We start from the raw sequence: 1,153,433 nt of genomic DNA on the forward strand, positions 1-1,153,433 counted from the left end.
AAATGCTACCGGACAGCAAAGTGCCGATAACATTTTTTACTCCAAATGTGCTAAGGAATAGCTGGTTAAAGTTTGTCGGGTTAGTGCCGATACACCCTGTATATATATTTTTAAACATGGTGCAGATTGAAAGCAATGTTTGTAAAATATAATTTTCCAATCCTATTTTAAGAATTTGATAAATACATAAACCAAAATGAACTGACAACTATTTTCTCTATCACATTGTAAAATCTGTAGGACTCTTGTAACTTCATACTTTGGTTATTAACAGAAGAAAGTATAAATTAACAAGCTAAACATTTCGTTCTAAACAAACAGATTTTAAACATTTATAAATTCAAAAAAGTAAAATTAGATTAAAAAAATAAAATAACCCACTTATTCGTATATAAGGCTTCAGAAACAGCAGTTTTCAAATTTGGCTTAAACCTAATTCTTATCTAAAATCACTTTTCTTTGTTGAGGGCGGCAATGAATTCTTCGAGCTTTTCTTGAATCTGCCTAACTCGTTCTGGAAAGAATGAACAAATTAAAATCATTATGGAATAAATAATATTGTTATCACAATAAAGTAAAACTCTCACGGTTGCTTCGCTTCACATACATACAACATACAACAAGCCTGACAATATATGTGCCTACAAATTATCTAATTACAGTGAAATCTCGACCAACCATTCCTCGTGTAATTGTTATCTCGCATGTGTCGTTTGTTTCTTCCAGTCTGAATTCATTTCATACAAAACCCACAAAAATAGATTTTATGCGTTCCTCTGTTCATCATTTTACCTGCATTAATTGTTTAAAGTATGCAGTTTTTATTAATTGTTTAGAGATGCCCGAAGAGTGAAGACTAGGAATTGTTTGTCCACTACACAAGAAGGGCGACCAACTCGAGTGCTGTAATTATAGGGGAATAACTTTGTTAAATACCGGCTATAAAATTATGTCTAACATCTTGTACAAAAGATTGCTCCCAATGTCCGAGGAAATTATTGGCAACTACCAATGTGGCTTCAGGCAAGGCAAATCATGCATTGATCAAATTTTCTCCTTGAGACAGATCTTAGAAAAAACGTTAGAATACAATGTCGAGACTCATCACCTCTTTGTAGACTTCAAGGCCGCGTATGATAGTATTAATAGGAACGCATTGTATAATGCAATGAGTGAGTTTGGAATACCGCGTAAGCTGATCAATCTGGTGAAACTGACAATGTCCCCAGTAACGTGTAGAGTCAGGGTTGGCAGTGATCTGTCCGAATCATTTGAAGCGCTCTATGGGGTGAGACAAGGAGATGGATTGGCCTGCCTCTTATTTAACATAGCCTTAGAAAAAGTTATTCGTGACTCAGGCATTGAGAAAAGAGGAACGATATTTGACAACTCTGTGCAACTATTGGCTTACGCTGATGATATCGACATAATTGCGAAAAATCCCGATGATTTACAAGACGCCTTCATAAATCTTGAAAGTTCTGCCAAAAATATGGGTCTTGTAGTAAACCAGCAGAAGACCAAATACATGGCCGTAGGATGTACCCAACAAACCCCATCTCTCGCATGTGGAAGCCAAAATTTTGCAGTTTTTGTACTATTTTACTTGACCGATCACTGACGGCAGCCGCTTCTGACATTTGTTGTAGTTAAGAATTCAAACACAGCACTGTGCGCGAGCGGTTATCTTTTTACTATCTAGGTTTTGAGGGTTTTAACCTTAAAAAAGAACAATATGGTGAAAAAAATGCGTACACTTCAAGAAAGATTAAAACTTGTCAAAGAAGTTTGCTGAAAAAAATATTTTTTTAGAATATTAAACATTTAAGTATGAGTGTAGCTTTTTTCTATATTCTAGCATTAATTGTTTTGCCGCATTCATAGTTTATTTCAATAGATCCCTTCAAAAACAATAGATAATGGTTTTACCTTACTCTGCTTGTACATATTGTAATTTTATCTATAATTTGTAAGTGAAAACTTACTTAAATCTTCTGCTAGGACCACACGGCGCCCGGTGAGGAGTTGCTTCTTCTTATCAGGATCCTGTCCAAACTCATCCAGGACATCTTTCAGTTCTTTATCCAGGCGGTGAGCTGCAAACATTAAACGATATCACAATTCCATGAATATCATGATTACCACTTTGTTTACTTCTTTTATCTCCATATTATTCTACCTAACAAAATTCCAACTATAATGGGAGCCATAGTTCCACTGGCTTTGGGCTACATAACATATGTACGACCCTAGTGTAATAAATGTGTTTTTTTGTTGTAAAATTCTTGACAAAGTACCTTCTCTATTCATGATCTGTTGTCTCAAAGCGTTTGCAGTCATCTTCAACATCTTCTGGATGCGGAAGAAGAGTATCACATCGCAGCACTCCATCTGGAACATAACAGAACAATAAGAGACCTACCAATTGCCATTATCACATCAATAAATAAAAAGTCTTAAGTGCGGCCCCAGAATCGCCAACCTTATGAAATACACAACAGGGGGCTTACGTACTGCAAACATGACGACGTACATAACAGGAGGAAGGTCAGGCAGGAATACTTACGTCCCCGTCGCAGCCCTGCTGGGTGTAAAGGTAGTAGCCGCGCCGGCACTCGTATGCTCGAGCTAATGCTTGCTTCAGGAAATGCCTGAAAATTACAGCATAAATTAATTTACAGACTAATTCAGGTGATTCTAACTACAAAGTTTCCAGTTCTATTTGGCCACTTACAAAAAAGAAATGTTGGACATAAATTGAAAGTGAACCATAATGAAAGAAAATGGAAATTGCAGTACAAATAGAGGAAATTTAGCGTGGCATGGGTGTTTTGTTTTAAAAATTACAAATAATTTAATTGGGAATGACTAGTAGACTGACATTGATACAGTAAAGGCGGTAACTTGGCAATATCTTTATTTCACAAATTGAAGTATCACAGAGCAAGAACAAGAATAAAAATACAAATGAAATCCCTGAGGTCAAGGCAAATTATTGATTATATGAAGTATTTTCTAATTTTCTCGATTGTTTGCTTTATACTAGCATTCATGATGGACATTACATTGATTAAACATCAGAAAGTTGTAGAACCTCCTAAATTGGTGTAGAGAAACTGAGGTTACTCACAAATGAGATGGACTAATGACCTGAAGAGAACTACCAATCTCGAATGAAGGATGGTCTCATTCCAAAAGTGGACACATTAGAAGCATACATTCAAAGTTGGACACTTTGTGCAGAAAATTCACCAGAATAATGCCTTACTTCCTGTAGACAGGGTGCCAGGTATCCCTGATGTAGTCAGGGTCCACCTCAACGTCCTTGTGCTGCAGGTTCTTCCTGATGGCGGCGAGTTCCTCGTAGGTCAGTCCTGGGGCTCGGCGCCCATTGCCGGTCCTCAGCAGACCTTCGAGCTCCGCACGCACCGACTGTCGGCGGAGCTGCTCGTCTGTGGTGCCCTGCCAGTACATCCACCTACAAAGAACATTCACTGGTTAGGACTAGTCAATACAGTTGGGAATGATGAAAGGATGAGTTTATGTATTTGGGAAGTATGTTTATGAGAGATGATAAGGATAATGAAAGAAGGATAAATTCAGGAAACTCCTTTAACGGTGGATTAACGAAAAAAAAATGTCCAAAGAAGCGAAGCTAGCTTCAGATGGAATGCTGAAGTGCTGATGACAATGGTAGAAGAAGTAGGGAACATCCGAGGATGACATCAAGTGAATCAAATACTTGAGTCGGATCATTTCAACAGTCATAGTAACAGAAGAGTATGTACAACACAATATGTTAATGTGAAAAAAGCAAAGAGTGTACGCCGAGTGATGGTTAGCTAGTTAGTTAGTTTTTAGAACTAGTCAACTGCTTGAAGAAAGTGGGAATAAGAAAAAAAAACAGTAAAAATGCCACCTTTCTTTGAAGGACGGTCCCATCATGATCTTCAGGGTGTCCTCAGTCTTCTTGAGCGTGTTACGCACAGAGTCCTCGAGGAAGGCCACCGCCTTGTCCCAGTCCTTCTTGTTACACACGGTGCGGTCGGCCAGTGCGTTGAGTTGTAAAATCCGCACCATTTCCTGGGCTTTGGACTCCCAGCTGTGCCTGAGAAGAGAAGAATGATTATTAACATATATTTTACATATTGATTCAAAACAATGGCAAGTAATCAGCCGTTGGCGCTGGTTTTGTCGGATTGGCTACCCATATTTATGTTTCATCGAATTTATTTAGAAATTCCTGCAAACAGCTCAGTTATAAAACATACAAATGTGGGATAAACGATGCAATATAGGTGGTTTAATTAGATATAAACCACAATAAGCAGTTTATGTTTCCGTATTAATATTCGGAGGTATGATTTTTTTAATGAGTGCGGCCAAACCCAAAACTGAATGCCTAGAAATCTCCATCGCTCAAGACATTTATTTTGTAAGTACCTCATCGCTTGAGTGGTTATGCTCCTCCAGAATGTCTGGATAGGTTTCCAGGTGGTGAATAGTTAAGAAAATTATATACATATATATTAACCAATACAAATTATAATATTTGCAACAAACATTTTATTCTATCAGTGATGTCTCTGGAATCTGTTATAATTGTAAGCATGGTATCATTTGAGCAAAAAGCTATTTTAATTGGAATATTAATAAAAGCATATAATATAAATATAAAACAAAAGAACTATTTCAAAACGTGAGTTAATCTCGCTTTTCAACATTTTGGCTCAGAAAATCATTTTAAAATTATTATTTCTGTCGTAAGGCGCCAATCCGAAATTAAACAGCAAAACTTATTTTTCATCGGATCAAAGTATGTGTAGATACATATGTTCATAGGTAAACAATCTGATATCGGTTGCGGTTACAAAACAAACCAAGTCTTCTTTTTTCCTAATTACCATTTCTCAATTTATATCTTTTAAACCGAATCACCTAGCTGTCATATGATGCAAAAGACATCCAACCACACCAGCGCCATCTGCTTCGAGCTTTCCAGATTACCTGCCTTTGCAAATGACCTGAATCTTAAATCAATAACAATGGTCTGGTCATCTTATAGAACTGGATCGTAAGTTGCCCTTAAGTCTAAATGTTTCGGAAGCACACACAAAAGACGAGATTTCTAAATATATAGTTTTCCGTGGAGGTACAAAACATAACATCTCCTGTCAATATTACCGAGTTAACAATTTATTATTGTGTGACTTCAATTTTGGTGATATATGCTTTCTTTCACATGTAATTTAAGTCCTAATTACTAACAGAAAAACTTATAATTGTAAGCTACATACTTGCGGAGAGCTTCTTCCACCACAGCGGTCTTCAGATTGTCGAAGATGTCGTCATGGTCCGACGTGAGTTTGGCTTTGTTCACAAAGTCCTTGAACTCAGCCTGGAAGGTCTCCCATCCAATCTCCACAGACCTGGAAAAACACCATTAATCTAGAGAAACTGCAGTCTGCATAAATAGTGGAAAAAAAACATTATTTTTGAATGAAAAAACATACACTTAGTAAGACACCACTTTATTTTTGAATTAATAACAATAGCCAACCGGGTTTCGCTTGTCCCAAGCTTCATCAGGACTAAATATCAACTGATATTTAGTTGATATTTAGTCCTGATGAAGCTTGGGACAAGCGAAACCCGGTTGGCTATTGTTATTAATTCAAAAATAAAGTGGTGTCTTACTAAGTGTATGTTTTTTCATTCAATATGTCACACCCCAAAGTATTTGCTTCCTTCGAAAATATTATTTTTGAGTAATGTGGCTGTGAACATAACTTGAATCACTTCACTGACGAGTAAAAATTGTCAATAATGACATTTTATTTCCGGCAACTGCACATACAACAATATTTCTTTGCTTAGCAAAACAAATACATTAAAAAAATGATTTCTTTATGCCTTGTAAAATTTAATATCATTTTACAGGTCAGTTGAATAGTCATTTAATTTAGTTTAAAATTACATATTATACTTACTTCAGGGGAAGGGCATCTTCTGCCCACCGTTTCAATTTGATATCACAGGTTGTGTTGAAGGTACCTGCAAAATAAACAAAGGTAATTTAAAATATATGGATATGAACCATCAATCATTTATCAAGTCAATTATTATGTTTGTGAAGTCTCAAAAGTTCATGAATACTTGGTGTATTGGTGTCACTTTGCCAAGATACCCTCCCTTATTTAAAATACTATTTACTTCTAAACAAAGATAAAAAGAAGTGAAACAATAGTAAAAAGCATACATAATGAACATCCCTGCTGCCTCAGGTTTAATTGAACAAATAATAGATGACTTACTATTGTTGGGGGTCATGGCAGCGGGCAGATAGACATTCTCAAAGACGTGCGTGCTGGTGGTCTCCCACAGGGCATGCTCGAGACGCTCTTCCCATAGACGCGGCGGCACCATCGACAGGTTGATGCTCTGGTCCAGGATCTCACAGCGGGCACGCTCAAACAGCTCATCGCGGTCCATCTCCCGAATCCTGTATATACAATATATTATTTATTAATTGAAGTCATTTTTACCTCTAAGCGCCTGGCAACTCCCACAACAGCAAGCTTGCGAATTCTGGGACCGTAAGTCAATTTCTAGGCTGACATGTTTCCACCGTGTAGTCCATGTAGTCCACCGAGGCAATCCGAAGTGCCGGCGACGTTGTCAAACTTAACCGCACATATGTGATGAGGGGTTAAAAGTAAATTGACTAAGAAATTCAAAAAACATATTCTATAGTCATCTTGTTTACTTCTTACCAGTATGTACTCTAGGTATGTTCAAAGGTATTAGGAACTAACACGAAAAACTCTGCCTCAACACAGGCTAGCCTAGTGAGGCGGTATTTGAGAAGCCTCAACTGTACTTTTATATTCTTTTTACCTTCACAATATTATGTTTGTATTTTTCTGTTAATTTTATAACCTTAAATATAAAAGTTACAAATCAATGTACACCATAATATGTATGTATAGTTGTAATGTGTAAACTTTCCTAAATAAAGATATTATTATTATTAGTGATGGAAGAATTTGATTACCTGGGGAAGCAGTTCTTCCATTCAGTCTCCAAGTTGAAACGGGTGGCTTTGAATGCATCAGCTTGCTGCTCCACAGAGGCGTGAACCATTTTCCAGAAGCACTCTGCAACGGCCAGAGACAGGTTCCTCGTTGTGACCTGACTTGACATGATAAGTCCATCCCTGGAAAGAAAAAAACAGCTTTTATAAAACGGCTAACACTAAACGAGTCAGATATGCACTACCTACAAAAAGTGAAAACACGCCATATTCTTTCGAGTGTCGGAGATTTTAGCTATACAATGGATGAAATGATTTACAATTACTTGAATTTTTAAGCTTACTTGAACATTTTGGATTGGCGGAAGAACTTTTCTTCGTAATCCTTTATGGTCTGAATGGAGTCATCCTTATGTCCACGGCCTGTCACAACAGCGAAATATCCCAAGGCTTTCATTGGGAACAGTTTTCCCGATAGGATCTTCCTGATCTGTAACCAAATTACATATTTAAGTATTCTATTCTTACATAAATACTTCTTTGCAAGCTTTGAAGTTATATACATAGACTTAAGTTACATAATATTTTACCTTATTTCCGTCACCCATGTTGTTCTCTTCTGCCAAATCCACCTTAGTGAGAACAAAGATAGTTCTCTTGCCTGACGGATCACACTGAGCGACTAGGTCTGTCACATTACTTCTTTCTGCATCTACTGAGCCGTCCTGAAGAGAGACAAGTTGACATGCTTTTAATGAAATGATACACAGTAAACAATATGTGTATATTGTCAGCATTCAGGCAAAAGTCACCAATCCACAACTTTTGAGATATCTATTTATGTATATGTATTTGATTGTTAGAGAAATAATTTATTTGAATGCTTTTCATTTTTTTTCTGTTATTATACGGGTAGATAAAACTTTGAAATTTTTCTTACATAAACTTTAAAACTGTATTTTAATGTTTATGTAACATATTATAGCTTTCAAATTTTCAGTATCTCAAACATGTGTTGTGATTTGGTGACTTTTTACCGAATTTTAACATTTAGAGGGTATAATACACTCAATATGGTCGGCACTATAAGTGAAATATTCATGGGAAAGTGATATTATTGATAAGGAGACGGTCTGCATAGCTACCATAAGCACTCAGGCCTTTACCCAGATTATTTGACAATAATCTAGACCCTTTAATAAAGTTCACCAAGGTTGACATTTGGCAATGTCTCCTGTTTTCACAACATGACTCCATAGGTCTGGACCTTTCTATTTTGGACATTGGTACCATAGAATGGGTGGTCTTCGCCCTCTTGCTAGCTATCTGCTTTCCACTTCCAACAGTGTCTCCTGAGGTGGCAGTGTCATGTTAGTAGTCCTACTAGTTCTTTCAGTAAATATAAATATCCATAGTTGTCTGGCTTGTTTGGTTAGGACTTTATGTTGTAATAAGATAAATACCTGGATGCAAAGGATGATCGCGTTAGGATTGTTCATGTAGGACTGGGTCATTTCACGGATGGCATCTCGAGTATCGGAAGCCATGTCCACTGTCTGCGTCTGTAACAAACCAATAATTTCAGGTTAATTTTAAGTATTCAGATTTCCTGCACAATCTTGCTTAATTTGAGAATGACAGTGACAATTAATATAATATCGCCGCCGCATTAGACATAGTTTGCATACATGAAACAACATAATAGCAAATGCAAATACGCAATACAGATCATAAAAAACTAAAAGAGAGATGCATAAAGTAAATTAATCTAAAGTAACAGAAGCATTTATTAAATTTCTTCTGTCTAATGATTCTATGTACCTAATGAAATTTAGTTAAAGTTATATTATAAATTCATTTTAATGATAATCAAAAATAGTATGAACATGTTTTTAGCAGCTAAACTGAAAATACATTCATAAAGATTTATAATTGTGTTTTTTGCTTTAGTGAAATGCTTATTCATAATTTGAAAGGGTTGATGATTATCATCAAAAAACAAAAATGAATCAATAATGCCTGTGACAGACCATGCTACAAGCGCATTATATTTTCGTGGCTTGGCCTATTTCAGCATATCGATCGCCATACATTCCCATTGGAAGTGAATGGCGAGCAATATACTGAAATAGGCCAAGCCATGATGCGTATAGCGTAATGTGTCGCCCACCTTATACTCATCCAAAACTTTGTTGAAATCACTTTACATATAAGCTTATTGCCAGCTCTAGTTTTAGTTGTTAACCCTTGAGACGTTGTTGATTTGCACGGATCGAACCTTCTACAAGCTTCCATTTTTTCAAAGACAATAACAAGCACTATTTCGTTCTCTTTCTGACATAAAAGAAATAATTAATTTTTAGATGAGAGGAAGAGAGATATATGCATTTTAATAATGTGCGGTCGTTCTGGGACAAATATGGTCTTAGGAGAGTATAATGCGCGCACGGCATTTGGGACTGTTTGGGTCTTAGAAGGTCCCAAGGGTTAAGTTCTTATCATGAAACTAGCAAAACTTTTTGGCAAATTGCGAATGAATAAATCTGTTATATATAATCGTCAATGCATCAGTTGTATGAAATAATGTAATACGAATTGGCAATAGAGTAAAGGTAAAGAAGGATCCTTACGGAGATGATGCCGGGCAGATCCACGAGCACCATCCGGTGCAGGCCAGGTCCGCGCACCGACATGGAGATGACATCACGGGATACGGTGCGCCCTCCGCGCACGCTGTTGCGCATGCGCAGCTCTACTTCCCTGCACACACACACACACACTCATTACACATTATTTTATTATATTTGGGAAACAAACATACAGATTGTATCATGATTCATGTGCAATTTTTTTGCAAATACAGTCATTGCAATTTTTACGCGTCTCTAAAGAAGATTAGTAAATAAATGCTTCATGTTAATAAGATTTTATATAAGTTCCATTTGCTAAAAACTGAATGTCACCCTATCTGTCTTTATTATCTACTTGTTTCTTGTTGAGAATAATGAATGATGATTAGATATGGTTCAAATATTGTTACAATATACTGTCTAATTACCCATCTGGTAACTCATGAAAAACTCTTTTATTTTAAATAATTTATGTTTGTATGTAGTATTACTTTATGTTTGTGATTACTCTATGTTTGCTTCACTCAAATGTAAATTGTTAACCTCGATACAGGCTTAGTCCTAGTGAGGTTATTTTTTATAAGAAAAAATTTGATTTATGTATATTTTGTAGATGCAATACATAAATGTTAAATTTACAATACGATTCACTAATGCATCAACGTCAACAATACGCCCTAGGAGGTTTTTACATGAAATGAATATGAGTGATATGTGCATTTATGTTCACTGTTTGTTGTACATAGTAACAATGGTAAAGCAAGTACATAGTACTGATTTATAAAATAAATAAAGTTAAGCACAGGTGAAATAATATGGAAAATTCACTTCTTTAAAATGAGAAATTAATTAGATTAAAAATTAATTTATAAAGTTAAATGCATTGATGTATTGTTAAATGTAATAAAAAAATACAAATAAGGAAAGTGTAAAAAGAATTTATGAAGATTTCATTTCATCACTAATACGGAATCTTTAAACATGTCTACACGGTTCCATGATAACTCAACACAATGACAATTCAACACACAAAGTGATATAGTCATTAAAACCGATGAAAAAAAAAAATTAAACCTAACCTAACCTTTTTTAATTGAATATAATACATGTCTTCTTATTTACAAAATAAATAATAAACTCATACATACTAATACAGAACTCATTAAAACGTCCCAAGTACACACACACTTTACACGGCAACACGATAAAATACATTTAAACACCATATATACTCATTATGGCAAGCAATCCATTGGTTACGAGGGAAGCAACATATACAATTGCCTCCCAGACGAAATTAAAAATGAAAAAAGTATAGGTACATTTAAAAAAAATTGTTCAGTTTTATGCTCAATCAACAAAACAATGAAAGTGAATAATATCAGTGTGTAATATATTTATGTGTAATATATATGTTATTTCTAGTTAAATAAGTGAAAAATGTAATTTTCTTTTATCTAGAATAAAAATGAAAAAAAAATAAAATAAAAAATAAAATAAAAAAATTAAAAAAAAATAAAAAAATAAATCTACTTAACCCATTTAATAAAGTTTTTGTTTCATCACTTTCCATGACTTTATATAACTTTTCAAAGATGTGATGAATTATCATTTTGATGATTTATCCGGTCACCGTCTACACATATGTTTGTTTTAATCCTTATACTCAAAGAATAAAAAAGAATGCAAGTCAGACCGATCAGACATAAATTTCAAGTTCAGAAATTCAGTCGCTCAGTACAAATTCAAAATCAAATGAAATGGCGATGTAAAATATCAGGCAGTGGAAGAGAGACAGAATACACAATGTTGATTGGCTGTCTCGATCTAATAGTCAAAAGGTACTAAATCAGTGGTTTCATTAAAATTTACATGGACGGCATTTCTATTTGATGGTGTGTATTTTCTATTCAGTGCTTATATTAAACTTGAATCCTTAAAGCTTTATTTTCACATCGCACTTAAAACATTTGTGTACTTTATCATTGATACTGACACCTTACTGTAAAGATCTCCTCAGTCTGTTTAGGAAAATTTTTGAGGGGAAAAAGTGTTACGAGGATTAAAAATCTCAATTTCTTTTTCAAACCGACCTAAATAGTAAGGTGACAATATCGAATTAATAATACATACAATAGAAAACTAAATATCATTATAGGTTTTCCACTAACACCGTAGCCAATGTCAGATTTATCAATAAGCTAAGTTTTCTGCATTTTGAAATAGGTTCCATCTTACAGGCAAGTTGACGCATATAAGCCCCTTCAATAAATGAATCTGAATGTAAAATCTGTCACTGGCCATTGTTTGTGGAGGCAAAACGCTGTTATCATGTTAAAGAGGTTGTTTACTATATTATGTAAAAGAAATCCGAGCAAACAAAAAAAAATTGATTAAATTTTAATTTACAATTTCAGTCCAAATTTGAGATTGGAAAACTTTTGCTAGAATTCTGGAAGAAATTATAAATAATTTATAGAGATGGTGTCTCTTAGAAATATCTTTCACACAATTTAATCCTTTCTTTCAACAGTCCTACTTGTGAACGCTTCACCATTAGGACTGAAGGTATTATTTAAAATAAAACAATAACTTAGTAAACACCACTTTTATTTTTTATAATTAATGTCGACCGGGTTTCGCTACAACCGTAGCTTCATCACGGCTGTTGAAAAAGAACACCCTACGCATAACATTAAAATGATTGTCGCTAATGCATATACATACAAAGGATAAAAGCTTCTTCAGAAAGTCAAAATAAGTGAAGTCCACAAATATAATGCATGAAAATCATAAAAAAATTAGACTAAAGGTTGGTATTGCAAAAAAGTTAAATTGACTGAACATATCCAATGACAAAATTATTGATCATTTCAACGATCAATATTTTTAATCAATGGGATGTGAAATATATGTGTTTGAATCATTAATTTGGTTTGAAAAAGAAATATCGTAAAAGTGGCAATTTATGAACGAAAAAGCTTTATAATTTTATTTTATTTTTTGAGAAATGAATAAAGTCAACTAAAAGAGGAAATATTTTTATGTCAAAGTTCCAATCTTTTTACCTTCTAAGTTCGGCGAGGTCAGATTCTTTAGTAAGGTCGAATTCCCTGTTGGAGTCTCTGAATTGGGCCACATGGTACGGGCCCTCTGACAGAGTCACCTTTACGGGAGCCCTGAAAGTTATAAAAATGCAAATGGTAAGTTTTAAATACATAATGGATAGTTATAGACAATAGAGTAAAATTTCAAATCAAACCAGGTATTCTACAGGGAAGAAGAGATATTTCTTGACAGCTATTAGCGTATAGTATCTGTACCTGGTCATCATCTCGCCGGCGCCGCGGGGAAAGATGCGCGCCTGCGCCACCATCTCCAATACACTGGTTTTACCGGCGCTCTGGTCGCCCACCACCACCACGCGAGGTAGGTGGTCACTGCCCGCCCACCCGCCGCCTCCCCCGCTGTAGCCCGACAACTCGTCCAGTACATCCGAATACATGTCGATCAGAGACTTCTGCAAAGTGAATATACTCGTGAAATAACCAGGCAACACTACTCAATGGACAATAGGACTACTAACGTGACACTGCCCCACCTCAGGATATACATGCACTTGTTGGGAGTGGAAAACACCAATAGATGCAGAAAATGTGAAGAGACTCTAATTCTCGCCCTGATGGGAACAAGGCTCAGCTACCTGGGAAGACACATTATGGCACCAGGATGCATCCAAATATCTACTGACAACCCTGGTCAGAGGGACAGGGTTATGTGAAAGGAATGAGATGAAATGGGAGACAGCACAATGGGCCCTTGGTTTGAGTGCTCAGATAAGCTTTCGCTAAGGTTTTATAATGTCCAAATAATATAGATATATTGCAAAAATTCCCAACAAAATGTTCTAATCTTTGAGTGGGTTGAATTATGAATACAGTCGTTTTATATATCTTGATTTGATGTGAGGCGAATACATCAAAAGGTTGGGTAGTACAGTTTACATAAATTTTCCTGGGAAACTGTGTTTACACTGTCAATCTGCAATAATATTCCTCAAAATTTTTCTCAAGGGTGCTAGTGGATATTGTTTGAGAACAGCTGAATGCTGATACAGAAAACTTATTGTAAATACAAAGAATCATGTTTCCACTTGATCATTTTATGAAAAAAAATTACTGACAATAATTATCATTTGTACCTTTGTCTTCTTCAGGGAAGCAATGTCCCTCCCCCCGCGCAGAAGGATGTTCTGTTTCCTCAATTCCCTGTTTTCCTTTTCTAGTTTGTCAAATTCCCTCTGGTATCTCGCCTGCAGCGCTATTATCTCATCCTGGAGGGAGTTTACCAACTGCTCGGGCGAATTACCAAATGTTTTGGGCGGGGGACTTTCTTTTGCATACGCTGTGTTTAGGTTCACTATTTCGTCTTTGGTTTCTGAAATATAAAAGATGATCAATCGGCAGCCATGCAATTAGCGCTAGTGCAGCCTAACTGAATTTATAAATATATTTGTAAATCATTCAATTTAGTCTTTAGATCTTGTGTGATCCAACCTAAAACTTTTTCGTGTAAATCTTAAAGACCTATTTAAAAAAATTTGAGTGGTTCAAATCATTATTGAGACAATTCACAGAAAGTCCCACAATGGCTACGCTGCAAACTGTAATGAACTTTACTTCTCTGCGCAGGCCTCCGGTTTTTGTCAATTCGGTACAGATACCATCCCAAGGGGACAACGGGCTTAAAGATAACATGAATAATAAAACAAGGATTTGGTGTTATCATAATAAGTCTTCAGAGACATTGCCTCCCAGACATAATTTAATCACACTTTATATACACCAAGTTTTACCTAACTACAGAGCAATAATGATAATTTTCAGATTACATACTTTGAGCCCAACACTTAACAAACAAAGCATGTTACTTACAGCGCTACAGTTTGATTGTAAATACTTTATACTAAATTAAGGAATGGGGCTACTGTTTAAATAACTTAAAGATTACATTTTATGGATGATTTAATAGAGATAATTTACCTGCAGATATTTTCTTAATATAGACTATCCCGTCGTTGACACCTATTGAACAAAAGGACAAATCTTACAGAAAACAGAATGAAACTTATTAAAAACATCAGTGTATATGGATCAGGTTAACGCTATTCATTCAAGTTTTAATTCAAATCATTCCATAAAAGGCAATCTTTAATCTCTCTTAGAGGCGGGATATTTTCAAGCCGGGAATTATTAATTTCAAGATTTATTAAAAAGCATGAACACGAAACGTTCGGCAATGTAAAAAAATGTGGATTAAATGATTCCCTCTACAGTTCAGAAATAAAACATGTGAAATAATGTTACACTCAAAAACCAAATGATCTAATGAGAAAATTGTTTTGAAAGAATTCAATAATCAGATATTTTAATTATGGTGGTTTATTTTGGGTTATCATGCCGTGTTGCGCTACTTACTTATTTTATGTTTTTCTTTTAAAGAAAGACAAACATTTCCAGGTTACGAATAACCTGACAATATTTGAAAAACTCCTACTAACACCATAGTAAGCGGAAAATGTTGCTTGTGTGGTAATGGAGGACACAGCCAGTTGAGGAATTATACGCACAACTCTTCGGTGGGACCCAAACGCGGTGCCAACTCAGCCAACGTTTCGGACAGTTTTACAGTGTCCTTCATCAGGGCAGTAATGGGACACTGCAATGCTTCTTTAGCCAATGTTTCGGTCATTCGTTGTCCCATTACTGCCCTGATGATGGATACTGTAATGTTGTCCAAAACTTTGGTTAAAGAAGGAGGTAGCGCAACACGGCATAAAACCCCAAAAATAAACCTACATAATACTTTGGCTGTGAAAATCTCAAATCATGTAAGATATTTTAATAATCGAAATAGAAAGGGTGCAAAGGTTAATAATTGTACTCGAAGAGTTCTTCAATAGCCTCGTTCAAATCAAAACAAAATATTTGAAATTACAAAGTTAAGCCATGAATCACACCGTCATATTTAGCTGCATTCAGATTATGTAGATACTTTTCTATAGAAAACCCAAACAATTACTGTATTTTTCAGGAATAATTTGGATCTTGATTGCAAAATTAATTTTGGATAGATTTTCTTTCCATTTAGCTTCTAAAAATAAATACATGCCAAAAAACATCTGGTTTGCCTATTGACTCCACAGGACAAAAGATTAATTTATCATAGACCTATTGAAGTGCTTATTAATTTGCCACCAAGGTATCAAATATATACATGTATCCATACACCCAAAAGGAAGATGGTGTCGAGAAGCAATGTTAGATGCTTTTTAAAAATTGATGAACTAAATGAATGTAGATTTCCAATAACTCATTTCTCATAACGAAAATATAAAAAACTTGAAATGCTTACGTAATGCTCCATCGTAAATTTGTTTTCCTGCTCGTATAATAGAAAAAAAAGAAAAAAAAGGTTTGTACAACAAATCAGAAAGAACAATAACTACAGTAAGTAAAAAAAACTCTAGATAGACAGCATTAAGCGTTGTACCGTGTTGCTGTTCTTTAGAAAAACAGGTGTATGGCGTACTGTTCTTAAGGGCCTTCTTCCTAAGGGATATGCAAGTAATTGATACTTGATGGGTTAAGTATCTTGGCGACCACCGCAGCAGCTACATCTGCACAGAGGTTCTTCCACAGGCACATATTGTCAACATTCTGTAAACTCATTGGCGATGCCAGTATCCCACGACCAGCCGGGTGAAGTTGTTCCCACTCTCGTCGTGGAGACTTTAAACATTTTGTAACAATGTGTGTGCTTTAGATCAATGCAAGGAACAAAACAGTCAACAAAGAATGACAGGATATTATAATGACAGCTAGTAAGTGAGCCATAAAAGCTAGTTTTGATGTTTCCAAAGGTGGTGGCGACCCAGGTCTCGCTATTTCAGTAGCAACTGTATGGACCGTGCACGCCAATTTGTACACATCATGTATATCGGATACTTGCACATCTCTGTGAAAGAAGCGCCTAACAGTTTTAAAGCAATTCCATAAATAAACACGGCAAGTGCAAGAAGTTAAATATTTTGTGTTTACATTAAAATATAGTTGCTGAAATGTATCTGTAGATAATAGATATTTATGATAATAAACGTTGCATATAAAAAAAGATCATTTGAATGCGAGTTGAATGGCTGAACTTAGTAATGTTCAAGTGCTGTAACAATGTGAGGAAATACTTACGGTGGTTGGCGTTGGCTGCCTCGATGGCATTCTCCCACCGGTCCCCAAACCACTGCCTCACTTCAGTGTATTTGGCCTCGGACAACATTTTTAACCTAGGATCTACATTACAAGCCATTACAAAAGGACCCAGTTTATGTTAAATATTTTTAACTGACATATTCAACACTAGCACTGTGATCAAGATTGAAACAAATAAAAGACAGATATTCTGATATATTATATCTACGTCTCGGTTTGTATTGATCGACGTATTTGATTTTCGAGTCGGGAGGTTGCTGGGTCAATACCCATGCATATTGAGTTTAGTTTTTCATTTACGATCTGCTTATTTGTCTAATATTATTAAAGAGCTTACAAAAATGGCCGGACAATTAATGTGTTGATATTGTCAATTATAAATAAATAAAATAAAGGTTAATTGTGATTCAGCAATAGATTCTAGGTTTCAATACAAATAATGGTACAATAGTAAAATACAGTTGATTGATTTGATAGAAAGGGTTTAGTATGTAAAGTATTTCAGCAATCAATATTCAGACGGAATACTTTTGCTGAAGGAATTGAATAGAGCTCAATAGAGGGTTTTTGTTATAAAATACAACAATTCTAAAATATAAATTAAATAGATGTGCATATTTCAAATCGTTAGTTTACAAGAATCTAAGCTCATTAGCAGTTAGTTACATTACAATAATTAAGGTGGGAACGTATTCTCAAAAATGAAATAGGCATAATTACTATTGATAAACTGATAATGATAATATTTTATAAAAACTTTACTTTGAGGATTTTATTAAATCTTTGAAGTATTAATGTAAGTTGGTAGATTGTAATCATGATTGATTCTGCTCACCTATTTTGATGTTATCGGTGACGTTATCTTTGATGGAGATCAAACTGCCGGTGAACTTCTTCCACTGGTCAGCGTCTGGGATGACTCCGTTAACCCAGCCCATGTCTGGAAGACCATCGCGCCACTCTGCATATTTCTGCAACACAACCAAGTATGTCTTCAACCACAGCACAACAAATATCTGCTTCGGCAGATAAACTCTATCAACAAATCTTCTTCTAGAGTTATTCCTATTTGCAAAAGATTGTGATCATTCTAGTCAGTTGTGGACACCAGTGAATGATGATCAATCTTCCTCTGATTCTTTTGTCTTCCTCTTTGCAAGTCTTAATTTTCTCCAGGTTTGAGTTTTTATTTTGGCAAGCAACACATCACAGGTTAATATATGATACACAATACAAGTATACAATGCGATATAGGTAAACAGTCAGTGCCTAGCTCTTCTAGAAAGCTGGATTTCCACTCTGTCCTGAGCATTAATCGTGAACACCAACTCACGTGGGTGTCATTTCCTTTTCAATGATTGAGATTGTTCTACACCGGACCGAAGTACCGAGAAGACCAATGTTTGTAAGAACCTCATCTTTCTATACAAAGTCATCTTATGAAGTTATCATGGCAGTTACACAGATGGCATTTAAAATCGATTAATTTATTTGTAAAAGCCTTTTTTTTATTTATACGGAAAGAGTCCACGTTTTATTCAGAGTGAAAATAAACATTGTTTACCACAAATAGAATTATCTTCAGAAGGCGATAATTTTATTTCTGCAATATATTACACAAAACAGCAAGAGACAATTTTATTATTTTGGTGATCCAAGAAATACAATCTGGGTGCAACATAATTAGCCTGATATTACAAACATGTCCGCATTTCAGAACAGAACTGTAAACACAGTCAAAGTCACAGATTTTTATTTCACAACACAAATATTTTCAGCAGACGGTGGATTATCTTTGGACGAAGATGCAATTCATTGCAGAAGAAATTAGCTTCATTGAATGAACACTATGTTTTCATATTGTGTACTTATCCAATATAAAACAAATTAACATAACAGCGTCTCCGTGTAGGCAAAAGTCACCAAACCACTACACACAGATTTGAGATACCTATTTGAGAGTTAGAATATGAAGATATGAATTCTTTTTATATTTAATGTAATGAACTTTCATCTACCTGCAAAACAATAGAAAAAAAAACAAAAGAGTTTATCGTACATGAAAATTACGGTATGTTTTTGGTGACTTTTGCCTTAGCGAGGACAATTTTCTCTTTCTATAATATATTAACGTACTATCCATTCTATTAGAAACCAATATGAAGTTTCCATGTAATAAATAAGCTGAATGAATACTTTCGACCTGCATAAGTATTGGTATGAATTCATTGGTTAACTGTCAAAATGGGTGCTGTGTACAACTGTTATTCAATCAACATCAGGAATACGGCTAAGAAATGAAAGATCGACAAACTAAGAAATGTTGCATCACAGATAAAAATTGCAATTCCCGATGCGTGGATGTTCAATGTTCCAGTTACCTTGTTTAGGGTGACCCCTCCGCTGACAGCGCCCCCCAACACCAGGTACCTGATCTTCAGGGCCCCTCTCAGCACCCGCGCTATTATCATTCCATAGTTGCGGACCTGGAGGTCTCTGGAGAAGGCATGCTGCTTCAGCAGGGGCCTGGCCCGCTCCAAGCTTCTGAATGTCCAAATGGACAAATTCCTTCTGTGCACAGTTGAGATCACCTTCCTCGAATTCTTGTACGAGACCGTCAAGTTACTGAAATCACAGAACATTTCATTATTTACTACGAATACACCTTGTCATGCTCATTTCTGTAGCACGCTGCTAAAAAATGACATTTCACGTAATACTGTACATTAGCGAATGATGAATTATTTAACAATAACCTCAAAGACTCACCCAAAATTTCCTCGCAGTATTTGTGACATTTTTCAGAATTGATCAACTAATTTAACATATTTAACCCAAACAATTTTCGATGATGAAAGCTGGTTTCAGTAGTTGGTTAAAACGTCTGCTAGTTGCTGGATGCCACCAAGAGCATTACAAAAATAACAATTTGATTGTTGAATAAGACTAGAGCCGCTCGGGCAGTTCTTGGTTTTCGGTTTTTCGGCTGTCGCTGTCGGCACGGTTCGGCAGTCAAATGGAGTTGTCAGCCTATAAATTTATAATAATGATCATATTATAATGTTGTCAAGATTAAAATATTAAATATTGCAACAACGGGGTAAAACTGAATTCAAAAAAAATCGAAATTAATGAAATTGAAAATTTTTCGGCGTATATGTAATTTCAAAAGAGTTATGCAGTGTATTTCTTACAGTAGAAAAGGAGTAGTATTTGGATATTCCAGCAGAATTTTTTTTACTAAATTACTAACTAGATTTTGGTTTCAAAAATAGAAATTAATACATAAAACTTGAAGTTTTTGTACACATTCAATTGCATATAAGCAGACACCGTCATAATATTGTGATATAAACAAACTCATTTAATCTGATTTGTCTCTTTTATTCTTCAGGTGGACATAATGATACGATTGCTTCTATTTAAATTTTTTAGGTGCTAGCTTACTATTTTAAGTTTTGAATGGATTGTTGATTCAATCAGACGTTTTAGCAATTCAAGATTAATATTTTATACAGTTTGTTCGATGAAAATGCAATGTTAAAAGAAAATCGTAATATTTCACATAATAATGTGTAATGCAGCAAAACTGCTTTTAAAGTTATTTCATATTCTATTTTGTCTCTGAAATAGATAACCAGAAAGGAAATCGTAATAGCCTGTTCCCATTTTTTGTGTTCTAATTTTACCTTCTATCATTCGTAGATTGAATATTTATCAATCCCGTCTAACGAAAAACTTGGAATTATACACATTCAAATATTTTAAGCAGATCATCTCTACATTGAAACATAAAAATCAATGGGCTTTATTTTATTTTCTTTTTTAGAGTCACACAAAACAACGAATTAATGGCATCAGTCCCCTTATATTGTCAGGGCTCCTACCAGATAGCAGCTTGACAAAAGTAAATATCCCTCTTTTAGTGGATTCAGACGATTCAATTTTAGTTTTAATTTTAGTCAAATTTTTGACGTCAAAATTTCTAAATATAAATTTAATTTAGATTTCTATGAATCATACTATTGACTATCGATTTTCGCAGATACGAGCAAGAAATTCATAAGTATTTAAAAAAATATTATTATGGTTATCGAATAAATATAATAAAATCAAATAGAATTAAAAATGAATTTATTTAGAATCAACGAAAACTGAAAACCTTGCAGGATAGACCGTTGCGAATGTAGGAACGAGGCGTTCTGACAACATTTTTTAACCTAAATCCGTTTTTCTTTGAATATATAAAATTCACTGTATGAAAAATGTATCCTCTGTTCATACTAAAGAAGCTAAAATTAATTTCTAATAAGCAATCATTTAATTATAAACATAATTATAGATAATGGTCTCCCACAGCCAAACTGAATGCTAGTTCGTTGTGAGTATAGTAACAAGGCTTTCTCTGAACTAAAATTGTGTTGTGAGTACGATTTGTGTACGTATTTATAAGATGTAAGGTATCAAAGCTAATAAATTATCAATTTTGAATCTCAATGTTAAAATTGACGCCTAATAGTCACTAATTAGTAAACATTGTTTATGATGAAAATATTTCGCCTTCAAATCGACCGGTCGCGTTTGGTTAGGTTGGCACGCATGGTTTACGCCCTTCTCATGTCGCACAGTTGGCTGCGTTTCTTGCAGTGCTCACCTGGTGCAACGTCAGTGCAGTTAGTCTTGCCGTACACAAAAAGGTGAAGCCTGTGTTTTTCGCGTTCTGAAGTATTGAATAGTTAGTGGTATTGAAAATGGGTGAATGATAGTGAAAATGTGTTTCCGCACTGGATTAACAACTAAGTGCAACTCGGTTCGCGCAGCCTGTGCCGTGTAAGGAGTGGTTTGGAGTTTCCCAGCCGCGGAACCCAGGGCTGGGTGTTTCTCTGCAAGTGCTCACTGCTCGCCAGACGGCTGACCCAGGGACGACATCAACCAAAGGTTTTTTTACTTGTGTATGTTTTGTTTTTGAAGGATGGACAAACCAGATCGCTTTCGAGACGTTTTTTCAGCACTCCCCATGTTTTGAGATTGATATTTACCTCGGGCACAAAGCGAATCAGTATTTTTCATTGTCCGAATGCACGTAAGGTAGGCCATTTCGTGTTTTGTTCCTGGCCATTCTTGCATTCAACACATCTTCATAATGACACCTATTGTTTATGGTTCTTATCAGCATTTGTTTAAGTGATCATTTTGGGATGTTTTTAAAAATGATACATCCGATTATAAATCTGCAAATATTGTGATAATTTTTAACCTCAGAAGTAATAAAGTGGTGGTACCCCGCAGATACCACACACATACACACCAAAATAAATGGTTCTGTTTGCTCGGAATCGATTTTATATTTCGGTTACCTAGGCTTTTAGTTATTGCTTTTGACGGAAATGACTCTTTGTGGCACAATGATTGATCGAAACAATACGATTCTATTTCATTAACATATTTTGATGAAATGATTTGACCAAATTATTTTTTCAAGTGTCACACTGATAAAAGAACATACTTATGGCGTCTTCAAAACTATGTTTTTATGCTAAACTTGACTTAAAAAATATTGTATCATATTTATGTAAATGTGTAAACATTCTTTCAATAATATTGAGACATTGCTGTTAATATTGATGAAACAAAGGATTTATAAAAATATTGATAAAGTTTCAATTTCAATGTAATTTTCATACATCTAGTCAATCTAATTAATTCGATAGTAGTATGGTGTTGTTTGGATTGATTGGCTCTGAATTTGGTTGTCTGGGTGTTGGTTGGTGCACCCGCGCCCGGTGCATGCACCTGCCTGCTGTGTGGTAGGGGTGGGTGGCAGCGGGTGGCCTGGTTGGGGGAGTGCCGCCCGCTGTAGCTCGCTTTTCTTTGTTTCCTTGCTGAGATTCGCCTATTTTGCATACAAGCTCCTTACTTACGCACGGAAGCTCCAAATACTTCCTACAATGCAGCTGAGAACAGAGGATTGAACGTTATACACCCCAAAGTTTAGAAGTACTTTGCAATTTATTCCTGTCTCTAGCGACGTTTTCAGCTATTTAACAATGGTCCTGCACTGAGAGTTCAGTTGCAACCAACATCCAGCCAACCAAATCCAGAACCAATCCACCAAAACCACTACCAAACAATTACACCAAAAGATGCACGACGGTATCCGTGTTCGAAGGGTGAGGCTCTCGACTAGCAATTCGAAGGTCGCGGGTCAAAATCCCGGCGTGCGATAGTAAATTTTATTTGATGTATTTCACAATTTATTAAATTAATATTTATATTTTTTACAATGTTTACTTGTCATACAGTATTATAATGTAATACAAAAATAGAATTTCCTCACCATAAAGTGACAAAGCTTTTGTATTTAGTGAAAAAATTATATATAGTATATTTGCGGCACGTTCCAGGGTGGAAGATTTTTCAGTGTCGCCCGGGGTGTAAAACCGCTATTCAAAATTGAAATGTTGCTTCATATGGCTTTAGACTTGTTTGTGACGAGATCTGAATAGCCAGGTTCCTCTTTCCCGTGTCCTTCCCCTCCCCACTACATTTAGCCTCACAACATACCCCGATTGGGGATGCCATAGGATTGGTTGGAAGAAGCTGGGACTCTGGTGCGGTATTCACATTAAAAATAAATAAATGCTTCAAACTTTCCTTACCGATATATTCGTCGTTTATGAGAAAGATGGAGCGGTTTCAAGTTGCAATGGAGTTATATTATGCCTCTACATTGTAACAATAAGCGGATAGGACAGAACGTTATCAAAACCTAGCCTAAATTTTTATTATGCCTTTATATTGTAGAAATAAGCGGAGAGGACAGAACATTATCAAAATCTAGCCTAAATTATGTTAATCAAAATCAATGTTGGACATAAGCAGACGTAAATTTCTCCCAAATCGTTTCAGCCTTGGTTGTACCAGCTGTAGCTTTAATGTCATCAATCCGTCTTGTTCGATATCCCCCTCTTTTGTAGGTACCGATAATTCTTAACCAACCTCAAGTATTTCATTGACTAGATCATTCCATGTCTTCCTGGAGCGTCACTGACTTATTTAATCTATTTCCTCGTCCTTCCAAACCTAGCACTTTCTTCATACAAACGTTGTCTTGTGTGGACCGAGGATCGAACGGCACACCTCTCCGTCTTGTCGTATATGTACTTATTTCATCCCTCTCCTTGCTGCTTCAATATTCATGAACTTTTCTACTGCACCAACTTCTAATTTAGACGCCGTCCCCAAATTTAATAAAATAATATCATCCAAAATTAAAATCAACGACATCCAGCAATTCATTTCAACCTTATTTTATTGCACTACCGCAAAAGCCAGTGGGAGCAGAGCACCCCTGTTTTTTTTGGTATTTTGCTACCCCACCCGATTAATGTTCGTATTTCCCAAATGTTGATAATTTAATTATTATTTTCCATAATAATCTTCACGACAAAACTGTGAAAGCCATTTTTGTGAGTTCTGAAGAACTTTCTTTTTTACAACATTGTTAGCACTCGTCTCAAGACAACGTTCGAATATTTAATGAACTATATATATTCTTTGCACGCCCGCCAACAATATTCACTTTGTGGTGTGTTAGTATAGTCATTAAATAAATGCTTTATTCACCGTTTTCTTGGCAATTTGGGAAGCGAGACATAAACCCCCTGAATCCTATATTTGAAACGTAACGTTGTAGCTGATACATTCTGGAAGTTTCTAACGTTCAAAGCAGCATTGTGTTAGATATCAAAGTTTCTCTTTTAAAATCAACCACCAATCCTAGAAACCATTAAATTCTTATTTTGAAACCAATTCATATTCATTCTATTTTATTAAGTACAAAACAACTATGTATATAACGATCTATTTTTTGTGTTTTTTCTTCTGAATTTTTACACATACCAAAAATTTCCACCATATTTTTCGAAAAAAGTATTAATTCTTCCCGGGAAGGCGATACCCAATTTGGAGAATCAAGGAAATAATTAGTTTAGAAATAATATCAGATAATACAAGATTTACTTGAAATGTTAATTTTTGTAATCTGTTTTTTGTGGCCACACTGTTATCCTGACTGCCGCTTACCTGTACGGTCAGATAAAAGTCGATTACGAGTGGTGTGTGAAATTGCACTTTATTTGTTCACGTTTTCATTTTTTACATGAGAACGGGTCGTTTCTACGAATCATTCTTGAGTTCGGCTTTGGAACTATTTGACGGCAGCTGCGTTTCCTCCCCCCCTACAACATGCGTCTCTTCAAGACTCATGTTCACTCCTACCTCTACCAAACCCTAGAGTTAATGTATACACCTGTTGGGTGTCAAATTGATATAGGGTATTTAGAGTAATATTTTCGTAACACGGTCGCTTTCTTCTCTCAAAATTGAGCGAACGCTAAATAAAGTTTAAAAAATGCAGTATTTTGTTTGTTTTTACTTAGAGTTAGATATTCATACTTTTAAATATTTTATTGTCTGAAATAAGTTCACTATAATGTTGAATGGATAACGCGAGGGAGTTCCCGATTTTAAACTTAGCGATTGCTCAATTCAATCGTGAAAGTGGCCACTAGCCTCAGTCTGATTTCATCTATAAAATGCTAACCAATGTTCCCCCCACACTTCATTACCTAAACCTAAAATTAGTTTTTTTTTATCTGAGATCCTTCCGACTAACCAAACACGTTGAAAACGTATAAAGTTTGGCGATTCCCTTTTTCTTTCCCTTCCCCCCATCTATTCTGCTTCACACATTTCCCATACTGTATCCATGGTTCCAACATTGAATCTGGGCAGACAGCACAAAAACATCGTCACAGTTAAAAATTAAAACAGAACGTAGTGGTATATCTGTCACCAGTCACAGTTATTAAAATAGAAAACAGTTAACCACACGGGCCACGTAGTGCTGTGTCACCAAATGACACGTCCTCATAAAACTCGTTCTATCTCCTAATAGAAAAGTTTTCTATAGGACATAAAATATAAACACATTTAGAAAAATAGAACACAGCTTTCTCTTTGCATTTAAAAGTTTATCATAGACATCCCCGTACAATAAAAAAAAAACACTGTAGAACAGAAAACCGCCGCAGTTCACCCGGTAAAGGTACGCCAATTGTTTTAACCCTTAAATGCATGATTTATTTATTTTTCTGGAAAAAAAATATATTTTGTAGATATTTACATGCATATGCAAGGAAATATAAGGAATTTTATTTTTTTGTAATTTTTTAATGATATTTGATTAAAAAAAATTGTTGCAGGTTTACAACACCATGTATTAAATAAAAATTAATATGAATAATTTACGTATGAAAAAAAAATAAAAAACCTAAAAAAATTTCTCAAAACTAATAACTAATAAGTGAACCGGAAAAATACGAGTTATTACATATAAGTATTGTATTATTGTATCTACTTACCTAAGAAAATCAAAATAATAACAGCAAAACAAAACTGTAATTCTAACCTCCAACCAATTTTCGAGAATCTTCACTTTGTTAAAGAAAAAGTGACATTTGACATTCGCGAAAGAAAAAAAAGGTGATGCCACTCGATAAAATATATTACCGTGAACTTGATAATTCTAAAACGGCATGCATTAAATATACACCAAAGAGTTAAAGGTGGTTTGAACGGTATGTTGCAGTTTTGCAACAGTATGCATTTAAGGGTTAATAATTATTTTTATATAAAACGATAAAAAAAATTTAAGTGAAAATGACTTCTATAATACGTTCGTCTAATTAAGTGTATTCGTTTCGTTTAAAGTGAAAAACCAGTTTACAAAAAAAACATAGGTAAGCAATTTAAAAAATCTTAGCTATGTTTGAGTTAAAAATTTTAATATTTTTAATTGTAAATGTCCATTCGTAATATCAACCTCTGAGAGAGTCTTTCATCTGCTCACAAAAGCAGCGTTTTTGGATTCGTTCAAGAACACCTAATTTGAAATATAATTGTAGCGTCGAGAATAATCCATTGAATAATTAATAATAAACCGCTCGACCTACTTAGGTACCTACTCCCGAATTATGTACCTGCATCGCATCGTAAACAAAGTAATCTACGTACTACAAGACCTACTTGTCTAACGACAACAATAATATTGCAAGCCGGTCTTAAACATTACGAGAACTCGCCAGAAGGTTCGAGTCTACGGCCTATGCATAATCGCCGCAATGTCGAAGGTTCCCGAAACACACAGTCCGAGCGAGTGGTCTCGATTTGATTGCAATTTACTACCTACTGTCGCCATCGGCCGTGTAGTATAAATATGCCCGACGCAGCGAGTCAGTCAGTCAGTCATCATTCCGCCGTCAGTCTACAAGGATCAACGAGTGTTAACCCGCGCTACTCTTACTAGCGCAAAGGACGATATTCCCGGCTTCGCCCGTACCATCATGGACTCCATCGGGACACCATCATAGCGCCTCGGCCACGTCCATGGCCAGCGCTACTCGGATTACAAGCGCCCTGGTTCCAGTGTCTCTGACCAGCGCTTCTTCCACGCTACCATGACCACCACAAGGACACGCAGCATCCTCACTGGTCTACATCGTTCCCGCTCAACCGCCTACACGGTCCGCCGCACCTTCGGCCGTCTCGTCAGCACTGGAGTGCCTGAAGACCTACGTTCTTCGCCAGTGCCTGACCTTCATCGAGTCCCGGTCACCAGCGCCCGGCGTCGACTCACTGACCCGCGCTTGACCTGCCATCACAGCCAGCATCCGGTGTATTCTTCTGTCCAGCGTCAACTCTCGTTACGGCTACACTGACTCACCAATAAACACATGTGACCCACACGCCTTTCATTCCGTGCCTCTCTCACCTGGTCCCCAAATAATGATAAAAACTAACTAACCATCACGCCGTTTCCCCGCTGGGGTAGGCAGAGAGGACGGACCGCCAAACAACTCGGTCTTAGCACACACACCTTACCTCATTCACATTATAATGATAAGCTGGAATATTTGATGACGTGATATTATTTTGTCTAGTCCCGATGGGTTTCGGTAAATAATCGCTTCCAATAACTGCAAATATTGGAAGCGGAAATTAAAGGACTCTCCGACATCCGATCGAGCTGAAACTCAGCAGTCAGACTCGCTGTCGATGATAACGTATTCTATCAACTTGTTGGCAATTACGCACTCACGCGGACAAATACTAATTTCTCTAAAATTCGACGACATTACAGCAATTAATATACGAAATAAATGTCGTACCTACCCAATTGGGATTTGGTTCAGTCGTTAGCGCGAGTGACTCAAGTCCCTGGAGAGGAAAGTTCAATCCTCAGTCAAACCGATTTTGTTTTTTAAGTTTTAAAAGTTCACAACAGTTTAAGAGCCAGTCCCTGTGGAGGAAGGTTCTACTTCTCAGCCAAACCAAAAAAAAAGCTTTGAATTTATTTATTTACTTTTTCTTTAAACAAAACCGTACCATTCAAAAACAAAGCAAATATCAGGCAAAAATACATGTTACCAATTCCGATATATAAAAAAAACTTTGGGTCAGCAATACTACAAATACTTAGGAACAAATTTCTTCAATAAATTGCCAGAAAATATAAGATCACTAAATTAAAGTTTCAAAGAATTCAAAACATAATTAAAAAAAATATACTGAAAACCTAAACTAAATAAAAAAACGCAAATAAATAAAAGAAAAACAAAAATTTACAAAATAAAATAAAAATCTAAGAAACTAAACAAATAATACCTCATCCCATACACACAAGCAATTGCATATTATGGGAGAACATTGAAAAATAATAAATATTAATCATATCATAATATCTTTTATCTTATTACTAGTGAAATATATATATGTATATCACACATTGTAAATTTTTTTATTGAATAAAAATAAAAATAAATTTTGGCTATTGGCCGGCCCAAGAGATGGCGCAACTAGGTCGAAAATTGAAAATAGATGTATTATAGCAAAAAAGCTTTGTTTGTTACGGGTTGATTTTTTGTTGCTATTCATGCATTCATCGGTACAGGTCTATCAGCCAGACAAAGAAAACCCTTCAAATGTTTTGTTAAAAAAACATAGTGATCTTCATGATCCGTCGCCATTTGAAAGACCCATATTTACGTCATAATTAAATTAACATTGGTATCAAATATACATACTGCATCTGTGAGTTGACACCCAAAGGCTGAAAGAAATAAATCGTATGGTTGATTTTACCTCTATCGGGCAAATATTTATTTTATTATTATAATATATTTTTTTAATTATTAAAAATTCAATTTTGGTGACTTTCTTAACTATCAGACTAGACTCATGCCCGTATTATGGCTGTCGCACATGATTCATGTACGAATAACAATAAAAAAAACATAACGGAAAAGAAAATTCTTATGGTAAAACAAAAACTAAAATGCATATCATTAAAGAAACCTCATTAGAAATATAAATAAATGAAAGAGTTAAAACCTTTTTTAAACAGTGTTAACAACTCATGTATTATTTAAAGAAAGCTCGTCTCCTTTCTAATAGCTAATGTTGAACACGGATAGTAAAAAGGGATATAGAATTAATTGACTTTATATCGGTGTTTAAGGCATTGTATATTAGGATCGATTAACCTGAATTGTCGTTTAGCGAATGTGGTTCTATTTTTAGGGAGCACGAATCCCGTTTTATTTATTTAGTGTTTATTTGCTTCACATTTGCCATAGATTTTTTGTAATGAGATATTTGAAACCGAGTTTCTGTAATCAGATTTCATATAAAGTTTATATGTATTATAATACTTGTGAGTCGGGGGGTGACTTTGAGCATCGCAAATATCTTTATAATTCTCGCTGCCACTCGAAATTACTCGCTTCTTTAAATAAGTGCCAAATTAGTTGGTTTCCTGTTATATTCAAACATTACATTGATGGTTGAATTGTGAAGCTGTTTTTTCTTAGATATTTTTGAGAAGAAAAATATAAATACATTTTGTAAATTCATTCATTTTATTACGGATCCATTCAAATTATTCATAATCCGGTTAAAAACGGGACTGCAGGCCGTCGCATTTCGTCAGTGTATATTATCAGGACTAATGCTGGCACATTTATATGTATTCCGATATATTATGAATGTACTTAAAGTTTTTAGGAAACGGCCTGCAATCTTGTTTTAACAATATTATGAATAATTTAAATTTTTTATTACATATTGTATTTTTAACATATAAAATTTTATGCTTCCGTAGTTTTAGTATGTGCAGTAAATATATGACTTACAATTTTAGAATTAAAAGTTATTTAGATTTAATGTTGAAAATTGATCAAAGTCACCCCATTTTGCGACCTTCAAAAAAGGTGTAAAGAGCAAGGAAAACTTCGGCATTAAAATTTGGGAATTTTGATCCCTTAATTCTTATTTTAAACATTTCAATTCTTAAAATTTTGTTAACATTTCGTTTGATAGCTGGTTTAAACTGATTAATTCAAATTCAATACATCTTTTTAGGGAATAGGTGGTGTAGTCTCGTTTCTTTTATTGGGAAAATGTTACGTCTTATAAAATTGTCGTTCGAGAAGTCGTCCTTGGCCCCGTTCGCGATCAATTAATTCGAATAATAATTCGATTATGCCCATCAAAACTCCCAACTGAGTTGTTCCACTATAATGGAATATTTCGTTGGTATCTTATTAATTCATCATGACTCTGGCATCCCCGTGCTAATGGACCGTCTTAAACTAAGCAATCATATGAATAATTCTATAAATATACTCGCCCGGTATGACGAAAGTGTCCGTACAAAGCGTATTAAACTGAAACTAACCCTCTGAAAAGATCAGAAAGCAGGAACACCGAATTTTTTAATTAAAGAAGATGTTGTTGAACCAATTAAAAACTGGGTTTTCAGGCCCATAACGAATGAATTGATAGTTTTCCTTTTAGTAAAATACCAATGTATTATCACATGTGGTTCATAAAAATCCTGACATTTTCGCTTTTCGTCATTATATATTATGAAGACAAACGCAGGTGCATGAACACATATTCCGATATCATTACAAAATTACTAAAAGTTTACCAGGAAATGGCCTACAATCCTGCTTTTAACCGGATTACCAATAATTTGAAGAGATTCTTTATAAATAGCAATACTCATTTTTTCCGTGTACCCATCATTATCAATGACAAAGTCGTATCATATTCAAGCCATGATTTCTACATCGTTTTGGTAATACATACGAGGTTGGGGATGCTTTTCTATCACATCAAATCGACGCTCATCAGCATATTTGAACCGTCTCCGTTAAACCTAGATTCTCAGACGGTTTTAGCCTTTGATCAGTTTAGAATTACAATTTGACCAAAAGCTGAGACGGGCCTAGAACTGGCGTTTAACGAGAACGGTACGATTGGCAAGCATTAAAACATGACCGTTGTTACGCTTGTCATCTGATCACGATTTGATCAAAAGCAGATCTCTCTCTGGTTTCAATCCTGGGATTGGTTTGCAGCAATTTCATTTAATCTCCTCTTCCATTCTTCCCTGTCTTGTGCGGCTCTTTTGACTTCTGCATATGATGAGCAGCGCACGTCCACCAGGAGGTCCTCCAGGTACTCTCGGCGTGGGCGTCCCCTAGAGTTGGTCCCCTCGGTCATACCCTCTATTATGACATGCAAGAGGCCTTCTTGTCGTATAACATGGCCGATCCATCTTGCACGCCTTTCGAACAAGGTCCTGAGCAGGTGCCTTCCTCCTTCGATTCTTTAGGTGCCTTCCTCCTTCGATTTTTTAGGTGCCTTCCTCCTTCGATTCTTTGGAGAACCTCCTCATTTGTAATATGGTCTCTCCAGGAAATTCCTAACAGTCTTCTATAGGACCACATCTCAAAAGCCTCTAGTCTCCGTTTTTCTCTTTCGGATAGGCACCATGTTTCGCAGCCGTACATCAAGATACTCCATACATAGGTCTTGATGAGGAGTATTCTCAGTTTTAGGTCTATATTATTCGATTCTATTATTTTCGACCATTTATTGAATGCAAGCCTAGCCTGATGTATACGGCTGTCAACCTCGCTCTTACACCGACCGTCCCATGTTATTTTGCTCCCGAGGTAGACAAACTCCTTGGTGTTCTTTAGTGGAACTCCTGCCATCTCTACTCTCATCTGATGTTGCGTTCGGCCTACAGTCAGCAGCTTTGTTTTGTCTTTATTGCAGATACGGGCCGAGAATCAGATTTTTAACAGGGTCCGTTCAAAATCCGTTGTTAAATTGCTAAATGTCATGCTGATTGTAAATTCTTATGGTAATACATTTATTGTTTCCTTGATTTGGATATTTATTAATTTTGTTCGATTGTTCCCATATCTACAAAAATACCTGTTCAGTCCCGTCGCGAAACTTCGATTGTCCGCAGCAAACACCTTCGACGTCGTTCATCCGTTTTTTTAAATACCTAACCTTGCCCCCCTTTGAACACCGGTCAAACCGGCCATCACTGGGTGTATGCTATAGTGTATGCGACAAACAAACTAAAACACGTTGGACAAACAGTTACATGGAATAAGATGGCGTGGTGATGTGATTTATTCTACACTAGACGATAAAAGTATCGATCACTGAACAAATAATCGTTATAGAAGTGTGCGTAGCAAAGTCCTGTTTTATATGTTTTATATGAATTAATCTTAAGAATAATTCATCTCAATTAGTTTCCTTAAGTATCATTCCATTCTTCAAATAAGTTTAAAATCATTTTATTTTTAATTACCTACATACTGTAATAAAACAATGTACACTCCATTTCCAGCCACAAGCTAATGCTTCTATGGAAGAGGGGTCTTGAAATATTTGATCATATATTGTAACAAATAAACAAAAATGTACTCATATAATAAAAAAATAAAAAAAATATCAACCGCTTTGCATTTTGTCTGACTCTAAATTTGTTTGTTTCGTTTCAGTATCGTGGACGTTCAAATGAGAAATGTTCGTGTTTATTTAAACTTTCTTATCCGCATTTTTTCAATGCTGTGGTCTGTCACCTGCCTGCAGAAAGTTTGAAAAAAATTATCATTCATATTGTAACGTTTCTTTGGAAAATTGTTCATTTCCTTATTTGAAATTAAAAAAAAAAACGTTGCTTAAAATGTATGGTTAACAATTGAATAGGTAGGTATTTAAGAATCTACTACTTAGAAATCTTACGATTTCACAGGTTTTGATTTATTAAAAAAATAACTTTTTTCAGCGTGAGGTCTACTGTTCACAGAACTATGTGTTTAAACCGATTTGAAATAAAACTAATGTCGCCATTTCAGAGATTCGAATTGATTATAGAAATAATTTTAATATTTGAAATAAGGTGCATCAATTTCAGCAGAAGTATGGGAAAATTGAGCTTTACTAGGGCACACAAACACGTTCTCGAGCCACTACTACCGGTATCGATCTTCTCGGCAATAAAGGCTCTCCGTCTCTTGGAATCGCAAGGTTATTTTCTTAATAGTGCTCAAAGCTCTGATCTGATATTGGGGGTTATTCTCTTAATAGTGCTCCGATCAGATAGGACCATAGACAACCAAATTGATGGACCAGCCTATCCGGGGAAGGGGAACAAACCAAGTTTCGCGGAGCAGGGAGCCGGCGTCACTGTCTCCTTTTCTGTAATTCTTCAATAGATGTATCTGGCAGTATACAGCAACTCGAATTGTAATATCACTATTTGGTCTTCTGAAATTAAATCTGCTTACGAATTACTAGTCCTTTTTAACAATCGTGCGCAAATTGATGTGTGCGTAAATAACTTAACTGCAAATCGGGTAAACAAAAGTTCAGGCTTGTTTCCAAAATCTAATATTTTGTTACACTATTTAGTGACACACTTTTACTTTAAGTTCGTTATAATTTACCCAACTCACTCAGCTGCGCAGAAAATATTTTTGATGCACACTACATAAGGTATACCAACTTCATAGCCTACAGGTCTTAGTCAACACGCGGAGCCAATTGGTATGAGTTGTGTAAACGAAGTAAAATACCCCATTAGACGTGTAGTACATCACAGGCATACAATTCTTATCTACAAAGCAGAAAATCTGTGTGCAAGCATTAAAAACTCTCTTACGATAAGCTCTTACGTAATGAAATTTGTGCTTCTTTCCACTCTAGTATTACTAGGACAATGCAACTGATACACGCGCATCTGATAGATATTGTAATATCAAATGAGATAATAGAGGTTTCGAATAAGAAGATTCGAAGAGAAACGTTATTAATTAGTAAAATTAGGCAAGAAAAGCCAATGTTGGACTTTAAAACCGATGATGTATATAATAGTATTAGTAGAACACTTGACCCGCAAGCGAATGAAAGAAGCAGTCGAAGAAGACATTGTACGATCGAGTGAATTAAATTTTTAAGTCGTGTAGCGTTAATGACACATGGATTGTGTGCAAAGTATGGTGGTCCATCATCTTTGCCAACCTTTGTTGAGAATTGATATAATGCTTATTAAAGGATAGAGAGTTGATATATTTAGTTATTTTGAAGAGTTTGAGTCAGTTCATTGGAACTACCCAAGTCGTATTTTATCGATTTTCTAACCCAAGGTTTTTCTGCGTAAATTCTACCTGTTTTTCGAACTTTACAATATTTCCTAATTCGTTATATTTTTTCGCCGCAAGACAGTAACGCTCTTTTCACCCGTACGGCTTTTTGCCGCACGACAGAAAAACCGTACGGGCACATTAGGCTCTGCCACACGTACACTTACCGTACCGCTTACCGGCACGGCGCGCCGCTCCATGCCGCCGCACGGTAAAGTCTCACAATGGACTGCGCTGTAAACCATTTCCTTACTTTCGGACTTGACTTTTCTGCGCGGCGGCCTGGAGTGGCGCGTGGTACTGCCGCTCCGAAGTGTAGGTGTGGCAGAGCCTATTCTTTTAGTGGAGTGTAAAAGATCATGGATTTTCACATAACACGGTCACGATACAGCACCGTGCCGTGTAGCACCCGTCCATTGCCACTGGAATCGACGGTTTCCGCGCCGTGATTTAACCCAGTGGCCTACGTGATTAAATGCATGCTTTAGTATTATATTGCACGTTTTTAGTCATACGGCAGATCATTCAATTCGAGCTTGCAGCGGAAAAAAGCGTGACCAGTTTGAAAATATCACACATGCACAGTTAGCAAACAGCCGTACGGTTTTTTATTGCCGTGCGATGACCACGGATGAAAGACCTTTCTCACATGGTCTCGGGACTACAGTGTGAAAACATCGTCGCACAATTTGAATGACTGTTTTATGTCTAACAAAAAACATGGAATGTTAAGTAACCCAGCATTCATATTCATTTTTAAACATCAGGCCAAAATAACAGGCTGGATTGACTTAAAACATATCGGGATATACTTACACAGGTGACCGGATAACTCATCAAAATGATAATTCATCATATTTTTAAAAAGTTATATGAAGTCATGGAAAGTGACTTAATTAACTGGGTTAAGTAGGTTAGGTTAGGTTTGGTTTAAAAAAAATAATTTTTCACGTTTTTAATGACTTCATATCACTTTTTAAAAGTGTGTTGAATTGTCACTGTGTTGAGTAATCATGGAACCACTTACACATTTGGAAACATTGAATATTTTTTCCTGCCTGATTCTCTTCAAATTATTCGTAATATGGTTAAAAACGAAATTGCAGACCTTTAACGAATGAATTGATCGGTTTCCTAATAAACTTTCAGCAAAACACCAATGTGTTATTGCGATGTCAATGCACGTGTTTATAAAAACACTAATATTTTCGCATTTCGTCATCGTATATTATCAGACAAACGCAGGTGCATACACATGTGTTCCGATATATTCTGACTGTACTAAAAGTTTATAAGGAAACGGCCTGAATCCCGTTCTTAACAGGATTTTAATAAATCCGCAAATCTCATTTTTCTCCACTTTCATTTTATATAAATATAATGTATATAGCAACTTTCCAATGACAATCAGATTACCAATGATGAATTAATTATAAAAATTTGGAAACAATATTTTCCCACAAAAAAAGTTCACCACATTTTGAAGATTCCAAGTCCACGATCAAGTTTTATCTTCGGCAGAATATGTTTAAAAAAAATGAAAAATTGGTTGGCTGAGCGTATCGAAGTCCTATTTTGACTCTATTACGTTTCATTTCATCTGTCTGTAAAACGGCCGCTACACTACTCGCTTCGACGCTTCGACGAAGTCCTCGACGAAGTTAGCCGAAGTTCGAAGTGCGTGCCCACACACTCGTGCAACTTCGCGAGTAACTCAGTCCAACCAGTCAGTGATTGGTTTATTTATGCCGTGACGCTTCGAGTCCTTTGACTCGGGCGCATTTACCGACAACAATCGGAAGTCGGGCGAAGCGAAGCGAAGTTGCCCGAAGCGAAGTGAAGTTCGTGCCCACACTATCATATTCGGTCAACTTCGATCAACTTCACGAGTAGTGTAGCTGTGCTTTAAATTTGTATGTGTGTTCCGTGTCCGGTATGTCACGATGGTACCCGTGTTTGATAGCATGTTTTTATTCCTCGAGAGCGCGTGAGTGTTGCGACTGTTGCGAGCTGTCAAGTAGTAGTAATCATTATTGCTGTTTACTATTCTACTGTTTACAGAACTGTTGCATCATGGATCATGAATATTTGCATTTATTTTTTAAAGAAAATATCTAATATCTGTATTGTCACAGATAAAAATTGTAAGCACTTTTAAGATTCCCTCAAAATCCAGTATCCATCAAGATATTTTCACCTGCGAAATTCGTTCCTTCAAATTAATATTCACGCCATTTTTCCCGAAGTGGTAGAGGGAAAGGAAAGACCGCCACACAACTCTATCCTGTCGGCAGTGCCATTGTTTCATTTACGTTCATATGGTATTATTATTATTATTGTCTCGTACACGTTGTATTGTTGTGCACTATTCTGTTGTACCGACTCGCGACATGACTGTTTCTGACAAATATTTGCCTCAGGATCATTGCCTTTCAAAAACAAATATTTTTTTGTTGATGACAAATTAGAGAGACGTCAGAAATTTACCTTTCGAATGATCACCGTTAGTAAACTTTTGAACAATTTATTTATTTATTGCATCTCACTATACATAAATCGTCTTTTTTCTCATAAAATCATCCTCACAGGACAAAGCCTATACATATATCTTTCTAAAATTTACACAAAAGAAATACGCAGTTCTAATTTAGAATAATAATTATTAAAACAAATTTTTTATTAACCTGCTTTACCGCTTGGTTGTCACAATCAGTTCCAATTTTGAAAATTATAAGTTTATTGAACTTGAATAATATTACGCATTACGCAGGCATACGCAAAAATATTTCACATATCTTCACGCGTGCATCGCTGCACCGACAAGCGAAATTAGTATTTTAATAGGTAGGTACTTTATATATTGCTAAAATCTTGACACATCAGTCCAATGTTTTAAATGACACTTAAATTCAAAACAAATCCAAGTTCATTGAATCAGAGTTACAGTCACAGAAATACCCACAACCTAAAATAGTATTTTTTATCATGATACCTAATACAGTTTGATTCCTTTGTTGTTATTGTTTGCACCTACCTATACGGTTAATTGGATCAGACCGAGTATGGCCCGGTACATCAGTTGATCTTCGCGATATATGACATTCTTCGATCAAATTTAACCGGGCTAAATCGGCCGCTCAACTCTTGATAATCCAAAATGGTTTTAGACGCCGAGGCTACAGCGGTGACACACAATAAGTCAAATTTGACATTTACGTAAATAACAGCATGAAATTTACGTAAATTGCCTAATTTCACCAGTATCAATTATATTCATGTGGAATATCGGTGATATTAATTGATAATTAATTTAAAATAGTCAGGTGAGGGATTTAAAAAAAATCGATTAGCGATTCCTATAATTTCACCGACTCCAGCAAAACAAACACTATTTACAATTAGTATTCTAGCATATTTATTTCCATGCTTATTGAAGTGGGGAACTTTATAAAAAATCAAGACGCAAATAAAACCGCGTAAAAATATACTGCGGTCTATAAAAAGGGTCTATGAAGTATAAACAAGTTTAGTGTAAGAGTAATAAGAAGGTTTGTAGGTAGTGAGCAGAGGCGGGCAGCGCACGGGAGCGCGGTGGTCCGGGGGACGCAGCGCTGGCGATCAATAAAGCGATGACATGTTCCGTGGGAACTCGACTGGCCGCGCCGGGGCGAAGAGCGACAGAGCTCAAACCACAAATCTAAACTCAACAAATATGGCGTCATTCGTTGTTTATAATCATTCATTTTTATTGGACTAGTTACTTTTTGTTGTTAGACAACTGAAATTGCGTAAAAATCACCAAAATTGTGGTGTTGCCTTACGAACAATTTTAAATTTTGAGAGCGCAGCATCACATACTCAGACACTGAGAAGTTACGACTTTCTATCAGCAAAATGCCTATGTTATTATGATGACCAGCACAGAGTCGAAAAAATCACGGGATATTATAGATAATTTTAGGATGTTTTGAAGCTGAACGTTCATGAATACGCCAATTGCTGCGGAGAGTTATAGAAAAAAATGTACTAATTTATAGGTACTTCTTCGCATGTTTGAATTCTTCACACAATCCGTGCCAATTTGAAAATGAAACTATTAAAAGCAAATTCGAGTTCCAGAGTTCATTGATCCAGAGTTACATATGACAGGCATACAACCGAAATGAGTATTTTTTATTGTAAAATCAGATCTTATCTCTATAGTCAGAATTGGCATTACTCGTGAAGAACGGAGAGCTTTGGCGTCGTGAAATTAGTGCTGCTCTTTCTGTCAGGATTTTCTAGGTTTACTTAACTATTTTCCGATTGCAACTTCATTGCCGCCAATTTTCCATTTGTATTTAAAAATGTGACTCTAACGGGGAGCTCTCATTACAAAGGCGTGTATAATTACATACACAATACCTTGATGTCGTGCCGTAATATAGATGATGATGCATGAGTACAGAGTTAATTAATCGCACTTCCAGATTATAGGCTGAAATAAACTTTGACCGGACAGGAGAACGCTAGATTGGATTGTGTCCATTATCAAACATAACCTCATTTCTATTGGTGTGACAAATGGAAATCAGGCCAAAGCGATACGAGTGGCTATTCGTCATTTGAAGAAAGAGTGAGTGCGTGAGTGTTCACTGGAAATATTAAACCAATGAATTAATAGTGACGTAAAACGTTCTTTGAGATGGCTGTAGCCATATTTAGTGAAAAGGTCTGAATATCCAGTATTCCTATACGCCATATACTCCCCCTCCCCACTATCACCAGCCTTACAAGATACCCTAATTGGACATCGATTAATGACGCCAAGATGGGGAGTTTTACATACATTTTTTGAAAATATGCAGTTTTTTTAAGCTTCACATAGGAGGCTCTGCGGAAAAAAATCCCTCAGGGCCTATACCATCTTTGAGGACGCCGTGTGGATGGTCTTTTTAGGGAAAGAAGGAGAATTTCTGGGAAAGAAAAAGGTATGAGAGGTGGGTAGGAATCTGGGGGTTAATGTGTCCAGGAAAGACGGACGTATGAATCTGTCTCTCCAGATTCAACCCATCACGCAGCAGGTGGGCAAACGCATTCGCTGCCAAGACCTCGACAAACCTCACCCCACTTACCCTGGAACCCCTGCTAGCGTAACAAACCACTTGGGGTGACCCATGGCAGGGGTGTTGGTTATACAATAAATTGTTCCCGGGGCGGCGGTTCCCAAACCCGCCTCCCAAATTGTGACACCACTCTTCATCAAATTCTATCGGTAGCGGTGCTAAACATTTTTTTAGAGCGTCGACATACTAACGAGTTAGTAATTATTTGTCGAAACTGACCTACTATAACACAAAGGCTAAGGGTTGCATACGGGTATGTTTGTTTAAATTATGAAATGAATCCAATTTACTAGCAAAGCCGGGTAGTAAAACTAGATAAAAACTAAATTTATTCATAGACTTCATAGAAATGCCTCCTACAAAACTACCCTTTGACATTGGTTATGGAAAAGCGTTGCATCACATATTATTGAGAGATAAATTGATGGAAGTTTGCTGTAAGCACGTATCACACTTCTATTCATTTTATGTTCTGAAGATTTCGGGTTGTTTGGATAAATTCGTCTTATATTTTGGATAAATTCGCGTTAGCAACAAAACGCGAAATGCTAAAATGACCTTGTTTTTGAGGTTTCGAACAAAGATTAAATTAAACACGATTAAATTCCAGTGAAATTGTTCCTTGGTGAGTCCACTTAGCTCGAGTCCTGTGCAGTAGCTTGATACTGACCGGCATAGCGCAGTCATTCGGCGCGCCCTTGTGATCCATTGTGATCTCTTCCTGGTTCTCATAAACACGATATTATTTTTTAATTTTATTTTATTTTTTATTTATTATTTATAAAATGTTTACATGTTACATTTTTTGGCATTTTTTTAACTACCATACTAGGATAATGCCCGTGTTGTGGTGAAAAATACTATTTTATAGAAACATAAGTATGCAAGTATGAATCATACATGAAATAATAATAAAAATAACATAAAAAAACTAAAAAATACTATTTTATAGAAAAAAATAAGTATGCAAGTATGAATCATATATGAAATAAAACTAAAAACAAATATATTAAAATTAATAGTAAACTGAAAAATAAAGAAAGAGTATATGTATATTTAAAAAGATACAAATAAAAATTAAAAGTATTAAACATTAAGATTAAAATATAAACATAATTATTATAGATTGTTTAATGCATATAATTGTTTATGTGCATGTTTATTTATCGTAGGTATTATCTATAAGACAACATGTTTATGTTCAACACTTAATTTTAATTTTCGTGATATGAGACAAGTTGGACAGAAGTTTTTATAATTTTTTTTTTGTGTTAGGAAGTCATATAATCTTTAAAGAAAGGTCGTCCCCTTTCAAATATCCATTGATGTACACGGGCAGTAAATATGGATATAGAATTACTTGACTTTAAGTCGGTACTCAATGCATTGTATATTTTAGGCGCGATGAACCAGAATTGCCGTTGAGCGAATGAGGTTTTAGTTTGAGGAACCACGCAACCCAGGTTTGATGAAAAGCGGGTGTGAGCTTGGTGTTGTGAAGCCACCAGTAGGTTATTTTTTCGTATATAACAAATGCTTACCTTAGTAAATAACTTTAATTAATTATGTAACTGTAATTATGTTAATTAACTGTAATTATGTAAGGCACTTCAATCGGCGCGCCCTCTGTTTTGCGGCCGGTGATAGCCGATCATATTATTCCTCGTCCGATTGTGCACCACATACTACTCGGACAAACGCTGAATTTAATAAGATTAGCCGCACTTAGATCCGATTGTCCTGGACTAGAATATTTCCACTTAGTCGTGTGGTTCTGCCGCTGATAGATCCATTGTGACCTCACCCTGGTTCAGCGCTTCAATTGGAGTGTTCTGGACTCGAGGGGACTCGTACACTTTAGTACAGAAAAATAGTACCAAAATCCACAAAAAGAATTACGAAATTGGCGGTTATATGAAACTTAGCTCGTTCATTATTCTTGGAAGTATAATGAAGTTCTGCCGAGTCCGCTCATAACTACAAACCAGGTCGAGTGAGGTATCGTTTATTATGTTTCGTGCTGAATCGAATGAGATCACTCTAAAGTCGATAAAATCAATATTTGATAGGATAAGACAGATTTTTAAAGAAACAAAGATTCACCTCCTATCACTTTACTTTGGACGGACTCTGCACATTTCTTCATGTATACTGTCAAGTTAACGTATGACCAAAGTTTCATGAATGCACGAATTTTGTAATATCAAAACCTATTTTACCTGAAGTTAATTCCCACCAGTTCTAAGTAACTGTGGCTCTCCTACCCGAGAGTTCTAATGACCCTATTTATTTATTTTAAATAAACGAAGCTGCATTCAGAAAACAAAATGTAACGGAAAAAGAGGTTCCAACCGCACACTCAGCGGTAGGGTCTGGTATAGTTTTTTTTACATATCGATTTTTTTTCTCGAACACAATATCAGCTGGCTTGCCTGTGTTGAAATATGTTCGTACCGACATCAGTTTTCTTTCAAATCGGTATAGGTGATCCTACTAGGGATTATTTGTTTAGCGCATAAATCCTTGTGATATCCTTTTACACTTCAAGCCGAAAAGGTCGTGCATATTTCTTGTTTACCTGGTAGAATTTATGGACACCCATTAAATAAATGCATTCAAAATTTATGTTTTATTTAGGTACATATATTCGCGAATCATCAACGGTTTAGCAGTTAGTTATATTAGTTGTTTTATAACAGGTTAGCTGTGGATAGGTGATCCAAGCTCCAAGGGCACCATCAGCCGGACCCGAACCGATGTGCTCAATACTCGAACCTGTCTGCCGATGTGGTCGGAGATTCATTTTTTTAAGTCGCAGATCGCTTTTAATTCTTCGTTGTTTTTTTTTTTAATAAGAGGAATTTAATACTGTTAAATATTTTGATTTGGTAATTTTTTTTGTTGAAACGAGTAAATCGAAAAAGAAAACGGAGTTTCCCCGCAAGGGTAGACATTGAGCACAGATGTTGGACATATCGGTCTTGGCACACACTCCTCGCTTTAGTCAAATTCATGCATCTTCTCATACACCCTTCTTTTGTTCTGACCCTTGACGTATCCCGAAAAGAGTATTTGGTCGAGTGGTGAGGCTTTCGACTAGCAAGCTAGAGGTTCAAAACACGACCTGCGCAAGTCAATTTTATTTTATTAATTTGTGTTATTCACAATTTTATCATTTAAAATAGTATATAGTGTACTTGCGGTACGTTCAGGGTATATATTCCAGAGTCTCTACCACGAATTACTCGCTATGCGCCATCTACGAACGAAAATCTCTACGACTTTTGTCATAAGTTCTATATTTATACATTCTTGAGTGTCGCACGGTTGAAGAGATGACTGTGTTGGCAACCCTGTGAATATTGTCTATGTTTCTGATGTGTTTGAGGTTTCTATGGAGTTAATTTGAAATGTCAAAAACAAACCGTTGCCGCGTCGTTCTGTCAACGTTTTTATTTGCTACCGCACTTTTTCTGAAATGAATGGCAATGGTGGATACATATCGAAATGCCAGAAAAATGGTTAAAACAACTTTGCAGAACTAAACGAATCCGATTCCAACTTCGAAAATCGCGCGGGAAACGATCTTTTTTTTGTATAAGGATGCAATGAGATTTTGACAGTTTTGCCGATCTCTACTGCTTCGACCCACTCGTTGTTTAAGTCGAATGAATTTAATTGAATGACGTATGGCGTGTAGTATGTACTTTCGGTGAGACTCAAGAATAACAAACTCTACCAGTGTATGTACTTTCGGCGGAAATTTCGAGCGATCGAGACTGGGGAATAGATACCCTGGAGTGGAAGATGCTCTCAGTATCGCTAACAGTATTGTGTAATAACACCATTCATAATTGAAAAGTTACTTGAAACGGTTTTGGCTCTGTTTTGTGACCAGATCTGAATAGCCAGATATTTCCCCACCTTCCCATTACCTTCAGTCTTACAACATTCCCCGATTGGGGGATGCCATAGTCTCACTGGTTCTATACGGTTGGGTGCAGTTGGGACTCTTATGCGGTTTCACATAAAAATTAAATTCTACCATTCATTCGTGGTATATATTCTCTTTAATAATAATAATATTTGGATGATAAAGCTGCTGCCACACGCAAAGCTCACATCAACAGATAATATAAAGCACAATAGCGCTCGCCATACAATCCCATACAGACCCGACACACGTAAAAAGATAACGCGCTATAAGTGTGGTTCTGAACTTCGCTAACCGAATTTATTTTACGTAACCGCTCCCGACACGATATTTGAAAAGTTATGCGTCCCCCTCTCCGCCGTAAAAAGGAGAGGGGGTCATTTTAATTGCGGAGCTACCGACTAAGTTCCGTGTTCCCTTTGACAGCCATGACATAAGCAGCCTAATAATGCATTTCTTCTTTATTATGCTAGCTCATATCGCCATGTGTGCTAGTAAATTTAGAAACATAAAAAAAAACTTTATTTGGCAAACATACTTAACATATATTTAAAATATAAATATAATCAATATTTGAATTTGAAGTAAACAAATTTTCGCCCTTTCAAAATTAATCATATTTTTAACTCAGTATGTTTATATGGTATCTAATATCATTCGGTTTTTTGATAAAGTTGGACGGCCTGGGACTCTATTCCTGAATCGAGGGCGCTCGTAATCGCCGTCGAAAGTACGTACGTTGGTCGTCGTTGCTATTCCCGAAATTGGTCGAAGGTACATACTTCGACGCCAAACGTCAAAAGTCATTCCACAAAACAACTACTGGGTATAACCAGTAGAAACAGGGCAGCGAGTGGTAGGTTGTTGGCGTTTCTATGGAATTGGCTGTCAAAATCTAGTCTAGCTGTCAATTTTTGTTTTACCGCGCGGATTCCGCAAATATAAAAGTGGGTGAAAATTTCCCCCTTACTAAGTCTTTATCGGAGCTTACAAGCTCAATTAAGAGTTGCTTTTGGCAATTTGTAATATGTCCCGCAGACATTTCTGTTTTGAATAGCGAATAACTGTTGTCTGTTTGACAGTCACACCATAGAAATCCCAAAAACATCAGGAACATAGACAATATTCACAGGGGTGCCAATATAATCATCTCTTCTACCAACTTCGACCGTTCGACGCTCAAGAATACGTAAAATTGAAACATTCGAAAAAGTTAGTCGCGACGACTAGTAGTTTTTCACTCGAAGACGGCGCATACGAAAACGATTGATCGTTTAACTCCAGAATCGCAGGCCTGATACCTACATAGAGAAGCTTCTAGTTTGTTCGTTTGTTGATTGTTTTCAATTGTTTTCCTGGGTAATCTGGTTTGCTATCGTCAGCTCTCGTGCTCTCTTCTCGTTCCCTGCCCTGGTGTTGGTCCTTGCCGCCTTTGCCTTCGACATTTGTGGAAATCGACTTGAGCTTATTTTACAATAATTTATTATATGTCGCTTTCGTCGATCGGCGTGCGAACTGCGAATTTCCTGATTCGACGGAGAGGTTATGTCAGGTTATGTGAAAATGCGCTATTTACGCGCAGATTGTTTAAAATCTAAAAAGTTTATAAATAGCATTTATAATTATATAGTTGGCGGCATCATCATCTGAGGATGAGCTGTCCAACAGATCCAGCAATAGGCGACAAGTATCATCCATTTCGAAAACGTGCTCAAGCTGTCAGTAAGTAAAGTTGTCACTTTGACAGATGAAATTATGTTCCTCGGCCGCTCTCGAATTCAACTGACCCCCTCTCCTACCATAGGAAGAAATATTTGATAGCGTCGTGTGTCGGTAGAAAAGATGATGCGCTGTACATTAACTTTTGATGTGAGCTTTGCGTGTGGCACCCGCATTAGTGTAGCGCAGCTTTTGTGCACAATCACCTCAACTCTTCATTCAAATCACTCCTTCCTTCGTCCATTTGTTCTACATGCCCAAACTATTTTAACGTCCCTTTCTTATGCATTACGCTTACATCAGCTTTACATTATTTGCGAATCACCACATTTTTCAGAAGGTTTTACTACGCCAACACCTCAGGTATCTTATTTCTTCAGCATAGTGGGATTATGATAGGCTAAATGAAATGGCTATTCAGTGATGGCCATTTCAAGCAAAGTTTTGATTCCGAGCGGTGTCCGTCACCAGGGTGATACTGAAAGCAAAAATTACGATGCCTAAAAAGATTATTTTAAGAGATTTTTCTACTTCGGTTTTCCACTCAAATAGGTTTTCCACTCAAATAGGTTTTCTGCTCATAATTTGGTTAGGCAACCTATTTTATAAATATTGACATCTCAGGAAATTGGGTCATTGACTGGTACGCACGTGTTTTTATGCAGAGTGTCCCCGGGGCAAAGTGCGCAAGCTTCGGGGATGATTCTAAATTATTTTATAATTAAAAAAGCAACATAACTTTTTTCGATATTCAAATGTTTTAATTTGAATATGAATTTCAAAAAACTTATTTTAAAGTAATCTTTTTTACTTCTATCATGTAGAATCACCTCCCGTTGTTAGCGAAGTTTCAACCTGTATAAAACAGCTAAACAAAATTATTACCTATTGTTATTTTATACCCACCCGCCTACTAAAGCTCCCCTAATCCACACTTCTTTACTACGTTTATACCCGCCCGCCTACTAAAGCTCCCCTATTGTATACCACACTTCTTTACCACGTTTATACCCGCCCGCCTACTAAAGCTCACCTATTGTATACCACAGACCTTTACCACGTTTGTTTTTGGTCTCAGAAAAAATCATATTGTGTTTATAAAGTTACAACATTGACTTTAAATATAGCTCAACAAGGGTTCAGAATGAAAGGGGAGTACCGTTTTACGAGTTTTTAACGTCGGTACGTTGGTCGGTTAATCCGAGAATGCCCTATTTTCGGATAAGCCGACGGAACAATCGATACAAGCGAACTGGGTCAAAAGTATAAAATTCGGAATCGCTCAATTAGCTGCCATTGTTTGCACGCACACCAATTTAATGTATTTTCTGTACAACTTTTCAACTCGTTTTGGAACAAGGTTTTCAAGATCGCCCACGTATCTTAATTTTTCCCGTGAGTTGATGCGAGAAAGCCATTCCCGTAAATTGCCAATTACGATCGGTGGACAATAACACTTTTGTTTGTATTACGTTTTCAAGTTGTGGTGATCTGGAAACAGTTGAATGACATCGATTGGCGTCAAATCGCGATTTCATTTATTGAAATTGCATTCGAATAGTCAACGGAATTACTCTACGCAATAACTGTCATTTATTCGTTGTTCGATGGAGTCATGAAAGGCATTAAAGGTCAATAGGAAATTGTTATGTGAGTCATCTAAAATATTAATTCATTATTTTTCAATAATTGCATAATTAATTTTTAACTTGAAAATTCTGATATGAACGTTAAATTTTTTTTACATTAATCCCACATAGAAAATAAATACATGGAAAATAATTTCCCTGGGTCTTTTTAAAGAGAAGAAGTTTTAGGAAGCAAAAGGGTATGAGGGGTGGGTAGGAATCTAGGGATCAGTGTGACTAGGAAAGACGTATAAATATATCCCTCGCACTGCGGCGCTTGGCGATGGGTCGAGAGACCAGTTGGAGAGGTCAAAAGGTCTCAACAAACCGGCCTCTCCTGATCTGGCAAGCCACGCAGCTGGTGCGCAAGCGCATCCCGAACACACCTCACCCGATGAACCCGGGGACTATCACCGGCTGTAGCGAACCACTCGGGGTGACCCGTGGCTGATGTGTTGATTATCCAATAAATGGTTCCCAGGGCGGCGGTACCCAAACCCGCCTCCCAAATTACATTACATCCATTGTCACAAGTATTCTTACCAATTATCAGTTTCTATATTTCAACTTACTTTATTAAGCGAACGGGTGAAATGTATATTACATTCCGACCTCTCTATTTTTACGATGTACGTTTTTAGCAATTAAACAAATGCTCATTTGGATGAAGCGATAGTTTTCCTAAAAGGGAGATGGATATGTAATATACATTTATACGTCACTCCTAGTCACACTGATAGGAGTGACGTATAAATGTATATTACATTCCAACCTCTCTATTTTCAAGATGTACGTTTTTAGCAATTAAACAAATGCTCATTTTGATAAAGCGATAGTTTTCCTAAAAGGGAGATGGATATTTATGTAATATACATTTATACGTCACTCCTAGTCACGCTGATAGGAGTGACGAATAAATGTATATTACATTCCAACCTCTCTATTTTTACGATGTACGTTTTTAGCAATTAAACAAATGCTCATTTGGATGAAGCGATAGTTTTCCTAAAAGGGAGATGGATATGTAATATACATTTATACGTCACTCCTAGTCACACTGATAGGAGTGACGTATAAATGTATATTACATTCCAACCTCTCTATTTTCAAGATGTACGTTTTTAGCAATTAAACAAATGCTCATTTTTATAAAGTGATAGTTTTCCTAAAAGGGAGATGGATATGTAATATACATTTATACGTCACTCCTAGTCACGCTGATAGGAGTGACGAATAAATGTATATTACATTCCAACCTCTCTATTTTCAAGATGTACGTTTTTAGCAATTAAACAAATGCTCATTTTGATAAAGCGATAGTTTTCCTAAAAGGGAGATGGATATTTATGTAATATACATTTATACGTCACTCCTAGTCACACTGATAGGAGTGACGAATAAATGTATATTACATTCCAACCTCTCTATTTTCAAGATGTACGTTTTTAGCAATTAAACAAATGCTCATTTTGATAAAGCGATAGTTTTCCTAAAAGGGAGATGGATATTTATGTAATATACATTTATACGTCACTCCTAGTCACGCTGATAGGAGTGACGAATAAATGTATATTACATTCCAACCTCTCTATTTTTACGATGTACGTTTTTAGCAATTAAACAAATGCTCATTTGGATGAAGCGATAGTTTTCCTAAAAGGGAGATGGATATGTAATATACATTTATACGTCACTCCTAGTCACACTGATAGGAGTGACGTATAAATGTATATTACATTCCAACCTCTCTATTTTCAAGATGTACGTTTTTAGCAATTAAACAAATGCTCATTTTGATAAAGCGATAGTTTTCCTAAAAGGGAGATGGATATTTATGTAATATACATTTATACGTCACTCCTAGTCACGCTGATAGGAGTGACGAATAAATGTATATTACATTCCAACCTCTCTATTTTTACGATGTACGTTTTTAGCAATTAAACAAATGCTCATTTGGATGAAGCGATAGTTTTCCTAAAAGGGAGATGGATATGTAATATACATTTATACGTCACTCCTAGTCACACTGATAGGAGTGACGTATAAATGTATATTACATTCCAACCTCTCTATTTTCAAGATGTACGTTTTTAGCAATTAAACAAATGCTCATTTTTATAAAGTGATAGTTTTCCTAAAAGGGAGATGGATATGTAATATACATTTATACGTCACTCCTAGTCACGCTGATAGGAGTGACGAATAAATGTATATTACATTCCAACCTCTCTATTTTCAAGATGTACGTTTTTAGCAATTAAACAAATGCTCATTTTGATAAAGCGATAGTTTTCCTAAAAGGGAGATGGATATTTATGTAATATACATTTATACGTCACTCCTAGTCACACTGATAGGAGTGACGAATAAATGTATATTACATTCCAACCTCTCTATTTTCAAGATGTACGTTTTTAGCAATTAAACAAATGCTCATTTTGATAAAGCGATAGTTTTCCTAAAAGGGAGATGGATATTTATGTAATATACATTTATACGTCACTCCTAGTCACACTGATAGGAGTGACAAATAAAAGTATATTAAATTCCAACCTCTCTATTTTCAAGATGTACGTTTTTAACAATTAAACAAATGCTCATTTTGATAAAGCGATAGTTTTCCTAAAAGGGAGATGGATAGCTTAGAAAAGGAGCGACGAGTCACAAACTCGGTTACCAAAATTCTCTTCTGTTTATGACATTTATTTTTTTAATGTGCTTCACTTACAACCTTTTTTATTAGGCTTTAAAAGGGTCTTCGGTGTCCCTTTTTACAAGTCAATATAAAGTAGTCATTCCAGTACATAAATTTACAATTTATTTTATTTATCGTCTATTTTCAATATGGCGCTTTTGTGGAAACACAATGACATCAATAATATTGGCAATAACCATATAACTTCATGCACTAACCGTCACAACTTATTGCACGCATTTTAGTTCATTACTTTATTGCAAGTTTTCTTTTTTAAGACAACGATTTTTATCTTTTATGAAGTTTTTTATACAAGTTTCTACCATAAGGCTGAAGAATTTATCATTCATTATCTTAAGCTGTTGAATTATTCTCCTTTCGTAATATTATGCTGGAATAAAGTGTCCTATTCTCCGTTCCAGTGTTTCCGCCACATTTGATTAAGGCGATGCACTACGTCGTGTAATATTTTTAATTGAGCCGCTATCAATAACAACCAAGAAAAAAACATGGTAAAAAAGTGCCTTTTATTTTATTTTGTGGATGTTCAGGCAAATTTTTTTTTTTTTCTGATCATTTTATAAATAAGTTAATTTGCCACATTATACAATAAAATCATAACCGAAAATGGGTTCGTAAGTAGGAGATTTTGAACTTTAAAGCAGTTTTCTTAGGCCTATACATTATTTTTTTCTGGGCTTATAAAAAGACTTATATAAAAAAACTCGATTATTTCAAAGGTCAAGATGTATTCTACTCGCAGTATTTCATTAAAGCATCTGAAACATTTCTAGGCGACCAAATTTTCAAACCAAAAACACATGATTTTGCACTACTACGTATGGCATCGCCTTAATTATTTATTTCACACGGAACCAAGACATGCGTTGATGTGATACACTTTACCTTGAACACAGTTTGAAAATAAGCGATTATCGATAATGTGACTGAAAAAACATAATACAAACAAAATATGACATTTAATAAGTAAAGTCTTGATTTGAAACCGATTTGAAAAAGCATAGCAAATTAGATTTTTTCGAAAGCAATGTTTACAGCTTTCGCACTGCATTATGGGCACGTACAACATTTTGTTTAGATAAAAAATATCTTAAATGTGCATAACTTTGTACCTCTGTAGTGATTTACTGCTCTCTTGTTTTCAATGCATTGATAAGAAAGGCTAAACATATAATTATTATTGGCGTCACGATTGACACTTCGCTATCGCCAGTAAGCGTTAATGCGAAAATAGTGCAATAGTTTATACCAATACGCCGAAATCTCTCCGGGGTGGTGGATACTTTCAGTATCTCCCTGGTGAGACAACCTATTTAGAACCGGAACGTTGCTTGAATTTTTTTTGCTATATTTGGTAACTATTTGAATAGCCATGTACTTGCACGGAGAGAAATGACTTATCCTAATTTATTAAGAATCTCTTTAAATCATTGGTAATTACGGTTAAAAGTGGGATTGCAGGCCTTACGAATGGATTAAGAGGTTTCCTGATAAACTGTGAGTAAAGTACGAATATATTATCGTGATGTCGGAACAAGTGTTCGAAAATCAGAATATTTTTGCATTACAACGGAAAAAAATAGTGTCGTCATGATATATTATATAAGGCAAATCGATGAAAATATTGTATCGTCATGATATATTATATGTGTAAGGCAAATCGATGAAAAAATTGTATCGTCATGATATATTATATGTATAAGGCAAATCGATGAAAAAATTGTATCGTCGTGATATATTATATAAGGCAAATCGATGAAAAAATTGTATCGTCGTGATATATTATATAAGGCAAATCGATGAAAAAATTGTATCGTCATTATATATTATATAAGGCAAGTCGATGAAAAAATTGTATCGTCATGATATATTATATAAGGCAAATCGATGAAAAAATTGTATCGTCATGATATATTATATGTATAAGGCAAATCAATGAAAAATTAAAGTCCCTAATAGACATAATTTAAGGAGCCAAAATATATTTAATAACAATATTGCATATTTCAATCCACTATCTAGAATGTGTCGTCTGTACAATACAGTTGAATGCGACCTTATAGATATATTCGCAAACAGTCTCGCATATTTTAAAAAACAAATCAACCATCTTCTACCATGATATGTTATGGAGAACAGTTAAGAGACATAATTGCTTCATTATTTTCTTTACTTTTCTTCCTTATCCTTTCTCTGTACATTTACTATATTTTATATTTCATACTTATATTAATGTTTTATATTTCTTTTTAATTATTATTATATTTGTATTTTTTTTTTCTTTCACTACTAGCATCTCCGCCTAATATCAACTAAACCTTGTTTACGCATGCTGTGAACATTTTTAATTGGGGTGTTAATATCTGTGCACATTCCCACCGAAATAATATAAATGTAATAATTGTTAACACTCTGTAAATGTTTCAAACAATAAATAAATAAATAATAAAAATTGTATCGTCATGATATATTATATGTATAAGGCAAATCGATGAAAAAATTGTATCGTCGTGATATATTATATAAGGCAAATCGATGAAAAAATTGTATCGTCATGATATATTATATAAGGCAAATCGATGAAAAAATTGTATCCTCATGATATGTTATATAAGGCAAATCGATGAAAAAATTGTATCCTCATGATATGTTATATAAGGCAAATCGATGAAACATTCTTGAATTGATAGTTTAATTTTATATTAAAAAGGCCTGTTAATTTATCGTTAGGGCCAAAATTGATTTCTCTCCGTGTACTTAGTAACCCTCCTTTTCTCATCTTATTTCTCTTCATTACCCTCTTCAACCTCACAACATTCCTCAAATGGGGATAAATCGATAATCGACGGGTCGACTTTTCTCTGCTGTCTATAAACATAATATTATAAACATAAACTTTCCAGAAGACATTCTCCAAATGATATTGAATACCGTATGAAAATCCGTAGTTTAGAAGAACTAAGCGCACAAACAGGCAGACGCGGATAGCGACTTTAGTTTATACTATTTAGACGTTTCCGCTAACAGTTCCAACAAAAGAAATTGCCACTTGGCAATAAACCCACTTATATTCTACTTTGTTAAGTGCTAATAAATCAAATAAATGTCTCTCCACTGACGAGTCTCGATGCTGTCCGCCGCCAGACTAAATAGTTCATAGCGTTGAAAATTGAAAGAGTAAAGGGCACTAATTAATGACTCGTTAAAGTACAAATATGCAGTCTGGGAGGTCAGTAGAACTAGTGTTTATATCTCAGTTTCAGCTTCTCCTAAAATTACCATTTGCAACTCGGACTTTGTTCGTACACGAAACCTATTGAATGCAGTGCGGGTAGGTACTGTCGTAAAATATTATTTCTTAGAAATTATTTATTTGCATTGTCTTATGCAGCTCGACGAGCAACGTACAAATGACATAAAACCATATTATGTTATTATTCGTTCGTTCGTTTTACTGTTGGAAAATAGGTACCTGCCTACAAATGAATGTTATTTTGGAATGTTCTAGCCTTTACTGCTTGCTAGTGTGCATACAATAACATTGTACAAGATTTGAATTGCAAAGTAAACTGATGTTTATTTTATATCAGGTCTCTCAGGTATATTTTGTTTTACTTTGGCTGAAATTGGTTAAATATTCTTTCTAAACTAACTACCATCACGCCGTTTCTCAAGAGGATAGACTGCCGTACTACTCTATTCATCCACATTTATGTGTAGTCTTATCGGTTATTTTGACTTTTTCCTTGACCTGTCTCAAGTACTTGATTAAAGTAAGTAACTTGATTGAGATTGCTCTAATGCTAGGGCTATCCTTCGGTAGTAGGGGAGACCAAAATGCGTAGCTGTGTGAGATGTTTAATGGTACGTATAACTTTGTGAACCGAAACGCGAACCGCACCATGAATTACGGGAAAGGAACAAATCAACTGCAAGCGGCGTTTCGCGCCATTTGCGGTTGCTTCGTTTCTTTCCCACAAGTTGAAGATCAATTCGGCAGTTTGGCTCGCGGATGTATACGTAGCATAAGGCTCCGTTATAAGTAATCAAAATAAACTGAAGATGGTTTGAAAGGTAGATATGACAGTACGAATGAAACACTGTTGTGAAAATGTTCGATTAAACAATTACTTTTTCAATTCGGCATCGGCAACTAAGGATTATCTCCAAAAATAATTTACAATTAATTTTTTTTTTAAAAGCTTGAAAACTTAAAGTGTTCAAGGGAAATGGTTGGTAGAAATTCGGAATGCGGGGTCTTAAAGTGCCCTTAATGTGAATTTTCTCTAGAATGGCGCTATGTAAAATCTACTTCTTATATGTACTAGTAAATGCATCTGATAATATTAATACTCCAGCGTCTGGACGGTGTAGGCCCTCTGATTGGTCAAATTTAAATTGTCTGTTTCGGTTAAATTCCGCTAACTTGAAAATTAAGACACGATTTCATACTAAAATAGGATCGCCTCATAATAATACGAGATTTCTTCAAAAGCAACGTTTCTACTCATATAATTTTTGGATAATATCGAAGAAAATATGTTTTAGAAAGTTCATAATCCATTGGATTAATTACATTACAATGAAAATTATCCACAGTTACGTGATTATGCTTGACGTTTATAAAAAAAAATCACGCGTCCCTTCAATGGCCGATACGCACGGCTATAGATGGCCGACAGAGAGCGCACCTCTGGCGGTTTAAAAACGAACCAAATGAATGGCGCGAATATTTAAATATGCAGCTCACAATATTTGACTACTTACGATTAACAAGCGTTTACTAAGAAGATTTCTTCTGGAAGCTTATCACTTTGTAATGGCATTTATCATTATTATTTATATTTTTTTTGTTTATTAATTATAACTGATTTTATATTGACATGTTTTCTAATTTCTAAAATTTCAAAATTATTTATTTGCGGTGCTTTATATCCTGAGTGAAGTATTTTAAGACCTGATTTTTTTTATCGAAAGTGTGATCATTATTCAAAAGATGATTTGCAAACTCAGATTCACTATTTCAAAGACCGTTTGAAGAGAATATGTTTAATTTTTTTATTTAGTATTTCAACTATCAATTTATTAGAATAACCGTTATTAAATGCTATTTGTCTTATGAATATATTGTTTTATGGTTATATGCTATTTGTTTTTTTCAGGTCTTAAAATACTTCACTATAAATAATTTTGAAATTTTAGAAATGAGGAAACATGTTAATATAAAAGCAGATATAATTAACAAGAATTTTTTTATAAACTCTCTTTTAAATATTTTCCCACTCAACTGGTCTTTCCCGTCTAACGATATTGTAATTCCTAATTATTATAAACCCAGCCTACTGTTACCCCTCCCCCTCCTTCCACTTCTTCTTTCCCAATTGCAATCTATATTTAATTTTTGACTTCGGTGTATACACAATAAAATGTAAACATTATATTTTTTCATTTATTGGACAATTTGCATAGCGCCGCTTTTGTGAGATATCACCTCAGGGGCGCTATATTGTAATAATCTACCTTTATATATACATTTTTACTCTCCTGATGAAGGTGTATATATAATCTAACTTTAAACTTTATTAGATACAGTAACAGTTGTAGAGGTAAAGAATTACCACCAGTTGGAGTAAAATTAACACCTTTTAATTAAACCGACTGCTAATCTCATCGCACAATTCCCCTCCTTTTATTCATAAACACTGGTACAATTAATAAATATGTAATAATCTATTATTTAAGTCAACTTTTTTATAACTATCTTTAATGGTGACAAACTAAACGATATTGATTCAACTTATAGACATTGACGGTTGTAACACATATTTAAGCACTGCAAGTCTCCTATGAGCTAATTATATTAGGTACCTAAGATAACAGTTAATATCAGTTGTAGGCATGTAGTCAATAATAGTGTTTCATTTGAAATAATCCATCACAAATACGTAAAATTTCATTTATTCAAACAACTGTCATTCTTATTATGCGTAAATTTTGCATATTATTATTAATTAACTCCTTCCTGTTCCGTGTTTTAACAATATATATACTCACCCTCTCTATGTGAATGTCCTAATATCTATCTATTAAATGTAACTGTTGTTAATATCACTTAAAATGGGCGAAGCCCAACCAAGTGCCGCCCGCAGGGCCTAGCAGAAAAAAACCCGCGGAGCGGGTTTTTAACTGCTAGTATCGAATGATTGTAACTCCGTTCTCTTCTTCCAAGCGTCCTTATTACGCAAGTCATCATTCTAATCGGTTAGACTCAACTAATCCTCGCTCGGGTACAGGTAGGTGTAGGTACCGGGAGACTTTCAGTCATATCCAAGATATCATTACGCAAGGCACATTGCTCAACTGTTAGACGGACTTGGAGCTTGCTTGCTGTTGGCTGGCTGGCTGGCCTTAGGTATGTGGTTTTATTGGTTTGTGACTCTCCTGCATCAATCTTCTGCATCCCGCGTCTCACGTGCTGCGGCCGCTACTCGTGAGCCCCCCTCGCCCCTCACTTCACATCTCGCCCCTTATCCCTGCCACTAACTCCTCACTCCTCATCACTATCTATTATCAACCTACTGCCCGCTAGGAGCACTAAAGTAATCCCCTTTGTTACGTACAGTGGCTCATCTGGTATTACAGAATACAGAACCCTCTGCTGCCTCGGGGCAGACCACAGACATAGGAATTAATAGACGAGAAGCTAATGGCGAGGGGTAAAATCAACTGTTGAAGAACGAAGGGAGTAAGGCTGACTGTGATTCGTCAATAAATCAATCTGACAGTAAATAGGCATCTCGCATTATAATTTCACCATTTAGTTCTTAAAAGTAAAATCTGCTTTTGAATGAATAGACATTTCTACATGGGAGCGCAAATTACTCGCCACGTTATGAACTAATTTGCGAAGTCCAAATTCGGCAAAGTAAGGCAGCTTCTATTTTCAGAGTCGTAGTTAGTTTCAGAGTATTTAGTTAAGACACTTTTACAAATGTCTCATAATTTACTTACCCCAGTAAACAACGATGAGCACACTTGAGAATCGCTACATTGAGATGTGATAGTATATGTTTCTAAAACTGATCCATATAATACGGTGTGAATAAGCTTAAAATAAAGTAAAATAATGCTTACTTATGGAATGTAATACGACAATTGGGTTTATTCTCTTTTTCACATCTATTTTTACAAGTTTTCATATCACAAGTCAACATTTTGCCGTTTTATTTCGTAAAATGAACCGATGATGCCTCGACCATAGTTCGCACAAGAATGATGACGTCACGTTTTCAAATTTCAATTGAGGCCATATGCGAGCCCAGCCGGCTCAATGGAACCGGTATGGGGAGTGGGGATAATACGCTTTTAATCACTTAGGGCAGGTCTACTAATATTCATATGTCTATGGGGCAGACACATTTTTAACATACTGACTTAGAAATAAGTCAGGATAATTATTATTTGTGGGTCAGGTTATAAACTCAGATCTTCAATAAAACCGTTAGTATTTATACATCACTCTTGCGTAAGTAGGTACTCACTAAAACACTGTCGAACGGTGAGCTCTGGCGTCATAATTCGAGGAGCTTTTCTGTCTGAAATTTATTGGTCAGCGCAATTAATTGCTCTTTGAGCTTTCAAATTGACCTGCCCTAAAAACATTTTTCAATGTTTGTAAATGTAAATAAAAATTAATATATTGAAACATTAGCTTTTAGTAAAATCCTAAAATATCGGAATACGTGTCCACGCACCTGCATTTGCCATGATAATATATAATGACGAAATGCGAAAATATTAGAATTGTTATGAACACTTGTTGTTCCGACGTCATGAAAATATATTCGTATTTTACAAAAAGCTTAGTGGTAAACTTATTTATTCATTCGTTAAGGGTCTGCAATGTTTTTAACAGATTTACCAATTATTTTGAACAGATTATATCAATTAGCAATACTCATTATATCTCTAAAAGCTGATTTAGGAGTTACCTAGTTGTATTTCCCCGCAAAATGTAGGTGTTAGTTATTTGTTGGTTGGCCTGTCGCGGAATGGCCGCGTGCTGCCGGCTACCGGCTACCAGCTACCGGCTACCAGCTACCGGCGCAGTCGATGGATGACCACAAGCACGCGCGACCCACTTCGGCCTCGGCAGCATTTAGGCTTTAGGCTCTCAGAGCTCTAGCGCACCGCTAGGCCAGGTCGACGACCCGCCCGTTCCCTGCTCCTGGGGGCTGGAGCTGCCTTCTGGACCGTCCACCGCAACCAACCAACCTACCTGGCATTCCTATTATGCTAAACAAACAATCAAGCAACCAACCAACCAACCCACAAGACTAGCAATGTATTATAATCGTACATTTATTTTATGCTATAATAATAATAAAGATGCAAAAGTCGGTCATTTTGAATACATGTAGGACAGGGGTGCTCAAACGGTCGATCGCGAGTGCTTTTTGAGTCGATCTCGAGAAAAATTTTCCATTTTTCATGCCTTCTGTTTTATTATTTATTTGTAGCTTGTAGCGGACTGAGTTAGTTTCTGGGGTGTTCTGGAACATTGCAGATAATATCAGATATACATCTCATAGCCACAGCATCTGTCACAAAATTCTGGTATTTTATATCTGAAGATAAATATCCGAATCTAAGGCAAATCGCCCTTCAGTTGACGGCAATGTTTGGGTCAACTTACTTGTGCGAGTCTGCATTTTCTGAAATGAAGATAATTATGTCGAAATATCGCAATCGACTAACTGACGAACATATGTCATCGTGCTTGCGATTAGCACGCGATAATTACGTACCATCGTATGAAAAGTATGCTGAGGACATGTAGTGCCACGCTTCAACATCCAAAGTCATTATTTAGTTAAGTTTAGAAACTAGAACTCGTTTGTTTTTTGTAAGAACCAATAAACTTGCAATTTTGAATAAATATAAGTTTTTTTATTGACTTTTTAGTGCAGACCTCCACCTACCTTGACTAAAAAAAATGCATATTGCGAACTAATTTCTGTCGTTCCTCCAAATTCTATGTGGATTCGTGGCCATGCAATTATACCTGCGCCACGATACACCCTATAGACGACAATCCTGCATCACACATACTTGCAGCCTCTCAGAGTCGATCGATCGGAATCTAATAATATTGAGGTAGATCGCCAGTAGTTAAAGTTTGAGCACCCCTGATGTAGGATAACAAAAGATTTTTTAAATATTTATGTTGAGGGATCAGTAGGATTTATAGGCCCTGTTAGGAGTTCTACCGAGCCGAATTCTCTGATATGAAAATATCTGGAGTCGGTGAATTATTTTCCTATTTGATCTCTGGTGAGTTGACGTGTTGTTCTTGTATTGTTTTGTATTCATTTTGCTTATATAATGCACTTACATAATGTTGATTGACTATATGATCATTTGTGGAAAAGTGTGTGGAAGGTTTTAGTTTTTCCTATGGGGAAGATTTAACCCGGACAATAAAATCGAAAGTTTTATTATATTTTTTTTTTAACAAATCGATATAATGATATCCTCACTGGGATCTCCCGTGCTGAGGATTTCATTTACATATTATGTATAATTTAATTATAAGAAAATTAATATTTGATCAAAGTTACATAATATGAATTTAATTATGAACATATATCATGTAGTATAATTTTTTTTTTAAATAATTTTAAAATAAGTAAGTTAGTGTTTTTTGGTATAGTTCATTTGATTCTGTTTTAGTCTGTGTTTGATTTCAGTAAATTTTCTATTTCAGATCTCCCTATTTTAAGTATCCAGCTTTTTATATGAGATTTAAATGTTAAAGTGTTGAGGTTTTTGAGTGAGAGTGGTATTTTATTGTAGAGTTTAATACTATGATATAAGAAGCTTTTTTGCCCAAAAGTTGTATTAGTAGTTATTTGTTGGATAAGTTTTTGACCATAAGATCTAGTGTTTCTATTGTACGTGTTTGTTGTTATTTCTTGGGTTTTGTACTTATGAATGTAAATGAGTATAGTTTGAGAATATAGTTGTTTAATTGACGTGATGTTAAGATTGGTGAAGATTTCGTCAGTGCTGGTTCTTACAGGAACTTTCAGTATATTTTTCACTATGGCTTTTTGAGTTTTAATTAGTGGATTTAGTATATTCTTATTTGCACTGTCCCATCCGATAATGCCGTATTCTAACAGTGATTGGCAGAGAGCCATGTAGATTTTGATTAAGTCTTTTTTAATGAGTACATTCCTGATAGTTTTGAAAAAATAACTTAGTTTTTTTTAATTTTATTATCTAAATAGCTAATGTGATTGGTCCTTTTTAAATTTTGTGCCGCCGTTGCTAAAAATCATCTATATGGAGGAATACGAATACAATAATTGTCCCAATGAAACTCAAAATCTGAATTCAATCTTATAACTATGTATGTAGTAGGTATTCACTCTCAGGATCAAGCGAAGCTTGAAATGGCTATAAATATATATGCATGATCCTGTAAATAAATTGACAGCATCCTAACTTCCTTATAAAATGTTAGTCATTCAGAATATATCGGAAGCACGTGTTCTTTTCCTTAAATATATCATGACAGAATGCGACAATATCAGTATATCAATATTTGTATGAACACGTGTTCCGCCATCCTCTTAAAAAATTCGCTGTTTACTGATACTTTGTTAGGAAGTCTTTCAATTCATTCGTTATCGGCCTGCAGTCCCATTTTCAGGAGAACGCATAATTTTTTAATAAATGAACAATATTTCATTTCAATAAATGTTCTCCTTGTGTGCATAATCATTAAAGTGTAGCTTGAAATGAATATATAATATAATATAATCATACATATTTTATTTATCACGAGTGGTTATTTTTTATAACTATTTTACGTGAACTATAAATTTTGTGCATTATTATATTAATTTTTCAAAAGAAGCAAACACATTGTGACTTGACATTTTAAATAATAAAAAGGAAAACACTTCGTTTAAAGTCACTTTATTGGAATTTTTGAAAACCTATCTCATTTTTGTGTAATGTAAGTGTAATAATCAATTAAATTTAACATTCAGCCCTATAATACATATGTTTCCTGTTATAATAATAATAATAATAATATTTGGCTAATTTATATAGCGCCGTTTTCGTGAGAAATCACCTCAAGGGCGCTGTACAAATATATTTCTTAAATATTTAATACTAGAACTACTGACTTATCTCTAAGACTTATATCTAGTGACTTACGACTAAGGCCTATAACTACTATCTTAACGACATATACACGAGTATTTACATATTTGGCAACTTACAACTAAAATTAAAATTAACAATTTAATCTTACTAACGCCAGAAGAAGAAGGAAGTTCTATTATATTAGGGTGGATTTATTGTTAGCTGGATATATTATATGTTAAATGAATTAAATTAATGAATAAAATCAATCAATCGCCAATCTTAAACGCATTTAGATGATTCATCTGCCAACAATTAAACCGATTAACTTGTTATGTTCCCGCTGATATTGTCCATTGTCCACTGGTAGGCAAGTCAATAGCAAAATTGAATGAACGGAATCGCTAGATAATGTAACAATTACGGTATAAAAAAATGAAAAAAAATAAATATTTGGATAGAATGACGGATTTATGGAAATGAGTGTCTGAAAAAGTGAGTTTTTAGTTTGGATCTAAATTCTGTTGGGCTGGTTATACATCTCAATTCCATAGGAAGTTTATTCCAAGCCTTGGGGCCGGATACTCCGAATGCACGATCACCAAACTTAGTGTTCGGATTTCGCTTAGGCTCTTTCAACCTTCCAATTGCAGATGATGTCGCTGATCTAAGAGTTGACTGCCTTAGACCAGTATTTTCCGGAATGCATAGCTCAGTAATATACGGTGGCGCCATTTCGTTGATAGCTTTAAACACCATCCAGCATAGCTTGTACTGGATCCTTTCAGGACACTTCAGCCAGTGAAGATTTCGGAGGTGTTCCGAAATGTGCGAAAACTTGGGTACCCCGGTGATAAGCCTTGCTGCGGCGTTGAACACTGATTGTAGTTTATCAGTTTCGCATTTAGGAAGATTTGCATAAATGCCGTTGCAATAGTCAAGACGTGATACTATATATGAGTTCACAAGTAATTTAGTTGCCTCTGTTGAAAGGTTTCTACGAACTGACTTAAGTTGTCTAAGGTAGAAGAACCCCGTGCTAACGGTCTTATTTACCTGACTTTTTAAAGAAAGGTCTGAATCCAGATAAACTCCCAGAAGTTTGACGGTTGTTTTAGCAGTTACGTCGTTGCCGGAAATAGCGATTGGTGAGTTTTCTATTAAATGTTGGCGTCTATGTGTGGCTGCCCAGAGAAACTCCGTTTTTGAAGGATTTAGCTTAAGTTTATTTGAGGACATCCAGAGATTGATTGCTTCTAGACACTCAGCTGTGCGAATTTTTAGGCCGTCGATCTCATTTGGTGAGCAGTAAAAGTATATTTGCTGATCGTCAGCATAACAGTGAGATAAAAGGCCAAATGACTCGATAATTTTTGCGACGTCATTTGTAAAAAGAATGAAGAGAAGTGGACCCAAAACGGATCCCTGGGGTACCCCTGAAGAGAGTTTTGAGAAGTTGGACTGTTTATTTCCAACCTTTACTGCTTGCGAGCGATTGGATAGATAGGATTCTAGCCAATATTTGATGTTAGAATGTAAGCCAAACGTTACTTCTAGTCTCTTAATGAGAAAGTCGTGGTCAATGGTATCAAATGCAGCGCTCATATCCAAAAGTGAAATAAGTGCTAACTTACCTGACTCTATGGCAAGGGTTATATCTGACAGGACACGAAGTAATCCGGTTTCTGTTGAGTGGAACCTCCTATATGCAGATTGATGATTTGTGATTAATTTATTAAGATTTAAGTGGGAGATTATTTGAGAAGCCACAATTTTTTCTAGTAGTTTAGCTACGAAAGGCAGATTTGATACAGGTCGATAATTACCCAGGTTGTCGGCATCAAGCTGTGGTTTTTTAATAATTGGGGTAACTACAGCAGACTTAAGTGGCTCCGGGAAGTCACCTGTGCTTAGGGACTTATTAAACACGTGAACCAGGAAAGGGGATAACACGTTGCAACATTTCTTGAGAAGCCACGTTGGGATAGGGTCAAGAGTACATTGTTTGTTTGGCGAACTAAGGATCAACTTTCCTACTTCTTCCAGCGTTGTAGGTTCAAAAGATGACAGTATCCTTGTGGAATTGGCTGTAAATCTTGGCGGAGGGGCAGAAGATGTGGAGGCGCGTATGGTTTCTATTTTTTCACAGAAAAACTTAGAAAAGGCCTGCGGTGTAATTTCTGTAGCAGTTGGAACAGTATTACCAGCGATGATAGTTTTGACCGAGTTCCAGAGACGTCGTGGATTTTTCCGCTCAGAGTCAATTTTATTGATCCAATAATCGGATCTTTTGGCACTTATTTTGCTTCTGTACTCATTTTGAGCATTTATCCACTGATCTCGTGTAGTAACATCTGGGTTTCTTCTATATGACCTCTCTAGTTTCCTCATTCGCCTTTTCTGGCTTCGGCACTCTTCGTCGAACCAGCCATCAGACTTTCGAACTTTCCGCGTTTTCGAGGTGGTTGGAGCATATTTTATTAATAAGTTTGAAAGAGTGGTGTTATACTCCTCGATTAGATCTGTCGTCGTCTTAATTTCCCAGTTGCTTTCTATGCATAGAGAAGAATTGTCCCTAACTCCCCACCCCCACTTCCCTCCCGCAACTGATACTGTCTCTCTCTGTTTTTCTATCTCTTTCTCTCTCAACTATTTGTTTATATATATGTGTATTATTATGTATTTGTTAGTATTTTTATAACAGTCCTGATGATGGTACGGAGGTACCGAAACCGGTAGACTTTAAAAATTCCATTAAAGTGACTTTAAACAAAGTGTTTTCCTTTTTATTATTTTCATTATTTTCATTATTATATTCTTTCCTCATATGGGCCGGTGCTTGTGTTAAGGAAAATAGTGCTCGTTAATGTGATAAAACTGTACTTAGTTTGTAAAGAACAGATCTGTATAGCTAAGAACTTCCAATTGGGGATGCCATATTTCCACTTTCTCCGGGCATTTGACCACCATCAACACTAGAACTAAGTAGGGATCTGAAAAATTTGCGTTATATTTTGTAAATACAAGTGAACTTTATGTACAACTTTTGGTATATTGCAGCTTTTTTTTTCTTTCTACAAAATCGAACAATGATTGATGTACGTAAAGTGTGCTGCGTTCCATTTTATTATCTTATTTAACTCGTCTGAACCATAATACACATGGACATATTTTGAGTTGTTCCATTACGTTCTAATTTTGGAATACTAATTGGATGAATTGGCGAATTCACGTTATTTTAGCAAAAATGGAAAAATTAGCAAAACACGCAAAAAAATCCCAAGTTATTATATCATAACAAGTTGAAACTCCTTACCTTAATCAACATTGTTTCACGGTTAACAAAGGTTTTTCATACTTGTTGGCTTAATAATATCTTATTTATAAAGCCGGCCTTGAGTATTGTTTAAGACCGCTTTAACCAAACAAACGCCATCGTAATAAGTCAAGTTTTTCAGTGTTTTGACCTTACGCGCCGCGTAATATTTACACCACGTTTTAGTAAGGCTGATATTAGATAACCTTTATCACATTATGCAGATAATTCATGTTTCTTGCAACTGAAGCGCAGATTAATTATTTTTCGTGATCATTTTCTAATAACAAAATATTTATAGTAAAGCTTACACGTTTCGTGTAACAATTTTGATGGATGTAGTGTTGAAAAGGGACGGAAATAAATGAACCTAATCCTAATTTATTATTTTCTGCAGCTAATTGAACCGGTGCTGGATATTACGACATATCCATATCATTTGGTACAATTGGTTTTAATATGTGAAAAACATTCGTAAGTCCAATTTATTAAGTATAATCATTTTATTTTACGATAGTTAAAAAATAACCACACGGGAAATGGTTTTTCGATTTCCGACCCTTTTATTTACGTATCTGCACAACGTCAACGTGTATTTTCTTTATTAGGAAAAAGTTTGACCAAGAAGTAACTTATCTTTTACAATATCAGCTTCGCGTCCAAGTTTGCAGCTCCTCAAATTTAACTTTTATATTTGAATAGGTGCTACGAAACATAAGTGATTTGTAAGGCAGCATCGAGCGTCTTTTTTCTCACCAATGACAATAGCATTTCCAGTTAACCTAAAACATAATAGATCTATATAATAAACTGCAACGACCAATATAGCAACAACAATTTGAAGAAGATGCGACGGGAATCTGTCGGTAACAAACCTCGCTGCAAATAATATCTTAAAAAAATAAATCTTTACTGCTTGTCATCTCTTTGACAGTTAAAATAATTCCTGATGTTTTCTCAATTCCCATCGAAATCGGAATAAAGGGCTCTCTAATCTTCCAAAACAAACTTGTTGAATACACGTTAGACCGCCAAGCAAATTAAACATGAATATCCTTCAACTTTCACTTGGCGAGATTACATACCGTTTCGTGCATCGGCAGTCAATCAACTGAGCATGCAGCGACTTCTGCCAGGTAGGCTAGGTTGACTAGCTTGTTAGTAGTTTGGTAGGCGACTCGTTATACCTGCAATTTGGTTACATAATGCAACCTGCTGCACGTGACGAACAGAGCGTGAGGCTAAACTGACTACCAACTTTCAAACGTTCGTTATCAAATTTTGTTGTGGTGTGTCGATTATTGGTAGTAGTGATGTGCACACGGGAATATTCCAGACAACATATTAATAAAACACCTTTTGCGTCCAATTCCAGGAAACAGTTACTTGCAAATAGAGTAGTGGATGCATGTAACAAACTACAACAACATGTAATCGATTCTACTAATATAAACAATCATTATTATATTATATTTAGATGAGACATAAAGCGAAAAAAATGTTCCGCTTTTTGAAGCCCAACGCTAACTAAAACTACCGATTCCGGTCGACGCTCACCGCGAGACGAGATATTAGTACCTCTAATTATAGCTCTATGAATAAAGCTCGATTTGATTCTTATTTGGAGAGAAGAAAGGATTAACTTTTTTTTAATTTAAAATATCTCAATTAATTTTAAACTTATTGTGAAATCAGATATGCTGCCTGCTCATTCAATAATAATAGTAATAAAAGTAAAAGTTACACGAGTAAAAATTCAGTAAAATTCGTAATTCGAAGGGCAGTGCTGCAGAACTGCTGCGCCATTCATTTTGTATGCACCCTAACATCACGCGTTTATCAGCTGGCCACAAATAAACATATGTAGACTATTTGTGTCTTCGGTATATTTTGTATTTTACAAAAATTCTAAAAGTTCTGACCTCAGCAGGAATGAAACTTCATTAAAATGAAACATTTGTAAATGATATTAAATTTGTAGTGGAAGACAACCTCAGGTTAACTAGGGTTTTCCCGCAATATTCCCTTTTCGGGAATTTTCTCCGAAATATTCGGCAAATATAAATTCCTCGGAATTTATCCATCACTAATTGGACAGTAAGGACGAAATGATTATTTTTCGATAATCCTAAAATAACAATATTTAATCTGACCAGTAGGCATAAGAATATATTTTTTAAATCCTATCAGTTTTCATAAGTCTAGTTGCCGGAGTGTGAAATGTTGTAGTGATTATTGATCATTTGTGTAGGAGTGATACAGCTTTTCGTATCCGTAAAAAATCACGTCATGTAACATGACTTGCCAAGGAGAAAACTGAGAAATTTTGTTTATACAGAAGCATATTTCAAATATAGAATTAAACTAATCGCCTCATGAAATATTTTAGAGGTACGTATCTACCTACCAACTTTATCACTTTTCTGGATCTGGGAAGCTTCTTTTTATAATCTGAAATTATTCTTAACACATACATCAGTTCTAATTTTGAAAATGTCACACTTATATGCCCAAGAAAATTATGTTGTTTAATGTGAACGGGTGAAGAATTTATAAATATGTGAGTTCGCCAAAATGTGGATATAGAAGATTGAGTTTGTTGACTAGCACCAATCGTGTTAATTGAAAAAGCACACATCACGTGATCCCGACTCCCATGAGTAAGCACTGTAAGCTGGAGGCGGTGAAATCGTGAACTATAAACGAGAATGTAAATTTTTATTTTTTGTCATGTTTTTTTTTTAATACGAAAACTTATTTTTTTTATTTTTTTTTTTTTATAGTGAATACCTCACAAGAGTCCCAACTGCTCCCGTCTGGAGCCAGTGAGACTATGGCATCCCCAATTGGGGGATGTTGTGAGGCTGAAGGTAAGTGGGGAAGGGAAAGAGGAAGGTGGGGAAGTACCTGGCTATTCAGATCTAGTCACTAAACACGGCTAAAGCCATTTGGAGCAACGTTTCGATTCTGAATGGTGGTCTTACACCAGGGCGATACTGGTAGTATCTTCCACTCTGTATGCAATATATAAAGATATATCGAACGTTCTACAAAGGTTTTGACAAGTGTATTATAGTAATATAATAACGAACTTTGTTATTATAATTATAAAAATAAAAACATGAACAGTATGTTGTAAAGCACGTTTGTAATTAACAAACCTTTATTAATAAATGTTAAGGGCGTAATAAAAGTATTGTACCTGCTTATATTGTCCGTACTCGGCCTATTATGTTACGTAATATACACACATTATTATATTCCTGATCAGCTTACCTTAAGGCGATGCACTACGTCGTGTAATATTTTAAATCGAGCCGCTATCAATAACAACCCTTACGTAGATGGCGATAAGGTTTAAATTCCCGCTTAACACCATCCGCCTGTTTTGATTTATGCAAGAAAAAAAACATGACCAAAAAATGCCTTTTATTTTATTTTATGGATTTTCATGCATAAATATTAAATTTCATTATCATTTTATAAATAACTTAATTTGCTACATTATTCAATAAAATCATAACTGAAAATGGGTTTGTAAGTAGGTGATTTTTGAACTTTAAGGCAGTTTTCATAGGCCTTTACATATTTTTTTCCTGGGCTTATAAAAAGACTTATCTAAAAAATACTCGATTATTTCAAAGGCCAAGATGTATTCTACTCGCAGTATTTAATTAAAGCATCTGAAACATTTCTAGGCGACCAAATTTTCAAACCAAAAACACATGATTTTGCATTACTACGTATGGCATCGCCTTAAACATTATTATATACATAGCGTGAATAAAAAAAAATACTCCCGATTAGGTGTTTTACAGAACTAAGAAAAATAAATATAAGGAAAAGGTTGTTAATAGACTGATTTGGGCACACTGAGTGGTGGCGGTAAACATCAATTGTCCTATACTTACGGCCGTTGTTCCCAACATTTCGAACGATCAATCTCAGGGTAGGGATCAGCCAAGTGATTTATTCAGTAACGTTCGATTCACCTGTTTCCAAACATCTTTACTGTTGATTATCTTAAGTGGCCATGCCCACTTTCATAGACAATAAAATGACATCAAAGTTAAAACTTTCAATGCTAAATTAAAATTGGCGAATTAATTATTGTATTTATTATTACTGCATATATTTTTAAGTACTGTAATACGTTAACCGATATTTAATATTTAAGCGTATGAAATATGTTAAAAATAAAGTATTAGCTTGACTTTAATGCCACCGTGCCTTGGCCTCGCAAATATGTTTCACTCTGTTGACACTTTTTATAAGTAGTCATTTACTAAGGCAAGCTTAATCCAGTAGTTTGGCTTCCTTAAATTAGTTGATCACTCAGTTGTCACTTTTCCGTTGGAAAGAGCATAGTTGTGCGTTTGAGCAGTGTTGGGCCAAAATTTCGGCTCAGCAGTTGATCAGTAGGATTGGGAAGAACGGCCGTTAGTACCAAGTCTGTGTAGCCTTTAAATTTGTGAATTTTCGAAATAATTACTTGCAGACTTTGGAAAATTGTACAGACCAGTCAGTCGTGTGTCACGCGCAGGTACACGCAAGATAATACGATTCAATCCGTGGCGTCCAACTGGATAGCCAATCGCTATTTTGAAAATTCGATTACTGCAATCATCATCCACATTTTTTTTTCATAACAATACAGGGTGTATCGGCACGTACCCGACAAACTTTAACCAGCTATTCCTTAGCATATTTGGAGTAAAAAATCTTATGTGCACTTTGCTGTCCGGTAACGTTTTTTTTTTAATAAAAAAATTATTATTCATATTTTCACCACATGTCACCACTGTTTTATCCTTTGTCAAAGTTTGAAAACCCATCTGGCAAATATTTTATTCGAATTCCGTTGAATAATGCACGTGTGTACCTATATTGGCGCACTTTAACAATCACAACGAAATGGCACGGCACCATTCGTCTCATTTTTAACTATTACTATTTAGTGTGTGCGAAAGAGCGAAGACGCTTTTTGACATACTTGCTTTTAACAGCTGTTGAACACGAAACGCAATGCCAATGACAGTGATGTAGTGTGGAAATTTTTTTTTTTTTTGTTTTTAATTGAAAAAAAAATGCTACCGGACAGCAAAGTGCCCATAACATTTTTTACTCCAAATGTGCTAAGGAATAGCTGGTTAAAGTTTGTCGGGTTAGTGCCGATACACCCTGTATATTTGAATACAGTTTTTTACATGCTTTTGGACTACAACACTAGACACATGTCCGTATTATGGTAGTCGACAGCGACAATGTCCAGGATTTACGACCCTGGGAAAATCGAGGAGTTGGCACAAACTTGTATTCCTAATATTGATGTATGTTCACCCCGGAGTATTCCCTGACGTAGTATAAATTCCCCAATACCGGTTTTATTTTATTTTTTGCTAAGATAGTTGTTCTGAATGCAGTTTTCTTTATTTGTTGAATGAGTTAATAACGACAGTAAATTTTTTTTCCGAAATCTCCAGAAATGACGAAGCTTTCAAAGTGAACTTGGGAACAGCTTATGCATTCATGTCTCGTGACATCGCATGAGACACAATTCATAATTCGAATGGCAGTGCTGCAGTATTCTGCGTGTGTATGTAGTGTATGCTTGACATCATAAGCTTGTGGGACGGCCGCAAATAATATCAACATTTTGACGGCTTACTCGTATTAATTATCTTCGGTAACATTCGGTGTTTTCCTCAGCATGCTCTAAATAATGTGATGCATTCCTGCGATATTCCCCGTTTCGGGAATTTTCTCGGGCATTTTTCCCAAAAATAAATCCTGGGATTTACCCTTCTCCGTGTACAAATTAATGTACCTACGTGTTGCTAATGTATATGTTAGAGAATTTCTTTAAAACATAATTCCCACATATTATGTCAAAAACCGGTGTATTTTTGTTTAAAAAGTAAGTTCAACAGGTTAGATTTTTTCGTCGCTGATTCTCGTTCTGAGTAGCCTAAATAGCGATAAATCGCCTTCGTTGGCAACACTGGTGACCGCGCGCAAGCTGCATTGTTTGTTTTACCGCGGGCCCGCGACACTTTTTCAAAGTGGCGGATTGGCGGGTTTTTTGAAAATGGTTCACGCGGGCCACTTATAATTCGTTCGCGGGCCACATTGTGGCCCGCGGGCCTGGGGTTGGGCAGCCTTGCTTTAGACTAAGTCAACAAAAATTCCGTCTGAGAGCCATTGCCATTACGATTTGCAGTGGAATTACTGCTCGACTACAAAGTCGCGCAATGAGCGTGCGCTCGACATCACCGAAGGAGCGAGCGTCGTCTGGGACGTTTCCCGCTTTTAACAAAATCGGTTCGGGTCAGCAAGCAACACAACATCAGTAACGGGAGCCGTTAAGAGTAGAGTTGTTAAAGTGGAGTTGCAACTCGAATACAAAGTCACGCAATCTACGATCACCAAAAGAGTGAGCACTCCAGCTTGATCCGGATATTTCCAGTACTTAAATGAAGTAAATGCTAAATCATGTGTTTTTTCTATGAAAAATTGATCGCCGAGAAATATAGAATTATAGATGGTTTAATTAAATACGGCGAGTAAAAATCATCATGACCTTTGCTTTAATCAAGCATTTTTAATGACTGTTTTTATGAGCCTAGAAAAAAATAAAGTATGAGGACTATGAAAAATGCTTTGATGTATAAATTCTCCTACTTATGAACCCCTTTTCAGATATTATTTTATTTTATAATGTGGCAAAATAATGACCGTAACATGTTTTAATTGAACTGAACTTAACAAAATAAAATATTAATTTTGGCGATTTTTTTTTGCATAAATCAATACAGGCGGCTGTTGAAGCGGGAATTTCAACCTTATCGCCATCTGCGTAATGAGAGCGTGATTTCGCCCAATTCCGAATGTTACACGCCGAGATGGGTCGCCTTTATATGTTGCTACACCACTAATTATTAATTGTACCATTGGATTTTACTTGATATTAGTATTATTCTTTGATAACGAATCCTTGACCTTAACCCAAACCTTCAACTAAATGAGGATGAAATTTGTTTTTCCCTTTTTGTGATTTTTCGTTTTGACTATCTTTAATCCAATTGTGTAAAAGCGTTTTCACAAATTTTTAAATTTGAACGAGATTCAAAAAAAAAAATTTATAGATGAACAAATATTTTACTGCTTCAAAAACAGATCCATGAAGCGTACATGTGTTAAAACCATGTATGATCGTGTGAAAAATGCTGAGATTCGTAAATAATGCAAGGCTGATGTAAGCGTAATGAGCAAGATTAAGAAAGGGACGCTTAGATGGTTTGGGCATGCAGAGCGAATGAACGAAGTAAGGCGTCTAAGGAATGTGAATGCTAGATGAAGTCGGGGACCCCCGAGGAAGACATGGCACGGTCAAGTGAACCAAATACTTAGTCGGGCCATCTAGTCAGAATTACAGTATGTATGCGATAATGTATGAATGTGAATGAGGCAAGGAGTGCATGCCAAGAGCGAGTTGTTTGGCGGTCTGAATTCTCTTACCTTTTTTAACCCCTGTGGCTTGATGGTTAGTTATTTTTTTTAAACAGATTTTCTGAATTTTAATTAAGATTATTACGGAGAAGCTGATTTTCATAAACACAGAGAGTAGGCACTGCAACTCCAAAAAATGTTATCTCGAAATGACTGTCACCTGTAATTTATGTAAACAGCCTGTTATTTGTAGATAATAATAACCAAGGGGGAAGAGGTAAATAAGTTTAGTAGGTACCTACTGTGGAAGACATAATCCGGAAATACCACTTATGTATGATATTGAATTGAATATATTCAATAGAAGTGAATGTGGACAAGTCTTGTCTTCTCTTCATGATATTATATAAAGTGAATGGTAGAAAAGGTTGGGGATGCGTGAGGAAGACATGAATCAAATAATTATTTGTGGTAAAATGAGTCGTAAGTGAAGAACGAAGAAAGTGGTGTAAGGAGAATGTATGCCTTGGAAGTGAATGGTTGAAGAGTTTGAGGACGCCAGAGGAAGACATGGCACAATCAAGTGAAAAAAATTACTTATTACAATACAATAATATTATTTCCACGAAGCAACTCCAAATGACGCGAAACGCCGCTTGCAGTTCCTTTTCCGTAATTCGTGGCTCGGTTCGCGTTTAAGTTCACAAATGTATACGTACCATTATACAGATGTTAAGTAGGTACCTACTTTTTACTGCCAAATGAAATTGATTCTCTATTCTGAATAAGCTAATTATTATGTTATCATTTCAAGGGCGCATAATAAGATAAATAAAACTTTATCGCAATTTGAGTGGGTAGACCACGCCATCTTTGTAAACATATGGATCGAAAGTTTTATTCTTACTAACTAACCATCACGCCGCTTCTCCGCAGGGGTTAGGAAGAGAGACGCCCCCGACTTCTTCTAGCATTCACATTGGTTACATATGTTCTCCTTACACGCAGTTTTTCGTTCATTCGCTCTACATCGAAAATTCAACATCTCTTTCTGTAACATGCGTACTATGATAATAAGTGGGAGAGTTCGCTATACAGTTTTGAATCTTGAACTCGTAGAAGAACTCGAAGTAGGAACTTATTCCAAATTTACTTAAAAGCAATGACAATAACACCGCTGGCGCGAACCCGCCGTGCTGCCGCGACGTGAGCTACTTAGGTACATCAATGATACCGTGTAGACTTCAGTGTACGGGCTTTGTCTAGCGATGTTTTGGCGAGAATAACAAATTCAGTTAACAATTAATTTCAGTGTGATATTTTGATTTTAAACAAAAAAAATCCTTAATTTAGTAAAGGCTGATAAAAAATGTACTGGAATAAGGAAGTTGAGAATTAATTTAATTATGAAACGAAATTAAAATAAAACTTACTGGTATTTAAGTTTGAATGTAAACATTCATAAGTTTTTAAAAAAATGTACTTAAATTCCTTATTTTGCGGGTATTTCACGAGCGAACTAATGAAATGAAGAAAAAATGCATCGTAAAAGTGCAAAACAATGTATGGTTAGTTTATTTGGAAACATCAAACACACTTGGTGTTTTGTAGGTACCTTACTGCGGTGATAAGATAAGGTTACATGCTACTTACTGTATGGACTATGGAGCTAGTTGTAGATATACAAATCGACGTTTTTGTCATGACATGTATATTGTGTAAGACGAACCTGCTTTGGAAAGTCAACATTGCGAATGCGATTAATTAGACTACACGTGTAATGTTGTTTATTGCGGCGTCACTAGAAGCTTTTTCTTCACCTACCCCTGAAGAACATTGTTATTAAATTTTTGCACTCCGCCAAGCGTTGCTGTGGCTCAGTTTGTGTGTGCAGATACAGAAACAATAGCGCCTCTTGCTATTACGTCTAACAGCGCAGTTTTTAAAAAAGCATTTTGTCCAACAGATGGCGCTGTTTTTCACAAAAAAGCATGTTTTTACCTGCCATAGAAGACATTTAGAATTGAAACGTTGTTTTAATTGCCTTTAATATTATATTAATATTCGATTCTAGCATCTAAGTACGGAACCTATTTGTTTCTCTAAATCTTAGGGCTTAGAAACTGATCACGAACCGCTTTAGAGGCAGCTGTTTTCGCGGTGCCGTGGCACGTTTCCTCATCTGCTACAGTTGATCGTTCATTATACCAATCTAGGAGAAAAGAGCACGGAGATGCATTTATTTAAACCATTGTAAATTGTGTATTTCAGTAATGTTAAATTATGAAGCACCAAATAAATAAATAATTTATTGCAAATCCCCTGAATACGCCCACTTTCTTATTGTATTTTTATTCCTTTAATTATCGTTTTTGTTAATTCAAGATTAGTTGAATGACCACTCAATTAATTTACCACCTACTTTTTTTATTACAATTTTTGACACGTTCGGCCAGCTTGTGCGTTATATTTGCTTCTATTCTCACTAAAATTGGCAATGGATCTGTTCTAAATAATGAAGATTTTTAAATATATATTTTAATTTAGTGTATATTTTAATAACAATAAAATAATTGTTTTATTATCACAAATATAAAGACTAGTTTACTTTAATTTTCACTTCCTTCGATTAAAATCAATTTCGATGTTTCACATTTGCCAAGCGTCCGTGACGGCCATTTTATTTTATTTTAAAGACCGACAAACGATGTTACGAATAACGGAAATATTTGAAAAATTCCTACTACCATCATTCACGAAGAAAACATTATGATATATAATTTTGCTAATTTATTAGTAATCTAGTATTAAAAAAAATGTCACCGACAGCAAAGTGCCCATAACATTTTTTACTCCAAATGTGCTAAGGAATATCTGGTTAAAGTTTGTCGGGTACGTGCCAATACACACTGTATATTACTCTGCTTTCGTACTCCCTCTTTCTCTCTCTGTTGTGGAAAATTCCGGAAACTGAAATTCACCTCGTACAAACTCATTCTGTAATCTAGGGAAATTTTTACCTGAAATATGGAGAAAAAATTTGGGCATACTATCACAGAATAACGTCATGCCACGGCGTCATGCTCATCGATTCCAAATAAGGTCGTGCTCGGCGAGCCGATCTGTTACGTACATTCACACATGGATCGGCTCGTGACAGACAGATGGACAGCGTGGACCGATGGACCGAGCCGATCTGTCCGTCGCAGGAAAACACGGGCAGACTGTCCTATCGAACAGATCCGTGTGTGAGTTTGGCGCATTTGTATTTTATCGCTTGTACAAACAATATCTTTTACTTTGTTCAAATCGTTTTACTTATCGTAATATATTACCTCCCTGTAAATGCCAACCGTAACCAATATTTGGGCTTGAACTTCAAAGACTCTCAAACAGTCTGGAATTTTCTGGTGTCTGAAATTTATCGGTCAACGTAACTTTTCTGTCATTCCTGTCAACCTTAAATCACCGATTACTATCGACCGACTAAGCACAATCCCTTTTTGGAGTCGAAACTTATTCTAAGGATTTCTTTTCTTCAGTTTCGTATTATCCAGTTATTATTATCTAAGTACACCATGTCTTTTGGTGATGATTCTGAGCACGAGGTTCTATCGGTTAACACCAACATACACGCTTGGATAAAACCCACTTTGCATTCAATTATTTCAAGTTGTCATATATGTTTTACGTCTCTCTTATCGATGGTCTACGACTTGGTGCAGAACCACCAGTGCTACAGACATCGCAGCTACTATATATTTATCTGAATATAGTGAAACACCTTGAAAAGATGAAATAATCGATAGTGTATTTTCGATCCGTGTAAATCTGTAATGCAAAACAACTACTCCTCGTGTGAGATGATGTTTATATTCAAATTTTACATTTGCTCTTGGCGTTGATGTATTCAAATACCCTTTTCCAACTTTGGAATTCAAATGGTATTTTTAATACCAGCGGTTTCTCGAATAAATCATGAATACATTATACCGCAAAAATGGAGGACCATACACTTCTCGGATGGTGGGTACATAATGCAGTTTCATGCCTTATTTTCTCTATTTTAAAAATGTTAAGTAAGAGCTTTTACGATATTCGTTATGGGACAATGCATTTGCTGACCATTATTATGCCGACTATATTTTTTTTTGTAATTTTTAATATCGCTTTTCTAATGTATTGGTTTTTTACTATTTTGCAAAAAAATTAAAAACAATTTTTTATATAACTTCACCCTTAAAGTTGGATAGTATTAGTTGAAACTATTAATGAAACTTTTCAATGATACATTACATTGATGGTTATAATCTTAAAAAGTTATTCCAATAAAAATTATTAATGTCATCTTGTGACTATGTTCGCTTTTCTTACGTAATATTCTGAAATCACGGTGGTTCGATTTTGAATAGCATCCATATTATAAACCCTTTAAACTTTTTTTTATTTGAAAATTCTGTATCTTTTAAAATATATCATTTCGGGTTCCAGATAAATTTTATCTTAAATATTATTTTTTTGGAATAACAGAGTGAGTAAAACATCAAATTATAATATTTAATTATTGAAGATAATATTAGCGATTCCTAAACGAAAATCTGAAACAGAAAATCAGAAAAGGATACGGTCTCACCTAGGACTAGATTTTGTTGTCTTCAATAGTTAAATTTTATTTTAAATGATTAAATCCGGCATTTCAAATGATTAAAATGTTGCCGAAGAAATGGGGCGTAAGAAATAGTTATAATATAAAGTAGACTTAATTTATATTATTTACGAATCTGACTAAAATCACATAAGTATTTTTCCCTTCCTAAAATTGAAAAGCAAGTGGTGAGTACACGACACGATTACGCTTTGCAGTAATTTAAAACAATATTTCTTGAATTCTTGCGCATTATAATACTAAACGAATCGATTGATTTTATGCTTTACTTATTCTAATTGAAGACAGTGGCGGTTTTCTGTGAAGTGCGTTTGTGCAGTGAACTTCCATTAAAACATATAAGGATATAAGACAAGCTTGAATTATAATTTTACCAACAGTGCACTATTCAAATTCCGTGCTAAAATTTCATCCTTCTGAATGAGACTTGTACTTGTACTGCCCGAATCCGAAATGAATCCAAAATCTTATATGTGCGTTATGAATATCAGCACCTATGGGACCTTTCGTCACATTTCTTAGATTCATGCAAGATATAGGGCGGTAGACCTACAAACTTTGGGAAATTCTATTTGAGTGCGCATCACATATGAGACGGAATAATATTTTGCAAGAATCGACAGATTTTTTTTGTGATGATCGTGTTTTTGGTTGAGGTAAAAAAAAATTGTGAAGATGATAGTTTTTATATGAAAAACGAACGGTTTCTTGAGTAAACCTGTGATTTTCATTTAGTGCGTTTTATGAATGACATTGAAAAATTAAATCACATGGTAACCATCTTGTATAACAAACTTTTGAAACGATTGAGAGTGGGTGTAAAATGTAACATTTTATATGGTGTTGCATGCATTACTAGATTACCACCATAGTTGAATGGATGTTTCTTCGTCCTGCAGGCTTATAATGAAGTAGTCTTTGTGGAGACTAACTGTATGCTATAATTGCTACACCAGACTACTGGAGACGAATTTGTATAAAATTGTGTCACTCAACCTATACACCAGATTGCCCAAAGATTCTTGCTAGGATCTTACTCTTAAAAATTAAAATTAAAAATTCTTCTTCATTTTTCTGTGCGTCTTGCATAACTCTGGTTCAATCAATTCAATTAATTTTAATTATTGTGATCACAATTTTAAGTGATTTTTAGGAATTCATATTATCCCATGATTTTTCAATATACAATAATTTCGTGAGGGCTCAACTCTTTGAGCTACAGCTTTGCCCTGGTATACTAAGAATGAAATAGCAGTGGCGTACAGTTAGCTTTTATTTTGTAATCTATTCTAACCTCGTATACATGAACTACAACACAAATGAATCTGCTTAAATTGTCTTGGCAGATGGATTTTCTCTGACTTGGTATTTGTATATAAAATTTTAAATGATTCATTTAATAGTCCAGAATTGCTTGCGTCGATAAGCTTTCGAATTCCACTACGTAATTCTAGAAGCCGATTGCAGAAATTTTGGTACTAACTACTATATGTATTCCTCATTGCCCAGAATACTTATGGAGGGAAATAATTTACTTAACAAATACAACAGATTGTTAATGATACAGTTTCGTTATATGTAATAAATATGTACTGTATTAATATATAGTTTTAATTTTTCGAAGAAAACTTCTTCTAACTGCTTTTCACTTTGTGATGGCATTATTTATTTTTTAATTAAAACACAAATAACATTGTTTACATCACTTTATTTCGATACAAAATCTCAACATGTTTCATGAACCAAGTTCACTTCATCAGGAGCACAAGTTGCTCCTGATGAAGTGAACTTGGTTCATGAAACATGTTGAGATTTTGTATCGAAATAAAGTGATGTAAACAATGTTATTTGTGTTTTAATTTTAAAAAAAATATAGTTTTAACTATTAATATGTAAAAGCCCCTAAAAAGGGCGTTAGTAAAGTACTAAATAAATAAAAAGCTGGAAACATGTAGTTTTTCAGGAACCACTTTTCTGTACGAAAGTTAAAATTTGAACATACACAAAAATGGATGTTTGGCTGTGAGGCATGGAACTGTCAGAAAGTAGACAGTAGAAAGTGACGAAAGTAGAGTGAATGCAGTAGAATTACCCTTCGAAGTTAGCCCACCCCGGACACTTGTATAATAACAGAAAAGTTACTCTAGAAATATCATAAAATACCGTTTTGTATACTTTTTAAATACATCTATTTTAATTTCGATTTTTTTTCTTGGTTGACAAATAAATGAAATAACGAATGAAATGGAATCTTGGAAGTGGAAATTAACCCACTTCCTGACATCCGGTCGAGCTCAAACTCGGCAGATAGTTGTTGTCGATGACAACGCATTATATCACTCAAGCACACACACATTTTTTTTGAAATTTGGATTACATAATATTACACTGCAGTTAATATACAAAATAAATGTCGGTACTATCCAATTAGGATTTGGCTTAGAAGTTAGCGGTGTTGACTCAAGTTCCTGGGGACGAAGGTTCAATCCTCAACAAAAAAAAATGTTTTTGAAATATGCTGCTACCGGCCCAAAAGTTGACGCAACTAGTTCGAAAATTGAAAATAGGTGAATTATAGTGAAAACAATTTGTTTTATGATTTGAAAATGTTCACTTTTGATATTATGTTATTGAAATTATGACACAGTCTTTTTAAGCAAGAATTTTGTCTTGAATTTTAATATTTATTATTGAACAGGGCGGAAAAGCGTGTGGAGCGCGCAGGTACATAGAATATTATTTTAAAAAAATGTAATTAATATGATACGCAAGGCGCCCGCAATGCCGCGAGTGGAATATGTCCATCGGGACGGAGTTGGCCGAGGTTATGAACCCCCCACATAGTTGCTATTTGCGTAGCCGGCGAATCGCTGGGTCAGCAAGCACTCACTCCACTCTCAAGATAACGTTTGTTTTGAATTTATTGCGCATTTGTGATATTTCTTATTTCTTATCAATCAATTATAATACAATAATTATATATCACTTTTCGTAAATGCCTGCTTTTGTTCTGTTGAAATGAAGAATTGAAGACGGTTTCCGGTTTGCAGATAACTGTTTAATTCCTCATCAACTTTAATCATATTTTGTTGAAATTAAAGAGTTGCTAAAACATTGTGACTATTGGCGTTCTCTTTGTTGTGTCTCAGTTTATTTTAAACAAAAAGCTGATTACATTTACTTAGAAATGTTCTTTGTAGAATAATACTAATTAGATTGGTTAAATTGAACGTTTTGGGTCTGAACTTTTCTGAAGTGTGATGGCTTGAACGCGTGTAGCGAATGGAAGGAGAATGTACTGTCGGAAGAATAATATACAACGCACAAGTAGTAATGGGTAAATTCCCGAAACTGGGAATATTGCGGGAATTTTCATATTAATGGCGAAATCCCCATGTGGTTGTCTCCTACAACGAAATTTTATATTTTTTACAAATGTATCATCTTAATTAGAGCATGCTGAGGACAGAACTTTTGGAATGTGAAAATATAAGCCGTCAAAATGTAAATATTTGCGTCCGACCGATGCGCGTGTGAAGTCACGGTACATACAATGACTCGTGCAGCGGTATCGCAGCACTGCATTGGGTGTCTGTGACGTCACTAGACACGTTTGTGTACGTTTTACCCAAGTTCACTTTGAAAGCTCATAATTTTTGAGAAATCTATAAAATAATTTTACAAACAAAAATTTTACAAACATAGTACATGTATTACAAATATACATATATTATACAATCTCTTTCCCAATAGTTTGTACTTGTTTTTTAATGTGTACTTTTAAGTTAAGGAAGTGAAATGTGTATATTTTATTTAACCTAAAATAAAAAATTAAATTAATCGTTATTTACTCTTTAAATAAAATATGCGAAAGTGAACATAGAGAATGGAAAAGTCAGGGACGTCGAATTAAGGCTTTACACAACCTTGGCGCTCGGAAAAATAAGTATAAAAATAAATTTTGAAGCCACTATTAAATATATATATAATAATTTTAATTTACCACATATACATGGTAGTTTATGAATAATTTGAAATGACAACAAATAAAAAAAAAACAACGTAGATATGAGCCATCAAATAGGACCCTTCTTTTGAAAATCCTTGGTGATGGTGTATTTATTTTCTTAGCCAGGCCATCCTCTGAAACATATTTTTTTCTTATTTAGAAAGCTAATAACTAAGATGTTGCAAAGGAAATTTTTTAATAGAAATGACAGCTCTTTGAAAAAAAAAACTCAAATTATTATCGAATTTTGTAGTTTAAATAATTTATAACTATGGACGAGTCATCCAATAAAAAAACCCTACACCTTAAATAATATTATAATATATAAACAATATGTGTTGTCAATTTTAACAAAAAGTAAATCTTGAGATATCTTGTATACCAGTTTGAAAAAAGTAGTTTCGAATAAAATGCAAGAGGAAAAACAGTACGGCGTCAGCGTCCAAATATTTTTTTAATCATCTTCTGCGATTCCTGGACCATACATGAGGTCTCCCATTGTTGCCTGATGTCCTCCGACTCCTTTTGAACAGGTCTTTTCAATTTCCTGACCTCTTTGGTCTCCTGTGTTGGCTTTAGATATTCGTCCTATCGCTACCCGAGTTTCGTGCAGACTTCTCCACGCTCACTTCTAATTGCTACTTCAGAACTTCATAAATAATTAGAATTTTTTAAATGGTTAAGTGTTTAAAATATTCTTGAAATTATAAACGACTTATCTAGCTTGACTGTACTCGATGTACTTGACTTATTGAAGTGAAACTTCTTTAGGCGCGTAATGGATTTTCGGGGACGGAGTAAAACCGAGTCAGGATCGACACGAAAATGCGGGTACCCCCACCACCGCTCACCGTTCACTGTCCCTCTCTCACCATATGCGCTTGTTGAGGTGGGGGAGCCGCTCACGAACGTTTTGCTTTGAGTTACGAGCGAGATACGAGTTCGGTTTAGCAGGTCGGCCGGTAGCGCACTTGCGCGGCCACGCCCACCACGGCCAGTGAATCAGTTAGCAGCGTGCTCCCGCTGTGATAAGTTGTGTTCGCGTTTTGTGTTGCGTTTACATTTACATTTATAGTTGTAGTTCATTTAATTAATTCATTTAATTTTTGATGAAATGAAAATAGAGAGAGAGGAATACTAGAAGTTTCACTTCTGTCTTGCGTAGGCTTGACACACCCACTTTTTTTTTTATAAACCAGAGTTCACTAATAGATAGTTGGTGTTTCTTCGTACAAACAGTTAGAATCTATGTTACGTCGATCTATCTGGGTCTATTTTATTTTTTATTTTTTTTTTATTTCTTACTAAGCAATCCCGCTTTCCCTCGTTTGGCAATATTGATTTTAAAGTAAGTTTACAAGTAATCTATTAAAAACGGTATTTAGTACGTTCGTATGCCCATTGGTTTATTCGTACCCGTAGTAAAGTGTTGGGCCGCGTAATGATTGGTTCTTTATAAACAATGATATTATTTCTTGCTAGAGCAATCCCGATTTCTCTCTTACGGCAATATTGATTTTACACGTAATGTAAGTTATCATGTAATGTCTATGTATATTATATAATTCAATATGTTAAGGGAATATGTTTGTTACTAGATTAGATAGATGTCAATGCTAACGCCACGGTGTTATCGTAATCTATCAAGATAAAATTACACATACTGATGGTACCTTAGCTTGACCGTGTTGAATTGTATTTATATTGTGGCCGATAGCAAATTCTTGTTTTTCGTCAATCGCATTGTCGAAGGTAAACCAGGTTATTAAAAATGTGCATATTTTTCACTCATAATTAAAAGCAATTACAGGCAATACAAAATTAAACTATTGTTGAGTAACTGATGCAGGAAATATCCAAAACTGAATAAATATTTGAATTTTTAAATTTGTAAAAATGTATAAAAAATACTTTGTTTCACAAAAATAAGATGAGAACAAATACTGAGTCAACTTAATACTCACACATACAACAAATACAAAAAAAGAGAATAAATGGTGTAAATATTACCATAATAGTAAGTTGAAGATTATTATAATACTAACGAAACAACATTTTATATATTTCTGATTTCAATTTTAGTAAGTAATAAATGAAATTATCAAAGGTACTAAATTTATTTCTAAGCCTAATATGAAATAAAATTATATAATATTAAACTTTATGATTGATGCGATTTCATCGAGAAAAGTGTGAAAGGGAAACCATACTTATTTAAATGCAATTTGAAACTATAAGTTTGATTTCATGCTTTGAGTTCAGGTCTAAATTAAAACTTATTCATGTAACTAACTTTGCTAATAACTAAGCTTTAACTTCAGGAATAAGAAGATAAGCATATGTTCTGATAGCCAGGCAGCCCTAATTGCACTGGGAAGTTACCGATTTGACTCCAGACTGGTGATGGAATGCAGGACTGTTCTTACAGAACTCGCTACCATCAATAAAATAACGCTAATCTGGGTACCAGGACATAAAGGTATTGAGGGCAACGAGCGGGCTGACGAACTAGCAAGGAAAGGGGCGAAAGCACCACTTGTAGGATCCGAGCCGGCCGTACGAGTAGCAGCTTGCCACACAAAATTACATATTGATAGGTGGGTCAAATCTCAGCACCGCAAAGAATGGGAGAGGGCACCTGGGATGAGACAATCCAAAGTACTATTAAAAGGAACAGACCCTAGACGAACCAAGAAACTAATCGATATGGACAGAAACTCACTGAGGGAACTGGTAGGACTACTAAAGGGACACTGCCATCTCAGGAGACACATGCAGATATTGGGAGTGGAAAACACCAACAGATGCAGGAAATGTGAAGAGGACGAAGAAACTCCAATTCACCTATGGTGCCAATGTCTTGCCCTGGTGAGAACTAGGCTCAGATACCTGGGGAGACATACAGTAGAACCAAAAGACATAGCCACATACCCAATAACAACCCTGGTGAACTTTATCAAAGGGACTGGGTTGTTGTTAAAGGATTGAGGTAAAATGGGAGATAGCACGATGTGCCTCTGGCCTAAGTGCTCACAGGAACTACGTGTAAAACATGTAAAGCTTTAACTTTAAAAGCTTTTTTAAGCTTTCACTCCTGTGTACTGTGTTGAAACATCTCTCTCTGTTACACGCGTAGTTTATGAGAAAGCAGGGAGTGGGTGTTACTATAAGAAGTATGTCTTTATTATATTTGTGTTGCACCCGAAACTGTTTACGAATCACAACAAAGTGAAATGAATTGGTGTTTGCTGGAATGGGTTATAGTATGTGTAGAATTGAACAATGTATGGAAGGAAGGAAAAACAGGATGACAAATGAATCTCTGCGAAGGAGCACAGAACACAATCACAATATAGTTAGTTCCACCGCGATACCTCGAGGTAATTATCGCCACCGCATTATGCACTTTCAAGATAGTCAACTTCCTTCTTTTTACCTTTCACCGAGATTATGTACACGAAAAACACCAACAATTTGCTTTCGAGGTAGTCCCAATCCTTCTTTTGTTTTTCAAAACAAATGCATTCGAATTTGCACCATGTTCTTCCAAATTTGAAATACTTCCCCAGCAAGGTTATGGTTAGGGATAAATGATATCCCGGAAGGAACTAAGCATTTCAAAACCAAACATTAGATATGTTTTTTATGAAAAATATGTTCACTCGACTTTCTAGTAAAATTACAGTTATTAATGTATGTGTTTCTTTTGTTACAGGAGGATGTAAAGTGTCCAAAAGGGCGTCCAGTGCACTTCAAGTTCCCACCAAGTCCTTTGCGGATAAGGCCTAATATTTACGGTGCCATCTATCTACTAGATTAATAATTCTACCCCTACTTCAGTGTTAACCGTTTTAATAATAAGATCGTAAGCGTAATTATCACAAATATAATCATATTGTTAAGAGAAAATATTACATTTTACGATTTAAATTGTATAATTGCAAAAGAAAATGTATTCAGAAGATTAACATTCGCAAACGGGATAATAGCACCGCAGCAAAACAAGATTATATGAAAATAGTTTTGTTTTTTCATCAAACTTAATTCAATAAATGTTAGCCGTAACTGCATATTAACCAATTAGTGTAATAATAATTCTTCATCGCATCGTAAATCTATAAGTGTATATCTTAATCACGTCGTAATCAATAATAGCGTAGTGTAAGTTTTAATCTCATCACTGTCAAGAATTTAAAAGTATTTGTATAATAATAAATTTAAAGTAAGTTTCGATCTCTTATTGCGGAGCGTTGCAAGTGTACTTTTTCGCAACTTATTAGTGCATATTGTGACACTTGTTGGGGCATGCGTTCCTCGACAGGGGAAGCGAAGGCAGCGCTCCAGTGAGTTGTCGAGCTTTGCGCTGTGAGCTGTGAGCAGCGAGCTACGGGCGTCCGTCAGCGACAGTGTGCAGTGTTTGCTTGCGCCGCTCGCGCTCAGTGCATCCCGGACTCCCGCGCGAGCCGGACCATGTGCTACGAGGGTCTTCTGGCCCCCGTGTAGTCGCCCGTTAGTGCATTGCCATCACTGACAGGGTGTGCGCGCCACGGCCGCGGCGAGCCCCCTTGGGGGGCCCACCCCCCGACCCACGGTAAGTCACCGCGCGCATACTATTTACTAATTATTATTGCACTTCTCATGAAATGGTCCCCCCTTGTTTTCCACGTTGGGGGTACCATCCCCACCCACCTCGCAAAAATCTACCTAAATAGCACGGTCCATTTTACATAATTGAGAAATATTGAAATGACTACTAGGGAAATGGGCTAGGCTCACCGTAGCGTAGTCTACGCATTAAACCGATCCACCTCGAAGTGTAATGTTCGAAATCACGCATTCATGTCGGTAAGGTTGAAATTCTTGTATAATAACACCGGCCGCCTGATTTGATTTATGCAAAAAAAAACACGGCCAAACTACTTTGGTTTTATTTTACTTTGTGAAGTTCAGACACAAATATTAAAATGTTTTATGATTGTAATCTAAAGAACTTGATTTGGAACATTATACAATAAAACCATATCCGAATAAAGGGTTCGTTGGTAGTAGATTTTGCACTTTAAAGCATTAGGCTAATATAAAGACTTTAAAAAGCTCGATTTTAGAAAATGATTTGCGTTCTACTAGCAGTATTCAATTAAATGATATAGAATATTAGAAAATGCTGTGCCTTCTACTAGCAATATTTAATTAAATTATCTGGATTCTACGCGATCAAATTTTCAAACCAAAACACATAATTCTCCAATTCGCATTGCATCGTCTTAAGGATGAAGGGTTCCATTCTCACAACAGCAGGTTAAACATAATATATTTATTTTAATTGTTTGTTTTCTGTAAAAGAAAATGTTATCTATAGAAAAACGAGATTTGAAAACGAGAACTTTACCTATTAGGGGAAATAAACTAAGTACTATGTAATGTTTTATAACTTTTCCAGGGTTTGAGTTGCATTTGCCCTTTGATCTAATATATTTACTGGATCACATTTATCGTACTTGCATCATCGTATCAGATAAATGAATTCGTCAGAAACGGGACTTAGCTAACACGGATCATTTTCTATCTACCATTTGTTAAATGGGCTCGGAAGCTACGACCACCGTAGCGTGGTGGCCTACGCGTTTGTCGTTGAGTCATGGGCCCGAGGATCTCATCCATAAAGCAAAAATATTATTTAACACGCAAAAAACCCGTGAAATATGACGGTATATTATAATTGTAGGTTTTTTGAAGCGAAAATTATTAAAAAATGTTTGATAATATGGTCGTGTCTGAGTTACGAAACTACCTTTTATATTAATGCATTTATCAGTATTTGGTAATTTGGACCTCTGCTGAGACCCCACATGAAAATATTATGTGCCCAATAGCACGATGCAGGATCGACCCTTAAAAATCGTTTGTATTATATTCACCTATTTTTTTCCCTTTTCGCTAATAACGTACAAGTAGGCGAAAGCAAGACAAAGGGCAGTTTATCAGTGACGTCCCGCAAGGATATGAATGTCGTAAAACTATACATATTCACCAATAGACACATTCCTAAGTTTGTGTTGTTTGGGCCAACTATTTGCGTAACATACGATAGATAAGAAATCTGGAGTTCAGCTCACCGTAGAAGGCTGAGTTCTCTGTAGCGTTATATCTACGCGTTTGCACCTTCTACCCCATCACTCAAAATCGATCTAGCAGAACCGGTTCTCTATTTCCGGAACAAAGACTATCCGGGCGAATAGGCAACGGCTCTTCGGTCTTCTTTTGTCTTTGACTCCTGAAGTTGTGAGTGCCATTCCAACATCTGTAGAAGAAAACGCGTTTTATTTTTGTGAATATCATCATACGAGAGTCTCAATTGTCCGCAGTCAGTGAAACTATGGCACCCCAGTTAGGATATGTCTTGTGACTGAAAGGAATATATAGGAAGAAGAGGATGTTGGGAAAGTACGGCTATTCAGATTTGATCGCCAAACACAACTGTATGAATCTACCGAACACATTATCTACCTGTCTGGAAATTTTCGCAGTTATACCATGTTTTATTTTCTTATATTGAATGTGAAAAAACACATTAATTTGCCTACGCCTGGGTTTGAACCAACAACCCTCTGGGTCCTTATCGAATCACAGAAGCAACCGCTACCATCTACTAATCTTATTATTATTAAATACTCCAAATAATATAAATATAATGCGTTGAACCGCTCCCTTTAATATGAGCGCCGTCAATCTGGTTTTTAACATAATTTTATGAACTTTAACAATATGAAGAGTGAGGAGGGTGAAAGATTGTTGTCGTTTTAAGATTGTTTTGAGAAACAAACTTCCTACTCTTTGGTATTGAAAGTTTTATCGTATTAAAACTTTAAAATATTACAATTTTGTAACCAGTCACAGTCGAAAAATTGTCATCGTTTATTAAAAAAAAAATATTTTAGAAATTTTTTATACGATGTTTTAAATTATTATACAAACTTAAGATTCTTTGAGCGCAACATTTTTAAGGTCATTTTTCAAAAAAATATTTTTTTTAAGTAAAAAATATTTTTCTGTGGACTGTGTTCTTTTTTTGCCAAACATTTTCGGCCTGACTTGATCTTTATTTCCCATGTCCTTAACATGACCATTTGACCAATAGGAAGAACAAATTTTAACATTTATTATTATTGAAGTGAAACTTCTTTAGGCGCGTAATGAATTTTCGGGGACGGAGTAAAACCGAGTCACGATCGAAACGAAAATGCGGGTACCCCCACCACCGATTAAAGTTCATTTGATCTAGTCAAAGTTTTGAAGTAACATATAAATGCTTCTTAGCTCATCCCGACAACTGGCGTTGGTGGTGTAATGGTCAGCATAGCTGCCTTCCAAGCAGTTGATCCGAGTTCGATTCTCGGCCATCGCACATTATTTTTTTTGTTTTTAACGCCTTTTTCATTCAATATCTTATTTTTTAGTAGGTCAGAACATTTTTTAAAAGAAAATAATATTGCAAAATAATAAAAACACTTATCTCACTGTGATAAAACATTACTCCGCTAGAGCGCGCTTTGCGTTATTGTGTTGGATTAAAATTATTATCTAATCCGTATATTATGATAATTGTATTACATTTATTTAATTAATTTATTTATTTTGATAATATGTAATAATTTACAGAAAAAAAAATTAAAACTATCTCCCTCTGATAAAATATCCGTTCGCTAGAGCGCACTACGCGATCTTGTGTGGGATTCTATTTCTGTACATTGTACATTATTTTTAAAAATATATTATATTTTATTTTGAAAATTTTTGGAACTATACATTAATCGAACGTCATTCATCTATAAGAAAATATTAGAAAAAGCAAATCCATGCTTCGTCGTTGAATTATTTAACCTCTAATTTTCAAACTAACCTAAGAGAGAAAATAGAGATGATGAAATGAAAATAGAGAGAGAGGAATACTAGAAGTTTCACTTCTGTCTTGCGTAGGCTTGACACACCCAGTTTTTTTTATTATCATTTTCCCATCTTCATAATTTTTTAATTTCGATTGTCTGTGTGTCCTGCGCAACTCTGGTTCGATGAACTCAAATTTTCTTTGAATTTAAGTGTCATTTTCAAAATTGGTACTGGTTGTGTAAAGAATTCAGACAAGCGATAAAGTATTAAGTTTCCATAATCTGTGCCTGCTATTAGTGAGACGGTTAGGTAAATATTTACCTATAGTGTAGTTAAATTGTTGCACGTTCCAGAGTGGTGGGTACTTGGTACTCGCGGCATCGCCCTCATGAAAGACAGAAATGATGTATGATGGAAACATTGCTTGAAATGGCATTAGCGTGTTTAGCGACCAGACCAAAATAACCAGATGCTTCTTAACCTTCCTCCTTACCATCTCCGTCTTCTACCCACTTCTTTCAAGCTCATAAATTTATAACATATCGAGGATCCCTTTGTCCCACCGTCTCTGGGTGGTTGTGAATCTTTGTTTCGGAAAATGAGGGTGTCCTTTCCTTGTAGTGATAAATTCAAATTGTTTTTTCTTAAGCCACATAAACCTACCAACTTTCAAAACTATCCCTTTACAAATCGATGTTTCCTTTTAATTAAAACATAAAAAAATGAGCAGGAAACTTATTCTAGGGAAGACATCTTATGAAATGTGCCACTATTTCTCGATATCTTTGACAGCGATGTCAGCTGAAGGCCATCATATTTCAACCAATTCATACATTTCGGGCAGCAAATAAAGAATTGACATATAACATTTCTGTCGACTATTAGTACGAAAGGGGGAAAGATTTTTTGAAAGGGAATGATAATAGTTTTTTCCTGGAATATTATTAATTTATTTATACTGACTTGTCCTATTTATTCATATTAAATGAATCTTAATTTAAGACCACAAAGAAAACATTTATATTAGAAACGTTCAATAGCAATACAGCATTTTCAACCCTCTCTCGCCTGTCTGTAACGAACATGGTATGATCAATTAAATTGATGTATTCTCCAGCTCACATATTAAGATCAAACCAAAACTTAAGGTCATTGCGCCACGATAAATAATAATAATAATAGTTGGATGATTTGTATAGCGCCATTTTTGTACAAAATCACCTCAAGGGCAACTGTAACTTTTGGAATCTGGCCGCAAACAATAACACTCCTTTTGTAGCTGGCGGTAAGGTTTAAATTCCCGCTTAACACCAGCCACCTGTTTTAATGTATACAAGAAAAAAACATCGCCATAAGATCACACAAAAATATTTAAATGTTTTACGATTATTTTTTAAAGAACTTAAAATCTTTTTAAATATGATTTTAAGATTTTCACGGCCAAAAGTATTTTTGTTATTTGTTTTTGTATACCCCAAAAACAAATAACAAAAATTAAAATCTTTTTTTTTAAGAATTACTGATAATGAACTGACTTTAAAAAAAAGTTATATGAAAAAAAGAAAGCTAACGGTAAAATGTAACAACATAACCAGCGAGTTTATTGATGTCAAAGTCGGGGTGCCTCAAGGAAGTATTCTGGGTCCAATCCTCATTTTGATTTACATTAATGACCTTTGCCGCATAGAATGTGAATGCGAAATATGTTTTGCGGATGATACAGTTCTTCTAATAAATGGGAATAATTGGGCAGAAACATCCAATAAATCAGAAGACACACTAAACATAATAGAAAATGGCTAGACTACCACTCACTTACACTTAATGCTAATAAAACCAAATTCATCACTTTCAAAATACAAATAACTCGGAAGGAAACCTGGACTTAAAAATTCATTGCTCTTATCACTTAATTGGGAAAATGGGCTGAGCTTATTAACTATATATTTAAAAAATGGAATTTAAAAAACTAAATTATTTCTTCAAAACCATCGTGAAAATCATCAAAGATCTACATGGATCCCTGCCAATCGCTCTTAGAATACGGTATTACCAGATGGGGCACTGCAAATGACAATATCCTAAAATCACTCATTAAAACCCAAAAAAGCCACAGTGAAAATTATTCTGAAAATCCCTGTAAGAACTAACACTGTAAAAACCTTCAACAAACTAAACATCATGTCACTCCTTTATATCCGTAAATACAAAACACAAGAAATAACAACTAACACGTATATTAGAAACATAGAGCTCTTATTTTTTCTGAATTTATAAAAAAGACTTAAAAATTATCGATTTTTTCGAAAGATGTGTTTAAATCGCAGTATAAAAATCTTAAATATTTCTAAGTGATCAAATTTTCAAACCAAAAACACGATTTTGTATCACTTCTTAGTGCTTCGCCTGAAATGATTTGTTATTCTTGTTTTTGCACTTGTAACTGTGGTTTTTCTTTTCTTCTCTATTTATAAACATGATATCGTTACTTTATAAAAAAACATGTAGGTATATTGGAAGAAAATCTTATTGCCACAGGGCAAGGCGCTTATCGTTACAGCATTACCGTGTTACGGACATTTACGACCGAGTTTTGTTTACATACATCCGACGCTCGAAGTAAGCTCTGCTTACTCTGCTTACTGCTCGAAGTAAGCTCTGCTTACTGTTACTGTACCCATCCTGCCGATCTTATTTGAATCACAATGACAATATCAATAAATCACTAAATTAAAAACCAAAAAGCCATTATGAAAATTATTCTAAAAGTCCCTCTAAGAATAGCACTGACGAAATTTTTATCCTAATAAGAAAATCCCACTCTCATTCAAAACTCACAACAATATTATAACATTTAAATCTCAAATAAAAAAGCTGGATACATAACATAGAGAGATCAAAAATAGAAAATATACTCACACCAAATACAGACTGAATCTGAAACCACTAACTGCATTAAAAAACACTATAATTATTATAATTATTATTTTAAAAAAACACACAACATAATATAATATTAAAAATTACTTCATACTATCCATACTACTAAATTTTAATAATATGTCAACTAAATCCTCACCACGGGAGATCCCAGTGAGATTATCATTATCTCTATTGTAAATAGAGATAATAAAAATAATTTATTATTATTAAAAATAATATTTCTTCAATCTTCTCTTCTTGTTCCTCTCTTGAATACTTAATAGTTTTGTGCTGCGTACACATTTGCAAACGGAAAGGCGAGCCGAGGCACGAATTATGGGAAAGGAACTAAGCAACAGCAAATGGCGCTAAACGCTGCTCGCGATTTCTTCGTTCCTTTCCCGTCATTCGTGGCTTGGCTCGCTTTTCGGTTCGCAAATGTATACGTACCATTAAGCAGGGTACTCACCCTAACCGTGTAACATGTAACGTATCTGATACTGTATCAAGTGAGTACGTAGGCGCGAGCCGCTCGCGGGTGGAGTGCAGTGTGCTCGCAGCGACCCGCCGACGGCGGTTTCACTGCGAGCACCATAGCGAGCACTAAAGGCGGATCCGGGAGGTCGTAGCTGGATACGCGGTTACCGTGGACGAGCCTTACCCACTTGCAGATTGATACAGTATCAGATACGTTACATGCTACACTCTTGGTGAGTACCCTGCTTTATATGTCTCGGGCTGCCTCCACCCGCCCACGTGCCGCGCCTCCTGCCGAATCATCTCAGAGGTTTGCGTCGCGTTATCCGTTTTTTCGCGCGAGATGAACGGCAACAGTCCTTCTCGGCGCCCTTGGCACGTACGCCGCTCGCCCGTCTTACTGGCTCTCTCGTTCGCCGCTAGCCGCTTGTCGGCGGTGATACGTGATAGCAATAAGGAATTTGAGTAAAAAATATTTAGACTTTTAGTTAGTTTTAACTTACATCGTAGTATCTCCTGACATTTCAGAAAGTTTTGTTAAATTCAAAACGGTAAAACTGAAGCTATTTCATAATATAATGCAACTCAAACAGCTAGCGCGACTGCGACTAAAATCGCCTACATGCAAATTTAACGTTTTTGTAAAAATGACTAAATAGTAACTCATTTCAAATTTACGTGAAAGCAATGACGATAAAAACCCGCTGGCTAGAGCCCGCCGTACTGCCTACGTAGGTACATCGATGATACCGTGTAGACTTCAGTGTATGGACTTTTTCTAGCGATACTTTGGGCGAGAATCACAAATTCTAACGTTAACAATTAATTTCAGTATGATATTTTAAAAAATACCCTTACCCTTTAGTTAACCCCTCCGACTTTTCGCGAACTTGAAGCTAAAATGTCTTTATCGAAATGTCAATTTCACGAAAACGTTGTGTTATTACCGCCTCACAATCAAAGCTCTATAAATGAAACATTACTGAACGGAGCCGAATAGTAAAAACTGTTTTAGAAAGGTTACAAAATAGGCTTTCAAATTGTTGTATCATAAATAAATATTAACATTTGTAAATATTTAAATTTAGAATGGAAACATGAAAAAATTTTAAAAATGACTCACCTGTAATGTTTTATGTAAAAACGATACTAAAATCACGGATAATGTAAAAAAAAAACACTTATTTCATCGTACAAATGTACAATAAACAATTCTGTCACTTCACTTTTTGACCATTTCATACAAAATATATTTTTAAAAAAATAATTAAACTTGCGAGGCGGGTCGGCACGTCAAACGGCTTTCTTGGCGTCGTTTTACGATTTGGCGGGTAAAATTTGCTTCCACTGAGTAGGTCTTTTTACGGGTTTCTATGGATAACTTTGAATAGAGATGTGAAGCTTCATTCAATACGAATATTCTACTTTTTGTTTAGGGATGTCACTAGAAGAATAACGGAGTTATGACGATTTTTGTGGAAACACACGCGTTGACGTGTAAACACGCTTATTGTACTTGACTGCTATCGTTATTTTATCGTGTATATCTGCTTACGTTGCTGACCGGTTAAGACAGCAAAAATTTATAAAAAAATATACTGGAATTACTTAAAGAATAAAAAAAATCTACAATACAAAATACACTAACCACACGACGTCACGCACCCTCCCGCTTCTTGCCGCTCGGATTGCGATCGTTTTGCGGAAAGTAATAAAATAGGGCTCCAAACTTGGAGATTTTGATAAAATATAATTATAAAAATGGACTAAAATTCACTATTTTTGCTATATCTTTCAGACCGATTATTCGACGATTTCCGTTACTTTAGTTCATTTTTGGTACAAGTTTGTTAAGTTGTATCACAATACATATCGTCGGCTTAATTCGTTGGTAGTTACTACCATTTGTCAAATTTTAAAAGAGGCGCAATTAACCAAGGTTATTATTTTTATTTTCGTTCAGAATAAACCGTGTTTTTCTGTACTTATTTTCGACGATAAAACATTTTTAATGTAATGCTTTACATTTTAAAACGGAGTTAAAAAGTTTACTTAATTCTGCAAAATGGCGCCATGGACATTTTACTAATTTATGTTTAAAAACTAAGCGGATTTTTTGAAGTATTTAGGACTTTTGGCTATTCGAACAAATTTTTACAACAAATAGTATTATAACCATGTTTTAGAGAAAAACGGAATTCCGCAGTTTTCGAATTAAGCTGACGATATATGGTTTCTAGAACCGTTACAACATGTGTGCTGAATGCAGATGGCAAAGAATTAAATCAAATTTGTTTTCTAATTTGAGTAACACTGTTAAATTATACAAAAAGATTAATTTACCTTTGACGATTTGTTAAAAACAAGTTGAATTCTTATATTTTTGATATTATACAGATTAGCATATTTGGAAGCAACCGATTGGTCATTTCATTTTCTCCGCAATAATCCATACGGTATTGAAATTAATGAAACGTTTTTTAAAATATCGATCTTTGAAGTATTATCCCGTTAAACTACAATTAAACAGTTTGTCAACATGTTCAATTACAATGTAAATATGTTTACATAATACAGGGTTTTCCAATAAGAGGTGTTATTTTGATATTCAATCGTAAAAGATCAATGGTTTCGTTGCTTGTGTGGCACGTAGCGCCGTCTTGTTGAAAGTAAACGTTGTCCAGATCAATACCATCCAATTCCGGCCATAGGTGATCCGTTGTACGTACAAGTCACGACACATGTGACGTCAGAATTCTTTCGACCAATCGTGGAGCGTATACAGTCTATTGCTATTGAATGCTTTTTCAAGAACGTTTAACTAATTCTAAGAATAATAATATAGAAATATATTTATATATTTAGAATCGATATTTTTTGATCTACATGAACATATTTTTTATAAGTGAAAATATTTTTCACTCAACTTCCTTATTAATCAATCGTCAGCCACCGGTATGTTAAAATATACAAAAAACAGAAAGAAGTTCGGAGAATGCTTTTGTACAGGGTTTCCCAATAAGAGGTGTTATTTCGATATTCAATCGTAAAAGCTCAATGGTTTCGTTGCATGTGTGGCACGTAGCGCCGTCTTGTTGAAAGTAAACGTTGTCCAGATCAATACCATCCAATTCCGGCCATAAAAATCATTAATCATCTCTCGATAGCGATCCATTCACCGTAACTGTTGCTCCAGCCTCATTTTCGAAAAATTAAGGTCCAATGACTCCGCCGGACCATAAACCGCACCAAACACTCACACTTTGAGGATATAGAGGCTTTTCAACAATAACTCTTGGGTTTTCCGAGCCCCAGATGCGACAATTTTGCTTGTTGACGAAGCCACCGAGGTGGAAATGGGCCTCATCACTCAAGATGATTTGCATTTGATTCACTCAAGTGAATTTTAATAATTTCAATGCGTTGTTGAAGCGTGTATCGTTCCATTTTTATTAATGGCGTAGTTTCTACTTGTCAAATGTCAAAAATGACAGCTTCAAAACTAACATCTACCGAAATAACGGGCTATTCAAAATAACACCTCTTATTGGAAAACCCTGTACTATAACTAATTATCAATATACATAATATTGTTAGTATTTTAAGATATTCAGATTATTATTATTGTCACACATAATCTAAAATAACACTAAATCTATTGATTGATAGTGATGACTAGCATGAAGTATTTCTACTTATGAGCCATGCTTTCAGCATATATCTGAATCTGCTACTTGGCAACATGTTGGAACATTTTGGACACGTTATATTGTAGGGTTCGCTGCCCGTATTTCTTGCTATATTTTGGAACAAGCATGCCTCCATTCTTTGTGAACCTAGTGTTGTGTTCATGTTCCGAATTTTTTTTATATTCAGAATCAATATTTTGTCCCGTAGTAAGGCCTGCACAGGCAAGATATTTATGTTTCGAATAACAATGAAATGTTACATCTCTGTGCCTGCACAGGCAAGATATTTATGTTTCGAATAACAATGAAATGTTACATCTCTGTGAATTATTATTTTTTTAGTATAGTAATTTAACCATAAATTTTGTACTGATTGTAGGTAATTCAAATTAGTTTATATAATCTACCCACTATCGCTCTCAGTCTTTTACAAATATTGTTTGTTTGAATGTACCATTTCAATTGTGCATCATCAATTCTCAGTCCCATGATTTTAACTCAAAAACTATTGCTAAGGATAATATTCAAATGTCACCCATCAGAGCCACTTTTCAAAAAATTTTAAATCCTAGATATTCGTCAATTATACAATAAGACACTTAGGACGGGTTGTTTCGGTGAATTTGAACAATTCATCAAATTTCAACGTTCATTTTCGGGTTCTGTGAAAGACTTATTCAAGTTCTGTTTTTATATCATTGTAGGGTAGTTGCTTGAAAAAACTGAAATAAAAACAGAACTTGAAAAAATCTTTCACAGAACTTGAAAATGAACGTTGAAATTTGATGAATTGTTCAGATTCTCCGAAACAACCCGTCCTTATATACACATGGAACAAAAAATTATGAAAAAAACACAACAAAATATTCAAATCCGTTACTCGTCACACCTAAAATGTTTAATTCCTCCAACAAAAACAGCATTCGCCCAGCGACAATACTCTTATATTGTTCCCAAGATATTCAATTCGCTCAATATAGATACCAGAAAATCGGAAACTGATCATATTTATATAAAAATATTCAGAATTGGCTATTGGTAAAGGGAAGGAACCATTTCAATGAATGTCTCGTGTCATTAAATTAACTACTCTTTTATTCTTTCTATTCATATGTTCTTTATTCCTTTTTCTTCTCTCTCTTATTTCTGTACATCTCAACATTGTAATCTAAAACATTATGACTACTATAATACGGGCATGAGCCTAGTATGGTGGTTGTAGACAACAAAATAATTGTAATCATTAAAAATTTTATGAATAAAAAAAAAATTATGTCGGATACGCAGTGCTGCAAAATTTTTATGAATACATGTAAAGTTCTGATATATTATTTCAGGTGTAATCGAAATCGAAGCATGTTTAGATAATATGTTCATCAATATGTTGTTTTTTTTTAAATATTTATGATTGAACGGCAGAGGTTGAAACTGACCACTTTCTGGTGGTGTCGAGAGTAAACCTCTTTCGCGGTTGGCGCTCTAAAGTGAAAACGGTACTAACTCCAACAAGAATCAAAATAGAAAAACTACAAAACGATAATGAGAGAAGTAAGTATGTGAATTGTGCAGAGATGAGATTGAATGAGAAAAAAATGGATGGTCTAAGCATAGACGAAACATGGAACCACATAAAAGTGAGTCTTTGTGAATCTGCTAGAGAGGTGTGTGGAATAAGTACGCAAGGTAGAAAGAAAGGTGATGCATGGTGGGATGATGATATTAAAGCACTGGTCTCAGAGAAGAAGAAAGCATGGTTATGTCTGATTGCGGCTGGCAGTGCTTCCAGCGAAGAGAAGGATCGAGCGAAAGAAGTATATAAGGAATGTAAGAAAAAAGTAAGAGTTGGAGTGAAAGAACGAAAGAAACGCCTGGAAGAGGAAGAAGGAATGAAAATGACAAACCATTTCCAAGAAAACATTAAGTTGTTTTGGAAGGAAGTCAAAAGGTCCCGGTGTGGCCCTGAAACCGGAAGCATGAAAGTAATAAAATCGAAAGATGGAAAAATGTTGACGAATGAGGAAAAAATAAAAGAGAGATGGATGAAGTATTTCGAGGAAGTCTTTGAAAGCGAAGTGAGTGACAGTGATTCTAGCGGCGAATCAGATATGAACGATGATGGACTGAATGTTACCGAAATTAGCATGGATGAGATAGAAAGATCAATTAAGTGCATGAAGAATGGTAAGGCTGTCGGTTTCGACAATATTGCTGCTGAATATTTTAAAGGAGGTAGCCGTATAATTCTCACATGGTTGTGCAATCTTTTTAACCAATGTTTAAAGGAAGGTTACACGCCTTTAGATTGGAGAAGGGCAGTGATCATGCCATTATACAAAGGTAAAGGGTCACGTATGGAATGTGGGAATCATAGGGCTATTAGCCTGCTAAGTTCAGTTGGCAAGCTGTATGGTAGAATTTTGATTGAAAGGGTAAGAAAGGAAACAAAGGATAAAATATGGGATGTGCAAGGTGCTTTTATGAGTGGAAGGGGGTGCATGGACCAGATCTTCTCATTGCGTATGCTCACCGAAAAGTTTCTGGCAAAAAACCAGAAACTTTTCTGTGCCTTTGTAGATCTACAAAAAGCATACGACCGAGTCGACAGGAAAAAGCTATGGAAGGTGTTGTCCAAGTATGGAGTGAATGCGAATCTGACTCAGGCAATTGCGTCTCTATATGAGGGAAGCGTTGCATGTGTTAGGGTGAACGGTGGTTTTACGGGGTGGTTTGATATCACAAAAGGTGTTAAACAAGGCTGCGTAATGTCACCGTGGTTATTCAATCTATACATGGATAATTGTATGCAAGAATTGAAAGATGTGGGATTGGGCGCGAATTTGAGTAATCTGAAAGTATGTTGCCTGTTGTATGCTGATGATGCGGTGCTGATTGCTAATAGTATGGATGATCTGCAGTCTCTCGTGTCTAGGATGAACGAAGTATGCGTGAAGAATGAGTTAATGATGAATGTAAGTAAGTCTAAAGTAATGGTGTTTGAAAGAGAAAGTACGAAAACAGTGTGCAATATAGTTGTGAATGAGGAATACTTGGAGCAGGTGGATGAATTTGTGTATTTAGGAAGCATGTTTACGAGAGATGGGAAGGCTGACAGAGATATTGAAAGAAGAGTAAATGCAGGTAACTCCATTAATGGAGGACTGAACGCAGTTGGCGCTAACAAAAAATTGTCCAAAGAAGCGAAGTTAGCAGTCCACAATGGAGTGCTGGTACCTACCCTGATGTATGGAAGTGAGGCATGGAACTGGCAAAGAAAGGATGAAAGTAGATTGAATGCTGTTGAAATGAGATCCCTGAGGCGTATGTGTGGTAAAACCATGTATGATCGTGTGAGGAATGTGGATATCCGCAAAGAGTGCAAGGCTGATGTAAGCGTAATGAGTAAGATCAAGAAAGGGACGCTTAGATGGTTTGGGCATGTAGAGCGAATGAGCGAAGAAAGGAGTGTAAGGAGAATATACGATGCAAATGTGAATGGTAGCAGAAGTCGGGGACGCCCGAGGAAGACATGGCACGACCAAGTGAATCAGATACTTGAGTCGGGCCATGTCAAGAGTCAGAACAATAGAAGAGTATGTATGAGACGATGTATGAATGTGAATGAGGCAAGGAGTGTGTGCCAAGACCGAGTTGTTTGGCGGTCCGTCCTCTCTGCCTACCCCTGCGGGGAAACGGCGTGATGGTTAGTTAGTTAGTTAGTTAGTTGTTTGATTAATCTAGCTTTAAGCTCGGTTATCCTCTACTAATTTTCCATGTATTTTACGTCGTCACCGATTTTTTAGATATTATCGAGTTTATGCGGTTAGGTTTATCCAGGTGTTGGCTACAGATGCGTCTGCCCTATTACCCTACTGCATGGCGGGCCGGATCGGAATGGGCCGGTTGAGGGAGACGCTTTGACCTCTCCAGCCAAACTGTCTCAACCCATCAATATCATAAAATAAAATATGAAGATTTGTTTAATACATTTTGACTTCAATCAATTTAAAAAAAACAATTTCGATGTTTCACATCTGCCAGGCGTCCCGTGACAGCTATTATGCATACACTGGACTTTTTGTTTTATTGATACATCCGTATCAATAAAACAAAATGTCTAGTAAAATGTCTAAAGTAACTTTTTGTTTGATCAACCGGACTGCAAATAATATTGGTATGTTGAATGATGATAGTAATTCGTCAGTATGGAAGATTCCATTTCATTGAGCTTCAGTCTTATCCGCTGCGACCGGGATCCCCTTTTTAGTCTGAAGTTCTCTGGGTTGGAGGTGGGACAGTCAACTCTGCTATCGGAGCGTTGAACGTTGAACATTATTGGATAAAACATACCGATTTTGCAATGGTTTAAATATAATTTCGAGTGTGCCACAACGCACTATTTTTAGGCACCTATTCGATTTTATGTCCGCATTTTTAGGGCGGCTTGCACCATAAGTTAAATTTGGTTTAAATATCATTTTAAACACATTATTTGATTTAAGTCGACTTGGCGTCTTGCACCACAAAGTTTAATTCGTTAAATGCGTTTAAAGAACTGTAAAAGTTAAATACCCAAAATGGGCTGTTTCTACCCATTACTCATAAAGCAGTAATGTAATTTTTTTTTAGTTTATCCCTTCGATTTCTGATTGTGGTTAAAATCTATCTCATTTTAATTTGTGTTCACAATGAACATTTGGGATTTGTTTTCTCACGATGATGGAGAAATTATAAAATTATGGAAATTATAAATAAATTATACTTATATATATATATATAAGTAGACCATTTATAGTCAGAGAAGTAAACACAAGAACAAATTTATTTGAAACACTCAGTGCCAAGAAGTTTCAAAGAAGATTTCGTCTCAATAAAGAAACGACATCATTATTAGTGCAAGAAATTGAACCTCAGTTAAAATTCAACACCAATTAAAACGTCAGCGAGGTGCTCGTAACTTGGAGCTAACATTCTTTATCTAGGAGTACTTTGCAAGGTTGTAAACTTCTAATAATACCTCATTTTTATAATACTTTAAAACAATATTATATGTAAAAGAAATAAAAAAACAAAATTACTCGGATAATTATTTTATTTTTAATTCCAACAACAGAAGCTCTTTTTGTCTTATTTCATCATTATGTCTATTTGTTTTAACTTTTTCTTCATAAAATAAATGAACACATTATTAAAACACAACAACAATCACAAAATATTTTCACACTTCAAGTAAAATGAAAGATCGTAGCTGTTTTATTTACGCGTTAATGGCGGTAACCACGCGGTAACTGTTTTACCGACGCGTTAATGACGTTTAACTAAAATCGCCACCCAACTGCGTGGTGCAGGACGCAACTAAACGCATTTAAGTTAAATGTATTTAGGGTCTTAAATTCGTTTAGTTAAATATAATTTAAGATTAAATTTGCGATAGTTGGTGCAAGTCGCCCTTAGTGTTGTCATAATTAACCAAGTTGCTTAACAAATGCACATCACATTAACAATGTCGCTTTATTAAACACAACTTCAATTAAAGACTTAGGCGTGACATTTGACTCGTTACATAGCTTCAATAAACTTTTAGATACAATTTTAAAAAGCGCATCACAAATTTTAGCGTTAGTAAGTGCATCATTATTACATAAATCAATGGTGTGAAGTATTCTGGAATAGGCATCCACTATTTGATTTCCCAATTATGAGATTCATTATTATAGGTTCGTTCCACACAAAGAAAATTAACCCGTATCTGATCAATTTGGAACGCATAGTTACCGAATTTTGCACTATAAACTACACTATCTGACAACCAGACGTAAACTTTCTGATTTATTGCTACTACATGTAATAGTATTACTACATCAAGAAAAAACAGACATTTTCAGTACTAACCCTTTCAATAACAGAGTTCCTCCTGAGGAACATGAACAATATTAAAAAAAAACTCTTGATTTTGCCAAACAAATCAACCCGTGTTTTGCGTATGATTTTTGAAGGATATTCCTCGCGGCGTCTATTTTTTATGCTAGGCTGCAACATTATTTATTCCAGCAATAAATACAGATCCTGTTTTGGACTGGGATCCATTATTACTTTTATCTTTTTTAATGTTATCTTTATATTTATGCATGCTACTGCGTAAATTAATATATTTTTAAAATTAAACAATAGTTTGTGTGATAGGTTTTTTTCCTTACTAATAAAAAATAATAATTAAGACCTAAAAATAACGAAAATCTATATTAGTGAACAAAAAAAATTACAATATTGTACCGCATCAGTGTCTCATCAGTATATCGTCGCATTAATTCGTAGAATGCGTAACCACCAAATGTAAAATTTTACAGGAGGCACAAAAAACCTCGTAGTGAAAAAAAATTAAAGACGGCTCATTCTTTTTATTTATGTATCGAACATATAATATATTTCGAAATTTATTTTCAATCATTAAACTTTTGTAAGTTAAGGCTTTCTATTTCAAATCGGAGTTAAGAAGTTTACATAAAAACCGAGAATGGAGATACGTATTTTACAAAAGATACATACTTTTCTGCGAACAGTTTTATGAACAACCTAGCGGAAAATTTGGGAGATAGGAATTTTACATTCACAAAATAAAACACAACAATGTATGTATATGTCGAGGCAGTCTATTTAGATGCATTTTAATGATTTTAATGATGCGGAAGGTTATCGTAAAAGGAGTGGTAATCCTTTTCTAATGTCTGTTTTAAGTCTTGTAAATGCTGGTACTTTTCCTTCCTTAATGGATTAAATCTGACTCTCAAGTGAAATCTTCAAACTCTGAAGATCATTACAGATTCGGCGACGGTTTTGTGCTGGGTGAGATCTACACTGACCGGGAGTAGTCGTGTCAGAGATGCTCGTAAAGTGACGCTTGGGGTTGATGAAGGAGATTTGAGTTGAGGAGAAGAATTTGATCTGACATTATCGATCACCCTTTTTGTCCTGTAGAAATAAAACTGATGTACTTACTAGGGTTTGCAAGACCCGGGCAAAGAGTAGCCATGACAGGAAACGTTGTGAAAGAGACTCCTCAGAGTGTGAAGATAGGTGGGAGAGACTTGAAAGTGGAACTGGTGAGCAAACATGTGCTTTAAGCGTAGAAACTCTTCATGCTCAGCATCACTTTGGAGTAAAGTGAACGCTTCATCTTGCCCGGCTGGTCGATCCCGAGGCGAGAAGAAAGGACGTTGATAGATGCATGCGTTCCTGCGTACAATGCAGGACAATTGACCCTCCGCCATCATCCCATGAGGCGGGTAATCTTAATGTTGTGACAACCTGGAGTCGCTTGGCAGTTGATGTTACTCATTTCGGTAGGAAATGTTTACTCACATTTATCGATTGCGGTCCAAGTAGATTTGCCGTGTGGCGTGAAATCGAGTCAGATAATGCAGCTTCGATTATCAGACATTTGGAAGAAGTGTTTCGGGAAAGAGGCCCGCCCAAAGTAGTTCTCATGGACAATGGTAATAATAATAATATTTGGCTAATTTATATAGCGCCGTTTTCGTGAGAAATCACCTCAAGGGTACTGCATTTTGTTCCTACAGTGTTACAGATGTAATGTAAGTGTAAGAGATGGAATGTTCGTCAAAGATTTCGCGCGGCATACCGACCATCTGGAAACGGTATAGTTGAACGACATCATCAAACAATAAAGAGAACTGCAGCCAGAAGTAGAAGCGATCCCCTGCAGGCAGTGTTTTGGTACAATCTTTGGCTGCAAAAAGCCAGGATGATCAAGGTGTTGCGCTGTCTAGTATAGTTCACACTTACTCGTGGAGACACCTTTCTGCGCAAGTGAATATAGAAGAGGAAGTATTGAATGAGTTCTAAGTGGGCGATCTTCTTGCGTTTAAGCCAGTAGATGGGAGATGCACATCGTGCATGGAAGGGTGACAGGACTTACTTCAGTCAACAACATCGAAATAGATGGCATACCAAGATATGTGCTTGACCCGCGGAAGATGCCTGACAGAGAACGGACTGTGTCTGAGGAGAGACGAGATGGAATTGCCGCACGTTCCACCGTCAATATTTTGGGTTTGTTTGAAGAGGACAGTGAAGAACCGGATCCGGATATGAATCAGAAGGAAATCCACTTGCAAAGAGATCGTGACCTTGAAGAAGAGATAATCACAGAACAACAACCTATTAGGTAGGACGCGAAGGGCTCCGGGTTGGTTAAATCAATTCGTGCAGTGATGATGACATCAGGAGGGCGTGTGGTGATAAGCAGGTACCACTGTAAAAGCGGTGAACCCAACCGCAGAGGCACATAAAACAAGAGAGCTACGGCAGAGCGTCACACGATGCAGAAGACGTCAGTTTAGACTACAGATACAAAACACTATTCGTGACTTCACAATTAAAATTAAGGTTATAAAATGTTCAAAATTGATTAATCAACTTATCTCAGTTAATTTCACGGTAAAACTATTACACCGTAAATAAATTTCCTCAGTCAAAAACACAACAAGCGTGCACGGCTCACCGGCCAATACTGAATTAAGGAGTTACGAAGTATTCGCGAGTAAAAATGGCACCATGATTTTACGCAGTTTCCTAATTTGTGTTTATCTAAAAGGTTAATTTTTTTATAAATTTTCGAGTTTTACTAGTCGATGCGGGACTAATTTTAACACCAGATGGCATTAAAAACGTATTTTCGAAAAATTTGGAGTTACGCAGTCTACGAATTAATGCGACGATATGTGACAATATTGTATCTACCGCATCAGTGTCTCACCAGTATAGATTACAATATTGTATCTACCGCATCAGTGTCTCATCAGTATAGATGACAATATTGTATCTACCGCATCAGTGTCTCATTAGTATAGATGACAATATTGTATCTACCGCATCAGTGTCTCATCAGTATAGGTGACAATAATAAATTGTTAATGTACATATTCGTGTTCTACCATTTACCCACTCTTATTTGTCAGTTACTTTTGCATACTTAACTAATTATTTTTCTTACTATTTGTGTTATTACTATGTTTTAAAACATCCATTCGTGTACATTATTGGGCATCAAATCTGTTATATGTACTGAAATAAAATATAAATAACTACTTTTTATGGGCAGATTTAGTGGTCGTTTTTGAATATGGTATCGAAATTTGTGTATATGTACACTTTTTTATTTAATATCCCTTTTGAATATTTACAACTACAATACCCATTCATTCTACACTCTATCAATTTAATCACCTTTCAGACAAAACATAATATTATATCTTTATTCCCTAACTTAGCGGTATAGTATGTACACAATTAATTAGTGTGATCCATTTAATAATAATTTTTCATTTTCTTATAATTCTCTAACTTCTCCATTCTCTTCTTGCAACCCAAACTAGCTTTACATCATTTTTCTTATTTTTCTTTTTCACACTATAATAATGTATAGATTATGTACAAACTGTAAAATTCACCCGCCATAACACAGGGTCACCCCTAGCATGGAGGGTGAAATATCACAAAAACCATATGTACCCTCTAAGTCTTGTCTTAATAAAATAAATAAATAAATGTGTTATATTTAATTTATTGAGTAAGATGTATGTGCCAAAGAAAACTATTTATTTCATTTGCGTTTTTAAGTCAGTAGGTCAGTCTTACATAATTATATAAAGTCACAACACGCAGACTAGACGCGTTACTTATAATGGACATTTGAAAATGAAAAGTTCACTACAAAGATATTTTATATACTTTTGTATCAAACACATGTATGTCTAATATTATGATTATGACCCTCGTCAATATTAGATGCAATAAATATGATTTTGGTTTATTTATTGCGCCTCAGTTAGGTAAACATTTTTGATTCGAGTAAATTTCTCAATTTCTTCTTTTTTTAATCATCAGGTTCTTAAAAAAATATATATTAATCCTCGTCCACTTCAATTTTTTTCCAATTATTGGACAACCCTATGTCACTCTTATTGATTCGATACGTTTGGTGATTTGCTTGGTGAGAATTTGCTCCTATTCTTGGTATAAATAAAGCTAACATCGAGATGAAAATATATTTATTTATTTATTTATTTATTTATTTTAGGAACATTAACAGTCTTAGTAATATAATATACATAAGAGAATAACAAAAAACAGACCAATTATTAATGTTCACAGATATATATAGAAACATAAAACTAACCTGCAAACGATAAACCTATAATATGCCTACCATAAACAGCAATAAATAAAAGTGATTTTAACTATACTTAAATAGACTTGGGTTGGAACGGGAAAGGGGAGGAGAGGGATGAGGAAAAGTTGCCACGCAGGTAATATTAAAATATTAGGTACAATCATTTATATATGCTTCGAACCCCCGGGTTCGATTTTACCTTGTTATTGCCGTTACCCGCTCTCTTGACAAAATATTCCGTAACTTACCAGTCATAACATCCATGTCGCATTCTGCGAAAATCGCTATTAACTGGGCTTTGCATAAACATTTCTACTTTGGTTTAGAATATTTCGTTTCCCACAAGTCGGAAGTAATTCAAGCAATGTTTTTAATCTTGTATGTTTATACACGTGTATAACTGGGTTGTCACAGATGAGGAAACTGGTAAGTATCGAGGTAATGGCAGGGATTTTAAAAAAAGAACTCAACGTCGATAATCACGGTTTCTTCCCATTTGGTACAGAAAAAACGGTTCCATGATAACTCAACACAGCGACAATTCAATACACCTTTAAAAAGTGATATAAAGTCATTAGAAACGATGAAAAAAAAATTTAAACCTGACGTAACCTACTTAACCCAGTTAGTAAAGTTTTTGTTTCATCACTTTCCATGACTTTATATCATTTTTTAAAGATGTGATGAATTATCATTTTGATGATTTAACCGGTCACCGAAAAAACATATTCAATATATTAGGAATGAAACTTATGAACCTCATTGTAATATTTAATAGTTCCATGATAACTGCTCAAAATGACAATTCAACACACCTTTAAAAGGTGAGATAAAGTCATTAAAAGTAATGAAACAAAAACTTTGTTAAATAGTTACCTATGTAAGCTTTTTAACATTGTTTTTGTTTCATCAATTTTCATGACTTTATATCACTTTTGTTGGTGTGTTGAATTTTCATTTTGATGAGTTATCCGGTCACCGATTAGAGGATCTGCTCGGAGAAAAATGAGTATTGCAAATTTATTAAGAATCTCTTCAAATTATTGGTAAACCGGTTAAAAATGGGATTGCGGGCTTTACCAATGAATTGAACAGGTTTCCTGATAATCTTTAAGTAATTTACGAATATATTATATGTATCATAATATATATTATTATCGCGATGTCGGAACACGTGTTCATGAAAATCCGAATATTTTCGCATTTCATCGTGATATATTATCAAGGCACGTGCATTTTCTTTGATAATGTTGACAATCATTCGCAATCATTTTAACCGGATTTACCAATAATTTGAAGAGATTCTTAATAAATTACCAATATTAATTTTTCTCCATGTGGATTCAATTCCCAGTTGGGACCTTACTCTTCTTTATTTTCTGCGTTTCTTTGTTCGGTTTCACATTTATTGAAAGTTATAACGCCCCCGCATTCCGAATTTATACTGATTTATAACATACTTGTCTTGAACACTTATCAACAAAGGAATCTACTGATATACGCCGTCGTTGCGAGGGTGTGTGAGAGAGAGAGAGAGAGAGAGAGAGAGAGAGAGAGAGAGAGAGAGAGAGCTTCGTACACAACGGTTGATTGCTTAGCAAAGCTTTTTTAGTGCAGTTGTTTTCTGGCTTGATTAATTAAAATGACCCAAAATAATGATCTTTAACGAAATTTTTTGAACAGATATTAACCCTTAAATGCATGATTAATTAATTTTTCTGGAAAAAAAAAATATTTTGTAGATATTTACATGCATATATATGCAAGGAAATATAAAGAATTTATTTTTTTTGTAATTTTTTAATGATATTTAAAAAAAAATATTGTTGCAGATTTACAACACCATGTATTTAATATAAAAATAATATGAACAATTTACGTATGAAAAAAAAAATTCTCAAAACTAATAAGTGTACCGGAAAAATACGAGTTATTACACATAAGTATTGTATTATTGTATCTACTTACCTAAGAAAATCAAAATAATAACAGCAAAACCAAACTGTAATTCTAACCTCCAACCAATTTTCGAGAATCTTCACTTTGTTAAAGAAAAAGTGACATTTGACATTCGCGAAAGAAAAAAAAGGTGATGCCACTCGATAAAATATATTACCGTGAACTTGATAATTCTAAAACGGCATGCATTAAGTATACACCAAAGAGTTAAAGGTGGTTTGAATGGTATGTTGCAGTTTTGCAACAGTATGCATTTAAGGGTTAACAATATTTGAATACTCCATAGTTGAGAATTGAAAACACGTTTGGAGTTGATAATATGTTAACCTGGAAATTATGAATGAAAACATACTGGTAATTATCACGAAAACAGAGCACTTCCTTCGAGATACATCTACCTATGTGTATATATAGTTGCTTCAGACAGTCGAATTTCTGTTTTACAGTTAAGATTAGATTCTATTTTTGATGAAACAATGACAACCATATTGATGTTATGTCACTAATAATAAAGTGATGGGAATAGAATATTACCCCATCGCATCCTATTCGTTTGTGGTCGGCATCTTTAAGCCCCCGCATACCAAATTTCTACCGGATTTATAACAACTTTCCCGTTAACTCGTTAATTTTTAAGATACTAAAAATATATATGTTATTTTTGAAGATAATATATATTCATTTGTAATTCTGAAACGATAATTATATGAAATTCCCTAAAAAATTATTGAAAACACATTTAGTTCTGTTGTTTAATATGTTATTGGTCGAAAAAACGAGTCTTGTTTAATTAGATATTTTCACCATATTCTTTTTTTTTTATTATTATTTATTAACCAATAAATTAACATACATTTTTTTTGGTATAATCCACCTCACTAGGCTGAGCCTGTTCTGAGGTGGCGGGAGTTTGATTTAATTTTAGATAATGCGAATTTACATAGAATCAAAGATGTAGATAAAAAGATATACATAAAATATAAATAAAAAAAGATATATAATAATTAGAAAGATAAGAATTTTAAAAAGAAAAAGAAAAACATAAGAAATAATGAAAATACATATAAATGAGTGAGAACAGAAGAGAAAAATTCAGGCGTGGAGTGCCACAATTTATGGTATTGTAGATGTTATCTGTCCGCAGTATACAATGCCTTTGTTGACTATCCATGTGTGGATTTTGTGTCTTATATTTACACTTGTTGCCAGGTCTTTAATATCTTTTTCCATTAAATTGAAAATTTTTGGGGCCAGATTATGAAAATGTCTTTGTCCATAGGTGGTATTTATCTTCGGGGTCATGTGTTGATGTCTGTTTCTTGTTTCGTAATTGTGTTGTATAGTATGATGGTTAAGTTTGTCTTTTTGGTAATATAGAGTTATAATTTTTATGTATAGTTGCTGTATGTTCAGTACGGTGAAGTCCTTAAATAACTGTATTGTCGAGAATCTGTAAGGTTTTTTTGTGATAACTTTAATTAAGGCTTTTTGCGCTTTGACAAGAGGGTCCATATTAGTTTTAGCAGCACCACCCCAACCAATCATACCGTGAGTGATAATTGATTGGGCTAGTGCGTAATATATTGTTTTTAGAGTCTTCGTTTGCATTATGTTTCGTATGTTCTTAAAGAAATATATCAGTTTTCTAACTTTGCCCGCTGTTTTATTTATTTGTTCTGTCCATCTGAAATAGTTGTCAATGTAAATGCCTAAGTATTTAATTACCTGGGTTCGTGTTAATGGGTTGCATAGGCAGTTGTTTTTAGATGTGCAGTCATGAATGGTTAAGTTTTCATCGAGTCTTGATTGTCGTCTGGGATCTATGCTAAATGTCATGTACTTTGTTTTATCTATATTTAGTGTCAGCAGATTATTGTCCAACCAATATTTAATCTTGTTTATTCCTTCAGTTGCATTTTTATATACACTTGTCCAAGAATCCGAAGTAAAAACAAGAACAGTGTCATCCGCAAAGCATATAATATCTCCACTTATGTCAAGCTGACATAAGGAATTAATATATAGTAAGAACAGGATGGGTCCTAATGTACTTCCTTGGGGAACTCCGTAAGTTATGTATCTATTTTGGCTTGTTATATTGTCTACTTTTAGTGAGTGGCTGCGGTCAGTTATATATGATTTGAACCAGTTATAAGCTGAATTTTTAATACCTATGTTTTCCAGTTTTTTAAGGAGGATTTTGTGGGACACTGTATCAAAAGCTTTGCTCAGATCCAGAAATACCGCAATGCAACTTTTTTTTTTGGTCAACATTTTTTAGAATGGTCTCTGTTACTTTTAATATTGCATCTTGTGCTCCCATATTCTTTCGAAAACCATACTGGTTTTCTGATAAGATTTTATGTTTGTCTAAGTAGTCTACAAGTTGGATTTTTACTAGATTTTCGAGTACTTTAGTGAGCACATTTAAAAGTGAGATAGGCCTGTAGTTTGTGGGATTATTTTTGTCTCCAGATTTAAAAATAGGCACTATGTTTGCACTTTTAAAATGGCTGGGGAATATACCGTTAGTGATACTGAGATTACAGATGTATGTGAAGGGAAGAGCAATTTGATATTTTATTTCTTTTATAAGTTTCGTGTCAAGTTTGTCGAGTCCAGTCGCACAATCGTAACTCAGTTTGTTTATATGATGTATTATGTCTTTGGTTTGTAATGTTTTAATTCTAAATGTATTGATATCTGGGGCAATCGTGTTGTATTTGTCAGCAAGTGTATGTTCATCAGTGTTCATTTTATTCAATAGTTTTCGGGCTAATGTTTGACCAATGTCTGCAAAGTAATTATTTAATGTGTTAGCAATATCAGTCTGGTTATTTATTATTGTATCATTAACTTTTATTTATTTGATTTGTTCTGCTGGTTTCCTATTTGTGTTGTTAATTTCCTTTACAGCGTTCCATAATACCTTCGGGTCTTCTTTGTTTTCTTCAATTTTTCGTCTATAATATTCTTCTTTGGTTCGTTTTACTATCGATCGGCAGATATTCCAGTATTTTTTGTAGTAATTTTGGAGCCTTATGTTATTCGGCGAGTTTGATGCCTGTTTATGTAGTTTATCGCGCTTATGTAAACATTTCACCAGGTTGTCGTTGATCCAAGGTTTAATTTTTTTATTTTTGTGGACCAGCGTTCGGAAGGTTGTGTATTTTATCACATTCACATTTATTTGTTCGGTGAAAATCTTCATTGCTACATTAACATCTGTTTCATTTAAAATATTTTCCCAGGTTATGGAATCAAGAGATGATCTGATAGAGTCATAATCTGTGTATTTCAGTTGCCTTTTCTTTTGTTGATTTTCGTTTTTGTCGTTATTTTTCTTGGAAAAGGCTATCATTGTAGCAAAGTGGTCAGTTACTGTTGTATTTATTATAGTTGCAAAGATATTAAATTTTGTCCTGACATAAATATGGTCTATACATGTTTGCGATATAGGCGTGACTCTGGTAGGCAAGTTGATAGCAGAACGAAGACCGTAGCTTGCAAGAAGACATTCATAGTCGTCAGCTTGGTGGTGCCTGTCTCCAATTATATTAATGTTCAGATCTCCAGCTATGATGCAGTTAGTGAATTTGTTATGTTTTTGAAGGTTTTCGTTCAGTGAAATAAGGAATTTTGATATGTTACTATATGAAGGAGACCGATAGATAGCGATGATGACAACAGAATCAAGACATTGTATGCACACACTGTTTGCTTCTAATATAGTAGTGGGAATCATTGAGCCAAAAATAGAATATTTTGTGTAAACTATCACTCCATCACTACGGTTTTTGTGGTTTTTGATGAGAAAACATCGTAGCCTTGTATGTTGGGCGCAATGAAGTCGTCATTAATCCAGCATTCGGTAAGAATGATGACATCAAAATTTATTTTTATTTGTTCTAAGGCAACTAATAAATTATCAATATTTTTGGTAACACTTCTGATATTTTGATTTAGTATTTTCAAGCAGTAATTGCCTTTAAAATGCGTGGATACTTTTGAGGCGTCGAGAAAATTAAGTGTGTCTATGTCAATAATATTTTGCATTTCATTTTCGATTCGTTCATGTATATTACACCCCATAGTTTATTGTAGCAAGGTCTTTCTTGAGGGCCGCTATGTACGCCGGGCAGTTATCCCTGTCACCAGTTGAGTGATCAGCAGGTCTACCAAATTTAGTGCATGTCGCGCAAACTGGTTTTGCGGTGGCATTTGGGCAAGACTCACGGGTGTGGTTTTGTTGAGCACAGTGACCACATGTAGATTTCGTATCTTTACAATATTTGTAAAAGTGCCCTATCATGTGGCACTTAGTACAGACAGTAAGTCCAATAAAATCCCTGACGCGACACACAGTCCAGTTTACGAAGACTTTCTCTTGTTCCACCAGCATTTTCCTTAATGTTGCGGGCATCTCGTAAACACGATGACAGGTAGTTCCAGTGCGAGCGCCGGCTTCGGCTTGCGAGGCAATTCTATTAGTTATTATCGTTTTTTTAATATTAGCTTGCTCCCTCTAACATTCGCATTTACATATCTCGCATTTACATATCTCCCTTTCAAACCACCTTATTTACTATGGAGCCTTAATATCATATTTTAAAAATATTAATAAAATTTGAATTAGATAAATATGTTAATTTTATCGATTCTAAGGTTCACCGTTCCAATTCAAGGTAACGGCCATCTGAGCATATCCACCTTTTTTTAATCAATTGACTTGATCTTGTCGACTTTTTTTCCACCAATAATTCAGCACGTTGGTGTTTACATCAGAGTGACCTCGCATACTCTTAAAGCATTTTACGCACTTTATTGACGAAACGTTTTCGTAGTTATGTCTAGGTACAGGAAAATTAAAATCATAATTAACTATAGGTAGATACTATCACTGTTGTGTATTTGTTTTTATATTTTTAAAACAAATTGTTATTTTTTATTGTTATCACTGTTGTCATTAAGTAAAATAAGTTTTTATCTTTTTTTAATATTTTTTATGTGGAAAGTTGCCATCGACAAACTACTGAAAAGTAGTTTATTGGAACTTTTCTGTTTTTTCTGTACTTTATTTTATTATTTTACTGTAATATATATTTTTGTCGTGCTTTCTTTAAATAAAAAAAAATAAATAAAAAAATGTAATCTACCAATTGAGAAAAGTATCAAGCATATGAAAACTATAAAAAAAACAATATTTTTAATATGAGGTTGATTAGAATTTATTTGTTTAGAATATTTGCTCGGGATATGTTTGTAATTTTGTATAATATGTTATTATTAGACATCGGATTATATGCACTAACAAAGTGCCAAAATATGCATGCAAATATGCACTAAAAAAGGCCGAAATATGCACTAAAAACTCTTGATTTGCCCAAAATATGTACAATACAAAATCAAAAAACCATTTATATTTTTATATATTTTAATTAAAGACCTACAAAAACAGCGAAATATTCTTAAAATTATGCATAGTTTTTGTGACAATATACAACTAAGTATTTATCCAAATTTTCGAGCTCAAATTTGTGACGTTCGTCACCCAGTATTAATTTGTACGCCAAAAACGACCTATCTACGTCAACTGACGTCATTGGACAAAATTTAAAATTTGGCGCCATTTCTGGAGATATCTGTTTAGGCAGGGTATGACCTGTGCCGTTGATGTAGGCATTAATGTTCTTCATATCTTCAAGACTAGGGTTTTTAAGCAAAATAGAGTCTAACTGTTTATGAATCTTTTCTGATATTGAATTAGGAAGGGTGTTGGCGAGTTCGATCATTGTTTCCAGTATTTCTATTGCTTTAATTAGAGGAAGGTTTTTTGTTTCAAATTTTTTTATGATATCTGGTAACTTGTGGAAATGTGTTGAAATGAGGGCGATATTCTGTTTAATGGATGCGTCTTCAAATGCTAGCTTGCTTGAATGAATTGCAATGGCCTCAGAACTGTCAAAATGCCCAACTACTTGTTTTACGGCCTCAAAATTTTCAGCATAGAATAATACTGCCTTTAGCCAAGTACCCCATCGAGTAATTATGGGTTCTGGCGGCAATGCTAGATTTGGCAATTGCTCTTTATAAGACTGCACACGCGACGGTGCTTTTAAAAACACTTTTTTTTGTGGAGGAAATCAATTTATTAATATTCCCATACTCTTGCCGTATCTCTTCTGCAAGGCGATGAAACCCGTGAGCTAAGCAGGTAATGTGTAGTAAATTTGGATAAAAAGTTTGCAAGGCTTGGCCAGCTTTCACCATGTATGGCGCAGCATCAGAAACAAACATGCAGATTTTCTCATCCACAGAACAATCGGGAAACAAAGATCTTATGGAATCATTTATGAAACGAGCAACAGTTGAATGATTTGTTTTTTCTAGGATTTTACAGGCAACCAAGTCACCTAGCTCCCTATACGTAGATGATACCTCCCGCTATTAAACGAAATATGCACGATTTGGGAAAAAAGGATGAAATATGCATTAACGTCGTAATTAGAGAGTTATATGCATTTGCATATGCAAATATGCAAATGCATATAATCCGATGTCTAGTTATTATTAAGTAGATCAGGTTAGAGGCCAAGTACGGACTATCGTTTACCGGCAATTTCTTGATACTAAAGCTAGTATTTTTTTTAAATGTTGTGATTTTTATGAATTCATCCCTAAAACTGAAAAGGTGGATTTGTCGACAATTAATCAATCGTCAGCTACCGGTATGTTAAAATATACAAAAACAGAAAGAAGTTCGGAGAATGCTTTTGTACAGGGTTTCCCAATAAGACGTGTTATTTCGATATTCAATCGTAAAAGATCAATGGTTTCGTTGCTTGTGTGGCACGTAGCGCCGTCTTATTTATTTATTTATTTCACGCCTATTAAGGCTTTTACAAACATATATATATAAAAAAATATTAACGATTTTATACATGAAAATAGTGCAGACTACTATTTAAAACAATTGCAGAAAAATAACCATAAAGTCAAAATATCACTGAATTTGATCTACACAATTTGCAGGCACAAAATATAAAAAATCCAAAATATTTTTTTCTGTTTCAGTTTACAAAATTATTATTGTCTTGTTGATAGTAAACGTTGTCCAGATCAATTCCATCCAATTCCGGCCATAAAAAAATATTGATCATCTCTCGATAGCGATCCATTCACCGTAACTGTTGCACCAGCCTCATTTTCGAAAAAGTAAGGTCCAATTACTCCGCCGGACCATAAACCGCACCAAACAGTCACACGTTGAGGATAGAGAGGCTTTTCAACAAAAACTCCTGGGTTTTCCGAGCCACAGATGCGACAATTTTGCTTGTTGACGAAGCCACCGAGGTGGAAATGGACCTTATCACTCAAGATGATTTGCATTTGATTCACTCAAGTGAATTTTATTAATTTAAATGCGTTGTTGAAGCGTGTATCGTTCCATTTTTATTAATGGCGTAGTTTCTACTTGTCAAATGTAAAAAATGACAACTTCAAAAGTAACATCGAAATAGCGGGCTATTCAAAATAACACCTCTTATTGGAAAACCCTGTAGTATAGTATCATGGCAGCTTGGAGTATACTACCATATGAATTAAGACTTACATTTATAACGAAAATCATCTTTTCAGAAATTAATAAAGTTCAGAACATAGAAGCATATTTGAATCTTCTGTAGCTTTTTAATACTTTCATTCGTAAAAGTCTGATTTCACAAATCTGTCGTTTCTCAACCCGCGTACACGGTAACCGGAAACTAGCAGTACTTGCGGGAAACTGGAGAATCTGCTGCACATAGAGCACCCAAAAATATATTTTTTTAATCTGAGAAATAAGATTTTTAAATTTTTTTTCGGCCACTAGAGGTTTAAAAAAACTTTCGGAGCTTGGTATACGCTTCGCAGGAATATAAAAGATAAACAACTGATATTAAACTCCTAGCAAATGTTTTTTTTTTTCAAATTTCTCAAAAAAATTCCAGCTCCATACTTGACTTACTCGAAAATCAAAGTTCGAATCAAACAAGTTATTTCACAAAATAGTAGATTTACTAGTTTCCCGATTGTACTACGAGTTTCCGGACTGTGTGTATAAATAGTAAATCACAAGTGTGTGTTTATTTCATTAAAAAGCTTTAATTATCTAAGTTGTTTTCTAGATTCGTAAATCTTCATTGGGTTTACTTTAACTCCGCTTTGAAAATAACCTCTGTCAGAATACTCATAGTAAACTATCAATCTATGCGTTATTAGTTATTTCGTTATATTTTAGCCAAGCAATAGTTGGTTGGTTGGTTGGTTACCTTGCGGTATCATTTGACAAACAAAATTAAGATATGGATTAAAGAACAAAAGAGGAGAGTGTGATGAACACAAACATCTAATTTTAGTTGGGTTTTTAGGGAACAATTTTTTTCCCTACCTAGAAAATGCAAGGCCTCTAACTCTATAATAACCTCGTAATTTTAAACACCCAAATGAGGTAAAAATTGTAAGGCGCAATGACGCAGTTTTACTTGTATGAAGAAAATTAACATTAAATTCAGTAAATTTAAATGATTCACCACTTCATGGCAAAATTAATTAATTAATTAATCTAGAAAAAATGACCAAAAGAGACAAAAAATGAGAAATGACAAAAGTAACAAAAAAAATTAACTTAAAAGAATAAAAAATATTCCTACAAGTTCACTTACTATACACAACCGGACCAATAATCACGTACAAATTACTTAGTTTACTTTCATTATTTTATTTTCACTTCTTTACTTTATTTTCTTTAGTTATTTCTTTTATTTTATTTTATATCTTAATATTTACAATACTTTATATAACTTTTCAAACGCGTTTTGTTTTGTCGCTGTTCTTTTGAGTCATGGAACCGTGTAGACTAAGTGTAGAGTCCCAGGCTAAAAGCCCGAGACGTATCCTTGGCGCAAATCGCATTGGGCCCGACTCGCGACCGTCTCGCGAAATATGGTAACGTCTGCATACAATCGCGAGATGATGTCCCCTAAATAGGACATTCGCCTAATAGGACAATTGATCAATCTCTGGTGCTCGCTCTATCGCCCTATACAGGCCTTATTTACTGACAAAGTGCACTGATTGCGGCAATGCATTGACAATGCCACCGCCCGCTACTATCTACCTCGCCCAGGCACCTCGTAGCCCTTGGTATCCACTATCCAGTCTAGTATGGTACAGTGCCTACCACGGCAGCGTTGTCCTTCTGTTCATGACGTATTCACCGAAGATGACACCGATTCAGATATCATATACCAAAGTTTTTGGATACTGACACTACAACCCTTGTGATAAACTAACTTTCGCTGTGTTTGCTACCAGGTTGGATTAGCCACGTACAACCTACCTCTTCCCATCTCCTTCTCCTCACATACCCCAATTAGGGATGCCGATTCCTCCACTGGCTTAGGGCAGTCGGGCAGTTTAGTCTTTGCCCAGCGTGTTAGATTTTGAAAATAGGACTATCCAATACCGAATGCATTTATTTCTGCTGCATACGTCCTGCATTCTGCACTAGAAAACTGGTATGAATTCTGTAAATGTATTAATCTATTATATTAATCAGTTAATATTTTTAATTTTCCCGTTTAAAACGGGACTGCAGGCCTTTGACGAATGAAATAACACACTTCCTAACAGTATCAGTGAAGAGCGAATATCGCAAAGAGCGAGGACTATGTAACAAATATTTGTACAAATACTGACATTGTCGCATTCCGTCATGAAATTTATTAGGAAAATAACACGTGTTCTCCATATATTCTTAATTAATAATATTTTAAAAGAAAATTGATGATATACTTTACTGATACTGTGCATCTGTGCTTATTTTTTACTACTGATAAACAATCATTTACCATATAATATGAATAGTGGTTTTTCAGTTGTGTAACATTTAAAACACGTTTATTGGTAAGGCCCTAACTAGATTAGGCGTTAGGCAATCGGTTCCTCGTAAATTGATAGCTTATTAGATTTGCTTTTTCACCTCAATCGAGGTGTAAAATGTTGCTTCTCTTTTCCTTAAAACGTAAAATAAATAACATAACAAAAAAAAACAGGAGTTAAAACAATAGCAACCGCAATAACATGAAGTGTATTGGATCTTCCCAGAACTTCGGGAACAAATCCTAAGTAATGGCTGGTTTCAATTAAGTGCTCGGCAATTGCCGATTTGTCAGGATGGCCAAGTTTACACACTCAAAAATGTTCTGATATCATTTTGGAGATGGTCCGTTCTGACTAGCCTAAATACAGCTTGTCACATCCGAAACAGCTGAGTTTCAACTCCGTCTCAAGAGGAAACTTGGTTTTTGCAACCCTCAGAAGGTCTTGAAGACAGTCTCAGATGCTTACTCAACACATAAATAACCGGAAACTGAGAAATGTGGGGATTATTTTACGTTTTTCTTTCTTAAACCAACGTTCGTCGTAGAAGTAAGCTTTCACTCAAAAATTAACCATACTCGGTAGTAATATTTTTCCCGAAAGATAGTTGTGAAATATTTTTTAAGATATTTACTCGAGCGATTGGTTGAACCAACTCGAAACATATTTGCAGAGATGTGCAAAATGGGTGGGTACCCAAAACCATTTGAAATGCAAAATGGAAATGGGTCAAAACTTTTCCATTTGAAAATGCAAAATGGTTTTTAGAAAAGCATTTCAAATGCAAAATACCTATTTTCAAAATGCATTGAAAATGCAAAATGGTTTCTCAGGTCAAACAATTAAAATAATTATAGAATTTTTAAACAATTTTGTCATTTAATAATGGACATCAATCTAGAACAAACATATTACATAATGGTAAATCCAAAAACACCACGACTACAGATTATGAAACCACAAAAAATTTGCGCGGGACTAATGTTGCCGACGTAAAAACATAGAAACTGCTATCTAACATTTAATATTACAGCGTCGGCCATGTTCAGTATTTGAATCAGTATTTTTTGTAATGGTATCACTCAATTGTCAGGGCTCCTACCAGGGAGCAACTTGACAAATGTAAATTATCTCTTATAGCGAGGTTGAGGACTGACTGATATTTGGGGCTTATGAAAAAAAGATGAGTGGAGATAGTAGGAAGAATGTTGCAAAAAAAGCATTTAAAATGGAAAATGCACTGAGAAAAGCACTTAAAATGCAAAATGGTTTTTAGAAAAGCATTTAAAATGCAAAATGGTTTTTAGAAAAACATTTAAAATGCAAAATGGAAAATACCCATTTTGCATTTCCATTTGAAATGGATTTATTTGAAATAAAGCACATCTCTGCATATTTGTATGTATATATACAGACCATTATTCACATGGAAACGTATGAACTGCTCACTGCGGTTTAAAGGCATTGAATCCACCTAGATTTTGTCATTTTTCTCATATTTTTAGGTTCTATAAATTTGGCACATTATTACAAGCGATCGCTCAAAATGTTTTTGCAAATTTGCCATAATATGCCAAAAATCGCTCGACAAAATATACATCGATAGAAATGCTTTATGGGCGTGCACGTGTGCTCTCGCTCAGTGTTGGTGCGGTATCTATGCGTTTGAAATAATCTAAAGTTTCGTTAATCTCAGGCGAAGGGGTAAAGGAAACAAACTTGGAATTCTCGAGGAATTCGGCTTAGCGCGGCTACTCTGCAGCTGAAGTAGCTCTCCCAGCACAGTAAAGGCGTGCAGTAGAGTTATTCCAGTTTCGTGCTATTCTTGCACGGTTACATAGTCGCCGGCTCAGAAATTAATGTTCGCTTCCGATATTGAGCGCGTCAAAGCCAAGAGGTCTATTTTTAGTTGCATTGCTTGTGCATGTGCAGTGAACACCGTAGGACATTAAATAATGTATGGACACTATGCCAGTGTATTATCTTTTGTCATTTAGAGAGCGGCTTTCAAAGAACTGCACTGTTTACATTAAATTTCTCAGTATCATTGAACTGTCGCTTATTTCCATCAACGTCAGTTGGAAGCTTATAAATAAAGTTTTTTGTTTGGCGATCTAGGCTCGTAATCAACTTTTGGTTGCAACCACGTACATACTAATTTATTTATTTAAAAAAAACGTACGGCACAACATGTGCCATTAACATAGGTATAAAGTTACAAGTTCAAAGTGTAAGAAAATATAAAAATACAAAAGGTTAGAGAAAAAAAAGTTAAAATGACGTATTAATGAAATATAATAAATTATTTTCCATTGATACCAATCTGTACAAACCCTTAAATAACCGTTATTATCAAATAACAAGTGACTTAAGTACCGTAACTATCTGTTTGTTGTCAGATTAACCACTTATTTTTATCGTTCAAGAAAAGACAAAAATAAATAAAATATGTAATTGTAAGAAAATCAATAATCTCTTAGGTGAGAACTTTAATAAGCGATAATATAAATGTAACACTATCAGATAATAAACAGGCAGTTAAATACCTTGATCAAAAACAAGAAATACCAAAGGCTTCACAAACATTGTCATATCAAATAACTGGTGACCGGATAACTCATCAAAATGATAATTCATCACATCTTGGAAAGTTATATAAAGTCATGGACAGTGATGAAACAAAAACTTTATTAACTGGGTTAAGTAGGTTATTATACAGGAATTGTCATTGTGTTGATTTATCATGGAACCCAAATAACTACTTTGCATATGCATGAATTAAAAGTTTGCATCGACTTTGTGGGTTTCAGTTATCATTACATATTATTAAATAATATCATATATTATATAAATAAAATGGATTCTAATTAGAAAGAAAATCGTGAAATACATTTCTTACAAATCGCACAATCGATCTTATAATTTATTATCTTGTTGAAACTCTGTTTTTCAAAATGTGATTCATTGAGTGTACGTTATCGGTTTGCAGGTATTATTATATAAAATCGTAAACAACTTTACCTTACTGAATGTTATGAATTATTAAATGGAATTGAATTGAAAATATCCACGCGGCACACGCATTTGTGATTTATTTTTAATGAAAAACATTGTAGACGAATTCGAATAAAATTCTTAGATTGTGTTCAACATAGTATAATATATACGCGGACATACGGTTTTATGAAAATAAGTGTGCGAAATAACAAGATCCTGCACAGAAAAGTAAAGTTCGCTAAAGTTAAGGCAAATGTTTACAGCGCAGTATATTGTGGGACTTTTCTGCGCAGGATCGGAATCTTCGTAAAAACGGTTAACAAACCGAACCGTCTTCAAATCGAATTGCGTAGCGATGCTAAAAATGAGTGAGGTGGTTAAATAATAACACACTTCTAAAAGTATCTCAACCAATAAATAGTGTAACATTATATTTAGTTTTGGAAACAAGCCCGATTTGGGATTTGTTGTTAAGTTTTTTACGCAGCCAATAATTTGCGCGCCATTGTAAAAGGACTAGTAATTCGTAAACAGATTTTATTTTCGCCTAATAAATGGTGATATTAAAATGCGAATTGCCTGTATACTGTCAGATTCGTTTATTGACAAATTACAGGATCACGCCCCCTCCGCGCGACTTGGTTTGTTCCCCTTTCCCCGGGCTCTCCTTTAAATTTGGATGTCTATGAAATATATGTATTTATATCTTTTCCTTAATTACCAAAATAAATACTTTTATATATATTTTTTAATAATTATTGCACCTTTACACCGACCGTCAATACACATAATCAATTCTAATTTCACGACGCCGTTTTTTCTGCATTTAGTTTTTCAGATTTTAAGTACACACTAATTTTGAAATAGATTGTAAATTGGTTCGCATTTGAACTAGTCGACAATTTAGGTAGAATTAGAAGGGGTGGGTCGGGTCGATTCTCAAGGGGGCCTCTTTAAGGCAGGTAGGTACCGACCAACTGATTTTGTCATATTATATGCCAACCCTTTCACCTGTCTTGAATGAGACATGTTCATTGTTCATTCATTAGACGTAATTATTATGATTTTAGATCGGAATTGCCAAAAGTATTACGGCAATTGATTTTTAAGGCATTATGCCGTGTCGCGCTTCCTCCCGCTTTAGACAACGTTTCAGACAGCCAGACATCACCATCACCGGAGTAGATTTGTAGATTTTGGTGAAAAATGGTGAGGTGCGGTTATCAAAAAACATTCACCAACATCTCAAAAGAACAATTGGCTCAGAAGAGAAAGCCTAATACCCATAGACATATGAATATTAGTAGACCTGCCCTAAGTGATTAAAAGCATATTATCCCCACTCCCCATACCGGTTCCATTGGAGCCGGCTGTGCTCGCGTATGGCCTCAAGTGAAATTTGAAAACGTGACGTCATCATTCTTGTGCGAACTATGGTCGAGGCATCATCGGTTCATTTTACGAAATAACACGGCAAAATGTTGACTTGTACTATGAAAACTTGTAAAAATAGACGTGAAAAAGAGAATAAACCCAATTGTCGTATTACATTCCATATATAAGCATTATTTTACTTTATTTTAAGCATATTCACATCGTATAATATGAATCAGTTGTTACTATCACATCGAGAAACGTCTGGACGCGAAACACAAAGCTGGTTGGTTGCTGGGAAGTAAATTATGAACATTTATAAAAGTGTCTTAACTAAATACTTAAACGAAATATTCGACTCTTAAAATAGAACCGAATTTTTTTGCCGAATTTGGACTTCGCAAATTTGTTCATAACGTGGCGAGTAATTTGCGCTCCCATGTAAAAACGTCTATTCATTCAAAAGCAGATTTTACTTTTAAGAAGTAAATGGTGATATTATAATGCGAGATGCCTATTTACTGTCAGATTGATTTATTGACGAATCACAGTCAGCCTTACGCCCTTCGTTCTTCAACAGTTGATTTTACCCCTCGCCATTATTTTCTCGTCTATTAATTCCTATGTCTGTGCTAATACCAATAAAATCAAACATCATAACTACCACATAACTACTACTAAAAAATATTTTTATATAAAATCCCCGCAATGCTTTGCTATTGCTGATGTCTTTCTCGGGCGCCTTCGACTTCTTCCACTATTCACTACTGTATACCTCAATGTTACTGTTTAAAAACTACATTACATCGACTATAATTCGACTCTGTATCTCATTACGATGCAGAGATATTGCGTTAAGTATTCCCCGGGCGTCTCCCTTCTACCACAACTCTAAACACTCAAACAAACTGACCTTAATAACAACAAACTTTGAAATTTTTTAGCGATATCGGTTGACTACTTTTCGAATTTTGCGAGAACAAACATGCGCATGCTGAATAGAAACTAGTAATAATTTAATTCAACCATTTGGAATGCATTTTATAATATAAGACGTTGTCCTAACACAGACCGCCTTTTATGGAAGGGAATAATATTTGTGGTTGTATGTATTTTTGGATGAAAATTCTGAAAAAATAAAATATCTCCAGTTTTTATTTTTTATTATACATCTCGGCAGAGGGCCACCTATCGAAAACTATCCTATATTTCAAGCTGGAACCAACCATACACATTCACAAAATTTCATTGAAATCGTTTGGGCTGTTTCGGAGATTAGCGTGTACGAACAAAGTGACTCATGATTTTTATATATTAAGGCGATGCCATACTTAGTAATGCAAAATCATGTGTTTTTGGTTTGAAAATTTGGTCGCCTAGAAATGTTTCAGATGCTTTAATCAAATACTGCGAGTAGAATACATCTTGAACTTTGAAATAATCGAGTATTTTTTATATAAGTATTTTTATAAGCCCAGAAAAAAATAATGTATAGGCCTATGAAAACTGCTTTAAAGTTCAAAATCTCCTACTTACGAACCCATTTTCGGTTATGATTTTATTGTATAATGTGGCAAATTAAGTTATTTATAAAATGATCGAAAAAAAAAATTTATGCCTGAACATCCACAAAATAAAATAAATGGCACTTTTAACCATGTTTTTTTCTTGCATAAATTAAAACAGGCGGATGGTACGAGGATTTTAACGGACGGATGGACGGGAATTTAAACCTTATCGCCATCTACGTAAGGGTTGTTATTGATAGCGGCTCAATTTAAAATATTACACGACGTAGATGCATCGCCTTAAGATAAAGCATATAGAATATAACAAAACACCAATATACGCACTCAATAGAATCATTTTATGTTAAAAAATAAGGTTCACCCAAAAAACCAAAGTGATTTATTTGGGAAAATATGTTTATTTCGCACGGTTTGAAACTTGAGCACACTCTTAAAAAAAAACAAAGTAAATAATTCAAATTGGATCTGGGACACACGTGACACACATACATTATGAAATGGACAGCTTGATAGACAGTGAGAAGGGTTGATAACATTGAAATAATATTTATTTTACTAACCACACCTACTAAATTACAATCAATTATCTATTAATTTAGAGAAAATATTGTGTTTTTATTGATATAATATTCTAATTACTTGGGTACTTACTCCAAAACATCACCCCGATGATCCCACTATTCAAATTCGAAACATTGCTTGAATTGGCTTTATCCATTGGTAGGAATCTTGAATTGTGCGGCGATCTATCCTCTCTACCTACCCCTGCAGGGAAATGGCGTTATAGTCAATTAGTTAATTTGTTAAAAAATGAGGACAGTTCATTCATCGCCTTACATTTCCCGGAAAACATGAATTCAATTGAATAAAGTGCAAAGTCTCGCTCGATAGTATATAGTAGATGGTAACACCACTTCCCAGCGGAGTACAGAATGTCGCCTCGACACGTGGACTATACATAATATAATAATACAGTTGGTTGGTCTCGAAAGGCGCGTACACGCCGATCCGGCGCCCCCCGGCCCGCCGCGCCCGGTGCGCCGACCTAACTATAACTTTATATTATTTGTGTGACGGAAAATTCCCGCCGAAGAGACAATCTCTCCCCGGCCCGATCAATAGTCCGCACTCGCGACTAATTGGACACTGCTGCTACACTTCTCCCAGCAATTCAGACAAACCCATTTTATTTCTTATTTTTGTAATAAAATTCAAATGGTTCAAACTGTAGCTGAGATTCAAAGGCTTTATAAGAAAAGTGAAGAAAACCTAATCTAACCTTTTTTATGTTTATTCCGCACAAGAGTCCCAACTGCTTCCAACCGTCTTGAGCCAGTGGGACTAACTAACTAACCATCACGCCGTTTCCCCGCAGGGGTAAGCAGAGGGGACGGACCGCCAAACAACTCGGTCTTGGCACACACTCCTTGCCTCATTCACATTCATACATCGTCTCATACATAATCTTCTATTGTTCTGACTCTCGACATGGCCCGACTCAAGTATCTGATTCACTTGGTCGTGCCATGTCTTCCTGCCATGTCGACTTCTGCTACCATTCACATTTGCATCGTATATTCTCCTTACACTCCTTTCTTAGCTCATTCGCTCTACATGCCCAAACCATCTAAGCGTCCCTTTCTTGATCTTACTCATTACGGGACTATAGCATCTCAAATTGGGCTATGTTGTTGTTGTTGTTGGATGGCATGGAGATGGGGGAGGGAAAGAGATGGGGAAGGGAAGGAGATGGGGAAAAAGGAAGGTAAGGGAGTACCTAACTATTCAGATCTGGTAACCAAACACGGCTAAGGTCATTTTAAGCAACGTTTCAATTCTTCATGGTAGTATCTTCCAATCTAAACGTCCCGCAAGTTTGCTAGTCGAGAGCCTTACAATATAAAAATGGGTCAAACCTAATAATAATTAATCTATACTAACCTAACCTATCCTATTTTATCATGTTCTGTTTTGGAAGCGTGCCGAGCTACGTACGAATTGCACCGACTGACTGAGGGATAAGCCAATGAAAGTTATGCGTTGTTGTGTATACATATAAGTAGAAATGATAAGATGCGATTTGCATTATATGCACGATGTTGACGACAAGCTTTGTGCTCGATGTTTCATACTAATTTCATGGCCTATCTCCCTTGTTTGTATTTTTATGTTGTCCAAATCCCCCGAGTTTCCCTCGAGGATATATAGCTCGCGCAATTAGAGTTGATACAAACAACACAACAATTGGAATAAGTATTGGTGAATATTAGTACACGCTTGTACAAATATTAGAAAGTGATGACCTCACAAAACGTCACTGAGAAACAGCCTTCTGTCTTAATTTTTATTGTTTTTAGCGAGAAAGGACAACAGTATATTATGCGCTCGAAGAATTTGAGTGTTGCTTTTGCAGCTTTTGAGCGTTTTGCAGTTTGTTCGTCTAGTTATGTAATTAAAAGTGTTATTTTTTTTATTTTCACTGTAATTTACTTTCTGAAGTGCGTAAATGGAATTTACCGAAATCGATCAACTCTTGGGGTACCTCCGTAAAATTTTCGCACATTTTCCATCTGATTCTATTATCATCGTAACTTATCTGCTTGTGTTTTTTTGTTGCAAGATGATGTTTTTGTAAATAGTAAAAAACATATAGGTAATGTCTTTACAAATTTATAAATATAGTATGTAATCTGCCATGATATTTAGTTTCCCCAGAATAGCTAGTTATATTCGGAGAAATGTTTTTATTTTTTTATTTATCGAATTAAGACAAAACATTGTTGCTTGACATTATTCAAATGAAATTTTTTTTGTTTAAATCTACTTTATTTGAGTTATGCATGTCGACCGGTTTCGGTTGATCTTAACCTTCATCAGAACAATAAACATAAAAACTTGATATATTAAATCAAGTAAAACACTTTGTTTATTAACCACGACTTTTTTATTATTACATCTACCGGTTTCGCTACGATCGAGCTTCATCAGGATGTGAAATATAACTAAAAACTAAGAACTAAAACATCGCGCAATGTAAACACCAGAGTGAAGGAACATGTACGGTGTTTAAATGGTAAAGGTTTTTCGGAACTCGCCAACCATTTAATATCAGCAGACCATAGATTTAATAAAATAACAGGTACTAGCCTCTTACATAAAAATAGTATAGGCATTAGGTTAGACAATTTAGAATCACTAGAAATCAGGAAATCTATAAACAGTAACTTGTCAGACCATTTATTAAATACACAAATTAACTTATCTAATCAAAAAAACACATTCTATAGTCCTATATTTAACTTGTTTCCCACAATCCATTCCACTCCTTAATAATATGTTTATGTTTTTTCTTATGTCTTTAAAATGTATTATTATATGTATAATTCATGTAAAATTGCTTTTTTGTACTTTGTTATTATATATCTTTAATTCACTATGCCTATGTAATATTTGACTCCTCCCATTTTTATAATGTGTTATTTTCTGTCTCCCTCTGCTTTCTTATAAATATGCATGACCTCTGTCTTAGTTTTTAGTTATATTTCACATCCTGATGAAGCTCGACTGTAGCGAAACCGGTAGATGTAATAATAAAAAAGTCGTGGTTAATAAACAAAGTGTTTTATTTGATTTAATATATAATGTCTAACCACAAAGTGATTGCTTCCTATGAAAAAATAAAAACTTGATTTTTTATCGTATCCATATGGTGGTCAATAAATTCCCATCCTGAAAACACGTGATCCGATTCCTAACAAATCTGTGCCTCCTGGTGTACCGGTCGTACCGGGACCGGAATGCTCCTGGCTGAGGTGGTACAATCGTATCGAATCCACATGGATTCGCTGGCGTTTAAGAGGTTAAGAATCTCATAATTTATAAGGGTGCGTATAAACACGCAAGCCGAACTGCAGAACTGAACCACAACTAATGGGAAAGAAACGAAGCAACCGCAATTGCGCGAAATGCCGTTTGCGGTTGCTTCGTTGCTTTCCCGTTATTGTGGCTGGGCTCGCGCGTTTTTGTCATGTCTATACGCAGACTTATATATATATGATAAATATCAATATTCATTAAAGACCCGCAAAACACTAAAAAAAAATCTGTACCTATTTTTGACAACTTTTTAAGCTTTTTAAACTTTTTAAGCAGCCCGCAGGTGAAAGACTTTGAGACGTTAGAACAACTATTTCCATAAACTGGGTAGTCATGTAGGTAACTGGGTACGCATGGGTAGTAAGTACTATGTGTAAAGGAAATATGGTAGTATGTGTAAAAATTGAATTCGGAACAGTCTTCGAAGACTTCAAATGTAATCGGTTGCCGGAAGCCGCAACTAAAAAGTCTTCGAACTAAAAAATCTCTCGTGTGCGCACTTCAATGGCAACTGTTGGAAACGCAACGGTCTCTGCAACTAAAGTCTCTCGCCTGCCAGGGCTCTATCGAAATCACAGTAATATTTATGCACGTACGCAAAATTCAGCCTGAAATAACTTTTTAAAGAATAAAAGTTACCTACCTACGTAATTTATTGTACGCTGGCTAAATCTGGGTCATGAAGAATTCCACGCTGTAGGAGGGAGAAAACACAGAAGCCAGCAAACTATTTCGCAGTGGTATTCTTTACACTATTTTGGTTTTGACCTACGAAACTTTCCAGCCAAGCGACGGACTGCAATACAAGACGATCAAATATTTCCACTGTCTACTTGCTTATCATGTAATCATTTTGCGGTCGATATGGCAGCTTAAGAAATGCTAGGTGCACGAGGCGCTTCCTAGACCGCCCCGTGGTTACCATTAGTCGGGCAATCACTATTCCGGGTGCGTTCCCTCATCAGCGCTATTCAAAAGCATAATTGAACCTCAAATGAGGGGTATTAAGTTACAGATACTCATTATAAGTACAGCAACACTGGAATCATTCTCCACCTAATAATTGGAAGGTGGAATGTATTACTGTGAATGAGTTAGTATTCGTTTCTCTGTCATGAATGCTTGATTAATTAATTTAGATATTACTAGCTGACGTGTATCCGGCGTTACTCGATTATCTCTACTTTATGTAGATATAATATGCATGTATTATACATATAAACCTTCCGGAAGAAATTATCTAAATGATAGTAAAAACCGTATCAAAATCTGTTGTGTAATTTAGAAGAACTAACCGCACAAACAAACGCTGATAGCGACCTTATTTTATACTATTTAGAGATAATAGAGATTTTTTTTACAAGTTGTTCTAGGGTTCTTTGAAGGTTGACAATTTGATCTTATTTTGAGTATGTTTCTCTCTTATTTTTACAACTTTGTGGGAAGAACAGTATCTTTGGCGGCGGTGCTTTGTTTTTTTTATAGAACTCTACAGTTTTATTCCGAGATTGTTAAAGTTTTGCAAACTTGACCTTTAAAATAGGAATGTCGCTGTCTACACGAGCTTTTGAAAAACTTTTTCCACCCCCTAAAAAGTAGAATTTTGATACTTCGGATAAAATTTTGCATCAAATAAATAGCAAAAAAAATATTACTGCCTATCTCTGCGTAAAGCCCGGGCAACGCCGGGGACTTTAGCTGGTTAAATGTTACACATAAAGTAGTGGATTTAAAAAAAAGATGAATATGGGATAGTTTTTGCAGATTTTGCTTCTCATTGCTTTTATAGCTCTCAAATTGATAGTAAAATTTAAGTACGATTCAATAATTCGCAAATTACATGGACAGTAATTTTAACTACCTTTGCTAACCGGTTTCTCCCATGATTTCGATATATTTTTTTAAAATTATTGAACTTTCGAAAAATATGGAACTCACAATATTATTGTATATTGTGACAAAAAGACAATAATGATTATTAAGGAGCTCATAAAAGCAGAATTTTGCCAGCTGATAATAGTTTCGTTGACCTACAAATTTACGAGTAAAGTTGTTGAAATTTTATGACGCCAGAGGGAGAGAGAGTTTTCAGAAAGAAAATTTAAATTAAATTATTATTTCATGGTTAGGAAATGAAATCATAAAAACTAATTAAGTTTTTCTTGACAAATTTGAATGGCGAGTGTACATTAATAAACGCGTCTTTATGGTAGCAAAACCACCTAAACACAGACCAGGGCGCTGAATCAAGGCGGCCTCATAGGGAGGTTCAAGTTATAATAAACTAGAACCAATCATTAAAGCCCATAAAACCATAATCATAATAATCCTTAGGCTACCTCTAACTACAGACTCGAACTTATTCTTTAATATTATGAATGTGTTTGACGTTCGCCAGATATACGCAAAAACAATCCTCACGCACCTTTATACAAAAGTACATAAATACCGCACAAAAAGTTTAAATACTCGCTGTACTCGAAACAATAACAAAGATTTACTCCAAATTCTTGTAATTCAGATTACTTTCGGACAAAGAAATTATATGTACTCGTACATTGCAACAAGGTTGTACAATATTGTTCCAGAGAACATAAAAAATGTGATACTCAATCAAATTTCAAAAAGAACATTATAATTTGGATAAAAAGTAATAATAGGGCCTTTACCGGTTCTCTCACCCAAATTCGAAACTATTGATGCAACAAAAATATTGAGTGTTTATATTATTATATAAGTGTAGGTATACTCACAAGTATTTAAACTAACTATTAAACTGACTGCCTCAACACAGGCTAGCCTTACTAGCCTAGTGAGGCAGGTTATGAGAATCCTCAACTTTATCTAATTGTTATGTATTCTATCTATTCACATGTTTATAGTTGCAAATTTATTAAATAAAGATATTATTATTATAAGGAGGTAAATTTAAATAAAATATTTTCATCTGGGAACAGTATCTTACTCAACTGCAAAATTATGAAATGAACCGCAAATATTTATACATGATTACATACAAAATAAAAATTACAGATTGGCGGGATTTTTTCTTTACTTTTGATTTTTTTTGTACAATCGGAATAAAAAGTGAATGACAGTTTTCTTACTAACTCCCCAAATACACAAAAGGAATTGAAATTTTATCTAAATATCAAATTCACTCAAAATTATAAACGTTTCGAGGAAAAAATTCCCGTTATATTTTTTTGTAACCTTATGTGTTTGATATTAAAATGTTATATTTTAGATATACCAATGTTTATCTATCTATATAAATAAAAATGTAAATGTTAATTTGTTCAAAATCTTAAAACTCCGAACATTCTTCACCGATTGCTTTGAAATTTTGATACTACGTTGCATTCAATATATCATACGCGTGTGTTTTAGAATGCCTATATTATATATGTCACCTGTGACAGGTGAAAACATGTTTTTTTAATACAGCGCCGTCTGGTGGACGTAAAAGCAACACGCGTTATTGTTTCTATAGACAGAAAGACTTAGCCACAGCAGCCCGCTATTTCGGTAGATGTTACTTTTGAAGCTGTCATTTTTTGACATTTGACAAGTATCGTTCCATTAATAAAAATGGAACGATACACGCTTAAAATTCACTTGAGTGAATCAAATGCAAATCATCTTGAGTGATGAGGCCCATTTCCACCTCGGTGGCTTCGTCAACAAGCAAAATTGTCGCATCTGGGGCTCGGAAAACCCAATAGTTGTTGAAAAGCTTCTCTATCCTCAACGTGTGACTGTTTGGTGCGGTTTATGGTCCGGCGGAGTCATTAGTTGAAGTTGAAAAAAAATAGCATATTTTGAAAATCGGATTGCCTGCGAACGCAATATTATATTGAGACACGAAAAAAATGTTCAAAACGGCAATGTATCGTAAAATAGTTGCGAATTTGTAAATGCTATCAGTATCGCCCCGCTGAAAGATCACCATTCAAAATCGAAACGTAGGTATTTTACAACTTTCATCTTTCCCATCTCCTTTCCCCTTTCTATCACAAACCTCACAAATATCAAGTATCACAATTCGGAGTGTAATGGCTCCAATGTTTAACAGATTTAAATAGCTTTTTGTCTTCACAGTTATCCGTACGGTGTGGTTGTATAGCGACCCTTCCCTCTTTGTCGTAAACAAAGCATATAACAGAGAGTGGTTACCACTGAACTCTGGGAGGCAGGACCGTAATGCAATATTGTTAAACTACCATTTCGGCCTGAGTGCTCGTTCCGCATCGCATCCCGGAATTTTAATTCCCCATATTCACGGTTCCAAACTTATGGCCAAACCAGTTGTTTTTTCTAACTTCCTTCGTGCCTGTGATCTAACTGCCAACCCTTGACGCATAAGAAGGATACGAATAGTTGAAATGAATGTAATAAAATATTTTTTATTAGGTGATTTAAATCTCCCACCTTATAGTTCCGGTGTCGTAACTTAGCACTACATACTCACTAACGTGTATTAACAGTTTCTTTACTCTTACAATGAATTAGATAAGATATAAGACTATTTTTAATGTTGTAATTAACTCCGATAGCATAAGGCAATAGGTTTAATAGTGCGTTATGCATATACGTAGACGTTGTCGTGAAATCAATTTTAACTGAATTTACCCTTGCGTTCCCTGCTTTGAGGGACTTCTTTTTTGGTGCGATTATTATAATATCTATTTTTTTAAATAAATATAATGAAAAAAATGTGCACGAACAAAATAATATCTATAGTCTTGCGATTTGGCAGAAATAGGCGAAATGAGGCATACCGCTGACAAATCAGTTGAAAACTCTCCCTGGTTTTTATAAACGGCTCGTGCATTAGAAATACTGATCTCTCAGTGGCAGGTTCGTAAGTTTAATAATTTTGCATCATAGTGCGTCATCTGAAGCTCGCATTCACCGCGGGGGGAGCGGTGAGGTGGGTGGTTTTGGGTGGCGGGTGGCAGCCCGGGCGCGACCGGCCGCGATGGTCCGCGCGCGCTCCGAAACGCGCCGTCGGGAAAATAAAATGAAAAGAACCGCTGCGGGAAAAAGCGGGCCGGGGTCGGCGCGTTGCTAGGAGGAGGGTCCGTTGCTGGGAGACGGCTATCGATCCACGGTCCGGCGCGTGCGCGTTCCCGCCGCCCCTTTCCGCACATGCCCCCTCCCGCCGCTCCCCACAACCAGGTTCATTATTCATCGCAAATACTGAACTAGCGGGAGGTCATTTCTTACCCGATCCGTTGGAAAGATTCTAAATTATGAAACACAACTCTTGAGCTGATGAGTTCGGGTTATACTATATTCAAACTTTTTGTTCTTCTATATTTGATTTTATACTTCCTTTGAGAAAATCGTTTATAAATTTTTTTAAAGAGTTAATTTGTAATAATATTGATTGAATTCATAACTTCTCCCTTTCTTCAGCCTCACAACATACATCAATTAAGGAAGCCATAGTCTCACTGGCTCCAGATGGTTCGGAGCAGATGTGTTTCTTCTGCTGTAGGTACTCACATAAAAATATATAAATTTAAAAAAAAAAATTGTGTGTGGAGCGAATGAACGAAGAAATGAATGTAAGGAGAATATATGACACAAGTGTGAATAGTAGAATAAGTTGGGGACGTCCCAGGAAGACATGGCAAGATCAGTGGACCTATGTGAAATGAAGATCACTGTCTACCCCCTTTGATGATTAGTTTTAAAAAAACTTTCCATTGCAAGCCCCTACTTGGCTGGCACAAGCACATCGATATACTTTTTATTGACAATTTCAGTTATCTGTCAACCAATTCTCGTAGACTAAGTTGAGCAGATTTAGTTGTCGTGTTATATTGTAACAAATTACTGATATATTGTCCGTGAAGCTTTTATCGATTTCGTTGAGCAGAAACAGAATGATGAAACTATTGATTTCGGACCAGTACGGAAAGGCTTTAGCAAAACTTTTTGTCACCAGATTTAAATAGCAATCTTCTTCTTTACTTCCTCTGTCCAGAGAGGAAGACACTCATATTATTTTTTTTTACATTAACCGCACACTGGCTCTGAGGAAAATAATTTTCCTCAGGGGGGCTCGTCGTCTTTGGATATGCTGTGAGGAGGGTCTTTTGAGGAGAGGGAGGACTGAACAAGGGTCTTGAAGATACCCATATTGTAGGAGGGATGAAACTCAGAGGCCGGCAAATCGTAGAAACGACACGTTTTATGTGACAAATGTCAACCGTGTACAGTTTTGGCGCGCGCGTTTTGCGTGTTTGTGACTATGCAACAATGACGCTAGTTTTACGGAGCATCTTCCATTGAAATAGTGGTAGAACAAGGACAGTATTTCCACCTGACGCCGATGCTCTATAGAATGCAAACCGTTAAAGTAGGGGAATCTGCCTGCGCCCCAGAACCATATATCAGATACCACAATATCATTCTGGTGAGCTACAGTACAGGTTGTTTCAGAGAATTTGAACAATTTTCATTACAAAGTTAATTTTCAAGTTCTGTGAAAGTTCTTTTCAAGTTCTGTTAGTACTTGAGTTCTGTCAAATAACTGGCCTATTATGATATAATACCAGAAGTTGAATAGGACTTTCACAGAACCCTAAAATGAACGTTTAAATTTGATGAATTGTTCAAATTCTATGAAACAACTAGATAATCCTAGTGTCTAGTGTCTGAATAACCAGTTACTTCCCAAAGTACGCCTCCCCATTATTTGTTCACAGCATATTAAAATGAATATGCCACTATTTTCTGACTCCCGGCAATTGGGACTTTAGTGCGGTATCACTATAATTTCTTTATTCTTTCTATCGGCACGAAATTATCCAATATTGGGTGATATATGGTTACTGTGATGTTCCACTCATGATCTATTCCACTTGGGATCTCTCTTCTTACGTGAAAATGATATCTATTTGTCATGTGAAGAAAATTAAGCCGTTTTTCTTAAAATCTCATCTCAAGGGCTCTGTACAATATGTTTAAAGCCTCTTTATCTCTTTTTAATGTGACACCACGCGAGAGTCCCAACCGTTTGGAGCCAGACATCCCCAATCTCCTACTAAGTATTATAGATAACATTTAAATAGTAATTTCTTTCTTCATAATTAATCGATGACGCTTTGGAAGTCCACGCTATTTTTTTTCGAAAAATCTTTTGAAAAAAAATCTCTTGATCTGACTGCCTACGTATTCCAACGTGCGCAAGAAATCATTTGATCTGACTGCCTACGTATTCCAATGTGCGCAAGAAATCATTTGATCTGACTGCCTACGTATTCCAACGTGCGCAAAAAATCAGTTGATTTGACTGCCTACGTATCTCAACGTGTGCATGAAAACATTCAATCTGACTGCGTATCCCAAGATTTGTGTACGTGCGCAAGATTTTTTTATTTAATTATTTGTAATTTCACATTTAATTAAAATAAAATAATACACAGTTTTCGGCACGTTCCAGAGTGATATACTATCAGTATTAACCTTGTGGAAGACCATAATTCAGAATTGAAAAGTTTCTCGAAATGGCTTTAGCCGTTTTTGGCGACCAGATATGAATAGCTAGGTACTTCACCTTCGGTGGTATGCACACAAAATAATGACATAATTTTTTTTTAGATCGCGCAATTAGAGTTGACCTAAACGACTGAAATTTATTTAGTGTATATGTATCCACATCCGACATTGCTTTCCTTGCCAAAAGTCACTGAGAAACAGCCTTTATTTTATTTTTTTATTATGCCTCTTTATTTTTTTTAGCGAAAAAGGCACAAGTGTATTTAAAAATTTTTTTGATAATATTTACGAGCTATTTCACAATCCTATCGATAACTATCCATTATAATAAATAAATAGTCGCGATAGGTACAAAACTTGGCTACATTATCCGATATATAGCTACGAATCATGGGTTCGTGTACCCAATTATAAACTCGGTCTTTATAAATAAATAGGTCTTTAAATCATTAATCGTATTTAATAATGTTCGAAGAAATGTTCTTCCTACCGGTTGTCACTTTGTGATAGCATTATTTATTTTATTAACAAGCAAATAACTTAGTTTACATCAATTTAATTTTATATACACTAGCTTTTTGTCTGCGAACAAACTTGTATATTGTGTGTATAAAATAAAGTGATGTAAACAAAGTAATTTGTCTTGTTAATAATAAACATGATGTGTGCAAACAATGCATCTGTGCGAATGCTGTGTTCGAGTCAACTCTGGTTGCGCTATCTAGATATACAGATAAATTAACTCGGATGATTAAAATGAATTATTTGAACAAGGCCGACTTCGAGAAGACGTTTTATTACCTGTAAAAAACATTAAATAGTTCCCTCCGATACCTGATATTGTTGTTCAAAACTAACTATGAGGTTCGTTTCCGGCAGTTCCCAATTAACCACCATTTAATGTTAATACGAAGGTACAAACTTGGGAAGAATATTGTGTTTAGATTTTGTATCGAATGTGTCGCGGTTTTCCTGCGAAATCAAACCAGTCTTAAAGCCTATCAAGTTCAGTGAATCCTTTATCTCATTGATACTCTGAACTTGGCTCCTTACTTTTCATGTAGGACCTCGGATAGCAAAAATAGTTACGCAAAGCTCGCACAAGGCAGCTTGTTCTTTTTATACAATAATATGCATACATTTTTTTTATAATTTATTAATTCAAAATTACGAATCAAACAATATAAAATGGCTTATTATCTCATTTTTTTGACGGCTAAAATAATGTTACGAGCATCTTGTTTGTTGCCAAATGGTAGCTAAAAGTGTATTGCTCCACTCGTGATGAAAATGTCAACGGCCGACTCGTAATGGGTATTGCACTGACTTAAAATTCCCAAGCTGTAAAAGTTGTCCAATTTTCATGAAGTCGGTACTCACCGATATTGTGTAGGTAACTGCGTATTTTGCCCTATTCGAAATTCGAACAAATCAGAGTTCTTCCCTTCGTTCCTGACTTCCACTTTGAATAATTATTCAACTGTAGTATTTTACTGCCAAGTGACACGGTCTAAAAAGTTTTTTCCTCAAAATCTAACTAACTAACCCATACGCCATTTCCCCGTAGGGGTAGGAAGAGAGGATAGACGACCACACGTTTTTCTTATCGTCACACACATACCCTTCTGATATTCTGACTCTTGACATGACCCCGCTCAAGTATTTGAATCACTTGATAGTGTCATATCATCCTCTGACGTCCCAGACTTTTTTTACCGTCACATTTTTTCTGCGTCACATTTTCTTCTTACACTCCTTTCTTCGTATATCCTCTCTCCATCCACAAACCATTTAAGAGTCACTTAATCTTAACCATTAAAGCAACAAACGGGGGTTCGCTGGAGGCTCACGTTTTAATTAATTCCAACGACTTCGTAACGATAATATATTTTTAGAGCGATCCCCACGGATAGACGCTATTTATATTTAAGATTAATAAAATCAGTACCTTACTAAATATTTTATGTAAAACGGTTTGAAAATCAAAGTATAAAATCGGCGGTAAGCATAAGATTTTATTTTTTTAGACGGTGAATTGGTAACTTCCCTCTAGAAAGATTTGAGGTTTTAGTAACACGTTCATCAGAAATAATTAAAATAAACCCCACGGAAAGATTGATTTTTTAGGACTGCTAGGGCAAATTTGACCTTTCTTTTTTGTGTAGATAATTCCATTGGCCTTTTTGAGAATACCCCACAAGCACGACAGTCCCGACTTCTAACCGTCTGGCATGTTGTGATGCTGGTAGTGGAAAGAGGAAGGTTAGAAAGTGCCTGCCTATTCATATCTGGTCACCAAATCACAGCTAAAGCCATTTCAAACTAGGTTTCAATTCTGATTGGTGGTTTTTCACTAGGGCGATACTGATAGTATCTTCCACTCTAGTATGTGCCGCTTAATATATATAATATGTATTCTTTTTTAATTAGTTTGTTGTCTATTTATTTAGATGTATGCTAATTTTTTCATACATCTAGTACAATAAATACCTTAGTACAAATATCTTTTTTTCTTACATTTCATAGCACATATCCAATAAAATTTGCAAAAACAAAAATTAACTAAAACACATTAAAACACATTAAAACTTTACCACAATCTACAAATCTGCCCTGATGATGATTACTGTAACGCTGTCCGTATTCTTGGCTAAAGGAGGAGAAAGCGCAACACAGCATAAAACCCTCAAAATAAATCACGATAGTAATTTTGGCCGTGTAAATTCCAAATCGTATCTGAGAGAGTTAGGTACTAAATTCACTGATTTTATATTTACATTTCCCTTCTATTTTAAATAAATCAGGTTTAATTAAATATTTACATTTCCCTTCGATTTTAAATGAGTCGTGTTATATTTAATATTTATATTCCCCTTCTATTTTAAATGAGTCATGTTTTAGTAAACATTTATATCCCTTTATTTTTAAATAAGTAGTGTTTTCTTAAATAGCCAATCATTCGTATTTAGACAACTCGTTTATAACGCCGCCGCTGTAGAGCTTTGAACATTATATATGAATATAATATTTATTCCATATTCAATAGTTAACTAACTGGCCATCACGCCGTTTCCCCGCAAGGAAAAGTAGGCAGAGAGGATGGACCGCCAAACAACTCGGTATAAATTCGTCGCTAAATTCACATTTACTTGATTACTTCAAGTGCGCTTAATAACACATCCTTCTTTCCAATAACGTCCAAAAATACCTCCAAGCCACCAACACAAGAATCACACGACATTTTTGTATTATTTTCAGCGACCTAGTCAGTTGCATAATTATTTTGAACTGATTCAAGTTTAAACTGATCTACTGATAAATAAAAGACATATCTTTAAAACCACCCACAGGGCATATCTTTATTATTATTATTTTTTATTCTATGGTACGAACGCATAAATACCGGAAAGTCAAATTATGTCCTGTGCGTGCGAACCGTATCTAAATTTTTTTAATAACAGTAAACAGTTTTAATCTCAAGTGACCTACCAAATTAATATGGTACTTTATTTACTTTATCTGCCTGACAAAATATAAATAAATAAGAATAATAACTTTTTTTTCTTCTTCATATGAAGCGGTTACTTTGTGATGTGACATTATAATTTAAAATTAAACAATAACTTTGTAAACATCACTTATAGGTAAATACTTAATGTCGACCGGGTTTCGCTACAACCGTAGCTTCATCAGGACAGTATAATACTATAATTAATAGTATAATACTATACTGTCCTGATGAAGCTACGGTTGTAGCGAAACCCGGTCGACATTAAGTATTTACCTATAAGTGATGTTTACAAAGTTATTGTTTAATTTTAAAAGAATAATAACAAATGGACATTTGTTGAAATGTATTACATATTTGTACGGCGCCCTTGAGGTGATTTTGCACAAAAACGGTGCTATACAAATCATCCAAATATTATTATTATTTACCCATTATTTATTGGATGAAAATAATACAAAATCTATCCACAGATTATTTTTTTTATAGTCAGGTTAAGTTGTTTTCAATTGTTTGTTTAAAATAACTATAATGGACATAATTATGCCGAATCAGTGAATATCTTAATTAATTTATCACAAAATAAACACAAAAAATTGTTACTGGGGCTTTTCAGTTATGTGTAAAAAGAAATATACTTTTTACTATTCCTATGTTTTGTGAAAAATCACCTCAAGGGCGATGTTTGGCTTTGAAGGCACAATCGTGCCTCAATCTAGTTTTTTATAATCTCAATTAAAAAGGTTTATTGTGTATTTATACATTCTGTGTTGGTATATAGGTACAGCCAGTCAAAGCGAACTTGCAATTTTTGCCAAACGGCTGCAGGTTGTTTACTTTCGTTAGTAATTTATAAACGTGGAACTAGTATTTTAGGTACATGTAAAGGTAAGCCATTACCGGGAACACGTCATGTTGTGTACACGGTGCTCAAAGAAGCACAGCTGTGTGCTGTGCCTCCAATACTCACTCGCCTTTGAGGTGCCGCTCGGAAAACTTCCACCCTTCTAGGTGCGTCTATAAATACACTCCATTTCCTATTAAATATCGCCAATCGGCGCCCCGCTTGCAGTCTGCAGCTTTCCGCCGGCCGGGACGCCGGAACATCGGAACGCCGGCTGCCTTATATACGGAGAGTAATGTCGGACCGACCGCGACCTACCAAACAAAGTATCTACCGTATGGTTGGCTATATCTTGTCACCACTAACTTAACCGAGGACCTACTGTTACTCGATATCCGATCGTTTAATGTATGTTGACGAGACATGACTATCGCCCCTCACGATGGTGTGCCTGCTGTACCCAACTGCGAACATTCCCAGAAGTACAGTACATCGTATCGATTTACTGGGGTATGTATGATAGCTTCTTTTGACCTCCAATCTCTCGTGTTTGCTTCTTATGTGGTGGTACTCGGTCAATAATTGAATACGCTCTGCTTAGATATTGGAAGGTGCTTGCTTGTACTATACACCACTGTACAGTGTACATACGCATTAGTGCACACACCTGTTAACTGTTACGCGTCGCAATATTTCATTATTAGATACACACCCTCGTTATATCAGTTTTTACTAAAGCTTTTCGGATTTTCCTATCTATTTATCCATATTTGCAATTTGACGTATTCTTTTAATTTTCCAGCGAGTACATTTCGATATTATTTATTACTGCCAACTTATGTTTTATCAACTACTATTCCATTGATCTCTCGACGATATATATATATATATATATATATATATATATATATATATATATATATATATATATTAGGCAAACTCCGAGAGTCGCAAGATCAGTGATTACGAGACTCATTATATTTGGCTGAAGGATTGAATCTGCCAAATCCATCTGGACTATTCTGCACGTGTACTCATTTTAAGTGCACCATTTTCTATTCATAAAGTATTTCACTTATATTATACTTATAGCTGTACCCCGTCACGCGTTGCTTTGGCTTTTTCTGTTTGTGCAGATAGAGGAACAATAGCGCGTGTTGCTTTTACTTCCGAAAAAACAATTGTCCAACAGATGGCGTTGTTTGTTGAGATCTATATAATATAGGTATATAAAAACACCCGTGTATCCAAATGCAACGTTGTGTCAAAATTTCAAACCAATCGGCGAAGAACTTTCGGAGATTTAAGATTTTGAACAAACGAACATTTCACAGACATAGGAATTAATAGACGAGAAGATAATGGCGAGGGGTAAAATCAACTGTTGAAGAACGAAGGGGGTGAAGCGGACTGTGATTCGTCAATAAATCAATCTGACAGTAAATAGGCATCTCGCATTATAATATCACCATTTACTTCTTAAAAGTAAAATCTGCTTTTGAATGAATAGACATTTTTACATGGGAGCGCAAATTACTCGCCACGTTATGAACAAATTTGCGAAGTCCAAATTCGGCAAAAAAATTCGGTTCTATTTTCAGAGTCGAATATTTCGTTCAAGTATTTAGTTAAGACACTTTTATAAATGTTCATAATTTACTTCCCAGCAACCAACCAGCTTTGTGTTTCGCGTCCAGACGTTTCTCGATGTGATAGTAACAACTGATTCATATTATACGATGTGAATATGCTTAAAATAAAGTAAAATAATGCTTATATATGGAATGTAATACGACAATTGGGTTTATTCTCTTTTTCACTTCTATTTTTACAAGTTTTCATAGTACAAGTCAACATTTTGCCGTGTTATTTCGTAAAATGAACTGATGATGCCTCGACCATAGTTCGCACAAGAATGATGACGTCACGTTTTCAAATTTCACTTGAGGCCATACGCGAGCACAGCCGGCTCCAATGGAACCGGTATGGGGAGTGGGGATAATACGCTTTTAATCACTTAGGGCAGGTCTACTAATATTCATATGTCTATGGAACATTTACATTTTTATTTATATAGATGTACAAGTAGGTCTTAGGTAGTAGAATAACTATTTGCTAAGTTATTGTATTTATATAGATGTACATGTAGGTCTTATTTAGTGCTAGAATAACTATTTGCTAAGTATTTTTATTAATATAGATGTACAGGTAGGTCTTTTTGAAATAAATGCATCGATTCTTCGTTCATATGAATGCAAATGGAATGTAATATGAAATCAATTAACCGTCTAAATTTTAACCTTTGTGATGAAGATGTTTGTGACAACCTTTCACCTACGCCGCATACTGCAGGTCTCGCCGCGCTGCCAATGCGGGCATACTGCCCGGATTGAAACATATGAAACAAACATTATTTTTACACTTTAATGAATATCTATTATGCATTAAACTGTACAAAGATAGTAAAAACGGAATTAAATTCTCATGACGCCTGGGCTCAACGTTCCAAGGACTTTATATAGGTAAATTAGTTTACTTTATTGTTTTGTTTCATTTGTAATGTACACAACAGACAGGGGTTAACATAAAATATTACAAAGAATAAATACCAAACATTCAATAATGCTACTGACAGATCATACAGATTATATGTTGTGGTGTCACACTACGCGATAATCTTCCTCTCCCTACGGCAGGAGACGGGGTCAGATCAATTGGGGAGCTACCACGGAATACAATTTATTTATACGGGATCTGTCACCTTGACAGCTGACAGCCGCGTGATCACGGCAGCTCCCTAAATTGATCTGACTCCTGCCGTAGGTAGGAGAGGGGTTTCTTACCTTTTTTGTCTGGCTAGCAGATCACGGTATATCATCATCGCCACGGCCACACTTGTAACACATTGTCTGTCAGGTGTGACAGGCCTGTATGGGATTGTATAGCGAGCGATATGGTGAAATAGGCCACCCCCAAACACGCTTTGATGCGTATAGCGTAATGTGTCAGCACCATAAAGGTGTACAGCAATATGTAAGCATAAAACAATATTGCCCATACTAATAAACATCTGTTTAATTTTACACAACTGTCGTGCAACCGTTTACCATACATAAACAGGTTGTTTATAAGATGTGTAAAATTTAACACTTTTATTAGTAAGGCTGTAAGTATGTAAAGCAACAACACCATAAACAAAAGACATGAAATTTTGGCCAAGTGAAGTCTGAAGAAATGAATCTTGCCACCACAGTGGGTGTTATTTATTTATATATACGCCTAAAAAGGCTTTTACATAGAAGTGATACATGATGCAGTGTACATAGGAGAATATCTGTATTATGCAGGAGATACTGACAGTAAATAGATGTAATCCATTGTTAAGAAGGTACAAAATACACAATTGTAAAATTGTGATTACTAGTATAATGAGAAAATATTAAGAAATAATTTTAAAAAAGAAAACTAAATATGAAGCAATATTGCAGAAAAATGTTATATTTTGTCTTGTAGAACTATCAATTAAGTTGTTAATGACTGTGTAACACAACCAGGTCTGAAATAATTCTCCTGTCAGACAGTGTTATTAGATGCAATTGATTCATCAGTATTTTCGGAATTCCATTAAATTTCACCCTTTTCTTTCTCTCCTCCATTTCCTTCCAGAGGTCAGTAAAATGTTCTCGTTGTTGGAGGGTCCTCTCCGGTTTCATTTTTATTCCATTAGGCAAAGTATTTTTATTAAAAAGAATAAGTTTTCCCAGGTTAGGGTATTCAAATTCGACTTTAATGGGCCTGATTTTGTTTGAAAATTTACTACCAAGCCTGTAAATTTTAACTTCTTCCGGTTTGAACTCGCTATTTATTTCACTAACGATAGTTAAAACTTTTTTTTATTTTCCTAGATAAATCTTCTCCATGCTTGAGTTGGAACTAGACTCGGGAACGTTAAGTAAAATCACGTTCTTGGTGCGGATCTTGCGTTGCTCTATCTCAGCGAGCAAGTCACAAATTGGTGTTGTTTCTTGGGGTAATACTTTCTTTTCTATGATCTTTTCAAATGTCATAACTTTCCCCTCGAGGACTCCTACATTTACTCCTAGGTCCTGCATGGTTCCAGATAGGTTAGATAGTTTGGTGAGTATTTTTGCCATTTGATCTTTAGTGATTTTTTAAGAGGGATCGGTAATGACACTATGGATGCCAGTAATCTCTTCCGTGGCTTTATCATTCGTATTCATTTTGAAAACGTTATTCGGCGGAATTTGGCACTATACTTATTAAGAAGAAACAGATTCACTGCACACAGAAGTTTAAATAATAGTTTTAAGAATGTTGGCTTGTTTGCAAACACTATTTATTTGTTTATATAAATTTTTATTTATTTGGTTTTGTAGATTTTGATATATTTTAGCTCAATACTTGTTAAAAAAACATTAATTATTAAAAGCAAAACAAAAACTCGACAACTGTCATTGACATGTTATTGTTACAATATTATTATAGTCGATACATTCGTACTAGGGGTTAAGAAAAGGTTAAATTGGTTATTTAGAAAGGAATACGGAAAGTTTCGAGATTACTTAGTGGATCTTCCTTCTTCCTGAATGAATCTTCCCCTTAGTGAATCTTCCTTCTTGGTTCCAATTTTGAAAATTTCACTCGCACGCCTAAAGAAAATATATATTTTGTATAATTTAGAGATATTATATACTAGCGCAGACCCTAAAAAAATCACGGTATAGTCTGACCAGCTATTGTAAAAAATATTGTATTAATGGGTAGGTTCTCTATCGCTTCTCTGATTTTTTTCACACAATCAGTTTCAAATGACACTTAAATCCTAAGCAAATTTAAGTGCATTGATTCAGATTTTACGCAGAACTAACACACATACATCCTAAATTAGTATTAGGAATAACGTAATGAGTTAAACCTCAAATTGTAATATTTAATTATTGAAGACAATATTAGCGATTCCTAAACGAAAATATGAAACAGAAAAAGATACAGTCACTTCTAGGACTTGAACCCAGGACTCTTGCCTTGCCGGGGCAACTGAGCTAATGGGACCCTACCTCCTTCGGTCATATTCAACTGTATCATATTTCGAAGAAGAACTACCAACATTGTCTTCATTTTCTCACCGCACATTTTTATTGGCTGCTACCTTTAAGTAGGAAGAATACTTGAATTTATTTATTGATTTACGCCCTAATGGGCTTTTACAAAAGTAGTTAACAAGTAGTACAGTTGTGTTACATAGTTTACAATAAATAATGATTTTTGATTAAATTAAGGTAAATTCAAATTAATAGTGTGGATTACGGAAAGCTAAATATGTATTAAGGAACATATAAATATAAAAACAAAAGTGTATTCACTACGGAATTGTGAATTCATACATCTCAGTAAAATGATTAAAAAGATTTCGTTTTATAACTAATACGGAATCATTAAACATGTCTACAATATTCCCAAATTTATTGCCAAAATGATGTAGTCTATTTATAGGTGTATGAGCTTCATAGTTGGTTTTAAAATTTTCACAGAAAAATGTAGCACTTTGCCTCGTATTTCTAGTCGGTACGTAAAAAATTATTTTGGCGAGAATTTCGGGGTTGTCAATGGAATTATTAATAATTTTATTTAAAAGTACAAGGTCAGAGATGATCCGCCTATCTGATAGCGTTATTAAGTTAAGTTGTTTCATCAAAAGAACATAGTTAATATTTTGAATTGGAATATTCAGATTAAAGTTAATAAATCTTATAAATTTGTGCTGTACCCTTTCAATATTGTCAGAATGCGTTTTATACAATGGGGACCAAATAGGCGAATTATACTCTATCTGGCTTCTTACTAAAGAAGTGTGCAATGTTTTCAAACATTCAAGTGACTTGAAATCACTCGCCGTTCTGCATATGAAACCAAGCATTTTTATAGCTCTCTTTATTATTATTCCTATTATTCTTTAATATTATTCTCCCTACTGCCGTAATATTATTCTTCCTACTGCCGTAATTATGCTGCTTATGCAATAATAGAGGACTTAGCTAGGAGAGGATTGAACCCGGGACGCCTGAACATTTGTCCACTCGGTAACCAACCCAACCCGTAGTCTGTACTGACCAATTCTGTCATGGGCCAATTCAGCCTTGTACACGTTCGCCCAATGCAGCCACCGTAATTATAAGCGAAAATGTTGCATGTGCCATAATAGAGGACTAGAAGAGGATTAAACCCGGGAAGCTTTTGGGGAGACCACATTATAATTTTTTTTTAAATAAATGGACGGCGCACATACAACGAGCGCAATATCTACATACGTAATATCGGGAGATGATTCTACTTTCGTACAATGTTCGAAAAAAGTTATTTATCTTTTCTACTTCTACCTGAGTATAATCACCTCCCGAAATGAATCACTTTACCCCCGAAAACCTGTATACAGGGTGTATCGGCACGTACCCGACAAACTTTAACCAGCTATTCCTTAGCACATTTGGAGTAAAAAATGTTATGGGCACTTTGCTGTCCGGTAACATTTTTTTTCTTTTAAAAACAAAAAATAAATAAAATTTCCACACTCCGTTACTGCCCCAGTATAGGGGTAAAGTACTTGGCAACGCCGCGCTACTGTCATCTCTTTCACACGTATTCTGTCTCAAGTCCCGTGTGGGCTTTTATAAGCAAGTGTGTCGAAAACCATCTTCGCTCTTTCCTACACACTAAATAATAATAGTTAAAAATGAGACGAATGATGCCATACCATTGTTATTGTAAAAGCGCGCCAATACGTAAGTATACAACGAAACTCGAATAAGAATTGCCAGGTGGGTTTTTTAATCGCTTTAATCTGACTTCAAACAATAATTAAACACGTAAAAATTATTTAATATAATATTACAGTACAGTACTTTGAACCTTCGCAATAAATTTATTTGATTTTAAGTTTAGTTTGTAGAACTCCATTTCAATTTAGAGATTTTTTAAAATTTTTAACAGTCTTATTATTAAATTTATAAAAACAGTGTGTTTATAAACAAGTTCTGCTAGTTGTAATTATTATTACGCGTGACAGCTGTTTCACCTTCTGACGGCATTATCAAACTGTGGTGAAGCCACTTAAGACGACGTAAGTGATAACTTTCTATTTTTATTATCCTGGCTTTATTGATTTCCGAGTAAATTGTCGTAAATTATTATTTGCTAATTCCTATTATTGCATTGTTTAAAATTTCACTTAATGTCGTTGGTATTTCCAACTGATGACTCAGGGGTTTATTTCCCTGAATAATTAAGTATTTTGGGGTCTAATTATCATGCATTTCATAACATCCGATATATCTACATAATTTTTATGTTGAATTGGGGAAAGTTTTATGGCTAAGGGAAGGAGTGGAAGGTGAGGAAGTACCTGGATATTCAGATCTGGTCACCAAATACGGCTAGTCATTTCAAGCAACGTTTAAATTCTGAACCTGGATATTCAGATCTGGTCACCAAATACGGCTAGTTATTTCAAGCATTGTTTAAATTCTGAACCTGGATATTCAGATCTGGTCACCAAATACGGCTAGTTATTTAAAGCATTGTTTAAATTCTAAACCTGGATATTCAGATCTGGTCACCAAATACGGCTAGTTATTTCAAGCATTGTTTAAATTCTAAACCTGGATATTCAGATCTAGTCACCAAATACGGCTAGTTATTTCAAGCATTGCTTAAATTCTAAACCTGGATATTCAGATTTGGTCACCAAATACGGCTAGTTATTTCAAGCAACGTTTAAATTCTGAATTAATTAATCAATTACGAAAAAGCGTGGGGTTAAGAATATTTTTTTAAATTATAGTTGTAATTTATTGTCGATTTTTTAAAAAATTTGCGATATTTTAAATAAAATTTAATAATTATTATGTAAATAAATTAGCAATCTGGCAGCATTCATTTGCAGGTGGTCAGTCCAATGCAGTCATGACGTTTGTGTGAGTGCTTTCCTTTGTGTGAGTGTGTTGCGCAGCAGTTTTATATGAACCGTTTTTTGATTCATCGGGATTGTTTTTAAAACTATACATTCTTTGTACCTTCAAATTAGTGGAAATAAACTTAAGTGTGTCAAGCTGCTCGTTATATTCCGGTAATTCTGGAAGGCTTTTAACATAAGCAATAATATTCATAAATCACATTCCGCGAAGTTGTAAATAACTAAATTTATTAAAAAATATACGTTGTAGGATAGCCTAGCAAGTAACATTTTGACAGAGCACTTACGGTGATTTAAAAAACAACGGCGCTGTTCAAATAATCCAATTATTATTATTGATAAGTACCTAAGTGAGGAAAATTGTTTTTAAAAGTTCTCAAAATTATTGGACTTCGATTATAAATTCAGGAAATCTACTAATTAGTTTCTTAGTTTCAAAATTAGACTATTTAATACGTGAAACGCGTAAGAGGTGAAACCAGAGCATTCCAGAGGTGAAACAATTTAGATACAAAAATAAAACTGATGTGTACAATACAAGAAGACAATCAGTGATTCGCATACGAAAAATGTGAATAATCATTATTGTTAAATAAAATATTTATTTTCTGGTACTGGATTATGTAATACGGGCTTCGTTCGCAGCGACACGCGAGTTAAGTTGCGATGTTGCTTTCAAATTTTGACAAAGGATAAAACAGTGGTGACATGTGGTGAAAATATGTTTAATTAATTTTTTATTAAAAAAAAACGTTACCGGACAGCAAAGTGCACATAACATTTTTTACTCCAAATGTGCTAAGGAATAGCTGGTTAAAGTTTGTCGGGTTAGTGCCGATACACCCTGTATTTAAATAAAATGTTTTTTCTGCAATCAGTATACATGTGGTATTGTGGTATTGTTCTGGTATTGTTTCCACCAAGTTGTCATATTATAGTTGCAATACAATATTGATGTTGTTAATTTTTTGTAATAAGGAATAAATGAATATCTAATATAAATCCACAATCAGAATCAGCCAAAACTTGTCAATATTTGTCTCAAGATGTATGTAGGACGGTGTACAAATCCCGGTCGAATGCCAAGTACAAACTGGTTAATAACTCTCTTACGAGTGAGCAACAGACAAAGTATGATTTTTTTCGAATAAATGTGTCATTAAAGATGGGTAATTTGCATTTCTGAGAATTTTGCACACCCGGTATAATCATAATATAGGGATAATTTACTCCAGATTTCTCAGAAAATGTATTCAAACAACCTGGACATTGTCACACATTCTGACTAAATATGCTTCCCGCACCGTGTGCGGGATTCGTCCGGAAAGGGTTAAAACGTTTAGGTAACTGGATTTGTGCATTTGTGAAAAATGTTTACGAAAGACTGAAAGGCCGAAATAGTACTTTATCGCTTGTCTGAATTCTTCTAACAATCAGTTCCAATTTAGAAAAAAGACATACATTCAAAGCAAATTCGAGTTCATTGAACCGTATTTCACACAGGACTAACTAACGCACAGCACAGACAACCGTCCTCTTTGCGGGGAAACGGCGATGTTTAGATAGTTAGTGAGCTGTTTCTGAATGACCCACGTACTCCCTCAACTTCCTATTCCCCTCTTACCTTCAGCCTCACACTCTTCTTTTTTGTCAATCGAGTGAATATTACAAAAACGCCAATGTATGTAATTAATTTGCCGGTACCCACCTATTGTGAAAGTACAATATTGTTTAATTTGAGATTATTTATTTACACAAATAATTTTTTTTTTCTATTTCTATTAAAAGTTTTAATTTTAATTTGTTTTAACTCCAAACTCAGTCCATTGTTTATCAGTAGACTTAAAAAGTAAACAATGAAAGCAAAAGTACCTATACGTTAATTTTATTGCACCCGCAAACGCACTGATAAAAATGATATTTTTTTAACCTCTTTATTTTTCTCTCTCGTCACATAAACTAATTGTCAGTTTATTTGAATACGATTGTCACGATTCAATGAATTGTCTGCGATTTCTTTCAAAATGACATCCACAGAATTATTATTCCATGCAAATTACGTCAACAATGGATTCACAATTTCGCGAACTAATATTCAAGTTCAAGATGGCTATCATTTATAACACAAAAAAACTTACGACTGACATTTTTTCACATCCCCCTCTAATACCTTAATAATCTTAGGTCGTAAATATCTCTATCTCGCCGCGGTCATGTCCGAAAATCCCTTTAAAATAAATTTTGTAAGCTACGTCAGACATGATAGTGTTTACCTCCTTTATCTGTGAAAGAAAGGAGATAGCTTGGGGACAAAACTTGATGTGACCCACGCTAGGTACATGCAGTAGCTTCTCATTTGGACGCTAGATGGCACTGGAACTCTATTACCATACGAACATTAAAAGTAAATTAATAATCGGGTATTTTGTTAAATCCTTTTTTATATACTATTGCAGCATATTTTGGGAGGTCATTAACCAAAATACCTACGTAGACGAGCCGCCACTGGATGGTACTTATACATTTGCGAACCGAAACGCGAACCGAGCCACGAATTACGGGAAAGCAACTGCAATATTGAATGCAATATGAGAAGCAACTGCATGCGGCGTTTCACGCCATTTGTGGTTGCTTCGTTCCTTTCACATAAGTTTTGCAAAATTTTTGCTTTGCTAAAAACATTTGCTAAATTCCAATAAAATAAAGCCAGTTTTATCAGCAATTAAAAAAGGAAAAAATATTAAATTACAATTTTGGATTTCCGCCGCCCCGGAAATCATTTATTGGATAACCGACACCTCTCCACACAGGTCACCCCAAGTGGTCGCTACGTTTGGTGAATGAGTAGGGATGTCCGGATTCATCGGGTGAGGTGTGCTCAGGATGCGCCCGCCCACCAGCTGCGTGGCCTGCCAGACCGGGAGAAGCTCGTTTGGAGAGACCCTTTGACTTCTCCAACTGGTTTCTCTTGACCCATCGCCTTGCATAGCAGAGTGAGGGATAGATTCACAAATCCGTCACGCCTGGACACACTGATCCCTAGATTTCTAACCACCCCTCATTCAATTTTTCTTCCCAAAACTTCCTTTCCTTAAAAAGACCCTCCACACAGCATCCCCAAAGATGACACAGGCCTTGAGGGAAATTATTTTCCTTATCCTGTGTGTGGGGGTAATGTACATACCTTCCGAAAAGGTTAAAATAAAAATTATATTTTTGTCTGATTACTAAAACAAAGTTTTAGTTTCGAATTCTGTTTTAAAGTAATGGCAAAAGGATGACTCGGAAACCTGGAAATATTACGATTTTTTTAAAAACTTGTATCTGGCAAAGAATTTTGCTTCTATATCATATAAGCACGTACAGTTTGTACAGGAACATGAATTAAAATATACCCTTGCTTGTGTAGTGGTGTATTGGAGGGATCCAGACTGGAAGATACTCTTAATGATACTCACCCTGATGAAAGACCACCAGTTTGGTTTTCAGATCTGATTTGCCAGGTACTTCCCCACCTTCCTCCACCCATCTCCTTCCCCTCCCCATACTTTCAGCCTCACAACTTACCCCGATTGGGGATGCCAGAGTCTCACTGGCTCCATACGGTTGGGACCAGTTGGAATTCATACCAGCACAAACCTGAAGTGTATTATTAGTTATTTTTAAATACACCTATTATAATTAAACTTTTGTTTTCGGTAGTGAATGAATGCAAATCTTGGAAGCGAAAATTAACCCACTTTCCTACATCCGATTGAGCTGAAACTCAGCAGATAGACTTGTTGTCGATAACATTATTTTTGTGGCAATCACATATACGTAGCGGACATAAACGCATTTCTCTGAAATCGGATGACATAACATTAGTTATTATTCGAAATAAATGTCAGTCCTACCCGATTGGTATTTGGCGAGGTTGGCAGAGTTGACGACTCCACTTCCTGGGTAGGAAGGTTGAATCCTAAGTCAAATCATTTTTTTTTTAAATTTTGTACAAATATTTATTAGATAGTAAAAAATACAATTACAAAATAATGAAGCTTAGGCTGTCCAACCGGGAAGGTTTCCCGTATCAGGACAGTCAAATTGATATGTATACTTCATATTAATAGGTAATGTAACACAAATACATAACAATATTGGAGAAATTACTATTTACATAACATTAAAATCATAACATTGTGGAAATTACTTTATGTAGGTGAGGTAAGTTAAGGTAAGCATCTTCATTTGTTTAATTGTTTCTATGATATTATATATGTGTAAAAATTATTATTTTAATAATTGAAGTGTGATTGAACGTATTAAACATTTCTTGTTTATCTGTAAGTTAACATTTGTTCGCTCACAACAAGTTCAGAAGCCAATTGTTAACCTATTTACGCAGAATGCGTGCATTTTAGATTTCCATGTATCGAGTATGAGGTTAAACACTTGTCGCGCGTCGGACCTGGGGGGGCCCTGACTTTCCCTCGGCCAGCTCAGATGCGGGGGCATGAGACGTCTCTCTCATAGTCAGGGTTCGGGGTCAGCGCGAGGCTCAAGAATCCATATCCCACCGTCTACACAAAACACTCCCATACAACCGCTATCCCCAAATGAAAGAGGTTAGGTTTTTATAAATCAACATTGTATTTGAGCGGCAAAATGGACATTACATGGGTGAATGACAATAGAATACAGGTTGTTACATCCTAACTAGAATTATCATCAAAGGGTTCCCTAATCTCTCTCTGGGAAATAATTAACAGCTCTCTAGACCGACAGGCAGCGTGGACGAATTTAGGTTATTAGCGGACACATTCAAGGGTAATAGGAAATGTAAGAGACTCACAGCATGGTGTTGTCGGGGTATCCTGTTGATTGCAGGACTGTGCGCCGTGTTTCAAACAAACGGTGCCAGCCTGTCGATGTTCAAAGCGCGACATTGTCGTACATTTGGCTTCTCGACCGAGCGGTGCGAATTGGAACGCGGGCGCCGAAACGAACACACGTCCAGCTAGGTCAGAGGTCGGCGCGTAAGAAGGAGGAACGAGGAGCTCGGTCGCCGGGGGTGGGGGGAACTGTAGCGGATCTTTTGCGCGTTACGTTTGACCCAGCAACTAGCCTGATAATTCCCGCTACTCAAGTTGGCAACTGTAGGATCTTTGCGCCTAAAATCTGTTATATGACACACTTTTGGCCCTAAGTAAGAGTAAGTCAGACAAATAGGCGTTATCTATTCCAAAAGCGAAAAACACATATTAAAGTAATTTTAAATAAATTCTTAAAAATCCCAAGTGCTGACACTATTATTATAATAATTTATTATTTGACGGTATAACAACAGTGGAATTTGGACTAGAGGCGAACGCGTTAGCGCCGAGTTTCGAAGAACGACAGTTCGAACCCCATTTATTCCAAATAAATAATTACCGTTTTATATCTATTTTTTTTCCATAAATATTAGTAAATATAAAAATAAATATACAAGTGAAAAAAAAAAACAGGACATTACAATAAATACAATACAACTCTTAGTGACATGTAAACATTAAAATAAACTTTAAATGGCAGATCCCCCGTGTACCCCCCCAGGGGCTAAAGATCCATTTAAAAAATCGGGAACCACGCCGAGGTCACCGATAATCCGGAGCATTAGCAGTCCAGAACTAGTTAAGTCCCCAAGACAAACCCGAGCCGAAAGCAGAAAAGTTATGGACAAACGACAAAAGAAGGAAATTAAGACTAATAAACAAGCGTCAATCCCCACTAACACCAACTCTGCTCTTTCTACCACCACCGCAACAACATTCTCCTCTACTACAAGATCCTCACCAATAACACACGAGTCCAGTCCAGCGCTTCCATCTATCAACGAAGACAAAATTCCTCCTCTCAAAACCAAACCGATTCTGCCTTCTGTTAAAATCCCCCAATATATTTCTCTCCAGAAAACGAAACAGTCCGAGACAGCCATGAATATTGTTCAAATTGCCACTCTGGCACTGAAAGCAGCCGAGCCTCTCAAAAATAACATAACCAAAGAAGTCCGCGACACAATAATCTCATCTTTGCTGGAGATAATTGAGAAAGGAGCCACACTGGGAAAACAACTTCATGCTCTGGAAGTCGAATTACTTGAAACCAAGGTGCAGAATGCAGAATGTCAACTGAAGATGGAAGAAAGACACTGTAGGGAAATGTCAGCTTTCTGCGCCAACTCTCAAAAAGAGCCCGTACTCAGTTACGCCTCGGCAGTAGGGAATCGAGGAGATCGCACCAGACATGCCGTAATAGTGTCGTCATCAGACCAAGAAGCGACGTCAGAATCCATCACCTCAACAATAAAGGATACTATCAAGCCAGCCGACCTCAGAGTGGGTGTCAGTGGTATGTCAAAGGCCAAAAATAACAAGGTCATAATTACCTGCCCTAAAAAGTCAGATGCACAGAAGATCCTAACAGCAATTCCAGGGCTGACCAATGGTAACTTGGTTGCTCATGAGGGCAAACGTCTTAGACCTAATGTTATCTTGAAGGGGATCGAAAAAGAAACACAAGATTCCGAAATATTAGACATGATTGTGCAACAAAATGATACTATCTACGAAGCCACTGGAAATGATAAGGAAGCTATTAAAATTCTAAGATTCACAAACAACAGGAAAAATGATAGGCTACGAAACGTTATTCTGATCGTCAAAAAAGAAGTACACTCAGCTATGTTAAAACAAGAAAGAATAAATATAGGTTTCCAACGAGTCCGAGTCGAAGACAGCTGCCCAATCATGCAGTGCTATAAATGCATGGGATACGGTCACTCCGCCGCGAGATGTACTGAATCAAAAGATCGTTGTCTACACTGTGCTGGTGAACACAAATCATCTGAATGCTCAAAAAAGGAACAAAAAGAAGAATTCCGTTGCTGGAACTGCTTTAAAATGGCCAAAGGCAAAATTGAGGCACCAAAACACAGATCAAACGATAGGGACTGCCCCTACCGTGCCATAATGATGTCACGCACAATGGAGAGAGTTGACTATGGCTAACTCAACTGTAACTACAGCATCCGGGACCCAGGCCAGTATAAATGAATACAAATATGAGAAAATTGAAGACTATAAGCCAATAAAAAATAGCCTTCGAATAATGTATCTTAACGCGAGAAGTATCAGAAATAAAATTGACGAGATTGAAGAAACTTTAAAGAGCATCAAACCCACTGTACACGTACTTGCAATATCCGAAACCTGGTTGGAAGATGGTGAGGAGTGCTTCTTCAACATCGACGGCTACCAAAGTACATTCGCGTCTCGCACCAATGAAAGAGGAGGAGGGGTGATTCTCTACACACACCATTCACTAAATGCTACAACTATCGAAAAACATTGTAGTGAAAATTCTTTCTTAGGAATTAATATCCGTAATAGAAATTTTAAACCGTTAAATATTTATGTTATATACAGAAAGCCTACCTCAAACATTAACGAATTCTTAATGTATCTTGAATCTATTTTAAATAACTGTAGAAATGATACCCTTATCTTTGGTGACTTCAACATTGACATTCTTCAAAAAAATAATACATCTCTTAAGTACATCAACACGCTAGACTCATACAACTGTTTCATATGTAACACATCCTATCCTACACGAGTAACAGATACCTCTACTTCTCTAATAGACCATATCATCTCAAACAGACAAAATATTTCCTCAACTACTGCAAATATAGATGCCTACCTAAGTGATCATAACATTTTGATATTAGATTACCAAAACAGCTTGAAACATCACACTAATAATAGAATACATTCTTTTTCAAACAACACCAAAACCGATAAAAACATGTTAAAAACATATTTAGAATCCCACAACTTTCCACACGAAACCACCAGTAATGCCAATGAAAACTATAATAATTTTAATGAATACATCAAAACAGCAATAAAATCATCCCAACATAAATCTGAGTTACGCATAGGAGACCAACGGAGGGGTAATACTCCATGGTTTGATGCAAAATTAAATGCACTTATCAAACAGCGCAACAATGCGTTTAAACTCTGGAAAAAAAATCAGCAAAGTGATATATTCACAGCACTGAGAAATAAAACAAGAAATCAAGTTACCAACTATAGAAGATATGCTAAAACCAAATACTACACGACTATATTTAAAGAAAACCTGCGTAATCCGCGACAGACATGGAAAATAATAAATGCAATTCTAACAAATAGCTCGACACCCCAGAAAGATGAAATTGAATGTCTTCTCATTAAGAATGAAGAAATAACATGCCCAACACAGATAGCTTCAACTTTTAACAACTTCTTTATATCAGTTGGGGAAAACTTAGCAGCCACAATTGCATCATATCCAGATGATTCTATCACTATAAACACGGATCAAAAAGCAATCCAGTCCTTATACATGGCCAAAACAAATAAAACAGAAGTTCTCAGTATCATCTCTCAACTAAAGTCTAATGCATCTCCAGGTTTAGATGGAATTACACCAGTGTACCTGAACTTTTGCAAAGATATATTAGCTGACCACCTTGTTTTTCTTATTAATCAATCCCTGGATAGTGGAATCTTCCCAGATCAACTAAAGATAGCAAAAATAATTCCGATTTACAAAGATGATTGCAAAAAAAATCCTTCTAATTATCGTCCTATATCCATCCTATCTGTCGTCTCTAAAGTTTTTGAAAAGGTTATTAAGCTTAGGCTCACTAAATATCTCTTATCAAACAATTTACTCGCATCCCAACAGTATGGATTCAGAAACCAATCTAACACAAAATGTGCTGCCTTCGATTTTGTATACGCCCTCCAAAAGCATATAGACCAGGGTAAGCATGCTGCAGGCTTATTTATAGATTTAAAAAAGGCATTCGATACGGTTGACCATGGGATACTACTAAAGAAGCTAGAACACCTAGGCATAGTAGGCACTCCCCTGAAGTTACTGTGTAGCTACCTCTCTAATCGACACTGTCAGACCTTTGTTGGAAAAGGGACAAGCAACATGGGAACGATAAAATGTGGCGTGCCTCAGGGCTCCGTACTTGGACCATTGCTATTTTTAATATACATTAATGATATTGCTAAATGGGGACTTAAGGGTACAATACAACTCTATGCAGATGACACAGTGATTCTTTATCACAATAATGATTTAAACGAACTTGAAAAGGAAATGGAAAGGGATATAGCTTGCCTGGCAAACTGGCTGCGATTAAACAAACTTAGCCTAAACATAAAAAAAACACATTACATACTGTTTGCAAATAAAAAAAATGTAAGTCTTAATATAAGTCTTGATAATAACCGCCTTGAAAGGGTTGATGTTACAAAATATCTTGGCCTTTTCATTGATTCACAACTCACATGGAATCACCAATTTAAACATGTTCTATCCAAAATTACTCCTATAACTGGTGTTTTATATAGACTTCGCGGGTTACTTCCTCCCTCTCTATTAAAATCGATTTACCATGCTATGATTCACTCACATCTAATATATCTCGCCGGAATCTGGGGATTTGCTACAAAAAAAATGATTTCAGAAATCCAAGTCGTCCAAAATAGAGCCCTGCGAAATATTTTCAGTCTACCTTGGGACACACATGTCAAAGACATCTACAGAAACACCCAAATACTTCCTTTTAATACCATTCCCACTTTTGAAATAACGAAAACTATATTACAAGTAATTCAACACTCGGCACATTCCAACACTACACTCTATTACAATTGCGACGTACACCAACACAACACAAGAAATCACAACAAACTTCATATACCAAAAATCAAATCAACAAAATATGGACTAAGATCCCTAGAATACATAGCTCACACAAAATATAATCAACTACCCAACGAGATCAAATGTGCAAGTCAATGTAAAAAGATCCAAACTAACATGCTCAAACTTCAACTTATTAATGACTATCTGAAATAATAATGTTGTGTATGTCCCATCATATGTCCATTTAATACATACAACTATATGTTTCATGTAATGCGTATCATTCCCGCAATGAGTTTATTAACTCCTGGGAGTACGATGCTTTATATAATATACTATATTCTGTATTGTATACTTTTAATAAATAAAAAAAATAAATAAAAAGTCTTTGAGCAAGGGATGTCTTAGTAGAAGGAGGAACTACTGGATTCCCCCCTGCATGACGGGTGTTGTAAAGATGGTCGATGGAAGGGTAGTGGCGACAGTGTTTTTGTGAATGTAATTTGGTTTTTCTTATGAATAATTGCCTTACATCAAGAACTCGTATCTCTTGGAATAATACATCACTGGAGTACCTAAATAGTATTGTTAAGGAAAACCCTTAGAAGTGATTATTGAGCTTTTGCTAGGGGATTTAGTATTGTTTTGGTACATCCGCCCCAACCTAAGGATCCATATTCTAGTAAAGAGTTGCACATGGCATAGTATATTTGTTTCAGATCTTTTACGCAGAGAATATTTCTAGTATCCAGGAATAGTTGTGGTTCAATATTCTATGGTACATATTTTTTGTATCCGCTTCATTAGACTGTAAAGTTTTAACTATAAAATATATTATTATAATATTACAAAAATCTAAATTTACTATTCTAATATGGATAAAGAGCTCATAAAAAATACTAAGTAACATAAAAAGACAGATACATAATTTTCACAACATATAAATAAAATTGGTTAATTGAGAATTGGACCAATACATATGGGGTTATTTTGAATGCCAATTATCTGCCCTATCACCCCACTTCGTTTGAGCCATAGCTTACGAGTACACCTGTGTAATAATCAGAGATGTGCAAAATGGGTACCCAAAACCATTTGAAATGCAAAATGGAAATGGGTCAAAAATTTTCCATTTGAAAATGCAAAATGGTTTTTAGAAAAGCATTTGAAATGCAAAATGCAAAATACCTATTTTCAAAATGCATTGAAAATGCAAAATGGTTTCTCAGGTTCAAAATAATTATTGAATTTTTAAACAACTTTGTCATTTAATAATGGACATCAATGTAGAACAACTTGTGGAATAACAAATCATACATACTGATATGTCATGTGTAAAAAACAATTGTATTTGAGTGGAATATAATAGAATCTATTATTAAATATTGTCATTTTTAATGATTTTTTCTTAGGGCCATCATCATTTGTGTAGTAACTCTCTAGTGAGGGGACATCCACCAGTGAACAATAAAAAAATACAGGACAGTGAGAATCAGACAATATAAAATGTTGTTTTCTATTGCGCACCCATTATTTGACCATAGATTGTCACAAAAAACTCCAAGCAGGCGCACTAGAAAACCCACAGATAATATAATACAACTTTGAGAAAACCAATATATATTCTATATTATATAGGTGTTATGTAGCCTTAGCCATTATTAGATTTTAGAATAACGAGCTTCTCAAAAACATCATCACTCATCTTTCTTCTATGAGGTCTCATGATTATACCTCCATTTGAAAAGAGACATTCAACTGGTGCTGAACTCGGAAGACAAGTATTGCATTTGATGAACATGTGCCTAACAGTAGGGTAAAAAATTTGCTCGGGACTAATATTGGCAACGTAAAAAAAAGAAACTGCTATCTAAAATTTAATAATACAGCATCATGGCCCCGTGTTCACTATTTGAATCTGTATTTTTTAATGGTATCACTCAATTGCCAGGGCTCCTACCAAGTAGCAACTTGACAGACGTAAATTATCTCTCATAGCGAGGTTGAGGACTGACTGATATACGGGGCCTATGATAAAAAGATGAGTGGAGATAACAGGGAGAATCTTGCAAAAAAGCATTTAAAATGGAAAATGCATTGAGAAAAGCATTTAAAATGCAAAATGCAAAATGGTTTTTAGAAAAGCATTTAAAATGCAAAATGCAAAATACCCATTTTGCATTTTGCATTTCCATTTGAAATGGATTTATTTGAAATAAAGCACATCTCTGGTAATAATGCAATGACTAGTTAGTTAACCTTCACCTTTTCGTTAACTGTAAGTTGTTGTTTGTTTCAGGATGAAGAGAGATGGTGGTGGTGCCGGCGGCGTGCCGTGCAAGCTGCCGCTGGCCCGGCTGGGCGCGCTGCTGCCGCGCCTGGCGCCCGCGGCCCCTTCGCCCGCCCCCATGCTGCCGCCGCCCGTGCGCGCGCTCTGTCTGTACTGCGAGCGCACCTTCACCAGCGCGCAGCTGCTGTACAAGCACGCAGCGCGTGTGCATCAGTTGCCGCCCAACCGCCGGCAGAGCTCGCGTCACTCGCCGGCGCCGGACTCCTTCCACCCCGGCTGCAACCTCTGCGCCAAAAATAGCGGCATTCAGACCGCCTCCGATCTCCCCGCTCTCTTCCACCACTTCATCGACAAACACCCCGCACACTACTTCGCTTGCGCAACGTGCACCCTGAGGTTTACCACACACAATATCCTCATATCCCACCATAAAGATATCCATGGAAACACCCACCCTCCCTTGGAATTTAGAGTTAACGACACTTTTGTCAGAAAAGACAGTAGCGTTTCTGAAGATAATATCTGCTTAGAGAATGACATCTCTTCTAAAGGATCTGGGGTTAGTGATCAACTTACCTGCGAAGTTGTGCGATACGATGGAGATAATATAAATGTGAAAAGTTTGACCAAAAATGTTACATTAAATATACCTAGAGAAGTTTCAGTAGCGCCCATAGAAGATGTCGCTGGCAAAAAAAATATCAAGGGAAAGGCTTTAAAGAAAACAAAGAGTCAAACTCTGAAAAATGTTTCAGAGTCAAATAGTTTTTTAAATGATGTCGGCAATCATTCGGATGCTAGCCAACGCTTGGAAATTAATACTCCTAACACCGAAGGCATGGAAGACTTTGAGGAAAATATTGTCGCTAATTTGATCATGCCTAGAGGAGTGACTGAATTAGATCAATTAGAGAAACATGCTAACAAAAAGAAGTTATTGCCGGACAGCAATGGAAAGAAGAACGTGCGAGCAAGTGAACCGTCTGTGTCATTAGCTCGTTTACAGTTTAAATCCGACTCTAAAGACTCGCCGATGCTATCACGGCTTGGGCTGACGCAGAATCGATCTCCGCGAGCACAGAGCCTGCGGCGCTGCCGTAAAGCTCCTGTCACTGAAAATAGATCTGCATCCGAAATGTCACGGAAGGATAAATTAAAAGCTAAGAATAACGACGATTTCATCATCAATAAAAGTAAGAATGATCCTAGCACTAAATTCGATCCAGATTTTTATTGCAACGTTAGTGCTAATGTCCGAGAAAACATCCTCGAGCACTTGGATGGGAAGTTGGGCAAAGCAAATGCAATCGGAGATGTTCCTGATATTATTGATCCAAAGATAAAGAGCACACATGCTGTCATGCCTTCCCCTCAAGAGCAACCCGCTGAAATACACGGAAGTGATATTAGGTTGAATGCCATCACTGTGTTTCCCACTCTTCTGACCTCCGACCAGTACGGCTCGGACAAAATCCCCCACTACTCGTACGGTGCTAAGGTACAGACTTTCAAAAAAATCATTACAAAGAATAGCTGGAAATGGAAATGGGATCCCATCAAAAAATATAAATACTGTAACGAAGATGGTAAAATTGTTAGAAAAATCAAACCTCTCCTACACATGAGCCCGAGAGATCTCTCAAAATTGGATATTTGGACCCAATTGTCAATGCGAGAAAAATATGACAAGTGTGTTGAGAGCAAAGCTCCAGATATCAATGAAGGGGGTAAATGTGAAAGACAAAAACAGATCAACGAACTCAACACGATATTAGATAGTAGAGTATTTCCAGAAATAGAATGCTCAGAGATCAGTAGCAATGAAAGAGAAAAGGAGGAAGAAGTGGAGGAAAGGGAGGCGATAGAGGAGAAGGAAAAGGAGGAGTGCAACCCGGTGCTAGCGGGGCTGGGCCTGATAAGGAGTGGAGGGGGGGCCGGGAGCTCGGCGGGCCCCGTGCTGACAGGCGAGTGGGCGCGGCCGCGCTGCTACGTGTGTTGCGTGTGCGGCCGGCGCGCACCCTGCCTGCGTTTGCTGCAGGCGCACCAAGCCTCGCAGCACCCACACGTGCACGCCACGCACTACGAGCTCGTGGGCCAGGAGCTGCTGCAGACGCAGCTCTACAAGCATCTCTACCTGCCCGGCATCCGCAAAGGCCCAAACCAACTGGATAAAACCAAACTGAGGAAGCAATCCATCGCCAGGCAGATCAAGAGTGCAACCAATCCTCGCAATACCAGAATACTTCGCACTACCACAAGAACAATCAAGTCCTTGGAGCGGGAGTGCACCAAGTGCAACAAGTCCCTTCTGCCCTCGGAACTTTACAGACATATTTTAGAGTGCGCGGGGGATTATGGGTGGATTATGGCCAAGAAGAAGTGCAAGTATAAGCCATTTGGAGCAAGAAGGAGGAAATTGAAAGGTCTTTACAAAAGAGAGAGACCTGAAGACGATGAAGACAAATCTGAAATTAAAGAAAGAGTTACCAGGCCCAAGTTACCATCTAGACCCCGAACCAAGCCCAGTGACGGTAGGTTTTTTTTTTCCTCAACAATAATGCCGCCATATTTTTTTTTTTTTTTTTTTTTTTTAATATTTGAAAAAATATATTTTTACATAGATAAGTATACAGGATAAAATAAGATATAAAACAATAGAAATTAAAGTAGCCTTTCCTCACCATAAAGAGACAATATTTTATATTAATTTATCATAACCTTTCTAGAATTTATTTATAAATTATACTGTTTAATATTTGGATTGTTCTTAATTTCAGCTGAAACAATACAGCGAATGCTCGCCAATCTCCCTGCCAAAAGAGCATCTAGACAAATTATGAATATTCCGTCACCAAAAATCAGACCATTCTTAAATGACAATAAAAAACAAGGGCACATTGTGCGCCACATGGTATCAACCAAAACTAGAATACAAAGAAGTAAAATGATGTGCACATCTTCCGTAATCACTGTGACTGAAGGACTTGGTAAGAAAATACGGCGTGTGACGAGGTCTGTGGCTAACACCGTCCAAGGCCTGCAGCAGAGGAACTATCTACGCAACAGAAAGAATCTAACTTGTAAGACAGGCGATAAAGAGCAGACGCCGGCCAGCCACAAGTCTCTGCCCACTGTCCCACTGAGTCCCGCTGAGGAGATCCTTGTGCCAACTTCCCTTGTACCAACTAAAACCAATAAAACGTCAACAATTAAGAAAAAATCTGCAATTGTTTCAACTTCAAAGTCTGATCTTAACATCTCTTCTAAATGCAAAAAGGAAGAATCACTTCCTAGACTGTCAGAAGAGAAGAAGTCCAAGCATTGTAATAGAGTTCCCAGAAACTTAATTTCTACAGTTGATGTTGCAGAAACCAACAATGAAGAAATCAAGACTAAGAAGAATAAATTACAAAGAATACTTCGAAGAAGGCCAGTTCTCAGTAGTAAGATTATTGATTCTTCTAAATCTCTAAAGAAAAGGACTCTTAGGAAAAGTCCCGTAGAACATGAACTGATTGAAGAGTCCTCTGGGCTAGATGACGACATAGTGCTAGCCAAAATAGATAAGGAGTCATTTTCTTCAGAAAGACAGCCCTTGAAGGCAAAGAAATCCATTCTGTCTATGGATAAGTCGTCTATCTCACCTACTCGAAAAACTAAAAAGAATGCTAGAAAGTCTTTAGGATTCCCACTGAAATTGCTCAGTAGCAAGAAAACCCGGGGTGGAAAACCTAAAGATGACCAAGTGAACCAAGAATTAGAGAAAATAACGGATGACGTTCCCGAAACTGAAGGAATCGTGGAACAAAATAGTCCACAAGTATCCGTTGTTATTGAAGAAATCTCAACTGCTGAGGTTGACTCTGATAAATTGCGTAGGGAAATGTCTGAGATCCTTGATTCGGAGCCTTTAAGTAATCTGAAATGTAATATGCAAACAATTGTAAATGAGGTGACTTCAGACCCTTCTGTGATACCAGACAAATTAAATGATATGCTAAATGAAATTGTAAAAGTTTCACCAAACACAAGCACTATAGAACCAGAAAAATCATCAGATCTGATAATTGTGGCGAGTTGTGGAAATTGGTCTAATCCTGGATTTCCTCAACCACGAAATACATCAAATAATACAGATAAGGAGCTTCCACTTCAGCCTGAACGTGACTTGTTCACCAACAAGGGACAAACAGCAAGTATAGTGAATAAAGAGATCTTAACCAATTACAACCAGGGAAAATATTCTTTCCAAGAGTCTGTAGAAATTATAAACAAAATTAACTCTAAAATTACTATTGAACCCGTTCGTCCATTGAATAATGCAGAAGAATTTGAAATTGACAATATTGACAAACCACCTTTGTTCAGTCATGTGAGCAGCATTCAATCTAAGCTAAATAGCATGCATCAACTGAATCCATTTGCTAATTACGAGCAATATGTTTACAGCGCATATGAACTTCAACACGCTAACTCAAGTGTGCAGCCAAGTCTCGAATCAGATACCTCCTCAAAGCATTCGGCTAAGATGAAAGCAGCCAAATCTCGGCGTGGACTCAATGACTGCATTGCCATGCTGAAGGGAAAGCTGAATGATAAATCTGATGTGGTCGAAGAACCCTCGGTGGTTAACTCAACAAACACAGCAAGTACTATTGAAAAGATACAAGTTTTGCCATTGACAACTACCATCACAAATTGTTCTCCATTAATGGACATGAAAACTCTTAAGGAAAATGATTCTGCACCCTTTACAAAGGCAGTTTTCCCAGTTGATTCACCAAATACAGCCACTGTATTGTCAGTTGAGAGTACCAGCTATTTCCCAGCTACAAACACATTACATCCTACAGAAAATACTAATTATTATCCAGCTCTGAATTCAGGTTTGCCCACCGAAAAGATTAATTATTTCCCAACAGCAAATACCATATTGCAGAGTGAAAAGAAAAATTATTTCCCTGTTGCAAATACCAAAATGGCAACAGAAAAGTTAACTTATTTCCCTGTTATAAATACAGAATGTCCAACTGAGAAGGTCAATTATTTCCCAGATATAAATGTAATAATGCCTACAGAAAAGAAAAAATATTTTCCAGTTACAAATACCGTTTCGCCAAGTGAAAAGAATCATTGTTTCCCTGTGTCAAGTGCAGTGATGCCGCTTGAAAATAAGAACAATGTAACATCAAAAAATGCAGTCATTCCATCGGAAAATAAAAACCATACAATCCTTCCAAATGCAGTGTCTCCAACTGAAAAGGCAAATTATTTACCAATTACAACTACAGTTTTGTCAACTGAAAAGATTAATTATTCACTGATTCCAAACACGGTTTTGTCAACAGAAAATATTAAATATTTACCCACTACAAATACAGTTTCGCCACCTGAAAATATTAATTATTCGACGATTACAAATACAGTTTCGCCACCTGAAAATATTAATTATTCAACGATTACAAATACAGTGTTGACACCTGAAAATATTAATTATTCAACTATTACAAATACAGATTTGCCAAATGAAAAGATTATACATTCAACGGTTACAAATTCAGTTTTGCCAATGGAGAAAATTGATTACTTACCAATTGCAAATACAGTTTTGACAACTGAAAAGATGAAGTATTCACTGATATCAAATACAGTTTTGCCAACTGAAAAGATTAATTATCCACAAATCAAAAATCATGAATTGCCAAAGGATAAAAATAATGAGTCACCTTTTTTAAAGAATACTGTTTTCCCAGCTGAAAATAGTAATTATTCACCAGCTATAAAAAAAGTACTACCAACTGTCAAGAAAAATGATTTACTTGCTCATGATACAATTACAAGGCAAAATGATGTTGAAAACAATGAGAAGAGTGAAAGTGAATCTGAAGATGATGATAACCTTCAGCCATTAGACTTATCTGGACGTGTTTCAAAAGCAGAAGACTTGTCTTTTAAATCAAATATGGAAAAGGAATTGAAGTGTTCTTTATCAAAAGTACTTTCACGTAAAGCTGTTTACGATCCAACTTTACGCATTCCTCAGTATTCCTTAGGACAAGGGAAAAGTAAAGCAAGTCATACATCGCGACCAAAGAAGAAAGCAGACGGTTTACAATACTATACGGGTGTATCGGAGAAGAAGTCAAGTCCCCCCCCGCACAAGGCTTACCGGTGTACCTCACCACCAGACCACCCCAAGTGTCCGTCGCCTCTGAGGGAACATAAAATACAGAATCTGACAAGCACTGAATTAGAACTTTTACCAAAAGCATTTCTGGATAAGATAGAGAGTCTGCCAATCCATCATCGAAACGAAATATTCAGAGCATTACCTAATGCTTTCGCTGAGGCTATAGAAAATATGCAAATGAAAAAGATAGCAGAGCTTTCACACTGCAAAACTGCCAAAGAAGTTCCCAGTCGTAAAACTGAACCTGATGGCAATAGGCGCTCGGCTTCTCCTACAGTCAGAAATTCTGAACCGAGCCAAACCTCTGGCCGCCTGACATCTGAAATCTCCACACAGACTCTGTCATCTGCCCAACCTGCTAAGGCATCTCAACACTCTTCGGAATTCACCAATTTGGATACAGACCACTTTTTGATAGATCCCGTAACGGGAAGTATTATTGAAAGGACCAACATTGAAGAACCACCAGTGTCAATTGATCCTCAAATTGATTTACTTGGCCAGCCTGACAACAATTCTCTAGTGATTTTGTCTCTTCCTACAGCCAATACTAATGAAGATAATGTCATAGATCTGACCAATGAAAATCATGATATTGACTTCCCGGGGAACAGTAAGATTGAAGATACTCAGACAATACCTCCCCAAACTATTGAGCAAGGGATAGATTCGAGGAACAATGAGTCACCACACAAGACCGCAGTTCTAGCCAAGGAGGCCTCACCAACAGATTCTCATGATGTCCAAAAGGCCTCTCCCGACAAGGGCACCTTAAGTCTGAGGTCTGTAAGAATTAAAACCACAACTGAAAAACTTAAACAGAAATCCTTTGATCTACAAAAGGAAGAAAGTAAAGGGAATGCTATTTTAGGATTGCGTCCAGAAGTTTCTATCGAGATATCTAATCCAACACCCCAAGCTGAAACCTGCAGTGCTGGTGACCACACTGACAATGTCAATATTCCTACCGAGAATACTATATCCTCTTCAAAAGATTTAGGACTGGACAACAGTGTGTCGGATTGCCTAGTAAATGTGGCTCTGAAATTAAGCGAACCAGCTATCCAACAAGATGAGGTGAGCAGCACGCAGCACTCGGTGGCAGAAGACAGCTCAGACTTTTCACCCACGGAATGTGTAATTAACAAGGATTCTACTTTGCCCAACAATAAACTGATTCTACCTTCTGTAGACTTTCTGAATTTTGAATCTAATGATGATGTCATGACTGACAAATTAAATATGGGTTCTGAAAAACAATCTGAGAATGTGTCCATCTTATTAACACCCACTAGAACTTTCCAAAATTCCTTCAAAAACCTTGTCATGGACAAAGAAGTTATTGAAACAGACAATACAGGTGACTCAACGTTTAGTGAAAAAAGTCGAAAGAAAACAGCGACTAAAAGAAAAAAAGGAATTAAACTAACTCCAAATTCGGAAAGCAAAGAGCACTCTATACAAACATCCGAGGTGAAAGACTCTGATATTATTCCAGTGGTTCCTGAATATTTGGAAAAATCTAACGAATTTGATGCCAAACCGGAAACTGTGACATGTGAACAACAAAAAACATCATTCAACAAACTATTGTTGATTGAAAGCAATATATTGTCAGAAACTGCTTTAACACCCTCTAATGTCATAGATTTCCACCCAGTTAGCTCAGAAAAATGTGAAAGCTCGCAAATAAACGACTTGGATAAAAGTGAAGTTAAGGATGAGTCTATCGTTCGACGCAGTTCAAGGAAGAGCAAAAGCAAATTGCCCATAAAGGAAGATGAAAAAATTAGTGATGAGAAATCAGAAACCCTTCAAAATGTAGAAAATTGTAATGATGTTTTGAATCCTGATATGTCTGGTGCAGCGATCATACCCGGAGAATCCTGCCAGGCCAACCTCGGAGAGGCGGGAGTTAGTCCGAGCCGCGACCAGAAACCAGATTCAGATGACGAAGACGACATCTGTCTTGCTGTCGTTGCCAAGAAGAAAGCCATCATAGTCCCAACAGCGGAGTCGAGCACTGAAATCACAATAAAGGAATCCACTTGTACAGATCTCACAACCAGTGAGGAAACTACTTCTAAGGTTGATAAAGTCACTGCCAAAAGAAAGAATAAAACTATAAAAAGGAAAATAATAAAGAAATCTAAACACAAAGTACAATGCAGAGTTACCCGATCCCGTTTTGTGGAGGCGGCCCTCGACGGTACCGGAGAACCCGTCGCTTCAGTCACCCAGAGGCCCTCGCCTGTGGATAGGAAGGCAGGGACTGACAGTACGACTTTGAAAAGTGTAATTCCTCTGAAGAAACGCAAAATAAAGGCTTTTGAAGATAATGCCATTCCATCAAGTACAGATGTTAGTGTGGTAACTGAGGAAGAGCAAGAGCAAGATGAATCTTCACTATTCAGCAAGCATTCTGACAAGCAGACTAATGAAGAATCCAGCCAGAACAGTGACCAAATTGCATCAGTGAACTATGTGAAACTCAATGAAAACGGGCATCTTATTTTTAAGATGTTCAAGAAAGTTAAGAAAACCAGGCAAATGGATTCATCTAAACTCATTAATAAAATTAAGGACAATGCTAAGAAATTGTTTGGATCAACTAAAAATAGTAACAAAATTAAAAAAAATGAAAGCAACAAGTACACGTTTGATGAAACTCAGCAACCTGATAATTCGTCCTCAATTATCGGAAGTAGTCCTGTAAGTATTCCTGTAGACAGCCAAAATATAAATATGCCACCGACGAGTGAATCCTCAAAGCAGCTTTCCCTACAAGGAAAGTGTGAAAAAACTGTCACCAGAAAACGTATTTCAAATCGACACTCAGAAAATGATAAGAATGAAGAAAAAAAAGAAGTTACCACTGACAGAGTATCGAATTCAGATTCTCGTACACCGCCTGACGATCAACCTCTAACAGCTTTTTCTAAAATCATTAAAAGCACAAAGAAGAAATCCTCTAAAATTGGATTGGAACTCTTGGAAAGCCTTATTCCCAATGATTCGGAACCCTTGAGTGAGAGAATCACAGTAGTGGACATGATTTCATCTGCTCTAGAAAAGATGATAACGCGAGAAGCTGAGGCACTCAAAATAAAACGTGAGAATGAGATCAAATCTAAAGCGGGGAAACGCAAAAAGAAATCGACTAATATGACTGATGATCTCAAACAGGATGAACAGGTTTTGTCTGAATCAGCAAAAGTGAATTCATGTGAAATTGACAAAGAAAGCGAACAAAATAATTGTAAAGTTTTACAAACAATTAGTAAGGGGGTATGTGAAACAACCACTAGTATGAAAATGTGCCATGTCGAATTAAATTCCATTATACACCCCGATGTTTATGGGGATGTCAATAAAACTCCCGTTAAATCAACAGTAAAAGAAGACAAAACTGTCTCTGACTTATCGAATACTATTAATGATTCCCAGGAAAGTCCGAACACCAAAAAATCTAGAAGGAAGTCTCCAAGAGATCTACGAAAAAATGGAGAAACACTGTTAAATTGCTCTACTTTGACAGATAGTCAACCGTTTATTATCAATAAATGTCCAGAAACTCTTAAAAGCAATGTCAAATCTAGTATGGATGATATCAACCCACCGACAGTTGTTAAAATTAACAAACAATCAATGCCTGAAGGAACTGTAAACGGAAAAAAATCGCTGGAAATCAGTGTTGATAAAGATACCACAGTGGAGTCTGCTGCAGATCAGCCTGAGATGAAAGAGGTGCCACAATTCGCACCCGTCACCGGCACCGGCAAGAAGGACAAGTCTTTGGCTCAATACATTGGAAGAGAAGACAAAACTGTAAAAAAACTGAAGAAATCTTTGAATCGTGAAAAGTTATCTGATGTTATTATTCCAGAAACTAAAGCTAAGAAAGTAAGCAAGAAAATAAATAAACCTGGCAATGAAAACTCACCTAAAAAGCCCAAGGTAAACCTGAAAGTGGCTGATAATGGAAATTCACTCGAGTCACCTGTTGATGAAAACCAACCACTATCCAATTCAATCAAATCTTCAGACTTAAGAGGCTCCCAATACGTTTTTGAAGACAGTGATTTTGAAAATCTATCTGATATTGCATTTTCTTATAAAAAATTAAAAGAGAAGAAAAAGACTGAGAAGATTCAATTAAAAGACTCTAAAATTGAGTCACTAAATTCAAATTCTGACATCTTGGATTTAAACATTTCTGACCAGCTTTCGGACTCTAAAAATGAAATTTCGGAAAAAGATAAAACCAGGAAAATAAAATCTACCCTTCTTTCAGAGTCCAAAAATGAAGTGATGAAAAGAGATAATACTCAAAAAATAAATTTAATTGAGTTGGCCCCTCTTTCTGACTCCAAAAATGAATTGGTGAAAAAAGATAAAATCCAAAAAACAAAATCAATTGAACTGGTTCCTCTATCCGATTCAAACAAAGAAATTATGAAGAAAGATAAAAACCTGAAAATGAAACCATTTGAGTTGGCCCCTCTTTCCAACTCCAGAAGTGAAATGATGAAAAAAGATAAAATCCCGAAAACTAAATCAATTGAGTTGGATCCCCTTCCCGACACCAACAATGAAATGATGAAAAAAGACGAAAGCCAGAACACAAAATCAATTGAGTTGGCCCCTCTTTCTGACTTCAACAATGAAATGACGAAAAAAGATAAAATCCAGAAAACAAAATCAATTGAGTTAACCCCTCTTTCCGACTCCAACAATGAAATTATGAAAAAAGACAAAATCCAGAAAACAAAATCAATTGAGTTAACCCCTCTTTCCGACTCCAACAATGAAATGATGAAAAAAGATAAAATGCTGAAAACAAAATCAATTGAGATGGCCCCTCTTTCCGAATCCAACAATGAAATGATGAAAAAAGATAAAATGCAGAAAACAAAATCAATTGAGATGGCCCCTCTTTCCGAATCCAACAATGAAATGATGAAAAAAGATACAATACAAAAAACCACATCAATTGAGTTTCTTGCTGACTCCAACAATGAAATTATGAAAAAAGATAAAACCCAGAAAACAAAATCATTGGAGTTGACTCCTCTTTCCAACTCCAACAATGAATTGATGAAAAAAGATAAAGTTCAGAAACCAACATCAATTGAGTTGTCCCTTCTTTTAGACTCCAACAAAGAAACAATTAAAAAAGATGACATCCTGAAAACTAAATCAATTGAGTTGGCCCCTCTTTCCGACTCCACCAATGAAATGATGAAGAAAGATAAAATCCATAAAACAAAATCAATTGAAATGGCCCCTCTCTTCGACTCCACCAATGAAATGATGAAAAAAGATGAAACCCAGAAAACAAAATCAATTGAACTGGCCCCTCTTTCCGACTCCAAAAGTAAAACCCAGAAAACAAAATCAATTGAGCTGACCCCTCTTTCTGACTCCAAAAGTAAAACCCAGAAAACTAAATTAATTGAGCTGGGTCCTTTTTCCGACAGCAAAAATGAAATGATAAAAAAAGATAAAACTCAGAAAACAAAATCAATTGAGTTGACCCCTATTGCCGACTCTCAAAACGAAATGTTGAAAAAAGATAAGTCCCAGAAATTAAAGTCAATTGGGGAAACAAAACATTTGCTTAATGAAGTACTTATAAATAATTTACATAAATCTAGCAATATCATTCCTGATTTTATTATAAAAACTTCAGATTCAGAGAACAACGATAATTCATTAAAAAAGAAAGCGTTAAGAAAGAAGTTGCTTTTAGAGACTGATCCAGTGCCTAAAGCTAGCGAACAAGCATTTGCTTCTGCACCTGCACCCCCAGCTTCACCAGTTACTGGAGAACAGTTGCTCCTGGAGAAGTCCAACGCAAGACGGAATAAACAAACCATGACAACTCGCGCTAAGCGTATTAGTCAACGTAGAAGTACATTAGCAACCTGTGAATCTATAAACATTAACGAACCTGTTTCAAGTGATGATGAGTCTATTATTCAGGACAAATATTTAGCAAACTTCGGTATGTTTACAGAAAAAAGGCCCAGAAAATCCACTATCTTGGCTATAAAGAAAATATCACAGACATTTAGGCCCGAAACAAGCGACACAGATGAGTTGGAACCAAATGGTAGTAGCCAGCCCCTTCGCCGTAGTGAAAGACCACAGAAAAAGAAAACGAGGAAAGTGTCTACAAACCAAGACAATGTTGGCAGCGACACGTCTGCTGTAGCAGTGGACCCCACCAGTGATGCTCTCAAGCCATCGCCAGAGTCCATACCCAAAGAGGCTGTGTGTCAATCCACACAATATACGGACGATGGCTTGTCAACTGATGACACTTTGGTATTTTCCAAAGAAGACAATGGAAAAGAAGCTGACAATTATTGTTCTATTTGCAACAGGAAATTTAGGCGAGCTGAAAATCTGGTTAAACATAAAATGACATTAATGCATATTTCTAAATTGTCTGAAATAGAAGCGAAGACCCTCAAAACTGATAATGATAAACCCATTGAAGAAGTGATTGATGATGGCATTCCTTCTAAAAAGCCTGTTATAGAACCCATGTTTGATTCCACAGTCAAGAATATTTCCACAAGAGCTTATAAGAGTTTAGCTGAAAGAAAAAGCTTTAATAATGATGACACCTCCTTGGAGTGCGCTTTGTCTCCTGATAAACAACAGACAACACCTCAGGAAAATTTGATTACTTCCAAGGATCTTCTTGAACAGTCTGTGTCGGAGGTAAATTCCAGTCCTAATCATGATCCATCTAGAAAAACTTTAAGTTGTGACGAAGCATTATTCTTTGAATGCTGTAGTCTCCTAAAAGAATCTAAGTCAACTCGAAAGGATGTTAAAACAGTTGAACCATTCAAATCCTCAGAAAAATTCTCCAAAGCTTATCCCAATACCACTGACGCTCCAGTTATAATTTCCCATGTAGAATCTGCTAATACTTACGAGTTAAATTTACGTTATGCAAAGGAATTTGAGCCAAGAATGAAAGACTTTGATCTTGCTGATATTTCTATACCTGTAGGTGTTGAGGAAGTCTTTTATGATTGCACCGATCAGATCGAACAATTTGAACTATCAACAAGCAAGTCAATGGAATATGATTTTGATGCTTTGAACAAGGACTCGGCCAAAATACACAATATTGATCAAGAGAGTACTCCTGTTGAGACTACTAAGTCAACTGTTGAGGAAATGGATGAGAAGTCGTGTGGAGCTGAGTTTGACCCATATTCTGCTGAGTCGCTCATGGTGAGATCGAATTCTGATGACTTCTCAGACAACGGCGATAGTATGCTATCTACTCATGACACTGAACATCATACGCCACAAAGATCTTCAAAACGGCGGTGCGAGCCAGAGCCCTTTAATCCTTTAATGGAGTTTGAAGACAAGTTTGACAAGATCAAGCGCAAAGCACGAGAGAAAGCGCAGGCAGCGCAGGAGGCCATCACGGCGGCCATCACTCCCCGCGGATCCAAAAGGACTATGAAGAAGAATCGCTCCAAGTCCAGGTATGCCCTTCACCATAAGAACTGATCTAGAACTTATACAGTGTCATAAGCTTTCCAAAGTGTCGCAAGCTTTGAAAATGAGTTAAGTGATTTTTTAATCATAGTGGCTCTCAGTTATTCCATTCTACTCCATTGAATATTTTCTGTGAAAGCCTGCTTTTCATATCTTCCCTATTGTACTAATATGTATATTTTATGTGCATATTTCAGGAAATCTAAGGGAACACACGAAGAACATTCAAAATCTGGAAAGTCCTTAACCAAAGATAACAGCAACAGAAAGAGAAGTCATGGATCCCTTGGCCAAAAGGCCAATTCCAAAAAGGTTCTGACTAAAGGTGCTTTAAAAGGCTTTGACGGTGTTAAAGTATCCATATTGACAAATGAAATTAATCTGCACAGTATTCTCGATAATAACAAGTCAAATACTCATGTAGTTCATGAACATTCCTCTAAGAACTTCAACTCCTTTGATGAGAAGAGTGACCGAGCCGAATCCAACATTAGTGATATGGACAAGGGTACCAATGACTCTGATGAAACCATCAACTCTAAGATACCCAAGAAACAGCGTACAAAGAAATTAAGCAGTAAACAAAAACGCAACAAGGTTCATCAGGAAAGTGACAGAAGTGCTGTGAACAATGTAGAACCCGTCATTCCTACTAATGTGGATAAGCAGCATTTGGATGTTTATGACTTCTTCGATGAAGATGAAGACGATGTGTCTGACAAATTTAAATTCCGTACTCCCGCTACCTTATGCAGCAGCAAGGATAGAGTCAACACTAACAAGAAGAATGATAACTTAGGTATGTCTGTGTTGACAACCAATAAGAATAATTTAGAAGCTCTAAATGAAGACTCACAAATCTCAAGTCTAAGTTTTTCCGATCGAGATGACTTTACTTACATGTCTGATGATTATAGAGCAAACGAAAGCGAAGATGAAACCAATCACAGCTCTGTAGACATGTCAGTCAATGCGTGCAAATCTAATAAAAAACATAAACGAGCTTCCAAAAGTCAGACAAACACAAAAAAGAGTGCTATTATGGGAAAAATCTTTAAAAATAATGCTATCAGGAATGATCAGAAAAATGCCAACCACAATGCTAATGAGACAGAATCTGATGATATTGTAACTGGGCAAACAGATATGGACCAATTGTTTGATAGTCTCCTCGAGCAAACCATTGCCAACAATAACGAAAGTAAGTTAACAAATAAGAAATCTTCTGTTATGAACGAGGATGCAGACAGTGCTAGCCAAGATGCAGTTGCCACAGATCTACCTGAAGATACAGATGTCAGAAGTCCCAGTGCCGATGAGTACTCTGATAATGATGAGTCCATTGATAAGGATATTCCTCCCTATCCTCGAGTTAGTAAACGCAAGATTGTTCCTCGACTCAAAGCCAGGTCTTCAGATGATGAACTTCCCAGGAATCCATCTCCCGCCAAACAGCCGGTCCTTAAAGTAACAGAAGAAGACACAGGTGATGGCGATATCGGTGTGGCAAGTCACAAATCCCAGAGGAAATGTACAACTGGAAAACAAAATGTTTTGGTTGAAAGCTGGAGTTCCGAGTCGGACTACGAAGACTTCCGACAGTTTGAGGAGTATTCCTCCATCCCCCGCACCCAAGGCCATCACCGGAAACCGAGAAGAAGTGGACGTAATCGACATAGTGAAGATGGGAAAAATTCAGCCAGTGATCAAAACACCAAATCTGATTTGGGTGACCAACGTGACCAAAGTTCTACAAGTGAGAAAAGTCAAAAAATCCAATTCACACCGGATGATGAAAAGAATCACAAAAATTTCCAGGATAGTGCCGACACAAATTCAGATTCCTTTAGAAACCAATCTCCTTGTGAAGAAAACTACCCAGAAAAATCATCCGAAAGACAGTCTAGTAATTCTGGTAGGAGAGTGTCTTTCAACACATCCAACCCCAACCCTGTTTCAAGCAAAGGTAGGAGCTCTAGACGCAAACGCAGGCAATCCCAAAAACCTTTTGACTATGACGATGAGTTTAAGCCCACCAGAATAGCGGAGCCCCCGTCCACACAGCGGAGGAACAAGCGTGCCGCGTCAGAGATGCTATACTATTGGTCCTCGTCCAGCGAAGACGATGCGCAGAGTGCTTCGGTGGACAACAACAGCCGCGACACGGAGCCCATCGAGCAGCATGGCTGGATAGTGGGAGACTCCCACAAGAAGTTGGTCACCATGTTGGCTCATGCCAAGGGACGCAAGATAGACGACAACGCTACCGTCAAGGAGAAAAGATCTCGTCCATCTACATAAATTTCTGTAAGTATTTTTTCGATGGAAATTCTTACATACTTTAACAATAATTATTTAAATTAATTTGCTTGTACCTATCATTATTATGAATTGCGTTTTGTCTACCGTTCATCTGATTATCCAATGCGATTGTATATTATGCGTAGTTTAACTCGGCACAAGTGGGCAAGTTGCGCCATGAAATTCAATTACTTACAAGTTCCTTTCAAGGTCGAAAGACAGGGATTGATTGCCTTCATTGATTAGAAGTTATTGTGAACCCTTATTATGTCACCTTAAATCTGGGCTTACACACACAGTGAAGTCTTGAGTCAGTGAAAAACTGAGTTGGTTCATTTGTAAATGATTAAGCATCTATGTATTTATCCCTTATTGCCCACACCATCTTTGAAGGTAGAGTTCTTCTAATAATATTAGTGTTTCAGCTATGAAGTTTATTATCACAAGTGTATTTTGCTAATTATTAAATGCTCTTTCTAGGTTCTGCGAATTCTCCTGAAATGAAAAATGTTTTGATAATTTGGATATCAGGATTTAAAGGCCCATTATTTGATGTTCTCTAATTTGTGTATTTTTTTTTTTACTTCAACCTGAAATAATAATTGTGAAATATATATATATATATAGTATTGAAAACTTTGAATATCCATAGAATTATGCACACGCCATCATTTAAGAATTGATGTGGTAATATTCTGATAGGTCTTGTCTAGGAATATAGGATGAAAATATTTTTCTGTAATTTATAAAGTTATTTTTTACAATTAAATTTTTTTGTGATGTTTACAAAAGTACGAGAAAAAAGCAAATTTAACTATTAATATCATCTCATTGTAAATACGAATTATTGGTGATTTATTTAGAATTAATTTAGGAAGATATTGTTAGGAAATATATTATATCTGTCTTCATTTTGATTTAATTATTTCTTCTCAATTAAAAACACATTGTTTTAGAAATCTATTATCTAATAACATGTTCAGTGCTTTCGCATTAATCATTCTGAATTTGATAAGTTGGTTTTCAAATTAATGAAGATTTTATGTTCTGATAACAAATGTTTTAAAACTAAATCTACAAGTTTCAAGAATAAGGATTATTTAATGTAATATTTCAACAAATATGTAATATTATTTAAATCTGTAAGATGTAATAACAGTTTGTGTTTAAATTTAGTCAGATTGATGTAATCTAGATTATGGTTATAGCATATAATATTATTGAATAGGATCTGTGCATAACATGTATCAAGCTGGACATCACTCTTTATTTAGTATACTTTCAGATTGTTCACACTATGGTTTATGGTTTCCTATGATAAGTTACATCCTCGATTCACTTAAAGACAGCTCAAAATGCTATCTCTAGGCGTCCTGAATTCTCCGTGAATGTTGTACATCAATGTACACATTTTATGCTAATAGACTCTTGAATTGATTCTACAATGGAATAGTTGAGGAAATAAATCCCACTTTTATTATTATTTGCAATCCAGTTCTGTATTATTGAGTACTTTAGTGATATATTTGTTATTTCTAACATGTTGTATTGACTATCAATTTGATGATGTGACAAATCCATTCACATAAATTACAATTACAATTATTGCATTACTCTTGCATTCAATAGATGAGTGAACTGTGAAGAATCATTGATTTGAAAAGCTTTGGTGCCTTGTTTTCCATACGTATGTATCACATACCAACTTTGGTACCTTGTTTTCCATAGTATCACATACCAACTTTGGTACCTTGTTTTCCATAGTATCACATACCAACTTTCTTTTCAAATAAATCAGTGGTCATTTACTTCCTCACTTAACCTTTCTATGAATATTTTTGCCGGTATTACAATTTGAGTTACAATCGGTTGCCAAGGTTGATGATTGCGAAAAATGTACATGTGTATTATTACATTATTATATATGTATTTATTTAATTTTTTTACTATTTTATCATGCATCTCTAACTATTTATAATTTTTATAAGCTTCCCATCGCATGGAGCGATCTATCATTTATTTTAATTACGTTTGCTTTTTGATTTATATTGCTAGCCTATTCCACTTGTACATTTATTTGTTGGTATAAAATTCCGGTCACTTGGAGGACAGTAGGAATGTCGCAAGTAATTTCATCACTCTATTTCCATTGTTTGTTTTACCACATTATGCTTCAGAGAGTTTTATGTTTTCCTTTGTGGTAGGAACATCTGCTTTAAGCGGAGGAATAATAGAATGCACCCCTTGCAACGCATCTCCTATTATCCTTTCATATACATATTTCTATGTACATATTTATAATGTACTACTAAACTAAACTAAACTTGTAGAAGTGAAGAAACATTTATTGTATGCAAAGTTATTTGGCTGATAGAATATTTGTCATTTCATGTATAACTAAAACATTATGAATCTAAATAAAATGAATTTAAAAATACTAAATTTGTTATTAATTTTTAGATTAGTATTCAACTTATTCATTAGCGATTTTGGCCAATTACAAGATACCAATTTAATAGACAATAGCGAATTTCGAATAACCCAATGCAGAGTTCTATAAGTTCAAAGTTATTTGAAGTTATTTGCAGTATTAGGAATAATTGTCAATTCGGATTGAGAACAAGGAGTAATGTTTTCCCTCACCTATACCTATGAAGAAAAACTGGTTTAAAGAAAACATCACGTTGATTCATTGCATTTAATTTGTTTTTGAAGTTATTTGCAGTATTAGGAATAATTGTCAATTCGGATTGAGAACAAGGAGTAATGTTTTCCCTCACCTATACCTATGAAGAAAAACTGGTTTAAAGAAAACATCACGTTGATTCATTGCATTTAATTTGTTTTTATGGGAATTATTTTTGTAAATTTCTTCCAACAAACTAGCATTAAACTTATACATAAAGCTTATTCACAGAATTCTGACCATATGCTCTTAGATAAACACAAATGTTTTTCAGCAAAATATAATGGAACCCAAATATAAAGTTCCCACATAAGAGGTTTTGTTTTTTCGGTCCCTTTAAATTTTTTTTTAAATGGCATTATATTTTCCATATGTAAGGTTTTTTCCACAAGAGGTTTTTTTTTTATCCGATCCGTTGAAGAATCTTATAAGATAGTTTCACTGTAGCATTATGTTGTGCCTTGCTCTTATTTATATACAAAGAGTGTGAAAGTCAGTTATGAATTGCAGTTATTTTACAATTCCATTCATCAACCATCTAGACGCAGTGTATGAATCTGAAATTTTACCCAAAAACCAAATAATTTTGATTTATGAAAAACTTATCAAAACCGAAGTGCATTGTTTCAATAAATTAAAATTTTACAATAAATTTTTAATTTGATTCCAGCCAGCAAATCCTGCATTTTGGGCCAGCGTTTTCAAAAACTAACATTCGACTTAACAAGTTAACAAATGTTAATTTCTTTCAAGCAAACAGAAGACTTTAATGTATGCGGATGTATGGGTTCGTGATGTGTGAATGTATTCAAGTTACATCAGTAGTTTATACTTAACAATATCTTTGCGTACGGTGCAGCGACATTATTGTACACAAAGTTCTTAAGTTTCAACTTCAAATTTGGTGACATTTGGAGGCGTATGTTAATGCTTGCATTTCTGGCTTCCCATTGGAGTACCAAATGAACATCAACTTGACCAAATTAGATCATGCGATTAGCAGTTAACTTAGTTGTGTTATGTTAAAATTATTTGTACGACATACCGTATCTAGTAGTTCATATTATATTGAAGGTTCCATTTCAATAATTTCATCAAAAACACTACAGATATCAGTCCATTAAATTTTACAATTCACTTCTTACACAATTCAAAACTTCTACACCTGCACAATACGTAATATGTTATGAAACTTGTTGCAATTCTCCCAATTGAATGTATTTTTTTCTCTCCATATTATTTTGAATATTTTTTTTTTTTTAAATTGCTGTTTTTTAAAATTTGAATTGTTTATACCTGTATTCCTTTTTAAAATTAATTAACTCTTACCCTTGCAACATGTCCCCCACAACACAGGTGAATTCCTATAATTTGAAATCCATAACTTTATGACGTTTAATAGCTTAAAAAAATGCATAGGTACACAAAATTTCAGTATCTCAAAAATAATTTATTTATCTTAATGCTTTTTTGCATTTCATGTGATATGTATTTTTACATTTCACTATTGAAATAACAAGTACCACATACGAGCACTACAGTACTCTCAGTAATCCGTCGCTCAATTATCCGACAACTGTTATTTTTACTAGTCGAAAGCACAAAATCATGGTCTATAATTTGGCTACAACTCGCAGGTGGAAATTACTTAACAGCCTTACTAAATAAAAACCACTTCATATACGTTAAACCGTGTTTTTGTTACACATTGTATAAAAGCTGAAAACGTTTAGATTCACTAATAAAAGTGGCAATGACTTGATTCTTTAAGCGCCAAACCAGTGCAAACCCGCGATTGACAGCTTCTTTTATGTCTCCTTTGTTAATCATATTTTGTTCATAAAATGGTCAATTTTACTGTTATATTCGTGTAACATATTTACAACTTATTTGTGTTATTTTTCGTCAGTTTTAGACAAGTAATTACATAATAATAGCATTTGTAAAATCTACTTCCAGGTTATGTAAAAAATTAGGTAAAACACTTACGCTAGAATTCAAATTGAATTTTATGGTCTATATTTTACAAGAAATTCTTTAAAGTGATGCTTTTTAATACCTTAAATTCCCAATGCATGTATCAAAGAAATAAATGTTTTGAAATGTGTAAGCAATGCGTTAAACGTTTCAGTTTTTTTATTGTTGTTTCCTTGAAATAAAAAGCAATTTCAAAAGTTTTTAATATTTTTTTTGTATGAACGATATAAAAAGTGAGTCAATTTTTGTTTAGTAAGTTTACAAAATGGAGCCTTCTCACAAGCATAAACACGACAGCTTAACTTAAAAAAATGGGAATTTTACGAAAGATCGATAGGGGTGTTGTTTCTTTGTTTGTATGAAATACTTGTTTTAATTTTTAGCAGATTTTGTATGTACGCACTATAATCCACCACTTTCACTAATTGGACACTTGCCCAGTTTTTGGGGTGACGAATTAGTGAGAGAGTACAGTAAATAATTATTTATGTTTATGTGCCATTGGCATGAAAAAAATAACTACTGGATGGAACGCCTTTATTTTGTGTGTGTGCTAATTTTACTGTGACAAATGGCGAATTGCGGTTGTTTTACATAATTTTATTTCGATTAAAAGTAGATGTGTTCTCCTGTTCTCTCCATTTGTTATTTTATTCATAAATATATGTACTTTTCATATTATAAATCTTCAGATAATTTAATGAAAATCCTTGCCCAAAATCATCAAAGGAATGGTGACTGCTGAGACCACCCGGTAAGTAGATTGCCCATTCCAGCATTTCCTTAAAGCGCCCTAGCGATATAAATTACTGTTCATAACTAACAAAATGAGTTCACTCAAGTGTTTATCCTTTTTCAGCTGTTGAGTAGTGTTCTTTTGTCCTTTGCTTCAATTAAATAAATTATTTTTATTCTACGCAGCAAGATATCTAACTACGAGGAGACTTATCATACTTCATCAATACTTACCTCCTGGCACATACAGATTTACTTACATGGAGATGTTGTTAACTAACACTCGCTAAATATAACTTGCCTTTTGTAAAACATAGCTCTTTACCCACAACAGTTTTGAAAGCAGTTGAACAGCTAAGATTATAATATTGCCAATTGCTACGGTCACATTGCCATCTTTATTATAAGTGTTTAATGCGAGAACATACCTGAAGAAATAATTATTGTGAATGCCATATGCAAGGGTTTTAAAAAAGTTGAATTTGTCTGAAAGACTACTTTAGTGACACGAGGGTTCTGGTAACCATTCTAATAACCATTTGCGTCCTCACAACATCTTCCCGTCAGGTGGATGGCGGCGATCATTTCTTACAAACCTCTTTGTTGTCTGTCAGTCCAGCTAACTTAATTAGAAATTTCAAAATACCCATAGATTGAAAAGTGTTGAATTTGTCTGTAAGTCTACTTTAGTGACACGAGGGTTCTGGTAACCATTCTTATAACCATTTGCGTCTTCACAACATCTTCCCGTCAGGTGGATGGCGGCGATCATTTCTTACAAACCTCTTTGTTGTCTGTCAGTCCAGCTAACTTAATTAGAAATTTCAAAATACCCATAAATTGAAAAGTGTTGAATTTGTCTGTAAGTCTACTTTAGTGACACGAGGGTTCTGGTAACCATTCTTATAACCATTTGCGTCTTCACAACATCTTCCCGTCAGGTGGATGGCAGCGATCATTTCTTACCAACCTCTTTGGTGTCTGTCAGTCCAGCTAACTTAATTAGAAATTTCAAAATACCCATAAATTGAAAAGTGTTGAATTTGTCTGTAAGTCTACTTTAGTGACACGAGGGTTCTGGTAACCATTCTTATAACCATTTGCGTCCTCACAACATCTTCCCGTCAGGTGTATGGCAGCGATCATTTCTTACCAACCTCTTTGGTGTCTGTCAGTCCAGCTAATGTAATTAGAAATTTCAAACATACCGATAAATTGATGATATTTTACAGACATTAATTTAACTAATGACACACAAATCTCTTACCTGGCACACACTCATAGCTGCATACACATTCATACATAGTATAGTATTTGTAGTTTGTTTCTTTGGAACGTTGCCGACTCCCCTTTTCTACCAGTTTAACGCCTTACCGTCACTGCCATTTACAAAGGACCATGTATTATTATTAATCGCAAGTAATTTAGTTACACAACATTCTGCCACATTATGGTTGCTAGTGCTTTTTGTGTTAATAACTGACTTCTTTTGATAATTTACCTGAGCCCAATTCTTTAGAATGCTTGATGCTCAGCGAATGCGTCATTTTGTAATAATATGGCGACAATAGAATAATATGAGTATGCAATTTTAATTTGAGTATTTACTTTGTTGCAGGTGTAAAACGACATTCATTTCATACATTTGTTTCAAATTCCAGAACTGTTAAATTAATATAGATGTAAATATTTTGTACATATGAACTAATAGATTGAACCTATTTATCTGTATATTTGTGTCTTTTAAAGAAACATAGAAATTATCTAAAATAAATTACTTTATAAAATAATACCTACTTTGTTTTTAATTATCCTATCTTTAATTTAAATTTTTCCTATCCAATATCTAATGTTTTATTTTTCCGCTCTCAAATTAAAAGGGACACGAATCTATTTATTTTCTAAAATCAAGTTCTTGGGAGAATGAACTTAGTTCACATTGGTTTTTATGGTTCCTTTGGTCAGGAGTCGATCTGTAAAAATATGTAGCATTGAAGAAAAAAATTGAAAGTAAGAGAAAACGAAGAATAACTGATTTAATGCGAGATAAAACAATTTCTGGAATCTAAAACAAAAACAATAATCTTTGAAAGCAACGATAGTAATGTCCTTGATTGTATTTTGGATGGATTTAAAACATATTACATTAAAACAACAAAAGCAGTCCACGGAAGGGTGTTTCATTAGAATTACTGGTTTGAAGAAATAAAGTGAAATCAAATTTCAATGTGACAATTTATATTTTTAAACAAAACTGTATTCACAACACAATAGGCACTAATGACGCAATAGATTAGAATATGCAATCATGTATACAATACAATATGTCTAGATGACTTTTTTGATTTCGTCGTAGAAAACCAGTACAAGAGCGCCCCCGGTGCCGCGGAGCACGTTGGAGAAGGCACCCTTGAAGAAGGCCCCCATACCCTCCGTGGCCAAGATTTTCCTCCAGCAGTCCAGCGTGTTCCGGTACTGCATTTCCTCCTTCTTCTTGCCTGACTGCATCATCATCCTTCTCCGCACCGTGTCAAATGGATACGATATGATGCCAGACATTGTGGTTACAGCCTGCAACCAAATATTCATTTAACCTACTTAGTCTAAACCTCGACTGAGAAACAAACAAACGTTCATTGGAGGAATTTTATCAATCAAATAATTTCATTTGTGAAACATTATTCTTAAATCTATTTATACACACACGCTTATACTACGAAACTTTGGGGGGTGATTATTGATGATAATAAGAAAAAAAAAACCAAAGCAGTTCTAATTAATAAAAATTGACTTTACTTTTGCTAGTCGTGATGCACGTGTTCGGATAACATCTGAGAGGTGTTAGGATCTACACGTCTAGTAAGAGCGGTTATTTGGAATCACGTAATTTATAGGATAGCTGACCGAGTGTGGAGAAATCATAATTAATATAAAGGTGTGTTTATATGAATGTTTTATAAATCGCACAAAAATAAGAGATTACGATTAGATTTTTTTTTTTTGTTATATAATTATTTTTGTAAAATTTTTCATGAATTACTTATTTATAATTATTATTTCATGAATCGCCCCCAAAGTTTGGTGATATGAGCGTGAAACATGGTGTAATAATACATAAAGAAAAATATCTGTGTTGATTTGGTTTTTAAACAAATTTACAATTTAATTCAGAGATTGATAAAATTTTACAGACTTGACCTTCAAAACAGGAGAAAGATCACTGTCTTCATGAGATTTCGAAAAACCACCTCCACCTCTTTTTCCAATCCCTTAAAGCAGATACTTTAATAATAAAATATTTATTTATTAACTAGGCAAAGTGCCCGACGTTGAATGGGCTTTGCACAGAGTTTTTTAAAATCAGATGTAGACAGAGGAGTGCACTCCATATAGGCACATAAGCACTGCCTACCCTATCGTACTCACATAAAAATATTGAAATTCATAAAATTACTTGTTGACCCTGCAACGCTTCGCTATTGTTAGTGTCTTTCTCAGGCGACTCTGACTTCTTCCACCATTCACTACTCTATACCACAATGTAACTGTTAAAAACTACATTACACCGATTTTAATTCAACTCCATATCTGATTCCGGTGCAGAGGTATTGCGTTAAGTATTCATCGGGCATCCCCGACTTCTACAATTGAAACCACTCTCTAAAGCACTAATAAGAACAACCTTTAAAAGTTTCAGTGTTATTGTTCGACTTCTTTCCGAGTTTTGCGAGCACAAACATACAGTAGGCTGAATTTTTAAATATTAAGATTGTAAGAAATCAATCTACCCTTTCAATATTACATGTCGAATCGCATCGCCGTACGCGTCTTGCCGACCGCCCTACTATAATAGGTCAAGAGAAGGAACTAAGTATGCAAAATGTGTCAAAAACATGTCATTCAAATTTTGGCTATATTCTACATAAAAAAGTACCCGCTTGCGTAATTATATATCCAGTAATTGGCTTGTAGTATGCATAAATGAAGAGGATATTTGATGTGGAAGGTAATCTCAATCAACGTGGGCTAAAGCCAGCAACTTGGTAGATCATCAGTGCAAAATTTCATCAATATTGCAATAAAATTATAGATTTATATAAAAAATAAATCCTCGCCGCCTGCCACTAACACACAGACACTCTCCTTTATATAGATAGATAGATCATTAGTTTGTTACACATCACAATATTGACTAAAATGTCACTGCTCATGTACATTTTGGGACCCGGAATGCAGCTGGTTTTCAGCAGTGCCTCTAATATACGCTGAAAAGATGGATACGATATGATGTCAGACATTGTGGTGACAGCCTGCAACCAAATATTCATTTAACCTTCTTAGTCTATACCTCGATTGAGAAACAAACGAGCGTTCCTTGGAGGAACCTTTTATCAATCAAATAAATTCATTTGTGAAACATTATTCTTAAATCTATCTATACATACACGCTTATACTCCAAAGCTTTGGGGAGTGATTATTGATGATAATAAGAAAAAAACAAAGCAGTTCTAATTAGCAAAAAATGTAATATGCTGAAAACCAGCTGCATTCCTTTTCACATTTAATTTTGGATAAAAATACCCAAAAAAACAGTTTTTTTTTTTAAATCAAAATGTATAGGAATTATCTAGTGCTTACTCGAAAAATTTTCAATGTATTTAATTTTTCGGCAAGAAAGTCTTTAGCTTTTAGGAAAAATTTATTTCTCAACAATATTTAGGTGGAAATCCTTTAACTTTTTATTAAATGGAAATCTTTTAGTATTGTTGAAAATGAAAACATTTAAAACACATCAGCTTAGTAGCCGAGTGGACAAATGTGGACAATCCAATGCTAGCTAAGTCCTCCATCATTGCACAAGCAACATTTTCCGCTTAAATAAAAATGTGAAATATATTTTTCCAAGTCCTGGGTCCTCAACGTGTATCATTTTGGCACTTAGCCGGGGCTCCTTCCTAGGTTGGGCCCTGGTGAAAAATTTGATGTATTATTTTCTGAATCCTGTGTCCTCAGTGAGTACCATTTTCACAGCATCCCAAAGATGATATGTTATGCCCTAAGGAGCCTATTTCCTATCGGGGCCTCGCATGTGACGTTAATGTTAAAAATAAACTTAAAGTACAGTTGTGCATGATAACAATATTATTGACCTGTTATGTTACAAGTTCGTATCTTAATAATATCAGCATTTGCTGAAATGTTAACTGTTAGATCCACCCTCTGACCGCCGAGAGATTGCCTGCAGTAAAATCAGGACATAATAATTTATGTAGCTTCCATATTGGTGTAATCCAATCATTTATTCCACAATCGATGGCTTACCCACTACCAATAAATTAAAGATGATAACATTTGTGAACTGCATAGCCTAATAGATTACTTGTGTAACTTGAGTATGCAGATTGCAGTATTTTATTTTTTGCTACAAATGAGTAGAATTGGAACAAGGTATTGAAAATAACATAAACACCTGAGCTATGCCCCATGACACAAAAAAGCTAGTATTTTTGGGGTCTGGCAGCAGGCCCTTTACTGTGTCAAAGCAGCCGAAGTAAGACGCTCTGTAGATGACGATGCCCTGCACGGAGACACTAAAGCCGCGGTACAGTCCCACCGGGCCGTCGCTTTTTACCGTCTTAACGAGGCAATCCACGAGCCCCTGATACTCCCTTTCCTTGCCACTTTTCCCGACATCCGCACCCAACCTGTAAGCAATGGTAAATACAACAAAGATTATTTGACAGCTGTAGTGGCTTAGTTTTACATTAGCTCCACCAGGCCTTGAGGAACATAATTTCCCTCAGGGCGTATGTGATCTGGAATGATGAAGATCTGGGAAGGAAAAAGGTATGATGGTGGGTAGGAATCTGGAGGTCAGTGTGTTTAGAAGTGACGGATGTATTTAGCTTAGTGCTTCAATTTAATAATCTTCAATCCAGAAAAACATATAATTGGTAGCATATGTTTTTTTAATATTTTTAAGGGACAGAAACTTGTTCAGACATTTCATCTTTACCAGTTTGTTACTTTACGTAAGGCCAGTACTGAAACTATAAAAAATAATCGTTGGCTTAAATATAATAAAATTTAACAAAAAGAGTAAATGCGCTTAAAGTTTTTCCTGTGGTTCATCACCCAACAACAAGTCTTATAAGTGACTATCATCAAAAACAGTAAAAGATGAAATAAAGAAACCATTCGTTATTTTCTATGATGTTAACTTTGTTTCATTGAAAAACAGTTTGGGGTGCTGATAAAACCTTTAGAGTGTTTTCTACATCATTATTATTTTGTCTTTGTGGTTATGCGTTTTTTACACTAACTTCACATAGGAGGTCCTGAGGAAAATAATTCCCCTCAAGCTTACGTCATCTTTGGTGTGCTATGTCTTCTGGTTCCACAATGTGTCTTTCCAGGTCTCAACTCTCCTTTCCACTCCTCTTTGGTTCCCTAAAGGCCCCACGACTGAAGAGTCCACTCCCCCTTGGTTCCCTGAAGGCCCCACGAGGGAAGAGGGCCTCATCTCTCCTCTCCACGCCTGCTTGGTTCCCTAAAGGCCCCACGATTGAAGAGTCCAGTCCCCCTTGGTTCCCTGAAGGCCCCACGAGGGAAGAGGGAGTTTTTGAATGGTCCAATTTTTGTCCCACGAGTATTTAGGTCAAAAGAAGTTCCACTACAGAAGATCCCTGATTGCGGGGTAAGATCTAAATTCTCCGAGATGCGACCCTGTTTCTCGGAGGCACCATTCATGAATTATAAATTTATTTTTAATTAAATTTATTTTATTTAATTATCACACATTACCAAATAATGCTTTTAAAAAAATACTGCTAAAGTATTAATAAAAATAAAAACAAAATAATTCACCTTGTCCTCGCGTAATCCAAAGGATAAACGAATAACAAAGATGTTGCTCCAGCTGCCCCTCCAGAAGCCAAATTTCCAGCAAAATATCTCCAAAATTGTGTGTTTTTATTCACTCCTTCCAAGAACATCGATTTATAAATGTCCTTGAATGCAAAGTTCAATGCTTGGGTAGGAAAGTATCTTATAACGTTTGCTAGGTTCCCCCTCCAAAATGCTGCAAAACCCTGTTCTTGTGGGATACGTCTAAAGCAATCAATCATTCCTGTAATAAATAAAAAAAAAACACAGAATTATTAACTTTTTGAAAAACTTTTTTATGTAATATATTGCACAAATTAATCACCTTTATATCGCTGATCTGCTGATATTTGTTTTGAGACATGCTGTACTTGGAGTAGTAGTTTGACTCTTTCAATGGGTGCCACAGCCGTTTTAGAAACTGCGGCAGAAACGCCTCCAGCCATGAAGTCCTTTGCAAACGACAAGGCATCTTTGGAGCCCTTTCCTCCTCCTCCGGATGATTCACCGTCCCCCATGATTATTTTGAGATTTCAATATTATACTTAAAACACAAACAACATAATCAATTTTAAAAGTAAGACAGATTGCACGCTTGAATTAGGGCAATGGCCGAAAAAATCACGAAATAACAATCATAGTGTTAGAACTTTTGTTTTAAAAAATTGTCAAATGGAACGATATTTATTTATGCTTTACATACCTACCTTCAAAATTCATGGCTTACAAATATTTATTTTACAACTTGCCCCATTTTCGTTCATTTAATTTTTTATTAATGGGACTTGGACACGGTCAAGCGGCTTGATCGCAAGCACGTAGTTTATTGTCTATGGCACTTTGTGTCAAGCATTTTGACCGTGTACCGAAGCTGGCTTGCAAGCATTGCGCAATTCTACGTGCTTGCGGCGAGGCTTGATGCGAATTTATATTTTTGTGGGAATAGACAAACGACAATAGACAAATAAATATCACGTATCATAAACAATGATATAAATTGAATAAAATTGTTGTAAAATAGGTACTTAGTTATTGTTTTGTGTTCAATTTGTAGAAATCCATCTAATTTAAAAATTTTGGAAGTATTTTAGTATTTTTTAATAATTATGACAGCGGTTTTCAAGGTCATTAATAATCAAACTGTAGAATAAATAATTTTCTGAATTTTCAATGGAGAAAACATATTTTTTGTATGAATACCGCACAAGATATTCATACAAAAAATAGCTGTAGCCTGTAATACACTTTGCAAATGCTCATGGGTAAAGCGGTACCTTAACTTGTACCATTCTTGACACCAAATTCGTTTCTTTTTATTATTTTATTCAAACATAAAGCTAACGTAAGAGCCAAGAACGCTTTGTCTTTGACAGATTCCATTTTGCCGCGAGTCACGAAATGACAGGAAGGCATAGAAGTACATATACATAGACCACCACGAAATCACAGGAAGGCGTGGCCATGCTTGACGGAGAGGCTTGATGCGGGCTGTCAAGCCGCTAAGCATAGACAATAATAGACAACAATAGACAACAATAGACAAAAAAACTACGTGCTTGCGATCAAGCCGCTTGACCGTGTCCCAGTCCCTGATATATTCCATAGACAAATAAACCGGGTATTGGAATATCTATGGTATTGAATAGAGAATGTCAGAATCAGAAACCGTGAGTGTTATTTATGCGTGAGTGGTTCATTTATGCAGAAACCTAAAGACAGTGAGAATTGACTACGAATTTGGTTAACAATATTAACATATTATTAGTTTATTTTAGGTGTGATTTTTGTCTCATAATAAAAAGGACATTGTTGTTCGTCATAGGGTAAATATTCAACAATTTCGTCCAAATAAGGGTACACATCGAAATATGTTTGTAATACAGTTTGCAGTAAACTAATCAGTAATAATAATCAATCAGTTCTCATTCGACAATACATCGTTCCTTGTGTAAATATTTAACGTTATTTGTTATTAAGTTACGATATATTATTTAAGGGTTTTCTAATGCCCACTAGTATTTAGGTTCATTTGTCGTCTCCGAACCTTCCACTTTTTAAATGACTCAATTCCTCCATCTATCTTCACGAAATTCATTTCTAGATCCCCAGAAAGTTGCTTCAAAATGAAATGTAACAGTACCATTAGTAGCATTTTGATAAATATTGGTAATTTCTATTATATTGGTTTCGATATCTTTGGATGGTTTGCAAAATCAGATATATTACCTACATTAAATTCTTACTAATATTAATGTCAGCATACCCTGAGCAAATGATAGTCATGCAGTAGCCAGATTGCAGAGCAAATAATACAAGCCACGTAAATTGAAAGAATAGCAATAATTAATTGTCTTTTTATAATATTTCAAGTGTGATTGGATAACAATCAGGACAGAAGAACTGGCCAGTTTCACTATACGTGCAGTGGCGTAGCTAGGTAACCAAGGGCCCTGGGGCAAATTAAAAAATGGGGCCCCACTGCTATGTAAACTGATTAGGTTTTATCAAATAAAATTATGAAATATACAAACACTTTAAAAATGCTAAGCTACTTAAGCTCTTTTTTGTGCACTACAGACTGCAGGGCAGGTAGTAAAAATATTAAACAGTAACAACATAAATTACAATTAATACTTGGTGTAGGTTTGGCTAATAAAACGAAATAGAGAAGATTAAAGGGTTTATTATATAAAGGTCGTGCCTACCAACTGACTAAATAACAATTATATTTACAATTTTTTCCTAGCTTTAGTTTTCGCAAAAGTATCAATGACTTCGTTTAAATCCAGGCTTGATGCGGTTTTGTTTTCAATTGCTATTAGCGATAAATGTGTTTGGCCCATCTTATTTCTTAAATATTTTTTTTATTATTTTTAATTTGCTAAATGACCTTTCAGCTGCTGCAGAAGTGACAGGAATTGTAAAGAATAATAACATTGCTGTAAATACTTCCGTTAGGTCGCATTCTAGCACTCCATATTTACTCATTATTTCCTTACATAATTGGTGAACAGTCCATGCATGAGTTATTTGAGGTAAAACTAGATGGTAAATATTAATAAATTGAAGTGAAAAACAAGGGCCTATTATATCTGAATATTTTGAACACAACCAAAAACGTTTAACTGGCCCATATTTAGAACACGAAAAGTAGTACGATTTTGAAAAACACCTATTGTTCTGGTTGATGTCTGTTGGAAAAGGTCCTGAAGGCTGTAAAGGCCCCATATCAAGAATTTAACGTTTTTCGTTATCACTTAATATTTGGTTCGTGAAGTTTCCCAAGTCATAAGAAGATTTGTCGTACACATTTTCGAAAAATGTAGAGGTCTGTGGTTCTTCCAAACCCTCCGATCTTATGTGTGTCATGCAAACATCATCCACGTTCACATGATCGGCGGCGGAGGTATCTCCAACTGCAATAATTGTCGAATCTTCTTCAGTAGGCTTCTCAACCAACACTGCAGTTACCACATTATTTGAGTCACTATCAATAGAAATATTTTGGCCAGATGTACTTGCAGAAGGCTGACTAAAAAACTTGTCAATTTTGGGCAATTTTTGTTTACTATCTTCTCTTTCTTGGCGTTGTTTGCGTTTAAATGCACCACTGGGTTTCTTCTTTTATCCATATTTTAATGCGCTACAAATGTCGTTGGGGAATGAGGCACATATCACTATCACTGCCAACCTACAGAAAGAATTTAAGGGAATTCCCAAGGCATAACTTTTGAATTTCTCTCTACTAAGTTGTCATGATTAAAGTGGGGTTGCAAGTTGCAACCTGTCATTTATTTTGAAAATGGGAGAAATTTCCAAAAGTTCAGTTCGATCGAGATTTCTGGTAAGGATTCGAGGGCCCCCTGAGCTTGAGGGCCCCGGGGCACTGCCCCGCGTAGCCCCTAGGTAGCTACGCCGCTGTATACGTGTAGACTATGGTTGTGGCTCCATACACAGCTAAAGAGAGTATTATTGACAGAATAATATTAACTGAATTACATGAACTAAATTAAAGCATATAAAAAAATTCGTCATCACACCACTGTAGTGTTTGGCATTTGTTGAACTCCACTTATTCCAACAGTCCAAACTCCAACGCTTTTTGGAAAATTCCTCCATCCAGGAGATGACAGCCGTCGGTAGGTACCCAGTGAATTCTGTGGATCAACATTGGCTTCTTGACTTCGATGACTTCAGTGTAGCGCTTCACGTAAGGCAGATGCACCGATTCTCGTTTATTGGCCCCTTGCACGTCTTGAACAATATCAGTATTATGTTTAAAACGTCACTCCATCTTAGCATTCGGTTAAACTAACTGATGTAGATACTGTCATGTCATTTTAAATCAATGAAAATATTATGTATGGTGGTATAAAATGTCACTTCACCAATTTCATTACACTTTTTTCTGGTCCTTAGCCGGCAAAATTACAATTAATGTATTTTACAAATTAGCCTGTATATTTACACAAATAATAAAATGTGTTAACTTATTTTAGGAATTCATTGTAAATGGAGAATGTAACTACATAAATCAATCCAACATAATATAATCCACTACTGATATCCACCAGAACACAGGAACATATTATAGCAGTTAAGATATCTTGCTTTCGCCACCAGGATAAGAAGCCAACACCACTGAGGCAGTCCAATGTCCTATAAAATGGGAGAGTAAGTTTGACAAAAGACTGTTTAGTATCATGTTATTTATTTTGGTCACTCTTCTTTTATTTCCAGCACAAAAGAAATAATTTTAAATTGGACATTTTTTATTTTATTAAATCACTCTAAAACAACAAAGTTTTTGTTCAACGAAAACTTTTCTAGCAACAATTTTAATATTTAGGGTTTTTTTTCCAATCTGCAACGTTTCACTAGTTTATACATGATATTATTATTATTATAATGAACTCATCTAATTTCATAATAAGTTTAACAATAAGGGCCCGTTCCCACTTCCTTTTAAAAATCGGACATCTGTTCTGTTTAAAAATCAGATTCCCTAATAATAATAATATATTTTTATTTGAAAAATTTTGCAACTATAACTAAGAATACATGTTAAGTGTTCATAGTGTACATTTGTTCATAAATCAGGTATTAAATAGAACAAACAACAGAAAATTATAATATAAAATATAGGTAGTATGTAACAAATAGAAAAAGTTGAGGTTTCTCATAACCTGTTTGACTAGGTTATGAGAATGGCTGTAGAGTTTACACCGAGCTGTTCACTGTTATCCAATATGATTAAAAGTCATCTCCGTCACTTTTCATTGGATGGATGGTTAGCACAGTGCATAGTTTAAAAATCGTGTCAGAACCCGCTCACCCATATGTTTGTATGGTGCTGTTCAGACTTGTCGTTCCAACATGCGCCCCGCTACAAAACCCCGACCCCGCAACCCACCCGCTCTCCAACCGCGGGAAGAGGGCTTTTTAGATCTTAACGAGTTGATCTGAAATTTAAAAAAAATAAGTCAATCCTCTCTCACACGTCATTAACTCGTCGAGGTTGGTCCGACTAACGTTGTTGAGACTTTAAACATGGCGTCACTTGTGTTAGACATTTTGTAACAATTAGATCAAAATAGTCAACAAAGAATGACAGGATGTAAAAATGACAGCTACAGTAACTGTTTAGATGTGAATGTACATGTAAGTGTATTTGCGTCATGAGTACACAACAAGATTTGGATACTTTTGTTTTCCTGTGGAAGAATTGAATTGGTGTATTAACATTAACACATTCAATGTAATGTTTGATTTTTCAGCATCAAAGAGGAACCTATGGAAACAGCATCAATCAAGATTGAGGTAGTCGATGACAGTGAAGAAGAACCAGATGACCCTTGGTCGTTTTTGACTGGAAAGATCAAAGTATGTCCTTTGTTTTGTTTACATGTTCAGATTATTAGCAATATTGTGTAGGTACTAGAAGAGAATAGGGGAAGTACGAGGATTGTAAAGCCATTCCAAGCAACATCTTCTATTTATATAATAGAAACAAAACAGTGATACAATATTACAAATATTTCATAGTGGGTACCAAAAATATTCTTAAGTGGGAACAAATTAGGCCATTTAAAAAAATAATAATTTCATATAACCGAAAAAACTAAACTTTTGCATGAAAACATCACACCTGGCAATATTATATTTGGATTTCACTGCACATTTTGGGCCTTACTAATGATGTGTTTGGTGTAAAATTTAAAACACATTTATTAGTATTGAATATATGGATATTATTTTTGCATGTAATTTAACTGTAATATGTATAAATATTCTGCATTGTTTTCTAACGGGAAAAATCTGTTTAAAGCAGGTTTATTTGCGAATTTGCGACAGTAATAACCAAGCATTGCCGTTTACTTCAAACATTTTCCCTATAAAACAGAGGTGTACTGTGATTCAGATCAATGATGGAATTTTTATAGCCAAATTGAGATTGAACAAGTTGCTAAATTAATAAAAAAAGTCTAAACACACATCCATATTAATATAATATTACAAGTCAGGACCGAGCTGTTGATAAATAATGGTATTACAGAAAGACTTAACGTAGGAGGTTTTTTATAACTAAAGTGATGATATGTTAGCAGCTCAATGCACTTGACTCGATTTTATGGTATTTTGAACCTAAAAAAATGCTCCTAGCATATATATATCCTGTATTTATCTATGTAAAAAAAATATTTTTTCTAATATTAAATAAAAAAAAAATAAAAAAAATATATATATATATAAATATATATATATGTATATATTTTTTTTCTATTAGTTTGGCAAGGAAATAATTTTTCCTAATATGTATTATTCCAGCTTGTACTAGATGCAATAAAGGTGGAAATACCCCAGTTGGTAGAGAGTCAGTCCCAGTAAGACTAGAGAGGATCTGGGTTCAAATCCCAGTTGCGACCGTTACCTTTTTTATTTTCTGTGTCTGTCTGTTCCGTATTTTGTCCATTGTTTTCGTCAACGATTAAATATTACAAAAAATGTATCCCTAATAAAATTGTATGTAAAACTGAATGTAAAAATCATTTCTCTGAATATAAGTAGCTATTCTTGGAAAACTACTTTTGCAATTTTGCAATTGTGCAAATTTTGTTAAATACATGCAACACATTATTTGGTGCGTCAGTATCATTTACAAAACAATAATTTTACAAAATAAAAGTAAATAATATGTGATTAGTGTCAGCTAGCACACTAAATTTTACCGGCGTCACACAAAGCGGTTTTATGGGAGCTCTGCTTCCCAGTACTTTTAAGTCCTAAACTTTGTAGTATTAGTCCTTTTGATAAAGTAAAACTTAAGATAAGAATAAGACTAAACCTTCAGATATTTGGCTTTTAAAACAAAATATACTAACCTGAAATACATGTTTTTAAAGTTTTTTTACTTATGCATTTAAAAATAATATTATTTTACCATAAAGGTTGGCTCTGACCTTGCGATAACTCGTCTAGGTCCAAATAAAACTTTAATTGACCTCACACTTTTTATATGTACATATTACAATTATTGCGATTTTTTATTGTTTTAGCCATGCAATGCGAATGTTATCTTGTCAAATCTTTTGTTGATTTTAGCAATCCAACCTGTGATTTTATTCCCTTGCAGTCTTGTCAATCTTATGTTGATTTTAGCAATCCAACCTGTGATTTTATTCCCTTGCAGTCTTGTCAATCTTATGTTGATTTTAGCAATCCAACCTGTGATTTTATTCCCGTGCAGTCTTGTCAATCTTATGTTGATTTTAGCAAATCAACCTGTGATTTTAAGGCGAAGAACTACGAAGTAATGCAAAATGTTTTTTGATGGATTGATGCTAATTCGCCATTGTTTAAAAATGGATTCTAGTTCTGAGGCGTGGTCTTGGACGCGTCGTGTAGCGGTAATTTCGCTTACTGAAATCGACATGACTTCAGTGTCGTCTGCAAATTTTCCTATTTTAGTTTTTTTGGTGCGATGGTTATAGATACTGGGGCGGGGGATATTGCTTAGGTAGATATTGAAGAGAGAATAGAGCCTTGAGGGACACCTGCTCACTTTAATAAAATTCGCTATGAGTTGAAGCATTGAAAGGGGGATACCGAGGAGGTACATTTTATAAATGATACCTCTGTGCCAGACTTTATTGAATGCTTTGCAGACGTCTAGGGAGAGGACTACACTGTGTTGGCGAGAGTTGAAACCCCTTGTTATTTGTTCGACCACCCGCAGAAGTTGATGGAGAGTTGAGTGGCCTGATCGAAAGCCGTGTTGGAAGTCTGGATGAGTTTTAATTTTTCAAGTATTTTACCTAGCTTTTACCAAGTAATCGGTCAGTGGTTTATGGCCTGAAGGGGGTCTTTACCAGGTTTTGGGATGAGAATAACGTCCGCAGTTTTGTAGTCTTGTGGGAATAAACGAAGTCTAAAGGATGCGTTGCTGACGGCTGTGAAGGCGCAAATGGCTTTGGAGGGGAGGCATTTTAAAATTTTATTTGAGATTAAGTCGGGACCGTGAGATTTTTTATGATTTTGGAAATTTTCTGAGGGGTTGTGAACAGAATTGGATTGTCTGTAGGGATTTCTGTCAGAATGGATGAGACTTTTGAATCTACGGTTGAAACGAATTGGGGGTCATCGTAGGTCGTGGTCGGGGAAAATTGTTCTTCGAGACTGTCAGCAAAAGTCTCGGCTTTGTCTCTAGTGGAAAATAGACTGTGCCTTTTGGGACCGTAAGGGGACTTATTCTGGTCGGGGGTTTTCTAAGGGTTTTATAGAGTTTCCAAAAGGCTGTTCTGTCTAGATATATTTTTGATGCTTTAATTATATACCGTGAGTAGAACACATTAATATTATATTTTGATTCATAAATCCAGAAAAAAATAAAGTATAAAAACTGCTTTAAAGTTAAAAATGTCCTACTTACGAACCCATTTTCGGTTATATTTTTATTGTATAATGTGGAAAATTAAGTTCTTTAGAAAATGATTGTAAAACATTTAAATATTTGTGTTTGAACTTTGCAAAATAAAATAAAACAAACTTTTTTGCAAGGTTTTTTTCTTGCATAAATCAAAACAGGCGGCTTGCATTAAGTAGGAATTTAAACCATATCACCATCTACATAAGGAATGTTATTGTTAGCGGCCCGATTCCAAATGTTGCATGAGACGGTGCATCGCCATGATTTTTTTCTGGCCGATGTTAGTTTTCAACCTTTTAGCAACCTATTCTTGTTCACCATCAGAAGCATGGATTTCTTTATTAATCATTACCTGTCACTTTCATTAGCTTTGCTGTTTACTACCAGTCACCTTGTATCCATTTAATTTCAGCTGGAGCCTCTTGATTCCTTCCCAAGTCCCATCGTAGCCAGCGACAGTCATGAAGATTTGAAGCCAATATTGGATGTGAAGCAGGAGGTGTTGTCTTCTGGATGTATTCTTAAGCATCTTTTGACAAAGAAAAAACAAACAACATTCCAAACCACTATAAAAGAAGAAATAGATAAATCTCCCACTAAAACGATTAAACACGAGATTCTGGAAATTGACGATATTTATTCAAATAATTCTGAAGCCAAAATCAAACCAAATTATTCTTCACCTAAAAACAAACAGAAAACTGTTATTACTAGGCCTTTGATATCTAACGTCAAAACTATCAGAATCTTAAACACAGAACTTTTGAAGAAAGAAAAGTATGAAGAGCCTGAACTTTTTGAACCCATCATCACTACAAATAAAAAGGGTAATGAACGCCAAGAATCAGGTGAACTTGAAATCTTCAAACCTGCCGTTACTATGAACGAAAAAATTAAGGCCCCGCAAAAGGCTATGAAAACATACAAAAGCCACAAATTATGCAACACTTTGTTGAAAGAATATTTGTGTAGCGTTTGCAAAAAACCATATGGAAACATTGTATCTCTAAATGAACACGAGCTAACGCATACAAAAAGCGCAAAAACTTATACCTGCAATTTGTGCAGTTACAACAGCAGCAATGAGAGAAGCATAATCAAACACTCGGTTGTCCATCGGAAGGGACAGCAGCTATACCAGTGCCCGGGCTGCCGATTTAACACCCCGGTGTTTCGGCAATACAAGCTGCACAAGGCGTCCCACATGGCCAACAACATGTTCAAGTGCAATGACTGCCCGTACATGTGCTCGGACTACGAGAACCTGTCCCGGCACAAGCTGAAGCATAAGAACCAGATGTTCCAATGCGACAAGTGCGTGTTCACCTCGCGCCGCCTCTACTACCTTGACATGCATAAGCTCATCCACATGGGCAGCGACCAGGCCAACAAGTGCGACAGCTGCGACTATGTTGGCTCGCACCCGCGCTACCTTCGCCTGCACAAGAAATTGAATTCCCATTAGCATCCAAGTCACACATATTTACTTTTTTTTTTAGTTATGCACACTATTTAATTATTATAAGTATCTTTTATTTTTTAAGATAATTTTCTTTTTACATAATTTAACCCTGTAACAAAAACGTTTTCCTCCCCAATATAAAAATTGCTGCACTGAAAAAAGCATTTTGCTACAATAAATCTAGACCTTATATGTTAACTGACATTATGTGTAATGATCATAGACATATGAATATTAATAGACGAGAACTTAAAGGCGAGGAGTCAAACCAACAGTTGCGGGACGCAGAGGGGAAAGCTGACTGTGATTCGTCACTAAATCAATCTGACAGTATATAGGCATCTCGCATTATAATATCACCATTTAATTCTTAAAAGTAAAATCTGCTTTTGAAAGAATAGACATTTTTACATGGGAGCGGAAATTACTCGCCACGTTATGAACAAATTTGCGAAGTCCAAATTCGGCAAAGTGAATTTCTTCTATTTTCAGAGTCGAATATTTGGTTTCCGTATTTAGTTTAGACACTTTTATAAATGTTTCATAATTTACTTCCCAATAAACAACGATGAGCACACTTGAGAATCGCTACATTCGAGCAATATTGGAGGGTTGTCACAACCGCTCTGTTCCTATTAATAATAAAATAATGAAATCTTTAATAAAATATATAACATTTCACTTTTAAGAAGATAATAAAAAAGGAAAACAACTAAAAAAACAAATGAAATTATATACACACAGCTTTTACCAGCGATTCCTAAGAGTATTTGGAGTAAAAATTTGGACATCATTTTGCCGTCCGATGACACTTATTCAATTAAAAACAAAAACATGTTTTTATATCACACATCGCCACTCTGTATAACCTAGCGCATTACGTGATATGCACTCCTTCTCGTTCCAGCAGTACCGGACATGCGAAATAACGCGCGTACCTAACACGTGATCCGTTGCGACGTGTGATAGAATGATCCAAAGATAATATATGATCGGTGGCGACGTGCAATAGAAAAATATAATATTTTTAATTTTAATATATAAAAAATATTATCGGACAGCAAAATGACACATACATTTTTCATTCCAAACATGCTCACTGTATCTACATTTTACTTCCAAACATACCAATTATTCACAATTGATAACCAACCATTTATCCTATATTAAGTGTTGTTTATGAATTGTGTAAAATACAAAACTCGTTTAGTAATAACGCCATTAAAGTGGAATAAATTTAAAAATGATTGGTTTATTATCCTTTATTAATACGACGGAGTTCCAGCAAGATATAACAGATGAAAAAATAGACGTTCCAAATGATACGATTATGTATTTTATCAAAGCGCAAAAGGCGAAGGCACATCCCTGATTCTTATGCAAACGGCTTTGTGTTTCGCGTCCAGACGTAACTCGATGTGATAGTATATGTTTCTACAACTGATCCCCATATTATACGATATGAATAAGCTTAAAATAAAGTAAAATAATGCTTACATATGGAATGTAATACGACAATTGGGTTTATTCTCTTTTTCACATCTATTTTTACAAGTTTTCATAGCTCAAGCCACAATTTTGCCGTGTTATTTCGTAAAATGAACCGATGAAGTTCGATCATAGCTCGACGCTAGTTCGCACAAGAATGATGACGTCACATTTTCTAGATTAACGGGAGGCCATACGCGAGCCCAGCTGGCTCCAATGGAACCGGTATGGGGAGTGGGGAATAATACGCTTTTATCACTTAGGGCAGGTCTACTAATATTCATATGTCTATGGTAATGATAATATAAAAGTCGATTTTGGTATTTGGAAAAAATCGTGCTACATACTATTCTCTGTCCAAGTTAAGAACAACCTGCTGTAGTACCAAATTAGGTGTGTTCTGCGCATACCACCCCCCCCCGCTCCTTTCCTTCACCATCGCTCGGCTGCAATCCCTATCTCGCTCACAATTCAGTATATCCTTGGCTTTCGTTCTGAGTGCCCGCGCTTAGAGAAATTAACCCTGCGATAAAATGGATGTTCAGCCGATATGTCCAAATTCATTATCACCAATTACGAAAAACAAAAAATGACAGGTACACATTATTTATGTGTTATTTGTATGAGTATTCGATTTGCAACAATGCATTTTTATAATTCATGGATATAGATAGGTAATTTATGTATAAAATTTATGAATGTTGGTGTTGATCGGTATTATTTACGATGTGGTCAATGGTTAAACAGCATGTCAAAGTAAACAATACCTCCTTCAAAATAAGTGACGTAAGACGACTCATGCAAGAAGATATCGAAAAAGTTACGCCAGAGCATTGGAGTAACTTTGTTCGATATATTATTGGTATCGAAAAAAAATTTTGGAATATCTATCACATTGTTGATGAACTCGAGGACAATAATAATAGTATGTTAGCTTTTGAAATTTCAAATGAATCAATCATCTGAGGAAAATTTATATATTTTTTTGTAATGGAAATGATATTTTATTGAAATGATATTTTCAACTTTGGATTGATTTCTTAGCCGATTTAATAAATCTGATGCCAAATAAAGTAAAATATATATTGTAATACTACCATCATCATTATTTGAACATATAAAATGTTTTAATTTTTTTGTTTTATATGTCGGTAGACAAATAAAATAAAATAATTAATTTATTAAAATAGTGTGTCTGAATGTGTTAACGCTCGTTCTTGTAGAAGTGGGGATAAGGGGCGGAGACATGCGCATCCACGGGTTGTTCTAATGTTGGACCGAGAATATGTAATAATGATGTTATGTAATGAGCGGAATAGCACTGTGTTTTAGTTATATTTTGTATTTAGTTTATTTGATATAACTTTTAAAGTTGAGGTGCATAATATCGACTTAGGGCCTGACACATTTATTAGTGAGGGGATAACTCTGTGTAAAGCAAGAGTTACAAATTATTTTGGGGTTCTTACTTTAAAATGCCGTTATTATACGAAACAAGAACACACCTCCCATGATAATAAAGGACTCCGTTCATTGCCTTCTGCACGAAAGACATTAATTAAACTATCCTCTTCTCTGCAACACGTTAGCATTAATACAGAGAAACTCATCGCTGCTAATCACACCGTAATGTTAGACTTTTGGGGTTATAAGCCATCTTGCACTTCCTCCTCCTTAAGACAAGGTTTTGGGCTACCCTCACAGTATCCATCTTCCATGGCTCATTGAATCAACAACTTTTCTCTAAACTGCACATTTATGTATTTCTGTCTTGATGACACTGCAAGATTGTCTAGTGGCATAACGCAGCTATTGACTTTGGGAATCTTAAAACATCTCTGTTGCTTAAATGTCAACCTGAAATGCCATTTGACGGTGACAATAAACCTTCATCTGTACAGTCTCAAAATGATTATCATATCACAGACCCTTCAAATGCATTAAAACCCAGCTCATCACTGTTCCCAACTATAATCGCAGCAAAACAACCCTAACAATAACTTCTACTCGGCCTACTTCTCACCTCTTAAGTAATACTTTATTTTACCCGGCTCAGAACAGATATTGTCTAGTGAGTCGGGTAGCACACATGAATTTGTTAATAACCTTAAATAAATATAAAATTTCATAATATATGAGCGATAAGTCTGTTAAAAATACGGAAAAAAGATTAATCTAATATTTTGTCTTGCTAACTGTACATGAGTATATCATTATCAAGTATTTTTAAAATATGTACCTAGTTATTTTCTCTCCTGGAAAGTGACCAAAGATATGGTGAGCTTCATTGACAGTTCATTATTACATATTTTGGCTATCTGTCTATTTCTATTTTGTATAAAGAAAATTATAGGCCACTTTCATCAAATTTTAAATTTTTTGTTTTCAATTCAGTCATATCATAATTTTTTTTAAGTGTAATTGGTCGCTTTTTTATGAATTTATTTTACTTTAACTTTTGTGCTTGAACAAACATAACAGTTTTTATTCCCAATATTTTCTCAAATTCGTAGTTAAGATCGAGAAACAATTCTCCCAAAAAAACACTTTTAGAACCAATTAAATATCAAGTACAATAAGACACCACATGTCGCTTAACACTGAACGCACGCGAGAAATTCGAACTACTGAGCTGGGAATTATGGTAGTCCTCATACTGATTTGTAACATACATAAAATAATTAGGTCACATCTTTTTAGAGATGTCGCTAGAGGTAAAGGTTCACATTATTTTTTAAGCTTGAGTTTTGAGCCATCAGAGAGTCGAGATATCATAAGACAAATTTGAAATCAAGCATGCTTGGCAAGGGTTAAAAATGGATTCATTAACTACTGCAGGGCGGAGATTGTAAAAATAAGTTAAGATATTATAATAATTTCTTTGTTCAAAAGTACTTTTACTATAATAAAAAGATTTTTCATTGGCAGAAATGCAAAATGTCAAAATTAACGGAACTCTCAGTGTTACTACAAAAAAAAATATATACATAGAAAATTAATTATGAAAATCGTAGACTTAAAGAAATGTATATAGTGGTGTCACAAGCTAAAAAAACGGATTTGTGTTTTTTGTTAAAACTATGTTTCAAATTTTCATAATCTTAGTAGAATTGTGAAGTCATAAAATGCATGTAAGTGGGCTATGTATTGTGTGTACAATATTGTTTGCGTATGTACAAATATTTATTTATTTGCATATGGATTATACCTAATTTATAATAATTAGGTACCAATTTCCAATTGATATTTCCTCTCTAAGAAGAGTGCCGAAACACTACTTGATAATGTGAAGGCATTTTTATTATTTCTTTGTAAATATTTTGTGATAACAAATACATATTTGATAAACAGAGAAGGGTTTTTTTGTTGTTCTAAATTTTAATAAAATATTTGTCAGTTATATTATACATAACATAAATCGCACATCACACAAGACAAGACTCTTCCCCCATGGGGCCTTCAGGGAACCAAGGAGGAGTGGAGAGGAGACATGAGACCCTCTTCCCTCGTGGGACCTTTAGGGAATCAAAGAGGAGTGGAGAGGAGAGACGAGGCCACCTCCGTGAACTCTTCCCTTGTGGGGCCTTCAGAGAACCAAAGGGGAATGGAGAGGAGAGATGAGGCTCTCTTCCCTCGTGGGGCCTTCAGGAAACCAAAGGGGATTGGAGAGGAGAGATGAGACCTGGGAAGACACATTGTGGAACCAGAAGACAATAATAATAATAATAATAATTGGATAATTTGTAGAGCGCCGTTTTTGTGAAAAATCACCTCAAGGGCGCTGTACAATTTATTTCCTAGGATCTACATTTGTTATTTAGAAAAGATACCAAAACATACTTACCTGGCAAGTCACTTCCAACAAACACACTTATATTAAAAAGTTTATGCTTATAAAAGATAGAACTGCACGCAGAGGACACTATATCAAAAAACACTGGTCGTCGCATGATCTTAAGTCTGCTATTGTTTTTATTTTAATTTAAATGTATTTTAACTGTCTTAAAAGCCTACAAATTGTTAGTTGTTATCATTTTTATTTATTTATTTTTAATTTTTATTTTTATTTATTTTATTTTATTTTTAGTATTTTTTACATTTTGTTAATTTAAATTTAAATTGCCGTCAACTGTGAAAGTGGAGGTTTCTGAAATTATGGATACGACTGTCTGAAAAGGTGCGTTTTAAGTTTAGACCTAAATTCTGTCGAGTCTGCGATCATTCTCAAATCATGTGGCAGTCCATTCCAGGCTTTAGGTCCTGACACGGCAAAAGCACGCTCACCGAACTTAGTATCTGGCGTGCGCTTTGGTTCCTTCAACCTTCCGATAGCTGATGACGTTGCTGACCTAAGGGTTGACTGTCGGGAATTGGAATCTTCTGGAATACACAATTCTGATAAATAAGCCGGAGCCATTCCGTTAAGTGACTTAAATACCATCCAGCATACCTTGAACTGGATTCTTTCAGGACATTTGAGCCAGTGCAGATTTTTGAGATGCTCTGAAATGTGGGAGTATTTAGATACTCCGGTGATAAGCCTTGCCGCGGCGTTGAAAACGGATTGTAATTTGTTGATTTGACATTTAGGGAGACTTGCATATATTCCGTTGCAATAATCTAGACGTGAAACAACATAGGAATTGACTAGCAATTTAGTCGCCTCTGTTGGCAGGTTTCTCCGCACTGCTTTAATTTGCCTTAATTGAAAGAACCCCGTGCTTACAGTTCTGTTCACCTGAGTTTTAAGGGAAAAATTAGCGTCCAGATTGACACCCAGTAATTTGATGCACGTTTTTGGAGTGATGTCACTTCCGGAAATGGTTATTGGGGAGTTTTCAATGTTATGCTGACGTCTGCTTGTAGCAGTCCACAGAAACTCAGTCTTTGTGGGATTCAGTTTCAATCTATTTGAGGTCATCCAGCGAGTAATTGCTTCTATACACTCAGTTATACGAATTTTTAGACTGTTTATTTCTTCTGGTAAGCAGTAAAAATAAACTTGCTGGTCATCAGCGTAGCAGTGAGATAGAAGGCCGAATGATTCTATTATTTTAGCGACATCATTTGTGAAGAGGATGAAGAGTAGTGGGCCCAGAACGGACCCTTGGGGTACTCCAGATGAAAGGGTTGCATAATTTGATTGACATAGCCACATATCCAATGACAACCCTGGTGAACTTTATAAAAGGGACCTGGTGACTGTTAAAGGAATGAGGTAAAATGGGAGATAGCACAATGGTGCTACTATTTATACTATTTTACTTATGGCCTATGGCCTAAGTGCTCACGGGAACTACATTTATTTATTGTTTTTATTTATTGTTTGTTTGTAAATATTACATAATACAATTAATGAACTTAAAATGTCCAACTAGGCGATTGCCCGTTTTAGGACATTCCAATATGATAATGTTTTTACATGTAAATTATAGTAAATTATAGTGTTGACTATTCTGTTGTTAAAAAAATACATATGTATATTCATATTCTAGAATACTTTCAGTTATATCACGACATATTTTACTATTGTTTAGCTGACATAATAAACTAAAGAAATATTAATAGATAAAAACAAGAAAATGAATTTGAAAATGAAACTGAATTGAAGAAATTCTGTTGGTAAAGTAATACAAATGTATATTCATAATCTAGTATACTTTCAGTTATACCACGACATTTTTTTTTTTTTTTTACTATTGTTTAGCTGATATAATAAACTAAAGAAATATTAATAGATAAAACAAGGAAATGAAAAATAACAAAAAATAAAAAATGAAAGTAAAGAAGGAACTTTTCCTTTAAGGAAAAATATCACGAAGAATTGAACAATTTTCGAACTTTCTTTATGTAAAAATACAGTTCCTGTAATGCTAATATAATACCAATATAAGTTAAAATGTAAAGAAGAATGTAAAGAAAAACAAAATTTACAATTTAATTACTGTTTTTTAGCATATTCTCGCATTCAGCTCTCCCCAAGACCAGAAGCCAATTGTTTACCTGCATACGCAGAATATTGTGTAAACCGTCTCCGCTCTATAAATAAATCGCACATCCCATGGAAAAGGTTTGCAAGTCAAAACAAAACTATTACCATAGTAACTTCGAAAAACTACACTTTTCAATGGGAAAGACATCACTTTGGTGCAATCACAAATATGTACTATTGTTTTCTGCGTAGAATGATGACACTAGCAACCTCTTGTGGAGACTCAGTGACCTACTTACGGTTTTCTTGGGGCCCAAATAATCAAAATCACTTTACTGATCAGAGATGAAACGTAATACAGATAATTTTGACTTACAACCCATGTGGTGTGAGAAATATGTATACATATTATAATATAGAAAAACATAAGGTTACATCTACCATCTTAAATGCTCATTGTTTGCAAATATATAAACAGAATGCATAAAAATGAGATGGTCGATAGTGTAATACCTATTTGAAAAGGTTTTTAAAATTTTCATCCAAAGTAAGGAAAAGTTGAACTTAGTTTGGTGACACAGATATGCCCACAATACACTTTATCTCTTCTGTGAGTATGAAGAACTTTGTTAGTGCCTCTGATTTCATTCTTCTTTAATCGTTTTCTCATTGCTGGCTCACACTGCAATACTTACCAAAATAACAGGATCCCAATTTCGAATGAAAAGTACATATGTTTTTGGGGTTTTTTATTTAGTAATTGTTTATGTTTTGAAAGTACCCACCTAGGAAGTTTATCTTTCAATTTGATTTTTTTAAACTTCTAAAATACCAATTATTTTGTGAAATGACAAGTCACCTTTTTTTGTTTTTGGTCATTTTTTTTCAGTCTGGGGCAGTCTGGGGTATGGGGTGTGATATTAAAATTATAAAGTTTAAAAATTACAGTACATGTTAAGTAAATTCATAGATTGCATTTTGAGGAGAAATATTATTCTTGATCTTTTCAAGAACAGAAGTGTAAAAAGTAACAAAGTTTGGATCTTTTCACCTAAAGTAATTATGTATTACAAAATGAATTATGTAGTAATTTTTGTAGATTTTAAAACATGTAGGCAGTATAACGTTATTGGTGGTATCTGTTTATTTACTATATTAAATATTTTAGTTTTTTTTAGACAACAGACAATCTTCCTATTAAATAATCTACCCACTTCTGAATAATGGATGGGGGCATGCCAAGCACTGATTTAGTAGAAAAATTAAAAGAAATTTCTGCAATGGTTGAAAAAAACGAATCAACTATAAATAGAATTAAAAAAAACCTTGAAGAAATAAAAAAAGTAAGGATCAGTAAACATATAATAAGTGTATAATTAATTTGAACTGGGGGTAAGTAACAAAGGTGTGTGAAAACACAATGCCCCGTGACACAATATTGGTTATCTGAACCCAAGCGATCATAAGGTGTACATTGTTGTGGTGCAGCTGATAGTTCTTTTGATATCTGTGGCAGATATTATCTACACAGCACCCTTGAGTGTGCAAGTGTCTTCAACGGAATTAATGAATCGGGGTGAGGGGGAAGATCTATGAAAAATAAATTAACCTACTTAATTTCATCATGACATGTCACATTCCCTGTCACATCAAATACCCTAAAAAAATCATAAGCTGTTAAGGTCCGTTTGCTAATGTATGTCATTGCCGTGTGGACGCTGAACAGTGTACCGTGTTTTTTGCACAAACTGATTGCGCATGCAAGTCGCTGCATGTAGACGGACCTTTATATGCGTTAACAATGTAAAATAGTATTTATTTATAGCATTTCTCTTACAAATCATTTCAAAAGTTTGCCATTTAAGATGGCTGCCCGGCGATTTCCCCTCATCCTGTTGAGGGATATGTATATATTTTATGAATGCATCCAGAAATGGACCATTATTGACATTTGATGTTACAAAAGTAGTAACTGCTTATTTCAGAAAGCAGGTCTCGTTTTACCGTAGCCAACTCTTCTACCTCTGCAGAAGTTAATGGAATTTATGTAACAGCTCTATTTAAAGATCAATAACCATATTTTAATTTGTGCATTTGAATTTTCTTATATGTATTGTTGCAGATCTTCCAAGAATACTTAGAAGAATAAATGAGCACTGTAACAATAGTCAGGGGTGCTCCAATGTTTGCTTTCAATCTCCAATATATAATTGGTAGAAAAACAAAACACACCATTGTTTCTAGAATGGGTTCACAAAGTGTGGCACTACTGCAATCAGGAATGCGACAGTGTGATGTTGCTCGGTAACTAAACATAAGCCGTTTTGCTGTTCAACGGGTTTTCCAATGGTTTCGAGGATTGGCTACGTCTAGAGGTGTGGTTCAGGGCGACGACGATCTTTATTGTCTCATAAGAGTTTGATTTTTTGGCGATTTTTGTGATGCCGACTGTAGTTGATGTAATGGGAAATTTATTAAAAATGATGATGTCTTCCTTTCACAATAAAAAAGAATAATGATTGTACTGCTATACACGGTATCCGAAAACTCGTGGTACAAGCAGAAAACTGTTGAATCTACATCTACTACATTTGGAGTCTATGTTAAGTTAAAAAATCGACCGCTACGGTGTTACTAAAATACATTGAAGCGAAGATCCGGCTTCAAAAGTTTTTTTAACCCTTTAGTCGCCGATTGCTGTTAAATCGAAAAAAAAAAAATTTTGTGTTCTCTATTTGAAGTAGATTTATTAGTTTCCCGCTTTAACACGAGTTTCCGGATACCGTGAATAAGAAAAAAAAAACTATTTAAGTATTTAAATTGCACCTTTTTGAACACTGCCCACCCTGTTGTTGCACCCCTGACAAATTTAACCAATGTTATTATGAATCTAAATTATTAAATAGTACAGTCCCTATAATCTGAATTAAAAAACGAGCCTGTTCGGTGTAACGAATTTTCAGATTACTGGAATCTTTTTGAAACAACTGGACTTTCTTTCTGTTTGATGTTTTCTGGGATCTTTTAACGTAGATGCCACATAGCCGAAAATTTTAGTCCTTTTACCATTCAAATCTGATACTCAAGATTAACCAATGTTAATTTCGGGAGGAATGTTGTTGTTTACAACAACAAACGTCAACCGAATCATGACCAAGTGAACTGATTGCACTGACCAAGGAGAGCCAGTGAAGCGCCAAGTTGAGTACGCAGGTGGAGGGGGTACTTACTCGAGTGAGTCATTGCTTCTATCCAATGTCTCGCCTGAATCACTCGCCCGCTACTAGGCCGAGTACTGACTGTACTGATCACATCAGCCGAGCACTCGGTCGAAGGCACTGTTTTGGCCAAGTACTCGGCAGGTGTAATTCATGCATAAGTTCGTAGAACTCTCCATTTTCAAGTCTCTTTAGAATTATACTTTTTTCTTTAATGTTTTCCACACACCCACCCACCCCCGCCACCCGATGGTTCGGATTAATGGAGGTTTAATTTATAGTGGGTTTGGATTACAGATCATGGTAGTAGAATATGCTATATTGTATTATCAATTTCTCATATTCTGACTACTACCTACTGTAATCTGAAAACACACCTAGTAAAATGTTACATATTTTGAGATGAGTAGGGATTATAAATATATTATGTATTTCAGAAAACAAATGTAACAGATGAAGACGGTAGGGAATTACATAAGAATTATGAACTGTTGAAACAGGAGTTATTGAATCAAAACAATTTAACACGTCAGTTGCAAATCCTAACAAGTGGTACACCGTGTGGCAATGATCCCAAATCAAGTATGACCGTGTTTTAATTTGTTTTCCCAAAGAATGCAGCATGAATAATTTTATTATAAATCTCTTAATTGAAATATTTTATTTCAGCCTGTCCACACGCTTGTAACAAGGATCAGTTATTCTTACCCCAGGTATTGGTGTGCGGAGACCCAGATGACATTCTGCCAAAAGTTATAATTTGGTAGGAAGTAGAGAAACAAATTGAATTAATGAAAATCATAATTTTTTTCATCTTTATAAAAAAAATGTATAATATAATACTGCTTTAACGATTTTAATTGTATAATTTATTTAATTAATATCTAAATACATACTAATGATGGATTGTATCACAGAATTTGAACAATTCATTAAATTTCAAAGTTGATTTTCAAGTTCCGTGAAGGTTCTATTCAAGTTTTTATTTAATATATATACATGGGTACAGTGATGTTATATAAGTACATATGGTTACAAAATACATTTATAATCGCAATCTCACCAAAGAAGAAACTGGTTATTGTGCTTGGTGAGCGAGTTTCACTAATCATAAGGAAAATAGAATAACATTATGCAATAGGTAAGTATTTATAATAGGAACAATTGAAACAAATGGGAAAAAAGATATTTGTATAAACTAGTGGGACCGGGCAGACGTCGACCTGCCACAGATCACCATCTATGTAGGGAAGTTAAAATGTGTGGTTGTGTGTATATTTGAATGATATACCTGAAAAATAAACTTTTTTTTCGTTGAAAAATTTTTTTTGGGTCTCGACAACAGTGACGACACATATTGAGTCCAAAACTATCCTATATTTCAAACTGGAACCAAAATTTTTTTATTGAAATCGGTTGTGCGGTTTCGGATATTGGCGTGTACGAACACAGTGACACGTGATTTTTATATATTACTAGCTGAATGTGTTTTTATGTGTGTAAAGATGAAATATTTTCATTATTCTATTGGATAGTGATTTCATGGAATAATGAGTAATGTGAGGAATATTTCGATCATGTAAATGTTTCGATCCTGCCCATCACTAGTTCCCATTTCTCGTGTCAAGACTCTACATAATGCTCTACATTGTCTACGAAATCTTTTTGTTGTCTATAGTATAATTATTAGTTGTGAAATGTGAAAGAAAGGTTTTTTGTCAGTTTTCATCACATTTTCTTTACTTTTATGCGGATTTCGTGAGTGTCTGAAAGTAATAATTTATAATTCCTAGTGTTTTTCGTAACTTACATTTAAATTTCTACTGCTGTTAATATTGATTGATCACTGTAATGAGTTTGTTGGACGCTCGTTCACAAGCTAAATGGTAAATATTCTGTTGATATATGTTGCATGTCGAAATGTCATCCTCGGTCATCCATGTTTTGACGGACGATGGGTTCTTAATCTCGGGTTCCCATGACGCGAGAGGTGATTTTGTTGTTTACCTTATAGAAACAGAGCTTTTTGCCCCCAATTTGCATCGCTACGCCCGATTCTCTGTCGCCTTATGGCAGCTCTGGAGAAGTGCACCTTCTTTCGAATTTTTATCTTCAATAAATTTCATAATATTTTATCGGCAAGCTTGCATATTCCCTATGTTTGTGGTTACTATATGTATTGCCTCAAATTACTTTATAAGGTAGCCCTAATATAAGGTAAGTTACTAATATCTTGCTTTATTTCGTGAAGCAGTTTGTCACTACGTTTATTGTAATGTTTAAATAATTAAATGTACTTCATACTAAGTATCTCTAGTCCACACTTCAAGAGTGATTATTGTATTCAATGCTTTATTTGTATGATTGACCGAGAATAAGATTTCACCCACAATATGTGCCATTCAACCTTAATTATAATTGGAAAAGTTTTTTTTTACTTCGCTTACTGCTTCAATTTATTGAAGTAATACCTTTTCAAGTTCATTAATACAAAATATTAAGTCGGGGGAGATGGAAAAACTTGCCGAAAATAGGTTATTAGATTGTGTTATTTAAATAAATTGTGCAAATTTAGATTAACTGATTTCAGCAAACGTCACTTAAAACTAACACAATCCAATATAGCGGTAAAACTTTTTTTGACTATAAATTTTGAACTTTGAAAAATATTTAACTTTTATGCTTCTTTTACCATCCCCCCCTATGTTAATATTTGTTTCTCGTAATAAATAGTTCAAATGATGTATTATTTAAGTAATGTGTGCGTAAAGAAGTAAGTGACTTATAAAACTCTAAACTTTTACCATCTCCCCCTACCTTATAGTTGTTTCTCGTAGTAAATACAGGGTTTTCCAATAAGAGGTGTTATTTTGAATAGCCCGCTATTTCGGTAGATGTTACTTTTGAAGCTGTCATTTTTTGACATTTGACAAATAGAAACTATGCCACTAATAAAAATGGAACGATACACGCTTCAAAAACGCATTGAAATTATTAAAATTCACTTGAGTGAATCAAATGCATATCATCTTGAGTGATGAGGCCCATTTCCACCTCGGTGGCTTCATCAACAAGCAAAATTGTCGCATCTGAGGCTTGGAAAACCCAAGAGTTATTGTTGAAAAGCCTCTCTATCCTCAACGTGTGACTGTTTGGTGTGGTTTATGGTCCGGCGGAGTCAGTGGATCTTACTTTTTCGAAAATGAGGCTGGAGTAACAGTTACGGTGAATGGATTGCGCTATCGAGAGATGATTAATGATTTTTTATGGCCGTAATTGGATGGTATTGTTCTGGACAACGTTTACTTTCAACAAGACGGCGCTACGTACCACACAAGCAACGAAACCATTGATCTTTTACAATTGAATATCAAAATAGGTAACACCTCTTATTGGAAAACCGAACTCTTATTGTAGTTGAAATGAAGTATTATTTAAGTAATGTGTGCGTAAATAAGTAAGTGACTTATATAACTGTAAACTTTTACCATCTCCCCCTACGTTAATAGTTGTTTCTCGTAGTAAATAGTTGAAAGGAAGTATTATTTATGTAATGTGTGCGTAAAGAAGTAAGTGACTTATAAAACTGTAAACTTTTCCCTCTATTGTTGTTTCACTCTATTGGTCATAGACTTGCTTATTTCATATCCTAATTATAATTTATTCATTGTTTGTTTTCAGATATAAGATGGGGCTTTTGATATCAAAAATCTGGAGCTTATTTGGGAATGAAGGTAACACAATACATTATTGATTTTATATTAAATTTACCACAACTAAATTAGGAATGTTAAAATGGCTTCTATTATGTGTTTTTAAATTACGCTATATAATTACGGTGATTTATTTTTAATATTATTATTATTATTAGGCCGTGTTGGACTAACTCCTTCTATAGCCAACTTTTCGGACAGCATTACTGTGTCCATCATCATCAGGGCAGATGTGATGTCTGAAATGTTGGCTAAAGGAGGAGGTAGTGCAATACTGCATAATATCCTAAAAATAAATCAGTATAATACTTTGGGCCGCGAAAATCTCAAATCATATCTGATGCAGTACATTTTATGTTTGTGCAGACAACACATCAATCAGTTTTATTCCAATAACCAGGGTTTTCAACTAGAGATTTGTCATAATAAAAGTCATAAATAACCCAATTGCATATGAAAACATAATAATAAGTAATCTGCTCAATTGTTTCTCCAAGTATTTAAACACTGATTGCTGATGTATTATTGGCTGTGTTTATTTTATGTCATATTGACTTTATTCAACGTCTAAAATTGTCAGCATTTGCATCGAACTGCTTTGGTGTAATTATCTCTGAATACATATTGAATATAGTTGGTGCCAATGAATACAAATGATATCTTGGAATTTCTTGATTTCAGTGTTTCTTTCTGGATGTTATATCATTCTATTCATTGTCTACACCCTTCTGAGATTTGCATGCTTAAACACAGTTAAAGCGTTCTCATATTCATTGAAACAATTTTCGATACCGAATGATGCCTCCCTTGTTTCAAATCCAAAGTGCGAGTCACTCACCCTTTATTTGGAGTTTCTGTATTTTCATTGTTAACACTTCCAGAAATATTTTGAAGACTTTAGCCGACATCTTGGAAGTCTGACATTGAAACCTATATCTATCTTTTTTGAAGAGTCATTTTGAAAAAAACTATGAATGGACGTGGATTATAGAAAAAAGCTATGCTTAAATGTTTAATATTTAAAAAATATTTTTAACCCCTATGAGACAGATGAAATTTAGTAAATTTCTCAAATCATTGAAAATTTTAATAGAAATAATAGACACACTTCAATGTCAACTTTTTTAGTTTGGAATTTTCATTGGCAGTAAAGAAATACATTCAAAACATTTAAAACTTAGCTTAACACACTGCACCCTGCAGTGCACCTCAAGGTAGTCATCATTTCACTGGACTGCAAATGCAGCCAGCCGCACTATAGGGGTTAAATAAAAATGCTGCGATTTCTAAACACTTGGCTACATCACCCCGTTTTTCAACCAGTTTTTTTTCCACTTCAATAATTTCTTCACTTCACCGGACGGTTCATTTTTAAGGTTAAAACATAATCTTGCCAGTTCATACATGTTTGTCACATATTCTAGCGAAGTTTTACTGCTGAATGAAGCCAATAAAACTAAGCACAACTTCTTTATTTCAGAGCATAAGTTGGTATTAGTGGGACTTGACAATGCAGGAAAAACCACAATCCTGTACCAACTTCTGTTGGGGGAAGCTGTTCATACGAGTCCAACCATCGGATCCAATGTGGAAGAGGTTCAATGGAGAAATCTGCGCTTCGTCATGTGGGACCTCGGTGGCCAACAAAGTCTTAGGGCTGCCTGGAACACTTATTATACTAACAGTGAGGTATGTATGTTTTTTAATACATTGTTAACTCCCAGATCATTCCACAGCCGAGCTGTTGAACTCAAGAACAAGTTGTAGAAACGACATGTTCTTTTGTAACAAATGTCAACCGTGTAAGAATGTTAGGCATGCATTGGGCATGTTTTCCGACTATGCACTTGTGCCGAAAGGATCAATGACAAGCAAGTTCTTCCAATGAAAAACCGGTAGAACAAGGACAGCATTCGCACCTGACACCTGTGTTCTAAAGATTGCAATCCGTGTTAAAATAGAGGAATCTATCAAACTGACCAGAGGTTGCTGCCTAATTTAATAGAAGGGCGCACTCGCGATTTGTTTACTGCAGCAGAAGTGAACTTCTAAAATACTTTATTGTTAGACTATACCAGCACTGGACTAGAGAACATTAACTAATTAGAGAGAAATACTGTTGCAGTTCATCATCATGGTGATTGATTCCACGGACCGCGCGCGCCTAGCTGTGTCCCGCGAGGAGCTGCACCGAATGCTGGCGCACGAAGAACTCAGCCATGCTTGCCTCCTGGTGTTTGCCAACAAACAGGTTACTACTATATATTATAAGATGCGATCTCATTATTTCCCTTGGCTATATTCTCTGACTTGGAATGGCTTATGATAGCTGCGATTAATCTGCTATGTGTGTAGTGCTACCAGAACTACTAGAACTCCCTAAATCTACTAGTTCTGGCGAGACTATAGTCTGCGATACTTTGCTGTTTGTCACTTTTGTAGAGTTTATGTTCTAGCGTTTTTGATTCCATATTATGTGAAATGATAATTCTGTCAACCTAATAAGAGGAATGCATTTGCACCGCTTGTCTGCGATTCTAAAATTCGTTTCACCTGCATCTCTCTTTAACTTTTACGTTCTGGAAGGTAAATATCACTTATCACCCAATGGGGGGGTCACTTGGTTTCCCCACATATATTGCGAAGCAGTTATGTCTCTTTTAGCCCTTTTCAGTAAAATGCAGATATTAGTTGCTATTTTTTACATACCTACTGTTTTAGCCGGACATTCCCCAAAATTATTATTTTAAACTGTTTGGAATGTTTAACAAATCCTTGGTTTAAACCTCTGCTAAAATTGGGGAGGTGCAACACTATCGGCCATGGCTTCACCTTCGAGAGCACACAAATTAATGACTAGAGAGTCACTTTGAACAAGCTATGTAGATAAAAGTGAATTCTGCAATTTTCAAGTATGCACTAGAGGTTTTTAACCCCTACGAGGCAGATAAAATTTTGTAAATATCCCAAAACAAATTAAATATTTTTTATTTTTTTTTTATTATTTTTTTTTTTTTTAATTATTTATACCCGCTAAACTGCCAAAGCAGTTTGTCAGCAGGTCAGTTTAACAATATTAATATATTACTAAAGCATTCAAATAACGAGAAATCACAATATTTAAAATAGATACAGAAGAATTTAAATAAGAACTTAAATAACTACAAAACAGAGACATATATAAAAAAGAAACAATAGAATAACTTATAACGTACTACAATACAAAAAATTTAAATATAAAGACAGTCAGTTGTAACACAGGCAAATTACTCATATTCATATATATACACATGCATAAGATTATAAACAATATCGGTATAAAAAAGCTTGATCTATTAACCATTTTTGAATTTTATTTTTCAATTCGGTGGTGTAATTTGATTGAATTTTTATGGCCATTGGAATCTTATTATGTAAATATGGTAGGCACAAGATAAGAGAAAGTCCGCTGTCCGTATTTATTTATAATTTTCGCAATGGACATACCTTCATTTCTATTGAATCTTATGTCATATGCATGATCTACTTTTTCTTTGTATATTGAATCTGACGTTATGTTTTGACATATAATTTTAAACCATAATATTCCTCGAACAGATAATACGTCAACTGACTCATATAATAATTTTATATCTCTTCTTTGTGCATAAATACGTTTGTTTACCAAAAGCTTAGTCATGGAGTTTTTAATTGATTGGATGTAACCTATATTTGTCTTGCAGCAGTTTCCCAAGGACGTTATTCCGTATCTGATTGTAGATTCCGCTAGTGACAAATAGATTATTTTTAACGTACTTATAGGCATAAAATATTTAATTTTGTAAATTCGCCCCGCATTAGCTCGTAGGCGTTTGCAGATGTTGCTAACGTGTGTATCCCATTTCATATGCGCATCTACAGTTATCCCCAAATATACATACGTTTGTACCAGTTCAATGGTTCCACATTTACAGGACTGTGAAGAATTGTGTATACACTCAAATGTATGCGACTTTATTATAGGCGTGATGGTGTATTTGGCATGTGGAGATCGTATGCATCAATTTAGTCTTTTTGGAATTTACTATTAGGCTGGCATCATGTGACCATTTCTGTAAAGAAAAGAAATCATGCTGCATGAGTTTTATTGCAATAGATAAATCTTCATGCGAAATGACTAGCGCCGTATCATCAGCATAAACGTAATGCTTAACAAAGGTGAAAATTTTATTCATGAGTGAAACAAATATTATGTATAATGTTGGCCCGAGAATTGACCCCTGCGGGACTCCTGTTGACATATATTTAGCTTTGCTGTATGTTTGAAAGAGTTTCACTTTAATTTGTCGATTGGTTAAATAGTTTTTGAGTAAGTTTTAATAATTTTCCCCTAATTCCTATCGCCTCCAATATCTGTAATAGTTTATTCGGATCAATAGTATCAAACGCTTTGGAGTTGTCTATGAATAATACAAGAATATGTTTTTTATCATTGAGTTCTTGATTTACGTAATTGGAAAAGTCCTGTAGTAAAATTTCTGTGCTTTTATTTTTTTGAAATCCGTATTGGTTGCGATCAATAATGGAGAAACTTTCTAGGTATTTTATTAAATTTACGGAGATGTATTTTTCTAGAATTTTTTCAATTGCTGGCAATATACTGATAGGTCTATAATTTTCCATTTCAGTGTGCTTTCCCCCTTTGTATATTGGCCTAATAATGCTACATTTAAGCTCATTCGGTATAACTGCTTGAGATAAGATTTTATTAATTAAATGAGTAATTACCGGACATAGAACAGTTATTTGTTTTTTAATGTCGAACATTCTAATATTATCAATCCCTGGAATTGGACTTGGAATTATTTAGTTGACTGACTATCCTGCGTATATCTTCACAGGTCGCTCTGGACCGGTACATGCTATGCGGTAAATCAACGGGGGCTATGTTAGATGCTTTGTAGTCACATTTGTGTAACATCGAGCTGATACTATTGGTAAACTGCTCAGCGAATCTATTTACAATGATTTCCTCTGTTTGCCCGCTATTATTAAACATATACTTTGAAATAATTTCATCGCAGTTTGTTTTTGTTTTACTTCCCAATAATTTATTAATTTGATCCCAAGTTTTTTTAGAATTGCTGAAATAGCTTTTAAATGTTTCATTAGAATACGTAGTTTTACTTTTTATGATTAATTTGGAAACAGTATTTAGGGTTGATTTGTAATGTTTTTCGTAGGTTTTATTAGTAGGTGAATTTTTCCATCTTCTGTACATCGAGTCTCTTATTTTAATTTTTTCTAAAATATCATCCGTTATCCATAATTTTATTGCATGTGGTCTTTTTTTGGGTTTTGGAAATTGAAAATTAGATTTGAAATAATGCACGCTTCTACAAAATTCACTTTTTTATTTTGGAATTTTCATGCACAGTAATGAAATGTGTTCAAAACATTAGAGGTTAAAGACAAAACCACTAAATATTAGAAAAATACACAAAACACAAGGAACATGCAGCATGAAGCCATAGACACATTACGCTATATATGCATGTATAATTTGGGCGTGGCACACTACGCTATAATCGTAGTCAGGTCAATTGGGGAACTGCTACGAAATATCATTTCTTTGTTGATTGGGATCTGTCACTTTGACAGATGACAGCCACGTAATTAACCGCATAATTTTCAAATATAGCCTGGCTAGTAGATCACGGCGCATATCGTCGCCACGCCCACACTTATAACACATCATGTTTTTAGTTGTGACAGGTCTGTATGGGATTGTATGGCGAGCAATATATAAAAACGCTTTGAACTTATAGCGTAATCTGGCACCCCCTTAAAACCAAATAATTCTCACTCACATCTAAAACAATATCAAGTTTTGAACAAAGAAACTCCAAATACTTGAGACATAGACGGATAGTTGATGAATTTGTTTGGCCGGTATCCTAGCCGATAGCGATCCTCTCTCTACTTCCCACCAATATAAATTATGATAACGTACTTTGTTCATTAAGGCGAAATAGGTAGACTTGACCTGAAATTTGGCATTTTTGAGGCCACTTTTAGACGTATGGACACTTTTCTAGAAAAAAACACAAATTGATTTCGAAAGATCGTTATTTTATCTAGTAAAGTAAGATGTTAAATTTTGAAAAATAATATTATTTTCATATTATAATAAAGTGTTGCCGTTGGACGATGCGCAGATTTGTTGCATTTTTAAAGGTGAATTTGTATTATACAACAAATATTTCAAATCATATAATAATTCAGTATAAACAATCAATAAATTATCTATCATAAGTATGTATAAGAATTTTGTTTTTATTTCAAATAAAATTACTAATAAATAAATCCGAGCACGCGTTTTGTGACGAAAATCCCTCAATTGGACTATTTATTTATGGTTTTACAAATTGGTATAGTTCAGATTTTTTTACAAAAATAATTTACCAAGACATTATTGAAACATTAGAAATAATTTATGACCAAAAAATATATTCTTAAAGTATATAATCGTAATTAATTTCGATTCGCGTTTGTGCATCTTTATTAACTCGGCACAAGACAAAATTTTGTCAGTTTCCGCCGCGACCGGGCGGCAAGCGGACGTATAGTCCACGCCAGTCTAGTTAATGACATTTTAAAGAAATTCCTCGCTTAAAAATGGGGAGCCAAATACCCTTGGAAAAAAGTTTTATTATAAAACACAAATTACGACATCAAAAACGTACGTGGGAGATATATTTTCAGAAAAAACAAAGGTTAGTGATATTTAATTATCCGTGTACATTGTACGTACTTATATGCTACAGGGTCGTTCGAAAGAATCAGTCAGAATAAGCGCATATTTTTTATAACATTTGGCGATAATTTTGTGTTATTTAATTTCCAGGGAAAAGAATCAACTATGGACTATCAGGAGTTTATGTCTGACATCGATGTTTCGTGTATAAATGTTAAAACTTATGCCAAAGTACGTGAAACTGTTTGTGATTGGTGGTCAAAAAGTGCCACGAACCAAATGAATTTTGATTCGTGATGTGCGATTCAAATAATTTTTTTGATCATAATTTATATTTTATTGTCCAATTCACTATTACATTGGTATAATTCAACATGTTTAATATTTTTTGTGTTACTTTTTGTCAGTTTCATAATGTCATATTGTGAATTGAGCTTCTTGTTTTAGGAAAAAACACGAGGTTATTTTTGACATACTAACCTATGATTTTTCAATCGAAATTTACCTCGTGAATTTAATAACATTTCAACATTAGACGAGTCAGGTCGCTCTGTTAACCATGAAAACAAGTAAATGAAAGCGATACAATATTATGCAATCGCATAACTACATATGTAGGTAGGTACCGTAGAAAATAGTTGGAAATAAAACCTAGTTTTAATATATATACTACTTCAGTTGTAAGGAATAAACCCTATTTTCAATGTCATACATTTCAAATCAAGTAATACTAGATAAGTATTAAAAATAAAACTTTCCGGTAATACCTTTCGGACAAACGAATAAATAAATATGTAAAACAAAAGATTTTTACTCACCTTTGGAAAACCTTTTTTTTTTATTATTTTTTTTATTATTTTAATATACATCATATGGGTTACATTAATAAATACATATTTTGCAAAATACAATATTAAGGTTCATAATTGGTCATGTATACCTTATCAGAAAAGAGGAGCTCTTGTGCCTGATAAGGGATACCTATGTAAAATAAATTAAAAAAAAAAACAAATTAAACAAATATTTGAAATTTTTTAAAATGTATATTCATATATCTACCATGTCAACAAACTGCATTTGTATTTATTTATGTTTACGCACTCCGACGTATAATTTACAAATATGTATGTAACTACTTATTAGGAAGAAATCTACAACTGAGAACTCAACAACAATAATTGTTATTTCATCGGAACCATGCTGTAGTTTTCGTCAGCCGCCCGAGTGTACGGCTCGCCGTGGAATGAATTCGGTATTTCTGTCTCGTTCTAAAAAAACGTCCAATCGCGAGACCGTCTTTTAACGAAATTTGATCTATCTTCCGCTGGTTAAGACGCCTTAAATTTAATAAAATTATCTGATCGTAGAATTATTTCCGATTTAACCTGTTTGTATAAAATCATTAATTCAATGTTTGATACCCCTGATTTATTATATGTAATCTCTTTTCATACTCCAAGCAGGTCGGTTACAAGACAGTACCTACCATATTATTGTAGCGATTCTATATCAACGTCCCAATATCACACTCCTATGCGACGGATTCAACGGCTAGGAAACAAATACTACGATGTTGTTGATATATTTAGTACATAAATTTCAATATATAAGCATACCCTATGGAAGTTTTTTTCATCAAGTAGTGGAATAATTTAATAAAGGTATTTAATTTGACTGGCACATAATAATTTTGTCAACTGAAACAGAAAAAAATATTTTGTATCATTTATGTTTTGTGCCTACATACTGTGTAGATCAAGTTCAGTGATATTTTGACTTTATTTTTTTTGCAATTGTTTTAAATAGTCGTTTCCTGAACTATTTTCGTGTATAATTTCGTAAATATTTTTTATATATATGTATGTAAAAGCCTTAATAGGCGTGAAATAAATAAATATCCGTCCCCGCGAGCGATGTGCAAAAGCGATGCCTACAAAAAAAATGGAAGAAATCAATGAAAAAATCTTATTGGTTCGTGTCATTATTTTATTTTATACATCATCGTATTCCTAAGGCAGTTTCAACAATTTTTTTTCAAAAATAACTTTCATTTTAAAAAAATATTTGCTAAAATTTTCTAAAATCAAATCATTGTTAATAGACCACGAACTGCCACTGTTAAAATACAAAACAGGCACCGCTTACTTTCCTCTTGAGGCGATGCACCACGTCGTATAACGTTTGGAATCGGGCCGCTAACAACAACACTCTTATGTAGACAGCGATAAAATTCCGATTTAAATTCCCTCTTAACACAAGCCGTCTCTTTTAAAGTTTGCCATAGAGTGTATTATTGTTCAGGTACAAATATTTAAATGTGTTATGATCGTTTTCTAAAGAACTTAATTTGCCACTTTATACAATAAAACCTTAACCAAAAATGGGTTCATAATAGGAGATTTTGAACTTTAAAGCAGTTTTAATAGGCCTGATTCTTTAATTTTTTCTGTGATAGTAAAAAAAAATGCTCGATCGTTTCAAAGACCAAGACGTTTTCTACTACCAGTATTTAATTAAAGCACCTAAAATGTTTCGAAGCGATCAAATTTTCAAACCAAAAACATATGAGTTTGCGTTACTACTTAGTGCAAAATAATGGCAAATATGACCTTTAATGGCAAAGTAAAATCATTTTTTATTTTTTTATTATCAATATAAAGTTTCTTTTACAGGTTTTTTTTTTTCGATGTCTGTCTCACTAGGATAAACCTGTGTCGAGACAGACGTATTTGATACATTAAAAATGTTTACATATTTTTTGATACATTAAATATTTCACTACATTAAATGACATTGTGAAAAAGATAGAAAATAATAAATAATAATAATAAATGATACATTTGTTAATCAGCATCTAGTTGGAGTACATACTTATGTAGGGATTTTTATTAAAAAAAATATCATGGATCTGTCTTGGCTGATGATCCAAGATTTGATGTCTGTTTTATATTTCAGAAAGAAATCGTTCAGTCTAATGGCTAGTGGGAGAGCATTATATAGCCTTGTTGCAAAATATCTAAAGTTTCTCTGGCCAAAAGTTGTTTTAGCGAAAGGGATTTGTAAGAAATTATGTCCTTTTGTTCTAGTATCACGAGCAGTTTGGATATTGTCAAAAGTAGTTTTGTGTTTGAAGAGGTATGTTAGTATGTTTTTGGCATAAAGTTGCCTAATGTCCATAACACAGATTTTCCTAAAGATTTCATCCGAACTGCTTGTGATTGGTAGTTTGAGGATAATCTTTATTATAAGTTTCTGAGCTTTAGATATTGGATCAATGGCGGCAGCGTTTGCTCCTCCCCATGCTATGATACCATACTCTATTAAAGATTGACAAAGTGCATAGTAGATTGTTTTGAGCTGGCTTAGGTTGAGAAAGTTGCGAGTTTGTCTAAAAAAATAAATGAATTTTCTAAGTTTGTTTGCTGTAGAGGTTATATGTTCTTTCCACTTTAAATTGCTATCAAAAATAATACCTAAGTATTTAATTTTAGTTACCTGTTCTAAATAAGGGCAATCACATATTATCGGATTTGTCAGGTTGCAAGCACAAATTTTAATTTGATTTTCTGGGTTTCTTAAGGAAGGATTAATACTAAATTCAATGTATTTAGTTTTGGTCACATTCATTGTTAGTGTATTATTGTTTAACCATCTTTTAACCACAGTTATGCCCCTGTTAGCTTTTATGTATACATCATTCCAATTGCTTGATTTGAAGAGGAGAATCGTATCATCAGCGAAACTTACAATTTTGGCATCTATTTGAAGATTACATAATTCATTTATGTATATTAAGAACAGGGTAGGACCTAAAACACTTCCTTGAGGCACGCCGTAGCTAATTGGTAATTGATTGCTATTGCAGTTGTTGATTTTCACACTTTGCTTTCGGTTTGACAGGTAATCGCTAATAATAGTAAGTTCATCACCATTTATACCAATATTAGATAGTTTTTGTAAAAGTTTAGAGTGAGAGATAGTATCGAATGCTTTGCACAGGTCTAAGAATATTGATATGCATTTTGATCCCTTGTCTAAGTTTTCATTTAGAAAATCGGTAACTGTTGCCAGGGCTTCGGAGGTGCCTTTATTTTTCCTGAATCCAAACTGGTTGAGTGATAGTATGTTATTTTGTTCAAGGTATTCAATTAGTTGATTATTAATAGTTTTTTCAAAGACTTTAGATAGTGAATTTAGTAATGTAATTGGACGATAGTTCGTTATGTCCGCTCTAGAGCCTCCTTTATGTATTGGGATTATGATTCCGTGTTTTAGATTGTCGGGGAATCGGCCTTTTAGGATGCTTAGGTTAATAAGATTTGTTAAGGGAGTGGTTATTTCTGATACAAGTTTTTTTAAGGCAATATTTGATATATCGTCCAAGCCAGTTGAAGACGAGTTTTTTAATGAGTTTATGATCAATCTAGTATCTTCATTTGAAATTTGTTTTAGACTAAAATGCAAGTTGTTGGGCAAATTTGTATTACAGCTTAGTGAACTGGAGTTGGTATGGTTTACATCGATATTTTTTGCGAGTTGTTCACCTATTTTTGAGAAGTATTTATTTGCATGATTAACAATAATATCGGGATTACTAGAAAAACTAAATATTTTATCATTTACTTTTAGTTGTTTTAAGTCATTCGTAGGATTAGGTTGAGAGTGGGTGGCTTCTTTAAGTGTTTTCCAAAGTTTTTTAGGATCATTATTACAGTTTTCTATTTTCTGTTTGTAATATATCTCTTTAGCCTTTTTTATTATTTGGGTACAAATGTTTCTATATCTTTTATAAAAGTTTCGAAGTTGTATATCATAAGGATTGTTAATAACGTTTTTGTGGAGTTTGTTACGTTTACGGATAGATTTAATAATAGTGTGGTTAATTCATGGCTTAATTGGTAAAATATTATTTGGTATATGTTTTATAATTATGTTTGTATGTTCGTTAATGGTAGTCTGTAAGTAATTGATAAAGTACGTCCAGGCGTCTTCTGGATTTATAATGTTAAGTAATTCTGACCATGATTTACTCATCAGAGATTGACGAACACAATCATAATAGATTTGAATGATTTTTTTCTTATTTGTTGTGTTTTTATGTTTGTCTTTTCTGTTGCATGTTTGTATGGAAAGAATAGTGGTGTAGTGGTCGGTAAGTGTAGATTCATATACAATAGATATTACTGGGCAGTTGGATTTGACCATGATGTGGTCGATGCATGAAATGGAGTCTAATGTAGCACGTGTGGGAGTGTTTATGGTGCTTTGGAATCCATGGTAAGTGAGCGTATTTAAGTATTCTTGGCACTGAGGATGTTCGTTTGTGGGCAGAATATTTATGTTGAGGTCACCAGCAATAATACAATTTTTAATATTACATAATTCAGTTAAACAGTTATTAATTGATTTTAGGAATGGTGAAATATTATAAGAGGATGGAGAACGGTATATTGCTAAGATACATGTGTCATTTTTGAGAGTTATTTGCAAACAGTTTGCACCGCTGACTTGGATTTCCTTGACAGATAAACCAATCAGGTCAGTTCTGGTATAGACAACAACTCCATCATTTTGTTTAGTATGTATTGAAGTGCTGTAGTGATCATACCCTTTCATTATCATTGTAGTGTTCAGAATTGTTCATTGTATGTATTTGTTTCAGGACATTAAAGGTTCGATGACGGCCGCGGAGATTTCGCAGCAGCTGCAGTTGACTGCCATCAAAAGGCAGCCGTGGCACATACAGCCGTGCTGTGCGTTGACTGGCGAAGGGTATGCTGTTATTCTCTATTAACCTCCCGTTCGCCAGCGTGTATCCTTAAAGATACTATTAAAAAATAATTTCTCTGAATATATCTAGTATGTATATCTATATATCTATTCTGGGGAAACTCCTTATAGTAGATTATATTACTGTTTTCATAAATATACAAGCACATTATCTGGTAAGACGGTACAAATTACAAAAACATAATTTTTGCATAAAAAAAAGTAAATTATTACAAAAATAGAATCAGCTGGCGTATAGCGAAAATTTAGCATCAGCCATCAAGAAGTTACATAATTTTATAAAATTTTACCATACCTATTTACTTCTATATTTCATCATTAACTTATTTTACTGGCTAAATTTGAAAGAGCATTGTAGTGTGTTTGTCCAAACTAGGGTGATAACAAAGCCCAGTCGGCAATTAGTATAAAATAAAAAATGATAGTCTTGAAGAGACCCATGTTGTAGGAAGAAGGAAACTCAGAGGCCTGCAAATCTTTCCACAGCCGAGCTGAACTCAAGAACGAGTCGTAGAAATGACCCATTCTCACGTGACAAATCTTAACCGCGGCATGTTTTACCTGACTATGCACCGGTGCCGAATGGATCAATGATGTTAGAGTCTAGAGCATCTTCGAATGAAATACTAGTAGACCGTCTGTGCTTTAAAGATTGCAGTCCGTTTGTTAAGATAAGGGAATCTAGCAAATGGACCGCCGCGTCAGAGTCTCATAGAGCCAAGGGTTTTATTTTAAATAGTATAAATCTTCATATAACAGTCACTAATAATGAATTTCATATGTTTTAGATTACTTCTCGGATTGGAATGGATCGCCAATAGGATAAAGAAGAAGTAGACTGTTGACACGGCAACAACAAGTGAGGTCATCCTCCACTTATCTGCTGAATAAAGGACTGGGGTGTGTTCACCACTGATGGAAGAGAACTTCTCACTGTAAATAATAGATTGCTCCATCCAGTGTTCACCTAACAATTTAATCTGGTAAAATATATTCTAAAACTATGTTTAACACTGATATACTCCTCTTACCTCTAACTACATATATATGAAATAATATCATTTAGCCAGTATGTTATTGTAAATTCCTAACCATATTTGTTATTTTTCTAATCACCTTAAAAAGAATGGCTTAATTTTGTATTTCATCAATGACCTGGATAAGTTAGTCTGTAGAATTTATAAATATTTTATAAACTCATCGCTTATATCACACACCAAGCAAATGAGAAAGTGATGGCAAAGACTTTGCTTGAAAATATGTAAATATTTTATTTAACATAGTAAAAAAATATATTGTTCAAGAACAATAATAATGACATATTTGATTCTGCTCATTAAACGAGGTGTATTTTAAGTAATTTTTTGAATGATCGCATTAATTTATTTATTAACGTGTAGGTAGGTATATGTAATATAAAATAAGTATGTTAATTTCAATGTGTAGTTACTTGTTGAATAATATAACATTAAGGGCTGGTACACATGAAGCGCTTTACGCTGCTAGATAATCTGTAGATTACCTAATTACTCAAAGTGCTTTGTGTGTGAGAGCTCTAACTGTCCATCGAACCCGGTGAAGGGATTTCGTTGCAAAGGGTATGGATCTTTTTTATCATCAGTGTCATACATATGATGAGAAGTTGAATTTCAAATAATTTCTGTAATAAATAATAAACAGTAAATATTTTATTGAAGAAGATAATACTAATAAATCCAAACGAAACATGAAACAGAACAAGACACAGAATATCAAAAAGGTAACGTCTCAACTGGGAATCGAACCCAGGATCTGTCTCTTACTGGTACAACGTCTCTAACTACTCGGCCATTGGGACCTAATTATATATCATTTTTGTCAATCTCATATTTCAAATTCAAAGCTTTATAGTGTTCCATCGGGACAGATGTACAGTAATAAAAATAAATCACATAATTTAATATTTTATTGTGATTTATTTTTGGGGTATTATGCCATGTTGCGCTTCCTCGTTCTTTTATTTTTTTTATGAATGTATTTTTAAATTCTTCTTTAGCAAACGTTCGTGTCCATCATCAGAACAGATGTACACTGACAACAATAAATCAATTAATCGCAGATCAGTTAATATTTTCTTTATTTATCAATTTTTCTTATGGCAGCTTTTGTAAGTTTTAAAGTAAAATCAATAGAACAGCACCCAGCTCGTGCAGCACCCCTGTATTTATTTATTATATTAATATGAACGATGCTGACGTACTGCCCATCTCACCAGGCATAAAATGTATTTTTTACACAGATATTTGTGAAACCCGTTTATGAATGTTCAAATTAAAAGAATCTCGCTGAAGTATTTTACCTAAAAATCTAATTCACATTATAATAAGCACGTCAGATTTTATATTCGGTTAGTATAATGAAAAACGTGTAGTATTTATTTTATAAAATAAAGATCTTAAATAAAATACCTTCCAAAAGGTGCTCTTTCATTATTCAAGATTATGGGTCTTGTGATTGGTAGACACATGAAATAAAAGTGCAGAGAAACATCCGGAGAAATTCACTAACATTACAAAGTATGATGACTAGTGATCGGTATTATTCCCGAAACGGTGAATATTGCGGGATTTTTCATCTAAACCATCATTATTAGCTCCACATACATTATAATACATGTCGCAAGTAGCAGGTCGTAAGTAGCTGACAGAGAGAGTGATTGGCAGATGGCTGATGCGGCGTTTATATGGCCGCCATGGCAGACCCTATGTGGCCACAATTGGAGCAGTCGGCTTCAGGTGCCAAATAATACCTAACACATCGCCCTTGAGATTTTCATAAAAACCACTCTACAGAAATATACAAATCATCAAAATAATATTGATTACAATGATCACCCAGCCGTCTACTAGTGTTTGCTAGGGGTGCCAAAATTTAAATTGCGCCAGGCGCCGTTTGGCTCATATCAGGGATGACAACGGTTCTGTAAGCTGTGGAAGCCTGGCGTGTTTTTGCCATACATCTCGAAGCTTCTACTCTTCGTAGATTGTCATAGTGCTGCTAGTCAGTAGCAGGGCCCACAGGATTAAATAATTAACCCCATTTTATTTAAAATACTTAAGTCGTTGTGATGAACATTTTGTGTGATGACTACCACCCCCACTCCAATAGCCCTGATTAACTAGGCTCCTCTACTTCTCACGGTCCTGTGCTGCATTCGGGCTTCGAAACCGTTTTGAAGATTACTAGTTCCTATGAGGAACGACTATTCTTCTGGCACTTTTTCTGTTTCCCTTGATTTACGTGTCAAAGGCATCTTAGCACTGGTTCCTCAAATAGCACAGGCTCCTCTGGAGTGGCTACCGTCATCAAATCAATATCTTTGCGAACATACATCTCTTCATTTTGTAATTCCATTCGCCGAGTGCCAATGCACCGCAAACACCACGTCTTATGAAACTGACATGAATGTCTTACAGTCTCAGTGTACCACGGGGTCTCCACTGTATCTCATATTCTTTGAAATTAAACTGCATCCGAGTATAGCAAAGGCGAGCGGTTCATCGGGCACATAAAAATCCCAATTAAACTAGATACAATGTCAACGTCTGCACTTGGGAGTGGTTTGACTTTTGGAATTTGGTCATTTGACATTCTGACATTTGTCTTTTTTCATATTTTCTTCTATTGGCTATTCAACTAAACAATGTTTGTATTTCTAGATTACAATGTATCAGTAAATAAAAACAAATACAAAATTGGATGCCTGAAATACGTAGTGATTGGAAATGTTAAGTTTTACTTTTATTATGTCGACTATTATTCTCCTTTATTAACAAACTATTTTTAAAACTATGTAGAAGATAAATACTCTTCCAATTTACAAAATAATCTTAAATAATGATAGGTACTCTATTGACAATAGAAATCAATGTGTTTTGATGATTATTGTTATTAACTCCTTGGGTATTTTGAGATATTGTCTTCAAGTTACTTTAAATTACCTGTCAGATTCATGATTTATTTAGAAATTTTACCGGATGAACGTATACCAAAATGAAATGCGGATTATGCAAGTAGATGAAAGACCTTTTTTTCATTTTAATATTACAAATGGACCGAGCAATCAAAAATAATAAAATTTGATTTGAGAAATTGCACAGTTTTTTACTATTGTTTTGTCGCTTACTTATTGTCACTTCGTTATTGCACTTTTTTTTTCATTTCATATTTCACTTACTCCTGTAAATTGTAACCTCAACACAGGCTTTTCACACCTGGTGACGTGGGCAGTACATCAGCACCGTTTACAAATGTTTATATAAATATAAAAAAATAATTACTGATAAATAATTCACCAACATTGACAAATCTTTTACAAACGTATGCAATGGCGGTCAATGACTTTTTGAAATATGTATATTACAAGTATTGGAAGTGTCTATCATAAACTTTTATTTGAAAATACAAAGCGTGGTGTTGCCTCTTTCTAACACTGCTTAAAGCATATATCTCACCCTAATAAAAAAAGGAGATATAAGGACTTTTATGAGTCCGTTTCATTTTGTGCAGTAAAAGGCACAAAAATACCCAAGGGTTTAAAGTATAAAAATAGTGAAGAATTCGTTACACATAAATATAAATATGTTGAATGTGCTAAAACATAAGTTATAAACTGAAGAAACGCAAGAATTTCATTATGGTATAACCATATTATTGAAAGCCTTTACAGATATTTAGAAACAAAATAAATTCTTATTACCTCATGAATGTGGTGTCTAATTTTTCCAGTTGACTTCCAGCCATTATTGATAAATATGTGTGTTATATTGTATTAATATTAAAACTGCGTATAACATGTTACATATATAAATAATGTAACATAGTTATTCAGTGTATGGGTCCTCTGGTAAAATCAATTACCTATAGGTTACCTTTAGGTGGTATCTTGGAATAGATAGCTCGGAATTATTATATTGGTAAAATTTATATTTTTCGCCGCACAGTTGGTTAGGCTGACCATCTGTGGAGAGGGGTTCAGAAAGGCGAGGTGTTGTCTTGGAGCTTATCATTCTTTGACGAGCCACGGGTGACCTTGTCCACCGTCCCTGTGACTCTTCACTAATATTTGTTATTTTGTGATTATCATTCGAGCCATCAGCATGGAGGATTTTATTTGTGGATAAATATTCTTGGATTGGGTTGGGTAACCATCTTTGAAGAAGTTGGAGCTGCGCAGCGTCATTTTGATAATACTCTGTGGCCTACAGAAGACCCTGCGCGAGAACTGATGGCCTCTGAAGCTCTGGTAACTGCTCCAGACCGCCATTTCAGCATCCGGCAGCAGCATAGGTGAGGGTCAACAAAGGTCCACACTTGAGATATAATTTAAATAAATACACAATCTACGTAATCCAACCTCATGCTCCTAACCCTTAACATTTTCCTTACAAATATTTTTAGGCACTCGTAAAATGGTGTTACCATACACATTAGCGGGGTAGCCAGTTGAAAATAGAACTAAGAACCTTTTCAAATGTAAAACTAAATATATTTTAATTTTATTGGTATTTTATAAAATAAAAATTATGTTCATGTTATGAGATGGACGTGGGTTGAGAATGCCATCGGAAGATGAAGCAGATATCACTTGTAATAAAAATACATGAAATAACTTAACCTCTTCCCGCATGACGACATCACCCATTGTCGGTAAAGTACACGGTACCTACATACAATTTAAAAAGATTTTGTTTTGCTAATCAAATAAATTTGAACTTTTGATGAAAAATATTTATCATGGGTAAGAATTTTTCAAATATCATTGAGACCTTTCTTTTTTAAAACCATCTATTTGAATTTCGACTTTGTTTTCGTGAATGAATGAATGCAAATATTGGAAGTGGAAATTAACCCACTTCCTGACACCTGATCGCACTGAAACTCGACAAACAGACTCATTGTCAATGACAAAGCATTCTATCAACTTTTGGTGGCCATAACACATACACCCACAGAGATGCAAGCATTTCTCTAAAATTGTATGACACTACAGCAGTTAATGAAATAAATGTCGGTCCTACCCAATCAGGATTTGGATCAGTTGATACCTCGGTTGACTACAGATCCTGGGGAGGAAGGTTCAATCCTCAGTCAAACCAAAAAAATTCTATCCAAGGTAATGAAATGTGTCATCAACGACAAACATACCTCGAGAAGAACAAAATTATTAACGACCGTCAATACAGATTCTGGAGGAACCGCTCGTGCGGTGAACTTCTTGCGTATGTGACGCATGTTTGGGGGCGGTGTCTGGAACGTTATGGTGAGATCCAAATGGTTGCACTGTACATTTCCAAGGCCTTTGACCGTGTTTGGCACCGAGGAGTCAACAAACTGCCTTCTTACGGACTTCCCGCATCCTCGTGTACGTGGATTGTTGACTTTTTGAGGGAATGGTCGATTCAGACGGTTGCCGATAGTTTCACCTCTTCCTCACACTCAATAAATGCTATCATCCCACAGGGATCGGTTTTGTCTCCAACTTTGTTTTTGTTGCACATCAATGACCTTTTGTCGTGTGCGCCAATACACTGTTACTCGGATGACAGGACAGTCCATGAAAGCTTTTTGTTTGACAAGCCCCCAAAGGATACACAAACTGCAACAGCTCGGAGGGCTTTGAAGCAGAGAATGGACAACCGTTACCTCGAGAGGGTTTGCTCTTGGGGTCTCAACTTCATTAGTCGAATTTAATATTTCAAAGACCAATCATGTCTGATTACGTCTAAATGGGATTGAAATGACTATCTAGTCTCCTTCAACGGAAGCAATCTTCCGAACAGGCCTTCCATTGATATGCTTGGTATAACTATAAGTGACCAGCTCAGGCACGGAGGTTCCATTGAAGCCAGAGTCAAGCTAGCCGCACAGAAGCTGGGTGTACTGTACAGGGCCCGCAGATACTGCAGATAGTACACAACTGCTGACCCTGTACAAATCTCAAGTACGCTCTGCTGTTGAATTTGGCAGCCACCTCTGGTCCGGAGCCCCAAAATACCTGAAAAAACCCTAGACTCTGTTCAGTAACGGGGGGTCCGTTTGATAAATCCCCCTATCTTGACAGACGGATTGCACAACTTTAGATCACGGGCGTCAGGAAGGTATGTTGTCCTTGTTCTACCGGTATGGCAATGGAAGATGCTCCGAGGAACTAGTGTCATTGATCCCTTCAGCACTGGTGCATAATCGGGAAACATGCCAAACGCGTCCCCAACGAGAATAGGTCGCTTATACGACTCGTTCTTGAGTTCAACAGCTCGGCTGTGCAATGATTTGCCGGCCTCTGTGTGTCCTCTCTCATCTACAAATATGGGTCTCTTTAAGATCCGTGTTGACTCCTTCCTCTCCTTAAAAAGACCCTCCATACAGCATCCCCAGAGATGACATAGGCCCTAAGGGACATTATTTTTCTCAGGGCCTCCCAAGACATCTAAGTTTTATCTAGGCTCTATGTGCAAACAGATATAGAATCGTACTTACCTGACAAGTCACTTCAGATAAACACCAGTGGCGGTGCGCGACTTTTCAGTGAGCAAGGATGGGAAGATTGAAAAATTCAACATTAATACACTTCCGGTGGGAAGGGTAGTGTCAGGGCCGGCCCTACGCGGGCGCAATTGGAGTGGTCCGCTCTGGGCGCCGAATTGCCAAGGTGCCAAGCCGCTGATAATACCTCACCTAACACATCGCCCTTAAGATTATTTTTCATAAAAAACGGCGCTACACAAATCATTCAAATATTATTGATTACAGTAATCTGCTACGAAACCTAAACCTATACAATGGGTAATAAATCCTCAAACTTATGTCACATCAGAAGCTAAAACCATTTTTTTTTTAATATAATAAAATGCATACATTTTTTACACATAAAACATCACTAAATGGCCCAAAACTAACTTTAACTTCAATTATTGAGTAATATTACAAAGTATGACATTAATTTCTGAATTCTGTTGCGATGTGGTGACAAATTTATTCAAAAATGTGTATTATTTTCAAGCAAAGCAAAACCACTTTTCTCAAATGGGACCCTATTTTTGCCCACTTGATAGTGTGTTAGTAGCTGAAAATAGTAAAATATAATTTTTCTTTTGAATATTAAATTTTTTGTATGAAGTTTTTAATCAAAAAATTGAAACAAAAGTATGTATAAATAAAATATAATAGTATAAAAATTTTTCAGCTACAATAACATCATTAAAGTCATATTTTTCAATATTACCACTCCAGCTCTGACCGCCACTGATAAACACATTACATATATATTAGAAAGTTGTAATGTAAATCGGTATAGATTATCTGTTTAGTGATTTTGATAAACACAATTTAGGGCTATCGCAATTTGAAAGACAACCACTCACAAATTTGGGCAGCATTATGAGGGGAAGGAGAAATTACATGATTGGGATCTATTTACTAAAATAGCCAATTAAAATTCCTATATATATAATATTGTACTGCTTGCTGACTGCTATAATTTGAAATATATCATATTTAATAGTGTTATTATGAAGTTCTGCGAGTTTTTTTAATTATTTATATTGTTCACAATTAAAATTAAGTAAAAATAAACACAATATGTAACAATAAAATCAAAGGAGATGATAGTTGATACACAATATATTTTCAGTTGAATTACAATAATGATTGAAAGTGCAACTGTAATTGCCATTAAACACTGTGTATAATTTTATTATACCAACTACGTGCACTTGAGATGAAATATCACTCAAAGCTACAAAAATGCAATGTATAATTTTAATTTTTACTATGTACTTGTTTATTAGAAACTAAAAAAAAAATTTGTAGTTTTTTTTTATCTAAACGTTTTTCCAATTCTTTGAGAATTTATGACAATTGATGACCGGTGTACCGTCATGTATGACATGTCATTGTCATGTCCCCTGCTGTTTCGTTGCTTAGACTTTAACTTGGGAATGTAATACGCAATACAGAAGGAGTCAATATTAAATGAGACGGGCTGTTGAAGATCGAATAGCTGATATGCTTATAAAATATGGTTTAAGAATGACGTCTGTTCCTAAATCCCGTGGCGCTAGTAACACTCGAATTTCTCCTAAACCAAGCCCAAAGACAGGAAGTGCCATTTTGGCAGATTTAATATTCAATGCAAGGATGCGTACTTAGTATTATTCTGTGATACATACTACTTCAACCGATTTCAATGGAAGTTGCTCCCTTTAAAGAACGGTGCACAGCCGTAAAACACACCAATCATGCACTCAATGTTGCAGTTGACGTTCACCACAGCATCCCCGACCTATTTGCAGTTATTATTCCCACTGTGGCGTCGCGGGTTCAATCTTCTGCTAGCTAATTCAACATTGCACAAGCAACAGTTTACCACTATGCACATATAATGTTAGAAGTAGGAGGAACTCAAATAATGACAGGTTATTCGTTATCTGGGAATCTCTTTATAATAAATTGAACCAAAAATTGGAAGTGCCTAAATGTTCAAACGAACACTTAAAATAATTAAATTCGAAACCAAAATAGTATGCAAATTAGTGTTGGGAGGACACAATATCAGAATGAGGTCAGGTGTGAGGTGAAATATTTCCTGCATAAACTCATCTGAAATCTGAGCGTCAAACACAATGTGTGTATTACTGCAGTGACTACAGTCACCTCATGCAATGTATTAAAACACCTTATCAAAATGTGTGTTACTGTTGTGTACGAGTAGTGTTGAGTACCTCCACTGGCTTCAAACAGTTGAGGCTTGTGCGGTATTCACATAATAAATTACCCCCCACCTCATTACCCGTCAACCCCTCCCATGTATTGTACTGTTTCAGGACTACAGTGTTACAAGAGCAATACATTTTGCATGAGGTGTTTGAGGTTTCTCATACAAAATGCACTGCAATTATCCCATTATATTAGCTCACCTCACGGCAAATCATGTACTGTTAAAATCTAATACAAAGAAAAATAATTGGAACTAATATATTTAGTGAGGTGGCGGGACATTTTATGTTTGTGTATGAGACATTTGCAGTGCATCTTGTATGACGTAGTCAACACTAATGCAAGTCATATATCATCTCTTTTGCAGTAGAATTATGGTTTCTTCTCCACAGGGTATAAGTAGGCCCTCGATTATCAGAATCACGTATATCCTTGAGAAAAAATTCCATGTCCCAACAAGCATCCACCAAATAATGATCTTGTCCAGAAACAACTCATGTAAACATATTTATTGTACATTCAGAGTTTTTATAGCTTTAGTTGTTTTTAAATAAATGTTTTTACTGATACCGCTTGTGCTTTCTTTTAATACCCTAGATCTATTATTTTTCTAGATACTAGTAAATCTAAAAATGACTAATTATGTCGGTCGTGGTCTTGAGTGAGCTCGGGCCCAGGTGCTGGTATGATGCGGTCACCACCATGTTTTCGGAGGCCATTAGCCGCGTCCTAGTGACCCGGTGCTCATCAGGCCGGTGAATCCATTCAGTCCTAGTTCCGTAAACATTGTCGATGCACTGCAGTATCTTCTGTATCCAAATATAGTCCACAGTACATCTTAAGATAACGCTCAACTGAGCTATGTTAGTTTCGTCAGCAGATTCGTCGATAGCAACAGAGTAGAACTGTATATATTTCAGATCCTTCATAAGTAAATTGTCCCCAATAGTTCAACATGGTCGGGGCGCGTAGTTGTATCTGCTTGAAGAAAGTGTCAAAGCTAGTTTTCAGTTTTGGGTAGCTTACCATCTCTTCCAAAGCTGCTTGCACGCATTCCAAGATCGTTTCTGAGTCATGGAATGACTGTTGTGGCCCCCAAAACTAATTACCGACCGCTGGTTTAGATTACATCTCTCACTATGACATTATTGTAGGAGATACAATGATTTCTATAAGACCTGTGAGCTGTTCCCAAAAGTGAAAAAATTAGTCTGTGGGGTTAAGAACAACTTTGTCAGCAAATAGTTAAATAAAGAGGATGACCAGAACATTCTACTTGAAGGGACGGCATCTGTGGTCCAGGGGTAAGGCTCTTGACTAGCAAGGTTCAAAGCAAATTTTATTTGATTAATTTGTGTTATTTCACAATTTAATCATTTAAAAATAATAAATACTATATTTGTGGCACATTCCAGAGTGGACAATACTCTCAGTATCGCCCTGGTATAAGACCACCATTCAGAATTGAAACGTTGCTCGAAATGGCTTTAGCCGTGGTTGGTGACCAGATCTGAATAGTCAGGTATTTCCCAATCTCCTTCCCCACCCCACTACCTTCAGCCCCATAAAATACATTCCCAAATTGGGACGCCGTAGTTTCACTGGCTGAAGACGGTTGGGAACAGTAGACTCTTGTGCAGTTTCACAATAAAACAAAAAATTAATGGGCGATGATTGCATCGCTCCAGTAAATATTATTATATTGTAAATATTATTATTCGGATGGTATCTGGAGACTTTTAACCCTTTACAGGACAACTTGTTTTTCAACGATAGGCCCTTAACTCTTAAACCCTACCTGGGGTACTGGAGTACCCCTCTGGTGTTTAAAATATCAACAATTTTAACAATATTGCACCGTTGCAAAAATCGCTCTAGCTAATCTACTCTCGATAATTAGCGCGTAAGTACGTCAGTAAGCCGTGACCGCCCGGCAAGTGCAGTCCCGTCCACAGGTGTTCCGGGGTACCCCTGTACCCCGTGGTAGGAATAGTGTTAGTTCTTCCTTACAGTTTTACTTGAATTGCTGAAGTTGTTTTTCGACATCTCTCTGGTAAGTTTACGCATTTTTTTATGATTTACTTTACTTTGTGATAATGGTTAGAGTACAGTGTTGATAGCGAAGGCCTGCGCCCAATAACGAGACATTCATGGACTAATAATGTGTTATTAATGTAATGACAGTGTATGCAGTGAAATGAGATGTCTGTATTGTTTTCAGATATGGCATCCCAGACGGTTCAGGTCTATACCCACAGCCAAGAAGTAACTGGAAAAAGGGATAACATTAGTTGGAACTGTAAAGAAGAATAAACGTGAAATTCCTCTTGTTTTCTTAAACACTAAAAATCGAGAGAGATGCACATTAATGTTTGCCTACGACGGACCTCTCACACTTTTATCGTGTTGTCCTCTGAAGTCAGCTAAGAATGTAATCATGCTGTCCACCATGAATGACAGCAGTAACAAGGATAATGAAGTGTACCTTCCAGAAATAATAATTTCTATAATAAAACCAAATGCGGGGTGGATGTGTTCGACCAACTTTGTAAGAAGTACTCGACTTCCAGGAAGATCAAAAGGTGGCCCATGTGTCTCTTCTACGGGTTGCTAAATGCCATCGATGTCAACTCTTGGGTCCTATTCAAGCTGTCAACTAACATTGATAACAAGAAAATAACCAAGCGGCGTGAATTTATTAAGAGTTTGTCAATGGCACTCATCAAGCCTCATATGAGAGCAAAATTACAATAGCCAAGTTTACCCCGGGATATCAGAGAAACTATACATGCAGTCTTGAATATTCATAGTGAAGATCATAGACCGGTCCTTGATAATCCCAAACCTGGTCGCTGCTGCTTTTGTCCGCGCACAAAGGATAGAAAATCTCGATCTGTCTGTAACACATGTCGCCGCCATATTTGTGTTGACCATCAATACAAAATCTGTCTTTCATGTAGCGACAAAAATGTCAATTAGTTTTTATTAATAAATTTTATTGTCTTTTCTTATTACCTTCCCATAATAAAAATAATATTTAAAAATATATCAAACACGTTTATTTTATTAATTTTTTTTGCGCGGGGTACTTCAGTACCCCGTGGTAGGAATAATTACATTCCCAGAGTGGTAGGGTTTAAGAGTTAATGGTTTTATTTATGTATTATATATTCATTTTGATGAACAGAAAAAACCTTTTTTTTTTTTTGCTTAGTCTTTATTTTTTTATGTTTAGAACAAAGAAAACAAAACAACTGATAACAGCCAAATGTTATTAGTTAAAAGTCATCAGCTAATTCTTGTGTTTCGCCATTCTGTAATCATACTTCAGGCACACATAAATTATAGTTTTAACTGAACATGAATTATCTGTTTCATAAGGCAGAATGGGATCATCTATGTCTACAAATAAAATGACAATTTACAATAATAATATATATTCTGGTAACTGAATTCATACAAAAGTGATATTAACTGTGTGTAATTCCATGGGTTGAAGTTGGATATCACGTAAGGATTGGAGGGATTGCAGAATGTGAAGGCCAGTGAGAGAGGTAGTTGTCAGGGATTGTATCTTGAGCCCAGTGAAGGGCGCAGTCTCACTGAGCCTGCCTTTGGGACTGCTGCTGTTGGTGCACCTGGAACCCATCCGATGAAGGACTAGCAGAGCGTCGCGGGAAGGAAACTGCGGGAACTGACTGTCGGTCAAAGTACGAAGTGTCATTATATGAATATCATCAGGCAGGGGTGCTTGTAGTAAATGTATTGGATCGTTGCTGATGTCCAGTTTCTCAGAGTTATCTATCGTGAAGATGTTCACGGGGTAGTTGAGTTCCAGGCTTAAGTGAACGGCAACTGAACTCGGCAGTTCATAAACCTTTTTGGAATCTGTAAATGAGAATCTGCGCAAGTTTTCCTTTGATTTTTGAGCAGGAGCCTCTTCAAAGATTGCTCGCTTAGATTGTGAATGTGGGTTTGGATAAACAAAGCTCACAGAATTCTCAGCGAGCGATCGCTTTAATCTCTTTGGAAGCTTGTCAGGTGAGAGAGATTCAGACAAGAGCCAGGAGCGGAATCTGGTTTTGCGATTGTCCACCAAACCTTCTCCCATTCCCCGGGAATCATCGTACAGGGTGCGACGGTCCAACATGACTTCCAGCCTCCCCGGTTCGAATGACGAGGCTCCCTGAGCATGGGTGGTTAAGTATGTCAGCCTCCAATCCCTGTCTTGGAGAAAAGCCATTGTAGTTATAGGATAGTAATTTCCTTCAATTTCTATCTTGGCCACTTTTACCCGCTTTTGGTACTGAAAGCCATTCTGATCTGTGTAGAATTCTGGAGGGTCACCATTTTGTATGTCCGTTTGCATTCGCATGTACAGCTCAGTTTCTCTGTTTTTAGGGGGATTTTCAAAGTCCACTTCATTTTCTATATAAATAGCATCTGATAATGAACCATTTTCCATATTGTAGATTTTTAATGTGTGTGTTAGGAAGGGTCCGTATATACTCGTTACTTGGGTAGAAATGGGACCGGATGTTATAAAAATTAAATTTGTTTTTGATCCATCGCCACCTTCTGATTTCCTCGAATACTCTTCTAGAACATCCTTTTCTGGAGTGTTGATATCTGGCTTGAATAGATAAGCACCCGAGTGCAACTGGGCACTTTGGTAGGCAGCAAATTCAATGGCACATTGTCTTATCTTCCCGGACTGCTTCTTAGTGATTGTTTTCAAGAAGCCAGTGATTCCATCAATGAGAAGTTTCATTTTGTGATTTTCTAACTGGATATCTCCCGGGAGGATATTCTTTATGTGAAAATTGTTCTGAGCCGCCTCCAGTTCGTCCTTGAACAGTGGCTGCTTGGTGTTGGGGAGTTGTCCAGGGCTCGAGGTGGCGTGCTCGAGCACATCGAACACGCAGCTGTCACAGTACACCGTGGTCACCTTGTCATTGGCCTCGTGTGCCGGCCTCTCCACCACGTGGTACGTCATGATGCTGAGGGGAGGCAGCTCAGCCACAAACATTACTTCAAACTCTTTAGTCGATATTTCTACATTATTTAAAGGATTCCAGCTCCAGACCGGGTTTATTTGGAATATTATATTTTCATTCAAATGATTGACAATCTTTATGTTTGTAGAGTTAACACGAATAATAGTGATTTCAGTACGACTCTGCACCAAGGAATTCAGTAATATGATTTTTCTGTCCTTATCGACGAGAATCGGCAATTTCCTCGGCAGTTTATCGTAACTGTCCCTCTCCATGTCATTAAGGATAAAGCTTTGTAACTGGTTATTGGACTTATCACTGGTTGAATTGGTGAGAAGAGATTCTAGGCAAGATTCTTGCAGCTTGGTCATGTCTTGAATACTTTCAAACAGTTTCAGTCCATAGTCCCTCATGACGGCAGATCTAGAAGTTCCAGTTATCGCATCATGGTGCTGGAATAGCCCAAGGTTGCGCCTAGCTTTTACAATGGATTCATATTTTTTTTCCAAGACTCTTAATATATTTTTATACCCATATTGGCGAGCCGTATTTAACGTAATTGTGAATAAGATTTCTGCGTTCCTCAGATTATGTTCCAGCTCACGATCCATGATCTTTAAAAATGGCCTGGTGGTATAGTAACCGGACCAATAGGCTGGCCGGCCTTCTGTGAAAATATCAGAATAAACAAAGAAGTCCCCTTTTAGAGTGGGAAAGCGGTCATATCTTTCTTTGATAGCCTTGAAGTAATCCTTCGGGGTCCCAAAAACTACTTCCGCATTGTATTTGTCCTTATTTAGATTGATGTAGTCAGCCAGCTTCTGATAGTTGAGGTATTGCTGATCAAACTCGACTTGGTGATTGTACCGGAAGTCATCCCCCAGAGGGATGAGCGCGACGTTGTGCGGCAGCAGCGAGCCTGTTCGCGCGTACTGTTCCAACAACAGCTCCGCCTTGGCCTTCAGGTTTCGGTCGTTGATGAATTCTGACTTGAGGGAGTATTCTGTGTATTCTCCTCTGATCTTTCTGAAATCGAAGTTTAGGCAGATGTAGGGGTGGGGGCCGCACGAGTGTTTGATGGAGTATATGTCGAAGGGCTGGTTGTGAGTGAGGTAGGGGGTGGCAGAGCTGGCCTCCCAGGGAGGCAACCACATGAAGTCTCCCCACTGGTGGTGCGCCAGCCACTGCTTCCAGGCGTAGTGAAGGCGCTGAACAACGCCACTGGTGACCCCCGACCTCGCCAATAGGTAGGGTACAGTGGCGCCGTGGCCAAAGGGGTCGATGGACCAGCCCGTCTCGGGGTTCACCCCAATGTTGTTCTTTATCCACTGATGTCCTTCGATGTACTGGTCCAGTAAGGCATACACATGTGTTGTAGCTTCATCGGGCATGACCCATCCTCCCGTGGTGATTTCTAAACGGCCCGACTGAATTAGACTCTTCAAGGCCTAAAATAAATTTATTATTATTGAAACAGAAACAAATTAAATAGAAAGACACAGAAAAGAAAGATAAGGTTAGGACTGAGACTCAAACATATTTCAATATGTCCTTGATATTTCACAAAAAGGCTAGTATTAGTAATAGCCAGAAGAAAGCACACAGGGCAGTGCGATGTTTATGTGCTAACCTTTTGTTTGATGGGGTGCGCTGAGTCCCACCATGCCGTGAGAAATGATATTTCACTCCAAATGAAAGTCATTCCAGGATACTGTTGTAATTTGGCAACAATATTGTTGATTATCTTTTTGGTGTCGAATTGAAAGTAATGCTCAAAAGTATGAAGCCATCCCGGGTCATTGTGAGAGTGGGGAACAATGATAACCTAATGGTGAATAAAAACATTCTTTAATTAACACATTAATTCTTGAAGTTTATTCATATAGTCATGGATACTACATATACAGTGAAACTCATTTACGAAGTTTCCATTCAAAAGTTTGGTTTTTTCAGTCCATTGAAGACAAAATTTAAAAAATGGTCCAATTTATCCCACATAAGGTTTCCTGCTAAAGAAGTTTATATTCAGATCCTTGGAAAATATTATAATTTATTTCGATTTAAAGAAAATAAATACCTATAGGTACAGACTTTTAACAATTTGTTAATAATTTGCTGCAGGTGCTAAATAAATTTACTAACCTTGAGAGGAGGCCTGTTCTTATCTCCCTTCTGCTGTTCATACCGCTCCTCGAAAGCACTGTCCCAATACTCGGTGCTCCGCATCCATTCTGGCTACAGAAAAACATATAAAGAGAGATTAATTAATACACTTCTGTCATTTTAGTCAATTAAAATTATTGTAAGACAGATTAATCACCTTAACACGGAATTACATAATTTTTTTTAAAGATTATTTAAAGAGTGATTAGTATATATGCTAGAAAATCTGTTCTGCCATGTGGTATCTTGAACAAGTTGTTGTAAAATTTTTTAGGTATGCTGTGGCATTCCAAGAGAATGAAACTATCGATAAAGTGATGCACTATATTAAAACTAAGTATTGCCTCATGTAAGTCCATATGGTGTACAAACCATGGATAAGTTCCAAGCGTCTGCATATAAATACACCAGAGGAATTATTTATTATATTTTTCCAGCATATTTATGTATTTAAGTTGGTGCGGAGTTCATACACCACCAGCATACTCCAGTTTGCTTTTTATAATTCCATTTAATGGCTATCATTGTATTTGGGTCAGTAAATTAGTTAAGGTGTCATAGTTTAAGTTTTGTTGTAACATATATTAAGTTTATTTACCTGGAATTCGAAATTGGGGAATTCCTTCAAAGTGTCAATATGCGTTTTCTGTATTCGTATCACAGGACATACATCATCCAAATGTTGAGTATCAAAAAAATAGCTACCATTTGCATTATTTCTATTAGAGGGATTAATCTAAAAGAAGAAATATCACCAATTATATCAATTACATATGTATAATAATGCACTGTAAATAATATAAGTGCACAGTATTACCATACTTATATCTTACCAATTGATTCTTTCCTAGTTGCTCATTATATAGAATATTTGAATCATCGTTGTCATGGACATCTGAAATTAAATCAACAATAAATTTATGACATGCTTATATCGCGCCAGCGAACATTTGCTAAAGGAATAGCGGGCAAACAAAATGCGTTCAAAGGGTGATATCAATCTGAAAGGCATATTTATGTTAACAACTTTAAAAACATCTTATGTACATAAATGTCAAAATAAACTGAGATTTTTTTTCACATCCAAATACACATACAATCGCGGGAATAATAATAATTCCTATAATTGCCACAGTTATGGACGTTTCACACTATGCTTTTTTCATATCTATCCCTATATGGAAATAGTATCGGGATTCATATGAAAAATCTTTATTTGACACAATCATTATTTTTATGCTGATAGTTGCCATTAGAAGATATAATATTTTTGGACAGTACTAAATTTGCCAAAAAATTGCAACACCTTGAATATAACCATAAATCACACGAAAGCATCCATTATTTGTCTTTGCTGTGAAAAAAAACAGTAATACAAATTCAAAAGTAATAATAAAGAAATTATAGTCTTTTTGTCAATATTTTAAATATAAAACGAAATAAATATGCAACATAATATAGTTGCGAAAAACACTGACACATGTCAAATAATGACCACCATCTTAAACTGTATGAAAATCGATACTAAAATAGAACACATCCTTTTTTACATCCCGAATCCATAAGGATAAACCACATGGAAACTGGGTGAAAAAATGCATTGTGTAAAACGCCCATTAGTATTATTAACTGTGCAATGATATAATAATAAAACATTTATTTGCCAATAGATTAATTTTACATATTTTTCAACAAAATTCTATTGACAAAAAGGTCACTGCTCGGCTATGCATTCCGTATCTCTTCGGGAATACAGCTGGTTTTCAGCAGTGCCTCCAATATAATAATAATATATACATATTTAGGTATAATAATGAATGAAATAATATTAATAATATAAAATCAAATCAACACAAACAAATTAAAAAATAAAAATTTCATGATATAATACAATAACTATTATATCATGAAAATAACAACCAGTCTCATTGTCTCATGGCAATGAAATTGAATTGAATATAATTTTCAAATATACAATAAGATTTTTTTAATATTGATTTTAAGAGATGGCAGTTACTGTAAAGTTGAGTTCCTACTCAATTTGTAAGATAAATGTTATATACATATAATGTTAACATAAACAAAACCATTTCTTTTATATTCAAAATAATTTTCAGAGCCGTCTACGTTGTTAAGATTCTTGTATGGCGAAGTTCTAACATCAAACTTTTAAAGCTTCCATTTATTTTACAAGGCTCTAACATCACTTTCAACCTTTTGCAATCGCCATTTTGTGTGAATCTGACAGTTGGTCGTTGTTACGAGGCGCAGTGCGTTCCCTAATGCCCTTCCAAGATATGGCCATATATTTTAAATACGATAAAATAAAATACATTCAACCACAAAATGAGAAATCGTCTATGGAAACTTTGACATCTCATATCTCAGTTTCTCACACAAATGATCGTATGAGAAACTGAGTTTATGAATATGGTTTTACCATACATACACCTCAGGGATCTCATTTCTACAGCATTCAGTCTCAGAAAAAATAAGGTAATGAGTTTTATAACTCATCGGGATTGCTACTTAGCAAGATACAAAATTTGTAATAATTTATAATAACTTATAAACTAAATAATTTTTTTTTTAATGTAAGTTTAAAGTCCCACCAAAAAAAACTACTATTATTTTTAAATAGGTTAAATCTGTTTCCATCTTTTTTCCTGCGTTTAAAATGGTACATGATTTAAATCATTATTGTTGTGGAAACAATTATGTGCAAACAAGCTATCTAATTAATTTAATCTGTTATATCTGCATCATCCTATGCAACACAACAATTAAAATATACAATTATTACAACTATCATGGTATTCACTGATATGGACACTTATTTTAACTGACATTGCATGTGTGAAAATAATATATTTTTTTACAAATAACGAAATGACCAACCAACTGAGATTTAGTGGCACTGCTGAGATCATCATACCACAATATCCAACAGCAACAATTGCAAAGACATTTTGAAAGAATTGATACAATTTACCCCATCCTATAGCATATTCTATCGGAAAGTCAAGAGTATTTCCACTTAAAAAAAAATCAAATGAATGGAATATTAATGTATCTGAAATCTAAATTCTATTTTTAATACAAACAAATAAAAAGTTTAAAAATGCGTTTTTTCTACCTAAAATTATGATAATGAAAAAAAAAATACAAACATACGTGCACACTTCAACTTTCAGATTTGAATATAAAGTGTTGTGTTTTATCTCTTTCTAGCACCATTTAGATCATACTTCTCACCATGCTAGTAAGGGAGACACACCGATTTCTATGAGATCATATGAGCTGTTCTGAAAAGCGAACAAATTGACTACGGTTAATAGCTGTTTGTTCGCATAACTGAACAAATTATCCTGAAGGGTTAAACCTTGGAAAATTAACTATAATATGACACGGACTATATTTAAATTGGATACATTTTTGAAGTGTGTTAAATAGTATCAGAGTGAAGACTGACTATGTACTGAACTTATACCCTATTATACCCTAGAAATGAGATCTTTGAAGCATGTTTTACAAAACTTTTTATGACCTTGTTAAAAATGCAAGGCTGATTTAAGCATAATTATAAAGGTTACGATTAAGAAAGAAACGCTTAAACGGTTTGGGCATGAAGATCGGATGAACGAAACGATGTGATGAGAATATATAATGCGGAAGTTAATGGTAAAAGACGTCAGTGACACCTGAGAAAGACATGTCACAATCAAGAGAATCATATACTTGAGTCGAATCATGTCAAGAGTCAGAATAATAGAAGAGTATGTATCAGATGATATATGAATGTAAATGAAGCAACCTTTAGATTAAAATGAAATAAAAAATGTTGTTTATTTATTTTGGTTGCAATTTTTTTTAAATTTGTCTTTATTAACCTTCATAAGATACAATTGAGAGATAAAATCCAAGTTTTTTTATAAAATATATTTTGAGAGCAATGCTTATGTAAAATGGGTGGAGAAACATAGTAAAACTGAGATTTTATATTAAAGTTAAAAAAATATTTCATTTACACAATATATTTTATTTACTGAAGTGAAGAATTAATGAATTTTTTTTAAGGTTTTAACTCTTGAGGAGTGTGCTCTGGCATTATGAAATGTGAACAGCAAAGCTTTTCTGACTGGACTGGATTTTTTTACATTTCCACGCAAATGTAAAAAAATAAGACAAAACACACTATTCATTAAATATAGAAGAATTTTTAAAGTCAGATAAACCCTACGAGACCATAAGAATAATTTTCCACAAGACAGCTGCAAAAGCATTATCGCATGTTCCATCAAAACTAACAATCAACCTCACAGCACCCAAACTATCATCGCCCATGATTTTTGCACACGAATTTACTTCAGGATAGCTTTAGTTCACCTTTCACCCCATGAACCAATTAAAAACTTAGTATTAATTAATTATCTCTATTGAACTCATTGACCCTACTAGATAGGCTATATTATGTACTAGGCCGGTATGACATTGACTCAAGGATTTTGTTCGGCAGAAATGAAAACTTCCATCATTTGGCTTTATTATACAAAACATACTTTCTACTGATGTATTTCAAGAGATTTTTCTATGCAGTATAAAGGAAAATTAATGTTCCAAAACCATGAACAAATTATTTATTTTCTTTCCCAGACGGCATGTCAAAAACTTCAAGTTATAAAGTTCTGTTTGAATAACTTTAATTGCTTTCAGTTTTATAATATGTACATAGAAACAGTGTGTGAAACATAGCAAAAGTGATGTGCAAAAATAAAGTAGAGCAATAGAGACATGACGCACAACGCAGATTCTTCCCAGATAAGAACACAAATAAAGAGTCGCTGATGCCAGTAGCAGTAAGAGATAGAAAGAGAACTCACCTTTGTAGAGAGCTGGGCGGAGAGCGAGTTTAGTAGATAATCCAGAATAGTAATATAATAGCAGTAAGGTGACAGCTATGGCGCCTCCCGCTACCCACTTTGGTCTTATCAAGCACATCATAATACCATTTTTTATGCCTAATATCATTAAATACCCTTTTCCAAAATACTAAAATTATTGACCTACGTAATTAAAATGCGTGTCAGCAGTTGCGCTCTAAACTATGGATCTTAACAACTATACTTATGTAGTGCACCACTCAAGCTTGCTACAGCTTAATTATTGATGTTGAAACAATCAGGAATGTAAATTACAACTTTGTGATGTGTACAGTCAGAAATGATCCACATTTCTTTAAAAAATATATATTTTCATAATAATTGTATATGTTTTTAAAGCTAAATAAAAATGAGATAGTTAGATCTGTTCAGATCAGATTAGCTGCAATAGCAGTACACTAAGCGAGCGGTCGTCTTATGTCATGTTCGATTCGGGTCAGTGAGTCAACTGCTCGAGTGGGGACTATGTCTCCATCTGTGATACATCTTTCATTTTCAAACTTTGTTCAAGTGCAAGTATTGGACATTTTACTAAAAACTATAAATGTTAATAGTTTTATGTTGTGTGATGCGATTGTTAATTTTAGTCCAGGTGTAGATGCATCTGGAAATAAATAAATCATAAATGTACAAATTAGTAAATTTTGTACATCTGCCATTATAGTAAAATATTTTGGAGTTTTCTTATGAATGCTGTGCTTTTTGAACTGTGGAACTGAATCGGCCATTGTACAATTCCATTCTTACACATCTTCAGGACTTTGTAGATATTGAATAAACGGCAATGCAAAATTTTAACAAAAATTTTAATTTTCATGTTAACTCTTTTTTAAACATGTTTGAACATCGCTGTTGTCTTTGAACTTAAGACCTATACACCAATTAATTTACGATAAGATTATGGAATAATATTATCTAACACTTGTTTTCTTCTGAACAAAAGTGGGCGGATAAGAAATAGTGATAGATACTAATTTAATTTTGAAACTCAATGTTTAATTAAAATGGTTTCTTTATTTAATAAAAATTTATTTTTAGATTACGGAAATGAATGAATTTTTCACTGATTATATTTTTTGTAGCTATGAAATATAAAAAATGCGAAGAGACATGAAACACATCACTGTATGAAATAAAATTGACTGAATATTACAATAATTCATCCCGGCATGGCATGCCGTGTCCGAGTACCGCAGGAAACCCATTGTTACCAGGTCACATGAAACATTTAATACGCATCATTGTAGCCTTTACGAATTAGCATGACCGGACGGATCGGACCCGGTTATAATACGACGGTTTCAAAGAAAACTCAGAATGTGGTAAAACAACATTCCATTCAGGCTTAGACCAGACAGCACGTAATTGCATTAGTCCCAAACTAGTATACTGTTACGGCTAACCTTAGATGGCGCAGACTATACATTGTAAGTAAATAAAATATCAGCGAACCAACATCTATTCCATTCATGATATTAACATACCAGTCAAAAGTCAATCAAACCTACTGTTTCAAACGTAGACATGTTATTTGGAGACGTCAAACGACGAAACAGACGCAGCCATTTTGACAGTGTGAAATTCAAAGAAGCTGTAAGATTTAGATGCTCTTTTTATTCACGGTCCAAAGAAATCCAAGCCGGGGCTTGTTCTGTTTTCTCGCGGTTAGCGTATATCAGGTGTGGCGAACCTTTTTGGGTCCGCGTGCCAAAAATCCTCAAACATTATTTCTAGATTGTGTGGCGTGCCCAAGCTGTTAAAAAAAATTAACCAAATAGATAAAATAAAAATGATTTTTTTTTTTAAATTTTATTCATAAGCTTAAAAATTACAGATTATAGAGCTTTGTAGAAAACAGTGCGCACGGCGAAAAATAAAAACCGGTAAAATTTGACAGGCAGCGAACTCCATAAACAACTTGTGAGTGTTGCAAGCATAAATAAACCAATCATATTGCAAGCGTAAAAAAAATATTCCTATCGATTTCTCTGGAAAAATTGTCAGTTTCGGCGGGAACATTGAATGAAATTTCCAAATGTAACGTAAGTTAAATTTGAGTTGAAACAACTCAATTCTGGTTTGAAAAAAATCAACAGAGTGACTGTTAAATTTGAAAAGAAAAGAAGAATATGAACCTTTGTTCAGATATTTTTGAAACAACTGGTCAAATCAAAAAAAAAAATTTAACTTGGAAATCGTTAGTGTGCCATCCAAATGATCAAACGTGCCACCTCGGGCACGCGTGCCCTAGGTTCGCCATACCTGGCGTATATTACCTATTACCGGTTCTAGGAGGTATTGCTATTACACGTCTACTTTGGAGCGATGGTACAGAAAAATAAAGTAGGAAAGAAAGGTAACGGTTTACAGCGCAGTTCATTGAGAGTGTCCTGAAGTGGCGCGCTGGACCGTCACCGGCATAAATAAACCAATGACAAACTTTCCCCATAAAAAAGCCCGAAGATTTCGATGTATTAAAGACAGGTGCAAATCTCCCTTTGCTTGTCCTTAGTGTTCGGCTCGCAGTCTTGGTACACATTTAAAACGTGTTTCCTTCTCATAAATTTATTTTTGTTTCCTGTTTCTGTTATCTTAGTGAAATAAAAAAAAAATACTTCACTAAATGTAACCAAGTTTTAAATTTTTCTAATAAGCAGAGAAATGTCAAATAAATACTCTCGTAGAAAAGCACAATCATTTGTGAAAATGTTTTCCAACATACAATTTTAACATTATTTTATGAATATTACTTTTATAATAATATTTTAGGCTGATGAATGCGTACGCTCTGAGATAAGATTATATTGTCTATGGTCCTCTAGTGTGCTTGATATGTCCCTAGGTATACATGACTTGAATTCACAGAAAGGCCAAAGCAAACACGTGCGCCTGCATCTGTGACTGTGATTTTACACGCAGACGGAGGCGGCAGTTCGAATTATTAGACCTTAAGTATTTACTGAATAGTTTCACCGGTCCCGCAATAAAAAAAAAAAATAGAAAGCCAACTTGGAAATACACCCATTAGTCGGCAGATTTAGCTCTAGACCCTCATCAAGTCGTAATCCGAAATGGGTGTATCGTTAAGCCAGCGACCCGGCAATAAAAAAAAACCTTCGCCCAAGGCTAGGCTAAATTGTAATTGTTTGAAGGTCTTTTGTACAAATGTCATTTTAGCATCTTTTAAAATAATAATAACGACTACGGTGAGAATGTCGATGCCAGCGCCACGGACTCAAACAACGTACCGAAGTGGTGTAAAGCGGAACCACTTTAGTTACAGCACCCCACGACAGGCGCGCTACGGTCGCTGGATTGCGCAGCTGAAGACAGTCCCGACCAAAAACAGTATCCAGTACCCAGTCAGAGAGTGATCATCTCGCCTCCCCTTGGGGCGGCCGCCGAGGCGCCTCCGCCCAGGAGGCTGCCCTCTCGGCGGTCACGATCTCGCCTCAACATTTTGGAGGAGGCCCACCACTTCCCCGCCCTGTTTTAGGTACTGATGGTACCCCTTCAGAGCTCTCGCAAGGACGCTAATTTTTTAAAAAAAACGAATCTACATTTAAAATTTCAAAACAAGACCTCCAAAATGTCCATGCATACGATGTTATTCGCAGTATGCAAGTGCTGTGTTTTAATAATTTTAGTAAGTTCTATTCTACTTGGTTAATATAATAAAAACACATTTACAAAATGTCAACAATAGGTAGAGAAGAATTAAAATAATACACAGCCACCTACAAAGAGAACAAAAAAGAAAAATGGTAAAGTATGCGCCTCTTTCTGTGGTGAAGGGGGTGTCGATACCCACTAACAGGCAGACCTAGGGAGAGAAAGCTGGGCGTTGGATTGGCTTCACGAGAATCAGGTTCCGCGCCCCTAAGCCAGGAAACCGGTTGTGCCTCGACGAGAAGTGTGAGTTGGGGTTGGGAATATCCCGAAGACCATGAGGAGAAAGCGTCGGAATACCTGGAGGCAGGGCGGAAGGTTGCCGATCCACGTTCGGCCCATCCTCAGTCCAGTTCCTGACCTCAGGGGAGGCGCTGCGAGCAGACGATGACACAGATCCCTCATCGTGATTTGATCTTGAAGTTTGATATGCACGGACGAGGTCTTCTGTCACCCCAGAGTTGGGGTACGCCGGACTGACACAAGAAAAATATAAGTTCAGTGCTACTACCAGCAAGCAGGTCACTCTATAGTAGAAAAGAAAGAACAAGATACAAAGCAGTGTATAAAAATAAAAGAAAATCTTAAAAAAATTATAAGCAGAATCAGTCTGTTACAAAATATCCAAAATAACCTGCAATAAGAGATAGAAAGTAAACATTAGATGCAAATAATAAACATTAGTATAATCAGGAACAGAAAATTTGTAGAATGCTAATTAATACAGTAAATAAACAGAAAGAAAAAGAAAAAAAAACAGTTATAAATATGTACATGAAAACAATTGTCTCGTAGTCCATTGTGTCCAGGAGCAACACCTGGCGTTAAAGCTATCGATTTTAGTCTAGTACTCGACTCTAAGATCAGACCATCTCTCAACCCAGATCTTTGTATACTTCCTCAGACACTCGAAATTCACTTTGTTCGAGACGAGATCGGAGTTCCAAACCGGTCTCGTTGTTACTTCCAAACCGGCCAATAATTCATCTCTTGCATCCATCATAATCTCACAGTGCCACAAAATGTGCTCAGCGGTTTGATCAGAACTACCACACGCGCAGTTTGGATGTGGGGACAGGGAGAGTCTATGTAGTCTCCCCCTGAACTCACCATGTCCTGACAAAATTTGGGTCATGTGATGATCCAATTTAATGTGGGCTCCTTCCATTCTGATTTTAACTGATGGGAAGAAGGAGAAAGTCCATCTTCCCATATTCGACCTATCCCAGCGAGATTGCCACTCGTTGAGTGACAAATCACTCATTTGTCTAAGCAGTCCAGGAAGAGTCCCGACACCGCCTGGCGTAAGAGTTACGCCGAGATGGGTAGCGGGGAGTCCCCTGGTCAACTTTTTCTTCGTTAAAACCTCCCTAATTTCTAGATCGATTGGCAAAATACCGGCCAACACGGGCAAAGCGTCTGAAGCAACGGTTCTATAAGCACCGGAGAGCGCCAGCAAGGGGGTTCGCTGACCCCTCTTGAGAGCCGAGAGTATAAGCGAATTCCCCAAACGGTGCTCCCACACAGAGGCAGCATACGAGACTTGCGCCACGTATGTACCCCTATAAAGTAGTCGCAGCGCTGGGGATCGCAACCCCCACTCAGCTGTAGAGATTCTTCTCAGTTTCAAGAAGAGGGCCTGGGCCTTGCTGGAGACCTCTTTAACATGAGTTAAAAAGGAAGACGATCGATCTAGTGTTACACCAAGATATTTGACAGAGTCTGCAAATTGAATAGTGGAGGCTCCCATTCTGATGAAAGGATTTCTTCCTCTACTGAGGGTGCCTTTCATCAAGAGTCCCACGGTCTTTTGGGGGGCAAAGTTCAACTTGTTCCTCTCACCCCAACTGAGGATTGCTCGCAAACCTTCTTCAGCCTTTCTTTCCACTTCCCTTCTGCTGTCCCCCGAGACCAGATACAACTTATCATCAGCGTAGTCGACCGATGTGCATCCTTCAGGAAAGGGTAACCTGGAGGAGTCATCAAAATTTATATTCCAATATTTAGGTGCCAATATGGAGCCTTGTGGGCATCCCTTATCAACCTTACGCACTATTTTCTGATCACCATAAACGATCTCTATTGTGCGATCATTTAAGTAATCGCAGTTGATTTTAAAAAGGTCTGGTGGGCAGCCTCTATTTTTAATTTTGGTGATCAACATCGGCCACCACGCGTGATCGAAGGCACCAGTTATATCTAAGAAGATTCCAATGACATACTTCTTTGGACAGACCTTCACCCATTCAAGCGCATACATAATGGCGTGCTCGGTAGATTTCCCAGGGACGAAGCCAAATTGTCGCTCACATGCTGGTGAAAGATATTGCTGCAACCTGTTATTTATTAGTGTTTCCAAAATTTTGCTGAAAACAGGCAAAAGGGTGATTGGACGGTAGGCCTTCACGTCCGTCCTGAGTTTGTCGTTTCCCTTTGGGATAATCTTGAGCACACCTCTCTTCCATTCCGTAGGGAAAACTCCTCTACGCAGACATGTTTCCATAACCTGGAACAACTCTTCCTTGGCATGGATCCAGACGTTCTTCGCTATTATACCATTAAGACGATCGTGCCCTGGTGCCTTCTTCGGACCCAAACCCTTAATTATAACATCAATTTCAGCCTTAGTTACTTTTAGCGTTCTATCCTCACTGGCGAGGATCCTAGGTTGAAGCCGTGACAGAGCTCTTATCTGTTTGTGGTGGTCGTTTTCCCCGATTACTGAGTCTAATGGAACTAATTTATCCAACAAGGTGTTTAGTGTGCTGGTCACATCGGTACTCTCAGAGTTCCCAGAGGGATTATCCGATATGACGCTAGTCAAATACCGGTCAGAACCTTTTCCCGTTTTTTCGATTGCGCTGTGGATTTCCCACGGGTTGGCGTTACCCACTTGTTTTACCCAATTGTGCCATGCAGTTCGTTTTGCCGAGAGGATAGATAATTTGAAAGCTTTCCTGGCCCTACTGACACGAGTCTTAAGAGATGTGAGCATCTCTTGCGTGCCACCAGTCCTCTTTAGGGATCCAAGTGCCCTAAAAGCCCTCTTATAGTCCCCCTTCAGCAAAGTCAACTCACTCGACCACCACGGCGTTCTAATAGCGGTTTTTGGGTTTGATCTTCCCAAAGACCGTTCAGCAGCTGACACAACGGCTGCGTTAAAGTAATTCCCCAAATTATCCGGATCGTTTGCTGCTACGTTGTGAAATCCCCTTAGAGTGTCACGTAGAGCCTCCCCAAAGTTATCCCAATTCGCCCCTGTGGTTTTGAAGTTCCAGGAGGTTTTCGGAGCATGGGTCTTCTGGACCCCCACAGCAAAAGTAATTAATCTATGATCGGAGACAATTGCGCTATCATGGACCTTCCAGTTTGACATCCTGGTCGCAACTGATCCAGAGCAAAGAGTTAGATCTATGTTGCTCTCCCCATGTATGTTTGCGAATGTGGTTAAGTGACAGTTTTCATTTAATAGTAATAGACCTTGCGCAGCAATTAGATCCTCAACGGCGTCTGATCGTTCCGTTCTATGATTATTATTGTCAAACCACATTGGGGAGCGAGCATTAAAGTCACCTCCAATAACTATGTTACGGCCTTTAAGCGCGTTAAGGGCGCGCGTCAAGCTCAGAATGTGTGGTCCGACAGGGTTGCTATATTTAAAGTAGACTGAGATTAAAATAATCTCTATCTGGCCAAAATTAATAGATACACAGGTTTGGTATTCGTTCGACAGGCCAACCAGGAGGAGGGGGCTGATCAATGTGGTATTGACCAGGACACCCGCCCCCGGTGATCTGCCTACTTCAAGCACCGCCCCTGGATGACTTACTGGTGTTCTCCCTTGCCAGGTGTATTGCTCCTGGATGAGCATAAGGTCGATTTTCAGGTCGGACATGACCTTCAGCGCCTCGAGCGTAGCTGCCCGAGATCTCTGGAGGTTGATCTGACCTATGGTAAAGAGAGGGTTAACGGCCATAATCAGTCATTCTGACCTGAGCGTTTATGGCAGCCAACTGGGCCGGGCATTGTCTGTCACCTGTTGTGTGGTTGGACGGCTTCTTGAAACGGCTACAAGTAGCACAGACAGCCGCTTTGCCTTTGTTGGGGCAGACTTCGAAATCATGTCCAGTTGTTGCACAATGTCTGCAGATGGCGGCTTCCTGTGTACAAACCTTCGAAATATGACCATACAAATGGCATTTGAAGCATCTAGTGGCTCCAACGAAATCTCTAACCCTACAAGAATTCCAACCAAGGAAACAATGGCCACTGTCGATTAGAATTTTCCTGGCCTCGGGATGGCAGGTTAAGATCATGTTCATATACGGCCCGTCCCTCTTTCCGAAGAGCGAGACTCGTCGCATGGTCCTTATGTGATCTTCCTTGGTGAGGCTACCTTTATCTGAAATGTTATTAGTATAAATTTCCTCAAAAAGGGCCACGTCTGAGCTTGCTTCTCCTCTTGGGACGTCATACAAAACGATTTTGGGTAATCTGCCTTGGGGGGAGATCATCTTAATTCCTTGGGCGCTTAGTTTTTCTTCAGCCTTTTTGATGTTATCTAGACCTCCAAGAGAGGTGGTCTGTAAGGCCAGGCCAGCTCCCTTTATCTTACGAGTGCGCACCACTTGAAAGCCGTCCTTTTTAGGATCTAGAATTTCTGTGAGCGCTTTCTGTAGTTGTTCAGAAGTTTTACCCTCCGCGATCGAAGGGTAAAACAGCACCGTAGGTTGTTTTTGAGGTGTTGGTCGCTCTAACCCATTAAGTACAATGGTCTGTGATGCTGGGGCTCCCGAGGCTACACTGACATAACTCCTTCTTTGTGGTACAGTGACAGGCGGTTGTACTATGATTTTGTCCATTTTATCTGACATCTTTTGTTGAGCTTCCAAAAGTTCCTCAATGGTTGCACCTCTCGTTTTTACTTTTGTAAGTTCAATCGTCATGGAGGTCAAATCCGTCATGAGTGCATCTACCAAGGTGGTAATTTCCGTTTTGTCGGTTTTATTTAATCTATTGCTGCCATCATTAATAATTCTAACAATCCTCATCAGTTTTTCCATAGAGGGGATAATCCGTTCTTGTTCGCTATTAGGTGAATCATTAATTCTGGCACGTTTCCTATTTTCCTGGTTAGGTGAGTTTTCGATCGAAACTATGGTAGGGTTTGGTTGGTCATCAAGTAGCACGACTTGCTTGTCGCCTTTGTCTCTTTTATCACTCTTATTTTTTTTTCGTGGTTTCTTGTTTTTTTTATTGACAAATTCCATGAATTCTTTGATATTGTGAGTGGATATGGTTCCAGTAGACGTACCAGGTTGTTCTGAACCTGCGACATGCTTGTCACCATTGTCTTTATCATCCATTTTGTTCTTTCCAGAAATGAATTCCATAAACTGACTCAAACTGAGCTCCGCTTCTTCATCGCTTGAAATTTCATTCGTTGAGGACATTGTTTTCGAAAATTTGGGGAAAAATTTCCCTAAAAAAGGGAGAAATTTTTTCACTAGAAATCACATAAAATGTTCAAATACTTAATATCATTAAGCGAAAATATATTTACTAAATATGATAAATGGAAGCACCAAAAAAAATATATATATATTTATTAAAATTAATTAAATAACTAAAGAGAGCCTGTCTAGTTCACTGGTTTCTGTGGAGAAAAAAAAACATGGCCGGCGCCAAAAATGTCGAGTAATTAAAATCTTAAAAATAAGATTAAGTGTACAATCACAACACCGAACTGGGTATGGGGGGTGTCAAACGACGCAGGAAAATTTCCCGGGTCCGGATGACCGTAGTCACAAGTTAAAAAGAGCACTTAAAGGTAATTAAATTATTTTGAAAAAAACAGTTTTAACACAAGTGTGATGAATTGTCATTGTGATGAATTGTCTGAAACACTCAACACAATAAAAACAACACTGAAATTGTATTAAGAGGATCACACGCAGATTCTACCTGCGTAGATTTTGACGGCGCACTTTTTAGTGTTATATTTGTCTCTCTAACACTATTATTACTAAAGTTATTACACTATTTATATTCGTATATCACAAGGATTATATTAGGCCCTCTATTTTTGAGGACTTAAATTGTTGATAAAATGCACAATTGTTGAATCGGTTTTCAAATAATTTTTTCCTATGCGTACCCGGGAAAAACGCGCACACAAGGGTTACCCTTAGGGGAACCTAAGGGATACGGGGGCACTTGGATGGCACCCAAACGGGAAGTTTGAATGCCAAATTGTTACTTTGAAAACTAAAAATACTAAAAAAGCACGGTTTATACACTTAAGAGAACTGAAAAAAAGCACAAGGCTTTAAGCCCGTCACTTATAATCCCGGTAACACACTTTTTTGTTCGATTTGCACGATATTAATGTTTTTTATGAGAAATATGGCGCTGAGCGAGAGAAAGTTTGACAGATCTGCTCAAAGGCGAGAACTGAACTGGAACTCTCGCCTCAACAGCTGAAGACAGAGTCCGCAACCAACAGTCCCGAGTCAAGAGTACCCAGTCAGACAGTCATCATCTCGCCCCCCCTTGGAGCGGTCGCCGAGGGGCCTCCGCCCAGGAGGCTGCCCTCTCGACAGTCACAATCTCGCCTTTCGAGAGTCATCATCTCGCCCCCCCCTTGGGGCGGTCGCCGAGGCGCCTCCGCCCAGGAGGCTGCCCTCTTGGCGGTCACGATCTCGCCTAGTTCTCGACACTTCACATTTCCGCACTCGACAGTCATCATCTTGGGAGTCATCAACCTGCTCTCCCTCTTGGAGCGGCGCCGAGGCAGCTGCCGACCAAGGAACTGCCCTAGCAGAAGTTACCGTCTCGCCTCCGCCGAGAAACTTCCTGCTCTCCCCCTTTGGAGGGCACCGAGGCTCTTCCGACCAGGGAGCTGCCCTAGCAGAAGTTACCGTCTCGCCTCCGCCGAGAAACTTCCTGCTCTCCCCCTTGGAGCGGTGCCGAGGATTTTCCTACCCAGAAGCTGCCCACTCAGAATTCGCTGCCTGCCGACTCCGCCCTTCGGAGCCTTGGCCCAGGTTGAACAACTTCCGCCCTTCGGATCCAACCCAAGTTGCCGCTTGTGTTGTCGGTGATAAGTGCGAACGTGGAGATCCGTGATTCCAGAATCATCGTAAAGGGAAGTGTCTGCACAATTTTTGCATAATTATCTCGTAACGTGACCCAACTTTTAAGACAGTGAATGAAGATAATTTAGGATTAAGAAAAAGGACAATTAGTTTTAAGAATTAATTTTAAGAACTATCATTAAGCCTAGATTAAGACTAACCCTTCTTAATACATTTTATTAAATAAATTTTTAAGAGTGTTTTGTAACTAAGTAATTTCTTTTTTTACTCGTTCCTCCTTTTCTTTTACATGAATAATATTAATTATTAACATCCCTTAAGTAGAGTTGTAACATGCTGTGTCTGGGAGTCGCTATATGCACAGCGACTAGTCGACAGGGGCGTGGCCAACATATCCGAGCATACCCGAGTGTGTTCCGAGTAAATTGTTTCTCACTGCCTGTAATGCAAAATCAGTGAAACGCGGTGGGCAGTGAAACGAAACGTCAGAAATCATCAGAAATGGCGTCTTTGTGTGCCGGTTTATACCGTCTTTTAGAAGTTTCGTTAAGTAATTTCAAAAAGAATTCAAAGACGGGTGTTATCAGTAGATACATTGACAATAAAGTAAATTATGAAGCATGTCTGTGTTCTGTGAACGCGTTGGGGCACTCTTTTTCAACGAGAGACAGTATGAAAAAGAAGTTGGGAGGTAAGTTCTAAACCTTAGGGCCTAGGTCTATGGTAGGCCTTCCCATTTCTTCAGTTCATAAGCAGCTGCTGATATTTACGAGTTATTCGAAATTAACATTTCCAATCTTTCAGATGCAGTATACACGTTCTGCCCGCCTACAGTGGAGTTCTTTGGGATTCCATTTTTTTGGGCTGCCATTTACATTCGGTATGAATGCGTACAGAGAGTGCGCCCAAGGCCCCCGACTACACCGCCCAAATAAAAAGAAGAAAAGGGAGTTGAATTGGTATGTTAATACACCCTTGAACCACATCAGCTAGGCCTACTTCCGCTCGTCTTTCAATAGTAGCATTGACAGAGCACCGAGGACTCTCTGGTCCAAGATTAATGTCTATAACCCCAAAATGATCACCGTATCGTCGGTGATGTGTTTAAAATAAAAAAAAGCGATGGGCCTGGGCCTAGGTAATCTAGGACTAGATTACACCAGGGGCCTTCCTAATATGGCAGTTGGAGCTCCGTCTCATTTAGATTAACACGACAATCACACCAATCACAATTCATCTTTGTGTGTTTAAAAGTGTGCCGTGGCTCGTAACACATCCTCATGTCGTGTTAGTCTAAAGAAGACCATGCTCAAAGTGCCAAATTAATTAAAGCCCCTGCAGCTATATCTCATTTCAAAATTTTGATTCATATCACACTGGATTATAACCACACTTGTAATTTTATACTAATGTCAACATTGCATAGGCCCTAACAACTTTTGTAAAAGTTAATCGTCTGCGTCAAATAAATTAACTATGGGCAATTTATTTGCCACATAAATAATAGGCGACTTATGCGTATAAGCCTATTAGACCATATACCTTGAATTGTTCTTTCAGGTTGATCACCCAAACCATAAGAAGAAGAGGTTCCGGGTTTTGGACTCCAAGAAGCTTGGTTGTCCCGCAATGATGAGTGTGAAACAAATAAAATATTTTCCAGAATTTCCTGTTCCACCTCAAATTGCAGAAAGAGCAAAAACGAAGGTATGATAGTTTCTTTCCTCTGCTTATCCCTACATGGGCAATCACTTTATTACATTATTTTAATGTTTTCACTATAGTTAGATGCAGTGTTGTGTCAAGATACTTTTTAAAAGTATCTAGATACAGATACAGATACTTGGCAAAATTTGTAGCTAGATACAGATACAAGATACATTGTAAAATTGTATCTGTATGTAGATACATATACTTTTTAAAAGTAACTCACAGATACTCGGATACTTTTCTTCTTTTTTGGGGAAAACCTAAAAATATATATATATATTATCGAAAACAGCGATTACTTTAATTTCTTAAAGACGGTAGACGTAAACGCTTGTGATTATTTTACATATTTACACTTGCTTGTTTTATTCGTTGCCCAAAAAGATATTGGCAATTTGGCCTGCAAGCGGTGATAACATAAATGCATTAGGGGTCCTCGCGAGTACCCGGGTAGTAATATGCTACGACGCCCCTTGGATAAATAAAAAATATGTGAACTCTGTGCAACTTGATTACTTTGGGTTATGGAAATTTAAAAAAAAAATTAATTATTCATTATTTTTATTTTATTTTTTAAATTCATTTTTTTTATATGCGGGGGTACCCGGGTACTCGGTTACTCGGGTTAGGACCCCTAAAATGTATGTATATAAACTGCTTTAAAATATTATACACTAGATGGACAAAGGTACCCACTAGCTGAATCTGTGAGAAAACTTTAAAATTAACTAGAGAAAATCGGTAAAGAAGTTCACTTCGAAAATAAAGTATCTGAAAGTATCTGAGTATCTGAGGTGTCAAATACTAGTAAAAATGTATCTAGATACAGATACAGTTATAGAAATATAGCTAGATACAGATACACAAAAATGTATCTAGATACTACACAACACTAGTTAGATGCAAGGTTATACAAATAACCACATTTGTTTAGAAGGAAATGTGGTGGGAATACGCAACTTCCCATCGCTTACTTAAACACATTTTCAACATTCTTATCTATTGAATTTGACTGTGCTGCCATGGTAGATGTCAGCACAGTACCATGGCCGGAAATATGATTCCCAAGGCCTCAACACTGCAAAATAGAAGGTGTGAAGCATACTTTCCTGTGCCCTTCAGGAAATCAGATATTTTTTTATTCAAAATATTATTTTATATTTTTTACTGCCTACCAAACCAATAATTACTGTTTTTGTAGGGTTCTGTTATTTTTATTTATAGTAAAACATTGTGGCTTGTTTTCAGATTCTGAAACAAGTGAAGACAGCCCTTCAATCCACCAGCCCACCTAAATGTGTGCTACGTTATTACGTCTCGGCAACCGGAGAAGCGAGCCACAACCACAGCAGAGACGCGGCCAAGATGACCCAACAAATTCATCCTGACCTGATACAGGAGATCAACAGGCTTGTTGAAGCTGGAGTTTCCTCAGTACACGAAATGTGTCTCTATTGTTGGAGCAATTTATTAAACATAAATTTCAGGATGGGGCAGAACCTGATCGGCTCAATTCAGGATTTATCTGTCATGTTTTTAAAGGGGTTTGTTCCCTCAATGTTTATATTTTCTTTGTGTGGTGTAATGTATTATTTTCCATTAATAAAATAATATAATTTTTTTAATTTTTTTATTGGTTTTCAAGCTACAATCCCGTTAAACTGCAATAAAGCAGTTTGTCAACAGGATGTTAATGATCAATTACATACATACACACATACTATTATTACTATAACTATACAATTAACACACCTTAATTAATATAAACTATCTCTATTTAGTAACCATTGTTTCAGCATATATCTCAATCTATTTGTAGAATCGCAATTTTTTATATTAATGGGTAACATGTTAAGCATTTTTGGCACGTTAAATTCTAGGGTTCGCCGTCCGTATTTATTATTATATTTTGGAACAAGCATTCCTTCATTCTTTGTAAACCTTGTATTATATTCATGTTCCACTTTCTTTTTATAATCAAATTCAGATATATGTTGAATCAATATTTTGTACCATAATAAGGCCTGCACCGGTAATATTGTTAAATTCCGATACAACAATGGTATGTTTCGTCTCTGTGAAAAAATATGTTTTTGAGCTAATAACTTAACCATAGAATTTTGTACTGATTGCAGGTGGTTTAAATTAGTTTTACAAGAGTGACCCCAAGTAGTTAAACCATACCGTAAAGTTGATTCTGCGAGTGATAGGTAAATAATTTTTAAAATATTCACCGGAACGAAACATTTCAGTTTGTATATCCTACCCACTATCGCTCTCAGCCGCTTGCAAGTTTTGTTTATTTGTGTATCCCATTTGAAATGACAATCAACAGTCACCCCCAAATAAACGTATTCATTTACCAGTTCAATACTTTCACACATACAGGGCTGTAAAATGTTTTGATGACTACATATAAAGTTATGTGAAATTATTTTAGGCATGATCTGAAATGAAGCATGTGGAGACCGTATGTACATCAATTTAGTTTTCTTGGTATTAATGATTAGACCTGCGTCATGTGACCATTTTATCAGGGACGTAAAGTCATGTTGCATATATTTAATCGCAATGGATAATTGTTCATCGGATATGACAAGAGCAGTGTCGTCAGCATATACAAAGTGTCTCACATATTTAAATATTTTTTTCATTATTGATACAAATATAATATAAAGGGTTGGACCCAAAATCGACCCCTGCGGGACTACAGCATAGATTTTTTTCCTCCTGCTAATTTTTTCTAATATTTTTACACAGATATGTCTATTAAATAAATAATTTTTAAACAAATTAAGTAGGTTACCTCTAATTCCAAATTGCTTCTAAGATTTTTAATAATTTCTGTGGGTCAATTGTATCAAACGCTTTGGAGTTATCTATAAATAGTACTAAAACATGTCTTTTATGGTTTAATTCATTATTAATATAATTTTAAAAATCCTGTAATAAATTCTCTGTGCTTTTTTTCTTTTGAAAGCCATATTGTTTTTGGTCTATAATGCTAAATTTTTCTAAGTATATGAATCAATGAATTGCCCAACTTCCTTTATTGCTTCCTTCTTCCTTCCAACTCACTTATCCTCCAACATACTATATGGCATCCAAATTTTCACATAGACTCCAAATAATGCTAGTTTTACTTTCCCATAGGTGTACTGTTTTGTAATGTAAAAAGATTAGATACTTTGAGTATATATAGGCCTAGTACGAATCTGTACAAAAGTTGAACATAGGGCCTACCACAAGTCTTTATTGTCCAAAAGTTAATTATATTTGCAGGAATTAAAATGTGGTTGCCATACCAAACAGTCTTTATTAAGGCTTTGGAATTGACTGTATGATATTGGCCCTATAGTAATGTAATCTAACCAAATGAAATCAAGGTGCAAGAATTGTATGAAACTAAAGATGAAAATTAGCTATCGGCTGTTCGGAAATATTCGGAAATGCTCGGCCGTGACGTCACAAAAAAAATCTGAGCGGAAAACCAATTTCAAATAAAGCGCCGAAACACTTCACTTCGGGTATGCTCGGATATGTTGGCCACGCCCCCTGTCGACTAGTCGCTGTGCATATAGCGACTCCCGCTGTGTCTACGTCATAATTAAAATTTGTCTAAATGAGTGGTTTATTTACGGTCCAAATATTAAAATATTTTTTATTTTTATTTTATAAATTTAAATAAATTCAATTTTTGTGATTTTCTCAACTACAACATACTATGCTCAGGACCGTATTATGATAGTCGTACATGATTTCAGTAAGAATAACAATAATAAAACACAAGGGAAAAGGAAATTGTTATGATAGTCGTATTATGATAGTCGTACATGATTTCAGTAAGAATAACAATAATAAAACACAAGGGAAAAGGAAATTGTTATGGTAAAACAAAAATTAAAAAATGTATATTATCATATTAGAAATAAAGATAAAACTTCTTTTAGTTACTTATGGTTATTTATGTAGCACAAGTAAGCCGAAGGAAATTGCTGTGATAGAAAATATTAATAAGTTCAAAAATGAATTAAGAAAATATGTCTATCTCAATTAAATGTTTCTTTTTTTTGTGACTTTATTGAAATATTTAAAGAAAGATTATGTTTGCCAAACAATGTACATGTTTATATGTTTATAAAACTATTAGCACACACGAAGATGTGAGCTAACTTAAGATTAATAAATAAATAAACAAGTAGGGCTGCCACCTTTCAAAAACAGTAGACACAGAGATTTTAGAAATATATATTTAACATTACCAATGGTAAATTACCATTGGTAATGTTTTAAATATAAATGACCTAGCTAGTGCTAAGCTGACTTGACACTCAAAACTATATTTTTCATTCTGAAGGGATTGTTTGCATCTTTTCTTGCTCAGGTTTCTTCAAAAATTCTTGGCAATTCATATTGTAATTAATCTTCACAATTCTATTAACTCTGCCTTCACCATGTCCACTGACAAGCTGTTTCCACTCGTCTGTCCACAATTTTCCCATTAAATAAAAGACGCGTTCAACAAAAGCATTGCTTATAGGGATTGAATTTTTTTTCCAATTATTTTTGGCAGTTCGGTGAAGGTTGAGGTGACTTTGAATAACTGAACACATCGTACCTAAATCAACAAGCAATGTTGAATTTACGAACTGAGGAAATACTTCGTTTAATTTTCGGGTCATAAAGTTTATCTTAGTCGACATTTTTCAAACCAAGTGATACGACAGCTTTCACAGTATCTTCGTAACTTACTGCACTTGTTAGATCGAATTTGGAAAAGATTTTGAATACAGAATCCTCTAAATCATAATATTTCTGTATGTATTCGAGAGTCTCCTGTAAACCTCATTGGCTGTTTTTTTTCGTTAATTGATTCTGATCAGAAGGCCTAAAAAACTTTATGTTTCTCATTATTTTGGCACCGTAAAAAAGAAGTTTAAGTCTATTATAAGATAATAATTTACTGTACTATTTTATTTGGAGAAAATGAAGGAGGAAAAACAGATGCCGGTAGTTCGTTTCACATACGAGCCGTCATACACAAAAACGAGTCGAAGAAGCGGCCGGTTCTCATGAAGCCAACATCAACTGTGAACGGATGTTCCGCTTGTGTACGTCGAGTTTCAGACACGTGCAATGTGCATCGGTGTACAGGGGATCAATGCTGCTAGCTCCTTGGGGCAGGCTCCATTAAAATACCTGTAGAACAGACTCAGCCAATTGGTCTGTTGATAATGCATTGTCAATCAGATCGACCGCCACACAAAATCAAGAAGGTTTATCAAGTATTGTGGGGCTCCAGCCCAAAGGTGGCTCCCAAATTCAATTGATGAGCATACTTGAGATTTGTATTGGGTTAGCAGCTGGTCACTATTACTGAAGAATCTGCTGGGCCTATACAAGATGATCATTTTCTTGGGATTCAGATTTATTCTGGCTTCTATAGAGCCCGATACTTGAGAATAATAATATTTGGATGATTTTTATTGTGCCTTTTTTGTGCTAAATCACCCCAAGGGCGCTGTACAAATGTAAAATACATTTCTACAAATGTATATATATGTTATTATTCTTATTTATTTATATTTTTTACAGGCAGATTATATACAGTACCATACTTGAATATTAGCGGTACATTGCAGAGTGGTAGATACTCTTATTATAACCCGGTAAAAGACCACCACTGATCTGATACACTTAATCCAAGCATTTCAATAATAATAAAAATAAAATGGCTTTTATAAAAATTTTACTATCAAAAACAGTTTTACAGGTGTTTTTCGATATCTGTCTTACTAGGATATACCTGTGTCGAGACAGACGTATCGTATACATAAATAAGTATTTACATATTATTTGATACATGCACAACTATAACTAAAATAATTATTTTTAACTTCCCTGAAAGCTCAGCCAGTTCCCATATAGAAAAAAATACTGATGATACAACGAGAATCTTAACCAGACTAACAACTCTTAACTCATCCATCACCCGAGCCAACATAACAACTTTTCGTCTGGGAATCACAAAACCTGACAAACCTCGACCTCTTAAAGTCATCCTTGACAGTTCCATCCAAGCCATAGACATACTGAAGAAAAAGAACAACATAACCGAATACCCCGGTATTAAAATTTATTCAGACCAAACCCCAGCTCAAAGAAACTATCTCACCAAGCTACGTTTAACACTAGACCAAAGAACCAAAGACGGTGAGATTGGACTCACAATAAAATACAAAAATAATAAACCTGTTATTGTAAATAGTAACCCAAAAAACTAAAACCTATCATGGCTTACTATCAGAATATCAGAGGCTGCCGCACAAAACTTAATGAGCTAAGATCATCGATTCCAATTCATCCCTTTCATATATATTTCCTGACTGAAACTTGGTTGGATCCGTCCTTTAACACAGAAGAACTAGGCTTCACTTCACACAACACCTACCGCTTAGATAGAAGTACCGCCACCAGCACCAAATCAAGAGGAGGAGGTGTATTAATATCAGTCACCAAATCTATAACTTCATCCAGGCTAAAATGCAAACACTATATTTTTATAGAACAAATTTTCCTACTACTCAAGACGAACCTAGGAAAAATCATTCTTGGATGTGTTTATATTCCTCCCGGATCAATTACACAAATTTACGTAAACCACATTGAAGATGTAGAGGCCCTCAAGCTCAAATATCCGGAAGCTAGAATGCTGCTAATCGGCGACTACAATACTCCCAATATAGACTGGATTACCCATAGTGATAACTCAACAACTCATTTTAATACATCTGCTAATGCTTGTGAAATTATAAATATGTCAAATTTCCTAGGTCTTAAACAAATTAATAACGTATACAATTCTAATCACCACTTACTAGATCTTGCATTTAGTAGCGATCCTTCAGTAGAATTATGTAAATCCATAGACCCCCTTCTTCCCGAAGATTCCCACCATCCTCCCTTAAACATCACCATTACTAACAACTTCCTAAACATTTACTCTAATAGTGTTCCTAAATATTCATACAATTTTGCAAGGGCAAATTATCCACTGATAACAAAATACTTAGAAAGTACAGACTGGTCCTTTTTAGACAAAAACACAAATGTTAACCAAAATCTTGAATCTTTTTACTCCATCATCAACACGGCTATTGAAAAATATGTTCCCTTAATTCAATTCAAACCATCAAAGTTCCCCAAATGGTTTAATAATGACTTAAACACTTAATAATTAACAAAAAAATCTGGCACAAAAATTTCAAAGAGAGCAACTCTATCTCAGACTACAAAATATTTCATAAATATAGAACTGACTGTAAAAAGCTCTCCAAAAAATTATATCAAACATACATACTCAACACAGAAAAGTCTATTCCTTCAAATACCAAAAACTTTTTTACACATGTAAACTCACTAAGAAAAAACAAACCTAGCCTACCAACATACATGTATTTCGAAGGGAAAAGTAGTAGTGATACTAATGATATCGTTAATTTGTTTGCCGACTTCTTCAAAAATGTTTACGATAATGATATCCCAAATGTTCAACTTCCACCCTTTCATCCAAAGGAATCGGTCCACATTCCCGCTTTACATATAAATGTTCCTGATGTTATACGCAAAATAAAAACACTCGACTTAAAGAAAAATGCGGGTCCTGACAAAATTAGTCCTGCCTTTCTAATTAACTGTGCATCAATAATAGCCAATCCACTATGTCATATATTTAACCAATCATTAAATTCTGGCTGCTTCCCCGACCTATGGAAAAATTGCTATCTAACACCTGTATTTAAGAAAGGCGATATTCATGATGTCACTAATTACCGACCCATTTGCATGCTCTCAACTATCCCCAAACTGTTTGAAAAACTTATCCTCGATAAAATCTCCATACATATTAACAACATCATTGTAACTAATCAACATGGATTTATGCCAGGCAGATCCACACTAACAAATCTCTCCTTATATGAAAATTTTATAGCATGTTCACTCGAAAACAAAACCCAAGTCGACTCAATATATACAGACTTTGTAAAAGCGTTTGACAAAGTTAACCACAAAATTCTTCTCTATAAACTTAGTCAAATCGGAATTGAGGGTAAACTATTGGAATGGTTAAATAGCTACTTAACAAATAGATATCTTCAAGTAAAAAATAATTCTAACCTTTCACACAAATTCATAGCTACTAGCGGTGTACCCCAAGGGTCACATTTAGGCCCAATACTGTTTCTCCTTTTCATAAACGATATTGTTACTGTATTTGATAAAAATGTCGAAGTGCTACTTTTTGCCGATGACCTTAAACTATTTAAAATTATAAAAACAATAAATGACTATATTCACATTCAAATAAATTTAAATAAACTTCAAGATTGGTGCAAAACTAACAAACTTTATCTCAATATTAGTAAATGCCATATTATAAGATTTTTCAGAACAAAACAACCCCTTAACTATCAATACAAAATTAACAATGTTTCTCTCGCCTCTGTAAGTGAAATTAACGATCTCGGCATTATTTTCGATTCAAAATTTAACTTTCTTTCACATGTAGAAACAGTCACCAACAAAGGATTAAAAATGCTCGGCTTCATTCTCCGAAATGGCAGAGACTTTAAAAATATTTCAACACTAAAAATCTTATATTCCTCACTTGTTCGAAGTCAAATCGAATATAATTCTCCTATTTGGTGTCCTTACTTTAAAATCCACTCCGATTCTATTGAAAAAAATCAGCATAAATTCCTAAGATACATTAACTATAAACTCGGTCTACCTATAGAATCAATAAATTACAATCACTTGATGAAAGAATTAAACTTACTTAAACTCTCAGATAGAAGACTTATTTCCGATTTGACTTTTATTTTTAAAATTGTCAATGGTATTATAGACAGCCCTGATATATTAAGCCTAATTACCTTCCATATACCCACTAGAACCACTCGATCCAAAATTCTTTTTAATTTCAATAACAATATCAGGACTGAGTCATTTAGAAACTCGCTTATACCTAGATTGCATGCAGTTGGCAATGCTTTCTCAGAAGTAGTAGATGTGTTCAACTGCACGGAATATAGTTATAAGAAGGCTATAATAACATACCTCTGTCGTAATTATCAATGTTATTAGGCATAATACCATTCTATTCATAAGTTATCACAGAACCTAAACTATGCACTTACATCAGATATCAGACAGAAGAGTGTTATCTAATAATTTTATATACTTAATCAAAACTATAATTTTTCCCAAAATTGTTATGAGATGTCTTACTGACAGCCCTCATTCAATAGAGCTAACTCTTAGTTCTCAGCAAATTCAACCAAATTCAATTTTGAAGGTAACAATAACCTCAATACTAAACTACTGTACGGATTGAAAATAAAAATGCTAATGTACCTATGTATACCAGATTTTATTTTTGTTTAATTTTCAACATAATTTCTCAGTAATTATTCTGTTTAACATAATACTGTTTCGCTCCTGTGAACCACTGTAAACATAAATCATGTATATTGTAAAAGCCTTTTACGGCGTCTAAATAAATAAATAAATAAATAAATAAAATATAAATTATAAAGTTGCATACATTTTAAACCGTGAAGACATAATAAAGTGAAGGTTGTCCTACAGGGATAACAATATTATAAATGTTTATGGAAAAGTTAAGATAAAATAGTTAATGGAAGTTAATATAAGCAGTATAACCTAAGATAACATATTATATAGCAATATTTCATTACATTAGATGACAGAGGTCAATCGGCATATAGTTGGACTACATACTTATAAAAGAGTTTTTATAAATTTTTTGATATTGGATCTGTCTTGGCTGAAGATCCAAGACTTGGTGTCTGTTTTATATTAAAAAAAAGAAATAGCATTTATATAGCGCAGTTTGGTGTCATTTCACTTCAAGTGCGCTTTCAATGAAGTCTTTATTGGGGAGGGTGCTTCCATCAAATTGCACCAGACAGTAATTAATCTCCCTCTTTGCCGAAATTAGACATGCTTGGGTTTTTGAGATATTGAAACTGCCCAAATTTGCCTTGGCCCAGGCACGAACCTTCTAGAGGTGGTGGTAAACTTTTTGTCTCAAAATTTCCCGAGCTGTTCGGATATCATAAGTGAACATTGTAATCAATGTAGCAATAAATTGGTGCACATTCATCGAGATCGTTGATGTGTAACAAAAACAGTGTTGGTGACAGCACAGATCCTTGTGCTACTCCCGCATTAATTTGAGCTGTCAATTACGGTTTGAATTGTTCTTCCCTTGAGAAAGTCCGCAATCCAACTATGTAGGGTTCGATGGATCCCGTACTATGGTAAGATACCAACAAGCGCCCGGTGGCAGACCCTATTAATGGCTTTAGAGATATTCATCCCGACGGTTTGAGATTCCCTAAAACGTTCCAAGTACCTCCTCCAAATACGTGTTACATACCCGAGCAGATCGCCACTCGATCGGTTTTGACGAAATCCATATTGCTGATCGCTTCGGATGTTGTTATTCTCGAGGTATGTGAGCAACTTGTTATTAACTACCCCTCCCAATACCTTTAAGAGTATGGAAGTGATGGCAATGGGGAGGTAGTTGGAAGGATTGGTGCGGTCCCCCTTCTTAGGAATTGGGTGAAGGATTACACTTTTCCACCTTTGGCACCTTTCCACTTTTGAGTGAGAGTTTAAATAATGATGAGAGCACCAGGGTTAATTCTGCAGAACACTTTAAGGACCAGGGCAGGTATTCCGTCTGGCCCGCTGGCTTTATCGATTTTCGATTCGTTCAAGACCCTGAGAACTTCCTTGCTCTGGATTTTTGGTACCTTCATTTGGAAACCGCAGTGCAGAATGGAAGGGGGGTCTCTCCTTTATCTTGAAGAGTCATTTAAAGAGAAATTTGGTCTAGTAATTCAGCTTTCTTGTTGACTCAGTTAGCCAGCCGGCCATCGGTCAGAGGCGGAAAAGTGGTTCTGCAGAAATGTCTCCCAATTTTTAAATTAAATTTTTTTTTTATTTTGACTTAGTTCGTATGACATTTTATGTATATAAACTAACATGTACATGGTTACATTTCGTTATTTATAAAATTATGTTTTTGAAGTAAATATAACAATTTTTTTAAATACATTAATTCTTCCTTCATTATTAGGAAGTTAAATTAATTGAACCAGCGAGTGACCAGAAAGAAATTCATCGCAGATGTGATAACCTCTCCCACCTCGAGTGCACAGATTGATAGGTCCTCTGAGCTAAAGCAGACATCACGCCAAGGAAAGGTGCTGAAGAATGACCGAATGCCTTCCCATTTTGATGCTCTGTAGTGCCATACCTTACTCTTTACATGATTGTCAGGTTGACTGTCGATGGAGGATGGGACAGAGGTGGTAATCAGGCAGTGGTCGGAGGATCCTAAAGGCTCTGTAACCTCCACTCTGTACACGAGTGGCTCACTGGTGAGAAACAGATCGAGCATGTTGGCTTGATGTAACGGGACGTCAGGTATTCTGGTGGAAGATTCTACAAGTTGGCTTAATCCATGGATAAGAGCAAAGGATTCCGCCAATCTACAGGCTGAGCTTGTTCGGCCCGAGAACTTCTGCCATTTTTATTATGAACATTGAAGTCACCCAGAATCAGAAACGAGCCGATGGGTAGCAGGCAAGAGAATGTCTAAGGTGTTGCTCAGGCATTTAAACAACTCTACAGTGTCTGATTCGGCACGGTTTGGTGAGTGATATAGGTGAGATCTACAGCTACCAATAACACTTTGTGTTTAGCGTTCTCGACGTTTGCAAGAAGAGCGCAGCTGATGTCAGCATGGCTGTAAAGGCAGACACCTTCCTTTGGCCTGAAAAGGCTTTCCAGGATATAGCCTGGACAGTTCAGATTTGAGGTGTCCGGGGGCTCGGTAATCTGGGTCTCCGTAAGGAATAGGAGATGGGGATTTGGGGAAAAAAGTTGGTGGTGGATGGGAATTAGTTTTGTGTGCAGACTGCAAATGTTGGCGAAATTCATCTTCATCCGAGGTCCGCACCGAGGACGCCGGCTGTTTAGTGAAATAAGGTTTATGTTTTTTTGTTGTGAATTCATAACTTTTTCATAACAAAGTGTTTTGTTTGGGGGGTTTAAGGAGAGGTTGGTTATCAAATTAATGGTTCCTGGGGAAGGGGTACTCATACCCGTCTCTCAAAATGTACCTACAAGAAACGTAGATATTGCTTGCCAACAAACAAAAGTGAGTTTGTGAATAATTATAAGTTTTTCGGTGCGGCTGGCCGAATTTTATTGTCATTTGGGAGAAACAAAATAAAATAATTTTTTCAAAAGCAGTAGATTTATTTATACAAAATTGTTCATTTACATGGAAAGAAAATACATAGTCTACAATCATACGGAACAACTACAAATACTTCTGTATTTATTTTTTCTATGATTTAACTTATAATATTATATTATACAATCATACATAATGTATATTATAATGTATGATAAAATGTAATATTATGAATTCATGTTAATATACAAATTTACAAAATAATCGATATGTGTCGTGTGTAAACATTATCAAACTGAAGATATTCTGTTGTGATAAATCATATAAACCCCTCCCAAACTCCCCATTGTGAGTGAACTGACAGAGCAGTGGCCAGTGATTGTTTTCATATTTTAGTACATATTTGGGTGCCTGGCAAATGTTTATATACTAAAGTAGGTAACACGATGTGAGATCCAAATACATACATTGGATTAGATTTTCCAATTTGAAAGTGTTGTTATGAAGGAGGTTAGCAGATCATTATTGAATACTGTGATAATGAAATACATACAATTTAATACTATGACTAGTTTCTAAGTGCTAAATATTATTACATATTAAAATGCTTAAATATTAATTCAAATAATTGTTTTTGAACAAATATCTCATACATAAAATGATTTAGGTTTTGTAGATACATTTTTTCACTATTAGGTATGTCCGCATGTCGTATAACCAAGTCAACATCATTTCAAAGGTAATTACATACTCATAAAGAAAATCTGAAACCAAATAAACATATGTTACTTTGTAATATCCAGTAAAATAACCTGAAACCCTCAAACTTCGCTGGCAACATAACATATGCACTTGCCACCTTAATTTGGTAAATTCAAACAAAAAGCAAGGCAGTAAGGTAGTGATTATGTCATAGACATAAGAAACTAAGCAAATTATGTAAAAGCTAAATTAAAATTGCTAAGAATTATATTCTCCACTAACTTATAACAGCACAATATATTTTGTTTAGCATTACATTCGCGGTCAAGGTGTTAACTATAGTGATGGGTCAAGACTCTTTTTATTAGGAGCGAGAGCAACTCAAAGAGTTCATTTAATTGAAAGACTGCTCAATTGACCGAGAGCCGTGAGCTCAAAGCGTATGTGCAATGAGAATAGTGCGCTTGCCCGATACGGCTCCAAGCTCCCGGCTCCCAGCTCTCAGCGTAAGCAAATGAATTGTCGTACGACTCTTAGTACCGGTATGCCGTCATGTAACACGAGACAAATACGATGCTAAGTAGATAGAGTAGGTATAGGTACATATATATGTCAGACGCCATTCACGTCTCTGCGTATGTAATAAAAAATAAGATACTAGGTAGTTAGTAGGTGTAGGTACATGTATCCAATTCTAGATGTCGGACTGTCAGACGTTATTCACGTCTCTGAGTATATAATAACAATTAATTCTAGGATTATTTTATTGGCGCTGTTTTACCAAAATATCTCCACATAAAAAAAAAGTAACCATTCATTTGAGCCATGGTACGGTGTACTGGGAGTTCATGAATATGGCTCATCAAAAAGAGCTAGCTCAATTGTTGTAACGACTCATTGCTGGTTAACTAACACAACGTGAATTAAAATGAACTGCTGTCTGCCAATATCAAACAGCATCCCTAGACTTAAAACATAATATGGTCACACATATGGTAAGAATTTAGGTAAATAAAATTATTAAAAACATTTTGAATTTATTGTGTTAGTTATGATACCTTCGTAAGATGTTAGACCAGCACTGTTATCTCTGGGTGCAGATTAGATTAAAATAACAAGAGCGTGAAATGATAATTACAAAAACTTAATTATTATTTATAATATCGTCGGTGTAAGTCCAATACTGCGAAAGAACCGCTCGTAAAAAAGGTTCAAGAGGGACATAAAAATATCCAAGGTATACATGCTCTTGCTTGGTTATGTACTGGTGATGGATCATTTGCGGTTTTCTTTTTAACCGAGTACAAGCAGACTATTAGCCAATTTCTAAATTTGAAAGCACCAACCAATGCTCGTTCAACTGAAAGCGTATTTTGAAATTATTTTGACTCATACGCATTATTGAACTTACATAGATGATATTGGTATCAGAAAGTAAGTATTTAACTGACTTTATAGCTATTTTTAATTGCTAAGCTTACATTTATCTACAGCACAATATATTTTACAACCAATATATTCATGAAAAAGTATTGTTAAAAATAATAAGAAATGTATTTTGTTACAAATATCTTATCATTAAACTTATCTACTATCTTCGTTTAATAAATATTTCTGTAATTGAACAATAATTTATTTAATAGTTTATGACAACGTAAACAAATATCACAATAGTTATTCGATTAAATTTAAAGAAAACTGTAAATATAATTAATTTATCAACAATAGAAGGCAGTTTCTTTGATAATCTATCTTTCAATCCCTAGAAGCTAAAATCTATGAACCAAGAGAATAAAAGCAAAATCCCATTCCTTATTTTATCTAAATAAGAGGAAACGTACCAAGCAACGTATAAGTATATTTATATATTGAAATACTGCAGGTTTTTTTTCGAAAATTATGTAAGAAGTTTAAATTTTATGTATAAGGATTTCAATTAAAATTAATATTTAATTAAAACCGGTTTTAAACTTTATTCCACTTTTATTATTAGATGGTACCGCCTTTGACCTGTCACGGCTATCTTCAAACTGGCTAATAGTTAAAAGTGACTTTATTTAAGGTATTTAAACATTTTTGCTGGATGAATTTTAAGTATGTATTATTATATCATAATTGTACATAATACAGAGTTCAAGATGTTTTAAAATTTACTGATAATACAGCATAATAATTGATATTACAACCACATATTATCTATTTTTAGACATATAGAAGATTAAGATTATTATTGAGACCGGCGGGGGTGCGGCATATGTTTGATTTTTATACAAATTTACAGTTATTTTCCGAGATGATGAAATTTTGCAAAATTGACCTTCAAACAAGAGAAGTCACTGTTGTCTAATTTTGAGAACTCTGTATAAAGCCCAGGCAACCCCGGGGACTTCGGTTGTTACGTTTATGAAGTTGTAATATAATAATAATCCTTATCATTAAATTTTATATACTAATTGTTATCCACCTCTGTTTTTTGGCATCAGAGGTGGATAACTAATATAACTAATTGTTATCCACCTCTGACGCCAAAAGTGAATAAATACCCTAGTTTAACACATTGACCGCCAATATGGTTTTTATTTAAATGTAAAAAAAATGTTTTTGCTATTTATTTAATAGAATGGATATAAATAGCATTTTGTACGGAGAGCGCTGCCGACAGCGCAAAACGGCAAGTCGAAGTGAGGTTGTCGCGTTAGCCACCGGTGGCACGACGTGATTGTAATGACTCAGTGTCGGCCACCGGTGGCTAACATGGCGGTTGACGTGATAAATAACCAATGTATCAGTCTGAAGATGGCCGTGCCGTAATAGGCTGAAACAAAGTTTTAAAATTTGTTTTATTCAAAACATCACAATTGAATTCCAACCGTAAAAAATAATAATATTACGATTTTGCTTAAGTAATATCTATAATTTTATGAACTTAATTCAACAATAAGAAAATTTTTTACTTTTCCTCCGCTACATAAATAAGCAAATTTTATAGTACTTACACAAGTAAAATAATTATTAAAGGCTCTGGTAAATGAGCAAATTTTTATGAAATTTTCATGGCTATGTATTTTTGTTGAAGTTTGCAAATTGAGGATTCTATTCATGTTGACTTATTGCCCTATCTTGAAGGTGAGATCGCTTGGCTACCGACATTACGACAATATTGCCGAATCAAATCTATTTCTTTCTCGCTCTGTTACATCTGTTCATCTCAGTTCGGCACCTACTCGCTACTGAAAGTGTTATAATTTCGAACGCATAATAAACAAGTCTGAAGGTGATGGTTTTTTGTGGTCTTAATTTGTCTTTAACATTACGGTAGACAATATTGACAACCAACTCCTTGCCCAGCAGAGCCTATTAATGGCCAATTATTGTTCGACAATAATAGGTAATTCATCTTGCTCGTTTACCAGCACTTTTACAAAATAAATGAAGTAACAATTGAATTTTGGAAAAAGCAGCTTTATGATGTGATTATTGATCCCTTTAACCGCATTATATGAACAAGCTAGGTATCAGTATAAGAGACCACAAAGTATACTTTCTTTTGCACAGTTTGTTGTACAATATATTTAATCAGCTATGCACGACAGCGAACAACTCCACACAGACCAATAATGCAGACTCATATACATAATACCTATGTACAATTTGGTGCTCGCCACTGCAATGACGCCGTATTCTCAAGCCAGAATAGTTATTACATCTTAATAATTTACGAATCTATTAATTAATATTGTCTTCTAGTTTATTATATACAAAGTGGTGGGTGGTCATAATAGTTTTATGCATATGTATTACCTTAGTATAAACATACTGAATACCCAAAGGCACCAGCCACAAATACATGTTATATTAGAGTACAATAGAGTTCTGATGATGAAAGATTTGCTATTTCTGTTAGCTATATTACATAATTATACACCTCGTTTCAGGGTGGTACCGCGTGGTGATTATTCATGGAAATCTATTCATGGCCCAAATAAAGTGCTTGTGAACCAATCCTATATTAAACATAATACTGCCTGTTACAAACTGATACGGAATCGCTAAATCTGTTTGACAGACCATTATCTAACGACTGATTAGCTTTGCTCGTACCTACCATGAATATATAGGCACGTAAAGCGGTCACAAAGCAAGTATAGTAAAGCGATGAGCATAGTACAAATTATTAAAAATATGAAAAAAATATAAACCTAATTTCTTTTTGTAAAGTAAAAGAAAATCGGTCTGTTTGAAAAACTACATTAGTATTTTTGTCTGGAATATGGCGATTAATCACCTCCTGAAGTTTGGCAGTACCTACCATCCTGATAATCAATAATATTCTTACAGCACAGCTCCGACAGCCTAAACAGAGTCATCTCAGGCACTAATACCTCAGAGAAGTCATTGTTGGCCATGCGATACATTTTAACCAAAACTGTTATATCTGCCTCCTTATAAACCGGGTAAGTGTCCAATTAGTGAAAGCGGCGGATTATAGTGCATACATACTAAATATGCTCAAAATTAAAACAGGTATTTAGTAAAAACAAAAAAAGATGGATCTTTCGTAAAATTTTCACATTTTGGTTTAAAGTCAAGGTGTCATGTTTGCGCTTGCGAAAAGACTCCATTTTTAAAATTATTCAAACAAAAAGTGGAACAACAAAACAAACAGAAACACATACGACAGTTGCTAGATATATATGTATAACTGAAATGTCTTAAAACAACAATAGTGAACCCTGGTGTCTGGTAAAATGGTCAGCTCTAGCAAACTAAACAGCGGTGTAGTAACCGAGTGTATAAGAGTAAGATAAGCCAACATCGTCTGTGTACAAAACTCGGTGCTCGAGTCTAGACATGTGGCGAACCAATGAATTAGACATACGAATACCAGCCAATTATAGAGAATGATTTTGTTCTTTCAACTAGTAAAAAAATCGGCATGTTTTAATAGTGGTCGGATAATCAAGCGGCAGATTACTGAGAGAGTATTATATTGCCTTTTGAGGATATTTATTTAGAGTATAACAAGAGCTTATTTGTTACAAGGCTATTTATTTGTGTGTTTCTTTCAAAAACGATGGAAGGAACCACAAAATAGTTTGGATGTCATATTAGGAGCTGGTACATAAGATTGTATGTATGAGATGTATATGATTGTATGAGATGTATATCCACTCAAGCCATTTTTGGCATATTATGTCATGTTTGCAAAAACATTTTGAGCGATTGCTTGTCATAACGTGCCAAATTTATAGAATGAATGAAAAAAATATAGGGTAGACGAGAAATCTAGGTGGATTCATTGGCTTTACACCACAATAAGCAGTTCACATGTTTCCAGACTAATGTATATACATATATATACAACCAATCGCTCGGTATATATGTACATACATAATATAATTCTGTATGTGAGAGATGGAACAGCCTCACAACAATTTCACATTCTGTTAAATGACGCTTTATTTAATTCCTACCAAATTGTTATCAGTAAGTTATTTATAATGCAACAGTGGCGGCTCGTGACTTTTAAGCGAGGAAGAGTGATAAGATTGAACTTTTTTGAAGTTGTCAGAAGCTGAAAATGATTTATATTTTTATTTCAATTTTTTATTTTTTATTTCAGTTAAGTTTCAGTTATCCTCACCTAATTCACTTCAAAGTCATGAGCAGCCACTGTAATATACAGTTATAAAATGAATGGAATTAAATGCACATCTGAAAATAGCAGACTAACAAAGTTAGTACCTACACCCACCATTAAAAACATATTTAAAACATTGAAGTTCATTAAGATGTACAATCAACAACTTTTATTTGAATACATGAATTTCAATTTTTGATAATATTCCAACCAATTACATATAATACGTAATTATGTCGTCGTATTACATTATGTAATACGTGTAGTGTATAGGCAAGTAAATACGTATGCTATGATGATTTCATTCTCAGAGGAATATTCCTCCAAGATTTCAACAATTTATTTCAAAATATTCCACTAAGAAATTTATAGTTTAAATGTACATATTATATTCCAAAAAATACAGAAATCATATTTAAGAGGAATTTTGATTACGCAGAATTAACAGAATGTTTAAAAATGCGATTTTCCTTGAAACCTAAAATCATGCCGAACAGCCTTTTTAATACCAAACGACACTGGTAATTTGTTAAAAATAATCTTTTCAATGAAAAAATAGTATCAAAATAAAAGTCTTTCGAATGGATCAACGATTTATAATATTAAGATTCTTATGTATTACCAAGCTATTGATTCAAAGACCATGATAACATCCGGGTAAACACATATATATACAAATCGCAACTTCAACACCAGACTTGATCTGCAGTGGTTGCTTGTGGTTTTTAGATAAAAAATAAAGTTGGTGAGGTGGTTGATTGTCTCATATTATGCCAATTGAAAACTTATCATTCTTATAATGCTACGAGAAGGTAAAAACAATAAAAAGGTGTAGACAAAACATGTAACACCTGTCCCGCCTAACCCTGTAGAAGGTATACACATTGTAATGACTACAATAATATTCTAGAGATTTCTCCTTAATTATATCGAAAATATTATAAAAAAAACATTAAATTACAAAATCAATTGAAAAATAGCCATATTCACAATTAATTTAAAGAATCAGTAAAAAAACATTGGTCCTAGACATACACAGATTTATGGCTCTTGATTCTATCCCAAACAAAGTGGCAAGCACTCATCGTGTCATCGCACTGTCACGCTGGTAAGTAGCCAAGATTCTTTCTTTGAAGGAACAGGTGAATTTCAGTGAATGCTGGCCGTTCCCTCTGGTCCCTTCGCCAGCATTCACGCATTAGATCATAGATGTCCCTCGGGCACGAAGAGGCACGCGCCAGCGGCCGGAAGCGCCCGTTGTCTCGCCGCAGGTGCGCCAGGTTCTCCAGCACCTGCGTGTCAGAGAGGTGCTCGTAGGGTGCCTGCCGGCACGACGTGAGGATCTCATCTAGCGTCACGGCGAAAGACCATACATCGGTCTTAGTGGTGTACTTGCCCAGAAAAACTGACTCCCAAGCCATCCAACGGATCGGCAGAGGAAGGTTCCCATCCACCTTGTAATAGTCCGCAACATACAGTTCACTGTCAGTGCCGAAATCCGATATCTTGATCTGATACGCTTGTCCCATAAGACAATTTCTGAAAGGAGTAAATAAATATATAAAATTATGATGAATGGCATGTGGAAATCTACCTTAAACCAATTAAAAAAAATCATAAAAAGGCCATGGTCACAAGATGGAAGGCCCCAGGCTGCGACCTAACAGGAAATGCCGGTCTCCAAGTTACAAGGATGATTAACTTGTAAAAGTCTTATAAAGGAGCATAATCACCTAGCTGCCAGGTCTCGGTGCACAAAGTTGAGCGACTCGAGGTACTTCATACCGGCCGCCACCTGCTCAGCCAGGAACAGCAGTGTGGAGGGCTCTAGGCTGCGGCCGGCCAGGAATTGGCGCAGATCTCCAGGCTCCAGGTATTCCAGCACGGCGGCCAGGGGCTCGTTGGGCTCCCCCCTCCGGCAAGCGCCCAGGACACGTGCCAGCCGCTCGTCCTCCAGGGCTGCTAGGATGCGCAGGTCGCGAGAGAACTCCTCCCTGACAAAACACACACACGCACATTTATTTTATTCTAGACCAATCATATATTACTGTTGCTAGGACTTAGGCGTGTCGAAAACCACTGCGATAATCTGGCAAGGAATTTAGATAAAGATGACAAAATACCAACAGGTTCATTATTTTTCTTAGCTTCCATCGATGATTAAGGACACGTTGTTTCACAGAATTTGAACATTTAAAAATATCAACGTAGTTTTTAATATCTGCGAAAGACCTATTCAAGTTCTGTTATTATTCGTTAGGGGCCAGTTGCTTCGCAGAACTTGAATAGTTCAAAAATTAACTTTTAAGTTTGATGAATTGTTCAATTTCTGTGAAACAACCGTCCTAACTGTTAGGCAATCATGGGCAGAAATTAAACAATTTTAAAATTAATTTCGTCAGTCTGTTTTGTTGTAGAATCTTTTGATTAAATACGCTTTTATAGTAACGTACTGTTAATACCTACATAGAAAATATCGATAACTATTTACATTAAAAAAATAAATTATAATCTTACTTTTGCTTTTCCGATGCGTCCTGGGTCAAAAATTTCACAGCCACCAATCGTTTTTCCAGGCAAACGTTGGATCCATATTCTGGTATCCCATCAGCTTCTGCCACGTAAACCTGAAAGGTAATTTCCACCAATATAATAGGATCATTTAGTAAATAATGGGAAAGAGCAACCAATACATATTACAATAATTATCAATTTCGCATATACATGCTCATTTACCATCTATAAAGCTTACCATCATAAGTACTTCAGGTATCTAGTTAGGCATGGTGACAATATAACACAAGTTACAAATACATATTATGGTGAATACGTAATTTACTGCTTACCGTTCCAAAAGCACCCTCGGAAAGTTTTGAAAGCATGCGCAGACGATGCCTCGGGAACTCCGGCACCGATGTTTGTTCCAGTCTTCGTTTCAATGAAGCTAGAATCTCAGATTGAATGGGCGACTGAAATAGAAGAGAAAAGGATTTATTTTTATTTACAATGTATATCGAGCAATTTTTGGCATATTATGTCAAGTTTAGAAAAACGTTATGAGCGATCGCTTCTCATAATGTGCCAAATATATAGAACCTAAAAATATGGGATGGAAGGGTAAAATCTAGGAGGATTCATTGGCTTTAATCTGCAGTAAGCAGTTCATGTGTTTCCATTTTAATATTTTGAAGCAAGATCTTAATTAAATAATATGATAAATGTATATATTATTGAAGTTTATAAACCTATTAGTAATAATTAATCAACGAAGTAGATAATATTAACAACTCAAAGGCACAGAAAATAAAAAGTTATAGGTCACAACTGGGACTCAAACCCGGATCCTCTAGTCTTACCCAAATTCTCTAATGCCTCTATCAATTGAGCTATTGAGACTTATTACATTCGGTCATTTTTATCAATCTAATACTTTGTACTTTGCTTTGAAAATTATTATTTAGGTACATTATTATGGCTGACATCTTTTAATTTTATTACAAAGTTCTACCTGAATAATTACCATCTAGAGATGGTGTTCAAACACACTATTTTAAGTCAAGTTGTGGAAAGTTATTAGTCTATTTAATAATATTATCTTTTCTTTTCATTTCTTTTGGCAGACAATGCTTTCAGAACTTTTCTAAAACTTTACTTTATTTCTTATTTTAAAAAGTAATTTAAATCAAATTGTGGTACGGTTAATACTATTTAATGAAAAAGTTTTTCACTTTATTAATTAATAATAATAATTTCTTTCGGAATTAATATTTATAATGTTCTTATAATTGTTTATTCCTTCTTTTGTGTTAATGCACTATGTGTAAACTACTTCAAGTCCCAGCGAGAGATCATACATGAACTCATTGTTCTAGTATCTTCTGTCTTTTTCGTTTTCAAACAATATGCATCAGAAGGAAGAGAATGAACGTCGAAGACGTCCGTACGAGCTCTCACTTGGACTAGTTTAATTAATTGGTTTATATTATGTTATTTAACAATATAATCATCATATTTATTAAATAATTGTCCGTTTCCTTAAAATAATAAAATATATCATAGCTGCGCTTACAAAAACAAAAACAAAAACAGACGCTCGGGAAATACTCATCAGAGTCATCAGTTACAAAATTATACTACATAGATGAATGAAAAAAGAAGAAAGTAGTTAGTATGTTTGTTAACCTTAGTGATGGAGCGTGACCTTCCAGAGTGCTGGCTCTCGCGGTCTGAAGTGGGAGCGGGCGGCGGGGGAGGTACCAGTGGCAGCAAAGGGGCTGCCCCTATCTCCGGCACAGCATAGTCGTAGGTGGAGCCATCTAGCGTACAACATCAGAAAAGTACATATAACTGACACGGGAAGATCTTTAGTTCTATTAAAACATTCATTTGCATTCGCTGAACCCGAACTAACAACAGAGTCAACTCTTAGGTATTTATTATAAAACATTGATATTAAAATAAGCACTCACCCGACATACAAGCGTTAGAGTCATCGGCACCCATGTCTCTCATCTCCATGACGACCGAGCTATAGCTGTAGTAAGGGGCATATTTCAGCGCCTGGTATGGCTCTCGGTAGTCGTCCATTTTCACGTCTATCCCATAGTCATTCTTCGCCTTCTTAATGAGAGGGACAGGCAGAGTAGACATGTCACCTGAGTTTCCGCACCGTGAGTCTCTGGTGTAATCCTCCATGTCGTCGATCCTGCAAAGCCTTGTTCAATGAGATATATTGTTTTGAAAGAACTAAAACTACAACCTATATTCAGAGGTGTTTGACTACTTGGCGGTGAGACAGTCTGAAAAGGGGAGCTATTCTTAGACTGTCACATTTGTCATCATCACAAATTAGTCACCTACGTACCTATAAGATATATTGTTCTTCTCGGCACTCAGGTGTTGCGCCGCAGCAGGGATGGTGGCCTTGGAGGCGAGTGGACTGGCGAAGCACTTCCTCCGGCGATGGCGGTTGACGATGAGGAAGATGGCGAAGGCGAGCAGTAGGATGACGGCCATGAGCACGCAGATGACCACGGCCAGGTAGGTGGAGTCCTGTTGCTTGACCGTGGACACGGGCGGACTGGGGCGGCCGGTGGTCTCCTCACCGGTGGGGGCCGGCAGCACTGCGCCTGACTCCACCGAGAAGTTGCCATGCGCCACATCTGCACACAACCATTCCACATTAATGTTACACTAACCCACTAAACAAATAATACTCAAATGGCAAATATTAAAAAGAGCTTTGATATTCTTGTGATTGAAAGATGTTTCCTAGGTTAACAAATGAAATTATTTCATTCATTGTAAGTTATAAGTTTTAGAAATAAATAAATTAATATTATGATTATAGAAACATAAAAACCGTGCTATACCGAGCGCAATTGGAGGAGGTCGCTCCGGGCGCCGAATTGTCAAGAAAAATTAAATAAGATATGCTTATGTATGGCAAAGATAAACACTAAAAAAATGTATGTGTAATGACTGGGCGCCTGAATTTTGAGTTATCAAGTGATTAAAGTCAGTGCTGTGCCATAATAGAGCAACGATACATAACAAATGGTGGCGATTTTGGTTGATACTCTTTGTTACTGCTGATTTGTACATTATTTTACCGCAAACATATAAATAAACAGAGTGATTTAACGGTGAAGTTTAGTTGACGACAGACTGACTCTACTCTAGTCGGCCTTGCATTTTCAAACAACTATATTATTTATAATAATCGAAAAAAAAGTTATTTGCATGTATTTACAAATAAAATGTTTCTTGCTTAGTTTTTACTATTGTTTGCCGAGTAGGGTCATAGGGGGCACAGTGGAACGCGGGGCAGAGTGAAACACCAACAATAACTCTGTCCCCGTCTTACATTTCGATTGTTTTTATTAACAGCAAAATTAAGAGCACAAGCGGCCATTTTTATTCAGTTTTCAAAGTAAAGTTGTTTGGGCCGCGCGTTAAATATTTTGGGAAATCGGTTTTTCGGCATTCATTTCTTATAAATTATTGTGTATTCTTTTTCGATCTACTCAAAATATCGTAGCTACTGGTAAGTGACATTTAAATTGTATATTAGGTATGAAATTTGTGATGTATTTTACAACAAAACATAACCTTAAAGTTAACCTAAAAATTTTGATAATTTTTGTTTTCATGAAATCGGGTGTGGGGCACGGTGGAACGGGGCACAGTGGAACATGTTCCACTGTGCCCCGCTGTGTTCCAGTGTGCCCCTAACCATATTTGCTTTTTCAGAAAACGCTTCAAAATGGTTAGAAACCGCATAAGGAAGACTGAAATAGGTCTACACGAGCTATGAGAGAGGCTATTGAGCTGGTTGAAAAAGGAATGAGCTTCAGAAAAGCGGCCGAAATGAAGAATGTGAAACTTGCCACACTCCATAGATAGGTCAAGAAGAAAACAGAGTCTGGAGTTGAAAACATGGAAGATATGCGTGTTACTCCGAAATACGCTTCGCGCGTAGTGTTTTCAACGGAATTAGAAGGTGCTCTTAAAATATATTTGATCACTTGTTCGAAAATGTGCTATGGACTAGACACTCTGTAAACAAGAAAACTAGCATACGAGCTAGCCAAGCATCACAAACTGACTATGCCTCAAAGCTGGATACATCACAAAATGGCTGACATTGATTGGGTCTACAACTTATACGAAACTGGCACTACTACTGTGCAGAATCCAAAGAAAGTCATAGCAGCTAAAGGCTCAAAGCAACTAAATAGAGTCACGAGTGGTGAGCGAGGGACCCTTGTAACGACTTGTTGTATAGTATCAGCTACGGGAGCATCATTGCCACCAGCAATGGTATTTCCTCGAAAGAAATTTCAGCCACACATGCTTAACAAAGCTCCTGCAGGTACATTGGGCCTCGGCCAGCCCACGGGCTGGATGAATACCGAATTGTTCCCACATGTTGTAACACACTTTGAAAAAGTCACTGGATCATCAAAGGAAAATCCTTGTTTATTGATTTTGGATAATCATGAGAGTCATTTGGATCCACTAGCATTGAACATTGCCAAGGATAATAGTGTCACTATTTTGACAATCCCACCGCATACAAGCTCAAAGCTACAACCGCTGGATGTTTCCGTCTATGGACCCCTAATGACATTTTACAATGGAGAAGCAGATTCATGGATGTTAAGAAACTACGGAGTTCCACTGACTATTTACAACATATCGGAAATACTGGGAGTGGCATTTGAGAAAGCAATGACACCAGCAAACATAAAATCGGGGTTCCAAAATACTGGGATATTCCCTTTTGACCGAAATATTTTCACCGAAGAAGATTTTATGCCGTGCGAAGTCACAAACCGGCCCATGCCTGAACCAATTGTAGGACAGCAACAAAATATAGTAGAAGACGATGATGAAGCATATGTTGACCGGACAGCACAACCTTCAACAAGCTCAGCAGCCCAGATACAAACACAGGATCACACGGTTCAAGAACCATCAATCGACCTGACTCATGAACAACCATCCACAAAGGCACCAACTCAGATGCAACATGTCGTGGAGGGAAATTTGACCAAGTCCCATAGCATGTAGAGGATACCCAAAGGCTAAAGAAAGAAAGAACACGAGGAAAGGTAGAAAACGAGGTAAATCTTGCATCGCCACTGATACACCTGTTAAAGAAGAATTTGAAAGAAATGCTGAAACTAAAAGTAAACGTAAAATAGCAAAAATATCTAAGGAAAGAAAATACCTTGACAAAGTGCAACAAATCACAAAGAATATTTTTGATGACTCTGAAGAAAATATGAGCTCTTCTGAATCAAATGATTCAACAGACGCAGACCAGGACATCCCACTATCCTGTTACGAGGCACCGAAAAAAGATGATTTTATGGTGGTCCAATTTCGAGGGAAACATATCAAATATTTTATTGGACAACTGCTAACTGACTGTGAAAAAGAAAATGATGAATATGATATCAGCTACCTCAGGAAAAGTGGCAAGATTGACGGATTTTACTTTCCTCTTGAACCTGACATGGCAGGTGTGTCAAAAAATGACATAGTTCTCAAATTATTGCCACGGATAAGACAAACATCAACAAAACGACAGGCCAACATTTTGTACTTTCCACAACGCATCTTAAGAATGTATAATTTCCTGGATAATTCCTGAGTTTCTGAATAATTATGTAGGTATGTTCCACTGTGCCCCTATGGGTGTTCCACTCTACCCCAGACCTGGGGCACAGTGGAACAAAATTCTGATCTCGGAAAAATGCCTGTAATTATTTTACTATGAACTTTTTTTCATATTTTTTGTTTTGTAATGATAAATCAAAGACTACTTAAAATTTTATAAAAGATTTTAAACTAATTGAATAAAGGTTTATTTTTCTAAAAATCGAAATACGTTTTTCGTTCCACTGTGCCCCCTCCTACCCTAAGTAAAACACTTTCTCATCACACACAAGGGCATTTTGTCACTTTTTAAAGGCGATTTACTTAGAGTTAGCGCACCACCTTACGCGACGCTTGACAGTTTAGTACTAAAACTACGAAAATCGAAAGTACTCCAATTGACGAACTTTTTCCTTGCTATTTTGAGATTTCTACAGCGCGTCTATTATATTTTGTAACGTCATTGGTGGTCATTGGACTGAATAAATAAATGATTCACCTTTCATAAATAAACGGTTGCTAAGAAACAGAATGTCATTGCAAAAAACATATTTAAATATTTGGCAGACAGCGAATAGAAACCATTATATTTGTATTTAAAATGAAATATAATTTGGTTATTTATTAAAAAAAACTCTATTTTCATGTAGGTTACTAAATTAGTAATGTTCCAGTGCACAAATTTGGGAATGCCACCAAGAAGATATGGAAAGAAAACACACAAAAGAAAAACGAAGGTATTGTTTATTACTTTTAAATTGTTTTAATTTGAAATGAAATAACTGAAATACATAATGACATGTTTACAAAAGTGTAGTAATAAATGAGTCGTCGAGTTGCAAAAGCCGCTCTGGAAATTTTCTGGAGATGGTCATTAAAACTGTTTGAATTTAATAATGATACATTACGAGCTGACGTGTACCGGCGTTGTTGGAGATAGACATATACTAACGCAGACTTTTCTGTAGGCCCTTTTCAGATTAACATATGATGTATCTCATAAGGTTTAGCAATGTAAGCGCCCGAAATTATATTTTTTACGACTGGATTACAAACATTCACTTTTCTCCTAATTTCTGTAAAAATAAAATGCATTTATTATACCTATAAACCTTTCGGAAGAAAAACCCTAATTGATAGTGAAAATGTTATCAAAATCCATTGCTTAGTTTAGAAAAACTAAGCGCACCAACAGACAGCCACGAACAGCGACTTTGTTTTGTATAATTTATATTAGAAATTAATTCATAAAGATAAAGATTCATTTAATATTTCGCGAAAAGTATAATTATTATATTCATTTTCAATATACTTAAAGTATTTTTTGAGAATGTATCTAAACCAGCAGAAGTTTCTAGAGCGGGTTTTGTATCTCCACGACTCAAATATTAATCAATGTTTTTTTTAGCCGTGTACCAAAACATTGAAACGAAGAAAAAACAAGAAATACAGGAAACGTGTGAAACGCGAAGCCAATGATGTGATTGCCAAGAAAATGGTTGACAATTTATTATCCAAAATGCTGGTGACATTACGCGGTAAAAATTAAAATGATATTTATTTTCCACAATTAAAATAGATCCCAAGATGCTGTGATTATGGGTATTTGCGGAGTTGAAGAAAATTATCGAATCAGTTTAATCTTTTTCTTTTAGCTTGAGGTAGTTTTATGTGACACTCCTCATATTATTGTTGTAGAGCAAGGAAAACTACCAGTTGATGTAATTCTGCCGTCGTCAACTATGAAGGTTGTTCCTCGTTTGTGGCTTTTCATCACATAATCTGATTGCAGATTCTTCCGATTCCTCTGCAACAAGTTCTTCTACTAGTAGTAAGGGCAGACCGCCACCTGAGGGTTTCAGTGACTAAAGTTCTAGGATTTTCCAAATATATTTTTCCATTTCAAATTAAATGTTGTAGACAAAAAATAAGTTTTAATAAAATGAATGAAAGCACTAAACAAAACCCTATTATTCAATATACATCGTGCTCCATTGCTGCATGGTATTGTGTGGGATGATTTGTTTAGAATTAAAACTGGAAAATTACAAATAACTGTAGAAACAGAAGAATTTACCATTGAATTCTGCAAATGGACAGAAACAAGTAGCAGGTGTCTCGTGAAGACACGATCAAATAAATCAGATACTTAATCAAATGATATTTAATGGATTGTATACCAAAAAGCAGGTTTCATGTTTGTTTTTCTAACAACTGGTTGAACGATAGTGGCATGGTGGTTGCTGTTTATTAGTCCTACTACTGTAGCTCTATTAGAGCTATGAGATACAGAAAAAAATGATAATTCAACTTACCAGAGTCGAACACCACTTCGCTGATCATTATCCAGCGCGAAGCGAATGTGAGTTGCAGTTTGACGAATCGGCCGACCCTGTGGTGGAGCTTGATGGATACGTTTCTGGACGTCTCGAAGATCCTGTCTTCGACGTAGCTGTATGTGATCGGTTCTCCGGGGAACACTTTCCCTCCGACCGAGAAGAGGACGCTGGCCTCTGCAAACACCTGCAAAACGTGTGTCGTTTAAACTATGTGCCGGTATTTCAGTAATTTTTGGTAATGGTATCAGTCGGCTTAACTTGTCACAGCTCCTACCTAAATACCTCTCTTAAGCGGCTCCCTCATGGGCCGGTAAGGAATCCACATAAACCGAGTGCCATAAGACCACAGAAAAGTAAGGTAATGGTTTGCAGCGCAGTCTATGTGGTAGCCGCCTTAGCGAGCTTAAAGAGTTTCGGGCCTATGGCTCGGTATATCAGTATTTTTTAGTGATGATACCATTGCGCTTATCTTGCCAGGGTAAATAGTAATCTTAACAGACGTAAGCTCAGTAGAAGTAAAAGAATCTATTCCCTAGATTTCCAATTTTTTGGAAAATAAATTGTATCGAATCAATAATATAAATAAATATAACCATGAAATAATAATATTATTCACTGAGGTAATTTAAACAAATACAAAATTAGATGATTAGAGCAACCATGAGCATCAGAGAAGGTCTGGTAGGAGTGGCAGGCCCATACTACTGCCACCAGTGCCCAACTGCTAACCAAGTAATGCATTCTGCTAGCAGCTAGGAAACCCTTCTCGGGGTATTTCAGCAACTTTACGGTCCAAGGAGAAGGCTCGGCGTGAAATTGCCAGGTAAATAATAAATAAGTCCACTGATAAAAGGTGGGGCTCACCAGTAGTACCTACCTACTAGGTATCTACATGTGAACGGTGAACGTTGAAACACTACAAACGTTAATACATAATATAGGAATAGACAGGATCTAATAATACATTGGCGGAGTCATATAGGGTTAAAGACTGGGGTGTTACATCGGCCAATGATTAGTCGAAAATTGCATTCGCTAGAGGCGAATTATTATTAAGCAATAAAAATGTACGCAAATGATTCACTGTTGCTTTGGCTCACCCCTTCGACAACATGGGTCTCTTAAAGATAATACATTCATTCATTTCTTATTTAAATCTTATCTAACGCTCATTTCTTTCATTATCGAAACCCTCCATATAGTGATACAGCATCAGCATCCCCGAAGACAAAATGCAGGGTTTTCCAATAAAGGTGTTATTTTGATATTCAATCGTAAAAGATCAATGGTTTCGTTGCTTGTGTGACACGTAGCGCCGTCTTGAAAGTAAACGTTGTCCAGATTAATAACATCTAATTCCGGCCATAAAAAATCATTAATCATCTCTCGATAGCGATTCATTCACCGTAACTGTTGCTCCAAACTCATTTTCGAAAAAAGTAAGGTCCAATGACTCCGCCGGACCTTAAACCGCACCAATCAGTCACACGTTGAGGATAGAGAGGCTTTTCAACAATAACTCTTGGGTTTTCTGAGCCCCAGATGCGACAATTTTGCTTGTTGACGTAGCCACCGAGGTGGAAATGGGCCTCATCACTCAAGATGATTTGTATTTGATTCACTCTAGTGAATTTTAATAATTAAAATGCGTTGTTGAAGCGTGTATTGTTCCATTTTTATTAATGACGTAGTTTCTACTTGTCAAATGTTAAAAAATGACAGCTTCAAAAGTAACATCTACCGAAATAGCGGGCTATTCAAAATAACACCTCTTATTGGAAAACCCTATACAAAGATGATACGATTGTATTCAAAAGGAAACGTATTCAAGGGGACCATAAATATTACGCACTCCTTAAATACATTTTCCACAATTTTAATTTCACTGATTTGGTAGTTTTTAGGGAGAACCTTAATGTGGGTAAAGTGGAGGAGATCAATAAAAAGATTCGACCATACCTGAACGTCCTTCGTGAACTGGTTGTTGCAGAATATGTGCACCGCCGTGAATTCTCTGACGGTGTCGAACTCGAAGGTGATGTGCACGCGGTTGTTGCGCGTGTCATTGCGCCAACCGACCCAGCCCGCTCCGCCCGCCGCTCCGCTCGCCGCGCCGCCCACCACGCCGCTCGCCGCGCCGTCCGCCGGGAAGCGCCCGTCCGTCAGCAGGCCCAGTCCGCGGCGCAGCTCCTTTTCCCAGTGACCGTCGTACGTGGCGTCGAACATCTCCCTCCCGCTGGTGCGCTTGTCGCCCTGCGGCATTGAGTAGCTGATGACCCCGTCTGGACAATCGATTTCACATATTATAATAACAGCATTTTATATACTTAGGTACTTTTAAATTTTAACTTAGTCGTTAATATATGTTCAATTACATTATTATTTAGTTTATAAAAAAAAACGGTTTGTATATAAAAATGAATAAAAATTAACAAAAAAAAAATATGTAAAAAAATCATCATTTTATAAATTGAAAATTAAATTTCCCGCTAGAATACATGAATTGTACATAAATAATATAATTAGAGACGTAAAATAAACAATTTAACTTTAAACTAAATTCGACTGATCCAAATTGAATCCTGAACCTCATAAATCAATTTCAAATTCAAAAAAATATTTATTGCACAAAAAGAGTACAAAGGGTATAACTTATAGGTTACATCCTATTTCTTCCAGCTCACCCAACAAATACACATTATATCACATAACCCAACAATTACATGTTAACAAATAAATAACAGTAAATAAAAAATAAAAAAAGGTATTTATTCATGTAAGGTATTCATTCAAGGTGTAGTGACATTTGTTTAAAATAAATGTTTTTAGTGTTGATTTAAATTTAAGTGTGTCGGTCATTTGTTTGATGCTACGTGGAAGGTTGTTATATATTTTAATGGCCATGTAGTGTGGTCCTTTTTGAAAAATAGTTTTGGTTGCTTTTGGGATTAATAGGTTTTCTGTGAACCTCGTAATAAATAATAAATAATCTACGCGTACCCAAAAGAAGAACACGACAAAATACACTTCTACCTCATCATACATAAGCACATGTTTAATGTTAATTTGGTGAATATTGTAGAACGAAATATTCAATTCTAACCCTATTTTTAAGGTTCTTCTCCAGTTTTAAACCTGACCACTACATTTTTATTTGTGGTTTTGTAATTTTATTATTTCTTCATAACGTTAAAAATGATTTCTTTGGTTAAAGTTGTAATAAATGATAAAAAAGTAAGGAAAGCTTCCTTTGTGAGAAAGAGACAAATTTATCTCACGGCTTTAAGTTAGAAAGTAATGTTAGAGAACATTGTAAGTACAACTTGACAATCGTAACTTTTCATTCAATAAAGTATCCAGTGAGGCCCACATTATCAAATAATGTTTTAAAATACACAAAGTGTGTGTAATAAAAAAAATAATAGAAAAAAGTGGCGTCGCTACCATATATTCTGAAGATTCCACTCATGCCAGTATACAAAATAGAAAATACCACTTCTGTACTTTGATAGCTTTGCACGTCCAATGAATTATTAGTCAAATGGTGAATAGAAAATCATTTTATTGTTACATTATAACATTATCTACATTGTCATTCACCAGCCCAAATCCACCACACTGAGAACAATTCAGTTGACTCGCGGTAATCCGGACCCTGTCTAATCCGGCACCCCATATGATCCCACGTGCTTATTACCGTACATAAAAAAGCACATTTATTATGGCAAATCTTCTTCAATGCATGCTTAAACGTGTTGTAACTTGTTCGTGGCACCGTGAGTTTTTATAAGTATTTGTCGGATTACAAGGTACTCCTTTTCAGTTCCGGACTACAAGGGGTCGCCGGTCGATGACAGTACTCTATAGTCCGACAAATTCGATCAACCGACACCGCCTTGCAAGACGTTTCTCGGATTACCGCGGGTCAACTGCAAATCAAAGATTTTATAGATTATAGAGAAGATCATACCATTTCTGAAACACCCGTAGAGCTCCACTCTCATGCAGACAGTCCTGCGGTGGTAACTATAGGGCAGGAACCTGACTTTCGAGGCCCAAAATGGGGGCTCGAGTTCCTTCTTGGATTCCAGGTAAGTGTTTGTGTTCCCGGTGATAACCTGCAACAAACAAACAAATAAATATAAATAGTAAGCAATCACTCATCAATTCTAGATAACACTGTAGTTTTCAAGTAAGCTGGTAGATAACAGAGTAAGGACGGGTTGTTTCGGAGTATTTGAACAATTCATCAAATTTCAACGTTCATTTCTGGGATCTGTGAAAGTCCAATTCAAGTTCTGTTATTATATCATTATGGGCTAATTGCTTGACAAAACTGAAATAAAAAACAGAACTTGAAAAAATCTTTCACAGAACTTGAAAATGAACGTTGAAATTTGATGAATTGTTCAAATACTCCGAAACAACCCGTCCTTGGAGTTCCACCTAAACCCTACGTTGCTCGAAAGCTCAGACCCTTTAGGGCCGGGATTTCGATTGCTTTTTAAGCACGACTTGAGAGATTTTCAAGTTCGTCAAGAAGCTTTCTGATAGGAACCCTGACAAGATGAGCCGAACATTCTGAGTGCAATGAAATACCGACCCTTAGTGCCACATTCGTAGTGAAACTCCAGAATTTGAGTATGTTTACCAACAATGTGAAAAAACATAAACTTATCCTTTTTTATGTTAAAAAAACATGGACGGCCCGTTGGACTACTTATTGTTTAGCCTTGTGAATGTTTTAAATTGATATCCCTTTCGTAAGTGCCTGACGATTTGTATAAAGGCCTAATATTTTGGTTTAAAGGGATATCCAATTTGACCTCATTAGTACATCGGAAAAACAAAATCACACACTCCTTGTGCTGATGTAATACTGTTCAAATTGCCTCTCAACTTAGGCAGTCTCATTTTTATATATTTATTTAATTGAATAATTAAACGTGAATACGTTCTCCATAAAACGGTTATGCACCTATACACTATGGACAAGATTTTGAGATACGTGTAAGTATAAAAGGTTATGGAGGCAGTTTTACTATTTTATGACATGCGTCAAAAGATAGTTTCTAATCTATCTGTAAGTGACGTTAAAAATGTCGATGGTCAGTGCTCTATCAATTCTATATTGCTCAAGCGGTTAGTATTTAGTAGCTATAATATTATTTTGATCTGTTTGTAAAGTTGGACCTATGCTTTTGTTGTGCTTACGAATGATTGAATGTTGCACCAGAATGGATAGTAAAATCCATCAACTATTTGGAAGTGCCTCTATACTTTCCGTGTCATATTAGGATGGCGGGAGGAATTTATTTTTTTACACCGCGCCCCCAGATTGGTCGCTTTACCAGTGCCCGGTGTCTGTATTGATCGCATAGCCTAAAAAGGCTACGATTCGGGGCCTGCGATACGTGATTCACCTGTTACTGCACATGCCTGTAGCCTGCACACACTGAAGAAATATACCGACCTTAGTACTTTGTGGGTGTATCCGTGTACAGGAAGTAAGTATTCCATTATTTCTAATAAACGAACTTATAATGTGTCTAATCACCTTCAAAATATCAACTAAAACTATTCGATCGAAAATAATTTTTGATTGCAACAATAATATCAGGATACTCGCTTGTGTAATACTTTCGCAGAAATAGTAGATGTGTTAAACTGCACTGAATATAGTTGCAAAGAAGCTATAATTACAATTAAGGTTAGCATAATACTATTCTTAAGCATCGGTTCTATTTAATTTATAAAAGAAATTTTTATTTGTTTTTTTTTTCATTAGTTTCCGGACACTGTGTATAGATATAAAAATTAAATTCTGAAATGTAGAAACGAACAGTGTTATCCGGCCCTCCTAACATAACATACCCGATACCATTCGATACAAATGAACCATCCTAGCCAGGAGCACCCCAGTTCCGGTAAGACCAGTACACCAGGGGCACTGATTTGTTGAGACTTGGAACACGTGCTCTAAGGATGGGAATGAAGTTGTAGTTTAATCGACCGGTATACATGACAACCGAATAAGCCAACTTTGGAATTTAGGAAGGGCAGTAAAAAGTAAAATGAGCGTTGTTTTTTTCTCCATATATCTTCCTGATTTTTTACTCCTCTTGGCTCGTCTTGGCTCGCCTTGACTCTTCTTGCATCGTGATATAGCAGGATTTAATAATCCCAGCAAGGCAAATCCATTCTAACGAAATGTCAGTTCTTATTTACCGCAAGCAGTTTAAATAATACATAGGTGGGTGCATTCATCTAAATCCAGAAAAGGTAAAACCCCACTTTTATCATTTATTACGTTTTGGATTAACCCTCCTTATGCACCTATATACCCAAACGCTATTTACAATAACCCCCCTATTATTTTGAGTAAAGTAAAATAAGTATGTGTGATCGTGGATATTATTTACTGTGTGATTACAAACACGCAGTCGAAGAGAGTCCCAAATATCTCACATGACTTAACAATATAAGTTTTCGTCGCCGTGCGTTTAATTAAAACATCTCTGCATATTTTAATTAAAAAAATTCCTTGCCCGCCCGAGCGCTCCGCCCCGCTATCTCGAGCTACCAACTCCAACCTCCCTCCGGTGACTCGTGTTTTCCGGACAAATTTATATACGCTTTTATACCTTGGCGCTCAAAAGAAGAAAGAAACATATGCGCCCCGCGAGAGGAAGCTCGGAACCTCTCCCTCAACACCTTCCGCACACTTTCTCTTCCCTCCCCTCGTTGTAATCCTCAGCCTTTTCTAAACGCCTTCAAGAATCTGAAAAATGTGTCGATATGATTTTATGGTTGAAAGTGTCGAGTGATTTTTGGAAACAAACTTTATTTTTACCGTTAAGTTTTTAAGATGAGCAAAGCACTTCGAAAATTTTCCATTTTTCCAAGGCTTTTTGCGATAAAAGTGATATTATTGAAATTTTCTTTCGATAAATAATACTTAGGGGGGAAGATTAATGTCTATTTTGTGAAGCGCGGCTCAATCACCTGTTGGACGGGCGTTGTTCTGGAAGAGCTTATTTATTCATAAAGCTGGAGCCTGAAGAAACCAACACAAGCACAGACCCCCGGCGCGCACATTTAAATCGCACATCTTCGAAAATAAGTTATAAATCGTAAGTTTCTCGAGTCAATACAACTAATCTAAACATTATTGATATAAATTGAAAATCAATTTAACCACCTCCTATAAGACAATAGTTTCATTTTATAAAAGCTACAAATTTTCCGAGCATGGGACATTGAAAAAATGTTGCATTTCATTGAATAAATACTCGAAACAGGTGCCTCAACTTTTGTCATCTTCCAGGACTAAAAGGATCAGTTTAAGTCAAATGTAGGTCACTCACTATCCAAACGTTGAAGGACACGTGAATAATTAGCGCTAGAAAACAATCCCTTTAAAATGGAAATTACTGCTGACGAAGCCCTGGTATTACTGAAATCAGGGATGCGACAGTGTTTTGTTGCTCGGCAACTAAACATAAATCTTTTGACGTGTTTTCGCATAAGAATTTAATTTTTCGCTTTATTGTTTAATAGGATTTCGCAATAGGTGCATTTTTGTGACGCCGAGTCTAGACAACTATGCATCATTTTACATCAACCATCAGGTACGCATTCTCGATGAATGATAATAGAAAGGTACGGTGTCTGGATTGATATTGTGTACTCTGAACGGGCAGGCTAGCCTCAACGCACCTTAGTCACGCGAGTTCTTCATTGATTTTCAAAGCACGTATGTTTCGGGCCGTGTGTTATTTTCCATGTTCAGGCACTCCCGCGAATGAAATGAACTTTAAAGTTAATTTACACATTTTTGGTACTAACTCTTTTGCGGCGTTAATCACTTTGAATTAAATCTAGATAGATTACGATGCCGAGAGTTTTAATATTACACTACTATTGTATCCACAGAGTCACTTTGGGAATCCCTTTTAGAAATACACGTCCTGGATGCTAAAGTTTGGTTTGAATATTAATTTTATTAACGATCTAGCTGACGTGTAACTGGCGTTGCTCGGGGACTTAAAAATAGTTTAGGGTAAGGTTTGAGGTAGTGAATTCTAGAGTACCTGTCAACTGGGTGCATTTTTAATGTGGACATAATATTGTTTTCTAATCTAAAGTATTTGTTTCACTTGATTGTGTCATGTCTTCCACGTGTGTTCTCGACCAATTCATCCATTCACTTACAATTCTTTCTTTGTTCATCACTTACGTCTCATTTTACAACAAAAACTATTTGAATCGTATCTTCCTCAGGCATCCACGACCCTACGTCTTCTACCATTTAAACCACTCTCTAAACACTCCTGGCACTAATAAGAACAAACTTGGAAAACTAATGAATGGTATTCGAACGCGTACGGGACAAACAAAGACAGATTCATTTAGAGATTTTGTGCTTCGGAAGGCGAAACTGCATGACTTTACGAAATCATGCAGAATTATTTTATTTTAATTGGAAGGATTACTTGCTTTTCAAAGGGCCCGCTATTAGATACAGTAAGCTTAAATCTCATTGCACAGGTAAAACGTTTCCCTTCAATAATTTATTTACTGCATCTCATATAATATATAGAAAATCAAGTACGTCTAGTCTAGAAGTAGTTAGATTTAATATTACTGCTAAATACGATAAGACGGGACCCTTCAATCAGTGAACCAATAATGGCCGTTAAATGTGTGGTAGTCAAATAAAGATGTAATAGGGGAAGATAATGACAGCTCGAGTGTTGGTACAAGTCACAGTCACAAACCGCTGACAGATCCGTTGCAGTCACATCTACTTTCTAAACTGACTTATTAACCATCACGCCATTTCCCGCAGGGAAAGGCAGACCGACGTACCACCAAAGAACTCAGCCTTGGCACACACTTTTTGCTTAATTCACATTCATCCATCGACTCTTATAAACCCTTCTGATATTCTGACTCCAGTATTTAGTTCACTTGATTGTGCTGTGCACGGAGAAAAATGAGTATTGCCTATTTATTAAAATCCTGTTAAAAACGGGACTGCAGGAAATTTCCTATTCAAATATACTAAAGTACATTAATATATCGGAACACTTGTTCATGCACCTGCGTTTGTCCTGATAGTATACAATAAACAAATGGGAGAATATGAAAATTTTTATGAAAACGTCTTCCGACGTCACAATAACACATTCGTGTTTAACTGAAAGTTTATTAGAAATCATGTCAATTCATTCGTTAAAGGCCTGGAATCATATTTTATATATAATTTGAAGAGATCAGTAAGTTTTCACATTCGCCTCATGTATACACTCCATTCTTCGTTCGTCCGCTCTACATGCCCAAACCATGTAAGCGTCCCTTTCTTAATATTATATACTCAATACAGTCACTACGCTGACATTATTTGCGAATCTCCATTTTTCAAGAGGTATTATTTATATTTTTACTGGGTTTTTACATACTACGCGAGAACATTCAAGTTATAAAAACTCACTTAGCCTTATTACACTTAGAATTACAAAAATCTACTCTATTAATTTGCATAAATTTAAATGAAGATTAAAAAAAAAACATATAAACACAAAATTATGTAAAAGCTCACTCAAATTACAATACAATTACTCATATAATATATCATAAAGACAGGACACTCAGAATACGAGGAGCGACCGGTACATCAAGTGACACTGTTTTGATAGGAATTGGAACTGGAATGGAAATTGGAACACGTGATCTGATGATGTATGTTTATATATGTAAAACTGAAGAAGAAATTTTTTTTATAAATTAGTTAGTTATTTTTAGTTCATAAATAATGCGTGGGTTTATCAGGAGGGACAGCGTTTGTGAGAAAATACATTTCGAGACTTAAATAATTTACATCTTCAAACAGCACTTTCGATTGAGAATACCATGTGTTCAATAGGAATAATAATTGCTGGTTTGAATAATAATGACCATTGCATTCAGAATGAACTCCAGGGGTTCTCCTGGATCTTGGAAACAGACAGAGCTGGCTACATTAATGGACCTTTATCACGAAGGGTAAGCAAAAGGAATACTACTCCGTTGATAAATTTAAAACCCATCAATATTTATGGGTACAGTACGCTACACGAGTTTACGGAATAAGATAAAACGAAATGTAAAAGTAAAAACTAACCACTGTTCATTTTCTTTAAGCCCATCCGGACTCACTCAGGCATATCAGGTCGGAGTATTTCCGGAGTATTTAGTTAAAATACAAATAAATTGAATATTTCTGAACGTTTCCTATAACTAAAAACTGAGCCTAAAAGGAAATCAAATATGCTTTTATGTTTTTTTTTTAGAAAAAAAAATTATGAAGTATTTAAACTTTTAATACAAACATAGAAAAAGTAAAAATGGCTCTTTTTATGTTTTTTTCTGACGAAAAGTACTGAAAATGAAAAAAATAAAACAAATGTATCATAAACGTTATAACAAAAAATTTAGAACGCATTTTTATTTTAAACTGCGGTCTAAAGCTTTGGTTTCATAGAGTTGTACATTTTAATACTTTTGTTGTTAACTTCTAGATTAAAATACAAAGCGTGGTGTTTTCACTTTCTAACACCGTTTAGATCATGTTTCTCACAACGACAGGGAGACATAATGATTTCTAATAGTTCGTATGAGCTGTTCCCAAAAGCGAACAACTTAGCCTGAGGGTTTAAAATATTGTATTATAAGTATCTGATTTCTTTACACAAACAGTACCAATTTTGAAAACGAAACATTTATTAAAAAAAATTAAGTTCTGAACTAGAGTTACAATTACAGAACCGAAATTAGTATGTTTGATGATGAAACCATGAGCGTTATTACGTTGGAAGGTCCGAACCTAAAAAAATATTATTGGAAAGTCGGGCAGAAAATGCATGCAGTCTGTGCAATACCTTTGACGATACCATTACTACCTGTTGTGGTAAGTGACAGGATCCGTTGTTCGTGGCTTGCCTTCATAATCAATAATCTATTAACCATAGTGGTTTAATTGTTACGAATGACACAATATTCTTCATTTGGTTGTATTACAATGCTAAGCGTTTGTGAGTAGGCTTACATGGTATTTTAGAATTAGTGTCGACGAGCTGCGAATCACTGTATAAGTTGGTGTTATGTAAAAGGTACTGCCGGGATGATCCCTTTGCAACACACTCGAAGGACCAGTCCCAAAACTATGTGAAATGCCATTATCCTGCTATATTATATGGGACAATTAATTTCTGCGCATCCGCTAAACCTGATATTTTGAATTATTTGGACAGTATTTCTCAATATTCTAAATCTGGGCTTCTGGAACATAAGGTAAGCCCAGATTGGAATGTAGAAGCAACATGACTCACCCGTCGCAGTTGGGCCCAGAAAGTATACCAGCTTCAACCGCGGTTTCCTTTATATCACACATCAATCCTTCTTATTCGAGGTATTAATTTACACTGTGAGCATACTGTGAGCATACTGTGAGCGTACTGTGAGCGTACTGTGAGCATACTGTGAGTTTGAAAAATAGGTTTTGAAGTCTTCTTATTCTTGCAACAATTGTTCCGCTCATGGTGACATTTTTGGATGGGTAGGTGGGACGAATGCAGGATTTAATAAGAGGTTTTCTATCCATAAAGTCTTTGCGAATACATACGTAGCTACTTCTATGTACAACTGCGCGAACAAGAATGTATAAACTATTAGTTAAAATGAAATTTGTTGGTATTGAGTCCCAACTGTCACTTCGTAATTCGGTCGGTATAATTCTGGCTATTTCTATGAAATTCACGCCTGTGTAATTTCGTCATGTAAACGTTTTAAAGCTGAAGAGAGTGGAGAGTAAGCTTGCGAAGTACATATCTGGCTATTCACATCTTGTCACCAAATACGGCTAATGCCATAATAAGCACCGTATCTATTCTGCATGGTGGTCTTTCTCCAAGGCGATACTGAGAGCATTTAGCATTGTGGTGTTTGCAAATATTAGATATAAATAATTTCAGATATATTTCGCAAGTTCGCCAGTTGTGCTCTTCTCTTGGGTAATGATTCAAACAGCAATATAAAAAATAGTATTGTTACTAGCGAAGACCCCTGAAAAATCACGGGATATTATAATTATTGTGGGATTTGTGGAACATTAAGTATTTAAATATATGCATATTTGCTTCAGGATCATTGCCTTTCAAAATAAGAAATCTACCTTTTGAATGATAGCAAAACTATGACATCTTCTATCTATTCGATACATTTATTTTTCTGTATCTGTTTGTAAATAATATGTATGTTTTTCTGAATCTGTTTGTAAATAATAAAATTAAATAGAGTCTAGGAATTCTCAACAAATTGTACAGCGCCCTTGAGTTGATTTTTCACAAAAACGGCACTGTACAAGTTATCCCATTATCATTATTATTATTTGTCAAAAATTTAAACAATTAAAAAATACAAAAATGATACCTAATTTATCGCTTGTCTAATATGATTTAATACTTATCAGGTCCAATTTTGAAAAGTAGAAGTTCTTTGAATCATTTTACACACTAGATATGTAGAAATAAGTAGTACCTAATATTTCACATCACACACGCACCTACAACCGAAATTACATGTTTAATTACAGCGTATTACTGTCATCTTTGTTGGTAAACCACTAAGCTAAATTCCAAATCATAACTTATAAGTTTCTAAAAATCCTGTTATTTTTATACAAGAGTCTTAATTAATTCCAACTGGAAAACGATAATTTCCACGTAAACTTAAAAAAAATAATCATCAAAGTTGAAAAAAAGCATTAACATAATTCCTCAGCAGTTCCGCTCTCGCTCCTGCTCCTCGTAGGGGGGTTCAAAACATAAAGCATTTTTTTCTTATTAAAGGTAAAAGGTAGTTATATAAACTTTTTTTGATTAATTGCTTCCAAACGCTGAAAGCTTTTCTGGAAAATGAACAATTTTCAAAGAATTACAAAAAATTAGCTTACGGCATTGATTTTTTGTTCGCATAAAGTTGTCTATTTTTACCGTTGTTCAATTTTTAAGCTTAAGAAACTGTTAACCTTAAACAGCTAATTGTCTAACAAAAAAATTTGGGTGTATAGTATCTCTATACTACTGTTACATTTTGCGTGAAAACGTCTTTCGTTCGTCACTGAGCATAGTTAATGTTGTTTTTTATACATCACTTTTTAGAACACCTCAAGATTTACCCGACGATGCACGAATAACTGTATAATAAAAGTTATGACCAATTCTTTGGTCGCACAGCGTGAACTTCGAACCTCTTTTATCTGAACCATCTCCCTGCTTTATGACGTAAGTGCACTAACTATCAGTCTAACAATTGGTTATTAGAATATATATGCCACTTGGCACCCCAACCCTTGGGCCACGAGATATATTTAAATATAGGCTTAATTGATATTGAAATATTTGACAAAGCGCAAAAGCACTTTATCGCTAACTCTGGCTTAGTAAGAAAGCCTCATTAAAAACAATTTCTCGTTAAAAGCTGTGTTAATTTTACGTTGGTTTCACATAATTTGTTTTCGTTTTTTGTTGTTTTCAGCTGTAATTTTAATGTTGAAAATAATTGAATAAGTTGCGTAAACGCAACTAGTCAGTTCATTGAACACGGAAAACATTACGTGGTATTTAATAACGAACCTTCGTGCCGGAAACAAAATGGCGTCCAGTTTTTTTTTTAAATTCGAACATGATCGACGTTAAACAAGGTAGTCACAAGTGTACGAGTAACGGCTACATGCCCGCCTTCAACAAAGCTGCAGAAGTTCGTTCACACAGAAAAAAACTACTCAATACGTACCTACTTCCCACCAGGGTGCAAAGTGCCTAACTGGGAGGCAAGATGAAAAGTGGTATTATAAGAACACAAGCAAGATTTGTTACTTTCTCTGTCGGAGCCACTGAACATACATAATAATGATATATTATAATACCCAGAAATAATATTTTCCCTACTAATTTAAAAGAAAATTGTTGTCTCCACTTAACAGTTGACATTTACACTTCTAGGCCTTAGACGTCGCCTAGTTGTTCAGGAAATATTTTTCAATAATTTTTATTAATTATTTTATTTTTTAAACACGATGTCTGGAAAAATGTGGTACAAGCAGGAAACTGGTGTATTTACATCATATTTGGAGTCGATTTTGGTATTTACGTATGTTATATGTTTTACACACGATGTCTGGAAAACTTTGGTACAAGTGGTATTATATTATCATATTTGGAGTCTTGCTGTCTTACTTTTTTTTTTAATTTGAGCTTTCGTTTTCGAGTGAATCGAGTTCAAAGTTAAAATTTTAAGTTTCGAACAAAAATTCTTCAAATTTGAATAAAATCAGTTACTTTTTACGAGTATTACCAGTTAATTGTCTTATAAAATGCGTCGAAGGGTAGACCCGGTTTCAAAAGTTTTTTTTAACCCTTTAGTTACCGAAAAAAATGCGGTTAGTTGAAAGATGCTCAGATCGAAATAAAGGGTTTCAGCGTGCTCTCTCAAGTTTCCCGCTTGTATGACAATTTTCCGGACACCGTGTACATATATTTAACATTTTCAGATTTTCCGTGTTAAAAATGTCACTCCCTCCTCGGAGACTGGTCCCGATTGAACATTAAGCACATTACTTAGCTCATTAATTTCATATGCAAGGACCATGTGCACGAAAATGCCGATAAAATCTTGGTAATTTATGTGTCCTTCGTTACTGGAGGCCGTTAGAGGATAATGCGTGTAATTGCCGCACGCCACGGCTCGCCCGCTCGCTACCACGAGGTACAGGTGACCTGTACTCTTCCTGTAATACCCGTGGTAGCAAGACTTCAGCTTCTAGCTCTCGTGAGTATCTGTACCTAGTTCTTTAAAAAAAAAAGTTTCATTCTCCAGGATACCAATTAGGTCCTTTGCTCTTTCAAAACAATAATTTATTATTACTTGTTGATTTTGAACAGTATAAATATAGTTCATGATCGAAAGATAAAATATTACGAAATTAAACGGAGATAACTCACTGATATGAAATACTGTATTTAAAAAAATCTGATTAAATTCGTCGTTTCCCTGTTAAAAATAGAACTGCAGGCCTATAACGATTGAATTGAAAGAGTTCCTAACAAAGTATCAGTCAAAATCGAATGTTTTATGAGGACAGCAGAACACATTTTCATAAAAATACAGTTATTGATATTGACATCAGAAATTACGTTACATTATCAAAAAAAAATAATCAATAAGGCGACGGCGCATATTCATATAATTTTTTCAGTCTAAATAAAAAATCAGGTCCTTTTGACCCGATCACTTCGTCAGTGGATCGTGATCGACCCGCCTCGTGTAAAATGACGAAGACTCATTGAAATACCCTAAAGATGGAATGACAATGGTTTCGTATAAAATGTTACATAACCCACGACAGATGTTCCGAACAAAGAAAGTCTCCTTGTGGTGATAAATAGACGCCCGGTCGCATCAGACCCGCACACATTGTTGTTGGAAGAAAATACAAGCAGCACTTTCACGATTAGGGGTTTCCCATATAAATACCATGGCTTTCTCCATTCAAATAACAGGACTTTTCCCATACAAACGAGGTTCTGTCCACCCGGCTGAGGAGACGAGGAGAACGCCTGCAGTGGCCCGCACGCAGGTCTGCTGCATGCAACGAACACCTCCTTCACATTGTTACCTTTTACGTTTATAATAATTCAGGCGTACAATTATTACAATAGATTAGGGGAACAGAAAATACGGAGTTAAATGAAGCACGTGCCTTCTGTTTCTATAATAAATTATGACAAACATAAAAAAACCATAAATTAACAAACGAAAAGAAGTACCTAGTTTTATTACTTAACAGAGGGTTATAATTCTGAATCATTGAAGACGAAGATAATACTTATAAATCTAAACGAATATGAAACAGAACTAGACGCAGAAAAAAACAATTGGGAATTGTATTATTGATCAACGAACCGGTGGACCCAATGAGTTGATAATAATAATATTCAAAATAAAGTTGCACCCTTTAAAATAACAGAAATCCTAGACAAACGTCAATACTTCCTACTCCTAAATTTAAAAAAAACAATAAGACATTTCAACTATGAATATCTCAGAGTTAAATTTTTTAACTCACTACCAGAAAAAATTAGAAATATGAATGCAAATATAAAACGTGACTACAAAATATAACAATACCCCATACACACAAGCCCTGCCTATTTATTGGGGTACATCAAATACTTATATTATATATATAATGTAATTAATAACTGTATTTCATTGTGTAATGTAATTCGTGTATCTTTTTTTTATTAATAAAAAAAAATACTCGTGGTTTGACTGTCTATAGTTAGTAATAAGAAAGATTTATTTATTGATTTATACGCTGTCTATAGTATATGTATTGTAGAAATTTACTATATACAGCGCCCTTGAGGTAATATTGCACAAAAACGACGCTATAAATCATCCAAATGAAGTAGTGAAGACCGTATATCAAGAAATACCGACAATAAAAGAAGTGGAAAATGTGTTTTAATTTAAGAAAGAGGTAACAAAATATTATATTATGAAATGTAATTTTTAATTTTCGTAATTTGTAAAGTTAAGTAGGTAGGTACTTTTTTGTAACTCTGGTTTATTTATTTTAACTATAATTAAATAAATATAAAATCTGTTTAACAATAATGAATTAATATACTAAACTTAATTATTGTACTAATCCTGTTTGATAATCTAAACCCGTTTGCTAAGGAAGAATCTCTTGTGAAGCTTAATTTGTTAAAAAAAACCGAATCAAATTATTACGAGTTGAAAGAAGAATTAAACGAGCCTAGAACAAATGATAATTCAAGTGTTGTATTTAATTTTCCCTAACAAAGAGTAAAGTTCCATTGCACTGGGAACGTTTGTGTGTAATTTAATTGTCAGCGATACATCAGCGCTTCTTCAGAGCCATCCACTCGCTTTGTTCGCGGATAGCTCACCGCAGAATTAGTCGTGAGCCCTTAACAAATCCAAAACGGGAGGATAATTGCAATTATAATTAAAACGCCTCTCGAAAAGAGGGTAAGCCCTCCGTACACGAGGAATAATACAAATTCATCGCCCCGAAAACACTATCCTCTGCAGGAAGGGATGAAAACAACAACTTTATTTTATTAAACATCGTCTACAGTCTACACGTCCCTCGAAGTAAGCTGATGTAAAAATAAGAATGATTTATGAGGAATGTCGGAATGATGTTAATTTAAAAACAGATTTTTTCAGGATTAAATTTATTACTGTAAGGTATGAACAAAAATGTAACACGTAAGCACGCGATGCAATTCGTAATTTAAAGAATAACAAAGGTAACCTAGTTGTTCGAGTAACGCGAGTAAGTGTCGCTGTAGGTCTGGGCCCGTAGCTCAGGCCCGTAGCTCTGGCGTAGAGCGCCCGACTAGCGGACTAGCTACGCGATAGCACCCGTTAACGACTGCTTTACACCACCATTTTTTCATCAAGTTTTTCTATTCCTAGAGATTCAGGATAAAAAAAGGACGTGTTCTATTTTGAAGTTGGTACCGTGAGTGGTACATCTATGTTGGTACCGATTTTTTCGAACAGTTTAAGATGGCGGACTCTGCAACCTCTCAATGTTTTACGTAACTACATAACATGACAATTTTGCATGTTTATTCTGTTTTATATTTTAAATATTAATAAGAAAGACTACAATATATTTTTACTGATATAAATGTGTGCTTTTGGTAGGTATTGTGAATTTCGCGTTTGTTTGATGATTTGACATTTTGTTTTGAGGAAAACATAAATGAGAACTTTAGGCACGCACTGTTAACTCATAGAATTAATAATATCAATGTGTGTTTACTTCATATTGTAACATACTTTTATTAATTGATACATAGAGACAGGGTTGTGACAGCTACTGCTTTGACATCTGCGCTGCCGTATTTAGGTGGTTTCACCTCATTTTTGTACGAATATCGTATCGATCGAGATACGGTGATCAGGTCAAATAATATTGTGTAAATCGAAGATTTTTCATTTAGGTCCTGATATGGGGTTCGGTTTGAAAAAAGTGTCGTGGAAAGCAGGCATAACTACTCTGTTCGCTAGTGCCAACTCACCACATGATAACGAATTCCTCGCTTGAGAATCGTAGTATAATGAATTTAAATTTTAAATACCGGTGCAGCGTTCCGGAATGTATTCCTCCACTTTTCGCGAGCAACGCTTCGCGGGTTATTTAAAAAAATCATTGTTTCCCTACAGCGACTTGCGAAGGTCGACTGTTGGATTGGGCGCTTGCGGCCGCGGTGTCATTCGAATTTAAAGTATGCAAATTGAAAAGGGTTGCCGTCGCGCTAGCCTTAAAAATAGTGTTAACACCCGCATGAAAGCTTTTCTACATACTATTTGAATCTACTTATATATCGCACAATAGCCATATTTTTTCAGACACTCAAAGAGGCATCATTATAAATATCAAAATAATATATATCGACCGGTCGGTGGCTGAGTTGGCATGGTTTAGATAAAAATGAATAAACTAAATAAATTCAAAAGCAAATAGCCTTATTTTATTTTATTTGGAAAACCAAGAGAACATTTTATAATACATAGTAAAATGATTAAACCAATAAAAGGTTTTCACGGATGTTTCTTAGATACTAATGAATATAAAATAGTAACAATAGCCTACGGGGATGGGATGATTGGAGGGAAGGAGGGGAAGCCAATGGATCTTGTCTTCGTAGAGCAATATGTATTGATTAATTATGTTAAATAAGTCGAATTCACTGAATGGAGAGTTTAAAATTTGTAAACCGTTTCATTCTTAAAATAATTACATCACGGTAACATATCGTCGCTAATATTATAATACCACGTATCTCAAAAAATAATAAATCACTTTTGCGACATTTTAAAACTAAGCAGGCGCCATGGTTTGAATCGACAAACAATTGTTTTGACCAATCCGCTCCTTTTGAATAAAGTCGCTTGTCACAGAGTCAAAAATCAAGCACTAAAGATATAAAGAAAGTATAAAGAAATAAATTTAGTATTTTTGAGATACGCGGTATTATAATATGAGCGACGAAATCAGTAAACATAACCCATTTATAACGTTTTCAACAGGTAATTCATAATATTATAAAATATACGTAGATTATAAAGCATTTCCTATTCATGCAAAGAAAGCAGCGAAGGTGCAAAAGGGGATGAAAAGTAACCAAATCTGGAAGCCACATTTTCTTTAATTGTTTTATGGTGGGGTGTCTCTTTAAGAACGTGACTGGTGAAATAAAATAAAATTGAGCGTCTGAATCTAATTAAAAAAATCAAGTAAATTGCATCCGACAACGGATGTGATGGTTCGCGAAGGGATGGTGGGGAGGGGGGTGTTAATGGACCCAGCACCTCGCTGATGATGAGGCATGACTCTGCGGCTTCTGATCATTAATAATTTGCCGGTAAATTCTGATGGAACTTTTTACCGTTGCTGTTAGTCAGAACTTTGCTGTTCGGCAAGGGTTAAAAATAAATATAAATTCTTCCAAACAAATATATTATGATAATTAAATACGAAAAATTTGCAGCTGCATGATAAACTAGATTTACTCGTTGAAAGAGTAATTCTTAATTTATTGTTTCAACAAGCATTTTCAAACTCTCTATCTCGCACGTGTCGTCTGTATAATTAAAATGGTACGATACAATGAAATTAATATGTTCTCCAATTCACTTATAAAATTCAATCAAATCTGTAGTCCGCACTTCTATGAATAATCTGTTCAGTGTTACAAGTAAATATAACGTATTAGCGACTTATTCTAATAATGTTCAATAAAGCCAGGCGGTGGCGGAAAATTCGATCAAGGGTACGGTATTTTGTCTCGGATTCATCTGTAAAGCGTTTAATTCTAAGGCGCCAACAAAAGCGGAAAGCATTCCTGACCCAAACAAAGGGACCAACGGTAAAGGACAATGTTTCACGGGAATTAATTCCCATTATTTGAAGGAGAGCGGCGGCCGGCCCAGCTATGCGGCCCGCTGAAAGGTATATCATAACTCGTAAAGAAAATGGAAACACTTGCTTTCAATGGCGGTAATTATTTTTGAAATATTTGTTTATCTCAGTAAATCAGTAGGACATCGTTAATTTTTCACGTTTTTTGTCGTAATTCATTAGGCAACTGAGCGATTCATTAACAAAATTATGAAATATATGTATATATTTATATATATATATTTTTAATAGCACTTCCAATCTCCCAGTGGATATTTTAAGTGATTATAAGTGCAGTGGAGTGGGAGATATTTTCACTATTGTTGAGAAACGATTTTAGAATGGGAACGTAGAGCGACGTTTGAAATGACTTGAACTTTGCTTACTAACTTCTTCTTTTGAATATAAGTATATTCAAAATTGTTAATTTGCTTGTTTTTTTTCCATTGATTATTGATATCGTTGACCACCTCAATGATCATAATGTCTCAAATACTAATTTCGATTATATTGAATAATTGATTTTAATTATTGTGGTGAATAATTCAGACAAGCGATAACGTACACCCATTGATGATTGTAATATATATTGCGTTGAAAAAGTTTACCTAAAAGAATTTCGCCATGAAATAGTGTGTGTAATTATTCCTATTTTTTGATAAATAAAAACCAGTGTAAAAAAACGTTTTAACAAAAAATTATTTTAATGTTATTTCAAAAATTTTAACTTATTTTTCAAGAATTTAATCTTGTGTATTTTCACGTGCCTGCGCTCATTCATAATAATATGTCTTGTTAGGAATTATTATCAGGCGAACATATTGGTAACTTCAAAATACATGAACTTAAATTTATAATAAACTAGCTGACGTCTGCCCGGCGTTGCTCGGGGACTCAATTGGTTTGGGGTTGGAAGTTGGAAGTTTTGAGGTTGTGAATTCTAGAATACCTGACAATTGGGTGCATTTTGAATGTGCACATAATATTACTATTTTGTAATAACTATTTTTTTCAGTTGATTGTTCCATGTCTTCCTCGGGTGTTTTCAAAAAGTTCATCCATTAATTTTCAAGAAAAACATTTTCCTTACACCTCTTTCATTGTTCATCACTTACGTCTCATTTTACAACAAATAATTATTTGATTCATGTCTTTCTCAGGCATCCCCGACTTTTCCTACCATTCGCTTCATGTGGTATCATGAAATCCACATTTTTACTGATAAAAAAACTACATTATTTCCACTTTAATTCAAAACTGTATCTCATACCAAGTCTTACTCAGGCGTCCCCGACTTCTACTACCATTCAAACCACTCCTTAAAGACTACTGGCACTAATGAAAACAAACTTTGAAATTTTCTGCCAAATCGGATAAATGGTATAATAGGAACACGTGCGGGACAAACAAACAAACATTCAATTTTATATATATGTTTTACATATTATAAAAAAAATAACGTAAAGTAAGTAGTAAGATTACGGAGAAGAAAACTTGGAAACCTTATTAGGGTTGTCAAAATAACCATGTGGCACTACTCCGAGCGGTGTGTGTACCTACCCCTTGTATCTAGAGCACAAACACAGATATTATTGTACTCTGTGTGCGTCGCTCGTCGCCGGGCACGGACATTGTATGTAGATCCCTGCAGTACCGACATGAAGGTAGGCGGCGGAACACAAGACAGACGGCGAACGCAAAATATTATAATTGAAATGTCAAAAGCATGCAATAGTTGCTGCTGCGATCCTCCCGCTCTGTCTACCCGACTGCGACTGTCGAGTTGCGTCCCTCTTGGCAGGGCTGCCCAAAGTTATGTACAAAAACTCGTTATCTACTAGTAGTTCTATGAACAATATACCAAAAAAAATATGTTTCTAATTGTCTCTTACTTGATAAATCAAAATTAAAATTCCATTCAGCCTCACAATATACGATTGGAGGAGTCCATATTGCCACTGACTTTCGGATAATTGAGACACTTATTTTAATTTTTATGTTAGGAAATAGGAAATTTTGGTGCCTTCTGAATAAAACCATATGCTAGAAATAGAAAACGACTCGACCGCTTAACGATTCTGCATTGACCATTTTTAAATATGTCACAAAACATGACCTTTTATACTTACATGTACCTCAAATTTATGATTTTCCCCGTAATATATCAGTGCATAATAGTATTATGGAGAACATTTAAATACGGTTATTAAATACAGCTAAAGCCATTTCAAGCAACGTTGCAATTCTGAATGATGGTCTTTCAACAGGGCGATACTGAGATTATCTTCTACTCTTAAATAACAAATCTTAATATTATCAAAAAACAGTTTTCGTGGCGGAAGAAACACAAATCTGTTCATCAACTATTTTATACGAGTTGGGCCCATTTTTGTATTTTCAAAAATACCTTAAAATTAAAGTCCCTGAAATAATTTGTTGGTCGCCCTAGTTTTACTATCCGACCTCGTTTGTGATTAAAATTGTTGTACGTTATTAATTTTTCCTTTCCTGAAAAACGGTTTAAATCTTATGTCTTTCGGTAGATAACAATAATCTTTTATATTCGTTGCTGAAAATAGGACGTCGAGCCTAGCTTCCCAAATTTAACGGCGCAAGAAAATGTTGTGAGATATTTTGCTGATTTTGTAACTAAAACTTGTAGCTTCAAGAATGCATTATGCTTTTTTAATGGAATAAATTCACCAGAAATATTGCAATAATCAGAGAAACTCGCCCAAACTAAATATTGCAAAGTTTATCCCGAGAAGTTACTTGGAAAGTCCCTATCGGTAACCTTTGACCAAAAAATATAGCCGTCATGGAATACATGGCAGATATGAAACATCAAAATTGATATATCATTGTATATTGTCATTTTTATTTATGGTTCTATAATTTTTTTCCGGTTAAATATAATTAAGAAATTTGTCAACAGGTGTACATATTTAATTACAATGTAAAATTGTATACATAATATTATTACTAATTATAAATATACATAATACGTCTACTAATTATAAATATACATAATACGTCTACTAATTATAAAATATTCAGATTATTATTATTGTAACACATAATCTAAAATAACACTATCTACATGCTAATGGATAACAACTATTGATTTTTAGTGATGACTAGTATAAAGTATCTCTAATTATGAGTCATGTTTTCAGCATATTTCCGAATCTATTAAAAGCAATGAAAAAACCTAACCTAACTTAAGTAACCTAGTTTTTGTTGACGTAATGAAGATATATATAAAAAATTAAAATTCATAATTTATAATGGACCCATTGCCAATTTGAGTGACCATAGAAGGAAATACATCGCACAGAGTTTTGGCGGCCGGGCGGAACGAGCCGACGAGTCACGAGGCTGGCCGAATCGGTTTTTACCCCTACATCTGGCATGATTGTAACATGATTACGTATATTGAATCGCAACAGTCTGATCCGTCAGTAAAAACTTTGGTCAGACGATGCACGGATCGGCGGGGACTCTCGGTGATTATGATGTTGTTGATCGCCCCTTGCGATCCGTACCCTCGCTCGTGTCACGGGCAGCCCAGGGTACCTCCAATATTAGGTCTACTATGTCTTCGTCATACATGCAGCATTGCATTTCATTTAATTGTATTATTTTTATTGCAGTACATTGGATTAATTATATACCACTAGTGCCACCTGTGAAGGTTAGGTTATATTGTTTATGAAAGGTTCTCGCCTCCGCTATTTATTTATTGTTAGTTCGCGTCTGCAAGAACAATTCCTGTATTGCTGCCTGTTGAATTTGAAGTGTCAATGTAGTTTTGTCAACAGTCTTTTCATATAAAAGGTTAGGTTTCCTTAAAAACTCTCTCTTGCTCAAAAACAATCAAAGGTTTCACCCGATTTATAGAGAATCACAGGAACTGGTCTGTATCTAAAGTATTTCACTGTAACAAGTGCCTAGTCATATCATGTGAAAGTGTATACTCATTTGTGATTAACATACATAATTCAGTTTGCTCTCAACAAACACGGAGTTTAATTTAAAAGGACCCTAATTTATAACAAAAACAAATTTAAAAAAATTAATATTGCACTTCCAAGTTTTGGAATTATATTCTAACAAACCATTTAAGACCCCGCAATAAGAATTTGTAATTTTTAAGAAAATTTTTGTACATTGGCTGAGATGAAAAAATATTTGTATGAAATTCCCTCGATGGAAAATAATCGCAAAGTATACTCCGAAAATTATAAAAAAAACACCTGGTTCGCGTATTTTTCTTGTCGGGATATTTTGCTCTATATTAAATAAATCGTGTGTTATTAAATATTTTCAAAGCAGTCACGTACGCCTATCAATGATATTCGTCACCTTCCATTCAAACCAACTTCAGTAATCTTGTTCTTCTTTTTGAACGCTTACTGCGGAGCCTTAAATAAAAAATAAACATGAATATATGTATACATTGTATGGCTCTGAAAAAATAATCCATACTGATTTTAGAGAATTCTGATGTCACCAATTTACACATAGGTAATAATAAATTTCAGCTCCTTGTAAGGCAAATAGAGACAGAAGGTTTCACCAATGTCAAGAATTCATCACACTGCAAACATACACTGTGAACCTATTGATATATTTGGTGTAAATAATGTTGTGTTTGCAACAAGAAACTAATTGTTTATAATATATTATATATAAATGGTTCCCGGGGCGGCGGTACCCGCCGATACCCGCTTCCCGAATTGTGAAAGTTAGTTTTCTGTCAAATTAGTAGTTACATGGAAATATATGTCAAAACACAAAAAGTGTTTTCTAATTTAACAACAGTAAAGCCTTCCTTGTATACAACTGACACATTGCAAATGATAAAACAAAGGTTAACTTCAGGGAAGGGACTTCGTAACGTGGAATAGAACTTGACAGTTCCAACTGTCAAAATGCTTAGGTAGATCTCTTCAAAGCACAATATTTCGAGTGTAATTTTATTCAAATGTCTTCAGGAATTTTGGGCAATTACACATCCAGAAAGCGTCAAAGGAAACGCGTTTAATTTAATGTCACATGCCACGGCAATAATATATTTACATACATTGAAGGGCGCGCGTCTACAGGGTGGCCCCACCCACTGAATACTGGCAAATCGTAAAAGTACAATTAGACATGTGTTTACACGATGTGCTAAGAAGGTGGCAGAACCCATTTGTTTCGCAGAAATTCAAGTATAACAAAGTCATCAATTGGCCATTTCTGCGATATTCTGTTTCTTTTTGACATTGAAAGAAAGGTCCCCGTTAAATGCCGATTCAAGGTGCGTTTCAGTTTTCTATCAATTTGTAATAAACTGACAAGTTTAACAACGTGACAGTTGTAATCTCCTGCTGATCACAATTTGTTTAAGGCTGAAACGGACTTTTAAAGAGAACCTTTCAACAGTAATAAGCTGACAAGTTTAACAACGTGACAGCTGTAATCTCCTGCTGATCACAATTTGTTTAAGGCTGAAACGGACTTTTAAAGAGAACCTTTCAACTGTAAAAAAGTACGTTGAGTGGCAATTTGATGACTTTGTCACACGTGACTTTCAGCGAAACAAATGAGCCTAATGTGCCTAGAGCCTGACACGGATAACCGTTCAGGCGGTTAGAAGAAGAACTAATTCGTCTGTCAAAGTATTTTTCTATTGGGTTGATCTAACCTGTGTTTGTTTTTATTAACGTGGGTTTCGCACAATTGTTCCAACTGCTCCGGACTGTCCGCAGCCATTGGAACTATTAAATTACCCAAACGGAGTATGTTGTGAGGTTGAAGGAAATGGGGAAGGGAATGAGATGGAAAGGGGAAAGATAGAAATCGCATTCATCAATGAGCTAAACTGAACTGATTATATTCCGTCATTTAGATCGATTATAATATTTCAATTTAATAATTCCCATGCATATTTATTTTTTAAGTATTATAAAGTTCACCCGAATATTTAGTTATCTAGGATAGTTCAGGAGTTAGATTGTTGTCCGGGTAAGATACAGGTTCTTGGTTCGATCCCCAATTACAACCGTTAACTAGTTTTGTTTAGATTTATTAATATTATATTTTTAAAAAGTTATTCCAATAAATTTGAAAAAATCATATTAAGATCTGGGCGCCAAATACGGCTAAAGCCATTTCAAGCAACGTTTCAATTCTGAAAGGTGGTCTTCCCGATACTGAGAGTATCAACATGGTTGTCGATTTGTGACGGTGTCAAATAAAATAGAACTGGTTCTAAGCAGGCCAGTTAATATTAGTCGAGGCTAATGAATAGTGCGAATTCTTAGTTGGCAGAAGCCGAGCTTATTTCGGCGCATCCAAAGCATCTCCAGTAGAGCTTCGCCGCTGTAAATTTCATTAAATTAAGAATAATGTTCCTCGCAAGTGTCTTAAGTTGGCGTCGGATTTGAGCAGGGCTGACACACGCCGCCATAACAGAATGATTAAATCGCCATTCAAGGTGTGCGCCCATAAATCATTATTGTATTCGTCTATCTTCTGAGATAATTATAATCATGCCGGTCCACTTTTTTTAATGCATCTGTTTGAATTCCGATTTTGTTTTATTGAATGATTGGATAAATAAATGAATGAATGAAATTGCTTCTTGGAAGTGGAAATTAACCCACTTCCCGATATTCAATCCAGCTGAAACTCTTCAGATAGACTCGTTGTCGATAAAAATGCATTCTATCAAATTTTGGTGGCATTCACGCATTTCTCTGAAGTTGGATGACATTAAAAATAATTCCCCAGTTAATATACGAAATAAATATCGGTACCATCCAATTAGGATTTGGCTTAAATGATAGCAAGATTCATTCATTTTAGTCAGTCCCTGGGGAGAAAGATTCAATCCTCAGTCAACCAATTTTTTAATATATATTTTGAAGGGTTCAAGAAGGACTTCATAATCGATGAGAATATAAATTAATTAAAAAATAAACATATTTTCTAAACTGAAACCAGTGAGACTATGGCATCTTCGATTAGGCTACGTCGTGAGGTTGAAGATAATGAGGAGGGGAAGGAGATGAGTACGAGGAAGCCGGGTAAGTACCTGCATATTCAGATCTGTTTCAAACAACTTTTCCATTCTGAAATGTGGTCTTTCCACAGGGCGATACTGAGAGTGGAACGTGTCGCAAATATACCAAATTATATTATTTTAAATTAATAGGTACATTGTGAAATAACACAACTTACAAAAATAAAATGAACACGAGTTCGAGCGCGATCCCCGGATTTGTAGCCAAAAATCGTAATCACTCAACTACACAAAACCGTCGAAAAGCCCTAGAGTTTAATTCAGTTAAGGAATTCAAGAAGCGTCATCTATTCCGGTTTGAAAGACAACTGATGTCGCCAAATTGCATAAGACCTCTCGACTCCTAGGACCCAGACAGGCCAACGAAAAAGATTTTCTGTTCAAGACCAAATTATCAGTATTTGAAAATGTTAAGTCGAAGTGAGAAAATTTGATTGTACTTCTGGCACACGGACGCGCCCCCGACCTACTTTTATTGGTTTATGTGTTCAGTGAAATGTCATGGAGAGACCGTGCAACATTTCCTCAGGATCTCCCGTTTTATTTATCGTAGTTCGCTTCGCTTAAAAAAGTCCGACCAATGACCGTCCCCGCGCACATATGTCTCCGCCGTATATAAACTTAACGGCCCTGGCTGCCCCGGAGGAATACGGGAATTAAATGCTTAACTTACTTGGATAATTACAAGGGAAATTTACTGTTAAATCTATAAACACATTCGCGGGACTTATTCCTTATGTAAATTTAGTCCCCTGCACTGAACAGAAAATCACCAGAAATGTGATAAAATCGTAAATACACCGACTTGAAAATAAATTATAACACCACTGAATACTTTAGTAAAAAGTAAATTTATATTATTTAATTTTTTAAAATTATAAAATCTTTATTCCATCATTACTTTCTTCGTTTAAGCGTCGTTTGTTCGTCGCTGGGGGTTATTTTTATTTTTCTGCTTAGTTTACTTTTAGAGCACCTCAAGATCTACACGACGACGCACTAATAACTCATGTAACCCTTTTCGCTGTGAAGTTACGACTGATTTTTTTGGCGCGCAGTTTGAATTTCGAGCCTATCATGGTATATTGACCTCACCTTGCGCCACAACCCTTTGGCCTCAATATAAATTTAAAGGTTTGGCGACAACGAAAGCTTTTCGTCGCTAACTCTGGCGGGACCTTACTATGGGAGCCTTTATCAAAACAGAATTAGCCCATCTGAGGTCTAAGAATCGAAATGTTTTATGTAAACTAGGCATCGATTTCTTTTAAATCAGTTTAGGTGAAAATAATAATTCTTGAACAGAAGGCTATCAGACTACCAGTCCTCAGACCGGCCAATGAAGTAATTTATTTGCTCAAATAAGAATATCGACCAAGTTTGATCAATTTTGCAATAGTAAGATAAAAATGAGCTCACTTCACGCACAGCATAATTAAATCGTTTTATCTATTCAGTAGTCCCCAAGCTGCCTCAGTCATTGATAATAATACTATTAATATTATGATAGTGGTACTAGAGCTACAGCAAAATCTGCGAGCCGTCTCGTCTTCAAGCTTACGCTCAAATCTTAGAGCTGATCACTTATTAACTACAAACTACCAACAATCTCTCATGGGCTCTGTCTAACACATCAGCATAATATAAAATACAACTCAATTAAAGCAATACAATGTTCGGAGATAGTTTTAATGCTTTCCTTTATCAGTTAATTAAAAAGTATTAAGGCGATGCCAAACGTAGTAATGCAAAAATCACGTGTTTTTGGTTTGAAAATTTGGTCGCCTGGAAATGTTTCAGATGCTATAATTAAATACTGCGAATAGAATACATCTTGGCCTTTGAAAAAATCGAGTAGTTTTTAGATAAGTCTTTTTATAAGCCCAGAAAAAAATATTGCATAAGGCCTATGAAAACTGCTTCAAAGTTCAAAATTTCCTACTTACGAACCCATTTTCGATTATGATTTTATTGTATTATGTGGATAATTAAGTTATTTATAAAATGATCGAAAAATAATTAAATATTTATTCCTGAACATCCACAAAATAAAATAAAAGGCACTTTTTGGAAATATTTTTTTCTTGCATAAATCAAAACAGGCGGATGGTGTTAAGCGAGAATTTAAACCTTATCGCCATCTACGTAAGGGTTGTTATTGATAGCGGCTCAATTTAAAATATTACACGACGTAGTGCATCGCCAATGAAGTTCAAATAAAAATGAGAAAAACTTACAGGAGGATGCAACAACATGAAAAAAATCACAGTTATCCTCAAATGCAACTTATTTTTTCACAATTTTTAAATCTAAAATATTATTGTTTTTTTAATAATATTACTCTACCTCTAACATTCTTATTTACATATTTCCCTTTAAAACGATCCTTTTCTTCTTTTTAAAATCTTACTAACATTAATATCAAAAAACTCGTTTGCGGAAATATTTAACAAAGCACGAATTATTTATAAAATAGAGCTAAAATCAATGGACAAATGTCTTAAATATCATTTAAAGAAACATTCTAATTTTTTGCAAACCTATAATAATCATAATAATAATATTTGAATAATTTGTTTAGCCCCGTTTTTGCACAAATCCCCTCAAGGGTGCTGTACAAATATATAATACATTTCTACAATGATCTATCTTATTACTAACTATATACATAGCATGTTAAATAACAGAAACCATGTGTTTTTACATCGACGTAAATTCATATACTTACTTATCAACTCGGCTAATGTATGGAGTATATCTCCAAACACAACATTATATACTTTTAAGAATAAAAAAATCTTCAAGTATGTTCTATTTAAAATTTGAAAATAGCATTTTTATATTGTATATATTGTAATTATAATAAAACTTAATTTGGGTGTCACTGAAGCGTCTTAACAGTCGATTATTTGCGCGAGAAGGCGGATAAGTGTTAAGAAGCGGAGAGTGTTTATAGAACACGGTCTGCGGTGGTCCACCTTTATCTGCCTACTCTTGCTGAAATAAGGTGGAATAAATTTCATTTAAATAATAACCAGAGGCGAATGGAATGACGTTAAAAGCTCAAAATGTTCAATTCCGTGGGGAAGAGAAATCAAAAAACTTAACCAACTAACTAGCCATCGCGCCTTTTCCCTGCAAGGTTAGGTTAGGTTAGGTTAGGTTAGGTAAGACCTAGGCATATGGACCTCCACACTTTAGTGGCAAAAACTCTTCATTAACATTCATACAATCCGTTATTCCAACTCTTAACATTACCCGACTCAAGTATTCGTTCAAATTGTCTAAGCGTCTCCGTCTTGTTCATTATGATTACATCGACCTTACATTTCTAACAGACATACGCCTTAGGGATCTTATTTCTAAAGCATTCATAATTCCAGTTCCACTGCCATTAGTGATACCAAATAATCTAGAATATTAATAATACTCCCAACTGAGTAAATATACGGCAGTATTCACTTGTATTGGCTGGCAATCCTGGCCGCTAAAGGCGCTAGTGTAGCATGGCATCATCGTGAGTAAAATCCATTAAAAAATAATTAAAGAAAGCCAAGCTTCACAATTCGTGCCGCTAGGAGGCGCTAGTGTAGCATACTGCCATCAGAATGTATGAAAATACTCTAGTATATATATACACGGAGAAAAATGAGTACGGCTTTTTTTATCAATACACTGTTAAAATGTAACTGCATGACAAATTCCTAGTAAAATATTAGTCATTCAGAATATATCTAAACACAGTAGCCTTATCCGAATAAATATGATTGATGAGATGCGAAAATATTATCATTTTTCAGAACGTTTGTTAAGACTTCCTCGTAACATTCAGTTTGTTATGGAATTTGTGAATTCATTCGTAATAATTTGACCAGATTAAAAGAAAAATAAAAATATTTCATATCTGTAAGTATTCTCCGTGTACATTATAGTCAATAATAGTAATTCCTTTAATTATTAATTGTCAAAATTCGACACACTTCTGAAAAAAGGAATAAATAATAACAAAATAAACGAAAACAACGCAAGTTCGCTTATTGAAATTTACCTTGAATAAATTACACTCAGTTTAATTGTCGGAAATTTGAAACCGTGGAAGAAAAGCGAGCCTTATTTTAATGAGAAGGGAGTAACCATGGTACCACAGAGGGACCTCTAATTATTTAGCAAGTAAGAGAATCACGAGCAATTAAAAAAAACATATATATTTATATATAACAGTGTTCAACGGCTTTCGCCGCACACATTCAATATAATTTTATTATCGTGTTTACAGTGTGTAGATATTGAATAACAATAATAATGAATAATTATTGTGTATAAGATAATGAACTCCTTGATTTAAGATGTATGTGGGTAAGTTAATTAACTAACTAACTAACTAACCATCACGCCGTTTCCCCGCAGGGGTAGGCAGAGAGGACGGACCGCCAAACAACTCGGTCTTGGCACACACTCCTTGCCTCATTCACATTCATACATCGTCTCATTCATACTCTTCTATTGTTCTGACTCTTGACATGGCCCGACTCGAGTATCTGATTCACTTGGTCGTGCCATGTCTTCCTCGGGCGTCCGCGACTTCTGCTACCATTCACATTTGCATCGTATATTCTCCTTACACTCCTTTCTTCGCTCATTCGCTCTACATGCCCAAACCATCTATGCGTCCCTTTCTTGATCTTACTCATTTCACTTACATCAGCCTTGCACTCTTTGCGGATCTCCACATTCCTCACACGATCATACATGGTTTTACCACACATACGCCTCAGGGATCTCATTTCAACAGCATTCAATCTACTTTCATCCTTTCTTTGCTAGTTCCATGCCTCACTTCCATACATCAGGGTAGGTACCAGCATTCCATTGTGGACTGCTAACTTCGCTTCTTTGGACAATTTTTTGTTAGCGCCAACTGCGTTCGGTCCTCTATTAATGGAGTTACCTGCATTTACTCTTCTTTCAATATCTCTGTCAGCCTTTCCATCCCTCGTAAACATGCTTCCTAAATACACAAATTTATCCACCTGCTCCAAATATTCCTCATTCACAGCTATATTGCACACTGTTTTCGTACTTTCTCTTTCAAACACCATTACTTTAGACTTACTTACATTCATCATTAACTAGGTAAGTTAATCCTTGGGTTATATATCTTTGGAAAAGAAGATACTACTAATAAATCTAAACGAACCATCAAACAGATTAAGGCACAGAAAATAATAAAGATGACGGTCACAGCTAGGAATCGAACCCAAGATATCTTGTTGTGCCTGGACGGCTTCTTAACCACTGGGCCATTGGGACCTAGTTATTAAACGTTACATTTGTCGATCTCATATTTTAAATTAAGAATTAACAATATCATCTTGCAACTATTTTTTTCCTTGTTTTTGGCAGCTACCTTTTTAAATGATCACTACGTTCTAATGAATTGGTTTGTAACCTAGATAGTGTTTTGGATAAAGAAATCTGATTTTTATTTATATTGGACACATACTGACCCTTTTAAAAGTCTAAATGAATATTTAGGAACAACGTTTTTGATGTTTATACCCATCAATGTAATATGTCATCGAAGAAGAAGATAATACTAATAAGTCTAAACGGAACAGAACAAGACACATAAAATAAAAAAAAAGATTTTCGTTTAGATATATTTGTATAATCTTATTCGTTCGTCCAATAAAACTGAACTTACCTTTAAATTATTCGAAACCTTTGAAAGTTTGTCTTTCCTTTGAAAAAAGTACCTATTAATTTAACTTTATAGACTAACGTATCACGTACGTCACCTTTACACGAGTAATCTCTAAGTCATATACAATTCCTTTTTAATTTCTTTCATGTTTTTTGGCGGGTTAGAGACCGGCCTGGGCCTATTCTCGGCTTATTGGGGGAATTATTTTCACTCATATGAAACTGTCAAAACACCAGGGCATGCGCAGCAGCATCAATTTAAATTCCTCACTGCCAAAGCCCTGCGCATCTGCCCCCAAGTTAGACTGGGACAAGTCTAATAGACATTAAAAAAACAACATTTTCCAATCCAAATAAAAAACTTGCCATACATATACATATTATCCCATTTCATTACGAAACTTCAATTTAATATACCTACAGATTTAAACCAAAACATAAGATTTATATCGATTTTCTATTTCTGTCCAAAAGGCCAACGTTTATTAAAAAAATGTATACCGAGATTTTTAATTACTCATTAAATTAAAGTAAAAAAAGTTGTCAATAACGAAAACGTATCCGCTCAATATAAAATTCGTATATAAACAAACACGAACATATTAACAGTTACAAAACTATTACATATTTTTGTTTAACTTTTGAACTATATTATTAATACGTAAATAATTAACGTGTAAAACTTCTGCGCGCAACCCTCTGACAACTGAGAACTCAATTATTAAGATTAATGTCATAAAAGTTTGAAAAGCATTTGACATAAATCAATCCAGATCTATTATCCAATTTTGAGAAGTTGCGAATATTTTTCTTGGTGTAGTTATTATTTAAATAAATAATACCTAAACTACTAATGAAAACCTCATTGACTGGGTGTAACGAAGTCCATTTTATTTAGTATATTTTAAAATTTGTTTGCGTGTTCCGAGACCAGTCAATCCTGTCAAGATGGTAGCCGTGTTTGATAATAATCGACAGCTCATGCGCTCTAGCGCACAAGTTTTCAAATCGGAATAATCAACATTACGCAAAGTCTAGACACTTGCACACTCATAGAAATACTAATTTTGAAATAGATTTAAAAAGAACGATTTAAAATAAGAATTTAAAAATAAGAATTGCAAAAGAATATCATATATAAATAGATCGGTTTCAAATATTATATTTATATATTATATTCGTCTTTTTAAATATATCTATTTGAATTTCAATTTTCTTTTCGGGAATGATTGAATGCAAATCTTGGAAGCCCATTTCCCGACGATCGAGCTGAAACTCGTCAGATAGACTCGTAGTCCATGATAATTAATTTTATCAACTTTTGATGGCACACACAAGCGGACATACAAGCATTTATCTGAAAACGGATGACACTACAGCAGTTAATTTATGAAATAAATGTCGGCCCTACACGATCGGCAGTTGGCGAGGTTTTTAGCGCGGCAGTTCCTCGAAAGGAAGGTACAATCCCTAAGTCAAACCAATTTTATTTTTAATGTTATAAACTACATTTTTCAATAGAAGTATTACAGTAAAGTTTTATGGGGTTGATTTTTTTACTATACTTCTCACCATTGTTCCTCACAATACAGCCAACATTATTGGAATTTTTTTTGATAAATAAAAATTACGATGTAGGTTGGTACAAAACTAAGAAAAACAGAGAAAAGAGCCACTTCCTGATAAAGTTTTGTTAAATTCGTAATAATATCGGAAAACGTGTTCATCCTCCTGCGTTTAGTCTTAATAATAATCAGGACGAGATGCAAAACTGTGAGAACTTTTATGAACACGTGTTCCGAAATCGTGACAAAACCTATAGGATACCTGTCAAGTCATTCGTTAATGGCGTACAATCCCTTTTTTTAACAGGTATACAAATAATTATTTGAAGAGATTTTTAATAAATTAGTAATATTTTGTAACAGGAAGTTTTCTCCGTAAAGAATCTCTTATTTCCTGTACAATCTGTGAATCTGTTCGAAACAATATTAAAATTACATCCAAAAGCATAAATCCGTAATTTTATTTCCAAATTAACTTTTTATTCAAATTGAGTAGCAAAGACTTGGTCTGTTGCATTTACTTATCCGTTATATGTCTAGCAAAGATCATCCATAACTTATATCACCAAGGAGCTGTGATCCGCTTCCCCTTTGAAAGTAACTCAGATGTGCATTTTTATCCACATGCGTTTCTGCTGCAATTAAACTAAAGAGAGTGTGAAAAGTCCCAAAGTGTGTTGAAGTTGAGTTGAGAGTTGAAAAGGAAACGATTTCGGAAAACATTGGGTATTGAATGATGAAGGTGGGTGTTTATTTGGAAAAAAACAGCAAAGGATTTTATACCCCATAATAATGTAAAAAAGGTTGTTGTAAGGTGGTGGGTAGGAGGAGACGGGTAAGAAGAAGGTAGGGAATTACCTAGCCATTCAGATCTGGTTGCCAAACAAGGCTAAAGCCATTTCAATCAAAGTTGCGTAGTTGTCTCACACCACGACAATACTTAGAGTATCTTCCACTTTGGATCGTGCCACGAATATATTTTATATTTGTTGTGAAATAACACAAATAAATTAAATAAAATTTCCTTGCGCAAGCAATCCGAAGGTTGTTTTTGAGGGCGTTACCCTTTGACCACGGAGGTAGTCTAATAAAATAAGTGAAGTAAGAAACATTAATAATGGAATTACAAAGTAAAAACCTGCCTTTAATAGAACTATGGTTTGATAAATTAATATTTATTAAAATGCATGAAAAACATTTCTGAATACTTACGTGAAAGAGTTTGCGATAGAAAAATCCATAAATATTACCTCACAGCGAAACCAGAGTTTTTGGAAAAACGACCAGATTTAGAGACTAATAAATGATATTAAATGTCAATCTACAGATTAGTAACTTAAAATTATTATTTCGGTAGATTCAATAAATTAGGCGATGGCTTGAAGACAATATATTGTATCACCATAAACATTCTTTCGATAAGAAACAAAGTTAAAAATTTTAGTCAGACATTTCAACTTTAATTTTTTTTAATTAAAATTTTTTATTTATTGAGCTTTTTTTTCATTGAAACTCGTTGTCTTTGGAGTGGTGCATTAATATTTAAAAATCACGCGTAACAGTGTTTGTACAAGCTAATCTCCGAAACCGCCTAACCGATTTCAATAAAATTTTGATAATGTGTATGGTTGGTTCGAGTTGAAATAAAGGATAGTTTTGGACCAAAAAAACAATTTAAAAAAAAATGTTAATCTACGTTTTTTTCAGATTTTTCTTCCCTAAATAGAAGGCGGTCTTGTGGTAGGACAACATCTTATAGTATAACATGCATTTAAAATGGTTGAATTAATTTCTTACTGGTTTCCATAGACATATGAATATTAGCTGGTTTCTAACCTCAAATATATAAAATTTCAGCAGAAAAAAATTGCAGGGGATCCACTAGTATTATTATAAAGTATAACTGTATTTTACCTATGGTCATTACATCTACTTAGTTACTAGTAATAGTATGGAGCCCATGCCTAATTAAGTTAAATTAGTAATAAGATTTTTAACACACCAATGCAGCGATCCACCTGAAGAATTCAGTAGACAAATCTCGTAAATCCCACAGTTAGTATAGTAGTTAATACATTAGTATAGGTAAAGATAATAGGTAGAACTTATGGGAGTAATTTATTGTGCAATGCGGTCTCAAAACTTATTTCATCCGTAAGATGTTAAAGTATTAACTGCCGTAATAAGTCACGAGGTTTATTTGGAAAATGCCGTAACCGTTACAATAAATATACGATTATAATTAATTGAACCGTCTGCTATCGTTTAATGCCGGTAATATGGGAGATAGGGATGCACAGACTAAAATAATCGAATTAAATATTAACACAAAGTTTTTAATTGTCTTTCGCATGAGAGTCGCTAATATTGTCTTAAAAGATTAAATATTATAAATTGAGGTTTTACTAAATAAATTTAAAAAAAAACATTCTAGACTTAAGTCAATGCATATCGCACACTAAAAAATGGATGCATTTATCCAACACACTATCTAGATTGCAAATAGTTATAGGGAAGATTCTTGCAATCGTACGTAATAATAGCAGCCAATAAAAATAAGCGTTAATAAAATGAATATGATGTTGGTAGTTCTCGGTCGAAGTAGAATTTAATAATTATATATATATATATAATATGGTTCTATGCTAACTCAACAAAGTGACTATTCAACACACTTTTAAAAAGTGATATAAAGTCATTAAAAACGATGAATTTTTTTTTAACCTAACCTAACCTACTTAAGCCAGTTAATTAAGTTTTTGTTTCATCACTTTCCATGACTTATATAACTTTTTAAAATTTTTGATGTACTATCATTTTGATGATTTATCCGGTCACCATGTAATATATATTTAAAAGTCCTAAGATAGATTTTTTTTTACCAAGAAATTATCCTTTTAGTTTTTCGCCTTTAACTTTCTAAAAAACAAAATCTTAGACTAGAGTCCGAACTGCCCGGAGCCAGTGGAATTATACAATTCCCAATGTGGATGTGTTGTGAAGCTGAATTACTAAACACGGTTAAAGCCATTTCAAGCAATGCAATACTGAATGGTATCCAGAGTACCTACATACCACTCCGGAATTAGACGAAAATGTAGTATTTATATATGATAAAAATATTTTTTTTATTGAGTAAAAACGTAATATATTCTTGAACTTAATTTATGAGTCACAAACTCTAAATAATGTAATAAAATCCGTATATTTATTTTAATGGATATTAGATAGATAGCCCTCCGTGCAGAGAGACACAGGATAACAGCTGTATGCATCAGATTAATTAATTAAGAAATATCTCGCCGATTAGACATTTGATTGAACGCGGCTATTTACATCTCGGAAACGGGTTCCGTAGTTGGTGGGATTGCGCAGATGAATTTATATTCATTACTTTCGTATGAAACTAATTGACTAGGAAATCGTACGATACGTATTTTACGTGAATTAAATGAAGCGTCTTCCCACGGCTGTCTTTTACGTATATACAATGTTACAAGTACATATTGTAGATCATATTACGAGTATATTTCAATATTTATATATCAACACAAAAGACGACTGATTCTTTATTCGAGTGAATTTTAAGGCTCTTATCTAACTCCGCTCCCCGCTCGATGATAGAAGCGCACTAACAAGCAAAAAAAGTCTATTTTTAGAATATACACGCGATTTGGAGCTACAAACATTGGGCCGCGATATATATGTAAATATTTGGCGACAAAAATCGCTAACTCTGGCAGGATCTTAGTATGGGAGCCTTTTTAAAAACCTTTTTACGTTAAAAATCAAAATGGCTCTGATTTCAAAAGGGACTGAAGTTCCATAACATTATAAGAAATTTTCCTCGAAAATTTCTAAATATGTACCCATTTTACCGGCCATGGTCATTACTCGAAGAGGAGAGCCTATTAAGCTGGGCATATCAGGGACGCAGATAAAGAAGGCATCAGAAGCGGTCAGACTGTAATGCGGGGGAAACGGTCATTTATACCGGCTCAACTATATACTATGCTGTGTACTGTGTACCCACAAGCGTTGAATGTTAAAATTTAACCCGTCACCGTACGATACAACATTCTTCACTTATAACTTATAAGTGATTTGAAGTGAACTTATAATTTCGCACAATATATGGACAAATGGATAGGTTGTAATGTCTACCGGAAGAAATTTAATTTTAATTCTCCCCTGTTCTTTATTTTTGAGAGTTCGACAAGCTGTTGCTGCCAAATGTCCGAAGCAAGTTGGTCTATGTTATCACCGATTCGGGTAGTGTGTATATATGCCGTGAGGCTAAATAGTGGATCTGTTAACCAAACACTGGTAATGCGATTGTATGTAACGTCACGATTCTAAACGAATGTTTTAGATACAATACGAAAGAAATATAATACAATACAAATCAGCCATGTGTACTCCAGTCCCAGTGCGACCGGTACACCAGTAGGCTAAAATTTGTTATGGCTTGGAACACGTGCTTTGAGAATGAGAAGGTGATTGGAAAATTATCAGCCTGTATTCACATCAACCTGGAGCCCATGTGTGAACGTAAGACAAAGAAGTAAATATTATGTGAAGCATTTGAAGTTAAAAAATTCAATTTTTTATTCTTATAATGATAAATATTATTACTTAGTGAAAAAAGTTCTACTGTGTAATTATTATTACGCGTGACAGCTGTTTTGCCTTCTGAAAGCATTAAAAAAGAAAAATAGAAATAAAAAAAATAAACATTTTGATATTTTCTGACATTTTTTTGGATTTTCGTGGTCCTTTTTGTTCCTTAATTTCTCTTCTCAGCTCTTCTCTCGCCTTCTGGTCTCTTCTTGGAATCTTTACAATGTAGCATTAAAATATTTTTTTCTGTATTTGACAGCGAAAGGGTCGATAAAATGTATTCCAACTTTATTTGCACAGTTTTAATAAAAAAAGGCGTTAAGCTCTCGACGTGCGCAAAAAGAACAGAAAGTAGCGCTGCCCGCATTAAGAAGCCATTTGACTTATCCCCGACAGATCTCATAACAACGCCTGCGCGGCTTCTGTGAACAGCAGACCACTGAACCGATAAACCGAAAGAAGTGTGCGGTGTGGTACAATGCTAGCAATCCCAAGGAGCCTGAATGACACAAAGGTATACACTATCTCATCAAAACCGTGAATCCATCTATATTCTTACATTAATAAAAACATTTCCTCACTAGTTCGAATAAAAATTGTACATTACACAATACAATTAAAATTGTACATTACACAATACAATTAAAATGTAAATTTGCCTTTCTTTTCTCCCATCTACTGAAATGACGATTAGAAAACTCTCGAAGGGGCATGCTTGTGTACCTATGGAAGCTCAATTTTATCACATACTATTTAAAATATCATATAGCTGGTGTAACTTGTGCAGGAGTCGAAATGTCTCGTCATGTAATTTGAGAAATCGGTTTAGATAATACTTCTAGGAATTTATTGTTCAGTGTGCCAGCCATATTCCCTGAATTACGGAGTTCTGATACACTCACATTCAGTCATTTGGCGGATCGAATAAAAGGGCAACTTAATTAAATGAAATTGCTTCGCCGTCAATACACACTAACGCTGTGTGAATTAAAGACAATGCTGCTTCTGACAAAAAGATTATCTGCTTCCTAATAAAAATCATAAAAACACATTCAGTATCCGAGTCCATGCAAAAATTGGCAGAAGTGAAAATGAAACACTGGTCAAAAGGTAACTGTACTATGTTACATAAAAAAGACCTAATTTTTTGATTTTTTATATGAGGGTTGTCAGTGAGATGTGGTGCTAATTTTTATGTTTTAGACATTTTAAAACTAGATTAAAAACATACTCTTCTGTTATTCTGACACTTGATCGTGTCACGTTTTCCTCGAGCATCCACATTTCTTTCGCTTTCTTTTATCATTCATTTTCTCAGATCTCCTATCTTAACAAACGGATTGCAATATTTAAAGCAAAGTCTTTAGAGCGTAGTCTTTAGAGCACAGTCTTTAGAGCTCAATCTTTAGAGCACAGTTTTTAGAGCACAGTTTTTACAGCACAGTCTTTAGAGCATAGTTTTTAGAGCCCAGTCTTTAGAACTCAATCTTTAGAGCACAATATTTAGAGCACAGTCTTTAGAGCACAGTCTTTAGAGCATAGTATTTGGAGCACATTGTTTAGAGCTTAATCTTTAGAGCACAGGCTTCAGGTGGGAACGCTATCCTTGTTCTGTCGGTATTTCAAGTGAAGATTCTACGAGGATGATGATTTTACCAGCGTCATTGATGCCTTCGGCACCAGTGCCTAGTCGGCAAACGCATCCAACCCGCACCCAACATTTGTGCACGATTGACATTTATGAGTTGAGAACGGATCGTTTCGTCGACTCTTTCTTGAGTTCAACAGCTCGGCTGCGGAACTATTTACCTGTCTCTATGTTTCCTCCCTCCTACAACATTTTCACCCCCTCCTCTCTTTAAAAGACCCGCACAACAGGCCGTGAGGCCAGGATACTTATTTTCCTTAGGGTGTGAGGTTAACGTACAAAACTAACATAATATACGAATTAATGTATTTATTATTATTTATTATTATTATTATTCCGAACAGTTGAACTGAATCGTACCAAATATAACAACACCCCCATACACACAAGCCCTGCTTATTTATGGGGGTACATCAAATACTAATATTATGTAATTAATAACTGTACTATATTGTGTAATTATATTATGTAATTGTTATATTATGTAATTCGTGTATCTTTTTTTACTAATAAAAAAAAAAAAAAAAAAAAAATGATAACCAAATTCAAACCGTGACAGTAAAAAAATCCAAAAAATTATTTCTGTATACAACCGACAGGATTTAGTTTAGTGTTACCCTTTCGATACAAGAATTCCAGCTGTATGTGGGCCCATTTAAATTGGGCTTGGAAATATTCACATTCAAGTGAAATCGTTTCAAGCGCTGCACGTTTGAATGAAACAATAATTTCCATAATTCTTTCCTTAGCACGGCCCGTGCTGCCTTATCTCCAGCTCTCCACACAGATTTGCACCCTCATACTGGTTATTATTTGTCAATGGTGCTTACAAAAATTCAAGTGAATTTTTATAATTCGCCATTTTAACAAAATCACATGTTATATCGTATTATATTAATTATAACCCATCTCCATCGATAAGTGAAATGCTGGTAACTCCAATAACAGCAAAATTTCAGTAAATACTATTTTTTTAATAAAAATGAAAAAATACATTTAAAAATAGATTAAAGATTGCCGACAATCGAATATAGATCAACTGCTTGGAAAGCAACTATGCTGAGACCATCAACTGTTGATTTATTTACTAACGGTAGAAGTACATTAGGTACTCAGAACAAAGCATTTTTACAAAAAAAGATTACAAAACGATTATTCTGTCAATAATATTTATTATAATACTTGAAAAAAAATTATATTATATTAAATCTTCTGTCGGACGGCTACATTAATTTTAGATTTTTCATTAGACAGTCGTAGTTTATATTTTCAATATTAGTGAGTATTTTTGAAGTGAAACTTCTTTACGCGCGTCATGCATTTTCGAGGACCGGACTAAAACCGACTAATGACCGTCACGAAAAACCGTGATCATTTGGTGGTGGGGGTACGGGACCCCCACCACCGCTCACCGTTCACTGTCGCTCTCTCGCCGTAGCCGCTTACTGAGGTGAGGGAGCCACTGACGAACGTTCTCTCTGTCTCTCTTCTCTCTTTTCCTCTCTCTCTAGCCAACGACGCCACGCCAGGCATCAGCTGCTTGCTTCGTGTACTGCGCGGTGAGTGTAATACGAGTGAAATACGTAATTGATTGTAGTTTATTCGATTTGGAACAGAGTTTTAGTGTCAAAAATGAGTAGTGACGAGATAGAAGTGAGAAAAACATTCGTAAAAATAATAAATATATAAAAAATGTAATTTTAATATTTTTAATATATTATAATAGAATACTAAAAGTTTCACTTCCGTCGTGCGTAGGCTTGCCATGCAATGTATTTTTTTAAATTCAAATATCTTACATTTCTCCCGAGTTTTTTCAAAAGAATCTGAGTGAACCTCGTAATGCCGTGACCAAATAAATATGTGATTTATGCTATTAAACTATTGTTACAAAGCGGCATATTTTCATCATATGTAACTACCGAAAACAAGAATTACATTCAAAATTATAACATTGTTCAATAATGAAAATACCTCAAAAGAGTCCCAATTGCTCAGTGCTGTTCCCAATCGGGATATGTTTTGGGGCTCGATGGAGTGGGAGAGAAAGGAGATGGGGAAGTACCATTCTGGCTATTCAAATCTGGTCTCTAAATACGGTTAAAGCTATTTAAATCAACGTTTTCATTGTGAATAGTGGTTATTCTACCGATACTGACCCACTTACTAATAAATTTGTTTTAAATGTTACACAACTGATATAATACCATTTACCCTACAATATTGGCTGGTTATCAGTTTTGTAAAATTTTAACCACGTTTATTAGTAATACTCTGAGCGTCCACAACTCTGATTTGAATTTACTCGGGCCCAGGTTAAAGCAGATAAGTGCATTATGAACCAGTTCCTAGCTGTGAGATAACGATAAGAAGCAGGAAATATTAGAGATTTTGTAAGAAATTTGGTGAGTAATTGTGTGATTCACGTTTAACTTTCTAATTTTTCAACAGTACAAATAATGTAGGGCTTGGTAGTCAAAATTCCCATAAGCAAGTACCTAACAAATTTTGATATATAATCGGTCCGTCGGAAGCAAGCCTGAATTTACGTATATCACAAATCAATAGATTATTTTAGTTTGTCATTTGTCAGTATAGATATCTGTCAGTTTTTACTCAGCAGTGATATCTGCCATTTAATGCCGTTCGACGCGTAGGACCGTGGTGGAGAGTCGAAACTGTTTCACTACTAAGAGCTTGGTTTTTCACGGGTTGATTTTTTTTATTGAACAACTACTAAATATTTACTGCGAACAGTAAAACCAGGCGTAATTTTAATTATTCCGATTTGATAGTTAATAACGCTCATTCGCACTCTGGCGGAGTAAAAAGGTACTATACAACACGGCTACCACCTTTACAAGGTTGACAGGACACTGGAAACATTAAAAAAATTGTAGGCGGACAAAATGCAAAGCGATCGAGTTAAAACAGGGCTTCGCCACGCTCAGTCAATTATGTCCAAAAATTTTAAAAATATTTACACGGCTGTGAGTGGGAATAGTGTGAAGAAGGCGTCTACAAAATATGCGATGAATATTGATCTTTCCGCGGGGTTTTTATGTGAATCAATTGTAATAAACTTATTACTAACATCTCAAATATTTCTGTAGGGATTCCTCAAAATTTTACTAATTCATTGTCTAGAAATATAAAATCCGGTGTTAACCGCTAATTTTATATAATAAATTAAAAAAACACACTATGGAATACACACTTTTGTTTATGAGTTAATAACTGATAAGATAACCAATCAGGTTTCGCTTATCTTAAGCTTCATCAGGGCTATTAATTATAGTTATTAACTAATTATAATTACATACAGACACATTTATAAGAAATTACAATGAGAAAAAGAGACAAATGGATAAGAAGACATCTTATTGGTGACAGAAAGAGATACAAATAGAAAAGTGGGAGAGAAAATATCATAGGAGGTAGGTAATGGGAGGGAAAACAGTTTTTAGCGGAGGTTAACGGAACAAATTAAATATGAGACTAAAAGTTAAATTTATTAGTTCATTAATTATGTTAATCTCTTATTTTCCAAGGCTTCTAAATTATCCTAATTCTAATTCCATTTTTATGCAATATTTTAGTTCCAAGATTTATCGAAAGAGTGATTAGTATAGTTTCAGAAAAAGCATTATTATTTAAGCATCTAAGATGTTCTTTTATTCTTATGTTGATGTTCCGAGCCGTTTGTTCCTATATAAAAAGCGGAACAATAATTACAATTAAGTTTATACATGCCTGAGTGGCTCACTATAATTCGTATTAATTAAGTATTTACCTAGATTATTTTTTGTGTAAAAGTCGGGATTAATTCAAGTAGAATTTTTATAATGATGAAAGAAGAAAAGTTATCGGTAAAAAATATTCTAAGCCGTTTGGATTTGTGATTAGTGTTTATATTATTAAAACTGAAATGAAAGACTTGTTAAATAAGAATTTATTTGTTTTATATATTATTTATTTTTGATATTATATATACAGGGTGTATCGGCACTAACCCGACAAACTTTAACCAGCTATTCCTTAGCACATTTGGAGTAAAAAATGTTATGGGCACTTTGCTGTCCGGTAGCATTTTTTTTTCAATTAAAAACAAAAAAAATAAAATTTTCCACACTACATCACTGTCATTGGCATTGCTTTTCATGTTCAAGAGCTGTTATAAGCAAGTATGTCGAAAAGCGTCTTCGCTCTTTCGCACACACTAAATAATAATAGTTAAAAATGAGACGAATGGTACCGTGCCATTTCGTTGTGATTGTAAAAGCGCGCCAATATAGGTACACACGTACATTATTCAATGGAATTCGAATAAAATATTGCCAGATGGGTTTTCAAACTTTGACAAAGGATAAAACAGTGGTGACATGTGGTGAAAATATGAATAATAATATTTTTATTTAAAAAAAACGTTACCGGACAGCAAAGTGCACATAAGATTTTTTACTCCAAATATGCTAAGGAATAGCTGGTTAAAGTTTGTCGGGTACGTGCCGATACACCCTGTATATTGTCATCTAGGTTAACCTCATGGCTCATTTAAAGTGATTTGCTTAGTGATACTTAAAATTAGATCTAGAAAATTTAAGGTTGAAATAAGAACATAAACATATGTTCTGATAGCCAGGCGGCCTTAATGGCACTGGAAAGTAACCGATGCGACTCCAGACTGGTGATGGAATGCAGGACTATCCTAATAGAACTGGCGACCATCAATAAAGTAACCCTGCTCTGGGTACCAGGACATAAAGGTATTGAGGGCAACGAGCGGGCTGACGAACTAGCAAGGAAAGGGGCGAAAGCACCACTTGTGGGATCTGAGCCGGCCGTAGGAGTAGCAGCTTGCCACACCAAACTACATATCAAGAGGTGGGTCAAATCCCAACACTGGAAGGAATGGAAGAAGGCACCCGGAATGAGGCAATCTAAAGTACTCATAAACGGACCGGACCCTAACCGAACCAGGCAACTACTCGATATGGACAGAAACTCACTGAGGGAACTGGTAGGACTATTAACGGGACACTGCCATCTCAGGAGACACATGCAACTGTTGGGAGTGGAAAACACCAACATCTGTAGGAAATGTGAAGAGGAGGAAGAGACTCCAATTCACCTATGGTGCCAATGCCCCGCTCTGCTGGGAATAAGGCTCAGATACCTGGGAAGACACAGTGTGGAACCAGAAGACATCGCCACATATCCAATGACAGCCCTGGTGAACTTCATAAAAGGGACCGGGTTACTGGCAAGGGAATGAGGTAAAATGGGAGATAGTACAATGGGCCTATGGCCTAAGTGCTCGCGGGGAACGTAAGTAAACCGCCTCCGACTAATAAAAAAAAAAAAAAAAAAAATAAGGTTGAGTTGGTACCCATTTCTAAAGTGAATTGAATTTGTTTGTGAAAGGAATGAATTACTATAAAAAAAAAGATTAATTGTCTTTGCCTTCTTATCAAAGACAATTAAACTTTTAAGACCTGTCGGTGGCCGAGTTGAAATCGCGTTTGGGTCTCACCCAGGCGTAGTGTGTTCAATTCCTCGACTGGCTAAGTCTTCCATCACTACACAACAACATTTGGTGGTAGTAGGAGATTTTCAAATATTGTCAGGTTATTCGTAATCCGGGAATGTTAAACTTTCTTTGACTTTCTTTAAATATAACTTAAAATGTAACAAAAATGACTTCAATAATGCAATTAATGTAATTGTAAAGCTGCACATATTGATACAGGAATGCCCTACTGAGATGTGCAGAGTTTGTTTTTTTATGTTGTTTTTTGAATAAATAAATGAAATGAAATGCTGTTGAAAACGTTGCAGTGGACATATAAACTTATCTATATAACAAACCAAAACCGTTGTTAAAAGAGCAGAAACAAAAATGGGATTATAAAGAGAACTTTAAAATTTTACAAATAAGAAAAGAAAATTTAAGTTTAATAAAATAACCAAATATAAAAAAAGCCAAAATTTAAGAGAGAAAATTTATATTCAGAAACGAATGGTTTTGAAACATGTTCATATTTTGGTGTGAACAATAAAATTCGTATATTATAAATTGTGGTTTTTCATTTGATATATAATGTCATACCCAAAGTAATTACGAGTATATATTTATGTTAAAAAGTTTCTTATTTTCATTAAACTAAAAATACACCACAAAGAGTATTGCAATTATTATTAAGAAAAAGTTACATCGCTCAGGGAGCAGATTTTTTTTGTAAGGATCAAAAAATATTTGCAGTGAGTAGGAATTTTTACATGTTGTGACGTGCTGTCAGACTGCATCGCATTCTTACTGGAATAAGCAAGTCTATAGTTAATACTATTAATTATTGTTATTGAGCGACCTCTGTTCGCTGCATACAATTGCGGCTATCGTCCTCATTAGTAAGCCCTCACGAGTTCGGGTCTATACAAGGTGAATAATCGACGGATCTTTGTGATCCTTGTTTGGCCCGGAGTCCTGGAGCCCTAACAGCCAACCGACCCGGCCCGCGTCCTGTGTGACACTTGTATGCGCCAGCCCTGACAGCTAAAAGCCTGCCAAACAAGCCATGCACGCAGCACGTTCACCGGGCTCACCCAAATGCCCAAACACGCATTCCATATCAAGGCACGAAGTTAAAGGACACAATTCACCAGTATAATATATTATTACATGTCTATGATGAACTGAAGTCTTTTTGGCAATTTGCTTCTAACTTTGCTGGTTCGCTGGCTCGCTGAGGACTTTGCATTTATAAACAGTGGCGCTTTTTTCAATTTACAATCGGTGTTTTGCAGTACGTGCCGCTGAGTCATTGCATTTGTTTTGCAGGTAGCTAAGGAAGCCAGGGAAATGTATCGATTTCCGCGTTCCAAGGATAACTTTGTTCTATTGCGGTTACTTCACTCTCATCTGCTTTATTCTACTTCTCAAACCAACGAACGATTGATCAAAGATTGATGGAAGAATTCGTAAAGAAAAATTCTCACTATATACAACTTCATTATTACTGCACATTTTAACTAATGTTCATCGATTCTTTTCTGATATAATGAAACGGTGACCAGATAAATCATCACATCTTAAAAAAGTTATTTAAAGTCATGGAAAGTGATGAAACAAAAACTTGATTAACTGGGTTAGGTTAGGTTAGGTTTAATTTTTTTCATCGTTTCTAATGACTTTATATCACTTTTTAAAAGTGTGTTGAATTGTCACTGTGTTGAGTTATCATGGAATCAATGAAACATAACAAAATAAGTTATTCAAAATAGAGCAATGAGAATAATACTGCGAAATGGATTTTCAAAAGTAACTAAAATTGGCTAACACTGAAACTGATGCTGACCTTCAACATGATGATATTTATACAAAAAATAATAAAAAAACCTATCACAAAAATATTTTATGACAAGACATTCACAAATACAAGAATGAACAACGAAATTAGGTTACCAAAAAAGACATGGTGTAACAGCATGTACCCGAAGAATTTTAACCAGCATATTCCTGAGTAAATATGTAAGATACGCGCTCGGTCTCGTCTTTTACCCTGATGCTGGAATAAGACGGAGTGCATATCAGGTGACCCGCTAGCGAGGTGTGATGGAAAAAATATCATCGGAAAGCAAAATGACATCAACATTTTAAGATCCAAATATGCTCAAAATCGATGGATAAAATCCTTCAGGTTGGTGTTGCATACACCCTGTATAAGTAATATCTTTCAATCATCCGGGGAGCTTTTTTGTAGCAAATAAAAAGCTTTATTTATTTAATAAGAGATACAATAAAGTTATAACGTCCGAGATGTATTAACAGCGCCTCTGAACAAAGATGTAGGCAAATGTTATCTGCCGCAAAGAGGCTTGCCAAACAAAACACATCGGAAGTTCTTTCGCCGAAAAAAGAATAGATCCGGGAAATAATCATCAATCAAACAGGATGTTTCCAGGCGGATTCGGAAATTGTTCTTCTGGCGGGAAAATAATATGAGAAGAAGAAAATATTAACAGACGGCTCATTTGCGGGCACGATAATAACCGGCCGGGCCCGGGGGACGGGAAACTTCATCAAAAAGTTATGTTTGCTTTACTTACTCCCCCCGCCCGCTTACTTACCCGCGCTGATAGCTTACGTGGTCGAGGGGCAAGGCTCTCGACTAGCACTCCAGAGGTCGCGGGTTCAAATATTGGCGTGCCCAAGTAAATTTTATTTGATTGATTTTTGTTTCATTCTTCTCTTCTTCCTTTCCTTAAAAAGCCCTCCATACAGCATCACCAAAGATGACACAGGCCCTGATGTAAACTATTTTCCTCGAGGCCTCTTCTTTGGAGCTAGTGTAGAAAAAGTTATTTTGCAATTTAATCATTGATAATATACAAAATGATATAAGTTATGTTTGCGGTAGATTCGTTCCAGAGTGGAAGATACTGTCAGTATTGCTCTGGTGTAAGAACAATATTCTGCATTTGAAACGTTGCTTGAAATGGCTTTAACTGTGTTTCGTTACCAGATCTGAATATCTAGATACTTTCCAACCTTCCTCTTCCCCACCCAACTACCTTCAGCCTTAAAAAACCAACTCCGAACAGTCGGGAGTAGTTGGGACTCTTGTGCGGTATTCACATGAGAAGAAATTATCCCGCCTCGGTCACAAGAAAGTTACTCACCTCGGCAGTGCAGCGCACTCAAAGCGGACAGTTCCTCGTGTGTTGTGTGATGTTCAAATTATGGAATGTATTTACTATGTGCATAGAGATTGTGTACCTACATCTATGATACTCGTAATTTCTCTAAGCGTAGACTTACAAAACGAAAGTTGAGTAGAAAAAATACTAGAAAACATGACATTTAACGAATTCATTATTCACCTCTTTTAGTAAAGTTTCCGCAATTGCGACGATTCTACTGTTTTTGTTTGTTTTCTATTGCAATGGTGTTTAGCGCCGGCGTACAGAGAGTCCTAAACACACACTATTAAATAAATACGTAAATAGCAGATACGCAAGTAAACTTATTTGAGAACGATTTCATGCGACGTACGTAAATAAATAAAATATGCAAATAAAGTCAACTCGAGTAAAACGCGTGATTTAAAACAAATATTAAACTCGGCACGCTAAATGCTAGTGGAATCAACAACATATATTGTAAATACTTATTTTCTTTAATGATAAACAAATGTTTATAAGACAAGGTTTTTTTATGCGTAGCACAAAGGTTAACCAATTATTATCAGTCGCTTGAAATATCCATAATAAACGGGAATTGAACCCGCGCCTTCTGATGTCCGGTCAGGTGCTCTGAGACCACTGAGCTACGTCGGCTTATTTCCAACACACCAAATAATTCAATATATACTAGTACAAACCAACAATTACTGCTAATTATATTTATTCACCTGTAAACAACCTACTTTATTTTGTAGGAAAGGCTTTGTTAGTGCTAAATTTCCCACTAGATGGCGTCGAGACATATTATATATACTTGTTGGTGAAATATTTTGACTTGTCATATATTATTATTTTTTTAATGATAAACTAATGTTTATAAGACAAGGTTTTTTTAAGCATATCATATCCCGTCGGCGGCATTTATTTTTACTCGGAAGATATTTTCAATTTATGTGGATATTTCAAGCGACTAATTATTGCTTATAATAATTTGTTTTTGTACATAGATTCAAATACAAATTGTGAGGTTAATATAATATCATGTTTTGTTGGGCAAAGTGAAAAATATAATAAGCCACGTTAAGTAAAAGAGCTAAATTAAACTTACAATAAAAATTCCCCCATTGTCCAAAGTTGCTCCACTTAAAAACGAGCTAATGGATAATATATGTGCAAAAATTTCGTATAAAGCAAACTTTAATCCGCGAATTTCCCGTGTTACTTTTAAAGGTATACTAATGAAGGAAATTTGAGAATTTATTAGGGCGGATTTTTACGCAGCGGCCGACGAGTCTGGAAGAATTGAATTCACCAAGTTCCCATCTGCCGGCGGAGAGTTTACAGCGGGAAAATGATTTATTAATCTCATCCTACGTTTTATTATGGTAGGATAATTTTAATCGCCCCTGGTAACTGATTTTAATTTAATTGCTCCTTATTCCCGTAATCCCCCATTTGGCAAGATGAAATAATCTGAAAAGATCGGAATTAGTTACTAAGTATTACATTGTTCTTAGTACCCAGAAGCTGCTTATTTGTCTAGCCTCTAGGTACACGGTGATAAATCTAGGTACTTTTTAAAAATCTAAGTGCATCTTCGAATAACGGCGTTGAAAGTACATATTATTATTTTTCTATAGTGATGCTTTTCTAACTATTTCAACTTGACAGAGATAAAAAAGACTTATATAGTTTTGTTTCCAACTCCATCCAATTACTTTCTGTATCGTGAAATAATTAAAAAAATCTATACCGAAAGAGTAATCTACAACTGTATTCGATACATATTTGGAATTGAAAAATATGTTTAAACAAAGGCATAAAAAAGAGAATATTTAAATTCAATTAGCAAAAAGCAAAACTACTGCAGACAAAGGCACGCTTTGATGAAGGGTCAATGTTTTATCATAATGTATGTTGGAAAGTATAAGTTCAAGAAATAAAGTAAAAAGTCCAACAGTAGCATTAATATCTGACATTATTTGATTTACAAGGAACGCTTGTAAGAGACGATGAAAAAAATGTATCAAATTAGCGATGTAGCATCCAACAGAATTCAATCTGTGAATGCACGCCAAGGAATCCCGACCAAAAAAGAAAGAGCAGAAAATCTCGCAGCCACACTCGAGTTATGGGGAAAATATTTTAGACTCGCATAAAAATGATCCACGGAATGATATGGGTAAAAGGTAAAAATAACACTCCTACAGAAATAAGACATCGGCCGAGGTTGCCTCAAAGGAATGTTGGGAAACAGTTGTTTGATATACGAGACGACAGATCAGCGGTGACGCCTGGCGGCAGGTTTGAGTTATGTTCCCAACATGTGCGCCTGCGCAGCTGGCGATGTGTTTTTGTCCTGATCCGGGCGTTGGACATCAACTGTATTCGGTTCGAATAAGTCCGTGTAAGAAAATGAGAAATTTTCTGAGAAACTTTCAGAAACTAAAGTTTAACCCTTACAATGGACTATGCTGGTGCTGATCATGAAAACATTTATACCCCGAGGAGTGAAAGCAACATAACATGGAGTGCTAGGCATCCTGGCATCGAAAGAGTTCTATCCGGTACATAGCTGTAAGTCTTATAGCGGTATTGTGTTATTATAGTCACTATTTTAAGTTGTTGTAAGTCACTAACTATAAGTCATAATATAAGTGATAGTTTCAATGTAAATCATTAGTTATTATAACTCTCAGTAGTCGTTTCTAGCTGAAAGGTCTTAGTTGTAAGACACTAGTTAATCTTAGTTCATTATTATTATTTTTCAAACGCACAATCAAATATGTATGATATTAACAGTCAATACTCTGGAATTGTGAGATTTATCAATTTAATTGGTTTAGCTTTTCTATTTGAAATTTATAGGAAAACAACATTTTTTTACTTCAAATTTCACCTTGAGCTATGGAGCTGTGAAGCAACAGACGGGATGCTTTTGACACCTCTTGGGCGGTATTCATATAAAAAATAAACTCACAAGGAACATTCATATGATAAAATGTAATCTTATGATATTATATTTTATTGAAACCACTGCTAATACATAAGTAGGTATCAATAATTTATATTCTGTATTCCAAGAATATGGCTTAGGCGAGTTCATTGAGGCGGGTCCACCGAGGCTGACCATAAAGCACGCGGACTTCAACAATCGGCGATACGTTAGGCTTGGATGGGAGGCTGTATTTACGATCGATTCTTCCAACAGAGGATGAAGGACTTATCAGACACAAAACGCGATGGAAATATGCGAAATTCCTGGCGAAGAATAGAAGAAACCCCGAGGATCTTCTTTGTACCCTGTGAAGGGACCAGGGAAGTCAAATGATTTTAATATCGTTTTTAGTGGGACCATGGCATAACTAATTTGGTGTACCTATGTTGTGAGGCTGAAGATAGTGGGGAGGGGGAGGATGGGGAGTACTTATCCATTCACATCTACTCAATGAAGCAAATTTTACATTTTGAATGGTGGGTTTTCAGCAGGGTGGATACTAAGAGATACTAGTACTCTGTTTAATTTTCTTTACTTCGGAGAAATGAAATTGTTAAAACTTTTATAGTAAACATTATTATTTCTTAAACAGAAGATGAGCAATTTTATTTGACTGTCGACTAGGAGACGAGAGGCCGTATATAGTTTGGCAATATCAGTTTTTTTTCCCATACAAAAATATTTATTTTTCCATACAAACAATTCAACTTCTTCTACATGAAATTTACTAGAACTTCAAAACAAGGGAAAGGTTTTGGTTTACATGAAATTTAAACTTCTTCAAAACAAGGGGAAGGTCTTGGTTTACATGAAATTTAAACTTCTTCAAAACAAGGGGAAGGTCTTGGTTTACATGAAATTTAAACTTCTTCAAAACAAGGGGAAGGTCTTGGTTTACATGAAATTTAAACTTCTTCAAAACAAGGGGAAGGTCTTGGTTTACATGAAATTTACACTTGACCATCAACACAAGGGAAGGTCTTGGTTTACATGAAATTTAAACTTGACCATCAACACAAGGGGGAAGTATTGGTTTACATGAAATTTAAACTTCTTCAAAACAAGGGGAAGGTCTTGGTTTACATGAAATTTACACTTGACCATCAACACAAGGGAAGGTCTTGGTTTACATGAAATTTAAACTTGACCATCAACACAAGGGGAAGGTCTTGGTTTACATGAAATTTAAACTTCTTCAAAACAAGGGGAAGGTCTTGGTTTACATGAAATTTACACTTGACCATCAACACAAGGGAAGGTCTTGGTTTACATGAAATTTAAACTTGACCATCAACACAAGGGGAAAGTATTGGTTTACATAAAATTTCGAATACTGAGCGAAAATCCCGGGAAACGCCGAGGACTTATTATGGCAGCTGATTGGAGCTGATTATTGTATCAATAAAGAAGATTATTTGTGGCGAATTTTTGGGCGGGCTGCGTTTGTGTGATTTTTATACAGATATTCAGTTTTATTCCGATGTTGATCAAATTTTGCAAAGTTGACTTTCAAAACAAGAGGAAGGTCATTGTCATTTTCAATCACTGTAAGTTTGATTTCGAAAAAAAGCGTAAAGCCCGGACAACGCCGGGACTTCAGCTAGTTGTTTAATTTCTAACATTTGAAAACGTTTATGCAACCTGGTAAAAAATAGGCTTGCTTAATGCGGTTGAAACAAACCTGTACAAATTGGTTTATAAAAATAATTTTTCAAAGAATATTTTAAATTATTACCATAATATTAGGTTATCCCTGCTTTATCCTCTCGTACATTTTGTGTTGTGTATTCAATAATATTGCTCAGCATCTTTATGCTAATTTATGCAAATGTCGGTTGAATTTAATTTTTTCTTTACGGCGAGCCCAGTGAAAAAGTGGCTCGACATTGTAAACAAAACGCGGAGGAAGAAAGAGAGCCAAATCCAGTAGCGAGGCCGTGTAATACGGGCTGCAATAATTCTTCTCTCAAATCCGCTTTTGCACTAAAAAGGAATATTACAACAACAACAAAAACAACTGTATCTTCGCAAAGAAAATGACAATCACTAATTTACGTATACATTTTCAGAATGAAATCAGGTTGATCGGAAGAAATTACCATAATAACAAATAAGAGTCCCAACTGATCCGATCCGTCTGAAACCGGTGGTAACAATTTGGCGTACGTAGTAATGGTAAATAGAGGAATGGAGATGGGGAGAGGAAGGTGGGGAAGTACCAGGCTATTAAGATATGGTCACCAAACACGGCTAATGCCATTTCAGACAACAGACAACGATCAATTTTGAATGGTGGTCTTTCATCAGGGCGACACTGAGAGTATCTTACTTTATGAAACGTGGCAAAAATACACCATTAATAAAATATAAATAAGTGAAAACTCAAATTAATTTAGTAAAATATACTTGCACACCCCGGAATTTGAACCAGCTACATTTAGATTCGCAGTGGAAAGGTTTTTTTACTATCATCTAATAGAACGCATATAATGGGAGAATAATTTGGAACCGTAAATTAAATTATGGTAATTAGTGTGTAAAACTGATTTATAACAAAACGCAAACCGGTTTTGGAAAACGCAACCGTAGGGCAAAATAAGTGACGAGTAATAATTTTGAGGTCCTAGAATTGATTAAATTGTTCATTTCACAGTTTATTCATCTAAAATAATATAAAGTATTTTTGCAGCGTGTTCCAGAGCGAAGGATACTCTCAGTATCGCCCTGGTAAAATACCACCATTCATAATTGACATGGTTTTACAGTGTTCGGTGATCAGAGCAGAATAGCCAGGTTCTTCCTAACCATCCTCCTCTCCATCTCATTCCCCTCCCCGCTACCTTCAGCTTAAACAACATACTCCGAAGACTCACTTGCTCCAGTCGGTTGGGAGCAGTGGGACACTTGTGCGATATTCATTTAAAAGTGATTTAGTTTTTATGATGTTTATTATTAATTTTGATTTAGTTATATTGTAAAATAACAAAAAACGATAATGTCTAGTAAAACGGGATTTCATACAATAACAAATAATTAGTATGAAACAAAAACCGTGACTATAGAAACGTGGAAGCAAATTTATTAGTCACTGTCTTAATTTTCTAACTTCTCTGCCTTCTTGTTATTTGAAATAATATTCAATGTGTTATCGAAGTCCAGTAGCGCAGCGGAAATTTTACAGGCCTCCTCGAATAATTATCCTTATTTAAACTTTTCTATGTTCCATAAAACACCCAATCGGGCGTAATAATTGATTGCAAATTTGCTTAACAATACGCCGTTCTTGTTTTTTCCTATACTAATATTAAGCAATATTCTGTATAGTACCCAATCTGGCATTATGAAGGTTTGCTAAATACTAACATGCCCAACATTTTACATTTATTTTACTAACATCAACAATGTTATTAAATATTGTATTGTACTATATTGTAAATATTGTATTGTATATTGTACTGCTACTACTTTAATAGTACCTTAAGTACCTACCTTGTTCTCTTATTATTAAATTTATTTATTGTACAACTATTACTTGAATGTACAACAACTCTCATAGATAACTAGTATTGTACCTGCTTATATTGTCCGTACTCGGCTTATTATGCTATGTAATATACGATTCCATGATAACTCCACACAGTGACAATTCAACACACCGTTAAAAAGTGATATAAAGTCATTAAACCTAACCTAACCTACTTAACCCAGTTAAATAAACCCAGTAATAAAGTTTTTGTTTCATCACTTTCCATGACTTTATATAACTTTTTAAAGATGTGATGAATTATCATTTTGATGATTTATCCGGTAACCGTAATATACACTCATTATTGTACTCCTGATCAGTTTATCTTAAACATTACATACATATAAAAACCTTTAAGGCGTGAATAAATAAATAAATGTGGAAAACGCCCCCCCGGATGCGAACAAAAATAAGGAAATTATTTTAATTTCTTATTTCGACAACTAGTTAGTTAGGTTAAGTCTTTGTTGTATGTAAGTCACCAGCTTTTTATATTTAAGCCACTAGTTATAAGTTATAAGCCTTAGTAGTAAGTTGATATCTATAATTCTTAGTCGTAAGTTACTGGCGACTAATATTAGTTGTAAGTAATTATATATTTATTTGTACAGCGCCCTTGAGGTGATTTTTCACTAAAATGCGCTATAAAAATCGTCCCATTATTATTATTATTATCAAAGCAATACGACCAGAAATCGAAACGCCAATACTTAATTATTTAAAAACGCACATTTTATACATTATCATAATTTTATCTATATTGAAAACACACAATTTCACACACTCACTAACCAAAAGATGCATCATCTGGGAAACAAGTTTGGGGATCCTCTTGGTATATGTACTGACTCCATTTGGAGAATTAAGTGTAATCTATACCAGCACTTTGTTGCATTCTACAAAGCCAGCTTTGATAGCGTTGGTAATTTAGTTATAGTGATTTGTCCTATATGTAGTGTTGTTCTGGTTTCCATATTATTTTATGTTACTGTTACATGTTTTACTAATATTGTTACATTAAGGTTATTTCATTTAATGCTTTTAAAAATTTGTGTATTATTTGAATAGCTCTCCAGGTATATTCTGTTCTTAAAATTCATGTAAAAGTCCGACTGGATGTAAAACCAAAAACAAAAAAAAAAAGTAATAAAAATAAAATAAAATATGTAAAATATTAAAAAAATCAAAATGGAAAGGAATATCTGGGGTCATATTTGCACCTGTATATTGTAAATTTTAAGTTATGTAATCTAATGGAACAAAAAAACACTTTTTAAAAACGAGTGTGGATACTCGGCGAACAAGGATAGTAACTATTACGATGTAGGAAGATATGTATATATATTTCGCCTTGTCTAGTCGTCCTGTTGCAGGCCCTTGGACAGCCCGGTACGCGGGCAATTGACACGCCAATGTGCGGGTATTTCATTTTGTGTGATGATGGGAGCCTTCCCTCCCCATCCCCCCCCTTGGTGGGTGTTTTGTTGTTTGCACATAAAATTGACAGAATTAATCAGAAGAGGGGTGCGGAGAGCGCGTGAGACTTTTGATGGAAAAATGTTTGTCTAAAGAGTTATTTTGTGTTTCCTTCCCTCTAAGTCATGCTTCTGTTTGTACCGTGTTATAATTTCCCACATGTAAGAAAGAATAATAGATGATTTATGTAGGCATGTGTAAAATTTTAACGTGAGAGATTGTCAAATTGTCAAAATACTTTTACGAAGTTAATTTTTTTTTTTTCAAGTTTTTCAATACTCTTAGAGGCAGAATCAAAAAAAAATTTGTAGCACAATTTTATTAAAACGCTTCTGTATCGGACGGAAGGAATTTATACATCACCAAAAAGTTATATTTGAAATAATTATTGAAATGAATGATCACACATTTCTACGATGACTTATTCGTTCTTATTTGTTTTCATGAAATCAACACATAGTCTGTTTTAGACTTTCAAGGCAGAATTATGTCCGCAACCGTAGGATTTAAGTTATTAATTAACCTTTTTTGCACGTGTAGACACTCTACTCAATAAATAGGAAAGCAATCATCATAACGCAGACAACATTTTCCGCTTAATTTAGTGGTAGTAGGATATTTTTAAATATTGTCAGGTTATTCGTATCCCGGGACTATTAAAAAAAATGGCCTAATTAGTCAGTTGTCCAACGACATGCATGAAGCATAGTTGGGGAAGTCGACATTTTACAAGACAAGTCAATGGCGCTAGAGACTAGTACAGCTTTAAAGACACAATGATTGTCCTGCAAATATTTTATTTTATGTACTCGTACATAAACAGGGAAACATACATCAGTCCCTGCCATAAACTTAAATCAGTCCCTATAAGAACCAGCTCTGACGAAATCGTCAAAATCTTAAAATCATCTGAATTGCTCATTTTTGTATTCATAAAAACAAAACACAATAAATAAAATTAATCTAGTGTTTCTAATATACATATATTAGAAATGCTAGATTTCGGGGTCAAAAACATATCCAACAAGCAATTACGAATACATCATTTGGGAAACATTATTCTATGGTAACTCTTTAACAAAATCCCACCCTTATCCAAAAATTACGACATCAATATAACATTTAAATATCGAATAAAACATGGAAAAATGAGAAATATAATATATGCTGAATACATTAAACACAAGTAATATATTTGTAATTCTATATATTACAAATTTGAATTCGTAGGTAAATGAAATCCCCAACACAAGAGATCCCAGTGAGGAAATCAATATCTATATTTGTTAAATTTATTATTTTACTAAACACTATTATTAACTCAATTTGGGAGGCGGGTTTTGGTACCGCTGTCCCGGGAACAATTTATTGGATACAAAACACCTCTGCCATAGGTCACGTTTAGTGATTAAGTAGGGGTGCCCGGTTCATTGGGTGAAGTGTGTTCAGGATGCGCTTGTCCATCACCTGCGTGGCGTTCCAGATCGGGAGAGGCTAATTTGGATAGACCCTTTGACCTCTCCCAGCTGGTCTCTCGACCCATCGCTTTGGGTATATATTTACAAGTCACTCCTGGACACACTGATCCTTAGATTCCTACCCACCCCTCATACCATTTACCTTCCCAGAACTCCATCTTCTTCCTCCTTTTATAAAGACCCAGACACAGCATCCCCAAAGATGACATAGGTCCTGATGGAAATTTTCCTCAGGGCCCATAGCCGTTTGTCGTGGACAATAATTATCGTGAGAGATTGTAACCCATTCAGTAATGATATAGTACTGAGAATCTCCAATATAAATAACTACCATTCTAGATTCCTTCAATTCAATTCGTTCTTTTTGAAAAGCTTTTCTTCTGTGAAGGCCTGTTAAACCAATCAAAGTTTTGATGAATGAAAAATACACTTTGTAAAACACCACTTTTATTTTGAATTAATATTAACAGCCAATCAGGTTTCGCTTAGCTCAAGCTTCATCAGGGCTTATTATATCAACTAGTTGATTGGCTGTTAATATTAATTAAAAAAAAGTGGTGTTTTACAAAGTGTATTTTTCATTAGATATATAATGTCACATCACAAAGTGTTTGCTTCCTTCGATAAAATTTTTTTAATAACTTTATTTGTTTTAAAATTGATTTTACTGTTTGTATTTGTGCGGCCCTGGACTTACCTACCTTTATATTGCACGTTAAAATAGATTTATATTGTTTTTTTTTGCCACAATGCGTTAGTTCGGTTCAATGCAGTTGACAGCTTTTAATTTGTTGGTCGATTGGAAAATACAAGCCGTAGTAGGAAAATATCGAAATTGGGATTAAAAAACAACCCAATTTTTGCATATTTATAGTTGCCACCCACGCAACCTTCGTGTACCTTCAAGCCCATTGAACAACTTTCCCGTTAATAGTAATAAATACGTGCCTACATTATTTTAAATGATTATTATTCGAGTACATCAACCGAGATTATATAGAACTTTCAATAAATAATTTATAAGGACAGTTTCCAAGCTTCCTGCATACCTCCTAGAATACCCGAAATGCGCTGAGCGCTTTGGTTGCCTCGTGTATGCACTGTAATTTAGTCGAGCCCTAATCCTATTTTCTGCTTTATTAATTTTTCAGCTGATTTTGTCTATCCAGCACCACATACTTGTAAAGTAACTCTTTGTTTTGCAAAAAGATAAAAAAAATCTAAGAAATTGTTGTAGGAAAAGAATTTGCACACAATACAATTAACAAACAGAAGCATTGATACATATACACCATATTTTAAATGTGTTGTTCGACTTCTCAAAGCTCCATGGTAAGTGTTCAAAAATTAAAACATGGTTTGAAAGGGAAATGTGTAAATGAGAATGTTAGAGGGAGCCCGCCCATAAAATTAAGGATAACAAATAACAGGCATGAGCGAAAATATTTAATAAAGCACTATTTATTTAAAGTAGAGCGAAAATCTTTCATGTAGCATTTAAAGAAATACTGTGATTTTGACCCATGACGTAAAATAATATAAGACCATGTGTTTCCGGAGCATATGTGTTTTGCAATTTTTTCTATCATATTACTTTTTTAACTCGGCAAAAATGTAGATATTATCTTTAATAATATATTTAAAAAAAATTATTAAAAACTAATATACAGGGTGTCCGGAAACTCGTAGTACAAGCGGGAAACTGGTGAATCTACATCACATTTGGAGTCGATTTTGTAGTATATTTTTTTTTTATTTGAGCTTTCGTTATCGAGTAAATCGAGTTTGAAGTTGATTTTTTTTTTTTTTTTTTTTTTTTTTTTATCAAATTCTTATAAATTACTACTGAAGATCAAAGTACCCAACTAATTAAAACTATTTGAAAGTAAAACAAATGAAGAAACTCGGATTTGAAGCATTATTTTGAAATCACCCTTCATTTAACCCGGTGTAATCATAAAATATTTCTGCTCTGCAGGGTTAAAACATCTGTCATTCAACCCTAAACACCAGAAAAAATTTTAACCCTAAAATAGCCGAAAAATATTTTTTTTTGGTTTTTTTTTTTTTTTTTTGAAAATGCTCAAATCAAAATTTTTTATGTTTTTTTGGGTTCCCCATGTGGTGTAGATTCTCCAGTTTCCCGCTTGTACTACGAGTTTCCGGACACCGTGTATATACTTTTTATTTCTTAAAAAACTACATACTGAAAAAATTTACGTGTCAAAGTTAAATATCGGACATAATTCGGAATACGAGGTCTTTAAAGAATTCCACTGAATTCCAGTGATATTGAAAAAAGTATCTCCAGTAAACGTAGTTGTGAGAATAAACTGGAAAACTTTTAGAAAAAACAAGGTACAAACGTTAAGAATAAACTATTGCATCTTACTACACATAATTTAAGTTTTTTCTCATAAAATCAACCTCACTAACATCGAGGTTAACAATTTACATTTGAGTAAATGAACATAGAGAAATCACATAACATAACATAAAGTAATACTACATACAAACACAAAATATTTCAAAAAGAAAGATAACAAATATGTATTTGATGAGTTACCAGATGGGTAATTTAACCGTATATTATAACAATATTTTAAACATAACTACTTATTAATCATTATTCCCAAGAAGAAACAATAGACGATAAAGACAGCTGTGGTCAATTGAAATACTCTTTATTTCCTTGCTCACTTTGCTTTTAGCGTTATTGCTCTATTGCCCAAGTAGTTTATTATTTAATGGATCTAAAGGGAAGAGATTGAACATAAATATATAATAAAAATAAAATCCAAACTTATAATGGACAGAGACAAGTTTGGGCCGTTGACAAAACCAAAATGAAAGACCTTTGATGATCAACTCATAAGAAATCCCAAACCCAGATCGCTGCCACAATCCTTGATTTCTTTGACAGAGATAAATCAAAGGTGGCTTTGAAGGGGGAATGGAGAGGAGGGGTTACTTTTAAGTTTTGCATTACAAACAAGAATCCGTTTAGAATCCCATCAGCCACACTCATCCGAATAACAGTTAATAAGTTGAATAACACTGAACAGTACATTTCTAGAAGTGTAATCAACAGTCTACACGGATTAAAGTAAGATGTTGTCACCACAGAAGATATAAGTGCCCTACATGAGACGTTGCAACGAACTCTAAAAGACAATATCTACTGATTTATAAAAATCACTGGATTGACCACAGATAGCTTTCCATAATCTAGAGAAAGCAATTTCCCAAATTCGCCGACGAAGTGGTCGAGTTAAACAGAGGGCGACGGAAAGAAATTATATCTCCTGAAAGAGGTTCTTTCAGAACAATACTCAGTTCGTGTTGGTATAACTCTATCAGGATTGTAAATGACAAGTTGACCTGAAGTTACAAAAGTGTTTTGATTTGCAAAATGCGACACAAAACTGACAAAGAATATAAAAAGCATCAGCCATTGAAATTGATTATCTGCTCAGGAAAAAAATACTGCTATATTTGAAAATGTTTGACCGTTTCACCAAGAGTAAGGTAAAATTGAGCTTACTTCGGGCACACGCACAATGGACATGCCCACGACACAATTCAATCGGTCTTTCTCGTCAGTGGTTAGTAATATTAATTATTTAATAAGTCGACTAATTATTGGCTGTTGCCGGTGCCGGTGATTGACGCCTCGGTTCTGCAAAAGGAGATGCTATTGCCTTCAGTGAGCACTCATTAGCGGGCCAGCTCATGCGGACTTCCCGCGCTTCCCGGAACAATCAGCAGCGGGACAGCAGAAGGACTGCCTATGGTAATTACTAATTACATCTTTTGGTGATGTCCGATTGCCGATTGACGATTGTCGATGGCGAATTGACACTGATCTTAATTGAAAGAGCAAATTTATTTAAATTTTTAATCCAGCAGGACTAGGAGGGTAGTGCAATCCCAGTCTGAAATATTACATGATAAATATATACAAGAGAGAAATAAGAATAATGACAAATAAAAATAAGAATAACTGGAGTCGGCCGTAGTTCAAATGAAAATTGAGGTACGATTGTGTCTAACTACCATCAATCATTTTATCAATAATAATTTAATAATACGTACAATTATAAGATTATTTCGAAAAAACTATAATTATTAAAAGATGTCTCTTTTTGTCAGAATTCTCTTTTCTTAAGACAATTATAGTGAGGTATATGTTCTGAAACTAATTTGATTGAGTTGTCACAAACCACTCTAATTTCTGTTGTCTATGATATGCGTTAGTCCTGCTTGAAATATCGTTCAATGAACTCAAATTCGCTTTGGAATTAAGTATCATTTTCTAAATTGGATCTGATTGTGTGAAGAATGATAAACACACCTACTTAACATTATTTTTATTTAATTAATAATTTTAAAGTTTAAATGTGTATTTCATTTGTTTAAATTTTTTTGAGAAGATTATTCGAGTTTACTAACGGCGTTCAATTGAAAGGTTAATTTCTGAAGTTTCTCTAATTTTTAAACAAAAATATATAATCATGTTATAAAGAAATTGGCAATATTATTCGCGTTTGCAAGGCAATATTTTGATTCTAATGTAAATATTTTATAAATGCTTTCCGCTTCACAAATCTTACAATTATAAAAATCAAGAGATTTTGTGCTGGAAATATTTAATACCAGAAAATTATTTCGTCACTTTAACCAACGAACTGTTTGCTTCTATAATTTAAAAAATTAAATTTAAATTCATTATTTTAAGCCACTGAATTTAGTGAGTAACTATCGTACAGTATTTAGTATAGAAGTAGTGAGTATCGCGGGTCTGCAAAGGAGTGGCTAATGAATAAAATTACAAGGAATTAGTCTTCGGCGAACAGGACCATCAATTGTCTGTCATTATCGGCATCAATAGTACGGAACCTTTGCTCGTTAGCTCGATCTTTTATTGCCTCTTTTGTCTTGTACGTCATAACACTAATTGCACTCATTCATACTCAAACAACAACAATAGACACCTCATTTAACTTAGCATCAGCAATAATTTTAAATTTCGTAAAAATACTAATAATTTATTAAATGTTGATTAAAACACAATAAATTGATAAAATAAGGTTTTTACAAGGTTACAGCTATTTTGCGATGATATTGATTAGAAACTAGCAAGTTATATAATTGAATTGCACCTTTGTATTATTTTTTCACACTTTGGAGTTGAGAGAATCGAAGTTCGTCTAAAATTTATATTATTTTTATATGGTGTAGTTTTATTTACAACATATCAGGTGATAGTTTTCTTACTTTACACTCTTAAAGGAATTCCAAGATTCCTACCCAACCCTCATACCTTATACCTTCCCAGAACTTCCTTTCCTTAATATAGCCCCTCCACATAGCATGCCAAAAGATGTCACAGACCTTGAGGGTAATTATTTTTCTCATTTATTCTCCTCATTTAATCGGTTAATATCCACAAAAAATCAAATGTTAAGTTAATTTAAAGTTTTGATGAATTTGTATATGATTTAAGTAGAATTTTTGTGCGTGTAAAGTAGTTTATTACCTGTTATTTTAATTTCATATTGGGTAGGTTAGAAGAGGTTCTTGAATACTCGGCATCTGTTAACTTTGGATGATTCATTTAATCATTCAATATCTGTGGAACATGGCGGACTATAATTTCCTCAGAATAAATCTCTCCTTGGAAAGAATGCACCCCATTCAATGGAATTACGCGTGAACCTTTGTGTTTATGAAAATTTCAAAGGATTACGATCAGGTGGGCTCTCTCTCCCTCCACCCCCACCCCCCCCCCCTTGAAGGCAGTGTGAGCGATAGCCCCAATTTATTATGACGGAGCTGCGCAATGAATATCACTATTAATTATTCCGCCATCAATTACTGGGGACGTGTCGCCGCTTGCGTAACGCCTCCATTACTCATTGCTTTAGGTAAACACTTACTCTTGTACTTTATTATTAATATTAAATCTTGCTTGTAATCCGCCGCAGATTTTACATCGCGCGCACCTGCTCCCCGTGTGCCCGCGGGCGCCTCGCTAAAGGGGGCGCCGAGGAGCACCGCGAGCCATTTTGTTACGTAGATCAACTGCCAAGCGATGTACTCTTTACATTTTACCTTTTTGTTTTGTTACCACCAAGACTCCCAACTGCCCGAAGACTATGGAATTATGGCATCCCCATTTTAGGGTATCTTGTATGTTATGAGAATGTAGGAAATAGGTAGGAGAAATTAACGTTGTCGATATAATATGACGACACATGTAAATTACTCCATTATAACCGGATTTTCTAATAATTTGAATAAATTCTTAAAAATTAGCAACATTTATTTTTCTCCGTGTACAAAGAGAAAACAGTTAAAGTATCTAATCTTTTCCTAACGCAGATACTATTTATTATACCTTCATATTTAAAAAAATACACAGTCATTCCCAAACAAAGGCGGGCAAAAAACATTTTTGTGCGTAAAATTTCCATTAGCTCTTAAACTATCTATGGAGTAATCGTCATACTGAATGCACATTATGTACCCTAAAATATATTTAACCGTGGGGGAGTATATTATATTTTACAAAAATCTAGATGTATTTGAATAACCTTTATGATGAGCTATAACAAGTAGTTGTATGAACAGTAGACCTGGCGTCATAAAAGCATGTTCTAATTTTTCTTAATTAATAAATCAAAACAAATTTGCAAGTAGGAACTTAAACACCTACCCACTTAAATATAAAGTATATATTTTAAGTAACATTTTTTTTTAAAATTTCAAATAAGGAGTTATACAATTTGTCCAAAGTAACGTCACTTTCTCAATGACAATTCTTTGTTCAAACTTTCTTCAGGTAGATAGACGCACGGGTAGGTAAATACGAATAAAAAAGTTCAAATAAACTGGACGATTTCACATTTAAAAAATAATCTTTATTGACCATTAAAACAGCCATAAAAAAAGCAATTTACAGACAAACAAACTTCTGTCAGAAATGAAAGTGAAAAAATATAAAGTATATTTTTCAATACCTGTTTATAAGGTATAAACATGTATTTAAAAAAATATATACTAACCACCACTAAATATTTTAAGAACGGCTTCATAAATTCATTATATTTACCGAAAATAAGAATTACAACACTCAGTTTAATAGTCACAACCGAAATAATATTGTTTATAATAAATTGTTTGCGTCAAATGCGTCTTACATAAATTTCTATTATATTAGGATGTGATTCAAGTGAATTCAAGTGCTTCAATATCAGTGGCTGTACGTTTATTTGATGGCAGCGATATGCAAGTTGGGCGAGGTAGCTCTCAGCGGTTCAACGACTCGGCTCTGGATTTCACCTTGTTAGGTGGCTAGCGCGGACGCCCGCTCCCTACTCGCAAGGATGAAATCTTTATGTTCCTGATGTTGTAAGCCGCGCTGAGTAGGTATTCCGGATGATTCCGACATAGCTGGGGTGAAGGGCTTCTCAAAACACAGAGTTCCTGTAATACATATTAGGTTGTAGGAATCTATTGTGTATCCCTTGCGTATTTCTCGAGTACATACATTAAGGATGTTCAGAAAACTGTAATAAAAATGAACGAAATACCTACACAAATAAGAGATTTATTTGTTTTTCATCATTCAATCACTGAAGTGGGTTCAATAGTTTTAAGTAGTGAATATTTTTTTTTAATAAAAAAAAAATTAAAGAAATATTACTCAGTACATATTTGTTTAATACATAACTAAACTGCCTCGGTAACAATCTTTTGTATTTGTTAAGTGATAAGTTAAAGATGTCCACTGACACGGCTTAATTATTTTCCTCCATAAGTATTCTGGGCAGTGAGGAATACACATGGTAGTTAGTCCTAGAACTTCTGCACTGAAATAAATCTCGACATCCAGCATTACGCAGTGGAATCCGAAAGCTTATCAATGAAAGCAATTTTGGATTATCAAATGCATATTCTAAAACTTCCGGTAATTGTTTGGTTTCGGTTGTCTCCTTATTGTACCTTTTTAGTGTCTGCTCAGAAAATTCTCATTTCTGAGCAAAAATTGCCTCCTGTTTTATGTTATGTTTTAGTTTTAATATTCGTGTTTTGTCCTGTCCTACTGTTATTGTTATTCTAAGTTTTGTCATCACTTTGTATAAACAGTGTATTTAGTGTTATAATATTAGATCTGTATTGGGTAAGGCACACTGTAGGAATAATTTTAAGAACTATTAACACTGAATTACCATTTTTTTAAAGTTTGTTATACGAGTAGTTAAGCGCACTTGAAGTGAAATGACACTAAACTGCGCTATATAAATTCCATGTTATTATTATTATTATTATCATTTAGAATTTTATATAGAAATATTTGGTATGTGAAGATCCTTCTGTCCGACATTTTAAGCATATTCATTGCATTTAAAATATTGTTATAATTCAACAAAATCCTGGGAAACCCATTTGAAAACATGAGATTTTTTTGTATTATTTCAATAGCTTGTACATGAATATTGTTTGTAATGTGGGTTCCAGACGGGAGAATTGTACTCAAGTTGACTTCTAACAAAGGAAAAATAAAATAGTTTAGTATACTTAATATTGTTGAAATTTCTAGTTAATCTAGTTATAAATCCCAGCATTTGTAAGACGTTGTTAGAGATTTCCGCAAAGGAAAAGTAAAATAGTTATCTCATATAGATAAAAATCGGATAGGTATGTATATCCGAGATACTATCCAGATTACAAATAAATTCGGGTAGAACTTTGTAAACATACAAAGGGAGCAGCCAAAAATTATGGGAGTTAGTTGGGGATAATATTGGTCATATTTTAAGATTGAGATACGAGGTCGATATAATAATCAGATTTCAATGGTCGAGTGATTAAAGGCGTTGTCCCGGTAAGATATATTTCTTGCGTCGATTCCCAGTTGCGACCGTTACTTTTTGTATTGTTCTGTTTTATTTTTCGTTTACATTTACTAATATTATCATCTTTAAAAAAAAATAACTGATACCGCATAAGAATTCCAGTTAAGAAATGTTGTAAACCCGGTGGTTTAGGAGAAATAAGAAAGGGAGATGAAAGATCCAATTCAGATCTCTTTGTTAAACCATTATCCAAGCAACAATTCGATTCTAAATTGTGATCTCTCAACACGATCATTGTTAAATTTGATGCAACAAACTTACTAAAACTCACGCTATTTCTCTGTAGATGTAGGAAAAGAGAATAGAACTCCACACGACGCTGTCTTGGTTGATACTTCATTCATTCTCGTATCAAACGTAATATTCTAGTATGCCTTCGCTTGGCATGATCCTACTCAAGTGTTCAAACCTTTTACAGGGCGTCCCCGACTACTTCTATTTCAACTGATGGTTATGTATTATAACTTGTAACTCGGATAGTAAGTCAGTCAGTGCCAGTTTATAAAAAAAACTGTAACCTATATTTTTGAGCACCCAGTAATTGGGAAAAAACCGCTCTAAATATAGGCACTTAAATTTGTTATGGACATTTTCAATTACCAGAAACGTAAAACTACTCATTATCGAACATTATTTGCTTGAGGCAATTTTTTAGCAAAAAAACAACCATAATAGCTGGGTAAAATTGTATACCATAAGCAATCGCAGTAAAAGGGAACACGGTTGCATAAATCAATTTGAGGTATACCACAACAAGTCAACAACATTCCCGAAATTGCTGTTAATAATATTACGTTATTATTAAATCACGTGATTATTAATGGCGTTTCAAGCGATCAGTTATCTAAATTGCCCGATCTTGGCTCATTTCATTATCATAATGAAATGAAGCAGAATTTAATGCCAATTATTTAAAATTAGCATAATCTGACGATTCTACGATATTTATAATTTGAAGTCTTTTAACAGACGCGAAGTCTGTATTTGTACGGACGTTTTCAAAACAGATGAATATTAAAGTAATTGACCACCACACCGTTTTCCCGGAAGACTAGGCAGAGAGCATAGAACTCTACACAGATTTAATATCATAATAATTTATCTGTTTCATTTAGATTCATTCATTTTACACCCTACTCAAGTATTTGATGGGCTGCTTAGTGAGAAGAACTTAATTTTTTTTAAATGTGAAAACCTCGCAATTTTCCTTAAAATACGACTGATTATATTTAACGCATTATTTGGTGATAATCTTTTTAACCGACAACAGTCCAAATATCATTTCTCTTTTTCAAATCTGTCTCTGTTGATTTCTGCAACAAACATTGACAAATAACCTATATCGTTGATAATACTTTTAACATGTCGATGCTATGCTTTAATGCTAAGGGATTATATTGGTTTCCTTGTCGATTCACCTACATGTACCTCATATTAATACAATATAATGGGATTCCGCCATTGTTGTGAGAAATTAGTATGCAAATCCAAGGTAAACTGACACAGCGTTTAAAAAAATCCAGGCTCCGTTCGGTGAAATACCAAATTATTGATTTTATCTAAACACTGGGTAAGTTTCAAATTTAAATGGCGCTGGAAATGGGTTCGGGCGAACCATCAAGGAACTAATGCCTGTAATTGGATGATTATTTGGGCGCGTTGTGACGTTAATATTGATGACGGCTAAATTATGCGTTGTTATAATCAAATTAATTCCATATTATAATGTGTATAATTTACATGGGGTCTTTGTTTCCTAATTTTGAAAGTGGGCATGCTTTAGTAAGAGTGTCTAATAAAAACTTTGTGTGTTTAAGTGTACGTATAAGAAATTAAATGAAATGTTTTATGAGAATCGAAGAGATATACCGATATAAAAACTTTGTGTGTTTAATTAGAGGTAAAAAAATTAAATTAAATTTAATTAAATTAAATTGTATGAGCATCGAAGAGATATAACGATAGAAAAACTTTGTGTGTTTGAGTTTAGGTATAAGAAATTAAATGAAATGTTTTATGAGCATTGAAAAGATATACCGATATAAAAAATGGGGTTTTATACTAGCAATACAAAAAAAATCTGGTGAAGATATAGAAATTCTTCTTTGCAGAGTTAGTGCATTTTACTTTTCTGTGTGGAGCCTTTCTTTTATATTAACTCCACACAGGAGGCCCTGAAGAAAATAATTTCCCTCAGGGCCTATGTCATCTTTGGGGATGCTGTGTGGAGGGTCTTTTTGTGGAGAGGAAGGAGTGAACATGGGTCTTGAAGAGTCCCATGTTGTAGCAGGCAAAATAAAATAAAAAATGGAATCAGGATGGATAAAATTCATTTCAATGAACTTGCAGTAAGAATATTTCAATCACCTCTATTTTTTTCATTGTCTGGGAGGAAAGCGATTTGTTTACCACAGTCGGTGGGGGAAATAAACATGTTTAGCTTCGGTCTCTAGGGGGAGGGTTGGGTTATAAAAAAGCTTATATTATGCCCTTCACCATTAGGCGCTTTGATGCTGTTAAAATAAGCTTGTTGCACAGATGTACATAAAATACACTCAAATGCAACAAAAAAGATTCTCAAATAAAATTTCTTTGATATTATTATGCTTAGAACCGCCTATGACAAGTTTTTTTTTAAATATAATAGCATTACACATATCATATTATAAAGAAATGTGCTTAATCAATAACTCACTACTCAAGATGAAGAGAGTGGTGGTATGCAATCCTCGCATCATTCACTTTCATACATCGTCTCACTTAAACCCTTGTGCTATTATGACTCTTACATGACCTGTATCAATATCAAGTATATGATTCCGACTTTTTATACCATTAAAATACTTACCTACTTAAATTTTTTTTTTTAAATATTCACCGAACAATTTGTCTAGATGCGTTCAGCTAAAGAATAATGTAATGTATGAGTTAATAAATTAAAGTTTAACAAACTCGACGTATACGTGCGGAACACCCGTTTACAGTTTTCATGTTGGCTTCGTGAGAACGGGACCCTTCTTCGACTCGTTTTTGTGTAAGACGGTATATGGAACGAGCTACGAGCATTTGTTTTTCCTTCTGCATATAATACGGGCCTCTTTGAAACCCTTCCTTAACGCGCCTCGCAATGCTGCCCAACCGGGTGGCGACATAGCACCAATGCCTACAGTACAGATAAGAGCGTTCTAGTGAGGTGTCAGATAAAACATTTAGATACCTACTGGCGGCGTTATATTATCTATTTAATGTAACAACAAAGATAAACTTGTTTCAAATCATCATGAGATGACGATGAATGATTTTAATCACCATGAACAATTTTAAGGACAGCTCTACTGGATTAAAAAGGTTATTGAATTTTAGCTGCAATTAATTTAATTTCTCCATTTGATGTTAGCACGGAATAAAAAAAAAAGTTTTATAAAACTAAATTTAAAATGGCATTTTTTTTTGTACCAGGCTTCGCCAATTAAAATATTGTGACGAATACACAGAATGTTATAATACATACAATGGCGTAAAGTCTTATATTTTATTACATTTTAAATAGATATTTGAAATCATCATAGCTCATGATGAAGCTATTCATATTTCATGATACCAGCTCACAAAGTACCTACCTACCAGTGGCAGTCCGCGACTTTTCAGTGAGTTAGAGAAGTAATATTGAAAAATGTTGTTGGATCTATTATTGTTTTAAAGACATGGACCGTCACTGTTACCTACATACTAATGACTGCTTAGCCTATATGTATATTTCTGCTTTATAGTTACTATTAAAAAATATCTACAGAAGACGAAAGTTAAGAGGAAAACAAATATTTTTTTAACTGGAACTGGTTTGTCAAGAATTCAAACTACGCTCGTAAACTATAATATTACAACGTTAGCAGAGCAGAATAAAATTACAAACAAACGTACATCATAATACTATTGGCAAATGCTTTCAGCTTTATATTATTAACACAGCGTTACTTTGAAGGTACACCCACCCTGTCCCACCCCGGTATAGGTGACTTATGGTCACCCCTTCGGAGCTCTCGCATGAATCTAATTTTTTTGAATAAACGGCTCTACAATTTATATAAATGAAGCTAGGCCTTCAATGTCCCCGCATACGGTGTTATGAAGCGGTATGCAAGCGCTTACAAGTACTAAACTAAGGACAACACAGAAAAAATAAACAACAAAACAATCAAGTTCAAGTGTCAGGCAGATAGTTGGTGGAGGGGACCCACACTCCAGTACCTGTAAACACATAAAATTAAAGTAAACAATAGAGTGACGGGGGAGTTTCGCCGAACCACGACTGGCAGTCCTGTTGAGAAATTGGTGGTGGTTGGGGCGACTGGTGCAGGTCAGGACTTCCACACCCCTTAGCCGACCACCCGGTGGTGCCCTGAAGATAAGTATTGGAAAAAGAGGGATAAAACCCTAAAGAACCTAGGGGAAAGAAGCGTCAGGAGGTCGGAGGCAGGGTGGAGGTTACCCCAGCGTTACTATGAAATCTTGGAAACCCTCATCCAACGGATATGCATACTATCTGAAAACGGTTGGTAAACGAACGTATAGGATGCTTAAGGCTGGCCGCATACATACGTTTTCCGTATTCGATTTACGAATTCGTTTTCCGTATTCGGAATTCCGTGAGACTAGCGCAAACGTTCGTTTTTCTTCATTCAGAATGTATAAACGTCAGAACCAGTGTTGCCAACAAGGGCGATATGTCGCCATTTAGGCTACTCAGAGCGAGAATCGGTGCCGAAAAAATCCAAAAGGCGACTGGTCGCCAATTAAGCTACTTCAAAAACATCAATTTTAAATTCTCTAGCCACCCCCCCCCCACGAATTTTTTTTTATTTTCACGTAAAAACATCAATTTTAAACATGTCCCACCTAACAGCAAATTCGGCTACTTTACGCTACCTTATGTATGAGAAACGGCGATATTAGGTCAAGATCCGTTGGCAACACTGAATTACGAATGGAAATTTCCGTACGTTTGCGTCGGCACAAACAAACTGTATGCAATAGCTGCGTTCCACATGACGTCATTAGGTTTTTTCCATTCGTTTTCTCCGAACGCGCCGGCTGGCATTCGGAACGTGCGTAAGGAATTTGTTCCGTTCGGAACTAAAACGAACGTGTGCGGCAGTTAATGTATTTTCTACTGATTCCGTGCATTTGGATGTCCGAATACGGAAAACGAATTCGGAAATCGAATACGAAAAACGTATGTATGCGGCCAGCCTAATAATGTTGGCAGAATCGTAGAAAACAAATAACGGTGCCTGAAGTGTTAATCAAAATTTAATGAATCCTTCAGCCGGGAATTTAATAAACTTACTTGGAATTGAGCGTAGACACCACTTGAACCCGAATACTTTACGGTCAGATTTCATTAGCAAAGTACTATCTGGGATGCGTATAAAGCAGACAGAAATATCCGTAATAAAATATATTTATTTTCCTCCTCTCTCCGAATCTCAGCGCGTTTGGGTAAATATATTATTATCTATGACTCGTTGAACATGGTACTGGGGGATTAGAAAGATTTTCGCTCTTTCACATGGATATTAAACAATCTACAATATTATTTGTACTAGCGGCAGATCCGTTAAACATTATGGGATATAAAATTTAAAAAAGTTAAATAACAATAAAAATATTGTCACGGCCAAGAATTGAATATGACAACCTAGAAGGTTAATACAACCCTGACGAAGCTTATATTGTAAAGAAAATGAAAAATAATACAGACTCTACATGAAACAATTTTCAGCGCTGTCTGATTATTTAAGTTGTGAAAATTCCAGATAGTATTATTTAGTCACGAATTGTATACATTAGATCTCATATGAAGCATTAGTTAAAGTTAACTAATTGCTAGTTCTTTTGATTAATTCGTGGAATCCTTATAATGATAGCTATTGTTTTACTAAAAAAACAAAATTTATTTGATTTTAATGTTTTCCACATGTCAGATAGCGCGTTAGTTCTAGTCACTTACGATGATCCGTATTTTCCTCATAAAGTAAGAAGAACCGCCGTGTAGGTATCATAAACTCTAAGTGCCAAAACAGCCTGATCTTGTTTTATAGAAAAGTTGTATCGCTCTATAAAGCGTCTAGTGTCGGCGTTGGCACGTCCTGTACAACGGTTTAATGCGGACTGGCCAAGTAGTGCTAGGATAACAATGTTACGCTCGTCGGTCTGGGCTTCATAAATTATTCATAGGGAATGAAAGTTGTTACTCGGAACATAATATTTCGTCCGGAAAAATTATTATTACACCCGACCGATGTGACGCGACGCGACGGGGCGACGGAAGTCCCCTTTGCGCTTGCCGTTTTTTTCATGCGTTTTGCCAGTGTTTTGCCAATGTCGATGTCGGTTCGATTTGCAGTGTTTTTAGCCAATGTCTCATTTCAATAAGCAGTACTTTTGCCAGAAATTTGGTTTGTCAGTGTTTTGTTCAATGTCATTATCAGTTCTTTTAACAGTGCTTTTGCCAGTGTTTTGGCTAATGTAGTTTTCAGCTCCTTTGTCAGCATTGTCGTTTGTCAATGTATGTGCGATTGTCGTTGCTAGTTCTATATGGAAGGCTTTTGCCAGAGTTGTAGTTTTCAGTTATATTATATGCTTCAAACAGTGGGTTGTAGTTTCCAGTACTCATGTAAAAGAATAAAACGAACGTCGCTTGTTAAACGTTGAGATTCTAAGCCTAAATGTAAGAGAACTAAAATGTTACAATTTTAAGGAAGCGGTGTTAAATCCGTAGGCAGATAAAATGGAAAATAAAAAAAACAAATGCGTAGTATTTAAATTACTTTATATAAAATATAGTGAGTGAATAAAATAAAATATCCTGTGGTATGTGTTCAAAACCTAGCTAAGGACGGTAGAGTCCATTTTAAAATAAGATGTGTTCTGATACTTTTTTCAGAATACTATGGGTGCTCTATATTGGCACAAAGCAAAAAAGGAAGAAATTTTTTGGGAAGGCATTATTTTATTGTTTAACATCCGCAAGGTCTACGTAAGTACATATTTATGAAAACTAAATTTCATGCGTTAAAATTTTATATGTTGGACTATTCAAATAGCTTGGGTGCCTAGTAAACATAAGATGTCCCGGAAGGGTGATTTGATGTGTTTACATGCAGAAAAGAGGGACGATATTTGAGGGATGGATTCGTTGTGTTTCCATAAATCACATTCGGAGAATGCCGCCAGTAACTAGTACAGAAATGAATTCAATGTAGCGTGATACGAAATATTAACGAGTGAAATGAATGCGAATTTTTTGGACTACTGCCAGAATAAAAGATTTGTATCTACTAAAATAATGGAATTCAATGATGATTTAACAATTTCAACTAGCCTAAAGCCTGTTCAAATTTAAAATATTCAATACTACAATAGTAACATGAGGAAAATTGTATTACTTCTTGGTTGGGTGGATAGTGAAGGTATACAAATAAATGTAAAAAGACTTCACCTAAAGTCACAGGAGACCAAAATGTTATCTGCATTTTTTACTCCAAATAATGTCAGGAATAACTGGTTAAAGTAAGTCAAGTACATCCTTTAACACCCTGTATACATTATATTATATTGCTAACAATGAATGAGTAGTAAGATAGAAGATCCTTGATGTCTAATCACTATGATTTCTACGACATTGGAGTCCTAAATAAGTAAGGCATTTGTGGAACGAAAGTTCAAAAAAGTGTTCCAGGCAAAACCTTCGTTTAGATATTTCTGTCGCAAATAAAAAAAAATCTTTTTAGGTATCAAAATACAAAACCAAAAATCTACCTTCAACAAAAACTGAAGAAAATTCGTGGTTACATTGAGTAGCTAAATACTACAAAACACTTTACCTAGTAGAATGATGTCTACCGTACTCGTACGTAAAATTATTGTAATAAGAAGAAACGTTACGTTTAAGTAAAATACCTTCCGAAAAGTAATTTTAATAAAAATATTTTGTTTGACACCACTTTATTTGAATATAAAACTAGCATGTTTCGGTTCGTCCTGAACCTTATCAGGGTTATGTATTATTTATAAACGAAATATAACTACGTAGATAAAAAAAATAGTAATAACGCATATAGTTAGGCAGTATTCGGTGTGTACTCTAAACACACAACTCTACGAAGCGAGAGAATTAATCCATTTAGATTTAATCTAAATATTGAACGTTCAATGTTGTCCCCGGAAAATGATAATTATGATTTAGGTTATATTTAAATATTCAACAACGATAAAATATGAACTTGAAAACAAATAACGCTGGTCTTTTAGTGTCTTTTGTCCTGGTTTAACTCGGCCGTTTTACATTTCTTCTGTTTATACATTTGTTTGGTACATTTCGTTCCGTTTCAAGATAATGGCCGATTTAATGGTAAATAAAAGATTATTTTTTAAATTGTAAAATCGTCATGTTTATTTGGACTTTCGTGAATTTTTTTTTCAATATTATAAGTATTTAAAATAAGTGTGGTTTATTAAATAAGTGAAAATGAGTTTTTGACGTGAGATCTACTGATCACAAAGCTATTAGATTCAATGGATTTATTAATAACCCTCCCAGATTTATAAACGTAGTAAAAAAGACATTGAAAATTGTTAATAATTCATAGAGGTGGTTCTTCTAAGGTTGATTATGTTCCAACTATCAGATAAAATACATAATAATTACTTCGTAGATGGATAATACAATTGTAAAGTTACCGCCAAACAAATAAAGGGCGATTCGTGAACATTAGTAAAAGTAATAAGAATATTACAATCACGCTCAAGATCCAATCGGATAAATATTATTACAGACTCTCAGAGGTCGCCAGTCTTGGCAACGCTAAATAAGTTTCTCAATAAGTGTGATCTATAACGATTTGAAAGAAATCTGATGTCGTCCGTTTGCATTAGGCTAATGGACCGATACTGACCTACAAAATTGATTATCTGTTCAAGAAAATCCGCTGCGCCAATTTGTTGTTAATTGGCAGCTAATTTATTTAGATTATCTTCAAATTATTTGTAAAACGGTTAAAAACTGGATTACAGGCCTTTAACGAATTAATTAACAGGTTTCCTAATAAACTTAAAACTGAAAACTTAACTTTAACTGTAAAACACGATTGTCTTATCACGACGTCCGAACAAGTGTTCATAAAAATTGAAATATTTTCGAATTTCGTCATTATATAATATCAGGACAAACGCAGGTGCCTGAACTCGGGTTCCGATATATTAGGAATGTACTAAAAGTTTATTTAAAAACGGCCTGCAATTCCAGATTTTATTAAATCAGCAATACTTATTTTTCTTCGTGTAACGTCCGCTCTCTGAAGCTCTCAAAAATCTCTATTGGTATAAACCTAACTGCTAGCTCACCTCTCTTCTGAATTAGAGGGGCGAACCTATATACTAGAGACATCTCTTGGAGAACTCTATAAACTTTATGACACACATCCATCTATGATACGTAACTGGAACTATCATAATATCAATATTTAATAATATTTTTTATTCCAGAATGTAGGGAGGTTAGTGCAATCTCACACATCCCATATAGATAAACACATTGATTGCACTATATACATATATATATATATATATATATATATATGATTATTTTCTTATTTTCTTATATATATATATAAGAAAATAAGAAAATAAAAAAATAAAAATATATATATATATTATTTTATTTAAGTTCTAATCCAGCAGGACTGGGAGGATAGTGCAATCCCAGTCTGCCATATTACATGAAATGCAGTAAAACAGGGAAAAAATAAAATAAGTTAAACAAAAAAAATGAAAATATATTTTTTTTTTGGAAAGTTTGAAAATTCATAAACATAAACAGTAATAATGTGAATAAAGCCATTTTTAAGGAATCAAGAGGATATAAAACAACTATTACGTGTTTGGTCAATTTCAGCAATAATAAAGAAAATTTGTGGAAAAGAATCACCATTCGATATGTTCAATTTTATAATTATTTTATTTAACTAGTTGCATTGATGCCAAGAAATGTAAAAAATAAACATGTAACGTTTAACACCCCTGGCAATATAGTCGAGTTAATAGTTTGTTGGCCAGTATTTGGATCATGTGGGTACAGAATATAATGTATGCTTGTGATTATTTTCTTATTAAATACGAGCGGGTCTCGAACACGACGGCCGCGGCGTACTGGCCGATATCAAACGGACCGACGATAATAATATGCACTTGAGATTGTATTCAACGAATTGCTTCTCCCAAGAGGGCGAGTCCCGCTCTTAAATAAACACCACAACACTTGGAATCAGAGCAGATGCCTGTGTTATAGATTCCTAAAACCATTATCTAACATCTAAAATGATAATATTATGACATGGCTAAGCGATGGGTGTGGTTTTATTTTGAGTGATTATTGTGAAGAAACTTTGGACATTTATAAAAATTTGATATGATAAATTCATGAAACAACATTCGCCATTTTGCACAAAATTTGCCCATCATAGAGATTTTCTCCTTTATTGATAGATTTAACGTTAATTCTCGAGCGTCCCAGATATCTTCTACCATTCAAATCTCTCTATAAACTCTCATATCGATTTGTTTGACATTGGCTATACTAGGGCCAATGTTTTCTTTGGGGATGCTGTGTGGAGGATTTTTTAAGGGAGTAACGAGAGGAAGATGCGATATGTAGGGTTGGTAAGAATTTGGGGGTCCAAACTGTCCAGGAGTGACAGACGTTTGAATCCATCCCTCAAGGCGATAGGTCGAGAGATTCCTGCCGGAGAGGTAAAATGATCTCCCTCGACCTTTCTCTCCATATCTGGCCCGCCACACAGTAGGTGGGGAGACGCATCCACTGCCAAGACCCAGAAAATCCATGATCTTGGACACCCTTCGTAGGCCACCAAACGTAACGAACCACTTGGGGCGAATTAATGGTTCCCGGGCGACAGTACCCATACCCGTTTTTTCTTTATTCATAAAATATATTTGAATACAGTTTTTTACATGGTTTTCGACTACCACACTAGACACATGTCCGTATTATCCTGATCCTATTTTCTATTGTACTCTTCAAAAACATATATTTCCAATACAAAAATGTAACACCTCATTTGCACAACATCATTACACATTTCTAGGCAAAAAATACTTTAATAACCTACCTGATAATATCAGAAAAATTGAAGACGACAAAACCCTACTCAAAGCGATTAAAGAACATTTCAATGTAAAAAATCAAAATAACGAAATTCGTCAATTAAATAATGTAACGTTGTAAATCGTTAAATTGTACATTGTTGATATACATTTATATTTTTAATATTCTTAACTCCTTAAATTATTGATAAGAATACTTACATAAATAATGTTCATCTCGATACTCAGCATCTCTTTTAAACACAAGCGTCTGCTTCCACAAAAGAGAAACATCAAAAAATTCAAAAAAAAAAATTGTGAAAACTAATTTTTATATATCATTTTTGTTAACAAATATTATTATACATTATAAACTGTTTAATTATTACATAGTAAAAAAAATAAAAAAAAATATGTTCAAACCATCTAAATGCATTTTAAATTGTGTTACACATAATTAAAACTTCCATATTCCCCATGTAGAATTGAGCTGTGTTAATATTATTAATCTTTCAAACTATTCAGCGGTAAGCCACGTCGTAGACATTTCAGCGCAAAACTACAATATACACACAGACTGATCAACGTTTGCGTGTCTCTCAAGTGTACAGCACAGTATAAAGTACTCGTACAACCATAGGCAGTAGAGGAGTACAGGAGCAGAGTCAGTAGAGGAAGCGGCGCATGGCAGTGAGAAGTCGCCATTTTACTTCAACGAGTGTCACATTAATAACACCGTGGCCAATGTAATCCGCTGCCATTATTGTAATATAATATTAATGCCCAGCCCGAGAGACTGTCCCATTCAGTGCCAATGCATCCAACGGCCTGCACATGAATGAATAAATTAACATTGAGCTTGAAACTGCCGAGGGCGGAAAATAGAAGTGTGCTTTCTTTTCTAAATTGTCTGCGCTCGGTGTGGTGTCCTGTATGCGTGCGATAGTCAGAGATTTCGGGTCGAAACGGGGAAGAAAATAAATTAATAGGTATTGCAAGTTGTTACTTTTAATTCTAGGTAGCTGAAGGATAGTGGAAAAGTTAAGGAATTATTATCTTCGTCTGATTTGAAGAGTGCTTGATTTAGCAGGTACCTAAGTTCAAGTGCATGAATTGTCTGCACGTTTCTAAAAAAACGTCCTAAAAAACAACTTTTGTATCATTCGTGTAGTGAAAATTGGGTCTTTATTGTAATTTCATTAAACTAGGATATTTATTTCTAACTAATTGAAATCTATTTGGATTTCTATAATGGTTTCTTTAAAGAATGAATGAATGAATGAATAAAATGAAAATGGAAGTGGAAATTAACCCGCTTCCCGAAATCTGATCGAGTTGAAACTTGGCAAATAGACTAGTTGTCGATGACAATGGATTGGCAAAATTGGATGACTCTATAAAAATTCACCGCAGTTAATATTCGAAATAAATCTCGGTTCCATCAAATTGGAAAGCGCGATTCACTCTTTTAAGTCAGTCTCTACGGATGAAGTTTCAATTCTCAGTCAGACCAATTTTATTTTATTTTAAATTGACTACAAGCTGACCCAAGAAATGGCGCAATAAGGTTGAACATTTAAAATAGATGTATTATAGCGAAAAATCATTATTTTGTACAGGCTGGTTATTAAAACTATCACACTAAACTCCTGCGTATAAATGTTCGCTTTACTCTATTACCTAATAACACCACTAAACTGTATCTCCAATGGATCTACTAAACTGCATCTAGTATAAAGTTTAAAGGACTGAATTGAATACATAAATAACCACGGAAAAAATAAAGTAACAGAGTAGAATACAATAAAATTGTATTTGTGAAACTTCTTGTCTTTAGAATATTTAAACAGTGCATTTTAAAAGCAAAAACTACTACTAACAATTATCGCTTTTATATCATTGTCAATCGTTTATCTGGCGTGTAGTTGAGAAGGTGATAGTTTAAAACTTTTCCATCGAAGCCATTGAATATTTTATCGTTTTAATATTTTAGTTCCCACTTTTCCAATGGCCGGGTTGGGGAGATGGGAGGGGAGGGGGAATGGCCAAGTGTTTATGATTTATAGTTCGCAGGCCGGCCGCTGGATGGCGCTGCCAGTCGGGATGTGCGGGGTCCCGCAATGCCAGCTCGTGACCAAAACAATTCTGCTGTCACTGGAACTGTTGTTATTGTTGTACTAGAAACAGAAGAGGTAAACCGATAGACGGGGTTTGTGGGCGTGTCCATGTGCCCTAAGTAAACTATTTTTCCTTAATTCTGATGAAATCGACGGAACATTTTCAAACATGAATTCTTTTTTGAACAGAATATAATCAATCCCTTAATTCTTCTTTCGAATCCGCATAGTTCACCCTTCTGGAGATTCAGTGGTACCAGACGTCATTATAATTTATACGGTAAACTATGCAGAAAAAATATGGTTTTTCCTTAAAGTAGGTCCTGCGGATAGCTCGCCTAGGTCCAGGTTTTCTTAACCGTCCTCTTTCCTATTTATATATTTTTGTCTATTCGGATCTGGTCACCAAATGCGGATAAAGCCACTCAAATCGACTTAATTTAATTTCGATTCTAAACAGTTTCGATCAGAACATGAACAATTCATAAAATCTCAAAGTAAATATTCAAGTTCTGTGAAATTTCTATGCAAGTTCTGTTATAATTGAAGTACCGTGAAACAACTGGCCTATAGTGGAATAGCAAGAGGACTTGAATAAAACTTTCACAGAACTGAAATATTAACGTCGAGATTTGAAGAATTGTTCAAGTTCTGTGAGACAATTGGTAATTTTTTTAATGTTTATGTGAGTACCGCACAAGAGTCCCAACTGCTTCTTATACCGTCTGGAGCCAGTGAGACCAAGGCATACCCAATTGGAGTATATTGTGAGGTTGAAGGTAGAGGAAATGGGCAGGAGATGGCGAAAAAGAAGGGGAAATACTTGACTATTCTGATCTGATCATTAAACACAGCTAAAGCCAGTTAAAATAACGTTTTTATTGAGCATAGAAGTCATTCACCCGGTCAATAATGAAGATATATACCACTCGATTTTCGTGTAAGAAAAGCGACCTTATTGATGTAGGTGTTGACAGAGGATTGAACCCGACGTATTTGTCATATCGGCTAACTAACCTACTAACCGGTCGTATAATCCATTGAACCCATTCAAAATTGCATTGAATCGTTCTGCGATGCATTTGCAATGGTACACGAATAAACACCGCCATGCACCCGCTGCATTTCTTGCCGCCGGAATTAGTTTCGTCAAATACCACAGCAGACTAATATTGCATATCGCGTCTCAACTTTTCCATGATATTAATTTTACGTCCAACTTGATCTCAAAGCAAACACGTCTGAATAAAAGGCATTCAATCAGAACATGGCTTCTAGAAGAAGTGAGCCTTTTCCATGCATTTTTAAATGGCTTATTTATAAAAAAATATTTAACAAAAAAGCCTTTTCTACTGAGATGTCCGAAACCCGTATTTTTTAAATTTGTACTTCATATTTGTACCTGCAACTGCACGAATCCCCGATTCGGGGTATGTTGACCCGCCAGTGACTGAACATCGCGTTTGGGTCTCATCGAGGCGTCGTGAGTTCAATTCCTCGGCTGGATGAGTCCTCCATCACGACACAAGCAACATTTTCAGCTTAGTATGGTGGTGGTAGGAGATTTAAAAATATTGTGAAGCTAAGGATAATAGGGAGAGTAAGTTAATGGGGATGAGGATGGTGAGAAAGTACTTGGCTATTTAGATATGGCAATTATTTCAAGCAACGTTTCAACTTTGAATGGAGACGGTCAGCAGGGCGACACTTATCTATTTATACGATCACAAATTACAGCTCTGTTCAAACGTCTACAAGATACCATACAGTAGAACAGATGATCTAGCACAGCTTAGTATGACAACGAGAATGGTGCTACTGAATGAAATACTTTATAAAGTAAATGTTATGTTGTTATATTCGTTAGTTTGCTTGACCAAGAGACCGATTATGAATCTCATCAACATACTAATACATTATATTAAACAAAACAGTATATTTAACAATTATTCGTATATAATTATATACACAAATTTCGACTACCATAATACGACACGTGCTTAGTTTGGTAGTCGAAAGGTAAGTGAAAAACTATGAACAATAACTTAAATTATGAATAAAAAAATTAACAATTCCGATTTACGAAAATGTCTTTATTTTAAAGGAATGAAAAAAGAGTTTTTTTTAATTTTTAATTTTTTTTATTTTGGTACAATATTTTTTTACATTTCATAGTAATGTTGGCCTCACTGGGTGGTTTACCCGTGCTGAGGCCTTGTTTCTGTTTCTAAAATAGGTTAACAAAATTTAAAATATATTAAATGCATTAGATATCATTCCTGAACCGAAATACTAAATAAAAATCATCATGCATGTGGCTCATCACTTCAAAATGAATTTCAAGATGGCGTCCAGCTTTATGCGGTTAGTTATGATAAACAGACAGGGAGTAAATCGCTGGCACTCTCTTTGAGTTGAATATTTTTGGCAAAACAAAACATGAATCTCGCGAGGTTGTGTTAATACGCACATTCATTCATGCATCTCGTTTTATGATTCGTTTTTTCGACAAATTGATTGAAGATATTCATTTCAGATCGTGTGTGAACATCTCTGAGTCAATATGGCTGTGTTTTATTTGGCTTGGAATGCTTGTCTTGTAGAATTGCATTGTGCATTCATGTTGTGAAAATACTTTTCATGCAACGTTTTTTTATCGAATTAATGGTTTTGTGGAGGTACGAAAAAAGCAACCACATGATGAAAACATAAACCAAATTGTGTTATCGATTTTATAGTTAAGTTTAATTAACAGTAACATAATAATACACAGCTGTTTATTTAAAATCGTGTTTAAAGGGCGCTTCGCAACAAAATATGTATAAAAGGTTGGTTGTGGGTTTGTAAGAATAATTATTACGCCATAGATATTTAGTCGATACAAATTTTCTTTTATCCGAACGTTTATTAAATTTTTACCCTCAATTTGAGGTAAAAATGAAACCTATAATAGCCAGGGTAATATTTTTAATACCTACACGAGGTAAAAACTATGAGGCGCAATAAAAAGAACGAGTAGAGTTAACTTTAATAAATTTAATGATTCACTTTTAATTATCTGTAGTCAATTTTAAAATGCCAGTTGAATTTGGAGAGCCGACGACACAGTGATCGAACGAGAGATCTAACGCAATCGGATTTAAAAATATATATATTGCCTGCTAGGTTAATTGGAGAATTGCACTAGATCATATTATTCAAAATAAAATAAATGGACATATCGTATAAAAATCATAAGCAAATTAATGTTTGGATGGGTCCATCTGTATGTACCCATCATCTCAGGGGCTTAGGAGTTTGGAAGACAATTTCGATTAACCCACGAATTTTCCTTTCTCATACTCGCGAAACCTTGTGTAATGTTCAGATACATTTTTTGTTTTTTATTTTTTTTATTTTCACGAATGCAAATATAAAATCCTCCCCCGGCCGTGTAATTGAAAAATGATTTGTGCCAAGTTAATCCGGTGTACGGACCGGTATCGTGTCGCGGACGCGTGCAAACAAATTGATGCATCGGGAAACAATGGCGGGCTACTGGGACTACTGCGGCTGCATATGGTACTGCTAATAAAATTTCAATTATGGATTATTAATAGCCGCAAACAATTTGCGTTTGCGGAGCGATTGCTTTTCGAATTTTGATTTGGACGACTGCGACGCCCGCGGGAGTGCGCCAATTTCACCAATTAAAAACACAGAATATGCCCCTCTGTTATTGCAAATGTAAAGAATTCTGTTTGAAAAGAAATACGTTTAAATCAAAACAAAAATAATTGTATTTTTGTATCAATGACATATTGAAAAAAATTTAAACATTTTTCAACTTTTTTTACTTCAGGCGGTTACCGGTTTCAGTGTATCATGGCCATCCCAATTCATGAAATTGAGTGCTTGTAGTTCTGTGCAGACCTCGCATCCAACAAGTACGTATGTATCTAATTTTATCTCATTTAATAAATTCGAAATTCAAAGAATAATATTAAATATTGTAAGACAAAAATAATATTTTTATTTAATACTATACCCTCTGTTTTATCCAGACCGAAACTTTATCTTTGATTGTAATGTATAATATAGAGCAAAGTCTAGTTTCTTCAAAATGAGTCAGTTTAAATCCTAAGGAGGTATTTCCCAGCAGACTCCGGTAAACTAGACTTCAGTAAGTGCTACTTCCGACTGGACCACTGCAATAGTTTATATGCCGGTCTGCCTAATGTACATCTGAACAGTCTGCTAGCGGCATCCATTGCAGCTACCTAACTTATACACCAGAAATTGTCAAATTACCTCTGTTCGAAGTGGTAACCTACCTGTACTCTGGCTGCGCAACAAGGAACGTAGTTTGAGGTTTTGACAAAATTGTGAAGAAATTAATATGAAGTTAACTGTAAACTGTTTTATTTTAAAATTCCTTATAATGTTTAATTATTTTTATATTTCTTTGTCATTTATAAATATATTGTGTAGGTACAAATACTAAATCAACAACAAAACTTAATGGAATTTTATTTGTCTAGAACATATGAATCATTACTGTTTATGCTACTGGCAGAGGATTAAGCTCGCAACGCATTGATGGAAACCCCACGCTTTAGATCACTTGGCTACTTACAGGTCTCCTATATACCTATCCCGTTGCATGCTAAATGTATAAATGATTGTTTCTTTCCTAAATAAAAATAAAAATAGAAAATATCTCAATCATTACAATAAAAGAATTTCCACGTAAAGGTATTGAAACCAGAGTTGTGTTCTTCTAAGTAACTGTTCACCTCGATCCTTATTTTGCTACCTAATATGTGTGAATTTACAACAATTGTTTACCTAACTACTTAAGTATTGTTAAGTACTAAACTACTTAAATGTCTACTTATTTACTTAACTCCAAGCGTTAAGGTTCGATTATAAGTCACTAGTTACAAATTTTAATTGTAAGTACTGATAATAAATCTTAGCTGTAAGTTCTAGGTTGAATAAATGGAGTTGTAATCGCGCATTCGTTTTTATTTTTGGAATTACTGAATGAGTTAGACCCCAAATTATAAGTTTTACTTACTTAAACGAAAATTTGAAACGGACAAAACAACAGAAAAAGATACACAAAGAAAAATAATCATTATTACTAAAACATTTGATATAGCTACTTAAATTTGAACGGATGATATCATATTTTAAAACAATAAAGTTTTTAGTATTCATACAATCTACACTAGGATGTGCAAAGATTGATTGGATGCAAATTCTTACAACGATTGACTGAAATTGGATTGATTGCCTTTGAATATTTTTTTAACCCAAATTTTCGTATGGAAAAATCGTGATTTTTCGGACAAAAGCCGCACGGAAGAAGCTGATCATTAGGCAACTATTTGGTATTAGAGACCACCCGCATTATGTCATGTGCGCCAGTGAAGCAACAGTGACTCGCATTGAGCTTTTTCCTCAGTAATTACTTCCCGCAGCGGCGGATTCGCCAGGACGGACGGGAGGGACGTGGTCACTGGCCACATGGCCTGGCCCACGCTCCAACTGCCACATGCGATCCACTGTTCATGTCCTACACGGAGAGATAAAACGATTGAATTACGTGTCCGTGTGCCCGAAGTAAACTCAAATCTCCTTACTCCTGTTGAAATTGACCAACTTTTTAGACTTTTCAACCAACAGAACATTATTTTTCTTTGGCCTTTCAATCAATTTCATCTATGGATTAGACGAAAAATCTGACTTCAAATTTTCAAAGATTTCTAGGAATTTTCTGTTCGGTGTGGTCCAATATGTTCACGCGTCCGCGTTCCATGCTCCCAAATGTCGGCTATTTACGCAATGGCCGCGCTCGCCTTCAATCCAGTCGGACTATTTAATTAGGCGCGTTTTAATATGCATTATAAATTTAAATACATAAATAATAGGGAATTAACCCCTTGAATACATTATCACGGTGCTTAGACACCGTGAAAGCAGGCGGATGTCAAAATATAATGCAACTAATGGGCAAAATTCATATTTTCCTTATACATGCGAAATATACACGAACCAATATAATTTTTTTATTTTTTTTTTCAATTTTCGTTGAACAATATCATAATGCCAATATCTGGGACAGCTAATATTAATTGAAAAAAAAATTTACACATTATTTTAACTGCGCAAGAACTGAACCACACGGAGAAAATGAGTATTGCTAATTTATTAAAAATTTCTTCATATTATTGGTAATCCGGTTAAAAAAAACGTTATTGCAGGCCGTTTCCTAATATTTTAGGAAATTTGCATTAAGAATATACAAAGAGTAAATGCGGAAATATTAAGATTTTTATGAACACGTGTTCCAAAATATAGATCGTATTTGACAAAAAATATATTGGGAAATCTATCAAACCATTCGATAAGGGCCTGCAGTCTCGTTTTTAACCGAATTACGAATAATTTAAAGAGATTCTTAATAAATTAGCGATATTCAATATAAGTGTTTTGTCTCCGTCCAGCGACCTCGGTACTATTCGATAGCAGATATTAAAATTCATTATTCTTCAGGGCAAGTGCTCAGGCCACTAACGCAATTGCAACGCCAGAGATTTGACGTCAGAACCATTAAATTGACAGGAAACGTATTAAAACGTGGGACTTTGTCTTAATATCATATTCATAAACAGAATTGTACGAGAACGTTGAATTACGAGTACGTATATACATAGTTAGAAACTGATAAAAGATATTTTTCCTGATTTTAATATCTGTTATTAGAAATAAAAGCTTCCTCCGAAACTATGGGTTTACACTTTTAAATGGTAATTTCTTGATTAGTATCTTAGTGTTCTCATCATAAAACTAACAACAATGAATACATGATGAACCCATCACGTAAAATTTCATATTTTTTCGAAAACCTACACTTTAATAATTGATCGTGTCAAATAACCCTAAAATTAGCAGTTTAATTGGTACGTCAGATGAAATCTAAGTCCCACGATAACAAAAACTATTAAATTATGAACCTTCGACACTTAATATGTTTTAAAACTGTGTTTCATTGTAATGATTTGTTTTGTATATCATATGCGGACAAGATTACACGACAGCTATTAAATACTGTGTTTTTTAAAATCAATTTAATCCTCTTTGAAGAAATTCAATAGCGTACAATAGGTTGTCTAAGCACTTGTAATCAACAAAATAGTGTATCAATAATAGAAGCCAACAAAATGCTATAAATAACTTATGTTTTTACTGGCGCTTGAACTTTATTAAATTGGATAGAGGATTATTTCTGTCACGTTATAACGATTCACGTTTAAATGTTTACCTTAATTTTTATTAAGAAAATGTAATAAATTTAGATCAGATATGACTTGAAAAGAAAACGAAGTTTTTTTATAATAAAGGTGCAGTAGAAATGATAAAGTTAGGGTTTTGATTGATTGAATGATAAGTATCGAATTTGCCAAAAAATCAATTAATCGAATACAAAATTGATTCATTCTCAGTGATCCGAGGGTTCTCTTTCACTAAGTTCATATTTGAACACTGTAGTCTTTCACTCAAAATTAACCGAATATAATAAAGGGTAAAAGGCAGATTTTCCTTGATTAGCGATGCATAAAGCCAATAATTTTTATTTAATCGATGCTTGAGTTAGGTAAGATTCCGTCAGCACCACAGGCAGGTAGGTATATTTTGATCAAATGTTTTTCTCTAAGTTTCAGACAAGCTTTTATGCGCGTCAACTAAAAAACCAATTGCTAATTCATAAGATATAACAATTAACGCACAAAAAAAAAAAAACAGATTCACATTCTCAGAATCATAAGTCACTGTTTGAGTTTTAAAATATGACCACCTAGAATTATTGTAGACTCTATAATAAATAAAAAAAAAACTGCGATTAGAACACGTTATGCCATTGTTAAAAAAAATTAAACCCTTTAAATAAACACAGTGTCAAAACCGTGAAATGAAATAATGTGAAATGTGAAACGTCCTACTAAGAACATTTGTTCTGATTTCGTTTTGTTGAATAATGTGGGAAAGTAAGTTTTCAAAGATACGAACGGAGTACAATTCAAAATTTGTGACTGAACTTCAAAAGATAAAATGAAACAAGCTACTTGCGAAATTTTGCTGCCCGAGTTTGAAGATAGTAATTTCAATTCTATCGCAATTTAACCTCGCAGCGGAAGTAGTGGGGTTGTCATTCGTTTTTTCAAGTATAATCAGGGAGGAATGTTTCGTTTTAAAAAATTAAAATTATTCATCAGTGTAAGTGTCGGTATAAGTATATGTATAAGTGTAAGTATAAGTGTAAGTAAAAGAGTAAGTATAAGTGCAAATGTAAGTGTAATTATAAGGGTCCTACCTCTTCTCCCATCGCATCCCTGTAGCGCACCCACTTGCCCAGGCGCGGGCGCCAGTACTCCAGCAAGTAGGCCTCTGCGAACTCCTGGCCCTGTCCGTTTCCGAACCTCCCCTGCGTGCCCGACGCTGTCAGGAGGTGCACCCGCTTCAGGTCCACCTGCAGCCACTCGCTGCTTTCGGCGGTCACCTGCTGCTTGGGACACCATGCACCACCATGACGCTCGCTGCGCAGCCTGCAATCAAACGATATACATAGGTCAGTGGCTGAGTTGGAAAATTGGAAAAGTACACAACCAACATCTTCGGCTTATAATGAAGGTAGTAGGAGATTTTTATAATTTTTATATTTTAAATGTAATCCAGGAATATGTTTCCACCTTTTAAGTGAATGTTGCATGATGTTAAAGGTTTATTTTATTCTGGAAGTAAGAGTAACTGGTAACTGAAAAATGATTTCCACATTCTCCACAATATATTGGAATGTTCTGTCTCTACCTCCCCAGTTAAAGACAACCATTCATAACTCAAATTAATAAACTCAATAGCAACCTATTAATAATATTACGAGTTTATCAAAAATTATAAACAAGTCAATACATGATAGTATACTTTAAGTGTCCCCATGGTAAAAGAATCTACTTCTCCCCCATACCCTTCAGTCTAACAAAAAAACCCATTTGGTGATGCCATTGTCACCCTGGCTCCAAACGGTTTGGATCCGTTGAGACTCTGGTGCGGTATTTACAAACATATTATAATTTGCACCATTGCTCGACTTCAAAAACACTTGCTGTCAACCGTATAAAGTGTTGTAAAATCATAATATCAGACTGATGATAAACCATAATATAGCTTATATGGATTTTTAATTATTGTGGAGGTGGTTTATGGTTTAGGCTCCAAAATAACTTTATTAACAACTTGGTTATTTACCAGAAAGCTTCAGTTAAAATAATACGGCAGATTCTAGATCCTGGATGATGTTAGGATGTCCATTAAAACGCTAGAGAAAGCACCTGTCGCTGTTCTAGTCAAATATAGCGACAAAGGATGATGTAAAATACAATTTAGTCGAAACTTTTTACTCATGAGTCAAATACATAATAATAAAATAGGATATTTTGTGTGGTGCCATTTTACGGAAAAATCCCTTCAAGGGAGGTGTACAAAGTTTTTATTTTCATTTTGTCATATCTAATATGAGATAATAAGAAAATATGTCGCTAAAACATGATACTATTGCGAGTGCTAAACATCGCAACTAAATTATTAATTTAACGACTGTTAATTGATCTGTCTAAAGCGTCTTTTATAAGAACGCGTAGCTTTAACGGCCTAACCAAGTCTTGAGATTGGCTAGCCCATGAATAAGAGGATTGTATTACAGAATAAGCAGATTATTCATAAACTCTCTGAGTCAGAATGGCTTCCGTTTCGCCAATTCAATTCATCTCAGTTATGGCTGAAATTAATGTGTCTAACTCGTTAGAACGGATCTTTTCAACTTCTTGTAAAAATGTGATGCGCTTCTCTTGGAAAAGGTCTCGCCAAAAAATAAAAGTCGGAACACATTCCTTCGCTGAAAGGAAATACAGAAGAGTTAGTCAAGTGTGTGTTTTATTTCAAGAAAAACACGCGTACTTTAAATGCGCTTTAAGAATCAGTGAGATGCTAATTGGATCTGTCTGGATTTGGGCATGTTTCTCAAAGTTATCAAAACACGTTTATTTTATTTTATAAATTTGGTACAAGTATTCTCATCAATACTCTCAAAGAACGTTAACATGTTGAATGAGTATTAAGAAAAGGTATGAATGTATATGAGTGAGCAGACGCGTGTGTTACAAATTATGTCCCTGAAGTCAAAACAAGTCCGTCGCATCTCGCATCAGTAAAACGAGCCTTTCTCCTATATCCTCAATTCCGCCAAGTAATTCCATTAATAAAGTAAATAAAATTACTTGTCGAATGGGTAACAAGTGTTATTTGTGGAAATCAGACGGCAACTTTAAATACTCCACCAACACGGAAGAGATAATCCCTGGATAATAATAAGTGGATCTATACCACACGGAGAAAAAATAATATTGCTGATTTGTTAAAAATCTGTTAAAATGGGATTGCAGATTGTAATATATTGGAACTCGTGTTCATGCACCTGCGTTTGTTCAGATAATATACAATGACGAAATGCGAAACAATTAGAATTCCGACATCACGACAATACATTCGTGTATTACTGAAAAAATATTAGGAAACGAAGGAATGTATTCGTTAAAGACATGCAATCCCAAGTTTAACTGGATTAGGAATAATTTGAAGAGTTTCTTAATAAATTTACAATATTTTAAATCAGTAAGTTTTCTCCGTGCAAACCTACGGTGACGGAAAGTCGTAGTACTAGCGGGAAACTGGTCTTTGAAACATTCATAAAAAACAAATAAAAGTGAAATGTAACAAAATAATCCAAAAAGGCAAAGCATATGCGTGGGTATTAGGAAAAATAATATAAAATTTCGATGTTTTAAGAATTAAACATAAAATAAAGATAGGAATTCATTTAATAGAGGATTAATGATAAAGCAAGAAATTGTAAAAAAAGATAAGTGAAATAAAAACAAAACATAACATACAGTATGACATTTTCAATGGAAGTTTGAAACAAAAAAAAATGAAAGAATTCTTTAAAAGACTCCTAAACCCCAGAAATGCCAAAGAAATTGATAATCTAATCATATATGTGTCTCCGTGCAATGTGTGAGATTGCACCTACGTCTCCACAATCTGGAATAAAGACCATTATTATGATTATTAAATAAAGTATTTAGATGATGGACAATGTTTATTTATTTCATCAGAAGTAATGAATAACATATTTTTGAGCTTTCTTAGGCGCAAGAACAGGCCCATATCACTGTACTGTGGGTTTATATCTTTAGTATTTATAAATTTAAGCACACTGAAGAAATTATCAAAATGCGAACAAAATACGCATGTGTCGAGCGCGGAGAGGCGAAAACGTTTCTCGTCGCGTTCTTATTTAATTAAATTAATTCCATTTCACTTCCGCCCAAAGAGAAAAAAACCTCTGAGATATAATTCCCGGTGCACATTGGCAACAAGACGAGCTGAGCCTCGTCCTGCGAATCCCCCACACCCGACGGTGGCTGCGGCAGGCCCGGTAGATGGTAGACCCATCCATAAACAATATTAACACGCTGTCCTGCGTATTTGCATTAACTGCCTCGCACTTCGCGTGTTCGCCGTCGCACGAACAGCGGCGCTAAACTCACGTATTTATATGATATTTACAAAGTAACCTCAGTATATTCATATTTAACTGAGATTTCTTAAGGAAATACGTCACTTTTATGAGTAACTGAGGTGTTTAAAAGAAACAATCTATTTTCAAAACTAACTAAAACGTTTATAGGACTCTAAATGTTGAGGAATATACAAGCGAATTATTCTTAACAAAATAACAATTAAATGCTGAGGAATATCCAAGCGGAAAACATTTCTATTCTTAACAAAATAACAATAAAATGCAGAGGAATATCCAAGCGGAAAAAGTGTCTATTCTTAACAAAATAACGATTTCGCCTTTTCCACGAAGGGGTAGGCAGAGAGGACGTACTTAGTGAGGCCCAAATTATCGAATTATATTTGAAAATATACAATGTTATCGAATAAAGAGTAATAAAGAAAATCAAATATATTATTTCTTCGAATTCCCACATTTCTCACAAAATCATGTAGGATTTTACCACACATACACCTCAGGGATCTATGTCTATTCGTAGTGTATCTTACATCACCACAAGAGATGTGCAAAATGGGTACCCAAAACCATTTGAAATGCAAAATGGAAATGGGTAAAAACTTTTCCATTTGAAAATGCAAAATGCAAAATGGTTTTTAGAAAAGCATTTCAAATGCAAAATGCAAAATACCTGTTTTCAAAATGCATTGAAAATGCAAAATGGTTTCTCAGGTCAAACAATTAAAATAATTATAGAATTTTAAAACAATTTTGTCATTTAATAATGGACATTAATGTAAAACAAACACTATACATAATGGTAAATACAAAAACACCACGACTACAGATTATGTAACCACAAAAAATTTGCGCGGGACTAATTTTGCCAACGTAAAAACATAGAAACTGCTATCTAACCTTTAATATTACAGCATCATGGCCACATGTTCAGTATTTGAATCAGTATTTGAATCAGTATTTTTCGTAATGATATCACTCAATTGCCAGGGCTCCTACCAGGGAGCAGCTTGACAAATGTAAATTATCTCTCATAGCGAGGTTGAGGACCGACTGATATTTGGGGCTTATGAAAAAAAGATGAGTGGAGATAGTAGGAAGAATGTTGCAAAAAAAGCATTTTAAATGCAAAATGCAAAATGGTTTTTAGAAAAGCATTTAAAATGCAAAATGGAAAATACCCATTTTGCATTTTGCATTTCCATTTGAAATGGATTTATTTGAAATAAAGCACATCTCTGATCACCACAAACATAGGTAATAGATAATTCACTTGGCAAACGGATTCTAGCAGTGTTCGAATTTAGCGATAAAGTGGTTTTTATTTACTAATTTTAAAAAATTAATCAAAGAAAAAGTTATTAAAGGTCAACAAATCACAAAAAAAATAATAGCCACATTTTTTAAAGTTTTTTCTAACGTGCATAATTTTCTAATTAAAAAATAAATTATTTGGTAATTTACGTTTATACTTTTCATGGCTTAGTTAAAATTTTTATTTTAAATCTACTCCTGCAAAACTGTAGGAAAAGCGTCAACTTATCTTTCGTATATTTTTTGGTATCTTATTGTAAAACTACTCGTAGTAAAGATTAATCGAACTTTACTGATAGCTTCGTTCAATATGAAAATCTGTATTTTTACCAGAGATTACTAACGGATACAAAATTTTATGTGTGATTTCCAAAGAAAACTGAATATTCCAATAATTAATTTGTATAAAAAAAATTGAAACTCAGAAAATCTTTGTTTAACTGAGATTTCTAAAGTAACCCCAGTATTGTCATTTAAAAAAATACATTTAAACAATTTTCGGTATTTTCACGTCTAACTGAGTTTTTACTAAAGAAAATTGAATACCAAAATGTTTAGCAGAGATTTCTAAAGCAAAATGAGTAATCTATTATTATTCATCACTGATGTTTAAAACTAACGCAGTTTTATTAAATTATGTTATTAAAACAATATTAACGAAAATGTGTAATTTAGTTATTCAAAGAAAAACGGATGCTGTCTATTCTCATACCCAACTCCAAATGTATTGAGAATATTGTAAAGGTGTACGGCTACTACGAAGCCAAGTTTAATTGCCAATCGGTGCAGAAACTTTAGGTTTACACAAACTTCCCTGGAATAAGCTTTTCTATCGATAAACTTTACTTTCATCCAATATCCCCTTTTTAGCGAAAATAGAAAAGATTCAGAGAAATTTAAAATAGTGATACGAAAGGTTTAAAAACTTCATTAAAGGTGACGACTGATTCCTACACGAGTTCTAAAACAACACTCAATAGTTTGAAATGTTTCAGGTTTAGATGTGAAAGCTTTAGTTTTGCTATCATTTCGGTTGAAAGCTTTTCGTGTCAAAATCCAACTCAGGAAGCGGGGTTTAGAATTTATCAAACAAAACCTTCAATTCACATATGCACACTGTAATAAATAGCAAAAACTCTAATTGAAAGTGACTATTGTGATGTTACAATTTTAAACCTTTGCATAAAATCTTCTGGTTGCATCGATAAACTAATAGTCACTTACAAAATGAAGACAAGTTACTTGCTAACACGATGCGAAAGATTTCAGCTGGTTGGCTAGCTCTGCCTGTTTTTAGTCATTCCGATATGAATATTAAATAAGGAATATCTGTTAATATATTCCCTTGGCTCCATAGCGAGGACACGAACCTCTCATAAATAAGTGATGTGTGCCGGCGCGGGCCACTCCCGCTTGCGTCGACACCTCTCGGAATTATTATAATATCCACCTCGGCCGCTAGGGGTAAGCGGAGGGATGGACGGGATTGACTTTTACGCATTAACGAGAGTATTTTAAGGCGATCAACGCGGACAAGGGTAAAAGTCGGGGCTGCCCGGGTCATTAAACCGCACCACCTTCACAACCTCGGCTAATACATTAAACATAACCTAGGATACCTCGTTAACCGTTTTCACTATTTCGGTTTATATTCAGTGGCGTAGCTATGGGCATAAGGCACTTTGAAAAAGCTTATACTATGTTCTTAATATTATAACGCACTTGTATTTTCATGTGGATATTTGCATACCAAAATCGAGGTCGTCGTACATGTAAGAGCGACTAATTTTGAAGATCATTCGAGTATTCAAGTGTTACTGAATTTAATACTCGTATTATTCAAATGCGTCGATTATGTCCGTTATTTTTGCCGGAGGACCAAATCTTGGACTAGCCCCAGCTAGCTTTAAAGTTAAAAAACTGCCTAACACAAAAGTTTTTACCCTACGCCAATTAGCATATTACATGAGAAGATGTGTAGACAAAATATAAATGTAATATGACTTTTGTATTGAGACCTTATATCATTACACAGTACATGCTCTTCCATTGGGAATATAAACAATTATTATATTATATATAACGTAAGCGGCATTGAAATTTACTAAAGTGTGATTTAAAAATTATTTAGTTTCATAGTATTTTATAAAATAAACTCATAAAAATGTATTTTTTTATTACAAAATATTTAATTTTAAATGGGTTTTTAAAACTTTAAACTATTTTTTTTCGTTTGACTTTGGTAGAATGAACCTTCCTATCCAGGAACTGTAGTCGACAACTTTACCAACTTCGCCAAATGCCGATCGAGTAGAAACGTAATTGATTTCGTAAATTAATTGCCGATTTCTGAGATATACGTATATGTCCGCCTGTGCGTACGTAATTGCCACCAAAAGCAGATAAAATGCATTGACATCGAAAGCGAGCCTATCTATCGAGTTTCAGTTCTCGGTAAGTGGATTGATATCAGCTTCCAAGATTTGAATTCATTCATTCCGGCAAACAAAAATTAAATTCAAGGTTTTAAAAAAATATACCTCCTTCAGAAGCAAGAGCGATCGCCAAGATGAAAAAAACACCATTAAGGTTTTATATTGTTACTATTTTTAGTAGCTGGATCTGAATATCCATGTACCTACATCCTATCCTTCAAAATACCATTCCTTGTCCCTTTCTTCTTAAATAGGACATGCCATAATCTCTCTAGCACTTTAACATAAGTTTAGTTATCGGCATTTCAAAATGAGTGAATATATCAAAGAATTATGTACACATGATTTTTCAAAACCGTTTCGATTGCTAATATTTTCTTAACGCATTCCTGCAAGTCCTGTAACTGCTTCTCGTTTCCTCGATCCGGAGCCGTTTGTTTGGATCAGGAAAGAAAAATTACACCCGTTGTCATGTCCCCATACAAGTGAGAGAATTCACGACTGATCCGTTATTTAAGGCCGGACCGGCCTACGCAGATATTCGCAACACTTAAGCACTTAATAAAACGCAACAATTTAAATATTGACACATCTTAAAGTACTCGCTACCCTTCAGAGTCCATTCGGAAGAAGTGCGGGGGCGGAATGAATTAAATGATTAACTGTCTTTTCACGAATAATTTATTAAAATTTTAAGAAGTGAGCGCAATAAAGAAATCCAAAAGCAAATTTAATTTTCATGTATAATTTATTTCTTTCGTTCTTTAGTATTCACTATTGTGGGACAACAAATACAGGTGTTTGACTTGACTGCTTGTCAGTGAAGAGCTAGACAGATATACAATAGTAGTATAAAATACCATGTATAAGTTTTATCTCTCTCTCACTTCCCAGCGTACAACTAGTAAACGCGTATCCGTAATATCTTTATTAATTTTTTTTATCTCATTATGCAAAGAATTTGCGAGCTGAAAATCATAGTTTTGTATTTCATATTTCACGTAGGTAAAGCTGTGCATGACGCCAGAACTCATCGATCGAGATTTTTTTGTGTTTCTCTGCTGCTCAAGATATTTTTCTGTAATATTTCGTTATTATAAGATGTTTAGTTTTGATAAATGATTACTTTCTCACAAAAACAAGTCATTAATAGAAAATAATGTATCGGATGTATGACTGACTCAGACAGGGAATCATTAATCATTAACCAAGTCGCAGGAATACACAACGAACATATAATCCGTAGATGTGTAATCAGTACGGATTTAAAAGAAAACCTATATCGCCAATTTACATAAGACCTTTTAGCTCAAACAGGCTAACGAATTTGACAATCAGTTCAAAAAAGAATTTAGAAGCTAGCTATTTATTTATTAATTTTGCTAGCTATTTGCACATCCAAGTTTAAAAATATCTAATTTATAATTAATTTTGTACTTACATTATCATATTTTATTATTTATTGCATTTTATTTAGATTAATATAGTTCCTACAATACAGTTTACTGTGCATGACTTTATACGCATTATATTATTACATCCATTGATGTCGATGATGGCATCCCTTTGTATATTAAACTATTTTTGTATTGTTTCTGTCCTTTTTTGGTAGCCTTATTTTATGGCTTCCTTGGGTGATGCCTGTAAATTTCCTTGTTGTATATCATTTGAAAAGTATTTTCATAATAGGTCATTTATTATTTTATGTATAAATATCATCGCATCTGTTTCATCTCATTTTGAATATTTCTCAACGATAGTTTCAACAATTTTGCAAGAAATTCGTTCGTCTGAAAATGTTTGATAAATAATATCACATAAAGTAAGCAACAAATGAGCTTAGTTTTGATACAAGGACACGCCCTAAACACACTTATTTCGATTTATCTAATCAGTGATATAAAAAGAGAAGATGTTTAATGACAAATCGTACGTTCGTGTTCGCATCTGGCAATCTGTTGAATGCTCATCTCCTTCTGTTCCTATAACGAGGGCAATTTTGTTTAGCTCGTGTAATAAAATATTATGATGTATATATTTTTTTGTACGAGAGTTTGTATCCGCCGGCGCATCTGGGTATATGAGTTGTAAGTCTTGTTGTATTTATATATTTTTTGTAATTGGCAAAGATGAATAATTTCGTAATGGATTATAAGTAATTAAATATTATTGCAACGAGAAATTTGAATAATATTTAATAGGTATATAATTTTAGCATTTTTCAACACTTAACATAGGCAATTGTTGACAAGTTATAATATGATAAATCGTATCTGATGGATAGTTAAACGATAATATTTTGCAACAGGGAATAATACATAACTTTGTACAATTATATTAAATAATAACATAATGCGGATAAATGTATTTAATTTTTGTTACAAAGAAAGGACTAATTTTACATTTTATAGAATAAAATAAATTTAACACTTTTTTTAGTTAATATCCAGGTCGTCCAAGAATTCAAAGTTGCTGAAAAATTTCTTTCTTAGAATGGGTTGTTTCTCAGAATTTGAACAATTCATCGAATTTCATAATTAAGTTTCAAGTTTTGTAAAAGTTTTATTCAAGTGCAGTTATCGTTTCAGTTCTGTTAAGCAACTGGCCCATAATGATATAACAGAACTTCCGCAGAACTTAAAATTAACAACGAAATTTGACGAATTAAACTCAAACTAAATGTCTAATGCCGGATTCATACGTGGACAGGACAATACTGTCATATACCAGCTCTGGACCCATGGAAGACAGGACAATGAACCTAGACATTGTCTCGGGGATAGATCGGCAAGCAGTGTTTTACCACAACCACTGCGCCTGGTCGCGTTGTCCGGGTTAAACGCGTTTGGACTTGGAGAAGACAGTAGAACAATAGCCAGTAGGATTTCAGCTTAAAAATGCCGGATAAATGGTATAATACAATACTTCTTGGTATAAAAGATCTGAAATTTTTGCAGCGTTCCGAGTTTGAACTACGGTTTAATTTTTGATATTTCCCATTGTTCTGTTCTGCGCTTTCGGGGCTGTTCACGGAGCTGGGACAGCATTGTACTACTTTACAATCCTCGTGTGAAACCGGCATTAGATTGGGATGATTGAACACCGTCAAATTTAAACGATGATCTGAATGAGGAATTGCAACAGTTTCCCGTCGATACTCGGTCCGTTGCAGTTTTTCATCAAATAGCGATCAAACATCGAGCATCCCAGCAACCCCCTTATGCTTGACTAACCTAAACTCAAGCATATTTTTGGCGGATGAATATTAATTTAAAAGCTGGTTAGCTCATGATAGAAATTACGTAACAAGATCTAAGTAGTAGGGTTGAACTCAAATTGCAAGATGTCAGCGTTTATCGTTGTAAACTAAAATGTTTTTTTTACCGTTCTAGAAAAAAGTTAAAAACACTTATTAATTACCTAGAACACAGTTCAATAATGATAATTCTATATTTTAATCTTTTGGTTTAATAAATTTAAATTTTAGTAGGAAAAAAAATTAACACTGTTTCTATCTTTTTATTGTCTTCTGACTAAAAGGATGTAAAAATGACTTGAATATTTTTATTAATAAATTATATTACGACCAGCTAATGAATTGCTTCGAGTAAGCATTTTATAAGGTACATAAAATACAATGTAAGGCCAAAATAATAATTGTTCGAACGCCTCCAGGTAATGAAAGCCCTTCGGAGTATATTTACCTTAGTTTTTGATTCTTGCTGAAATATAATAAAATAATATCGGGCTTGGATCTGTAATTCGTTAGTGGATCTGATACCGGTTGAGACTGGGTGCAAGCCGGATGCAGCTCGAATGTTAATTTTGTTTATTTAATTTTTTCAATTCAATTAATGATCTTTTGAGATATATTTTTTTAATCCGAACTCTGCACAAGATTTGCGACAGCTTATAGCTAGTGAGACTAAGACATCATCACTGGGGGATGTTGTGAGGTTGAAGGGAGTGAGAGGGTAACAGTTAGTAATCCACTAACCACGGCTAAAGCCATTTCAAGCAACTCAATGTATCGTTTCTGAATGGTAGTAATTACCCAGGGCGATACTATTATATATACTATATAACTACCACACTGTCTTGTAGGTAGGTGACTTATTTATTGAAAAATATATTCATAATACGCAAAGAATTTGACATAGAAAAGACACTGAAAGAAAAACATTTTGTCGGGAGTGTGGCAACGGTCATACATGTTTCAGATATTTAATATCTACATCATGTCATAATATTTTCAAATAATCAGAAAATGCACAGTTAAAACACGTTGTTAATAATACCTATAAATATGCACAACTCAGCATACCTTTAGCAGAAAATATAGTTGTTATTAAGATATCACCTTTTAGGTACCATAATAATGTTCTACAGCTCAACAGGCGTTAATAAATAAAGATTTAACTGCGTTATAGGATATAGGCTGGCAGAAATGACAGGAGGAAACTGTTCATCTTTTCCCTTTGTCAGATGCCACGAGTTTCTGAATTTGCCCATTACATACGCGTTCGTGTGTCAAGCGAGAAACTGGCAAATAATCATCATATCAAGTTATAACACAAAATCGACTCCAAGATTTTGTGTTATTACTTTTTGATTTCAGCTTTCTTTTTCGAGTAAATAGAGTCTTAAGTTGATATGTATTTGAAAAAAATCGGTCACTAGGGGGTTATAATTAGCTGTTCATTCATCATCAGCTTCAAAAGTTGTTTTAGTGTAACAAAATACAAAGATCAAATCGAAAAAAGAATCAACCCTAAAAAACGAGCTTTTGGTTTGACTGAGGATAGAATCTTCCTCCCTAGAGACTGGTCCTGATTCGGTAAGACCGATATTTAATTCGTATATTAATTGCTGTATGTGTCAGCGTGCGTGCGTAATTATCACCAAAAGTCATTGTCATCGACAACGAGTCTGTCTGCACTGTGTTTCAGTTCGATCGAAGTGGGTTAATTTCCACTTTTGACCATTTTATTCTCATCCATTACAAAAAAAAAAGAAATTCAACTAACTAACTAACCATCACGCCGTTTCCCCGCCGGGGTAGGTAGAGAGGACGGACCGCCAAACAGTTCTGTCTTGACACACACTCCTTGCCTCATCCTCGTTCATACGATGCTCATACATCCTCTTCTATTATTCTGACTCTTGACATGGCCTGACTCAAGAATGTGATTCACTTGATCGTGCCATGTCATCTTAGGACGTCCCCGACTTCTGCTACCATTCACATTTTTATGACATATTATCCTACACTCCTTTCTTCGTTCATTAGCTCTACATGATCAAACCATCTACAGCATTTCTACATTTGTACAGCATTCAAATAGATGAATTTAAAAACCAACCGTTTTTTTTTGGTGCTCTATATTATTTTGGTGATGTAGATTCACAAATTTTCCGTTCGTACTGCGAGTTTCCGGACACCGTGTATTCCTAGAACTCAGCGAGTGAATCAAGCTGAACAACATTTCTGTTTTCGCATCGGTGTGTTATTAATTACCACTGCATTCCAAATAAACCTGATTGGTGCGCATCGGGTCTGGTTTCATTTCACTGTCGTGTCCATTTATCAAAGGATTTTGTTGAAAATTTCACTTTGCCGTGACTGTGATGAACGCCAATACGTTTGGAGAGACGGGCTACAAATTGCTAAAGGTAGGTACTGTCATTCTGAAATTCTGAAGGTGGTTTGTCATGCCATCCCAATACTAACTAACTAACTTCTTAACTGTTACGGTAGGAATGTACTGAATATGAATGGCTTGTTTTTAACTACACGAGGTATTAGAATAACTGACTAACTAACCATCACAGTAGGCAGAGAGGATGGAAATCCTGTGAAACTGTGCCATAGGTGAATTTAAACAGATTGTATGGTGAAAATAAAACATTAATGATGATTGTATAAGGTGTACACCCACAAATCTGTAGTGTGACCCACGGAATCTTTAAGAAACCAGCAAAACTCAAAATAAACCAACATTATCACCAGGTAAAGGCTTATGTTCGTCTCTCCTCGTATTTCCTTGTGATAATAACACAATTGATTTTCTCTTTTCATTTACATTAAGTCCATTTTAAATGCCATTCGGGCATCAAACAATACCTATATATTTTCTGCATTTGAAAAGATAGTGTTTTTAAATCATACTCAACGATTTTCTAAATTCTCAACTCTATTAAGTACTGCTGCAACCTGCTCCCACACATAAATCCAATTTAAATTTCTTTCCAGCTTATAATTAAATCGCGCGAAAAGATAGACCGACTATTATAAATAATAGGGTGTCGGTAGTTACTTTGTTAACAGCCTTCGTTCGCAGGTTGTAACTAAAGTAATTAATGTTTTAATCAAGGCGTATTTTTTAATAATTCCATCTCCAGCGTGTTGTCAAAGTTTGCTCCGCGCGGGCTCACAACTCCGAGGGTCGAGATGCAATATAGAAGATATGCCGCCCTAAAGCGTGAAGCTAGAAGTCGGTGGTACCAGCTCTGCTAGCGGTACATTGTGACTTGTGACTCCCCGTCAGTCTCTAATTAATTATCCATCATACAGCTCAGAAGATGCCTGAATATTATCCGCAATATTATACACAATCACGGCAGAAGGTGAAATATTCACGCAATCCGGAAAGTTGTAATGGGACGAACTTGTTGAAAAACTAAAAGGTTGAGTTTGAGTTAGGTCGTTATGAACTACGTTTGGTGCACGCCAGTTGAGAATGACATTAGGATCACTAGGTCGAACTTCATTACTTTTTGCTAAAGTCCGCATGCATGCCGGTGGCGTGCAGTGACATTTTACCGCTAAACACGATGTTGTAGAATTTTTGAAAAATATTTTAAAGTAAAAATCAAGTATATATTAAGTAAGCTATTTTTTCTCCATTTCATGCAATTTATTTGTTTTACTGGCAGAAAGTTTTTTATTTGCGAAAATACATTTCTACATTGTTCACAAATAACATCACCATAATATAATATAAAATTGTTATAATTGTAACACGACATGAGAAGAGACTTCCACGACACCAAAGATTGTGGATCTTCCATACTGTTAGGCCTACCGACGACGTAGCGCTGACGAGCTGGACCGAAGCTCTTTATTCGTTCACCTATATACTACCGCAAGCGACTAACGTACGCAACCGACGTACGCGTCGCACTATTTTCAGCCTTAGAAATCAGCACAGCATCTTTACCATACAACAAACAACATACTATTACTCAATTTCGCGCCCAAGCCCAACTCTTGTAGAGATTGAATAAATTTCTAACATAATTCAAAGAAAAGTATTAGGATATGCGGAAAACTTGCCAAATAGCATACTTTATTATTCTTCATTTAACCACCGAACAAAGTTAAGGGGAGCACGTGTTCAAATCAACATGAATGCTTACTTAGGAATTTGCCTTCCTCAGAGGGGCTCACTGCTTTGGGCTCAGGCCGCGAGGAGGCTTGCTGAGAGTAACTCCACATCTTATCCTTTACGGCCGTGGTTAAGTTTTCATGTTTATTACAGTATGAATGATGTGTATTAATGCCTTTTCTCTGTTTCCTCCCCACTTTATGTATCCGCAAGGTCATCATAAAGCGAGCATAATACCAACATCCCGAATAATACGGTGCTGGCCGTAATGTACTGTGCATACGTGTAGCGTAGCATACGTGTAGCGTAGCGTCTGTTTTACTGCCGCGGTGATCTCATTCTGAATTCATTAAATACTAGATTATGCCAGGAGTATGTAATTATGATTAGGAATACTTAAATCTAAGCCAATCTAAACGTGCAACTCTAAAACTTAGTAAAGGTGAGACTGAAACAAATCATACTTCTTTGTAATATTCGTCTAAGTTTCTTTTTTTAAAATTTATAAGCTTAATTTATCTTTTACTGTAGATATTAAGGCGTTCCAACTCGATGTGTAAGATTCGTAATCGGGAGAAATCAAGCATTCTTTACGCAGAAGTTCCCGCTTAACAACGGCCGCCTGTTATGATTTACATTTTGTTTATGATTTAAAATGCATATTAGTTTATAAACTTCAGGCACAAATATAAAATTTGTTAAGAATTTTATTTGCCACATTACACGAGAAAACTAGGAGAACTAAATAGAAGATTTTATACATAACATTATTTTTTTATAGACCTGATAATTATATTTTTTCAAGGCTTATAAAAAGACACTCATCAAAGTACTCGAATAAAGCAAAGGCCAATACGTGTTCTACCTGCAGTATTTTAAATCAATTATAATATTTCTAGAAGATCGAAATTTCAATTTATTTCATTACCAACAAGCCTGATATATATATAAATAATAAGCAACTACGATAAAGAATTAAGTCTCTACCTACAATAAAGGAGAAAAAATCTCATATTTCACAATAATAAGGTAAATGTTGTTCGATTACACCAAAATAAGAGTGATGTATTTTTAAGTACAATTATTATTTTAACTTTTCTGAAGATTTGTTCGTTTTTTCAAATTTTATAAAAGTTTCTGAAAATAAATTAGAACGCCGAAGTATGTAAGGTACGATAGAAAATAACTTTTCGACAACGCTTTTCAAAGTAAAATTGCAATTTGACAAGTGAGCTAAGCATTAACTAAGCCCGTTTCCAGCAGATAAATCAAATTCGGACAGGAGCCTAGCCCTATCGCGAGTGTTCGAGGAGCCACTCCAGTAAGGGGGCCGAGGAAAAAGTGAAAAAAAGTAAAAGTAGGCATTGGTAAATGGAGGACCGCACTATTATGGTTTAAAGTCAAAATTAGCAGGATTTGCAATTTATATAGATATGGTCACATCGACGAACAACAATTATATCGATGTAGATCCTGATGATTTGAATCCGCAGCATAGGTATAACACGTATTAAAAATACTAAGAATTCTGTTTGGATAGCGCCGCCCCGGGAACCATTTATTGGATAACCAACACCTCTGCCATAGATCACCCAAGTGGTTCGCTACGTTTGGTGATTTAGTAGGGGTGCCTGTGTTCATCGGTAGTGTGTTCAGGATGTGCCTGCCCGTTTGGGGAGACCAAAAGAAAAGTTCCAAATCCAGATAGCTCGTGACGGAAATAATGCTGTACTGTGAAATTCTAGAAGAAAAGTTCTTAAAATACCTTGTTGCTAAAAGAGATACGTTCCAGAGTTTTTCTGGTTTAGGCAAACGAACCTCACAGGTGTCATCAATTTAAGTTGTATGGTTAAAATCTAATTCATTTTTCAAATAATTAATCCCAAGGGCTTAGACGATAAAAATCATGTTAGTTATCTACAAAATCTGATTTATTTAGAACCACAACCGATATAGCTTAAACTTTTAAATTTTTTTATTTTTTTTTATAGTGAATACCTCACAAGAGTCCCAACTGCTCCCGTCTGGAGCCAGTGAGACTATGGCATCCCCAATTGGGGGATGTTGTGAGGCTGAAGGTAAGTGGGGAAGGGAAAGAGGAGGGCGGGGAAGTACCTGGCTATTCAGATCTAGTCACTAAACACGGCTAAAGCCATTTGGAGCAACGTTTCAATTCTGAATGGTGGTCTTACACCAGGGCGATACTGGTAGTATCTTCCACTTTAAATGCAAAGATCTAGGGATTTTCTTTTTCTAAAACTGTTTATTTTATTTTATTTTTTATTTTATTTTATTTGGGAAACCAACAGTTCAATCAATAACATCATAATAATAATTTAGTTACAGTAAATAAACCATTTTCAGGTTTCCACATAGGTATTATATACAAGTGAAAATTACATTTCAAGAAAAATGTTATTTAGGGGGGAATAGGGAGGGGGTAGGATGAGGAGGGATCGGTTAGGTTGAGGTATGTATAAAGGAAGTTAATAAAGTGGTGGATCTGTAGTTATTGTTATTGTAAGGTATCGAGAGAGTGTCTGTGGGATTTTAAGGAGTGTGGTGCAGAGTTAAATATGTCAAATTGTGAATAGTGTGTGTTAAAAGTGTTGGACGCACGATAGATGAAAGAATTCTGCTTAGAATAGTGTTGCATCGAGGGAGGGAGGGTTTATAATACACGTCTGACCATCAAAGAAAATATGATATAATGAGTATTATGAGAACGTATTATTTGGAGACAAATATAACAAAATTTATTTCAACGGATTTTGATGTTTTGAGATAAATACAGCATTACGTGAACCACTAGCGCTTGCGCATTTTGTTGTCGGAAATATTTCATGGCAATAATCGTAATTGTATGTACGCTGCTTCATAAAATAACTTTTTCATTAGACAAAATCATTTTTCTGCTTGAAATTAGTTACAATAATCAAGTTCAAAGAATAATTTTTCAATGCTGGTAACATAATACTTATCCAGGGAAGTGAGCAAAAGTGAGCTTAAGTGAACAGAGAGCAGCGAGCGCAAGAAGTTATTGCAGATCAATATGTCGGCAGGTCCGTGCGACTGACGGGCGGCGGTGATTGATTGGGCTACCCAAAATGCGATATGGAAAACCGAGACCCCTGCGTCAAGTAATAAGACATTTCCCAAAATCCCGGCCCAAGAAGCAGGGCGATTATATTGCAGTCATATTAATATAGGTATGTTTATGTTGTCCGGGAGAGAATAACAAAGCCACCAAGAAAATATCCGGTTTAATTTATGAACAAAGGGATGTTCGGAAGTGGCTCGTGTAATATTATGGAACATCGGAATATTTATTTGGTATTTACGCTAGGATTAGGGAAATCTTCATTTATAGCAGTTGATTTCTGTTACGTTAGGATTAAGGGAGTACCTACTCTATTTAGAGAAATATTCGAAAATAAAGAATTAGAAAAAAGGGAAGTAGCTATATAGTAATGAAAATAAATACCAAAATTAAAAAAAGGAACAATAACATGCAATCTACTGCGTTTCTAATATTATTACATTTGTTTTGCTGAAACGGTAATTATATGAAATTCTCTAGATAGAGAAAATCGCAAAGTAATCTCCGAAAATTATTAAAAACACGGTTTTGTTCTGTTTTTTAATAATTTATAGGTATGAGAAAATTCACAGTGTATCTTTGAATGCAACTCAATCTTATGTATGTACAGAGATTTTTGCTCTATTTTAAAACAGTCGTGTTTTATTAAATATTTTAAGCAATTTCTTCATTATTATCATGTTTTAATATTAGCGCGGTCCTTCTATCATTCGTATTTACATATCTCTTACTACGCTTACAGACCAAGCACTGAAGTTCATTGTAGTTTCCAAGCATATTCCCATGGCAGATCCCCAAGAAGCAAGCCGCCGAGCGCCGTGTCTATAGTACTTTCATTTAAGGTTAACCCGTGCAATGACAATAAACGATGTGGTATTGGAGCATACATCTCTCAGCCGTGTTCCACACCGGCGCTAGTAGAGTTAATTCAGATCTGAGTAGAGTTCTGGGAAAGGATCGTGTTACTGAGAGATTTATCCCTCCACCAACTGCGGTCGTTAAGGCGAGTCCCATATTCTTAACCATGTTAATAATTGTTATTGGCCGATCCGTGGATCGGGTATTGGACTGCTTGAAATAAAAGACACTTGAAATAATACACATCATTTTTTTTCTGTAGACGAGCATGCTTCACTTTGCTGTAGCAATTACTTTTAATGACTTTTGCGTGTGAGGAATAATTAATTGTAACCTAAGTATCATTCTTTCAACGAATTAAGGATACGTATCGATTCAATACCAGCCATAGTTACAAATCAAAAACATTAAATATTCAAGATGTTTTACTTTCAAATAATCCTATTTTAAATTAAAACAGAAAATATTTAATCACTCGATTGCATACATACATTGAAGTTGTTGTTGATTCTAAGTGATAATGTACCTATAGTTTAAATGTATAAATTAAGTTTCAAAGCGCCTATGAGGTGTTTTTCCCACGAAAACAGTGCTACAGAAAAGATAATTTTTGCACAATTTTACACATTTTAACAGCACTATTTTTACACAGTGTCATTTCATAAAGCTTTCAAAGCCAGATAATGAATTACAACTACGTTTAATTAACATGAAAAATACGTCACATAGAATAAACGAGGTGTTACAAAAACACAACACCGGTATTTACATTTTTACAGATGTCGCGGGCTGTGAAAAGGTTCAGATTTGTGGGTTGTCAAGAATGAAAAATATCAAAAGATAAACAAGATCTTAATTTCCTAAGATAATACTAGTACAAATAGACAATAATATATTGCGGAAGGAGAACATTTGGTGGTAATAATATATTAAAGGAATAAAAAAACACAGCTTTTTGTGGGGAAACAACCCATTCCAGATTCTTACGGGAGAATATTTTGAGGAAAAAATCCATTCCAGAGTCTTCCGGGAGACTTCTGGGGAAACAACTCATTCCAGAGTCTTACGGGAGACCTAACACACAAGGGTCCCAACTTCTTCCAACCGTCTGGTGCGAGTGAACTATGGCATCCCCAATGTATTGGGGTAATATTGAGAAGCTGAAGGTAGTGGGAAAAGGAAGGAAGGGAAATGCATATTCAGATCCGGTCACCGAATACGGTTAAATCTACATCAAGCAACGTTTCGATTCTAAATGGTGATCTTTCACTAGGACCCTTATTCCATGCCGGAAATATACTTTTTTAACGTTAGCTCCACACAGGAGGACCTGAGGAACGAAATTCCCTCCGGGCCCTATGTCATATTTGAGCATGCTGTGTGGAAAGTCTTTTTAGGGAAAGGAAGGAGATGAAGTTCTGGAAGGAAAAGAGAATGAGCGGTGGGAACGCTTTTGGGGGTCAGTGTGTACAGGAGTCATGGCTGTACGAATTCATTCCTCTCACTGCGGTGCAATGCGATGGGTCGAAAAAGTTCGGCTGGAGAGGTCAAAGGGTCTCCGTCAACCAATCTCTCCCGATCCGGCCCACCACGCAACAGATAGGCAAAACTCACCCACAAACCCGGCCACCCCTGCTAAGTCATCAAACGTAGCAAATCACTTGCGGTGACCTATGGCAGGGGTGTTGATTATTAAATAAATGGTTCCCGGGGCGACGGTACCCAAACCCGCCTCCCAAATTGAATTATTTTTAATAAATAAATCGCGAAATAAAAAAATAATCAATTAAGATTTACTTGCTTATTGCGAGATTTGATATCGCGACTACCGGATCCGAAGCCAAGGATCGTAACCACTCAACCATGGCGGCCTTCAAAATGAATGATTATCTGGTCCAGAAAAAAATCAGTATTTGAGAATGCGTTGATCAATTTCACCAGAAGTAAGGTAAAATGTGGTTTCTTTCGACACACTGACACGTCCAATACACACTTCTATTGGTTTATATCTTCAGTGGTAATTACATACCCAGTTGATTGTTAATTCAAGAGCTGTATTATACTTGGTTAAACTTTCAAATCGTTTACTGAATTCGGATTGTTTCCTCTTTTCGACTCTCCGTACATTGTTGGGTAGGTAAATTTCTCCGCGGTAACGTGCGTTTAGGATTGATTTGGTACGGATTTCACTCCATTATTCCTGTTTGTATGTCCTGTCCTTTGTACCGTCGTTGTTTACGAATGAAACATTATGATCAATGAAAGGAGTGTAATTATTGTGACTTACAAAACACGTTTTACAACAGTAAAAAATAGCCGTCAAAACATGCAAATGGATTTTTTTAACGAAGTAACATGTAAGTAAACATTTTTTATAATAAAACAATTTTTTTAATTATTATCAAAATATAAATAAAAAAATAGTTACAATTTAAAAATTCATCATCATTTAGAATAGCTCCATTTGTCAATTTTAGTGAGAATAGAAGCACAGAGTTTTGGCGGCCGGGCGGAAAGAGCCGACGTGTCACGTCTTGCCACGCTTGCTACGCAAGAGTCGGTTTTACCCCCCTAGTCGCGCCATAAGATGTTTCATATCAAACATATATGTCATAATGTAGGTATTCTTATATCGCTAGTGGGTATTGGCACGCGATACTTAATCTTTCGTTAGGTATCTCAGATTAAACTTAAGACGAGTGAATACCCTAAAATAAAGTCAGAATCTTGATGTATTGGTCAGAGCTACGGTTGACTTTGCCCGTGCAAATCTGATGAAGTGGTGTGAAAAAAATATTCGGCGCGCGGCCTTGCACAATGGTCGAATTTACCTTAGCAGGCCAAGAAAATTGATCTTTCCGTGGGGTTTATTTTAATTATTTCTGATGGATGCATTACTAAAATCTCAGATATTTCTAGAGAGATCCGTCGGGGAATTATTGATTTATCGTCTAGAAAAATAAAATCTGGTGCCAACCGCTAATTTTATAGTTTAAAAATGTTTTATAAAGTTTTCAAACCGTTTTACATAAAATATTTTAATGGTAAGGTCCTATTTTATTAATCTTAAATATAAATAAATTACATCCTTAGGGATAACTCTATATATATATATATATATATATATATATATATATGTCTTGTGTCGCCTTATAATAATAATAATTTACTATGATCAACAAGCATGATTCATTCATGAGACAATTAGTAATAATTTATGAATACAACGTAAATTGATAAATTAAAATTAATCGGCCGTCCATTAAACGCGTTATGAATCGGTCATAAAACGTACGATGCCTACGATACGATACGTGTAATGCACTTTTGAGCCAGGTCCGTTAATAGTTTAATTGAATCGAATCATCGAGAATAAGTTATATGCGTTTTAATGAATGAATATAATCGAGAAGTTTCCAATTGCAACAGTAGGAGTAGCGTGAAGTGCGGAAAAACATGTTATATGACTATTCTGCTCTTGAGAGATCCGTACGCTGTACGGAGGGTTCAGTGGATTTTTTTTTTTTTTTTTTTTGTATTAGGCAATTCACCCTAAAGAGAGTGCTAGGAATATTTTTTATTTATAATAATGTTTATTAAAATAATAATCTTAGATCATTTCAGAAAATTTGTAATAATAAACAAAGTAATCATTTCACATAATGACGTGTATCCAGCGATGCGCGAATTTATCTTCTTTTTGTAAATATAATATGCATAGATTATATATAAAATCTCCCGGAAGAAATTTTCTTAATGATAGTAAAAACCTTATCAAGATCCGTTGCGTAGTATAGAAAAAATAAACGCACAAACAGACAGGCGCGGAAAAGGGCTTTGTTTTATACAATTTCGAGATGTACCATCATAAAAAATCTAGGCTTGTGTGTGGGGACACACACGTGTTATTATTTGTTCTTTATTTCTTTAATAACATGTAAAAGTATTCAGTTTATATTTTCAGTGCCTTTTGAAAGATGAAATTAAAAACTTTATTGTTGTTTATATTTCTTGTGATACATTATGGTAATGTATTAAAAAAAATAACGACAAGATATTTATAGTTGAATTGCGCAATTGTTTATTTTTGCATTGGATGTTTGTCCGAGTTTTCAACTATTTTTAAATGTTAAAGTTTTATTAAGAATATTGTCTTTGTAAATTTGTAATGTTGCATGGTAGTAGTATAATGCATTTAATTCTGAATTTAAATTCTTTAAACAGAAGTTCTGATGAATATGTATATGGTTTAGATAGAATGTTTTTAATATTATTTTTTTTGCTATGTAAATCGCTTATGTGTTTTTTTTTATAAGTTCCACCTCATCCTATAATACCATATTGTACGAGTATTATTGATTGGCAGAAGGCGAAGTACGTAATTCTGAGTAAGTCGCTATTTAGGACATGTCTTAGAGATCTGAAGATGTAATTTAGTTTCTTCAATCTGTCTTCGAGTACGTTTATGTGTGTGGACCATTTTAGGCATTGGTCGTAATTCAATTGCCTTTTTTTCTCACGCTCTACATGGTCATTAAAACTTTTGTAGCGTTTATGTACTGCACGCCACAGGGTGTGTAACATCAAAGGGTTTTCTCGAGGGGGCAAGTAACGAGTAGCTAGGATGTTATACAGTTTTTCCAAGTCCGCGTAAAGCGACCAATCACAAGTCCATTAATATCGGGCCGCCTACCAAAGGTTCATTCCCCGAAAGCAGAGTTTCTTGAGCTTACCGGTAAGACCGCAATTTTCCGGGATGGGCGGTATTTCCCGCGGATGACAGCACCATCTGCAGGCGGCGGAGGATATTTCACACCTGACGTGGCGCCACTGCACCTGGCGGCCGCTGTCGGCATTACAACTATCTACGTTCCGCATGCTGCGACCTCCCGACCATCCCAAATACGAATTTAAAAGCGCAGTCTAACGTTTAACAACCTCAAGTCAAAGTTAATCAAGTGCCATTTTACGGCAGACTTCGAAGAAACTCGGATATATGTGGATACCTATGTTCCTTTCTCACCAATATGGACAATACTTAGTAAACAGGGCGATTGCACAATGACAGAACTAAAATGCACTTAGATTGCAGAAAACAAAGCTTTCTCCACTGATATGTATAAAGTACAACCGTATGAACAATTATACTGTGCTTTGTCACACGAGCATACAATTTCTGCAAAGAGCAAGATCCAAGCCAATAAATCCCATAAAGTTATGTGAACATAAGGTGTTTTGGAAAGTAATGTTGCCAATCAATAAAACCAATTCATTTCTCTTTAAAGTAGCGTAATGTTACTTAAAGGGGGTTTAATTTTCTTACCCGTTGCCAGCAAATCTTGCCGGATCACAAATTCCAGTAGCGATATGATCGTAATTTCAACCCTGTTATTTATTCAACTTAACATACTGTCGGAGCAAAACATCCCGTTGACTGCAATGCTTAAGGGTGGCAGGTGTAGTTGGGGGGAATTGTTGATTCTAAAGCACGAGTCTTATTTCGACATTATTTGTAGCTATATCTGAATTTTCATTCTTTTGACATACCGGCGATATAACTTATAGCACCCGGCGCTTGTTGGGACTCGGAAATAATTGAGCATGGCGGGAATATTTTAATGAAAAAGGTGGCCAAGCACCTGGAAGGGTTGCATATTGCATAGATGTTAATAATGTTTATTACAAGGAGCTTGACTTAAATTAGAGAATAAGTGATTAATAATAATAATAATACTAATTGGATACATTGCATGGCACCATTTTTTGTGATACAGATAAAGAAATATTTATTAAAAAATTACGACTTTGCACTTTGCAATTTCCTATTTTACCCTCCATTATATTGAAATTTCATTTATAAGAACATTAGTGGCAAATGAAGAGTTGATATTTTTTATTAAACTGGAGAATTTTTATGAAACGACCTTATAAGAATCTCAATTGTTTCCTTTTTTAGACATTTATTTATTTACAATGTCGTAGATTGTGGGCTGAAAAGTTTGTGACTTTATCAATATGGCTGTCTAAATATTCTGATGCAATGAATTCTGTCTAGTCTGAGATCATCAAGTCATGTGGCAGTCCATTCTAGGCTTTACGTCCTGACACTCCGAAAGCAAGCTCACCCCTATTATTATTAGTATCTGGTGTGCGCTTTGGTTCCTTCAACCTTCCGATAGCTGATGACGCTCCTGACCTAAGGGTTAACTGTCGTGAATTGGTATTTTAAATTGATAAGCTGGACACCAGGCACGAAACAATTGCAGAGGATGTACAAAGAGCAATAATTTATGATGGAGGGCTTTATGGCAGTGTGCTCATGGAAGCAATATTATACTCGCGACTGCATAAACTATATAGCCAAATTACAAAAGAGTGTCTAACAGCCAGCAATTAAAAAGCAGAAGGATCGAAGTTTTCCCAGAATTGAGAGACGAACGAGAACATGCCGATAAATACCCTATAAGAAAACACAAATCCCGCCAAATCTGCAGGGTGAGGGTGGCACACGGGGAGGGGGTGGTACAGAAATCAGAGGGTAACAGGCAAAGTTTAATCTTATGAGATTTTACACTTCCTTAAGGAAATTTGCTTTGCTGGGATTTAATTACGCTCAGTTTTAAAGTGGCACCGGGAACTTTTAATGAAGTTTTATGTGTGGCTTAAATTCCCGAGATGTATAATCTCGCGATTCCGAAATTCATTAATTGGTTTATACAATTTGCGCGTGGCGGACTGGGCCGCCGAGCCGCCGAGCTGAGCGACTGATTTGCATGGAAATGTAGCGGACTGAATAAAGTCCGTACTTAAAATTGAAATCTCTGACCGACTGTTTTAAATGTGTTTTAAAAAAATAAAAGGGCTCGCGGATCCAGCAGCAACCCTCAGAAAATGAGGCGGTTTCAAATTGGACATTGAAAATAAGAAATCTCATAATATATTTTAACTGCAGAACTATTAAAACAGTGGAATAATTTACGGTTACATATATAATAATAATAAACATATTTCAATAATTCACTAAGCTTAACGAAATAACTTTGTTTTGACCACTTTTGGTTTCGTCTGCCTGTAAATTTGTTTGTGTGTTCTGTGACCGGTCAATCCTGTCAAGATGATAGCTGTACTTGATAGTACTTTTTTATTCCGCCAGAGCGGAGGATTAATCAAAATTACTCGAAGTCTACTCTTCACAGAACTACCAGTATGCAATATGGATGCTGAATTAACTGTGAGATTATATAGTTAACTACAGTAATAACTGTCTCCCCGGAGATATCACTATCGCGCCGGTGTTTGGGTGATCACAGACGAAGCACAGACACCCCGAGTGACAGACATGGACATGAATAAAAATTTGGAATGTGGCAACAATAGGAGTGTCTGAATCCACAAAGAGGCCGGATCGAGTGGTCCCTTTCAGCCGAGCTCTCTCTATTCTTATTTCAAGAGAGCGAATCGTTCTGAAATTCATGAGATGAAAAATCCGATGGGTGTGTTAACAAACCTCCCCCTACCGCCCGCATTAGCCCCCACCCCCCCGAACCGTGATTTACATTACGTTTTTTAAGTATCAACTAGGGTCGCCTTAGCCAGCTTGTTGAAGTGAAATATAAAAGAAGAAAGATTTATTTTCAAAGTGAAAAAGCATCTAATAACGTTAATTTATTATTACTGCCGAATGTAAATTCGTATTTGGATTACACTCATAAAACCAATTTGATCGTTAAATATTTTAAAATTTGTCCGAAGCTATGACGGGAAATTTTGTCAGTTTGACGAATATTTTATATTACGAGAACGTTCTTTATGGTATGTAGATTAAAAAATTGAACAAAACTTTGAATTTATATTTTTTATTTAAATTATGAAAGATAGAAAATACGAGTATAAATCTATATTTAATATGTTTTCTTTGTTTATCACCTTTAGACTCACAAACTACTGGAACGATGTTGCTGAAAAATTTCAATGTTTGTTTTTATTAGTGTTAAGAGTTTTTAGAGAGTAGTTTGAATGGTACAAGAAGTCGGGGCGCCCGAGGATGACTTTGATTTATCTCTGCACTTAAATGAGATACGGAGTAGAATAAAAGTCGACGAAATCTAGTTTTTTATAGTAATGTATGGTATACAGGTTGAAGTCGGGGACGCCTGAGGAAGACGTGGCACAATCAATTAAAACAAAATTTATAAAAAGTCAAATTTTTCAGTTATTTAGAATAATATTATTTCCACCTTAAAATAGACCCAGTTTTCAGCTACACTAGAATTCACAACGTCAAAACTTTCATGGAAACAATTAACAACCCGTACACGTCACCTAGGAAATAATATAAGAAGGAGTTTTGGGAAAAAAGTTGGATAAAAGTTTAGAGATTTCGTTCTATTTGTTTGTCAGCCCTACTGCAAGGATGGCTGGGGTTCCTCGAGCACCACGAGATGAGTTGAGTATCCGATAATAGAAGCTGCATCTCAGGAACTGGGTAAACAGACAAATGTGCCATTCAGATATTTCCTGAGGGGCGATATCGGTCTTGAGATGGGCTGGAATTTACCCCGAAAAGGATTAGATCTCGACAAACATTCCATTAAAGCCTTATGGGCGCTTTCAAAGTTAATATTATAATATAGACCCGTGAAAAATCGTCGGATATTATAATTTAAAATTTAAAAAAAAAATCGTTTTCTGTTAAAATATTAAACTACAGATTAGTACCTATTTAATTGCTTTATCTGAATTTTCCTTCACTCAAACAGTTCGATTTTGAAAATGACACTTAAATGCAAACAAATTTAAGTCCGTTGAACCAGGTTCCACATTTCACGCAGAAATATTTCACGTGACAAACAATCACACACACATTAGTTAACAAATCAGTTCCAATTTTCAAAATCGTAAACAGTGTTTTTTATCGGTTGTTGTACAAATATCTGTTAACGAATCTTGCAAGTTACACGTAAATTGAAGGTGATACTGTAAACAAACTGTTATTTTTCTCAGAATTCTCGAAATAAAGATTTTATTCTCTGGACGTAACTCTGTACTAATTATATAATTTCAAAAGAAACGTATTTATACGATAGCCGCAATACGTTTAGGTTCTTTGTTTACAAAATATAGAAGACATCGATATTTTCTTTTTTGTAATCCAACCATTGTTTAATGGTTAATCTTAGTTAATATATAAGGAACATTATACGACACGGTTCCATGACAACTCATCACACCTTTAAAAAGTGATATGATGTCATTAAAAGCGATGTAAAAGAACTAACCTATAAACCTAATCTACGTAACCTAGTTTTTGTTTCATCACTTTTCATAACTTAAAAAAAGGCGTGTTGAATTGCAATTTTAATGAGTTATCCGGTCATCACACGTCACACATACAAACATATTATAACATTTATGTATACATTTGAAATTTTTCGAGAGATAATATATATGCCACGGTCTAAGACAAATAGGTATTTGCTTATTTTTCACTTCCACAAAATTAACCCTTTGACACAAAACGTGTTGGTACATTTAAAATGGATGGTATCTTTGAAAAAAGCTTTCGGCTGCTAAAAGAAAATGATTAATCGACAAGATTTTCTTAAAAGCTGTTTATGAAATAATTCAATTATTTTTAATGGATTTTTTCTTTGTAAATAAACTACTTTAGTAATTTGGAAGAAGCATAGCGAGAGAGAGAGAAATTTATTCCTTTAAAAGCAAAGGGGATAATAAAAAGAACGCTAATACGTCTATTTCCTTGGCGCCTCGTGAAATCCTTTCACAGCATTTGATCCCTAAAATTCCATTAATAACAGTTGCGTTTCGGCATTCCTTGCATTTTCATTTAAATAGTACTTCCTTCCTTTTCTCCGCCACCGCGCACCGCATACAGACGTCCTGAGCAGCTGCGAAGGAGTACAAACACTAGACTACGAAGAAATAGCCCGACTTGGCACAGGAAGGAGAGGGATGGATAGATAGAACAAGGGCGGCTTTAAACAGAGGGGAAAGCGACAATATAAATCATCATTGCGGGAAGGAGCCGAAGGAAAACAAAGATGAGTTATTGGTCATTTTTAAGCGGACTTAAGGGATATTTATATCGTCTGCGGGTGAATTGATTCTTATACTACACGAACACTGATTATGGTTATCATTGTGTGCGCTGGTATTAGCCGACAACCGCTTAATTAAATCCACGCAAAACGTGTTGCATAACTTTACAAATAAGTACTTAATTTATACCCAGGCTGGCGGGACTGGTTCTTGGTTCTCATGCACTATAAAGACTACACGACAGGTTAGCAGTAAGCAGTGAGCAGTATAATGAAGTATTTAGTGCGCGCATAATATCGCTTGAGTCACTTCGTTTATAGAACTTTTGCACATTAATGTTCAAAGGCTCGAACAATTGACGATTCGCCGTTAAACAGTCCCACTCATTAAACGAAGTAATTTGATCGTTTTGCGCGGGTTTATAATTCACGTTGTTTTCGTTGCCTTAATTAATTAAATACAATTAGTTCGAATTTGTTTCCAATGTCCACGTACGTGAGTTAGTCCCAATTTACTATACCTACACTTTATCAAAATGGATAGGAATAAGCACTGGTTTGTCATGACACATTATTCAATTTCCTGAAAAAAAATACTAATAACCGATTTTTTACGTTTTTTTGGTGCGTGTATCGTTAAATTGGCGAAATTAAATTTTTTCATTTACATACAATCAAATAATATTTTGTATTATTTTTAGTAGGTAAAAATATTCAGTGAAACGTAAAAAAAACTAAGCAAGTTAATATGAGTTATTATAAAGATTTGTTTTTGGGTTATTACGCCGTGTTTCGTTATCTCCTTCTTAACTAACGTATCGGATAGGATTCGGATGGGAATGTCCATCATTAAGACAGAGGTGTGATTACACTTGGACAGCATTACAGTGACCATCATCAGGGCAGATTAATGATTACACTGAAACTGTAATGCTGCTTGAGAGGAAAGCTAAAGAAAAATAGCCCGAAAAAATCATTATAATACTTCTGACCGTGAAAATCTCAAATCATATCCCAAGTTATTAGGAGTTTTATTTTACAATTTTAATTAGTCCTTATAACTGGCTACCGGTTTCAACATATATTGTTAGGTGGAGAATAGGTGGAGATTTGGTGGGGGGGGGAGGGTGAGAGGAGACAAATTAAGGAATCAAGATAAATAAAACTCATCGAAAACAAAATGTTAAGAATTATTTTTAATGCCAAAAAAAACACAAAAAGGTTATAGGAGGTCTGAATTAAGTAACGTTTCTGATTAAAGTAATAATTGTAGGTACACCTAAATATATTTTTTGTGATTATTTGAATAAAATACGTCTAAATAGTTCTGCATTAATCGATAGGATACAAGACTAAATTATTTGCCACTTTTTTATTCTCAAGAAATTTCTAAGATGATTAGGTTTTGTACATAATAATTTAATGAAATAATTAAAAATTCTCCGCGTGGATCCAACACTCTGGAATATTGAAGCTTGCGAAGTTATTAGAATTCTCGAATCACTTTTACCGCCTGAAAGAATCAATCAACAATATGTATTGCCGTAATATTAGTCAGCAGTTTCGGAGTTGGTGAACACAGAACGGAAAAGTGCACCGTCAGTTGGGAACAATTACACCACACACTGGTGTTACACCTTTCATTGAACGCGAAGCGGCAACATCGTGTGGCGGATATAATATGAGATGTGATGTTTGTTTCCCCGCTGCACACAAGGCCGAATTATGAAGTTACGACGCCAAAATCGAATAAATTCTGATCAAGAATGCTTGTGAGAATTTGACAATCTTTCAGAAAAATACCTAATTTGGGTTAGTTGGAGTCATAGTCATGTGCTTGTGGTATTCTAATTAAAAAATATATATTTCATGTACAACAAGTTCTGTATTTTGAATTTGTGAGATAGGAAAAAATGACATATAATTATAATAAAAATGTAAAATTATGATAATTTGTGAAATTTGTCATTTATAAACATTGTAATTTTGCAGCAATTTTTCTCTAAATCTTCATTTCCTTTAGAGTGGTGTCGCAAAGACTTCCAGAAAAGAATGCGCTCGATTTAACAAAGGGGAAAAAGGGTTATAATATTTAACGTTTTTATATTAAAAATGTTGTGGAAATAGCTGGAACTTTATTTGAAACTCGGGATAAAGAAATACATTTCAATATAAATGTTTTTATAACAAAAATTGTGTTTCATGTAACACATATTATATCCATATTACGTTAAAACTGTAACGATAAAAATAATCACAGATTAAAATAAATATCAGAGGCTATTTAAGTCATGTTGTGTTCAGCTATTTAGTACATGTTGAAAATGAATGATTTTAAATATGAATGAATGAATCAGGCACAAATATGCAATATCAGCCGCGAGAAAAATAGCCCAATTTATGCGCATGTGCAGACTGTTGGTTGCGTTCACAAAATAAATTCATGCAGTTCATTTTGATGCGGTTGTTTATAGAAACGTTTCAAAGGTGTTTCTGATTAGTTTGAAGACAATGAGTTTACCTCTATTTTTGGCGCCGTAGATCCCTTTGGCCGTCCTTACGTGCGCCGAGGCACTCTGTGTTCTGTGTTGCGTCATCTTTATCCGGCCAGCTTAGGAGGATCTTCCGCTCGGCCGGTCGGCAAATATGTGGACTTAATCACTTCACTGTCCCCTCTCATCCAGACTTGGGGAAAATGCGGTATTTCGGGACTTCCGTATATATTTAATAGGTTCTTGCTTACTAGGTTCATTATAATTAACTTTTTCGGTAAACGCGGAGGTCCGGGCAGGTAAATATTCTTGTGTTGTTTGAATGCCAAAGATTTCTCACTCATATTTACTTGTAATGACATTTTCGTCGATAATTTACATGAATTCAGATAAAATCTTCTGCTGTTGCTAAAAAATGTGTTGCGATAATTAAATTATGTATTAATTATTATTTTTTTGATAAATTAATGTTTTTAAGACAAGATTTTATTTATGCATAGCACAAAGGATAACAATTATTTTTATAAGCAATAATTGTTCGACTGAAACACTCATCCACATTGAAAAAATCTCCTGATAAAAAATACATGACGCCAACGGGACTCGAACCCGTGTCCATTCGATTTCCGGTCGAAAGCTCTGACATTAAATCAATTAAAAATGTAGACAATTTGTCTCAACGCCATCTAGTGAGAGAGTTAGCACTTACAATGCCTTTCTCATATAAAATAAAGTTGGTTGTTCTCAGGTAAAAAAAATGTAACAAGCAGGAATTGTTGAATGAAACACTAGCATATATTGAATAATTTCGCGGGTAAGAGATAAGCCTCCATAGCTCAGTGTCAGAGCTTTCGACCGGAAATCGAAGGGACACGGGTTCGAGTCCCGTTGGCGTCATGTATTTTTTATCAGGAGATTTTTTCAATGTGGATGAGTGTTTCAGGCGAACAATTATTGCTTATAAAAATAAATTATGTATTAATTGTGTCTCTTTAAATATAAATCATTTTTTTAAAGATAAACTTATGATTACAAGACAAGGTTTTTATGCAAAGCACAAAGGATAACAAATAATTATTAGCTCTAAACACCCTACTATGATACGTCGGATTATTTTAAATTGTCAAATAATTAAATAAATACTAGTATTTTATTCAACAATTGTTGCTTATTTGATTTTAAAGTAAAATACTTGTATTATACTCAATAAAATTATCCTTATAAAAAGTGTCCTCCACAACACAGGTGAACTTATATCTTGAAGAACAATAGTCAATCTCTGTTAATAAATATTACGTTTAGATGAAAAAAGAGTAATGTTCCACTATTGACCTTAAGTTAGGTGGTTACAGTTACATTAAGTTTATTGGACCTTATAAACATTTGTGGAACAATATTACAATGATATTACTTCAAAAATACCATCGTAAATTTTCTTACAATTTAATTGAAAGGTGTTACGATTTAAAATGCGGAGCAGAAACAAAGTACACCAATACGTAGATGTTCTCTTTCCTTTGTGTGTATAATAGAATAAATTAGTAGGTATAATATATGACAGATGACGAATTGGTCCCACTGAGAGATAGGGGAAGGGTAGAGCTGGCGGGAAGGTTACAAATGTCCGCTGGAAGAGGTAAAATGGCGCTGGAAATTGCAATCTGTATTGTGTAATAAATGACCCATCTTTAAACTTCCAGAAATGCTGCATTTTGTGTTTAATGATTTAAACTGGAGCCGTTCAAAACAGTTGAAGAGAATTGTATTTGTTTAAATTATTGTACGACAGATTACTCACCACTTAGAGTACAAGATTTCTTATTGTTTTAAGAATTATTTGTTGCTTCTCATGGTACACAAAGTGTAATTTTTTGCATAATATAATTAACCCCTCTTTGACTAATAGCCCGTATTGAGGTTAAAATTTTATATATTTAAGTGAAGTAATATAAACTATTCACTAATCAAAAAACATTACATTAATTTGGGAAGATTTCTTTCCTCTTGTGGTGCTACGCCGAGCAAATAATATCTGTTCTGCCGTTTGGTATGTTGAAAAAATCGTGTTGACGATAGCTGAAGTTTTAAAGCACGTACTCGTATAAGAAAAAAACATTCCAAGAGGAATGAGATATCAATAGAGTTAAGCACAAAATTAAAACTAAGTATTGTCAGGATTTCAAAACGTCTGGTTTCTAGGCTAAAGACGTTCGTTGCCTAAAGTAATTCAATATGGTGCATGAAACTGGAACTTTTTTTTCTGGATATGTTCCAGCATAGGTACTAATGTATTATGTTTAGTATTTAGCGTTCACCAGCTTGCTTCTTGTAATGGCATTGGCAAAGCTATTAATGCAACTAGATTTTAAACTGATATACTTAGATAAGAGATAGATAAGTAGAAGGGAGAACTTCGAGATGTTGGAAAATCGAGCGTAGATATTACAGACCTGAAAACGACTAGAAACCTCTACGTTAACCTCGTTAATTCTTACTTATTATGATTACAAAGATTGCTGATAATTTTCATTTGACAGTAGTAGGTGTTAATGATATACATTCATTGGACTTGTGTTAGAAATCGACTGCGACCGCTAAATTATTGGCAGATAAGCAAAGTGCTTAAGATAGCTGTTCAGCATAAATGTTCAATAGTGCGGCTCTCGGTCTAAATCATCGGGAGTTCAATATTAAAATGATTTAAAAGAAAATATTGTTGGCTTTCTGTAAGCACCTTTTCATCTTCATAGAATTTATGGAATCATGTCATTTGAAATGGTAATGTTTTAATTATAATTTCTATGTTATGTTTATCTGATTATTGTTATCCCTTATGTACAGCCGCAAACGAACAATACGTCTTAATATTTTGAAGCATAACTCGCAATTTTTATTTTCTAAAATATAATTTTATTTTTATATATATTTATTTTTGTGTTTAATTCGTAGAACTTCACCTTAATATTTTCAACTGACAGTTTTAAAATGGCCTTGAAAGCCGAAACAGCTGTAAAAATAACAAAAACTAAAAAATACTTTCAGAACTTAATAATAATATTATTAAATTAAAAAAAAAAACTAAATGTTTAAAATAAGCTCTATCTATGAACAAGCTGCTTATGAATAATTTTATGTTTACTCTATTGACATCACGCAAAAAAAAACACAGAAAGAAGAAAAAATATTTTCTTCATCGCTGCGTACCCGAATTTTACCTCTGATGCACTTACCGACACCGTTCGAAACCGTATTTATCTTTTATTAAATGTTCCATAGGTGCGTTCTGAGATCCGCTCATATGAAGGCACGCGCCGTGTTTCTATTGGTGGATTTTTTACTATGGAGTCGTCTGTTTTTCTAGATTTATGTTCATGAGATAATACGTAATCTATGGTTTGTGGAGTTCGTTCTAGGTAAGCCAGGTAAATAACGAGATGGGAAAGAGTAAGGTGAGGAAATGGGGCTGATTGTAGAAATTAAATTAATTGTTCGTTCTTAATTGAGAATGATAAAATAAATAGAAAATAAAGTTGCGAAAGTTTGAGTTTGGCAGCTGATACAAACTGATAATTTCGCAAGCTCCTTAACTTAACGGAAAGTAAAAGATTTGCCACTAATCGCTGAATGAAGTAAGTAAGTAGATATCCATGATTCCGAAAACTGTCGCCAACGACCAGGAAAGTAAATTAAGTTTCCGGTGATATTATCAGGCTGTAGGGAAAGCTGTAAAACGCTTAAAGAAAAACGGATATCGCAAGTGCAGGGTTGCTTTGCCGGTGGTTTAGGAACAGGCAGAACTATGCGAAACAATTCGTTGTTATAAACTGAAGTGCTAGTAAATATTTGTAGTTTCTACCGCTCAACAAATGTCGCCAGAGTATGTAGATTAAAGAATATTTATTAGGTAGTTTTAACATGTCTCCATTGCTCCATTGGTGGCAATAGAATTTCCACACGACAGAGACAACATGTCGGTAATACTGGAATAGTACAATCGGTCGAGTACAACTGATGCTATCCAATCTGCAGACGAGCATTTCAGTACGAGTTCCCTCCCGTAACCCGCAACATAATAACTCAGAGCCTCTAATAGAACAGACCATTCAGATATTCATTGTAAATATCTCACAATAATAAACACACTCGTAATCTCAGATAAACCGAAGTAATTATTGAAATCTCCCGATCATCAAGAAAATTGATAATTAAGAAGAGAATTTACAGAACACTACATAAACCTAAGAACTGAAAGTCGAGTTGTTAAGACGCTGTCCCGGTAAGACAAGAGAGGGTTCGATTCCTAGTTGTGAGCGTTATATTTTATTTTCTGTGTCTTGTAAATTTTCATGTTTCGTTATAAATAATTATTCCATTATTATAGTTTTGTTCTATAAACTCTTCAAAAAGTTAAGAAAAAGCTTTTCCTGAATAAAGTTTGTATTTCTTCGTATCAATTTTGAACAAAAAGGTTTGCAACTCCTGTCGCAGGGGAGTGGAGTGTAGATGGTGTGAAGTGTGTTCCAGAGCCCTGAAAGAAGTTTTGTGCCCCGAGCTAAGCCGTCCATTAGGGGCGGAAATAAAATGAACTGGAAAGTGGCCGAGACACAAAACTACTGCTCCGTGATTCGTCTCCAAAAGACGAACCGGGCGCGGCTGTACGCGATCAAGTGGCGCTGTTTTTCCCAAACGAGAAATTAAACGAATCAAATCCTAGTTTACGTACCATAGTATTATAAACATGTCATAGTAAATGTATGAAATATGCCCTAGTTTACTAAGTACTCGAAATACGTCTTAGTTTAAGTATACAGGTATATTAAACACGTATTAGCTTACGACGTACGAAAGCAAATGAAGTATGTCCTGGTTTACATATGAAAGTACAGATATGAAATATGATAAGCTTAAATAAAACATGGCCTAGTTTACTTATTTAAGTGTATGAAATATGTCCTAGTTTACTTAAGAAATAATATGGAATATGTCTTAGTTTACGTTAGCACGTATATGAATTATGTCTTAGTGTATGTATATAAGTATATGAAATACGTCTTAGCTTACGTAAGAAAGTATATGAATTTTATCCGAGTTTAGGTATGAAAGTGTTATATATATATATATATATATATATATATGTCCTGGTATACCTATGAAAGTATATAAAAACGCCATAGTTAACTTACGTTTATGATATGTCATAGTTTTGGGTATGAAATTATAAAACTATTTTGAATAACTATGTTAACATTTCAGTCTCATAGCTCATGAGATATACATGGATTGATTTAAAAATTTTAGATCGAAAAGCTGCGGATATTGAATGAAAATTGATGCCAGAGCTCGTTAAAAATACTCAAATTTTTCTGCTGTCTAGAAAAACAATAATCTCAAAGATTTAAACAGAAATTCTTGAATAATAAGATAATACTAACAAATCCAAACGAAACATGAAACAGAACAAGACACATAAAATAAAAATAAATGTCTCAACTGGGAATCAATCCCAGAATCACTGTCTATACTCTGATAAATGTTATTACTGAGACTTGTTATTTTTTTATTTTCTGTGTCTTGTTCTGTTTCATAGTCCGTTTAGATTTATTAGAATTATCTTCTTCTTCGATGATATATTACACTGATGGGTATAACCTACAAAAGTCACAGAAAAGTTTATCCAATAAATAAATACATATAATTCTTTTTTTTTAAATGTATGCATTCTTCTTCTTCTTCTTTCGTATGGTGGGGGGTCAGAGGGGGACATCTAGATCTGCGAGCCATTTTAGGGCCTCAGGCGTCGCCATGTGGACCTCATCAATCCCGCCGGGGAATGAATGGAGCGGGCATTCGTTGACCACATGTTCGGTAGTCTGCACCGCACCACATTCACACATCGCCGACTCTTTAAGGCCCCATCTGTGCATCATGTGGATGTATGTATTTAATGTAATGTAATTATTATTATTTAATGTAATTTTATTTAATGTATGCATTAAATAAAAGTTTTAGAAGCCCCACTCGGGAAAACAAATAATCTTCTCTTGATCAACGCCAGTTATGTGAGAAAAATGGTTCCCTTTTGGGTTTCAATCTAGAAAATGTGTTCATTTAACGTGGACAGATGAGATCCGTTGAATATGAAACGCACGTCTCAATCCCGAACTAAAGTTGCTGAGTGATTCGCATCTCAACTTGAAGGTAAAAACTTCCACTCTCAGTACATATCATTTCTCAAATGGATTCTCTCGCCTCTAAGTTTATCGACTTCAAATTTACACGTGTATCGCCGGAGATAAATCTGTATTTTGCTCAATCTTTCAAATGGAATAAAAATATATTTTGTTAAAATAAATAAATTTCGGAAAAAAACATATTTTTTGCTTATTTATTAGCAGCGATTCTTTGTGAAAAGGTCCGTAAGCTCTCAAAAGAATTGTGAACCTTTCTATATAAATTGAAAGAACCTTTCAATCTGATTGATAATTACCAAAAGTGCCTTTGGAAAAAAATGTATTTAAGAATGCTCTACCTTTGGCCGGCCTATCAGTATTCGGTAGATATCTTCAGAACAAATAGCATTACAGACAGCGCTTTCTGAACTAATTTATTTAACTGGAGCATTATTACCCCAATGTGAACCTTTCGGATCGAGGGCGGTTCAACTAAATATACAATACTCATCTTCTGGCGCTGGAGGAGAGGACCGACCTCTGAGGCCAGTAATACATTCATGAAGGGAAGATAAACACTAATCCAATATACACGGGGATGTGCGATAATTAGGGAGCTGTACCGAAATAATAGTAATTTTAAAGATACTTTTAAAATGTGATAGCATGACCATTTCATAATAAAATAAAAGTCGTAAATATTTGAACACGTGTTCCACGCAGGTGGACTTGTCCGAATAAATACAATGTAGGAGATGCGAAAATATTATAATTTTTGAGAACACGTTTTCTGACTTCCTCATAACAAGTTATGAAATTTGTCAAAACATTCGATAAAGACCTCCAGACCTAATTTAACAAGAAAATGAATAATTTGACCAAATTTTATATAAATTAACAAAATTTCATATAAGCAAGTTTTATGTGTTTAGCATACATATAAGTTTTTGAAGTGAAACTTCTTTAGGCGCGTAATGGATTTTCGGGGACGGAGTAAAACCGAGTCAGGATCGACACGAAAATGCGGGTACCCCCACCACCGCTCACCGTTCACTGTCCCTCTCTCACCATATGCGCTTGTTGAGGTGGGGGAGCCGCTCACGAACGTTCTCTCTCTTCTCTTCTTTCCTCTCTCTCAGACACCAGCGAACTGCGCCACGCCAAGCATCAGCTGCTTGGTTAGTATACTGCGTCGTGAGTGTAATACGAGTGAAATACGTAATTGATTGTGGTTCATACGGTTTGGTACAGAATTTCAGTGTTAAAAATGAGTAGTGACGAGATAGAGGTGATGAACACATCATTGTCATTGTAATTTCTTTGTAATTTTTAATTGTAATATTGTTATTTATGTAATATTGTATACTTGTGAATAAATTGAAAATTTTTGGAACTATACATTAATCGAACGTCATTCATCTATAAGAAAATATTAGAAAAAGCAAATCCATGCTTCGTCGTTGAATTATTTAACCTCTAATTTTCAAACTAACCTAAGAGAGAAAATAGAGATGATGAAATGAAAATAGAGAGAGAGGAATACTAGAAGTTTCACTTCTGTCTTGCGTAGGCTTGACACACCCACTTTTTTATTAAATACTAAGTCAACATTTTTACACGATTTAAGTATGAAGTTAAGCACAAGAATAACGTCACAGTGTTTAAAGTCCTCCTCATTAGGCAGGGTTCCTGTTTCGAGACAACCTGTAGTTTTTACATTTTGTATTTAGTATCTATCTTCAAATGGGACAAACATATTGAAAAAAACCTGTAAAAGACTCAGATCAATTGCTGGCAGAATGTACACATTAATTTTTTCCTATCAATTGAAACACTTAAAAAAATGTATATGTCAATGGCAGAATCTGTTACAAAATGTGGATTAACCATATGGGGAAATACTACTATAACAAATTGGAAACAAGTCCAAGTTGTACAAAACGCAATTGTAAAATTACTAGTCGTCCCTAATATTTTTAAAAAGAGACATAATACACCGTTGCGTTTCAGAGTGCAAAAATTTTACCCGTTAAGGCTATTCAGTATATATTTACCCCGCAGCATAAAGAAAAATTAGAACATAAATACAGTACTTTATTCACAAGCAATGAAGGGTTAATAGTTCCGAAATTTAATAATAAATACGGACAGAGGACGTTTGAATACAACATACCGAAGATATTTAATTTATTATCTGACACTATAAAGCAATGTAAGTCTATGAATAAGGCTAAATATATGATGAAAAATTGGCAATCGGAAATTTTTTTTTACTTTAATATGTATGAAAAATTGTATGAAAAAATTGTTGATTCTGTAGATGTAAGATGTAAATTATAACTTATAAAAATGTATATGTAACTAAACTTTAAGCACCTGTTGACAAGCCAATTCAATTGGCTTAGCAGGACTTGTTTGTTGATATGAATTAACCTTTTATTCAATAAAAAAGTCATCTCTACATTATCTTTGTAATGTATGCAATCTGATTATCTCTCAGCCATGTTTTAGTTCAGTTTAAACAATATTAATTATGTAATTTTTTTGTTTGGTTTGGTAGAGCATTATTTATTTTCGTTGAATGAAATTTAATATTTCTCAGTCCAAAAAATGTATTCAAACTGGAAATAATCAGTATAGTTTGGCTTTTTACCCTGGTTGAGTATTTATGCTAGGCAGTAAATTCAGATGTATTTTTTTAAAAAGAACTAATTAAATAAAACACAATTTAAACTCTTTGAAGTAGAACATTATATAGTAATATAATAATGTTATTAATTATTCACGAAAGGGGCCTCATGAGTTTAGTGATTAAGAGTGTGGTTAGTATATAATGAAATTAAATAACTACTGATAAATTTAAAAAAAGAATCAGCTGTTCGTAATCTGATATCTGCGATGGTGAGTTGACTAGCTTTGAAGTCAGGGAAATAGCATTGTCCGAATAAAGTGCAGTTATAACTATAAAACTATAGCATTGAGGGCGATAAAACGTTTTTTAAAGAATTTACTGGTATCGTAAGTTGAGTTTTTTCATACAAAGAAACCCTAAATCTATTAGAGTCAAACGTGCTACCATTGTTCTTTCAGAGAATAAAAGCTTGACACCGGAGGAGGCCTTCCTCCCCCGGGATTAAACCCGGGATGGATTGCTAACATTACTTTCACATCGATTCAAAGGAAAGAAGAAAACGGCGGAAAAGAACAATACGCTCCGCGCTCAAAGTGCGTTTTTATTCACACACGTCCATTGTGGTTTTCCACATACACTGAGAACTGTACTACCCACGTGTAAACTATGTACAGTGGGTTCTTATTCAACTTACAAAATGGTTCAGTTCTTGATAAAAACACTATTTGCGGTATATCAATACGTACTTTATTTTCTTTTTTAAGTGATTACCAAAAACGGAATGCTGTGAGGATGAAAAAAGTACTGGAAAAGAAACAGATGGGTAAGCGGAAAGTTAGAGAGAACCTATCTATTCAGATTTGACCACTAAACATGGCTTTAGTCAAAATGAGAAAGTCATAGGCCATGTATTGTTTATTTAAGGAGAAAATACAGTTTTGTTCAGTAATTAACAGTATAATATAGGAAATTTAATAGGGAATTTACCTATATAATTATGCATTTCTCGCAGATTAAATATTAGCAGTAAAAAAAAACTTTAACGAAATATTTTTACATGAATGTGAAGGTAAAAAATATAGTAAAAATTTGTGTTGCTTAGAAAAATAAGAAAAAGAGCACAATGTCTTTAAATAGATGTTTACTAATATTTTTTTTAGAAAACCTTAAAGGTTACCCTAAGGTTAAAATAAAATTAAAAAAATTGTTATAGAGAGATGTGAGAAAAAAATAAACAATATAAAAACAAAAGTATGTCGAAGATGTTTTTTTTATAGGCAAATAAGTTTCAATGTTATACTAAAAGTACTGCACGTACATGGAGAAAAATTAGTACATAAAACCAATTTGTTAAAAATATTTTCAAATTATTGGTAATCCAGGTTTAAAACGGGATTGCAGGCCGTTTTCTGATAAACTTTTAGTAATTGGTAATATATCGGAACATGTGTTCATGCGCCTGCATTTGCCTTGATAATAGAATATTTATAAACATGTGTTCCGACATCGTAATAATACGTTCATATCTTACTAAAAGTTTATTAGGAAACCAATAAATTCGTTTGTTAAGGGCCTGTAATCCTGTATTTAACCGGATTTTGAATAATTTGCAGAGATTCTTAAATAATTAGTAATATTCAATATTAGTAATTTTTCTCCGTGTATCAAATAACATGTAAAGGTAGAAATCCTTCCTGCTTTTATTTTGATTAAACGATTCACACATTCTGAATTGAATGTTTTGTGCTGTTGCGTTATGAAACGTTGGTGCCGTTTCATTGAATATTTCGTGCACTTTTCATTTGAGTGCGGGGTATTTTCCCCGCTACGCGGCCAGACTGTTTAAAAGGGGCAGGTGCGCGCATAGTTTGGGGTCGGGAATGTTTCTCACTTTTATATGGGGAAAGTGACTCCGAGTGAGTCATAAAAGTGAATAAATTCCGCGGCAGGCCGAGCCGGGAAGCCAATAAACTTACCGGCAGATATCATCTGGGTATGAAATAAGATCAAAATGACGTTTTGGAAATTCCTTTCTATTTCAAAACTTCGCAAAGTTTCAGTAAGTGTTCATTCGTTTGCCTTCACACAAACTATGCACTAAAAAAACACATTCTAAGTAACTAACTATCGAGGGCAGGCAGAGAGGCTAAACCGTTATACAACTCGATCTTGGCACAGAATCATCGCGTCAATCACATTCATAAAATTAAAACAGCTTTAAACCGGCCTTAAGATCATTTGAACTATACCAACCTAAACCAGCACGTAAGAATGATTCATTAAGACTGGATTCATTTGATTTTTAGTATTATTTTATTATTTTAATATCGTGAAACTTTGAGGGGTAAAAAACTAGTGCCCAAATAATGAAAAGAAATGATAATTTTTTTATTTTTGTGTGGTTACTAAAACGTTCTTACAACACACCTTTTTGATTATTGTTTCGTCCCGCTCGGTCAGCTATTCTATTTAAGATTTTAAATGTGAGGATAACCATTTTGTTACCCGAACGCGTGCATAATTCGTAAAAGTAAAGCTGCGATCACACTGGAAGATTTTTATTACATTTTTTGGTGATAATTAAAATTGCATCGATTAAAACACACTTATTTTTTATTTTTTTAGATCAATCTGAATGACCACCTCCCAAAGATTTGCAGAATGAGTTTGAAACACGATCTATGTTACATATTAATTTAAAGTAATGTAGGTATGTTCACTTTTATTCTAGTGTTATCAATAGTAGAATCACCTTTTTAATAATTGAAACATAATTTTGTGGAATAATTTAACAATATAACCATATTAAACTTGTATATTTGGTTGAAAAAAGTTTTTTTATTACCTGTAACATGTGAGACGACCCAAAATTTCAGTATGAAATAAAACCCGTATAAATGCGCAGTACAACGAAGCTCAATTGTATGCGGTTCATTTCCATACCGAAATCAGCATTTTTTACGTATATCTCAAAGTATGAGTTTAAAGAGAGACAAAAAGCAATAAATTTCTTTTAAATTCTGCTCCCTGAATAAATTTCTAGACTAAAGCTACGTACACGACTTTTTCCTTCGAGTGATATGAAGATCCTACTATAAAACAATATTTTCACTGTTTCATACTTAGGTTTGACAATACAAATGGGAGGAAAAAAAATTTAAAACTATTCAGAGAAAACATTAAAGTGAAAGAACTGTTTAACCATTAACCGAGTAATTGACTAATACTTCTCACATGTATGCATGTTGTTATTGCGGAATCTAGATATTATATTTAATACGGTTAAATAGGAATATAAATTGTTAATCTCCAAAGAAGATAATATAAATAACTCTCAATGAAAATACAGAATACAATAAGACAAAAAATACATAAAGAAACAGAAAATAAATAAAAAAACGGTCGCAACTGGAACTCAAACCAAGAATCTTTTATCAAGGCAATGGACCACGTCGAGTAACATTAGGATTCAGGCCACTTACAATAAAACTCCTTAAATTCAAGCTTAACACAAGCCTCCTGTTTTGATTCTCGCACAAAAAAATCCCAAAAAAAAATTATATTTATTTTACTAAACGGTTCTGGTCTTTACCAATTAAGCTATTAAACCTTATTAAATTCAGACACTTTTATAGATCTCCTACCTGACTTAAAGAATTATTCACAATATCTTCAATAAATTGTTGTCTTGTCAGTTGCCTTTTTACCGTAAAATTTTAATTTTCTGTGTTTTTTATCTGTATCATATTCAATTGAGAGTTGTTAATATCATCTTCTTCGATAATTAAATAATATTACAATGAGGTAAACCAAGTTATCAAAAATTAAATTATCGTTTTATGAATGTTCTTTTAAAAGTCACTTAAAAAATAAGAATCAATAACATAAAAAAGCTTTGGGTGTACCTAAATTATGCATTTAGGATTAGCATTTAAAGGGTGCTACGCGGCGCTACGGCGATAGGCGGCATCACGGTGCTACGGCGCCTCGGTGCTACGGTAGCGATCTAACCTTCCGTAGTCAAACTGGAGCAGGGCGGCAGGTTTGTACAGTTTGTAGTCACTGTAATGATTAAAGAACCATATGCTTGAAGTTACATTTTTGTCAACAAGGAACGGTTCTCTACATTATCATTCAAAAGTATTTTTTTTTTTTTTTTTTTTTTTTTTTTAGTTTTTTTTATTAGTAAAAAAGATACACGAATTACATAATATTACAATTACATAATATAATTACACAATATAGTAGGTTATTAATTACATAATATAAGTATTCGATGTACCCCCATAAATAAGCAGGGCTTGTGTGTATGGGGGTGTTGTTATATTTGTTTATATTTGGTACGATTCAGTTCAACTGTTCGGAATACTTTTTAAGGTGGCTTTTGAATTCGTTTATATTTGCATTCATGTTTCTAATTTTTTCTGGTAATGAGTTAAAAAATTTAACTCCGAGATATTCATGGTTGAACTGTCCTATTGTTTTTTTACATTTAGGAGTAGGAAGTATTGACGTTTGTCTAAGATTTCTGTTATTTTTAAAGGGTGCAATTTTATTTTGAATACAGTTTTTATAAATTTGTAATGTTGCATGGTAGAAGTATAATGCACTTAATTTTCTGACCTTAAATTGTTTGAATAAAAGTTCGGACTGTAAGGGTAATAGTATAACAAGACAAACTATTGCCGATAAGAAAGTGAGTTGTTGCATAAAAAAGGTACCCACCTTCTGTAAGCATCGAATTTGACCCTTTCAACTGCTATTAATAAAAATTGAAGATGTTGTGTAGAAGCCACACAAAACAAGAAAAAACATAGAATATTAATATGTAAAAATTAATTAGTCATTTGTAAACTTTAATGTACAAATTACTAAAATAAAATTAATAAATAAAAAAAAAATTAAAGCATCTTATTTACTGGGCTACTGACAAAATTGTTAATTAGTGATACTTTCATATTTGACAACATATTATTGTTATTATTACATAGCCTTTTCAAGCAAGAATTTTGCTAACAATTTCTTGTACATTGATTTACTTTGAATCGGACAAAGAGCGTGTGGAGCGCGAAGAAAATTGATAATATCATCGTTTAAGATATATATATATATATATATATTTTTTTTTTCGGAATAACTTTATTGAGTAAAACCTCAAATTGTAATATTTAATTATAGAAGACAATATTAGCGATTTCTAAACGAAAATCTGAAACAGAAAAATCAGAAAAGGATACGGTCACATCTAGGATTCGAACCCAATAATTAAATATCACAATTTTCAATAATTAAATATTAAAATTTCAGGTCAATCTTCAATAATTAAATATTACAATTTGAGGTTTTATTTAATAAAGTTATTCCGAAAAATAAATATTCATTCTAGACTTGCAGAAAAGTCAATAGATGTCGCACATTAATAAAAAAGATAGGTTTATCTAAAAAGACGCTGTCTAGGTTGCATTTAGTTCGGGTTGAATCTTGCGATCACACATAAAGATAGTTGCCAATAAAAAAGTGAGGTGAAATAAATGAAGACAATGTTGGTAGTTCTTATTCGAAGGATACAGTTAAAAGTGACCGAGGGGGATAGGGTCCCATTAGCTCAGTGGTAGAGCGGTGTCCCGGAAAGACAAGAGTTCTGGGTTCGAGTCCTAGATGTGACCGTATCCTTTTCTGATTTTTCTGTTTCAGATTTTCGTTTAGAAATCGCTAATATTATCTTTAATAATTAATAAAATAAAATTGCTCAGTGTGTGCAGCAAATATAATTTTTCATCTGTGAGCTGCATCCTGCAGGAGAAATGTATTACTACCCAAGTAGCTAGGACTTGTACCTAGCAGCTCGGAGGTAGTAGCAACCAGCTAGCAGCTAGGAAGGTAGGTCGGGTGAAATATAGCCGCTCTTTGTGAGTTATTTATCGTTCCCCTTTACAGGAGGCAGGCTACATAAGGTATGGATGCACCGGCGTCAATGCCACCCCAAATGGATCCCTATGGAGCAGTGACAAGATGTAGCTGCCTAGAAAATTACACTATTACATAATCGTTATGGCAAGTGCTCGAAATTCACTTACGTGCAAACGCTTATCAATGAAGTGCACGAAAAGATTCGCATTAAAATATAATGAAAAACCTTTTTTTCTTTATTCGCTTTTCTTTTATTGAAACAAAAACTACAACGGAACAAAAAAGAAAAGTCCCTCAGAGTATTTGCGGCCCGTTCCGGTGTGATGTACTCCGTGTCGCTGCAGTGTAAGACCAATATTCTCAATCTAAACTTTGGTTGGAATGCCGTATTTAGTAACCAGATCTTAAGCCAGGTTCAACCCGACCTACAGCTTTCTCATATAATTGCCCTCTCAACTGCCTAAAGCCTAATAAAATACCTCACAAGAGGATGGCATAGTCCCACTAGCTCTGCCCAATTTGGGACTCGTATGCGGTAGATGTTAATAAATCTTTGATACCAAAAATGATATTTTAATAAATATTTCTTTACAATAAGCGTGTTTTACTCCATCGGAAACGTTCTATTTTTGATCGTGTGCATCGAATTTATTTTACACTCAACTCAGCCCACGAACGTGAAAACTAGTCCTAATGATGTTTTTCCACATTCACTCCTCGCTGTGCAACGAGCGTACCATGATGCATTTATCAAAAACAGGCCATTTGATACAACGGGGATTCCCCTTATTTTGGACATGACTGTTTGACGTGTAACACCCCACAGCGCTGTGCCATTTTTCACCCTTTCTAAATAGAACAGAATGGTATATTTTATAATGGTCTGTCCAGCTATTTCTGAACCTTGGAAGATACAGTTTCAATTTCTTGTTATAAAATATGAATCATTTGACAGGTCGATTGTTTTGCGCTGCAGACACTGGCAATATTGTTGGAAAAAGGCCAGATAAATTGCCCTTTATTTTAAGATGATCTATTCTTGTCACACTTTTATATTGAACGTTATTTATTGATGTACCTGCCAACAACCTGGCTAAAGGAGACGAGACAATTATAATACTTATATTATTGACAATGTCCATTAAAGTGCGATCGATGGAACTTCAATTGAGCGGTAATATTGTCGTCCCAGTTTCTTTGTGGAGCTCTACGGAAACAGTAATGATATTAAGATTTTACGAAATAAATCTCTATCGGCGAAGAAACTATATATTAAAGGGATCGATAAAGAGTGCAATTGAATGGACTATCGCCTAGCGATACGATCATTCCGAGAGATAAAAATGAGAAGTATCAATAATTGTTGTCAATCGCTTCAATTGAATCAGTCAACGATCAATATGCAATCGTATCAACCAGTCGACTATGAATGGGACATGAAATTTTTTAAAGCTATTTTAACCCTTATGTACAATTGAACTGTATGAAAATTAAGTTTAGAATCACTTGGGCCAAATAATGCTTCATAAAAAACTTTTTATTTGTTGCATACAGGAATTATTATTTGATGATTCTTAGAATAAATTACGAACGATTTTTCGGTGTGCCTTTTTTTTCAAAGTCACGGACGCCATCACAGTCAACAGGTCAATGAAGTGAATTGGCACAACTATTGATAATTCATATTGATTGTCTCCGGGGTGTAGAATACTGAATAGAATTAGGACAGTAAATATGTATTTATAAAATAACAGTCCTAGAACATTTGATTCGATTTTATTGGGTAATCTTTTTTTCTCATGGCAGCTCTACCTGCAGAAGTTAGGGAATGCTTTAGTTGCAGTTTTCCCACGTTCGCGTGTTGGTGGTGCCGTAATATCGTAGTATCGCGAGGGTAGGTACCACTAAAAGGAGAAAAATGTGGGGGCAGCCTTCTGAAACTCTGATTTACTAAATCTTTCCATCAGCCAATTAAAGATTTTTGAGATACTGCACCAAAGCTCTGTCTACCCAGGGTCGATTGGATTACGGCATCCTATATTTGGAAGTTGTGTGGATACATGGGTATTTATTTTGATGTTTATTGGTCATCCTAGTCTTCAGTAAAAATATAATTTATACTATAGTTTTTGAACACCTCCATAGTTAATAAAAGTATTTTTAGACTTTATGCTTATGTTTATGTTACAAAGATTATTATTCTTAGTATATCTCAAATATATTAAACGTAATATGCAATTAATTAAATAATAATCAGTTTAACCTATTTCTTATGTTTTATTATATGAACGAGATAAAAATTGGTTACAATTTTCTTACAAATTTCTTGAATAAAAATAATGTGTTTTAGAAATATTGTATTGTTTCTGATTTTTGATTGTTTGAAATATCGCTGTATTGTTTGGAGGTGAAAATTTTGCTTTTTTGAATACATTTTTCATATTTGATATTAAAAATTTTCTATATTAGAAATAACAATTTTAAATACTCAAAGGTAATTTTATTTAGTGTGTAAAACGTTATTATGTGTTTTTTCGAATTATATATATATATGGAAGCATTTCAAACTGAGGAAAAAAAAATCTGGAAATTTATTTATATATATCTTGCTAATTTGTATAGCGCCGTTTTTGTAAGACATCACCTCAGGGGCGCTTAGCTAGCAATCATCTACCCAAAATTGATATACGTAGTGGAATGATACTAATGATCAGCTTATTAGTCAGTACAGTATCATTAATTAACTGAAGCTCAGCGTAAGAGGCCTTTGCACAAGATACAATAAATAATATCACACGAAGAGGTAACACATGGCTTTCAAACCGGAGCAGAAATGATAAAGGCAAGGAAGATCTGAATCACTTATGCACTTAATTACTCCTGGAAATTACCATTAATTATCACAAAAAGCCTAGATATGTATAATAAGCTCTCATTTGTATATATAATTTTTTCCGGGAAATCTAAATTAAATTTCTTCAGTTTTCTTATTATATTATAAGAAACCATTTTCATTAGGTTTTGATAAAATTCCGGATGAACTCAGAAAGCTTTAATGAATATCTAAATATGACCTTATTTCTTAAAAGCAAATTAAATTACACGCTGCCGCAAACTGAAGGCGTAATTATATTCAGTAAGCATTCATTTTCCCATTATATTGTTTGCCCGAGAGATAATTTAGTCTGTCGTGGTCGCCCAAAACAAGGCGATGTTTGATCTTCACAAGAAGGAGGCGACTTGGGAGTCAATTAAAACATATTTTAAGAATATTATTATTTGGGTGTGGCTTATACGAATAATGGAAAAATGTCGACCAACAGTGGTTTCGAATATATATATTTAGAAACGAACCCTAATGTAACTGGAAATCAGTTAAATGGAATGATTAAAGGGTTCAACAAGAACCTTTCCTATTTTAGCGTCTGTGTTGTGTACAGAAACAATGCATTCGTTTGTTTGAGAATATGCGTTAAAAGGGGCACTTTATTCAGTCTGCTTACTTGTTCCGGAGAAATGGGTATCATTTTTCTAGAAAACAAGTGTGATTTAATATAAGTTAGGGGTGGGTTCATTTGTGTCTGCGAAGTACGAGAAGTTTTAAGTGAATAATTCCCTCATTTGAAGCACGCCTGTAAAATTACAATATTCATCAGAAAAGTTTTGCAATTCTGTTGTGAGAGCTTTGTTGTGGCGAGGCAAATGGATGTAGAAGCAAAACGGTTTGACTGTAAACTGTTAATTACAGTGGTAAACAAGAAGCAACAGTGGTCGGCTGATATCGTGCGGATTGGAGCGGTGAACAGAGTCGTCTTGTCACACGATTATCTCGACTCTGTTAATGAGTGCCGCTCGAGCGGGATGATGAGGCGCGGGGTGGGCAGGCAGGCCCTCCTTGGCAAACCTAATTAAAGGTGCGACCCGGAGGAGAGGTCCAAACGAATTATAAACAAATTACTTTTCTGTCTTGTTTGACGGGAGCCGAGTCATTAATCATCATTTAAAGCAACTTCAGGCGGGAACACACTGAGGGGCGCGGAGTAGAAGGGGGTTCTCCCCACAAAATGTGTTTCGGATGTTGAGTAATGGCTCTTTGACTTTTTGGTCCGTGAACTTAATAGAAAAAATGTAAACATTCACCTTTATGGGTGATTTCCGTGGATATTCGAATTTATGTGGCGACAAACTGTGTCCCGTGCATTAATGCAGCTTTAGATTTAAGATTCTTCCGCTATTCGCTGTCTGAAACGACTTTCCTCGGGAGATAATATCATGAGATACGTGCTACCTATAGTAGTATACAGTCAACTCATTTTAAAGAGGAAATGTATTGTTTGAATGTATTTGTTTACACCGATAATATACAAAGTTTTAAAACAATTATTCAAACTGGACTGGAACACCCGTCCGCAATCTCCTTTTACCCCGCAAATTTGAAAAAGACAGTGCGTGCGTAGTGACATTTATTAATTCCGTTTCAATGTAGACTCGCAATTAAATTCGAAAGCGTGCTTTTTACTTTTTATTTTCAGCTTCCTAACACAAATATGATTATTGTTTTAAACCATCGAAACACAAGCAAGACTTTCTTTAAAATGATTTACCTGTACTTATATCACCTACATTACTGAGACACAAAGTTTTTTAAGTGAAAGCGCACAAGAGTCCTAATTGATCCCAGCCGTTTGGAAACAGTCCCCAATTGGAATATTATAAAATTAATATAAATTTAATTAGTAAAAATTAATTGCGCATGCTGAGATTTGAACCCTCGACCCTTAGCTTGTTAATTTTTTATGACCTACATCTATGAAAAATTTTACATGTATATTACATATTTTCTTTATTACAACATTAATGTGACAACTTACTGTTGTTCGGGCAACCATACATGAACAAAACATTTCAAGTGATCGGCAAAAACGGGCGATTGGTTCTATTCATACCTATGATCCACGAGGAACATGGAAAGGTTTTTGTAAATAAATATAAAATGATCACAAAATATGGGGTCAATTTAGCCAGAGTCACAGGCGCAGGCGAATCCGTGTCGGATTATTTCACCGCCGACCGCCGATAGCTCCGAGGTAAGCCCTCCCAAACCAAGGGATCGAAATTTTAACAGCGGTATATCGATTCAACCCCCAACTCCACGTGGAACACCCTTCTGACCATTCGTTTCAATTTTATACACGGAAAAAATCGTTCGAATATTTTGGTAAATTAAATAAGGATTACGTTGCCGATACTTGTGTGTGGTTTTAATTTACTAGAATTAAATTTGTTACGCAAGAACATTTATATTGCTTTAGGCGTGTTAAGAATTTAAAGCCCTTTGTACCAATTATTTGTAATCTTTTATTAAATACATTGCAATGAATAAAATGTATTTTTTCTGCTTTATTAAGATTATTTATTTATTTTTTTAAGAAACAAACAGCTTTTATATAATATACGAGATAAATATACAAGTTAACTGAAGTCAAGCCAACTCCACAGGAAGAAAATTTTAAAGTATTTATGTATCATAAAATGTCAACGTTTGTACTTATTAGTGCGTGGGGTGTTTAGAAAGTGATTTGAATGGTAAAAGAAGTCGGGGACGCTCCAGAAAGACTTGATGCATTATCTTTGCACTGAAATGAGATACGGAGTCGAATTAATAAAGTAGAACAGTAATTAGAATAATGATAGATTTTATGATACTACATGAAGCAAATGATGGGAAATGACTTGGAAGTGAACGGTCGAAGATGGCCGAGGAAGACATGGCCCGATCAAGTGAAACAAATAATTATTACAATATAATAATATTATATCCACCTTAAAAATACACCCAGTCCCCTAGCAACGCCGGGTACATGTCGGCTAGGAATGAAAAAAATTATTACATTTATCAATAATTTATGGTTTGAATGAAGTTATTTTATGAAGAAAGACAAAAATTATAATTCTTTACCTTCCTGATTAATATGAATAATGTTCTTCTAGATTAACCCAAGATTTCAACTGAAAGTTTTCAAGAAATTTTGTTGAAAAAAAAAACGTTTCAATGTGAAAAAATAGGGTCTAGGATAGATATTTCAGAGCTTGTTACTGTTTGTAATTTTATTTTACTTATCCGTATAAAAAAGTTTTCCAAAGCATATTTTATATCAACAAAATAAGATTTATTTGATAAGCCGTAATATTCGAAACATCCATCTGGCTGAGTCTTATGCAGGTTTGACAAAATAACACAAATAATAATAAAGGAGATAGTTCGCTAAGAAAATCTATTTGCTTGGTTCCTTTTCCTAAACGGGGATGAAGCAATGAAGCCTCGGGACAAATAAGGCTATTAGTTTTATTCAATTCCCGTTGTTATTTCTCTCTCCTCGGCTCGGGTTCCCACTATTATGGTGATATCAGAGCGTAAGCAAGAAACTTGGGCAGTAAAACGCGGAATAACACATATTTTTATAGTTTTGCGGGCGAGATTATTTATGATGGAGTCAAAAATGAAGCAAAAGGTCAGCATTTATATCCGCGCTCAAGAGGGCAATAAAAGATAGTGTTATTTGTTTGAATTGTCCTGATCTATTATTGTTTTCTTTATTAACTAATGGCTTATTTCGACAGTCATTTCTAAGCGATCGGTTTGTTTTGTGTGGTAGTGGTAGTTTAATGAAATGTTGTTTTATTTGAATTAGTATTTTGATATAAATTCAAATACACTTTTCAAAAATCGAATAAAACCATGAATTTCATACTAAACAAGTATGTATTGTAAAGCGGTGATCTTTAGCAAAAACGGGCCCACGACAAACAAAATTATAATTCATCACAACAGTTGCAAAGCAAATTTTGATATAAAAGTAGAGTTACGTCAGAAAAGTCTGTGCGTTAAAACATTAAAACATTGCTACATCGCACTTTGCCCCAATTCTTAATGCACACTGCTGACCAACTCGTGAGGGATCAGTCAGAAACCGCCGACCAATCACAGGGCGTTTAAGTTTCTTATAGTTTTAATCGTGGATAAAACATGATTTATTAATTCTACGTATAAGTATACATAATAATAACTTAATTATACAGAATTAGCCTTAGTGACTAAATGAATTTATTATAAAGCCATCATATTTTTCACTCAAGTTCCTAATTAGTAAAAATATAACGATAAAATACTATTTAAGTTGATGTAGTGCAGGACAGGGACGACTTGTTGCAGCGATAGAACCCTATCCCGAAAAATACTAGGGGAAGAAGATGAGTTGAGATGAAATAAATACAAGGTTCCTACCTTCCGTGCTGCGGCCCCACATTGCCGTCGTCAAACGAAGAACTGGCCGTTATGTCCTTGTCCGGGATCTGTCCACTCTCCATGCCCAGTGGAGCGTTGCATTGCACTGTAACAAACAAACATTACCATCTTAAAATTTTACTAATTATATTTTTACGCAACGTGGTTCATCAATATGTATTCATATTAATTCAATTAATATCTTGTTATCTCATAGAATAGTCAATTTCATCACCCTGTCTATTTTTTTTTTTTCGTTTTTAAACTTCCGATTTAGTTGTCCGGGTTAAGGCTTCCCCAAAGGAAAAACTTAACCCTTCCACTCACTTTTCCACAAATGATCATCTAGTCAATCAACATTATGTAAGTGCATTATATAAGCAAAATAAATACAAAACAATACAAGAACAACACGTCAAATCACCAGAGATCAAATGGGAAAATAATTCACCGTCTCCAGATATTTTCATATCAGAGGGTTCGGCTCGGTAGAACTTCTAACAGGGCCTATAAATCCTACTGATCCCTCAACATAAATATTTAAAAAATCTTTTGTTATCCTACATGTATTCAAAATGACCGACTTTTGCATCTTTATATATAATTTTTTTGATAGATCTAATACGCCTAAATTTTTAATTAGAGAGCTAGGTATAATGCCAGTAGCCGAAATAACGAATGGTAATATTTTTATAGTCTGAGAATGCCAAATTCTTTTTATTTCATTTCCTAAATCTGTGTATTATTATTATTAATACTGCAGAAATCAGTGTAAAAATAAGACAGAAATACACTATACAGCGTATTAAGAGACACACCTGACTTACAAACACTTACTTTGTAAGGTACAAAGCAAGTCATGTACGTATCTTAAGGCCCTGTATATTTTCTTAGACAGGAAAGGTTGTAATTAAAATTATACGCGTGATTAAATTCGGTCTGACTATCATTCTCCAAAAAATCAATGATTTCTTAATATCACCGACTCTTCGAATGTATAATAGAAATGCAATTAATGTATGAAGAACATAAATAATGTAAAAAACTACCAGTTTTGTACTTGTCAAAAGGGTGACAAGCATTCACTGGTTATGAATAGCCTGATAATATTTGAATACCCTCTATTTGACCTACTTCCATAATTAAAAAGGAAAAAAGTTGATTGAAAATAATGAAGGACTTTGAAAGCAGGGTTGAAGCCACGACGACTGAGTTAGAATCCGACGCATTTGTCCACTCGGTTACGGACCGGTCGGTAAAATTTAATCAATTTAAACATGGTATATATTTGCCCGTCGTTCCGTAATGGATGATTTCCTTCGTATAGTCCTGCTGATAGTTCGCAAATCAAAACTATTGAAATGGCATTAGAAACGATAAGTGACCAGATTTGAAGAGCCAGGTAAGTACTTCACAAAGTTTCTGCATCCCTTCCGCTCCCGTTTCTGTGTGGTTGTCACTTGTCAAACATAATTCAATCAAACGGACATAAATTTTTTTAATTTTATGCTACTTAACGAGAAAATTTATGGAAAATTCATGTATTTTATTTTGTAAATGTATCAGGCACACTGACGTTTAAGACGGACCACTAATATGGTGATAGCTTTACACAAAAAGTTGTGTTCCGAGTCAAAAAGATTTCTAAATAATTTCGTCGAAATGGCCAAAATATAAATCCCGGACGAAAGGGGGCCGGACTACACAATAACGACAATCTAAACGTTTCAACGCGGTCTTTCTTTGGTCGCTTTTCCTCTCTTTGCTGTCGCCGAAACACTTAGATAATGGCCGCAACGGACGCGTTCCAGGGCGGCTGAATAAACTAAGAATATACTTTTTTTCGTCTGAAAACGCATTTCATTGGCACAATGACAGGCCAATGGGCTGTTAAGACATTTACAGCCGTCTCTGTGTAACTACATGCTGTCCCGGTGACTATTTCCAAAGCAAATCGCTTCCGAGAACATCGTCTGGTAACTACCCATAGCGACAAAAGGATAAGTAGGACGCTCAATTTAAATGCACATACATACTTCACACCTTTCACAACATGAGAAACATACAATTCCTAGAAGGCATCTAAGGCTGAACAGTTGCATTTATCAGATAATGAAATATGCCGGTATAAATAATATTAACACAGGTATTACAAGCTACACTATATATTCATCTGACTTCTTTCTCAGTGTATTGGAAAGATGACCAACAACACCTTTAAATGGTGAAAATCGTATAGTTTCACTATGAAGGCATCGAACGATACAACCCTGTACAAATTATTTTATAATATTTTCATCACTGGGCTAATTTGCGAATTTTCACTCAATACATTTTATTGAAGATGAAGATAATACTAATAAATCTAAACGAAACATGAAACAGAACAAGACCCAGAAAAATTAAAAAAGATAACGGTATAACGGTATATCGTATAACTAGGAATCGAACCCAGGATCTGTTGTCTTACCGGGGCAGGCATCTTAACCAACTTGACCATTGCTACATATTTACTAAACGTCATATTTGTCGATCTCATATTTGAAATTCATAATTGACAATATCATCTTGCAACAATTTTTTCCCAAAATTTTTGGCATCTATCTTATAAAAATGGTTTCTAATGAAATTGGTTTGTAAACCAGATAGTGTCTCGAATAAACATTTCCGATTTTTATTATTTATATGGATACTTTGACGTTTTTAAAAATCTAAATAAATATTCAGTAACTTCTTTTTAACTTATTTTGAAGGTTATAACCCATCAATATAATGTATGGATATATTTTATTTTATTTTTAATAATTACTCTTAATTTTGAAATTATTTTTAATTTATAAAGCATTTGTACAAATTTAGGGTAGTCCCACAAAGCTGTCATATGGCAGCCTTTCTGTAGGTTCTACCAATTAAACATTCTTAATATGATGTCTTTGAAAAAAAAATTGTATTTGTGTTGTTTAAAAAACAATCATTAAAAATAATATAAAGTGATTTTAAGGCTCGTTCCATGTGGTAGATATTTTTAGCATAGCCCTGGTGAACTTTCAGCATTTCACCATTCGGAATTAGATCCAGATTTGAATAGCCCGGTACTTCCCACCTTCCTCACCCCATGTCTTTCCCCTTCCTCCTACGTTCAGCCTCACAATATTCACCAAGTGGAGATGCCATAGTCTCACTGGCTCTAGACGGTTGGAAACATTTGGGATTCATGTGCGGTATCATATTTAAAATAAAATTAAAAAAACATATCAAAAGAGTTTATGAATAGCGAATTCAATTTTTTATTTATTTTGATAAATTTCTTTTCAGAGGTATTTTTTACTTTGTATGTCCAACCAATCAAGCTGGGTGATCAGTGCACGGATCGCCCGTCTGCAGATTATGTTGCCAAGGATTAAATGGAAATATCGTCAAAAGGTTATTAATGAATAGAGTCCTGAATAGGAGCTTGCAAATGCTACATTAAAATTCCAATTAAATCGTGGTCTATAATTTTGATATGAATAAAAGCAGACTAATGGCGAACCACCGCCGCTTTATGAGTCTTTCAAAAGAGAGAGAAAGAGAATAATAATTCTATGGAAATAAAAGTCAGTAGGTACTAAAAAAATCAAACAAAATAGCAAACATTCAATAATGCACGGAGAAATATGAGTATTTTTGATTTATTAAAATTAGGTTAGAAACGGGATTGCAGAGCGTTTTCTGTAAAACTTTTAGTACATTCTTAATATATCGGAATACGTTTTCATGTACCTGCATTAGTCCTGATAAGTAATATTTTTTCTCCGTGTGTTTTCTTTCTCGATTGAACAATTGAAATAGTGTGCCTGTTTTTTTTTCAAATCTTGGCAATTTTATCTTAATAGAGTAGGTTAAACGTTTAGAGCGTACTGTAAATATTATTAAACTAAGTTTTATAACTGGTGTTCTCCGGCGTTGCCCGAGCTTTCGATATCAAACGTATGTATTAATTTTCCGTAAAATGTGTAAAATTTCTTCAAGAAGCAAAAAAAAACTTATTCTTTAGGTGTGGGGAAGCGGGTGCGAGGTTGGTTCAAGTAGACAGTGGCCTTCATCCTGTTATGAAAAGTGTGCAAAATTTCACCAATCTCGGAAAAACTTATTTATTTAAAAAAAGCCTGTGCTTGGTATTAAGTTATTAGATTGTATAAGAATCTCTCCGGTTTAAGGCCACCATTCGGAATCAAAAAAATGCTTGAAATAGCTTTAGCCGAGTTTGATGACTAGATCTGAATAGCCAGGCACTTTTTAATCTTCCTTTTCTCTATCTTATTCCCTTCCCTCTGCCTCACTTGGGAATGCCATAGTTCCACTGGCTCCCGACTGCTGAGAGTCTTGCTGAAGGTTACCGCGCACACATTATCAGCTCGGCATTGCCACGCCTTATTTCACTACTTGTCCCGAGGCGAGGCGATGCTGATCTGGTCACCGCTACAATCCACAATAGATACGTCCACAAGATGATCATCACGAGGTACTGTCTACCTACAGTTGTCAATAGACTTGTCTGTCTCAATCTGTTTGCTTACTTTTCCCGACTACGACTAGGTTGTTTATCTCGCCGACCCAGTGAGTATGCTTTAGCGGACCCTCTTTCTCAGTGATAGAAAATTCATGTTTCTACTTATATTCTAACAAAATAATTGAATGCCAACGCTTTCATAGACTGGAATTTATTTAATTTCCTCCGCCGCCCATATTTCTCTTAAATTGTCACATCCCTAATTATAAAATCCATTTTAGAAGGGGAGAAAATGTGGTATTTTTACAACAAAAACCGTTTAGATTTGAAGTCCATTTTTTACCAGAAATATTTTAATACATCATAATTTCGTATTTTAATAAAAGGGAAATCAAGCTCACTAACATTTCGATTCATGAACATTCCTAGATAAAGGGAGATATTTTGAGTACGCTTTGTCTTCAACATTGGGCTTTCAATGTTATTCTGATATCTTTCTGTAAAAAAAAATATTCAACTGCTTTTCTTTAAAAAATAGTATTACATGCAAATAAAAATAAAAATATTAAATTTTTTTTAAACTAGATCTGTAAGGGGTCAGATTTAGAGGTACGGGGTACCAGGTACTCAAGTATTTGGCAACCGATAGCAATAAATAAGTATTTTTTGTTCTCGGCCGTCGACCATTGAGCGGGCATTAGGCTCTGTATCCACTATTAACGGGGACCGCGGCGTTGAATAAATTCATCGGGGACCTGCAACTGACAAATTAAATGGAAATTTTATCGGAGCATTAGCATAATTTAGGCGGCCGGGGAGTGAACTCACAACACACTAACGACACGCGGCCCACAACATCTACAGGTACACTATACAGGCGGTTTACTGCTCGTACCAATGCACGGTGCATGGTTACTTTACAGGTAACTTAGGGTTCACTTTCGTGATCCCTTCGGCGATTGTGAGTAACAAAAGGTTTACTATTATGTGCCAAGATTAAACCTTTATAGAGCAGTTTTTATTAGTAATCGGATTAGAATTAGAATTAACCAATTGTATCTCCACCAACCACAATATTGAGAAAGCTGAAATTGAAAATGCAAATTTTAAAAACTGTTTTTGGGATTATATCTGTATCTGATGTAAATACAATATTTTGGCATGGACTTACGTTTAGAATATACTCTCCTTAATATATTCTCCTGACAAAGGAAGGGTGCTTCCGAAACCGGTAAAGTCCAATTAAAATTAAAGTGGTCTAAAAAAAATTGATATCTTTTATTGTAAATTATGACGAGCCGCAAAGTAAATGCTTATTACAAATATGAAAGATATATTTAATAATTAAGAGACATTATTAGCAATTCGCAAAGGATAATTTGAAATAGAAAATCAGAAAAAAATACGGTCGCATCTAGGAATTGAACCCAGATCCTTAGCATATTTCCTTCAGTTAAATTCCTAGATAATTTTTCTATTTCAAATTTCCAAAAATAAAAATATTCAACATAAACTTGCAGAAAAGTCAATATATGTGGCGCATTAAAATAAAAATGGACATATTTATCTAAGATACTGTCTAGATTGCATTTAGTTCGGGTGGAATCTAGCGATCGTACGTAAAGATAGCAACCAATAACAATATGCGTTAATAACATGAAGATAATGTTGGTAAGTCTTAGTCAAACTGATAAGTCTTATGATAGGGTTAAATATGACCGAAGAGGAAAGGGTCGAATTAGCTCAGTGATATAGAAAAACCCCGGCAAGGCTGAGGTTCTAGGTTTAATTCCTAGATTCAACCAAATCTTTTTCTGATTTTCTGTTCGTTTGTATTAATATTGTCTTCGATGATTGCATCGATTTTAGCGAATTATTACTTATCTGACAAAAAGTTAATTTACAAACATCCATATTATGAAGGAACAGATAGTGAAAAATTGTTATTTATTGTAAGGTTGCAGCTGTAGCTTAATTTCTTTGGTTAACATTTAATGCAACGATGGGCAGGAAAGTAGTAATGATGCAAGGCATTACAATATTGGTGGTAATTGTATGGTGCAAGATGAGGTAATGACTAGGCTTAACGGAAGAGCATTACGATCTTCCCAACAATCCCAGATAATCGTCAATTATTCAGTGAAATATGGCTGCGCTGAATGAAGGAAAGCTATGTGCACTGGGGTGACCAGGCAGCAAAGCCAACAAAAAATGTACATTACGTATTTTATTTATTTTCTCTTTAAATATTAGTTTATATTACATAATTACTTTAAAAATTCCAAAAAATTAATTCATTTTCTACAACCTAGGAGCAGCCTCTATCTAGTGAAATGGTTTATACCAAAAAATAAAATGCTGGTAATTTATCGTGTGATAAATATTGAAAATTAATTTTTACCGTTTTTTATAGTTAACTTATTGTTTGAATTTGTATATGATGCAGTTATATATAGTTGCTGTATCTAAATGTGAAAAAGTGTAAGTTTTCTTATAAGCTTTTTAATGTCATTTCAACTCTTCTCTCACAAATTTTCTAATAAATGTAATTTTATTAGTAATGGAGGGCAAAATAGCATACGTAAAATGAATGTCCATTGTTTTTACTATAGTGTCCTCTGCTTGCAAAGTCGTAAACTTTTCAATGAAAGTGTGTTTATCTGAAGTGACCAGCCAGATAAGTATGTTTTTCTGAATCTTTTTGTAAATAATAAAATTAGATAGAGACTAAGAATTCGCAATAAATTGTATAGCGTCCTTGAGGTAATTTTCCGATTTTATGTCCGGGTTAAATCTTCCCCATAGGAAAAACTAAACCCTTCCACACACTTTTCCACAAATGATCATCTAGTCAATCAACACTATGCCAGTGCATTGTATAAGGAAAATAAATACAAAACAATAAAAATAATAATAATATTATTATTTATATTATTTTTGTTTAAAACTTAATTAATGAAACTTATTTATTTAAACGTAAAATTCATTCCACAATTTAATAATTATAATTGGTAAATAATAATTTGATTCCTAAATATAATAAAAAATAAAAATAACTTTACAAACAACAAAAATATAAAAATCAGGTCAGTTAGTAGACAACGTTTTCTCTCATTTATTCAACGAATGGTAATGTCAGATATGATTTGAACAATTTTCAGAAAACAAACAGCCGATTTATCTTAGTTTCATCTCTAATTTTGATTCCTACCTGATTTTAAAATTTGAATGTATATTTTTAATTCTATTGGGAATTTATGAAAATATAACCCCCTTCAGTAGACAGTCACCATTACCATTCCTCTGTCAATAGTGTCAAAGATAAGCGCACTAATAACATGAAGAGGCATTCCCAAAGGATCAACCGCTGTACCTACAGTGATCAGCGTACAGCCGCCCAGATTCCTGAAATAGTCCAGCCACGCTCTCAAAGATGGGCACACCACAGCCCTGTGAAACTATTCAGTTTGGGCAAGAAAGTGAGATTGAATTAAAAGATAGGCATTATTGAGAGCCAAACAACTATTTACTATACGTATTCACTGCCACAGTCATTAATTAAATATTACGGACGACCCGGAGCCCAAAGTACACAAATGTCCATTAAATACACGTTGCGTTATGTAAATTACTAGGGCCTTTATGTTGATGCCTTTTTCGATTCGACGAAAATGTACATTCTATCAATTTAATTTAACGGTTGTGTTGGATTTTAAATTATCTCCGGTGACTGACGAATTATTATTATACGAATTGATTGCTAATGAAATATGGATTTTTTTATCTTTGATTAAATCTGAATGTTAAAATTAATGATTTTAAAGTTCATTATAAACCGAAATTTATATGATACCTATTAGATTAACTAACTGACTTCAGTTATGTAATAATTTATTTAAACTCTTAAATGTAATATCTACCCGCATAGCCATCTTAGTTCATACTCCCTTTTATTCTTAATACATATTTAACTATTGGAAATAATGAACAAATAACATGGCGTCTCAACTTATTTTTTAATTATAATTTACCAAAGTAGCAAGCAATATTTAAGAACCAAAAGTAAACAGTTTGGAACTTTCAACCTTCCTCTTACAAATCTTCACCTCCTCTTTATTTTTGTTAACTTCACAATATCCCCCAAACCCCGTAGTGCCATCGACTGTGGGCAATTTTAACAGTTTCAAAATAATTTGTTTTAAATTGTCTCAACTGCTCCCAACCGTCTGGAGCCAGTGAGACTATTGCATCCCCAATTGGGGTATTTTGTGAGACTGACGAGAAGTTGATGAGAAAATGCAGATGGGTCAGAACCTGGCGATTAAAATGTGGTCACCAAACACAGCTAAAGTCGATTCAAGCAACATTTCAATTCGTAATTGTTGTATATTACCACCATAACCAGGGCGATACCGAGAAAACATTCAACTTCACTCTGGAACATGCCGCAAATATACTATACATTTATTTTATTGAATTAATTTTGAAACAACTCAAATTAATTATATGAAACAATGCACGGGGGTCGTTAATTTTCCGCGATGTGGCAGAAAAAATATGATGTGATGAGGAAAACAGCGTGAAAAAATAATGTAAGGCTTGAGGATATTCAAAATTGCTAAAAATATATATAACTGTAGGTATGTAGGTGCACATTGGACTGGTTCTGGCAACCACTTTCCATGCAAAACTGTTCATAACCACATAAATAAACAATATTTCTGAAAAATTCTATCTATTTTCGAATAAACGGTTTTTAATTGAAAAGCTGTCACCTGTCACCAGGACCTTGTCACCGCTGCCTGCCGCTACAAGGCGGACCAAAACGTGCTCATATTTTGTACAACACAGAAAAGGCAATCTACTTGTGCAATAGACTGCGATAAAAACTCATCAAATTTTAATAGTTGTCTGTGTCGGAGACATAATAAAAATACACTACATTTACAGAGTTAAATGGATTTGGTTTTGGATGTTGCGGCGTACTGACGTTTCGGTCAGATCATAAACGACATAGTCAGGTCCCATTTTACTGCTCGTGACAAAGCAAAAAATATAACAAACATTTTATTTGATTTTGTAGATTTGGCTCTAGCTTCACACAATTACTTTATAAAACAAAATGCATTACTGGTGCATTTGGTTCCTTATAACAGTATAGGTTTTATCTCTTCAGCTAAAATGATATTTGGACTCCTGGATTCCAGAAAAATACTGTGATATTTCGATATTAAAAAAAAGAATTACTACACAGATATTAAACACCTTCCAAAAACAAATGGGTAAATGCATTTATCGTGCTGAACAATGAATTTAGAAGTTGATATGTTTTGTCAATTACACCAGAAGTAAGGGAATATTGAGCTTTATTCTTGCTACAGACACACCCACAAAACACTTCTAGCGGTTTATCTGTTGAGTGAGTTAGGTGGGTGGGTACTCTTGCAGTCGGGAGGAATTGCAGGCTGCTTGTTCCTGTTGATTGGATTCCGCCCCGCCCGAATTCCCGTATGACGAGCCCGTCCCGTCGCCTTGACAGACTATGACAGCCCTGATTAATAACAACAATCACATATTGTGGAGCAGATCGCGCAGACTAACCTAGGCCCGGAGAGCAGGGATGCCACAAAATTAATTCAAAAAATTTAATTAATACACAAAATACATAATGTCCGAAAACCGAGCAAAAAACACTAAAATAAATTTAACATACCCACATATCATTCAAACAATAATATGATATTAAACGATTGAAACTTACTTCGGATATTTCGAAAAAACATTTTTAAATATTTAAATTTTCTCTTGAACAGATAATAAAATTCATTGGCCTGTCTAGGGACTAGCAGTAGAAATATGTCCTGTAAATTTACGATATCCGTTTTATTTCAAGCCGATGTAGATCACATAATATAGTTTTTATATTTAGTGATTTAAATTAATCAGATTTACAAGAGCGATTATGTCTTGTAAACGTATATAACAATTTATTAATTGAAAAAAAAATATCTACCTATATTGCCGAACATTCCAGAGTGGTAGATACTTTCAGTACCGCCCTGACGAAAGATCAGCATTTAGAGTCGAAACGTTGCTTTAACCGTGTTTGGTGACCGGATCAGAGTATCCAGGTATGTGCCACCTTACTCTTACTCATCTCATTTACTCCCCTCACCTTCAGCCTCACAGTATAAAGCCTCACAATTGGGGATGCCATAGATTATCATAAATAAACAGCTTAAAGCATAGAATACATGTGACTTTTTTTTTCATTATTTGCAATACGTATTTTTACATTAAATATACCAATTATTTGTACACGTTACACTGTTTATAAAGAGATAAAGCTCTTGTGTTACTCTGGTGAGGGAATAGAAGCTCAAATAATAAAATTATCAAATGTTACAGAAATAATAACAAGAATATAAAAGAGAAAACAATGTTATACAATATTTCCCACTAAAACTTGTTTAACGCATCTGGTTTTTCAATTTGCACACTTTGAAAAAAAAAACTTTATTACAATGTAGAATACACGGGGGTGTGCCCCATATATCTAACTTCTCAGCGCTGGAAATACTAAACTTGTCAGGAGAAGATGGAAGACTTTGAGACAAACTTATCCGTTATCTCACTTTAAGGCAACATAAGACTATAATAATGGGGGTTTGCTTGACGCTCACATTTTAATTATTTTTGATGAACGTATTACTAAAATCACAAATGAGGATCCCTAAGGATGTAATTTTTTTATATTTACGATTAATAAAAACAGGATCTTACCATTCCAATATTTTATGAATAAAGGTCTGAAAATTTTATGACATTAGCGGTAAGCACCAGATTTTATTTTTCTAGAAGATGAATAAGTATATTCCCCAGGGTTCAATCTATTAACATTCGAGATTTTCGTAATACGTTCATCGGAAATAATTAAAATATAAGCGTCGAGTAATAATTAAAATAAACCCACGGATATATCAATTTTCTAGGTCTGCTAGGGCAAAGTCGACCGTGGGTCCGTCCATTACGCCGGACCGCGCGTGAAATTTTTTTTACACGACTTCAGCACTTACGTCGTCAAGATTATCACTTTATTTTAGATATTTACTAGGGCAAATCAACCGCGGTTCTATCCAATACACCAGGGCTGCGCATCGCATATTTTTGTGCACGGCTGCTTCACTTACGACCTTAAGCTTCTGTTTTTTTTAGTATAATATTGTCTCGTCTTAAGTGACGCAGATGGAAGTGTTAAATCCAAACACCCAGAATATACACGAAAAGAAAATACCACAATCTTCAATTTCATTTGGAATGGAACTTACGTTCCACTGACTCAAAGTCGAATGCGTCGATATTTAGGTACATGTGTTTCAGATATAGTAAATACATTGCAGTGAAAAAGTATTAAAAATCAAACAAATAAAGCCGCTCCGCCAACGATACAACAAAATTGGTCTTAAATATGCAATTTTGTTTAGAAGTCATTACGTTGTACTAGCTCAGACTCAAAAATCACGGTATGTTAAAATTCCAATTTAAATAGTTTTCTGTTAAAATATTATATTGTAGGTATGTACCCACATTATAGTCTGTCTAAATTATTCTTCACACAAGCAGTTCCATTTCAAAATGACATTTAAATTCAAAGCAGATTTGGGCATTAGGCATGAATGATTTCACGCAGGAATAATTAATGCCCATCATCACGCAAAACCAAAATTGGTACATTTGATAATGCTTGTATATTGCCAATAAAGCTTATTGTTGATAAATGCAATATATACAAACGATTTAAGTGTACCAGTCTAAAGATGCCATAAGGATAATATTATAATATTAGCTAACAATACATGCTCTAAAGGTTTTATTAAGTTTTGAAAATTAGATAAAAGAAAAACACGTGTTCAAAAGCAGGCATGCTGATAATTTTTTGTTTATTAAAAAAATGACTAATTTTGAATTGATTCTCTGAAGATCACTGAATACAGTTTGAAAGGGAGATATGTAAATACGAATGATAACAAAAACACTATAAATAACAGGCGTAAGCGATTGCAGTGAAAATATTTGAAAAAATACTTATTTAAAATAGAGCAAAAATCTTTCGACATCTGAGTTATGTAGCATTTAAAGAAACACTGTAATTTTATTTTTAATGATATTTGGAGTTGAATTTGCGATGTTTTTTTATCGAGGTAATTTCATATAATTACTTTTCAACTCGGCATCTAAATAAAGATCTTACAAAATATTTTGGCTTTAAAAATATGGTTAATATGTTGGTAGAAATTTGGAATGGGGAGTCTCAGCAAAGCAAGGCGTCGTGGGTCGTGGGTTCAATTCACCGCAAGCCATGTAAGTCCGCCATCATTCCACTTCGATTTAGTGTTTGTCTTTTATAATGTCAAATACCATTGTCATTCACTGCACGTATCACCACGACATTAACTAAATCAGTTGATTTCACTATAATCTTCAAATACACATTGATGATCTGAGCTATTGCTAATATATTAAAACGTCAAGTTTTATTAACGTGACATTGTTACTATAGTTGAACACAAATCTAGATTTTTAGAACTTAAATTACGTAATAATAACATTAACAGCCCTTGAAGGGACAGAATTTGACTGTAGCCACGTGCCAAGGGAGTGATAAATGCTTCACATAACGCATAACTGTCCACTGAGCGTCGTGCCTACTGGCAATAACGTGTTGCGATAAACGTTAAATACAATACACATAGAATGTAATTAAGCAATTAAAAAAAATCTAACGCTAACTTAGGCTAGATTAAAATTAAAATAAGTGCTAATATATACTTTCAATCATTTCAATTAACATGATAATGATTTATTTCACACATTTTGTAGTTTTATATTTGTGAAAACTTACTGATATGAAATACTGTTAAAGATATTATCCGTTGAGTCATTACTTATACAGGTCCAACAGAAATCGTTATGTCTCCCTTACTGCCATGGTGAGAAATATGATTTAAACGGTGTTAGAAAAAAATTTGTAAAAAATCTATAACGAATCAATTGAAAGATTTACTAACAAATTATCAGTCAAAAGCAAATATTTTGTTAGGACGGTGGAACACGTATTCATACAAATACTGATATTGATACTGACATACTTATATTGTAGCATTCCATCATGCTATTAGGAAAAGAACACGTATTTTTGATACATTCTGAATGACTATTTTTTTATCACGAAGTTCGCATGCTGTCACTTTTTTGACAGGATCATTTGTCTCCGTGCGTTTAAAAGTATTACATTTTGGTGGTCGTAGAGATTTAATAATGAATTTGATTATGTATACTCTCTAAAATCTTGGGTTTTCTTTAAATTTCACTTCTTGTTTAAATATCAACTTTTGCTAACCGAAAATTAAACTCTACCTATTAATTTTTTGATTGCCTACGCATTAATGGAATTACGCTAAGATTTTAGAAACAAGCTTTGTTTTGCTTTTAAACTTCAAGTGAACAAATCATCAAAAATCGAATTAGACTCGGTAGCCATAAGTATAAGTAAACATTTTAATAAACAGCATCGTGGCAGTTGAATCAAGCCGCGTACTTCAACTAAATTAGTATTTGACTGGTGGGGAAATTGCCAAATTAAAAGCTCGACTAATAATTCGGTTACAACTTTCAAATCGATGGCTCCTTTTTAAATGTTCAGTATTCTCAAATGAAAATTGTTTCACGGAACGTTGTACACTTTTTTTAATACGACGAGATATTTGCTTTTTAGTCTGTCGTCTCAGGAAGTATACTGTGGCCTGATTTCATCTACTTTGAAAATTATTAAATACCTTTAGTAGCGGAGTTTTTCAAAGCACGCATGATTTGAATTCCACCGTTTTATTAATATTATGAAGTATTTTATTAAATTATTTAACATAGAAGATTCTCTACAGAATTTCATACATAACTGGGAAAATTGTAATATTATCTTTCAAACTTCAGGCGGATAGAATTTCAATTTTCGTAGGTATTTTGTATTACTGTTTTATAATATATAATGTGTCCTTTGGGGCTTTGTGAAGTGACGTTACCTCAAAATGTACAAAGCAATAAGGCCCTGCCTGAATGATGTGGGCGGGTAACTACTCAGAGATGTATAGTGATTTTTAAATATTCTTCAATAAAATGGTTTCAGTGTTGTAATTTGTAATAATAATGTTGTTAAGCAAAACAAAAACGATTTTCTTTGTGAATACTTAATTTAATGAGGGCAGCAATGTTCTGTTTTAACTCGATCAATTTGCATTTTGCGGGTCCGGTCAATCCTGTCAAGATGGTAGCCGTATTTGATAATCTGATAGTATTAATACCCTTGCGTCTGGACGATGTAGGCCCTCTGATTGGTCGAATTCAAATAGTTTGTTTCGCTTAAATCCCGAAAGGGGGTCTGTAGGCAAAATTCGACCACTCTGCCCCTCTGGCGGTATAATAACGAACCAAATGACTGGCGCGTATATTTAAATATGCATCTAACCAACGCAAAATTACTGGACCATTAACAAGCGTTTAATATGAAGATTTCTTCTGGAAGCTTATCACTTTGTAATGACATTATTTATTTTATTAAAACATAAATAACTTTGTTTACATCACTTAATTACATACAACCTCCACATGTTACATGAACGAAGTTCACCTCATCAGGAGTAAGATACAAGTCAAAAATTATATATAAATTACAATTGGAAAGAAGAAGTGGAAGTAAGGGGGAGGGGTAAGAGTGGGCGGTAAGAGTGGGCAGAATTAGGAATTACAATATCGTTAGACCTGAAAGACCAGTTGAGTGGGAAAATATTTAAAAGAGAGTTTATAATTTTTTTTGCTTATTAATTATATCTGATTTTATATTGACATGTTTTCTTATTTCTAAAATTAAAATTATTTATTTTCAATGCTTTATATCCTGTGTGGAGTATTTTAAGAACTGAAATTTTATCAAGTGTGATCATTATTCAAAATATGATCAAACACAAATTCACTATTTCCAATTAGCTTCGAGATATTCTTTAGTTCTGACTTCAAAGTTTCTATTGGTTCTACATTTGTAAAATAAATTACACTCATCCCAATCGAGTTTATAAACTCCCGATTTTTTTGTTTGATTATCGATATCTTTATTATTAAGAATAGATTTCTTCATTTTGTTAGTAGTGTACCAGGAAAGTTTTTATTTATAATTTTGGAAATATCGTTATCCACAAATAGAATTCTACGCCATTGCTTATATCTATCTTTAGAAATAGGGTAAATTTACCATTTGTAGAGATCATGTTTAATTTTTTATTTAGTATTTCAACTACCAATTTATTGGAATAACCGTTATAAAATGCTTTTTGTTTTATGAATATATTGTTTTATGATTATATGATTATATTTCGGGTCTTAAAATACTTCACACAGGATATAAAGCATCGCAAATAAATAATTTATATTTTTAGAAATTGGAAAACATGTTAATATAAAAGCAGATATAATAAACAAGATTTAAAAAAAAACTCTCTTTTAAATATTTTCCCACTCAACTGGTCTTTCCCGTCTAACGATATTGTAATTCCCAATTCTGATAAACCCCGCCCACTCTAACCTCTCCCCCCTCCTTCAACTTCTTCTTTCCAATTGTAATCTACATTTAATTTTTCACTTCGGTGTGTATTTACTCCTGATGAGGTGAACTTTAATCATGTAGTGGTTGTATATAATAAATTGATGTAAACAAAGTTATTTGTGATTGAATTAAGTTTAATAAGATTGCATTATATTATCTATTTCCATTGTATATCAATGCATAAGTACGCAATAAAATGTTAACATTATATTTATTTATTGGACAATTTGTATAGCGCCGCTTTTGTGAGATATCACCTCAGGGGCGCTATATTGTAATAATCTATTTCCAATATATACTCACCCTCTTTTTGTGAATGACCGACTATGTACCTATTAAATGTAACTGTTGTTAGTATCACTTAAACTGGGCAAAGCCCAACCAAGTGCCGCCCGCAGGGCCTAGCAGCAAAAAACCCGCGGAGCGGGTTTTTAACTGCTAGTGCATTTTTATTCCGCCAGAGCGCGTTCGTGCGCTTTGGCTCACGATCTGTCGAATCAGAATAAACAATATCAGAAAAAGAACTGACTATTTTTAAAATAAGCATCGTAGTAGAAGTTATTAAAAATCCTCTATCCAAAACATAGTTTGGCTTAGCACAAGGTCTCTTAGTGAAAGGACTAAAAGAAACTACATACCTATCTATTTTTGTTTTTATATACTACACATCTTCTTAAAAATAAATGTAAAAAATATTTTGTAATTAATAGTGATAGTTAGTTACTTGCATGAACAAAGAGAAAAATGGGCTAGTAACAGGTGATTTTTTTATATTTTCATTTTGTGCATAAAGTTCTTTCGAACACAAAAATATGTCCCATATTTTTAAATGTAAAAAATATACAAAAATTTACTGCCCACCATCACTTTTGATATTTAAAGAGGGAATTTGAACACTTAGCACTAACCAATAACAGGTACTGACGTTAAATAATGTATTTAAGGTTAAGAACCAAGTCGTGTAACATTTGGATTTGGACCGCTAATAATAACACTCTTTATGGAGATGGCGATAAGGTTTAAATTCCCGCTTAGCCGCCTATTTTGATTTATGTAAGAAAAAAAATCTCCAAAAGTGTGTTTTATTTTTTTTTACAAATTTTTAAATAGTGTAAGAAAATTGTCTAAAAAACTTAATTTCCCACATCATACAGTAAAACCATAACCAAAAATGTGTTCGTGCGGACAAGATTTTGAATTTTAAATATGTCTGGCTAATTTATAGGCCTGATACTTTATTTTGTTGTGGGCTTATAACAATACTAATAGAAAAATACTCGATTATTTCAGATAATTTAGGCCAAGATGTGTTCTACTGACAGTATATTAAAGCATATGAAATATTTCTGAGACATCAAATATTCAAACCAACACATGATTTTGCATTAGTTCGTAATAAAGTTCTTCCAGTGTATATTTTGAAGCAGTAGGCTTGTCATAGGGAACTATGACAAGTTAAGTAGGTCATAGGTAATAATTCTAAAAACGACTTAATTTCCCAACGAATAAACATATTAACTTAACATTACGTTAGTTTAGCTTTCGTACAACATTTGATGATCCGATTTACGATAGGCCTTCGAGATTACCTATAAGCCATAAGTATTCGACCACGTATGAGTTTTAAGTACAAAACAGGCCAAGTACTACTAAGTATACTTAAGTGTTCCAAGTATAGAAGACACAGGCATATTCCAGCTAATTAAATTACATGGTGACTAAAGCAAGCTACCCGCGAATTAAATACCTGACATTCTCTGCGATGGAAGGGAAGCTATATTGAATATGTCAAATATTTACAGCCTCGAGCTTTTAGTTCACGACATAATGGAAACAGTGAACTCAAATGGAGGCAGATATTTTTATTTATTTTATTTTATATTACAGAACCAAACAGTACATTGGTTATAGTGATGAAACAATTTACAGATATTAAATGTTTCTAGGTAGGCACCCACGAAACATATAATGTATATTGTAAGGTCATACATGTGGTAAATATAATTAGTAATTATTGCGTGTACAGGTGTGTGTGTGTGTATGTATGAGTGTGTTTGGGTATATATGTATGCGCATTGAACAGTTTATATCGTTGATATGATGCTACTTTTAAATATGGGCAGTGAATCAGAAAAAGATGTCGATGTTAGAGAGCCGAAATAGATGCTGCATTTCTTTTGTAATTAAGCGTGTTGAATGGCACCTTATGGCGTGTACGCCTCAACGGTATTTTAAAAATAGTTAGCGACAGGAGTTCGCGGTACAGTCGATGTTATTGTTTTAAATTCTATGTATAAATGCTAAACTGCTGCTCGTCCTTGTTGCAAAGTTTGAAATGTACATTCTAGTTACTGTGGTAAGATATTTTATAAGTTCATTTGAATAAGTTCTCGATGTACAGTTTACTGTGGATTATTTATTATTTCTAATGATATTTTTATTATATTTTCACTTAAACGTTCTTCAAAGATGACTACTTAATCATTGATTCAGAGATGGAATAATTATGATATTTATTTATTTATTTGGTACAATATTTTTTACATTTTAAGTTTTCCAGTAATGTAGGCCTCACTGGGTGGCTTGCCCGTGCTGAGGCCTTCATTTTATAATATGAAAATATAATCTATATAATACATTTAAAGAGAAAATAATACATTTAAAATTAAAAATACATAATAATATATTTAAAATTAAAAAATAATACATTGAAAATAATCTTGTGTGTTTGTGAGTGATGTGTGTTTATATTGGTTTTGTGTGTTACGTGTAGGTTTTATTTTTATTTTATGCTATGAAATTTTGTTAATATTGTCTTTTTTGTTCTTTAATCCATTTTGTAATTTTGTATGTGAATTTATTTTTATTTTCCTCAATTTTAATTTCAAGTTTTACACTGTTGAAAGCTTGTATAGCATGGTATTGGTAGTGTCTTTGTCCAAAGCTTGAATTTACTGTCGGAGTTTTTATGTTTTCTTTGTACGCTTGTCTAACTGGTCTGTTAGTGTTATTTTGTGTATGTTGAAATTATTTTTTTGTCAAAAATGTAGTTTAGTAGTGTTTTAACGTATAATTGGCGTATATCTAGTACGCCACAACTGTTGATAAGAGAAATAAGATAACGGGTGGTTTTCATATGAAATATCAATTAATTTCTAATGTAATGTATACAATTACTAACGTCAATTAAATTTTAATTTTCAAATTCGAACTGATTATGGGAACCAAGCGATAAAGTAGGTACCGAAAATATTATTTTTTAATAGTAATTCTATATTTGAAACGTGTATTTCTTTGATTTCAATTTTTGACAGATCTAAATATGAATCACTAATGATTTTTAAAGTTTACTAGCAGTGTTACGAAAGGTTAATTTTTATAGTCTCTTTTTATTTTTTCTACGTGCCATGATTTTGAAGCAAATATTTTATAAATATTTTCTTTCAGCTTCACAAATCACACATTTTCACAGTTCCGCTATAATAGCAACGTTCGACTATGTTATAATATGATACGACTGTAATACGACTATGCGATATATAATAGCAATGAGATTGATTCGTTTTCCAAATGCAATTTTTTAAATTACACGGGCTTTGTCAGAAATGGGTTTTGAGAACTATGCACAAAAATTACAGACCGAACAGAGGTCGTGAAAATAGAATTTAAACTATCGTGGTCAAAAACAAATTTATGTGTTTTTATTATAGAATTTAAACAGTTTGAAAAATGCTTGATGAAGTTTTCAATATTTCCAAGTCATGTAGTTGTGTCAAACCTAATGTCAAATAAGATTTAAACGCCGCTTAAACGTTTTGAACCTAACCTATATTACGACCATACGTTTAAAATAAGCGTCAGTACAAGCTTAAACTCAATATCACAATATTATTTGCACCAGAAACACGACAATTAAAGTTCAAAATCAAGGTGTCATAATGTTAAGTGTACGTATAAGTCTCAAATCAGTGACATGACAATTTGCCTGAGGTGATTATATTTCCAAGTCAGGAACGTTCTCCGCTTTGTCCAATCAGGCGATTATTGTTACACTTTAGCCCGTGTTGAGCGTTGCGCAAGTAAGTACCGGGAACAGGTAGAAGGACTCGGCCTCGAGGAATTCCTCGCGGATACAAATAATGTTTGCCCGCCAATTACACATTCAAATGAGCATAATTACATAGCGCCTGCGCAAGCGGCGCCCTCTAGGAGCGCGACTGATTATTATTGTTGTAAGTTATTATTATTGTTGTTGGAAACTGACATATACTATATAGATGTCATTCTGTAAAAAGATGGAGGCTTTGAAATGCAGTAGATAGGCTTCGTTTTGAATTTGAATACATTATTAAGATAAAGATCAGTGATACAAGCAAGTGTATTATTTTGAAACTGTTCGGAACCGGGAGAACTATTGCATCACCATTTGGGATGTGTTGTGAGGCTAAAGGGAGTGAAGAAGGGAAGGTTTGGGGAAAATGATCGTTGAGAGGTTACTGGCTATTAAGATCTGGTCACGGAACACGACTAAAGTCATTTAAGTATAGTTTCGATTCTTAAAAAAATAATGTATTTCGTGCAAAAAAAATTGCCCAGTACGTCCTGTTTTTGGTATTATTTCACCCGCCATGCTAGGGATGTGCATGTGTTACGGCGGATGAAGTTAAATATATTTATATTATGATCAAATCATCGTATAAGATTCTGAATGGTGCTCTTTTAGCAGGGCGATACTGATGTGCCGGGATGTGCCGCAAATATATCTGCTATATATTTTTTTTAATTCGTGGGATTAGTGGCCACGGATCGTAACCACTTAACCACTGTGGACGGGTAGATATTTTTATAAGTTATCGTAAGACATAGCTGCGTTTTACGTGCTTCTACCAAAGAGTTTCAACTATCAGTTGCCGGTATGATTTGCCAGAACTGATAGCCAGGTACTTCCCTACCTTCCACTTTCTCATCTTCATCTCCATCCCTCTACGTTTAGCCTCACAGCATACCCCAATTAGAGATGCCATAGTCTCACTAGTTCCAGATGATTGATACTCTTGTGCTCTACACACATAAATAAAACCCTACTCCTACCCTACCCTGTCAATTTCATCCGCCTGAAAAACTTGGACTTAGAAAATTGTAATGTCTAATGCTGCACATCCTCTATAGTGATATCACGTCATCCTTATTATGTATTTCCACGTACGAGTGCCTACTTTTGAATCATTCAGTTCTCCTACGGCAAATGCCTTTACAACAATCTCCGTGCGCCCCCTCCATCCCCACACAAACCCACGCGTTCTGCGAACACCTCCATCTGCACCACGTACAATCTGTTTTTCTTCGAATGTGTTTCGTATTATAAGGAATAATTTAAATCAAGCGTCCTAGAAAAAACAGCGTAAATGAGACGAGCATTGATTTGTTAAGTACAAAGTAACTCAAAATGGAAAAAAAATTATAATAATAAGAAAAATACCTTTCTTGAAGTAAATACGCCTCTTGAAAATGACAACCACTGGCATTGTACCAATTCTGACAACAGTTGGTTGGAATTTGGAGAGAATACGCAAGATATATTATAATTTTGTAAGTTTCATATGTAAAAAAATCTATATTTGCCATAGCTTTAAAACTTTGGTATTAAATTAACCATGATGACAAACTCCGAGTGGCGTTTGGTTTCCACCAAGACGAAGATAAAAAAAATTAAAATAAAATAATTAAAAAAGGATTCAATTAAATATGAAACAAAATAATATATTTAATTTAGAGGCATCGCGTCGTAAGTTCAATTCCTTGGTTGGTTAAATCCATCACGACAAATTAAACATTTTCCTTTTGCTGTGGTGGTGTAAGGAGCATTTCAAATATTGTGAGGTTATTCTTAATCTTAACCCAAGAGAGTTAATCTTTCTTTAAAAAAAAAACATATATTTTTTATAACTTTTTGCCCACAGATTAAGTGTGTTTCTGTGAAATACTATCTTAAGGCTGATAAATCTACACGCTGATACAAAATACTATCTCTCCGCTCATCTATCAGGTTCAAGTCACCCGTTACACAACTCCTTCACCTGTCCACAAGTCACTTATTCAACTGACTTTCCTTTCGTATATATCTTTATTTATTTGTGTTCATTATCAAGTGTTTTCTTCCTTTAAAAACACTAAATAATGAATAGTTTTGCCTCTTATTTCACCATTACACGAATCCTTATAATGTGTTATATAATAACAGTTATTCCTATGTTAATATTTAAAAAAGTAGGTGTATGAGCTTTTTTATATATTTATTTATTAAATTTGTTTAGACTACATGAACTGATAAAACAGTAGCAAGGAAAAGGAGATAAAGGTAGGTACCTAGCTTCAAATTAGCTACACCTGAGAGATTGCATTACATTAGTGACATTACGATTTCTGAGCAAAAAATCAAAAAATGTAGTACATGATATATTGATATTGCGCACAAATCAAATCTGTAAAATACATAACTTGTAGTTTTGTGAATAGTATATCTCATGTATTGATGATTTTTTCCAATTTTAAATGTCGTAACGCTCATGCGAAATCCAGAAGAAAAAATGTACTATTCACCACGGCCACCTCATTGACAGGATCGACACTGAAGTTTGTAATTCTTAAATACGTGGATATTCAGTTAACTACAAACAAATTTACAGACAGACGAAATGTAAAGCGATCGACTTAAAACAGGACTTTACCACGCTCAGTCAACATGCTTGGCAATATTACAAAATAATTATAATAACATTATATTTGGTAGACCACACGGTTTCCTCTGATATAAGACAATCTAAAATTGCCATTAATTCGGCTAAAAAGTCAGATTAAGAAATTGTAGGAATTAAATAAGTAAACTGGAAATAATTGAATGTCTATCTTTCCCAGACTATCGTGTAGGGCGGTAGGGAGGTCGTACAGTCACGCCAGTTATGGAGCGCCGAGCAGCGATCACCGAACAATCAGACGTCTAAAGCTTTGATTGGCCAATTATATATTAGCAGATTTGCGTGACGTTCAAACAATCGTGGCGGTTACCCCGTTGTTGCGCTGCCACATGGAACTCGATAATGGGATAATGTAACGCAGAACACGGAATTATAATTATTGTGACATACGGCTGGCTGCCGGGTTATTTCTAATTGATAATGACAGACCAAATTCAGGTAGAACGTCTACCTTAACGAAACCTCCACATCTACGTTAACTAAAGGGATATATAAATATTACAAATTATATTTAAATAACTTTTGATATATTAGTTCTTATTTATAGACACATTTTACAATAAACTTACAATATTTATTTTTTAAATTTTTTATTTACTTAAACTTTAGATAATAGATCTAGGAATCACTTTTAATTCTAAATTCATATTTGATGTACACATTAACAACATTAAGGCAAATCACTTAAAATTATGGGATTTATTCTCGGAATACGTAAACTTTCAAAGTTCCTCAATCAATTCTCACCTTTTACAATGCCTAATTATAAGTAAACTTGAATGAAGCACTATTTGGAATCCACATTACTGAAAATTTGAAAATATTTTAGAATCGCTTTAAAAAATGGTTGGACTGTTTTCTTTCAAATGTGGTCTACATCAGTGCTCCGCAACCGGTGTGCCGTGGCACACTGGTGTGCCGTGAGCCGGACACAGGTGTGTCGCGGTCAAATTCAATGTATTTGACATTTTACAATATTTCATTATGTATTTAATACACAATGACAAATTATTTTTCATAATATTGTCTATTTTTAAAAATGTAGTATAGAATCTTTTGAATATTCTGTGCTGAAATGGGAGCCGAATATGAATCCTTATTGATTTATACTGAAATTCGTTGGCTATCCCGAGGCAAAGTTTTTGCTAAATTCTTTGAACTTCTTCACGAGGTGCGTGAGTTTCTTTTAAATCAAAATATCCACAAACTATATCAGCGCCTCGATTATGATTACTGATTGATTAAATTTGTATACATGGCTGATATATTGAGCATTTGAATGAACTTAAACCAAAGAACCAACCATAGTACAATTGAAAACAAACAATTAATTGTGGATCTGGCCCAACAACATTTATGTATGCTTCAGCACAAATTTGATCTGTATTTTTGTTCCGTTATACGGAACAATAAGATTGGATTCGAAATCCTTTTGCAACCAATGCAATAAATTTTACGGAAGCACTGCCTCTATATAATTCGAGAGGAATTTACAGATTTAAATAATGACATGACTTTAAAACATCACTTCTCCGAAGTTCCATTAGATGTTTTCTGGATTTACGTTATCCTATACGAATATCCTCGCATTTTCGACACAGCAATCTTAGCACGACTTCTATTTTCAACGACATATTTAAGTGAGCAAAGTTTTTCAACGTTTGTATTAATTAAAAATGATAAGCGGTCATGCTTAAAAGTCATGCTGTCAAAAATCGAGCCGAATATAAAACTTTTGTGTTCATTGAAACACGCGCAGGTTTCACATTAATTTATTATTATTTTATAATAATTATTAAATAATTAATAAATATGTAATGGTTAAATGTATGTATACTTTTCAAATAAAAAAATGTGTATCAATTTAATACCTATATATTTTAGCTTTTGGTGTGCCGCCGAATTCCAGGAAGAATTTTAGTGTGTCTTAGGTGAGAAAAGGTTGCGGAGCACTGGTCTACATGACCATCTTAGATCGTACGACGTACGTCTTGAATACTTCAAGATCAATTTTCTTAAAATTAGAAGGCAATTAACTGATGTCATATTTATTTATTTATTGCATCTCACTATCCATAAAACACTTTTTTTTTTCGCATAAAAATCAACCTCACTAGGACTGAGCCTGTATCGAGGTTAACAATTTACATTATAGTGAAGCAAACAAAAGAGTAATCACAAACATAAATAAACATAAATAATATGTTTCCACAAATTAATTTAGGGTCATCTTGTTACTACATTATGTCTTAGCAATATTAAAAATGTTAACAATTCCCATTGTTAAGACGCCATCATAGCACGTTACAATAATATGCATTTAATAATAATATCGTCCATTTTCGCCTATCGTTTATCGCAAATGTGTCGATTATATAATAAGATAGAGAGTGCTGAAGTAGACATTTTCATCGATAATTTATACGGTTTTATAAAAAAAATTATGCTGTTTGTTAAAATATGTTGCGCTAATTATATCATTTATTACTTAATAATAATAATAATTGGATAATTTGTAGAGCGCCGTTTTTGTGAAAAATCACCTCAAGGGCGCTGTACAATTTGTGCCTCTATTTGTGTCTCTTCTGCCACTTGCCTCTCTTTGTATTATTTGTCATTTAGGTGAGTTTTACATTTGTTTTTTTTTTTAATTTTTAAATTTTTGTTTTAAAAACAAAAATAATGAATGCAAAATAATGTGTTACAGTCTTATTTTGACATTACTACTATAAAGTAAATGATTTAATTTAATCTGTTTTTGGTAATTTTAATTATCTTAATGCTTTTCAACAACTTGATCAGATTCTAGCATAAAAGTAATTTACTGAAATCGTGGTTATACCCCAAAAAGTTATTCTACAAAATTGATAAATTCGTATTAGAATAATGACAAGTAATTTTTCATAAATTTGGAAATTATTCAAATTCGGCACCAAGCGTATTCTTCTAAGTCACGGAATGTCTGTTTGCCTGAACCGTTAATAAAATGTTAATCATCCTTCTTTAACTATATATTCATATCTGCACATCTGTTGGGTCACGTGATGCCATCCATCATCGCTCGATATTCCTGGCTAATTTGCCGTGTGCCAAATTTGCATTCGTTTGTGTCATTTATTTAATTAATGACGAGTCAGTTTTTATCATGCTCGTTCTCTTGCAATCAAGCCACGTCATTAGGACCTTATTTTACCAACAAAGCATTAACGGTTTTTTCATTACTTTTACTAACAGCGAGTTTTTACCAGACGTAGTTAGAGCTATTATAGTAATCGGACTGTAGTAAGTTACATCACTAAATGGTCCTACACTGATTTTGTGGAGTCTTATTACAAAAGTAGGCTTTGATTTCAGATAATAATTTTATATTTGGGGTGTGGTTACTATGTAAAAAAATAAATTCAAATCATGTATGATTTTCAAAAATTCAGCTATAAAACAAAATCCATTTTCTCGCAAGGGTCCTTCGTATTCGCCCGCACGAAGTGTGTTAGGATAAGCTATCAAGATTAAGGTGAAATACCCCTATATTCAGATTGGGTCATTCAGCAGACTTATTTACTTAATGTAACGGTATGATCGTTAAAGTTTCTGAAAGAATTTTGTAAAACTATGACCATCTTAAGATTTAAGACATTTAATTAAGAATCCAAAATTTGTTGGGTACCACCCTCCTTATTATTAACCAATAATAAAGACATTAATAAAAAGCTTTTTGTTTGTTCTCGGATTTCTTAATCATTTATTGGAGACAGGCTATACTTCTGGGTTAATTATTAGTACAGAGATTTTACACTGCAATATTTATTAATGGTATCTGTTTAGTTGAACTGAAATTTTTAGAAAGATTGTAGAGAAAATTTTAGTTTTATCAATAATCTGAAACCTCGTTTTGAATAATTCTAAATTTATTTCCGACATAACCCCCCACCCTTTTATCCTTCCCTTCCATTTCTTCTCCTACCACACTTTAAGTCTATATTTGTCATTTAGTTTTAAGTACGAACAGATGAGGTAAGCATTGCTCACGAAGCATGTTTGTTGTACACGGAAAAAAATGAGTATTGCTAATTTATTAAGAATCTCTTGGTAATCTGGTTAAGAAGTTGATTGCATTTTCTGATAAACGTTTAGTAACTCTCGAATTATCACGATGTCGAAACACGTGTTCTAACCGTTACTAACCGGATTACAAAAAATTTGAAGAAATTCTTAATAAATTACCAATATTCATTTTACCCGTATAATAATAGCGGTCAAAACTAAATGATCATAATTTTTTTTATTTTTTTCAACATTTGATGGTATTTCAACTACAAAACCAGGCGTTTGACATTATTTTGTAAGTAGATGTACCTGATCATTTTTATAAACTTTTGTGTGTGTGATTTCGATTGTAAATTTGTAAATTATTTTGAGGTGAGTGTACTTACGCGATTCAAAGCCGTGCACGGAGTAAGCGGCGAGCACCAGCACCAGCACCAGTGCACACAGCGCCCCCATGTTGCTAGTTAGGCTTACTCCCTTTTTACATCACTATGTCCTGCACCTGAAACCAACAAACACAATATTAGACCAGACAAGACCGTTTCATATTACAAGAGTAAACAAGAAAATAACGGGGACAGGTGTAAACAGCGGACAAAAGGAGGTTCACAGTAAACAACGTAGCTGAAGATGGCACTTGTGATATTTTAGTAAGAATTGTGTAAAGAAGTTTATGGTTGATTTGTATTAATCGTTCGTAAAACACGTGAAGATGGGCGAAAAGATTGATCATTTTAAACATTTATTTAAAACAAATACGTATTTAGAATATATCAATAGAAAATACACAAAATTTCACTCAGTGCCAAAATTTAATTCTTGGTAGACTTTTTTTGGACGGGTTGTTTCAAAGTTTGAACAATTTATCAAAGTTGATTTTCTAGTTCTATGAAGTTTCTATTCAAGCTCTGTTATTATTTAATTTTAGTGACACAACTGGCCAATAACGGTATAATAACAGAACTTTTTTTTATTTAGTAAAAGACTATACATTTATATTCATTATTTAAGAAATGTTTTGACTGCCCATCTAGGAGGATTTCCGTTTTAGGACAGTCAAATTAGGATGAGTATTAAAATTTTGATAAGTTATTTGATAAGTATAGTATTAAAATAATAATGAAATAATAGGTATATGTACTTTTAACTTGAATAAAACCTTCAAAGAACTTGAAAATAAACTTTGAAATTTGATAAATTGTTCAAATTCTGTGAAACAACCCATCCTAAGTAAATGAGGGTACACACAAACTGCATGTGTGCGACAATTTTTTTTAAATTTGCTAAAGGTCGTTTTACACGATGCTTTATTTCATCCAGTTTCCAAAACGTCGGGTCGACTTTTCATTCGGGATGAAACACGTAGGTGTTCATTTCGGAACCGATATTTGTACAGTTTAAGATGACGGATATTATTTGACATCTGTCAACTGTCATTGTTCTACATAACAAATTATGTGGAAATGTTGCACGCTTCTTTAATTTAATATAAAAAAAATTATGTGTATATTACTGATTTTGAACGTATATTAATGTTATGTATTGTGCATGTATTTTTTGATGATTCATTGACGGCAATGGCAAAGGTACAAGAAATATGCTTTCACGTGATCTATGATTATGTTCAAGATTTATGGCATTTTTTGACAATTTATGTACCTATTGAAATTGATTTCGAGTAAAGCAAAAATTTTTCATACAGGCTCGATATAATTTCCATACGAGGATCAGTATGACAAAAACATTGTGTAAAACGCACATAAGACATTGATTACACTTTCGCAAGTGGTACAAGTAATTAAAGATTTTGTAATTTTGACAAAAATATACACCGACAAAAGAAAAGTAAAAAACAAAATACAAGCAATAAAAAAGTGTTTGTTAAAATTTATAATGGTAATTAGTGTAAATATTAAAAAAATGAGTCGCGTTGATAGAAAGTTTCAGAACCCTTATGCCAACTCATTTTTAATATATTTTCTGGTTGGATAGGACAGGGTTTTTAATTCCTGTGACATAAACGTTTATTAAATTTTAATTCCGCCGTCATTTTCCGCAAAATGAATTTGCTTTCACAGGAATCCATTTAGTAATGCGTCGGGGGCAGGGAAGCCAGAGGACCGCTCGCCGCCTGTAAAACGGTGAAACGAAACATTCATTTCATTAATACTGGTTGACTAGCACGCGCATGCAACATTGGGGTGTTACCGTACGTACACTACACATATATCTACACACGTATACATATAATATCCAGACACAAACACATACCTTTTTAAAAATAAAAATATGAATTACGCCCTAGAGTCCGCACATCTCCCAACGGAATCCCCAATTGGGGTATTTTTTTGGGCTAAAAGTTGGAGAGAGGGAAAAGAGATGAGAAAGAGAAAGGTGGGTGAGTACCTGGCTATTCACACATGGTCACAAAACTCGGCTAAATCCATTTAAGCCACATTTAAATTCTAAATGGTGGTCTTACACCAGGGCGATACTAAGGGTATCTTTTACTCTGGAACGTGCCACAAGTATACTATATATTATTTTAAATTAATTAATTGTGAAATAACAAAAATTGATTAAATAAAATTTACTTGCGCACCTTAATTTTTAACCCTCATTATCATGTATTATCATGAACATACATATACTCTTAAACCGATTTTGAATAAGGTATTGCGAACCTCCAGGGAGTGATTATTCATTAAAATCTACGGAAAATTGTTTTTTTTTCGTCAAGAATATATTTAAAAGTTATTATTTATTTTCTGAAAATTATAGTTTAAAATTCAGACCTAAACTTAAGATACATTTTTAGGCAATCATGTTCAAAAAGTCAGAAACCTTTCATCTTCAGAGTCCACGACATGGTAAGTAAATAAATGTGTAAATAATGTAAATAATTATTGATAATTTCGTATTGAAACCTAGGTAGAATTTATTTAATCTTTGAAGGTTATTTAAAATAAATTCTCCAATCCTAAAATAAAAATTAACTGTAAGTTAAGAATTTGCTGTTTTGCCTAGAATATAATAACCTTTTGAAGTTTCGCGGTAGGTACAACCCTTAAACACATCGCGTGTTCATATATTTTCACATGCCTACGTGTAGATATATTCATACACCCATACAGGTACGTATCGTACATATATCCTCAATACTCGGAACATGCAGGTAATTAACATTAGCCAAGGACCAAAGGAAATAATAATTATTCCGTCATGTGATATTCAAATGACGCGTGCCGGTCGGGATTTAATTATCGGGAGTTAAATTTGGCATTTGTTTTGTCTGTTTTGTGAAATTATCATATAAGTCGCGTGTACCGTGCACAGGCCATTTTCAGGAATGTTTTTGTGGAAACCATTGATCCAATTGACCCCTGGAAATGTTACACGACTTTTCAATTATCGTTCTGACGTAAACTTTGACGAAGGCTTCAAAATCAAAATATTATCCTGCATTATCATTGTTTTTACATAAAAGAGGTTTTTATATATTTGAACAAGTTATTTGGCGTTGGATTACCATTGTTTATTGTAACTTTTGTGCTTTACACTTTTCCATATTTTCTTTAAAAGAGATTTTCTCATAATGTTACAATCGGTTATTTAGCACTGGAATAACACGGTTTAGAAACGCTTTTTGACATTTATCATTTGTTCAACTTTAATAGGTAGGTACATATATTTATATGACACATCGTAAAAGCGCCCTGTTTTTACGGCAAAAAGATAGTGGAACTGTATCGCTGAAAAAAATTACTCATCAAAACTCCAAATGTGATATCAATTTTCCCGCTAGTACGAAAAGTTTCCGGAAACCGTGTATTCCTTGTGTATAAAATATAAAGTTCCTAGAAATCTTGGCTCAATGATCTTTTACTGGATACACGACGAAAACTTGTTGATAAAAAAATGCTAATTTTTTAAGAATCCCTTCAAATTATTCGTAATCCTGTCAAAAACGGGATCGCAGGACATTGAATGAATTGATAGGTATTGTGATAAAATTTTACCAATGACGGAACAAGTGTTCATAAAAATTATCATATTTTCTCATTTCGTCAGTATATATTTTATTGTCATTGAAACGCAAACGCAGGTGTGAGAATACGTGTTACGCTATTCTTACGAATTTACTAAAAGTTTGTCAGAAAGCAGCCTGCAGTACCGTTTTTAATCTGATTACCAAAAACTTTAAGATATTTTTAATAAATCAGCAATACTGATTTTTGTCCGTGTCTGCCAGCGTTTAAATTTGAACAGATGAACTTGGAAATGAAATTGAACTAACCACATTGAGGGTTCTTAAAATAATAAAAAAAATTATTATATTTCCCGATGACGAAACACTCATCACTAGACATCGGATTATATGCATTTGCATATTTGCATATGCAAATGCATATAACTCTCTAATTACGACGTTAATGCATATTTCAGCCTTTTTTCCCAAATCGTGCATATTTCGTTTAATAGCGGGAGGTATCATCTAAGTATAGGGAGCGATATATAGTGAATTTGATAGTTGGAAAACTAACAAAGGAGCCCTCTATTCCCCACTTGGTTCCCTGTAAAATCCTAGAAAAAACAAATCATTCAACTGTTGCTCGTTTCATAAATGATTCCATAAGATCTTTGTCTCCCGATTGTTCTGTGGATGAAAAAATCTGCATGTTTGTTTCTGATGCTGCGCCATACATGGTGAAAGCTGGCCAAGCCTTGCAAACTTTTTATCCAAATTTACTACACATTACCTGCTTAGCTCACGGGTTTCATCGCCTTGCAGAAGAGATACGGCAAGAGTATGGGAATGTTAATAAATTGATCTATATTAATCTCCGTCGCGTGTGCAGTCTTATAAAGAGCAATTGCCAAATCTAGCATTGCCGCCAGAACCCATAATTACTCGATGGGGTACTTGGCTAAAGGCAGTATTATTCTATGCTGAAAATTTTGAGGTCGTAAAACAAGTAGTTGGGCAATTTGACAGTTCTGAGGCCATTGCAATTCATTCAAGCAAGCTAGCATTTGAAGACGCATCCATTAAACAGAATATCGCCCTCATCTCAACACATTTCCACAAGTTACCAGATACCATAAAAAAATTGGAAACAAAAAACATTCCTCTAATTAAAGGAATAGAAATACTGGAAACAATGATCGAATTCGCCAACGCCCTTCCTAATTCAATATCAGAAAAGATTCGTAAAAAGTTAAACTCTATTTTGCTTAAAAACCCGAGTCTTGAAGATATGAAGAACATTAATGACTACATCAACGGCACAGGTCATACCCTGCCTAAACAGATATCTCCAGAAATGGCGCCAAATTTTAAATTTTGTCCAATGACGTCAGTTGACGTAGAGAGGTCGTTTTCGGCGTACAAATTAATACTGGGTGACAAAAGTCACAAATTTGAGCTCGAAAATTTGGAAAAATACTTAATTGTATATTGACACAAAAACTATGCATAATTTTAAGAATATTTCGCTGTTTTTGTACGGTTTTTAATTAAAATATAAATGGTTTTTTGATTTTGCATTGTGCATATTTTGGGCAAATCAAGAGTTTTTAGTGCATATTTCGGCCTTTTTTAGTGCATATTTTGGCACTTTGTTAGTGCATATAATCCGATGTCTACTCATCACCCATCTCCTAGTTTCTCGTGGCTGTGCTGTGCTGTGCGGTGCCGGTGCCGGTAGGTAGAACCGGCTAGAACCGGGTAGTACCGAGTACTGGGTGTAAGCCCCATCAGTATTCCGGAACACGGAGACGCCGCAAAAATTGAATTACCACGAGATGTGAATAAAGAGTTTTGTTTTTGCGGCATTACACTGAAATATTTATTTAGAGGCTTGCTAAAATATGCTGCTGATATTTAGCAGACGTGGAATGATTGCGATTTGGCATTGTTTACAGTGAAATCTTGTCATGAACCACACAATATCATGAGTGGACAATATAGGTCTCTGAATCATAGTAGGTAACTCTGCAAATACCATTACATAAAAAAAAAACAATTCATCGGATTAACTTTTTTCCGACTGAACGCTGGTTTTTTTTTTTTTAAAGACCTTTATTGACTGAAAATTATTACATTTTTTTTTTAGACAATGTGTAGATAGTCAAACGAAGCTGCCACATGGCTGCTTGTCTGCAGGTTCTATCTCAATATACAATTATAATACAATATTTATATCTTAAATTCAATATCTCCCGTTATATATAATAAATAACAGACTCTTACATACAATCATAGAACTTACTAAAGCGTCTGAAGTACACAAACGCTTTGAATGACAATACGATAACGTACATTCAAAAGTACAAGACAATATAGCACACAAATAACACACATTCAAAAGTAATAAACTTGGTTGGCACCAACTAAGACTTGAACCATGGAGAAAAGACCATGTTGTGAAATGTGGATATTCGAAAAGAAAGCAAAGCGTAAGGAGTAAGATTAAGAGATGAACGCCTGTATGGAACGAGCATGTAGAGCAAATGAACGAAGAAAGGAGTGTCAGGTGAATACGTGTTGCGAATGTGGATGGTAGAAAAAGTCGAAGACGCCCGAGGAAGAGCACGATGAACAGAACCAAATAGTTGAGTCGGACGAAGTTAAGAGTCAGATGACAGAAGGGCGTGAATGAATCAAAGTGCGTGTGAGCCAAGACCGAGTTGTAAGCCGGTCCGTCCTATCTGTGTACCCATCATCTCGTCATCGTTAATTGGTTAGTTAGTTAGAACCTAAACATAGTAAGTAAATATAATTTATAATCCGGAACGCTTGGGCGCCTACACAGAAATAAACAAAATACGATTATTTACTTTTTTATGGATTAAAGGATATTTTCTAACATTCATTGGCTTTCAAAGATATCAATTTGGAATTCCATCATAAATTAAGGGTTTCAAAATTAGAAATAATAAAAATACTGTTTGGATGATTGTACGGTGCCGTTTTTGTGAATACCTGAAGGGGTTTTTTTTTTTTTTTTTTTTTTTTTTTTTTTTATTAAATATCAAAAATAATATACAAAAATCAAAAAGTCCCAATAAACTACTTTAAAGTAGTTTGTCATTGGGTGCTTTTAACTTAAACAGATTATATCAAATGTATACATTCATATCATGAGAGGTGTAATACAATAAAAATAAAAACAAAAAACAATTAAAGCGTATGCAGTTAGAAATAGTTTGTATTAGAGTCTAGTACAAACTATTTCTTTCAGCTAGCCAATTTTTCAACAAAAAATTTATTTTTATATTTGTACATTTTTTGATTTCTGCAGGTAACATATTTAAACAATTTGGTATCATGTAGTCTAGCGTTCTTTTTCCATATTTGTTTACATGCTTTGGTACGATTAGTCCTTCATTTAATGTAAATCGAGTATTGTAAGTGTGTTCCAGTCTATTTATGTACATAGGGCTATTTATGTGCTGAAAAATTATTTTATACCACATAATTGCTCTTACCGAGAGGATTTTCAGATTTTGATAAAGGTGTGGAACATTATGCCTTTGTTCATATAAACTTTTATGAGCTAATAATTTAACAAGAGAATTTTGAACTGCTTGAACATGATTTATATTTGTTTTAGAGGAAAATCCCCAAGCTGTAATTCCATACCTTATGATAGATTCAGCTAGTGATAAATAAATTATTCGAAGTGTGCATATTGGAACATAAAATTTTAATTTATATAATCTACTAATAATAGATCTCAGTCTACTAATAATAGGTTCAGGGAAGTAGTCACCTGAAGCTGTTGTATGTTATGAAATCAATGAATGACTGGTCAGTGGCTGAGTTGGCATCGCGTGTGGGTCCCAACCAGGCGAAGGGTATTAGATTCCTTGGCTGGCTAAGTCCTCCATCACAACACAAGCCAAATTTTACGCTTTCTGTGGTAGTAGTAGAAGATTTTCAAATATTGTCAGGTTATTCGTAATCCGGGAATGTTTATCTATCTTTAAAAAAAATGTTTGTACTTAATCAGGAGCCTCATGAAAACAAGCCCAGTTGAACATAGTGGCTTTCATTGAAAGTATAATATTATGATTAAAATCTAACAATTTTTTTTACGAATTTGAAACTCATTTGGATGAAAAGATTATAAAATAATATTATTTCGACTTCGCGCCTTGATGGCTCTGTCTTTTTAACTTTTCGATCGAATTTCGCCATTTCAGTTGGGTTGGGAAGTTAAACACAACAGTGTGGCAAGAAACCTTTCCTTTGCGCAACAAATTGTACACGGAGATTTGTCGTTCGTGTCTCAGTTATTCTTCTGTGAAACATGCACCGGTACTGCTCGTGGATTTCTGGAAACAAGTGGGTAAGGAATATAACTAATAGCATTGGTAAGCAAACTGTGGCACACGAATCCATTATTCAGAATTATTTTCACTTAACACTTCAGGCTAATTTGTTCGCTTTTGGGAACAACTCATACGGTGTCTCATTAAAAGTTTTTTTTAAATTTTTTTTTTTAAAAGAAAGACAAACATTCCCGAGTTACGAATAACCCAACAATGTTTGAAAATCTCCTACTACCACCACAGAAAGCCGAAAATGTTGCTTGTGTTGTGATGGAGGACTTAGCCAGCCGAGGAATCGAACACGCGACGCTCGGGTGAGACCCAAGCGCTATGCCCACTCAACCACTGACCCGTCATTGTTGTCATCAAGTTGTTTCCCTTTTTACTATTATGATGAGAAATATGAATTAAACGGTGTTAGAAATAAAAAAAAACACCGTGCCTTATTTTATTTAGAAGTTAACCATAGAACAATTAAAACGTGCATCATTATGAAACGAAAGGTTCCGACCGAATTTTGGAAAAAAAATCATTAGATTTTTTAAATAATTATTTTTATATGAAACGAATTTTAATAATTTCGTATGGTGGTGGTTCTGATGTTTTCTTAGCCAAACGAAGACATCGGAAGCTGCTTGATTTATCACAGTTGTGCCTCCGGTAACCGGGTGGAGTAGACATTCCCACATAATGTTTTGTAGATTGGATATTTTATTTGATCTGCCTGAAGCCAGTAAGGCTATGGCATCCCCAATTCGTAGTATTTCGGGAGCCTGGAAGAAGTGTGAAGGGGAAACAAGCGGGTAATATCAATATTGTGTAGTACCTGACTATTCAGATCTGGTCACCTAACACAGTTGCCTCGATTGTTGCTCACAGTTGTTGCGATTCTGAGAAAATCACTGCTATTACTTAATTGGCTGTGATTATTACATATTCCATCTGAATTATTTGTGTTATTTCACAATGTATTCATTAAAAAATATTTACGGCACGTTCCAGTGTGGTAGATACTCTCAGTTTCATCCTGGTGAAATGCCAATCTAAATGGCTTTAGCCGGGTTTATTGAACAGATCTGAACAGCCAGGTACTTCCCCGCCTTCTTATCCTCTATCGAATTCCTTTCCCCGCTACCTCTAGCCTCACAACATATCCTAGTTTGTATATGCCATAGTCTCACTTACTCCAGGAGGTCGGGAGCAGTTGGGCTTCTTGTGCAGTTTTCATATTAAAAAAATATTTAAAAAATACTACAAAGGAATCAATATACCTTGATTGTGGTGAATTTTGTTGTTACAATTACTCAGAAAATCGTTTGTATCGTTTTTGAAGAAGTTAAATTAAAAGTGATATGTTGATATTTGATTTGATAGGCGACTCTTAAATAAATATTTATTTAATTTTTTTTATCAATAGTTGGTCACCTCTGGTTTACTGCTGTCCTCGCTCGAGTTTTTTGTTTGCACTATTTTGTCTAGAACATTTTAATCAGGTGCTCCAAACCGGTTTTCGAGTGTTCGAATCCGAGCTGTACTATGTTCGTGCAATGTGCACTGTGCACCATTCAGCTAGTAGGTAGGTACTTGTCTCGCCGGCAGAGCAGTTTCTCGGAGCCAGATTTCAAATGCTTCTTTCGAGCAAAGAATAATAAAATCATAGCAAGTGACCAGTCACCAGAAAATAATAATTAGGTACCTACCTAAAACAGAATTTCTTCGGCTTGGTACAGTACATTAATTGGATACTGTATACTTACACTACCTTATTTTTTCTCTAACAAACTCTTCATCATTTTTTTAGGATACAATCTTTTGGTTTGTGTATTTTTAGATTTTTTAGTAATATGCTGGAATTTAAAAAGGATTTTTCATTCTTTTTAAATTTTTTTCTTTTATTGTTATAATTATATTTTATTCTGTAGACAAACAAAAAAAACAAAAAAAAATCATTATATTATTATTCCATGATACATTCATTTTTATTCATGGATGTGTTTAATTGCTGTAAATTTTTATTTTTTGCGGGAAGTGGGTTGGCTTCCATTCCAAGATTCCAATTCGTTTTGCCTTTTGAAGTAATTATCAAACTATCATTAACTGACATTGAAGGCATTATCGAATTAAACTTGACTAGGATTTAAAAAAAACGTGTATTGTGGTGCTTATGAAAAGAGTAGCTATGCTCGCATATAAATTACTCTTTTGATGCATATGAATAGAGTAGATTTGCTCGCATATTGATTATACTTTTGATGCATATGAATAGAGTAGATACGCTCGCATATAAATTACACTTTTGATGTATGTGAATAAAGTAGATATGCTCGCATACAAATTACACTTTTGATGCACATGAATAGAGTAGGTATGCTAGCATATAAATTACAATTTTGAGGCATATGAAAGTAGTAGGTATGCTCGCATGTAAATGATACTTTTGGTGCATATGAATAAAGTAGATATGCTCGCATATAAATTACAATTTTGATGTATGTGAATAAAATAGATATGCTCGCATATAAATTACACTTTCGATGCACATGAATAGAGTAGGTATGCTCGCATATAAATTGTAATATTATTGAGCACGACTAATAAAAATTTGTTCTCAGTTTTCGTATACCTACATAAATTATTTGCAATGGAAGAATTTGTAGTAAGTAGACGGATTCGAAGATATAACATTAATGAACTATAGTTTCTTAAAATGAATTGAAAATCAATTTGGCATCTTACATGTGATTTTCATCTTGGCTTCTTTAAAATGTCTATTAAGTTGTCAACAACATTGCTCATCACACATTATTTTAGGAAGATCTACGTATAATTATACAAGCCAATAATACATGTTTATTCTTAGTGTTTCTTATATCAACAGGGCCATAAATAAAAGGCAATAAAACCATTTGGTAAACGGAGTCTCGAAATGGAAATTTAATCAATAATCTAAAAATTAAAGTCACAAACTTTGGGCCACAAGATATATTTAAATATTTGGCGACAACAAAAACATTATCATTACTAACTCTGGCGGGACCTTAGCATGGGTTAGGAGTTTAAAAAAAAAAACAAAAGGAAGAAATTAAATTAAAACATGTTTTGTTTTTTAAATTTTATAGTTATGCCTAGAAATCTATTAAGAGTTCATACTAATAATACACATTCATGTAACAGGTTTATACAGTTATTACACAGCAAAAATATTCACTCGGTAGGGAAACAGCCGTTGAAATATGCGAAATATGATTTGGTCCCCGTTGGGCGCTGTTCACAATAAAATTTCATGGTAATCTGTTATTATTTATGGCCGTGTCGTATGGCGGATAGCGGTGGCTGAGCTGAAGCGCTGGCGGCTCCATTAAACCCGTAAAGCAGATAAACAGGGCAACTAGTGGTCCATAACACACCCACAATATTTACCGCGATTGTATGTATCCGCTGAACAGATAATCTCTAGAAGAGTGATCAATAGCGATTTGAAAGAAAACAGGTGTCTCGGATTTATAGAGGACCGTTTCAAAGTCCCTTGCCACTCGCCCCTGTCTTCACGGGGTACAGACATTATCGCCACTCAGTTGAGCATCGTTACGGTAGGTTGGGGTAGGGGCTGAAGGAAGCGATTTATCAATGCGAGTATTGAAGAGGCTTGACGATATGAAGGAGGAAAAAGAAATGCCGATAGTTCGTTCTACATACACGCTGAATGAATTGTGAATTATAAATTCAACATCAACTGCGAACGGCTGTTCCGCTCGTGTTCGTCGAGTTTCGCGAACATGTACCGGTGAAAAGAGGATCAATCTAGCACATTCGAGCAGGCTTCATTGAAATATCTGTAGAACAGACTCAGCACTAAAGATGGCAATCCGTCTATTAACAACGGATTATCAATAGGACGAACCACTCTCCCTGAACAGGATCAAGAAGGTTTATCAAGTATTACGTACTAGAGATTTGTATTGATTATTGAGATTTGTACAAGGTTATTAGTTGGTTTCAGATTGAAAAATCTCTTGGCGTCGTACAAGATCTCTTTCGCCTTTTAGCTAAAAGATATTCTGATTTTAAATTGTTAAGTATGTGAAAGTAGGGGCCCCAATAATAATAATAAACAAAAATCGACTTTCGGCGACACACGATTGGCGTTAGCCGTCATCTATCATTAATATGTCTGTCTGATGAAAGATGCCACAACTTGTTTTTTTTTTTTTTTTAAATCCTCAATCGTTGATCTTACGACAAAATTGATGAAGACAAACTAAAATAATAAAAAAATGCTTACATTTAATGGTACAATTTTCGTACGTGTACTATATATAAAGAGTTACAGCGGAGAAGAAAAGGATTTTTTTTTTTAAATTGTGAAAATTCACATTTTTGTTACTTTTTTTTAATTATTATTGGGCACCCAACCGGACAAAGAGATTTATGATTTATGACGCCGTTTTTAAATATTTGATCGATTTCAAACAAAGTAAGAAAAAAATGTGTTAACTTTGGACACGGACACGCCCACAACACATTTCTATCAGTTTGCCTACTCAGTATGAGATAGTAAGAGAATAATCGGATAGAGGACGGGGTGAGCTCGCTACCGTACTGGAACGGATAAAATAATGGGTGTTTACATTTATTTGGAGTTGTTTCTGGATTATTTGAACAGGTGGCGGAAAACATATTTAGTTATTATTGTAAACTCCAAAACAGCTACTTCAGAAAAGTTGTGTGTTATTTGAGTGATTTATTAAATTTATGCATTTACTAGAAGATGATATAAAATTACGACCAATCTTCAACATTAATTTATTATATTGAACTCTTGAAAACTGCGGAACCAACGATATGGCGCAGTGTCATTTTTTACGCTTAATTGAAGGGAAGAATTAAAAATTAACAGGTACACTATTTACACTGTTTATTGTCGCACTATTTGTACAAGTTTCTTGAAGGTTGCTTATTTCTTGAGGTTGAGGTTTTGCTTATAAATTTCAAGAAGTAGCCACCACGTTTTTATTAATACAATAGTATTGATAAATAAAACGCATTTACTTACCATCTACAAGTATCTCTACATAAGTCTTAATAGAGCGTAACCCCTTAAATTGAAATCATAAAAAACACAAACTCACAACAAGAGTCATGTCAGTTTGTTGATTTATAGTAAAAGACGGAAGGAAATGAATAAGACGTTGATTAAAGAAATTCAAATAAGAAATCTCCCCATCCGGTCCAGTGATAGGTCTGATAGGTCTGTGATGTGTATATCAAAATACACTTGAGTAAATATGACACGAGTTTGCCTCTGAGCCATTAAACACAAGATATACAAGACTGAACCCCGTTTACATGGGCCATCCAATCGATTGGAATTTTGTCCAGATAATTATTCTAAAGCTCTGAAGTGATGACTGATCAGTAAATAATAATAAATTCTAAAATGTTACGGTTCACAGAGTTTATCAAAATAGTAGTTTATGTTATCGCAGAAAATTATTATGGTTAAAAAAACCAAAATTTATAATTATTTATTAAAAGATTTGCAAACTCTCCGTCAAATACTTGTACAAAATGTTTATTTTAAGACTATTAATTTCTAAGAACTTTGTCGTATTACAAAAAACATATAAGTTTAATTACATCTGAGCTGTGTGGGACAACATTTGCGATAAGAAATGTAATAGATTGGGATGATATTATGTAAAACTTAATTATATATTAATATGAATTCATCAGAATGTTGGATCGTTCATATAGATAACAATATGTGAACATTGAAGAAGGTTTGAAATACATGTTAGATGTGAAAACAGTTGTGCATATTAACACTTTGAGAGGCACCTCTGTCATAGGTCACCACAAGTGGTAGCTACGTTTGGTGAATTAGCAGGGGTACCCGGATTCATCTGGTGACGTGTGTTCAGACCGCGAGTGGCTGCTTTGGTAGCTATAACTGGTCTCTCCATCCGTCGCCTTGCGCAGCAGTGAGAGGGATATATTCATATGACCGACATTCCTGGACACACTTATCTCTAGATTCCAACCCAACCCTCATACCATTAACCTTACTCTTTTTTTTTTAAAAGACCCTCCACACAGCATCCCAAAAGATAACATAGACCCTGACAGAAATTATTTTCCGAAGAGCCTCCTGGGGGTTGATGTCAAAAAAATATATACATTGAACAGTGATAATTTATTTGCCTTTCATAATAATGAGAATAATATATTTGACTAAGGGCGCAAAAAAAATGTTTAATACAATGCACCATCTTATTAGGTACCAACAATAGACCAGACAAACTATTATCAACTTATCCACCGGTTCGTCGATGACTATTACAAAACTATATGTATAATACATTAGACCAATAAACGTGATGCTGCGTTAGAATGTACATAATATATTATTGTTCATTAATACGATTTACAGGAGATAAGGATAGTATGTAGGTATATAAGATTGTTAATTAATCTGTAATTCGTAGTTCCATAGAAACCCAAATAACGAAACAAAGCCGTTAGAGGACATTCAGTTGAATCATTGACTAGAAAAGCAGATAAGGAATTAGTTTAACGAGAGACTCGGTAAATACTATAACATTAATTTGTAAAGCCGATGTAAATATATTATTCAGATTCCGAGTAAATTCAGATCTCATGTGAAAATGAGTTTACACGTGTTGAAAAAAGTTCGTCTCGAGTAAAGATAGCTTGATTTTGATCAATCAAAACTTCGAACATGTTATATTGGATTACACGACTGTTTTTTTTTTAAATATTTTTATTCCGATAGAGATATCACCCCGTCAGATCTTCGAGAAACTTTGCTTGTTTACTTTTAATGGCATTTATTAACTTGCAAACTTGCCACATTGGCAGAAGTTTAAATTAGCTGGAATGAAAACCATACGAGTCTGCAATAACTTTCTCACTATTTTATGACATGATAAAGCAATTTAATTCATTCAGCCATACTTACTCAGAAAACTCATCTCTTCAGAAATCATATTTACAAATTTGGTGAAACATTTGGCGAATTACCAGAGGAAAATAATTAGAATATAATGTAAAAAGAAAATTTGAGTTACGAAAACATATTATTAAATATAGTTTACATTTTAAATTTATTTAAGGTTTGTATTAGGACATAGGTAACCATGTATCTATTTAAAACAATAAATGGCAACGTTGCAAACCAAATTTAAATAGCTAAGTTAGCTGGTTAGTATCTCTACCTACCGAGACCATGAAGAAATTAACAAATGTAGAGAATATATTATTCTGTACAGTACGGTCTTTGCTTTTATCTTTGCTATGTAAACGTAAAGAAATCTGATAATATTAATACTCCAGCGTCTGGACGGTGTAGGCCCTCTGATTGGTCAAATTTAAATTGTCTGTTTCGGTTAAATTCCGCTAACTTGAAAATTAAGACACGATTTCATACTAAAATAGGATCGCCTCATAATAATACGAGATTTCTTCAAAAGCAACGTTTCTGCTCATATAATTTTTGGATAATATCGAAGAAAATATGTTTTAGACAGTTCATAATCCATTGGATTAATTACATTACAATGAAAATTATCCACAGTTACGTGATTATGCTTGACGTTTATAAAAAAAATCACGCGTCCCTTCAATGGCCGATACGCACGGCTATAGATGGCTGACAGAGAGCGCACCTCTGGCGGTTTAAAAACGAACCAAATGAATGGCGCGAATATTTAAATATGCAGCTCACAATATTTGACTACTTACGATTAACAAGCGTTTACTAAGAAGATTTCTTCTGGAAGCTTATCACTTTGTAATGGCATTTTTCATTATTATTTAAATTTTTTTTGTTTATTAATTATAACTTATTTTATATTGACATGTTTTCTAATTTCTAAAATTTCAAAATTATTTATTTGCGGTGCTTTATATCCTGAGTGAAGTATTTTAAGACCTGATTTTTTTTATCGAAAGTGTGATCATTATTCAAAAGATGATTTGCAAACTCAGATTCACTATTTCAAAGACCGTTTGAAGAGAATATGTTTAATTTTTTTATTTAGTATTTCAACTATCAATTTATTAGAATAACCGTTATTAAATGCTATTTGTCTTATGAATATATTGTTTTATGGTTATATGTTATTTGTTTTTTTCAGGTCTTAAAATACTTCACTATAAATAATTTTGAAATTTTAGAAATGAGGAAACATGTTAATATAAAAGCAGATATAATTAACAAGAATTTTTTTATAAACTCTCTTTTAAATATTTTCCCACTCAACTGGTCTTTCCCGTCTAACGATATTGTAATTCCTAATTATTATAAACCCAGCCTACTGTTATCCCTCCCCCTCCTTCCACTTCTTCTTTCCCAATTGCAATCTATATTTAATTTTTGACTTCGGTGTATACACAATAAAATGTAAAGTGCCGCCCGCAGGGCCTAGCAGAAAAAAACCCGCGGAGCGGGTTTTTAACTGCTAGTATTGATAATTATGTGAACGTAAGTATGTTTCTATATCTGGTTGTACATCGCAAGATAAATCCAGACAGATAATTTTTCAAAAAATCGGCGCTATATAACACATCTTATTATTACACTACAATTAATTTGATGTTTTCATAGAGCCTGAATGTGTCTGTCTTTCTTTGAAAATATAAAAAGTAAAAGTGTCAAATGTCGTAAAATATGACGTTGACGCTTTTGATGTTGTATCCGAAAACGTATTCCTTCACTGCTGCAGATGCATCATCTCAAATGAGTGTCGCAAATGAGACAGTTTTGGGATGCACCAAAAAAACAACAAATTTTGACACAAAAAAAACGTGTATCCTTATTTCTCGGAAAAAACAGGCAAAACCTCAACTAAAAGGGGCGTTCTAAAAAAATACAAAAAAAGCGTTGTGGAAAGAAGTCAGTTGATACACGGCAGCTGTCAGCCATTGACCTATGACCATCATAAACCAAGTCGAGTGGTTGTCGACAAAAAATAAGCTACTTATGTCAAAACGTTGGTAAACGGAGTCCCGTTTAAGCCGCCTCCTCGCAGTGGGCCGGTAGAGTGGGGGGGGGGGGGGTGTTGACGTGCGCAGATAAAGGCGATGTTTGATGGCAACACGTTTAAGAGGGTAGGCCCGTGGCGGTACCGGAGTCACTCCGCGAGATAATCCTTCGGGGTAGATGTGGCCTCGATGTTTACGTCTGTATCTACTCTGATAAAATATAAAACATTGTGTAAACATGCATGGGCTGGTTAAATATGGGTTCCGGTCATTTACTTGCTAATAGTTTTACCGCATTAAGTTCAACTGTAAAGGAACATCCATTTAATATGATTCTGTTCGGGGAAAATACATTTTAATTTAACTCGATGTACATACAGGGTGTATCGGCACTAACCCGACAAACTTTAACCAGCTATTCCTTAGCACATTTGGAGTAAAAAATGTTATGTACACTTTGCTGTCCGGTAACATTTTTTTTCTTTTAAAAACAAAAAATAAATAAAATTTCCACACTCCGCTACTGCCCACAGTATAGGGGTAAAATAATTGGCAACGCCGCGCTACTGTCATCTCTTTCACACATATTCTGTCTCAAGTCCCGTGTGGTTCCCGCCACCCCGTCTCGTATCAGTGGTCAGTGCTGTTTTGGGAGTTCGCATGTCATCAAGTTTCTAGTTTCGTTTTTGTTTTGTTATCTAAGTTTTTACTGTTGAAATATGCCCCTCAATTATCCACCTGCCGAGCAAGCAGATATTGTTTTTGTTTATGGATTTTGCAATGGAAATTCACGAGCAGCCGTAAGGGAGTATCGCATGAGGTTTCCTGGAAGACGCGTCCCACACCATGCTACCTTTGTCCAGGTTTGTACCCTATCAATTGTTTATTGAAACTATTTACATTCATTGATAATGCCAAAAAGCGCTTTTGAAATTTAAACTGGGAACATTAAAAACATAACAAGGGGCCACCAACTTTAAAAATGTAAATTGTACTTTAGGTGATTTGTGTTCAGTGGTCACTAAACGGCGTTTTAAAAAGTTAATTAATTTTAATCTCTAATAAATGCATCATTCACTGCAATTGAATTCACTCCCTTTCTCACCATGGGATTATTTAAATTACTTGAATTCAATTTCACCCCTGTGAATCCAAGATATCAACCGTACCTAGTTAAGAAAATTATAATTTAAAACACTTTGTTATACATTTTACTATAAAAAAATGAAATAAATGAAGAGAAAACGTAAGTTTTCTGATATGTGCCTAAAATAAGTGTTCTTTAAAAATAAAATGAGTGAAAAAGCCCGCGATTGTTTATTTGACATTATTACTGAGCTGAATAATAAAAGCAGTTGTTATTTGTTGTTTTGTTTCAGATGTATCAACAATTGCGTGACTGTGGCATCGGACGGATTGAAGGCGCCGGCGGAGGACACAACATCGTTCCTGTGGCAGTTGAGGAGAGAATCCTGAACTTAATTACCGAAGACCCCACGCTGTCCGTGCGTCGGGTCGCTCTGATGATAGGACACAGGGAACACATGGCGGTATGGAGAGTTCTGAAGAAGCACGGGCTCAAACCTTTTCACTATAGGCGCTGCCAAGGCCTCATGGAGAATGACCACTTTTCCAGAGTCGTGTACTGCAGAAGAATGCTGCATAATGTCATAAGAGATGCAGACTTCATGAAAAACATATTGTTTACCGACGAAGCACAGTTCACTAAAACAGGAGTGCTAAATGTGCACAACTTGCACCATTGGGCTGAACAAAACCCCAAGCTTGTTCGGGAGTCGTCGAGCCAGGACAGATTTTCCATCAACATGTGGGCAGGAATCCTGGGAAATCAAATACTCGGTCCAATCGAGTTGCCTCCCAGACTAAATGGACCGATGTATTTGGAGTTCTTACAAGTGCAACTGGGCGAGATTCTGGAAGATGTGAACCTCGAATTACTACGGAGAATGTGGTTCCAGCACGATGGAGCCCCACCACACTATTCGATTGCCGTGCGGAACTACTTGGATGTCGAGTTTCCTGGTCGTTGGATAGGCCGTGGAAGTCCGGCCATTGCTTGGCCACCAAGATCACCCGACCTGACCCCCCTGGATTACTACCTGTGGGGGGCTCTCAAGGAAAAAGTGTATGCTAAGCCAATAGCCTCAAGAGAGCAACTGCTCGAACGAGTGATGGAAGCCGCTGCAGAAATTAAAGCAAATCCTGCAAACTTAAATAATCAAAATATAACAAGACTACACGCTTGCATCGAAAATAATGGTAGTCACTTCGAACAAATGCTCCAATAAAAAAATTAACATAAACTACATGTCCGCATTTTCATTTATTATTTATTGGTAAAATTCTCACAATGTCATTCATTTACACATCAATATTACCTACATATCAATATTTAATAAAATCTGTAGAAGAGTATGCCCGTCGGCATTCAACAAGTTTTTCGACAAGTGTGTCGAAAAGCGTCTTCTCTCTTTCCTACACACTAAATATTAATGGTTAAAAATGAGACGACTGATGCTTGTAAGCGCGCCAATACGTAAAAACAACGAAACTCGAATAAGAATTGCCAGGTGGGTTTTTTAATCGCTTTAATCTGACTTTAAACAATAATTAAACACGTAAAAATTATTTAATATAATATTACAGTACAGTACTTTGAACCTTCGCAATAAATTTATTTGATTTTAAGTTTAGTTTGTAGAACTCCATTTCAATTTAGAGATTTTTTTTATTTTAACAGTCTTATTAAAAAATTTATAAAAACAGTGTGTTTATAAACAAGTTCTGCTAGTTGTAATTATTATTACGCGTGACAGCTGTTTCACCTTCTGACGGCATTATCAAACTTTGGTAAAGCCACTTACAGACGACGTAAGTGATAACTTTCTTTTTTTATTATTCTGGCTTTATTGATTTCCGAGTAAATTGTCGTAAATTATTATTTGCTAATCCCAATATTATTTGCTAATGCTAATAATTAAGTGAAATTTTAAACAATGCAATAATAGGATTATTGCATTGTTAATTTCACTTAATGTCGTTGGTATTTCCAACTGATGACTCAGGGGTTTATTTCCCTGAATAATTAAGTATTTTGGGGTCTAATTATTATGCATTTCATTACATCCGATAATTTAAACAATTTTTATGTTGAATTGGGGTAAGTTTTATGGCTAAGGGAAGGAGTGGAAGGTGAGGAAGTACCTGGATATTCAGATCTGGTCACCAAATACGGCTAGTCATTTCAAGCAACGTTTAAATTCTAAACCTGGATATTCAGATCTGGTCACCAAATACGGCTAGTCATTTCAAGCAACGTTTAAATTCTGAACCTGGATATTCAGATCTGGTCACCAAATACGGCTAGTCATTTCAAGTAACGTTTAAATTCTAAACCTGGATATTCAGATCTGGTCACCAAATACGGCTAGTCATTTCAAGCAACGTTTAAATTCTGAACCTGGATATTCAGATCTGGTCACCAAATACGGCTAGTCATTTCAAGCAACGTTTAAATTCTAAACCTGGATATTCAGATCTGGTCACCAAATACGGCTAGTCATTTCAAGCAACGTTTAAATTCTGAACCTGGATATTCAGATCTGGTCACCAAATACGGCTAGTCATTTCAAGCAACGTTTAAATTCTAAACCTGGATATTCAGATCTGGTCACCAAATACGGCTAGTCATTTCAAGCAACGTTTAAATTCTGAACCTGGATATTCAGATCTGGTCACCAAATACGGCTAGTCATTTCAAGCAACGTTTAAATTCTGAATTAATTAATCAATTACGAAAAAGCGTGGGGTTAAGAATATTTTTTTTAAATTATAGTTGTAATTTATTGTCGATTTTTTAAAAAAATTGCGATATTTTAAATAAAATTTAATAATTATTGTTTAAATAAATTAGCAATCTGGCAGCATTCATTTGCAGGTGGTCAATCCAATGCAGTCATGACGTTTGTGTGAGTGCTTTCCTTTGTCTCAGTGTGTTGCGCAGCAGTTTTATATGAACCGTTTTTTGATTCATCGGGATTGTTTTTAAAACTATACATTCTTTGTACCTTCAAATTAGTGGAAATAAACTTAAGTGTGTCAAGCTGCTCGTTATATTCCGGTAATTCTGGAAGGCTTTTAACATAAGCAATAATATTCATAAATCACATTCCGCGAAGTTGTAAATAACTAAATTTATTAAAAAATATACGTTGTAGGATAGCCTAGCAAGTAACATTTTGACAGAGCACTTACGGTGATTTAAAAAACAACGGCGCTGTTCAAATAATCCAATTATTATTATTGATAAGTACCTAAGTGAGGAAAATTGTTTTTAAAAGTGCTCAGAATTATTGGACTTCGATTATAAATTCAGGAAATCTACTAATTAGTTTCTTAGTTTCAAAATTAGACTATTTAATACGTGAAACGCGTAAGAGGTGAAACCAAAGCATTCCAGAGGTGAAACAATTTAGATACAAAAATAAAACTGATGTGTACAATACAAGAAGACAATCAGTGATTCGCATACGAAAAATGTGAATAATCATTATTGTTAAATAAAATATTTCTTTTCTGGTACTGGATTATGTAATACGGGCTTCGTTCGCAGCAACACGCGAGAGTTGCGATGTTGCTTTCAAATTTTGACAAAGGATAAAACAGTGGTGACATGTGGTGAAAATATGTTTAATTAATTTTTTATTAAAAAAAAACGTTACCGGACAGCAAAGTGCACATAACATTTTTTACTCCAAATGTGCTAAGGAATAGCTGGTTAAAGTTTGTCGGGTTAGTGCCGATACACCCTGTATATAGATACCTAACTTCTACTAACGCATTAATGAATATCGGAAGATCACTAGTTACTGTCAGAAATTAAAAGATAACAAAGAATGTATATGACCCAGAGAGGGGTAGAACGTGACGTCATCGACGATCTTCCTAAAATCTAATATTTAAGTTTTATAAGTTTTAAATTGGGTTGTCCAGCAATTTGAAATACAACAGTCTTTTAAATTAAATAAATGTGCTAAATTTATAGGACAGAAGGATTTTCAATAACTTGGTATTTCTACATAATTCAAGTAATGCATTTGACGGTCCGGAATTCCGGATTTCAGTACAGAACTTCTGGGATATATGTATTACTCAATACTAATGAGGGGAAATAATTATACCGAGTCCGCGGACATCTTCAATTTATCACTTAACAAATACAAAAGATTGTTACTATGGCAATTTAGTTACGTACAAATATACGATATAATTTTTACTATTCATAGATAAAAGTCACTAAAAAGGGTGATAATAAACAAATAAATATAAAGGAGAGTATCTGATAGTGGCGGGCGGGCGGTCTAACAAGCGGGTGTTATTGATTTAATTCGTTTACAAATTTACAGTTTTATTCCGAGACTGATGAAATTTTTCACACTTGATCTTTGAAATAGGAGGAAGGTCACTGGATACATAAGATTTTGTTAAACTGCTCCCATACCCTTTTCAGAAACCTTAAAGCAGGAATTTGATTAGTCATATTTTGCACAATCGACGTTTAAAAAAGACAAAAATTACCATCCATATCTCTTTTTTTTAAATCCGTCTAGAGCCCGGGTAACGCAGGGGCCTTTTGCTAGTGCTTAAATAAAAAAAAATTCTTTCTCAAACGTCTTGTATGAAAACGAAAAACACAGAATATACCATAATGATGACATCTCGTACGACCTCTCTCCGGGACTACTAAACTTAACTAACCTTCATAAAATTTCTTAGCAGGAGTGGGAAAAGATGACGAAACACCAGATATACAAAATAATGCCTTCTCAAACCAATTTGCTTTATTCGAATTAATAAATAAATAAATCTAACCTAAAACATAATCTTCTGTTAGATGATCTAAGTCAATTAGATCTATTCTGTATACCATCTAAATATCCTTTTACTGCACTTACATTGGTCCAGCAATATTTTAGGATCTTTTCAATCTTGGTCGTATCGGTAGCACACATGCGCCTCAGGGATCTGACTTCTGCAACTTTAAGTCTACTTTTATCCTTCTCCCTCCATATCCATGACATTTATCGATATGCCAAGGTCGACGTCTCTCATGGTTACGATAGCTCGTGACCTATTATGTGACAGAACCACAATGGCAACCCACTTACATCGCACTTGACAACCACGCTCAAGTGCAATAGGACATTATATCCCATTCAATACATTTCACACGTCTATGTGCCATCTAGAGCTACCGCAAACACACCGCCACGTGTCACCAAAGTGAAAAATAAATGTAAAAAAAGTTATCCTGGGACGCATTATTTCCGCCCCTCAGTAACACGATACATTTTAAGGGGAGCCCCCCGGAGGCGGGGGGCGGAGGAACTCGCACGAGGAACGGGGGCGACTAACTAAACTAACTCATTAGGAGGGGCCATCTTCGATCCAGATGATTTAAACTGTCCATCACATCCTTCTTTCTCACAATTTGTTAAATTTAAGCTTATTTTTAGGCAGTTTTGGTAAAATAATTAAACCTGCTAATTTGGGTTGTCGGTGCATCAGTGAATGTGTAATTTGAAATAGTGTTCCTGGGTAGTGCGTAAAATTATTCTAGTTCAATGAACTTAAAATTTTCAACATTAGAACTTTAATAATTATTTATTTGAAATATGTATATCATTTGTATTTATGATAATTGTGCAGCGCCCTTGAAGTGATTTTTCACGAATGGCGCTATATAAATTAGCCAAATATTATTATAACTATCCAATCTATCAAAAAATAAATCTGAATCTAATGATTTTTAAAGTTTGTCTCCGATTTTCAGTCTAAAGATAATTCTGGCCCTATCTCTAAATTATTTGCTAACAAAAAATATAATGAACATTATAACGAAAATTTACAATATTAGTTTTTCATAGGCAATGATCCTGAGGCAAATTTAATATTTTATACATGTTTTCAGCTTCACAAATCCAACAATTCTTAAATATTGCTAGAGCATCCTACTGATAAAGGTGTAATGGGTTTGTGTGTAAGAGTAAATAAATTTTTACGTATTCGGAGATGATATTTTAATCAATTTAACCAACTAACTTGCAAGTTTGTTGCCTGATTATGCTGATGATGCGGGAATGATTTCTTGCAATATGGAAAACTACAGTCTCTCGTGTCCGGGAAGAATGAAGGTGAGTAAGTCTAAAGTCATGGTGTTTGAAAGCGAGAGTACGAAAACTGTATGCAATATATTTTTGAATACTTGGAGTATGTGGATGAGTGTGTGGATTTGAGTAGTATGTTTACAAGACATAGAAAGTTTAATTAAGTTATTGATATGAGCTTAAAACTTACTTACTAGCTAACGTTTTCGATTGCCTTGCAGTATTCTTTATCACACTTGGCTAAAAAATGAAGTGGCACAACATGAACTATTATTGGCCCAAAAATGATTTTTACCGAAAAACTTCTAGATTCTAGTGGATAATCATTTCAAATAAGGCTATAAAAATTAAGCATCGAACTAAAACTATCAACATGTAACCTTGTTCGGTGTTCACTGTTTAGCCCTGCTATGCATGTTTGTTGGCTCGGTAGGTTAGCGGGTAGGTGGTTTGGTTGGTTGGTCGGTCGGTAGGCCAGGGGGCGATCAGGTTACCCGGGGCGCCCCGGTGTCGGCAGCGCGCGGCGGCCACTTGACGCGATGTGATGTGACAGCGTTAACATATCGTCAACAGTTCTAGATGAACAGCGGCAGACCTATTCGAACCCTGCCAGAGTCACAGTCAGACATATATATGATTATGTAGTTTTACTGGGTGAGTCAGTGTTTGTATAATAAAGTTAAAATTTTTTAAATAGGCACTTTCATACAAGAATATCATTTTCAATAAATTGGTTTATGTAGTTTTTACAACGATTATTGAAAAGCTATATTCGATGGATTATCAAACTTAAAATCACCAAGAAACATCGAATCACAGCATTCCACAGGGTACGGTTCTAGGACCAAAATTATTCATTATGCATGGTAAAAGACATTCGTTCAGCCACTAAAAGGTCTTCTTATGTGCCAATGATAGAAAAAAGGAAAAAAAATGTCAAAATTTGTTTAAATAGTGCCCACTGACGAAAAAGATACGATTACATGGATTTCACAAATAAGTTTCTAAAGGAATATTTCTTGGGGCAACTTGTGATTAAATACTCTTCTCCTGAACCTAAAGCTAAAACAGCATTTAGTGACATAGGAGTTATAATCTGTTTAACTCTCGTCCGATCATCCGACAAATAAATGTCCCGTATTATCATAAAGTCTCTAAGAGCGCAGGGAAATGGACGAATCCCATTGGTGACTATTTTAGGTGGCGCGTCAAGAAGTGATATTACAAGCAATAAAGACATAAATATGAGCAAGTTAAAAATAGTATAAATAAATAAACAAACATAAGCTGCACCACGAAATATAGCTAAATATAATTGAAGCAACGTTTCCCCTACGCAGGACTATGATTAGAATCAAACTATACCTACTTACATAATACAGAAGGAGTAGTCAAAGTAAGTTATGATTCTTTACAGCGGGAAGTTGTGCTTCATACTCCAAACAGGTTGAGAAGTACTTTACTATTCGGTTCTGGCCACTAAACATTATAAGAGTTATTTAAAGTAACATTTAGATTTTGAATGGTTGTCATGCAGCAATTTTACTGTGCCCTCCATGGCCTATTGTTACGTGGTTACCGTTTTTCAAAATACAAAAAGGTTATCCAATTTTTTTTCAAGTGTTGATACTATGAACCTAATAGATGGATCTTTTTGCGATAAATTTGAAGCCGCGGGGTTTGAGTGAAGATGTGTGAAAAATGCCATTACTTCCTAATATTTACATAATAACAATTCGCATACAAATCATTTCAAAAGATTGTCATACAAGATGGCTGCCTGGCCATTTCCCCTCACCCTAGATTTGGCTTCAACGCTATTCATACAAAGTCGTACTAATATTCTTTCCAGGGCTTTTTAGGTTAATGGTTGATTCAGCGTCTAAAGATTTATCATAAAGATATCATGAAATGCTTTATTTCATGTATGTACCTAATTCTTTTTTTATATAATCGCAGCATACAATAACACATTGTAAATTGTTTAGTTATAAAAGTCGTGCATGGACATCACTGGACTAGACCCTGTAAGTTAATTTGAAATTTTGATTAAGTAATATTGCGACTTTATATGTTATCTAAGTGTAGATGTAGAAATCAGTTATTTCTAAAAAATCCTAGAAAATAAGTAAACTAAAGACATAAGTAATTCACGGAATAAAAAACAAATAGAATAAAGACTGTAGAAAGCAGTAATTTATGCCGAATCCATCAGATGAAATAATATGTTTGAGTTTTGACGTAGACGGATCGACGCAGAATACAAAGTTCTCTCCTAACGGAGCAGAGGGTAGAGCCGACAAAACAACCCCCACCGCAGTCACCCGTCTTGATATTATTTCAGTTTGAATCCTGTCTCGTGTGAATCGGCCATTAGTCTACGGGAAACAATAAGTACAATGCACGAGGAATGTCAGCGGTAATGCCAACAATACGAACAAAGGGACTCGGCGCATAAATCCTTTGGAGAGTTTGAAAAAAGCCACGAGTACTTACAGCAGTAGCAGCCAGGCAACACATCTGTTGAAATGTTTGAAATGCGACGTAAAGTCTGTTCGATGGCTACCAGCTACAAGTAGAAAAACATTCATTTTATTAAACAGAAATAAGAATTTCTTTAAAATGTTATCTTTTTGTATTTAATTCGAGAATTTCACGGCCGTGTTGCGCTTCCTCCTTCCAGATGCGTCCAGCTGTATATAGGCTAGACAGAACAGACCATCTCCAAAGGATTACTTGTCGACGAAGACCCAAAACGCATCGAGCACGCCTAATTACGGAGGAAATTTAAATCCACAAAAAAATACAGCTAAGTTGAATAGTTCTTGATATTCGATAGGTTCTAAACCAAAACTGAATGCTGGAAACCAGATTAAGTTATTTAATTATTATAATTAAACATTAATACACGCGGTATCAATTATAATATATTTCACAACAATCTAAACCTCATTTAAGACAATAATTGGGAAAAAAACAGGGAAATTTCCACAGCATTTTTGTTATGAGTTTGTTTATTATGTTAGAGTTTTTCAAGTTATTTCCCATCATGAGAAAATTACACATTCATACACATGTACACATTTCGATTTAAATTTAGAAGTCAAGAAAAAAGATAAAAATAACATTTTAAAGAAATGGCAATAAACTATAGTTCATCTAAAAGTTTGACAGATCTTTGGTTCCATAGAGGTATCTATTCTAAAATAAGTTCATTTGTGGCGTGATATTGTAAAAGAACTGACATTTGTACATGCAATAAAATGCAATGACAGCACAAATGCGATGTCCGACATTGAAAAACCGAACCAAGTAGAGAGAGGTAACGGATATTTCACATAAAAATGAAAAGTGAACAAGCCCTCCGCGCGGAACAAAAGACATTTCCCGACGAGCACATGATTCCTCGCTAAGTGTAGCCCCCATCAATGGGGACGGAAAAACAATGCCAAAGGGGTTATTTTACCTCGCCGCGCAGTTGGAGCATTGATTCCATACGTGCAGCTGTAACACTGCATGTGCATTTCGTGCAGGGCGAATTAAAAATGTCGCATGCATTTGCAGCCTTCATTCGATACGTCGTCTACGAAATTTCTCCACAAACGTAATATATATAGGTATGTCAATGGCGTGCACAGAAATTCTTTTAAAATTATGGCGTTTACCAGAACGTTATTTTAAAGTTTTTGTTTCTATTTGTTCAATTTTCGGGTTCAATTCGAAAATCCATTCGTTGAATGCCGCCCGTTTTTATTGATAAATATTTTAATGTTTTCTAAGCATTTTCTAAAAAATTTAATTTACCTCATTATACAATAAAGTCATTGCTGATAATTTATTTATTCTAGGCTTTACGGAAGACTTTCAAAATTTATCGATTCTATTCTTTTCAACGCCAATATGTTTTCTACTCACAGTATTTAAAAAGAACATATATAATATTTCTAAGCGAACAAATTTTCAAACTCGAAACAGATGTTAATAAACAATATTACGCATTGCATCGCCTTTAATAATTCCAAGGTTTTCAATTTATTAATTTGACGTATGTTACGGATAAATCACTATGGCAACCAATCCGCAGCAATTAAAAATACGTCAAGTGGGATAATAAAGTTCGTTTTTTACCACTTTTGTGGTATGAATTCTGCTAAACTGTCATTGCGCAAAAATATTTATGTAGATTCGCAAATTTAATGAAGGCGAAGCGATTTCGCAAAACGTAGTTCCATGCAAACGTTCTATGTGATCTATTTTATTTCCATTAGTTCAATTCAAAATCTCAATAGATTTGAATCTGAAATGGAGAGACGGGGCAGCGTACAGAAATTCATGTAGTTGGCACTTGCAATTGATTTTTACAACGATAACTACATAAAATAGGTAATTAAGATTCTTAAAATTTTATGAGTGATTGGCTATGTTTGTAAGAAGCTCAAGAACTTTAATATCCCACGGGCTATAATCTAAACATTTGTCTACATTTTTAAAGTGTATAAGGTGCACCCGTCGCGCGTGTTAGTGTGGCAGTATTTCTACAAAAAGATAAAGATATCGGATTCATTATCTGCCCAGAACTAAGGGTACACGCAGTGAATATAAAAATGTACAAGAACACCCCCTTATTTCCAAATCACCCTACAAGACCGTTGCGTAGGTACGAACTTCGATAATGGACATTTTTCTAACTCATTGAGCACCAAGTCAGCTCTTAGGGCAAGGAACCCCGAACCGGGCTGTTAGTTAGGCTCTCAATACCAATTGTAGGCACCTACCGAAATATTGAATACCGCCATAGCGAAACTACAAATGTCGTAACATTTCCATTTACACGACGCAACTTTAAATGCCGGCATTATCCCGGAAAACCTTCAGTGACGCCCCAAAATATCGGTGTTTCCAGCACAAAATTTCGATATAAGAATAACTTATATTTAATATGATAGATAACTTTTTGCATACATTTACAGTTTTCATTTCTAACTGATTGTTGAGGTTTTTGAATCAGAAATATTTGATACAGAAATTCACGAAAAATCGATTGTAATATTAAATATAATGTAACACGGAAAATTTAGAGAAAAATGCCGGCCCACCCCTGGTTGGTGGCATTATCTGGGGATACGGGAAGAGTGACTAATGACTGGGATAGTTGACTGAACATGGATGCTAACTGCCGAACATTTCAAAATAGACGTACCAAAACACTATTATTGCTGATCGAATATTTTGGAAAAATGTATTGGAAGCGTATTTATCTTACCTGCATAGTCTATTTATAAATATACTAGATTTTACCCGCGTCTTCACTCGCGTGGTATTAGGGGTAAATTACTGTACAGAGAATTTTTGAATGAGATGTTTATATGGAATGTAGAGTAGCTCCGTTCTCCCACTATCTCTACGCAAAAAATCACGATAATCGGTCGCCCAAAAACACACTTTCGTATTTATAATATCAAGTTAGGATTATGACTTGTTAATATACCTGGTAATAAAATGGACAGTATTCCCATGAAATCAAGCCAACTCAAGTTGGAAAAGGGTAGTACGAATTCTTTCTGTTTTTGTTACTAAAATACAGAACAAAAGAATCCTTCTCAATTCGGGCTCAATCGGATGAACAAAAATAATATTTTCCCTCCGTCGGAATGGTTTTATCGCGGCCATTTTAAAATCAATTTGGCGGGCAAATGGCGGGTGGTGGGTTTATAAATTAACTTTCTAAAGCCTGTCCTAATCGCCGCTAGGGCGCGAGGCATTTCCGGCGGGATGGGGTGGATGGGAGGGGGGTGTCCGGAAGCGCGAGCGGATTCTGGAAACCGAGAGGAATCTGCTCCGATTGCGTGTGGTTAATTAAGAATACGTTTCGGGAATTGATGCGATATAACGCACCTAAATATTAACGCACTTTTTTCATTAAGATAAAGTGGGATTAATGATGTTTCGAGGGTCCGCCGCGGGGTGGCTAAGTGTTAAAAATCACGCTTTTATTCGATAAGAGTATGCGATGATTCATAAAAACATTAAAAGCATTGCTTGAAATGAGAAATATATTAGCTGCTAGTTATAAATAAGCTGCTCAAGTCATTATAAAATATCACGAAATACAACATAATTAAGTTAATTAAATAATTTAATCTCAAAAGTTAGAATAACAGAAGAGTACCTACCTGATTATGAAAAGATACATGAATGTGAATGCAGTAAAGAACGTGGCCAAAACACATTAAACATTGACTTACCCCTCTGCTTATCACTCCATTGCACCAGCTAACCATTATTAGGGAGCTACTATTCGTTAATTTAATTATTGCAAATTCATTGTGGCGTCATTTTAATTTAAATAAAATAAACAGCAGTATTCACCACTATTTAATCAAAAGAATCGCGCATGGTGCATTGAATATAAGGTATTTATTTTATTTAAGTTAATTGTGTATTTATGATAATTTACGCCTTTTGTATGGGTTTTACATAGGTATAGTAAAAATTACACTTTGTTTTTAAATATAACTAAATTGCTCTAGAAAAAAATTTATGCATTATACGGTGACCGGATAAATCATCAACATGATAATTCATCACATCTTTAAAAAGTTATATAAAGTCATGAAAAGTGATGCAACAAAAACTTTATTAACTGGGTTAAGTAGGTTAGGTAAGGTTAAAAAAAATTTTTTTCATCGTTTTTAATGACTTTATATCACTTTTTAAAAGTGTTTTGAATAGTCACCGTATTGAGTTAGCATGGAACCGCATTATACATACATTGTGAATGTCCACGGTATAATTATTTCCCACTACATTCTGGGTAATGAGGAGTTTATAAATATAGTTCTTAGACCCAGAATTCCTGCACCGAAATACATCCCGATTTCTAGTATTAGAGAAACATAGAAAAATCCTAAAGCTTATCAACGTAAGCAATTCTGGATTATCAAATGCATCATTTAGGACGGGTTGTTTCAGAGAATTTGAGCAATTCATCAAATTTCAACGATCATTTTCAAGTTCTGTGAAAGATTTTTTCAAGTTCTGTTTTTATTTTAGTTCTGTCAAGCAACTAGCATTAATGCTAAAATAACAGAACCTGAATAGGACTTTCGAAGAATCTTAAAATGAACGTTGAAATGTGATGAATTGTTCAAATTCTCCGAAACAACCCATCCTTAGAATATTATATAGAAATACCAAGTCAGTGAAAATCCTTCGGTCCGACAATTTAAGCATATTCGAATCGTTTAAAAGAGTGTTGTAGTTCAACAAAGTTGCTCGAATACTCCTTTTAAAACTAAATTTCAGTATAATTGAAGATTGACTGGGTTAAATAAACCGCAAAAATATATAATTCACTGTTAATAGTGAATTGAAAAGCACCGTTACCTGATACACAAGGAGGTGTAGAAAGTGTGGTTAAAGATAAAAATGAACAATGATTGGAAGAGGTACCTACCTGAAAACGATAATCTAGTCTACAAAATCTTTGTATGGGCGGTCACAAAGTTAATATACAGTTATTTAGTAGTTGTGCTGTTGTAAATGTCATCACGTTGAATTATCGCCTTCAGAACAAGGTGTTAGTTGATTCGTAATGGGACCATCTCACAGACTGCCAATTTGTCAGATTTAATGTGGCATATTTAATTGAGGAAATATAACTCCTTCACGCTGATCAATAATTATTGCAAGTTGCGAGGTAACCTGTGTATTGCTGTAATATCCAGGTAAAGATGGAGGTATAAAGTATCTGAGGACTCCAGTGGCCGAGCGGGTAAGATTCTTGGGGTATTGATCTAGAGATGGCAGATTTGAAACTCGGCGTTTCCAGAGTGTTAGATACTGATGTAAAGTCAATTTATTATGCAATAACACTTATAATATAGGATCATCATAATAATTCATTTAAAATTGAAAATATGAATTGTATTCTCAATCAGGGAGGTATTAATTAACATCAAGAAATGTATATTGTTTATTTATCCTGTAATACTTACCTTTATACTTAACTTTACCTACTTTATACTTAACTTCATAAATATCTCTATTCTTAGGTACCTTTATAATCTTCACCTAATAATCATTACAGTACCACGAGAGGCGTTAAACAAATAATAAGTAAATATTATTAAAAAATAAATTAAATGAGGACACAGAAAATAAAGTGATGGGTAATGCTCGCAACTGGGACTCGAACCTAGATCCAGTTTGAGGTCTGAATAGTTCGATTGGTAGAGACGTTAGTCCAGGTAATGCTGACCGCACATTCTTCAAGAATATTTTTCTTCAACGTTTCCCCCCCCCCTCATGAGTAAAAAAAGTATGACAGCGTAATTGGAAAAAGCGCCGCAGGCGAAATATTTTAGAGAAAAAGTGAAAATTATAAGTTTGCAAGGGGAAGGTCACCAGATGTTCTGCAATATCACGACCAACCGGTTAGTAAATTTTTTTTTAACCCAGTCCTTGCAGGTTCGATCCTCTGCTATACAAACCACATTTTCTGCTTATAATATGGATATGAGTTCATTTTCGATATTCAGAGATAATTTGTAACCCGGGAATGTTCTAGTTCTAAAATTTAAAAAAAAAAATTCTCTAGGTATTTATACATTATTTTAAGGATTTTTAAATAAAATGATAGAAAAAAAAAATAAAAAAATAGTGGTTCATCTGTAAGATTCCTGAAAACGAAGTAGTTGTTTTATTTAGGAAATGTTTTTTTTTAATTCCTTGACCACCATATTAGCCTTTCACCGCTTGGAGTCTTTGACCGACATGCATTGGCCCTCGAGGGGGCGATTAAACTCTATAACACAGTTCTAGTGAAATACACAATTTTAAGCGTTTCAAGCAAAATCAAAACATTGCTTGAAACGCTTCAATCGTGTTAAGTAACCAGATCTGATAAGCTAGGTACTTTTCAACATTTATCTCCCCTATCACCTTCCTTTCCCACTACCTCCGAACTCATAACATACCCAATAGAGAAATCATAGTCCAACTGACTTTGTGCAGTTTCTCGTGCGCCAATCAAATTTAATTAAAAAAATCGTAGATTTGAATAAAATTACCGCGCGTAAGATTCAGCAAAGAAGAACTGATGGAGAATTTGCTGAATTGATATTCCATCTCATTACGCGCCCCATCTGCCATTAATACGCCGGAATAAATTAGCCAAGGTCTTTGCGTCTGCAGCCATCACCACCCAAATCCAGGCCAGGACACTCAATCGAGTTGGCCGTCTATTTATATAAGATCTACCTGTGTAATTATGGTTTAAAAAGTTTAAATTAATTAAGCATTTTTTAAGACAGAACGATTTTTAACATAAATCTATAAGAGGATCTTATATAAGTTGGCAGTCAAATGAGGTTTATTTTGATGCAAATGTATTATTTTAAAAGTGTTAATAAAGAGAGTAAAATTAGTTTTTCGATGCATCCAAAAATTAATAAATTTTGAGTTTTATTAGTTAACTTGGGTAAAACGTATACAATCTACACAAATCATAACAGTTTATTTACAATTCGAATAGCAGTACTGCAGTACTAGCCTATAAACCTAACCTAACAAAACCTTTTAACCTAGTTTTTTCCATCACTGTTAATGATTTTATATCACTTTTCAAAAGTTTATTGATTTGTCACTGTCCTGAGTAGTCATATATCAGTATATATATACATATATTTGATGTCACACACTTATCGGCCGGCTGTAAATATCAACATTTGACGTCTTTACAGCTTTGGTTTTATCGCTATTTTCCAAAAATTAAAATTTTATTTTCTCAGCTCGTTATAGTGTAGCAGTGCGTACTTCTGGACGGGCAGTTCCTACCCGATTAAGATAAACATTGGTCAACATTCTACAATTGGCACTACTGTTTCGAGCTATGAGTGCGGAGCGGCACTTCGTCGAGCTGAGTTGCTTGCTGGACTCGGTAGCCTACAGTGTGTTCGTCCGACGCTGGAACAATGAGGGTCTACTGTGCAAACTACGAAAGGTCTTTTTCACTTATAACTTATTAACAATGTACTTATAATTCAAATAGGGATTACTCATTTTAACTTCTTGCGTAGTTATTTTATAACTCGCTGGCGCCCGCTCAGACATTCCTTACAAGATTTTAAGTGTTTTAAATTTATTAATGTCACTTGTTCGTTAGTCAAAAATTTTATCAAGATGGCGTTAAATTCACGTACATTCTTGACACGCCCTGAGATAAGTTATTTGATAGAGTCTCATGTTTATTTTATTTGATTAATTATTTTAATAATTGTTTTTAATAAATTAGCGTCTGTTGATATGTAAAATATTCTATTATTTAATCATCCTTATCAGTTCTCATCACTACCTACCTACATTGGTTAGTGCGTGTGCGTAGATGACTAGATAATTGTATTCGGTAATTTACCAATTAATGTCACAATCGAAAGATCCTTCATTAATTTATACAATGAATCTCTTCATCACCCACCCATTGGCAATAATGTTACAATAGTATTTAAAAAAAAAATATTGATTAGTATCTCTGCTTCGGCTTATTTAATTTATTTACATGTATTATATTATGTATTACCAATCTACTATTTTTCTAAATATCTGTTATTCTCATTAGATGTTCTTTATGTTAAAAATTAAAGAACACGTAAAATCCCAGCTTGGCGTGAAATTCAAGATATAGGTATAACAAAAAAATTTATTGCAGGAGGACCTAATTGATTCAATGTTCTGGCCTGAATTAAGGCGGTGAGGGTGCAGTGCCGCGAGGTCACTACTGCCTACTGGCCAAGAGCTACCAACATAAGCAAAGATAATCAACCCATAAAAGTAAATCAGTGGGTACAACTTTATGAGGAGCAGTTTTTTACTCGCACCTTTCCGATATTACCTTTTTAACCTGTTTCATATTACTCGCTGCCACTATAATAATATAGATACACACCTAATAATATACACATATCGATTTTAATGAATAATGTAAAGAGCAGTTGCTTTCAACTTGGGATCACCCGTTTTGAAAACCAAATAATAATTTGTATTTATAAGTTCGCAGTAGGTACTTTGAAATTTGTAGAAAATCATGGACATGAAATCTAGGTATCATTTGTGGAGGCAACACCTCGTGACCATATTTCTTGGATGGTTCGAGAATGCTTTGAATAAACTACGACATCAGTTGTACATTGACCGCCGAAGAGCGCACATTCAGTTAACCAGGCCGTGCGCAGAAACGTAAAATGCGCTAAAATAAAGCAAAGTTTTGCAGCGCAGTTCATTGGGAGAATTTTCTGTGCAGTTTCTGAATGTTCGTTTTTAAACGAACCGCCTGGAGTAGTGAGGCTACTAATGAGTGAGGTGGGTAAATTATTACACGTTTGTAAGTAAATAGTATAACGAAATGTTCAATTTTAGAAACAAGTCCTAGTTAAAAAGAGGTTCAGTAATTTGTAAGCTGATTTTATTTTTGAGGACTGAATAGTGATATTACTAATGCGAATTGCCTGTGTCCTGACAGATTCATTAATTGACAAATCACAAAAAGGGTTTTTTCCCTTTCCCAGATTGGCTGGTCTATGAAAATGGATTTCTATGTAGAAAATATATTTTTCGGAGTCTAAGTTTCCGTTCCGGCTTTGGCCAAAAACAAGTTTCGGCCATAAATTAGGCGAAATTGAAACCTGCTTTCTTAATGCATCTGATCTCGTTCGGCTTTACTTCAGCGCGTGTTTATACTTCAAGAACACTAGAACAATTAAATAGTATAAGTAGTTCTTGGTTCTGTTGTACTGGTTCCTTCAACGAATTGTTCCTTTAGAAGCGTTGAATAACCATTTTACAACAAGGAACCAATAGCGCTGAAAGTAAACCAAATTGCCCATCAAACTGCTGTAGTTTATTTCATTGTGCATAAACTAGAACAGAAACGGAAATTCGGTTTCGGTTTTGGCTGAAATTCTAGTTTCTATAAAATACACTCATGATGATAGAAAAACTCCGATAGGAGAGGGCACTGAAGTTTTAGAAAGAAAATAAGAAGAAAATTATAATGAAATTAATCAAAGATTTTCAAACATTCACCGAAAGGTTGATATCAATTTATTGCACTGATAAGAAAATGACTTACACCAGTGAAATAATACTAAATTGTCTTTAATCTTTCCGTCATTGGCAACGCTACTGCACGCGCTACAAACTGTTCGAGATTCCGAGAAAAGGACGTTCAAGCCGACCGCGACCGCCGCGAATAATTCTTATAATGGACCAGTTTTGAGTCCGGGCTTCCGATTCGCCTTATCTGTTCATGTCATGTGTATCTTGGATTTATGCCCCCTTTTGCCGATTCGTGCATAATTTGTATAGCGTTGAGCTCAAACTTAATCGGTTCATATCTCGGCCGGTTCACATCTCAGCCGGTTTGCATCTCGTTTAGTTCACATCTAGTCCGGTTCAGTCTCTCCGGCAAACTCCCTGGCCGCGGGGTTGGTCCGTAGGTGTGAACATCGCCGTTAAGTACACAGGGTAGCTGGTTCTCGCATGCAAATCACGAACGGGAGACTCGTTGCTGCGAGATTAAATTATGATTCAGTCACAACACGGTCGCCTTGGTTGTGAGACGTGCACTTTATTATTATTTATCCTATGTTCTATCTCGCCAGGGATTTTCAATCGGGGTTTAGACGATTACGTCTCGGTATTACCTGAGAAGTGTCTGAAATATGATCTATACCGATTTACGATACAAACTCTCCTAATGATTTGTTAGCACTTGGAAAACTTGCTGTAAGAATAGAGTTTTTGTTGATTTTAATAAAATTTGATAGTAAAATATTGAACTTATGTTTCCCGTTCACGCCCATACCACTTCCATCGGTTTCAGTGGTTTAGACGCAATTAGCACCGCGATTCGCTATGAACCTCGATGGAATACCTTCGAGCCGCTGTTTAAGATAATAACGCCATGAAATTACTTTATTTTTCTAATGTAGTGCTGAAGTTTGTAATTTGTAATCTTGTACAACTTAATGGCTAAGTCAGAAGCAGGCGCCCTTGAGGTGATTTTTCACAAAAACGGCGCTCTACAAATTATCCAATTATTATTATTATTATTAGGCTACGTTGTTATATGTCTTGGTGGCGGAAGGTGAAATTATAAACATGACAAATTGTCATGTTCTTAAAGCAAATTTAAAAAAAATAAGATTTTTTATGTACCACATATGTAGTTTTTAAGACGACGCGTAGGTAGAAATTTTTGAGACAATGCACCGCTTATATATTAAGTAAACCTTGTCAGTTAAGATAATATATCTCTACGCCAAACAGACGTGTTGTTTTTTTGGACTCCTTAAGCTGGTGAGTCGGCAGCCGGCCTGGTCTCTGATTCTGAATGAAAATATTATAATGTATTCCTAAAGTTGTTAATTTTACGTTAAATAAAATCTTTGAAATGTTATAATAATTCCCACCAAAATGCGAAATTCATAACCAAAATACTTCCGCGTAAGCAGGGTACATAAATTATACAGTATTGTACATAATATAGCACAGTTTCCGCTTTATCTCGAAATGCCATACTCGAATGTGATTCGAACCATCAATATTAATACTGTCAAGGCGCCTTGGGCAAACATAATTATATCACCCCAACAGCAAATGTCAAAACTTCCTTAATAACAGTGAGTGATGCAGCGGAGTCCTTTATTGTCTTCGACTTCGTATGGCAGGAACAATTTATTCTTTACCTATCCCAGGCCACAAAAAAATATTAATTTTACTGGAAAAATATTAATTTATTTTTTCCGTTAATGTATTTTAATTCTACACCATTATAACACCTACACATTCCTAACATCATATCTTTTACATATGTAATACCCGCATTTGTCCGAGATTTATGATGCTTTCTTATTGGACTAATACTATGGTACAATCTACTTTTTGACAGTTGAATCGATATTTCAAAGAAATGGAGCTGAAATTAGTTTTACACTAAGGTGTACAAATTTCATTAAGCTACAGCACACTAGCCGAGAGTTTTTGTACTTTACGCAAAAGGAGTTTGATAGTGATTTTTGTTCCTTAACCAAACGAACGATTTTTGGCAAGTTTGCAAACGTCTTGAATAATCGCTTGCCGTAATGTGCCAAATTTATAGGGAACAAAAATTTGATTCATTGGCTTTAAGCCGCAGTAAGAAGTTCATATGTTTTCATATTAATATTTTGATATGACCATTCGATTAGTAAATATAAATCGCTCTAGTGGCTAAAAATTATCAATATATTATAAAACTAATAACTAATAAACTATATCTTGTACTGAGCAGTCAGAATTAAAAACGGGTTTTCAGTTGTATTAATCCAGAATGTGCAAAAGAGAACAAAAAAAACACCTACCTTTACCTTTGGTTCTGAAAAATGTGAATCTTTGAAAAAAATGTCGTTGCATTTAACCATGAGTCTACGACACGGCGCTGATTATTTTTTTCAATTAAAAGTTTTCGATTTCGGGTAATATTTTACGAGCACAATAAACTTTAAAATATCGGCTCCTGCTGAGGTATTCTTGCGACGGTCGTAAATAATCGGTACACTAAACTTCGTGGATTCGGCAAACCGCATCGCGCAGGCCCAGTTGCGGAAACACTCGGGAACCAACGAAAACCTAGCGAAATGAATATAGTCTTGGTAATTTGATCTTAAAAATTATTCGACTCATGATGCTCACTTATTTATTGTTTTGGTGTTTAATTCGTAGAACTCCATTTAATTTTTTTACATAAATTTAAAATTAATCAAATTTTATAATGTTGTAATAATTATTAAGTTCTGCAAGTATATCTGTTATTTTTACAGTTTTTAATGTGACAGCTGTTTCGGCTTTTGAGACAGTTTGATAATGGCCTCAAAAGCCAAAACAGCTGTCACATTAAAAACTGTAAAAATAACAGAAATACTTGCAGAACTTAATAATTATTATAACATTATTAAATTTGATTTATTTTAAATTTATTTAAAAAAAAAAAAAAACATTTTGCTCACGTTTAAACATTTCAATAAACTGCTCCGAGTAAGGTGAATGTAGGAATTTCAATTCACGGAGTATGGAATGCAGTTGTCGCTAATGAGAAGTGGTCAAAGAAAGCAAAGCCTAACAGTCTCTCATTGAGATTTGATACAAAACCTTACGTATGGCTGTGAAATGGTAGCGGCAAAGAGAGATAGAAATTTGACTGAATGCTCTAGAAATGTTCGTGCGTTCAAACCGCCGTAAAATGATAACTTTCCATGAGGTGAAACTTAACGACTGCTTGACCTTCGTAAGTCCAACAAACAACACTAAGAAAATAACACATTGATGGTTCTGATAAAAATTGGGGTAGGTAGTAATCTTAACACTACCTTTTTTTGCGTGAAAACGTAAACTTTAGGTTTTTACACTCTGTTTACTTTTTAGAGCATCTCAAGATCTACACGACAACGCACAAATTACTCATGTAACCCTTTCTTTTGCGTTACGACTGATTGGTCGCGCAGAGTGAATTTCGAGGCTTTCATCTGATCTCCTACACCTTTTAATTGCTAGGAAAAAAACAGTGTTCAATTTTAGCTAACCGTAGAGCCATACTGATTATTCTAATATTCTTCACTTAAATTTAAGATAGCAACACGTAGTAAGTAGGCATGGGGTTCGCGCTGGAAACTCCCTGCAAGGGACGGCGGAATATCCAGGAAATGGTTTTTCTTTGCCGTCTTTATGACTCATTAGTCTTGGAATAATTGCGCCGAAAGCGATAAAGCCGAATGGGATGAGAGACGATCGGGCCCGTTCGGGTGTTTCCGTAACACTTGCTCAGCAGTGGTGTGATGGATGCACACCGAAGTTTAAACTGTAACCCATGGAAATCCTAATACACAACTTTTCAACAATAATAATATCCCCGATTGAGGTATGTTGTACGGCTAAAGGAGGTGTTTTTTATGCTGTTTTTCCTACTTCATATAATTTGGGCCTTTTCAAGATATGAATTAATAAATCCCTTCTTACAGCGCCTACCTTAACCCACCTGAAAACGCTGCCCAACCGGGTGGCTACATAGTTCCCCTGCCATTAAAGTGTACTGTCTGGGGTTCTCTTTTCAGGCGTCACATAAAAGTGGGGTTTTGAATGGAAATACGGAGAGGAAGGTGGGGATGTATTTTGCTATTCAGATCCGGTCAACAAACATGGCTAAACGCAAAGGACGATACTAAGAGTATCTTCCACTCTGGAACGGGTAGCAAACAAACTATACATTTTTTTATTGCGTAAATTGTAATTTGTGAATTAATTAACTAATTAACAAAATTTATATGCGCTTTGAACTTCCTGATTTGATCTTTAGAATTATACACATATACATATATTAAACATTTTTGGTAATAGAATTAAAGCCATAAAATGACATGGTTATAGTAAAATCAATGAATAGGTACCTATTTAAAATTTGAAAAAAAAGTACGGTGAGGTTAAGTATAGAAAGTATGTATGGACAACCTTATTTCACCCGTGATTATGTTAAAAATTTAAGCAACAAACAATACGGCGTCTTGATTTAAATTTGGCAGTTAAAAGCACCATAGATTATTGTTGATACGACGTTGTACGCTGAAATTAGTTGCGTTAAATTAGAATCTTAAAAAAATGTTTTAATTTTAATTTTTGAAACAAAACAATTAGATATTAACTTGGTGGAATTATTAATTCCGTTATAAACACAAAAGAAAATATACAATATCCATATGCATGGTTTGGATGTACAATTTCAAAATGTATAATCTAAGTTTGATATATTTTGACTTACGGCCAGCTGCGGGCAAGCGAGTGCATGTATGATGTAGGTACATAGCTCGGAGTAACAATTTCATCAAGGTGGTCAACAACCGCCGAGTCGTGGTTTGCGCTGATACGCGGTGATGGTTAGGTCACTTATTCTGAGCCACGTGATCCCGGCGATTATTGAGCCATGGGGCTTAGGTCAAACTTTGGCGTTCCTTCTTGACCCTCCTGCCCCCCTTTACCCCCCACCCGACTTCGACCCTAACTGATAAATACATAAATGAAGAATGACGTGTTTCGGGGCTTGTACGAAGAAAATATAATATTTATATCGATCAAAAGATTTTCTCGCTTATACGATATCAATATTAGATCGTGTCGAGGGTAGATAACTTTCTGTAGAATATACCAGTCACCTTCAGTATTGAGCCTTTATATTATGCAGTAAATAAATGATAATATTTTAAATTATCTGAAAATATTTCGAAGATTTATAATTTAGGTAATTTTGAAAAACCAAAATGTACAAAAAACATTCAGTAACACCATTTTTCAAAGAAAACCAGATTAGTAACTTACAGTTGAATGTGTCAGAATAACATTAAAATAAAAAAAAAGTGTAGCACAAATCAAATTCAACATAAAAATCTAGGCATAACTTATTTTAAGAACCTTGCCATAAATCTGAAAATTACCAAAAATATTCATATTTTTTATCTTAAATTGAAAAATTACTTAAAACAATTATGATGGTCGATATTTGTTATTATGTATTTCACTTTTTCTAACTTCTATATTCGTATTTATAATTACTTTGTCTCACAAATGTGTTTTTCTCGTAAAACTTAATACTTGTGGCTGTCTAAAACTAACATTCTATCTAACACTTACCTATTCATACTAAATTTTGATACGACGTAGTATATATAAAATCTATTTTAACAGGTATTATTAGGTATAGCTAGGCCAAAAAGCGTTATTCGTGTGCGACGAGATGGCATTGTTATACTCGGGAATAACATTACGAATATTAACGAATGCAATTGTGAAATAATATCTGCTCTGCATCTGTGTGCTTCCTTACGCAGATGTATTCACCTGTATAATATAATACTATTACGCGCGTAGATAAAGAAGAGAAGCTTGCATGCCCTTTTTAAATCGCTTCAATGTTGAAGTCCAAATAATTTAGACTACGAACCGCCACTTCAGTACCCAGAATAAGACATCTCCGAACTACAAACAATGGATTTATTGCTAATATTATCGTAGTATGTATTCAAAATATTTTAAGAAACGTGGCTATTACAAAACGAAACATCGAATCTATCCAAAATTCATCCGAACTTCCAGGGATGGGGTACCTCTGCTGTAGATTTATCAAACGGACCGCTACGAGGCCGACCCTACGGAGGAGTCGCAGTACTTTGGAGGAACGAGCTGCAAGCTTCAATAATACCGTGTGGAGATGACCGCATCGCTGGTATTCAGATAACCACCAACGGAGGGACGATAAGCATACTGACTGTCTACATGCCGGTATGTCACGCGGACAACCTTACCGACTTCACCAACTACCTTTCCAAAATACATACGATCATTCAAGACAACGAACACTCTGAAACCATTGTTATGGGAGATTTCAACGCTCACCCATCCTCCATATTCGGGAAAGAACTCTCTCATTTCTACACCGAAAATAACTACAATTGTATCGATATTGAAAGACTACCGAATGACACATATACATATATAAGCGATGCACACAATACCACTTCCTGGCTCGATCACTGTATATGCACCAATAATCTTAAGAACAAAATAGATAGTCTAAAAATACATTATGATACCGACTGGTCCGATCACAGGCCGACATCTTGCGTAATCGCTGCTGAAAAATTACCTGCAACTATTTTTAATATTCCACAACAGCCTAATAACATAATATGGAGAAGGAATAATAATAAGAAAATCAGTGAATATACGTCTGTAGCAGAAGCATTACTTAGTGTAATCTATCAAAGACACTCCAAATCCATTTGTAATTCGGATTCTATATGTGACAGATGTGACCATATACAAAGCATGGAAAATATATACACAGACATCGTTGAAGCTCTAAGTAAGGCTGCCAATACCGTATTTCATCGGGAGAGCGATCAAAACAAACCAAAAACACATCGTGACATTGCTGGGTGGAATCAACAAGTTAAGGAACACTACAAAAATTCCAGATCGGCGTTGATGGAGTGGATTAAAAATGGGAGACCATTACATGGTCCCATTGCGGATGAAAGAAAACGAAAAAGAAAGGAGTTCAAAATAGCTCTTAAACACTGCCAAAGCTCCTCTGAACAAACAAAAATGGATGATATCGTAAAATCACTTGACACGAAGCAGTTTGCCCAGTTCTGGAAGAAAAGCAATAACCTGATCAAACCAAAAAATCGAATCGCCAGCCAAATTGATGGATCTACAAACACGGAGGAAATTGCTAATACTTTTAGAAGAACCTTTGCAGATATTTCTGGAAATGAAATACCGTCTGTCCCTGATATTATGGAATTTGATGGACAAAACGTTTACCTCTCTGAAAGCAGTATAATGAAGGCCATAACAGGCACTAAGGCTGGTAAGTCTCCGGGACATGATAACTTAAGTATTGAACACATAAAATACGGAGGTAGATACATACCCAAACTACTACACATACTGTTCAACGCAATACTTAAACACAACCATATACCGGGTGCAATGACGAAAACGATTATAACTCCAATCCTGAAATCGGGACAGCCTGACATGACTAACTCCAGCAATTACCGGCCAATATCTTTAGCAACTATAACTGCAAGATTATTTGAAAGGGTAATATTAAATGAAATAAATGATAAACTAATGTCTAAAGATAACCAGATGGGATTTAAATGTAGACTATCCACTAATATGGCAATATATACTGCAAAGCAAATAATAGAATTCTACAAGAAACGAAAAACTACCGTATACGGGTGCTTCTTAGATCTAAGTAAAGCCTTCGACAGGGTCTGTCATAAAACATTATGGGATAAATTGAAAGCTAGGAATATACCTACCTCATTTATAAACATACTATCCCGATGGCACTCCCAGCAAGAAAATGTTGTACGGTGGGCAAGTACATACTCCCAGCCGATATATTTGCGGTCAGGAGTAAGGCAAGGAGGGTGTATGTCCCCCATTCTATTTAATGTATACATGGACGAGTTGTCAAGTCGCCTGGACATCAGAACGGGCTGTCGTGTTAACAGTATATGTATGAATCATATAAGCTACGCGGACGACATGATCCTCCTAGCTCCGTCGATCAAGGGATTAAGATTACTCCTAAACATTTGTGAAGAATATGGAAAACAGCATAATATGATGTACAATCCGAAGAAGACGGAATTGATTGCGTTCCACCACGGAAAAAGTCAAGATACAAGTAATATGCTCCCCGTATACCTTAACGAGGCAAAAATAAATACATGTTCGAACGTGAAATACTTGGGGCACATTATTAATGAAAACCTATCGGACGATGGCGATATCGAACGACAAAGGAGAAGCCTTAGCATAGTTTCTAACATGATTGCCCGCAGATTTTGCAAATGCAGCAATACCGTTAAAAAAATACTGTTCAACGCTTTCTGTACTGGCCTGTATACGTGTGAGACATGGTGTCACTACCGAACTTGCTCGATGGAACGACTCCGAATTCAATATAATGACGCCTGTAGAATAATATTTGGATACCGAAGATACAGCAGCGCATCGACAATGTTCACGGAACTAGGACTGAATGGATTTGCCGGCCTGATGAGACACCGGGTCACTGGAGCCAGGATGCGGCTAATGGCCTCCGCCAACACGTTGGTGACCGCAGCCTACCAGCACCAAGCGCCACTCCTGAGTGAGCGCTGGGCCCAAGCGCACTCAAGAACACACCCTGCATAGTTTTCCTTATTTGATAATTTATTATATCTATTGTACAAAAAAAAAAAAATGTATATCTATATGGGACGTGTGGGATTGCACAAACCTCCCCACATCCTGGAATAAAATATATTATTATTATTATTATTATTAGTGAGATGTGGTACAAATCCACAGCAACTTGTTCAAGAAGTAAAGCCTGTTAAACACTCCAGTAAGGTGATCGTATCGGCGTATGGCGAACCCCATTTAAAGTCGAATCTGTTCGTTCCATCTTCCCGAGGCATCCCGATACAAGCAATATGAGATTCTCCAGAACTGTGTACTAAACGTACTTCCCACCACTTTGCGACCAGAAACCGACTTCTCGCCCCGGTTTTATCGTCAAATCGCAATAAACGCAATCAGGAAGGGTGGACACACCAGGGGGTGGCACGGCGGTACTGATTTTATATATTTATTAAATAACACCCCATGGCAGGGAAGCGGGTCGTAAACGATAAGTGATAGCATCATCGGGACGGTTTCACGTGCACCAATACGCCGCCCTTATCCTGAAAGGGTAAACAGTTTTAATTAGCAATAAGGCTGCGTTAGTTAATAGTGATTTTGTTAGTTTAAGTAAGTGATTTTGTTAATAAAATGGACCGGATTGCGAAGGAAACTGGCTAACTAATAATTACTAATATCAAATTTTTAATGAAGGCTCGATACTCTTGACAATAAACGTATTTCAGATAGAAAATGGGGGTTTGTAATTTTTTTATGTGACACATTAATCATCACAAGAACGCCCCTGTATGTAAAGAATAAAGGCAGCAGAGCTATATCGCCAATCGGTTGGGCAGCGTTGCGAGGTGGGTTAATGCAGGGGCTGTAAGAAGGGATTTGTTAATGCGGATCTAGAACAGGCCCTTAGTGACGGCAATCGTTCTTTTAACAATGGATTCTCAATTAAACGGATCGCCCTCCTTTGTGCTAAATCAAATAGCTTTATCAATTATGGTGGGGCTCCAGCCCAGAGGTGGCTCTTAAACTCAGTTATTGGGCGTAGGTACTTAAGATTTCTACACGGTTAGCAGCTGGTTACTATTGAAGAATCTGCTAGGCCTATATAAGACGCCCAGTTTCTTGCAAGTCAGATTTATTCGGGCTTCTACAGAGCCCCGATACATAAGCTAGTCTGATATACTTAGTCGAAGCATTTCAATTTCATTATAAAACCTAAAAAAAAAATATTTCAATTATATTTCCTCAGCACGGTTAAGCCATTACTAGTGAGGCTAACATTACTAAATTGTAATAAGAAATGAAAGATATTGTACCAAATAATAATAATAATCCATCCAGCTATTTATTCAAAAGCTAGTTTCTGTTTGTGTTTCTGCAGCGAGCTGATTTGATTTGTATGCAAATCTACAGTTTTATTTCGAGATGATGAAATTTTGCTCACTTGTCCATCAAAAAAAGAATGGATACTGTTTCATGAAATTTCTAAAAAATCACATCCATCCCATTTTCTCACCCCTTAGAGGAGAATTTTTATACTTCTTTGTGATATTTTACACACACATTAAAAATAAGAGAAAAATTGCTGTGTACTGATTTAGAAAAACTATGCTTAAAATTTGGGGAACGCTGAGACACCAATAAAATATAAATAAATTAGACTTTCAAAATAAATACCATTTGAGTAAGTGATTACCGTCTTATAAAATTGTGATATTATGATATTGTGATATGATATATATTATAAAACCATTTGTTTATAACATGAGGAATACATTGCTGTTGGGTGAAAAAAATCTGGAAGACAATGTATAGAAATGGAAGTTGTATTTGTAATGGAGAAAAGGTATTACGTAAAAATAATTTAGTTTAATAGTTCGTTTAATATGAAATTATAAACTTAATTGGAAAAGCTTTTTCAAACATAATACATTCTTTGACTCTTGCGTAACATTCTGTAATTTTTATGAATTATATATAAAACGGATTTTATGTGTTCGTGTGGAATGGCAATTTGATGATAGCTTTATGAACATGGAAGCCATTTGAAAAATGTTTATTGGAGACTTTTATAAATGTTATTTTACATTATTATAGCATTTAAAACGAATACATTGTACAATATAACATTATGATGTTTAAAGGATAAATGCTTACCTATTAACTACCCATAAACAAATATGGCGGTCTCCATGGTTGAAGGGTTAGACTCTCGATTAGCAATCTGTAGGTTGTGAGTTCAAATCCCGGCGCGCGAAGGAAATTTCACTTGATTATTTTGTGTTATTTATAAAAATATATAGCACATTTTCGGCACGTTAAGATACTCACAATATCGCCAAGGTGTAAGACCACCATTCCGAATAGAAATGATGTTTGAAACCGCTTTGGCCGTGTTTGATGACCAGATCTGAATAGCAAGGTACTTCTCAACCTTCAACTTCCACATGTCCTTCCACTCCCCATTACCTTCAGCCTCACAACATACATTAATCGGGGATGCCATAGTCTCACTGGCTCCAGATGGTTGGGAGCAGTTGGGACTTTTGTGCAGTTTATCATAAAAAAATTAAAATAAAGAGAAGTGGCTGAAACATAAAAAATGTTAATATCATGCTCTTAATAACTAACCATCATCATTGCCTGTTTGCCTGACAGAAAAAAAATAATGCTGAGAAGCTACACAAGTCAGTATTGCTTCATTCATATTCATCGATCATATGTAGTAACTCATATATTATATTGACTCTTTATATAATTCGATTTCTTTACTCGAAGTATTTAGTAACTCATATATTATATTGACTCTTTATATAATTCGATTTCTTTACTCGAAGTATTTAGTAACTCATATATTATATTGACTCTTTATATAATTCGACTTCTTTACTCGAAGTATTTAGTAACTCATATATTATATTGACTCTTTATATAATTCGATTTCTTTACTCGAAGTATTTAGTAACTCATATATTATATTGACTCTTTATATAATTCGATTTCTTTACTCGAAATATTAAGTAACTCATATATTATATTGACTCTTTATATAATTAGATTTCTTTACTCGAAGTATTTAGTAACTCATATATTATATTGACTCTTTATATAATTAGATTTCTTTACTCGAAGTATTTAGTAACTCATATATTATATTGACTCTTTATATAATTCGATTTCTTTACTCGAAGTATTTAGTAACTCATATATTATATTGACTCTTTATATAATTCGACTTCTTTACTCGAAGTATTTAGTAACTCATATATTATATTGACTCTTTATATAATTCGATTTCTTTACTCGAAGTATTTAGTAACTCATATATTATATTGACTCTTTATATAATTCGATTTCTTTACTCGAAATATTAAGTAACTCATATATTATATTGACTCTTTATATAATTAGATTTCTTTACTCGAAGTATTTAGTAACTCATATATTATATTGACTCTTTATATAATTAGATTTCTTTACTCGAAGTATTTAGTAACTCATATATTATATTGACTCTTTATATAATTAGATTTCTTTACTCGAAGTATTTAGTAACTCATATATTATATTGACTCTTTATATAATTAGATTTCTTTACTCGAAGTATTTAGTAACTCATATATTATATTGACTCTTTATATAATTAGATTTCTTTACTCGAAGTATTTAGTAACTCATATATTATATTGACTCTTTATATAATTCGACTTCTTTACTCGAAGTAATTTATATTTGACTAGCTGAATTCTCCGGAGTTGTACGGTATTTACGTGGAGTTTTCGAAATCTCATTTAGAAAGTGACCTTCGTCTTGTTTTGATGGTTAAGTGCGGAAAATTTCATCAATATCGGAATAAAACTGTAAATTCGTATAAAAATCAAAACCACGCCGTCGGTCCGTAAGCCACGCGGCAGTCCGCCACAGAAACTATTCTTCAAATAAATTCTATTTCCACTCGAGTGCTTACTTCACCTTTCTCACTTGTTCTGTTATTATTGATGAATCAAAGGAGAGAATTTATCATGTGTTAAATTTCCAACAGAAGATAAGAAAACTGTAATATTTTAAAATTGTTTGTTTCCACAGCAAAATTGTAATGGATAAACGTCCCATTGAATTCGTAACACAAACAAAAGTTGAACAGTAAAGGAAAAATAACAAGAAAACTTTCCCAAAAACAAAACGAAGCGACGTCACGTGAAAAAACAAGGAAACAACACGTTTAGGGATCGAAATAACATGAAACGAACACGAAAAAGAAATGCGACCGTCGTATTATCTGCGACGGATCTAGAAATGCAAATAGGAATCAAGTTATAGAGGATTTATGATGGGTCCCATTCGGCTAACAAGCCGGCGGAATAAAGAAAGCCAAGGCAGTGGCGGCAGATTATGGACGGGAAAGCGATAAACAAGACTTTATTGTTTTATCCCCGGAGTCGCGATCGGCGACATCGCCGTCGGTACCGCGCCGCCAGCAAGCACCGCCGCGGCGCTGCGAGCGGCAACTGACAACGGGGGACATCTTCAAATCAATATCGGATAAATCGATAATATGCTGGACTAGAAGCTATAACGAATAATTTGTCAAATTTCTTAAAAACTACCAGTAAAGCACGAATATGTTTTGAGGAAGTCAGAACACGTGTTCTTCAAAATAATAATATTTTGAAGAACATAGCATTGTACACGTGTTCTGATATATTCTGAATGACTAATATTTTTTTTATGAAACGGTCATGCAGTCAAATTTTTACCAGTAGGTATATTGATAAAAAAACGTACTCATTTTTTTCGTGTATTGTTTTGTGAACACCTCACTTACAGAATCCGTTTTGAGGTGTTAACGTGTAAATAATTACATTACTACTTTAAAGAATATTATAAAATATCATACAAAGAAAAAAATACTAATTTTTAACGTGCAAGAATGTTGAAGTGTGGGTGGCGTAAATTTATTATCAGAATTGATTTTTCGGTTAAGTTTGGCTAAGTCCTCCATCACAACACAACCAACATTTTCCGCTTACTGTGGTGGTAGTATGAGATTTTCAAATATTTTCAAGTTATTCTTAACCCGAGAATATTTGTATTTCTTTAAAAAAAATACCTAAAAACTATCCTGATAACACAATAAATGATATCGGCGGTATCTATATATTTACTATCATTAATATATTTATTGTAGTTGTAGAAAAATTTTGAACCGAAAACCAGTAGAGATACATACAATTATTATTATTTAGAGCAGGCGACTATTTCACATATATTATTTTGAGCAGAAAACTCATTAATATTGTGGGCAGGAAACCTGTCATATGAGATTATTTTGCGCAGGAAATGAGTAGGTACTAGGTACCCACCAACCTGCGTTTATAAATATGTTGTTGGCTGGATGGAAAACCAGTACATATATTTTTTTATATAGGTGTGGCAGGATTACAGTACATATTATAACAGATTTTGAGAGGAAATTGCGTAGATAGGTAGGCACGTAATATATAATATATATTAGTTACATTATTTTTATTAATATTTATAATTTTTATATATTTATAATATGTTAATCTGGGCTCAAAATCGGTTCATTATCTTGAGATATTAGCATCTTCTTTTAATATTAATTTGAGCAGGATACCACCACAATAATTTTAAAATAGAGTAGGAATTGAGTATGCGTAATAGAAATTGATATATAATGCGAAACACTACATCTAATATTATTACTTTGAGCATAACATCCGTCGTAAGAAATCGGTATGTATATATAATATCTAATATCTACTATTTGGAGCACGAAACCGGTTCGCTGTGGAGTGGCTAAGTTAACTTCAGTCTTGAATAGTTTCCGATTTGAACTATTCTTATATCTTACATAACATTTTCAGTCACTTTATATATGCAGGATTTGCTAGCGTTTCACTTTCCGTGTTAACTTGTTATCCTCATGCAGACTAGACCGGGCTTTCTGGGAATAGTGCGTGGTCACCGCCTCTAGGAAGGGGGGGGGCACTCATCCAGAACTGGCGTCTCGCTAGTAGGAAGGGAGAAAGGGGAAGGTTGGGAAGGGGTAAGGGTTGGGGGGTACATTGGCTGCCATTGGGAACACCCCGCTTGTTCGCAATAAATAATGGGACCGTTGTTATTGTTATTAGCTAAGTCATCAGCGTCGTCTTCCTTGAGCATAGCAATAAAAGTGCATTGAGAGAAAATAAACTGATATCTTTTCGATACAGTTACGAGTATATTTACTTTTGTGAAGAAAAGCAAAGCTCAAAACGAAATTGTCGAATTGCATGCAAAAGTTGAAAAGTAAATAGTGTATCCTTCAATAAAAAAACACGTTTAAAATTAAGAAGTTATTGGAAAATGTTTTGCATTTGATTTATATTAGATTTTTATATTTCTCGACGTAACCAGGGATTTTAAAACTTTCAAAATCATTTTCTTATTGAACATTTTTAAAATGTGTAATGCTGGTAATGGTGCGTTGAACCATTATAAAATCAGTCTAAAATGTACGCGAATTTAAGTTCAAGAGTTTCCAAGAAGAATTTCCTTCATTTTTGTTGTAAAATTTATTTTTTAGGACAATATGAGTGTGCTTTCTCTCCCTTCATAACTCCAATTTTTGTACTGAATTGCAGTGTTCTTGCAATGTCCACCATCTGAGGTACTAAACACTTCAAGACTGTTCGTTAGGCAAATATGAAAAAGAAAAGGTGGTTCTCCAAAATGTGAGTGTTTCTCTGTTCATGTTCATCGGTATTGTTCTAGTGGCCACTAACAAGCTCACCTCACAATAAGTGGTATGTTCATTTAGATTAAAACGTCCTTGAGGCATATTTCCACTCGCATCCGATAATGCTGAAAACGTATTTAGCTCCTTTATTGGCCATTCCGCCGGAGAATTCCTCCCGGACCGTCGATTCTCCCCATGCTCTCGTATGTTTGGCGTTTCTATAACGGATATTGGCTGTTGCCGTTGGGAGAATGCCAGAAATGGCGGGACTGCGGCAGCGACATTATTTTGAGTTGGAAAAATAAGAAACATAATTGACATTTTATTCAATTATTCTATTGGAGACGACTTTCGAAGCGGAAAAAGGGTAAGGAAAGATAAATGGTGGTTTTTCACTTTAAAAAACATTGCTGGTTTCTGAACGTAATTATGTATAGGTCTGTAGCTGGGTAATGGTATATTATTGAACTTTTGAACTGATTAAGGTTCAGATGTTTCAGACTTCGTGAATTTAAAAGTTCCCGTTAAAATCCGATTCTCAGTCCGTTTTAGCTTTTCATCAAATTGTGATCAGTCATCAAGAATAGCAGCTTGACTGTTAGCTTTGAACAACTAAGCTTTAAGCTGAAACAAACCTAGAATTAGCGTTTGACGGAGAACTATCGAAAGAAAAAATAAAGCTAAATATGGTCCAGCAAATGCGACGAAATTTTCAAACACTTCAAGCGTAATTAGAAGCACGACAAAAAAGTATTATTGCAATTTTAAAAAAAGTTTGCAATTCCAAAATTATAAATTAATGTAATAGCTGAAAATATACACTTAACACTTTTTATTCTTTGTATTATTATAAAGTTTTTAATTTAACTCAAAATTTTATCATCAGAGAACTGAATGCGCTTTGCCTCAACATATAATTTATAGATTCATGTGAACCAAGCTTTCTTGATAATTGATTATTTTTTCCAAGTGCTACTATAGTGCTACAAACAACGGATTATAAACATGCAATTACAAAAAGTTTTAATTTGCATAATAATATTTTCCCGTTTCAGGATAATTGCATGACTCTTTACAAAATAAATTATTGCTTGTATTCTTACTAAAAAAAACTATTGCAGACACATGAAAAATAGGCTAGATATATTAATTATTGTAGGATTTATCGGAAAAATTACTCAGGTAATCAGTTAAGTTAACTTATCAAATAAAATTGTCTGGGTTAATTTTTGACACATCATTTCCAATTTTGAAAATGACAATTAAAATAATTTTCTGTAAAGAGATTAAATTATAGGTAGGTACCTACTGTATGTCATACATCAGTTTAATTTAAAAAATAATAGTTGAATCAAAACAAATTTGATTTAAAGTTTTTTCATTTAATTTTAATCGAATTATATAATGTTATTATTAAGTTCTGCGGGTATTTTTAGTTTTTTTTTATTATTATGACATTGAGACGACTTATTTAAATGATTCTATTTACCCCCGCCCATTTTCAATTTTGATGATGTCTTTAATGCTTTATTACCAATTAACCGAGTTCATTGAACCGGAGTAACAATCACGCACAGACCGTCCGGCAAATTAGCATGTTTTATGAATCCTTCTAAGAAGATGATTATAGTAAAACCGATTTGAAATAATATTTTGGGGCTGAACTACGGTCATATGAATAAGAACACTACATGAAATGTATGTAGGTGCGTATTCGGTTCCCAAATTTCCCCGAAAGTAGAAAAGACAATGAAAAGTGAACTAAGTGAAAGCGTTTTGTGACAAATGTCGTGAGTCACCCCTCGAACAAAAAAATCATACGCCAGAACGGTTGATCCGTCGCTCAAGTGTTATATTATGCCCGCTATCCCATTTCCCGGGCTTCTGGGCGAACTGTTATTAATTCGATATATTGAGGAAATGTGAGCCTTTCCAAGCAGTTGGAAAAAAATCTATATTACGTTTAGGTAGAAGTAAATCAAGTAGTTTTATTGGATGATCAGATTTCAAAGACGTACATATGAAAAATATTTCCTGATTTGTCATTTCCTAAAAAATCTATTTGTAAAACCTATCTATTGGTTAGGCAAAAAACTAGACCTTTGATCTTTTGGTTTTATATTGTAGTAATGTCACATTCATCCTTTTGTAAAACAAAGGTAAAATGTTGAATGCCTTCTTTATCTTGGGTCAATTTATGGAAACAGCTCCTTCATTGTCACCGTCATGTGTAAAAATCTGGCATGATTGTTCAGAGCAATAATTCTTTATTATGCTCACATAGGTTCTTATAACGGTGCGTTGTCAGAAGAGCAGAGAGTGCAGGGCAGAGAGCACGTGGCCATAAAGCAGATATCTGACATTTACAACCATTTTATCATTTGGCATAAGTTTTCATTGCGCCGCGCGCCGCCTCCGTTCCACAGTTTGTTCCACTCTAATAGTGGGGAAGTTGGGGAACTTTCCAAAGAATCATTAAACTTGCCAGACCGTGCTCACTGTGTTTTCCTAGCGCATTCTTCAGGTACGGTACCTACTACCTATTGCTGCTAGTCGATATTCTACTGGAATTATTGGCTGGGCCAATCCATTTTACTTAATGGGCGTGTAGTTATAAAACTAATATTCTTAAAATAAATTACTTTAGTTATTACTTTTATTCTTTCTTCATTGGGTCATATCGCCTGTCAGATCATCTTCACCCTTATATTGTAGGTAACTTACTATTGTGTGGAGATCTCCTTATTCATGTCAAGTATGCCCACGTCCGCCATAGCCTGTTTATCGACCATGTCATGTCTACTTCAACCATGTCATATCTACTTTAACCATGTCACGCTCGTTTCAGCCATGTTATGCTCACGCACAGTATGTCACGCCCACATAAGCAATTTTATTCCCATGCCATGTTCACTTCAACTATGTCATGCCCATTTCAGCCATGCTGTGCCCACGCACTAATGTCATGCCCACATAAACCACTTTATTCATACGTCAAACATGCCATGTTCACTTCAACCGTGTCATTACCATGTCAGCCATGTTACACCCATGCACAGTATGCCAACGTAAACCATGTCATTCCAACGTCAACCATGTCATGTCCACTTCAACCACATCATGCGCACGTCAGCCACGTAATGTTGTGTTACATACCTGACTTACTTCAAAGAGTGATTCCTGACATCCTTTTTTTGTAGGTTGTGGTTTTTTTATTACAAAATTTAAACCAATAAAAATTTTATTCTCTGAATTTTCCAATGCCTAATAGTTTTTAGTTGGGAAAAAAAGTCACCGGAGACCAAAATGTTATCCCCATTTTTTACTCCAAATCACCTCAGGAATCACTGGTTAAAGTTAGTTAGGTACGTCGCTTACCACCATGTGCAATTCAGCATTTAGATATACATAATTAAAGTGGTAAGGTCTGAGTATAAGTATAAAGGTATAAGTATTTGAAATGACAATCAAAACTCTTTCAATGTGTATTCCATTCACGCTTCTTCCTGGAGATTATCTGTCCATCTGGGAGAAGCTAATGCGACAGAAGAAATGGCTCCTGCCGTCGATAGGCCCGGCCTACGTCGTCCCCGCTCCGTGTGATCCGGGAACAAGGAGTGACAACGGCGGGTGACACGGCGAACCTGACGGCCGAACTGGGAAACTTATATACCAATGGCGAAATAATTAAAGAAGTTATTTTAATAGAATAATAATAATATTTGGATAATTTGTGTAGCGCCGTTTTTGTGCAAAATCACCTCAAATACAGGGGAAAGCTCCTGAGAGTGTGGATGACATCAAATCACTCTTTATCTTGCACTCATTACTTTTATCAGATTCATTCTTTGTTAACAGGCAACTAACCTTACCTGACCTAGGAACCTTTTTAATCTAACCGAGGAACAATGTTTCTTTATTATAGCGGCTTGCAAAAATATCCAATTGACTTATTATGACCTTTTTATGGATTAAAACACCCTTGTAACTTACGTCTACTTTTTATTAACGATCGGACCGGTTTCGCTTTGTGACTGGTATATTCAGACTGGTTCAATCGTAACAGTCCGAAGATACCCGTCATAATTTGAATTAATAAAAATAGTGAAAAAGAGTTGTAAAGGCGTTTTAATTCAAAAGAAGTCATAGTATATTTTATTGTGACAATTATATAACGGTTTCGGGTTACAATTCTTGTGATCATCTATCAATCGATGCTAATTTTTTTAATTCAAGTATGTACTAATTAAACATTTCAGTAGAACATATTTTAACTAGGTCAGTGCATAAGAGGTTTGTTGTTTTTGTTTCTTCTTCATTTCTTTCACTAACATTGAAACGATCTCGAAACGTCCGTGTCATAAACTTTTCTTTTTTGGTTTAAATTAAATTTAATGTTGTTATTATTTTAAATTTACATATATGTATTTTTTTAAATGATATTATTGTAAAGCTGCACATCTTGATACAGGAATGCCCTAATGAGATGTGCAGAGCATGCTTTTTATGTAAAAACTGTTTTTTGAATGAAATAAATAAATAAATTGTATGACGTAGGTATATTATTTTTTCTTAGGTCTTGTTTAAACTTTATATATTCTTACTATATTGTACTACGACTGTCAATAGCTATTATGTATGTATATGGTATTTGTACACTTAGTTTAAAATAAATATTTAAATGGAATTTCAGCATGAATTAAAGGTTTTCGAAATTATAAATAATCCAATTGACCACTCAAATTCGGGAAACGTTTTTATAAAAGGGAATGAATTGGAGGATGGTAAAAAGATAGTTGGAAGAACCAGTCATTCAGATCTGGTCATTCTTATCCATGGATAGACGGGAGGATATATCAATTTGGGAGGCGGGTTTGGGTTTGACCGCCCGGGAACCATTGATTGAATAACCATCACCTCTGCCATAGGTCATCAAGAGTGGTTCGTTACGTTTGGTTATTTAACAGTAACTGGTCCATAGATTCCTACCCAAAACTTCTTTTCCTTATTTTCCTTAAAAAGAGACTCCAATAGCATCCAAAAAGATGACATAGGCCCTGAGGAAAATAATTTCTTTCAGGGCCTTTCATCTTTGGGATGCTACGGGGAGACTCTTTTAAAGGAAAACAAGGTAAATAAGTTCTGGGTAGGTAACAAGTATCCTGTGTGTGGTTAATGTAAAAATAAAAAAAAGACGATAGACGCTCGTGATTAACACTTTTCAATCAACACAATGGTATTATGTATTTGTTTCATTCATATTCACAGTCTCTATTGGTAACACCTAGAAACGTGATTTGTCATCTTGCTGTATAGATATAACACATTCCATATAATACCAACCTCACCCCCTCCCAACACTCATCCCATCCTCCAGTTGGACAAGGCTAAAAAGAGGCCCATATCACTTTGCTCCTAACGACTAGTTTATTGCTGATATTGTGTCTCGGAGCCACTCGAAGTGTCAGTGGAGTGAGCGAAAATCCTATGTCATATCAAACGTACTAACTTCGGGTTTGTGAGTGATTGTAGTTGCGGTTCAATGAACTTGGGTTTGTATTGAAATTAAGTGCCATTTTTAATGAAATTATTTGATGAAGAATGTTATACGTGACATTATCATTTGTATCTATGATTAATAATTACAAATAAAAAAACATGAAATACGAAATCAGTGTCACCACACAGATGCCAATAATAAATTGTTTATGTCATTTCTTAGGTAATTGTTTATGTAATTGTTTATATAATTGTTTATGTAATTGTAAATGTTTTTTGTGTAATTGTTTATGTAATTGTTAATGTAATATTCTTCTGCAATCCAACTTTATTGCTAAGAAAAAAATCTCAAAAGATTCTTGTTATTTGATTGCATTGAAAAATCCTATTGTTTTTATATCCAACTATATATGTAGGCAAAACTTCGTTATAATTTAATTCGGTCTGATTATTTACAGCTACTACTTGCAAGTTTTGATAAGTAATTCATTTAAAAAATGAAACAAAAAAACTAAAAAATAATACAACTGTGTGTTTGTTTACAAGCATGTATTGTACCTACAAACTAGGAATAAAAGTAAATCCGAACAAAAGCTCGAAATGTGGCTGTAAATTATTGTGAGCGCGGGGGCGGGAACACTAAATTATTTCAGAGTATTTATTTCAGTGAACCGATAGATAAGCGGAGGAAACCGGAACACATGGAAAGTATGGGGGAAAAGAGGAACGCACTAGCACACTTTCTCAAAGTGTTTAAAATATTCACACATTAGGTATCTCTTGCTATAAACACATTTAAATTATCGCCGCCATCTTTTACCAATACGTTCTGTGCATTAATAAAATGAACTGACAGTTAAAATAAAATTTGTTTTCGGAATCTTGCACTGGGTTTAGCAGGTATACTAAACTAGTTTGGTTTACTTTCTATACTAAACTAGTGCGAAAACAGGTGTCTTTAACTGTCAGTTCATTTTAGACAGCACGGCTTGTATCATTAAAGATGGCGCAAGATTGGGATATTTTTTTAAATCCCTTACCTTGTTATTGATCAATCCAACGCTTATTCTTTTATGAATGTAGAATCTGGAACTTACCTGAAATAAAGAAATTCAAATAATTAATCAAATGTATACATGTATATGCGATTGTTCAAAAGGTTTTAAATGGCAATACCAACATGACTCTTAGGAAAATGTTCTTAAGTTTAAAAAGACACATTTGTCCAAGTGCATATTTGTGACTTTTAGCATTTTTCAATAGGATTTGATGCTAAGTCATATTGTAGGAAAATATCTACATATTATTTAACGCTTTGCTAAAAAAATAATGCACGGAGAAGTGATTTTTATAAGAAATGTAGGTATGTATCAAAATTATTGTCATTTATTAGAAGATGATAAAGTAAAACAAAATCAAAACAGATCAAAATTATAAATAAAAAAAATCGAGAATACTTGTTTTCTCCTTAAAACGAGCAAAGTGAGCATCTTGGTATTGCAATAGAAAAAAAAATAGTGCTAGCCAATAATTGAGAAATTTCTAGAATATTATGCCAAGCTGTAAAAGCACAATATGAACATTTTTTTCATTTCAATGGACAAAGCTCAATAGCTGATATTAAATTACAAATAACTTACAGAAAATGCGTTGGCGTACAAAATTCAATCCAAAAAATCTGTTCAAAATGTATACATCCAGAATTTTATTTATAATAAATCAGCACTTATTACTATCTTTGTTCAAGGTAAGATAAAGCATTAAAAAAGCTTATAATACACCATGTAAACAGTTGAAGTATCCTTAAATAACGGAAAGCTCAACGCACTAAAGTCGGACCCGAAAAATAAAGCTGTGGGGCGTTGGTTACGGCCCCCGCTGCGGATACCCGGGTGCAGTAATAACCAGCGTGCCACGGCCGACGTGCCACGTCTCGGCGTGCCACGGCGTGCGGCAAGCGACGTAACACGGCCCGCGCGTGGTCTTATTTATAAAAACGTATAAATTTGATTGATGATCTAATGGTTTTAATAATGTTTTCATCAGTAATATTATTGGATTGATAGCAACACCCAAAGTAGGTTACAAGTTATAAGGTCATATCCTTTTATCCAAGCCTTGCCCAGACTAGGGCCGAGTAAAGTAACAGTTGCAAAATGTTTTTAATCGAACTTTATTGTTAAAAATGCAAAAAAAAACTAAAAATAATTTATTTTAGTTTGTCTCATTTAGCCTTGGTAATTAATAATACGATTCCGTGCATACAAATAATCATGATTACTGAAATACAAGCCTGAAATTAATGTAGTCTTACTATAAACATACTGTATTTTTTTACTATTTTATGAGTGTATTACTATTGTATTATTTGATTTTTCATTGTAATGTCATTATACTCGAAATATGAATTGTATCTTCATTCAGCAATATTTTTAATAACGTATACTTATATATTACCTACTTTATTTACATCTACCAATTTTTTCCCACACAAACAGATATTCTCCTACGCACACTGTATACTTCGATTGATTTCGTTAAACCTTTATGTGAAAGGCGTAAAAAATAATTAATCCCCAGACCAATTTACAATAATTTTTTTTTTATGGAACAAAGGTTCAGTACCTAATGACAGTGTCGATATTTTCATTTGAATTCAGCCTAGAAGGCTTTCCCGCAGTTTTGCAGAGGCACACACAAACACGAAATAAGCACACTCCCAAACACGGAACATCTCCCCAGAATGTTTGCGCTCCTACACTCCCCCCACTCTTCCCAACCTACTACACCTGGTCACTTATTGCACGTTACCTGCCCTTTATTTTTCACTCTCTACCCTCAGTCGATCGATCCACCCCAAGGCACCTATTCTTCATCGCGAACCACAGTGGCTCGAGCAGGAAAACCATTTTCCACACTGACTCGCACTGACTATCACTGGCTCTTACTGCCGGCCAGAATAATTCGTCTATACATTTCAGTGGTGAATAGGCCCCACACAGGGAACGGGCTCCACACTGAGCGTGGTGCGTGGAGTGACCATTACGGGAAGTGCGTGTGAGATAATATAATAAAGAAAAGGTAAGTGCACGAAGGTTGAGGAAATAATTCCCCTTTTCTAGAAATTGCGTAATTAAGCGGTGGAATTACCACTAGAAGGAGTTGTAGGTGTAATTGACGAATCAGTGCAGTGAGGATTTTGTAAAACTTTGGGGATAGAACTGTTCCAGGTTCCACGTAAAAAAATAATTATATATTAAATGTTGAATGGAATAATGCGTGACAAAAACAATCTGCTTTACATAAAACCGAACTTTAAGAATGTTGGTCAATAAAACGATGTGTCGCGGAGTGCGAGACAAATATCATTTTTGTAAGTAAATGTTTGCGTCTCGCAGTGCGCGACATATATTTTCTGAAACGGTAAAGGGAATTTTTACCAAATTTTATTTGGTCAGTTATAAACTACTGTCGAAACACTCGAACTCATATATGTTTTTAAACAATGTCTTAATATGTAATTAATTTTAGGTGTTTTAGATTAAATTGGTTAATTATTAAATTTTGTTTTTTCTTTAATATCTTACATTTTAATTTATTATATGTTTTTGTAAAATACGTTGAAAAAATTAAGTTTAACATTTCTGTTCGAATCCGTTAATTCCAACCTGAAACTGTATTGGTTTAAACTTATAAGTGGAACGTAAAAGTAATGGAATGGAATACATTCATGGCGAAAATATCTTTTTGAAATTATATCCATTGAAATTTGCTGAAACAATCTGGAAAATAATCATCTGAGTAAAATAACCAACAAGTTTCCTAATGGTCAGTTGCCTGGTCACATCTCCGGCGTTATTTGCGGCCGAAGTGGGCGGGCCGCGCACTCGGCTTGGAGGATTAGGGAGGAGGAGGTTTTGGGCGCCATCCCCCAACCTACCAGACCCCCCCTCGCCATCCCAGCATATTGCTCGCTAAGAGCCGAATCGTGACCGTGTGCTTATTACCGCGGATCCGATCCTGAGCTGGGATATAAAAAGGTGTGCAGCGCCATAGACGTAGAAGATACAACTGCACGGAAGTGCTAGCGGGACTGACGAAACTTTTGAGATTGTTGAATCCAGCTAGGAGGCATAAAAAGAAAATTCTAGGAATTAATTCGACGTGAAATAATTAAATTGCTGAAGTTCTAAGAGTTTAATGTTTCATCGTTGCAAATCAATTACACACAGACAGAATTACACTACGAAATTACACACGGAGAGAATAACTATACTCACTGGTGTAAACACAAGCCTTTATTTTGAAACCTATTACCTATAATAGGTGCTGCGTACGTAGGTACACGGAGAAAAATGAGTATGGCTAATTTATAAAGATTATCTTCAAATTATTGGTAATCCGGTTAAAAGCGGGATTGTAGGCCTCTAACGAATGAATTAACAGGTTTCACTATAAAGTTTCAGTAAACTGCGAATATATTATCACGTCGGAACACGTGTTCGAAATCTGTTAATTGACTCGTTAAAGGCCTGCAATTCCGTTTCTAACCGAATTATCAATAATTTGAAGAGATTCTTAATAAATTAGCAATCCTCATATTTCTCCGTGTATTAAAATGCATGTTGCCATTCAACTTTAACTTCGCTCATAAGTCGCGGTGGAAACGAACACGACCATATGAATATATTATATATATTACACAAAGAACTATGCTTTTATTCTTATCATTAGAAACCCAAAGAATATATTAAAATAAAAGCGTTAAACAAAATATATCCAATAAAATTGTGGCGTAAATAACACCAATAAATGTTATAGCAACAAGTTCGCAATAAAGTTTTATTATAACCTACAAAAATCGATGCTGACTTTTCTTAGAGAAACTCGGTACATGCAACAACACCGTAGTTATTATACTCATATATTGAGTGCTGATGGCAGAATAATTTCACAACAAAAAATTTAAAATTTTTTAACAATCGAGCGATTTTCGGCATGACAAGTTTGCAAAAACATTTTGAGTAATCGCTTGTCATAATGTGCCAAATGTACATAACCTAATAATATGGGATAAACGGCGAAATGTAGGTGGATTCGTTGGCTTTAAACCGCAGTAAGCAATTCATATATATTCGTATTAATATTCAGAGGAATGATATTAATTCAATAAAACGGTAAATATGTATATATATATACAACCAATAGTAATGCAAAATCATGTGTTTGTGGTTTGAAAATTTGGTCGCCTAGAAATGTTTCAGATGCTTTAATTAAATACTGCGAGTAGAATACATCTTGGCCGTTGGAATAATCAAGTATTTTTTAGATAAGTCTTTTTATAAGCCCAGCAAAAAATAATGTATAAGGCCTATGAAAACTGCTTTAAAGTTCAAAATCTCCTACTTACGAACCCATGTTAGGTTGATTTTATTGTATAATGTGGCAAATTAAGTTATTTATAAAATTATTGCTGAACATCCACAAAATAAAATAAAAGGAACTTTTTGGCCATGTTTTTTTCATGCATAAATCAAAACAGACGGATGGTGTTAAGCGGAAATTTAAACCTAATCGCCATCTACGTAAGGCTTTTTATTGATAGCGGCTCAATTTAAAATATTACACGACGTAGTGCATCGCCTTAATTGTTTTAATTTTGATTTGATCAGTGTAATAAATTTGAATTATATTTTAATTATGAAGAAGTTTAAAAAAAATCATCATCTATGGCTGTTTGTACCAAGTGTTTGAATGAATTTACTGGCCTTATGAGTTTGCAAATATTTTTGGTATCTAAGATAATAATATAAATAAAATGAAGCATGTTGATTCCGTTCCGCACCACCTTTGACTTGCATTTATTTGTTGGGGGAACTTTACGACTTTGTCAGACACGGATGGAACCGCTAGCGACACTTAAGGCGCATACACACTACACCCACTACACTCGGTCATACGCCATACGTTGTAGTTGTAAGTCCCCTACAAATTATTGAGTGAATTGCCATTGGAGTGAATATTGGACCGAAATGTAATCGTGCTAAATTGTGGATGTGAAAATTGTGAGTCTGCACACATTTCAATATAAATATAACAAAATAGTGGTACTTGCTCACGTCAAAGGCTAACTGCAAAAGGTGGGCATCTTGGTCCCAGATATTTAAATAAATACTCGTACAATGAAAGAGCCTTAGAATACAATGTCTCTAAAATCTAGAAGTAATATTGTTTAAATCTTGTGTTGTTTCTAAATAATTTATTTACTTTAAAACTAATAATTGAACTAGAATTCCCTCACCAAACACAAGAGCATTGTCTCTTTATGGTGAGGAAAGGCTATAATTTCTATTGTTTTATATCTCGTTAATATCCTGTATTTATCTTTGTAAAAAAATATATTTTTTCTAATATTAAATAAAATAAAAAAATAAAAAATTAAAAAAATTTAACAGATTCCAAACTAAAAAAAAGTTGTTCAGGTTGGAAAAAATCAACACGTAAATACAAAGTTTGTTTTTACTACGATAAATCTATTTAAAAAATTAAATAAAATTGTATTATGACTGAAGACTAAACCTTCCTATCCAAGAACTGTGCCAATATTTATTTCAAATATTAACGCCTGCAATGTCATCCGATTTCAAAGAAACGCGTGTACTTCCGCGGGTGTGTACGTAATTATCACCAAAAGTAGATTGAATGCATTGTCATCGACAACGAGTCTATCTGCCGAGTTTCAACTTCCAAGATTTGCATTCATTCATTACCGAAAACAAAAATAAATATCAAATAGATGTATTTAAAAATAAAAAAATTGTTTTTAAGTACTCATCTTTTTTTACTCTCTGATTGTCTTTGTACTTTTTTCTGATTATACAGATTTTTTTTTTGTTTTAATTTTTTTATTTGAATAATTTATTTCTTTTATATATTTTGTTATTATTGATACATAAGAAGTATTTTTTAAAGTCAAATATTTTTCCGTAATGGGAGCCTCACCGGGTGAGGTTCCCATTTTACAATTTTTTGTGACAAATTGTATGTAAATAAAATTAACAGTTTTTAAATTATTTTGAATTAGATGAATAAAAATATTAATATAATAACAATATAATATATGTACCGATCCTGAATAAAACAAAATATCTAAGTAGATCGTTATTAAGAACCCGTTGACAGATGTAACATTAAAAAAATGATAAATCAATTAAAAAAAAAACATAATTCGCTTCACATAAACCGTTCTCGTAACGTGATGGTTTAAATAGTTACCTACATATATCATAAAAATAATACAAAGATGTTATTACGATAAGCAAAACAATATGTGAATTACAACGAAAACTGTATGTTGATTCTTTTGGTTTTGTGGAAACAATAACGATGATTAATTATTATTCTTGTGGGAGTTTAATTACTTAAAAGGTTAAAAGGTTTCCACTATGTCTACAAGTAAAAAAATGGCTTTTACAAATGGACTCATGAGTGTATGTCACCGTTTTCTATTAAAAATGTAGGTAATTAGGTATTTTTTGAGGCTGAAGTAAGTTTAAGGGGAGGGAGTCGGTTGAGAACATGGATGATTTGAAGTATTATATGTTTTGAAGTAGCCAAAGATCGTAAAAACATAATACCACCGATATTGGTTGTTAATTTTATATATGTAAATAAAATGCAATGTCCGTATGTGCGTGCCTCATAGACTCAAAATAGACCGATTTTACAAGTTTCAATATTTTAAAGTTTGTTCTTATTAGTGCCTGGAGAGTTTAGTTAGTGCTTTGAATAGTAGAAAGAGTCGGGGACGCCCGAGGAAGACTTTGCATTATCTTTCCACTGGAATGAGATATGTAGTCGGATTATAGTAGATATAATGTTGTAGCGTTTTTAAACAGTAACAATGTGACAATTTTTCAAGTTTTCAGGAACAATAGAATTCACAACCTCAAAACTGTACTCCAAAACTTCAAACCATTCATAACCCCGAGTTAAGTCGGGTACACGTAAGCTAGTTTAAAAAAATAAATGTTTCGAAGTGTCTGTATATATTTTTCAAACGTTAAAAGTAATTGAGTAGGTGTCTAAAATAATAACATCTTTTAAAAAAATGCTTTGACCGCAAGCTGATGGTCTACAGATGGACAATGAACTTCTTGACATCACTTAAGTACCTAAAAGCTAAAAAATAATCCATTTTCTTATTCAGAGACCCTTGGACTACGGTTTTACTTCGAGAAGTTCGAACATCGCGAACACTTTGTAAGTACCTCTCAGACAAACGTCATTTCTTCCATCCACGGCAGTCTGTTAAGCATTTAAGTGCGCGCGGTAGACGCCATAATTTCCCTCCATATTAACGCTGTTTTCGGTGTAACAAAGATTAACTGCTCCCGAGTAAACGGCAGCATCTATTTTATTGACGGTACGTGAGACGCGTCAGTTACTTGGTTTTAATGTTTTTATGGACTATCGGCGACGAGTCGTGCCGCGAGGAGCGTTTCGGAACGAGATTGTACTCCTCGAGTATATTACGCATTAACCTATTTCCGTGGGGGGCGGAACGCACGTTCGGTGAAACAAATCGACCTGAGACAAGTCTGCGGTGCGAGCGTACAGACTATACCTACCTACCTGTAGTACCTACTTCTCCTTCCTTCCCAGCACACAAGTACCCGGGAAGCAGAGGCACGGGGAGTGTGTCGGGCATGGCCAGAATTCTTTGTTTAATAATGAAACCTGAACTTTTCCTCGTCGAGAAAGGTGCGACATTATAATATTCGTATATTACTAGCGTAGACCCGTGAAACATCACGGTATATTATAATTATTGTTATTTAAAAAAATATCTAAAAGATTTTATTTTGCATAAATCAAGCGATTATGCCAAGACCAAGAATTGAACCCCGATAAACTGCTTGGAAGGCAACTGTGCTTGACATTACGCATCTAAATATTGTAAGAACTTCGCCGTCAATTTAAAAATTTAATATATTGATTTTCGAATGTTTTATAATTCTCACATCTTAAATCACAAAACAACCGTAATTTCCGGAAAATCGACGGGATAAATTGAATTCTCCTCACATTAGTTCCAACTTTGAAAATTACAATGAAAATAATTGTATGTTAAAATACTACCATAAAGGTAGATATCGACATTATTGCTTGTCTAAAATTTTCACACGATCAGTTCCAATTTTCAAAATTACCTTCGCTAGTTTTTTTTTTAAACCCATGTATATTGCGTAAGTTCATATTCAAAACTGGATAATAAAAGCAATACAATTTCAATAATATTAACACCTCCCCTCACCCATCACCAGTGGGTGGGCAGCAGGCGGGTACCGGAAGCGGCTGCAGAGTAGGCGGGCCGCGGTGCGAGAAGAAAAAGCACCCGGGCGTCGTGGACGGACCGCGCGACGCCGGCGTCGTGTTTGATTTCCCGACCCTAATTGGCGTCTTAATTTAGCGGTATAGATAAACCCGCCATTATACAAATTGGTGAACGATCCACGTTGCTTAGTCGAGAGGTTTAAACCGGTTGAATAGGATAGTAATACAATGTTCAGTGAATTTATAATTAGCTTATTTTTCCACTATAAAATGCATTTGGAGTTGAAATGTTGCATACTCCAAATCTTCATCAAGTAGGTTCCTATCAAGAAGGTAGAATTATAGATGTCTACTTTTCAAATTTGTAAAACAACGCCTTTAAACTTTATGCGATATAGATACACCTTGGTTATATGGAAAGGAAGTCAAATGATTTCATAAAATAAAAACTGAATTTGCGCAAGGATAGGTTGGTTATTTGGAAATAAATATCGGTAGACAGTGATTGATATTGATTTTGATTTTTGCGAAGAGGAAAGATCCTACATGTTATTTATAAACTTGAAAATAGATTTGTTGTCATTTTTTCACGTTTAGTTAATGTTTCTAATTTGAAATATTCTAACTTATAATCAGTAAGTTGAATATAAATTTCTAATAATAACCTGTAAATTTCTGGTATCGTAATACGTAACACAAGGACTTTTCATAACGTTGAGTCAATGACAATACTTTACTGCTCCCCTGTGAGATTGTAGCTAGAATATATATCTCTTATATGGTCACCTATTTATATTTGTAACTATATTATACTTACACTGCAAGGAAGTTTCTTAGATATATTCAATATAAGTTAAGATCACTTGTGATCGAAATCTGTTACGAAACATTAATGTCTAATTAAAAACTACCATTACTTTCTACCCGGAGAACGATTCTTATACTTTTTACATTACTGAATATCTTTATCGATTGCCTTCAAATTTTAAGTGTTATAAATATACATATACCAGTTAAATATACTCGACTCCACCATCGTTTCCACTGTGACAGCCATAGCACTAACTATTCATATTAACTACCAATACATTAACCGACCTTTTCGATATATTCAAACGTCTCCGCCCTGCATCAAAGCAAAAATAATTAGTTGTGAGAGAAACCGACGCGTATTTCATTAGTATGTTTGTAATATGTTAAGTATTTATTGTACCCACGAATATGTATTATTATATATCTGCTTTATGTACATTTTCGACTTGTGTTATGTTTTAAAAGCCCTAAGGGCATTCACAATAAATATATTTTGAACAATCCGGTTGTACATGTACGTTAGTCTTTTTAAAAATAATTCGGTTGACAAACTTAATTAACTTATCAATTAACTTTCACTAAACTGAACACAATACATTGATAAGATTTGACAAAAAAAAATTAAAAACGATTTATGAAAAATATTTCAGAAAAGCGTAAATATCATAAAAACTTCACTGTAGACATTTCACCAGCCTAATGTCCATTAAACTTGAACGTACACATGTTTAATCGTACGTTTGAAGCTACCTTTTGCAATATATGAAAATGAATTCAGCATTCAGGAGCCGCCGTAAAAAGTGCGGTAAATCACGGTGATTGCTCGGCCGGGAGACACTTTAATCGGCCAATTGTCTATTCACAAAGCTCACCGACCATTGCGGTGCAATTGTGACACCTGCTACCCTATTATGGGTCGCTATCACAAACAGGCGGACCGGGTAGCTAGTAGTACCTACTCCCTGAGCCTGGGCCTAAGCAGTCGCAGGCCGGTCCCCGCTGGATTCAATGCCCCTGGTGGATTAGGCCGCGCAAAGTTAGAGGCTGCAGGAGGATGAAGAGAGAACCCGATTCCATGGCACGAATAGTAGCAAAGTTTTAAAGAAATACAAATGTAACATTGTCATCGAATGGCCATTCAGCACCATTAATGATGTGGAGGGTACAGTGAGGGTGAGAACCCGATTCTATGGCACGAATAGTAGCAAAGTTTTAAAGAAATACAAATGTAACATTGTCGTCGAATGTCCATTCAGCGCCATTTCTTATAACCTAGATTCTCGGTGTTTTTTTAGCTGTCTATCAAATTGCAGTAACCTGGCTAGCTTAAAAACATTATAGTTGCCCTCGTCTAGTGGTCACAAATTGTTCAAAAGCTGAAACGAACTAAGAATCGGCACTTAACGGGGGCTTTTCAACTATCAAAAAAAACACAATGGGGCTGAATGTTACCCGACCTAAATATTCATATGAAATTTTTTTTAGCTCGACTCCAAGAATAATAATAATATAGAGAATGTTGATAAATAATCAGCTGTAAAGCAAAGAGAATTGAATTTCATAATTTATATAAGTTTTATATAATAAAATGGTGGAATGTTCTTCAAAAATCGATTACCCTACAGGCTGCATTTAAAATTCAAAATGGTCATGAAATACTTGACGTGATTTCTAGAATGCTTGCTCATCAAATTATGTTTAGTGGATAACTTTGAATAGTCAGGTACTGACTACGAACCGTTCCACCATTTCCTTCCACCTGTCGGGACTGTCATATTACCACTAACTTAGACATTTGTTGAGGAGTGGTCACATTCCTTGAAACTGTTGAGACAGTAACGAAATTTGGTAGTGGCGCAGTTTGGAAAGGTAGTGGAAACAGGTGAGGGATAGGCGAATGGAAGAGACCGGGTTCAGAAGTACCTACTCCAATGCAACATATCCTCGACCACTAACCTTGGCAAGCATCAGCCAAGCACATAGTATAACAATTGCAAGTACTTTCCAGGATACATGACACCTACTTGTAATGCATAATACCGGGTACCGCAGGTTTAGCAGATATCCTCCGCGCGTCGAGGGGCTGAATTAATCGCGGGCTTAAACTGTGAGCGACTCATATTTTAGTAATGCCAAATTGTGACTCGAATTGGTTTACAAAGATAAGTCGGCCTACATAAAAGGATTATCGACGTGACAAGTAAATACGCCGACGCCACATTATTTGTGGAAAATTATTACATTTCCGTTGGCTTAAGTTTGGAAGAGAATGGGAGGTCCTAGATCCTACATATTATTCTCCCCCTGTGATCACCCCGCCTTCCCACTGACACCCCTGACCCTCCCCCACCCGCTGTAGCCGCAAGATAATAATTGCGATTCTTACTTCGGAAACCGAACACGTGTTTATCTTGTACCCCTCACAAAAGGCCCGGAGGAAAAAGCGAAAGAATTTTTTTTTTTTTGCAACAATTAGGTATACATGATTTTCTTGTATTTCATATAAAACGCGTGTAAAAAAGCAGATCAGTGTAATTCGTGTTCCAGATTATATCGAATATTAAATAAACATTTCCACTTTACATGTGGCAGTGTGCCAAATAAAACAATGTAACATTTAATCTATACAGGTAAACCTATATAAAGTGAGTATCTATATAAGTAAGCTTTATCTGAATAATAATAGTTTTCTATTTGTAAGAGGTGCCACGGCACCTGTAACGGGAGCAGAATTTCATGTTCGACACGTTTGAGCTTTTTAATTATTCTCCAGACATGACGGGGCGCCGCACACCGCACGGACGAGATATATTCACAAGGGTGGCGGGATTAAACGCTATCCTGCGGGAATACGGAGCCTAGGTCGCGCTCGGATTCATCCCCCAACTTATTGTTACCGTTAGGGGTCGTGTGAGTTAAAATCACTTCGATATGCATTCACTGCTACTAGTGTAGGTTTAAAATGTAGTTAAGTGATAAAAACATAAGATTTTAAAAAAATGTTGCTGTTTAAACGAAGAAAATAATGTGTTATGTGAACTAACTAAATAACCATCACGCTGTTTCCTCGCAGGGGTTAGCACAGAGGAATAACAACTTGGTAATGGCATCGCATATTTACTCTTCTGTTATTTCGACTCTTAACATTGCCCGACCCAAATATCTGGTACTTGATCGTGTCATGTCTTCCTTAGACATGCCAAACTTATTCTACCATTCATATTTGCGACAAATATTCACATTACACTCATTTCTTTGTTCATTTTCTCTACATGCCCAAACCATCTAAACGTCCCTTTCTTAATCCTACTCATTGCGTTTACATCAAACTTGTATTATTTCGAATCTCCGAATTTCTTACACGACCATACATGGATTTACGTCTCAAGGATCTCATTTCTACAGCATTAAGTCTACTTTCACCATTCCTCTGCTAGTTCCATGCTGTACTGCAGTACATCAGGATAGGTATCAACACTCCACTGAGGACTGCTGGCTTCGCATCTTTAGACATTTTTTTGTTAGCGTCAACCGCGTTCAGTCGTTCATTAATGCAATTTCCCGCATACCCCTTTTTTCATCTCTTTCACATCTCTATCCTTTTCATCTATTGTAAACGTACTTCCCAAATACACAAATTCATTCATCTGCTCCAAGTATTCATCATTTACAAAAATACCTATGACACACTGTTTTCGCACTATCTCCCGTTTAAATTCAATTAAGGCAAATTAAAGCAGTGCGGAGAAACCTGCCAACAGAGGCGACTAAATTGCTAGTCAATTCCTATGTTGTTTCACGTCTAGATTATTGCAACGGAATATATGCAAGTCTCCCTAAATGTCAAATCAACAAATTACAATCCGTTTTCAACGCCGCGGCAAGGCTTATCACCGGAGTATCTAAATACTCCCACATTTCAGAGCATCTCAAAAATCTGCACTGGCTCAAATGTCCTGAAAGAATCCAGTTCAAGGTATGCTGGATGGTATTTAAGTCACTTAACGGAATGGCTCCGGCTTATTTATCAGAATTGTGTATTCCAGAAGATTCCAATTCCCGACAGTCAACCCTTAGGTCAGCAACGTCATCAGCTATCGGAAGGTTGAAGGAACCAAAGCGCACGCCAGATACTAAGTTCGGTGAGCGTGCTTTTGCCGTGTCAGGACCTAAAGCCTGGAATGGACTGCCACATGATTTGAGAATGATCGCAGACTCGACAGAATTTAGGTCTAAACTTAAAACGCACCTTTTCAGACAGTCGTATCCATAATTTCAGAAACCTCCACTTTCACAGTTGACGGCAATTTAAATTTAAATTAAAAAAATGTAAAAAATACTAAAAATAAAATAAAATAAATATAAATAATAATTAAAAATAAATAAATAAAAATGATAACAATAACAATACAATTTGTAGGCTTTTAAGACAGTTAAAATACATTTAAATTAAAATAAAAACTATAGCAGACTTAAGATCATGCGACGACCAGTGTTTTTTGATATAGTGTCCTCTGCGTGCAGTTCTATCTTTTATAAGCATAAACTTTTTAATATAAGTGTGTTTGTTGGAAGTGACTTGCCAGGTAAGTATGTTTTTGGTATCTTTTCTAAATAACAAATGTAGATCCTAAGAAATAAATTGTACAGCGCCCTTGAGGTGATTTTTCACAAAAACGGCGCTCTACAAATTATCCAATTATTATTATTATTATTATTATTATTATTAAATACCATTACTTTAGACTTACTTACGTTCATCTTTAAATCAGTCTTTTTACATACTTTGCTCATCCTAGACACGCTAGACCTACTTTTAAATACTTGCACAGATAAGTTAACAACGCCAAAATATATTTTTTAAACAAAGTTTATTTTTTGTGTTAAAATATTTGGAAAATCGGAATACATTTATTGCACGCCACTTTGCTATTACCCAATAAGGTTAAAATAATAATTGTAAATTGTTATGATTTTTTTTATTCCATATCAGTTTGTTGAATCAACTACTCGCGTCTCCTTTTATATGTTCATATGTTGCTGCATTTCTTCACACAGTTAAATTTTACCCAATTACCTCTCCCTGTCTGACTGATTTGAACACCATATTTGCGCCTACACAGTTTTTAAATGTTTCACATCATGATGAGATCCACAGGTGGTAATACGTAGTACTACACGTAATGATTGCTGTATGGTTATGTACATTACACAGTGCACATATGATTTTGTATACCCATACAGAAGTAATATTTACTTTATTTAGGTGGACGGACGCACGTGGCGGGAATACGGCACCGCTTCAATACACAATTGTCCTTAAAAATATCAATAACTGACTGACTTACAACCCATAGCCTGCAGCGTATTTAACCTTACCTTCAGTAACAGGTACAGCCTGCCAAAAAAATCAACATTTTTTTATTTAAAAAATATTATTATGTCAAATGCAAATTTAGCACAAAATTTAATTGTGAGATTATGTTTATTTTCCGAATCTGACTACGATAATAGCATAACCTTTTTTACACAACTAGTAATAATACAAACGCTGCAGCTAATTCCCCTATACCGAGACCCAGCACAAATACCGATATATTTTTTGATTCTCTCCCTCTATTTAAGAAAAACTTTTTTAGCACACTGAATTCGCCCACATAACACATACAACCACACACAGACACACATGCACACGCACACACACACACAAACACTCACACACACCTCTCTCCTTCCCCAGCACACTAATTTAACTTAACTTAAAAATGTAACTTAACCGTAAAATGTATAATATACCTCATATGCATATATATTATGTCAGCGACATGTCATTGGTACCAATTATTGTATTAACTTTTATAATTTTGTAACTATTGTCATCTATGTAATTATGTATTGTTTGTTTCTGCAATAAACAAAAATATAAATATAACTATAAAGTTGAAAAAAGTGTGAGAAAAGAAAAGTTGATCCAACAGAATAAAAATCATTCTAGACTTGTAGAAAATTTAATAGGTGTCCTTAGTGAAGTGTTTCATTTAGTCATCTTAGGTGTTTCATTTAGTCATCTTAGGTGTTTCATTTAGTCATCTTAGGTGTTTCATTTATTCATCTTAGGTGTTTCATTTAGTCATCTTAGGTATTTCATTTAGTCATCAAATATATAAAAAATAAAAAAATGGATCCGTATGTTTGAAATACAATCTAGGTCACAAATATACTAGGGTAAAATTATATATAATCAAACAAAAAAAAAACCTAAAAAAAAGTTCTTAGTAGCTCAGTAGTTTGAATGTTGTCCCGGTAACACAGAGGGTCCTAAGTTCGATCCCCAGTTGTAACCGTTTTCTATTTATTTTCATTTTTATGTTTGGTTTACATTTATATTACATAATATCTTCTTCTTCAATGACCTTATAAATTTTACACTGATGTGCAAAACCTTCAAAATGTATTCCATTAAATTGAATTATTTTACCTATGTTATGTAAACATTGAATAGGTAGTATGAGTATCAGAAGATGGGCCTCCGTGAACATGTATGGTCTTATGGTGAATGTGGAGGTGGATGGGAAGGTGTTACGACTTGAAACAACATGAAGTACAGAAATAGAATGGTTTTAATGTTGGCTTTATACTGTCCAACTGGGCGCCCTATTTGCCGTACGAACTTCGCACTTCACGGTTTGGATGTAGGTACCTACATAAGTAAAAGGATTCAACAGTTTGCGTAGATTTGTAAATTTGTATAAAAACAAACTTTAGAAAACTAATAGAAGAATAAAATTTTACAATACGCGTTGGCAATGCTTCAAAGCAAATCTTAGACTAATGAATCCATGCCAGCATAGAATAATATTATTTAAAATATGGTTAGAACTACGATATGACCCTTATCAGAAAAGCGTTAGATAGAAAAGACATTTAATGCACACGTTTCATAGCAAGAGCTTAGTTAATGTTTCATCTCCTTTCATCCTTGAGAGAATACAAATTAAATTGTACGAACAATATGTATATTTCAAAAGCGAACACCCCAAAATTTTGATCCGAGTATCCTGATCCTGATCCTGAGCTATTTTTGCAATAGTTTCCAAAAAAGTTTTGAGTAATCGCTTGCCATAAAGTGCCAAATATATAAAAGCTAAAAATATGGAATAAACGGTTAAATCTAGGTGAATTCATTGGCTTTAAACCGCAGTAAGCATTTTTTGTATTTCAATATTAATATTTTGAGTAGCGGCATTAATTGAATAATATGTTAAAAGTATATATATATATGACACAAGTCACTCAATTGAATTAATATGCTAATGTGCCAATGAATTAATACGCTCAGATCTTACCGAAACCCAAAACACAGACAAATGTAGAGTTCTGGCGTAACGAAAATTGCATAACTTTTATGTTGTCCTCAATTTTCCGAACCTCAATTGCATCATGGGCGTTGAAAAAATCATTTAATTGTTCAATAAGTGACGACAAGAGTAATTGTTGGAATTCCATTTTCATTTTGTCCTATTATTTTAACTTTTTCAATTTATTGATGTTATTTTTATGCTGTCGTAGATAATCTGTTATTTTTAAGTAATAATTATTAGCCTCAACAACCAAAATAAATTTTAAAAATACTTCCGATAAAAAATACGTTCGGGTTAAATTCCTACTGGCGGAATGTATTTACTCTCGAAAGATTTATAAAATTTATAAAGGTGTTTCAGACTGATAATTATTGCTTCAAAATAATATGTAATCCCTTAGGCACTTAATTATTTGTGCAAATTCTTCACACAATCAGTTCCAATTTTGAAAATGTCACTTAAATTCAAAGTTCAAAAATGCAATTTAAAAAAAAAATCATAAAACATCCATCGATCTATACGATAAAATTCATGTTTTATCCTACTTTTTTGGTTACAGTTTTGAAGCATCACACGTATGAGTAGGGAAGTCATTCCATCAAATTAGGCCATGGGTGATGTTTACGCCTAAAAAATAATCAATTTATGCACTCTGCGCCAGTGTTAATCACCTTCCTCCGACAGTGTGCCACCCCTGGTCGGCCGGCACCAGTCAGGGGTGGCCATCGATCCCGTGCCAGGGAGTGCCCGGCGGCGCCAGGGAGAAGGCGCCGGCCCGGAGACCACCTGAAATTTTGACGGAAATTGAAACCAAGTTGGGCGACGGAAAAATTCGCAAGACCGCCGACCATCGAACTTAGGAAGTTGCCGAAATACAATTGAATATTTTATAAGAATACCGGCAACCTACTTTTGAAATGTAATATTTTCTGTTTATGTACCTACTATTACGAAAAGTTTTTAACAATTCTCGAATTATTTAGGTATATATTATCCCACATATTAATTAAATCATTTTATTAAATAATCTTTTTGCAATGCAAAAATATTCGTATTTTCGTGAACATGTTGCGACATCGTGATAATATATTCGTAATTTACTAAAACTTTATCAGGGAACCTGTTAATTTGTAAGGCCTGCAATCCCGTTTTTAATTGGAATACAAATAATATGAAGAAATACTTATTCATCTCCGTGCACTTGAGGTGGTTAGGCTGAAGGGTTGTGAGGAAGGGAAAGGAGGGGGTATAGGATGTTTGGGTAGTACCTGGTCACCCAATTAGGCTGAAGTCAATTAAAGCAGTAAGTCTTGAAACTCTTAAGGCTTGTTCACCGGACTTAACAGGTATCTGGTGTACGATTTGGTTCCATCAGCCATCCGTTAGCTGATGACGTCGATTTGGTTCCATCAGCCATCCGATAGCTGATGACGTTGGTTTGGTTCCATCAGCCATACGATAGCTGATGACGTCGGTTTTGTTCCATCAGCCATCCGATAGCTGATGACGTCGGTTTGGTTCCATCAGCCATCCGATAGCTGATGATGTCGCTGATCTAAGAGTTGACTGTAGGGAAATGGAAGTTTCAGGAATTACAATATTTGGTACTGAATAAATGTAAAATAACACACATTAAAAACGAAGTCTAGATTCGTACCCGAGTACCTAAATCGCTCGGTCATGGAATACACGAAGAGTACGGGATTCAAAACGTCGGTATTTTTTAAAATTTATTTATAGATCACATGATATTTGGATATGATTTGATATTTTACAATCAAAAAGTAATTTATTTTTGAGATATTATGCCATGTTGCGCTACCTCCTTTTTAGCCAACAATTTGGACAGAATTACAGTGTCCATTGCCAGGGCAGATATGTTACATGGTATTTAATTAACATTTACAAGACATTGATACATTGGATCATCATTATGGGAAACTGCCTATTTGGTGACCAATACATTATAGTTATTTTGTATAAAGTGTACACAATATGTAAGATTTTGGGCCTTAGTAATAAAGGTGATTCTAACCCTACAAAACCGATAACCAACCATTAATCTAGAGTAATGGTTATTTCTCAGCAACAATTAATTAAAACACGACCATTGTAAGGGTGTAAAAATATAAACATAGTGAATAGATGTAGTTTTAAATGATGGAAGCAATGTACACTTAATCACATTCCTTGCAAATATCGCTAACTGACAATAGATGCGGATTTTATCAATATAGTATTGACATACGACTTTATCGATCGTCCGTGCTAGACCTCCTGATTGTGTGTATCTAGGTATACATATATAAAGCAGTTAAATACTTTTTATGCCATCTTTCCTAATGAGTTGTATTTGCCACTCCTTTGAAGACATTCGGATCTGCATTTAACGACCAATAAAATGTTGTTCAATCCGGACAGCCGGGTTGGTTGCTGGTGGCTTATGAAGGAGTTATTTACCTGTGAAAGGGGGAGGGGGAGGGGGAGGGGGAAGAGGGACGGGTTTGGCGCCGCTCCAGCAGCGATAGATTTGCAGAACTAGATTTGAGAAAGGTACTGACGATGGAAGAATCACATTCAGAAGTTTTGAATATTTCATTGGGTACACTAGAAGTAATGGATGAAAAATTGAATGCATGTATGTACATATCCTAAACTTGTGCAGTGATTAACCCAGTGATTCCTCAGTGCCATAATATCGGTTTACACAAAAACATGCAGTGTAAAAACAAAGTTAGGAATGTCATATTCCTTCCCAACTTTCTCTTTCACTGTTCTAAACGCTATACCGTAGTTACTTTTTTATTACAGTCCATCTTATGCATAAAAAATATAAAAAAAGTTCGCAGTCAAATATTGTGACTACAAATATATACAACAATAATTAAGTTACGACACTTTAAGATTTATTTTTATCTACAAATAATTTAACATTTTAGTCTTAAGTTATAATTAATAAAAATAATTATTATTTAAGAGAAGAGTAATAATTCGTAATAAATAAAAGTTATGTTGGTGTATCTTATAAGTGTTCTAATAAAGTTAATATTAATTTTAAATATGTTAATATTTTGAAGCGGAATCAAGTAAAATATTCACTTTAATTAACATATCTCACCACTATTTATAAAACTTTAAAAAAAAGTTTCACTTTCTGGACTGGCCTGTTATTTGGATGTTTGTACTTGCACAGCAATTGAGCATCCATTTCAAAACTCCATAGCTCATAATTCAATTAGTAATTTCATCTAAATGCTGCATTCTCCTCAGTTTAACTATCAAAGGTAACCTTGATATTTGGAAATCCAAGCAGCGACATGTTTGTATGAAGACTTCGTGTCAGCGATTTCCGAACGAATTCCTACCAAACAAATGTATTTCGACAACTTGAAGACCTAAATCCGACTTGTTACCAAAAGTATTTCCTCTTTTGAAAACAACAACAGCCGCCATTTTTGATAAACCAATAAACGAAATATGATTTATGGATAACTAAAAAAATTATAATAATCATAATAACAGAAGACGCAAAAAAAATATAACAAAATAGTTCAACTTCAATTGGTTCAAACATAGTGGAGAGGTTGTAGGGTTTACTTTTAGGTGCATTAGATACCAACACTGTTACTTAATTTTGGTAAAACTATATAACAGTGTTGGTACATAATACATTTAGTGTGTTTGTGCGAAATATTCATGAGTAATGAGATTTCAGAAAAGAGATTTTATTTTAATTTCATTAATAATTGCAGTTTATTTAAAAAAAAAAAAGAATCAAACATTCCCGGGTTACGAATAACCTGACAACATTTGAAAAGAAATAAACATTCTCAGGTTACAAATAACCTGACAATATTTAAAAAGAAAGAAACATTCCCGGGTTACGAATAACCTGACAATATTTAAAAATAAAGAAAAATTTCCGGGTCACGAATAACTTGACAATATTAAAAACGAAACGCAACATTCCCAGGTCACGAAAAACTTGACTATATTTAAAAAGAAAGAAACATTCTCGGGTTACGAATAACCTGACAACGTTTAAAAAGCTCCTTCCACCACCAATGAAGCGAAAATGTTGCCTGTGTCGTGATGAAGGACTAAGCCAGCCGATGAATCTAACTTTTGAACGATTTGAAACTAGTATTTCTTTTGTTTAATTTTTTGACTGATTTTTCAAGTTTACTAACAGCGTTCATTCAACAGGTAAATTTTTCACGTCAACATTTCAAAAGTAAAAAAACAATATTAGGTATGACACAGATATTTTATATATATTTTCAGCTTCAACTACAATTATAATATCCTGTGATTATCGCCTTCTTTTTTCAAAGTGAATGAAACTATTTTTCTCTAATTAAATGTATATTAAAAATAATATTACTATCCTGTAATTTTTCACAAAAACGGTATATGGCTGCAGGAAAAGGTGTTCGCATCACGGGTTGTTAAAAAATAGCTTTTAATGCACAGGGTTTATTTTTGTATCGGTGTTAAAAAACGTGTTTTTATTTTAAATTGAACATTAAGTCCTCCGAGCGAGCTAATAAAGTGCCGAAGGGATGTTCGCAGCGCACCCTTAGCGCCATGCGCCACCTTGCCGGACTCACACTTTTAAATAAGCCACCCCCAGTTGATTAATTCCACCGGCCGGTGATAATCAACCCCCCGGATTGGCTAATAATTAAACCACGTGATGGCGGCGCAGGCCTTGTTGTGCGGAAAAACAAGTCTTTTCTGGAAAGTCAATTACTCCGCTGGTTGTAGCGCTCCTAACGACTTTTTAGTTCATATTTCGGGTGCGGGACGGCTAATTGAACGGCGTAAAAACATGGCTTATGCGAGCTTGATTTAATATTGATCATGCGGTTGTTATGACTGAAATACTGAACTTGTTTGATTACTTATTTTTTATGATACCCATCTCATGCAAAAGCTGGAAATTTGTTTTTTAAAATACACAAAGTTCATGTTTGAATCCATTTCTGCGCACCCGTGCAACTGGTTTCAAATAATTTTTAACACCCGACCGCAGTAGTCCTACGCGAAATCCTCTCACCCGACAATAGTTCTTCTAAACAGTACACACTATCCAAGAAAAAATCTATTTTAATCTGGGTCCCACCCAGGCGTAGTGTGTTCAATTCCTCGGCTGGCTAAGTCCTCCATCACAACACAAGCAACATTTTCCGCTTTCTGTGGTGGTAGTAGGAGATTTTCAAATATTGTTAGGTTATTCGTAACCCGGGAATATTTGTCTTTCTTTAAAAAAAAATCTAATTTATGAGGTAACTATTAATAATTATTTGAAAAACAGTTTAAAAATTGGGTCGGTTCATAAATATTCATGTTTAAATTCGTAAATAATAGTATAGACATTACGGATGTACTTAACATAATTAAATTTCATAAACCTACGAGAGCTACTCGTTCCTAAATCCTGTTTAAATGTAGCAATACCAGGACTGAAATTTTCAAACACGTGCTTATACTTAGATTATATGAAGTTAGTAATAGATACGCAAATGTGGCGCATCTATTTAACTGGACGGTACACGGAGAAAAATGAGTAGTGTTGATTAATTCAAATCCAATTAAGAACGGGATTGCAAGCTATTTTCTGTTACTACATTCCTAATAAATTACATAATATTAGTACATTCCTAATAAATCGGAACACGTGTTGATACACCCGTATTTGCCCAGATAATTAACGATGACGAAATGCGAAAATGTTTTATGAACACGTGTTCCGACGTCGCGATAAGACAGAAGGAAAACCTTTCAATTCATTCTTTAAAGGCCTCCACTCCCGTTTTTAACCGGATTAGGAATAATTTGAAGAGATTCTTAACTAAATAACAATATTTTAAATCAGTAAGTTTTCTCCGCGTACAAGACGAAATTGAATAATAATAATATTGTATGTAATATTATATTGACGTTATTTTTAATTTAAGTAAATATAGTTATATCAATATAATATTGTTAATGTCAATATAATATCATTTTTAATGTCAAGTGGAATTATCTGATACATACCTTAAACATAACTAAAACGAAATATATAACGTTTAGTCTTAATATTCCGAGTCAGCCTTCAATCAATCATACACTAAAAATACATTCTTGTAGAGATAACTCTAGTTGTCTGTGCAATCCACTAGAACGAGTAGATTCCATTAAATATTTGGGTGTAATAATTGACAATAAACTACGATGGGAAGATCACGTAATAAATGTTACAAACCGTATACGGAAACTGGCATATATCTTCAGGTCATTACGAAATATTCTTAATAAAAATACACTAAAAACGGTATACTTTTCTTTATGCCAATCAATTATATCTTACGGTATAATAGTCTGGGGAGGATGCTCTAACACGATATTAGATCCATTAATTAAAGCTCAAAAATTGATAATGCGGACTATTTACAAAGTACACTATATTCACCCCACGAAGGACTTATTTAACGACTTCAAAGTACTCAACATAAAATCCTTATACGTCAAAAACATATCCTCCTACTATAAATTCAAACATACGAAAAAAAATATTTTTGAATCGACCCATAATACAAGATATTCCAACAAATCGAATTATACTATTCCCCCAATAAAAACCTCAATGGCACAAAGACAATTTAACTTTCTTGCTCCAAAAATATTCAATAATTTAACGTTAGAAATAAAATCAATAGCCAAATACGACAGTTTCAGGAAAGCGCTCGGGGATTTTTTGATGTGTGATTGTTATAGTGTTAGTAGCCTATTCCAAGTACTCAGATAGAGGTGTATATATTGTTTATATGCGTGAGGATGCGTCATATGGGTGTATGTATACATGTGCTGTTATATGTATATAGGTATGTCTGCTGCTATATACACATGTGTGCTTGCATGCACACATATTAAAAATTATATATATAATTATGTACATTTTTACAATCTAATGCTAATTTACTTCTTTCTCCTTTCTAATTTCTATCTTCTACTTTTTATTACAATTTTTCCAAAATTTTAGCTTCATCTATAGTTACTAATTTCATATGTTTACACTAGATTTCATATTTCATACAAATTAATTACACTCAATTGGTCACCATGAAACAGGCAGCCGCCTAGTATGGTGATTCATTATATCTACTTTATGTAAATTTCATAATAATGTAACATGTATTAAATAAATAAATAAATAAATAAATAATGTAAGAGAATTGAGGTGAACGATTGAATGGACGGAGGTTTGTTATCTGCCTACCCAGCGGAAAAACGTTATGCTAGTTGAAACCTTAAGCTTCAAATCGGCAGTATGTCCCACCATTTATTTGACTGAAGGTTTTTAGAAATTTATCGAAGGTAATTTAGATGAAATAACAATCATTATTGAAATGACTAAAAGGTTAAGGCTGATTGAACAACCTGCCGACAGCGTGTAAGTCGCCGAAACAAGGTAAACAAAGCAAACGCAGAAGGACGGTTCGAAGGCGGAGGGTAGCGAGATGACAGACATTCTTCTTCTAGCTTCCAGTATTTACATATTCATCCGAGTTGCGGAACTTTCCTGCCGAATTCTCCGCGTTCCTCCCCCCACTAACCTCTGCCGAATTCTTGGGAGTAAGCCCCTTGAGATGAGAACCGCAGAGGATGTTCAAAACGATGGGCGAGAGCATAACCACTATTTCAAAAGCTATTCTTTAATCATGGTTATCCGTACAAAATACAGTTGCAACGTGGAAAATTCTTCAGTTTTACTTCATTCACATTCATGCATAGGTACACATTAGAAATTGGAAAGAAGTACCAGAAAATCCTATGTAAGAACCGTAGAGGTTGGCTCTTGACATGTTCAACTCACTTGTCCGATATATTTCCTATTAAGGAATAATAATAATTGGATGATTTTTTTGTGATAAATCACATTAACGGCTCTGTAAAAATATTTTAAAGTGAAAACGTTTATAAAAAGGTTCCCATACTAAGATCCCACCATAGTTGGAGTTAGCGATGATGATCTTTAGTTATTTCCAAATATTTAAAAATATTTCGTAGCCCAAAGGTTGTGGTGCAGAGTGGGTCTTTTAAAAATAGATCACTGTCCGTTGCTTGTTAGTGCGCTTACGTTTAAGGGGTTAACGAAAGAATCAGTCATAACACCGCAACGAAAAGGTTACATGAGCTATTCGTGCATCGTTATAAAGATCTTGAGGCACTCTAAAAACAGAACAGGTTAACAGAAAGCACCCACCAGTTCATCGATCAATAATGCAAAACCATATTGAGATACAGTGCATTTGACCAATGAGTTTGATGATTTGTTAAAATGTATATATAATTTATACTAAGCAAAAACAGATAGTGTAAAGGAGCATTTTTATCTGACAGGACACTATTTTTGTTTATTAGAGAACTTTAGATACAGTTTTATAAGCAGGTGACATAACACTGCATATTATCTTTTATATATCTACTTATTAATTTATCTTGTGATTCTCGGTCCACGGGTCGACGCGTTTGAAACGAAAACCTCCTAGATCACAGCGAAACTCGTTCACGAGCCGCTTCTTCGACTATTTTTTGGGTCTATTCAAGATACGCATTCATAAATCCCTTCCTACATCCCCTACCTTAACCCGCCTCACGCTGCCCTGCTTTTGCACTGTATAGACAGGGGGGTTTTCGTGAGATGTCACATAAAAAAGTATTAGTTTTAAGTCACTAGTTATTAGTAGTAAGTCACTAACTATAAGTCTTTTAAATGATAGATAGAAGTCAGTAGTTAAGAGTCTCAGTAGTCATTGCTAGTAGCTATTTATAAGTCATAGTCATTTCTCTGTTTTAAGTAACTAGTCTTAACCATAAGTTATTAGTTATAGGCCTAAGTGATAGATTATAGGTTTTTATAGTTAAATATATATATATACATACTAACTATGAATATAGAGATTATTAGTATTGACAGTTATAATCTAAAATAGTTCTATGTCTACATGCTAATGAATAATAATGTTCATAATAAATGCACAGGACGTAAAAGCTAAATACGTTCATTATTATTTCAATGAACGACTGTCTAAATGTATGAAAGAAATAGCATGATTACGTCGACTCGTATAAATGGGTACGTCTGCTTTAGTTTCATGTATTTATATCAGTAAGCTTTCTTCAGTTAACTTATATCAGTAGTAGAAAATAATCAATAATTAGTGTACTTACATAGACTATATTGTATTATTCTCTCATTATATCCCATCATTATAATACCCGGAGATCTCAGCAAATCTATAACATAGGTACCTAACAACAAAAGTATTACAAGAGGAACCAGTCCAACACAAAAGTTTGTGCAGTTAATATCACCACAATTGGCGCAGCCGGTATGATACAACATTATCTTAATTTTTAATTTAACAACTTGGAAAAATAATACGTTTGTTCTTTCATCGTAGAGTTACTTCGTGCTTCATCTTTTCTCGCCCGGATATTAGCGTCGCTCAGTTTTTGGTATTTCATGCGAGCACTAACAAAGGCCGGTGGGCGGAGCGGCATGGGGGAGAGAGGGTAGTGAAGAGGGGTGGTGTGGGCGAACTTTGACTATATTTCGGAAAGCTCCAACACTAGTAATAATGCAAATTCGTGTAAGCGAGGATTGTTCGCCCCGAAGTTAGTGTGTTATTATTTATTTGTTAATGCATTTCGTAACGCGGCGGTAAAATCAGCTAAAATCTTACGTTGTAGCATGTGGAATTATTGCAAGTAGAATGTGGAGTTAGGGGAAGTAGCGAAAAAACACTACTGCGGTTATAACGGTATTGCAACGAAACTTGTCTAGCAATCACTGAATTGTGGATGTAGGTGATTGGTCATATAGTGCTTTTATGAAATACGGATTTTTCGTTCCCTTCAAATAATACTTCTCGGAGAGTGCTGTATGTCGCGTAAAGCCAGTTCATAACAATTCGTTCCAGAATGTATATCCATTATTTTCATGTTCACGGATATAAAATAATAGGCCGGGATATTATTACGACGTCAATAATCCCTCATACGCGAGTGAGTGAAAGACGTTTGATGTGGAATCGATCGAGGGATCATCGGAGTGACGTTTCACGCCGGAGTGCGCTTTCGGGACGTTGGACGGGAGTGCTGGGGGTTCTGATGTACCCACTTCCGACGTACTCAATACACGAAACCCAGCGTCGAGGGTCCAGGAGACGTTGACTTAATATGATGATCCGTTGTGAACTTTAAAAATCCGAAATAATATTTTTTCAAAGGAATAAAATAAGATGATATCTGAACTAGTTTATTTCGGGAATCGAATGTTGTATGTTGAAATGTTGACATTATGACCGTTATGCTTGAAAAGTTATCATAATTTGATCAAAATCCGAAACATAACGACGTTCAATGAGGACCACACAAAATTAAAAAAAAAAACTAAAAATGTCGCTGACGGTCTATTTGATGGTTGTCCAATGTAATTTGAAATGAATGAAAGTGAAACGAAATGGATGAATGTGAAATGAATGCGAAATGGATGAATGTGAAATTAATTAATGGGAAGTGAATAAATGTGAATTGAATTATTATGAAATGAATGGTGTGAAATAAAATATATGAAATGAATGAATGTGAAATGAATGAATGTGAAATGAATGAATGTGAAATGAATTATTGTGAAATGAATGAATGTGAAATAAATGATTGTGAAATGAATGAATATTAGCTTAATTTGTGTGAAATGAATTAATGTGAAATGGAGTTTGATAAACCTCAACCTAAGCACGGTCTTAATACAAAAAAATATTTCATAAAATACTTCATAGAAAAACTGCAAGTGTCTCATTATCTTATATGTCTCATTGCGGGATTATAACAGGGTACATTATATCTACGTATAAAAAAACATTTTCCTTCGCCAGAATTATCATTGCTATCTCATATGAATTAATGTATAACCTGGAAAAAAATTTGCTGTTTCACCGTCCTCTCCCACATAGATAGTTTAGGCAAAATCTATAACTTTGGTGTCAAGTTACTAAAATAATAGAGAGATACATTAAGGGTACCCAACCTTACCTAACCTGACCTAACAGGTGCAATTAAAAGGAAGGAACGGTGAGTTCATTTGACAAAACGTCTTTCGGTTTCAATTAGTAAATAATTTGAATATTATATACTTCAATAACTGACTGTCCTAAAAACTCCACCGACAAGTTTAACATAATCGTTAGCATAATATGGACTTAACACACACAAAAAATAAAGGTCAATATTGCTTGGCAGTGAAACCTTAGTGTCAGATAGTGCCAGGTGACCCAGATATACAAGTAGGTGATACTAGACCTCCATTCTTTCGATTTATCGGAAAAAAGTACCTATTTGACACTTAGTCAAAAAATCATGAAAAACATAGTCTAAAAATAATTTCATGTAAGGGATTGTTGTTTCCTTTTGATTAGTTCAAAAGATTTCCTTGTTATTTTCGAATGGGGGAAAGAAAAGAGTTTTAGTAAAGCAATTTCACAGCAGAATACGATTAGGAAAATTCGATCGCAGTTAAGGTAAACAAAGCATAAAATATCTAATACAATTCCATTATTCCTTGCTGCCGCCGCGCGGAGATATGACTCTGGAATGGGTTTTAAATATTGCGACCAGAATAATACTGTGCTAGGAATATACTGCCGGGAATAATCATTTTTAGAGTGATTCAGAGTTTATGGCTTTGCAATGGTTAAAGATCCGAAAGATGTGTAAGAACTTTGATAAAACGCGATGTAGAAGAAATTCCTTGGCCATTGTAGAATGAATATTTCGACAACTAATGCTGTGACGTGCCGCTGTAATATTTTGTAATATTATGAATAAACCTAGTAAGTAAAATTCGTGCAGCGCCTTTGAAGTAATTTTTCACTGTACAATTATTATTATGTATGTGCCAGTGATACTGTATAGTACATCTTTCCACGCGAAGTTAAATTAATCTTAAGAGTAAATGCATCTATACAATTAAAAAATATTAAAATAAAAAATTATTTCACAATATTAATTTTTCTAAATAAAATTACAAAAAAAAATCAATACTTTTTTGACACATACCAATAAGGAATTGTTGTGGAAAAATTGACAAATAATTTTCTAATAATTTTCTATAGCAGTTAACCCAAGCTATTGGGTAAGGCACACTGTAGGAATAATTTTAAGAACATGACCACTAATACTACATTAGCGTTTTAAAGTTTGTTATAGTTAAGCGCACTTAAAGTGAAAGGACACTAAACTGCGCTATTTAAATGCCATGTTATTATTATTATTATTATTACTGAATAGTTACACATATTTCAAGCTCGCTTCGTAGTTTTAGAAAATAATTTCTTATTTCAGAACGTAGGTAATAGCCCCTGCATGTTGTAGTTCGATATGTCGGTAAATAGTTATTTTCATAGACCGATTATGAAAAAAAACTGGGTTAATCTCTTTTCCAATATCGAATCACAGCCTTTTTATCTACGACACAAATTTAATATCAATAACAAAACGAAAACGCCATTACCTCATTTAAATAAATTCGATCTAAATACATCGTGAACCGAAGCAAAACGGCGTGTTTACGTCATTAAATCGAAAAGTACAAGGAATGAATTAACCTTTTTTTCACCCTGAATGTTTAAAGATGTGGAAGTCATAGAGTAAAAAGGGCCGATCGTTTCCTCCTGCTCTTTCAAGGCTTATTGCCTGGTAATGTTTGCAGGGATGGAAGCGAAATGCTAATTTACCACGGCGAGTTCAGGGTTTACATTGACTTTTCTTTTTATGCCCAGCAAAAACCGTATAATGGTTTCTGCGTATACTTCGGCAGCTCGCCGTATTCTAATTTACCCAACTAAGGCTGTAAATTTGCTTAGGAGTTGTAAGTGTCACCGTGGACAAGGGAAGATTAATTTTTAATCTAGCGGAACGGAGCGACCGATTAAAGTCGGAGAAAAGTGATAAAACAACACCTTTACTTGGTATATGGCCTATGTTGCATTGATACCTTGTTATTCTACGAGTATATACGTAAATAATATGGAGTCAGCTAAGATAACCAGAAAAGTAAAGATGTGCTCTTAAAAGACGCGTTTCAGACCAAGGGTAGTCAGTTCCAAATTCTAACAAAATGTTAACTAGCTTCCCAAGTATTTGTGTCAATTTGAAAGGTTAATACAATATTGCTTACAGTCCACAAAAATTTATTCGAACGCAATGTGCTACTACAGTCTGTTTGAGGTGGAAATACAGATCAATACTAAACATCTACTTATAAAGTCGTGGATCAGACGATATAAATATTTATAGTACCTAGTCTTGCCTGTCGATTGGTTTAGTACGAGGATAGAGAGTTGCTCTTAAGTATGATATGTGAGAATATTGAGAAACTATATCTGGATATGTGCTCAAAATATTTTAAGTACCAACTTGCTTAACTTTCAAGTAGGTTCCTACTAAACCTACAATTTTTAGCTTTTTTCTCTAGTTTTTGGGAAAAAGAAGAAATCCTGATACAGTTCGAAATCACATAAATTACCGGCCTCCGTGGTCGAAGGGCAAGGCACTCGACAGCAAGCCAAAGGTCGCGGTTTCAAATCACAATTTATTATTTTAAAATAATATATACGAGTAGTAAGCTTGCGGTACGTTCCACAGTGGAAGATACTTTCAGTATCGCTCTAGTGTAAGAACATTATTCAGAATAGAAACGTTACTTGAAATGGCTTTAGACGTGTTTGGTGATCAGATCGACCAGAATAGCCCCTACCTTCCTCTTCTCCATCTCTTTCCCTCCCATACCACCTTCAGCCTCACAATATTCCCCAATCGGGGATGCCATAGCCTCACTGGCTCCCAACGGTTGGGAGCAGTTGGGACTCTTGTGCGGTTTCACAAAAAAACGAATTGGGTTGTTTTGAGGTTGGTAGATGCTATGGACGTTTATTCAAATAAAATGAATAAAATATATAATTTTTTTTTTTTTCGGAATAACTTTATTGAGTAAAACCTCAAATTGTAATATTTAAATATTGAAGACAATATTAGTGATTTCTAAACGAAAATTCTGTTTCAGATTTTCGTTTAGAAATCACTAATATTGTCTTCAATATTTAAAATATATAAAGTTCTTAGTATGGAACTGGAAGTAATGTCAACAATAAGAAATCACAAGTGTGTAATCTTAACACACCATTTACTTCTAGGAAGTAGATTGCTCAATGTGGTTTGTTTTAAACATGTACAAAGAAGTTGTAAGAACCAAATAATTAAATGTAATTATGTTTAATATTAAACTAAAGTTTTCAATAAAAAGTTTTTATGTATAGCACAAAGGATAACCAATTAATATAAGGACACCCATGCAAATTGTAAAATTCTCCGAGAAAAATAAAAATATGCAATAAACATTATCGTTAAAAATAATAACATTTGAAATATTTCTCAAATAAATGAAGATATAATATGTCTCGACGCCATCTTGTAGAAGATTTAGCATTAACAAAGCTTTACACACAAAAATAAAGTTGGTTGTTTTCAGTTTGAAAAAATCCAATTAGCAATAATTGTTGAATTAAAAAATGAATATTACATATTGAATTATTTGGCGAGTTCAGAATAAGCCGACGTAGAGTAATGGTAGAGCTACTGACCGGCAGTCAGAAGTCTGCGGGTTTAATACCCGTCAGCGACATGAAATTTTTTTCAGAAAATTTTATCAATTTGTATGAGTGTTTCAGGCTAAGAAATATTGCTTATTTAATTAATTAAATGTCTATTCGTTTTAAGTGAAATTATACTCAATAAAAAAGAAAGATTTAAGACACTCTTGCATTACTTTTACTTAAATAATAATAACCATGTAATCCAAATTAGTATACAACAATGAACCTTAGTACCGAGTTCCATATTCAAGAAAAATAATGTTATTTGCTGGAAATAATTATACAAACCCTTATTAAAATTGCGGCAGAAACGAAAGTTTGCGTGAGGGCTTTTTGATTACAAAGCTTTACCAAGCATGTAGTCCCGAAACCTCGGCGAGCGGTACTTAACAAACCTCGAAAAGGTTAAAGAAGGTGTAACCGTATTGTCCTTATTTAGTTAGACACAGAGTTCTCTAATATCAGGTATGAATACAAACTAAATATATGTGTATTATTTGAGTGAATTGTAAATCAGAGTCGGTTCTGCCCGCCCCCGTAATTAGGTGTTTCTGTCCCTCGATCCTTCCTCGCTTTGAACCCGAGATATTTCAGTTATTCCCATAAAGGACCCTCCGCCACTAGTCCACCTGGCTCCGAAGCGAAAACGTCAAAAGGGGCACACAGAGTCCGAGAAATAATCACCTCTCGAGACATGGCATCGTACGAACGGATGGCGTGATTCCCACGAAGCTACCTGATTCACAACTACTGTAAAATTAGACGGAAGCATATTTTAGATGTAAATTTTAGCTGGAATATTTAAGACTAAGGAGGAAGGAGGTGTGAGTTAGGTACTGCTGTTTCTAAGAATTAAAATTCAGACGACGTTCATACACTGAGATTTTAACGACAATCCGAATATTGATAAAGGTGCGCGGATAGAATAACTGGAGGAACCCACTCGAGGGGCGGTTAATTTATTCCCCCTCCCACCCTAACTTAAGATTTAAAATACTGGCAATAAATTCGGACTGGATTGAATTTTAAAATGTCACAGGCGGAGAAAATTAAATATAATATTAGTCGGAGGGCTAAATATTCACACTTAGTGATGTGCACAGAAATACTAATTTAACGGGGGAGTCGCGAAGATCTATATTATTATTCGTTTAAGCCTTTTATTCATTGAAAAAGTTAAATACGTGCTTTAGATTTTCTCATGACATCTTATCAGTGTAATAGTACTAAATTACAGTCCTTTTTATTATAGTTGTAGTATAAGTCACCTTGAGAACATTGTGCACCGATTAGTCCAATTACGCAAATAAACTTTAAAATGGAGTAAACAAATCCATGCATATTAATAATTCAGAACCAAGATACTACCTAGATCCATTTAGTTTGAGTTGAATCTTGCCATCATACATAAAGATAGCAGCCAATAAAAATGTGCGCTGAAAAAATGAAGATAATTTTGGTAGTTCTTATTCATTATGAAATAGGGTCCCATTAGCGCAGTTGGTAGAGCAGCGCCCCGGCAAGGCGGAGGTGCTGGGTTCAAGTCTTGGACGCGACCGTATGTTTTTCTGATTTTTATGTTTCAAATAATCGTTAATATTATCCTTCAATGATCAAATAGTACTATTTGAGGTTTTGCTCATTAAGTTATTTCAAAAATATTGATCCTCCACCTGATTTTTTTGACTTACACGTAAAAATTTTTATGTCTATTAAATGAATAACAACTTATCCTCAAAAATAATTCCCCACTAGACTTGATTCTCACGACTAATTCCATTACATACTTTTATAGTAGAACTTTAGAACTATAGTTTGAAAAGTAGAGAGTAAATAATACATAATAACGATAAAACATCACGTCACATAGCTTAGCAACAGGCCAGGGCTCACTGTAGCGAGAGTGAATTGAAAGCCAAGTGTCCTCGATGATTATACGAGGACCAATTTGTATGAAAGGACCCCATCTATAATATTCGTACATTTTTTGTTCGCAATCTTCGATGTCAATCGGGCCGTGAAAGGCTCTCTACCCAGAACCTGTCTCTAAGTGTAATGTCCCAAACGGGCCGAGAAACAGAATAAGTGCACGATAAATATTTAATCAAGCAAGCAATATTGAATTCAGAAAAATCTCACGAATAAAGACAAGAATTACAATATTTTCCACTTTTAATGAGGAACCTGCCGATATTTTCTCAATCGGGTAGTTATTCCCTTTGATCCCGAATTTGCCTCTTCTTTTGAGAGCGAAAATGAAAGACCGAATTGAATATTTACATCGCGGTTGATTTAGTTTGTAAATTTTCCAATCTCGTTTCATGGCAGCTGCGATAAAATTTTAACTCAGTAGATTTTTGTGAATAATTTGATTATTTTTATTGGCTTACCGATGGAGAGTTTCTCTGAGGGCGGAGAGTGGGGCGGCGATCTGAAACAACGAAATGTCCATTTTAGTTAATCAGTTTAATCAATAAACGAGATAAATCGACTGTATTAATTGCAGTAGGACAAAATACTTAAGACGTACATCACTTTAAAGCTGTTTTTACAAACGGCTAATACTGGTTAAGTAGCTCAAATGCATTTCATTAGTATTTTTAAACATAGTAAAGTTTTCTCTTTTCGTCTTGATATCGATCGTCAATGAACAGTACTTCAAAGACAATTTATTATATGCTAGCTGACGTACAGCCGGAGTTGCTCGGAGACTTATACATGGTTTGGAGTAAAGTTTTGAGGTTGTGAATTCTAGAGTACCTGACAGTTTGCATTTTTAATAGGAATTAAAATTTTAGTGGGAATTAATATTTTTCAAAACAAATTTCAAAAATAACCTTTACCGTTACTTTCCTTAACGAGCCTTTGCCTTTGCTTTCACCTAAATTCGAAACTACTGATCCGCTATTTTGAGTAACTATTGATCCGCTATCCATTATTATTGATCGAAACTATTGAGCCGCTAGCCTAGTGAGGCAGTAATGAGAAACCTCAACTTTATCTATTTGTTATGATTCTACCTATTTACATGTTTATAGTTGCAAATTTCTAAAATAAAAACATTATTATTACATTATATATGTAGTATGATGAAATCTACAAAGTGCTGCCAAGATTTGGTATCTATGTGAGGATATTGTGTCAGCCCTTTATTAGCAGCAGGCATATACCTGGACGGATGACGAACCTCGTGCTGGCACTGTTGGTAGACGCGGTGGACTCTCTTGCTGCAGCAGCTGGTCCAGTTTCTTCGCCACCTAAGATTCTTGCTGTAGAGTCTTAATCTTCTATCTTCGTGTCACCTGTTCCTGTTCTTCGTTTTACTGAATACCTGAATACCTTTTTGTAATACCTGCTTCAACTGTAAAGCGCCCCTCACGTGATATCTCACAAAAGCAGCGCTATAAAAATTGACCAATAAATTAATTAAAAATACATTATGTCGACTATAATTCGACTCCATATCACAATCCAGTCCAGAGTAATGGGTTAAGTATTTCTCTCTAGCACTAATAAGAACAAAATTTGAAATATTCAGCGTAATCGAATAAATGGTATAGGAACGCGTACGGGATAAACAAAGAAACATTATTTTTTTATATACATATAGATATTTAATCTCCCTCAATTGATTTAACGGTTTACAAGAGTGGTGCCTATTGCGTCATTTTATATTGAAGATATGCATAAAGACAGTTGTCTGGTTTATGGAGTGAGAACGCCTTTTACGAGTTACGATAAACTGTGTAATGGAATTGCTCGGACATAATGTACCGCTGCAGTCAAATCAGTTTAAAAATTGTATGTAAGTTATGACTCATAACTCATTTGGAGATAATGAGTTATTTGCATAGAACGCACAGTACAAAACTTTTTATTACTCTACTCAAACCAAATAAAGAAATAAAAACGGAATGTGAAGATAGTGATAACACTGATAACCCGCCGCTGTAAATAAAACCATTCATTCACAATAATTTTTTTAAATATAAATATTATTGAATTTCTATCTACTAATGTTTGAATTTGTATTATAAAATCATAATTATTTTAGGTATAACAGACTGCGTCCATTTTCTATACACATGAACAGTGTCACAAATACAATGCGTTATTTCAACATATACGTTAACATAAAAGGTAAGTTCTTAAATGTAAAGTTAAAATAAGTGGTATGTTCTTAAAAATAAAGTTAACATTAATGGTAAGTTCACATAAATATAACAAACGAATAATAGATAGATATAAATATTAGTGGTGTGTAATCTATTTATAAAAGAATTATAGCTTAAAACCGTAGTAAACGTTAGTACAATAATACATACTAGCAGTTAAAAACCCGCTTCGCTCCGCGGGTTTTTTGCTGCTAGGCCCTGCGGGCGGCAATTGGTTGGGCTTCGCCCAGTTTAAGTGATACTAATAGCAGTTACATTTAATATGTAGATATTAGGTCATTCACAGATAGAGGATGAGTATATATTGTTAAAACACGGAACATGAAGGAGGTAATGAATAATAACATGCTAAATTTAGGCATAATAAGAATGACAGTTGTTCGCTCCGCGGGTTTTTGCTGCTAGGCCCTGCGGGCGGCACTTGGTTAGGCTGCGCCCAGTTTAAGTGATACTAACAACAGTTACATTTAATAGATAGATATTAGGTCATTCACAGAGAGAGGGTGAGTATATATTGTTAAAAAACGGAACAGGAAGGAGTTAATGAATAATAACATGCTAAATTTAGGTATAATAAGAATGACAGTTGTTTGAATAAATGAAATTTTACGTATTTGTGATGGATTATTTCAAATGAAACACTATTATTGACGACATGTCTACAACTGATATTAACTGTTATCGTATCTAATATAATTTGCTCATAGGAGACTTGCAGTGCTTAAATATGTGTTACAACCTTCAATGTCTATAAGTTGAATCAATATCGTATAGTTTGTTACAACAATTAACGATGGTTATAACAAAGTTGACTGAAATAATAAATTATTACATATTGATTAATTGTACCCGTGTTTATGAATAAAAGGAGGGTAATTGTGCGATGAGATTAGCAGTCGTTTTAATTAAAAGGTGTTAATTTTACTCCAACTGATTGTAATTCTTTACCTACAACTGTTAGTATATATAATAGAGTTTAAAGTTAGATTATATATATATCTTCACCAGGAGAATAAAAATCTATTTATAAAGGTAGATTATTACAATATAGCGCCCCTGAAGTGATATCTCACACCTCAGCGTTATAATACTAAAGACTAGCAAATCTTGATCTTATTGTAGGAACATGAAAGTGAATTAACATTAATACATCAGGGCTGTCCAACTGACGATTCGCAATTTTATATAAACATATAAAATAAAAATTTTCTTCTGTTACTTAATTTCAACAATTTCAATGAATTTAATAGAAACTTATAATCTATTAATTCTAAAGGAAATCCAAGTCTAAAATTAATACACCGTATTAATAAAGCAAATGGGAAAAATAAAGTGTACGAAATCAAAAGTGACTACAAATGTGTATTCGGGCCTGCCATTCAAGAATTTATTAAGTTACTTGCCCTTTGGGAGCGGCTCGCGTGCTTCGTTGGGCCCTTCTGTACGAACATATTCACATTCGAAAATACGGTATTAAATAATGATCTAGTCTTCCAGAGGTGGCGCTCGAGTCGCTCAGCCTCCTTCCGGCGGAACATGGAACAGAGCACCCTGTTTACACTGCTTCCTACCCACACCAACCACACCCCTTACACTACCTGCACAGCCTTCAGAGCTCAGAAGGTTTTCGTTTTACGGAATATCGATAACATTTTTACTACTGTGTCGCGCGGAGAGATAAAGATCCCAATTCTGGTGGCGTCGGATGAAAAGCTGCCGTGGATATTGAAAACCCGAAAAGAATATTGAAAATTTATATAAAAAGGTTACCGCATATCGATCATGTTCCACAGTAGAAAAACACTTATCGCGAAAAGAAAACAAGTTTATATCACTTTTTAATTAGATTTTGTTTAATGGCGATCTACGTTGTATTTTGGTGATAGTGTTGTTTACTCAAACTTTATGCCCATAACATCTTTTTTTTAACAAAAAAAGTGAAGTAATTACAATATTAATATCTGTAGGTATATCGTTTCAAAGTGGAAGGGAACTTTGGTTGAGAAGGTTTTGTTTTAAATTATGCTACACTTCACAAGAGCCTCTCTGTACGGTGTTAAAACAGATGAACTATATCGCCACCTGGTTGGAAAATTTTATGAGATGGATTGATGTATGGGTTGTAGGAATATTTTTAGTAATGCCGTTTTCGTGAAGACGACATCAACACTATGAAGAGGTTTTCCGCTTGTGTTCGTCGAGTTTCGCGAACGTACACCAGTACGCATGGCACCAATGCTGCAACATCCTTCGAGCAGGCTACATTGAAAAACCCATAGAACAGACTCAGTATGCCGATGCGTGATTTGCGCCTGTGTATTAGAAATAGCAATTATTTGTTCTAGATTAGCAGCTTGTCATTGAAACTACAAGCCCTGCTTATTGGAAGCCAGATTTTTATGGAGCTCCGATACTAGAGCCTTTCTGAGACAATTAATGATGTATTAATAAGGGTTTGATGTGAAACATAAACAAAACATTGCTTAAAGTTGCTTTAGCAGTGTTTAGATAGTACCTATATCTATATAGCACAGTACTTCTCCATCTTCCCACATCTTTTTTTTTCCCAGCGATTTCATTTCACAATACCCTTCAATTATTATGGGTATCGGTGTCAATGGCTATGTTTTCATCGCGTCTGTATTCGCGTCGTGAGTGTAATTTCTCGGCTGGCTAGTCCTCCATCAAGACATAAGCAAGATTTTCCGCTTACTGTAGTAGAAGATTTTCAAATATTATCAGGATATTCGTAACCCGGAAATGTTTGCCTTAAAAACAAAATTGAAAAGGCTTTTATAACTTTATTTTTATTTGTTTATTATATGTTGCAATTCACGTGGAAACACTATGAAAATATGTAACCACCCACCGAATGTATAGAAGAAAAAAAAACTTTTAACTGACATATATTGCAAATTGAGGATATGGTATCCGTAAAGGCAACGTAAAAAAATACCAGAAAATGGTTTGTTGTGTAGTGCCAAGATCTGCATTTACTTTGAACCATATCTGCGCCTGTTCAACTGAAAAACATAGAGGTCCTAAAGCCTAAGCCACCTGTGTCACATCCACAGTGGGTCCCGTTCTTTAGATTCTGTACCGAACCCGCGCGTGTTTTTATTTACCCCGACCCGAATTTCAATTTAGAAAACGCGTCCTTTGAAGTGAGCGTTTTATGAGTCGAGCCTTTTGACGGCCGGATAACAAAGCTATACTTTTACTGTACTCGTACTGTACCCCTTCACAGCCGAATTAGCGCAGGTTTTGTTTACTCGACTGCTTTTTGTAGCCGAAAAACGCTAAGGTAATTAATGCCGTTTAATGGAAATGAAATATTGCGTAGGCCAAATAACGCCACAACAATTTTCATTAAACTGTTTTTTTTTTAAGTTTAATTATAAGGCAGAAATCTGTTTGTCTCAACCACCGAAAACTCTTATACGGTGAACTATGAGATTATGAAATTTGGAAGGCTTTTTAAATTAAAATTTTTCGGTGTGTTATTGTGTTTTTTTTTGTATTTAAGTTTTCATCCACGTGTTGGGCGAAACCGGTTAACAAAGTTACGGATAATATTATGATAATTCAAGTGGTTTGTTATCAGTGTTATCACTATCTTGGTGTTCTTACGCGATATTGTCTTGCATTGAGCGTAGCGATATCCTGTTTCAGTTCGACCACTTTGCATTTCGTCAGTATTTATTAACATTTGTTTGTGTGCTCAGGATCTAGTCAATCTTGTCAAGATGGTAGCCATGGTTGATAGTACCATTTTATTCCGCCAGCTTTCAAATCGTAATTAATAACACTACGCGTTAAGTCTACTGTTCACAAAACTGCTGATAATGTCGGAAACCTGTGAAATTTTGTTCAGATTGCCAATTTTTAATTTTGGAAAGCATACTTACTTTTGATATGGTGCTGATTGATAGCCCATTCCTCTTGCAATGTTATAGCCGATATGTGCCTGAAAACTTTAGCCGTAGCCGTCACCACGACTTGTACAAGATATCACACGGTAGAACAGATGTTCCAGCATAGCGTAGTCTGACAATGGAATAGTGCTATTGAATGACATCTCTAAAAAATAAGTATATTTAATTCCTCAAAATACCTAACCTCAAAACTTTTTTGCATATCTGTCTTCCCAAATGAAAAACAAGAAAATATCTTGCAAGTTCTGTAAATGGAAGATTTATCTTTCGTACAGTAATTAAAAATAAAACAAATGTCTACATCAAGTAAACAAATTAATCTATCAAAATAAAGCCTTTGTTTTTAATAGGCTAGTGTGACAATGTCGCCATAATTTGATCTAAGCGAGAAGAGGTTGATATGTCGAGGCCGGAATACGGTTGTTTACTCCTCGAGATTTTTGATTGCAACTGAACAATATTGAAAAAAAGGTATGTTATATAATACGCATCGTAGTTGTATTCAAGAAGAGACGTATGTTAGATAGATATGTTTATTATATATCCTTCCTCCAAGGTCATAGGCAAGGTTACATTTGAAATATCAATGTTTCCGCATGGTCCTAAATAGTAAAAATACAATATTTACATTGTAATATTGGTCAAAGGGTGTAAGATTATATATTTTTACGTCCATACTATATAGAATAGTGAATATAAATTTAATGTGCCGTAAATTAAATTTATTTCAGAATTTGCATAAAAATAATATATCTAGGTGGATAAGATACACAATAGCCATTAAAAAAAGAATTCTGAAAGTCGCAAATGGGAATACGAACCATAGAGCGTTTTATATTCAGTGTAATTGAATTCGCATCGTGAAATTGACAATGAGTCTAAAAGATTTTAAAGGTAACGTTATTTTGATAACAACGAAGGTAAATTGAAATAAGTACTTAAAGCTTATTTTCAAAATTCCTAAGAATAACGTTATTTCTTTCAGTAAGTATCTAAAAAAAATGCTTCAATGTTTGCAAGGCGAATGCTTTTTATTATAAATAAACCTACACAAGAGTGGCAGATTAACTCAATATTTATAGCTCTGCTGAACTTTAAATGGATTTATCTTAACAAATATATATACCATTCACCACGTTCATACCGCGAAACTTGGGGGCGGAGTGATGTTCATGATATTCTAAGAAAAAAATTCCAATAAAAATTTTTATACAAAGCAATTACAATAACTAAATAAAAATATTTTTATAATTGTGGTCACAATTGATTTTGTGCACTTTATTTTTTCCTTTTGACTAAATAATTATCATTATTATTTCTTCCCACTTGGTCAGCTTTTCTATTTTAGATTTAAATATGAGGGTAGCCATTTTGTTATCCGAACAAGCGTGTTACTCGCAAAAGTAAAGCTACGATTACACTGGGCAATTTTTATTGTAATTTTTTTTATAATTGTTAATATATATATATTTTTTAAATTTTATCGCATTTTTTTTCTTAGAATATCATGAATATCCCCCCCCCCCAAGTTTCGTAGTATGAACGTGGAGAATAGTGTAAATAAATATATATTTTTACTATAAATCCATTAAAAGTTCAGCAGGGCCAAAAATATTGAGTTAATCTGCCACTCTTGTGTAGGTTTATTTAATAAAAAGCATTCAGCTTGCAAAATTTTTATATACTCACTGAAAGGAATAACGTTATTTTTACGAAGTTTGAAAATAATCTTTGAACACTTATTTCAATTTACCTTAGTTATCAAAATAACGTTAACTTTTAAATCTTTTAGACTCATTGTCAATTCCATGATACGGATATATGAACGCTCTGTAAACCACAGGAAAACAAGAAATATGTCATAACCTTGTATTTATTTGGGTACTACCAAAAATATCTACAATTTTTCACTTCCCAAAGATTTGCGGTACGAGCTTGGAACATGGTGTATAAACACTTTAAAAAAAATTAATGAGCAGGTAGTATGCAGCCTCTCCTAAGCCTTTCTCTTTTCCTCCCCATTTCCTTTCGCCCTGCAACATCTTCCAAATAGGGATCTTTTCCTGGGGTTAGATTATAAAAATGAAGGGTAGAATTAAAGGTGTCGGGGATTGAATCTTACATTTATCATTATTCATTAGATACTTCTTCCTGAAAGTACAGGCAGAAGATGGCACGACTCAAGGGTTGCTTTCTTTATCTATTCCGCTATGCGATTTTCGGCAATTTATCACAAATCGTGAATTATAATTTTTTCACGGAGGGTGGCATTTGGAATGTAATCTCGGCGCTCTTCTGCGGAGGTGTGGAGAGATTGGGTTATAATCGATTTGAAATATGGAATACCTTTCGTTTTTCTGCCGATAAAATAAGCGGGTGAGCAGAGATGCTGCCTTCGAGACGGACACAATGATACAGCATCAAATTAAAAAATTATATAGCTGCTTGCTTTCTCACTCTAAAATATTTAAATAAAATAAATAGTGCCAAAGCTCAATATTTTACGAGACAAAGTAAGTTCGTTAGTATTTAGGGCTTCATGGTCCTATCTAGTATTTTGTTGACTAGATAGGACCATGAAGCCCATAATCACATTTCACAAAATTGGCACTATGAAATGTGATTATAGGGCTTCATGGTCCTATCTAGTATTTTGTTGACTAGATAGGACCATGAAGCCCATAATCACATTTCACAAAATTGGCACTATGAAATGTGATTATAGGGCTTCATGGTCCTATCTAGTATTTTGTTGACTAGATAGGACCATGAAGCCCATAATCACATTTCACAAAATTGGCACTATGAAATGTGATTATAGGGCTTCATGGTCCTATCTAGTATTTTGTTGACTAGATAGGACCATGAAGCCCATAATCACATTTCACAAAATTGGCACTATGCAATTTACATAACCTTGCCAAATGTCGATCAGGTCGGACAGACGTTTATTTCGTATATTTTATTTAGAATTTCATTTTTAAAATGTTTTGACTGTCAAACGAGAATTCCCTTTTTTCATTTCACACTAACTGTTTTAAAGTCTCCGATTTCAGAGAAATGCGTGTAAGTCCGCGTCTGTATACATGATTGCCACGAAGAATGCATTGTCATCGACAGCGAGTCTGTCTGGCGAGTTTAAAATCGATCAGATATCGCGAAGTAGGTTAATTTTCGCTTTCAAGGTTTGCATTCATTCATTAATAAAAAAATAATAAGTGAGCATTGCTCACCAAACATGTCGACGAATATAAACAATAAAATGGGTTAAATCTAAGTGAGTATTATATATATGATATATTTTTAGTAACTTATTAGAAGGTGCCTCTAATGCAGTCTATACCGCCCTCCCCAGACAGTTCGCCAGGTAGGTAGCCTAAACACAGCGCCGCCCCCGTTGGGGGGCGCTGGAAGTATCGGCACTCCAGAGCGGAACCCGGCCCCAAAGGGGAAATTGATAGTCATATTTTTGCCAGTTCCCAGTTAGCCAAGTGGTTACTTTCGCATGCAGAATGATCGGGTGATAAACGGCTCCATATATCACCGACGAGCGCGCAGGAGTACGGCCGGGTTGGCTGCAGAGGTGCACGGCAAGGTGGTATGAAATCTGCTAATTTTATCTCTTTTATATCATAATTGAAACACACTTGCATAATTGGACATTTTGGCTGTTTTAACTCAACCCCTTTGCATTTCTCCTTTCCTTGAATTTGTTTATACCTTCTGTTTTCGGTTTATCACGGTAACCGTTTTATGGATCAGTAAAGATTATTCATCGTATTTATTTGGACTGAATGCAAGGCTGACCTAAGAGTAATACGTAAGATTAAGAAAAGGACGCTTTGACGGTTTGGGCATGTAGAGCGAATGGTCGAAAAAAGGAATGCTAGGAGAATATATGACACAAATATGAATGACAGCACACATTGGGAACGCCCGAGGAAGAAATGGCACGATCAAGTGAATCAGATACTTGATTAGGGCCATGTCAAGAGTCAGAATAATAGAGGAGTACGTATGAGACGATGTATGAATGTGGGAGAGTATACCAAGACAAAAATTTCCAAAACGAAAACCAATTTGTCAATATATTATTACTCTTGCCCTTGATCTCCCCTGGATAAAGAATTTATAAGATTTAAAATTTGGTTAAGTATTTCATTTTTATTAACTTTCGATTTTGAATCCATTTCATGGCCTGATTATGTAAGTATGTAGTTCTATTCGTGAATTTATTTATCACCGGTCCCATAATAGGAATTTAGAATAGCAGTATTAAAAGTCCACTGGGACTAAAATAATTAAATTGTCGTCGCCGTCATTAATTTAGCGCCGTTTTGCAGGTGGGTTGTTTACAGAACACGACCCCTGACAGAGCCTGTTCCTACCCAAAGAGCTCGGAAACTACGGTTCATGTCTCACATGTAGACCTACGTAGAGAAACGTACTATCAAAGTTGGTACTGGTTACAACCCAGCTAGTGACAGTGATGACAATATATTGTTTACCACGGAACACAAAATGTCAGGAAAATACTGTTAACCGATCTGAAAGAAAATTGATGTCGCTAATTTATGTAAGATATTTTGACTCCCAGGCCTCAGACAGACCAATGAAAATTACTGTATTTTTAAGAAGAAAAAATAATTATGAAAATAATTGAATTTCACTCAAAATAATAAATGTTTTGGTATCTTAAATTTTTTATCCTCACTGGCGACCTCCCGAGCAGAGAATTTATTTTACATATTATCAAAATTTGGTAGTATGGAGAATATGAAGTAATTATAAATATATTTCATGTTTTTTTTAGTTTCGGTTTCGATCTGTAGTTGGTGTAAGTATATTTTCTATTTACGAAATCCCTATGTTTTGTGTCCAGCTTTTTATTTGAAATTTAAATATTAAAATATTATTGCGAGTTTTGAATGAGAGTGGGATTTTGTTGTAGAGTATAGTATCAAATGTTTTTTTTTATGAATTATCAATCGAATCAATTTTACCTAACATTTTGCTCAAATTTTGTATTTGTAGTTGTCTGTTGAATATGTTTTGACACTGAGATAAATTTCAGAATTTAAAATATATTTTTTATTACCGAGAAGTGTTCCAAACTTTCGCTTATAATAATATTAATTTGATGAGAATAATTCAGCGTAATGAATAGGCGTTTAAAACAAAGCAATGTTTAATGACGACTTATCAGTCGGGCTATAAGTGCCGGCGTCCCGTTGCTTGTTTTTGTAGCGCAAACAAAGCCCGCCCAACACAATTACTGTCACAGTTCGCATTGTCCCGCAAAATTGGCAATTACTGTCACAACCAATTGACATGTCGCGCGCTCCGGCAAGACCCCGATACACACAATAAAGCGAACAACTATTTCTGGGGCTCACCGCGAAAATGCAATTGTATTTCATTGCAGTAATGAAAAAAAAATCTATTGGGTTTAGATTTTTTTATGACGTGTCTAGTGTATTTATGCGCAGAATAATGGGATGAAAGGAGTAAAGGAATAGGCCGGCTCATCTCGAAGAAATCACAACAGTCGCGGTTGACAATGTGACGCCGGGTAACAAACAGGATTAGGAGGAAATCGTAAACTGGATTACCAATAGAAACAGGGGAAGTGTTTGGACATATTGGATGATTGGTCGGAACAATAAATGGAATAACAATTGACCCTTAAATTAAAGACTTTTTTATATTTGAAAAGATGTTTATTTGATTATTTGTGTATATTACTCATGTTTTTCAGGAAAATATAATCACGATTCTTTTGTAATAAACACAAAATAAATTTTATTCAAAATCATGTATTTTTATAATCATTTGATTTTCTTTCTGCAACAATCTGCAGTTTAAATTTAAAAAAATGTAAGCGCTGTGTAAAATAATTAATATTATTGTAGAAAGCAATCACTTTGTGGTTTGACATATTTAATAAAATAAAATACTTTTTTGTTTTAAAACCACGATATTTATTAATTTAAGAACCGACCGGTTTCGCTTTACTTAAGCATCATCAGGGTACAAATTAATACCTATTAATTTGTACCCTGATGATGCTTAAGTAAAGCGAAACCGGTCGGTTTTTAAATTAATAAATATCGTGGTTTTAAAACAAAAAAGTATTTTATTTTATTAAAATAATTAAACTTATTACCAAATAAAGATCAGTCAAACTCTTATCAAGTTATGGATTACAGATTGCATCGACCGGTTTGTCGATTACTAAAACAAAACTAAATGTACAATGCATTTGATCAATGAACTTGTCGTAGTAGTGAAGTATTGTGCTATCAAAAAATGTTTTAAAGGGTTTAATAATTTTTATACATATAATTGGCTTATAGGCAGGAATTAGTTGTTGTACAAATAATTATCAGAAGGTTAATTTTTATTATTTAACTTATCTGAATGTTAAATTTCAACTTATGTGATTATTAAATTTGACTGATTATGAGGACTTTGCGATGGTAATTTTTGCTATCCTTCTAATACGGTGAACACAATGTTGTGGGGTGTTTTTATTTAATAATCAAATATTTATTATATGAAGTGGCAATGAGTGGGGTAGGGCAAGAACGCAGTAAAAGGGAATTTGGGGTGGTAGTAGCAAGTGCCTCTTTAATTTCCACCCTCGTGTTTCTGAGGGCAGCAGAAGTATTCAGTGAACAACATTTTCAATACGTTGTAATTAGTTTTCTAGTTTCGGAGAAGTTTTTACCAATTTCATATTTAGTATCTACTTATACCTAATGTATGGGTACATGGGCCAGGTATTGTAATTGGTTAATTAGTATATTCAGTCATAGTCTAAATATGGCTTAATTTAATTTATATCATAGCTGCAATTGACGCTAATATCGGGTTGAAACCATTTCTAGGAGAAAAAATTCCTAAATAATATCACTTTCATATACCTACATAGCTTTGTTAATTGGAGTTTGTTGAAATTTTGCACTCTCGACCTTCAAAAAATATTGTCTTCATGAGATTTAGAAAAAACTACCCATACATTACAGTAGTATTTTGATACTTCTTCATGAAATTTTGCAAACTTGACGTTCAAAATAAAATATAAATTACTGTCTATATCTAATTTCGAAAAACATTCTCTAAGCTCCTGGCAACGCCAGGGACTTCAGCTAGTATAATAATTTTACCAAAATATTTTGTTTTCATGTGAATTGGAAAACGATTTTACAATTTAATTAAAAACGACCAAATAATAATGTTTAAAATTGAGTTTGTAAATATTTAACGAAGTCATTTTGATACTGTTTGTCACCGATAACAATTTGAACGAATTACAATAAATTTGCTTGCCCCATTGAAAATGGCGCCGTAAATACTAAATAGTAAATAGGAAGCATTTGATTAAAATGAAATGTTATTTGTTTGTTGTGTTGCGGTTCCGGACGCCCGGCGCATCATTGCGCCACTGAAGGACTGCAATATATCGCATTGAATACATTTCAATACATCGCCATCGACCATTTAGGGATTGTTCGTACCCGTTTCATCAGTTTAATAGGCAACCCCAACACGGCTGCTGAAAGGACCGCGACACAATGGACACATTGCCTACATCGCCAACATACACACTTGGCCAACAAGTCCGACATCGTCTACATCATCGACATGGGCGATGTTGGCAACATCACAACACTGGTGGAATTGGTAACGCAAATAAATTATTTTATGAAATTGACGAGATACAATATTTGATGCCATGGGCCAGTGTGTTTAGAATTTTGTTACCATTTTAATTTTAAGGTAGAATAATTCAAACACATGTAAATGTATCATGCTGTAACGAACAATCCTAGAAATAAATTCAGCGGTATATGTGCAAACGATGCAGTCACAAAAAAATAATATATCTAGAATTGTTAAACATACCGACAAGCTCAGGACAATTTTTTGTGTGGTGAAGGTATCTGATAATATTAATACTCCAGCGTCTGGACAGTGTAGGCCCTCTGATTGGTCAAATTTAAATTGTCTGTTTCGGTTAAATTCCGCTAACTTGAAAATTAAGACAAGATTTCATACTAAAATAGGATCGCCTCATAATAATACGAGATTTCTTCAAAAGCAACGTTTCTACTCATATAATTTTTGGATAATATCGAAGAAAATATGTTTTAGAAAGTTCATAACCCATTGGATTAATTACATTACAATGAAAATTATCCACAGTTACGTGATTATGCTTGACGTTTATAAAAAAAAATCACGCGTCCCTTCAATGGCCGATACGCACGGCTATAGATGGCCGACAGAGAGTGCACCTCTGGCGGTTTAAAAACGAACCAAATGAATGGCGCGAATATTTAAATATGCAGCTCACAATATTTGACTACTTACGATTAACAAGCGTTTACTAAGAAGATTTCTTCTGGAAGCTTATCACTTTGTAATGGCATTTATCATTATTATTTATATTTTTTTTGTTTATTAATTATAACTGATTTTATATTGACATGTTTGTAATTTCTAAAATTTCAAAATTATTTATTTGCGGTGCTTTATATCCTGAGTGAAGTATTTTAAGACCTGATTTTTTTTATCGAAAGTGTGATCATTATTCAAAAGATGATTTGCAAACTCAGATTCACTATTTCAAAGACCGTTTGAAGAGAATATGTTTAATTTTTTTATTTAGTATTTCAACTATCAATTTATTAGAATAACCGTTATTAAATGCTATTTGTCTTATGAATATATTGTTTTATGGTTATATGCTATTTGTTTTTTTCAGGTCTTAAAATACTTCACTATAAATAATTTTGAAATTTTAGAAATGAGGAAACATGTTAATATAAAAGCAGATATAATTAACAAGAATTTTTTTATAAACTCTCTTTTAAATATTTTCCCACTCAACTGGTCTTTCCCGTCTAACGATATTGTAATTCCTAATTATTATAAACCCAGCCTACTGTTAACCCTCCCCCTCCTTCCACTTCTTCTTTCCCAATTGCAATCTATATTTAATTTTTGACTTCGGTGTATACACAATAAAATGTAAACATTATATTTTTTCATTTATTGGACAATTTGCATAGCGCCGCTTTTGTGAGATATCACCTCAGGGGCGCTATATTGTAATAATCTACCTTTATATATAAATTTTTACTCTCCTGATGATGTTGTATATATAATCTAACTTTAAACTTTATTAGATACAGTAACAGTTGTAGAGGTAAAGAATTACCACCAGTTGGAGTAAAATTAACACCTTTTAATTAAACCGACTGCTAATCTCATCGCACAATTCCCCTCCTTTTATTCATAAATACTGGTACAATTAATAAATATGTAATAATCTATTATTTAAGTCAACTTTTTTATAACTATCTTTAATGGTGACAAACTAAACGATATTGATTCAACTTATAGACATTGACGGTTGTAACACATATTTAAGCATTGCAAGTCTCCTATGAGCTAATTATATTAGGTACCTAAGATAACAGTTAATATCAGTTGTAGACATGTAGTCAATAATAGTGTTTCATTTGAAATAATCCATCACAAATACGTAAAATTTCATTTATTCAAACAACTGTCATTCTTATTATGCGTAAATTTTGCATATTATTATTAATTAACTCCTTCCTGTTCCGTGTTTTAACAATATATATACTCACCCTCTCTATGTGAATGTCCTAATATCTATCTATTAAATGTAACTGTTGTTAATATCACTTAAAATGGGTGAAGCCCAACTAAGTGCCGCCCGCAGGGCCTAGCAGAAAAAAACCCGCGGAGCGGGTTTTTAACTGCTAGTATTTGTTATTGTTTTTAAATATATTTAATTAATAAATTCTATGGAAAGCATTAGAGTAGATAAAACTCCTTTGGAAAACGATTTTACAAACGTCACCATTCTAAAGTGTGTGGTAACTCATATAAAAGAATAGTAAAATGGTGTTACTCAATTTATGTGTTTCAATTTTCAACTTTAAAACTAAACAAAAACAAAAACAAAAAATATGTGTGTTGAATAACATTATGTCATGTTTATTGCGAACGTTTGAAGAAAACAAATATACATATAAAAAAACATGGTAATTAAAGTCACCATTCCGAAAAGAGTGAATTTCATATTTTGTAATTTTTATAGGCTTATTACAGCGACATTAAAATATACATATGTGTTAGAATATTTAAGTAGTTTTTATTAAATATCGATAGACACTGATATACATTACAGTTTAAAGGAAAGGAAAATATTATAATCGTTGAGAAGTTTATAAAAGCAACTATTAAAAATTTTCAGAAAATAACAAACTATCAGTATTATCAAATATCTCAAAATTTTTTGAAAAGGTCACAAAAAAACAAATACTAAAATTTATTGAAACTAATAATATATTGAGTGATCAACAATTTGCATTTCGCGTAAAAATAAGCACACAGGACGCAATCATAGATTTAACAAAAAAAATACATCAAGCATTAGACAGAGGCAAAAAATCTTCTGCAATATTCATAGACCTAAAGAAAGCCTGCGACAGCATAAGTCACAAAAAATACTGTACAAGCTTAACAAAATAGGAATTATAGATAATGTTAAAATCTGGATAGAAAGTTTCCTGAACTCTACAAATCAATATGTAAAAATAAATAACACTCTCAGTGAACCGAGCACAAGTGACTTTGGAATACCACAAGGCACCATTTTGGGCCATCGTCTATTCATATTATATGTTAATAATATCTTCAAATTACCATTAACAGGAAGTTATCATTTCATATGCAGATGATACTGCATATATATTTCAAGCGAATTCATTGAATGAACTTTAAATAATTGCTAACAATGATGTCAATATGTTAAAAGAATGGTTTGATAAAAACTTATTAACATTAAATATTGAAAAAACATATTATATAATTTTTAGTATAAACAAAAAAACCCCTTTATTACCTTAAATATTAAAATACATATCATACAAATATCATCAAAATACATAAAAATGCACATCAAAAAAATTTACTTGCCAAAATAATGACTGTTTATGCATAGCAAATAAAAATGAAATAAAATATTTAGGTGTACTAATAGATAGTAACCTGGAGTGGAAAATTCACATAAACAATATCATAAATAGATTAAGAAAACTCATTTACATATTTATTAGTCTAAGAAATATAATTAACTTAAAAATTCTTTAAAATATTTACTACGCTCTAGCCCATACAATAATACTAGGAGATAATAGGGGAGCTTACAAATTATCACTTTTACCGCTGGAAATTACTCAAAGGCTGTTAATATTTTTTTTAATAAAAAAACCATCAGACTACCCAACCTCACAACTTTTCCAAGACTTTCAAGTCCCAACACTAAAAATTACAGATACAAAAAACACTGCTTCAAATCACAAAGATCTGTACAAGAAGTCACACCATGCCATGGGTTCGTGTTGAGAGCAATAGGTAAAATACAATAGGTCGCTTAGCACACCAGTTTTGCACAACACTATTACACGTACACTGGAGTGGTATGGTTTAATCAACTAACGACAGAGATGAGGTTAGAACCGGACTATAATAAATTTAAAAATAAAATAAACTTCATAACCTTAAATAATTGAGCGAATTAGAATGACGATGACATCTCACTATATTATTTTATAAAAAACAAACCAAAATTTCTTCACGTTATATGTTTTTATGTATTTTTTCTTCTATTCACATATGTATGTTAAGTTTTTATTTTTTCCCCTTACACACGAGTTTTAGACTCTTGTAAAGGTAAAAATGTTAATTTTTATTTAAAATATATTCTTACTATGTAAATTTAAATAATAATACTTTATTTTATAAAATAAATAAAAATATTAAAAAAAAACTAAAAATAACTGTACAAATATTCTACCGTAAATATGTTTAAATATAAACCGAAAAAAATATTAAAAAGATGTGAGTAATTTGTAATTAGTGGTAATAATAATAATAATATTTGGATGATTTATATAGTGCCGTTTTTGTGCCTACTGGTAGTAGGATTTATGCAGATATCCCCGATAATTAAAGTCGAAACCCGATTCTAAATTCGGCACATTTACGGTACGGTAAACCCAGTCTCTTTCAGCGGAAGAGCAATGCAATAAACCAAATATAAAACACATTAATATTCGTCATAAAAAGAGTGCAATATTCTCTCAAAATGTCTCCATGGTAGCGCAAGAAGCAAGACAAACTTATGCGGTATTTGCAAAGCACACACCAAATTTATTCAATTATCCTGGCCACAAATTTCTTCACGGTCAAAACGCCGGCCGCTAATTGGCTGAATAATTGGCCTCATCCTAATAGAAGTTCGGCGGTGGCCGTGGAAGCGCGCGGGCTAGAGGAAGAGCGGAGGGGAGGAGAACTGACGGAGAGACCGGAAAACAACGTGGAAACTAAGACGGTGCGGAAATGAATCACGGATCAGAAGAAGAAAATAACATGATGACTGGTTAGACTTATCATAATTGGTGACACCGCTCTTTGTCGGCTAGACGATAGACTTACAGTGGATCCGGTTAATAAATTACCGCACACGACAGTTGCTCGCATTCTTCTCTCGTAAATAAAGCGAATGGCTGAGTTTATCACGACCGTTCCGAAAATTTTTCTCATATTTCCAATGAAAACCCATGAAGCATCCAATAATGGATGCATCTCTAAGGTATAAAATGTGAAACAACATTAATAATCTCATGGTATATGGAATGGATAGGATTCATGCAGTAGGTCCCGAGGTCACATCTCAGTCTGGGCAATAACGTTTTTTTCGTGTGATATTATAACAACTCATGATTTGATGGTCATTAACATTGTAAAATGTAAAATTCTTCTGCAGTACATACACAAATAACTGTAAGACACACTCGCTAACCAATAGAGTGCATGATTTGGGCAACAAGTTTGGGGGGTAATATTGATATATTTACTGGCCCCATTTAAAGAATTATGCGTAATCTATGCCAGCACTTTGTAGAAATCCTACAAATTATAGTAACTTTAGTAAGGTAGTTTTAGTGATTTTTTCTTTTTAATATGTAGAATTGTTTCCAAGTTTCCATATTATTTTATGTTGCTTTTACATGTTTTACTAATATTGTTTCATATTCAGTTGAACAGTTTAAAGTTATTTGATGCCGTAAAACCAGAAAAAATAAAATTGTTTTAATTTTAAATACCATTTTCAATACAAATCAAAAGTCTGGGAGGCGTAGTTTTTATTTACATACAAATCAATATTTTTTTACGAGATTGATGAAATTTTGCACACTTAACCTTCCAAAAAAGAGAAAAGTCACTATTAACAGGAGATTTCAAAAAACTATACCGTCCCCTTTTCCTACTCGTTAGAGGAAAATGTTGATACCTCTTGTTGAAATTTTACAAAACTGACGTTAAAAATAAGAGAAAAATTAGTAAAACTCTGCGTAAAGCCCGGGCAAATCCGGGGACTTTAGTTAGTAGCATATAATCGAAGAACGTATAAAATGTATAAAGGTTTCGGCGCACTTATTTTGAAATAAGTTAGTAATTTTCACAACTCGCTTGAGTGAATTATTTATGGACATCCGTCGCGCGTAGGATGGGAGAAGCATTTTTAATGTTTATCTGAGGTAGGGGGAAATTATTTTATACGTTTATATCTGTGATCATCGGTAAAATAAGTAAATTATCTCTAATGTAAAAGTTGAGATAATCTTGTGAATCGAAAAACTATAGCGAAACCCATTAATTTAAATCATTCGAGTTGTACTAAATATCTATGTCGGAGGCATAATAATAGTTCTTACAAAGTATTTTCTTCCCGTTAGAAACACTTCACAGCCTACTCTTTTGCATCCAAATGCGAATTTATATAGCAGTATTCAACTATTAAATGTCCCACCTAGTTTTGAAACACTTATAGTTACGGCGCAGTAAAATATTTTACTACCAGCGCAATAGCTATTACTTCCGGTAACAATGGGGTTGCTCCTCAAACCCCGATAATTTTATACGACGTCGAATGGAATGTAATATCACGAAAGAAATAAAGTTTTGTAAATCAAATCGGGGCAGTTATGGCGGCGTTGGTTCTCCGCAAGGCCCTAAATCATGGCTAATAGGGTGACTTCGAAACCATGTGAGCACTTTTATTCATTTCTTGCCCGAAACCGAAAGGTCAATTTTTCATGTAGTTAATGTATACTATATATATGCTGCAACCTTTCATTAGATACCGTTAAATGGGGTGATTTGATCAATTTTCCACTTTGAAACTATTTTTTTTACAAAATAATTTACAGTCATATTTATTGCACTCATTTAATGTATACTATATACTGAAACCGCTTTCATTGGATGCCGTTGTTACCGCGGGATTAGATAGTAACAATTAAATAAACTGATTTGTGAAACAGCTAACAACAGCTCTGAAACGAATGGGTTTTTCAATGTCGGCAACTTAGAATAATAAATTCGAGTCCCAGATGTGACCGTTTCCTTTTCTGATTTTTCTGTTTCAGATTTTCGTTTAGAAATCACTAATATTGTCTTCAAGATTTAAATATTACAATTTGAGGTTTTACTCAATAAAGTTATTCCGAAAAATAAATAAAAATTATATTAAATATCAATCGAATACTGAGGGCTTACTTAAGTAATGATGCGATACCGTGTAATTTCGTGAGGATGTTGAAATCTAACTCCATGACATGCAGAAATCAGGATAGCCCAAAAAATATTCCTTCCTTCATATATAATATCCAAATAACTTAATTATCTATGAAAATTTGATAGAAAATGTGATAATGTAGATAAGATCTTTTACTTGACCCATACAGGACAGTGAAAACTATTGGTTTCTTGATAACTCAAGGCAGGGGCAATTCAACACAAGTTAGAAGAGTGATATAAAAATAAACCTAACCTGACGTTACCTATTTAGAACAATTTTTTCATAACTTTTTATCACTTTTTAAGTGTGTTGAATTGCCACTGTCCTGAGTTACCCAGTTACTATTTCGGGCGCACTAGACAATTCTACGGCACATGTGCAAATAAAAACATACTAAATCCACTAATTAAATCTCAAAAAGCCATAATGAAAATTATACTGAAAGTTCCTGTAAGAACTAGCACTAACGAAATCTTCACCAATCTTAACATCATGTCAATTAAACAACTATATTCTAAAACTATACTCATTTACATTCATAAGTACAAAACACAAGAAATAACAACAAACACGTACAATAGAAACACTAGATCTCATGGTCAAAAACTTATCCAACAAATAATTACTAATACAACATTTGGGCAAAAAACTTCTTATATCATAGTATTAAACTCTACAACAAAATACCACTCACACTCAAAAACCTCAACACTTTAACATTTAAATCTGAAATAAAAAGCTGGATACTTAACATAGGAAGATCTGAAATAGAAAATTTACTGAAATCAAACACAGACTAAAACAGAATCAACTGAACTATACCAAAAAACATTTCATATATATAACTATACCAAAAAACACTTCATATACACATCAAAAAACATCTTACTTATTTTAAAATTATTAAAAAAAAATTATATTTAATGATATTTGTTCATAATTAAATTTATTTGTAACTTTGATGTAATATTAATTTTCTTATAATTAAATTATACATAATATGTAAATGAAATCCTCAGCACGGGAGATCCCAGTGAGGATATCATTATAATATCTATTTGTTACACAAAAAAAAATAGTAAAATACTTATTATTATTATTATTATTTCTAAAGGCTTATTTATTTAGTGCTTTTAACTTCTTTGTAAATAATATATCATCATGTGGTGTAGTTTTGTCATAATTCCTAATGGAATCATGATAAATATGATCACTTTCATATAAACAATCAACCTGAGATAAGATTAGGAAAAAAAACTTACAATTATTAAATAAATCGCAAGGAAAATCGCACAAGGTTTAGGAATTAATTATTTCAAATTATTTAAATGCATATCAATGTCACGAGTGAATATTCTGAAATATTTAAGTGTGTTGACGGATAAAAATGATTTCAAAAAGTATGGTGATCAAGAGTTGAATGATATTATACAACTGGTAAACGACATAAACACGTGCAAAGCCGGGAACCAAAGATAGTTAGTCATAAGTAAATTGTTCCCTTCGTCGGTATATTATTATGTTTGAAAAATGCAGGCAAATACACAAGCCTTCGTGCAAATATGAGGTTCTGTGGGGGCGGCAACGCCACCCCCCGTACTTTTCGCCCAGGGCAATTGCGGGCCGGGGGCGGACTAAATAAAACGAAGTGATATATGACAAAGGACTGGTACATTGATATAATATCATGTTGTTCGATGGACTGGTACATCAAGAGGTCGACAGGCGGCAAAGCGGCGGCCTTGATGTTTTTTTATGGGATTATTATTTTCAAATGTTATATATAAAATATATAAAAAAATATCGAATTCGGTTTTCACGTCAAAGCTTAACTAATGTATTCGAGAGACCACTGCGTTTTTTTGAAATTTTAGAAATACGTTTGTTTAGTAATATAACAGTTTTGTGATTATTCCATTGACCTGTTCAAATTGTCATTTCCCTTGTTTCTCTTCTTTCCTAAAATAAAAGTCTTACCCGAGAAGAACGGAAGATAGAAGATCCACGCCAGTGATATGCATGTCATTTGTTTTTTATTCGTAATTTTGTCGTCGTTGATAGTGCATATTATCTGGCTGCTCGGAAAATTAAGGTAGGATCATACTGGGTCAACGTACGCTACATAAGCAACGCATTACGATATCTGGACTAATTAAAATCTATAAATTTTCTATGGAAATAGATGCTTTAGAAACACACTTGTCACGCGCAACGTTGCGTACATACGTTGACTCAGTGTGAACCTACCTTTCTTCTTGTGAAAGGGCTATTAAATAGTGCAAATTGAATCCCCAAATTTAATTTTGTACTGTGCTGAATTTGAACAAAGACGTGTTATGGAAAAATAACAATAATTGTCATTGTATGAGGTGTACCTTAACTGATGATGATATTGGTTTCTTTAGAGTCCTGTTAGTTTTTTGAAAATTCGAAGTAATTTTAACAGGATTGAATAAATTTCTCTTATCATTTACACACAGTCCATTTTAAAACCCATTTGACAACAAACACCGTTTATACCTTAAATAAATTTTTGATAAAATATTTCTGTTGTATCTCAAATTGATTATTTCACTTTTGGGTTTTTTGAAGTGAAACTTCTTTACGCGCGTTATGCATTTTCGAGGACCGGAGTAAAACCGTCACGAAAAACCGTAATCATTTCGCTATAGGAGCCTAGCTTATATTATATACCTAGTTTAGGTCACTCTCCAAACTCAGCTTCGCGGTCTAGAGGCAGAGCGCCCGACTCTCGTCGTGAAGAACCGAGGTTCGATCCCCGCTTTAACTATTTTTTTTTCTTTTTGTGATTTTTTTAATACGAGGAAAAGTGATAAAATGCTCTCGTGCTGCGACTTTTAGATATTTTGACTATATGATATTTTGGTCGAAATATAGCTTACAAATCGAGCCGGTAGAGTCGCTCGGTATTTTGATTAATTATTTTTATTTTGAATCATTAAAATTACTAATCAAGGCCGATAACGCGACTAATTACCCTCGCAGACGTGCGTGACAAGTTTTTTTAGTAAAAAACACAGCCGTAAGTGAGTTTTTCAAAATTTAGAAATGTTTTTCAAATTCAGACTCCATACGGGTATGAGACTGTTAAAACACGATAGATCTTTTCCAAAACGGACAAATATACGGAAATATTTTGAAAAACGAGAGATATGACTTCACACTGCCGATATATCTTCGATTCGACCCTATATAAAGCGTTAACGAGACGTTATGTGATAGGAGTACACGTTGTATACGCGGTTCTCGTCGCGCGAGATACCTCTCCTCGCGGTCTAGAGGCAGAGCGTTCGACACTCGTTATGCAGGACCCGGGTTCGAATCCCATATTTTTATAACTTTTAATTTTTTTTATCACATGCTACTAATAAATATGTCAATATTAGGAATCTAGTTAAACGTTCATTTGTTAACAATACGCCTATAAATAAATTTATGATTTTTAAAGTTATAATGTACAGCATTCTGAATAATAATAATTTGAAATGAAAAGAGAGAGAGAAGAATACTAAAAGTTTCACTTCCGTCGTGCGTAGGCTTGCCACACACTGTATTTTTTTCTTCCCCTTAGGTATATCATTTTTATCTTTCAAGTGATATTTACGGGATGAGTTACTATTTTTAAATTACTTTTTGATACAGGTGACCCGAATTATTGACTTATTTGAAGTATACTGATTTAAAGTGTTTTTAATAAAAAAGTAGTTATTTTTAAAATTAATGATACATATAATGTTGGCTTTAAGCTGAAGCAAGTAGCACAAGTAGCATAAAAATATATAAAATTTGGTATAATTTTTCTTATTTACGGTAGCTTAATATAATAACATACTTGTTAGCATGCTAAAACCTTCTTAAGACGATGCTCTATGCAGTAATGCAAAAATCACGTATTTTCGGTTAGAAAATTTGGTCGCCTAGAAATGTTTCAGATGCTTTAATTAAATACTTCGAGTAGAATACATTTTGGCCTTTGAAATAATCGAATATTTTTTAGAGTCTTAAGTTTTTTTATAAGCCCAGAAACAAATTATGTATAAGGCCTATGAAAACTGCTTTAAAGTTCAAAATCTCCTACTTACGAACCCATATTCGGTTATGATTTTATTGTATAATGTGGCAAATTAAGTTATTTATAAAATGAATGAAAATTAAATATCATGCCTGAACATGCACAAAATAAAATAAAAGGCACTTTTTGGCCATGTTTTTTTCTTGCATAAATCAAAACAGGCGGATAGTGTTAAGCGGGAATTTAAACCTTTTTTAAATTTTTATGAAAAAATTTAAAATCACAAAGATTTATTATTAATATGAATCCACTGAATTATTAATAAAAACACACACTCAGACTGCAAATAGGCAATTCTAAAAAAAAACCACTCAACTTGAAATGCCGCCGGGCGCGTGTCTATTGTCATTAACCTTCGCTGGTTCGTGTGTAATTTACAGGCATATCTATTTTTTAAACGCTACACGACTTCTGGTGTCATGACGTATCATTTGTGCCAGTTACTATGTCCACGACGGCCATTAAAAGAACAATCCTCGTTACAGGTAATCATCTAATGGATAATATACTATTGACAAACAAAACAATAGGAATTATTCGTCATTCGAGTAAATGAGATTTTCCGAGCGCTATGGAATTTGTATTGCATTTCAAGTATTATTGAAACAACAAGGACGAGGAGTGGGAATTTATACGTGTGCTTCCTGTGGTGAGTCTTAATGTATTTAAATTCAATCTATACAAGTTATTAACTCTTCAGGCCTCAAGCCATAATTTGACAGAAGGTCGAAGTATTTCTACTTTGCAATAACATCGAAATAAATGCAATATTTCTGAACTTATCCGAAAACTAAAATCTTCTTCTGAAAGGTGTAATAAGAACATAATTTTTCATTTAAAATTTTCAATGCGAATACAAAAATAAAATAAAAAGGCACAGCTTACATATTTTGTAACTATAAAAAATATCTTAAATACGTGCATTGTATTAGGAAAATGTGTTACAAACGTTATTGTTACTTCACTTTATTGTCATTTCACATAAAAATAATCAATAAAAAAAATCACATTGCATTTCCAAATTTCGTTCGGAACCCTTGGTTTCATAAAACTGCATATTTTAATTCTTCCGTGGTTAACTTCTATATTTGAAGATTAAGCGTGGTGTTTTCACTTTGTAAAACCGTTTAGATCATACTTCTTACCATGATACTAAGGGTTATATAATAAATTCAGTGACACCATATCAGTTGTTCCCAAAAGCGAACAAATTAGCCTGAAGGGTTAATGAACTGGCCAGAAAAGAAATGATATCCACCGTCATCTATCCTCAATACAAAGCATCCCTCAATTTCTTTCCCTTGACAATTTGAAGAGAGCCCTGTTGCAGGAGTCGGGGCATGTTGTGATATCGATGGAAGAGTCTTGCACCAAGGCGATGCTGAGTTACCATCTTCTTCAAAAATAACTTTATAAAATTATGAATCGAGTTAGAGTTGTGGAGTCCTGAGCCAAGGACCAATACAGCACCTGGTTTTGCCAGCGAGACTATCGTGTTGTGTAAATATTTTTTGACAACTGAAGATGATGTTTAGAACTAAATATAATGTCACGCTGACTCTAAATATGTCAAAAAACCCTTGTACAATAAACATATTTCATATCATAATGAGAACGTCTAGATTGCTTTCTGTTTCGGCAGAAACAACTTCAACCATGAGATAACGCGTTAGAATAAAATACTTTATACGTCTCCCAGAGAATCCAGAAATTCTCTGAATTTTTTATTAAAAAAATCAGTACTCCGACTCCGACTTAGAAGTAGATTCTTTCGCTAGACTGACGATCGGGGATGACATCTTGTCTTGTTTACAGAGGGCCAATAAAGAAGCTGTTTACACGAGGCGTTTAACGCGCAGCTAGTTCTTAATATACGGCAGCAGGGCGCGGCATATCTTAATATTTACTTTAAACAGTATGTCGTGTAGCGAAACCTCGACGTAATATAAAGTTCATTTTGTGGAGAGCGCCTGTAATAAGCCACTGAGCGGGGAGCGCGGGGCGGGCGTATCGGGCACTCTTATTAAATCGACAAGTCATTTTAATACGTTTTGGTTTTGTGTATTTGTCGATTGGTTTTTTTTATTTGTAAATGATCAACTTAATCAGTGGCCCAGTGATAAATACTCGAGCAATATCTGCATTTTATAGATTTTGAAAATTTACATAATATTTTCAATTTTAAACTAATCTCACCGTAAGAGTTTGCAGAGTCAACTCTCACCAGAGTCCTCTCATAAGAAAGATGTTTTACGACAGCCGCAAGTACATGTAACATAACGTTTTTTCGGGAATTTGATTTGAGGCGTGTGAAAATATACCTAGTTAAATTGAGGCGCTCAGCGGAAGATTGGCCCAACCAAAAAAAAATCGAGCGAAAACATCAGATTGTTAAACATAAGTAACTAATTTAGTAATGGAATAACGATATTATATAGCGCCATCATTTGAAAACAGTGAAAACTAAAATTGGGCCACTGTGACTTCATAGATAGGAAAAAAATGTTTAATAATCTGATGTTTTCGCTGATTTAATTTTTGTTGCTCGGGAAACTCTTCCGTTGAGCGCTTCAATTGAGGGTGTTATCTAACCCAGATATCAATAACGGCGAACTAGTTGGAAAACACGTGCGCACTTTTGTCCAAATCATAATGAGAAAAAAAGCGCTATTTTCATGAAATAGCAGATAAACATAGATGACTCGTTAGTTTGCCGTTTTATGATAATGAAAACATCCGCGATGAAAATTGCGAGAAATGTATATGAATATCGCATAAAATGAAAACACTGTAATTTGTCCTTGTCTTGTGAAGGTAAGCTTCTTGTAGAGTCTGCGCTCAACACATATTAACCCCCATTAAAATAATATACTTTTCAATTATGAACAGCAAGTAGCGCGATTCCCTCACGGGGCGTTTAGCCCGCCACTCCTCTCCCCACACCGCAGCCGCACCGTGTTGCACATGAAGTGCGGATAAATTTAACGCTCTGGTCACATACTCGTGCTAGAAGCCGACTGCAACCCGAACCCCATTAGAAGGAAGACCGGGGCAATTTGTAACGCAATTAAATGCGCAGTCAAGAAAAATTGAAAATTACTGTCTATCAGTCGATTCGTTAGCTTTTAAATGGATTATTATAGCCTGCTTATACGGCCAAGGTTTCTGGTTTCAATTTGCAGCGTTATTATTCCCGGGTATCACGAGGCTGAGGGAATTGATAGCTCGAGGACAGATCTGGAGTTTAATGACGGTGATCTATTTCCCGTGATGAGGTTGGTCAGTAACGTAACCGAACATCTTATGCACTATCCAACTAAATGGTGTCCCAGGCATCAGTGGTGTAGCGTGTTACCATCTGGACGTTACGGGTATATACAAAAGTATGACAAATTAATTTTGTAATTTGGAAGTATTAACCTTTCGGGTTTTTTGAGATTAACTTCCTGTGAGATTCATGATTTATTTATGTATTTTCTCGGTTGGAATATTCAATACCTTGTACTTTTTCACTACATTTCTATATTTATGTTAATGGCACATGTCGTGCCGTTTGTATTTAAAAAAATAAATAAATATTAAAGAGATTCGCTGTTGAATGATATTCTATTGTTGAAGTTATATGAAATCATTGTTGTTGAAGTTAGGTCAGATTATCATATTACAAACGGACATACCATTGAAAATATTAAAATATTGACTTTAAAAATAGATGATATTTGGTTTTTCACGGGCAAAAGAATAAAAGTGATTTATTTTTGGGATATCATGTTGTGTTGCGCATTTACACATTTGCCCTGATGATGGAAACTGTAATGCTGTTCAATAAAAAAATTCACACCCTGACAAATCTTTGGCGATGGCAGTCGATTACTTTTTGGAATATTTTACAATTATTTGAAGGATCTATTGTAAACTTTCAAATACAAATACAAAGTGTGGCGTTGCCCCTTTCTAACATTGCTTATATCATATATCTCAACTTAATACAAAATGAAAAATAACGAGTTTTATAAGTTCGTCAGAGTTTATTCTATAAAGGGCAAAAAATTCTACTATCAGTGTACTGTGTAGTAAAAGGCATAAAGATACTCGAAGCGTTAAATAAGGTAGTTCGTAGGTAACTACTAGTTAATAATCGGATAGAACATTATAGTAGGGTGATAAGATACTTGGAAATCTCTAAATTAGAGACTACCATTCAGTCAATTGGTTTGATAAAAAATATATATACACACGATTTCATGTAGGATACGTTTAACATTAAAAATTACATTTAATTTATGTATTCCGAAAACCTAAAAATGAATATAAATTAACGTGTAAGTTGAAGTTGGTATTATGTTTTGCACAGTTGAAATTAATCTAGACATCTTGCCCGTTCCAAGGAATTAATAATTAATAATGCAACTTTAGATTTTCTGACTATTTTCTTATACATTTGCATACTGAGTGAATTTAAAAGCATTAACTTGTCCAAACGACTATGAGTAAGCCACTGTTCATCAAAGTACCATAACGATAATAATCAGTATTCGTGAAGGACATTGAACGACAATAATGGGTTCGTATAAGAGAGATTAGGTAGGTGGTATTAGACGAAGCTAAGAGCTTTCTACCGAGCTGAAACCGCAAACACCGCTTTATCACCGAAACCGACAACTAAGAATGACAAGATGAGCAAAGGAGGATAAAGATATACTAAATATCATACCAAAATTTTGTTTTTTTGTTAGAGATTTTTTTAAGAATTGTCCTAAACTGGCAGCAATCGAACACAATTCGTCCGACTGTTTGTCGATCTTCTTACCCACCATGAACTTACTATTTTTTGTAAATTAAGTAATTTTTTAATACTTATTCGATATTCTTTTGTTGAAATTAGTAAGTTATGACGTCATTTTACGAAAAGCTTTCATTTACGAAGAGTAAATAATTTAGTAAAAATGTGCCTTTTAACTAACAAACGGAGAAAACCTCCCGATAAATTTTTGCTAATTTATCAAATTATAAAATTTAAATAAAATAATCAGGTTAAAAACGGGATTGCAGGCCCTTAACGAAAGAATTGATATGTTTCCTGATAAACTTCATGAAAAACACCAATGTTTTGACACGATGTCGAAACATGTGTTCCGACATAAATTCATAAAAATCCTAATATTTTCGCATTTCATTACATATTATCAAGATCAATTATATCCAATTTTACAATTTCATCCTCAATCCTGTATCGAAATTTCGCTAATAAACAATTAGTTAATGTTAATTAAGTGTTAATCTCAAGTGATCTACCAGGTAAGTGTTGTACTGTGTATTATCTCCGGTGACCGGATAAATCATTACAATGATAATTCATCACATCTTTAAAAAGTTATATAAAGTCATAGAAAATGATGAAACAAAAACTTTATTAACTGGGTTAAGTAGATTAGGTTAAATTATGTTAATTTTTTTTTTCATCGTTTCTAATGACTTTATATCACTTTTTAAAAGTGTGTTGAATTGTCACCGTGTTTAGTTATCATGAAACCATTATCTCTATATACAGTTAGTAATAACAAAGATAATTGTAGAAATGTATTATATATTTATACAGCTCCCTTGTGGTGATTCTGCACAAACACGGCGCTATAAAAATCATCCAAATATTAATAATATATTATTATATATATTATCAAGACAAACGCAAGTACATGAACACCTGTTCTGATCAATTCCGTTTTTAATCGGATTACTAATAATTTGATGAGATTCTTAATAAATTAGCAATACTCATTTTTGTCCGTGTACCCACCCCTCTTGGTTGTTCCTCTGGGATGTTATTTATTCTGAGAGATGTAACGACAGCCAATACATCTGCACAAACAATATCACATAACATCTGCAGTAAAACGAAGATAAGACAATATTGTACAATTATTTATAACTTAGAATAGAAATATGCAAGCGTAAAAACTTGTACGTGTTGTAAAAACGTTAAATTTTCCAGCAGATTGATGTTTTCTCTCAATTCTGTGGCACGCTTTCCCTTCCTTCTTGAATAATAACTCTGCGACACATCGACTTTAGTGTTTACCCGAGCCGTCCGGAAAATTACTAAGCTTTCATTATTTCAAAAAAATCTGATATTAAGGGTTCATTTAATGGGAGAGCGTCATTATATTTTAATGAGTCGCTTTATCAATGAAAAATCTGTTCAGATCATGATATTTGTAAAGAAGTACGTTATTTCTGAAAAAACCCTTCAATGTACCTTTTCATGAAGAGTGGTGTATTTTGACATTATTTTTGTAACTTTGTGTTTAATATTCTTTTGTTCTTGTCTAACTAACTAACCTTCACGCCGTTTCCCGTGGTAGGTAGGCAGAGAAGACCGACCGCCAAACCACTAGGTCTTGGCACACTCTTCTTGCCTCATTCACATTCATACGTCGTCTCATACATACTCTTCTATTATTCTGACTCTTGACGTTGTCCAAATTAAGTAGGCATCTGATTCACTTGATGGTGGCATGTCTTCCTTGGAAGTCCCCGACTTATGCTACCATTCGCTCATTTCGCATTACATTCCATAACCATCTAAGCGTACCATTTTTAATCTTATTCATTACGCTTACATCAGCCTTGGACTCTTTGCGGATCTCGACATTTCTCACATGATCGTACACGGTTTTACCACACATACGCCTCAGGGATCTCATTTCAACAGCATTCAGTATTTTTTGTTTTTAGCTTTGTAGTTGGGATTTCTCCCGGTCGCAGAAAACGCACTGCATATTTTATGTTTCCCATAACTACAATATACTTAGATAATATTGTAACCCCAAATCCCCCCCTGGGAAATAGCGCCTTGAAGAACCTCGGAGACTAACTCTCAAGCGATGGCCAGCTAGACCTTCAAGACGAAGACATTTTTAGCCGATTGCATTCTTATGTAGCCTTAAATTTTGTTTTATTACATTTAATTAAGTTATTATTATTAGTTGTATTACAAAAGAAGAAACACAAATATTTAGTTCTATGCGAGGTTTTAATAATATCCCTGACATTACTTCCTACTTACATCTTAAACATGGACATAAAAATTATAGCTCGGATTAAACATTTAACTAGACTGTCTCACTGTATAATAAAAGTTCCGCTTAAGAAATATCACTTTATTTTATATTCTGCACTAAAGAAACGAACAAGACCCATACAGCGCCCTTGAGGTGATTTTTCACAAAAACGGCGCTATACAAATTATCCAATTATTATTATTATTATTATTTTGTATTATGCGTTTTCAAACTTGCTTCCGAATAAAGTAAGTCGACAAGCGCTACTTTTTTGACTAAAACAAACTTTTTTCAATCTGGTTAAAATATGAATAAAAATTAGATTAAAGTACAAAAGTGGGACAAAGGCTGAAAAAGCTGCATCCAAAAGTACGCAGGTACCTTCCGGTAGGAGATTTATTTCCGGTCGTCCCTCTTAGGGTATTAAAATTTTCTTTTTTTACCAAAATTTAGTTCAATAGCCAGGCCATAAATTCATTTGATAAAATCTCTACCTTCAAATCTGATTTTATCTCGGGAAATCGCAAAGCAGAGCCGACACGAATGCCGAACGCGTATGGACGGGGAATGAACCTACTGGTGATTTGATTACATTTCATTAAATTTAACAGAAATCTTATTACGATATTTATGTAGAATATTATCAATTTGTTAAGCGTAAAAAATAATTTAGACTTTGAGAAAGTTGGTTTGATCCTTTTTTTTACATTTTCGCATTACTGGCATCAAAGCTATAACAAAACATATTACCACACAACAATATTTCAACGTGTCATAAATTCGGTTGATATTTGAAAGGGTTATCATACAATTTTGGAGATATTTTTGGCTTTGTGGAATTTGATGGTTAGACGATGAATGTCATAAATATAATTTATCATTTCTCAAGTATACTTGCATCCCATTTTGAGTAAATTGATAGCAGAATCGTGAAAGAATTGAACACATGATTATGGCGAACGATTGAAAATTCTCGAGTTTGGAAATTTATGACCCAAAGCGAAAAACGTTTTCATCGAAATTGAGTTACTCACAAAAATATAACATGTACCTACATTCAAAGTATATTTAACACTTTGAGACTCGGAAGACAAAAACTCACTTAACGTGTGTTTATAAACAGTAAATATGTTAAACATGTACCTACATTCAAAGTATATTTAACACTTTGAGACTTGGAAGACAAAAACTCACTTAACGTGTGTTTATAAACAGTAAATATGTTAAACATGTACCTACATTCAAAGTATATTTAACACTTTGAGACTCGGAAGACAAAAACTCACTCAACGTGTGTTTATAAACAGTAAATATGTTAAACATGTACCTACATTCAAAGTATATTTAACACTTTGAGACTTGGAAGACAAAAACTCACTTAACGTGTGTTTATAAACAGTAAATATGTTAAACATGTACCTACATTCAAAGTATATTTAACACTTTGAGACTCGGAAGACAAAAACTCACTTAACGTGTGTTTATAAACAGTAAATATGTTAAACATGTACCTACATTCAAAGTATATTTAACACTTTGAGACTTGGAAGACAAAAACTCACTTAACGTGTGTTTATAAACAGTAAATATGTTAAACATGTACCTACATTCAAAGTATATTTAACACTTTGAGACTCGGAAGACAAAAACTCACTCAACGTGTGTTTATAAACAGTAAATATGTTAAACATGTACCTACATTCAAAGTATATTTAACACTTTGAGACTTGGAAGACAAAAACTCACTTAACGTGTGTTTATAAACAGTAAATATGTTAAACATGTACCTACATTCAAAGTATATTTAACACTTTGAGACTCGGAAGACAAAAACTCACTCAACGTGTGTTTATAAACAGTAAATATGTTAAACATGTACCTACATTCAAAGTATATTTAACACTTTGAGACTTGGAAGACAAAAACTCACTTAACGTGTGTTTATAAACAGTAAATATGTTAAACATGTACCTACATTCAAAGTATATTTAACACTTTGAGACTCGGAAGACAAAAACTCACTTAACGTGTGTTTATAAACAGTAAATATGTTAAACATGTACCTACATTCAAAGTATATTTAACACTTTGAGACTCGGAAGACAAAAACTCACTTAACGTGTGTTTATAAACAGTAAATATGTTAAACATGTACCTACATTCAAAGTATATTTAACACTTTGAGACTCGGAAGACAAAAACTCACTTAACGTGTGTTTATAAACAGTAAATATGTTAAACATGTACCTACATTCAAAGTATATTTAACACTTTGAGACTCGGAAGACAAAAACTCACTTAACGTGTGTTTATAAACAGTAAATATGTTAAACATAAAATAAAATAGGAATGAAATGAATCAAAATAATGAACATATTAAAAAAAAGTAAAAATATGTTGTTGCACATCTTGACACAGGAATTCCCTAGTGAGATGACAGATAGGTATTTATTTATTTAAAAATTGTACTTATTACCGTGGCGTCTTAAACAAGGCTAAAGGCCGGCTTTACCACATCAACTTTGAACCGGCGTGTAAGAATCTAATTAGTGAGACGTAAGAAAATTATAAAGAGATTATTGCACTTATTTAAATATTTTCACAATCAATCAATTAATCACAATCGTTGTTTTAATATTGGTGCGCTCCCTCTAACGTTATTATTTACACAAACATCTCTCTTCCAAACCATATCGACGCCGGAAAAGCAAAAGGGTGTGAGCGACAATTTAGACGAAAATTAGTTTACAGTTTAATTTTATATACAGTTTATATCAGACAAAAATTCTAATCAAAACTGTATGATTAACTCATTTTGACTAAATTGTCGCTTTCGCCATTTTAACTTAATTCTTTTTCTTTCTGATCGGTCTTCGTCGATTTGCATCGATCTTCTTCTTCTTTTTGAACGTTTTTTTAACCTTTCAGTAGGGAGTGTGGGAAAGGATTTATTAATGGAAAAAAAAACTAACTAACCATCACGCCCTTTCCCCGCAGGGGTAGGCAGAGAGGACGGACTGCCAGACAACTCGGTCTTGGCACACAACCTTGCCTCATTCACATTCATACGTCGTCTTATACATACTCTTCTATTATTCTGACATGTCTTCCTCGGGCGTCCCCGACTTCTGCTAGCATTCACATTTGCATCGTATATTTTCTTTACACTCCTTTCTTCGCTCATTTGATCTATATGCCCAAATGGGATTCTTGAAAAGGTCCAGATTACAATATGAAACAGGAAAAACTGATCCCATGATCAAAACACTAATATAAATGTTTTATTGTGCCGTGGGACTATAATCAACTACTCCCAACTTCCAGCATAATACCATTCCAAAGTACTTGCATTGAGTTTTTTGATATAATATTTGAAGATGGTTTCTCCTTTGTGTTGTACCGGGGAGACATGTTGCGGAGTGGGTAGTGTATACCAGTAGCAGTAAGCACTGTTAGCAGTTAGTAGTCCTGTATTATTAGTCGGCCGTCACAACAGTAAATACAGCGCGCGCTGACCCCTCCAAGCACATACCACATAAATCACCAAGGTTCAGGATCTCTTGGTGTAAATCATTCCAACTGATGTTTGTTTTCTTTGATGCATTAATGTATTTTATTTATTTTTCCAAGTCACTCTGTTACCATTTAACTTTTGCAGTTGTGAGTTCAAGATTGTCATTTTCAAAGATTACAAATCGCAAAGACTGATATTTATGTTTATGTGAATACCGCAAAAGAGTCCCAACTATCAAGAAGGTAAGGGGGGAGGAAACGAGACGGGGAAGAGAGAGATGGGGAAGTACCTGATTATTTAGAAGCCATTTAAGGCAACGTTTCGATTTTGAATGGTGGTCGTTCACCAGGGCGATACTGAACATATGTACCATTCTAGAACGTGCTGCAAATATACTATGGATATAAATATAAAATTTAAAAAAAATAACCATGGTGGCTGACAACATATCGTGTATACAAAAAGACATTGATTTTTAATAAATGATATTCAACGACAAAGTATTTAATTTTCAAAGTAGGTACCCAATCCAAACATAAATTATTTTTCTTCACCTTTGCATGAGCATAAAGGTTTATTTCAACATATTATTAGTGAGGCTTTGTTACAAATTAGTAAAATAAAATACATTATCCTTTCTGTGTCTTGTATCAAATAATAAGCGATCTTGCTTACCCGTCGAACATTTAATGTGGCTAGGACATCGATACCTTTCGACGACGCATATTATCAAGGATCTAATGTTGGGAAAATTAAAAAAAACACGCTACCAAATACCTGCACAATAAAACTAAATGGGGTAAATAAATATCTGATTTCTTATCGCACCTCATCCGACAACACTATCCCAGAAAGCAAGGCCGCAGTTATTTTAACATGCAACCGTTTTTAAAAAGTCTCTCGTACTAAGGTTTCACCAGAGGATGCGTTCATCTTCGTCAAATATTTAATTATATGTCATGGTCCATGGGTTGTGGCGCCAAGTGGCGTGTATATTCTGAAAATAGACCATTGTCCGTTGCTTGATAGTCTCACGTCATCGAGCTGGGAGGGGAGTCAGATAAGGGCCTAGAAATAAATTCTGCGTGACAAAAGAATCATTCGAAACTCCGCAACGGATTGGGTTCCATGGGTTATTCGTGTGTAGATCTTAAGATGCTCTAAAAATTAAGATGAGTAGAAAAACATAAATTATGCAAATCAAGTGACGAACGAAATATGCTTTAACGCAAAAAGTATCGGCAGCGTAGAAATACTACCCACAATATTTAATCCACTTTTTAAAATTTAATTGGCCTAGCTCCATGGGACGCAGTCGATTATAACGTATTATTAATACAGTCCGGGGTATTTAAAGTGAAGCTTGTCTCACGTTTGAGATGATCGATGCATAATCATGTAAATGTACGCCCGGGACAACATAAATTGTTAGACAAATTAAATGATGACAGCGCGATACAAGGCCGGCATTACGAGATGCGTATCGCGGTTATTAAACATTCATCAATATAAATAAATTGAATCCGGCCGAGTGGACCAAAGACATCCATTTTGTCAACGGTGGCATTTTCAATTACGTTTTTGTCATGAATGTTATTGATTGTAGCTACAATAATTACCTGCGCTGGCCCCGTTTTTGTGTGTGAGTTTAAAACGCTAAAAAATTCAATTAAAAACAAATCCAGCAACCTAACCTAATCTATCCTAACCATTTTACCCCCACAATGGAATCCAGAAACCTAACCTCACCATGTTTCCCCCACAATGCAATCCAGCAATTGAAAGGGATAAAATTATGACCTTGTAATAACGAAGAGATAGCGATCGGATACTTACTTGTTAAACTGGCATAATCTTAATGTTTTTATAACAGACTGCGAATAAGATTGGAGATTGAAGATGCGGAGAAGATTATCAAATTGAAGTACATGTAAGTATAAAAAGGTCATAAAGGCAGTTCTACTATTTTTTGACATAATCAAATTATGAAAATATCAATGGTCAGGTCAGAATAATTGAGCGTTAAGCAGTTGAGTCGGTCAGTTATTTGGCGCGTTCCGTTGATAGGCAGAAATCTCTCTTTCAGATCACAGAAAGTGTCTTCTTTTAAAATAGTAGATTGTAGTTCAATAGATTAACTTTAAAAAAAATGTTTGACCAAAGGTGTTGAAATCAAAAACTCCTCTTAAGAACAAGGATGGATACAGCAATATATAGTAAGTATATTCCCTCAAGGGAGATGTTATTTAGCAGCACCGTACGATGTGCCTTGCTGTGCTAATATATGTATTTTGCCATATTGTGAAATGCATAGCCAATCGTGGTGCCTCAACTGACAGTAGTTGTGTGGTACAAACAACCTATAGCTATCCAGGCAAAAAACATCAATGTTGTAAGTTACAGGGAAAACAGATATATTGCAATATTATTTACCATTCAAAACAAAAGTGAAATTTAAATAGATACATGCATTTCAAAAAATATTTATTTAGTGTGTTTTGAAACAATTTGTGATGAAAAATATGTTTTTAAATTTGCAATTTATTAAATAAATATAATTAAAAAGGTTAAAAAACTGTGTCAGTTCGGTATGCTTATCACTGGGTCCATCTGGCGTGGTACTCAGAGATGCAGACGGGGACATCGGGCTTAAAAAATGCACGCAGAGTGAAAGAATTTGAAATGAATGGGCGGCGATGAGCGATAATCTCGGGGTTAAGGCGACCGGCCGAATCTGGCGCAAAGATCGCACTCGACAGACCGTATCAATTCGGGATGAATGCAGATGATGCTCCTGTATACTTCACTGCTCGTTTTGTTGCAGTGCACAAATTATTTTTTTTGGAAAAATGATGCAGTCTGTCATCCTTGTCTTAGGATGCACACATTTAGCGGTATAAACCCTTTTTGTATCATATTTTATCATCGTATGTAAATGTTTTTGCTACGCAATCTCATTGAGAGGATTCCAGTATCGAGACAGAAGTATTCGTATAGAGTCCAAGAATCCCAAATTCCTATTCCTGACGACCTCTATGGTCGAGAGGTATAACTCTTAACTACGAATCAAGAAGTCGCGGGAACAAATCCCGCAGTGCGAAGGTACATTTAAATTAGTGAATTTGTATTGTTTCACAATTATTAACTCATTAATAATAATATATAGTACCTACATATCCCGGTATTGCTCTGTTGAAGGACCACCATTTAGAATTGAAACGTTGCTTGAAATGGCTTTATCCGTGTTTGGTGACCAGATCTGAATAGCTAGGTACTTCCCTATCTTCATCCTCGTCCCACTACCTTCAGCCTCACAGCATATCCCATAGTCTCACTGGTTCCAGACGGCTAGGAGAAGTTATTTTTGTTTTACGGTTGACTCTTGTGCAGTACTCATAAAAAAAATAAAACATTTCCACTTCAGAAGAAAATTTTGATAGTATCTCTGCCAATATATGAAAAGTTCCGGCGGTAATTATAGAAACCTTTCCTTGAAATGGAACCGCCGTGATAAAAAAATGATGATTTCAAAGCACGTGGGGTATTAGAATCCAAAAACGTTGTTAACTTATGCATGAACCCATTACATGATGGGTATTATCAAGTACCTCCGTAATACTCAACTCTACTAAAAAAGTTATGATGGAACAACGAATGATCTTACGTGGGGTAAAAAATAGACATTATTGTGGGCAGCCTAGTCTTTAGTCCAATCCAATAACGGCCATACCATACAGAATTATGTTAAAATTATTATTCGAATTCACAAAAAGATTTCTAAAATAAATGCTAATTCACAGAAATTGCTTCTAAATAAAAAATCACCATTGTTGATGTAGGTAGAATTTATGTATCATAATTTATCCTACACAGGGATAAGCCAGACAAAACAATTCCTTGAGTTTTGAGAGCCATCTTATAATATATGACATGCACTGAAGTAATAAACGGATAGAAGTGTGTTGTAGGCTTGTCCGTGAGCCAAAAGAAAGGATCATGTTTTCTAAATTTTTGTGAAGTTGATCGAATGTTTTCACGAAGGAAAAATCTTTTATAAGACCACAATAATTTTGTTTGAAAGCCTTAAACCTCCCTGCAATTGGAGGCAATATCGGAGCAGTGGTGGGGAGCATCCTAGATCGCATCTCTTTGATCACCGAGTGAGCAGACAAATACGCCCTAACTCCGAAATAGGGAACCAAAGATATTAGAAGAACGATATGTGCTATGAGTAGTTCATACTGTTTGGAATTGTTTTGCCCAGTGTTGCCGGTTTTGTTCACCAATACTACTGCACACCTTCGCTTACGCTAAGGTATCCGCACTAATACAGAGAACAGATTTCTGTGCGTACACGTCCCGATAGTATTCAAAGTACCCTAATTAGGTAGTACTCCGCCTACGGTCCGGCGGCCAACATAGCATATCTCGTTCTTTTAATATCTTTGTAGGGAACGATCGGGTCGGCTAGCGTGTAGCGAAATCGCTTTCACACTAATGCAGGGACAGGTGTGTAGAGAAGACGCCAATTTGACCCCCACCACTTGATCCCTTGTCTGGCGAAAGTTTCCTTAAAATCGGAACGCATTACACTTCTAGGGATAATGTGTTCTGTGGTGACATGTGCATTCATAAACGTTGTTTTAAGCCGTGTTGGGTAGATATCACACTTGCTTACGGATTAGTGTCCAACGCGATCGATTATCCGCGACTATTGACGTACTCGTGGAATACACAAGTATTTTGTATTGGCGCTACTCGTAGCTTGGCGGCATAAAAAGTAACCCAGACTAGATAACACTATATAATATCCGTTCACCAGGGTGCAGTAGCACTGCCTTCATCACTATAGGGAAAAATGTCGATTTTGTCGTCTTAACTGGACTACCAATAATTTGAAGAGATTCGCAATACTCATTTTCTCCGTGTAGCATCGGCAAGCAGATAAATACAAATCGATATTGCGTAATTTAATATGTTTGACTCATTGTATAAATTTGAGGGAAAGAAATTTTATCCGGGCATCTACTATTTTTGTAATGAATAGAAGATCATTGTCACAGCGGCGATCACGGATCAACAATCACTGATGACCTTTTGGCATCTGCCCTCCGTTGTTTATGATGATCGTTGTCCAGTGGCTTTTATCTAGATTGGTCGCCCCCTCGCCCGTCCCTCACCCTCTCAGCTCTGCCAGCCGGCGGACCTATCATTGATAAATTTATTATTCACCTTAGGGCATTCACGAACACTGCCGGCAGTGGCGTACCTTGCGAATGCCAATCTGTGGGCAAGGGGCAGAAGTACTGACCAATACGAGACAAAACTATGTAAAATCCACCGAACACGTATCGACTCCGGGTAGGTTTTACGAACCTTTAGATTTTAATTAGCTATCCGACTGGCCCATGAATTTTCTTTAAAGGTAAGTTGTTGGTGCTATTTTGTATAAATATCGATAACAATTTTTCACGGTACTGTACACGAAGCAAGTCAATGTATACGAATCGAGGCAATATATACGAATCAAGTCAATTCGTGGCAGTTAGTTGAAGCTAAAATGGGCAAATGTTATTTCTTAATGGGAGATTGTAATTTAAATCAATCTAAAAGTAATATCAAATACGAAACAGAAATTGGGTGTTTTTTCGGATGCACCAATACATCTCAAACTTTTAGGTATGGTGTTTATAATTGACCTAGCAATTTTTATAATTGTAGCTCGAAATATTAATGAAATTATGAGCCATAGAGCTTTAGAAATAAAATTGAGAGCTTGTAAAAAAATAAGACACTTCTAAAATGTGTTCGCTCATTAATTCAAACACTAGTTAAAAGTTACATAAAGTATCTATCAATCTTCATATTATTTACGTAATTAATCAAGAACACAAGACCTAGACATCACCACTAATTATGAACTCGTTTCAATAAATTCAATATAAGTTAAATATGTTTGACATATTTGTAAAAAGCAATAACTTTATGGGTTGCCATAATTTACAATAAAAACATATACATTTGTATTCTACCAATTAATTTTACACAAAATCAATATTATACATCACTCACAAACACACAAGATTATATTTTAAATGTATTATTTTCTCTTTAAATGTATTATGTAGATAATATTTTCATATTATAAAATGAAGGCCTCAGCACGGGCAAGCCACCCAGTGAGGCCAACATTACTGGAAAACTTTGAAATGTAAAAAATATTGTACCAAATAAAAAAAATAAAAAATAAATAAAAATTACAATCTACTATTTTCAGAAGTACCCTTTCTTCATCTGGAGAGTATTAAAACTTGTAAGATTACTAATATTTATATTAGTTATAGGTGTTGGATGGTAGGTGAGCAAAGGGGAGGGGGTAATTAAGGGATTTCTGGGAAGAACAGAGCGTTTTACTGGAAATATGTTTATGTATAATTACATTTGAATATAATTTTATTTGAATATGTTATTTATTAAATATGTTTATGTTGCGACGAGAATAGTTAGAGAGAAGTAAATAGAAAATAGAGAAAACCCCATTACCCTGAGTTGAAAGTCAATATTCCGTAAGATATTTCCGATATCGTTGAAAATTCTAATTTCAGTTATATGTCTGTCTGTAACTCGGGTTCAATCAACTCTTGAACTCGGATTTGCTTTGTATTTAAGTGTCATTTTCATTTGAACTAGTTGTTATAAAACAATAAAGTATCTACCTATATCTAATAATATATATTTTTACCAGATTGCTTTCATATAAATTTCTTGATCACGTTAGTATTAAACAAGGTGCCCATTTTTATTTGCATAATATATTTTTGTTTCATAATTTATTCATAATTTGAAATGTGCATTTCTTTTGTTTAAATTTATCAGTGTTTATCTTAACAAGTAAAGTCGGATTTCGTTTTTTCAAGGGTTTGTGCTTTTTGGCTACAAGTATAACAAGTAAATAAATATTATAAAATAAGAAAGGGCGCCACTACAATAATCCTAGACAGTAGAGACATTAATTTCATTCATTCATCAGATCATTTTCATTTGTCATCTTGAAGAAATTCCAGTTGATTCGCAAAATTTCCTTCCGTATGCAGGATGTTGAGGAGTGGTGACAACGTCTCAAAGTCAGCCGATAATTACAGACGTACCAGAGCCGAGGCGAGGGTCCGCCGCCCCAAGACGGACCATGGGAATAGTAAAGGAATAGAGTTGCATCTGCCCGGAACATTCCGCTCTAAGTGCGCAAATAAAGTTCTGAGTCGGGCCTGGGAGCTGGGCTGTAGGTAACGAAACGGAAACATGCCACCGCTGCTTTTAATGCAGATTTACGGGGGTTCGAAGAGACATGATGATTTTATTACAAGAATTTAGACTGAGGAATACGAATCTTCCATTACAAATAATTTGTTGGAGTGTTTTCATAATTTCCAATTCTGACGATTTTCCTGAAAAATTGGTATGATACTCGTTGCAAGGAAAAACATGCCCTGAAATAATTATTGAATGTGTTTTCAGTTATTCCATACAAACACTCCTGTGCACTTAAATTTTAGTACAGTGTAAAAACGTATCTTTGCTCTAGGGTGTATTGCTACTTTAGTATTTATTTATTTATTTTACTATTATTTCAGGTGGCTGTGAATATAATTAATTGGGTGGTTTACGGAGAAAAATGCCTTTTGCTATTTTACTAAGAATACCTTCAAATTATTGATAATTCCAGCTTCTATTCAATTATTGGTAATAAACGGGATTTGCAGGTCATACGAATGAATTAACAGGTTTCCTGACAAACTTTTGGTAAATTACGAATATATTATTATGAATTTCGGAACATGTGTTCATGAACATACGAATATTTTCGCATTATAACGAAAATTATTTGTATCGTCACGATTTGTTATAAAGGCAAATCGATAAAAAAATCTTAAATTGATTTTTTATTAATAAGACCTGTGAATTTATCGTGAGCGCAAAAATTGATTTCTCTGATATTATAACCGAGTGATAAGTTCACTTTTATTCACACTAATATGTACTCTAATACATATGATAGGATTAAATATGAAAATAACACAATAATAAGTAATAAAACGAGATCTTTACGTTTACAGCCGCCTACTCTTTGGTTCAAATCTGTAATTTTTTTTAGTTTCCTTCACAAAAATTAACCATGAAAAATAAGGCATAAAAAATCATCGAGTTTATGAATCAAGTTAATTTGAATTAGTAAACATTAATAAAATGTCAAAGATTGCTTAAAAAAAAAAAATGAACATATATTTGTTACGTGTAACTTTGTGCGAGTTCTGATAAAGAAGGGAAAAATAAGTTAAGTAATTCTAATAATATGGAAATGTATTGAAATAGGCACACCTCAGTCAAGGTTGAGCGAAATCTACTTATTAATAATCATACTATATTGAAATTTTAATCGGATTAAGTTGCGCATAAAAATGGTGCGCCAGAACTGTGATGAATTGTTCACTCAACGAAAAGATATTTAAGGAAAATTATAACGAACGAAAAAAAGAGTTCCATTCGCCTACAGAAATTTCTCCACTCAGCCAAACAAAGCATCTTCACACTTGTTCCAAATTACGCTTAACTTTGATTCAGTTCGCCGCTGATTTAAGAGGAATCTGTCAGTGTCCGACCCCCGAGATTAACTGCCGTAGCCTCATGACTGGCATGGACCAACACCGACACAAAACGGATGAAAAATCTTTGGAAGGATGTTTGCCAATTGTGTGAAGTTTATAAACGAGGCTATCATCAATAGCGAACCCCTAATTAAAAGATCATCAGATTCTCGAACGCTTTTTGACTAACCCGTGAAAGCTATTTTAAAGTCGGTTCCATGGCAAATTAAAACAGAACCCAACCTAACGTAATCCAACCTTTCATCATGTTCGGTTTTGTTACTGTTCTGTTTTATCCAGTTACCATTAAAGTAATATATATATACTTAAAGTTGGTAGATAATTTTACCATTAAAGTTACAATATATATTTAAGAGTTGGCAATTTTCCATTTTTTTATTGGACAGTGAAAAAAGCAAACCGTGAGATATGAATTATTAAAACCGCAATTTGAAAGAGCAGTGAAAATGATTTCATTTCCCCAATGAATAAATTATGAAATGAACGTACAAGGTCTCCTTCGCTCTTTGCACGTCAAAATGTTTCCGCACAAAAAATAACCGGGCAACGTAACACTCGTACCTACGATGGGAAGATTGGAAATTTTTTGAATGTTTTTTTTAATTTTATTTTCTCGCATTCGGCGCTGTATGAGATTGCAATGAACTTGCGCCGTCCCTGCGCTCAGGGGTGTGATTCTTTCAAACATATTTATATATATATCTATTTATAGTAACCGATGATTGTGGTATAACAGAGTGTATAATGAAGCCCGATTAGTTTAATTAATTACATAACATTACTTTTTGAACGAACCCAAGAAACGAATAATCCTCGGCGAAATGTTCAATGAACTCCAAGTTGATTTCAATTTAAATGTCATTTTCAAAATTGAAATTGATTATTTCTGTAATCAGAAAATTATTTCTATTTTAATTATTAATGAATACTTAAATCTTTATATGAAATGTGTTTTTTTATTTTGACACATTTCGTGATATTTTGAGTTTACATTTTTAGGTGTTAATTAGTAATTTTCCGACCGTCAAAAATAAGACAAATATATACAATTGAGAAAATTGACATTTTCGGGTTCACAAATCCTACAATTATAATTGATTTTCACAGGTTAGCCGTAGTAATAAAAATAATGTTTAGTTGATTTGTGTAGTCAATAATAATTGTAATACTGTGTGCTGTAAAATATTGGAAAAACATTGCATTCAAAATGTCGTATTACGATAAGAAGTGGATTAGAAGGATATGAAAAAAAAATCCGTGTCTTTGTTTATCCTGTAACTGTATGGTAAAAATGGGAAGCACACTTTTTTTTAAATGTTTAGAAACAAATATTGGAAGTTTTTTACTCGTCAAGAGAATATGGAAATAGGATGGGTAATATTGACAGACCGAAAGTGGCTCAAAATATAATATTTTATCATAGATAAATACAGCGGGGTTTCAAAATAAGGCTTTAATTAGTGTAGTGTTGGATATTTTAATGGTAAGTAATGACACAGTTGATTTTTAATTAGGTTAATCGGTTTTATACTGATAATATTAATAGACAACTAAATTTGTACATAAAATCATAAAAATAAACTGTCTCAATGTGGCACTTTGAAAAATAACTTCTACGCCGAAACAGCTGTCATAATAAAACTGAAATATTTGCGGAACTCAGTAGAACATTATAAAATATGATTTCAATTTCGGAGGCGGGTATTGGTACCGCCGCCACGGGAACCATTTATTGGATAACCAACACCTCTGCCATAGGTCACCCCAAGTGATTTACTACGTTTTGTGAATTGGCAGGGGTGCACGGGACAAATGCGTCTGCCCGCCTACTGGGATTGTAGATAATAGTTTAAGGAGATATTTTTACGTCTCCAGCTGAACTCCCTCGACCTATCGCCTTTTGCCGCAGTGGGAGGGATGAATTCAAAAGTCCGTCACTCTTTGATACACTGACCCCCAGCTTTCTACCCACCCCTCATACCCTTATCCTTAAAAATACCTCCACACAGCATCTCCAAAGAAGACAGGCCCCGAGGGAAATTATATTCCTGAGGGCCTCTTGTATGGACCTAATGTAAAAAAATACATTGTTAAATAAATATAATAATAATAATTGTAGATGTTTCGCAACCCTGTTCGCACTGCAAGAACACCTCCGAGCAGGTAGGGGTGGGAAGGGGGGTGGCTACAGACGGGCGAAATAAAAGAAACATAATTTACATGAAATATTCAAATGAGGGGATTTGCCCGGATCTTGGGCGGCATTGTTTTCAGTGTACCGCCTCACCTGTGGCAGGTGTTTGCCATCTTTTCCGGGCCGGGACCGCCGCCAGGACCGCCAGGAGTGCATAAATAAGGCTCAGCAAGTGACGTGACGGAATTAAAGCGAGACCCCGTAAAACGAGCTAATTAATGGAAATGTCATATTTTCTGTCTGGATTTGGCACGGAGTCATATTTTCAGGTTTAAATTATGGATTACATTCATATTTTAATTATTTATGTCGTAGCTACGTGTTTTAACTATGGGATTACTTCTATTTCTAGCTCCGATGCTTTATAGGTTAATTATGTACAAAGTTTATTGAATCACGAAGTACAAGCATTTAAGAAGTAGTATGTAGATGAGAAGGCTGGTAATTAATATATAGCACGTAGGTGAAACGTTTTCAGTATCACCATGGTTAAAGATCGGCACTGAAATGACAGTATCCATGTTTGGTGAAAAAACTTCTGAATATGCAGATACTTCCCAACACCATTTCTTTACTCAATGCTTTCAGACTCCAAATTGGAAATGTACTTGAAATGTGCAGGCGTAAGTTTAAATGTATCTTAAAACAAGTAACGTAATATCCAGTAGAGTGTCATCTCAAAATAATAAATAATATCATCATTGGAGACATTGGAAAATTCCCTGCAATCCATTGCGATGCTCCTAAAAAGCCTCAAAAATTATAAGGCAATACATAATAAATATACGTTAATATGAGGGTGATTCAACACACGAGGTCCTAAATAGTGTAGGTTATTTAGAATTTGCATTACATTTACCTAAGTAATAAAGATCACTCCTCTCAGTAAACTTCTGGTTCATGTACTATATAGACATGGTATTGGTCTACGACTAAATAATTTAAAAACGTCAAAAATAAATAAATCAATAGAAATATATAAAAACGCCCGTTTAGACATGTTCCCTTTCTGCCTCTCTACACCAACTCTTACCCCCATTCTTTTACATACCCTACACCATCAAAATTGGTGATTTCTCTTTCTTTTTAATGTTTTACAATTTACTGTAATTCTGTATTAATAATGGTAAAATGTATATATACAGCTCTAAGAAAGGTTCAGGCTGAACCGAAACATGTTGGTATTTATCATTATTAGTTTACTCAATAAAATGATTGATGTTTGGCTCGCGGGCCGGTGGTTGGTTCGCACTCCCATCGGTATTGGCCGAATCAGTTTGATTGAAAACTGCATTGTTCCCTGCGATTGGAAATACGGTCTCCCTTTATTTCATCCCCCGGTAACATTGGCCGCTTGAAATCAACAAGCCATTGTGCCACCCACCACCCCACCCCACCCTGTACCCTACCTGCCCAGCATGATGCATCTTCTATCTATCTAGTTCTTCCACTTCTTAATACCCACCCGGTAGGTACTTAAGTATCACAAGGAACATATATGTTTTTTCTAAGTAATAAATTATTTTCAAAATCTAAAAAAAATCGTGTCTCACCATTACCGTTAGTTTTTGGGTGATTTTTTTTTTCATTCATCACTAGGCATAAATAATGTTTTTCTTCTCAGCTTACTTTTCAAAGCACCTCAAGATATATATGTATATATATATTTTTGCACGAATAACTCACGTATCCCTTTCCGTTGCTAAAGGCTGGTTCTTTGGTCTAGGGACTTATCATCAAGCGGAGAGGGGGTCTCCGCTTGATGACGTAAACGCACGATGAAGAAAGCATGCTAACAAGAAACGTACAATGGTTTATTTTTAGAATATACACACCACTTGGCACCACAACCCTTGGGCCACGAGATATATATTACCTTAGTATGGGAGTCTTTTTACTAACGTTTTCACTGTTAAAAAATTTTAGAGGTTCAGGTGTCCTGAAAGAAACTCAACTCAAATGACGGAATGGCTTCAGCTTACTTTTCTGAACTACGCATTCAGGAAATTGCCAATACTCTAAATAAGCGATGTCATTAGCTATTGGAAGGTTAAAGGAACCAAAGAACAAAGCGGTGCTGCCAAGGTCTGGTATACGTGAGAGGATATTGTGTCAGCTCTTTATTACAGATGACGAACCTCGTGCTGGCACTGTTGGCGGACGCGGTGGACTCTTTCGCTGTAGCAGCTGGTCCAGTTTCTTCACCACCTATGATTCTTGCTGCAGAGTCTCAATCTTCTATCTTTGTGTCACCTGTTCCTGTACTTCATTTTACTTAGCTTAATTTCAATTTATTTTTGTAATATTTATATTTTTTGTTATACCTGCATCAACTGTAAAGGCCCCTGAGGTGATATCTCACAAAAGCGGTGCTATACAAATTGTCCAATAAATAATAATAATAATAAATCATTAACCTCTTCAGTGAGCTTGGCTTCGGAGCGTCAGGACCTGAAGCCTGGAATAAACTGCCACACCATGTAAGAATGCTTACAAAATCATATTTGATTGTTTGAACAGTTGCAAACATAATGTTCTTATAGCTAAGCTATCCGGTTATTGAATAACATCTAATCTGATTTTATTCCAAAAAAGGATTTTTGTATCGGTTAAAGTCAATTAATTCTATTTGATTAAGTAAGAATCTATCTAAGTACAAAATGAATTACATTTAGTAAGAACTAAGAACTATTTATTTGACCAGAATAAAGCAATTGATTCAATTAACGGTAACACGGCATCCTTGGGGTATTCCCGACTCTTTCTGCTTATCTATAATTCCAATAAGATTGAATATATCAAGTAGAATTATTTTACGATTCGAATCCAATAACGCCGACTAAAGATTCACGACTGTATCACCGATGCAACGATGGCCATTCTACTATGCTCGTTCACATTTTCCAAGAAATATTTGGAAATTATTAAAAGGTCGACATTCAGGTAGGTTATGAATTTTTTTTTTCTTCTAAATTACAAAATTTATAGAAATTGTAATAATTTCTTTCCTGCGGTACTAGCTGGTTACTGACCAACCCAATAGGTACCGGCTGTCTGCCCGTGCAAGTACACTTTGCATTGTTTTGGAATGCAACAGCACTCCTCTCACTCAGACTTCAGCTTTGTGGGATACAATCCGCAATCGATTCCCCTACATGGCCATGTTGGAGGCAGTGGCGGCTCGTGAATTTCGGGTCAACTAGAGTTCTAATGTTAAATAAAATGGCGTTATTGATGTTGTTGAAGCCAAAAACATTTTTAAACTTTTTTTCGTAATTCGGTATTTTATATGAAGAATTTTAAGAAATTACAGTTTGACAGAGCCTGCACCGATTTCCTGAAAACCTTCATACAAAAAAACATTTTTCGTAAAAAAAAACTTTTCAGATACAACAACTTCAATAATACCACTTTATTTTAATATTAACACTGTATTACTCCCAAAGGTAACGAGCCGCCACTGATTGGAGGTTTAGAAACTGAGTGGGACTTGTTACTCTGCATGCTGGTTCTAATTCAACCAAAATGGGAGCAAATACGGAAAACCATTGTAAAACATTATGACGACATTTTATAAAAAATATAATATGGACGTAATGGTTCGTCTGAACGAAAAAAGTCCAAAAGTAGTATGGAAATCTGCGGCCAAAATTCAAACAAATTGTTTTCTTCAAAAATATCCCTTTGTTTGTTGGCGATTACTAAACTCGTATAGTTTTATTCACGTTCAATGTCGATGACATTTTTATTCACATTATTATTGTTACTTAATTTCAATATTACATGATTTTTGTTTTTATATTTGTTAAACAAAAAAAAAACTTATTCCCATCGTAGGTACAAGTACGAAAAAGGTTAAATTAAGTAAAAAAAAGTATTATTAAATAATTTTACATAGTTTTTAGTTTTTGATATTTTCACATCATAGTTCGCCATATTTAACAATCATTTTTAAACCATGATAAAAAAAAATGTTTTACTTATATGTAACATTATGTCACCATGTTTTTCCATACATTTTACCACATTTCTCCATATTCTCCAAGTTTCTTCATATTTCTCCCGCTTTCTGCATGTCAATATTTTGTCCATTTGGACAAGGTTTTGGTCATTTAGAAAATAGTTTGGCCAACATTTTGTTTATTTGTGTTTTTAAGTATACTATTTAAAAGTAACGCGTAAGAGTTTCATGGTAATAAGACATTAAGTAGACCACACACAGCGTCCATAAAATATATCTAATTTCAAGATGGATCAGTGTTGTAACGGCAGGGCGGTCTGGGCAACTGCCTGGGGTGAGTTGTCATTCCACCGGAAAAAAATTAAATGTTGTACAAAATGTACAACACATAAAACCTAAATTTATTTGGAATAGAACCAATTCTCCTCACTCTATTTTAATTAAAATATTGAGTGTGTGATATGCCTATGATATTGACTATATTATGTCTGTCTGTCTATGTATTTAATGCCTTTGTATTGTATTCACTTAAAGTGTTATTCTTCTTTATGTATTTTCTATATTGTATCTTCTCGTTACGTGTGTGCTGTAGTGTTATAATTAATATAATGAAATTTACTTGCCGACCAACTGTTTTGGTAGTTGAGCGGGTGCTTTAAAAGGAGAATAAAAAAATAAGTTTTCTCTTTTTTTTTGCCAGGTGAAAGGCACCTAATTTACAAGTTAATTTAAAGATTTTTTATTACTAATTTATTGAAAAGCAGCAACATATTTTTCGGGTGCTCCAAAGATTGTAGTTACGCCACTGTTTCAGAGGTCATTGTTGTATTTAAATGTTATGTAGCAAAAATCGATACCGTCACACCACCGATCGACTGTCATTCTAAGTGTCACTTGTTTAAAGTCGCTTTTTCCAGATAATTTGACGGTTAAATTGGGCAATGAGTTATGCGCAGTACCCTCCAATAAAATTGTTATTATTATCAATCAATATCGTACTGTAAAAAAGAAATTCAAATAATTTGAACCGAGTTCTCGCTTCTGAGAACCAGTAATTGATTGTATTAATGTTTTTTGGTTGAACACATTGCATCACTTGAGCCTGTCTCGTGAATCACTTAGTTAGTGTTCACCTACCTAACTTAAAGCTATATTATGACAGCTTTACTATTGTAAACACACACATATATCGTTTTGATATTGATGTGCCGTATTGAAGACATAACTAAATATACTTATATGTAGACATAGAATTCAATACAAACTTGAATGGAAATAAGCGTTCCACGTATCAAATAGCCCAGCGGTCTGTCTCACTTACACCCAGCTGACATTGTAAATCTCCACCTCATTTGATTTTATTAAATACAGTTTTGTATTGGAAATTTAAGCCTCGATTGTGTAAATAATTGGATCCTAAAAAAATGCCCACAAGGCATTAATTGTGTCATTCTTCATTCTATGTACGTGGACTTGTCAAGAGATACCAACGCTCACGAGGGAAATAACATTGGGAAAAATTTCTAAACGCCAGAGCTCACTTTTCGAAAGTATAATATTTAATACCAGGTAACATATGATTTGATATTTTGACGCCTAAATTCGTGATTAATTTTTGAGTTATCATGCTATGTTGCGTATTCTCCTTCTTTAGTCAACATTCGGACATCATTAGTGTCAGTCATCAGAGCAGATGACACTGTAATGCTGTCCGAAACTTTGGCTAAAGAAGGTGGAAGCGCAACACGCCAAAAATCAAAAATTAATCACCATAGTATCAGGTAACAAATTTCACGAAGCCAGAGCTATTCGTTTGAGATTGTATTTGCTGGTTTAGAGAACAAAGTAAAAATTTATGCTTTGTGGTTAAGGTTATTTTTGGCAAAGTTACTTGAATGTAGTAATTTGACTCTAATGAGCACAACGCTACAAAAAGCTCCACAATCTATGTTTGTTATTTTTTTAGAATAAGGAAATTACAAAATTGACGAATTTAACATTCTCATGAAACGGAGGAGAAAAAAGGTAAAAATGAACCATACACAAGGTCGTAATCCGTGGTTGAGTGGTTAAAATCCTTGGCTATACGTATCCGGAGTTGACGGGTTCTAACCTAGGCGGACACAAATAAATTTTGTATGCTTAGTTTTGTGTTTTTTCATGATAAGTACCTATATTTGCAGCATGTTCCAGTGTGGTATATACTCTCTCCTATCGCCTTGGTGAAATACAAACATGTAGAGTCAAAACGTTGCGTAAAATGGCTTTTTTCCTGTTTATTCCAGATCTTTTACCTTGTTTGGTGACTAGATCTGCCATGTAGAACTTCTCAACCGTTCCCTTCCCAACTCCCTTAACCATCACACCTCATCGCAAATGAGACCCTTGTGCAGTATTCACAAAAAAAAATTATTGCTAAGCAAATTTTGACGGTCATTCTAACTTTACAAAATGAGCTCATGTTTGTTCATTCCAAAATTAAAATATGGTAATATTTTATTTGGACTTTCGACAACATTGAGACATAACCTACGAAAAACTTCAAGACTTTAAGCAAACGTTTTAATTTGAGTTGGGCACCCGGACTCGCCCACAACATATCTCCATCGGATGTTTAGTGACCTACTCAGATTTCAAAATACAATACAAGTCAAACACCGTATAAGCCATTTCTTCCAAATTTACTTTTATCGAATTTTTGTGCATACAGTTTGAATGCACTTACACACTCATATTTTGAAACTTAACTGGGGACTCCTTTTTAGCTGTTAACCGTGATATTTGTGAGCAACTAACAATGTGCAGAGTATAATGATTCAATGACAAAAACTGTAAACGCATTTCCCAAATTTAAACTATATCTCCCTTAATTATAAACGCAGTTTAAATATAACTTGGCGCGTAAGTTCAGAACAGTGAAAACTTTTACTTATTACTATGGCGTTTGTTTGGTTAAAATAGACTTACACCAGGCCTAAGGCCGGCCAACGTTGCACGGGTGTGTAAGAATCTGATTAGTTAGACGGAAAATGTGCAGAATGTACAATGTTTGATTTGGGAAATATTATATTGTACAGTGCACGGTAATTTAAAAAAAATTGTTACTTTTATTAACAATCACAATTTACTTTTAAACTCTAGTCCAATTTAAGTTTATAAAAAATTCAAGACGACGTAATTTTTAAAAGTATATAAATTAGATAAGTTATTGAATGGTAATCACAATTAAATGCTAGAGTTTCCTGAACATTTTATCCAATGAGTGATGGTTTTCTACAAAGTAAACTCTCAGTGAAATAAGACAAGCTTGTATTATAATTTCACCAAACTTTAAGCAGCGCGCCATTGAAATTCCATGCAAAAAATCCAACCATCCGAATAAAGCTCGTACCGCTGAAGAGGGAGTTCAAATCGCATCCCTAATCCTATGGGTGCGTTATGAAAGTCAGCACCTATGGGACCTTCCATTATATTACTTAGATTCTTACAAAACATACGTGGAGCCAGAGCGGTAGACCGGCGAACCTTGGGAATGTAGTAGCTGCCTGAGTGCGCAGCACCTACGAGATTTGTTAACACCATACCAAATTTATAAGGGATAGTCTTTGACAAGAATCAACAACAACAAAAAATTAAGATGCCATTAATGAGTAAATTTTGATATTCGTGTTTAAAACTATTTTCTGTAACCAGGGCATCATATTATTCTTTAGCTACAGATAATAATTATACTACAAATCACCGAAATGTATGTTGTTGCTAATTATTGGTATAGCAATTTGATATTATTCATTCAGGTCTAGGGATATATATACATATAATACTTTACCAAATAGCATGTACAGTATTTAGATTTGGGACAGCCGATTTGTCTAGCATATGTGAACTGTGAACACGCCTGCTGCGGAGAGGTGGCTTCTGGCTTCCACCTCCCTCGCTCACGGCGAGGCGTAAGGTTACTAATAATAATTAATAATCTAATAATCTCGACTCCTCGACAAATACGTGAGCGAATGACGTCTGCGCGTTAGCCACTGGTAGAATAACTGAGGAGGATGTGGACTGGTTGCCGGTGATGATATTAGTTAAATATTATGTCAATAGGACATTTTTTACTCGAACCTACGATACGCATACCTTTGAAAGTTAAAGTTAATTTTTACACTGATTCATTTTACTGGCTCTAATGCCTATTAACAGATAAATGGCTTTACTACCGGACTTGGTCAGAGTTTGGGATTCAACAGTCTCGAAAAAGCATTACTTTAAATTAGGAGTTCTATAGATTTATATTGCAACGAATTTGGGAGCTTTAAATAGTTGCAATCTAGAACTTTCAAACAGTTCAAGTTGTGAAAATTTCATGATACAAGAGCTGACCGTTTCTGAAACTCTGTCACGGGTCGGTATAAATTCAACAACGCATACGTACAGCAAGAATGCGTGCAAATGAAGTAGATACTCAATAAAGAGTAGAAAGATCAACTTCTCGGAAGCGAACAACAATGTGTCGTTTTCACAAATAAGTAAATTCCATAAGGTTTTCAAAGAAGGAAATATGACGCTTTAGCGTTAAAAACTATTGACCAATAGTTAGAACGACAACATATTTAGTTCTGAACAGTATTCTTACAGCGAGGCATTTCTGAAACTTTCTTTCACCCACAAACACTCAATGAAACCATAAATTATCTTAACGATTTTAAATTTTCGTTTCTCACGTTAACTCAGTTAGTCACAGCAACTCAGTAACTACTGTAGTTACTGAGTTGAATCCTCCGCAGTTAAGCCATCATTGGTTAGCGCGCACAAAGCCACTCGTTTCGTTCCTGCCGCTTCTAATTATGTATAATGCCGTTGTGTATTTCTCATGGGAAAGAAAGCAGTCATTTTGATGGAGTTGAATATAAATTACTGACATTCGCGTTGCAATTCGCAATCAGCGCGTCGCGGTGTGCTCTCCAACCGGGGGCGGTGGGAGGTGGAAGGGGGCGGTACCGTTTTTATGCTGGCTTCTACTTTTCCAAGTATAGAGCTTATTTGAATATAAGGCTGATTGGCTACTACCTATTATTATTACTAGTTATATAAGTTATCGCAATAGCAGCTTAGGTAATTATTATTAGTGGCGAAATTGCTTGGAAGTTTTGAAGAATGTTGACATGTATATATGCATATATATAAAAATATGTTTTTTTAAGGAATTAGAAAATAATTCTGAGGAACCTAGGTCACAATTTATGAGATTTTACCACATGCTTATTATCGGTCTAATACCATATGGAGTTATTCGTATGATTTAAGAAATTACTTTTGATTGATGTATGGATTTTAACTATTCGACATAAGTCACAAATAATTATACGTAAGCGTATTTATTAGTGACTTGTAGGTGGTGTATGGGTAGTATCGAAATATTTGTTAAGTTTAGAGATTATTGGTATTGTGGTTATAACGTCCTTAGGAGTGATTTTTCACATTATTTTTTTTTGTAAACTAATGTTTAAGACAAGGTTTTTTATGCATAGCACAAAGGGTAACAATTACAAAGGACACGGGTTCAAGTCCCGTTGGCGTGATGTATCTTTTATCAGGAGATTTTTCAATGTTGATGAGTGTTTCAGGCGAATAATTATTGCTTGTAAAATAATTGATTTTTCACAATTCAAAAACATTCACTTGTAAGAACCATATATATGGTAGGCGGTTTGGTACTAATACTCTTATAAATATAATTGGTTCGAGCATCAAGGGTCCCGGTATCAATAATGTTGTTCAACCTGCAATAGGAGCTGAAAATAATTTAGAGGTAGACGAATACAACTACTTACTGTTAACACAATACCAAATCCACGAACGTAATTATAGAAGCTTACCTGAAACAAAAGAAAACATTTTTTTAGAATATGTAGTAACAAGAGGACTGTAAGAATAATTTAAAGAACATGACCATTGCATATGGTTACTAAATCATGATTTTAAGTTTATTATAGTAAAGCGTAATTGAATTGCAATAATACAAAACTATATTATTAATATTGACAGAAATAAATAAAAAATAAAAAAAACAGAAAAAGATACGGTCACATCTAGGACTCGAACCCAGGACCCTTGCTTTGCCGGGGCACAGTTGACTCTACCAACTGAGCTAATGGGATCCTATCTCCTTCGGTCATATTTAACTGTATCATATTTCTAATAAAATCACCAACTTTATCGTCATTTTCTATCCCACATTTTTTATTGACTGCTACTTTATGGATGCTCGCAAGATTGAACTCGAACTAAATGCAATCTAGACAGTGTCTTTAATAAATATATCCTATTTAAATGTGCGACATCTATTGACTTTTCTGCAAGGATGAATATTTTTTAATGGAATAACTTAATAAAACCTCCGATTGTAATACTTATTTATTGAAGTCAATTTTTCGATTAAGAAAAGCTAATATTATGTTCAGTAATTAAATATCATAATTTGAGATTTAACTCATTGAGTTATTCTAATAAAATTAATAACAATCACATCATTATTACTGTGCCACACGGTTATAAGATTGACGTCACAGCGCCTCTGGGATCATCTGACCACTGCCTAGTGACGACATCAATCCCCGTTAGCCTCAGACCAACCAATGAGAGACTGAGGAGAAAAGTGTGGCACTATAGGTCAGCAGATTGGTTCGGTATGCGGGCCCATTTCAACGCTTTTCCGTGGTCAGCTGTTTGTTTTCGGACTTCGGACCCTTCAAGATGTGCCCAGGAGATTGGTGAAGTCATCAAATCGGCGATGGATGGCTTCATACAATCGACTACTAAAGAAACTGGCGTGGGCTCAAAGCCGTAGTTCAGTCGACAATGCTCCGAAGCAGTTCGACGAAAAAACGCGGCTTACCGAGCCTACAACACATCTCGAACGCCCGAAAGCAGATCAGCATACAACAAATCGGCAAAGGAATGCAAGAGAATCATTAATAGGTCAAAATTTGAACACGACCTGCAGATCAGCAAAAAACTGGCTGCCTGGCCGCATGGGAGCAGAGCATTCTGGTCGCTTGCGGGCTCAATAGGTCGAAATTTTTGCAAACCCAGTTTGCCACCTCTTACCAGACCTGACGGCTCACTAGCAAACACCGCCACCGAAAAGGCTAACCTATTAGGGAAAATGTTTGCGGAAAACTCGACCCTCGACGACGGGGGTGCTGTTCCGCCGTCGGTTCCTCACTGCGGCTTCTATATGAAAAAGCTGAGGATCCGGCATCGGGATGTACTCCACGTCATACGGGGGCTCGATGTTAACAAAGCTAGTGGACCTGATGGAATACCTGCCCTGGTATTGCAGAGGTGTGCTGCGGAAATAGTTCCAGTTTTGACAAAGCTCTTCAAAATGTCCCTGAAGTGTGGAACTGTGCCCTCTGGTTGGAAAAAAGCGGTAATTCACCCTATTCCCAAGAAAGGTGACCGCTCCAACCCGGCCAACTACCGCCCCATAGCGATCACATCAGTTCTGTCCAAAGTGATGGAACGTGTGATCAACGACAAACTGCTCACATACCTCGAGAAGAACAAAATTATCAACGACCGTCAATACGGATTCCGGCGAAACCGCTCGTGCGGTGATCTTCTCGCGTATGTGACGCATGTTTGGGGGCGGTGCCTGGAACGTCACGGTGAGACCCAAACGGTCGCACTAGACATATCCAAGGCCTTTGACCGGGTCTGGCACCGAGGACTTGTCAACAAATTGCATTCTTACGGACTTCCCGCATCCCTGTGTACGTGGATTGCTGACTTTTTAAGGGATAGGTCGATTCAGGCGGTTGCTGACGGTTTCACCTCTTCCTCGCACTCCATAAATGCTGGCGTCCCACAGGGATCGGTTCTGTCTCCGATTTTGTTTTTGTTGCACATCAATGACCTTTTGACATGTGCACCGATTCATTGTTACGCGGATGACAGTACAGTTCATGATAGTAATTCAATCAACTGGGGTACCCGCGACAATTCTATATTATCTCAAAACTCTAGCTTAACTAACACAGAAAAAGAAATAGTTGAATTATGTGATTTCCTTAACCTAGTTCAATTAAACAATGTAAAAAATGACAATAATAGATTACTAGATCTTGTTCTTTGTACCGACTTGTCAACTGCGGTTGGAAAGTCACTCGATTCAGTTCTTCCCCCTGATTCTCATCACCCACCTTTAGATATTACTGTATTATGTAACCCTATAAAATGCCAAATTAAAAACCAGACACAATATCCTAACTTTAATAAAGCCAATTATGTTGCAATACGCGATTATCTTTATAACACTGACTGGTCTATACTAGAAGGAGGTAATCTCGATGAGAATATTAAAGCCTTTTACGATCATCTATATAAAACCATAGAAAACTTTGTCCCAATTAGTTATAAACTATCTTCAAATTTCCCTCGCTGGTTTAGCAAGGACCTCATTAACATAGTAATTGAGAAGAAAAAAGCGCATAAAATTTACAAAGAAACAACAAATCTTTCTGATTTTATAATTTTCAGCAAGCTGCGAAAAGATTGTAATAAATTATCAAACATTTGTTATAATAATTACATTAAGAATGTGGAATTTTCGATTGGTAACAATGTAAAATATTTTTTCAACTATTGTAAAGCTCAAAATAACAACAACCTTGGCATACCTGAAACTATGCACTATAAACTGAAAACTTCCTGTAAAATCAAAGATATTGTCAATTTGTTTGCAGATTTTTTCAAGGATGTATATGAAACAGATATCCCTGATGAAGACATTCCAAACTTTGAGTCCGATATAAATTTACAACTATCTCAGATACATATTGAGATTAAAGAAATTGCAGCATGTATCAAACTACTGGAACCTAAATCGTGCTCAGGGCCAGATAAAATTCCCCCCGTATTTCTAAAAAACTGTGGGAGTTGTTTCTCTTACCCTCTGTACCTACTATTTAATCAATCACTTTTAACAGGCAAGTTCCCACAAATATGGAAAAATAGCTTTCTCACTCCTATATTCAAAAGCGGAGACAAGTCTTTAGTTGAAAATTACAGACCAATATGCATACAATCGTCAATACCAAAAATTTTTGAAAAGTTAATTCTCCAAAAAATATGTTCTTGCATAAAATTTAATATCTCATCATTTCAACATGGTTTTATCTCTGGACGATCTACCTTAACTAACCTTACACTGTATGAACATTTTATCTCTGGTGCTCTTGCTAATAGAGAACAAGTTGATTCAATTTACACGGATTTTAGTAAAGCCTTTGATAAGGTTTGCATTAAAATTCTTATAAATAAATTGTCTAAATTAGGAATAAGTGGTAATTTATTATGTTGGATTAAGAATTATTTATCAAAACGTGTACTAACTGTCTGTATTAAAGAACACTTATCTTACGAATTTGAAGCCACTAGTGGTGTGCCTCAGGGTTCGCACCTTGGTCCAATATTGTTTATACTATTCATAAACGATGTCACTTCCATATTCACTGATGTTAACATATTATTATTTGCCGATGGCATGAAAATATATAAAATCATAAAAAATATATACGACTGCTTGTCCCTCCAATCCAATTTTATAAAATTCGTAGAATGGTGTACCATTAACAAACTTACACTTAATATAAAAAAATGTCAAATCATGAGTTTCTTTAGAATTAAAAACCCTATCAAATATAGTTACTCTTTTAACAATCACAGTTTATTGTCAGTACCTGTAATAAGGGACCTTGGAATAACCTTCGACTCTAAACTACTATTTACCAATCACATTGATATAATAACGGGTAAAGCAATGAAAATTCTGGGCTTCATTGTAAGAATTTGTAAAGATTTTAAAAATATCCAAACATTTAAAATACTATATACAACTCTGGTTAGGAGTCATTTAGAATACAATTCCCCCATATGGAACCCTTTCTACAAAAGCCATGCAAACTCCATTGAAAGAATCCAACGCAAATTTCTCAGATCAATTAATTTCAAATTAGGTATTCCTGCGGTTGACATAAACTATGAATCTTTATTACAAAAAATGAGACTCTTATCGTTAAAAGATAGAAGAATACTCAATGATCTTATTTTCTTATTTAAAATAAACAATAACTGGTTTGACTCCCCTGAATTGGTCTCATTAATAAATTACCATGTACCTAGTAGACCGACTCGACTCAAAACACCTTTTCACTGTGACAATACTATGACGAACGCAGAACAAAACTCAACCATCAATCGCTTGCATATTTTAGGCAATGAATATGCTAATATTGATCACGCTGCCGGTAATCTGTCTTCATACAAAAGATGCGTTAAACTAAATTTGTTTGCTAGTACCACGTAAATACATCATGTAAACATAATATGCCTACCAGTACTTCTAAAACTATTAATGCACTTGAAATCATAAGTACTTGTAAAATTTATCATATCGGTTAACATAATCCAGGATTTATTACTTTTTATATTTAAATCATTGTCGGTACCTTGAGATAGGTATCTTATTGGTACATTTTATTGTTTTATTCCAATCTTTAAATTTTTATTTTTATTTATACTTTTTCCTAATAAATTATGGTTTGTACTTTAATACTTTATATTTTAAACTATTCACTTTACAATTTACTTTTATACATTATAGTTTTTATACACTACTTATTACCTTACTTTTTACCTATTTTCTTAAATTTTACTAACATTATACTGTTATTCTTCATGTTGTTGTACTATTATAAGTATGTCAATTATGTTAATGGCACGTGTTGTGCCGTATATGTGTAAATAAATAAATAAATAAATAAATAAATAGCTTTTTGTTTGATGAGCCCCCAAAGGGCACACAAACTCCAACGGCTCGGAGGGCTTTGAAGCAGAGAATGGACGGTTATCTCGAGAGTATTTCCTCTTGGGGTAAAAATAATCTCGTCGATTTAATGTTTCAAATACCCAATCCTGTCTGATTACGTCTAAAAGGGATCCAAATGATAATCTAGTCTCCTTCAACGGAAGCAATCTTCCGAACAGGCCTTCCATTGATATGCTTGGTGTAACTATAAGTGACCAGCTCAGGTACGGGGGCTCCATCGAAGCCAGAGTAAAGTTGGCCTCTCAGAAGCTGGGCGTACTGTACAGGGCCAGCAGATACTATAATAGTACACAACCGCTGACCCTGTACAAATCGCAAGTGCGCCCTACTGTCGAATTTGGCAGCCATCTCTGGTCCGGAGCCCCTAAATACCTGAAAAAAACCCTTGACTCTGTGCAAAAACGGGCGGTCCGTTTGATAGATTCCCCAATCTTAACAAACGGACTGCAATCTTTAGAGCACAGGCGTCAGGTAGGTATGCTGTCCTTGTTCTATCGGTATTACAATGGAAGATGCTCTGAGGAACTAGCGTCATTGATCCCTTCGGCACCGGTGCGTAGTCGGGATACACGCCAAACGCGCGCCCAACATTTGTACACGGTTGACATTTGTCACATGAGAACGGGTCGCTTCTACGATTCGTTCTTAAGTTCAACAGCTCGGCTGTGGAACGAACTGCCGGCCTCTGTGTTTCCTCCCTCCTACAACATGGGACTCTTCAAGACCCATGTTCACTCCTTCCTCTCCACAAAAAGACCCTCCCCACAGCATCCCCAAAGATGACATACGCCCTGAGGGAAATTATTTTCTTCAGGGCCTCCTGTGTGGAGTAAATATAAAAAAAAAAAAAAAAAAAAAAAACATCAAAAAAACCAGGGTGAAAAACTTTAGAATAAGAAATCATTAGAACAGATAATCATCAAAGGTATGTGCTTCACACTTGACACTTAACACAATTGCTTTTCCATGTAGAAATCTGTTTTTAGTAAAAATATGAATCAATTTATTACTTATGATTAATTAATTAATATAATTTATTACCGCCTCAGAACAGGAAACCCTAGTGAGGAGGACTGTGAAAAAAAAATACAAAAAATATACTTATATTATACTTTAAACCTACATAATGTACAAATTTTGCTATTGATATTAATAAAAAAAAAAATTAAAAAAAAAAAATATATATATATATATATGTATATTTTACACATAAAAATAGGGTGGAGGTAAATAAAATCATCAATGTGTCATAAATAAAGTCTTGCACGAGGAAACAGTTGTCAGAACAATACAATCTAAAATAACATTTTTTGAATTGATTTACAATTAATAAAATGTCAAAATTTCGTATTGATCCAAATTTAGTATATAATAGTTTTTTTGCTCGAAATATTCAGCACAGAAATAATATGTCCCCTTCAAATCAAATATTAGCGTGTTGAGACAGTCCGCTAGCTGCATACTTAAATAACTTGGTGATATTAACCTCCTCTCCGCCGCATGCTTTTCCGTCATAAACGTGATATGTTGGGCGGATACGGTTTGGTTTTGTCGCGGGTCACAGTCAATCTCAGCCATTCCTCTGTTTTCTCTATTAGACGAAATAGTAATAGGGAAAAGAATGGGGATTCGTTTGAAACCCGATTCCAGACACTCCAGAACCTTTAATTGATCGCACGTGTTCAGCTGCTGACGAGTGACGAAAATCTCCTCTGCCGTCACACCCGGTCGACTCTTGCCTCGGATGATCGAGATGATGTTATTGATAGTATGAATTGAACGTTAGATTGTCACTTGAAATAGAAACCGACCTAATGGGGGAGTTATAAGTGTTCACAAAAATACCAAGTGACTTCAGGTTAGTAATAGCCTTTAGTAATAATAATAATAATAATAATAAACAATTCATTAAAGAAAATACACTCCGGATTTTAAATATTCGTCGAGTTTATTTACAATTGAACAGTTAACACGATGAATGTAATGTTCTAGCTGTTTTAATAAAAAAAGGTTCTATTATACGAAGTATTGTTTATTGTTAACTCAGTTGTTAAAAGTACAATCCAGTTCAGCTGCATGGAAGGAATCGAATGCCCGCGCCTCCCGTCCGTCCCACTGCCCGCGTTCCCCGAGCAGTGTCCGAAGCGTTCGTCAAACCTCGGCTGTCTCCGGCCGTGCACGATCGCCTATACGATACACTAAAATGAAATTTTAACATTTTTTTAAATATCTACCTAGTTAAAAGACGGCTCGGTCTCCCGCTAGTTTTGAAGTAATACTAACACTAAGCACTAAGTAATTGTAAAAAAAGGTTCTTATATTTATAAAAAAAAGGACTAACACAATAATAAAAGGCATTGACAGAATTCTGTGTTTACAGGTGAGCAGGATCCCTTATCGATAGAAAAATTGCCCAAATAGTCGACTAATTACGGGCACGTGTTAAAATATCAATATGTCGCATCATAAAATCAGTGAAACATAAGTAAGATGACAGGGTTCAGTCAAGCTTCAAACTTAATATCTTAATAATTGCAATACAGAGGGCAATAGTAATTACTTTTCAAACATAATTGCTTTTTTAACACAAATGTACTATTATTGTAAATAACGAAAAATCCGCCTGTTTATAGAACCAAGAAAATATGTACCCTCTAACTATGTGGTTTGACATCATTTCCACAGCTTTTTCTGTTAAGAATTTCTAAGATACCGAATCTATTTTTAGCTCGCAAATGTAATTTCCGTTATGTGATATGGATATTAGGAATAATATGAAAAAATACGCCCAATGCCTGTTCCATATTTTTCAATCCAAATCTCGGATGTATAGGGATTTTCAAAAAGAGTATGATATAAAACATTATTTTTACGCTCTGAAGGACTGTTTGCCAGTTAATATTATTTCTCTTTGTTAATTGGTTAACCGTAGCGTAACATTGCATTCAATTGTATTGAATCTAGAGCTCATATTTGACTTTGATAAAATTAGCATATTTATTAGCGTGTAAGTAATCATTTCATTATGAAGACGTAAGATCCAAGGAACGAGAACGAGGTGCATAAAGCGTTTGATTTGTTGGAGCACCCGACTTGAGAAGCCTTCGTTTCACCCTTCACATAAATAACAACAAAAGGCATATCAAAATAAACAAGTTAGGCAATAACAACCCAAGTTCGGCGGCAGAGAGAAACACAAAGAACAAATTGTCTTCAGACGATTAAAACAAATACATGTTTATAGCATTACACACGCGCAGTGAACCGCGCGGAACGGAGCGAGCTGCCACCTTTGTCAGAATGCCAACATGATTGACATTTGACGTCGACATTAAACAATGTAATCCCGAAGAATGACAAGCAAGCGATATATTGACATTTTAACCCGTGCCCGTGATTAGTCGACTATTTGACACTGACTTTCCGTTTCGTTCTCGGAGGCCCGACAATATATATATATATATATTACTATGTTATTATTATGAAGAGGCCCTGCCAATGATACAATGTTATCTCTGACATGCCAGCAAGAATCTATAGCGGGCTCTAGGAGTTTGTATGAACTATAGAGGGATTTTTTTTAACAATGACGAACACTTTTATGAACATAATATTAGGTCTACTATTCGGCCACACCCCGGTTAATGGAAAAATGATATTTTAATGCAACCAGAACATTGTTTTTTTTCAGCGAAATTGGTCTAACTGTTTACAGTTTGAAATCTCATTTATATCTCTCCAGAGTATATCACGAGATCAAAATCATATTTTCTTCTTCATAGTTACCATATAAGTTAAACGTAGAAAAAATACCAATATTAAATATTGCTAATTGATTAGGAATCTCTTCAAATACTTGCAATCCGGTTAAAAACGAGATTGCAGGTCCTGAACGAATGAATTGATATGTTTCCTAATAAACCTCATTTTGTCATTGAATATTATCAAGGAAAAAGCAGGGCACAAACACGGGTTCCGATATATTACGAATTTACTAAAAGTTTACCATGAAACGGCCTGCAATTCCGTTCTGAACCGGATTACCAATAATTTGAACACATTTTTAATAAAATAGCAATACTGTTTTTTCTCGGTGCATATACAGGTATTAACCGGTATTACCTATCTCACGATCTTCAATTGTTCCATATAGTTAAAAAGTTAGTTATTATTCAATACTTATCTGCAACTTGCTCAAATCCATACGATAGAGTTCCCGATAACTCCGGACGATATGATTAGGAATTAGAAATCTAAGCTGCGTGCGAAGTTCTTATTTCCAAGTGAGATTGAAGCACGAACCAGCATTAACTAATAACTCGCCTCGAAGTGTTCTGTTTGCCCAACTAAATCGAGAACGATAATTGCATTCAGATTCGTCAAACTCTACCAATATTCAAACAGTATGTTTATTCGATCTAATACAATATTATTTTCATGGAAACAGAAATTTTTCTTGTATTGGGATATTCAAAGCAGATAGATACTAACGACTTTATATTTCATCAACATCATCGTTGCATATTAAATCCCAAAAAAGAAGGCATGACGCCAAAAAGCCATTAATGGGCGTTTACACCATCATTTTCTTCAAACATTTTAGAAGAACTAAGCGCATAAACAGACAGACGCGGATAGAGACTTTTTTTTACTATTTTGAGATTTCTTCAAATTATTAGTCATCTTGTTAAAAACGTGACTGCAAGCCGCTTCCTGACAAAGTATTGGTAAATTCGTAATCATATCGGAACACGTGTTCCATTTACCTGCGTTTATCTTAATAATATATCATGACGAAATGCAACAATGTTAGAACTTGTATGGAATCGTGACAAAAATTGGTAGTTTATTTATAATTTATCAGGATACCTATCATTTCATTCTTTAATGGTTTATAATCCCATTTTTAACTGGAATACAAATAATTTGAAGAGATCTAAATGGCATAAAACTTCGCTTATCCGCGCTTGTCTGTTATTGAAAATGATAAATATAAAAACTAAAACTTACGAGATTCATTAAAATAATGTACTGACGAATTATAAATCTTGAAAAAGCCTACATAAAGGCTGATGGTATATGTCTATCTCCTAAGGACAACTCCAGCAAAGCCAGGTTTACGTCAGCTATTTTTAATAAATTAGCAATAAGTTATTTCCGTGTAATATCTAGTATTGTGTACTTTTGTTGTTTGTGAAAACCTTTCTGCATAAACGAGCGTGTTGTGTGAATTATTCTGTGCATCTTCCAGACAACAATGCCGCTGATTCCAGTTTGAAATTTGAGAAGAAGAATAGGAAAGTTCCCCACAGGAGAGAAGCGGGCGACAGAGCGAGGCGAGGGTGACTATTGACAATTCTATCGGAAATTGACTGTGAATGTACTCTGAATACAGAGATACTTGTTCTAACAATCGCGGCCAATTCGGAACTCTGTTCGGTATCGAAATGTCAACTAAATTATTGTTAGTGGTATGAAATTGCACAACACTTCTCATTTCCTAATGAGAAGTGTTTACGAAACCAGTTTAGCAATTTGATGTAGCGTTCGCCGTTGAAATGATTTTATCTGTGGGTAGCTGACGCTTTACTTTAAAACCTAAAGAATTTGTAACTCATTGTAAACAGTTTGATAGAGGTGCACTTCAATAAAAAAATTAGTTTACAAAATATATCAACCCCTTTGGCATATTGGGAGATATTCTTCACAGACAACAAACAATCGTAGATTCTTTTTGGGAGATATATGAAGTTAAGTGCATTACAGTCCGGGGGTAAAGTGTATTAACTTCGGGAGGTGATTCTAAATGATAATACAAGTAAAATATATTTAGTTTTAGATTATTTTTTTGATATTATGACTACGTAGTTTTTTGTAGTTTTTATGATAAAATAATATTCTTCCAAGGAAAAACATTTTTATATAAAAAAAAACAATGAAATCTCGAAAAAAGTTATTCATATTTTTTACCTCTACCACAGTGAAGAATCACCTCCCAAAGTTTGTGCACTTTACCTCCGGACACCCTGTATATCCTAGCCAGGCACGCTCTCTTAAAAGTTATGTTATCTCATTTTGTATTACGGTGAGAAATATGATTTAAACAGTATTAGAAAGAGAGAATACCGCGTTTTTAGTTTGCAATTGAAAATTGCCACAAACGCTCCGAAAATGTTGAATAATTCAATGAAACAAAATATAGCATTCAAGAAAACATTTGTCAGTGTTTGCAAATTTTTAAATAAACTCTTTAATATTAAAATAAAATAAAATTAAAAGGCGATAACTTTTATAACACTTTCGTCTAATAAAATAGTTTTTTTTTAGTTCAGTGTAAAGTTTATTGAATAAAAACCATCGGTACACAACTTTAAAACTTAATCTTTGTTTTCGTCATAAATTTTAATATTTTTAATTGCATAATGTGTCGATTTCTAATACTAATATCTGATACTTTCAATTTATGTACGGTATTTTTTTTTAAATCGTTCAAAAAACGTCAGTCTTCTGACATTTCTTCTAAGAGAAATACTTAATACGTAAAATAAAATGGGGAGGCTTTAGGGGTTTAGTTAAGCCCATAACTAATTGAATATGGAAGTTAAATATCATTGAAATGTAGTTTAGACTCTTCATGACATTGAAAAGAGTTTTTTTTAGCAAAACTCTTTTTAGCACAAACTATTCAAATCTGATACAGTTTAGTATTCAGCCCTAGGATAATGAGAATAAATTCAATAGTATTTAGTAGGAAAAATAAGTTAGTCGTGTTACTACAGGGTTTTCCAATAAGAGGTGTTTTGAATAGCCCGCTATTTCGGTAGATGTTACTTTGAAGCTATCATTTTTTGACATTTGACAAGTAGAAACTACGCTATTAATAAAAATGGAACGATACACGCTTCAACAATGCATTGAAATTATTATAATTCGTGTGAATCAAATGCAAATCATCTTGAGTGATGAGGCCCATTTCCACCTCGGTGGCTTCGTCAACAAGCAAAATTGTCGCATCTGGGGCTCGGAAAACCCAAGAGTTATTGTTGAAAAGCCTCTCTATCCTCAACGTGTGACTGTTTGGTGCGGTTTATGGTCCGGCGGAGTCATTGGACCTTACTTTTTCGAAAATGAGGCTGGAGCAACTGTTACGGTGAATAGATTGCGCTATCGAGAAATGATTAATGATTTTTTTATGGCCGGAATTGGATGGTATTGATCTGGACAACGCTTAATTTCAACAAGACGGCGCTACGTGTCACACAAGCAACGAAACCATTGATCTTTTACAATTATCAAAATATTAAAATAACACCTCTTATTGGAAAACCCTTTTTTTATAAATAAACCAATGAAACTTAAAAAAAGTTAAAATTGAAACTTAACTGTTACTAACGTTATAACACTTTAAATATCCAAAACACCTCAGTTCTCAAAATATTAAACTGTATAGTTACTGCTTATGTCACACTCTACTACCATGTTTGAAAGTGTGACATGATCAGTAACTATACATTACACCAGCGGCGGTTTGGACATTATTGTCCCATTCTTACCATGTTTTATAATAGGAATATTTTTTGTATAACTTGCACTTATCATCTATTTTCCCTTAAACCGTATGTACCTACGAGTACAGAAATAAACAAATAAACAAATAAATAAATTTAAACAAAATTAATTAAAAATTTAATACTTTTTCTTAAGGAACGAAAAGGGTGTAAAAAGAAAGAAAAAATATAATTTTAATTGAAAATCAAAATAAATTCAACACGACTGTACAACAAAAAAACCTTCTAAGCTTTGAATACCGCGTGCACCGGAAGTTGCTTCCCGTCCTGAATTTTCCCTTCTGAACTAAACGCGATGGTCCCCCCTCACTTATTTGGTTACGCGTTAGATGGGTCGCTGCGATATTCAAAGTACAGAAACATAATGATATTAAAAGTTGGTTTTGGTCGGGTACAAACCACCCTCTGCTCTTACTCGGTACTCGGTACGTCCCAAATTGAAAATATTGGTTGCCTCCTCGGTGATTTGATAATGTGATTGTGAAATCTAAAGTTGCATCTTTAATTTGTTAACAGCGTATTTTCACAAGGGTTTTTAATGTTTACCCAACCACTTACTCGTTATAACTTCTATTCCAAAATAAAGAAAACGCAAAATTGTTTTTGGAGATATTTGTAGGATAAGTGCCTTAATGATATATATTTTTTCCATTTTAAACAACTGATGAACCGTTTACCACAATGGTTGTTTATCAGTTGTGTAAAATTTAAAATGCTTTTATTTGCAAAAACATTACCGTCATACTAATTAGATTCTCATGCGCCTATTCAACGTTATTATGGTAAAGCTGTCCTTTTGCCTGGTTTAGGGCCGTTTAAACCATACAGGAGTCGTGGTAATACCGTCATTTATGAGTGAGGACCAAGGTTGTCCAGTCTCTTTCACTATCACGTGTCATCCGAGAATACACTATCTATTGACTATTCTTCCGCCATCCCAATAACACAGTAAAATCGTTAATGTAAAAGGTCACCATGCAGAAATGCAAATTATTGCAGTGAGATATATAATAAACTTATTTAATTACCTATTTATTAAAAACTAGATAAATATACTTCATCATTTTACACACACAATTCTTTTGCATAATGTATTAAGAAGGTAGGCACGAGGAAATATGTGTTTGTACAGTTGTATGACCGTTTAGAGCCACAGCTTTTGAAATGTGTTTTTGTAAACATATATACTCTGAATTATGATGAAGACCGTTGGTTTTGTAACATGTTGCTATTTTTTTATTAAATAGTAGTGTAAATTCGTTCATTTTGGTAATTTTAAAAAGAGACTTTACTGCAAACAATTAATAGCGGTTCGATATCTTGTAATATTGAATTGTAAACTGCGCCTGCTCTAAACATACAGTTTCCCAGCGTTAAAGGAAGTTTAATAGTTAGGCAAGGAATGTAAGCCAAAACAGAAGTTTTTTTTTTGCTTTCTGTCCTCTCTGCCTACCAGAATGAAATCTTTTGCTTGATTTCATATGTTTATGTATTCTCTGTGAGTTGTTACATGGAGGTCGGCATCCATAATGGTGTAATAATGAAGGTGTGTTTGTTCTCATTTACATAGTTTAAATAAAGTTTTATTTTTGTGTGGAGGCACGAGAAGGTACGTATTTGTACTGTGGTACAACCATGTATTTCTTAAAATTACCACATCTTGTAAAATTGTTCTAAATTTGTTGAACAATCTTATTGTCAGACAACGTGTGACCCAAAACATTCGTACATCACCGCGGCGCGCCATGCCCTGAGGGCTGCATCGCCGCAGAGTATTATTATACTGCACCTAGTAACTGAACGCTGATCATCCAATCTCTAGAAGTGTGATCCGTACACATTTGAAAGAAAACTAATAAGTTACTCTTAGAGAGTAAGAAAATTTTATCTGTTTATCTCTTCACTGCTTAGTCTGTAGGCGATATTAATCCACACTGAAAACAAAATCAATCGAAGTGTGATCTAACGCCGATGTTAAAGAAATGTACACATATTTGACTCCTAGGCCCCAGACGGGCCAAAGAAAAAGACGAGAAGGATATTCTGTGTTTAAAATTTTTTAAAACACACTTAATTTTTTTTCTAAGATTTGAACCTTACTCCCCAGGGACTGGCTCGAACTTTTGGGATGTATATTAAAACTTACAAAAAAATGGTTTTACTGGGGATTGAACCTTCTTCCCCAGGGACTGTATTCAAACGCGCTAACAACGGAGCCAAATCCAGATTGGGTATGACCGACAATTATTTTGTATATATGCTACTGTGATGTTATCCAATTTCAGAGAACTGCGTATACGCCGGCGAGCGTTCGCGTGATTTCCATCAAAAGTTCATAGAATGCATTTTCATCGATAACGAGTCTGCCGAGTTCCAGTTCGATCGAATGTCGAGGATTGGGTTGATTTCCGCTTCCAAGATTTGCATTCATTCATTACTGAAAACAAAAGAGAAATTCATATTGATATATTTAAAGACACACCGACACGCTCACAACATACTACTTTCGGTTAACTCTTAAGTGTAGGTAGATCTGATGCGATTTATTCAGTACCTACCGATTTGTGGTATGGCAACGTATCGGGGTAGCAGGCGGGCCGCGGCGGTTCCCAGCCAATAAATCACACCGGGTTTGTTGGGCCGCGGATAATGTCGATATCAAATATGAAACACTTAGACTGCGAGAAGATCCCGCTGCTGATTTATCGGATCTTTGGTTGGCCGTGCAGGTTGTGCGGTGGGTGGCGGGTGGCGGAAGGGAAGGAGAAATATAACATAATTTACCTACGCTAGATGTCGCTGGGAATAGTGGGCACCTGAATCAAAAATATTTTGACACAGTTGTATGGCCGCTGTAAAAAGGAGGTTTGGTTTAAATAACACAAATAAGATTAAGAAATGGATATTGGAGGGGACCCATCCAATGTGAATGAATTAAACAGAGTTATGTTTTGGTCTATCATCTCTGCTTAACCCTGCAAGAAAATTGCGTGAAGGTTTATTAGTGATTTCGTTATATATTCGTGCTTACTTAGTTACACACTCTTCTGCTGTTTTATTTTAACTCCCATTTTTATCGTCGATCATCGAGATCACACCCCGTGTAAATATAGGCTTTAGTAAAACAAAACCTTCAGGAGAATGTATCTTGAACTCAGTAGTTTGGTCTCCATCTTACAAAATTCACATTAAAAATATTGAGCGAATACAAAAAAAATTCTACGTTTTATAAATTTTAAATTAAATATCCCTGTCGAAGACTTAAAATACAATTTCTTATTAAATACTCTAAAAACACATACATTAGAAGATAGACGTAAAATAAACGATTTAACGTTCTTATTCAAAATACTCTACAGCAGCACACAAAAGCGTAACTACATTGCCCACTCTCCGATACAACGACTTCACACCATGGGAAATCATTACTTGGGGGATGTTGACATATTCAATACCAACTTGGCAAGTTTTGTGGATCATTTAAAAGATTTATTTCAACAATACTCCTAAACACATCATGTAAACCTACAAATAGCTGTAATTTTCTATTTTTGTTTCTTGTGTTTGTATGACTTGTTGCATAGCTTTTATCAAATGTAATTTTATTCTTATTTTTTATGTTTCAAAGTATAAAAGTACAATGTATAACACTCCGTACCTCCGTACCTGCAGGCTGTACCCCTAAACTAACACTTGTTAACACTAAACTTGATGAAACACGAGAAACGGCAGCAATGATTATTATTTATTACCGTAATGGGATTTTACAAAAATGGTTAACAAGTAATACAGTTGTGTTAGGTACCTACATAGTTTAAAATAAATAATGATTTATGATTAATTTAAGGTAAATTCAAATTAATAGTGTGGATTACGGAAAGCTAAATATGTATTAAGGAACACATAAATATAAAAACAAAAGTGTATTCACTACGGAATTGTGAATTCATACATCTCAGTAAAATGATTAAAAAGATTTCGTTTTATAACTAATACGGAATCTTTAAACATGTCTACAATATTCCCAAATTTATTGCCAAAATGATGTAGTCTATTTATAGGTGTATGAGTTTCATGGTTGGTTTTAAAATTGTCACACAAAAAGGTAGCACTTTGCCTCGTATTTCTGGTCGGTAAGTTAAGTTTTATTTTGGCGAGAATTTCAGGGTTGTCAATGCAATTATTAATAATTTTATTTAATAGTACAAGGTCAGAGATGATTCGCCTATCTGACAGCGTTATTAAGCTAAGTTGTTTCATCAAAAGGACATAGTTAATATTTAGAATTGGAATATTCAGTTTAAAGTTAATAAATCGTAGAAATTTGTGCTGTACCCTTTCAATATTGTCAGAATGCGTTTTATACAATGGGGACCGAATAGGCGAATTATACTCTACCTGGATTCTTACTAAAGAAGTGTACAATGTTTTCAAACATTCGAGTGACATGAAACCACTTGCTGTTCTGCATATAGAACCAATCATTTTTATAGATATCTTTGTTATGTCATTTATATGCAGAGTAAATGTTAACTTTTCATCAAATATAAAGTCCCTGATCTGAGCGACTGATGTCAATAGTACATTATTTAAAGCGTATTCGTAAGTAACATGACTTTGGATTTTACGACAACGAATAACTTGGCACTTTTGAATATTAAGAAATAATGAGTTGATCACAAACCAATGATGCAATTTATCCAAATTAGATTGTAAAATATGGCAATCCTTATCATGGCTTTGTTTTTTGAGTAAATGTCCTCTCTTCGTGTTTCTGGTTGCCTTAGCTAGTGGGACTATGACATATCCATTTGAGGTGTCTTGAAAGGCAGATGGCGTAGTTGAAAGTCGGGAAATATCTTATAGTTAAGATCTTATCACCAAACACCTATAATGACATTTCACATAACGTTTAGATCGTGAATGGTGGTCATTCTCTAGTCTAAAGTGAAACTACATCATTCTGATAATTCATGTAGGTAGACTGGTAGAACCTAAGCGCAAGCCAAATACTAAGTTTTTGGCGAAGTCTTAGAATAAACTCCCTATGGAACTAAGATCCATAACAAGTCCAACAGAATTCAGGTCTAAACTAAAACCTTACCTTTTTAAGCTATCATACCCTTAAATTAAATATACCATTCCTGAGAGAAAGTCCAGTTATATCCCAATTTCATCCTGTATTTAAATTTCGCTAATAAACAATTAGTTAATGTTAATTAAGTGTTCAAGTCAAGTGACATATCAGATGAGTAATGTATATAGTTAGTAATAACATAAATCATTGTAGAAATGTTTTATATATATATATATATATGTACAGCGTCCTTGAGGTGATTTTGCAAAAAAAACGACGCTTTACAAATCATCCAAATTTATTATTATTATTATAAAATTTAAAAAATTAATACCACTTTTGTTCAGTTTGGTCGAAAGGCTTAAAAAGCTTTAGAAATAAATGTTCTTTTCACCACGAAGATCGTTACAACTAAGAAGAAAATTTCCTTTTACTTAGCGGGTGCGAGGATATATATGCGCGTTTTAAGGGTGAGGGCCGGCCTAAGCGGGCCGGGCTAAGCGGGCCGGGCTAAGCGGGTAGCGCGCCGGGCTAAGCGGGTAGCGCGCCGGGCTAAATGCGCGCGGAAAGACGGCCATACCATCCCCTGAGTAATAACTCCTACAAAAGGCGACTGATGAGTCAAAAGGAAGCTATTACTGGCTAAGTATCTCCGCTGTGTAGGTGCCAGGACTGTGCTACTCCGCCAAGATCAACGCTCCTCAAGTCGGCAAATTACGATACTGGAAAGGTACTATTCCACCGACAGGAATGTACTGTGGGCGGGTCGCTGTGACCGAAATAAGCACAATTTTTCCTTATTTCTTAAAAAAAAATTATATACAAAAATAAATTGTTAGTGGTATACGATTCGAAAGGTCTTTATCAAACACGTGAAGGTACCTAAGGAATTCCAGAATCCCCAATTAAAGTAGGTAAATACATTCGAAATATTATCAGATAGTGCACTTTTTAAATAATTTTAGCATTAGCTTTTTAATTATTTCATAGCCTTGTTAATGGTCCTTGAGATGATGAACGAGCAAATCCGAAATATTTTTAGGTCAAATTTGAAATAAATCGATTAATATCAGCATTTTACCGTCTTTCGAAATGCGTCAAAGCGCAGTGAAAATAAAACCTTCAAAATTTGCATATGAATATATTGTTAATAAAATTAAAAAGTATGTTTTTTGGGTTTTTCGTGTGATGTAGAATCAGCAGTAAGATTGTAATCGCGTCGGTTTAATGATGATACTTAGGTGCCATGTAAATGGCTAGAATTTTAAAGTTTCCATACTTCACATTAATGTCATAATAAAACATACTCATAAAATATATCAACATGTGCAAATTACAAGATAAATTACGTTGACAAAATGGCAGCATGGCATTTGAAAGTAGTTTAATATGTGTACCGACGTAGAACCTACGTCTTACCGGCAATTGGCCTAGTTGTGTACGAATAGCGGAGAGGTTAGGTTAGGTTAGGTGACACAGCGCCTTTGAAAGTCAAGCAAGTAGTTAAATGGATGGGTGACTCTTGGCCTTTGACCGATGGTCTGAGGTGATGAAGCGGAAAACTGGAATGAAAGCGTTTCGGTTAAGGTACTCTGGCGTTTTGTTTTCTCAATTCTAACGAAAACGGATTAAAACTATGAATGAAAAATGGGTGAATAGATGAAGCGATGAATGGGGGTACACGAGAAGCAAGTGGTTGAAAGATGGCAGGAATGCCACAGAAAGATATGGCACGATCAAGTGTATCATGTGCTTGAGTCGAGTGAAGCTAATGCATACTTTGGTGAAATGGTGTGATGGTGAATGAGTATTTTGCCATTAATAAGCTTCAACAAATCAAAAACCAACAAAAATAAATAAGCTTTTCAATATTTCCGCTTTCATGCACTAAATTTTTTTATTAATAATCGTGATTTATCTTTGGGTATGCCGTATTGAGTTTCCTCCTTATTTAGCCAACGTTTCAAACGGCGATAACAAAGAACAATATCTCAAAAAATAAATCACGGTTAGAGGAATTTTGACAGTGAAAATCTTAAATTATTAGGAGAAAATCCTAGAAAACTACCAATCCTAGAATACTCCACCAAAAAATCCCTCAGGGTCTATGGGTCTTTTTATGGAGAAGAAGGAAAGAAAGTTCTAGGAAGGAAAATTTATGAGGGGTGGGCAGGAATCAGTGGGTCCAAGTGCCCAGGAGTGACGGGTGTAAGAATCCATCCCTCCCACTGCGGTGCAAGGCGATAGGTAGAGATAGTCCGACGGAAGAGGTCAAAAAGTCTAGCTTAACCAGTCGCTAGCGATTCGGCCCGCCACGCAGTATGTGGGCAAACGCATCCACCGCTAAGACCCAGACAAACCTCACCCCATGAACCCGGGCACCCCTTCTAAGTCACCAAATTTAGCGAACCACTTGGGTGACGTTGGCATGGGTGTTGTTTATCCAATAAATGTTTCCAGAGGCAGCGGTACCCATACCCGCCTCCCAAATTTAAATTATACGTGTTTTATAAAATTATTTTTTTAGTTAACCTTCCAATTGAACATTTTCCACGGTCTTTGAAAACAACCCCGACCTCCGTTACATCCCAACCCAACCCAGACATCGACTATGATTAATTATTATACCCACAAAAAAAATATTTTAAAATATAAATTTTGTCGTCGGAAAACGTTTCAGCGAAAACATTAGGGAATCACACAAATATCAAGTGGTCATTGTGCCAGCAGCATTTCCCTTGACAAAGGAAGAACTATAGTGGAACAAACGCCTCTGTAAGCGCAATTAACAACCCTTTATAATTCTTTGCACAATGGATTCGGTTTTCTGTATCATTTAGATACGTAGGTATTGCGATGGCGAGGGTGAATTATGGAAGGTATGGGGATTACGGAACGGTCGGAACGTGCGTTTTAAACTTTTCTATTTTAATTGTTTCTCATAATTGTATTTATTACGTTTTTTTTCAAAAATATTTTTAACGTATTATTTTTTCTACTAAAACATTTATTAAGAATAATTATTTTTATAAGTTATAATTATTAGCCTGAAACACTCATCCACATTGAAAAATCTCCTGATAAAAGATACATGATGCCAACGGGACTTGAACCCGTGTCCTTTCGATTTCCGGTCGACAGCTCTGACCACTGAGCTATGGCGGCTTATCTCTTATCCGCGAAAAAATTCAATATATACTAGTGTTTCATTCAACAATTACTGCTTATTACATTTTTTTTCCTGAAAACAACCAACTTTATTTTATATGAGAAAGGCATTGTAAGTGCTAACTCTCTCACTAGATGGCGTCGAGACAAATTGTCTACATTTTTTGGTGAATATACTTGAATTTGTCAAATATTAATTATTATTTTTTGGTAAACTAATGTTTAAGACAAGATTTTTTATGCATAGCACAAATTATATTAAGAATATATTAAAAAAATCGTAATCCGATTAAAACGCGATTACATCAATGAATTGATAGGTTTCCTGGTATACCCTATGTTCCTCAAGTGAAAATTATTAAAACTCTTTCATAAAAGACTTATTTCCGACTAAGCTTTTATTATAAAAAAATTCTTAATGGAATTATAGACATCGCCGATTTACTGAATCCAACCTCCTTCAAAATATCAACTATAACTGCTCGATCGAAAATTATTTTTACTTGCAACAATAATAGTCAGTCTAGGCCTGTGCCTAGATTGTATGCAGTTGGCAATACTTTCGCAGAAATTGCAGATGTGTTTGCAACTGCACGGAATATAGATACAAGAAGGCTATAATAACATACATCAGAAATAATAAAAATAAAGGTTAGCATAATACTATTCTTCTCCGTGGGTCCTATATAATTTTAAATGCAAATTTTATTTTTGATTAATGTTCCACTGAATTAATATGGACATACATATTATCACAAGTTTATAAAAGCCCTTAAGGGCGTATAATATATAAATAAATAAATATTCCAGTAGCATACATTATTAAAACCAGTAAACTCTATCTAGACGAGTAATTGTGCTGCCTAAAGTCCACGATTTAACTATTGATGGTTTTATATTCAGAGTTCAGATTATCCCTTCATCTAAGAACACGATAAAAATATCTTGAACCAGTATAACTAACACATCAATATTCCTTCTTCTCAACAAATTTCTTTCACAAATATACAACTTTTAAAAGTGGATGTGTGAGGAATAGCAACTTGACGTTTTCTTTTATTATTTTTATTAGGTACAATATTTTTTACAATTCAAGTTTTCCAGTAATGTAGACCTCACTGGGTGGCTTGCCCGTGCTGAGGCCTTCATTTTATAATATGAAATATAAACTACATAATACATTTAATGAGAAAAATTATACATTTAAAATCAAAAATACATAATAATATATTTAAAATTAAAAAAAAATAGTACATTGAAAATAATCTTGTGTGTTTGTGAGTGATGTGTGTTTATATTGGTTTTGTGTGTTACGTGTAGGTTTTATTTTTATTTTATGCTATGAAATTTTGGTAATATTGTCTTTTTTGTTCTTTAATCCATTTTGTAATTTTGTGTGTGAATTTATTTTTATTTTCCTCAATTTTAATTTCAAGTTTTAAACTGTTGAAAGCTTTTATTGCGTGGTATTGGTAGTGTCTTTGTCCAAAGCTTGAATTTACTGTCGGAGTTTTTATGTTTTCTCTGTACGCTTGTCTAACTGGTCTGTAAGTGTTATTTTGTGTATGTTGAAATTTATTTTTTTTGTCAAAAATGTAGTTTAGTAGTGTTTTAACGTATAATTGGCGTATATCTAGTACGTCACAGCTGTTGAATATTTGGTCTGTATCAGTCAGTCTATTTTTAGTATTACCTTTAAGATTGATTTTGACATGTTACCCGTAGTCACTCATGGTTTCGCGAACACACATTTCAAGTTAAGATATATTAATTTATTTTTTACGTATGTGTTGCTGTACAGGTATAACATGTTTATAAAAAAAAATCGAATGAATACCAAATACCGATCCATGCTTCCATCGACTTCACCGGTTTAAACGAAATAACTGTCGCTTTACACGATGCCTTTTTAATTCAGTTTCCATTATGGGTCCGCTTTTCACATTGATTCACTAACTAAGTAACTAACTAACCATCACGCCGTTTCCCCGCAGGGGTAGGCAGAGAGGACGGACCGCTAAACAACTCGGTCTTGGCACACACTCCTTGCCTCATTCACATTCATACATCGTCTCATACATACTCTTCTATTATTCTGACTCTTGACATAGCCCGACTCAAGTATCTGATTCACTTGGTCGGGCCATGTCTTCCTCGGGCGTCCCTGACTTCTGCTACCATTCACATTTGCATCTTATATTCTCCTTACACTCCTTTCTTCGCTCATTCGCTCTACATGCCCAAACCATCTAATTCAGGGTGACAAATAGGACGCGTTCTATTTCGGTACCGGTTTTCTCACAGTTTATGAAGGCAAAAATTATTTGTCATCTGTCATTGTTTTACGTAACTGTTATGTAGAAATGTTGCACGTTTATTTCGTTTTATATTTAAAATAATGATAAAAAGACTATATTAACTGATTATTACTGATTGTGAGTATTACTTTAGGGTATTTTGAATTACGCGTGTAATTTTTATGATTATTACAAAAAACGCTCAATCAAATTCTTTCTTTCTGCCCATCCTAGATTCCAAAATTGGTTTATTAGGTTGCCATGTATGCCGGTCAATTAAACTTTGACCTTCTTCCCAGCCTCAGAGCACTTGTTCTAAGTCCCAACAAATTAGTGCCCCCTGGTGCACAGGTGGAACCGGGATTCCGAAATCGTACAGAATCTAATGGCGTATATTATCCGAATGAAATCATAAGCAATAACATTATGATTGTGTAATGAAAAAAAAAATATAGCTCCCGATATGGTTTCTTTATTGGAATCTGTATGAAAATACGTATTATGTAAAATGCCCATAGGGGTTCCTGAGTGGCCGTCGCTTCCAGAATAAAAATCCAATAGAGATGACTCAGACATGTTCGTGCATTTCATGACTAAGTGGCGATACTCAAACAGTTAATCTGTTTTAAAATCTGGCTGCACCGCACTGCTCTCCGGTTCAGAATATCAGGGGAACAGAAATTGGACGTGCTGTGTCTAATACCAAGTTTGACTTCGCAAGCAATTTATTTGCGGCCTTAATTGATAGTCATTACACATATATATTATACAGCTTATACTTATATGTTGGAGTTTTCAACCCTTTACACGATTTCAAGGGTTGACTTCCTTCCTTGTTCTATGTAATACCTTATAATTCCACCCTATTTTCTACTTACCTCTTGAATCGATATACGGACGAGATTACTAATTAAATTGCAGTGAAGGGTACTTGTATAATAATACTGATGTAATTTAATGACTCTTCATAATAAATTGAGGAGAAGACGTGCTTTGTGTTTTACGCACAATTTGTAGATAAATTTCAATCAAAATTCTATGCTTAATTTCAGATCGGAGTGAAGTTATTGTCAATTTAATATGAAATATAAATAAAATTGAAACTTTTGATTCTTAAAAAAAACTTACTTATTCTTAAATGACCTAGACTATAGTGTTGTATCAATTCCCCGATAGTTGGTTACTATTTTCATTTCTTATGAAGCTTTATATTGTAGTCCGAGTTCTTTGGCGGTTACTATCTGCATACCCCTGTGGAAAAACGGTGTGATGGTTATTTAGTATTAGTAGGTAGGTACAAAATGACAACTAATTTCGCAAATAATGAAATACCACTTTTAATTGAATTTTTAAAAACGTGATAAGTAAAAATTCGAAGAATCGAACAAAAAGTTGTTGTCGGAACGTATAATTTATTTAATCATATTTATTATGAGTGAACAAGTGAACACTTCAATCTTTCCGTGACCACTTTGGTCACGATGATAGTTTTTCTTTCCACACTTAATTAAGACGGTTCAGTGGCTTTCCACACAGGCGTCGCAAGTTCATTTCGTCGGCTGGTTAAGCCCTGCACCAGGGCACATGCAGCATTTCCGCTCATTGTGATGGTAGTAGGAGATTTTAAAATATTGTCAGGTTATTTGTAGCCCGGAGATGGTTCGATCTTTTTATTAAATTTTAATTAATAAAATTAATTTACTATGGTATAAATTCTTCGGTCAGACCCGTTGATAGTTAGACCACTTGAGTGGCTTACATGCTTACATGCAATAACTTGATAACCATAACCTTAGGACATTGAATATCAAATATTTACAGCGGTAAAATAAGTATAGAGGATAATGACGTTCTCTTCTTAAGTTAAATCTAGTTGGCCGGAGAAACAGGAAATTAAATAAAAAATATATATGTTAGGCCTGATAATCTATATATTACAGTCAAACCCTATTAACTTTGTATATAGAGATGAGAAATAACTTTATACATAGCTAGCATAGGGCTTTTATGTGTTAATTTTTATAATCGGGGAGAATATCGCATTGAGCATAACATCACATAACAAATACTTTAAAATGCTAGATGGAAGAACAGTTATTAGAAACAAAACAACAAATAAATTAAATAAGTCGATGAAGAGCTAGGCTGTTTGTTTAATTAAATTTGTTGTTCTTCTTGATGATATAAATTATGCTAAGACCTGTTTCTATTCTATAGATTCTCTTCTATAGAAGTTGGCGCTTGTGTTTAAAGAGTGTTGAGCATCAGGATGAAGAATATTTAAAGTTTGTAATGATGATTCAAGGAAATTTGAATATTAAATAATAAATATAACTGAACAAAAAATTAAAATTAATAATCAATTAGGGAGATAGTTTCAATGTTGTTGTATTTTTACACTTAATTAGCTCTTTTAGTAGGTGTTTATCGTTTTCGATTGATCTGATGTTTTCAGGTAGTATTAGGTAATATTTCAACAACATCCTTAACATCAAATATTTAAAAGCTGTGACGTACTTGATATACGCCAATTATATGTTAAAACACTACTAAACTACATTTTCGACCAAAAAAACAAACCCCAACAAACACAAAATATCACTAATAGACCGGTCAGACAAGCGTACAAAGAAAACATAAAAACTCCGACGGTAAACACTACCTTTGGACAAAGACACCATAAATACCACGCTATTAAAGCATTCAACAGTCTTCCACTTGAAACAAAAATTGAGGAAAATAAAAATAAATTCAAACACAAAATAAAAAAATGGATTAAAGAACAAAAAGACAATATTACCAAAATACTATAACATAAAAGAATAAAACATATACACGCAACACAAAAAAAAAAATAAAACACGCAACACGCACAAACACATATATCATTATAAATGCCGATTTACATTCTCTTTTGATATTTTTCTTTTAGTGTTATAATTATATTTTAATTTTTAATCTTTATTTTTTATTTTAAATTTATCTTTATTTTAATGTTGTTTTTCTTTTCTATATTTTTTTTTAAATGTATAAATTCTTAAATTATAAAATGGGGGCCTCAGCACGGGTAAACAACCCAGTGAGGCCAACATTACTAAATTGAAATATGAAATATTGTAAAAAAAATATATCAACAATAAAAAAAAAATAAAAAAAATCAATATGGGTATACAATTGTGATTTTGCACTAGAGTAGTCACAATAATATGGTATATATTACCTACGAAGTTGGTTTGCGATGTATATGGAAAGAAATCAAGTATGCATAGTTCGTGGCGGTCAATAGTTATTCGAATGTTAGAACGAAGCAACTCTTTTTTAATTTTTCGACATTAGTTATTGTAGCCAAGTACATATTAGTTACGGGTTGAGTTTTTAGACCTGATTTTTAGATTTAAAAAAAATCCTATAAAATAACAGAGTGGAGTAACTATTTTCGTGATCTTCATGATGCGTCTCGCTCGATTTCATTTTACATAATCCGTTATGAAATAAAGTCCATCATCTCAGCACATTTTTTCTCAAGTGCCCCTATCATCACAAGTGGTCGTCATTAGCAACAATTGAATTACGACTTGGTCATGCCAATGCGTGTCGATCATCCATTTTTCATCATCAGACAATAACCTCGCGCCGGGCGGATGACCCGTGCCCAGCACCCGGTGCCCAGTGCACATAGAATGACCCTAATCGGTGCCACGAATTTACACATTTCTACAGGGTGTTTGATTTTTAATCTAATAATCGAAGAATTCGAATTACTGACTAGGAAAAAATACCACTCCAGGTTCTTTATATTTTTTAAATTAGATATTTATCGAAGATACCTGTTACCCTCCACGACTAGTGGTATGACGGTTAATTAATACATTTTCAAATAAAATAGATAACTTTATTTGTTGACAGAATATTAATAATTTTCTAATAATATGAAAACATAACAGACTCAAAGTTAAGACCGTTACTCTCTCCGGAATTACACTTTCAAAGATATATTTTTCTTTCTGTTTCCATATGGGAGTTAATTTCATAATATGGATTCGGTATGGAAAAAAAAAGATTTATATTTCCGTATCGATTTTCATACAGTTTAACATGGCGGACATTATTTTGTTTTACGTAAGGTTTTTTATGTTAAAATGTTGCATGTTTATTTAATTTTCTATTTATTAAAATACCACAATGTGTTCTTCAATATTCGTGGCATCATTTTAATTTAAATAAAATTAGTAATTTTGTTTATCCTGACGAAGAAACCTTTAAATTAAAATTATAATGTGTGTTTATTAATGATTGTGAACGTTTATAACTGTTCAGTACTGTGAATTTGGTATGTATGTTTGATGATTTTTGCTGACGGCGACGGAAAAGGCGAATGGCAGACAAATGGGTGTTGTTCAGGGTGTTGCTATTTTTGACGACATTCTAATTGCAACCTTTTGTATGAAAATAATGGTGGTGTATTTTTCACATGGGTCCCGATATAGTTTCAGTTTGGGGATCGGTATGAAAACAAGTATTGTGTAAGCGCCCATAATAATAATAATAATATAATTGGATGACATGTATAGCGCCTTCTTTGTGCAAAATCACCTCAAGGGCGCTGTACAAATTTATAATACATTTCTACAGTGATCTATGTTATTACTAACTATTTATGGAGATAATATACAGTATAATAATTACCTGGTAGGTCACTTGAGATTAACACTTAATTAACATTATCTAATTGTTTATTAGCGAAATTCGGAAACAGGATTTAGGACATAATTAGAAAATTTTATATAACTGGACTTTCTCTCCGAAATGGTATATTTAATTTAAGGGTATAAGAGCTTAAAAAGGTAAGTTTTTAGTTTAGACCTGAATTCTGTTTGACTTGTTATGGATCTAGTTCTGGAGGGAGTTTATTCCAAGCCTTCGGCCCAGATACTTCGAAAGCGCGATCACCAAACTTAGTATTTGGCTTGCGCTTAGGTTCTATCAGTCTGCCTACAGCTGATGATGTTGCTGATCTAAGAGTTGACTGCCTCAGAGCAGTGTTTTCCGGGACGCATAGTTCAGAGATGTAGGGCGGGGCCATTTGATTGATGGATTTACACACCATCCAGCACAATTTGTACTGGATTCTTTCAGGGCACTTGAGCCAGTGAAGGTTACGAAGGTGTTCTGAAATGTGCGAATATTTTGAAACCCATGGCATCTACCATAACATCTACCATCCGCTAAACAAACCAATTCGTTTTTTTTTTTGAAACTGTACAAGAGTTCCAACTACTCCCAACCGTTTGGAGCCAGTGAGATTATGGCATCCCTAATTGGGGTATGTTGTCAAGCAGAAGGTGGTGGGAAGAGGAAGGAGATATTGGCGTGGATTATGGGGACGTACTTGTCTATTCAAATCAGATCACCAAACACGGCAAAAGCCATTTCACGCAAAGTTTCAATTCAGAATGGTGGTCTTACACCAGGGCGATACTGAGAGTATCCTCAGTGAGTAATTTGTTAAAAAAACTCAATTATTCAATTATTAAAAAACTCAACCATTTGCGATTACGATCACCGTATTTTTTGACAACCTTATTCTTAAATAATATTTTTTTTTTCTATTTTTCGTCAACCGTATTTTTTGACAACCTTATTCTTAAATAATATTTTTTTATATATTTTCATTGTTAACTTTGAATATAAAGAAGTGTGTCTTATCTAATAATTATGGAATATTTATTGCAATGGATGAATTGAAAGCCCTTAACTTACGTACAGATAGATCTTTTCTGTTTTTGTATTATGCTAATGTTGTAATTATTTATCTTACTCATTTAATCATTCTCGGCAGTTTATCCCACTAATTTTAACATTTTCACAGCACGACATTACGCGACATCTGTACATAATATATGTAAATACCAGTTTTATTACACGTTGGAAAACATCGCATTTTGTGCTAGTAGTTAAATGTATAAATAAATAACTTTAGTATAAAGATAGTTGAAGTGACATTTCTGAAAATTACTCAGTAGAAATTAACAAACTAAAATATTATTACGTGTGCTGCTTTATTATTATCTAGTTGATTGAGATAAGGAATTTTAAAGAAAAGCAAAGCTAGAAGTCCACAATGAAGTCCTGATGTATGGCAGAGGTGTGGAATTGGTATACGAAGGGTGAAAGTATGTAACAATGTGTGACCGTTTGAAATGTGGAGATTCGCATATAATATAAGGCTGATGCGTAGTGATTAAGATTAAGAAAGGAACACTGGTTTGGGCATGTTAAGTGAATTAACGAAGAGAGGAGTGTAATGAAGAAGAATTCGGAGACGCCCGAAGAAGCCGGTCAGAATAATAAAAAAAAGGTATGTACGAGACGAATCATGCATGTGAATTGAGCAAGGAGTGTATGCCAAGACAAAGTTATTTGGCGGTCCGTCCTCTCTGCCTGTGCCATTTGCCTGCGGAGTGTGATGGTTAGTTAGTCAGTTTAGAGACACGTAATTCGGTCGGGGCAATTCTCCGTCACAAATCGGAATGTGTATACACGCTAAACAAGCCAAACCACAATTTGAATGCATACAAAATTACAAGACATGCGGTTTCGAGTCACAGTGAATCACCACATCAGTTGAGATGTCAGTTTTTGTCAGTAATAAATATCACGCACTTGTTAATTTAATATGAAATTTGGTTTCTCAATATTAATGAACGTAGACCTCAGCCTCTTCCATCTGTCAGTGCGGGGATTGCGTCACGAGCCGTGATTCCAGTTGCCGACTGATTGAGGGCCCCTCTACTGTGATTAGTGTTTATATAAATAGCGCAGATGAAAGTGACTCGTGAAGTGGGCCTTTTTCCTCGTTAAGTCTAGGCCTCTCTCGAAGAAAAATATATTATATCAGAAGTGATTTTTGATACAATTTGCACTGAGCGAGGAGGGTATATTGATGATGAAATCGAAAAGGTTCAATGATGCTTTAAATAAACCCCTCGTTCGAAAATTCGAATCGATGATCGGTTGTTTGGAGTATTTTTTATTATGATACCTAATGGCTCCATGGAAATTTGTCAATCGTTTAGGCCTTTAGGGGGTTCGTTTATTTTGGAACGGAGAAACTTAATGATCGCCCGTTATACCCAATGGAGTTCCCACATGCAAATTTATACTTTTATGGCTTACACGTGATTTTATTTTTTTATTATTTCTAAAAAATAATTCATAAATTAAGTATATTGCAGTGAAAAAATTAAAATATTAACGTTTTGCCCGTTGAACCCAACGAAGGTGAAATAAAATATTTTCTAAACATAAAATTCATAAATTCATGCTTGTAATTTTCTTATAGTATTTTTCTCTCTTAATTACTTCCTAATTTCAAATTATGAACAATTGGGTAGGTAGTGTACAGAAAAAGTAAAGTGAAGTGCAGTTTACCAAAAAGTGTTTCGTATTGCCCTTTGCACCCAAAGGCCTCCGCGGTCGAGGGGTAAGGCTTCAGACTGGCAATTCGAAGATCGCGAGTTCAAATCCCGGCGTGCGAAAGTAAATTTTATTTGATGAATTTGTGTTATTTCACAATTTAAAATAATATATAATCTTCTTGCACGTTTCAGAGTGGAAGATAAACTCAGTTTCAGTATCGCCCTGGTGTAAGACCCCATTCACAATTGAAACGTTGCTTTAAACGGGTTTTGCCTTTTTTTGTTATTTGTTTTTGGAGTGTTATGCCGTGTTGCGCTAAATCCTTATTTAGCCTAAATAATGAGTTAGCGCAACACGGCATAACACCCCAAAAACAAATAACAAAAATACTTTTGGCCGTGAAAATCTTAAATCATAGTTGATTTATTTATTAGAAATTGGACTTTTGTCTTTCGAGCTTTCGTTGTATGCGCTTTAATTAATATTTTGAATAAAATATGTTCCGTTTTACAAGGATATGCTTTCAAATTATGTTTCTGATAATATGTAAGTAACAGAAAAGGGTTTAGATATTTCTTATTTAATACCAATCGTTTGTCTATTTTGAGGCAGCGATATATTTTTTTTATATATCTTCTTTAATATTTCAAAATTATGAACATCGACACCATTTATTGGTTTGGCCTTGGGGATATAAAATTTTCGCGGGCGGCGGTTTATTTTAGTTTTACGTAGAAAATACGGTTAAAGAATTTGATATATATACATGGAATTGCGACATCACCAATTACAAAGAAAACCATGTAAAGATGTATTACGCTACCCCCTGCGGCCTGTGAATTGAAGATGGATGAATTGAAGGCGTTTTAATAATAAAATTATTTGGCGTGCAAAAAATATAAAATAATGTCTTTTAGCATTTGAAATCGTACTCAATCGGTCAGAAGATAGGTAATAGTACTTTATTTTTATTTCCTATAATTTTATTTTGCGATTCAACTGAAAAGCACGAATTTTCAGTGTTCCCTAATGTTTTAAGCTAATTAAATCTTCAAGGTTTGCGCTGTGTGGTAAATTATTAAAATATTAGGGGCTCCTAATCACCAGCTTCAATATTTAAGCATAAGACATTAAGAAGCTTTATGGAGAGCTTTCAGGAAACCTTCACGTCTCGAAATGTCTCGGAATATTCTGACTAATAATTAAATACAAAAATGCTCCTATTTGAATGGTGTCTGAATTTCGGATTTAAAAAAGTATTTTTTTTCACGATTCACGAGAATTCGTCAGTAATATTGTATATTTTTTAAAGAATTATGTGACTATATGGATTTTTACTTAGAATATACGTAGATGAAGATTCGAAGACGTAGATTCCGTAAGCCCATATTCATTGGGACTATACCATTTCTATTAAAAAAATGTTACAAATCGGAAAGAAATGGAGGAAAGTGAGGGAGAAGAGAAAGAGGTTGGCTGAAAATATTCTGGTTTTTCACTACACAAGTTACTTATCTAACCAAGTAAGTCCTACCTAGGTACATTCTAACCGGGGAATTCCAAACCAGGTAATTAATGACGAAATAACTTCCTAACCAGGTATTTCCTAACCATGTAATTCTTAACCAGGTATTTTTTAACCAGGTACTTCATAACCAGGAAATGCCTAACCTCCCCACCCCCTCCACTATCACAATATTCCCCAAATTGAGGATTCTGTGATCACACAGTTGAAACTCTTGTTCGATATTTACTAAAGAAATAAGTCATAAGAAGATACTCGTAGATTCTGTAGGTTAGTGAGAAAAACACAAAAATGAACCTCTAACCCTTATTTTATAAAATGGAAGTGTAGCGAGCAAATCTACCGAAAATAATTGTTTCATTCCTTAGCCAGGTTATCTCTCAACTAACCAAGTAACCTGCTGTTATGTTAGTTTTCCTGTATCTTTACTTGTTCTGTGTATAGTGCAGAGTACCCACAGAACACGGGTTCGACGCCCGTTCCTCATTCCTCCAGCGGCCGCTGACGAATCGGAACAGACAGGCTGATTATAACACGAAAAGAAATCCCGCAACGCATTCTGCCACCGTCATAACCAATCTGTCACCTAGTTTATTTCACGTGACTCAACACAGAGAAGGTGTATTTATTGTAGCCAGAAGATTGCAACTAGAAATAATGTACATACCACACGACAGGAGTATAATTACTTACCTAATAAATACGCCTTAACTACTCGATTAATGAACCTAGTTTTATTGAATTGGCAGGTTTGTACATAATAGATTTCTAATAATTTAATTTTCAATTAAACGTCAAACTTTAAAGTTAATCCAGTTTTGTGAAAACATCTCTCAAGTTTAAGTGGTGACAAACGAAAAGTTTTAACGCATTATTTAAAATCAAGCCATATTCATACCCTCTCACACAAATATTTTCAAATAATAACGAAAGATATTATATAGTGTTTTTGCTTAACATAAGTAAAATAAAATAAATGAATTTGTATACAACACGGAATCACAAATCTTTGTTGTACTATTCCTTATCTACTATTTTTCCATCTTGCATTGTAACGAACTTCGTTTTTTTGTTGTTCTGCTTATTAAGATGATATTTGTCTTAGTAAAAAATAAACACGTAACGGTAATCTGGATGTGAAAAATCAAATTAATAAATTGAGTTTTTTTCTTTCACAAAATATAATATAAAAAATTAAAAATGCTTCAGATAAAATTAAAATATTCTCTCACGTAATGAGCACGACATAATCCTTAAGGGATAAGAAAGTAACAGGGGGAGGGGTGTGTAGGGGGTTGGAGGTATCACAAACTGTCAATAATGTAACACGGTGTCTGCAATATTTAAGAATAACGACGAGCGCGTTTTAAGAGTGCCGGGCGGGTAAGGCCCGTCCGTGCCGTTGCATAATCAAATTAAGCCCCCTAGATCGTTTTACCAAGGGCACGGGGACATTTCGCAGTAATAGTAACCTTTGTTTTATTGTTTGTCTCGGCTTTTTATTTGTCCATCAATCATACCCTTTACGATGCCCTCGTTATCTGCCCTGTTCAGGGCTGCTCGCTGTTTAGTTGTTGCCTGTATTTAGTGCTTTCTTCTTTTATTGTGGCACTACGATCCGTATACGAATGCAGATTAAAATGCGGAGCAACAAGCTGTGGAGGGCGCAGCGTGTCCCACAGTGAATGGACGTACTTATGTAGATTACCGAAGCTTGCACTAGCACTCAAGAAAAATCACCACGAGAAAATTCCTGCCAAATCATCCGTTAATAACTTACCAACGTTGTAAGACTCCTTAGACGGCAATTGGCTGAATGTGTTAAAATGAACCCAGGTGACAGGACATTAAAGCTGTAGAAGCTGTATAATTTCCCAGTGGTTGCGTTCTAGAGGAAGCGCCGAGGAAATTATGTATTAAGAACCTCATGGTCATAAATATGTAGTAGTTTTAAGTTACTAGTTATAAGTATTAGTTGCAAGACACCGGATATTTATAAGTTTTAGATGTAGGTCACCAGTTATAAGTCTTAGTACTTAGTTGATAGCTGTAAGTCTTAGATATAAATCACTAGTTATAAATCTTAGTTATAAGTCACTAGTTACAAATCTTAGCTATAAGTTATTACTTATAAGTGCAAAATTAAAGGTTAAATAAATCAAATTTTCGCATGGAGGCGGCGCAAATAAATAATACAATTATTATTATAAAAGGCGTTTAGACTGCGTGGAAGAGGATTATAGAATGACGGGAAGGACTGAGAACTGTAGGAGAATTGCAAAGGAAGATTATTAAAACATTTGTGGAAGAGGCCGAATCCCGTCCTGGGATTATGACACCGTATATGATTATCTAATTGATTTAGATGAGCATATTATATCGGCACATTCATTATGTTCCTCCATGAAGCTTTTTCATCATTGGTTTAATCTAATTATATAGGTGCTAAATTATTGACATGGAATAAAACCGACGAGGTGAGTGCGATATTGGACTACAGCGGTTAATTTACTTCAGGTTTGTTGGGTAAAGTCGAACGAGCTTTAGTGATGTCTTATTGCATCACAAATATTCGAACATACTACAACGAGAAGGTCTATCAGCAGTCCTTCGAATCTTCGAATGTCGAATAACATTTGATATAGTCTAAATTATTAAACTAATTAACAAGAAAATACTTTACAAAAACATAGAATGACTGACACAGACCAAATATTTGACATGTGCTTTAATTATATATAAAAACATTACTCAAGTACATTTTTGACTATAGCAGACATTAATTTTTATTAATAGACCAATTAGTCAAGCGTTAAAAAAAATAAAAACATCAAAGATAAGATATTAGGACAAAGATAACAAATACATACAATAAAAGTATAAACAATGAACATTTCAGATACAAAATTAAAGGATGGACTAAATGATAAAAAGGCAATATTACAAACATATTTACGTAATTCACAATACCATTACAATACACACTTTATTATATACAACCGTACCATAATATTTTTATTTATTTATGTTGTATTTCATCTCAATGTTATTTTATTTATTTCACAATATATTTTTTTGAGATTTATTAAATGGTGACATGGGGCCTCATAACGGGCAAAGTACCCAGTGAGGCGCATATTATGAATAATATTTGAAATACATTATATTATTGTATTATCATTTAAGAAAGAGAAAAAAAATCATAGAAATCTGTAAATTACAGTACAGTATAATTAATATGATTTTCTCAGTAGTTAGAGTACACTTTACACTTTTTACACGCCAACATGTACGCATATATTGCTAGAGCTTTTAAAAACAATTAAGTGTTCTCTAAAAAAATGATAATGCAAATACAATTTAAAAAATAATAATAATTTTAAATAGGTACATATTACGAAAATATGTTTTTTGCTCAATAACACAAAGAAATAGAAAATAAATGGAAATGTATTAAGTATTCGTTTAGCAGTAATGTGGATTGTAATATTACTATATAACAGTACAATTAACATAAAAGTCAGGGTAAAGAGTGATAATTAGTTTCAGTTTCAGACAACAGGGTCGTGTAGCGAAAATTCACATATTCAAACAATGAAAATTCATACATTTTAACAGGGAAAATTCGGGAATTGTGTTAGGGAAAATCATATATTTACACAGCGAACTAACAGAATTACCAACGGCTTTGTCCCGCGTAGCGATGATTCGTCTAACGTTTAAACAGACTTGTATTATTATGATGGTTATGTTGAGAGTGTTTCGGTGTTTATTTGCCCCAACAGCGCCACAAACCCAAAAACTAAACTTTTTAATTAAATTCATTTTTCCTTCAACTGTACTTTACATTTGGCGAAATTTTAAATGGTTAGGTAATATAATCATTTCATAGCTTTTATTTAGTACTACTGCATTATCGCCCTTGACAGAACAAATCAAATCATTCAAAATGTTGCTTGAAATGGCTTGAGGCGGGTTTGGTGACCAGATTTGAAATCCAGGTACTTTCCCACCTTTCTCTTCCCCTTCCCATACCTTTCAGAAACACAAAATACCCCTATCGGGGACATCATAGTCTCACTGGCTCTAGACGGGAGCAATTGGACTGTTATGCGGTATAATGATAATTTTCTAATATCAAACGTAAATATTCAATAATGAAAAAAAAAATTAGGAACGTCTATTCAAATTTCGAACCCAAGGATTTTAACTGCCAACGCGCACGCAGTAAAATGAGTTTTGCTAATTTATTAAGAATATCCTCAATTTATTGGTAATCCAGTTAAAAACGGGATTACAGGCCATACGAATTAAATAACAGGTTTTCTGGTAAAATTTTAATAAATTATGAATATGTTATCACGATTTCGGAACATGTAATCATGAATTCCGACATCGTGATAATATATTCGTAATTTAAGAAAAGTTTATCAGGAAACCTGTTAATTCATTCGTTAAGGCCTGCAATCACACTTTTAACCGGATTATCAATAATGAGATTTTTAATAAATTAGAAATATTCATTTTCTCCATGCCCGGAGGGGTTCCTGAAATAATTTTGTAACGTATTCGTAATTCGTTTAAGTTGACTCTTAGACAATAACTATTATACAATAAAAGATATAAATTTGTTTAAGACCACTTTAATTTTAATTGTACTCTACTAGTTTCGGAAGCACCCTTCCTTCATCAGGAGAATATTAAAACTTTAAAACTTAATTTTAATACTCTCCTGATGAAGGAAGGGTGCTTCCGAAACCGGTAGAGTACAATTCAAATTAAAGTGGTCTAAAACAAATTTATATCCTTTATTGTAAATTATGACGAGCCACAAAGTAATTTTTTTATTTTTTTTTTTTTTTATTTTTTTTTTATTGAATAAATAGTTAATACATAATATCAAAAAACAAGTCCTGCTAAGCCGATTGAATTGGCTTGTCAACAGGTGCTTAAAGTTAGTTTCAAATACATTTTTTAAAGTTATAATTTACATCTTATATCTAAAGAATGAACAATTTTTTCATACAATATTTCATACATATTAAAATAAATATTTTTTTCCGATAGCCAATTTTTCACCATATATTTAGCCTTATTCATAGATTTACATTGCTTTATAGTGTCAGGTAATAAATTAAATATCTTCGGTATGTTGTATTCAAACGTTCTCTGTCCGTATTTATTATTAAATTTCGGAACTATTAACCCGTCATTGCGCGTGAATCTAGTACTGTATTTATGTTCTAATTTTTCTTTATGCTGCGGGGTAAATATATACTGAATTATGATTTTTTGCCATAGTATAGCCTTAACAGGTAAAATTTTGGCACTCTGAAACAGCAACGGTGTATTATGTCTCTGTTTAAAAATATTAGGGACGACTAGTAATTTTACAATTGCGTTTTGTACAACTTGGACTTGTTTCAGATTGGTTGTACTAGTATTTCCCCATATGGTTAATCCATATCTTATAATAGATTCTGCCATTGACATATAAATTATGCTTATTAAAAATATGTAATAACTTTTATCTTTACGACACCTTCAACTAGTCTGAATAATTAAAGTTTGTACTCTAGTTTGTCAGTAAAACTATCACAATCATCATCGATTTCTTAATGGCTTAGCATTTTTATAAGAAAAACCATTGTGTGCAGCACGGAAGGTAACTTCTCGTAATAAATAAGAGAAAGGCTGTATATCTGGGCCACATTCTCAGGATGTTAAAATACAATTTCCCACAACTTATTGTTCAATAAAAGTTTCTCTGAAAACAAAAGAAAATTGAAATACCGTAATAATTTTTATTTTATGTTTTTTAGTCATGATGCCTAAAACTTACATATTTAATTAAACTATAAACTACAAACTAAATGACAAACAAGATGTGTAATAGGTAGAATACAAAGTATCTACATAACAATTTACTATTGGCACCTGTGCTATTGACACACCGATATGGTACTTAACTGTCTTTAAAATAAATCATCATATAACTTGAGAAAATAACTGGGACGGATGGTTCTCGGTTCCGCTGTGAGATGGTATCAATAATAAAGCACAGGTAATAATGATTAATGAAGCTGAAAATTGTTTGCAAGAAGCGTTAAATATATTAAACAGTGAGGTTTATTGTCATGAAATATGCACAGCTATTCCTGAATTTATTTTAAAATAACTCAGTGAGGATAATTGCGCAACGTAGTTTCCATCATGAGGAATGGAGCGTTAAATATCAATTAAACTTTAAAGAAAAAAAACACGAAACGCTAAAATTCGTTCGGATGTACGTTATAAGATTATTATAAACTTAACAATTAATTGTTAAATTTTACTAGAACCTACGTAGCAGATATGTGACAATATCCCATCCAAACGATATCAGCAGCTCCTCTGAAACTCACGCGGTGTGGGGCCTGGCGTTGTCACGCAGAAGGCAGCTTTGCCCTTCTGTGACAATATCCCATCCAAACGATGTCAGCAGCTCCTATGAAACTTGCGCGGTGTGGGTGAAGTGATTTTCTTTTATATTCTGGGGTGTTGTGACACACCCAAGTCTCATTCCCCGTCACGATAGAGTCCAGAAAAACTTCTCCCTCCTGTGCAAAACGATCCAAAAATTCACACGGATCTCTTACGGACAGGAGGTGGTGGGAGCGCGTGACGACCTCTCCCTCGGAAGAATTTACTGTGACTAAACAAAATGGCCAAAAAATACGAGGGGCCAAACCAACTGACCATTAGGATCGTCCCCCCTACACGCCAGGTGTGCCAACTTTGAAACAAAAAATTTTCCACGTCTTCAGTAGCCCTTGTAACCTTACTTTGTGCATGGCGTTCGTAGTAGATAGAGTTACGCCGGCTGACCTGATCTTGCACAGGGCACGAAAGATCAAAGCAATAATATTTTTATATAGCATTTTTCTTTACTCATTGTTTTTATGCTAAGCGTATGTCTGTTGTGTACATTATACATAAAATAAAACGAGATATTAGAGTTTACAAAATGATCTCTTTTTACTTGTGATCATAATTATATAAGGTGTTAAGTCATAAAACAGATAAAGTTATACCAGTTGACCTGGCCTTTCTTAGCATACAAAAGATCACAGCAATAATATTACTTATAACGAGACATTAGAGACCTAATGCTGTAGATTATAATATTATCCTCTTTAACTCGCAATAAATACCCGGCTAAGACGTTGCAATTGATATAACCATTTGCCTTATTCCTGATTTACGGCCGCATTTATTCATCCCGCGATATTATTATCATTTGCGAATATCCCGCGACGTACTGACTTATTGCAGCCGGAGCTTTGCTAAATTATTTTTCATCTTCAAATGCAACAATATGCAGTTTCCATAAATGGCGCTCGGCCCACGGTTTATTATAATCCTCGTCTGCCTGTCCATCCCTTCGATTATGTAACTAAAAGGGATGCAGCCTGTAAGTCAAATATTTCCTAGAAGGATATAAAAAAATAATCTAAAATAAATTTTAAATTCGGTATTCCCATTGAAAGCATAAACAATAACTACTTGATAAAAGAATTACATTTATTAAAACTCTCAGATCGAAGAACTATTTCCGGCATTTTATTTGTGTTAAAAAATGTAAATGGTAGTACAGACAGCCCTAATTTAATTACCCTCGTTGAATTTTATATATCTACGTGAGTTACTTGTTCCGAAATTCCGTTTAAATGTAACAATACCAGGACTGAACATTTCACCCAAACGCTTGTACCTAGATTACACGAGTTAAGTAATAGATACGCAGATGGGGCGGTACAAAAAAGTGGGTGTGTCAAGCCTACGCAAGACAGAAGTGAAACTTCTAGTATTCCTCTCTCTCTATTTTCATTTCATCATCTCTATTTTCTCTCTTAGGTTAGTTTGAAAATTAGAGGTTAAATAATTCAACGACGAAGCATGGATTTGCTTTTTCTAATATTTTCTTATAGATGAATGACGTTCGATTAATGTATAGTTCCAAAAATTTTCAATTTATTCACAAGTATACAATATTACATAAATAACAATATTACAATTAAAAATTACAAAGAAATTACAATGAAAATGATGTGTTCATCACCTCTATCTCGTCACTACTCATTTTTAACACTGAAATTCTGTACCAAACCGTATGAACCACAATCAATTACGTATTTCACTCGTATTACACTCACGACGCAGTATACTAACCAAGCAGCTGATGCTTGGCGTGGCGCAGTTCGCTGGTGTCTGAGAGAGAGGAAAGAAGAGAAGAGAGAGAACGTTCGTGAGCGGCTCCCCCACCTCAACAAGCGCATATGGTGAGAGAGGGACAGTGAACGGTGAGCGGTGGTGGGGGTACCCGCATTTTCGTGTCGATCCTGACTCGGTTTTACTCCGTCCCTGAAAATCCATTACGCGCCTAAAGAAGTTTCACTTCAAAATGCTAGGAAAAGTCCGATCAAAGAATTGGCGATGTGTGGTTAAAGAATGCCCGATGCATTCATTCCCCGGCGGGATTGGTGAGGTCCACAGGGCGACACCTGAGGCCCTAGACTGGCTGACTGAAATAGATGTTCCCCTTTGACCCCCCACTACACGAAGGAAGAAGAAGAAGAACAGAACACATTTCGTTTTGTACTTATTTCATCATTTTAAATCCCCGCACAAAAACAATATGTTACATGGAAGATTTCTCGGCTTTGCAATTCTTATTATTATTATCCTCGAGTTTAAAGCTTCAATTTACCTTTCAAACACCTCCGAGAGAATTACTCAACGGCTCACCGCATTCATCATTGATTACCCGTCGCGTCCATTAAGGTTTCATTATACTCATTTGATGGCCTCCGTGGTCAAGGGGTAAGGCTCTCGACTCCGAATTCGGAGATCCGTGTTTAAATCCCAATTCGTATATTTGTATATTTACTCCCAGTTTCTCGTCCTTCTGAAAAACCACTATAAATAACTGAAAGGTTGCTTTAATCATTTTTGATGACCAGATATGAATAGCCAGGTTCTTCCTCCCTTCCTCTACCTCATCTCCTTCCACTCCCCACTGAATTCAGCCTCACAACATACCCCAATTTGAATGCCGTATTTAGACTGTTGGGAGCAGTTGGTCTCTTGTGCAGTATTCGCATTTAAAAAAATCAAAAATTCATGAACATACACAAACTGTGCTGTTCGAAATTATTATTTTTTTTTTCGTTAATTTATGATTTGATTTCGTACAAAATTCATATTTTCATAAATGACATTATAATTATTAAATTTCATATGAACTGAAATGTACTGAATAATTTAGAGTGGTTGTAAGTTGTAATGGTGATCGTTCCTTTCGGCTGGAAAATATTTATAAACTTTGAATAAAATAATAATGTTTTATAGGCACTATCACGGTACTGTAAATATATAAGGGTAATTGCAATAAGCTGATAAATGCATTATTAGGAAAAGAATTATGCATTTTGATTATAGCTATCTTAATAAAAGGGACATAGAAACATTCTATCCCAAAATCCTTAGACCACAAATCTTTGCCAAGCATTCTCAATCCACAATACTTCTCAATCCACAACACTTCTCAATCCACAATAATTTGACCACAACTTTTCTGCCACATTACTTCGACCACATTTCGTTTACCACAGTTCTCGGCCACATAATTTATCGACCATGATCTTCGACCATCTCCAACAATTCTTCGCTAACAGATTGTTGGCTCAATTCGTAAACCACAATTCTACGCCCACAACTCTTAGACCGCAAATCATCCACCAAAGTTCTTCTTCAAAGATTCTGCCTAACCTACAACAATAATTCCTGTTCAACGAATTATGTCACAGAACAAGCATTTATGGGGTAAAAATTATTGACCGTGAATCTTTTGACCATCAAATAAAAGTATTACAAAACGACCAAAAAAATCATTCAAGTTCAGAAACAAACATAAACTTGGTAAAATCGATTAGTTTTCCAATAGCCCACTTCCTCAGCATTCGTAAAAAAACTAATGTGGATGAAATTAAAAAAAAAAGAAATAAAAAAGAAACACTCCTATTATTATGCAAAACAAACACCCTCCCCTTTCGTTTTCAACTCGTAAACTGACATTGATTAGAGGTCACGATTTACGCTGGCCATGTGTTGTCTAAACTCCATCCCGGCGATTAAGGCCACTGCTTCAACAAAAGTTTAAATCTCCACTGTGTTACCTGGTCTTGTTTCTTGGGTCAGAATGCAGGTTGAATTAGCCTAATTGCACCACATCCTGTGGATGGAAATAAATACTTAAGTTAATGAATTTGGATGCAAATAGCTTTTAAGAAGGGGGTGTTGAAAAAACTTCAATCAAACTTTACACAGAAAACCAATACATTAGTTTAAGGATGAATAAAAATAATTAGTAGGCTATTTTTCTTTGAGCTTTTAAGTGGCACTAAGCAAAGAATTTATGTCATTTGTGTAATTTTTTTGAAACATCCATTTACTTATTAAATTTCACCGGTGCACAATTTCTTAGCTGGGGTTGACAGTGAAGATTAGAAGTTAAAGCTTTTTTCACAATGATACCTGGTCGTTAATTGATTATACTCTAGTATTTGATACAATTTTTGATCGTGCCATGTCCTCCGATTCTCCAATCCAGGCCACTCGCATTCGCTGTCGAAAGTACATACACTGGTAGACGCTTCTATTTTTGAATCTCGTCGAAGGTACACACGTTAAAAGTCACGAACGAAATTCATAATTCTCAACGAAGTCACTCGTGTTCGAGTGGAATGACTTTTGAAATTTGGCGTATGTAAGTATTTACCTTCGACGAGACTCAAAAATAAGAACTTCGACCTATGTATTTATTTTCGAAGGCAATTGCGAGCGGCCTGGATTGGAGAATCTAAACCCTGGACTGTCGACTTTATTCAAAATGTAATTTATCGATCAAATTTGTGACGTGAGCCATAATAAAAATTTCAACAGCGCAATGATGATTAATTTTGATTTATATCGATCTCATAGCGTAACGGTGTAAGCAATTGACTTTAGAAAATCGTGGTTACCATTCTCACCGCATCGTTACATATTGATAATAATGCATATCATATAACAATACATTCCCTAAAATTGGTGGTAAAATAGATCACATTGCGGTCACGAAAATTCTACAAAAATACGTGATTTCAAAAATAATAGGCAACAAAGAAATATAACAACGGGTAACATCTATCCATCCGTGAATGAGATGATATAATATATATATAAAATGTAAGCTTTTATAAATCGCGACGTGGGACGTATTCATCTACTTCATCTTCCAAAAATTAAATACTGTTTTTGAAAGGTGATGAAATAATCTTTCAAGTTCTGCTGTTCGAAATAAAAATATTTATTTTGTTATATAATTAAAATTTTTGATACTATAACAATGTACTAAATAAAGCTCCATAAGGATCTAATCGGGATTTGCCTTAAGTGATAGCGCGGTTCACTTATTTTAGTCAGTCTTTGGTTAAGAAGTTTCAATTCTCACGAAGATAATTAAAAAAAATTTAAGTACATCTATTTTTAAAAATAGATGTAGGAGTATTTTAGTAAAAAAATAGTTTTGCACGGGTTATTTTTTTTTCAGCTACTAGATATTTTCAAAATTCTTCATCGTTCGTCGCATTTAGATATTTAAAGAAAGGGTTTAAAGTGAAAAACACGTTGGAGGCAGCATTAAATTGTCCTAACCTCGCCTCCCACCTGCCCGCTCCGCATGACCTAAGAAGCAGTAGATACCTAATAGGCCAGAGGTATTTACCTAAGTCTCATAAGGTCAGTGTAGTAGACTGAAGGCCTGAGGTTCCCAACCTTTTTGGGCCCTTTTTTACACTAACTCCACACAGGAGGAACCTAGCGTTTCATCTTAGAGGAAGCTGTGTGGATGATCTTTTTAAGGAAATGAAGGACAGGAAGTTCAATGAAAGATAGAGGTATGAGGGGTGAGTAAGAATCTGGGGGGATCAGTGTGTTTATGAGTAACCGACATATTAATCCAACTCTACAACTGCGGTGCAAAGCGAATTCGGCTGGATAGGTCAAATGGCCTCTCTCAACCAGTCAGTAGATAGGCGGACGTATCTGCCACCTGGACCTAGATAAACCCCACCACATAAACCCGGGCACCCCTCGTAAGTCACCGAATAGCGACCATTCGGGGTACCTCAAGCAGATGGTTCCCGTGGTGGCGATACCAATGTTCTCCTTCCAAACTGATATTGTCCCATAGTCCACTTTTCAAGCATATTTTTCTTAAAGCCTCTTCCCGATTAATCAAAACGCGTACAAAGAATGCACCGCAGGCGAAAATATCACTAGGCCCAATGGCAAACCAATAAATGATATTGATTCTTATCGTTCGGAAAATCACATATGAAAATTTTATGAAAACCGTTTATATTGCATCATACATAGATCTCGGAATTATTGACAGTATTTTAATAAAAAAAAAGTTAACAAAATATGCATATCGCCTAAGGGCATTTCAAAAACGCCTCCCAAGAGTACTTTTAACTCTTGATCGCCCCACAAGCGTCTTATATCGCCCACTGATTGGGCGATATTGCCTAGTTTGGGAATCCCTGCAGAAGGCAATAGGAGTATTGGAGCCATTCAACCAATAAGAGCTCAAGCCCCCGTGCGCTCCCCATTATGCACGAATTAAACTGCGGTGCGATAAGCTGACATTAATCGGATGATGTATGCAAAACGGACGGATTTTACATCGTAGTTTAGATTAGAAAATTAGTTTTTAATTATATCACCTACTTATTAACAAAAATATAGTTTCTTAACTTTCGTTTGGCAATTTTTTATTCTAAATCATCGCAATAAATCAAACGTGTCGACATATGTCGATTGTCTGTGATGTTGTACGTGAAACGAAATATTCCTGCATAAAAAGTACTAAAATTTGCTTTGAAATTTCCTTAATTTGACCTGATGATTGAGTGAATTTCGACAAGCTTGTGGGATTATCATAAGAATATTATGTAAGCAGAATCCGTAATCTGCAAAGTAAAAGTTTTGTTTGTGAATTTAATTGCAACTGAGACTTCTGATATGATTCAGGGTACCTGGAGGGTGGTCGACTAAAGCTTAGATCTTTGCCGTGCAACAGGAGGAACTCATCTCAAAATGGTTTATGTAAAAAAAAAGATTTTATGCATATATTGGTGTATAAAACATAGTGTGGGTACCTTTAATACACCCTCAGGTATTTTAGTTAAAAATCACGGACATTATTTTCGATGATTCTGTATGCCAGACGAGGATTAATTAACCAATTAATCATTAATGTCATATATATATATAACATTTACGGTAACAGATCGCACGGTGCAAAGTTTCCTGAAGACTGCCAACTTAAGTGATCATTAGAAGAAGAAACAGAAGATTGCTAAATTTTTAGTATGTGGCATTAAAATGGTGGTAACCAACTTGAATTGAAACTGTTAACTTCAGTGATGTGCGTATGCAGTAACATAACATAACATAATATGTCTTGTGTGACTATATAAACACCTTTCTGTAAAATGTTTTCTTTGGTTTGTGCTTATATTAATATCCCTGTTGGTTCTATTTTTTGTTTACTTTGTTTTTGTTATTGTATGTGAAACTTATAATTTTGATTTACTTTCCTGTTTAAAATTGTACCTATTACCTAGCCCTTATGTATTATAACTTTCTCCCTCCCTAAAATGAGTTTTGTAACTCATGGGGATTGCTGTAGCAAGAAATAAAAGATACCTACCGAAGTTTGTGCACTTTACCCTCAGACACCCTGTTTATATAGATACTACTCCTTAAAACTCCAGTCCTACTCTACTCTACTCCATACATTCTACCCCACTCTACTCTGCTACATTCTACCCTACTCTATTCTGCTGTACTTACTTAGTGGAAAGAAATTTGTTGTTAAAGAGTTGACATTCCAAAAAACAAAATATTATACTGTGCCAAAAAAGGTTGATTTTACAAGCTTGTATTGAAAAGACGGGTCACTTTAGTGATGTGTATTCGCAGTAGCATAATATTATAATGCTTGCATTCGAAAGGAGATTCATACAATATATATGTAGGTACTACTCCTTCCTACCCCAGCCCTATTCTAATCTACTCTGCTGCATTCTACCCTACTCACTGAAGAGATAAACTAATAGAAATGTGTTTTGAGTGTCAGGTGTGTCCGATAAATAGCTCAATTTCTCTTATATCTTAAACCAGTTTTCTATATATTCGTTTTTTTTACATTAACTCCACACAGTAGGCCTTGGGGAAAATAATTTCCATTAGGGCCTATGTTATCTATGGGAATGCTGTGTGGAGAGTCTTTTTGAGGAGAGGAAGGAGTCAACGTGAGTAAGTAAGTAATCTTGTAAGAGGGAGGAAACATAGAAGCCGGCAAGGCCGAACTCAAGAACTAGTCGTAGAAGCGAGCCAACAGAATTCAGGTTTAAACTAAAAACTTACATTTTTAAGCTGTCGTACCCTTAAATTAAATATACCATTCCTAAGAGAAAGTCCAGTTATATTCAATTTTCCAATTATGTCTTAAATCCCGTATCTAAATTTCGCTAATAAACAATTATATAATGTTAATTAAGTCTTAATCTCAAGTGACATACCAGGTAAGTATTGTATTGTATTTTATCTCCATAAATAATTAAGTAATAACATAGATAACTGTAGAGATGTATTATAATTTTGTACAGCGCCCTTGAGGTGATTTTGCACAAAAACGGCGCTATACAAGTCATCCAATTATTATTCTCATGTGACAAATGTCAACAGTGTACATATGTTGGGCGTCCGTTTGGCGTGTTTCCCGATTATGCAGCGGTGCCGAAGGGATCAATGACGCTAGTTCCTCGGAGCACCTTCCATTGCAATATCGGTAGAACACTGAAAACATACCTTCCTGACTCCTGTGTTCTAAAGATTGCAATACGTTTGTTAAGGTAGGGGAATCTATCAAACAGACCGCTCGTTTCTGCACAGAGTCAATGAGGTTTTTTCAGGTATTTTGGGACTCAAGACAAAAGATGGCTTGCGAATTTAACAGATTTGTATATGGTATAGATTCAGTGTAGATCCCTCATCTAGGAATTATCTTTTCAGTGGGTGTAGTATAATCGAGTTCTAGTGCATAATTCATCCATTCCGTTGTGCCGCGGAGTCGCTCGTCGACCGGCTTACTCGACTTAACCGTGGAATAAATTCACCTGCGGCGCGGCGGTTATTCATTCCTCGCTGACTGTAATGCGATGCGCTATATGCCGGGGTTGCAGCGCTTCTGACGAGTCAATTATAATCGAGGTGTTAAATTTGTGCTGTCGTTGCCGTGAAAAGAGCATATAGCACATGAAATGGCTTTTTAGCACTTACCCACAATGTTGTACTTTTATCTTATCTTATTTTTCACATTTAAATGGAAATGACGTAGTTAATCAAAAAAATGTTACGTTGACAAAAAACATCCAGAAATCACAAGCTGTACAAAAGTTCATGATGCCATTCTATTGTTTTTACAACAAATAATCAAAGTTTAGTATTTTTTTAAGACTAATCATCTAAAGACCTGCTTACTTTCATTTTGACTTCATTCAATAAAAATCCATATCGATATTTCACATCTACCATGTGCCCCGTGAATGCTAATTTGATTTAAAAATATATACAGATTACACTTTTTTTTAAATATCACACGTATGAGAATATGGAAATGATATGTTTGGTTAATTTTGCAGCTGTGTGTTACAATACCTTCTACCAGCCACCAGGCAGCCCCTAACAAATAACTCAAAAGATTCTTGACATGTCAGCAAACACAAGAAAATCGGGAAGTACAAGAAAGTCAATGACTTCCTGTAATATTATTGGCCGATTGCTCCGGTGACAGTTCATACATTTTCTTGTGTCCCGATCAATAAGGCCTACCATCTTTCCATTCTCTCTGGCATTCTAGTGTTCAAATTATTATTATTATTTTTTTTTTTTTAAGCTTCCGATTTTATTGTCCGGGTTAAATCTTCCCCATAGGAAAAACTAAACCCTTCCACACACTTTTCCACAAATGATCATCTAGTCAATCAACATTATGTAAGTGCATTATATAAGCAAAATAAATACAAAACAATACAAGAACAACACGTCAACTCACCAGAGATAAAATGGGAAAATAATTCACCGACTCCAGATATTTTCATATCAGAGGGTTCGGCTCGGTAGAACTTCTAACAGGGCCTATAAATCCTACTGATCCCTCAAAATAAATATTTAAAAAATCTTTCGTTATCCTACATGTATTCAAAATGACCAACTTTTGCATTTTTATATATAATATTTTTGGTAGATCTAATACAACTAAATTTTTAATGAGAGAGCTAGGTATAATGACAGGAGCCGAAATAACGAATGGTAATATTTTTATAGTTATATTTTTATATTATATTATAATTAGTGTATTCCTAAAGTTTTCTTAATAATGTACATAATAATAACATATGCATCATGCTAGGGTCACCGTTTAAGATTATAGATAAATGTTGCTGATCGCGACACCAGAGAATTAATTAATTTAGCCGAAGCATCGGCCTGTGTATAAGGACGTTGACTCTCTTATTTCCTGATTTTTTTGTGTTTGTTGACGTGTCTAGAATATTTTGAATTATTTGTTAGGGGCTGCCTGGTGGATGGGGAGCACTTAAGCGAGCAGCTAAAATATTATATCGATTGAGACAACCATTCATTAAAACGCATCAAATTAAATCACAATGTTAAAGGTTTTATATAATAAATATGACATATTGTTAAGAGTACATGTCTGAATACATTTAATATTCATAGAAAAGAGTTCTCACAGCTCATCAATGCGATGTGGTTTTGGTTCGTGATTCATAGTTCTCCTTAGTTAATGGCCACAAAGAGGTCTGGTCGAGGCACGACTCCGGTGACGAATAAGGCAAGTAATAAGAAAAGATTAGTTCAATTACTTCTAATATTCAAAAGTAAACCCGAAAACTCCGCCCACAGAGCCTTATTTCTTCTGTTTCCCAGGTGACACACGGAAACGGTAAAGACGAATCCTAATATTGTAGACTTAACGCTTTTACAGTTCGCAGTGGCGTACTAACAACTAACGACATCGATTACTACAAATATCCTTTTTTTTTCAATCGTGCATTTATCATACTAAATTGATTCAGAGATGAATAAGATTGTAGTTCCTACGAATGACTGCAAAGATTGTTTAAGTACAATAATTAACAAAATAATTGTTTTATTTTATTAAATATGTCAAACCAAAAAGTCATTGCTTTCTACAATAATATGGTACAATAATTATTAATAATAATAACTAGTAGTTGACCTTGCATAATGTTGATTATTCCGATTTCAAAGCTCGTAACGTTCGTGCGAACTCTGGCGGAGTAAAAAGGTACTGTACAACACGGCTACCATCTTGACAGAATTTACCGTAGACGGAACACACAAACAAATTTAAAGTCGAAATGAAAAGCGCTACAGTTAAAAAAGGACTTCGTTACGCTCTGTCAATAAAAATAATTGGTAAATTTGTTCAGCGCCGTTTTTGTGAAAAATCACGTTAAAGACGTTCAACACTAATTTTGCTAGTATTTATTGTAATGTGCACAAACAGATATGTCAAAAATATAGATAATAATTCTTTACATTTCCGCATTTAGTTATTGCGAAAAGTATCAGTTCTTTTGTATGAGCATAGCATTTGAGAACTAGTTTATGAAGCAATTTATGCTTATACTAACCGGTGAGCAGAGATGTAAAATTTAAAAATAGATTTGCAACCGTAACATTTATGGAGATAATTTTCTGAAGTGATGAGTTTTAAGCTTTGCTTTAAATTCTGTCAAGTCTTAAATCATTGTCAATCGTTTAAAAAAGAGCTATAGTTTTTTTTAGCAAGTCTTTCACAACATTCAAATAATTTAAGTTGATTTATAATCATAAATTACATTATGTCTTAAGTATGCACTGAAGTTGTCTAGTAGACTTTACTTATCGTTGTTAGAAAACTACTTTAGAAACGCAAAGCTCTTAATTCATTAAACTTTTAATAGAAGTGTGAAGTTGTTGGCACGCCACTGCCTTGTCTCAATTTCAAAAGACGCAGTATAAAGGCCTGATTACACCACACGACTCGAACAACAATTGACAAAAAATATCAAATTTTAAAGATTGATCATACCCACGACGGCCATTCTATTCAAATTCGTATGACAATGATTACAGTGTTAAGTCTAGGAGTTATGCAAGCGGTTGACGGCGGTTCACAGCTTCGTACGGAATCCTAATTCTCTTCTTCTTACCCCGCGTTGCGATACGATCGCCTCAGACCAGTACTAGAAAATAGTCGACATTGCTTTATCAAATACGTTCCACGTTTTTTCAACGTACATCTAAACCTAAAAAGGTGATATATTATATATCAATATTTGTATGAATACGTATTCCGCAGTCCTCATAAAATATTAACTGATACTTTGTTAGAAACTCTGTTAATTCATTCGTCAAAGGTTTGCAGACCCGTTTTTAATAGGAAAACAAAAATGTGACCAGATTTTGAATAAGTGAACAGTTTTTTTTTTATATCATTAATTTTCTTCGGGCAAAACTTAAAAAAGCTCCTCTAAAACCGCACAAAAAATAAATGATGTGTTACTATCAAACATGATATTACAAATCATGAGAATGACTTTTGTAAGCTTCGAGATGCTACCCTGAATAATTCCATTGTAGCCAGGCAATTACGGAGCGGAATGCGGGACTTAAAATGATGGAGGATTTTCAGAGATGTCTTTCCGTCGGCTGCAATCCTCTTTAACTCCAATTCGTATCGAGTTGACGCCGCTCTTGGTAAAAAGACATTTCAGTTTATTTATCGCTGAAAAACACTGCTCGAAATCTGACAGACTGAAAGTGAAAACGCCAAACATTCGGGATGTCGCATCGGGCGCTAATCTTCTGGCGTGTATTCATTTGTTGTGGATATTTTATGGAGAATACATAATAAGCACAAATAATGACTTTTCAATCGGAGTTTTTGCTCATACGTATACTCGGCTGTCGCGTCGTTTGAAAGACTGCGAGATGAATCAATGATGATTATTGAAACTTCATAAACATATAAATAGTTAAAAAAATGGTTTGATAAAAATCTATTAACATTAAACTTTGAAAAAACCTATTATATGCTTTTAAGTATAAAAAAAAACTCTCATTACCTTAAATATTAAAATACTAACAAATAAATTCACATAAAAAAATTAACTTTTCAAAATAATTACGGTTTATGCATAGCAAATAAAAATTAAATTAAATTTTTAGGTGTACTAATAGATAGTAATCTTAAGTGGAAAACTTATATTAACTATATCATAAATAGATTAAGAAAACTCATTTACATTTTTATTAGTCTAAAAAATATACTTAACTTGAATTTTTTTATTACCATTTACTATGCTCTAGCCCATTAAATAATACGGTATGGTATCGTTGCATGGGGGAGCTTACAAAAAATCACTTTTACCGCTGGAAATAACTCAAAGACTAATAAAAAAAAATAAAAAAAAACATCAGATTACCCAACCTCACAACTTTTCCTAAACTTTTAAGTTCCACAACTCAATCAACTAGCGACAGAGCTGAGGTTAGAATCGTATTATAATAAATTTAAAAATAAAATAAACTTTACTATCTTAAATAATTTAGGTAAGTAAAATCACGAAGACATCTCATTATATATATATTTTTAAGTATTATTATATTAAAAAAAAAATCTATTCACATTATATGTTTTTTTTTTTTTTTTTCTTCTATATACATATGTATGTTAAGTTTTTTTCCCTTAACGCACGATTGTTAGACTCTCGTAAAGGTAAATATGTTTAGTTATTATTTGAAATATGTTCTTATTATGTAAATTTAAATAATTATACTGTATGTTATAAAATAAATAAAAAATATTTTATAAAAAGTACTTGAATTGTAGGCTGTGCGGTATTCGGTACGGCAATTTAAGAGCAAGTTGCCCAAATCCTAGCCGAAGAAGATGCCAACGACACTTTTCACTGGTATTTTACACATTATAACTGCTGCGAGTTTATTATTTATTATTTTAATATTAATGTGTCATTATTTTAAAATTGCATTTAAATACAGTAATGACGTATTGCCCATCTCACTAGGTGTGAAACTCCAGAGTTGAGATAACAGAGGCAGTTTACAGAATGGTTGTTAGATAGGTTTTTGTTTACACAGTATTATGAAATTGACAGAAAAAAGAAAATCAGTATTTTTTAACTATTCAAGTATGAATGTAGAAGATTAAGAAGAAGCAATAATAATTTTGAAGTAATCAAATTTGAGTTTGACAAAAAGGCACAGTTATAAAAGATAAGAAAAAAAGCAATTGAAACTTTGGTCAAATGTACTTACATGTAGTCCTAATAAATATGTTTATTGGAGAAAATTTTTTTTTTTTACTTTTAAAGGATCTTTTGCAACAAAACATTCCGCAAATCCGGGTTCGTGGATTTAGCTGTATGAAAACGTGCACCTACATCAAAAGTTGACAGAAGACTAAATATTTTTTATCGTACCATACGATCCTAGAATATTTATAATTTTATTGTTAAAAGTAGATAGGTAACAACCCACACCCGTACAATATCAGTTTCAATTTCAGTGCCGATGAACCGGTGTTTATTGAAATATTATTTTAACGGTTTTACACAATATAACAATATAAGTATTACGATAATTTGCTACATACTTTAATTTACCTCACAGGATCTGTTCTGTTCTTTGTTAATTTTGTTGTAAAGTTTTATTGATCTTCCCTACTTGCAAGGCTAGCTAGCTTGACCGTTAGTAATATTTGGACGTAATAATAATAATATTTGGATGACCGTATGATTTTAGATTTTCATGGCCAAAAGTATTGTGTTTTTTTGGGGTATTATGCCATGGTGCGCTACCTCTTTCTTTAGCCAACGTTTCGGACAGCATTGCAGTATCCATAATCAGGGCACAAGTGTAATCATTACACATTTTGAGACTGTTGATTTCGGTTGGAGTACAGCGAAAATAAAATTATCGGTGAGACAAGATACCAAATTACTGAATTATTTTGTAGACATTATTTGTAAAAAGAATTACGAAATGTGGAACAAAAACGGATCACTGGGGAGCCCCTAAAAAAGTATAGTGAAGAAAGACATTTTATTTTGACCGGTCAGTGGTTGAGTGGGCATAGCGCTTGGGTCTCACCCGAGCGTCGCGTGTTCGATTCCTCGGCGGGCTAAGTCCTCCATCACAACACAAGCAACATTTTCGGCTTTCTGTGGTGGTAGTAGGAGATTTTCAAACATTGTTGGGTTATTCGTAACCCGGGAATGTTTGTCTTTCTTTTTTTTAAAAAAAAAAAAAAAAAAATTCTAACCTTCACGCCTTGTAAGCGATTGGATAGGTAGGATGCCAGCCACTTTTTGATATCGGAATTAGAACCAAATATTGCCATAGTTTTAAATATTAGCTTGATATATACAAGCGTATATAAAAGTGTTTCTAAATTTTAACAAAAAAATAATAGGATTATGACGATTTCTTTTGATAAACAAAGTTCCATTAAGACAGGTTTTCAACCACCGCTAAATCGCCTTAACAGAAATGCCATAAAAGAGAAATAATCATTTGCATAGCATGGGAACATTTTATAATTGGCTTCTTTACTTCTCGTAAACCGCAAAATGCAAACAGGACGGAGGAGAAGAAGAAAAAGCAGCGATTGCTCTACCATAATATTTAACATTCCCCGCGACAGAATGTCACCGCGGGAGCTTAGCGGCTTTGGGTTTTGTTCGGAGAAAAAGCTCCAGAAGTGTGACGCGTCGCGCTGATTGACACGTGACGTTTCAATAAGAACAAATCTTTTAGTTAAACTAAATTGCTTTTCTTTTGAAGGATACATACCAACAGAAAAAATATCTGCGGTCCGATGTTCGAAGGCTTTTTTGTTTGTCTAATAAAACTTCGGACATAAAAAATAATTTATTTTTGCAAGTCAGCTTGTGTTTGGCGATTATAGTTATAGATTGCGACTCGAACTTTTGTTCGGATTTTAATAGTTGAATCTATTTGGATTTTTTGTAAGGTTTGTAGTTCAATTGTATTGAATGGAGGAGTGCAAATTTTTTACATACTAAGCTACGTGCTATTATGGGATTGGAAATAAAAACACGCTTGTGATTTCAATTTAATTTGATCTCCGAAGGGCATGAATTAGATACCAGATAGAATTAGAACCTTTATTTATAGATCTAACGGTGGGCCATAAAATCTTAATTATTATTTTTTATACAAAGTATAAAAATTAAATAGTAAATAATTCTTATAACTTTACTTTAATACAATTATGAGAAGGCATGTAATGCTGATTAGGTAGGTACTGACCTAAAATTCAACCTGTCCCACGTTCCATCGCATGTAATCAAATGAAACGTGCTAGCATAACATTGCAAACTCCGTGTTTCCACAAATATTATTATAAGACTTTGCGTTGTTTGAGTTGCACTAAATTAAACAATATGCAATTGTACCGCACATCGCAATCAAGTTCTTCATTTGAACAATTAATATTGTGTTATGGATATAATCTCGAACAGAGAATATTTTATTAGGTTTCATGAAAATCGGAATGCTTTTCAAAGGTGGTAAGCGTTCAAAAAGAAGAAGAAGAAGATTTATGAAGATTGTTTGAAATGGAGATATTTATATAAATACGAATAATAAAGGGAGTGATATGATATTACAAAATATCTGATTAATAGGCGTTAGCGACGGAATCGTGGCACGTAGTGGAAGTGGGATGGAAAGAAGATGGGGAAGATCCAGTTACTGAAAATTACTAGAACTATATCAACAAACTATAATTCTAAATGGTGATATTTCACAGGAATGATACTGAAAGTCTCTACCACTCTGGAGCAAGTTATTAAAGGTGTTTTACACGATGATTTTTTCGTCCAGTTTCTATATGGGTAATCTGTCCATAAAGATTTTAACATCGATTTTCATACAGATGACGGAAATTAATTTTTGATATCTCTGGTCTGTCATTGTTTTAGGTAACTAATATTGATAAACATAATATATGTGTATTACAGACATGGATTACTGTATTGCAAATTTCGCGTGCAGTTTTGATGATTTGTTGACGGCAACGGTACAGGAAAATAACGAATGGTTATCTTAAAGTTTAGTTCGCGATTTAGTACTGTCCAAAATATTATCTCTTTTCTATTAGCAATTAGTCTGTGCATTCATAAGTACCAAAATTAAGTTCGTGTAAAGCTAAACCTTTCGATATAGTTTCCACATGAGAATCGGTTTAAAAAAAAACATAGTTTAAATCTCCCACTAAAGTATATTACATTCATACATATTATTCATAAATTATTCCGACGCCTTAAAAACTAATAAAAATATCTTTGTTAAATTTTCTTGATTTTTCAATTGAAAGTTGAAAGAAGGGCTTATTGCGTAGATCGTAGTTACACGATGTACGAACGTATTAGCCAATGAACACGGAGGTATCCTCGGACTATGGAAGTGGAGTAGTTGGAGATGAAACGGTAAAGAGTGGGCAAATAGACCGATGCACGATGTCCGTTGTGTCCGAATATGTTTAGTTTCGGGGCGACCAAATCACCAACAAGCATAAAGAAACAGCCAGTAAAACGTGATCACTATCGTTGGCCGGGGATCAGCGGTGATATACTGGAGGTTTGATGGGACGGTCGGCGTTGCCAACCGTTTTCCCTCGACCACAACTACAATATCACAACTTACAATGTATAATCATACTCTTTACTAGCTCAATCTATCAGGAAATTTTCTAATTCTTATTGTTTATCCTTATCTACAATTCAAAAAAGTATATATAGGTACTTAATATATGGGGTTGCCATTTACCCAAGTAGTACTACTGACTCCGAACAGTTGCATGGTTTTTAAATATAAACAACAATTGAAGACAAGGCATTTACAATGATTCGTCAAGTATCATTGAGTCATTTGGCAACGGTGCGTAGACGCAAACGAACATTTGCATCACAGTTAACATTTGTCACTTGAGAAAAGCTAGGTTGTGAAACGATTTGAACCCTCCCACAACATAGTTCACTTCAAGACCCAAAGTCACTTCTGCATCACCTCAAAATCCTACACATAGTAACCCTAAACGTAACACAGGCCCCACATGGAGAAAAATGAGCAATGTTAATTTATTAATTATCTCTTAAAACTATTATAATTCGGTTAAAAACTTGCAGGCCCTTTCCTGAAATACTTTTTGTAAATTCCTAGTATATCAGAACACGTGTCCATGCACCTGTATTTGCCATGATAATATAAAATGATGAAATTCGAAAATATTATAGAATTTTAGTTCGAATTTTAGCAGGAAACCCATCAATTCATTCGTTAAGGTCCTGCAATCCCGTTTTTTACAGGATTACGAATAATTTTAAGAAATTCTTAATAAATAAGCAATACAAATTTTCTCCACGGGAGTGAAATTATTTTCCAGTGCCTGTGTGGAGTTAGTAATGTTAAATAATGCAAACTTTTTGAGTACCTTTCCTATGGGAAGTTTCCATAGGTTTATAAATTTTTTGGTAAACTAATGTTTAAGACAAGATTTTTCATGCATAGCACAAAGGGTAAAAATTATTTTACAAGCAATAATTATTCGCCTGAAACACTCCTGAAACACTGAATAATTATTGCTTGTAAAATAATTGTTACCCTTTGTGCTATGCATAAAAAATCTTGTCTTAAACATTAGTTTACCAAAAAAAAAATTATTATTTGACAAGTTCTAGTATTTCACCTAAAAATGTAGACAATTTGTCTCGACGCCATCTAGTGAGAGAGTTAGCACTTACAATGCCTTTCTCATATAAAATAAAGTTGGTTGTTTTCAGGTGAAAAAATGTAACAAGCAGTAATTGTTGAATGAAACACTAGTATATATTGAATAATTTCGCGGATAAGAGATAAGCCGCTATAGCTCAGTGGTCAGAGCTGTCGACCGGAAATCGAAGGGACACGGGTTCGAGTCCTGTTGGCGTCATGTATCTTTTATCAGGAGATTTTTCAATGTGGATGAGTGTTTCAGGCAAATAATTATTGCTTGTAAAATAATTGTTCCATAGGTTTGTTTAAAAAACGTTACAGTCTTTAAAAGTCAGAGTTCGCAACGGAGGGTCAATCGAAGGAAGTCTGTGTATGACCCCAAGACGGATTGACGTTAGTTGTCGACGCCTGCCTGGGCCAGCGAGTTCCATTCGGTCGTGTTAAATCCGGGCGAACCCCAAACATGTATCCCGGGCTTAACGCACAGACAACAGGTGTCTAGACTCGAGACCTTCATCGCCACCACAAGCAGCAAGCAGGCACAGCCAGAGCCCTCTCAGCTTAATGGGCAAAGATTAATATTGTGTTATTCATTGTTCTCAAAGGGAGCCGGATTTGCATTCAATAAAAGGTACACATGTTTCAAAGATAATACGAATCATAGTATAATCATTTAGGACGATTATTGATGATGTTGTGAAAGGATTCATTGATTTTAAGTCTTGTCGTAATTGACTGAGCGTAGCAAAGTCCTGTTTTAACTCGAGCGCTTCGCACTTCATCTGTCTGTAAATTTTTTTGTATGTTCCTTGTCAAGATGGTAGCCATGTTGGGTAATACCTTTTTATTCCGCCAGAGTTCACTTGAGCGTTACATTATGCCAACTCACAATAATCAACAAAACGCTAGATCTACTGTTCACAGAACTACTAGTATGTATCCTCTCCCATATAATTGTTATTTTAATGTAACCGTTGATCGTTTTTACACTTTTTTTTCGCCCATTGGGCTTTTACATACATGTTTTAAATACAAACTTCAAGTACATACATAATTGTTATAATAATCGTATAATCATAATAACAAACAGATATACCGTTTATGGTTATTTCAAATCTGCATGTATAATTGCTCTTTGTTATCCTTTTGTTATCTATTTGTTTACCTATTTGTTATCCATACGCTATGCATAAAACCTTGTCTTATAAACATTCGTTTATCATTAAAAAATATTTGACAAGTCAAAAATATTTCACCAATAAATGAAGATATAATATCTCGACGCAATCTAGTGAGAAATTTATTTATTAATTTTGAAGTTGGTTGTTCACAGGTGGAAAAAATATAATAAGCAGTAATTGTTGATTGAGGTACTAATACATATTGAATCATTTGGTGGGTTGGAAATAAGCCGACATAGATCAGTTATTTCAGAGCACCTGACCGGACATCAGAAGGCACGGGTTCAATTCCCGTTGACGGCATTTATTTTTCTCGGGAGATATTTTCAATTTGGTGACCGGATAAATCATCAAAATGATAATTCATCACATCTTTAAAAAGTTATATAAAGTCATGGAAAGTGATGTAACAAAAAATAGATTAACTTTGTTATGTTAGTATAGGTTAGGTTAGGTTTAAATTTTATTGTTTTTCATCGTTTCTAATGACTTCATATCACTTTTTAAAGATGTGTTGAATTGTCACTGTGTTGAGTTATCATGGAACAGGCCTTTTCAAACATATCACATGTACAAATAATAGGGTAAAAGTAAGAGTAGGATATTATTTAGTTAAACCATACGAAAATTGGTAGAAAGTAAAAATTAAATAAACACAGATCAGATATCTTCAGGACTATTAATTTTAACAAAAATTTATAAGAAATAATTAGTCGCCCGAAATATCAATACAAATTGAAATGTTCCATGACAGTGACTCAACACAGTGACAATTCAAAACAACCTTTAAAAAGATAGATAAAGTCATTAGAAACGATGAAAAACAATAAAATTTAAACCTAACCTAACCTATACTAACATAACCAAGTTAATACATTTTTTGTTTCATCACTTTCCATGACTTTATATAACTTTTTAAAGATGTGATGAATTATCATTTTGATGATTTATCCGGTCACCGGAAAAGCCACACGGGCTATCAATAAATGTATTAAAAAAACGTATTCATTTGACTTAACATACAACTTTCAATCATACACCGATGTATATAAGAGTATGTACAAATGGTTAAAAGGTACAACAGATCCAACAGTCCATCCATAAAGGTAAAATTTCTCAAAACGTAACGTTAGAATTTGAACACCTCGGGGTCAGCACTTCCCATGTCAGTAATATACATTAACAAAAAAATGTTGACAATTAACAAGTATGAATAAAAACGGTGAATAAATCAACTTGTCGAATTTCGACAAAATTCGTTGATTTCTTAACAGCCTCTTCTTTTCGACGTCTCCGGTTGCATATCAATATAAGTAGTTATTCAATACCACTTATAATAAAATAACCACTTTCATCGAATCAGTACACATGCCGGGTATGTGATATGATCAGAGGACAATGTGTTCAGACGAATGCATTCAAATGTGCACCTCATCTTACAGAACACTGACACTGACAGTACATACTGATACAGACTCGGAGATTGTGTGAACTATGAACTTTGCGAGGTGAACACACACTTAAATTACGATTACAGCACTCAACGAGATGCCTTGTTTATAGCGACTGTCAAAAGTAATGCCGATGATTACTGTCATTATTTTTTAAGAACGTTTCCGTTAAACATATAAACAAGCATTTTTGGTTTTAGTGTCAATGAATCACATTATACTTTATTTGTACAATAAACCATTGGGATGTCTGCTTTTCAATATTGTATATGTATTTTGTGAATTCAAATTTTATTGCGTAATATTTAACGTCATCGATGATTGACGCTGAAATGCTTCATAATGTGGTTCAATAGAAAACAGGTCATATCTACAAGACAGTTGAGAAGATTTTAATGTAGCTATGTAAAAAAATGCATGAACGGTTTGGATTATGTTTTTAAACAAACCAAAAAACGGTTAAAATCATTCAATCTTTAATTTATTATCGCATTTTCAAAACCTTAACAACCACTGTATTTTATTTAAAAAACATAGTCAATCAACTGTAAAATTACCCGAAATAAATCAAGTTACATTTTAAAATGTGTATTTTACAAAAAAAAATCAGTTAATGATCGTTGAAAAATTATCATATTTCTTAAATAAACATGTCATAACATATTCTGACATCAGCAGCTTTAACATTTTTTCTTTCATTTTCGTAATTAGGTAGGTGGTAAAATCTATTCAATGATATTTTCAACTATTTGAAAATGCGTGGCAGAGGCTTGTTGAATAATGTTGACATTGAGTTATTATTTATTGTCTTGAATACCTCCACAGTAAAAACAGAAACAGCCTAAACTTCAATTTCAATTTTTGGTCCGACATTTTTATGCGATCTGATTAATATTATTTAAGGCCCGTATTTTGTCCACAAACATTTTTACCACACGACATTTCCAAATGACATAAATATCCAAATCGTATATTTTTACACCCAAATAAAAAACAACTGATCTAAGTGGTTATTTTAGTATTGCGATGGGTATTGGAGTGTTCGCTGGGTTATTTGATGTGGCCATTGAACAAATAATCCCTAGAAGTGAGAACAAACCGACTTGAAATAAAACTGATGATGGCGATTAACATAGTTTATAATATTAGAATAAAAAGAGCCATTCGCAATACAGCCCAGAATGTTAGACATTTCCAGTATGGGCAGCGCGCATTACAGCCTTCCACAGCTTCTGAAACTTTATCGGCTCTAGAATTCAGTGTGCATCTATAACGCCGCTCACGTTCATTTTAGTTTAGAACTCAAGTTAGCCTAGCACTCAACAACTCAACGCGCCTGCCGTCGAGATCCACTCGCGTCTCCAGCTCGTCCATCCTCCGCCTGCATGGCGTCGAGGACCGAACGACATCTCACGGGGGACCAGGATGATCTCTACCACCAGCGGTCAACATTATCACTAAGTCTCCTCCCTCTGCGCGTCGAGTACGTATCCACATCCCGCCATGATGTGACCTACATGCAGTTGCATACTGCTCCAACAACGTACCATAACATATTTCATTTGTCCCACAGGTCCATGAAGTTGTTTTTCTTATCAAGAAAGAATACCAATATTTTAAATCATTTGATCCATTTCAGCGGAAGCTTGGAAAATTGAATTTACTTCTGGCATGCCGACACGCCCACTTTGCACTTCTATTAGTTTATCTTTTCGGTGGTGGATATGGCCATTTTTTGATACGGCACGTATAAAAACGCCTATTAATCATATCTGTGTGGATTTATTGCGTGATATGTCAGATTAATAAAGTTGAAAGCTGATGGGGCCAGTAAAACTGCTGCCGTAAAGTAAGGCCCTGGCACGGTCTAGTACCGGTCTAATCCATTATTGTGCAAGATGCTTGGCTTACCACCGCCAGCAGGCTACCTTCATTCCCCCATTTACCGCGGTTTGTTACTGCCAGACTTAAGCAGCTATGACTTCTTTATTGTGTCCCGCATTCCATACTCCTCAATAACGAATCGAACTAATTCGATGTGCGTGATAATTCGTAGGTTCTTAGATGTTGGCTAAATATGATTTTTGATATGTTTTTCATTAATATTTGCTTAGATTGTTTATAGGGCCGACTACAGTACAGACCCTTGCGAGTGATTTAAAAGTGTTACGTGATCAAGTCAGTGCCATTGAGCAACGACAAAATGCGAAAGGGGGCGATTGTAATTGATACTCGTTTTCACCTATTGCTGATTAGTGTGTTGTATTACCGTAGTATTTGTATAGGCCTTATACTTTCTTTTTTTCTAGGCTTATTATAAAAAATGCTTGATTATAGCAATGGCCAAGATGTGTGGTTCTACTTGCAGTATTTAACTAAATCATTCATTTATTTTACAAGCAATAATTATTCGCCTGAAACACTCATCCACATTGAAAAATCTCCTGATAAAAGATACATGACGCCAACGGGACTCGAACCCGTGTCCCTTCGATTTCCGGTCGACAGCTCAAAAAAAAAAAAATCATTCATAATAATAGTTCTAAGGCTCTAAGCCATCGAAATTTGAAACCAAAAGTTCATGATTTGGCATCAGAAAAATAATTTTCCTCTGGACCTATATCGTATTTTGGGATGCTGTGTGGAGGGTCATTTTTTAAGAACGGTATGAGGGTTGGGTAGAAATCTAGGGATCAGTGTGTCCAGGAGTGACGGACATATGAATATATTCCTCCCACTGCGGCGAATGGAGACCAGTTGGAGAGATCAAAGGGTCTCCCTCTCTCGATCTGGCCCGCCACGTAGCTGGTGGGCATCCTGAATACACCTCAACCGATGAACCTGGGCACTCCTGCTAAATCACTAAAAGTAGCAAACCACTTGGGGTGACCTGTGGCAGAGGTATTGTTTATCTAATGAATGGTTCCCGGGGCGGCGGTACCCGAACACGCCTCAAAAATTGGAGTTGATACCAATGATATGCAAAGACGTTAATAGCATATCCACTAGTTGTGATTTCATACCTACTGTGTAGACTTACAGACAGTGATAAAACAAGCTATTATGGTTAGTACCTACGACTGGTCCAGGTACATAATAATATACGACATCTCCACCGCGGCGTATTATTTCAAGTGGTATTTTATTCAGCCCAAATATAATATGTAATAAGGATGTTTACGGCGGCCATTACGGAACTCGTATTTTTATTGATATCATTCCCTTATTGGATAATAAAACATAAGCACTATAGTACCTATTAGAAAAAACCCTTACTTTATTGAAAACACACGAGCATTGAGCAAGACGTCAAGTTCTGACGGACAAATTACTTTTATAATTAGGTAGGTACACAGCCATCCAAGAGTAGGTACGTGAAAATAATTATTGTTGACTTTTCTGAAAATTAGCAATGTATTACAATTATATGAAATTTTATAGGTGTAACCACCATAGGGTATGTAGTGATCTCGGAAGTTTTATTTTAGGTCGGGCGTATTTAAATTCCTGTGCATCGAAAAAATTACCAGTATGGCCAAAAGTATTATCTTGATAGATGTATTTAATTATACTGGGTTTTTACAGATTTTCTCACTTAGGTACGTGAAAACAATCCAGTTATAAAACATCAAAACTCAAATGACAAATAATACAATGATAGGCAAGTAATACATAATACTTCTTCTTCTCCTTCTTCGATGGCGCTACAGCCCATATCGAGCTTTGGCCTCCTGCAACAGTCGCCTCCAACTCCTCCTGTCCTCAGCGGCTGACTTCCAGTTTGTCACCTGGAGAAGCTGTGCTGCATCCCCTCTTACCTCATCTTCCCACCTCAGTCTGGGTCTTCCCACTTTTCTCTTTCCACCTGGGTGACCAGTCAGAATTCTTTTTGGGACGCGTGTATCCGGCATTCTCTGTACATGCCCAGCCCATCTCAGCCTGAGTAGTCTCATGTGTGCAGAGATGCTAGGGGCCTTATATATATCGTACAATTCTATATTGTATTGTATTGTAATACATAATACACTAGCGTAATATATTTTTAGTATCAACAGAAAATTTTAAACGTATAAATAATTTACGAAAATGTCTACTTCAGCACACTCTATTTTATTATATAGTCGACGCATTTGGGGAAGAAGGCTAAAATAGGCGATATTATTTTAACTGTTTGAGTAACTATGCCATGTTGCGATTCCTCCTTCATTATCCAACGTTTCGGACAGCCTTACAATATCCATCAGCAAGGCAGATGTCACAATAATAGTTTTTAGTTTTAGCTTTTGTAGTAACGTAAAGCGCTCTTAAGTACTTATTTTAGTAATATTACGAATGTATCTATTATAAACCAACAGGCAGGTGGCAGACGCCTGAGGAAACCCACCTATGTCCAGCAGTGACATGAGTAGGGTTGATTGTGTGTTGAAGTGCCAGGAACTATCATTTGTACAAAAATAAATAAATCTTTTTAGAAGCACACATCCGTGAGACCCTGTCACAGATTCATGTTTGTACAATTAAATGAGGATATTTATTTTATCGCTGAGCCTCAGTTCTAGAGATACAGATATAGCGCCACAGTGTTGTATCTCGCTGCAAGGGTTTTTCTGGAGTAATTCGAGTATTCCGCAGAGGAAATATGAACCCGCTCGCCTCCTAGGGCAGAACACAAAATAAAATGTTTTCTTTATTGACATCGTTAAATTCCTTTCAATTTAGACGCCGCCGTCCCGTTCGCGGGGCTTATTAAAAGAAAAAATTGCGGGGAAATATTTTTTTGCGGGATACAAAGACAATACGGCGCCACGGCGGGATGGGAGAGCTGGGGGGAGGGGGTGAATACAACTCTCCTCCCCCGCCCCCTCCCGCCCGGCGCTGAACAAACTCTTCGAAAGCAGAGAGGTAAGTGAGTGCAATTCAAATTCTTTGCACAACTTTTAATGATTACGTTCATAGGTAAAATTGTAAAGTTACACGAGTATTATGAACTTTAAACGTGTTTTAAAAAACATGTTTATATCGATTTTTTACTGAAATTGTGGAGGTAAAAATAAATGGGTAATATTTATTTCTAGCAATCGTGTGGTGTGATATTTTTTTCTGGATGATAAAATACAATTTAACCAAAATATATGAACCAAAAAAAAGTATATCACAATGCACTTTTTACGTTTTTCTACGAGAAAATCTAAAAAATAAACTTATGTACCTATTTATATGTGAATGCCTGATTTATGATTTCTGAAATGTGTGCTTAAAAAATTCTAAAAAGAAATCTGTTCATTTTACTCCATTTATTTTACTTTTATTATTCTTCATTATAAGCACCTGCTAAAATGCCAAAGCAGTTTGTCAGCAGGTCAATTTCACAATTTTGATTATAGCTCTAAAGCACACATTTCAAGTGACTAAAATACAAAGACATAAAATACGAAGCCTGATATAACAAAAAGATATTACAAAACATATTCTTTAGGCATACAGACACTCAAAGGGACACAACATACTCAAATAAGAGCATACAATCAATGGACACTAATTTATTTACAAACATCAATATAAAAAATAAACCATTTTTTCAGTACTTTTTGACAAGTGGTGGATTGTCATGTGCATTGGCATCTTATTTATTATAGGAGGATTATTATTTATTAGTTATTTTTGGAATGGATTTACCTTCGTTTTGACTAAATCTTGTGTTGAATGTGTGATCTTCTTTTCATTTATATATAGGTATATTTATTCTATTCTAAAAAAGCTACCTATTTACCTAGTTAGAAAGGGTTAAAAATTTTACGATTTTCTCGCCGTACAGCCTTCATTTACAAATTCGTTCGGATTTACTGCAGCAGATGATCTCTAGGGATCTCTAATTTGACCAGTTACTTGTGACTGTGAGACACTGGGATGGAGCAAGGTGCGAACCACTGAGCTGCTTTGGTCTCTGAATCACTTATACACTAAACCGTTGTACCACCGAGTCTTTATTGCTTAATCAATTAATTAATTCATTAAAGAACTTGTAAATATTCTTCAGAAATATCCAATCGAAATAATGCATATGATCACAAATCAATTAATGAGTATCGAACGTACCGAGAACATATCATATCTCCATCATATACATCCCTCTTCCTTTTCCTCTCCCTTTACCTTATTGTAAGTGTAATCGTGTAATGCAAAATATAATTCCTAGATATCTCCAAAACAAGATACTTTCTTGGCCCAACTTTTATTGTTCAAAGCTTTTTGTTGTTGTTAATTCTGTGTGTTGAGCAGTAGATATTTTCATTGTTTTGTTTTCCCTCTCAAAAATTTCTTTAAAAAAATTGAAAAAGAAGGTATTTTTATTTGATGTATCTAGTTTCTATAACGATTTAAAATGTGCCAATTTCGATTTGTCGCCAAAATGAAATGTTCATTTTTCTTCGTGAATTTGGCGCTGTTGACGTCATGCCGGGCGACGTTCGTCTTGACAGACATTGGCGGTTTCCATGTCGTAATGACGTTGTAGCAAGTTAGAACCGTTCCAGAATGTGCGGTTTTAGTTCGTTTTAGAAATCAATAATTATTAATGAAAATATAAAAAAAAACATGTATTTAGTACGATAATCGCAAGCAGAAAAATAAACTTTAAAACTACAAATTTTTAACGGTACCCATAGATTGTGAAAAAACCACATTGCTTAACGCAGTTTCTTTTTTTAACACTTTTCCACTGAGCCTCTATTAGCACTAAGTTCTGAGTCATAGTCACTAATCCTAGAGCCAATATGGCTACAGGGCAACTGATCATCTATTGGCACTGAGATTCTGAGCCAATATGGCAAAAGAACCACTGAGTCATCTAGTACTGAGCCACGATCCATTGAACCACTGAGACACTGAGCCAACATTGTCGGTATGTCGGAGTTAAACAGCGGGTGTGGAGGGTGGGGAGGCTGTAAAACAAAAGTGACGTGAGGGACTAAAAGGCGTGCGAGTTGGGAGGGCTAGATGTGCTAGATGAAGCTAGATGGAGCTATGCGGAGGCACTCTCTAGGATTTAGGTGATGCCCGCACTCGGGTACGACTGTCAGGCGGTAATGATAGAATAAGTGAAACGGTGGCATTTTAACGTTTTGACCAACAAAATTTAAATTTAAACTACACGAAGAAGGGGTTCATTAATTGTATGATGGTAGTGGTATGTTATGTGACTTGAATGCATTGAATGTAAATATAGGTCACACATAACTGGGCAAGGTTTATAATTAGTCAAAATATTATATAATGTCTAATGCACACATTATCATCTCTTCCTATTACAGGCGCCTAAATTTTATTGATTATTTAAATTGTGAGTATGTATTAGTAATTAATTACTAAGTATGAACATTGTGAAGTTTGAAATCATTCTTCCCCGACTTCTGATGATGTAAAACAAATGTTTAGGATGGGTTGTTTTACAGAAATTTAAATGTTAATTTTTTTATAAACAGTTGAATGGTCCCCTTTGAACGCCGATTCTACGTCCGTTTCAGCTTTAAAAAAAATTGTGTCAGCTTATTACAATTTGATAGAAAGCTATAAAGCACATAGAATCGGCGTTTAATGGGGACCTTTTATGTATTAAAAAAAAGAAATAACACTGAATTGCCATTCAATCTGTGAATTTCTGCGAAACATTTGGGCCTAATAATTTAAAAAAATTACCTATTAAGTCAATCATATTAAAAAAAATAATTTAAATCGTTTAAATTACATAAACTTCTTAAATTAAATGGGCATAATGTCATATTATATCACTTGGCGTAATGTATATGATTTACTTAAGTAATGGAAATCATGATGTAGGTAATATTTACAAAGTAGTACTTAAATGCTAATGGAATATGATGTTGGCGGTTTAGAATTTCCCCTCGCAGAGTAGTTATACAAGGCTCTCAGAGGTCAAGCCACACCAAGGACCATAGCTTTCCGGCGAATGTGTGATCGTACGTCTTTAGAGCGGAGGTACGCAAAGAGAGCCAGCGGGCTAGCGGAGCAGTATAAGCACTGAGAGGGTGGGGGAGGGGGCAGACTGAGTCTGGGAAGCGGAGACACCTGCGCCGACCCTTATGGCACCCCCGGGACCACAAATTCTTATTAACCCACCCACCCCTCTCCCCCACCCGCCCAACTAATGCCTTCCTCGCGCGGCTATGCCAAATGGGCCGAGTTTCATTGCCTAAGTGTTGCCGTATGTTTTGCTAGATATACGAGTCATACACGACTAATATTATGTTGTAATGTATATGCTCTGGGAGTCTTTTACATGAAGCGAGGGAGTCAAACAGGATGAACTTCCGAATTTAAGGTTGCGGCGTGGATAATAATGATAATTCTTAGATGATTTCGTATTTTACTAAACCAACTGTAGGATAGATACTTTCTAAAGCTATACACATTTCTTAAAACCACACTGAGAGATGTATCTAAAATTTTAAGTAAAAAATATTGCTAACCCCCTTAGAAAAAAATAACGTTTGTGTAAATTTCATTTCGAATACCATCTAATTAACGGTAGGCATATTAATTTAAATAAATAAATAACATCGTATACAACCCTATTAAATACAAATGATCGATATGTTTTAATGTCAATTGGTTTAGGATAGATCATGGATATGTTTACCATTTTAATCCCAACGAAGAAACCGTTGGTTTTGAAAAATATTCTTAATTAAATTATTTTGATGAAACAGTGGTGTCTGCAAAGTTATTCGTTTCATTTAAATCAAAGTGATACAACAAAGTGAATTTGAAATTATTGTAGAAGTAAGCATATTATTTCACGAGATGCTAAATTTTATGCAAAGTGAAAATTATAATTTAAAACATAAGCAAAATATGTATTTCCGTCAATGCTAAGATAGCAAAAACTTTTCAAATCAATGAACAAAGTAAAAGAAATGCAATAAAAGCAAATAATTCATTCGCGGTGTTTAAAAAGCAACGTTCCCAGTTAGCGCACCGGGCGCGGGTCCTTGGGGGGGGGGCGCAGGGTGCCATTGGGAATAATCATTTACGGCTAAATGATGCCCATTAAGTTGGTGTTTTTGCAACAAGTTTCAGCCTTATTTACGGCCGCAGCCCGCCAAGGCGCTCCCTCTTGCGGTAGATCCTAATACTAAATAAGAACCCGCACAAAATACAGAATACACAGATTTCATCTGCGCCGTGCGACTTTTAAAAATTCATTTTCTTTCCCCTGCAAAATACTTTTTTTTATTAATCCAAAAATATACAATATACAGGATGAAATTATTCCCCGTACAAATAAGCAAACTTGGAACAACTTGAATATCTCAATTCTGGGACAAATATAATTTTAAAAAAGTTTATAGGACGCTGCTGGTACCGCGGTAATGTGATTACAAGATTTATTTATTAAATGAAGCTACGGTTAGTATTTCTTTGCGTGTTTTTAAACAGAATTAAATTAGCACTATGTAAGTTATTAGAAAAGTTGACTTACCTATTTAGGTGACGCACAGAGCAATAATCTGACTCTCTCCTTCAAAATTAAGCCCATCTGGAAACAAAAAAATAAATATTTAATATGGAGTAATTCATGACATAACACAAAAAAATAAAACTTTTAAAAGAACTATAAAATTAATTTAATTCATTTCTAGTGATACGGGCAAAGTACTCATGTAATAATGCATTTTTTAAGGCAGAACAAAAATAACATATTTAATCAAAACATTTTTTTCCTTCCATTTCGTAAGGTCAAAAGTCTGGGTGACAATGCAGGATTCAGAATAGAAATACCATGAAGGGATTTAGGACATTAAGAAGATAAGGAGAGGATGCAAATCTTATCACCAAACAGGGTAAATGAAATCTCATGCAATGCTAACGTATTGATTATTATAGGGCAAATTTCATCCAAATCGACCTTTCAGAAGAAGTTTTAATCAATAAAAAATATAATAAATAACTCATTGGGTAAAATTTCAAACTGTAATATTTAATCAAACGAAAAATATGCAACCGAATAGACAAAAAAAATTACCATTCCCAAATGCGACAGAATCGTTAGTTATGTTTCTGTTTCACATTTCTCGTTTAAGAGTCGTTATTATTGTCTTCAACATATAAGATTTTAGTAAAACTCTGCACATATATAGCTGCACACCTAAAATGTTTACAATCATTTATAAAACGAAATTATGTAAAAGCGTATCGTCGTATAAAGGTTTTTCGCAAATCGTTTCCTATCTGCCCAATTTGCAAACTAGTGTGGAAGGATCTCCATTCGTTTAGGAGCCGCATAACAAATGTCCGCCGGGAATCCCCTTTCCGGCATACCTATTTATTCCCGTATTGATTTTAACCAAATGTGAAAAGTAAACAAACCCGTTTCCTGCAACACTTGGAAGGCTCTAAAAAGCCAACTTGAAACACTGTTTTTTTTTCACGCCGTGATTTATGTTTATTTAAATAAGTCCCCAATAACATGAATTTGGATACAGACGAGAGTACGTGCAGCCGGCACTGTTTTTGCAGTACAATATTATTTTAAAGTGAATGAATCAGCCCAGAGGCGTATAGTGATTTTTTTTCCAAAATTTATATAGAATTAATCACTTTAATACTTTCAAATTTCAAATAATATGAAATTACAAATTCATTATTAACATTTAAACTTTTCATTAAAAAAATTTAAACTTAAAAAGGTAACTTAAAGGTAAAGGTAGTCCTTCCCTGAACAGGTATAATATCTATTCCGGCAAAGACGGATGTGCTGAAACCGGTAGGCATTTTTTTGAAAATAGTGAGTTGCATGTTACGAATTGAAGTTCCGTCGGTATGATAATCCAAGGTATGTTGTGAGGCTGAAGGTAGTGGAGAGGGGAAGGAAATGGGGAAGAGGAAGGTGAAGAAGTACCTTACTATTCAGATCTGGTTATCAAACATGGCCAAAGCCATTTCAAGCAACGTTTTAATTCTGAATTGTGGTCTTAGGGTCTTAACAAAATTGATCTGACCACCGAGCTAATTCGACCTTTTCACCTTCCGTCAATTTTAACTGTGTGTTTCAAATAATCTTTTTCGGGTTATTAAAAAAATATTAAGGTATATTAGCTGACATTTACCCGGCGTTGCTGGGAGTTATCCTTAGGAGATAACTTTAACTTATAACTTTAGGCGATAAACCTTTTTAAAATATACAATTCCGTAGCACATTATGTTGAGGTATCTCATAAATTTTAGCCAACTTGATTACAAAACATCGACTCTTCTCTGCTTTTTATAAATATAATGTACATGTATCATATATATAAACCTTTGGGATGAAATTCTCTATATGATAATGAAAACCCTATTAAAATCCAGTGCGTCGTTTAGATGAACTAAGTGCACAAACAGACGCGAAAAGCGACTTTATTTTATACTACTTAGAAACGAAGCCTACACTATTTATAAAATTTTGTATTCCGTTATAACTCACTTCAGTAAAATCAATATTATAGGTAATTTTCTACCAGAATCATAATAAATCTTTTCATAGCGATGATAAATGTGTATCGAACTGAGTGCTCTAAATTATGTATGCAGTAATAAGCGTGTTACAGACTATCTTCGAGGGAATCGTAAAATTATAGACATTTATAATGTACGAGAAAATGGTGTTTTAGAGGGAAAAAAATAATTTTGTGTATACCATGTAATTCATAATCTATGCATCTACCAGTTGCTTCATGCTTATAATAATAGTTTATTCAAGAATGTATTCAGGGGTGGTCTAATGCAATACATTCCACATTTTGAAATAACAAAAAAAAGAATAATAAGAAACATAAATTAGACAATAACAATACATAGATAGGCACATAAAATAGAAAACAATAAAAAACGAAAATATAAATGCGGAAAAGAAGTGAAAACGTTAAAAGTATGCAAGCATCCGTTTATGGATGATATTAGACCGTCTCCCGTCTCCATCCAGGTAACCATGGCAGTGATGATTGTATTGTTTGATTGGCGCACTCTGCGCCATGCGCTTCGCATGTGGTGGCAGAGAAGTACTCTGCACTCGTCCCTCGTATGCATAAATTAAGTTGTAAGTATTTATTTTATTTAATTTTTTTTTTTATGGTGAATACCTCACAAGAGTCCCAACTGCTCCCGTCTGGAGCCAGTGAGACTATGGCATCCCCAATTGGGGGATGTTGTGAGGCTGAAGGTAAGTGGGGAAGGGAAAGAGGAAGGTGGGGAAGTACCTGGCTATTCAGATCTAGTCACTAAACACGGCTAAAGCCATTTGGAGCAACGTTTCAATTCTGAATGGTGGTCTTACACCAGGGCGATACTGGTAGTATCTTCCATTTATAATGCTAACCCTTAGAATGAAACAGAATACTCTCTCAAGGTGAGTTCTGGCGTGATGAAACTTGCAAACCTTTTTTTGTTTCAAACTTTAATGTATGTAAATAACGAAAAACAAGACCAAATGACATCTCGTCAAAACTGTTAGGAATTTGTTTTCTAAAGCAGCGAAAACTCTTCATGCGGGAAGCTCTGGCGTTATAAAATGTGCACACATTTTTCTGTCATAAATTTCTAGTGAATGAATCATTGAAATATGTACCTACTAATGTGTCGTGATACTAGATTAGCCCTGTCTAGTTAAATTCATTTTAAAAATAACGCCACGTAGCGTACGTCACAAATATGTAGATGAACTTAACAACCCAACTCTGTTTAAACTCCTTGTACAAGCGTTCAAACTCCTAAGCGAAACCACGGAGAATTTGTTGTCAGAGGTGTTGTAATATGGACATATTTCAAATTAAAATATTTGGAACTGGGTTATTTTTGTGATTGAAAAAATGAACTTGCCCAGCATAGCTGATAAGCAAAATAGCTTACTCTAGACCAACAAAAGGAAAAACGCAATGCACAATGCCCATTTCGCATTGCGACACAATGCGTGGGCCTTTTCATAAATGTGCACGTGAACCAAACCAAAATTGTGTTGGGGTTATTTTTAAATGAATATGCCGTGTCTAGTCTAATTTAGTCTATGGTCGTGAAGTATGATATATTTTATTTTTTTTCACTTATTTACTTTAATACTGAAAAGCTTTAAACTTGCGTGAATTCGGTTAGTAATCAGGCACATAAATAAACAACCTATAGATCTCATTGTAAGGTATACACGCACAGAGTAGTATGGGAAAATATGTGAAAATAATACTATGTATTGACACACATTTTTATTAGACCTTTTACAAATTGTCATAAATCTTCGGATGGAGTCCAATAATTAAGCTGCCAGAATAAAAAGCCAGTACATCAGTTTTTCCACACTCCAGGAAAGGCTCGTGAAAAATTGGAAAGCCTGGCGTACGTCGTTACCTGGAGGCGGGAAGGGCAACTTATGGCCGGTCATAAATTCAACAAAATATATTAAAGGGGATCAATGTTTGTAGTCGGTCGCCATGGCTACTAGTTAATACACGCCCACTTATGACACTCGCCTCGACACGTGGAAAACTGACGCACGCACGTTAATAGGCGACTTCACATTAAACACTGAACTCATTGAACCTAGAAGTGTCATCTACACCGATTTGAAATAAACCCGATGTGACCAATTTACATAACGATGTCTTAAAGCGAGGGTTCAATAACAGTCGACCTCAGAGCAAAATGATCGTTTGTTAATTTTGGAAATAATAATGATAATTTCCATTTTTTTCATTTTCCAAACAAGAATGATCGCAGGAGAAATTGTTTTCATTGATATGTTGTTAATCTGGTAATGAAACGATCAATGGTCAGCTTTTCGAAAAATTAAAAAAAAAAAAAAACAGCAAAAATTCTCATAAGATTCTTGTTCGAAGTAGATCCACATTAAAATGAAGATAAAAAGTAACTCAAAAAGATTGGGAACCCTTAGTGAATATAATATTGACTTGAAGAGTTTATATTATAACTCCATAAACAATTTTTTCGATAAAAATAATTTTAATGTTAATTCGATGATTTTTTGAAATAACTAATTAACTAACCGTCACGCTGTTTCTCCGCAGGGGTAGGCAGAGTGGGACCGACCGCCGAGCAACTCGCTTTTGGGACACACTCCTTTCCTTATATGCATCCACACATCGTCCCATACATACTCTTCTCCTATTCTGACTCTTGACATGGCCCGAATCGAGTATTTGGTTTACTTGATTGTGCCATGTCCTTCGTGAACATCACCGACTTCTTCTACAATTGACGCCTTTAAATATATTTTCATATATAAATAAATATGATTTAGTTTACAACTAATTTTTGCCAAACAGTGGATATACAATGCATTGACTTTAAGATATCGATATGATCTTTTGAATTCTCGAATTCCGATTCAGACTGGCAAACTAGTTTTATTATCTGCTCAAGAAAGAATTTCAAAAACGTTAAATCGATAATTATTTCAGCAGAAGTAAGAAAAAAACTATATCGAGCACACAAACACGCCCGCGGCATTCTTCTTGAAGTTTATCTCTACAGCAACATTAAACATACATTTCGAATCAATATGCAATGATTACAGAAGATTCCTTTTTGTTCCGGGCGATTAAATTGAGTCGATCATTGTTTAAAATGTACAAGTTATTAGCTAAGTGCACAACCATTTTATTTTACAGGGCACTGCCTAGCACCTAGCGGTCAGTAGTAAAGCTAGGGCCTATTGTTAAAACAGGTGTTTTAATTACCATTGGCTTCTATGACAGTATTTGTTTGGATAATTAGATTGTCAATGTGTGTTATTTTGATTAGGTTATAAAAAGCCTCGCAGAGTGGATTTTTTCACTTCTTCTCTCCAAAAAATAGTAACAGGCAGGAATTATGGTCAACTGACCACCTGTAAAAGTGTTTTGCCCGGGTCGGGAATAAATTTTAACTCGTAACATTAAATAAAGTACAAATGCAGTTTTGTGCAACGAAAACCATGCGTCTGTTATTTTGAAGACTCAATCAAGCCCCAAACTATTCTCAACAATCATAAAAATCAGCCAATCAAACTTATTTAATCAGTTGAAGTGAATTAAGCCATTACGGAAAAGATCGATTTAAAATTAAATCCTCCTCAATAAAACAAAAATGTTACGAAGCACGTATTAAATTCACGAAGTCTGAACATAAACAAAGTTAGGCTAGGCACAGATAATCATATCTATAAAATATTATGTTTAGATGATTGTAAGAATTACGTTTTACGGTAAAAGATTTATTATTTTAACATTCTTAACATTTTGTGGGAAGTTGGGTACACCAAGAAGTTTTAATGCTATTTAAAGACTAATATATAGACATCTACGGTTTTACGAATTTCCTCTTGTCATGCTGTGCTGTGTTGCTCTACCGAGTGGTGGTGACGACCACGGCTGAAGTTTTCGGGCACTTATAAGCCATAGCATTCTAAGAGGAATGGGCTATCAATAGATTTAAAGCACTATCCTAAGACTAAGTATTGCAAAGATTTGCATAACGTCTGGTGCCTAAGCTAAAACTACTCGAAGTCCATATGGTGCATGAACCTCGTATAAATTACATGCGCCCGCATATAGATAACTTTATATTTTTTGGTCCTCCCATTAAAAAAAAAATCACTTTAATCGGGGACAGTCATTAAAATACGTCTTCTATTAAAAAAATAGCGTAGAAAGCAACCAATTTTGATGTTATAAGGAAGATATACACAAGTACTTTTTCAAAAATTTTCCCACAATTGAGACCTGTAATAGGAATTGCATGTTCTTGAGTTTCTCATCGCACTTAGCACTTCCCATGTTTCAATGCTGTCAAAAGCTTTTATGCGGCCCATTGTGGGAGCTGAAGTTCTATTGAAGAATGCTACTAAGTTGAAAAATGTCGACGAAATATTTCTGCTAACGTAAATGTACAAAGCAACGTTTTCTGCGTGGAGGGAAACGGGGCGACGGCACGCAAATATATTTAGCGACTCGGTGGGAAGATAGCATGGCAATTTGTGAATGTTTGTTTTTGTAAGCACTGTTTACTGTTTTCCTTGTGTTAAGAACAAAATTACACAATGAAATTCATGTCACGAACTCGAATCATCATTAACGTCAGATCCACTTTAAGTCAAAATAATTTCAATTATATATGTTTCAGTATAAAATATTTAATTTTATTTCTATTTCCAGATATTATCACATAGAAACAATTAAACCACGTAGCCTCTCACGGAAACAAAAATGCAATGTAAATAATTTAACTTATAAACATACATACACCCACAGTAACAACACGACAAAATACAATATTCTACAGCAGCACACATAAGCGTAACTACATTGCCCACTCTCCGATACAACGACTTCACACCATGGGAAATCATTACTTGGGTGATGTTGACATATTCAATACCAACTTGGCAAGTTTTGTGGATCATTTAAAACATTTATTTCAACAATACTCCTAAACACATCATGTAAACCAACAAATAGCTGTAATTTTCTGTTTTTGTTTCTTGTGTTTGTATAACTTGTTACATAGCTTTTATCAAATGTAATTTTATTCTTATTTTTTATGTTTGAAAGTATTTGTCAAATTAAAATTATACTACCAACCATGTAAAAGCCCTCTGGGCGTTAAATAAATAAATAAATTTAAAAAACATTATATGCAGTAGAAAAACAAGGCAGATCTGAAAGTTGTAATGATAGTCCAGTGAAAACAGCAAACATCTTAATTGCGGATAGTCCCATGTTTAATCATGCCTTATTACATGTGTGTGGTTAAATACTGTGCAATATTGACCAATATTGAAATTTACCTTCATAAATGGATTAAATAAAGATTTCACAACACGTTTGTCTATTTAACCTGTCAGTTTGGAACATACTGCCGGCTTAGATATTTCATCTAAATGTCACCCTGGGGTGACCGAGCTTAGATGATGCTGGAGGGGCTGGTAGGGGGAGAGGGCAGGGGTAAGGGGGTGTTGGTGGATTAGGGTGACCGCAAATCCCAGATTAGGCGGGACGTCCCGGATGGGGAAACGTCCGCCCGGATTTTCACATCTGCAATGTTTATTTGAAAGTGTCTACAGTTTGAGAAAATCCGAGAAGTGATATAGATAAGGTTCCAAAACAGATGGAACCTATCTTCAAGAATCCACTGAAAACATCAGAATGTTCGCTTGAGGTAGTTCAGAACGACCTAAACATTGAGCACGTAGAAGTAAGATATACCTAAAACTATTGCCGACGTACGGACACCTTAGACCCATTTAAAATGTTCAATGTGCGAACAACATTTTTGTCAAAGAGATGCCAAAAATAGACTAGAAAGTATCAAAAGCCTGTGTTAGCGGCCTTGCGTGAAATCATCCGAAGCACAGGAAACTACCAGGCCTTGGTCAAGATACAGATATCGATGCTATCATCGGGATACCATTCACTTGCCAAAATTATAAAACTTCATAAAAGTTCATTGTTTATTTATTACTAAATAAACAATGAACTTCTAATAATTTGAAGAGAGAAATTCAAAAACGTTTGCAAATTGAAAGCTATTTTACGTATTTACTTCGATACCGTTTAATATTATTTTTATTGATTAACTGTTAAGATGTTAATTACGGTCTGATAGGGGTACACTGCAGTACTGCCTTATATTAAGGTATTCTGCTATTCAGTAAATTGTAACAGTGCATTTAGATTTCTCATTAATTCTACAGTGATTGAGGTTTCTCGTGCATCGATGTGCCGAAACTATTTCGAATTTGGAAGTAGCAGGACTCAAAGAACTAATTCCGCTTGGATGTTCAGTGTTTAACTATAGAAGTAGCGTTGGAGAATAGGGTAGATAAGTAGTAGGTACTGAACAAATATAGCATGAAAGCATAAGCGGAGATGTAGATACGGTTGATTATCAAGACTCTTACCGATGAATTCGATCGGAAGATTTTCGTAATGTTATTTTCCCAAAGTGGACAATTTATGTTTATCTTAATAATGCAAGATTGAAATTGATATTATTGAAATTAAAATCAACAAATTGAAACATTAAAAGCAAGGTCTTTATCTATTTCTAACTCTATGCTCTTCGGGCTTGCTTAAAATCTTCTGGTAACTTGGATTCAACATAAAGTCCCATAAATAAAGTATGTTACTGTTTGTTCACCATTGGATTTTCTCCGGTTATATAATCTGTATGTCGGAGCAATTGGTTTACAGAATTCACTCACTCCACGGTGATTTTCTGCGGTCGGATTGAGTTACGACGCTGAGATGCACGTCTTAGTTATATATGAAAAATAACCACCGCCTGTGATGTTTTATACAAAACGCGGAGTGCAAGATACTCTCATGTGAGAAAAAAAATGTAGATTGAGAACTTGTTCGAAATGCGTTTAGCTATGTTTCTTCTTAATCTATTACAGGTTGGCTAGTATTATGGTTGGATAGCTAAATGCTACTTAAACTTACAATCGCGCCTTGAATTTTACTCCTTCTCTGCTTTCGCCCTAGCAAACCCACAACATTCCTCAAATCGTGGATGCCTTAGTCCCACTACCTTCGCAGACTTTGGCAGATGCGACTGATTTGTAGAATCATATAAACAATTTTAATGAGCTTATAAGAAGGCATCTTTGAGACAGTCGTATAAACATCGGTATAGGTACTATACACTTTTTGTGCTGTTAATAAATCGGAAAAACCTTTTTTTTTAAATTTCATATTAAAAACATATAATAATATTTTTAACTAAATAATTCCGCATGTATATCCGAAATCCAAACCTGCCGGCCGCTGACTGCTCATTTCGCCTATGCCGGCGTGGAGTGGCCCCGGCCGCGAGCCCTGGGGAATACCGGCCCAAACAAAAGGGAAAAGGGCTTTGGCCGTGCCCCACCGGCCCCAAAGGAAAAGGGGCCCTGGCTTTCTCTGCCCAAGCGCAGATGCCTAAGTGGATTTACTTGTGTGCTATCATATGACGCTTAGCAATATTACAATACATGCTACATCGCCGGATCTATTTGGTATTATTGTTTGGTAGGGATGCGAACGTGCGCGCAAACGAACGGGAACATGCTGGAAAAATCAACAGTCAATACTGCAATTGTGAATTGTAAAAATAATTGGGGTTGCCTTTAAGGATGTTTATTTCAGTAATCTAATTGGAAAAGGTTCTTGATTATTGTATTATTGTTCATGTAGTGCGTGTATTCATCGCAAGTGGAAATGTAAGTGCAGCCACTAAAACACGGTTTATTGGCTTGATTGTTTCAGACGCGGTAGAAAATGAGCTCTGGAGTTTAATTTTCAGTTTATTTATCAGGTTCTGAGTTGCAAATTAATAAGATAAATTATTAAAGCGACCATAAATACCAGTAAGACGATACTATGCAATATTTAATTAAATATTCAATAAGTAAAATGATATTAAAAAAATGAATGTCAAAATCTCCAGTCAATTCAGATTGTAAAGCCAGCATTTTTATAAAAGGAATTCGGATTATTATTGAGAACCTGTAGAGTTAATATCTCTTTAAAAATACTGATAGAAAGCATAGGTTGTGAAATACAATAGAAGAATGGAACATTAATTTTATTTATGCTGCACCAGCGTTTATAGGGCCAACCAACTGTTTTGTGGGCATAAACATATCTACGACAATAGCGAATTTTATTAAAGTTACATAAGATACTGTTCTTTTATTCATGTGAAAAGAGTAACGATTTACAGAGGTAACACTAATAATACAGGTTTTTTTAAATATAAACCTCCACTAGTATAAATCATCTAGCGATTGATTCAGATAATCCCATTCTTATCGACTGAGTAACCTGCGATTGGGAACCGCACTGAATACTATAGGAGTACCTACCTACTCTAGGCTTTGGGCCATAGAGACTCGTGGGGTAACCGTACGCAATATTTACATTAAAACCCTGTAGAAATTTTATTCCAATTTTATCTTCATTCATTTTTTTATGTGAAACGGCACAAGAGTCCCAACTACTCCCGTGCGTCTGGAGCCAGTGAGAATATGGCATCCCCAATAGCGGTACGTTGTGAGGCTAAAGGTAGTAGAGAGAGAAAGGAGATGGAGAAGAGAAAGGTAGGGAAGAATAACCTGGATATTTAGATCTGGTCACCCAACAACGCCAAAGCTATTGCAAGTAACGTTTTAAATCTGAATGGTGGTCTTACATAGGGGAGATAATGAGAGTATTGTGCACTTGGGAACGTGCCGCAAATATACTTTATTATTCCAAATGAGTAAATTGTGAAATTTACTTGCGCACGCCGGGATTTGAACCCAAGACTTCCAGCTTGCTAGTCGAGAGCCTTACCGCTCCATCACTGAGGCCGTCAGATTATGTTTAATTATGATGATGAAATATGATTATTTGTAAAAGTATCTCAAAAAAACAAAAACCTTGCACGGTTCGTAGATAAAAAAATGTTAAAATGCATGTCGATTGAACGCAAGAGCAGATTAAGAGCACTGTGCTTTCAATCTGCTCGTATTTATACTTACTATTCAAGTGAAACATTGTTCGGTAAATGTTTAACAGGTTATGAAATGTGTATAATATATGCATCAAAATCAAATTTATGTAAAGGGGTAAGTACATGCACCCACATAACCGAGTAAAAACAGATACGTTAAACTAACATTGTTTTACCGAGCATTGTAATGAAGCACATCGTTGATTTTTCAATAGCACCCATCGATAACAAAGGCGAAAACAGTAAGAAAACCCTCAAGAAGTGATTTACCGGTCAATTTTTATTTTATAGGCTCACTGAACACTTGACCTGCTTCAAGGGACCCAAAGCGCTACATTATTGGGAAATGAGTAAAGATGAAGTATGCACGAATAGAAAACATCGCCGTAAACACTTACCCACCGCGGACGCTTACCCCGTGTGACTCTACTCTAGGCTTTGGGACATAAGGGGCCCAACTGTAACGCAGCTCGCCAATAAGTGGCCAAAAAAACCGCAAACACTCTCTCCCACCCACCCTACTCCCACTTATACGTCGACACGGATTAACCCAAAGTTTATAACGTAACTGGAGGAGTACAGCAGAGCTTTTAAAAGTCTAGCATATCTAAACCCCGCGAAAGAATTCCCATACGGCCACCCTAACGCACCATTTGTGTAGATTAGAACTTTACTCTCAGTTACATCAGATTATTAGTACCTTTGCAGCAAACTTTTAATGTTGACTAATAGTAATAAATTAATCTCTATTGTACATGGTCCTTTACGTTTGTAAAAAAATCACTTCAAGGGTACCCACAACCCATAAATGAATTGACATATTTTAAGATAATCTCTTGTATTGCTTACTACAGTTACTACTGAGTTACAACTAAAAAGTTTTTGTTGCAATCTGTAGAATCAGGAATTGATTTCGGTAGCTCTCGGTTGCAGGAGTAAAATCTATGTGCTTTGAGGTAGATATATAGTTGAGAACTTCATTGTAACTCCTTTTTCGTAAACAGAAATACCTATATATATTTTATTTTTTTATAAATCATAACTACTCATTTTTCTATATATTATATTACAGATTTCATATCTCACTAGGCATCTCGCCTATGAAGGACCAGCAATTTACAGGAATGATTGTTTTACAAGCTATGTTTATGTTATATAAAAAGGCGAACAAATTAAATAAACATTTTTTGTTAATTGTTACAATTTAAGAACACAGGAAGGTTGAAAAAAAACTTGGAAACAGTTTATTTTAAGATAAAAAAGATTAATTTTAGCAAGGCAGACGAATACAAATTAAGAAAAATGTCATTACTATGCAAAACATAAATGTTAATTATTAAGTGTTAAAGCAGCTATCAGCAACAGATTTATGGCTACCCAAGTCTTATAGAGCTTTAAAATCGTGATTTTAGGACACCCCCCAGCAATCCTTATTTCTACCGAATATAACTTACTTCTCTTGAACAGTTTTTAAGCTCTATAATATAAATATATATTTTTTTAAGATAATCTTTATTTATCAAAAAAATCTCCGTGTTTCTTTTAATGCTACTTAACTCACAAGTAAAAATAATTTTGCTCTATTTTAAATAAGTTTATCAATTATAATAGCGTTTTAATATTTGAACGTTCTCTCTGTCATTAAAATTTACATAATATCTACCTTTCAAACAATCTTCAGTAATCTTCTTATTTTCGAAAACTTATACCAAATATATACCTTTATACCAAATTTTAACACAACGCATTTTCTATCGGTTTTTCGTCATCGAATAGACGACAGACCGACATACTAAATGAAACCGACCCATATGGATAAAAACAACACATGCGATCAATGGACTAGTTGAAAACACTTCCATGTACTTCTGACGTCCCTCCCATTGTAATGTAACTCGGTGCCTCCTCCTCTTATGTCCTGACCGTTGAATAAATAATGTCAGTCTCTACCTGCTCGTCCATTTATTTAATTTATCTCCTTGTTTTTCTCGGGCTTTATTGAGAATTGGTTATAAAACTAATGTTAATATCCAGGTAATATATTTTCTAAATCGATTCGTTTAAATACTTTCATATTAGACACTTGAAACCATAAAATCTTAGCGAAAGTAGGTTTTAATTAAATTTATATAATTGTATTATTAAACATTAAAACATTAGCTATAAAAAGTGGGGTTCAGTGCATTTTTTTGTAAAAAGCAGGCACTCTGTGGTTTTATATGACGAAAAACATTCGATAAATTTGTTAATAACCATTAATTTAAGTAAATTTATTAGGTCAGACCAGCTTCCCTTAACGCAAGCATTATCAGGGTACAAATTAAACTTATGAAAAAATACACAGTGAGACAAAATATAAAAAAAGAACAATTGAACAGTAAGATAGAATGACATAAACACACATATATATATAACGTACTAACAGAGAGAAAGATCGTGTGTACATAATGGGATATCATATTATACCGAAAGAGACGCCAAGTGAAGAGATGATAAAGGAATAATGGGGAATCAAATGAGATTAAGGGAAAAATACTTCTTAATTTGGGCAATTGGACAAATCTAATAGAAAATAAAAAATAGGATTTTTGACCAAATCTGAATGCTAGCCCCCACCTTTTTATTCCCTACCTCCCCCCTCACTACCAGCCTCACGACATACCCCAATTGGCGATGCCACAGTCTCACTGGCAGACGGTTGAGTGCAGTTGGGACTCTTGAGCGGTACACACATTAAAAAATATTTAAAAAAAAAAACGTGTCACTGTGTTCGTACACGCTAATTTCCGAAACCGCACAACTGATAAGATGATAATTACGATAATTACGATAATTTTTGTGAATGTGTAGGGTTGGTTCCAGCTTGAAATAAAGATTAGTTTGGGATCTGATAGGTGGCGCTGTTGTCGAGATCTAAAAAAATTAAATAAATTTTAACGAAAATTTTTACTATATGTTTTTGTAGTATTCTCATCCAATACCATACAACCACAAATTTTAATTTTCCTACATAGAAGGCGGTCTGTGGCAGGTCAACGTTTTATATTATAAAATGCATTCCAAATGGTTGAATTAAATTCTAACTGGTTTCTATTCAGCCTGTGGATGTTTATGCAAAACTCGAAAATTAGTCAACCGATATCGCTGAACGTTTTAAAGTTTGTTGTTATTAGTGCCAGGACTGTTTAGAGTTGTTTAAATGGTAGAAGAAGCCGATGAATAGTTAACATCATATAACTGCACAGTAATGAGATACGGAGTCGGGTTATATTAAATACTCGTATATCATATTTCTAGTATTCAAAGAATATCTGAGAGTGAATACATATATGAAGCACAAATTATTAAGTAGTAAGTAGGGTTGAAAGGACTATATATATATATATAGATGCGCCTTGGGTCATGCCGCCGAAAGGATTTAAAATCCCCGGACGCGGGGCAGAAAGGCTTTCCCCGGACCAAGCGGTCGACCAAAGCCCACTTACGATAACGCCTACCCTTAAAGAAAGGCTGTTGTTTCACTGGCTTATTTAAATGCTTCACAACCACTCGTTCGTAGAATACAATCAATAAAAATCGTTTTGAATATTTTATATAGTGGTCTTTACGAAGTGCTTTTCAAAAATCATATTTTATGACGGTGAACAATATGCGGGTAGAAGTGCTTTTCGTAGTTATTATACTTTAAAGTCACTGTAGAAATGTGTTGTGGACGTATCGGAGTGCCTGATGCCAATTTGTTTCCTAATTCTGGAGACATTTATCAACCCTTTTCAAACAATATAAAATCCCTTTCGGATGTTGAAAAAATGATAATTTTCAATGGCCTTTCTAGGGTCTAAGAGTCGAATTATGTAAACTTAACGTCAGTTTTCTCTCGCTTCTTAGAATCATATTTTGTCCAGTGGTTGAAGTACCTACTGTTTTAAATCGTCATTACAAAATAACTCAAAATAGGTTTCAACATAAAAAATAAAAACAGAATGGGCAGTATAAAAATAATTCTAGGAATAACATGCCAAAGATTCAGATATCAAAAAATAGCTTTTAAAAATTTAAAAGGAAACGTATATAAAGCGCCCTGGGAGTGAAATCGAACGTGGGTGTTATAATATTTAACATTTTTATTTTATTAAAAACATGATTTATTATTAATTTCAAATGCATAGAAGTTAAACCAACGATCTGATAGGTAACCTCTCTTTTTTAAATTGCATTCGATAATAATTTGCTTTTGATGAGTTAAAAGCGACAACCGACTCTTGCATAGCAAGCGTGGTAAGACGGGACGACGAAACGATGCTCTTGTACGGCGTGACGCACGAATGCTTATCAAATCACATCATTTTTCTTATTTATATTATAGTAATGTATAGATTCTATGTCCGCAAACTGTAAAATTCACCCGCCATAGCACAGGGTCATCCCTAGCATGGAGGGTGAAATATCACAAAAAAACCACATGTGCTCTCTAAATCATGTATCAATAAAATAAATAAAAAAATAAAAAATAAACTTTATGAGATGTTTGTTTGTACTGGAGCTAATGTAAGCTGGAGCTCAAAAATGTTCTTTTATTCCGAAGCAAAGTTTGTTGGGAAGATTTTTATAAAATATATTTTAAATAAAATCAACAACATTTTTTTGAGGTATTCCTTTATTGAAAAATGATTCGTTTACAATACAATTACCTAAAACGTTGTATAAATATTTTAATTTATAATATATTGCTTTATGTACATTTAAATAACAATTTAAAAATAGATATTTTGTTATCAAAAATACAAAGAATTGATTACCTCCATTTTTACTTCCTTCAATAAAAATCAATTCCGTTGTTTCACATCTGCCGGGTGTCCCGTGACAGCTTATTTTAAACTTATGTGTAACCAATTTTGTCATTTTATAAAATCTGAGTTAACGTTTATATTTTAAAAAAAAAACTTATAGGTTAATAAAGTAGTCTAAAACAAATGTACGCGTTTGTGTTGTAATCGCTTATTCACCAAATTCATAAGAATAATAAATAAATCCAATATTCTCAACACTATTACGAAAATCAATATGACCTTCCGATTTCGTATCACAATTGAAAATGAGCATCCGAAAGAATCTTTTAAATTTACACTCGGTGTATCTCACAAATATGATAAAAGTGTCAGATACACGGAATGGGAATTTGCGGGCGAAATTCCTTTTGGAAATCGGATAAAGACGAATCATACATTGCTGAATCAGAGAACTGATGGGTGCGATCAGGGTTGTCACCATTAACTGTCTAAGCAGAGATTTGTCACTGTCTACTGAGGTTACTTATGTATTCTATTATAATAATGTCAATCTTTTTATTTATTTATTTATTTAAACGCCCATTGGGCTTTTACATACATTGTAATTAGTGTTATTACATTAACTATGTGACATTTAAAAGTTTACGTACATATATAAATAAAATAGTTATTATATCTGTAGTACATAAATGTTTTACAAATAATACAGAATACCATTATGGAGAACAGTTTTTTTTTTTTTACTTACTTAGAAAAATAAATGGATTGAAATTAATCAGCATTTATAGGGACTTAAAATCATATTCGAATTGTTATTTAAATTACAATATTAAATTTGTAAAGTTAAAACATATATATTAAAGTTAAAAAGTCATAAAAGAAAAGAGTGAAAAAACAGAAGCTAAAAAATGGGTTTTTCACTATGGAGTGGAGAAGTCATACATTTCAGCAAAGTGTTTATGTAGATTTCGTTTAAGCACTGCTACGGAATCTCTAAATATATCAACAACATTACCAAATTTATTACCAAAATTTTGTATTATTATTATTATTATAGCTCCTTTATTGATAAAATCACCTCAAGGTTTCTTGAGTTATTTGATAAATTAAACCCAAACACATTAAGCTGCAATGCAAGTGTGAATTACATTATGGCGCAGGGAAAATTAGTTTTTAAAAACTAAGGACGGGTTGTTTCAGAGAATCTGAACAATTCATCAAATTTCAACGTTCATTTTCAAGTTCTGTAAAAGATTTTTTCAAGTTCTGTTTTTATTTCAGATTTGTCAAGCAACTCGCCTACAATGATATAAAAACAGAACTTGAATAAGTCTTTCACAGAACCCGAAAATGAACGTTGAAATTTGATGAATTGTTCAAATTCTCCGAAACAACCCGTCCTGAGTATACATCTTTTCAAAGTTGATTAATGAGTTAATGTTTTTAATTGTGATTAAAAACCTAAATAATTACTCAAAATTAATTTTAAGAACTGGTTCAAACTTGTTTTTCAAGTTCTGTGAAAGTTCTATTCAAGTTTTGTCATATTTCAGTTTTTTGGAACAACTATTCAATATTTATATAAAAACAGAACTTGAAGAGAACCTTAACAGAACTTGAAAATTAATTTTGAAATTTTTCAAATTCTGACAGAAAAAAACCGTCCTAAGTGTCTGTGAATGTTCTATTCAAGTTATATTATTATTTCATCATTGGCCTAGCAGTACTAGAACTCGTGTTAGACAGTGTTAGAACTCGTATAAGTCTTTCACAGGAATTGAATATTTACTTAAAATTTGATGAATTGTAAAAATTTTGTGAAACAACCTGTCCTTGGAGTCCTCACAGTCCAGAGTAAGGGTGACTAAGGCATAAGCAAGAGTTTTAGGGTAAGGAAATGAGCAAAAGGAAGGTTGGGAAGGTTAGGAAGTACCTACCTGGATATTTCTTATATTTAAATTCTGTTAGTTAAAACGGCTAAAGCCATTTAACAATAATTCGACTCTGAATTGTGATTGCACTCTTGTAATAGAAACCGAATGAAAGTATTTTAAAATATCCAAGTGGAATCAAAATAGAAGGTAGTAAAAAAATATTGTTTACCAAACTAGTTTCAAAATCCTTGATATTGACGGAGATACAACAACTATTTAAATCCATTAATGAAATGGCCCCACTCTCTTTGAACTATGCGTCCCAGAAAAGACTGGTCTGAGGCAGTCAACTCCTAAATCAGCAACTTCATCAGCTATAGGCAGACTGGCGGAACCTAAGCGCAAGTCAAATGCTAAGTATACATATTATTAACATAAATACCGGAAAGTCCAATTATATACAATTTCCCAATTATGTCTTGTGAAACATACCTAAATTTCTCTAATAAACAATAAACTGTGTTCTCCTCAAGTAACCTACCAGGTAAGTATGGTACTGTATATTATCTGTCCGTACAACATATAAATACCTAAATAAGGATAATAACATATGTACATTCTAGCATCACGTTCATCAATCAAATGCATTGTATATATATATAGTTTTGTATTAGTGTTTCATGAACCGGTGTTTGAGTAGTCTATAGTTATATTACGAATAAGATAGATCATTGTAGAAATGTATTATATATGTAATTTTGCGGCCTTGAGGTGATTTTGTACAAGAACAGCGCTATAAAAATAATCCAAATATTATTATTATTAATGAAGCGCGATGTTGGTAACCCTACCGCGTCAAGATCCTTCGCCCGGGGCTCTACGATCCTTTCAAATCAGGTGTGAAATATATCTGATCAAACTATCATCAAGTTTGCTTGCTTCTCCGCGCAAGTTATGTCATAATAATACACGAAGAAACTTGCTCCCGAAGAGAGCTTAAAAGCTCTTTGATTTAAAACGCAATATTGAGTTTTCAGAGTCGTTAAGGGCAAGTGCTTTTTAGCCTTTCGCGTGTCTCTACCGCGGCTCCCGCTCTGTCGGGGCATTAAACACGTTTATGATTTTGCCAACTTTATGATAAAACGGCGAAGGTATCGCGTTAAATAAAAACTATAACTTTGATTGGATGCCGAACGTCTCGTGAATTCAAAGCAGAGATCAGACCTTCAAGTTTCACGATAATCTGACAGGAGTCATTCGTTTGCGTAGCGGTTTAGTTAAACCATCGAATAGAATATTGACTTTAAATTATTCATTTATTTATTACCCTTTTTAAGGGTTTTTACATACTAATAGTAATTATAGTATAATTATAATTTGGCATTCTCAGACTATAAAAATATTACCATTCGTTATTTCGGCTACTGGCATTATACCTAGCTCTCTAATTATAAATTTAGGCGTATTAGATCTATCAAAAAAATTATATATAAAGATGCAAAAGTCGGTCATTTTGAATACATGTAGGATAACAAAAGATTTTTTAAATAATTATGTTGAGGGATCAGTAGGATTTATAGGCCCTGTTAGAAGTTCTACCGAGCCGAACCCTCTGATATGAAAATATCTGGAGTCGGTGAATTATTTTCCCATTTGATCTCTGGTGAGTTGACGTGTTGTTCTTGTATTGTTTTGTATTTATTTGCTTATATAATGCACTTACATAATGTTGATTGACTAGATGATCATTTGTGGAAAAATGAGTGGAAGGGTTAAGTTTTTCCTTTGGTGAAGATTTAACCCGGACAACTAAATCGGAAGTTAGAAAAAGAAATATGTTATACGTAGTTAATAAATATGAATAGTTATTATACATAACTCAACTATAGTTGATACTATAGTTGTATATGTTATACGTAGTTAATAAATATGAATATTTATTATACATAACTCAACTGATTCAGTAACAATATTGTGTACTTGTTGAGTGCTAGATTGAAAATTTCCCCTGACTTCGTATAATTATTTCCTTCCATTAGTATTCTGGGCAGATAAGGATTTCATATGGTAGTTAATCCCAGAATTTCCGCTGTGAAATAAAATCCGACTTCTAGTATTACATAGTTGAATCCGAAAGCTTATCAATACAAGCAATTATGGGCTATCAAATGCATCATTTAGAATTGGGTATAGACTTTCCAAGTCAGTGAAATTCCTTCTGTTTGACAATTGTCAGACATTGTTGAAGTTAACAAATTTGCAGAAATCTTATTTTTCAACTTAGAAATGTACTCAAGTTGAGTTATAACAAAGGCAAAGTATAAAATTTCAAAAAACATAATATTGAAAATTTCTAGTTAAATAAAATAAAAATACTATTATAAATTCAAATTTGTTCAACATATCAGTTTGCAATGACGGAAGTGCTTATGTTATGTAAGTAATGAATTCACATAATATGTAGCAAGTACCTAACGTCGTCTTTTAGATCTTGGAATTGTGATTATTTGTAAATGACACATCCCAACGTCTAAAAGTTGAGTATCCACACTTGACGAAATCCTCAATTACCTACTACCTACCTCATTTAGTTTGACAGTTTCCACACAACAGAAGAAGTGTTTAGATAGTTTACTGTAGCGTACGTGTGTGACATGGCATAAATTCTATCAATAATACGAATCACAGCGTCAAAATATATTAATATTATTCCTAAAATCAAATCACAAACACACAAAAGGTCTGTCTGAAATACTGAAGTTTTCACAGACCTACTTCAAAATTTTGACACTTGAAATTTCTATAAAAACACTGAAAGCTTAACGCTTTAAACTTTAACGTTTTGTTGACTTTAAGCCGATGGCAGAAAAAATACCCGAGCTGTCAGAAGTAATCTCTTGGTAAAACACTGAGTCATGTAGGGAATGAATTGTCCCTCTTGTGTTATCTCGCCTGTGTGTTGATTATCATAGACAACGGATGTCGTTAAACCACTTAAGACAATAATAAATGTGGCTAAGTGCGGTTAGGATAACAATGAATAACTTAACTGTGCCGAGCGGCGGGTTTACGACATTCTGACCCGTTGTTTTGGAAATGATACAAATTGGGCACATAAAAATTGGTAAGTCATTTTATTCATTTATCAACTAATTAATATATTATATTTTATTGGTAACATTAACCTTATTTAAGAATACGTAATTTTGTACTTTAAAATTTTCATTTTGTGTCTAAATAGATGTCAACAGCATTTTAATTTAAATTGAACAAATTTAAAAGTTATGTTGACCTTGGCAGAAAATTCCAGGCAGAAAAAGTTGAGCAAATTTCATGACGCCAGAGCTCTTAATTTGATAGTTTTTATGCTTCAGAAATCAGGTGTCTGGCTTTAGAGTAAAGTTTAGATTATTTTAATAAGCTATTAAGAAAACCTAATTGCAAGATAAAAAAAAAACAGTGAATAAAAAGGATGTGATTTGAGATGTTTTTTGGGGTATTTTGGGTACCACCAATCTTATTATTAGTATTCTATTATTTACACATCTGAAACAAACAAATGAAAATTTGATTTTTTAATTATTTTTATTACCTTTATACATGTTGATTGGATTTCATTACAAAGTTAAGCCATGTAATTCAATAATGCTTCGCGTTGTAATAACTATCGTCATAATTTAATGACCATAGGATCCCTAATCCCAGGGTCTCCGGGTAACGGGTAAACTGAGGCAGGTGGCAGTCAATCCATTAAAGCGTATTACGAAGTAAGTTGGCTGATAAAACACATAATACGCACAAGGCAGTGAATAATAACCAACCCTTCACATGCTCCCAATCCTTTTACTGCACAACTTTGTTGAAGACCGCCGTAAATTATCGCGTCACCCCTGATTAATAAATACGCGGAGTTACAATGCAAACAAACGTCAATCCCGAATCTTATTAGCCAATTAATTACTCACTCTATAATATACAATGCATCATAATATTATACAGTTTAGGATATAGATTCTTGCTCTCTACCCCCCCCCCCCCCTCCCACTTATATAACACCTCTGATCATGTTCTGTATGTGGTGTGTGATTTTAAGCTTGGGAAGTTTCACCCATTAAATCGAGGAGCATCGTCATTTCGATATTTTGAAAATTGAGTAGTTAGGCTTAAATACAAACAACAGTTCCGTTTGAGTGTTTGATCAATTTGTGATTAGCTGTCGAATATAACAGTCTAGTTGTTATGTTTGATAACTGCAAAAGTTTATGCAAAAGCTGAAACGACCGTCAAAATGTGAAAAATTCCAAATCAACGAATTTAACGAAACAAGTCAGTCAAAGTTAATGGTATTACGCACTGTATGCAATGTGTCATAATATTATACAGTATGGGGTCTACATTTATGATTCTTGACCCCCCACTCTTTCTTAATAAGCTTCTGTACGTGGTTTGTGATACTAAGTCTATTATATTATTATATTAATCAGTGTGTAGCTGTAGTATGTGAGAAGGGGAGAGGGAGAAAATGAATTCACCCCGTAGAAGCAGATGTTTTCAATAAATTAACAAACACCCTCCCCCCTTTGGTCATCAATACTCGCCGAGGGCATTAGCATAGACATAAACGCGTCTCTCTTACAATAATTAGGTCGCTTGTAGATTAATCACATGGGGCATAAAATTGGCCAAACAATCATTTGTTTCGGGCGCCATCTGTTACCTCAGTAGCAGAGTTAGGATTAGGAGGAGAGGGGGGTCACCCACCCTCTATTTTCATCCTTGAATTACAAAAATCAACAGACGCCGCGGATAATCAGAATCGCGAGAAATATTGACGAAATCTTCCGGGGGGCACCGGGAGGTTTGCACAAGTCATTGGATTTGTTTTTGTAACATACAAAAAAGTAGCGTTAAAAATTCACGTATCGAATATCTACATGACATTTTAACGAGCTTTAAGGTTATTGTGGATACTTCTAATGTTTTTACATTTTATGGATGAACTATTTATTTCTTCTCATTTTTACTCTAGTGCCCTAACTAATCGGATTTTGGCAATCGACTGCAACTCGGAACTACACTTGTACCAGCCACATTTGAAGCTGTCATTTTCGAAGACACGATTTTACCTACTATGGTTTTTCATAACAGAAAGCAAGCGCAAATTCTTTTACTGAAGTTTAATTAAACAGAGTTATAGGTTTGGTTAACAATCTGTACAAAGGGTTGGCAACCTCACAGTATCGTATAAAAGCAAACAGGGCAGGGAGATGCATCTCCCTTACATTAAATCAAATAGTCCCGTTCCATCCGTGCCGCTGGAGCCCGCACCGATTTGACCGCACCGCTCTGCAGAAGCGGCGGCAGCGGAACTAAGCGGACGCGATGATATTTCAGTCCTCATCACTGACGGATGCTTTCGTATTGCTGGCCACGAACTGGCCGGCTATTCGTTTGGGAAGTGTTGCCACAAATGAATAAAACGACCGAGGGGCGAATGCGGTTGGTCGGTTGTTGGTGTTGCCATTCGATGTAATATGCTTACTAAATTATTATCTAAAGGCGGTTTTCTGGAAATCTAAGAATTACACCATTGGAAACTATCGAATGAAAAATTTTATATTTTACACTACTGTAGAAAATAAACAAGACACTAAGTTTGGTGAGCATGCTTTCGGAGAGTCAGGTCCTAAAGACTAAATAAAAAATTTAAAAAAAAAACCTCTTTTGACACTCATATACATCAAGCAAGAAGCCTTTCACCTTCGCAGTCCGCGACATTGTAAATAACTAAATGTGTAAGAAATGTAAATAACAAAAAAATTGTAAGCTTTTTAAGGTTACTTCATAAAACGTATCCAACCCTAAAGATTCTTTAATTCTCCAGTCAACTCTGCTTTTGCCATATATCTTCTAATAAATGTAATATCGATAGTAAATAATGGTAAAATAGCAAATCGAAAATCAATGTCCAGTGTTTTTACTATAATGTGCTCTGCAACAAAAGTCGTAATTTTTAAAAATACAAACGTTTTTATCTGAAGTGACCCGTCAGGTAAGTATATTTTCTGTATCTTTTGTAAAAAATAAAATTAGATACTAGTAATAAATTGTACATCGCTCTTCAGGTGATATTTCATATTTCACAAAAACAGCGCAACACAAATCATCCAATCATTAATGTTAATGGTTCATGTAAGTAGAAAGTTATGTTTTGTTGCGAAACAAGGATTTATTTGCTTCTTTTAACCTTCATTTTAACCTTTTTTGTTATCATACTAGTAACCATTAAGGTTATTTAAAACAAAAATGATAAACAATGAATAAGTCACTTTAAAGTTGTGTTATGTCATATTTGCTGTCACATTTGCAGCATCACTCTTAATTTTTAAAAGTAATTTATCCATAAATTATTGCTGATGCCAATAAACGAATATTTATTTCTTTTACAAACGGACACACGGAGACAAGATATCGATAGAATATTTCAACCAAACACAGACTGAAGTGAGATAACCTATGTGATAATATCCAAGAGATATAAGTATAATTAAAACGAAATGTATTAGAATTTAGATCTACATTGTAAGCTTGTAAGTTTAAAGACATTCAAAAAATTGTAGCACACATTATAAGTAGTGTAATATTTTTTAGATTATATTAAATTATTTTTTTTATATTATAATGTAAATTGAATAAAATACGGAAAATGTTGAATGTATTCCCGAGGACGGGAAATCCCAGCGGAAAAAACATTATAAAATAAAAATGTATCAATTCAAATCATATTATTAGTATGGCGTATTAGATCTATCAAAAAATTATATTTAAAAATGCAAAAATCAATCATTAAATACATGCAGGATTACGAAAGATTTTTTTAAAATTTTTATGTTGGGGGATCAGTAGGATTTATAGGCCCTGTTAGGAGTTCTACCGAGCAGAACCCTCTGATATGAAAATATCTGAGGGTTATAAAAAATATTTTCCCATTTGATCTCTGGTGAGTTGACGTGTTGTTCTTGTATTGTTTTGTATTTATTTTGCTTATATAATACTTGCATAATATTGATTGACTAGATGATCATTTGTGGAAAAGTGTGTGGAAGGGTTTAGTTTTTCTTATGGGGAAGATTTAAACCGGACGTAAAGTCGGAAAATATAGTACAAAAAAAAAGTAAACAAATTTCGGGGGATTTCATTGGGAGAAGAGAGGCATATTCAAGGTAACTTCAAACACAGGGCTGAATAATTAACACTTCTTGATTTCGAATATTTATGAAATGAATTGTATTGATTTAACCTTTGATATTATTTATTAATTTTAATTTAATCCTGAGGTTACAAAGCATTGCATACAAAGTTCTGAATAAACTCAGATAAAGTAATATTGAATAAGTGATGACACCCAATCCATCACATTTTGTTTCTGTAGCTCAACTATTTCCATGCAGTCGGCACATTGCTAAACTTGTAAACCACAGTAAACAGATAATCAGTAGAACTGTCAGAAAACTGATGTCGCTAGTTTACATTAAGACCGTTTTACTCTTAGATCTTGATAATGAACTCGATTATCTGTTCAAACACAATATTTTTATCAATATCAGTAGGAGTGAGGGAAACTAGCATTTATTTTCAAGAAAATTAATAAATTTGTAAACACCACTATCTAATCAAAATAAACGATACATTTCGAAACCAAATGTTTCTTCGACAAAATCAACAAATAAATAAAATGAAAAATTTATCCTGACGAAGAAACGATTGGTTTCGAAACACATTGATTAATTGGGTTAAAGGTGTAAGGGACGGCGGCCCGTCTGATTGAAAATCCGTTGTTAATAGACCGATGCTGTCTCTAATGCACAGACACAATGTGGGCATTCAGAGTCTGTTCTACTGGTATTTTAATAGAGTCTAGTTTAAAGAGCTAGCAGCATTGATCCCCGGTGCACCAGTGCACGTGAGCGAAATGGCGGACAAGAGCGGAACCTTTCTTCGACTCGTTTTCCTATGTGGAACGAGCTGCCGACTTATGTTTTTACTCCTTCATATAATCCGGGGCTTTTCAAGATCCGCACTAACAAATCTCTTCTTACAGCTCCTACCTCCACTCGCTTCACAACGCTGCCCAACCGGGTGGTTAAATACTTACCCAGCCTTTACGCTGTATAGAAAGGGGCGCTCTTGTTAGATTTTTCTCTAAATTAAAATAACGTCATAAATCGAATTTGCAATAATAAAAGTGAAAAAAATAAACATATTTTGGACACACTTAAACGTCCACTAAACATTTCTATCTGTTTACCTATTCAGTGTTTGGCGCAGAAGTGCCCGGCCTCGACAGTGGCAGCAGCGGAGCAGCCGCTACCCCTCATCGTACTTGCACTTCACTCCACACCCACAGCCCTGTAATTAATAACGAGTCGCTTCATGACCGGCCCGTTATGTCAGATATTACGTTTGATGAAATTGTAATAAATATTTCGGATTTGCGGGCGGGGGTTGCGGGCGTGGCCGGGCGGGTTGGGGCGACGAGGGCTATCCTCCCCCCGGGGTGGAGGTGAATAATACATCATACGGCCTGGCTGTTGCTACCGTTTATTATTCGCGCTCTGAAGTCATTTCAGTACAATTAATGTAGCAAAACAACAACAGCATTATTATGCATTGAATTGCTCAAATGGACACCATGTACAAAAATAAAAATAATGAAAATAGCCATCACGGCGGCCGGGCGGAAAGAGCCAATGTCTCACTAGGCTGACAGAATGAAGCTTCGTTCGGTGCAAGAGCGTCTTCCCGTCTTGCCACGCTTGCTACGCGAGAGTCGGTTGTACCCCACTAGGCTCGCCAAAAGATGCTACACCTCAAAATAAACATTTACATTAATTTATTAATTAATTAAACATTTACATTAATTCATCACGTCATTTCCCCGCAGGGCTAAGCAGAGAGGATTGGCTACCAAATAACTCTGTATTATTTTATTCACATGTATACATCGCCTTATACCCTTCTGTTGATCCGAAACTTCAAATGGCCCGACTATTTGGTTCACTTAATGGTGAAATGCCTTCTTCGAGCATTTCTGACTTCTTCTTATATATGCCCAAACCATCTAAGCGTCACTTTATTGGTCTTATTGATAATGCTTTCTTTTTCGCACATACATATATAATTTTACCAAACTGGGATCTCATCTGTACAGCATTGAGTCTAGATTCATCCTTCTTCTGTCAGTTCCATGCCTCACTGCCATTCATCAGGGTTGGTATCAGCACTCCATTGTAGACTGCAAGCTTCGCTTCTTCACAACAGGTACCTACCACACAATGCGCCATTATTCATATAAAAAGCCCCGAGCGAAACTTTTGATCGTATCTCATAAAAATGAATTTCAAAATTCACGTTAGCCACACGATAAGGGGCTCTATAAACTGGTCCATTGTTTTAGACTCTATCCGTATCACTGAAGAGGTATATTAATAGAAGTGTGCTGTGTGCTTGTCCGCATAACCGAAACTCAATCGCATCTAACTTCCGATTAAACTTATTGTAAAGTATTTTACTTTCGAATGTAGGCCTTTGAATTTAACGTTTTTTTTGTTGTGAATTTGAAATGGCTGAAGAGCTAGTCAAAGTTTAAATAAAAAAATATATCGGTTCCATGACAAAACAGAAAAGTGATATAAAAGGTATTTCTATATTATCATATGGAAAAAATTTTAAACTTTTTTGCAAACTTTTGTTCACCTTTTCACACTCGAATTCGCACGGTCAGAAATAAAAAAAGTGGAAAAAAGTTTAAAAATTGTTTCAAAATATCATCAAGTGGACAAAGTTTAAAATTGTTTCAATATAAATGGTACAAGAAGTCAGGGAAGTCTTAGGAAGACATGGCACGATCAAGTGAACCAAATATTTGAGTGAGGCCATCTCAAGAGTCAGAATAACAGAAGATTATGCATGAGACGATCTTTAAGTGTGAATGAGGTAAGAATTGTGTGTCAAGGCCGAGATGTTTGGCGGTCCAATCTATTTGCCTTACCGTGCGGGAAAACAGCGTTAGTTATATATCATAACTTTTCAAAAGTGTTCTGTTTTATCACCGTCCTGCTTTAACACGTTAACAAAGGTGTGGAAAGACAAGTGTTGATGAAGAGGTAATGGGAAATCTTATATAACTAAAATCTCTCATTCTGTCTCTCTCGTCGCACATTTGATACATCAAACATTTAAAAAATCGAAAATCTTCTTGAACAAACAAGTCGTTTCACTGATAATCAAAAAGTCTTATCATCAAACATACTAATTTCCTGCGTAAAATCTGGTTCACTGTACTTAAGTTTGCTTTGAATCTGATTGTGTAAGACAAGCGTAGTGTGATAATTTTTTAACAGAAATCTATTTTAATTGCCGTTAAAATTGGAACCTAACTGTCGAGAATTCAGATTTCGTGGTTTTTTACGGGTCTGCGCTAGTAAGTACTTAAATAATTGACCAAATCCATTTTAATTTAAATTGGTGTGAATTATTACACTTCTAGATATATTTTTATTCAGTGGTTCGTATCGAGTCGGCTGTTAAAGGGACCGTGGTTCAAATTGAATGAGGCACGACTTTTTAGCATAATTTCCGAACGAAGAAGATCTGATTTTGATGCGGCCAATTTTACGATTCATTCACGTCAGTCATTTTTGTGGCGTGATGATAAACGGTTTTGACAATGTGTGTTATAATTTGACAACTCGTAGAACCGAAGAGATTTTCGTTATATTCTCATGAATTTAAAATCATAATTTTTTAGTCCTGGAAATAGATTTTTCAGCTCGTCAAGGAAACTTTACAAGACAAAGAAGATAAAACTTAAATAAATTATTTATTATGCTATTTTTCTTGAACAATTATGTAAGTTATAAAATTATTTCTGAATTCTTGACACATCAGTTCCTGTTTTGAAAAAGATAATTAAAATGAAAACAGATCCGAGTACATTAAACCAGTTACAATTCACGGATAGACCCAAAACCGAAATGATTATGTTTGGTAGCTCTAAAGAATTGTGCACTACGTGAATTTTGCAGAAGTCACGAAAAAGATTAAAAAATATTTTTTGTTTAGGGTAGAATCTTTTACTACTTTTTTTCTGTAAAATGTTTGTTTGCTGTATAATCTTATTTTGTTAACTATTTTTTGTTTGTTTACTGTTGAATATTTTACTACATTTTACTGTAAAATGTTTGTTTATTGTAAAATGTTACTTTTTTACCGTTTTTAAATTTTTTGTTTGTTGTAAAGTGTTTGTTTATTGTAGAATCTTTTATAACTTTTTTGTTTTCTGTAGAATCTACAACGATATGTGGCATTCTTTCAAAGGTATACAAGCGTAGTAACTACTTTATAATAGTATAATATATATTATATACAATTTATCACTTATGGCAATATAGTTGTGAGGGAGCGACAATTGAAGCAGAAACAATAACTAACTAGCCGCTAGAATGTTCCGCGTTCCTTTATTACATTTTCGTAAAAAGAAATTCGTTGAAATTTTTATATTTGGGTAAGTAAATTGTATTATTACAAATCTCAAAGCAAACAGGCACGACGGAGTTGAAACTTTTCAAATGAATTTTTGCCATAAAGAGGTTTGGGAATTTACACAGCATTAAACATATGGCCGAATTCACGGGAGAAAATTCCAATTATATTCCGCCAAAGTTGGTGTTTTACAATTTCATTCCCGCAAAGGTAACGTAAACTTTCACTAATTGACTTTGCGAATTTTGTAAAACGTACTCGAGGAAGTCCTCAGCCGTATCCTAACCGACTACGGGGCTCTGTACCTGTACAGGGCACGAGGTGGTACTGTAGAGCCTACAGGGCACGGGCTCAGTAGGCTGTTGGAAACATCCAAGAAACCCGTTTTCAAAGAACCATAATAATATTTGTACAAGTCTCAAACGTAATTTGCTAATTTCGAATGATACCGAAACATTATAATTACCTGGCTTTCATCTGGAGTCGGTCGGGGAGAGATTCGAGGAGTTGCGCCGGTAGCGGGCTTTTGCGGTCGGTCGACTCGTGTTTGCAGGAAGGGGAAGGCCGACCGCCCCCGGTCGCGCGCGCCCTCGTGTCGCGGTTTCCCCTTTTGTTCGGCGCACACTTCTTTTCGAATTTAAACCACGCTTTCGTATTCGTATTTTGTATTTAAAATTCAGCATTATTCGAAAGACTATTAGAACCATTCGAAATTATAAACAAGAGCCATTTTTTCTTGCATTGTATGCAACTTACGTAGGTATTACCTAATTGTATAACCAATACGCTATCACGGGGTATAAAGAGGATAGACCGAGACACATCTCGGTTTTAGCACATTTTCCTTCCATACTTCAAATTTATTATATAAAATTCTATAATGTCGACTTTTAACATGGTTTCATGCCATAACTCGTCTCGGCCACTTGTTTTTACATTAACTCCACACAGGAGGCACCGAGGAAAATAATTTCTCTCATAGCCTATGTCATCTATGGAGATGCTGTATGGAGGGTCTTTTGAGGAAACAAAATAAGGAACACGGGTCTGGAAGAGACTCGTGTTTGAAGGAGAGAGGAAAAACAGAGGCCGACAGATCGTTCAACAACCGAGCTGTTGAACTCAAGAACTAGTCATAGAACTCGTACTCATATGACAAATGTCAACCGTGAATCGATGAAGCTAAATTCTCAGATATTCTTCTGTTGAAATACCAGTAGAACAAGGACAGTATCATACCTGACGTCTGCGCTCCAAAGATTGCAATCCGTTTTATACAATAAGGGAATGTATCAAACTTTCTCCACAGATTCAAGGGTTTTGCTTAAATTCGAAATTGGGGCACACTAACGATCCCATTCGCATCTCCTCCTAATACTATTTCCTATACAATTATTTAACCCATCGTCTAAAACCATTATCCTTAAAAATTGTTCTAGAAAAAAAATGACAAACATAGAACAAATAATTACACATATTAACTGTTTTAAATTATAAATAGCCATTTTTATAATTTATGTAGGTAAATACTTCTTTGACCGGAGAACACAATTTGATTGGTCAAAGGTGAACTTAGCAGCTAATTATTTATTCCCGACAGAATTGAACGAACACCCGGACAAGGCCTTCAGAACTAATTTGGTAATATTTTGGGAAACATTTTAATTCCTGCATTTGACTCGTCAGTTTAATTCGAATTCAGCTGAATAATTATTTTAGGAATTTTTGTATGAAAGCAATTTCACGAGAACATTGAAAACCTTCTGAAAGGGCTGATTGGTTTTATTTAAAATGTTTACGAGAATTTCAAAGTGTATTTTTGTCGGTGACATTTCATCAACATCGAAGGTGAGTTTTCCCAAAATATTTAAACAACCGAACAATATTAATTAGGTATGTCGTTTAGTTATAACGTCAGATGGTACATTAGTGAAAGCTTACGTACCTGTAGTATTTATTTAACATTTAATTATTATAAAAATGTCAGATGTCACCCTACAAAATATGTGGTAGGAAAACATTTGTATCGTTTAAAAATTTTTTACTGGCAATAATGACAAATCATTTTTTTTAAATATATAATCTTCATTCATAGGCGGGTACATATAATGTTTTTAAAATATATTTAGCAGAGAGATCTTCAACAAATGGATGAATAATTGAATTATTTTTTAAGTTTCTTGTTAAGTAAAATAGCTATTGCGCCATTAAAATATATCATTCTTCAATACATCCGCTAAACCGCCAAAGCAGTTTGTCAGCAGTTTATGTTGCAGTTAGATAACATAATACTAAACAAATGTATACGTATAATAATGTGTGTATATGTATGTATAATAAAACAACATAATTATACACACGGATAAGAGACATGTTAAAGGAGCTGAATATTTTGACGGTGAAGCAAACTGTGTATTTGAATGTACTTATTTTTATACATAAAATTAACTTAGGTATGATGTCTAAGGAACTGAAAAGAAAAATAAATTACAATAACGAGATACACGGACACGGGACGAGAAATTCTAAGCAAATTAGATTGCCAACAAGAAAAAAACAAGCACCCAAAAATCTCTGATGTACCAGGCCGTTCAACTCTATAACAAAATCCCGAAGGAAATTGCTGTGATAGAAAATATTAATAAGTTCAAAAATGAATTAAGAAAATATGTCTATCTCAATTATTAATGTTTCTTTTTTTGTGACTTTATTGAAATATTTAAAGAAAGATTATGTTTGCCAAACAATGTACATGTTTATATGTTTATAAAACTATTAGCACACACGAAGATGTGAGCTAACTTAAGATTAATAAATAAATAAAATAAAATAAATGCAAATAAATCCAAATAAACAAGACAATTTCACATTTAAAAAAAATGTTTGCTGAAACATTATAAATATTATTATAAACAACGCCACCATATTGAAACGGAAACGAAACACACAAACAAATTAACAGACAGGCGAAATGCTGAATGTTCGAGTTAAAAAAGGCTTCGCAACGCCCTGTATTTTAATTAAAAAATATTACTTGAAGTTTTATACCTAGTTTGGTTAATTTTCTAACTTACTAAAAGCATTTTTTCCTCGAGTTTCTGTAGTAAACCATTCCATTTCTGTAGTAATATTTAACCAGTGGCGGCGCGGGACCAAACTGCCGAATATGCGTAGCTCCCCCGCATTCAAAAAGCCGCCTGTGCCTTTGAAAACCCCCTAATAAATATTAAATATTACACGTAAATGAAAAGGTAGGGTACCGGGCGCGCGGGTCGGGGGGCGCTATATTTCAGGAGCTATAATCCTGCCCATCTTTGCAATGTCCATAAATTTTATATGGCTCTACTCTGTGTCTATTTTTGCTTTATTTCCAGGTAAATTCATACAAAACCTCCTCATACATAATGCATTATCGTGATTTGATGTCTGCTGGATTTATAGCTGGCCTAACTCCGACTCAAAAGTCGAGTGAAAATAGAAAATGTAGTCTCATCTTTAAAAATGTTTCTTTCTGGGATGTTTGGTCGTATTTCCACATAACGATGTAAACTCACAATAAAATTGTCTGGGCTGTGCTGATAGACCCTGATCAGGCAAGTCACCACACCAAATAAAAACATAGATTTGAGTGTGTCAGGATGCAAGGAACAAACTGTCAGAATTACACATGTACGAAATTCAACCTACTGGATTTAAATACGTCAAAAAGCTGTTTTTGAAAAGTTTTAAATTTATAAAAAAGAGTGTTTAAGTGTGCGCATTTCATATTTCAAAAAAGTCAAAAAAAAAAAATTAGATTTGGATCATTTGTCCAGTGAGATTTTTTATGAAATATTACTTCAAGGGCGATGTACAAATATTGTTAAAGTTGAAATATTTTACTATTATTTTTAAAGGCTTTTTCCTACTACTAACTTAATAAAATACATTTGCGGAACATTCCAGAGTGGAAGATACTTTCAGTATCGATCTGATATAAGACCACCATTCATAAATGAGCCGTTGCTTGAAACGGTTATTTCATTATAAAAAAAGTATAACTTGGATCATTATATGAAAAGTTTATAGGTAAAAAGTGAAAACTTGATAAGATATCAAGTAAAATAGTTAGTCTGTAAAATAATTCTAAAACTAAGTTTTTAAAAATTTATACACGATATCCGGAAACTTATAGTACAAGCAGCAAACTGAAAATCACATTTGAAGTCGATTTTGTGGTATAACTTTTTTGATTTGATTGAGTGCGAAGTTGGAATTTTTAGGTCAAATTTGAAAATAACTGGCTGCTGGGGGATCATTATCAGCTGTAGTTTATTTTTAAATGCGTCGAAAAGCGTATATAATATTTTCAATATTTTTTAAAACCATTTAGTAAACATAAAAAATGGAAAAAGGTCAAAACAAAAAAATGCTAACATGAAAAAAAAGAGTTAAAAAAAAGTTTTCTGTATTCTCTATGTTGTGGAATCACCAGTTTCCGCTTGTAATACGAGTTCAGGACACATATATAGCGCAATTTTACACCAATATAACTCTTTGGTGGAAGCTCTTAGTGCATACATAGAAAATACTTTTTCACTCGGTTTTTGTCCATCTGAGTTGAAAACCAAAGTTACTACTAAAATAATATGCTTTTAATCATGATAAAAACTGAAGATGTATTAAATATAAAAAGAAAGATGTCAAAAGCGCCCACCTTCTGCTTGGAATACAATAATCTGTTGTTTCGTATTCAAATCACATCGGATTGTAATTCAACCCTCGCATGAAGTGTTCATCCCTATCTTGTCGTTGACGCCTATTACAGTCAGTGAACCGATAGATAATAATTCATCTATCATTCTCCTTTATTCACTCCGTATCGCCAACACAATCGTCGGCTAAAGGGATGCCGGATTACCTTCGTTCATAGCATTACAGTGGTGAATTGAAAAGGGTTTTCCTAAATGTTACGTTATGTTTTGTTGTATTCGTAGATATAAGATAAAGCTAACATCCCATACCTCTCATGTTTGTCACAAGGTTTTCATTGCAAAAGTTCTGAGTTAAATAGAGAGAATGAACAGAAACACGCTCTCCTTCCCGAAAAGGAATTCCAGTCGGAAATCTGGCGGGGTGCGCATGACGTCATACGTACCTCAGTTTATCCGTCGTAAGGCCATTCCCACAGGGGTCGGTATGGAATCAACATATCCAGAAATTAATAATTAGCAAGAATAAAAAAAAAACATAACCACTTTTGAAATAATTTGAATACCCTGTGCGACATTGCGCGCACTTCTATAGTTTCAACAGTTTTTAAATGATGATGTTTAATTTTACCCACGTAAAATTATATAAAATAAAACTTATGTAAGTATTCGTAATCAGCGTTTCTTAATCTGCATAAATATTATGTTTTTAAGGCATAATGTTTTTCATTCAAGTTCCTAGTTTCACCACATTTATTAAAAATTAAAAGGATTTTGTTCACTTGATTATGCCACGAATGTCTAACTGGGACTTCTTCAACTACACCACACGCAAATTAATTTTAAAGTTGTCCTTTCAGTAATTTTACGTAATAATAAATACGGTAGGCATATTATTGTTTCACGCAATACAGAAAGCAAATAATCTTTTTCAGCATTAATTTATCATGACAAAAAAAACAACAAAAAATATATTGATTTATCGAAGATTACACACTCTTAATATTCATTGGAAAACACTTTTTAAGGCCCGGAGTAAGCGATGAAACGCTTTTGTTGTCGTCAAATATTTAAATATATCTCGTGGCCCAAGGGTTGTAAAAATAGACCATTGTCCGTTGTTTGTTAATGCTTACGCCATCGAACAGGGAGGGGGTCAGATAAGAGTGCTTCTTAGTGCGCTTACGTCATTGACAGGTGGGGGAGGTCAGATAAGAACCTCGAAATTCACTCTGTTATAGGTCCGCAACGGAAAGGGTTACATGAGTCGTCGTGTAGATCTTTAGGTGTTCTAAAAAGAAAGCTGAATAGAAAAACGTAAGTTATTTCCAGTGACGAACGAAAGACGTTTTCTAAAAACGAATGACGAAAAATGTAACGGTAGTGTGGAGATATTGCAGACCCCAATTTTACCGATATTATTTGAAGAATGGCACTAACTTATTGATGATATAATTTAAGTGATGTTGACATTATGCCCTCAGTTGACAATGACAATGCGAACTGCTGTCATTTGCTTTATACCCATTCACTTGACTTAATCTAAAGTTGGTGAAAATAAAATAAGGTTGCTTTCTCTAGATATATTCCTCCATCCAAATGAATACCACAAATCCCATAACGTTGATCTCTCGCCACGCCTATCGGACGTGAATCACTCCAAAAATCATTACATCCCTCGCAGTGCAAAAACTCGGGCGTCATTGCTGGAATTCCAAATTCACCCCAAAAGTGTGAAATGTTCTAAATCAATTATGGTGAATCTATCTTGATACAAGCGCGCTGGAAGGGCATAATATATAAAGGGCATATATGTGGGGGACCTGGGGAACCCCAAATAAGTAACGTGGCAAAAACTCAATTATTCTCTTCACACGAAATTGTCTACGAGTGTTTTCAGGTATCTTTACGGTGCACTTATATCGAAAGAACCTCACTCTAATTCCTATTTAGAAATTAGCAACTTTGCTGTTTAGAGCGTTCTTTTGGATTTTTAGGGGGCGTTATAATGCAATTCGTGAATTAAATTAGTTTAAGGACAAGTAGAATTGTTATGAATTAAAAAAAATATTCGTTCGTTCAAAGCAAAGCTTTTAAGCGATTTGAGAAATGCTAGTTCTAGAAACGAAAAAAAAAAACATTTTGGATAACAATGGGCGTATTGCTATACAAACAATAAATATTATTTATACACATAACTGAAATCAATATTTAGAATCACTTAAAAGTAAAGTGTGTTAATTGCTCAAATAAAAGTTCTCCAAAGAGAGTGGTACATCCAATTTTTCATTAATAATTTATGTACTAATAATGAAGAAAAAGAACTGTTTTTATAAAAATCGATGTTGTATAAATCTTGTATGAAAATTCGCATGAAATTAGTTTTAAATGTATTTTAAGTGCTTCATTTTAATGAAGAGTTAACAATGTAAAACGTAATATCCAAAGATGTTATAATTATGACTATAAACGTTAAAAAGGAATATAACGTAAATAAAGTGTTCACTGTTACATGATCCTCTGACTACATCGTCTTCAATTAGTGAAGAAAGTAATGTTGACTTATTTAAATAAGCACTTGATATAATTTCCCTTGATATGCCACCTTAAGTTATTAGTTATAAATCATAGCTCTAAGTCATTAGTTATATGTCTTGGTTGTAAGTCACTATATATAAGTCGAAGTAGTTAGTTGCTTACTATAAGTCGTATTTGTTAGTTATAAATTATAAGTCTAAGTGATAAGTTATAGGTTAAATAAAATTTATTACATTATAAAGCGCCCTTGAGATAATTTTCCCACGTAAACGGCGCCACGGAAATAATCTAATTATTATTATTATAAGCAGTCATTGGGGAACAAAATATTGAAAATAAAAAAGTACCCTCCGAAAAATAAGACGTAATTTTGAGAACTTTTCAACCGTTTACGGTTAGCAACCGCTTGAATCGAAATGTGGCATTATTTTTCACCTTTGAATGGTCTTCAGATTTCGAGGGGTGTGGGAGGAAGAAGGCTGGAGAAGAGGGGAGAAGGGGCTGGAGGTTGTAGGGATTATGCAAATGTACTCATCAAGAAGCCGGCGGGTGCAACAGATGCCCATAACGATACCAAAGGATCCCCCGCCCGGGCTGCGGTCCCTGCCAAGAGGGGGGCTGGCGGGGGCACCAAGCTAGGTAAGCCGATTTTATTAAAAAATAAAACAAAAATAGATCGAACGCTGGGTTGGGTTAAAATGCAAAATGTTTTTGCTACTGCGAACAGATGTCTGCTTTTGCAAAATTTAAATTAAAGATTATTATAAAGGTTCATTAAGTATTCAGGTAAATTTTTTTTCATATCAAGTTATTGTTAGTTGCACAAAGTTATATGTAATTACCTATAGTAAGTTGTAGTTACCTATTTAAGTAAATTAACTGTTTGAGTAAGGTAGTAAGGTAATTTTAAGTTATATCAAATATTTTTATATTAAATGAAAAAAATACACTTTGTAAAACACCACTTTTATAATGAATTAATATTAACAGCCAACCAGGTTATATAATAAGTTGATATAATAATCAGTTGATATAATAAGCCCTGACGAAGCTTGAGCTAAGCGAAACCTGGTTGGCTGTTAATATTAATTCATAATAAAAGTGGTTTTTACAAAGTGTATTTTTCATTTAATATATAATGTCACATCACAAAGTGTTTGCTTCCTTCGATAAAAAAATATATATTTTATTATGTTGTCTTTTTAGATTATTTTTATATAAACAGGTTATAAATATATGTCAAAAGGTTAAAATACCTACGCATAATAAAGCTATTTTAAGTAATATTATGCTTTTAAAGGAAATATATACTCAGATGTCCAGGCTGCATCGACATTATGGCCTGTCTAAAGATGTGGGGTAATCATGTTATGTATTTCCATTTTCTCAAACAAAATGTAATACCATCTTATTTACGATTTTGATCGAACATCTCTGATGGTAGTCAACTTCCGAGAGTGGGAACAACGGGAGAAACAAAATAAAGAACTTAAAATATTTGAAAAAAAATTATGAAAAACTTATTTTATCTGAAAAAATAGTATTCTAAAGAAATCACACCTTGACATGTGACGAAATAAATTAACTTGCTAAATTTCTTTTACATGAATTATGTTGGAATCCGTGTAAAGATTTTTTAAATACTTTTTAAGGCAAAATAATTTTGATTACCGCGCCAATGTTAATTCAGCGTCACAAAGGTGAAAGCGAATAAGATTAAAGGATAAATGCTACACATTTTATTCAAATGAAAAAAATAAGTAATTAACTCGTTTTTCATGGAGCTGACTCTCGATTTTTAAACTTGTTTTGTAGAGAAAAAACACCTTTACCCTTTTTAACACGATTTACGATTCAAGCAAAATTAATTACTTTCCGGTACAAAGATGCTGCCCCGTTATGCCCCCGCGCCTTAAAATGGGATCTGCGTTACGGCCCAAGGAACGTTTGTATTTTTTGTGGTAATCTGTCCAATTAGTGAGATTTATAAGGCTTTTTTCATTATCTAGGCGAGATAATGATTTCACGTTGATGCTACCTTAAACAAATAAAGATAAGACGAAATTTTCGGAGTTTGATTACGTTTAGATTTAAAAAATAACTTTGAGTGAGAAACGTTCTTTATTAAAGAAATTATATTTTTTTCATACATTCTTTACTTTTAAAGTGCTTAAGTATATAATATATAAGTAGGTATAATGAAGGGTGGCGCACTGTGACCATATTGATAATTTTTAAATTATTCATTTTAGGTAATTAAGAAATGTTAGAAAGTCGTTTTGTGGCAACAAACACCAAAAAACAAAACTATTTAAAAAAAAAAAAATTTTGACCAATGTTGTTGTTTCAGTCAATGTCTAACAAAGAGCATCATAATATGAACGTTCATTAAATTAAATTATAAAGAGCATTAAATATAAATATTACTTGTTCCATCGAAATTATTGATATCTAGAATTTTTCTACAAATTTAATATCGCAAGTCAATCTCATTATGATATCACCTTCGAGAGGCGAAACAGCCATCGAAATTTAAAAAAAAAATAGTTCCGTATTATAACCAATAAATTTTTAATTTGGAAGGCGGTTAAAAGTACCGCCGCCCTGAGAACCATTTATTTGATAACCAACACCCCTGCCATATATAATCTCAAATAGTTTGCTACGTTTGGTGACTTATGCGGGGGGAAGAGATTTGACTAGGTTTTGGTAGGAGGTGTGTTTGCCCATCTCTGCGTAGTTAGTCGGATCGGAAGAGACGGGTTGAGGGAGACATTTTGATCTCTCTAGCCGGCCTCCGAAGGATGGATTCATACGTCCCCAGATTCCCACCCTCTCCTCATACCTTTGTCCTTCCTAGCACTTCCTTTCCTCCCTTTCCCTAAGTAACCTTCCACACAACATCCCAAAAGATGGAATCCGCCCTGAGGGAATTTTTGTTCCCCAGGGCCTCCTGTGGAACCTTATTCACACCAACAAGACATATCATATTAATAATACATATCTATAAAAATTAAATTAAGATGTTCTGTAAAATAAATTTAACAATGCTTTACGTGCCAGTAAATAAAACACGTTTGCATTACAAATAATGTTACACCAAAATCGAATTTAGTCAATAAAACATGTATCTTTAAATTTAATGAAGTCTGAATTATCGTCCTTTTGTTTAAGGAGTCTCCCTAGAGGAACTATTATTTAATTAATTTAGTCAAATAAGTCGTTCAATCAAAATTAACCCCGACAAGATTCGTTGTATCCCCCTGGGTATATCTCCCCCAACCCTACCCCCGACTCCCTACCACCCCCCGGCTGACGGCGTCTTGGGCCGATCCTTGCTCCTTTACAGCTACTGTCTTACGTTTATGCCCATTTGCTTTATTAAACACTGTTCGTTATTCACGGTAATTATTATTAATTAATTTTAAATTTAGAGCAATGAATTTTTATGTTTTATGAATTGTACCTAAAATAAAGATAACATAAGTTTTTAAATTTAACTTTTGAATTTCACTTTTGTTTTCGGTAATGAATTAATGCAAATCTTGGAAGAGGAAACTAACCGACTTCCCGACATCTAATTGAACTGAAACACGGTAGATATACTCGCTTTGGTGGCAATCACACACACATATCCATTCTGAAAATGTACGATAATACAACAGTTGATATACGAAATAAATGTCAGTCTTACCCAAACAGGATTTGGCATAATTATTAGCGCGGTTGACTCCAATCCCCGGGGGACGAAGGTTCAATTCTCAGTAAAACCAATACTTATATATTTTATTAAGTTTTTAAATAAATTTTAATTGCTAAAAAAATGGCTACTAGCCCAAGAAATAGTTAGACGAGGTCGAAAATTGAATAAATTGTAAGAAATTAGCTGTGATAATTTATCCATCAGTTTTATCATCAAAAGTAAGATGAATCAGTTGTGATTTTAAGTATAAGTGGTTATTTGTATGTAGAAGGTTGAAGATCAAAAAAGTACTACATAAAAAATATCAATTTATAAAAATACTTAATTTAACTTCTTGATAGCCGAACATTCTGATTTAAAATCAAAAAATATATGTTTTTTTATATAATAAATTTAATTAAAATTATATAATGTAATTTTGCTAGGCTTCCAACAATGACATGATAATACTTATGCATAGATCAATAAATAGATGTAGTGGAATTTTTGCACAAAATCCCCAAAATAAACAACAAAAGTAAGTACATGTAAAATATTTGTAAGTAATTACACTCCAACTCAAACTTGCAAGCAAACAGAGACTTAAAAACATAGAGAAAAAGCACAGAGAACTGTGACTTAAAAAAATAAATCTTTTTTTGACAAGGCCGACTAGAGTACTTTCTCTAAATTTAAATACGGACTTTCAAGTGAAGTAATTACAAAAATAAATAAGCAATACACAAACAAATAACAATTCAAATTCGTTGACTATATATCATATACTTATTTGCAATAGCCTATTATTTCGAATAACTTTCGACGGAATCTTAAATATATATGTAAATTAAAAATGAAAACTTTCGTTTTGGTAAAAAAAAGGTACGGCATACCACTGCAGGAGAAGATGTTGATCCAATTAGCTCATTTCTCACCCTGTGTTGAAGGGCACAGGGAAATTAAATAACACTAGTTGAATAAGGAAATAACACTACAGTTGCTACTGCAAGGGGCTTCCACAACCAACCCTTGTGTACTCTACCACTTTACTCTATTAAGTTTCAAGTTAAAGGAAAAGGAACTTTTCATACTCCTGTGTTTAATATACAGCCTCATTGTTTTTCCTGCTTTTTCCCTCTTTTTTCCAGTTTTTTGTCGTTTTTTAACATTCCGTCCTCCGTGCTCGAGTTTTGCGGTTTTTTCAACTATTTTTCTGTTTTAACTGTTCAAGCGAAACATTTTTTTCCTTTGAAACTTTATGTTGAACAGAATGCAACATTTATCTCTAAATGGAGATATGAGTAACCAGACAAAGGGTTGGTTGGGAAAGTTAAATAAGGAAACAACGAGCTCTAGATCTGGCAGAGAGATTTTGCGAGAATTAAGTTATTTGGTAGTTCATTGTTTAAAGATCGTTAAATTGGAGGTATATTATTGGATTTAGGATTAAATATATGACAACCATATAATTTCCAATATTTGTTAGATTGTATATTATATGTATTATTCATGGGGTGAGATAGTGGTTTTGAGGAAACATAACAGCCGTGATAGCAAGGTCATCGAAAATAACCGTCTTCGTTTCCCTGGAAATTAATATGTCACTTCAGTCTAACGAGGTACAAACACATACACCATAAACACATCGCTTGATTTCAACGTAAAGCCTCCAAAGATTAGAAATTTTAAACACTAAATTTTTAATTATCTACACATTTTCACAAATGGTTTTTGTTTGTTGATTATTAGTTACCATTAAAGCCTTCCAAATACATACTGAATGTCATTAATTACTCGTGATAAGTGTCCTACACAATACAGGTGAACTTCTAGCGCGGAGGACAATAAAAAAAATTGTTTAGATGAGTAGTAAAGAATTGGGAGAGTTCATTGGGATTAACTATTTAAGAAATATATTTGTACAGCGCCCTTGGGGTGATTTTTCACGAAAACGGCGCTATATAAATTAGCCAAATATTATTATTATTGAATGGTCAGTACCGATGATTTTCCTGGCGTTCATTATTATTTGGAACATAGACTCCATTAAATATCGTCAGTTTTTATGTGGAAATGGATCCAGTTTTGCCATAGATACTGAACGCCAGGAGGCTGACGATTAAGAAGACTGTATGATATCAGACGTAAGTTCTTTCAAGTTTACCAACACAATGATCCGTGCATTGTGTCCACAAAATGTCCCCGCTCAGCCGAGTTAAAACAAGGGTTGAGAATTTTACGCCAGCTGTTCGGAGCAAGCTGTAATCCGATTTAAGTCCAGTGTCGATCGTTAGCCCACAAAGACTGGGGCATGACACATATAAATATGAACAAAGAAGACAATTAAGGTATTTGTTCTGAACGGGCCCGTTCTCACAATGCCCATTGTTTTTGTATTGTTTAAGACTGAAAGGTAGCTTTGAACCTGAACGAACAATAATAATAAATAGCAATATACCAACACCAAGTGTTTTCTTTTTATAATTCTTTGTCAAAACTTTACCAAGCACGTTTATACCTTCATACCAGTGAAGTGGAGAGGAGTTAGGTTTCATCAAGTTTCGCTATTTTTAGGAACAACATTTTTATTTTTTGATAGATATAAGTTATTCAAATCATTTTTGCAGAGTATTACGTCAAAACAAAAATCTAAATCCTGTTGGTGGGGATAATTGCGACAGTGCGACAGTCATTAAGACTACCAAAAAACTTTAGGCATACGGAGATATATGACTATTATAAAACTATTGTAAAAAAAGGGATTGCAGGCCTTCCGAATGAATTACCAGGTTTCGTGATATACTTTTAGTAAATTATGAATATGTTATCAAGATGTCGGAAAACGTTTTCATAAAAATCCGAATATTTTTATAATACCAAGAAATTTCTTTGTATTGTCGTTATATAACAAGGCAAATCGATAAAACATTCTAAAATTGATATTTTATTTAATTAGACATGTTAATTTATCGTGATGTCAAAATTCTCTCTACGTGCAGGTATATTCTTTGGGATGAAACAGGGGAAATTTTAACTAAATGATAAATTCATACATATTATTCTGAAAAATAACGATAATCGAAAAAATTTACTCCGTCAAAATCTAAAATGCAAACCTGCAACTGTACCTTAAAAGGTGTATTTATATTTGTCTTTAGTGCTACCTGATGTAACCACCGACCATGTAATACGACACAATTCGCTTTACCAGAATGTCAAAAAGTATCGAATTACATCGGACATCAGCGCTTCAATTACAGTTTACACCACCTGATGATATACTTAGCATCCATTAAAATCAAATATCTTTTTACATAAGTAAGGCACAAAATTGATGGTAAAATTATATATATTTAAAGACAATTGTGCCAGAATGGTTTACAAACGCAGCTGTAGAAACGTTTAACGTTCTCGATATTACAAGTCAAGATGGCTATTCAATTTTATTGTGACTTGTATATAATTTAAGCCTGTGAAATAATTGCTCGTATACTTGGCCATTACACGAGGTATTATAACCGTTCTCTGATAGCATCAAGACATATTCGCAGTAGACGCGAGGGTTGCCAATATTATTTGCCGGGATAAACAACAAACAGATACCGCGCAGTTAGAAGGCTTCTATGAACCATAATTTGATGTTCGTAAAAAATAAATACATTCATACCATCTATTGGCGTTTCCGCAAATTGCTCTGTTTTCCCAGGACTCATTTTACCAACCGCTACATATAAACTTACTAACCAATACTATTATCATAATAATTATTTATTTATTTATTAACGGACCATGTCCAATTTCAACACATTACATACTACACAAAGTTAATACCAAAAAAATACACAATATAAAATAATTTAAAAATTACAGCGATAACAAAAAATAGGGCACTAAACAATAAAAATACTGTCAACTCAAGTTTTGTTGAAATCCAGGACTTCTGTAAAACAAAAATACAAAATATTACTTGCATAATGACTGACAACAACCATTAAGACCTGTCTTGAGTTACCAAGTCTTGCCATCCTAGCATCTGGAATTCTGAATTTGTGAATGGTTTCCATAATTTGTCGAGTGTAGAATTGAGGAACAGTAATTAATTAGTCTACGGGAAGGGATATTGATAGGTACGAGTTGCAAAAAAGTATACCAATCAATAAAAAGGTTAATAATTTTTAAAATGCAGATGAGATCAAAGCCCTACCGACCTTTTTCTAAAGAAGAAAGGTTTAGTTTTAGCTCAAGTTCGATTATTGTATTTGGTATGCGTTTCCGAATTTGTTAATAGTTTGTATAGATAATGGAATTGTTCTATAGTGAGCTTACGCAACATTTCCAAACATATAATATGCTGCCATCATGTATTATATGGAAGTGTACCTTTGAGATTATTTGATCTGGAAAAAATAGCCGGGGGCGTCTTGCACCAGGTGGGCGTCGCGGCGCCAGCCCTAGTCCTGCCGGAGATATCGTATCATTGAGCGTTGGAAGCGATTTACCGTTTATTCTGACAATTATCGCAGTGTACCGGGTACTAATTCCACAATGTAAATCTCCATTCGCGCTTTAATTAAACTTTCCTCGGGAGACGGAGCCGGGACTTGCGACAGAAGGAAGTGTCAGAAGATGATGCGATCTCGCTTCGGCGGGGGTTAATTAACTAAGTAATTGCAGAGTACTTAAACACAATTATTTTTAATCTTGTTTTTGTTCTTGTCACATCCGGTATAAGGGCGGTTGGCGGTGACGGGATATAAATTGGTGAATTATAATTAAAAAGTGGCATTGCTTAAAGAAATAATGACTTCAAAATAGTTCATTCATAATTTTAAACAATGTAAGAAAAGTAGAGCAAAACGAGACAAAACTAACCGTTAACATTTAAAAACGCGATTGGTATTTAGTGAAGAGTAATAAAATATAAGTTTTTTTGCGAAATTCTTATAATATTTAAAATTTTCCAACACTTGTGTAAGTTTTAAAGAAACTTTGTACCCTAAGGTACTTAGTGTAAAAATTACAAAAAGTGGTCTTTCGTATGGGATGCGTGTGGGGTAATTCTGAATTTTCAAAAAGAGGTAATGACGAATGATTGAACTTTAACATTTAATTTTTAATTATTTCAAATACGAAACTGTCAGAAAAAATTCAATACCAAATCAGCAGCAGCAGAATACTTACTTACATAATACGGCTGCAGATGTTTTGAGGGATGCTCTAAAATAAATTATTCGGATATTATCATTATTTTGAGTAAACCCAAACCTCATTCAGACTTAACCGACAACGCGGGAAAATTAAGATTTTCTATGAAAATATACATATTTTTAGTATTTCCCTTTTAAACCATGTGAGCTATTGAAAATTCTTGTGTATTATTTAGTAACCTATTAGTTGGTACTAATTTAATTAAACTTTATTTTATGAGAATGTTTCTTCCACTAACCAGAAGTCCTTGCTAAGGTGTTCGAAATTTCCCCACTCTCCCCTAAGTTAAAAATTATAATGGCTAAACAAACCGGTTTTATTTTTATTTAACGGGCAAATTTTTGGGGTGACTGGGTAGGAAGGATTAAGATGTAACAGACAGTAGCGTAGCATCAAACTATCGGTACCCAGGATATGTTACAGAGTCTTGAGAATGGACCCCTACTTATCCACATATAAAAAAAAAAATTTGACACATTTTATAAACACACATATTAAAAACAAAACGCAATCTATGCTCAACATTAACTCATGAGCGTTTAATCCCACAACTACATCTAGATTCAAATATGATTTATAAAGAGTAGGCGCCGAATGAGATTTTTTTAGTATTTATTTAATTATTTATATTTTTTTAATCTTAACGTGGAAATGTTGTTTTGATCTACCAGAATTTCAATGGAAGATGCTCCGAGGAACTAGTGTCATTGATCCCTTCAACATCGATGCATAGTCGGAAAATAAACCATACGCATTCAACATTTGTGCAAGGTTGAAATTGTCACATAAGAACAGGTCATTTCTACGATTCGCTCTTAAGTTCAACAGCTCGGCTATGGAACGACTTGCCGTCATCTGTGATTCTTCCCCCCTACAGCATAGGTGTACTCAAGACCCATGTTCCTTTGCCCAAGCCGTCCCAAGCTGTAAAAAAGCATGCTACTCCACTGATAATGGTTATACTAAAGGCTTAGCCATTCAAAGCCGATCATTAAATAAACGTTATGGTAGAACCATTCATGTCAACTATTTAAAACTTCCAAATCTTTTTACACTTCAATTCTCTTATTGAATTCTGAAACCTATCTCCGGAATCCATCCGAACGATGCTGCATTCTACAACCAAAAATCTATTTCCTTTGTCAGAGTCCTAATACAAACACTGCCAATTAAGTCAACCGACGTTTGCTGCTCCTAAAAGGACGTTTAGAATACCTAGTCAATTGAAATTCCCCATTGAAATATCACAGGGATAGATTGCACAATAATGCGGAGGAAGTGCGCACTTAGGAAGAGATTAATTCAGGAGAGTGAATGACAAGGGAAGGAGCCCGTATTTATTTTTTAAGAGGATCAGCGAAGGAGGCAGGCTCAGGTAAGTCGGCAGGGGGAAAAAAAAAAAATTCGTCTTTGAATTCATTAAAAAAACATTGAGATAGATTTTAAATGCCTAGATTTTGACTAGTATTACTTTTAAATTGAAAAATAATTTTTAATTTTTTTTAATATCAGTTAATTTTCATAGTTATAATGTCCAAAAGAATGTCTTGAAGGGTAAACGTAGACAAAATTTTATTTTTGGTACCACATAAGTTTCTTGGCCACTTTGTACCGGAACTTTTCTTCGCACATTCATTATGACCTGCAGAATAACATTATAGTACTGTTGTGGTAGTTCTACTGGTATTTAAATGGAAGGTGGTAAAAACTAGCACCATTCACCATTTTATTATGTAGCACGCGGAATGGCAGCGTTAAATTTGTACATATTGAAATTTAAAATAAGATTTAAGATTTTCACGGCCAAAAGCATTTTTGTTATTTGTTTTTGGGGTGTTATGCCGTGTTTCGCTAACTCCTTCTAACATTTCACAATACACATTTTACATAAGCTAACAACATTTCACATTTTACATAATTTCACAACATTTCACATTTTACATAAGCTAACATTTCACCACAACCGTAAATAACACAATCACAATCTGCCCGGATGATGGACACTTCAATGCTGTCCGAAACGTTGGCTAAAGAAGGAGTTAGCAAAACACGGCATAACACCCCAAAACAAATAACAAAAATATTGAAATGTGCTTATGAGAACGGATTGCTTTTATAACACACTATTTTGCACTAAAAAAGACCGTCGGGCAACCACTTGGATTTTGGTTTTCCCACTTCCAATGACATTAACCTGTAAAAAATAAGTTAAAACTATAGTAGATCTAATTTTATTAACATATGTCCGCGTGTGTATGAGTGGTTGCCGCCAAAATATGAAATAATGCATTGTCATCGACAACGATTCTATCTGCTGGGTTTCAGCTCGATTGGATGTCAGGAAGTGGGTTAATTTCTTCTACCAAAATGTACATTAATTAATTTAAGAAAACAATAGTGAAATTCAAATAGATATATATAAAAAGGATATATTTATGGTTCGGGATCCTTTCCCTAATCCGATTGGAAACATTTCTTTAAAATTAATGGCTTAGCAGAAAACCTAGTTAGGTTAGGTACCTGCATTATATTCAGAAAAATTAAGTTTAAATCACTCGGCTCATGTAGTGCTATATCTGTCACCAAATGATACGTACTCATAAAACTTGTTTTCCTTGCTTTTATATCGTGGTCAGACATGTAATATACATAAATTTAGAGAGAGAGAAAATAAACATTTCTTCAAACTGATTCGTGGATGGTTTGAGAACTCGGTCAACAAGGAGAGCTGTAATTTCTATGTTCCAGATGGTTCTCCGTCACCGACAACATAGATTATTCTATCTCCCATCCTGCGGGACTAACTAGCCAATGGTCATGCCTGTAGGGAGAGCAATCTTGCTATTGAACAGAATCAATTCGGATATCGACATTTTTATTCATAAAAACATCGGTAAGGGATTATAAAAACATTAGACATGTTTATGTGAAAACAAAATTTAATCACAAATATTATGTGCATTTGTAATATTAAAATCAAGCAGAATAACGGCGATCATATTTGTGATTGAATGTCAAGCGGGAATGATCTTTTTTATCTACATCCGAGGAGGTTAAAAAATACCCATTCAATTAGGTAGTTGCATGGTTATATTTACTTATCACACAAGTATTACGGCACACCTGGCAGTACTTCTCGATTCAGTAAGAAGACGACGGTATAAGCAGTCGTGACGTGAGGTAGGTACTCGATGGACAAACTGTCAGTTCAAGAGGTAGGATTAAAATATCTTTTGATACCCATCGATCGTTGCAAGAGTTTTAGGAAAGATCCTTTCAGATTGAAAATAGTGAAAGATAAATAATATTTAAGCTCTCACAAAGTGCATTTTGAAATTAAAGACGTTACGATAACCAAAAACAGCAGTATTATGTTTTAACAATGACTTGGATATAAATATATGTATTTCAGTACCTACTTATAAGTCTTACTGGTAAATCAGTAGCTTTAATGTAACGACGTAAGTCACTAGTTATAAGGCTCAGTTGCTAGCTATAAGTCTTTGTTGTAAGTCACTAGTAATAACTCTTAGCGGTGAGTAACTGGTAATGTTATCTATTTATATAAAGAACAGTTTCTGTGGCGGGCTGGCGGGCACCGTCGGGTAGAGTGGATTTGATTTTTAAATAAATCTGCAGTTTTATTTCGAGATTGATGAAATACTGCACACTTGACCTTCGAAAGAGGGAGGTTGCTGTCTACACGAGGTTTCTAAAAACTCTGTAATTCTCCGGAAATGCCGGAGACTTCAGCGGGTAAATACATTAAGTTTTAAAGCGCCTGTAAGGTGATTTTCCCATAAAAACTGCGCTATATAAATAATGAAAAATAATATTTTTTACTAATTTAGAATAAAACACCGTTATGCGTTAGGGATTGATATTCTCGTAGCGGTCCATCCGTCTAGAACCCTACGAATTTCTAAAAATATTACTTTATCAAAAAATATTTCGATATCCCTCTTTTACGAGAGTCATTGCAGGGGAGAAGGAAAATAAGGCGTCGCGTCATCCCACACATTAAAAATCTCAATTTAAATTCACCATGACCATGACACCAATATCACATCACGACGTAGATTCCTGACCCTCCCCACCTTATGTTCTCCCGATGAGTTGGCCAAACATTGCGTCAAAAGACGGTCAAAAACATCAAAAACGTTCTAAATAATGTGTCATCTATCAAAGACACATTGATCAGAAGTCACCGTGACATTAAAAACCCATTCATGGCTTAATTCAGTCTGACCCCTCCCGTGTTATTCCATGAGTTCGAGCCCCGAGTCAAAAATTTGTCAATTTTCCAGCGGATCGGGAATGGACGGCGGTTCCCCCGAGGACACGTGTCTCTGGGAATTAACACACGTGCGCGTACACGATGAATGGCCCTTTGTAATGCAGTTTGGCTCCCAACTTCACCCTGCACAGGTAGACAAAGGCTGATCAGGAATGGATCCGGAAATCAATCAATTAATTGTTTCAAAATTAACTAAACTTAAATGAATTCAATCCATTGACAAAATGCATTTGATGGACAATTTTGTGCTCTGTTTTATATTGCAGAGGATAATATATTTCCTAGGCTTGCTAAGAGATGCGTCGGAATAGAATAGGGAGTTGTATTTTGAAATTACTTGGTGAAATTAATTAGTGGTGTTTCTTTTAGATTAGAATTTGTATGAGAGGCAAATCAAGTATTATATATCAATGATTCAAACCAATTTGAGAATTTAAGAAAGGCTACGATATTATTTTGACTTATTTTTGGAACAATATTAAAAAGCACCTACTCAACTACTACGAGAGTTTGAAACATATTAAGAGTAAAAATGTTTCTGTGGAATCGCATGATCGCGGAACATTTGCAAAGTTTCCAAATTTCCAGCGTGGGAGGATTTCCCAGTAGTTTGAGTACCGCCGACTCGCGTCCTTTTTGTTTTTATTTTTCGACATCACACCAGACCGCGTTTCAAAAGTATTAAAAATGTCGCATAACTCTTGTAAAACACAGCGGGTTAAAAGTCTTCCCGTGTCGGGCTCAAATAGTTAAAACGAAAATGGGAAAAGAATTTTCGTAACCCGAGGCCCAAATAATATTAACTCATCCGGTCCTGCGTCCCTCCCTTTTAGGAAATACAAAGGGCCGCCATGCGCGCCATTGTGCCCATTTTTATTCGCTAGAAATTTATTCAATAGAAAAGAGCACCCCCAATCCCAATTGTTTGCCGGGTCCTTCCCCTTGCCCCATTGATAGGCCGGGGGTAGAGGCAGGAAGGAGATGGCGGGGGGACCCCAGGCAGGACTCGGTCCATTGTACCGTTCAGTGTCAAACAAGCAAGAAATATTGTTCTGTTTATCGATTATTGTAAGTTCCTTGCATAAATGATTAACTTGAAATGCACATGGCCGGCTGATCCGACACTCGTTCGTTAATGTACCTGCATGCTATCACATCACGCTAGACTGCTTTTCCTCTCATCAACATCACATATCGCAACAGGTATTCCTCGAACCGTACATCTTCCGAAGTGCGTAAGTTAAACTTACTAACAACATAACAACTACACTGTGCACATTTATTCCAATAGCGTGTCTGTCTGAATGATTTTATTTCCACCAAAATAAATCCCAGCTTAGCGAAAAAGTCAAAACGCACAAAAACTCTAGTACAATGTAAACAACAAAACAAAGTTTAGAAGAATATCCAAAAATCTGACAATAGTTTGGGTGGTATTAAGCCTAGCTTAACATCTAGCGTTAATGTTCCAAATAAAAATGTCACCAGAGGGGCTGATTTTTCTACCTAAACTTTATTCTGTTTCGTGTTTATGTCAGTTGAAATATCATGGTGACACATTGAAATTGTGACATCGGCGTGAACATAAACAAGGATGACGTCTTTATAAAGCGTATGTTTTTTTCTAATGTAAATTAAAGTCAATTACGCTGTCATCCTGCATTATAAACCACTACTAGTTTGAATGCAAAAGGAAAGACATCAGAAATGTACACTTTTCAACGGTTCTTTCTCCCCCAAACTTTTTTCTTCCTTTATAAAACCAGTTGTGACCAAACAAATTATTACCAAAGAAAAGCTTTTTTAAAAAAGTGGATATTGTTTCTCATTACTTTATTCGATAATACATACACGTCCCTTTTTACTTAAAATATATTCATTTGTAGATTAAACCACCACGAAACTTCAAAAAAAAAAACTGTAGCTAGTATAACCAAATAACTTAAAATATTAATATACGTCCAACTCCAGTGAAATATTGGTTGTATCAACAACGCTGATATTAACTTTGATATTCCTTTCAATGAATTTATTTAGTACTTGGTGGCAGTGTTTTGTGCTTTTAAATTTGTATTTCGGTCAATATTGATAAAAAAATGTCCCAAAAACTAGGTTCTGTGTAGGCAGTTTACGGATGTAATAATTACAAACCGACAAAAACACTCCAAGTCGTTTTCAGGTTGCGAATACGAGGTCGCACAAAAAATATTCTTGACTTATCAAAAGTGAAGACTACAATTTTTTTTAATTCTCAAAATTATATAAATATTTTATTGCATTTCTAACACATCAAAAACATAGTTAATAGCTGTTTTAATTTTTTTACATTTGAGAAAAAAATGTAAAATCGTACGTAACTTATTTAAAAAAATCGTTTTCTCTAATTTACTAATATTAATATTATAGCGTATTTGGTAAAACGTATATTAAGAAATGTTGTTAAAACGTAATATTTAAATATTTAATGAAAAAAATAAATAAATCAACAAAGGTTTGACTGAATGTGTCCTAAAGTTCTACATCTGACATGAAATACATTGATTGGTTCAGCAAGGAATGGAGGAGTAGAATTGAAGGAATAGAACACAGAATCACTAACCCTATCGCGATGTGTTCGCGACTAATTCGAATTCATTCATTTGCCTCCCACCGCTTGTTTTGTTTACCCAAAGTTCTCCAGAGCCGTGGCTTAACGAAGCCTTTATTCGGCACTAAGGCACTTTAGAAGCCATTTAATTCAGTTTCAGGACCATTTTCACGCTATACTACTAATATACTAATAATATAATATGCTTGTTGCAGAAGTGACTGATTAGAAGAGTAACTTTCACAGTCCACGGTGTTTCTTTAATTTTGAAAATTGCTACTTACTTATTTACTTTTGAGATTTTATCTGCATTTAAAATAAGTCATGTTTTATTCTGGAGTACCACATGGGTCAAATCTTGGCCCCCTGCTTTTTCTCATGTTCATAAATGAACTTGGTTCGAAATTAAACTGTGAGTATGCTTTTTTCGCCGATGATCTTAAATTTTTTCCTAAAATTAAGTCTGTTACCGATCATATAGAGCTTCAAAAGGATCTCGATACACTAAATAACTGGTATACTGTCAATGATATGCACTTAAATGTTGAAAAATGTTATATTTTAAACTTTACTCGAAATAAAGTTATAAAGAATTTTTCCTTTTTCATTAATAAGATTATTCTTAAGAAAGTGTCTTCTATAAGAGATCTAGGAATTACTTTTGATTCTAAATTCATATTAGATTTACACATTAATGACATTAAGGACGGGTTGTTTCGGAGAATTTGAACAATTCATCAAATTTCAACGTTCATTTTCGGGGTCTGTGAAAGTCCTATGCAAGTTCTGTTAATATATCATTATAGGTTATTGGCTAGACAGAACTGAAATAAAAACAGAACTTGAAAATGAACGTTGAAATTTGATGAATTGTTCAAATTCTCCGAAACAACCCGTCCTAAGTCCAGATCACTTAAAATGATGGGATTTATTCACAGAATAACCAAACCTATCAAAGATCATCAATTTTGACCCTTTACTATGCCTTAATTAGAAGTAAACTTGAATTTGGAAGCACTATTTGGAATCCACATTATTGCAAGTATGAAAACAATGGAAGTAGCCCTCTGACCCAAATGTGAAGACTGTACAATAAGATTGAGTGTGCTGAAGTAGATATTTTTATAGATAATTTGTATGGATTCAGAAAAAAAATTCTGCTAATGTTAAATAATATGTTGCACTGATTATATTATGTATTACTTGCGTCTCTTACTTTTCTGTAATATTTGTATTTCATATATTTTTTAATTTTGAATTTTTATTTTTATTTGTTTTATATTTTAATCTTTATTTAGGTATATGAGAATTAATGTGTCTTTGTATGTGTATTTGTATGTTAACTGAGTTTTTATAACTGGATTGTTCTCACGTAAGTGAGATCGTCTGTAAAAACCCAGTATAAATATATAAATAAATTAAAACTTTCATGTATGTTTATTAAAAATAATAGTTTTGAATATAAGCGCACTCACTGTATTGTTTTTATTCATCTACCTTTCAGGCAATCTTTTTTTTAACGCTTATAAAGTTATTAATCATATACTTATTTACGACAATAGGTACCTACACACTTCCTTCATAACCCATTTCAGGTTTAGCACTGGTTACCTTTTTTCTTAATAAAAATATACATCCAACATCCCCACTTTCCCCTCAATATTTTCTTACCCTTCAGCACAACACCGAATACCCGGATTGAGGATGCCAAAGACCCTCTGGACCTTGGGCCTTTTTTGCAGTATTCATATGATAAGTATGCATCCCATGAACTTAGTAAATCAGGGCTAGGGCCAGTGTCGTGTTAAGTGTGAGGTCCCATCGTCACAAGGATCATCCAGTGGCGCGACCGGGCCCAGACCCACTCAACTGTGACAAATACAATTAGGTACCGGAGTCAACCATTACAGCGCGCGTCACCGACTCTCTCACCGACCCGACCTGACATTCGTCCGGACCAAGGGTTGGGTATAATACAGCTTTCTTTGGGAGTTAGGCGGAGTGTGAAGCTTTGGACGATCTCTCTGATATCATAGCGCATTATTGAAAATGGATAAGCTTTCAAAGTAAGTCTACACGAATTAACGCCAAACAACGAGAAGAAATGTTAGCAAAAGGCAGTCTATAAATGAACAAATGGACAAAAAGTCAAACATTAAGTTTTTGATGAAAAGTAACATGAGTAACAAACGTCTACTATTTTCCATACGTGTTACATTCCAGATACAATTTTCCACCATATTGAAAAGCGGCAATGAGGAACTGTGCATTCCGGAATATACCAATTCATCAGCTCTCGGAACGTTGAAGGAACCAAAGCGCACATCAGATTAGTTCGTTTCATCAGTTCGGTGGGTGTGCTTTCAGAGTGTCAGGAAATAAGGCCTGGAATACATTGCCACACGATTGAAGAATAATTCGACTTGACAGAATTCAAAGCGACGCTTAAATATTATTTTATTAAGGTAAGCGTATCCATAAACGGTACAGTTGCTAACCTAATTTACATAAATAGCCGAAATCCGTTTAAATTGCAGGACCTTAATTAATGAATTCATAGGTTTCCTGATAAACTTTTGTTAAAATAAATTCGATTGTATTTTCACGATGTCGGAACACGTGTTAAAACAATCCTTATATTTTCGCATTCGTCATTCTATATTATCAAGGCAAATGCAGGTGAGTGAACATGTGTTCTGATATATTAGGAATTTACTAAAAGCTTATCAAGAAACGGCCTTCAATCCCGTTTTAAACCCGATTACCAATAAATTGAAGATATTCTTAATAAATTAGCAATACTAATCCGTGTTGACACACAAAAAAAAAACTTTTTCTCATCCGCAACATATTAGTAAATAACTAAAAATGTAAAAGTAAAAATAATATTGAAAATTTTAGGTTTTGTCACTTCATTTATGTACCTGTTTGTACATATAAAGACAAAGTATAGTAAGTAAAATTTGTACAGCGCCTATGGAGTGATTATTTACAAAAACAGCCCTGTAAAAATATCAAATATTGGTGGAGACATTAAAGAAATGAAAATATAAGAAATTTTGTGCATGTATAAACACAGTCATTGAAATGTTTAAAATATCAGCACAAAGAAGAAAACGAAGTCATCTTGAATGCGACTGACAAACGATGGATTTGACTTGTGATGAATTTCACTTTTGACAAAAGATTGCACAGCAATATCTGAGAACCGTATAAAATTGGTCCAAAATTACCTTCACTCATTTTGAACCCCCGGCGTAAAATACATTAGCCGTTCAATAAATTCCTTCAAAAATGTAATATTTCAACCCCAAACACTATAATATTATATACAGTAGGTAGAGTATTACACACATACACACTACAAACCACCCTTCTCGCACACAGATAAGAATACAAAAAATTATTTTTATTGCATTACCAATATTAGTTTCCGATAGGGAGCATGATTATTTATTTGTCAGCGAGAGGGCATCGAATCATCACCCGGTGAGCGGGATGCAGGATGCTGACACAGCCAGCTGCTCCCATCACGTTATTATCTGTGACAACCGAAGGAGGTTCATACGCGTCATGTGCACAGTGCACTCGCACTGAGTAAGGGGATATTTTATTATATTCATATGACGGTCTCCGATGTAAAGGCAATGTTAAATATTTCATATTTACTGCCAGATGTACATATTAAGTTTATTTTAAGACGATTTAGAAGCAATATTTTTATAAGAGATGTTCAAACGATTTATATTATAATTGAAGCTGGGAAGTATGCTTACGAGAAAGGCTGATAGAGATGTTGGAATAAGGGTAAATGCAGAAAACTCCATTCATTGAGGACTGGACGTGGTTAGAACATTGACCAAAGAAGCGAAGCTAGCAGTCCACAATGAAGTGCTGGTACCTACCTAGATGTATGGTAGCGAGGCATATGGAAGTGGCAGAGGATGGATGAAAGTAAACTGAAAGCAGTAGAAATGAGATCCCTGAGGCGTATGTTTGAAATCGAATGAATTTGATACACGCAAAAAATACAAGACGGATTTAAGCGAAATGAGTAAGATTAAGAAAGGGACGCTGCAATGGTTTGGGCGTGTAGAGGAAATTAACAAAGAAATGAGTGTAAGTATAATATATGATGTAAATTTTATTGATAGAAGAACTCGGGGATGCCCAAAGAAGACATGGCACGATCAAGTGAATCAGGTACTAGAGTCGGGCCATGTCGAGAGGCAAAATTAAAAAAGAGTATATTTGGATGAGAATGAAGCAAGCAGTGTTTGCCAAGAAAGTTTTTTGGCGGTACGTAATCTCTGCTTACCCCTGCGGAAAACGACGTGATGGTTAGCTGGTTAGTTAGTTAGACTCATTGGTAGAGCAGATTCTCGTTTAGTATTAGTATAATAAAAATGTTGGTTTTTCGAAGCAGCCTCACGAAATTAGAAACATTCGAAAAAAAAATACTTTGCTCCATGCAATTTAAAAGGAGCATCATTTCAATAATATAAAATTTTCTATATATGTATACATTCTATCGCTATCAAATTCATCGACTTACTGGATAGTTTTGGACTCCGGCAATGGGTCAACGAACCAACTCATGATGCTGGTGGAATTATAGACATTTTTGTATCCATGTGTAATAGCCCACCACTGATCGCTAAAGTCTGTGATATAGGCTTATCAGATCATCGACTTGTCCGCACCGAAATTCATTTCAACCCGCCAAAAGTGTCATATAAAACAATAGAATCGAGGGAATGGCGTAAATTTAATTTCGAAAATTTCCTTGAAGATCTCAAAAATTCTTCTCTATGCAAAGAAAGCAACTGGGAAATTAAGACGACGACAGATCTCATCGAGGAGTATAACACCACTCTTTCAAATTTATTAATAAAATATGCTCCAACCACCTCGAAAACGCGGAAAGTTCGGAAGTCTGACGGCTGGTTCGACGAAGAGTGCCGAAGCCAGAAAAGGCGAATGAGGAAACTAGAGAGGTCATACAGAAGAAACCCCGATGTTACTACACGAGATGAGTGGATAAATGCACAAAATGAGTACAGAAGCAGAATAAGTGCCAAAAGATCAGATTATTGGATCAATAAAATTGACTCTGAGCGGAAAAATCCACGACGTCTCTGGAACTCGGTCAAAACTATCATCGCTGGTAATACTGTTCCAACTGCTACAGAAATTACACCGCAGGCTTTCTCTAAGTTTTTCTGTGAAAAAATAGAAACCATACGCGCCTCCACATCTTCTGCCCCTCCGCCAAGATTTACAGCCAATTCCACAAGGATACTGTCATCTTTTGAACCTACAACGCTGGAAGAAGTAGGAAAGTTGATCCTTAGTTCGCCAAACAAACAATGTACTCTTGACCCTATCCCAACGTGGCTTCTCAAGAAATGTTGCAGCGTGTTATCCCCTTTCCTAGTTCACGTGTTTAATAAGTCCCTAAGCACAGGTGACTTCCCGGAGCCACTTAAGTCTGCTGTAGTTACTCCAATTATTAAAAAACCACAACTTAATGCTGACAACCTGGGTAATTATCGACCTGTATCAAATCTGCCTTTCGTAGCTAAACTCCTAGAAAAAATTGTGGCTTCTCAAATAATCTCCCACTTAAATCTGAATAAATTAATCACCAATCGTCAATCTGCATATAGGAGGTTCCACTCAACAGAAACCGGATTACTTCGTGTCCTGTCAGATATAACCCTTGCCATAGAGTCAGGTAAGTTAGCACTTATTTCACTTTTGGATATGAGCGCTGCATTTGATACCATTGACCACGACTTTCTCATTAAGAGACTAGAAGTAACGTTTGGTTTACATTCTAACATCAAATATTGGCTAGAATCCTATCTATCCAATCGCTCGCAAGCAGTAAAGGTTGGAAATAAACAGTCCAACTTCACAAAACTCTCTTCAGGGGTACCCCAGGGATCCGTTTTGGGTCCACTTCTCTTCATTCTTTTTACAAATGACGTCGCAAAAATTATCGAGTCATTTGGTCTTTTATCTCACTGTTATGCTGACGATCAGCAAATATACTTTTACTGCTCACCAAATGAGATCGACGGCCTAAAAATTCGCACAGTTGAGTGTCTAGAAGCAATCAATCTCTGGATGTCCTCAAATAAACTTAAGCTAAATCCTTCAAAAACGGAGTTTCTCTGGGCAGCCAAACATAGACGCCAACATTTAATAGAAAACTCACCAATCGCTATTTCCGGCAACGACGTAACTGCTAAAACAACCGTCAAACTTCTGGGAGTTTATCTGGATTCAGACCTTTCTTTAAAAAGTCAGGTAAATAAGACCGTTAGCACGGGGTTCTTCTACCTTAGACAACTTAAGTCAGTTCGTAGGAACCTTTCAACAGAGGCAACTAAATTACTTGTGAACTCATATATAGTATCACGTCTTGACTATTGCAACGGCATTTATGCAAATCTTCCTAAATGCGAAACTGATAAACTACAATCAGTGTTCAACGCCGCAGCAAGGCTTATCACCGGGGTACCCAAGTTTTCGCACATTTCGGAGCACCTCCGAAATCTTCACTGGCTGAAGTGTCCTGAAAGGATCCAGTACAAGCTATGCTGGATGGTGTTTAAAGCTATCAACGAAATGGCGCCACCGTATATTACTGAGCTATGCATTCCGGAAAATACTGGTCTAAGGCAGTCAAGTCTTAGATCAGCGAAATCATCTGCAATTGGAAGGTTGAAAGAGCCTAAGCGAAATCCGAACACTAAGTTTGGTGATCGTGCATTCGGAGTATCCGGCCCTAAGGCTTGGAATAAACTTCCTATGGAATTGAGATGTATAACCAGCCCAACAGAATTTAAATCCAAACTAAAAACTCACTTTTTCAGACACTCATTTCCATAAATCCGTCATTCTATCCAAATATATATTTTTTTTCATTTTTTATACTGTAATTGTTACATTATCTAGCGATTCCGTTTATTCAATTTTTCTATTAACTTGCCTACCAATGGACAATGGACAATATCAGCGGGAACATAACAAGTCAATCGGTTTAATTGTTGGCAGATGAATCATCTAAATGCGTTTAAGATTGAAGATTGATTTTATTCACTAATTTCATTCATTTAACATATATATCCAGCTAACCATAAAACACCCTAATATAATGGAACTTCCTTCTTCTTCTGGCGTTAGTAAGATTAGATTGTTAATATTAATTTTAGTTGTAAGTTGCTAAATATGTAAATACTCGTATATATGTCGTTAAGATAGTAGTTATAGGCCTTAGTCGTAAGTCACTAGATATAAGTCTTAGAGATAAGTCAGTAGTTCTAGTATTAACTATTTAAGAAATATATTTGTACAGCGCCCTTGAGGTGATTTCTCACGAAAACGGCGCTATATAAATTAGCCAAATATTATTATTATTATTATTCACACTCACACATACACCTATATAATGCATACTGTAACAAATGAACTATATTTTTTTTATAACATGAAATAAATTAATTAAAGCTATATTTTATGTGTAGGTAATTTTATTTTGTTACAAGCAAGTAATAAAATCGCCCCCCTTCACGTAAATATGTGTATAATGTACATAGTACAGCATGTACACTATACAAGTAGGTAACGTTTTGTGTTGAATTTTATCACTTCATTGCACAAACAATTACAACCCTTAAATGTTTAAGTGCGTATCAAATCCCTGATTTATGGATATTGTCATCGAGAAACATCTGTATTTCGTTTATCCAGAGTTTAATGTTATTTTTTAACATTAATTTTACGACGGATGATTGTAATGGGGTACCCCAATAAAACTTTATTACTGCCGTTCGGAGTATCATAAGATGATATTGTTGAATTAAAATACAGACAGTATTACCTTTAGCCCGAATGAAACATATGTACTTACATCTAGAGACTCAAACCGATAGTGTTGCGATGTATTAGAACGTTTTGAAAGAAACCAGATGTCGCCAAATTACATAAGACGATAGAATAAAGAATAACACTAGGAGTGCCTTGTGGGTGTATTTAGTGATCCAAATATTTGCCTAATCGAGGCTTAAATAATTAATATCGAGGTTAAAAAATATGTACTGTGCACGTCAAAAGGTATATAAACGACTTGAAACGGTTCAGACAAAACCCATGCACGGTGCTGTCACTTCACTCGTAAGACCAAAATAGAAGTATTGAATGGCTTCAGTCATTCATAATAGTTATACGCAATTGTCAGAGCATTGCCTAGGCTCTTTTGCAGTAGTTAAGTCTATGTTAGCTATTCCCAATACATTATGTTCGAGAATATACCTGTTTCTTTGACAGGCTATTTACCCTTTGATCAACGAGCACTTAGGCGAGTAACACCAGCAGACTACTTGTAAAACGAACCGTGAACAGCCACGGTGGATAGAGTTGCAGTGCGCAGGACGGGAGCGCAGACTACCGCGGGTTAATTTCATTCGTCGTGGAAAATATAAATAAATCCAACTTCCGACCGCTGTCAGCTAAACGGCGGCAATATGTCATGGCAGCGTTTAAAAATAAATAAATTACATTTGGGCGCCCAACTGGGTTCAACTCACTATATGAAGTTCACGGCGCGGGCGGCTCAGCGTTCAAACCGTTACCGATGTGTGTACAAAATGTACATATTGGTACAATGTCCATACTTTGTGTTCCCTTTGGTAAGTATCCGCGTCGTGCTGTGTTCACATCCGCACGATGCTCAAAGCGAACTTTCGCAGCAAACAATGTTCACTTTGATGACTTTGAGTTACTGAATTTGTTCGCATAGACAAATAAAGCGACCAAACAATCCACACTAAGACAGATTCATGGCAAGCATTGTTTTATGTTGTTTGCTCAAACCATCGGCCTATCAAAAAATGCAGAGGGTTAGTATCTTCACACTACCGTCACTTTTTGCGTGAAAACTTCTTTTGGTCGTTACTGGCCATAATTATGTGTTTCTGCTTAGCTTACTTTTTACAATACTACAATATCTACACGACGACGCACGAATAACCCTTATAACCATTATTACCATAGCGGAGTAATGACTGATTCTTTGGTCGCGCAGTGTGAAATTCGAGGTTCTTATCTGATCCCCCTCCCCGCTTGATGACTTGTGTGCACGATGATATAAGCAACTGAACTTCGTCTAGTTTTGAAAATACTCGCCACTTGGCGCCACAACCCTTGGGCCACGAGAAACATTTAAACGTTCGGCGACAACAAATGCGGCTTGTCTCAATATCTAGCGGGACCTTTGGATATAAGCCTTTTTTAAAACGTTTTACATCGATATGGTAGAAAAATGCTAAATTTTAAGAATCTTATTAATACTAATAATAATAAAGAATCTGGCATTCTCAGACTATAAAAATATTACCGTTCGTTATTTCGGCTACTGGCATTATACCCAGCTCTCTCATTAAAAATTTAGGCGTATTAGATCTATCAAAAAATGTATATATAAAAATGCAAAAATCAGTCATTTTAAATACATGTAGGATAACGAAAGATTTTTTAAATATTTATGTTGAGGGATCAGTAAGATTTATAGGACCTGTTAGGAGTTCTACCGAGCCGTACCCTCTGATATGAAAATATCTGGAGTCGGTGAATTATTTTCCCATTTGATCGCTGGTGAGTTGACGTGTTGTTCTTGTATTGTTTTGTATTTATTTTGCTTATATAATACACTTGCATAATATTGATTGACTAGATGATCATTTGTGCAAAAGTGTGTGGAAGGGTTTAGTTTTTCCTATGGGGGAGATTTAACCAGGACATAAAATCGGAAAAAAAATAAATTGTTTTATTATCTTTTTTTAACTAGATATAATGATATCCTCACTTGGATCTCCCGTTAATAAGCCTGTGATGTTTTAGCTAAAGTCATTTTGTACGATACTCTACATCTGTGAAAGAGTCTAAATCCCAAATAACAGTAGTTGAATCGACAAGAGTTTTTAAGTTATTTTTAACTACAGTTTAAAATTATTTTAAAGCATTGTTACCTAAACGCAAGTTTACAACTAACCTCTTAAAGTGTTTATAAACAACAAAAAAAATTATATTATTATCCTTATTTGATTCCATTATAACAATAAAATTCTTGAGTGTAGGAACTTGATTATTTCAATAAAGGGTTCCATTAACAGTTTGAAACTTTCTGAGGGTAAATTTTAACTTCCGAGCTTTGTTCCTACTTCGCTACCCATTGGTTCGGAAACAGAAGGGATTTACCACCCCGGCGGGATCACGTCCCACCCCGCAACCCCTACCCCCGGAGCCTCGCACAAGGTGGCTGGCAATAAACAAAACTTTCTGAATCTTCTGTTTTAATCATTTATTTTATACATTTATAGATATTGAATAATTCCCAGACAGCCCACGCAAAAGGCTCTCGGAATTGAGATGCGAGAAACTGGAATGATTTCAAATTATATAAAAAACTCTCTTACAAAAGTAAATAAAATTATTATGGTTAGGTTAAGTTTTTAAAACCTATCTATCAATTTTGAAGTTTTAAATTCTATAAATATTTCATAGCCCACTACCTCATAACTAAAGCAACATTGTTAAATACGGAAATTTTCGTTACGATGTTATTAAATGTAGGTAACTATTTAAAAATAAATATATTTTTCAAGCGAGCACAAATCTAGAAAAAGGTATTAAATACGTGCAGTATCAAAATTGATCTATTATTTTATAATAACGACATAATATCACGAAGTTTAAAGGGTGGAATGGTATCTACTTAGAGACGTATTTAGGTGTGTACGTTATACATCGTATGTGTTAAAAAGTTGTCATATTGTAAAAGTAATAACGTAACATATCAACAAACGAGGAAAATTCCATGGAAATGTGTACGAATATGACAAACATGTTTTTCAAAAATGAACATTGAGTTCGGCTGTGCGAATCTCTCCAAAGCATGTAATATTTAAAATCACTTCAATACCTTTTTCCTTTCAAACATGCTGTTGGGAATGTACGTGCATATTCATGTGCCTACATACATATTACTAACGTACGTACACAGATATGTATAACGTCATAAAGATATAATTCCAGGAATGGCCGGGGTAGGAATCCCTTAAGGCCCCAGGCAAATAATTCAACCTGTGGAACCTTTTGATGCTGGTAACGTAAACGGAAAATGCCAACTGCCGCGCTGTAATATGTATTAGCACACGTGCAGGTGCGTAGGCGCGGAGAACCAGGGGGTTTTCATTTAATTACGCATATCATACTTTATGCGACAATATCAGGACTGAATATTTCAGATGTTTCACTCGTTAAATTTATGGGGTTAAGTTCTTTTTCCTTGCTTTGAAATCACTGTGGCTGAGAATTTTTATTTTACTAGCAATTTCTTTAAAAAGTAGACAGTAGACGTCGCGCAATGTTTTTTTATTCCGATTTGACAGTTCGTAAAGCTTAAGTCTTTTAATTGTGAGCAATTGAGAAATACATATATTATTAATAATTACGTAGCCACATTTATCACAGAAAAAAATCCCAAATGGATAGCTCTGTCGTCACGAAAATTATAGTGTAGGTCGACGCATTAATTTTCAATTTCATTTCATTATTTTGTGGTTCTAAATAACCTCTAACTCCCAAAAAAAATTATAAGATCCAATAATAAAGTGGGTACCTACATTTCATACAAATAATTGAATAAATTCTTACGCCAAACTGGATAGTATAATATTTGTAACTATGGGCTGAATGTATTTAGCAGTTTAAAAGCAAAACTTGACTAACTAAATGCGCATTTTGAAACGACTTACTTTATGGAAATGATTATGTCTTAGGTAACTAAGTACTGCTAAAATGCACCGTTTAGTAAAAGCATTCACTTTTCACTTTTATTATTAACAAGAACTGAGAGACGCAAATGAACTATTAGTTTTCATTACCTCGTCAAGTTTTATCACACAGATGTGTTCAGATCGTCAAGCGTGCATTAATATTACTATAAAAAACATTTCCACCACCGCTTCCGAAAAGCGCTTTGAATAACTAAACAACCCGATGTTTAAGTAAGTGCTAAAAATCATTACTAAGAAGTTATTTGAATGGCTTTTCCTCAATCTGGACAAACGACCGAAGTGGCCCATAAAATACTGCAAAGAAGATAAACGGGAGACTGGAAAGACTGGAGAAGTCCGGAGATTCTTGAGAAACGGGAGTTACTGGGGATACTGATTGGTGGAAGCAGAATGACATGTTAATTAACGCACAAAGTTGGTAGGCGATTGCTTCTTCCACAACCATTAGAGCGGCAGACAAACTTGCATGTAGCCTATTATTATTATTGGACTGGAACCACTTTGTTCCTAGCCCCAAAACACGCTGATTTTCGTATTTCGTGTTTTGTTGCTAACTTTACATTTCTTCAGATGGTATTTGTGATATCATTAACGGGGTTTATTTTTAATTGTAACGAAATCCAACCAATTCGATTATGCGTTTCGTATTCGCTTTGGTAAATCAATATTTCGTTTTAAAATATTTTTTGTGATACTGCTGCAAATTGGTATTACTGCTTTTTAACATTTTCATTGCGCGATCGATCGATATTTGTCAAATCAACCAGATTTTTAGAAAAGTCCACGATATCCTTACTATATCGTAATAAATACGTTTATGTAACTGGTGGTCGGGTGGTTTAAAAATCTGTCTACTACTAATACCTAATATCTAATATCTTGTACCACCTCATAACTTTACTTATTGTTTAGAAATATGTTTTTGCCTTTTAAATTCTTTGAATCATTTATTAACTAACCTATATTTTTATTACTTTTATTGTTATTTTTTGTGTTATTTTTTGTTTTATTACTAATATTTTTTGTTTAATTTAAACAAATGTAAACATATTTTTGTTGTCCTCTCCTAAACACAAGCAGCTGCTTTATTAGAAGAGTGATTGATATATTGGTGTTTATATTGTTAAAAAAATTGTAACCTTGTTTATATGTTTCAATAAATAAAAAAAATTTAAAAAAAAAAATACTGCCGTATTACGGCCGGTATATGCTGAACGCATACGCGTGATTATGAGTAACGTTTTCTACTAACCCGTTCTTATCCCCCAGTAGTACCTATTATGAATAAAACCATATGATCCTTAATGCCTACAAGGAACATGTTGACATTAACGTTTGAATTCTTTGCGAATATATAGCTAAAATCAATATAATAAATAATATAAACGGTGGAATGTCTACTATTATGCGAAACATTGTAATATTGAATATTTATAACAAAAGGCCAACTGGTGGTGTCCGTGTAACTATACTCTTTTAACGGAAAGGTATAATTTGAAACACATTGTATGTAAAAGATACGAGCATAATTACATTGTTGAAAAACTATTTAATAAAGGCGACAATGAAGATGTAGTACAAACCAGGGTTTTAGCGATATAAGTGATGTACGTAAATCTGAAAGTGTTTTCAATTTGAAGAACTTATTCAATATATTATAAATATGTTTTAGATTCCCAGCTCTCTCCAAACAATGATCTTATTTGCCCCGACAATATTAGCTGAATATCAACAAGTGCAATTATAATTGTATTGAAAGCTGAAGAGGCTGTTGAAGAGGCCATACTGGACACAATCAATTAAGGTCAGAAGCCTTTCTAAATGATAGAAATATTTGATTACTGCAGAGCTGGAAGACTGAAACGCATTAATAAATCTTTGTGTTCTAGTTCTGAGATGCACAGCGGGTGTTTTATCTGTGTCTATCGCCTCCACTGGATACAAATACGTAGAAAGAGGATCAATTTGAAAGGAAACTGATCGCCAGTTGACCGACATTCGATAAAGGAAAATGTTTGATCAATATAAATAAAAATCTGATATGTTTATCCGAGACACTATTTAAGTCACAAAACAATTCTTTAGAATTTTGTGATTATTTAAAATAGCTGCCAAAAATATAAGAAAAAATAGTTTCAGCATAATATTGTTAATTCTGAATTTGAAATATGAGATCTACAAAAATGGACTTATAATAATAAGATCCCAATGGTCGAGTGTTTTAAGACGTTGTCCCGGTAAAACAAAGATCTTGAGTTCGATTCCCAGATGATATAGTTATTTTTTTTAATTTTTCTGTGTCTTGCTCTGTTTTATGTATCGTTTAGATTTATTAGTTTCATTTAACTTTTTCTTCAATAACCTTAAAATCGTATTATTTTGACTTTCTTTCATCGGATCGAAAAAATATTATTTTTATATACATAAAAGGTGTAAGGAAAAATTAAGCTTATTTTGGTCACGTAGACACGCCCACAACACAATTCTATCTGCATATCTCCCATATATATGTATGTAGGTCAGAGGTGCGCACGTTTGATAATATCTAACACTCTCCTACAATTCTTGTATTATTATTTGTTCCGTTGCACTTCGCCTGCAGGATCAACTCGCATCAAATTAATTCACGTACGGGTGCGTTTCTATATGGGTAATTTGTGTTATCTCAATATTAAAAGGGCATCGGTGGATATTAAAACTAGACAGATATAACAGCTTTGGAATTCAACGTGGTGTGAAAATCACAACATGAACTATGTGTAACAATGACACAAAATCATAGTTCAAATCAGATATTTTGTCTGCTTATTACGCGGAAAAAAATTAACCAAAATGTTTTTATTTTGAGTACTTTGCTTTAATTTAAACAATATACAAACCTGGTTTCGAAACAATTATGATAAAACCTGTAGATATATTGTAATAAAATTAGGTGTGCAAAGATACGTCGTTTTATTTAATCATTTACCATCAAAATTGTGATTGTGAATTTATTATCAAAATGGGATAAAAAATAAGCGCTTTCATAGAATTCATCGAAAAAAATGACTATTCAATTACGTTTTTGTTCGAGAAAAACGGAGTCAGAAAATCAAAGCACGCCAATTCAAAACAGCTGGGTTTTAGTATGAAAACATAACTTCCTTATTCTATAGCTAAGTGTGTAGATCTTTCCTTTCTGCATTCCCTTATGAGCAGAGGGTCTAACGCTGCGAGAGAGCATACAGCACTAGTTGACTATTGGATTCCATCTCCACAGAGATTGCAAGAGATACATGTAGACCAGCAGAGGCGTGCTTCTATATAGGTACATAATTATTGCCTACCCTACTATACTCACGTAAAATAATACTAAAATTTATAAAATTATTATCATTATATAAGAATAAGGTGTCACAAGCAGGAACTAAGTAAGCGAAATGACGCATATGAAATATTAAAAATTTGATTGAAATACGCTTAAACAAAAAAAGTATATTATTATAATTGCACACAGCGCGTTCAAATAAAGACTCTTTTGTGTTACTATCTAAAAAGGCTGTATCACAAATGTAGCAATCACTGCCAGACGTTGGTATTTCAATTAATTGGTACAGCCGTACTAACGAAATAAAAATTGAATTATTTTGGCTTTCTTTTATCAAAAAAAAAATGATGTCGAAAAAATATTCACCTGTGTGGGGTTAATGTTAAAAAAATCCATACCAACATCGGTTGATGCCAACAGCTTAGTCACTCTTGTCGAACAAGTTACCAAGTTTTTTTGTATTAACTAATTCGCTGTTTTTTCTATACATATAGCATACCCTTATTAAAATCGATGTGTACGCCACTGTAGAGCAGTACTTGCTTTCCTCCTTCCAGTGACGTTAAAAATAGCTCACCATTGGGAAAAGTCGGCAACGGGGTAATTTGTCAGCGAGGAAGCAACATTCGAGACAGAAACGACCTGTCAAAGCCCTCTCTGAACGCTATGAACTGTAATTGCACCGGACAGAGACGAGGTGTTGGCCCGACCGACTTAAAACATACAAAACATTTACACTTGTTTAGATCACATTAAAGCTTTCGTAAACATCGTTTAACTGCACTTTTCGCTGTGATTTGTTTGATGTTCAATATAGTTTGAATTACTCGAATAAAGTAATTGCTTTTGGATGGGAGAAAAAAGAGCTAAAATAGTTTTTTTGTTATTTGTTTTTGGGGTGTTTGTTTAAATAGCACATACAAATAATACGAGTTCACGATTGTTTCGATATTTCGAACTTCCCACAGAGGTAATTGTGGTAATTTCTTCATATTTCGAAAGCCTTTTTTCGTTAGGTACGGTAACATCTAGTGCTTATAATAATAATAATAATATTTGGATGATTTTTATATAGCCGTTTTTGTGCAAAATCACATCAAGAGCGCTACACAAGTATATAATACATTTCTACTATGTTATTACTAACTATATATGGAGATAATATACAGTACAATACTTACTTGGTAGGTCATTTGAGATTAACACTTAATTAACATTAAATAATTTTTTATCAGCGAAATTTGTAAACAGGATTTAGGACATAATTAGAAAAATTTATATATCTGGACTTTCTCTCCGGAATGGTATATTTAATTTAAGGGTATGACAGCTTAAAAAGGTAAGTTTTTAGTTTAGACCTGATTCTGTTGGACTTGTTATGGATCTTAGTTCCGGAGGGAGTTTATTCCAAGCCTTCGGCCCAGATACTCCGAAAGCGCGATCACCAAACTTAGTATTTGGCTTGCGCTTAGGTTCCATCAGTCTGCCTACAGCTGCTGATGTTGCTGATCTAAAAGTTGACTGCCTCAGATTAGTGTTTTCCGGGATGCATAATTCAGAGATCTAGGGTGGGGCCATTCATTGATGGATTTAAACACCATCCAGCACAATTTGTACTTGAGGCTTGTACTTTCAGGGCACTTGAGCCAGTGAAGGTTACGAAGGTGTTATGAAATGTGCGAATATTTTGAAACCCCGGTTATGAGCCGCGCTGCAGCATTAAACACTGATTGAAGCTTGTCAATTTGTATATAAAACATATTTTATTTCGGGGGACATACTTAAATTCATTATTTATAGATCTTTGTATAGTTTGGTAAGCTCTTAGTAATGAGCAACCCCAAAAGCTTACTCTTTGTACAAAAAATACTCTAACTTAATTTTTTTTACAATACGCTTACACGTTTTGATTTCTAGTGATACTTCGTATACTAACTACACATTATGATTATAATAAAAATAAAAGTATTATTATCTTCCTTTTTTATAACAAATATTCCATAATATCCCTTACACGGGATCTCAGTGCTGAGAATATCATTAACATATTATTAAATTTAGTAGCATAGATAATATGAAGTAATTATAAATATAATACGTTATTGTGTTTTAGTGGTGTTGAGGGGTTTCAGTTTCAGTCTGTGTATGGGTGCCAGTATATTTTCTATATCTGATCTCCCTATGTTATGTATCTAGCTTTAGTTGAGATGTTATAATGTTGTTGTGAGTTTTGAATGAGAGTGTGATTTTGTTTAGAGTTTAATACCGTAGGAAGCATTTTCGCACAAATGTTATATTTATAGTTGCTATTTGGATATGTTTTTTGACCATGAAATCTAGTGTTTATTTCTTCTAGATTTATGAATATAAATGGGGTATTGTTTCAGAATAAAGTTGTTTAATTAACATGGTGTTAAGATTCGTCAGTGCTAGTTCTTACAGGGACGTTCAAAATAAGTTTGACTACAGTTTTTTGGGATTTTATTGGATGATATTTCTTTACTGGTCCTGTGTTGCTCATTTCAACCTTCAGTTTCCTACTTCTATCTAAAATGTTAAGTCATTATATTTATTTTTGTCACCGTCATTTATGAATGGGTTACGTTAGTTACATTATGTAAAAATAAAGAAATCGGTTCATTTTTAATTAATTATACGTTTTCCAAAACTACCAAAGTATGATTGTTTATTTATGCATGCATACATGTATCGGTGTTAGGTTGTGTCCCCGAGAGTCTCGCCCCACTAAATATGCGCGCACCGCACGTAACGGGCGACGGTGTATTTCCGAATAAAATTCGCGAGATATAATAAATTTCCCTTTTTTATTTACTGCCCGTATTTGCGTAAATTGCTTTTTGTTATCAATTCTTCTAGCGAAATAGCTTTCTTAAATGGTTTTACGATTTATGATTATAATGTGTCCCTGCTTTGCTCGTACTTATACCCATAAGGAACCATCGTTGTCAATTTTTTTAAGGAAGAGAGAGAAGTGTAAAAGATGTATTATTAGTAACTGAATAGACAACCAATTAACAAATGCGACAACTTTTTAATTTTTCAACGATTAAATTAGAAATAGTAAGAAAAAATATACAAAGGTAGGTACAGCTATTAAAAGAGACTCTGTGAATAATTTCGTCTATAGGACCTAGGTACAGTTTAAATTCCGGGACTGAAATTAGCCAAGTATTAACATTATTAAAGAGTTGGGAAGGAGCACAGCCGCAGGAACGTGGCAGAGTAAGCCAACCTCTGGTTTTCAGCTCTTTGTCCGTGCCATTACTTAGAAAGAGTCTTTACTAAAGCTATTCATTTCAAAACTATTGCGCCAGTGTGTGCTGCAAAAGGCTCTCCAATAATTTTCTGCAGACAGACATCTCAATTACGCAATATTTCTCCAACTGTAATCTGAAACGTAGTCGACTGAAAGCGCAGAGCAGCTTCGTTCAAAGATCAGCAACAATTATATCTCTAATTGATTCGAGGTTTGTGTTTGCTTCGTTTTTTAGCTTGGCTTGCCCAACAGTGGGTATATTAGACTATTTTGTGTTTCACAAATAGTGGCTGAAATGTAGCAGACTTCAAAGCTTAAAAATGTTGGTAGGTGGTGAATTCATTCAGATTGGTAGGCCAAAGAAAAAGGAGATAAAACAAACGTTGTGAAATGTCAGCTGGCGGTCTATTCATCAGTATATGATTGATTGGGAGCGGGCTGGGACCGAGCGAGGGCTATTTTGGGTTGCTCTGGTAAAAAGTTATCTGCATTATTAGGAAAGGAAATTAATATTTATGTCTTGGCCCGTGAATCGTTAGGGTAATGGAAAATAATTTTGTTGAATAATCACCAACGTATACCTACCCAAAAAAACAAGCAGACAAAACGGACGCAAAATAACATCTACAAAGTTTTGTTCTGTACATTGTACAAGTATAGTAAACTGTTTCTCATTTAAATATGATTGTGGAATCGGGGTGTATAAAGGTTGTCGCTTATCACCCCGGCACCAGATCAACATGGCCTCAGCTCGAGCCGTTCAGTATTATTTGTAAGTAATTCCATACTTTAGATTGGATTGGAATCCCAACGGTTGGCACATTTGGGAGGGCGGTCCAGATTTTTACAATCCTGGTATTGGTGGTCTTCGGCGCAGTGCAAACATCTTGGTTTTTTTAATTTTATCTAGGCATTTATGTGCAGTATGGCCAAATCTTAGACAGTGGTAGCATCGAGTTAAAGGGTTGCAGTCTTCAACATATATCCTCAAGAATCTTAAGTTGACACGTTTTGTTCTTATAAGGTAATTTCTCAGGTTTCCATTTGTTTCAACAATTATATTGTGTGATTACTGATTTGTTTTGTTTTTAAATAATATTTTTTATTCTGCAACGCATGAATCCATTATTATTTGGAAATTTAATCTTCAATCTTGATAAATACCTTCAATTAGTTGGAAAAGGTATACAAATAAAGACAACTTAGAAATTCGTGAATATGGTGTTAAGAAAAATCACGACACGCCGCTGGCAGGTGAGTACCTCGTCTAATAAAACGCAGTAGACAAAATAATGAAAAATATTCAAAAATTTCGGCAGTTTTGTCGTAATTTCAGTTAAACTCTCGAAATGTTCCCGTGTAATATTGCCGAGAGGGATAAAGTACTCCGGTATGACGTACACGCGTGGCGCGTGTGATACTCGCATGAATTCCACGACAGAAAGTTATTCAAGTTTCGCAGGGGGAGACAATAATAATAATAATAATAGGAAGAAAAGTCGAATCGCTTCCACAGCCATCCATCTTCATGCATCATGACCCGAAGTAATACGCACCAGGCACTACATTCTTTTTCTATTATACTCCTGAACATGTAGCTACATTATACCAGACCATGAAAATATGAACGCCGCCACCTTCTTCGTACGAGAGATTTAGATGTTATTTAGTTCCCGTAAGACTATGAAGATAAGGTTATAAGCACATACGATTATCGTGGATAAATGATCTGAAGTCTTTATTATTACTTAGACATAACTGGAAATTTTAGTATTGGATTCTCCATACCCACGCCAATGAAAAATAATAATAATTTCGGTTGTCTGTGCATGATGTTATTGCGTAATAAATTCAAATTTGCTTTGAATTTTAAAAATTAGAACTGATGATTGCGTAAATCCAGACAAGAGTGATAAAGTGGAATAAATTTTTGTTGATGTGAAACATCTTTTGGCGCGCACAGGTGGGTACAACAGGACGACGCTCATTCGGCCATCCTGCCCGGCTGCCAAAACTCTGTGCGGTATAATTGCTTCCATTCTCACTAAAATTTGGCAGTGGATCTATTCTAAATGGTGACGAATTTTTAATTTGCAATACATTTATTTGTAATATAATTATTAAAATAATGGTTTCATTATCAAAAATATAACGACTTGTTTCCATACATGTTCACTCTTTATGACAGTCAACAAAAATTTAATTGTATTTTATAGAAAATTGGTAATATTTGTCTTTGAAAGGAAATGTGATCATGAGAAAATTGTTTTATAAATATGCCCAGCTTCACAAAACCCTCAATTATAATATTCCGTCATTTAAAAATAATAATATAAAATACTAAAAAGAGCTTAGATTTTTTAATTACGAATTCAGTTTAGATTAAATTTTATCACGCATTTATATATTTATCAATCTCATAAATTATAACTTTTATCACGAAAAAATGCTACCATTTTACAGTCGACATGATATTGAAATAATTTCTTAACGAAAAAGCTAGCAAGTTTTTTTTTTGTTTTTATATCCGATACCCAAAACGCGACTTGACGTGACGGTCAAAAACGACTTTTGTAATTTTGAAAAAAATAATAATTACCCCCCCAATTTGGGATCCAGATAACAATGCACGAATTTGTGGAGTTTGTCGTGCACGCAATTCCTGCCAACAATCCCTCATTTTAGATTGTTGAATTCATTTATTAATCGCCGTGTTGACATTCAAATGATAAAGTTAGGAACGTGTGTCTACTTTGAAAGTTCACTTAATTAATTATGGAAAAGAAACGGATAAGTTGGTAGGTACCAAAGATACAATCCCGAGGTTAAAAATATAGCTTTTTAAAGAAAATAATTATGTTTTCAATTCTTAGACGTTTAGTTATTCACAAACCCACCAGAAGATCAAATAATTTAAATGCGTTTTGTCAAAAGATCATAATTTTATAAATAAATCAACGATTAGAAATCTACGGAAAATATAAATCGGATAGTAAAGGGCAACAGCATAACAAAAAAATCGACCCATAAAAAAAAGTTTTTTTATTAAATTACAAATATGTATTTTAAAATGTCTGTAAAACTTTAAAAACTGGTTTGGCTGAGGATCGTACTGGTAATTCGCATCTCAGGGAAAGGAGTCACCTGCACTACCGACCTTGCCAGATGCCAATCGGGTAGGACAGAATGCGTATATAAACTGCTGTAATGTCATCCGATTTTATGATAAATGCATTGTTACCGACGACGAGTCTATCTGCTAAGTTTCAGTTTGATCAGATTTCTGCGTGGGTTAATTTTCATTCATTTCCGAAAACAAAAGTGATTTCAGATAGAATTTAATTTTTTTAATCATTTATAATAGATTCATTGACAATGTTAGTGAGAATAGAAGTAAAAATATATAAATAGTTTTTGCGGCCGGGCGGAAAGAGCCGATAAGTCACGAGGCTGGCCGAATGAAGTGTCGTTCCAAGCAAAAGCATCGAACAGTTTCCGCGCGAGAGCGTCGTTCCGTCTTGCCACGCTTGCTACAAAATAGTCAGTTTTACTCCCCTAGGCGGGCCAAAAGATGTTTCACAACAAAAGCATCATGTAAAACGACCATACGAGATCTGTTATATGCCTAACAAGTACCTACCCTCGTGGGAGATCCCATCCACTTTTTACACTCCAAAAGCGAGTACTTTACCTTACCCTATCACAACTCGCCAATCAACAAAACGAATCAACTGCTCAATGATTCTGCATTGACCATTGATATTTTTAACGTCACTTACAGACAGTTCTATCTATTGACGTATGTCACAAAATAGTAAAACTGCCTCCATGACCTTTTATACTTACACATACCTCAAATTTGTAATCTTCTCCGTAGTATATTGGCGCATAAAAGTATTATGGAGAACATGAATAATTAAATAAATAAACATGTGGATAAATAAGGAGTCGTCTCGGTAGGTACATTTGGTGGTACATATTGATATAACTTTAGGCATGCATTGTTTATACTCTGAGAGGCATTCAAGGCGTGTCTGTTTGTAATATATCGATTTGTAGAAATGGTGTTGGTAGTTTGATTGTGTGGCGTCAGAAGAGGTCCGGTGTTGGTCGGTGGGGCCGTCCGTCCGCGCCGCGATCTCGCCGAGATTAATGTTCTTGATCTTGGAGCAAAAAACTCACCCGATCCACACCCGATAACGCCGGGGGTCAGCGAGGAACCTAAGACTGAATTAGATTGGCACTTGATAATAAAAAATAAATATAATAGCGTCGTTAAAGACCCGAAACACAATGAAACATTATTTTTTTATGATCGACCAAATGTTCAATGCAGTTTGTACCTGTGTGTTTACTGTTTAGTAAAAATGCAGTACTTAACTAGTTTTATTACAACATTTTGTAAGCTTCGTACACTTCGTAGGGCAAGATTCCGTAACAAGATGGCAGTAGATCATCTATATAATTTTCTTACGTGAGAAATAAGTGCTTTACTGCGGTAAGGCTCCGTAGTCAGCGATACAAAATGAAGAAGAAGATGTTTTAGGGAGATATGTAAATATTATGATTTTTGACTCAACTTGTCTACAAACCCATCATCTTGCGTCGCAGAGTGAGGGATATATTCATATATCCGTCACTCATGGAAACACTGCCTAAATTCCTACCCAACCCTCATACCTTTTTAACCCTCCCAGAACTTCCTCTCTTTACTTCCCTTAAAAAATGCGCTCCACACAGTATCTCAAAAGATGACATAGGCCCTGAGGGAATTTTTTTTCAGGGCTTTCTGTGTGGGGTTAATCCTAAAAAACATATGTAATTAATTTTTCAAATTTATATATGTGATCATATTTAAAAATAATATATATTTATATATAAGTGTTCAAGGGAAGCGTGTTATATTTCGGTAGACATTCTTAGTGATAACTTTTTTAAATACCCATTAATTCTATAAATTTTTAACGTTTTTCTTATCTCGGCACCATCCAACATTATTTTTTATCTATCCGTCGTAATTTTAGAAAAATATAATGTAATAGCAATGCGAACGGAATCAATTCGGCAAACTGAATGAAACACGAACTGATTTGTTGTCGAATCACGAACTCGGTAGGAACCAAATTGTTTTCAGAACACGAACGAAAAAGGATCGGATTGTTTCCTAAAACATGTTTAGACCGTTTTCTCTGCGTTCGCTTCATTGATATTTTCTCGATGGTATTATATCGAATACTGATATTTGCAAAAGAGTTCAAACTTTTACAATTCTGTAGTTTCAGGCGTAAAATTCTTCCTTAAATAATAGAAGTTATCCATCGACTTTAAAATAGTGTGATATTAACTGACTAGAAAGAAAACTGACGTCACCACGGTAAGTACATCAACATATAGTTCTATATAGTAGAGCAAGCCGCACTAATTTATTTATGAACTCACCTGTGGGGAGAGCTACGTGCTTTTTGAAAGCGGTAGATAAAAAAAAAAGATTTATTTTTTGTGTCCTGTAGCGCATTTGCGAGATTTTTGGCATTGCATATACACTGCATAAATGGTACAATTATAACGTCTTAGGTTATATTACCTGTAATTGTTATAAATAAATGTACAAATTGTATAAATAAATAAATATATGTATCCTGCGCACGAATCTCAGTCCCTGCCATTATTTCGTAAATGTTTCGCCTGCAACTATTTGAATCTAGGTATATCCAAACAATGATAAACTGCCGAGAGGTTTCACTTTAGCAATGATAACAATAGACTAGAGAACGTAGCGAATTTGAAAATCAATTCCACCTATCATCTGTTTCTGTACTCGAAACCAATGTTACAATGTTTACTGTCTTCTCAAGCAACTGTGGAAAGATACATTTAAATTATTAATAGTAAAAAATAGATAAATAGGTTAAATTCGTTCGTTAGTTATGATCATGAAAGGTTATGAAAGGTTGTTCGAGTTGTTCAAAAGATAAAATTAACACTTTTTTTCGAACTATAAAGAATCTTCCTTGGGGATAGAGTATAACGCGCTGTTAATGAATTCTGTATTCAACACCACAGCCTCACCAAATAGTAATTAATATTCAATTATAATTAATCCCGCCGCCCCGATGGAAGAAATACCTCCCCCATAACGAAGTGTAAAAAATGAATTTGAAATTGTGTTTTTTTCGCCTCCCTTTTAATGAAAACAAGGAAAGTACCCCCCGTTGTTCGTCCTTATTTATAACCTGATATTATTCAGGTTCGATATTCGGTCGAGAAGGGTACATATTAAAAATTCAGGTGTCTGTAATGAAACTGGGAACAAGGAATATTAATAATGAAAGAATATAAAGTATCGGACCATTAGGAAGTATATTTATGTCCATAGGTAACTCCACCGCAGTAAATAATGGCTGTTAGCACAATAACATCAATAACGAAGTAATTAAACAGAAGAGTCATTATTCATGCGAGTGCGCGTTCACTCGGAATCTGGCAGGCGTTTTATTTTTAATAGTTTCTTTGATTAATTGGATATGTTTATTTATGTAATAACTGCATGATCGATCGGACAAGTGTTAGTCCAGTCCACACTAGCGATGAGTCCTCCATGAGCGAGCCGCACAATTGAGCTAGCTCTTTATGGTAAGCCGTATTTGTACGACTCCCGGAAAACCGTAACATAGCTCAATTGAAGGATTACTCTATCAATACATATTTACCTAATAATTACCTAGCGTCTTATTTTTATTGCGATACGAGGCGGCCTACCGTTACCAAGAGTCGTCCGATCATTCGTACGATAGGAGCTGGGAGCTGTATTTGGGGAGCTGTATTTGGGGAGCCATAACGGGGTAACCATAGTCTAAGGGAGTCTGAGGGAACAGTATTCTCATTGCTCATACGCTCTGAGCTCACGGCTCCCGCTGAATCGAGCCGTCGTCCAATTGAGTCGACTCTTTGAGTTGTGCGAAAATATTGAGCTGGTACCGTTGCTCCCACTCTTAACAAAAGTAATCATGCTCCATCGCTAGTCCACGCTCAACTCACTGAAGAATAAACTAATAACTACAAACCACAGTCACAAAAGTTAACTCTTATAAAACGTTACTTGTAAGCATTTAAGTAAATCACACGTGTGTTAAATTCTAACGTTAATCGCGCGGCTAAAAAGATTTAGTGGATGAACTAAGTAAACTAGAAGCCATAAAAAGAATAGAGGTACGTGTTTAACAAGTTGGATCAGAGTCTAAACATGCAAATAAAACAAAGCGAGGAAATAATGACGAGGTCTCTAGCGACGGATGGGCGCGTCGCGTCGCAGGGATTCCATCAATCATTCATTGCGGCACAGGGAATCAATGCAAAAAGAGGCTCATTCCGAGAGTAAAATGTAAATGAAGGCAAATGGAGCAACTTTTTCTCTTTCAAGTAACTCTCGCTATTCGCAGTGCAGCTCACACACAACAAGGCAATAAATCAAGGCGCCTTCCTTTAACACATTTTTTTGTCGGTCGACCGCCTTTTTTCTCTTTATTTATAAATGTAAATAGTTTTTTTTCCGGGGCCAGTTTATAAAATAGGTTTTTGGTGGGACCATTTATCAAACTAAAAGCGCCGCTACCAACGGGGAAGGTGGTTTACAACAACGTAAACTTTCCGCTCCACGGCTTTTATTGTGGCTTTTAAACGCGTGTTGCGGGGACGTAGCACGGATTCCCGCCTCGCAATTACGGGGAATGGCTCGCGAAGCTTTATAATGTTCCAAACGTCTTTAATCTTTAATGTGCACTTTCGCAGGGTATTTTACAATTTCTTAAATACGTCAGACACTCTGCGGCGAGAAGGAGATATGTATCATCACAATCATAGGACAAAGCGTGGGCTGATAGGCTCTTGTTTTGTTACTTCATTTTCTTTTGCACATTCGTACACATCCTTTTTCGTGTGTACAATCGTCTCAATAAGAAAATTTACAGTAATTTTCAAACAGGTATGAGTATAATATAAAGCTTTTTCTTCAAATATAAACTTTCAAACGCATCATGAAATTTTTGCTGTTTCTTTCGTTTAGAATTTATATAAAATTCAGCTGGAAAAATCATTACATCAGGAGTTTTTATGTATTGATTTATCTATTAACAGTGAACAAACAATACCAATGACAAGGCTCATTGGTATTTTTTGTTCATTGTAAAGTAGATAGAATCTCGGGTGAAGCCGGGAAATAACTATTAGTCGATTGATAAACGTGGCAAAGGTAAGCTTTAAAATTATTTAATTTCGCCGAAGTTGTCTACCTACCAATTTCTTAGTATCAAGCTGCTAAAAGAAGCCACAAAAGTCTTTTAAAAAAGGTAAAGCGTTTAAGATAATTTTGAGGTGTAAAATTCAGGATGCATTTGAAAGACAAAATCAACTAAAAAAGTTACAAAATGGCTGTCGATAAAATTAAACAAATCTGTTGGAGATTTAGAGTTTGGATCCTTTTGTTGTATGCTTGTGTTCAGATATCAGCATGTTTAGGGATAAGTTAGGATAAAAAACAACTTGCGTTGAAAGCATAGCAGAATTTTTGTATTTCTTTTCAGGCTGAGGATTATCCTCTGGATGTTTGACTCGGAGATTTATTCGGGTGATAACAAGATACAAAATGCGAACTATGTTATTAGCGTGTGTTTTGTAGTCGTGTTCAATGTGTTTTCGTATTTTTGTGTGTTGATTTTTACGGCTTTTGATATTCATTAAAAGTGTTTTTTAAACTACAAAAAAATATGTACGGCAACAAATGAAGTGTTTAAAATAGCTATTTAAAATCAGTGGTAAGGGATACCATTTCAACTTTTATTATAATTATTGAGTTATTGTGCATTGTATAGTAATATTATTTGAATCCCATTCAAGAATGGAAGGTTGGTATCGACGATACTGGTATACAGTACCGTTCTGGTGAAAGACAACCACTTATGACGTCCGAAAGTCTGAGTTGTTTGCTTTATCCGTGCTTATTGTGCAAATCAGAAAAGCAAGCCACGGCCTCAATGGTCGAGGGTGAAGGCTCTCAACTAACACTTCAATTAGGAGGGAGTTAGATATGGGTACCGCCGCCCCGGGAACCATTTGTAGGATAACAAACACCCCTGCCACAGAAAACAAGTGATTCGATACATGGTGGTGCCCGGGTTACGGGGCGAGGTTTATCTAGGTCTTGGCAGTGGATGCGTTTGCCCACCAGCGGGTCGTATCGGGAGACACCGGTTCGGGGAGACCTTTTGACCTCTCCAGACGGACGCTCTCTCACTCCTGGACACACTGACCCTCTGATTCCTACCCATCCCTAATACCTTTTTCCTTCCCAGAAATTTCTCTCCTTCATTTCCCTAAAAAGACCCTCCACACAACATCCCTAAAGATCGGCCTTGAAGGATTTTTTTCCTCAAGGCCACACAAAATACGCCCATTGGGGTGCCTTCGTGTCACTAGCTACAGATGGTTAGGAGCTGTTGGGACACTTGTGCGGTAATCTTCCCTTCCCCACATCCTTCACCTCTCCATTCCCTTCAGCCTTACAACGTACCAACCCCAACCTGAACCGCAGAGATTCTATAAAGGCATAAAAATATGAATAGTAGGCCCAAATAATGTATTATCGCATATAAACACAGTGAGTCCCTTTAAAATTGATTCAAAGATCTGATACCTTGGTCATAAAGACTGCAAATGAAGGCGCAGCCTCCTCTATCGGGGTTCGAATCGGAGGGATGCTAAGTATCAAATGATGAGATTTTAATGAAAAGACCTCAGCGGGAATTTAAAAATATATTTCTGTAACCAACGACCCTCTTGAATGCTTCAAAATTGGTTCTAAGCCACGGGTGATTTGGTCCAAATGAGATGAAGGTACAAGATACGAAAGGGGACAGGATTATTATGCAATTGGATATTATTTCAAGTGAGGCGGACTCAGATAGAAGGGAATAAGTGTATGTAATTAAATACATTTGCGAAAGGTAAACAGATCATGGGGATTAGATGGTGGAAGATAAATAGGGAGATGTTTAATACAATTAGATATTTTCTTAATTTGAGAAGGAGGCAATGTTTTATTGGGTAGATTCAGAAGATTAAAATAAATTGTGTAAGTCTCTTTGATTATTTGATTAATTTGTGTTATTTCACAAATTGCTCATTTAAAATAATATATAGAATATTTACGACACGTTCCAGAGTGGAAGATACTCTCAGTATCGCCCTGGCGCAAGACCACAATTCAGAATTGAAACATTTCTTTAAATGGCTTTGGCCGTGTTTAGTGACCAGATCTGAATAGGCAGGTACTTCCACACCTTCCTCTTACCCATCTCATTCCCCTCCCTGCTACCTCAGCCTCACAACATAACCAATTTGGGGATGTCATAGTCTCACAGGCTCCAGACGGTTGGGAGAAGTTGGGACTCTTTTGCGGTTTCACATAAAAAAGATACAACAAAGGAAAAAACAATGCGATAATTAGTAAAATTATTAGTGTAATTGAATATTCGTACTTAAATTAAATCTTTTAATGAACGTCTTAAACTATACCTAATACCTATGTCAAACAGACATCACCTTTTCTTATATAAACATTTAGACGAAATTGAAAACTAACTCAATGAATTCTTACGATTGTTGAAGTGTACAATCATTTTTTGTACTACATCCATAGACATATGAATATTAGTAGACCTGCCCTAAGTGATTAAAAGCGTATTATTCCCCACTCCCCATACCGGTTCCATTGGAGCCGGCTGTGCTCGCGTATGGCCTCAAGTGAAATTTGAAAACGTGACTTCATCATTCTTGTGCGAACTATGGTCGAGGCATCATCGGTTCATTTTACGAAATAACCGGCAAAATGTTGACTTGTACTATGAAAACTTGTAAAAATAGATGTGAAAAAGAGAATAAACCCAATTGTCGTATTACATTCCATATATAAGCATTATTTTACTTTATTTTAAGCATATTCACATCGTATAATATAGATCAGTTTTAGAAACATATACTATCACATCGAGAAACGTCTGTACGCGAAACACAAAGCTGGTTGGTTGCTGGGAAGTAAATTATGAACATTTATAAAAGTGTCTTAACTAAATACTTAAACGAAATATTCGACTCTGAAAATAGAACCGAATTTTTTTGCCGAATTTGGACTTCGCAAATTTGTTCATAACGTGGCGAGTAATTTGCGCTCCCATGTAAAAATGTCTATTCATTCAAAAGCAGATTTTACTTTTAAGAAGTAAATGGTGATATTATAATGCGAGATGCCTATTTACTGTCAGATTGATTTATTGACGAATCACAGTCAGCCTTACTCCCTTCGTTCTTCAACAGTTGATTTTACCCCTCGCCATTATCTTCTCGTCTATTAATTCCTATGTCTGTGACTACATCCTTTCTTAGCACCCACGTGTAATATAAAATAGAAGAATCGAATAGAATACCTTTATTATTATTTGACTGGTGCCATTCGATGGGCAGGTATAAGCAATCGTTGTAAAAAAACTAATACCCTTCATAATTGCGAGTACCTACGTGTGACACACGACTGACTGCTTTGTATAATGTTCCAAAGTCTGCAAAAAAATATTTCGAAAATTCGAAAATTAAATTTGATAGATTTGGTAATAAGTATAGTTCAATATTTGTAGCAGATCTATACAATTTTATCACGTGCACAGTTTATCTTTATATTCATTATGGTTCTGTAAAACAAGGTTTACAACAAACTGTTAATCTTTATTTTTATAAATATCAACAAACTACACCTTGTTCTGTAGCTGAACTCCTTTTTACAACAGAACTCTATAGTATATAGTATACTATATTATCCATATGTATAATAACAATAATAAAATTATGTTTTATTTTATTGTGAATGAAGACAGTCGACGTGCTAATACAAGTGGTTAGTTAGTGGCTTAAGTATTTGCTCGTAAAAAAAGGATCATCGCGGGGTAGGGAGAAGGGATGCCTGTCGAAGGTTGCAAACCTCACTTTACGATAATCTGCGGGATGCTTTGTCCCTCTAAGGGTTAGGGTTAGGTTGACCACCGACCACTGGCCATTGGCCATACGGGGCCCCTTTTACCCAAATCTTGTCGGATCCTCAACATGAGAAATGACATTGAATTTTTCAGAAACATAATGGCTTACTAAACGGTTCTAAATTTTTTTTGCTATTCCAACTTGTGTTATTTCTTATACAATAGTAACTGTACATTATAACCTATAGTTTTACTAATTTATCAGACATAAGTACCTACCTATCTAACGTACCTACATTTACCTATCTTACCAAAAGTTTGATATTGTATTATTACGTAAACAGTTATGGGCGAAAATGTGATAATAAGATGGCGGAAATTATTTGAAATATGTCATATGAGTTTACACGTAACTACATTATGTGGAAATGTTGCATGTTAATTTCGTTTTTAATTAAAAATATTGATAAAAGACTATGCGTTAATAAATTTAAAAAAAAGTGAAATCATAAGATTTGTAAGTAGGTACCCACCTAAATACCTACCGATTAATTAATAATTAATTACCGATTAATTATAAACCATTAATCTTTTAGGAACTTAATATTTTTTTCAAATAAGGAATCATGCAATTTTCGCAAAGATATTTCGTCATCTCAAAGACAATTCTTTTATAAACCTCCCTCAGGCCGGTAGGTACTCGAATGTTAATTTGACAGCTCGCATTAGAAATAACGTTCACGAGAACTCTAGCGGGATAAAAATGTAGTATCCAACATAACCATCCTTTTGAACCGAAACCGGAACGTAGCAAGAACATTTACAGAAAGATAAAATGCCAAATGGTATTGGTTCTAGCGATGTAAAGCACTTTGATGTTCTGTTACACCAGAAACGGCGATACAGAACGTTAAAAAAATGTGATTAATTAAAAAAAAATTGAACAAATTGAATACACAAAGTGTTGAAAGGTTACATACCGATAAAGGGCTTTTAAAAGAGAAGTTCGTACAAAGTAAACAGTAGATACAATAAAAACTATTATGTTAAAATTCTAAAACCAGCAAGCAATAATGGGTAATTGCTTTTACAGTTATTGGATGCTGTTTACAGTAGTTCATATACCTATACAGTAAACTGTCTCACTAATGGCCTCCCTTATTTCACTAAATATGTGCTACTACAGGGCGGTTCTGAACAAAGTAACTTAGACGATTACATGTGTTATTTGCGGTGTAGTTTATATGTAGACCGAAGCCGAGGGACCGTCCGGCTACGAAATATCGAATTTGAACAAGAAGGAAAAAAATCTATCCTTATCCTTATTTTCTAAGACAATAATGCTTCAAATGTATAAATCTTGTCTTAACAAGTGTGTTAAAAAGGTTTGTATCATTTCAGTAATAGGGCTGCACCAAACAAAATTACGATTATTATTTTACTATAGTTATCCATGAAAATTACTGGAATATTGTAATTGCTTAAAAAAATATGTTTTTATGTGTATAGTATTTCACGTAGGTGGGTAAATAATAATTAAAAATGATATTTGGATGATTTTTGTGAAAAATCACTACGAGGGAGCCGTACAAATATACAACATATGTCTACAATGTTCTTATTACTAACTAGACTGACTAAACAGATTATTATGGCTAACAGATTGCATCCACCGTTTCGTCGAACACTAATACAAAACTATTTGTAAAATGCACTTGACTAATGCTGCGTTAGAATATATATGTAATTATATACATATATATATATTATTAACACTGTTTATTGTTTATTAGTAATGTTAATCTCAAGTGACCTACGAAGTAGGTATTTTACTGTATAATATCTGATTGTACAAAATATAAATAAATAAGAATAATAACTTTTTTGTTATTTGTTTTTGGGGTGTTATGCTGTGTTGCGCTAACTCCTTCTTTACATGTAACACATGTAATAAATAACACATCTGCCCTGATGATGGATACTGCAATGCTGTCCGAAACGTTGGCTAAAGTAGGAGTTAACGCAACACGGCATAACACCCCAAAAACAAATAACAAAAATACTTTTGGCCGTGAAAATCTTAAATCATATAAGAATAATAACATATGTACATTATAAATTTTTGCAGCGCCCTCGAGGTGATTTTGAACAAAAACGGCGCTATATATTATTAATTATTATAAGTATTAGAGAAATTAAGATAAGTTCTCAAATCACACTGCTCGAACTACACACGGAGAGAATTAAACTAAGACGAAATTAAACGTGGAAAGAATTGCATCTTGTTTAAATACTCCTACTGGATTTCACACGCCAAAACATGCGTTTCTTTTGAATAGTTTTACATTTTGGAATGTTTATAATAAATAGATTTGTAGGGTGGGTACCGCCGTCCCGGGAACCATTTAATGAATAAACCAAACATCTCTGCCATAGGTCACTCCAAGTGTTTCGGTACGTTTGGTGATTTTGCAGGGTGCTCGCGTTCATTGGGTGAGGTGTGTTAAGGAAAAACAGTTAGGTTAAATAGGTTTCTTTCTCGACCGACGCGCGAGGTGCGATACTTCACACATATTATTTTCTGTGTGTTTCGGTGCCAAACAAGCTTCGCGGCCTGGAGCCCAGCGGGCGCCCGGGCGGTCCAGTGGACGGGACGGTCCACGGAACCCGGGACGGCTAGCAGTCCTGCAGACCCGGCCGTGGACAGCCCTGCAGGATGATTTACGAGGGCCGCCCGAACAACACAGGGCGGCAACTGATTTAATATACTCTCTGCCTTTTAATTGCTTGTTCAATTGTAATTGATTCGATATGCAGGGGCGGCCACATACGATACGGTAATTAATGATTTTCGTAACAAGATATGCATGCGGGTTATATATATGGACAATGATAAACTAATGTTTTGACGTGGATATAATGATCTTTTTAAATGGTAGTTCTAAGATTATCAATCCCATAATTCAATTTTTCAATCACCTTCTTTCAACGTAGAGTTTCAAATACAGCTTTGTGGGTTTTGATTTATTTTTATTACTGATTTTGTATTAGAGTTAACGCTGTTCTTGAAAAAGTGTTTTTTTTTATTTATTTTTTTTATTTTTTTTTATTAAATATCAAAATAATATACAAAAATCAAAAAGTCCCAATAAACTACTTTAAAGTAGTTTGTCATTGGGTGCTTTTAACTTAAACAGATTATATCAAATGTATACATTCATATCATGAGAAGTGTAATACAATAAAAATAAAAACAAAAAACAATTAAAGCGTATGCAGTTAGAAATAGTTTGTATTAGAGTCTAGTACAAACTATTTCTTTCAGCTAGCCAATTTTTCAACAAAAAATTTCTTTTTATATTTGTACATTTTTTGATTTCTGCAGGTAACATATTTAAACAATTTGGTATCATGTAGTCTAGCGTTCTTTGTCCATATTTGTTTACATGCTTTGGTACGATTAGTCCTTCATTTAATGTAAAACGAGTATTGTGAGTGTGTTCCAGTCTATTTATGTACATAGGGCTATTTATGTGCTGAAAAATTATTTTATACCACATAATTGCTCTTACCGAGAGGATTTTCAGATTTTGATAAAGGTATGGAACATTATGCCTTAGTTCATATAAACTTTTATGAGCTAATAATTTAACAAGAGAATTTTGAACTGATTGAACATGATTTATATTTGTTTTAGAGGAAAATCCCCAAGCTGTAATTCCATACCTTATGATAATACCTTCATACTTACCTTCAAAGAAATGATTGCTTTCGTAAGCATTGAATGCCGAAAAAAACTGTGTGCTTCCGATAAAACAATTTCTCTGACCTCGGATGGTCAAAATATAATTTTTAAAAATACGAATAAAATTATTTCTGTAAAAATATATACGTACTATAGTCAATCGAATTCTATACGTAAAAATATCAATAAAAAGTAAGATATTGAAAGAAGGGTAAATGCAGGTAACTCCGTTAATGGAGGACAGAACACGGATGGCGCCAACAAAAAAAATGTCCAAAAAAGCGAAGCTAGCTGTCCAATGTGGGATAATGGTACCTGGCAGTGGAAGGATGATAGTAGACTGAATGCTATAGAAATGAGATCCCTGAGGAGTATGTGTGGTAAAACCACACATACTTCTGTGTGAGAAATTTGGAGACCCGCAAAGAATACTGATGTAAGCATAATGAGTAAGATTAACAAAGAGACGCTCAGATGGTTTGGGCATGTAGAGCAAATCAACGAAGAAAGGAGTATAAAGAGAATATATAACTCAAATGTGAATGGTAGAAAAAGTCGGGGACGCCCGAGGAAGACATGGCGCGATTAAGTGAATCAGATACTCGAGTAGAGCCATGTCAACAGTCTAGAGAATAAGAGAAGAGTATGTATGGGACGATGTATGAATGTGAATGAGGCCAAGACCGAGCCTCTCTGCCTACCCCTGTGGGAAACACTGTGTTAGTTAGTTTTATGTCTTAATCCAGCACTTAACTACTTACTGTAAGTTATTGAAAGAGTTTAGGGAGGCAAATAAGAACACTTAGATATTCCTTTATAATTAGAATTCGAATATGCGAGTTAGTCAACAGCGCGTTTATCCGCCATCCATCAAGAGCATTCCGCGTAACCGGGAACAGGGAACGGAGAACTGGAACAGGGAAGGCAAGGGAAGGGAACAGGTAGATAAGCACTGAATAAGTAACCAGCTCCGTGTCAATGCAAACTGCCGCTGATCGATGACAAGTGTTGTGCATTAATAATGTAACTGGTAAACGGAGCGAGCTTCGAGCTTTGATGGCATTCACACCATTACAAGTTACACGGGCTCCGGGAAGGAAATATTAAGGAAAATCTGGATATTTAAAGTTAAGCTGGAGGATGTGTTGAGAAAGTACGTACATGAGAAATTGGTTATGTAGGTACAGAAAAATGGAGTCGAATCTGGGATATATTACAAATTAAAGAAAACGTTATACCTACATATCTGAAAATTCACAAAATGATTTTCAAAACTGAAAAATGCGATTATTTAATTAGGTGTCTACGATATATGCGATTATTAAATTAAGTATCTACGATATATGCGATTATTTAATTAGGTATCTACGATATATGCGATTATTTAATTAGGTATTTACGATTCTTTAATTAGGTATCCACGATATATGCGATTATTTGATTAGGTATCTACAATATATGCAATTATTTAAGTAGGAATCTACGATATATGCGATTATTTAATTAGGTATCTACGATATATGAGATTATTTAATTAGGTATCTACGATATATGCGATTATTTAATTAGGGCCTACTTTTGAATTTATAAATCAGTTGTATACTTATATGTGAGAAGAGGAGGGGAAGATTATAGGTTACCTACCTGGCTATTACGATCTAATTACTAGGTAGATACATTTTATAAAACCTATCTATAGTTACTTAAAATCACGGTACTAAATTAATCTACTACGTTCGAACGAGGTGCCTAAGCACTATTTTTGTAATATTTGTAAGTCACTAGTTATAAGTCTCAGTACTTAGTCGTACGTTTTTACTTACAAAATAACTAAAAACTTACGACTAAGTACTGAGACTTATAACTAGTGACTTAGATGTAAGTCACTATTTATAAGTCTCAGTACTTAGTCGTAAGTTTTTAGTTATGTTGTAAGTTATAGGTTAAATAAGTTAAGTTGTAAAACGCCCGAACCAAAACGGTGATTTTTTCCACGAAAACGACGCGAAATAGTATTTATTTTTTATGTGAACATGGAACAAAAGTCCTAAGTGCTCCCAACCGTCTGGAGCCAGTGAGACTATGGCATCCCCAATTGGGGTATGTTACGAGGTTGAAAGTAGTGAAGAAGGGAAGGAGATGGAGAAGAGGAAGGTGGAGAAGTATCTGGCTATTCAGATCTGGTCACCAAACACGGCCAAAGCCATTTCAAGCAACGCTTCAATTCCGAATGGTGGTTTAGCACTAGAGCGATACTGAGTGTATTTTCCACTCTGGAACGTGCCGCAAATTTACCTATGCACGACAGGATTTAAACCCGCGACCTCCAGCTTGCTAGATAAGAGCGTTAACCCTCGACCATGGAGGGCCTCGAATTAATTTTAGCTGACGGATTTACCATGAAGTTCATCAGATGAATATAGGTACAAAAGCTCTTTTTTTTAGTTAGGATGGTATAAAATTCTTCATTTCTACCCCTACGTAGAAGCAGTAAGTATATATAAAAAAGGATAATACAATCCTTTAAAGAAAAATAATATGTCTTTGGGACCTCCAAAATATTTCCCTTACAAAATGAGACTTACGGCAGCGGCCGGGCAGGTAACGCAAAAGGAATACCGTTTCAAAAATAAAGAATTCGCATAGCGCGCGGTTAGTGTTTTTTTTTCTTTTCTCCGGCAACAAATTTATATTTATTGGACGCTTTCAATGGAGGCCTTTTCATTTCGGCGACAAATCAGTATTTTCCACGTCCTCCCGTGTAATGTAAATCTAAATCTTTTTCACCTCAAATATTGGGCCATCGCAACTCATAGGCCCTGAATAATGCTGGGCCATATTTCACCCATTCCGTGTCAAGTCAAATGGTATACGACGAGAATTGAGCCAGTTGCACGATATTTAAAAAAATCGTCAAGATTTAGTTAAATGTAAGTCAAGGAACTGAAAATATCGCACTCACAGTCTGACATCTAGTAGAAGATAGAAATAGATGATATTAACATTAAAATAGAAATAAAAACACGTTTAAGTTATTTTTATAATTTATACAATTCCGTAGTACATTATTTGATGTATCTCATAAGGTTTAGCCAGCGTTAGCAATGTAATTTTTTTTACGACTTTATTACTTTTCTCTACTTTGAATAAAATATGCATGTATTATTACCTTCCTTAATAAATTTTCTAAGTGATAGTGAAACATCCATCAAAATCCGTTGTGTAGTGTTGACGTAACTGTCTTCCTTTAACATTGTACTTGCATTTTTCATCCCATTTTTACCTACAAGAATCTATAATTTAATAATCTATTATCTGGCTGTACCCACGTGTTTGTGTGACATTTTACAACAGTAAAAGTGACTGTCAAAGCAGTTTATTGATGGAGCCTATTTTATGAACATCTATTTGTATTCAGTGCTATTATTCATATCAACTCAGGGTAGAAGGCCTGTGCAGTGAACATATTCGGTTCCCTCAGTGTCTTTCATATCCAACCTGGATGTTATGGAAGCTTGTGCGTGAAATAGATCATATCTCCTATGAGTGAAACCAACCATCAACATCTTTGAAGGACATCAAATGGGTAAGTCAGATTCCTTCCTTACTCCATGTTCACCATCTCCAACCACAGTTGTGTCAACTTCAAAGTTCACAATTCATAGTTTACAGTCCATTATTGATTCGCCTATTGCGATCACATGTAGTTTAGAAGAACTAAGCGCACAAAAAGACAAACCCATTTAAGATTTAGAGATTATTGTAAGTAATATGTTGTATATGCATATTTTTTATCCTTTTCCTTTTATAATGTTACTTTTTTCTCTCTTTCTTTCTTCTATCCTTTTTAAAACAATAATTTATTATAATTTTTCTTGCAAATAAATAACAATGTATATCATGATCACCCCACATGTTTACTGTAATGAATTGGCTGGAATTAGATTAAAAGGTACCATGTAGGTACCCAATTCGTAGACACGTTAATTTTTACAATATTATTTTCTTAAAATATAATCTATGTGCTATTTTTTATTTTTATTATTGTGTAAAAGAGGAGTGAGGTTAAAAATTCTAACGTGAAAAAAGATACAATGTAAAGAAACCATAAATAAATAAATAAGTTATTTTCTAGCATTTCTATATCCTCACCATTAAATTCAATCCACGAGAATATTTTTTCTTAGCCAATTGAAAATGCATGCAAGAAGCTCATTTATATATTTAAAGAAAAAAATAGCGTTATTTGAGATTTGAGTTGTTTTATTATCACGTACGTGACCCGGTGCGGAGGCTATACGAGTATGTGATCTATTCGATATCACGTGCATCACGCTTTGTCTGATGGGGTTATTTGTTAGCTTTTCACGCCGATATTTGTTTCAGAATAAAATATAAGTAATGTGCGTCGAGATATATCCACGAATCCACACAATGTGAGTAGGTCGCAGGTCGCAGGCATGAGTGGTAATTGGGTTAATCTACTGAGCAATTTGTGATATATAAGAGTCCCATTGGAGTTTAGTATTCTTTATGAATTTCTCTATTATTGTAAGTTCCTAATGGCTAATGACTAATGACTTTTGTCACTAACTCCGTCTGAACTTGAAATAGTATTGTATGGTCCGGTAGTGGTTAGGTATCATCCGGCTTTGCTCGAGTTTTAACACCCCTTTTTATCGAAGAAAATATATTATGGGACAACCAATATGGCGTTTCGTTAATTTTGCCAATTTAAATTATTATGTTTGCTTCCTAGTTTTAAATAGGAATTACTGATAAAGTTACTACTAAGAGTACATCACATACTATTAATATTATTAATACTAACAGTATATCACAATCTGGAACGTGCGGCGTGAAATAACATAAATTCATCAAATACAATTTACTTGTGCTCCCGAGATTTGAACTCGCCCTTTACGGATTGGTAGCCAAGAGCTCATTAGTCATTACATAGTTAGGATTGAAGCGCATCCGATATCGCTTTATCGTAGGAATATTCAGCCTATTTTTTAATGGCGAAGACGTAACGTAGTGTGGTCATCTTAACTACCACTTAACATCTGTCCAAATCGTCGATTGTTTCATATGCTGGTTACTTGTTTGATATAAAATAGTCTGCTTTGATTGGACACCGCAGATTTTGGAGTTGGCCACCAGCGGGCAGCACCAGCGGGTGTAATGGCGAAAATCGTCCCGGGCGGTCCCGGGGGTAATCGGCCCCGCCGAATCAATCCGTCGCGCGTCACGCCATTCCTACGCTATAGAAACACCATACATATCTCATGCATTATGCTGGAGCTTTATGTGGGCCTTTCTAAGGGTAGGGACTCTATGGCAGAATTGTTGTCCGTTTTCACACCTTTCGGAATGCGTGAATATCTAACACTACAAGGGAACTAGAAACTGTATTTGAATCCAGTAATATTTGATTTTTCTTCTTATTTAAAATGTGTCGTTTTCGAATTGTCGCCAAAACGACATGTTCGTTTTCTTCGTGAATTCGGCGGAATTGACGTCACGATGGTTGAAAGCCGACATTGGTTCATCTGGTCATTACCAGACTTCCAGGCGGTTTCTGTGTCAAAATGACGTTGTAGCCAGTTGGAACAAACACTTAGATCGACCGTTTCAGAATGTGAGGTTTAAGATCATTTTTGAAATCAATAATAATGATTGTAAATATCGTAATTATACAATATGATGTAATATAAAACACTTAGCATAAACCGGACTGGAAAGTGCCTGAATTGGCGTCGCGTTTGGATCCCACCCAGGCGTAGTGTGTTTCTCGGCTGGCAAAACCCTTCACCAAACACAAACAACATTTTGCGCTTACTGTGGTGTTAGTAGGAGATTTTTAAATATTGTCAGGTTATTCGTAACCCAAAAACGTTTATCTTTCTTTAAAAAATACATATATTATTATAACCAACAAAACCGACGTACGAATGTCGTCACGGGTACACTGCCGACTTTGAGCTTTGATAAAACATTACATTTACTTGCTGTTATAATATGTCAAATGGATATGGTTAAATGTATTCTTACTGTTACTATTGTGAACTTACAATATTCAGAATATTTTTCTTAAGAACTTTGTATGTAAAAGCCCAATGGGTGTATAAATAAAATAAAATAAAATAAAAATAAAATAACATATATATTTTTTAAATTGGTTGTAATTCATTATTTATTTGTGTTGATTAATGTTGTAGATAATTTGATCACGAATATTTCGCATCTAAGCGCATATTATAGTTAAATTTGTCTACAGACCGATTACAATTAATTACAGCACTTATTGAAAGTATTACGAATCATTATTTAAATTTTGATTACGTCCTATTTAATGGCTCCATTTTTGTAACCTTCATATTATTGTATAGGGTTGTTTCTTCTTTGTGTCATTTGATTTCAACCGTCACCAGAATCAACAGAGCGTCATGTAAATAGATCACACCGATTTGCCAATCGCCACCCATACACAGGATCGATCGGGCCATGTCTTGAATTTGGCTAAACACTTGTAATTGTTGATTTAAAATTCCGATGCTGCGGTGTAATTTATAGTTTGATATGTGAGATCGTTAAGTCCCCATTACAGCTCCTGCCATACATCTGTCCGGAGTCCGTAGGTTGTCGGTAATAAAACCGTATTTTTACTTCGGAATACGACCATGGGCACACTAAGACTTAACTACTAAATACTACTGTATCCGAATGGCGGATAATGGCTCCGATCTAAATACTGAATGAGGGTTTTACGAGTGTTGGGAAATTTGGACTTTTATTGGTACAAGTGTAAAAGCGATAGTTAAAAAATAAGACGAATGTGGGATAGGCCAAAAGCCGTGGATACATTGGATACCACTTTGTAGATACGCTAGACATGCTGCCCATAGAGTCAAGAATAACACAAGACTTACCATAGGGCGATCGATTCATAAGTCTGACCATTATTTGCTTAAATTTCATACGCAGAGACATGTTTCACCATTATTATGAAAATTAAGCGGGATGACATATACGACGTCAGGCAAGTGTAAAAGAGGGAGATAAACAATAGGTACTAAGTTAGTGGCGTCATTGGTTTTCATTCAAATCTATGTATGGAACGCATAGATGCACGGTATTATTTCAAAAAATCAGTGGTATTTCGCAACAATAGTGATATTACATTACTTTTTTTAATCATCAAAAGACAGACAGTACGCGCTGTTTTATCTACCGCCATATTGTGGTTACATATCTTTCAAGTGTTTAATAATGTTTTCAATTATTTTCACTAAAAATATCACATGTACTTATGTTTTCGTAATTATTCACCCTGTAACTTTTAGTTTTTTTTTGTCTCAAAATGCACACGGGTAATTCGATTACGCGCGGCATTGTCTAAACTCTACACTACACACATGGCGTTCCTTTGGGCGGCCGCCCGTATTATGTCGAAACTTACAAATATCAGCGTGACTAATAAAGGTATTGCATTCATATTTCGTATCCTGAATGGCCTGCCAGACCTGCCAGGTAAGATTCTCTCGTTAACTTTTTCGTCGTATTTCAGAACCAAAGTAACTAAATTTAACGTATAAGTAATTACATTTTTTTTATACTTACACGTAGCATTTTTATAAACATGGAGATTAATTGATTAAATACTGTTAATTCATTAAAAATCACGTTAAATTATTTGTTTTCCTGTTAAAAACGGGACTGCAGGCTTTTAACGGATGAATTGACAATGTTACCAACAAAGTATCAATTAAAAGCGATATTTTTATGAGGATGGCTGAACACGTGTTCATCCAAATATTGATACTAATATTGACATACTGATATTTCCACATTCGGTGATAATATTTACTAAGAAAATAATACGTGTTCTCGATATATTCTGAATGACTAAAATTATACCATACTTTTTTGACATGATTCATTTTCTTCGTGTAAGTTATAATTTTACATAAGGTTTTAAAAATGTTACAATTAATATAAAATCGAATCTGGCGGCCACTTTACCTATCACATATAATTTGTATCATTTGACGATCAATAAAACGAATTACGAAATAAAATAAATAATAAAAAAAGTTATTTTTATAGGCACTTTTGGATACCCACGAGACCATTAAAGTTCTATCAACGTTCAATATGGGAAATCAAAGCATATCCGTTTCCCAGAAGCCAGTCGAGATTATAATTTAAACAAAATTAATGTCAATTTGAGGATTCGTGAAAATAATAATAAATTGATTTCAGAAATTCATTTATTTTTATAGAAACTGCACAAGAGTCTCAATTGTTCCCAACCGTATGGAGTCAGTTAGACTATGGCATCCCCAATTGGGGTATGTTATGAGGCTGAAGATAATGGATGCGGAAGGAGAGGAACAGAAAGGTGCGAAAGTACCTGAATATTTAGATCTGGTCACCAAACACGGCAAAAGTCATTTTAAGCAATTACGAATGGTGGTTTTTCACCAGGGTGATACTGAGAGTATCTTCCGCTCTGGAACATACCTTACATTATTTTTAAATAAATTGTGAAATAATACAAAATAATCAAATAAAATTTACTTGCACACGCCGGGGGATTGATTGATTTGCTTGCTAGTCGAGAGCCTTACCCCCGTGGTAACCATGGTGCCGTAAAAAAATAATTTTTCTCAATGGTAAGTTAGCACTTTTGGAATTGATAAGCGTGATTTGCATGACACGCCTATGAACCCAGAATATTATAAAATAAACTAACTCAGTTAAATTACGGAAATAACTAAAGTTGCCAACAAATTTTGTGTCAGGATCCAATTTTCCATCAATTAAAAAAGTTATTATTATTTATTTATACACCAAACAAAAGCTTTTACATGAAAACATAAGTGTACAGTGTACGCACGCAGGAGGATGTCTGTATTACAAAGGAAATAATAATAATTAATGTAAATTTAATTATGGAGTTGGTCCAAAATAAGTAAATGTACAACAAATAATAATATAGCTGATGTGATTCAACTGATATTGCAAGTACAATTAGAATACAATGAAAAATAATTCAATAAAAATACAACGAAAGTACTCAAGTAATTGTAAAATAACCTAGGTTTATAGAAAGACTTCATTAATTTCAGCAAGCCTGATTTTAAAATATTCACAGAAAAATATTTATTACCAAGGATATGAATTCTCTTTATGGACGAATGGGGTATTTTCACTAACTAGCAGAGATGTGCTTTATTTCAAATAAATCCATTTCAAATGGAAATGCAAAATGCAAAACGGGTATTTTCCATTTTGCATTTTAAATGCTTTTCTCAATGCATTTTCCATTTTAAATGCTTTTTGCAACATTCTTCATACTATCGCTACTCATCTTTTTTTCATAAGCCCCAAATATCAGTCGGTCCTCAACCTCGCTATGAGAGATTTCCATTTGTCAAGCTGCTCCCTGGTAGGAGCCCTGGCTATTGAGTGAAACCATTACAAAAAATACTGATTCAAATACTGAACATGGGGCCATGACGCTGTAATATTAAATGTTAGATATAGTTTCTATGTTTTTACGTTGGCAACATTAGTCCCGCGCAAATTTTTTGTGGTTTCATAATCTGTAGTCGTGGTGTTTTTGGATTTACCATCATGTGTAATGTTTGTTCTACATTGATGTCCATTATTAAATGACAAAATTGTTTAAAAATTCTATAATTATTTTAATTGTTTGACCTGAGAAACCATTTTGCATTTTCAATGCATTTTGAAAATAGGTATTTTGCATTTTGCATTTGAAATGCTTTTCTAAAAACCATTTTGCATTTTGCATTTTCAAATGGAAAAGTTTTGACCCATTTCCATTTTGCATTTTAAATTGTTTTGGGTACCCATTTTGCACATCTCTGCTAACTAGTAATATCGTTAAAATTTGTGGAAGATTTAAAGTATGTATATTTTTTTGATTCTGATCGTAGTAATAAAATGTGTAATATTTATATTTTCACTCATAATTATTGATTGGATAAATCGCACATTCTTAAACCGTTCCAACAGACTACAACGTCATTATGACAAGGAAGCCGCCACTGGCTGGTAAGACGGCTGTCGAGTGCAATTTTGCACACTATCAAATTTTGGTCAATGTAGATTTTATAATATGGACTCCAAGATTTCTGACAGCCACTGTGGTCGAGGGTAAGGTTCTCAAATTCGCTCTCAAAATCGTTCAAATCCTGGTTCAATTTGTGTAATTTCACAATTTATTCGTTTTAGATAATATATAGTATACTTGAGGCACGTTCCAGAGTGAAAGATACTCTCAGCATTCCCTGGTACAACCATTTAGAGTTGAAACGTTGCTTGAAATGATTTTAGCCGCTTTTTGTGACCAGATTTTTATATTCAGGTACTACCCCAACTTCCTCATACCCATCTCCTTACCCTCCCCACTACCTTTACCCTCACAGCATATCCCAATTGGGGATGCCGTAGTTTCACTAGCTCCAGACACTTTTTTTTATTTTTTTTTATAGTGAATACCTCACAAGAGTCCCAACTACTCCCGTCTGGAGCCAGTGAGACTATGGCATCCCCAATTGGGGGATGTTGTGAGGCTGAAGGTAAGTGGGGGGAAGGGAAAGAGGAAGGTGGTGAAGTACCTGGCTATTCAGATCTAGTCACTAAACACGGCTAAAGCCATTTGGAGCAACGTTTCAATTCTGAATGGTGGTCTTACACCAGGGCGATATTGGTAGTATCTTCCACTCTGGAACGTGCCGCAAATATACTATATATTATTTTAATTAATTAATTGTGAAATAACACAAATTAATCATTAATCAAATAAAATTTATTTGCGCACGCCGGGTTCGAACCCGCGACCTTCGGAATGGCAGTCCAATGCGTTACCACTGGACTATGCCGACCGTCTTGGTACTCTTGTGCGGTAGTGAAGTTATGATAAATATTGACATGAATTCGCTTGTTGTTCTTAGTATAAGCTTTGTTTGTGATATCACTAATGTGAGGAACAAACGTAAAGGTACTGTGGAAAATTACACCTAGATCTATAATTTGAGATTTCGATCCCTTATTAACTTCCTTCAGCCTTACAGCCTACAACATTCCCCAAATGCTATGGTCCTTCTAGCCTCGGGACTCGGAATCTTGTGCGGTATCACATAAAATATTCAAGCTTCTTCCGCTCGAGCGATGGGGGCGATGACCATATTATTTCATTAATATCGTAGCTCAAAATATTAATATGGCGACATATGAACTTCTTACTGCGGTTTAAAGTCAATGAATTCACCTAGATTACACAGTTTATCCTGTATTTTTAAATTCCATAATTTGAAACATTATGGCAAGCGATCGCAAAACATGTTTTTGCAAACTTGCAATAATATGTCAAAAATCGTTCGAGTGGTTAGAAGTGTGATATTCGTGTGAAAACTTTAATAATTATTATACCATAGTAAATGTTTTACAAATATACATATACGCCGCCATCAAAGATCAAAGCAACTTTGGTTTCAGTAACAAAGCAATAATAACACATATGTGTCTGAATAGCTAAAAATGTAACGATTTCCGGGGATATAGGAGATTAAGTGCCAACGGAAGGGCAAGCCTCACAATCAACACTTCCACGATATTATTCACAGAACTGTATTACCTCCGGGCCCGGCCACGCCCCCGGACAGCCGGAGGCCCCAGGCCCCGGGCCCCACGCCCCAGGCCCCGGGCCCCACGCCCCAGGCCCCAACGGACACATGCTAGAGAACCTAGAGCAGACGTAATGTGCTAGAAAACAACAAATCACTATTTTATGAGCCTGCCGCCAACAAAGGTACTTTGTAGGCCGGGATCCGTAGGTCCCGATATGCAGGGCGGTCTGGAAGTGTAACTGAATAATATATAACTAAATATGAACTAAATTTGAAAAGGAATCATATGGTACAGAAAATAATTTAATGACAACGTTTTATTTGTTACAAAGGTGTTTTTATTATTTTAGAAACCTACCAGTTGTTGTCGTCAAGGATCCCCATAGTATGTTTCATAATTTGTTTAATCTCATTTCATGTTGTTTTTTTTTTTTAATTTACAATAGAAATGTGTACAGTCATTTGCGCTTGGAGTTCACAGTTGTTGTGGAGGATATTTTACAAGGGTGAGTTAGTTAGACTTAACAGGTATAAATAATTCAACATTTAACATATTACGCCAATTTAAGCAAGTTCGAACACAAATACATAAAGAAGTCTTATAATAGTATGAAAAAGACTAACACATATGTGGAGGATTGCAATCAATTTATTATACCTATATACCAAAGTACACTCTAAGAACCTGCACTCGTACTAGTTACATTAAGTTATTTTTAAATATTTACATAGGTTTTCTTAGTTTGCAAATGTTTAATGTACAGATCGTCTTCTCCTGGACGGGTAATAAAGCGTGATTTTAGAGATTTAAAAAGTTACGTAACTTTCTCAACGCTCGGTAGAATTTAAGGAGGCGTATCGAAACAAGCGATTTAATTTATGACACTGTGGCAAATCAGTGCTACACATATTTAAATACACCTTTTATAAACATTTTATCATTACCCGTAGGCAGAATTTTTTCAATTTTCTTGTTTTAGGGAGAAAAGGTTGGGGGATGATTCATTGTCTGAACGCGGTCAAGGGTAGAAGATTTATTCCAAAGTTTTTTTTACAAAGAATACTTCATTATTCTATTAGTCACGCAAGATAAATGGGCATTTTAAAATGGCTAGGCAAAAGGCGATATGTTTTTTATTGCACTGTGGGGGAAAATATATATTGCAGAAAGCGTGCATTGGGAATGGGAACCAATAACAGTCAGAAGTCAGGTAAACATATCATTATCGTTGTTCAAATGGTGTGCAAATGTTAATTATAATAAGCCAATGGAAGTCTGATGTAGGCTTGGGGTTAACTCAATTTTGTCTTACTACGATTGAAAATAATTAAGCTTGGAAAGCCTAAGACTATTTTTATCTGAGTTTGAAACTACCCCGACAGAAACTATAGCTCATTTGGGCGCGATTGCCTCCCCACACCCGGCATCGATTTCAAAGTTATGGTGGTTTAGTGTTTTTATCAGGACTCATTCCATGACATTTATATATTTTGATGTCTCGGCGCTTGTCCCCCCGAGACCCGTCTGCGGGTGACCGGGAGTAGAGCATATACGGACGATACCTTACTTTCGGACTATAGTTTTCTGCGCGGCGGCCTGGAGTGGCGCGTCGAACCACCGCCCCGAAGTGGACGTGTTGCAGAGCCTAATGACAATCTATAATTTAACAGTGACCATAAGCGTACCTCCCCGCCACACGTTTCATCTACCATCCTCGCAGCAACTAGCCTCGATAACGTGTCCCGACTGAGATGAACCACTTACCCCTAATCCAAGAGCAGCTAAGCCCGGAACACAAGTGGGTGGATTACCACACAATTGTCGCACCAAGTATGCTCTAATTGATTTGCTTACTCAGCCACGAGTGAGCTAAGCCTTGAGTTACTGTGTAACGTGCTTCACTATCGAGTGGTCATGGAGAGTATCTGACAATAGTTCGTAAGTTTGCCCCTTTGAGCCGCGTACCCAACGTTTGAAACTATTGAATCCGTTCTATGCCACTCTTATCATTATTGTTAGCATTAGGCTGGTTCTACGGGATTCGGTTAGATAATTGGAGGAATTCCTGTGTACGAGTTGCTGCGATTGGTCTAGACACCGAGTTAGCGGATGTGCAATAGTAACATTGTTTTGAGAATGTCGAAGTTGACTGGATTGATTTAATCAGTATTGGCTGTTTGGTTATAATATGATTAACGAATTGGTATAAATAACTTAATATGGAGTAGATAATTAAATTAGCTGACTGAGCGTAGCGATTTGATCTGTCTGTAATTTTGTTTGTGTGCTACGTAACCGATCAATCCTATCAAGAGCCAGAGTTCGCGTGAGCGTTAGGAGCTATCGAATCGAAATAATCAATATTTTACGAGAGGTATACCTACAGTTCAGAAATACTGAAATTCATTTTTGTGTGAACACGGCACAAAAGACCGAAGTGCACCAACCGAATGGAGCCAGTGAAAATAAGTCATCCCCAATTGGGTTATGTTATGAGTCTGAGGTAGTACCTGGATATTCAGATCGGGTCACCAAGTACGGCTAAAGCCATCAGCAGCAAGTATACTATATATTATTTTTAATATAAGTATTTGAATTTATATTTGAGAGCCTCACCCCTCGTCCACGGAGGTTGTCGAAGATGAGTTATATTGGTGAAAACACTAGTATTTAAGTAATTTTCATTGAATAATGATAATATAAGGCTCCATCAATTAGGTACGTTTAGAGGGATATCATTTTGAAGACATTTTGAAATGATAGTACCTACTTCGTGTGTTCAATTTCCGCAAGATCCAAAAACAATTCCGCGCGTTTCCTGTTTCCAGCTGTGAGTTTCACTGTAAAATCAGAACGAATTCTCGATCTTTTCTAGGTACCCACTAGCGATGGTTATCCTACTCGAAACAACTTTGAAATCTCTCCTGTACAGTAATAATATACAACAATGGAAATGATTTAACAATATTTAAGTTGGTCATTGTATCCCCGTCTAATCAGAGCATTATTAATTTTAGGACGAATAACGATTTAAAACTTTTAATTAAATCTGATAAGCCTTCAATCCAAAATCAACCGGGCCTACCCTTTGGGAGAAATTTGCGACACTCTCCGATGTAATATAAACAAGCCGCCTTCATTGATTAGAGTCGCCTTGCAGAATTCATTACAGATACGATCTGGGAGGCGGGCGACGGGCGAAGGGCGGAAACTGGTGGAGATTCGAGAGGAAATGAAGTACACCTTCTACTTCTACCCTACCTAATACACCCTTCAACGGGGACTTTTATATTTGGATATTTAATGAGAATTCACAAGGTCTCGATCATCGCGTAACTAAGCAATATGATGGTATTTTTGTAGGCTAGGGATCATTCAAAAATAGGGGTAGTGTAGGTGCTTAGTGAAACATAAATATGCATTATTATTTTGTACGTAATTAAATATGGTTTCAAAATTCGACTAGGTATAATTAATTAGTTTTTATGAAATTATGAATAATCATCCAGCCGGCCTATGTTATATATGTATTAAGAAAGGGTATTATTTTGAGATGTCCATGTGATATCGATGCTTATGAGTATGTTATATATTGAGTATGTTATTTGCCTATGAGTACGTTATCTATCTTTTAGTATGTACATATATAACTATGAGTATGATATACGTCTTTGAGTTTGTTATATGCCTCTGAGTATGTTAAATGTCTAGTGGTATGCGTTTACATGAGTATGTTATATGTATTAAGAAAGGGTATTATTTTGAGATGTCCATGTGATATCGATGCTTATTGAGTATGATATATATCTTTGAGTATGTTATTTGCCTATGAGTACGTTATGTATCTTTTAGTATGTACATATATAGGTACCTATGAGTATGATATTCGTCTTTGAGTTTGTTATATGCCTGTGAGTATGTTTAATGTCTAGTGGTATGCGTTTACATCTGAGCATGTTATATGTCTTTTAGTATGTAATAAATAAGTCTTTGAATATGTTTATGCCAATGAGAATGTTATATCTATCTATCTATATATTTTATTTGTAAGTTTTGTAATTACTCTATATTGTGATATCGCGATATATTTATGATTTAGTGTTATAATAATAATTATTGTAAAATTTACCTGCTGACAAAACCGCCCTGGTAGTTTAGTGGGTTTTGTAATTAAATAAGCTTTGATTTAAAATACGGCCAATAAGGTGTTGCAAAAGAAAGATATTTATGATTACTTTGCTTTGCTTTGATTAAAAGTATAATATGTGTGATATATGCATTGAAGTAATTTTTAAATTTGTCAATTCTTAGTTAACATCTTTCTCTCATTGTTATTATTGATACCCACTCCATGTTTAAATGAAAACCAAAAAAAATGAAAATAAATAAAGCAAACACTTATTGTACCTTTAAGTATTACTTATACTATAATAACATGTATTTTTTTTTAAATTATGTCTTAAATTTTTAATGTTGTTATTTTATTTGTCAATGATAGAAAAAACTACTAACACCGTATAATGTTAATGTTTAATAACTATTATTTATAAGCAATAATTATTAGCCTGAAACACTCATCCACATTGACAAATCTCCTGATAAAAGATACATGACGCCAACGGGACTTGAACCCGTGTCCTTTCGGTTTCCGGTCGACAGATCTGACCACTGAGCTATGGCGGCTTATCTCTTATCCGCGAAATAAATCAATATATACTAGTGTTTCATTCAACAATTACTGCTTGTTACATTTTTATTAATAACTTTTTTTATTAATAACTGTTTTTGAGGCAAATAAAATTACAAATAAAAAAAAATACATTCATCAGAATTTTCATTTTACTTTGTATCCTGATGAAGAAACCTTTGGTTTTGAAACATGTTAATATTTTTTTATTAAGAATATTGGTGTGAACATAGTTGGTAATGTTAGTTATCTACATATCTCGAGCAACGGCTAAACAATATAAAATCAATGTATCGCTTGGAACTCCGGTAAAATCGAGGTATTATTATTTCTGGCGGCGGTAAACTGAAGGTATCATTTTAGTAATTCCCGGCTCCCGCTCAGGGGTTGATATTAATTGAAATTCATACGTTCCGCTTTGACTAAATGGCCTGAAGGTATTCATCTATGATGCGGTGGGTTACGCTAAATGGTTATTGAAGACCTTTGACCCTTTCTTACGGCGGGTTGGGCCCTTTGTCTTACGTCCCACCCCCGCCCACCTGCCGCCCGGGATCCCTACTGAGGAATTAATAAACCTCCCCGGCGCCCTTTGCGGTTGTAAATTTATTATAATCGAAAACTCTGACTGGTTGCTGCAGAGCTACGAACTACGCACACTTCATGAATGCTGACATTCATTTTCAAATGACATAATACCAGGAATAAGACATCTTCTTACGGAGGAGTCATCGACGATGTCATAAGAGATAAGCTGAATGTGGTGGGCGTATCTGTGTATCCAAAATTATCTTAATTCTTCCACACTTCGAGTAAAAATGAATTCGAGTAAGAAGAATTATTGATAGTTGTAAGTGACTAAATTGTTAGTAGGTGTAGATCACACTTCTAGCAATTCTCAGACTAGTGTCACAAATAATTATGATGGTAGGCACTTAAAATAATATTTCGATTTAACTTCTTTTTTTTAAAAACAAACTGTTTTATGCACATATTTTGTGTACTATTACATGTCTGCTTAAAAACATAACTTTGATAGTAGAATTGAGAGGAAAAAAATCAGTCTGAAAATGTCCGCAGTAGGATGAAACCGGTCCTGGTGAAAATAAATAAGTGGAACAAAGTGCAAAAGTTGTTTAAATTTCAATTCTTGAAAAAAATCATTAAAAATAAACAGAAACTAAATTTAATACATAATTAGTAAGCGCCCCTGGGGTGATATCTCAAAAAGCGGCACTATACAAATTGTCAAATAAATAAATATGGTAAAATAAAAGTTTATAAAATAATACATACATCGTAAAATAATGTAAACAATAATATGATAAAAACCAAAACAACAGAACATTAGAAAAACAACTGACAATTGTACGGTTTTTGTTTCACATTTGAGATCATTTCTTTGTTCGTCACCAGAAAGTACCGGGAAATCGAACATAACCATGTAGTTCTATTTTCAAGAATCTACTTAATTTCTTTCTGAATAAATAACATGATCTTGGCCGGTATCTACTAATCTGTATTTTGATCTTCATACACAAATCTAAACCATTTTACAAACTAACTAACAACCATCACGCCATTTCCCCGCAGTAGTAGGCAGAGAGGACGGACCACCAAACGATTCGGTCTTGGCACCCACTTTTTGCCTCATTCACATTCATTCGTCGTCTCATACATAATTTTCTTTTATTCTGACACTTGACATGGTCCGAAGTAAGTATTTGATTTACTTGATCTTGCCATGTTTTCCTCGGGCGTCCTCAAGTTATTATAACGGTTGTAAATAATTGTTTTTTTATTTACTCGATTATTACAAAGCAAGCTCTCTGGAGTAGAGCACTTGTGAAGAAATAAATTATATCTCCTATTATATCTAATACCTATTATATCTCCTCCTCAAACAAACTCGTTTAAATGTATCCATCCTTTTTGGGCAGTTGTGTACACCAAGTAGAGCTAAATTACAATTGCAATTTCTGTTGGTCGATAGAGTTAGATTACATGTGTTACGTTGTCCTTTAACCGCGCGGTGTCTTTGTGCTGTGTCTACGTTGATATGATAATTCAGGGTCGGGGATGAGATTAATTAGTACCGACGACAGACGCTGAGAGTGATTGATGCGACTTCGCAAAGAATATTGAAATTTAACACCCCAGACATCATTCTGCACAACTCAAGTTGAAGCCACCCACAATGGCACTGTATCTCTTACCGCCCGGAATTTGAAAAGTTTTTGCGAATTTCGGAATACCTTTCACGATTAATGATTCGACAGATATTCATTTTTTACGCTCTCGTCAAATAAAAACTGAGCAGTCAGAAGTTGAAGAAAAAATACAGCATTTGGCTTTCCTAATTAATAATTAGTTAGGTTTCTAGGAAACTCACAGAGCGTTGGAAAGTTAAAGCTTAACTTGATTTTTTTTGATTTCCCTATCAAAATTAATTTCGCTTTTTAGAACCAAATTCTTCCCGAAGGTGCTTCGTGAAATAAAAATGGTAAAAATTGAAAAAAAAACGATTAATTTCATACAATGTAACTAAAAACCTAGCAAATAGCTACTTTAAATTGTACTGTCAACACGTTGAAGCATTGATATTACACCAACTATAAATAATTAGGAGAATTACCCTCAGAACCCTAAGAAGAGATTAACTATGATTGTCTACATGCACAATTTGATGCTCCAGGACCTGTTAGAAATTTAATGATATTGTGCAAAATGGCCTTAGTAGAAATTAGAAATAAATGAAATGTAGTCCCAATTCATTAAGTAAGAACTATTTAGTACCAACTTTCCCGCTAACTCGACCATACAGAGACTCCGTAGCCGTTGTCAAGCCGTCGTAATAAATATTATTCTGCGGACATTATTAAATCAGGATTACTGAAATACAAATTTGAAATTAGTCAACTCTTACTATTAACCTACCCTTTTACTTTTAAACGCGCTGTAAATATAAAGCGGCGTGTAAGGTTGGAACAGTGAAAATTGTTACTTTTTCTAAGCCAAGCTCAAGGCCGGCTTTACCATACCAACGTTGAACCGGCGTATAAGGATCTAATGTCTATTATTTTACATTTACATACGTATTTTAACAGGATTTTAAAAATTCTGAAGTCGCGTTATTTCAATAACACCTTTCGTCCCCTAGACCCCAGAAAGGCTAATGAAATTGATAATCTCCTCAAGAAAGAATTTAGATAATTAAAAAGTTTTTTATCACTTTCATCAAAGCATGAAAATAATCACTCATTTCAGGCACATAAACACGCCCGCATCTTATTTTTGTGGGTGTTACAATGTCGATTCTTATATTTGACTTTTAGTTGTCATTTACGTTAGGTTAGAACATTGAAAAACATATAAAAATAAAACATTTTGTAAAATGTATCCCATTCCGCGAACCCACCTGAACAATCACAACCCAAACCGAACTTTTGCATAGTCCGGAATTCGTAATGTTTATTCCTTAACATTTGTTCAGTCGATTTCTCTTTCGTCGGGAGGCGCGGAACGGAGTTTATGAATCGGAATGAACCCGGGGAATTCCCTGAATTTGTACCCAGGCCCTTTTTCTCCATTCCCAGCTGCGGCCCCACTGCGAGTTCCTTTGTTAACAGCGGAAAGCTATTTCCAATCTCCCGTCGGGCCGCAGTGCGATCGGTTCGACTAATTTTCCTGTTTATTATTTTCTTGGGTACACCTTGTAAAAACAATAACCATCGATTAACATGCAAAAGGACAATATTTAAGGTTTCATCAAAATTGTTCAGTTAGTTCAGAAACTCACAATTTCACGAAGGAAGTCGTTGTATTTAGTCAATGGTTACAAGTCATGCCTTCTCCTTTTCCTTCCGTCAGCAGGCTTAGTCCATTGCAGGACAAGCATCTGCTTCATTATCTATTTGAGTAAGATTACGGACATTCTACGTGACTTAAATAAATTGATAACACATTTCACTAAAATCATTTCAAAAGTAGAATAGTAAATAAGTATGTAGGAAGGTATAGCCAAAATATACTTTATATCCATTTTTGTATTTGGGGGATCGAACACAGGACCTCTGTCTTTATGGGCGACGCTCTAACCACTAAGCTATTGAGACCTCATTATTTTCCGTCATATATCCGAGACACTATTTAGGTTACAACAGAAGGATAGCAGCCAAAAAGGAGAATTAATTGCAGATAACATTGGAAATTAAAATTAAATTGAGATAGTAAAAATGACAGAACAAATCACATCTAGACATCTTAGTGGTTAAAGCGTTGTCCTGGTAAGTCAGATGCCTTCGGTTCGATGCGCACGGAGAAAAATGATCCTGTTAATAAAAATGATAGCATGCCAATTACCTGATAAAATGTTAGTCATTCAGAGTGCATCACGAACACGTGTTCTTTTTCTAATAAATATCATGACGAAATTCGACAATATCAGTGTTTGTAAGAACATGTGTTCGGCTGTCCTCATAAAACATTCTCTTTTAGCTGATACTTTAGGAACTTTGTCGATTCATGTGTTAAAGGTCCGCAGTCCCGTTTTTAACAGGAAAATAAATTTTTCTAAAGTTTTTTTAATAATTTAACAGTATTTTATATCTGTTAGTTTTCTCCGTGCGGAAGTTACCTTTTTATTTTTTGTTTCTTGTCCTGTTTCATGTTTTGTTAAGATTTATTAGCATTATATCCTTCTTAAATGGTTTTATATTATACTGAAGAGGAAAACCTTCAAAATTAAATTCAATAAATTTATTACGCACTATACCTTCTAGTAGTTCTAAGACGTTTTTATTATTCCGATTTGACAGCTTGTGCGCCAGAGCGCACGAGCGCGCTCATGTGGAATAAAAAGGTACTATCAACAACGGCTACCATCTTGACAGGATTTATCGGAGCCGGAACAAATTTACAGACGGACGAAATACAAAGTGGTTGAGTTGAAACTTGACTTGGCTACGCTCAACTATAAGATAATAAAGAAGAGGAGCGTGTTGTGTTAGGACGAGAACGCGACGTTTATCTGCATAAGCCTGGGGGGATGCGACACGATGTACGTATTGATGCAATACTATACATATATATGCTATTTGCCTATGACGTGCTTTCTTTTCTGACTGTAAGTTACAAGTTCCGTCGTTGAAACTGTTATTTGTTTAGTTCAGAACTAAACAAAATTGCTTTACAGCTGATGTAGTGAAAATAACTGTTTCTAATAAATGTAAGGAAAAAGTACGGGCGTCCAAGTATTAATAAAAAGATAGTAAAGTTAATAAAAATTGTTAGTTCGGAAATAATAACGAAAACAATATGGAGGAAGGTATTTTATTTTATGGGCGACCTACGCGTCGCCTGCGCGGCAAAACACGAAAGGAAAACAGAGGAAAAGAATTATTATTTGAGATTGCGCTATTGTGTTATGAGGTCAAATAACATCCCTAACGCTCTATGGATGGATAGTCACAGTTTTAAAACTTTTAAATTATGAAAATAAACATGCATGGTTTTAGACAGTGGCGGCCAGCTAATATGTGCTCCCGAGCGCCGAACAACCAACAAGATTTCCGACATGACTAATCACAATACGAAACTCGGTTCGGTTATAATATCTCATTCAAAAGGTACCTACTTATTAAGCGCGCTTAACTTGCAGACCGACTTTAACTTGTGCCTATGTTCGTAGCAGTTCGTTTTCGATTGCGATCCAAAATTTAACTGCTTTGTCACATATTCTGTGGAACAGTCGAAAGCGTGGGTACATACCAGTTCATACTATTCTTTGCAAATAATACCACGTCAAGGACGGCGTTCGGGGTTTTACCACCACATCAGAAGGAACGGTTTATTCAGTAGAAAGTTAAACTAAAACGCGTATGTTTGATATTATTGTCGATATCGTGGTTTCAATTTACCATCTGCTATTTTTCAGCGAATGTTCCGCTTCTTCGATACAAGCATACATGATAAAACTTGTCATTAAGAGATGTGTGATGGTCAGATTACTCATTATCAGTTTAGTCAGTACTCGCCGTTGCCGGGTACGGGCATTATCTGTTGAATTTAAAACTTTTCTTACTCTGCGAAAGTTTTGATGTTTAATTGCAGGTTATATCGTTCTTGTATATTAATTATTAATAAGGCATATCAATTGCAGGTTATACTAATTTATGATTACTTTTGTGTTTGTTCAAAGTATAAATTAAGAATGAGTTTGAATGTGGAATACATTAAGAACAATAGGTCGAGTTTTGAAAACAAAGTGATAATAAAAAATGCCGGTCCACCTAAAACCTGAACTGATAATAAAACAAGAGTGAAAATCTGGATCGAAGAAGTTTAGTTTACTCGATCATTTAACAAAACAATGTATAACAAAGCTTCGTAGCTCTGTGCATGTGATAGTTTATTTTGTTTTACGTGTTTAATTTACGATGTTGATTCAGTTTGGACAATCAGTTGTGTTACTGATGTAACTCACCTTTCTGAAAAAATCAAAAAACATAATTCTTGTCATTTACATTTACAAAAAGTTTTGAGCTTAAAGGTTTTAGGAAAAGTTGACATCAGAATGCAATTGGATTCAGGCTACCGTGCCTAAGTTAAACACCATAATGAGCTATTTGATAAAAATCGATACAGGTCAAATTTCCCAGAACATGATTTCAATGTGACGCTTAAAACGTATGACTTCCTAAATAAAGTTCAGTAAAAGGTGAACTCTGTGCAATTTACGCCCGCGACGATTTTTCAAAAGCTAACAAATTAATTTAATTTTACAACTTTTTTATAGTACTTTATTATTAGAAGACTTTCCCGAGACTGTGAAATTACTAAAACTTTTGTGCACCATTCATGACCTTTGGAATGACCTCAGTTGAAAGCTAAAGATGTTTCTCAACGTTAAAATGAATAAAATCTTATTAAACACGTTGAGCCAGGACAAACTGAACGCACTATCAGTGTTAAGCATTGATAGAGGTCTTCGTTAAACAAAAGGAGCAGAGAATAGAACTTCTTTATAAATAGGTATGTACCTTTATTTAATTTATTTTATGACTTAATGTTGTAATCCGGTGAACCCCCACATATTTTGACCACCGGCCGCCACTGGTTTTAGACCCCTTTGAAGATTTTGCGTGTACTGCTCATAATATGTAAAATAGATAACATTTTACATAGCATGAAAGATGATGTTCGTTTTATTATATGAAATTGAAAAGTCGATTGATATGACCTTAGGCGTATTTTATTTATTTATTTATTTTTCATGTTCTCCATAAAACGGTTATACACCAATATATCATGGAGAAGATTACAAATTAAAAAGTTTACAGAGGCAGTTAGGCAGAGATAGTTACTGAATTGTCTGTTGGTGACATTGAAAATGTCGATGGCTAATGCAGAATCGTTAAGCAGTTGAGTCGCTCTATTTATTGGCGCGTTCTGATAGGCAGAAGTCCTCGCTATCGGAGCATATAGGAGTGCATGGGATCTCCCTCGAGTATAATTGTTAAGTTAACCTCTTTCAACATAGGCGGATTGTGTATTGTACCAGAGATTAACTTAAAAAAGTGTTTGCCTAAAAATATTTTTCTGCGGGCTTCTAATGTATTGAAATCGAGCATTCCTGTTTAGAACAAGGATGGATACAGGAATGGATAGTATGTATATTCCCTCATATACAGATAACGCATAAACCTTTTTTGTACTTTTTCTATTTCTAAGATATGGTTTTGTTCAAAAGGGGCCCAAATAATGGAGCTGTATTCCAGGATGCTGCGGACAAGTATGACCTTATTTGAAGCCAACATACCCAAGGTGACAATTTTTTCGCCTAAAATTAAATTCAATTTTAAAACTAATCGTTTTTCTGTAGCAATATATCTAAAACATGAGATAATTTTTTTTCCTGATTTTGGTGTCGTGGGTGGCCCACTTTATGAAAACGGGACATTTCTGCGTCAAGACGCTTTCACAACAGGTTTAAGGACAGGTTCCCTTCAAAGTGACGGTCCTGTTCAAAACGGGAAGTATTGTCACGTTACCCTTACCCCTGAAGCCGCACAACATAGCCACCCGAATCGAGGATGCCATCGTCTCACTGGACTCCAGCAGGTGGGACACCAGCGGTATTTTTGCAAAAAAAAATTCATCACTCTTTTTGTTCATAATATGGTTGTTTGACTAGTGATACTTCTTCTGAGATCATCGTGAAAATACACTGTAATTACAACACTGTAATTCGATTAACGTTTCTTTCGCAAATCATCACAGAAATTAATATTTTATGTGATCGTTATGCTGCACCTACTATCAGCTTGCACCGAATAGCCCTACCGCATTGGCTAGTGTGGAAGCTAGGAAGTGTGGATACTGTGGATATATGAAAGTGTGGAAGAGTATCAGTATCTTGAAGTGCAGGACGCATTCCCAAAATAGAGAAGCGGCATATGGTATGCGGCCATTCAAAATCTTTCAATTCCGGACTCAGAAATGGGATTCTTCGCGTTGTTTATTATACGTTTATTTCCCTTTCATCAAAATTTATGACAAATTCTTGGCCAGTTGAGAATGGAGAAACTAATGAAGCGGAGAATACTAGGTGCTTATTAACTATATATCATTTCACCAATATTAATAAAAGCTTTCTTGGAGCAGAACGATACATGCCTTAGGAATTTGACGACATGTGTGGTGTATACCGGAGAATGGACACAAAATGCTGAACAATGGGAAAAATAATAATTATACTAAAATAGTTAGGTTATTTGCAATAGGTACATGAAACATAGGTACCTTCCTGCAAATGAATTATAACTCAACATTGCTGTTGTCACAAAAGTTTCATAACAAAACAAATATTATGCGACGATTTGCATGTGCATCGTAAACCGTTTTTGTAATGTGTTTTGTATTTAATTAGAAGAAACAGTGAAAATTTCAAGATTTTATTTTTGTTATTTTATATTGATGGGGTGTGATAAATTCATAATTTATTCGAAGTGTAAGTACGGGAAACGTAATTATAAAATATGGTTTTGACACGATGGATGAAGAAATGTTGCAAGTGGATGAAACAAGAAGTCGAGGCCGATAGAGAGCAAAAAAAATGGAAGAGTTATGCCCTGAAAAAATGCTTCGAAACAGTAGTTTCTTATCAGTCGATGAAACACGGAAGAAGAATTGAAATAATACAAGCGTTTGTATTAAAGATTCAGTTATTCCTTGTCAGTGGATGGAGCGAGACATCGAAACATTAATGAAGAAACAGATGTTTTTTATGTAAATTTGAACACATTTTTTGATTATTTGACGCAATGTGAAATGTATAAAATGAGTACAATACGATACGGTGTCATGGACCTCAAAAACAGTATTTTGGCCATCACGCTAAAGCAGATTGCGCGCCGCTACCAGATTGCCTGCGCTAAAGCACTTGCGGATGCATAAATTTATTTGAAATGCCGCCTCGCAGGGGACAACCCGACATACCTAATAATATGTACCCGCGGCACTACACTCACAAAGCAAAACACACATCACATACCGAGCACATAGCGCATTACACAGCCAGCCAGCCCATGTGGGCTCTTGTGGACGTGTGTTACTCGCGAGGTAAGACATTACTACCTACTTCTATTTATTCCTTTAATATTACGATGTAATGTCGGTATTCATAAGTTTAAAAAGAGTAGAAAAAACTAACTAACTAACCATTACACCGTTTCACCACAGGGTTAGGCAGAGATGACGGACCGCCAAACAACCCGGTCTTGGCACACACTCCTTGCCTCATTTAAATTTAAACATCGTCTCATACATACTTTTCTGTTATTCCGACTCTTGACATGACCCGACTGAAGTAACTGATTCACTTGATCGTGCCATGTCTTCCTCGGTCGTCCACGACTTATTCTACCAATAACATTGGCGTCATGTATTTTCTTTTCACTCCTTTCTTCATTAATTCGCTCTGTATGCCTAAAACATCTAAACGTTCCTACCTTAATGTTACTCATTGCGCTTACATCAGGCTTGCATTCTTTGTGAATCTTCACATTTCGCACACGATAATACATGGTTTTTCCAGTTCCTCTGCCAGTTCCATGCCTCACGGCAATCCAATGTGGACTGCTAGTTTTGCTTCTTACTCCTTTATTAATTTAATGAACATAGCTGCTTTATTTTTTAAATTTAACTTAACTATACTAATATTTTCGCTATTTTGCGCAAAATTCGGCAAAGGGGTTGAATTCTCATACAAAGTTTTACCGTTAAGTACAAAAATTATTATCCTTTTCACATTTATATGTGAATGTGTCACCAGCTGCTCTCAATTGTCCCGAGCTAGTGGTACTACGTCATCCTCAATTGGGGTATATTATGAGGCTGAAGACAGTGGCGGCTCGAGACTTTTGAGTGTGAATGTGTGCTAAGTTAAAACTTCCACATTATTGACGTTGCTTAGTTCATACAGATTTATCATTTATTTATAAAATTCGGTTTTTTGTATGAAGATTTAGAGGAAATTTTAGTATCGCAGTGCGCTGCACCGACTTCCTGAACATTTTCATACAAAAACGACTTTCGAAAAAAAAAAATCTTTTCGTATCTGGTCACTGAATCCGAATGAATGATAAGCTTTCACAAGGGCAATACTGATAGTATCTACCAATCTAATTTAATCAGACATGTATTAGTTTCATGTATCCCTGTAAACAATCGGTCATATTATCCTACCGACTTAACGCTACAGTTAAAAATAATATTTCCGTAATTACGGCCTCCACCTTAAAAATAAATCTCGAACAGCGTGGTTTGCTAACAAATTTCCCTATCATCACTGTAAAATCATGTTTTGAGAATCTCGCAAAAAGGCTATTGAAATTTCTTAATCTCGGCGGCAAGCGGCTCGGGCTTAGACTCCATGAGCGAGATAAAAAAATGAATATTAAAACGGGCGCAATATAAACCTGAATTTTTAACACCCCAAAAATTGCTTGATAAATTCAAATCTCCACCGCCCCCGATATAACGACGCGTTTGTAACGCTTTCGCTATACCGGGGGATGTTTTCCGGGCCCGCATTAGCGGCGGGGCGCTTCCGGCCCGGGCCTATCGCGCCCGTTTCCGCCGCCAGCCCTGTCTAAAGGAAGTTGGGCCATTCTGCCACTTGCCGCCGCTGGAATTCCACAGACATTTTCCCGGCAGATAAGACCAGTATGTGCGGGAGTAAATGTCATTTGTATATCAAACGCTCGGCGATAATGTGACGATTTGGGTAAATATAGATTCTTAGATCATTTAGCCATTTAGTTTTAAGTACATCAATTAATATTAAGCGTCTCAAAACGTGATAAGAAATTTATTAAAAATCTCAGTGCTCATTATAATCTTTGGAAAACAGGTATAAGAATCAACCATAAATAAAAGTCGCACATAGTACTTACTCACGCATATGCATTTCTTGCGTACAGCATGAATCTAAATTGTTATTAGAAAATTCATGTGAAAATTGGACAAAGTTCTTTTCCAATAATTGTGAAAACATAATATATATATATACAATATTGATATTTGCCGATCGTATAAACCTATTGTCTCTTTTCTCGTTAATAATAGGTGGACGGGCATAAGCTTTTGACGACCTTCGTGGTCAAGTGGTAAGGCTCTCGACTAGCAAGCTTGAGATTGCGGGTTCAAACTCCGGCGTGCGCAAGCGAGTTCATTTAACAATTTACTCATTTAAAATAATATATAGTATATTTAAAAGATACTCTCAGTATCGCCCTGGTGTAAAGTCAACATTCAGAATTAGAGCGTTGCTTTAAATGGCTTTGGCCGTGTTTGCTGACCAGATCTAAATATCCAGGTACTTCCCCGTCCTCCTCTATCCCAACGCCTTCCCTTCCCCATTAACTTCAGTATTGGAAAGCAAGAAGCAGTTGACACTTTTGTGCGATATCACATAAAAAAGCAAAACAAACATCTGTTCCTAATTGACGATTCACAAGGGCATCACTGTCGAAAGTCTATAAATATGCACAAAACGCAAAATTTTGCTTAATGCTAAGTTGTCTTGTTTTGGATATGATTTAAGATTTTCACGGCCAAAAGTATTTTTGTTATTTGTTTTTGGGGTGTTATGCCGTGTTGCGCTAACTCCTTCTTTAACCAACGTTTCGGACAACATTGCAGTGTCCATCATCATTGCAGTGTCCATCATCATTGCAGTGTCCATCAACACATCTGCCCTGATGATGGACATTGCAATGTTGTCCAAAACGTTGGCTAAAGAAGGAGCTAGCGCAACACGGCATAACACCCCAGAAACAAATAGCAAAAATGTATTGTTTTGGGTCAACTATTCTACAAACAGACAATGTCAAATGTCGAAATTAAAAGAAAACTGAAAGTTAACCTTTGTTTTGATCTACAGTTAAGGTACTGAGAAAGGGGAAAATGTATTAATGCGGTAATTATACTAGGTAAGTACCTTGATATGGTGATACATTTTTACATTTATGCTGATTAGAAGATGAAATGATTAGTGTTTAATCATTGTTTTTGATGTTGTTCATTAGGATAGTGCTCCTTTTCCTTAAATAGCATATTATATTTAGTGTGCATTTCGTCGGTTGACCTATGCCTTGGAAACACCCAGACGAGGGACTAGACACATGGTACATTAGCGTTGTGGGGAGAGTGGGCTGGGAGTGGGTTGTGGAGGGGGAAAACACTCACACGCGCCCCTCACACCAAGGGAGGCTTTCCTTGGCCTTTAAAGGTTCGAACAACCCTGTAGGACGGCTTTAACTACGGATGTAGTAGGGTGTATAACACACGTACCGCCATACAATCGAGCTGTGTTTCCAAAGGGGCGGGCAGAGAGTGCCAGTCATCAACGCATAACATTATATATTCACACACATTCAAATATCTTCATTTCCGATTCTTTTATCATAATATCTATGGTTTTCTGATGGTTCCTTTTGGTTAGGGAATGTTCTTAACGGTCGTCGACACCGGTTCAATGCGTAATCAAGGTAACGATAATCTCATCAAAGGAAAACTTTTTTTTCAAACATAAGATCCGTAATTTATATTTAAATACAACGTGTTTTTGTCCCAAGATATCTTATCAAGAAGTGCTTTAAAAGGGCTAAAATATCTAAGCAGACAGTTAATATTATAAAATCCACGTTAAAAAACGGGATAATGTAAACTATAAACAACATGATCCTATTTGTACTGTAATCAAGTCTCCTTTCAGAGTTGGTAAAGAGAATAAGAACGTGGAAAAAGGGAAATAAAAGTGATATATCAAACAACGGACCAATACGTATAATATCCGCTATTACTAAACTCTTTGAATCGTCAGTATTAGATGTCATTATAAAACAAATCAATTGTATTATTGTACCCTTTTCCTTTATCACAGGTAGATTGACTCTAAGTAACTTAATCATTCATGAAAATTACATAATGGATTCCCTTGCCTTAAAGCAGAAGGTTGATTCGATACTCACTAATTTTTGGAATGAAATAAACTCAAATTTTGGAAATGTGATATGTTCGAGACATATTTAGAGATTCCGTATCAGTAATAAAACAAAAAGTTTGCAAAAATGTACTCGCCCAAGTGTTTTATTTGAATTTGAGATTAGGAGAAATTTTCCAAGCTGATGATTCGAAGAATTCTTCGTCCTAGTGTTCTTGACAATGAGGTACCTACAAAATGTACCCAATTGAAAATCCGACAGCGGAATAGTGGAAAATGCGCTAAAGGAAATAGCTAAACCTGATGACTATGAAAATTGTGCATTTCTAGATAGAATTAGATAGATTTTTTGATGGTAGACATACTCCATATGAACCAAAACGTTTAACAACGCATTACATATATTATTTATAGACATTGTCGTGAAATTAAATTTAACTGAGTTTACAAAAACACAAAAATTATGTATCAAGTTAATTAAATTAACAAAAATGGCAGAACCTGCGACAAATCGCCATGTGGCAGCTTTGCGCGACTTCTTTGTTTTTTTCTTTGTGCTTTTTTTAATAATCTTGTAATTTCAATGTTTCATACTAAACAGACTGAAATCCCCGGAATTTCTCGGATTTCATGCAAAGTTTTTCGAAATCCCATGTAAACAGTGACTTTCTGCTTGTGTTCAAGGCAAAGTGCGCAAAATTTCATCAATATTGGAATAAAATTGTAGATTTTCCTATAAGCTAAATGAATGCCGCTCGCCAGACTTCCGCCCATCCGCCGGCCGCCACAGACAATTTTATTTATAAATAAAAAAAAATAATAAACAAATTTCATGTGTTAAAAAAAATATTCCGGAAAATATGGCCAACGCAGTGTTTTTCCAACTTTAATTCAAAACATCTAAAAGTTGAGATTCGAAAAGTATTCCTTTCCTCTTCCATTGAGAGGAGTCTTGGCGGGGGGTGGATGGTAGGGGACTAACACCCCCGGAGCAAACACAAGATTTCATTCTTCATTGCAACCATTGATTAAATTATAAATTATGCTCGGAGCAATGCCGAATATTTGATGAATTTTTAAATAAATCAAAAAAATATTGATAAATGTGGAAATATATTTGTGCGAAAAATACTGGGTTGATCTTTGGATTTTGAACTGAACCTAAACTTTGACGAGAGTGGAGAGAACTCTGTGTTTGGTTAGCAACAGATAACACTAATTATATCAGATGAAGCAATATTCGACACGTTACATTCTTGCATACATCATGATGTATTGTTGACGCAATAATTATCTTTGAGAGGTTTTGCTGCAGTATAACTACAGCAATACTCCCCTCCGTTGCTGCTCTGTCGAATAATCATTGGATAATGATATACAACTTAGATAGTAGATCATGCAACTGCTCGCTTGACTCGACTTGGCTTATTCCTTCATAAGACGATTTGAGTTGAAGTCATTCATTTCTTCTTAAAAATCACTACACAATCTTTATACTCCGAACAAGATGCGAATGCCTGCACATTTCCATACTTTACTGGTCGTAAAAGAAGTCGCCGAGTGTTTTGTACATGTACAGTAGACCCTGCATGTGCGAATAGCCTCGCATATCGCGCACCCACAACATTATGTGTACATAAAATCGTGACTTGGGTCGTTCCACTTATCGGAATGGACCCGCCACGACACATTGGCTCTGATTAAACTAATGGTCCATGGTGCACACCAGAGATGCAACCCTCAAAAAATATATTCACCAGTTTTTCTTAAAAACTTCCCATACTTGATAAAAACTCACCGTATTACTAGACATCGTGTTACCGGTGTGCGCCGTATCATTTTTGCGGTATATTCCCATCTAATTTATACTACCTGATGATGCCTACCCTGATGATGGTCACTGCAAGGCTATTAAACATGTTGGCTAAAGTTGAATGAAGCGTCAAGCGGCTTATTAGCTTATTTATTGTTTTTTGTATTTAATTCGTAGAACTAAATTATTTTTTTCTTATTTATTTATTTATTTATTTAATTCAAAAAACAGTTTTTACATAAAAAGCATACTCTGCACATCTCACTAGGGCATTCCTGTATCAAGATGTGCAGCTTTACAATAATATCATTTAAAAAAATACATATATGTAAATTTAAAATAATAACAACATTAAATTAAATTTAAACAAAAAAAAAGAAAAGTTTATGACACGGACGTTTCGAGACCGGTAGACAAAAATAAACAAAATTTTAGTAACAAATGTATGAATTATTACAATTATGTAAATCAAATTTACATAATAGTAATAAGCATTTACTTTGTTGCTCGTCATAATTTACAATAAAAATTCATAATTTTTTTTAGATCACTTTAATTTTAATTACACTCTACCGGTTTAGGAAGCACCCTTCCTTCGTCAGGAGAATATTAAAACTAACCAATGATACAAAAATTTCCAGATATATACAAAAAAGTGTAATTAAAATTAAAGTGGTCAAAAACAAATTTATATATCTTTATTGTAAATCAAATTTAATGATATTATTATTTCTGCAAGTATTTTTTGGTTTTTGTTATTGTTACAGCTGTTTCGGCATTTAAGGCCATTTTAAAGCGTTTTTCAGACTTTCAAAAATAGTTTAGTTTTCGGCTACGTTCAGAAACATCCCATTTATTTGGTTTTATTAAGAAACGGAAATACCCACAAATTCTCCGACTCTCTGATAGCACCTTTAGCATCTTAAGAAATATAACGGTCAATAAGCCAGAGGCCTGAAAGGTTAATACAGTGTAAAACAGCCTGAAAGCAACCCTACCTGAGATATTTTAACTTTTCATTTAACTGTTTCCTTATGGTTATCAGAGCTAACTTAATCCGATTTGCGGTAATTGCGTCTCCTCGCATACCTTCTCTTCTCGCTAGGATGCGACTGTAAAATTCTCGGATCGCGTGGGCCGACAGTAAGCAGGCCATTTGGGTACCACGTTATTATAGGTCGAATCTACATTCAGATATTAAACTCAAAGCATTGAGAATGCAGGCACACGTTGAAGCTGTTTATTCATTTATACTGAAGGCATTTTGTACTTTATTTATCGCTTTGTTCAACTTACAAAGTGGAGGACATATTATTTCCTCAGTTAAACATTGCAATGGCACTCGCTTTTTTTGAAAAAATAATAATAATCATATTATTAAAAAATGTTGTGTTAGCTTTCCTCATTTGTAACAAATAGAGATAATGATATCCTTACTATTATTATTAAAATTTAGTACTATGGATAGAATGAAGTAATTAAAAATATATTATGTAGTATTTTTTCTGAAAGAATTATGGACATACTCGTACATACCGAAGAATACGAAGCTTTTTTCCCAAATGGTGTATTTGAAGTTGCTTGTTGGATATGTTTTTGACGCTGAGATCTAGTATATGTGTTATTTCGGGTGTATTGTATTTATGAACGTGTAAGGTAGTATTGTCTTAGAATACAATTATTTAATTGACACGAAGTTTAGATTTTGTCAGTGCTAGTTCTTACATGGACTTTCAGTTTTATGGCTTCCTTTATGGCTTTTTAGATTTTGCTGCACATTAGAACGTAACTCCACGTTATTAAATTTATTTAATTTAGTAACATCAAGTACCTATTTTCTGAAAATATTTTTTTATCTTTTATCCAAATAGAACTGTTTTGAATTTCAATAGTGTAACATTTTTGTTTGTCAAAAGTTGTTTTAAAATTTTTTGTTTTAATTCGAAAATAATTTGTCAAATTTGAAGTTTTGTATTTGTATTTTGGTTGCTCTGTGGCTCCTAAAAATTAATTCAGTGCAGAAGATGAGTTATTTATACAATATGTTTCTTTCATACCAGTTTACACACAATATAGACGAAGCGAACAAAAAAAAGTCTTTGTATCTTAATGTATCGAGATTCAACGCAGATAAACTTCCTGACTCGCTTTTTCAATGCTGCAATCTAGAGAAGCTGTATTTGCAGAATAACAAAATATCATGTTTGAATTCTGATATTTCGCAATTGTTTCTATTGAGTACCCTCGCTCTGGATTACAATAAGTTAGATCATCTGCCTCCTGACATCGGCTCGCTTTACAACCTCGAGAACCTCAACGTCAGCCATAACCCGCTGAAGAAGTTGCCGCAGGAACTTGGCATGCTGGAGAACCTACAAAACCTGTGGTGCAACGCCATTCAAATCGACGAACTACCCCTAACGATCGGCAACCTGGCGATGCTGGATTCATTCGGAGCCAGATCCAACAAACTCACCGAACTACCTCCCTCTTTCAGCAAGCTAACAAGACTGACATGGCTGACTTTAGAAAATAATCTTCTCAAATATTTGCCAGAAGGTTTCGGAGATTTGGGAAGTCTCATTCATTTGAACTTATCTAAAAACAAGTTCGATACTTTCCCGTGTGAAATCCTCAAATGCTCCCACCTGATGTATGTATATCTAAATTGTAACGAAATATCCGAACTTACATTATCTGAAGAAAGTTTGAGATATTTGCGGGACATGTCCGACTTGGTGTTCATAGACCTGCGCGATAACCCGCTGACCAAAAACACTCCTTTCAAAGACCATTTGAAGAATTTTCCAACATTAAAAGCGACTGTTGCATATACCAAACCAGAAGCCTCTACAGCAGACCATAACACGACAAGTGACGTCACTACTGATATTGTCGAAAGCGAGTTCTCCGACTGGGAGGATTCAGACATTTCCATGAGCACCGGATCTGACTACACTTGGGAGCGAAGCTGCCCTAGTAGTCTGATAGACTTAGAAGAAGAATCAGACATAGAAGTGGAGGAAAATGAAATTGTTGTTAAATATTTGCAAGATATATCCAGAATTGTTAGTTCAGGAAGTTAAAATAAAATTTGATTTGGTTCAGTTGTTAGTCTTGTTGATTCCGGTCTCTGGGGAGGTAGGCTCAATCCTCAGCCAAGCAAAATGTGTGTGTAAGTCTTAAAAGACAGTTTAAAACTTCATAGGAGTTAGGAATCAGTCCCTGAGGAGGAATATTCAATTATCAGACAAACAAAAAAAACCTTTTTTAATGAAAATAGATAAACCTTAATATAATATCTAAACGTTAAACGTCATGGAGAACATGAACAAATAAATAAATAATTTCTGTTTAGAACAAGGACGGATATAGGAATGCATAATACGTCTATTCTCTCATACATTTAATGCAGAAAAGGCTCAAATAATGGAGCTAGTAAATGAGTTACCGTTTAGATATTATATGACTTGTGCAATCGTAGTGCCTGTTTATTATGTTAATCCGTTTTCCGCACAATCAATAACAATAATTGAATGAACCGAAAACAGTCGCATTTCCAATATTCGGATAAGATCGGGCAGTGGGTTGTTTGGGGAGGGGGAGATTCCGGGATCCATCACGCTCTCACGGGCCATGGAACAATCCAATATCCGAATGTGTGAGCATCAACACGATGCGATATTCGAATGTGGGTTTGCATAGGAGCTATGGAACCACGATACTCGCCAGTAGTCAAAATTTGTTGAATAGGGATTTTAAAATGCGGGTTGGTTCGCGATCTTCTCAAAATCAACCCGTAAACACACAGTTATTATACTATTATAAAATACATCTATTTTCATTTAATTTTTTTTTTGGTTTGATTGAGGGTTGAGCATTCCTCCACAGGGACTGACTTTAAACAGTTGTGAAATTTTAAACTGTCTTTTAAAAAAATATATTTTTATTATTTCGTACATAAACTGCTGTAATTTGATTGTAATTTGATCTGATTTCAGAGAAATGCGAGTTTAGAAGATGGAGACAAGCAGTTAAATTTCCGTTTCCATAATTTTCGTGTATGTTTTACCGAAAAAAAAAAAGAAATTCAAAACGTCTAGTTGAAAAAAAAATTGTTTTATTAAATTATATCTAATTATAATTTTTTTAGTTTTATTATATAAGTGGAAAATTAAGTAAGTTTTTATAGTCAAAATACATTCGATAGTTAACACTACGCACTATCTCAAGCAACACTTGATGATTATTTGAACAACCGTTCATACTCTTTTATAGAACTTTCTTTTCGCTCTTTTTCTTTCACACTAGAAGTCTGTCGCGCGGTCGTTACTCTAAACCTGTTAATAAGTTACATGACATAACGTTTACAGTGCGTTAAAATTGAAAACCGAAAATGTAAATATCCCAAAAAATACGGTGTACCGCAAGGAAGTATCTTAGGACCTCTATTATTTCTGATATATATCAATGATATCTATTTATAACCTAGCTGAACCTAACTTAAGATATATAAATACAATATTAAGCATGTAAAAACTGTATTCAAATATATTTTATGAATAAAGAAAAAATATATATATATATATATATATATTTATAATACAATTCCACTGTTTGGTCCCCAAACTATGAGGTTCATTCACATGCGATTGAAAGAATCCAAAATATATATTTTTTAAATTATGATAATTTTAGGGATATGTTAATTTTAAAATGGGTATTCCTAGAGAAAACTTAAATTACGATAACATACTTTGTTCATTAAATTTAATAAAATTATCTGATCGTAGAATCATTTCCGATTTAACGTGTTTGTATAAAATCATTAATTCAATGTTTGATACCCCTGATTTATTATATGTAATATATTTTCACTCTCCAAGCAGGTCAGTTACAAGACAGTACCTACCGTATTATTGTAGCAATTCTACATCAATGTCCCAATACTACACTCCTATGCGACGGATTCAACAGCTAGGAAACAAATACTACGATGTTGTTGATATATTTAGTACATTAATTTTAATATATAAGCATACTTTATTGGTATTTTTCATCAGGTAGTGGAATATTTTAATAAAGTTATTTAATTTGACTAACACATAATAATTTTGTCGACAAAGGAAAAAAATATATTTTGGATTTTTTATGTTTTGTGCCTGCATACTGTGTGGATCAAGTACAGTAATATTTTGTCTTTCTATTTATTTTTGTGCAATTGTTTTAAATAGTCGTAATAGCCTGCACTATTTGCGTGTACAATTTCGTAAATATTTTTTTATATGTATGTGTGTAAAAGCCTTAATAGGCGTGAAATAAACAAATAATTTAAGGATCGAATATGATTCACACTGACCATTGACTATATCTTCCGTTTTTGAATGTCCTCAAATCCACTACATCCATTCCCCTTCGCAAGTCCTCGATATTGCATAGGAATGATTATTCCGCGACTGGCCGCGTCACGAAACACATTGAACAATCGATTACTCCGGCTTCATATTCATGATATTTTAAATTCACTTTTAGATTTATGACTCGGCCCGCGGCGGGTGTAAACTCTCGAATATCCGCCGCCGGAGAGGAATGCCGGATAATCGGGCGCGCACATACACCCCACCAAATAATTATGCAATAATACAGGAACGGTCCATAGGCTCGCTACATAAGGATTTCTTAAACCATGAGATATAAACCCAAGTACAGCCGACAATAACGACATCGAAAACAACTTGTAAATGTTTATAGAAATATTTTTCGCTGCACATATTTTTTACATTAGTTCCACGCAGGAGCTCCCGAGAAGAAGAATTTCCCTCAGGGCCTATGTTATCTTTGGGAATGCTGCATGGAGGGTCTGCACAGTAAATGCAACGACAATATTAGCGATAATAATAAAATTGACGAAACAAGTAAAGAAAACTAGCTAAAGATATCCCAAAAAGAAAGGTTGTGAAGATGTCATGGCCGAAACTATTTTAAAGTTTTAACTCTTTTAGCGCAGTCACTTTATGATTTACATTTTAGATTGGGAAATTTTTTAAATATCTTTTATTTAAATTATGCATTACATTTATAATATATAATATTCTACAGCTGTGACGGGAATTGAAACCTTAATTTCGAGACTCAAAGTCAAATGCATAATTTTTCACTCCACACTGTAGACAATTCGCGGTTTACACCTTATGTTATGTATAAATTTTCCTTCATTCCTTGCATAGTAATGCTATACAAAAGCAATGCCAATAAAACATATTTCACAATACTCTATTGTTAGAACAATGCAAATCTTTGTTTTAAATGCGACTGTGAAGGGCGCGTGCATGCGCTTAAATCATGGATATTAGTGAAATTTGCTTTGTCTACAAAATTGTTATTTGGAAAAAAATCGCAAATACCACATTAGTGTTACCTTATAGATAATTGCAAAGGTACCTCAAATTTATTAGCAGTGAAGAGGTAATAATTTGATTCCGCGTAAAATAGTATTTTAAAATAAATAGCATAGTATAAATTATACTGCTAAAAGATGAAGAAAATTGTCTGAAACTGGATATTTTTTGCAACAGGGCGTTAACGAATAATAAATAATAAAATAATAAATAACAGTCATCACAAAATTTGTTTATATTTTTAGATCAGAGCAAATATTTTCGGTTCACAACTGAGTGTAATTTCAATGTCATTTCCGTCCAGTTTTGAGAGAACTTTTTCTTTCTCACCAATGAATAGTTTATTCTAAGTTTAAAATTTGCGAGGCCGATCCTGAGGGGTTTTTTCCTCTTTTTGGCCTCTTTTGTGGAACTAATCTGTTCATTGAATCAAAATTTTGAGTTTCAATGTCAGAAGCCGGTCAGTAATTACCAATATTAAATTAAATCGTGTAGGTATGCTTACTTGAATTTTCTCCAAGTTAATTTTAACCCTTTGTAATAAAGACGACTGCAAGTGAAAGTGTTATGTTGAAAACTATATTCCGTTTTGTCAATCGTCAATTAATTGTCAATTCGGCATTCAAACATATATACGACGCATTCATTATTACACAATGTTGTAATTGTAATGATAAAAAAGGGTTCAATTTTAATACATTTCCACCAATAGTTGTCAAACTGAACATGTAGTATTATATAGCTCTATATCTTTGCTCTGATTGACTAAGTGAGCACTTTGATATATGTTGTCAATAATAGTCGATACAACATAACTGACACATCGGAGCACTTAACAGCCTTAACACCCCTCCTCGGAACGCAGTAATTGGCCGGACATTATTAATTAAATTAATGTATTATTGGGATAACTCGATTCAATCAAAGCGGGGCTTATCACATGGGCCACTTCAGCAAATGGGTCCAATGTCTCTCCATTCGACGATTTTACAAATAATTATTGTAGAAAGGGTAAAAGTCAAAGGATGATAAGCGGTATTAAAACTAATTCTGGGAGTTAATGCCTTAGGTTGAACCGGTAAAAAGTTATTTTATTTTCCTGATTATTTGACGACCTTCTTAGCCAAACTTTTGAAACCCTTGGTTTTGTGTTCGAAATATGACGGTGAAAGAACAACATTAATAATCGATACGTTGCTTGAAATGGCTTCTGTTGTGTTAAGTGACCAGATGTGAAGAGCTGGGTACTTTCCATATTTCCTCTTCCCTATCTGCGAATGGGGCAAAAAAACACTTTTTGGCATATTTTAGATATTTCTGATGTGAAACATCTTTTGGCGGGCCTAGGTAGGTAAAACCGACTCTTCGGTAGCAAGCGTGGCAAGACGGGACGACGCTCTTGCACGGAACAACGCTTTATTCGGTCAGCCTCGTAACTCGTCGGCTCTTTCCGCCCAGTAAAACAATGTGCGGTATATTTGCTTCTATTTTCACTAATCCAATCATTGGATCTATTCTAACTTTGTAATTATTTCTTTTTATCTATTTTAATTTTGATTTACTATCAAAAATACGAAGATTTGTTTACTTTCATTGTCACATCCTTCAACAAAAATCTATGTTGAAGTTTCACATCTGCTAGGCTTCCCGTGACAGCTATACAGGGTGTCCGGAAACTCGTAGTACAAGCGGGAAACTGGTGAATCTACATCACATTTGGAGTCGATTTTGTAGTATATTTTTTTTGATTTGAGCTTTCGTTATCGAGTAAATCGAGTTAGAAGTTGATTTTTTTTTTTTAATTTTTTTTTTTAATAAAATTCTTATAAATTATTCCTGAAGATCAAAGTATTCAACTAATTAAAACTATTTGAAAGTAAAACAAATGAAGAAACTCGGATTTGAAGCATTATTTTGAAATCAATCTTCATTTAATCCGGTGTAATCATAAAATATTTCTGCTCTGCAGGGTTAAAACGTCTGTTGTTCAACCCTAAACACCAGAAAAAACTTTAATCCTAAAATAGCCGAAAGATATATTTTTTTGTTTTTTTTTTGTGAAAATGCTCAAATCAAAAAACTTTATGTTTATTTGGGTTCCCCATGTGGTTTAGATTCTCCAGTTTCCCGCTTGTACTACGAGTTTCCGGACACCGTGTATACATACTAAATATCTAACGATCTTTTTTTTTGTGAAAGCGAACCTATTTAAAAGGCTGAGGCAAATATTCAGTTGTAAGAGTAGATACTGAGGATAAAGCGACACGCTTTTCACGCGTAACACACGGTAACCGGTAGCTGTCTTATTGACAATACGATACTTGACTCCACTGCGTTGTTAGTGTCAGGCGGGAAGGCACCGGATAGAGAGTCCCTAGAAGTGAAACATAAGACCTTTCTACTCCCTGGCCCCATACGGGATGATGAAATCGACTATTTGTTCAAGAAAGAATTTCGACATTTTTAAATATTAAAAAAAAATCAATATAAGCAAAAAATAATTGAACCTACTCGCGGCAAACAGACATGTCCGCAGTACATTTATATCGGTTTATCTCTTCAGTGCGGGAAGGTGTAATGAGAGATATGTTTATTTTCTCTTGCGATCCGCGCATGCGCCTTGCACGCTACCCGCCATGCGCGTTTGTTTACGTGGATGGAAAATTAAACGGATAAGATACCTACTGTCAAAAATAAACAGTCAGTTTATATTGGGAGCACTTTAAAAGTGTAGCGAACAGGGTCGGAGCCCCGTTTAACACAGGGTTTTTAGGTTTATCCATGGGTACGTTCTTTAATCCTTCATAGGTAAGTACTTTACGTCTGGAAATGAAAACATAGTTTAATAACACCTCACAATACATGCATCTGTATTTATTTCCTCCAAGCATATATCAGATCCAATTTTGAAAATGTCGCACGCGTGCGCACAAGAAAAAATATATGTTTTAAATTAATATTTTGTCAACAATGATAGGAAAGTACCTACCTAACACCACATGCCTCAAAACTATAATAAATTGTGTGCAATTTAATGTGAATGGTTAACAGAAATTGTGTCTGGAATACGTGTGTAAATTGATGAGTTATCTCGATCCGGTCCTCTTATTACAAATCACACGCGCGCTTTATTTAATCCGTGAAGGGAAGTTTACACTTGCGGCGTTAGTACCCATACCAAGTCACTTGCCTTTTCATAACCGCGGAGTGGGCATGTGTCCTGTCATTGCCGCCAGGGTGTTTACTGTGTCAATCGCCGAGGACTTCATAAAACGCATGTAATTAATTTGTCTGTTTTTCTTCACTTTCGTTACCAATAATGTACTAGTAGTAGCTACCTACCTACTTACTATCCGATGGTGCTTTGTTTAATAATCCAATCACTAAATAGAAGTGTTTTGTACCTATTTAAATTTGCCTTATTAAATTTTTTTAACAGTTTTGCATATTTTATTTAAATAATTGCAAGTTACACGGTTGCATGAACCAGTAAAGTTTAGGCATAAAATTCAAATTACGTACAGAAAAACATAAAAATAACATAAAGAAAACGATTTTTTAAAATATTTTTTACTCAGAGGGATCATAATTAAATATTTGATTAACATTTTCAAATGATCAAGTTGATGGAATATTAACAGATATTGAAATTATTTCTTCATCTGATTATCAATGGGCCCAGGACTCAAAATGTCTATATGGTTATATAAATAATTGACTTGTAAGTGTTCTTTAAAATCGATAAACAACAGCGTTTGGAGGTTAAAATAAAACAGTTATTAGACATTTTTTTGTATTTTTTGGGCATTAACTATGTAACAATTTCTAGAAATTTTTGTTTCATTAAGTTTTATTTTTGTAAACGAAATTTAAGTAACAAATGTACATTGAAAAATAAAACTCAATATAAAAAAATGCAGTTATTTAACTAAAATGAACTATAATTATATATAAATATATATCTGATGTACTTGTATAGATGTACTTTTCATTGTAAATTCAATTTGTGTGGTTGACTGTGCAGTCAGAAACCATTCGCTGCTAAATCACAATCATGTATTGTTTCATAGTGCTTTCACATAAGTATTCTGTGTACAAGTGTTGAATTCCATAAGTCTAAACTTAAGCTTTAGAGAGCATAGTTTACACCCGCGCTGTGTAAGCGGGTTCCCTTTAAAGCATCGGACCATCCCATGACTATACAATACGTCTTATATAAGCCATAGGTATTTTAAACTGCCTAATATTTCAGTAATCAAAATAAATTAAGTGCTGCATAAAGTTAGATGGATTGTTGTATACTTAGTTATTCCGAAGATCAAAGTTATGAAGCACCCAACCTGTACATAAAGATTTGATCAACAGACCTAAAATGTTTTGAATCAGAAATGGCATAAAGCAATGGAGAAGTTTCACTCAACAATGTTTGTATAGTAAAACCTCGGGATCGAGAGGCAGCGAAGTATTAAAGAGTTTCGAGAGACGTTTGTTTGCGATGTGCTTTCTACATTTCCCAAGTTGAATGTGCCAAAGTCAACTAGTAGGTTATTGTGTTGTGGAGAAGCGTGAACGGAAGGCATCGGGGCGCATCAGAAGCGAGTGATGGCAAACAGAGCTGTCTACTGTCTACGGCTGCGGGAGGTCGAGATCTTGCTGGCCTTGCTATGTATGCTGGAGCGAGGAGGATGTCTTTACCACTAGATATAAACCGTTCTGTTTTGTGAGCGTGGAGGTGAACTCATTTCGAAGATCCAACTAACTAACTAATCATCCCGCCGTTTTTTTGCAGGAGTAGGTAGATTAGAAATTATAAAAAGCCGAATTCCCCGACGTCGGTCGGGCTAAAGACGGAGTTTTTCAAAATCTAATGTAGACAATGACCCTCTTCTTATTTTGAAGGTCAAGTGTGTAAATTTCATCATTTTCGAAATAAAACTGTAAATTTTTATTCAAATCAAATCAACGATGCCCGCCCGATGTTCACAATCTTCTCGTACCTATAAATAGATAAATTAGCTAAAGTCTCCGGCGTTGCCCGGACTTTATGAAGAGTTTTTCGAAATCAGGTGAAGAAAGTGACCTTCCTCTTGTTTTGAAGGTTAAGTGAGCAAAATTTCATCAGTCTTGGAATAAAACTGTAGATTTTTATAAAAATCAAACTCTCGCCGCCACCTGTCACACGCTCTATATAAATAGATTAGAAATTTGTGTATATTGAATAGATGAGTATTTCTTATTTATTATAAGTATTTCTTATTTATTATAAGTATTTATTATTTATTATAAGTATTTCTTATTTATTACGAATCTTTTAAATTCTGTTCACATCTCTCGTTAGAAGTATTCTAGAATACAACTCTACAATTTGGTCACCTGTCTTTAATAATCACATTAATACCATTGAAAGAGTCCAATGCAAATTTTTGAGGTGTATTAATTTTAGGCTTGGAATTCCTTTAGAAACAATAGATTATGATTTCTTATTACATTCATTGAAATTGCTTAAGTTGAGTGATAGAAGAAAAAATTTTGATCTTATATTTTAATACAAAATTATAAATTATCAGTTAGATAGCCCTGACATATTAATGTTGATTCAATTTCATGTACCTACCATTAGATCAAGGTCCTCTAGTATGTATTATTGTGACAATTATACCACAGTCTCATGATATAACTCAGTTATAAATAGATTGCACACACTTAGGAACTTTTATGCTAAATTCGCAGATACTTTTAATATTCCCCTTGTAAAGTATAAAGCTGCACTAATAACACATTTTAACGCCACTTATTTTAATGAGGTCACTACATAACTGGCTATTGTCATTGCTTCTTTCTTTACTGTTATTTTATTTGTTATGTTTTGACTAAATTTAATTCTTTAATTTTTCTCATAAAAAAATTAATACTGCACTATGTATATGTAAAAAAATAAAATAAAAACTTTGTATGTAAATGGCACTTGTGCCGTAAATTCTAAATATATAAATAAATAAAATTATTGGAAATCTGGTTTGCAATTGAAGGCCTTTAACCAATGAATTAACAGGTTAAAGATATACTTTAAGTTATTATTTTAATACGATATTGTAACACGTCTACGAACAGGTGATATCCTGATAACTGATTACCGATAATTTTAAAAGATTCTTTATACTCATTTTCTCCGTTCGTGTAATAGGTATTGTTTCGCAGACGACATTCTCGTAGATAAGCTACCCCCGGTTTATCGATATCCGATGCATTTGACTGCTACTGCTGAGATCTTATTGTGCTCAGTAACTTCTTAATAGTTTTTATACTAATTAGTTTGCTCGGTGATTAATACGTTTTGTGCTGCCAGAAAAGTACTTCGAAAATTAAAAGACAAATGCAGTCTGAGTCGGGCATAAATAAACGCGGGCGCTTGTAATTCAGTAATTTATAGGAAAAGCAAAATAATCAAGCACGCCCGCTGGAGCTACATATAGAGACAAGACACATCAATTAAATACACATTAATAACACCCCGACGCCTTCCAAGTTGGCGTCCCGGCGGCGGCGATGTCAACCCCCTAACGCCCGTTACTCGCACTCTTTCCTTTATTGCCACTGAAGAGCGTTTGTTCTCCTTCATTTTATGAAAGCAACTGGTAGACAACATACTTTTGTGTGTTTCGGATATTTTTATTACGAGTAAAACAACGTCTCGTTTGATACTACAAACTTTTTTTTCTGTTGACTGACTCCATTTCTTTCTCTCTACTTAATAACTGATTTATTTTTTATTCTTAGTTTTGCAAAGGAATACCCAGCACTATAATTGGAGTTACGATAAAGAATCTTATATTAGAGCTGTGATGCATTCCTGCGTAACGAATAACTTCGGCTAATACTGTGTTGTTTGTGAAACGTTGAAACGCAAGTACAAGAAATAATAATGATAAAGGCGTCTTTGAAAGAACCCTCTACATACCGAACAAAAATAATAAATTTATCTATTTTGTATTTGGGAACTAATTTAAATAAAAGAAAATGTTACATTTTTCACTCCAAAGTTTCGTTTTATGAACACGGTGCACTGAAAAGCTACGCATAAAAGATTTCCACTTATTAATATAAAAGTAGTGTCTCGGTCTCCCGGTGTTAAAGGGGGGCTCTTATGAGTGATGGCAAAGCAAAGAAGCAGTCTCCATATCGAGTCTTATATAGAAACACGCGAATTCGCACTTAGCAGATATCTCCAAATGGGTTAGGCCTATTCCAGGGCACGCACCCCCAACCCCACCCCACCTCATCCCTTCCCGTCAATACATTAACACCCCAAAACGAAGCCTAACATAAAGTTAAGGCATTTGATTTACACACAAGCTTACTCTATTTGTGAATCGTTTACGAAAAAAATGTTAATTTTAATATTTATCATACAAAAAAATAAAGTTATTCAGTTTCTAGGTAGTTTTTTGGAACCAAAAAAAAATTATATTTTTACCATTTTTGTGTTTATTTTGGTAACCGGACAACTCATCACAGTGAAACATCTATACATCTTTGAAAAGTGATATAAAGTCATGAAAATTGATTAAAAATACTATGTTAAAAAAATAAGGATTATAGGTTAGATTTTTTCATCACATTCAGTGACATTTCGAAGGTGTATTGATTTGTCACAGTGCAGGTGTATTGGTTCATGGAACCGTTTATTTTATAGAGCACCATTTTTATTTTTTTCATTATTATTTATGAGCAGTGTGTGATTAGTTCGGCTATCTATAGTAATAGCTGTGCATTAATTACAATCATAATTCCGCATTGAATCAAATACGTTATTTACACAATATCAACAATTTAATAAAATGCATTCTAAAAACAAACAAAAAACATGGACACTTTTTAAAACAATCGCAATGCAAATTCACTTACCCAGTGGAGACTCCAAGGAGTGGTCAGGAAACTGAAGAAAGGGATTTTATGTCAACCTGAGAATAATACAAACATCGCATTTTATACATCGCATATTAAGTATATATCGCATACAAACAGTTTATACAAAGTCGCCGTAGAGATCAGAGGTAAATAACATTTTCTTATTTGCATTTTTTAATGTAATCATTAAAGACAATATTAATCACTTACAAAAGAAAAATGTGGTTCGGCTTTAAAAAAATGAAGATAATCTTGGTAGTTCTCAAGCGAAGTATGATAATACAGTTAAAATTAAGGAAGTTGATATGGTCAAATTAGTTCAGTGCTCTCACAGTAATGCCCCGGCACGGCAGATTTCATTGGTTCAATTTCCACACGGAGAAAAATGAGTATTGCTAATTTATTAAAAATTTCTCAAAATTATTGGTAATCCGTTTTCTGGTTTCCTGTCATACTTTGAGAAAACATATTATAACGATGTCGGAACACGTGTTCATAAAACTCATAATATTTTCGCATTTTGTCATTATGTATTATCAAGGCAATTGCAGATGTATGAACACATGTTCCGATATATTAAAGAATTTATTAAAAGTTTTTAATCGGATCACCAATAATTCGAAGAGATTTTTAATAACTCGATTTTCTTCGTGCGGATGTGACAGAATTTTTTTTTCACGTTTTTCAAACGATAGTGGTTAATATTGTTTTCAATGAGTTATAGCATTATAAAAATTGAGCATTTTTTTATGTTCAAATCGAAGGATTTACCAATCACAGAATATCCATTTATAGATTTCAGACAATTTCAGTAAGTTGGTCCTAGGAAGAATGTAAGCGCTTTGTGATGGTTTCTTGGATAGACGTCTGAAGTTTATGTCTTCTTTAGGGCTTTGTAATGCCTCATGTCTCATTAGAGAACAATGCTGACTCAATAGGTATCTAATCTTAGAACCATGTATTACCTCTAAACTCTGAAGCAAAGAAACACAGAAATCGCAATGCAAAATAACGCACACAGACTTTCTCCGCTCTGTCTGTCTCAATTATGTTAATTATGCATCATAAGCAAATCGAAATTAAATGGCGTGGACCGGTTTGATAACGAGCCTGTTATAGACTTAATTCTTGGTTCGTTTCCAGTAAAGTGTCTTAAACTGCACATAATAAGCACCAGATAACATGCGAGCCTCGCCCGCCGCTGCATCGCTCCGACTCGGCTCTGCGGTACTAACGGCCTTCGCGCTCGCAATTCCCCAAAACACACATACTTACTACTAAATTACTTACCGATACTGACTGGAACCAAACTTACCATACTGTAACTAACACACAACACTGGGGTCAGATTTGCATAGACCCGGGCAGTTCAGCGTTATTACATTTCACACATTTACTGCACGGAGAAAAATGAGTATTGTTAATTTATTAGGATCTCTTCAAATTAATAGTATTTGCGGTTAAAACTGGATTGCAGGCTGTTAACGAATGAATCGACAGGTTTCCCAAAACTTTTAATAAAATACGAATGTATTAATATATAATATTAAGACAGACGTAGATGCATGAACACGTGTTCTCAGGAAGCAGCCTGCAGTCCCGTTTATAACTGAATTACCAATAATTTGAACAGATTGTTAATAAATCAGCAATACTCATTATTAAATTACTATTGCTAATTTTAAATATTCTAAAAGTTTATCAGGAAACCTGTTCATTCACTCGAAAGGCCTGCAATCCCTTTTTTTAACTGGAAAAGGTTCTCAATAGATTAGCAATAGTCATTTTTCTCCATGTGGCAGTAATTTAATATAATATTCAAATATTGTTGTGGTCGGGCACATGAAAAAATTTTTTTATTGAATTTAGATAAATAATCTGATAAACATCCTCGGCTGAGAAAGTCTGCTTGCTGTCGCCAAAAAGTAATGAATAAAAAAAAACATGAATAACTGTTAATGGTGCAAATAGAATAACTAGACATTTATTTGGTGGGGGCCCGTTCCCACTTCCGTTTTCAAATCGGGGGCGGGTCCCGTTTTAAAATCGGATGCCCTAGTGGCTGTAGTGGATGTATGGAGCTGTTCACACTTGTCCGACACGATTTGAAAACGGATCCGACATTTTTTGTCGGATGGCTCGCCTACGCAGCGCGTCCGTTTTCAAATCGTGTCGGCACACGCTCGCTCATAGTGTTGTATGGAGCTGTTCACACTTGCCGTCCAGTCGTTCCGGCAGAGTCCCCGCCAAACCCCGACCCCTCCCCGCCCGCTCCCTGTCGCAAGGAAGCAGGCACACTGCGTGCTTGTATTTGGTTATTTTGTTAAGTAAATAAATCAAAACTACAATAATGGATAAGGAAATAAATCCCGAAAATTTAATACCACTGGTCGAAGAAAGAGTATGGTAATATTTTATCTTTAACTAAATAAAAACAAAACACTTGGTGTACACAACTTTTGTACATCAAAATTTTTATGTTATTTTATTTAAGTTTACTTTTTTTTAAATTTTAAAGCTTTAATGAGATGCACGGAAGAGCGTATTAGTTAAATAAACACATAATAAAAAATATTTGAGTGTTTATTGTTTTCTTACTTTAAAATATCGATAGCCTTTCTTCAGGACAAATGCACTTTCTCAATTTTGTATTTTGATATGTTAAGCTCTCTGAAACTCATTCCAGTAGATGGTTAAAGGAAGTGATAGACATTCTCTTAAGCCATTAAGCGCCCTTGAGGTGATTTTTCATGGTGAAAACGGCGCTATATAAATAATCCATTCATTATTATTCTAAAATAATTAAAGAACTTTAGTTCATCACTTCTTAACTCACCAATTAACACTAAATTCCTACAGAAAATCATTCGGCTATGATTGGGTGTACTCAAAATTTTCTTTTCACTTTTTTCCTTCTATTTAATAAGTACCACATGACAACAAGAGCTTCATCGTCGTCCATTGCGCACCATTACTGAATAATGAGCAAATAACATGTTTTTGGTGAATCGACAATTATTTTTTTTCGTAGAGTATGGTCCGTTTTTAAAACGGTAGTGTGAACAGGGCCATTGGCCGTCCGTTTTGAAAACGGGACCCGCCTCCGATTTGAAAACGGAAGTGGGAACGGGCCCTAATGCTTCCCTCGCCGCAGAGATTTAATAGTCCCATTCGATTTAATAGTTCGATTCGCCATCATCCACAGAGTACAAGTGTACGGGTCATTTACTCGCCCGTTGCTGAGTGCTTTGAAGTGATTCGAACTTTTTAATCGGCGCCCGGGATTTAGGGGCTACTCCGTGGCGGGGACGGCCTTTTAACCACCGATAATGTGCCGCGGCTCCATTCAAAATTCGAACCATGAAAAAAGAAAATGGCTTCCATTAGCAATCGGCGAATGGAAAGAAAACCAAATTAAATCGGTCCTCACAACCCGCAATTAGGATTCCATCAAATACACGGCTCCACGCGGTGACCACTCTGCAAAAGCAACCACTCAAAACTTCAGGCCTCAGTTAGAAAAAATTCAATCAAACAAGATTTTTACTCTAGAGCGGTTTTTGACTTAGAGAAAGGAATAGGTTTTGTTAAATTCACTCTTTGATTAGATTAATTCATTGGTGCATTAAGAAAACTCTTAAACATAACCTAAATATGTACCAACATTTTTAAATAAATTAATATGTTCACTCTACAATTACGAAATTAATATGTAATTGATTTATTTTTCTTCTTACTGAATACATATATGTTTACATATTTTAGTTAACGGGTCCGATTGCCATGTGTCTATAATACCTACACATACATATATATTGAAATACATGATTATAGTAAATAGTAATTATAATTATATGAAATGTATTAACTGTATTAACTGCATTGTATTAACTGTACACGTGACTTTATTTGTACATAATATGTGAAATGTTAACTCTTCTTCCATCCACAAGCTAAGGCTTTTAATGGAAGACCAGTAAAATTATAATAGAAAAAATGTAACTAATAAAATTATAAAAATTTAAGACATAAAACGGTGATAACTTAAGTTGAAAAAAAAACTAAAATATGCCTTGCGGTTACTCTGGGCGTCGGCTGAGTGTTGGTGTAGCGATCAATGGTGGTTCCAGGGTTATTCACTCGGAAACAACTCGCGTAGGCCTCGAAGGGGCGATAAATGGTACTAATCTAACTACTAGTCTAATTCCTACTCCCACTGAGCCAAGGAATTTCAAGCTATTATGCACTTTGTAGAAACCCCATGCTTTCTTCAAGGCGATAATGTACGGTGGACAGAATAAATGGAAACTTTTACTAAATCACGAACTTCAGATAAACTTGTAGCTGGTACGATAAAACAATAGTTTCTAGGTTGATATAAGAAATGAGTGCTAGGGGTAGATTCTTTGCGAAATGAATATTTTCGTGCTGCATTGCAAGCAGAAAGCGAGCGATGCGATACATGGAACTAAATGAACATATAACAATACAATTTCCATGGAAAGTACATGGAACTAAATGAACATATAACAATACATCAGAGGGAAGAAAGCTTCCCCCAAACGCCAGAACTTTCGACTACGTTAAATTAAGGCCACTAGAAGTTAACATGAGCAAATATTTTCAAAATCAATTGCGAATAAGGCCAGAATCTTTGTAAGTTAATAACTATTTTTATCACGTTTGTTATACAATCATGTGAACCAACATTAGATCAAAATAATGTAAAATATTACCCTACATAGTTAATTAATCTATGTTTATAGTTAGGTACCTACATTAAAAAAAAGTTGTTTAAAGATAACCGATTTTAAAATTAAATTGTACAATTTTTTTTAATACTTTAATGTTTTAAGATTGGCATACTTTTTTGTAAGGACCTTAATTATATAATTTATTACTTTCGAAATTGATGTTTTGTCTGGATCACTCAAGGACTTCTTAGGAATCCAACTTCTAGAAAAATATACGTGAAATTAATGAAGTATTGTGATTTTTAAATATTGTGTGAATACCATTTTTTTTCGTGAATGAATGCAAATTTTTGAAGCGGACTTATAGACTTATAGTTTATTAAACTAAAATTATTAGTTATTTTTTTCTCTTTGTTGGATTTAAAATAATAATGTATTTATTATGATGTAACCAAGTGATGAAGTAGTAAATCAGTAGCTGCCGAGAGCCGCGAGGAAGTACGAAGCGGCCAAAAGGATACAACAATCGTCATTATAATCGATATGCAAACCTGCATTCAAAATTATTGAGCTTAGTTGACGGAATTCTCGCATTGTGGCGCTAGTGTTCCGGCAAGATGGCGGCACTTCCGCTATTGTTTCCAGCAACCCCGTTATTGGGAATTAATAATAGTCGAGGCTAGGAGCGGCGGGAGAGGGCGGAAGAGGGCGGGAGAGGGCGAGGGGTGGCGAGGGTATCTCGCCGTAACTTTCCGAACTGGCGAAACTTAGGCCTCGTAATAACGGGCCTGTAGCCTGTACTACACCGTGTAATCGGCGAGCCGAGGTGTTCAGGAATTAATTTCATTTATTTACTTTTTTAACACACACCCTAATAAAGAAAATAATATCACACTTGCTTTCATAAAATAATAGTGTTTAGTTAACCTCACCTAACGTACACAAATTCATTCAATTCTTACATTTTATCGATAAATACTCGTCTGTTATTCACACTACTGATATTAATACCAGTTGTAAAATTAATTTAAATGTGCTCATGAGTCGGATTTGATAAAGAGTCAGAGTAACAAAAGAGTATGGCACGATATATAAATTTGAATGAAACAAGGATGGTGAGCTAATACAGAGTTACATTCTGTCTCTGTTTATCACTCTGATGGTTAATAATTGCATATTGCGAATAATAATAATAATAACTGCATAACCGGTGAAGCGCCGTTTTTTGTGAAAAATCAAGGGCTGTTAGTTTTGTAAATATTGTGGATACTAGTTACGTCCCTATTGTAAAATTACATAACATGTCAAAAGCTGTACTGTGCTACAAGTGACTTCAGAGCGATTTTATTAATCGTGGGAATACAATGCATTATGCGTTAGTTAGTTATTCGGAGGTCTACACCCAAAGATAGACATCAATGAAGCTCACTTGAAGTGAAATAACACAAAACTGCGCTATACGGAATTATTTTTTATGACTATTAAAAGTAAGAAGGCTAGTGAAAAAGAAAAGTATAATTCCGTTTGTCTACCAATGTAAAAAAAATGCATTTTGTCTTAGCAAATACACATTTGAAATAGCGTTGAGTCGATGAGCGAGTAGTACAATTGAGCTAGCTGTTTTTGAAGTGCCGTATTCGTACGACTCCCGGTAAACCGTGCCACGGCTCAATTGAACGGTTATTCTTTTTTATATGGAGATATTTTAGAAAAACAGCGCCATGAAAATTATATATATTATATATATGTGGTGAACGGCGTCTGACAGTACAAGGCGGCGTAATGGTACTAAGAGTCGTTCGATCATTTATATACTGGGAGCTGGTGGCTGGGAGCCATATTGGGGGAGCCGTACCGGGGGAGCCGTACTGGAGGAGCCGTATGAATTGAGCAAGTCGTTTCAGGCGAGCACAGTATTTTCATTTCTTATACGCTCTGAGCTCACGGTTCACATTCAATTGAGCCGTCGTTAATTGGAAAAGCACGTAAGGTTTAAGTAGGTTTCACAAATATTTGATGAAAGTGTTTTTTTCTAATGTAATGCACTTAATTATTCTTATAGAAATGTGTGACGATGATGTATATAATGTATGATGAGATATTAAGAATGGAATTTTGCGACCACCGTGTGGAGATCGGCGGTTAGAATAGGCTTCCCGTGATGTGGTAGAGGAGCAGAATTGATAGAAGTAACACTGTGACGTTTAATGAATCGAATCTTCGCCGCAATAAGAATGGGAACTTGGCCGAAGTTTGCGCGGAAACGAATTATTCATTACAACAGGTTTGGTATGGGGTACGATGATTTAGTACTTTACACCTTTATCGCAGAAAAGCTTGCGGTAGCTAGAAACCCATAACATAATAGTTTTCAGTGTCTATTTGTCTATTTATCAAAATTCAATTGAATATAAAATATAAAAAAGTACATTATTGTTTCATAAATGACACCTAAACATTTTTTCTACCTGCACCATACGCGGAGAAAAATGAGTATTGCTTATTTATTCAAAATCTCTTCAAATTTTGGTTATCCGGTTAAAAACGGGACTGTATGCCATTTCCTGATAAACTTTTAGTAAATTCCTAATATTGCATTAGCATTGATAATATTCAATGACGAAATGCGAAATTATTAGATGTTTTATGAACACGTGTTCCGACATCGTTATAATATATTCCTACTTTACTAAAAGTTTTTTTGGAAACCTATAAAATTATTCGTTAAGGTTCTTTTACCCGAATTCGGTTTTAACCGGAATACGAATAATTTGAGATTCTTAATAAATTAGCAATTACACTTACATTCAAAGAAAATTTGGTTTCATTAAACCTGAATAATTTCATAAAGCTGTATTTCACGCACCGACAAACTGAAATAAATAAATTCGATCATTTAACAGTTAAACCTGAAGTTTCAATACCTACCTACAAATACCAAATATGTTATATTTTTAAACTAATTATTTAAGTCATAAGTCAGTAGATTTGTAATTAGGTACTTGAAGAAGCTACTATTGTTTTGTTAAGAGTTTACAGTTCTTTATAATACCTTTTGAATAGATAACTCATAAAAAATGCTGCCTCAGAAATAAATCTAATATATTACCAATAGATCGGTTGATTTGCCAATGACGTGAGCCATTATGCTTTTCATTAATCTAAGTGATTGAATTTGGATTCATCTAACTTATTAGAAGTAGATACATAATTAGCAGGTCATGAAAAGAAATTCGATTGAATAAGAATAGGTTCAAAATGAGTAGTTAGATACTGATCCAACCTGTATCCATCTCATTTCCTTTGTCAGCTGAACAAATTAATGGAAAATTAACAGTTCTGAGTAATTTGGAAATAAAAGTAATAACAAAAAATCGCATTTTCTTTGACTAGTTACAGAATGAAGTTGCTAATAATTAACGATAATACAGCGAATAATATTCATAAAATCTACGATTACTTTGAAAATATGTACAAAAAGACTTACCGTGCGCTGTTAGAAGGATCTGAAACAAAAAAAAAATATATTTTAACTCTCGTCTCAAAATGTCTCCCAACTCTGTTCGGTTATATAAAAACAGAATTATGAAGTAATTAAACTAAAGTTCCAAGTTTTTTAATGCTTAGTAAACCTTATAATTATTTTTATAAATGTCAATAAAAATATTAAGGGTGTTTACATAAGATTAAAGTTTTACAAAAATATTTAAGAAGTGAAATGATGTTTGTTTTTATGAGAAACACTGGTGTCGCCGAATTTTGGAAAATTATAGCAGGTACCTACAATCAGATGTGAGGTAAAGCTTGGGAATCGTTTCATTTAAGAAGTTATAGCTCATTTTTAAACATAGTGAATACATAATAAGGAAAACATACATTTCTCAAGTTAATAATCTTTTACATTTGATCCATCTTGATTTTGGGGCTTAAATTAAATCCTTACTTTTTCTACATTTATTTGACCGACTGAATTTACTATGAATCTATGTATGTATTTAAATAATGGTGTCAGGCAGTGTCAGAATAAAATTACACGGGCGTGAATTTCACGCACCAATATGCCAGAATTACAAACAGACGAAATTATAAATGGAGAGAATCAAACATAAAAAAATAAGTTTTTTTAATTTTAGATTAGGTTAGATTGGGTTTTTTACAGAGTGTAATTCCAACAGGTATGATAAAAATAGGTTTCATTCTTTCCATGTCATTCCGTCCGCGTGTAATTCTGGTAGTGTAATATTGGTACGTGTAATTCTGGCAGTGAAGTATTGGTACGTGAAATTCTGGCAGTGTAGTGTTGCTACTTGTAATTCTGGCAGTGCAATATTGGTACGTGTAATTCTGACAGTTCAACATCGGTACGCGAAATTCACGCTTGTGATTTTTCATCGAGTAACCCCATTTAAATACAGTCAGGTTCATAAATAAGTGTTCACCACTGTAGAGGTGCGATACGTCTTGGTAACAGAGTCATCTGATACACCACCGGCGCAGAGTCGAAATGGTTCTAAATTATTTGTTTTGTGGTGTCCATCATTTATCACGTTTATGTGAGAGCGGGACCCACCTGAACGGCCGGAGTCCCGCTGCAGTAATTACATTGACCACGGCTTCCCAAATTAACGAAACCATATTTAAATTGCGTTATCGAGTGAATGAGTGCGGCGTGCGGTCAGTGTGTCGTCATCAATTTGGTAGAAAGATTAGATTAGTGTCGATGGGGGAAACAGAAATAAGGTATTGTTTAGCTTTTTTATTTAATTTTTTTGTGCCTGTAAATATTATGTGTTAAAAACAGTTTGGTAAAAGTAAAGTAAACAAAATATTGTTGTTCTTCACAATAAATAAACAAGGGGGAATTTCATTCAAATAATACAATAATATTTAGTTTTTACAACACAGAAACGAAAAACACGAGGCAGTTGTATGAAATTTGTTATATAATAAATATAAGAAAATAAAGAAAGCACAAGGTTTGTGGAAACAAAATAAGAAAAAGCATGAATTATAATAACAATAAAGAACTGTCACAGCAGTTTGAGGTAATTTTGCGACGAAATTCAAGAATATTTTATATTTTTAGATTTAAAGGAAGATTGTTATGGTCGGTGAGATATTCCTGGATAGAGGTAGGTATTTTTAGTATGCCTTAGCTTTCAAGGTTTATTCTCATATTTAATATTATTCTGATATTTTTCAGATATATTATTTTATTTTAATATTGACTCACAAAAACAAATTTGAAATAGAAAAGACAGAAAAGATTCGGTCGCGTATAACTGATTTTAACTGTATATGTTCATTATCTTCATTTTCTTCTCGCATATTTTTGTCTGCTATCATATTATGTACTGAAGTAAATTATTTAACCGCTTATGTAATAAAAATGGAATAATTGTATATTTTTAATTCATTTTATTTATTGTGGAATATTGCATATTTTAAAGTTATCCAGAAACGGAAATCAACAAAGCTGACACCTATACATTTATATCGTATATTAATGATTTAAATTTTTTATTTACTAATTATAATGTCATCCAATATCAGAAAAAAATGCGTGGGTTTGCGCGTGCGAGTTCATGAGTGCCACCATTATTAAAATGCATTGTCATCGATAACGAGTATATCTGCCGAGTTTCAGCTCGATCGGATGTCGGGAAGTGGGTTAGTTTACACTTCCAAGATTCTACTTCATTCATTCATTCAATCGGCGAATAAAAACGAAAATCAAATAGATGTACCTATTTAAAGAGTGACGTTGAACGTGAGGTCCCCCTACGGACGTACGGACCCACGAATAAAGTAAGAAGCAAGGAACGGACCGCGTACCCTCAATAAAAATATTACGAAATTTGAAAATGATTAATAGTTTCTACTCTAAAGGTAAATGGATAGTTAATGATGCACGCGGGAGAGGGGAGGTGGAGGGGTGGAGAAACCAAAAAATCTAATGATACGTTCATGTTCGGGTCTGTAGTCTACTTTACGCTACTCTAACGTAATGTAAAGACTGTCTGTTTGCTAGACCAACTGGGAAATGGGATTGGCCATACAATATATTACAGTATGATAGTAGACAAATCATAAGGACAACTTTAACCCTATTTTTAAAAGGATCTTAAAAATCTTAGCAATCAAGTTCTGAACATATTTTACTTAAGTTGCTTTAAATTTTTTGTGGATGGTAAATTATCAATTTATTGTGTATTTATAAACTCCAGTACGTTGTGTGTGTGAGTTTCCAATTGGTTTAATAGTAGATATCTAGAATTTTTTTAAATATTTGTTCGCATTGCAACTGCTGGAAAGTATACCAAGAGGATTTTTTGTCTTCCGCAGATATACTCAAAATAAAGCTAGTTATATATCTTAAATATAATTAAATCAATCGTGATGTCTATAGTGCCATGCCAAAAAATACACGTTGTATAATACACAATAATAAGCATTTTTAAAAACGTATATGGCAATAAAGTTAGCACCTTGAGGATTAATGTATTTTTTCATGCTTTGTAATCAGTTTACAAACTGCTGACCATTTTAAAAATCTAAGATGCTCAGTTTTAAAACTCAACGCACGATTAATCTCGTGGTTTAAAAAATGGAGATCCCTCTTTCTGTCCTTTCCTTATCTGTTCTCGGTAACACGTGATAAATAATAGTAAAAGAACCGTCAGGATGTGAGTTATACTACCGATGTAAGAGACAATAATTTTTGACTAAGGACTGTGACATTTCAACACACTTTTGAAAAGTCATATAAGGTCATTAAAAGGGTTAAAAAAAGCAACAAAAAATTTGCCTACAAATCTAACCTAAAGTAATCTAGATTTTTTTTCATTAGTTTTCATTACTTTATATCACTTTACGAGTGTGTTGAATTTCCACTCTCCTGAGTTGACCGGTTATACAACAAATGAGGGCTGAGTTAGAAACCCGTGTCCACCACCTCCGTTCTTCTCCCTTCTCTTTGGATGATACTTAGATACAGAAAAACAAAGCATCTTTTTGTAAAAATAAATTCTACTGTATAATGCCCCCCTAATATAATTGAATTTTATTTATTCAGTGGGCAAATTACACAAAAAGTAATAATCTGTTTTAAACGACCCGGTACATTCAAATAACGCCACTTCGAGGAAAAGACATTTCTTTGTCCTGGAGTCCGTATAAAACACGAAAACTGTATTACCGGGTTTTGTGGCCATTTTGTATTATATTAGTCACGATGTAAAGGTCACAACGAATTCGAATTAAGGTCATGAGGGAGATCAAACAGACAGATTACCAATAAAAGTATCACGAACAGAAAATACCAAACCAAAAAAGGTATTTTTGTTTGTTAATTCTCACAAATTATATATTAACTTTTTAGGTAAATGCTTCAACCTCCATTACATTTGACCGACAATGAAATTAACAATTAGCTCGATTTTCACTTTTTGACATTTGAAAGCTAACCGTTCAAAAATAAGAAGATGGTTTTTTTATTTTTTTTTTATAGTGAATACCTCACAAGAGTCCCAACTGCTCCCGTCTGGAGCCAGTGAGACTATGGCATCCCCAATTGGGGGATGTTGTGAGGCTGGAGGTAAGTGGGGAAGGGAAAGAGGAAGGTGGGGAAGTAACTGGCTATTCAGATCTAGTCACTAAACACGGCTAAAGCCATTTGGAGCAACGTTTCAATTCTGAATGGTGGTCTTACACCAGGGCGATACTGGTAGTATCTTCCACCCTGGAACGTGCCGCAAGTATACTATATATTATTATTTTAATTAATTAATTGTGAAATAACACAAATTAATCAAATAAAATTTATTTGCGCACGCCGGGTTCGAACCCGCGACCTTCGGAATGGCAGTCCAATGCGTTACCACTGGACTATGCCGGCCGTCGTTTGAAGGGAGAGTAATGTAAATATGATGTTAATACGAATGTTAGAGGGAAGCGCTAATATTAAAATACGATAATAATTAAGCGAAAATTTTGAAGATATTTACTAAAATACAACTCCTTTAAAAATACACTGTGATTTTTTTCATTCGTTAAGAAAGTTCAATAACAGAACAAAATGTGGTTTTCATAATTTTTGGAGGATAATTTACGAATTTTTCTATCGAGGGATTTTCATATAATTACTGTTTCGGCTCCAAACATGTATTGATAGTATCTTTAAAAAAAAAATTTTGTAACTTAACTTCAAGTGTTGTTCCGGAGAATTAGTTAGTAACAATTATTCAAATTTCAAAGTTAATTCTTTTGTTATGTGGAAGATTTTTCTAGTTCTGTCAAGAAACTAGCCTATAATAACAGAACTTGAATACGAATTTCACAGAACCCGAAAATGAACGTATAATTTTAATGAATTGTTCAGATTCTGTAAAACAACCCATCCTTAGTGTTTTGGAATGCAAAGGCTTAAAAATGGAGACTTAGGTTCAGTATTCAAAGGTCACCCTTGCTGCATTTGGGTAGAGAATGACAAATAGAATAGTAGATATATTTTTAAGGATAGCAAATCTATGTTGTGTTACTTTACATGATGTGATATTTCACAAAGACTACGTAAAGACAAGAATTATTATTGTTATTGATGTCGTTTCACCACAAAGCCAATGAAACACATGTGGGAAAGGGTGAAATGATCTGAACGTCTTGTAGGACGAGGATGTAGAGATTACCGTTGTCATCATTAACGTAGATCAGGCAGGTTAGAGTGACAAATGACTTTTATTTGGACATAATTGATTCATTGTGCGGGGACAATCATTAGTTGGAGCTGATTTGTATCGGGTCGTGTAGGGACGTAGTCTCAAAAGAGAAGGCCCATTACACTGTATTGTAGTTTATATAGTATTTGCCATTAGTCACCGGTGCGGCCTGAATTTGGAACAAACCAGAACGTCCCTACACGTTAATGGTCCGTTTGGTGACAACACTGACATCGTGGCTCCTTTTCAATTTGAATCTATCAAAATGCACGCGTAATTTATTATTCGTGTTAACTGTTTAAATGGGCAATAAACGCTCTAATGTCTACATTCCTCGTAGTGAGGTACTACGAGGTATTACGTTACCATTTACATTTATTACAAAGTTTGTACAGGATGGAAACGTACATTAGGTTATGTTTAGAAAAGCTCGACATATTCAATTCAAATTAGAGTTTAATTTGAAAACATTTAAAAATCTTTATTATTATTCAAACACTCCACAATGGAGTGCTGGTTCTTACCCTGATGTATGGTAGTGAGGCATGTGAATGTCAGAGGAAGGGGGGAAGTAGTAGACTGAATACTGTAGAAATGAGATCCCTGAGGCGTACGTCTTGTAAAACCATATATCCATTGCGATAGTGTGAGAAAGGTGAAGAGTCGCAAATAATGCAAAACTAACGTAAGCGTTGTGAGTAAGTAAGTAAGCAAAGTAAGCTGTGGACATGTAGAGCGAATGAACGAAGAAAGGAGTGCAATAGTAGAAGAAGCCGGTGATGCCCGAGGAAAACATGACACAATCAAGTAAACCGAATACTTGAGTGACCATGTGAAGAATAACATAACGATAATTATGAAGCAAATAGTGCGTTCCTAGATCGAGTTGTTTAATGGTAACTCACTGCCTACCAATACGGGGAAACGGCGCGATGGTTAGTTAAAGAAGGTATTAATAGTTTGTGTTATTATCGGTCTTTAAAAATGTTTCAATTATCATTATTATTACTTTACTCTGACTCTTCTGTATAGGTCGGCAGCTGATCTGAGAATAATAACACGTTAACCAGAACCCTCCATTATCCCCAGAAACATCTTCGTATGTTGCATTCTCCACACGACTCTCATTTGACATTATTTACTTTAATAAACTCAACCTAAGGGAGACATAAAAAAATACCGCGGGGCAATTACACGCGTAAGTATCGAAAATATTCAAATAAATCTCTATGGTCGGTACATTATACTGATTTATCGGCCCCACACAGATGGCGCGGTGTCACTAAATCACGGCAAATCCTCGGTTAAACACATGCATGTCTTCTGCCTGTGTCTGCCCATAACTAAATACCTACACCACGGTAAGGGTACAAACAGACACTTCGAGAAAAGGCATACCTCTAAAATGATTTAATAAATACTTTTGAAGAAATTTCGGATGCTTTTTGGAGAGGAGCGTGTACATTACTGGATTTTTGTTCTGTTATTTCCCCCTGCTTATTTGTAATGATGAAGTCAACATAATTAGATATTGTTTTTGGTCCCTTAAGTAACTATCCTAGGCTTATAAGTATGTGAGACGAAAGTAATCAGAATAATATAAATAGTACCGCTTTTTCAAAGAAACCATTTTGTAAAATATCACCTCTAAGGCGTAATTCATAGCTAGAAAATATAGCTAAATTACTTTAAAACCTATCAGTTGAGATAGGAAAAACAAAACAAACTAAAACCAGTTTTCATGGAAAATTTTCTCTGAAAATTGGTGAATCGGAAATTATTTCTGGGATAAACAGTAGGTACCTAACTAACTAATTATCCGTTTCCCCATAGGGGTAGGCAGAGAGAAAGGACTGCAAAAAAACTCGGTCTTGAAAAATACTCCTTGCTTCATTCACATTCATACATCATCTCATACATACTCTTCTATTATACCTACGAGTATAATTTTCTTCATGTACCCGTTCTGTTATTCTGGCTCATGATGTGGTCCGACTAAAATATTTAGTTTACTTGACTGTACCATGTGTGCATCACCGACTTCTTCTGCAATTTACATTGGCATCTTGTGTGTATTTCCCTTACACCATACTTTGTTTATTCACTGTACATGTCCTAACCATCAAAGCGTCCATTTTTTACTATATTAGATCAGCCTTGCATTATTTGCGGATCTCCACATTTCTTACACATTCATACGAGATTTGACCACACATACGCCTCAGAGATTTCATTTATACAGCATTCAGTCTACTTACATCCTTGCTCTACCAGTTCCATACATCCCTATCGTGCCGAGTTGTTACCAGCACTTCATTGTGGACTGTTAGTTTCGCTTATTTGGACAATTTTGAAGTTTCCTTAACACTTAACACTTAGATACAAGTCAATCCATCAAGGGAAACCCTCAGACTTTAAAAGTATCTCAACTGCCTTAGTTCTTTGAAGGGAGTTGTCAGCGCGACATACGACTAGCTGTTGACCCGCGCCTTTGGGCTGATTGATGGGTAGGGGATGAGGAAGGCTCTACATCGGTCACCGGTCACTATCTATCTAGGGGGCTCGGTGAATTGCTCACCCTAGAAGTGCGACAAGTGGTAAATCAAATATAATCCATCGCATAGAGGGGAACATCTTCAATATTGGAAATGTCTTTTATCATGTTTTTTTATTACACTGGCACTTTATTGAAACAGAATGTAATATATACAGAGTGTTTCGGCACGTAATAATAATCGTTAATTTATATAACCATGTTTTTTTAGAAAAAATCATCTGGAGCGCTGAACAAGTACACGTACAGGTTCCGAAAGACTACCGATTCCAGTGCATATTTTTAGTAAAAAATGTAAACAATTATTCTGTCCGATGACATTTAAAAAAATTAAAAGCAACAACAAAAATTCACCAAACGTAGTTACTGGGTACTAGCGCATCACGAGATACGCACTCTACCTCGTTTCAGCATCACCGTACAGTTGAGACCTCGTGATGTGAAAAACAACACCATCGGACAGAAAAATGACGTCAACATTTTTTTTAATTATACATAATGCTGGTAAAAATATTTCGCGTAAATGCTGTTATTTTACATATTTTAGCAACTTCATGTTATTCAAATAATTAAAGTTTTGTGTGTAAACATTCTCAGTATGGGAGATTGCATTGAGAATATCATTATCTCAACATTATATTATCTCAAATTAATTTATAATGTATCATTGTTTTTTTACCATACACCGCACAGAAGGCCCTGATGAAAATAATTTCCCTCGGAACATATGTCAACTTGTTCCTTACGGCGTCGAATTTCAGGATCCGATCTGTGCTAAATAATTAGATTATGCTTATAAAAAGACTGTTAATTTTAGAAGCACGTATAGCTAAATCATCTTATTGCATAGCGGTAAAAAGGCAAAAACAATAACAAAAAAAAAAAATTGAAATGAAAAACATGCTTACAAATTTTACTACAACTTGTATGAATGCGTACCACAAAACACAACCACTTTTCTACATAGTCTAAAATAAATTTAAGAAGATGTTGAAAATTGTTGAATCATAATAATATGAATCTATTTAAGACGCTTGCCCATAAAGCTAAATATATATTTTGATAGTTCGCGGTATTTGAAAAGCAGTGAATTGAACAGTATATAAATCACATTTCAAGTCAATCAATCATTGCGGCTTGAATAATCTGACTGAGTTTTCAAAATAATTAATGATCGTGACTGTTGAAAAATTATCGGTGATGGGTCCCATGGACGGCCCGTGCTGAGACGTAATAATTATGAAACGCACCCCCAAATATTCTAATTAATTGTAATTTTTTTATATTTAATTTATATTAATTGTGAATATAGATCAAAATCCTTTTAAAAACGTGATTGGAAGCCAGTTCCTAGTATTATATTAATTATAATTCTATTCGTAATATACCGGAACACGTGTTCATGCAGCCGCCGCTTTCAAGATAAATATAATGACGAAATGCCACAATTTTTTAATATTTATGAACACGTATTCTGACATCAAATTAGCAATATTTAATATCTGTAAGTTTTCTCCGTATTCTAGGTACTCCGTGTGTAGGTTTTCAGTTTAATACTGATTGTACTCTTAAAACAGGATTATAACTAGGTACATCTGTATTTATAGTAAGCCATGAATTATTATTAAGAAATTATCTCAAGCGGTACACTACTGCAATATATTGCCATTTGTATTGGGGAGGTGGAGGGGATGCGTTTCAATTTTCGCACAGCCAATTTCTAAATGGTCACAACGCATTATATATATATATATATATTACAGAATGTTATTCCTAGTTACGACTGTTGATTATTTTGGGTTAGATCGCCTAATAATCGATTTGCTATCGGCACTATTAGATTCAGTAATCATTCTCGACCCCCGATTAAAAGCAACGGCTTGGTTAAATTAGTCCTAATGTTTTGAATAGGTAACGCTTAAATGGGGTATTTAAATCAATTCTGACCGGAGAAAATACAAAGGCAAACCGAAATCGTATTTCTTAATTACCCAAATTCAAATACAGACATATAAAATCTAACTACCTAACTAACCATCATGCCGTTTCGGTAGGTAGAGAGGACGGACCGCCAAACAACTCGGTCACACCACACACTCCATGCCTCATTCACATTCATACATCGTCTCATGAATACTCTTCTATTATTCCGAATCTTGACATGGCCCGACTTGAGTAACTGGTTCACTTAATCATACCATGTATTCCTCAGGCATATACCATTGACATTCGCGTCATGTGCTATACATGACCAAACCATCTATGTGTCCCTATCCTAATCTTACTCACTACGCTTACTAAATATTCTCCTTACACTCATTTCTTTGTTAAAAGATTGCTTTGCATTATTTGCGAATCTCCACATTTTTGACACGATCATACATTGTTTTCCAAACATACGCCTCAGGGATCTTATTTCTACAGCATTCAGTCTGCTTTTGTCCTTCCTCTGCCAGTTCCATAACCCCCTGCCATACATAAGGGTAGGGACCCACATTCCATCGTGGATGATTATGATTTTCTTAAATGGAATTTTTTTAAATGTTTCTTTATAGCAGAGAAAGTTCTTAAACGATAAGCTGGTGTCGTGAAAAACGAACAGTTTTTTTAATGTTTATTTACATAGTTAAAATGATTTTTTCGATAAGAAAAAATATTTCTAAATAAATGTGCAGTGATGTTATGCGAATTACAATTCAATTATTATTATTACTTACTGTACCTACGTATAATACTAAAAGGAAACCAATAGGAAAATTCAAAGGAAAATATATTATTTTGGAGTGATGTGTCAATTTCCTTTGTAATGCAAAGTAATTACAAATTGATGTAACCTTTTGGTTATGACAGTGAATTGGGACGTGCTCACTTTTAGTATGGGTTTATTAAGTGTTTCGTTTGTTGTTTTTGAACATGTGTAAAGTAAATAATTGAAGTGTGCGGAGGAAAAACGGTTTTGTATATGACACAAGCATAAATTGTACAGTAAAATTTCTAAAATTTCAATAGCCTAACTAATAAATAAAAAAATCCCAACCGTTAAACTTTATTTTAGTTCCACATAAAATAAAGACAATTTATATGTCGAATTATTACTAGTAAACATTTCTTTAAACGGTTGCGAAAGAACAACGCCGCATTTTGTCTTGAAAATGATTAGAGGTTATTTCAGATATATTATCTTTTAATCGACTGAATTTGGAAAGAATTCCTTGAAAATGATATTATCAATAACATAAATGCCTTATGCACGCGGAAGTAAATATAAACCACATATATCAACGTTTATATTGCACTAACGATGAATACAATTGTTTAAAATATTCATCAAGTTTATTAATAAATGTTTGAATTTATCGGTACAAAGTGTGTTCGTGTAAACGTTGCGAACATCTGAACAGTAAATTACTCGCTTTCTTTTAATCATTTTTTGGGAAAACGTGGGTACAGCGACGATTGTAAAATAAGTATAAAATTAGTTGGCTTCTATTAATGTTCAAACATATAATTGGTTGGATAATTGTGAAACTGGTTTTTAGATATTTTCAGACAGAGAAATGTAAATACATTTTTTAAATTCCTCTACGATTTTAATAGTTTGTATCGTTGGAGTTTATCAGTTTCTGTCGATATAAATTTATAACTCTTGAATATTCGAACTCGCAATTTTATACACATTTTTTTACGACTCCCCCCACTCCGAAATGTGACTTTAATCACAATGTTTTTTTGACACCCCATACACACTATATATATTTAGATCTATGTATTTCAATATTTTAAACATGTGCAATAAATATGAAATAAAATATTCTGTGGCAAATGCTTTAATGAAAAATTATTCATTTTTAATTCTGAAAAATAATCAAACTCACCCCATGTTAAGCTACCGCAATCACAAGAGACCTACAGCATTTGAGATTCATCATGAGAATTTAACATGACATTCAGAAATGTAATGGACTATTATAACTTGTTCGGCATAAAATATGATTTAATCCTATCGATATGTTTAGGCAAATGACCCTTAATTTATATTCCTCTTTAGGCAGACGGGGCAGAGATGGCAATGGAGTCATTTATCTGTCGGGTCCATGAAATAATAGTTCCTGCCTTTTGCTGATCCCCGCTAACTCTGCGATCCATCATCCCGCTGCACACCTGCTCCCGGCTGGCCCGTGGCTTCTTGCCTCCTTAGTGCTTACTCTGATGTATCACCCACCACCCACCACCCTATCATCTACCACTCTCATCTCATCCCACCTAACCTCCATCTAATGGCTTATATACGGAATAGGTACGAATTTTGTAAAAAAAAAATTGTGTGTTGAAAATAATCGTAATACACTTGCATCGAATAATATATTTTAAATTAACTTCACACAGTAGGCCCTCAGGAAAAATAATTTCTCTCAGGGCCCAAGTCATCTTTGGAGATTCTGTGTTGATGGTCATTTTGAGGAAAGCAATTAATGGAGGGAGGAAACATAAAAACCGGCAAATCATTCCAACACCCAGTTTTTGAACTCAAGAACGAGTAGTAGAAATGACCCGTTTTAGTGTCACCAATATTAACTTTGAGAGTGCCTTTGGCGTATTTCACGACTATGCGCCGATTCCGAAGGGATCAGCTACAGACCAGAGGTGACTGTCAAATTCAACCATGGGGAGCTCTTTCAAGCAGTCTCTCTCATACAATACGTCAACCACACCCACTTGCAAATAATTTGTGTTATTAAAAAATAGGAATACCGTGTCTTAGCTGGAGACATAAATCCCCGACTTCTTCCATCATCCTCGCCAAGGATACGAACTCAGGATTCAGATTCCATAAAACTATTTACACTAGATATGTTACACAAATATTCTCACAAAAAATTAGACAGTCAAACGGAAAATTGGACTTTTTTTAAATTTGCTGCAAATGAAAATGAAATATAGTACGTTCTCATAATTATAGTTAGTCGATAAATGCCCAGAATCCCCGCATTTTCCCCACAAAAAGGTCTTCTCGAATAAAATCCAATTCTCGAAAAATCTTAGAAATTCCCCATTCTGTACGAATTAGCAACCCTGATGCAGAAAATTTACACCATAGATTTTTAGTGACGTAGACTAGTTGTTATTAATCAGCAGATTAGTCATACCAACCAAACTTGTGTTTTAATGACATTGTGTTTTTTTTTCGTTTTAAATGATGATTTATAAATTCTACGTACATTAATATAAAATGAAGCTTATATATTCATAATCGGCGTGTGTTAATCTATATGAATATATAAATATATTTTAAGCCATAATATTTTTGACTGCAGTTCCTTATTACGATTAGAGGCGATAATCCAATTTCTTCGATGTGTAGGAATAATAACTTCTGCCCACGGTCTGGATGTGACCATTCGACTGAACGAATTCCACTTTAAATGAAGAGTAAATAATCCTGATGGAAATTCTTTAACTTAATTGTAAAAACATATAAGCCACACTAGATGTTAGATGCCTCTTCGTCTACAGGAAAGGATATTGTTATTACGAATTCCTGAACGTTTTCGAGTGTGGGCACTTATAACAATAAGATTATATTATGATAATAAGCGCATTATCACTTGGATTCAAGAATCTAGGTACAGACAACTTTGTGTAGGCTTTAAATTAAAAATATTCCCTTTCCCGCGGAGACTTTGCATTGAAGGCGGGTTTGGGACCGCCGCCCCGAAAGCCATTTATTGGATAACCAACACCTCTGTCATAGGTTACCCCAAGTGGTTCGCTACTTTTGGTGATTTAGAAGGGGTACCCGGGTTCATCGGGTGAGGTGTGTTCAGGATGCGCCTACCCACAACCTTCGTGGCCTGGGAGAGGCTGGTTTGGGAATACGCTTTTATTTATTTGCATTGAGTATACTTATATTTGTATTTTATTTCATAATGTCTTCCAAACTGGGATTTCCCGCGATGGCCTCTATAGCTATATAGGGGGGAGTCGTAGCGGGGGAGCCGTAGCGGGGAATCCGTACCGGGCGAGTTGTATCGGGTGAGCACAGTATTCTCATTGCTCATACACTCTGAACTCACGGCTCCCGTTCAAATGAGCCCTCATTCAAAAGAGTCGACTCTTTGAGCCGTATGAAAATATTCAGCTGGTACTGTGGGTCTCGCTCTTGATAAATTGAGTCATAACCCATCGCTACTTCCAATTTTCTTTAATTTTGTCTAAAAATGTTAGCAAAGGAAAATCAAAACAACAAACGTAGCTCTTAATAGTATTAATGTAATTTTTAACACAGCACAAAAACAATATGAATGAAAGAGAAATGAGAAAAAGAAAACAAAATAACTTTATATTAATTAGAATGTTATTACAGTTTTTGTGGTTAATTCGTACTACAACATTTATTTTTTATAATTGAATGTAAATCGAATCTAATAATGTTATTACAAAGTTCTGCAAGTAATTTAGATGTTTATTATTGTGACAGCTATTTCGACGTTCAACGTTATTTTCAAACTATGGCTAGGCCACAATGATACTACTTATTTATATGATTTTATTTACCTCCGATAAATTCCAATTTTTATGATGTTTACGAGTAAAATGATTTATTACCAGGTAAATGTTTTAAACGATTAATACAACATGGAGATTAACTCTGTAACAGTGTAATTACAAACGAAGTCAATGTTCTGATTCCCCTGTTTTATATCAATCATACTGTGACTGTCAATAGGCAATCGTAACGGTAATTTTTTACCAGTAGGAGATTGAGTGGGTGGATGGGGTGGATGGGGTGGTGGTATCTCCGCGGTTGCTCGCTCGGCCACCTGATTGAGTTAGTCGGATCCGTGGCAAAGTTGGGACGGCTAAGTGAGTTAGGGCGCCACTCGATGTGGGCTTAACAAACCCATTTGAATTCGCATCTGGGGATGCGTTTTATTAACCTGATTGGCATTATCTACTGAATCTGTCTCTTATACAGCAAGCTGATTCAATAGGGAAGTTAACGCCTGCTGTACAGATTTAGGGAAACACTGATTAATCTGAGAAGGATAAAATCCGGCAAGTGCTGTCTGCATTCTACATTTGGGGAGATTGTGGGCTTTTAATTATCTAAACCTGATCAAATTAATAAGTTTCATTATTTATTAAAATGTGTTTCCTTCTTAAAAGTTAAAAATATCAGGAGCCGAGAAAGACTGAAACAGGAAGAGAAAGTAAAGTAAATAAGAGATTGGGATGAAACAACTTCACTATATAGATCTGATCACTTACAACGATAAAGCCATTTCAAGAAAAACATAGATTTTGAATGGTGACTTATGATCAGCTTGATAATGGGAGTATCTGTGTACTACTGTATTTGACAACGCAGGGTTTTGAACCCTGAACCTGAAGGAGCTTTTTGTTGTATTCTTAGTTTCAATCGAGTATTTCCACCGTTTTTTTATTCTCGCTGACGTCATGCCGGGCGATGTTTGTGATAGCCGTCTTACCACACATTGGCGTTTTCTGCGACATAATGACATTGTCACCATTGGGAACCGTTTCGGAATGTGCGGTTTTGGATTGTTTTGATATAAAAAATATTTAGTACGATAATCACAATCAGACAAATAAACTTTAAATCTTCCACACATTTTAACGGTATTCATAATTTGTGATAATACCCCATTATAAATTAGCACTTATCCAGATGATTCAAAGTATTCTCATAATTTCGTATAAAGTGTTAATAATATTGCACCTACCTAGCTAGACGTTACAAATAATATTACAAATTTTAAGGCGCGTCATGTCAGACGGGAAAGTATTATTAAATGCAGAATATATATTGTAGTAAAAATATGAAGCAATAAAAGGTGTTGAAATCAGTAAATCGGTTGGGGAGAAAAAAACTGGTGATGGGAGTACAAAACCAGCGAATCACACAATGGGAGGTTATTAAGCATCTGCTGCCAATAAAAATACAATTTGTCCATATATGAACCATTATCCTTCTCACTGGTACCTACCCACAGTGTGACGGGAATTAGACAGAGAAGGGATGAGAATGGCGTGAATTAGACAGAGAAACAGAGAGAATGGTGCGATTGTAACCATAATCGTGCGAATTAGACAGATAATTTTCGAGAATGGTACGAATTAGACAGAAGTTGCCATAATCGTGTGAATAAGACAGAGAAGTTCCGAGAATCTTGCGAATTATATGGAGAAGTTGCGAAAATAGTCCTAATAAGACGTAAGTTGCCATAATCGTGCGAATTAGACAGGGAAGTTGCGAGAATGCTACATATAAGATAGAAGTGTTAGACAAAGAAGTCACGAGAATGGTATGAATTAGAAAGGTAAGTTGCGAGAATCGTGCAAATTAGACAAAAAAAAGTTTCAAGAATGGTACTATTTAAAGAGAGAAATAGTTAGAACGATTTTCCTGGATGCGTCTAACTTTGTGGAAACATCATTAATAAGTCGAAACATGCACAATTCCAATAATGGTGTCGGGCATATAAATTGTTTACATGCGATCGGCTTGATATTATATCGCCTGAGTGCGTTGAATCAATCATTTCCCGCTGGTCTTGTGCTAGAACTTTTAGATGCTGGAGCTGGAGGCTGTTCAAGTGCGTGGCATGTTTGGTCGATGGCTAGACCAAATGGGTGGAACCAACCGACTTTTGTTTAATGGATGAAATCGATTTCAAAGGTTCTGAAAATTTCCTGAAAAGAGCCATATGGATTTAAAACATTATTATTTCGTACAGGATCTCACTTATTCAAAATATTTATTTTAATTTTTTAGATATCTTCGTTGTTCCTTGATTATGTTATTTTAATTTATAAAATAATAAATAAATGCAATACTTATTGTATAATCATTTCATAAAATATATTTTTTAGAATAATAACTCATTAATTATATTCTTCTTTTATATATCGGTACTTATTTGTCTATTGATGGAGAAACCTTTGGTTGTGAAATATGTTAATACATTTTATTAAAAATGGTGGTTTATTAAACATTTTGGTTACTTTCATTTTTCTAAAATGAAACCAATTAAATTTTTAATTAAAGAATTTACAATAAAATATTATTATTTTAATTTATCTTATTTTATATAGTTCATCATATTCACAAATTAACTAGAGAAAGTTTTTTTTTATTTTGTACAATATTTTTTACATTTTAAGTTTTCCAGTAATGTAGGCCTCACTGGGTGGCTTGCCCGTGCTGAGGCCTTCATTTTATAATATGAAAATATAATCTATATAATAAATTTAAAGAGAAAATAATACATTTAAAATTAAAAATACATAATACATAATAATATATTTAAAATTAAAAAATAATACATTGAAAATAATCTTGTGTGTTTGTGAGTGATGTGTGTTTATATTGGTTTTGTGTGTTACGTGTAGGTTTTATTTTTATTTTATGCTATGAAATTTTGGTAATATTGTCTTTTTTGTTCTTTAATCCATTTTGTTATTTTGTGTGTTAATTTATTTTTATTTTCCTTAAATTTTAATTCCAAGTTTTACACTGTTGAAAGCTTTTATAGCATGGTATTTGTAGTGTCTTTGTCCAAAGCTTGAATTTACTGTTTATGATTACATGTTATGATTTCCATTTAGTCACACATAATTGTCGAAATTTTGTCGAAAATCATGGAAATTAAAATCTTTTCTGGCTTATATTTTGTAATTAAAAACAAATCTAACTGAAAAGAGTAGGACTAAAAAATTATTCTACCTTTTGATTCAAAAAAGATCTTTCAGTTATATTGGGTTAAGGTTAGGTTAGATTCTTACACGCCTGTTTAACGTTGGTGTGGTAAAGCCGGCCTTGAGCCTAGTTTAAGACCAAACAAACGCCATGGTAATAAGTCGAGATTTTCACTGTTCTGAAACTAGGCGCCGCGTAATGTTTACACCACGTTCTTTAGTAAGGCTGTATTTGCAAAATCACATGCAGTTGATTTCGTTTTATGTAACAGAATAATATTTGTTTGTTCATAGTCGCTGGTGTGTATTATCCAATAAAAAGCTATACAATGATTTGCAAAGCGTAAGTAAGGGATATTTTCATAAGTCACGCATAAACACCCGAATTATCTACTCCGATTTCAAGATACGAACCAATCATGTTTGTCTATTTTCGTTGTTTAGGTAATGCAGCCAAACAAAGCGGGCGCGAAGAGCGGCTTTGAAGTCGACGGTTCCGTTGTAAAACGACACAATCCCATCTCAAACAATTCTACATAATGAAGAACTGTTTTAAAAATGTATTTTTTTTTTACCCCAGTTTACGAGGATAATCAATATTATTGACACACAAGAGTCTCAACGGCTCCTAGCTGTAAGGAGTAAGACTACAACAACCTAAATTGAGAGAAGAAGGTTGGGATGTACCTGGTTATTCAGATGTAGTCACTACACACGGTTAAAGCCATTTCTTGTAACTTTTAGAATTTGAACGGTGGTCTTTCACCTGGGCATTTTTTTACTGGCTTATGTCCCGAGTCCTGTTTTTCACTATACTATACACTTTACAGTAAATCTACCATTCTCAAAATTGATCGTGCTACGCAGAAAACCGTAGAAACGTCGTGTTATGTTAAATCAGTCGTTTATTATAGAAGGAAGAGGTTGCAATGCGTATATATAATCAGCAAAATGGATGCCTTTTAAACCAAATGTTTGAAATATTTATATATATATTTTCATATGAAACTTAAATTTGAGTCCAAAATACTTAAGACAAAAGACTTAAAATACAAAAGACCAAACTGAATAATATTTTTTTTATCAAAATTTGTGGCAGATATATAGTTCAGGGTTCCATGATAACTCAACACAGTGACACTTCAACACACCTTTAAAAAGTGATATAAAGTCATTAGAAACGATGTTAAAAAAAATATTTAAACCTAACCTAAGTTACTTAACACAGTTAATAAAGTTTTTGTTTCATCACTTTCCATGACTTAATATTATTCTTAAAGATGTGATGAATTATCATTTTGATGATTTATCCGGTCACTATAGTACAGATATGTGTTACTTTATGTATTTGTTTATTCTCATTAATGTAACCAATAAATTAGCAAATAAATATATTTTTAAATTCAATGGTATTAACTATTTTAATTTATTCCAGCCGTATTGGGAATCAAAGCACTCGACTTCTCACGAGTTTTGGCAATTATTTTGGGAGTTAATGATAACTATTTAAAAAAAAAATTTTGCCCTATCTAATATGTAAATACTATGAAATTAAAAAATAAATAAAATGCTTTAAAAGAAAAATGACTAATTTACTTTGGAACACAAATTTGACGTACCTATATATAAATGAAAAATTTCGACCCTATTTCATATATCATTGCAAGATTATTTATTTTTAAATTACCATTAACTTACAAAAAATACCAAACCAGCTTTTAATCATGAAAAAATTAATTCTGTAATGGGCTGTTTTTTATAATTTATAAAACAAATAAATAAAGTAGCACATATTCGTAAAGATATTTGCAAGACCTCTTAATTAAAGGACTAATTATTCAGTTTGTCAAGAATTTTGGACACAAATAACATTTTAGTTTCGTTTGAAAAGGGCCGCGCAGCCGTTCCTCTTAAGTAACAATAATTTTTAAAGCTGTTAAAACCCGAAGTAAAAGGTTAGAAACACTTAAGTGGGTGTAAAGAAACAAAATAATTGAAAGTAATATATATTTTGTCGGTCCATATATTATATTTTTATTTTAATGGGATATTATAAAAATAAATATTATAACGACTACAACCTACATTGAATGATTCCAGGCATGCGAGATGTTGCGTGTAGGTTTATTTTGTATGAGAAGTTCCGATAAGTGTAAATGTTAACACTAAAGCACCAAACACTTAACACTGCAGGCGGTACACGAAATACAGTACCTACATCATTTGGAATTTACAGCCGATATGGAATTGAAAGACACATTCTGTACAAGTATATATTACCGTAATGACTAGTCCCATTCAATAAACATCCGTGATGAGAAATGTAATATCGAGGATATTGCAAAAAGATTTTGAATGTTTCTCAAACACATAATAAGGCATATTGCATGCAGCGTTCAGGTGAAAGGGGATATCTCTTGGTAATGTTTTTTTCATCGCAATAATTGCTTTCATATGTGGAAATTCAACAGGAGACATTGATCAGAAAGTGAAATCAAGATGACCCTGAAGTAATAATATTCTTTCTCATTTTCAGGTTTTAATGAACCTTAAGAGATAATTTTTGGGTAACTATGCCGTGTTGGGCTTCCTCCTTCATTTACCAATTTTTGGACAGCCTTACAGTGTTCATAATCTATAATAAAATATTGCTAATTTATCTAATCATTTGTATTCCTGTTAAAACAGGACTGCAGGCTTTTAAGGAATGAATTGGCAGGTTTCCTAACAAATTCTCGTAAAATACGAATATGTTATTTGAATGTAGGAAAACGTATTCATAAAAAGTCTAATATTGCCGCATTTCGTCACTATATTTGTCAGGAAAAGAGCAACTGCATGAACACGTGTTCCGATATATTTTGAATGGATTAATATTTTATTAGGAAATGGATAGCAATCACATTTTTAACAGGATTTGAATAAATCAACCATACTTATTTTTCTCCGCGCATGTGTGTAGATTGTGGTGATGTGTGTGTTTATGTATGTAGATGTGATAATTTGTTGTGTGCGTTAATCCTTAGGGGCAGTATTTCTGATTCATAATTAGTTGAGTCAATGTGGTTTTCGGCGTTTGGTTCTGGTATAGCTGTCAAGAACCGGATACCAATAACGTCTTAAATTTACACAATATTTTTTGTTTTCTTTTGTAACATCTACAACTGTTTTCTATTTGCTAAATCGTTTCCGTCAAAAACCCACTGAGCTTCGAAAGAGCCATTTTTCTCCGTATAGCCGTCAAATACCGGATTTTTTGTTTTGATTCATCCTTCAGCTACATATGTTTAGGAACCATATCTGCATTGCCAGTTACTATACAACCTCTATTTTCCCTTTCTCCTTCCGCATTTCGTTTTTGCCTCAGCATCACTGGCACAAGGAATTATTTACAAATTAGTTTTTTTCGGGAAAATTAGAGTGCTCAGCCTAAAACATCTCAATTTACAAGTGTTAATTCATGATTCTATTTCATTTCATAAATGTGTAAATGTCGACGACTCACATCTGTGTGGGCTGGTAATAAATTAGGAAAACATTGATGTATGTACGAGATGTATTATGTATACATATTTCAACTAGCTAAGGAAAGCTAAGTGTATTTAGCTTCGTCTGAACGTTCCCAGAACATTAAGGGGATTAGGAAGACGCTACCGAGAACGGATTAACAAGTATTATATAAACCAGTCACAAAACATATTTTCATGTTGGCGGAAATCAGAAATATGACTTGCTCAATCAACACGATGTCTCCATTGTACTTCGGGAGAAACATTTTAGTCGGTTGAAGCTTATTTAGTTTTCGTTTACTATAATATATTTCCCATATTTTTGGCTGATATTTTTTGAATGATTAAAGTTACAAATAATTTGTTTGTAACGTAGATATTGTCAAGGATAAATATAGCCGATTTTTATTTATGTGAGACAATAATTATTTGAAAAAGTACATTATTTATTTGAAGACACAATGTCTGCTTCCAGAAAAATGTTTTGTGACAGAAAAATATGAAAAATATTTGAAATGTAAATAATATCAGAAATCATCACCACCTTTTGTACCACAATTGAATAGAAGAAATATTGAGGAGGGTTTTCGAGAGAAGACGCACGGCTGTCGAAGAAACTAAATGCTTAACCAATTTATTTTGAGTCTAATCATTGATTGAAGAAACTAAATGCTTAACCAATTTATTTTGAGTCTAATCATTGATTGAAGAAACTAAATGCTTAACCAATTTATTTTGAGTCTAATCATTGATTGAAGAAACTAAATGCTTAACCAATTTATTTTGAGTCTAATCATTGATTGAAGAAACTAAATGCTTAACCAATTTATTTTGAGTCTAATCATTGATTGAAGAAACTAAATGCTTAACCAATTTATTTTGAGTCTAATCATTGATTGAAGAAACTAAATGCTTAACCAATTTATTTTGAGTCTAATCATTGATTGAAGAAACTAAATGCTTAACCAATTTATTTTGAGTCTAATCATTGATTGAAGAAACTAAATGCTTAACCAATTTATTTTGAGTCTAATCATTGATTGAAGAAACTAAATGCTTAACCAATTTATTTTGAGTCCAATCATTGATGCTACGTTTGCAAGACTCGCTAGAGACATTATAAAAGTGTATGTGGTTTTAAAAGTTATTAAAAAATATTATGTACCAAACTGAGTTTTACTTGCGTGTGCACATGCGATACAACGAACTCCGACATATGAGTTTATAAATTATGATAATCCAGATTGAGAAAAAGACTAACAACAGTCCCTCGGCAGCAGAGCTTCGGTTACGATCTCGAATGATCCCTTTACTTGCCCGAAAATTTAATAATAATCCAAATATACCTTTCCGAGTCGCCCAGGCCCTACCTGACTTAACTTGAGAGGCCCTTGAAATGATTATCCGGCTGTTCCTTTATTAGAATAAACATTTCATGTTGATAAGGGCGGCCATCTCATTATATTACGTTGTTTACAAAGCAAACAGCCGGAGGCTCGGGCGCTTGGGTCTCTGGCATTAAAATTAAGGACATTAAATATTCAGAAATTCCTGACGTCCGCCGTAGCGGCTAATCGTGAGGGTCATTGGTCACTGGTCATCGGGCCTCATAGCCCGGTAAGTACTATCGCCTAGCTACTCCATTGGATTCTCCGAACTTGTTTAATCATTCAATCACTGTCCTGGCTGAATACGAAAGCAGTTTCCGGAAAGAATAACTCTGCGTCTACCAAGTACCAAGTCCCGGCGAGTCCCAGCTTGCGGATGCGGTGATGCTTCACAGACATTTTGATGGGCTGTATGTAATGTTTAAAGTAGACATTTATGGAGGAAAGGTGTAAACCGATAACTACTTCAACAAAGCAATATATAAAACTCAGACGCGGAACATAAATTAACAGATTGTTTGTATTTATGAGTATGAGTGAACATTTAATGCCCGCAATTGTAAAGTTGTATGATTTTTAGCGTTTATTCTCTTCGTAGGTGGTTTCTATTGTAGCTCAGTAGCTTTGCGCATTGTATTGTAGAATGTAAATTTATTATCATTTTATCGCAAAGTTATATATCGTATTTCTATTGCAGTCTCGATGTCTACTTAACTCATCAGGCTAATTTGTTCAGTTTTGGGAACTAACCGCCATTACCGTGGAGTCAATTTGTTAGATTTTCGGAACAGCTCATATTTTGTGTCTTCCTTACTGTCATGGTTAGAAATATGATTTAAATGGTGTTAGAAAAAGAAAACACCACTTTAATGAAATATCCAATTTATGTGGATTTTATTGAGAAGCGGAAATACACACAAATTCTCCAAGCATCTTTAAGAAATATAACGGTCAATAAGCCAGAGGCCTGAGGGGTTAACATCTCAAATAGCAAGCCTTATATCTAAATAATTCAAAATGCATAAAATCACATTGTGCAGTGCACTGCAAGGTTGCTAAACTCAGCGTTGCTAACGGCTGACGGCTCACGCCAACGACTAACGACTGGCAGGAGGGAGTGAGAGTGAGAGCTCAGCGGTTCCTAGTTCCGACAGACCTTATCTCGCCTCGTTAGATTCATCAAAGGCTGGAAGTGACAAGTAGTTTCCGATACCAGCGCTGAAACCAAGAGGCGATACAGACCTATCTGCAAATTGAATCAGATGATTTGAATACCCACTTTGGTAGGCCTTCCTTTCAGCGCATCATATCACCCGATCACCGGGTCTTATCGTTTAGCAGGCGACTGGCTCTTGTATAGCTCCGGCCTGTGCTCCAGCCGGTCGGTCGCCGGGCTTTTCGTGTTGTTATTGTTGGATTGGCTAATAAAGATATATCGCCATTGGGGTTGGAGGATAATATCACGGACTCTCATCTCAGTAGCTGCCAGCTGCTCGTCAATTACAGATAATTCAAATTTACCTTCTTAAGTAATTAGTTTTCGCTTCCAAAATAAAAAAAAATTATTTTACAACAACATTAACAGGGACACCACAAGAATACAACGCTAACTAAAAATGTATCAAAATTAAGATTGAATTAATCGCTCCGATATGTGCGACAGATTTTATATATTAAAAAAATAACGACGTAGAAAAATTGATAATATCTTTTGTCTTTTCGAATACACAATTTTTTATCACCCACAAAGAAAGAGACAACTATTAACAACTTAAAATACCGTTGTTTGGTGACCAGATCTAAATAGCCAGATACTTCCTAATCTTTCTCTTCCACATCGCTTTCCCCTCCCCAGAACCTTCATCTTCACAACATACCCCATTTTGGGATGCCATAGTCTCTCTGGCGGTTGGGAGCAGTTAAGAGTCGTGTGCGATACTGATTATTTCAAATAAACTTTACAAGGTGTATACCTACATTACCTACATGATATAAATGTTAACACAACGAAACATCACATACAGAGTAAAAAATCTTGTGTGCACTTTGCTGTCCGGTAACGTTTTTTTTTAATAAAAAAAATACTATTCGTATTTTCACCACATGTCACCACTGTTTTATCCTTTTTCAAAGTTTAAAAACCCATCTGGCAATATTTTATTCGAATTCCGTTGAATAATGTACGTGTGCAACTATATTGGCGCGCTTTTACAATCACAACGAAATGGCACGGCACCATTCGTCTCATTTTAAACTATTATTATTTAGTGTGTGCGAAAGAGCGAAGACGCTCTTCGACATACTTGCTTATAACAGCTGTTGAACACGAAAAGCAATGCCAATGACAGTGATGTAGTGTGGAAATTTTTATTTTTTTTTGTTTTTAATTGAAAAAAAAATTGCTACCGGATAGCAAAGTGCCAATAACATAATAATAACAATAACAAGTTTGTCGGGTACGTGCCGATACACCCTGTATATACTTACGCAATTCCCTGTACCACCTAAGTATAAATATATATATTTTAAATTATTTTGGTGCAGTTTGTCATACAATTTATAATCATGTTATATCGGTCTTAATTGAGAAAGCAAAGCTTTAGAAATTAAATTAATCTCTGTTGAACCGTCCAAAGCGATAAGCATTACAAGCGGTCCCGAATAGGCTATTTCCCAGACAGTACCTTCCATCTCCGACTTACCATCAGCAGGTTGACCGAGCGTCTGTGTCTGTACACTGAGCGACATCAGATGATATTATCTTAAATGATTTAATTCCCTCTCAAGTGCCATCCCGTCAAACAATGGCTCCTTTATATCCTGCGTCTTCAGAGAGCATTCAGCCCCGTACGGCTGACAGTGGTATGAGTAGCATCTTATCACTTTTCACTTATCACAGTGAGCACTGAGCACACCAAACGACTGAACACTGCGTACTTCAGCACTGAGCAGGGTTGCCAATGCATAATATTTTCTAGAATATATTCCCTTTATTATTAGGTAAATGTCTTATTTAATTGTTATTATTAATTTGATAAGTTGGTAATCTAACATCAACTCTTTATGTTTTAATATATATTTTTTATTCTTATTCTCCTTTTCTTTTCTTCTGTTTTTTTAATCTTTAGTTGTACAAAATACTATGTCAATTTACTTAAATTTTGCTCCTAAAACGGGCAAATCTCCTAGTTGGATAGACAAAACATTTTTCAAATGTATATAACAAACTGTACTAAATATATATATTTAATACCTAAACACAGTAGACGTTCAAATTCCCCACAAAATCCCCACTAGTCCCTTTACTTACAAAATGCACAAAATTCTAGTGAAATGAGCATTTTTTTCTCTTTCATCCAAGGTTTAAAAATATAATTATGTTACGAAGAGAACGAAATGATACATTACATACATTCTCACAATTATTGTAAATATTATTTTTTAATATGGTAGGATAAATGCCTAAAATCCTTGTATATTCCTCATAAAAAGATCGTACCCGCAAAATACCCAATTCCAGAAAAATCTCAGAAATTTCCCGCATTTTGGTGGTGTTCCTCACGAATTGGCAAACCTGATGAGCACACCAAACGACTGAACATGAGTAGCGATGGGTCATGACTCATTTTATTAAAATCACGAGTCACGGTACCAGCTCAATATTTTCGTGCGATTCAGAGTCGACTCAATTGAACGGTGGCTCAATTGAAAGAGAGTCGTGAGCTCAGAGCACTTGGCTCCCCCGATACGGCTCCAAGCTCCCCAGCGGCAAGTGTATGAATGATCTTTAGACTCCTTGTACTGGTACGCTGCCTCGTACCACGAGAAAAATAAGATGCTAGGTAATTAGCACGGATAGGTACAAATGTACAAGTCCATATGTTTGAATCTCTGAGTATGTTTTTTAATGTGAATACCCAACTGCTCCTAACCGTCTGGAGCCAGCGAGTCTATAGCATCTAAACTCTTCCCAGACTAAAGGTTTTGAAAAGGGGAAGGAGATGGGGCTACTCGGTTCTGGTGACTAAGCACGGCTAAAGCCATTTCAATAAGCATTTAGATTCTGAATGGTGGTTTTACACTGAGAGTATCCGCCACTTTGGAACGTGCCGCAAGAATGTTATACATATATTATTTCAAATGAATAAATTGAAAATAAACGAATTCATCCAATAAAATGTACTAGTAAACGCCAGGATTTGATCCTGTGACCTTCGGATTACTAGCCGAAAGCCTTACCCCTCGACCACAGAGATTGTAATGACAATTTATATTTGGATACCAATGCATGGTTTACCGGGAGTCTTATGAATACGGCTCATCAAAAAGAACTATGAGTAGCTCAATTGTGCGGATCGTTATTGAACGACTCATCGCTAGTAGGTACTAGGTCAGCCGCTGTTATTGTGTTTTATGCCGACTTAATGGTCGCTTAATTACAACCATGAAATCATGCGCTCGAGTTTTATTATAATATCGCTATCTTAATCGCGAGTGTGCTTTTGTACGTCGTTCGCTATTGATAAATTATAATATTCTTGTTCATTCTTGTACATTTCTGCTGTTTAAATAAACAAACAATGAACACTGTGTAATCAATAGCATAGTTCACTGGGTACCTACCTAATGGAACATATTTTGTATTATTATTATAGGTACCTACTTAGTAATAATGTAAGTAAATTAATTAAACACTAAAACTTGGGATGTTTCTGTTTCAAAGTCTACACATTTCATGATATTTCTTTTGATATTTCAATGTAGTGCAGCAGTGCTTATTAACTAATTACAATTTAATTAAAAGCGGAAACGGGCCGAGAATTTGCGTTAAACAGGAACGGTTGAAAGAGTATACATTTAGAACAAATCTGATAGCTTAAAACATATCATTCTAACTTTGTGTAGGGATATCACATTATAGAAAAAACGTTATTTGGATCCGACACAATCGCGCCTTTTATTTCTGCTTTGATAAAGGCATGGTTGTATTGAAACTGGTTGGAGTGATTATTTATTTAAGTTAGTAAATTAATAGCCTTTATTTTAATATTTATTTACCAACAAATTCTTTGAAAGAGTTATGCTAATCGCTGATGTTGAAAGCTTTCGTTTCATATAAATAACGCTAATAATTCGATAATTATTATTCACGTTTGCAGAAAGGACGCTGGTTAATCGATGGACATTCCAATTATCGTCAAGTTATTATTCCTTCAAGTTTCAATTCATTCATCTGTCAGAGAATTAATTACATGAATAAAGGGTACGGTATTTAGGTATTTATTAACAACATTATTATTCAACTTTTCTTTTTACTTTTGAATGTTGTATCCATCAATGAAATACGTCCTTTAAGAAAGAGATAATACTAATAAATCTAAACGAAATGTGAAACAGAACAAGAAACAGAAAAATAAAAAGGTAACCATCTCAACTGGGCATCTCAGTGTGTCTAAAGTGAGCTCAATTATTACTACACGGTAGTGCTGGTAAATATTTATAGTTTCAATACCGTTCAGCAGATGTCGTTAGAGGGTGTAGATTTAAGTTACGATTTTTAGTTTATGTAGTTTTAAGTGGTGGCAGTAGTAGTGCCAGATGACAGAGACAACATGTCGGCCATACCCGAATGGTGACGAGTACAGCCGATTCTAGCCAGTCTACAATTTAGAATCACAACAGAATAGATTAGAACTTCTTAACTCCGTAAGTCCAGCTGTATATACATTATGAATATCTCACGATAATAAAAATACTCGTAATCTCAGACGAACCGAAATAAATATTGAAATCTCCCGATCATCAAGTGTATTGCAAAGATAATTTACAGTACACTACAGTTACTTCTCAGTTTTTAATGTCATAACAGACCACAAGTAACTTCGGCCCGTTGTCCCGGTAATACAGAGATACTGGGTTGGATTCCCAGTTTAGACCGTTACCTTCATATTTTTCTGTGTCTTGTTCTGTTTCGTGTGTATTTTAGATTTATTTTTTTTATCTTCTTCTTATTATTATTGCAAATCACAGACTGCCAACATTCAATGCGATACGATGGTTTGAAATGACTTTAGCCGTGTTTGGTGAACAACATTCGTCTTCCTCATTTATTTTTGTCACCACTCCTTTCTGCCTCACAGCAAAGACGTGTTCGGATCGTTGGAATACTTGTGGTCTGTTGTGACATTAAAAACTGAGAAGTAACTGTAGTGTACTGTCAATTATTTTTGCAATACACTTGATGATTGGGAGATTTCAATATTTACTTCGGTTCGTCTGAGATTACGAGTATTTTTATTATCGTGAGACATTCATAATGCATATACAGCTGGGAGTTAAGAAGTTCTAATCTATTCTGTTGTGATTCTCAATTGTAGACCGGCTAGAATCGGCCCCATTCGGGTATGGCCGACATGTTGTCTCTGTCATCTGGCACTACTACTGCCATTACTTAAAACTACATAAACTAAAAATCGTAACATAAATCTACACCATCTAACGCATCTGCTGAACGGTATTGAAACTATAAATATTCACCAGCACTACAATAGTAATAATTGAGCTCACTTTAGACACACTGATACTCCCATAACACACTTCCACCGAATAATCTGTTCATTGGATAAAACATTTATAAAGGCGGTTTAGAGTTCGGATATAAAAGGTCTACTTTGAAATAGAAAGCATGAATGGCGGCTGCTTTGTCCCTTATTCGAAATTAAAATACATAAAAAAGCTTTCGCTTCGCCGATATTACGTCATTAAAACGTCAAGCTGAATTCCCAAAAGAAATCAACATTTGTACGAAGGAAAAGAGAGAAACACAGAGAGTTAGAGATCAACCCTTCCGTGAATTCTTCTGCAAAACAAACCAGGCGGGGAGAGCGCGAGGGGTCTGCGGCTCCCTAATTGCATTAAATAGTGCGTCCCCTGCGATAGTAATATATGCACCGTGACGGGAAAAATATATTTAATTTCATAGCCCCTTCACGCAGGGATGATGGCGACTTATGCTTTATTTCATATTTATGTACATACTCCTATAAAGAAGACCGCAATGCATGTGGCCAGAACACTTCGCCATGATTTAAAATTATTTTCATATGGCAATGTTGTTGAATTTTGGATGGTGGAATAATAGCCAATTAACTGTAATTTACACAATGTACTATTTCTGATGTCATGCGATGATGAAGAGAGACTAACACCAACATTTTTAACGTGAAAACCTTTTTAAAAAGGCTGCGCTAAGGTCCTAGTTGAAAGCCAAATATTTATATATATCTCGTGCCCCAAGAGTCTTGAAATTTACTCTGCGCGGCTGAAGAATCGACCAAAACTTCGCAAAAGAAAGGGATACATGTGATATTCGTGCGTCGTCGTGTAGATGTTGAGGTGCTCTAGAAATTAAGCTGAGCAGAAAAAAATAATTAAAAAAATTATGCCCAGTGACGAATAAAAGACGTTTACACAAAAAAAAGTGACGGTAGTGTAAAGATAATATTCTTCCATAAACAGCCAATTTTTAGCTTTTTCATGCTGTTTCTCTAGTACAAGACGTCAATCGAACATTTGTTACAGCATGCAATTTTTTCATAAAAATCAATTTAATAATTGGAGCAGAAATCTGTGCTTGTACGAACTAGCAAAAAAACTTTCAAACTATGAGCTCTGGCGCTGCGAAATCTTTTTTTCTCACTCTGAAATGATCAGGTCATGAAAAAATATGTTGATAAATGCATGTTGGTACGCGGGAGAAGATGAGTTGTAAGATGTAACTTACGACGAAAAGGGTACAAAATGTAAATTTAATAACACCACTAAATAAACTTAGTATATGATACGCCGTTGAGACGATATTTCACAAAAATTGCGCTACATAAATTAGCCAAGTATTATTGTGTATAAAAGGATTATTCGGCATCAGCAACAATACTTTATATTTGAATATAACATCAGTTGTACAAAATATCCGGCACTCCTAATTAAAATTTACATTAACGTGACAATTTTCAAAATTGAAGTACCTACGAATTTAAGCATGGTTTTGTTAGAATTTAATTATTTAGAGTCTAACACGTGCCTGGCTTAAAAAAGGTTAAACCTTTAATTTAATATTCTATGAATATTCAACTACTACATTGTGAGAAATTATGACTTACGTGATATAGGTATATTGTAAACGTTTACGTCCAATATTGGAACTTTTATTTGTCGAAAATTTGAAAAATCGTGTCTTTATATTGGGGGCGCGAGTGCGATGGTTTTAATGAATACTTTTTATTATACTTTAATACAGGATGGAATCAATGACATACCTATTTTACCAGGGGCTCTCTCTACGTTGCACTGTAGGCATAACCAGAGGAAGGGAATTTTATTATAAGAATATGATCGACCAGGAAAGAAATGAATGAGGATAAATTGTGCTTTGAATCGTTTTTGAGATAATTCGAGATTGTGAATTGAATAGACATTTTTTTGCGGTTTGATAAGCGACTAAGCAGTAAGCAGTGCGGTGAGGTTTTTAAGCAAATTATGTCCCGGGAGGCGTTGTAAAATTAACTGGAGGTTTACTTTTCAGACGTGTGACAATAAATGTGAAGATTAGAAACAGAAAAAGATATGGTCACATCTGGGACTTGAAACCGGGACCTTCGCCTTGCCGAGGCCGTGCTCTACAATCTTTATCTTTTCACTTGTTATTACATTTTAAGCAATGATCATAAAACACGCAACGATGTTAGCTAATAAAATAACAATACACAAATAGGTAAGTAAGTCGTGTAGGTTATAATTTTTCAATGAACGATTCGATTTAAAATATTTGTTTAAGCATTAAATGCAGTTTTAAATTCCCTGTCACGTGATTAGGGGAGACGAGGCCATTGTCAGTCTGAATGGGTTGCATGTGTCGCTGAATAAAGATTATATTTATATCAGGAACGTATGCGAACCGATTGTTCGTCGTGGTACCCTCTCCATTCCTCTCTCCCCTAACAGCTAGCATCGGGGTCACCAGGTTGCTAAAAACCACCCCAATAATCTGTTTATGAGATGCATCGCTCCAACTGTGACCCTGTAATGTACTATTTTGTGAAATTAATTTGAGCAGTCAAAAAACGCTCTGTGTTTAGACGAGCAACATAGGTTGGCTTGGTTTGGGTAAATTATTTTATTTTTTAGTACAAAATATTTGCTAGATGCCAAACATACTAGATGGAATATTTTATTTCAAAACAATAAATTCGTATTCAATTCTGTTATGGAAAGGGTATACAGGCTGGGCAGTGAGTGTATGGATGTCCCTGATATTTTCGATCTAAATCTAGACACACACAAATCCAAATTAGTTATAATAATTATAATTTAGGAATAATATGTTTAGGTAGATTGTTTTTCCTTTCCTAAACACGCTTATTAAATAACACAAATACATATTATTAAAATAAATACCGGAAAGTTCAATTATGTCCTGTGCGTGCGAACCGAATCTAAATTTCTATAATAAACAATAAACAGTGTTAATCTCAAGTGGCCTACCACTTACCAGAGTATGGTACTGTATATTGTCTGCCTGTACAAAATATAAATAAATAAGAATAATAACATATTTGTACAGAGCTCTTGCGGTCATTTTTCACAAAAACAGCGCTATGCAAATCATTCAAATATTATTATAATATGCTTAATCAATTATTCAAAATACCATGTCTTAGTGCCAAAAAGTATGTATGATATATTCCTAAGTGCTGAATATTAACTTTTATGGAGTTTTAAAAAAGGTAGTACAAAGATATAATTGGATTACTGGTCCCTTCAGTAATAATATTAAAAACAATATCATTTCGCATTAGGTACTACATGTATTTTTGGTAACATTCAGTCATCCCAATTTGGTGATGATTTCCCGGTGCCGCCGCTCCGGGAACCATTAATTGAAACACATTTGCCTTAGGTCACCCCAAGTGGTTCACTACGTTTAGTGACTTAGCAGGAGTGCCCGGGTTCATGGAGTGATGGTTGTCTTCCAGTTGTTCCTCTAAAAAATACCCATAGCGTCCCCAAATATGACACAGCCCCTGAGGGAAATGATGTGTTGTGCTAACGTAAAAAAACAATCGTGATTAATTTTTCGGTTTTCTTAGCCAACGTTTCGAACAGCATTACAGTGTCTATCAGGGCACATGGACATAGTAACGCTGCCCGAAACGTTGCCTAAAAAAGCGCAACACGGCATAATAACCCTAAAACGAATCACGTCAACACTTTTGGCCATGAAAATCTCTAATCATCACCAGCCCATTCAGTAGATTATTACAGTATTTATTATCTGTAGATTCTAATTGCGACGCAGTGTTTCGTTTCATACAAGCTAGACGGAAAAAACTCTTTTATAATTTTAAAGTGTTTGGAACCCTCTTGTGGGGAGTATTTAATCTGAATGTATTGAAAATTTGGGTTGAAAGTGATTAATTTAATTTTTTTCTAAAAAAAAAAAAAATCGGAAAAAAATCTTTTAAATAAGTAATAACAGAATTGATACCGTATTTGAGGTTTTTGAAGAAAACAAATTTAAAAAGTTAAAAATATGTCTATTTTGAGAATAATAAATATGTAAAAGCACAGTCAAAAAATATAATACAAATCACGAAACAATTGCGAAAGTATAAAAAAATGATAAAAAATAGCTAAAAAATAATCAAAACAATCATTATTACTAATCTAGGAAAACAATTTTAGTCATATTTAGCAACGGAACTTAATAAAAACAAGCATTAGTTGCAGAAAGTACAGTCAGAAAATAAAATAATAATATCAAAAGTTATGCAAGAACAGTAACGAAACAAAAAATATTACTTATCTAATAAAGTGATATTTGAGTCATTTGCGGCGAGAGAAATTAACTGCACATAAACATCTTTATTTTTTTAAAGACAGAGTACAAAACCAATAGATTTGTGAGAAAGTGCTTATACATAATGCTTATTGAAACTAGATGCTATCTGAGTTTTGTTCAGAGGAATCATCAGAATAATAATCAGAGGAGTCATCAGAATAATGTTCATAGGAGTCATCAGATCGCAAACATTGTGTTCTTGACTCGGAATTGGGTGGAACAAGTAAATTTAACACTTCAGAGGGAAGTGAGCTCGATTTTTTTCTTGGAACCTCTCTAAAACTATTTATTATTGGATCTGATGTAATTAATAGCATGGTTAACATATCTCTGTTTGTTGATGTTCGGTCGATTTTTCTGGTGTGCAATTATCTAAATCTTCTACAGTCTTTATTTCGCGCCTCTTGCGCCTCTTCTGACAGCTGCCCAATAGGTACAATGCACGAACTAATCACATCAAATGAATGGTATAAAAGTTTATTAACAGTTGTTGGCATGGTATACCAATCATATAGGTTAAGATATAACTCCTTAGTGTCATGCACATACTGTTCAAAATGTTCGATGTTAATGCTATACCCAGAAGCTATTGTACTCAAAATTATGCAAAACCTCTTGATGAGCCCCGCATCTACACCCGTTATCTCGGCACTCTTTTCGTGCTCTCGAAAAAAACAGTGTTTGTGTTGCCAAACCCAGGTTTTGTCTTATCTACAATTAATTCCATTTCACTTTTAAACTGTTCCTGTAATTCCTTTTTTCTAGTACTTAAAATTAGTTTATTTGCATCCCCTCTGACTTGCCAGAGTTGTATTCGGTAAGCGATATGCAAAAAACATTCAAAAGTTTTTATCCAGGCATGCAATGTAGATAAGCCGAAGGAATAAAATTCTTGTCGTGGAACTCTATTGATAACCGTAGTATTCATTTCACTGGGTTTGGCACCACAAATATAACACGACATAGTCGACTTGTTTCCAGTCATTACATTGCAAATTTTGCCATCTACCATAGTTAATAACATTTTAAATTTTACATTTTCAAATCTACATCTTCAATATTAATTCTAAAATTTATCAAATCCGAGAAACTGCGTTCCACTTTTTGGTTATATTCAAAGATATTAACTGTATTTGGCTTTTCAAATTTTTCTCACTGCTTGAACTGAGATTTTGACGTTCAAATTTACTTAAAATATGATTATATATTCCCTGAAACCTTTCTTTCTTGGGTAAACTTCTCCACGTCTCGAACAATTCCTGCCTGGAAATCTTGTATGTGGTGCCTGTGAAATGACAAATTATGATTGGTGAGCATTAATGAGCAAAAATATCGAAACTGATTTGAATAGAAAATTAATTGTTCTATCTACAAAAAAAAAATCACGGAACCTTATTGATACTTTATCCGAAAAAAATTCTCGAGAAGTTAGAAATTGAATATTTTTAAACCACAAAAAAATACACAAGTTAAACATTATTTTTTTAAAAAACTGTAATGTTTTATATTAAAATTTTACAATTATAACATACTACATACCTTCCAAAGTAGTTTCCATTTTTTTTTAGAACCAAAACACATTATTTTAACCACATAAACAACCTTACAGCTCGCGCGACAAGATGCGAATAAAAGCAACTGATAATTCATTAATTAATTTACCTAACTTTGGGGCTCTGGTATGAGTCAACCCGTGCATTAATTACCCCAATTCTAAAAGCATTTGTCACACTAACTACCTGTTAATACCCCCATGACGTAATTTTTCAAGAATTCCAAAGTGACTTTTTTCCGTCTAGCTATATGAAACGAAACACAGTGCGCTGTGTCACATCATTCCAATTTCTTTACTAAATCCTTAAGTATTCATTTATCAGGTGGTAATAAATAAACCTAATGTAAATTTACTAACGGACCTACTTTACAAGTAGGTTAATGAAAGGTTTAGGTTCGGTACTCGAAGAAAACTTTTCACAAAACAATAATGAGTGTTTAACGCTAAGCAATTATTGGGTCTTGCTCCAGAAACGTCAATCAGGTGACCGCCACCACTACCGTCTGCCTGCAGAGAACAGGGAAGCAGAGGAAAGCCAGGAGGTACCAAGAGGTACGAGCATATACCAGGAGCTACCAGGAGCGCAGAAGTGGCAGGAGCAGAGCTGAGAGGAATGGGCAGGACGTATTTACCGAATATCGGACACGTAATATATCACGATCGGGTAACGGTCAGGCTGTCACTTGTCAGTTGGTAGCTCGGATTATACAGCCGTAAGGATAAGAGTCCAAGTTGCCTACAAAGCAAATTAAATCGTTTTTTTTAAATACCTACGTGTTTTATTAAATTCCTGGTACCCAGCAACAATTTCAGCAAAATTAAATCGGTTTAATTGTGCAGCTGCAGTTACTCATAACCGCTCCTCGTATCTTTAAAATTACTGCGGTGAAAATTGTACTTCGAGAGAGAAGATGCTATTAACTCGACCGTTTTGTATTTCCATATTTTTCCGTCTTGGTAAATTTGCTGCATCCACTTTATTCAAGCAGACTAGATGGTTGAAATCGTTGTGTTTATTCGGACTTTCAATATCATTATAACATGTCTGAAAATGTTTTAAAAAAATTGTCATTGGATAGTGACGTTTCTTATGACAAATTGTAATGAAATTTGTATAGTGTAATCGCACCTTTGTTTTTGCAAGTAATACAAGCGATTTGGATACCAAAATGGCCACCCTCGTATTTCAAATCTTAAATAGAAAAGCTGACTGAGAGGGAAGAAATAATAATCATAAATGTGTGTTTATATAACTCTTCTGTAAACCACACAATAATAAGAAATTCATCATAATTTTTTTAAATTGCAAAATCATGAAAAAAAATGTTTTCATGAATAATATCACCTGTTGTGAACGTGGATCGTGGAATATATATATAAAGAGTATCTGAAAATAACAAATTCTTTAGTAGTTCTTGTACCATTGTCTGTGAGAAGTTGGTTGGGAAGCAGCGACGGTGGCAGTGGCAGTAGGTGAGGGACCCATTGGGCCTGGCACGCGATAAGTCAAGAAGTCGACAATCATCGTGAATAATGAAGGAGTTCCAAGCGAGCTGTGGTTAGCAACTTATACTGCCGCTAGCTGGCTGGTGCCTACCCACCAAGCTATCTGGTACATAGAAGGTATAGGCTAGGCAGGCGCCTCCTCGATATCCCCACTCAAGTTAGAGTTTACCCCCAGATACCGAACAACTAACTTACAGCAATCTTGGTGATACCGACGCGTTTCGCTGAATATTTAACTAGACCGCATTTCAACGTAACCGCATTATTTATTTGAGTTGTGTTCGCACTTCGCAGGTAAGTCTCAGAAACGTCTTAAATAAATGGTTTTGACTACTATCCCTGCAATATACACTCTAACTTTAAGCAACAACTATGTAGCATCTTTGATTTTAAAAATATAACATGCTTTAAAAAAACTGAAAGGGGCAAGCATTCCCTTGAAAGAGTTTCATCTAGATGCCAGACACGTCTTATCATGACTTGTAATTAAATTGTTACATAAAATATCAAATTGTTTATAATAAATTATCAGATTGTTTATAATAAATTAAGTAGGTATTTAAGTAGATACCTATTTACAAATGTTATGATTTGAGGGGTAATTTAGGTTTTGATTTATTAAACAGGAGAAAATTAGAAACTAAATGTCTACAATTCACAAAATTACTAGTTAAATTGTTTAGGTATATTACTTTCAGTTATTTTTGTTTGTTGTTTATCGTATAAATAAAACAATTTTTTTACTACAACTAAGCAGAAAAAAACAAAATAATGTAGTGAACACAATGAATAAAAGAAAACAGTTAATTTAACTTATCAATTAAATGCTTTAATTATGTCGATAATGTCAAGATGTTTGTAGCGGACATGCTCATTCGTGCACAGAGCAAAGATAAAGCCTATATAGATACAAATATTGGAATTTAAATAGAATTAATTATTCAATCAGATGGCGTATAAATAAAATAAAAAACAGTAGAATTTTGCTGTAAATTCCACAGAAATAGACAGGTTTAGGTTGCCCTTAAAGTGATTTAGATTGAGAAAACGGCGCTATAAAAAGAATAAAATCATTATTATAAGATATACGAAGAGCTAATTGTGGGGATGGGCAAAATCCATATAAAATGTATCTTATTATTATTCCCTCTGATATGATATTTCATGTTTCACTTTAGTTCCATTGGATGAATTTTAAATATTTAGGGCTTATGAAGCTATAATACTTTAATGAGCTACTCGGAAAAATGAAAATTAACGCTAATAAATTCTACACGATATAAGTTATCACGAAGAATCAAACATTATGATAAAACAGAAATATATGAATGAAGCCACTTGAGATAATTAAAAAACATGAGCTATATCTTATTCAAAGTTTTAATTATACTCGTATCATTCTGGTGAAATAGTTAAATTTGATTACGCCGTCTGTTAGGCCGGATAGTATATGACCTTGCTATTTTAAAAATATATATTAATGATGGTATTGACAGCCTTAAAACTTAAGTATGGAGCAGAGATACATTTAGAACTAAGAAAATTAATTATGAAAAAAATTTGACTTTTAGAAAAAGTCAAAATGTTTCCCATATAAATAAAAATCGGATATGTTTATCTGAGTCATTATCTAAGTTACAAACCAATTCATCGGAATTTTGTGATCATTGTAAATTGCGAATATGAAATATGAGATCGAAAAAAAACGACATTTAATAACTAGGTCCCAATAGCCGAATGGACCCAGTCCCGGCAAGATGAGAGATCCCGGGTTCTATTAATCGTTGAGACCGTTATCTTTCTATTTTCTGTGACTTGTGTTTATTTTAGATTTGTTAGTTTTATCTTCTTCTTCAATGATATATTACATTGGAGGGTATATAATCTTCAAAAATTAAAGAAAAGTTGTTCCAATAAAAAATGATTATTTATTTTACAGTGGTTGCATATTTCATTTGCTAATCTTATTTTTATACTTTAGATAAGTGTAATTTCTTTTAACGTGTCTTTTAACTTATTTTATAAAAGAATATCATAAACTTGCTCTACCATTTACGCATTTTTAATCTGAGCGATTAGAAAACAAAATATTCAATAAAAAATTGCACATTATTTATCTGCAGAGTTTAAACTTCTAATGACATTATAACGCCGCCTTAGGTGGCCCAAAGAATTCTATTGAATCGCGAAAGCAGTATTGCCATTCGAAGGGGAGTTATTATTACCTCGAATAGAATGGTAATTTTTAGAGAGGGTATAACCTTCTTCTATAAGAAACCCTTTTCAAAAGGCCTGAAAGCGAGGGGCCCATTCACTCGATCCTGGTAGGCCTCTAAGGCCGGCCTCTTATCCTAGGCATTCCTTCCTTATGTACTGGGAGAAAACCCACATTAGAATGAATAACGGAACCCTGCTTCTGCGGCTAATTGGCGTATAAAGATATTAGTGGGGATGTTTTGTTATTGTTTGTTGCTACACTACATGGTTTAGAAATAATCAAAAATCGACAAAAGACTATTTAGTGTGTATAAGAAAATTTATTAGTGTAGTTATAAGAATAAAGCAACATTCTAAAACATAAAACTAGCTGTTACAACCTAATTTCGTTTAAAAATTTGTTTTTATTACACAATTGAAAAATAGAAAACAAACCATAGAGTTAAGGAAAACTTAAAAACGATCCAAGTCAGACTGATCGATCTTCAATTTACAATCGAAGAAGAAGATAATACTAATAAATCTAAAATAAACATGAAACAGAAAATATAAAAATAAAAAAGGTAACGGTCTCAACTGGGAATCGAACCCAGGATGTCTGTTTTACCGGGACAATTCCTCTAACCACAGGGTTATATAATATATTGTCCCGGTAAGACAGACATCCTGGGTTTGATTCAATGTTGAGACCATTACTTTTTCGATTGTTCTATGTCTTGTTCTGTTTCATGTTAGTGTTATCTTATTCTTCAATGATACATTACAATGATGGGTATAACCTTCAAAAGTTATTGCAACAAAATTGGATCTTACATTTGTGTTTACCATCATCATGAAATTCAAAAGAGAGACAGTGCGCTTGTTAAATGAGCTAGAACTAAAAGGTACTAATTCCATTCAAATAATAATAATAATTATTATATCTTTATTAAATGAATTTCCTCCATTTAATGTAAATAGATAGAAAACAGGTATGATTTGAGATTTACAGTATCAGTGTAATATGATTACACATCAGCCCTGATGATAGGCACTGCAATGCTGTCCGAAACGTTGGCTAAAGAAGGAGGTAGCGCAACTATGCCGTGTTATATGCTATACCGCAAAAACAAATCACTATAAGATAGAATACATAACAATTAGATAAAGTTGATGATCCTCATAACCTGCCTCACTAGGCTAGCCTGTGTTGAGGCAGTCATTTTAATAGTTAATTTAAATAATCTATTTGTAAAGTTTTTCTGGTGTGTATCATTATCTATTTAATGGCATAAACAATAATCAAACATTGCTCTGGGGTTCAACCTGACTAATTAATTAACCATCACGCTGTTTCCCCGCAGAGGTAGGCAGAGAGGATGACCTACCAAACAACTCAGTCACACCACACACTCCTTGTTTCAAACAAATGCATACATCGTTAGCCCTGATGATAGTCGACCTTTGATAGGAAGGGTAGGAACCTAAGAACAAGAAGAAAAAGTTCAGAATCGTTATTTCTTAATTTTATTTTAATAGATATTACATGCTCCACGACTCCGACGATGGAGATGGCATTGTGAGAAAAATGTAGCTGCTGCGTTGGAAAGTAAAAGTGAAAATCAGCAAATCTGTACAAATTTTATGACAATTTACTTTATAAAAAGATTTCTCCTTTATAGTTAAGATTGTAATCTTTCCTAATCAACCCAATACGGACCGTTTCAGAAACAATATATTCATTCTGATACAGTGTTCCTTAATTGCATATTATTACATGTACCTTGATAAAATTTATCAGGTGTTTTCATTAAAAAAAGTAATATTCGGGTGTACAAATATGTCTGAAAAAGTTTTTATTTTGATTACTTTGATAAATATATATGTATATAGACTATATTACTAGCGTAACTATTAATGTAAAGTATGGAAATATAATTCATAACAGCAGCGTGTACAAATGTTAACTAAACCAGGCAATTTGGCTGTCCTAAAACGGGAAAATTTCCTAGTTGGACAGCCAAAGCTTCCTTAATATGTATGTAATTATTTGTATCTAATAAATAAATAAATAAATTCTAAATGTACCCTTGATGGTCCCGCTGGATTTAAAAATCAAATAAAACACCTCGCCTTCGGAAGGACCTAAGTCGATTGAGGGTACTTTGACATAGTGGTGTATATTTTATTAAACTTATACTGATTTTAAAAGAATCATCATGTTGTATTCTCATGCCTCTTTAGGATCAAACAATTCTGATTTTAACTAAGGATAATATTATATTATTTAAAAAAAATATGGATTTTCGTTTTACTTCTTCTAATTAAATGAACTTATTGGTGCTATACCCTTCATTGTGATATATATATATTAAATGTATTATGATTCTAACAAAATTAATAAGACTAGCGTAAACCAATGAAAAATCGAAGGATAGCCTGAATCTCGACACATCAGTTCCAATTTTGATGAAGACAGTTAAAATAATTTTCTGTTAGGTATTATATTACAAATAGGTACGCTGTTGCTTGTATGAGTTCTTGACACAATCAGTTACAATTTGATCTTATTTTATTTTACTAGGTTTTACGCACAGCCGGACGTTTACGTGAATCTTAAGAAAAAATTACTTATCGAGAATTACAATTTTTTTAAAGCAACAGTAAACTGATATACTGAATATGAAACAATATTTAATAGTAAAATAAAATAATATAGAAACTAGAACAGTGTTACATATAAGACAGATCACTAAAACTATATTACCAACGTTACTATGATTTGTAGGATTCAACAAAATGCAGGTATCGATTACGCTTAGTTCTATATAAATGGAGTCAATAAATAAATCAATATTTCCCCCTAAACTTGTTGCCCGGATCATGCATACTATTGGTTAGTGAGTGTGTCTAATATTCCCTCCCTAATTAATAAAAATTAGCTCCCGTATTTTTTACGCTAGTTAGTTAATAATCGCTAAAAATATGTAGATATAAATGAAAATAAATCACATAATTTCATTGGAAAAATTCAAAAAGTTTAGTAATTTATCCAATAATCTTTGTTAAGACCAACTACTCAGGTTGTTGAGAACAACTATTCAGTTGGTTGGGGCATCCGAAAATTAAACAAAAGCGTTTGGGTTGGCTTTAAACTAATATACAGAATAGTGGGGTTCGTTTTGTACTGGAGCATTATTTAAGGAAAGTCTTCAATGGCTTTTATTGGGCACAAAACAAACGTGGAGATAGACAGGAAGAGGTGGAGAGGGAGACAAGTTTTTGGGGAGATTTCTTTGAAGGGAACCTTATTCGGGATGCATATATCGGGGCTGGAGTGAAAGGAAAATCAAAGGATGTTGAAGAAAACCCATTTCACGGGGTACACGTATATTCCGAAATCACGATAAGTACCGCCACCAACCAGCCTCTACCCACTACTACTACCCAGTACCTACCCACCGCTGTGAGCTATTTGCATTGTAAAGTAACGACCTTTTTTGTGTATCTTTTGCCAAGAAAATAACTGATTGGAGAGTGGATAACAAACATGATTTAGGGAAAGATTATGCTGGTATTCCTTTTGATACACTGTCCATCCTTTTCCAATCCAAAAAACGAACTCTTTCCCTATGAAATCAAAAATATTAAGAACTTTTAGTCAGAATTTTTATCGAAATCATTTCAGATGTAGATAGTAATTTTCCTCTTATTTTAAACGTCAAGTGTGCAAAATTTCATCAAGAAGTACCAAAATTCTGCCTTGAGGGAAAAAAAATATGACGGTAGTTTACCTAAATATCTTGAAAACTTTTTCTTTCTCTTGTTTTGAAGATTTGTATATAAAACAAAATCGCGCTGCGCCGTTGCCACAGACACTCCTATTCGTATCTTTGGTGTTATATAAATATACATAAAGATAGATATGTAGATGAATATAATATAAGTTTTCCTGCCCTTTCTTCCTCTTTACGTAACTTCAGTGTACGAATTTATTAAATTAATTCTCCAAGGATACAAGGTAGTAAGTTTAGTATATTTTCTCTATCTCTAAATGCTTGCAAATTTAAAGTCTCCCCCTCAAGATCTAAGATTCGACAAAATCTCCCGTGGATAAGTAAAGATCAGTTTGTAGCTTAACTCAACAGAATGGGATAAGCTTGATAATAGGGTCGTTTGGGAAGAAAACTGTTTTGGTATTTTCCGGCATTAAAGGAAATCCTCCACTAGATACTATTTTCATTCTTCATTCTACTAGAGAAAACACCGCTGAAAGTAGAGCCATTAAATTTCTTACGAAATATAGGTAAGATACCTAGTGACAAGTACACAGAGAAAAATTATGATTGCTAATTTATTAAATAATCTTTTGAATTTAGCTCTAACTTTGTAATTTTAACATTGTAATCCCTAGTCACGCCTCCACCCCACCCACTTCAAAACTTAGTAATGTAATATGTTCACCCATTGCTTTTAGTATATTTTGTCCAGAGGAACAAACGGTTGTTCCCAAACCGGTCGGTCTATATCAAAAATATAGTGATTCAAACAAAGTAACATTGTTTAATTTATTAAGAATGTCATCAAATAATTAGGCAATTCCTGATAAAAACGGTATTGCAGTTTATTTTAATTAACAGGTTTTCTGATATCATGATAATGTATTCGTAACTATTAGTGACGAATAATTTATCATGATGTCGGAACACGTGTTCTTGAAAATCCTAAAATTATTGCATTACAACGAAAACAAATGATATCTTCGTACTATATTTATCAAAGCGAATCTATAAAACATTCTTAAATTGATGTTCTGTTAATGAGGCATGGTAATTTATCATGAGGGCAAAAAACGATTTCTCTCCGTATACCTCGTGACAACATATGAAGTTACATAGAAGAAGGATACTAGATTGTGAACGTTCGGACTATGAACGTTTACATAATTATATACCTTTGGATATTCATAATCTTACTTTCGTCTAGATGCAGATTCAGGTCTAAACCGAATCATCTTCCTTTAGATATTGAATTCCCTCGCTTTGGAATCTTGTGAAAATTAATATTCCCAAATGTAATTAGGAATTTTTAAAAGCCTGGGAGTGTCTGGGCCCGAAATGTAATATTCCGATATTAAAGGGATAGCAGAAAATGTAAGTATCCGATAACCGATACGTACTTAGTACTTGGGAAGAAAGCAGTCGGAGATTACTTTCCGATAATTGAATCTGCAATCTGATACCTGTTTTGCATAGCACTCTTGCTTCAAAAATGCCGACTTAATTCAATCATTTATACGTATTGCATTTAGGGATGATGGAGTATTCATTTTTCAATATCGATTATCGTCTTATGGAAATTATTGCTAATACATAATATTAGAGCTGTTAAATTAAATACCTACTAAGACGTAAAAACTGTATTTTTATAAAAAAAACAATTTTTCACATTTCCTCTCAATTAAAATGCGTTTTTTCATACTCTTTAAAGTATAAAAAAACATATGAATCAGGCATGAGGAATTATAAAAAGCATTTTAAAATTGAGCAAAAGCCTATAAATATTCTTATAAAAATACAGGTATGTACTTATCTATCTAATTTTATATTCTTATAAAAATACAGGTATGTACTTATCTATCTAATTTTATATTTTTATTTAGAGTAATGTTTATTTGTATGTATTCCACAAAGTTTCAAAATTTATATTAAAATTGCAAAGCAATGCTTTAAAAGAATATTTTTTAACTACATTTAAAAATGAAAATATGTAACTGTGTTGTCATTTCTTGTTGTATCTTATCCATGTTTTTTTTCTTTTCTTTCTGTACTTGTTTTCTATTGTTGTTTGTTCTACTTAACGTGTCATTATTTTAATTTTTAATTTTTATGCTGTATTGAATGTGAAACTTATATTTGATATCAAAATACCGTTGTAAAATTGTTCCTACTACCTCCTACATATGAATTGTAAGTTCCTCCTGTCCTAAAATGAGTTCTGTTACTCATCGGGATTGCTCTAGCAAGAAATAAACACAATAAAAAAATAAAAAAAAATTACTAGCGTAGATCCGTGAAAAATCACGGATAATATGCTTTTTTTTGGATTAATGGAATAGGAAAAACTTGAAAAATGGCAATAAAAATATGGTGCTATAAAACAAAATAAATATTATGTGCACATACTTCATCAATTGTATGTATTTTTTTATACAACCGTTCCAGTTTTCAAAATGACACTTGAAATCAAAGCAAATCCGAGTTTTAGAGTTCCTTGAACCAGATTTACAGACAGACACACAACCGACAAAATATTTATGATTTTTTTTAAATTTTTTTTTTTTGTTAAGTTTAATTTGTAGAACTCCATTTTAATTTTAATTTTTTATATATTCAATAATATTATTATTACAGTTTGATAATGCCTTCAGAGGGCGAAACAGCTGACACGCGTGATAATAATTACACAGCAGAACTTGTTTAAAAATAAACTGTTTTTATAAATCTAAAAATAATATATATTAATAATTAATAATTTATGATGATGATGATTTCCAATACAAAATTGTGTTTCACCAAGTTTTGAAATTCAAATGGGATGAGACATAGCGGGTGTTAAATGGTCTAAATAAAACTAAAAGTTCTAAGTTAGTGCTGACATTTGTTTTCGTTCAAATTTTTCTTCATAACATAAAGTATCTACAATAAAAGATGCACTGTGAATGCATAAATTAAAATCGAAATACATATTTCTATTAATATCTTTATAATATTAACAGAAATATATTATTAGAACTATGTATTTCGTAATATATTAATTTATTTGTACGCGGAGAGATTATCATATATTATTATTGATATTTTCACCCTCACAATACATTAAAAGATCCTATTAATAAAACATCAATTTAAGAATTCTTTAACGATTTGTCTTGATAATATGTGATGATGACATAAAGAAATTTCGCTGTAAACGTGTTCCGATGTCATGATAATATATTCGGAATTTACTAAAAGTTTATCAGGACACCCGTTAGTTAATTTGTAAGGCCTGCAATCCCGTTTTAGTCAGGAATTACAATAATTTGATGAAATTCTTGATAAATTAAATAATGTTACTTTGCTTGAATCACAAAAAAAACATTTTAAAAATAGATAAATAAACAATTGTGGCTACGCAGTGTATATTATATTTTCGCCCCCATCCATATTCTGCATTAATTCTGTCCATGCGGTTATAACAGGAATGATTAGTTCTAATTAGTGCCGCTCCAAGTCTGCGGCCGACTGCCAGCTGACTGCTGACTCTGTTCTAATTGATTGTTTCACGGATTTCACTTGCAAAATATTTACATACTTTTTTATGATAAACGACCGCCGCAAATAAACAAATCCCGCTGACCGATGCATCATTTTCAGTGGGAATTTATTAAGGCGCGACTTTGTCTCGTTAACATTCACCAACTTGGGAGGACGGAAGGAAACATAAATAAAATCCCCGTGCATAATATGCAGCACTCAATAAATTAAACGAATTTCATTAAATTTTTCAGCAATTTTTTTTTAATAAACTTGTGTGCAAGTGTGTGACATTAGAACGTTCGTTAACGATTTAAATAAATACATTTGACTAGATGAGCCTTAAGTAGTATTTAAAAGATTGGAACAATATTAATTTCATCAATTATTCTTCTGCCGATTTGGGTTTACCCCAGCTCAATGTTAATCTATTTTTAACTTGATCATACGCTCATCCTGACGAAGAGAACATTATTCTGGAAACATGTACATCTTGTATCTAATAAAGTAATTTGATTTTAGTTCATTACTATTAATAATGTCATCAGAAAGTAAAAACCATGAATTAATATTACTTAACGTGTTGAGTTTTTATCTACTTCCTTTTTATGCAAAAAGTCAACCCGTGAAAAACCAATTTTTTTTAATAAAATACAACTAGTTTAAAATGTCTTTAAAACTTATTTTTTCTTTGTCTGAGGATTGTATGTTCCTATTCAGGTCAAGCGCGCTAACAACTTCGACAAATGCCGGTCGAGTAGAATCGACATTTATTTCGTATATTAACTACCGCATTGTCTTCCAATCTCAGAGAAATGCGTGAATGTCCACGTGATTAACATCAAAAGTTGATAAAAATGCATTGTCATCGACGACGAATCTATCTGCCTGAGTTTCCGATGAATTAGTAATTTACTAACATTTTATCAGGAAGCGGCCTGTAATCCCGTTTTTAAATTGATTAAGAATAATTTGTTTTTTAATAAATTAGCTTTACTCATTTTGGAAAGATAAAAATAACTTAATTAGGAGGTATTTACCAAATAGAACGCGTCATTTTTTACATCTTTCAATTTCAATTTACACGATGATTTTCATCATGTAAAACGCCCATTACAGATAAGATGCAATGTAAAGTTTATTTTTCCGGCGCTGAGCAAACGTGAAAGTGTTAAGTGGGCCGGGAATTATTGACAGGGATAACATGTCGGTAGTGAGTGAAATACCAGCGCAAATAATATTCCGAGAACAAACAGAACAGAGACCGTTCTGCCTTCTGCCACGACTGATCCATTAGCATAATGAACCGATGTGGTATGACGTCACCATGACTATTTTTAGACTAAATACTCTTTAAACATTTTTTAATAAATAGGCGAAGATTTTGTAAAACATTGACTAGCTGTCATTTTTATTCCAACATTCTACCTAAACAAAAAGTGTGATTGCTACTTGACAAACACAGATAGAAAATGCCTAAAATCAGACGAATAATTTTACTGACATTTTTTTAAATATTAAGGATTGAAGGTTATGATTTATAGATATAAAGCAATGGCAAGACTGAATAATGTAGAAATGAGATTCCCGAGGCGTATGTGTTATAGAGCCATGTGTCATAGCATGAGAAATGTACGCTCAGATGGTTTGGGCATATAGAGCTAATGAACGAAGAAAGGAATGCGAGGAGAATTTTTGACGTAAAATTTGAATACCACCAAAATTTGGAAAAAAACATTCTTAATTTATGCTCTCTCGCGTAACCTGGGAATATTCAGTTTGTAATGAAATAATAAACAGTGGTACCTACATAGTACCCACCAAACACTAAAATAAATATCTTTGTGACTGAAATTAAATGGTTAAAATTATAAATACATTTTGTGACAATGTATGTATTAACTATCTAGTCCCCTTCATTCCGGTGACTTCGTATGAATAATTATTTGAAGCCGTGACACAGATGTGCCAACATTCGTTAAAACCCCGGCGGGATGAGATACAATCTGTTTGGCCATTTTGGCGGCAATTAAAGCGATGGATCCTTTCTATAAATGCTTACACTGGACCTTTCGTTTTTTAGAAGCTACTTTTTGCTTTCTTGGAATTAGACGATCATGTGAAGCAAAAGAGATTATTTGTATTTTACAGTTTTTATTACAAATTACATGAATGAAATCGTTATTAATTTGTGAGTTAAGACGAAACAATACCCTAAATGAAACCCAGAATCTTAACGCCGTAAGTGAAGCAGCCGTGCACAAAAATGCCTGATGCGTGGCCCTGTGTATTGGACAGACCTGCGGTTGAATTTGTTCAATCAAATCTTTAAAACAATACTTTTGGCTGTGAATTTAACGTGAATGTTCGATGATGATAATACACCCGAATTTAACTCATAGAATAAAGAATATCTATGTGTGTTAACTTCATATAACTGTAACACACTCTCATTAATTAAGGGAGACATGATTGTGACGGCTAATGCTTTGGCATCTGCTCTGCCGTATTTTGGTGGTTTCATCTTTTATATACGAATATGGTATTGATCAAGATACGGTAATCAGACATGCAATTCAAACACAGAACGGTTAACCAAAACATAGATTATGTAGGAAGACATGGCACGATCAAGTGAATCAGATACTCGAGTCGGGCCATGTCAAGAGTCAGAATAATAGAAGAGTATGTATGAGACGATGTATGAATGTGAATGAGGCAAGGAGTGTGTGCCAAGACCGAGTTGTTTGGCGGTCCGTCCTCTCTGCCTACCCCTGCGGGGAAACGGCGTGATGGTTAGTTAGTTAGTTAGTTAGATTATGTAACGACCAAACACGTGACACATCACGAAAATGACTGCTGAGCTGCTTTCATCACTGTGATCTAAGTTATATTCAAGGTGATTCCGTGTTTGATGATTTAGTACTATCCCAAAATATTGTTTCTTATCTAATAGCAACTATCTGTATATAATCATAAGGACGAAAATAATGAAAAGTTTTTTTTCATTTAGGTACCGATATGGAGATCGGTATGAAAAAAGTATAGTATAAAACAAACCTTTGTTATATCATGCCAATTTATTGTATACATATTCTCTTTACTGTCTACCTACCTGTCATTTTGTGGAAAAGCTAAATACGTATTGCGTAAAATACATTTGGTCACATTTTGCTAAAGCAAAGTAAAAAATTAGCCAGGTGTTGTTATATAGTTTTAACTATACCTGTATTAATGGAAATGAGGTAGTCTGTAGGTGTGCATTTAATTGAATTATTGCTTCCCAAGAGTCGGTCCTCAGGTGCGCATAAGAGATTGCATGTGGCTAAGTAGCTCATATTAGCAGCAAGTATATCTAGTTATTAATTAATTTAAACTTTCTTTCTTCTTGAGAAGAAGTGAGACACTTGGATATTGCATCCGGAGAGGATATTATCAATATCATATGTCTTGGACAATTAATACATATAACTTTAAAACGGATTATTTTTAGTAAGTTTATTTATTTATTTCGAATTTAATTTCAAGCTGGGATATAAAGTGTTTATTTTTTAAGACAAAAATCATCTAAATGAGCATAACATCAAAAAAAACAAAATAATATACAGTAAGATAACAGTAACATATGTACACAGTAAGATGTAAAAAAAGTAGTAGATTAGTAATATTACAAAAAATAATTTTTAAGTCAAAGCAGATCTAGGCAGTTGGTTTATTTAGAGTTGTCGTTCTGCTTGCCGATGTAAATTCTACTAAGACCTGTTAACATCTGATAGTATTATTGTCCCAGCGTCTGGACGATGTAGACCCTCTGATTGGTCAAATTCATATTATGTGATTCGGATAAATTCTGCATTGGGGGTCTGCAGGCAAAAAATACCAATCTGCCCCTCAATTTTAAGCAACCGTAAGGTTCATTTCGGTTTGCAGGCGACTGGATACAAAAAAAATAAGACATTAAAAATTAAGACACGATTTCATACTGAAAAAGAATCGCCACATGTAATACGATATTTCTTCAAAAATATCGTTTCTCCTGATATAATTTTTGGAAAATATCGAAGAAAATATGTTTTAGAAAGTTTATAATCCATTGGATTAATTAAATTACAGTGAAAATTATCCAAAATTACGTGATTACATTTGACGTTTGACGAAAAAAGCACGCGTTCATTCAATATGGCCGGCAATAGCTGGCCGACACAGAGCGCACCTCTGGCGGTGTAAAAACTAACTAAATAACTGGCGCGAATATTTAAATATGCAAAATTACTTGACCATTAAGCGTTTCATAAGAAGATTTCTTCTGGAAGTTTATTTAAACTTTGCAATGGCATTTTTCATTATTATTTATAATTTTTTTGCTTATTAATTATATCTGATTCTATATTGACATAATTTCTAAAATTTAAAAATTATTTATTTGCGATGCTTTAATCCTGATTGTTTGTTTATATCTTAAGAAATAGGGTAAGAATACCGTTTGAAGAGAATATGTTTAATTTTTTTATTTAGTATTTCAACTTTCAATTTATTAGAATAACCGTCATTAAATGTTATTTGTCTTATGAATACATTGTTTTATGGTTTTATGCAATTTTTTTTTCAGGTCTTAAAATACTTCACACAGGATATAAAGCATCACAAATAAATAATTTCGAAATTTTATAAATAAGAGAACATGTTTATAAAAGTAGATATAATTAACAAGATTTTTTTTTTATAAACTCTCTTTTAAATATTTTCCCACTTAACTGGTCTTTCATATTGTTATTCCAAATTCTTATAAACCCAGCCTACTCTTACCCCTCCCCCCTCCTTCCACTTTTTTTCCAATTGTAATCTATATTTAATTTTTGACTTCGGTGTATACTTCGTTCATGAAACATGTATTGGTTGTATATAATAAAGTGATGTTAAAAAAGTTATTTGTTTTTTAATAAAATAAATTTTAATAGGATAACATTATTTTATCTATTTCCATTGTATATCAATCCATACGTACATAATAAAATGTAAACATTATATTTATTTATTAATTGGACAATTTGCATAGCACCGCTTTTGTGAGATATCACCTCAGGGGCGCTATATTGTAATAATCTACCTTTATATATATAGATTTTTACTCTCCTGATGAAGGTGTATATATATTCTAACTTTAAACTTTATTAGATACAGTAACAGTTTTAGGTAAAGAATTACCACCAGTTGGAGTAAAATTTACACCTTTCAATTAAACCGACTTTTAATCTCATCGCACAATTACCCTCCTTTTATCCATAAACACGGGTACAATTAATCAATATGTAATAATCTATTATTTCAGTCAACTTTGATATAAATATCTTTAATTGTTGTGACAAACTATACGATATTGATTCAACTTATAGACATTGACGGTTGTAACACATATTTAAGCACTGCAAGTCTCCTATGAGCAAATTATATTAGGTACCATAACAGTTAATATCAGTGCCGTGTAAGAAGTGCCGCCCGCAGGGCCTAGCAGCAAAAACCCGCGGAGCGGGTTTTTAACTGCTAGTTTAGTGATTGATGCGTTAAATATGTCAGCAACATCCTTATTATCACTACCCAATTTCTGTATACGCCGAACGGGAGTATACAATTGTGATTTCGTGTTGGAGTTGTCGCAATAATACGGTAGATATTGCCTTGATGTTGGTTTGCGAGGTATATTAAATTAATGTTTTTACACTTATTCGGGTCTAATGAGTCTAATATAGATGATACCTACAAATTTTTTGACATTCCTTGCATTAGAAATTTTTTACTTTTATAAATGTATAAATTATTTCCATATGTTTTCGAAACACTCGCTTTCAAAGTATCTAAAATTGATAATGATAATATTAAATGAATGGAAACTCTCCATTTTGATGAAAAGAAGAGTTTTTGAAGCGTTGTGGGTCAACAAGACTCCATTGGTCACTAATATGTAGGTTAATAGCGTAACTTACTAAGTTAGACATTCAAAAGACTTCATTGGGCACTAACTAATCTGTTGGTTAATAGCGTGACTTACTAAGCTAGAACATTGAAAAGACTTCATTGTGCACTAATCTGTAGGTAAACAGTGGAACTTACTAAGCTAGAACATTGAAAAAACCTTTTATATAAAATTATTTGTTGTTCTTATTATGAAAGTTTAAACGATGCAAAACCACTTAACACATTCTCTTTGATTGTTTTACCAGTGAACGCCTCTATGGCGACTGAATAAGTAATAAACAGTACTTACTTAAGTGGATTCGAACGTGCGACCAACTTGTTAATTAATATTTAAGCCCTTGCATGTCCCAAGGTTTAAATGAAAAACGTTATAAGTTGGTGATTAATTCAGTCGCAGTCGGGGAAAGTTCCGTTTGGCGGACATCCATGAAAGTGTTTTGTTTGCCATAAATTCGAGCACCCCTTTCTTAGTTATGAGTTACGGGGAATATTGCCGTCGTAGAGTTTTATAATAATTGGCTTTGTTATGCCCCGCGAGAACAAACTAATTCATGAATTATTACAAACTTTACGACAAAATAACCAATACGTATCTGCGTTGGAGGGGGTGGACAAGTCTAAAGAAGGTTCTGACGCCAAGCAATTCAATGCTTTCTTTGTCTTAAAATCACTTAACAAAATAACTTTGTCGCAGCAAAGCTTTAAGTAACTAAGATTGCCAAATGCCTCTACATCTAATGGGTGACGCACATACGGAGAAAAACGAGTTTTGCTAATTTATTAAGAATCTCTTCATATTATTAGTAATCCGTTTAAAAACGGGATTGCTGGCACTTAACGAATGAATTAATAAGTTTCTTGATAAACTTTTAGTAAAACATGAATATATTATCACGATAGAATATTGTTTCTCTGGGATTAATGGTTCCACGATAGCTCAACACGATGAAAATTTAACACACCTTTAAAAAAAGACAATTACAAAAAGTCTTTAAAAACGATGAAAATAACTAGCCTATTAACCCAACCTAAGTAACCCACTTAACCAAGTTTTGTTTCATCACTTTTCATGACTTCATATCGTTTAAAAGGTTTGTTGTAGATTTATGGATCAACGCAACTTTTTCAGTTGGCGTAGTTTGTACTACATCTAACAATCATTGATAAATAATAAAATATATTTTCATGGTTAGGTTGGGTTATTTATTAGGTTTTCTACATGTGTTATACATAGGTTTGCCTTTCTGGCTTCCGAAAGTGGACAAGTTCAGAAACAAGTTACCTTTGATCGCCCAGCCTACCTACTGTACAGCGGGTAGGGGCCACACTCCTACCCAGGTTCAGCAAAGGGAGGCCACCCTGCGAGACGTTGCAGGAACTGACGCCTCGACCTTATTAGATTTAAATCTTTCTGTTGCTGTTGCTTTGTGGAATATTGAATTAAAGTTCGCTCGTCGTGGACTCAGTTATTCAAATGGAACTTGCCTCTCACATTCACACAAGCAGGTGGGCAACACTGTACCTACATATAATGTGACAAGCAAGATATCTACAACTTAGTCGATACTGTATCAATATTCTAGGCCTAATGTTGCCTTACCTTCAACGTGCACCGTGCAGATATATTCGTGTAAATGATGACTTTATGCAATAACATAAATATATTACATTATATTAAAAGGCACTGGTCTAATTTATTATTTAACACGATTTTTGTGACTTTATAATTATGATCGGCAGATTTCGCATAATGTTGATAATTCCGGTTTGACAGATCGTGACGGTCATGTTAACTCTGGCGGAGTAAAACGATACTATCCAACACGGTTACCATCTTAACAGTACGACCGGACATAAAACACACAAATAAATATACACACAGAAGAAATGCAAAGCCCTCGAGTTAAAACGGGACTTCGCTACGCTCAAACAATAATTTCGTTTTGGATACAAAAACCGGCCCAATAATTTATTAACATTCTCCCAGTGTTGTTTTGCAAGGGGTGGGTGATGAAGAGGGGGTTTTGCGGGCGCCGCACCCAATTATGAATGCCTTTGATTAATTTGAATAATGTCGCCGCGAATTTATTTAGTTAGCTATGAAGTTTCAAGCTAGGTCTACAGAGGGCTGCTGGATGTGAGTAGCTCCTTTTTGTCGAGGTTCAACCAATGAAAGAAAATAAACGATGTAGTTATCTTTATTGTTCTATATTTTCATTCGAAACGACAAACATCTGAGTGAAATGTTTACATAAATAACGAATAAAACAGAAATAAAAGTTTACTTTACAGTTGGTTTGGTAACAGCGATGGTAAATGAACTCATCCTGCTGGCAAACAAGACCGATCAGCGACTAATCTTGACTCGTGGACCCGCCATACGCCGTCTAGTTCCGTTCAAATAAAGTGGCTACTGTTTTCATTTCGGCATACCCCCCCATCACCACCCCCACTCCAGGGGGATAAGTGCCGGCTACAGCGAACGGGTGGGGAGAGCACCACCCCTCTTAGATGATCTTCTTCGGTGCCATTAAAAGTTTGCTCCCGACAAAAACAAATTACAAGATGTCTGAAAACAGACGAATGATGGTGATTACAAATTTGGCAACGTCCAGCAAAGGAAAGAGAGTTTCCCAATACGCTACTCCATAGACCAGATTGTTTTGATTGTCCGCTATTTGAATCCGATCCTGAATTGTTTGAAGCACTCCTTTATAACGACCCAAATTTTAAAATTTTCCTCGCAGCAGACATTTCTTATCATTAGTGATGATAAAACTAACGATGATGTTTGTAAGTGCACACAAACGCAATGAGCAATAATGACACTCGACAAATATAATATCTGTTAGACTTTAAAATAAATGCACAAACAACTGACGTCCTTGAATAAATATTGAATTAAATAATATTTTACATCCGGGAAGCGGCGAATGAATGGGTTTCTTGTATATCTAATGAGTCGGTGTCCTTTGGTTTGCTAAAGTGTTTTAAAATTTTTGCAGAAGCCCAAAAAAGCAATAATAGAGCAGTGTACTGCGGCAGGACTGAAGACACATGTCGGTGGCAACTTCCCAAACATTCGGGGGATAAATCATTGCAAGTCGCGATCTCGGGGCGAGATAAAACTTAAACGTTAAGACGCAAAAAGGCCTGTTAATTAATACCCATCGCGAGTGCAATATGACCGACCTCCCATTTCACTGGAATAAGACAGCAGAACGACGAAAAAGTAACAAATGATGGATTTGTGACAACACAAAGAGAGATTTATTTAATATTTTAAATACAATAAAGATACCAGAATGTTCATCATTGGATAAATATAGGGTGTTTGAAAGTTCCGTACATTATTATATTGCATTAAAGTATTATTTTTAAATTTAATAATAAGGTTATTTCACTGTTCTTTTTTATACAGGGTGTATCGGCACTAACCCGACAAACTTTAACCAGCTATGCCTTAGCACATTTGGAGTAAAAAATGTTATGGGCACTTTGCTGTCCGGTAGCATTTTTTTTTCAATTAAAAAAAAAAAAAAAAAAAAAAATTCCACACTACATCACTGTCATTGGCATTGATTTTCGTGTTCAACAGCTGTTATAAGCAAGTATGTCAAAAAGCGTCTTCGCTCTTTCGCACACACTAAATAATAATAGTTAAAAATGAGACGAATGGTGCCGTGCCATTTCGTTGTGATTGTAAAAGTGCGCCAATATAGGTACACACGTACATTATTCAACGTAATTCGAATAAAATATTGCCAGATGGGTTTTCAAACTTTGAAAAAGGATAAAACAGTGGTGACATGTGGTGAAAATATGAATAATATTTTTTTTATTAAAAAAAAACGTTACCGGACAGCAAAGTGCCTATAAAATTTTTTACTCAAAATGTGCTAAGGAATAGCTGGTTAAAGTTTGTCGGGTACGTGCCGATACACCCTGTATTTTAATATCGAAAAAAATGTACCGGATGTAAAATTATTATTGTCATATTAATATTGCCTATATGGCTTTAAATTATGTAGTTAGTTAGAAAGCAACATAATTGTATATTTCTTAAACAATACTAAAAAATAACAGCAACAATAAGAATTCTAACCGTATTAAGTGTTTTTTTGAAAAGGGCAAATTTTAAAGTTCCATCATCCAACACTCTTATAATCAGAGGACGGCGTGAGCATTTCGATTTCACCGAAAAAGTTATTTGTTTGAGCGTGTTCACGCGCTAATAGCCGCACATATTCACGAGACGAGCGGCCACAAACAAAGCGTCCTGCCGAGCTGATGCGGGCGCAGATAGCGCAGATTATCTGCTCCGGCCCGCTAATCGAGCGTGAGCAACGGCTAATAAAGGGGATCAAACCCTATCAAGGAATTTATCTGTGAGGCCGCCTCTCACTTCTTTACATTACCTACTTTTCTTTTGGTGGTAACGCTGTACTACGTTACCTAGGTATAAGTAATCATGAATTTTTGTAACGAAGGTGAATATGGATATTTTTTATGTGAATACAGCACTGTGGTTCCGCCTGCTTCCCAATTGGGGAATGGTGTTAAACTGAAGGGAGTAGAGAAATGAAGGAGATGGGAAGGGGAAAATTGGGAAGTACCTGGAAGAATGAATCTGTTCACCAAACACGGCTTAAGCCATTTCTAGCTACTTTTCGATTGTAAATGACGGTTTTCAGGGCTATTCTAATTTAATTAAATTTATATCATTACATGCTATAAAATTTAACAATTTAATAAAATAATAATAATGTAAGATTTAAATATAAAAAAGAATTTATTGAAAATTTTCTTAGTTCATGTCACCACATGTCCTGAGGAGACTTAGGTTTTGGATAGATGGTTTTCAGCGACTGTTATTGTTCTACTTCAAGGTTTCGATAAGTTATTTAAAAAAAATACTATTTTTTTATTGGTGCCCTTTTTTACTCATTTAAAGTACGCTCTAGCGTGTTTAAATCGCACTTTATGGAACGCGCGTTTTTTAAAGTTACCATGGCAACATCAACAAATCAACAAAATGTGAAGTCTAAATGCAACTGCAATGCAATGCAACTTTTAACTATAAATCTGTCAGGAATATTTTAAACGTCAAATATAATGTTTGTGTTTTTCATTTCTATGACAACAAGATATTGTGATGTCACATCACGAATTCATTAATAGTTATTATTTCCAAATTTTTAATAATAATATCAATATTTATGTTTTCAAAGTGTACCAATAAAAAAAATAGCGTAAAGTATTTGTGGATAACTGGTCTTTAAAAAACTTGCTTTATTTCGAGCACTTGGCTACGCCGTCGTGCTCGAAAAATCGCGCGTGTTTTAAAGACCTGTTTATCCACTTATACTTTAATATACTAATTGTGTTCTTTTCTGAAAACTCCTTAAGCCAAAATTTGCTGCACCTAGTTATTAGTTCATTTGATTTGTTTAAGACTGTGTGTATGTTTTTGTATAACTTTACAGCTAAAAATGCAAAACTGTTTTGTCCAAAACAGTATTACGCTAAGAAAAAAATATATGCTTGTTTATTTGCTACGGTGTGTTGTGGGCGTTTCCGTGTTCCAGAAATCAGTCCAATTCTGGACTGATTTCTGGAACTTCTGGTAAAATTGATTAAAAAAATTTCCAATATTAATTTCTTTCCTGACCTGAAATTAATTCCATCGGCCTGTCTGTGAAATAAAATTCATATTATCCGAAGTATGCAATTTTGTAAACTGTCTCACGTCACAATTATTTACTCGACAACTTCGATATTTTTCTGCTGAGCTTACTGTTTAGAGCACCCAAGATCTACCCGGCGACGTACGAATAACTCAAGTAATCCTTTCGGTTACAGAGTTATGACTGATTATTTGGTCGCGCGGAGTGAATTTCTTGGATCTTATCTGACCCCCCTCCCCCGGTCGACGACGTAAGCGCACTAACAAGCAACTCAAAATGGTCTATTTTGAGAATATACTCGCCACTTGGCACCACAACCCTTGGGCCACAAGATGTATTTAAATATGTGCGGCCAACAAAAGATTTTCTTTTACATAAATTCGGGCGGGACTTAAGCATGGTAGCATTTTTAAAAACTTTTCCACGGTAAAAAGTAAGCTGGTATAACCAGTTCTCTTACAATCTTTAACCGATCATGTTCATTATAGAAATGCTATTTTTAAGATAGCCGTAGAAATACGTTTTAAATAGATTAGATATCTACTCGCTTTATTATCTGATAATAATATGTAATATATTACATTAATAAACTTAGATACGAGTAACAAATCGACTCTACCTTTTCCTTGGGAAATAATAATACCTTTGTTACAATATATCTTTCGAAATGACAATTTAATATGAAAAGATGTTTAGGGAAAAGAAAAGAAAACATAGATATGATTCAATAATAATAATAATAACTGGACAAAAGTTTGGCAGCGGAATATCGAGGATTTTCCGAGGGGTATTTATTTACGCACTGTCGGATACCTTTTGGGGGATTTCCCTCTTCCGCCGGTGATCGGCGAAGCCTTAAGAAATACGCACGACCTGAGGAACACTTGAAGGGGTTTCGTTTATTCCGTTTGGCATTATTATTTATTTTTTAAGAGGAGGACATTATGATGGCCTTCGGGAAATTAGCTTCGCGCTAAGATTTCACAAAAACTCTTACCATTATTTATTTTGATACGCCAAAATCCAATCCCATAAAACTTAATACGTATTGTTTTTATATCTGCGGCGTGTGTCAGTTTTTTTAAATTTCATGAGGCATGTATAGAATTTTTTATTTAAGAATAGCGACATTCAAGTGAAACACTAGCCTCCGAAAATCAAAAACCTTTATCAAATCGAAAGGTTCTTTTAGAATTCGGAATATTATCCAATTTGCAGTAGAAATAATTGAAAAAAATATATCGTTAAACTGACATTGTCTCTTTTAGAATTTCCTTTAAAAAAATACTATTTTAGAACTAATTTATCTTGAAAAATTGAACTGTCGAAATGGAGGAAAAGTATTTATACAGGAATGTAGATAGTCAAAAGTTCGAAAGACACTGAACATATAAACCGACAGAAGTGTGTTGTGAGCGTGTCTGTGTGCCCTAAGCAAGCACTTTTATTTTTTATTACTGGTGAACTTGATCGAAAAAGTTCAAATGTATTAAGAAATTTTATTTGTAAAGATGTTAAATTTCGTAAGCTTCGTAATAGATTTATCAATTTTTGGCGCGCCTGGGGAGTACAATCCACTCCTGTGCGGCAAGCGCGGCTAGACAGGGCCAATCTCTTGCACGGAACGACGCTTCATTCGGCCAGCCTCGGCTCTTTCCGCTCTAATATTTCTAAAACTGTAATATTTAAATATATAAAATAATATTAATAAATATTTAAAATTGGCAATGGATCAAATTTGTAATTTATTTATTTGTGTATATTATAATTATGACAGCAGAACCGTTTTACACTCAAAATATGAGGACTTGTTTACTTTTATTTTTACTTCCTTCAATAAAAATCAATTTTGATGTTTCGTATCTGCCAAGCTTTCCATAACGGCTATTTTTCTGGAAATCGGAAAAGATTCTTAGGATTTCAATTGTAAAGTAACTGAAGAAAAGTAAAAGCAGATTTGTTTATATAAACAATGTGCAAAATGTCACCGTTTCAGAGACTACGAAATTTAGTTCTAAGGTCCCAGTTTAGAGGGGAGAAGCGTGGTAAGGCGGTGTGTGGGGAGTGCGAGGTTGGCAGGAGGTGTGAGGCTCAGCGGGTCGCTGTGGCCAGCCCCGCCAGGAGAGAGGGTCGAGCTTATTTGTTTGGAAAGGAGCGCCATCCACTACGGGAGGAAATTAATCGCCGTCATTATTACCGGATACCCCGCAACAGTACCTAGGAGCTATACCAACTAAGCCACAAAGCAGAAATGTAGTGGCACAATATTGCACAGTTAAGTTTATATTATTACCTAGGTCTGCCTTGATACTAAAAGTATTCCGATTTTCGATATTTTTAAGAACAATTTGGGTATTAATCACTGCACATAATTTTCGCAACTATTAATTAGGTATCATAAACAAACACAAAAAACTCATAAGTATCGACTGCGCACACTTGACCTATATTCGGGATAAGAATGCGCATACCGTAGTGTAAGAGCTAGTTGTTTCACAAAATTCATAAAATTTCAAATCGGAATAATTCATCAAATTTCAAAGTTCATTTTCAAGACCAGTGAAAGTTATATTTAAATTCTAGTTTACTGGTCAGTTGTTTCACAGAACATGAATATGAACTTTGAAATTTCATCAATTATTCAAAAACGTCAGTTTAAAACGTTAAACTGACTGATGTTGTGGGGCTAAAGTCAATGAGCAGGGGAAGAAGATGTAGAAGAGGTGAAGTAATTTATGTGAAATATAATGTTTCCACTTTGAAAGACGGAATAAATAATTAGGATAATAATAAATGACAAAATTAATTATTATCTTCCCTTGTATTTTCTATGCAAGGGTATCGGGCTGTGCCTCACATACTTTGGTCTTTGCCTTCGTTACCTTTGAAACATAATACTTGAGTGATATTGAAAAACACTGGGAAAATAGAAACAGCTTTTCTTTAACAATTTCAAAAATATATTCATGTTTGCGTTTAGAATATTTATGTAAATAACGGTAGCTTGTGACTGTAATTAATATAAATTAGGATCTATGAGAGAAATCTTTGTCGAACAACCCGAACACACGTCACTACTAATGCTTTGTTTATTTTAATTATTTGAATGGGTAACGCAAAAAAGTCCCAACTGCCTGAATTCAGTGGAGGACTACGTCTTCCCCTATGGCGAGTTTTAAGGCTGGCGAGATTGGGTAGGGGAAGCAGATAGGGAAGTGACAGGTAGAGAAGTAGCTGGCTATTCACTATGTAGAAGTATTCGTTAAAAATTGTTAGCGGTAGCTTTTGCTCTGGTAAAAAACAAACATTCAAAATGAAAAAGTTAATTTAAAGCTATTTTAGTGAACAGATTTTAATACCGGGTATTTTTCTAATCACAACTGACAACATTCAGCAAATGTGGATGCTTGAAAGGCCACGTAAATGTTTAAGCCAATTTACGTCACTGATGCGATTGGCAATTATTAAAACTTCCCACTGACTAGGGGAATGATGTGTAATTGACGCAGCGGAATGATCGTTTCGCCGCGCGATTGACAATTGCTCTATCTATCGAGTCCTTTGGAATTTAGTTTTATCGCGGAACGAGATTTGTATTACTTAATACATCGCGATTGTCCAGATTTAAGAGAAGTAAGATCAAAATCATTGTATTCGTACACTTAAAATGGAGACAATGATCTGCTAAAAAAGTGCGCCAATTTCCTGAAAAAATATTAGTCATTAAGAATATATCGAGAACTCGTGTTCTTTTCCTAATAAATATCATGATGGAATGCAAAAATATCAGCATGTCAATATCAATATTTCTATGAACACGTATTCGGTCTTCCTCATAAAAGCATTCGCTCTTAACTGATATTTGATAGGAGTGCATATCTATTTATTCGTGAATCACCAGACAGTTGACCAGATTTTTAATTAGTACGTTTACTCCGCTATACCGTTTCCGTAGACGTCAATAAAGCAATCAGGACGAAAACTTCGACGTATCGATTGAGGTTGAAATTGAAGAATTCCATTTCAATGCACATTGAAAATTGACATTGATCATCGAACACTCGTATAAAAAAAAATACATTGAAACCGATCATTGTGAACAAAAATGTTCGAGTAGAATTATTTGTGGGTGCGTAGAAATCTTGAAAATACATCCCTTCAATAGACATGTTTGTTAAATAAATCGTACACATTCCGCACCGAATAAAACATTCCTTTTTTTAATATCGCGTCCCAAACAAAACGGAGGCCCGGCTTAGCATGTTATCCACTTTTCCGTACATCTTTAAGTACGTCTTACTCTCAGAAGGGAACGAGGGTGAACCGGAGATTAAATGAAATACGGAGTGAAGGAGCGGAGGAACACAATGCATATCCATTCTTTACATCTTTTGAAAAGCTAACATCATGATCTTATTCAGGTAAGAGCGCGCGCGCAACCTTAGGGTCCCGGAGTACCTACACCAGAGCGGTGTTCGCCGCTTCGAGGGTATTTCTCGTATTGAACCCTGATGAAATTTTAATATTTTACTAAACGTGCAAAGGCATCCTATAAAAGAGTCCGTCCCTACAAACGGTAAGTAGAAGCATGCATAAAAAATCGCGAAAATAAAATTGCTGCTATTACGTAAACACGTCCCATAAGAGGATTATGACTGTAATCCATGGAAGTGCTATACCCATTCCTACGTTTGCTTCTTTAATTTTTTTTGGTGAAATTGTAAAAAAAAGTATTTCTTGTAAGAGTAATCTTAACAAACACATTTTAATCCAAGTAATAATCTTGGAGAAATAATAAGAATGTGCCTTCCCTGAGAAACCAATTTATACTTTATTCCACTATTGTTTTTTAACCGGACGTGTTTCATATAATCACGTCCATTTTAAGATTGGTAGTTTTGTTTAAACTTGTTATTCAGGCATTTAACGGCAACGGTGGAAAACAAATGATTTTATATACAATTACGAAAAAAATGAGCTTATCTCCGACTCAATACAGTTTAATCGGTTTGAGCGAACTCAGTATTGCAAGGATAACCTTAGCTTGGTGTCGTGATATTAACTAACTAACCATCAAGCCCGGAGGGGTAGGCAGATAATATAGACCGTCACATAATTTTGTCTTGGCACGCACTTCTTGTTTCATTCATAAATCACCTCTGACCATTGCCCGACTTAATTATTTGATACTTGATTCCTCGGGCGTTATTGACTTCTTCTAACATTCTTTTAACTTGATGCTGTCATTTCAAAATAGGTTTCAAAGCTGTCGCAAGGAATACATGTACACAGCAAAATGGTAGGGAATGTTTTTTTTTATTTTTTTTAAATTTTTATTTCTTTTTTTAATTTTTTTATTATTTTTTTTTAAATTTTTATTCCAGATCTCGGGGAGGGTGGTGCAATCCCACGAGCTCCATATTATACATAGAATATATATAAAGTAAATATAAAGAAATATTGTAAGATAATACATACACAATAAACTAAAACAAAAGACCATAATAATAATGCAAAAAAAAACATAATGAGATTAAAGTTTTTTTTTTTTTTTTTTAAGAAAAAATCTTTTAAAAATATATATATATATATATATATATATATTTTTATCCATGACATCAGGATTTGGCTCCATCGCTTGTAAATAGGTCCCTGCTAGAAGTGCAGTGCTGCCATCACAAGACCGTTTTCGCTCGCGGTAAAATATATAAATATAAATATATAAATATATAAAAAATTATAAAATATGTAAAATATATAAATAAAAATATATAAATATATTATAACATATAAACAAGGTTACAATTTTTTAACAATATAAACATCAATATTTCAATCCTTATCTACAATACTGTTAAATTTCTGCGTGAAAGCTTCGTTCTTTCGTTACTGGGCATAATTTATATTTTCGATACTTAGCTTACGTATTAGAACACTTCCAGATAACACGACAACGCAATAATAACTCACAATCATCCCGTTGCGAAGTTATGACTGATTATTTGGTCGCGCAGAGTGAATTTTGAGGTTCTTATCTGACCCCCTCCCCGCTTGATGACGTAAGCGCACTAACAAGCAACGGACAATGGTATACTTTTAGAGTTTACACGCCAATTGGCGGCGCGACCCTTGGGCCACGAGGTAAATTTAAATATTTGGCGACAGAAAACGCTCTAGCGGAACCTAAGAATGGGAGTCTTTTTAAAAACGCTTGTGCGTTGATATACAATCACCGGTCTTAACGGGAATTATAAAAATTACTAGAAGGTATATAGGCGCGATATCAATCATTTCCTGCAACAAAGGTAGGTCGCTTTGCTTAGGAACAGGAACGCCACGCATTGAGTCAATTTCCTAATCCAATTGCGGCGTCTCGGCGGCACAGTCTTTGATGATAAGGCGATAATAGTTATGTTGCTCCTCATAGAGGTACACGGATATACACTTAATATTAGTTCATCAAACTATACTTAGCTTTCTAAGGAACTAAGTAAACTATAATAAAAATAAAATAAAGATAGCGATGTGTAATCAACAAACCTAACTTATCATGGTTTGTTTGTGACGTTGATAAAACATAGAAAACCATAAAAAAGGTTGGTTTATGTTATACATACATACTCACGGAGTATTCTAATTGTAGGATATGTGGAGCTGAAAGTATTCGTAAAAAAAAATTGTGTCAGTATCATCGCATTTCAAAAGAAATTTTTCGAATGTTAGGACCAGTTATTTCACCGAATTTGAACAATTCATCAAACTTGTATATTATTTTTCAAGTTCTGTGAAAATTCTATAAAAGTTCTGTTATTATTTCAGTTATATTAAACAACTGGCCCGTCATGAGATAATAACAGAACTTGAATGGAACTTGAAAACGGCTCAACTTGTGCATTGAAAAGTAAAAATTTGTAAAGTGTTACAAATTTTTAAATATATAATAATTTAAAAGGTATAGTATAAGTAAAAAAGTGAAGATTTAAAAAAAAAATACATATGATGAGTTGTTCAAATTCTCTGAAACAACGTGTCCTAGGTAAACTTGAAAAATAACGACATAAGTTTAATATCTATCCAATGACATTATAAAAATACAAGATACGTTTTATTCAAACTAATCGAACAAAAAATAGCACCGTTTACAAAAAGGTTAGCCAATCAAATACTATTTATATAAACGGGCCACTAAACCACGTGCGTTGTCTCTGTAACATATCTTCACTCTATTAATTCATCTAATCATCTGTCAATCATTTGAACAGAATAAATAGACTTTTCGAAAAAAGAATTATTTATCAATAAAATTATAATATCTTTTTAGTTTGTCTAATATAATTTCAATAGGTAGATTCAATTTTAAAATTAAAAGTTCACGCAATGCTCAGAATATCATTGCATCACCTTCCTGCACAGATATAATCAGAGAGGATAGAATGCAACACATAATCATATCCAAATGTTGCAGTAAGTTGACTCAGGCCCAGAAGTGAAGTAAACTAGGTAGGTAGTGAAGATCGTTAGCGCTTCTCGCCCAGAAGTGGAGTTGTTCAACGCAGAAAGATAAATAGATTTAGATGTTAATGCTTACACGAGCCTGCCACCAATGAACCGATAATCTCTAGAAGTATCACCTTAACTGATTTGAAGGAAATTTATTTATTAACTCCTCAGGCCTCAGTCGTATTCTGTCAGCAGGTCGGATTATTTTGCAATCAAATCCAAATAAATGGAATATTTTTAAACGTACCCGAAAACTAAAAACTGATTTTGAAAGGTGGTAAAATACGCTATCAAATTTTATTATTAGAAATAAACATGTATTTTTTTAATATTAAAATTTTTATGAAAATTAAAATGGTTCACTTTGCGTTTTTTACAACTTAAATTACTGATGATGAAAAAATATATAAAAGCACACTTTTTTTATAATGCATATGTATAAAAAACGTTAATGTCAACTCATTTTTTTATCGTTTCATAAACTAACACATAATTATAAAAAAAAATCGTCATTTTTTTTTAAATTGCTGTCGGAACCTTTGATCTTTCATAAAGGTTGCACATTCCTACAATAGTCTGTGGTTAACTTCTAAATATGAATAGTATTAAATTAAAGTAAATTAAATTAAAAGTGTGGTGTTTTCTCTTTCTAACAACGTTTAGATATTTCTCACCACAATAATAAGATAGACGCAGCGAATTCTATTTTCCCAAAAGTGAACATGAAGGGTTAAAAGAGCTTTCTGGTCAAGAAAGAAATTCTATTTTTGAAAATGCTTGATAAATTTCACCAGAATTTTAATACGATTGTAACACCCCAGCAAAGAGCACTGCTGTCCCGGAGGGGCCAGTATGCCAATGGGAAATGATTTGTTAAGACTTGGAACACAAGCCATGCGGATGGGATCCTTCCCAACCTCCTGGTTGGAGTTGAATCTTACAGTATAAATGACAACCTAACAATCCAATATTTGACACAAAAAAATTCAGTATATTTCGGGAACACGGATACGCCCACCGGTCATTTCTATCGGTTTATCTCCTCAGAGCCCGCTGCTAATTAAAATCCGGGAGATAATCTCTCCGGATTTATACGTCTCCAACGGTAGGGGGATGGTGAGGGGAAGGGTGGGGGGAGACGAACAAACTGTGCCTTCGGTAAACACTTTTATTTACTTCAGGATTTAACGGGAGCCGTGATAATGGCGTTCTCGGGTAGCTACCTGAGTTCTGACTTGGATATATTTAACAAGCGTGTTGCAAGGCGGTTCTCAAAACTTCAAATGATGAACCATAAATGAAATATACAAAACATTAAAGTTTTTTTAACCAGAACTATCTTGATCCTTTCCAATATATATATTTAAAATTTAAACATCAGCCTGCGAAAACCAGCAGCCGGGAAGAAAGATGCCCTCATGAAATTTGTACACCTTTTGCATTTGAATTTGGCAACAGTTAAGATCTCTTTCACTCTTTTACATCATAAGAAATGGAGCTTTAAAAATTAAATTTGTAAAAAATATTTGACATATCACCAACCTATTAAACGCTTGTACTCATGTTAAAAAATATTTTCGTATTTTGTTGTAAGAACATTATAAGATACCTTCAAAGTAAGGTGGGAAGAATGAGAGTTGTCATCACAGCGACATGGCGCCGCGTCAGTAATTGTAGTAACAAATCCACTGAACGAGAAAGATAAATAGCGAGTGGGTGGGGAGGGTAGAGGGGGAGGTAGGAACAGCATCCACCTATTCAAACGGAAGAAAGATAGCATCATGAAATTTGCACTACTTTCGCTATTAAAACTATTTTAAAGGTCTAGACAAAAAATATCATATCATCAAATAATACTCCCGCTTGACTCTTTCAAGATGCTATTAAAACTATTCAAATTTTGAACGCAAATATAGCAAAAGTATTTTAAATCGGTTGAAGATTTTTTTGTATTCTTTACTTCTAACTTTGTACGAAAATAAAAAAAAGGAATTAGCTAGACAAACCTATTATAAAAGGTAACCTATTATTGCTTAAAAAATTTTCGTTTTCTGTTATACAGAATTATTTAAAATTGTACGGACAGTTTATGGAAAACGTTTGAATCAAAAAAGAGAGCTCAGTGTTCTCTCTTTCTAAATCTGTTTAATAACATGTCTGACCGTAATACAAAAAGAGATAGAAGAAGTTTTAAGAGGACGTGTCATTTGGTGACAACACTGCGTAACACGTGTAATGTCTTTTCCACGATGGTCTATGAGGCTTTGAAAATTTAATTCAATCATCAAATTAGAAAATTAAATGTTGTCAAATTAAGTAAGGTGTAAATAATACGAGATGTCATTACAGGTGACACGCGATTGCAGTAATTACGAACAAGAAGAAAGGTAAAGAGCGGAGTAAAGGGGGGGGGGACGGGGTAGGAACAACAGCCTGCCAACCAGCAGTCAGCAGCCCTCAACCGGCGCCGGAAGAAAGATGTTCCGCAATTAAACACACATCTAGATTCAAATGAAACGGAACGTACATATTGTTACATCTGTTCGCAGTCGTGCAGGGAACAATGCGAAACGTTCCGGACAAAAGCTTTTGTTGGTGAACTCCGAGTTGGGATGTTTGGTAGGGGCAAACATCCAGTGCAGCGGCAAGGGGGCGGGGGAGTGGGAGGGAGGGGGGCGCATTTGCACCCCTCCACGATTCAACTCCAAACTCGCGAGAGGAGGATCAGAGTGATTTGATTGGGTGGGTGAACCGTTTACTTGTTAACAACAAACTGACGAACTTAACATTGTTCCTGTATTTGTACATCTGTAACACAGTAATAATAATAAAGTATCAAATAGATGAACTTAGTCACCATTGTCACTCATTAGGTTTTAGGTTGGTAACGCAATCAAAAAATAAACTGACAATTCTTTGTGTTTTATGTAAAATAAGTAGGTCGCTACGTAAAACGTAATGACCTTAATTTTACGCTCCCTTGAGGTGATTTTGTGTTCACAAAACGGCGCAATGCAATTATTTTTACAGATTAGCCTGGTGTCATGAAATGTTCACTTTGAAACCATTTTCCGCTCCTGTTGGTATGTCCCACTAAAACCTCCTGAACGGTGAGCTCTGGCGTAGCGAAATTTGTTAAACTTTATTTATATATAATTTTACGGTCAACGTCACTATTTTCAGTTCAATACGCATTTAACTTTTAAAAACTCCAAAAAATATTGTTTGTTTGACATATATGAGGATCTATCTACTGACAAAACGGTTTTGAAACTCGAGTTAACTAATGTGTTTGTAAATAAAACATTTTTCTCCAAATTTATTAATTATTAAAGGCTGTCGAGTAATTTAGACAAGAACAAATTTTAAATCCTTTAAACATTTTCTTTAATTATTCGCGGAATTATAAAAGTTAAATTGGTATTTAGAATCTGCTAATCTAATAATACAACAAGTGGACCGCTTATATTCAAAGGACCGGCCGTTTTGTCCGGGCAGGGCAGGTAAAACCAAGTCCCGCTTTACCAAATAACAGTTGCTATTGTCTCCTCGTCGACTCATTACGCCCCCGAGATACGGGAACAATTATTTCTTGGGTTGTAGTTACCTCTTCGATTGTAATTCATATTAGCATCTCAAATATCTCGATTACACTGTGTCCGTAAAATAGTGGTGCAAGCGAGAAACTGGTGAATTCACGTTAAAAAGAGAACACAAAAAAATTATCCAAGCATTTTCCATAATTTTTATTACTTTTAAAAACTTTCAGCAATTACAGTTAAAATAAACTTTTGGAGCTGGGTCTCTACCCTTCGACGCATTTTAAAAGGTATTAAAGATCAAAATTAACCAGCAACCGATTCTTCTAAAATTTTAACTTCATATCTTGCTAGGTCACCCGCGACTTCTTCTTCCATTTACATATTCACCAGATACTGCTCTCTCCTGTTTTATCCGAAATTCAAGCCCAAAACATCTGAGCGTTCCATTCCTAATAGTGTTAATCTCTATTATTGCATTCATACTATATCCAGCTGAATCAATCTGAATATATCTCCCTCTGAATGAACTGTATTATCATGAAACGCATTTATTTTTATAATTTAGCGTTATTTAGTGTACTTAATAATTTCACAAATATGTATATTGTTCAGTTTTTTGCTAAGGAGTTAGTAAAAAAACCTAGTATTATATAAAACTGGGTAAATTTATGATCCTTGGGAAACACCCGCTAACCTTTTTAAAGCAACACATAACCACCTATCAGTAGGTTAGAACCTACTTATGCAACCGCTAATTCCGTGGAAAATAAATAAGAATTATGTTTCCCACGATGCTGATTCTTATTCAGCCTGATTTATTTAAGCTACCCAATAATTTTCTATTACGTCCATTCCCATTCTACTAAGTTATATTTATCTCAGCCGTTTCCCCACCGAGTTGGCCTAACTACAACGTGATGGAGTACACTGCGTATGATTGAGGAAAAAAAACACGAAATGTTCGTGACGCAGAACAATTTCATAATATAACTGCCGAACGGCGTGTCTGCCGCGTATGAAGAATGTATTTATGCTACGTAAAAATTATACGTACCGCCGATAGGGGTGCAATTTACCCCGCGCGTGCGGCCACCAGGGCGGGGGAGGGGGGCGAAACAATAAGGCCCTTTAATTGGCTATAATAACACTCAACACTTGTTTTGGCAATTCGGAACTGAAATTAAACATATCGCTGGTACGAACGCAAAGCACGGGAGCATTAGCCCGTTGGAATATATGACATTAGTCCAGTGCCCCTAACCACCCAATAACAGTTAAACACAGCGCACCCGATTGCTTTACTTTACTTAACGGGCGCGCGCACGCAGAAACACAAGTTACATTTTTTTTAAATAATATTTTAGGTTGTGGTTAATAAACTAACCAACTAGCACTGACGCCATTTCTCTGCGGGGTAGGCAGAAGATGGACCGCCAAAATACTATATATTAGCACGCACTCTTTACTTCATTGACATTCTTAAATCGTTTTGTAGATAGATTATCTTTTGTTATGCCGACTCTTGACATGATCCGACTACAGTATTTGATGAAGACATATTCTATTATGATACCTCCACTCCTTTCTATGTTTGTACGATGTAAATGTCCAATACCATTTTGGCGACCAATTTCAATTTTTTATTTAAATATATTTTTTATTCATCTCTCATCATTAAACGCATTTTGTTATTTACAAAGATAATTCACCCCTTTCATTACCTGCAATTCTTTACAATTTTCCATATGATTTGTAATACATTAGGCGATTATTCCACTCGTATTTCGTTTCGCCCTTGTATAAGACCACCATTTACAATTGATACGTTGCTTGAAATTGCTTTGGCCGTGTTTGGGGACCAGATCTGAATAGCCAGGTATTTTTCCACCTTCCTCTTTCCCATAACCGTCCCCTCCCCAATAACTTTTACATCACAACACACCCCAATTGAGGATTCTATAGTCTAACAGGCTCCTCTTGTACCGTTTGACAGAAACAAAAATGTAACAATGATGTACAGCCGGGAATATAAAATTCCTCCTCCCCAATCCTAAAATAAAGTAATGATATTGCAAAATGAGCTTGGGTAAAACGTACAAAATCGTGTCTCGTGACGTCATAAGAGACACAATTGTATTAATAATTCGAATGGCATTGCTGTACTGCAGCGTGAGTCATTGTTTATAGGCACCGTGACATCACGCGCTTATCGGTAGACCGCAATTATCAACATTTTGACGTATTATAATCTAAGGTACTATTCGGTAAATTCCAAATATCTACAAGTTCTATGCTCAGCATGGTCTAATTAATGTAATACATTTGTAAATAATATGATATTTCGCTCTAGGAGAAAACCTCATTAGTTATTATGAGCTGAAAATTCACACAATATTCCCCATTTTGGGAATATTCCCGATAATTTACCCAACACTAGGTAGGGTTCTTATTTCCAACGCATTCAAGTCTACTTAAAGCCCCCGATTCCGAATTTCTACGGATTTATTACAAATTTCTCTTAAACACTTTAAGTTTTTTTTTAAATACAGTGTTATCTTATTGGAAAACCCTGTATATGTTGAAGATTAAATCCGTACGAGTAGTGCAGAAACGCTAGAATAGAAACGGTAATTATATGAACTTCCTTCGATGGAAAAATATCGCAAAGTATGCTCCGAAAATTATACATTATTCTGTATCTTTAATTGTAACTTAGGCATCGGTCAAGAGATTTTTGCTCTACTTTTAACGAGTAGTGTTTTATTAAATATTTTATTTATTTACACATCTCCCTGTCAAACCATATTTTTTTTATTTTTGAACGCTTATTACGGAGCCTTAATACCTCCACCAGCTGGACGCACAACTCCCAAGTTTCAGGGTAGGTATTAAAACCTAATAGTGAACCCTGTAACGATTTTTTCTCTTTCACCGATAAAAGTATTGACTTGCTCCACATAAAGCTGGCCTATTCAAAGGAATACTACAGCACCCTGTAGTAAACAACATTCTAGCCAGACGTGGAGTGTGTCTATGGCCCGCCTGTGCCCATGTAATATTTCCCTCGGGCATGCCAGGGTCGTATATCATTAAATCATTGTAATGCGGAATATGTGGAATATATTTGAAATACGTTCTGTGTATGCGATTATGTTAATCTAGCCATTACGATTTTTTCACGTTTGTGTCGTTTGTGAATAATCCTCCTGACCTCAAAACGCTCGAATATTATCATTAGCACTCCACTGTCGTATGAGTGCCTGATATTTCCACCGGAAGGCTATAAATCTAGTTGGTGCCGACAGAAGACAATCGACTGACAACAGCCAACTTTTATATATACTGTATCCGATGCTCGTATCGGTTGAATATTCATCACACATCTCAATCCGTATTCATATTCACACTTGTCTCAATAAGTGGTCAGATGGGAGAACTATTCGATCAAGTCAATTGGCACCGAATCAAAATGTGCGGTCTGCGTGATATTCAAACAATTATTCAATTGAATACTTCACTGTACTCGTTCACAAGCGAAGTGTTTTACTGAGAAAATAATTCTAAAATCGAACTTAATAGCGGACATATCATTTGTTGTTGTCCCGAGTTGTCTGCGTTTAGTAGCTGATGTTTTTGAATATTCAGGTTTTTGTGAAAGGCGACATTGTTATGGTAAATTGAAATTGTCAGAAATATGACAATGTTGTAGCGCTATTAGAACTCTCGCACGGCTTAAAGTTGCAAGGAAAGTAGACAAAACAAAAATATTGATAGGGTAGCAATTGCAAATAACAACATTAATCATTGTCTTGATTTTAAATACATCTAATTGAATTGAATAAGATTGTGTTTTCTAGTTTAATTTAATGAATGAATGTATGAAGTGGAATCTTCGGAGTTGAAATTAACCTATTTTCCGATATCCAATCGAACTGAAACTTGGCAGATAGATTCGTTGTCGATGACAAAGCATTTTATCAACTTTGGGTACAATAATGCACACACATGCGCGCATACACGCATTTATCTGAAATTTGGTGACATTATATTTAATAAATAAAAATTTACAGCAGTTAAATACGAAATAAATGTCGGTGGCATCTAATTTGAATTTAGCTTAGGTGTTAGTTGTTGATTTCAGTCCCTGGGGAGGGAGGTTCAATCCTCAGTCAAAGCAACCAAAATATACATTGTATCTATTAATAAAAAAAGATATATTAAAGAGAAATAAAATATATTATGTTGCCTAGTTTTTTTGGCTATAGCCTCTACCGAAATAGGATCCTACCCGTTTCATGTTTGTTGTAAGTACAAACAATTAGCAACAACAAGAATAATAATATTTGGTCGGTTGGTGTCCGTGACAGATTTAGCCGCCCGCCGAATATCTCCTTTGATAGGCCGCTGAATAAGGCAATTGAATATTTAATACACCAGATTATACAAGGGTAAGGGTTAGAACCGATGTTCGCGGAAGCAAGTCTACTGCAAATTGAAATCTAATGAATATTAGCCCATTTGGTATTCATGTGCGCTCTCTCATTTATTTACAGGCGTGTGGGTTCATTAGCGGGAAGCTAGACGTCGTTAAATAAATTTGTATTGAGTCGTCAAAAAACTACTGAACAAACACATCCATCGATGTTACTACGACACGGAGAGAAATCGATTTTTACCCTGAAGATAAATTAACAGGCCTTATTAATAAAACATCAATTTAAATATGTTTTATTGAATGTCTTTTCGTTATAAATATATTTATCGTTATATTTTATGATAAACTTATTATGACGGTAAAAAGAATTTTCGTTATAATTAAAAAAATAATCAGATTTTCATGAACACGTGTTCATGAAAATAAAATATATTCGTATTTTACTACTTTTTCAGGAAACCTATTATTTCCGATTGGTCTGCAATCGCGTTTTTAACCGGATTTACCAATAATTTCAAGAGATTAGAATAGGTACATTAGCAATAGTTATTTTTCTCTGTGAATGTTGTCTTTTAGAATGATTTGCAATGCAATCTTTTTCTTTATTATCTTGAAGACATAACTCTTCAAATATCCTTTTATTTGACACTTCGTTCTTCTACTCGGAACACAGAATTAAAATTGGAACAAAGTTAAAACTATGAAAAAATACATATATTTAAATTTATTAATAATTCCATCTTGAAGGTTTCAAAATTATAATTATACATATAAATATATTTTATTCTAAAATAAAAGGTGATCACTCAACAATATAAAACAGCACCTTTTCTAACACAGACAATGCCGAATGGTACCAACTTGTTTAATAATAAGAGTCCGGATGAAAACCGAATTTTCCACAAAACTAAGTAGTACCTACCCACTCCTTTTTGTATCTTTCAAAATAACACGAAGCACAAATTTTCAGTACCTTACAGTAATAATAATTGAGAAGTTTAACATATCATAGTACACGACTGTCTGACACGCCTCGCCGCTCCGGGCCTCAGATATAGTGAGCTCGATGCGTGCGGTACCCCCTGAAGTGTGTGGTCCTTTTGATAGGAACTGTTAAACTGGTGACAACCGGAGAGAACTTATTTCTCGCGAATATTAAAGTCAATGCGTGAAGTCTCGTCCACACCACGATCAACCACAAGGGAACATGTTTATCGCGAATGTTGAACTCAATACATATGAGACACCTCAACAAACAAACTAATATATTCTAAATATTAATTAAGCTCATGACTAAATGATTAAGACCTTTATGTAAAGGGGATGATTTTGATTGACTTTTAATTAATAGAGTCATTTCGCAAATCTTTTGAGTGAGAAATAATATATTTTTAGAATAACTTAATGAGCCTCAAAGTTTAATGAATAATCATTAAAGATAATATGTTCGACTCTCAAACGAAAGATGTAAAACATAATAACAAGAAAAATATTCCATCGCATCTAGGATAGAGCAAAGCCCCGGCAAGGCTGAGGTCTGGGGTTCATTTCCTAGATGTTTTCAATGATTAAATATCACTTGAAGTTTTACTCATTAAGTTATTCCAAAAATAAATAAAAAAATATACATCCTAGACTTCAGAAAAGTCAATAGATGTCGCACATTAAACTACAAATGTATATATTTGTTTAAGACACTATACTAATAATAATAAATAATAATAATTGGATGACTTGTATAGCGCCGTTTTCGTGCAAAATCACCTCAAGGGCGCTGTACAAACTTATAATTATCTATCATATCTATAACTTATGATTAACTATTTAAATTGCATTTAGTTTTGGTAGAATCTTAAACTATACATAAAGATAGATAATAAGCTAATAAAAATATGCATTATGAAAATGAATGTAATGTTGGTAGCTCTTAGTCAAGTATGATGCAGTTAAATGTGACCAAAGGGGATAGGGTCCAATTAGCTCAGCAGTAAAGCAAAGACTCGGCAAGGCTGAGGACCTGCGTTCATCTTTAGTTTGTAACTCATTGATATTGACTATTTTATACAACTGAAAGATGAGTAATTCAACACTTGGTCATTTATTAACCAGTTTTATTACATTACTATCGTAGACACGTGAAAAATCACGGGGAATTATTTTAGCAGGATTTGTGAAGCTGAAAGTATTTAATATTTGCGTCACATTGCCTTTCGAAAACAAATAGTATTGTTAATTTTCTTTATAATATAATTATTAAAATTTTGGCTGACAAATTAGAGAGAAGTCAGAAATTTACCTTTCGAACGAACTAAATAAATATACTTGAAAAATCATCTCTCAAATTTAAACAAAAGAAATATTTTACAAACAGAATTATTTAATTAAAATAAAATTTGGTTGTTGCCTACTTTATTGCTTGTCAGAATTATTCTACTCCCAGTTTCAATTTATTGACAACATCACTTCACGCATGCACAGATGCACCGACAACCGAAATGAATATGTTTAATACATATTTTTAAAGGTAAACTAATCGTGAAGTATTGTAGTAGGTATGTTTTACATGGAGGGAACGGAGTTATATTATGCTGCGAGAAACGCAGCTTGAGATTGCTTTGTTCCTTTCCCGTAATCGTGGCTCCGCTCGCGGAAATTTTGCCCTGTTTATACGCACCCTTATGTGTCACAGCCAGAGTTGACACGAACACAGCACCTTGCATTGCTTGCGTACAGTATGTTTCTTATATGTAATTATTTTTTATTGGTTTTGAGTACTGACACAAGTGGTTTGCAGCGTTTGGTGATTTAGCAGGGGTGCCCGGGTTCATCGGGTGAGGGATAGCTCACTTTGTAAAGTGTATCCATTAAACCATTACTCACAATCACGGCGTGTGTTGTGTGAATCAACTTTATGTGCAACCTGTATGTAGGGTTACGTAATTGGTATTTGAATTTATGGTTTCAGGCATCGGCAAACTCGATTCCAATAAAAATGTGAAAAATCTGTCCCGTGGTAGAGTGTGGAACAGAAGTTCGATTGGCCATTATTGCAGTCCGCTGGATATTAGTATTTCTGTTTATTTACGCGCTTATAATGACCGTGGAAGTTTGAAACAAAAACACTTAGCTTTTGCGAGGAAAACTTAAACTCCCTTAGAAAAGTAACTGAAGCGGTAACTGCCGATTCATGTCGCTGCTCCTTACCGGGAAAAGCTATCAAGAAACACTTTTCGTTGGTGAACGCTCACCGACAAAGAAAACCTGGTGCCGCGACTGAATCCCCGCTCTCCCCTGACTGCTCTTAGTAGCCGGCTGTCCGCAAAAAGAAACAATCATTACTTACCAACTTACAGACTTTTCACTAAACAAAGAACTCCCCCGTTTTACGTCGTGCCGTGTAATTTTTACGACAATTCAAAAACTTGAGGATCGGGCGAGGTGAAATTATGATATGGTCTTTCACTTACCTACACCATTTTGTTTTTACGATATTTTTGAGGAAACGCAAAAACGGTAAATGTTAAAAGTTTCGTTTAGTTCTCGCTTCAGCTGTGAGTTAATTTATTGGAATGGGCACTAAAAATCGGAAAAATCGTTTTCATTAGCGCTAATAATATCGCCACCAGGGCGAGAATATTATTTGCTCTCTCGATAAGTTTTATCGAAAGTAAAACAAGGCTCAGTATAATGGATATGATTTCGCGACTTCCATTATTCAAAAAACCAAATTAGTCTATATTTATTCACATAGAAGATATATAACATTATTATGTAAGTCCGTTAATATATTACCTATTAGAGGGATTTTATGATTTAAAATTGTGCGCCAAAACCTATTGTCGGATTCCATATATAAAGAAAAAGTAGATCATGCACACAACACAAGATTTAGTCAAAATTCAAAATAAAAGGTATATTCATTCTGAGAATTACTAATAAATACGGCCAAACAACATTCCCTTATCCTGTACCTTGTATATTTCGATCTAATGGATGTAAAAACTCAAATCAACTTGCAACACTGAACTAAAAAAAGCTAATTACAAATTTAATAGATCATTTTTTTATACCGGTATTGTTTATAAATACATTAGTATCCACTGATTTTACGCATGTAATTGTATAAATTTTCTTATGAGTGTGTTTTAGTATGTTGTGTACCTTTGATTGTATCTTTATTTATTTTATGCCTTTGTATTGTAGTAACTTGAAATGTTATTATTCTTTACCTATTTTCTATATTCTGGCTTCCATTTTTATGAGTGCTTGATGTGATACTTAATATTGTGAAATTGACCAGCTGACAAACTTCTTTAGAAGTTTAGCGGGTGCTTGTATTGAATAATAACAAAATGATTAAGATAAATTACAAAAAGACCAGATTTGAACCGATTTTGAATGCGATTTTGGTGGTGCAAAAGCGCCAACTGTATTTACAGCGACGTTACAGATAATCATTGTCGACAATTTCACACGTCGTTTATTGACATCCAAACACCGCCCGTTTCGTTATAATCCGGACTAATTAATTCGTTCGCTCGCGGTTCGGTGCGGGATCCATTGTATTACGGGCTTATGAAGATAAACGGTTCATGATTAATTTAAGTAAATTGTACGTTATTAGTTCGCATTAACTTTCAAAATCCTATTACTTTGTGAAAGCTATATAGAAATTTGGTCGTTTAAACTTTAAATCAGAGAGCAAGTTTTTAATGATGGCATGTCGGAATGAGTCCGTTTCGCATTTCCCGGTCTTAAACCGCCCTAACAGATAAGTTTAATAGATACCTGTACGGGACGTGTCGCCTGCACAAGAAAAAACTGTAAAAATATAAGCACCGGCACACATTTACCTTTGTCCTGTGTAACGATTCAAATAAAGCACTTGAGGTATTTCATTTGAACCATTACAGAGTTATTTAAAATATCATAAAAATGCAGGGAATATTGACTCTTGTAATATGTTTGCCTCAATGAATGCGTCTTGAGAAAGACGATATATTCGAAATTTGTAATTTGCTTTTGAAAAGAACGCCTTTATAAAAGCGGTTGTTTTTATTGCGGATAAAACTCCTTGTATTCGTCCAAGGTCAGTCAGTAACGGCTCTGTGACATCGGGGCCAGTGAGCAGGACCGCACGCTGGAGGAAAGGCTCTCCGGGACTGGCTGGCAGGCGGGCTGGCAGGCGGGCTGGCTCAGTCGCCAACGTTCAGTCCCCTCGATCCAGGGAATATCGACTCTTGTATGTTTGCATAAATGAATGCGTCTTGAGAAAGACGATATATTCGACATTTGTAATTTGCATATTGAAAAGAACGCTTTTATAAAAGCGGTTGGTTTTTATTGCGGGTGCAACTTCTTGTATCCCTCCAGGCTCAGTCGGTAACGGCTCTGCGGGGCGCTGGCTGGTTCAGTAGGCAATGGCAGATCCTCTCTCCGAGGCTGGCTGTTGGGAAGGCTCAGTGAAGCCCGAGGCAGAGGCGCCGCGACGTCTGGGCGTCGTTGGCTTGTCGGTGAGCAGCGAGCTCAGCAGCAGGCAGTTGCAGTAGACAGCGGAAGTGGAGCGGGGGGGGGAACCGGGTTGAAATCAAACACAGCGTGTTGCTCTCAGGTAGCGAAGCGGGTCAGGCAGAGCGGACAGCGGTAGGTGTTGCTCGGTCCAGGGCTTATGGCGGAATGGTGAAGGGACCGGTTTTTGCGGCGCCTTTATAAGATTCTATAGGACCGCGCCTCCGACCCTTGATTGTATTATGAAATTCCCGTAACGAGCTTGCTTTTTTCTTGCTATGAAGCTCGCCACGTTTGTAGGATTAAATCTGTTTATCTCAGAAATATAGGAATATTTTATAATATTAGACCTTATCTGCCTCTGTCGCCCTGCCAAAACCACATCGTCGCAATATTGTTTATTAAGTTATAATAAGACATATTCTACAAGATAAGTGGTCAAATCTCTGTAACATTTTCAGAGTTTCGCTGATTACATAATTATCTTACGTGTAACATATTTTATTTCTATTCGAGCTTATTTAATTAACATATAAGTATCTTTGTATATAATTATTTAGTTAACATTGTTTCCTATTATTACAGGAAGGGCTTGCAAATTTGTATTTTTTTACAAATCTCTTGGATACACGTGAGTCGCTCAAGCAGGTTTTGTGCTTAACCAATCAGCGGCTGCCTAGCCAGAGTAAGATGGTTGCTTGAGTTGAAGCGAGACAACTGCCTTTTAGGTCCGAGCGATAAAATTTACCGTTAAACGGCAGGGCAGGTTTTTAAACATGAGTTACCTATATGTAAGGCAGGTTTATCAACATTAGTTTTATGGAAGGTTTTACATAGTTTTCGACAGTGGTAAATATGATGGCATTTTGTTGTGTTTTTTTATAATTGATGTACATTTTATATTGATGATGCTGATGACGTTCGATACAGATACCTACTTATACTACTAATGGAAACACGCAAGAAATGTATGCTGTTTAAATACTGTGAATCGGAATAAGGTACCTACTGTTCAAAATCCACGTATCATAGTAAATTATAGCACAGTATCGATAAAAAACAATATTACCAATATTTGTTCACGGAAAATTCTAAACTGCACAGCGACGGCACATTCCTCTGATTTCACGAGCCATTTGATACAGATTGAAACTGGCTGGAGAAATATACCAGGGTGTCCGGAATTCTGAAGCCTTGCTTTTTTTCCGGTTTAATTTTTTTTTCTGTAGGAAATCTTATATACTTAATGTTACTAGATATACAACAAAGGTGATATTATAATTGTTATTATTATAATATTTGGATAATTTCCACAGCGCTATTTTTCGTTACAAATATCCACTTAAAATTCCCAGTTACTCATTTTAAGTAATTATATTAAACGAAAACAATTCCTACAAATACCCACTCGAGTGATATTTTAAATTAGTTATGATTATTTAAGAGCTTTCATTGGATGTATGTTTAAGTTTTTATAAGAGCCCCTAAAAAGGGCTTTAAACTAAAAACTTACTTTTATTTATTTTTTTTTTATTTTTTTTGCATCATGCACTATAACAATAATACTTAGATGATTCGATGGTTGATTAAAAAAACTCATTCTCTATATCATTTAAAAGTCTATCAGGGCGTTAATCTATATATAAAAGTGAATGTTTTTTTTGTTTGTGTCCTACAGTCTCAAAAACTAGGTACCTGACTTATTTCGCCGAGACTTTCAAATATATTTATATAAATAAAGTTAATGTTTTTTGTTTGTGCCCTACAGACTCAAAAACTACCGGACTAATTTTGCTGAGACTTTCAAAGTTTGCTCTTCTTACGGCCGTTCCCAATCCTACTGATCAACTGGTGAACCGAAATTTTGGCTCAACACTGTTCAAACGCACAACTAAGATCTTTACAACGGAAAGGTGAATTAAACATTGAAAGTTTTTACTTTGATGTCATTTTATTGTCTATGAAAGTGGGCGGGACCACTTAAGATAATCAACCGTAAATATGTTTGGAAACAGGTGAATAGAAAGTTAATAAACAAATCACTTGACTGATCGGAGTCTGAGATTGATCGATCATAAAGTTGGGAACAACGGCAGTTAGTGTGAAGAGTGTTTAGAGAATGGTTTCAATGGTAGAAGAAGTCGGGGATGCCCGAGAAAGACTTAAATACTTATCACTGCGTTCTAATAAGTCGAATAAAAGTCGACATAATGTAGTTGTTTTAATAGTTATAAAGTGGTATACTGCTTTATGCATATAGTGAATGGTGGAAGTTGGGGACGCCAGAGCAAAACATGGCACGATCAATTGAAACAAAAACCTTTATAAAAGTTAAAGTTTAAATTATTTATAAAAATATTATTTCCGCCTTTAAAATAGACCCAGTTCTGAGGTACACTAGAATTCGCAACGTCAAAACTTTACGCCAAGCCGGGTTTACTTCAGCTAGTAATAAATAAGTAAAGTTCTTAGCTGAGATTTGAAACACGGTTAATGGCGTAATGTTGTGGCCACTGGTCTGGGAGCAACCGGCAACCGAGATGATGCCTGCTACGGAGAGTTTTATTGAGGTCCCAGCTAGCTCGACGCAAGAACAGCCGCCCAAGAACAGCCGCCCAACCATCGCCGCCCAACCGTGGGGCGCTGCACCGTGCCGTTGATGCTCCATAACTCACTCAGGCCGCGGATTAAGCGACCGAATGCATTTCGGGAATAAATCCGAAACAGCCGTCAGGGCCAGAGGTAGTGAGGTTATTAAGACCAAACGTTAGAGTTGCTCATTTATCAAAAGAAAAACACAACAAAACGCTAAAGAAAATTTAACGATCTTTCCTTGGTCGAGTTGGGAGGGTTATGACTTATGAATATGATGCAGCCCGATTTGTAAACACTTACATGAAAAATTTCAACACAACACATTAACTGCGTTTTTGCTATTTTATCTATAGCTTATTATTGCTATAGCTGAACTAGAAGCTTGACTGAGCTAAAATATTTGTTATTTATTGACGTTGTAAGAATGAATCAACAAGATACTTACTATGCTGGAAAACTTACTGATACAAAATAATACTAATTTATAAAAATCTGGTCAGATTATTCGTATTCCTGTGAAAAACGGGACTACACGCCCGTAACGAATGAATTAACAGATTTCCTAACAAACTATCTGTAAAACACGAATGAGTTATGAAAATGTCGGAACACTAACAAAATTCTAATATTGTCGCATTTCGTCATTATGTTTATCAGTATAAGCGCAGCTGCATGAACACGTGTTCCGATATATTCTGAATGTAATAATATATTATTAGGAAATGACTTGCCATCACGTTTTTAACCACTTGATACTCGCATCAATAACTGGAATATGAGTTGAGTGATTGGCGTTCGAGTTGGAAATTTCTCGCACTCATTTTACAAAATCATACCTCTGAATTTTAATACGGAGAAACATAAACTGATTATAGCGCTATATAGTCAATTAATTTACCCATATTTTACCGTTTATCCTAAATTTTTAGGATTTTAAAAACATATATTTCAATTCGTAAATGCGCAAATTCTGAGAGTCAAAAATGGGACATTATGGCGAGCGACCATTTAAGACGTTTTGCAAACTCGGCGTAATATGTCGAAAATCACTCCAGTGGTTTTAACAGTATTTATAAACTTATTAATTAAATTAATATGTAAGCTTTATGTACTTAGGTTAGGTTAGGTTAGGCGAATCTACTTAACTGCACGGAAAGTAGGTACAATAAGGCTGTACTATCTAGTATAGCCTTCTTGTACCTACTGATCTTTTCAATTAATGTTATTTTACGAGTTTAGAAAGTGCTTTTATCTCATTTTTTATATCATTCTAGAGTTTCTATGAATTTTATACATTGTGATGTCATTGTATATGATTTATTGTTAAGGGTATATTTAAACCGTTGATATTAAATATATAAATATCTTAATTTTCAGTGTACTTTGAAAACTAATAAAGAAAACTTTGGTTCTGAAACTTATTGATTTGTTTTTATTTATTAATAATTCTAGTATAAAAAAATGGTTAATTTAATTTATAAAGAAGTCACAAAGTAATTATGCAATTATTGAAGAATTTAAACGAAATATTATTTCTGTGTTTGCAAAATAGTACTAGAAGGAACTTTTCAGAAACTTGTAGGTTTTATATGAACTTGGTTATGGTTAGCCCATGTCTGCGGTTTCATATAAAACTATCTTCCTACCTATGAATTCGTACGCAAACAGCATGTTTTCTAATGCAATTTTACTGCAGTTCCTGTTACTTTCGGCTATGGCTGGTTCAATAATGCATTTGAATCCCAGAGATATTGAAAGTTAGGACATTATTGGCAGACGGGGGAGTTTCTTTCCCAAACACTTGTAAATACTTCCACATTGAAATATGTATGAACTTTCGAACTGGTGAGTACAAATAAAATACTAACTAGAGATAACCTTTATACCACTGATCATTAAATGTAAGTTACACCTCTCAATATCAGATTATTTTTAACAAAATGTATATTAAATCATAATTGACCTTGGTGTCTCTCTTGATAGCAAGCTTTCTTTTCGGGATCACATAACTGCAATCGTTAATAAATCCCTCAAACTACTTGGTTTCATCACTAGAATCACCTCGGAATTCAAAAACGTAAATACACTTAGAACTCTTTACTGCTCCTTGGTTCGCCCCCATCTTGAATATGCTTGTGTTATCTGGTCTCCTTTTTATGCTGTCCACATTCGACGCATTCAATCTGTTCAAGATCGGTTTTTAAGAGGGATTGCTAGGAGACTAGGATTAGAAAAAGGCAAATACTCATATGATGAAATTGAACTAACTCTAAACCTCTTTCCCTTGGAAGTCCGTCGGGAAAGAAATGACCTCATTTGCTTCTTCAAAATTATAAATGGTATTATTGAGTACCAGTAGGTAGGAGTAGAGTAGGTCTACTGCAACTCATTCCCTTCAATATCCCCTCGCAAAGACTCAGAAATAATGAACTGCTCTTCCTCAACCATCATTCGACAAATCACTATGGATATTTTTATTTTTTTATATGTACAATAATATTATTATTGGGTTTATAAAAACAGTTTATTTTTAAACAAGTTCTGCTGTGTAATTATTATTACGCGTGACAGCTGTTTCGCCCTCTAAAGGCATTATCAAACTATCCCAATAATAATATTATTGTACATATAAAAAAATAAAAATATAAAATGGAGTTCTACAAATTAAACTTAATAACAATAAATAAACTATGGATATTATTCACCATTGTCCAGAATGTGTAGACTGGTCAACTCAAGTCAAAACCTTAACTTTTTTGGGATAAGTCTGAATGATTTTTGCCAGTCGCTAAACAAGTGACGGAATATTATAAGTGTCCTGTGGTCCTGACCCACGGCGTATTCTTGACTTGATTCGACTTGTCACTTTATTTTCTTATATTATATCTACCAGATGTCTTTGCTTTCATGTACCTTTGTCTACTCCTATATTTTTCATTTTACTGTATTCGTGTTATTATGTTGTAATTTGGACGATGTCCGTTAATAAATAAATAAATAATTGACCTGTTTATTTTTATTATCTATTAGTAGCTGTACTCGCCGCGCATTGCTGTGGCTCAGTCTGTCTGTGCAGATAGAGAAAATAAAAAAACATGTTACCTGTCACAGGTGACATCTCTATAATATAGGTATATAAAAACACACGCGTCTTGGAATACAACTTTGTATCAAAATTTCTAAGCAATCGGTAAAGAATTTTCGGAGATTTAAGATTTTGTAACAAACGAACATTTACAATTTTATATAGAAAGAAGATTTGTCAAAACTCTGCTAAATTTTCCTATTCAACGATAAATACACAGGTGCATAGGTATTACCAAAAATATTCCACTAACCACTACTAGTAGGTATACGTATAAGTTAACATATATATATACAAACATGTATGTCTTAATAGGTATAAAATAAATGACTATCCTGTCTGGTGTTTCTTTTAAAAACCACAAACAATTTTTTTAAATCCAGAATATGAAGTAATTTACGTTGCTGAAAATAAAATCAAACCCACTAACGACTCGTTAGTAGACGAGTGTAAAAATGCGTCGGGTTCAATTTTCTACTACTCGTTATAGTGATTCTCGACAAGACCCAAAACGAGTAGGTATTAGAATCGCTTGATCTTACCACATTAAATCCGACTTCTTAATCCACACGGAGAAAACTTACTGACAAAAGATAAACCTAATTTATTAAGAATCACTTCTAATTATTCGTAATATGGTTAAAAACAAGATTCCATGCCGTTAACGAATGAATTCATAGGTTAACTAATAAACTTTTAGTAAAATACCAATGCATTGTCACGATGTCGGATTAAATGTTCATAAAAATCCAAAAATTTGTCATTAAATTTTATTAATGCAAAAGAAGGTGCAAGAACACCTGTTCCGATATTATTAGGAATTTATTAAAGTTGGTAAAAAAAATTACTAAAAAGGATTACCGATAATAGGAAGAGATATTTAATAAATCAGCAATACTCATATGTGGATTCACACGCTATGACCAAATCACGATCGCAAGGAAGTATGACGAATAATTATTATTATTTTTTTTTTTTTTTTTTTTTTTTTTTTTATTTACGCCCTAATGGGCTTTTACATGAAAATATACATTTACATTGATTACAATAATTGAACATAAGAAGATAAATGGAGTTAATTGTAAGAAAGCAACACATATAATAAAATTTTGTGCAAATTAGCAAAACACTAATAAGATGGATTCAATATAAAATATACCCAAGCATGAAATAGTAAGTAAAAGAAAGTTCAACATAAAAAGTAAGTAAGTGGGTGTGTTTAAACCCAGTATTAATTGTGAGTTTAACAAATCGATAAACCAATATAAATTAGAGTGTAACTTACTCGTGAGGTAAAGAACATTATAACAGAGATTTAAAAAAAAAAAAAAAAAAAAAAAAAAATAACAAAATAAGAGTTGCACCTGTAAAAAGCAAAAACTAATAGAATTTAGCAATATCGACATGAATAAGAAATAATAAGATCTGAGATGGAACATAGTGTTATGTATAAAAAGTAGTTAGTAGGTATATGCATACAATTATAAGTGTATAGTAGAGCAAATAAAAAACAAACAAATATGGATATAATTTACTTGAAAGGTTTCGAATGGGAGAAGATGTAATAAAATTATTAAAGCTATAAAAGTTAATTATTAGCCGATAGAATCGAAATAAGTTGCCTTTTAAATCTATCTATATATGACTGAGACACAGCAACGCATGGCGGGGTACATCTAGTAGTTAATAATAATAACAAAATAACATTTACATAGCGCAGTATAGTGTTATTTCACATTAAGTGCGTTTTGCAATTTTTCAAAATATGCAAGTAAACAGTTTTATAGTGATTTGAGTCAATTCACCAAAGTTTCTTGGGAAAGTTTTCTATCCGTGCAACTGTCAAAAATAATCGAGGCAGTGAAATCCGTCTAGTAGCGTGACTTGCAAGCGGAGAGGAAAAATCATATCATTTAATAAGGTCGGTTCCTACGCAGAGCGAACGAATGCCCCCGAACGGGCCCGTGACAGGCGAAGAATGAATATCACAAGTTCTGCAGAACTTTTGACACGACTAAAAGTAACTAAATAATGAATTCTTCGCCGAGTAATAAAAGACAGGTCTATTATGCGAGGATCTAGCGAGCGGCGAATGACGAAGTGGCCTATGGGAAATGACAAAAGGAGAGAATGTGAAAAATGATACCTAACAGATATTGAAATAACCAGACTAAAGGGCGTTTAAGCTTTTGGTCAATTTGTATTTAGCTGACAACCATTATTAATATGACTGTTATAATTCTTGTCACGTTTTGATCAAAAGCTCAAATGGACATAGAATCGGCGTTTAACTGGAATCATTAAAAATCAGAAAAATGAATTGGTGCTGATCATCGATTTGATGGTTATCAGTGGCAACTGGAAAAACTGTCTAAATAATTAACTGATTTGAGATTTTCACGGACAAAATTAATAAAAATAATAATAAATTTATTTCACATAAAAATCATACAATAAAACATGCGGAAACTTTGACTAGCTAACTAGGAATGGATCCTGTTTTAGGCCAGTCAAATTGACAAGTTTAGTTCATATTATAATTTAGTACTTAATATAAAACAAAACCGGTAAAGTAAATAACAGCTAGATAGTAGTAATAAAAAGACAGATCACCACAGGAGTTGTAAGGTAGAAAAAATGGGAAGGGTAGTTTATAAGTTTATAATATAGTTGGATGATTAGAAAATAATCGATGGCATTGATAAATAATGTACAGATTAATACAGAATTGACAATTATGTTCAGAGGTGATAAATATGTGTTTTTGTATTGTATGGACTTTAAAAAATTATGTATCAGTGTTTTGACAATAATGTACATATATATTTTTTATATTTTTTTAGAGTGAGATTATCTATTATTATTATTAATTATTACAGTGGTTTATTTCTAAGATATTATGCCGTGTTTCGGACAGAATTACAGTGTCCCTCGACAGGGCAGATGTATTTTATTAAATAATGTTTTAAAATAAAACTTTAATTCGCCAAATTCGAGGAACCTTCCGGGTTTGAATATTCATGAAAAATAATAATTAGGTAAAGATTTTATTTCTTATTTTAATTTTACTTCTGGAAAGAGCAGTGAGCACCACATGCAGAACAGGACCGAAGTGCTTATAGCATATTGTAGAGTATCCAACGAAAACGTTAAAAAACAATACATTTTATTATTTATTAGTCCATTTTTCTTTAAAGTGAGTAGGTACCGCTCAACAGTCCCAATTGTTTCCAAACGTCTGGAGCCAGTGAGACAATGGCATCCCCAATTTTAGTATGTTGTGAGGCTGAAGGCAGTGAGGAGGGGATGGAGATGGGCAGAGGAAGGTGGGTCAGATGTGGTCACCAAATACGGCTAAAGCCATTTCAAGCAACCTTTAGAATCTGAATGGTGGTTATTCACCAGGACGGTACAGAAAGTATCTACCGCTCTGAAACGCCCCGCAAATAATAATATAAGTACAAAATATATTATTTTTAATATGCTATTGTATATTAAAATTATTATTATTAATACTTTTGGAAATAACTCAAATTAATCAAATATTTATTTGATTTAATGACGACGCGGTAGATATATATACTTACAACGTGTAGTTTTTTTAGGTACGCATTAAATTTTAAGCTCAGATATTGTGGCGAAATAACGATTAACTCAGTTAAAAAGTTGGCATACCAGACTATAAAACAATTTAAATAAAATAAATAACTCTATACACATCACTATTAAATGAAAATTATCGACAAGTTTCAAAAGCAATTGTTTCTTCGTTGACTACTGTAAATTAACAGATGTATGAATATACAAACATTTTTTTATTATTCCAAACACTCGCTTGTACCTAGGTTGCATAAAGTTAGTAATAGATACGCAGATGTGGCAGATCTATTTGACTGCACGCAAGGTAGGTACAAGAGGGCTATGCTATCAAATCTTTTCAATCAATATTAATTTAATCTAATTCTACCTTATTTGCACTATACAAACTTATGTACTTGTATCTCTTGTTTACTTACTTACTTACTCTCTAATGTCATTTCACAATCAAATGCCACATATATTTGTAATTCTTTTTTTTAAATATTTTAACTGTGACATGTTATCATTGTTTATGGTATATTTATACCGTTGATATTAAATAAATAAATAAATAAAAAAAAATTTAGCCCTTTATTTATATCAAACGAATGATGTTTTTTTTTCCAAAATGTGTTAATTTTACGTAGGTACTAATACAATGGATCTACAATTAGGTATCTATGAAATTAGAAAAAGGGCAATGAAATATTATTAAATAGCCATTTCTTAAATGTATTTTCACATTAATACCTTTATTGATTATAATATTTTTTCTTATTTAGACTTAGTTACTTTTTTATTATTTTGTGTTAATTTATAAAAGTTTTTGGTGTGTACATAAATACAATAATTACCTATTTTATAACAATTTAATTTATTTTATATAAATGTTTATTTTTATATTAACAACTAATTAATCGCCGGTAGTTGTAATGTTTTGTTCTATGTTTAGTTATTTTCGTATATACTTTTTTTGTATTTTCTTTTGATATTACTAACGGAAGTCGAATAGATGAGATTAAATTTACGCGTAAATTTGTGAAAACTATGTAGGTACCATACAAGTTTATTTTACATGTTACGTATCAATATTTTAATAAATATGAAATTATAAATATTAAATACAAGTAGCAGAATTAAATATAAAAGCAAGTCATGGCACGATCAACCGAATCGGATACTTGATTCGGGCTACATCAAGAGTTAGAATAATATAAGAGTATCTATGGGACGTATGAATGTGAATGAGGCAAGGAGTGTGGCTAAGATAAAGTTGTTTGGCGGTCCTTAATATCTGCCTACCAAATCGGCCTGATGGTTACTTAGTTAGTAATAAATATTATTTAAAAAGCGAGAAAAAAATTTGATGAAATAATTTTGATTAGGTAGGTAGATTAGATACTTATGTTTTTTTTTTGTGCGAATGGAATTTAATAATATTTCATTAGCCGTAAATATATTTTTACTCCTATAAGAAATTAAAACGCTCTCAATAATTTCACAATCAAAATCAAAGTGGGTTTTAGAAAATCTGCGTTTTGGGTATTTTTCTAGGAACACTTGTGTTAAATTTAATTACATGGGCAGTGGTGGAGATCATTCGATGGCTTCAGCGAATTAATTCACGTTTTTAAACTCTTTACTGATCATTAGCATCATTGACCAGCGGACCGATGGGCATTAGTTATTATTGAGCGGATTTGATAATTTAATGATATTCTGAATGAAAACGAGATTGTACTAAGTTATTTGGCTGTATGGTTGATTTATTATAGTCAGGCATATAAATTATATTTTGGTATTTAGCAGTAACTTTGCGGTTTGACATATTGATAAAAAAACATTTACTTTATTTATAACCACGAACATTTTATCTATTTAATATTCTATAACCGCCCAGTTTCGCTTATATGTGTCCAATAGCCCAGTGTTAGGTATATTTACTTTAAACTAAAACAATTCCCAGTAACCCATAATCGCGTGTTCAAGTGACGCTTTGTCTCTTCAGATGTAATATTTACCCCATTATGTACATGACGATAATTTTTATTCTTCGTTTATTCTTTTCATTCATTTTTACCAATAACTTTAAATATCTACTTTCTTCCAAATCTGTAACCATAAAAAAGATTGTAAATGGATCTTAACTGGATTATTTTATATTCAACTTGTAAAATTTATTCACATGTATTTTTCTCTCTCTGTTACTATGTTGGATCTTAAGTTCATTCTATCTCACTTTATATGTATATATAAACACACATATTGTATAATTTTATATCCTGAAGATGCTTTTACTATGCGAAACTAGTCGGTTATAGAATTTTTTTTTTAAATTTTTGTTATAATGAAATAATTGTTTTATTTTCATAAATATAATATAGTTTTTAACACATACCTATTAGTTTTTATGTATAATTTACCTACGTATCACTAATTATTAAATACTTTTTTTTAAATGTTATTACAGGGACACTTTCAACTTAATTACTACAAGAAACCACGATTCTATTGTTGTTCAATCAAAGTTCAAAATGTACCTCATAAAACATTTCAGATGATTGTTGTAAGGAGTGACACTTGCGAAGCTTTCGTTTCAATTTAAATACGTAAAATTTACTTAATTAACCCAAACTAAGAACCTAAGAACCTATTTTGTGAAAATTTGTTGAATACGACATTTAAAAGTGTACCTACATAATATAATTACATTATGTGAATCAAAAAGGTAGGTATGTAATTGTGTGTTTAATTGATCTATTAGAGATTTGAGAAAGTTTTAATTAACTGTGTACAACTGGTTTCAATTTATTTATTAAATAAAGTGATAAAAATTGCGTAAAAGTTACCAAGTCTGATGAAGATAAATTTTTTTTATAGAATTTTTTTTAATTAATAATTAAACTTGGACGAATTCCGCTTCACTCCTAACACGCAAACACAAATTGTTTTCAACAAGAAATAACTATTTATGTGGTGGGAAATGGTAAAAGATGCATTAAAGTTCCATTTTTTCTCTATCAAAGTTGTGTTTTGAGGTTAAGAATTAAGCACAAATTATTAAAATAACCCAAACTAAACCCTAAAAATTTATTTTTGTATATTTACTCAAACCCCCGACTTAAATAGTTGTCTCCATTGGTTTTGTATTTAAGTTAAAATCGAGTTTTAAAGAGCCTTTGCAAGCAGCGGAAATCGACAACTGCTATTATGCAGAGTTTACCAATTGCTATTATGCAGAGTCAAAATTTCTTAAAAAAAGCTGAATAAGTATTTTTTACGGTAGTCGGAAAAAAGGTTTTTCATAATTAAAATAATAAAAAAAAAATTACATATAGAGATAACTAATTATAATTACCTGAGACTTCTAAGCATAACACGATGGGCTGAATCATCAATAGCGTTTTAAATCCTCAATATTTAATTCGTCCTCAAAAACTTTTGTTGTATTCACTTCAAAAGAATAATCGAAAACACTCGATTATTTTTTTAAATTCCACATTCACTTTGGTAGAAAATTATCATCCCTTTCGTCAATAAAACGCAACTTTTAATATTATTATTATGCACTAGATTCGATTCAAAATTTTACACAACACACACTATGATAAAATTATTTATTTGAATTGCTTATTATAATATTCGTACAATTAAAACTATTATTAATATTGATTATTTAGCAGTATCAATAATTATTAATAGCAAAAAAGATAATTAAATGTTTAATTTTTTTTATTGTCACAAAACTTTTCTCGAATTTTTCAAAAAGTTGTATTTTTTTAATCAATTTTATTGACAATGTAAAATGAGTATTGTAAGACCACAATTAGGGTTTTTTCACACTGCGACAGTTGAAATAACGATTTTTCACAACACGGGAATATCGACTCGATAGTTCTCGATTTTCGTAAAGTTGTCACGCGATGTTTAAGAGCAAACTGCAACAGGGTACCCAAACAACCTATTACCGGCCCAGCGCGGCTTTGACTGAAGTTCGAATCGCTCGCGGCTGGCGGGGCAAATCGCGCGGAGTGAGCGACATCTACGAACAAACGGCCGAAACAAACATATCATGAAAACTGTTAAATATTTCGGTTTTGTACTAGAAAAGTGTAACATTTTTCTATCAAACATAATATATCTTCTATTTTTGGTTGTCTGGCTTTGTGTTTATCCGGTGTTCAATGAACTCTAATTTGCTTTGAATAAGTGTAAGTTTCAAAATTGGTACTCTACTTTTATTTTATTTTTATTTTTTATTATAATTTATTGTGGAAACAAACATTTATACATATTTTATATAAATAATTACATTTTACATGTTTGCATGAACCAGTAAAGTTTCCACATAAAATTATTTATTCTATTTTGCAATAAAAATATTTAGGTTTGTTTTTTTTAATTTTTAGATTATTATTCATGGTCTTACACGTGAATGTTGTTTACACGTGGAAAGAATTACACGAACCGAAATTTTACACTTGCCCAAAAATCAGATATAATCGGTTTAAGTTTTCGAGAATTTCGTCGACTCTGGGGCGGGTCAGAAATGACCAAGAATTCTCAATAATAATTATTACACCATAGATATTTTGTTGAGGATAATTTCTTACAGTTTTATCGTTAATCTTTTATTGAATATTTATCACCAATTTAATGTAAAAATAGATATAATCGGACGTTGTTCAAGTAAGTTATTAGTATAATTGTGAATAAAAGCGCGCTCTAATTCACGTCAGTGTAATTTTATCTTGTAATATTGGTATGCGAAGTTCACGCCAGTGTATGTAATTTCGTCTTGTAATATCGGTATGTGAAATTCCTGTCAGTGTAATTTCGTCTTGTAATATTGGTATATGAAATTCCTGCCAGTGTAATTTCGTCTTGTAATATCGGTATGTGAAATTCCCGTCAGTGTAATTTCGTCTTGTAATATTGGTATATGAAATTCTTGCCAGTGTAATTTCGTCTTGTAATATCGGTATGTGAAATTCCTGCCAGTGTAATTTCGTCTTGTAATATTGGTATATGAAATTCAGGCCAGTGTAATTTCGTCTTGTAATATTGGTATATGAAATTCTGGCCAGTGTAATTTCATCTTGTAATCATTGTATGTATTTATTTATTGAGAGTTTCTTAGAAAATAATAACAAAAATATTTATACTACAGTAACAATTTAATTAAACTCATTTCGGAAAAGAAAAAATTTTACGTAAATTTTTTTTTTAACATAAGAACTTCTAACCTAATATGTATAGAATCATGCCGCCATGGCTGGAACCAAAGTATCCTCCTTCAGAATCTAATCTAATCTAAAAGGACGATGATGTGTTTTTACTTTTGACGGCATAGTAACACATTATCTAAAACGTGTGAATACCTCAACATAAGTTCTCGTAGCGAGGTGTTCACAAAATACTTCTACTAATCCATACAAATATTAATTATCAACACCCCTTTATAATTGGTACTTATCATGTAAACTGTAAGTAAAATAATAAATAAATACGATTTTAAAATGGAGTTCAATGAAGAGTTTACATAGATTTTACAAAAAGCTAGGCAGACTTAATACAGTAAATTGAAAAATATTTCATAAATACAATAAGAAAAATACATAAAAGAGTTCCAAAGAAAGATTTTGTCATTGGTTAATAAAGCTGCAGAAGAAATATCTTTCAAGAGTTTTTTACAATATTTTTTGTTTATTATGTAAGTTTTTGGTTACTAGGTAATCCGTTGTAATTGAACATATATGTGCTGTATTGTATTAGGCAATCCATGACGCGAACGAAATTATTCATGAATTTTAAATTACAAACATTTTCACGTCGAATTTTGCGTAGGCGTATCACTATCCCAAAGAGATAGACATATAGGAAAAATGGTATTTGTACAAGCTTGTCGTGTTAAAACAGGCGCAAAATTAATTTGCAGCGAGAATAACAGTTAAGTTTAATACGTATCTATCAGTTTCTTTTTGCGATGGCATTCATTTGGGGGCTGGGACGGAATGATAAACAAAGCTGAAACTGTGGACGTGCCGAAATAATTTAAGTTTTGACTTTCGTTCTGCGTCCAAAAATTCACTCTTTGTAGTATGCTAACACAAGAAATACTATGAATGACTTATCTTCACATTCTATACGGGTATGGGTAGTTAGGAAAATGTATTAGGTTTCTAATGAAAAAAAATCTTAGCTTACAGGCTTTTAACTCTTCTTATTAATTTGTACCGTTTTGCAAACAAACAGTTATTACTCGGAGAGTCGATTTGTTCGCTTTTCGTAGGGTCTCATACAGAACTTTGTATTCTTACTATCATGGTGATAAATATGATCAAAACGGTGTTAGAAAGAAAAGACATAACGCTTTCTATACATACATAGAAGTTAACCACAGAAAAAGTAAAATGTACACCTCCATGTAACTAAAGTTTTCGACTGCAATTATTGATGATAAAGTGGTAAAGTGACAGTATTGTCTATTAAACATTTGTCTAATTAAATGTTTTTTTTTCGTAAACAATAATTTAAGTTCAGTGTTTAGTTAGACGAAAAAACGTGGGCCATTTTCAAAACTTTTATATGTTTGCATTAAAATTTTTAATTTTTCATATATTTAATGTTTATATCTATTAATTAAACTTGAAAACCTATTTTACTGCCTTTCGAAAACAGTTTTTAGTTGTCGGTTAAGTTCATAATTATTTATTTGATTTTATTACAAATCGGGAAGTGTTAACACTCTTAAGGCATGGTAATTTCACTGTTTCTTTAAAAAAATAATGATGAATGTATTTTAATTTTGTTTATATACTGACGAAATATATGACGAATATATATTTTTTAATATTTAAAAAATGCCATTTTCATTTTGCCGCAAAAACGGCATGTTGGTTTTTATTCGTGAATTTGTCGGCGTTGACGTCACGCCGGGCGATGTTGTTGACAGCCATCTAATCAGATAGTCTATGTTATATTGATGTCGTAACCAGTTGGAATCGTTTCGAAATGTAAGGTTTTAGGTCGTTTTTAAAATAAATAATTTTGAATGGAAATATTAATGACGAATTTTTTGTACGATAAACATAAAAACAAAAATAAATTTTAAATCTTCGAAGATTTTTAACGTAATTCGTAGTCTGCGAAAGTATCATATTTTGATCTGCAATGTCAAATGAAATCGGGTTTCAGTCTGAATTGTTCGTACATGTACATTAGGGTGTCCCAGGACATAAGGAAGAATTTTTTTTCGTGAATTTAAATATGCATACCCTCTTATTTTATTCCATTTGATCCCAATAACTCATATAATAAATATTATTTTGATTAAACACCGGCAACCCGTGCCGACTTGATGCCAAACATATGGTACAGAGTTAATATGGAAGGATTTTCAACTTTCATTTTTGTCGCATAAATAAAATTTAAAAATGCACAAATGTTCAATTATGTAGTATTTTATATTTAAAAATTGGTAATTGATTAATTTTTTTCTTCATAGTTTGTTTTTTACAGTCAGGATAAATCTTCCGGTGTTCCTGAACGCATCGTAACAAAAATTATTTTTGTTCCTCTTTGACCGTGAGATTAAGCCAAGAAAATCTTGCATTAACTTAACAGTTCTTTCAGCTGTATCATTCACTACCCTCAGCGGCGACACCTTCTTTCTGACTTCTTGATACGAAGCATTATTTGACCACATCGTAGGGAATTCGTTAAGAAAACTGGCATCTGTGTTCAGACGATCAAACAAATACTTGCTCTTAACTGAAATGAAGTCGTAAATATTTTTCTCTGATACAAAAGTCACTAAATTATGATATGAACAAAAACCTCAATACAAAACATAATTTAAACTACTTAATAAACTTACCATACAATTTACCATCAAGATCTTCCTTCGATGGGATGTAACGTTTGTCATGGGTTGATAAATTATTTTTTCTGATAATTCGAGCATTTTTATTTTAGTTGTTTGATCCACATCGTCGTCAAACAGCGATAAAATAGATCCTTCATCGGTCAAATACCATAACTGCTTACTGAACAGAAATAAAGCTGCCATTGAGATGTTTTCATCAATTTTTTCTTAAGCCTTCATCGATTTCAAAAAGCACAAGTCCTGGTAAGGTGCTTCAACTGATATTATACATTGTAACCATGGCTTGACATAGGATGTTACTATAAACAGGCAAACGTCTGAAAGTGCCGCCTTATCCTTACCGGTATTTTAAATTGCCCACAAATTAATGATATTTTCAAGGAATAAAGCGCCTTTGCCATCCATCGAGCACCTGGAGGCCGAATCTTAAATTTTCTCGCTGTATCTCCTCCTAAAACTATCACACAGAGCTCTAAAAACTCTCAATAGTCATCTAAAAGTATTTTTGTTGTCAGTGCAGTACGGTAAAAGTCAAGCAAATCATTGATTTCGGAAGCGGTTAGGTGCAATGTGAGATTTTCTCTGTAGCACTGAATTTTATCGCGATCAACATTTTTACAGTTATCTCGAAACTTTTTGAAGAGTGGTATGTCAGGGCTTGTAGAGTCACTTGACTGATTTTTACTTCAAAAACAGCTTTACAAAACTAACTATGGCTATATTTGGTATATATTGACAGTTAAATTCACTTTCCGGATATTGTAGAACAAAACTTCAAGAACTTGTCCATTAGATGGCAGTTTAGAACCCGATATTTGGTGATTTACGACTCTTATTAAAAATATACTCTTTTTTGAAGTGCGTAAATCTAACAACATCTTGCCTGAACGAGTGATTTTCGTTTACTAACAAAATAGCAAGTTACTACAAGCTCATCAACACGTTTGTTAGCTGGCGTCTTAATGTACAAGTACTGACATCTTTCGATGCAAGTCGGCACGGGTTGCAGTTGTCCAAAGTAAACGAAAAATTTTTGATAAGTGTTTTGTCATTATTAAAACAAAATTAGAGGGTATGCGTTCAAAAATAACAACTTTAATTTTTTTGGGACACCCTAATGTACATGTGACAGATTCTCGACTAAATACTTAGGTACAGGAGATTCGAATACTACGTATGTTTGTGAATATTTTAATGGTGGTTCGGCTGGAAATGGGGAAATTTTGGACGAGGGGGGAGTGGGGAACTTCCTGTTGATTTTTGGCGGCAAACCAAAATTTCAGTTTCCATTGTCGGTCCTTTATTCAATTTCTGTCATGCCGGAAGAATGTATTACTCTCAGATAATGCCGAATTCCGAGGAATTTATAAATAATGCGAACTGCTTTATTGCTTTCTGCGAGTTATAACGATTAACTTTTCAGTTAAAAAATAAAAACGCATTGGAGGAAAATAACAGATTTGGTTCACCATAATGCAGATAATTATAAAAACAATATTATAATTATATTACTTTCCTGTGTATTTACAGTTGCATCCCATTTCCTTCCACATGGAGAAAAATGTTTGTTTTTAAAATACTGCATATTCTTAATAAATTAGCAACAGTCTTTTTTCTCCGTGCAGTTCGTCCACGTTGCAGATAGGCAATAAACTTTGCACATGTTTACAGGTCAAGGATTCAAAACCTAGCGAAGTGCACATAAAAATGCATTGAATAAAAGGTAAACTAAGGAATTATATTATTATTTTACCAAAATGATTTTGAAGTATCCAGACGTACCTATCCTTATTATTCGTATTATGATGGCCTACGTGGTTGATTGGTTACTATCCTTGGTTCAGACTCCGGAGCTTCAAATACCTTTGTGCGAAATAAAAGACCACTATCCAGAATCGCAACATTTGTGGTTACCAGATTTGAATAACCAGGTTCTTCACCACCTTTTTCTTCCTCTCTCCAATAGTTTAAGCCTCACAACATACGCCACTTTGAAATGTTATTGTCTCATTGAATCAAGACGGTTTGGATCAGTTAAGATTGGCGGAACTCACATAAAAATGAATAATTACGTAATGAGATAATCATTTCTACCTGCTGAGATGGGTGCCTACTGCTACCGCAGGCCTTAAAAAACCTTGTTAGTATACAACGGTGTCCATAAACTCGTAGTATCTACTCGTATATCGAATTTTGCATCGATTTCGTGGTAGGTATAACATCGATTCATTCTTTTGATTTTTGAGTAAATATAATTTTTGCATACTCTTTTTCTCTCTCTTTTTTTTTTCCTTTTTTCTTTTTTCTTTGTTGCATTTTTTCTCTCACACTAAAGTTTGATCAATTTTTTTTTGTTTTTATATGCATGTAATATTTTACATTTATATTACTTTTTGTATTTTTGCCTGATTTTTCTACAAAATATATGTAATTATACTGCTACCCGGCTCAGAACAGATATTGTCTAGTGAGTCGGGTAGCGCACATGATTTTATAAATAACCTTAAATAAAAATTAATAAAAAATAAATAAATGAATTATTTTGTTTTCGAATAAATCATGTCTGAAGTTGGAAAAAGTTTTGGGTCCTCTATTCGATTTAGTTTCTCGTTTTACAATTTCCAGACACCGTGTAGGTATATAAATAAATCTGGCTAGGAAATTAGCAATCAACCTCTTTCTCTTTCTTCAGGCCCTCCGTCGCAAAACAATATTCCATGATGCGAGTGCTATAATTCCACTGGTCTCGGGCAGTGAAATTTTTGCGCGGTATATCTGTCGGCGTGATGTAAAGCTGTCATTACACAAACCATAGATTCATTGGCAGCATATTACAAAGCTACTAGTATAAACACATTTATGTTTATTACAAACATTGTGGAACGATACTTACGCTAGGTACGTTTTCCAGAAGCGATGCAAATGTTTGTATCTTAATTACATGTACCTACCAGAAATCTTCTTGGCTGAAAAAACATAATTCACGAACGATCAGTTCTGACCAGGTATACTGGATACAAATAAACAGTATTGTTGATTTATTTTTTTCTGTATTGATGGCTTAAAGACAGAAGGTACATTTTATCTCAACTTTTAGCCAAAATTTAAATTTGTATGTGTTGTAATATGGCTTCTTTAATTCACATCTTTCCAAAAATATTTGTGAAACATTCCCGGATAGTCGGGAATCTCGAGGATACAGTTCGAATTTCGAAAATGGTATTAGAATAATTTTTCACAAAAATATTATGTTATTGCTAGGTACTTTCTCGCTTGTCTGAACTTTTCGAGCAATTTTTTAAATTCCACTTAAATTCAAAGCAAATTTGAGTTCATTGTACCAAATTTAATGCAGGAATAATTTCAAACAGAAATAGGCATGTTTGATGATGATTTTCTTAAGAAATCATTATTTTACTGCTTTTAATTGTCTATCTATTTATTTATGTAAATAAGAATGTCTGTGGCAGGCGGCCGCTTGACGGACACCGGGCGAGCGGCGTATTGATTGATATTTATACAAATCCTAAGTTTTATTCCGAGATTGATTAAATTTTACACACTTGATATTCAAAACAAGATGAAGATCACTGTTTAAGTCTGATTTCGGAAAACTCTGTGTAAAGTCCGGGCAACGCCGGGAACTTCAGCTTGTCACGAAATGATGCAAATCTCAACTTTAAGCCATTAATATGGTTGAGTCTTAAATATCCAATTAGCTGTAAAAACTTAAGAGCCTGTAATTAAATAACCAAAATTTTCAACCTTATTTATAGGAAGTATCAAACAAGGTACATGGAGAAAACTTGCTGATAATAAATATGGATAATTTATTAAGAAATCTTCGAATTATTTGTGATCCAGTTTAAAAAGAATGAACAAGTTTCTTAATAAACTTTTAGTAAAATACCAATATATTGTCACGATTCACGATGATAGAACTTACGTGTTAATAAAAATCCTTACCTCTTCGCAATTCTTCGTTATATATAATGAAGAAAAAAACGCAGCTGCATGAACACGTGTTCCGTACCAATTTATTTAAAGTTTATCAGAAATCGGCCTGCACCCGTTTTTAACCGGATTAGCTATAATTTTTGAAGAAATTCTTAATGAATTAACAATCAGTGTACCTAGAAAAAAATAGTCGGCATAAAATAATGAAGGCAATATCCGTCAATGTTTGCTGTTGAAACGTGGAACACCGCCATCAGTTCCCCGAGGATTGCAGTAGACGCAGTAAGCCCAGTAATCCCAGTAAACCCAGTAAGCCCAGTAGACCCAGTATAGACCTAGTTCAGTAGACTGGGACCGCCACCGCCTCTGCCCGGCACCGGACGACCGGACATACTAATAAAGCACGTTCGGTACTATTTTTTAAGACTCCATATCCACAATCCATTCATGCTTCCGCCAGGAACCGACGTCCGGATCTCCGCCATTGGGTAATAATAGGTAACTAACCAACCTGTAAAATTTAAACGCTATTCATCAGTTTAATTTCCTATGTCCACTTATAATATTATATTAAAAATATGTACCAAGGCTTCACGTGTAACCTGTACGTGTATATTTCTCGCATTACATCCATATGTGCCTTTTTGAACTATATTTCAGAGGTGCTGGAAGGCATTTGTACAAGCAAATTATTTTAAAGAACGCACGTTTGAACGTGTCATTTGTACACGGAGAAAAATGAATATTGCTAATTTATTAAGAATCTCTTCAAATTGTTGGTAATGCACTTAAATACTGTATTGCAGGCCCTAAACGAATGACTGAATAAGTTTTAGTAAAAAAGGGATATATTATCACGAAAATATATTCAAAATATTTTCACATTTTGTCATTATATTTTAACGACATGCAATCCCATTTTTAAACGGATTATTGATAATTTGAAGAGATTCCTAATACTCATTAGGACGGGTTGTTTCGGAGAATTTGAACAATTATTCAAATTTCAAAGTTAATTTTCCAGTTCTGTTAAAGATTTTTTCAAGTTCTGTTATTATTTCAGTTCTGTCATACAACTAGCCTATGATGATATAATAACAGAACTTGAATAAGACTTTCACAGAACCCAGAAATGAACGTTGAAATTTGAAGAATTGTTCAAATTCTCCGAAACAACCCGTCCTAAGTTAGGAACAGCCCGCCGTTCATTCTTACCCTAAAGTAGTTATACAGCACACTACTATGCGCATAATATCTAAAATAAATCTCAAAATTTGATTCGATTTAAATTTAAGATAATGATTTTCTTGTAGCAGATTTTCTATTGAAAGGCCTAGTTTGCAATTATAATTGGAATTATAATTCTGGCGCAGACCGGGAAATAACGAGATATTGTAATAGTAGGTGTGGGATTTGTGAAGCTGAAAGTATATATTAAAGAACATATCAGAACAAAGGACAAATGTTGAAGAAATGATGAAGAAAAAATATTCACCAAAATGATGATACTTATTCATAGGTATTACTTGATATATCACTTTTTTTCAATATAATTTTGTGTTAAAATATTAAGTTATACCTAAGTAGGTACTCATCGCTCAACTTTTAAAATTTGTTTTTATGTAACACCACACAAGACTGCTCCCAACCGTCTGGAGCCAGTGACTCTATGATATCCCCAATTAGGTTACTTTGTGAAGCTGAATGTAGAGTGGGGGGTGGGGGAAAGAGATGTGTAAGAGGAAGGCGAGAAAATACCTGGCTATTTAGATCTGATAACCAAACACGGCCAAAGCCATTTGAAACAAATTTCATTATTAAAAAGTTGTTTTATATCAGGGCGATACTGAAAGTATCTTCCACCTACCTACCGATGAATTGGTGACCGAAGGAGATGGTAAATCCAGCCCGCAGGGTGCTACTAAGTTACAGGAAGGAGCGGGGGCAGAAATGGTAGGTATGTTTTCTAAGTTATAGGTACGCAGGCTGTTCAATCAATTGGTCATATAATTAGATTCGATGATTAGATTATCCAATCATAACCAGTGATCATGTTTGGAGGTCACTGGTTTTAATAGGCTTAATGGAGTAATTGCAAACAAAACTATTAATGATTTTGCGGCGGCAATAGGGATGAAAACAGACATCTAAAGACAATACATAAAACAAAACAATTGGTTAATTGAAGAATGAATCCACTCCTTCTAATTGAATAGTCATTAATAATAAACCTGTTACTTCTTCAATTCTAAATTGTTTTTAATAATTACATAATTTCTATACTTTTTATATATAAAAAATGTATTTTTTTTACACATCTTCGGATCTACCGGATCTGCCCTGATGATGGACACTGCAACGCTGTCCGAAACGTCGGCTAAAGAAGGAGTTAGCGCAACACGGCATAACACCCCAAAAACAAACAACAAAAAAATGTATTAATTATTTTATTGATTTTATATCAATTATTGCCTAATTAACCTTTTACCGTCACCTACTGTCACTTAAATTTTCAGTAAACTTTATATACTGCTGAATGAACATGTAAACATGTAAACATATAAATATATAAAGAAAATTAACGAATACAATCACCCCTAATAGGTGAAAGCCAAAATAAAGAATAATAAAAAAAATAATATTTGAAACGAAAAATGAATATAAAATAAATTATTTATTTAAATTTAAATTTCAAAGAAAAAAAATTGACTGTTTACACTTTTTCTAATTTCGATGTTTTCTAGTTGTAAATTACATTTAACTTTCCAGACTAAATAGATTTTTTTACTATAATTTAAACTAGTCGACTAAACTAACTGTTTCCATAGTTACACACCAACCATCAGCTATTAAGTGCATGTAATAACGCGACGGTGCGACTGAAAATAGTATGAAAAAGAAGGCATTAGAGAACAAGAAGAAAGGACTAAAAAAATGTGAACGGTCGTCCAATATCCCTTCGTCGCCTGTTAATCGAGATAATTTGTTGCATTAAGTACAGTGTGTTAACTATTTTTCCGCCCTTCCAATTCGCGGTGAAATTAATGTAACGAAGGCGTTGTCATTACACTATTTAAAAAAATAAATATAAGCTATAAACATCAAAATAAATAGAAATTATCGTGTTGTGGAAGAAACAAAGTTGGCTTGGCTTCTTCTATGGCTTGTATAAAAAATTTTCAAACTTATCTGTCAATTATTTCACTGTCTGATAATTAAAATACTTCAATCGTCCATGAAACAAATTTATCGCACGAAAAACAACTGATATGGATTTTTATAGCCAAACTGAAAGAAACGATAGCAGATAACTTTGTAACGCGAACCGTTTGAGTCACAGTACCATTGAAACACTTTAAAGAACTTGTGATTGGTCCCAGTACCACAAAAATGACCTGATATTGAAAAAAATACGTTAAATTTTTTGTTTACCATTTTCGGTAAATCGACAGTTTACATTTTATCAGTTTGTACATGAAATGTGTAGTACAGAAAAGATTCCTTGTGACTTTACTTCTAATGAAACAACATTTAAAGTACAAAAATATATCAGATTATAACAAAATTAAATATTTACTTTATTTTGTTGGTAAATGAAGGTGTCATATTAAGACAAGATATCACATCATAAAAATATATAATATAACATTAATTCAATCTAGAAATATATAAAACAACAAAAAAAAATCACACAGGATAATAATAATTCAGAAAAAAAATTTTTTCAGTTATAGTATTTTCAGTGTATATTCTTATAGTCACAGTTATCGTTTATTGGTTACTAGAAGACAGGATGTACATAAAACATAATAAATTTACAACAGACTTACATTAAATTATTTTAAATAACGCGATTGTTATTGTTATTATTGCACAGTTTATTCCAGAAAGAATTATGTTTACAGTTTTTTTTAATTTTTGTGTTTTTTAAGATTGTGAAGTTAATTTTGTTTTTGGTAAAATATGCCAAATTAGTTGCAAAAGTAAATCAAATTATTAATTGATGCCATTCTAGACCATTCTAATTCAAAGCGGTTAAGGTTGATTTGGAATAATATCTGATAAATCTAATAATAAACAATGAGCAGACCAACAGACTAACAGACCAAGGCTTTTTGGTACATGTTAACTGGGCGGCGCACAAAGTAGGTAGGTACCTGCTAATGGGGTTTTTTTTATTGATGCGATAAAACATTGATCGACATAATACTGTGGCCATTTGGCAATGTTAGAGGAGATGTATTTATTAGATGCGTCACGCCTAAAGATGATCCAATCCTGTATATGCAATGGGTACAGTGTTCATTTGGGTGTTTTTTTTTACATTAGATCCACGCAGGAGACCCATAGGAAAACAAATTGTCATCTTTGGGGATGTTATATGGTGGGTCTTTTTAGGGAATGGAAGGAGAGGTAGTTCTGGGGAGGATAAATGTATGAGAGATCGGTTGGAATGTGGGGGGTCAATGTGTACAGGAGTGACGAACGTATGAATCCATCTCTCCCACTGCGGATGGAGAAGACAACAGGTCACCCTCAACCAGTCTCTCCCGATCCGACCTACAAGCAGTAGGTGGGCAAACGCATCCGCTGCCAAAACCTAGGCAAACTTCACCCCATGAACTCGGGCACCCCTGCTAAGTCACCAAACGTAGCGATCCACTTGAGGTGACTTATGGCACTAGTTTTGGCTATCCAATAAATGGTTCCCGGGGCGGCGGTACTCTCAGAATTTCCTCGCTTTTGTGGCTAGCTACTTACGCAATCGTCGTCAGTATGTCAGTTACGGACACCATATCTCTCACGAATACAAAACTAACTCCGGGATTCCCCAGGGATCGAATCTAGGACCCCTTCTCTTTCTCTTATTCATCAATGACATTGGCAACACTATAAACCACTCAAAATATCTCCTTTTTGCTGACGATATAAAACTTTTCAAAGCAATCAAAAGTTACATCGATTCCATTCTTCTGCAGAACGATCTTGATTCTCTTGTCAAATGGTCGGAACTGAACAACTTACCCTTCAGTATTCATAAATGCAGTGTCGTCACATTTACAAGGTCCAAAGATACATTCCTGTTCCCCTACCACATTAATAAACATGAATTACCACGTAAAAATGAGATTCGAGACCTTGGCGTAATTTTTTAAGCAAATCTCTCTTTCAAATCCCATATATCTGATATTGTCTCCCGTGCCAACAAAATGCTTGGATTTGTTCTTCGTAATTCAAGATCATTTACCAACGGAATCGCAATCCGAAGAACGTATGAAGCACTTGTTCGCAGTATCTTGAAATATAGCTCCATTATTTGGGCCCCTTCTGAGCAAAACCATATTCTCGAAATAGAAAAAGTACAAAAGAGATTCATGCGTTACCTATATATGAGGGAATATATGTACTACCCTTTCCTGTATCCATCCTTATTCTTAGCAGGAATGCTCGATCTTAATACATTAGAAGCCCGCCGAAAAATATTTTTAGGAAAACATTTTTTTAAGATAATCTCTGGAACTATACATAATCCACCTATTTTGAAAGAGATTAACTTATATGTCCCAGACAAGTATACTCGTGGAAGGTCCCATACCCTTTTTTATGCTCCAAAAGCGAGGACTTCTGCCTATCAGAACGCCCCAGTCAACAGAGCGACTGAACTGCTCAACGAGTCTGCATTGACCATCGACATTTTTAACGTAACCTACAGGCAGTTTAACAATTATCTTTTGACGTATGTCACACAGTAGTGAAACTGACCTTTTTATGTGTTTTGATATACTTTTTGTCTAATTTGTAATCTTCTCCGTAATGTATTGGTGAATAACCGTTTTACGGAGAACATGAAAAAAAAAAAAAAATAAAATAAAAATAAATACCCGCCTCCCAAATTGTAACTGAAAAATTCATCAAATTTCTAAGTAAATTGAAGTTCTATTAAAGTTCTGTTATTATTGTGTCATGAGCCCGTTGTTTCACAGTACTTGGATCGTAACAGAACTTGAGTAGAACTTTTATAGAACTTGAATATTTACTTTGAATTTCGATGAATTGTTCAAATTCTGTGAAACCGTCCTAATAGAATGTAAACTAAAATTACGCTTTGGTGTTATTTACAGATTGTATTTATTCTCATTTGAATGAGTTAAATTATGGTAATTTAACATGTAAGTATTTTATATTTATTTAGAATAAACCGGAAAAGTGCCATGTACATGAACAAGAAAACAGATTATACATTGTTACAGATTTAGTGAAAGAAATGAAAACGAAACAAAACATCGACGAATGCTATTAAACAACACTTAATGTAGATATCTATATCTAAATAAGGTAGGTACCTACCTAATTGCAACGGAGAGGTAAACAATTTATTTTTTTAGAATCTTAGTTTTGGAATATTTTGGCAACATTACGACGGGCGGCGAAAATACAAAATTAACCCTGCATTTTTAGAGGAACGTTGCTTAAAGATGCGACATCTAGTATCTTCGAAACTTGAGTGTTCCGCAGGGTTGATAGTTTCCTGATGGTACTTAACCACTGATACGAGAGGTTACCAGAAGAAAAAATGATATCCTAGTTCTTGTTCCTTTAATAGTATAAAACAAAGTCACTATTCGCGTCTGTCTGTTAAACTATTGATAGGGTTTTCACTATCATTTAGAGAATGTCTTCCGGAAGGTTTATATTTATATAATACATGGATATTATATTTATTGAAAGTAGAGAAAAGTCGAGTAACGTAAGCTAGTAATATATAAGTACACAACGACTTGGGTGGTCCTTAAAATGTTTATACTTTATCTATTTAAGTCCGTCACAAAATGTAGTTCATTCAGAAATTTGTTATCGGTTTAATAAACTTACATGTTAAAAATCAACATGTACAAAAGGGCATCAAATTATATTGTCATTTGATAAGAAAATAGTTCATCAGCTCGAAGTGTTTGCGCAGTTAGCGGTACACTCACCCAAAGCGAGTGTACCTGCGTGTTTAACTAATGGTTGTTGTGACTAATAACATCAGTATTAAACTAGTGCAGACTGGTGAAATATCAGGGGATATTATAAATGTCGAATTTATGAAGCAAAAAACATATTTGCCAAAGGCATTGTCTTACAGGAGAAGAAATTTACCTGTCGAGTTTAGAAAACTATAAAATGACATTAAAAATATATAAAACTAGTTATATTAATACTAATCGAACAAAACATGTAGGATTGTCATTAATAGAATATGTACCTTAATGAGAAAATAAAGAATTATTAATACATTAAATAATTTTGTTACCTATTTTACCGCTAACGACAATAATACAGATGAAATAATGCTGCAGATCAAAACCACAGCCAATGCCAATTTTAAGCCAATGGAAGCCGTTATTCAAAAAATATTTAAATTAAATCGCTAAAATATGTAGTAACGTATGTGGCGTACTTAGTAAACATTTACCCCTTACTTATAAACGCGGTGGGTCAGAATAGTGAAAACTTGACTTAATACTTGTATGGTTAAAATGGTCTTAAACCAGGCTTTACAACACCAACGTTGAAACGACGTGTAAGAATCGAATTAGTAAGACGGATTACAAATCGGTGCTGTCTATTCTACCATTTACAATTTTGAATATAAAAATATAGTTGGATATAATTATTATCAGGTTCTTCATGATTTTAGCTATAAAAAAGTATTATATGACTTTTTATTTTTGATTTCAATCTAATTTTTATGAAGGAGCTTTCTAGAAAAAAGTTTTCGAATTATATTTATTTATCTATTGTCAATATTATATAACGAGAGTAAAGCTTTCAAAAATATATTTTCTTAAAAAAAAAAAAAAACACATGATTTTTATTTCATATAAGAAAATGCTTCCACTCATTTTATTATGTTTTAAAATAAAAAGGGTCGAGCCATAACTAATAATGGCTGTTTTATTGGTCGGATTGTTATTTAATTTAAAGATTGCGAATTATCAAAGGCTTTATTTACTTCCAATTAGGCTTACGAAACAGAAAAAAACCTACCTATTTCAAATAACTTCATTATTAGCTTCCTGAATTCAATGAATATCTGCCTTACCATATACTAGGTAGATAGGTGGATGTGCAGATAGGTATGTAGATATGTTGTAGATGGGTAGAAACAATGATACAATTAAAAATAAATAATTTTAATTCAAAAATACGAATTTAAAAGGAAGTTCAATGAATATTCATCAATTGATAATTTGATAGGCAGAGCTTTATACAGATATGTTTATTCTCTATTTATTTATTTATTAAACTTCATGAAGTATAATATAAACAAATATATTTACATTCTAAAATACATATAGATATGAAGATGATTAGAAATATAGATATGTATGAAGATATTACGTAGATGCGTAGATATGGTTGTTATGTAGGTAGTTTTTAGATAGGGAGATAATGTAGAATATGTAGAAGGTACATTAGATAGATACAGATGGACGTAGACATGTATTTAGGTCGCTTAAATAGGTAGATAGATAGATTATATACACACAGAAAAATGAGTGTGGCTGTTGAAAATTGTAATCCATTTCTTGATAAACTATCAGTCCATTCAGAATATATCTTAACACGTGTTCATGCAGGTATCCTTTTCATTTTAAACATAATGATGAAATGCCACAATATTAGAATTTAACGAACACGTTCATCCGTCCTCATAACACATTCGAGTTTTACTGATACTTTGTTAGGAAATCTTTCAATTCATTCTTTAAAGGCCAGCAGTCCCATTTTCAAAGAAATACTAATAGTTTGAAATACTAATACTAACGTTTTATGTCGGTAAGTTTTTCCGTGTTTATATATAGATACGAATACATCAAACGAACATACTGGTCAAACGAATATAAATTTTATATGATTAATAGAGTAGATACCTATACGATAACAACATTAATTTTATACGATCAATAGAGTATTTTCACTAAGTAGATACCTATATAACAACAACATTATTTATCCATTTCGCCCAACATCACTAGAAGGTACAATATATACACTGCATTCAATTAAGACCACCAGATTGACCAGATACCTTCTATGAGGAACACATGTAACGAGGGACCTTCAATTTACGAGAAGAAGCAAGCAAGAAATAGGCGAAACTTTTAGAATCATTGACAAATATGTTTGAGCATTTGATGTTTTGGCCCCCATCCGACATCAAATTCAACTCATCAGCAACACTAGAGGTAGGATATAAACAATGACAAGAATCGTGTTTCATGTTCTAAAAATCGATTTAAGTCGGCTCCTTATAAAAGACTTCAAAATGCCGTCAACAAAACGCTGAATAAATAATCATCGCCAGTCAAAATCCCTTCTGGTAACTTTTTGGTCACACATCCGAAACCGGACAGCCGTCCGAGTAATCCGCCGCTACAGGGGGTAACAAAACGGACTTTATTATTAAACATCGGATGCGGGAATTCCAATTTGGAATTGTTAAAAGAGGTGCATCATGGAAATATTAATGTGCACATTAAATTCGCAGGAATTTTTTTTTAGATTTGAGTCGGCCCCTTTGTATGTGCCACTTTTTTAGCGTCAATACTTGCTAATTATTTGTACTTACGATGGGGTGGTTGTTGTTATTGATATTTATTGGTGAAGGTTAGGGTGTCCCAGGACATAAGGAAGTTTTTTTTTTCATGAATTTAAATATGCATACCCTCTTATTTTATTTCATTTGATCCCAATAACTCATATAATAAATATTATTTTGATTAAACACCGGCAACCCGTGCCGACTTGATGCCAAACATATGGTACAGAGTTAATATGGAAGGATTTTCAACTTTCATTTTTGTCGGATAAATAAAATTTAAAAATGCACAAATGTTCAATTATGTAGTATTTTATATTTAAAAATGGTTTATTGAATAAATTTTTTCTTCATAGTTTGTTTTTTACAGTCAGGATAAATCTTCCGGTGTTCCTGAACGCATCGTAACAAAAATTATTTTTGTTCCTCTTCGACCGTGATATTAAGCCATGAAAATCTTTCATTAACTTAACAGTTCTTTGAACTGTATCATTCACTACCCTCAGCGGTGACACCTTCTTTCTGACTTCTTGATACGAAGCATTATTTGACCACATCGTAGGGAATTCGTTAAGAAAACTGGCATCTGTTTTCAGACGATCAAACAAATACTTGTTCTTGATGAAATGAAGTCGTAAATATTTTTCTCTGAAACAAAAGTCACTAAATTATGATATGAACAAAAACCTCAATACAAAACATAATTTAAACTACTTAATAAACTTACCATACAATTTACCATCAAGATCTTCCTTCAATGGGATGTAACGTTTGTCAAGGGTTGACAAATTATTTTTTTTGATATTTCGAGCATTTTTATTTTAGTTATTTGATCCACAGCGTCGTCAAACAGCGATTAAATAGATCCTTCATCGGTCAAATACGATAACTGCTTACTGAACAGAAATAAAGTTGCCATTGAGATGTTTTCATCAATTTTTTCTTAAGCCTTCATCGATTTCAAAAAGCACAAGTCCTGGTAAGGTGCTTTAACTGCTATAATACATTGTAACCATGGCTTGACATAGGATATTACTATGGACAGGCAAACGTATAAAATTGCCGCCTTATCCTTACCGGTAATTTTAAATTGCGCACAAATTATTGATATTTTCAATGAATGAAGCGCCTTTGCCATCCATCGAGCACCTGAAGGCCGAATCTTAAATTTTCTCGCCGTATCTTCTCCCAAAACTATCACACAGAGCTCTAAAAACTCTCAATAGTCATCTCTAAGTATTTTTGTTGTCAGTGCAGTACGGTAAAAGTCAAGCAAATCATCGATTTCGGAAGCGGTTAGGTGCAATGTGAGATTTTCTCTGTAGCACTGAATTTTATCGGGATCAACATTTTTACAGTTATCTCGAAACTTTTTGAAGAGTGGTATGTCAGGGCTTGTAGTCACATGACTGATTTTTACTTCAAACACAGCTTTTAATACCAACTATGGATATATTTGGTATATATTGACAGTTAATTTCCCTTTCCGGATATTGTAGAACAAAACTTCAAGAACTTGTCCATTATATGGCAGTTTAGAACCCGATATTTGGTGTTTTACGACTCCTATTAAAATTATACTCTTTTTAGAAGTGCGTAAATCTAACAACATCTTGCCTGAACGAGTGATTTTCGTTTACTAACAAAATGGCAAGTTACTACAAGCTCATCAACACGTTTGCTCGCTGGCGTCTTAATGTACAAGTACTGACATCTTTCGATGCAAGTCGGCACGGGTTGCAGTTGTCCAAAGTAAACGAAAAAAAAATTATAAGTGTTTTGTTATTATTAAAACAAAATTAGAGGGTATGCGTTCAAAAATAACAACTTTAATTTTTTTGGGACACCCTAGTGAAGGTGTTTTGGTTCGGAATCATATTGAATACCTTTTTTATTTGAGGAATTTAAGATGAAGGCGTTTTATATATAATACTGGTTGACGTGTACCCGGCGTTACTCGGGGTTATGAATGTTTTGGAGTAAAGATTTGATGTTGTGAATTCAGGTGTACCTGAAAGCTGGGAGTATTTTTAAGGTGGCAATAAAATTGAATTTACATTACAATTAAAATTGAATAAATATTACAATTAAAAAACTTACTTTTTAAAAGTATTTGTTTCACTCGATCGTGCCATTTATTCATTGGGCATCCTCAACTACTTCTACCATTCACTTTCAAGTCGTTTATCATCCATACACCCCTTTCTTTCTTCATCACATACGCTACACTTAAGTATTTACTGATCGCGGTATGGCTTTCTCAGACTTTGTCTGCCATTCAACTATGTATACCATATTGTCACTATTGAAAAACCACATTAATCGAATTTTATTCGACTTTGTATATCATTATAGTTCAGAGATAATGAGTTATTCTCGGGCGTCCACTACTTCTTCTACTATTCTAACCACTGCCTAAACAATCCTGGCACTAAAACAATCGTTGATATTTTCAGCAAAATCGGTTAAGTAGTTTGTGAGTCTATGGGGAACAAACAAAGTAACTATTTTTATATTTGTATATATATATACATACTAGTGGTTCCCCCGCAATGATTAGCTTTTGCTAAAGTCTTTCTCGGGCGCCTCCGACTTCTTCCACAATTCACTGCTGAATACCACAATGTTACTGTTAAAAAACTGCACTACATCGATTTTAATTTGATTACGTTTCTTATTACCGTGCAGTGATATTTTTATTTTACGTCCTAACTACCCTATATTTCAAGTACGTACACATTCATAAAATTTCTTTGAAAACGGTTGGGCGGTTTCAGAGATTAGTGTTCACAAACACGGTGACACGTGATTTTTATATTATAAGAAGTTATATAAGTTTGTGATTTTGGTACGTAAAAAAATTGAGTTTTGATAGCCTCCGTGGTTGAATGGTTACAATCCCTGGTTACGAATCCATCGCGGGTTTAAAACGCGGAATTAATTTGGGTTATTCGTAAAAAATAATCAATTTTATTGTTGCGTACCGGAACGATTGTTATTTGACGAATGGACTGTAATTTTGAACAAGAAAATGATATTAAACAGACGTGTTTATCACAAGGAAAAATAGCAGTGAGAAAGGATTTTATTTTGTGAATGTTGCTTCAATTGGAAGTTCGATAAATATTGTTGAATTAAATTATCATCGTTCCTTCAACAATAACACACAATTTGTCACTTTTTGGTAAACATAAAAAAATTCAAAATGGCCACCGGTGAACAGCTGATCGATTACCGACACAAAACAGATTCCTACTTAAGCGATATTTGAATTGTGAGTGCTTATTTTCAAATGAAGGTACCAACTTAATGACACTAACTATTATAAATTGGAACAGTACCTACCTAAGTACCTACGAATTGTCTGGTTGAATAGCCAAATACTGAATTGTAGATAGAAACTTAATTTTAACCGAATCATTGGAAGAAATTTAAAATGGCCGATGCGAATGAATTTGAAGGTTAATGATTTCAAACTTATTGAAACAATTTTACGACAGGAATGTGGAACAGACAACAAGTTTGCAATTAAAAAATACGATTGTTATGATAGAACCGATTCTTCGACATCCAGCGAGATGGACCAACAAATGTTGCGTACCGAATCGTTTGTACTCGACGAATGGACTGTACTGATTAAACAATCGTGTTTATCTCCAGTAGAAATAGGAGTGGGAACGGATGCATTTACCTTCCGAATATTTTTGCTTCAATTGGAAGTTCTGATATTGGTCTTGAATGTTCTATGGCCACTTTAGTTTACAGATGTACATCTAGTATTATTTCACAACGCGAACGGATCATGTATCACAAATGTTTATTGTTTCACAACATCAACGATTTTTTTATCACTCTCGATAATATACAATATTTTTTTAATATATGATGATTGGGGCTGATAGTTTATACCATAGACATATAAATATGGTTTATACTTTTTTCCGATAATTATTGATAAGAGTGGGCGGCAAATATGTAACGATATGCAACAACGACGAAAATAACATCAATATACACACGGATAAGAGACATGTTAAAGGAGCTGAATATTTTGACGGTGAAGCAAACTGTGTATTTGAATGTACTTATTTTTATACATAAAATTAACTTAGGGATGATGTCTAAGGAACTGAAAAGAAAAATAAATTACAATAACGAGATACACGGACACGGGACGAGAAATTCTAAGCAAATTAGATTGCCAACAAGAAAAAAAACAAGCACCCAAAAATCTCTGATGTACCTGGCCGTTCAACTCTATAACAAAATCCCGAAGGAAATTGCTGTGATAGAAAATATTAATAAGTTCAAAAATGAATTAAGAAAATATGTCTATCTCAATTATTAATGTTTCTTTTTTTGTGACTTTATTGAAAGTCTAGATTAAGATTATATTTAAAGAAAGATTATGTTTGCCAAACAATGTACATGTTTATATGTTTATAAAACTATTAGCACACACGAAGATGTGAGCTAACTTAAGATTAATAAATAAATAAAATAAATAAATAAATAAACAAATGACGCTTGCTTATTGCTTCTATTTTTAATTTTTTTCTTCTTAAATTAGAAAATAGAATAAAAATCATGGGAGAGGGCAATTTAGGTAGGAACCGGATTGTTTGAATACCTAACCATAAAAGTGTTTCAATTAAAAAAAAATGTACGTGTTCGTTTATTCAAAATCTTAAATCTCCGAAAGTTCTTCACCTTTTGATTTTTTTTTAAATTTTTGATACAACGTTACAATCGAATACGCGTGTGTTTTTTCTTATATAATATATATTGTTTTTAAAACAGCGCATCTGTTGGACATAAAAGCAACACGCGCTATTGTTTCTATATCTGCACCGACACAGACAGACTGAGCTACAGCAGCGCGTGGCGAGATACAGCTAGTATAATATAGTATAATTGCGGTTTATTTCAAGTGAAAAACCGCCATTTAAATTCGAAATTCTATGGAATATCAACGAAGGGAAGCACTCAAAAACTGCTACAAAAAATTAAGGTAAATATTCGGAATCGCTGGACACGAATTATACGAAATGTTTTTTAATAAAACCTTCTGATTTACCTTAATTACTATAAAAGGAATCTGACAGCATTTGGGATATTTTTAATTTTTGCATTTTAATTTTTAATTACGTAAATCGAAAATTCACTTTCGTTGTATGGGATGACAGTTGGAATTATTTCTGTTGATGACATTTTCTCTTGTTGGTATTCCTGATACGAGTGGCTAGAATTTGAATCATTTCTGAATGCAAATTCTAGTTAGGTACTGTTTTGACCAAACTCGAAAAATAAAATATTTTTATGTTACTTAAAAAACTTAAATTATTTATATTTAGGTATAATTATAATTATTGTTTTATTTAACCTAAACTATAGAAACCTAACCTATAATAATCAAACCTAAACTGACTTTACCTAAATCCTAACCTAACCTATATCCTAACCTAACCTATATCCTAACCTAACCTATAATAATCCAACCTAACCTATATCTTAACCTAACTCAACATACCTAACCTAACCTAACATAACCCAACATACCTAACCTAACCTAACCTAACCGATAATAATATAACCTAACCTAACCTATTATAATCCAACCTAACCTATATCCTAACCTAACCCAACATACCTAACCTAACCTAACCTATATCCTTATAATAATCCAACCTAACCTAAACTAACCTATATCCTAATAATAATCCAACCTAACCTATAATAATCTAACCTAACCTATAATAATCCAACCTTACCTAACCTAACCTATATCATAATAATAATCCAACCTAACCTATAATAATCGAACCTAACCTACAATAATCCAACCTAACCTAACCTAACCTATAATAAACGAACCTAACCTACAATCATCCAACCTAACCTAACCCAACCTATAATAATCCAACCTAACCTTACCTATAATAATCCAACCTAACCTAACCTATAATATCCAATCTAACCTAACCTAACCTAAACCTAAATCGAATATGGCTAAAATAGTACCTACCTAGTATTTGCATATGGTAAAAAACCTAGCCACTCGTATCAGGAATACCAACAAAAGAAAATGTTATCAATAGAAACCATTCCAGCCATTCCAGGTGTCATCCCATACGACGAAAGTGAATTTCGATTTACGTAATTAAAAATTAAAATGCTAAAATTAAAAATATCCCAAATGCAATCAGATTCATTTTATAGTAATTAAGGTAAATTAGAAGGTTTTATTTAAAAATATTTCATATAATTCTTGTCCAGCGATTCCGAATAATTACCAAAATTAATAATTAAAAAAGAAAAAAAAAAGGTACCAATTACATATTTGCGATTTTTGTCGTACTTGACATAAAACAACTATATGCATATGCACGAAAATTAACCACATAACAACTCCACACAAACAAACTACCAGAACTATTTACTGACATAACAAATTAATAGCTGCAATAAACATTACTTTTGGGCAAAGCACACAGTACTGTCGAGGACCAAAAGTGTACAATATTATTCCGGTCGTAATTGAAACAAAACATAAGCAAACTAGCTTTAAAAACAAATTAAAAACTGGATCAAGTCAGCGAAAGAGAATTTATAAAAAAACAAGTAGAAAATAAGAAAAATATATAAAACCATAGCACCGTAATGTTTAGTGACCAGATATGAATTTCGATATACCTCCCCATCTCCCTCTTTTCCGCCTGTCTCCTTAACCTCTCCGCTAAATTAAACCTCACAACTTGTACGGAGAATGTACTTATTGCATAATATTACATGTATACTGATAAACTTTTAGTAAATTAAGAATAAATTATCATTTTTTTGCTATTCAATAAATAAAACAAATTTAGAAAGACTAAAGGAAATGCGAGATCTTGGCATAATAATGGATGAGAAACTAGACTTTACGGCCCACATTCAACAAACTGTGAATAAAGGTATGAAAACATTAGGTTTTATATTAAGAACAATTAAAAACTTTGAATCTTTACAAATCATTACACTATTGTACATATCCCTTGTTAGAAGCCTGATAGAACATAACTCCATAGTTTTGTCGCCCTTCTACAATGTACATATTCATAATGTTGAACGAATTCAAAGAAAATTTCTATGCTTCCTCAATTTTAAACTTAACATCCCTTTAGAACACATAAATTACCTGTCATTATTGAATCTTTTAAATATTCCGACATTAGAAAACAAAAGAAAAATAAACGACCTAACCTTTTTATTATTGAACTCTAAATTCGATGTTTGTGAACTCCTGCATTTAATAAATCTACACATACCTACACGAACAACTAGGCAAATATCAACATTTTACATACATACATCTCATTCCGACTATAGTTTTCACTCTCCAATACAACGTTTACAGTTTTGGTAACAAATACTTAAACAATATAAGGACGGGTTGTTTCGGAGAATTTGAACAATTCACCAAATTTCAACGTTCATTTTCGGGTTCTGTGAAAGACTTATTCAATTTCTGTTTTTATATCATTGTAGGCTAGTTGCTTGACAAAACTGAATGAAAATGAACGTTGAAATTTGATGAATTGTTCAGATTCCCCGAAACAACCCGTCCTAAATGTATTTGACAATAATTTGAACTTGGCAAACTGTAAACGGAGTGTTTGCGAACTATTTTTACCCAATTTATAAACTATTGTTATACTTTCTTTTTATCATTATGGTTGATTTGGAGGATTTTGGCAGATTCTCTATTTTTCGTCTCACTTATTTGTACTCTATCCATACCTATATTTTTTAAACTCTTATATTTTATGTAACATATTTTGTTAACTCTGATATTTTTTTATGTAACATGTATTTTGTTAACACTGATTTTTTTAAATGAAATCTGTATACCAAAAAAAATAAAGATGTACATTATTATAGGTAAAAGCCCTATGGGCGTTTAAATAAAATAAAAAAAATAATGTTCATGAAAATCTAATATTTTTTATCTACAGCGAAAATTCTTTACATCATGATATATTATCAAGGCAAATCGATAAAATATTCTAAAATGACTTTTTATAAGGCGTGTTAATTTAACAAAAATAGATTTCTTTCCGTGCAAATGGGGATGCCATAGTCTCACTGTCTCCTAGCGGTCAGGATCAGTTGGGACTCATGTGCGATAAACACAAAAAACTAAACAACAGCAATAAAATAAGATAATTGACGTGAGTTAGATTTTGGCTGTGACCCCAGGGCATGCCCAGTGATGCCAGATCGTAGCGCCGCCCGTGATCAGGCAACACTCAGTAGGAATTATCCCGGCGGCCGCATTAATCTGTTGTTATATAAACACTAGGTGCCAAAATATCCTGAACATTACCGAAGTTGCTGCCCAGTGAATCACTACATGAACTGCTTGTGTTTGTAACCCTTTCAGACCCAGTGATACAACTAAACAATACTTTATATTTTTAGAAAACTTATTCTCTCGGTGATTCCACATCAATCTATTTAGAAATAATTTTATTATTTATTTATACGTCTAAAAAGGCTTTAAAATAAAAGTGATACATGGAATCATAAGTGCACAATGTACATCGGAAAATATCTTTTTTTATATAGGAAATAATAATATTGTACGTTTTTTTTATGTGACAACGAACAAGAGTTCCAAATTTCTGGAGCCAGTGAAACTATGACATCCCCAATTGGGGTATGTTATACGGCTAAAGGTAGTGAAAAGGAGATGGGGTAGAGGAAAGTGGGGAAGAACCTGGATATTCAGATCTAGTCACTAAACACGGTCACCGAAGCCATTTTAAGCAACGTTTCAATTTTGAATAGTGGTTTAAAACCAGGGCGATTCTGAGATTATTTTCCACTCTGAAACGTGCCGCAAATATATTATATATTATTTTTATTTGAGCAACTTGTGAAATAAGACAAATTAATTAAATACAAATGTCTTGCGCAACCCGGAATTTGAACCCACGACCTTCAGCTAACGAGTTGAGAGCCTTACCCCTTGACCACGGAGGCCGTCATAGGCGGAGGTGGATTTTATTATAAAGTAGAAAAAAAATAGTTACGTGAATATCGTTACGAATACAGCTGAGATATAAGTGACGGAACTGCACACTTACCAGTTACATAGATTACGAAGTAGGTGGCTAATAATGTCATCGTTATCATCAGTGCGATCATCACGCTACTGACTGTAGCCCGGAACAGCTCTTCGGAACTGCACTCTAACCAGTCACATAGATTACGAAGTAGGTGGCTAACAATATCATCGTTATCATCAGTGTGATCATCACGCTACTGACTGTAGCCCGGGACAGCTCTTCGGAACTGCACTCTAACCAGTCACATAGATTACGAAGTAGGTGGCTAACAATATCATCGTTATCATCAATGCGATCATCACGCTTCTGACTGTAGCCCGGAACAGCTCTTCGGAACTGCACTCTAACCAGTCACATAGATTACGAAGTAGGTGGCTAACAATATCATCGTTATCATCAATGCGATCATCACGATACTGACTGTAGCCCGGGACAGCTCTTCGGAACTGCACTCTAACCAGTCACATAGATTACGAGGCCATCATATTTAAAATACTTAGTGCAAACCGCTATATCTACATATAGGTAATCCAATATTCGATCGTAGTCCAGGAAAGGCATCAATACAAAAATATGTTGAAAATAGTGAAGACAAAAGATAACTACAAGATAAAAGATAAGATTAAAATGACTATTCGACACACATTTAAAAAGTGAAACAAATTTACGAAAAATGGTGAAATAAAAACTAGGTTAAATAGGTTACGTAGGTTAGGTTTATTAGTTAGTTTTTTCGTGGCTTTTAATGACTGTATATCACTTTTTAAAAATGTGTTGACTTATCATGGAACCGTCGAAAAATAAGAGTAAGGTCAGATGCAAAAAAACAATTTCCACAAAAATACGATCATGAGTTTCCAAAAAAAAATGTGTTAAGCCACAGTTGTTATTAGTACTACCTAATTAATTTGGAATTTAAAGGGTTGAAGGTCTGGAGAATATCAAATCTCCGGCACTTCAGTATTGATTGAGTCAGCATGTTCTGTTTTTATAATATAAAGTGCGTTTGTTTGTGTAGGGAATCGTATCGAGCACTTGAAACAATTTGGTGGATTCAAATCTGAAGGTTAGGAACATACCTACTGCCGCATCACGTCATTCTGTTGACACTGTTTTTTGGAAACCTTTTGTAATCGAACTTACATTATTGCTTTATGGAGTTTTATAGGTCAACCGGTTTCGGTTGCACTCAACATTCTTCAAGACAATGGAAATATAAACAATTTTTGCTTATTTTTGCATTATGGCTTTATTGCGTTATAATCGCTACCGGTTTCGGTTGCACTCAACCTCCTTCAGGACAATGGAAATATACATCGGTATAATTTCCATTATCCTAAAGAAAGTTGAGTGCAACAAAAACCGGTCGACCTATATATCTCAATAAAATGGTTTAAAACAAAGCTTTTTTTCATTTATACAGTGTCAAGACAAAGTGTTTGCTTTCTTTGATAATTTTACATTATAGCCATTGAAGTAATAATATGATTGATTGTAATAAATAGTAAAAATATTTATTGAAATGTATTCTTTATTAATATATAATAATAATATAAAGTGTTGTCGCGTTTATGCTTTATAGATGCGTGCAAGTGATAAATAGTGCTTGCAGTGATCTATACGACATGTGTGCGTGGTGAGTTATACAAAAAACTTTGTCAAAGTAAATACTCCGTCATTGAATAAGTTCATATATCACATTGGCGCAGCCGATAGGATAACCTAGTATTATTATCATTAGTTGCTTCCCACCATCCTGGTTCTGCTGACTTCAGACTACCTACTGTTAAAGTAAAAATGCTTAGTCACCGGTGTTGCCCGAACCTTTCGCAGAGTTTTTAGAAATATCAAAAATTATTCAATGACTATTCTTTTTACAAATTTTCTTCTACAACCTGAGAAAACCACTTTCAAAGTTCGAACCCATGTCTTGCATTTGTGCCCGTAAGAATGATGATTTTCCCACAAATGCGACTTTATGCAGATTTTGATATTGATTTCGTTTCAGACAGTCAACCACAATCATGCAAAATCTGGGGATAAAAAAGTGTTATCCAACACGACCATCAAATTAAAGGACAGTTGAAATATGTGCAAGTTATTGTAATTTAAAACAAGTTAAAAGTATCTGAAAATGTTCCTCACCAAAAATAATAGTCCTTCTGGTAAACGGCTTACAAGTTAAATAATAGTCCTTCGGTTAAACGGCTTACAAGTTACCAAACATTGTTTGTCATAGTAAATCGTTGGATTTCTATTATATCCGAAATGCAGTCGCTTAGAATGTGAGTAGAGGATTATTATTAGTAGGATCCGGAATCGCGGTGGCTTTACCAGTGCTGTACTCAAGGGAAAAATAATTACCTACTTATGAAACACTTATTTATAGACCGCTTTCCAGTTTTAGTATGCCAGGAGTCAAGTTTGTTGTCAACATTGAAAAGTTTTCTCGGAGAAGCCTATTAGAAATAACTTTCACACCTCTTATTAATAATATCTTTATTTAATGCTTACCTGTTGTGAATTCGAACAGAATGTACATTGTACATGATGCAGGATCAATTCATTTTGACGTCAACATTATTTTTATAATACAGTATAAGAATCCGTTCCATATTTTCTGGTGATAAATTATACCTATTTTCAAAAATCCACTTATATATAGAAAATGATCGTTCAACATCGACAGATGTCAGCGGAGCAAATTTATAGAGTTGTGTTGAATCGATGGTAACATTTAAATTTTCACTAATGCTCCGTAATTTATCGTAGCCAGGGTTTCTATTTAATATGGTGTCGATTCTTTTTTCTGCCCACTCTTCATTGCTCCACGATAAAAGAGTCCTTATTTCATCTATAATTTCGAATGATTCGACGATAGTAAGCTTAGGATCCTCGAGTTTTTTAATAGCATTTGGAATTGTTCCGAAATATTCCATTATAAAAATTAGGTCACCCTTAATACTCGCATCTTCAAACAATAATTTAGCTTTCGCTATTGCCACAGCGTCCTTTTCATTTAAAATTGAAACGACACTTTTTATTTTTTCGAAATGATGACCATAGTAAACAGCAGCTTTGAGCCAAGTTCCCCAACGCGTTAATATCGGCTCTGGTGGTAGTGCAATATCTGGAATCATGGTTTTAAATATGTCTACTCTTGTTGGTGCTTTCAAAAATATTTTTTTAACACAGGAAATAAGATCATCCACTTTCTTATATTTATCCCGCACAGTTGAAGCGACTAGATTTAGTGAATGAGCCAAACAGGTAAAGCGTATCATATTGGGAAACACATCTTTAAGTTCGCGTCCGGCTTTTAGCATATAAGGGGCAGAGTCTGTTGTTAAAATTAAAAGTTTTTCGAAGTTATTAACTGCAGATTCCTGCCACAAAAAAATTAAACTGTTTTTACAAAATCCTTTATGTTTTCGGCATTGGTTTTTGGTAAAACCTTGCTAGCAATCAAATATGACCGAGTTACAATGTCTCCTAGTGGTTTTACGACCAGATTAGCTATATTGCGTCCAAACTTATCGGTCGTTTCATCAACTGTCGCCCATATATAAATGAATGTCCTAATTTTTTTCTGATATAGTTAATTTCACTACAAAACACTTTATTTAAATACACTTTTCGGAGAGTAGATTCACTCGGAAGATCCATAGTCGAACATTTACAACACAAATATTTCGAAAAAAAAGACGGAAATTAAAATTGTCTAGTTTTGTCCATGGAATATTAGAACATATTAAAAACATAGCTAAATCAAAATAGAAATCTGTTTTACACTTATCATTTGTCTTCATTATCAAATGATTTCTGCTTGAAACGTGCTTAGTTACTGTATATTTTTTTAATTGTTTTAAAGAAATATCACACACGTCACAATAAATCACCCCACGATCAAATTTTAGCTCAGGATGGGGTTTTATCCACTTATTTATTAGATTAATTGAAGGTACTATAAACGCGGCCATGGTGATGATTGATGAATACTAATTCGTACCTAACTAACTTCTAAAAAATGAAATATTTCCTATCGGCTTGTCGTTTAAAAATATTTGTTTCAAAGTAAGACATACCGATTTACCATTACCTATTGTCTCTTTTCTTTCTCATATTTTGTTCATTGAATAGAAAAAGACGAAATTATTATTATCGATTGCCAACGTGGTACGATAAACAAAAGTATCGGATTTCATATTTCGTGGGCCGAGCTTCAGTTAACAAGTCAAGTAAAGTCATTTTTACCACAAAAAGGACAAAGAGCAGTACGTCACATAATATTATTTTAGTGTGATTGATATAAACCTTTCCACATAAACTCAAATTTTGTATACCGTAGTTGAATCACAGTACTGGCTTACATAGTGATACCAACAAGGAAACTGTTCTGTCTTTTATTAATATTGTTTAAATTTAATTTTAACCTTGATTTCATATTTTCAATATATATAAAAATCAATGTATGTTTGGATGTCTGAACTTTGGCAATTTGTTGTTCACACACCTGGAAAGGTTTCTATGTACCTAAAAGTGAGTTCTGGCAACATAAAATTTGTGCATAAAATCCATTGTTTCCTATCCGATTGCAAAGAAACTTTGGTGAGTTATTGTGTGGATGCAAGAGAAGGTTTCTATATATAATGGTGAGCTCTGGTGTTTTGAAATTTGTATAGAATTCCCTTATTTCGTATACTATTCATCTGATTGCGATAAAACTTTGGCGGGTTGTTGTGCAAGTTGTTGTGCACACGCCTGGGAAGGTTTCTATAGATAAAAGTGAGCTCTGGCGTTATTTTTTTTTTTTTTTTTTTTAGTTAGTTACATTTTTTATATTATAATTTTACTGGTCTTCCATTAAAAGCCTTAGCTTGTGGATGGAAGAAGAGTTAACATTTCACATATTATGTACAAATAAAGTCACGTGTACAGTTAATACAATGCAGTTAATACAGTTAATACATTTCATATAATTTTTTTTTTTTTTTTTTTTTTTTTATTTTTTTTTATTTATTAAATTTAATATAATTACATTTAATACAATATAAGATATGGGTAGTCCCACAAAGCTGTGACAATCAGCTTGTCTGTAGGTTCTACCATTTAATGTTATAACATAATACACATTAGCTTAAGTTTAAATATTAATACCAAATATAATGTTTAGGATAGATAAACGTTTTGTTCATTTATTAACCACTTTTTTGTCAGTTTAGGGCAGGGTTCCTCATTATTTTTCAAGTTAAAGTTTTTGTTAAATTTGTTATAAATCACAGGTATCAAATAGTCAAGTGTTCTGCTACCATACTTATTTGATATTAGTGGAATTTTTAGGCCTTTTTTTTCAGTAAATCTTGTTTTGTGACTATGCACCAATGGCTTTTTGTACGCATTTTCTCCCGCATTATCCATAATTATAATAAACCAGAGAAGCCCTTTAATTGGGAGTAGGCCCTCAGAGCCATACAGTAATTTTAAGTTGTTTCTTTGTTTGTAAATGCTAGGTTTAACAATTTTTTTAATTATAGCAGTTTGTAGATTTTGAATGAATTTAATATTAATATTACTCGAGTGTCCCCAAGTTCGAATTCCATATCTAAGTATTGATTCGACCATAGAATGATATATAAGTTTGAGAGTACATCGAGGCAATACAAATTTTAATTTATAAAAATTACTCGCTAAACATCGGAGCTGGTTACAAATTTTGATCACACTTTTGTCCCATTTAAAGTTATTGTCTACGATTATGCCAAGGTAAGTATATTCGTTTGCAAAATCAATTTTTTCACAGCAGCAGATATTATCCATTTTTTTATGTATATCTACAATCAAAATTATGTGCAGTTATTTTAGGTAAGTTCCACATTTTCAAGCTCGGTGATCTTATATACATGCATTTAGTTTTTTTGACATTAATAATTAATCCTACATCATGAGACCATTTAAGTAGTTCGTTAAAGTCAATTTGTAATTCTTGAATAGCTATTTCAGGGTTTTCATTAGAGACAACTAGTGCAGTATCATCAGCAAAAATAAATCTACGGGCTATTTTAAAAAGTTTAGACATGGCAATTACATATATAATGTATAATTTTGGTCCTAAAATTGACCCTTGTGGCACCCCTGATTTAATAAATCTAAAATTACTCATTACATTCAAAATCTTTACATACATTTTTCTATTTGTTAAATAGTTTTTGAAAAATGATAGGAGTTTACCACGGATTCCTATGATTTCGAGTACCTTGATTAATTGTGTATGGCTGAGTGTATCGAAAGCTTTTGAGAAATCAATAAATAATACTAGTACATGTTTTTTTGAGTTAAGCTCTGAATTTATATAATTGGAAAATTTTTCGAGCAGTTTATCACAGCTTTTTTGTTTTTGGAAGCCATACTGACATTCATCAATAATGCCCAAATTATTTAAATATTTATCCAAATTTATAGATATATATTTTTCTAATATTTTTTCTAATGCGGGTAATAAGGAAATAGGCCTATAATTATTTGTTACGGTGTGATCTCCATTTTTAAAAATGGGCCTTATGATGCTGCATTTTAGTTCAGCTGGAATGTGACTTGTGTCAATAATTCTGTTAATTAGGTGAGTAATTATAGGACTAAATAATTTAACATGTTTTTTTAGATCATACATGCGAATTAGATCCACGCCCGGTGTCTTTGAATTTTTCATTCTTCCGATAATGCATTCAGTTTGTTCTGTATTAGCTCTTGGTAGGTACATTGAATGTTGCAAATGTTCTTGCTTCAACTCAGACGCCCGAACATTGCATTCGTGCAATAACTGATTTACGCCGTCGTCAAAGAATTTTGCAAAGTTTTCTGCCACCACATCCGCAGTTTGGGAATTTAAGAAATATTTAGATATGACTTCATCACAATCTGATTTATTTTTCCTACCCAATACTTGATTTACTTCATTCCATGTTTTTTTAATGTCCTTGAAACAATGTTTAAATTTGTTATTATAGTATTTTTTTTTTGTGTTTAATATTTTTTTATTTAGTTTATTTCTGTATTTCTTGAATTCGATTTCATATATTTTATTGTTAGGCGTGTTTTTCCATTTCCTCCATAATGTATCACGTAGTTGTATATTTTCAATGAGATTATAATTTATCCAGCCCTTTTGGTTATTACGCTGTTTATTTGTATTTGATTTTGTTTCAGTACTTTTTTCGTAAATATATTTGAATTTCGATTTAATTTCTTCATAAATTAAGTTAGGTTCCGTTATGTTTAGTATTTCATTCCAATCAGTGATTTCAATAAGTAGGTCGACTTTTTTTTCCGATATTACAGTATATTTCGTATGGTGCGATTTATTGGTGGTACCTGCCTCATAGGTAGAGAAACGCATCGTTGTTGCAATAAGGTAGTGATCCGCTATTATAGTTTCACATACACATGAGCTGATTTCATTTGTCTCTCTCTCTCTTACATAGATATGGTCTAGACATGTAGCCGTTACATAGTTAGTCAGTATGGCTTCACGGGTAACGTCATTAATACATTTTAAAAATCCAAATTTAGCCATAATGTTTTCATATTGCATTACAATTGGTTCCTGATAATTTAATAAGTTTATGTTCGTATCCCCAAGTACCATAACGGATTCTTTAATTTCAATATTTCCCAATATTACATCTAGCTCTTCGAGAAATATTTTTTTATTTGAATTAGGTGGTCTGTATATTGCCACTATATGTAGACGTTTATGTTTTTTGACAGAAATAGTTCCGTAGACACATTCAAATTTGGTTGGCATTATGTTAATTTGTTCAAACGTTAGGTGATCTTTCACATATAAAATAATCCCGCCTCCCGATTTGTTTTTTCGACAAAAGTAATGAGAAGTAAAACCCAATATTTTGTATAGGTGTATGTCATTTTCATTAATCGACGTTTCACAAAGCGTGATTATATCAATATTACTTAGAGAGCTAGAGATAACGACAAGAAACGTATCCCAATATTTTGATAAGGATCGAATATTTAAGTTGATTGCAGTTAAATTATTATTTCCCGAAACATGTTTTTTGATAATCCAGTTCTCAAAACTTTGTGTGCGTTCATAAGCGATTTCAGAGGTGTCAAAATCTACGTTCAAATCACCCATATTGAATAATATTTTAATAGGCGGCAATAGTATTTAAACAAGTGTGAGGATTTATCAAGGCAAATAAATTGAATAAATATTTTTACGGAAGTAAACATTACCAATATATTCCTAGTTAGATTTTTGCTTTGTTCAGTAAGTTTTTGGTTAAATAATTGACAACAATAAATATTTTTTCTACATGTATGGGTATACCTAGGATAAACTAACATCAATATACATTTCAATACTCCCGTGTTAACACTATAGATACCGGACAATAAATTAGAATATAATATATTCAAAGAAGAAAAAAATATCAAAGATATGAGATACTCATATTTCGGAAGTAAAAGATATACATTATTGTGCTTATCAGAAGAAGATGTTAAGTATTTAAATAAAGTTTTGGTTAGAAGCATTGATTTTTTAGAATAATAATACATATAAACATACCTAATCACAGTTTATGCGACTTTTTTTGTTTTTTAGAATTATAATACATACCTAATCATAGTCTATACGACTTTGAGCGATATGCATCATCTTTTTGTAGTAAGAACAATTAGTATTATTAGCTTTGTGATTGGTATTTAGGGTCATCTTGAATAAGGTGTTCTGATGTGCACAGTTACTACATTTTTCTTCAGTGTTTTTGTTAGGGCATTCCTTCCATTCGTGATCTTTTGCGCAATGTAAACACGTCGCACGTTTGTCCTTATTAAAACATTTTAATGCAGTGTGACCAAATTTGAGACAATGAGACAATAATTACTATTTACTATAATCATGTATTTCAATATATATGTATGTGTAGGTAATATAGACACATGGCAATCAGACCCGTTAACTAAAATATGTAAACATATATGTATTCAGTAAGAAGAAAAACAAGTAAGATTTTTAGTGTGACATTCTCTAAAATACTTTTTGATGGAGTTCAACAATTGAATTTTGTTCCTAATGCTTCTGATTTCTATTGGTAGGTTATTGAAAAAGAATTTTCCTTGGTGAGTATAATGGTGTTGTGCAAAAGAAGTGTTTAATTTGGGGCACACAAATACATGTTTAAGTCTAGTACGATTTTCAGTTATAAATGCGTATTTATCTTTTTCTTTTATAATTTGTATAATTGAATTTTTTATAAATAAGTTTTTAAATGTTGGAACTTTGAATTCTTCGAATATGCTGTCAGTTGGGAAGTCTGGAGGTTTTTTTAGTATAATTTTTATTATTAGTTTTTGAACAATTTCTATGGGGGTCAGATTAGTTTTGTAAGCTGCTCCCCAACTGATAATGGCATACTGAAGAATAGACTGTACTAATGCGTAGTATATTGAGTATAGGTTTTTCGTTGATAAAAAGTTTCGTATCCGTAAGAATATATGAATTAACTTCCTAACTCTTTTTATTGTATGGTCGATGTGATCTTTCCATTTTAGGTTTTTATCTATGATTATTCCAAGATATGTAATTTTATCCGCTATTTTCAGAAGTGAACATTTTTGTTGGCAGTGATTAGTATCGTGTTGTGCGAGAGAATGATTATGTAAGAATATTTGAAGATTTGGAGGTACAATGTTAGTGTTAATTTCGAAAGGAATGACATATGTTTTATCACTATTTAACGACAAGAGGTTATTGTCAAACCATATTTTTAGATTATTTATGTCTTCTGTAGCTTTTAGATTAATTTTTTCCCAAGTTTTTTCTTTTATTATAAGGACTGTATCATCAGCGTAAGAGATAATTTGGCCATGCAATGGTTGAATAAATATGTCGTTTACATACAAAATGAACAATATTGGTCCAAGCACGGTGCCCTGTGGGATACCAAAATTTGATGTTTCTTGGTCGCTAGTTTAAGTGTGTATAATTTTTTTTTCCTATACCATTCTTCCTATATCAATGAAACTTTGGCCAGTTGTGTGGATGCTAGGAAAGGTTTCTGTAAATAATGGTGAGCTCTGCGTTATGAAATTTTGATCAAAATTCTCTTTTTTCTATATCATTCATCCTATTGTGATGAAACTTTATTAAATTTTAGTGTTGCGCGCGATTTGTGTCGAAACAACAGGGCGAGAAGGGAAGGGAAAGGGAATAAGAATAATAACATGACATTTATATAGCGCACTTCTGTGTTATTTCACTTCAAGTGGAATGTTTCAGTTTCTTTACCACCTAGGATTCTTGCTGCAGAGTCTCCATCGTCTATTTTCGTGTCACCTGTTCCTATACTTCATTTTACTTAACTTAACTTCACTCTATTTTTGTAATATTTATATTTTCTGTAATACCTGCATCAACTGTAAAGCGCCCCTCTCACAAAAGCGGCGCTATACAAATTATCCAATAAATAATAATATTCCCCGTATGAAAATTAATTTCTTTAAAAAATAATGTAAAATTGAGAATTTGTTCAGACCAAGCCTCTAGTATGTATACTACATGCAGCTGCAAAAGGACAGTATGTTTAAAACGAATTTAACCCGTTGAATAACGATAATTTAATTGTTTTGCCTTTAATAATGAGCGTCCCTGGAATTCTTCAAAAAGCCACCGCGATTCCGGATCCTAATTATTAGTGAGGTCGGGAGAGATGAGAATGGAAATACTTGAAAGCCGCGGAAACCCGATTTGAACCGCCGACTGCGGATGGATTGTGGAATCCTCACCCCCGGTGATTGTATTACCCTTGGCTGGATTTTCAAATCCACATAAGAATGGGTTCAAACGGTTTCGGAAGATGGAGATTCTGGCGAGAACGGGAAACGGGATAGGTGTTGAAAGAGTCTATGGTTTGAATGAACGCCTAGTGTGAAAGCGTTTTGTAACGAATATTTATTAGACATTTCTATGTGTTTTTTAACACAAAACTAGCGCAGATCCGTGAAAAATCATGGAAAATTGAATGGTTTATAATTTGCGAAGCCAGGGCCGGTACTGAATCAATCGACAACTAGGAATTTTTGTTATTTGTTTTTGGGGTGTTATGCCGTGTTGCGCTAACTCTAATCTTTAGCCTAAGAAGGTGATTACTATTTAAATATTTTTTTGGTTATTTATATTTCTGTGTAGCGAAGTATTTATGAAAAATAATCTCAAGGGCGATGTGTTAGTATTGTTAGGTTATATGTATTATCACCGCCTTGGCGCTGGAGTGGGCTGCTCCAATTGCGCCCGCATAGGGCCGGCCCTGTGTGAAGCTAAAAGAAGATATTAACAAATTATAATTCCCTCGGGATCATTGCCATTCAAAAACAAGTATTGTCAATTTTCTTTATCATACAATTATATTTTTATTGACTAATTAGAGAGACGATCAGAAATAGCAACACTAGATGATCTTTAAAATCACGGAATTTGTAATTAATAAATATGTTTACAAGCAGGTACCTAATTTATCGCTTGTCAGAACAATCAGTTCCATTTTTGAAAATGACACTAATTTTCATAGCACATTTGAGTTAATTACCCAATTCACTCAGGCATAACTAACATTTCACTCACAGACAACCGAAATGAGTATTTTTGATAATTTTTTACCATCTTACGTTCACCAGATCATTTGAATTTGAATGTCTTGAAGACATCTAGGTTCTGGCACCTTTCCATGCCATTCTTTGAAACGTATTTCCACTTACCATATGTATTTTTCTACTACATAAATTCCCCGACAATGCAAGGGCTTTACGCAAAGTTTTTAAAAATCAAATATAGACAGTAATTTTCCTCTTACTTTGAATGACAAGTATGTAAAATCTAATCTAAAAGCATAAAAATTCTTATTAAAACGGTGGGAAATGCGGATAGGGTGGTTTTTCGAAATCTCACTTAAACAGTCCCTTCCTCTTGTTTTTAAGGTCGAGTGGGTAAAATTTCATCGATCTCGGAATAAAACTGTAGATTTTTATAAACATAGAGAGATACCACACATACAAGTGAACTGAATTAAACTTGGTTGTTTTATTTTATCTATTCTTCTTATTGTATGAATTTACGTTTTGTAGTGTATGCCGGCATTTAAAATAATTGTATTTTACTGCTTAAAAAAAGATTTTATTCTGTCATATACATATTAGCCACAAGTAACAACTTATATGTCTAAGTCATAGGAATACATTAAATGTATAAACTAAGTTGTTAAGCGCCCTTGAGGTGATTTGATCACGAAAACGGCGCGATGCAAATAATCCAATCATTTTATTTTTTATTTTTATTAAAACACAAATAACATTGTTTACATCACTTTATTTCGATACAAAATCTCAACATGTTTCATGAACCAAGTTCACTTCATCAGGAGCACAAGTATACTAAAGTTATAATTAAAATTAGGTCTATAAAGAAGAGGTAGAAGGAGCGGGGAGGGGTAAGAGTGGGGGGTTATTCAAAGTAGGAATTAAAATGTCATTAGACGGGAAAGACCGGGTAATTGGGAAAATATTTAAAATGGGGTTTATAAAATTTTTTTGTTTATTAATAATATCTGCTTTCATATTCACGTGTTTTCTTATTTCTAGGATTTCAAAATTATTGATTTGAGATACCTTGTAACCAGAATGTAGTATTTTAAAACAGGAATTAATATCGAAAGTATGGTCGTTATTTAATAAATGATCCGCAAATTCTGATTCACAGTTTCCCTTTAAAGCCCTAAGATGTTCTTTAATTCTGATCTCAAAGTTTCTATTAGTTTTTCCTATATAAAAGGAATTACAATCATTACAGTTGAGTTTATAAACACCTGATTTTTTAGTTTGACTATCAATATCTTTATTATTAAGAATATATTTTTTTAATTTGTTATTCGTATAAAACGCCGGTTGAATAGTGAAGGGGATGTTTTTATTTATAATTTTTGAAGTATCATTATCTACAAATAGAATTCTACGCCATTGTTTGTTTGTATCTTTATAAATAGGATAAATATAAAGTTTAAAGAATTTATGTTTATTTTTTTATTTAGTATTTCATCTATCAATTTATTAGGATAGCCGTTATTAGATGCTATTTGTTTTATGATATTTAATTCTGAGATATAATTAGGATCCGACAAAGGAATCGAAATTAATCTACTAAGCATAGAATGGAAAGCTGCGACTTTTTGAGAAAAGGGATGATTTGATGAATTATGAATGACAATATCAGTGTACGTATCTTTACGGAAAATATTAAAATCTATTTTATTACCTATTATTGTTAAATTTAAATCTAAGAAATTTAAACTCTTATCTATACCTATTTCTAATGTAAATTGAATATTTTTGTGTATTTTATTTAAAAAGTTTAAGAACATGTTCAATTGTCTTTCTGTTCCTAACCAAATGCAAAAAATGTCGTCCACATATCTCTTCCAACAATATACATTTTTAAGTAACAAGGCACCGCTATTAAAAATCTTATTTTCTAAATTATTAATAAAAATATCTGCAATCAAAGGACTCGTACTGTTCCCCATGGCCAAGCCATCCTTTTGTTTAAAAATTGTATTGTTAAATTGAAAATAATTTTGTTTAAAAATAACTTCAAAAAATAAAATAAGGTCATGGATAAGGTCTTTCTGTAAGTTAGATGAATTTAACAAATTATTGATGATGGTTTAACTTTCTTCTATTGGAATACTAGGGAATAAATTTACTACGTCAAAAGAAACCAACATAGCATGATTAGGAATTTCCAAATCCTTTAGATAATTAACTAGTTCTAACGAATTTTTAACTGTGTATGTTGGTTGAAATATATTAGCATTATTAATTACAGTATTGATAGCTGACGCTAATTTAAAAGTTGGGGCATTAAGTTGATGATGATGATATATATCTTTATCCATGATGATATCATCATGGATAAAGTTGACTATATTAACAAGACAATGGATTTTCTACAAGGGGACAATTTTGAAATAATTCTAAATAACCCTATGAATAAGTGTCAAGAAATGGTGAAAGAAGCGGTTAAACGTTGTAAAAGTGATATCTTTGTAAACATGAAAAATAACAAAAATTTGATTTTAATTAACCCAAAAATTCCTAAACTGTACAGCCTATTAAAAATACATAAACTGAACAAACCTATTAGGCCAGTAGTCTCTAATTGTAATGCCCCAACTTTTAAATTAGCGTCAGCTATCAATACTGTAATTAATAATGCTAATATATTTCAACCAACATACACAGTTAAAAATTCGTTAGAACTAGTTAATTATCTAAAGGATTTGGAAATTCCTAATCATGCTATGTTGGTTTCTTTTGACGTAGTAAATTTATTCCCTAGTATTCCAATAGAAGAAAGTTAAACCATCATCAATAATTTGTTAAATTCATCTAACTTACAGAAAGACCTTATCCATGACCTTATTTTATTTTTTGAAGTTATTTTTAAACAAAATTATTTTCAATTTAACAATACAATTTTTAAACAAAAGGATGGCTTGGCCATGGGGAACAGTACGAGTCCTTTGATTGCAGATATTTTTATTAATAATTTAGAAAATAAGATTTTTAATAGCGGTGCCTTGTTACTTAAAAATGTATATTGTTGGAAGAGATATGTGGACGACATTTTTTGCATTTGGTTAGGAACAGAAAGACAATTGAACATGTTCTTAAACTTTTTAAATAAAATACACAAAAATATTCAATTTACATTAGAAATAGGTATAGATAAGAGTTTAAATTTCTTAGATTTAAATTTAACAATAATAGGTAATAAAATAGATTTTAATATTTTCCGTAAAGATACGTACACTGATATTGTCATTCATAATTCATCAAATCATCCCTTTTCTCAAAAAGTCGCAGCTTTCCATTCTATGCTTAGTAGATTAATTTCGATTCCTTTGTCGGATCCTAATTATATCTCAGAATTAAATATCATAAAACAAATAGCATCTAATAACGGCTATCCTAATAAATTGATAGATGAAATACTAAATAAAAAAATTAAACATAAATTCTTTAAACTTTATATTTATCCTATTTATAAAGATACAAACAAACAATGGCGTAGAATTCTATTTGTATAGATAATGATACTTCAAAAATTATAAATAAAAACATCCCCTTCACTATTCAACCGGCGTTTTATACGAATAAAAAATTTAAAAAAATATATTCTTAGTAATAAAGATATTGATAGTCAAACTAAAAAATCAGGTGTTTATAAACTCAACTGTAATGATTGTAATTCCTTTTATATAGGAAAAACTAATAGAAACTTTGAGATCAGAATTAAAGAACATCTTAGGGCTTTAAAGGGAAACTGTGAATCAGAATTTGCGGATCATTTATTAAATAACGACCATACTTTCGATATTAATTCAGGTTTTAAAATACTACATTCTGGTTACAAGGTATCTCAAATCAATAATTTTGAAATCCTAGAAATAAGAAAACACGTGAATATGAAAGCAGATATTATTAATAAGCAAAAAATTTTTATAAACCCCATTTTAAATATTTTCCCAATTACCCGGTCTTTCCCGTCTAATGACATTTTAATTCCTACTTTGAATAACCCCCCACTCTTACCCCTCCCCGCTCCTTCTACCTCTTCTTTATAGACCTAATTTTAATTATAACTTTAGTATACTTGTGCTCCTGATGAAGTGAACTTGGTTCATGAAACATGTTGAGATTTTGTATCGAAATAAAGTGATGTAAACAATGTTATTTGTGTTTTAATAAAAAATAAATAATGCCATCACAAAGTGAAAAGCAGTTAGAAGAAGTTTTCTTCGAAAAATTAATCCAATCATTATTATTATAACGTAATTAACGTTGGCGAATTAGTGCAGACAACAATGGCACGCCTGATAACCCGTTAGAATCGCAGAATCAATGTTGAAATTTCCGAATATAGCGAATCAATCGTTCGCAAACATTACAACAATATAATATTAACCACACACGGCGCGCAAATAGCTCGTAACTATCAACTAGCACGCACTTCATCAGCATTCCTTTCAAACTGCTGATGCCGACACACGCTGTTTGGGAAATCCTGTTCACATATACAGGATCTATCTACTTTTAGATCCTTCAGGCAGGCGTTATTCTTTCGATGCTAACCACAGCATCGATGTTTTGTATCAATCGATGAATTGACGTATTCTATCAATTGAAGTGTCATACTTACCATCTCCATGTCGTATGCATAAATGATATCGTCTTTATGTTGGCGTAACGTACCAACAAACCATTCATATTATTTCCATAAATGGGTTCCATCATCACGATGTCATAACAACAAATATTGACCTGTCTTATCAACCGATGGGTCACATGGTCAGTTTCGTCATATCAATCATTATATCGCATCATTTGACTGGTTGTATCACCCAATATCATAATTGACACATGCTCTACTATTATACAGTTACGACTGTGCCATGTGGCCTTCTTATTCCATCTATTTAGGTCTCATATGTTCTCCACTTTATATAATATTAAGATGTCTGTATAATTACAAACGCAACACGTGTTTCATGTAATTTACAAATCCACTCCATTTGCTTTGTGGTGTTTTTTTGCAAAAATGAAGCTATTTTGTTCAATGTCGCATGATTATAAATAATCTATCTATGTGATGAATGCTGTAATTCATCTTGGAAACTGTATATGTCACCTAGGACGTGTTGAATGAATAAAAAGTAAGCAAAGGACTCAGAACACTAACGATTTAAGGAGAAATAATACGCGAAATGCAAAAACAGTGTGTTTTTGGTTTGAAATTTTGATCACTTAGAAATATTTTAGATGTTTTAATCGGACAAACAACTGCTTTAAAGTTCAAAACCAATTAATTAAGAACACATTTCGGATATGGTTTTATTGTAAATTAAGTTTTTTTTAAACGATCGTAAAAAATTTAAATGTTTATGCCTGAACTTCTCAAAATAAAATAAAATACACTCTTTATGTGTTTTTTAAATCAAAACAATCTCCAAGTATTAAGCGGGAATTTAAACCTTATCGCCATCCTCATAAGGAGTGTTATTGTTAGCGGCCCGATTCGAAATATTACACGACGTGGTGCATCGCCATAACAAAACATCAATGAATCGATGTTGATGAAACGCACCGAAGCGTCCCTGGAAGCGGCTCTCGAAAAGGGATGCGGCCCAATTAAAACAATTACCGGCCCATTGAAGGGGATATTGCGATTATATCTACTCGATCACTCGACGGATTTGTATTTGAAAAGTAAATACTCGAATTAACAATCCCACAGCCGAGTTGTACTGTGCTAGGCCCGCGCAGTTCGACGGGGTTATTATTTGCATGGAACAGGGGCATGTTTGTATGGACGTATCGGAGCAACGTATTGTGTTTGTTTAATTATCCATTTTTCCTGATGGCTTTTTTCGCAACAATTGAAAGAGCAAGGTAAACCTGGCATTCAATGAATGCGCAAATAAAAACTAATTAGCGCAAGTACCCACTGTACCGATTGTAATCCACTTCGTAAAAATACATCCACTGCAGTTTTTTTCTCATTTCCTATTAGCAAGCAAACAATTACGTTAAAAAACACATATTTATAATTGAATGAACGTTGGATTCATGTCATTGGTTTTTTTAACATTATATGGATTATGACTAAATCTATAAGTATTTAGTACTCATGTTACACTAGCAATATGTTTATCTGTTCACTTACTCTTACTTTCATCACCTCCACATGACGACGCATGAATAACTCATGTAACCATTTTCGTTGCTGAGTTATTATTCTGTGAATTTCGATACTCTTATCTGACCCCTTACCCGCTCGATGACGTCAGCGCACTAACAATATGACAGTGGTTGATACTTAGAATATACATGCATCTTTGAGCCACAGCCCTTGGGCCACGATATATACTTAAATATTTGGCGGCAACGAAAGTGTTTTAACGCTAACTGGCGTTCCCTAGAATGGAAGCCTAACTGGCCTACTTAGAAAGTAACTATATTCTCCAAAAGTAATAATTAAGATTTGATATTGTTTAGCATTTAAGTGAAACCAACCAGAGACAATGACTTCCACAAGATTTCTAAACTATTTTTTTTTATAAAAACGTGATCGAAAACAGTTTTAGGTACGTGGGTACTTTAATTTTTTTTTACTCTTCATATGTTACATTTTCATCACCCAAGTAACATTATACGATTTGACAACGAAATTATTTATTTTGATTTACAAAACCAAGCATTTTTTGTTTCAATCTGCCGCGGCTTTCAAATTAGATGTAATCTTCGTACAGATTCTTAAAACTTCAAACTCCACCCTTCAGAAGGAGAAAAAGCCCCCAACTTGTACGTCTTGTATGCAATTAATTCTTATTTGGAAAAACTTGACTGCTCGCCACTGTTACCTGAATTTGAACGAAGATAATCAGTATTCCATACAAGCCTTCAAAACTCAGCAGTTGTTCAACAATGAAGAATATTGAAACATTGATACATAATTTTCCATTTTTTCTGCCATACTTTAAAATATATTCCATACTTTTGAAACCAGTCTGAGTTTTTGCGGCTTGTTCCGTATTGACATCTGTCCCGTCCGGAAGGCGAATAGGAAACAAGCAACGGGCAACAAACCACTAATCACCATAACATGCCTTATTATTGTGCGACTGCGTAAATCTAAAAAAAAACACCTTATAAGCAGGCACCGTGGAGGGTGGGTGTCAAATTTATTTTAAAACAATTTTATAATTGGCCGCTGCAGATGTTAACATGTCGGAGATGTTGGAGACATTATGTTGAGCTGCAAAAGATGTTAGTGTTACAATATAGAGACCATTATTGGTTGGTGGTTAATATATACTTAGGACGGGTTGTTTTACAGAATTTAAACAATTCACCAAATTTCAAAGATAATTTTCAAGTTCTGTAAAGGTTCTTTCCAAGTTCTGTTACTATTTCAGTTTTGTGAATCACCTGATCAATAATGATATTATAATAAAATATGAATAGATCCTTCAAATAACTTGAAAGTCAACTTTGAAATTTGATGATTTGTTCAAATTCTGTGAAACTACCCGTCCTTAATATCATATTTATACTTAAGTATCTGTTCGGAATTCTTAAGTTATAAATTCGAGAAATTTAATTTATTTGTGTTTTTCGCAAATTACTTAGTTAAAATAATATACGGAATATTTGCGGCACGTTCCAGAGTAGAAGATATTCTCAGTATCGCCCTTGTGTAAGACCACCTTTCAACGTTGATTGAAATGACTTTGGCCGTGTTTGGTGACCACATCAGAATAACCAGGTTATTCCCCATCTTCCTCTCACCCATCTCCTTCTCCTCTGAAAGAAAAAGACTGAAACAAACTTTTACGTGTTTTATTTATTTGAATGTTAGCTTTTTGAGTAAGATTTAACAAAGCAATTAAGGTACTTTCTGAACAAATACGTCTATACATAGCCATCTGGTAATCCAATATCTTGTTGATGGATTTAACTAATTGTCCCAAAACGCCAGGAACATACGGCCAAGCGTTTCGACGTCACGTCTCACGCAGCGTCGTCGTTTTGTCTGTCGTAAGTTACATATGTATAGGTAAGCAGTAATTATTGTGATATTGTGAACATAAATCAAAATAAGAAATTTGGGCAAAACCTGCAATAATATTATAACTCGATATTAAATACTGAAACCGACAAAAAAAACTTTCATATTCATTTAACGGTAGGTATACAAATTTAAAGGTGCACGGAGAAAAATATTGCTAATTTATTAAAAAATATTGGTAAATCGGTTAAAAGTGGGATTGCAGGCCGTTTTTTTTTCTCTATTCATAAAATATATTTGAATACCGTTTTTTTACATGCTTTTCGACTACCACACTAGTCGGTAGTCGAAATTTGAGTATTATTATATAAATGTAATACATGATTCATTTGTTAGTATATTATTTTGTGAAATGCAATGTATTTGTAAAATAGGTAATACTTTAACTGAAAATAAGAAAGAGATGAAAATAAAGATAAATTAATTGATTATTTTAAAAATAAATTTTAAACAGAATTTAAATGAAAAAAAAGAATAATAAAGCAAATGAACTTAATTTAATGATATCAGGCATTCTTTAAGATAGTTCCTTCCCTTCATAAATAACCAATTCTGAATATATAATATTAGGTAGATAATCACATACAGAAAAGGAGTTGAAGTAGGTGAATCTTGTAAAAATAAAGATAAAAATAAAAATAAGATAGGATACAAATAAAAATAATAGATAATGTTAGGGATAATATAAATAAAAATAAGAATAATCGCATCAGCGTAATATAAAGTTTTTGTTAAAAGTTAATTTAGAGATAAAATTTTTACTCGAGAAATATGAAAAAATAAGAACAGTTTTAAGATGTAAGGTATTCTTTATAATATTTCCTACCCTGAGCAAATAACCAGTTCTGTACACTAATGGCATAAAGATCGTCAGTTTTTAATGTCTTCCTTATAAAATTTTAGTAACTTCTTATCGGAACATGTGTACCTGTACATGCACCTGCATTTAACTTGATAGTATGAATACGTATTCCGACCTCGTGATAATGCATTTATATTTTACTAAAAGTTTATCAGGAAACCTATTAAAACGATCTTTAAAGGTTTGCAATTTTAACCGGATTACAAATAATTTTAAGAGACTCTTAATAAATTAGCAATACAAATTTTTATCCGTGTGGGAATGAAAATTATACCTAACTTGGAAGGACCTACCTAATAACACTCGTTCGTAATATGTACTAAAATGATTTAATGAGTATAACTTCTCACTCCCACGTGTTGAAGCAGCACATTGTGTGAGTTTCTCAGGACAAAATGAAGTCAAACGTTACTTTATGCCGTAATCCGACACCTCTCGGCTTCCGAATCGAGCCGAACGGCATGGGACATGCTGCACCAGAAAAACTGCCATCTCACGCACTCCCTCGCGCGGCCCGTCGCTGCTCCAGTACATACCAAATATCACACCGGCAACTGGACAAATCAGAACACTTTTGGAAAGTGATATAAAGCCATTGAAAGTTATTTTTTTCCTCACTTTTAATAACTTTATAGGCTGTCAACTGTCTTATCGTGATATCGTTATAATTTTTGGGTATTAACCAACGTTTTGAACAGTGTTACACTGGTGGCAGGTGTGTGAAAGTTTATACTAGCATATCGTATATGCAGAAGCGATGCTGTGTTGAGCCCTCCAATCCTCTTAGAGGCGGTATTTCGGTATAGTTAGTAAAAATTATATGGTTTTCGGGGTTTAGTTTTAGTGTAGCCATCTGCTACCGGATACCAAGAACTATTAAGTTTTATATCGTCGTGTGGTCTCTAAAAATTTAAAATGGGTTTTAGAATATTTCAATTGTCTTTCCTGCATTTTTTCCTGACGATGGACACTGTAACGCAATTTGTAAATTTAGCTAAAGAAGTAGGAAACACAAAGGAGGCAACAAGAAGGAGGCAACACGGCATAATATCCCAAAGATAAATCTGTCTGATTTCACCTTATTTTTAAATACTTTGGAAACGTTGTTCACAAACCAAAAACTAAAAACTGGAGAAAATCATGATCAATGGCAAAAAGCGGAAGGTTCATCGATGATTAGGAGTCCGGAACTTTGGTAACATTGTGAGAGCGGTGAGAAGTCAGTCCTAACGATCGGGTTGCAATCTTTAGAGCAAAGGGATCTGGTAAAAATGTTGTCCTTTCTCTACCAGTGTCGACATCGATGGACAGTCGGTAACATTTGGCATATGAGAACGGGTCGTTTCCCTTGTCTCCTCAAAAAGACCCTCCACACAGCATCCCCAAAGATTACACAGGCCATGTGTTCGTAGATAATGTTTGTAAAAAGTGGAAGATCCATGTCCCCCAAGGAAATTGGAGAAGAAGAAGAAATTACTTAACATCACTTTTCAAAAGTTTGCTGATTTGTTTTTGTTATGATTTGTGTTGGAACCCCCACCATACCCATACCATACCCATATCCCCTGTACCCAGCAGCCAGTTTCTGCTCGCGGCCCCTCCCACCTTCTCGGCCTGAGCTGAGCTCCAGTTGATGTATTCCCATTGCCGCAAGTCGACTGGAACATTTTAATAGGACGCAGCCAGACACATGTTGCACAGGACTGTAATGGTATAAAAACTTTCTTTCATTGGTTTATGTTTCTTACAAGAACATTTTAATATTTATTTATTTATTTAATTTTTTAAAAAAACATGACATGATACATTGTTACAGCGATCCTTGGCTGTCCAACTAGGATATCACCCGTTTTAGGACAGACAGAAATAGGCAGATCCATCAAAAGCAACTCTTGTTTAGTCCAGTGTATTGACTTTACTCAGTTCTTATAGTTCTTCTTATTCTTATAGTGTATTGACTGTACTTAGTCACATGCAGCTGAATCAAATTTATAATTTAATTAATATAATATATAAATAAAAGAGTTAGTGAGTTCTGAATGATGTGTAGGAATTTTTGTGATGTTTGTGTCAATGATTGATGTATGAAACACGTATTATTGTACGTTCTGAAAGTTATTTGTATGATGAGAATCTTGAAGGCTATAAATATACTAAAAACAATAAAATGGCCTATATCATGGTAAGAACTTATGATGTAGAGAGGTTGATGCTGAAAATAAGTTACAATGAAAAAATGAAGAAAAAGCAAATTTTTAAGATCAATTACATAATGAATATATAGAGATATGATTTTGATCTTGTGTGGGTATTTGGAGTGAGGTTTTTTTTCTAATCTATGAAAATTTATATAAGTATATTGTTGCCCATTGACAAATGACTTATGATAAAGAAAGTTGCTATTGCTAAATGAATGTAAAATACATAAAAATGAGTATAAGATATTATTTTTTTATTAGATTTATATAGCTTTACGAGTATGGGATTAAATATAATTTCATACCATAATAATAATAATAAAAAATGAGAAAACATTTTTTTGAAAAAGCATATAATTTCAAATATTTTTTACAAATTTTAGTTTGTTATTCTTATTTCAATTTTTTGTATCATCAATCATCAAACATACTAATTCCGGATTTAGTTCTATCTGTGGTGTAACTCTTGTTCATCAACTCGGATTTATTTTTAATTGAATTGCCATTTTCAAAATTAGAACTAATACTTTAAGGATTCAGACATGCGTTAAAACTGATTGTCTATTATCATATAAAAGATGCATAAAACAAAAATTGTCGAATAATACCATACCATCATAATGTTTATGTACTTCAGATTAAAAACTACTAGTACTCGATAGGTAGAAGCTGATATCAGGGCATTATATTATATCATACTCATCATAGGTACTATGTAAAACTTTATCGGACTGTCAAGCAGTGTCGCACATTATTATTATACACGCGATTCTCCCATTTATTACTTTTGTTTCCTTTTCATATTATAATAGTATATATTTTATTATTTTCATTTTATAATAGTATATACATTTCTAAAATTTTTTATTTTATTTTTTACAAACTCTTATTGCCTTTCAGACATTTTATAAGCACTTCATTCTTGCTTATACTACTTTATTGTATATTATTACATATAATTTCTTACTCTGACTTAATAATATACTACAGATTGCTACTTATATTTTATTTATATCTTTTTTTTCATACTTTTAACCTTACTACTATTTACTGATTATACCGTTATACTTACATTTATATTGTTGCATTCCTTATGTTGCTGTACTATTCTCTGTAATTTAGTATGTGAATGGCACATGTTGTGCCGTATATGTGAAAATAAATAAATAAAATACCTTCCTATAGGAATATTATAATATTCAATTTTTAATGAAATTTGTTTATGCCCATTTTTTATTATTATGATTAACCGGTTTCGCTTAATACAAACATTATCAGGGTACAAAAGAAACAATGTACAGTTTAGATATGTTTTGAGATTTTAACGGCCAAAAGTATAACAGTGATTTATTTTTTGGGTAGTATGCCGCGTTGCTCTCTTTATCTAACGTGTCGGACAGCATTACAGTGTCACCATTGTCAACACATTTATTTAAAATATGTAAAGTTTTAAGGATTTTTTTTTCCCTAATCCACCCCTGGAATCTGCACCTTTATCTTGTACAATTCAAGCGTCAAGAGCACCAAAGGGTTCTCTTCTTAACCAAATATTATTTCCTGGCTTTTTATCATCTTCAAATCGGATTCCTTATCGGGCCGGTTATCAAGCACACACAAGCCGCTTGATTTAGGCGCTTGTCGCGTGTGTTCACCTCTTAGAAAGCGTCATTCTTATGTTCCTTTTCAATTTACTCAGAACTGTAAGGGTTAGTGTCTAGAAGCAACGACAGATCTGGCTTAAAAAAAGAAATTCTAAAGAAAACGATAAACGAAGTACTTGTTTTTTTTTTAATTGATTAATGACATTAAAATAAGCGTGCATGAAGGAAACTTAATGAAGGATTGAACGCGGTAGTCGTTGTACATTTTTCAAGGCTCTATCCTACTGCCACCTATAAATAATTTATTGAAACAACTTCTAACATAACGCGAATAGGTAAATAGATTGCATACATCAACTCATCAAGTCTATAATATTAAAAAAAATGTCTATCCAATGAGCGTGATACGGTATAAAAATTTACATAATATGTAACTAACCATCACGCCGTTTTTTTGGAGTGGAAGGTATTGGCACACACTCCTTGCCTCATTCACATACATACATCGTTTTATACATACTCTCTCAACTCCGACTTAAGTAGGTAACTGGGTCACTTTTCTTTCTTTATGTGACACTACATAAGAGCGTCCCTGTCTGCATACTGTAAAGATAGGGGAACCATGTCGCTACCCAGGTGAGCAGCGTTGTGAGGCGGGTTACTGAAGGGGCTGTAGGAAGTGATTTATTAATGCGGGTCTTGAAGAGACCCGAAAAACAGATGCCGGTAGCTCGTTCCACATTCGAGCCAACTTACTCAAAACCAACATCAACTGCGATCGGGAGTTCCACTCGTGTCCGTAGAGTTTCACGCGGGTGCACCTGCTGCTAGCTACTGAACAGAGTCAGGCATACATTGCATCTGTAAATTAGAGATTGTATTCGATTTGTTAACAACGGACGTCAATCTGACGTACCGCCCTCCTTTGCACAGAATTAAGTAGGTTTGATAAGTATTGTGAGGCTCCAGCCCAGAGGTGGCTCCCAAATTCAATTGTGGAACTTCTTTGAGATTTGAACAAGGTTAGCAGCTGTTCACTACTGAAGAATCTGCTAGACCCTATAAAAGACGATCGTGCCATGTCTTCCTCGGGCGTCCCGGAATTCTTCCACCATTCATTTTTGAGTGACATATTCTCATTACATTCTTTCCTGTAAAGGTAGGTAATCCTCATTTAGTGTATTTGTAGATATTAATATATTTATTATACACGAACATACCTAGGTACCTGGCAGGTCACTTATTGTTACGGAAATTTATGTACCGTTTTGCACGCAGCGAATATAAACTTGGAAACACCGAGCTTTGCTTTATATTAAAGATTCTATATTTTAATCCAAGTTATGCGTTATTTACGTTTTTTGTAATTTTTTTAAGGAAAGCAAAATTAAAATTTTAAAATTCAGGGATCACAAAATAACAAGGATTTTATTATAATGTATCTTCCCAAATATGATTCGTCACTCACGAGAAATAGATTGAGGTGAAAAGCTTTGAATGTAATCTTAATCCAATAAGATATAGTGTATTTAGGGATGTGAGCAAAACAAGAAATTTGCTCTCAGTTATATTGCATTTAAGAATATGAGAATTTATAAAGGTTAATTTTTACCGGTCATGATGTGCTAAAAATATTTTAATCTTCTTCCTTTTTAAATCAATGATAAATTTGCAATTTTCGACCATTCGCAGAAGAAAAATTATCAATTAAAATAAAAGAAATAACTAAGTATTACCTAAAACTATTTAATAAAAAGAATAGACATGTTTCAAAACCAATGGTTTCTTCATAAGAATAAACTTATAATCAACTTATACATGTTGAAAAATCAATTTTTTCGCTGTCAGGATCAACGTATAAACAATTTAAATCAACTTCTAATTCTGATAAAGATCCCATTGGTTTTGAAAAAACGATTATAATTTGATTACAAGTTTATCCTTACGAAAAAAACCATAGGTATAAAACATGTCGATCATTTTTGATTAAATAGTGGTGAATACAAAGTTATTTATTTTATTGAAATTAAAATGATGCCATAAAGTGATTTTGAAATTATTGAAGACGAAAATATTATCTATATTAGACAGTCATTGCTAATGCTTGAATTAGTGTCCAGAATTTCATTCCACAAGGGAAAATACAGCGAACCATTTCTGATTCGTAAATAAAGTATCATTCGTAAATAGATTCTACAATTTTAGGTCACGGTTACAAAAGAGTTTCTAATGAAGCAATAAACCCTAATTTCGTGAGATGGATTCCATTTGTCTTTGACCTAATTAGTAAATTTTAAATTTTTACTCCCGAACCATTTATATAATATGAACTAGGTTGGTACATCGCATTGCAACTTCAGACTTTTGTGTAATTACATCAAAACATTCAAATTGTTATACAAAGGTAACTGTTCTTTAGTCGGTAAACACTGACATACAAAAATTACAAAATAATAATAAGTGTTTTATTATCTTTATTTTTCGTAATAAATGATATTCTCACTGGGATCTCCTGTTATGAGGAATTTTGTTTTATGCTTATAAAATATAATTGTGTTTTATCTGGAATAATTATATTGAGTGGTTTCAGTTTCAGTTTGTATTTGGTGATCACAATGTTTTGAGATTTAAATGTTATAATATTGTTGTGATTTTTGAATGAGAGTGGGATTTGGGTTGGACAATAAACGTATGTATTTTTAAACATTTTATCCCTTGGGTGTAAGAAACCTTGACTATTCCTCGTTTGATCACAGACTTCACCGGTAAATCTTCTGAGGAAATAGTAAAAAATGCACATATTAATAATATTACACTTGTAAAGATATTTCTCCCTCAGATATGAAGCGCAATTTCTAGAGCTGATCAGTGGATAAGATATATATCGCGAAGCCCACTACCAACACAGTAGGTAGTGTAGATCTCTTCCGAAGTTAAACATAATCATTTTATGCAAATTAACTGCGTACTGGCGCCATCTTTACAGCTGTGCGTATAATTAGATTTTAGATAAAATCGCAAAATAAGTCACCCACACATCATACCCTTTTTACATTACCTACTAGTGTGCAATAATTTTGAATCACTAGTTACATAACTAACAAGTTAGTTACTAGTTAAATAAGTAGTTACTTAGTTGCAAGATATAAGTCTCAGTAATGTTGTAGGTTACTAGTTATACGTCACCAATAATAGTGTAAGCTTGTAGCTGTAAGTTATAGTAAGTCTAAAAATAAATTAAGGAGGTCAAATATGATTTAAGATATGATAACACATTTGCCCGCTACTTTGTACAGCGTATAAAATCTTCACAACAATTTTGAAAGAAAGACTAGAACGTCATTCAGAGAACTTGCTGGGAGAGTATCAGGCAGGTTTTAGGAGGGGGAGATCCACCACTGATCAACTCTTTACTACTCGACAAATCCTGACAAAATGCTGGGAATTCGATATCGACGTATATCAACTATTTGTTGACTTCAAACAGGCATATGACAGTATAGATAGGGAGAAAATATATGAAATACCTACTCCTAAATTTTGGTAAACCGCCCAAAATAGTCAAGCTTGTAAAAGCAACGATGGTTGGTTCACGATGTCGAGTAAGGATAGGAGGTGAAACAACGGAGGATTTTAACGTCTCCCAGGGGCTGAAACAAGGTGATGGCTTAGCTCCCACTCTTTTCAATATTGTTCTGGAGCACGTCGTGAGGAAGACAATGATTGCTACCGACTCAAACATTTGCTACAAAAGCAATCAAATAGTTGGATATGCAGACGACCTTAACATTGTCGGAAGATCCTTACAGGCTGTAAGAGAGGTGTTTGACCCTTTGGAGACTGCAGCAAGAGAGGTGGGCTTGCAAATCAATGAGAACAAAACTAAAATCATGATGCAAACCAGAACCCCACACCGCAGAATAAAAGATAAAGTGAATTTTAAAAACTCCTATAACTTTGAAGTGGTCGAAGAGTTTGCCTACCTGGGCTCCATCATAACGCAGGACAACAAAGACCCAGTAGAAGTAAGAAAACGCATCACAGCCGCTAACAACACTTACTTCGCGTTGCTGCCAGTGTTCAAATCCCGAAACGTCCATAGGAAAACCAAAATAACCCTGTATAAAACAATTATTAGAACGGTCTTGGCCTATGGATGTGAGGCGGGAACACTGACAGCAAAGTCTGAGGAACGGCTGGACACCTTCGAAAGAAAGGTACTTCGAAGAATCTTAGGAGCGGTGCGAGAGGGAGAGGCATGGAGAATCCGCCACAATAAGGAGCTATATGACATCTACCAAGCTCCCAGACTCTCTACTCATTTACGGCTCCAAAGACTAAGATGGGCCGGACATGTGCACCGAATGCCAAGCACACGTGTACCAAAGAAGGTTCTAACAGGACACCCGGGAGGCAAACGAAAGGCGGGCAGACCTAGGCTGAGATGGGAGGACGATGTCAGGAAAGATGCCAGAGGACTACTCCATGTTGCAGATTGGAAGACGACGGCCGAGGACAGAGGGCGGTGGAGGCTCATGTTAAAGGAGGCCAAGGCTCGAAATGGGCTGTAGCGCCATTGAAGAAGAAGAAGAAGAACACATTTGCCCTGATGATGGACACTGCAATGCTGTCCGAAACTTTGGCTAAAGAATGAGTTAGCGCAACACGGCATTACACCCCAAAAACAAATAACAAAAAAATATTAAGGAGGTGATTTTCCCACACGGAGAAAAATGAGTCTTGCTAATTTATTAAGAATCTCTTCAAATTTTTAGTAATCCAGTTAAAAACGGGTTTTTAACCTTACATTTTATACGCGATAAATTCTCTGTTTTTGAAGGTATTTTAAAATAAAATACTGTTCTTGAAAGCATATAAAAGTCTTTTTAAGGTTTTAGGATGACAAATCGACGAATGCAATTCTAAATATTAAAACATAGATACATTTTTAAAAAGTCGCTTACCGATTGTTTTTTATCGTGTAAACTGTAATTACTACTTTGCACAAATCGAAAAAAAATCATAATTCTCACAATACAAAGTGAGATAGCATAACTTTTATGAGATCGTGTCAGGTTGGGTGTTATACCTCTCAAAAAGATTATACAGTTGTTTGTTGTCTGTGAAGAATATCTCCCAAAATTGCCCAAGGGGTGGTTAATGTTCTGAAGGTTCTAAAAAATCGGAATAAAGTGTTACAATGAAAGATAACCCAAGTTATCTATATAAATTAGCTATTTGTACTAAACATTTGAACACCGACCGCAGTGCTTGCAGTTGGGGGCAAAGCTGTTTTTAATAGAAAGATAAATAGAAAATAAAATAATATAGTATAAGTCCTTTCTAAGATGACTAAGGCCCTGAAGAATGTTATGTTCCTCGAGGCCTTCTCTGCTAAGTTAATGAAAAAAATATATGACGTTGCGTAAACAAACCAGCCTACCTACACAATTAAAATTCAATTTGTAGTGAAATCTATTGCCTCGTCTTTTAAATTGATTTTTACCAATTTAAAACGAAAACCAATCGTTTAATTAATGGCTGTTGACCTCAAACGACCAACTTAAAATGATAATGACTATGAATATTTATGGGCATTTTTTTACAAGTATTGTATTCAATCATCCTAATCGCTTTAATCTTGGTTTTAATTAATTATCATTGCTTTTAATCCCATCATTCAGCATCACAGATGTTATTTTGAAGTTAATTAGTCACTTTTTTATAACCTTGATTGATATACCTACCTGACCACCTAATTTTTTTTATAACTATAATTGATATACCTACCTGACCACCTACTTTTGTTATAATCATGATTGACATACCTACCTGACCACATACTTTTCCATTTACACCTCATACTACATAAAACTGCGGTTAATTATTTTATGTCAATTTAATAACGTTTTGATCTCAAAAGGAATTACACTTAGAAAATGTATTTTAAAATACTTTTTGTATAGTTTCAAAGCTGGACGTGATAAGGCTCATGGAGATGAAACATAAAAAATAATTCATTACATTTACTACGAATGGATGATCACACCATTATACTAAAATGCGCAATTAGATATTATGAGTGGTAAAAAAAAATCCTCTAATGTTTTCATTTTAATGTACCAAGTTTTCAACAGTTTTCTACCAACTTAATTTATAAACAAACTGCATTAGAATAAAGACTTCCACACACATCACAAATAATAGAAAGAAAACATTAGATAAAATTGCAATCAATAATTGCTTACTTTATAAAGGCATCAGAATGTGTAGTTTATTTACCAATGACATTTAAAATGTTTTTAGATTTAGAATATTTAAAGAAAAATGTAAAGATGACGTAAAGTTTGAAATAGTTGTTAGAAATAAGCAAAGTGTAAATTAAATTGTATATATTTAAATGTGTATTTCATATAGGTATTTGACCACAGAACTATTGCTTAATAAATAAATAATATAAGGTCTGCACTACAAGGTCCAAACTAAAGTACGCTTTTTAGAAAGATTGGAAGAAATACAAAAAGAAAAAATCTCATGTGTCCACATATATATATTATGAGAATGCATGGCGAATAGGTACCCCGAAATCAAAGTTTCTGGGTAACTAGCACGGTTCAATAGCAATTCAATTCAATATCAATAAGAGATTGACGAAATCCGTCGTCTATAGTTAGCTAGTTATATTTGCGAGCACAATTAGAATTTGATTCTGACAGTCTGTTGATAAAAACCACTTTTTGTCGCAAGGTGTCAGATAAGCTGTCAATATGAACTTTATGGATAATGTTGTTTGTTATGAAGAATAACTAGCCTATTAATGAATGAAGGTGAACTAACTAAACTTTGAGAATTCAAATAAATCTTAACATTCATCTAAGAAGCGATCAATTGATTCATTCCAGCTTTGAGAAACAAAAGTTATTAGTTATGACTAAATGCCAAATGAACTGACTCCTTTTAGTGTTAAAAAGTACATGCGGCCGCCGACGTATATTTAAGTTAATATTTCAATTCGACATTGTCAATTTATTAGTATTATAACTTTTGCGTAACCGTCTGACGTTTAGGAATGTCAATTCATAGACAGATGCGCCAATGTTGCCATTGTAAAACGACATATTTCCCTATTCCTATTATATATCTTGTCAATATCGGTTTGGGTATCGACGGCGCAACCGTTCTCGGGATATTGATATAAAATCATCGGAAGTTAAGTTTATCGATCCGATGTTGCTATTAATTTGATCGCGCTAGACCCCCTGTGGAAAGTCTCAGTTGTTAGCAGGTAGGTGGTAGGTCCTTTTAATATATCATTACTCCAACAATCCACTGTAAGTAAAATGTCCGATATAAGGACTGTAAAGAGCCCATTAGACACTTGCTATTTAATTCTCCGATTGAGATGAATGGGTCAACACGCCATTCGCCAAGTACTAACTTCCACCTAATTATGTTCCAACTGTGAATGCAAAGTAGTGCTTACAGCATGTTTCCGCTTAAACTGTTTTCAGGAAAAAGTCAACGGTGTAAGAACTTGAGAAGATATTGAACGAATGGATGTTGCAAGAAAAGACTTGTCTTAAAAGAACCATAGATCGTGTTATACGGGGCAGGGCCATAATGTTTTTCTTTTCCGTGGCTAAAAGAAAACAAAAAACGCTGTGGCCCCGGTTCAATGTTTTAGTTTTTGTTAATATTTTGAAAACATTTGATTGCTGGAGACCTAACTTAACCAATAAGAAAATGAACAAGATTTTAGATTTTAAGCCAACTTTATTAACCACTGTTTTCAGGTGGAAAAAAAACAATGGTTGTTGAATGAAATACTAGTATTTATTGAATTATTTGGCTGTTAAAAAATAAACAGACGTAGCATAGTGGTTCCGTTCACCTGACCGGCAGTCAGAAGGTGCGGGTTCAATTCCCGTCGGCGGAATTTATTTTCTCTCGGAATATTTTCTTTGCATATAAACCTTGTTTTGTAAATATAAGTTACAAAGTTATGTTATACATTTATTAAAAAAAAGGAATATGGCTGCCTAGTTTCTGCCAAAATGTCATTTATCAAGTTCCTACCTTTCCCTAACCATAATCATTAGCTGGAAACTATTCAATATATTACACGTATTATTACAAGACAGTTATACAGGTTCGAGTGTTTTTATTCTGTACTAAGAAAAAGAATTCGAACTACCACGGAAGCAAGTTGTTGGTGTTGTCGGTTATTTGGAAGATAATCTCGGATTTTAGAATTCATTCGTTTATTTGGCGACAATTACCTCGAGATAATGCAGCGGAATTAACTCACTAAAAACTGATTGTGTTGTTATGTGCTCCTTCGCGGAAATGTAGCAGTCGTAAATGATGGTTCACCCCTTTTCCTGCCCATACCTTTGTTCTTTCTATTATCATTCAATTCCATCGAACACCATTTCGTTTAATTGGTTTTCAGTCCACTTTCAAGTTTTTATTTTTTTTATTATTTTTTTATTGAATAAATAGTTAATACATATCAACAAACAAGTCCTGCTAAGCCAATTGAATTGGCTTGTCAACAGGTGCTTAATGTTTAGTTTCATATACATTTTTATAAGTTATAATTTACATCTTATATCTACAGAATCAACAATTTTTTCATACAATTTTTCATACATATTAAAGTAAATATTTTTTTTCCGATAGCCAATTTTTCACCATATATTTAACCTTATTCATAGATTTACATTGCTTTATAGTGTCAGGTAATAAATTAAATATCTTCGGTATGTTGTATTCAAACTTTCTCTGTCCGTACATATTTTTTTAAATTTCGGAACTATTAACCCGTCATTGCGCGTGAATCTAGTACTGTATTTATGTTCTAATTTTTCTTTATGCTGCGGGGTAAATATATATTGAATTATGATTTTTTTGCCATAGAATAGCCTTAACAGGTAAAATTTTGGCACTCTGAAACAGCAACGGTGTATTATGTCTCTGTTTAAAAATATTAGGGACGACTAGTAATTTTACAATTGCGTTTTGTACAACTTGGACTTGTTTAAGATTAGTTATACTAGTATTTCCCCATATGGTTAATCCATATCTTATAATAGATTTTGCCATTGACATATGGTTAATCCATATCTTATAATAGATTTTGCCATTGACATATAAATTATTTTAAGTGTTTCAATCAATAGGAAAAAATTTAATGTGTACATTCTGCCAGCAATTGATCTGAGTCTTTTAGAGGTTTTTTTAATATGTTTGTCGCATTTGAAAAAGCAATCTACTGTAACACCAAGATAGACATATTCTGTAACTAATTCTAAGCTTTCACATTTAGAATTAGTCGGGATATTTTTATGGATGCAATTAAAATTATGAGAAATAATATTAGGATTAAATTAAAATCTGGCATTAGGTGATCTTGTATGCATAACTTTGGTTTTTTTAGCATTTATTAATAGTCCTGCATCATGTGACCATTTACAAAGTTGATTAAAGAAAATTTGCATGAGTTCAATTGCAATTTTTAGATCTTTATGTGATATGACCAATGCCGTATCTTCTGCAAATACAAAATGTTTAACAAAAGAGAAAAGTTTTTTTCATTATAGTTACATAAATTATATATAGTGTAGGTCCCAATATGGAACCTTGTGGAACTCCTGCAGATACATTCTTTGTTTTACTAAAAGTATTATTTATTTTGGTACGTATTTTTCTATTTCTAAGATAATCTTTAAATAAATTTAACACATTTCCTCTTATTCCAATTTTTTATAAGGTTTCTAGCAGTTTTTTAGAGTTAATTGTGTCAAAAGCTTTAGAGTTATCGATAAATAACACAAAAACATGTAATTTATTATTTAATTGATTATTTATGTAATTGGAAAAATCTTGCAGTAATTTTTCAGTATTTTTTTTTCTTTGAAAGCCATATTGATTTGGATCTATGATAGCGAATTTTTCAATGTAATTATTTAATTTATTTGATAAAAATTTTTCGAGAATTTTTTCTAACGCAGGTAGTATACTAATAGACCTATCATTTCCCAGTTCAATGTGTTTTCCACCTTTAAATATTGGTCTAGTAATGCTACATTTAAATTCTTGTGGAATTTTTGCTTGCTTTATTATCGTATTGATTAAATGAGTAATTATTGGCCCAAGAGTTTTTATATTTCTTTTTAAATCAAACATTCTTATATTGTCAATACCTGTGCTTTTAGAGTTTTTCATTTTTTTAACAATGTTTTCAATATCAGTTATAGTAGCTCTTGGTATAAATAAACTGTGAGGTAGTTCTTCCAGTACAATATTAGTAGCTTTGTGATTGCATTTATGTAACATGTTGCTGATGCTATCCGAGAAGTAATTCACAAAATCATTTGACATAGAATCCTCAGTTCTATCTTTTAACATATATCGTGTTATTGTTTCATCACAAACGTTTTTGGCTTTACGTCCTAAAATATTATTTATCTCATCCCAGGTTTTTTTTGTATCATTAAAACAGTTTTTAAATTTATTATTATAGTAGTTAGTTTTATCTTTATTTATAAGTTTATTGACAAGGTTTCGTGATTTTTTGTATTCTGTTTCATATGTTTTGTTTTTTGGTGGACTTTTCCATTTTTTATATTGTTTAAACCTTTTATTTATTTGACATAATAATTCACTGCTTACCCATTTATTTATTGCATAAGGTCGTGTTTTCGGTTTTTGCACTATCGTTTTAGAACTACTCTTGTAAAATTTATTAAATAAAGATTTTATTTTTTCATAATATAATGAAATACAATCCTTCTCCTCTATAAGTTTACTCCAGTTATAATCTCTGATATGTCTATCAATATCCTTTTGTGAGATGATTTGAATATACTTATTTGCAAAGTCTACCTGACGTTTATGACATTTTATATTAATAGCAGTGATAAAATGATCGGCAATATTATTTTCACAGACGCAAGCTGTTATTTTCTTGCCTCTAAATTGGGCAAATATATGGTCAATACACGTGCGAGTAATTTGTCCATTTAATACAGCTTCTCTGGTTACTATATTGATGCATTTAGTTAAATAATGGTTAGTAAGTAAGTTTTCATACGAAGTTACAATATTATCTTGTTCATCGAGCAAATTAAGATTTATATTTTAGGGTGAATTGCCTAATATAAAAAAAAAAAGATTTATATCTCCAAGTAAGATAATTCTTTCCTTACTATTAATTATTGATGATAATTCCGTCAGAAATGAAGATTTACTGAAATTAGGAGGTCTATAGATATCTGAAGCTGTATAATTAATTTGAATTTTTGGATGCAAAATCACAATATTTGAAAATTGGAGATGCCATAAGCCCACTATCTCTGGGCAGTTGGAATTTGTTTGTAGTTCCTGATCAGTAATAACGTTAGTAAAAAAGTAGTGTACAATGTCATTGTTAGAATGATCTACGTGTTTTTGGTTAAATGTTTCGGGTGTAAGATTTTAAGTTATTTTGCATATAATTACAAAGCATCCTCTTCAGTTAGACAATTCAGCAAAAAAAATGTCTATCTATCGCTAGAGTGACGTGTATTCAATTAGCCACCGAAGTTGGTCGGTTGGCACCGCGGACGTGGATTGATCGCGGACCGGCCTTCATTAGCGGGCCGGTGTGATTAATGGCCGGCCGCGTCACTCCGCCTCGACCCTTTTGACTGATGGTCCGGAGCGTTTTGAGCAGCCCTCTAGGCCTGCACCGCGGGACTGCCGATTGTCGCCAATATACAAAGGATCACTACACTAAAAAACAATGTCAACAAACATGAAGATGAACTTGAATCAACAAACAAGAGGATGCGAAAATCATGATTAAACACCAACACAACTACCTACAATACACCTCGGAACCGGAATCCTTAGTGAATATACTACTATAATAATAATAATTACTACAGTAGGATAATTTGAATTTAAATAGACGCTAACAAACGAAAAACTATAGGCAAGTTCCATGACTCAACACACTTCAATAGTTAGGGAAAAAACATAACCTCACCTTACCTAACCTCACACAACCTAACCCGACGATTTTTTAAAATCATGTTATATTTTATCCGGTTGCCGTGCAGTTATACAAACTGAATGGACGATACTCAATGTACCACCGCCCCGGGAACCATTTATTGGATAATTAACACCCCTGCAATAAGTCATCCCAAGTAGTTCGCTAGTTTGGTTACACGGCTGCCGATTTGACAGGGTTAACCGGATCCGGAATATGGAAAAAAATTACAGATAGATGACATGCAAATTGGTCGAGTTGAAACAGGAGTTGAAACAAAATACAGTAATGAACAAAATTGAAAGCAAGATGAAGTAGGCAACTGGAAGTGCAATGCCATCACACAGATATGATGAGTTTTTATTTCGATTTCAAAAACCAAATTTCAGCCTCTCAGGGTTTGTATTTAGTATCACTGTGCCAACGTGCCTCATACTGTGTGACACTTGCAATTCTTAACAAAATGTTAATTCCATATCGGACCCCTGAACGTTTTGACCCTAGACAATGGTAAGTTTTGAGCTTTGGTCGTTATGAGCTTGTCGGTTTCTTTTGTTTTATGATTACCGCAATCCGACATCCCACTGTATGCGAGTCACTCATTTGAGCCGTTTGAACGGGGACTCTCGTACTGCAAATGAAAGTATCCTTTTGCACGAGGAATACGGATAAATCCCCGCATGCTCACTGTTCAAAGGGAAGTGTGGTGACTCCTGAATTCACGAGATTAATTCTTACCACGTAACCACATTTTAAGTAGTCAAACAAAAATCTTAATCCAAGACAAATTTAAGAGTGAGAGAGAGATCAACATTTATCTGTCTTTTAGGAGATGGTATAAATGTAAAGAGGATTCTGGACGGATTGCGAAGCATAACTATAATTAAAAAGGATTCCGGACGGAATACAAGCATAACTAGATTTAAAAAGGATTCTGGAAGGAATACGACGCATAAATAGATTTAAATAAGTTTCTGAACGGAATACGAAGCAAAACTATATTCAAAGAAGATTCTAGGCGGAATACAAAGCATAACTTTAGATATCTTTATCTTTGATTAGAGTTTATATTTATTGTTTTGGAACTTTTTCAAAGTTCATTTATAAAACAGTATCGGGGAGTTCGTATGTGTTAACGTATGTGGTATCGATAGGTTCTAAATGCTGTCACTAGGCAGAGTGTGAATGAGGCAAGGAGTGTGCCAAGACCGAGTTGTTCAGCGGTCCGTCCTATCTACCTACCCCGCGGCGTGATGATTAGTTAGTTGATGTAAACTGTACGATGAGCGATGTAACTCATTAGAATAGAAAATTGTAATTATTTTATTTCATTAATAAAGTAAGTATTCGAGTCGTTTTGCAACTTTAAAACATTCCTCGTTGATCACTGATTTTCTGCCAGTCAGCGTATGGTTATATTTTAAGTTCGATAGTTTGATTTGCTGTCAAGATCAAACTTTTACTGAGCGATGACGGTTATCGGATACCTTTAGTTATAGATGTAGTGGTGCGCCACTACTTGACTCGAACGTTATTCTAGAAGTTTCCAAACAAGCTTCTTGGATTTTCTTTTATTTTTTTAATATTCATTTCTGTAGCAACTGAAATGTTCGAGAATGTTTTATTTTCTACCTAGATAAGCGACAACGTAAACGAAATGGTCAGTACATGGTCAGTACAGTACCAGCAACCGCGACATCGCAATCGAATTATTTTGCCTACCTGACGCGCTTCAAAAACATTCTCGAACCTTCCTTTCGTAAATCATTTTGTTGTATTTTCTACGTTAATTTATTGTTTTCGGATGTATTATTGAAAACCGAACATAAACACATAGATAAAAACTTTTACTGAACGATGACGGTTATCGGATACCTTTAGTTAGGAGAAGGGAGGGCAAGATGGAAGGAGCGGGCAAGATGGAAACTATCTACCTATCGCAAACCGCGCGACAAAGTGCCCGTGTCTCTACGCACACAGATATAGGCGGCCATGTTGTATTTATGTCCGGTGACTCGGTTCGGCTCGCGCCACCAAGCGACTTGCACGCGTGTTTTGTATTTTCGCGACGAATTATTACAAAATCAGTGGACTTTAAAAGTGTGATTACTCATACAATGTAAGTAATACTACCATTTTGTTTTTATAAACACAAACTATAAGGAATAGATTGTATGAATTGATATTTAAAGAGGAAAAAATTAAAGGATTTTTTAAGAAATTGATATTATTATTGGCAGTTAGCTTGTGGGCAAGATGGAAAATTGCATTTTAGGGCAAGATGGAATAGTTTCCATTTTGCCCGCGTGCAATTATTTTGATTTCTGTTTTAATTTTTTTCAACTAATTGAGAATGATTCTCTTTATAGATGGTGTTCAAGTATATTACAAATAGAAACGTAGGATCTTGAACTGAAGAAACAATGCAGATAGTGATGGACGAAGCTGTAACTACTACAATACGCGCAGCTTCATTAAAATACGGAATTGCGATCGGAACCTTACACCGCTGTATCAAAAAAGGTACCGCGTCCAAAAACCTAGGTAGATTTCGGTTTTTTCGAAAGAACTTGAGAGAAAAATTTGTGACCTTGCCATTGAAAGGAACACCCTTTTTACGGGTTAACAAAAGAAAGACTACAGCAATTTGCTTATGAGGTGGCGGTACAAAACAAAATACCGCATCCATTTACATGTGAGAAGGCTGGGAGAGCATGGCTTAACTGATTTATGAAAAGGCATTACCAACTAACTTACAGGACACCAGAACCCACAGCTTTAGCTCGTTGAAAAATGGCAATTTACCACAGTGATTTGTGCTTGCAGTGATATTGGTCGCTTCATCCCACCTTGCTTTATATTTGGACACAGGAAGAGAATGAATGAACGTCTTTTGGATTGAGCTCCCAATGGCTCTCGAGCTTGGTGTAACTGATTCGGGCTGTATAACTAACGACACCTTTAAAAACTGGCTACAGATATTTATTGAGAAAACAAGACCAACAGCAGATAGACCTGTTTAATTAACTCCAGATAATTATGTTACTCATCAAAATCTAGAAGCTTTAAATTTAGCTCGAGAAAAACATATAATCATGATCGGTATTCCCCCCCTCCCACACAAGCCACAAGCTGCAACCATTGGACGTCTCGGTTTACCGTTCATTCAAAGTGGCTTTTGAGCAAGCCCTGGACACTTTTCAAAAGAATCATCCTGGAAGAAGAGTAAATCAGTTTGATATAGCTAGGCTAGTATGCATCGCCTATGAAAAAGGTGATACTGTGCAAAATGACACTAGTGGGTTCAGAAAGGCTGGCATCTTCCCATATATAGATATTTGTTTACAGATTTAGAATTTGCACCGGCCACTTTTTATGAAAACGCTCCAGTAATTGAAGGCGAACAAAATTTCATTGTGACTGATGAGGGAGACAAAAATACCGACACAAATGATTATTCGTCAATAAACTTCAATATTGTAGACAATATTACCAATGAAACATCTACTGTCCATGATGGTTATGAAAAAAAACAGTAGAAGAAGTTCCATCACCAAAAGTTACTCTTACAATAAAGAAGCGAAAATTGAGATGTAGAAAATCAGAAATCCTAACTAGTTCTTCCTTCCAAGAAACTATTGAAAAAAATAAGGAGCTGAAAGCGAAACCAAAATTAGTCCTTAATCCGGTCATCAATGGCAAGGAAAACAAGGGAAAGGGCAAAGGAAAGGGTAAAAGAAAGGAGAAAAGGACAGAAAAAGATGAGAACATGCTACAACATCTGGAGCAGTCAACACAAGACGATGTGTTGTGTGTATTATGTGGAGAAGCATATGTGGAACCGCCCACAGAGGACTGGGTACAGTCTCCACAGTATAGTGTGGTTGGGCATATGAACTATGTTCAGACATAGAAAACGGTTGTCTTTTATTTGTCAACTGTAAAATGTAAGGATATCCTATGCATTCCATCTTGCCCTTATAAGCTTTCCATCCTGCCCTCAGGGTTAGGGCAAGATGGAATTTTTCCTGTTTTTCGATTATGAGTCCTAACAGATTTTATACTCACTTTTAATTATTTTTAATGACTCAATTTTATAAGCATGTAAGATCTCTCTGAAGACTTATTAAAATAAAGGATTGATATTATGTTGTTATATTTTTTTTTACATCTTAAAGTTAAGCCTTCCATCCTGCCCTCCCTTCCCCTATAGATACAAACTTTTACTGAACGATGACGGTTATCGGATACCTTTAGTTATAGATACAAACTTTTACTGAACGATGACGGTTATCGGATACCTTTAGTTATAGATACAAACTTTTACTGAACGATGACGGTTATCGGATACCTTTAGTTATAGATACAAACTTTTACTGAACGATGACGGTTATCGGATACCTTTAGTTATAGATACAAACTTTTACTGAACGATGACGGTTATCGGATACCTTTAGTTGTAGAAACAACATTTTACTGAAAGATGACGGTTATCGATTACCTTTAGTTATAGATACAAAAGTTTTTTAATAGCGTTGTTTGCAAATGAGGCGGGGCCGGAGGTTAGGTCCGGTTAAGAACGAGATCGCAGACCTTAACGAATGATTTAATTTGTATCCTGATAAACTTTTAGTAAATGAAGAATATGTTATCAAGATGTCGGAACACGATTTCATAAAAATCCAAATATTTCGCATTTCGTTATTATATATTATCAAGGCGTAAGTGTATGAACACGTGATTACTAAAAGTTTATCAGGAAAAGGCCAAAATTCAAATTTATTACTTCAAATTTCAATTACAAAAATTATTTAGCGCACACTTAAAACACTCTAAAATTTGAAATAATTAATTTATGTGATCCTAGTAAGTGTAAATTAAGTAGGTGTAATTTTCTCCTTGCGTAATTCGGTCAGTGTGTAATTCTGTCAGTGTAATATTTTTACCTGAAATACACGCCTATGTACACTATATTTTCATGATCTCAAGTGACCTACGGGGTAAGTATGGGACTGTATATTATATCCATATATAGTTAGTAATAACAAAACTCATTGTAGAAATGTATATATGTACAGCGCCCGTGAGGTGATTCTGCACAAAAACGGCGTTATATAAATATTCCTAATATTAGTATTACTATCAAAAAAGAAGGTACTTACACAATATTACCTATGTCTAATATTTACGGACATGTCTTCAGGTTCATTTAAATTTCTGGTTAAAAACAAAGGCCTGGCGAATGCACGTCCCGCTGCTTCCGCTAGACTCCAACACAATCACTGGCAGCCAATATGCAAATGTACATCATTTCTCGGCAGTACACAAATTAGCATTTCCCGCCACTATTGTCTGAAAATCACAACAATAACTCATCATATTTCTTGAAGATATTTCCACAGGTATTCGGAGACCAGTTTCGCAAACGTGATGCACATTTTTAAATGGTCGTAAATCATTATCAATATATTTTAAAGGTTTTCACAATTATTTTTACGTCTTTCGAAGTATTTTTTTTAATTCTAAGTAGATAGGTAGGTCCAAAATTAAATTATACAATAAATAAATAACTAAATATAACAAAACAAAATTCAGCACTATGCCAAAAAGGTTTCTAAATTGTATAACAAAATCCCACTCACAAAAATATTATGACATTTAAATCTCAACTAAAAAGCTGGATTCCAAACATAGGGAGATAGAAATATACGATATACTGACATCAAATACAGACTGAAAGTCTCTACTATGATCCGTATAAATTTGATTATATCTTCTGTTGCTACAGAAATAACAGATGAAAATGAGATACATGACTCAAATACAACAACAATGAGAATAGACTTAAAATGAAATGAATTGATTTTCCTTTTTAAATACATTTTTGAATTTCACTTTTATTTTTGTGAAATAATGCAAATTTCGAATTGTAACTCGGCAGATAGATTGACTTGTTGTCGATATTGTCAACTTTTGGTGGCATTCGCGCACACACACGCATTTTTCTGAAATTGGATGAAATAATGGCGCAACTAGGTCATTTGAGTAGGACCGTGGCGACCAAGTCGAAAATATTTCACTACATAGTAAAAATAGATGTACAGTTTAAAAAAGTTGTGTTTTTACGGGCTGGTTTTTTTAATCCCTCCTCAGCGACTAAAAATATAAGATAACATCAGTCGGCAATTTTATTTAGCAACAATAAGCACCTCCGCGTTCTATTAAACATAATCTTATAGTCAATTTATTGAAATATTTATTTTTTAGTCTTAACTTATCCCACATCGTCGTGTGTGCTAAAAATGAAAAAGAAATATAAATAATAAAAAAAAAAAAAATTTTCTTAGAAACATAAATACTTATGAAATTAACATTTTTTGGCAAACATAATGTATCTTTAAATATTCATATTAAAACATCAATATTTGGGGTAGACATGCTTTCTTAATTCTTTTTTAAAATGAATCATATTTTCAATCTCAGTAATGTCATTCGAGATGTTGTTAAAATGTAATTAAAATTGTATTTTTTTTTATTATCTCTACACAGAGGGTTCTGAGGAAAATTATTTCCCTTGGGGCCTATGTAATCTATAGGAATGCAGTGTGGAGGGTCATTTTGAGGAGAGGGAGGAGTGAACATGGGTCTTGAAGATCTTGAAGAGATCCATGTAGTTGGAGGGAGGAAACACATAGGCTGGCAAATCGTTCCACAGCCGAGCTGTTGAAGTCAAGAACGAGTCGTAGAAGCGACCCGTTCTCATGTGACAAATGTCTATTATGCACCTGTTCCGAAGGGATCAATGACGCTGGTTCCTCGGAGCATCTTCCATTGTAATTAGTTGTACAGCCTTAAGGTACATAACATGCCTGGGTGCTTTATGTCTTCCTTGGTAGCAAACTAATTTGGTTTGCATTTCTCGTCCCTTCTCGGTGTATCTCGTGATTGTAATTTATTTTTATTTTCATTTCCTGAGACACCCTCCCTGTCTTAATTTTATGTATAAATATAAATTTATTAAAATATTCAGTTTGATTCACTGTTATAAAATTTAGCTCATAATAATGGTCACATATAATAGTTCTCTCTCACCCCACAGTATTCTTATGATACAGTAAACCACCAAGAAATCAAGAATCTCTTTAATGATTTTACTGTACCCTTTACCCGCGGAAGTACGGAAAAATCGGCTAAAAGTAAATAAATCTTTAATATTATACACACTCTTTGGATTACTAATCAAGTATTTTCAGTTTTACAAGACTGGTAAACAACCGTTTACCATACACGAATGGTTGTTTATCAGTGTTGTAAATTTCAAAAACCCGTTTACTAGCAGTTTTGTGAACAGTAGACTTCACGTAATATTGACTTAACTATTTGCAACAGTCGCAACGTTCATGCGCTCTGGCAGAATAAAAATATGCTATTTAACACGGCTACCACCTTGACAGGACTGACCGGACACGGAACACATAAACATTTCATTTACAGAAAGATAAATAGCAAAGTGATCGAGTCAAAAGAGGACTTCGTTACGCTCAATTAATAAGGCACATTTAGTTAAACTATTATATAATATTAAAGATTTTATAGCAGATTGTTTATTTGTAGAATCAAAATGGGCAAGGTCATATTTTTAGGAAATGCATTGGAATCAGCGCCCTACAGGTGATTTTTAACCTAAACTGTGCTATAAAAAGAATATGTGACAAATATTATTTGACAAATATCATTATTTATTATTATTAAATGACGAAATTGAGGTTGGATAAAGAATAACATCCAAAAATAGCTTTTTAATTCTTCACATCTTCGATGTGTGCAAATGCGCCGGATGTTCATTCATATCTCGATGTCGAACTATTTTTTTCTTACCGGATATCTATTGAAGCGGCTTTATTTCACTTTGATAATACCGCCAGAAGGTGAAACAGTTCACCAGACGGTGTCTACTTAAAACCTTTAAACCTTATCTTGTATCTCCTATCGCAAGCGTTGCCAATGACGGTAGTTGACCCTTGAGATGAGATTTTTGAATATTCATACGTTGGACGTTCTATAAATCGTGATTCGCTGATCAACATAAGAATCCAATATACGACGTTTTTGCGACAGGTTGTACAGCCACATTTTTTTGTGGCACGTCTTTACTTAGGGTGTAGGCGATGGCATATATAGAATTTCTACCTACTTACTTTTTTTTTGGCACTTTATTATTTATTTTTTACTTAATATTACTTTTATTTATTACTTTATTATTAAAAGCCATCTGTTTAAAAAAACTGGTTTGTCTCAATTCCCAGTAAGAATATTGTGGTTGATACAATAAACCATTTTTAAAAACACAGGTGTACGCTGTACGCGACCGTCTGGGAAGAGAGCAGCGAGCGCGAGTCCTCGTTCATTACGCCACGTAACGAGGTGGCGGGCGGCTAGGAGCGCCCGTCCCTTGCGGCTGATGTACGGCAGCCGCACTCAAAGTAGCCACGGCCTCAGTCGGACTGTCAGGGCCCGCCCAAATCGATTGGAATATTTTTATATTATTTATTTATTTATTTATTACACGCCCTAGTGAGCTTTTCTTTAAAAAAATACAGTCATTTTGTATCAGAGTAAACACTTAAAAATTAATACAATAAAGAAGAATGAAGAATATTATGCAAGTACAAAAAAATTAAAATAAACTTTCTTGGGTTAAGAATATACTGACAATATATAAAAATGTTCTACTTTCTTATATAAATAAAACATATTCAATATATATATATTTTTTTTTTTTTTTAAAGAAAGTCAAACATTCCCAGGTTACGAATATAAGCTGAAAATGTTGCTTGTGTTGTGATGGAAGACTTAGCCAGCCGAGGAATTGAACACACTACGCCTGGGTGGGACCCAAACGCGATGTCAACTCGGCCACCGACCGGTCCTTTATACTTCTATAGCACGAAAATGTCAGCTTACAGTTGATTGAACTGACGACGACTGAGTGCTAATTCATTTTTTTTTATTTTATTTTTTTTTATTTATATTTATTATACCCACTACCTACCTACAATAATATAGGTAGGTACTTAAAACATATTACGAAGATAGCATAAATATAAATATACATGGAGAAAAATTACCTATATAGAATATTGCTATTTTTTAAGAATCCCTTGAAATTATTTGTAATCCGGATAAAAATGGGATTACGAATTAATTGATAGGTCTTCTAATAAACTTTGAAAAAAAATGTCGGAACAAGTGTTCATGAAGGTTCTAACATTTCAAAATTTCGTCATTGTATATCACCAAGGCAAATGCAGATGCATGAATACGTGTTTCGATATTCTTGGAATTTATTTAAAGAGGATAACCAATAATAATTTGAAGAGATTTTCAATAAATTAGCAATACTCAATTTATCCAAGTACCATTATGTAAGATAAGTTTAAGAAACAAATTTGTATAAGGAAACAACAAGATTAGGAAATAAAAAAGAATATGAAGGAATTATTGTAAAGATAAAGAAGACTAAGATAAAGAAGATTACTATTACTACATAAAAATAAAATAGGAATACGTCTCAATAATCTAGAATCATTGGAAATCTCAAAAGCAAGTAAAAATAAAAATAATTACCCAATTTTAAACAAACAGATAGAACTCACTAAAAGCCCTATTTTAAAGATGTTTCCTTTCTCCCTGGGTAATCCCCACCCCTCCCCGACCCCACTACCTACTCCGCTGCCCTGACGCTCTCTCCCTCACATTTATATACTTTCTCTTTCTTTATTGTTTACCTAATAATCTTCCTCTGTATTATATTTTAGTTTATATTTGTACTGTCCTGATGAAGGTTGAGTTCAACCGAAACCGGTCGACGTCTATAAATGTAATAAAGTGGTTTAAAACAAAGATATTCTTTCATTTGTGTAATTTATTTATTTTTTATTAAGAATTACAATTATGACACCGACCCAACTACCTGTGGGAGGATTGTAAATATAAATAACTTCTGTTTATACAAGGTGTACTTGCTTATACCCAATAATGTGAAGCATGCTAAAAGCATATTTTTTACATTAGCTCCACACAGGTGGTCCTAAGGAAAAAAAAATCCTTTGGAATGCTGGTAGAGGGTATTTTTGGGGAAAGGAAGGGGAGGAACTTCTGCGAATGAAAGGTATTAGAGGTAGTAGGAGTCTGGGGGCCAATGTGTCCAGGAGTGACGGACGTGTGAATCCATCCCTCCCACTGCGATACCAGGTGACGGGTCGAGAGAGTCCGGCTGAAGAGGTTAAAAAGACTCTATAAATCAGTGTTGGCAACTAGCATCGTGCTACCTACACCTTTCCTTTTGATCTCCTTTGTAAAATTATTGTTGCCCATCGATCCAACTCCTACCTCCTATGCCGACTTAGCTGAACTTGAGTTGAGTTGAAAAAACCGTCCTGTCAACAACGTTTGATTACGGAGCCCCCTTTATCGACTGTGTCGAAAAATTAAAGCCATCGTGAACTCGCGCATTGTGGTGAAATTTTGTGATTTGTTTATGAACCAGCGCAAAGGAAAGAAAACCGTGGAATAATAGAAAAGGTAAGTCGGCATATCCGAACTTTTCCACTCCTATCAATTCCGCGGTGCGACGGTGGTTTTCCGTCCCCAACAATCAGTGTCTCCCGATCCGGCCCACCACGAAGTAGGTGGGCAAATGTATCCGACGCCAAGACCTATACATACCTCACCCCGTGAACCTGGGCACCCCATAGCAGACCACTTGGGGTGTCCTACGGCAAGGGTGTTGGTTTATCTAACAAATGGTCCTCGGGGCGACGGTACCCATACTTGCCTCCCAAATTGAAATCTCATATACCTAGTCATTAATAAATTTAAAACAATTTGGCGAATCCATATGATTAATATAATATTATTCTAATACGATTAATGATCAGCTGATAAACTAAATAGTAGTTTAGCAGCATTTTAATTTTCCTACAAAAAAATATTACATCTCTATATTTCTTGAATGTAAAAATTCACCCCTGTTTGAAATATAATTTACTGTTTGCCTGATTTACTCCTAATTTATTCAGTTAACGAGTGCAAACACTGCCTTCTTCAATTCGTGAATTATTATTTACCTTCGTAGTTATTTACCTCTCATGTAGTCTGGCAATGCCTATGTAAAATAAATAAATAATTTCTCATACTTACCTACCTATTTTTATTTGCAAAACAAAATCCTTGCGTTTACTATATAGGTCCGCCAGTTTCATGTTTGCGTGGGAAAGCAATAATATAACCGAAGTCTTTTTGTCTGGCTTGAGTAATCAGCCAGGCCCCGCTACTTTTGCCGGCCGGAGGAATCCCGCCGGCCCACCGAGCAGGCGCTCGCGCCCCCAACTGCCTTTTTCAAGGCAACTTTTACGCAAAGAAATACGCAACACAAAAATCCACGCTGGCCCCTACAAACCGCCCGCAAGCACCCGAGACGTGCTCCCTGTTTAAGAGGAGACACAGACTACCGCAAGTCAAGATGTTCCCAACGAGGATGCTACCTGAAGACCACGAGGACTCCCCGGTCGTGGTACCACCCGGCGCTCACCAGATAGCGCTTCGAAAGAAGACCGGGACCGTGCGCCTTACGGTCCCCGCACCACAGCCCCGCCCCGAGGACCCAAGGACCCGGAGACCATCCACCACCACGGCTCCCACGACGCCCAATGAAACCGAGATGACGGAGCCCGTAGCAGGCCCCTCTTGGGCAACAGGACCCAGTCCTGCCCCCAGGCGCCCCCCGATAGGCCCAGCGTCGGCCTACGTGGCGCCCCCGAGGCCGCAGCAGCCGATGGAGACGGCTGCCCCCCAGGATGGAGGCTGGACGAGGCCGTCCAACCCCGTGAAGAGGCCCATGTCCCCACGGGGACCACAACCGCTCCAGTGTGGCAACCGATTCGAAGAGTTGCCCGAGGTAAGCGAAGGCGCCGGCGCGCCGCGTAATAAGCGTGCCAATACTAATCATACTTTCTCCCCCGCAGGTACCGGCAGGAGAGACCGTGTTCCCCCGGTTGTGATGACCCTGGGGAACATGACACACGCGCAGATTACGGCCTCGGTCCAAGGACATCTGGGGGCTGGCAAACTGTTTACTTTTAAATATAACAGGGGCGGCACAGCCAACATCTTCGTGCGCTCGATGGAGGACCATCGCGCCCTTACCAACGGGCTGCGAGCGGAGGCTCGCGGCTTCCACACGTTCACCGCCGAAGCGGAAAAAATGAAAAAGGCCGTCATCAAGGGCCTGCCGCTCGTAGAAGTGGAGGACATCAAGGCAGACCTGGAATCACAGGGATTCCCAGCAGTGGTGGTTAAGATGACCGCCTCAATTGAGTATCCCTTGTACTTAGCACACTTCAATAAGAAAGTCAACATGGGACAGCTGCGTGCGGCCGTCAAATACCTGTGCCACTGCCGCATTCGACTCCAGAAGCACAGGAGCAATCACCTTCAGCACGGCACCCAGTGCTACAGGTGCCAAGACTTCGGGCATGGGTCCCGAAACTGTTCGCACACAGCAAGGTGCGTTAAATGCTTACTGGAGCATGCTTCGGCAGAATGCCCAAAAAAGACGAGAGACGAGCCCGCCGCATGCTGCAACTGCTCAGGCCCGCATCCCGCCAACTACCGAGGCTGCCCCAAGCGGGTAGCGTACGTCGCCTCAATACAGCAGCGACCTGCCAGAAGGGACCAACGCCCCCCGGCAGAAAAGAACCCCAGCAGGCCACCCCCTCAGCCTAGGACGGATGGACGCACATGGGCCAACGTAGCCGGAGGCACCGCCCCCGCACAATAGCAGCGCGAGCCCGCGCCGCCCTCACAGCCACGCCCCCAGCCCCACCCACAGCAGGAGCCCGTGCGCGCATCCACCTCTTCAGAAGACAACCTGGATATGATGGCACTGCTCCAAGGCCTCCTGAGGATGCGATCACAGCTCGCACGCTGCACATCAAGAGCAGACAAGCTCGTCGTCCTGATAGAGCTTCTAGACACCCTCGATGCCTAATACCGAGATGGTGAAAGTCCTCGTATGGAACGCATTTAGCGTTCGCTACAAGACAGACGAACTGCTCGCTTTGGCAAACGAATTAAACACCGACATTATTCTCTTATCAGAATCCCACTTGAATCCAAGCGTACCGCTGAGAGTGCCAGGCTTCGAGATTTATCGAGACGACCGACAGGATAGATCAGGCGGAGGGACCGCAATATTCGTTCGACAATCTATGACATCCACAAGAATTCCCACTCCGAAGTTGAAACACGCAGAAGCCACGATTATCGAAGTCACCATAGAGGGTAGAGCGCATACCATCATCGCCGTATACTGCTCCCAAAGAAACCTAGTGAGAGAAGACCTCAATAAATTGCTCAATCTGGGACCAATTGTTGTGATCGGAGGCGATTTGAACGCCAAACACAACTACTGGAATAACTACAGAGGTAATGCGAATGGAAATACGCTCTTTACACACGTGCAGACAAATACCTATTCGATAATGGCGCCCGACAGACCTACTCACTACTCGCAGCACTCTAGATATCCGAGTACATTGGATATCGTACTCGAGAAAAATGTTAAGACAATATCTCCACTGCGCACGCTAGACGAGCTGTCATCGGACCACCTGCCCGTGAGCTTTACTATAGGCGGCACAACTTCAAGGACCCCCAGAAAACAGCGCAATTATAAGGATGCGGACTGGGAAGGATTTAAAAAGGAAGTCAACGAACGAATTCATCTCACTTCGGGAACTCTGCGCTCGCCACAAGAACATATTAACATATATTAACATATTAGAATATATTAACATAAAAACAGACACACACACACACATCTCAAAAATGCAGGACATCATATACCGATGTTACTGAAGGCCGCATACGTTTCAAGTTGACGTTCGGCCGCTCCTTCCTGGGTAAGGTTTTCTGCGGTTTTCCTTACTCCCAACGGCAAATGCGGAAGGATTCCAACAATAGGTCGCAGCCGAAATTTCCTTCCCGATCCCAACACAACACAAACAGACACGTATGTAGTATATAGCCGCTGTAGGTCGCTGCTGGAGCTGATGCTGAATAAAACATGCAATTTTAGTAGGGTTTTTAGGTAACAAATTTTTTCCTTACCGAGAAAACACAAGGCCTCTAAGTCTATAAAAGCCAGGTAATATTTAAATTAACCCATATGAGGTAAAAATTGTGAGGCGCATATAACGCCGTTCTATTTGTATAAAGAACATTAACTTTAAATTCAGTAAATTTAAATGATTCACCACTTCATGGAATATAAGAATCTAGAAAATGAAAAAAAAAACAACCTCAAATAACACATCTGCCCTGATGATGGACACTGCAATGCTGTCCGAAACGTTGGCTAAAGAAGGAATTAGCGCAACACGGCATAACAACCCAAAAACAATAAAGTCGTGATAAAAATTTTTATTTTATTCTAATTATTATAAATATTTATACCCAAGTATTTGCTACATGTGACAAAATAAAAAAAAAAAACAAGAATATGGTGGTACTTTGTTACTTTTCCGATGGTGGAGCACTTATCTAGTAGAGGATTAAACCCGCGACACGTGGGTCGAAACTATTTCCTTTAAATAACTCGACTGATCACCGTATATTACAATGATGTGCACAAAGTATGATGTATTATTAAAAAAATATATATCGTGCTCTTATATACTCAACGACTTTTTCATGCTTGTCCATTCGTTGAAGTTTGTGGTGAACAGTTTTTGGTTTCCACAGAACTTTCCGGTGAAAATAAAAATGAACGAATAATAAAGTAAAAAGTAAACGCATTTGGTTCTGTAATTTAAAAAAAAATATTTAGTGAAAATAATAATTACAACAATTAAGGAAAAATATATGACTATACCTTACGGAAATACATTTTTAGATATTTATTGAAAAGAATAATGACAATAATTAAGGGAAAAATATGGCTATACCTTACGGAAATGAATTGTTTATTATTTATTGAAAAGAATAATGACAATAATTAAGAGAAAAAATATGGCTATACCTTACGGAAATGCATTTTTTTATTAGTTTTTGAAAATAATAATGACAATAATTAAGGGAAAAAATTATGGCTATACCTTACGGAAATGCATTTTTTTATTATTTATTGAAAATAATAATGACAATAATTAAGGGAAAAAATAATGGCTATACCTTACGGAAATGCATTTATTATTTAATGAAAATAATAATGACAATAATCATGGGAAAAAATATGGCTTTACCTTACGGAAATGCATTTTCATTTCATTTTCTGAAAATATTAAAAAAAAAAATTTAATGGTAAAGAAATAACAGTTTTGTTTTAAATGAAATTTTTTATAAAGATAAGCTTAGATTGAATTAAAATGCAACGTTTTTTTACAAATATATCTCGTTGAAAATGGAACTTGGAAACATTTAACAAATAATTGAAGAGTAATAAAATTTACAATTTTGTTGATACTCTAAAATAAACCTTTGTGTTTTTTTGGCAAAACAAAAATATGCTTTTTAATAATGTAAGAATAATCACAACCACGATGTAACTAAATTTAACCTTACCTATCAAATACAGATTTAACAACTTATAAAATGAATTTTAGCAAAGAGGACATTGAAATAAAGAAAATTTCCAATCAGAGTAAGTACATACCAAGTTATAAGGATTCATTTGCTAAAAATTAAGAGGTTAAGTACGATACTCTTAAATTTTTTTTTGTTATTTGTTTTTGGGATGTTATGCCGTGTTGCGCTAACTCCTTCTGTAGTCAACGTTTCGGACAACGTTACAGTGTCCATCATCAGGGCAGATGTGTGGACACTGTAACGTTGTCCAAAACTTCGGCTAAAGAAGGAGTTAGCGCAAAACGGCATAACACCCAAAAAATAAATACAAAATACTTTTGCCCGTGAAAATCTTAAATTGTATAAGGTACAATTATACGTAAAAAATATTTATAGATAGTTAGTAAATATCCCATTGATTTTAGAGGAGAATTCAAATCGGTATATGAATAAGATATTTGTTAAATCAAACAAACATATTTTAACAAATACTTTGTTCTAGCAATATTCTTGTTAGATATTCTCTACTTTGGTAGTTGAAAACAAAGAGTTTGTTTTGTTTAATAAATATGTCTAACGACAAAGTGAACAAAAACAAACTATTTGTTTCGTATATTTTCATTTTTGAAAAAATAAAACTGTACGAAAATACACTGTGAACACTTGAATAAATCTCCTTAAAAAAACATCGAGTACTTACTAACACCTACAGAAAGAGTTATCAAGATGAGAATTACATGAAATAGGAACTTATTTTGGTCTAAATTTAATTTGGTAATGACCAACATATTATTTTATTCGCACCATTACTTCAAATGATCATGGTTTGTTTATTGGTTCGAATAATGCATTAACGTTATTAAGCAAAGAGGATCAACTGATGTAATGTATATTAGTTTTTTTAATTATGTAAGTGAATCTAATAAATTTAAAACAAAAATAAATGTTTGCAGCAGTTAATTTTTTTGTAATATTTATTGAATTTTAAATCAATTTCTTATTAAAAGCTGCTACTTACGGTATAGTTTTGAAATTGTTTAGAAAAAAATATAAAATCTTAAATGTATGGAAAAAATCGATTATTGCAAAATCTAAATTTACATTTCGAATAAAAATTAATAATTGTTCTGATTCAAATGGATAAGAAACGACAAGTAGTATAAAAACCAATGGAATGTGTTACTTAAATATTACATTTTGTCAGAACAACAAATCAGGTACTAATAAAAAAACAGGTACAAAAAATTATGTTTAGGTTCGCACTTTGAATAGAATCACTGATGCTGCTAACTACACAAATTATATTGAGCAAAATAAATTAATTACTGCGTCAATTAAATCACATTTAGAGATAATTGTTTCGCAGAATTTGAATAATTTATCAAATTTCAAAATCTGATTTTAGAGTTCTGTGAAACTTCTACTGAAGTACGGTTATTATTTCAGTTATGTGAAATAACTAATAACAGAACTGGAATACAACTTCCACTAAACTTCAAAATTCACTTTCAAATTTGTTCCAATTCTGTGAAACAACTGGCCCTTAGAATAAAAAAAAATAATTTAATTATTTAAGTTTTACGATGATTCAAAAATATTTCGACGTCTTCTTAATGAGTTGCTTTACCAAACATGTTTCAATTTTTGTTCATTTGAATGACTAGATCTACGTGGTTAAGGGTGAATTGTTTCACAGAGCTTGAACAATTTCAAAGAATATATTAAATTTCTGTGAAAGTTCTATTAAAGTTGTTCAAAACTGCCATTGATAGAATAATAACAGAACTTGAATATAAACTATGGAATTATTGAAGACAATATTAGCGATTTCTAAACGAAAATCTGAAACAGAAAAATCAGAAAAGGATACGGTCACATCTAAGACTCGAGCCCATAATGTGCGGTGAAAAAATGAAGACATTGTTGGTAGTTCTTATTCGAAGTATAATTCAGTTAAAAGTGACCGAAGCGGATAGGGTCCCATTAACTCAGTGGAAGAGCGGTGCCCGGCAAGGCAAGGGTCCTGTCTCGAGTCCTAGATGTGACCGTATCCTTTTCTGATTTTTCTGTTTTAGATTTTCGTTTAGAAATCGCTAATATTGTCTACAATAATTAAATATTACAATTTGAGGTTTTACTCAGTAAAGTTATTCCAAAAATAAATAAATAATGGAATTAAAGAATTGTTTCAGTTCTGTGGAACAAATAATGGTTTTAAGAACCAGCACAAACAAATTTTAATTTTGACCCAACAGACTGTCAATAAACAAATGGAAAAGTTACATAGTGTTTTCATGCAATAAAAATCAGATTTTATCAGGTTATAACAATAATTTCCGGTTTTCGGTCCAACATTGGACACGGATAGTTTACATCGCCCAGGTCGAAATTGAAATGTTTTATTTCAATTCTAGTTTTTGGAATTTCATAAAATTTTGTAATTGACAATTAGCAGTATGTCGCAGCACACATTTAATAATTTTATATATTTATAATATCAACAACTCTCAATGAACATTTGAAACTAACGAAGACACAGAAAATATAAATGTAATGGTCGCAAGTGGGACTCGAACCCAGATCCTCTAGTCTTACCGGGTCTAGCATCTCTACCAATTGATAAAGGCGACTAAAGGTACAGGACGCTAGTTCAGGTAAGCATAATGGAGGATCTGGTTCCTTTTTTATGTTTTGTGTCTTTGTCTGATTCATAGTTTCCTTAAGAATTATTAATATTATCCTAAGACTTTAATAATAATTAAAAGTTGTAAAACTGTCAAGTTTTCCGTTCAGTATTAACTTATTTAAGGTAAGCATCAGTTTTCTTGTTCCTTGAGTCACAGTTAGCAGTGATAAGGAGTGATATGTCATGGCAGCATGTCACAGGATGGAGTAGTGGTATTAGTGGCAGGGTAGTTAGTGGATTTGGTTTAGAGAAGAGTGTTTACGGTGGAAATATCGGCGGCGTTGCCGGCACGCACGTTTGGCCGAGCGAGCCTTTGCTCGTCGTGCCACAAAGCGCGCGACCTGAGTGCGTTTCAGCCCCCTCGCATACAAGAAGGACGTGCAGATGATCCCCGCCACGAAACTCTGGTAGAAAAATAATTATCATTATGATTATTTATTTGCACGCTCACCTCAAAAAATTTAGAACAATGTATTGTTTTTTTTTAATGTTTAACTACATCAGTAAGACAGTTTTAGCTCATTATATTATTTATTTGGATAAAAAAGCCGAATAAGACATAATTAGTATTTATTTATTTTATTGATACATGATTTAGAGAGTACATGTGGTTTTTTGTAATATTGCACCCTCCATGCTAGGGATGACCCTGTGTTATGGCGGGTGAAACAAAGAGTTTTCTTAAGCGTTTTAATTTTTATCTACAAAGTTACGTTAGAGCCAAACTACATTACGATTAGAACTTCCATACACACCATACAAAACAGAAAGAAAATATTGGAATAAAAGGTATAAACACATCAAAAAAAAAGAATCGTTAGCTGTACAAAGGCATCCAAATGAATAGATTAGTTCACAGTGCAATTGAAAAATGTACCTAGATGAAGCACATTTAAAGAAAAGTGTAAAAATATGTATTAAGTGTTAATTAAAATGTATGTTCATATATAAGACCTCGTGAAGTCAAATTATTAAATTTATGAAGTCGACTTAATAAATATATATTTTTTAAATTGTGCAAAGTGGTAAGTAAGGGAGAAAAATATACCTCGAAAATAAATTTAAAATAACAGATGTGAAAAAAGTGTGAGAATAAAAATGTTAACGTTTTTTTACGTAAGCCTGGAGTCCCGTATTTCTTTATGTACTACACATTTTAAAATATATAAATAACTAAAGGGACTTGAATAGAAGTGTAAGTACCAAATACCCAATGTTAGTGGAGCCAAGGCAACCCCGTTTGGATAAAAATATATAAGGGAGTCGCTTGAAGACGACCCACGGCTGGAAGGCCTATCGAGGTGACAACTCCGGAAATTATTCAAAAAGTCCAAATATTAATAACGGAAGATGCCCGACTAAAGACGAAACAGCTCGCAGAAATGGTTAGAGTATCAGATGCAACCATTTTAAAAATTCTTCACGACCATCTTGGCATGACTAAAGTCAGCGCAAGATGGATGCCTCAAAAACAACAGCGCGTGGAGTGTTCTCTTGCATTTTTGGACCTCTGTAGGGAATACAAAGATGAAGTGTTGGCTCAAATTATTACTGGTGATGAAACTTCATTATGAACGTGAGTCTAAACAGGACTCTACTTAGTGGCAAAAGAAAGGCACATCACCACCCAAGAAGCTTAAGATGTCACAATCGGCTGGGAAAATGATGGCAACAGTCTTTTGGGACTCAGGCTGTTGATCGATTACAAAGATAAAGGCGTTTCCATAACCGGAGTTTACTACACTTCTATTCTAGAGAAATAAATGGAAGCTAAGGTGTCATCCTTTTGCACGACAACGCGCCTGTTCACAAAAGCCGTGTTGCGATGCCTGCCTTGCAGAAGATGGGCTTCGAAATTTTGCCACATCAACTCTACAGTCCTGACCTGGCTTCCAGTGATTATTACGTTTTTCCAAACTTAAAAAAGAACTTTGTGGGAAAAAGTTTGAAGTGATGAAGAGGTGAAGGATGCAGTTTCGGAGTATTTTTAGATAAAGACAAATCTTTTTTTTTGAGGGTATACATAAGTCAATTGAAAGATCCAAAAAATGTATTAGGGTAACTGGTGAATATATTGAAAAGGAAAAATAAATTTGAATTTTTATTTCCATTCCTTACTCCCCAACGCGAAATTAAAAACGTTCCCTCATATATTTACTGCAAAAATCAAAACAGCTGAGAAAATCGACCTAAAAATTTTGAACTCCAGACTTGATTTACTCTAAAACGAAAGCTCAAATGAAAAAAAAAGTGAAATAACACCACCGACTCCAAATTACAGAAACTAGATGCACCAGTTTCCACTTGTACCATTAGTTTTTTGTTCCCAAAACCTAATAAATTAGCCTGAGGAGTTAAGAATGAGTTTTTTTCTGTCCTTGTAATTCACTGATTCACTATTATAATCAATATTGAATAATATTAATGAGAAGTATAATAATGAAACGAATATATGATACGAAAACATCTGGAGTTGGTGAATTATTTTTCCATTTGATCTCTGGTGATTTGACGTGTTGTTCTTGTATTGTTTTGTATTTATTATGCATATATAATGCACGTGTATAAAGTAGATTGACTAGATGATCATTTGTGGAAAAGTGTGTCGAAGGGCTTAGTTTTTCCTGTGGGGAAGATTTAACCCGGACATAAAGTCGAAAGATATTAATTGCAAAAAAAACTTTAAAATTTAAATTCATCTTTAATTTTATCATTTCCATCGGTTTCTTTATGTGTAACAGACTCCTGTGACATCTAATTCTTCAGTAATTCTTGAATTTACTCAAGTTCTCTGTGTTTTATGTTTGTTTTGTCCCTTATTGTATCTGTTTTGGTTGCTTGTTAGTTTGCCACTGTCAATTGTAGCATCGCTGAAGAGGACTATTTCGGGCAGTATAAATGGGGTTCTAAAGTCCAGTTAAAACGTATCCTGACTACAATTGCTGCCCTGAGGCTCTTGGGGCTGCGAGAGGTCCTTGGGGCTTGTGACTGTGCTTCCAGTCCAGGAACTCGGCTATTTCATGGTCCCAACAGAACTGCTACTCGCAGCGGTGCCAGTTGCAGGATCCGCGGCAATACTAACAGCACTTCCACGTCATGATTAGTTTGAGGTACTTACTAGGGTTATTTCAGTAGACGAAATGATGAAATCGACAGTATCATGAATCCTGTCCACCTAAAAGAAAACAGAAACAGAAAATCAGAAAAAGATAAGTCACATCTAGGACTTGAACACAGGCGCTTGCTCTTTCACCGCTCTACCAACTTTAATTTTTCTGTATCTTACTTCGAATAAGAACTACCAACCTTGTCTTCATTTTTCTAACCGCGCATTTTTATTGGCAACTATTTGTATTTATAATCGCAAAATTCAACCCGAACTAAATGCAATCTAGACACTGTATTTGGATAAACATATCTTCTTTTAATTTTAATGTGCTACATCTATTGACTTTTTCTGCAAGTCTAGTAGAATAACAGTAATAAAACAGTGAGTAAAACCTAAAATTTAATATTTAATTATTGAAGACAATATTAGCAATTCCTAAACCAATATCTGAAACAGAAAAATATACGTTCACGTCTAGGACTCGAACCCAAGACCCTTGCCTTGTTGGCTCGCTAGTCGAGAGCCTTACCCCTCGAAAGTGGAGGCCGTCATGAATGATTATTTTTACCGTAATAATTTACTTGCGCACGTCGGGATTCGAACCCGCGACCTTCGGCTTGCTAGTCGAGAGCTCTACCGCTCGACCACGGAAGGCCGTCAATATGCTAATTGGTTTTTCTTTTACCCTAACTAGCTGGCTAATAAAGTAACATAAGAATTTTTTAAATTTTACTATTTTTAAACATCCCAGGAACACGCCCGTGTTAAGATGGGCAGTGTTACGAAGCGGCTTAACGTAGGGGCTGTAGGAAGGGATTATATGAAGGAGGAAAACAGTTGCCGCCGTTGACGGTAGCTCGTTCCACATACGAGCCGACTCGAAACATTAACCAGAGTCGAGTTTTACGCACGTGCATCGGTGCACCGGAGATCAATGCTGCAAGAATATATTTAGATGCTCACCATAGCAAAAAGGACGATTGCCACACATACATAAACCGTGAACGAGTTCATCTGCATCCGCGCACCCAAAGTCTGTAGGGACCGCATACTATTACCGGCTTGGTACTATCACTTGAAAAAAACGATTGATTCACCAAACTTTTTACTTGGACACCTTTCTAAAGCTTAAAGTTAGTTTTTCTGTTTCACTTTTATTAAATTAATATCAATCAACTTCACTCAGGCACTTTTAACATTAAGTTAGTCCGAGCTCTAGAACACGACTGCCGACAGTTAAAGGGAATGCAGGTACTGCGCATTGTTTGAACTTACTCGGTGAGAGTGAGTTCAAACAATGCACGGCGAGAGCGGCATATACACGGTCTCGGGAAACTTACAGTACAAGCGGGAAACTCGTAAATCTATATCATATTTAGAGTCTATTTTGTGGTAAAACTGCAGTGGGGGGGATGGATTCGAACGTCCGTCACTGCTGGAAGCACTAATCTCCAGATTCGTATCCACTCCTAATAATCTTTAATATTCTTCCCGGAAATTTCTCTCCTTCCTTTCCTTAAAAAGACCCTCCACACAAAATTCCCAAGGACGACAAAGATCTTAAGGGAGATTATTTTCCTCAGCGCCTCCGGTGTGTTAATGAAAATAAAAAATTATGTGAGTTTTCGTTTTCGAAGTGTACAAAGAACAAATTTAAAAAAAATAGGTCGCGAGCTTCATAACAGATATTTAAATAATGTTAATGTTACATATAAGATTTGTAAAAAGGTGAGTGTGCATCACTTAACTTAAATCGCATCTATGATCTTGGTGTTTGGGACCATTAAGAACCAACACGTTGTCATTTTGCTATTGGTCAAATTGACAGCCTGACTTGGAGAGTTACCAAACCTGAGGGAGCAACAATCTGTGATTTGCATTGGAAGCAGTGACCATTCTTTGATCACCAGCCGAGAGCAGCGGGCATTCCTTTGGCAGAGGTTCGACGAACACATTCGCCAATTTCGTGAGCATCAGCTTTGCATATGGAGCATTGACCATTGGATTGATGGAATCGGATGGCATCTGCAGGTCCTGATTGGTTAAGAGGGACCCTTTTGGAGACTAGCCGCGTGAGACTATTTTGCATTGGACAACAATATTGTTTTTTGGATAAATTATAAACTGGGATTTGCTGTGAAGAACCGGAATCTACTACTTTGCATCAAGAACGAACTGGTATCACACCTTCATTTTACCTATGCAAGCCCTTTTCCAGAGAGATTATACATATGGTAGGTTGCTAATTAATTTATTTTTTGTTATGTCATTTTTGTGGTAATACATTTGAGTATACTTAATTTTTATTTATTTCTAGATAATTTATTTATTTATTGACGCCATATTGGGCTTTTACGTACATAAAAATTACAAATTTCATTTTTAACAACAGTATAAAACAAACAATTGAAAATCGAAATAAAATATAATGATTTCTCATACATTATATACATTTAAAAAGTGGTGGACTAATTTGGCTTTAAATGTATTGAAGTTTAAATTAAATATGTCAGCGACATCACTTAGTTCATTGCCCAACCTATGTATTCTTTCTAACACAGAATCGTAGCGAAGTTATTGTTGTAGAATAAAATATTCCGTCTAGTATATTTTGGAGGTATATGTAAAGATAGCAAGTTTATAGTGTCAGGGCAGTCTAACCTTGAATGAACAATTTTATATAATAAAAGGAGATCAAATATTTTTCGCCTTTCAGATAATTCCGATAAGTTAAGTTTACTGCGTAAATTGACATAATTGATTTCAATAATAGGAATACCAATTTTGATATTAATAAAACGTAAAAGTTTATTTTTAATTTTTTCAATTTGTAAACAATGAGAGTTGAAATGAGGACACCAAATGGTTGCATTGTATTCAACCTGACTTCTAACCACAGACGTGTATAGTAATTTTATAGTTTTTATGTTATTAAAGTCTTTAGCGATTCTGATAATAAATCCAAGCATTTGTAATCCCTTACTGGTAATGCTATTAATGTGATTCAAGAAGCGTAATTTGGAGTCAAAGATAACTCCAAGTTCATTGAATTCAAAAACTCTTTTTAGATTGGCATTGTTAATTGAGTAGTCGAATAATAAAGGGGTTTTAGATCTATGGAAACTGATCGTTTGGCATTTGTTGATATTAAGATGTAATTTGTTTACGATGCACCATTCATAAAGTTTATTTAAGTTCATTTGTAGAGTTAAACAATCAGAAGAATTACCGATCGATTTAAACATCTTTAGATCGTCGGCGAATAGAAGAAAGTGAATATTATCGAAAATTAGTGAAATGTCATTAGTAAATAGTAGGAAAAGAATTGGTCCTAGGTGGGAACCTCGGGGGACCCCACTTAAGGCAAAAAAAATGTAAGTTGTGGAGGTATTTTTTACAGATAATTTTCTGTATGATAAGTAACTTCTAAGCCATTCGAGAAAGTTGCCGCTTATTCCCAAGTGTTCTAATTTTTCCATTAAAATGCGATGAGAAACAGTATCGAAGGCTTTGCTAAAGTCAGTATAAATTGTATCAACTTGAAGACCCTTGGACAGTGCATTAGAAATATAATTTTCGTAAAGCAACAAGTTAGATGACGTAGATCTGTCTGGCATAAAACCATGTTGAAATGTTGATATAATTGGTTTAATTTGATGCATGATTTTACTGCATGATGCCTATGTGGGATTTTTTTGCTATCATACATTTATGCATATTATTATTTTTATGTATATGCTGTTTATGAACTCGTGTGTGTGTACGTGTACTGTGTGTGTATGTTATGTATGGTGTGTAATACACTATATATGTATACATATGTGCATGTGTACATATACTTTTCTGTAATTCGCATTGTTTCTTTCTTTTTTTAATATGTATGTAAAAAACATAATTTGTATTTTAAAACCATGTATGTAACAAAAAAAAAAAAAAAAAAAAAAAAAAAAAAAAACTTAATATAATCTTTTCTAAAAGTTTAGGTAGTGATAACATAATACATATGGGTCTATAATTTTCAATTTGACATTTATCTCCTTTTTAAAAATAGGTGTTATAAAGCTACTTTTAATTTTATAATAAACACATCATTATTTTTATTTGTTGCCCCTTAATCCCACGGTAACATTATTTTTTTTTAATGATAGACAAATATTCCCGGATTACGAATAACCAACAATAATTTGAAAATCTCCTACTACTACCATAGTGGGCGGAAAATGTTGTTTGTGTCGTGATGGAGGACCCATGACAAAGGTTGAAATATTTATCGTCGATTGTAGGTAGGTTATTAATATCATATATTTAGGGTCTCTTAAAATTAGCTGAAACACAGATCAGATTGCAAAAGATTTTGACCACTTAGTTGCTGAAAAAAATTTTTAAAAGTTTTTTTAACAAAATGCTCAGAATGAAAAAAATAGTTTCCCGCTTGTACCACGATTTTCCGGACACCGTGGATGGGGTAATGTGATACATTTATTATTTTAATATTACGGTTTGGACTGCTGAAAGATAAACACCATTATTCTGATGAAAGTTAAATGCAGAAAACGCTATTTTTAAACCTTGTGAAGAAGGAGATAATGGGGAGGGGAAGGAAATGGAAAGAGGAAGGTAAAGAAGAATTTCTAATAACATATGTGGTCACCAAACACGGCTAAAGGTATCAGGCGGTATTGAGAGTATCTTCTGGAAGCCGATTGTTGTATACTGAAATCTTTAGGTTAAAATCACTGAAGCGATAAAAGAGATAGAAGTGTATAATCTTCTTCACTTGAAATTGCTCGAACATGTCAAAAAAACATTGATTTGATAAACGTATTTTTTTAATGCCAAGAAGTTATTTTTTTACTTCGTAAATGTAATTTCGATTGCGTCTGTCTATTTAATGCTGTTTTGAAGTAATGTGTCGTTTTAAAAATAGCAACCAATCGTGTGAAGAATTCAGAAAATCCATAAAGTACGTACTTAAAATATAGTATAAAGTCTATTTAAATTTTTTACCTGATTTGTCGAGAATTCAGACGTATTTTCTGTGATTTGATGAACGTCGCATTACACAATAATTTTCGAACAATTTTGAAGTGGTTTAATTTAAGATGAAATTTTTTACGCTTCTGTATTATTTATTTCATGAAAAACATGATTTTAAGTCATTTTAAAATAAAAGAGCCTCCTCGCCTTAGCGATAAATCCAAAAATCATCTTTAATACAAATTTTAAATCTTCCGGAGCCATATCCATCTCATCGGGGGTTGGCCATCATAAGGAAATGCTCCACAACAACTCTTTGAAATTATGGAAACCAGAATAATAATAATTATAACCATTTCAATTGACACTTCAATTTTGAATGATGGTTATTCACCAGGACGATACTGAGAGTATATTCCACTCTAAAACTAAGTTTTTATAGGTGTTCTCACAGTCAAATAAAAGTTAAGTAAATATATAAATGGTACATAAAATAAAGTAAAATATACACAGGTACATAAAATATATATTTTTTAAACATATCTATTTGAGTTTCACTTTTGTTTTCGTGAATTAAAGCAAATATTTGATGTGGAAATTAACCCATTTCCTGACATTCGATCGAGCTGAAACTCGGCAAATAGATTCGATGTCAATGACAATGCATTCTATAAATCTATTCACGCACACACACTCAGACAAACACGTATTTCTCTGAAATTCAGTAACATTACAGCAGTTAATATACTCAATCAATGTCAAATAAAAACTTTGCTTGAATGGCTTTAGCCATGTTTCGTGACTAGAACTGAATAGCTAGGTACTTATTTCCCAACTTTTATCTTCTCCATCTCTTCCGCTGCGCCACTCGCTCAAAGCATTCTTCAATCGGAGATGCCATTATCCCACAATCCCCGGATATTCGGCATCAGTAAAGTTGGGACTCTCAAAAAGGCATAAATAACCACGATTTGAAGATGAAACAACATGGCCAAAGTCCGTACTCGCTGTGAGCTTGAGCTCGATCAGCTATTCCAGAAATTTCGACGGAATAATTAATTAGCAGAATCTCAGGAATTTCACAAACAATAACTTCTCTTTAATAAATAATGAAGGTGTTGTATTACCCTCTTCTATTGTGACGAAGAAAAATAATCGCAACCTAAGCGAGTTTAGTCGGCAGCGGTCATGTTATTTATTGTCTTCGTGTTCTAATTAGTTAGAAATAGAAATACGATTCTTTGTGAAACAATCGAAGAGTCTATCTTATCTCTTCTCTAAACCAGAGATGGTTTCGTATATGTGTGAGTTATTGGGTTGTTCAAATCAACACTTCACTTTTTTGAGGCTTATTAATTTGTAATTTTGAACGTACATAAATTTGTAATATGATTGATTAACCTTTCGGAAATTATTTGTGTCATATTATATGACGCGGTACGCCTTATTTATCAATTGAAAATGGTCTTCGTGGCTAAGGTCGTCCTGGACTACGAATCTAGGGGTTACGGGTCGAATCTTGACATTCAAAATCACAATAAAATTATTAGGTTAATATTTTCCGACAGTTTTAAAGTGTCCTTACTGCATAGTAACCCAAAAATTAATCGTAATAAATTCTTCGTACCGTCAAAATCCCAAATCATATAATTTACCTATATAATGTGGTTTTTTCAATATTTTAGAAATTTTATCGGAATGAAAAAAGGATGTTGACTTGTCCACCGAAAACGGGTTGCAAAAATAACGAGAAATGTTTATATAAACATTCACTTGTTTTCACAAAGGTGTGGTTTTCACAAATATGAATTATTTTTTAAATTATTGAACTTTGGGAAGAATAGGGCCAAAATTGTAAACTTTGAGATTTCGAAAGAAAAACGTTACAATATTCAATGAAATTTGTGAAATTTGTGTTTGTGGCGCATATTTGTGTTCATTTCTAAAACAAATAAGCAACTGTGACAGTATGCATATTTAAAATTACGATAGTAGGAGCTCTAATTATTACGTAATTTTGTCAATGTGGCTCTATTTAATATAATTAACTCCGTTTATCAAAAAAATGCAATTGTAAGAATAATGAATGAATTTAATTCCCGTCCGAAAGTGCCGTCACTACGAAGAATTAATTGTTTTTGTAATATTTTATTTTATACAAAAAATATTGAAACGCTGCAAACTGCAAAGGTGTTTTGTTTTCGTTGATGATTTTATTGAAAAAGCAGTCGTTATTATTTGAAGATTTAGAGTGGTCCAGAAATATCAGGACTCCTTCCTAGCAAGTGTTCTGATTCTCACCACTGATAGAAATATGTTATGGGGCAGGAGAAGCAATGTTAGGAGTGCGAGGTTGGATTTCTTATAGTAGTAAATGAGAAAAATTAAATTATTGTGTGGGTTTTTAAATTATATCTCAGGTGTGGACCTTTTTGGGCTGGTGGAATACTTTGTGTGAGGGGTTAATAAAACAAGTATGTGCCATACTGAGAAGTTAAATATATAACACATACAAATATCAGAACTCATTCCAATCAAGTGTTCTGCTTCTCACGCAATGGGAATGTGTTATGGGACAGGGGAAGAAATGTCAGAGTTGTGAGGTTGAATTTTTTCATACCCTTAATGGGTATTTTAAATATATAAATAATTTGCACAATTTAATTAAAAAAAGCAAGTGCAGCACTGAGAAGTTTTATGCATAACACATTTACGTAGTAATAATATAGATCTCAAAACTGAAGCTATATGATGATGATTAGACTGTTGCATTTATTCTGAATTTAATAAATGGAGAAAAATAAGTATTAAGAATCTCTTCAATTAATTCGTAATCACAATGTAATACGCATTCATAAAATTCTTAATATTGTCGCTTTTCGTCACTATATATCATCAAGGGTATTATGCAGGTGCATAAAAACGTGTACCGATACATTAGGAATTTACAAACAGTCTATCAGAAAAAGGCTTGTAATCTCGTATTTTACCGGATTGCTAATTATTTGAAGAGATTCTTAATAATTGACGGCCGGCATAGTCCAGTGGTAACGCATTGGACTGCCATTCCGAAGGTCGCGGGTTCGAACCCGGCGTGCGCAAATAAATTTTATTTGATTAATTTGTGTTATTTCACAATTAATTAATTAAAATAATATATAGTATATTTGCGGCACGTTCCAGAGTGGAAGATACTACCAGTATCGCCCTGGTGTAAGACCACCATTCAGAATTGAAACGTTGCTCCAAATGGCTTTAGCCGTGTTTAGTGACTAGATCTGAATAGCCAGGTACTTCTCCACCTTCCTCTTTCCCTTCCCCACTTACCTTCAGCCTCACAACATCCCCCAATTGGGGATGCCATAGTCTCACTGGCTCCAGACGGGAGCAGTTGGGACTCTTGTGAGGTATTCACTATAAAAATAAAAAAATAAATAAACTTGCAGTACTACTTTTTCCCGATCGATCACGGGAAATGAGCGAAGCAGGTTGCCTTCGAAGGTGCTGCAACGGCATACAGCTCCCTCCGCTGCTGAAGGATGTTGAAACGGCTGTAGAAGCTACCAGTCCACTTGGCGGCTTTTTATCAGCGTTATAAAGGCGTTTCATTGCTAACTCTGGCGGGGTTTCAGCATGGTAGATTTTTTTAAAAGGTTTTCACGTATAATAATTTATCATCTTTTTTAAAACGAACATCTTGATGCAGCCATTTTAGTTGAACCACCCTTTCGTCAAAACAAACGGACTTCTTACCATGAGACGCGCATTTAATAAAATAATGCATTGGAAAGAGAGAAATGTGCTGCCATATTATTTTAATGTCACATTACATTTAACACTACTTATATAGATGGACCGTGTTAATTTGAAATAGTATCGTTCCTCAATCGCACTCGAACTGCATCTGGAAGTGGTCTAATTCGCTCTCTGGTATTTGCATAACTTTATAAATCTCACCATGCCAAACACGTCCAGGAACCATGGCTATTGCACTTGCAAGTTCCCCACGTCCACGTTGCTGACGATCTTGCTGTTCTTGTTTTTAAATGTAAGTCCAAAATATTTTTATAATGTTCATGTTTACAATCTTATAGTGATACGTAATTTGTATAGCTTCAGTTTATGAAGTTTGGTGTTTACCCACCCTCCTCTTCCCCATCTCTTTACGTCCCCATTACCTTCAGCCTCTCAACATATCCCCAATTGGGGATGCCATAGTCCCACTAGCTCTAGACGGTTTGACAGCATTTGGGATTCTTGTAGGTTACTTGTGTAAAAAAGGTTTGGTTAGTTGTACGTTGTATTTGTTGTTCGTTTGTTTTACTTGTCGATCTTCAGTATGCAAAGATTTGTTTAGTTTTAATATTTGCTGCACACAGGACATCTGAAGGAAAATAATTCTGCCGTCATTACTAAAAATACAGTTATTACCGAAATTGGCAAAAATGATTTTTTTGTTTTAATCTACCAATTTGAACTACTCGTACATACTGATGTTGCATTGTCTTTGACTCTACTTCTTAAATAATTTATGTTTTTTCGCATTATTAATATTATTTTTTTGAGCTTACATACAGAAAACCTCTATAACGACCACCACAACAACCACCACAAAAACCACCATCACAACCTCCAACATAACCGCAATACAACTCCCACCAAATATCCTCCACAGTAACCACCAACACAACCACTAAACAATTATCACAACAACAACCACCATAATTACCAGCACAAAACGCCCACCACAACAACCATAACCTAACCACAACCACCACCGCTCCACCACCGCAAATACCACAACAATCTCCAAACAACTCCACCATAACAAACACCACAATAACCAACACAACAACCACTGCCCCAACAACTAGCGCAACCGCAACTACAGCAATAACAACCACGACGAGCACCAATAGAACCACATCCACAACCTAAGCACAACCACCACCACAAAAACTAAATAAGTTATTCCATAATAACCAACAAAACAACCTGCACAACAACCACCACAACCACCACAACAACTATCACCACAACCACCACGAAAACCTTGCCAAATCCACCCACAAACTATCACCACAACTTCCACGACAATCACCACCTCCCCCACCACACAAACATCAAAACAAACCACCACCACTATCACCAATAAACAATCACCAAAACTATCACCACAACCATTACAACGCCCACCTCAAAACCTAACCACAATGATCACCATAACTACCACCACTACAACAACCACCACACACATCAAAAAACTTCTACGATAATAACCACAACAAAAAATACCACAACAACCACAACCGCAAATACTTCAATTCGTGATTATTGTGCTGGTTTTTATTGAGGTTTTTGTGGTGGTATTTGTTTTGTGGTCATGTTGGTGGTTGTTGTGGTGGTTATGGTAGTTGTGTTTGTGTTGGTGGTTGCGGTGGTGCTTGTGGTTAGGATGAAGTGATGTTTGTAGTGATGGTAGTTGTGGTAATTGTGGTGGTTGTTGTAGTGGTGGTTATTGTTTGGTTGTTGTGGTAGGTATTGCAGTGGTATTTGTTTGGTGTTGCTGTGGTGGTTATGCTTTAGGTGGTAGTTGTGGTGGTCGTTGTAGTAGTTGCAGTGGTTACGGTTGTATTTTTTATAGTAATTTTGTGGTGGTCATTGTCGTGAAGGTGTTTGATGATTGTGGTGGTCTTTGTGGTGGTGGTTGAAGTGGTGGCAGTGGTAGAAGTTATTTTGTGATTGTGGTAATGGTCGTGGTGGTGGTTGTTGTTAGGTTGTAATGATGTTTGTGGTACATATCAACCACCACCCAAACCACCACCACAACGATCACCACAATAATTACATAAACATCAATACACCCTAACGACAACCACAACCACCACCACTTTTACTTAAACCACCTCAACAACCAAAGCAACCACTGCAAAAACTACGACCACCACAACTACGATATCCACAATTAAAGCAAAACTACCACCACAACCTCCACCATAATAACCACCGTAACAACCAGCACAATAACCAGCACTAAAAAACCACCACGACCAACATAACAACTACCAAACGACAACCGCAACCACTATTACAACCACCAATACGACTACCACCACAAAAACTACTACCAAAACCACCACAATCACCACCACAACAATCACCGCAACACCACCACAAACCTCCACCATTACCACTACCTAAGCACAAACACCACCACATCCACTACCACAATCACCATACATTTACCACCACATATTATTATTTTTACAAAACATATAGAACAAGTGTCTACAAGATTTTTGACAAAAAATCAATATCTTAGGCCAAGTATTAATATGCCAAAATGTTAAACTGCAAAACTTTGAGTCTTGATTCTGGAGAATGCTTGAATGAATTACTGTGTATTTACTTACCACGAAAATCAGTGCCTGTGCGATCTTTCGGGATGCTGTGTGGAGGGTTTTGTTTTGAGGAGAGAAAGGATTGAACATGGATCTTGAAGAGAGGAGAAGGAAGAAAGATTCTGGCAAATGTGAAACTCAAAAAAGAATCGTCGAAACGACCCGTTCTCATGTAGGGCTCACGTTTGGCGTGTTTCCGTCAGCGGGATCATTGACGCTGGATACTCGAAGTATCTTCTGTTGGAATACCGGTAGATCACGAACAGCATTCCCACCTGATGCCTATCATACGGACCGGTCCATCCTTTTCTGCGCATAATTTTGTATTTTAGGGTTCCAGATAAGAGGTGTCTGCCAAATTCAACATTGAGGCGCACTTACAATTTGTATAGGGTCAGCAATTGTGTACTATTTGCATTACATATAGGCCATGTACAACCAAAATCTCCTAAATAACATCTTTCGTACAATACCCCCAGCTTTTGAGAGGCTAACTTGACTCTGGCTTCGATGGAGCCCCCGTGCCGAACTGATCACTTAGAGATGCACTAAACATATCGATGGAAGGCAACTTCAACGTTTAACATGACATCACAATAATGAAGATATTAATAAATTTGGTATTGTTTTCAGGTGCCCAACAGGGGAGGCTTACGCCCCGCGGTTCCCGCTCAGGCTCCGCCGACCTTACGCCCTCGACAGAGACGCACGAACCCGCCCCCGCCCCCGCCACCGCCCATGCAAGGTGTTGTCGTGTCCATCGAGTTGAGCCGCCTGGCCGTCGCCGCCCTTCCTCCTCACCTCAGGAACGTCATTCGAGGACCGGTAAGAAAAACATGCACACCTCTTCGGGAACAACTTATTTTGAAGGTTATTCCCATCAATGTAATATATCATTAAAGTAGAAGATAATATTACTAAATCTAAACGAAACATGAAACAGAAAAACACACAGAATAATAAAAAGATAAGGGTCACAACTAGGAATCGAACCCAGGATATCTTGTCTTACCGGGACAGACGTCTTAAACCACTGTTAAGCTTAAACCACTATTAAGCTTAATAAATAGGTCCCAATAGTCCAGTGGTTTAAGACGCCTGTCCAGGTAAAACAGGATATCCTGGGTTCCATTCCTAGTTGTGACCTTATCTCTTTATTCTTCTGTATGTTTCATGTTTCATTTAGATTTATTAGTATCATCTTGTTCTTGTTCTTGGACAATGTGCGATGCAAACGTTATTTAAAAATTGTAACTATTTTATTTTATTTATATTTTATTATTTATACCCGCTAAACTGCCAAGGCAGTTTGTCAGCAGGTCAGTTTAATAATATTAATATATTACTCAAGCATACATATAACGAGAAATCACAATTTTTAAAATAGATACAGAAGAATAACTTAAATAACTACAAAACAGAGACATATATAAAAAAGATACAATAGAATAACTTTTACCTTACTACAATACAAAATAATAAAATACAAAGACAGTCAGTTGTAACACAGGCAAATTACTCATATTAATATATAATATATATATATATATACATATGCATAAGATTACAAACAATATCAGTGAAAAAAAGCTTGATCTATTAACCATTTTTTAATTCGGTGGTGCAATTTGATTGAATTTTTATGTCCAATGGAATCTTATTAAATATGGTAGGCACAAAATAAGAAAAAGTCCGTTGTCCGTATTTATTTTTAATTTTCGGAATGGACATGGAACTAACGGAGTTAGTTTAAAAAATAAAATGTCTTTGCTACACGTTAATTTCACTGAAATAACTGGTGAAAGACCACCGTGCAAAATCGCGACGTTTCGTTGCTTGATATGGCTTAAGTCATATTTCTTGGCAAGATTTGATCCTTTCCTACGTCATTGCCACTGAATTCGGTCAGTTGGGATTCAAACTCACACTTTCCTTTGTTTTTATTTTTTTGTATAAATAATGTCTGATTTTTTATGTTAAATAATATCTGATTCCAGGATTCACCAGTACCCTTCCAGATCCCTGATAATGAGGTCATGATGCCTCCGGCAGAGGAACCTGAGAGAGACGCCCATGCCAATCAAACCCCTCAAAATGCGGCCCCTGCCAATGTGGCCCCTGTTAATGCGGCCCCTGCTAATGAGGCCCCTGTCAATGAAACCCCTCAAAATGAGGCCCCTGTTAATGCGGCCCCTGCTAATGAGGCCCCTGTCAATGAAACCCCTCAAAATGAGGCCCCTGTTAATGCGGCCCCTACCAATGAGGCCCTTCCAGCAGAAGAGTAGGTTCCGTTGGACTAACTTTAATCCATCAACTTGGACTTCTTCCTCAACACGATGGAAAATGAAGAATCTTGTATTATACTGAATTACAGTTCAATTAATTGTCCATCCCATATTATAACTCCTTAAAAAAAATCTCATTTCATTAGACCAAAATTTTTGAAGTGCTTTTTTATTGGGATCGCCGCCTTGTTAATGTTGTCCCTAAGGTCACCACCGCCCCCTGGACCTCTCATGTCCTAGGTTGTATTTTTTGTTTTAATAAAATAATATAACTATTTTAATTAATATAAGATGAAAATAATATTTTCGGATAACTTTTTTTAAATACATGTGTGTTGTTTTGTAGCAAAATTTCATTTCTGTTTATATTACATATACATATTTATTTATTTATTTAATTCAAAAAACAGTTTTTACATAAAAAGCATACTCTGCACATCTCACTAGGGCATTCCTGTATCAAAATGTGCAGCTTTACAATAATATCATTTAAAAAAATACATATATGTAAATTTAAAATAATAACAACATTAAATTAAATTCAAACAAAAAAAGAAAAGTTTATGACACGGACGTTTCGAGACCGGTAGACAAAAATAAACAAAATTTTAGTAACAAATGTATGAAAAAAATAAAAACAAAAAACAAAAAAGTCAACAAAAGAAGCATTATTAAGTAAGTTGGCAACAATAATATTCTTCTGTTAACTAAAGTACAAGGTACCTGTGCTGGCTTATCAGACACAAGCATAGGGAAACCATACTGACAATTACAACATGGATAGTATGAATAATAGATTATAAGAAAAAATAAAAAATAACTAAATAAAAAAAGGTAAATAATAACCGATAGGTAAGTAGATAATATTATAATAAAAAGTAAGTAAGTAAATATTTTAGCTAGACAATAATTAAAGTAAATATTAATACGATAATTAAGTAGATAATAATAATAATAAGTAACATAATAATAAATAACCAAAAGTTATTTTAGAAGTAAATAAGTGCATGCGCAGTAAGTAAATAAGGATTGTATCGAAACAGAGCTTCCACAAGGAATTATGATATAAGCGACAACATGGGTGATCCAAAATCATCATTCTCAGCTAGTACGGAGATTTTGACCATTTTCTTGAATGAATTTAACGTAGCTATAGTTTTTATATTTTCTCCAAGCATATTATATAGCAACGGAGCTTTATATGAAAAACTCCTTTGTCCGAAGGATGTTCTGGTATACACCGGCTGATACATTAAAGTAAATGTAATGGTACTATTTTCTCTACAAATGTTTGCATTAATAAAATAATTTTAAAATACTTTTAATTATTTATTAAATCTAATTTACTACATTTATTAATGTGTTATAAATTATAGCAGAACTTTTATTAATCAGCTAAACGATTTGGAAGATTAAATATTTGTGGGCGATTTCCAATTCAGATAAATACTCTCCTTGGCTTTGGTTCCAGGTTGTGAATATTTCAAATATATTTATTATAATATTTTTTACGTGAATACCACACAAGATTTCCAGTTGGAATGCGGCATCCCTACAGTGGGAGGGGAAAGAGGCAGGTTGGAAAGTAGGTACTTGACTATTAACACAGCTAAATTCATCGAAAACCTTTTAAAAATAAAATAAATAACTTCAAAATTTCACTATTTTCGGTTAAGTACTCGCTCTAAAAAAATAATGTGAATAATTTGGAAAAAAATATGAAATTAAGTACTCAGAAAATTTGTAAAAAGGCAAAGTGCAAGAGGCAGAGATGTAAGTGTGGAATATAAGCTAGAATTAATACTGCATAAACGATTTTTTATTTATTTTTTATAATATCCATTACATTTTATGCTTTTGACTGTCCAACTACGAAGGATTCTCGTTATTTATATTATATTATTTATACATTTTATCTATATTTAACATTTTGTACTAAATCTAGTTAGTTAAATTATGAGCTTCTAATTTCTAACTACAATTAAAAATATTTCATTTTTCTGTTGTATAATACTATCCAGACGAAGAAATCATTGGTTTTAAAACACGTTGATCCTTTTTCATTAAATAGTGGTGCATAAAATGCATTTTATTTTAATGTAATTAAAATAATGCCAGTAAGCGATTTTGCAATTTTCAATGAACATTTTTTTACTTATTTAAACTATTGTAATAACCTTAAAACTTTATTATTTAATGTTCCAGAAAAGTACTTTACTATTTGTACTACAAAATGTAAACAAAATTACAACATTTATGTATACTGTATAGTGCAGAAGTACATGCAAAACAAACGTTAAAAGTAGGAAATTTATTTTCTGAAAAGAAAATAAACTAGAGTCATGCCAGAAAATAAACTAGAGTCATGCCAGAAAATAAACTAGAGTCATGCCAGAAAATAAAAATCTCAGTGAAAATGGTTACAAGTTCAAAGGTGAATTTTCCTACTCGATTTTCAGATGTATTCGAAAGGTCATATGTAATATATATTCCCGATGCCAATATGACCATGTACAACCATGTAACTACTGGCGTGAACTCAGATAAAGCAACACAGAACAAACTAGAAAGTCTGGGCACACCACACCGGTACTGACTGGGAATTCCCCCGGGAGATCGAGTAAAGGAAAATAATTACGCACTTGGAAATTGTTAACACACATAAAATGCGAAAACGACAGAACCAGGTGGTTTTACCTTAGTCTTGTGTCATGACCAAATTACACAGACGTGAATATTAAACTGCCAAAATTACACACGGACGGAATTACACGTGGACGAAATAACACATGAGAAGAAATTATTATTTCTTCAGTAATCGCAAATTCCCTTTGTAGCGTAATTTTCACTTCACTCTTTGTATACGTTTCAAAAACAATGGTTTCTTTGTAAGGATAAACGTATAATGTAAATTAACAAACTCAAGAATGGACAAATATGTACCTTCAGACAAAAATATTACGAGAGGGCATAAATGAAGTAGGTAAATAAATAATATGGAAATTGATTTTTTTGGAAGGAAGTGAAAATGAAAATAAACAAGTCCTTACATTTTTTATAAAATAACAATTATTTTATTAATCTTAAAACATACATAAAAAATACTAATTTTAAATTCATCATAATTTTGAATAGTTGCATTGCCAGTTTTAGCGAGAATAGAAGCAAATATACTACACAAAGGAAAGAAAGCCGACTAGTCATGAAGCTGGCAAAATGAAGCGTCGTTTCATGCAAGAGCGTCGTCCCATCTTGCCACGCTTGAAATGCGAGAGTTTTACTCCGCAGGTGCGCCAAAAGGTGTTTCAAATCAAAAAGTCATAGAAAATTTAAAAAAATGGTATCGGTCGCGGCTGGGATTTTTGTGTCTTTATTTCTTTCATATTTCAATGGAAGTTTATTATCTTCTTCAATTAATAGTTACCTTCAGACGGGCCACCCAACGCACGTGAGTCACTCCCAAATATCAAATAAATAAATAAGTCAAAACAGAAAAATAATGTGCATGAAATTAATTAGAACCTTGGGAGTGTATTCGGGCTTCTCCTCAATGTTCAAGTATTTATTAAGTTACTTGCTACTTGGTAGCTGCTAACGAGTATATTATTCAACGAGGTTTATAAGCTTTCATACTGTATTGGTTATTATTACCAATTCATTGAACACCGAATAAAGTCAATATAATGAAGCCACACATACTAAGTTATTTTATTACATATAATATTTTATTTATTTTAAAAGTTTTTAAAGAATCTGAACTGTCTTCAGCGAGAAGCTTAAGACCTAGAACATCTGGGAATATGTTCTAGGTAAGTGTAGTGTAGCTAGATGCAACACGACACCTCCACAACACCATTATGAATTTTTTTTTTTTTTTGGTAAACTAATGTTTAAGACAAGATTTTTTATGCATAGCACAAAGGGTAACAATTATTTTACAAGCAATAATTATTCGCCTGAAACACTCATCCACATTGAAAAATCTCCTGATAAAAGATACATGACGCCAACGGGACTCGAACCCGTGTCCCTTCGATTTCCGATCGACAGCTAGACAAAATGTAACAAGCAGTAATTGTTGAATGAAACACTAGTATATATTGAATTATTTCGCGGATAAGAGATAAGCCGCCATAGCTAAGTGGTCAGAGCTGTCGACCGGAAATCGAAGGGACACGGTTTCGAGTCCCGTTGGCGTCATGTATCTTTTATCAGGAGATTTTTTAATGTGGATGAGTGTTTCAGGCGAATAATTATTGCTTGTAAAATAATTGTTACCATTATGAATACTTAGGCCCTAAACTATTCAACGATTTACCCGATATAATAAAAAGTGAAACAAACTATTTAAATTTAAAAAAAAAACTGACGTTACCTTTTTTTACAAAAAATCTAAGCAATGATCAATGATTTTCAGATATACATTGTTGCCATTTATTTATGTATTGTTATTTTTTTACTTTTGTCCTTTTCATAGTTGGATACTGTATTTTTGTTTTTTGTAATAACGATGCCTACTATTTACGACCACCTTAACTATTTATAAATATTATGTATTTAATTAGTAAATAGACTAGCTCTCCAGTTAGACACAAGATTTGTCTACTAACTGGGTAATAGAAATGTTCAATGAATATCTTGTATAGTAAAAATTATCCTGTTTTTACTTTGATTATACAAATCAAAATAAAAAAATAATTATTTATATAGCGCCGTTTTTGTACAAAATCACCTCAAGGGCGCTGAATGTAGTGTGTATAATGTAATTTCCCTTCCACAGAGCATCCCCAGAGATGACATAGGCCCCAAGCGAAATTATTTTCCTCAGAGCCTCCTGTGTGGAGTTAATGTAAAAAATGGAATTCTTAGAATCAATTAATAAATACTTTTAGCATTCCTACCGATCTACAAACTTATCTCAACAGTTCTTCCGGGCATCTGTACAAAAATACTATTAGCGTTCCTACCGATCTACAAACTTATCTCAACAGTTCTTCCGGGCATCTGTACAAAAATACTATTAGCGTTCCTACCGATCTACAAAGTTATCTAAACAGTTCTTCCGAGCATTTGTACAAAAATACAATTAGCGTTCCTACCGATTTACAAACCGTTCCTACCGATTTCTACAAACTTACCTCAACAGTTTCGGGCATAGGTACAAAAATGAGCAACGACGCGGTTTGTCACGTGGGACTAATGTAGATCTATTGTCAAATTAAGTTATTTTTTGAATAAATATTTCGAGCATAGGGAAAGATTGATGCGATCCTACTGAACCCTAATATACATTTAAAAATACCGTTTAAGACAGATATACACTAGATGGATGATATATGGTTTAAAAAATAGTTCAATCATTATTGATTTCCTCATTTTACAGCAAGCTCAAATAAGTGTGTAGGTCTGTAGGTCTTCACAAATAACTTTTACCTTGGTCAGTGTTCAACTATAAGTGTTTAATGACAAGATGGAAACTTCGGACAGTCCGGAATAAGCATCTCATTTTTAATTACACACTCCGATATTCCAATAAATGTTTATCTTGTCTTCTCCGGCACGATAATTATTTTTAAATTGTTAAACTACCACTCTGGGACCGGTCATAGATCATACAATGTAAATATGTGCTTACTTAAAGGATGATTTACAGAGAAAGGTGATTTATTTTTATTTGATTTTACCGTGAACGTGGGCAGGAGCGCTGCGATACACGGCTTTACCAAAGTTATACCATCGGCTGGTAAATTGACGTGCAAATTGATGTGCAAGTAGTTTATACCAAGTATGTACAATAGAAGAGAATATATATAGAGAAAATAAAAAAAAGTATAAATATTCAAAATAAAGCAATGAGAATAATATTGAAACGCAATATATAATGTTAGAGGAGATTAATTTTATGACTGTGAAGTAAACTATATACCATCATAATGATTATGTACTTCAGATTAAAAACTACTAGTACTCGATAGGTAGAAGCTGATATCAGTGAATTATATATCATAGTCTTCATAGGTAGGTACTATTTAAAACTTTATCGGACTGTCAAGCAGTGTCGCACATTATTATTATACACGCGATTCTCCCGGTAGATTTACGTAATTTATTACTTTTGTTTCCTTTTTATATTATAATAGTATATATTTTATTCCTTTCATTTTCTAATAGTATATACCTTTCTAATATCTTTTATTTTATTTTTTACAAACTCTTAATGCCTTTCAGACATTTTATAAGCACTTCATTCTTCCTTATACTACTTTATTGTATATTATTACATATTATTTCTTACTTTGACTTATTACTATTCTACAGATTGCTACTTATATTATATTTATATCTCTTTGTTTTTTTCATACTTTTAACCTTACTTACTATTTACTGATTATACAATTATACTTACATTTATTTTGTTGCATTCTTTATGTTGCTGTACTATTCTCTGTAAATTAGTATGTGAATGGCACATGTTGTGCCGTATATGTGAAAATAAATAAATAAATATTTGAACGTATTTTTTAAACATTATTTAACATAGGTATGATGTCTAAAGAGATTAAAGGAAAAATAAATTACAATCACGTGATACACGGACACGGAACGAGAAATGCAAATCAAATCAGAATGCCAACAAGGTAGAGATCAAGCACCTGGAAATTTCTGATGTAGCAGGCCATCCAACTTTAAAACAAAATTCCAAATGAAATTCTTGTGATTCGAAATATGATTAATTTTAAACAGGAATTTGGAAAGTATGTCTACCTCAAATGATCACGTTTCGTTTGTTTAAATTTAAAATATTTAAAGATATATTATATGTTTGCCAAATAATTTTAATGTTTATATGTATGATTCTAAAATTACTAGCAAATTAAATAAATTATATATGGGTACCTAGTGGTGATTCGTACGTCGCATTCGTTGTCCGATCGGGAAGGAACGAGCTTTCAAATTGAAGAAACAAGAAAACAAAACCTTTGACATACAAATTGGGATGAAAAATCAATGATCGCTGATGTGTTCAGCTGCACGGAATTTATATCCACGGTTGTACAATTACATATATTCAATAAATAATGTTGATGTAAAAACGTAATGCACAGAAAATACACTCAAAACTGTAAACAGCCCCTTGATAACTCAACATACAATTAAAAGAAATGAATAAAAACTAACCTATAGACATAAACTATTTAACTTGTATTTATTTCATCACTTTTCATAACTTTACATCTTTTTTAATGGTGTATTGTGTTGGTTGTCCGGTTATCTAATTAAACATATTGTTTCGGTCTGAATTAAAACAAAACATACAGATTTTACTGCATAATTTAATAACACCAAATCAAACAAAACACAATAACATTAATTTGAGACGTACACGACATACAGTGCTATTCCACACGCTAAATTATAAACCAAATGCAGCATCTAATTCGACAATTAACCGAGCTCTTCATACTCTAAATAATATTTGTCTTAACTCTAACGTTACATTTTTTCGGATTCACTGCCCAAATTCAAACGTGGCATCATGTCAATAATTTAAACTATTCAATGCGCATACATACAGACACACACACACAAACACTCACACATTACACACGTCACACACACTCCTATAAACTACACACTTCACCTGGTAATTAAGGAATAAACAAACCACTTATCAGACATTACAAGGAAATATATCATAGGTACACAACATGAAGTATCTTATTCCTGTATATTGGTTCATCTCTGTAAATCATGTACTGTTTCTCTGTTTCTATAATATAAAATAAAATAAAATAAATTGTAATTCTTATTATCTATTTTTTTGTCATTCTTATAATATTTAATAATATTATTTAGAATTGTAATAACATCAATTCACAACAATAATACTTTAATAGCAAAATACGTGAACACCCCAGCACAGGTTCTCCTGGTGACGTGTTCGCGAAACACTATAATACATAAATCATTTACAGTAGGTGCTCAATATTATTTTTACGTGACATAATATATATTATTAAACGCATTATACAGGGTTTTCCTATAAGAGGTGTTATTTTGATATTCAATCGTAAAAGATCAATGGTTTCGACTCTTGTTAAAAGTAAACGTTGTCCAGATCAATACATCCGGCCATAAAAAAACATTAATCATCTCTCGATAGCGCAATCCATTCACCGTAACTGTTGCTCCAGCCTCATTTTCAAAAAAGTAAGGTCCAATGACTCCGCTGGACCATAAACCGAACCAAACAGTCACACGTTGAAGATAGAGAGGCTTTTCAACAATAACTCTTGGGTTTTCTGAGCCCCAGATGTGACAATTTTGCTTGTTGACGAAGCCACCGAGGTGGAAATGGGCCTCATCACTCAAGATGATTTGCCTTTGATTCACTCAAGTGAATTTTAATAATTTCAATGCGTTGTTGAAGCGCGTATTGTTCCATTTTTATTAATGGCGTAGTTTCTACTTGTCAAATGTCAAAAAAATGACAGCTTCAAAAGTAACATCTACCGAAATAGCGGGCTATTTAAAATAACACTTCTTATTGGAAAACCCTGTATAAATATAGGAATATAATTAACTCATTTTATAATTACATTATATTTTACTCTTTATCGCTAAAAATAATCTGAATTCTAAAATGTAAAAGCACGTTTGAGAATATAAAAAGTTATATAAAAGTGAATAATTATACACCTTACACTTAAAAATTAACATCGATTATTTGTAAAAATGGAAAGATATTTCTAACTTGCCCACTATCTCTATCTTACTTCCAACATAACATACACTACATAATATACTAAAAAAGGAGCAACAGAATAAATCAATAAGTATAATGTATTTATGACATTACGAAATATAACTACACACGGCGTGATGTTAATTAGATTAAAATAATGTTTTTCATTTGACTTTGACTAAAACAAAATTAAAAGTTAAAAAAATCGGCGAATAATATAGTTAACTTACCTCCTTACTGAGTCCTGCAATATCGTATTACCACTAACTTATTTATTAGACACATTTTCGAGAGGCTTCGGTAGTGAAGAGCAAATCCTTCCGAGGGTATCAGGATATAAGATGGTTAGGAAGATACCTACTCTTTTGACAATAAAAACTAAATTTAATATTCATGAATTAATGTGTTTAACTGACTTATAGTGGGCCCAACACAGATTTGATGTGCGAATTGATATAATTTGGAGTCGTTTTATATCGTTGTATTAAACATTAACTTACAGTAGACCTAATATCTGTCCTGACGATGGATACTGCACTGCTCTCCGAAAATCTGGCTAAAGAAAGAGGTAGCGCAACACGGCGTAGTACCTCAAAAATAAATCATTTTGAGTAGACTTAAATAAGATATGTACGTAAATACATAAATACATATTCACTTAATCAGAACATATTCACCAATGATTCCTGCCTAATAGGAAAGCTTGATTTTAACAGCTCAGAAGCCCGCCGAAAACTATTTGTAGGTAAATATTTTTTCAGATAATCTCTGGAACTGTATACATTATACTTTTTGGATGATTACATTGCAAAAAAAATTGACCAAAACTACAACATTGCAGAAGAAATATGCGAAAACGTTACCGAAATTAACAAATGGTGTCAAAATAGGGATTCTACTTTTTTAGTGCTGAATATGAACATAAGAAGTATCTCAAGAAATCTAGATGAATTATTAATAAATATTAAAAATTTAAATACATCACCGGTGTGCATAGGGTTAACTGAAGCACACTCCAACAGCGATCAATACATAAGTGCGCTACCCAACTACCGAGGAATAGCAACTAAAAAATCTATAAACAAAAATAGTGGAATAATTATGTTTGTACGTGACGATTGTGAAGTGATAAACACAGAAGAAGTAAATATTGAATTTGTCAACTGTTTAAAAATAGATATTAAATTTAAAAATTCTATTTATAGAATCATTACAATATACCGCACACACAAATCAAACATAACGAATTTTACAAACGAACTTTATCTATACCTGAATAATTTAACAAAGATTTTTACGATTATATGTGGTGACTTTAACATAAATATTTCTAATAACCATAATTCTATAGAAAAAAATAACTTCTTGAACATGATGACTCATCTTAACTTCAAATCGTGCATCAACAACTATACCCGTGAAGTACCAAATCAAACGCCATCTTGTCTAGACCATATTTGGTGTAATTTAAACCTGAATTATATAAAAAATATCAAATCCTCAACCTGGAAGATAAATATAACTGATCATCACGCAACCCTTTTTAACTATGAAACAAAAAATAAAACAAAAAACCTACCTAAATCAAGTACCACAAAAACCACATTAAACTACCAACTATTAGAAAAATCACTCATAACCGAAAAATGGACTGAAATAATAAACAGTAAGTGCGCCAATCAATGTGCATCATTATTTGAAAAAAAATTATCAGAACACATTTTAAATGCCTCTGAAATTAAAAATCTGCATCAAAACTCTAAAACAAAGAAAATAAAACCCTGGATCACTATCGGATTAGTGAAAGCAGTTAGAAAAAAAAACAAACTTTACAAATTAGCTAATCAACCGACTGCCAAAAAATCAATTATTTCTTATTATAAAAAATATAAAAACATCTTAACAACTTTAATTCGAAAAACGAAAAACAGCTACTACTCCCAATTAATTCTAGATGCTAAAAACAATAATAAAAAAATATGGACTACAATAAACGAAATAATAAATAAGAATAGAAAGAACAGTTGTGTATCCGAAATTTCTGATGGGAAAAAAACGTATAATGTCCAACTTGACACCAAAAAATGCTGTAATATTCTAAACAACTATTTTGCAAATGTCGGAAAAAATCTGGCTAACGCCATCAAAACATGTCCCAACAGTAATAAAAAGAATCCCCACGCTTCCCAACACCAATATAATAATTTCAACAAAATAACAGAAACTGATGTCGGAAAAATTATCGATGATTTAAGGGGGGGTTCCACACCCGGTTATGACAACATAGATGTAAACGTATTAAAAACAATGAAACAATATCTAATTTACCCCCTAACTCATATAATAAATACAAGCCTTATAAAAGGTGTATTTCCTGATAACTACAAAAGAACAATAATAACACCGATTTATAAAGCTGACTGCCCAAACGACCCACAAAATTACCGCCCTATATCCCTTTTATCAAATATATCAAAAATATTCGAAAAAATTGTAAAAAATCAAATCTGGTCCTTCCTAGAACAACATAAAATTATTAATTCAAAACAGTATGGTTTCAAAAAAAATACCAGCACCCACGATGCTATTGCAAAAATAACAAATTTTATATATACCGCCCTAGACTCAAATGAAAAATGCATTGGAATATTTATTGACCTTAAAAAAGCATTTGATAGTATTTCACACACTAACTTAATAAAAAAAATAAAATTAATTGGAATAAATGGAACGGTACTATCCTGGATCATAAGCTTTTTGGAAAATAGACCACAGCAAGTAAAATTATTAAATGAATTAAGTGATTCCGAAAGTAATAACTTTTCGATACCACAAGGCACAGTTTTAGGACCACTTTTGTTCATATTATATGTAAATGATATATTTGAAGTTGCTAAATACGGGGAAATTGTCTCATATGCAGATGACACAGTGCTTCTTCTAAAAGCAAACACATGGTTAGAACTGAACAAAAAGGCTAATTCAGACATCAATGAATTGAAAACATGGTTTGACAATAACCTACTAACGTTAAACTCTAAAAAAACACACTACGTACCATTTTTCATAAACAAACCAAATACGCCGCATGAAATAAACATTCGAATTCACTCTACACCAAGCACTCAACAACACCACTGTAACTTACTATGTACTAATATTGAAATTAAAACTTCAACCAAATATCTAGGGATCACTATTGACCAATGCCTAAAATGGATACCACATATAACCATTCTCAAAAACAGAGTACGAAAATTAACCTTAATTTTTAGCTGCTTGAGACATATTCTAAATAAAGAACTGCTGAGAATGACGTACTTCGCATTCTGTCAATCCATAATCCAATATGGTATAATAGGATGGGGGGGCGCCTATAAAACTCACACACAACCTCTTTACATTGCGCAAAAACTAATAATTAAAATAATATTAAAGAAATCATTTTTATATTCATCTGAACTCATTTTCAAAGAATTTAAAGTCAGAAAATTAAATACTCTTTTCCTGTATCACGCAACCTTACAAGTTTACAAAGATGATATCCTAAACAAAACCGTACCATTCAAAAACAAAGCAAATCTCAGGCAAAAATACATGTTACCAATTCAGATTTGTAAAAAAACTTTGGGTCAGCAAAACTACAAATACTTAGGAACAAATTTCTTCAATAAATTGCCAGAAAATATAAGATCACTAAATGATAGTTTCAAAGAATTCAAAACACAATTAAAAAAATATACTGAAAACCTAAACTAAATTAAAAAAAAAAAAAAAAATAAAAGAAAAACAAAAACAAAAAATTAAATAAAAATCTAAGAAACTAAACAAATAATACCTCATCCCATACACACAAGCAATTGCTTTTTATGGGAGAACATTGAAAAATAATAAATATTAATCATATCATAATATCTTATCTTACTAGTGAAATATATATATGTATATCACACATTGTAAATTTGTTTATTGAATAAATTGAATTTGTTTAAAAAAAAAAAAAAACTGTACTTAATTCAGTTATTTTCAAAGAGGTTACCTTATATGTGCCTAATACTCGTGGAAGATCCCATGCACTCTTTTATTCTCCGAAATCGAAGACCTGTCAGAAAACGCCAATCAACAGAGCGACTCAACTGCTTAACGATTCTGCATTGACTATTGACATTTTCAACGTCACAGACAGTTCAGGAATTATCTTTTAACGCATGTCACAAAATAATGAAACTGCCCCATGACCTTTTTAAACTTACATGAATCTCAAATTTGTAAACTTCTTTCAATATGTAGATGTATAACCGTTTCATAAAGGACATGAATAAATAAATAAATTAAACGATTACCATTAATTCATATATGTATCTGTCAATAAAATAAACACAGTATACGTAATATTTTTAGTTTAACAAAATGTTATCAATTTCTAATTTAAATGTTAAAAGAAATAAATGAAAATCCCTACGGAACTGAATTTTTTTCCATGCCATGGATTCGGGAATGATTGAAATTGTTCGTTAAATAAAGAACAACTCTGGAAGCCTAGTGTTACGATTTGGTACTCGGAAACCATTGCCTAATAATTTTTTTCAATGGGTTTAACACAAAAGTTGAATAAAACAGTAACGCATATCGTGAACCCCCTGTATAAAGTGTATAGGCAATGAAATTATTTGCAAAATTTAAGATTCTCGCCTTTTAATACCGCCGTGGATCGTTACTCTCACAGCCGCTTTGCAAATATACTTTTATGACGAAATAAATTAAAGCCATTAAAAGTTGACGATGAAATTCATTAAACTAAACGCCCGGGACACCAGGCGTTCAGAAATATGCAATTTTAATTATAAGGCGGATAAAGGGTCATTTGCTGGATCATTTCATATTCCGGTGATTATTCGTTGGATCATTTCATGTTCGTTTCTTAGAACACGTTTTAGAACATCGCGTCAATTATACAATAATTTATTATTATGCCTCTAGAACACGAACCGGAGAATAATTATAGACGTAATGAATTAGAAATAGTTGTAAAATTATAGCTTTTTAGATTGTTTCGCGTCATTTTATCACATTGTATAGGGCGAACCAACTTGGGCGTGTTTGTTAATCCGAAGTGAGATCATTATTTCATTTCTTCTGAGACATTCCCTCAACAAACTATCTTTTGAGGCACCTCTGGGCTGGATACATAAAATACCTGAGAGACATAAGAATTGAATTGTTGAATTCCGTGCAAAGGAAGGCGGTTTGTCTGATTTTCAATCTGTTTTTTACAGAACGATTGCCTTCTCAAATGCACAGAAGCAAAATAGGCACGCTATGTCAGTTATAGGTGAATTTCCATTGAGACTATTCGAAGGATCTAGCAGCATTGATTCCCTGTGCATTTGGGAAAGTACGTGAAACTTGACGGACACCAGCAGAATACCCGTTCACAGTTGATGTTGGCGTCTTGAGAACGGTTGGTTTCTTTGATTTGTTTCTGTTAAGTCGTTTCGCACCCGGAATGAGCTACCGGTATCCATTTTTCTCCTTCATGTATAATGCGAGCCACTTCAAAACTCGCTTTAAATCCCTTCCTAAGGCCTCTAAAACACTAACCAACCGGGTCACGATTTAATTCCCATCTTTTTACACTGTGAGAGTAAGACTCTAGACTAGCAAGCTGGAGGCCGCGGGTTGAAATCCCGGCGTGCACAAGTATTTTTTATTTGATCAATTTGTGATCTTTCACAATTCACTCTTTTAAAATAATATATGGAATATTTTCCGCGCGTTTCAGAATGGAAGATACTCTCAATATCGCCCTGGTGTAAGACCACGATTCAATATTGAAACGTTGCTTGAAATGGCTTTGACCGTGTTTGGTGAACAGATCTGAATTGCCACGTACTTCTCTCTCTTCCCCATCTCCTTCCCTTCCTCACAAACTTCAGCCTTACAACGTAACCCAATTGGGGATGCCATAGTCTCACAGGCTCCACACGGTTGGGATCAATTAGTATTCATGTGCGGTTTCACATTTAAAAAAATCTCTTCAGCAACGCCAACGTTAGCAAGTAACAAAGACATGAGAGAATTCAAAAACATTAAAAAATCAATGAATACTGGAACTGTAAGACATTGCATATTTTATATTATTTTTATTTACTAAATTTCGTCGGTTATTTGCACAATATTTTGTCGTTTGTTCGTGGGTGGTTTTCTTACCGAGAATTGAATTTAAAATGATTCAAACAGACGAGCAAGTGCACAGAAAACTGTGCTTTAAAACAACTGGAAACGTGCAAGTGATTAGTTACATAAGAACAGTAGTTACTTCAGAGTAGACGTGGGTCGTAACGTCATTTTCAAGAAACGTAACGAAACAAGTTTCTTGGTCGGCGTAACCTGTTTCAAAACGGTTATTTTTGTAACTAGTTATTTTCTGTTAAGATAGGGGAATCTATCAAACGGACCGCCCGTTTCTGCACAGAGTCAAGGGTTGTTTTCAGGTATTTTGGGGCTCCAAACCCGAGGTGGCTGCCAAATTCTACAGTGTGGCGCACTTGACATTTGTACAGGGGCAGCAGTTGTGTACTATTAAATTATCTATACAGGAAGATACACTCAGTATCGCCCTGGTGTAAGACCACCATTCAGAATTGAAACGTTGCTTGAAATGGCTTTAGCCGTGTTTAGTGACCAGATCTGAATAGCCAGGTAATTCCCCACCTTCATCTACCCCATCTCCTTCCCCTCCCTACTACCTTCAGCCTCACAACTCACAACATACCTCAATTGGGGGTGCCATAGTCGCACTGGCTCCAGACGGGAGCTTTTGGGACTCTTGTGCGGTATGATGATGGACACTGTAACGCTGTCCGAAACGTTGGCTAAAGAAGGGGGTAGCGCTACATGGTATACCCCAAAAATAAATTGTTTCGCACTGGCTCCAGACGGGAGCAGTTGGGACTCTTGTGCGGTATTCGCTCGGCTGCCCGGGAGGTGTATTTCCAATCCCTTTCACGTTTCAGTCGCGCTAAAATTATTTAATTATTTTCAATGTAAAACAAAACATTGGAGGTAATAAAAGCGGTCTATCCTCTCTGCTTACCCTTCTATAATTACGGTCGTCACCCTCATACAAACAGATTTATTTTTTATTTATTTATTACATAAGATACATTTATAAGCAAAAATAACATAATAATATTTCAAAATAACTGTCAATATTAAAATGTGTACAAGTGTTATAGATAGAGCAACGAAACGCGTAGGCGACTGAAACGAGGACTAATGGTGATTTATATGCATAACATAACAATACCGCCGACTACCGCGTTACATTACGAAACGCGGCGTTACTGAAACGCGGCAGAGATTGGAAATACGCGGTCGCATGCGAAACGACCGAAACTAGTCTCACATATGCATAACAAATAACAATCCGTCCCGCCGACGGCGCCGACTACCGCGTATACGTTACGAAACGCGGCGTTACTGAAACGCGGTCGCATGCGAAACGGCCGAAACTACTTTACATCACACCCAACACCAAATAACGCATTTACAAAAATAACTACTTGTAATTTTATCGAGACTAGTTATTTCCGTTACATCGACGAAACTAGTTATTGTATCTAGTTACGTTAAATAACGCTCACTCCTACTTCAGAGGTCATTACTGCCGCTGGTAATTATGAATCTTTTTGCAAATATGCATGCATATAGTTTTTTTTAATGTTATTGACAAATAATAAACTTAACATTATGGAATTAAATTATATATGAAATACAGTGTAATGTAAAATGTTAACTTAATATTTATATTATTAAACAAGCTTGTTCCAAGTAATAAGGATTTGTCATAACTATATGCTAGGACATAATGGTTAGTAACTAAGTTTTCTTACGCAGTTAATAATTGTCATACATTATGGGACTATTAACTTGAGCAGGTACTTTTAATATAAATACGTAGATGCAGGGCCGTATTTACCAAGCCGTCAGCCTACGTTCCCGCACCACAAATTGTTTATAATAATAATAGTACAAATAGAGATAACGATATACTCACTGGGATCTACCGTGTTGAGGATAATATTTACATATTATAAAAAATTGTAGTATGGATAATATTAAGTAATTATAAACATATTATCTTGTGTTTTTTCTGAAATAATTATAAATAAACCGTAGGTTTTCTAGTGCAGTTGAATGGTTTCTGTTTCAGTCTGTATTTTTGGTGTCAGTTTTTTTTTTTTTTTACTTCCGTGTTTTTTTATTTCTTTATTTGCGATTTAAATGCTAAAATTTTGTTGTGAGATTTGAATGAGAGTGGGATTTTCTCGTAGATTTTAGTACCATGGTAAAATAAGCTTTTTTACCCAAATTTTGTATTGCAGTTGCTTGTTGGATATGTTTTCGACCTTGAGATCTAGTGTTTCTAGAATATGTGTTGGTTAATATTTCTCGTGTTTCTAAGACAATATACAGGAGCATTGTCTTAGAATAGATTTGTTTAATTGACATGATATCAATAAGTTAATTTGTGAAGCAAACCAATTACCCATTAAGTTATATACAAGTTAAATAATATAACCATAAGCCTAAAAAGGCTAGGAACCGAACTATTCAAGAACAATTATTTGAAGCCGCGATGTGAGCGGTCAGATGCATCGACTAAAATATCATTGGTCAAATGTATGAAAAATGCTTTTACGTATTTCCCTTTTCCCTTCCCTAATCATGACTTGTCCATTTCCTATCTCATCAAATACCCCCAAAAAATCATCAACCGTTCGGGTATGGTATGGTATATAAATTATTGCGAAATGTTGTTATTTCACAAGGGTGATAGTGTGAGTATTTTCCACTCAAGAATTTTCCTAAAATGTACTACATATATATTATTTTAAAGGAATTAATAGTGAAACACAAATTAATATAATAAAATTTACTTACGCATACCGGGATTTGAACCCTTCGGATTGTTGGTCGAAAGCTTCACCCCACGACCACAGAGGTCGTCGATTAGCGAGCTTGTATTAAATGCATTAATTTGTATTGTATTTATTCTTCTAATATGTCTTAAAACACCTAAAAATTGACGAAAAATTTAATGATATGGTCCATATTGGAATCATAGAACCTTTCAGGATATGGTGGGTAATGTGATTTGATGGTTTTCTGCTAGGTTTAATCTTTACTGGTATTTGTATATATCGTCTGTTATAATTATTTATAACTGATTTACAATCACGAGCAACGCCGGGGAAGAAGCAACTTATAAATAACTAAAACGACATTTCTCATGAGTTTACAACTAAAGTTCAACAAGTAGGTATAATAAAATGAATCCCGTAATCCACCATTTCAAAACACAAACTGGGCCCGCTGGCTCGTAACGATTTAAAAAAAACACTTGTTGATTATTTTGCAGTTCCATATTTCATAAGGTTAAACTTGTTAAGGAATGGTTACATTTAAGACCCTGGTAGTTATTCCTGTAATGCATTAAAAATATGTTTCGCACCCCTTCCAAGTTGCAGGTAAATAGACATGTTAAGTAACGTCATATTATTTTACTTTTAGCTTCCTAAGATATTTGGCTATCGTTGCGTTGGTTGATTTTTGCAAGCTTTGATTTTTTAAAAGCGTGTACAACTCACTGATCGGCAATTTCACCAGCGCTCAGTTTCTTCGCGCATGGCAGGAATTTTAATTGTGCGTACCAAATGACAATCAGCACTGGGAGGCGGCAGCCTACGCCATAAATCCTCGGGTTCCCCGTAATCCGTCGGATCATTAGTCTAACCTGGGACATGATGCATACGTCTCCACACATCCTCGCGCCAGTGTCGAAATGTCGAAACACACCGCATAAGCACTGAACAAATCATCGAAAAAAAACACTCCTTCTTACTTTGCGCAGAACACGCTCAAAGGCAACTTGAAACGTGTGGGTCCTCTGCAAAGAAAACAGCATAAAAAATGCAACTCGACAATTCATAAAAAAGCACGCTTAAGAAAAGACAGCTTGAATTCAATAAATATCGTTGCTGGTGCCCTTTTGTTGGGCTGCCTTGGTTTAATTCTCTCGTGTCCTTTTGCAGTCGCAATTTGTAATGTTCTGACACGTCCCAGCATCGGTCACTAATACACTGTCACTAGGAACGGATGTTGTACATTCATCTTACTTCAATTAGATGGAGCTAAATTTGTTTAGAAATTCTTCTGCTGAATAAAGTCAAGTCTTCTTTATAACAGAGCTGGTTTCGGACAAAATAATTAAAAGCATGGAGTTGGCAGCGAACCACTCTCACAAAGGCGTTTCTATTCAATAACCCTTAAAATATGCATTTCCTTTATAATTGGTTTCGTGCTTTTGCCTGACACTGTTCAACACCACAGTGAGCTATAAATAATAGATGCCTCGGTGGATCAATAAAAGTGCACAACAATGTGACTATGATATGATAGCGGTAACCTTTATGACTGTCGGATCAAAATTTAGAGCTCCAAACCCGATGAAGTGCAGAGAGATAATATATATGATTATTCTTTTTTTTACATCCAGCATTCTTACAAACTGATAAATTCTCTGGAAATTTTCATGGTGAGAAACCACCATTAACAAACCAGTCGTTGATTGAGATGACTTTAATTACCCATGTTAAGTAATCAGATCTGCCAGGTTGAATTCAAAGTCTTCCTCTTCTCATCCCCCTTCTCCTTCCTCATATCAATTGTCCCACAGATTCCAGACAGTCGGTTCTCTTGGGTGATCAAATCTTTGGGCTGTAGCAATGCCCATTGAAAAAGTAATAAAATATAAATAACTATCAGTTTGATTCATTTGTGTTATTTTACAATTTTTATTCATTTAAAATTATACATACTTTCAGTATCGCCGTGGTGAAAGACAAACATTCAGAATATCAACATTGCTTGAAATGGCTTTAGTTGTGTTTGTGACCATATCTGATCTTCCCCATTCCTTCCCCTGCCCACTATCATCAACCTCGCAACATACCTTACTGGGGATACTTTAGTCTCATTGTCTTATGCGGTAACCACATTAAAATACATATAGGCTAGTGAACGTCTTGATGTAACATGGGATAAGTTCTTCTAGGACACAGAAATTATAACTATTTTTTTGACGACCAATAATTTATTCATTCATTAGGAGCGTTTTTGTAGGTTTGTCTTTTGCGCAAAATAAAGTTTCTCGGAAATGATTAACTTTAATAATCTCGATCTACCAGGAATATTAATGCAGGATGTCGCTAGATTTGAAGTAACCATCACTGAGCTTAAATGGTAATATTCGTTCAGCTATTTATCATATATTATACCTGCTTATTATTCGTCGTGATTTCGCAGGAAATAGTCACCTCGGAAACAATCAAAGAATTAAAAAGGTCAAACAAAGAAAAATATATAGCCGTCACCCGTGACTCACGGGATGCGTGGCAGATGTGAAACATTGTAAATGATTTTTATTGAAGGAAGTGAAAATGAAAGTCCTTATTTAATTAAAACATTTATTTTATCATTATTTAAATGTTCAAAACGAAAAATTTTACAAATAAATTAAAAAAAAATTTAAATACCGCACAGACTTTTGGAGGCCGGGCGGAAAGCGCCGACGTGTTGCGAGGCTGGAAAAATGAATTGTTGTTCCCTGCAAGACGTGATCGACGTGCGTCAACCGGTATTGCCATGCTTGCTACGCAAGAGTCAATTTCACTCCAATAGGTGCTCCAAAAGATGTTTCACATAAAAAAAAACTATGATTAGAGAAAGAGCCACATTCTCAAACAACGAAAATGGCGGTTTTCTTTCACTTACATTGTTTATACATTCTCTAAATTCACAGAAAAAAATTCTTTCGTGACGGTATACTGTAGACGAAGTTGTTATTTTATGCGCCGCGAGCAGATCGACGAGCTCCATTGTTTAATAAAGGAAATCCAGTTTCCAGGATTCGAAATCTATTTTAGTTCTTCTCGCGAAGGCGAAGACCCAATCAATGAAACTTGACGTGATCGATTTTCTTGTCAAAAATAAAAGAACAATTTAAGCCTTGTGGATCAAGCAGAGGTTTCCAATCTATTTTGGAATATTCAAAAACAACTGGCCAATAATGATAGAATAAAATTTGCCTCAGTATTATTAAGAAGATGTTCACCTTTCGAATATTAGTAAACGTTTGACCGGTCGGTGGCTGAGTTGACATAGCGTTTGGGTCCCACTCAGACGTAGGGTATACAATTTCTCAGCTGGTTAAGTCGTCCATCACAAAACAAGGAACATTTCCCGCTTACTGTGGCAGTAGTAGGAGATTTTAATAACCTGTAATATCGTCAGGTTATTCGTAACCCGGAAAATTAAATAAAAAAAAAATAAATTAAAAAAACTTTACATCTGTTGAACATTTGAAAAAAAAACCTTAAATCTTGCAAACTAAAATTATTAATTGATGAAATAATTTTGGTAACTACTATATCGCTTTTTGATATCATTATCAGTTCCAAATTTTAAAATTAAAAGTTTAATAATTTTAGGCATTTTGCAGAAATAAGCGTAACTTTACGCATGCACCCATGCACCGACAACCGAAAAAAGCATATTTGATTAAGTTTAGCACTTATTTTACTTTGTTTACAGCATGTTTCTATTGTGTCAGCTTTTTCGGCCATAATCAAACTGTGGTTAGTCCACATTGAGAAGACTTATTTGTATGATTTTTTTAACCCGTCCCTATTTTTGAATACATCTAATTGAATTTTTACTTTTATTTTCAGTAATGAATTAATGCAAATATTGGAAAGTTAAACTTACCCATTTCTCAGCATCCTAGAATCATCGATGATGACAATGATTCTATGAACGTTTTGGTGCCAATCACATATACAATTTAGGGTGGATCGCCATTGTATGGAATTTTTTATTTTTTATAAATCAGTTTTTGCGAGGTGCGGAATAGATGCTCTAGGTACATACAATTAAGCATACAAAATATCAATTTAAAATTTTGATAGGAAGTACTGCCCCAAAGCAGTTGAATTATTTAAAAGTTATTTAATTATGATTAAAAAATGTCCCCTTGTAAAACAGTTTTGTGTCAATATTAATACTTCAATTTTTACTTTTACATATCATAATGAATAAAAATTGCCGCGTCTTAAATAATAATATTAAAAAAATGTGATAATATTTATTTTCTCGCGAAAATTTGACAAATTGCCGAGTCCAATTTCGCGCCTCGCTCGCGCACCGCGTACTCCCGCGCGCATCGACGCGGGGCCGCGGGGGTGTTGCATGCGTTATTGCAATCATCAGTAAACAGTTGTAATTAGCAGCTAGTGTGTTACCAAGTTATGAAGACATGATGAAATATTTTATTCACGTCTCGCAAAGCACAGAAAAACGATTCCAGGATTTGGTAAGAGATACTAGTGAAATTGTTGCTACTAAAATGGAAAATATTTGGAAACGATCGTCTCTACCGATCGTGGAACATCGCACAATTTTGGCGCGAATAAAGGACTACTATAAAAAATATCGGGCGATTCTTAAACCATGCAAAGGTAGAAAGCATAGTGAGAGTTACCTTAAAAAACTGGATGATTTCAAAAGACGCAACCAGACGTTATTTGATATTGCTGCTTGCAAATGTTCTTCGTTCGAAAATTGTTTTTGTGCGCAAGATCAAAAAGTACCTATTAAAGAAAGACATTTTTTGATAGATCAAAGAGGTGACAGAAAAATGATGATTGGTTCTTTAGATAGAAAAACTACTGAGCAAAATGAGAGCAATATGTTAAGAAAATTAAAGCGCAAACTTTACCAAGAAACACAACAAACATATTTAGATCAACCGTCCACATCTCGCAGTACAGTTTCAAGTTTTACTAACGTTGATCTTCCAACTGACCAACAATACTTTGCTTCATCTACTTCTTCTTCTTATGTAATAAATCCAACAGACAGTGGATCTGTTGTATCCAGAACATTGGATTGATACAGTATTTCTGATCGGGCAGGTGGTGCCATCGTCTGCGCCACATTACAAGATATTGGATTAGTGATAACAGATAATCTAACAAACGTGATCGATAGTTATAAGATTCGACGTGCTCGTGCCAAAACTAGGACCACACTGACTGCCATCAATCAGCCCCATTTTGATTCGTGCATTTGCATATTGTTTGACGGTCGAAAGGATAAAACATTAATCATGAAGGATGGACGCAGAAAAGTTGTGATAGAAGAACATATCAGTCTTTTGAAAGAGCCTGGCTTAAAATACATTGGCCACAAAAGTGTTAAGTTCGGTGATGCTAAAACAATAGCTCACAAATTGTTTGTATATCAAATATATGGCAAAATCCATTGATTTTGCGTGCATCGTAGCTATCGGATGTGACGGAACAGCAGTTAATACTGGAACTAAGTCTGGCATTATTCGACTTCTCGAAGGAAAGCTCCATCGTCCACTTCAGTGGTTGGTCTGTCAGTTACATGCTAACGAGTTAAGTTTAAGATACCTTTTCGAATATCTTGATGGAACAACAACAGGTCCTAGAAGCTTCAGCAGCCAACTAGGAAAGTTACTCAAGAACTGTGAACATCTTCCTGTGATAGAATTTCAAGCAATAGAATGCAACTTACCGGACATTACAAAATTCCGTGACGACCTTAGTACAGACCAGCTTTATTTATTGGAAATGTGCCGAGCAATCGCCGAAGGACAATGTAACGAAAACTTAGCGAAAAGAAACCCGAGTAAAATCTGTCATTCGCGTTGATTAACAACAGCCAATTCTAATCTTTGACTTTACATTTCAACCAAGAATCCGTCAGAAAATCAGGTGATGTTGACTGAATTTTTACTAAAAGTGTATGCTCCGATGTGGTTTAAAATAAAAACACAACCCTCGTGTGTTTACGGGGCGATAAACCTTCACGAAACCATAAAATTGTCTCGTTACCTTCCAGAGCATTTGAAAAAGGTGGTAGATCCCGTAATTAAAATACACTTATTAGTATGTTAAACGAAGAAGGAAGACTAATTAGAGAATTGGTTCTGAGACGTATTCTAAGTATCCGAGAACGTACGTCACGGTTCTCTCCAATAGGAGTATTTAAGCTACCCACTTATAATTTCAACGCAACAGACTATATTGACTTGATCTACTGGGAAAAACCATCAGAACCACCTCTTACAAAACTGATATCTAGCGAGACAATAATTGATGCCATTGCAGATCACGAAATTATCGAATCCAACATTTTGTGTAAGTTCCGATTTATGCCCAGTCACACGCAAGCCACGGAAAGATGCATCAAAGTGGTAACGGCATCATGCTTTGCTGTTTGCGGCCCTGAAAGACGTGACAGGTGGATACAAAACAAGCTAGAATCTTGTCGTATAATGCCAGTATTCAATTCGAAGGACTATAAAACACAATAACTTTTATGATTTTTGACTTTATTTTTTAACATTGTTTTTTGATTTTTTATGTAGCAATAGTACTTTTATTGTTTCTTGATTAGTAAATAATATTATTAGTAAATGAAATGTTATTTTTTTTATTTTAACTACTTTTATTGAGCAAAGATTAAACCCTTCTTTTTCTAGTTTCTCGCTGTTTTTTTAAAATTTGAATTGACTTGGGGCAGTACTTGCACTCGAAATATCTTAATGCTGTCATAATGACTTTTAAAAGTATCCCCATAGAGCATCCATTCCACACCCCGCTACTAAGAAAAACATAAAAACAAAAAAATCGATCCACCCTAATATACATACGCAGAAATTTGTAAACATTACAAGAGTCAATAAACGAAATAAATGTCGGTTCTACCGGATCGGCATTTGGCGAAGTTGGTAGAGTTGTCGACTTTAGTTGTTGGTTGGGAATGTTCAATACTTCGTCAAATATATCTTGGTTGTTTTTTTTAAGACATTTTAAAATAGAAGAATTATTATAGTTTAAAAAATATATTATTTCGGCTCGATTTATATGTATGATGTTAAAGTTATTAATTAATATTTCCGATTGAAACCGATTTACATGTTATGATTTTGGTTTTTCCGCTTTCAAGGTGGCAGGTTTGTCTAATTATTTAACAATGACGTGAATACTATTACGTGAGTCAATAACCACTCCTTTGCCTGTCAAGTTTCCGACAGTTTGGTGACCCCTGGAGCCTGACTCTCCATGTGAATACAGTGAACAGTGAACAGTCTGTTGAAATATGAAAGTGAAGTGCTTGCACTACAATATTAAAGTTCGCGCCAATGGCAATGGAGTGTAACAAATCGCGGGCATATTTCACGTTCGGCCCGGAGCGGTCGCTTTTGTTTTCCATTAATTTCCCCGACTTTTTGGGGAGGAACAAATTACCCAAAACCGTTTAGCATCGCGTCGGCCGCAGTAGCCGGCCGGGAATTAATCATTTCATAAGGGAAGATGAATGGAGGGATTTTTCAAGTTTGCGCCCCTCATTACGCTGTTGGATTACTGTGTCGAACGCTTGCCGCCTGCTTCCTGTCCGCGCCCGAATCATTGTTTCAAACTACCTATAAATAACCCAACTCAATAATAATTTAATTTTCCATATCCCAAATAACATTTTATTGACTGACCATGTGTTGTGAGTTTAAGTCACTTACCAGGAGGGTTTCACTCTCATAATATTTGATTGTATACTAGTTGATGTGTACCCGGCATCGCGCGGGGTTATGCATGGTTTGGACTAAAGTTGTGAGAATAATATCGTTATAAAAAATTTAACTCGAGTCCTGACACTAATAAGGACAAACTTAAAAATTTTCTTCGTAATCGGTCTAGTATTTGGAGTATATGGGAGACAAACAGAAAAACATTCATTTTATATATAAATACAGCATTGCATCATCAGGGCAGATGTGTAATCTGATTACATATCTGATGATGGACACCGCAATGATGTCCGAAACGTTGGCTAAAGAAGGAGGTAGCGCAACACGGCATAATACCCCAAAAACAAATCACTATAAATATTTTTCTTATATGTTATATTATATAAGTTTTATATAAATTTTATCAAAAAATTCATTTCAAAAAAATATTTTTAAAAAAAGAAGAGATAAAAAAAACGAATACCACACAAGAGTCCTAACTGCTCCCAACCGCCTGGAGCCAGTGAAACCATGTCATCCTCATTTGTGAAGCTGAAGGTGGTGTGAGAGGTGAAGAAGATAAGGATGAGGAAGATAGGAAAGTACCTGGGTATTCAGATCTGGTCCCTAAACACGGCTAAAGTAATTTTAAGTAAGGTTTCAATTCTGTATGGTTGTCTTTCACCAAGGCGATATTGATAGTATAATCCCTTCTATATATCATCCCGATAGTACACCAAGTATATTTTATAATTTTAAATGCATGAATAATTGTAAAACTATAAAATTTTCTTGCACAGGCTGGGATTAGAACCCGTGGCATCCTGCTTCGTATTCGAGAGCTATACACTTCGACCACTGAGGCCGCCATTAAAAAAACAATGATAAAAGGAGCGGAAAATTTGTGATTATATTAATAAATTAGAAGTTCGTGCATTAGATATTATTTAATGAAAAGCTAAAACAAAATGTACCTACCATCTTACCTATTCCAGTAATTATAAGCCCTTGCACTTTTTGCGTCATTTAGCATCACAATACCAAAAATACACTCGATGACGACAACAACAGTATAAACAACAAAAATATGTTTTGATTTCTTGGAATGAACATTTCCAGGTCACGAATATTTTCCTGTGACTTAATTAATTCAAGTCCTCGTTTTGTGGATCAACGGCCATAACTCAATTCAAGCGTTTTCTGAGCTCGAACCATTTATCTTATTCATTTGCCAATTTAAATAGACAAATTGATTACTGAAAAATTGAAATCTTAAAGAAGATGGGGTATTTCAAACTTCATCACATTTGATGACCATCAAACCAATGCTAATAGTCGGCCCGTTTCAGTTTTTTAACAAATTGGGATCAGCCGTCGAAGTTGGTGTTTTGCCTGTCAACTGTCAACAAAAGCTGAACTGGGGACCGAAAAGAAGAAGATTACTGTACATAGTTTGACAAAGGAAGCGCGCTGATATTTAAAAAATATATATATTTATATATATTTTTTTTTAATTATATAAGTACATTTGTTTATTTGTTACAATATATGATCAAAAATTTCAAGACCCCTCTTCCATAGAAGCATTAGCTTGTGGCTGGAAATGGAGTGTACATTGTTTTATTACAGTATGTAGGTAATTAAAAATAAAATGATTTTAAACTTATTTGAAGAATGGAATGTTACTTAAGGAAACTAATTGAGATGAGTTATTCTTAAGATTAATTCAATTGGAAACATTTTTATTTTTTGTAAGTTTGTCTTTAAAATATTTTTTCAGAGTGTTTATTATTTGGATGTTATCATTAATGTTTCTAATTTCTTCAGGTAGTCGATTGAAGAAAATTCTTGCCCGGTAAGTGTAATAATTTTGTGCAAAGGAAGTGTTTAATTTTGGGCATGGAAAAATATATTTAAGTCGAGTACGATTTTCAGTTAGAAATTAATACTTGTCTTTTTCTTTTATGATTTGAATTAATGCATTTTTAGTATAAAGATCTTTAAATGAAGGCACTTGAAATTCTTCGAATAATCGATCCGATAATATGATTATAGTTATTATTCGTAAGGGACTGTAGTGAAAATGTTTAATAAAACACGATTTATTTAAAATAGAACAACAATTTCTTGACATCCGAGTAAAGTAGCTTTCAAGGGAACTATGAATTTTTCATACTCGTAGAATATTAAATCAGAAAAAGGATGGTTTGTTGATTTTTTATAATTTTCGGAGCGTAGTTTGCGATTTTTTTCTTGGAGGGAATTTCGTATAATTAATTTTCCAACTCTGCATCTGAATAGAGATTTTCTTTAAAAGAAGAACATTTTAAGAGCTTTTAACTAAAAGTTTTCAAGGAAATTATGATACGTATCATGTCGGTAGAAATTCGGAATGCTGGTTTTTTTTAAATAACAATATATTGAGTCTCACTTATCTTCGATTAAACGTGATGCATTGTGAAAAAATTTTAACCTTAGTAGTTAGACCAAAAAAGCGAATCTAGCAGCCCATAATGAAGTGCTGGTATCCACCCTGATGTATGGTAGTAGTGAGGAATGTAACTGGCAGATGATGGATTAAAGAATACTAAATCAAATAAAATGTATGATAGTGTGAGAAATGTAGGGATCCGCAAAGCATGCAAGACAAGTAAGCATTATGAGTAAAATTAAGAAAGAGACTTTGATTAAAGTTGGTTTTAGTATTGAAAGAAGAGAGGGGTGTAAGGATACTATATGCAAATTATGTAAATGTTAGAAAAAGTCGGGGATTCCCGAGGAAGAAATGACACGTTCAAAAGAACAAATATTTGAATCTAGTCATGTCAAGAGTCAGATAACAGAAGGGTTTGCATGAGACTATGTAAGAATTTAAGCGTTATTTGGCGTTTGTGGAGTTATTTTTATGTGTAATGGCAGGGGAACTATGTCAACATCCGGTTGGGCAGCCTTGTGAGGCGGGTTAGGGTAGGGACTGTATGAAGCAATTTATTAATGCAGGTCATCAAGAGGCCCGGATTGTATAATGGAAGAAAAACAGATGTCGGTAGCTCGTTCCAAATACAAGCCGACTTAAAAAAAGAGTCAAATAAACGGCCCGTTCGCATGGAACCAACATCAAATATGTGTTGTCAAATATGGGTGTTTCATATCACGCACGTGCATTGGTGCACCGGGGACCAATGGTGCTAACTCCTTAGAGCTCCATTAAAATACGTGTAGAACAGACTCATGATGCCCACATAACAATCGATTATCAATCAGACTGACCGCCCTCCTTTGCACATAATCAAGTAGGTTTATCAATTGTGCTGGGGCTCCAGCCCAGAGGTGGCTCCCAAATTCAATTGTTGGGCGTAATTGAGATTTGTATAGGGTTACCATCTGGTTACTAATGAAGAATCTGCTAGGCATTCAAGCCCAGTTTCAACAGTTTAGTTAAAATGTAAATGAATAACTTCGCATTGCCACCGCTTGTTGTTACTGAAGTTCTTGCTAATTTATTAAATATTTTTTGTCATTTGAGGAAAATATTTTAGCGAAAAATGCATAAGCCTCGTTGCGGCCATGCGAGTCTGCCAATCGACGAATGGCTTTGCCGCAATTAAATAATGGTTCGAAGTAAAAATGAAAAGAATGGCAAGAAGTAATGCCGGCCCGTCAGAAGATGGTGACAGCGGCAGTAAACAACGGCTTATCATCGCCGCAAGGAGTGCTTAACGCTTAACCTATGGCCTTGGTCCGCCGAGGCAATGGCTTTAATTATTGTCATATCGGAATATTCGCGTGGGCGCTGCACCCGGTGCAACGTTGATTTTATGCTTTTTCCTTTTCGAAAAATCGCTTTTAATTTTATGCAAGTCGGAAATTCTTGTTCTCCAATTAATATTTAAACAGAAAAGCAAGTTTCATGGTGATTGAAAGAGAGATAACGAAAACAGTGTGCAATATAGTTAATCGGGAGAGACTGGTTTGGGGAGACCCAGCGGGAGGGATATATTCATAGGCCCATTACTCCTAGGTACACTGATCCCTAGATTCCTACCCCCCCCCCCTCATACCTTTTTCCTGCCCAAAACTTATAATGTATTGACTTACCCCAAAGATGACATAGGCCCTGAATTATTTTCGCAAGGCCTCCTGTGTGGGGTTAATGTCATGCAAAAAATGTCCAAAAAGCGAAGCATGGCAGTGGATTATGGAACTGGCAGAGGAAGGACAAAAACAGACTGAATGCTGTAGATATGATATATCTGTATGCGTGATAAAACCATGTGTGATCGTGCAAGGCTTGTGAATGCGTAAAATTAAAAAGGGACCCTTAGATGTTTTGGGTATGTAAAGAGAATGAACGGAGAAAGGAGTGTAATGAGAATATATAAACCAAATGAGAATGATAACATAAGTCGATGGTGCCTGAGGAAGACATGCCACGATTAAGTGAACCAGATACTTGAGTCAGGCCATGTCAAGGTCGGAATAGGTCATGACAGAGTGTGTGCCAGTACCGAGGTGTCTGGCAGTCGTTCCTCTTTGCATACCCCTGCGATAACGCGTCGTAATGGTTAATTTATTAGTTAGTAAATGGAAAGCAAGTACACACGCAGAGAGCCATGCTAAGCATAACTATCTCTTTGGACCGAAAATTCCATGAAATTGCAACGTGTCGTAAGGACTTGTGGGTAAAATATTTAAAAAAACTGAAGGGTTAAATTACACAAGTCAAATATCTGTTTTTAAAAGGTTTAAATTTTGCAGTGTTAAAATTAACGTTAAAAAAACACAAAAATTAGGTAAGGTTAGGTTTTATGACTTGTGCGATTCCAGTAGGTAACTCTCTCCACGTGTAATTCGTCCATGTTTAATTCTAGCACGTGTAATATTGATACGTGAAAAAGTCATTTTGTCGTGAAACCCAATTAAGCACGTCTGATTGTGTAAGTTCTGCAGAGTGTTGTGGCTCGGGAGACAAGTCAGACAAGGGGACGAGAAGGCGATAAATCGGCGTACTTGGGGCAGGAAGGGGGGTGCGGGGTGGAACCACGTTTATTTCGGCTATCGGCTGATCGGACGTCGTCGGAAGGGTCGAACATGTCACAAAGACCCGAAACCCATGTACAATAAGAAATATATCATATATACATCGTTGACTAAGAATAGAATGCTGCAATAGTTATGAACGCATGCTATAATGATCCGTTGAATAAATATAAATATATCATATATACATCGTTGACTAAGAATAGATTACTGCTATAGCTATAAACGCATGCTAAATGATCTGTTGTATACATATAAATATATCATATATACATCGTTGACTAAGAATAGATTACTGCTATAGCTATAAACGCATGCTAAATGATCTGTTGTATACATATAAATATATCATATATACATCGTTGACTAAGAATAGATTCCTGTAATGATCCGTTGTATACATATAAATATATCATATATGTACATCGTTGACAAAAAATAGAATGCTGCTATAGTTATGAACGCATGGTATATTATAATGATCCGTTGTATAAATATAAATATATCATATATGTACATCGTTGACTAACAATAGATTGCTTCTATAGTTATAAACGCATGATATAATGATAGCATGAGTTATTGTGATAATAGATTCTCCATTCCGTGGGGTACTTGGAAATAGGTTTTCCCGACATTAAATGGTAATGTATAGGTAATAAAGACGGGACTGTTTTTAGCTTACTTAAATGTGTTTAAATATAAAAGGCGGAACATGTGCCACTAACATGAATATAAAGATTAGTATTAATAATAATAGTAAAAAAAGTTTTACTTTTCAGGTCTTGCGAATATTTTCATTATTAAATTTGATTTACATTAAATTTGTTGTTCATGTTAAAAAAATAAAAAAATATAAATTAATTTTAATCAGCATCAAGGTTTTTTTGCATTAAAGCGGTTGTCCAAAAGTTATTTGCATAAAACAAATAATAACGCTGTGGTTTGGAATGTTTGGATGCACGTAATATAAAACAATTTGCAGCACTTTATTTCGTTCGAAGACATTGTAAATATTATGCAGGATAAACGCAGCCTTTGTTCAATCTATTAACCGATCTTACCCTTTTAAACTGCAGCGTGATGCCAATCTCTTGTGATTTGACTTGCTGAATTCTTTTGGCGTTGTATCAAATTTCACTATGCATAAATGTTTTCGTTTAATTCGTATGACATCCATTATCGATGGTTTCCGTTGGTTCTCCGTTTGTTTGAAGAAGTACCAAAAAGAGTAATCATCATTCTAATGAAGAGATGTCTTGAAATAATAATATTTATTAATGGTTTTATTTCTAGGTTATGTTTCGAGGATTTTATTTCTGGTTGGTAGTCGAAATAAATTTAAGGTATTTCGGTTGCTTTTTAAGCTCGGCTTGCGATATACAGGGTGGTAAGGTACGTACTTGTTAAATATCATCTTCTATCTTATTTCATCTTCTACATTCATTATTGAATTGTTTAATTTAAAAATCAAATTTGCGGGTCCTGTACAGTACACCCAGCCTCTGAGAGGCTAACGTGACTCTGGCTTCGGTGGAGCGATTGAGAGATGGATAACATTGTTGAACACACTGAGTGCGCTGACTTAAATGGCAAAAATTAAAAGAAAAGAAGCAAATGACAATAATATCGCGTTAAAATTTAATCAGCGTGCCAATCAAACTCGGTGCTAAAAATGCAACCAAAACCCAGGCCAAAATTAATCCAAAATCCGATTGGTGCGTTATGAATACTAATACCTATGGGACCCTCTGTCTTATTTTTACTTTCATACAAAACATACTAGTGATTCCAGAGCGGTAGCCCTTTACCAGTGCTGAGTGCGCAGCACCTATGAAATTTGTTAAGAACAAATTTGTTCAAAGTGGTATTTTGCAAGAATCTACAAATTTTAACTTTTTTCAAATATTAAAATAAATAGTTCCTTGAGTAAATTTTTATTTTCGTATTTAAAACTATTTGTTTAACCAAGTTGTATTCTTTAGCCACCCTTACAATACATTGAAAGCGAATTCATGTAATGAAATTCCTTTAGACGTAGTGAAATTATGTTTATATGATATGGAACAAACGTAAACGTAGAAGGATTATTCATATATCTGTGGCAATATAATATCTCTAATTAACTCCTAATGATATAGGCAACAAACTTCAAGTAAGATTCAAAAAAAAATACACAGTAACAATTACAGAAAAGAAAAATACTTCGGATTTATCCTCCATGCCGTCGAAATCCTTTTATTTACTGCCATTTTTAAGAATCTCATATTTATTTTTCAAAATTTTACTTTTAAACACCATACCCGTCTTTAGTACTTGCGTGCCTAGAAATGTTACATAATATTATGAGGTTACGACCTAATTGAAAGTACAAAATTACCAATAGAAAATTTAACTTAGCAATAACTAATACCTTACCGGCTTTGGAGCGAAGTTTCTTATTATTAAAAGTCACGTTTCATATCAAACATAAAACGGGAGTTTGTATAGCTCAGAATAATGAAGACGCAAGTATAATAACTTCTGTCGATGATTCAGGGTTATTAAAAAGACAGTTGACTAGAATTAGCTTGAAAATGTTGACAAAATACACGGAACTACGAGAACAAATAAAGGTTGTTTTTAATACGCGTGTATGGCGTTTGCAATACTCAAAAAATTATATTATTAATATGAAAAACTGCATATAAAAATAACTTTGAATAAATTTTATGAAACGATTACATCGAAAAATAAATTAGAAAAAGTTTAATAGAAATACAAAAATAATATTTATCACACAAACTGCGGTGTAAGGGTTGTAAAAAACACAAAGCAAGAGAAATAATTATTTAATCATTGAAGACAATATTATCCACTCTCAAACGAAAAATGTGAATCAGAAAAGACAAAAATGAACTCAGAACTTCCTTGCCGTGCCTCTAACCACTGAGCTTATTCGACCATATCAACTTACTCCTTTTTTTACTGTATCGTACTTCGACTGAGAGTTACCAATAATATTTTAATTTCCCTAACGCATATTTTTGGCTGCTATTTTTATGTGTTCCCAGATACCACTGAATCATTTTTTTGTCTTTTATGTTACTTATTTTTCGTTTGAAAGACGTTAATATCGTCTTAAATGATTAAATATTACAATTTAAGGTTTTACTCATTAAGTTATAACACCATACAAATATGGAATAATTTTATATTTTTGATTTTTGAAGGTAACAATGCGTTGAATATTGAATATAGACAAGATGTGTGAATAGATAAACGGCTAATTTTGAAACAAAGGATCAAAATAGTTCTAATAATACAGAGGCAAGATAGTAGTATGTCCGGGGTTTTCTCACAAACTCTCTGATTCAGTAAAACTTCGGCTTTGACAAAAAACTTGCAGAACTTCTATTGTGGTTGATTGACAATGGTTCTGATATCTTATTTAGCAGGCGGTTGGAATAATCTGGATCCCGACCTTGAGGTTCTCAATTTATTTAATATCCTTTTATTCTCGACAGCTAACGCCATCTATGGGTAACCTTAAAGAATAATCTGGTGCCATCTATGGGTGAGCTCATACACTAATATCAAGTGTTTCGTGTAGATAATTTTAATGATTTAACAACCCGAATTCAGATTTGAATAAAATCTGACTGGGTAAATAAATAAAAATTAGATTAAATAGTGTCAATTATTTGGGTTTTAACAACTAGGCCCTATTTTGTAATTTATTTAAGTTTTACCCACTACATTCCCAAACATCTCACAACTAATAATAATCGCCTGTTTACGCAATGCTCAATCTTTTGTATTTAAACCACGTGCCTCTAATTGAAGCTGCGCCTTTAATCGATCCGTGTGTATAATTAAAATCTTAGTAATTTTAATCGAAAAAGAATCCGAGATTACGACTATCGGTTTCTACTTACAGCCACAAGTCGCAGCTGGCCACCAAAACGGGAGAGATAGGGACGTACAAAATAAGTACATTTTAAGGTACTTTGTCCACCGTAACTACGTAGGGCCAAGTTGGACGCATTGAGGTCAAATTATTTAATTTTTAATCGTAGGCCTGGGTACTTATACTTACATTTAGGGCCTTTTGGAGTCTAGCTTTCGACACAAAAATGACGACATGCAGAATAATATATTATGGACTCTCTCGCTGTAACAGCTGGTCCAGTTTTTTCACCACCTATGATTCTTGCTGCAGAGTCAACATCTTGTATCTTCATGTCACCTGTTCCAGTTCTTCATTTTACTTAACTTAACTTCACTTTATTTTTGTAATATTTATATTTTTTGTAATACCTACATCAACTGTAAAGTGCCCCCTATATCTCACAAAAGCGGCGCTATACAAATTGATCAGTAAATTAATTAATTAATGTTTGTAAAGCGCCCTTGAGGTGATTATGCACCAAACGGTAACTTAAAACAAAAAAAAAAAAAAAAAATTGTAACTTAAAACACCAAACTTTACAAATTATCCAAATAATATTTATTATTATTATTATTATTATAGACCTCCTAAATTCTCCGGTTTTTTATTTTATTCCAATTTAACTTCCAACACGGCTAAAGCAATTTCAAGCAACTTTTCAAATCTTAACGATGGTCTTGCACCGTGGCGATACTGAGAGTATTTACCACTTTGATTCAAGTTAAGACTTACGGAATTCAATATTTCGTTTATGTGAAAGCACTATGAAACAATTACATTTCCACTTGAGGTGGGAGATATTTTGTGTAATATTTTTAGCTACCTTATTCGTCTTTTTATCGCTAGGAGAGATACCTAGTAAGTCAATTACATAGCTACACCTCGCATAAAATAAAAACATACTTCTTCAATAATTTATTTTGACGAAGAAACCATTGATACCGAAAAAAGTCGATTATTTTGGTTAAATAGTGACTTATATTCTTTAAATTGTTTTGTTACGTACTTTAAGTACACAAAAAATATTTTATTTGCAAAAATTATAAGAGAAACATAACCGCAAACTAAACAATGCTGACGGCCTGGAATGAAAACATTACAGTGACGAAACAGATTATGGCAAAATAATAAGTTAGGTTATGTTCGTTTCATTTATTTTTAGTTTAGGTTTGGTTTGGTTAGGTTAACTTAGATAAGTTAATTTTAATGTTAGGTTAGGTTAGATTATTAGTTGAGGTGTGTTGTTTATTTATTTAATTTCAACGGTATAAATATATCATCCAAAATAATTGCATGTCACAGTATACATGCATAATCCAATACTTGAAATTATTTAAAAAAAATAACTGTGGCATTGGTTCGAATATTAAAATATGGATAAATTATTATAATTACAAGTTAAAAGATTTCACAGTGACCAACCGCACAAACAAACAATGAAATCTTTTCAGAGGTGAAATTAGCCAGGCTAGTACAAGTTTAGTATTTGCTCCATCGTCCGCTTATTTTAATATTCAGCTTAGCCGGAGCAGCGGAGTAATCCGTCCTCATAAAAAGGAGCTTAACTCTTGGCCTCTGTGCGATTAAACCCCCTTATTAGTTCATTAGGCGCGCCATGGACGATTGAACATTAAAACGTACGTTTCCTTTGTTATTTAGCCCCAGGCCGAGCTATCGGGGCACGGTAATAATGTGCAGCTTTTGCTACTTCAAAACGGCCAATTTGGACTTTTTTAATGGTTCGGTAGTTTTATGGAATCATTTTAGATAAGTGTTTCCGTATTTAATTATTCGTTTCAATTAAATACTCACGAAATACTACAGGTGTACACAGTATAATATATAATGTATAAATTCCTTAAATTAAAAAAAAAAAATTATTTATTTACGAGATCAACAAAAATAAGGGAGAAAAATTAGACCTCAATTAATAGCTTAGTAGTTAAAAGCTTTACCCCAGAAGACGGAGATCCTGGATTCGATTCTTACCGTTACCGTTACCGTTTTATTTTCTGTTTACATTGGTATATGTAACATACAAAAGTTTTTTCCAATAAATTAATTGATTTTTTTTTAAATATTTCTAAACATGTTGTATATTTACAAAGATTGTATATTGCTCTCCACCCTAGGAGACAACTGGATTATAGAGGATTTTTTCAAGGGTGATTTGATACAGTATAGCGTAAGTCTGATAATAAATAGAATTGATTAAAAAAATGCCAAGACTTATTATCTTTCAAATTTGGTCTATATAACCATCTCAGATCATACGACGTGTATATCTTGAATTTTTCAACATTAATACACTTGAAATAAGAAAGCAATAGAATTATATAATATTTCCATGACGTGTTACCCGGGGTTGCTTGGTGTGATAAATGGTTTGAAGTTAAGTTTTGAGGTTGTAAATTCTAGAGTACCTGAAAACTGGGTCTATTTTTATGGTGGAAATAATATTATTTCCACCATAAAAATTGATCAGTTCATTTTTTATAATCTTTTGTTTCACTTGATCGTGACACGTTTTCCTCGGGCGTGTCGACTTCCATCATTCGCTACTTGTATACCACAGTGTTAATATTTAAAAAAAAACTACATCATATCGATTTATAATCGACTCCGTATCTCGTTCCAGTGCACAGATATTCTTAATAAACACTATTTTTAATATATGGATAGACGATAATTCACGGTCAACTTCGTCATCTTAATACTAGTTACATTATATCATAATAGTATTTACCTATTAAAAATCACCCAAATATTCTTTTTTTCTGTTTACAGCTTAAAGAAAACATTTTGTTTTGCGAAACAAAATGCCATTTCGCCTTGCCAAATGCAAACAGTTTAATGTGAGTTGATATGAAAATGGTAACACAAGCCAAACAGTAGGTTGTGTTAAAAAAACAGCATGTTTGCTGTGGGGATTCCTGGCATCAGCACATCTTGCTTGACCAACATGGCAATTATTAATTCCGGGCTTATCACAGAAGTTCAGGCCCGCATAATGACCTGTGGCACCGTTACCTGTTAACCTTTACGGGGAAATATTAATATTTGACTACCGGTAATGCGGCCAGTGCTTACGGACAAGATTATCGCTGTTCTTTATTGTTGGCTGCTGTTGTTACAGCCCTTGTCCCACTGAATATATAATCCATAGAAGGGTGAATTACTGTGTATCTCTAAACAAACTGTTATTTACCAAACTCCTAAAGGTTGTACGAACAAAAATGAGTATTGCTTATTTATTAATAATCTCTTTATATCATTGGTAAACCAGTTTAAAAAGGGATTGCAGACCGTTTCCTTACAAACTTTTAGTAAATTCGTAATAATATCGAACCATTCGCAGTTGGTGTGACATTTGCATGAATTGACAGTTATCTTTTAGTACAATACAAATGATTTTTCACAGTGTGATTTTTGCATTTTTTCATCAACGCAGCTGCATGCATACGTGTTCCGATATTAATGCGAATTTTACAAAAAGGTTAGCAGGAAGCGGCTTGCTCTCTCGTTTTTAACCGGATTACCAATAATTTGAAAAGATTTTTAATAAATGAACTATTCTCACTTTTTTCGTCAGACAGGCAAATGAAAATGATCATCTACTTAAGAAAAAAAATTGCGATATTTGATAAGTGAATGTGAATCAATTTCACAAGGAGTGGGGAAAATGTTAATTTTTTGGGGCACACGAACACGCCCACATCGCACTATTCTCCGTTTTTCCTCTTCAGTTCTCCGTCCTTCTCCGTGCCTCTATAATGTTTTCGATACTACAAACGGACCATCTTTATATATAAATAAATACATATATAAAATTCAAATTATTATTTTTTTGGTAAACTAATGTTTTAAGACAAGATTTTTTATGCATAGCACAAAGGGTAAAAATTATTTTTACAAGCAATAATTATTCGCCTGAAACCCTCATCCACATTGGAAAATCTCCTGATAAAAGATACATATCTATATATTATGTATCTTTTATCAGGAGATTTTTCAATGTGGATGAGGGTTTCAGGCGAATAATTATTGCTTGTAAAAATAATATAAAATTCGGTTAAATGCCAAAATTAAACAGGCGGGAATTCCACGTACCAATATCACTGCCAGAAATACACAAAAAACCTAACTTTTTTTTCATATTTGAAATTTATTTAGCACACACTTAAATACCTTAAAATTTAAACTTCTTAAAGAACAGATTTTTGGACGTGTTAGTTTTTAATTCCCGCACGCAGAAAAATGAGTATTGCTAATTTATTAAAAATCTCTTAAAATTATTTTTAATCCGGTTAAAAAGAGGATTGCAGGCCGCTTCTCGATATTTTTTTAGTTAAAACCTATTTTATTGGAACACGTGTTCATGCTCCTGCATTTGCCATAATAATATACAATGACGAAGTGGTAAAATATTATAATTTTATTATGTTTAGTAAAATACCTACATATTTTACTAAAAGATTATTAGTTAACCAATCCCGATTTTAACGTATTACGAATAATTTGAAGATATTCTTAATAAATTAGCAATATTCAATATTAGTGATTTATCTACGTGCTTACGTGTGATTATCTCAGTGCGTAATGTCCTCCAAGTGTAAATCTGTCCGTGTGTGATTCTAGGAGTGTAATATGGGAATGTGAAATTCAGGCGTGTGTAATATCGTCCTTGTGCCTATAAATACTTACTCTAATACCGAGTTTATAATCCAACAGCCTCCTTGTTGGGTTTATTACGGACCGTTTTATACCATTTGTTTGTCAAGGTACATCGGAACAGATAGTCAGAAAGGGTGGAACGTGCCTTACATTCGATTATTAATTATTGGTTACAAAGTGCGAACTAACTTCTGTTTACCTTTCAAAGCAATCACATCAGCGTTTAGTGGCGTGGATTCAAATTTATATTGCATTGGAATTGCTTTCATATACAAACTCTTCATTTATTGAACTAAGTGGCGGCCTCCATGATCGCGAGGTTAGATTCTCAACTACAGTAGCTGGTTCAAATCCCCGTTTGCAAGTGTCAATTTTATTTAATTAATTTGTATATGCTGCAAGTTTAGAAGTGATGGACGTATGACTCTATCCATCCCACGGCGTTCCAAGGAATTGCGATGGGTCCATAGAGTCCCGCAGCGTAAGTCAAAGGGTCTCCCTCAAACAGCCTCTCCCTCCTCCTCTACAAACCTCACCCCATGAACCCGGGCACCCATGCTAAGTGACCTATGGCAGAGGTGTTGGTCATCTAATGAATGGTTCCCGGGGCGGCGGTGCGTCTGAGTCTTGGCGAAGGATCAACTGCGTATCAGGTGCCGGACCCGGAGAGAATGATAGATGAGGAGTTCAAGACTCTCTCGGAACATCGCCTTACACCGCAGTGGCAGGGATAGATTCATATGTCCTTCACTTCTGATGTCGAGATTTCTATACATCCTACCTACCCTTTTCCTTCCCAGAACTTCCTTTTCTAAAAAGACCCTCCGCACAGCATCCCCATTATTATCGTCAGGTCCTCTTGTGTGGAGCTAAAGAAAATATACGTATTGTTAAAGAGGTATTATTTAAACTTGAATTTAAATTTGATTCAGAAATTTTCTTAGTTTGGGAAAAAAAAATTCGATAACTATCCTTATTTTAAAGTAACATTCAACAAATTCATTGAAAGTTAACGTTATCGGAAAACTGCAAACAATTCTAAAAAGAGGACGACATTCAAAACAAATTCTAAATATCCAATAGTCGGGTGTATTTAAAGTGGCAAATTCCTCCGGAGCGTGTCATCCCTCAATTTTCTCACGCGCCATATGTATTCATTGTGAAAAGTACTTTTTCACCTTCTCACTATTGGGGTCCGACACATTCCACCCGACCGGACCCGGGATCCGATTCCCGAACTAGACACACAGAGAAAACATTCTAAAGCGCCAGAATCTACAGATATGGCCGATGTCTACAGTAAAAGGACCAATCCAATCAACCATACTAATAATAACCAGATCTTCAACAAAATTCTGGTAGACCTAAAATATATCACCCGCGGACAAACACATTTTAAGTAGGTACTAAGTAATTAAAATATAATCACTTGTACATACACGTATAATTAAACATAATGTTTCGGTCTGGATAAAAATATTAGGCACATTTTTTTCATATCACACGGACTATAAAAAATATTAAAATTCTTTTCAAATTATTGGTAATTCCAGTTGAAAATGGGATTGCAGGCCTGACGAATGAATGAACAGGTTTCCTGATAAACTTTTAGTAAATTACGAGTTTTATCATGATCTGGGAACTCGCGATCATAAAAATCCGAATATTTTTGTATTGTTCTATTTTAATTTCATTGTTCAATTTTAACTTAAATTTAATTTTTTTAAAGTTTTGGTGCCAGGTTTATGCTTCGAAAGTTGATATTGAAACCCCAAAGACCGATTTTTTTAAAATTTGTCCCAAAAATTCGCACTCGATTGACTAAAAAACGAAAGCTAAAATCAAAAAAGCCATTCCTCAAAATTACTCCAAATGTGACGTGGATTCAACAGCAGTAGATGCACACAGAAAAATAACAAAAATAAATTTATTGATAAAGGGAACAGCAATGATTGGAACATTGTTGGAACAGTGTTGATTGGAGCAATGTTGCTTGGAACGATGTCGATTGGAACTGTGTTATTTAGGGTTTTCGGCAAAGTGCCACTTTTTTACTGTCTGATTTTATTTGTTGATAGCATATCGCTGCGTAAAAGAAGTGGGAATTGGACCTTTGAGGGACTTAGTTTAGGATTCGGATCACGTGGCGCTTCTTCATCCGAATATGTCTGGTTCGGGAGTCGATCGGTTGGCGAAACGACGAAAAAACTATTACTCTAACAGCGCTGAGTGCTTTTACAGCGTCCCGGAGTTTTTTCTTCCCGTCTGGAATTAGAAAGTTTTAGCAAAAATTGAAACGGACCGGTCACAGGACATAGTGCTCCCTCACTCCCTTACAATTCCCTTTCTCCCACCAAATATTCCCAACAAATTCAATTATTACGAATGGCTTTTATTCTAAACCGTCTTCTAAACATAATAATGACGTAATTGTTCTTTATTGGTTTATTATTTCGTTGTAGACATTAGATATAAGTCTTAGATGTAAGTTGTAACGCTACAATATTGGCCATCCAACCACGTTGGCGCCATTGAAACGTGATTATAAGGTGAAGGGCACGTTGCGCGCCGATTATCTCAGGTTATGTGGTAACAATTTTTTTTTTTTTTTTTTTTTTTCTTTATTCATGAAATATTAATGTGTACAGTTTTTACATGCTTTTCGACTACCACACTAGACACACGCCCGTATTATGGTAGTCGAAATTTATATACATAGGTTTATATAATTATATAAATGTAATATTTGATAACTTGTTAATCTAAGTATTTTTTTTCTTACATGCAATGTATGTGTATAATAGGTGACACTTTTACTGGTTCCCAGTTCAGTAGATTGCTCAAGTGTACATCAACCGTATTTTAAACTGTTGATATTAATGAGATAAAATGAACACAATCAGCAAATAAATAGGTTACTTTACTTGTTAAAATAATGAAAATAAAGTAGAAATTATGAAAATGAACTTGTTGAAATAATGAAAATAAAGATTAATTAATTAATTATTAAACTTTTTTCTTTACAGAATTGAATGAAAAACAAAAATGACTAATAAAGAAAATGAGCTTAATTTAATGATGGCAGGCATTCCTTGAAAAAGTTCCTTCCCTTTATAAATAACCAATTTTGAACACTTATGACATACAAATTGTGAGTTTTTGATTTTCTGATATCAATACTCAGCGAGTTGAATATTTTGGGAGCAATATAAGAAAACTGCCGCTGGGCGAAAGCTGTTTTCGTTTGGGGAATTTTACATTTTAGGTGTGACGAGTAACGGGTGTTAATTTTTTGTTGTGTTTTATTCACCAAGTCATTTTTCCGTATGTATATGAGAATGGTCTTAACATATAATTGTCGAATATCTAATATTCGGAGTTTTCTAAAAAGTGGTTCTGATGGGTTTGTTGGCTTACATTTGAATATTATCCTTAGTAACAGTTTTTGAATTAAAACCATGGGATGAAGAATCGTTTTTGCACAACCTCCCCATCCCACTATACCATATGTAGTAATTGATTGAAAAAGTGCAAAGTATACACATCTTAGTGTTTGTAGGTTAAGGATAGATCTGAGAGAGTAGAAAATGTAGCATAATTTGCGAAGCCTTTTTGTTGTAGAATTTATATGGGCCTCCCATCGCAGTTGATTGTCTATAATGACCCCCAAGTACTTAATTTCGTTTGATATTATAAGGTTATCGCATGAACAATTTTTGTGAGGTGATGTAGCCATATTGAAGTTCTGTGAACATGAATGTATGGTAAGTTTATGATAGTTTTGAGGGAGATTAGGTTTGCGTATGGAAAAAAGTAAGTATTTAGTTTTCTCAATATTTAGAGTGAGGAGGTTGGAATCTAACCAGTGTTTTATTTCATTTATACCATGATTTGCTTTTTCAAATGTTGAATTCAAATTTTCATCTGCAAATATGATAACCGTATCATCGGCAAAAGATATTATAGTGCCACCAGTATCCAAATTGCATAACGAGTTAATGTATATTAGAAACAGAAGTGGGCCCAACACACTGCCTTGGGGCACGCCATATGTGATTGGCAAACTTGTACTTCTATACTCTTTAGCGGAGTTAATAATAGTTGACTGGGACCTATTTGTTAGATAGCTCTCAAACCATTTAAGAGGAACACCTTTTATTCCTATCTGTGAGAGTTTTTTCAAAAGTATGCGGTGAGATACAGTGTCAAAGGCTTTAGCCAGATCCAAGAATACAGCGAGGGGCTTGCGACTTTTATCGAGGTTATCAGAAATTAATTTAGTAAAAGCTGCAATTGCATCTGATGCACTAAGACCTTTGCGGAAGCCGTATTGGTTTTTTGACAGGATTTTATTTTCTTCGAGAAACTTGTAGAGCCTTTGTTTTACTGTTTTTTCGATTATTTTAGAGATTGGACTCAGTAGAGATATTGGTCTATAGTTATTGACGATTGATCTGTCCCCTGATTTAAAGATAGGAATAATTGTTGAATGTTTTAGAGTGTTTGGGAAAAGGCCAGTTCGAAAACTTAGATTTGTGATGTATACAAGGGGCTTAGCAATGATTGGTTTAAGGTGTTTAATTAGTTTAGTGGATATATTGTCAACTCCCGTGGAGTGTGTATTTTTGAGTGAATTGATGATTTCAGTGATTTCTTGTTCTGTTGTTAGTGTGAGATTGAAAGGGTCATAATTCAGATTATCGAGAAAGATAGTATTTGCAAGATTATTTTCAGACTTGCTATTTCTTTTTAAAATATTATTTGCTAGATCCGATCCGATTGTAGAGAAGAATTGGTTGAAGTGATTTGCGATTGTTTCTGAATTTTCGATTGCATTTAGTGTTTTATTTGTGATGGTTATTTTATTTATGGGTGTGGTAATTTTGTCGGTGTAGCATATTTCTTTGACAATGTTCCAGATTTTTTTATTATCATTCGCAGCTTCCTCTATCTGTTTCCTATAATAATCTTCTCTGGCCGTACAGGTTATTTTTTTACAGGCATTTCTGTATCTTTTATAAAATAAGAGAGATTCGTAATCAGTGGGGTTATTTTTACAATATTTATGAAGTTTATCACGTTTGCGGATACAGTGTAAAATACCAGTAGTTATCCAAGGTTTTAGTTTAATTGTACGACTACTTTGATTGTTGTGTGTGTGGGATGTGGCATTTTTCAGATGCTTATGTAGGATGTTGATGAGAGATTCGCACGCTAAGTTTGGATCGCTAATTTTGTAGAAATTTGAACAGTTTTCATTGGAAACCAGTTTGAAGAGAGTGTCATAAGAAATTTTCTTTAGTTGTATAGTGGATGCTGGTAATTTTTGAATTTTATGAGAAATGGAGGTGATAGTAGCGTAGTGATCTGTCACAGTGCACTGATATATGAGAGATTTGATATTTAGCTTACATTTGACAAAGACGTGGTCTATGCAACTGGCGGATAACTCTGAGACACGAGTAGGGGCTGTAATAGCTGGGATAAATCCTTGAAGAGTTAATAAATTTATGTAGTCGTTTGCTTGGGGATGCATTGTATTTATAATATTAATATTTAGGTCACCAATAATTAGAACATTTTCATGATCTCTAATACATGCCAGAAACTGATTAAGCGAGTTTAAAAATGGTGTTATATTGGAAGTGCTCGGTGATCGGTATATAGTTAGAACAGTAACGCTATTTTCTATTTCAAGTTTAAGACAATTTGAGTGAGTTATTGTGATTTCCTTTATAGAGTATTGTATATGATTTTTTTATGTATATAATAACGCCATCATTTTGTAATTGGTTATTCTGAGTACTGTATTGATTATAGTTTTTTATGTTTTTAGGAATATAGTTATCTCTGATCCAGCATTCGCTCAGAATAATCAAGTCAAAGTCTGAGTCAAGTTCTGTAAGTAGTATCATTAGTTCATTGAAATTTTTGTTCATGCTTCTGATATTCATGGAAAATATTTTTAGGTTGGATTTATTTAGGGTTTTTTGAACTTCTACAAAACTACTTGTTTCGATACATGGACTCTGCGACAAATCGTCTAAAATATTATTTATATTATCTTCCATTTTTTAAATTGGTGTAGGGTGTTGGTAGCTAAACTTTGGATGAAGACTAGAAGCTGAACAAAACTTGGCGAGCAATTTAGAAAACAAGTTGTATGTAGAGTTTTTACTGTTGGCAATGTTAGAAAATAATGTTGATGTTTCAAAGCAATAGAAATAGGAATATTATCTTTTACCGGATTCTTGATTCTGACACTAGTACAATATATGTGATACCTCAAAACAAGTACAATAAAAAAATAATAATACGATACAATAAAAGTTTTACACATGATAATTTTAGAACTATAATTGTGATGAATTTGGTGAGAGTAGTGCCAGTGTCTCCGCATTAGAAACAAGAATTGCAGGTGTTCCGATATCTCTACGTACGTAGATCTGCCCTGATTTGAACCACGAATACTTAAAAAAAATTTGCTTTGTAGCTTTGCGGGCCAGGTACCACAAGTGGTTAGCACGAAATGTCAGGTGTTCCGCAACGTAGACTGGTGAGCTTGGTCCGGCAATCCCTAAGTTCAGAGTGTTGAGCTTCTCCTCGGGACTGGATGCTTGTTTGTGGAAGGCTTTTATATCCGATAGTAATTGTTCTCGATCGCGATTCGAGGTCAGTTTAAAAACAATAGGTCCATTTTTGTGTTTTTGTGTCCTGTAGGACGCTTCAATGTTTGAAGTATTTACTTTTGATTGAATGGTTTGGCATATATTGTGGAATATATTTTTCAAACTTTCTCCCTTTATTTCGGGTATTCCCCTCACCTCTATATTTTTGGCTCTTGCCGACCTTTCGACATTTTCAAGCTGGCCTTCTAGTAGGTCAATTCGGGATTCTAAAGAGGAATTTTGTTTTGTTAACACCATATTTTTATCTTCTAACTCCCGCACGCGGAGGAGAATATCTTCATACTGCTTGCTCATGAAGGTTATTGTATCCAGTATTTTATTATTTTGTAAGATGATTGCATTTTGACTTTTCAGGATTTTGCTGTTCTCCGATCCAATGGGTTTATCACAACTGATATCGTAAACCGGTGACTGCGCCTGGGAAGAAGTGCCAACCGCTACGGTTGCGCACTTCTTGCATTTAATTTGAGTGCGCCGTTCCATTGTCAGTCGTCGATAAGCGGTTTCTGTGATTCCACCGCAGAGAAGATGGTATGCTCCTTTACATACTAGGCATACAAATGTATTTCCCGTCGATTCGGGACATGCTAAGCAGTTAGGCATAGTTAGAAGATTTTTAATATTTTTAATTTATTCAATTTTCGATGGATTCTCTGGGCCTTGAACGCGCCCCGCAACTTAACAGTCGTGCGTTAGAGATTAAATAAAATAAAAATAAAATATAAAATTTTTAGTTGGTTTGGTTGGGGCTCGAACGTACGCCGTTGATATAACTTTCAGCGTGACCGATTTATCCACTGAACCACTTCCGAGTTATGAGTAGGCGAGATAATAGATCTTCATATATTGTAATTCAGCTTGAGAGATGACAGTGCTGTTTTTGCTAAATCTTTCACTTTCAATATTTGATAGTTTTACTTTTATATTAATAGAATTGGATTTAAAATTTAAAAAAAAAAAAAAAAAAAAAAGCTGGGTGATTTAACACTGTTACACTTAGCAAAAAACAAAATTGAGCACTTTTGATGTAGTTTGAACGTAATCTTGAAAACAATTAATTTTGACAGTTCCGTATTATTTAAATTCGTACACTTTTAATGGAATGCAATGCAGAATTTAACTTATTAATCACGTAGATTGTGGATTTTTAAAGTCTTTATCGTTTGATCACTTAAATATATAGGTTTGATTACTTTTTACTGCAATTTTTATAAATTTAACAGAGCTCAGCAGTTGTTGACAATAGCGTGCACTTGTCTCGGTAATTATTGACAATGTGTAGAAAATAAAAGAAAGGAGGAAATGATTCCAAGATACAATATTTATTTCTACATCTTTAAATAACATAAGAACTCTTTAATCAATGGCAAATATCTCAGGCGTGTGCATCAACCGAAGGTTGAATGCACGATTGGAAATTTAAAGTTACATTGAGAGTGACGAAAGGATGGTGACATTTAAAAACTTAACTGACCTGATAAATGGTAAAAAGGGCGCCAAGCAGTGCCATCGGCAAAGCTAATATTTTATGTGAAGAACGATGGATGACCAAGGCAAAAATAGCTAATCTGCGTCGTCATTGTAGCTCGTAAATTATATGTCGTGTCGGCTCATGAGGTGGCTCGTGTCTTCTCTGCTCCACAACGTTCTGGTACCGCCGCCTGTTGAATACTGACGCCTGGAAGTGGCTGTCCTGACCGCCAACCCGTCTCTCCTTGTGGCGAAGTTGCCATCCTTTAAAACAGCCGTAAATCAGAGATGGGCACTGATTGTTGCTATGACTCTGTAGCGGGCTAGAAATAACTGCTACAAAGTCGCTGGTTTAAAGGGTTCCATGATAACTCAACATAGTGACAATTCAACACACTTTTAAAAAGTGATATGAAGTCATTAGAAACGATAAAATTTTTGTTAACCTAACCTAACCTACTTAACCCAGTTAATAAAGTTTTTGTTTCATCACTTTCCATGACTTTATATAACTTTTTAAAGATGTGATGAATTATCATTGTGATAATTTATTCGGTCACCGGTTTAAAGTCAGCAGTTATCATGAGATTTAGTCACAAGACAATAGATGTAAGTCACTAGTTTTAAGTCAGTGGTTATGAGCCTTAGTTGCAAGTCACTAGATATAAGTCTTAGATGTAAGTCACTAGTTTTAGGACAGTAGTTATAAGCCTTAGTCGTAAGTCACTAGATATATTTATAGATGTAAGTCATTAGTTTTGATTCAGTAGATATGAGCCTTGTCACAATATATAATAGTTGGATTTGTCACTATCATACGAATCTTAGTTGTAAGCCGGTTATATTTATTAATCAATACATATATTTATACGGCCTACTAGAAGTGGTTTATGAAACGGCGGTATTTAAATCAGCCAAATATTATTATTATTCTTTTACTACGCCTTAAAAGTACGTGCCTGAAAACCTTAGCCATTGTCACCACAACTTAACACAAGATAATACACAGCAGAACACAGCACAGCATAAATGAAATAAAAATATATTTTGTCATGACACTTACATTCGCAGACCGATAAAAATACTTCAGAAAAATCATTCATGATTTATTAAAACAGGTGAGTGAAATGGTGTTAGAAAACAAAAAAAAAAACTCTGTGATATATAGGCAGATGTGGCGAATCTATTTAACTGCACGGTAGGTAGGTACAAGAAGGCTATACCATCATTTATCTTTTCATTCCATATTAATTTAACTAAATCTACTTACGTGTTTTGTACATATGTGCTTGCAAATCTAACATTTATATCTTTATTCTAAAACTTGTGGTTATTTTATACTTTCTGATGTCATTGTATAATCTAATGCCACATGTATGTGTTATTTTTACTATTATCTTATGCTTGTATTTATTAATTAACGTCATTCTAAGCGGCCTTTATGAAGGAATAGTAAAAAATGTGAAGTTTTTTATAAATAACAGAATTTAATATAACTTAAATTTTTAATTTCTGCTACACGCAACTATTGTTTATAGGACTTTTTACATTGGCTTCACACAAGAGGCCATGAGGAAAAGAAATTCCCTCAGGGCATATGTCATCTTTGGAGACGCTGTGTGGAGGGTCATTTTAGGGAAAGAAAGGAGAGGAAGTTCTGGGAAATAAAAATGTATAAGGGGTGAGTGAGGATCAATGTGTCGGGTGTGACGGACGTGTGAATCCATCCTTCCCACTGCGGTGCAAGGGGATAGGTTATGAGAGGCCGGCTGGAGAAGTCAAAAGGTTTTCCTCAAATAGTCTCTCTCGATCCGGCCCACCATGCAGTTGGTGGATAAACGCATCCGCCGCCAAGACTGAGACAAATCTCACTCCCTCTACCCGGGCACGCAAGTCACCAAACGTATCAAACCACTTGGGATGACCTATTGCAAGAGTGTTGGTTATCCAATAAATGGTTCCCGAGGCGGATTTACCCGTGCCGGCCTCCCAAATTGATGTATTTATACCGTTGATTTAAAAAAAATGCATTGACAGCGAATCAGCTCCCATTTCGCTCAAAGGAAGTGGGTAATGTCAAATTCCAGTTCTAATAAAAGCCGAACTTTCGTAGTCCATTTTTACTCTGCAGTACATGTGTGGCATTTGGGTCAACATTCAATTCCAATCCAATATATTTACGTCCTGGCTATATTTCAAAATTGATTGATTTATATTATTTGTGACGTTCCAACGTTTCCCACCGTAGCGGACGCCATACTAATATGCGCCACGCGGCGGATAACCGATCGGATGCGATATTAAAGCGCGCCACGCTCAAAGGATCTCGTAAGCTCCATTTTCCCGCTGTCATTCTGTCATATTCTTATTGAACACTTTTAGCGGAATGCGCCGAGAGCATTGGGCGTCATTTAAACAATCTGACAAGGTATAAAGACCGATCAAAACTTCATTGTCAATATTATATAACACACACAACAGAAAAAGCTTTATCAATTTAAAAGGACGATTCTAGTCAAATTATTTTTTTTAAGCATAAGGACGACAGAAGTTAGTTTTACCACTAACTGACAGGATGACCAATACAAGGGTTTTAACGTGAAAACGATTTTGAAATAGCTCTCATATCAAGATGCCGCCAAAGTTAGCGATGAAAAGCTTTTGTTTTCGCCAAATATTCAAATGTATTTCGTAGCCCAAGGGTTGTGGCACCAAGTGGCGTGAAAATTCTTAAATAATGCGTAAAATAGGTGCAATAATACATGCATAATTTTATGAAGTAGTTAAATCCGTTTTAGATTTTTTTTCAAATATAGATATTTGGCATAATGCAATCATGATTATGAAAATAAAAGAAATACATATTTATCGATTAAGAAAGAAAAAATTATTGTGAAGGATAAATTGAATATCATTTCAGATTTTCATTGCCAGATAAATTATCACGATTTCTTTCCGGGGCATTATGCCGAGTGGGGCTACCTCCTTCTTTAGCCAATGTTTCGGAAAGTTTTACAGTATTCACCATCAGGACAGACCCGCTCTAATTTATACAACTGATGATGAATTACACATCTGCCTTTTATACATTAATTACATATAACAAGCGTGGCAATACAGGACGACGCAGTCTAGTTCTCAAACTCTGTGCGGTAAATTTGCTTCTATTCTCACTAAAATTGTTGGCAAAGGATTTATTCTAAGCGATGGCTAATTTTTAATTTAGAATATATTTCTTTGTTTACATTTTAATAATAAGAAAATATCTATTATCAAATATATAAAAACTGTTTCTTATGTTTTCGCTTCCTTCAATAAAAATCATTTTCGATAATTCAAATCTGCCAGGATTACCGTGACGCCTATTTTTCGTTTTGTTTTTAAAATATTTCTTGACGGTGTTCATAATATGTAATCAGGTAAAAATTAAAGAAAAAATTTCCTTTGCTCACCAATGCTCATTGTGCTCACATAATGGTATAAATATATTTATTTAAATATAAACGGCACGACATGTATCATTAATATAACTATAAAGTTTATATTTACTATTAATTTACTATCGATCTAATCAGGGGGTTTTTAAAAATGAATAGTAAAAATAATATTTTAATCTATTACATTTTAATTATACATAAGTTGTTTAACTGCCTCAGTAACAATTTTTGGTATTTGTTAAGTGATAACTTAAAAATGTCCACTGACTTATTTATTATATTATAATTATTTCCCTCCATGAGTATTTTGGGCACTGACGAATACATATGGTAGTTAATATCAGAATTTCTTCACTAAAATAAATTCCGACTTCTAGTATTACGTAGTTGAATCCGAAAGCCTACCATTGCAAGCAATTCTGGACAAATGCATCAATAATCATTTTATGTACAAAAACTAAGTCAGTGAAAATCATTCTGTTAGACAATTTAAGCATATTTATTTCATTTAACCCTTTCACACCCGCAATGTTGTTTCCACATATATAAAATATGTAATTCTTGATAATACCTCAGAAAATTATTTGAAAATTTTTGGTATTTAATTTTTTTTTAAATTATTATATGTTAATTTGGATTAAAACTGGGCGTCAGAGGGTTTTTTTTAATTAGTAAGGTAAAAAAAACATAGCAAAAAAGTAATACAAATAACTGTTTCATGTAAAAAATGCACATTTACAATGTAGTGATAATCTCTAAAGTAAAAACAAATAACATTTTATTTTTATAAGCAATAATTGTTCGCCTGAAACACTCATCCACATTGAAAAATCTCCTGATAAAAAATACATGACGCCAACGGGACTCGAACCCGTGTCCCTTCGATTTCCGGTCGAAAGCTCTGACCACTGAGCTATGGAGGCTTAAAAAATAAACAAAAAATTCTTAAAAACATTAATTTATCAAAAAAATAATAATAAATAACATTTTAACTAAAATTCATTCAGAAATGAATAAATAATCTAGGATAATAAATCTTTTAAAATTCGCCATACTAGACGAAAACATGTCCGTCACTACCAGTGTTAATTTGAATGAACATTGAAATTCATTTACAATATTCTGGCAAATGACTGTGAACAGTGAATTGAACTGATGTTATTATTATAGAACACATCTTAATGCGTTAAAATACTTGTAATTCGAGTAGAAAATATTGATATCTCACCTTAAATTAAGTTATCAATGACGGCAGAAATTCGATGAAACTCACAATCAGCATATGTCAAAATGTTTATCGTTGTTGTGGCAGGAATAAAAATTTCAACAGAGCGGATAAAATAGACGCAACGGAAAAGACTACAAGCTATAAGAAAAAAAACATGACTTTTATAAATCGCTAAAGTTACGGTAAAAAAATTCACAAAGTTTATGTTAATTTGAATTAACAATGGGGCTGAAAGGGTTAAAATAGTGCTGTAGTTCAACAAAATTGGTGGGATTGCCATTTTAAAACACAGAAAACGTATAGATTTATTTTGAATTCCTTTAATATCTTGTACATGATTACTGTAATATGGGTTCCAGCAAAACCTCCTAGATCACATCTATAAGGTTTTGGTTCTATACGTGATAGTTGCACTCGAGTTGACTTCTAACAAAGGCAAAATATAACAGTAACAATACACTCAAATTTCTAGTTAAACTTGTTATACATCACGTTTATAGTATAAAGTGCAAAAAATATGAATAAAAGTACAAAAGGTAAGAGAATTATGACTTAACAATTATTAATAATATCTTTGTCAAATAAAGTGTTTAATTTAAGGCAAGGAAAATAAATTTAAGTATAGTACGATTTTTAGTTGTGACTTTTTTTTCCATCAAGAATTAGTTACAATATTGTTTTATAAGTGCCGGTTACAAAATACTCTGTTGATTTGTCATTTGGTAATTTGAAAAGGCATCAGAATATGAAGCCTTTGGCTAATATGTAAAGTGAATCAAATAATCATTTTTGGCTTACCTGTCAAGAGTTAAGATAATGGACGAGGGTTCATGATGTATTCCAATGTTTCTCAACCTTATTTGTGCCATGCCCCAGAGCAAAAAGCTTCAACATTTTCCAAACCCTCCAAACAGTTGAAATATTGCTACAAATGGCTTTAGACGTGTTTGGTGATGATATCTAAATGACAAGGTACTTCCTCCGTCTTACTCTTTCTTACCTCGTTTCCCTCTACACTACTGTAGGGTAAATTGTAGGGAGTTTGCATCTCCCGAAAATAACTACAATATTATTTTTACCTACATTCTAGTGAGGCTGGCATCATTGTAAACCTGCGCGCGGTACCTCGCACGGCAAATAATATTATTTAATGTCTCCAGCAGTCTAGCCGTTGGGTTCGCCCAAAATCTCCTCTAGCGTACGCGATCTATTTGTTCATAAAATTATTATAAGTGAGTCTTGTTAAAATAAAAAAAAAAAAAAACTAAATTGGAATTATCCAAATTCTCATTCTTACGCACTGAGAGTAATCCGCAACCTTGGATTCTGCGGATTGGAGAACCGCAGAATCATCTAGCCAACCACCCATTTAAACTGGCGATGATAAAAATCCCTCCAAACTACCTTCAGTCTCACAGATGAAATCGGTGATTCCATAATCTCAATTGCTCCGAAGGTTTGGAGGTTGGTTGGTGGAGGTTTGCACGGGAACTCTTCATGCAATTCGATAGAAATACTATAGTAATACGTGATAGATAGTAATACAAACCCAAACAAACACGAATTGCCAACATTTTTGTCTTTGAAAGGTTGATGAAAGATGCGTTTCATAAACAATAAATGTAATAAAAAATAATAATTTTCATTATTTGCGCATCGACGGCCTCCGTGTTCAAAGCTAGCAATCCGGAGGTCGCAGGATCAAATCAATTTTATTTGATTGATTTGTGTAATTTCACAATGTTATAATTAAAAATAATTTAAGATACATTTGCGGTACCGTCCAGAATGGAACCAATGAGTACCTCATTGAGTGAAAGATATTCTCAGGATTGCCCTGGTTTTAGCCGTGTATGGAGACCCTACTCACTACTTTCAGCCTCCCAACATTCCCCAATTGTGGATGCCATAGTCTCACTTAATCCAGGTTGTTGGGAGTAGTTTGAACTCTTGTGAGGTAATCACACTAAAAAATGTCCCCCGGTGGGGCGTGCGCGCCCTACGTTGAGAAGCTTGGATGTATATGTATAGCCAAAGCAAGGAATGTGTTCCAAGACAAAGGTTCGTGGAATTACACCCATCAGCAATTCCCTGCGGACAGTAACACGCTGCCAATGAATAGATAATCCCTAGAAGTGTGTAAGTACCACACTAATCTAAAGCCAATGAGACTATGGCATCCCTAATTGGGCCAAATTGGGAGGTTGAAGATAGTGTGGAGGGGAAGGAGATGTTGTAGATGGAGGTGGCTACTCAGTTTTAGTCACCAAAAACGGCTTAAGTCATTTCAAGCAACTGTTGGATTAATCCACTTTTGAAGAGCGTGTGGAGCGCGCATGTAGGTACATTAAATTAAATCTTATAGAACAACTTGGAGCATTAAATATTATTTTTAACTGATTATACAGGAATGATGTATCTACGTGATGCTTTCATTCACTCAATGAATCAATTTTAAAGTATGACGCTGCCTCTGCGTAGTTAAATATTATATTTTAGGAATTTGTTTTGAATGTATTCGATTTTGTCAATTTAAATTTTTAAAAAAAATTACAACACACTTAAACTTATGAAATAGTCAACTTATAAAAAAAACTAAACTAAACATGATTACAAAAAATAATATTTTTTTACAAAATTTCCGTTTTTTTGCAATTTTTTTAATAATTTAAGCAGATGAAATTGAAAATTGAGCTTACTTAGAGCAGACGGACACGCCCAGAGCACACTTGGTGTATCTCAGCAGTGGACGCAGTAAAGCAAATAAGTACCTACCCTTTGTTGTTATGTCCAAATATGTATTTGGCAGAGCATTATAGCCACCTATTCCTATGTATGACTACCTCGGTATTTCGAAATTAGTCACCTATATCATATGAAATAATGCCCTTGTCAACTCTGGAGTGGTCCGTTTGAAGGATTATCCACTGAAATACCCGGCGCTCAGATCTGGTTACTCGCTTGAGCTTAGCGAAGCCGCAAACCATTCGGGGGTCTCAGCAAACAGCTTAACGGTACACAAAGACGTCAAGGTGATTATTTTATAACTTTTTAATAGTCAATAAATTGTTTAGTATTAAAATAGTCTATAATAATATATCCGACCAGCTGAAGTTCCCGGGTTCTTTATATTATTTTTGTAAATCAGATGTAGACAGTAATTTTCCCTCTAATTTTTTGTGTGCAAAATTTCAAAAGAGATCACAAAATTTCTGCTTTCAGTGGTGGAAAAGGGCGATGGGGGTGGTTTTCAAAATCTCATGAAGAAATTGACCTTCCTTTTATTTTGAAGGTCAATTCTGCAAAATTTGATCATCTTCGTAATAAAACTTCCGGATCGGAAGGCACTGATTGAGGGAGATCCTTTTACCTTTCCAGCTGGTATCTATCGACTCACACGTCCGTCGCTCCTGGACACACTGACCCCCATTCCTCACACCCACTCCTCATACGAAATAGTTAGCTATGCTGATGACACAGTTTTACTTTTCAAATCTAAGGATTGGACTAATGTATATAACATAGCGAATTTGGGAATCTCGCAAGTGAAAACATGGCTAGACTCAAACATACTTACACTTAACATATCAAAGACAAAATTCACAACATACAGTATAAATAGCACGGGACAGCCAAAAAACAAAACAAACTTTTTTTTAAAATACACGAATATTTAAACACCAACATCTGCGATTGCCCTCCTCTAGAAAAAAACAGAACAAATAAAGTATCTAGGAATCGTAATTGACCATAACCTTAGATGGATACCTCACATCAAACAAATCACAAATAAACTTTTCAAAACAATACACATTTTCCTAAACATAAGAAACATATATAAAATAAAACAATTGAAAACAATATATTTTGCACTTTGCCAATCAATAATAGAATATGGAATTATTGCTTGGGGAGGAGCAACAAACTCGGCTATCAATTACATAGAAACCGCACAGAAAACGATCTTAAAGGTAATACTAAAAAAACATAGACTGACTGATACAGACCAAATATTCAACAGCTGTGACGTACTAGATATACGCCAATTATACGTTAAAACACTACTAAACTACATTTTTGACAAAAAAACAAAAAATTCAACATACACAAAATAACACTAACAGACCAGTTAGACAAGCGTACAAAGAAAACATAAAAACTCCGACGGTAAATTCAAGCTTTGGACAAAGACACTACCAATACCATGCTATAAAAGCTTTCAACAGTGTAAAACTTGAAATTAAAATTGAGGAAAGTAAAAATAAATTCACACACAAACTTACAAAATGGATTAAAGAACAAAAAAGACAATATTACCAAAATGTCATGGCATAAAATAAAAATAAAACCTACACGTAATACACAAAACCAATATAAACACACATCACTCACAAACACACAAGATTATTTTCATTGTATTATTTTTTAATTTTAAATGTATTATTTTCTTTTTAAATGTATTATTTTCTCTTTAAATAATATGTAGATTATATTTTCATATTATAAAATGAAGGCCTCAGCACGGGCAAACCACCCAGTGAGGCCTACATTACTGGAAAACATAAACTGTAAAAAATAATGTACCAAATAAAAATAAAAATAAAAAATACTGTCCTAAGACTTCTTCTCATTTATTTCTTTAAAAATACTCTCCGCACAGCATTCCCAAAGATAAATAGGCCATGGATGACAATATTTTCCTCAGCAACGGAAAATAAAACGTACATTACATTAATGTATTAACAGTGAAAAAAAAATTATTTACAAAAAAAATTGGAATTTTTACACTATTCAGTTGAACTAATACAATTTTTAAATTCTTATAAACTTCGAAGCACTCACAATATTTCTTTACGTGAAGCTTAATCTTCCCTAATAAAATATATCGTTGCAAGCTCTTGATTTATAATTAAAACTTTATTTTTTTAATAACTTTAAAATGTTTTCTCCCCAAACATTGCTCCACCCAATAAAACACCCACTCTCTCAGGACTACCCTATTCTGCCCAAATTCCTTATATGTAGGTAACTAAATGCAGCGACATTCTTAGCCCCAGGCACATGGGGCATTGGCGTACAGTTATTTAATTTTAGATTTTCCCAATTTAAAAAAATATGTTATTAATATTATGGGCAAAAAAAGCTTAATAGCGATTTTATTTTGAATGGAAATTTTAATTCCTACTTGTAAGTTTAACAAAAAAATATCCAAAGATGCGAAGCTAGCAGTCAGCAAGACTATCAGTAACATCGGAATTCTGGTACCTACCCTGGTGTATGACAGTGAGGCACGGAACTTGCAAAGGATGGATGAGAGTAAACTGATACTGTAGAAATGAGATCCCTAAGGCATAAGTGTTAAAGACCATGTATGATCGTATGAGAAGTGTGGAGATTCCCAAAGAATGCAAAGCAAGAAGAGATACTTAGATGGATTGGGCATTTTGAGCTAATGAACTAAGAAAGTAATAGAAAGACAATTTACGATGCGAATTTGAATGGTGAACGAATAGAAATCGAGAATGCCCGAAGCCCATGGATTGATCAAGCAAACCAAATACTTGAGTCGTGGGTTATGTCGTCAGACGAATCAGAATAAGACAAGGGTATTTATGAAACGATTTATGAATGTGAATGAAGTAAGGAGAGTGTGCCAAAACAGAGTTGTTTGGCGGTCCGTCCTCTCTGCCAACCCCTGCGGGAAAACCGAGCAATGGTTATTTAGTTAGTTAGTTTAACATTAATTACCATAGTATAGGTAACATTTCCGAAAAAACAATTAAGCGGGATTTGATTATATATTAGAGCAGTTGTCATAGATTTTTGCCGGTTGGCAAAATACAGAGCACGCCGGTGGACTAGCAGAGCTTCTGAAACCGTAATCCCAATCCCTGGTGGTTTTTATCTGCTATTTGTATTGGAGGAGTATTAACAGTGAAATCCTTGTACTGAGAAGTATTGGATTTTTGGAGTGACTTAAACATATGATTTTATTTTAAATATCACCACTTATTTACAAAATATTCATTTAAAAAATAATAATTGGGATGGCAATATTAAATGTCGCATCTTTTTGGTTCAATGAGACTAACAACTTTTTAATCTAGCCATTAACTTGTGTACTAGATACGTGTTGGCTGATCAATTTATTAATGCTCCGTCAAAATGATGTTTATCGTTTATATCTCCTGGAAACAGCAAATAGGGAGTAAATTTGGAAGATTTGATGAATTTTACCTTTTATCCTACAATTTTACCTTGACATATGACAAAAATTTTAAACAAAAGAAATACACTTTTCAAATGTAGAACTATCAATAAATTAACATAATAACTTTGGTACTTACCTACCTTAGCACTTGCCTGAATTGTTCCCACAGTCAAGTTTCAACTTCAAAGAAAATTCATTGAACATTTTAATTTAAAAATGTAGAAAAAATAAGAGTAATAAATACAAATCAATACTGAAAATGTTTATGGAATTAGATAAAATGAGTATTAAACAAATAAAATTCCATAAGGCTTAAATTTTTATCTACAAATTACAACTAACTTACTTTACCAACCGACCTCTTCCACCATTAACTATTGTATACCATACATCGACTAGGTATTTCATTCCGGTGCAGAGGTATTTCGTTAAGTATTCCTCGTGCGTCCCCGACTTGTTCTACCATTCAAACAAAACTTAAACATTCCTGGAACTATTTAGAAAAAACTTTGAAATTTTCAGCGATTTCGGTCGACTACTTTTCGCAAACATACACAGGCTGAATCTGTATATAAAGAAGATGTACTCTTACAAGACTGGTTTTTCACGGTAATAGGTAAGGTAAGGTTTGAGAAGCGTCTTTACTGGGTGCCGAGATGCCCTCATCATGATGCGGAATGTTTCCATTAGCGGACGTATCCACTTGCCGGATGGGTTGGGGTGGTGTAGGGTGGTATAGTGTAAGGGGCAACCTCTCGCACTGATTAATGTGTCTAGCAAAAATATCACAATTTAAACTGAATCACTGCAACAATAACATCCACCCCGAGTGACGAAGTGGAAAATTAATTTGCATTCGCAAACAGTCAAATGCAAATCAGGAATTACTAAATACTACCAGGGAAACAATGGTTGAAAAAGTTTTAGAAAATAAAATAAAAATAATAGGATCTCTCCCTATAAAATTATTATTCATCTGTCAACAGATATACCTATAGATATAACGTGAATTAAACAACTTCAACACGGATTCGCAATTGTATACTCTCGTTCGCCGTTTACAGAAATTGGGTAATAATTACAAGAATGTTGTTGACATATTAAACTTATCATTCACAGGGTAATAATGTATCTTTTACGTTAGCCTAACGTATGTTCTGATGAAGATGGATCGGACGAGGATCAAGATATCAAAGATGTTCTGATGATGGAATTATACGCCACTGATTTGACGCCGATTTAGATAACGCAAAATATACAGAATAACCCACCTAAACAAGCTGTCTAGCTCTGCTTCGACTTATTTAATTTCCTTTGTATTCCCAATCTATAATTTTTCCACCTTGCATGGTGGACTATTTTGTTTTTGTAATGTTATTATTATTTATATGAGTCTATCTAAGTGTAAAAAAATATACACGTAAAAGCCCGCGCGTGAAATTAAAAACAAATAATTATCATTGTGTTTTGTTATTAATCATAGGTTTGTGTCAAAAACAAATACGTCCACAATCTTCATATACGCAGATATATATTATACATTTTATTTTAAAACGCATGTGTTCATGGGTTGAGGTTTATCTGTGTCTTGGAGGCGAATGCATCTGGCCGGCCAGACTGATTGAGGGAGACCCTTTGGCATGTCCAGCAGAACTCTTTCGATCCATCGCCTTGCACCGCTGGGATGAATTCACGAATCCTTCACTCCTGAACACACTGATTTCCAGAGTCGTACCCACCTCTCACAAGATGAAATATGACTGAGAAAAATTATTTTTCCCATTGATATCAATTGTGGAATTTATTTTTTTTCATGAATATTAAACTACGTCTTTTATTTACTTTTCATATTCTTTCGATGTTTTTTCTTCAAACAATTTAGTTTTTCATTTTTATTTAATATTGATTTTATTTGTGGTTTAAATATGTTAAGCCATGTATACCCACAATTATGTGAGAAAACGACGAATCCGGATTTGTTTTTTAAATTAAAATTTTACAGACCTAAATCTGATTTCGAAATGCTCTGTATAGCAAATGACACTAAAAAACACTAAAGTCAAATGACACTAAACTGCGCTATATAAATGCCATGTTATTATTATTGTTAAAACCCGGGCAACGCCGGGACTTCAGCTAGTATTGTAATAACTTAAAACACAAAAGCGTTCAAATATGAAGTAGAAATAAAACCCCCAAAATCACTACTAATACCGAAATATTTTTTATCAAACCACAGATAATATTGTTTCTGCGAAAGACTCACTTATTGTCGAAAGGTAGTGACGCAAATAATGTAATTTTAAAATGGTCTTTGTGTTTCTATATCGAACACTTTACTATAAAAACATCCATTCCCACGAAAATAAATTCCCTCTTTTATCCATTTCCACAACCACAAATCAAAAGATATCATTACCTTCGACACAATCAAATTTGTTTTCATTACAAAATACGTCCTTTGAACGCGGTAGCAAGAGACGCCGCGCCTCCCCTAAGTTTCCTTTAATATAGTGCGGCGAGGGGTGTGTAAAGAAAGCGTCTTACTACCCGAACTACCCCCGCAAAACGGATTATGATAAGTGAGTTAGGGGTACACCAGCTCGTGCGATGGAGCACCCCTGGGTAAGGGATGCAATTTTGTTCTTCATGGTTTCATCAAAACGTATTATAAGGCGACACTGATGTATAAATGTATATTATGAACGTGCAAACATGCATTTATTTTATTCTGTCATTATAAAAGTCGAACCAGCCTACAGATAGATTGGATAATTTCACTAAAGTGTTTTATTTGTGCACAATAAAACTATTAGTTGCTATTTTTGATCTTTACATTTGAGTCGTAGACTTACAAAACCCGCTATAGATTTTTTTCGTAAATCCTATAGACATCGCGAAAGTTATTTGTTTTACCACAATCTCTTAAACTATTATTTTTTACCAAAATATACAAATTACCTTTTTGGTTATAAATTCATTTACAAACAACATTGAACTGGTTTTCATCGCAACTAGTAAGATTATTATTGAGTACCTATGTTCAAATATTTACCAAGATACAACAGAATAACTTAACCTCAATTAGGATAAAGTTTGTTAAGGTTAGGTTACACTAGGTCAGTTGTGATATGTGTTTGTTCTATTTCTTTACTTTAATTTTCAATATTTTGTTATTTTATAAAACATTTGGAATAATATCATCAATAAGCAACTACTTAATCATTATTTCAATAATAGCAAGTGCTTACTTGCACCCTCGTACCCCCGGCACGTGGTCCTAAAGGCTAAGACTGCAGCAGTGTGGTGCGAGACTGCTAAGCAAACGCTGCGCAGGGCTTAGAGCGTTGTTCTGGGGATCTCAGTGGCCCGTGCGCCGCACAGTGTAACATTTTGAGAATTTAGCGGAAATTTATTAAATACATCTGATTCTGCATATGTAAAAAATAACCTTAGATATTCATATTTGAACACAGCTTGGGCATGACCCAATGAATATTTGTCTAAAAAAATCGTCTTTAACTGTAAATAAAAGGGTGTTGAAGTCGCGCTACCTGCGCTGGCCATAGAACATCCTAACGAACATGAATTAATCACTTGAGTTCCCAGTTCAGTGTGGGCTTTCTGTATTGTCTAGTAATACATATTTGTTTGGTGGGGTTATAACCTTCTGGATATTAGGGTAGGTATGTTTGAGTGAATTGGTTTTATAAAATCTTTTTTCACTAGCCTGAAAATTTTTCTTAAATTTGTAGCTTTTCAATGAAAATCGTTGGGCGTATATTTGTTTACTTACCATGTAATATGAACTTAATAAATAAAATAAATAAATACATTTTTTTTAAATTTTATACATTGTCAAATATATATACATACTCTCTGTAATATGCGTAAACATTATTTTTTAACCTAACTGAACCGTAAAAAAACAATAAAAGTGGTATCCTTCTGATCCAATAATACAGTTTCGCTATAATTCCAAAATATCGCACTGTGCGCCACCTCTAATGGGGAACGAAGCATTGATGGATCGCAGCCACGCGGCCACACCGTCACAGCGTCACACAGTTAAGGGAGGAATAGGCAATGATCATCTGACGACAAAAACTTTGCTGAACGTCAATTTAATAAAAGTGATTCTTTTCGGTCGATTTTAGAGACACTGTTCAAAAATAATATATAGAGAATATCCTTTAAATACGTTTTTCAGTGTGTTGTGGGTATGTCTGGGTGGCCGAAGTGGGCTCAATTTTTCCCTATTCCTGGTGAAATTGATCTTAAAACAGATTTATTGTTTTTTAATAAAAATAAAGGAATGACATCGAGGTATTTCTAAAATATTCTCACCAAGCGTTGAGTATGAGATTAAAAATATGTTACACTTTACAAGAAAAAATTTTTTTTTTGATTTATTTTATAAATTAGTTCTGTTTCGAATATATTGTTTAGTCCTTTGTATGAGCACGACAAGTCTGTTAAATATTTTAATATTTAAATGTACATATACGGAGAAAACTTAAAAATAAATAATAATTATAATTTATTAAAAGTCTTGTCGAATTATTCGTATTAGCAGACCTTCAAAGAATGAATTTTTAGGTTTCCTAACAAACTGTCGGTAAAATACGAATATTAGGATGTCGGAACACGTGTTCAGGAAAAAGAGACCTGCATGAACACGTGTTCCCATATATTCTTAATAGACTAATATTTTATTAGTAAATAGCTTTTATTGAAAGTTTTTCAATAAATCAGCCATACTCATTTTTCCCCGTGTACCAATTTAGATTTTTGTCTAAATTCCCGGTTTACATACATTATGCATAATTTAAGTTGTTAAGCGCCCTTGAGGTGATTATCTCACGAAAACGGTGCTATACAAATAATCCAATCATTATTATTATTATATTTTTAATGTAGGTTCTTTGATAATCAATTTCGTTAGCCTGTTTGGGTTCTCGGTGTCGAAAGGTCTTATCTAAATTTAGGTTGATTTGTTTAAACTGTGCAACTGTGCACAGTTACAGACAACTAACTTCAATTTACTCGACTAATGACAATCTTTGTTGGAATTCTAAATTAAGCATCGGGTTTTCAAATCCTAGCATTGTTTTTCTACTCCGGCCAAAAGCTTCTCAGACACGTTGCTCCGAAATTCTCCCCAAGCCGCCGCATTCTGACAATTCCGCAAACTCCCATTGAATGAAATTGTTATACAAGAAATTCGTTGTGAACAAGTTCCGGCACAAATATGTCAGAACTTGTTAAAGAGTTTACCTGAATTTACATAGCCGAAATCCGTCGGACCCGCGAGATCAAAGTGTGCACAGCGTACTTCCTAACTTGGCTACACACGAGGGCGCGCGAAGCGAGGGGTCGCTTCTCAGCCACGCAGCAACCACGCAACACAGCTTCTAAAACTCTATTGTAATATAATTTAAATTTTTAAATGCGTTTCATTCTAATTTCTTGTAATTTCGTCTACACCAGGTTACAATGGAGCTATTAGCTGTCAAACTCGAAAATCGAGACCCATATTAATTTCAATCATGATATTTATTTTACGGGAGTTCGTTATATCGAAAAGAAAGCATGAAAACGAATTAGGGCTTTGTTATATGCTTAACATAATGTCTTCCCCTGATTATTACCCTAGAAGATGAACCTTAAATCCTAAGAAACTAAGATAGATCCAAATCTCCATTCCGAGATGTCATAGTTTCATGTGGCAATAATGGTGGCCAGTCTCCGATAGTGGGTGGATGAAATAATGAAAGAAATGTAAAAATGATATAAATATCGATCACTAAAAAATAAAACATCACGGCAAAAGTCGTCGCTGTTGTTTGCATTAAAATTATATGAATGTTGTCAAACAAACTTCCAAACATCGCGAAGAATTCAATATCTCCCGCAAGCAGTCCCATTGTTAATGTTTTATCGCCTCCCGCTACCGCCCCCTCCGCCTTGCCGCCCCCGTCCCCTGCTTGGCATCAAAAGAATCACAAACTACGTAACAACGTTATCATGACACGAAAGCAAATTTGTGAAAAGTTTTCCTTCACTCACGACTGAATCAAATATTCTCCCGGTATCTCCTTTTGTTTTCCCGCTTTTTATATCGACTCGTCTCCTTTTGTGTTCGAGTTTTCTCTCTCATGCTTCGGGTTATATGTAGGGCTGCGCATTAACAACGATGTATCAAAACCAACTAAACATCTTACCTACTAAACTACCCATTACATATAAGGAACAAATCAAGCAAGCAAAAAATTGTTGCTCACCGGCCCTAACTATATTTCAAAACATTCAGAAAGAAAATTGGAAGCAGTCATCCATATATAGACATTCAAAGATACATCGTTAAAATAAAGAACATATAATAGGTATAATTAATTAATTTATTACTTTATTCGCCATTTATAGGGCCTTTTCATATGAATTGTAAAATTAATACCGTAACTAAACTGCCTCAATAACATTATTTCTTAGTTTTTAAGTGATAAATTAATCTTGTAAACATAATTAAAAACTGATACATTTGAGAATGAATGCAAATCTGCATATTATTATGAGCAATAATTAGTCGCATGAAATATCCATAAAAACTGAAAATATATGGATATTTCAAGCGACTAATTATTGCCTATAATAATTTTTTATCCTTTGTGCTATGCATAAAACACCTTTTCTTATAAAAATTAGTTTATCATTAAAAAAATAAGCATATCTGCATGTTTATTTGCTTTTTAAAGCAAGTCGACAAAGCTAATTTCATTCCCCATTCGACGGAATCTCTGAAAACAAGAGTTACGCATAAAAATAATGCGAGAAGCAACCACATAAAATGGATCATGAAGTCTAGTGTTGTATTTATTCGGTTTATACTTTGTCGATATAATTAATTAAATCAGTATATAATTCTGCGATATTAAATCATACTCTCACCAGGCCAGGATTGTCTAAATTTCCGTGAATGATTTAAAAAATAATAAAACATCACAAAAATGTTACGTATATTGGGTTGCATAATTATAAGAGCCAATATTATGAGACGGTAACTAGAATATTAATTTGATACATGATTTAATACTGAGAAGAACTCAGTTTTGTTGAGAACAAATTTTTAAATTAATTATTTTTTTGGAATAACTTGTGAACTTCCTCCTACAACATGGGACTCTTCAAGACCCATGTTCACTCCTTCCTCTCCAAAAAAAGACCCTCCACACAGCATCCCCAAAGATGACATAGGCCCTGAGGGAAATTATTTTCTCCATGGCCTCCTGTGTAGAGTAAATATATAAAAAAAAAGAGTAAAACCTCAAATTGTAATATTTAACTATTGAAGACAATATTAGCGATTCTCAAACGAAAATCTGAAACAGAAAAATCATCAAGAGATTCTAGATCAATTGAAGTTTAGATGTTTGGAAGGTGTACGTGTACAGCCCTGTAGCTATATTTATCCGGGTATACTGAAAAGTAACAAGTCACACTGACAGTTGTACTCAATTATGTATAGTCTTCCTTCCCAGCCGAGATCAAACACTGACGAAGCATTTATTGTTACAAAAACTCTTTTCTTTGCTACCTTTGATGTTTCCTTCTCGGTAGCAGTCGATACGGAGACACGGAAAATATAATCCCAAATGATATATTCAAACGAAATACGCACGTCAATGGATGTCGCACAATGTTCCTACGGATGTACGAAAAGCATATAGCTGAATGCTTTTTGAATAATGTTGTTCATTTATTGCTTATTGGTGTAGAAATGTATTGTAGACAACATTATTATCATCATTTAAATCTGGGAAATCAAAAAAAAAAACATGTCAATATCTCAAATCTTTTGAAATAATTAGATATTGAGGAAATAATGTTAACCCTTGAGTTATTTTAGTACGAATTATGAGTGGAGAGGAGAGACAAAGGCCTCTTCCCTCGTGGGGCTCTCAGGGAACCAAAGGAGAGTGGACTCTTTCGTCATGGCGCCTTCGGGGAACCAACGGGAAGTGGACTCGTCCCCAATGGGGCCTTCGGGGATCCAAGAGGAGAGATACAAGAGGATCCAAGGAGCGGAGAGGAGAGATGAAATTCTCTTCCCTCGTGGGCCCTTTAGGGAACCAAGAAGGAATGGAGGGGAGAGATGAGACCACCTCTGTGATCTCTTCCCTTGTGAGGCCTTCACAGAACCAAGGAGGATTGGAGAGGTGAGATGTCACCTGAGAACATACATTGTGGAACCAGAAGACATATCCAATATCAACCCTGGTGAATTTTATACATACAATCCTTTAACTCAACTGTTAAAGGATTGAGGTAAAATGGGAAATAGCATATTAAACCGTCTCCCCTCTATAAATAAACAAATATTTTAATGTGGAACCAAATATAATTTCAGGGCTTTTCGTTTATCTTGGAGTATATGTTCCAACCAATGAAAGGTGTCTAATGAGTGGTTTGCTAGAAAGACGCCTATAGTTTCACTATCGATATAAACAGGACAGTAATTAACTCTATCGTCAAACACTATGGTATACAGGTACTTATTAGTTTCGTGTCTATTTACACAGGACGAAGTTTGATAAGAGGGTAAACAACAAACCATTATATTTTCGTAAAGCGATTCCATATAAACCTTCTGATAAATTATAAGTAGGTACCATTTCCAAGTAATAATTCTGTCCCTCTTAAATATTTCTTGACCATTTCACTAATATGAATATTTTACAGCAAAAATTTGCAAATAGGACTATAGGAATCAAAATGTCAACTAATAATAATTATGTTAAGTTTTTTCGGTGCGTCGATTTTAAAAATATCTGGTAATTTTGCATATCGGTTACCTAAGCCATGTATGCGTTATTATACATAATGTATATCATTATTCATTATGTATATTAATTAATAAATATCAAAGTTTTAAATTAAAAATACTACATCGTATTTAGTACTCCACTTAAATGTTTAGTATTTATTTTCAATTATTTCCACTTTCACGTAAAGTCAACAATTTTTATTTTCAGGTAAAGTCAACAAGTTTAGAATCAACACGTTTAACAACGATTATTTGTGAATAGGTAAAATACTCCTCTAACTCCCTAATAACTCCTGCACATAAAAGGCGCAACTCTTTGCAGACGTTAAAAACGTTATCTTTTCAATTTCAAATAGTCTCAGAATAATATACTTTAAAGGTGGTTAAAATTCCCCTGTTTTCTTCGTTGCTATCGCTGAGAATCCTGTGACAAATTCCTTAGCTCCTTCCCAGTCTGCCATTCTACCCAGTCTGCTGTTTTACAACCGACTTTACAGCTGTGTCTACACTTTTTGTCGTATTTTTACTTCACAATGGCAGCGAATTTAATTATAATTTAAACGTTCGGTCGTGCGACAGGATTATAATTATTTCGCATATATAATACAGCAGAGTAATTTAATAAAATTCTACGGAAGCAAAGCATACTTACTGTTCTTATAACACCTTCCAAAGTCGATACCAAAACATCCCTTCTTCATACGTGTGTGCGTTGATTTTAGTCCCATGTAACCTCTGTAACTTTGACACTTTAATATCCCGTACTAAAATAAAGCAAGTAACATAAGTAAAATAATACATTTTAAACACACTGATCAGATATACAAAAAGGTGTGTAAAGTGTGTAATTCGATTTGAAACTGACCCTACGAGTTCTCAACCTGAAATAGATTCATGCACGAGGCTTTTATCTTCAAGAAAGAATTTCGAAATTTGATACGCTTAAACAATTTTTCACCACCAGTAATTAAGAAAATCAACCGGTAAAAGATTTTTACTATAATACATTTATTTTAAATAAAAAACACAAGTTTGTTTTTTACCACTTTTATTTTATCTAAACGTTTTATCTAAAAACAGTTTTTATAATTCTCCTGAGGAAGGGTTATCCGGAACCGGTAGAGGTTAAACAAAATTAAAGTGGTAAAAAAATGTGTATTTTATTGTAAATTATGACGAGCCACAAAGTTGATGCTTTTTACAAATACATTTATTTTAAAAATTAAGTTATTATTGTAAAAGACTTATTTCAACACTATTCCTAAATGGAAGTTATATTTTTGTAAACCAGTCAAATCGCTGTATTTTTTAATTTATGTTCTTGTTATTTTTAATTTTGTTTCTTGCATATATTATTTTTGAATGTAATTTTATTTCTATTATTTCTTTCTTATGTTTCAAAACTGTCATTAAAATTATACCAGCTACATGTAAAAGCCCTCTGGGCGTTAAATGAATAAATAAATTCAAAGCTTCTTTTAAAACTTAAACAATCGACTGAGTATTGAACCTACTTGCCCAGGAACTGGAGTCAATATCTCTACCAACCTCGCCAAGCCGATCGGGTAGGATCGACATTTATTTCCTATATTAACTGAGCTAATACCTTCCGATTTCAGAGAAACGCGCATACGTTCGCGTGTGCTTATGTGATTGCCACCAAAATTTGATATAAGCATTGTCATCGACAACGAGTCTATTTGCCGACTCAGCTCAATCAGATGTCGGTAAGTGGGGTAATTTCCGCTTCCAAGATTCATTACTGAAAACAAAAAAAATAAATAAAATTTGTGAAATGAGCTTACTTCGGGACACGCGGACACGCTCACAAAACACTTCTATTGGTCCGCCTCTTCAGTGGCACTTTCAGTGGGTATTTTTACTGTATTTTTTGTGTCGAAAAAAAAATTGACTACCTTTTTGATCGCATTTTTATTTTATTTTTATGTTTAAATTTGCAAGAGCTGGCCTATCTATGTGCTCAGAGTAAGGTAAATTTTAACTTACTTCTGAGGGAAACGTTTAAGTATTTTCTAGTACTTATCTAAATTCTTTCTTGAGCAAATATGATTTAAGTTTTTCACGGCCAAAAGTATTTTTGTTATTTGTTTTTGGGGTTTTATGCCGTGTTGCGCTAACTCCTTCTTTGGCCAACGTTTCGGACCGCATTGCAGTGACCATCATCAGGGCAGATGTGTTATTTAAGGTTGTGGTGAAATGTGAGCATATGTATGTTATGTTATTTCTTTCTTGAGCAGTTGATCGATTCTAATAGAATATTTAGGTTCTAGGAGTCGAATGGTCTTATTTAAATTTTCGACATCAGTTTTTTTACAAATCGCTTTTATATAACAGAAAACGCGTACAAGATCAAGGTATATTCTGTTCAATGACATACATCTTGGATCAACTTGTTGCTCGCTTTCCGGCAGAACGGAACACTGCGCATACAGCAACAGCTTGAAAATCTATCCTTCCAGAACCTTACTAATAACCGTCTTTAAATTTTGCACAACTGATACACAACCACTTCCCTACATTAATGGTTGTGTATTTAAAAAAACGTTCATACTAATAAAAAAGGGTTAGTATTTTAGAGTAAGCAATGAAAATAAAAACTATGACATCCATGTGTACACGGAGAAAAATGTGTATTGCAGACTAATTAAGAACTGATAAAAGCGGGACTTTAGGCTGTATCCTGTTAAACTTTTAGTACATTCTAATTTATCGGAACACGTGTTCATGCACTTGCATTTGCCTTGATAATATATAATAACGAAATGCGAAAATATTATGATTTTTATGAACACGTCCGACATCGCGATAATACATTCCTTTTTAAGTTTAAGAGATTCTTAACAAATAAGCAATATTTTGAATCATTAAGTTTTCTCCGTGCAGACAGTGGCTATAAGTTAGAGCTCGTTTTCTTTTGCAAATGATAAGAAAATTTTTCTGAGTTCCGAGGACTTACTGACCAAACCAAAAAAGATGACATCGTCCCTCTAGATATTGAATATAAGCAAACCACAGCCGCCGGGCAGGCTGACTTATTGGTGGTGGCTTCTTTATTTTTGTAGAATTACAATACATATTTTTCCGGGGCGCAAAGTAAAAACATCCGCACCCCCGTAAATATTCCGCTAAAGACATTGGTGGCGCCTTAAGCCGGCACCGGAGCACCCCTCCCCCCCTCCTCTAACCCCCCACCCATACCACTCCCACGGGAATCCCCGCCCAAAACAATAATATTGGTTTCTCCAGTATAAAAATGTTATTTCATCCCTTGCACGCCGATGCCTGTGTATTATAACACCTTCATTTCTAGTTCTGATTTCTATTTATTTTTCTATTGTAAGTTTGTAAAGAAACTTGATATGTTGTTTTATCTGTTTGCTGACATTGGTTTGCATATGTTGTTTCATCTGTTTGCTGACATTGGTTTTCATATGTTGTTTTATCTGTTTGCTGACATTGGTTTGCATATGTTGTTTTATCTGATTGCTGACATTAGTTTGCATATATTGTTTTATCTGTTTGCTGACATTGGTTTGTATATGTTGTTTTATCTGTTTGCTGACATTGGTTTGCATATGTTGTTTTATCTGTTTTCTGACATTGGTTTGCATAAAATTTAGAAAAACCGAATTCATATAACAATTAAATTATCATTGCAAACCTTAAAGATAATTTTGTGTTAATACGTCGTTTGATGCCCTTTTTAAGACCATTTAACATATGCACAGTATGGGCACTCACGTCAAAAAAATTAACAGCTTTGTTGGACGCTGGAAGACCATTTTCACGATATTTTATCGGACTGTGCAACTTATAAAATTAAGCTCCGTAGTAAGCGTTCAAAAAGAGGAAGAAGAAGATGGTTTTTAAAAGGAGTTATACAAATACATACGAATATTATAGGAGCGAGCGCGCGAATGTTAAAATTAAAAAAAAAAAAAAAAAACATTTGAAAAAAGTGAAAATTCTGCAAATATTATATAAAACACGACTCGTTTGAAATAGAGCAAAAATCTCTCGAAAAATGCCTAAGTTGAATTTTAATTTGAATTTTTTCATACACGTAGTAACAGAACAAAGATTGATAAAAAATTTCAGAGCATATTTTCTGATTTTTTCCTATCAAGGGAATTTCATACAATTACTGTTTCGGCTTTACAAATGTATGGATTTATCTTCAATAACTACATATATTTATTGGGAATTAAAAAAAATAAGTTTTCAGTAGAAATATGTTGTAATTTGGTAGAAATTCGGAATGCGGGGGTATAAAGTGCCTTTGAGGTTTATTCTTCTAATAAACTAGACGACACTTGAAGGGAGTCTCGATGCAATTATTATACATAAATACTTTCCATGAAGGCTTGATGAAAATTAACCAAAAACAATTTTTAAATTCAATTATTAGATGCGGCGAACCTGAAAGTGTTAACGCCGAAACTCCGCATTAGGCGACGCGTTTTTTATAGACCCCAAAGGGCTCCAATTGATTCCACCCCCTATAAAGTGGATATCTTGATATGAAAACATCCCTGCACAGCCGTGCAATGCCGGGGGTGGGTTTACGGCTCAGGGGGGCTCGTGTCGCCAGCCTTTATTATCCGGGGCGGGAATTCGCGACTTTATTTATTCATCACTGACGTACGACATACGAATGTACAAACGGATGTACATACAGACGTACACCGTACTAGGGACGTGGAAATATAATGCGAGGTGAGGCTGTAAAAAATAAAAGCCGGTAAAGAGAAAAGTTCTCTCTTTAGTGGTTGGATTCGGGTAATTTGTGGAGAACGTGTGTAAAGCAGTTCTCTGTGAACGCAGTAATGAACAGAATAACAATTTGTTTACCAGTGAAGGACTTATATAATGATATATTACCTACTATGTCACCATTATGATGAAATTATAATACAACACCCACTTTAATTATTTTGACAAAGTCATCAAATAACCATTTATCGTCTTTTTTACATTTTAAAGGTCCCCGTTAAACCCAGATTTTAGGTGCGCAAAAATACACAGAATATGTAATAATTTTTAGTACCTACTTCATCGCTTATCTGAATTGTTCGCACAATCAGTTCTAATTTTTATAATCCCAGTTCTAGAGTTCATTGTATACACAGACACAGAGACACCATCGGTTTTCTTTTAATATTTTTATAATAAATGGCCTCTAAACACCGGCGACGTAAGCTTTATATGTAGAAGGAACGAGGGGAAGTTGAGTATGGCAAACTTATTAAAATCCTGTTTATAATGTGATGGCAAGATTCACCACTCAGAACATATAGGAACACGTGTTATTATTTTTATATTTATTTTACGCCCGTAGGGCTTTTACATCGGTATATGTGGTAAAATTTTTGCATACATTTTTGCATGGACACGATGCATAATTTAAGAAAAATAGAAGAAATAGTAAAAATAAGCTTACAATAAACAAAAAACACACACATACACTAAATAAAAATACAAGAACCAAAAATTTTGTTCATGCAATTGCGCTTTTCCTGATAAATATAATGACAAAATGCGACGATATTAGATTTTTCATGAACATGTGTTTCAACATCGTCATAACACATTTGTGTTTTACTGAAAGTTTGTTAGGAAATCTGTCAATTAATTCATTTAAGGCCTGCAGTCCCGTTTTAAACAGGAATACGAATAATTTGACCCAATTTTTGATAAATTTTGATTAATAAAACTCCCACATTGGGTAGTCACAGAAATGGGTGTTGCGTGAAATAACTATAAAAACGATAAATTTTTAATTAACTTTTCGAAACCATAGTCAGTAATATTTTATTGAGGTGGTAATTTTCACAAAAAACACCTTGTATTTTTGTATGTAAACTTTTCCCGTCCCAAATAAACGTCCCGGCACGTGGCCACCCCAAATGGAACTCCATTTCCACCGAATCACTGTGTTTTGATTATAATATCGGCTCCCACATAATGCACGGATAAATTATATGCGCAAATTATGCGCTTTAATCATATCCTTAATCCCAGTGCCCTTCTGCACGGGATTAGGCGGATCAGCGGCTCTCTTTCTCTCTCTCTCGGGCGGACATAAAAGTGACACATTATATTAAATTTGGACATGACACACGTGCTGTTCGTTTTATTACACTTCCTCGGAGATTTTCTCCAACACCCTAGAGTACAAAGTACAGGTAACATAAGGCCTACCTATCTACGCTATGTTGACTCCTATGGGTTTTTATATATTTTTAACTGACTTGTAGACACAGATTAGGGATACTAAAGTTTCAAGTTGACATCTTGCTCTCAAAATCCTTACCGCAGTTTGTGTCTTTATTATTTTTAAGTAGATATATTTGTATTTCAATTTTGTTTTCTTGTATGAATGAATGAATGATAGGTAATCTTGATTGTGGAAATTAATACACTTTCCGAAATTTGATCAAGTTAAAACTCGACAGATAGACTCGTTGTCGATGACAATGCATTCTATCTACTTTGATGTCACTCACGCACACACTCGCGCACGCGCTTGCATTCCTCTGAAATTTGAAGACCTTATGCAAATTTACAGCAATTAAAATAAGAAATAAATCTCGGCTTAAGTGAGAGCGCAATTCATTTATTTTAGTCAGTCAAACCGAAAAAAATAAAAACATTTTATGTATTTTTAAATACATCTATCAATAAAAGTAAATGTTTTATAGTAAAAACTGTTTTTTACTGGTAGAATTTTTTCTTAGAATTTTTATTACGTGATTTTACACCACACTGTCCAGAACCAATCATACGAATTTTAAATGATTGTTTATTATATTTTAGTTATTTGTATATTTAAGTTTACAAAAGTTTCAAAGTGTGACATCTCCATTTTTACAGTTTTGAGATAATCATGAAAACATATTTAACTATTAATATTGACGATGTTTAACCATTTTTCAACGTATTTCCAATAAACATAGTGAAATATTTAATTTTATGAAGTAAGTTCTTTTGTATAAAGCTGCTGCCAGACGCAAAGCTCACATCAAAAGTTAATGTACAGCGCATCATCTTTTCTACCGACACACGACGCTATCAAATATTTCTTCCTATGGTAGGAGAGGGGGTCAGTTGAATTCGAGAGCGGCCGAGGAACATAATTTCATCTGTCAAAGTGACAACTTTACTTACTGACAGCTTGAGCACGTTTTCGAAATGGATGATACTTGTCGCCTATTGCTGGATCTGTTGGACAGCTCATCCTCAGATGATGATGCCGCCAACTATATAATTATAAATGCTATTTATAAACTTTTTAGATTTTAAACAATCTGCGCGTAAATAGCGCATTTTCACATAACCTGACATAACCTCTCCGTCGAATCAGGAAATTCGCAGTTCGCACGCCAATCGACGAAAGCGACATATAATAAATTATTGTAAAATAAGCTCACGTCGATTTCTAAAAATGTCGAAGGCAAAGGCGGCAAGGACTAACACCAGGGCAGGGAACGAGAAGAGAGCACGAGAGCTGACGAGAGCCAACCAGATTACCCATGAAAACAATCAACAAACGAACAAACTAGAAGCTTCTCTATGTAGGTATCAGGCCGTCCAACTTTATCAAAAAACCGAATGATATTATACATATAAACATACTGAGATTAAAAATATGATTAATTTTGAAAGGGCGAAAATTTGTTTACTTCAAATTCAAATATTGATTATATTTATATTTTAAATATATGTTAAGTATGTTTGCCAAATAAAGTTTTTTTTTAATGTTTCTAAATTTACTAGCACACATGACGATATGAGCTAACATAATAAATAAGAAATGCATTATTAGGCTGCTTATGTCATGGCTGTCAAAGGGAACACGGAACTTAGTTGGTAGCTCCGTAATTAAAATGACCCCCTCTCCTTTTTACGGCGGAGAGGGGGACGCATAACTTTTCAAATATCGCGTCGGGAGCGGTTACGTAAAATAAATTCGGTTAGCGAAGTTCAGAACCACACTTATAGCGCGTTATCTTTTTACGTGTGTCGGGTCTGTATGGGATTGTATGGCGAGCGCTATTGTGCTTTATATTATCTGTTGATGTGAGCTTTGCGTGTGGCAGCACCATAATGCTTATTTTCATTTTTATTTAACTTTTTAGTTTGGATGTGTCACATTTTGAAAATAATGTGTGGATTTGTCATACTTTGAAACTCATGATACTGGATTTGTCATACTCTGCAGCCAACTTATGTAGGTCCGCCATTTTTTTGAAGCCATGGGTGTACGTAACAAACTAGCAAAATTATACATATTTTTGTTAAAATAAGTACTTTATTTTCATGAGGTAAACAAAAAATATTCATTATATTTAAAAAAAAAGTACAAACACCATTCTCGAAAGAGTGTCAGTACAATCACAAGTTTATTATCTTAATTTTCAATAAACAATTTAAAAATAAAAAAATTCCAATGAAAGCAATGACAGTTTTAAAAATACACTATTATTCAAATGATAAACAAGAAATTAAAATAGACTCGTAAATTGGTAATTGGTGCTTGTACAAAGGATACGTATTTAATTACAAATCATATTATAAGGTCATTAATTTCCACGATAGGTTCACAATCTTCTTCGCTAACTTCCACATTTTCAATATTCTCGGATTCTCTCTGATTTTCTTCATACCTTTCGATAACATTTTTATAATATTGTAAGCAACCAAGAGCTCTCCAGTTGTTGCCATAATGTTTTTTTAAAAGATAATCAACATCCTTAATTTTAGCCATTTTTACATTTGTTCCACAATTTAACTCTTTGGGGTTAATTTGTACTGCAGATAAATTTGTTTTTAAAATTTTCTTTGAAGAACACAAATCTACTCTATAGTGAGCTTCTCCAGCAACTGTTATGACGCCTGATGGTTTTTTGGTTAAAATAAATCTTTTCGAAGGAGCAAATTTAAAATGCCATTTGCCTAGAGGTTTCAAAACCTCCTGAACGGCAGACTTCCAGTCAAAGACTTTCACGTCAGTTCCAAGATTATATATATTTTTTTATTTTTTTTATTTATTGAAACATATAAACAAGGTTACAATTTTTTTAACAATATAAACACCAATATATCAATCACTCTCCTAATAAAGCAGCTGCTTGTGTTTAGGAGAGGACAACAAAAATATTTTTACATTTGTTTAAATTAAACAAAAAATATTAGTAATAAAACAAAAAATAACACAAAAATAACAATAAAAGTAATAAAAATATAGGTTAGTTAATAAATGATTCAAAGAATTTAAAAGGCAAAAACATATTTCTAAACAATAAGTAAAGTTATGAGGTGGTACAAGAGTATTTTAATTTAATTTTTTTTTTATATTTTTCGTAGTTTTCTTCCGATCGTATATCAAGGGGTAATTTATTAAATAATTTTACACCCTTGAATATATAGTGATGTTGTGCTGTTGTGGTTCGTGCTAGTGGCACGGTTAGTCCTCCAACAGATATTATTCTTTTGCTAATATTCAATTGTGGTAAATTATTTTTACTAAAGAAATCTTTATGTATTTGTAGAAGTGCAATTTTGTCATAAATTTTTGTAAGTGGGGGAACCGGGAAATCTTGAAAAACATTTATAGTTGGGTGGTAATATGGCTTTTTTAAGATGATTTTTATTAGTATTTTTTGAATAGTTTCCAGTGGGAGTAGGGATGATTTATATGCACCCCCCCAAGCCACGATTCCATATTGTAGGACAGAGTGCGCCAATGCATAATAAATATCTTTTAGTATTTTTAATGATACAATATTTCTTAGTCTAAAAAATATATAGATTAGTTTTCTCATTCTGTCTACTGTGGAATTTATTTGACTTTTCCATTTAATGTTATTATCAATAATTATTCCAAGATATTTTATTTCTTTTTTACTACTAATGTTTATACAGTTTGAATTACAGGGTGCGAATTTAAGGAGGCAATTTCTTTCGTGAATTTTTATGTTTAGATTTACATTTGAGTTATTCCCTGTTAGGCTATAAGGTATAAAATGGTTTTTTTCGACATTCAGTGTCAATAAATTTTCGTCAAACCATAGTTTAACGATATTTATTGCATTATTAGCTGATACTACGACCTCATTCCACGAATTTCCTTCAATAGTTATAACTGTATCATCTGCGTAAGATATGATGTTTCCAATGATTGGGAGTTGAAAAAGTTCATTAACATATAATATAAAAAGTAAAGGTCCCAAAACAGTTCCTTGTGGAATTCCAAAATCTATATTTTCTATTTCACTTAATTCGTTGTTTACTTTAACCTGTTGAGTTCTTTGATAGAGATAACTTTTTAACCATGTTTTAGCTTTGCCAGTAATTCCTATATTATTTACTTTATTAATTAATTTTGAATGTGAGACACTATCAAAAGCTTTACTGAGGTCAATGAATATACTTAAGCATTTTTTGCCTCTATCTAATGTTTTGTAAATAAGCTTAGTTAATTCTGCAATTGCGTCTTGTGTGCTAAGTTTATCTCTAAAACCGTATTGACTAGGGTTAATACTTTTTTGGTTATCTGTATAATCAGTAATTTGTTTTTTTATTACTTTTTCGTGTATTTTTGCAATGTTGGATAATAAGGATATTGGGCGGTAATTGTTTAAGTTTTTTTTTTTTTTTTTTTTTTATTCTAGATAAAAGAAAATTACATTTTTCACTTATTTAACTAGAAATAACATATATATTACACATAAATATATTACACACTGATATTATTCACTTTCATTGTTTTGTTGATTGAGCATAAAACTGAGCAATTTTTTTTTTAAATGTACCTATACTTTTTTCATTTTTAATTTCGTCTGGGAGGCAATTGTATATGTTGCTTCCCTCGTAACCAATGGATTGCTTGCCATAATGAGTATGTATGGTGTTTAAATGTATTTTATCGTGTTGTCGTGTAAAGTGTGTGTGTACTTGGGACGTTTTAATGAGTTCTGTATTTGTATGTATGAGTTTATTATTTATTTTGTAAATAAGAAGACATATATTATATTCATATAATTTTCTTAATTTTAATAGTTTTGTTTCCATATATAATTTTTTTGTTGATGTTCTAGATTTGAAGTGAAATAGTTTTTTGATTACTTTGTTTTGTGTTACCTGTAGTTCGGTTATATATGTTTCACATGTATTTCCCCAGATTTCAACCAAGTAGTTTAAATGTGTTTACTTCTTTTGGATCTCCGGATTTATATACTGGGATTATAATGGCTTTTTTGTAGTTAGACGGGAATATTCCGTATTTATTACTTATATTAATTATATGCGTAATCGGTTTGGTTAGAAAATTGCAGTATTTTTTCAAGATTTCTGTAGTTATACCGTCGTATCCTGGCGCACTACCATTTTTAAGTGATTGTATTATGTTTTCAATATTTTTTTCTGAAGTCGGTTTAAAAATTAAAAGATTGCTATTTGTTATTTTATCTTCATGTATGTCATCAGGTTGATAATTTTGGTTAATTTTATATGCAAGTTTTTGACCGACGGTAGCGAAAAATTTGTTGAAAATATTTGCGCACATTTTTGGTTCACGAATAGCATTTATTTTAGTTCCATTATTGTTTATGACATTTATTGTAGACTTATTTTTATTATTTTTATTCATTATTTCATTTATAGTGTTCCATGTTTTTTTAGAGTTTTCTTTTGTGAGGATTATTTTCTCCCTGTAATATTTTTCTTTTGTGTCTTTGATAATTTTAATGAGTTTGTTCCGGAATATTTTGTATTCGTTTTTTACTTGGCTATTGGTAGGGTTTTTTTTGTGTCTATGAAAAGTTTTTCTTTTTTCCGGATAGATATGAGTAATCCTTGCGTAATCCATGGTTTGATTTGCCTTAATTTAGAACTTGGTTGATTATTTATAAAGGTTGTACAGTCTGAGATATGAGCATTTAAAGTTTCTTCAAAGAAGTTTGCGCACATGTCTGGGTTTTGGCAATTTAGTATTGAGGACCAAGATTCGTTACTTAATTTATTGTTTAATTTTACATTGTTCAATTTGGAAATTATGTTAATATTTTTCTAGAGTCATTTAATCCTAAGTTTTTATTGAAATCATAAATAAAAATATTTGTATGGTGATCTGTTATATCATTTTTCCATATAATAGATTTAATTTTTTCTGTGTGTTTAATATTGCTCCATATGTGGTCCAGGCATGATGGCGATTGGTTTGCAAATTCTCTTGTGAAATTATTTACACATGATATAAAGTTCATTTCATTCATAGCATTTATATAATCTAATTTATTTTTACAGTGGTTATTAGGACCAATATTAATATTTAAATCACCTATTACGATACAATTTAGATGGTTTTTGTTACATAGTATTTTTTTTAATTCTTCTATAAATAAAGGTACATCAGAACTGTGTGTTCGATATATTGCGATTATATTGAATGGCATATTATTTAAAACAAAATTTAATGACAAACAGTTTGCTTTGCATATGTGTATTTCGGTAATATTGATATCAGTAAATTTTTCTTTAGCGTATACTACAATTCCACTATTTTTATTAATCTGATAATTTGTATTGTAATTTTTGTAGTTTGGGATGATTGGTATATTTATGTTTGCATGTATGTGCGCCTCGGATAGTATTATGAAATCTGGCTGTGAACATAATGTATTTAGGGATACCAAAAGTTCATCCATGTTTTTATTTATACTTCTAATGTTTAGGTGCAAGATTGTTAGTCTATTTATTATATTGTCATAGATCTTATTGCATTCACTGGCTGCTTCACATACGTATTCTTCTATATTTAGATTTTTATCAATTTCGCTTAAGTTAAAATTTTCCATTGTATTTATTTAGGTGTGATAAAATATGTATATAAAATTCTACGAGTAAATGAATAAGTAATAATGCTCATAATTAGTGTAACACTATTCTTGCTCGATTTCAGTTCATATCTAAAATTGAAGGTTTTGATTTTTTCTATAAGATTTATTTTATGTTTAGATAATACTCGGAGACATAGTGAGTGTTTGTTTAATTGACAGCAATAATTAATTTGATTCGTTCTTCTTTTTATAATAATTACAATAAAAAATAGCGTTTGGAAGAATATATCAATAGTACAAGTGAACATATAGTGTAGAGATTTATTGCCTATAGAATATTGGCAGCATGATATATGGGTTAGTAATGTATATAATAATAATTTTGACAAATTAATATATCTATAATTAGACTTTAGTATTCTATAATTTACTAGCATTCGATAAATGCAGTTGTGGATTGTTATTGTATTTTCTATTTTCTGGTAGGAATATACAAATGTAGAACGTAGATGTAATGAATTGTAAAAATAAACATAAAAGTGTATTAAGTAGAGATGTGTTATCATGAAGAAAATATTTAGGTTTTTTATCTTCAATATAGAGAATGATTTAAATTTTTTGGTTTTAAATACATATATCCTGACTTTAAAGTATGTAGAATGATGAAAGATTTGTCGGTTTTTTAATGTATAGACTATATTATTATTATTTTTTATAGCTTGTGGATATTCAAAAGTACATGCATATTTGTAAGACATTGAGAATAGATATGAAATATTTTTATAGACATCTTTAAAATTTATAACAATATTCCAGTTTTTGTTCCGTGAGAGCAAGTATTTTTTTGTAATATTGACAGTTCGTTTGATTATGGACATTTTTTTTTTAATTGTTAGTATCATTTTTGAATATTTCTTAGAATTTTCAGTTTTAATAGTAAGTATACTTGTTTTATATCCTGGAGATTGATAGGGAACATCATGTTTTTTTAAAGAATATATCATAGCATTTTTAATTTTGTTAGTTTTTAAAATTTTGAAAGTGCAGGTACATGCATAATATATTGACAATAAACATGAGTTACTATGAAAAATATACCTTGAATCCAAATTAGTATTCAATTTTCTGTTGTGCGAATGCCAGCATTTTTTTATAATATAAACAGTTGGTTTTATCATTCGCATTATGATTGGTAGGAAATGACAGTTGAAACCTGTCATTTTGAAAAGTGCAGTTTACACACCTCGGTTGATTTGTTGAGGCACATTCTTTGAACAAGTGAGCAGCTCCACAGTGCGAGCAGGAAGGCGAATTGTTTTTCTCTTTCTGGTTGCAGTTTCTTGATGTATGTCCGTAACGTAGACAGAAGTAGCATAGTATTACTGGGCAGGCGTCGCCAACCGTAACTCGCTGGTAGCCAATGTTTATTTTTTCTTTATTTAATAGAATCTTCCTGGTTGTGCTGTCTACTTCTACTATGTAGTTAGCGGTGTCATTGTATTTGTTTTTAATTATTGCTTTTATGTTAAAAATAGAATTTTTTTCTGTTTCTTGCGTTACAATTTTGATATCCTCATTTTTGTTCAAGATATCGTCAGTAAAATCTTCTTTGATAAAGTCGTTGAAAATTCCCTTGAATATCATTGTTGGTTTTTTCTTTGTTAATTCTTTGCAGTCAATATCATGTAGATCTTTAGTAATTAAAGTTTGTAGTTTTTTAGCGTCTTCTTTATTAACACAATCGATTTCAATTCGATTTTGGGAGATTTTTTTAATGCCTTCAATGCATATTCCTAATTGGCTGGTTTTAAAGTGCCTTTGAATTTTATTTTGTATTTCTGTTGATGTGTCTTTATTTTTTGGAGTAATTAAGATACTGTACTTGTTTTTTATATTTTTTTGTTTTTTTATATCAGCAGGTTGATTATTCTCCAGAAAGCCCATTTTGGTAGCAACAAGGCTTATATTCCCTAGTAGTTCTGTGAGTTTTGGTGACAATTTCCCCATTTGTTCTTTTGTAAACTTATTGCTTGGGTCCATTATAGTATTTTGTAAGGAATTTATAATTTGGTTTGCCGCAGAGATGAAAGAAAAGGTGTCACTGGTGTCCATGGTACTGCTTCGAAATGTAGAGCGGTAAAAGGTTTAGCGGCCCTGCGTGGACGATGTTGGTCGGCGGTCGAACGTCGTAGCACGTACACACACACACACACAAACTGAGTTCAACACTGGCCTATTACCGAGGAATCGCTGTTTATCAAATGTTTTGAGAGCAAACTTTTTTTTTCAAAAATTCGGATTTAGGTTATTACAGATGTACTAGTACAGCTTGACACTTCTTTACTACACTGCTACTGCAATTCCGTATATATTAGTGCACTATTTTTTGTCAAATACGTTTAGAATATTTACTTGTTTGATTTTAAACAGGAACGAAATTCACAGCGTGTTTCTGTACAGCGGTATTATTGTTGTCGAATACTTTGTATATACTTTTCCATGTTCCTTAAATATATCGTAATACTCTTCAGGATTGACAATTACTTCTTTCTTCTTTATTTTTTTCTCTATTCCAGCAAAAACTCTGTCAGATGGTAGAAAGGAATGGCCTGGGACGGGAAAATTATTTCAATTCTTTTTACAACATCACCTCTGTTTTCCAACCACTTCATGCACATTCCTATGAGAACAGAGTTTTTATTTTGTCCTCCGCATCCATCTGCCATTAGTCGAATAGTGTTGATTCCATCAAAATTAATTTTAGAAAGAAGATGGAATAATGAACTTACGATTTCATTTGATCCTTTTGCGTACTGATCTTCTGTCCAAGCATATATGTGCACGTTAGTGAGTTTAGAATGGGAAGTACTAATAACTGCTGTAAAATTATATGTATATAATTGGCGTGAATAGTAAGCTGCTTGATCGGCAACTTTCGGCAGTGGTTGGTTCTTTTGGCAATCAAAAGAAATTGTTGCCATGCCCTCTTTTTCTTCTTCCAACATTGTAAAGAATGCCTTTGCCCGAATTTTATGCACACGTTTTTCTATTATTAAATTATTTTTCATTGATGCATCTACTTCATACTTAATTTTTTCACCAAGTTCCAAGCATTTGGAGCACTGATCTGTCCGTGGAGTTCCAAAACCAATATTGAACTCAGAATTAAATATTTTTCGGAAATACGAAGCCTTTACGATGCAATTCGATAATGCTTGAGCATTAAACATTTGACTTAATTTGCTGATATTAAGTTCGCAAGATAAATATTGCCGTGATTTTGTTTTGCTACGACAGAAATGAATTTCAAGAGGAATAAGTTTTTTAATAAATTCTATTACAGCATTTTTGCGGTCGGCAAATTTTATGTGATTTCTATCACCTCCCCGTTTCTCAATGGGAGGAGTGCCAGAGTTAAAGTATCTTTTAGTGACGCCAATCACAGGCATTTTGTTGATATGTAAAATATCCAAAAATGTGTTTCTGCATTCGGGTACCGTAGTCATAGTAGTTGTTTTACGTACATTATAGGTTATTGAAAGAGACTTCTTTTTCCTTTTGTTGCTATATGTTTCGCTGTTTCCTTTTCTCCTAATTACCGATTTCGGTAAACAATATTTTAACAAGTAATTGTCCTGATAAATTTTGTTAGACAACAAATAAAATTTCTTGTGAAATTGTTGTATGTCTACCATTGTCAATGACATGCATTGAAATGCCTTTGAATTGTGTTGGCATTTTGGCGCAAACGGCAATGTTGATGCAGAATATCTTGAACAAAAGAAAGGGGATATTTTAATTTTACATGAAAAATAAATTTATATTTAATAATTATTTATACCCATACATATTTACTAGAGAGGTATCTAAAATACCTACATTTCACTTATTAATCTGAGTTGCCAATAAAATAGTTGATTAAAGTGAAATTGATGTTTCTAGAGACAGGTATAAAATACATAAAAAAATTCGTGTGTGAAAAATAAAATTAACTCTCGCACGCCCTTTGCAAAACTGCATGAACCATGAGTGATCTTGACAGTTGAGAACAAAACTTACCTTTTTTTCACTTCCCTGGATCTTTTCCACTTTTCTGGCTGTTTTTTTCTGTTCCTTGCTTTCTCTGGAACAACACGTTCCATTGTTTTTTATCTTAAAACTTTTTAAAACTTACTAAAATACCGAAAAACTGTCAACCGACACTCACAGCTGGACACACAAGACAGAAATGGCAGTTAAATCCCTCAATCACGTGACAAGATGGCGATTCCCTATTGGTTGAAGTGGATCTGTCATTATTTGAAACTAATAAGCGAGGGATATGTCATTTTTTGATAACAACCTCAATTTTTAACTCAAATTATGTAGAAATTTGAAAGGAAAAGTCAGATTCTGTGGCAAAAGCTATAATCAACAATAAAATGGCTACAAAACTGCATCATTATCTCATTTTAGCCAAAAATGGAGATGTCACACTTTGATACTATAGGTCACTGATTATAACATACATACATAACATTTTGTTTTGATTATTGTGGTAATTACAATTAAAAAAAGGTTTTTGGTTTATATCAGGGCTTTATAGTATTTCGTTGCTTTGTATAGTAAGCTCGGGGCTTAGAATCACAGAGACCTAACTACAAGAATAGGTGTTTTGAGTTAAGCTCTATCTCGTACATACAGCCATTTAAGAGATACAGTTGGTCATATTAATTGAACACATGCGCATTCCAGTGTAGGTGTAGTGTTGACGGACTCTGTGGCTGAGTCGTTACGATCCTTGGCTACGAATCTGTCTTTACTAATGAGAAGAACAAATTTCAAGCAGTAGTTCAGTGTTGCCATAGTAATAAACGTTTTGTTTCAATTGAATATATTTCTACATTTATTCTGGCTACAAACATACCAGTTTTTGGAAACACTTTAGGAAGAGAAGGGAAGATAGTTGCATTACGCTAGGCTAATTTTGTGGGTCGTATAGAATATTTTTTAAACCCTTTAACCTTCTGTTGTATTTTTGTAAACCTATCATTCTACCGTATCTACTACCATATTTTAAAAAAATATTTTGTTGATTGTATTTTTATTCATTCGTTTTGTTTCAAAATTATCTGTTATGTTGAAGCTGTGTTACTTACATGGAAAAGCCCTCTGGTCATAGCCTCTGGTGGTTAAATAAATAAATTTAACATAGATTCTTGCTGGTGTAGTGGTGTACTGAACCGTAGAACTTCTTAGAGGTAGGGAGTAGGAAGGTACTGCGAGAGGGTGTTCCAAATTTCAATTCCAATTCGAACCACTACCAGTATCCACAAATACATACAAACGTTCGCTCTTTAAAATGATTTGCCTCTTTAAAGTGACGGAGACGTGGCTCGGAATCGTCCTATAGAGAAGAGAAGACATCGGTCGAAGACTTCTATAGAGAAGACATCGGTCTTCTCTATAGATTTTGCTCTTGCGCAATGTATAATTGTGTATAATTTACGTTATATAAAGACCATGGAAGAGACATACGTCCGCGCTTACCACCTATTTATAAACCACGCCTTATACAGGCGTATGTTGCATCAATAATGTTAAATAATAAAACAAATTCATCTTGTAAAGTGTTGTTAATATTCATATAAAAAAGTAGTTACATATATGTGCATGGAATATGTACTTAGAAGTGTATAATAATGTGTTCAGGTGATTATGGGTCATATTCCCGATAGTGTCTTCTATCTGGTTCAGAGCAAATTGAAGTCACAGTGCGAGTTCTCCATCCCCTTCTTGCCACACTGAAATATAATACACATAATTTATAAGTAGAGACCTAAAACAACTGTCTCCGTAACTAAAGTCTCTCGTCTGCGGGCGGCCTTTGTCAGAACTTCACCTAAAGATATCTGACTAAATTCTGACAGAGAGCAGACACTTGCATTGTTTTATTGTTCAAATATGGATTCATTAACTACCGTAAAAATAAATAAATATAGTCATTGTTCAAAAACACTTCTGCTTTAATAAAAAGATATTTCGTTGTGCCAAGAAATAAACCTGTTCTAAACGTTGAAATCAACTGAATTTTAAGTGTTGCTTATTTAAAAAAAAACAATGTGGAATTTAATGAAAAGTAAATAAAGAAAATCTTAGACCGGATACTATTTTTATATGGTGACGTCATGAGCAAAAAAAAGATTTGTTTATTTTATTATTAAAAAATTATGCTTCTCTAATTTTTTAGAAACATTTTTAAACGATTTCTAACTACTTTTCCAAGATATTATAAAATGCATGCAAGTGGCCCATTACTTTCAAAATATACTCTACAATATAAACAGTGATCAAACCAGACGAATCGGAAAAATGTAAAGCTTACAATGATGATACTTTTTCAATAGCAAGATACGATATTAAAATACAGGTTATCCGTTCTGGCGCAATCATAAAAAAGATTTTGAAATATTTTAATTCACAATGTAGGTAAGTACCTATGTATTTGGGTACAGCAAAAAATGTTATTTTTTAATGGAAAATCATTTTTATGATCCTACCTGTGGTACCTGGGATGGTCGTTAGTCAAGATGAGTGCTAAATCTTTTGATAACACGCTCTACCATTGGTGTACGGATATGATGGACATTTTTCCGATTACTGCGTATACTTGGGAATTTGTTGTATTTAGGCCTAGATAACAATGGGAAATGCAAATTTATCCAATTTTTTAATTATTTGATATTTGAAATTAGCAAATATTTGGGTAAAATTATGAATATATTACACATTTTGTTCAGAACCTACTCACCCCAAAAAAACATTACTCCATTGAATTGGAATTTAAATTATATTATTAGATCTACTTAAAAATAGAGTATTATTATTCAATAGCGTTTTGAAATACTTGCTTTAATTAGAATCTAATTTTTATTTTTTGTTTCGTTTTATGCTCTTTTTAAGTTAATTTCAAGTATATTTTTTTTAATCTTTTCTTATCCTTTCACTAAATTGTTACTAAACTGTGTCTTTATAATATTATGATGTACTTTAACTGCTAATATACAATACTGGGTGGAAGCACAGCTTCCTACTTGAGAATCTCAAGTTCTAGGTGTGTTATTACTTATGACTTATGCAAACACCCAAGCACAGGTTCCCTTACTTCCATTAGTTCACAAAATACTACCACTTACTCATTTGATTGCAAACAGTTAGGTACTGATTATTAACATTTTACATTACTGGTACTTAGAATCAATGTAAACTGTAAACGCCTGTAAAGTGTATGCACGAAATTAGAAATAAATTGTATTCTAGTGACTTACCAATACCAGTGGGTGAGCGCGTGCAGTAACACCATACTCAGGTCAACGAGGAATATAGCCACCTTCAGAAGAAATATAATAAAGTTCATGAGGAATGTCCAGGTGGCGCTTGCCACCACCTTGGTACTCCTGCCCACGGCGCAGCTGAACTTCGTGGCCATAGCGCCGCCCTTGGATGCGCACGTTATGGCTATCTCCGGCCGCGGCAGTCTGCCGAACGGTAGGAAGCTGAACATCCACGCAAAGGGTCTTCGGATGTATCCAAACCAGCCTTCCCGGGCGTGATCTCCGCAGGGGACTTCCTCCGCGCACCTGCAGTTACAACCGTCGCAGGTTTCCATCGTGGAGACTGCGGCTGCAGATGTCGCAGAAGTTGCAGAAGTTGCACACGGGCTACTGGTGCTTACCACAGGTCTCAGGCTGGCATCTCCCTCTGAAGCGCACTTGCAGACTGTCGTGACAATATAGCCCGCCCTGGTAGGAGAGCCGGACCTCGTGTCCTCTTTAGACTTGGCCTTTCTGCCCACCCCGCAGCAAGACAGGATGGAGCTCTTGGCTTTTACCGGAGTCGCCGCGGCGAGTGCCTTCAGCTGACAGTTGGGGCAGTCGCAGTATGGGTCTGTGCACTCTTCCTTGTTGAAGCTTCGGGCGCCCATGTTCGGAGTCGACATTTTTGCTTCTTCTATTGCCCTGGATATGAGTTGTAGATACTGTAGGCGCCTGCAAACCATGCCAATTCACTTTTAACTGAAAGAAAAGAAAATATTTTGAGTGGTTGTTTTTTTCATAGATTCAATATTCATTCTCCTCAATTCATGTTTGTAAATGTGACGATACAGACTTCTTTCGAAATTGGATTAAAACCACGATGGGTACGTCTAAAGTTACACCACGGTGAATTTATCTAATTTAGCAGAATGTTGATTTTTGTATTCCTCAGCCGTTCATCTCAGAAAATACTTAATAACAAATCACGCAGGTACCTGTAATCTTCACATTTCGCTTGAAACGACGCAACGGGATGTAAAGTAGATTTTATTTAAAATTACAAAACGCCATATTACTAAAACCCCAAAGTGTGTATTAAATTATTATCCCTCCCGAGGTCGATAATAAACTTGACCGTAAAGCTACAATCAAATTTCCCTGCGGTTAGCAAAGTCCGGCCATTCGAGCACCGCAAACAAAAACACGCAACAAAACATAATGCATACCCGAGTGCTGCTGTGCGGGTCTTTAGTAGGGGGTGAAGTCGGAGGCGGGGGCGGAGGCGGTAGGGTATACGCAAATGATTTTACTCAGTCGATAAAGCAGCCATTCTAGGGGTTGGGATAATGTCTGAAGCAACAAATTGCATTCATGGAATACCGATTCTTTGTTACCCATTATCACCACCCTTTGAATAACACATAGATAATAATTGTAATTAATTTGTTTTACGGACCTGGGGACTGCAAATGGACAAATATGTATAATAATAGAACAATCAAATAGATAACTTCGAATAACTATCATTTTATCTTGTCATTGATTTATATATACTGTACAACTTTGTGTTATATTATTTTATATTTTTTTATTTTATTATTTTTATTATTTTTTTTTTATTTTAGTAAAACACACTTGAAGTCAATATATTATTAATGCATTCTGTCAACTTTTGGTGGCAACCTCGGAAACATGTACGCGGAATTAATAACTACTGGACCGTTTTACGGAAAATTAAAAAGTTTTTTCTTATGATTTTTCAAGTTTTTTGTAGCATTTTTTATTTATTTTTCTCAGCGACGGTTTAAAAAACAAATGACAATTCTACAAAATAGAGCAATGAGAACCATATTGAAGAAAAATAGATACACAAAAATTAAGAACATGTTGAAGGAGTTAAATATCTTGTAATTTAAACAAATTATTTACTTTAATACCATATTTTTAATCTACAAGATAATCAATGGCCATACGTCTAGTGAATTCCTAAGAAAAATTGATAAACTACAGAAAAAACACACACATGAGACGAGGAAAAGAAATGAATTGAGACTCCCCTTCAGGAAAAAAACACAGAGTCAAAAGTCATTGATGTACGGAGCGTTGAAGATATTTGGAGAGCTACCAGAAGAAATAAAATCAGAAAAAAACATAAAAACATTTAAAATTAAATTACGAAAATATGTGATTGATTCATTTTAAATGTGTTACTATAATTATATGTATATAAGGATTGTATTAGGACATAGATAACTATGTACCTACTTAAAATACCACAATAAACAATAAATAAATAATAAACAATAAATAAAAATCAACCTCACTAGGACTAAGTCTGTATTGAGGTTAACAATTTACATTTGAGTGAAGCAAACATAGAGTAATACTACAAACAAACACTAAATATTTCAAAAATAAAGAATGAATATGTTTTAGATGAGATACAAGATGGGTAATTAGACAGTATATTGTAAAAATATTTGAACCATAACTTATTCCCAAGAAGAAACAAAGAAGATATTATTAGAGTCAGGAGTGTTTAGATGTTAGTGGTTTGAATAGTAGAAGAATTCGGGGTCACCCAAGGAAGACCTTTGGAATTATATGTGCATTGGAATGAGATAAGGAGTCGAATTAAAGACTATATAATGAAGTTTTTAACGATAATAATATGGTATAAAGTAATTAAAGGTACAACAAGTTGGGGACGCCCGAGTACGACTCGACGCATTTTATCTGCACTGTATTGACACACATAGTAGAACAAAAGTCGATATACTGTAGTAGTAAAAAAACCTGTATCCAAATATACTTTATGAAAGAAGAAAAAAAATAAAAAAGTTTTAATAGTAACAATGTGATATGTAGTAGTGAATGCTGGAAGTGATGGCACGATCAAGTGAAACAATTTTTTTTTAAACTAAACTTTTTTAATTCTCTAGAATAATATTAGTACCACCTTAAAAATATATCCAGTTCTCAGGTACACTAGATTTCACAACCTCAAAACTTTACTCCAAACCATTCATAACCCCGTGCAACGCCGGGTATAAGTCAGCCAGTACACAATACACTGACTGTCAGTTGAACTAAGAATACAATACATGTATTCTATTCATTTCCACCACTATCAGCGACTATATTTCATTATTGACATTGTTTACCCACTCACAAGTCCATAAAGATAAATTTTAAAAATTCCACCCAAATCAAACAGAACGTAAAGTGCACCTCGCATTTTGGAGTTTCGGCAGTGGTCGCGCATACCGAACAGGATGTTAAAAAAGTCGTTTGGTGTTTTCCATTTTCCTGAAATTTCCACCTCTAATAAACAGAACCGCGGGACATGTGCGCCAGAAGATAAAACAATTAACACAAATAATGGGACCGATAAATTGTATCGGCGCATAGCTCTTAATGCCGGCGGAACTTTGGCAAAGCGCACCCCGTAAGGGCGTTGTAGCAATGACTCCATTTGATTGGATGCTTGTTTCATTTCATTTTAGTAGGTAAAAGAGTTCGAAAATATTTTTACACGAGAAGTTATTAAAACCTGAAGCAGGAAAAAAATCTGTGGATAAATTAATTTGCAAAACAAATTACATTATTTTATGCAAAACCGCACAAGAATCCCAACTGCTCCTAACAGTCTGGAGCCACTGAAACTATGTCATCCCCAATTGGGGTATGTTGTGAGGCTGAAAGTATTGAAGAGGGGAAGGAGATGGAGAAGAGGAAGGTGGGGAAGTATCTGGCTATTCAGATCTGGTCACCAAACTCAGCCAAAGCCATTTCAAGTAACGTTTCAATTCCAATTTGAATTGTTTTGGCCACAATTCAAATTGCATAAGGCGATACTGAGAATATTTTCCGCTCTGGAACGTGCCGCAACTATACCATATATTATTTTTATTGTGAAGTAACACAAATTAATCAAATAATATTTACTTGCGCACGCCGGGATTTGGACCCGCGACATCCAGCTCGCTAGTCAAGAGCCTTACCCCTCGAACATGGAGGCCGTCAAGAGAATGATTATTTTTTTTAATTTTAATGATTATCATTTAATTTCCAGTTTCCATTATTTCCCTGACTGAAGGTTACGCTGTAACCTGATTATCAAACCAATCCTAAAATATTAGCAAGAGTTGAGTATAATTATTAGGCACGATAAAATAAATAAAAAAACCGCTCAAGCTATGTTAGGCAAAATATTATACCAAATTTACAAATACGTTTTTGGCAATCGCGGACGCCAAAAAAATTACGTCAATTGTACTAGATAAGAGTAGATGGACGCAGTGGGTCATGTCGTATTTTCTTAGAAATTTGTAGGCAATGTATTAGAATAAGGACGTACTTTGCGTACCTAATTTGCAATAGTTTATTCGCTATACTTTTGTAAAAACATAATTTGTAATGTGGAGTGATGCTAACAAAAAACGATTTCCACAAATTTGCTACCTTAACTATCAAAAACATACAATTTCGGTTTTAGGTCGGTCTGTGAGTGATTGTAACTCTGGTTCAATGAACTCGGATTTGTTTTGAATTTAATTTGTTCTTTGCAAAAACTTTGAGCTTTGCAAACACTTATAATATCTCGTAATTTTTCTCGGGTCTGCTCTAAATTTAACTATAATTAACAATCGCAAGAAACCAAACCCAAGAATTCTCGCGCAGACTTAAAATAAACTTTTAGATATGCTTAATATAGACGAGACGCAAATTACACTTTTGTTTACATTAATGCACAACATATCATACCAATCAGGCGTCAACATTTATTTTTCCAACCATAACAAGTGCGGTTTGTCACAAATAAACTGTATGAAAATTCTGATATACATGTTTCGATGGTCGACAAGCGAGCGGATTAGGTAAAGGACCGGACTCGTAGTAACCGAGTCCGCGGTCCCGGTCCGGATGGTTGACCCCTTTTAGCGGCGTGGCCGGGACGACTCTAAATAAATATGCGAATTGAATAGCTCCACATGTCCGTGTCTACGTGGTAATAAAGGCGATGGGGACCCTAGTAAGCTGGAAAACTAATTTACATAAAAATGGGAGAGAATAAACTGGTTCATAATATATCCCCGTGTGTGTGCGTGATTGCAATCAAAAGTTGGTAGAGTACATTGTCATAGACAACGAGTCTATTTGCCGAGTTTTGGCTCGATCGGATGTTGGAAAACGTTTTAAGGTAGTTTTTAGCTAACAAAAAGTTGAATTATTTCTTTGGAAAAGTATATATTCTTCTATAGAAAAATACTGTTGTTGCGGAAAAAAAATGAAATTATAAATAAAGTTTTTATCTTTTTTACTTCTACCATCATGTAGAATCATCTCCCAAAGTAACACCCGGAAACCCTGTACATTTATGTTCTTATGAATTGTATTAGGACATATTCCACCTAATCCATCTACCTAAAATTTTCGTTATACATTTCCTGTTCAAATATAAAAACAAAAATCTTTTACAACACAACAATAACCAACGGTCACTACAACGTACCTTCACTACATACCACGTCAGCTCAAAGACAATTTTTCTTCCTAGCTCCTGAAATCTTTAACCTTATCCCTGAAAACCTAAACACCGTGAGTCAACCCCATTCCTTTGAAAAACAAATTACGAAATAGATCCTTAACTTAGCGGTATAGTATGTACATAATTAATTAGTGTGATCTATTTACTAATAATTTCTAAAATTTTCCATCTTCGTATAATTATCTAACTTCTCCATTCACTTCTTGCAACCCAAACTAGCTTTACATCATTTTTCTTTTTCATATTATAGCAATGTATAGATTCAGTTCAAACTGTAAAATTCACCCGCCATAACACAGGGTCATCCCTAGCATGGAGGGTGAAATATCAAAAAAAAACATTTGTACCCTCTAAGTTTTTTATTAATAAAATAAAAATATTATGTCAATACCATCGTCCTTGATGTTGCAATAACTATTGATCGCTATTGGAGAATCTAGTTTCAGGATCACGATGTTTCCACCGCTTACTCGACTCCGTTGGCGGTGGGTGGCGATGGTCGCCTCATTGGAAACGTACAACACGCAAACATTTACTGCCATCTCGGTTGATAAATTAGGCATACGCTATAGGTGGCAACAAACGTGGAAAACAGATGGGCCTGCGATAGGGGGCGGCCTCTGTTTCCCGCGAGTCTAAACGGATCGCGTATTAGTTAGGCAACAGGGATCCAAACGAACAAAACGGGATTAGTGTTTGCTGAAAAATGGCGCACATCAATCATACACCCGAAATAAACATTTGTTACGATTTTTTTTAATGTAGTGGCAATCAAAAAGAAAAACGTTTTGAAATCGTGCAACAATGGATCCCGCATGGGACATTATAATTAGATAGCTAGAGATGTTGGCTTCATATATTAACGAGAGATATGCTAAACAGGATATATATTTATTTTTATAACTTTCATTTCCTATTAATTTCTATCTTTTTACATACAGTTTACATAATAAATAAGTACTAGTTGTACAAGAAATGTTAAAAATCAATAACAATGTGGAGTATTAGTAGTATTTTGTGAATACCTCACCTATGCTGAGGTGTTCGCATGTTTTAGGTAATGTGTTCGCATGTTTGTGTTACTAAGCCGTCGTAACAAAAACACAGTATTGACAAAATATTTAAAAAATATATATTTTAAATCTTTTTTACATTTTCTAGGAAGGAATTATATAGACTGACTCCTTCGTAGCTATTGGATAGCTTGCAGAAACTTTTTTTTTCATTTTATTTAATATTGTATTCCAATGACTACCTTCCAACCCCATGGGCAGGCAATGCAGTGGCTATATTTTGATACAAAACTCTAAATCACTCATTCCTCGACCCGTGATAAATCACGGGATGGAATTGTGGATCTGACAGTATTTACATTGCCATTCAAAAGAAGAAATTTACATGGTTTCGTACTTCAGTAAAAGTTCAAAATTATCCAATGACAATGACAAAAATGCAAGCCAAGATGTATAACACATTTATAATCTAACAAAAATGTTGTACCGTATTAGGTACATAAATGGGCCGTTAAAGTATGGCCAATGGACCTAGTTCTAAAATGTTTCATTTGTGAAAATAAATTTCAGATAAAGTAAGTGATATATCTGTACTTATCTGGAACGGAATAGAAGGATAGGGTGTTTTAACTCAAATTGAATTTAAATTTTAAATTTATGACAATTGAACGGTCCTCGTTAAACGCCGATTCTCGACCCGTTCCAACATTTGTTTCGAATGTCATCAGCCAACAAGCATGACAAAATGACCTTCTTGATGGCAGATAAAATTTTGATCAAACACTGATCAGGCCGAGAATTAGCGTTTAAATGGTACGTAAATTTAAAAAAAACGCTTATCACCGATTAAGTACAATGGAATTAGAAAATCAGACTTTCCTTTTGAAATGAACATTTCTTCCCAAGCCATCCATCAATATCTCCGCCAACAGATAAGAAATAGGACTTGATCATGCATAATTACTTGTGCAATGAGACGTGGTCACGTAACTCTATCGGCGACTTGTCGGCTTCCATTGGCGGCTCGACATTAAATATTCAATTAGGGCGCAATCGCTATCTCATGTCACTCATCGCCGGACGTCAGGCCGCTGCCAGTGGCGGGCGCGTACAACTCACACCACAGTTGCACCCCTTGTGAAATAAACATGGTCTCATCACCTTGCGCCGCTACTGACCAGTGACCACCGGGAGAGCAGGGCTGGGCAAAAACAATAATGTAAGCCTCACCCAATCAAACGTTGCTAATGACTTGAATGTTATCATTTTTATATGCTTATTGACAATGACTAATACGGAATATCATCCCGTTTTAAAATCCCATAAATGCAATACCCCTCGCTTAAGCGGCAACATGACATATCTATTTGTAGATTTAGGCAGATAGTTTCGTAGCTTACTTCTGCGTCGACCTGTAGGTAGGTATATAGTTTCAACAAATTACCACTAGAGGCACCACAATTTGACTTATTTGTAAAAAAAAATTAATTATTTATTTTATATTTCATAATATAACTCATAATTAATTATTTTTATAAGCAATAATTAATAGCCTGAAACACTCATTCACATTGAAAAATCTCCTGATAAAAGATACATGACGCCGACGGGACTTGAACCCGTGTCCTTTCGATTTCCGGTCGACAGCTCTGACCACTGAGCTATGGCGGCTTATCTCTTATCCGCGAAATAATTCAATATATACTAGTGTTTCATTCAACAATTACTGCTTATTACATTTTTTCACCTGAAAACAACCAACTTTATTTTATATGAGAAAGGCATTGTAAGTGCTAACTCTCTCACTAGATGGCGTCGAGACAAATTGTCTACATTTTTTGGTGAAGATACTTGAGCTTGTCAAATATAACTATTATTTTTTTGGTCCACATTGAAAAATCTCCTGATAAAAGATACAGGTGGATGAGTGTTTCAGGCTAATAATTATTGCTTATAAAAATAATTGTTACCCTTTGTGCTATGCATAAAAAATCTTGTCTTAAACATTAGTTTACCAAAAAAATAATAATCAAAACTAACTGCCTATTTTTTATAATTTAAAACATAAACAAATTAAATAATGCATATCCATACTAGATTTTTGCTAAAAATAATACTTCGGGGAACTTTGAATTAGGATAGAAGAGTTTGCTAGTCATATATTGTAGACAAACTAAACTTTTGATTATAATACTGGTATGGAGAATTTACACCTTCATATTATTAGTACCCACTTAGTTAGACTGGAAAATTTCAGAATCCCCTCATCAATGTCTACCCTTTTTCCGCCTCTTTCTCCCGCTACATTTATTTATTTATTTATACATTTTAGGAAAAGTTGACAGCAAATCTTTAATTATACAATGATACAATAATAATATAGTTAATTATGCCAATTATGAACTTTCCACTGATGAATAGTTAATGGTAAGGTGTACAATGTCATAGAGATGTTCTATAAAATTAATTTCTTGTTTAGTTAGAAAATATTAAAATAAAGGAGGATGGGGTGGAGGAGGGGGAAATATAGGATAAGAATTAAGGACGGGAATATATACGAATTGAACTTCTAGTTTGAGTTTTTTTGATTATTGAGTTTTTGTTTTATGTCGCGTAAAGTCGAGTTAAAAATGTCAATATGGTAATAATTTAAGTTAAATGAATGTGTGGATCTGTAGATAAATGAGTTTTGTTTGTAATTGGTCTTACAATGAGGGAGATTAAAAGTAAGCGACTGTCTGCTGTTGCGATTGGGAACATGGAATAATAGGCGTTGAAGAAGATCAGGACTATCGATTAAATTGTGTGTAATTTTAAATAACATTACCGAATTTTCAAGTGCATTACATCATTACATCTTCAAGTGTTTATTAGTCATTTATTTTTAAGCAAACCCTGAAGAAATGAGCATTGCTCACGAAACATATCGGTTATATGTAAACTGTGAAAGTGATTAAAACTAATACTCCATATCTCATTAAAGTGCAGAGATATTATGTATTCCTCTGGCGTCCCCGACTTTATCCACCATTTAAACATCTTGAAACACTCCTGCCATTAACAACAAACTAAACTTTCAGCGATATCGGCAGAATACTTTTCGAATTTTGCGAGAACAAACATTCGCATGCTGAATATAAACCAGTTATAATTTAACTAAACCATTTGGAATGCATTTTATAATACAAGATATTATTATATTTAAGATGTTGTCCTGCCACAGACCGCTTTCTATGTAGGGATGTAAAAATTTTGTGGTTGAATTTATTTTTGGATGATAAATCTGAAATTAAAAAAAAATATATTTTCAACAGCGCCACCTATCGGGTCCAAAACAGTTCTATGTTTCCAGCGGGAACCAAACTAAATTACATTGAAAAAATTGGGCTGTTTCGGGGATTAGCGTGTACGAACACAGAGTGACACGTTCCAGTTCTCAATTTACTACAATTCAAAATAATTTTTTCTATTATATTGAGCATCTTCCGAATTCTATAATAAATAATTCCTCCTCATGTACCCTTAAAAATTGAAAATAACAACCTGCAAATCCTGATACAGGAGAAATATCTTGGGCTGTGCATTGATAAACACCTAACTTTTAAACAGCATATTCAAGATATTAAAGATAAAACCACCCCCTTAATTAGCGTATTCACCCGGATATCATATCTGTTACCAAATAAAATTAAAAAAGATCTATATTATAGCCTCGTACACTCACATTTAAACTACTTGGTTGAAATCTGGGGAAATACACGTGAAACATATATAAACGAACTACAGGTAACACAAAACAAAGTAATCAAAAAGCTATTTCACTTCAAACCTAGAACATCAACAAAAAAATTATATATTGAAACAAAACTATTAAAATTAAAAAAATTATATGAATATAATACATGTCTCCTTATTTACAAAATAAATAATAAACTCATACATACAAATACAGAACTCATTAAAACGTCCCAAGTACACACACACTTTACACGGCAACACGATAAAATACATTTAAACACCATATTTACTCATTATGGCAAGCAATCCATTGGTTACGAGGGAAGCAACATATATAATTGCCTCCCAGACGAAATTAAAAATGAAAAAAGTATAGGTACATTTAAAAAAAAATTGTTCAGTTTTATACTCAATCAACAAAACAATGAAAGTGAATAATATCGGTGTGTAATATATTTATGTGTAATATATATGTTATTTCTAGTTAAATAAGTGAAAATGTAATTTTCTTTTATCTAGAATAAAAATAAAAAAAATAATAAAAAAATCACGAAAGAAAAAACTCGTCTGTCTTGTTTCACAGTCGAATGGACAGCATATTTCGTTACACCATAGGGCAACTTTTTTATTTTTTATAATTTTATTTATTTATTAAGGCCCTTTTCAAGGGCTTTTACAAATGAATAGCAACAATTATATAAATACAGTACATATGTATTAGACAACTTAACTACCTCGGTAAGAAAACATGTATTAAAACACGTATCTATAATATAAATATAAAATTATATATTTATTATTACTTTAACGCCCTGTTTAGAAGGAAGAATACAAAAAATAATATATTAATGCGGTACATTTTAATTATGCATAACCAAACTGCCTCGGTAATTTTTTGTAATTGTTAAGTTTTAAATTAAAGATGTTTACTGACTATTTATTATTCCCCTAATAAGTGTTCTGGGCAATGAGAAATGCATGTGGTAGTTAGTACCAGTAAATAAATCCCGATTTCTAGTATTCCGTAGTGGAATGCGAAATCTTATCAATGCAAGCAATTCTGGACTATCAAATTTTTTTTTTTGTAATTATTTTTTATTTTTAATAATATGTTTACATGGTACATAATTCATTTTACATCTTGGGTCTTTTTACTACTCTTCCATTGAAAGCATTTGCTTGTGTATGGAAGGGGAGTGTACATAAATGTTGTTGTTAGTTAGTACTTAAATAATTCATTGTACATAAATGTATTTTTTGATAGTAGTGAAGGATAATATATTAATATAATAAATTTTAAAAAAGAAAGGAAGTTATGGAAAACTAAGGATATTTGTGAGATTAATTAAGTGACAGGAGTTTTTTTTTTTTTTTTTTTCAGAATATTTTTTAAGTGTCTCTTGACAGAGAGCAGTATTCGGGTTTTATCATTAATGCTTCTGATTTCTTCTGGTAGACGATTGAAAAAAGTTCTTTTGCATGAAAAAATGGAATCATTTAGAATTTTATATAGAAATACTCAAGTCAGTGAAAATCATTCTGTCTGATAATTTTCAGCATATTCATTTAATTTAAAAGTGTGTTCAGTAAAATTGATGGAATAACCATTCAAAAACTTATAAAACGTAAGAATTGTATTCTTACAAACGAATTTTGTAATCTGGGTTCCAGAAGGAAGAATTGTACTCAAGTTGACTTCTAACAAAAGGCAAAGTATGACAGTTTAATGCACGTAATACTGTTGAAATTTGGAATGTTGAAATGGCGAATAGTATAATTGTTCCAAGAAAATATAAATTCGCCGCACCCTAACTCTTAAGGCGCATACGGTAGAATAGGGGGGTCGAACTTATCAATCACACGAGCGCCCTAAGAGGGGGGACTCGCTCCGTGCGTCAAACCGCAATGCCCTGAAATGGTCAATCCATTGCGGCTTTATTATTTATGTAAATGCATTTCTTCCCTCTGACATCTTTAACGTGCTATAACAAGATCATTGCAGGGAAGTTTAAATATTCATTTCCCACGAAACGAAACTCAAAAAAAGGTTTTCGGAACAATTGGTATTGCCTATCGTGTAAATGTTATTTTTAGGGTTACACACCTGACGCCCTCCGTGGTCGAGCGGTAAGGCTCTACGAATCCGGAGTTCGCGGGTTCAAATCCCGGCGTGTAATATACTATCAGTATAGCACTAGTGAAATATAACCATTCTGAATTGAAACGTTCCTTGAAAATTGAAAATTCCTTTCATCTGTGAATCTTTTATAATATCCATTAAGCGATATCGTATAGCGGGCAGTGGATCTTTTATTATAAGAATTGTCATTAAGTCTGAATAATATTTTGACTTCATTGTATGGTTATCGTTATAAGTTCACTAGTAATAATTTTAAATTTGAAGTGGTTTGTATTTTTCTTTGTTTGGCTGTTTGAAGAATATTTTGTATAAGTGGTATGCCTTAATTTAGGTCTTCCACGATATGTTCAAAATTGACATTAATTGTGTGTGAAACTTTATTAGCGTCATTTTCAATCCCATCCGGAAATAAAACTTATTTTCTAAGTTTACAACTTATAATTTCCTTGAGAGTACTCCACATTTTTTAGGAACATTTTGTGATACATTCAAATTTTCCATATTGTAATTATTTTTGGCAAGATTGATTTCTTTACCATAAATATTTCTTCGTTTTTTGTAATGTTGCAATCTATTTTCTGCAAATTGTAATTTACAATCTTTATATGCTACATTTCTTTGATTTCGCAGTTGGCATAAGGATTTTGAATACCATATATTTGTGTCTTTTATGGCAATCCTAGTCATCGGCATAAGCTTATCTACTGCTGTTTTCAGATTTTAAATTAATTCGTCTGCTTTTTCATTTAAATTTATTCCGTTTTCTCTACTCCTTTTCATTTGATGCATTGCCATACACATTTTGTCTTTACTATAGAATTTCTTATCTCTATATGTTATTTAATAATAATAATAATAATAATAAGGTGTTTATTCCGGTATGTGGGGAGGTTAGTGCAGTCCCACACATTCCATATAGAGATAAAACAAAATATATAATCAAAAACAAAAAGATAGAACAGAAAGAAAAAGAAAAAAAAACAGAATAAATTGAAAACAAAATGATAAAATAATAGAAAGTTGAAGCCTTTAGGGAGCCGTGACTATGTTAGGTGCTAGTATTTTTCTCCAGTGTGCGTCAATGCTGGAGGATGGAGTGAGGCGGGCTTCCGGAGCTTCTTATCCTTTCCCTCATTCCTGCCACCCTGGATCTAATAAGGGCTGCATATCCGGGAACTCGCCCCTCCGTGAACATACGGGAAGCGCTGCAGTATCTGGGGAGACAAAACATTGTGCGGAAGGCGTTGTTGTATTGGACCCGTAGTCTTTCTATACTACTCTTTTTGTAGTTTGCCCATAGTTCGCACGTTTACAACGTTGCGCAGAAGGAAAGGAAGAGCGTCCTTTTTACTGCGGTACTGCAAAGGCGAAATCTTCTGCTGAGCATGTTTGCTTTAACGCTGAGAGCTCTCCTTTGTCTATCGATATCATCATCGTCCATCAGATTACTGGTGATTATGTGTCCAAGGTATTTAGTTCCTTCGGTCACCTTCAAGTTCACACCGTTCAAGGTAGCTGGAGGAATATTTTTCGGGCCTTGCCCATGTCTTATGACCAATAGAGCCGTTTTAGCGGGGTTATATAACATATTTGTTTCTTCAGCATACTCTTCACACATTTGCGCAGTCCCCTTATAGATGGTGCCATTAGGACCATATCGTCCGCATAACTGACGTTATTCAGATACTGTCCTCCGATGTGGCAGCCTACTCCTGCATTGTTTAGCCTTTCGGTGAGTTCGTCCATGGACAGATTGGATATTGGATATTTATCTCCTACCTTTCGGTCTTGAACTCCTGTGAGGGATTAATTGTTGTAACAATGGTTTCATAATCCGATATATTAGGATCATCTACAACCTTAACTTGCAAATAGAAATCGTTAGATATAACTAAGTCGATAAGGGTTTTAGAATGTATACCTACTCCTGTATAATCTGTAACCAGCTGTTTCCACCCAAGTCTTTTGTTTGTGTAGTTGATTTCATCACCTCAATATTAAAATCTCCAGAGATAAAGATGAACCCCCATTTTGTGTTTTGTTTAATATACCATTCTTCAAAGAAATACACATTTTTGGTTTGAAGAGTGATACAAAACTGCATCCTTTCCATGTTTAGTTTTTTTTAATATCAATAGCCAAGAGAAAGCTATTTTTTTCATCTATTACCTCTTTTTTGGAGATTTTATATGAAATATTATTTTTAATTAAGATAACAACTCCTCGTTACAATGCACGCTTCACTAATCATTACCATATGTGGTGTAAAACTTTCACTTCTTCATGATATGCTAGTAGACTTGAAATGTTTAGGCTAAATATGGTTATATGATTTGTATTAACTCTTGAAAATTGTTAACCGGGAATATTTCTTAATAAATCATGAATTTCATTGATCATTTAAAGCGACCCCAGGAAAAAAAATAGGCATATACAGGGTGTCCGGGGGTAAAGTGCACTAACTTCTTCCAATTTATTAGGGTATTATTCAGGTAAAAACGTAAAATTGGTGCGCCGTGTCAGACTGGAATTATTATTTTGCATTATTGCTACATCTACCGCCTCACGTCCAAACGCTGCCATTTCGTCAGTCTATTTACTCCAGTGTCTCGTGTCAAAAACTTTTATTTTGTTTGCAGGGGATCTGATAATGTAAAGTATCCTGCAGATGCAAACTTGACCGTTTTAATCAAAACTTATTAATGTAGTATTTCTCTTTCTATTATGGATTTATTAAGACTTACTAAAAATATAAAACATCTTTATTCAGTGCGTGTATTATCGAAAGTCTTACTTTTAACATTGTGTTTACTTGTGCGTAATTAATGTAACAATGCCGGGCTTGACCCACGAAGGTCAGACATTCATTACATTTACGGGCTACATGATGTAAATACAAATGGAATGTGGACATTTTGAAAGTTTTTAAAATTAATCAAAAGCAATGATATTAGTGAAGTGAACAATTGATAGTCAAATAATTTTACCATTCAAATTGTTACTACATTTTGTTAATTTTAGTACGGTTCTATTTTTCAATTTGGTTTAAAACATACGATACTGTAGTATAATTTTTAACGCTAAACTTTCATTCTAATGTTTAGGTGGCCTATAATTTACGTATGGTTACAATGGATATAGGCCTACCACAACGTTTCCACCTCGTTCTCGGCAAGTTCACAGCGAATTTATCGGGTAAGTTTGTATCTCACATTGAGGATTTTTAGAAGATATGTGAAATTCAAATTCAAAATTCAAATTCAAATTCAAATTCAAATTCAAAATTCAAATTCAAATTCAAATTCAAAAAATATTTATTGCACTAAAAGAGTACAAAGGGTAAAGCTTATAGGTTACATCCTATTTCTTCCAGCTTACCCAACAATTACATGTTAACAAATAAATAAAAATAAATAACAGTAAATAAAAAAAAAGTGGGTGTGTCAAGCCTACGCAAGACAGAAGTGAAACTTCTAGTATTCCTCTCTCTCTATTTTCATTTCATCATCTCTATTTTCTCTCTTAGGTTAGTTTGAAAATTAGAGGTTAAATAATTCAACGACGAAGCATGGATTTGCTTTTTCTAATATTTTCTTATAGATGAATGACGTTCGATTAATGTATAGTTCCAAAAATTTTCAATTTATTCACAAGTATACAATATTACATAAATAACAATATTACAATTAAAAATTACAAAGAAATTACAATGACAATGATGTGTTCATCACCTCTATCTCGTCACTACTCATTTTTAACACTGAAATTCTGTACCAAACCGTATGAACCACAATCAATTACGTATTTCACTCGTATTACACTCACGACGCAGTATACTAACCAAGCAGCTGATGCTTGGCGTGGCGCAGTTCGCTGGTGTCTGAGAGAGAGGAAAGAAGAGAAGAGAGAGAACGTTCGTGAGCGGCTCCCCCACCTCAACAAGCGCATATGGTGAGAGAGGGACAGTGAACGGTGAGCGGTGGTGGGGGTACCCGCATTTTCGTGTCGATCCTGACTCGGTTTTACTCCGTCCCCGAAAATCCATTACGCGCCTAAAGAAGTTTCACTTCAAAAACAGAGGTATTTAATTCATGTAAGGTATTCATTTAAGGTGTGGTGACATTTGTTTAAAATAAATGTTTTTAGTGTTGATTTAAATTTAAGTGTGTCGGTTATTTGTTTGATACTACGTGGAAGGTTGTTATATACTTTAATGGCCATGTAGTGTGGTCCTTTTTGAAAAATAGTTTTGTTTGCTTTTGGGATTAATAGGTTTTCTGTGAACCTTGTAGCGTGTTTATGTGTTGAGTTTTTTTGTGGGAACTTTTCTGCCTTTTTGTATGGGAAAAAAAGTTTGAATTTCGGAAAACTTAATAATTTTTTGGCTCCTACCATCAAGTAGATTCACCTCCCGAGTTAGTGCACTTTACCCCCGCACACAATATATATCCGAAGAGGCTGATAGCATTGTTTTGTGTCATGCTTTAAAACAAATTATTTTAGCCTAAAATAAAATTATTGAAAAAACGGCATAGGCAGGTACTATAAAATATCAAACTCAATTCGTATTATATTAAACTCTTCGTGATGAACCATAAAAATGGGATGTAACAAACCTACAAATTTTGTAAATCAAAAAATTCCAAGATTTATTATGTATTGATAAACGTCTGACCTTTTAACCATACACACGAGAAGTCAATGGGATGTTCTTCAACAACCGGGTGTTTCAGAAGAATTTCACATTTCGTTTACAAAAATGCACGAACACAATGAATTACAACAGGCAAATCATTTTAACCCTCAGTCTAATTTGTTCGGTTTTGGAAACAAACAGCTATTACGCGTTGAGTTAATTTGTTCGCTTTTCGGACAGCAGCGTCATAGTTAGAAATATGAACAGAACGATGTTAGAAAGAGAAAGCACCAAGCTCAAGACAAAACATTTTAAGTTTGTCATTCTTTCAAAACTAGTTTTTAGTTTTCGGATACGACATTTCTTTCGGATTTAATGAGAAGTGGAAAGAAAAAGCGAAGAAAATTCTTCGACTTTCTTAAAGCACATTTAAGAAATATAACAGCCAATATGCCAGCGGCCTAAAGGATTAAAGATCGCGAATTCGAATGTGTTTTATACTTACCTACGAGGTAAAATGTATACATTTCCTACAAGGTGCGTACGGATGGTATCAAATGTTTCAATATAGTTTGAAACATTAAATTTGTAGAAAAGAACGTATGTGTTCAGTGTATCGCAAGGACGAGCAATTAATAATAGGTATATTGTTTGGGAGGCTGGTTTGGGCACCGCCGCCCCGGAAACCATTTACAACTTATAACGGGATAACCAACACCCTTGCTATAGGTCTCCCCAAGTGATTCGCTACGTTTGGTGATTTAGTAGGGGTGCCCGGGTTCGTCGGATAAGGTGTGTTCAGGATGCGCCTGCCCACCAGCTGCGTGGCTTGCCATATCGGGAGAGGCTGGTTTGGGGAGACCCTTTGAACTCTCCAACTGATCTCTCGACCCATGGCGATGGCTTTACTTATTTATTTATTTATTTATTTGGAAAAGTTGACAGCAAATCTTTAATTATATAATGATACAATAATAATATTATCAATTATGCCAATTATGAACTTTCCACTGATGAATAGTTAATGGTGTTACAATGGTGTACAATGGCATAGAAATGTTCTCTTAAATTAATTTCTTGTTTAGTTAGGAAATATTAAAAATATTAAAATAAAGGAGGGTGGGGGGAGGAGGGGGAAATATAGGATAAGGATTAAGAGGCAAAGGATGGGAATATATAGGAATTGATCTTCTAGTTTGAGTTTTGTTGACTATTGAGTTTTTGTTTTATGTCGCGTATAGTCGAGTTAAATATGTCAATATGGTTATAATTTAAGTTAAAAAAGTGTGTGGATCTGTAGATAAATGAGTTTTGTTTGGAATTTGTCTTACAATGAGGGAGATTAAAAGTAAGCGACTGTCTGCTGTTGCGATTGGGAACATGGAATAATAGGCGTTGAAGAAGATCAGGACTATCGATTAAATTGTGTGTAATTTTGAATAACATTACCGAATCTGCTACATTTCTTCGGAAAGTTAACGTCTGTATATTGAAGAACTTTGCAGAGTCTTCATTACTGATATGAGATCGAAAAGAGCGGAAATTAAGGTACCTTAAAAATCTATTTTGAACACTTTCAATTCTATTTTTATGTATTGCATAGCCTGGGTTCCACACTTGTGATGCGTATTCAAGGATACTACGAGCGTATGAGAAATACAGTGTTTTGAAAGTAGCAATGTCTTTGAATTGTTTACAGGAACGGATTATGAAACCCAGCATAGAAGATGCGTTAGTGACTACGTGGTCAATATGTTTATTGAAATTCAGTTTACTATCAAGTATAACCCCAAGATCCTTAATTTCTGATTTGGTAGATAAAGGTTGATGATTAATTGAGTATTCGTGTATAAATATGTTTTTGTTTCTAGTAAAGCGTACGATGAAGCATTTGGATATATTTAATTCCAGACAATGGGCATTAACATACGCGTTTACGCCGCAGTGGGAGGGATATATTCATTTGTCCGTCACTCCTGAACACAATGATCCCTAGATACTACCCTACCGAGCCCTCACAACCTTTACCTTCCAGAACTTCCTCTCCTTCCTTTCTTTAAAAAAAACCCTCCAAACAGCATCACAAAAGATGACATAGGCCCTGCTGAAAATTATTTTCCTCAGGGCTTCCTGTGTGGGGTTGAAGTAAATAAACAAATTGTGATGTAATTGTAGCCGAAAATACACGTATATTTTTACAATATTTCTCTTTCTTTTATGAAGATGGGGCTTCCCCAAAAATCATTTTTTTTTTTTATTTCAGCTTTTTTCTTAATTTTGTGTTTCAATCTTACTACTCTAGCTTACCGAAAAGTCGCGGACCGCCACGTATTACGTAGAGGTAAAGTTTATTTATTATTTTATATGTATATTTTAGAGGTATAGTTGTAAACAACATCATTTAATACGAACAATTTTATTTTATTTTCATTCATTCTTAAAAAAATTGCAAAGGCAAAAGTAATATTTAACAATAGTAATAATTTTGTATAGTGCCGTTATTGTATAAAATCACCCCAATGAATATTAAAACATATGTCATTATACAGGCCACAATTAGACGAACAAACGAATCTGAAGAACAAGGTATCAATTTCACTTATCGCTCATCTTTATGTCGTGGTAATTTACCGCGTTTGTTACCCGCGTGGGTGTCTGCGAACAGGGTAACAATACCGGCGACACGGTAAGCCCGGCTCAGCACCGCGACGCACGCCGACGCCGCGTTAACCCCGACAGCGGAAGTCGTCAGGTGTCGATGGTCTGTTTCCACTCGCCTCCTCTGATTGCCCTGCCCCTGTCTGAATTATTCATACATTTATTTCATCCCCCCACCCGAGCAGGCGGACCTCCAAAGTTCAACCGTTTCGCTATCTAAATCGTTACGAATTTATTTATATAACATTAATGATGTATGAATAATTCAGACACAAACATTCTTCTGATAAAGGATTCAATTGTTTCACACTTGGAAAAATTCTACGCCGGCCTAGCCGGACATAAAAATCCAACCATTAGCACTCTCGCTAAATACAGCGAGATTGAAATTACGAAACATAAAAGACATCAAGTAATCCTTCGCAAGCAGTAGGCAATTAAGTATATAAAAATAAATAAATCCTTTCTTAAGTCGCAGTATAGTTTTAAGTTTCATTTCACAAGACCATAGTAAAATCAATCCAAGTAAAATTTCGAAGAAAATCCAAATTTGCACTTACGCTAGAGTCAGTAAGCTCATTATTTAGGAACTACTATCCAAGTGTACAAAGTGTACACCTAAAAACTATTAGTGATACACGGAATCTTCCGGGAGCAGCAGGACTGAAAAGAAACCAACAACCAATATTCTTTCATCATTGCTTTCCTCTCTCCTCTTATTTTATTGTGATAATAACAAGATCAATTGAACTTTTTCTCTTCAATTATATACAGTTTAATTCCGAGATTGATGAAATTTTGCACACTTGACCTTCAAAACAAGAGGAAGGTGATCTTATTTCGAAAAACTCAGATGCAAAACAAAAAAATAAGATGCAATAATATGGATTATGAAATCCAAAATACATTTTTGAGAGAGCATAAAATATTGAAATGTTGAATTCTCGAAGCGACCTCCGGTGTAGCGAAATTTAAGCCACTTAAGTTCATGGAGCTTTACCTTCGAATGATAATTTAGCAGTCCCCCACCCCGAGACATTTATATCTGGGCGCATTCTGAGCGGCTGAGTAACCACTCCTCGCCCCCCCGGCGGGGGCGCCCCCCGCCTAGTTATTGTTATTGTAACTAATACGCAAAGTGCTTTGTGCCGAGCTTTGCTTTACGAAACCTACTTATTCACCCAATTTGAATACTAATAAATTAGTTATATACCTAGCAGCTTAGTTATATACTTGACTTAACTTTTTATTGCAAGATGCATTATGCGTTGCAGTAGGCAACTTTGAACAGTATACAAAAATGAACGTATGCATGGATAATGTAACACTTTCCATCAATAACCACAAGTCAGTTTTATTATTATTATTATTATTAACTGACACGTACACGTTACCCCGGTTATGAATGGTTTGGAGTAAAGTTTCTAAGTTAGTAACTGACGTGTACGCGTTACCCCGGTTATGGTTTGGAGTAAGGTTTTGAAGTTATTAACTGACGTGTACGCGTTACCCCGGTTATGAATGGTTTGAAGTAATGTTTTGAAGTTACTAACTCTCGTGTACACGTTAACCCGGTTATGAATGGTTTGGAGAAAATTTTCGAAGTTACTAACTGACGTGTACGCGTTACCCCGGTTATGAATGGTTTGGAGTAAAGTTTCGAAGTTACTAACTGACGTGTAAGCGTTACCCCGGTTATGAATGGTTTGAAGTAAAGTTTCTAAGTTACTAACTGACGTGTACGCGTTACCCCGGTTATGAATGGTTTGAAGTAAAGTTTCGAAGTTACTAACTGACGTGTGCGCGTTACCCCGGTTATGAATGGTTTGAAGTGATGTTTTGAAGTTACTAACTCTCGTGTACACGTTAACCCGGTTATGAATGGTTTGGAGTAAAGTTTCGAAGTTACTAACTGACGTGTACGCGTTACCCCGGTTATGAATGGTTTGGAGTAAAGTTTCGAAGTTACTAACTGACGTGTACGCGTTACCCCGGTTATGAATGGTTTGGAGTAAAGTTTCGAAGTTACTAAGTGACGTGTAAGCGTTACCCCGGTTATGAATGGTTTGGAGTAAAGTTTCGAAGTTACTAACTAACGTGTACGCGTTACCCCGGTTATGAATGGTTTAAAGTAATGTTTTGAAGTTACTAACTGACGTGTACGCGTTACCCCGGTTATGAATGGTTTGAAGTAAAGTTTCGAAGTTACTAACTGACGTGTACGCGTTACCCCGGTTATGAATGGTTTGAAGTAAAGTTTCGAAGTTACTAACTGACGTGTACGCGTTACCCCGGTTATGAATGGTTTGGAGTAAAGTTTCGAAGTTACTAACTAACGTGTTAGCGTTACCCCGGTTATGAATGGTTTGGAGTAAAGTTTCGAAGTTACTAACTAACGTGTACGCGTTACCCCGGTTATGAATGGTTTAAAGTAATGTTTTGAAGTTACTAACTGACGTGTACGCGTTACCCCGGTTATGAATGGTTTGAAGTAAAGTTTCGAAGTTACTAACTGACGTGTACGCGTTACCCCGGTTATGAATGGTTTGAAGTAAAGTTTCGAAGTTACTAACTGACGTGTACGCGTTACCCCGGTTATGAATGGTTTGGAGTAAAGTTTCGAAGTTACTAACTGACGTGTAAGCGTTACCCCGGTTATGAATGGTTTGAAGTAAAGTTTCTAAGTTACTAACTGACGTGTACGCGTTACCCCGGTTATGAATAGTTTGAAGTAAAGTTTCGAAGTTACTAACTGACGTGTACGCGTTACCCCGGTTATGAATGGTTTGAAGTGATGTTTTGAAGTTACTAACTCTCGTGTACACGTTAACCCGGTTATGAATGGTTTGGAGTAAAGTTTCGAAGTTACTAACTGACGTGTACGCGTTACCCCGGATATGAATGGTTTGGAGTAAAGTTTAGAAGTTACTAAGTGACGTGTAAGCGTTACCCCGGTTATGAATGGTTTGGAGTAAAGTTTCGAAGTTACTAACTAACGTGTACGCGTTACCCCGGTTATGAATGGTTTGGAGTAAAGTTTCGAAGTTACTAACTGACGTGTAAGCGTTACCCCGGTTATGAATGGTTTGAAGTAAAGTTTAGAAGTTACTAACTGACGTGTACGCGTTACCCCGGTTATGAATGGTTTGAAGTAAAGTTTCGAAGTTACTAACTGACGTGTACGCGTTACCCCGGTTATGAATGGTTTGGAGTAAAGTTTCGAAGTAACTAACTAACGTGTACGCGTTACCCCGGTTATGAATGGTTTAAAGTAATGTTTTGAAGTTACTAACTGACGTGTACGCGTTACCCCGGTTATGAATGGTTTGAAGTAAAGTTTCGAAGTTACTAACTGACGTGTACGCGTTACCCCGGTTATGAATGGTTTGGAGTAAAGTTTCGAAGTTACTAAGTGACGTGTAAGCGTTACCCCGGTTATGAATGGTTTGGAGTAAAGTTTCGAAGTTACTAACTGACGTGTACGCGTTACCCCGGTTATGAATGGTTTAAAGTAATGTTTTGAAGTTACTAACTGACGTGCACGCGTTACCCCGGTTATGAATGGTTTGAAGTAAAGTTTCGAAGTTACTAACTGACGTGTACGCGTTACCCCGGTTATGAATGGTTTGGAGTAAAGTTTCGAAGTTACTAAGTGACGTGTAAGCGTTACCCCGGTTATGAATGGTTTGGAGTAAAGTTTCGAAGTTACTAACTAACGTGTACGCGTTACCCCGGTTATGAATGGTTTAAAGTAATGTTTTGAAGTTACTAACTGACGTGTACGCGTTACCCCGGTTATGAATGGTTTGAAGTAAAGTTTCGAAGTTACTAACTGACGTGTACGCGTTACCCCGGTTATGAATGGTTTGGAGTAAAGTTTCGAAGTTACTAACTGACGTGTAAGCGTTACCCCGGTTATGAATGGTTTGGAGTAAAGTTTCGAAGTTACTAACTGACGTGTACGCGTTACCCCGGTTATGAATGGTTTAAAGTAATGTTTTGAAGTTACTAACTGACGTGTACGCGTTACCCCGGTTATGAATGGTTTGAAGTAAAGTTTCGAAGTTACTAACTGACGTGTACGCGTTACCCCGGTTATGAATAGTTTGAAGTAAAGTTTCGAAGTTACTAACTGACGTGTACGCGTTACCCCGGTTATGAATGGTTTGAAGTGATGTTTTGAAGTTACTAACTCTCGTGTACACGTTAACCCGGTTATGAATGGTTTGGAGTAAAGTTTCGAAGTTACTAACTGACGTGTACGCGTTACCCCGGATATGAATGGTTTGGAGTAAAGTTTAGAAGTTACTAAGTGACGTGTAAGCGTTACCCCGGTTATGAATGGTTTGGAGTAAAGTTTCGAAGTTACTAACTAACGTGTACGCGTTACCCCGGTTATGAATGGTTTGGAGTAAAGTTTCGAAGTTACTAAGTGACGTGTAAGCGTTACCCCGGTTATGAATGGTTTGGAGTAAAGTTTCGAAGTAACTAACTAACGTGTACGCGTTACCCCGGTTATGAATGGTTTAAAGTAATGTTTTGAAGTTACTAACTGACGTGTACGCGTTACCCCGGTTATGAATGGTTTGAAGTAAAATTTCGAAGTTACTAACTGACGTGTACGCGTTACCCCGGTTATGAATGGTTTGGAGTAAAGTTTCGAAGTTACTAACTGACGTGTAAGCGTTACCCTGGTTATCAATGGTTTAGAGTAAAGTTTCGAAGTTACTAACTAACGTGTACGCGTTACCCCGGTTATGAATGGTTTGAAGTAATGTTTTGAAGTTACTAACTGACGTGTACGCGTTAACCCGGTTGTTGCGGGTTTTAAGTTCTGAAAGCTTTATCTAGTCAATTCAATTGGCAAAAGACGGTTTGCCAAAAAATATTATTCAATAAATCACCTAGGTACATTAAATTAAAATTCATTTCTATAATTTAAAACAACAATATTCTCCAGACTTAAGAATCTTTTTTACCTTATTTATAACATTTAATTTTTTTCCACTACCAATCAAGAATTTTCATTTTATTTATTACACTTGAATATGAGATGAATAAAAAAAAATTAATAAATAATGTATATCGAAAGTGTTTTCTATGGATCGTATTCGTACTGCAATCTGTCACACTGTGAAAGACATAAACTTCAAGGCAGTTTTAATAGTATAGAACGGCAACGGTCGCATTTTTACTTATTTTCTATCGTACTAAATTGATAATCACAATCTGCTGAAAAGATCGACATCAAATGAAAAGTCAAAACATTATCTACGATGGATGTGACTTGCGTGTGCATTCTATGTACGTTAAATGCATAAAATATCCGATAACAGCGACAATAGATAAAAAGCGTTCTACCTAAAATGAGTTACATATAAAATGCGGTCTACATAGAAGGCGGTCTGTACATATATAAAAATGAATGTTTCTTTGTTTGTCCCGTAGGCATTCCTACACCATTCATAATTTGCGAAGTTTGTTCTTATAAGTGCCAGTAATTTTTAGAGAGTGCTTTGAAAGGTAGAAGGTCGGGACCCTCGAAAAAGACTTTATGCACTTTGTGAATTATCTCTGCACTGAAATGAGATACGGAGTCGTTTTAAAATCTACGTAATGTGGTTTTTAAACAGCAACAATGTGGATTTCATGAAACTATATGAAGTGAATGGTAGAAAAATTCGGGCATTCTCAAGGAAGACGTGAATAAAATAATTATGGATGGTAAATGAGAAACAAATACTTATTACAATTAAGTATTGTTATTTCTTATTACAACGAGTAAACTTATTACAATACTTATAAAGTCCCCGAGCAACGTCGGGAATACGTCAGTTAGTATTATATAAACTACACGATTTTCTTACAAGCTGTTTTGTATTGCCCAGATCTTCAATTATACAACAGTTTCAAAGAGGCTACTTTACTACAATTCTCACTGCATTCCGTAATATGTTCGCTGCATTTCGCCAGCTATTCGATGTGTCATTTGCATTTATATAAGATGACTGAGAGACGACTCAGCGTTTGAGGTCCATCCGTCCCTCCCAGGGTTCGATCCCGGCGCCGAGGAGAGGTATAGGTTAAGGTGGGGGGCGGGGGGCGGTCTTATGATTATTCTCGCCATGGTCCGTGAGATTCAATTCCAAACCCTCGCTGGACAGACCAACAAGGTTATTCAAATTCTGACCCTATAAATCCAAAAGATGAATCGCGCAAGAGACACGCTCCGCGCCGTACACGTGTACCTTGCGTTTACCATCAAACAATTTAATTTCAAAGATTAATTCTGCCTGTAGAAAAAAATGAGTATTGCTGATTTATTATTATTATTAAATCCGGTTAAACATGGGATAGCAGGTCGTTTCCTGTTATACTTTTGGTACATTCCTAACATATCGGAGCACGCGTTCATGCTCCTGCAATTTGCCTTGATAATATATTATTAATAATGATTTTTATGAACACGTGTTCCAACATCGCGATAAGATATATTTTTTAAAGTTTAACAGAAAAGATAAACTGTTAACTGCCTGCAGTCTCGTTTTTTATTTGAAGAGATTCTCAAAGTCAGTGAAATAATTTCTAAATAGAGCCGTGTAATTTTATTAAACTCTACTAAATAACATAAATGCATTCAAATTTTTACACTGTTGCAATAATATTTTTTTTGTATTTGTTTAAAATAAATGTACTCGTCTTAACGTCTGGTGTTTCCAGCTTCATGTTTTTAATTTTTTTTTTCTATCTACAAAACTGGTCAGCAGTTTTTATGACACTATCCAGCGCGCGGTACTTTGTCCGATGCACGGATCCGAATACTTTCTCCCTCACACGCATAGCGCCGTCTCGCTCGGCAACTTTCAGCTCATCACCCGTACAGGAAGACACCCCATAGGCCGAGCTGCCCCACCCCTACTCCAAAGGGTATATAACACCGTGCAGGCCTATATGGAGTCAGAGTATCCAGTCTCCTGGTTAAACTAAGCAACAGAATCCTAGTGGTCATTGCCCAGTTAAACCCTCCCCAGTACCAAGTCGAGAGAACCCTCCGGGTCCTCCTTGGGAATTCAAGAAATAGCTCCCTCGGGAAGTGTTTAGTGAGAACGTTAGTGATCATTGTTTAAACTCTAAATGACTTTACTTTGTGCTACAACTTTCCTGTACTCTGTTTTTAACTATAATCTGTGAACCCTGTATGTAAGAGAAATAAACTGACCAACGCTGAAAGACTATTTTCTTACAAACACCCTGACACAACTATGTATTTTTTTTTTAAATATCTGTATAATAATTAAATATTTATTATTTTGTTAATGATTTAAAAAATGCTTTTCGGGTTGTACTATTATTTTTTTTAATAATTTATTTTTACTAATAAATGTATATATCAGTCAGTAAATAAACCTAATAATATAAAATCCCCTTTGCGTTATTAGGTAAGTATAGTCTCCCATTCGTTTATTCGCTTCCGTGTCCAAACGATTACTTTAATGGCCATCCATTTTTGATTGCATGCATTTCGGACAGAATTACAGTATCCATCATCAGGGCATAAGTGTAATCTGATCTGACTAAACATCTGCCCTGATGATGAAGACTGCAATGCTGTCCGAAACTTCGGCTAAGGAAAGAGGTAGCGCAACACGGCATAATACCCCAAAAACAAATCACTATAATACTTTTGGCCGTGAAAATCTCAAATCATACAAGAGTAATCTTAAAATTATGAAATCATTAATCCTAAGATGTGTGAATTCCAATGTGTATAATACGAGACCAGTGCTTTGAACATTCACCAGATGTGATCATCCCTTCGGCCCTTGCCCCTTGCCCCTCGTCCACCCGCACCAATACTGCAAACCCCGCTGTCCGACGCATACAGTGCGGTTATAGAATGTGGGCCATATGACATTGCCTAGGCCACAGAATCGTCGTTTCTCGGAATCTACCCTTAACCCGGACAAGAAGAGAGTCATTTGGCGACTCATGCAACCCCTGCCGCAACCTCCGCTCCCCACCGCTCGTGCCCTTCCGCGCGTGAAATAATGACATCGGAAATGAAGGATGAAATCGGACTGAACCCGCGCTCTTTGGTTTGCTGTCTACATGGAGTGTCTTAAAACAATTATACAGTGATAAAATATCTATTTTTAGTGGTAGTTTATTTGTTTAGTCATTCTGGAACAGTTTTTTCTTTGGTTGAGTTTAGGATTAAGTTAAATGTTATATTAAGCGTATAAATATGTATTTTTTTTTATGTGTGTAACGATATGTTAAGTTGTATAAGTAAGATGTTTATGTAGTACTTGGAAGGGAATGGCCGACAAAGATGTCGATGAGGTTCGCTATCCATCACATCGCCAACCCTTCGGTGGCGCAAAGAGGAGGACGGAACGTGATCAATGTCGAATTGGTACATGGAACATTAGAGGAGGAATGGAAAGAAAGATGAACGAACTATGTGATACAATGGTGAGCAAATGTTTGGACGTACTGTGTATAACAGAGAGTATGAAAAAGGGTAGCGGTACAATGCAGCATAATGATAGGCTCGTCATTTGGTCTGGGAGACCAGATACGGAGAGGGCTTGTCAAGGTGTTGCAGCGCTACTGTCTCCCAGAATGATTGAATGTATGTTGCAGTATGAATGTGTAAGTCCGAGAATAATGTGGATCAGATTTAAAATCGGTTTGACAAGGGTGTTTCTTGTTATTTGCTACGCCCCTGTCAATTCTGAAAGCGATGAAGTGAAAGATGATTTTTGGACTGGTGTGAATGATGTAATGAGACTAAAAAATATGAACGAAAGGATTATAATGGCAGGCGATTTGAATGGGTGGGTGGGAATTAGACGTGACGGATTTGATTCGGTCTTAGGTATGTTTGGGGATAAAAGAACGAATGACAACGGGAACAGAATACTTGAAGTATGTTTAGAGTGGAACCTGTTTGTGTCGAATACTTTCTTCGATCATAAAGGTATCCACCAATATACGTGGGAAAGAGGAAATGAGAGGTCAATTATTGATTTTGTAGTAATTGACTCTAGGTTGAGAGCTGTTACCGAGGACACAAGAGTTTTCAGAGGGGCTGAGGTCGAAACTGACCACTTTCTTGTAGTGTCAAGAGTAAACCTCTTTCGCGGTTGGCGCTCTAAAGTGAAAACGGTACTAACTCCAACAAGAGTCAAAATAGAAAAACTACAAAATGATAATGTGAGAAGTAAGTATATGAATTGTGCAGAGATAAGTTTGAATGTGAAGGAAATGGATGGTCTAAGCATAGACGAAACATGGAACCACATAAAAGTGTGTCTTTGTGAATCTGCTAGGGAGGTTTGTGGAATAAGTACGCAAGGTAGGAAGAAAGGTGATGCATGGTGGGATAATGAGATTAAAGCACTGGTCTCAGAGAAGAAGAAAGCATGGTTATGTCTGATTGCGGCTGGCAGTGCTTCCAGCGAAGAGAAGTATCGAGCAAAAGAAGTATATAAGGAATGTAAGAAAAAAGTAAGAGTTGGAGTGAAAGAACGAAAGAAACGCCTGGAAGAGGAAGAAGGAATGAAAATGACAAACCATTTCCAAGAAAACATTAAGTTGTTTTGGAAAGAAGTCAAAAGGTCCCGGAGTGGCCCAGAAAACGGAAGCATGAAAGTGATAAAATCAAAAGATGGAAAAATGTTGACGAATGAGGAAAAAATAAAAGAGAGATGGATGAATTATTTCGAGGAAGTCTTCGAAGGCGAAGTGAGTGACAGTGATTCCAGCGGTGAATCAGATATGAATGACGATGGAGTGAATGTTACCGAAATTAGCATGGATGAGATAGAAAGTTCGATTAAATGTATGAAGAATGGTAAGGCTGTTGGGTTTGACAATATTGCTGCTGAATATTTTAAAGGAGGTAGCCGTATAATTCTCACATGGTTGTGCAATCTTTTTAACCAATGTTTAAAGGAAGGTTATACGCCTTTAGACTGGAGAAGGGCTGTGATAATGCCATTATACAAAGGTAAAGGGTCACGTATGGAATGTGGGAATCATAGGGCTATTAGCCTGCTAAGATCAGTTGGCAAGCTGTATGGTAGAATTTTGATTGAAAGAGTAAGAAAGGAAACAAAAGATAAAATATGGGATGTGCAAGGTGCTTTTATGAGTGGAAGGGGGTGCATGGACCAGATCTTCTCATTGCGTATGCTCACTGAGAAGTTTCTGGCAAAAAACCAGAAACTTTTCTGTGCCTTTGTAGATCTACAAAAAGCATACGACCGAGTCGACAGGAAAAAGCTATGGAAGGTGTTGTCCAAGTATGGAGTGAATACATATCTGACTCAGGCAATCGCGTCTCTGTATGAGGGAAGCGTTGCATGTGTTAGGGTAAACGGTGGTTTTACGGAGTGGTTTGATATCACAAAAGGTGTTAAACAAGGCTGCGTAATGTCACCGTGGTTATTCAATCTATACATGGATAATTGTATGCAAGAATTGAAAGAGGTGGGATTGGGCGCGAATTTGAATAATTTGAAAGTATGTTGCCTGTTGTATGCTGATGATGCGGTGCTGATTGCTAATAGTATAGAAGATCTACAGTCTCTCGTGTCTAGGATGAACGAAGTATGCATGAAGAATGAGTTAATGATGAATGTAAGTAAGTCTAAAGTAATGGTGTTTGAAAGAGAGAGTACGAAAACAGTGTGCAATATAATTGTGAATGAGGAATACTTGGAGCAGGTGGATGAGTTTGTGTATTTAGGAAGTATGTTTACGAGAGATGGGAAGGCTGACAGAGATATTGAAAGAAGGGTAAATGCAGGTAATTCCGTTAATGGAGGACTGAACGCCGTTGGCGCTAACAAAAAACTGTCCAAAGAAGCGAAGTTAGCAGTCCACAACGGAGTTCTGGTACCTACCTTGATGTATGGAAGTGAGGCATGGAACTGGCAAAGAAAGGATGAAAGTAGATTGAATGCTGTTGAAATGAGATCCCTGAGGCGTATGTGTGGTAAAACCATGTTTGATCGTGTGAGGAATGTGGAGATCCGCAAAGAGTGCAAGGCTGATGTAAGCGTAATGAGTAAGATTAAGAAAGGGACGCTTAGATGGTTTGGGCATGTAGAGCGAATGAGCGAAGATAGGAGTGTAAGGAGGATATATGATGCAAATGCGAATGGTAGCAGAAGTCGGGGACGCCCGAGGAAGACATGGCACGATCAAGTGAATCAGATACTAGAGTCGGGCCATGTCAAGAGTCAGAATAATAGAAGAGTATGTATGAGACGATGTATGAATGTGAATGAGGCAAGAAGTGTGTGCCAAGACCGAGTTGTTTGGCGGTCCGTCCTCTCTGCCTACCCCTGCGGGGAAACGGCGTGATGGTTAGTTAGTTAGTTAGTTAGTTTATTTAGTTGTAATGACCTATAAATTGTAGAGAAAAAACAAGTGTTTTAAAAACCATCCATTCAATAAAAATACATTAATTTGGGGGTAACATCTGGTAGTTTAACCAGTTAAGAAAAACGTGATAAGTAACATTCACTATTACCTTAACTCAAGTACTTCAGAGCAGGGCCTAATCAGCGTAGTAACTCTTCAATTCGTTGTGTTGTGAGCAAGTCCGTGTACCCGAAGTTGGCTCAATTTCCCCTTACTTTAGTTTAAAGTGATCAAAAAAGATTTGAAATCAGATTTCTTTAAATACGGCATAATATGTATAATAACTGCTTCCATCAGTCTGAAGCCAGCGAGACTACGATATCCCCAATTGGAATTGGTTACAATAGGGAATTCTCGTGCATTTTGTAAATAATTTATTTCAATAAAGATAATTATTTTATTATGTGCCTCTTTTTTTTCTTTTTTTTTAAATGCATTTTCAATTTTTTGTAGTTGTTTTAAAAATTGCGTGCTATTTCGGCTCTGAAAACGGTCATGCGCCATTTTGACCGCTACGTCACAAGTGCTACGTCACACCTTTGCCGCTGCCGCCGCCATCGGTTTGCAGGATCTACTCGGGCCGGTCAACAGTGACGTCATCGTTCGCCCTTGAACGCTTGATCAACCACCGGGCGTTTTTAGCTGCATTGAAATATTTCGTTCGCGCCTGTTTTTAAAGTCATTATAACTTTAATAAATGATTTTTGAAAATTATAAAAACTATGTATTCTTGTGTCTGAAGTGTTTCTACATGTGAATAATTAATAATAAGTGATTTTTTGGTGTGAAGAGAATTCCCTATTGTTGGTTGTATTGGAAGGAGGAAGATGGCTATTCAGATCTGGTCATTAAACACTGCCCAAGCTATTTGAAACAACGTTTTAATTCTGAATGAATCCTGGTCTTACACCAGGGGGAGTATCTTTTACTCTGATATGAATATGTAACAAATATGCTTCAGGTAGTATATTTGCGGCATTTTCCAGAACGGAGAACACTAATAATATATTTGGATGATCTTGGAAAGAACACCATTCAGCGTCGAAACGTTTTTTGATATGTCTTTAACTGCGTTTGGTGACCAGATATTTCAACCTTTCTTTTCCCACTCTCCTTCTCCTTTCCATTACCTTCAGTCTCAATGGCTCCGGGTCATCGGGGGCAGTTGGGATTCTTCCCAAATCGGAATTAAAAAATAAATAAAAATTCAAAGTCCGCATGTGCCCTATAGACTCCGAAATTACAGGACATATTTTAATGTCAGTAAGTGCCCTATAGACTCTAAAACTACAGGACCGATTTCAATGTCCGTATGTGCCTTATAGACTCCAAAACTACAGGATCGATTTCAATGTCTCCAATTTGTATGTGCCCTATGGACTCCAAAATTACAGGACATATATTAATGTCCGTAAGTGCCCTATAGACTCTAAAACTACAGGACCGATTTCAATGTCCGTATGTGCCTTATAGACTCCAAAACTACAGGATCGATTTCAATGTCTCCAATTTGTATGTGCCCTATGGACTCCAAAATTACAGGACATATATTAATGTCCGTAAGTGCCCTATAGACTCTAAAACTACAGGACCGATTTCAATGTCCGTATGTGCCTTATAGACTCCAAAACTACAGGATCGATTTCAATGTCCGTATGTGCCTTATAGACTCCAAAACTACAGGATCGATTTCAATGTCCGTATGTGCCTTATAGACTCCAAAACTACAGGATCGATTTCAATGTCTCCAATTTGTATGTGCCCTATGGACTCCAAAATTACAGGACATATATTAATGTCCGTAAGTGCCCTATAGACTCTAAAACTACAGGACCGATTTCAATGTCCGTATGTGCCTTATAGACTCCAAAACTACAGGATCGATTTCAATGTCTCCAATTTGTATGTGCCCTATGGACTCCAAAATTACAGGACATATATTAATGTCCGTAAGTGCCCTATAGACTCTAAAACTACAGGACCGATTTCAATGTCCGTATGTGCCTTATAGACTCCAAAACTACAGGATCGATTTCAATGTCCGTATGTGCCTTATAGACTCCAAAACTACAGGATCGATTTCAATGTCCGTATGTGCCTTAGAGACTCCAAAACTACAGGATCGATTTCAATGTCCGTATGTGCCCTATAGACTCCAAAATTACAGGAGATATTTTAATGTCCGTAAGTGCCCTATAGACTCTAAAACTACAGGACCGATTTCAAAATAAATTTCTTAGTTTGTTCTTATTAGGACAATTTATTTATTTATACGGGCTTTTACAAACATTAGAACTTTTACAATAACTTAGTGGAACAGTAATCATGACGTAAATGGTTATTTCTGCACTGGAATGAGATACAGAGTTGAATTATTTGTTGTAGTAAAATGAAGTATTGAATGAAGAAGGAGGTGTAAGGGCAATGTAATAGAATGGTTGAAAAAGACGAGGACGATCGAGGAAGACATGGCAGTGAAACAAATACTATGTCCAATTCAAAAATGGACCCAGTTGTCAGGCAAACTAGAATTTACAACCTCAAAATTTTACCCCGACACGTGATAAGACCCTGAGCAACTCCGGGTACACGTCAGCCAGTAATAAAATAAAAATCAATAGCAATCACTTTTCCCATCCCCTACATTCCTTCAGCATCATAACATATGTCATGGTTGCAGTAGCTTCGCGTAGTCGAGATTCTTGTTCGGTATTCTTATTTTTTTAAATAGATCCCACTTCTGATTGTATGCTCAGTGTTTCCGTGGCACTATCGCAAATCCGCATATGGCTCGGGTGCGAAATTTTCCACGTAACTCAAGCCGCCCCCGGTCGCTCTATCCGCCGCGGATCGCCCCCTCCGCTGGCTTTCGATCTCAAAACAACCCTCAAAAATGTTTACGAGAATAGGAGGGAATAGGTGGGAATCGATAAGAAAGAGGCCCGTAAATACGGTGCGGGTGAGGCGTATTTATGCGAAGTAATTTCCTAGGGAGAATGCGCTTAATCTTCTTCAGCGTGGCTCCCGGCTTCAGATACGAACTCCCTTTACAACAGTCGTCCGCTTGTGCCAATGCTGTGTATTGTATGTTGTTTTTTGAGTTTTCTGTTTCCAAGATATTAGAATATATTTTTTTTTTTTATTTATTCACAATTAAACCCGCTAAACTACTTATGTAGTTTGTCAGCAGGGACATAGAGACAACATTTATACATTCATAAGATACAATTTGAACGATACATAATTACATAAATTGGTTACATTGCAGAAAAGTTTTCTGACGTGTACCCGGAGTTGCTCAGGGTCTTATCACGTGTCGGGGTAAAATTTTGAGGTTGTAAATTCTAGTTTGCCTGACAACTGGGTCCATTTTTGATTATTCTATTCTCATATTGTTATATCTTTGGTTCTGTTCGTGAGGCTTGAAATGATTATTTTTGTCAATGTCATTAGAGATGGTAAGTACGCCGCACGCGTACACAGTATTCACACGCGCGATTTTCGATCTTCGATGTTTCAAAAAGTAATAATTAAAAAGTTTTATGGTGACCTAGGCTTTTAGTTCGCCCTCATTTCACAATTTACTCATTAAAAGTTATAATCATAGCATATTTGCGGCACATTCCAGTGTGGAAGATACTCTCGGTATGGTCCTGGTGAAAGACCACCTTTCAGAATCGAAACGTTGTTTGAAATGGCTTTAGTCGTGTTTGGTGAACATATCTGAAGACCCAAGTACTTCCTCACCTTCTTCTACCACGTCTCCTTCCCCTTCCCACTATCTTGAGCCCCACGACATAGTCTGTACTGTAAATAAAAAAAAGTAATCGCAGTATAAATGCACTTAAACACTATCTTTCTTAATATTAAGTATTTATTAGGTACGTCAAAGGGCTACTAATAGGGTACCACAGTGTAAGCAATTCAAAAGCAGGCCGAGGAAGAGGTGGCTAGACTGGGTGGCGGAGGATTGGTGCAGGATGGAAAGTATGGAGACTGGACTGCACATTAACCATTCGAGAGCTTTCGTAGCTTCTGACCTACAAGGTTTGTGCTTTTTGACAACATGTAAAAACAATATGGATGTTGACGTATCTAATAGAGGCTTATGTGATAAATCTGTAATTGATTTAGTATACTGTTCAATCCGCCAGCCTTGCCAGGGTCAAATTTAAATCAGAAAACTTTTTCGTAATAAATATTCCCCCAATGAGTTCATACAAAGTTATTTAAACTTAAAGTCCTGAGAGGGGTACCCTGTAGCTATACTTATCCACACAGTACCAGGGGCGTGCATTGCTACATGACCATAGACAAGCTGCGTGTAGTTTTAATGTTAATGTGCTTTGAGTATTTTAAAATTCCATTTTATTATCATCTTCTTTCGATTGTTGTGGCCATCCATAACCGAATAAATAAGCTAAAAAAATCAAATTTTTGTACCTAAATACACCATACGTAAATAAATTACCAACAATAAACATAAATTCGCCCATAAGTGAAATTCTTCTTCTTTCGTATGGTGCGGGAAGGGGAAGGGGGTCAGAGGGGGACATCTAGGTCTGCGAGCCATTCAAGGGTCTCAGGCGTCGCTATGTGAACCTCACCAATCCCGCCGGGGAATGAATGGAGCGGACATTCGTTAACCACATGTTCGGTGGTGTGCACCGCACCACATTCAGACATCGCCGACTCTTTAAGGCCCCATCTGTGCATCATGTGGGCACAGCGGCTATGGGAGCACCTTAACCTATTGGTGGCGGACCAGGTTTTGCGAGGCAATGAGAACCCAGGCTATTCTCGGTGGGGTCCTGTATGAGATGGTCATTTCCCACGTTGGCCGTTTGCCACTCAAGTTTCCACCTATCTTCTGGGGTAAGAGGTAATCGGAGGAGCCCCTCTTCTTCCGCCCAGAACGGCTTTCGGGACTTCAAACGGAAAGTGAAATTAAAATTTAATCAATCAATCTTTACAAAATTTAGAAAGAAAAGGGTCTCCAAATAAAAATGAAAACATTTTTATCAAAATTCTTTTTTTTCTATGAACTTATTTCGGCGCTCGTTTAAACGTATAAGGTTGGCCTATATTGTCTAATTAAAAAAATAACCCGTAAAATACAATGTTTTTTTTACTACAACATATCTGTTTTATTGATAGATGTTTTTTAAAAATACATAATTTTTATTTATTTGGTTTGACTGAGAATTACCTTCCTTCCCAGGAACTGGCTCTTAACTAATTTTAATAATATCTTTTAAAACCTCAAATTTCATTTTATAATTTAAATACTATTATTTTTTTTCTAAGGATTAAGGATTTCGGTTTGACTAAGGATTGAATTCTTCCGTAGGAACTGAATTCAACCATACTAACGACTGAGCCGAATCACGATTGGGTAGAACCGACATTCATTTTGTATATGAACTACTATAATGTAATAGAATTTCAGAGAAATGCAAATATGTAGAATGCATTGCCATTGACAATGAGTATATCTGCCGAGTTGCAGTTTGATCAGATGATTTGAAGTGGGTTCATTTCCGCTTCCAAGATTTGCATTCATTCATAAAATTGAACAAAAAAGTGAACATAAAAAATGTATTTATAAATGTACACTTCTACCAAAAATTGCTCGTAGTAAAATCATGATCACCAACTTACATTGTCTTAAAACATTTCCATAATAATTACTTAATGTAAGTACGTTGCTATTTGTGGTCGCTGATTTTACTGCGGAAAATCTATCCTGCATGGCACAATATCTGACGTTAGTGAAAATCATTCAGTATATATAGAAAAACAACAGTTGATAAAATACGTTGTCATCCACAACGAGTCCTATCTGCCGAGTTTCAACTGATGTCTGAAAATGGGTTAATTTCCAGCTCCTAGATTAGCATTAATTCATTAATTCATTACCAAAAACAAAAGTGGCATTCACATAGTTGTATTTAAAGTACGTATCATCCATGCAAAGTTACAAAAGATAGGGTGTTTAGATAAAGATGAAGTTGGAGACCCCTCCATCATGAAAATATGTGGTGATTTTTTTTTTGTCCTTTTTTAAACATTCTGATTTAGTATTTAAAGGTAGACTACAGCTTTTCAGTCTGTAAGCACTGCACCTTGCACGCCACTGCCCAGTACCCAGATCCACTCCGCTAGAGAACTTTCCGGAATACTTTTGTCAGCCAACAATTGAAATGGATTCAATGAAAGTTTTAATACCCTAACTACATCCACAAAAGGTTACGTACCAAAATGTCCCCATTTTCAATCACTCGAAATTGTTTGTAGAGTTATATTATTTGCTTACAGGTTGTTTAATTTAGGATAGACAGTATTTTTTATGATAAATAGCAGCAAAAATCTTTTTAGTGTGATCTGGCATCATGAAATTTTACGCAGTTTTTATACGTGTAATTTAAGGTAAACGCATTAATTTTCAACTCACTCAAGATTTGGAGATTTAAAAATACCAATTGCTTATTACATATTTTTTTATCAACGAATATGAAAGAATATAAAAACAATATATATAGATACTATCGAAAAATATAGTTATAAAAATGACGTATAAAATAAATTATTTGACTAATTAAATAAATAAAGAAGGAGTTAGCGCAACACGGCATAACACCCCAAAAACAAACAACAACAAAAAATATTTGACTAATTGATTAAAACTTGGAATAGCATAATATACGGTGGAACATTATTTCGACACAAAAATAGCCGTCACGGGAAGCCTGGCAGATTTGAGACATCGATTTTTTTGAAGGAAGTGAAGTTGTAAGTAAACAAGTATATTTTTTTTATAAATCTTAAAATTTACATAAATAAATATGTAACAGGAACAACTTTTTCTTCAACTTATTTTGATGGTTATACCCATCAATTTTATGTACGCATAATTGTAAAAGATAATACTAATAATTCTAAACTAAACTTTTATAGTTCAAATAAAGTTTAATTTTAAAAAATTGGAATATTAATTTATGAATTTCGAACAGGAAAGCGGTTGAAAAAAATTAACGAAAAATTGTGGAGCGTACGTAATTTTTTTAACACATTCCTTTTATTTAGGTAATCTTTAAGAAGTTTCTTCCTCACTTTTCGTTTATAGAATAAAAAATTTAAAAAATATATTTAAATAATTTAGCGCAATATTAACGTATATTTCATGGATTTATATTTATCTAAATATACATTTATGCATTCATGTAATTAGAAAACATCACTTTCGCGGAATTCTTGCTAAATTAACGCGGTAACAGTCAAGTCAAAAATAAAATATCAGAAATAACCATACCTTTTCAAGACGGGAACCTCGTGTGACACTAAAATGGGACGTTTCCAGCTCTTTCGCAGCCAGTTAGAATTTTTTTTTACTACTAAAAGTTTGAAGCAGAAATTTTACAGTCTTTATTCAATGTGCAACTAACACAACGTTTAATGGTTTGGAAGCATTACTAAAACATTCTTAAATTTAGTTTTATTTTTCGAGATACCAGAGTTTCATAATTTTTTTATCTGTTGAACCGTCAACATGGAGTCCCCTTGTAATTAAACACCTTCCTCGTGACACAAGCGGAAAAATCATAATATAAAGGACTTACTTTTTCCGTTCTGGATCTTTTTGTTTGTCAAACAACCGGGCAGAAATTTTAATTTCGTCATTTAACGTTTTTTGATATCCTGTTTTGTTGGCATATTATAAATGTGTACACAGGTAGATACGTACCCGACCCGCGCCTGTAAAGGATTTAGCAAAGGGCATTTGTTTTGTTGGCATGTCATAAATGCGTACACAGGTAGATACGTACCCCACCGTGCTTTTAAAGGATTTAGCAAAGGGCATTTTTTAACGAATAACTTGTGAACGAAGTATATGAAATTCTACGCCAGGCCTGAAAATTTTTAATCACGATTTTTATATTTCGAAATTAGGAGGTCAAAAACCGCATATTTTCAATGTGAATATAGAAGAGACGCAAGTACTCCGAAGCTTCTGGAACCAGTAGGTACTTCAGAAGCTAGCAGTATTTTTATCACATCCCCGATTGGCGTAGTGAAGGCGGAAGGGGAGGAGATAATAATAATAATAATCAATGTTTTACTATCTTCATTTTTTGTAACAAATAGAATGATACCCTCAGGTCGGAATTCTTTCTATTTTTGATATCCCTATGTTTTGTATCCAGCTTTTTATTTGAAATTAAAATTTTATAATATTGTCGTGAGTTTTAAATGAGAGTGGGATTTTGTTGTGGAGTTTAGTACCATAGTATATAAAGCTTTTTTGTACAAATTTCAACAATCAACAACAAAACAGGAAAAACACATTATACAGACAATATATATTTATATATATAATTTCGTGGGGTTACTACCAAAAGTTGGTAACTTACAAAAACATGTTTTGGAACAAAGTCAATTTTAAAGTATGATCTTCATTATGAAGTCATGGTTTCGGGAAATAATGTTAAATAAAAAAAACATTAAAACGTTGTTTCTAAAACAAACATGTTTATTTTTTAAGAACTTTTACAAATATTTTTCTTGTCTGTTAATTATGAAAAAATAAAGTTACATTAAGTTATATAAAGTTTAAAAAATATTTTTTTTAAACTTACATAAGGACATAAAAAGAAGGGACCCAAACTTATAATATTATAATCCATACACATTAAAATCATCGCTTATATCTATGTAACGCTGATTGCTTTTGACAGGCTGTGTACTAGCCAATCGTACCGTCAGAATTTAAACTGTATAGTTTAAATTTCGCACATGTCAGCTGGATCCACGGAGGCCGTGGGCCGAGCAGTTGCACAAAAACGGTTCGTCCTGTCAACTCTCGATCGCCGGTTGTCTAATCGGAATAATCATAAGACGTATTTTTATCGCAATTTAATCTAAAATAACGAGTGCTAACAACCACGCTAAACGTCCCAGTGCTGACAGATGATGCTCACTATGCAGATTTCACCATCTCCTCCCGGTAAGTTGATTGTGAATTAACGTTATGTATTGTGTTTTTACATCGCCTGTCACAAGCCATATAATTCATTTATACTTTATCTATGTGGAATAGCCCTTTAAAGTGCGGCTATTCCAACCCCTGTTCGTTCTTCGAACAGTTATACATATTATAATATTCCCTTAAGCGCACTTGAAGTGAAATGACACTAAACTCTGCACATATAAATGCCATGTTATTATTATTAATACATAAACATTAAATCATCGCTTCCTCCAAAAAACCTAAAAACATAGTTACTAACTTTTGGCAGTAACCGCACGTTTTTCGTACTTCCTACCTTCATAAATAATAAAATGAATCTCCAACAAAAAAAATAACTGACAAATCCGTCAATGGCTTGTCAAATATAGGTATTTTCTTCAGTAAAAATAATTGTTAGGAATGTGACCTATCATATCATATAAACCGCTAAGGAAAATGTCAACTGCCTTACCTTAGTCAATGTCTCGACGTGTATTGCTGGATTTTAAAGTGTTTATTTTAATTACGTATTTTCAGAAGGCTTGCATTATTCTAGAATAAAAATAAAATATATTAAATTTTTTTTAAATAATATTAAAAAAATACTATATGTATTGAACGTAATACGGTACAAAAATATATGAAAAGCACATGGTTTCAGCATAATTACTACAAGAACTAAAATAAATGTAAGTTTGAATAAGTGTTGGTTTTTTAAAAAGCCTTTGCATCAGATGGAAATCGACAACTTTACCGCAGTGTTTAGACTGATTATGCAAGTCAATTAATTGCAAGTCAAGCACGAAACGTTGGCTCAAGAAGGAGGTAGAATCTTAGCACGATTTTATCATTGCATCCCAAAATATAATAAAATAATGTTTGTAACGTGAATAGTAAAAAAAATCACGGGGAACACAGTGTAATAACAACTACGAAAACCGAAATGACTTTTAGTACTCACTTTTAAAAAATTTTATAACTGTTAATTTTATTATATTTTTGTACACATTTTAAATAACTATACTTTAAAATGTCATTTTGTTCCACCGCACGTAAACATTTTCTAATAGTCCATGAAAGTCTTAATACAAATAAAATATATTATGTAAACAAAAGATTTTTTATTTAGAACACCGCGCTTGCTGTTAATTCGTGATTATTTAAAATATGCAAACGCTTTTACCTACTTACCTACTTGCCTACTAAGCATATTAATATATTGAATCATAATAAAAAAAATACATTACAATAACATTTTTTTAGAAATAATGACAAAAAACACAACTTAATCGCCGAGCTATCTGTCACTTTAATAGTCAACGGAATAATTCCTCCGATTTGTAATCATACACTTCGTAATTTTTTAAGATTTTTTACTTTGAATCGAGTATAAATATTCCAAAGGCAATAAGGAACATCTTTTCGTTTTCTTTCAGACATAAAAAAATCATAAATGTTTGCACCAGAGGAAGAGAGGTATATAACTTTTAATAATGTGTGGTCGCTCTGGCACACTGCATTCATAAAGGCATATGGTGTTTGAGACCAAATTCGGTTTCGTAATAATCAACGGGTATTTGATGTAAATGCCATCAAACTTAAAAACACAAAACACGAAAAATAAAAGTTTGTGAACACTTCACATCAGTAATTATTATTAAAAAAGATTTCAATTTGGTTTAACATTTTAATCAAGATTTTTTTTGGGGTATTGTGCCGTGTTTCGCTACCGCCGGAAATTTATTTTATTTATTTATTATTATAATTTTTCGTTACTGGTTAACATGAGCATTGTTTTATTCCCACCAATCACAGAGCCAGGATTCAAACCTTCATCTTTGAATCAATTATTGTCGCTCGCCGCCTGATAATTCGACGAGTATATATCGCTGTTAAGACGTTCAAGTAAAAGAGGATTGCTCTAGATCAATAACTACTTGTTTAGTTAGCGGTAAACACAGTTGAAAAATAATCATTGCAAGTGTCATTCTCCAGTTGTTGCTGTCATTTGTAGTCGTTGCAGTTGTTGCTGTGATTAGTATTTACCGTGCCTTGCTATAAAATTTGTGTTAAAATCATCTACAATAATCACTTAAACCAAGATAACCAAAAGCTGGTGATTACAATATTGTGTGAAAGTTTTTCTTTGGTGTGGGGCAGTGCTGGGATCACAGGTTTTCATTTCAGAGAGGACCCATTCCTTTTCGCTGACCCGCCAGTGGCGCAAAATTAAATCACCTCAATACTTGTGTAATAAAATCTCAAATTCTTCTTTAAGGGGTGAGAAAAGGGGGTGAGGATGGACCTTCCTTTCGATTTGAAGTTCAAGTTTGCAAATATGTATCATGCTGGCAATAAAACAATACATATGTTAAAAAAAAAAACAAACCCACGCTGTTATAATCTTCTAAAAAAACCTTCAAAATGTTCTCAAGAAACTGTTCATCACCAAAGTGATACAACAACGCTGAATATATATTCCTACAAGTGTGGTGAACAAACCGTTACATAAGACCATTTAATGTACGTACAGAATACCGAATATTCACGAATATCAGCCGTCGAATATGCACGAAAGTTTCTGGAAAGTTTGCCAAAATACAAACTGAGGGGATGGAAAAAAGTACAATTGCAATAATAGAGATAGATTTTCATTTAAAAAGTCAAACGTAAGGCAAACCCTTATAACTGGTGGTCTGAAAACGGAAAACAATATACGAACCTAATAAAGTTTGTGACAATTTATCTTCCGTCACCTTGCAGTAGCTTCTATAGTGGGATACTATTTTCGGAAGCTGGTATAGTTTACGAAGAAAAACGCAATCGTCTGCTACCAGCAAACGCAAAACACTGTTTTTTATTGCCCACAATTTGCCTCTGATTGATTTTAAATATTAAATAACGTAATACTCTCTTATTAAATAGCAATCTTTGATAGAAATGTGTTTTTATTTAAAATTATTAGGTTTTCGGTATTCGGCCGAATAGTAGACAAAAATAGCCGAATAAGCTTACCAAATAGTGGTCGAATATTCATTGCATCTCTAGAATAGATTATCAGTAAATGATATCGTGTCAAAAACCTCACAGAAAAACTTTTTAAAAAAAACTTGAAGTGAAATGAAAATAAATAATATAATTTGAATATTTTTCGCTAAATTTTAAAAGAATAATGAATAATTATTTTGATACTAGTCAAAAAACATTAATTATTAATTAAGTTTTCTCTGTGACTATCTCCAGATTTCCGACAAACTTAAGAGTGGGAAGCTGAGAAGTGAGTGATTTGTTTTGTTATTTGTTTCTACACCCTTAATAAAACATTAAATAGTACATGGTTTTAATTTAATTACTACAAGAAAAACTATTTATGTCGGGCGAGATGGTAAAAGATGCATGCATACAGTTCCATTTTTTCTTAACCAAAGTTATGTTTGAAGGTTAGGAAAAACGCATAAATAAATATTTCTCTCCATTAGATATTTAAATTGAAATCAAGAGTTGTTTTTTAAAGAGCTTTTGTACTAAGCGGAATTTGACAACTTTATCAACATTATTATTTCCAAGAAAGATGTTCAATGTTTGATCATTTCGGTGAAGTTTTATTTGTGATCATTAAAGTAAGAAAAAGTTGGCTTTCTTCGAACTCACCTGTATCGGTTTAAATCTTCAGTGTAAAACAAAATATTACTTTTCGTGTGGCTTCTAACTCCTTCCCTTGCATTCCTGCGTGCTCCGTTCTCCCAGTCTACGGTGCCCGGAGAGCTGATAGGGTATTCTCAACAAGTGAAAGATATTGCGACCCCCGCCCTTTAAATTTCAACAATGGTCCTCGTTGTTACGTATGTGTTTCCATTTGTTCCACTCCCTCGGGGTTGAGCAGCTTGTGGGTACGAACCAGGCAAGGGGTACGAGGTACCCGGTCCGAGGTACAAGGACTACAAGGAATGCTGTGCCCTGTACCTCCGCCGTGACAACAGAATTCCAATGAAACTGTAGTTCTTGTACTTCTCTGTATTCTGTTCCTGAGACAGGTTAGGAATAGCAGAGCAACTACCTCGCTTACAAAGTTCAGCGAATGTTTTTTACTAACATCAGATATTATGCCATGTACGTACGTACTTACATTAACGTACTTACATTTAAAAATTAAGGAAGTTTAGTAATACAATGTAAGTTGTAGTTCATTATATTATTCATTTTTTTTAAGTAATTTCAGGTCGAAGGGTACATTTTTAAAAACATATGTTTGAAGTACACTTTTGTGTTCGATAATGAATGAGTGCAAATTTTGGAAGTGGAAATGATCCCGGCAGACTCATTGTCGATGGCAATGCGTTCTGTCAACTTTTTGTGACAACCACGTACACGCACGTGGACATATAAGCATTTCTCTGAAATCGGACATTACAGCAGTTAATAAACGACATAAATTTTCGGTCCTATCCGATCGGCATTTGGCGAGGTTGGTAGAGTTGTCGACTCCAGTTACTGGGTAGGAAGGTTCAATGCTTAGTCAAAACCATTTTTATTTTTAGGTTTTAAAAGACATTTTAAAATATTGTCAATTCAAGTATTGTAGTGATATAACTTTTAACGGTTTCATTTTTTACATACAAATATGTTGTTAAAGCTATACTAAATAGCGTTAAAACTCTAACTAACTAACTAACCATCACATCATTTCCCGCTGGGGTAGGCAGGGAAGACGGACCGCCAAACAACTCGGTCTTGACACACACTCCTTGCTTTATTCACATTCATACAACGTCTCCGTACATACTATTTTGTTATTCCGACTCTTAACATGGCCCGACTCAGGTATCTGATTCATTTAATCGTGCCAAGTCTTCTTTTTCTACCGTTATAAGGAATAATAATTATGATAAAACTCATTATGATTCATTATGATGAAACGTTTTACCCACCGCAGTGAATGTCACTGTTTTTGTTTTTGTGTTAAGTGAGCGAATGTTAAAAGGGAATTGCAAGCTGATAAGTGAAAAGAAACCAGCGGCTAAGGAGAACGAAACCAGGGTAAGTCTTTGGCCTTTCCTACTCATTTTCCTCTTGCAAACACTAAGGCAAAATTCAATTTGTTTAGTTTGTCTTAGTCTTCATCGCACCACCGCATTTACCGCATCCCCCCGCACAATTGCGAACGAAGGATTTGCGCACCACCAGTTGATCTTTGATAGATTGAAACTTTTTTTTCTTTATTCATTGTTTTTATTGGTTTTTACAGTTTTTGGGTATGTTAAAACCACCAAGCTAGGCACACGCCCGTGTTGTGGTGGTTGACATTGTATCTTTATTATAATATTGCATATTTATTTGTCCAAAAGTCGTATAAGTTGTAGGTTTGTAGAATATAATATATGTTGTAATGAGAATACTGTGAATAGAGTTATTCTGGATTTTGAATGTGTAAATTAAAGTATTTATTGAATATAATTATTTCAGGGCATTTAAAACATAGTCTGAAGTAGTTTTGATAGGGCACCTCAAGTATGATTTGCAAAAACGCCTTTCGTACTATGTGGACTGGTTTTATGATGGCATTGCATAAACTTCCCAATCATATAAGACAGTGTTAGCAAAAAGGATGTGTTGTGGGTCACACAGACAAGCCCACAACACACCCTTCTCGTTGTTTAATTCTTCAGTGTGTTCAGCAATTAAACGGCAGGAAGGGTATGTTTTGGGCTTGTCTGTGTGACCCACAACAAAAGTTTTCATTTTTTCACTGTTAAGTTTAAATTAGTATTACATTAATGTCCTTGATATTCGTATTTCTTCCTTAAAGTTGCATGAACTTGTACACATTATAAGGCAGTACATTCGGGGTAGATTCGGCGGCGGTGTTTACGATATGCCGGGGAATCGAATGCTCATATAAATATCAATTAGGAGTGCGAGCCCTCCCACCTCACTCCTCCCAGTCCCGAGGGACCAGAAACCGGAGGAGAGTGCCGCACGAAGACCCTCCGCCTCCCAATAAGTCACGCCAAACTATTCCAAGTCACTTAGAGAAGTGAGCTATGGGCGTGTCTGTTTACCGAAGTAAGCTTGATATTTCCATACTTCCGATGAAATCCATCAGATATTTTAAAATACCGAGATTCTTTCTTAAACTTGTAAACATTTTATTTATTGTTTGGGGCCTAGGATTCAAAAAGTCTTATTTAAATCAGTGTTCTTTCAAATCGGTGCAGATCACACTTCTTTGTGAATTTCTGTTCAGTGCTCCAGGCCGAGTTTACTTCTCAGTGTAATGGTATTTTTTGTTGCGAGTTGCGCTTTGAATTTTACTTATTTGGTTTTTACACGCCCGGCTGTGCTTTTACGCATCTATTTGTTTTTTTAGACATAGAACATTTAAATGTGCTCAACAACATAAAAACAAAATTCTTTACAATGCAATGTGGAAAAATAGTACACAACTTATAAAAACATCAATTTTGTATTATGCCAGATTCTGGAACACTATTAAGGACATAAGCCGATGGAAATGTTTTGCTGGTTTGCCCGAAGTGAGGCAAATCTGCGAAGATCCAATGTTGTATTATGATTAGATGTGACATGAAGTGAGTAAATAGGTTCCACTTTTTTAACTGACCTATAACGCTCCCAAATCTCTTAGGGCCAGTAGCATCGAAAATAATTAATGCAACTTTTTGGTTAAAGTTAAATAAAAGTAACTTTTTATCATTTCTTGTAAAAATTGGTTGTTTCAACTTCGTTTAAATAAAGTTTAACTAAATAGTTACATTTATTTAACCCAACAATGTTGAGAGTTTAAAGCTGACAGATATATTCTGTCACCAAGGAACGAAATATTGCTTAGAGAAAAAATAATAAAAAAAATGTCTGACAACCCGAGTTTTGATAATCGACTAATTTTAGAGTATCTATATAGGAAAAAAGGAATTCAAACCACGAACCAATCATTTGAAGAGGTGGATTTTATTGCCAGATTTCAGATGTCAAAAAGTATGGTTAGGCAATTAAAATTAATCATTGCCAAAAGTAAGTTTATTCAAATTTATGAACCTACACTTCTCTTGATAATTTATACTAGCGTTGTTATAATGTATGTAACTGCTAACATAATATTCGATAAAGTTCTCGAATTTCGCTGCACCCGTAATACACGAAACAATTATAAATAGCACTTGGTTTTAACGACTCCACGAAAAATAAAAATCGAAGGCGAATTTTTTTACAGTTTTTCAGAATATTATAATTTATATTTTACTCCCATTACTTACCCCATATACCTACCCCAATTTGGAAAACCATGGAAGAAAAATTCGCCTGCGGCGCTTTTTCAATGTTTTTAAAAATATGAATAATCTTATTCCACTGCCTGTCCACTTTAGATTTCAGATAATGCTGTCTTCAAATGATACCGCAGAAATAAATTCTTTGTGGTTGTAAGTAATTTTTCAATCCTTCGTTCTGGTCACTTACTCCAGGGGGTGTCATAGTTCCATAGAGCTCCGATATTGTTGAAGCATTAGCGCTAAAGTGCGGTATCTGCAATTATTCATTTTTTATCCGTCTTTTTTTATATCTATGTAGGTAATTTACACAATTCGGCACTTCAATCAATCAGATTTGCTGTTCTGCTGGCCGAAATAATTTCTACTAAGATCTATTTTGATTAATTTAGTGATTGATGCTCAATATGTCAACAACATCCGTTTAATCACTTCACAAATTCTGTGGACGAATGAGAACATAGAATAATAATTCTGATTCCGTGTTGGAATTGTCGCAATAATACGGTAGAAAATGCTTAAATAATTTTGAAAGATAAAGATTTTGGGAAAACTCTTGGTTTACATACGCAGTCAACAAATAACTAAAGCAACGATTCATGTGATTTTATATTAAAATAACTCCCTACTACTTTACTATACACAATGTAGTAAAAAAAATAATTTTAAACTTTGCAAATAAAAAAAATTCCTTCGAGCCGGATTTGAACCAGCGGCCTATGGATATCTACATACTTTCACTTTACAGTCCACCGCTCTACCAACTGAGCTATCGAAGGCTTGAACTCAGCAGGCAAATACTGGTACTTAACCAGATGTACATTATGAAATTACTGAATCTATGACCCAGATATGGTTTCAAAATTATATCATTTCAAGTTTTGAAACTGTCACAGAATGCATCGATGTCCTTCCCATTTTGGCCACCATTGTTCCATGGAAAGAGAGGCGGAGGGCAAAACATCATTCCATAACCACTCGAACGATTGGTTGTGTATATTTACATTTTAAGAAAGTTTTGTATACGAATGAATAATCATGTAAATAATTATTTACCGTAGAGTAATTCATGTTTATACAATTACTTTTGTTATTGCTTCCCATCCTCTTATTGTTTTTCAGCAAGTACTTTTTTAATAGTATTATTAGAATCACCTCTGACTTCAATAATATTATCACCCTAAAAACTATTTAATGTTCATTGGTTCGCCCTGATCTAGAATATGTCTGCGTTATTGGGTCACCATTCTATGATGTTCACATTAATCATATAGAATCAGTATAGCGTCTCTTCTTAAGGGGAATCGTTTGGAGGTTAGGTCAGGAAAAAAAGACGATTACTCATACGACTTTTTATTTTTTTTTTTTTATTAGTAAAAAAAAGATACACGAATTACATAATATAACAATTGCATAATATAATTACACAATATAGTACGGTTATTAATTACATAATATAAGTATTTTATGTACCCCCGTAAATAAGCAGGGCTTGTGTGTATGGGGGTGTTGTTATATTGATTTATATTTGGTACGATTCAGTTCAACTGTTCGGAATACTTTTTTAGGTGGCTTTTGAATTCGTTTATATTTGCATTCATGTTTCTAATTTTTTCTGGTAATGATTTAAAAAATTTAACTCCGAGATATTCATGGTTGAACTGTCCTATTGTTTTTTTACATTTAGGAGTAGGAAGTATTGACGTTTGTCTAAGATTTCTGTTATTTTTAAAGGGTGCAATTTTATTTTGAATATAGTTTTTATAAATTTGTAATGTTGCATGGTAGAAGTATAATGCACTTAATTTTCTGACCTTAAATTGTTTGAATAAAAGTTCGGACGAATATGAATAGGGTTTTTTTAATATGGTTTTTATTATTAGTTTTTGTGATATGTAAATTGTTTGAGTTTGATTTTTATATGTACCGCCCCAGCCTATAATGCCGTATTGTATAATTGATTGACAGAAAGCGAAGTATATGGTTCTAAGTAATTTTTCGTTTAAAATATCTCTTAAACATCTAAATATATGTTAGTTTCCTTATTCTGTTCTTCAGAATATTTATATGTGGGGACCATTTTAAACGCTGGTCTATTGTTATGCCTAGGTACTTAATATCGGTCTTGCTTTCTATGTTTGTGCATAACCTATTGCATTTGTGGTTTTCTGTATTTTTCACAGAGTGGATAATTATGTTTATTTCTTTAGGTGTTTCTTGTTTTTTAATGAAAAATGGTAAATAATAAGTTTTTTTAGAATTTAAAGTCAACAGGTTTTCATCAAACCATAATTTTAGTTCATTGATATCTGTATTTGCCATGTTATTTAGTTCTGACCAGGTGTTTGCTTTTAGTAGTAGGACTGTATCGTCAGCGTAAGAGACAATGTCTCCATATTTGGAAATATTGAATATATCATTGACATATATAATAAATAACAATGGTCCCAAAACCGTGCCTTGGCGTATTGAAAAGTCGCTATATTTTGAATCGCTGACTTGATTGAGTAATTTTACTTGTTGAGGTCTTTTATATAAATAACTAGTTATCCATGCTAAGACTTTTCCACTAATCCCTACTGATTTTAATTTACTTATAATTTTTATGTGATATGCTGTCGAAAGCTTTTTTGAGGTCTATAAATATGCCAAGACATTTTTTATCGGAATCTAGGGCCGTATATAAATAGTTGGTTATTTTTGCTATCGCGTCGTGAGTACTTGTATTTTTTTTTAATCCGAATTGGTTATAATTAATTATTTTATTTTCTTCTAAGAATGTCCAAATTTGTTTTTTTACAATTTGAATGAACTTGAAGTAAAATTAAAATAACCTGTTACCTGTTTTATGATAATTCATTTTTATTTTAAAATTGTGTTCGTAATAATTACTAAATTAAAGTTTTTTTTGTCTATCTTACTTATTTGTTTATTTTGAAATTGGTTCATTTTCATCATGCTTATGTACTTTATACTGACGAAGAAATTTAATGGTGTTTACAAAGTTTTATTATAATTAAAATAACGCCACAAAGTGATTTTGCAATTATTGAAGTCCTACAATAACTTTCATGTGAAAACATAGCTTTGAAAATATATGAGCTTTATGCTTGTTTTATGAAATACTCGGCTCGTGTGTATTATTTTTTCAGGTTTTCGATACTTTCCTGTACCTACAACAATATTTATTGCAAAAAAAGCGTCACTTTAATGGGGACCCATTTTTAGCATTTTCAACATTCTAAATAAACTTAACAACCAGTTATTAGAACTTTATAATATGTGATTTGAGTGCAGTGTGTTAAATGAATAATCGAAAATTTTGCTAAAAAATATTCGAAATTCGCTCGCGATGAACTTGGGACGAGGATCGGTAAATGTACGCCAGATGTTTTCAACGGAATTCTCGGAAACTCTGAAGGCCCTAGCAAGTAGTTTGCTAAGCCCGGGGTAATTTACTATCCCGACTGTCGCTTTTTATTGCGGGCACAATGCACCAATAACTAACGCAATCACCAGGAACGGGATTATATGGAGATGAATGATGGACTCGCCGAACGTCACAGCGGTGCTGCCAAGGTCTGTTATATATGTGAGGATATTGTGTCAGCGCTCAATTAGCAGCAGACACATACCTGGATGGATGACAAACCTCGTGGTGGCACTGTTGGTGAACGCGGTGGACTCTTTCGCTGCAGCAGCTGGTCCAGTTTCTTCACCACCTAGGATTCTTGCTGCCGAGTCTACATCTTCTATCTTCGTGTCACCTGTTCCTATACTTCATTTTACTTGACTTAACTTTATTTTAGTTTTGTAATATTTATATGTTTTGTAATATCTGCATCAACTGTAAAGCGCCCCTGAGGTGATATCTCACAAAAGCGGCGCTATAAAAAATGTTAAATAAATAAATAAAATTTATCTTTTCGGTAAATACAAATGGCAATCTTACATGACGTGGTTTCATTATGTAGAAAACTGTTTAACAATTATAATTGGACTGAGCCCTCTTTCGCCCGTCCTATTCACAGCAAGTCCGTGCAAGTAAACAAGATACTCCTAACATAGATCTTCAACAGATTCAACTTTTTATGGGGTATTCATTTATCTACCATCGTTGCTGTAGATATTAGAACTACTAATATAATCAAATAATGTAGAACACTGTTAAACAATTGTATTTGGACTGAGCACTATTTGTCGCCCGTCCTAGTCACAGCAAGTCCGATCCCTACTAACATAGATCTTCAACATTTGTACATTTATTATTATTATTAGTATAATAGGTCCCTATTATTTTGCAAAACATCATAACTTCATTACTACGTTCCGTTATGCTTATATTTGCTTAAATAATCGACAAATTTATAGAATTGTTATTCAGCAACAGTAAACATGAATAATGAATAATTTAGGATCCGTTTGCACACCTCACTTTATTCCCGTTCCTGGGTCGGGGGAGGAGGTGGGGATACACATCACACTACGCCCCTACTTTCGCGCGTCCGGAGTCCGAAGACCGAGAAACCGCCTCATTTATCATGCTTCTTAACAGATTGGCACCATCTTCTAGATTCTAGCTTCTAGTTTCAAGCGGGGTGAATTCTCCTTATTGATACACGCAATTTGTCTTGCACTCCTGTCGATGGTTACTTGTTAACTTCACACTCTTCCCTGTGTCCGGGCGGTTAGTGAGATGCATACATATATGTATATATATATATAGAGAGAGAAAAATGAGTATTGCTAATTTAATAAAATCCGGTTAGTAACGGGATTGCAGGCCGTTTCTTGTTAAAGTTTTAGTACATTCCAAATATGACTGGAACACGTGTTAATGCACCTGTGTTTGTCTTGATAACATATAATGACGAAATGAGAAAATATTATGATTTTTTATGAAGACATTTTCTCTTTTACTAAAAGTTTAACAGGAAACCTATCAATTCTTTTGTTAAGGGCCTGCAGTCCAGTTTAAACCGGATTACAAGTAATTGGGAGAGATTCTTAATAAATGAGAAATTTTTATATCAGTATGTTTTCTCATAATTTTAAAGAGAGTTGGAAATGTATATTTTTTATTTAATAACTAATTGAAGTTCTAAGCATTGCGGGCTTTACGCAGAGTTTCTGGAAATCTAATGTGGACAGTGGACCTTCCTCTTGTTTTGAAAGTAAAGTGTGCAAAATTTCAACCAAACTGCAGATTTGTATAAAATTGATAACTAATAACTCTCTAGTAGTTTTGTCAACAGTTATAGACTTAATAAATCTCTAGTGATCATGTGAACTGAAGGAATAATGCTGATTATTCCGATTCGTACTTATTCTCCCCGGCGAAATAAAAAGGTATTATCAAATACGGCTACCATCTTGGATTGAACGGAACAACACAAAAAATGTACAGCCATACGAGATGAAAAGTGGTCGAGTTGAAACAGGAACAAAAAAATTGTCGAATTGAATCTAAATTTAAACGGAATTGATAAATTTCATTACACACCCAATAGCTTTTGTCATTTGCGAGGTAAAAAGGGACTGCAAATAGGTGTCCCAAATTGTTTTGAAATACGTTTTTATTATTGGTATATACAAATACATCAAAACTTTTCCTCTTTAAAATGATATTTACAAACAATACTTCACACTCGACGCCTGTGGCTATGATCTGTTATGGTGTATTGAATATTAAAGTAAATAGACGTTTTAAAGAGGCGATTTTGTTATTGGTATAGTGACGCAATGAATGATGGTACTACGGAGTGGGAGATATTACAGTAATCAGTACTGTCCTGGTGAAAGACTACGTTCCTTCAACAAGCGACATCTCTAACATGGCGGGTGAAATAATTCAGATACTTTCAACCTTCCACTTCCCTGTCTCTGGGCATAGGGGACTCTTGTGTTTACTCTTGTCAAAACATTGCATCTACGATTATGGGGTTAAAAAAAGCTTGACACGGAATAGGGGATTATTCGCAAGCAGGCTGGAGATTAACGAGCAGGGGTTAGTTTCAGATCCAACAAGAAAGGGGCGCTAGTTTATACGTATGCTTCTGGTCCATTAAGGCCGAGTGTAGTTTTTTATTAATTTTAAATAATGATTATATTATTAAGCAAATCGATTATGATAGTGTTTTCAACAAGTAAAAAATTTTTTATACATTTTTTAAATTAACATAGGCTTAGTAATTATCAAAATCAAATCGAAAATATGACCTTTTTCAGACCGTAATACGTGCGTTTTAAAAAATACTATTAAAGGCTGAATATCGTCAAAAAATACCTGAAGGGGTTTTCTTTAAACGTACGAAAAAAAAAACTAAAAAATAAATAAAATAGGTTCGTAGTTTAATTTTTTCATAAACTCTAATTGTACTTGTTTTTAAAATGCAGATTGTAAAACTTTGGATACGTTTATTTAACAAAACTAAACGATAAATTACTGGTATTATATTTTTCCATTTTTTAAAGTTAATTTAATATTTTTTATATTACAATTTAAGAAAGAACTTTTAGATTTTTAAATTACTTTTAAAACAAGCCGTCTGCTGGCGCCTATTTGAAATTTTAAATACGGTAGAACATCGAACTAAAAGCTTCTTTTAAATATCCCAACAGATGGCGCTATCATGGTTCGCTATCGACTCTTCCCATGTCCGCCAATATTCAATGTATAAATCGGTTTCAGTTATTCAAGCCAAACGGCCACTGGCTTAGGTTATGCTATTCTGTACACTATACTGTAAAACTCTCGCCTCGAAGTTTGCGGGATCGAATATCGGGGTGGGCAAGTAAATTTTATTTGGTTAATTTGTGTTATTCACAATTAATGAATTAATATACGTATGGTATATGCGCGGTACGTTCCATAGTGAAAGATACTCTCAGTATCGCCTGGTGTAAGACCACCATTCAGAATTGAAACGTTGCTTGAAATGGCTTTAGCCGTGTTTGGTGACCAAATCTGAATAGCCAGGTAGATTCACTTATTCAATAAATAATACCCGTTCTGCGGTCTAAATTTAAATAATGATTTGTGGTCTTTCATCGGGGCGATACTGACAGTATCTAACGCTCTGGAAAATGCCGCAAATATAATACTTATGTACATTGTGAAATAACACAAATTATTAAAATAAAATGTAGGTTGGTATTCGTGCACGCCAAGATTGTAACCCGCGACGTCACGGAGGTCGTCATCCTGTTGAGTCGGGCCATATCTCGATATTTATTATTGTTTTTGTAAATTATTCTAAAAAAACATGAATGAAAAGACAAAACACAAATAACCTGACATTTTTAGGTCGGGATATCAATTTACCGTCCACTGTAAAACAACTTACAAAAATGTCCACCCGCGCAAGGCGCTTTTTAGTTATGAGTGCTATGTGGCATCGTTGTAAATGAACTGAATGTTGCCAAATCTGAGGTTTTGCTTCACCAAGGACTGTTGAATACAAGCGAATTTTGGGCCCGATGGCGTTTCTGTGGGCCTTAGAAAACAATAATGTTATTTATAACGCTTATTGTTGACCGAGGTAGAACGAACAGAGGTACTCTGTTTTTTGACCAGATGTAGGTATATTTTTTACAATGCGTGCATCTGACGGCCGGCCTGTCCGGTGGTGAAGCTTTGGACTCGAGCTTTGGAGTTCGAACCCGGTGTACGCGACTAAAGATATATGAAGAAATAATAATAATATAAGCGATTAGTCATAATAGACCCGATATAGTTTTACATGAAAAAATTAAAAAAATTAACTAATATCATTGATGTCGCTATACCAAATTCCTGTAATATTCAAAAATCTGTTAGCGAAAAAATAAGAAAATACACAGATTTAGGAAATGAAATAAAAAGAATTTGGCATTCTTAGACTATAAAAATATTACCATTTGTTATTTCGGCTACTGGCATTATACCTAGCTCTCTAATTAAAAATTTAGGCGTATTAGATCTTTCAAAAAAATTATATATAAAGATGCAAAAGTCGGTCATTTTGAATACATGTAGGATAACAAAAGATTTTTTAAATATTTATGTTGAGGGATCAGTAGGATTTATAGGCCCTGTTAGAAGTTCTACCGAGCCGAACCCTCTGATATGAAAATATCTGGAGTCGGTGAATTATTTTCCCATTTGATCTTTTGTGAGTTGACGTGTTGTTCTTGTATTGTTTTGTATTTATTTTGCTTATATAATGCACTTACATAATGTTGATTGACTAGATGATCATTTGTGGAAAAGTGAGTAGAAGGGTTTAGTTTTTCCTATGGGGAAGATTTAACCCGGACAACAAAATCGGAAGCATAAAAAAAAAGAAATGTCAGGCTTTCTGTAAAAATATTAAAATACATACAATTAAATTAAATGTTACCTTGTATATATTCGTTTATATTCTAATTAAATAAATAATACAAAAAAATAGTGCCATCTGGTAACTGAAATTCATAACTTTTATAACGAAGATTTACACTACCGCCATCTTACTGTTTTCAGGCAAACGTTTTTAAAATAAATTCTAGTTAGAAAAAATATTGTTTTGGAAATGAACAACAGAGTTCGTGTGTGTCGGAAATAGTTGATTTTGTCAGGTATACAATCACTCTTAAGTATAACTTATATCCCTGTGAATATTTGTTACCACTTTGTGAGTTGTGAACTTTGCTGTTATAAGTATGAAGGACAGTTGGGTAGGTACTGAAATACCTACCGTTAAATAAAACACCCTGGAAATACAATCTATCTACCAATGTAAATAAAAATGTTAATTTTCGTTTGTTCAAAATATTTACATTTTATATTTTCTTTTAACACCTACCGAGTGCTCGGCCGAGTCAGTCTGTGAAAGAAAAAAAATGAAATTTTATAATTTTAGGAGGTTTTGACGTTTGTTGTTATAAAACCCATTTTTCATACTTGGCGAAACCATGACAACAGCACTTTAAACTAATCTTAACGAACTGACTCGCCCACTGTCTCTTCTACATGTGATCACCTGTACTCTCCAATAAGTTGCTCGACTTTCTGTGGAATTTATAGAGGCATAAAAAGGTCCATCAGACCAGAGGCTGGATTAGATTTTCGTTTAGAAATCGTTAATATTGTCTTCAATAATAAAATATTACAATTTGAGGTTTTACTCAATAAAGTGATTTCAATAAAATAAAAAGTTGAGTTTTAAGAAGAATGTATGAAGTGGAAGAGAATGGTAGAAGAATTCGGGGCGCCCGAGGAAGGCATGGCACGACCAAGTGAAACAAATATTTATGTACGGTAAAATATTTGTGTTTGGTCAAAACCTCCGAGTTTTTTTATAAACTGCATTCTTCTAGTAGTAGTTAGTGAAAACAAGTTTTCACAAGACCAAAGTACATATTTTAAAAAAATGGTACAAACCAAGGTTTGTAGAAAATATATACTCAACATATATTATATCCTCTTCTTGCAACCCAAACTAGCTATACATGATTTTTCTTTCTTATATTATAGTAATGTATAGATTCTATGTCCGCAAACTGTAAAATTCACCCGCCATAACACAGGGTCAACCCTAGCATGGAGGGTGAAATATCACAAAAAACCACATGTACTCTCTAAATCATGTATCAATAAAATAAATAAATAAACATTGTTTTTGAGATTTTCACGTCCAAAATTATATAGTGATTTATTTATTGGGCAAACTTTGTATGGTCAACAGTGTCCAACATCACACATCTGCCCTGATGATGGACACTGTAATGCTTTCCGAAACTTTGGCTAAAGAAGGAGGTAGCGCAACGCTGCATAGTACCACAAAAATAAATCAATATTTATTTTTCTCTAAGAACCTTGGGAACAAAAAGCATGGCGTCCAATCCAGTTATTTGATAGTTAAAATCACATTACGAACTCCATAATAGCTAATGATGATAGCGCTCACGCACACACACGCGTACACACACGCGTACACACACGCATTTCTCTGACATTGGATAGCATTATAAAAAATTACAACAGTTAATATATGAAACAAATCTCGGTATCATCCAATTAGGATTTGGCATTAGTGATAGCGGTGTTCGGTGAAAGTTCATTCCTCAGTCAAACCATTTATTTTTAGATTTTAAAGTTCATAGCAGGAGTCAGTCCCCGGGCAGAAAATTTCAATCCTTTTTTAGGTTGTATTTTCGGAATGAATTCTGATCCAGAATTTGTTTCTTCAGAAAGACAAAGCTTTATACATCTATATGTTCTTTTTTTAGCCATTAATCGCTAAAGTGTATTCATATGGGAATTACCCTTCTTGATCTCAGCGTCGACCTGCGCACCTAGAGGAGTCAGGCTGGGTCATTGCTCATTACTTAATCCTTGAATCTCATTACGGTAATGAGGCCTGCGAGTCTCCGGGAACCGGTGGTAATGGCGGCAAGGTAACGCTATAGCCACTGAACACGTGATCCCTAGATCTGTGATTTACACCGATATGACAGACAGACAGGCGAATTAAAATGTTTCTGGAAAATCTTCCAGGAAAAATCTTGATATCTACTTGAAATATAGCGATAAATCCCTATGTCAATACGATATTGACAAAATTCGTCATCTATGATCAGATAGCGATATTTGCGAGCACGGTTAGAATATGTTGGTCTAGTTATAAGCTTTAGCCTGGTTTAAAAGTTATCTTACTACATAGTAGACAAAAATTTTTTTTTAAATAAAATCCAACCAGTTAATTGACCTTGAATTACCTCCCGAAGTTAGTGCACTTTACTCCCGGACACCCTGTATTTTCATTTACATTTGCTATTAGGTCAGTGGTAAAGTATTAAAAAGTTGAGGTGGAAGAAATTATTAGCGCATTACATCATGTAATCAAGGAGAAAATTAATTGATATCGAAAAAGGAAAGTTTGAGCTTACTTCTGGCACAAGGAACGCCTACAGCACACTTCTATATGTATGTCTGTTCAGTGGCTACTACATTTAGCCAACCGCCTCGGCTTCTCGCTGATGAAGTGGCCCACGTCTCTGGGGACTGATTCCAGCCAAATCTCTTATTCGTGGGATAGAAGAAATGCAAATAAAGAGATTACTTTATTGTTGTCTTAACTAAATAAATCATAGCCATTTGTATGTTACGATGAATGCACTTACAAGAAATTAAAAATCTTTGAAACTGCATTAGGTCAGATCATCAAGAAGTATAAATGAGTGTTTAAATTTAGAAAAAGGGGGTGTTCTGATGGGTGGGCAAGGGGGGAGGTGGGAGGAGGGAGGGGCTTGGAAATTAATTACAAAGTTTTTTGAGACATCTTACAACTTATTACTTACATCACATTGGTAAAAGAGATGTGGCAAATAATATTGTTGTATTATCCAGGAATGTAATCTACGAGCAGTATTATTCTTTTTCATATGCAATACTGAGGCCGATGGAGGGGAGGGGGTGGGGGGAGGTTGATTTGAATCCCTTAACCCACTCCCTCCTTATAATACGCCTCTATCCACCACCGTAGCTAATTAAATCGTTTTTCCAATCAGACTTAATCATGTTGGCACCAATTACCTGATTGATTATTCTCAGACAACTTTATTATTTTTTATAAAATTTGATTGCATGTTTTACAGCTGGAACTCTGTAAAACACCTTCAATGACACCACAACACTTACATTTCTGATCCAATACATATTATCTTCGGGATTAAAATTTGTCCAGCAGTTCTCCATATCACAATGCTTTTAAATACACTAAATCTAATCTCCACACAGGAGGCTCTGGAGAAAATAATTCCTCTCAGGTCCTATGTCATCTTTGGGGATGCTTTGTGGGGGCTATCTTTAGGGAAAGAAGCAGAGGAAGTTTTGGGAAGGTTGAAGGGGAGGGTAGGAATCTGGGAGTCAGTGTTTCCAGGGGTGACATTGCTAAATTTTGCGGTGACCTGTGGCAGAGGTGTTTGTTATTCAATAAATGGTTCTCAGGGCGGCGGTACCCATACCCGCCTCCCAAATTAAATCATTTTACTATTCATTTATGTGCCAGGTGTATTGTAGGTACTTTACTATGTGATAGGTTTCAGTAGTATAAGTCTTACTTGTAAGTCACTTGTTTCTAATTTTACTTGTAAGCCACTTATTAGGAACCTATTAGCCATAAGTTATTAGTTACAAGTATTGAACATGCGACCTTTGAGACGTACACGACATACAGTGCTATTCCACACTATTATTTATAAAACAAATGCAGAATCTAATTTGCCAATTAACAGAAATCTTCATACTCTAAATGGCATTTGTCTAAACTCAAACATAAATATTTTTTCGGATTCACTGCGGCGACAAATTCAAACGTGGCATCATGTCAATAATATAAACTGTTCAATGCATATACATATACACACGCACACACACACACACACACCCTCGCACACACACTCACACACACCCTCACACACACACACACTCACCCTTACATTACACACAAACACCTATATAATACACACACGTCACCTGGTAATTAAGGAAACACATCATAGGTACCCCTACACGAAATATCTAATTCTTGTATATTGTTTTATCACTGTAACTCATGTATGTAATGTTTGTTTCTATAATATCAAACAAATAAATAAATTAGTGATAAATGAAGCCCTTAAGGAGCTTTCCCACGATAACGGCGCTATATAAATAATTCAATCGTTATAGATACAGCAGGTTGTATGCAAGTAGTAGGAGAGGAAGGCGGTGTGTGTACTTATTAGGTATATCGCCCCGTAAAGTGTGTATTTATTATCTTTGAGCATCCCCTCCCCCGGTTGGTCGTATGGTTGATCCCTTCAGACGATGCAGTTCATCTTACGTGCCTCTGCATTAATGTGCAGCGTCTCCCGGGCAATCTCGACATTAAATATTGTTTTTCGCGCCATCTAGACACTGTGGCGCGAGGCAATTTGTTCGGGGAATATCATATCCAGTGTCTTTGTCAGGGGTGCCCAACTGTTTTTTTTTTTAAATATTTTCTTTTTGTTTTATGTCTACACGCTTAAATTAATAAAGCCTGTCTCGTGGAACTTTGGAAGATTGTGAAGAAAATTTCAAATGGGAGTATAATTAAATTCAAACATTATATTCCACTGCAAAATCTGTTAAAAATCTTTTTTCGAAGGAAGCAATACTTTGGGGTGTGACATCATATATTTAATGAAAAAACACACTTTATAATAAACCACTTTTATTGAATTTAATAAATCAGCGCCGACCCGGTTTCGCTTATCTCAAGCTTCGTCAAAATTGATATATTAACTCATATACAGTCGCTGTACAAATATATAATAATTTATTTCTACAGTGCTATCCTATGACTTACTATAGACAAGGTATTCAACTTTTGGAAACAGATTGCGTCAGCCGGTTCATCAACCACTAATATAAAAGCGTTTGAACAATGCATTTGACCAATGAACTTAATGCTGCGTTAGATTTACTATATGTATTTATATTCTGTACAGGCAGATAATATGCAAGACCATATTACCTGGGAGGTCACTTGAAATTAACATTGTTTATTGGGAAAATTTAAATACGTACGCTGAAGACATTTTTTTATTTTTTTTTTATTAGTTGCAATTACAAAGTTTGCACATGATGTGGGTATAAATTATAATATGAGTATAAACTCTTTTCTTTTTCACAGACCTCCTCACTTGCGTTTCCTGTTTTGAGTAGTTTGTAAACTTTTGTATTTAGTTTCAAATTGTCTTTACATCTTCTGCATAAGGTTTGTAAGTTGAATATCACTTTGTTCACTCAGCCATGTTTTTACTTTTCTTTTAAATAGATTCATTTCCGTTAATTTTTGGTTTGATTTGGTAGAGCATTGTATACTTTCGTAGAATAGAATTTAATATTTATCTGTCCAAAAGATGTATTTAAGCTGGGAGTAACCAGTATATTTTGGCTTCTTGCTCTGATTGAGTATTTATGTTGGGCAGTGGAGAATTTATATATATTTTTTTAAGTTTAAATAAAATATTATTTAATAAAAATTTTGTACCTTGTAAACTAGGAAGTTTTAAAATATTTCTTCTGTCGGAGTTCTAACCAGAATTTTGTAATTGTCTTTAGTATTGCGTTTTGGGCTACTTTGATGTTGAGCCGCTCTGTGTGAGTGCTCAGGCA

General features: G+C 34.5%; 7 protein-coding genes and 2 non-coding genes across 19 annotated transcripts; 4 read left to right on the forward strand and 5 right to left on the reverse strand.

Moving 5' to 3' along the window:
- Nucleotides 1-366: 366 nt before the first annotated feature.
- On the reverse strand, nt 367-19,922 carry Opa1 (Opa1 mitochondrial dynamin like GTPase). 4 transcript variants are annotated; one of them, XM_089649892.1, is made up of 23 exons: nt 19,701-19,922; nt 19,313-19,556; nt 17,767-17,902; nt 16,911-17,012; nt 16,078-16,104; nt 14,706-14,747; nt 13,865-14,100; nt 12,987-13,183; nt 12,732-12,842; nt 9,664-9,793; nt 8,497-8,595; nt 7,624-7,758; nt 7,378-7,523; nt 7,055-7,216; nt 6,315-6,502; nt 5,991-6,054; nt 5,298-5,429; nt 3,920-4,108; nt 3,269-3,478; nt 2,567-2,651; nt 2,298-2,391; nt 1,986-2,096; nt 367-514 (listed from the first exon to the last, which is right to left on the reverse strand). In XM_089649892.1, exons 1-23 carry the CDS (start codon nt 19,727-19,729, stop codon nt 450-452), a joined length of 2,934 nt encoding a protein of 977 aa, XP_089506018.1. In that variant the 5' UTR covers nt 19,730-19,922; the 3' UTR covers nt 367-449. The 4 variants fall into 4 exon arrangements, with proteins under 4 accessions (XP_089506018.1, XP_089506019.1, XP_089506020.1 ...); XM_089649893.1 differs by lacking the exon at nt 16,078-16,104; XM_089649894.1 differs by lacking the exon at nt 14,706-14,747.
- Nucleotides 19,923-21,625: 1,703 nt separating this feature from the next.
- LOC149409462 (uncharacterized) lies at nt 21,626-182,095 on the forward strand. Of its 4 annotated transcripts, none has more exons than XM_089649851.1 (6): nt 21,626-21,883; nt 83,934-84,809; nt 158,930-161,451; nt 161,698-172,630; nt 172,841-174,950; nt 181,961-182,095. In XM_089649851.1, the coding sequence occupies exons 3-5, from the start codon at nt 158,931-158,933 to the stop codon at nt 174,942-174,944; spliced, it is 15,558 nt and encodes a 5,185-aa protein (XP_089505977.1). In that variant the 5' UTR covers nt 21,626-21,883; nt 83,934-84,809; nt 158,930; the 3' UTR covers nt 174,945-174,950; nt 181,961-182,095. The 4 variants fall into 4 exon arrangements, with proteins under 4 accessions (XP_089505977.1, XP_089505976.1, XP_089505973.1 ...); XM_089649850.1 differs by having other exon boundaries at nt 21,626-21,869; XM_089649847.1 differs by lacking the exons at nt 21,626-21,883; nt 83,934-84,809 and adding an exon at nt 139,285-139,412.
- Nucleotides 87,552-87,623, forward strand: TRNAG-UCC (transfer RNA glycine (anticodon UCC)). The gene has a single exon. It is a non-coding gene; the product is annotated as a tRNA-Gly (tRNA).
- A 549-nt stretch (nt 182,096-182,644) lies between the features above and the next one.
- Nucleotides 182,645-187,827, reverse strand: LOC149409464 (ADP/ATP translocase 1-like). The gene is made up of 4 exons (XM_089649829.1): nt 187,554-187,827; nt 187,211-187,472; nt 185,814-186,048; nt 182,645-182,913 (listed from the first exon to the last, which is right to left on the reverse strand). The coding sequence occupies exons 1-4, from the start codon at nt 187,744-187,746 to the stop codon at nt 182,671-182,673; spliced, it is 933 nt and encodes a 310-aa protein (XP_089505955.1). The 5' UTR covers nt 187,747-187,827; the 3' UTR covers nt 182,645-182,670.
- A 1,078-nt stretch (nt 187,828-188,905) lies between these two features.
- Nucleotides 188,906-202,424, forward strand: LOC149409465 (uncharacterized). Of its 2 annotated transcripts, none has more exons than XM_089649936.1 (4): nt 188,906-189,051; nt 191,728-191,902; nt 193,006-193,111; nt 196,567-202,424. In XM_089649936.1, the coding sequence occupies exons 2-4, from the start codon at nt 191,883-191,885 to the stop codon at nt 197,617-197,619; spliced, it is 1,179 nt and encodes a 392-aa protein (XP_089506062.1). In that variant the 5' UTR covers nt 188,906-189,051; nt 191,728-191,882; the 3' UTR covers nt 197,620-202,424. The 2 variants fall into 2 exon arrangements, with proteins under 2 accessions (XP_089506062.1, XP_089506061.1); XM_089649935.1 differs by having other exon boundaries at nt 188,911-188,946.
- A 7,515-nt stretch (nt 202,425-209,939) lies between these two features.
- On the forward strand, nt 209,940-234,816 carry Arl5 (ADP-ribosylation factor-like 5). 2 transcript variants are annotated; one of them, XM_089649941.1, is made up of 6 exons: nt 209,940-210,140; nt 211,936-211,988; nt 213,448-213,656; nt 214,093-214,218; nt 224,366-224,475; nt 225,282-234,816. In XM_089649941.1, the coding sequence occupies exons 2-6, from the start codon at nt 211,943-211,945 to the stop codon at nt 225,328-225,330; spliced, it is 540 nt and encodes a 179-aa protein (XP_089506067.1). In that variant the 5' UTR covers nt 209,940-210,140; nt 211,936-211,942; the 3' UTR covers nt 225,331-234,816. The 2 variants fall into 2 exon arrangements, with proteins under 2 accessions (XP_089506067.1, XP_089506068.1); XM_089649942.1 differs by lacking the exon at nt 209,940-210,140 and adding an exon at nt 210,324-210,471.
- A 2,853-nt stretch (nt 234,817-237,669) lies between these two features.
- alpha-Man-IIb (alpha-Mannosidase class II b) lies at nt 237,670-247,989 on the reverse strand. Of its 3 annotated transcripts, none has more exons than XM_089649905.1 (7): nt 247,858-247,989; nt 246,290-246,953; nt 242,243-242,304; nt 242,008-242,145; nt 241,389-241,481; nt 240,877-241,071; nt 237,670-240,694 (listed from the first exon to the last, which is right to left on the reverse strand). In XM_089649905.1, exons 2-7 carry the CDS (start codon nt 246,435-246,437, stop codon nt 237,704-237,706), a joined length of 3,627 nt encoding a protein of 1,208 aa, XP_089506031.1. In that variant the 5' UTR covers nt 246,438-246,953; nt 247,858-247,989; the 3' UTR covers nt 237,670-237,703. The 3 variants fall into 3 exon arrangements, with proteins under 3 accessions (XP_089506031.1, XP_089506028.1, XP_089506029.1); XM_089649902.1 differs by having other exon boundaries at nt 247,834-247,925; XM_089649903.1 differs by lacking the exon at nt 247,858-247,989 and adding an exon at nt 247,503-247,688.
- A 30,057-nt stretch (nt 247,990-278,046) lies between these two features.
- Nucleotides 278,047-906,678, reverse strand: LOC149409468 (discoidin domain-containing receptor 2-like). Its single transcript, XM_089649799.1, is given in 17 exon segments — nt 278,047-279,005; nt 279,200-279,460; nt 279,984-280,093; nt 280,313-280,435; nt 281,649-281,782; nt 281,936-282,086; nt 282,297-282,628; nt 287,948-288,155; nt 289,931-290,253; nt 291,942-292,089; nt 377,350-377,581; nt 430,271-430,376; nt 457,604-457,719; nt 549,375-549,415; nt 674,351-674,407; nt 814,954-814,972; nt 906,072-906,678. Coding segments are annotated over 13 exon segments (2,637 nt in total). The 5' UTR covers nt 457,674-457,719; nt 549,375-549,415; nt 674,351-674,407; nt 814,954-814,972; nt 906,072-906,678; the 3' UTR covers nt 278,047-278,566.
- A 233,277-nt stretch (nt 906,679-1,139,955) lies between these two features.
- TRNAY-GUA (transfer RNA tyrosine (anticodon GUA)) lies at nt 1,139,956-1,140,045 on the reverse strand. The gene is given in 2 exon segments: nt 1,139,956-1,139,991; nt 1,140,009-1,140,045. It is a non-coding gene; the product is annotated as a tRNA-Tyr (tRNA).
- Nucleotides 1,140,046-1,153,433: the final 13,388 nt, after the last annotated feature.

Source organism: Hesperophylax consimilis, chromosome 31, assembly GCF_061612785.1.
Source record: "Hesperophylax consimilis isolate HC1 chromosome 31, BYU_Hcon_1.0, whole genome shotgun sequence".
NCBI lineage: Eukaryota > Metazoa > Arthropoda > Insecta > Trichoptera > Limnephilidae > Hesperophylax > Hesperophylax consimilis.

Bases quoted from the DNA above. Each gene is read 5' to 3' on its own strand.
- Arl5 (XM_089649941.1), top strand. From the start codon at position 211,943: ATGGGGCTTTTGATATCAAAAATCTGGAGCTTATTTGGGAATGAAG. The intron at 211,989-213,447 runs GTAACACAATAC...TCTTTATTTCAG, and splicing joins GAGCTTATTTGGGAATGAAG to AGCATAAGTTGGTATTAGTG. The intron at 214,219-224,365 runs GTTACTACTATA...TATTTGTTTCAG, and splicing joins TGGTGTTTGCCAACAAACAG to GACATTAAAGGTTCGATGAC.
- LOC149409462 (XM_089649847.1), top strand. From the start codon at position 139,345: ATGGTGTGCCTGCTGTACCCAACTGCGAACATTCCCAGAAGTACAGTA. The intron at 139,413-158,929 runs GTATGTATGATA...TGTTTGTTTCAG, and splicing joins CATCGTATCGATTTACTGGG to GATGAAGAGAGATGGTGGTG. The intron at 172,631-172,840 runs GTATGCCCTTCA...TGCATATTTCAG, and splicing joins AAGAATCGCTCCAAGTCCAG to GAAATCTAAGGGAACACACG.
- Opa1 (XM_089649892.1), bottom strand. From the start codon at position 19,729: ATGTCACAAATACTGCGAGGAAATTTTGG. The intron at 7,524-7,623 runs GTAAAATATTAT...ATTTGGTTACAG, and splicing joins ACATGGGTGACGGAAATAAG to ATCAGGAAGATCCTATCGGG. The intron at 7,217-7,377 runs GTAAGCTTAAAA...TTTTCTTTCCAG, and splicing joins CGCCAATCCAAAATGTTCAA to GGATGGACTTATCATGTCAA.
- alpha-Man-IIb (XM_089649905.1), bottom strand. From the start codon at position 246,437: ATGATATTAGGCATAAAAAATGGTATTATGATGTGCTTGATAAGACCA. The intron at 242,305-246,289 runs GTGAGTTCTCTT...ATTTAATTTCAG, and splicing joins CCGCCCAGCTCTCTACAAAG to ATGTCCATGACAACGATGAT. The intron at 241,482-242,007 runs GTAAATAAACTT...GTTTTTCTGTAG, and splicing joins TCCCCAATTTCGAATTCCAG to CCAGAATGGATGCGGAGCAC.
- LOC149409465 (XM_089649936.1), top strand. From the start codon at position 191,883: ATGTCCTATAAAATGGGAGA. The intron at 191,903-193,005 runs GTAAGTTTGACA...TTGATTTTTCAG, and splicing joins ATGTCCTATAAAATGGGAGA to CATCAAAGAGGAACCTATGG. The intron at 193,112-196,566 runs GTATGTCCTTTG...ATTTAATTTCAG, and splicing joins TTTTGACTGGAAAGATCAAA to CTGGAGCCTCTTGATTCCTT.
- LOC149409464 (XM_089649829.1), bottom strand. From the start codon at position 187,746: ATGGGGGACGGTGAATCATCCGGAGGAGGAGGAAAGGGCTCCAAAGAT. The intron at 186,049-187,210 runs GTGAATTATTTT...CATTGCTTACAG, and splicing joins TTGGATTACGCGAGGACAAG to GTTGGGTGCGGATGTCGGGA. The intron at 182,914-185,813 runs GTGTTTATGTTA...ATTTGGTTGCAG, and splicing joins TGTCATGGGGCATAGCTCAG to GCTGTAACCACAATGTCTGG.